The 822,500-nt window shown below is 38.5% G+C and overlaps 1 protein-coding gene across 1 annotated transcript; it reads right to left on the bottom strand.

The window, feature by feature from the left end:
• Window positions 1-98,833: 98,833 nt before the first annotated feature.
• On the bottom strand, window positions 98,834-608,763 carry RBMS3 (RNA binding motif single stranded interacting protein 3; the record flags this gene model as incomplete). Its single annotated transcript, XM_081344341.1, has 13 exons — window positions 608,674-608,763; window positions 469,794-469,963; window positions 425,777-425,835; window positions 349,096-349,187; window positions 264,769-264,926; window positions 250,817-250,896; window positions 194,913-195,019; window positions 185,614-185,660; window positions 159,611-159,707; window positions 154,428-154,478; window positions 134,021-134,131; window positions 109,223-109,303; window positions 98,834-98,965 (listed from the first exon to the last, which is right to left on the bottom strand). Exons 1-13 carry the CDS (start codon window positions 608,746-608,748, stop codon window positions 98,834-98,836), a joined length of 1,260 nt encoding a protein of 419 aa, XP_081200467.1. The 5' UTR covers window positions 608,749-608,763.
• Window positions 608,764-822,500: the final 213,737 nt, after the last annotated feature.

The raw sequence follows: 822,500 nt of genomic DNA on the forward strand, positions 1-822,500 counted from the left end.
AAGTATCACATGAAGGAGCTTCAGGATAAGACTTTCTTATCAGTTCAGCCGCTAACACTACAGTATATCAACAGCCAATCAACCAAACAATGAATCCCTGGACAATATAAAATGTTCTACATATTTGCTTCCTGCCCAGCCAAAGTTTCCTAGTATTTGATGGTGTCGAGGCCCTGCAGTAGGATCAAAAGTCTTGCAGCAGATGTTTTGCTCGTTCTTCCTGTCCAAGTTCTCAATAACTGAATCCCAGTTATATATGGAATTTAAAATAAAGATGTCATGTCAGCAAGTAGTGAAGTGCAAAAAAGAAAGAAAGGCTGTAATCTTGAATAGTTAGTGACAACAAGAAAGTATCCTACTGAGTTCAATGCAACTACTACCAAGTATTTTTATAGATACTGTTTTATTGAGGGTGAGGCTGCCAAACTGAGTTACAGGAATCATTATTATTGCTGTGATAGATGCAAGAGGAGCTGGGGTGGTACAGTATTGCAGGCTAACACTGCCCACTGCCAGGAGTTTGATCTTGTCTGGCTCAAGGTTGATTCTGCCTTCCATCCTCCTTAGGTTAGTAAAACGAGGACCCAGATTGTTAGGAGCAATATGCTGATATGGTACTGCCCAGAGTGTGCTGTAAAGCACTATTAAGCAGTATATAAGTCTAAGTGCTAATTCTATTGCTAAGAATCAAAACAAATTACATAATCATTTACAACTACCTGTTTGAGAAACCTTTGTCGAGATGTTGTCACCAGCCTAAGTAAAGGTGGAAGCTGCAACTAGAAATGTGCCTGTTCAGGATATATATCCCTGTTAAAAGGCAGCAAAGGCAGAGAGGAGCATCAGCAGGCTAGGGGGTGCAGGAACCAACATTGGCTTCTGATGTTACCAGTTTTTCAAGTATTGCTGACTGTCTTCTAGTTGTTATACATTTGCTTGGCTTTTACTTGCTACGCTTCAATTGCACAATTTCTTCCCTTACTACCATCTCACACAGCAATCTTAGTAGCTTTATTGTTCTGAATCATCCTGCTCTCATTATCTCCAAGCTTCCAGGAATTGTTACCTTGTAATGCACTCAATTGATTTTGCTTTTAATATTTTGCAGCTAACCACAGTGAACAGTTATGTCGTTCCGTTTACTGTTCTGTTCCTGTCAGAGGGTCAACAAATGCATAGGAACCTGAGCCAGCACGAATGCTTTCCAGATATTAGGGAGGTTTGGCAACCTGGAGGTAGCTCCATTAGGAGAATAGCTTTTCCAATATGGTATCAAGTGGTTTCCTTTATTAACATTTCTGTTTCTAATTTATGTTGCATTTTTCCACCACAATCACCTTGTTTTACAATATCTGATGCAGAGTGTTAATTTATGTGTTTATTGTTATAAAAGTTTTTTTTCCATTTCTTCCACAAACAAGTCAACACATATACTGCAATACATAAATACATACTCGTAAGTTTGGGTGCTGCTCACCCATTTCCCCTTTCACTGTATCCACCCTCCTTCTCTCTCTTTCCTCTTCTCTACTTTCTTTTTACCTTTCTTTCCTACTTCCCTCTTCTTCCTCTCCTCTCCTCTTTCCTTCACCACTCCCCTCCCGTTTCTCCCCACTTCTCCTCCTCTTTTCCTCTAACCTTCCTACTTCCTTCCCCCTCTTCTACTCTCTCCTCTCACTCCTCTCCTTTCTTCCCTCCCATTCCTCTTCTGATACAATTCAGGGGTAATGTCCAAGCAGCTCCTCTCTTTAGATTTTCAATATCTGTATTAGGTATGATAACATTAATTTTCTATTACATCAATTTTTCTATAAATCTGGCCTTCTCGGTATGTACTTCTATAAATTTTTATACTACCTCCGGTTATGCAATACTGTGGCACCTAGGTCTCCCTCCTTATCTCCTCCTTTTTCTTCCATCTAAATTAGTATTAGCCATCTTTTAGGCATGTTCTCTTTTTCACCCACTCATAAAATTTTCCCCAGATTTCATAATACTCTGACTCTGTCTTATCTGTAATTATCATTGTTAATCTGTTCATTTCCGCACATTCGATTACTTTCCAGATCACTTCTTCTTCTGGAGGAGCTTTCACTGCCTTCCAGTTTTGTGCAAACACAATCCTAGCTGCAGTGGTTATATGAATAATCAAATATGTGTTCTCTTTACTATATTTCTCTGGTAAAATACCCAACAGGAATATTTCTGGTCTTAGTTCTATACGTTGTTTTATCATCTTTTCTATCCATGTTCTAATTATATTGCAATAGGTTTTAGCTTCTGCACACGTCCACCACATATGATAGAAAGAGCCTGGTATTTGATGACATTTCCAACATTTCATAGATCTGTCCTTGAACATTTTAGCTAGTCTTTCTGGGGACATATGCCATCTGTAGAACATCTTGTACATATTTTCTTTATATGCTGTCGCCATTGTCAGTTTATAATTTCTTTCCCATAATTGCTGCCATCTATCTAATTCAATCGTATATCCAAAGTTTCTTGTCCATTTTATCATTGACTCCTTAACTTGCTCCTCTTCTAATTCCCTATATAGTAAGTAGCTATACATTTTTAATCCATTTTTCTTCAGTTCCTGTATTTCATCTAACTCTGTTCTCCCCAAATTAAAACCATCTATTTTAGCATCTTTTTCATATCTAGATTGTATTTGCATTCTCATGTACCAGTCCATATTTATTCCTTGTTCCTCTAATTGTTGTTTGGTTTTCAGCTCCCCTGTGTCTGTTAGTAGGTCTTTATATCTTATAATGTTTCCCATGTTAAACATGTTGGGGTGTATTAACGCTTCCATAGTTGAGAGCCAATCTGAAATCCTCAAGTAATGCTTTCTCTTTATTTTCTCCCAAACCATCAATAAAGAATTCCTGATATGATATCTCTGGAAATAGCTGTGTATTCTGTTTTTCCCATATTATATGAAAGCATGCCATCCCAACTGTAAGTCATGTCCCTCTAATGTCAATAATCTATACTGCTCAAAAAATAAAGGGAACACTTAAACAACACAATGTACTGTATTTAATAGTAGGATGTCTTATCTTGTGTTCCCTTTATTTTTTTTGAGCAGTATAGAATTCCTCAGTAAGATCCATTCTCTCATCCATGATAATGCTGCAGCCTGATAATATAATTCCCAATTAGGTAAACCAAATCCACCTCTGAGTCTTGCATCCTATAACATTTTAAAATTAATCCTTGCTTTTTCCCCCTGCCAAATATATTTCAAAATTATTTTATTTAGCCCCTCAAAATATTTCTTTTCCAATCTTATTGGTATTGTTGAAAACAAAAACAACAATTGTGGTAGTATATTCATTTTTATTATTGCAATACTACCCATTAATGATAATTGTACCTTTTTCCATTTATCTAAATCTACTTCTATTTGTCTTTTCAATTTGTAATAATTATCTTCTTTAATTGTTATACATCTTGCTGTCAGGTGAATCCCCAGATATTTTACCTTCTTTATATATCTAACTTTCCCATCAATTCTTTTTTTGTTGTTTTTCAGTCATATTTTTCACTAACATTTTTGTTTTATCTTTATTAACCTTCAAACCTGCTACCTCACCATATTTTTCTATTTGTTCTATTAATACAGGCCCTGTCTCTAGTGGCTCCTCCAAGATAAACACTAGATCATCTGCAAAAGCTTGTAGCTTATATTCTTCCCTCTTAACTTTCATATCTTTTATATCCTTATTCTGTCTTATACTTCTATTTAGTATCTCTAGTGTCAATACAAACAATAATGGAGATAGAGGACATCCCTGCCTTGTTCCCTTCATAATATTTTTTTCCAGTCATATCTCCATTAATCATTACTTTGGCTACTTGCTTATTGTAAATTGCTTTAATTACATTTGTAAATTTCTCTCCAAAATCCATAATCTGTAGTTGTCTTATCATGAATTGCCAATTCACATTATCGAATGCTTTCTGCGCATCCAAAAACATCAATGCCATCTGTTTTTCGGGATGTGGTTCATAGTATTCTAATGTGTTTAATATAATTCAGGGTAATGAGTGCTTCCGATCATGAATCTGGTATCTTAGCTTCAGAGAGAAGTTCATTATAGAGTTCCAGCATTACACTGCCTAACTGTTCCTGCAATGTTCTATGTAGTTCTGCTGGTAGCCCATCTGGTCCTGGTGTTTTGCCATTCTTTTGTTTTTTAATTGCTTCTGTTAATTCCATCATTGTTATTTTCCCTTCTAGCAGCTTTTTAAATTTCTCCGGTAGTTTAGGTATCTCTGTTTTTCCCAAGAATTGTTTTATCCTATCATCTGAAACTGTTTGTTGCTTATATAAATCCTCATAATATTCCCAAGCTATTTTTTTCTTTTCTTCATTCCAGTGTTGTAAAGTCCCCTCAGCATCTTCCAGTTGTTTAATCCATCTCTTCTTTTTTTCCTTTTTAATTTTGTATGTCAACCATCTACCTGGTTTGTTTGCGTGTTCAAAAAAGGTTTGTTTAGCTGCCTTTATTTTCATTGCCACTTCTTCATTTTCTATTAAGTTCATTTTATGCTTGTTCAACTCCATTAATTTTTTGATCTTTTTGTTTTGTGTATCCTGCTGTAATTCTTTCTCAAGTGTCTTATATTCTTCCTCCAGTTTTTCCCTATTTTGTCTTTTCTGTTTATTCTATTTCCCCAAATAAGTTATAGCAAGTCCTCTCATGTACGCTTTTGCCATGTCCCAGACATTTTGAAGTGAGGTATCTTCTTTTTTGTTTTCCTTGAAAAAGAAAGTCATTTCTTTTTCCATATATTGCTGAAAGTCTTTTTCATTCAATAAGGTTTGGTTTAATGTCCATCTTGTTCTTTTTTTTTTGTCCTTTCCATATAATTGTGACTGGGTTGTGGTCCGCCCATGTGTTTGTTTCTATGGTTATATTTTGTGTATTTATGAATAAGTCTATTGACGTCCATATCATATCTATTCTCGACCAGGTCAGGTGTCTTTTAGAGTAGAATGTATATTGCTTCTTTCCAGGTATTTTTCTCTCCAAACATCTAATATATTTAATTTGTCCACCATATTATGAAAAGATTTTAGAAGTGTTCTCCTTAGAGTCTTGTTCTTTTTTGTCGTATTATAATCCAGCTCGGCCTTTTCGATAGCATTGAAATCTCCAATCATACATATGCTTTCAAATTCCAATTCTATTATTTTCTGGTTTAATTTTGAATAGAAATTTTCTTGGTTATTATTCGGGGTGTAAATCACTACCGATAAAGTTTTTTTACAATTCGTAATTACTTCCACCATTAAAATTCGCATCAACTTCCCTCCGCCCTGTGAGTTCCCACAGAGAGGGCCTCCTCAGGGTGCCACCAGTCAGAGAATGTCGACTGGTGGCCCCCAGGGGGAGATCCTTCTCTGTGGGCGCCCTGGAGCTATGGAATCAGCTACCGGTTGAGCTCCGGACGGCGCCCGATCTTCCCTCCTTTCGCCGCGAGCTAAAAACATACTTTTTTGAACAAGCTGGCCTGGCCTGATGAGGGGTTTGGGGGGGGGTTGTTATTGTTATTTTATTGGGGTTTTAAGATGTATTTTTAGTATATGGGCATGTATTTAATCATTTTCTTAACTTTTGTAATCCCGTATTTTTATTCTTGCCCTGTTCACCGCCCTGAGTCCTTCGGGAGAAGGGCGGTATAGAAATATTATTAAATTAAAAATTAAATTAAATATATCAATTTGGTTTGTATTGCTTTTTGAATATATAATACCACACCTTTTTTACTCTGATCTGCAAGTGAGGTATATAATTCTCCCAATTTTGGATATTCTAATAGATTTTTATGTTGTTTCCTAATATGAACTTCTTGCAAGCAAATTATGTCCATTTTTAATTTCCCTAATTTATTTAGTGTTCTTTTTCTTTTTATAGCCGAATTTAGTCCATTTATATTTATCGAAATTGCTTTTATCTCTTCCTCTATGATTATTTATTCGAAGTTTTAGTTGCTCTCGTTATTCTTATCTCTCTTTGCTCTTTTGCCTCTTTTGCTCTTGTCCCTTCTCTCAACACCCTTTCCTCCTGTTCTATACTATACTTACTCCGTTGTTTCTCTGTCTCATCTCACTGCTGTCTGATTACTCTTTCCCTTCTCCGCCTTTCTTCTTCTTGCTGTCCAAAGTATTGATCATAGAAAAGTTCTGCTTTCTCTAATGTGTCCAGTCTATGTCTCTGTTCTTGCCAATTTATCGTTACTCCTTCTGGTATTAACCATCTAAAATTTATACCTTTTTTAATTAAGCATTTTGTCAAAAATTGATACTCCTTTCTCAGGTCTCTCACTCTTCTTGGGATCTGTTTTAACATCACTATCTCTCTTCCTTTGTATTTTATTGTAGCATGTGTTAGCTTCTGTAATATATCTGCCCTTAATGCTTTCTTAGTAAATCTTATATGCACCTCTCTGGGGAGAGTATTTCTCGTTGCATATCTAGTATGTATTCTAAATATCTCATCTATATCATTAATTACCTTTTCCTTGCTTTCCTCCAATGCTTCTGCTAATATTTCCGCCATTACATCTGCTAGGTTCTCTCCCTTTTCTTCTTCAACATTTTGGAATCTTAAATAATAATCAGCTCTATCCATCTCTAAGGAGATAATCATTTTTTCCTGATTCTTGTTGGTTGATGTAAGTCGGTTCTCAATCTCCTCTAGTCTCTTATCTGTTAGTTCAATTCTTTCTTCAGCTTGTTGCAGTCTTTGTTCATTCTTCTCCATCAGATCTTTGACCTCTTTTAAGTCCTCTTCTAGTTTGCCTATCCCTTCCTTGAAGTCTGTGTGTACAGCCAGTATCATATTTTTCAATTCCATGTTAGATCTATCTTGCTGCGTTATAGTGTCCAGTGTTTTCTGTGCCACCGGACTCTGTGATATTGTTGCTGGGTGTATTGTAGTCTTCTTCATTTCCTCCAGAAATTTGTAATCCAAATGTTGATGGAGTATTATAATCCAAATGTGCTCCAAAAAAAAAAAAAGAGTGCGAAGGATTTCAATGGCAACTCATACCAAAGTCTGCCCATGTTGTTATTGGATCCTGATTTCTGCAGAAAAGGTCATGCTGTAATTTACATTGCTTTTGTAAGTAAGTCAGTAAATAAGCAAGTAAGTCTATATTACATGATCTATATCTCCTTTAACATGGAAAGCTTTGGGGCTTTTATGTGTGCCTATGGCAAGAAATGTAGTTTTTACTGTAATTGTGCATGCCAAGTCAAGATGCTTTTTTACATCCATCTCCAATGCTGTAGATCCTGATTTAAGTGTGCATTTTTCCCATTATAGCCTGGCATAATTGGCAAGATTGGAAAGTCAAGAACTGAGCAGATCACTGTAGATTATCCTTCAATTTTTCCAGATTCACAATCTCTGCTTTACCCCTTTCTCCATTTGGAGATTTTTTTATTGCAAACTAAAAATGCCATATACACTAGACGTGTATATGGTATAAAGTAGGCATTTAAAAAATATGAATTAAAATACAAATTAAAAGCCATTTTAAAGCCAGAGAAATTAGAAAGGTCTTTACCTGGGACCAAAGTCATATAGTACAGGCACAAGTTAGGCTTCTCTGATGAAGTAATTTCATAAAAGGTCTTTCCCTTGTAGAGACCCACCTCCACTTCTTCAATGAGAGACCTTCATTAGATGGTCTTAAGATCAAAATAGTACATATGGGAGAAAATACTTTTGAAGTAACCTTGTTGCAAGCAGTTTAGGGTCAAAACCAGCATTGTGGAAATAGATCTAGAAATGAAAAACTGGCATAATCATTTGCTGAGATGGGTAGTTATAGAAATCAAATGAATGAATGAATGAATGAATGAATGAATGAATGAATGAATGAATGAATGAGGTACATTGGCCAGTTCCACTAAGGGTCTAGCCACTCTATTTTGAAATTTCTGCACTGTTTTCAAAGGCAGCTCCTCATACAATGCATTATTGTAATCTAACCTTGATAACAATAAGGTCATTAACAAATTATTAGAATTAGAATGCACAGATAAACTAGCAAAAATGTAAAAAAGGGATTTCTAATAACGGCTGAAAATGTAGTAGTTTCATTTTATCATATGTGTTGGTCTTGCAAATATGTGGGAACATATTGGATAAACATAAAAATGACAGTTGAAAAAATATTTAAGATACAAATATTAATAAAAACTGAAGCTTTTTTTTAGGTATGATGGACAAGTCAATTGAAAAACAATTTGGGGTACTATTCCTTCACATGGTGAATGCTGTGAGGATTATAATCCCCAAAAACTGGAAAGAAAAAGAGATGTCCACTGTTGAAGAATGGATTCTGAAATTGAAAGTTATATAAGAGACCTGAAACTGTTTGTGGACTTTCTACCTGCTATATAATAATAGATGGTTAACAGAGGGATTTGAAGATTACTGCTAAATGTAGCTCAACCGGTTGACTGCTTTTTTTTCCAAATACACACACACACACTCACACCCATATACCCATAAATACATACACACATATATATATATACACATTTGTAAAAGGGTAGGAAAACGTATTGCTTTTTTCTTTCCTTTCAGCACTCAGCCAGGGTATATCCTACATATGCAAAGTCGCGTGGTCGCACAGAGAGATGGACACTTGGGCTGGGTAGTACTTCTTTATTTGGATCAGGAATGAAGCTGGGGCAAAGGGGTTTACCTGGCATCTATTATACCTGCCCAGGTGAATGGTGACCAATAGATTTGAACCTGGGCTTCCCGCCAGTGCAGGTGGCCAATGGATATAAACCCTGGCTTCCCACCAGAGCTGACCATGCCCTGGGGCTGTCAACGACTCGCTCTATTCAGGCTTTCCCGCCAAAGCGGTTATAGCCTGGAGCTGTCCAGCCCCCTGCTGTGCTGACATTTCCGTGTGTGCTTAACAGCATACACTACAACATATTAAATGTTAAATTTAATTAACCACTTTTTCCTCCTTTTTTGTACACTATTTTTTTTCTTTTTTTGTTGTGGTTAGGGTTAAATGTATGTTTTGGTTTTGTTACATTTTGTCTGTTTGTTTTACTGTTCTGTATTTTATTCTCTATGATAAAACAATAAACTTTAAAAAAACAACAACAACAAATTACTAGAATGTGAATAACTATTGAGAGTCTATCTCTGTCCAGGCAAACATGCAGTCAGTGAATCAGCAGAAGATGATAAAAGGCATTCCATACCACTGAGTCCCCCTGGGACTAAGAGTGATGGATCCTGGAGTACCCTCTAATTTCAAATACTTCAGCTTCATTTCCTGTTTTTCTCTTGTTCAGTTATATACAGTTTGTTTTGACTCTTGAGGAAAGAATTTCTTTCCACCAGCTTTCTAACCACTTTTGATAACATCTACAAAACTTTTATTACTCATCCCATATTGTAAAATGAAAATATATTTGTTTTTCCTTATATTCTATCTCTGTGCAGTTAAATTTTTGCTTTTTTCTCACTCATGTCAACAAGCACAACCCTGTTGCAAATATTTTTTGCTCCTTGTCCAATTAGCTTCCAAGATATTAGCTTTGTTCTCTCCAGTTCCCTATCCCAACTTGAAATTAATTGCTCTTTTTTCCAGTTTCACAATCTTAAAAATATTGTTGTTAATAACCTATTTCTACCCCCTCAGAATTAATTGCTCCATTCCCTAGATAGTAATCCCTAATTAATTGGCTTTTCCAATTCCCCCTTTAGAATTCATAACATCTTCTTTTTTTAAAGCCCAAATATTCCAATTATATTTTTATTAAATACCATTTAAAATGATGTGCTTAAAAATGAAAGTCTTGTATAGACTCCAGACATACTAAAGCACAAGAGTATGATATGTTATGGCTAGCTTTCTGCGTAAAGGCTAGCTAGCATGTGTTCTGAGTCACTTGCGGGTGACTGCTTCTCCCTGATTGTGAAAATGTGACATTACCATGAAAGGAAAAGAGTTTCATACTTTGTTACTGACAAATGTTAACAGTTTAAAAGAATAGATGACAACCCCCATTTGTTGGCAGATTAGGCATTAGACTGAAATTGCAACATGGGTAGGAACAATATGCAAGAAAATGAAATAAATTACCATAAGAAACACAAAATGTAAATAGATAGGAGACTCTTTTCAGGGGGAAAAAAGTATAATAGCATGGGAGCAAAAGAAAATGTTACACATTTTTAAAACAAAAATCCTGAGATTTTAGGGAAGCTTTCTGAATACAGAATTAGTTTTATAATAAAAAGTCTTTGGAGAAAAATGTATATCAAACAGCATATACAATGGATACACAGAAGAGAAAACAGACTTGCCATATCAGGTTTTCCATCCTTGAATGTGTTTGTGGCTTATTTGCAATATGCAAATGCTAAGAGACATTATACTGTGTTTTGCATCTAGTCCACCTTTTGAACCTTAGGTCTTGAAGCCATGTTTCTCAACTTCAAAAAAGGGATTGCTATTTCCTTCCAGTAACAGATTGCTGGGAAATACCAAACATGGCCTTAAGAATTCCAATGTTTGTTACAATTTTTTCTGGATGTGGTTGGAAAGAGGCTGTTTGGCGCCGGAGACCACTGCCATGAGAAACACAGCTCTGGGTCGGGGTTCGGAGCAGCTCTGGATGGCGGCTCAGGACGGGCTGTGGCATGGCAACTGCAGGGAGGGGAATCCCCAAAGTGGCTGTGGGGAGGGGAATCCCTGTGGCATGTGGCTCCGAGCCGCAGGGGCGGGGGTGCAAAGGACAGGCGGTGACGCCGTAGCAAGACACCGGCATCACTCCCAGTGACAGCAACTCTGAGTTCTGGCACTTTTTTTTTTTTAGAAAAAAAGCACTGGGTATAGTACTGTGGGCAAGAATCCCTCAGAAGAAATGGAGTAGCCTTCATAGTCAATAAAAGAGTAGGAAAAACAATACTGGGATACAATCCCCAAAATGACAGAATGATCTCAGTTTGAATCCAAGGCAAACCATTCAATATCACAGTAGTCCAAGTCTATGCTCCAACCACTGGTGCTGAAGAGGATGAAATTGACTGGTTCTATGAAGCCCTACAGCACCTTATAGAATTTACACCAAAAAATGATGTCCTTATCATCATGGGGGATTGGAATGCTAAAGTAGGAAGCCAAAAGATAATCAGAATATCAGGAAAGTTTGGTATTGGAGTACAAAATGAAGCAGGGCACAGGCTGATAGAATTTTGTCAAGAGAATACGATGGTCATAGCAAACACTCTTTTCCAACAATCCAAGAGACGGCTCTACACATGGACATCACCAGACCACCAACACAGAAAAAATCAGATTGACTATGTGCTCTGCAGCCAAAGATGGAGAATCTCTATACAGTCAGTAAAAACAAGACCAGGAGCTGACTGTGGCTCAGACCATGAGCTTCCCGTTGCAAAATTTAGGCTTAAATTGAAGAAAGTAGGGAAAAGCACTAGGCCACTCAGATATGAACTAAATCATATCCCTGATGAATACAGAGTAGAGGTGACAAATAGATTTAAGGAATTAGATCTGATAGACAGAGTGCCTGAAGAATTATGGATGGAGGTTTGCAACATTGTACAAGAGTTAGGAACTAAAACCATCCCAAAGAAAAAGAAATGCAAGAAAGCAAAATGGCTGTCTGAGGAAGCTTTGCAAATAACTGAGGAAAGAAGGGAAGCAAAAGGCAAGGGAGTAAGAGGAAGATACACTCAATTGAATGCAGAATTGCAGAGAATAACTAGAAGAGATAAGAATGCCTTCTTAAATGAACAGGGCAGTGAAATAGAAGAAAACAATAGAATAGGGAGGACCAGAGATCTCTTCAAGAAAATTGGAGATATGAAGGGAATGTTTCATGCAAAGATGGGCATGATAAAGAACCAAAATGGCAGGGACCTAACAGAACCAGAAGAGATTAAGAAGAGGTGGAAAAACTACATAGAAGAACTATACAAGAATGAGTTTAATGTCCCAGATAACCACAATGGGGTGGTCACTGACCGAGCCAGACATCCTAGAATGTGAAGTGAAATGAGCCTTAGGAAATCTGAACAACAACAAAGCTGGTGGAGGTGACAGTATTCCAGCTGAACTATTCAAAATCTTAAAAGACGATGCAGTAAAAGTGCTACACTCAATTTGCCAGCAAATTTGGAAAACTCAACAGTGGCCACAGGATTGGAAAAGGTCAGTTTACATTCCAATTCCAAAGAAAGGCAGTGCCAAAGAATGTTCAAACTATCATACCATTGCACTCATTTCACATGCTAGTAAAGTTATGCTTAAAATCCTACAAGCTAGACTCCAGGAGTATGTGGATCAAGAACCATCAGAAGTACAGGCAGGATTTCAAAGAGGCAGAGGAACTAGGGATCAAATTGTCAACATATGGTGGATCATGGAGAAAGCTAGGGAGTTCCAGAAAAATATCTACTTCTGCTTCATTGACTATGCTAAAGCCTTTGATTGTGTGGATCACAACAAATTGTGGCAAATTCTTAAAGAGATGGGTGTACCAGACCATCTTATTTGTCTCTTGAGAAACCTATATGTGGGCCAAGAAGCAACAGTGAGAACTGGACACGGAACCACTGATTGGTTCAAAATTGGGAAAGGAGTGCGGCAAGGCTGTATACTGTCGCCTTGCCTATTTAACTTATATGCAGAGCACATCATGAGAAAGGCAGGGCTAGATGAATCAAAAGTTGGAATTAAGATTGCCGGAAGAAACATCAACAACCTAAGATATGCAGATGATACCACTCTAATGGCAGAAAGTGAAGAGGAACTAAAGAGCCTCTTGTTGCGAGTGAAGAAGGAGAGTGCAAAACTTGGGTTGAAACTTAACATTAAGAAAACCAAGATCATGGCATCCGGCCCTCTCAATTCCTGGCAAATAGATGGGGAAGAAATGGAGGTAGTGACAGATTTTATTTTCCTGGGCTCCAAAATCACTGCAGATGGGGACTGCAGCCAAGAAATTAAAAGATGCTTGCTCCTGGGGAGGAAAGCCATGGCAAATCTAGACAGCACACTATAAAGCAGAGACATCACCCTGACAACAAAAGGGCATATAATCAAGGCTATGGTCTTCCCAGTTGCAATGTATGGCTGTGAAAGGCTGAGCACCAAAGAACTGAGGCCTTTGAACTATGGTCCTGGAGAAGACTCCTGTGAGTCCCTTGGACTGCAAGGCGATCAAACCAGTCAGTCCTAGAGGAGATCAACCCTGACTGCTCTTTAGAAGGCTAGATCCTGTAGTTGAAACTCAGATACTTTGGCCACGTATTGAGAAGGAAGGACTCACTGGAGAAGAGCCTAATGCTGGGAAAGATTGAGGGCAATAGAAGAAGGGGATGACAGAGAATGAGGTGGCTGGATGGAGTCACTGAAGCAGTAGGCATGAGCTTAAATGGACTCCAGATGGTAAAGGACAGGAAGGCCTGGAGGAACGTTGTCCATGGGGTTGTGATGTGTCGGACATGACTTTGCAACTAACAACAACAACATCATGTTCAGTTTCATTGCACCGTTTTAAATGCCATTTAAAGCCTTTAAACCTTTTCTTTGGTGGAAATCACAAACCCCTCTATCATTCTTTGGTGGAAATCACAAACCCCTCTATCATTCTCCTCTCTTCTTGGCTGCTTGTACCAGGGCATGCAGGGGTAAATAATATAATGTCTGTACAATCGCAGTGGGAGCTAATGGTTATGCAGAGATTGTATTTCTCAGCATTCCCTGATGTTTATGGATTGTTTTGGTTTACCTTCACCAGTTTGAAGAAGTATCTGCAGCAGTTGTTCTTCAGCCAGAACATAAGATAGCAGCCACTGGGGAAGAAAAAGCAATTATAACTGAGAGACACTGAATTATAGCTCTTCCAAGCCCAAAGGCCGACTTTTTTTTCTTTAAAAAATGCCTATTGCCTAGGGCAGGTTTTCAGATGGGATGAGCTCTTTAAATCATGACTGTCTCAATGAGTCTTCTCTATACTTTCTGTTTTGCTGTCCATTGATGTTCCTACGCAACTTCCAGAGCAGGGGTCCTGAACCCATGGGCTGCAGATGGTACTGGTCTGCAGTCATTGGGAACCAGGCCACACAAGTGGGTGAGTGCATGAAGTTTTATTTGTGCATACACAGGATCTAGGTTAAGTGCACAAAACAATACTCTCTTACCCTGCCACTGCTAATGCTGCTGGTCCATGGAGCTAGAAATGTTGGGACCACTACTCCAGAGCATCTTACTGGTTTTTGAGATAAAGGGAGAACTGCAAGAGCAATGGGAATGCAGTTCAGGAGTGGTAGCCTTCTGTGGTGGATGCACACTAACTGTGCATACTATAAACAGAACATGCCCAGGAAAACAACAGTGGGAAAGATATCCACTTTCTACTTCTGAGCACCACAGAGCTTTGGTTTACCATGGTGAAAAACAAAGTGTTGAATAAGATAGGACCTGACTTAATCCAGCAGGCCTATTTTTTCATGTTCTTATGTCAGGTTTTGGAATGTTACAATTTAATGCAGGATAACTTAAGAGAGGGACAAGAGGAACAAGTGACTCCATATTCTGGCTTACCCAGCTTTGAAGACTTGTAACTTGAGAAGATTCAAACCTAAAGGCCTGCTGCAATTGACTTGTCCCTCTCTTGACTTATCCTGCGTTGAATTGTCCTGTGGTAAGTTGTCCTATGGTGAGAAAACCAGTGGCCACAGCAATTTGGCTGGGGCAAGTCAGCCATACAGAGATGGTAACAAGGTGTCCTAGACCACTCTGGTTTTATTCTTTCACCATTTTTTATCTATTGCCACTATAAGATTGAAATTTCCTTAACTGTATCATTGTAGCATCTAACTGTAAATGATACCTATAAACATCTGACTTTCTAGGAGGAAAAACATACAAAATGTAAAGGCATTTGGTCTACCTTCTTCACTTTATTAAGTCATACTATTAGTCTTTTGTTTCAAGTAATGGATTTTCACAATGGTCTTTACTGGTTATCAGCTCTTCAGATAGATGCTGGTGAATTAATCTGCACCGTAAGTTTGCAAAGAATATTTTGCAGACATGAACTTTTTGTTCAGAGAATAATAATGTCCATAATGCTTGTCTCAATTATGGAATCCAACACATCAGAAGATAATAGGTTGGAGAAGACCAGCAGAGAGTGGACCCAGATTGTTGGGGGCAATAAGCTGACTTTGTAAAAATGCCGCTTGGGGGGGGGGCAAAGCCCTAATAAGCAGGCATATGCATAGAATGAAGGCTATTGCTAAGCACATTGATTTGTGCTTCTTAGATTGTAAGCCGCCCTGAGTCTTCGGAGAAGGGCAGGATATAAATGGGACTAAAAAACAACAACAGAGAGAGTCTAAATGCCTTCAGGTCAAGGCTGCTTGATGGATTTGCAGGTGTAACTAGATCCATAGCTTTGACTTGCTGGATTGTTTTCTCTTTTAAACAAACAGTGATTAGATAATATTCCTATTCACCCCATTAACCCTCCAAAAATAGCATTTTGTTTTGACAAGAAATAATATTCTGTAAAATATTAGAACCTGTTTTAAACATTGGTTCTATGGAAAACATAATTGCATTAAGAAGATTTTACTTTAATAGAAAAACATACTCTGCTTCTAGGAATTCTAATCATCGCCAGGTATTGCAAAAGTTCAGACCAATATTGCTATTTTGACATCTCCTTATATAAATCTTTAAGTATAACTTAACTTTCTATTAAACCTATTGAAACTGATATAAATTATAAGCAAAATCTAAAGCAGAATTAAAATGGATAGGATTAACTGCATTCAAGTATGTTTTTACTATAGTTACTTCTTGATAGCTGCATTCTAAGATTTAATTCTTGTAATATTATATTATTTAAGAAATTAGAAACCAATTTTAGTTCTGAATTGCTATTATATAGCCCTGAGATGCAGTTTCTAATCCAGATGGCATTATTTCTCTAAAAAAGTCAAGAATCTGGAAGAGAAGTTTCCATAATTTATTATCTGTGGAATCCTAGGTGTTTTCTGATTTTCACTGTTTGCTGGCAGACATATCTCACCTGATTATGTAACACCACACCCACTAGTGGGCGTGGGATTTTCTCCCTGTTTATTGTCTGTTCTTGCTATTGATTTTCATTTTCATGGTCGACTGTCTCCTTTTCCTAGTTTTGCAAATATGCCTTTTGATCATGTTTGTTGGGCCAAAGGAAATTTATCTTTATGTGAATCTTAGTATATTTGTTACTTTTTCCATGCCTTTTTTCTTTAAAATTAAAACTTTTTAAATTGCTAGCCTGAAGGAAGGAACTGCCATATTTTCATTGATCCATAAGCTGTTCAACTGCTGCTGAATGTAGGATATAAATTCGTTAAATCCACTAGTCACTCTAAACTTATTTTTAACTGATCTGCTTTAATTCTTTATTTTTAATTTAGTGTTTTATTTAAATTTCTGTTTTAGAGTGTGCCTAAAGGCAATGGAAAAGATATTTTATGAAAAAGTAAGTTGTAAATTTAACAGCTATATTTATTTTCTTAATGAATATTTTTTTTTATTTTTGGTCTTTATTGTCTATTTATAAAGGTAAAGGTAAAGGTTCCCCCGCACATGTGTGCTAGTCGTTTCCAACTCTAGGGGCCGGTCTATTTATATGTCTGTACAATTTTATGGACATAAGCTGCTTTCAGGGCCAGAAGGCAGAATAGAAAGTATCACTGTATATATCTACAAATAAATCAATGAAGAGAATATTGGATTTGGACCAGAAAGACCCCATTTGAAGCTTCTATTACTTTGTAAAAGTGCTTACTTTTTAAAGCTCATTGAATGATGTTAAGCCAGTCGATATCTCTCAGCTAAGGCCATTTCACAGCATCATAGTTAAACCAGTGAGAGGGGAAATGCTATCTCTGCCACTGCTTTGAACTGTTTGGAGAAAGGACAGGACTCACGTGTAATAAACAAACAAACTTGAATTGACAAATTCATTGAATTGCTGGGTTAATTATTGCTTGAGCAGCTCTGGAAACCAGCCAACCATTCCTTCAAATTCAATTACTGTACTACTCATTTGTCATTATCATCAAATATTTCTCATAACTGTTTTTGCTTAATGATGTAAGCAGTGACCAGATGGCATACTGATGTTGCAAATATTTTGCTAGCCAGTTAATACTGGCATTTCTGAGATGAGTGGTGCTATATGTCTGAAATGTCTTTTTAAAGGTGAAAAAAAAAACTTTAGGAAGGCCCAGAAGACTTGGTTCTGCTGCCAAGAGTCATGGTGGGGAGCTTTTTACAGTGACTATGTTGAACTGATGGAATGATGGGTTCTACCATTGACCATGATTTTTTTAAAAAATAGATTATTGTTGCTTCTTATATATTTGTATATGGATTTTTAAATTTGGTGTTATTAGATATTTTTTTACTTGTTCTGTGCTGCCCAGAGTTACTTATAATTAAAACACTTGCCAGACAACATCTCAAACTTAAGAGTTATGGATAAGAAAGACAATATTTGGATAGTGGATATTGCAATACCTGGAGACAGCAGAAGAGAAGAGGAAGAACTAGGGGAAAAATCACAAAATACAAAGACTTGCAAATAGAAGTGGAATAATGCACATTGATAGTATTAAAGATACACTCAAATATCTGTGTCAGCAATCTTAGAAAAGTAAAATTGAAGTTTCATGTTTTATCCATGTTTTCAAAAATGCTGAACACTTTTAACAGGTCCTCATGTTATTAAATAGAACTGACTGCTGGATACATATAGTTGATTGGCTCTGTAAAGTAGATAAGTAATGAAACTGGAATTGATACAGAAACTGGTATAGTAGTTAAAATATCTAAGGGGAAAAAGAGGAAGACAATGAAGGAACTGGACTTTTAAATGAAACTTTGTGTTGTTTTTTCCATTCTATGGCTTAAAGCACAAAGACAGACATAAAATGAATCTTGAATAAATTCTTCACTATAACTGAACCTCTTCAAGTACAGATATGAGGATTAACTCTGGACTGCTCAGTTGCTGATAGTATTGAATTTTCTAAACCGAAAAAACACATACACATGAAAATCCAGTTGATTTGTCTAATTTAATTCCAATTTATCAAAAAGCAGTTTCACACATCTTTCACTGCAGATTAATGACGAACTAGACAACCCTGAAGGAGCAAGGATGACATGGTGGCAGAGATTTGTGACTAGACAGTGAATTCTGGCTAGTAGAATGTCTCTTGAAAAAGGATAGATTGTTGGATTGTCCACCTACACTCTGGACAGAATGAGTAGATCTAAGGAACTTAGGTTTTTTGGGGTCAGCTTTTGAGCTGAGCATCTAGGAGTCAAGGGATTTCAATCAAGTTCACATCCATAATGAAGTATGGGGTCCTTGGTACTCTCTGAACTTGCTAGTTTTCTTTCATTACTACATCAAGGTCACACAAGCTTCACTTTTAATAACTTTCGGATGTAGCTAATTTACAGTTAAAGGAAGATTTTTCTAACGCAGGATAAAAATTCCACTTGCGGATTATCAAGGAATAAAGGGAATGAATATTTAAAAGATTTAATTGTCTCTCATATTCCTGATAATTCCTTCTTCAGAAAAAGAATTGGACTTTTTTGTTTCATACTCAGCACAGCTTTAAATCTCTTCTTTCTTTCTTTCTTTCTTTCTTTCTTTCTTTCTTTCTTTCTTTCTTTCTTTCTTTCTTTCTTTCTTTCTTTCTTTCTTTCTTTCTTTCTTTCTTTCTTTCTTTCTCTTTCTTTTAATTTCTTTCTTTTTGTGGAAGGTATTGTTTCAAATAAATAGGACGCGGTGGCTCAGTGGGTTAGGAGGCTGAGCTTGTCGATCAGAAGGTCGGCAGTTTGGCGGGTCAAATCCCGAGTGCCGCGTAACAGAGTGAGCGCCTGTTACTTGTCCCAGCTTCTGCCAACCTAGCAGTTCGAAAGCACGTCAAAATGCAAGTAGAAAAATAGGGACCACTCCGGTGGGAAGGTAACAGCGTTCCGTGCGACTTTGGCGTCTAGTCATGCCGGCCACGTGACCACGGAGACGTCCTTGGACAAGTGCTGGCTCTTCGGCTTTGAAACGGAGATGAGCACCGGCCCCTAGAGTCGGAAACGACTAGCACGCATGTGCGGGGGAACCTTTACCTTTACCTTTACCTATTGTTGCAAAGTAACAAAGGATGCTTTTGCTGTGTGTTTGTTTTTCTCCTATTAGATATTTCTCCAACCCATGGCAACCTCCCTGATGCTCCCCCTTCCTGACCTCAAAAAACCTTTGGGCAGAGTTCCCTTGGGATGTAATTGCAAATATGGGAAGCCAGAGAAGCTGCATATCACTGGAGAACTGATTATGGCATCAAAAAAGAGTAGTCATGTACCCTTTCAGCAACCTTATAACTAAGCGTAAGAACTTTTCATTCCAATTAGTGAGCATTTCCATCTGATTTTCACCTTGGGTGGAGAAGAATAAATTGAACTGAAAACAATTTATTTTCCCTTCAGCTAAAATAGGGTGGTTAAAAACACAGGTGAAAATTATAGTACAGCATCAGTTTTAAATATCTGAGGCAAGAAGGGTTAATCACTATAATATTATTAGCTTCCAGTGACCATTAAGAAAGAGATTGCCTTCATTTGAACTAGTACACAAATTCTTACTTCTTAATCAAGTGTCCCCTCCAGGGCTCAGATATAATATTGAATAAACAAGCCAATGATCCAGAAAGCCTGTATCTCACAGGTGGAAGGAACAGTAGTCAGCTAAGCCAACATTTAAATATGAGTTTCTTGCAGAGACCATAGAACTAAATGATATAAAAACAGAGTTCAGGGTCAGTCACAAAGCCAGCAAGTTGAAAATCTATTGATTGGTCTCATACAAGAAATTAAGCCATAATGTGTTTATTGCTTGTTTGTTTGTGAATAGATTGTTGTGTAAACTCAGCCAATTTAGTTTATGAACTATATTTATGATTTAAAATATTGAGCAAATCAAGACAATTATGGATTATTCAGTAAGCTATGGTTAAATAAACCGTCTTAGCATAAAATATAATGATTGTTTCTACCAACCAAGAGCTTAGAACTAAATGCTTTTAAAACTGAGTTCCCACAGAACCCACTGAGTCTTTTGTCTATCAATGGAGCTCCACACAACATTCTTGTGAAAAAAAGTTTCTTTATGAATAAATGCTACTTTATAAGGATCTTTTTTTTTGGAGAACATTACTGTTTCAGAAAAATGCTTTGTGTTGGGATAATGACAGTTATATAACACTATATGTGAAAGATTGAAGGTTGAAATTTAGGATTAGGCCTAGGAAAAAGGGCTATGGAAGTGACAATAGAGTTTCACTGAATTTGAAAGTCAGGGGAAGACTACAGGAAGAGACAAGCCCATCCGATCTTCAAGATGATGAGATGTCTGATCCCTCTGCGGAGTTGATGTGAAATTAAAGACAGAGATAGGATCCCTGCTGCTTTATGAGCTTTCCCTGCAATTGGAGTTGCTGGGAAATTGTCTATTTATAATGGGAATTAGGGGAGCTGCACTTGGGCAACTGATTTTGTTTTTTTGCCTTCTCATTGCTTACTTTTTTGCACGCTTGTGGAATTTTAGCTGAAAATTTAATCAATGCTTGGTCTTTAAGACCATTCGTTATTATCCTTCTCTAAAATAAACAACCAGTATTCCAATGTTTAATTCTAATTTTCAGACCCAGAGAGATTCTTTCATGCTCATTGTGCATTGTAGGGGAAAGGACAAAGGGGCTTTATATTACATTAGGCTTATGATATAAAGTCAGCTAGATGATACAGAAGAATGTGGCAATAAACATTAATCTAAAATACTTTTAGTTACTTGAGCTTCAATTTTGGATTTATTGCAGAAGTGAATTTTAAAGAATATATTAAAGTTAGAAAGAGAAGTATAGTAGGGATCTTGGAGGTATTCTGAATTATAAAGATTATTGATTCTAAATATAAGGAAAGAGAAGGAAGGGCAATGAATCTAAACAAGTGAAAGGCCTTTGGAAGAGAAACCTGAAAAAGTAAGCTATGAATACTAAATGGAAAAAAAACATGGTGTCACTGTGTTTATACCTTACATTACTAAGGTGTACATACAGTATACAGAATGGGTTCCTTCTTTCCCCATTGTCTGTCTCAAGATACAGTAATGAAATGACATGTGTAGAGGGAGCAACAACTATGATGAAGTGCAAAGGCATGTTAAGAGTTGCCTTAAAAGGTAAGAGCACTTTGATTTGCCAATGCTGCCTTTGGCTATAATTTTGTTTACAACCTCATTATCCTGCCCTGTTTCTGATTACAATTTAACAATGACATTGCAGATAATTTAGCAAAGATGCTGTGCTGGGGTTTGTCTCATCTTTAAATAGCATGCACCATAACAAACAAGCTTCCAGCAACACATTCCCACATTTGTTTCCCTCCTGTCTGTAGTATTCTGAATACCCAGAGGCTAGCAGTCTCATCAGCAACAAATGGCCAATGATTTATTAAGCAAACTGAAGCATAATAATATACACTATGGGACTAATAAGATGGCATTTGGAGAGAGAAAAACTAGACACTTGTCTTGGGGGAGTTGGGGTTGAATGCTAGAGGAGGCACACAAAGGAGGCACACAGGACTGTGCTTTGAGTGCTAAACAAGTAGGGATTCAACATCACTTACATCAGACATGTCAAACACAAGGCCCGGGGGCCAGATCCGGCCCGCGAAGTGGTTTCATGCGGCCCGCAAAGCCATCCTGGAAACAGTGAGAGAACAGCCCCCACTGCCTTGGCCCTGGCCCAGAGACCCTCCTTCTGCCAGAGACCCTCAGATCTGTCCCACTCCTGCCCGGGCCCCCATAGGCACCCTTGATGCGAACCATGTAGAGCTGGCCACACCCACCCAGTAGGCCATATGCACTCTAGCCACGCCCACCCAGTAGGCCACGCCCACCCTGGCCACACCCACCCGGCCCCCTGAGGGCAACCACAATGCTGATGCGGCCCTCAATGAAATTGAGTTTGACACCCCTGACTTACATCATAGAGCTGAAAAAGAATATATTAATGCTCAACTAGTGTAAATGTAAGAGTTTGCTCACATTCATATCTACAGGCATGGAAGACTTTGTACAGTTAAGGAAAGAAAAACCTGATGCCTGGATAAGACTGGCTTTGTGCTTTTGGATTACAGAATTAACCACTCTAACTCTGTATTGTTTAAAATGAACTGCCTGAGTAATTTCCTGTTAAGAAAGTATGGGCCCATTCCCAATTTTACATGCAACAATTGGGTGAATTCTCATAGAACTGACTCAGTAGAAGTGGGAGTCAATCTTTGTGAACGTGGAAACTGGTCAGTCACAGTTGGAAAATGTGTTTATCAAAATTCTAATTTTTATGTACTGTTTGGTCAACTCAGTTTAGTTCAAATTTTATCCCACCCTTTAGCCAGCAAATAAAGCAAAGGAAGACTAAAGAGAGCAATTTTTAAAAAAAATCATCCGATGCTGTCCAACAGTTTTTAAAAATTGTATTAAAATTAGAAAGGTATTTTAACTGTATTTAAATAAGTAATAAAATTCCAATTTCTGACTTTTTTAAAAAAATAAAACAGATTAGTTTAGAAATTGAAGGAAAAATGAAGGCTGAACATGTGCAGAAATTCTACCCAAAATAAAGCACAGTATCTAGATGGGCAATGTCTTCTATCTATTTCTGTTTTTATCGTAAAATGACAAGAAATAATTGTATGTGTTTTATCATTAAGAAATGATAAAGCAAAATGAGAAAATAAAACAATTACAGAGCATCGTGATGCATTATCATGAAACATAAATAATTGTGTTTATTGCAGCATTTAATTGTTGGAAATTCTTGACATAAGGACTTTTTATTCTTTCCAGGCTAACAGAACACTAAAAAGAAATTATCTATTATATGGGAGTTGGGACTGTAGCAGAAGGACAACTGTCCACAAATTGGATAGAACAGGACCAAATTTGGTGTTGAGGGAATACCCAGCCAAGGAAAGATGGCCTGCAAAACAGGATTGGGTCAGGCTGAAGGAAAACAATGCATACAAATATTTCCCAATTTGAACAGCAGCTCAAAATCCTGAGAACCCATCCATTTTAAGCATATCTTTCTCCTCATCACATAAACCAAAATGGAACTCTTAGGAAGGGGCTAGAAAGAATTTCACAAATCATGTCCTACATGCTTCCTCTGCCATGTCCCAATAATAAAATCCCAATAATAAAGTCCCAATAATAAATAAATGTCTATGATCTACAATAGTGACAGTAATTTTTTTTGACATAGATTAGACGTACCCCAAGATTTTTCCAATAGTGTCCAGTATTACAGTCTCAGTATTGTTCCAATATGAAAGGAAGGCAATCTGAGCTCAGAAGGCTTTTTGTGTTAACGTTTTATAGCTCCTAAAACCCCTTGAAATCTGCTGCCAACAGTTAGTAACAAAGAGTGAAAAACGAAAGTATAATTTACCAAGTTATTTTAGCAGACAGTAAAACAAAATACATATGCATGCTACTAAAATAGCTTTTATAGGCTGAAGTACGAAGAGTAATATACAACAACAATCAGGAGGCATGTCCCTTCAAAATCCAAGCTGCTTCTTTGTATGATATTATTCATTACTCCACCAATTACACTCCCTAATACAAAAATAAAACTCACCTGATCTCTGTGTAATGAGTAGGCCAGATTGTAGCTATATTTGCTTAAAAGTAGATTAGGTGCCCAGGGTAAAGAATGTAAGGATATAGGTAGCTGGTATAAGTTCCATTGGATAATTCCATGGGGCAGAATAAAGACAGAATACATTAATTTTAAAACAGTTTGGTATGTATTGCATTGGTGTCCTGTGATCTTGCAGATGATTTCTTTGAAAAGGGGAAAAAAGGAAATTCAAGCAAGTGAACAACTATTGATGGTAGTACAGAATACTCAACACACAGTTTTGAAATCCTGAGCTAAAACTGAAATGAAATATTGTTTGCTTTCCCATAACCCACAAAGGACACTATTTTCTGTGAGAAAGCTGATTTAGTGAAAATATTCCTTATCTAGATGGATTATCAGAGGCACTACCGTACTGTGACCTTGATTTCAAATGCTAGGAATACCTAAGATTGACTAACTTGTCATCTTGGACAAGCCTTCCTGAGACTTTTTCAGGAAGGCACTTCAGAACAAAGAGTGCCATGGAAAGATTATCTTTAGTTTAATCTTTGTTTTACAGGCATATCCGTGGCCAGAGCACATTCTTTTGCCAGAAACTGAAACCCAGGAAGGCACATGATGGACAAACAGGAAGGAACACCTTTGAATGTAACCCAAAATAGAAAAAGCCACTGCCAGTTCTGCAACATTTTATTTTGTTCCTCCCTAATCAGAAATGAAAGGAAGCATGCTGTATATCTGATGATCACCTATGCATTTATATGCTAAACAATCTGCAGGAAGCATTTTTCCACATAGATCCAAATGCCATTATACTGGAATATTTAAACAAAACTGTGATTTGTAATTAATGTTTGCTTGCTGCATTTTGGTGTTTGAAAAGAAAGCAGAAAACAAGGTATAAAGTTGTTGGTTGAAATAATAGTTAAAACTTGTAAGGCTTTTATAGTTAGGAAAAATGCAATATTCAAAGATCCACTGGGATCTGTGATTCCACTAATCTTTGAAGGATACAGGGTTGTAGTTTTCCTTTAAATCTCCTGAAGAGTTTACCAGTCCTGAAATAGAGTTTCAGTTGGCAAAATCTAGTTCTGTTTTCTGACAGAGAGAAATGGATTTCTCCCTCCATCTCCAGGTCCCTTTTCTCTCCATTGGGCAAAAGAGTAAAAAGAACAAATAAAAATAAAAATAGAGAGAGGGGTCAAATGTGTCATCAGTCATGAGTCCCTTTGCTGTTCAGTCTCTTCTTAAAAACTTCCAGTGCTAGAGAATTCACAACTTCTGGAGGCAGGTTGTTCCACTGATTATATGTGTATGGTTATCTGCAAATTTGCACATTTGCAATAGATGGAAGTCATCAAATATCCCCAATTAATCTTCTAATGAATCTAGGGAAAGCAGAAATTTATGCTTAGTGAATACCAAGATCCCAATGTTCCGATCCAGAGTAATCCATAATCTATAGTATTACTAATTCATCTACCCATCCATCTCTTATCCATTAAGGTGGGGCTCTAAAAGCAGAAATGGACTAAAGCAAGAATGGCATTGGACCTTACTTTACTTATTTGGGGGAATCAAGGGCAGTAGTGTACGGGATGATGTAAAAATTTAAATGATGTAAGCAAAGTTGTGAGACAAGAATGGTAACAATTCCAGGAAAGCTCATTACTGTACAGTAAAATAATATTATTGCATTTTTGCATTATTATTGCATTAATACTATTATTGTAGAATAACCAAATCCTGAAAGAACGGTCTTTTTTGCTGTGCTCCATCTTATAACAAACCAAATCAAGTTAGAATTTTTTTGAGTTTCTCATATTTCTTTCTCTCTTGGATTTATGTAATCTTTTCTGAAAAAATTATCTCCTTCATGGTTTGCTCATTCAATCCTCAACTCTGTTTTGTGTTATTGTAGTTTATTTATTTATTTATTTATTTATTAGTTTTTATAAACCGCCCTTCTCCCGAGGGACTCGGGGCGGTGTACAGAGGAAGGAAGGTCTACAGATGAACAATAAAAAGTAATAAAAACAATATTGAAAACAAACTGGGACCCCAATTAACGCTATCATGCCAGGCCGGACTGCTGGAACAGGAAAGTTTTTAAGTCGCGTCGGAAGGTACGGAGGTCGGGGGCCATCCGGATTTCGGTTGGTAAGCTGTTCCAGAGGGCTGGCGCACCCACTGAGAATGCCCTCCCCCTGGGGGCCACCAGCCGACATTCCTTGAGCGGTGGCACCCTGAGGAGGCCCTCTCTGTGGGAGCGCACAGGACGGTGGGGTGCTGACATCGGCAGAAGGTGCTCCCGTAGGTAGTCCGGACCCATGCCATGTAGGGCTTTGTATGTCATTGTTAGCACCTTGAACTTCACACGGAAGGCAACCGGAAGCCAGTGCAGCGCACGGAGGAGAGGTGTGATATGGGAGTATCGGGAGGCTCCCAAGAGTGTCCGTGCCGCTGCACTTTGCACCAGCTGAAGCTTCCGAGTGGATCTCAAGGGCAGCCCCATGTAGAGAGCGTTGCAATAGTCTAGGCGAGAGGTCACAAGGGCATGGGTGACTGTACGTAAGGAATCCAGGTCCAGATAAGGCCGTAGTTGGCGAACTAGTCGTACCCGGGAGAAGGCCCCCTTGGTCACAGCTCCTATGTGGTCTTCTAGGGAGAGCTGCGAGTCTAGGAGGACACCCAGGTTGCGGGCCCTATCAACAGGGGGTAGTAACATGTCCCCGATGTTAAGCGATGGGACATTCTGAATATCCTGGTTTGCCGGAACGTACAGCCATTCAGTCTTGTCCGGGTTCAGTTGAAGCCTGTTCCTCCCCATCCATTCCCGGACCGCTTTCAGGCAGCGGGACATCACGTCTAGGGCATCACTGATATTGTTTGGAGTTGAGATGAAAAGCTGGGTGTCATCAGCATACTGATGGTACCCTACTCCAAAACTGCGAATGATCTCACCCAGCGGTTTCATGTAGATGTTGAACAGGAGAGGCGAGAGGACCGACCCCTGAGGGACTCCGCAAGCGAGAGGCCTCGGGGTCGACCTCTGTCCCCCTGTCAGCACCGACTGCGAGCGACCCTGGAGAAAGGAGGAGAACCAACGCAGAACCGTGCCTCCCACTCCCAGTCCCCTGAGGCGTCGCAGCAAGATACCATGGTCGATGGTATCGAAAGCCGCCGAGAGGTCTAATAAGACTAGGACAGAGGAATGGCCCCTGTCCCGGGCTCTCCAGAGATCATTCATCAGAGCGACCAATGCCGTCTCCGTGCTGTAGCCCGGCCTGAAACCCGATTGGTACGGGTCTAGATAAACCGCTTCATCCAGGATCTGAGGAAGTTGGTGCGCCACCACGCTCTCAACAACCTTCGCGAGGAAGCGAAGATTGGAGACTGGACGAAAGTTATTCAAAGAGGATGGGTCCAAGGTGGGCTTCTTGAGGAGAGGTCTCACCACCGCCTCCTTCAAGGCGGTGGGGAAGTGACCCTCACTCAGAGAAGCAGAGATGACCGCTAGGAACCAGCCACGTGTCCCCTCTCGAGCTGCATAGGCCAGCCAGGAAGGGCACGGGTCCAGTAAGCATGTGGAGGAGCTCAACCTTCTCATAATCCTGTCCACTTCCTTAGGAGTTACAGGATCAAATTCTTCCCAGATGACGTCGACAAGACTGTCCATGTCTTGTTCTTCCATCTCAGCCCAGTTGGAGTCCAGGCCAGTTCGAATCCGAGCAATTTTATCCAGCAGATATTGACCGAATTCCTCGGCTCGACCCTGCAAGGGTTCCTCCCTCACCTCTTGGTTTAATAGGGAGCGAGTCACCCTGAACAAGGCAGCCGGGCGATTATCTGCGGACGCGATGAGGGTGGAAAAATAGTTGGATTTTGCCACCCTTATCGCAGCGAGATAAGACCTGGTGAGGATTCTTAGTCGCAATCGGTCGGATTCGGATCGGCTGGATCTCCAACGGCTCTCTAGGCCCCGTCTCCGACGCTTCATCTCCCGGAGCTCCTCGGTGAACCATGGGGCTCGCTGGGATCTGCGCCGGGTCAGAGGCCGCAAGGGTACAACTCGGTCCAGAGCCTCCGTGGCTGCCTTTTCCCAGGCTTCCACTAAGGCATCCGCCGAGCTGTGAGCAGGGAGTGCATGCGTGTCCCTAAGCGCTGCCTGGAACTTATCAGGGTCCATTAGGCGCCTAGGGCGGTACCATCTGACTGGCACCGTGCACCCACGGTGGGGGGTGGCAAGGGGGAAGTCTAGCCGCAGGAGGTGGTGATCGGTCCATGACAGGGGCGTAACAGTTGTGGTACCCCCACCGATATCATCACGCCACCGTCCAGACAAGAACACCAAGTCTGGGGTGTGGCCTCTCTCATGAGTTGGTCCAGAAATTATTTGCGACAGGTCCATGGCCGCCATGGAAGCCATGAACTCCCGAGCCAGTTCGGACGATCCTCCCAGGGACGGTAGATTAAAGTCGCCCAAGACCATGAGTCTTGGGAATTCAACCACCAACCCTGAGAGGGCATCGAGTAGCTCGGGCAGGGCCGCCGCTACACGATTAGGTGGTAGGTAAGTCAGCAGCAGGCCCAACTGCGCCCCTGGGCCGTATCTCAGTAGGTGAGACTCACACCCGACCATCTGAGGGACGGTGGTCTCTCGCGGGCTAAGGGATTCCCTGATGATAACTGCCACTCCCCCACCCCTCCCATGAGCCCGAGGCTGGTGCAGCACCTGGAAACCTGGCGGGCAGAGGTCAACCAGATGAACACCACCCTCTGGGCCCAGCCAGGTTTCCGTGATGCAAGCCAGGTCCGCATGCTCGCTCTCCACTAGGTCACGAATGAGGTGAGCTTTGTTAGCTACGGACCTTGCATTCAGGTAGACCAGCCTTAGCATGGGAGGGGGCGCACCTTTGCTCCCGGGTCCTCCGGGGGAGAACAGAGGGTCGGAGCGTCTCACCGCTTTTACAGAGCGGAGATGACACTCCCGGTGACGATATGGCCCTCTGTCTGTGCACCTTCTGCCATTCCCCACCATCCTAGGGATGGGATGTTTGTCAGTACGCCACTGGGTGTTATCGGCGACTGGTCCTCGTTGTACGCCGTCGTGAACGGTCGTGGGCCTGGCATGCGTTATGGTGGCTGGAAGGCGTGCCTTTCCCGCGCAACCATAGTCTTCTCCCTCCCCCCTCCCTAACCCCACAAAAAACTTAGCTAAGAACTTAATCAGGGGCCTCTTGTTGGGCTTATGCTGGAGGCCCTTGGCCCTGCCCGGCCATCTCTCAGAGGCCCAGTGGTTGGGCCCGTCATCGAGATTGGATGTGATGCAGGCGGGTCGCACCCAGGAGAGTGGGGAACCCCTGAGGGCGTGTAGTACTGTGCTGGAGTATTGAACGAGCATAGTCACAAGGGGTTCCGGGAAGGCAGTCCCCTGGATGGTGAATTGTAGGAGGGTCGAGTCGGGTAGGTGCGTTCCTGGTTCGTCGCCCTGCCACTGCCACTTGGCCGGGCGAACCCCCAGAAGCAGGCCATTCCCCATCCTCTCACAATGGGTTGTGACTCTGCTTCTGGGGGTGGTCCAGAACGTACTCTGGGTGAAGCATACCCCATAGAGCTCTCACCTCTATGGGGTTGCAGGTGTAAGGCCAAGCCACTCTGCCACCGTGGCTTGCACCCAGGCCCGTTATGTCCTGTGGGGAGAGAGTGGGCAAGGGTGGTTGAGAGTGGGTAGAAGGCAAGATGGAGGGATCCATTAATCGGCGTCAGCTCTGGTGGTTCAGCCGCCCAAACAGTTCTCTCCCTGATCCTCTGGGCGTTGTTCCTGGCCACAGCTCCATAGGCCCCTATTGGTTGGGGACCGTCCAGAGCGTGGCCTCCCAGAGGTATGGGAGTCCCTGGTGTCATGCCGCTGCTGTTGTCGTCTCCGATCAAGGTGCTTCGAAGAGGTGGCTCAGGGTGTGAGCCGTAGATGCCTCGCCTCCGCCGCTACCGCCGCTGTCAGAGGGCCCTGGGCAAAAACGGTTGACCGGGGCCCGGAGAGGGTGTCATCGCCGTCCTCGCCTCCGTTGCCGCCGCTTCCGCCGTATAGGGCATAGAGGAGTCGTTGGCACTCATTCGCTGCCGCTACCGTCGTAAAGCTGGCCTGCGGCGTCTCCTTGATCACTCGGAGACGTCGCCGCTATCCGGGAGTAGATTAGGCAGCCGAGGCAGAACAGCAACTCCGGCCCCGCTCAGGATGGTTGTAGCGGCAGCAGCGGTACAGGGGGTGGGCCGGAGATGCCACGCCGTCAGCGCTACCGCCGCTGTCAAGGCCCTTGGGTGGCGAATGGCTGTGCAGCCGCAGCGGCTCAGGGGGTGTGCCGAAGATGTCACCGCCAACCGCCTCCGCTGTTTCAGCCCCCTGGGTAGATGGTCAGCTTTGGGCTTGGGTGCTCTCACCGCTTTCGCTTTCGCTACGCCGCTTCCGCCTCACAGCTGATCTGCGGCGTCTCCCTTGATCCTTCGGAGACGCCGCCGCCGCCCAGATGCTGTTTCCAGCCCCCTGGGGAAGATGGCCGGTTCTGGGCTTTGAGCGCTCACACCGACTGTTGCTGTGCTCACTTTCACTTTCACCGCCTCCGCCTTACAGCTGATCTTCCGCCGCCTCCGCCTCACAGATGATCTGCGGCGTCCCCTTTGATCCTTTGGAGATGCCGCCGCCGCCCAGAGAAGATCAGGCGGCTGAGGCTGAGCGAGGATGATGGCCCCATTTAAAAAACGGCCGCCAACGGCCCAGGCGGTGGGGCGGAGACGTCCGGCAGCCCTACAGCTGATTCGGGGCGGCCGCGGACGGCACATTGCCCATCTCAGCTGCCCAAATTCTCACCCCACCCCAGGGGTCTATTGACATCCCTGGGGGGCTCCTGGGGGGACGCCTTACAACCGGGGGTTACAGAGCTCTCCCCAGCACGTCCGCCATCTTTGGAGCCAGAAAAAAAAAAAAAAGTTTAGTAGCAACCATATGTGGTAGGCTGAAATTTTTGAAGTATTTTTCCAGTAATATCAGTAAGTAACATCCAGCAAGGTGTTCCTGTCAGGAGTTGGACTAGAATGGAGGAGACACAGATTAAAGTCTACCCTCAACTGCAGAAACTACTGGCAACTTTAGATCAGTCATTCTGATCTCGGAGGAGGAGGAGGAGGAGGAAGAGGAGGAGGAGGAATTATTGCTGCTGATGATGTAAAATTAGAGGAGTCATGTGTATAATACTTTTAGCTGAGGGAAAAAGGCAGGATCAAGTAAATAAAAAAATAAAGAGCATGTCTATGAAAATGGAGACTGATTTACAATTACTAATATATTGTTCCAAAGTTCATCTATATTAAGAAGAGCTGGTTTGGTCTAGTGGTTAAGGCATGAGGGTAGAAATCTGCCTCTCACTGTCCACCAATCAAGTTCCTGCAAGATGTTTCTATAATGGTTAGTCTGAACCCTGGTTGGTATGTGGCCTCCTCGTCCTTCCAGCTGGGTGACCTTGGAGTGGCATCTTGAGGCAGCTTCTACTTTCATTTTCCGTCAAGTATCCCCCTACCTTCATTCCCCCCTCCTGCCCCACATATTTCCTGGCAGACTGTCACCACATAATAGCAAGGCACAAGCGAGCATAAGGTGACAGCTGACAATATATTACTTTTGATTAGTAATTTTTATTGTTACTAACATTTGCTACAGAAACATTTGAAAAAGATATGGGACACTATGCTTATTTTCTGAAGATGATTCCTTATGTTATAAAAATCCAGTGCTGTAGATGGCAACAGAGAGTTAAATCTCTTTACTGCCACATGGTGGTTGTTTAAATAATGATCCCAGGAGATTCTCTGTTATCTTCTTGATTTTTTAAAATTCCCAGAAGAAAGATCTATAAAGATTTATGTAATTAGTGAGAAAAATATAACAGTAAAGCATTTGTTATGGTGCTGTAAGCCTCTTTTTACCTTATCATAAATAACTTTAAATTTCTTTCAAGCAGCATGGAGGTAATGAACCATTATGGTATCCCATCTGTTGCTCATCAGGGGAAAAGATGTCTGTCTGTAAATTTTTTAAAAGTAAATATTCAGTGTTGGTCCTCTCACTATTAATGAGAACTATCTACTTACCTGCCCCAAATGAAACTAGGCAACAATACATTGCTTCACTAGTTGTATGTGATTTGCACACACACTGTCTATGGCACACAAATATCTATTCACAATTGAAGAAGTGAACAAATTACAAGTGAAAAGCAGTTGGCATAGGAACAAACATGTTTCAGTATGCATTATGTCTGATCTTCCTCCCTGAGGAGAGGGAAGGGAAGGGAGGGAAGACAGATCTGTGGAGAGAAAGAAGGAAAAGTAAGATCAGGTATTAGAAGAGATAAACAACTCTTGTTACTTTTAAAGTAGGGTAATCAGAATGCAGGTTCTGAGGAGGCAGTTGCAATAAAAACAATGGAATTATTGAACAATTTATTGATAGTGTTCACTGCCAATTAGTGTGTTTGCTAAAGTATCCCATACTCAGAGATGTTTGATTTCCTATTCATACCATAACTAATAAGTATTAGCAGATCTATATTAATATTATGTGGATAGAATCTTCTATTTATCCAGATTAAGCCTGTTTACATGGCTGATACCTATGTAATAAGATTATTGTTTAATTTCAAGGATAAAAATATATATTTCCTGACTAAAGAGGTTCAACCAGTTAAAGTGTAGTTAATTTACATTTGCCAATTTGCATAAGATTTGAAAGATTTAGTAATTGGGGAATGCACATCTGTTTAATTTCTGTCTGAATTGCAGCTGTAAGTCATTTCAAAGTACTTTTATGAAATAGGGCAATTATAAATGGAAATTGCAATCAATGTTATAGTGCGAAAACTCCTATTTAAGCCTTTGCTATCTGTCATTGCTTGTTTATAGGATACTATATTACCCGTTCTTAGTTTTCCATTACAGTATTCTCTTCACCCATAGTTAGCATTCCCTGCCCACTTACATGTTCAGTCCTCATTAAGTAGTTCTTCAGAGTTTCTCCATGAATACTTTTCTCTATGGATATGACTAGTTTATCCAGACAGCTGATGGTATCATTGTGTACATGTGGGTGAGTGACAAAAAGATCCACTTTTCAACCTAATTAACACTGCCCACAAAGCATATCTTGTCTTGTCCTATTTCTTCTTGTTCTCCTTGATTTCACTACAGGTCCACAGAAATCCAATCAAGATCATGCTAATAATAATAATAATAATAATAATAATAATAATAATAATAATAATAATAATAATAATAATAATAATAATAATAATAACAACAACAACAACAACAACAACAACAACAACAAACAACAACAATAATAATAATAATAATAATAATAATAATAATAATAATAATAATAATAATAATAATAATAATAATAATAATAATAATAATAATAAGAAGAAGAAGAAGAAGAAGAAGAAGAAGAAGAAGAAGAAGAAGAAGAAGAAGAAGAAGAAGAAGAAGAAGAAGAAGAAAAGAAGTTGGAAGGGACCTTGGAGGTCATCTAGTCCAATCCCCTGCTAAGGCAGGAAACCCTATACCATTTCAGACAAATGGCTGTCCAGTCTCTTCTTAAAAACTTCCAGTGTTGGAGCATTCACCACTTCTGAAGGCAGGTTGTTCCACTGGTTAATTGTTCTAACTTTCAGGAAGTTTCTCCTTAGTTCTAGGTTGCTTCTCTCCTTGACTAGTTTTCATCCATTGCTTCTTGTCCTGCTTTCAGGTGCTTTGGAGAATAGCTTGGCTCCCTCTTCTTTGTGGCAGCCCCTGAGATATTGGAACACTGCTATCATGTCACCCCTCACCCTTCTCTTCATTAAACTACACATACCCAATTCCAGCAACCGTTCCCTATATGTTTTAGCTTCCAGTCCCCCAATCATCTTTGTTGCTCTTCTCTGTACTCTTTCTAGAGTCTCGACATCTTTTTTACATCGTGGTGACCAAAACTGGATGCAGTATTCCAGGTGTGGCCTTACCAAGGCATTGTAAAGTGGTATTAGTACTTCACGTGATCTTGATTCTATTCCTCTGTTAATGCAGCCTAGCACTGTGTTGGTTTTTTTGGCAGCTGCAGCACACTGCTGGCTCATATTTAATTGATTGTCCACTAGGACTTTGAGATCCCTCTCACAGTTACTACTATCGAGCAAGGTACCACCTATACTATACCTGTGCATTTGATTTTTCCTGCCTAAATGCAGAACCTTACTTTTTTCGCAATTGAATTTCATTTTGTTAGATAGTGCCCAGTGTTCGAGTGTGTCCAGATCCTCCTGTATCTTAAGCCTATCTTCTGGAGTATTGGCTATTCCTGCCAGCTTGGTGTCATCTGCAAATTTGATGAGTTCCCCATCTATCCCCTCATCCAAATCATTGATGAAGATGTTGAAGAGCACTGGGCCCAGAACAGAGCCCTGGGGCACCCCACTACACACTTCCTTCCATGTAGATGTGGTTCCATTGAGGACCACATGCTGAGTACGGCCTGTCAGCCAGCTACGAATCCATCTGGTGGTGATGCTATCTAACCCACATTTTTCTATCTTATCAAGTAGTAGGTTGTGATCTACTTTATCAAATGCCTTACTGAAATCCAAGTAAATTAAATCTACAGCATTCCTCTGGTCCACTAGTTTTGTCACTTGGTCAAAAAATGCAATAAGGTTTGTCTGGCATGATCTGTTTTTGACAAACCCATGTTGGCTTTTAGTGATAACTTTGTTTGCATCAAGGTGTTCACTGATTTGTTGTTTGATTATCTTTTCCAGAATCTTCCCAGGTATTGAGGTCAGGCTGATAGGTCTGTAGTTTCCTGGATCTGTTTTTTTTCCCTTTTTTGAAGATGGAAACTACATCAGCTCTCTTCCAGTCCTCTGGTAGTTCCCCAGTGCTCCAGGATCTTTGAAAAATATAGTTCAGTGGTTCTGAGATCACGTCTGCCAGTTCCTTGAGAACCTTGGGGTGTAATCCATCTGGTCCTGGTGATTTGAACTCGTCTAGGCTGGACAGGTGCTCACTTACCATTTTCTTGCCTATCTTAACTTGTGTCTCTATTCTGTTTTTTATGGCACTGGTTTTGGTAGGTTGGACTGTTTTTTCCCTTTGTGTAAAAACAGATGCAAAAAACAAGGTAAATAGTTCTGTGTTCTCCCTGTTGCTTGTCACCTTCTTGCCACTTTCCCCCACTAATGGACCAATCATTTCCTTAACTTTTTTCTTGTTTCTTATATGTTGAAAGAAGCTTTTTTGTTATTTTTGACTTTGGTTGCAAGCCTTAGTTCATTTTGAACCTTAGCTTCCCTCACTTCATCTTTGCAGGCACGGGCTGTTTGCTGATATTCTGCCTTAGTTATGTGCCCCTCTTTCCACTTCCTATACTTGTCCCTTTTGTCTTTCAGTTTATCAGAGAGTTCTTTATGCAGCCATGCTGGTTTCATTTGAAAGCTGTTATTTTTCTTCTTTGTTGGTATTGTGCTAGACTGGGCCTTTATTATCTCACTTTATTATCTCACTTTTCAAAATTTCCCAAGCTTCTTGAGTTGTTTTCCCCTTTAGGATTCTCATCCATGGAATTCTTCCCAAGGTCTCTCTAATTTTATTGAAATTAGCTCTTTTAAAGTCCAAGACTCTAGTTTGCATCCATCTTACATGACAGAGAGCGGGGAGTCTAATATGTCCCCTCAGTTCCTTTGTTGATGAAAATTCAACATTGCATCCTGCTCCAGGATTATCAAGGGGAAAAGCCATCCCCTCATTCTAATGGATTTCTTATTTAAAAGCTCCCCATGGGGTCTTGACTTTTTTTTCCAAAGAAAAAAGGTTATCGTTCCCAACATGAAGGTGTTAAACTAAACTGGGTTGTTGTCAATGATGGGATTCAAATACCTGAACATCCAGTTGTCTGTGTGGATGCCTCTGAGGCCTAGAATGGACTTCTGGAAGTGACATCCATGCATGTCACATCCATGTCATTCTAGGCCTGGGAGACCTCCTCCAGGCCTTTGAGGCCTAGAACGGACTTCCAGAAGCAGCATGGGTTCAGTCGGTTCTTCAAACTCAACAAAATTTAGCTACCGGTTCTACTGAACTGGTGCAAATTGGCTGAATCCCACCACTGGCCATTGTGCATTTACACTAACATAAATAAAACCCAAAAGGGAACCAGGAAGATCCAATTTATAGTTTAGCTCTCAGAGAATGAGTTCCCTCTTATTGCATGATATCAGACATATAAGAACTCAAGAAAGACCTTATTCAAAAAGGAATTAATAAATTTGTTTGGGCAGGGAAAAAGCCACGAGTTAAATTTAAGATAATGCAAGATATGCGTGAAAGAGGTGGTCTTAAAATGCCTAATTTTAAATTATATTATGAGGCTGCTGCTTTGTCATCGATAAGTGACTGGTTTAATTTAACACAAGGGAGATTATTAAATCTTGAGGGTCATGATTTGTTATTTGGCTGGCATGCATATTTATTGTATGATAAGAAGGTGGATAATGTGTTTAAGATACATATTTTAAGGTATGCTCTGTTGCGAGTTTGGAAAAAGTATAGACATAAGTTAAATTATAAGATACCAATTCAGGCAATACCTAAACATGCAATAGAAAATATAAATGTGGGATTCAAACAGGATGAGACTACATATAAGGAAATTTTAAGTCTAGAAAGGAATGTATGGCAATTAAAGCCATATAATATTTTAAAAGAAGAAAAGATTATACAAACTTGGTTTCAGTATGGGCAATTACAGGCAAGATGGAAAGAGGACCAGAAAGCTGGCTTTTCGCTGACTGACGAAAATTTGGTAAAACAAATTAGAGATCAAAGTCAAGCACATATTAAAAGGATATATAATGCATTGATAGAAATTGACTCAGAAATGGAACTTGTTAAAGATTGTATGATAAAGTGGGCCCAGAATTTTCAAGAAGTTATAACAATGGACACTTGGGAAAAGATCTGGGTTAGAAATGTAAAATTTACACAGGCCCAAAACTTAAGAGAGAATTTTTATAAAATGTTTTATAGTGGCACTTATACCCTAAAAAATTAGCAAGTATATATCCGAACTGCCAGCCCAAATGTTGGAGGTGTGGTTGTGAAGATGCAACATATTTTCATATATGGTGGACTTGTAAAAAGGTTAAAGCCTTTTGGATTAAAATTTGGTGGAATATGCAAAAGATATTTAAGAAAAGGATAGTTTTCTCCGCAATTGTTTTTATTGGGTATTATTACAGATACTACTGCTATAGACACTAAGTTGATGTTGCATCTAATTACGGCGGCAAGACTTTTAGTTGCACAATACTGGAAGAAGGAGGAACTGCCGACTATAGAAGAGTGGACTTTGAAAGTTTCCAACTTGGCGGAAATGGCAAAGATTTCGGCATATTTGAAAGATCAATCGCAACAGAGATATATTGTGGAATGGAGAAGATGGATTGAATATATTCAGAATAAATATGGGACTAAAAAGTTTCATTGAGCATTTGAATAAGTAGTGGATTTTTATGATGTATGATTAGTTATTTGTTACTTATTATTATTATGACTATAGAGAGTTAAAGTCCGATAGAACTTAATGTTTTATTTTTGTTGTTAGCATGTTTTAGTTTATGTTTGTATTATTATACCCTGTATTCAGCTCTGGGAAGTCGGGGAGGGGGGAGGGGAGGGTTGGGGAGAGGGGAGGGGGAGGAGGGAGTTCATTGTATTTAAAAATTGTAAAACTTTTCAATAAAAAAAAGAAAGACCTTATTGACAGAGAATCCTGGCATAATAATGTCCTTTGGGTTATCACGAGTTGGAAGATATGTATCATCAACAAATATGTCATCAAGGATCTCCTGATCGTATATGGCTCTGTGAAAAGCAGGTAAAGGCAGTAGGTCAGAGAAGTTGAACTCTCACTTTTGATTTGATTTGATTATATTAGAGCCACACCCTCTGATCTCTGGTAGAGACTTCTTAATTCCTCCCTAGCATCCTTCTGGATAGTGAGGAGATTGGAAGGAGAAGGAAGAGGGACAAAGGGACTAAAAAGATGCATCCACCCCATTTTACAGTGTGATTGTAAGTGGCCTCTGACAGATTAACCCCAAGGGTTGGTATTCTTTGTCGGGAAAAAGATACAACAATCAAGACTCAGTTTAGCAATTTCTATACAGTAAGCAGATTTATGGCCCACTGCTATAGGACTTGTATTCTGGCAAAACAGATCCTACTCTAATCAGAAAAAAAATTATGCACATATAGACACTTTTAAAAAATTCTACACTCAATGAAGTCTCTACACAGAGTTTGTCCATTTCCCTTGTTACTTTAGTTATCAATTCTGAAACAGTTACTTATTTCCAAGAGACCAAGAGCTCATCAATTTCCTTCTGCCTCTTTCTTGCATGGAGTTCAGTGCCTGCCTCCTCAGGGGCTTGCAATGTGAATGTTTTTGATCTTTCAGGCCTTGAAAAGCAATGTGATCAAATAGATGATTGAGGAGATTTGACAGGTGTGCATCTGTATATTGTGGCTTCTCTGCCCCCTGACTTCTTTGCTCATCTGTTTCCTTTGTCTCTGAACATGCAGACAAACAGCCAAAGGAGATTAAAGCTGCATTTTCAAGGTGTTGCCATTTTTTTTGTGCAGACATTAGCCAGGGGTGAAGGAGGAAGGAAGCCACTAAGGTATAGCTATAAAAGTAGAGCACATGCTTAAATATGTTGCCATTTCTCTGACCTATGTGAAAGAGTTCTCCCAGTTGTTACTTTAACCATAATGCAAATGCAGGAGAATACGTATCTGTGGCATATTTCTTTTGCTTCCTCTTTGGGTTTACCAGCACAGTTCCTGTGGAGTACCGTATTTTTCTTTCTATAAGACGCACCCTTGTATAAGATGCTCCCCAATTACTGGTACTTCTTGGCCCCCCTCGGCCGTCAATCACTGTACTGAGGCAGCTTCCCGGGGCCTCTTGCAGCTTCAGCCTGAGCTGCACCAGTGAAAAGCGAGTCATAGAAGGCGGCCTCAGTGGGACCGGGGCATCCTTGGGGCAGCATGATCCTCCAGCATCAGGTGGTATCCTGGGCCAGTGATATCCTCCTGCACAAAGCAGCATGGCAGCGGCATGCCCTGGGCAGAGGAGGTTACCATTATTTTTTCGTGTATAAGACGCTGCACCTGATTTTTGAACAGGGTGTTTGCAGGAAAAAATAGTGTCTTATACATGGAAAAATATGGTATATAAAATCTTTAGCTGGCCAAAAGTTTTAGTGACATAGTGCTTTCCAGATTGTAGGCCAATAAAAGAAGTAGCAATGAAACATGCAGTCTTCAAAGTTAATGCACTTAAAGGTAACCACAAATTGGTGCAGATGGCTGTGATCAGAATTGATCCTGACATTCAGTAGTAGGACAGTTGTCTGAGGAGCACATTCTGGATGTTAGGCAACTATTAGTAAGTTCTGTTAATAATGAGTTATATTTTTATTGAAAAAAATGGAGAGAGAATCTCCTGCTTGCTGAGGTCCCCAAATAATTTTAGATTTGTATTTTTTTCAATTGAAAGGGGTGCTTAGTTGAAATGAAAGATTCCAGATCCCCAGAGTAACAGCCTATCTATCACATAGCTTCTAGGCCATAAATAAAGCCTGTCTATTATTAACAGTGGAACTCTACTCAACACCTTTTCCATATAGAGGGCTTCATCCATTCATTTTAGCTCTTTTTTTATTTCCAGCGAAGAGATTTCAATTATTAACAAACAAGGCACAACAAGGCAATAAGGCATGAAGCCAGACAATAGACCATGCACCAGTAACCTCTTTTCCTCATGAAGCACACCAGGAGGCCATTTTCTTCTACACCGGAGTGTGTCTTGGAGTTATTAAAGTGATATTTGTACATTAATTTAAACCAAGGAAGCATTAAGCCATTCTGAAGAGGAAAAAAAAATCTTATGTGAGTTTTTCAGATCCTCTGCTATCACAATCTGATGAAGTGGCATAACAGATTAAGTTTTAACTAGCAATTTATTCTGCTGGAATGTGTTTCTGAGCAAAGAAATGAGGATCAGAGACATGTAAATACTGAAGTACTTTACTATTTTAGGCACTTTGTTCATATTAGTGATTCGTGGCTGAGCCTCCTCCTTCACTATTTATTGATACATATCAAGGCAAATAAGTAAAGCCACCCACAGGCTTCCTAAATGTTGATGTGTTGATTTCAATCACCAAATATTTATCAGTGAAATGTACTGTATGTCAGTCTTCTCTAACTTGGTGTTTTAAAACATGTTGAATTATGACTCTCAAAATAATTACCTTGTATTAAGTATTTGGGATTTATAGTTCAATTGTTCTGAGGTTATCAGATCAGGAAAGTTATGTGCTGATTATTGTCTCAAACACATTTTTTTCATCTCTATAGCACAGCCTAGTTAAAGAAGCAAGCTCTCTGGGTGACATAGGATTCATATGCATGCACTTGGTAAAAAATCGAGGTGTGTGAGTATACCTGTACATATATCTTAAAAGGGGAGCATTGAATATCACTGTGTAACATTCCCACATCCAGCTCTAAGAATATCTTGCTGATAAACTTTTAAAGTAACAGCTACACTTTTCTAAACCTGCCTTAGCAAGTAATTATTGATTACACATGTTATGTATGTAAATAGTTAGCAATAGGCCTTGGAAGAGATTGCAAACATAGTGCAGCGTTGCAAGGTTTTAAGCGGGAAAAATAAGGTGCAATCATTGGACGCCACAACCAAGGAGCGGGAAAAGAGACTGTTTGTATTGGTTACAGTTCAAACGCTTTCCCTATAAAAGGGTTGCAACATTTGACAGTTGGCAGTTGACTTTGTGTATTCAATAAACTCATTCCTTGTTAAACCACTCTGAGTCCTCGTCTATCAGAACCAAACAATTGGCGACGAAGGTGGGATTGACAGAAGACCAGAGAATCGGCGGAATTGTCGCGCAAAGGCGGCGGAATTCGAATACGTGTCAAAGTCAACCGAGCGGCCGCGGCAGAATAAGAAGATTCTCCGAATGGCGCAGATTGGGTCACTGAAGGAATTCGACCCTAACTTCCCCGAAGATTGGGAAGAATACATCGGGCAGGTCGAAGGATTCCTGTTAGTGAACGGAATCACCGACGACCGGAAAAAAGCGGCGGCACTCTTGACAATCTGCGGCACACCGGTCTACAGAGTTGCTGTCGGGCTGTGCCAGCCTCAACCAGTCTCCAGCGTGCCCTATGCCGACCTCCTCGCAAAATTAAAAGTTCACTTTACTCCCCGAAGGTCCGAACTCTTTTGGCGGCGCATCTTCGAGAAGAGGAATCAGAGACCGGGGGAGTCCATACAGAAATTCGTCGCTGCCGTCCGGGAAGCCGCAGTACGTTGCAAATACGATAATTTAGAAATTAGAATCAGGGACAGAGTCGTGCTGGGCTTACGTGATGAACAATTACAAAATAGAATAATCGCCAAACCTACCGGCGATTTACAGGACGTGCTCGACGAACTTCTAACGTATGAGTCAACCGGCTATCGCGACCCCCCCCGCAGTAGCATGGCGGCAGCCCCCGAAATTAACCAAGAGGGCTATGTGGACTGTGGGGAGGTGGATCAGCAGTGGGAGGAAGAGATCGCCGAAGTCTCCAGGCGATTCGGTAAGATGGCACCAAGACAACTCAGAAGCGAGGGGCCTGAACCTGGCCGCCGGCAACAACCCGCAACACCGCAAAGACCACCGACCGGGGCACAACGACCGTGGCGGGACACCGCAACCAGACCACGCGACAACGAAACCCAGAACCGATGCGGCAGCTGCGGCGGCAACCATTCCCGCGCTTCCTGCCGATTCCGTACCGCCAAGTGCAGGGCTTGCGGCAAGACTGGCCACATCCAGGCCATCTGCAGAAATCGCGTTCGGGACACCCGTCTGAACGAAGTCGATGTGTGGCCAGAGGGTAAGGTAACCCCTAATGCTAGTGGCAAGGAGACCCCTAAACCCCGGGTGAAAAGTCCAACCCTAAGGGAGGTGGCCCGCGTCAATCGGAGACGGCGGGGAAGGGGGCACAATTTTCCGGACGGAAAATTAAAAATCACAGTCCTTCTGCAAGGGGTCCCTTGCAGAATGGAAATCGACTCAGGGGCTTCAGTGTCGATAATTTCCACTGAAACCCTTGAGAAAATTGAACAACTAAGCGGAAAAAGAATTCCACTTAAACCAACAAATATTCAATTGATGGACTTCCAAAAAAGTCCAATAATCGTAAAAGGGAAGACCAGCCTTAAAGTAAATTTTAAGGGGTTTAAGGGGGTCTTAGATTTGATAGTTACGGAGGGGAATAGGACCAGCTTAATAGGGCTTAATTGGTTTCCTGCCCTAGGAATTTGGATAGGGGGAATAAATTCAGTGATTAGAAATAAGACCCTCGAATCCGTCTGCAAAGAATTTGCAGACGTATTCGATGGGTCGCTAGGCAAGTACAAAGGGCCCCCCATTAATTTTAACCTAGACCCCTCAGTAAATCCAATCAGGCTAAAGGCCCGGAGGGTACCTTTTGCCTTAAAAGAAAAAATCGAGGCCGAGCTCGACCGGCTTGTAGGCCTCGGAGTTTTAGAACCTGTTGAGGGCGGTTTGTGGGAGACGCCGATTGTCACACCCCTCAAACCCAATGGGGACGTGAGAATCTGCGCCGACTACAAAGCCACCCTCAACATTGGAATGAAAAAGCATGCTTACCCGGTCCCGACGGTGAAGCAGGTCCTCGCCACGATCCAGGACGCCGCCATCTTCGCCAAGCTCGATTTGGCGCATGCGTACTTACAGTTGACTGTTTCCAAAGAGGCTGCAGAGGCACAGACAATTGTTACCCACAAGGGGGCGTTCCGAGTCCACAGACTGCAATTTGGAATTGCAGCAGCTCCAGGCATCTTCCAAGAAGTGATGGAGAGGACCTTAAAGGGCATACCTGGAGTATGCCCTTACTTTGATGATGTCCTAATAGCTGGAAAAGATGAAGGAATGTTAGTAGAGCGGCTGGAACTGGTACTGGGTAGATTTAGAAAGGCTGGATTAAAATTAAAAAAGGAAAAATGTAGCATAGGGGTTAAATCCACTGATTTTTTGGGGTTCAGGATTGACAAAAGCGGAGTCCACCCTACCCCTGAAAAGATTAAAGCAATAAAAGGGGCTCCTGAACCAAGGAACAAGGCTGAGCTACAGGCCTTCTTAGGCTTGGTAAATTTTTATCACACTTTTGTGCCACATAAGGCTGCCATTGCAGAACCACTGCACAGGCTTTTAGATAAGAAGACCCCTTGGCATTGGCAAGACAAGCACAAAGCGAGTTTCCAGGCCTTAAAAGACATCCTTTCCAGTAGTTCCACAGTAACCCACTTTATAGAAAACAGACCAATCTACCTGGCGTGCGATGCTTCGCCTTATGGCGTTGGGGCAGTAATCAGCCATTTAGACACCCAGGGAATGCAAAGACCCATTGCTTACTACTCCCGCACACTAACCAAGGCAGAGCGGAACTACGCCCAAATAGACAGGGAAGCTTTAGCCATAGTGGCAGGAGTTAAAAAGTTCCATGACTACTTGTATGGCAGGAACTTTACAATACTGACAGACCACAAACCCCTGCTGGGACTGTTTACCACAGATAAACAGACTCCCCAAATTATGTCTCCCAGGATGCTGAGATGGTCCATTTTCCTCTCAGCATATTCATTTTCCCTCCAATACAGACCGGGCAAAGACATGGGACACGCTGACGCCCTCAGCAGATTGCCCCTTAGCATAACAGAGGAGGACCCTGCACCTGTGGGACAAATAATGTCCCTACAGGATATTCCTGATTTACCCCTAACTGCTAAAGACATAGCTGAGACAACCAATAAGGACCCCATCTTAAGGAGAGTAATGGCCTGGGTCATGAGTGGTTGGCCCAACGCCAACCCGGATGTAAAATACAGTCCATTTTTCAGAAGGAAAGATGAACTATCAGTTCATATGGGGTGCTTACTCTGGGGAACTCGTGTAGTAATTCCAGAAATCCACAAATCAGCTATTCTATTTGAATTGCATGAGGGACACCCTGGAATAGTAAGGATGAAGGCCCTGGCTAGGAGTCACTTGTGGTGGCCAGGTTTGGACCATGACATTGAGGAATGCGTTGCCAATTGCTATCTGTGCCAACGTTCCAGGCCCGAACAACAACACATCCGCACACATAAATGGGAGCTAGCTAGGAATCCTTGGTCCAGGATTCACATTGACTTCGCTGGACCTTTCCAGGGGTTAACGTTCCTTGTAGTGGTCGACAGCTACTCTAGATGGCTAGAAGTAGTACCGGTCAGCTCAGTAACGGCAGGCAGAACAATACAGGCATTAAGGGGCCTCTTTGCCACTCATGGGTTGCCGGATTTAATAGTGTCTGATAACGGGCCACAATTCACATCTATTGAATTTCAGGATTTCCTCAAGGCCAACTCGATTAAGCATAAGACGTCTGCACCCTTCCACCCCTCCTCCAACGGATTGGCTGAAAGGAATGTGAGGACCACTAAGGACGCGCTTAAAAGAATCATTCGAGGAGACTGGCATCAGAGACTAGCTACGTTCTTGTTGGCTCAACACACAACCCCTTGTTTGGCTACAGGGAAAAGTCCAGCTGAAATGAGGTGGGGCAGGAAAATATTGACCAAGTTGGACAGATTACACCCTGACAGACTCCAACCAAACATTGAATTAGACATTCCTAACAGAACATTTGAGGTGGGGGACTTGATTTGGGCCAGGAACTACGGCCAAGGGGACAAATGGATTCCAGGGGTGGTAACTGAAATCTTAGGTCCCCTATCATACATCATTGAGGGGGAAGGGAATAGGATCTGTAAAAGACACATAGACCAGCTGAGGAAAAGATCTAGTGGGTGTGTGCCTGCTGAGGGGGACCAAAGATTAGTAAGGGGAAACAGTACAGACAACATTTGGCCTGAAAGCGATGTAGAGGTTGGGCATGATAACACATTCCCTGATGCCCAACAACAACAATTCAGTCCAATTGATTGGGAAATACCCCTGCGAAGTAGGCCAGTGACCACTGAATCCCAAACACAACCTATTATTCAAGACAGTACATCTGTAGCCAGTAACCCAGAGCCCAGGTCCAGTAGTAACCAGCAGCCTAGCAGTCAACCAGAAAGAAGGGTCCCTAATAGCCAAAGCAACAGATACCCGTCCAGAATACATAGGCCACCAAAATACCTAATGGATTTTGTAAAGAAATGACATCAACTGGGGGGTAAGGGGTGTTATGTATGCAAATAGTTAGCAATAGGCCTTGGAAGAGATTGCAAACATAGTGCAGCGTTGCAAGGTTTTAAGCGGGAAAAATAAGGTGCAATCATTGGACGCCACAACCAAGGAGCGGGAAAAGAGACTGTTTGTATTGGTTACAGTTCAAACGCTTTCCCTATAAAAGGGTTGCAACATTTGACAGTTGGCAGTTGACTTTGTATATTCAATAAACTCATTCCTTGTTAAACCACTCTGAGTCCTCGTCTATCAGAACCAAACAACACACATTGACTTTTAGTAATGAAAAGAATTATTTGGAGAATATAACAAGATGATAATGAATTTGGAGAAGTATATGATTCAGGGAGCTAGAAGAAACAGCTCTCCATAAGGAAAGCAAACAGTGTTTAGTGGATTTTGATTAGAAATAAATTTAGTAATGACATGATAAAGGAATATCTACTGTATATATTAGGCTTATCCTATTCTGCAAGAATCCAGATGACTGCTAGATGGTAGCAGTAACTTAGTAATAGGTGTAGAAATGTAGAAAACAGATAAGGGCAGGTTTATCCTCAAGCTCTTAATGCTAATGAGTCAGCTGAATGGCAAAAAAAATCCAAGTAGATAAAAGGAAATATTTTCATGCAGCACATAGTAAATGATGGGTTTTATTGCTGAACAATGTAGTGAATAGTTTTAAGAGGGCATTAAGAAAGTTAATGAAGAACTTGTGGGTTTCCCCAAGGCATTTGGATTAGCCCTTTTCTAGCTAATATTATCTAGATATCAGATATCTTTGAGCATTTGGAAGGAAAAAAGCTATCATTGAAGACAGAGAATAAGACAAAATGACACAGGGAGTTTAATTTGGCTTTGTAATTCCCTGAAAATAGGATGTGGAAATCAGGAGCATGTTCAATTTCTGTGTTTGCATATAAATTCAGACATTACAAAATGTTTCTATATCCACCTTTTCAGGATAAGATCTATTTAAAAATTATTCCCTAGATCTTGTTGCCACTTGGAAGAATTGAGTAAATATGTAAACGTACAATAATCTGTGTATTTCTTTTTTAAAGATTTTTTCCCCATTTTTGCTTTAATTGGTGTAGAATTCTTACTCACTGAAATGTTCAGAACATTTGCTTTATTTCCCTCTCCTTTCCCTCACTTAGCATATGATTAAGAAAAGGCAGTGGCGTAACGTGGGGGGTGCAGGGGGGGCCGGCCGCACCGGGCATAACATCTGGGGGGGCGCGCTCGCACTCGCAGCTCTCTGCCCCTGCCTGGCTCACTCACTCTCTCTCACTGCAGTGCTGGCTGTGCGAATCCGATCCGAGCCGCCGGGTCACCGCCCACTGTGGAGGAGGGGTGCCAGGCGTGCGGTGCGGTGCGGAGAGAGAGCGAGGGACTATCTGGGGGAGGGACAGTGCAGCGGCCGGGTGCTTGCCCTGGGTGCTGACAACCCACGCTACGCCACTGAGAAAAGGACACTACTTTTGATATGCAAGCTTTTAAGCAGCAGCGCTGTGAATTGCTCACAAGCCAGGTTGATTTATGCTTTAGTTTCATGAATGATATCATGCAATTAACTCCAGATGGTATAATTGTAAGGATGGACTGCCAAAGAATATTACCCAATAAAAGAACTCAGCCATGGTAATTCATCCAGTACTGTGATTATTTTTGTTTTGATTTCACATAGTTGGGTAGAAATGGAACAACCTATTCTCTAGGGCAAATGGTGGCTTTCTGTCAGCCAACTATTGGTGGAAGAATGACTGTTGGACCCTTACAGCCCAAACATGAAAACAATCTTCATCTAAAGAGAGGCAAGGCTGACTCAGACCAATTGCTACACTAAAGTTACTGGAATAAGCTGACTTTGTTTTGCAAAGACTATTAAGTAAGTATCCTCCTTTCGTCAGTTATTACATCTAGACCTCAAGAATAAGGCCCAGACCTATTTATCTGCCTTGAATAATTTTTATATAATCATTTTGTCTTCAGAGTATATTAACCCATATGCTCTACTTTGTTTATTGTTTCAGATATGCTATTCTTATGGCACACAATATAATGGATAAAGTGATTACATAATTTGATCCCAATGAAATTTATAAATATACATATTGGGAACTATATTTGTTGGACAGGATGGAGATTAGGTTGCTTGCAGTTATATCTGAAACCACATTATTCCAATAGGAATTAAGTCTAATCCAACTCATTAAATATAGATGTGACATCAATTATTCATAAGAAGAAAACATACAGCTGATCCTACGCAAAGATACTATTTCAGAGTGGCCTTCTTTACTTTCAGAAGTAAAGAGGCATGATCATATGCAGCCTGAGCAATATAAATGGTCATGCATCTTTCAATTCCATTCTTTACCCTAAGCAACAGTTCATTTCCCATAAACCTTATTTAATTTTGTTCCATTGGTGCTTATATTTTAAATCTATTTATTAGAATTCTACCTGAGTGTGACAAAGTCAGTTTCTGATGCTACCTTCAAGAATTTCACAGAACACAAAGCTTTGCAGTTTCACATTGCTGCTCTAATTTTAGCTAGTTTCCAGCAACAGAATTCTGAAGGAAAGGATAAGTAGTTGCTGGTGTATCCAGCTGCCACTGTTGACTGGCAAAATTCACTCACTAGATAGCACCAAAGAGACAGAGTTTTCTTTTTCTCTGAGCTGCCCTTTATGTGTTTGTGTGTATCCCAGATGAATTATGCTATGTATATGGCATTTAAAGAGCCTTGGTGGAGCAGTGGGCTAATGCCTCCTTAAGTAACACCAGCTGCTTGCAATTAGTGCAGGTTCGCGTCCCACCAGGCTCAAGGTTGACTCAGCCTTCCATCCTTCCGAGGTAGGTAAAATGAGGACCCAGATTGTTGGGGGCAATAAGCTGACTTTGTAATAATGCCGCTTGGGGTGTGTGTGAAAGCCCTAATAAGCAGGCATATACATAGAATGAAGGCTACTGCTAAGCTTGTAAGCCGCCCTGAGTCTTCGGAGAAGGGCGAGATATAAATGGAATTAAAACAAATAAATAAATAAATAAATAAATAAATAAATAAATAAATAAATAAAATAAAATGATTAGCAGCTTTCCTGGCCATATTCATGCAGGATTTCACTATACCAGGGTATGAAACACTTCCTTCATCTCAGATAGTACCTGGAGTTTTGGATGGTTATTGTAATGTAAGTTTCCTGTTTTTCAGTTATAAAAGCTTTATTTTACCAATAGTGCAATTTTTGGTGTGAACATTTAGCTGATCCTTATTTTAAATGAACACGTATTCTTTTTTAAAAAAGTTCAGTAGCAACCTTTGATTATCAAAACATTGTTCTTTTTCTATTCTGTTCTGGTTCACTTTTTAAAATAATTTAATATGTTCAGAACCTCAACAATTTTCAGATATTGTATTGCTTAATTACAATACATAATTGTTCAGTAATATGACAGTTGAAAAAATATAAGAGTTTGACTTCATAAAACAATTCTTAATTGTAATTTTAAGAATTAATAAGGATGGTATTATAGCAAAAAGTGCAAGAAAAAACTATAAGCCAATAATACTCTTTTGTTGTCCCTAATGAACCTTGATCAACCATGGTGAACTATCTCAGTAGTCTTTCACCTCCAACTGAATATGTTTCAGTCTGATTATAACAATTGTCTCCTGGCAGATATTCTGGATATCTCCATCTGTTTCCCCAATCTTAACTCAGAATAGTGCTATTTGGGCAGGTTCTGAACCTCCCACACTATTGTTATATTTATTGGCTATCCTGAGCCAAAGCACGGTTTAAGCTAATGATACTTACATAAGGAGCCCTAGGATCACAGCCCTCCAACTCCCTGTCTGCCCTTATTTTTTCCAAATCATCCTGTTTGCTCTTCTGCTGTTTTGATTTCTTCTGTTCTTCTTTCTACTCTTAGTTGTAGGTTGCACTCTCCTGATTTCAACCCCAGTATTCCAGAATCAACTTTCTCCCCCACCCCCACTTTCTTTTTCCCTCTTTGTGATAGTTCAATGACTTTTAAAAAAGGGTTTAAGATATTTTTATTTAAGCAGCTAGTGTCTTTTTATCAGCCTATTTTCATTAATGCTGGCAATTCCCAGTTTAACATCTGTTTTATATTAAGTATGGTTTATGATTCTGTATATACTCCTATGATAAGAAGACATTAGCTACTTAAAGTTGATTCTGAAATACTGGAGTTGAAATCAGGAGAGTGCATACCTATACAGTATAGCATAATTGAAACAGTTCTGCCAGGGCAAAATTTTGAGGTAAAAAGCCCCAAGATGGTGAAATATACAAAGTTAAAATAAATGAAAGAATTCACATTTTGATCTGACAACTTATCTGACAACTTATTAAACCTAAACCTGACATTACTGAAGTGTATCATTGCTTCTGAAATTCTCCTCTCCACAGTTGATACTTTGCTCTGCAAATTATATATACATTTACTTTTACAAATGAATGAATGAATCTATTGTTAACAAAAATCTAGGACCGAAATTTTTAAACTTTGTGCAAGTATGGATTACTAAATAAACATTGAGATATGTTGGTAATCATGCCCTCCCTTTCATTTGCAAAAGCATGGAATTTTCACATTTTGTTATCAATAAGATAACAAAGGCCATTCACTCAACAATGCAATGGCTACGTGTATGCCTCCCCATTAAACAAATTTTGCATCCATAATTATTCCAACCCAATGAAATGCTTCTTTAGATATGATCATACTTTCTAATTTACACTTTTTTTAGCGTTTCTTGTCTGGGTTCAATATCACTTAGCATAGCACATGTGGACTCTTATTAAAAAAAAACAGCCTGTTATCAGTTTTCTTAATTTTAGTCTTCATATTGCTACTTGTACTATCTCTAGGCTACTTCAGTGAATAAGTGACTAGTCCATTCTCATGTCGCTGGTCCATTCTCATGAGCTAGCTGACACTTGGGGAGGAAAATGTAAGGGATGAGAGCTGAAGAGGTGTACAGACTTTAATTAGTGAAGAAGGGGAGCTGTTTTGGATCACCCAAGATCACTGGTGGTTTACAGTATACTGTTTGAGAATCATTGCGAGTCACATAACACTAGTTCTGTAATAACCTGGTTGATTTTTTCCCCCGTTTCAACTCAGATACAAACCAACCTTTTTTGTTCATTTATTTCCTTACTTTGGCAGCATCCCTCATCATGTAATGAAAATGTAATTTATTTTTATTTTACATTATCATTAGTTAAAGCATTTTTTTCTCTAGTCAAGGATGAAAACATATGATAGCAATCAATCCAAGTTACTAATTCAAAATAAATTCAAAATAATCAAGATTATGATGTAATACATTGAATGTTTAAAGCAGAGGTCTGCAACTTTTCTGGGCTCACGATGCGGAGGGAAGGAGAGCAACTTCTAAATTGGTGCAGCCCCATTTGTGCATGCGGTATATGCTAGTGTACCCATGTGTGAACGGATGACCCCCCCCACAATGGCTGCTGGCCCCATTCGTGCATGTACAAACAGGCTGCACATATCCACCCAGCACTAGTGGCCTCATTCGTGCATGTGCAAATGGGTCACGCACATTCACACCGTGCTACTGGCCCTTTTTGAGCTCACGCACATGCACAAATGGGGCTGCAGGTGCTAGCACGAGTGGGGGTAATGCACACATATGCATGTGTGCACCAGCCAGCAATTTCTGTGGCCCACTGGCTAAGGGGCCACAGCACGGTAGTGGGCTACGGCCCATAGGTTGGGGACCCCTGGTTTAGATGATATTTCTAATGCAAGTGTTATGGATATCCAATATGGAAAACTTTTTCAAGTATTTACAAGTTAGACTAGCAGTCAAAGGTTTCTGTAATTAGAGTTTTTAATACCTATAATTAAAGAAAAAAATGTAATGCTATTTATGGAATATTCAGGCCAGGCTGACCCTATGAATATGGTCTTAAATTGTGGCTGAGATATAATTTCTAACTGAGAAACAATTCCAAACACTGAAAAATCAATTGAATTCTATACTCCCATTTGGGTGATTATACAAGGAACAGCACTACTTTCTCCAGAGGATCTATCTTTATACAGTCAGTATGCAGAAATTTAGAAAATGGAAGTTAAATTAATTGACATATTTTTATATATTTGTATATTTATAGTTAGTTTGAAATATATACAGTATATTGCTGTCTAACTTACTCTCAGCGACTAAGACTCAGCAACTCTGGGCAAAAATAAAACCCCTATATAAAACAATAAAAGGCAATAACCTGCCACCTATCCCAGGCAACAACAGTCAATCAATGAACTAAATGGCTCTATTCCACTTTGGGCCCATTGGCAAAACCAGGTTTTTAGGACCTTGTGAATGAGTGTCAAGGGGGGGGGCAATCTGGGGGGATGATGTCATCACAGAGAAGATAATTCTTCTTGGTCCCACTAGATATACCTCTTTAGGAAAGAGATCCACAATATTTCTTGCCTCTCTGCTCTGGTGGATAAGGTAGATATGACGGGAGAAGATGGTCCTTCAAATAACCCAATCCCAAGCCATGTAGGTCTTCAAAAGTGACAGTGAGCACCTTGAACTTGACCCTGGAAGCAAATCAGCAGCCGATGTAGTTCCAGAAGAGAGGTGACATATGTGCATACAGATTAAATACAAGAAAACTCTGAAACTTTACTTTTCAGGTTAGAGAATATTCAAGTATATTGCAATTAGCTAAACTGCTATTGAATAAAACCTATAATAGTTTTTAAAATCAAAGTTATTCTGTTTCTCTAAATGAACTAATACATTGATTTATCATTTGTTCTTATCAAAATAAAGCAAAATAAAGCAAAATGCTGCATCACTCTATTGATAAGGATAGGGTTATGCAGTATTTTGCTTTATTTCACCCCAATATAATTAATACAGTGCTATCCTTGCTTTAAAGTGTAACACTCCATATTTGGGGAAAGCATGGCTCATGTCCGATAAAGCAAAAACAGATGTATACAAAGCCATTAGAAGACATCTACTGAATCATTGTTTTCTAAGGAGAACACATTTTATTAATCTGGATGGCTACCTTTCTTTATTATAGCATTGTAAGGATATAGAAATATGGAGGTCTACATGGACTCAAGACTGTTGTTCAAAGAACTGGTGGCAGCTTTGGCCAGGGGATGTTTGCACAGCTTCATATTGTATACCAAGAGTGTTCTTCCTGGATTAGGAGGAATGCACACAGTCACTTATGCTTTAACCATTTCCCTATGTGTGCTGCCTTGGAAGACCATCTAGAAGCTTCAAATGGTCCAGAATTACAGCAGTTGTAACTTATTTTGTCCATGTTATACCTTTGTTCCATGAGCTGTACGGGTTCCCGGTTTATTTTCAAATGTAATTAAAAGTGCCAATTATTACTCATAAAACTGTACATGGCATGAGATCAGGGGATTTGAGAGACTGATTCTATCCATCCCATTAGATTGGGCAGGATAAGCATGCTCTGAGTCCTGTCAATCAAGGTTTGTCATTTCATGGGGCCCAGGAAGTGTGCCTTTTCTGTACCTACACCCAGTCTTTTGAACACCATACTGTCCAAGGTTTGCCTGTTTGTGAGTTTTCTAAGTCTTTTGTTATTTAAGTTCTGGCTGTCTTCCCAGGCATGAGGGCCAGCAGAGTAATTGGTCTCACTGCTGGTGAATAGTGTTTTCAGGGCCTGCCTTGTGCTAGTTGGCTGGGAATGTGTATGTGTTTTTAAAAGGTATATTGTATTTTTACACTTGGGTGACTTACAGTGTCCAAATTTACACTTAAAAGAGTTAAAAACAAGAAACAACATGTCAGTCCAGACTAAAAACAACCCTAGCAACAAAGCAGAGGTTCCACAAGCCTGGAAATTGGGAACAATTAAACAGAGGCCACTAAATTTTTCAAACATACTCAGAGGGTTCTATTTCTTGTAGTATGATTTAACATTCACAATAATCCCTTTCATATGAGTTATTTCACTTGGAAATGAACATATTCTCAAGTAGAACAGTCACTGAAAATTGAATTTTCAATAGAAGTTTAAATTTTCCCTTATCACAAAAAGGTTTCCCATTTCAATATTTTTGGAGTTTCTTTGCTCCTTTCATTATGAAGTTGCCAAAGGTATTCTTCTTCCACTGTTTCTTTCCTTAACATTACGTCTTGACCATTTTTCTTGTAGCATTAACATAAAGGCTTTGATTAGGGTCTTAAACCAGTCTGTATTTCCTACCCAAGTAATATTTCTCCCTATGGACTTGCAGCAAATTGTGTCTTTGTCTTTTTATGTGGTATCACAAAGACTCTTTGTGGATATTCTGTTAAGTTTCTTATATTCTTCTGCTCAAAAGAAGTGGGCCTTAAACATCTCAGCATGTGCTCAAAGAAAGGAAAAACAAAGAAAAAGAAAAGAGATAGTTCTATAGTAATTAATGTCCATACTAGCATTTTACACACACACACACACACACACACACACACACCGTTACAAATGTGTATTATAGATTTCTTTGCAATAGAATATACATGGGGTTGATTGTGTGATTCTTATACTGCTGTTTTACATGCAACAAAAAGTAGAGAAGCAATAATATAATCAAAAAAGGTGGCTGAAGCCTAATCTGAGTATACAGTGCACTGCCCATGGGCGTCTCTTTTGGTGCCAACCAGGTGACTTGATTCTTTTAAAAAATAAATAAACAAACAAATTAATAAAATAATGGGCATGCTGGAAAGACCAGTTTTCTAACATCATTTATATTTCCAAGAATGGTGGTGATCCATGGTTATTCTTCAGGCTCAACTAAAATGGACAATAGTAAACTATTCTAGAGAACCATGGGGAGAACTTCATCAGATTGCTTTCCTGCAAAATAAAAAAAATACTATTTTGTTTTCTCAGTTTATAGGCTGCCTTTCAATTTAGTCAAGATGTCTAACATCTTAAAACAAATGCAGATTGCTGCCTGTTTGTGAGCAGGCAAGCTGTAGCAGCCATTCTGTAAGAACATTCAGAACATGCTAAGAGGCTCATATCTCATTAGTACTTGGATGAGAGACTGCCATAAAACCTTAATCTGGGAAGTCAAAAAAAAGACTTGGGAAGTTCCTAGAAGAAGGCAATGAATAAAATAAAATAAAATCATTTTCATAACATTGCCCTAAACACCTACATGGATAACCCCATGTGATCCTCGGGGGGTCATCTTTGTCTGAAAAAGTCTTACCAATTATGTGCCAACCTTGATGGAGCTGAAATGATGACACAAAGCTATTTGTTGTGTGCTGGAGTTAGATCAGCTTAGCATACTGTGCAAGAATTCAGTATGATGAATGTATCACAGTGAAGGACTCCAATTGCCCTTGAATACAAAAGTAGGATTAAAGGTTTGTATTAACTTGGGCAACTGAATTCTCATGATTATTTCAGTTCTCACCAGGTTTTAGGACAAATTGAATAAGGCAAATGTCTGGTGGATGGCTTGCAGTAAAATAACCCTGTAAAATAGAAAATGAGTGACCATGGGAGTGCTATAAAATGTAAAATAAGAGCTGAACTCTTTCCCAATCATAGTTTCCTCTTTTCCACTTTTTGTGGCTCTGCATGGCATCTCTGTAAAATTGCTGATGGAATATGGACATCCTTAAAACCAGTACATTCAGTTGGCTAAGGGAGAAGGGAAAAGGCTTTCAAGAGTATATTAATCTGCTTAGCCTGGCCAAGTTTCTTTTGACAATTGTGATGTTCTTGCACTGCACAAGCTAAATGAGAAGTATGCTTCAGTTATTTAATTAAAGCTGATTGTGGTGTGCAGAGCTGCATTACCAGATCATTCTTCTGGCTATGCATTGGCTTCTGTTAATCACACTGGTGTCACTGTTGAAGTATATTTGTGTACCAGCATTATAATGCTGTCCTGTTGGAGAAAGAAGCAGAAAAAGAACCATGAAAAGACTTGGAAATTGCATGCAGGCACACGGATGGTAGAGAGACAGTGTGCATCTTTCATAATCTAAAATCTGGCTGCTCACTGCCAGGAAAACTGAATGACTGCTTGATTGTCCAAGGTCTTGTGGGAAGGCTCGGCTATATTTAAGAAGTAGTCTTTTTTTATGCTTACATTGGCTGTAGTTGCAATCTTATTGGTAGCAAATACAAATTATGCAGTAAAAATCTCTACTGGAAAAGCACTTTTATGAATTCCCACAGAAATTATGAATTTTGTTTTCATAATTTGGATACATAGAGCTTCTTGAAGTCAAAACCAAACATAGACAAACAGATTGTTCTCCAGTGTAGCTGTGAATTGTGGCATCCAACTTACACAGCCCAAAAAGAGGAAGGATATGTTTTTGGAGATGGGCAGCAAGTGAAAAGTGATTGGTTTTGGGGTAACTTAAGATTTTTTAAAAAAATCAGGGCAGTTTCCTGTTTTTCTTCTATAAATTCAGGTTTTATTTGTAACACGGTAGTGCTTTCCTCCCAAGAAAAGACATCTTATCAAAGGCTGCCCCAATACTGTAAACAGCACAAGCATTTGATGACTCAACTAGTGGTGTATGTTTTCATACAGGAAGCCATCTTTTTGCCTCCCATAAATTAGCTTTCTCCACTAATAATAATTGTATCTGTACTTCAAGTCCCCTAAGCAATGAATTGTTCTAAAAGCAGCACTAGCTGCTATTGAAAGAAGTATAACAAGTGATTCCCAGTATTTCTGAACTACAGTATGTATCCAAATTCATAAGTAACTAGATACAAAGATATTTACAGCATTAATTCTCCCCTTTTCTATATACTCAGTACACCTTCACACAAATGCATTCACAGATGTCAATATGTTAAAATTATACAAAGGTATGCTTTGGAATGATGATCTATTACTGACAAATTGGATTCTGGGCAATCTAAGCAACATTAGGCCAATTTTTTTGTATTCACACAGTATATTAATCTATGATTAGCTGAACTATAGCTTACTGAATTAAATCTAGATTTGTACAAAATACTGAACCATGTATGTATGTATGTATTTACTTGTTTGTTTATTTGTTATTTGTCTATCACATTTGTATATCACCCATCTCATCTGAGTGACTCCAGATCGTTTAGAAACAACAATGAAACCATAAATATAACATGAAATATGAAATAGCCAAATAGGTTTGGTTCTAGTTTGTGGAGTTAAATCAGCTTATATATTGGTAAGCATTTAAGAAACATACATTGTTCTTTCTAAACACTGCTACTGCTTTCACTCTCCAAATTCTCAGAAGTTGCAGAAAGCCATCTGAGATTATCTTCTAATTCAAAAATCCTACCAATGTCCTACCCTGACGGCTAGCAATTATAAGATCAAAATGGAGAAATCTATAGAGGTGGGAACAGGGGCTAGGCCAAGTCCTCATCCTGGGCTGGATTGCCAAGCCAACTGACATCATCAGCTTCTGGCCAGCACCATTGTGACGAAGCACAGTTAATGTGAGTACAATATTAGAACACACATGGTTTATCTCTCTCATCTTTACCAATCATCCCTGAGTGTCTATGGAGATTCTCAGTCATCCTGGTCATGGTTGTCCCAAAGGTGATTTTTCAGGAGGTAACTGGAGAAGACATTTCACTTCTCACACAAGAAGCTTCTTCAGCTCTGATTGGATGGTGGGTATGGAAGGATTTATATTCCTTGCAGCCAGCTGGTCATTTGCATTCTTTTAGAGAGTCATTGAAGCCATTTGGAGGTTTATCTGTGTCTCAGGGTCACCTGAGTATGCAAATGTGGAGCCTTTGTGCAGGATGTTTTCTGCCCTGTCTCCCTTCACTGCCAAAGACAGCTGCAGGGTGTTGGGGATGAGTCTGTGTTTTCTGCATCTCAACCTGAATAATTAATGTGATTGAGAAACTGTTCTTACACTTTTAATACAACCTCTAAATTGACTGAAATCTCATGCTTCACTTGCTATGTTACTTTAGAGTCTTATGGCACATCCAAGAAATTGACACAAACCCCCATTCCATATAAAAAAGAGACTTGAGGGTTGGAGAACTATGCAGCCTGGAACTTTGCAGATTAGCTTGATCTTTGCTAACAAAAAAAGGTAAATTTAAAAAATATGGAGTAGCAATAATTGGAGAAGAGTTTGTGGCCCAGGAAAAGGACACAAGATTTTCATGCAGAATCACTTAGTGATATTTGCAGATAGAAAAATGGGATAACTCTTCTGCTTGATAGATTGTTTCCTTTAGATAGTATTGACGTAGATGGATAAAGAATCTGACTAGCTAAAAAACTTCATATTTATTTCATTTCTTTCATCTGGCATATCAATTCTTTGATAGGATATTGAATTGAATCAGAATAGAGCTGGAAGTGACCTTGGAGGTCTTCTAGTCCAGCCCACTGCTCAAACAGGAGGCTCTATACTATTTCAGACAAGTGGTTGTCCAGTCTCTACTTAAAAACCTCCAGTGATGAAGCACCCACAATGTCTGAAGGCAAATTGTTCCACTGATTAATTGTCCTCACTGTTAGGAAGTTTTCCTTAATTACAGGTTGCTTCTATCCTTGATTAGTTTCCATCCATTGTTTCTTGTCTTGCCTTCTGGTGCTTTAGAAAATAAATTGATCTCTTCCTCCTTGTGGCAGCCTCTCAAATACTGGAATACAAATATGAATATTTGTATTTGAAAGCTTGCCCAAATTAAAGTTATCAGAGGGTGCTAGCAGGTTGCCATGATGTTAATTTTGAGTTAAATACTTCATGTGAAATTTCAAATCTAAACTGGGAAGTGGAATGGACATAATTGGAATTTTGAAAGAAAATTATAACACATGCATAAACTCATCTTTTTCTGATACTGTGGCATTTCAGTCTCTTGTTTCTTGTTTACTATACTATACTGTCTAAATTCTTGGAGATGAAGATAGTTTCAAAGAGATAAAAATGCATCCCTTCATACAGGCATAAATGTAAAATTTCAAAAATTGAGAAGAAGCTTTGATTGATTTGAAAAAGGACTAAACAAAGCTTTAATTATTTTGCTCTCAATTAGACTTAAAATATTCATGTTTCCTTCCTATGATGCTTACATATGACAATCTTCCTTCATCTGCCCAGATGATCAGGCTGAGAAAAAAAAGCATCTATACTAGAATAAAAAGAAAATACGACAGATGTGTTTACATAATGGATAGTGAAAGGAAGCTATATTATACAGCTTCCCTTCACTGTTCATCATATAAACACATCTGTCATACTTTCTCTTTTGAACAATTCCACAGACCTTGATTGTGCAAATATGCATTTACATGATACATTAGATAAAAATGGACAACATATTCTGGGTGCAATCTGTATCTTGCTAGAATTATGTCAGTTTCCCCTCTGTTTATATTATCTATCTATCTATAATATATTCTATGCTGATTCCAGAAAGCATTGAATATTTGATCTGAGCTAGATTAAAGCATCTATCTTTACTGGAGTTTTATATCAATCAACACTTGTTAAGAAAGCAAGATCTTTCCCAGAAACAAGCAGACATCAGCAGAAAACTTAATAGAAGAATGTCATGGTATAGAATGTAGATTGACAACTCATTGCACAAGCAGCAAAGATAGCATTTGCTATTTTGGAATGAGTGGCTGATATCCTGCTTTGTTGCCATCTTAATCCTGCATTGCTTTACTGATTCTCCTGGATTAGAAGACTAGAAGTTCAATAAAATGATTCTGAGAAATGGCCATATAAAAATACAATGCCAAAATAAAATCATCTCATGCTGTAAACCGATAAACTTACTAGAATAGTAAAGTGAAAGTGTAAAATGTGCAAAAGACTGGAGTACCTCATTTCCATTCTCCCTCTCCTCCACAGTTATTATCTGAAGTGTCATAACTTTCTTTAATAGTTGTCCATATAAAAAGACAGTGAAACACTTCCTTTAATAATTGGCTGTATAAAACACTTTTTAAAAGTTGCAGCTCTCATTTCAATGGTTAGAATAAAATTTAGTCCAATTATTATTTAAAAATAAGACAAGACTAAAATAGCTATGATTGATAACGTAACACTAATCATTGAGTCAATCCCTGAAATTATAAATCAACCACAGGTTAAAAGCAGGAACATCTATAGGCAAGACTAGAGAACAAATGACAAAAATGCACCATGTTGTTGTAAGTCAAACCTCAAACATTTTTTACTTGCTGGTATGCAATGGGCGGAACTTACATTATGAATTCACTATTCACATTTCTTTATTCAGATGAAATCTCAGCTTGTTAAAGATATCCTTATTGAGTCTCTGAGGAACTTCTGGGTATTCCTAAACTAAAACTAATTCATGGAACAAAAACATATTTCAAAATGCCTATCAAAATATTCCCTCGGGTCTACTAAACAAATCCAAGATGGTTGTTAAAATTACATCCCTGCTTTTTGTTGTTGATGATGAAATAGTCCAGAAAAGGAACCATTGGCTTGCAAGTATCCTTGCAAAAGAAAGAATTTTCTCCATACCAACTTTCCCTAAGCTTGTACCCACCCACTTGTGTTGACAATGCAATTCACAGAAGTATGTGGTCTTTCTGGATTATATTATGTAGTAACTATCTCCCTTAACAAGTAGATTGTCTGCCCATTCAAATCATTGGTATTTTTCCTAAAAGATAAGGACCCTATGTATAATAATGAGATTCTGTGTCCAAGCTATAAGATTAGATAAGTTCAGAACTGACAACAGAAATAGGCAATTTACTTAATTAATAAGAAGTTATTGTATTTTTTTATTTGTATTTGGTTGTTTCACTTTTGTGACTTCAACTTTAGCATGTAATAAAATATTTGCTCAGTGGCTTGCTCATGTATTTGTTGCTTTTTGAACCATTTTGTCATGTCTGACATTTGGGACTTTATAGACAAATGCTCTCCATGTTATCCGTTAAGCAGAGCTTCTTTCAATTGTTGGATGTTCAACTTTGTATCAGATTTGATGTTATCGAGCCATCATGTTCTTTGCTTGCCCTTTCTTCTTGTTTCACTAACCATTCCTAGCATCAATGCCTTCTCCAATGAATTTGCACACTTGACATAGCCAAAGTAAATCAGATGTAGTCTTATGAATTTTAGCTTCTAATGATGTGTCTGGTTTTATGTGATTCAACCTCTCTCTGTTAATTACCCTGGCTGTTCAGGGAAACACAATAATTTATGCCAACACCCACTTCAAAGGCATCAATTCTTTGATCAGCCATTCTTAGTGACCAAGTTTCACACTCATACATCACTATAGGGAAGACTATTGCGCTAACTAGCCTGCTTTTTGTATTTATATCAATATTTCAGTAGGACACGGTGGCTCAGTGGGTTAGGATGCTGAGCTTGTCGATCAGAAGGTCGGCAGTTTGGCGGGTCGAATCCCGAGTGCCACGTAACAGAGTGAGCGCCTGTTACTCATCCCAGCTTCTGCCAACCTAGCAGTTCAAAAGCATGTAAAAACGCAAGTAGAAAAATAGGGACCACTATGGTGGGAAGGTAACAGCGTTCCATGCACCTTTGGCGTTTAGTCATGCCGGCCACATGACCACAGAGATGTCCTCAGACAAGCGCTGGCTCTTCGGCTTTGAAACAGAGATGAGCACTGGCCCCTAGAGTTGGAAATGACTAGCACGTATGTGCCAGGGAACCTTTACCTTTTTATCAATATTTCTGCTTTTCCAGATTTTATTCATGTTAAACATTGCTATTCTGGATCAAGCTGTCATTTAATGATTTTTTCCCCTTGCTAAGACCCCTGTGCTGGTCTGTATAGGTGGATGCTATCATTGTTTAACAGCCTTTGCCAGATAGCAGAACTCGTGAAAAGTACCTTTTATCATCCAGAAATACCTTTATTTGCATGCAAAGTAGATTACAGCAGATGAGGTGAATTAGATGATAATGCACGGTATTTTCCAAGGTCAAAAGACAGTAACGACTCAGTGTCTGCACATGTATCTGCCGGTGATGGAGGAAGGGAGTCACCCAGGGAGAAGAAGAAGGAAGTCCATCCCAGAAAGGGGAGGGGTGTAAAGGCACATGGTCAGGAGAAGGAGGAAATACGTCAGAGAGTGGGAGGAGTTGGCTGACCCAGATAAGATAGCATATTATAATTTCCCCAAAACAGCCACGTGGTGGCAGCACAATTGCATGCAGCCTAAGGTTATCCTATTCCTAATTTCAGGAGTAGAACTGCTATTGTGAACAATTTTGGATCCAAGGAAGATAAATTCTCAAACTGATTCAATTTGCTCCTTGTTGATTTTAAATGTCTCTGCATCTGTTGTTACTATCTTTGTTTTCCTGACATTAAGATTCAAACCTACTTTTTCACTTTCATCTTTGATTTTCCAGATCATTTTTTCCAGATCTTCCTTACTTTCACCCAATAATATTGTATCATCTGCATACCTCTAAATACTTATGGTTCTTCCCCAATCTTCACTCCAGCATCAGGCAGTTCCAGATATAATTTTCATGTGATCACTTCATATACAGACGGAACAAAAAAAAAGATGATAAAATACATCCCTCTGTAACTCACTTAGATGCAGGGAACTTTAGATTAAGGAATTTACCATAAATGTTACTTTACTTAAAAGGTCATATATCCTCAAATGATACTCATCTATGGGTGATTGTAGACACATCCATGATACTTCTGGCCAAAAATATAGAAGCTTTTTTGGGGGGGAGGGGTGAGTTGTTTTTCTTTTAAGATTGTTTTTCAACTTCCCAATTTTACCTAACATACTGAGATCTGCTGGGGTGTCTCAGGAGAAAGAATCAAAATGACAGACATAATGCAGTGATTGAAACCCTGTCCCCTGTTAATATCCATCAATGGCACTACTCATACATAAAGCAGGGGGGGGAGTAATTATCTGGTTATACCTATCATTTTGATGGTGGATGCATATGGATGTGACCTGACAAGCTCTCTATATGTCAACCCTTCAAGATTGTCCAGATCCGGAAACAGACTCCACAAGAAGACATTAATGTATTTGAAATAGACTAGAGCAGGGGTGTCAAACTCGCAACATCACGTGACGTGTCATGACATATCATGACTTTTTTGCTATTGCCAGCAATGGAGAGGGCAGGGTTTTGGTACGATGCATCTGGCCAGTTTGACACCCCTGGACTAGAATAATAGAATCTTACAAGTCTGATCATGTTTTCTGTTTCCTCCTTTTTATACTCCAACTCTGGGTCTTTTCTTATAATTCTGCTCAGGGGTCAAAGCATGCTTTCGTCACTTTTTTGGGTGGGGGAAAAATGGTGGTCACTTATTCCAAGACCATCTATACGCCCTTCCCATACCTTGTAACATACTTTTTCAAACAGTTCTTCTGATTGTGATTGCATAAAAGTGATTTTCTTCCTGGGTTGTTTTCATAGCTTTCAGTGATCTAGTTAGAATTGCTAGAATTGCTAATGGATATAGCTATATTTTCCCATTTGAAGCTAAAACTACCTTGTTCTTTGATATGAAGTGTATGCTATGCTGGTGATGGCAAACTTACAGCATGCATGTCACAGTTGACATGTCATATCATTTTCAGTGAGATGGCAGCATGTCCCATTGTTTCTCAGTTTCCTAAAGCTGCAGAGGCTGTATGTGTATGTGGTATGCTCTCACACAGTCTGTGGACTTTCTGGAAGTCATGTGAAAGGGTTGTGCTCGTGTGACTTCTGGAGCCTCTCAAAACCACATAAGCACATGGGGTGTTATGTACTGGGCATTTTGAGGGAATACCACGTACCAGCAGCTAACAGCTCTCCAGCAACCCAGACTTCCAGTCTCCTGTGCTGCAATTGGCTATCCCCAGGTGGCAATGGTTGATTCAAACCAATTGGCTGCCACCTAGGGGCTAGACTATATATTGCGGCTGGTTGCAGCCATTTCCCTCAGCACAGTCACAGCACGAAATAAACTATGAGTTACCTGTACTCTGTTCACGTCTTCATTCCTGCGTCAAAGAACCCGCTATTTAACATGGGGTATCCTGCTTCTTTTGAATTCTGCAAGGCATATAAGTGCATCCTCTGATGTTCCCAGAGTAAAGGCTTCATACAATCTGGAGCTGCTTTAGATAGGCATTTTTTCTGAGAAGTACCTGGACTGGAACAGAATGTTCATTTGACAATTTTTTGTACCATTTCAAACAATAAAAAATTGTTTCCCCCCCCCCCTCTCTCTCTCTCTCTCTCTCTCTCTCTCTCTCTCTCTCTCTCTGTGTGTGTGTGTGTGTGTGTGTGTGTGTGTGTGTGTGTGCACAAGACACCAGCAGAGTAAAGATAAGCATGATCTAACCCCATAAATTGCTTCTGCCTCACAGGCTCATCAAACAAACTGTGTTGAATTGAACAAGTGGTCTAATATGTTGCCTCTCATAGAAATAAATTGGGTTTTTCCCCCCAGAATGTCTGTAAACATTTGTGCTAGAACTCATAGAAATTTATCACAGTTATGTCATTGTTTTTGTCTTATTCAAGAAATGTTCAGTATTGCTTGACTTATGAAATATACTATCATATATTGATGAACAAGTCACAGCAAGTGGCAACCCTTTACTGATCTTGAAAAAGCTAAGCAAGGTTGGAAACCACAAGAAAATTCCAAGTTGGTAAATTAGATTGGAAAATGGGAGATAATCGAGAAACCACAAACCATGTGTACATTTTAGCTGAACAAACAGCACTGATATCGAGTTCAACTTGAGGGTGAGTTTATAATAAATTAACACAAACTGCTTATGATCTGATGCCAATTTTACCAACACTTCCCAAAGGTTTTTACTTTTGGTTTACACATACAAACATCACTAGGGACCCATATGCAGCCCTTATCTTTCTTACATAATCAGTTTATATTTGCCATCTTATCCCACTTGGATTTTACCACAATTATGGGATTATTTTTTCACCATATAGAGCATCTATTTATAGATAAATATTATAAAATTAAAACCCATTTGTTCTTAGGATAAGGGACACATCTTTAGTTGCTGAAATATTTCATAACTGTGACCAGTTTCATTCTTCAGTCACAATTTAACTGCTTTGTCTTAGTATACTGAGAAAATAAAATATATTATGCAGACATCTAAATAAATTGCATGAACAAGAACATTACACTTTAAATCATGCCTTAAATACAGATGAGAGGCTTTTTAATCACTGATTCTCAGCTTTTTTTTAACTAATGGAAACATGTTCAGAACTACTGCAGTTGTTTCAGAATCAGCCTCCTCAGTAATTCCAATGCAGCCTGATAAAATAAAAGCAGTGATTGTGTTTCAAAACAAGATTCAAAAGAAAAGCATCTTTTCCAAATTAATGTTACTTTTAATTTTGTGTAGCTTGCTGCTTCATTCCTTAAAACAAATCCCTGAAATGAAGGGCAATACCAAGGCATTGCTTATAGCAGGCGTGTCAAACTCAATTTTATTGAGGGCCGCATCAGCATTGCGGTTGCCCTCAGGGGGCCGGGTGGGTATGGCCAGGGTGGGCGTGGCCTACTGGGTGGGCATGGCCAGCTCTACATCATTCGCATCAAGGGTGCCTATGGGGGCCTGGGCAGGAGTGGGACAGATCTGAGGGTCTCTGGGCCAGGGCCAAGGCAGTGGGGGCCGTTCCCTCACTGTTTCCAGGATGGCTTCACGGGCCACATGAAACCACTTCGCGGGCCGGATCTGGCCCCCGGGCCTTGTGTTTGACATGTCTGGCTTATAGCATATGACATTTCTACGTTAAATATTTCCTTCCTATCAGCGCACAGAACAGAAATCTCATAGCTGTCTCTGTATTGGTTATCTATAATATGAACATTTATCTGACCAAGGGACCTGAAATAGGAATCAATCGGAAAGATCAAAGTTGCTGAGAAATGGATTACACCCACAATTTATATGTTGCTGGCCAGAATTGCAATTACATTAATGTTAATTACATTAACATCAAAAGATGACACTTTACTTTCAGGAAATTGCAGAGTTACTTTAAGTTTTGTTTGCCTACAGTTGGGAGGGGAGGACAGAAGGGTAAGCTTCAAGTCATCCTGCAGGTGGATTATTTGAGCAACATGGAATAGTAACTTTCAGCTAAGTACTCCGCATGTCTCATACTGACAGAAGCCTATGAAAATCACAGCCCATTGCCTGTTAATCCCCTTTTATCCTATCTCTTCAATCTCTATTCTCTTTAGGAATACAGTGGCTAAGTGTTCCACTGGATTTTATAAAATCAGCATGCAATAGCATTTCAATTTGTGAACATTAACGGATATTTTGAATGTTGAGCAAAAATTTTAGAATTAATGTTTTCTCAACATCTTTTCAGGGAGTTAAGGTAATGAAGGTGGAGATCATAAGTTTTAAACTTTCATGGGTAGGAAAACTGAAACAGTACAGGATGAAAGCTGTTCTCTCATCTTTCGTGCAAGTGTGTGTGTGTCTGTCTTTGTGTGTGTGTGTCCCTCTCTGTGACAGCTAACCATACCAAGACTCCTTTGAGGAGTTAATATGCTTGAGGTGGTAGATTGATGACTATTATTGAATATCACCAGCAGATTCTAAAATGTGTGAAAGCAATGGGATCCTATTAGCTAACTCTAAAGTCCATAACCTGTGAAGGTATTATCAATCAGATCCTGCAAATATTCTTCCAATGTCATATTCTGCTTGATCCATGTGGCACTCCCATAAGCTATAGATCAAAAATATTTATTTTTGAAAAGGATAAACCTTGCAGTTTTGTTTTTGTTTTAACAGAGAATTTTTCTCTTCTTTGTCTCATCATTCAAAGTCATGCAGAGATTTGTTTTTTGTATCCTCTCCTCCCTCATTAATATCTGGGAAAGGATAATTTCCACTCATTAAACCCTCCCCAACATTGTACATCAAATAAAACCAAAGTTAAAAAAATTCACAGTTGGCTCTGAATACTGTATATTATATTTCAAGGGAAGTGGGAGGGGGGCTTTATTTCAGCATTTGTTTATTTTGGCAATGAATATTTCTTGCTTCTGTGTTTTAAAGCTTTGTTTTTAATAAAACAAGACTTCAAAGCTTTTTGTGTTGACAGGTTAAAGTTAAGATGGAAAAGGTTTTCAAACTGATAAGGAGAATTTTAGATCACTGAAATATATATTGCAGGGCAAATCTGTAGCATCAGGTTAAATGCTATCTATTTACCTCATAAGGCTGGAGAGAGAGAGAGAGAGAGAGAGAGAGAGAGAGAGAGAGAGAGAGAGAGAGAGAGAGAGAGAGAGAGAGAGAGAGAGAGAGAGAGAGAGAGAGAGAGAGAGAGAGAGAGAGAGAGAGAGAGAGAGAGAGAGAGGCCAATAGGTTTTTCAACCAGTGATATACTGTCACTTTTGGTATGTACAAGTATTCTGATTGATTGATTGGTTTGATTGATTGATGTTTATTTAGCAACCATATAGATTTTCTCCAAGGCAATTGGCCCCAAATCTGGTATTTCAAGTCTTTCAACAATGAACTCATCACCATTGTTATTATTTATTTATTTATTCATTCATTTATTTATTTATTTATTCATTTATTTATTTATTTATTTATTTATTTATTTATTTATTTATTTATTTATTTATTTATTTAAATTTATATGTCGTCCTTCTCCCTGAGGACTCAGGGCGGCTCACATCAATAAAAATTAAAAAACATAGGATGAAAAGTTTTTAAAAAGAATTAAACAATAAATTCAATAATTATGTGACAATTTAAAAAAACCCAATAAAAACCTAATTAAAAAACGTAGTCAGTCCAGACCCACTTGTTGGAACAACCAAGTCTTCAGGTCAGGGGTCATCCGCAGGTCAGGGGTCATCCGAGGGTAATTCATTCCAGAGGTCGGCGCACCCACAGAGAAGGCTCTCCCCCTGGGGGTCGCCAGCTGGCATTGCCTGGCCGACGGCACCCTGAGGAGGCCGACGGCACCCTGAGGAGGCTGACTCTGTGGGAGCGAACCAGGCGATGGGATGTTGACAATGGCAGCAGGTGGTCTTGCAAGTACCCCGGACCTAAGCCATGCAGGGCTTTAAAGGTTATTACCAGCACCTTGAATCGCACCTGGAGGGCAACCGGAAGCCAATGCAGCTTGTGCAGGAGTGGTGTAACATGGGAGTACCGAGATAATCCCATGAGCACCCATGCGGCCTCTCTATTTTGCTGCTGGTTACTTCTCTTTCCTTTGATCTTCCCTAGCATTAGGATTCTTTTTCCGTAGATCTCGATATTCAAATAATGTGTCTGAAATGGCATAATTTTAGCCTGGTTATTTGTGCCTTGACTGAGAACACTGGTTTGATTTATTTGATTTGTGTGTTTATTTTCTTGGCTGTCCACAACATTTTCAGAACTCTTCTCCAAGATTAAAGTTCAAAAGTGTCAATACTCTTTCCAACATGTTTCTTCAAAATCCAATTTATGCTTCCAGATCTTATCACAGGGAACACCATGTTGACATAGTTCTGATCTTTGTAAATATACATATATCAGAGAATCTGAATATGGTTTCCAGGGTCTTCATATTTGATGTACCAATGCTAGCCTAAATGTGATTGCTGTGCCTGTTATCATTAGTTTGGTCATCTTTATATTTAGTTTGGATCCATTTATACTATGCTTCTTGATTTTTACTATTAGAACTTGCATTTTTATTTCCATTTTTATTTCAACTATTAGGGTAGTGTCATCACCATAGCATAGGTTAATTTATATTTTCTTCAGTTTTAAAACCATGCTCAATGTCTTCCAATCTAGCTTTTCTTGTTATATATTCTACATATAAGTTGATTAAATAAGAATATATAGCTTGGTCTCAGTCCTTTGCTGACTTGGAGTTAATCCTTTATGCCATGTTCTGTCCTTAGTATGGCATTATGGTTTGTATGTAGATGTTCCATGAGGGCACTGAGATGTTGCCATCTTAGGTTGATGTTGATCAACACAAAGGCCTTTCTATAATCAATGAAGTACTTACTGACTTTTTTTGATGTTCTTGGTTTTCTTAATTATCCAGCATGGATCATATTTCTTCAGCCATTTGTAAAGCCAGCTTGAACATCTGACATCTCATTTTCTATATAGGATTCTAATCTGCATTGAATGATCCTATACACTATGTTGCTAGATTGTGAAAGTAAGGATACTGTATGATAGTTTTCACACTTTGTTAAATCTCCTTTTTGGGGAATTGGAATACAATATAGACTAACCACTTCCAATATGTTGACCATTCTGTCATTCTCCAGATTTGGACATGTTTTTCCCCAGATTGAGGGATGGAACAAGGGGGAATAGGGAAGATGAACAGAAGCCTCCTGTTTCCAAGTGCACTGAGGCCGTAGACTTCATGGAGCAATTTCAAAGAGCTTAAGGATTGGGAGCCAAATAAAATAACATTTGTGCTAGTTAGTTTTCTTCCATTGTGTATTGTTTGGTTTAAAGGCTAGGAGAAAAACTGCTCTCACAGTGAGAAATACTATTTTACCTCCTTTAGCTCCCATTTTTTTATTTTACAGTTACCACTGTTTTGCAAATTTGTACAGTGTTAGTGCATTTTAATGTCCATAAAAGTTGCAATAACTGGTGAACACAATAAAAAAATGCCTGGAAACATCTACTGTACATGTACTATTCTGGAAAAATGTTTGGCTTCTATCTTGATAGGACCCAGGTTTTTCTACAGTGATTTAAAATATGAAAAACTGGGAAATTGTGCAACACACATATAATAAAAAGTTATTTGGACCTGTTTTGCAATATTCATAAAAGCATCTTTTTAATAGCCCAATGCCCCAAGCATCATAGATAAAATTTGCAATTGTAACAAGAATTCATTACATAATCAAAAATGTATATTTGCTTGCTTTGTAACATGTATTTAAAAATCTAACTGTCCCAGTTCTATGTATAAGTAGAGAAGGTTTGCAATTTTAATCAGAAAAAAGATAATGCTATTGCAATGAAATTATCTTTTTTTTTCCAAATGTATACTTTATTTCATTCTTAAGGTCCTTAAGGGAGTTTACATTAATAGAACAATAAGATAAATACTATATGTAACATAATAATAAAACCCTGCAGAGACTAGTGTTAAGGAAGACTCCAGTGCCAAGACTTGAGATAAGTTGCTAGCCAATTTAAATAATGCATTGCTTATGCAGAAGAAGCTGTGATTTCAGTGGCTATAAAAGGCAATTACCTATGTCAAAAAGATATTTTAAAAGTTTTCAAATCACAGTAGCTAGATTCATTCACTATGCTCAACCACAACCAAATAAACCATACCTGCCTTATACAGTATGTTCTATGTCAACTCAGCCGTAAAGTTCTTGCTTAGTCCAACAGCCCCAAAGAAAAAAGTTATCTTCTATAGTTGTGAACCATTTGACCTGCTACCCTGGTCTTGTCAAAGATCAGCTCACTATGTTTCCAGGCAGGAATGTTTCTAGCCAGGAAATGCAATTCTTTTTTAGATTCTGCAGAAGGAATAGTGAATACACTGTGGCTGGCCATGTTCAGAAAGATTGATTAATGCAAACCTTTTCTGGGGTAACTGGGGTCAAGCCAGTAGGGATTTTTCTCAGGCATATTTTGAACTTCTGAACAATTGGAGCTGGGTAGCAGAAGCAATGTTCAATATGTGTTTAACATAAAGCTCTTCAATATGAAATCAAAAGAGAAAAGGTCTGGGATTTGTACTGCAGCATCGGGTTCTTCTGTCACAATCTTGTCATTATTTGAGGACAAGTTTTATTTACAGCATTTCAAAGTGCATTTAGGCACAGTATTGTTTGCTTATCTTTTCACATCTACTACTGCTAATTTATTATAAGTTGTTACTAGTATATTTTCCTTCCATCTCTCTGATATTGTTGATTCCGGGGGTGTTAAAAATGGATGACAAGAATATTATTACTACTGTTATTGTAATATTAACATACTGACACAGCACTTTGGAAAGCCTCTTATTTTAAAGTGTTAATTCTTTTGTAGGGAACTATCTCAAGGGAATTTCCCAGCCATCCCCATCAATTTTTTTTCTTATTCCCTTTACATGTTTTCACTAAATCCGCTGCCAATAAGCGGCTTTAAGGGGCATTCCACCTTCCCTGTCTACTGATCTAATAAGACCCAGATTACATTTAGGAACAAACTGCTCTACTTCGCCACTTGTGTTCAGAACCAAAGTAAAAACATTTCAACGTATTACTTGCCTGCAACAATAAACATGCAGATCTACAAAGCGATTCACACATAAACATAAATACACAAAAATAACTTTACACAGTGGTAGTTATTGAACTCAGTGGCAGGAACTCCTTCAGCCAACCCCATAATTTTCCTAAAGAACATCCAGTGCATATGCAAGAGTCCAACTCTTCTTTGTCATACTCTCAAATATAGCATCTTTGCAAAAGGTATCTCAAATGCATTTACGTCAATGTAAAAGGGAGGGGAGGGGGAAGAATGACATTACCATAGGTATATACTACAAGCCACCCAACCAAACACAGAAAATAGATGAACATTTTGCTAATCAGTTAACTAAGGTATATAGGGAGCCCACAAAATAATAATGGGAGACTTTAACTACTTGACATCAGCTGGGAGACAAATTGTGCACCTAGTGGAAGATCAAACAGATTCCTGACAAACCTAGCAGACAACTTTGTCTCCCAAAAGGCAAAGAAGGGAACTAGAGAGTCAGCCATACCAGACTTAATTCTCACTAACAGAGATGAAATGATAGAAGGAGTTGAAGTTACAGGAACCTTGGATAGGGTGTATGGCATGCAATATTGATATTCAACATTATGCAAGCCCAAGGAATAGGAAAAAAAAAATCAAACTAGAGTCTTGGATTTTAAGAGAGCTAATTTCAACAAATTGAGAGAGAACTTGGAAAGGACTCCATGGATGGGAATACTAAAGGGGAAAACAACCCAAGAAGCTTGGAAAATTTTGAAAAGTGAGATTATAAATACAGAGGCTAGCACAATATCAGTAAAGAAGAAAAATAAGCAATCTCAAAAGAAATCAGCATGGTTGCACTAAGAAATCTCTGATAAACAGAATGACAAAAAGGTCAAGTATAAAAAGTAGAAAGGGGCACATAACTAAGGGAGAATATCAGCAAATAGCTGGAACATGCAGATATGAAGTTAAGAAAGCTAATGAACTATGGCAAAAATAACAAACAAGAACTATTTTCAATATGTAAAAAACAAGAAAAAGGTCACTGAAACAATTGGTCCATTAATGGGAGAAAATGGCAAGAAGGTGATGTGCAGCATTCAGAAAGCAGAGCTGTTTAACTCATCTTTTTGCATCTTTTTTTACACAATAGTCCAACCTATAAAAAAATGAATGCAAGTCAAAATAAACAAGAAAATAATAAGGGAATACCTATCCATTGTAGAAGAGATCAAAATCACCAGAACCAGACTGATTACACCCTAAGGTTCTGAAGAAGCTGGAAGACATGATTTCATAAGCACTGAACCATATCTTTCAAAGATCCTGGAAAATAGGGCAACTACTAGATAATTGGAAAAGGACTGATGTGGTTCCCATCTTTAAAAAAAAGGGGAAAAATGGATCCATGAAACTACAAATCTATCAGCTTGACATCAATACCTCGGAAAATTCTTGAAAACATAAGCAACAAATCTGTGGACACCTAGAAGCAAACAAAGTTATAACTTGAAACCAACATGGGTTTGTCAAAAACAGATTATGATAGGCAAATTTTATTTCATTCTTTGACAATATGACAAAATTAGTAGACCAGCAAAATGCTGTGGATATAATTTCCTTGGTTTCAGTAAGGGATTTGATAAAGTAGACCACAACCTATTACTTGATAAGATAGAAAAATGTGGTTTAAACAGCATCATCACCAGATGGATTTGCAATTGGCTGACCACCCATACTCAATGTATAATCCTTATTAGAACTGCATCAACATGGAAAGAAGTATGCAGTGGTTCCCTCTCTGTCATTGATCCATAGTCTCTTTAATATCTTCACAAATGATTTAGATGAGGGGATAGAAGGAGAACTCATCAAATTTGCAGACAACACCAAGCTAGCAAGAATAGCCAATACTTCAGAAAATAGGCTCATTGTCTAGAAATTTTTCCTTATATATTGAAACACAGCTTTCTTTTTTAGCAGTTCAAAGGCAAGAGACTCTTTATTTAAGCTTTTGCTTTTTAGTCTAGCAGCAAGGATAACTTTCTTGCTTCAAGTTCAGAAACATAGCCAGAACTAATGACAATGGATGAGACATAAAAGCTTTTAATTGTATTTCTTATAGGTTCTCCTGGAGCATCTGAAACAAAAGATTGTATGAGCACACAAACAACATTGAATATTGGTGCTGAAGTCAAATCATAGAAATGGCTCATCCTTGAGTGTAAAGGTAAACTTTCATAGAGTCTGTTTTCTGATTATCACAGCTGCCTCTAGGGATAGAAAGCTGTGATCCAAAACGATGAAAAAAAAGATATAATCCAGATTAATTAGTCAAGCTAACAGGAGTATATTAATAATTCTAGACTAAAATCATACCCCTTACATTAATTTTGGACTAAAGATATGTACAAAATATCTAAATATGCTCTCTTACATATCCATGTTTCCCTGAAAATAAGACCGGTACATTTTTTTTTTGCCTCCAAAAGAGGCATCAGGGGTGTAACACTGTCGGCCCTATCCATCAGGTCCACTTCTTCTGAGGAGGAAGGAGCAGCTTCATTCTGCAGCTGCATCCGGCCTGCATTTTGCAGTCAGGCCTTTCCAGAAGGCCTAGGGAGCCGAGTACCAAGCTATGAATTCAATCCATAGCTCCGTTCTCAGCTGCAGAGGTCTTGCAGAACCAAGTATGGATTCAATCCAGAGCTCAGTTCTTGGCGGCAGTGGCCTTCTGGAGAAGCCTGTAAATGAGAAATGCAGGCCAGGCTGCAGAAGATGCCTCAGAAGAAGTGGGCTGGCAAGGGGAGGCCTGGCTGCAAGATGAGTGGGTGCAGGGCACGTGGGGCAGATCCACACCCCCGCCCTAGCTTGATTTTTAGGTCTGTTCCTTGCCCCCAAACTAGGGCTTATTTTGGGGGTAGGACCTATCTTAGGCCCACCCCCCAAAATCAAGCTAGCGCTTATTTCCGGGATAGCCCTTACTTTTGGGGAAACAGGGTAGTTCAGATTAATAAATTACTCTCTAAATCCTTTGGCTTGTTTAGTCCTTAAAAATAGAATGCTCAACTTAGTGGATCTTTTTATGTTTCATCAATCAGCTAATTAGATATGGATTTTCACTGTGATGTCTTGATTTTTCTATATATCCCCATTTGTGAAAGTAGTTCTTAGATAAATAAATTACAAATAAAATAATACCGTAAACAAGAAACAAATAGTTTAATTATTGAATATTTTCTACCTTTTGTCATTAGTGTGTTAGCAAGGTAGCTATGGGGTCTGAAGGCATCAATTTACTTTTTTAATTAAAATGTAGACGTTTAGCACTGAAAGGGATTAACAAATTCATGCTAGAGGAATCTATCAGTAGTTGATGAGTTTATTTGATTTATTCATTCATTTATACCAATTATGGTCCACCTTTCCTTTAGAATTTAAATAGCAAAGTCCTCTTGTTTTGATAGATGAATTATCAGTTTTATATTTTTCTTCACTGCATTTTTTAAAAAAACCTCATTTGTTTTCCCTCCAAGTATGAATAAAAACCTCTGCAAATATTGGTAAATTCCTATTAGAAAATGAACAGAATATCATTCTCACATCCCTTTTTGTTAGTGAACTTCCAAGACCAAGACTGGTGGTATTAGAATTTGTCTGATTAAGCAAAGATCTTCTTAACCACATGCTGTTATAACTGGCATAAAAGTGTCAATAAAATACAACAGAATGAATATTAACATCATCAAATAAGTGAATCTATTTCCTTGGCATTAACAATATTTGCTTTCATAAAGAGAAAAAAGGTGGGACTATTGCTTCTCCTTTGGAAGTGTATAGCAGCTTTTTTGGAGGATGGGACAAATTTCTAATAATAAGAAAAACTAGACCCTCCTTTTCTCTCCCTTGATTTGACTAACCATTAATGGAATCTTCTTCACAGAATGAAAAAAAATGTGGCCCAGAATGTGGCCTGGAATGGTCCATCCTTCTCAAATAATCCAGTACAAACTGACCCTCTTCTTCTACCTTTGTCTAACTTTCAGGATAATTTTGCTTCTTTTCACCTTCTTTCTATTTTTTTTAAAAAAGCAAAGCAAAATTCTGTTGAAAATAACAGGGGGAAAAAACAAATGTACAAGTAATTCAGAATCTGAATGTAAGCTCTTTGCTTCCAGGTTGGACTCCATCCTCATGTCCCCTCTATAGCCACCTCACTTTGCAGCTACAATTCTCAAATCACACTCCTGCTGCCACTTGGTTTGTTCTCTGCTGTGCTGAATGAGCACTTCAGAAGGCAGCGTGTCTCCTTTTTGGCAGCGACTGCTTATTTCTTACACTGAGATGAAGCATTAACTGAAGCATCAATTCAGCCCAGCGGGGGAAATTAAGGAACATTGCCTGGAGGGAAGTTCAAGGTCACAAAACATGGTTCCAAACCAATCTAGTTTTAGTTTAACCTTTTAATTCAAGAAGGTTAAAAGAACCCACCTAATAAAAACTCCTAAGAGAAGCAGAACATCCCTATACTGAATACATAGAAATCCTTGTTAAAATAATCCTGCCTGTTGAGTCATGCTTGCTGTCATTCAAACTGGCATACAAATCACATAAAGTGTGCATATATAGGCAGTGCAAATTTATTCTCTCATAACAATAGTTCTTTCCCCCCCCCAAGAATAAGAATTATCAGCATTGTGCATGAAGTCAAATTGGTAGAATTAAAGATCAGGACAAAACCCATATCTCTTAGAAAGGAAGATGTTCACAGTTGTCCATAAGTGCGCTTAGTTTTACAGCTACAGCTAGGGTGTCTAGATGAGAAAAACTGTGATATATTATCTGGTGCTTGCATAATATTAAGGTCTGGACCAATGATATATTTTATGCATAGGTTCTTTATACATTTAAAGGAGCATGGAGAAAATCAGGAATAAGATCTTTTTTTTTAAATGGACCAATTTGGGCAGCTGGTAGCTGTACCGTGGCCTAATTTTGGCCTAATTTCATATGTTCATAGAGCCTTGGTGGAGCAGTGGGCTAATGCCTCCTTAAGTAACACCAGCTGCCTGCAATTAGTGCAGGTTCGCATCCCACCAGGCTCAAGGTTGACTCAGCCTTCCATCCTTCCGAGGTAGGTAAAATGAGGACCCAGATTGTTGGGGGCAATTAAGCTGACTTTGTAATAATGCCGCTTGGGGTGTGTGTGTGAAAGCCCTAACAAGCAGGCATATACATAGAATGAAGGCTATTGCTAAGCTTGTAAGCCACCCTGAGTCTTCGGAGAAGGGTGGGATATAAATGTAATAAAAATAAATAAATAAAAATAAATGTTCTTTGGCTTTAAAGGGCTTCTAAAAATGGTGAGTTCAGATTTCTGGCAAGTCTGTCCCTTTTCTATAATCTTATTTCTGAGCATGACAAAAATATGTGATAAAGAGAATGAGGATGAGAGAGTAAAACAGAAAAGGGTGCAGCTTGACAAAGAGAATATCAGAAGAATAATTCTTTCTCCTTACTTCTTTAGTGGAAAAAAAGGAAAACAGGAAGGAACCATTCATTTTGACCTCAGCCTTATCCTTTTTTGCATCCCTCAATGAGCTGCCCATTCTGTTTTTCATCCTCATAAATAGTGCATCCTATTCTTAGGTAACTGACAAAATATGATAGCACTAATCGTCTGTTTCAGTGATTTAACACCTCAGCTACATTTTCTAAAAGATGACAGTTTTAAACATTTGTATCATGGTTCTAACCCTTCATTGCTTAAATGATTTACAGCTTTCCCCCTTTGAAGAATTATTTAGGGTATATGACATTTATTAGAACATTTTATTCTTGATTTTAAAATAGATGCTACTTAGACAATTGCTTTTGTTTGCAGGTCAGCCTCTGTAAATCATTCAAAAGATTTAAATATCATGTCCAACTGTAGCAATATTGGCAACAGTAGATTTTGTAATTATTTATTGACTATTTATTGATCTCTACTGGATGGTAGGAAAAGGAGATCCAGTTTATCATTCTCTCTCTTCCCCCCCCCCAATCTCTCTCTCTCTGTCCTCTGTTTGCTTTGTTTGGTAAAATGTGCCTGAAAATTTTAAAGGTTATTTCTATTTTTTAAAAAAAACCAAACCCTAAAGTCTAAATCCATCTACCGTATTTTTCCATCTATAAGACACACCCTTGTATAAGATGCTCTGGCATGTGAGTTTCTCCGTGCCAATCAACTGTTCGGCGGAGCTGGGAAATCCGGAGTTTCAGCTGGCCGATGATTTTGCCCCCTCCCCCCTCCCATTAGTGGCAAGCCCACAGGGACCGGACACTTGCACCAGGCGGCATGGCAGCAACATGTAAAGAACCCACACAGGCATGCCCTGGGCTGCGGAGGTTACCATTATTTTCTCATGTTTAAGACGCTGCACTTGTATAAGACGCACCTGATTTTTGAACAGGGTGTTTGCAGAAAAATACAGTATTTAGCATCTAATTTGCTGATGCAGAGTGGCCTCATCTGAAGTAAAGGAGCACACAATATTTTCCCATGTGAAATTAGGGTGATCTAATAAAGATCTAAGTGTGAGGTTTCTTAGTACACTGTTTCTGCGACAATCAGCTTCCATCCAAAGAGTAAATTGTTTTTCACAGCCCCATTAAAATACTGAATGTTCTCAAAGCCTGCTTAGAGCCATCAAATTAAGGCCTGATAAAAGGAGGCTTTGGGGACAATCAATTCAGTGAGCAATCTCATTTGCAGGATTTTAAATCTGTCAAAATGCTCTGAAGCAATTGTCACTGAGTTTTGACAAAAGGAATATTTGCCTCTGCTCATCCAAATAAATCAAATGGATAATCTCTGGACCACACTGAAAATAAGACATTGTATGAAAACATCCTACATCTGTGCCTTTCACTATGTGGAATATTACTAGATAGGACCTCTTTCTCCATTATTGCTATGCTCCTTTTCTGGACACATCAATGGTTCCTTGGCATTGCATGTGTGCCTATAGGGATGTGAAAGAAATCTGCCATAGATTTTAGTGTCAGTATAGTGGTGCCATCTTGAAAGGACACACCATCTTTGTTTCCTCTTAAATGTTATGCTAGTGCTTACACAAACAGAAATTGGGCCAAGAAACAAATTAGTTGAGTTTGGAAAAAATGACCCTTAGTTGAATTTATCTTTCTTTTACATTTAATAAATACTCCAATTACTTCTTGCTTTTTTTGTTAGTTTCATTACTGATCTTTGTCCAGAGCCTCATCTTCTGAACAATGATCAGAAGTTTAACTTCCAACTGTCCTCAGCCATTACAGCAACATTAATGCCTTGTGGAACAAAGTAGGATAAACTGTTACTGTTGTCAATGGGAAAGGGAGAAAAAGTCTATTTCCCAGATGTTAGTCAATTGTTTCAGAAGAAGAAATATCTGTAAATTTTGCTCAAATCTGATGTGATTTTAAAAATTTAAATACAAAGCTGAAGACATGCTTGAATCAGGATACTGTAATTTCCTGTGACTGCTGAATGTTACTGTTTCTTGACAGCAATGTGGAAGTGATTTCCTATTCCCTTTTTCTGGGATTTTTTTCCTGGTCTGTACTATATCTCTGGGATTTCCTGATAGACTCTTATCCAAGTTAAAACTAGGGCCCCAAATGCTTAGGTTTTTCAAAATCAACCAAGTTCAGCCAAGTGCTGCCTTTTACTGAGAGCAAATCAGGTTTATCCAGAATATTTTACAATACATAATAATCACCTTTTTAAAAAAGAATAATTAAAATCCACAGTAACACACATATTAAATGAAATTTATAATAAATGTAACAACATAGCAACAGCAGCAAGAGTGCTTATAAGCCCCCATGCATCATACATTTTTAAAGTTAATATATAAACATACTGGAAGGCCACAAAAATTACCTTTTCCTGGCATCAGGAAGAAGTAATTTTGGTGCCAGACATAGTTCCCTGGGAAAGAGATTCCTGAGGTCACCAACCAGTTTTTCTGAGATCTGGAACATATTCCACTGCAAACTGTTTCCTGAGATTGGAATGTATGATCACTAAAAACATTCAGGTTGCAAATGGCTCATAAAATGAACAGAAATATGAGAATAGTGGTCTGTTGAAATGGGCAGAAATAAAACAATCTGGAATTATCTTCAGAACATATAGTTTGAAAAATCATGTAATATTTATTTGCGAAATATGATAAAATGGATTATGGAAGCAAGCGCATTGAATTGGATTGATTGCTTCCTCTGCATTGACTGATAGGAATTGTTTGTCCATTGAGATGAGAAGATGGAATTGTGTTGTATAATAATAATAATAATAATAATAATAATAATAATAATAATAATAATAATAATAATAATAATAATAATAATAATAATAATAATAATAATAATAATACCTTACTCAGATCTGCTTATATTCACAGGCCTTAGATCCTTAGTTAGGACATAAACTGTTAAGTTTTCCCCAATTCCAGACTGTGAATCAAATTGAAGATTAAATCAATAATACTACTAATAATAATAATGGGAAAACACCATCTGAAATAGAATTGCTGTTCAACACTGTCCATATATATAGCCAAGATATTGCAATAGAGTTTCGATTGGACAAATGTGCCACACTCACTATTAAACAAGGAAAACTAGTGAAAATTGAAGGAATCAAGATGCCCCATGAAAATAACATTAAGAGTCTGGATGAGGAAGATTACTACAAATACTTGGGTATCCTTCAAGCTGACAACATCAAGCACACTGAAGTCAAGAAAAAGATTAGAGGTGAATACATCAAGAGAGTGAAGAAGATCTTAAAGTCCAAACTCAATGGAGGAAATACCATGAAGACAATCAACACCTGGGCAATTCCAGTCATTAGATACACAGCTGAAATAGTGGACTGGACTCAAGCAGAACTAATAGCAGTGGATAGGAAGACCAGAAAAATAATGACAATGAATCATCCATGCAGTGACATTGACAGACTCTATCTACCAAGGCAAATAGATGGGCGGGGAATTGGAAGTACATCAGAAGGTTAAAGAAGAAAAAAAATGGCTTTGGAAGAATATCTGAAAGACAATGAAGAAGATCCACTGAAGTTAGTACATTAGGAAGGCTTTCTAAGTACTGGAGAGACCAAACTGGCCTACAAGAAAGACCAAATGCAGAACAAAATGGAGTCATGGGAAGACAAAGTACTACACAGCCAGTACATTAAAAAAAATAGCAGGGAAAGCAGATAATAACAAGACCGGACAATGGCTAAGAGCAGAAAAGTTGAAAAAAGAGAGCGAGGGACTAATTCTGGCTGAACAAGACCAAGCCTTAAGGACAAATGCATACAAAGCCAGAACTGAGAAGACAGTAACAGACAGTAAGTGCAGCCTATGCAAAGAAGCTGAAGAAACAATGGTTGTTGTTGTTATTTTAACTAGTACTGTCTGACTCTCAATGACTCAATTATAATCAAATCAACAAAGGGTAAAATTAAAAATAAGTTTAGCTAAATGGTTCTTGAAAATTTGGCGAAGTGGAGTAGAAGGTATTTCTTCTGAAGCACTTCTCATCTGTATTCTGTGCCCTGCATTGAAAATGGATAATCCATCCAATGTTGTTTTTGTGTCATCTGCTATTGCCAGGGGAGCATTTTGATAAGCTACCCATGCCTAGCATCCGGGTAGATGGCTAGCCCTGATTTATATTACTGGTTTTAGCAAGTCTATATGTGGTAAACCTCTTCAGCAAAGTTAACTGAACTCACATAGTAGTGTCTACTTTTTAAAAATTTACCCCTCTGTAGTAAAGCTTCCCAAAATCCATAATAAGATGAAACAAATATGTATTGCAAGAAGAAGTGTTTAATAATGTTTGAGTTTAAATCATCATTACTTTATGAAAAAACAGTACCCTGACATTGCAAATGAAGCATAATGGTATTAAAACCATAAACATCAATATGTTCTCCATACATCAATACCCTGCCACTTTAATCAAAATGTTTTGGGCTGAATTAAGTACCATAAATCATTTTCATATCTGAAGTTGCAATCTGTGTGAGGGCCAAATCGACTGAAGAATAGTTCTGAAGAAATAGGAAAAGTTGGCAAATTTTAAAAACCAAATGCTAGTGATTTACTGATTTGGTATGAGCAGAGTTACTGAACCCAGAGCTCTGATTCTGAGTAAATCTAGGTACGTCCACAGATGAATAGTGCCATCTACTGGAAGAAAACCAATATGTTTTATTTGGAAACAGGAAAAAAGTGGTTATCAATTAACCTTGGTAAGGTTCTCTGCAACCTTTATCGAAAGTAAAGAAAGAACATTTGAAAAAAAAAAGATTGTACAGTAAGAAGTCACTTGATAAGCAAATACAGTCAAACTGGATCAACAGCATTTTATGGCATTAAAGCATAATTTTATGCATGCATAAACATTATAAGCATCAACAATGCTTCCATTTACTGAAATAAGAGAAAGGTCAATCTGTTTAGGAATATTGGAGAAACAACATGTGGCATGCAATTCTGGTTTAATGAAGTGACAAGCACATGCTTTCATAAATCAATGCGAAATCCATAGAATTTAGTATAAATTGAGTGCTGATACCTCACCTAGTTTAAACCTGGCTGAGGAATGGTTGTTGTTGTTAGCTGCGAAGTCGTGTCCGACCCATCGCGACCCTATGGACAACGTTCCTCCAGGCCTTCCTGTCCTCTACCATCTGCTGGAGTCCATTTAAGCTCACGCCTACTGCTTCAGTGACTCCATCCAGCCACCTCATTCTCTGTCGTCCCCTTCTTCTATTGCCCTCAATCTTCCCCAGCATTAGGCTATTCTCCAGTGAGTCCTTCCTTCTCGTAGGAATGGTAAATACTAATAATAAATGTCAAGATGTCATTTTCAGGTGTCTATTAAATATTGCCTAGATGTATGCTCTTACGGGGCATAGTATAGCTAGCAATTATGATCAGTGCCAGTTCCTAGAAGGCTGGGGTGTGCAAGGTTTTGTTGTTATTTTACTTTGTTTTACTTCTTCCTATTGAAAGGATTTTCAGCTTTGCCATCATACAGAATATCCAGTTGATAAAGAAACACTATAATATTGTATATTTCTAGCCTGATACCTTAGCCTTTGCACCAAACACTGGTTTGGTTTATTTGCACATGGACCTATCTACAAGTATATATAGTAGTTTTCCCCTCCCCTTTAAAAAGTACCAATATATATATATATAAGCTGTATATAACTCATTTGCTCAAATTTTTAAGCAAAATTCCATGGAAATCCATGTATAAGGCAATTATTAAAATGAAAATATACAAATATTTCAAGGATTGGCTTATCCATGAGTGAGCTTATATGCAAATATATATGGTACATTTTTATAATGAATAAATATATAAACTATAGACCAGAATATATGTCATATTCATATTATGTCAGGGCTCTCTCTGCCAGGCCATTCAAGAGTACAATGACTTGGCTACCCACTTGCCTCTTCCCTTTCACTCCCCTCCTGAGCCAGACTGCCATGCTATGGAAGATGGGCATGGGAGGCTGGGTTGCCTTACCCAGTCTCCCTCCACTGTTTTGGAGCCTGGGGGGAGTGATGGCGAAAAGCCTCCAATGCTGCTGCGCATCAGCCATGTTTGCCGCTGAAGGGGCTTTCTTCGGTCCCCATCATCCCTGCCCTCCCCACAGATCACCTGCAAGCACTGGAGGCTGCCTCCTCCTCCACCTGCCACTTGGGTCCTGCAGTGATGCATCACACTGCCTGTTCCCCGTTTGCCGCCTGTGTTTTATGGTTTCAATGGCGGCAGCTCTAGAAGCTGATGTTAGGCTCTCTGCATCATCCCTGGGGTGGCCCCCTTCGCGGCGGCACCAGTGCGATGTGCCCTCTCCTGCCCGGTTGTGATTGCGAGCAACCAGAAAAGTGGGCTGGTCACCAGGCAGGCTCCTGATGGACAGGGCTGCTCCTGATGGTGCCACTGCTGCAAGGTGAGGCAGATGGCAGGGCATGGGTGGCTGATTGTGGAGGCCTGATGTAAGTGGGTGCAGGGTGCATGGGGCAGCTCTCCCCCTGCCTCACCTCACCTTGTGACAGTGACAGTAATGCAATATGTGTTTTTTCTGCCCCATTGTGACCACGAGCAACCAGGCAAGCAGACAGGCTCCTGGTGGATGGGGCTGCTGCTACAGCTGATGCCGTCACCATGAGGTGAGGCAGGTGTGGATGGCCTGGCTGTGGGGACCCTGAGGTAAGCAGGTGTGGGGCACGTGGGGCAGCTCCACCCCTCCCAGCTGCCTCATCTCAACTCGTGGTGGTGACAACGGCTTGCTGTGCAGCCTCCTGCCTCATTGTGGCAGTGAGCAACCAGACAGTGAGACAGAGTGGGCGGACTCTTAACTAGGGCTTATTTTGGGAGTAGGGCTTATATTAGCACATACAAAAAAATCAGGCTAGGGCTTATTTTCTGGATGGGTCTTATTTTTGGGGAAACATGATAGTCCAACAAATTTTACAAGCTTGCTATGTTAGGTCATGAGAACTTTAAGATGATTATTCTTTTTTAAAAGGTAAGGGGTAGATGATGATGTGACAAGATGGAAGGAAAATAATTTTGCATTATAATCAATTAAAAAAGAAGGGTAAAGCAAATCAGCCTTGGACTTCATACCTTCTTGCACAGCAGCATAAGAAGTAAAAAGAAGTATACCCAAACATGGAACGAGAGATTAAGAATAATTGCCCCTCCTCCATTAATCTCTTTAATCTACATCTAGCTTTTCTCTGTATAGATTCAGTTTTGGTTCCCAAGGCAGCATTTCTCTCAAAAATTACTGAATTCAGGAAAACATTATGAAACACAGATAACATTGAATCTGAAAGCTGCATCCTGAAAGATTCTGGGATTGACTCTTCTGGTTGAAATCCTATTTACCACTTTCACAATGATAAGCTATCGTTATATTTTGCTGTTCCTGGATGGCTCCTATTACAATTGTGGCCTTCCCCATTGGATTCAAATGATCCAACAATTGCTAGCCACAGATATCGCTCATTCATCAGTTCTTAAAGAAAAGTATATCAGAAAGATTTTGAGATAGAATGGGTTTGGCAGCAAGGTTGCTAAGACAGACTGCTTCTGTCTATTTAATAGTCCTAGGATAGGAATAGAAACCTTCCAGTCCAGCCTAATGCCTTGTAAAATACAATGGCTTCTCGTGTGTCATTGATTACTTTGATCCAAACCTGTGCTTGAACCTCTTCAGAACCAATTTTTACTCCAACCTGATTCTTATAATCCTGTTTTGCTATGTATGGCTAGTCCATCCACATCTTATAACAACTCAGTCTGGAAACAATCTGAGGACCCAGATTGTTGGGGGCAATAAGCTGACTTTGTAATAATGCCGCTTGGGGGGGGGGGCGAAAGCCCTAATAAGCAGGTATATACATAGAATGAAGGCTACTGCTAAGCACATTGATTTGTGCTTCTTAGATTGTAAGCCGCCCTGAGTCTTCGGAGAAGGGCGGGATATAAATGGGATTAAAAAAATATTATATTATGACTATTGCCTCAATTGTATTATGTCCTATTATTATTTTACAATAATATTGTATTCTATGAGCCACATTATTGCTGCTACAATAATTCGTATTTATTTGTGCCAAAGGAATAGCACAAGAGGCAATCCAGATATAATGACTGAACAGGACTTGTCATGAGTTCTTGTTACATATCAAAAATGATATGGTATTCTAAGACCACAATGAAATAATCTGAAGATTTATTTTAAATTACCTTTTTTTTAAAAAAACAAAAACCTGTAAACTGCAAGAGATCCTGAAGACAAAGCCGGTTGTATTCAGAATGTAGTTTTTCATGAAAAATACAAGTGTGTAAAATCAATAGTAAGATATGTAGGCCTTCTTTTCTTTGTTGACTTGTCTCCAAATCATCCATTTAAGATAATCCTGGTTGATCATATTGATTAAATCATTTTCATAGCAATTCTGTAATTAACTGAAATACAGTGATCAAATAATTCCCATTAGCAATGATAATTAGAAATACTTATTCACTTATTAGATTGGGGTTAACTGATTTTCTGATAGTCATTCTCATTTTATACCAAGGTTAAATATCCTAGCTTTTTTGGAAGCTTCTATTATGAATGTCTGACATACCATTTTTATGTATTTGGCTTTTCTATATGATATTCACTGTCAAAAATTGCACTATCACCATTGATAGTGCATTGATAGTAATCTTCAATGTTTAACCAGCTTGAATTGGTCCATTGAGCCACACATTCAGTCCATAGAACACTGCAGCCTGGAATTTCCAAAGGAAAAGTGATATAATTAAGTCTTGCATAGTTTAATGAGATTGCTCATGTAAAGGATCATGAACAGTGCTGAAAGTGTTGTCTTTGTAATCTTATCAAAATTGTCCTCCCCCCCAGAAGACAGTGTTGTTTTTGAATAGTGTGAATTTACATTTTTCTATTTGTAACTAAGGTGGTGCCTTTGAGAAAGCAATGTGACAATTCTGTAACTGAAAATTGATAAAATTCAGACAAAGGTCAGAAGACAAGGGACTTATCATTAATACTTAGTATAATGATCTTGTTGACTTTCTTTGACAAAAATGCTAAAAATGTGTAGGCTCAGCCATTACTTGAATAGCTATCAATGAATATTTCTCAGATGAAATAACACGTTAACACTATTATACTATTTAGCCTTCATAAGTAAGACATACATTTTGGGCTGAGTTTCTGTGAAATCCAGGATAGATTCATTTTTTGTTTAAGGAAATAATTCCAAATCAATGTAACTGTTTAGGGCAGTGACTCAAAATAAAGAGTATCAAGAGAACAGAATAAGTGGTAGCTATAGTTTGCAGAAACAAATAAATTCCTATCATATGTACAATTAAAAAAGGAAAGCCTGACACTTCATGGATGAACTCAGCATAAACTCAAAGCTCAACAGGCAAAGTTGAAATGGGGAAAAGAAACTCTATGGAGGAGAAAGACATAGTGGTAGTTCCTTGAGGGACTTGGAGAATTGGCAGACATTCAAAAGATCAAAATGAGAGGAGAGCTTGTTAGGCAGAAATGTGTACACATAAGAAATTCCCCAAATAAAGTAAGTGAGAAGTAAAACTGTGCAAACTAGGTATTACCTGTGACATTTATATAAGTGAAAGTTAGAATTTAAAGAAGAGTATTGTTGAAGAAGATTCCAGAGAATATCATGGACAACCAAGGACACAACTTGATGGATCATTGAACAAATCAACCCAAGGTTCTCACCTGAGGCACAAATGATCTGGCTCAAATAATCCCATTTCAAACAACTTTCTAGAAAAGTCTCTAATGCTGGGAAAGGTGGCAGAAAAGACACCAGCAGCAACATATATGGACTCAGTTACAGTGGTGATGAATGCACTGTTGGGACACTTGAAGGAACAGACTAGGGAAAGATCATCATGGATGATATCTATCTCTGCCAGGGGTGAGCAATTAATTTTATCAGGGGGCCACATGAAAAACTAGGACTGTTATGGGGGTGAAAACAATAGGAACAACACATTAGTGTAAAGGTGCATTGGCATGGACGTACACAATATGTAAATTGGAAAAAAATGCAGTCATCTTCAGAATAAAGGCAATGAAGTTGTACTGCATGGACAGCATACTTATTTAGATTTGATTTCTAATTTCTGATTGACCTTGTAGGCTGGGCAGGGACAGGCAAAGGGCTAAATGTGGCCTGGAACCATAAAATGTCCAGGTCTAATTCATATCTTTTCTAGGAATAAAAAAATGACTTGATTGCATATACTCAAGCAAGATAGCTTTTTAGGAGGGCGGGGGGGTGGTGGATTAGATAATAGTGCTTTAAGCTAATCATATTGTTTTTTTATTGTAAAGTTTTTGTAAGATGGTTGTTTTGGAGGTGGAAAATGAAAAGTCTTCCCAGAGGTTTAGCAATTGGACAGCAAGGAATAAACTGTGGCAAGCTTAGATTTATCATATGCATATATTTTAGTATTACAGCATCTATAATATTATATATATATTACATTACATTTATTTTCAAATAATTAATAACCCATTTTTATCTTTTGGAGAATTCTGCTGTTATCTCTGTGAATCTTTTGAGCTATTATTGTAATGGTACTACTACTAATAATAATAAAGTTGGAAGGGACCTTGGAGGTCATCTAATCCAACTCCCTGCTCAGGCAGGAAACCCTATACCATTTCAGACAAATGGCTGTCCAGTCTCTTCTTAAAAACGTCCACTGTTGGAGCATTCACAGCTTCTGAAGGCAGGTTGTTCCACTGACTAATTGTTCTAACTGTCAGAAAAATTTCTAGGTTGCTTCTCTCTCTGGTTAGTTTCCATCTACTGCTTCTTGTCCTGCTTTCAGGTGCTTTGGAAAATAGCTTAACTCCCTCTTCTTTGTGGCAGCCCCTGAGATACTGGAACATGCTATCATGTCACCCCTTTTCCTTCTCTTCATTAAACTAGACATATCCAATTTCAGCAACCATTCCTTGTATGTTTTAGCCTCCAGTCCTCTAATCATCTTTGTTGCTCTTCTCTGTACTCTTTCTAGAGTCTCAACATTATTTTTTACATCATGGTGATCAAAAGAGGGTGCAGTATTTCAAATGTGGCCTTACCAAGGCATTGTATAGTGGTTTTAACACTTTATGTGATCTTGATCCTATCCCTCTGTTAATGCAGCCTAGCACTGTGTTGGCTTTTTTGGCAGCTGCAGCACACAGCTGGCTCATATTTAAGTGATTGTCTACTAGGACTTCAAGATCCCTCTCACAGTTGCTACTATTGAGCAAGGTACCACCTATACTATATCTGTGCATTTGGTTTTTCTTGTCTAAATGTAGAACCTTATTTTTTTCACCACTGAATTTCATTTTGTTAAGTACTGATAATTCCCAGAATGAAACTTTTTGGCAAATTTAGATAGTCATGATTCAAATAGTGAGAATGCAATGTTTATAGGAGAATTTTAGCACTCTCACTTAAATGTTTTGCTACTTTCATATCTTTTTTTAGTAAAATCTTAACACAAGAAACACAAGTCATGCTTTATTTCTTTTTTATTAAAAGCTTCATCAAAGAAAAGACAGATTTAATTCTTACATCCACTGATAAACATAAAACCCCAGGAATGGGGAAAACGACAGCTATAAGGTTTACGATACAAATGAACAAAAAAGGCAGAGGAAAAAAAGCAATCTTCTGCAATATAGAACTTTTAATGACATTATGAAACATTACCACAAATATGCCCTTGATTTTTACAAGTTAGAATCATTACCTTACATCTTAGGACCTGGGAAATTTACAAAGGTGTCCTCCTTTTACCTCTTACATAGAAAATTTATCTAATTTCAGAGTCATAATTTCTAAAGCTGGTTTCATTTTAACCAAAAGGAAACCGTTTTAATTCAAAATAAAAAAAACCATCATATGAAACATTGGAATAAATCTTTTTCGTCCGTGAGAAACATATAAATAAAATTAACTTGGTGGGAAGTATGGCAGTTCCAGCATGATCCGATCAGATTCTGTCAAGTTTAAATCTAAAATTAGCAATGAGTAGGATTGTAATCCTTGTTCTAAGAACAATACAGAAATCCCATTTCTTGTAGTAAACTACAACCTGATTTAGCTTCTGCTTTGTTTTTGCCTATCAACTGAACAATTAACCATCCATCAGTAGTGAATTACAGGTAAGTTAAGGCCAGGTCATCACACATTTAGGATGAGTGAATATTTTTATTTTATAAGGACTTATTGCTTTTGATGTTCAGATAGTAAGATTAGTTTGTCAGGAATTGAGGCTTCCAATGTTGCACTTCTACTTGGCTCACTTAATTAATAGACATTTTTATGAAATTACCACTTGAGTAATTTGTCATTTGCTGAAATCACATATGCATCATGTTGGTTTCTCCTTTCCGTTGCAGTGATATCTGAAGTTGGCCTCTTTTTTCCTGGTTTGTCCTTAAAGACAAGCACTGAAATCCTTATGTCTTCCTCAGTTTTCAGAAAAACGTGCTAAGAAATTGCGAGTAACAGTGGAACATTCACAGCTCCTAACAAATAATCATTATGGTGAAAGAAATTATTGTAATAATTGTCAAAACAGAAATCCATTTATGTAAACACCGGCATTTTAATCTCCACAGAAGCAAATCTGACATTCACTTTACATTATTTGTCATATGTTCCATTTACTTAATTACAAACAAAGAACATGTTAGTAAATGTTAAAATATTGTTTCTTTTCTGTAATCTGAAGTATGAAGATGAATTTAAAGTTGAAATCATTTTAGGTAATATAACTATACAAGAAAAAATGATTTCTCCAAAGGTTTAAAAGTTCCTTCCCCCCTTCTTTGTATCCTTGGTGGATTCCTAAAATCTACTCCTTAAGAAATAGAATATCCAGGGAGTCCTCAGATTATAATGGGGAAAAAAAATCAAGACCGAAGTACAGTGATGCAATTAAAGTTTTGCCTGTTTTTTATGTGTTGCATACATACTATGCATACAAAAAGAAGCAGAGCTGTGATTGTATTGTTATGGTAGAGCAGACATCCTTTTTATCACATCCTAGAGACAGCCTAATAATTAAGCATTATTGATCTTCATTTTGCCAAATATGCATAGGGGTTAAAAACAACGGTGTGCTTATAAATACATAACAACCAACAATGCCAGTTAGAATAAGTGTTGGAAGAGATCTTGGAGATCTTCTGATACAACCCTCTGTTCAAGCAGGAAATTCTATAACATCTCAAACAAGTGGTTTTCCAATCTCTTCTTAAAAACCTCCAGTGCTGGAACACCTCAATTTCTGGAAAAAAGTTGTTCCACTGATTAATTGCTCTGTCCGGAAATATCTCCTTAATTCTAGGTTGGTTCTTTGCTTGATTGGTTGTCCTGCCTTCAGATCCTTTGGGGATGCCCCCCCCTCTTCTTTGTGGTAGCCTCTTAGTTATTGGAACACTGCTATCAAAATAACTCCTAGTCCTTCTTTTCATTAAACCAGACATACCCAATACCTGCAACCATTCTTCATATGTTTTAGGCTCCAGTCCCCAATCATCTTTCTTGCTTTTCTCTGTATTGTGTAGTCTTAAATCTTTTTTATATTGTGATGACCAAAACCGGATGTAATATTCCAAGTGTGGTTTTACCAAGGCATTATAAAGTGATATTAATAGTTCCCATGATGTTGATTCTATCTCTCTGTTAATGCAGCCTAGGACTACATTGGCTTTTTGGCAGGGCAATACACAGCTAGCTCATATTTAAGAGATTATCCATTAGGACTCCAAGATCCCTCTTGCAGTTACTACTATTGAGCCAGATATCACCTATTCTGTACCTGTGCATTTGGTTTTTCGTGCTTAAATGTAGGACCTTGTTTTTCTCAACAGTGAATTTCATTTTGTTAGATAAGGCCTGATGTTCCAGTATTTCAAGATTCTTCTGTAACTTGAGTCTGTCCTCTGGAGTGTTGGCTATTTTTGCCAGCTTGGTGTCATCTGCAAATTTGATGAGTTCCACTTGTCTAAATCTTTGATGAAGATATTGAAGAGTACTGGCCATGGACAGATCCTTAGGGTACCCTGCTGCATATTTCCTTCCATGTAGATGCAGTTCCATTAAGCACTACACTATGAATCCGGTTGGTCAGCCAGTTATGAATCCGTCTGCTGCTGCTGGTGTCTAACATACATTTTCTCTCTTATCAAGTAATAGGTTGTGGTCTATTTTATCAAATGCCTTACTGAAGTCCATTAATTTCATCACATTGTCAAAGAATACAATAAGATTTATTTAGTATGATCTGTTTTTAATAAACTCATCTTAGCTTCTGGCTATGACTTTGTCTCTAGTTGTTTGCAGATTCATTCCTTATGTTTTTCAGAATAAGCAATTGCTTTCAGAAAGCAGTTCTGCTTTCTCTCTACTGATTGTCACCTTCTTGCCATTTTCTCCAATTGGCTGCCAAAAAGCTGACAAAGTGGTGGCTCAGTTCTGCTGCCAACCAGCCACAAAATTCTTGATAGTTTAACAAATGGCTTTCAGGAGTAGTGAAAGCCAACTCCAACACACCATTAGTTACATGCATGATGATGTTATGCTTTATTTAAAATGAAATAATATAATTCTGTAGAAAAGTTTGATAACATAAAAAGAGGTTTTCAGAAATATGTGCTGGGCTTTCCTTTACAGTTCTAAAATACTGCTTGAACATCCTTAGCCTATTCAAAAGAAACAAAGTTCCCTTGTCCCATTGTACATCAAAAGCAATTTCATATTAAATAAAGCATTGAAATAAAAAGTTGACTGTGTAAGACTCAACACATTTGGTTTTATCACCACGATGTTGATAAAATTCTGTGAAGCTCATTAGCCTACCTTTAAGAAGACTTATATTAGATAGATAATATTTCAAGTGATGTTATTTAAACCTGTTTCACTCACATTAGTCTCAGCTAATGAAGAGAACAAGGCTGATAATGCCATCTTCAGGCTTCGTTACAAATCAAGACAACTTTCTATGCATTTCATATCATTTCTTCAAGATAATTTAGATCAAAATATTGTGACATATTAAAAATAAATTTTATTACTACGTTGCAGGCATTCTTAACTCTGCTGGTTCAATAGACAAACTTACAAAGACATATCATTCATTATTCTGAATAATGTCAAATCAATTTAAATATTTAACTTTGCGGTAGGAATCACTTATTTGCTTAATCAACAATTTTATGAAAGCAATTGTAGAAAATACTACAACATGGTGGATTAATTTCAAAGTACCCACACACATACTTCAGAACAAACAATTGCAATTACACTACTGTATAGAGCAGTTTAATGTTGCAAATCTACAAGGTTTGTAGATTTGGACAACTTTTTGACAGGACAATAATGTTTCTCTAGTAAAAGATAAAATGTTGGCCAGCTGGAGGGAAAAGCATTTTTTTGAAAGGTCTGCAAATGGTTGGCTCCAAATAGAACATTCCTGGATAATGTGGAAGTCAAACTGCAAATTCAAAAGCCTCTGTTTTCCAGCAGGAGTCTGTTGATTGCTCAGCTATGTGAGTTGGGAATTAATAAAATCCTTGAAAAAAAAATCAGCTAGTGAAATCACATGAAAGAAACCCTCAATTCTTACAAGTATGGCACGCACTGGCAAGGCTTTATATGTGGTGGATTGTGTGCCAGTATACTTGGTCATTCCTACTGGGCATTTCTCTCTATGCCTCTTGGAAAAAGTAGAACCATGGAAACAGGAACGTATTAAGGAGAGCACATTCAGAAACAATTTAAACATCCCTCAATATCATTGAAGACAGCCAAAAATGTTTTTCTTTACATACTGTATGTGTGTGTGTGTGCGCGCATCATATACATATAAATATCTATGTACATATGCATATGCATATACATATACGTAGACACATATATATGCTTCCTTGCTCAAATACTTGGATTAAATGCACATTAATTAAAAAGATCTCAGGAAAAACTTTCAGAATCCTAGCCTAGGTTTTATCCTGACATTATTGCAATGGTATATTAGCTTTCCAAATCCCATATTTCAGCAGTCCAGCTCTGGGTTGTTTTATAAGTGGCAAATCACAACTGGGTAACCATCATCATATTACTCAAAACCAGCAATCCCATCTCAGAAGTTGATGAAGTTGAGGAGGGGATTAGCAGAGGAGGGTAAATGGTGGTTATCCAGAAAGCCTGCTAAATTCTTCTGCACAAGCAGAAGTCTTGTTCAGTGTCATGACTCACACCAGGATTGGAATATTAAAACTTTCAAAGAGCAGAGGTGTATAACCGAAAGCATCTTTCTATATGATATCAGACAAGGAAAATATGATCATCTGGGCAGAGACGTATGGAGCTCAAAGAATTAATTCCTGATTCTAGAAATTATATTCATCAAATAAAACAAGACCATGTAAATAGCCAGTATAATTTTTAGTGGTTTTTAGTACTGTAAGAATTAATGAAATGCTTTAGGTAGCATTAAAGGAAGTTGTCCTTTTCAATGTTAAGGTGGTATGGGTTAAAAATACAAAATACATTCATTGTGCAGAATTTCCAAATGACATTGTGAAATAGATCTTAGATATATTTTTGCTGCAAAGCCTGCAATCTGCTTTTGGACCATTAGACTTCTCATCTTTTCTCCTCTAACTGCAAATTGCTTTTGAATACTGGAACATTCCAATATTTTCTAGATTGTGGCATCACATAAACAGATGTATAACTGAGAAAGAAGGAGAAATTCCAAGGTCTTACTAAATGAATCAAATGTCTTGATTTTTAAAAAGTTAGATCTGCCAGTCTAAAGTTACAATGAGTTATAACCATTCTGCTATCATAGGAATCTCTCCTTATATTTTATTCCAGGTTGGGGTCAGATGTACAGTATATACAAACTTTTCCCAGGAGATAAAAAATAATTTCTCTATGTCACTGACATCATACAGTTAATATAATCAGATTGATAACAACAGTGTCATGCATCCTTAAATACTGAATCCAAATTATACAGCTTCTTTAATGCTGTTATAAAGTCTGTGGGTATAAATGACCAAAAGGATTAATAAAATTAAATTTGAAATCAAGCATTACCTTTTGGTTTTCTTGGAGCATGTTCAAATTTAGATTATAGCAGTTTGGCTCAAACATAGTCTCTAGACTATTAATTATTAACATGGTGATGCATCGAAAGGGGTAATCTATTAAACTGAGCAATTTATTGGAAGAATAGATCACTGTTCCTCCTCCATTTGTAATGGTCAGGTAGATAAAGCACTTAACTGACTTTGGCTGATTTTAGAAAAATAAGGAGGAACAGTCCTGATTAGTACTTGGATAGGATCTACGAGGAAATTCAATGACATAGACAAGACTGGGAAGTAAAACAAAAGTAGCAATAATTCAGAAGAAGACATACTATGTCCCTCATTAAAGAAAACATAAATTTGTGTCACTAAGAGTCACACTTGATTCAAAAGAGTCTTTACCCTTTTCATTTATTTGCAAATTGATAGAATTGTTAGGATGTCAAAGGATTAAAACATAGTTCTCAGACACTTCAAGTGATGATGATGATGAACTAATGGTTACCGGCAAGGAGGAAGAGAAAGATGCCTGATTTAATGAAAAATCATATACTGAGTTTTGAACCTGATATGGGAAACAAACTCAAACAAAATGACCCAAAGTATAAAGAAAACAGCAGAGGGCTGATCCAAAACAAGAAAGTATCTCAGCCATATCCATCTGCCACACGGTAGCTACCTTACAGCCTCATTGTCAACAGCAATGAGACTAGTCTTTTCACCAAACTAGAATTCATAGAGACAATTTAAAAACAAACAAGCAAACCCACAACACATGCTTCTTTCGTATTAAAACAGAATTGTGCCACAGGAGAATAACCTCTACATTCTCTGTCTGTCTGTCTGTCTGTCTGTCTGTCTGTCTGTCTGTCTGTCTCTCTTTCTCTCTCTCTCTCTCTCTCACACACACACACACACAAAGAGAAAGCATAAAAAGGAAGAAAATCAGGCTGGCTTGATCATTTTTCTCATACCCCTTTCAATAGGCACATCTATTCTGAATGAAAACAAGGGGGGAAATCAAGGGATGTTCATAGAAAGTAAACAGCATTGGCAAAGCACGTGAAAAAAAGGAAGAAGCTAGAGGTCTTTAGTGATATATTAAACTTTTTTCCATCTGTGTGGTTCTTTTAATTATCAATGTAGTTATGGAAAACTACACAAATTTCAAATAACCGGGTCCTTTTCATTATGCCAGCCAGGTGACAACCTGTTTTCCTTTTTTCTTCTTCTTTTTTTGCTTTTTAATGTTTGCATTTAGCAGCCATTTTGGGGGGTTACCCAACATCCAACCCCACCAAACATGAAATACTACATTAAAAATAAGGAACTGTTTTTAGTATTCTTAAAAAAATACTCAATTTTTTAAAAAACATCATTTAAAGGTAACCATGGATACTGTGCACAATAATGCTCCTGCTAAAACCTTGTGTTATTTCACTAGGACTCATTTAGGAGTCAAGTTTAGTTGCATATGTCCTTCATATTAAAACTGGGTAAGTTGAATCTCTTTGATTTCCCTTCCCTCCCCCCAAAATCTGTTTTATTATTTTTAAATCATTTTGCTTTTATTTTTCAGTAGGGTTACCCTGTTTTTAATACATCACAGTCGTTGCACTGAACTCTATTTTTTTTCTTTAAGAAGGACCATTTTAAATGCTTCATCTGCTCGTATAGATACATTTTACTTCTTTACCTCATTCATAAATACCAGTTCTAATTTGAGGACAGAAATCTTTAGGAACCAGTGCAGGTTCCATGGACATATGTGTGTGTATATATATGTCTAGCAAAGAATAAGTAACTTGGAAATGGTTGGAAAGTTCATTTTAAAATGTTTTCTACACAGACTGTTGGAAAAGAACACTCCTTCTTCAACCACCATAAATGGGAGATGGTATTATACTGGATCCTCGATATATAGATTCCATATATTCTTTTATCTTTTAAAAATAAGTTTGCACTGGTTCAACATAGTCACTCTTGTCTTTTACCTAATTAACTAATCACTGATTGTCAATAAACATATCATGACAACAGAAATCCATTTAGTAAAAGTGATGGTTAATTTCATGCTTGCATGAAAATTAACACAAGTTGTTTTAAACTTTTATCTTGAATGGGACAATTAAAAAAAATAAGCATTTTCGTTGGCCTCTAAGTGACTCAAATACCATCCAGATGATGATGATGGATGGTCCTCAGCACTGCAAATTAATACAGAGAGAGAGGAGGAAAAAGAAAACAAAAAAAGAAAGAAAAAAGAAAGAAAGACCCCATGGGATGGTATAAGAAAGGAAGACTCCCGTTTCAGTAAAAAAAGAGGAAAAGCACAGAAAAGCACCGGATAGTTAAAAGACACCTTGAATAACTTAAGGTTAAATCTTCCTCATATTGTGAAATTCTGCTAAGTGCTGTTAAGTACCAACTAATCAAGATTCTTGATTAGAATCCCCAATTCACAGAATGTAAAATACCAGTGGAAGAAAGTTTAAGTAATACATAAAGATAACAACTGGACCGGCCATATTAATCAAACAAAGATTTTGTTTAAAAAGAAATTTAAAAAAAGAAAAGAAAAGAAAGCCTTTCTATCTTCTGATCTGTGGTAGGATATCATTTCATCTTTGGTATAAAACAGGCCATCCATAGGCTGCATTTGATCACAACTAGGAAAGACTACAGAAATTGTCAACAATTTCTTCTAGCTATTGCTTTTTTGCACTTTTTTGACCATAAGTTCTTATCTAAGATTTTTCCCCCTAATGCTTTTAAGCTAAGTGTTTGCAATGTCACAAGCAAAGCAGACTAAAAACTCTTTAAAGCTCATAAAAAAGACTGCAGATAAAAAGCACTAATGCTCTGGCCAACAATCACATTTTGTAAATTAAAAAATCTGCAAGAACCCTCCCCACCAATTCCTTAAAATGCAAGTTGACCTCCCCCCTTCAATAATTTTATTGTAAAACACTTTAGCCTTATAGATTTTTCTCTGTCAACACTAAGAAAGTTCATAAAAGTCTTTGCGTTTTTTTTTTCAATTTTTGAAGTTGTCACGGTTCCTTTATCAACAGTTTTTCAAATATTTTCTGTTAAACTATACAGTTTTTATTGTTGTTTGTTTGTTTGTTTGTTTGTTTGTTAACCCTAAAAATTCAGTCTGTTGAACTTCAGCACCAGTTGATCCAGGTGTACACATCCATTGGAATACATTTGCTTTTCTTCTACCAAAATGTTGACAGCTTGCCTTGAGAGCCTTTGTCATCCTTAAAATTAAGGCAATTAAGATTCAATATAAATCTTACCTAAACATTTCTTTTAAAAAAACATATGCATACAAACTCAAAAGGAAAGACACAGCTGATTTCAACAAGTGGGAAAGTTTAGCTGGATTCTTGAGGAAAACCACTGGTTTCCACCTCAGCTTTCTTCCTCTTGTTATTATCATTCTTGGTTTTTTGAGAAACCAAATCAAACCAAATTAAAACAAACAAAAAGTATAAATGTACAGTTCCAAGTAAATTCTGAATTTCTAATGTTCAGTCAGATAAAATATTAACCCAGTATTTTGCCATGTTTTCCCCTTTAATTAAAAAAAATAGCAAAAATAAAACTATGAGACTATATGACCAAACAATTTGCACAGCACACAGAAACACTCTTGCTGGGTAAAGTAGAAAATGAAACAAAAAAACTCAGACGCCTGTGCAAACGGGAAGCCAACTTCTTGTTCAATGAAGTTTTTTCATTCAAGGCAAACTTTGCTGACCGACATTTTTCAGGTCTGTTCATTGTCTGTAAAACAATGAAAACATTCATTAAGTAAAAATACCTGTCTTTTAAAAATCTTCTTTTAAATTCTTTTGAAGCTAAATTTCCTTAGCCTAGAGAGAATGAATTATAAGCACAAAATCAATTATTTGTAATTTTCTTTAAATTGACTTGAAGGTCACACTCAATGATGAACATGTGTGGTTTTCTCACGGATTTTTTTGGGATTTCAATAATTCCTTTGAAATATTCCAAGAATGTAGCACATCATGGAGTAGCACAATCTGAAAGAATATTTAGGATGAAATGAACATCATTGTTGGCAGCTGCCAACATAATTCCAAAACATCTTGACAAATTAAAAATGCCAGGTGGCAATTGCAAGGAACTGGTAGGAACCTATGCATGCCCATCCCCTGAAATGTTCATTCCCTGAACAACAAATATATCTTGTACCTCTAAATAAGTTAAACTTATACTCTACTGAAATTTTGCTTTGGCAATATATACAGCTCTGAATTCTACTCAGGAAAGTTTTTAAAGAATTAAAGTCTGCCTGGATTACTTTAAGGAGCTCTTGAGTCATGTCACAATCAGAGTAGATTTCCTGATATCAAGTGACTACACTACAATATTTATTTATATAGCATTGTGAAAGAACTGGTAGTAAGATTCAAGTTAATTTTAAAAAATGCCTAGGAATTCCAAATATTTCTGTAATTCAGTCAATTTCTTTGAATCCAACTAGGTACCAAGTCAGTGTTGGCTGATTTGAGAAAGCTAAGCAAACTCTGCTAGTACATGGATAGGAGAAGACTGGGAAATTGCAATGCTTTAAGCTAGACTTGGAAATTGGAAAAAAATATATCCCAGAAGACAATAGCAAAACAATTTTATATTCTTGTAAATAAAACTAGGTGGAAACGTTCATGAAGTAACTAGGGATGGAGCTCAAATCAAGGGAGACTTTACCTTATTGATATCAGTGAGGTAACAGACTTCCCTTCCTCCAAGGAAACTTCCTGTTTTTGCATGAGGACTGTTTTGGTTTTATATTTTTCCAAGGAGAGACCATTCTTAGATCAGTGGTTCACATAGATATAAAGAGGTGGATACTTTGGAAGCTGGTTTCTATTGGATATAAAATTAAACACACCTCTGATTTGATTTGAAAGAAAAGCAGGCTGCACATTTGACCCAAAGGTTTTCAAACTTTTTTGAAAGGATTTGTTAAAGATGTTTGCCTGCCCCATGATAGAAACAAAATTGTATATATGGTTTTTTCATACATCTACAGCCATTATGTCATTACATTTAGCATGTATACTGAAGTAATAAGCATGTATTATTGAAGTATTAGGGGTTCAACACCTCAGTCATGTTTTATCACTCAGTCTTAGAAGGCTGCATCAGTTCCCTTCGCACAATCCGCATTGTTACTTTCAAGAAAGTCCCATCTAATGTGAAAAGGATTATAATTCTTTATATAAATTGAAATAGCAGCCATCCGCTTTTTAATATTGTTTGATGACAAACTTGAATTGTTTATCTGTGTATCTACATAGACAGCAAAAAATACATGTAATTTATGTAATATAAAATAGAAAAATGATTGATATTTAGCCTATCATTCACATCGATTCATCAGTGTCAAAATGGTTATGTGGATATTGACACTGGTAATGAATCTGGAATTGGGTTTAAGAAAAAATCTGATTTTAGTGGAATTAAAATCACCTTACTTTGTCTGTTGGTATGAATATGCAGATGCATGTTCACTGGATGTTTCCACTGCCATCTGTTGCTGTTGACCACTGGATTCCTGTGATGAAGGTGCTACTGTCTGTGGAGAGGTATCAGCAACTACACCCTGAAGAACATAGAGCATCTTATAGTTTTGACTACAATCAAAAACTTATAGAACACAATAGTCAACACTTAAGTAACTTCATTATTTAAGGGCAGTTGTACCATTTTTTATTTTATCAAATCTCAAATATACCAGGAGTCATGGGTTGCTAAACTGTTTATTTTATCAAATTTATCACCTTGATTACAGTCACAATTCTATTATTAGAACATCAATGTTATAAATTTTTAAAGAAAAGCATACTATGGTGCCATCTTTGCACCAGCTGCTGGAACAGCTTATTTTATTAATGAAACTCTGATATACTCTAGGTTGCTATCCTTTAACAAGACAGTCTCATTTGGATCTCATCAAAACAAAGTTAATTTGTTCTTTCAGTGAAATCAGAACTAAACACATCAACACATCAAGATTGGAGTAATGCCAACAGCAGGGGAACAACAGGGTAGGGAAAAGATATCTTCTGATTATGACCACTCCAGAGGCATCTGGTTGACCGTATGAGGAAAAAAATGTGAATTGAAATGGGTCTTGGCCTAACTGGGAAAGTTTCAAGTTTCAAGTTTTATTTAATTTGTATACCGCCCTTCTCCTTGGTAGGGACTCAGGGCGGTTCACAGGGCATATATAAAAAAGACAATACAAAAATTAAAAAAGATTAAACCCATGCCCAGTTAAAAACAGTAATACAAATCTAAAACGACAAATTAAAACCCATAATCCCCCGTCAGGCCAGACCAGCCATTTCAAATAGGTGGGTCTTCAGGCCACGACGGAATGTTCGGAGGTCTGATGCCGTCCGGAGCTCCACCGGCAGTTGGTTCCATAATACCGGAGCGCCCACAGAGAAGGCCCTCCCCCTGGGGGCCACCAGTCGGCATTCCTTGACTGGCGGCACCCTGAGGAGGCCCTCTCTGTGGGAACGCACAGGGCGGAGGGGAGTTGATGCCGGCAGCAGGTGGTCCCTGAGGTATCCCGGACCCATGCCATGTAGGGACTTAAAGATCGTAACCAAAACCTTGAACCTCACCCAAAAGACAACTGGTAACCAATGCAGCTCGCGGAGCAAAGGTGTAACATGGGAGTACCGGGAAACTCCCAAGACAACTCTCGCGGCCGCATTCTGTACCAGTTGGAGCCTCCGAGTGGTCTTCAAGGGAAGCCCCATGTAGAGAGCATTACAGTAGTCAAGGCGAGAGGTCACGAGCGCATGAGTGACTGTACACAGGGCATCCCGGTTCAGATAGGGCCGCAACTGGCGCACCAGGCGAACCTGGGCGAAAGCCCCCCTAGTCACGGCCACTATATGATCTTCCAGGGTAAGCCGTGAATCTAGGAGGACTCCCAAGTTGCGAGCCCTATCCACGGGGGGTAAGAGCTCACCCCCCATAGAAAGAGATGGAACATTTTGAATGTCCCGGGATGCCGGAATGTACAGCCACTCAGTCTTGTCAGGGTTGAGTTGAAGTCTGTTCCTCCCCATCCAGACCCGAACCGCCTCCAGGCAACGGGACATCACAGCGAGGGCATCACTGGGGTGGTTTGGGGTCGAAAAGAAAAGTTGGGTATCATCAGCATATTGATGATACCCAACTCCAAAACCACGAATGATCTCACCCAGCGGTTTCATGTAGATGTTGAACAGGAGAGGCGAGAGAACCGACCCCTGAGGAACTCCACAAACGAGAGACCTAGGGGCCGATCTCTGCCCCCCTGCCAACACCGACTGCGAGCGTCCCAGGAGATAGGAGGAGAACCACTGAAGAACTGTGCCTCCCACTCCCAATCCCCTGAGACGCCGCAGCAGGATACCATGGTCGATGGTATCGAAAGCCGCCGAGAGGTCTAATAGGACTAGGACAGAGGAATATCCCCTATCCCGAGCCCTCCAGAGATCATTCACCAGAGCGACCAATGCCGTCTCCGTGCTGTACCCGGGCCTGAAACCCGATTGGTAGGGGTCCAGATAATCCGCTTCATCCAGGACCAGAGGGAGCTGATGCGCCACCACACTCTCGACAACCTTCGCAAGAAAGCGAAGGTTGGAGACTGGACGAAAGTTGTTCAAAACAGCTGGGTCCAAGGCAGGCTTCTTGAGGAGAGGTCTCACCACCGCCTCCTTCAAGACGGTGGGGAAATAACCCTCACTCAAAGAAGCAGATATAACCGCCTGGAGCCAGCCTCGTGTCCTCTCCCTAGCTGCATAAACCAGCCAGGAAGGGCACGGGTCCAACAAACATGTGGAGGAGCTCAGCCTCCCCATAATCCTGTCCACTTCATCAGGGGTCACAGAATCAAACTCTTCCCAGGTAACATTGACAAGACCGCCCGTGTCCTGATCGCCTGACTCTGCCCAGCTGGAGTCCAAACCGGTCCGAATCCGAGCGATTTTATCCAACAGATGTTGACTAAATTCCTCGGCACGACCCTGCAAGGGATCCTCCCTCACCTCCTGATTAAGAAGTGAGCGAGTCACCCTGAACAAGGCGGCCGGGCGATTATCTGCGGACGCGATGAGGGTGGAGAAGTAATTGCACCTCGCCACCCTCATCGCTGCGAGATAAGACCTAATATAGGTTCTTAACCGCAACCGGTCGGGTTCGGATCGGCTAGACCTCCAGCAGCTCTCTAGGCCCCGTTTCCGACGCTTCATCTCCCGGAGCTCCACGGAAAACCATGGAGCTCGCTGGGATCTGCGCCGGGTCAGGGGCCGCAAGGGTACAACCCGGTCAAGTGCCTCAGTGGCTGCCCTTTCCCAGGCTTCCACTAAGGCATCCGCCGAGCTGTGAGCAGTGGAGGCAGGTGGGGACCCCAGCGCCGCTTGGAATCTATCAGGATCCATTAAGCGTCTGGGGCGGTACCATCTAATTGGCTCCGTGCCCCCACGGCGGGGGGTGGCAAAACGGAAGACCAGCCGCAGGAGATGATGATCGGTCCATGACAGGGGCATAATAAATGGAGAGCCCCCACCTAGATCATCCAACCACCGTCTAGATAAAAAAATCAGGTCAAGGGTGTGGCCTCCCTCATGAGTTGGCTCTGAAATTACTTGCGTCAGGTCCATGGCCGCCATGGAAGCCATGAACTCCCGAGCTAGCTCAGATGAACCTCCCAGGGATGGTAGATTGAAGTCTCCCAAAACTATAAGTTTGGGAAACTCAACCACCAAGCCCGAGAGGATATCGAGCAGCTCGGGCAGGGCTGCCGCTGTGCGACTAGGCGAAATGTACACCAGCAGCAAGCCCAACTGCGCCCCAGGACCAAATCTCATAAAGAGAGACTCACACCCGACTATCTGAGAAATGGTGGTCTCCCGCGGGCATAAGGTCTCCCTAATGGTAACTGCCACTCCCCCACCCCTACCTTGAGCTCGGATGTTTTATGTTCCAAAAAAGTACATGAGATTTTTGGCACACATGTAATATCCATCTCATGCTTTGTATAGAAATTCAGAAACATTTTAGATCATTTAAAAATAAGTCCATATATAATACAATCATAATATAGCAGTGTATACAATTTAACATTGCATATATAGTTGCTAAGAATTTGACAAAATAGCATTCTTATAGAATTAGTTTTCTAATACAACAGAATAACAGAGTTGGAAGGGGCCTTGGAGGTCTTCTATCTAGTTCAACCCTATACTGTTCCAGACATGTGGCTGTACAGTCTCTTCTTAAAAGCCTCCAATGATGGAACACCCACAATTTCTAAAGACAAGTTGGTTAATTGTTCTGTTAGAAAGTTTCTCCTTAATTCCAGATTGCTTCTCTCTTTGATTAGCTTCCTTCCATTGTTTCTTGTCTTGCTTCTGGTGCTTTGGAAAATAGATTGACCCCTTCTTCTTTGTAGCAGCCTGTCAATATTGGAACACTGCTATCATATCACCCCTAGTCCTTCTTTTCTCTAGATTAGACATACCTAATTCCTGCAACCGTTCTTCTTATATTTTAGCCTCCGGACCCCTCAACATCTTTGTTGATCTTTTCTGCACTCTTTCCAAAGTCTCAAAATCTTTTTTTTTATAATGTGATGACCCAAACTGGATGAAGTATTCTAAGTGTGGTCTTACTAAGGTTTTATAAGGTGTGATTCTATTCCTCTGTTAATCTTTTTTGGTTGCTGCCTCACACTGCTGGCTCCTATTTAAGTGATTGTCCACTAGGACTCCAAGAGCCCTCTCATAGTTACTGCTATTGAGTCAGGTTTCACCTAGGCTGTACCTGTCCATTTGGTTTTTCTTGCCTATGTGTAAAACTTTACTTTTATCTACATTTAATTTCACTGATAGGGCACAGTGTCCAAGTATGTTAAGATCCATCTGGAACTTAAGCCTGTCTTCTGGGATGTTTTGCTCTTCCTGCCAGTTTGTAGTCATCTGCAAATCTGATGAGTTAATCTTCTATTCCCTCATTTAAATTGTTTATTAAAATGTTGAAGAGTACTGGGCATAAAATATAATGCCATTAAGTGCTACACATTCAGTGCAGTTTGTCAGTCAGTTACAAATTCATCTGATGGTGATGTTATCTACCGCACATTTTTGTTAGCTTTCCAACAAGTAGGCTGTGGTCTATTGAACTCCAAGTATACTATGTCCACTACATTTTGCAGGTCCACTAATTTTGTCACTTTGTCAAAGAATAAAATAAGATTTGTTTGGCATGATCTATTTTTGTCAATCCCCTTCATGGATAACTGCCTTGTCGTGGCGAAGGGGCTTGCATAATTCAATGAAGCTATAAGCTATGCCGTGCAGGGCCACACAAGACGGACTGGTCATAGCAGAGAGTTCTGACAAAACATGATCCACTGGAGAAGGAAATGACAACCCACTCCAGTATCTTTGCCATGAAAACCCTATGGACAGTTCCAAAAGGCAAAACGATATGACGCTGGAAGATGAGCCCCTCAGGTCAGAAGGCATCCAATATGCTACTGGGGAAGAGCAGAGGGCTAGTACTAGTAGCGCCAGAAAGAATGAAGCGACTGGGCCAAAGCCGAAAGGACGCTCAGCTGTGGATGTATCTGGTGGTCCGATGCTGTACAGATTTTTTCTCCATAGGAACCTGGAATGTAAGATCCATGAATCAAGGAAAGCTGGATGTGGTCAAAACAGTCTTAATGACACCTAGTGGTGGATGTATCTAGTGGTGATTTTTTCTCCATAGGAACCTGGAATGTAAGATCCATGAATCAAGGCAAGCTGGACGTGGTCAAACAAGAGATGACAAGACTGAACATATACATCTTAGGAATAAGCGAACTAAAATGGATAGGAATGGGTGAATTTAATTCAGATGACCATCAGGTATACTACTGCAGGCAAGAATCCCTCAGAAGAAATGGAGTAGCCTTCATAGTCAATGAAAGAGTAGGAAAAGCAATACTGGGATACAATCCCCAAAATGACAGAATGATGTCAGTTCAAATCCAAGGCAAACCATTCAATATCACAGTAGTCCACGTCTATGCCCCAACCACCGGTGCTGAAGAGGATGAAATTGACCATTTCTATGAAGCCCTACAGCACCTTATAGAACTAACACCAAAAAATGATGTCCTGATCATCATGGGGGATTGGAATGCTAAAGTAGGAAGCCAAAAGATAATCGGAATAACAGGCAAGTTTGGCCTTGGAGTACAAAATGAAGCAGGGCACAGGCTGATAGAATTTTGTCAAGAGAATACGATGGTCATAGCAAACACTCTTTTCTAACAACCCAAGAGACGGCTCTATACATGGACATCACCAGACTGTCAACACAGAAATCAGATTGACTATGTGCTCTGCAGCCAAAGATGGAGAAGCTCTATACAGTCAGTAAAAACAAGACCAAGAGCTGACTGTTGCTCAGATCATGAGCTTCTCATTGCAAAGTTTAGGCTTAAACTGAAGAAAGTAGGGAAAAGCACTAGGCCACTCAGGTATGAATTAAATCATATCCCTGTTGAATATAGGGAGGTGACAAATAGATTTAAGGAATTAGATCTGATAGACAGAGTGCCTGAAGAACTATGGACAGAGGTTTGCAACATTGTACAAGAGGTAGCAACCAAAACCATCCCAAAGAAAAAGAAATGCAAGAAAGCAAAATGGCTGTCTGAGGAAGCTTTGCAAATAGCTGAGAAAAGGAGGGAAGCAAAAGGCAACGGAGAAAAAGAAAGATACGCCCAATTGAATGCAGAATTCCAGAGAATAGCTAGAAGAGATAAGAATGGCTTCTTAAATGAACACTGCAAAGAAATAGAAGAAAACAATAGAATAGGGAGGACTAGAGATCTCTTCAAGAAAATTGGAGAGATGAAGGGAACATTTCATGCAAAAATGGGCGTGATAAAGGACCAAAATGGCAGGGACCTAACAGAGGCAGAAGAGATTAAGAAGAGGTGGCAAAATTACACAGAAGAACGATACAAGAAGAGTACCAGACCATCTTATTTGTCTCTTGAGAAACTTATATGCAGGTCAAGAAGCAACAGTGAGAACTGGACACGGAACCACTAATTGGTTCAAAATTGGGAAAGGAGTCCAGCAAGGCTGTATACTGTCACCCTACCTATTTAACTGATATGCAGAGCACATCATGAAAAAGGCAGGTCTAGATGAATCAAAAGTTGGAATTAAGATTGCCGGGAGAAATATCAACAACCTAAGATATGCAGATGATACCATTCTAATGGCAGAAAGTGAAGAAGAACTAAAGAGCCTCTTGTTGCGGGTGAACAAGGAGAGTGCAAAAGTTGGGTTGAAACTTAACATTAAGAAAACCAAGATCATGGCCTCCGGCCCTCTCAATTCCTGGCAAATAGATGGGAAAGAAATGGAGGTAGTGACATATTTTATTTTCCTGGGCTCCAAGATCACTGCAGATGGGGACTGTAGCCAAGAAATTAAAAGACACTTGCTCCTGGGGAGGGAAGCAATGGCACACTAAAAAGCAGAGACATCACCCTGTCAACAAAAGTGCGTATAGTCAAGGCTATGGTCTTCCCAGTTGCAATGTATGGCAGTGAAAGTTGGACCATAAGAAAGGCTGAGCGCCAAAGAATTGAGGCCTTTGAACTATGGTGCTGGAGAAGACTCCTGCGAGTCCCTTGGACTGCAAGGCGGTCAAACCGGTCAGTCCTAGAGGAGATCAACCCTGACTGCTCTTTAGAAGGCCAGATCCTGAAGTTGAAACTCAAATACTTTGGCCACCTAATGAGAAGGAAGGACACACTGGAGAAGAACCTAAGGACAGGAAGGCCTGGAGGAATGTTGTCCATGGGGTCGTGATTGGTTGGACACGACTTTGCAGCTAACAGCAACAAATTTTTGTCAAACCCGTGTTGGCTTCTGATTATAACTTTGCTTGCTTCTAAGTGTTCACACATCTGTTGTCTGACTATCTTTTCCAGGATCTTCCCAGCTATTGATATCAGGCTGATTGGTCTATGGTTTCCTGGATCTGCTTTCCCCCCACTTTTTTGAACATCAGCCATCTTTTCTAGACCTCTCCCAGTGCTACCGTATCTTTGAAAGATATGATTCAATGGTTCTGATATCACATCTACCAATTTCTTCAGAATTATAGAATGTAATCTGTCAGATCATCTAAATTCATCTAGGTATTCTCTTATCATTTTCTCACTGATTTTAATTTGTATTCTTGTATTTTTATGGTTATATTTTTGGTAGATGGGCTGTATTATCTTTTTGTGTGAAGACAAATGCAAAAAATGAATTAAGCTATTCTATTCTAACAAAGCTAGTGGAGCTGACAGTATTCCAGCTGAGCTATTCAAAATCTTAAAAGACAGTGCAGTAAAAGTGCTACACTCAATTTGCCAGCAAATTTGGAAAACTCAACAGTGGCCACAGGATTGGAAAAGATCAGTTTACATTCCAATTCCAAAGAAAGTCAGTGCCAAAGAATGTTCAAACTATCGCACCATTGCACTCATTTCTCATGCTAGTAAAGTCATGCTTAAAATCCTACAAGCTAGATTTCAGCAGTATGTGGATCGAGAACTACCAGAAGTACAGGCAGGATTTCGAAGAGGCAGAGGAACTAGAGATCAAATTGCCAACATACGCTGGATCATGGAGAAAGCTAGGGAGTTCCAGAAAAACATCTACTTCTGCTTCATTGACTATGCTAAAGCCTTTGATTGTGTGGATCATAACAAACTGTGGCAAGTTCTTAAAGAGATGGGAGTACCAGACCATCTTATTTGTCTCTTGAGAAACCTATATGCGGGTCAAGAAGCAACAGTGAGAACTGGACACGGAACCACTGATTGGTTCAAAATTGGGAAAGGAGTCCGGCAAGGCTGTATACTGTCGCCCCGCCTATTTAACTTATATGCAGAGCACATCATGAGAAAGGCAGGGCTAGATGAATCAAAAGTTGGAATTAAGATTGCCGGAAGAAACATCAACAACCTAAGATATGCAGATGATACCACTCTAATGGGAGAAAGTGAAGAGGAACTGAAGAGCCTCTTGTTGTGAGTGAAGAAGGAGAGTGCAAAACCTGGGTTGAAACTTAACATTAAGAAAACCAAGATCATGGCATCTGGCCCTCTCAATTCTTGGCAAATAGATGGGGAAGAAATGGAGGTAGTGACAGATTTTGTTTTCCTGGGCTCCAAGATCACTGCAGATGGGGACTGTAGCCAAGAAATTAAAAGACGCTTGCTCCTGGGGAGGAAAGCCATGGCAAATCTAGACAGCACACTAAAAAGCAGAGACATCACCCTGTCAACAAAAGTGCGTATAGTCAAGGCTATGGTCTTTCCAGTTGCAATGTATGGCAGTGAAAGTTGGACCATAAGAAAGGCTGAGCGCCAAAGAATTGAGGCCTTTGAACTATGGTGCTGGAGAAGACTCCTGCGAGTCCCTTGGACTGCAAGGCGATCAAACCGGTCAGTCCTAGAGGAGATCAATCCTGACTGCTCTTTAGAAGGCCAGATCCTGAAGCTAAAACTCAAATACTTTGGCCACCTAATGAGAAGGAAGGACTCACTGGAGAAGAGCCTAATGCTGGGAAAGATCGAGGGCAATAGAAGAAGGGGACGACAGAGAATGAGGTGGCTGGATGGAGTCACTGAAGCAGTAGGCGTGAGCTTAAATGGACTCCAGAAGATGGTAGAAGACAGGAAGGCCTGGAGGAATGTTGTCCATAGGGTTGCGATGGGTCGGACACGACTTCGCAGCTAACAACAACAACATTCTATTCTATTCTATTCTATTCTATTCTATTCTATTCTATTCTATTCTATTCTATTCTATTCTATTCTATTCTATTCTATTCTATTCTATTCTATTCTATTCTATTCTATTCTATTCTATTCTATTCTAAATATAGCAGGCTTTACTCCCTGCCCTATTATGTTATTGACATAAATTGAAATATCTTTTTTGGTGGTTCAGAGACACAGGCAATAATGCGAAGTTTTTGTTGATTTAAATTTTATTTACAGAATAAAGGCTTTCTTACCTATTAAAAAGAATGACAAGTGTATCTACTCTATGGAAGACAAAGTTTAGGACCAAATTATGAAGCCCACCCTGTATCATATATATCTATATATGTCATATATCTTTGGGTGAAAAGTAGCCTGTAGTGAAGTTGGGATAAACCAAAACTTACATATACAACTTTAAAAATGAACATGACATTTTATTTCTCCTCTCTAGTGATTGCCTAGAAGGCTTTGTCAAGGTGAAGAGCAACAGAATCCAGATGATAGTTCTTTGATCAGTTTGTGATCTGTAGGACCAAGGACAGGGGACTTCCTGGGAGTTTAATCAGCAGGCTTAATTTCCAAAGGGGGAGAGAACAATTGTTTTCTTGGAGGATGAAAAAGTACTTAGTCAGTGGGCATCCTCCAGGCCTGCCTATTGAAGAGGGAAGTTTTCCTTTTTTTCCCCCAAGTCCTGTTTTGTGGTAGCTCTTGGCTTTAGCAGTTGCTAGTGGGTCGTATCGTTATGGTATGATGGAATCAAAATATTCTTTGAAGCCTTTTCTCCTCAGGGTTTGCAGTCTAAGAGGTGGCATTTTACTATTTCCCAACCTATGAGGAACAATCTATCCATGGAATATTCTATCTTGTCTTGGATGAAAACAAGAACCAAGCATGAACATATTTCTTCAAAGAGATTTTTTTAAAATAGTCATTCCATCTTTTAAAACTCTTGAGGTTTCCATCCAAAAGATTAAAACAATATAGACTTTACCTGCATAAAAATGGACAAGATAGACTTACTTCAAGAGGGACAGCTGTGGGAGGCACAGGAGTGTACTGGGGAATATAGGTCCCTTGCATAGGTGCCGCAGCCGTCATATACTGGAAGAAGAAGAAATGATCATTATTGTATAACTAGAGCATCCTAAAATTGGAAGAAGAGGATAGATCATTGAATACAATTGCTTTGGTCAGTGCAGTTAAAATATTCTGACTGAGAGCTATCTAACTTCTACCTGAACATATGTATTGCACAGGAGGCCTCCATCTTTTGGGTAACTGATTCTGTGTCAACCTGCTGTTGTTGTTAGAATATTTTTCTAACATTTAACCACATTCTGCCTTCTTATAATTTAAATGCATTATTTTGTGTCATGGACACTGGAAAAATGAAGAATAGACCATGTCCCCCTGTATGATATCCTTTCAAATATTTCAAGAATGTTCTCTCAAGATTGAACATTTGTACTTCCTCCTTTTTTTCTTTATACCATTGTCTGAATCCTTCTTGAAATGTGATGCCCAAAGTTAATCCCAGGACATGAGATAGGATCTCATCAATATAGAATAATACGGAACTATGCTTTGAATATTATATCTTGATGCAGCTCAAATATTTTTATTTATTTATTTCAGCTATATCACAAAGGAAAGAAAAAAAGTCAATCTTGCTGGACTCGCTGAAATGGTCAATATACTTAATTATACACAGGATTGAATTTCACACAGTATTATTTTGAACAGCAGCAGTTGAGGTAGCAGTTGTAAATAAAATAATTCTTTAAAAGTACAGCATGTAATACCTTTATCATGATTAAATAAACTTCAATCAATATTGCTAACTAGCAGTAAGCATTTTATACAACAACAGTTCTGTAGCAGAACTATTTTTATACTAGTCTTATAATAAACATAAACATATAAGTTATTTTCTGTAATAAATAATGGGCTAATACACTGAGGCTTTTAAAAGTTCCATTGATTTCAGCAGGAAAATGACTCACTGGCTGCTTTCTCTCCAACTGAAAATCATTAGTGCAGAATTGCTTTAAATTGCTTGGCTCAAACCAACTATAATAGCAAAGTCTACTGATATATTAATAGTGTGTGCAGATTTTTAGCATTCCTTTAAAACTAGGGCCAAATCTGGGTTTGCTGTTAACAATTATTGCATTTTTAAAGAAAATATGGATGAATTGCAGACATGGAAAAGGTTTTCATCAGGACTATAATATAGAAAAATGTATGTTGTTTTCTAAAATCCCAAATAGCTCCTCTCATATGTTTACTGTTTGATTTAGAAAGAAGGATCCATTGGTACCAATGAGTCTCTCTTCTGAGACACCCAGCATCGACAGCTGGTTTGGTGTAATAGTTAAAGTGCTAGACTAGAACCTGGAAGACTATACATTTCTGCCCCATAGAGTTGTTGTGGGAAAAAGAGGAGCATAAGTTCATAAGTATGCAGCCTTGAGCTGGACAAAATAACAGTGTGATATAAATCTAATGAATAAAGTATGTGATGGCAGAGTAGAAAAAAAGGAACAAAAAAAATCCAAAACATTAAAGTGTTAATAAAAAAATGCCTTAATTTCTACATATTTTCACTTTTATAGAATGCAAGAAAAAACTGAAATGTGGTTGTCCCAATCCACTAACAGTTACATATTCAAGACTTTTAAAATATCATGCGCAACACAATATGATTATGGTCTAAAGATTTTTTTCCCCATTGATATTTGATCTGAAAAATAAGAGAAAGAAATGTCTCACACCATAATTACTCCCCTTTAGTAAATGGTCTGGAGATTAGAGTTAAATACAATATTTCAGCATATTTTCTTTGGCACAAATTTACTGATTTTAATTGTCATTTTTATATACACACGTACAGACCCACCCACCCACAAACACATGTATAAACATTTATATGATCTGAAGAGAAACCAGAGTATATTGAAAACATTTATATGACTATCCAACTCAACCAAAGTAACTCTGAGCAACAAATGAAGCAAAACAAAACCAAACCACAAAATATGTAATACATATGTTCACCAACAAAAATGAAACAATAAGGCAATAAAATGTGATTCAAACAGCAATAACATTTAATCAGAACTCTAATTCATCAATAACATCTAATCAGAACTCCAATGTCCCAAATGCTTTGGAAAAAACTAGATCTTGACAGCATTTCTAAAAGCTAGAATACCAACCAAATGTCAGGAAGAAGATTGCTTTGAAAGATGAGAGACATCATCGAGAAGTTGATGAAAATCTCGAGTCCCATAAAATAGCATTATTTTAATGAAGTGACCCAGACCATCGCTTCCCTATCACAAGATGTAGGACAGCAAGTATCCTAGGCAGAAGACGGTACCTTGAGTAACTTGATCCTATGGCATATGGGGTTTAAAAGAAGACAGCTAGCACCTTTAATTGTTACTTTGAATGGCTGAGATGCAAAGTAGCTTGCACAGTATTGGTGTCACACATGGGCATAGTGAAAGGTACCCATAACTACCTGCACACTGCATTCTATAAGGTATATTGTAACCATCAAGCTGGGAGTTAGCTAAGGTATGAATGATCATAAGCAAGTGCCCCCAATCCATGAAGTGGCTCATTGACACATATAAATAACTTGTGCAAAGGTTGCCCTTTTCAAAGCCATCACCCAATTCCTGTGACTTCAGATAGAAACCCCAATTGTCTAGTTCCATCCCATATACAAGGTTGGAAACTTTCCAATTTTATAACTCAAGTGTCCAAAACCATAGGCCCTCTGTTTTAGCAAGATTGATTTGAAACTTATTCTTCCCCATCAAGGTACCTACAGCCACCTGGTGCAGGAATGGCCAGGGGTACTGAAGATACTCATAATATTGCACTCCATCAGACAGATGTCCTCTCTCAGAGGATTCATATAGAAGTTAAAGAGAAGGGAGTAAAATCAGAGCTCCGAGGAAACCCAACAAATACCAACTGGAAGCAGCCATGAAGGTGGGAGAAAAACAAACAGTATCCTCACTTCTCGAGAACTACCAGAAGTACAGGCAGGATTTCGAAGAGGCAGAGGAACTAGAGATCAAATTTCCAACATACGCTGGATTATGGAAAAAGCTAGAGAGTTCCAGAAAAAACATCTACTTCTGCTTCATTGACTATGCTAAAGCCTTTGATTGTGTGGATCATAACAAACTGTGGCAAGTCCTTAAAGAGATGGGCATACCAGACCATTTTATTTGTCTCTTGAGAAACCTATATGCAGGCCAAGAAGCAACAGCGAGAACTGGACACGGAACCACTGATTGGTTCAAAATTGGGAAAGGAGTCCGGCAAGGCTGTATACTGTCGCCTTGCCTATTTAACTTATATGCAGAGCACATCATGAGAAAGGCAGGGCTAGATGAATCAAAAGTTGGAATTAAGATTGCCGGAAGAAACATCAACAACCTAAGATATGCAGATGATACCACTCTAATGGGAGAAAGTGAAGAGGAACTAAAGAGCCTCTTGTTGTGAGTGAAGAAGGAGAGTGCAAAACTTGGGTTGAAACTAAACATTAAGAAAACCAAGATCATGGCATCTGGCCCTCTCAATTCCTGGCAAATAGATGGGGATGAAATGGAGGTAGTGACAGATTTTATTTTCCTGGGCTCCAAGATCACTGCAGATGGGGACTGCAGCCAAGAAATTAAAAGACGCTTGCTCCTTGGGAGGAAAGCCATGGCAAATCTAGACAGCACACTAAAAAGCAGAGACATCACCCTGTCAACAAAAGTGTGTATAGTCAAGGCTATGGTCTTCCCAGTTGCAATGTATGGCCGTGAAAGTTGGACCATAAGAAAGGCTGAGCACCAAAGAATTGAGGCCTTTGAACTATGGTGCTGGAGAAGACTCCTGCGAGTCCCTTGGACTGCAAGGCGATCAAACCGGTTCTAGTTCCAGAATTAGAAGATACAAAGACAAGATATCCTCAGTACCATGGAAATAGAGACTTGCTTTCTACCAATCTATTCTCCAATCTACCTGCACTCCACAGTTGCCTTTCCTTATTTTCATCATTCCACAGTTCCCCTTCTTTACTTTTGTTACTGGTGCCAATCAGCATGAAGCAGCAATGAGGAGAAGCAGCTATATTTAATTGATAAAGGACAAACTTCAGCAGAAATGAAGTTACATCAGTATTCTGATGATTCCCATAATCATTTTCACAATGCAGAGATGCATTAATATCCAGATTTTTTATTTCACTCAGGTTGAGTGGGGTAGATAATATCTAAATAAATAATATTCTCTTGGTATGACATCAAGTTGCAGAATATATGAAGACTGGAGCTCATTACCACTTTTACAGTTTCAGTTATTGTTAATCAATGTTGTTAATCAATTGTGTAGAAACAAAATAATCAAGATTTTTGACTTTGCAAACTAATCTAGAGATCTTAACTAGAACATATTTGCTCTCAATCTAAAGTTTAGAGTTTACAAAGTCTCACAATCTAGGAAAATCGTATTTTCACAGCTTTCCAAAAATAGCTAATCAGGGGAGGGGGGCTGGGTGAGGAGGAGTTTATGACAAATTCTGATATGAAAATTGATGTTGATTTTACTATGATCATTTGTTTGTGCCATGGACAAGATGATAAACATATTTTGTGTCACAATGTTAATGTTATTTGCATATGCAGTATTCCTCTTAGATTTTTTTTAAATACTCTTAAATCTCAGTATAAACATTACATTACTAATATAACCATATGAGACTGTCTAGGTTGCTAGAGAAAATGATATAGATCAGACATGTAAAAAGCAAAGTAGTGTGATTAAAAATGTATGACTACGAGTAGTCATACTTGGCAGTCACTCTCTTTTAATGCACAGGATTGTTGTAAGGAAAAATGGGAGGAAGGGGTGCTCTAAATTCCTCCATTAGCTCCCAAAAGAAAAGCAGTGTCATGATTCCGACTAATGAATGAATAGAATAAGTAATTTCTGTCAAATATATTTTTATTCAATATTTTCACTGACGTCATGTTTTGCTCTCATTTTGAATAGGATTTTCCTTGAATCTTGCAGGATTATCTATCAAAATTGCTGAGGATATTTGTTCTTATATAGTTTGTTTGTTAGCTGCGAAGTCGTGTCCGACCCATCGCGACCCTATGGACAATGTTCCTCCAGGCCTTCCTGTCCTCTACCATCTTCTGGAGTCCATTTAAGCTCACGCCTACAGCTTCAGTGACTCCATCCAGCCACCTCATTCTCTGTCGTCCCCTTCTTCTATTGCCCTCGATCTTTCCCAGCATTAGGCTCTTCTCCAGTGAGTCCTTCCTTCTCATTAGGTGGCCAAAGTATTTGAGTTTTAGCTTCAGGATCTGGCCTTCTAAAGAGCAGTCAGGGTTTATCTCCTCTAGGACTGACCGGTTTGATCGCCTTGCAGTCCAAGGGACTCGCAGGAGTCTTCTCCAGCACCATAGTATATAGTAGAAGAACACAATCTGGAATAATGTTGGCCTTTCGTCAAAACTTGTGAATTCATGAAACTTTTAATTTTACAACTATTATAAGTATAAAAAATAAAGGCGATATTATGTTACAAAAATACTAGCCATATTATTTATTTTCCCTTTGCAGCCATATAGACCACACAAAATATTTGAAAATTAAGTAGTCAGTTAAGTAGCAATAGCCCTTAGCAATAGCCCTTAGACTTACTTTATGTACCACTTCATAGTGCTTTATATCGCTCTCTAAGCAGTTTACAGAGTCAGCATATTGCCCTCAACAATCTGGGTCCTCATTTTACTGACCATGGAAGGATGGAAGGCAGAGCCAACCTTGAGCCAGTAAGGATTGAACTGCAAGCAGTTGGCAGAATTACCTTGCAATATTGCAAGATGCTTGCTCCTCGGGAGGAAAGCAATGACAAATCTAGACAGCACACTAAAAAGCAGAGACATCACCCTGTCAACAAAAGTGCGTATAGTCAAGGCTATGGTCTTCCCAGTTGCAATGTATGGCAGTGAAAGTTAGACCATAAGAAAGGCTGAGCGCCAAAGAATTGAGGCCTTTGAACTATGGTGCTGGAGAAGACTCCTGTGAGTCCCTTGGACTGCAAGGTGATCAAACTGGTCAGTCCTAGAGGAGATCAACCCCGACTGCTCTTTAGAAGGCCAGATCATGAAGTTGAAGCTCAAATACTTTGGCCACCTAATGAGAAGGAAGGAGTCACTGGAGAAGAGCCTAATGCTGGGAAAGATTGAGGGCAATAGAAGAAGGGGACGACAGAGAATGAGGTGGCTGGATGGAGTCACTGAAGCTGTAGGCGTGAGCTTAAATGGACTCCAGAAGATGGTAGAGGACAGGAAGGCCTGGAGGAACATTCTCCATGGGGTTGCAATGGGTCAGACATGACTTCGCAGCTAACAACAACATTGCATTCTAATCACTGCACCACCACGACTCTTAAGTAATATAATTTACCTAGAAATTTTTTAAAAGTTACTTCTGCTTTAAATACTATTGTATTAAATCATAATAGAGGCTAATGAATTTTGTATTTCATTATATAGTTATTTTTAGATAGATATAAAATTTTATTATTTGAAATCTTATGTATTTAATTGAGAAGAACATACACTGATGGAAAAGAAAAGGAAATTGAATACTGTGTAAACTTATATTTTGAATCGAGATTCCAACATTTTCTATGCTAGATAGATTGTTTTATTGTTTAATTAATATTTAGATATCCTTTTTTCCTTTCTTCCACCTGTCAGCAGTAACATTTTGGGCAATATGCAGTCATATTACAATACAGGAAAATAAAAAATAAATCCAATGTAGAATTAAAATATCTAAAAATACAGTGTGGAAATTAGTATATAATGAATATAAACAATCAAAGCATTATAAAATGCAATTAAGAATCATAAAATTATATGGAAACATCAAATATTAAAATGGGGCACAACCAATCCTACTTAATGAAATTCTACTTAACAAGTAAGAATTCATTCATAATTTGAAAATACAATCTGAGAACCAGATCTATTCACCTGGCTCTATATCTTACCTGTTTTACACTGTTGACTGAAAATCATTTTACTTGACAACGCTGGCCAAAATACAGTAGCTATTTTACTAGTGAATTGTAACTACAATATATAATTCATCAATACATATATATATCGTGGTATATAATAATCTATTCACTGTTTAAGCACTAAAGGTATCAAACTGAGTGTGACTCCTAGTGAAACATATTTTAGGCATATGGATGTAGCTTTCTTGCCAGTAAAATACAGTATTTGTTTTTTACAGGTTTGCTATAGCCTTCTTCCAAGCAGTTTTCTAAACTGTCTATAGTTAATCTACACTCAGGTATTTCCTGATTTTCTCTTATTCTATGATTAAGTTGGTCTGATACTATTTACCTTTTTCAAGATCAGAAAAATAAATCCTAAAAAAACTGTTTCACTCCCATTAATATAATAATGATGTTCCTGAAATACTACCCCAAAATGTTTAACAAAACAGATAAAATTGGCTCAGACCAATTCCTGAATAAGTCAATTTACTAAAGTTAATTCACTGCATGGGTTTTCTATTCAATATTCTCAATTGCCTCCCTAGCAACGAAAATTTTTTAAACAGAGTCTCCTAGAAATCAGTACTCAAACTAACATGGAGTTATTGGTTAAAAATAAGTCTTAGATGGTTGGCTAAGAACAAAACTATTTTTTCAATGTGAAAAATACCTGTCAATGATTTTTATGCAATTCTCATCCAGATTTGAGTTGTTGAATTCCATAGCCAAATACATGTGCTTCCACACCTGCCATATCATGAGAGGATATGTATTTGTGGTGTCTGGTCATCAAAGACATTGCTCATGTTTTGTTGGATTCTCAACTATATTCCTTCCTTAGGTTTAGATTCTTAATGTCACTACTTGAAAGAACAGCCCATTGGGATCTGAATCACAGATTATCTTTTTTTTCTCCTGGATTCTAATGTATGCATTATGAGCAGAACTGCTATGTTTATAGTTAAGAAAGTTGATTTGATTGAACAGATTGGGTAACTTGTAAAGGTAATTTATTTACTTCAATGTTTAATCTCTGTATTTACCATATATGTATTTTATTACTATATCTTCTTTTATCTATTTTACCCTGGAATTAGATCCTGTATTTTATTTTTGTTTTATATTTTTGATATGGTTGTAAGGCTAATTAAGTAATAAATTATCTATAATAATGCATATCCATTTTTAAAATAACATTATTATAGATTTAACAAAGAAATAAACTTACGAAAGTATAAATCATTTTGGGCAGGTTAAAATAAAATTGAATATTTTCAGTCAGGAACACACACAATTTGGCTCCTGCCTGGGTGATACATAGGTATTCAAGAGTGCTGACAGTACTACAAAATTATGGTTCATTGCACGGTCAGACAGACAGATGTTCTGACTGCATTTGGCATTTTTTTCACGTATCAAGTCCTTTCCAAGGACCTGGGATAGGCAAATCTGGATGTTTGATGATATTAAAAGTATCATCACAGAAAGAAAGTTGTCTGAATAAAGCTGTGATTCTGCCAGTGCTGATGGTATTCCAGTGGTGGTCCAGATGTTTTGGTCCAGAGGCTTTAGGAGGCATCTATTACTATTGGCACTATCTTTGCTTTCTTTTTCCACAAACATTCTATTTCTAAAGTTATTTTAAAGCAGGGCTTTTCAACCAGTGGTACAGGTACCACCTGTGGTACATTGGCACAGGTGGTACGCGACTATCCTAGAAAAGTGGTAGTGGGGGAGGGGAATGAGCTGAATTGGTGGCAGCACCGCACAAGCCTGAGCAAGAGATGGCTGGAGCTGCAGGGCTGTCAGGGCTCAGTGGAAGCACCAGGATCAGCGCCAGGATCCACCTGGAGCTCGGTGCTGATCCTGGTGCTTCTGAGCCCAGAAGAAGCACTGATCAGCTGGAATGTTGCAGCAACTCCAGGGTCCTGTGATTTATATTCAGGTGCTTGGCAACTGATTCATATTTATGACGGTCACAGTGTCCCAGGGTCATGTGAAGTGACCAAAACCTGCTGCAACCAGCCAGCAGACAGGGGGAATTAAAACCAAACACACCCCACCCCACCCCCACTGCCAATCCTCAACAGAAATGCTTACAACAATGAAAACCTCACACAGGAGGAAGAGCGCCACCGGGCAGGCAGGGAGGTGTATTGCTCGGCTGTGGCTTGGGGAGCACTTTTTTCAATGCCATTGTAACTTTGAACAGTCACTAAGTGAACTGTTGTAAGTCAAGGACTACCTGTACTTCATCACTTTTTTCCTTTTTTGGGGGGGGGTGTCATCAGGTTTTTGACACCTTGCTAGGCGACTGGTGGTACTCGGATGTTGCCATATCCTAAAAGTGGTACAATGGGTGAAAAAATTGAAAAGCCCTATTCTAAATAATACTTTAGCTTCTTCATTTTCTATGACTTTATTTTATTTTATGATCCAACAAGTTCTTGTTTGCATGTATTGTTATTATCTGCTCTGACTGCTATTTATTTTTAATATACTAGCCACTATTATTTGTTAAAAATGATACAAAATTCTGAAAATGCTGCATAGCATTTGGCACAAGCATTCCACCACTGTTTATCCCATTAGATTAACAGACACCATAATACTCAGTTATACTCTAATCAGCAGGCCTTTTCACATTTTGCCTGAAAGATCATAGGCATCCTTCTGTTGATTATCATGGAGGAGGTCTGTTTTATAGTACCATCCACCATTAAAACAATGGTGAGGAGGATGCTGAAATTGTTCTAAAGCAGTCTATTTTATTTCAATGATTAGGCTTTATCCAAAGTGAATTCATTTTTGTCCCCAGTGAACAGTTTTCAACAATATGTATACAACTATACAAAGACTAACACAAATAGGCCTCTATATTGAGAGCAAGAAAGATGAGCCTAATGGATATACGAAGGAACAGCTACATAGGGGAAAGAGGCTGCAACATTTTAAAATTTCTGAATAGCCAATAATATTTGGAAGTGGTTTAGGCAGATGTCTTCCTAATTCCCTGGGGTATAAGAAAGAAGAGTAAGTGTAGTAAAATAAACACTTGCAAGATTTTATTATTATAGAATAATAAAAATAATTTTAGCCTTCCTATGGACTTGATTTTCATCTAGTCTAACTTGAGGACCACTCAGAGGCTTCAGCTGGTGGAGAATGCGGCCGCGCGAGTTGTGATGGGGGTTTCCCGATACTCCCATGTAACACCTCTACTCCGTGAGCTGCATTGGCTCCCGGTTGCCCTCCGGGTGAGATTCAAGGTGCTGGTGCTGACCTATAAAGCCCTAAATGGCGAGGGTCCGGGATATCTGAGGGAACACCTGCTGCCGGCATCAAGCTCCCTTCGTCCAGTGCGCTCCCACAGGGAGGGTCTTCTCAGGGTGCCGCCGGTAAAAGATTGCCGGTGGATAAGACCCAGGGAAAGGGCCTTCTCTGTGGGTGTGCCTGCCCTTTGGAACCAGCTGCCAGTGGAGCTTAGGACTGCCCCGACCTCCGTTCATTCCGCCGGGACCTGAAGACCTGGCTCTTCGAGCTCTCTGGCCCAGGCTGAGAATTTTAATTTTAATTTTAACTGGGGTTTTTATTTGTTCAGGGATTGATATAATTTTTTAATTGTTTTTTTAACTTTTGTATTTTTCATTTTAATCACCCTGTAAACCGCCCTGAGTCCTTCGGGAAAGGGCGGTATATAAATATAATAAAATAAATAAATAAATAATGCAGCTGAAATCATCATCTCTTCAGCAAGTAGCATTTTAGACTGCAGGATGATCAACTGACCTTCTTCCTTTGGAAGGTGTCACTGCAATATTATACTACAAAAGCAACATAATTTTTAGAAAATAGTTTCAGCATCATTTAGTCCATTCAGAGACTGCTAACAATTTCCAATTTATGCAGTTGATTGCATCAGCACCCTGCACTGTCCTCTACAATCTGAAGACAAATGTCAATGCTAAGAATTTTAATGCAAAGAAGCATTTAATGAAATCAATGCTGGAGAAGGAAAACAATCTATGGAAAAGAATAAATTGTGTCTTGCTTCCACACTGAAATTTCAGGGCACTGATTGTAAATAATTTCAGATAGGATTAAAATAGATACACAACTGCCAGAATGCTTCTGGTAAATGCTTAATAGAGAAATAAGTGGGCAGTAACTGTTCTGGTTAAAATTTCAATCAGTTTACCAATATCTAAAATAAAACATAATGGAATAAAGTTTCAGGAGAACAACAGGAAGAACATATTATTTTTACAAAATCTATAATTATATAATGTGTTTTTGTCTTTCTAAATGCTGATGATGATCTCACAGAAGTTTCCTTAAGGAGAACAACACAGCAACTCTATACAGTATATGCACATTTCCCAGTGCTTATAGAGAATTTTCCCCTAAGTAAGTTTGCAAATGTTTTGGCCCTAAGAGTAGCAAGCAAATTTCCTGCCATGCATGCACATGGTATATAATGAATTATAGCTGAAAATGTTTGCTTCCTCTATGTAAAGGGTTTACATTCTTCCTTTTCTTTTCAGCTGGAAATCCTTTAAGGTAAGAAACCATGCTGCCTGGCATTCTTCCCATTTTTTAAGCAAGCTCTTATTACAAGAGTCTATATCTAATGGATTGGATATGGTGTTTTTTCCATTTTGCTAATGAGAAAAGCTAAAGGCCATTACTTTTTCTGATTAAGATCCTTGTGGGAAGAAATGTGATGTGTACATTATGAGGGCAAACATAAAGGAAATACACAGCTTGTTCAATCAATCAGATTGAGGCCAACAAAAGGAAAATATCTAACTCTCATCCTGTGAATAATGCTGAGGAAAAATGATGGGAAAGATCAGAAAAGGAAAATGTCTTTGAAAGGTGAACTGTGGGCATCATATTAGTATGATAATCAACAACCAGTTTAATAGTTTTTCATCAAATACATGGTTAAATTAATGTCATTGTGACATCCTGAATTATTTTAAAGCCACATTAATTACATTAATGTGAGATAGAGCATTTATGACTACCGTCATGATGGGTACATCATTACTACAAATGCAAAGGCAGCATGTTTCTGACTCCCAAATGATAAAGAGCAACTGTACAACAGGGTTTAACAGGCTCCAAACAGACTCTTCTGAGCAACTTTCTTTCGTGTTTTTCACAGAATTTTGCCAACTAAAGCAGACTCTTGCATCATAAAACATACTCTGGTGACTACTAAGGAGGAGCTGTTTTCAACCTTTTTCCCCACACCAAGTATCTAAATTGTGCTGTCTTTTATTATTCTGAAATGCATGCCCTTCTTCCTGGAAATCTGGAAAATATCAGGACTCTTGCATTTCTTTATCAATTCCCAGTTTCAGGTAAATCTCCATTTTCCTCCTCTATTACCACAGTGAAAAGTACCTTAAGAGGTTGTCAACCTGTGATCCACAGACCTCTGGGGTCTGCAAAGCCTTTAAAAATGTTATGATTTAAATCTTGAGTTAAGTTTTGGGAGTCCGTGCCTATGATCTGTGGCCACAAAAGTATTTAAAGGGGTCTGTGGTGAAGAAAAAGTTGAGAACCATTGTAATAAAGCAATGAGCCTGACAGAACACATTGTAATCCGCAATATTTTATTAAAATATGCTATTCTATTACTTAGCACGATATGTGTGTATGTAGGTCCTTTTCTCATTCTTGAGATGTACTTCTTAGTTTGAACTTATTAAAATCACGCACTGGAATTGAATGAAAACCTCAAGCATTTTTATTTTGTATCATTCAACAATGATTTCAGAAATGCTATTCTATGGATAAAAACTATTTTCAAAGTAGGATAACTAACTTCTATGGAACTTATACATTTGTTAATCAATATCCCTTCTTTTTTTTCTTTCCAGAAAATAATATTTCAGATTCCTCAAATATTCTTACTACGAGGACTCGCTTTCACTATTCTATGATTATCATGTCATACATATCTAAACTACTCTGCTGAAGAACAAAGAGGATATATAATGCTTTAATTGAATTGGATTCGGAAACGGAACTGGTTAAAGACTGTATGATAAAGTGGTCACAAAATATTCAGGAACCAATTTCGTTGGACACTTCGGAGATAATTTGGGTTAGAAATGTCAAATTTACTCAGGCTCAAAATTTAAGAGAAAATTTTTATAAAATGTTTTATAGATGGCATCTGGATCCCAAGAAGTTGTCTAACATGTATCCTAATTTACAGTCTAAATGTTGGAGATGTGGTAGTTTAGAAGCTACCTATTTTCACATGTGGTGGACTTGTAGAAATATAAAAGCTTTTTGGATCAAAATTTGGTGGAACATTCAAAAGATTTTTAAGAGAAAGATAAAGTTTTCTCCGCAATTGTTTTTATTGGGTATTGTGGTAGATTGTGATGTTAAAGAAACTAACTTGATGTTGAACATGATAACAGCAGCACGGTTACTGGTGGGACAATATTGGAAGAAGGATAGTTTGCCCACTATAGAAGAATGGGTGTTTAAAGTTTTGAATCTTGCAGAAATGACTAAGATTTCTGCTTATTTGAAAGATCATTCACAGGAAAGATATATTTCAGTTTGGAGGAGATGGATAAATAATGCTAATCTTTTAAAAATACGGAAATAGGGTATTTTCAAAAATGAAAAAGAGATTCTGTATTTCTCTTAGTTGTTGGTTGATTTCAGAAGGTAATGAATTTTGCCTCTGGGGGTACAAGTCAGCCAACTCATCCATTAGTAACATTCCCACTCCAGGCTTGAAAGAATTGTAATTGTATAAACTAAGAAAGCAGCTGCTTATTACTCACTCACCCCTTAGGAGAGAAAGTTTGTGTTGACAGTAAAAGATCACATGAAAGGAATCTAGAAAATAAAAATTTTTCAAAAACAGTGGGCTGAACCTACAAAATAAAGGATTCCTTTTTTTAAAATCACTGGTTGTAATTATATCTTCTACAAGCAGAATATGCTACTTACCTTGGCTACATGTAAAAGTATGATAAGAGCCTTGGCTACATGTAAAAGTACAAAAAAGAAACTTTCTCTCCCAATTTACTTAATGTTCAAAAATGTAGATATAATTTTTAAAAGTTACATTTGTGAATTTGAGGATTGATTTGATGAAAGAGTTGATAGGTTTTCAGGTGAAATTAAGCATCAACTTCCCTTCGCCCTGTACGTTCCCACAGAGAGGGCCTCCTCAGGGTGCCACTGATCAGAGAATGTCGATTGGTGGCCCCCAGGGGGAGATCCTTCTCTGTGGGCACCCCGGAGCTATGGAATCAGTTACCAGTTGAGCTCCAGATGGCGCCCGATCTTCGCTCCTTCCGTCGCGATCTAAAGACATTCTTATTTGAACAAGCCGGCCTGGCCTGATGGGGGGGATTGGTGGGGTTTTTTATTGTTATTTTAATATTTGTATTTACTGTTTTTAGTGGGCATATATTTAATTCTTTTTTAACTTTTGTAACTTTGTATTTTTTATTCTTGCCCTGTTCACCGCCCTGAGTCCTTCGGGAGAAGGGCGGTATATAAATAAAATTATTATTATTATTATTATTATTATTATTATTATTATTATTATTATTATTATTATTATTATTATTATTATTATTATTATTATTATTATTATTATTATTATTATTATTATTATTATTATTATTATTATTATTAAATTAATGACAGGATGGACTTCCTAAATAATAAATCAGAAACCAGAGACCTCTAGTTAGAGGGAGGCCTAGATAATTTAACTATGATGCCGTTTATGCAGAAAGTATTGTGCTAAAGTTTTAGGAGATTCCTCTCAGAATTTTGTGTAGAAAAAAGACTTTTTTAATAGATATTTTAAAGCAGAACAGGATTGTATTTAGTTGGCACAAGTTGGAAGGAGTCATTGTACCTTTTAACAACAAAGATATAGATTGAATACTGTTCAAAAAGGCAAAGAACATATGGAATACAAGAATGAATTGGAATAAACTTCAGTGGATATTTGCAACAGACGTCTAAGGACTGTTTGCTTGCATATGGATGATAAATCTTTAATATATTAAAAGGAAGAAATATTCTTCAAAAAAGAAAAACATATTTTTGTTAATGAGAAAACTGAATATATATATATATATATATATATATATATATATATATATATATATATATATATATATATATATATATATATATATATATATATATATATATATATATATATATATATATATATATATATATATATATATATATATATATATATATATATATATATATATGATACAATTTATCTGCAAAACCCACACATATGTACAAAGATGTGAAGTATTTGACTTATAAGACTTAGGGTGAAGAATTTATATCTACAAGTTTGAAAAAGTCTAATGCAGTAGTTTTGTATATTAGCCCACAGTTAAAACCAAAATTGTTACTATTAGACAAATATAAAAGATAAGTGGCAGTTGAAGTCAAAATGCAAGGAATTAAAACTGTAATTGTTGTTCTTTATATATCAAATGATTACAAAGGGATGTCTTTTTAATCATTTGATGGCCCAAATGACAATGTTTTCATATGAGAAATGGATTCTGATGGGAGATTGGAAGAAAGTAGTCTCCTTATAATTTGATAGATCTCACACAAAAAAATTAAACTTAATCAAAAATCTTTTTTGGATGAGATATGGAGCTGTGTATAAACAATCATATTATTGCTAATATGTATAAACTTTTGTTGAAAATGGAGAAAGATGAACAAACTAAAGACTATATGATAAGATGAGCAAAGGTTTTTTTTATATAATATGCTGTTGGATCAATGGGAGAATATGTAGAAGAAAGAGCTATAATTTACACTTAATTATAATCTTAAAAAGAATTTTTATAAAATGATAGATCATTGATATTTTACACCAGATAAATTGTCAAAAATCTATAAATGGATTTCAAATATTTGTTGGAAATGCAATTAACCTGAAGATATATTTTTAAATTTTTGGTTAATATGTAAGAAAGCCATAAAATATTGGGATCAAATGTGTACTTTGAAACAGAAGATTCTAAGGATAAATGTACAACTGAAACCAGAGGTTTAATTTTGGGGATAATGGATATACAAATTGAAAGATCCTATGGAAATATGTTTTTATATATGAAAACAGTTACAAAACATTTATATGCACAAAAGTGCATGAATACCTATACTGAATAGCATTAGCTGATTTTTAGCATAAGTTCCACTCCACTGCTAACCTTGGGCTGATCTGAAAATAGTTGGTTACCAGAAATTGTTATTGTTACAAAAAGTTAAAAGGGGCCTGAGCCTGGATCGAAAAAAGTAATTTGAGAAAATGTCTAAGAAAAGCTCCTTCATGGTTCCCATGAAGATAAAGGAAGGAAGAACAAAGTAGAGAGAGAGAGAGAGAGAGAGAGAGAGAAAAGAAGAAGAAGAAGAAGAAGAAGAAGAAGAAGAAGAAGAAGAAGAAGAAGAAGAAGAAGAAGAAGAAGAAGAAGAAGAAGAAGGAGCTGACCAGCCACCTAAACACTTTTCCTGCACGTGACTTGCCTGCTAAGAGAGACTATCATCCCATCACATGACCTGCCTGCCGAGAGAGACTGACCACCACCTCATCACATGTTCCAGCCAAGCAGAGGTGCCTAAGTGAGGGACCACTGTGAACCGGCAGCCAGCCAAAGAGGGCCAAGAGAACCTGGACTCCAGCAGCCCTTTCTGGGTAGCACTACATAAGTATCAGTCAATATAAAAATAACAAGAACAATTGAACCATGATTGACATAATCATCTCAAGGGCTCTAAATGACAATCTGACCTCCATGTCTAGAAATACAGTCATGCCTTCTGAACCTTGTAAAAGGCTGGCTGGGACACGGCCAATCTAATGTCTGATAGGAATGATCTGTCAAAAACCAGATGCCATGGCAGAGAAGTTTGAAAAATTAGATAAAAACACTATATGGATAAAAAATTTTGAAAAGTAAATAGGTTTTAAATTCTGGGGAACTTCAGAAAAATGTAATTAGGTTCAGAAGTTCAATAACTTTAAGCTGACAATATATTCTTGCCGAGATGTTTGATAGTATATCACAATTAAGTTAATTGGCCAATTATATGTATTTTCTTTTTTGGTCTCTTTTATTTCTTATAATTCACGCAATCACCACTTTTTCTCAGTAAAATAATCCTAGAGCTTACAATTAGACAAAATATTCTTTTATTGCCTAACAGTTTCTCTTTCACTCTATTGTTCATATAGACCAGGGGTGTCAACGGGCAACGTTACGTGATGTGTCGTGACAAATCAGAACTTTTTTGCCATTGCCAGCAATGTAGTGGGCGTGGTGCAGCCCGTGGGCCAGCAGTTTGAAACCCCTGATATAGACAAAAATTAGTTCTTTTATTATTCTTGACTTCTTATCTTAACTTGACACTTACAAGTAATTTGAGAGATTTACTTGCTTATGCAATTTGCAAACATTAAGAAGTAGATTATCATCCATATTATCACTGTAAATACATTTTATAATCCCAAATCATTGGACTCCTTTTATTTACTAAAAGTGGCATAATTTTCAGAACAGAAACAGTAAGCAGCAGAATTTCATATCTTCCAAGAAATGGTGGAGTTACTGTGAACAGGTCAAAAAGAGCAGTTATTTCAAGTTCAGCACACTGTCAGTAAAGTTTCCCTCAGGGGTAAATCTTACAAGTGAGAAAATATTATACAAATGAAGTATTTTGTTTAGATGCCTAAGAAATGACCGTAATAGTTCAAAAATGCCATTACTAAAGTGAAGGATGCTAATCAATAGAAATCAAACATAGTGAACAACTATTTGGTTTCATTTTTAAAAGAGTATTGGTATTATACCTAATACACACTGCCCAACACAGCTTTCATTAAACCACAAAGGAAGTCAGATCAATGGTGGTTTATAATCACCAGGCTCAAGGTTGACTCAGCCTTCCATCCTTCCGAGGTAGGTAAAATGAGGACCCAGATTGTTGGGGGCAATAAGCTGACTTTGTAATAATGCCGCTTGGGGTAAGCAGGCATATACATAGAATGAAGGCTACTGCTAAGCTTGTAAGCCGCCCTGAGTCTTCGGAGAAGGGCGGGATATAAATGGAATTAAAATAAAAAATAAATAAATAATGCACAATGAGTGGCATTCTGATGATGGAGCAATTTTGGAATCTATTTATTAATAAACTTCTCTTCCATCCCACACACAATTCTTTTTTTCTACTTTAGAGGAAATTTGATACCATTAACTGATTTGTCTAGCTAGAAAAAACTTAACTCTTGCACTTCTGACCAGTAGAAAAATACTAGTTTGGGGGGGACAAATATCCTAAGAAATTCTTATTTGCAAAATGTTTCAATAAATCTTTTGATAAATATTGATCTCTAATACTATCTGGAGTATAGCAAGGTACATGAAATATTCTCTATTACAAATAGAGAAATCTTCTCTCAATTACTTTTTTAATATTTTATTTTTTATTCTAAGAAATGGAAAGAACTAAGGTTTTCCATTTCCAGACTAAATTCCAATTTAAATTAAGAATGTATTTAGTATGTTCATAGAAAACAATATTACAAATAAAAAATAAAAAATTACAAGCAATGTGGCTATTTAGAATCTTGTTTTTTGCTGATAAAATAAATGAAAATATAATTAAGTGATGATAATTTTTTTTTTAAAAAAAGTAAATGATGCTGGGTTGAATCCCAGCCTCTTTATTTGTCTGAAAATCTGTTATTCAAACTGACATTACTAAGTTAGATGGCTACAGATCTGACATTAGAATAAAATCTATATTTAAAACCATTAAAATTAGCCATGGAATAGGACGATAATAGTGCTGCATTTTGAACAACAGTCATGCACATTTTTTGACTTGCCATTTTGAAGTGATCTTTACGATTTTGAACCAATATTATACAATTCCAGAAGTTGAGAATCAAATAGCCTTTATAGTTACCCGGATTTTATCATTTTAACTGTAGTTGCTAAGCAACTGTAATATCCTTATTTCAAACAATTCGCCCATTTTTGTTATAGATGGTTAAAAAATGATGATAAACAAAAATAGTGAAAGCAAACTGTGTTTTCAGAAAAAGTAGATGTAGTATAAAAATGTTATAGTACACGTATAGCACCTTCCAAAATAATTGGCTTTTTAGAATTAAAAAAAAGTATGAATATACAAAATTTTCCTATTCTGTAGGATGATCTGCTAATATCAGTGGAGCAGTGGGCTAATGCCTCCTTAAGTAACACCAGCTGCCTGCAATTAGTGCAGGTTCACGTCCCACCAGGCTCAAGGTTGACTCAGCCTTCCATCCTTCCGAGGTAGGTAAAATGAGGACCCAGATTGTTGGGGGCAATAAGCTGACTTTGTAATAATGCCGCTTGGGGTGTGTGTGAAAGCCCTAACAAGCAGGCATATACATAGAATGAAGGCTACTGCTAAGCTTGTAAGCCGCCCTGAGTCTTCGGAGAAGGGTGGGATATAAATGGAATTAAAATTAAAAAAAAATAATATGGTACTTTTATTAGCACTGATATTGTTACACAAAACAGCATGTACAAAATCATATAGCAAATTTTCTATTTGCACATTTCATCTTCTTAAAGTTTTTTATATGCATCACAGAGATAATCAGAATATAGGTAGTCCTAGACATACATCAGTTAATTTAGTGACTGCTCGAAGTTACAATTGAAAAAATGCAACTTATGAATATTTTTCACACTTACAACCATTTCAGCCTCCCCATCCTCATGGTCATGTGATCAAAATTCAGATGTTTGGCAACTGACTCATTTCACCTTCTCACAAACCAAGTCAATGGGGAAGTCAGATGCACTTAACCATCATCTTGCTAACTTAACAACTGCAGTGATTTACTTAACAACGTTGGCAAAAAAGGTAGTAAAATGGGACAAAAAAAACCACTTAACAAAAATCACTTAGCAAATATCTCTTTGAACTCAAGTCTGGCCATAAGTCAAGGACTACTTGTAGTGAATTACATCAGAAGCTTACCCCAATGTTTGTTACTTCAATCCAAGCCATACTGCTGACTAAAATCTGAGGAGGATACTTTTGGCTGAAATATATGCTATGCTGATTAACAAAGCAAGTGAGGATATGAAAGCTTTTTAATAAAAGCACTTTGCATACTGCAAGCTTTTAAATTAATCTGGGACAGAACAATGGTGTAGATACTAATGATACAGAACAGTTCATTAATTTCTAGCTTGTCTGCAGAAAACAGCTTGTTGAAAGTTAGTCAATAAACCTTTATAGTGCCCACTAGTAGATTTTTAAAGGGCAACATTGGAAATATGAATATAATGGAAATGGATTGTTCATATTTGCATATGCCCTAAAATGTAACCCCTGTAAACTAACTACATTTGTAATACTTTCTATTGCAATTGTATGGATGATAAAAATTCACTTTTGCAAAACAGAGCATAATTATTATGAATGATGTCAAAACTGGTTGAAATAACCTAAACCCAAACCACTGATATAGACTGGTACCTGGTGATAAAAGAATCCTAGGGAAATGCTTATGCAGTTTCTCGCAGATGTATTAAGAGCAAATGCCTTTATTTTGAAAGGTATCACTAGATTAAAATGATGAACATTATGCTTGAACTCCACAGCCAGTAATAAAAAGGACCATAAACCTCCCTTGGAGTTTTGATTATTTTAAGACATTGGGATTTATTTCACAACTTTTATTGGACAGCAAGTCTCAGTCTAGCCTGCTGATTAAATTTATTGGCAGCAAAAGAAGGAACCATGAGTTTAAGATGAAAACAGATTTTTCAAAGACTTGTTAGGTTCTGGTGGGAAAAGAGGTGGTGTACAATGAAATACAACAACCTGGACATTTCAATATGAAGTACTTTTGTAAGGATTCATTTTTAAAAGGAGATAGCTTTATTTAACTCTATATATCTATATATTTATTTCATGCGTAAAGATTAGAACATGTAGATAGGATTAACCATAAGGTATCATACACATATAGGTTTCTTATTCATTTAAAACAACTATTAAAAACAAGGAAAGTAAAAGCTACATTTCAATTAAAATGTGACAAACACTAGGAAACAACTAGCCAACTTTTACCAAATTGAAAGAGCTAGCCTTAAAACATTACCACCATCACCACCACCAAAGTGATTACCAATATCATCTATACAGCAAAATCTACATTGCTTGGGACAGAGAAAAAACTAATCTTTTATGTCAGAAAAATTCTATCTCCAGTAAAAGGTGATCAATCTATGGCTCCTAAAAATAAATCTGAAAGTTTAGTTGAGAAGCACTCTGAGACAAAGATTTTCAATATAACCCAACATAAGCAGACTTTGGCTAATAAACCAAAAAATTCATAGAAAATGTGAACAATCATAATGTATTCCAGAAAAGGTCACAATATAGTACCAAGAAGAGCTCATGGTAATTCAGTATGTGTAAAATGCTACTGAAACATTTTAGCCTACTGGGGAATCTTTTTTTTTCTTTTAATGCAGCTTTTTAGGATACTTGGAGAGAAATGTGAAAAATAACCAATAGTAGTGACTTCTAAAACTAAAAAGGGTATATAATAAATACCTTTTGCAAAAAAAAGAGTGTTTGAAAGTTCAAATGTAATGTAGCAATAAGCGAATTATAATAGAAAAGGCAAGGAAAAACAAAGACAGCTGAAATTATGCCACCTGAGGACATGGACAAATTGAATATATTCAGATGAATAAAACAACTTGTTTAAACAAGGTCAATCACTTGTAGTGCATTAATCTTTACTAAGTACCTGTTTCATATAAATATGTACAGGGAGAAATACAGTAAGACTCAACCTGAGTCTGTATGGTTGTGAGAGTTTGGACCCTCAGGTCCTGGAAATGTTTAGTGTAACTTCTGTATGACAGCTTATACCAGGTCATCTTGGATTAAAAAAACAAAAACTGGAGTCATTTATATAAAAGATAAGTCCTGGGAAAGTGGGAAAGAAGGGGACCTTACCTTCCTGTTTAATTACCTGCCCATCACGTGAGAGGACAGCTACACCTCTGGAAATTCAGTAGAACAGGAGGAAGACTTAGCTGAAAGGTAGCCCTGGAAAAGTCTGAGGGAGTTGGAAAGTGGAAATCACAGGAAGGGATTTAGCACATCTGTATTTATGTGTTTATGAAAGACAACTTGCTACAGCTAAGAACCAGATTTGGCCCCGTAAGACACACAGGTTTATCTGAGATACATGACAGTGGTGACATGAATTTTCATATATTGCTAAAGAGTTGGTTGTTGTCACAGGCCTTGGGTCAGAAAGCTTTGACCTTTGTTTCTGCTACTTGGTCTTTTAGGTTCTGCTTTCTTGTCAGTGATCTTTTCTTGATATATTTTGTTTCCTTTTCATTTTTTGGTTATAAGTTGCTCAGAATCAACATGTATTTGAACAGCCTCAAAACAAGCTGACTGACTGATTAAATGAATAAAGTTCCTATGTTGGAGCATCCATAGACTTTATTTTAGGCTGTACTCAATACTGAAAAGCATGAAAAGCTTTGTCTATTTACTAAAGGTGATAATGAAAATGCTTTACCTCTGAAGACAATCTAAGATTTTTAATTACATTACATGAGCAGTGCCTGTAAAGAAAAACATGCCCCTAAGTTAAAAATTAAGTTAAAATGGTCACAAGACATAAGGGGAATTCAATCAGATGATGATGCCTGTGGAGAATATTTGTTTTTAAAAAAAGCTCCCTCGCCAGTGGAACAATTTGCCCCACAGTAAATTAACTCAAACATAAAGTTCCTGCCATTCTTTTCTGGTATAAATGTAGTGTTCTCAATGAACACCATTCTATGGTTTAGCAATTTCTAAGACATAGCAAACTCTCTCATTAATCAACTCTTTGGCTTCCAGCATATATCATTCTAAATACTTACTCGCTATTCATTATCTTGCAAATCTATAAATTAGCCATGTAAAAAAGACAGGAAAAAAGAGAGAAAATGGTTACTGGACAGGTCTGTTGCCCATATTTGCTGACAGGAAAAAGTTAAAGAAAATCTAATTTTACTATAGTTACTGACAATATTTTAATCAATTTAGTACTTCCCTCACGTACCATAATCAACTTAGTCCTTCTATAGTAGACACAAACACTCTAGTCTAGAACAAGAATTTAATGCCATCACACTAACCAACTGCATACTCTTGGAGTTCAATATGCTACGCCACACACAATTTCTGAAAAAGAAATGCAAATTATATGTTTGTACATATTGTGTATGGATGATGAAGCAAAAATTTCATACGTGGTATGGTAGAAGAAAAGCCATGTTAGTCTCTGGAGGTAGTAACTTTTTGGACAAAGTTCATTTAAAAACATAAGGTTTCATAAGCTACAATTCACTTCATCTGATACTTAGTGACATACTGATTCAGGTTTTAAACTGGGGTAAGACAAGATGGAGACAGGCTGATTATAAAGGTGGAAGTTACATGTGAAACAGATTACAAGCATCTCATCAATTCACAATTGTAATGTGTTAGAAATGCACTATATTTCTTGAGACATTCTGAGATTGCCTGAAAATCTTTAATTCAGCAATTTTACTTTTTCCAAAACAGTCACTGCCTTACATTGTCCTTGTTTTGAAGTCTGATCTCAAATTTGGACTCAAAACTTGTAGCAAAAGTAAAGATGGTATGAATAATGACTTTTGTGGCTAGGGATTTCAATCATACCATGGAAGTGTTATTTCTATACATTACAATTACTATTATTATAGACAGAATGAATATGACATTTTCAATAATGAAATATTGAAAACTGTTGAAAAATTATGAAGATATCTGCAAGTTTTCCATAGAGCACAATGGCAACTTGAGATAATTTGGAGTAGGAAAATAGCACAAAATAGCATGAAACAGCATGGTTCAAAGAAAAATACTACTTATTACTGTTTTTGATAAACTACGTTACTCTTAAACTGTACATCTTCAATTGTGCATCAAGAACCACTTTTATATAATCCCTGCATTTTGTTATCAACATTTAATATGAGATAAATTGAAACTGATATAAAATGAGAAACAAATTATAGTTTTATTAGCTAATAATGCTCAAATAATAGACAGAAATGGACATGTACTGAGGAATAGAGAACAATGTAGAGCAGCTTTTCTCAACCTTTTTTGTGTGAAGTAATCTTTGAAATAATTTTCAGGCCTCAGGGATGTGTTGCATAAAATCTCACAAAATATGAAAACTGCACAGTTCAATTCATTTTTTAACTACACATCCCACATTTTACAGTGTTTACAATGGCACAGTGATAGGCTTTGTCAAAATTCCCACAATTTAAGTGCTAGCATTTATCTATCTATCTATCTATCTATCTATCTATCTATCTATCTATCTATCTATCTATCTATCATCTATCTATCTATCTATCTATCTATCTATCTATCTATCTATCTATCTATCTATCTATCTATCTATCTATCATCTATCTATCTAATCAAAACACCCCTAGAAACCTCTTTGAACCCCTTAGGTCCGTGCAAAATCTCAATTGAGAAAGGCTGCTAGAGTTTATAGAGTGAAAAAGCATTTTTTAAAAGTGAAATTTAAGCACATTCTCTAAACTTACTGTTCCTGTTGTGCCCAAGGAAAGATGACTCATCTGTTGTGTCAAAGGGGCCATCATACCTGCTGGCTGCATGGACATTGTATGATCCATTGCTGGTGTTAACACAGCACCCTATAAATACACATAGATTATGCAAAGTCTAGAAAAGGAATAAGAAAAAGTTAGCCAAAGAAACCAGGACATGAACTAAAAGATAAATAAAAGGAAATATAATTAAATCCAATTTAATCTTTCTCTAATATCTTTCTCTATACATATCCTTGCAAACCATCCTTTCACAGCCACAATTTCTATCATGTCTTTATACTTCATTCATGCTGTTTGTTTTTTTAGTTTCTTGATTATCTTTTTTCTGAGAAGCTCATCAGTTCCATCTGACCATAACTTTTTTGATTTTGAGGAGTCCTTGGTGCTCTCTGACTTAATTGTTTTCTTGCAGACATTTCATTATCCCACCTAGGTAACATCATTAGTGCTAGTGATGACATCATCACTGTTTTTTTGATCTTCTACTTCCTCTTGGTTCTCCCTTCATATATTTGTGATTCAGTCCTCAATCATTCTTTTTATTTGATTTGTCTATATGATTTGTCCTAGGTCAGGGGTAGGCAACCTTGGCTCTTTTATGACTCGTGTCCTAGTTATTCACTTTTGAGTTCAAGCATCAATTGTTTTTTACTGCACTCTTTGTCCACATATACTCTTAAATTACCAATTCCTATAGCATTCAACTTACTTTTATGTGTCTCGTGACATCTGCAATTCCACATAACATTTCTTCCAACAAACATTTATTTCTTACAGCAGACATACACATACAAAACACAAAGTGTCTGACAGTATTTGCATGCTTTTAATTCTCTTCATCCATTTTCCTTTGTTTTAGAAACATTTTGTGAAGTACACAAATTCATCTGCTTGAGCCTATTCTTGCCACTTGGCCTACTGTGTTATTGTATACTCTATTTTTCTGTTATATAGAAATATCTTAATTTTTAATACAAGCATTTATGGAATCATTCTCCCAATTGCATGATATAACCTTTAATATTTCTGTATATCATTTAAGTTTTCAGCCACCAACATAGGATTGTCTGCATACAAAATGCAGACATACCTTCCACCATCATATCTCTAATGTCACTACAATCATTCTTGGATGTTTTAAACAACTAGGGCATGGGTTGGCAACCCATGGCTCTGGAGCCACATGCGGCTCTTTCAGCCTTCTCCTGCGACTCCCAGCCATTTGCAGAGAGAGAGAGAGAGAGACAGAGAGACACAGAGACAGAGAGAGGCACTTACGCTTCCCTTCCCCCCCCTCTCTCTCTCTCTCTGTGTAACTCACACTGTTCTCCGAGAAGCTGAGAAGCTTATTGTTTGGGTCTCCTGCCTTTGCTGTGTCTCCACAGGAAGCAGGAAGCAGTAGCTCTCAAGGGTAGGAGAGCCAGCCCAATAAGAATGTGTGCCAACTTGTCCAGAACAGCGTGAAGCCAGCTTGCCAGGTGAGCAGAAGATCGGAGAGAGAGGGAGGGGGGAGAGAAAGACAGGGAGAGAGAGGGAAGGGGAGAGAGAGAGGGAGGGGAGAGAGAAAGAGAGAGAGAAAAAAACTCATGCACAGCAGCCTCTATTTCTTTTTAATTAAACTGTTCAATCAAGTTTCCACTACCACCCCGCGCGTGTGTGTGTGTGTGTGTGTGTGTGTGTGTGTGTGTGTGTGTGTGAGAGAGAGAGAGAGAGAGAGAGAGAGAGAGAGAGAGAGAGAGAGAGAGAGAGAGAGAGAGAGAGAGAGAGAGAGGGTTTTGTGGCTCCCACTGTTTTTTTTCCTCTGGAAAATGAATCCAAGTGTCTCTTTGAGTGTTTAAGGTTGCTGACCCCTGAACTAGGAGGATATCAAAATCCTTGTGTTAGCGTTTATTACTGAATCATTCACTAAGAATTCAATTTATTCTCTTTTTATGTTTTCCTCTGCTCATTATAGTTTTTATAGATTCAGAAACTAATCCATATTTGCCCTCAAATCCCACAATTCAAACCTATATCATTTCTCATATATTTTCTATAAATCAACAAGTGTATTATAACATTTTCTTCCTTAACATTAATGCATCTCTCAGTAACTTGATGAATAACAAACATCTGATCTACACCTCCCCTTTCCTGCACAGAAAAACCCATACTACTCTTTCCAAATGTTGCTCATTTTTACTTCTTATAATGTTTAGCAAAGAAGCTCCCTTGTAGTTCTTGAATTCAATCTTGTACCCTTCCAATTCTACATGGTGAAAAGTAATAGGATTCACCATCATCTTTAATAATTTAGGTTCATTTCAGAGTTCCTCTGATTCTCCATTAATGAGTTTCAAAACTCCTGAATGATTCCTGATGTTTCCCTTGAAAATGATGAGTATATACACAAGATCATATTGTAGAAATTGATTTTTCCCTACCTACTTCCTTAGCTTAATTTGGTACTTGCACTTGAGCAATCAGTGATCTGGTAACACCTGGCCATGTCTTTGATTTTATTACTGAGTTTTTTCACTTCCACTTTAGCAATATAGAGATAATAACCATTTATTTAGTGACCTTTTTTCTGATTAATGGAAAATGTCCATTGGGAAATTCACTTAATGATGGCATCATTTGCTTACTGTCCACAGTAAAAACTGTTGTAAAATCAGATCCAACATGACTTATGATCACAATGGCTTACAATCAGTGGTAGGATTCAACCAGTTTGCACCACTTTGGCAGAACTGGTAGCTAATTTTTTGTTGCCCAGGCCCAGAATGGACTTCCAGAAGCGGCATCCACACAAAGAACTGGTTGTTCACATATTTGAATCCCACCACTGTCTACAATGGAAATTCTGATCCCAATTGTGGTTGCATGTCAAGGACTACCTATACAATCAATATGATTTCTATGTATTCCATCCTTTTGGATTTTTTGAATACAATATTAGCTATGTCAAAATCATTGGAGTGGCAAAAATTGTTAAGTTTTTCTAGTGTTTCATTTCAATTGCATAAGATAATAAAACCTACCAGCCTTCTTCTTTTCTGTGGATGATTGTCATGTTAAAAGGTTTTCCATGGAGTCTAATTGATATTATTTGGCCAATAATTGACTGTGTCAAGTGCTGTTCTTGATATATAATTTTACAAGCAGTGCTATTCCTTTCTTGTTTTTCATGTGCTAAATAATAAACTTTGTGATCATCTGAATGAAAGTATCCAATCTCAGTCCATCTCAATTTGCTCATGCCTGAGGTGTTAAATTTAATCTTTTATTGAATTGAACTTTCCCATACTTATCTTTCATGTTCCCACTATAACTCTTTCTTTTCAGGCTTTCTGTGAAGATGGACAACTGATTACAAAGCTAGGGAGGCTTGTCTCTGAACTGTGGCTTTTTCAACTTACTAATGGAAGGAACATGTTTTGCTTTAGTTTATATGACTCTCTTGGTCCTAAAATCACCCCACAAAATCCTCCATAAAGTAGCGGTCTGCAGAAAGCCTCAGGAACCATGCTTTGGAGCAGCCAATGAGCCATTTAGCTGGGGGCAGGCTGTTGAAAAAACAGCCATTTTGGAATTTATTTTTCAAATGGACAATAAACTGCCTTTCATTTCTTAATCATTTTATGGGATTATTATCTTTATTAGAAAAGAGGTTCTTTTCAGTTACAGCCTATTACTTCATTTTGAAAATCTGTGCCACTTTTGAGACTTTTTTATTGTTAAACAACAAGGAAAAGGAAACAAGCTAAATAAGAAAGAGTGGGGTATCTTTTTTAAAAAAAATCTTTGATGGAGATATGTGGTTTTATTTTACTATTTTTAAGTCATTTGTAGCTCAGGATTTTTGTTGTGGGTGGCTGAAACTTTCCATTTTTTATGAACTCTTATTGGTCAGGAACTATTAATTGATTTATTTAAAAAAAATCTATTCTTTGACCACGAGAAGGAGGTAACAAGATGGCAAAATATGAATTTAAGGATATTCTTAGAGAGGTATTTGAAAAATATTTAGAGAAAAACATTCACTTTATACATCAATTATGTTCTAAAAAAAGCTATAAGAAAATATATAAATGATATAGAAGATATAAAAGAAGAGCAAGAGGAACAAACTACCCAAGTAATTGAAAGAAAGACCAGTAATTCAGAGATGAAATCATGTGTAGAAACATATCAAACCACTGGACCAATTTCACGAATATCTGACAATCCAAAAAACTTAACTGTAACTTTTGAATAATTTGACACCAATATTTATTATGATGATGGTTTAAATACAACCCTCCCAGCAAAACTGGAAGAAGAGTTCTAAGTCAAGGGACTTTTTTCTTCATGGATTTTAACAAGATTGAGAATTCCTTAAGAAAAAGAGACTTGATAAGACATTCCAGACAAGAAAAATATTTTATTCTATGAGGATAATAATAATAATAATAATAATAATAATAATAATAATAATAACAACAACAACAACAACAACAACAACAACAACAACAACAATAATAATAATAATAATAATAATAATAATAATAATAATAATAATAATAGTGGTGATGATGATGATGGAAGGGACCTTGGAGGTCATCTAAGCCGCCCTGAGTCTTCGGAGAAGGGCGGGATATAAATGGAATTTAAAAAAAAAATAAAAAAAAATCTAGCCCAACCCTCTGCTCAGGCAGGAAACCTATACCATTTCAGACAAATGGCTTTCCAGTCTCTTAAAAACTTCCAGTGTTGGAGCATTCACAGCTTCTGGAGGTAGGTTGTTCCACTGATTAATTGTTCTAATTGTCAGGAACTTTCTCCTTAGGTCTAAGTTGCTTTTCTCTTTTACTAGTTTTTATCTGTTGCTTCTTGTCCTGCCTTCAGGTGCTTTGGAGAATAGCTTGACTCCCTCTTCTTTGTGGCAGCCCCTGAGATATTGAAACACTGCTATCATGTCATCCCTCATCCTTCTCTTCATTAATCTAGACATACCTAATTCCAGCAACCATTCCTTATATGTTTTAGCCAAACTGTGGACTTTGCTGTCTTCAAAACATCCCTAGGAATGTTTTGGATGAATAATTACATCAATTTACATCAAAATGTAAATCAATATTTACATTTTGATTCTCACCACCCACTGGAGCACAAAATAGGAATTATCAGAACCCTATACCACCAAGCGGAAGGTCTGCCTACCAGCAAAGATGGAAAAGAAAAAGAACTAAAACATATCAAGGAAGCCCTTCAAATGTGTGGCTATCCCAAGTGGGCCTTTATTAAATCCCAAAAAAGATCCAGCAGGAGTTCTTCCATAACAGACAAAGAATAAAACAATAAATGAAGCAACATTGTTATTCCATATGGTGCAGGAATATCAGAAAAGCTCAGGAGGATCTTTAACCAATACAATATATGTGTATATTGCAAAGCCATACACACACTAAAACAGAAGCTTGTCCACTGCAAGGACAAAACACCCAGACATAAACTGAGCAATGTGGTATATGCAGTACAATGAAGTGAGCCAAATCTGTATATTGGGGAAACAAAACAACCACTTCATGCATGGCACAACATAGAAGAACAAACCAATCAGGAAAAGATTCAGCAGTCCATCTGCATTTAAAAAACAAAGGCCACCTTTCTGAAGAAATAAGGTACCCATTTTGGACAGAGGGGACTGCTGGTTTGAAAGAGGGGTCAAAGAGGCCATCTATGTCAAAATTAAACAGCCCTCTCTCAATAGAGGGGTGTGTGTATGATATCATCTATTTCCAGTCTACAACACAGTCTTTTCAGCAGTTCCAAGAAGGCTCCATACCAATTTGCACTACTCAAGTGGCCCTGACAACAAAGTTAAACCTCCAGGTGGCCTCAATGACTCTCTAAAAGAATGCAAATGGCCAATTGTCTGCAAGGAGTATAAATCCTTCCATTCCCCACCATCCAGTCAGAGCTGAAGAAGCTTCTTGGATGAGAAGTGAAATGATAATAACTTGGAAAAAGATGTTGCACTGGATGTACAAAAGAAAAGAGCTGATATTTTAATAATTGAAGATGATGTACAAACAATAAAGCAAGAGAATGACATGGATAATTTTCCTACACTGGATATACAAAAGAAGCTCATTAAAATTTTAAGGAATCTCATAAGAAAAGACAAAGACAAAATGAAAAGAAATCAAGTTCTGCAACATTATTTGAATGGATTAAAGATTTAGAAGTAAAGGGAATATAAAGTTGGTTTATTTGATCAAGGTTATAATAGATATGTTATTATTTATGGTAATCTTTAATGGTCTTTTGCTGACACCAGGACTAAAATGACAATATCAATTTGTTCATATATAAGATATGGGATATGGGAAGAAGGAGACAATTCTTTATATTTTAACAGAAAGTTACAAAAGATGTTACGAAATTTATTTATATTTGTTGTGGTAAAGGTGGGAAGATACTTGTTTCTTTTTTTTCTTTTTGCTATATTCTTCCTTTTTATTTTATGATTTATAAAACATTTCTAGCTATATTATATATATATACATATATACATATATATATACATATATATACATATATACATACACACACACATACACACACACACACACACACACACACATATATATATGTTTTCTGAGGTGTATATATATATATATATACACACACATACATACAAATCCTTAGCAGGATTATACTTAGCAGGCTTTGTAGGCTCCATTTGGGTTAACTGTGAAAATAATATAAATTTATTTCTTGGCTGGCTGGTGTCTGGTATCAACAGCAAAAATGAAACGTGAATGACAACTCATGATCCAAGTTTTCATGCCTGTATTATGATGTCAGAAGCAAGTATATAAGTCATGTGGTTTGCACTGCAACTCACAATTAATCATTTGCACCCATCAGACCTGCAATAGTTATGGTCTGTTCTGACTTCTTGGAATCAAAAGCTGAAGGGTTTGAACATCAAGTTTCCAGTTTCAGGAGGCACCAGACAACCAGAAATAGCAAATGGAAACTTGTGGGCAGATTCAAGTAACAAGACATAAGTTCCTAGGAGAGTATCTTGCCACAAAATATGCCAGAAGGTTCAGAGAACACAGCAAAGGTGAGATCTGTTCCTTGAGAAGCAAGCACAACAACATCCCTAGGATTAGCCTGTATTAAAATTATACAGTAAATATGCACCCACCCACCATAGGAAGTTTATTTGTACTTTATTTTTTCAGTGAACTCATTTACTAGATCATGCTCTCTGTTTTCTTTCAAATGATGGACACTATCTGTCCAAAATATCTATTTTGGTGACAAAAGGACATTTGTGAGCAAATTTAAGTGATATAGGAAGAATGGGTTTTAAAGTTCAGTGGGTTAGGATGCTGAGCCTGTCGATCAGAAGGTCGGCAGTTTGGCGGGTCGAATCCCGAGTGCCGCGTAGCAGAGTGAGCGCCTGTTACTCGTCCCAGCTTCTGCCAACCTAGCAGTTCGAAAGCACATAAAAATGCAAGTAGAAAAATAGGGACCACTCCGGTGGGAAGGTAACAGCGTTCCGTGCACCTTTGGCGTCCAGTCATGCCGGCCACATGACTACGGAGACGTCCTCGGACAAGCGCTGGCTCTTCGGCTTTGAAACGGAGATGAGCACCGGCCCCTAGAGTCGGAAACGACTAGCACGCATGTGCGGGGGAACCTTTACCTTTACCTTTTAAAAGTTTTGTAAAATGAATTGCTCCTACAATATTTTTAATGCTGTTAAAGTATTATGCACTAAGGGCTACTGTAGATCTAGATTGGATACTGTATGTGCAGTATAGAAATTCATTTTAACTGTTCAACATAAAACCTAAATGGACATGTTAGGAGATAACTACTGCAATTGATTTTTCAAAGGTGCTGAAATGCACATTGTTTTAACCATTCAGAATTTTATTTAGATTAGAAAAGATAGAATTATTTACAGTGAGAATTGTCCTGCTGACTATGCTCATTAATCAAGATTGCTAAAATAAAAGGGTATTTGCTTATTTAAAAGACTGTTTACAGTAACTGCTGAGTAGTTATCTCCTCAGTCACCCGCTGACTAGTGATCCCTGCAGAGTTCTGCCTCACATTTCAAAGTAATGCAAATTTAAGAAAGCAATAGATCCATATGTAAAATAGTCTCTGTAGCTTTAAATTGCAAGTTAACTGAAGACATCAAATGATTTTTTTTCCTTGAGAAAATGTTATTCTCCCTTCAAAACCAGCTAGCCTTCTCTTCCAACTAACGGCAGCTTTGATATGAGTTTTTTCTTTGACTAGCTGAAAAAAATAATATTTTCAAGAATTACATACACTGAGGTTTCTATAAATACATAATATATTCTACCTTTCTATTGTAGGTTTTATCTTGATTAGATTCAAGCTACTGAATTTATTCTTGCCTGGCCAAGAAGATTACAGAATTTTGTCTGGACTATATCTCAAAATGGTATGGATGAATCAATGTCTTTTACTGCCCACCTCAGTGTCTAAATGACTAAATCCTGACTATTATCTACTTTCATGGTAAGGAAAACTTTCACATGCTACAGCAGACTGAGGGAACTTGGTGTTCTCCTGATATTTTAACCAAGGATCTTGGCTTTTGTACTATGTCTGAGCACACATACATATATTTTAAAAAAATATACTTCTCAAAAAAATAAAGGGAACACTTAAAACAACACAATGTACTGTATTTAATAGTAGGATGTCTTATCTTGTGTTCCCTTTATTTTTTTGAGCAGTATATATTACATATGTAGTAGGATGAATTATTTATTTTTTAATCCATGTTATTTTTATATTTAATTTATAAATGGGGCTTTTCTCTCCAATTGTCATTTTTACCTATGTTATTTAAAATCTTGAATTTAAGTAAAAAATTAACTACATATTCAAAGTGTGCTCTCTCTAAAAATATGCCTATCTAAATGCTCCCCATTTTTCCAAAACAGCAGGAGAATGTTTGTAACTGCAAAAGCTTTGGAGAGGAAAATTAGGGTCCATTTATTTCTGAATCCATGAAATCACAACATACAGCATATACATCCTGCACAAATCTGCAGGCTAGATATACAAATTTCCTGAAGATTTTAGCAATGAAAATTATAAAGAGGTGAAATAGGGCAAATGTGAAACTTCCTTCTGTAGAGAACCCAGACCTACAAAAGACCTTTTTTATTCCTATATTAAAAATTACAAGGTTCTCCCTTCCTGTCTCCAGTGATGATATTTCTGCAAGTGTAAAATCTGCTTTTCTCTGCCTGCAAAAGACCTTCTTTGAAAAAGTTCAACACTTCAAACTTTTCCCCAATTAGTAATCGATTAAGTCACATTCCTGCATTCAGTTCTACCTAATCTGCAATTGTAAGGCCACATTCTTACATTCCATTTCTGCCTCTGGTGATAAAACTCTTTTCTTATTTACAACCACATTCCTGTCTCTGATTCACATGTGTATACAACAAAGACTTGTTTCATTTAAATTGCCCATGCCTCAAGATATATAGTTTTCTGTCTCCTGAAATTGTCTCTGTTTCAAGATTATGTCTTTCAAGTCATGTCTTCCTGTGATAACCTTTTGTCTTCCCTGTTAGCATTTGTATATCTCTGCCTCAAGTTATGTCTTCCTGCAATAATCCCTGTCAACATTTGTATAAGATAGCTATGCATTATTGTTTCCTGTAATGACCTTTGCTTTCTTCATTAGCAATTGTATACCATGAGCTATGTTCCCCTTTGACCTTCCATGAGTGTTTTTTCCCCCCTCCCAAATGAAACAGCCTAATAAAGAGAGAGTGTCCAGAGGTATTCGGGGGCATAACATCCACCCCGGGCACTTCTGTGCTCCTTCACTTTGAGCAAACTTGTGTTGGTGTCTCAGTCTGTCCTAGGACTTTGCTTCTGAACTATCCGCAGTTCCCAAGTATGACCGTTGGAATTTCCGGCATACTGGGTCGGTGGTAAAGGGCAAGATCCTTCCATATTCAAGGTGTCCACCCTTGCGAGGGTCTCTCCAAATTCTCACCCCTGTCACGGGGCTCTAAGAGTTGAGGCATGGGGAACTCAGCTCTTTCAGGAAAAAAAAGTCAATTTCATGTATTACTAAGAAGATTTGGAGAAGAATATGGACAAACTTCAGCTGTTAGTAACAGCTCTATAAAAAGAGATATGGATTAGATCTTTCAGGTTTGACCCACAAATTTAGTCAAGCTCAAAAGTTAGTTGGCAGAGATCTGATGACAGTTTCTTGATAAGCTAGTTTTATTACAGAATAGCCATAATTGGAACTGAAAACCAGCAACTATCAGGTATAAGCACACACATTCTCCCTCTCTCTCTTATATCTATCTGTCTGTCTGTCTGTCTGTCTCTCTGCTTGCCTGTCTGCCTGCCTACCTACTCTACCTACCTATCTATCTATCTAATCCAGGGGTGTCAAACTGCTGGGCTGCGGGCCGGATGTGTCACACCAAAACCATGCCCACCCCATTGCCAGCAATGGGAAAAAAGTCATTATTTGACATCTGTGATTATCTTCCTTCTCTCTCTTTTCACTAATTAAATTCTTAAAAATCTTTTTCTTACCAGTGCACTCCAGCAGACTAAGAAGGGCAGTTAGAACCTATGCAGAATTTATCTTAATGATTTTTTTTTAGCACCCATACACATTTATAGCAGTGTTATCTGATTTGCTGCATTCCTTTAAACTGTCCCAATGTGGCTTAACATTTGCTCCATCGTATAATTAGGCTCAAATCAACTAAGTCAGAGAGACTGATAAATATGGTAAAATACCTAGTTAGAAAAAGGATCCTAGTCTGAAGAAAAATGGGGTGTCTTCTATAGCATCTTTCATGCCCCCCCAGAGGAAGAAGTACCTCAGAGTTATTATGAAATGTTATTTGTCTTTCTATGTCTGTTTCCCTCTTCAGTATATTTACAAATGTTGTTATAAGCAGTGCTTTTTTTGTAAAATAAAAAGGTGCCAGAACTCACAGACGTCATACAACCCGCCTTGCCTACCCTACAAGGTTCCATCCAAAAAAGGTGCCGGAACTCCGTTCTGAGCGTTCTATCAGAAAAAAAGCCCTGGTTATAAGACTGCTTCTTGTCTCTTCCAATAGCTTTCCGAAATTGTTCATTAATTTCATTCATGTTTACCGGTAATCTTTTTTAATTTTTGTATTCTGTCTTTTTAACATGTATTGCCTTGTTCACCGCCCTGAGTCCTTCGGGAGAAGGGCGGTATACAAATAAAATTAATAATAATAATAATAATAATAATAATAATAATAATAATAATAATAATAATAATAATAATAATAATAATAATAATAACTTATTTACTGATCAATTGGATAATGGCAAAGAAGTGGTAAACTAGTACTCATCATCTGAGTTGGTCTGAGCCTCCAGCTCCAGAGAACCAAGACTTCAGCAAGCTAAAAGGTACACTGAATAGGCAGCTAAAAAGCGTTAGCAAAGCAACACATTACTGCACTTAAGTTACTGAGAGGGACCCCGTATCTTCTTTCTTATACAACTTTTGGAATATCCATCAAATACTGACTTTCAAGGATCAGAACTCTGAGCACAAGCTACAGAATTATTGTCCCACTCCTCCCTTTGCTCTTATATCCTCCTTTTCAATGTAGAAACAGTTTCTCTTTTACATTCCGTTCCTAAAAGAAATGATGCCTACGGAAAAAATGCTGTCCCTCAGCACACGTAAGATTATAATTTTCTTCATAAACCAATGTGATTGAAAAGCAAGACGTTATGTAATTGAATTGCTCCTTGCATATATTCCATTGAATTCAATGAGAGAGTATGTCACATCCAATCTATTAAATTTTCAATAGATTACTAATACTTTCCATTTGATGTCTTATTCGTATGCTGTCCTCAAATATTCTTTGTTATATATTCCCAATAAATCTCTAATTTTTTTATTTGATTAACAACATACTACTACATATAATTTAATATAATAATTAGACTTTCAGTTTTAGAATTCTGAAACAGAGAACCTGCTTCATAACCTATAGTGTTGAGGTTCTAACAAAACTGCTCTCGGAAATCCCAGATTGTAACAGAAGTATCTGTTTAGTCCTCTAGATCAGAGGTTCCTGACATCCGGGTTGCGAACTGGTACCAGTCCATTTACTTTTAGGAACAAGGCTACACAAACAGTGAGTGAGTGCACGAAGCTTCATCTGTATAGGTTGCATGGAATCTGGGTTGTGCACAAAATCATCTCTTCCCCCCACCCCAGCCTGTGGAAGATAATTTTTCTTCCAAAACAAATCCCCAATGCCAGAAAGGTTGGGGACCATTGCTCTAGATCTTATTTAATTATCATTCACTCCCTTACCTCCTTCTCTTTTCATTTTTCTTACAATGGTCCAAAATGTCACGAACAGTCTTCAGAGAGTGCTGGAGATTTTTCTGATTCATATTTCCAGTAGTAAACCAATTTAAATTTATATCTTCTGTTGGATTTGCTGTTTCTGATTAAATAATTTTAAGCCTGCTTTCAACTGTGGCAACCATGTCACTATAGGTCACACTTACTATGTTTTATGAAATACATTCCTTTTCTGCAAGTTTTTTAAATTACAGTAGTGAACAAAATAATGTTTTAAATCTTTTAAATGTATCCGAAATATTCCAGCTGCATCTATGGTACAGTTCAGCTTCTATAAACTATATTGCTATACTACAGAGAGTGATCAGTAACTGTCAAAATGTCTTTGAATGATCAGTCTGTAATAACTAACATGCAGCTACTTTTGACTGATCTGTTCCAGGAAATCTCTTCTCCGTTTTCTGTTTAACATGTTCATTTATCCTGAGACATTTACTGTTTTATGTGAAAGTAGCAAAATAAAGAAAACTAGGCTTCTAACCCAACAGTCCCCAAACAAAATACCATGGAAATGCTGCCCCTATGATTCATAGTTACTTCAGATGAAGGGAAATCTCTCAATTTAACTCAGTACTGAATAGTTCTTCTGTATGCGAACATATTTTCAAGGCTCATTCAGACCGAAATCAATTTCTATTGCATTTTGTTGAGAACAGCTGGTATTAAATCACCATTAATAAGAAAGGATAGAATAATTATTTTTGTTTATGTCTAATTGTTTAGATTTTATAGATAGACATACAGGAGTTCATTGGTTTATTAAAAATGCTCCAGAAGATTTTTGAGTAGCCAGATTTTGCTGTTGTCAAAATGCCACAAACCAAATTGTGATTATGTGCATTTTTTATTTATTCACTTCAATAAATAGAAACTATTTCAAATATATAACTTCTTTGATTTTGCAAAGAAAATGGAAATTGATAGCCTGCTGAACATTTTACTCAACATCATCAGACAGCATTCGTGTTAAACTGCTGCCTTTGGTTCTGCTTGTAAAAGATGTTTTGTATCACATACTTTTTATGAACTACATCATCTGCAAGGAATTGCCCTCACTTGCTGAGGTGCATCCAGCTGTGAAAATAGTTCAAGTGCCATTTTGTAGTCATTTTCATTCCATTCTTCTGATCTCATAGGAACTCACTGACCACAGCCAAGTTTGAAAAAAAGGAAGAAAGAGAGAAGGACAATTGAGAACATCCACTTCTTAAAAAGAAAAATTCCAGCGTGGGAGTAATGTTTTTTCAGATAGGAAGTATTTCTAAATGGAATGCAACCAGTGCCAAAGAAATATATTCTGATCTTCTAGAGTTGCTGCTTTTGAGGACAAATACTGAATTATGTTCCTATGATGATGCTAAGAACATTTGATCCTACACAATCATTCAATTAATCATTTCTTACTAAAACGATTCTTACTTTAAGAGCCACAGCATCAGTTCAATTCACTTTGTGAGCACCTTGCTACATTTTAATGTATTTCTGAGGTAGAAAATAAAATCAATTTAAACTGTTCTGAAATAATTCTATAATAATATGTTAATATCTGTACAACCACATTAAAATGTATTAGTACATAAAAGAAACAGTCTATGAAAAAAAATCAGGTTTTTTTGTTTTTACATGACCAAATAAAAACTAATGGTAATCAAAATCAGACTGTTCAGATACATTTTAATGCTGATTGGGATTTCTCCATTGCAAATCTAAAGTGTTCTATTTAGCTGTTACATTTTTATCCTCCTTGTAAAAAGCAGTATAAAAAAGAACCATTTATTCTTAATTTTGAAAAAGAGGAAAATCATTCTTGTACCTCTTTTACCATATGATATTTTTAATAAAATAAATACAATAAATTGCTCAATTACATTCACTGTGCATAATAGTGAATCAGTGTGGCATTTTTTTTGTTAAACCAATCCAATGTCTAAATCATCATGCTGATATACAAAGTGAGCACTCTTGAAATATTAAAACAGAAGCCAACTTTTCAATCTGCAATAATTCAAAAGAGAAACATCATGAAATTCTATGCTATCACAGTACTTGATAAAGAATAAACAGTACTGTTCTGAGCACAGATATGGGATAAACCAATGAAATACAACAAGAATGCAGTTTGGTTACAGGAGGTAGGTAAGAATAAAAAAGAAAGTGAAATGGAAGAACTTGTAATAACAGAACAAATGGTGGGGAAAGGGCAAAGAAGATTAAGAATTCGACAGAACCAGGTGAAGATGAATTGCATAGATTTTGGTTGAGACATTTGAGTAGTCTACACCCACTTGTTGCCAAGCAGTTTAACAATATGTGGCAAGGAGGTGAAATTGAAGAGTGGCTAACTGTAGTTAACAACATTTAGTTGGAATTAAGCTCTTTCCATCCAAGACAAAAGTAAACCGCCCAAACAGCAGAGGAACAAAAGATCAACTCCTATTTGACAAGATAATTCTGGAAAAATGCAAGAGAAGGAAGACCAACTTGAATGTAGCATTGATTGATTACAGGGAGGCATTCAACCTTCTGCCACATGATTGGATAATCAAGTGCCTAGAAATAACCAGAGTTAGGAGAAACATCAGAAGCTTTGTACAAAGATCGACAGTATAATGGAAGACATCGTTGCTGGAAATAATGGAAATAATATCAAGAGTCTGGATGAAGACAATCATTATAAATACCTGGGCATCTTTCTGACTGACAGCATCAAGCACAATGAAGTCAAGGAAAAGATTAGAAAAGAAATAGAAAAGAATGGAGAAGATCTTAAAATCCAAACTCAGCGGAGGAAATACCATCAAGGCAATCAATACCTGGGTAATTCCAGTCATTAGATACACTGCTGGGGTAGGGAACTGGACAGAACTAAAGGCCCTGGATAGGAAGAGCAGAAAAGTAATGAATGAATCATGCCCTTCATCCATGCAACAACAGTGACAGACTCTACCTACAGGGAAAATGAGTGGCCCTGGAATGTTGCAAGCACATCAGATGGTTGAAGAATTAAAAATGGCCACTGGAGGGCAGTGAGATGTACTGAAGTATACCAGTAAGGCTTACTGACTGCTGGAGAGACCAAACTGGTGTACAAGATGGACCAAATGAAGAACAGAATGGAAATATGGGAAAACACAAAATTACATGGCCAGAAAAATAACAACAACAACAACCTCCCCCCAGTGAGGCACTACCTTTACATAGTTGTGGGGCTTGTGTGCTCTGAGGAAGACAAGAGCTATGTCAGAGGTTCAACCACACTGGACAGGTCTCATGAGAGGAGTCAGACAAAGAGTGTCTCTCCCATAAAGAATATGGTGATATATACATTTCAGAAAGCCATACCAGCTCTGATGTCACCTGGGTTAACCAGGGCCGCACTAGATGTTGGAGTTCCTGGATATCTGGTGAAAAATGGGCTAAAGGACTCAGGACTGTTGGCTGAGTAACCAGGGCCAGCAGCTGCAGAACTACTGAAAGAAAAGGTGCTTACCTGTCGCAAATACAAAGTGATTGAAAACAAAGAAATAATAATAATAATAACAACAACAACTCCAGCAAAGCTACAAAAACCTGCGCTACTTGGAACATCTTACATTTTAAGGAGATACCTAGGATGCTGGCAGCAACCCGTGTCAACTATTAGTGCCAGTCAGTTTGAGTGCTCAGTTGACTGTTTTATGAATAAAAGTTTTATAATAACAATAATAATAAGCGCCTTGGGTGCAATCCCAAAACAACTGGAACACCATTTGAACACCACTGGCATTGACAAATTCGCCATTAGTCAATTGCAAAAGGCGGCCTTACTAGGAACTGCTTCCATCCTGTGACAATATCTGTAATACCATCAAACATCCACATCTGCCTATCCCAGGTAAGGATTCAATAGGTAGACAAAATGGCAAATCCAGTCTGAACATTTGGCTGACTGTGTGATGATCAACAACAACAACAACAACAACAACAGTAGTAGTAGTAGTAGTAGTAGTAGTAGTAGTAGTAGTAGTAGTAAAAGCAGATAATGATAAGACCTGCAATGGCTAACAGCAATAAAGTTGAAGAAAGAGACCAATTAGAAAGAGACTAATTCTGGCTGCACAAGACCAAGCCTTAAGAAGTAATTCATACAAAGCCAGAAGGCAGCCACAAAAATTGCTGCCTATGCTGGAGCTGAAAAAACTAGAACATTAGGAAGAACAAGAAAATTGCACTCTGGTGAATTTTCCATTGCCAGGAGAGGTAGTTCTTCTGCTATTCTTATTTATACTTTTTTAAAAGAATGAGAAAGTTTTATATATAAAAGAATGGAAAGAGTAGCTCTTTTCATTCTTTTATATATAAAACTCTTCTCATTCTTTTAAAAAAGTATAAATAAGAATAGCAGAAGAACTACCTCTCCTGGCAATGGAAAATTCACCGGAGTGCAATTTTCTTGTTCTTCCTAATGTAATAATTCATAAAGTATAAAAAAATCTACTTTATTTTGTAAATAATATTAAAATAATTTTTGGATTAATATCAAATAATATTTACTGCTAAATATTTCTTCCTGGACACGATACTGAAATCATGCACACATGCATGCATGCACACACACACACACACACACACATATTTAAGTATTGATAATTTCAATTTTCATTTAATATATTAAAAATTCATATACTGAATGGTTATATGTCATTTAATAAAGAACAGCAGAGGGAAGATTGATACGATCTCATTCTGAGATTGATCTTCTAAATGCCTGGCTGATTATAATTTTGATTCTCAGGTCTATTAAAGTAGCATGTCATGATTTTGTGTCTTAGAAATACTTGGGGATTTAATATTCCATTCTTTAGTTTTCAATGTCTTAGCAAGCTCATTTTCAAGTGACAAAAAGCTACTTTTTTGTAGAAAGAAGTTGAAAGGGAAACACATTTTCTACTTGGTTTTTTATGTACCGTAGGTGAACCTATTACATTTCATTTGAGACAATAAACACAGCTGTCCACATAATCCAAAGTCTTTTATCAAGTTCAAAGAGTCCTTTTCATTTATTTTACAATATTTAACATGAATAATAAATAAATGATTTTTTTTCTGAGTGTATACAATAAAAAGGTTAAATATATTTCAGAATACTGATCCAAGGAATAATTAACTAAAACAGGAAAATAGCAACCACAAAACAAAAAGCAGCAACACTTTAAAATGAGAAATCTGAATCTTTTTATATATATATATATATATATATATATATATATATATATATATATATATATATATATATATATTTGTAACAAATGAAAATACTGTCTTAATGGTTTGTGTATGTTCTGGGGGGAAAAGTGCCAGTTGTATAACAGTAGCTAAAAGTATAGTTCTTCAAGCTAAAATTCAATTAAAAACAAAATAATGTTTTACTGCCATTCAAATAGGCTCTGAAATGTCTTTGGGAGGCCAGGGACTATGCCTAATATTTGAGAAGCTGGGCTAAATATCACAGTGGATGGAATAAAAACAGTGCTTTTTTTCTAAAAGAAAAAGGTGCTGGAACTCACACATGTCATACAACTCGCCTTGCCTACCCTACAAGGTTCCATCCAAAAAAGGTGCCGGAACTCCGTTCTGGGCATTCTATGAGAAAAAAAGCCCTGAATAAAAAGATTACTTTCCTTCACCAGCATCAGGATATTCTTTCAAGGATGTGTGAAAACTCTTTCTTTCTTTCTTTCTTTCTTTCTTTCTTTCTTTCTTTCTTTCTTTCTTTCTTTCTTTCTTTCTTTCTTTCTTTTTTTCTTTCTCAATTACAGGCTACCTGGGGTTATTCATCATACTTCTCTTTTCCATCTCAAATTGACAGGAAAAAATGAAGTGTTATCATTTTTTAAAATGATTTGGATGAAAGCTCTGAGAAACCGACAAAACAGGACACAAAGGTCTGGATTTCAAGGTAGCCTTTCCTGTTCAAAAGAATATATTAGCTGTTGTATAAAACTGTAAATCTTGAAAAGTTGACTGTTTATCTTGCATACATTTATGAACATGAAAAACAACCTTTATGGATTTCTGATTCTTAAATTTTTCTTACTGGAAAAAAGAGTATTCAGCATGAACTGATATTAATATAACTGAATTACTACAATTTAACGTTTTATTCCATTTATTCAGGACATTAAAAGGTATGAACCAGTAGCACTTGAAAGAACCTTCAAAGTTTTCCAGTTCAAAATATATGGAAGCTTAAAATATTTTTATGTATGGAATGAACCAAAACTGCAATATCACATTTTATAGTTAGCCAAGTTTGAATGGGATATTTATATCACATTCTAACCAAATCATTTGATCAGGAAAAAAATCAAAACACTAGCCCTGTTTTCCTTTGGTGAATATTTCATCATTTCAGTAAGAATTGTTCTTCCACTGCTTGTGTGTGAACCAAAAAAACCCTCTTTCCATTCTTTAAAAAAGATGTAAACAAGAGTAGCAGCAGATGTACTTGTCCTGGCAATTTAGAATTCATAGGAGTGCAATTTTCTTGTTCTTCCTAATGTAATAATTCATAAACTATGCAATATCTACTTTACTCAGTAATTCCCTTGCTATCATCAAAGAATAATATAATCCCCTCCCGAACAGCATACTTATCAACATCATATTTCAGTGCAAACAATACTGAATTTAAGGAGATTCCCTAAGGAGATTTCCAGAATGAAGATGTCTTCAACACACCTGACACATAGAAATTATTCAGGACTGTCCCCTTCTCAGTGCAAAATGAAAACAGAAGATTGCTCCAAAACTATTAATGCAAGAGTTCATTGCAAAACAAACAAACAAACAAAAAAAACTCCTCACCTAAGTTTAAACAGAATATATACTTTATTTAAGGAATTTCCACTACAGCCATGCAAAAATCTGCATTCCAAACTTAATGAATGTTGTCTTACACCTGTTACCATACCCTCCTGCAGTAAAATCCTCTTTATCATTTGGGACAAATCAAGCTATCTCGGAAAATGTAACCTTTCATATACATATACATTTTGCCAGCGGGTAACACCCAGGGGTAGGGCCTTCTCAGTGGGTGCGCCTGCCCTGTGGAACCAGCTGCCTGCGGAGCTTAGGACTGCCCCCGACCTCCGTTCATTCCGCCGGGACCTGAAGACCTGGCTTTTCGAGCTCTCTGGCCCAGGCTGAGAATTTTTTAATTTTAATTTTAACTGGTTTTTTTATTTTTCTCAGGGTTTTATTTAATCTTTTTTAATTTGTTTTAACGTTTGTATTGACTTTCTTTTAAATGCTTTGTAAACCACCCTGAGTCCTTCGGGAAAGGGCGGTATATAAATCTAAATAAATAAATAAATATGCATATGCATATACGTAGGTAGGTAGATAGATAGATAGATAGATAGATAGATAGATAGATAGATAGATAGATAGATAGATAGATAGATAGGTAGATAGATAGACGTAGACGTAGATGTAGATGTAGATGTAGATATAGATAAGATAAGATATAGATATATATCTTCAGTAGATTTTTTTCATTACTTACTATCTGACTTTTTATCTGAGGTTAAAGGAAATAAACTGAAAATCTTCTATCCCAAAAGAGTGCCAAGCACTAAGCTCTTATCCCATAGCTCAGGGAAGCTGTCAGGGGATTTTTATTCATTCATAATGTCTCTGAATTCCTACAAACATGACACGTTAACTCTTCTGCTTTTGGCAATCCATGCACTTTCAAGAGCAATGCACGGAAGCAATGTGCACATAATGATCCTCAGAGGATTCCATTAATTATCCCGCTAATATTTTAATGCTTTGTAATTCAGATCACTTGAATAAACAGTCAGTTTAACAAATCTGTTTAGGCAAGAGCAGTGGACAGAGTCTGAATAATTCTTAATAAAACAAGAAAGGCAGTTTTATTTCATTACTTACTGTTGGTTGCATAACATATGGCGGATGGGGCATCCATGAAGTACTCTGAACCTGTGTACCAGAAGGAACAGCCTATTAGCTAAATGGCAAGAAAAAGGGGAAAAAACCTTTCAAATAGTCTTGCTTTGGGGAAAAAAAGTGGATTAGAATGAAAATTTTGTGTTCCATTTTGAAAATTTCATAACTTTAAATGTTTCTATTCTATAATTATATAAGAGCTGGACGTAATACAGGTAGTCCTCAACGTATGACCACAATTGTGCCCAAAATTTATATTGCTAAGTGAAACATTTGTTAAGTGAGTTTTGCCCCATTTTACGACTTTTCTTGCCACCATGGTTGTTAAATGAATCTGGTTTCTCCATTGACTTTGCTTGTCAGAAGGTCACAAAAGGGGATCACATGACCCCAGGCACTGCAATTATCATAAATGTGAGTCAGCTTTCAAGCATCCAAATGTAAATCACATGACCATGGGCACGCTGCAACTGTCTTAAGTGTGAAAAATGGTCATAAATCACCTTTTTCAATGCCGTTGTAATTTCAAAGGGTCACTAAGCAGACTGTTTTAAGTCCAGGACTACTTGTATTTTGGAGATTTTTTTTTAAAAAAAGATCTGATCTAGTTGCAGGATATTATCATGAACTTGGACAGGATTGATACTGCAGATTAGGCGCCATCTGAATGCTATGCAGCATTCAGCAACATTAAACATCACACAGATCTGAATAAACTACCTTGTACTCATGATAAAATGCAGGACTGATACACATAGCAATCACCTGAGAGATATAATGAAGCTGAAATTGTACATGAACAACAATCAATACCACATATAAGTAATATAAAGAAAGCAATGTATATGATTGCAGGGCGAAATAATGTTAATGTTAATTTTATATTAAGGCAGTGGTGGGATTCAGCCGGTTTGCACCACTTTGGCAGAAACAGTAGCTAATTTTTTGTTGCCCAGCCCCAGAATGGACTTCCTGAAGCGGCATCCACACAGAGAACCAATTTTTCACATATTTGAATCCCACCAGTGTATTAAAGGATTGTTGGATTTATGATGGGGACTTCAATCACTTATATTCATTAATCTATACTCTTTCTTTATAAAATGATATATATAAACAAAAATACTATGTTTTTATTGTTTTAATTTTTTAAAAAATAATTTTGATTGCAATATATTTTGTGAATTGTCATTGACTGATATGGCCAGCTTTAGATATTGAATGAATGAATGAATGAATGAATGAATGAATGAATGAATGAATGAATACTGGAAATAATTCTTTGGTGATGCTGTGAGAATATTTAGTTGATTTAACAAAGCATAATGCTATTAAGCAAGACAATTAGGGTTCAGACTGTATTTTAAAAATATTAAATGAGTTTTCATGATCAATTAGATCAGAGATTGATGACTGTCTCCTATTTTATAATAAATAGCAATCTCATGAGGAAGAAATATACAGGTCCCATTTTGATAAGTAAATTTCAAATTAAAACCAGTTCAAAAATCAAAGAAATGTATTTTCGAATAATCCTGAACTTTTTGCAATTCTCCCCATTAAGAATAATCCTATTTTCGCAGTTTATGAGATCCTGTTTACTAATGCTACTGTCCTTTCAGACAACAAAGAGGCTTAATCAAGCTCAGAAAGACCAGTAAATAATAAAATCAGGCATCAATAGGCTTTAGACTATCTAATCTAACATAAATATATAAGAGGTCACAAAACCAAAGTCACTGTTTGCTTTAAATTCTTCTGCAACTATTGCTCACTTTACAGAGCAGCAACTATAAGACAAATATCTAACAGCAATGATAACAAATTGGGGCATAATAATAATAATAATAATAATAATAATAATAATAATAATAATAATAATAATAATAATAATAATAATAATAATAATAATAATAATAATATCCAAGGGGACTCACTTTCACCACTACTGTTCAACATCGCATTAATTCCATTGACAATAATATTATGAAACACAAAACTGGGATACCACATCTCAAGCCAGCATGGCAAGATAAACCATCTACTATACATGGATGACTTAAAACTGTATGCGAAAGGCCACACTGAACTTGAATCAATACTCAAAGCAGTTCAGCTGTTTAGCAGCGACATCAGAATGGACTTTGGACTTGGAAAATGTGCTATATTATCCATGCATCGAGGAAAAATGGGAAAAATAGAAGGAATAGAACTGGGAAATGGAAGTATTATGAAAGCACTAGCAAAGGATGATGGTTACAAATACCTAGGCATATTGGAAGCAGATAACATCTTGAATGGAAAAGTCAAAGAGTCAACACAAAAGGAATACATTAGAAGAGTCCGCAAAATACTAAAATCAAAGCTGAATGCTGGAAATATAATTAAAGCCATTAATACATGAGCAGTCCCAGTGATACGCTATCCAGCCGGAATTATCAACTGGACATTGGCTGAATTGGAACACCTAGACCGGAAAACGCGTAAACTTTTGAACATGCACCATGCTCTATATCCACGAAGTCACATCGACAGGTTGTACCTGCCAAGAATAGGGGACAGAGGGCTACTGCAAATCCACCAAACTGTAGAAGAAGAAAAATGAAGTTTGAATGACTATATGAATCAAAGTACAGAAAAATTGCTGCAGGCTCTGAAAACAGAGCATTATCAAAATAACAGAAACAAAGGCAGAATATAAGAAAAAACGGCTGGATGACAGATTAAATAGATAGAAAACCAAAGCTTTGCATGGACAACATTTGAAAAACATTGAAGGAAAATGTGATAACAACTTGACATGGGCATGGCTTAAGATGGGAACTATCAAAAAAGAAACGGAAGGCTTAATACTGGCTGCTCAAGAACAAGCACTACAAACTAATGCCATGAAAGTGAAGATACAAAAATCTACTGAAAATCCAAATTGCCGACTTTGCAACGACAAAGTTGAAATTGTTTCACATTTAATATGTGAGTGCAGCAAAATTGCACAAACTGATTACAAAGCTAGTTGCTAAATTAATCCACTGGGCATTATGTACAAAATGTGACTTGCCTGTATCCAAAAAGTCATGGGAACATAGGGTGGAAAAAGTTGTCGAGAATGAGAGGGTGAAGATCTTGTGGGACTTCCGAATACAGACAGATCTTTACTTTACTTTACTTTTATTAAATTTGTATACCGCCCTTCTCCCGAAGGACTCAGGGTGGTGAACAGGGCATATATAAATAGAGAATACAAAAATTAAAAGGAATTAAATAATCGCCCAGATAAAAACAATAACAGTATAAAAACCCCATTAAAAACCCTAACATCCCCCATCAGGCCAGGCCAGCTTGTTCAAATAAGTGGGTCTTCAGACCGCGTCGGAAGGAGCGAAGGTCCAGTGCCGTCCGGAGCTTGACCGGCAGCTGGTTCCATAAAGCCGGAGCGCCCACAGAGAAGGCCCTCCCCCTGGGGGCCACCAGCCAATCTCCATTTGGAACACAACATGCCAGATATTGCGGTTGTAGAGAACCGAAGCATACAGCTGATTCATATCACTGTACCAGGAGATGCCAGAGTCGAAGAAAAAGAACTGGAAAAAATTACGAAATATCGCAACCTGGCCATTAAAACTGCACGATTATGGATGAAATGTGTAACAGTGATACCCACTGTCATCAGGGCACTGGGAACTATGTCCAAAAATGTTGCAAAATACATCAAGAAATTGCAGCTTCCTGCAATACCTCCAGCAAAGCTACAAAAAACTGCACTACTTGGAACATCTTACATTTTAAGGAGATATCTGGTTGATACCTAGGATGCTGGCAGCAACCCGTGTCAACCATTAGTGCCAGTAAATTTGAGTGTTCAGTTGACTGAGTTTCATGTTTAATGAATAAAAGTTTAATAATAATAATAATAATAATAATAATAATAATAATAATAATAATAATAATAATAATAATAATAATAATAATAATAATAATAGAAGAAAGTCATAGAAAATGATAAAGTTAAACTGCTCTGGGACTTCAGAATTCAAACAGACAAGCACCTGCAACATAACACCCTGGACTTAACAACTGTCGATAAGAAAGACAAAAAAGTCTGGATAGTGGATGTGGCAGTGCCTGGAGACAGCAGAATAAATGAGAAAAAACTGCAGAAGATAACAAAATACAAAGACCTATAAATACAAATAGAAAGACTGTGGCAAAGGCAAGCAAGGATAGTACCAATAGTAATAGGCGCCATGGGTGCAATCCCAAAACCACTTGAACACCATTGGCATTGACAAATTCGCCATTAGTCAATTGCAAAAGTCAGCCTTACTAGGAACTGCTACCATCCTGCAACAATATCTATAATACCATCAAACATCCATATCTGCCTATCTCAGGTCCTTGGTAAGGACTCAATAGGTAGACAAAAATGCCAAATCCATTCTGAACATCTGGCTGACTGTGGGAATAATAATAATAATAATAATAATAATAATAATAATAATAATAATAATAATAATAATAATAATAATAATAATAACAACAACAACAACAACAACAACAACAACAACAATAATAATAAGCAGGAGGCTGGACAAGAAGACCCCAAGGTCTCTTCCAGTTGTATTCTATTCTATTGTCAAGGTCACTTCCAGCTCTTTTCTGATCTGTTTTTAACTGGGAGGTCCTTGTTGCTTTCTAAGGTTGGTTATTTGCTTATAGACATTTTATTACCTGACTATCTAATAGCAATATTGCCAGTGTTACTTTTCTTTCTGACCATCACTTCTTGTTTAAAAGATACACTTAGATTATGTAAACTGAAAACTTAATTTATGGAAGTATCAGTGTAAGTTTCTGAGATAATATATGTGGTAATTTTTAACAACAGGTTAAAGGAATTCTTACTCTAATATGATAATTAGAACAATGATGTCTGAAAATTAAACATATAAATCCTTGGGTTTGTACTAACAATTGTTTTCTTCTTACTTTACGTAAACTGCCACAACCAGAATACATCAAGAATTGTAAATAACTCTCATTTTTAACTGCTACTAAATAGAAAACCTAATGTGCAGGTCTGGACTACATGTCGTATATATTTATCATCCATTGATATTCAGGTCACAGATACTGACTTAGGGGAATATGAGGCGATTCAAACATACCTGATATGTGGAGACAGGGGAAGCAGCAATGAATGGCGTGATAGATGTCTGTGGAATCATGCGGTTTGTAGCAATACTGTACGGTGAGGAATAAAATCTGCAAACGAAACAAAAAAAAGGAAGAAAAAGAAAAAAGAGGTAATGGACTGACATGGACTGCTTCATAAACTACTACTAACTGAAAATAAATGTATCTGTATTCTCTAATTATTTTTAACCTTGTGGAATATTGATTAGAAGAGAATGGTGGGATATAAATCAGATAAATTAACAAAATAAAGTAGTAAATGGGAATCACCCATTTATGCTCCTGCCTTTTCATTAGCAATATGCATTTTTTTAAAAAATAAAATAACACTGGGCTAATTTTTGAACTATGATCAAGACACTGGGAGAGTTTAATTAAAAACTTGATTTACTCAGATTTCTAACTAACTATGAAGTCAAAGACTAACCAAAATAAAGTTGAAATAAGATCCTCATCTTCTTTATTTCACATTAGCCTTGGTAATAAGGCTAATATTTTTCATAAAATTTATGTTTATTGTATTTGGTACACAATCCTTCATATTGCAATGGTACACAGTCCCTTTTTAGAAGGGAAAAGGTCTGTTTGAAATAGGAACATAAGAATATATACTGTCTTTTCATGGATTTATAATCCATATTCAGTGGATATGAGAAATCAGGGATATCTGCTATAGGATGATGAAGAGGTGGTTATGAAAAAGAAAAACAATATGGCAACCACAGCTGTACAATCAAGACAATATTTTATCCTAGTCTTATTATATCAGCCTTGAATCACAGTTAAAAAAAACCCAAGGGCTAACCCCTACTCTTTTAAGGGATTTTGTAGGCTTTATTTCTGGAAGCAGTAATTAAAATGTGCGTATTAAGGAACAACATCCATATTTAAAAAATAAATACTGTTTTTTTATGAACAGTTCATAAAAAAGTGTACACAGTAAAAGGTATTATCAAAGTTAATGTTAAAATCATTGAACATAATCAATTGTATTAACTATTGTGCTGTCTTTTTTGGTTTTCTTTTGTTGAATTTTGAGATGGTTGAAGAAATGAGTCAATGTGAACACTATACTGCTGATGGTAAAATGAGAAAATATGAATGAAAATGGGCAGATTTTGTCTTCCTTGATTTTTTTTAAAGGCTTCATCAATATCTGGGAATGAGAGGTTTACTTTTCCCCCATAAAGCTGTAGTAGCAATTAAGGCCAGATGAAGCCTTAATTACTAAGTCTGCAGTTACATATTTACCTCAAAACAGGACAGATGAGAGAGATATATGCAGAAATGAGAATGGTGTAACGTTGGAACTAGGTAACAGGTGATAATTTGTTGACAAATTAACTTGATGCTAATTAATTGCTTTGGAAACTTAAAAGGAACAAAAAAATTCTGTGCCACAAAATGAATAGCATTATGATTTACTGACATACTGAATAATTACATGGATAATTACAATTCTGTAATTAATAAAAATTCTGACTTTATCACCATTCTACTCTTTAGATTAATTTAATTACTGATAATTTAACTATATTTTTTAAAGTGTCCCATGCAATTCTGACAAACTCTATTCATGATTAATGTAATTGATTAAATTTCCTAATAACTAAAAATCATTAGTTTTTGAACGCATTAGAATAAATAATAATATTAACCAGTTTAAAGGTAATTAAAGCCATGGATTCAAACTAAGCCAAACTCAAATTCAGTCTCCAAAATACAGGGGAAGCATTCTTAAAAAATTATTGCAGTAGTGAATATTTTTCACTGTAATAAAAAAATTGCCTTTCATTCAAAAACTTGGGTCTTAAAATGCTTCTGTTTTGCAATAATGCTGGTGAAAGATCAATTTCTAAGATGAAAGTGATGAGAAATAAACTAAAAATGAACTAATTATGCACATAATAACAGAATTAAAAATATATATGTAAGAGGAAATTTATTGTATAGGTTACTTTTAAAAATTAGTGTTCTCAGAAAGAAAAAAAGTGGTTTAGACATTATATATGAATGTAGTCTTTAAGTAAAAGTGTAACATTTCAGAATAGCTTGGTAATATTATTACTAATTAATAAAGAGCTAATTTCAAGACTGGTAAAAACATTGGTAAAATTTCTAAAGCAGATATCATTATAAATTGAATCAGAGAAGAAGCTTGAACAGCCTAAAATTAATCTTACTTTCAATACTATCAACCTTGATATTCTTTTGGACTGGCCAAGAGATTTTGGACTGGTTAGTGTAGTACTGGACTGGTTCAGTTCCTTTCTCTGTGGTCATTCCAATTGGTGTTAATATGGGGTGAGAGGTCCAGCCCACAGTCACTTCTTTGTTGGGTGCCATAGGGCTCAGTAGTCTCCCCACTCTTTTTTAACATCTAGAGGAAATCATTGGGTGAGATCATCTGACACCATGGGATGAGATATCCTCAATATGCTGATGATAACTAGCTTTATATATCCACCCCTGGTGACTCAAGTGATGCTGGGCTGCCCTTTTGTGATGCTTGAAGGCTGTGAGGGCCTGGATAAGGGACAATAGGCTTCAACTCAACCCTGGTAAGACAGAATGCAGAGCTTGGGCTCCAGAGGCTTATCATCTCTAATTCTGCAAGGGGTGGTACTACCACATGTGCATCCTGGGGTTTTTCCTAGACTCACAACTCCTGCTCAAAGAGCAGGTTGCAGTTGTGGCTAGGAGAGCCTTCGCACAACTTTGTATATTTCACCAATTGCCTTTTTCTGAATCGAGAGACCTTGCACTCAGTTACTCACTTGCCAATCATTTCGCACTTGAATTATTGCAATGTGCTGTACATGGAGCTACTCTTGAAGAGCTTTCAGAAGCTAAATTGGTCCATAATCCAGTATTCAGAAAGTTTAGGATGGCACATGTAGTACCAGTATTACATAAGCTGAACTGACCATCGATTTGCTTCTGGGTGTAATTCAAGATGTTGGTTATTACCTTTAAAGCCTCTTATTATTGTGGAACTGATTGGCCCACCTCACTTGTGCAGACAGAAGGGGCCTATTGTGGACAACATCAGTCAAGGAATTTTGGTTGGTGTAATCTAGCAGAAGAGTCTTTTCTGTCATAGCTCCTACTCTCTGGAACATCTTGCCAAAAGAGGTAAGATCTGCCCCCTCTTTAGGCCTTTAGGACAGTCCATAAAACCTAGCTAGACTGGCTGGCATGGGGTCCAGGAAGAAACTGCTGGTTGGAGGTAGCTGATACACTAATAGAGAGGCACTTCACTTCTTTCCTCAACTTTCCTGTTTTTTTAGTTTATTTTAATTTTTGTAATTTTAATTCACTTTTATATTTATAATTGCTTTATATGTTGTTTATGACATAAGCATCTCAGAGATTCCTGTACAGTGAGATGGCTGGCAAATAAATTTCATAAATGAATGAATGAATGAATGAATGAACCTTTATTGTCAAAGTACAACCATGTATACATTGAGATTGGCTGAGCCAATCTCAATTAATTAATTAATTAAATTAATTAATTAAAATACATATCTATTATAAATATAAAAATAATTGTAAAATCAGGACAGCTGTATTAATTAACAAAATTAATATTCTCTGTGAAATTCTGTAGTGGAAAATCAAATATTTTTTATGAACTGAAGACAAGCAACCTGGAATATATCAAGCCATAAAAAATAATATAATTAGCCACAAAGATGAAGTAAAGATGGATTTCTATTTTTCTCATATTCTGAAACTGCTATAAAAGTGTTTTAATAAAATTCAACAAGAAATTAATTACTATATAAATTAATTGCTATATACAATTTCCTTATTATATTCTCTTACTCACTCTCTCACATACATACACAGAGAGAGAGACAGAGACACAGAGACAAACTAAGGCCTTTCCTTGTTATCATGCCTATTATTATAAGGTTTTTAGAGTGAAATTAAAAAGCTTCATAACTTGTCCTTGTTTGAACCTTTAATGGGACTTAAAACCAGCTTTATTGTTTTTTCTATATATTAATTATATTTCCATATATTTAATGTTAATAGATAGATAGATAGGTAGGTAGATAGATAGATAGATAGATAGATAGATAGATAGATAGATAGATAGATAGATAGATAGATAGATAGATAGATAGATAGATAGATGATAGATAAATAAAAAATAAAAAAAAAATAAAAAAAGTTATTAATTGTTGTTATTGTGTCCTCTCTTCCATCTGGCTCTTTTAGTGACTAGTTCAAAAGTCTTTTCAAAATACTTCTTACTTCCTAGGATGTTGCAATACTTCCCTGTAAGATTTTTGCAGCACTCATTAAGCAAACCTGGTGGTCATATTTTTTTTATGTTGTAAGGTGCACAGTGTTGTTGGATACAAGATGGGTTATAAATAAATTTCATAATAAAATAAATAAACAACAACATCACTGCATTGATGATGTCACCTAATTTGGGTAATGAAATGTCAGCAAGAAAACCAAGCTCAGGGGGCATTTCAAACCTGAGCTACAAATATACTTCTTTATTTAAAAAAAATGTGGATAATTTATGTGGCAATGTCAGGGGATATCAGAACGAAGAGAGAGAATTGGAGAAGATTGTGAAGTGTCAAGATCTGAAAATCAAAGCTGAAAGATTAGGGCATGAATCCACCATGATGATCCTGCTGGGTGCCATACCAAATTTTTTTGCATAATGCTTAGAAAATGTATTCATTGACAAAATTTCCATCTCTCAGTTTCAAAAGGCCACACTGCTTGGATTCGCACATAAACTACATCAACACATTCTTGGGAAAAATCTGATGTGTATGAAGGCCAACACCAGTTGGCACCTATGATTTCAGATTGTGGTTTATATAATTATATTCTGATTATTAAGATTGTAAAGATTCACTATTTTTAAATATATCAACCAAAACTAGGTGCATGCACTAAAAAGTAGCTTTTCAATTATAGTAATATGTCTCTGTATGTGTGTGGTGTGTTTAAACATGTGCAACAACCCTTTTTGCTTGTATTTGCCTTACTTTTAATTAACCAAATAACAACTGTGCCTTTTTGATTTTCTTTAATGGTTTCAATTATATTGATGTTGATATTTTACTTTCTAGGTCAGTTCGTTTTACCCTGGAAGAATCCCTGAAATAATTTACAGGTCTCAGAGATCCCCTGCATAAAAATAACAAAAAATATGAAAGCTTCACAAGACATAGCACTTCAGATGCAATCCACATTTTACAAATTTTATAACAACAACAAAGGGGCAGGCCAGCAGCCAAGTCACAGCGTGTAAAAATTCCCGCCACTGCAAGCACTAGCATGGTGTGGCACACAAAGTTTTAAAAAAGCTTATTATATAATCTTTCTTGCAATTTTTAGTGACTTCTTATGAAACTGAAGACCTCCATGGGCTCCTCTTGAGAAACACAGCTCTAGGTTGCTAAAAACATGCTTCTTAAGTTAAGCAAATACAAATCTACTTGACCACTTTTGCTGATCTACTTTAGTCCCCCCCCATATTATGACATCTCATGCACTTATGTTCACTTTGAATAGTGCACTTTATTTATTTATTTATTTATTTATTTATTTATTTATTTATTTATTTATTTATTTAATTTCTATACCACCCTTCTCCCGAAGGACTCAGGGCGGTGTACAGGGCAATAAAAATACAATAAAAATACAATATACAAAAGTTAAAAATAAGATTAAATAGAGCTAGCCCATTACAATAAATAATTAAAAATACTAAATAAAATACCCCAAACCCATTAGACCAGGCCGGCTTGTTCAAATAAGTAAGTTTTCAGATCACTGCGGAAAGAACGAAGGTCAGGAGCCATCCGGAGCTCAACCGGTAATTGATTCCAAAGGGCTGGCGCGCCCACAGAGAATGCTCTCCCCCTGGGGGCCGCCAGCCGGCACTCTCTGACCAGCGGCACCCTGAGGAGGCCCTCTCTGTGGGAGCGCACAGAACAAAAACCTTGTCCAATTGGGTCTCTATCTCATACACACACTATGTTTTCCTCCTTTGAGCCTCCTACTTTTCTCCGTGCCTTTTCTTTTTTAAAAAAGAGAAGTCTGACACTGCACCGTTTTATTATTTTTGCAAATTTCAGAGGTGGAAAGATTTCATTTCCAGCTTTCTTGTATCCTAGGATTTTTACTGATTTGTAGATCCATGTTCCTAAGCATGCCTACTTTAGTTATTGCAACTGAATCATAATTACTTTTCCTCCATTTTCACTTTTATCTTTTGCTCTATTATTTAAACCTGGCAATTTTAATAAGTGTGGACATACTGTGTGAGAATTCTGGGAGTTTGTGTCCATATATATTAATACCATATTTGAAAAAAATTGAAAAACATTGGTCAACTCAATTCTACAACTGCATCCCCAACTAATTTCCACCCTAATTATCATTTCCTCTAATAATCACTTCAACATAAAAAGAAATCACATCCACACATTTTTTCCAATCTATTATAAACACTTATCAATGATGCACAATTATGATAATATGTATATAAACTATATATTAAAATTGCCATATTTCAATTCAATTACAATTGAATCCAATGTCTTTGGGCCAGCAGGAATATTAAGAAAAATTCCACTGATGGTGGTTTGATGAAAAAAAGTGTTAATAATTAATTTTGCCCATTCTCTTTTCATCAAAATCTTCCATTATAAGCTGAAGGGATCCTGCAAACTGCAAAGTTTTCCAAGAATCACAGGAGATTTAATAGAATGGGAGAAATCCATAAGCATCACTTCCTTGTGCCAACATAAACATTCTGCTGGTTCTAAAATCTCTCAGATTTCTATTAGACTTACTAAAAAGTATAAACATGTATTTTAAGACACTCAGCTTATGTCAGCATTGCAAGATAGTCCAGATAAGCACATCCAAAAGTACTAGTTCTGATTTAATTGTAAGGTAAAGGTAAAGGTTCCCCTGCACATGCGCGCTAGTCGTTTCTAACTCTAGGGGCCGGTGCTCATCTCCGTTTCAAAGCCCAAGAGCTTTGTAAAATTACATTAATAGCACCTTCCGAGTCTTAAAGTACCTATTTCCCCCTCACTTTACAATTCAAGTTACTAAGTAGGTCCCAGAACAGAACAGAATAACAGAGTTGGAACAGATATTGGAGGTCTTCTAGCCCAGGCCTTTTCAACCTTTTCACAGATTGTACCACTTTTAGGACATGACAATATTTGAGTACCACCAGTGCTTAGCAAGGTGTCAAAAACTTGCTGACTAAAAAAAAGGGAGGGGGATTTTGGGTTTTACTGCTTAGATTCATTTGTTGTTATAGAAATGGCTAGTTTATAATATTGTGGAAAAGTAAAAAGTCGAGGTTCAATGCTAATGCTTCCTTCTACTGCAAAAGAGGAAGTCTGTTATTTTTCCCTTCTCTCCCTCACTTCCCCCCTTCCCCCCCCCGCTGTGTCCTACTATTTGCTTTTGTATTTTTGTATTTTAGTCTATAATCTAATAAAATATTACAAACTGTAGAAAAAAAGGAAAAAAGTACCAATTTTAGCTTCTTTGGTGATTCCTTGGCTGAATCAATTTCCCTTTGCACTGACAAATGTATGATGAATTTATCCATATTTATTAATATGCACCACTACCAGCTGATGGTAGGCCCTTCTTCCTCACTCCCTTTCCTCTTCTTCCTCCCTGCCTTCTGACCTCTCCCTCCACAGTGTAGTAAGAATGCACCCCCTCCAGTCCCTTCACTGTAACCCTAAAGATACAGGAATCAAGTACAAAGCAAGAAAGGCTCACAAAAGCCTCCCAGAATAAAGAAACACTGACTACGTTTTTTTCCCCTTTAAGCTGCCTCAGGCATGTCTCAGTAGCAACTGGAACCTAAAAGGCTCCAGCAATTGCGAAAAGCGATAACCTTAAATTAAGCCTGTTTGTTGTTGTTAGTTGCGAAGTCGTGTCCGACTCATCGCGACCCTATGGACAACGTTCCTCCAGGCCTTCCTGTCCTCTACCATCTTCTGGAGTCCATTTAAGCTCACGCCTACTGCTTCAGTGACTCCATCCAGCCACCTCATTCTCTGTCGTCCCTTTCTTCTATTGCCCTCAATCTTTCCCAGCATTAGACTCTTCTCCAGTGAGTCCTTCCTTCTCATTAGGTGGCCAAAGTATTTGAGTTTTAGCTTCAGGATCTGGCCTTCTAAAGAGCAGTCAGGGTTATCTCCTCTAGGACTGACCGGTTTGATCGCCTTGCAGTCCAAGGGACTCGCAGGAGTCTTCTCCAGCACCATAGTTCAAAGGCTTCAATTCTTTGGCGCTCAGCCTTTCTTATGGTCCAACTTTCACTGCCATACATTGCAACTGGGAAGACCATAGCCTTGACTATATGCACTTTTGTTGACAGGGTGATGTCTCTGCTTTTTAGTGTGCTGTCTAGATTTGCCATGGCTTTCCTCCCAAGGAGCAAGCGTCTTTTAATTTCTTGGCTACAGTCCCCATCTGCAGTGATCTTGGAGCCCAGGAAAATAAAATCTGTCACTACCTCCATTTCTTCCCCATCTATTTACCAGGAATTGAGAGGGCTGGATGCCATGATCTTGGTTTTCTTAATGTTTAGTTTCAACCCAAGTTTTGCACTCTCCTTCTTCACTCGCAACAAAAGGCTCTTTAGTTCCTCTTCACTTTCTGCCATTAGAGTGGTATCATCTGCATATCTTAGGTTGTTGATGTTTCTTCTGGCAATCTTAATTCCAACTTTTGATTCATCTAGCCCTGCCTTTCTCATGATGTGCTCTGCATATAAGTTAAATAGGCAAGGCGACAGTATACAGCCTTGCCAGACTCCTTTCCCAGTTTTGAACCAATCAGTGGTTCCGTGTCCAGTTCTCACTGTTGCTTCTTGGTCCGCATATAGGTTTCTCAAGAGACAAATAAGATGGTCTGGTACGCCCATCTCTTTAAGGACTTGCCACAGTTTGTTATGATCCACACAATCAAAGGCTTTAGCATAGTCAATGAAGCAGAAGTAGATGTTTTTCTGGAACTCTCTAGCTTTCTCCATGATCCAGTGTATGTTAGCAATTTGATCTCTAGATCCTCTGCCTCTTCAAAATCCTGCCTGTACTTCTGTAAGCCTGTTTACCTACAAAGAAAACTTGTTAAAAGCCATAGACAGACTCAAGATAAGGGGGTAAAACTAATTACATTTGTTTAAAGGGATTAAACCTACAGAAGGCAACACATCAGACTCATTGCTAGCCTTTGTGAAACAGACTAAAATATTCCAATAACCAAAGCACACAAACCGAGCCTCCAAATTACAAAACACTGTAAAAACTGTATAAAAGTCCTTATGATAATTAATTCAAGCTGCTAGTTGACCGGGAACCCACTGGCTTCTGAAATAAACAAACCTCCTTTCTGACATGCTCATCTCCCGGCTTTTCATTTCATCAGTGCTGATTGCATTGTCCTGGTTGGAGAAAACAAACCAGGGGAACTTTTCTTCCAGCAACAGCTTCTTCTTCCCTGTCTCTTTTTCCTCCCTGCCTGCTTAGCTCTCCTTCCACAGCTTCTTCTCTGCCCCCTTTTCTTTCTCTGTTGTTTTTTCCCATTCCCGCCAAAACCACCTCCTTTTATATCCTCTCCTCTCCTCCTCCCCTTTTTCTTCAGTTCACCTTGACTCCCTCTTCTTTGTGGCAGCCCCTGAGATATTGGAACACTGCTATCATATCACCCCTCATCCTTCTTTTCATTAAACTAGGTATACCCAGTTCCAGCAACCGTTCCTTATATGTTTTAGCCTCCAATCCCCTAATCATCTTTGTTGCTCTTCTTTGTTGCCGGTGCTCTTGGGGCTTCTGTTGAGCCCTGACAGACCTGCAGCTGCCTCTCCCTCAGGCTTGGGTCACTTCAGTACTTTCCCCTCCCCTACTACACTTGTCTAGGAGGGTCGTGTACCACCTGCCATGTGCCAAAGTACAACTGGTGGTACACATACCATTGGTTGATAAGCCCTGCTCTAGTCAACCCTCTGCTCCATGAAGTACTATACCATTTCAGACAAATGGTTCTTAAAAACTTCCAGTGTTGGAGCATTCATAACTTCTGGAGGCAGGTTGTTCCACTGATTAATTGTTCTAATTGTCAGGAAATTTCTCCTTAGTTGTAGGTTGCTTCTCTCTTTTATTAGTTTCCATCTGTTGCTTCTTGTCCTGCCTTCATGTGCTTTGGACAATAAGTTGACCACTTCTTTTTTGTGGCAACCCCTCAAATATTGGAACACTGCTAACATATCAACTCTAGTCCTTCTTTTCATTAAACTAGGCATACTTAATTCCAGCAAATATTCTTTATATATTTTAGCCTCCAGTCTTAATCTGGAAGTTTTTAAGAAGAGATTGCCATTGCCATTGCCATTTGTCTGAAATGGTGTAGGGTTTCCTCCCTGAGCAGGGGGATGGACCAGATGACCTCCAAGGTCTCTTCCAACTCATTGTTTTTGTTGTTATATCTCTGTACTCTTTCTAGAGTCTCAACATCTTTTTTACATTGTGGTGATCAAAACTGGAAGCAATATTCCAAGTGTGGTCTTACCAAGGCATTATAAAGTGGTATTAATGCTTCACTTGATCTTGATTTTATCCCTCTGTTAATGCAGCCTAGTGCATTGGCTTTTTAGGCAGCTGCAGCACACTGCTGGTTCATATTTAAATGATTGTCTACTAGGACACCAAGATTCCTCTCACAATTACTACCTACAGTGTATACTATACTATACTTGTGCATTAGTACCAACTATACTATCCCTGCGCATTTGGTTTTTCTTGTCTATCTTACTTTTTCACCATAGAATTTCTTTTTGTTACATAGGGCCCAATGTTCAAGTCAATATCCTTCTGTATCTTTAGCTTATTTTCTGGAGTGTTGGCTATTCCTGCCAGCTTCCTGCCAGGTATTCCCGTCTAAGATGTTTGCCACACCCTCAATACTTTTGCAGAGTTGGCTGTTTTTTTTATTTCACATGTCCATTCTGCATCTCTTTCTCCTGTGTTCCAAAGTCAATTACTTATACCATTACAGCTAGATATGGCTTGACAAGCATTCTTGACTAAAAGTTGGCTGTAGACTCTCAGTCAGAAAGCATGCATAGATTATTTTTGTATACTAGAAAGAAGGCATTTAACATATTTGATTGTTATTTGTCAGAATGAAGTTAAAATTTCTTCTTATATCCATTGTAGCTTAACTATTCTTAAAACTTTTTTGTCCTGTGCTTTTTTGTCCTGAAACTAATCAAATGTTGGTTATTGACATGAAATATCTCTGCTCTGAGAAGCAATAGTTGTCAACCTTTCCACCAAGGAAGGTCATATTCTGAATATTATATATTTGGAAGATAAAGGGAATATCATAGAGTAAATGTGCTTTATTTATTTTTATACCTTGCTGGGCATTAATTGAAAGAGAAAAACATTGTGTCTATAAACACTGTGAAAGTTTTATGAATACATTATGACTATTGTTTATCATATATCTAAGTAAATTATTTTATTTAAAATTGCAAACCCTAAGCAACTTTTATTCATTGTCTTACTAAAATTTGCCATATTTCATTTACATATAAACCTTGCACAGAATTACAGATGTCTATAAGAGAACTATATTTCTACAGGATTACTGATGACAATTTACAGAAGGATGTATATTTAACATTTAATTTTACATTAAAAAAGAAGCCAAATTTCAGAAAAAAAGTTTATCCTTTTAAAGATATTTACTATTGTTACTTCACAATGAGGTGATGTTTGCCCATAAAAACAAAATATTTTTTCTGACATGACATGCCAAGGCAAAATACAGGAAAAATATTATCCCCTGGGTAACTTAATACTTAAATATTACCAATTTATTACTGAAGCAGAATTTTCAAAACATCTCATTGGAACTAGCAAGTCTTACTAAATAATAAAGGTAGCAAGATTTTGTATATGTAGATCTCAAATATAGAATTGGATAGCTCTATTGGAAAAAGCAGACCTGAGAACCAATGAGATTATTAAGGAGAGTCACCAAAGCATATGATCAATACAACTTCCTATTTTGGGAAGATCAGGGTACTTGGAGAAGAGATTTAGAGCTGATGATACTCTACATGAAGTCACTCAACTCTCTGTCCCTGTGAAAACCAGCAGAAATGTGTGGTTCAAGTCTCATAAGAAAGTTAATATAATCACATATAATATGAACTATAATACTGCCATTGAGATTGTCTTTATAGGTAGGTCCATATTATCAAAAAAGATTATATCAGTTTTTCAGCATACCCAAAGCTTTTATATGGTAGCACTAAAACATTTCTATCCAATATGGTAGACTGTAGAAAACTATGTAAACATAATGAAAAGTTCACCACACTTCCAAGCTTTGATTTGTCTCAACAATAAAGCAGTGTGAGATTTCCATCTGCGATGAGAGCTGGTGAGTGGAAGGATACAGGATCAGAATGCCTTCTTTGATGTTTAGTAATGATAGCCACTGCTTTTTTTGTAAAAGAAAAAAGTGCCGGAACTCACACATGTCATACAACCTGCCTTGCCTAACCTATAAGGTTCCATCCAAAAAAGGTGCCAGAACTCTGTTCTGAGCGTTCTATGAGAAAAAAGCCCTGCTGATAGCACAAAAGATAACAAAATATTTTACCCTTTTGCTACAGGTATTTAATGTTGAGAGTGATCATTCTCTGGGATTAGACAGCTAATAGAAAAGATCTCCCCAAAGCCCAAACGACCTCTTCATGGTGGGGAGATGAATACTACAAGCCTATTATACTGTTCAATATGGTTCTGGCCTGGAGAAAGACCTGTGACCTACTCCAGTTTTCCCTGCCCCAAAATTTTATGGATTGACTCAAAGATGGTACTGAGCAATGAGTCCCCTGGCTAGGACGTACCAATAAAGCTACAGAGGAAGACTAAAGTGACTATCATAGTACCAGGAGCGTTCATGACACAGATAGAATAAATCCTAATGGCCTCCCAGTCATTATTATTTATTATTTATTTATTAATTGAATTTCTATACCGCCCTTCTCCTGAAGGACTCAGGGTGGTGTACAGGGCAATAAAAGCATTACATACAAAAGTTAAAATAAAATTAAATTAATTTAATTAAGCCCTAATGATAAATAATTAAAAATACCCCAAAGCCTTAAACCAGGCTGGCCTGTTCAAATAAATAGGTTTTCACATCACGGCGGAAAGAGCGAAGGTTGGGAGCCATCCGGAGCTCAACCGGTAATTGATTCCAAAGGGCTGGCATGCCCACAGAGAATGCTCTCCCCCTGGGGGCCACAAGCCGACACTCTCTGACCGACGGCACCCTGAGGAGGCCCTCTCTGTGAGAGCACACAGGACAAAGGGAAGATGACGCCGGCAGCAGGTGCTCCTGTAAGTAACCCGGACCCATGCCATTTAGGGCTTTATAGGTAATCACCAGCACCTTGAATCTCACCCGGAGGGCAACTGGAAGCCAATGCAGCTCACGGAGAAGAGGTGTTACATGGGAGTATCAGGAGACCCCCATCACAACTCGCGCGGCCGCATTCTGCACCAGCTGAAGCCTCCGAGTGGTCCTCAAGGGCAGCCCCATGTACAGAGCATTGCAGTAGTCTATACGAGAAGTCACAAGCACATGAGTGACTGTACGCAGGGCATCCCGGTCCAATTAGGGTCACAACTGGTGCACCAGGAGAACCTGGGTAAAAGCCCCCCTGGTCACAGCTCCTACATGGTCTTCCAAACTGAGCTGTGAATCCAAGAGGACACCCAAGTTGTGAGCCCTATCTACGGGGGGTAACACCTCACCCCCCATGGTTAAAGATGGAATGGACTGAATTTCCCGAGATGCCAGAACGTACAACCACTCGGTCTTGTCGGGATTGAGCTGAAGCCTGTTCCTCCCCATCCAGACCCGAACCGCCTCTAGGCAACGGGACATCACATCGAGGGCATCACTGGGGTGGTTTGGGATAGAGATGAAAAGCTGGTTATCATCAGCGTACTGATGATACCCCACTCCAAAACCACGAATGATCTCACCCAGCGGCTTCATATAGATGTTGAACAGGAGAGGCAAGAGGACAGACCCATGAGGGACTCCACAAATGAGAGGCCTCGAGGCCGACCTCTGCCCTCCTGTCAGCACTGACTGCAAATGTCCCAGGAAGTAGGAGGAGAACCACTGGAGAACAGTGCCCCCCACTCCCAACCCCCTGAGGCGCCGCAGTAAGATACCATGGTCGATGGTATCGAAAGCCGCTGAGAGGTCTAATAGGACTAGGACAGAGGAACAACCCCTGTCCCGAGCCCGCCAGAGATCATTCACCAGCGCGACCAATGCCGTCTCCGTGCTGTACCCGGGCCTAAAGCCCGATTGGTACGGGGTTAACACAACTCTCGGTGAAAAGACATTTCTCCACTGTTCAAATATCTTCAAATTAGGAACATAGAATGTCAGGGCTTAAACCTACGAAAGCTGAACATTGTTAAGAATGACATGAATAGGCTCAACATTGATATACTAGTCATTAGTGAAATTCATTGGACTGGCTGTGGCTTCTTCAACTGATGGTCATATCATATACTACTTTGGCACTGATACCATCAGAAGAAGAGTGGATTTCATACTGCATAAAAAAGTAGGATGAACCATATAAAATTTCTGAACTGTCATTGATAGAATAATGGCAATACATATCAATGGAAAACCTTGCAATATGACAATTCTGCAAATTTACGCTCCCACTGTGGACTCACTAGTAGAGAACATCAAAGAATGGTACAGTGAAATTCAGGATACTCTGAAACAAACACAAAGTTAGTCATTGTCTATATTATTGGAGATTTGAATGCAAACGTGAGAGAAATGGAAGAAACAGGGATCACAGACAAGTTTGGCCTTGGTGAATGAATGAGGTAGGAGAACATCTGATTCAGCTATGCCATGAACAACAGCTAAGCATAATGAACACAACTATATACTTTGATTTCATGAAATGAATAACATCAAAACCAAACTGATTGCATATTATGGCAAAATAAATGGAAAAGTTCTATCTTCACTGTGAAAATATTCCCAGATTCAGATTGTGGCTCAGAGCATGAATGGTTACCTGCCAAGGTAAAGTTCAGGTATTGCAAATGACTACCCATGATTTAGAAATCTGCAGTTGAAGTTAAGAACAGATTTGAACTATTCAACTTCACAGAATGACAATCAGATGAGCTGTGGGAGGAATAAAAACAATAGTCACTGAAGTAGTCCAAAAATATATCATATACAAGAAACCAACAAAATTGGAGTCAAAGATGAAAGTGAAAAATTTGGACTACATATTAACAACAAGAAAACAAAGATAGTGATAACTGCAAAAATTATAGAGATCAGAGGGCAGATGATGATGATGATGAGACCATTGAAACAATACAGGAATTCATCTTCCTGGGCTCTAATATTGGCCAAAGTGGTGACTGCAGCCCTATCAAATGCAATGATCATTAATGCAATGATCTTTCCAATTGCTACTTATTGCTGTGAAACTTGGACTCTGAAAAAGGCAGATAGGAGAAGGATGGACACCTCTGAACTGCATGCTGGTGGTGACTATTACACATCCAACGAACTGCAAAAATAACAAAGGAGTCTTAGACCAAATATTACACAAAAATATTCCTTGAAGCCAAAATAACCAGAGACTGTCATACTTTGATCATGTCATGGGAGCTGACTCCTTTGAAAAGTTAATCATGCTGGGAACGATCAGGGGAAAAAGGAGAAGAGACAGTCCTAGTACTACTGGCTCGACACTGTAAAAGATGACACTGGGATGACCATGACAGATCTGAAGGAGGCAGTGTGAGGCAGAGGAGCATGGAGAGTGCTAATCCATAGAGTGGCTGAGGGTCAGATACCATTGAATGGCTGACAACAACAAGGAGAAACGATCTATTATCCTCTGCAGGGCAGATTCCCTATACTAAACTTATTTAAAATTTGTAGCACAGAAATAATTTATATGTAGAGGTTGATTCATAGCAGATTGGGGACAAGTTTGTGATTACACGATGTATTACATTGCATAACCTTTCAAAATAGTATGTAGGCCTTGTACTGGGAAAAGCAGAACATGTGGAAGGACACCCTACAAATAAAAGTCCTATAACATGCCTTTATACAGATGAGGCCACAAGAGTCTTGATAGTGGATTTTTTAAAAGTCATGATAAAGTATTTTATCCAGATGCAGGACAAGTTTAATGAAGAAGAAAAATAAATGATTCCCCCCCCTCCTCATGTCACTTGAACTGATTTCAAGATTTCAAAGACTGAATCTTCATAGTGGATGAAATAATGGCTTAGGATGAGATTTTGTTTTTCTTTTGTTTTTGAAAGAGAAGGCAAAAAGCTGCTCATGATGTAGCAGTAAGAAAAAGATAGATGATAGATTAGATTAGATAGAAGAGAGAGAGAGAGAGAGAGAGAGAGAGAGAGAGAGAGAGAGAGAGAGAGAGAGAGAGAGAAGGAAAGGGAGAGAGAGACAGGCAGGCAGATAATAAACATTTTATAAAGTGAAATGTTTTATTCCCAAGACATCAAATTTTCCGCCCGAGGAGTCATGAAACCTCCTCCGTTTAGATCAGGTTTGGCATCTAGCCAGCTTTGGCAGATCTGAAAAGCTAAGCAATTAGTACTTTGATATGGACAAAGCACATCTGGGAATTCTAGGACTATAAACTAGATTAGACAGTATCTAATCTAGTATCTGCAGTGGTGCTATTTGTCTGTGCATTTATCTACTGTATATATCAGAAATTATTAAGCTTTAGGGCTTGAGGACCACATTCAGTGTAATGGTCACTATAATGCATTTAAAAACTGCATGTGGTGACTTTCCAGTTTGACGCCATGGGGTAATGGAGACAGGAAGATGGGGTTCCATCTTCTGTGTTTGATTTCACCTTGCTGGGGAGCATAAAAAGGTTTGAAAGTTGCGCCAGAGAGGCAATGAAGAAGGGGGGAAACCTCATTGACCGTGGAGAGGTGGTGGCCCTTCCTTTTGATCCGAGAGTACCTCAAAACTGGTGGGGGAAAGACTGGCTATATTCGTATAGCCAGTCAGAAGCTGCTGACAACTGAAGGAATAAGCACTAATGAGCAACTTTTGAGCAACATGGATGAAACTGGGTGAAACTGGCTTTCCCTCTCTTTATAGCTTTAAGACTTTTTCCTGGAAAAAAAAAACCCAAAGCGAAACTTCTCCCCGATGAGAGAGGGAAAGGAAATTTTACCCCATTCCCTCAGGAAAAAGAAAAGCGTGGGAAAACTGCTTGGGGAAAATGGAGAAAATTATAAGATTAGTTTGGAATCAATATAGCCTTGAAATTGGGCGACTAAAAGTTCTTTTGAGACTTTTTTTTAGAAAAGAGACTTGAAAAGCTTGCAATATAAGTTTGAAGCTGGAAAAAGGCATTAATGACATCCAGTGGCAAACCATGGAACTACAATTTATTATGCTTAAAGGAAATTTGGCCTGAAGCCCTGATTCAGATAAGACCTTAGGTGTCCTTGGAAACTTCCACTTTTGAAGACTGCAGCTATAGAAGGGAGAAAAAAAAGGTCTTGGGCTGCTTATCTGCATGGCAGAGATGATAAACTATTTTGAAATTGGCCTGCTTGGATTATGAATATAAATACTAACTGACTTTTAGAGCTGTGTTGTGGAACTATTCCCCTGTAGAAGAAACAGGCATTACTGATCGAGATGATGGAACACTTTGGACTATAAACTTTTGATTGATGAATAACTTTTAATTGTTTCTCACTGGACAGAAGGGATATGTTTTTCACTGGACAGAAAAACCTGGACTTTGCTTATATTTGTTCAGGGGAGGCCTAAGGATGGACAGGCAGGCTGGCTGGATAATATGGAGTTCAAATGACAATTGATTGAAACTTTTTAAATAGATTGAACTATAAAGACCACATACAAAAACAAAATGTTCTGCACTTAGTCATAAATGGTAAAAAACCATCTCTAACATTTGTCTCCAAAACCCCCAGCTTCACATACCAACAAGAAAATGCTGATGAATCTCAGAAAGAAATTCTATGTTGAAATCAATACAAGAGACAAATGTCTTAGTTCATGATAAGACTAAAAATAATGCAAAGGAGATAAAGAACAACTTTCTAATCTAAATTTACAAATTCAGAAAATGACTACAGAGAAGGAATCAGTAACCCAGAAAATAGAAGGAAAATTAGAGGAAGCAGATCCAAAGATGGAAGACCTAAAGGAAGGAATTAACAGACAGACTCAGACAAACAAAGAATTAGAAGATGCAGTGATAATACCGGAAATGGAAAATATATCTTACTTGTCAAGATCTCAGAACACATTTGAGGGTAAAGAAGAAGAGCTGATTGAACAGAAGATAAAGCTGACAGGAGAACTGTGGAAAATTGGAGAAGGAGGGAGGTTGTTTAATGAATATGAGTGGGCTGAGGGTTCTTCCAAAATCAATTGCCTTTCTTATATACAAAAATAGGGGAAGAACTACTTGAGGACTCAAATGCATTGTCTTGGAAAGTTATTTGACAAAGGAAGAAAGCTAGAGTAAGACTGAAGAAAATAGAGGTTTTAACCCATTACATAGAACATTATATTATTAAATAGATATTTGAACATGGTTAAGAGAATAGATAATTGTTAGAAATAAAAGTATTACTATAACTAGAAAGATAGGATATGATCCAATAGTGTTCTGGAAAAAATCTTGACCTTTTTAACCCTAGAAAAAAATAATTGGTAATTAAAAAAAATTAATCCTGGAAAATGATTGATGCCTGTCTGAAAAGAAGGTAAAGTCTCTGTCCTCCAAATTTCGCTCCTGCCAAATATCTCTTAATTCCAAATCATCTTTCAAATCAAAAAAGGCTTTAGGCAGTTTAGAATGATTAGGGGTATTTTTAAAAGATCCCTTCTTATCCTTACATGAGTCCAAAACACCATTCCAGTCACCCATCATAATAACAGATTTATAATCCAATTGAGTTATTTTGTCATGTAAAAGCTTATAAAACTTTCTTTGCTGTTGATTAGGTGCATATAATCCAATAATAAGAACTTTCTTGCCTTGTAACAGTAGTTCAATAATAACATATCTTCCTTGTATATCAGTCTCAATTAATCTAACTGGTAAGTCTTTTCTTGAGTAGATAACCACTCCACTCTTTTTATCTGGAGCAGATGCAATAAAATGTAATCCCAGTTGGGAATTAATCAGATACCTTTGATCTTTCACACAAATATGAGTTTCTTGTAAGCAAACAATATCATTTTTATGTTGCTTCAGGTAATGAAATACTTTCTTTCTTTTTTGTGGTGAATTTAGGCCATTAACATTCCAAGTCAGAAACTTTGTCACCATTCTTTGCGACCTGAAGCCTATAGAACAATGCCTGAAGATCCTCAGTTGATCTCTTCGGTCTTGCTCCTCCCACCGCCTCAGTAGTAACAGGACCTTGTATTGTAGAACCAGTATCTATCTTCTGTTTCAATTGCTCCTTTTGTTTACATTTATGCGCAGCCCGTGTCATTCTCTGTTCCTTTGGATCATCCTTTAACACCAAAAACTGTTCAGTAGACTCAGCCTGCTGTGCCTCTCCAGCAACCAATGACATTGCACCTTCAGTTTGCTGTTTATCTTCCAACTTTTCTTCTTTTCTCTTAAGTCGTGGAAATTGTGGAGAACCTGCCTTCAGGACATGAATATAAAAATCTTTTGCCTTTGAAATCGTGTTAAGTCAATATCGTGTCCCTGCATAATTCACCACCATTCCGATAGGTATCTCCCATCTGAACTGAATCTGTCAATTTTTAAGCTCCTCAGACAGGAAACCAAAATCTTTTCTCTTTCTCAAAATTTTTGGAGGTATTTGTTTTAAAATTATAATATCCTGACCTGCAATTTGAAATCTCTATTGATAAAAGGCCTGAATAATTGCATTTCGGAGTGACCTCTTAGAAAAATAAATCACCACATCTCTAGGTAAATTTTTCTGCCTCACAATCCAAGAGCTAAGCCTAAATATTTTATCCACCTCTCTTGATAATTCCTCAGGATCACATCCCAAAACAGGAGCTATATCTTTTGCTACCTCCTCCTTCAAGTCTTCACGTGGGTTCTCTTTCAATCCTCTTATTCTCAGGGCAAATTCCAGGTCTCTATATTGTGAGATAGTCACCTCATCCTCCGTTCTATCAATTTTATTTTCAACTGTGGCAATTCTACTTTCTAATTTTGCACTGTTTTCCACAACCTCATCCACACGATCATCTAAACGTTCAATGTGTGTGGCCAGCCCTTGGAGTGTGAGCAATATGTCTTCTCTCATCTCTCTATTTTTACTCTCAAAAAGATCAGCCATCTCCTCCTTTATTTGTTGAGCTGTTTGTTGAGCTTGAAGCTTCAAAGCATCCTGCAAATCCTTAAGTGTAAATGCAGGTGGTGGGGGAGAAGGTGCGGGAGATTTGGGCTTCGATGTGGATTGCACTGCAGGCTGTATTACAGGAGAGGAAATTAAACTTTTAGGAACAACAGGAATTCCCTGCTGTCTTGAAGCCATTTCCCCGCTTGTTAAAATTCACTTTCCCTTATCGCTTTCACTTTCCCTATGCACTTCAAGATAAATAAAGTCCCAGAAAAATCTTTAAAAACTTTAAAAACTCTCAAATACACAAAAGTCCAATATGTTATTCAAACTTTGTTGCAAAATATATCTTTCTTCATGCCTTATTCTTTCAAAAAACAAAAGAAAAACATTCCGGTGCCATCTTTTCCCTTTCAAAATCAAATTAGGGTATGGAGAAAATTAATACTCCCCGAGTTAAAGTTCCAAATACTTGCAAATTTAACTCCTCCTGATCAGCTCTGTCTGCTGGTTAGGATTTCTAACTAGACTATTATATTTTGTTATGAGATGGGAAATATGAAAATTCTAAAAGGGTTTGAATAAGGGAAGCTTTTGGTTAACCAAATATAATATATTATGAGAAAATTATAAGCGATAGAGATATTTTGAACATTGATGGGAAATTAAAACATTTTTTTAAAAAAAGCGGAAAAAACAGGATACTGATTGAAGAAATGGAGTGCAAATGCAATTGAGATATATTTTGGCTAGAAAAGATATTATAAACTGACATTATCAATATTATGTATATTACCAGAAAAATGTGATGAAAATGTCTATATTTAATTGTATATGTATTAACAGTAACAAGAATTGTATTTGCCCAGTGTGGAAAAATACATACCACTGGAAGAAGAGAGGATAAAGGAAGCACTGGATGGTGTAGTATTGGAACTAGACTGAGAAAATTAGTATGTACCTCTGAATTACCAATGGACCCAGACAACACATTGTTTATTAAGTATTTATGATTGTAAAATTAGAAAATTAATAAAATGTTTACCCCCCAAAATTGCATGTGGTAAAGAGTAACAAAGTGGAATAGAACAAATGGGAAAGTAGACAGAACCAGGATAATAAAAATGAGCTAGAAACTAAATTCAATTAGTTTAATATATAAAATAAATTTTCTATCTCCAAACTAGACTGCCATATGTAGTCCAGCCAGCATTGAAAGTTCCTGAATTAAAGTTGTGAATAGGGCTTCAATACTAATTTCAACTGAGAAGGCAGCCATGCATTTATTAATCACTATATGCCCAGCTTACTTATTTAATCCAGTCATCTGGTTTGGCAGAATGCCTTGTTACAGGAAGTATAAATTATACCAGGCTAAAATAAAGTATATTTTGTGAACACAGACAAAAATCAAGTAGTAGTAGTAGTCATCGTAGTAGTAGTAGTAGTAGTAATAACAACAACAACAATAACAACAACAACGAGTTGGAAGAGACCTTGGAGGTCTTCTAGTCCATCCCCCTGCTCAGGCAGGAAACCCTATAACATTTCAGACAAATGGTTGTCCAATCTCTTCATTAAAACTGCCAGTGTTGAAACATATATAACTTCTGGAGGCAAGTCGTTCCAATGATTATTTGTTCTAACTGCCAGGAAGTTTCTCCTTAGTTCTAGGTTGCTTCTCTCTTTGGTTAGTTTCCATCCACTGCTTCTTGTCCTGCCTTCAGGTGCTTTGGAGAATAGCTTGACTCCCTCTTCTTTGTGGCAACCCCTGAGATATTGTTGTTAGTTACGAAGTCGTGTCCGACCCATCGCTATATTGGATATTGGATATGAGTTACTGGAACACTGATATCACGTCCCTTCTCTTCCTTCTCTTCATTAAACTAGACATACCCAATTCCAGCAACCGTTCCTTGTATGTTCCAGTCCCCTAATTATATTTGTTGCTCTTCTCTGTACTTTTTCTAGAGTCTCAACATCTTTTTTACATCGTGGTGACCAAAACTGGATGCAGTATTCCAAGTGTGGCCTTACCAAGGCATTGTAAAGTGGTATTAACAGTTCACATGATCACATGATTCTATCCCTCTGTTAATGCAGCCTAGCACTATGTTAGCTTTTTGAAGGTGCAGCATGCAGTACTAGTAGAGGTAGGGAATTAATATCAGTTCTTCTAAACACCTAGTTTGTTCTGAGGAAATGGACACAGGATGTAAAAGATATCTGCAAACAAACAAGCATGGAAGGAAAATTCCTAGGCTTCCCCTTACCATTTGTATACATGGTAGTTTCATTAAAAGTATATTCTGAAAACAGTAATCACTATGCAAAAAAAACCTGAAAAGAAATTCTGGACATTTTGCTATGTTAGATAGCACGGTATCTAACTTGGAGGTTTATCACATTCCCTTCCCCTCGCCCAGTCCCATACTTATCTTTCATATCCTAAGGCCAGGATCTCTCTCTTCTGCCAAAGGAATGATTCCACTTTATTAGAAGTGCTTACTGGACCATAAAGTAGCCAGTCCTGCAGTTACTTTGGGGATTTAAGACGGCCCATGAACTCAGACACCAGAGCTCATTCAGGAAACCATTTTGCTTTTAGCATTCTCAAAAAAATAGTATAGCAAACTGAAGTAAACCATAGTATAGAATTGCAGCAATAAAGTGAGATATTGAATTGAATTTGAACATGTTAGAGTGAAACATTCAGTACATTTTCTGGGTCTCATTTAAAAATTGTTACAGCATGATTAAAAATCCAAACAAGACAAAAATTGAAAGGATGCAGGATTTGAAAGCAATGAGAGAGATGTAACAATATGAACTTGTATACTTGCTGCAGTTTTGATTGCTAGAAATAATACATTTTCTAAAACACGTCTAGATAACTAATTAGGTTTTTTCCATATATGGTTGAAATGCTATAAAGCTCAATATTTCTGAAAAATGAAGTTTACTAGAATGAAAATAATCTTAAAACTGAAATTCCATTTCAGCCTACCATAATTTTATTAAGCATTATCAAACCATATATTCCTATAAAGTATACTGATATTAACTGTTTTCATGCTAATTGCTGCAAGGAAATTATATGCTTTTTATTGGAAACATTGATCTTGTCAGTGGAAGAATGGCTAATTAAATTGTAGGAATATATCTCATTAACTGCAATATTAGCATAGAATTCAATTTAAACAGAAAACCAATCCTGGATTACAATCTAATACAAGAACTGATAGCAGATCCATATTTTTCATTTCTTTATGTATCAAGTTTATATTTTAATTTTGCAGATTATCAAGATTTTTATTATTATGGATTGAATTTATTATAGTCTATATTTTACTTGGTGATTTAGACTGTATTGTCATTCCTATGTTTAGAATTTAATAGTAATTTTTGTCTGTTAAAGAGATGGAATTCATTCAGTCATTTACAGCTAACTATACTATACCAGAAAATTATCACTCCATGACATCATTTGTCATGACCATTCATTTGTATTTTTACTTTTTCTTACCCTTTCTTTTAATAATAATTTTATTAGAGGTTTTTCTCAGATTTGAAATATAAAGTAAAATTCAATAAAAGAAAAAGTAAAGTGAAAAAGTGAGAAAATTATGAGGAAGTAAAAGCAAATAGAAACAAGAGAATGTAAAAAAGGTGACTCTTATTTTCCTATATACCAGCTAGCAAGGAAATTTTTGCAATTCCCTCTTTAAAATTACATCAACAAATCAACAAATCCATAAATCACAAATAATATTGTTTTCATTTTTAGCAAAAAAATTCATAAAACTTTTTTTGGTCTTTAATAAAAGTATTTGTTGCCTTGTCCCTGATGAAAAATTTCAATTTTGTCATTTCAATTAATTCCACCATCAGGCTGGGACAGCTGAGAAGCATCCTTCCAAAGAAACCCATCTAGCATTCTTAGGAATAGAACAGTTGGTCCCAGAAGAGACCATGGGAAGGAATTCCAGGTATCACCTCCAACAGATACATGTGTCTATTTAAAGTCATAACTAAGCCCAGCCACAATTGCATTGCACAAACAGTAGTTTATCTAAACATTCTTTAGGGGAAAATTAATGGATTGTTTTGCACCCATAAGAAGAAAGGAATTGGAGGAATGTTTGGAGTTGGAGAAAAGACTGGACAGCCACTTGTCTCACATTGTATAGGGCAGGGGTAGGCAACCTCGGCTCTTTTATGACTCATGGACTTCAACTCCCAGAATTCCTGAGTCAGCTGACTCAGGAATTCTGGAAGTTGAAGTCCATGAGTCATAAAAGAGCCGAGGTTGCCTACACCTGGTATAGGGTCTCCTGCTTTAGCAGGGGGTTGGACTAGAAGACCTCCAAGGTCCCTTCCATCTCTATTCTGATTGATTGAACTGTTTTTGCATTACTTTTGAAGCAAGATCATTTTTAATTTTCTGAAATTAGAGTGCAATCTTATCTTCTTACATGGGAATTAGCTATTCCAAATGTTGTCAGAAGTTGCTCACTTTTTAGTGGCTTGCAGGGTAAAGGTGGATGCAACTGATACTTTTGCTTATTTTAGAAATATTGGAGATTTTCTTATACCCTCTTCAACTTTTGCTTTATCACAACTAAAAAGTAAATATAAAGCTTTTTTAGAATTGCATTTTAGAAAGTCCTCCATAATTTTTTGTAGGTCTTGATTGATTGGATCTACACAAAGACTATGTCCTTAGTACTTGAAAAACATAAGATGTACCAAGGAGAAGAGAAGCAAAATAATCTTGTGTAATGTGCTAGGTGAGCCATGCTGGAATAATTTGCCTCCATTTGTGATTCCAAAACATTGTCAAGCATGGCTTCTGTCTGAAATTACAACAAATAACTAAACAAACAAAAATAAAGCAATCTTTTGGTATTCACATTATTCAATAAAAATCTGGTAGCTATTCCTTGAAGAGAAAAGCTAATCTAATGGTTGAGTTGATCTTTCAGCAGGGAGATTCATATTTAAGACCTAAGTATAGATTTCACAAATTATATTGACTCACTCAGTATGTTCTCAGTTCTGTTTACCTATAAGAGTGCTTGTTGTAGGAACAAAATGAGTATTCCACTGTGAGATATAAATGCCATCCATACATGATGAATAAATGAATAGTAATTCTTGCCTGAATATTCAAGATTCTTTAAAACATACTTACCTCCTATTCATAGCCTGCCTCCCTGAATGACTTGGCCAATGTCAATAATTTAGCTTCAGGGAATAGAAAACTGAAGCAAATCTTTTTAAAATTCAGTTCAATCATTCCCAATTCATAACTAATAGTCTAGAAATAAATGAGGAAAAATGATTTTTCCTACTTAACACATTTTTAAATTGTCTCAAATAATACTGCTGGGGTCGACTTGCTTTGAAATTGTATTAACAATTTAAACTGCTTTGGAAAATATCACAATGCCATTAAAAACAGTAAAGTGTATGTTACTCACCCATTCTGTATAGTAGCTGTAGGGTCATATGTCAAGGCCATGCCAGCCTGTATAGAAGAAAGAAATAAGATTACTCTTCTTGGGTTAAAAAAAATCATACTACTCCAGGACAAATGAAAGAGATTAATAAGCCACTGTATGATCATTTGAGGAGATATTAAATAGAGAGCATTTTATAGCCTCCATTGTTGATATAAACTAGGCTGTGTGTACGTACAGAATTTTGTTCTGTAAGAAAATAAATATGATTTTGTATCTAATTTGTTCTTTAGCTATTTAAGTAAAATGGCTCTGCCCAGTACTGAAAATGCTCATTTTGGAAATTGAAAACAGTTTAACATTACCACAAAATGTAACCCACAACTGACATAGCAAACCAGAAATCAGTGAAACCAGTATTCTCCAATCTGCCATCCAGATAGTTCGGGATTATTATTCCCAGAGTGTTCAGCCATCATAGACAACTCTTTGTGTCATTGTAACCAAGTACCAATTTATCAAAACAAAAAACAAAAACAAAAAATCCCACAAACAAACACCTGGCACTTTTTGTTTTGACAGTGCTGTGAATTAATAAGCTTTGAAAGTCTGTTTTTTGTGAAACCCAAGAAAATTATTTCTGTTTTTTTTTCACCTGAAACACTTAGAAGTATCAAAATAAATTGCCTTACTAAAGAGGGAAAAAGAAAAGTATCAAATGGATAACCATGAGCAATGAATAGTGAGACTGTTCCCAAAGACTAATTCCTCAAATAAATTTGATGAATATAAAATGGAAGACCAACCAGAAATGATATAGTAAGTGCTTTTTTTCTAAAAAAATATATGCCAGAAATCAGAGCTGCTGTCACTGGGAGCGATGCCAGTGTCTTGCTATGGTGTTGCCGCCCATCCTTTGCACCCCTGCCCCTGCGGCTCAGAGGCACATGCCATGGGGATTCCCCTCACCACAGCCACTGTGGGGATTCCCCTCCTCGCAGTTGCCACGCCGCGGCCTGTGCTGAGCCCCCACCTGGAGCTGCTCCAAACCCCGACCCAGAGCTGTGTTTCTAGTGGCAAAGTTCTCTGGCGCCAAACAGCTGATGGCCTCCAGCACCGGCACTCATTCACTTACTGCCCCGTCGCTTCCAAATGCAGTAAGTGAGTGAGCGAGCAAGTGGCGTTTGGAAGTGTTTGGAACTGATGGGGCAGTAAGTGAGTGAGTGAATGAGCAAATGGTGTTTGGAAGCGTTGGGGTAGTAAGTGAGTGTGTGAATGAGCAAATGGTGTTTGGAAGCGACGGGGCAGTAAGTGAGCGAGTGAATGAGCAAATGGTGTTTGGAAGCATTGGGGTAGTAAGTGAGTGTGTGAATGAGCAAATGGCGTTTGGAAGTGACAGGGCAGTAAGTGAGCGAGTGAGCAAAAGGCCTTTGAAAGAGATGGAGGAGTGAGTGAGAGTGACTGGAGGCTTTTGTGAGCAAAGTGTGAGTGAGTGGAGGGGCTTTTGTGAGCGAAGGGTGAGAGAAAAAGGGAAAAGTGAGGGTGAGAAGGGAAAAAGAAAAGGCACTGACTTCTGACTTCCTCTGTTACAGGAGTAGAAGGAAGCATTAACATTGAACCTCAACTTTTTGCTTTTCTCTAATATTATAAACTAGCCATTTCTATAACATTAAATGAATCTAACCAATGAAACCCAAAATACCCCCCTCCCTTATTTTTTTACTCATCAAGTTTTTGACACCTTGTTAAGCACTGGTGGTGCTTGAATATTGTCATGTCCTAAAAGTGGTACGATTTCTGAAAAGGTTGAAAAGCCCTGATGTAAATGCAGCCTAAATTGTTTATTGCCATCCTATTTGCAAATAATATCTTACTTACCTAGTTGAGATGGTATAGTTAGGCAGCAGGGAGGGGTGCAAAGTTCCTGCCTTTGCTGCAGACAACTTGCCTGTGCAACGTTTGCCGGCCAGGCAATTCCTATTGGCTTTCGAAAGCCAATAGGCCAGGCATAGGCAACTTTGGCTCTTTTATGACTTGTGGACTTCAACTCCCAGAAGATGTTACATAACATAACATCAACTGGAAGATGTTAAACTGTCCTTCTGTTTCTTTCCTTCCCAAAAATTGTGTTAATGAGTCCTCTCTAAGCTCTGCTGATCAGCTTGTGCTGGATTGTTTTGCCGCAAAATGAAACGTTTTGCAAGTTGCAGTTGAGACAGCCCATCTCATTTTAGATATATTACATATAATTGAAGATTGTAATTAGTTGCATGTGTACATTCAGCAAGTGTGATGTATTTGTGCTGGCATTTCTAGGCCTCTTTCCAACCACATCCAGAAAGATTTGTAACAAACATTGGAATTCTCAAGGCCATGTTTGGTATTTCCCAGCAATCTGTTACTGGAAGGAAAAAGCAATCCCTGCTGCGTTACTGATCCCAGAAAAGAATTTGCATGTATGCAGGTATCCTTATGGTGCCATACTTATGGATGAGAAATATTGGTTGCAAAGTTGGCATTTCTGGATGTAATACAGATATTTTGGACTTATTTTTGTTTCTTTGCATGTTTGATATTTTTTAAAAGTCATATGCTTCTGACTACGCTTATGCACATATGTAACATCTTTTGCTAGGATACATGACCACTGCTTGTCCAGAATGTGAAAAGTGAAAGATTGTGACTAAACAAAATTTTAATGTACAGATAATACCACCAGAAATTATTTTAGCCTTTTTAATAAATGTTGTTATTGATGTTAAGCTCACCATGGAAAACATCATATATTGTTATGTATATACTAGGTTAATTATTTAAAGACTGAAGTGGTACATAACTAGATTCTAAATAATCTATTTTCCAAAACACACAACAGTCCAAACAGTAAAAGTAAAGTCCAAATTAAGAATATTTCATTCTTAAGAATTGTTTAATTTAAAGTGGTTTAGTTGTAATAGATAGTTATAGATTCAAAATAGTTTTCAAGAGTGTACAAAAGGTACTATTTTTTTCTAGCATCAGCTAAATTAGACATATTACATTGAGAAAAATGTTTCTCATTTCTTTCCTTTTACCTTTATTGATTTCATTGCAGAGATGTTAACATAGGAAATAGATTATTTTGTTATCAAATTTTACCTTCCAAAAGACAGAAGCAGATGAAAAATGTGAGGTTCTTTCCTGTTGGCTTTTTTGAATTAGCTGTTTTAGATTCTAAAAGTTTACTTCCTAAAGAAGTAACCCTGTAAAATAATTTTAATGTCCTCCTCTAGTGCAGGGTAGGCAACCTTGGCTCTTTTATGACTCAAGGACTTCAACTCCCAGAATTCCTGAGCCAGCATGGCTCAGCTTGGAAACCTCTCTATTTCGCCTCAGCGTGGCTGGCTCAGGATTTCTGGGAGTTGAAGTCCATGAGTCATAAAAAAGGGCCAAGATTGCCTATCCCTGCAATAGGCTTTCAAAAGTCAATAGAGGGAGCTTTTTTTTTTTTGCAGAAAAAAAAGGTGCCGAAACGCCGTTTTGAGCATTCTATGAGAAAAAAAGCCCTGGATATAGTAATTAGGAAGTAAATAAGAACCAGAATTACAAAATAAAACAAAACAAGTGGTAGACTGATAAAGAGGAAAGAGGCTATAAGGATATGATATAACTTTAAAAGTCATATGAAAAAAAATGTGGCAAGAAAATTAAACAACCAAGCAAAAAGCACCTTCAAAGAAAAACACTTTGGAAAAAAACAGTAGAGTCAATGATGCAAAAGAGAATTGTTGATGGGAAAGTTAATTTGGAACTATTGGCAATGAATCTTTCATTGATAATTTATGACAATTCTGACTGAAAAAATATTGTGGAATTAAAAATTCTATTTTTATAAAAAAATAAAAAAATAAATTTGGTAGGATAAATTCCAAAATACAGCTGTATATTTAAGAAATAACTTGTTTTTTTAATGATGCATGCCAAGAGACATTTCTGTGTCCATGACATTCCTAATGTATGCTACAGACAAAGTTTTTATTAAATATGTGTAAGTAGGATATTTCTTCTTAAAAGATGATGCAGAAAAAGTGCTACACTCAATTTGCTATCAAATTTGGTAAACTCAACAGTGGCCACAGGATTGGAAAAGATCAGTTTACATTCCAATTCCAAAGAAAGGCAATACCAAAGAATGTTCAAACTATCGCACCATTGCACTCATTTCACATGCTAGTAAAGTTATGCTTAAAATCCTACAAGCTAGACTCCAGCAGTAGGTGGATCAAGAACTACCAGAAGTACAGGCAGGATTTCAAAGAGGCAGAGGAACTAGGGATTAAATTGCCAACATACGCTGGATCATGGAGAAAGCTAGGGAGTTCCAGAAAAACATCTACTTCTGATTCATTGACTATGCTAAAGCCTTTGATTGCGTGGATCACAACAAACTGTGACAAGTTCTTAAAGAGATGGGAGTACCAGATCATCTTATTTGTCTCTTAAGAAACCTATATGCGGGTCAAGAAGCAACATCTTATTTATTTCAAATCATCCCAAAAATTAAAAATAGTTCATCCTGGATGAAATATACATGTTTTTTTTCTTAATACCATCTCTTATCCATTTGTTGTCTTAATTAAATAGATTCACTCTCTATAATAAGTCTATGTTCCCACCAAAGTCCAAATAGAAGTGGTTTTCAGTTAGGTGTAATAAATCCATCCAGTCTTCCTCAGTCTTCATAGGAAAAAGAAATTTGTCTCTTCCCCATTCAACCAGTGTACTACCTAATCGTCTTTTCTTAGGTTTCAGCCACTGTTCAAGCATTTCTGAGTCTGTGAAACTTGATCAAGGAGCAAAGAATACTGAAGCAGAAGGAAACTAAAGGGATGTTTTCTAAATGTTTCTGTATATTTCAATCAAAGGCAAAAAGAAAAATTCCAAAAAGATAAAATTCCAAAATATTTTGCAAATTCAAAAAGTACAGAAATCTTGCGATGAGAGCCTAATGTTGAAATAAATCAAATGAAAGTTCTTCACAGTCCAAAAACAAAATAAAACAATAAATTCAAAAAGTGACAGCCAAGATCCCAGGCATTGCTTAAGAAAATAAAACTGCTAACAGAAATATGTATATGCCCAGTGACTTTTCAATCACTTCCAGAGAGAACTGGAATGTTCAAGACTCCCCTTTCCAACTGGATCCACAGTTATCTAAAAATTGTCTTTGGTCATTGTTAGTCCTGTCATTCAAATCCAGTGCTGCCAAAGAACCAGCATTGGCAGTAAAATCAGCAGACCATCAGTAAGGAAAAAGAAAAGTTCTTACCATGCAGCAGCCATCTTGGGGAGCATAAATAGGTACTGTTCTGATCTTATGTGGCTACTCTCCTTCCCTACTCTGTGGGAAAGACAATCACCAAATATGGCAGTGCAACAAAAAGTGCAGCAAAAGAAGAATGGCATGAGATAGGGCTGACTTGGAGTCAAAAGCAAAGGAAATGTGCTCACATCTTATTGGAATTGGCAATAAACATTATTCTGATCTCATCTGCAACTGATTTTGCCCCCAAATAGGCCAAAATGTAACAGATTTTAAAATTTTGAATTTCCCATCAAAATGTTTAATTTATTGTTTTAACTTTTGTCTACGAAAGTAAAAAAAAAGTCTTTTAATTCCATTGTTTTTTCCAATCAGATTTGTCATAAATCATCAAATGAAAAATTCACTGCCAACAGTGCCAAATTAACTTTCCCATCAAGTAAAGCTTGATAGGAAAATTTAATTGATGGCTGCAATGGGAAAACACTTTAATATCACTACCTTTAAGAATTGATTAAATTTATCTCATTCATAGATAATAAATTCATGGGACACTGAACATCGCAAGGGCATATTTATGTCATGATTAGGTTTACATGGGGACACACATGACCCTTGTTTCCAATTGCCTCTTGTTAGCAACTTAAAGATTAGCTTTGTTGCTTCTGGAAGCACTGTGGCAAATATTTTATACCAATCAATATATGCAGAATAAATATGAACACAGAGGTCTACTATTGTTTATTTCTTTCTTTTCTTTTTTATTTTTTTGCCAAAATAGCAATAATTGATGTCAGGTCACTGATTTGGGTGTAAGGTAAAGAGTGAAAATATATATTTTGCATTGTGCTATGCTAAATCACTTTCTATTTCTTGCATTAATTGAAATCTACTTGTTCATCTTCTCACACTGCATCAAAACAAAAAAATGTAGACAAGGAAGAAAGTTGGAAGAGAACAATCACAACAGATTAGGAGAAACTACAGTGTGTTTTGTTGTCAAGTTTATAAGTAGGTGCTTAATTATATTATTTATGTTATTTGTTTGATGTTGGTGATACCTGACTCAAGGCCAATTCTGGGCATAATATGGCAAAAGAAAATTAACAAATGCAAGACATAATAAATGATGAACAAGATGAAAGTATGGATAGGCAACCTAAAAAAAAATAAGAAAACCATTGCCAACAAGGGGCTCCATCCATCCTAGTCCTGTGAGAACAATCAGATCTTTTAATCCCTTCTAAGTACCATCAAGATGGGATTCATACAGTCTTAGTGGGAACCTCATTCTAGAGGGTAAGTGCCACAACAGAGAAAATACGTTTCCTGGATTATGATACATAATACTGTTTAATTGAAGGGCCCAGAGTAGACCCACTCTGCTGGTTTATATCAGCCAGGCAGAAATCACAGGAAGTAAGTGATTTCTCAAATAACTGGTCCCATGGTAGAGCTTTATAGGTCATAACCAGCATCTTGAATGGTAGCATGTGCAACTTTTGAAACAGTCATATAGGCATATGACAAATGTCCACACGACTGCATTCCAAACCAGATGAAGTTTCCACCTAGGGACAGTCCCATGAAGATCACATTGCAACCCAGATATGAAGTCACAAGAGCATGAATGATTGTCTGTAAGGCTTCCTTGTCTAGAAAGGAGTTCAACTCGGATGGAGTTGTGCAAACCCTAAAAAGTAAAAAGTGGAAACAGTATAGTAGTTGTCTAAAATCATTATGTCCAGGGACACCTGTTGAGGATAGGATACATCACTACTTCTTTCCTGGCCAGGAATCCTCAAGGAGACCAATACAAGAACATGGATATAACTACAGATCCCCTTTCCAGCTTCCTTAATGAACCAAGAATTCCTGTATCCAAAGAAATAGGTCTCTGATCCAAAAGGTCATAGAATCCTATCCATTTGCTCAAGAGTCACGAAATCAAACTGATCCCCAATTAAACCATCAAACACACACCTAGGCTGAATTTGTCTAGTAGAAATCTAGATCCAAACTGGCACATGTCTGAGTGACTTTTTCTGCCAAACAGCCAAATTATTCCTCATAGCAGCTCTGCACATACTCCTGTGTCCTAACTAGTAGGGGCAAGTTAACTTAAATAGGGCCCCTTGACAGTCATTGTCAAGCATGATATATAAGCATGATAGTCAGGCAGAGGAATACTGATATTTTGTTGCTTTCATCATACACTCCAGGTCTTCCTCCAACGGCACTAGCAGAGTTTCTTCTGGCATTTCCTGAAATTCCACCTTAAACAAGTGCCCATTCTAGGCAAAATTATACACTGCACAGGGATTATGCCATCCAAGGCCCAACCACCCACTTATTCCAGGCAATAACCAAGGCATCAGATACTCAAGATTGCCTGTGGAGCCCCATCTATCTAAGATCTATCAGATCTGTCAAGTGCCTGGTGTGGATCAATGAAGTAGACTCTGGTTTCTCATGGGGAAGGTATCTCAAGTGAGGAAGAAGACAATCAGATAGTGATCTAGATTGATGTTAATATTTTCCACTACCAATCACAGCCACTGAGACAAAAATTTTTTAATGTATAGTTATCAATATGCATGAGATTATCAAAGACTTTGAACAGATTTAACTCATGAGTTGCCTTGGACTAAGTGAAATCCCTAAGACTTTATAGCAAGCCTGACAATGGAATCTAGTGGTTCAAGTGCTAGCAGGGGGTGCAATACACCAGCAGCAACCCAACTATTTCTTATAGCCCAACTTTAATCTGGTTTGTGCAGAATGTCAGAGAGCCTACAAGGATTTGTTTATAAAAACAGCTTCCGGCTCTTCTGCAATTTCAGCTGAAGAAAAACCCCAAATGTCCTCATCATCTTGTTTCATAATAATCACATATTTTTGCACAGCATTAAATAACTCCACATAATTTTTCATTTCTTCTTTTCTATCACAATTCAGGCTTTGACAAAAGTGCTGGGCCTAGCAAAACATTTCATCTTAATTGCCTGTATCAGTTGGGGAATTGAGGGAGTGGTTTGACAGATAGAGTTATATAACAACACTCATTTGATATCACATGTTTCTACTTTATCAGTGACTCAAAAAGTTGTAAAGTAAGTCACATCACACAAAATAGAATGATTTTTTTTCTCTAGATTTCTAAGTTAGTTTTAACCCCAGCTGGCTTACAAATATATTTTTTATCACACTTTGGAAGCATCTTAAATTCAAATACTTCATTCTCTTTCAATCATAAGTCAGAAAGAACACCATTTTGAAGCTCTTTAAAAAGACCTTGTCCTTAATGTTCAGAACTGGTAGCTAATATGAGTAACATTATCCAACAGCCCAGATTCCTAGTAGTATGTGAATTGCCCCACTCTTAACTAGCCTAAAATTTGCTTTAGATTATAATGGTATCCCATGAGGTAATTAATCACTCATAATTGGACCAAGGTCCTTCTTCTAATATACTTTCACATGATAACCAAATCAGGTAAAAGAAACTGGCAACTGAAGTTATATTTTGCAGCAAACAACAAAGCCTGATGGACTTAGTTCTCCTATAACAATACAGCAAGCCAATTCAATACATCTTAATTTCTCTATCAAGATCAGATTATGGTATTTATGATTTTCTGTCATGTTTGGATATTATTTAATTGCAAGAAGTGGGCTGATGGATTCAAACTTTATTAGTTCCCATTGAAATGAAAGTTAATTCCAATCTGAACGGAATCAAAACTACAATTAACAATAACGTACAAAATATCTCATATTTTACCAACACTGTAAAATAGAACTGTATTGATTTTTATGACTTCACTGAGTATGGAGTTGTAATCTCAAATCCTTATGATAAATAGTGCATGCTTCTATTCTGAATCAAAGTTAAATGGAATTAAACTCATTTGAATTTTGCTGCATTTTTCTTATTTTGATTTCAGTAATACTGAAATCCCATCTTCTTCAAGTTTGTCAAATTCCTTCAAAAATAATTATAACTATTTTGACTTACCTCTCCTTCCCTTGGCCAGGGTCTCCCATTCTGGGTATATTTGCTTTGATTCTGTCGTTTCTTTTGTCCTCCATCAGCAAATTTGCACAGCAAAGGTTCCGTTGGGGCTGTAAAGACAGGAAAACTCAGTTTGTGTTAGCTACCCTTTCAAAGAAAAATTCACCCATGTGCTATCTCTTAGAATATCCATTTTTAATGTTAAGCTTTTCACCTACCCTGTGCATTTATTGTTATTTTTTAGAAATAGCTTTAGGGATATACGTAGATATTCCTAACTTTTACAAGTAGGAAGAGATATGGAATTAGTAAATTTGTGAAAGGCAACATTTTATATCCTTAGTTGCAGTATATATTGCAGAATATATAGATAAGCATGATGCAGATAATGGTTTTCCCTGTGACTATGAAATTAAAAATTGGACTTTAAGGAAGCAGGGTAGAAACAGTATTAATACTTTTGAATATTGGTGTTAGAGAAATTTCTTGAGAATAACATGCATAGCCAAATATCCAAACAAAGAGATCATTAAAAAATAATCTGGGCTTCCGGTTTACACGTGCGGCACTTGTGGACGTTCAGGAAGAGCCCTCTCCCTGCCGTCCAATCTTTCTTCCTTGGAGGACCCTGAAAAGGGTCGAAGGTCATCCTGGAGGGGCGACTACCATGAGGAGGCCCTCCCTGTGATCGCAGAAGGGCGGCAGCCCTCCGCTCAATCCGGAGCAGCTCCTTTGGCCTGAAGAAGAAGAGATCAGCCATAAAGATGGCCGATCATTAAGCCGTTCCCTGCCAAAAGCTCAAAGCACTATCAAGCACAACGAAGCAATCTGGAGGACCTGGGTGAGACCTTACCTTTCTTATTCCCCTAACTACTTTCCTGTGGGACCTTTCTGAAAATTTCCTCCCCCTCTTTTGAAAGACTGGCGACTGCATACTTGGGAAATAAACTTTAAAGCCTTAAAAGAAATCAAATGGCTAAGCAAAAAATTAAGCAACTTTATTTCCACCTATTAAAAAGCTCTTATTTTAGTGGGGATCTACTACCCTATTTTCTGCTTAAGCTGTGAAAGAAGGGGAAAAGAAAAAAAATGGACTAATTGGATAAAAGCCTCATATTAGTCTGGAAAAAGATTTTACATCTTATTCTATATGCTATTGATGACATCTTCTGGTGAAATTTTGTATAGCAAGCAAACCTTTTTTTTTACTGTGAGAGCTGACTGAATAACAGATCTGTCCTTGACATTATCTTCAAAGATAAGAATTGGGAACACCTGGCACTGAAAACAATCTTTAGGAATATTGGAGGTGGACAATTATTGACTCTTATTAAAACAGCCTCCATGAAAGACCTATCTGTCAACATTAAAGAAATGGAGGATTATATTCCACCACTTAACTACAAACTGATACTTGAAACAATCTTGGCAATGACTGAGCAAATCAAAGCCAGACTGCAAGATAAATCTGACAGCTTAAAGCTACCAAATCAAACTCTGATTTTAAATGATGAATTGACAATCCAAAAACAAACAGAAGTGGAAACTAACATTAAAATAGGAGACTCTAAAGAACAACAAACACAATTTATTGAGAACCTTGAAGCCCAAACCTCAACTTTAACTATAAAACCTACAACTCAAAAAACAACAGTAGCTGAAGAAAGCAACACTGGTGGAAGATATTAAAGGCCTTCAAATACAGTACATTGAGAACCCAGCCAATCAAATAATAACCATAACACCAGTTATTACCTCTTACCTAAGTCAGATGGAATCGGATGAAGAAAAAGACCATACTGAACTATATCACACCAAACATTGAGAATTGAGCTATTAAAGCAACACTTCAATGATTACAAAGGGGACACTTTCTTTGCAAAACTGACATTTGGATGGTCTCCCTGGATTCAAACAATGTGTGTAGGAAGAAAGGGAGACACATCTGAGAATCTAAAGGCACCAATAGGGAAGGCTGATTGGCACAAAAAGAAGGTGAGAGTTAGATTTAAAAAATTGGATTTGTCTTTTTGTTGGGATTTGTAATGATAGAGCTTAAAATTTCTTTTAATGGGCTTAGGGGAATCTTTAAAAAATATAAACTTATTTTATACTTAGGTTTTAGATTTTTAAGGGAAACAAAATTAAGCTATTAGAACATAACCCTGAACTATGTTATAGAATTTGGAATGATATAATAAAAGACATTATTTTAATAATTGATGAACTATTAAGATGATATATAGAATATATTTGTTGTAATGATATAGATATAAATTGATTTTATATTTAACTTTTAGGTGTCTAAGGGAAAGGAAAGCTAGCTATTAGAATTGATTTATATTATAGAACCTGGAAGGATATAACAAAAGATATTTTTTAATAATTGGTGAACTATTAAGATGATAAACAGAATATACTTGCAAAAAATAAGAATGTATTGAAATGAACAATGTACGCATTGTAGACAGGATAATTACTTTTTAATGAAATAGGGAAATGACCGAGTTGTACCCTTGCGGCCCCTGACCCGGTGCAGATCCCGTCGAGCTCCATGGTTCTCTGCGGAGCTTCGGGAGATGAAGCGTCGGAGACGGGGCCTAGAGAGCGGTTGGAGGTCCAGCCGGTCCGAATCCGACCGATTGCGACTAAGAGCCTACATTAGGTCTTATCTCGCTGCGATAAGGGAGGCGAGGTCTAACCACTTCGCCACCCTTATCGCGTCCGCAGATAATCGCCCGGCCGCCCTGTTTAGGGTGACTCGCTCCCTCCTTAATCAGGAGGTGAGGGAGGATCCCTTGCAGGGTCGTGCCGAGGAGTTTAACCAACATCTGTCGGACAAAATCGCTCGGATTCGGACCGGTCTGGACTCTGACTGGGCAGAGTCTGACGATCAGGACACTGGCGGTCTTGTCGATATCATCTGGGAGGAGTTTGATTCTGTGACTCCGGAGGAAGTGGACAGGATCATGGGGAGGCTGAGCACCACCACGTGTTTATTGGACCCGTGCCCTTCCTGGCTGGTCTATGCAGCCCGGGAGAGGACACGCAGCTGGTTCCAGGCAGTTATATCGGCTTCTCTGAGTGAGGGTTGCTTCCCCGCCGTCTTGAAAGAGGCGGTGGTGAGGCCTCTCCTCAAGAAGCCTGCCTTGGACCCAGCTGTATTAAACAACTTTCGTCCTGTCTCCAACCTTCGCTTTCTTGCGAAGGTTGTTGAGAGTGTGGTGGCGCATCAGCTCCCTCTGGTCCTGGATGAAGCGGATTATCTAGACCCGTACCAATCGGGTTTCAGGCCCGGGCACAGCACGGAGACGGCATTGGTCGCGCTGGTCAATGATCTCTGGAGGGCTCGGGACAGGGGATATTCCTCTGTTCTAGTCCTATTAGACCTCTCGGCGGCTTTCGATACCATCGACCATGGTATCTTGCTGCGGCGTCTCAGGGGATTGGGAGTGGGAGGCACAGTTTTACAGTGGTTCTCCTCCTATCTCCGGGGACGTTCGCAGTCGGTGTTGGCAGGAGGGCAGAGGTCGACCGCGAGGTCTCTCATTTGTGGAGTTCCTCAGGGGTCGGTCCTCTCGCCTCTCCTGTTCAACATCTACATGAAACCGCTGGGTGAGATCATTCGTGGCTTTGGAGTTGGGTATCATCAGTACGCTGATGATACCCAACTTTTCCTTTCGACCCCAAACCACCCCAGTGATGCCCTCAACGTGATGTCCCGGTGCCTGGAGGCGGTTCGGGTCTGGATGGGGAGGAACAGACTCCAGCTCAACCCCGACAAGACTGAGTGGCTCTGCATACCTTCATCCCGGGTTTATTCGGATGTTCCACCTTTGGCTATGGGGGGTGAACTATTACCCCCTGTAGATAGGGCTCGCAACTTGGGAGTCCTCCTAGATTCACGGCTCACCCTGGAAGACCATATAGGAGCTGTGACTAGGGGGGCCTTCGCCCAGGTTCACCTGGTGCGCCAGTTGCGGCCCTATCTTAGCCGGGATGATTTGTGCACGGTCACTCATGCGCTCGTGTCCTCTCGTCTAGACTACTGCAACGCTCTCTACATGGGGCTGCCCTTGAGGACCACCCGGAAGCTCCAACTGGTACAGAATGCAGCCGCGAGAGTTGTGTTGGGAGTCTCCCGATACTCCCACGTTACACCGCTGCTCCGTGAGCTGCATTGGTTGCCAGTTGTCTTCCGGGTGAGATTCAAGGTACTGGTAACAGTGTTTAAAGCCCTTCATGGCATGGGGCCGGAGTACCTTAGGGAACATCTGCTGCCGGCATCAAGCTCCCTGCGCCCTGTGCGTTCCCACAGAGAGGGCCTCCTCAGGGTGCCACCGATCAGAGAATGTCGATTGGTGGTCCCCAGGGGGAGATCCTTCTCTGTGGGCGCTCCAGAGCTGTGGAATCAGCTACCGGTAGAGCTCCGGATGGCGCCCGATCTTCGCTCCTTTCGTCGCGATCTCAAGACGTTTCTGTTTGTTCAAGCCGGCCTAGCCTGATGGGGATTGGTGGGGTTTTTAGTCTTGTGTTTTAATTTTAACTTGGTGTTTTAGAACTTGATTCCAACTGTTTTAATATGGGCAATTATTTAATCTTGTTTTAACGTTTGTATTTAGTATTTTATTCTGCCCTGTGAACCGCCCTGAGTCCTCAGGGAGAAGGGCGGTATATAAATATTATTAAATTAAAAATTAAAATTAAATTAAAATGTGGGTTACCCGGAAATTAAGTTTTCTTTTATATATTATAGGCTATTCTGGAATATTCTATTAAAATTAGGTAAAACTTAAAAACAGGACATGGATATGTATAAGTGAAAATATATTGAAAATTCTTCTAATTGATTATGTCACAATTAGAAATGTATTAATTTGATTATGTTATAACTAAGGGAATCAGAGAGGGAATCTTTGTTGATGTAACTTGAGCTATTTACAAATAATTTGTAATTTGCTATTGTTTACTTCTGACTACCCAACCACCGTATTTCTTCATAAATACCTGAATGTAAAATTAAAAAATAATAAAACTTGTACAAATAATAATATTAATCCGGATTTCTCATTTGAGGCACAAATGACCAGGCTCAAACTATCACGATCTGCTCACTTTATAAGAAGATCCAGGCCCCTTGAGAATTCCATAATGCTGAGTAATGTGGAAGGAAAGAAAAAAGAATATAACCAGCAAAATGATGGAAGAGCTTCAGTACAGTCGTGATGGATGCAATGTTGGAAGAAGTGCCAGGTTGAGAACTGATCAACATAGAGGTCATTAAGATCTGATGCTGATTTAATGAATAATAATAATGATGATGATAATACCTTTGTCAATAGTTTGGATCTGAATGTAATAAAAACTACTGCAGCATCAAGTTGAAAAGTTTTTTTAAAACAAGTAGGCTAAGATTTTACAGAACTTTAAAATCCAAAAAAGACTGGAATCTTGTTCATGACATGCCTGGTATTACAATTGTTGAAAAGTCTGGTTTATGGATGTTGCTATACCAGGTGATAATAGGATTGAGGAAAAACAACTGGAAATAATAAAATATTGATAAATATGGAAGAAGAAATCCATTGTTATATCAATCATGATAGGAGAACTTGAAGTCATACTAATTTGCAAATTTGCAGACGACACCAAGCTGGCAGGAATAGCCAACACTCTAGAAGATTGGCTTAAGATACAGAAGGATCTTGACAGACTTGAACATTGTGTACTATCTAACAAAATAAAATTCAATGGTGAAAAAAGTAAGGTTCTACATTTAGATAAGAAAAACCAAATGCACAGGTATAGTATAGGTGGTACCTTGCTCAATAGTAGTAACTCTGAGAGGGATCTTGGAGTCCTAGTGGACAGCCACTTAAATATGAGCCAGCTGCCAAAAAAGCCAACACAGTGCTAGGCTGCATTAACAAAGAGATAGAATTAAGATCACATGAACTGTTAAAACCACTTTACAATGCCTTGGTAAGGCCACACTTGAAATACTGCATCCAGTTTTGGTCACCACAATGTAAAAAAGATGTCGAGACTCTAGAAAGAGTACAGAGAAGAGCAACAAAGATGATTAGCGGACTGGAGGCTAAAACATATAACGAACGGTTGCTGGAATTGATTATGTCTAGTTTAATGAAGAGAAAGACTAAGGGTGACATGAGAGCAGTGTTCCAATATCTCAAGGGTTGCCACAAAGGAGGGAGTCAAACTATTCTCCAAAGCACCTGCAGGCAGGACAAGAAGCAATAGATGGAAACTAACCAAAGAGAGAAGCAACCTAGAACTAAGGAGAAATTTCCTGACAGTTAGAACAATTAATCAGTGGAACAACCTGCCTCCAGAAGCTGTGAATGCTCTAACACTGGAAGTTTTTAAGAAGAGCCATTTCTTCTTCTTCTTCTTCTTCTTCTTCTTCTTCTTCTTCTTCTTCTTCTTCTTCTTCTTCTTCTTCTTCTTCTTCTTCTTCTTCTTCTTCTTCTTCTTCTTCTTCTTCTTCTTCTTCTTCTTCTCCTTCTCCTTCTTCTTCTTCTTCTTCTTCAGCAACCATTAGCTGAAAGTAAGACTTGATGGAGAGAAATAAAGAAGAAAGGATATAGCTACCTTATGGTTAGAGCTGTTGTTACAATCAGATTTTTTTTTTTACCAAAATCACTGAGATTATTCTTCTAGGTCATTTGTGATTGACTTATAGAAAGAATCTATACTGTTGCTCCTTTGAAGGGAGTAGAGAGAGTGAAAGATAAGTCTTTTAAAGGAACAGGTTTTTACTCTTTTTCTCGTTTCCAGTATCTTCTGCATAGATATTTGAATAAATAAATAAAAGATCAAAGTTATTTTTCCTCAAACAATCAAATTAACTTGGTTCCCCCTATTAAATCCTCATAGCTTGAAACAGTTGGCATTTGACCTTCCTTATGCTTCCCAGATAATATTCCAGTCTACTGTCATAAAATAGTCATTACAGTTAATACCATTCAATAAATGGTCAAGAGGTTGTTGACCAAAAATAAAAACAAATAACAAAACACCTATTATTTGGAAAGAATCCAAATCTATTATATGCTATAACTTTTGATTTCTATAAAGACAAATTAATATTTAACAGTAGGGTTTACTCTCTCTAGAAATAATTCATTACTTTTCTAGTTTTCTCTCGCAAGATAAAATTATTGGTAACATAGGAATGTTTATTAGATTTCTTTTCTGTTTCATCAAAAAATATGTAATGGCCATGTGAAATGGATGGTTCTCTTCTTTCCTACAGCTGATTAAAAAAAGAGAGTCAAATGGTCTCATTCCTGAGATCATTCCTAAGATCTCTTGATTTTCAACCGACTTTATTCTTTTTTTTATTTAAAAAGTTTTACAATACATTTTAACTTTAATCCCCCCCTCCCCCACCCCCATCTAACCCTCCCTATCCCTCTCCCCCATTCCCACCTCCCCCCCCGACTTCCCAGAGCTAAATACAGGGTATAAAAACGAAAAACAAACATAAGCATCCATATGCTATCAACAATAAACTATTGATTCTATCACCCTCTGGCTCATGTAAAATGATTACAAACAGTAATAATATTACAGATAAGAAAAAAAAGGAAGAAAACAGAAAAGGAATTTTACTCAAATGCTAAATAAAATTTCTTAATCCCAATCCTTATTCATATTAATTTCAAAGAAAAAACTTTCATCTACTATTTACATTCTCCCACATTTCTCTAATCTCTAGACAAATTCTCAATTACGCACCAAAAGCGCCTATCTCTATTAACCTTATTAATCTCCAACCAAACTGAACTATAATCAAAAATAGTTCTTGCATATATCACGCCAAATATCTCGCAGTTCCAGATCATCCATCTATACGTCTAGGACACCATTCCAATCTCCAATAAGAATAAAATAAAAAATTTAAAAAAAATTATAATCCAATTAGGTAACCTTTGTTTATAGTAAGTTAAGAAAAATCAACTTGTTGTTGATTAGAAGCTTGCGTACAAATACTTTTAGTCCACAACCCTAATATACGTTTCTTGCAAACAGATAACATCAGTCTTAAATTGTTTTAAATATTAAAAAGCTTTCTTTCTCCTCTATGATGAATTCAATCCATTGACATTCTAATTAGAAATTTAGTCACCAATCTTGACACTCCAAAGCTTTTGGAGCATATCTGAAATGACCCCTTCAACTTCTTTAGACCGCACCCCTCCCACAGCTTCACTGTAAGTACGCTTTGGAGGTTCCATAACTTTCTGCTGGTCTTGCTCTTGCTCTCGTCTCGCTCGTCTTAGGGCGGCACGCATCATCCTCTGCTCTCCTGCAGCAACCGATGAGACTGTAACTTGATCCCCTCCAGCACCATTCTCCTCTGTCTGTCTATCTGCAACTTCTTGAAGCTTTCCCTCACCATATCCCTTTGCAGCTTCCAAAAGTGGTAGGGGGATTGCTTTTAACACATTGCTATAAAAATCATGTGCCTGAGCCACAGTAACCAAACGATGTCTTTTACCTTCATGCATCACCACCAGTCCAACTGGAATCTCCCATCTGAACTTAATATCACATTTCTTAAGTTCCTGTACAAGAAATGCAAAATCTTTCCTTCTGTTTAAAATCTTTGGAGGAATCTCTTTTAAAACCAAGACTTCTTGCTCAGCAACTACCAATTTAGTATCATAAGCAGCTTGAATGACTTCATCTCTAATTACTCTCTTTGTAAAATAGACCACCACATCTCTGGGTAACTTCCTCTGTCTTGCAATCCATGAATTAACACGAAAAATTTTATCCATACTTCCCTCAATTTCAGATGCTGGCTGGCCCAATACCGCTTCCAAAGCTTCAGAGATCAGCTGCTTTAAATCTTCTTTAGAATTCTCCTTTAAGCCCCTAATTCTAATAGCATACTGCATCTGATGATACTGAGCGAGGCTCAATTCTCCGTCCACTTTATCCCTTATATTTTCATTCTCTAATACCTTTGCTTCTAATATAGAGTTCTTTTGACTGAGATCCTCCACTTTTGCATCCAGCTGTTGCACACATTCAGCTACACTTTCAATCATAGACAACATGTCTACCCTCATTGCTCTAAACTTCTCTTCCATCTTCTTCTCCAACTTCTCCTCCAGCTTTTTCAACTTTTCATCCATCATATCAGATATTAATTGTGAATGCTTTTCAAGGGCATCTTGTAAATCCTTAGGCGTCAACGCCGGAGGAGGTACAGGAGGAAGCAAAGCTTGCAACGAGGTCTGTTGCACCGGGGAAAACCCCGCATTCCGAAGAGCTTTAGAAGTTTTGGCCGCCATCTTTCGTCACTTTCACTTATTGCGCACTTTCACTTTAAAGCTATAAAATCCGTTGAGCTAGAGAGTAAAAATAAAAGTCCACATCACCTTGACCTCCTGTACCGCTCTGCCTGCATCTTTATACTCAAAAGTAATCCTTCTGGCAGGGGTGGTTGCTAACGCCTGGCTCTGCTCCAAAAATCACGGAGCAGAGACACTGCGCAGCTCGGAGCAACCCAGGCTTCGGGGGGGCTCAATCCTTCAGCCGCCCAAACTCCCAGTTCAGGCGGCCCCGGAGAGCTCAACCCCTACCTGGGGCCTCACCCCCTCCTCTTCTCCCGAGGAGGGGGCTTCAAATCCATCTAAACAGCTGATCAGCGCGGTTTACGATGGAAAAACACAGCTGCGGAGCGGACAGCCCGGAGGCGGCTGTCTTCGGCGCCGCGTCGCCACCGGAAGTCGACTTTATTCTTGTCTTGGTATGTGAAACTCCAGAAAAAAGAAGGGTGATAGAAGGTTTTGAAAATGCTGTCGAAATGGTTGTAGAAATCACAAAGTGGAATGCATGAAAATCCTATATTTCATTCTCATTTAAGGAAGCTAGGTAAGCTATGTGTATGAGTAGGCAACTCCCTGTCACTAGAGAAATGAGTTGTTCTGAAGATCGGCTGCCACAAAGTAGTTCAATGGAACCTTGAGAAAAGTATGGACACAATAAAACCCACTGTGATCAAGTTTAGTAGCAGGAGCAAATATTAGACATGTGTTTTATTTGTGTCAACTGATGAAAAAAGGTTGTGTCTGTGTGTGTGTGTGACAGAGAGACAGAGAGAGAGAGAGAAGGAACATTCTATTTGTATTGAGTCCTGAAAATAAGCACTAATTACTCTCTTCTAAAATATTTCACCTAAACTGGATGAAGTAAACCCCTTGAGATACAATTATCAGATATATGTTACAATATCTGCAATATGATAAAAACAGGTTAAATCTATAATTTGGTTTAATAACAACAAATAACAGTTTATACAATTTAACATTATATTCTTAAATAAAATCTAATAATCAGCTATTTCATTATAGTCCATTCATCTTAGAGTATTATCTGACTATTTGGTCTAATTTTCTGAAGTATTTATGCTGCTTTCAGGGCACCATTTCATAAGGATCCAAGGAGAAACTAGAATACAATAGTAAAAACAGAAAACATACCAAGTGTTTTGTAGAGATGCTCTAACACACAAAACTAGTTACAAATCTAATTAGAGGTAACTTGAAATGGAAAAGTCTTTAATGGTTACCTAAATGACTGCACAGTAGGAATTAGATGCATGTTTATAAGGCAACCTTTCACAATATTGGTTATCAGTCAAAGTTTTTGTAAATAGAATGTTCCATATTCATTTTAAACAGCTTTGGCTGTGCCTTAGAACAATATTAAACAAAAGAAATCAGGCACAAGGAAAAATGGTGTAACAATTTTGCCCTTCTCAACAGCTACTGATGCCATCAGTCATGGCATTCTTGAAAGATTATCTAGATGATACTTGAAGGTTCTGAATGGAAATGTTCTATTTGTATGGTTGAAGAAAGTATTATTCTTCTATCAAAAAGCAGATACTTCAAAGTATAAATTGGCATTTATATAAAGATTGACATATATTATTGGGGATGATATGCATTATTTGGGAATATGGACAATCTGAAAATGTTACATTCAGCTACTCTTCCTTTTTTATTTAATTGGTGTTTTGGAACCAATAAACTAACCTTTAATTCAAATAACTGAGCTACAGCTTTCTGGATGGTTTTGCTCCCAGCTAAAAAATCTTCAACATGTATCGGATGATTGCATTCCATTTAAAGAATCAAATTTACAATCTCTGGCATGTGTCCAGCACTGACATTAGAAGCACGCATTGCCTCACTGAATTAGAATCCTCTTCTCTGCTTAGATAGACATACGAATTACAGTACATTATAAATATACTATATCTGAAAGCTTCAGCCAGTGCAAAAGCTGGAACTCAGGCAGTTAGAATGATACACATTACACATTCGGTCCATAAGCTGCATTGTTTACCAATTTACTTTGATTTACCAAATCAAAGTGCTATTTTTGACCTGGCTGGATTATTTGAGGACTGCCTATACTCAATTATATTCTGTTCATCCCATCAAATCTGGCAGAAGAGGTATGTTGCAGGTCCCATCTGGTAGAATCCAAAGATGGGTCTTTTATGCCTTGATGCCCATCTTATATAGAACACCATTTCCACTGAAGTGAGGTTAGCAACATTCCTGATTATTTTGTGTAAATCTCTCAAAATGTGGTTGTAATCAGGTCTAGGGATCAAGAGAATAGTAAGTTGCTGAGGTTGTTAATATATGTTGCCCTCTTGTGTTTTGATCATCATAATAATCTTTTTACTTCATTGTTTTATATTACTATTTTATAGAGTTTTTTTAAATTATACATCAGCCAGAGTCATGTTTTGTGAGATGGGCGGTCATATAAATATGATGAATACATGAATTAATGAATGAACGAATGAACAAAGCATCAGTAATTCCACTGAGTCTGTCTTTGAATCCCTCTGAAGTAATTAAAGACCCTTGATTTGATAGCTTAATGAATTCAGATATAGGATTTGGTATATTAAATTATTTGTTGAATCATTCTCTCAAAAATATCACAAAATTCTAGTGTTATATAGAATTAATAAATATGGTAGGAGGTCCATATTTGATTTTTACAAGACAGACAGAAATAAAATGCTATTTATGCTAAATAATACCAAATACATATTCAATCAAATATTCACTTCAGCATCTAAATAGGCAACAAACAATTGTTATTTAAATATGTATGGAATGCAAAGAATACTAAATTCTATGCAAATATCCTATATAGTGAAAGAGAAGGCATCTTAGTTGTTACTTTGAAACTGCATTATGTTGCAATTTCTGTTAGGAGAATACCCAATTAGTTCAGCCAACCTGGACTTAAAGAACCTTTATAATAATAGACAATTACAACAGCAGCCACAACACATGAACCCAAGGCTTGAAATCAAAGCCACTTCTTAAGGGCTTTTCAGAATTCCAGGAGTACATCATCCATATCTCTGGGACATAACATTTCAGAAGGTGAGTCGTGACAGTGATTTGAAAATCTTTTAACAGGAATAGAAGGAAGCATCATTTTCAGTACATAGCCAAAAATAACAATATTCCAAACTTTTAGCCTTTTAACCCATTCATCTGAAACAGAATATACTGTAGATCTAAAAATCTGAATCTTTAAACTTGCCTTTACTATGATAGCAGGCAATTGAATGTAAGTTTTTTTCCCTGTACATCTACTGAATCAGATAACAAAATTGGGAGACCCTAGGAAGGAAGCCAAAACTCAAAGAGTTGGGGAAACAAGAACAAGCACATTAAGCAAGGAAAACGTATTTTATATGAAACCACAACAATATAAAAGACAATTTTTTCCATATCCTGAAATATAGCTTTGACCAACTGCAAAGTCCAAAGAAATGACAGATTGCAAGACATTTGAGAACAAATCCCTAGTCGACAAATCAAAGCAAGATGAAAGTCAGTCAACTTTTAGCAATGTTTAGCATAATTTAATTGTTATAAAGGAAGAATTAATGCTAAAAGAGTGAACTACTACCATTTTGTGAAATAATTTCATTAAAAGATTATTTCTTCTCAGAAGTATCTAAAATAAAATCTTGAGTAATAACAAGAATCTTCCTTTCTTTGAGCATAAATCACAATTAGCTTAAATTTAAGCATCTGCAGGCATATTATGGGTTGGCCTCTTCTTTAGTCTGAATTTTTTTAAAAATAAAAATATGGGAATTACTGAAGAAAATTAAGCATTTCCTGAATATACTGCATGTATGGACAGGAAAATGCAAAAGATTTTCCAAATCTTTTCATTACCATAAAAAGACAATTTCACATCTATCTTTGGGACTATGTTAGTGAAATCAGTGTGAGCTTCTCCATGTTGTATACATGAATATGTCATCAGAATCATCAAAAAGTCAGAATACAATATTCTAGTCACTGCATGGTCTGTTCAAAAACAGTATAAATGTATGTTCTAAGTAGAGTTCGGGGGGTGGCTAACATTGCATTAGTGTCAGGTATGACATAGAGTTCCATTGAATCTGCTGTATCTGGACCACTATTTATCCTTTATATATACTGTATATCAATGGTTTCCAGTCTATGGTCCAAATAATAGTCTATAGCAGTACTGCAGGTAATGCTGCCGGTTTAAAAATAATAGATGTAATTCTCATACTTATATCACACTTGCTGTTACCTTATTATTCACAATATAAACATGAATGCAAATCAGTTTCTAATATATAAAAAAGAAAGACTATTCCTATTATAGCATCTTTTTTATCATTTTCTTTTCTCAAAAAAAAAATCTGCCTTCCTTGTTGTAATAATTTTCCTGGGCATTGTGACCAAGTCTGGAGTTAATGTGAACGTGATTTATTGGTTGAATCTGTCATATTATTTCTTGTTCTCGCTGGTTTAGTCCAGGCTGCTTTTGTATCGCTTTATTTTCTCTGTTTATATATTCTGTAAATAGCCCAGAGTCTTCCTAAGGTTGGCCATATTAAAAAAAATAAATTAAATCTAGAGATAAGATGACAAAAATTAAACGTAGGGATGAGATGAGTCAGAGAATTGTCTCCACATATGAAAATGTATTCCATTAAATTATGGCTTTTCTTTGTTACCTTCTACGAACCGGATGCATTGTATCTGAAGCAGAACAACTAGATTATGTGTATGTATGTATGCATGTATGTATGTATGCATATATGTATGTATGCACGCATGTGTGTGTATGTGTGTATGTATATATATATATGTTTTTGTGTGTATGTTTGTGTGTGTGTGTCAGTACATGTGTCTTTATGTGTACAGACCTACATAATTGACTGTGATTAATATATACTGCATATATCATATGTATATATGTGCGCATGGATGTCTATGGTTATATATTTACTTTCTTTTGAGAGCAGGCATCAGAATTTCATTTTTAATGTGTGCCAGTGTGTTCACAGAAAAAAAGTGACAATAAATGTTATGCAATAGTGACCAATATCTGTAGCTCGGGTGTAGGATGAGGGTGAAGGTTCAGTCTCTGAGCTTGTGAGTTGGAACATTTTGTTACCAGGCTAGGTAACATCTTCAGCAGTGTTTAGGGGATGTCAGTGTCAGTGTTCTTCTGTTTATAACAGCTTCAGGTGTGGGTGAGTCAAGTGAGAGTCTTGTGATGGGTCTTGTGATGGGTGAGGTGTGAGTAATCAGTGGGAGGCTTGTGATGGGAGGTTACATTAGGTCAGAGGTGAACCTCTCTTGTGGGGGCTTGTGTGGGTTGGCTGTGGGTTGGTGCTGTCTCTGGTTTGCTGCAAGGTTGATTTGGATTCTGAGGGGTTTATAGGCTGGTTGTAGGTCAAAGTTTCTATTGACGGAATTGCTTGTGTGGGCTTCATAACACCTATGAACCCCTCAGAATTCAAATCAACCACTCAGCCAACCAGACACAATACTGATCCTCAACCAACCCACGCAAGCCCTCCCACCATATTTCACCTCCCAATGACCCTGACCTGAGGTAATCTCCCATCACATGACCCATCACAAGCCTCTCACTGATGACTCACACCTGACCCATCACAAGATCCATCATAAGACCCTCACTTGACACATATACATCTGAAGCCCTTATAAACAGAAGAAATGACATTGACATCCCCTAAACTCCACTGAAGGTGTTACCTAGCCTGGTAATGAAATGTTCGGAAGCCAACCTACAAGTTCAGAGAATGAACCTTCATCCTCAATAAATGTTATCTTATGTTATCTTACTTCATCCTATCTTATCATTTTATCTCATTTTATCTGTCACTACACTGCACAGCACTATAGGAATTATATATTAAAAGTATTTCATTATTTCCACTGAAGCTTCTAAAAAAAGCAACATGTGTCAGCCAAGGTCATATGACCTCTTCTAGTACAGTTGTATCATTTTTATCTGAATGTAAAATGATGTTATGTTGTTTTACTGTGATTTACTAGCATCATGGAAGAGAAACAAAGTTAAGTTTCATCAAATATATCAGCAGAATGATTTCATGTATTTTAATTTATAGCAGATCACATATGCGTGGTCTTTGTTGTTTTCTGATTTATCTGGTTTACCTCTAACAGAAAGAAAATGAGCCTCTAAACAGGAGGTGACTACAAGCATTTGTGGCCATGCATTCTATCTCTTAAGCAATCTGTTCTTTTGTGCAACAAGTTCCTAAAAATGCAAGCATGTTATGTTTAAAAATTTCCTACTGTTTTAATCTTTATTTTCCCATTCTAATAGCTTTTAATGTCGATTACATTAGACATTACTATTATCCTATCAGATATGATGCAGTAGTTGAAGTGGTAATGCTTGAACTAACCCACAAAAATTACTTTTGACTCACCTAATATGAGTTATTTAATATATACATTTAGAAAAACTTTCCTGTTAACTATAACATTGCCATTATTTTATTTTCCCTCTTACCTATGATTACAGAAACTAATATTTGCTTGGAAGAAAAATTAAGTACATCTCCTTTAACTTTACAGCAGAAAATAAGCATGTTTATGCATACATTTAATCCAGACTACTTTTTAAGTTGCTAGAGATATTTCTTGATTTATTAAAGGGCAGAGTAAAATAGGAGGAGCAAGGTATGATGTACATGCTTATTACCTTGAGTTATTTGTAAAAATAATAAAGGGGGATACAAATAAATAAAATAATAAAACAATAACAATTCAATTCCAGAACAGGACAGGACAGGAAGCAAGAAGAATCCCTTTTCTTTCCCCTTTCCTCATTCTACTTAATGGCAAGGATATAATCAGTGCTTTTTTGTAAAAGAAAAAGGTGCCGGAACTCACACATGTCATACAACCCACCTTGCCTACCTTACAAGGTTCCATCCAAAAAAAGGTGCCGGAACTCCGTTCTGGGCGTTCTATGACAAAAAAAGCCCTAGATATAATTATGTCAGCTCTTGAACTGGAACAATTTCTTGCTCTGGCTTACGGCTGCAACTACCCAAATATATTTCAATATACCCAACATAATTTTGTTTTAATCCAGTCAGAGACAGAGTGGCCGCAAAAGAGAAAGCTCTTTCTGCATCCAGAGTAGATACACACCATCCAGCAGTCTTCTTCTTTAAAAAGCTTGGGTATTTTATTTAATATTTCAATATGTGTTGGTTTCTATAACAATACATTCAAAACATAAAACATAATAAAAATAAATAAAATAAAAATATTAATTTATTTGAAGCAAACTGCTATACGTTTTTATTTCTGTGATTTTACCACCTTGTTTAGTATATAATTTGGTGATACTTAATTTTCACTGTTACCAGGGCTTTTTTTTGTCACTGAATGCCCAGAACGGAATTCCGGCACCTTTTTTGGATGGAACCTTGTAGGGTAGGCAAGGCAGGTTTTCTTAGACAAGTATAATGAGATTGTAGTAGTATAACTTATATAATGCATAGATGAAAGAACCAATGACACACCCTTTTTGTATTATTTCCAAGAAACTACATTAATTTGTCCATATAATCACATAGAAACAAGTTTGACTTGAGGAGAACTTTACTTGGTCTGTATAGCTGCAACCTTTAAAATTCTCAAAATAAATTAGCATATTTGGTGAAAGGCCAGCAAATCATTTTGAAAATAGGAAGTTCGATCTCTTTCTACATTTGGACCAAATAATCAATAAAATAGCTGTCAATTCACTTATCTGAAATCAAAGCTGTGCAAAAATAATCAGATTATTCAACACATCTTGTAAATGGTTAAGTGCTCTATTTCACATATTCTTCATTTATAGTGCAAGATTCATTTGTAAATTTCTAATGAGGCAACCAGAAAAACACTAAATAGACAAATGAAGTCAACTCATGTTCTTGATATAATTCTATCATAAGCAGGGCTTTTTTTGTCATAGAATGCTCAGAACGGAGTTCCAGCACCTTTTTTTGGATGGAACCTTGTAGGGTAGGCAAGGCGGGTTGTATGACATGTGTGAGTTCCAGCACCTTTTTCTTTTACAAAAAAAAAGCACTGATCATAAGTAAAAATGTATAAAAGATGTATGCATTGCTAGTATAGTATCCATTTCAGCTACACTTTAGAATCACAAAATAAAAAAGTCATGTTATTAATAATCAGTATCTTCAACCATTAAACTCCTCAACTGTATCTATAAATGGACAAAGTAATATTTTTGGATCCCAACTGCATTTTTGTAAGATCAAACAGATAACTATAAAATTTCAAGTAGAGAATTTACTGCTCTTTCAGTATTTAGCTACTTCGTTTTATTCCAAAAGATGATTATATAACATCTTAGCAAAATTTTCTCAATTTTAAAGATAAGACTAATTAGGTGATAATTATTTGGGTAGTACTATGTTACCTTCTATAAAATGAAAGTTGTATAAAAACACTTCCTATTATACAGTATTTTAAACCAGGGGTCCCAAACCAATGGTCTGTGGCCTGTAAGTGGGCCGCAGGCCCTTGCCATCAGGCCACAGAAATGGCTGGCTGGTGCATGCATTCCCCCCACTTTCACTAGTGTGCATGGCTCCATTTGTACATGTGCAAGGGCGTGAACAGGGATGCTAGCACAGGGCAGGTATCCGCAGTCCGTTTGCGCATGTGCCGCTAGCCCAGGAGGTTTGTGTGGCTGTTCACGCATGTGCACAGCGCCAGCGCATGCTGCATGTGTGAATGGGGTTGCTAGTGCCACACCAGCATGTATGGCCTCATGTGCCAATGTTGAAGCTGCTCTCCTTCCCTCCAGTCCTCAATCCCAGAAAGATTGGAGACCTCTGTTGATCCTGAAAATGGTGTCCACCAGTGGACATTTTCCAGAGCAGAAATGAATAAAGACTTAAAAGCTCTGGTTTATTTATTTATTGACAAAAGAAATGTTATAATGATGTCCCCCTAAATAGGAAAAAATTACAAAAATAGTCATTGGAGCAATACGAAATGAAAAATAACAGAATAATAATTTGAAATCTTTTGCTTGTTCTTTGCAAAAAATGGGATTATGTTTTGGCAAACAAACTGCAAAGATCCACACAGGGCAAAGAAATTAAAGCCTTGCTAGAAGTAACTTATTAAGTAACTTAAGGGACGCGGTGGCTCAGTGGGTTAGGACGCTGAGCTTGTGATCAGAAGGTCGGCAGTTTGGTGGGTCGAATCCCAAGTGCCGCGTAACAGTGTGCACGCCTGTTACTCGTCCCAGCTTCTGCCAACCTAGCAGTTTGAAAGCACGTAAAAATGCAAGTAGAAAAATAGGGATCACTATGGTGGGAAGGTAACAGCGTTCCGTACGCCTTTGGCATCTAATCATGCCAGCCACATGACCACGGAGACATCCTCGGACAAGCGCTGGCTCTTCGGCTTTCAACCGGAGATGAGCACCAGGCCCTAGAGTCGGAAACGACTAGCACGCATGTGCGGGGGAACCTTTACCTTTTTTAGAAGTAACTTAGACTGTAAAGGCAAACCACGGGGATTCAGCAGTATTAGACTGAGATTGTTTGGGGGTTTTACCCTGTGAAATAAGAACATTTTAGTAAATGAAATGATACACCCTGTTATCTGTGAGTATAAACCACACTGGAAAACAATCTCCCTAAAAAAGACATATTTATTGCTAAGTTTATTCTTTCACCCTCTGTAACATTATAAAAGAGATTTCTGTATAGTTCTTTGGTCTGTGTGCTTACAACCATCTGACATTGGAATTTATTTATTTTGTCATTTAGTTTATATATATTAGTCTGAAATTATCACTGAGTTTAAGAAAAACTCTGAATGTTGTATTTCTGTAAATTATAAGTATTAAATGAAATGAATAAAATAAAATTCAATGAAGGCAAGACTATAAGCATGTTGTTCAAATGTTTTGAGTTTTCGTTCTAATCAAACTTATGGTGGTGCATGACCATTATTAGTATTAATTTTACACTGATCATAGTTTTTAAAAAACCTTTCTAATATAATTTTTTGTTTGCTCCATTTCACACTTTAAACCTTGCAAGATTAACTTCAGCACAGACTATGAAAATTTTGTATTCTTAAAATGTTGTGTCTCTAGCTGAAAGACTCATAGTAATCTATCAACAATGCCAACTTTAAGAAATTGCAATCTATTCAGATGTCTTTCCCACTATATCTTAAGAAATAACCTGGCATTTTAACAGGTTTCTGTTTAAACAAAAACAACTGAACTTCAGAAAATAACCTCTTAAAAAGAGATTTTTTTTCTCTTCTTCCCTGAATTCCTGTGATAAAAGTAATGAGTGAGGTGACAGGAAACCCAATATTAATTCTGCAAGTTATAACTAGATGTGCAAAAGGATCTAAATGTGAGGAATGCAGCAGGAATGCCGGAAAAATAGGCAATCACTATTTGAAAGAATCTACATGTGCTCTCCAATCCGGATTCTATAGAAACTATAATCTTGATGGTGATGCTTGCATTCAGTCTTAATGCCTGATCTTGTGTGATGAGAACTGTAGGATTAAAGTAGAATTATCTGTTAAATATGCAGCCTAAACTAGATGCTGAGAGAAACATCTAATCCCTGCACGTTGGGCTAGACGAGTTTAATAATTTGCACTTTCTTTTGTCCTTTTTGCTGATGTCCATTATTTTGTCCTTTCCTAGTTTAGTGAAGGAAAAACTAATCGGCAATGTAAAACTTTTTGAAGTCTAGCTGAGAGGGCTGTGAAAATGCACTATAACTTATAATTCCTCATTTTTAATAGCATGACAGAGTTGTCCTTGATCTAAATTGTGAATCAGCCCTGGATAGTAGAGACTGACATACAAAGAATCCCAGATCTCTTGCAAAATGTTCTATTTTCCATCCTCTAACCCAGCAATCCCCAACCTTTCCAGCTTTGCGGGCCAATGGGGGGAGGGAGAGCAAATGGATATGCACAAGTGATGGGCGAGTTCATATATGCACACATCTCCATTTGTGCAAGAGGTAGGCAAATGAAACTTTGAATGTGTGCATGTACTTACCCACCGCTTCTGCGGCTTGGTTCCTGGTAGTGTGCTGCAGCCTGGGGGTTGAGAACTCCTGCTCTAACCAGCACATTGTTTACTGTTGTTACTGAAGAAATGCAGGTATTACACAATGACGAATGGGATACTTGCCATGGTTGTCATGCCACAACTGACTTGCCATGGCCAACTCAATGTGAGATAAGTCAACACAGGCTAACTCAACACAAAATAACTGTATTGTTATCTGCCACTGTTTCTTCAACATTATTTTAATTTTTGTCATTCACATTTCATTTTGTACCTCCTCTAGCATCTTTTCTTTAATGAGTCTATTCCACCTTTACTTTGATATTATCAAATAAATATTTTAAAAATGGTGGAACAGAATAATTAAACAGTACAGTACAGTTGAGTATCCCATATTGAATTGTTCTGTGGCTAGTTGGCCACATTGAATTGTCCCACATCATGTTGACTGGGGTGAGTTGGTTGCAGCAAGACCACCATGGTGAGTTGCTCAGATCCTCACAATGTATCAAAATATCGACATCATACGATTAAAAATAAAACCAAATATAAATTCTGGGACTATAAATAGTAACCAAAATAGCCAGCACATAACAGATTCTGCATAAAAAAAAAAAACTATTTCAGAAGGGTCAAATACACCCCAATTAAGAGATGAAGTTATTCTTCTATAGTTCCTATATTCTCCAGGAAAGTCATGAGCTGTTGCTTTCCCACTACTAATTTAGTTCAGCATTAAAAGATATAACAAGAGTTTACAATACTCAGATTTCATAAAGATAGTCAACAAGATATTCTAATCTTTTGATCTGGTATTAATGGATAAAACAAATTGACTATGAGAGAAAATTGGAACTTCACAAAATAATTGGCCTGCTGAATATAACAATATAACAGTAATAAAATTTCCATTTTCTAAAAGAGAAATGTATGAAATTGTACTTTACTATACCACTTTATTATACTTTCTAGACTCCCAGGATGCTCTTTTATTGTTTTACTTTACCTTTGTCTGTGTCCTGGTATTAGATAGAGAAACAAAAGTAAAACCATCTATTGGATGTTGTTTGGTTAAGAATGTTTCTTTGATTGTTGTTAATACATTAGGCTTAAGATCAGCAATTTGCTTTGTAGTAGATTTTTACTAGTAAGTTTTAACTTGTTTTAAACTCCATTTTTAAGCTACAGTATGGTTTTATCCATGTATTTATATAGTTTTACTATATTGTTGTGAAATACCCAGAGTCACTTAGGGGAGATGGGTGGTGAAGAAAACAAACAAACAAAAGTTTTCTTGGTTATGAAGTTATAATTTAGTGGAAAATCTTAAGCGAAAGCAATTAATTGGATTTTACCACTCAATGCACAAATGTGTATGATGTAATTGTTTATTTGGTTCACTTCCTCTAGCATAAAACGTCAGATTGATATGAACCTGACAGGGGTTTGTTTGAACACAGGAATTATTGTGAATATATCAGAAACAGAAATAATGAAAATATCTCAGACTTTAACTCAAATAACATTTTTCCACTATACTTTGCTCAGAACCTTAACTTTTCAATAAATAGCAACAAAAGATATGATATAATTTTTTTAGATTAGGCAAAATATATAAATAAGCATTAATTCAGTTTCACTGGATGCCCTTTGAGCCTAGTTTAAGCTATTAATATTGGTGTTTAAAGCCTTATATCAGGCTTTTTACACAAATATCTAATTCCATATATTAGTCTTGCACTCTTAGTCATTATTGGGGAACCATTTATGTATTTCATCATGGATGCATTTGACATCAATAAGGCTGTTTATGCAGTTGAAGCAAGTCTCCTCCGTGTTATGACTTAGGAAAGTTTCAGAAAGTATACTTATTTGCACAATAAAATTTTAGTTTTTGTATTTTATATATGATATATTTTTAAGATTTTTATTGAATTTTTGCAACCATTAATGGAGCAGACAGCATACCTCAATAGTATAGTAAATAAATAAAAAATGATTAGTTATTTTCCTCTACATTTCTTTAATATAATCAGTTGTCTTCATGTCTAACAGAAGATTCAAGTCCAGTCAGCTTCTGAATACTTTATGCAGTTGCCAGTTGCTCCTTGGCTGCAGGGAATAATGGATATAAAAACCAACAAATGGTGTGCTGCAGGGTCCGCCATTTTGGACACACACACACCCTTTTTTTTTTTTTTACTCCTCTGAGGATATGTTTGACTGAACTGGTTTTGGCAGTAAATATGAGAGAAGAAACAGGGCTTTTTTCTTTTTAGCAAACTCTGTATAATAAATACATATTTATTATTTTCCTACATGAAAGCCGTAAAATTTGCAGTGCTACAAAAGGTCAGAATTTCACTGGCAGATTTATGCTACTTTCATCATATTACTCTTTGAAAAGAAGATATTATTAAAATTATTTCATTAATATTTTTCTCACTTCTACAACAGTCAAGTAACTAAGAAGCAACTGTCAGTTGTATTGCCTTTTTTAAAAAATCACAACAATATTCAATAAATAAGCTTTAACTTTAATAAATATAACAAGGAAGAGAAAATGCAAAATCTTAAAGAGGCTTGTAAAAATTAGGATGGCATGTTTTAATTTCATTATAAGAACAGGTGTATCCTTTGAGCAAAATATTTGTCAATCTTCAGTTGTCTGAACAAGAAATGTAATGAGATATTACAATGCATATTAGTTTTCTAGTTAGAATTTATATTACACCAGGGAACTTTTTAATAAGAGACAGCAATGCAAAAATCAATGTTCAGATTCTAACGAAGATACTTTATTAATAAGGTAGGCTTTGTTGATTGATTTGCTGAAAACATAACCTTGGAGATAAATTCTATATAATGCACCAATTTCAATTTTATTGATAGACTGGCTTTTTTTGTTTTTTTACCCAAACATGGCACACAGTCACACAGGTATTGTATGTTTGTAGGTGTGTGCAATACATCTGTAGACAAGGCAAAAAACCAAGAACCAAAGCATTTGGCAGATTTTTCTGCTGGGAGTAAGGGGCACTTAAATTTCAATCTGACTATATGAATTTGATTAATCAATAAATAAATAAAATAGCCATGATTTCATAATTCTGTTTCTGCATCTGAATGCACCAGGAATGCAGACCAATTATATCTGAAAGATATTTTTTCCCTCTTGATATATTTTGTAGTGACTGGATTTAGATAAGGAATCATAATTTCTGTTAAATCTACAGAGTCCAGATTCCATCTTATTTTATTTTGTGTTTTGATGGTTTACTTTACTGTAAGCTACCCAAAGCCGATTAGGAGCTGGATGACAGCTGAATTTAGATAGATAGATAGATAGATAGATAGATAGATAGATAGATAGATAGATAGATAGATAGAATTAAGAGTTGCTGAATGTCAGCATAATCCTGAACAATTTTCATATGCTTAGCACTCACTTCCATTACCTTCTATTTCTGTACTGAAATGCGGAGGATTCAGAATTACAAGTCTCTATCATTTGGGGACAGATAGGAATTGCAATTCAGCAATAGCTGGAAGTCTAAGTGTTCCCATCCCAAATTCACATGAAATAGTCTGTAGTAAAAATGCCGTAGTTCTGTCCATTATAGTATTATATTAAGTATATTATGATACCAAAACTGTAATGCCAGTTCTTTAAAATGATTTTTAAAAACCCATTATTAGTTTGGCAACAACCAAAGAAAGCATCTTAAAATTTTATTTTACTATTTGTTATGAAAATATTACATTATGATGTTCTTGCAAAACTATATATTTTAAAATAACTGCAAACATGTAGTCAACAAAAATTCATAACGTATAAAGTGTCATAATTTGTTCATAACAAAATTTTGCAAAATTTGCAAGCTGTGAGAAATCACTTTTGTTACATTACATTTCTCATGTTGAAATGTGATCCTTTAACAATGATGGAAGAGTGCACAGTAAGGCATCTACTTTTATGTAGAAAACATTCTTTTTTATTCCTAGGACAAAAGAATAAAGGTAAATCTTTCCTGAAGACTGAAAACGTTTAGAGGAACATGTGGAAAATGCAGATGACAATGATTGAATGATGGCATCATATACTGTAGAAGCCTTGTAAAAAGAGTGTGAAACAGTGGGATTCCACATTATTAGGATTCCACAACATTAGTCATCTTAAAACTGACTCTAATCACAATTAAAATGACCATTTTTAATTGATTCTGTATGCAAAATAAACATGACAATGAAAATATAGTGTAATTTTTCATGTGTGTTCAAAATACATATTCTATATCCTTCTGATAGATGAAAACACTGCTGTTTTCCACTTTGTGTGTGTGTGTGTTTACCATTATCTTGAAAATTATAGGATCAAATTTATAATAAAGAGAAATATTAACACTCCTCTAAAGCATTGATATCATAAGCTCTTTGTCCAAAAAAGTATCATTGCTGAGAACTGAGTCCAGAATAAAATAAGCCAACAATTGTTGTATTATTAATATTTTTAAACAATAGTGCAGCGTGAAAGCTCTCTCTTTTTCTGTTCAGAATCTAATGAGAAACATGTATTTGCAATGTACTATTGATGTATTAACAATACAATACCTCTAGTTTATAAGTATTTTTGGTTAGGTTACTTCCAGGCAGCCCATAGCTTACAGACTGGCACAAATTCAAATAAAATAGCAAGTCAACGGATTTCCTTTATAAATTACAGTCTGGATTTAATGAAGCATTATATTCTTTTATAATTAGCATTATATTCTCCCATGCTATGTAGCATATTGGGTAGCAAGGGATCTCCAGCACTTTTGGTCTTGGACAAGTACTTCAGCGACTTCCCATGTGATGTTTAGAGCTTCCATCATGGTGGGTCCAAAGCACGGATGAGAAAGGAGAAAGATCAGATGTCAGGCTAGCAACCCATCCCTGTAAAAATTATAACTTCTGTAGAAACAGCAAGAAGAATTTGAAGAAAATTTAGTCAACCAAGTGAAAGTTCTGTTTCCAGCCATATGGCTTATATGATGACTCCAGAGCAAACTGGCAATGGGGTTTGGTGCCAGAAGTCAAAAATGATCTCAGCCAAGAACATCACAAATATATCTTTGAGATAACAAATAAATCTGGCATAAGTAATACAGTGCAGTACACTGATACTATCCAGATTCATTTGAAGAATGTTTTGTGGGATCCTTAGTGTTCTCTGAGCTTGGTTGTTTCCTTGCAGAAGTTTCATTACCAAACTAGATAACATCAATGCTAGAATGGAATAAGGTTTACTCTCATTTTATATCCTAGTGGCTTGCCCTATCAGTATTGATGGCAGTGGGTGGTTCCATGTTTGGGCTTTTGTTTAGTGTTAGTTTTGTTTGTTGCAGTTGGTAGCTCCTTGACTGGGGTATTGTTTACTTCTTGATGCTGGTCTAGTGTTACTCTTTGTATTAAGCTCTGCTCACCTCAGTATTAGTTGTTGATGGGGAGGTGTTTTGGTCTTTTTGTTTCCTTTTTGGCTTTTTGTTTCTTTTGAATGGTATGTAGAAGTTGTTTATCTCTATGTGCCTGTTGGTTGATTTGTTAAATCAAAAGAATGCTTTATTGGAGAAACTATGACTGGCTGAATTCAAACCTCATATTAAATCATAAACTGTTTACAAATCAATGTCTAGGTTTATACTATGTGCAAAGTTAAAAGCAAATATATTGTATTATAGATTAACACATTTTAACATTGCTATTAAATGCATTTAAACAAAGATTCACTCTGTTTGCAATAGTATATTATTTGCCAGACTCTTCCATTCTTCTTTTTTAAATAACCATTGTATAATGATTATTGAATCTAGGAAATCCATATCTGGAGATGATAAAAGACAAGAAAAATGTCAGGTAAATGTCCATGTCTCGTGACTGTGGTAAAACAAAAGAGCTTTGAACGCTAATCAAAAGATGACAAAGCCAGCTAAACATAACATCAGAAGGAGATTGCATGGAGCTGAATGTTTGCTTTAAAAGGCAGCTGTTTATGCCATTCATTTTGCTTCAAAGGTTCTGAGATGAAAGCTCTTTTCTTCATCTAACATAACACATTCCATTGTAACATCACAGCCGCATAAGTCTTTGCAGTTTATCCTTTGTAACTCATCACTGTAATCAAAATGTTAATATGAGTGACTCCTCCATCCAAAGCAGGCAACGTCTCAATGTCTATACAAAACTACCTTTGTCAGGACACATGGGATCACATGGATCCCATTAGATGGAGAATATCCTCTTGCTCAGAATGACAGGTACACTGGCAAGGACAAGTGTTTTAAACATTCATCTTACAAGTGCCAACAGTCTTCTATTACAATAAACTGAATGTAATTTGAAAGCCTGCCTTGCTATTTTCCACACACAACTTTTCACAGCACTGGGGTTGTAGAAAAGTGTACGTTATCTCACCAATTTAGTCTCTTCAAGTTTCATTCTTATCTTACTCTATGAAAACACTAATTTAACCACTTAAAACATAATTTATTTTGTATTTTAACAGTTATTTTACTTTTACTTTTTGCCTGTATGTTCAATGACTACAACAAATGAAATATACATTCGGGGCCACAGAAAGGGCCAAGATGATTATTCAGATTTTAATTTCTGTATTGAATAATAACATTCAATACCAATGAATACTTGCTACTATGAGCAATAGTAGTGGAGCCCTTTTCTGCCTATCATCTCTTTTATTCTTCTGCCCAGATTTACTAATAGCATGCTAATGAATATTTGCTACTATGAGCAATAATAGTGCAAAAATATTGTCATTTCTTTCTGCTATGGTCTCCTTTATAGCCTTCCATTCAAATGGTCTGATTGGCCCTTGTGAAAAATAGAAGGCTAAACTTTGTGGCTCATTGGTTTGATTTAGCAGGATGCTTCTTATGTTGTTAATGTAAAAAAAAAGTCAAGTATATTTCATTCTAGAAAGGATCATAATTCAGCAACAATGCCCTGTTATTGCACGCAAAATATTGCAATAACTAGCATTATAGATTTGATGGAAATCATAATTCAATATGGGAAAGTTTCGGGTTTTAAGGTAAATAATAATAAGACTAAAATATTATCTAAAAATATGACCATGAATGAAAAGGAAATGTTAATAAAATTGACAGGTTATGAAATAGTGAAAAAGGTTAAATATTTGGGAGTATATATTACAGTTTCTAATGTGAAATTATATACGAATAATTATGAGATGTTATGGTTAAAAGTACAAAAGGATTTAAATAATTGGAAAAAATTACAATTATCTTTGTTGGGAAAAATTGCAGCTGTTAAAATGAATGTTTTGCCAAAGTTTCTTTTTTTGTTTCAAATGATACCTATTTTGAAAAAGGATGCTAATTTGGATGATTGGCAGAAGGGTATTAATAAATTTATTTGGGCGGGGGAAAAACCGAGAGTTAAAGTTAAGATTTTACAAGACACTAGGGAAAGAGGCTGATCCTGGCGCTTCTGCTAAGCCCAGAAGAAGCGCTGATCAGCTGGAATGTTTCAGCATCTCCAGGGTCTTGTGATTTACATTCAGATGCTTGGCAACTGATTCATATTTATGATGGTCACAGTGTCCCAGGGTCATGTGAAGTGATCAAAACCTACTGCAACCACCCAGCAGAGGGGGGGGAAAATAAGAACCAAACACCCCCCACCTCTGCCAATCCTCAACAGAAATGCTCCCAACAATGAAAACCTTGGACAGGAGGAGGAACGCCGGGTGGGCGGGCAGGCAGGTGTCTTGCTTGGCTATGGCTTGGGGGGCACTTTCTTCAGTGCCATTGTAACTTCGAACAGTCACTAAGTGAACTGTTGTAAGTTGAGGACTACCTGTAGTTCATCACTCTTTTCCTTTTTTTTTTTTTGGTCATCAAGTTTTTGACACCTTGCTAGGTGACTGGTGGTACTCGGATATTGCCATATCCTAAAAGTGGTACAATGGGTAAAAAGGTTGAAAAGCCCTGCCTTACAGTACAAAACCATTAAGGATTTATTGCTCTCTGTTTTGTTTATATAGAAAAAGATAATCAAAACCAGTACTGTGTTGGATATATAATAAGGATAGTGTTTCTTTAAAACACATGTTTCTATAATGTCTTACACTTACCAACTTTTAGGAGAATGTATTGGATTATATAAATATAATTCTGTGACAAAAGCTAAACTTTTTAGTGGCTAATATTCTTTTGAATTACATACCTGTTACTTAAAACTTCATGAGAACAATGTAAATGGATTCTCCATATTTTTAACTGATATTGCAGCACTGGAAAAATACATTTATGGCCCATTCCACTCAATGGATTTTTATTTATTTGTACCCTGCCTTTATCATTTTTAACAATAACCTCAGGTTGCAAACGTACCAGTACTCCTTCCTCCTCCTATTTTTCCCAAAACCTGTGAGAGGAGCTGGTCCTCAGTTACTCAGCTGGCTTTCATATCTAAAGGCGGGAATTGAAATCATGATCTCCCACTTTCTAGCCTGATGCTTAACCAGGCTTGTGTTCATGTATGTATATACAGACACACACACACACACACACACACACACACAAACACACACACACATGTGTATGTGCCTGTATGTATGTACATACATGAATATGTATATGTATTTATTAAATATTTGCATTAGACTACTATATATAGAATTGTAACATAATTTTTATGACATGTCATATTATTTTTCTTTATTGTATTTTTTCATGTTTTTTGTTTAGCGCTTTTTGTATCACTATCACCATTGTGCTTTTCTTTTGTGTTATTAATTATAAGGCAATAAAAATAAATAGCATTGCTCCACTGACAAAACTTGCATCATAACCTGCAGAAAATTAAAATGTCTGGTCTGACTTCCAGTTCAGACACTGATCTGAGATACATGCATGAGTCACATTGGTACAAAGAGCAAGTCTTGTAAATCAGGGCTTTTCAACTTTTTCACCCATTGTAGCACTTTTAGGATATGGCAACATCCGAGTACCACCAGTCACCTAGCAAAGTGTCAAAAACTTGATGACCCCCCCAAAAAAGGAAAAAAGTGATGAAGTACAGGTAGTCCTTGACTTACAACAGTTCGCTTAGTGATTGTTTGAAATTACAATGGCACTGAAATGCCCAAGCCACAGCCGAGCAAGACACCTGCCTGCCCGCCTGGCGGCACTCTTCCTCCAGTTTGAGGTTTTCATTGTTGTGAGCATTTCTGTTGAGTGGGGGTGGGGTGGGGGGTGTTTGGTTTTTATTCCCCCCATCTGCTGGGTGGTTGCAGCAGGTTTTGGTCACTTCACATGACCCTGGGACACTGTGACCGTCATAAATATGAATCAGTTGTCAAGTATCTGAATGTAAATCACAAGACCCTGGAGATGCTGCAACATTCCAGCTGATCGGCGCTTCTTCTGGGCTCAGCAGAAGCACCAGGATCAGCGCCAAGCTCCAGCTGGAGCCTGGTGCTGATCTTGGCATTTCCACTGAGCCCTGACAGCCCTGCAGCCATCTCTTGCTCAGGCTTGTGCGGTGCTGCCACCAATTCAGCTCATTCCCCTCCCCCACTACCACTTTTCTAGGATGGTCGTGTACCACCTGCTAGGTGCCAATATACCACAGGTGGTACCCATACCACTGGTTGAAAAGCCCTGTTGTAAATAACTTCAAACAAACTGCACACAAATTGTGTTCATGTGTCAGATTATATCTAGTAATATGGAGTAAGGAAGCAATGGAGGAAGTTTACTTTCTACTTCTGGAATTATTCACATAATAGTCACACTATACATTCTTCCTGTACAGATTGATGTTAAACCAGAAGAACAAACATTAGAGTGAGGACTGTTCCCCACCACCCCATTGCTCACTATTGAATTGACTCTGAATTGAATTGCCATCATAGTCATTTCCATTTCTTTCAGTAGAACAGCAGAAAATACTTTTGCCATTATACTCATTATTCTGCATAGAGAACATAATAATTTAACTTAACATCCTTATCGCTGAAAGAGAAGATAAAATGCCTAATTTACTATTCATGAGGAAAGGCATTAATGTGAAATAAAACTAGAAAACAGGAAGTGTGAGAAATAAATTTTGTTCATTTTTTAATAAGCATATTAGAAATCCATAGTTTTTAAAAACCAGATGGAAAGAATGAAGAACAAAAATGTAAACATGGAAATAATGAAAGTAACCAGTTCACTTGTCCAATCTTTAAATGCTCAGCAATTAAAAAAAAATCTGGCACTTTTATACATATATAGCTAGTCTAAATACTGTCATTTCAGAGCATTAGTTTCTACCTTTCCTATAGAATATTTTCTCCTCATATCACAACAAATTTGTGGACTCCAAATTTGTTTGGGAAGTAATAGCAGGTCCAAAGTCAGTGCATTTTGTATTTCAGTGGGAACTTCAACCTGGGTCTTCAACATTCTATCTGGGCTTCAACTGAAAGGTCTTACCTCTTTGACAATCCCACCCCTTCCTGGTTCATGGAAAAGATACTTGTTTTTTTATTCTTATCTGTTGCTTTAGCTGCTTGGAGTCATTGAGAGCCAGGTGACATGCAAATTTATTTATTTGACAATTTCCCCATTTATTAATTATGTGGCACATAAATACGGTTTTTGTACTTTTGTAGACAAAGACAATCCAAAATTAATGTAATATGTTTTTTGCAGATAGATAAGAATTTTGTTTGGTTCATTTTTGAAGAAGCAAAACTTGTAATTCCGTAGCAACCTGAATGGAGGGAAAAAAACTTCAGATTTTAAAAAAATGGATTTGTAGAAAATTTGTCTTAGAATTGGGTTCATGAAGCTAAATTGAAGAGCCTATTTAAACTTCCCAATGGACCAATTCTCACTTGTAGCTTGCTAAATATAATTTACCATCTGGAACCATACTATTCCTACTTGTCCCTGACCTCCTGAGTGAGTATATCCTTAATTATACTGCAGTTAACAATTACTTCAAAAATGGTGGTAAACAGGGTTTTTTTGTGGGGGCACTTCAAGTTGTGAATTAAGGTTAACAAACTTACAATGTATCACAATTTTATTTTTAGGGTATAATGCCTAACTTAAGTTTAATTAAAATGGGATATAAGTAAGAAAAGAATGAGAATTAAACAAATTATTCTGTGACTACTTTCCAGTTCTTAAAATGTAGCAGTCTGAGAATAATAAAACCAGTGAGTTAGTATCTTAATCTAAATTTAGAAACTTCAGGTTGCAAATTATCTAAATGTTTTCTCAGTAATTGCACTGATGATTATATTAATATTGTTGTGGTTATACCTTGTATTATAAATCCCCAAAATTTTGCAACTTTACTTTAAAGCATATTCACAACATAAAAAATATAATATAACAAATATAATTTGTTATATTATATAACAAATATAATATAAATATAATTTTTTTAAACTTGTTTTTAACTTTTGTATCTTGGTTTTTAATTACCCTGTAAACCGCCCTGAGTCCTTCGGGAAAGGGCAGTATATAAATGTAATAAAATAAATAAATAAATAAATAAATAATAAAAATGCATGATTAAATTGTGCACTGCCTAGATTTCCTATATCTTTTGACATGAAATTTAGCCATCTACAAGCTATGTTTGCAGAATCCAAGCCAATATTACTTGCAGCAGGCTGACATTAAGGCCCTCTGCCAGATATTTTTGATGTTTGGTTTTCCCCTTTCTGGCCAGATCCAACCAATTTTCAGATATGTTTTGGGGTGTTCTTTATTTTATTTTATTTTATTGCTCGCTTTCTCTGCACACCAAATTTGGTCCTGTTCTGTTTTCAGAAAATTATCTTGCTGATGAAAAGAAAAGCAGATGGGCACAATCTGAATCCCATTTCCATAATTTCTTTTGAGCTTTTCTTGGCTTGGGAAGTATAAAAGTACAAAATGCATGTAATCACATCAGGTCTACAGACAGACTGGAGAAAAAGGGGGAAATAAACCAAGCCTTTTCTCTTTTGCCCTTAATTTTGAGAGTTATTTTAAAGGACAAGAACTCATTTCCTTCCACTTCTTATCCTGCTCCAAACTTTCGGGTGCCTACAGACTTAAATCATGCTGTTTTCCCTTATCCTCTGCAAGAAGGCTTCTTTCTATGTAACACCACTGAATCCACTACATATCCCTTTGTAGCTTTCCTTAGAGATGCTGATGGTTTTCTGAAAGAACAAAAACTACAAGGATTCACAATATCACAGTTATTGCTTGTATTTCATCAAGAAGGTCCCTCCGTCTTTTGAGATCCTAGTCTCTGAAAATCTGTGTTTTGCATTTTCAGCCATAAATTATTCCTGGCATACCAATAGCAATAAGCAATAAGACTTATATACCACTTCACAGTGCTTTACAGCCCTCTCTAAGCGGTTTACACTGTCAGCATATTGCCCACCCTCAACAATCTGGGTCCTCATTTTACCGACTTCAGAAGGATGGAAGGCTGAGTTAACCTTGAGCAGGTGAGAACTGAACTGCCAAACTGCGGGCAGCTAGCAGTCAGCAGAAGTAGCCTGCAATACTGCATTCTAACCACTGTGCCCCCATGGCTCTTAATGAATAACATAATGACAGCCAAATATGAGACTTATTGCCACAAACTTATTGCCACTATCTAACAAAATGAAATTCAATGGTGAAAAAAGTAAGGTTCTACATTTAGGCAGGAAAAATCAAATGCATAGGTATAGTATAGGTGGTACCTTGCTCAATAGTAGTAACTGTGAGAGGGATCTCGGAGTCTTAGTAGACAATCACTTCAATATGAGCCAGCAGTGTGCTGCAGCTGCCAAAAAAGCCAACACAGTGCTAGGCTGCATTAACAGAGGGATACAATCAAGATCAAGTGAAGTACTAATACCACTTTACAATGCTTTGGTAAGGCCACACCTGGAATACTGCATCCAGTTTTGGTCACCACGATGTAAAAAAGACGTCGAGACTCTAGAAAGGGTACAGAGAAGAGCAACCAAGATGATTAGGGGGCTGGAGGCTAAAACATATAGGGAACGGTTGCTGGAATTGGGTATGTGTAGTTTAATGAAGAGAAGTGTGAGGGGTGACATGATAGCAGTGTTCCAATATCTCAGGGGCTGCCACAAAGAAGAGGGAGTCAAGCTATTCTCCAAAGCACCTGAAAGCAGGACAAGAAGCAACGGATGGAAGCTAGTCAAGGAGAGAAGCAATCTAGAACTAAGGAGAAACTTCCTGACAGTTAGAACAATTAACCAGTGGAACAACCTGCCTCCAGAGGTGGTGAATGCTCCAACACTGGAGGTTTTTAAGAAGAGATTGGACAGCCATTTGCCTGAAATGGTATAGGGTTTCCTGCCTGAGCAGGGGGTTGGACTAAATGACCTCCAAGGTCCCTTCCAACTTTATATTATTATTATTATTATTAAACCATCAGAGCAAATCGCCTGAAAGTGAAGAAAAAAGAAAAGAAAAAATTCTGGTATGTGTCATTAAGGCAGCAATTGGCAATTACTTAAAACTCTGCCAACTGTTTCATTCTTAGCCGCCTAATCCTCACAGGGTTGGAGAGCCATTAAGTATATCATCATCTGTTTTACACTCTTTTGTAGTAGCACAGGAGTATAATTATTGGATAAGGCAGAAAGTCCCAAAGGTACTTTTTTTCCACAAGGCAACTGGACTTTTGTTTTTCTTTGAAGACATTTTGCTTCTCAGCCAGGAAGCTTCTTCAGCTGGTGGGGGATGACAGGATTTATATTCCTTGCAGAGAGCTGGTCATTTGCATTCTTTTAGAGAGTTGTTGAGGCCACCTGGAGGCTTATCTGTGTCCTCAGAGTCACCTGACTAGTGCAAATGGGTGTGGAGCCTTCTTGGAATTGTTGAAAGGACTGTGTTGTAGACTGGAGATAGATAATGTCATATCTCTCCCCCTCTGTTGAATGAGGGCTGTTCAATTTTGACACAGATGGCTTCTTTGACCTTCTCTCAAACCAGCGGTCCCCTCTGTCCAAAATATGGATTTTGCTGTCTTCAAAAGAGTGGTCTTTGTCTTTTAAATGCAGATGGACTGCTGAATCTTGTTCTGATTATTTGTTTTCCTATGTTGTGCCATGAGTTTATGAAATCATTAGATTATATAATTTAAATTTAAGAAAGAGGGAAAACTTATTTCAATGCCCTATACTTGCTAAACTGTATTTTATTGGAAAAATTCAGATTTTACATTAGTATAATGGTATACAGGTAGTCTTCAACTTACAATAGTTCATTTAGTGACCATTCAAAGTTACAGCGGCACTGAAAAATGTGAGTTATGACCATGTTTCACACTTACAGCTGTTGCAGCCCCATGGTCACATGATTTACATTCGGATGCTTGATAACTGGTTCATATTTATGACGGTTGTAGTGTCCTGGAGTCATGTGATCCTCTTTTGCAACTTTCTGACAAGCAAAGTCAAGGGGGATGCCAGATTCACTCCACAACCATGTTACTAATTTAACAACTGCAATGGTTCACTTAACAAATTTGACAAGAAAAGTCGCAAAACTTAACTCACTTAACAAATTTCTCACTTAGCAACATAAATTCTGGGTTCAGTTGTGGTCGTAAGTCAAGGCGTACTTGTACTATTGCTGCTTTAGGTGTGAAAGTAGAAAATAAGAAGAGAACAGGGCAAACAAGAAAGTAAAGGTTTAGATGATAAATTGCTCAAACTGAGCAAACACTAGTACTATGCTGGTCTCTTGAGACTTATCATTCTGCAGAGCAGGTACCTACAATATTGTATATTTGCAACTGTGGTATTATAGCCATGACTGATTCATGGATTGACACATCAGCCCTATTTTTGTTTATATATGAGGCTAACAGAAAGAGTACAAAAAAAAAACCATATTGTAACAAAGAGAGCAAAGACTTCAAGGAAAAAACTACATCTGAAATGAAATGTCTGATGACAGTGAAAAATTATTCATAATAGAGACAGATGGATTTCAACATGTAGGTAGGATTGTCCATACTGAAAGAAATATTAAGACAGGCAATATTGTATATAGACAGAAAGTAGGGGAACTAGGACAAAAGTCATACCTTTTAACTTCATCTCCTTGCCTGGTTCCCTACCCTTCTCTACATTGTAAATTCACCATGTAAGTGAATATTAAGAATGTTAATGAAGGATACACTTTAAATGTATTAAACTGAATTATGCAAGAAAACAGCAGGATAACAACAGATGTAGGGATCTGAGGGTGACAGGTTTAGTTTCATTTGATGAATGTTTGTTTTGTTGTTCTGAAAAGTTAAAGTAAAACTAAATATTTAAAGAGAACAAGGAAAGCTTACATTGACTTAGATGAATTTATTTCCTCCCAAAGCACAATAAAGAAATAATGTCAACTGAGACCAGGGTGAAGAGAGGAGATTTTGTATTTAACCACTGACCATACATTTTACTGTTTAAATTTAATGTTTACTTTTACTGTAAACATTATGATAGTGCCACAAATATCCATTTAAATCTTTGTTATTTTAATCCTACCTGGATAATTTGGAGCAGTAGCTAATCATGTTGGAGGAAATCAGAATTGAAATCAAATACTGATCACAAACTGAATTATAGATTACAGTCCTTGTTTGTAAAACTCATTTAATCTCTAGTGATCAATTTCCATGTAATAGCAAATGATTTATTTTATACCTTTTTTGCTGGGTTTTTTAAAAAAGCAGTAGAATTATTATTATTATTATTATTATTATTATTATTATTATTATTATTATTATTATTATTATTATTATTATTATTATTATTATTATTATTATTTTATTTTTTGAAAAAACATTTGAGATGTCAACACTGTAAACATTGGATGTTCCTGCTCTGACAACTGATGAAAATTGCAGCCATTTTCTCTTTGCTTTTTCTGGTATTTAGAAATCAGGTGCAGAAGGGGGAGGGGTTGGGATAAATGCTTGAGCTCACTTAGCCATAACAATAACGCTGCTTTGTAGGAACCGAAGGACGAGCTGATAACATTTTGGCGGGCTGAGGAGCTGGGGAGAAAGCCCACATTTTAGACTAATTGGAGAATGTGATTTATGATAGCTTATTGGCGGTGGGAATTGCACTTTGTTATTTTGTATCCGGGGGAAGGGAATTTAATTTTTGGGTTCAACTATGTAGTGCCGATACTTTGTTTCCTGAATAAAATGTTCTTAAAGGAAGAATTTTTGCCTTGAAGTTCTTTTGATGGGTTTCATCTATTGGAACCATGACATCAGAATTAAAATGAATTCAAGTAGATTGAACTGATGATATATGAAACAAAATCAACTGGTTGAAATAAAAAATATGGATAAAACCTCTTGAACAAGCACCAAAAAGACAATAGAGAAACCTGATGAAGTCACTAGAGCAATTATATCTTACTGCGGTCATACAAAATTGAGGTTTAATTATTGCTCAAAGTTACAATGGCAATGAAAAAAGCTACTTGTGACCAGTTTTCACACTTACGACTGTTGCAGCATCTGCACAGTTGCATAATCAAACTTTGGGTGCTTGGCAACCAACATATATTGACAATGGTTGCAGCATCCCAGAGTCCAGGAGTTGTTATTTGCAATGAGGGGAGCCAGATTCACTTAAAAATTACATGATTCACTTAACAACTGTTGTTGTTGTTGTTAGCTGCGAAGTCGTGTCTGACCCATCGCGACCCTATGGACAACGTTCCTCCAGGCCTTCCTGTCCTCTACCATCTTCTGGAGTCCATTTAAGCTCACACCTACTGCTTCAGTTTGAACATTCTTTGGCACTGCCTTTCTTTGGAATTGGAATGTAAACTGATCTTTTCCATTCCTGTGGCCACTGTTGAGTTTTCCAAATTTGCTGGCAAATTGAGTGTAGCACTTTTACTGCATCGTCTTTTAAGATTTTGAACAGCTCAGCTGGAATACTGTCACCTCCACTAGCTTTGTTGTTGCTCAGCTTTTCTAAGGCCCACTTCACTTCAATTCTACAATGTCTGGCTCGAAGTCAGTGACCACCTCATTGTGATTATCAGGGACATTAAGCTCATTCTTGTATAGTTCCTCTGTGTAATTTTGCCACCTCTTCTTAATCTCTTCTGCCTTTGTTAGGTCCCTGCCATTTTGGTCCTTTATCATGCCCATTTTTGCATGAAACGTTCCCTTCATCTCTCCAATTTTCTTGAAAAGATCTCTGGTCCTCCCTATTCTATTGTTTTCTTCTATTTCTTTGCACTGTTCATTTAAGAAGGCATTCTTATCTCTTCTAGCTATTCTCTGGCATTCTGCATTCAATTGGGCGTATCTTTCTTTTTCTCCCTTGCCTTTCGCTTCCCTCCTTTCCTCAGCTATTTGCAAAGCTTCCTCAGACAGCCATTTTGCTTTCTTGCATTTCTTTTTCTTTGGGATGGTTTTGGTTGCTACCTCTTGTACAATGTTGCGAACCTCTGTCCATAGTTCTTCAGGCACTCTGTCTATCAGATCTAATTCCTTAAATCTATTTGTCACCTCTACTGTATATTGAACAGGGATATGATTTAATTCATACCTGACTGGCCTAGTGCTTTTCCCTACTTTCTTCAGTTTAAGCCTAAATTTTGCAACAAGAAGCTCATGGTCTGAGCCACAGTCAGCTCCTGGTCTTGTTTTTACTGACTGTATAGAGCTTCTCCATCTTTGGCTGCAGAGCACATAGTCAATCTGATTTCTGTGTTGACCGTCTGGTGATGTCCATGTGTAGAGCCGTCTCTTGGGTTGTTGGAAAATAGTGTTTGCTATGACCATCATATTCTCTTGACAAAATTCTATCAGCTTGTGCTCTGCTTCATTTTGCACTCCAAGGCCAAACTTGCCTGTTATTCCAGTTATCTTTTGGCTTCCTACTTTAGCATTCCAATCCCCCATGATGATAAGAACATCATTTTTTGGTGTTAGTTCTATAAGGTGCTGTAGGGCTTTATAAAACCGGTCAATTTCATCCTCTTCAGCACTGGTGGTTGGGGCATAGACTTGCACTACTGTGATATTGAATGGTTTGCCTTGGATTCGAACTGAGATCATTTTGTCATTTTGAGGATTGTATCCCAGTATTGCTTTTCCTACTCTTTTATTGACTATGAAGGCTACTCCATTTCTTCTGAGGGATTCTTGCCCGCAGTAGTATACCTGATGGTCATCTGAATTAAATTCACCGATTCCTGTCCATTTTAGTTCGCTGATACCTAAGATGTCGATATTCAGTCTTGTCATCTCTTGTTTGATCACGTCCAGCTTTCCTTGATTCATGGATCTTACATTCCAGGTTCCTATGGAGAAAAAAATCTTTAAGCATCGGACTTTCCTTTCACCACCAGACACATCCACAGCTGAGCCTCCTTTCGGCTTTGGCCCAGTCACTTCATTCTTTCTGGCACTACTAGTGCTAGCCCTCTGCTCTTCCCCAGTAGCATATTGGATGCCTTCCGACCTGAGGGGCTCATCTTCCAGTGTCATATCATTTTGCCTTTTGGTACTGTCCATAGGGTTTTCATGGCAAAGATACTGGAGTGGTTTGCCATTTCCTTCTCCAGTGGATCACGTTTTGTCAGAACTCTCTGCTATGACCTTTCCGTCTTGGGTGGCCCTGCACAGCACAACACATAGCTTCATTGAATTATGCAAGCCTCTTTGCCACGACAAGGCAGTAATCCATGAAGGGGAAACAACTGTAGTGAATCACTTAAAAACATGACAAAAGGTCATAAAATGGAGCAGAAATCACTTAACAACTGTCTTGCTTAGCAACTGAAATTTTCTTCTCAATTGTGGTTGTAAGTCAAGTCTACTACATGCCTCTGTTTCTAACATATAGAAACAGGAGTAGGTCAGCAAGAAAACTTTAACAATGTTCAGTGGACACGGATTACACAGGATTTCCTTTAAATCAAGATAGCAGGAATCTGGTAGTACCTTTCAAACCAAGAAATTTTCATAAAAGATATAAATTAATAATTTGTTTAGTCAAAAAATGTGCTACGGGACTTTTGATTTTTTTTTACTACGAACATGGCTCTCTTCCTACATTGCATGGAGAATCTTACCCAGATGAACATTTTAATAAAACTTTTTATTTTAATTAGCTCCCCCCACTTTGTTTTCCTTAAGGCAGTTGTTAAGACCATGTAGGGAGTAACATACTGGATGTTTCTATAATGTTACTCAGTAACAGTGGATTTGGAGATTACCCAAAATTGTTCTCAAGAGGTTAAATAGATGGATTACTTTCCCCTAAATTAATTCTATTAGACACAGGAGAATACTCTACAGAAGAGAGTAATTTCTCAGAGCAGCTCTAAGGTGGTAGGGGGAAAACTGCACCTGTTATCTGAGGCACTAAAGTTGGAAACAAAATTCCAAATTGCACTATATTTTACTCAAACAAAGAAAACTATAAAGTAAAGGAGATCTTTTCCCCCCTATCCAAACTTTCCCAAATTGCATGAGACTTCCAAAGGCTCTGAAAGCCCAGCACAATAGGAAGTCTTCAGAAGCCTGCACGACTTTGAAAATCTTCAGAGGGCCAAATGTGAATTCTTGCAGACTTTCCAAAGGCTTTGGAAGCCCTGTGCAAACTATATGTCCCCACTGGGAGCTACCTTGTATGGACCAAGTCAACTTCTCCACAGCTGGAGAAAAATGCCTGAAGACATTGGATCATCTGAGTAGTGGAGGCAAATTCAGTATTCCCCAAGGGTGACTTACCGGTATCTTGGAAAACAGTGCAAAGTTGAATTATTGGGTGGCAGCAATGCTAGGGTTAAAGCTCTGGGATGGTGGCAGATGGTTGCTAGAGACCTGGGCCTCTACTTTATGCCCAGTGCTGTAAGTCAAACGGGGGAATAAGTAAGGAGGAAGCTGCAGTACTCTAGCATGGATAAGTTGTGGTTAGTTACAATGCCATGGTTGTAAGAGTGGGCAGATTGCTATATTCCCAAATTCTGATCAGGCAATTCTGGGGGCACTGCAATGGTTGTAACCTTGGTTAGGGGCCAAAATCCCTTTGTTCAGCATAACTGTAATTTCAAATGGTTACAAATGGTGATTTGTATCATGCCATCATGTATGGCATAATACAAATCACTCCATTCTATCCAAGCATCATGATGCTTGCAACTAAGTACACAAGGGACAAAATTTACATTGCAGTTTTTGATAAAATCATTACTTGCTCCATGAGACTTAGTGAAGAAGTAGCAACAGATAGACCACATCCCAACTAGATTGGATTGCATCCTTCTATACTCCTGCACTAAGAAAGCAGTGTAACTGGATTCACATCCGGTGCACATCAATTTTGTGAAATTTATGCTCTTATACATTTCTTGTCATTGCAATTACACTTAAAACAAAGCATTGGCAACACAAAAAATACACTTAGGGATCTTATTTGTATAGATCTAATTGTGTCATTATTCTTTAAGGTACACAAGCCACTTGTTTCTTGCACAACTCTAAAAATGGTAACTTATGGGAAACTTTGCTGATTGATGTAGGAATTATGTGTTGTTTCAAATGAAATATTTAGTTACTTAATCATTACAAATCATATTTTCATTACATAATAATATTTCTCTATATTATGTTAATCACTTAGAAAATGAAACTGTTTAGGAAAAAGAGGAAGTAGCACTTTCTTTTTGTTACAGGCATGCCATTAAAATGGCATTGAAATGGAAATTCTTTTAAAGTTTCAAATGACTTTTTTCTCTACAATTATCTTTATTCTTTTGAACCTTCAGCAAAGTCTTCTTCTAATCTAGTGAGACATATGGAGAAAATATCTAGTATCCTAAAAAGGCTAAGAAGAAAATTAATAATAATAGTGAAAAAGAAAATGACTTAATACGACATAGCTAATTTACAGTGTCCAGAGACATTCATGAAGACCCATTAGGAGTTCTTTAAAATAATGTAAGTCATGTTTGAACTTCAAAAGATTAGGTGATTGGGGAAATATCATCCAGTTGTAAATATTGTAAATATTTTATGACTAAAGTGCTGTGCTTTAAATTTCAAAATATTTGAAAATGACTTGAAAGCTAGAGTGGAAGGAACAGATGTTGAGGCTCTGCCAAACAACAAGAAGACCACTTTCTCATTGTCATTATCTCTGCCTTTGGAATTATCCATGGAAAATGTTTTAGAAAACGGTGGAAATCCCTTAAAAAGAAAAAAGAAAAAGAAAAACCTAAAACTGAGAAATTACAGGGACAATGACTTCCTTGATGTTTACCAATTTCTGTCCTGACAAAAACAGTGCAGCTGCAGGTAATCTGTGATCAAATTACAGTCTGGTCTATAGAGTACTGTACATTTTAAAAAGAAAAAATGGTACCTCTAATTAAGCAGATAAATAGAATGAAATAGATCTTCAATGCTGACAACAAAAATGTGTATTGAGGACATGATAAAGTATATTATACTATATTCCTTTTTAATGGAAGTTAGAAATGATAAATTTCATGTTTTTTAAATCACTACTAATTTTATTAGTACTGGCTATTATTTTTTATGAAAGCACTTTATTCACTTTTTCAATGATAATTATACCAAGAGAAAATTCCTCTTCTCTGTTAAGTTTTTATTGTTGTAAATGACAGAAACCTAGAAGGTCTTTGCCAAAAGGGGAAAAATAGAATATACTGTTAGGGAATGTACATTTCTATTAAACATGCTTGAACAAAATATCTAGAATATTATCAGGATTGTTTTTGATTCAGCTAACATTGTGCAAAAAAAAATCAACTGAAATGTACTGAATACCTGGAATCAATTCCTGAGATAGTGATATTTTCTTATACTCGTCTAGCCCTGTTCAGTACTGCAGTTAACACCAAGCTCTATTGTCCCATGCTCTTGAAGTTTGGAATTTCCAGTTTAAATTTGTAAAGAGATTACATTAATACCTCTATGAAGAGTCAATTTTCATTCTCATGTCAATTATTGAGGTACTAAAAAATAGGTTTCAGACAATGACTCTGCTGTTTCAAATGCATATGACACTCTTTACCTTGCCAAACAGGAAGATCAGTAATGCCCAGAGGTAGATTCAGTATAATGCTTCTAGCTTTGCTGAGAAAAATAAATCCATGTTTATTACAGAAACATTTAAATTGAAAGTAGAAGGTGTGAGTTTATATTTGTAAGAATATAAAAAATTATTTAATTGATTGTACCAATAATATTTATAACTATTAGTATATGAGCTCTTAAAAATATAAAATCCAATACAGTGCAATTGACCCAAAGATTATTTTGACACCCTGACAAACAGCATCCTATTTAGATTATTATTTTGAATACTCATTCTGTACAAATAAATGAAATGGGGATAATTCCCAATCAATCATGTTTACAGATCTAGAATTATCTCTCACAAGCCTGCAGTGAATTTTTATATGATTTGGAGGACACAGCATTCCAGTGATCAAAAATATATCTAGAGGGCAACTAAAAAAATTAAAAGAGCATTTAATTTTTATGATGATATACAGTATATAACTAACATAACCTGTAATCAGGTTAAAGTTGAAATCTAGCAGAGTCAATACATCTCTGTTCTAACGATTCTATATAATTAAAATGAAAAAAAATCTTACTTTGATTCAGGTATTTCCCTAAAATGGCCAATATAGCAAGGAATTCATTTAAAGAAATCTTATATATTTGCACATAAATATGCTGACTGATTGATAATCCAGGATTAATAAACATGGGCTGAATGAACACCCTGCTGGCAGATGAAGACGGTTTGCTTGCCTTTAATAGAAGCAAACAAATCAGGAATAGTTTTGTGTTACTTTTTGTGACAGAAGTAAGACTTAAGCAGAATTTCATGTTGGCTTAAAGGTTCAAGGTGGCTTTGGGAATATTTAAGCAGAATAAAGATTTTAGATATAAGACAAATGCTCTAGTTGAGTTCACTTTTTATACGAGATAATAGAAGTAAATAGAAGTCCTCCACTGCTTCAGTTTATTTATATCACAATCCAACCCATATTCATTCAGAGAAGCTCAATAGGACTAATTCTCAGATCAATGAATATAGATTATAATTTGAGAGGAGAGGGAGGGAGGGAGGGAGGCAGAGAGAGGGGGGGAGAGAGAGAGGGAGGGAGGGAGAGGGAGAGAGAGAGGGAGAGGGAGAGGGAGAGAGAGAGGCTTCAACTGGTGCAGAATGCGGCCGCGCGAGTTGTAATGGGGGTCTCCCGATACTCCCATGTAACACCTCTACTCCGCGAGCTGCATTGGCTTCCGGTTGCCCTCCGGGTGAAATTCAAGGTGCTGGTTATCACCTATAAAGCCCTACATGGCCTGGGTCCGGGGTATTTGAGGGAACACCTGCTGCCGGCATCAAATGCCCTTCGCCCAGTGCGCTCCCACAGGGAGGGTCTGCTCAGGGTCCCACCGGTAAGAGATTGCCGGCGGGTGACACCCAGGGATAGGGCCTTCTCAGTGGGGGTGCCTGACCTCTGGAACCAGCTGCCAGTGGAGCTGAGGACTGCCCCCGACCTCCGGTCATTCCGCCGGGGCCTGAAGACCTGGCTCTTCGAGCTCTCGGGCCCAGACTGAGGAGTAATTTATTTTAATCGGGGTTTTAATTGCACAGGGTTAGTTTAATCTTTTTAAAATTGGTTTTAACTTTTGTATTGCTGGTTTTTAACTCCCTGTAAACCGCCCTGAGTCCTCAGGGAAAGGGCGGTATATAAATGTAATAAAATAAAATAAATAAATAAATAAATGAGAAAAATTGTTAATTGTATCTTATTTCCATTTCCAAACTGGACATGCCCATGCTTGTTTCTATGCATTGACTTGTGCTCTATACGGTTTTCTTCATTAAAAAGGCACAACAAAAATCACATTTCAAATTACACGTATTTTCCCACAGAACATGCATTTTAAAATATAATTAACAAATCAACTAATTTTGCAGTATAGATTTCCAATTAAAAATATGCCCCAAAAGCATATATTGGGAGAAAATGTATTAAAATGTATCTACTGCCATAAACATGTATACATGTATATGTGTATGAGTGTGTATACACACACTCACAGACATATAAACACAGAGACATACACACAGAGATTTGCTACTTCTGAGATAGGAGATTAAGGCACCTAAATCCAGATTCCTATATGCTTCAGGAGCCTGAATTTAGGCATGATTCTCCTAAGCATAATGATTAGCATAGATTTTGAATTTTGAACTATATCATGATTACTGAAATTGGGCATATTAGGTATATATTTTTATATATATTTATGGGTATGGTAGGGTATCTTTCTGGAGAAATGGCAGATTGAACGCAGCTCATCCATAACTTGTTAGAGATCCAGGCTGGTTTCCTAGGGCCTGAAAAACTCTCTTGAAGGCAAGGAGTGATACAGGACAACTCACCATGGCCAATTTGCTGTGGGACAACTCAAAGCAGGACAACTTACTGTGGGATTCATTTAGTTCCTTTTATCTTTGTTGATCACGTTTTCATCAAAATTATTTTATCTCTTATATCAAAGGAAATAATTCCTATGACTACCAGCTTTTGATGAATAATAAAAGGAACTATTCCCATGTTGAACTGTCCTTTGGCAAGTTGTCTCGTAGTGAGTTGGCCATGGAAGTTTCCTGCAATGAGCTGGCCTTGGCGAGTCAGACATGTCAAGTTGTCCATGGCAAGTTGACTGCGAAGAATTAGCTGTGGCAAGTTGTCATAGACCTGATTTCAAGAAATCAACCCGCACATTCTCCAGACAGCTGGCACTTGTGAGAGAATTGTGAAAAGGGGATTTCTTCAATGGTCTGGTGAGTTGCCAGCTGAGAGGCTGTGATGAAGTTGCGGTAAACAGAATTTAGATCTGGCTTCCCCATTTCTTAAACACTTTAAGTAACTTACTAATTTCAAGTTGAAGAGAGGCTTTCCTCGGTCACAGAGTTTTCTCTTTATTGGTGGCTTTCAATAGTTCAGTTATTTTGGATTAAGAAAATAGTGATCTGGGGCTTGGATTTAAAACAAGAAGATGAAGATTTTGGAGATTTAATTTTTTTGGAGGAGGAAAACTACATCCTTTTTTAAAAACCATCTGTGATGTCTGAAGTTGGTTTTTCTGTTCCTTCCCAGCTTTTATTCTTTGTCGGAATTTGCTGTGTTTCTATCTTAGCTCAGTGTTGATAGGTTTGGAATTAACGAGTGTAAGAAGGGGTCTTCTGTTCTGATCTATCTATCTATCTATCTATCTATCTATCTATCTATCTATCTATCTATCTATCTATCTATCATCTATCTATCTATCCAGGGCTTTTTTTCTCATAGAACGCTCAGAACGGAGTTCCAGCACCTTTTTCGGATGGAACCTTGTAGGGTAGGCAAGGCGGGTTGTATGACATGTGTGAGTTCCGGCACCTTTTTCTTTTACAAAAAAAGCACTGTATCTATCTATCTTTTTTACAAAGTAATTGTAATTATCTTCTTTGGCTACTAGAGGGTGTAACTTAACAATAGTGAAATACTATAGAATTAAGTTTTAAAACTGGGGCCTTTTGATTTATTAGAGAGGACCCTAAATTGTCAGCTAGTGGGCTAAAGGGAGATTTTGAGACAAACAGAAATTTGATTACTAGATTTAAAATAGTTGGAAAATAGCAAAAAAATAAGGGATTAATCTGCTTAATATTGAATATTTAGATGTACAAGGGAAATATAAACTAACTATTAGAAAATAGGTTTGAATTATTGACTAGCCCAGAGAATATAGATGATGGATTTGAGCTAATAAAGGACACTCTGTTATCAAGGTGGTGATGTATTAGGGTGGGAAGTAGAAAATGTTTATAGAATAGAATAAGAATAGAGTTAAGTAACTAATATGTGTATTTTAGATACCGTATTATATTTTTTATGAAATGAGATAAAGGAAATTTGGGTTACCTGAAAGTTAAATACTATGGATATTAGAGATCATACTGGAAATATGTAATTAAAAATTAAAATTAGGTAAAATTTAATAACAGGACATTGATTGTTCATCAAGATTTATTAAGATATGTATAAGCAAAAATGTATTTATAACTGTGATAATGAAGTCTATTCTAAGTTTTGATACAATTAGAAATTTGTTAACTTAAATATGAAATAGCAAATATTAAAAGAAACAGAGAAGAAATATTTGATGTTGTAACCTGAGATACCTACCAAAGCTTGTATTACTGAACTATTGTTCAACCCAATTATCACATTGCCTTCTAAATACTTATATGTAAAACTGGAAAATCAATAAAACATCTTTAAAAAAACAATAGTGAAATACCATATATATCTGTAGAAACTGAATTCTTAATAAAGACTTTATACTTTAGACCAGGTACATGGAAATAAATTAAACAACTATTGAATATTGGATATGGTTCATGTGGAACATAAACAAGTAAAGGATACAAAGAAAAAGTAAGAAAAGAACTTTATAAATAAAACCTATGTTTTAAGTGATCCTATATTTTTATCAAAAGGAAAAAATATACCGGAACAAGTTTCTTATGAGTTTTTTAAGCCAAGAATGAAAGTAGAGAACCTAAATATAACTGAAAGAAATCTTGATATGAAATTTGAGAGAAAGAGAGGATAATTTATTTTAAAGAGGTACCCCAAGGAAAGTCTGTATTTTATCAGGTTAAATGGGATCTATTCCTTGTTCAAAGGCCTTTTTATTTTCAAACTGGAAATGTACTAGATTTTGATCAAGATTAAACAGAATTGGATCAGAAATTATTACATAATCAGCAGAAAATCTGGAGATTATGGATAAAGGAGTGGTGTAAACAGAAGAATAAGAGGAGTATGTTGAAAAGAGAAGATATATAAATGAAGTGGCATGGCCATTTATTACATGTTGTATACAGAGTCTTAATGGTTATTTGTAGTTCCGTGCGCCTTTGGCGTCTAGTCATGCCGGCCACATGACCACGGAGACGTCCTCGGACAAACGCTGGCTCTTCGGCTATGAAACGGAGATGAGCACCGGCCCCTAGAGTCGGAAACGACTAGCACGCATGTGCGGGGGAACCTTTACCTTTACCTATCTCATAATGAAGGTAAAGTGTAGCTTGGGTGTAAAGAGTGGCAAAGTTTGTTCCACGTTTGCAACTATATATTTGATAGTTTACATGAAAAAATAAGATTCTAGTAGATATTTATGTATTTGTTGTTGTTAGTTGTGAAGTCGTTTCTGACCCATTGCAACATCATGGACAACATTCCTCCAGGCCTTCCTGTCCTCTACCATCTTCTGGAGTCCAATTAAGCTCACGCCTACTGCTTCTCTTGCCCTCAATCTTTCCCAGCATTAGGCTTTTCTCCAGTGAGTCCTTCCTTCTCATTAGGTGGCCAAAGTATTTGAGTTTCAACTTCAGGATCTAGCCTTCTAAAGAGTAATCAGGGTTGATCTCCTCTAGGACTGACCAGTTTGAACACCTTGCATCTCTTGTTTGACCACGTCCAGCTTGCCTTGATTCATGGATCTTACATTCCAGGTTCCTATGGAGAAAAAATCTTTACAGCATCGGACTTTCCTTTCACCACCAGATGCATCCACAGCTGAGCGTCCTTTCGGCTTTGGCCCAGTCGCTTCATTCTTTCTGGCACTACTAGTGCTAGCCCTCTGCTCTTCCCCAGTAGCATATTGGACACCTTCCAGCCTGAGGGGCTCATCTTCCAGCATCATATCTTTTTTTCTTTTGGTACTGTCCATGTGGATTGCCATTTCCTTCTCCAGTGGATCAAATTTTCTCAGAACTCTCTGCTATGACCTGTCCATCTTGGGTGGCCCTGTACGGCATAGCTCATAGCTTCATTGAATTATGCAAGCCCCTTCGCCATGACAAGGCAGTAATCCATGAAGGGGATTTATGTATTAGGGCTGTATTATTCTATTATGGGTGTATGTATTAATGTATGTACACACATACACACATTCATTTTAGAGTGGTAATTTTACCTTTGTAAGAGTATGATATGAGATTAATTTTGAATAACAATAAGTACGTGAAGTTAAGAAATTTATTTTATGGTGAAAAGCGTTTTATTGGGAAAAGTATATTACATAAGAATGTTAGATGGATATATAAAATGTATTATCTGGACCTTTTCAGTCAGGATTCAGGTCCAGTTATGGGAAGGAAATGGCATTGGTCATGCTTGTCAATGATCTCTGATGAGAGAGCAACTGTCCTTGCTCTCCGTAGTTTACAATTGCTCTCCTTGCTCTCTCTCAGTAGTTTACAATACCATCGACCATGGTATCCTCTTGGGTCAGCTGCAGGGATTGGGGTTAGGAGGGACAGTTTTGTGCTGGTCCTGTTCCTTTCTCTGTGGCTGGTCCTATTTGGTATTGATAAGGAATGAGAGATAGAGGTCCAGCCTGCAGCCACTATTTTGTGATATGCTGCAGGGCTCAGTACTTTTGATAGATAGATAGATAGATAGATAGATAGATAGATAGATAGATAGATAGATAGATAGATAGATAGATAGATGGATGGATGGATGGAGGAGGGAGGGAGGGAGGGAGGAAGGGAGGGATTTTATATTGGGAATGTTTTGATATGATAGATTAATAGTTTAGAAGGAAACAGTTTGATTCTGTTAGACTCTACAAAGTAGACAGGGTTCTTGGAGCTGTCCACTTGCTTATTAAATCCATGTCTCTTCTTGTTAGTGAAAACTTCCAAGATGGTGATTTCGAGAAAAAGTGGACAATGAACATCATTGGAGCAATGGACAGTATTACTAAAATATACGGCATTCTTGGCCCCTGTAAGGGGGCCCTGGTCCACCCCCTCTTTAAGAAATCGAATTTTACAAACACATCCTGGACAATTTCCACCCAGTCTTCCACTTCCCCTTTTTAGGGAAGGTGGTAGACAAAGTGTTCCAGCTCTAAAGGGTGCTGGATAAAACAGATTAGCTAGACTCTTTTCAGTCAGGTTACAGGCCTTGTTATGGGACAAAAATGGCATTGGTCACACTTATCTGTTATCTCTTATGAACATGGGATAGGGGTACTCTATCCATTCTTGCTCTCCTTGACTTCTGTTTTATTGCATTGTAAGCCACCCAGAGTCACTCTGGATAACTAGATGGGCAGATTAATAAGTAAGTAAGTAAGGTTATTTTTATAATCTTGTTTGACAATGATGGATAGGTATCTTTGAATTAATGATTGGATCATTGGATTAAACATTAATTAATGTTTAAGACTATAGAAATATTGTATATTTTATATATACTGCTCAAAAAAAGGGAACACTTAAACAACACAATGTACTGTATTTAATAGTAGGATATCTTATCTTGTGTTCCCTTTATTTTTTGAGCAGTATACATTATTTAAATTAAGGTTATATAGTTTTTAACTTTGAGTAAAATATTATCTGATTTTTATCTGTACTGAAAAAAGTTGGAAGTTTTTTCCCTTGCTTTTTTCTCTTTTTCAGTGTTTAACCTTTTCTCCTTTTGAATTTCCTTGCCCCTGTTTCTAATCATTTGTATTTTAATTTTTCTTGAAATTTAATAAAGTTGTCTGAAAAAGAAAGAAGAAATGACTGGATAGTTGCTGTATCTTCATGCCATTCTCTATGAAAGGATATTTCATGAAACATCATGAATGAAATGTTTCTCTAAATTTTTATGAAATATATCCGAAGGTGCATAGCAACCTACTATATATGGAAACAAATAAACATCCAAAATTCATGGCAACTGATAGTTTCTTTGAATAATATTGTACAGAAACATTTATTCCCTGTAATTTTATTTGCTGGGATGATGTGTGAGCTAATTTTTATGCGTATGTCTATTTATAGAAATCACAATGGAATTGAACTCTACTTCACTATTTGCAGCAAATTAAACCTGATCTAATACAGATTCAAACCTTTCATTTAGATTACTAATAGCAGACTTGCCCATTTTAACACATAACAATACTCCCCATGTTTTTAATATATTTTTTGTTTATAATAAAATGAGAATTTCTAGGTTTCTTTTGGCTATCATATCAGTGGAGAACAGCTTACATTTTATTTCTCATTCAGTGACACTGTAATTATGCAAGGAGGTTGAAGAGATACATTTTCTGTCCTAAGGATGAGTGAGATAAATAACAAGAGCATCAATCCTATCTACATGTGTAGTGAAGACTGATGTTGAAAATTCTGTAATATCCAATGCCCTGCTTGCCTCTTGCTGACAAGGTAGAAAAGATATGATTCTTTAAAGCAACCAAAACAAACATCAAAGAAAAGAATGCTTATGGATCCAATCATATGATGACAATTTCAGACAGGATATTCCCATGCGGAAGAATCAAACGCAACTTTGAATCAGGAGTATAAGATGAGTTGCATCAAAATCTGCAAGATGGCAAGTGCAACGTTATGCTCAAAGTCTGCATATTATATATATTTATGTAAGAAGGGGGGAAGAGCATGTGTTGCAATGTGCCTGCCATATTTCAGATGTTGACACTTTTGCTTTGAATTCTGTAGATGATGCATCTTTCTTCTTTGTGCTTTTCAATATAGGAATTTAATTGAGTGTCCTTTCCAGCTTTTGGAGGGGGGGGGGAATCCAAAATTCATGTAGCCCTTGAGACACCCTTTCAAGGCCCAAAGGACTTGCAGCCTCATATTTCATGTAACAAAACTGTAATTGTTAGTTGAAGTATGCTATTTTTGTGCAGCAATAACATATGGATAGTGTTTATAGCTAAAGATTATCTCTCTCTTGCAGATAAATACACTAGTGTGATTACACAATGCCATTTTAAATTCAATTTTCTACATCAGGATGCTACAAAAATATTTTTAAGAAGTCAGATTGTGGCAGATAAAAAATTAGCGCTCAAATTCTAAAATACTACAGCACACTACAATAGTACTATACTATAGCACAGTACAATAGTACTATGTTGACAGGAGGAAGAACATAAGTGGGAAATAGTCAGTGGTCATTCTATGAAATGAAATTCTATAGGCTGAATTAAATCAGTTCACTATTGCTTTTTTCCTTCTTTTCCTTTTTCCTTTTTTGTCTTATATTTGGCTTACTATGTAATATAGAAAATGGATTTGAGCTAATTAGGAAGTATGTATGACATAAACCAGTACAGTTACAGTAAAACTTGGAGAAGAACAGTGATGTATGAAAAACAGATCTTTATGAAAGAGAGGAAAACACTTTATCATCTTAGTCCAACATAAATCTTAGATCTGAGGAAGAACCAGAGATTAGGGAAATTACTTACTACTCACTCCTTGGTCAAATCTAAAATTAACCCTTGGAAAGTAAACAGATGAAATCTCCCTGAAAGTTCTCTTGCGAAAGAAATATCCAAGTGATTTGTGTGTGTGTGTTCCTCTGAACATATAAATGTCAGCAATAGCAAACTTTGAAAATTCATCCTATACAGCACTGAAGCTTTCAAATAGCTACCAATGGCAACACGGAAAACTATTATAAAGGTTTCGATAGCGCTTACTGTATTTCTAATCATAGATACAAATTTTCCACTAGGAGACTTGTGGATAGTGAATGGCCTCAAAATGGACATGGAATTTATTAAGTTTACAAGTTTGTGGTTCAGTTTAAAGATAGAATTAACAAGAATACTATAGAGACAAAAACCGAACTCCATTGTCTTTATTTTTTCATTCCTGCATATGTATCACAAACCACATTTAATATTATTCTCACAATCTTTAACTGATAGCTGAAATTGACTCTGGAATGTGCATGATTTTCTCAGTGAGAAAATAATATTAAAATAGATTTCCCTCTCTTTAATCTGATTTTGTAATTAAGCAGACCCTGGTTTTCTTCAGAATCCCTTTTGTGTTCCAAAAGTTCTCCTTCAGACACATTCAGCTGCCCAGAATTGCCTCAGGTGGCAAGATGGGTGGCATATAATCAACCAATCAATCAAATAAATATTCCCCAATGCACATAATTATATATCATATTTTTTCCATAAGAGGAATTCTTCAGACTTATCTTGTTCTCCTTGCTTATTAAAATCTTTAACATCTTTAATAAATTTTCCTTAATATTTCCTGCCTATGTTATTGCTATTGCTCAGCTGCATCTTTGCTATTCGCCATTCTTCTTTCCAAAACCAAAGGAGGTTTAATCTTCCATATAAAGTTATTGCAATGAAAATTTGAATCAGTAAGTGACAGTAATTTTCTTTTTGTTATAAATGCAAATTTTCATTCCCATCTTTCTTGAATTTAAATTTTTAATAAGGGGGTTGGAAATGGTTATTTGGGAAGAGTCTAGTGTTTTTTAGATTTAGACTACCTCTAGTACACTGGATGGGACCTCTCTTGGTAAAAGAACTGAATTCTAGTATCATCCCTACCATAAATCTAGGGAATTAAAGGGATGGGTTGTTGTAAACTTTGCAATAAAATGATGCCAGTATTTCCTAGAATGAGCTCTTTTGAAATAACACATACCTTATTAATATTTGGATTAGCTAATTGTCTGTCAAATTTTTATTTATTTAAATCACAATTCTTACAATGGTAGTATATTCAATTAACATATATTTTGAGTTCATAATTTGATACAGGATGCATTAGCAGCATTTAAAATTCCCAAATTATTATCAACCCTGAAATTTGTTTGGGCAATTCCAAAACTATAGTATTTCCTATGAACAATTAAAAAGGTTTGTTAAGGAATCTATTAGTTATTTGCTAGCACTTAGGAACAAAGAATAGGAAAATATCATAGTAGCATTATAGCATTAACATTATTAAAAATATTGCATATAGGCAGTCCTCAGGTTATGACCATTTATTCAGGGATCAGTGTTATAACACTGCTGAATGAAGAATAATTAAGAAAGGTTCTTAAATTTCCAGCAGTTGATATGGCCCAGGTGGTAATGTGATCACAATATGGGCTCACAATTGCAACATTTCAACAAACTACAGTCACATGATTGTGACTTCTGATCTTCCTTGGCAGCTTCCAAAAACCAAGGTCAACAGGGAAGATGGCAGAAAATTAGAAGTTGTGGTCATGTGAGGTCATTGCTTAATGACCTGTACGGTTCTCACTTAATGACATCAACAAGAATTGCCATTGCTAAGCAATGCAAACATATGATATTGTGCTTTACAACCACATCATTTAGCAATGATAATTCTGGTCCCAATTCCAGTATAAGCCGAGTGCTACCTGTATTAATATTATTATGATCATGAGATTAATCAACATTTTTTCACTGTTTTAGTCTTTAGAAAATGCTGGCTGACTATTTCATTGGAAGTATAAAATAATTCAGGGTTATTTGCTCATATAATGTAGCCTTGCCACATTAATATTCTGTTTTGGTTTAATACCCATTAGAATGTTAATATCATTTAGAAAAGAATACATAAAAAGTAGAATGGATTCTGAATTATAGGCCAAAATTTGGAATTTAACATATGAAAAATTATGGATTTATTCAGCATGGGTATAATAAAAAGATTACTCTTTTATATTTGAAAAAGCATTCCACGCTAGATTTACAATAATATTTGTTTCTTCTCTTCTCAGTCTTTACTGACCCAATGAAAACATAACCACTATTATTTCACTAATATTTCATCTGATTAAGTTTTAATACTGCCCTGTTATAATACTTTTAACACTATCACCATTAGAGATTCTTGATGGGATACTATCTGTTTATTGGTTCCTGGTGTTTTTGCACAGGTTATTTTTTTTGCATAGTTTTAAAGTTTTAACAGTTTTTCTAGTTATATTTTTATGATCTGTAATCTACCAAGAATCACCTTATTGGAGAGATGGGTGATATATAAATTTAATAAACAAACAAATAAAACTTTATTTAAAATTGGAACTGCCTTTTTATGCATACATTTTTGTCCTTTGTTGTTTTTCTCTTTCTTTAATGTTTTTCCTGTATCTTTCTTCTCCCCCCACTCTTTTTTGCATATTAAATCAATTTTTTAAAAAAAACATAAGTTACATCAAAACAAATTAAATATTCAGGAGGTAGGTCTCTTGAATACAATAAACTAGTATCAACTAATACTATTCAAGTGTTTTGACTTAGCATAAACTAAAAGTGGAAATGAAGCAAAAAAAACCTAATTAGCAGAAAAAAAAGAAAGAAAATTACATAATTTTTTCCCCCACTGTGAAATAATTAATTACTTTGTATTTATACTATAGGGTTTTTTTTGCATGTCACTTAATTACCATGGCATTAAGCATTCAATATTTGAAGTAAAAAATATATATAAAAGTTACTCCAGTTTTTGATTCAATTTTTAAAATCAAAACATTTTAAGAATGCCTTCAGGTTTGGCAACCAACAGATGTCTGTTCTACATCTGTATATATCCCTTTACCTCAGTTTGATTAATATATAGAAATTACATGCATAATACATATAAATGCATAAAATTCACATCAGCTATTAAATATTTGAATCACCAATATTTCACCTGAGGAATAGGAATGCATGCAAATTGCTAAACTAAACAGATATATGACAAAATATATTGAGGACAATTAACTGAGGACAATTAACCAGTGGAACAGCTTGCCTTCAGAAATCATGGGTGCTCCATCACTGGAGGTTTTTAAGAAGAGACTAGACAGTCACTTGTCCGAAATGGTTTAGGTTCTCCTGCTCAAGCAGACTAGAAGACCTCCAAGGTCCCTTCCAGCGCTATTCTATTCTATTCTAAAAATTTCCAGTGAGCTATGGTTACCTCATTAAATAAGCAATAACTACTAACTAGGGACGCGGTGGCTCAGTGGGTTAGGACGCTGAACTTGTCGATCGGAAGGTCGGCAGTTTGGCGGGTCGAATCCCGAGTGCCGCGTAGCAGAGTGAGCGCCTGTTACTCGTCCCAGCTTCTGCCCACCTAGCAGTTCGAAAGCACGTAAAAATGCAAGTAGAAAAATAGGGACCACTCCGGTGGGAAGGTAACAGCGTTCCGTGCGCCTTTGGCGTCTAGTCATGCCGGCCACATGACCACGGAGACGTCCTCGGACAAGTGCTGGCTCTTCGGCTATGAAACGGAGATGAGCACCGGCCCCTAGAGTCGGAAACGACTAGCACGCATGTGCAGGGGAACCTTTACCTTTACCTTACCTTACTAACTATATGTAAAAACAGAAATGCATTATTTAGTACCATACAGCCCCAGAATTTCGTCTTTTTATGGATTTTATTTCACTGAATGAACAGTGGTAGACAATGCTTACCTGGCACACCTGGTGGTGTTTTCAGGTATTTTCCATTAAAATGTTGAATTACAACTTCACATTTTTCAGTGGATTCCATTCTGAGGAAGAAAAATAAATAAGTAAAAATAGTCATTGTTACTGAATATATGTCTCCTGTCTCCCTGGGGGAATATGATGCAAGTGATAAATATTTTCCTCACGAAGAAGAAATTCTACAAAATATTTGAAAACAAAACTCTGATGAAGTAGCACAGAAGTCCATAATCCCAATCCTTTGGACAGGTAGTCCAAATGATGATAACTTTATTGTCACTTTGAATGTACACCAATCGGCATACATCAAAATGAAATTTTGTTGCATACAGCTCTCAAAGGGTCACCACCTCCGATATATACTCCTTGTTCGTGGCCCGCTCAAATTTCACATTGTCCATTTTAGTCTCTAGGGAGTAAACGATGGCAAACAGGTCAGATGGAAATGGGGCTCCATGTGGATTAGCCCTCAAATTCGCTTGTATTCCGAAAACCTCGCCTTCTTTCCTTTTTCTGATCCTGACTCTTCCACCTTTTCCTTAAAGAGGCCTTGCTTCTTTTCGCTCCTGGAGCACGCTGCTGCCGCCACCAACTCCTCCAAAAGCCTCTCTCTCTTCCTCTGGGCCTGCCAACAGCCTCATCCAGTTCCTTCGCTCCATAAGCTCCAGGTCCTCTCCTCCTATGCCTCTTCTGGAAACAGCCCTGATTTGCAATAGAATCCATCACTGGACCAGCAGTCAGATCTTGCTGCTGGCAGAACAAATTCAAACAGCGCCAATGACTTTTAACGGTCTCACCAACAGTTCCAAAACAACTAGAAACTCGCCAGGCCAGCAAAGATTGTCGGTCGTATGTCGTATGTTACCTTAGTTCCACCATGTTGCTCAAACACATTAAAATCTTCCTGATCATGTGGCCTATAGCCCTTACTATCCCTCCCAAAACTATTCGCCTTCAAGAGCCAATGCAGCCGCAGCCATTCCAGGTGCCGCCATCTTAGAATGTGGTTCATCTGGCCAGTAAACTGCCTTACATGAGACTACAATGGTGTGATTCAATGGAATGATACACTAGAGCTAAGGAGAATTTACTAGAAGCACTTCAGGAGTTGAGACAGAAATCACTAAAATGCTTTGAATTCCAACACATAGTATAAAAGGAGGATGAAATAAATACCTGAAGCCTTCTGAATTTGCCTACTTGAAACTCTGTTCCATCTGGACCCAAATAACCAAAAGGACAAAAGAATACTAGTCTCTACATTTATTGACCAATCTGCTAATGACATTCAGAACTGCTTCCAGATATTTTCTCAAATTAGTCAATACTCAAAATTCCTGAGTTGTGCTGAATTGCCAACTTTGTGTTTGATCAGAGAATGAAACTAAGGGAAGCAAATTGAGAAAGGGAGGAAACTGAAAAAAGGGTGAGAAAGAGAGTGGAGAAGAAAATTAGAATTGAGGAAAGATCTCAGAATGTTTGCTGGCCTATAAAGAGAAAGAAAAGAACCCCAAACGTCGAGGGAACTGACAGAAACCCATAGGCTATTATCAGTGTGGTAGGGAAGGTAATAATAGTAGAGAATGCTAGTTCCAAAAGAAATCTCAGCTTCACTTTGTCATCAACTCATCTCCAGTGCCTTTCTCTAAAACCAAACCTCCCCTTCTGGTGATAAACTACCAGTCCTCTCCCTTTAATTCTTTGTTGGTAAATTTAAATTTAACACAGTACCAGTCCTCTCTTTTCCAACCTAGGAAGAAAAGAACACAGATTCTGAACCCTTATAACTAACTTCAGGGCAAACCAAGATCAATATATCCTTCTTGGGGCTCACAATTCTTTTCAAACAAGACTCCAAATGTGAACCTCTACTGATTCTCAGCATAATAGGAAAGAAAAATTGGCACTGGGGCTTGTTGTTGTTAGTTGCGAAGTGGTGTCCGACCCATCGCGACCCCATGGACAACGTTCCTCCAGGCCTTCCTATCCTCTACCATCCTCTGGAGTCCATTTAAGCTCACGCCTACTGCTTCAGTGACTCCATCCAGCCACCTCATTCTCTGTCGTCCCCTTCTTCTATTGCCCTCAATCTTTCCCAGCATTAGGCTCTTCTCCAGTGAGTCCTTCCTTCTCATTAGGTGACCAAAGTATTTGAGTTTTAGCTTCAGGATCTGGCCTTCTAAAGAGCAGTCAGGGTTGATCTCCTCTAGGACTGACCGGTTTGATCGCCTTGCAGTCCAAGGGACTCGCAGGAGTCTTCTCCAGCACCATAGTTCAAAGGCTTCAATTCTTTGGCGCTCAGCCTTTCTTATGGTCCAACTTTCACTGCCATACATTGCAACTGGGAAGACCATAGCCTTGACTATACGCACTTTTGTTGACAGGGTGATATCTCTGCTTTTTAGTGTGCTGTCTAGATTTGCCATGGCTTTCCTTCCAAGGAGCAAGCGTCTTTTAATTTCTTGGCACTGGGGCTACCACTTCATTAATTATCCAAGCCCTATTTAAAGGTTCTGTAGTGGCCAGTGTAACAATATTATTGAGGTGGGTGGGGGTAATTGATTCCTTTCAAATTCACTAGTGAAATGAGGGTAGAAATAGGAACCTAGTCCTTTAATGTGTTCCTCCTCACCCCTTTTCTTAATGGGCAAAGATTTATTCTTCAAACTTGGGCCACGATTAAGTGCATTTTGGGCATGCTAATTCTGGATGTCCTCCTCACATACACATACTGCTTAACCCAGAGGTCTCTAACCTTTTCGATTTGGCAGTCTGGAAAGGAAGGAAGGCAGTGCTACGTGTCTGCATGTGCAAATGGGCCGTGCGCATCCATGTGCAAAAATGAGCTCCATGCACGTGCGCACAAATGGGCCATACATGAACACATGTGCACATACAAATGGGGCTGCGCAGGCACGAGTACTGCAAATGGGGCAGCACTAGAGCTGGCAGGACATTATTAGTGGAAGTAGTGCTGGTGGGACATCTGGGATGGGTTGGTGCTAGCACCGGTGGGATGCTCGGGGCAGTACTAATGCTGGTGGGACGCTGAGGGTTGGGGCGGCACTAGCGCCAGCAGGACACTCAGGGCAGGGTGGTGCTAGTGCTGGTGGGGCGCTTGGAGTGGGGTGGTACTAGTGCCAGCAGGATGCTCGGGGCGGCGTTAGCGTGAATGTGTGTGGGGTGAGTGCATGCGCCTGTGCACATGCACTGGCCATCCTTTCACATGGCCCAATAGGGAACCACGGCCCAATGGGGACCCCTGTCTTAACCAATATATTTTTTTTAAAATAAAATCTAGATCTTTCCTCCTGACCTACATGACCTTCTAGCCACCCTATGGAGATGGGATTCCACCTACGTGGGGTTCATAAGGAGTGCAACTCCTCTTAAAAATCAAGTGAAACCAGAACCACCATCCTGCTGATAAAACATCCTGATGGAGGCAACTGAACCCTTCCAGAAACTAATAGGAGCCTACCTCATGCAAGGCGTTTCACGTAAGTGTACTTCACCTTGTAAGATCCTAACTTTTCCAGTCCCCAAACCTAGGAAAGATGCTGAAGGGAAATCCATTTATTCACACCTAAGGCTCATTAAATCAGATGTTATTCCCCAAGCACCCATTGTACCAAACTCTGTCACTATAATTCCTGTGTTTCCTGCCTCTGCCAAGTCTTTCATTGTCATTGATTTATGTGCTGTTTTCTTTAGCATTCTGGTAGATCTTGCCTCCCTATGCCTATTCAGCTTCACCTGGCAGAATCAACAATACGCCTATACTTTCCTACCACAGGGGTCTATTGAGTCACTCACTCTCTTCTCCCAAATTTTGAAAGCAGATCATTTCCCTGTACTATAGTTCCACTTTTATCCAATATGCAAATGATTTACTGTTGGCTTCTCCATCTCAGAAAGAATGTTGTATTGACATCCACCACCAGATGTTCAACTTATTTTATTTATTTGTTTGTTCACATCCCACTTTTATTATTTTTGCAAATAATTCAAGGCAGCAAACATACCCAGCACACCTTCCTATCTTCCCCACAACAATAACCCTGTCAGGTGAGTTGTCCTGGGAGAAAGTGAATGACACAAGTCACCCTGTTTGTTGTCATGGCTAAAGCAGGGCTTGAATTCATGACCTCTTGCTTTTTAGCCAAGTGCCTTAAAGAGTAGACCAAACTGGCTCAAAATCAAATCAGGACAATGTTTCCAATACTAGAAATTGTAAAAGAAAAGACGATGGTGATAAATTTTCAAAGATAAATGTGTTATTCTTGTATTACTTTAGCTATAATGTGGCCTAGGATGTTTGGATACAAATATTCTATTTTTTAATAACTTTGAAATCATCTAACCAGCTTTACATAACCTATCTGACTTCCCCCACTTGGCATGTCTGCCAAAAGGAATTTTCAGTTGTGGTAGTCAGAATTAACATAATAACAAAGTTGGCAAGGACCTTGGAGGTCTTTTAGTCCAATATCTTGCTCAAGCAGGAAACCCTATTGCATTTCAGACAAATAGCTGTCCAGTCTCTTCTTAAAAACCTTCAGTGTTGGAGCATCCACAGCTTTTGGAGGCAAGGTGTTCCACTGATTAATTGTTTTAACTGTCAGGAAATTTCTCTTTAGTTCTAGGTTGGTTCTTTCCTTGATTAGTTTCCATCCATTACTTCTTGTTCTGAATTCAGGTGTTTTGAAGAATAGCTTGACTCCCTCTTCTTTGTGGCAGCCCCTGAGATACTGGAACACTGCTATCATGTCACCCCCAGTCCTTCTCTTCATTAAACTAGACATACCCAATTCCTACAACTGTTCTTGCGTTTTAGCCTCCAGGCCCCTTTGTTGCTCTTTTAGCCTCCAGAGCAACATTTGTTGCTCTTCTTTGCACTCTTCAACCTCTTTTTGATTAATTCTTTTTCTTGAATGAAGGCAAATATATGTGTCCCAGGATAATGATGCAAAATCGAATTTGGGTCGGTCACTCATGCTGCAGCCTATCTTCAGGGAATTTCTCTATTGCATCTAAGTTATTTTTTCATATTATGAGAATTATTTCCTATGCATTACAAATACATGTCTTCATGAGTATTATAATATATATTATTTTTATTTATTTATTTATTTTAATTCCATTTATATCCCGCCCTTCTCCGAAGACTCAGGGCAGCTTACAAACTTAGCAGTAGCCTTCATTCTATGTATATGCCTGCTTATTAGGGCTTTCACACACACACCCCCAAGCGGCATTATTACAAAGTCAGCTTATTGCCCCCAACAATCTGGGTCCTCATTTTACCTACCTTGGAAGGATGGAAGGCTGAGTCAACCTTGAGCCTGGTGGGATGCGAACCTGCACTAATTGCAGGCAGCTGGTGTTACTTAAGGAGGCATTAGCCCACTGCTCGACCAAGGCTCTGTTTATCTATTTATTTGTATTCCACCATTACTATTTTTACAAATAGTTCAACACACCTTCCTCTCTTATTTTCCCCACAACAACTAACCTGTGAGGTGAATTGGGCTGAGAGAAAATGGCTGGCCCAAGGTCACAAAGCTGGCTTTCATGGCTAAGTGGGAATTGAACACACTGTCTCTTGCTTTCTAGCCTGGTGCCTTAACCACGATATCATACTGGAAGGAAAGAAATCCACTCTGCCAGTTTTTGATATTTTTGACATATCAATATTTGATATGTCTTCATATGGAAAAAATAAGGTGGATCAATATATTTCTATATAGTCTTTTATTATCTATTAAAAAGATTTAATAATAAATCCAACAGCAGTAATGGTGTAACAGTGGATCTTTTTGGGTTCTATAGTTTCTTCCTCAAATGTATTCTTATATATTATTATTTTTATTGCACTGTCACTACTGTATTATTATTTTTAGCATTGTTGTTATAATTTCCTAATAAAATTTTATCAAATATTTAAACATCACTATTTCTAAACAAGTAAATAGATATCATAAAAAAACAAGCAATGATTGATTTAATCTCTCTTTCAAGATAACTAGTAAAGGGGTATCTCCAGTAGCAATAAAATTAGTGAATGCATGATTTATGGATGTTTGGTCATTCGGGTTTTTCCCCGCGTAGAACTAAAGGTGTAGGAGCAACGTTTCGATGAAATCCCATCCGTCATCATCAGGCTAGTGGCTTCAGCTTCCTTCTTCTGAAGCCACTAGCCTGATGATGACGGATGGGATTTCGTCAAAACGTTGCTCCTACACCTTTAGTTCTACGCGGGGGAAAAACCCGAATGACCAAACATCCACATACAAACACCCGCGAAAACCTCAGAAAACATATATATATATATATATATATATATATATATATATATATATATATATATATATATATATATATATATATATATATATATATATATATATATATATATATATATATATATATATATATATATATATATATATATATATATATATATATATATATATATATATATATATATATATATATATATATATATATATATATATATATATATATATATATATTAATCCCATTTATATCCCGCCCTTCTCCGAAGACTCAGGGCGGCTTACACTCTAAGCACAAATCAATGTGCTTAGAGTGTAAGGAAGCGCAATAAAAATATTTTATTCTTTACTTTTGACTTTTGCAGACAGGCATTTATTCAACTGTACCGCAGAGTTAAATCTCCTTCTTTTCTTGCAGATAATTATATACAGCATTTAACTGGGCATACCAATGAATGACATTGGTGGGAGGCAATTATAACTGAAGCGTTCATATAATCAGTACTGTGATTTTTGAATGTTTGAATAAGACTTCTGTTCTTTTTGTTGCTACAAACACAAGGAAAATTATCCTAACCATCCCATTTGACTGATAAAGCTGTTCTTCTCTGAAGAAAAACAGTATATCCATGAGCATGTGATGTATAGTCACATTATCCAGTAGAAAAACACAACTTGAAGAGAAATCTCCAGCATTGCTTGTCCTCACTCATGATGTGAATACAGCAAACTCTCTCTGAAAAGTGTGTATTCCAACCTGTCATCTCTTTCTCTTCTTCTGATTCTGTTAAATGGATTCCAGTTGAAAAACCTGGCTTCCAAATGCAAGTCAATGTTCCAGATCCAGTTCTCCCACTAGCATTTTTTTAATAAGGCAACTTAATGAATTGTATAAGAAGAGCAAGAACACTTCATCCTTCATTCTGTTTTTCCATTTGAATGCAGACAATGTTATTTCAACATTTTCTTGCAAACATTGTTCTTTTGTGAAGTTGCATTGCCTATTAACTTATGCCCCCTGATTAGCACAGGCGAAGCTCACAAATTCAACAACTATTAAATTTTATTTTTAATGTGTGCCAATGTGTCCACAGTAAAAAAATAACAATAAAGGTTATCTATGTGCTTTACCTACAATGAAGTAAATATTCTGCATCATGCAAGGTTGAATGAAATAGCTGTCAACATTTTTCCTCCACATCAAATATTTCTTACCATATGGTGAATTTATTTTTTTAAATCCAGGGTGATTTTGACTTTGTAATGAAAGTAAAGGCAGAATTCATACAAAACATGTCTGACTGATAGCGTTTTTGTTTTTGATTTTCAACTGATTCTTATTTATTCTTTCCAGAATTCTTCTTGAATCTTAAGACAGTCACAAAAATTATGAAATTAAATCAAAATTTACCTGAATCAAAAACTAAAGTTGAAAAATCTGGCATTATTTCTCCTCTACACAGTGCTTTTTTTCTAAAAAAAAAAAAGGTGCTGAAACTCTCATCTTGTTAATCTTTTATTTATATAATTTTATTTATATACCGGTATTTATTTATATAATTAAAAATTATATATTTACTGATTATCTGGATTTTTGTCACTCAGCCTTAGCTGCACAATCAATGGGAAGCGGGATGTATTAAAATATGACACAAATTCCACCCTTTACATCACAACACCAGTACAAAAGGGGGAAGCTTGTACTGTAGTAGTTTTATTGTATTATTACTGTATTCTGGAACTGAGTACTGTAGATTATTTTTGAAAATAGGCAAATCCTTGTCTGAAATAATGCTGTTTTTTTTTTTGCAGTTGCCATTAAGTAAACACCACAGTTGTTAAGTGAATGCTGTAGTTATTAAGTGAATGTCACGGTCATTAAGCAAATCAATATATTCCTAAACCAAGTGAAAAAGACAGAAATTAGCAAAAAAATGTTATGAATCGTAGTTATTTGTCTGCAAAATGCTGCAAGTGGCTGTAAAGGTGAGCCAGTTGCCAAGTTGCTGAAATGTGATCATGTGACTGCATGGTTGTGTGCAGCTGTTGGAACTGGGTTGTAAGTAGCTTTGGGGGGGTCCATTGCAACATTGAATGGTCACTAAGTGACCAGTCATAAGTTGAAAAAAACCAGGTTTACTGTCCATTGTTTGGTTTGCATTTTTCTTCAGTGTTTTTATCAGTCAATTTTAGTCTTGAATTGGATTGACAGCGGAAAGAGGTCAGACACAACGTAACTGCACACAATTTGCAATTACAAGTACAAGTTCATGATGTTATCATAGTGTTGGCTTAAGTAGCTTCAAAAGGAATTGGATAAATAAACAAGAAAGGAGATATCTATTTGTGGCTGTTAGCAATGATGAATAATTGGAATTGAATAATTGGAATATCCTAATTCAAAGTATGTCTGTCTGACAAATAATGGAGGGACAGTGCAATAAAAGGAACTTTGGATTAGCATATCTAATTGGTTTATGTAAGAAAGAGCATGTTATTACTCTCTCCTATTCTGTAAATTAATCCATGTTTGTGTCAATAGCCTGTTTTGTCAAATGTTAAATTTGGTATGTTTTCAGCCAGCTGTAAATAAATGATTGATAAACCTGAAACCACCACCTCTTAATCTAACTATGTCTACTTCTGCAAAAATATTGAGATGGGACCTACACTTTACCATATTGAGGATCTTCATTGTTGGGTTAAATTTCCTCAGGACTATCTTAAATAGGAGATGATTATTCAGGATACTAAAGCTTGTAGTACTGATAAGATGATCAGACCTGTTCAAACCTGTTCAAAATGAGCAGAGGGCTACAGCAACTCTCTTAAAGGGAAAAAGTATAATGATTGCAATGTTTTAGTTTGGATCTTAGGTAAGGGGAGATAAAGATTAAATAATGCATGGCCTGGAATATGGGATTAATTAAGCATTTTTGCCTACATTTCATATTAAGATCATCCACTAAATTGAATGGTAGATTTGGGACTAACAGGATCTATTTCTTTGCACAAAATAGAATTAAACTAGAACCCTCTGCCATATTGCCAAAGGGTATCAATTTAAATGACTAGACTAGACAAATTAATCCAGCAGGGTGGTCTGTATGGCAATTAGTTTTGATAGCTGCTTCTTGGCAAGCTGCATTCCTTGAATACCAACTGCCAGGAAGCAACAGTGGGAGAGGGCCATTACATCCCCCCTTTAGGTGACCCCAAATGCTGGAGGCCCAAGCCTGATCAGACAGGACACTTTATATGTTTCAGTGCCTAGGGATCCTTGAATTTAAAGTTTAGTTTAGCTGCGAAGCATGCTACAGGATTTCAGGCCATTCACATTCCAACCTCGAGTGGAGGGGCAAATTCCTCAGTTAAGGGCTGAAGAACATAATTAAATTCACAATGGAAGATACAATTTTCTAGTATCAAAAGGAAACCGTGCAGTGGCCACATCCCCTCTCCCCAGGAGCCCCATGCTTTTAAGCCATTCCATTGATGCAAGTCCAAATTATCCCTTCTTTCAAATTGCCCATTTTGGAAAGCACCACCATGTATTCTCCCCCCTCTGCTGGGAGAGAGGGGCCACACGAAAGAAAGGAGGGAGATTGAGCTTTGCAAAGATCAAAACAGGGCACTGCAGAATCCCTCCGGCTGCAAGACGGGTGGACCTCGGTGGCAGCAAAGAGAAACCGGTGGGCTGCTGGCCGGTAGTTTCCCATTGACTGGGAGTCAGTTGTCCGGGGCGCGATGTCCGATTTGAGCTGCTAGGAAACTTTGGTGGGCACCCTCTTTTGCTTTCTGTGCACAATTATGCATTGAGCGGGGCTGTCTTGGAGAGGGAAGTAGACAGACTTTGAAAGACGGGTGTTGTGCGAAGTGGGGAGTTTGGTTTTGGGACTGGGGAGCAGCAAATTAAGCCAGGGTGGTTTGGGGGAAGGCTCTTTCGATCCGCACCACTCTTTTGAGAGTTGACAGGGCACCATGGCTGTGCCCGCGCCACTTTTCTGTTTTACTGGAAGATTGGTCAGGAGAGGAACTTCTCTTTCTCCCCTCCCCCATCCTGCATCTTTTGTTGCTGTTGTTGGGGATGTCCAGATTAGGACATGAGTTGCAGACCCTATTCAGTGGCTGTGATGCACCTCCCACTCCTTTTCCTCTTACTTACCTAGTTAAGAGGGGTGCAAAGTTCCTTCGCTGCAGACAACTTGCCTATGTATGTTTGCCAGCTGGGTCTTTTGGCACGCTCAGCAGAAATTCCTATTGGCTTTCAAAAGCCAATAGAGGGAGTAGCACAGCTTGTGCAAAAGTGCTTTTTTGTGTGTGTGCAAAAAAAAGGTGCCGGAACGCCGTTCTGAGAAAAAAAGCTCTGCCTCTACAATATATAATATATGAGAACAAAATTCTGGAACATTTCAGGAATGCAATAAGGAAAACTAAAACGGATGTGTGGAATAATAAATTGACTTCCACATGGAACAAATTTGCAAGGAAGAACTATCCAATGATCGAGGAGAAGCTGGATGTATTCATTCATTACAATTTACATAATCTAATGCTATAGAACTAAGATTTTACATAAAAGATGTGTTGAAAATTTCAGCATATAATAGTTTTAACCCACAAAATGCTCTTGAAACTAATATACAAAAGCTGCAACTGCCTCTCAGATTGGTACAGGTATGTGTGATCCTCCTAATTAATTTTTTATATCCTGAAAATTTATATACCCTGGAAATTTGGAGGAAATCCTCAAAAATTAACCAAAGTGATGACTGTAGCTCTGAGATCAGAAAGTGTATAGCACTTGGAAAAATTACAATGTCTGGCATGAATAACATCTGGAAGAGTAAAGAAATCCTCATAACCAAATGCAAATTAGTTAATGCAATATTTTTTCCAACTGCTACTTATGGCTGCAAACTTGGATTCTGAAAAGGGCAGATAGGAGAAGCGTGGACACTTAAGGAGACTATTACTTATCCCATGAACTGCAAAAATAACAAAGTCCTATAATGAACCTCACCAAAAATATCACTTCAAGACAAAATTGCCAAACAGAGACTGTCATACTTTGTATTTTAAATATTTTATTAATTTTCTAATTTTACAATCATAAGTACTTAATAAACAATGTGTTGTCTGGGTCCATTGGTAATTCAGTGGTACATATTAATTTTCTCAGTCTAGTTCCAATACTACACCATCCAGTGCTTCCTTGATCCTCTCTTCTTCTGGTAGCATGCATTTTTCCACACTGGGCAAATACAATTCTTGTTACTGTTAATACATATACAATTAAATATAGACATCTTCATCACATTTTTCTGGTATTGTACATAATATCTATGGGGTTAGTTTATAATATCTTTTCTAGACAAAACATATCTCATTGCATTTGCACTTAGAATCCATTTGTTCAATCAATATCCTGATTTTCCTGCTTTTTTAACATTTTTATTTCCCCTCAATGTTCAAAGTATCTCTATCACTTATAATTTTCTCATAATAAATTATATTTGGGTAACCAAAGGATATTCTTATTCAAACCCTTTTAGAATTTTCATATTTCCCATCTCATAACAAAATATAATATTCTAGTTACAAATCCTATCCTTCTAATTATAATAATACTTTTATTTCTAACAGTTATCTATTTTCTTAACCATATTCAAACTTCTGTTTAATAATATAATATCCCATCTAATAGGTCAAAACCTCTATTTTCTTCAGTCTTACTCTATTTTTCTTCCTTTGCCACATAACTTTCCAAGTCAGTACATTTGAATCATGAAGTAATTTTTCCTCTGTTTTTGTATATATTGTTTGGAATGAGGAAGAGAATTTGATTGAAGTATTTTTGGAAGAACGCTCAACCCATTTATATACATTAAACAGTCTCCATCTTTCTCCTTCAGTTTTTCTTTTCATTTCTTGTTTGTCAATATTCAGCATTTCTCTTAACAGCTTTATCATCCATTTGATCAGCTCTTCTTCCTTATCCTCAAATGTGTTCTGAAATCTTGACAAGTAAATCTTTTCCATTTCTGGTGTTACCACTGCATCTTCTAATTTTTCATTTGTCTGTATCTGTCTGCTAATTCCTTCCTTTAGGTCTTCCATCTTTGGATCTGTTTCTTCTAATTTTCTTACTGTTTTCTGGGTTACTAGTTCCTTCTTTGTAGTCACAGTCTGAATTTGTAAGTTTAGATTAGCAAATTGTTCTTTTATCTCATTAACATTATTTTTAGTGTCATCATGAAATAAAACAATTGTCTGTTAGATTGATTTTAACATAGAAAGAATTTCTTTCTGAGATTCATTAACATTTTCTTGTTCGTATATCCAGCCGGGAGCTTCAGAGACAAGTGTTAAAGATGATTTTTTACCATTTAAGGCTAAGTATGGAACACTCATTTTGTTTTTGTATGTAGTCTTTATAGTCCAATAGGGTCCCCAACACAGATAAGCAGTCCAAGAGTTTTTTTTTCCTTTTCCCAGCTGCAGTCTGCAAAAATGAAAGTTTCCAGGAATAACAAAGAAGCAGCCTAAGAGTTTGTTTTCCCCTTTTTCAGCTGCAGTCTTCAAAAGTAAGTTTCCAAGGACAACCAAAATCTTATCTAAGTCTGGGCTTCAAGCCAAGTTCCTTTAATAATAAATTGTAGTGCCGTAATTCTCCACTAGAATTAATGCCATCTTCCAGCTTTTTAAATCCAAACTTATATTGCAAACTTTTCAAGTCTCTTTTCTAAAAAAATATCTCAAAAATACTTTTAGTCCCCAAATTTCAAAGCTGTACATCTGTATTGGTTCCAAATTAATCTTGTAATTTTCTCTATTTTTCCCCAAGCAATTAGTTTGCTGCTTTTCTTTTCCTGAGGGAATTGGGTGGAAATTCCCTCTCTCATTGGGGGGATTCTTTGCTTTGGATGTTTTTTTTCAAGGAACAGTTCTTAAAATCATAAAGAGGGGATATAATCTTACACAGTTCCATCCACGTTGCTCAAAAGTTGCTCGTTAGTGCTTATTTTCTTTGGTTGTCAGCAGCTTCTGTCTGGCCATAGAAGTGTAGCCAGAGACAGAGGAGACAGAGACAGAGGAGCATGGAGAATAATGGAGCATGGAGGAGCATGGCCGAGGCTCAGGAACAACTGAATGGCCGACAATGATGACCCTGGAATACCCCATTCAAATTGGCAAAATTGGTAAGGCACTTCTCTGTTTTAATGAATTATTTATTCATTATATTTTACAGTAAATTTATATTCACTCTTTCCATCTTTTTTCAATCTTAAATTAAGAAATATCTAGCATAATCACATACAGGCTTTCAGAAAGAATGACAATTATTTCTCTTCATGTTGAAACTGATATTTAATTACTCCTGGTTATTTTACTATTATTTGACTTAATAAAATAAACTTTATTCTCAAGCAGTGATTTTTCAATTTTCTGGAAAAGATGTACCGATACATTCAGATAAGTTCCCTTTAGTTCCTTGCATTATTGTACATGTTGTATGATTGCAGATACTTTAAGCAATAGCAAATATAGCCTTGCCATGCATAAATAAATAAATCTAAAGAGAAAAGGAAATAGATTCCAGCATGCAAATAAAAAAAAAAACAACTAGCTTTTTACCTGGCAAATCCTACTCCTCTGCTGATGCCATTTGCATCTCTTAATATTCTGGTGGAAATGACATGTCCAAAAGGTTTAAGCATGTTCTCCAACTCTTGCTCATCCATGGAAATGGGCAAGTTTGAGATGTAAAGATTTGTGGGGTCTTGTTCTTGTTGCTAAAATAAAAGAAACAGTCCTATTAGACCTTTTTCAGCTACATTATGTCACAAATATAAACATTTTTAAGAGAAGGAGGGAGTTCAACTTTATATATTACCTTATAGGTGAATATAAATCTTGTAATAAATGTTCTAATTCAAAACAGAGTCCTTCAAACAACACTGCAACTGCTTTTTAATGGCATTTTCACCAACTGAAGAAACACATTTATAGGCAAGCTTGTGATCAGTGGATGAGTTGCAAACCATACATTGCTCATTCATAAACTAAGATAGCATATTTTATGGACTAGTGTTTGGGTCAAACAAAAGAAGGATTAAATGGGCAAAAACTACATGTAGTCCTCGTTTAATGACCATTTGTTTGGCAACCATTCTAAGTTGAGCAGTGTTGAAGAAGTGGTACTTACTACCAGTCCTTCTAGTCTAATTCTATTGGCAGATCTTTATATTTTTTATGTTTGCTAATTCTTTCTTTTATATTTTATTGTCTCCAGGCACTGCCATGTCCATTATCTAGATTTTTTTATCTTATCAAAGTTGTTAAGTCTGGTATATTATGTGGCAGATGCCTGTCTGTTTAAATTCTAAAGAGCAATTTAGCTTCTTCATTTTCTATGACTTTCTCTATTTTATGGTCCAACAGTTCTTGCTTGCGGGCAAATGGTATTTCTTACAGATCTTCCAATACATTCCAATTGTTGCTACTTTGTCATGCTGTTGTCTGTAGTCAGTCTGTGTGATCTTGTGGCAGCTAACCAAGTGGTCTACTGGTCATTCAGCTTCTTTGTTGAGGTGGCACCTGCAGACTGTTGCTGTTAATTCTGTTGCTGCATGCATTTGTTTTTAAGGTTTGGTCTTGTGCAGCCTCTGTCTCTTTCTTCACCTTTCCTGCTTTAGCCATTATCAGATCTTTTTATTATCTGTTTTGCCTATTTTTTTTAATATACTGTGTAACATTTTATCTTCCCATTTTTCTTTTCTGTTCTTCATTTACTCTTTCCTATAGGCTAGTTTTGTCTCTCCAATACTAGTTTCAATGTATCGTCTTCACTGTCCTTCAGATATTTATTATTATATTTTCAATTTCATTATTCCAATTGTTATCAAATCAAGATGCTGTAATTAGTTTGCATACTTTATTAGTCAGTCAATCAAAAACAGGTGCTGATATGCTCCCACACATTCATTTTATAGATGGAACAATGCATAAAACTATTTTTAAGAGGAATATTATGTAAATCAATGAATTTCATCAGTACAATATAGGAAAAAATTGTTTTGGAATTGTCAAATGTAATTTGAATCTAAATACACACCATAATTTTTCAATTTTTAATTTGAACAAATATCAAAAGTAGTCTTAGATATGCTGCACATTATGCCTGTTTTAAACATTCATTGATACTTTCAGCCAGTGCTTTTTTTGTAAAAGAAAAAGGTGCCGGAACTCACACATGTCATACAACCCGCCTTGCCTACCCTACAAGGTTCCATCCAAAAAAGTTGCCGGAACTCCGTTCTGAGCGTTCTATGAGAAAAAAAGCCCTGCTTTCAGCAATCTTTGAGTGTTGGGTGAATTTTCTTCTCATGGATGTAGAATTAATAAATATAATCCACTTGTTACTCTTATGACATTTTCAAGAGGCAAAGTAAATCAAAGATTATTGTTTAACTTAAGTAGATTGCTATAATATTTAAGTCAAATATTAAACCTTGCTATTTCCAGATAAATCCTTACAATGTATTATGTTTGAATCAGATGATGAATCAATCTACCATAATATAACAAGCAATAATTTAAAATATACAACAATGCCATTAAATTATAACTATGGTTTCAATTTATCTAACAGTAATAAACCAAATAGATAGATTCACAACTGAACAGAACAGGTCTTCCCTAGAAGGTAATGCATAGAGATTCAGGAACTCAAGTTATATGGTAATAATACCAAGGCTATTCATGCAGCACCCCTAAACTGCATAATTAAATTTGGATTTCCTAGTGTTCATGCAGAAAGTAATGGATGCTATGTAGGAAAACACTATTAAAATATGTACTCACAAACAAAACATAAAACAAAATAAAACAAGGTCATAAAATTCTTGATCAATCCCTTATGAGATATCATTTGCCCTCTTTAGTGTTTACTGCTCTCAAATCATTATGGACACATCCAATTATTTTAAAATAACCTACTTTGTTATGAAGCAAACAATAATTAATTTTAAAAGGTAGTAAATAAATCCTGATTTTAAAGAAGAGTGTGAAGAACTGCTTTCTTTTGATTAGATAAAACAGGCTACATTCTAATAAAGATATGTTGGGAAGTATTAGAGGAAACCTTTAACAGATAGGTGAACCAAAAAGTATGTGGTCTTCTGACGGAAATGAGGTGAGTTAGAATTATCATCAATTTTAGCCCTTCAGGTTTCTCATTACAGGCAGAATAATGTATAAAATATCCATTTTATTTTACTAATTTATCAATTTACCAGACTGGATCACAAAATGTGATTATGCTTTTAAATATGCAAGATCAGTGAAGGATTGTGTCCAGCTTTGATTCATTTTTCTGGAGGGGGCCCCAGTTTCCATACAAGCCAATAAAAATCACTGTGAAGAAGAATCACCTTATAGAGAAGATGGTCAGCATAAAAATTTAATAAATAAAATAAAATAAATAAAATAATACTATTAATACAGAGAGCCCGGCATTTGTCTGTGAGAACTAGATGTACAATAGTGGCATATATCTGTAGTTCAGGTATAGTATGAGAGTGAAGGTTCATTCCCTGAGCTTGTGGGTTGTTTTCTGAATGTTTGATTACCAAGCTAGGTAACATCCTTAGGGGATGTTCTGTTCATAAGGACTTCAGGTGTGGTTGTGTCAAGTGAGGTCTGTGGTGGGTCATGTGATGGGCCAGGTGTGGGAGATGAACTGTTTGGGAGGGGCTTGCATGGCTTGGTTGAGAGTCAATGCTGTCTCTGGTTGACTGTGCAGTTGATTTGGATCCTAAGGGATTCATAAGCTTGTTGTAGATCAATGTGTCTGTTGATGGAATTGCTTGTGGGGTGCAGGCTTCGATGAACTCACGAGTGTGGCAGGTGATAGCATGGCCAATGATTTTTGTGTTGCTCCAATCGAACTGGTGCTGTTTGGTGTCAGTGTGGGTAAAGATTAAGGATTTGGGATTGTGGCGTTTGACTGCCAACCAGTGTTCATGGATCCTAATTTTTAACAGATGTGATGTTTGTCCCATGTAGAATTGGTTGCAATGGTTACAGTTGATTTTGTAGATTACATTGTTTCTCTAATCTTTCTATATCTTGTCTTTGGATCTGGATAATTCCTTGCAGAGTGTGGCTATGTGTATATGGGCTATTGCTATTCCTAGGAGTTGGAGAAATCTAGTTGTCATTTCCAACACCCCTTTTGTGTATGATAGGGTTAGTTTTTGTGTGGTGGTTGGCTGTGTGGTGTGTTGTGGTTTGGGTGCTGTCAAGGTTCCGACAGATGGAACCAAATAAATTAGAACTCTGAGGCACAAGATTTCCTCAAAGAACATGTTTATTGGATGCAAGATGTTGGCACGGTCAAATGTGAAACCAAGTCTGAAATCCCCGCTGAAAGTTGAGAGTAATTCAATGAAATAATTCCTATTCATCATAAATCACATTCTTCAATAGAACTACTTGGTGGGCTTTCTGGCAGGATGTTTCTCCTTCTCCACTATGGTGTGGGAATGACCCTGGTTCCCATGGGATCCATTTATGTTTAAACTAGCAAAAATACCTCGCTCCCCCTTTCCCTCTTGTGGCAACTTAGAAAGACAAAGAAGGCTGCAGCCAGGACTTCCGGTTTGCTTTGTGGCAGGATGGGATGCAGGAAGGCAGACTGCCTTCTGTGCCCGATTTCACCCTGCTGGGGGCCCTGAAAAGGACCTAAAATCGCCTCAAATAGGCGATGAAGAGGAGGGGTGCCTTGTTGATCACAGAGAGATGGCAGTCTTTCCATTTGATACAAAGAAAGCCCTCCAAACCAGCAGGGGAAAGATTGGCTACATTCCTGTGGTTGGCCATTAGCTGCTGAGAACTGAAGGAGAAAAAAAGTACTACTTGAGTCCCTACCAAGGAGAAGGGCGGTATACAAATTAAATAAAACTTGAAACTTAAATAAATTAAATAAACTTAAGACATTGTAAACAGCATGTTTGGAACTGGGTAAGAATATTGATCCTTTCTTTACTATTTTACAACTGAATTTCCTGAGAAAGGCTCCCAATAAGCTAAAAACCTCCAAATGTAAAATGAGGGGGGGACAACAACATTGAGGCAAAATATAAGAAATCAATCCTTTGTTTTAAGAGTGGAAAATGGACTTTGAATGACATCTAGTGGTGGATTTGTGCATAGCACCATAATTTGCTTTGCTTGGTGATTCCTACCTTGAGAGAACAGCTGGCAATAAAGGAAAATATTTTGGAATATCATCCTGACCTTCTTGGATTATAAATATCTACTGAGCTTGGATTTTAAACTTCAAGAGCTAATAGGAGAGAAATAAAAATTTGACCTTGGACAACGCCAGGCTGGGAGAGACTTTTGAGCTATTTTCAGAGAGGTGAACATTTTGAACATTTCAAACATTGTGGATTACAACCTTGTCTTTGGAATCTATTGGATCATAAAGGATACATTTAAAGACCAGAAAACTAATCTCTAGGAATGATGCCTCAAGAAAAAACAAACACCTTTCAGAAAGACATATATTCTATGCTACAACTAATTCACCAAACAATTGTTGAATGCAAGAGGATGTTAAAAAATTATGAGATTAAAAACAATTTAGACAATATAAATGAGCAAATCTCCAAATTAAATCTACAACTAAAAAGCTCCCAGATAATGACTACAAAATATGAACAAACCAGGGCTTTTTTTCTTAAAAAAAAAAGTGCCGGAACTCAGAGGTGCTGTCCCTGGGACCGATGCCGGTGTCTGTAAGAACCCCCTCTTGCTACAGTGTCGCTGCCTGTCCTTTGCACCACCGCCCCTGCGGCTTGGAGCCACAGGCCAGGGGGATTCTCCTCTCCATACCTGCCGTGGGGATTCCCCTCCCTGCAGTTGCCATGCTGCAGCCCATGCTGAGCCCCCACCCAAAGCTGCTCCGAACCCTGACCCAGAGCTGTGTTCCTCGTAGCAGCGGTCTCTGGCAGTGAACAGCTGACGGCCTCCGGCACCGTCCCTGACACCAGCTGAAGATGCCCCAGCCACGGAGCGCTGCATCGGGCCACCTGGCATCTCCAGCGCCAAACAGCTGATGGCCTCTGGCACCAGCACCCATTCACTTACTGCCCCATCGCTTCCAAACGCAGTAAGTGAGAGAGCAAGTGTCAGTTGGAAGCATTTAGAAGCAATGGGGCAGTGACTGAGTGAATGAGCAAATGGCATTTGGAAGCATTTGGAAGCGTTTAGAAGCAACGGGGCAGTAAGTGAGTGTGTGAACGAGCAAATGGCATTTGGAAGCGACAGGGTAGTAAGTGAACGAGCAAGCAAGAGGCCTTTGAAAGAGATGGAGTGAGTGGGGGAGAGACTGAATGAGGTGCCTTTGAAAGAGATGGAGGAGTAACAGCAAAGTGTGAGTGGGGGGTGCTTTTGCGAGTAAAGGGTGAGAGAAAAAGGGAAAAGTGAGGGGGAGAAGGGAAAAAGAAAAGGCATTGACTTCTGACTTCCTCTGTTGCAGGAGTAGAAGGAAGCATTAACATTGAACCTCAACTTTTTACTTTTCTATAACATTATAAACTAGCCATTTCTATAATAGCATTTTCAAAATAGAAGACATTATGGGTGAGTGAGAGAGAGAGAGAGAGAAAGAGATGAGATTCTTAACTGAAATGTACAAAGAATATGGAAGATCTATGCAAGGACTTAATGTGGTTTTGGGAACACTTCCTGACACATAACGTCAGCTGACATTTAGGGCTGAGTTGGTGTCTTTCATTTTTTTTAATGTCGCTTGTTTGAACCTGGAACAAATCTATTGTTCTTTGTTGTTTTTGTTTCCAAAACTTTATTTCTTCTGAGCTAATGTATGACTCACTTTTCCATTGGATGAACCATTTCAAATGCCCCTATCAGGAATTGAATTTGAATGAAGTTTCAGAAAAGCAAATGTTCTGTGCTGGTGGTACTAAGCTCCCAAAGATCTAGCATGGGATAAATGAATTCTTCCTAATAAAAATAACTTCCTGCCTTTTTCTAATCATCATTTCTTTCCTACAACAATTTGAAAAGTAAAACAAAGTGAAACAAACCACTACTCCCTCCATGCAGGGAAAATTTCCTTGAGTCATACTTGGATATCCTATTTGCAAATAATATCTAACTTACCTAGTTGAGATGGTGTAGTTGGGGAGCAGGGAGGAGTGCAAAGTTCCTGCCTTCGCTGCAACTTGCCTGTGCAACATTTGCTGGCTGGGTCTTTTGGCAAGCTCAGCAGCAATTCCTATTGGCTTTTGAAAGCCAATAGCATAGATGACTCAGGAATTCTGGGAGTTGAAGTCCATGAGTCATAAAAGAGCAAAGCCTGCAATAGGCTTAAGCCAATAGCAGCACAGCTTGTTCAAAAGCTTTTTTTTTTTTTTGCAAAAAAAAAAGGTGCCGGAACGCAGTTCTGAGTGTTCTATGAGAAAAAAAGCCCTGGAACAAACAATCCAGAAGTCGAAACAGAAGTAATGGATTTAGAGATGGAAGAGATAAAAGAAGGGAAATACAAAGACTACAGTATATACAAATAAGATACTGCAAGACTTAGCTATAACAATGAAAACGCCAAAGACCTTTTACCCCTCGGGTCTGCTAAATATATCTGATTATAAGGAAAAAGATTTTAAAAAAGAGAATATAGAGCTGTTAAGGGAAATGTCACAACTTGAGAGACAGGAAATGAAAAGAGAAATGGAGGGAGAAAGGAACTGGGAGTTGTTTAAGGAACATAAATGGGCAGAATTGCTCCTTCCAAATTACCCTACCTAAATTGTCTTCTTCATGCCAAGCAATTTTTATAAAAATAGAAAGAAAATTCTTGTGCGATATAATTGTCCTGGTTTGGAAAGCGACTTGGCAAAGAAAGAAAGAAAGAGTCTGATTTAAAAAACAGAAAATTTGACCTTTTAGAAGGGGCATTATATGTTTAAATACTTCTTTGAATAAGATTAAAAGAACAGAAGACCCTCAGATATAAATAGACCTTTATAATGCAAGATATGATTTAGAATTAACATAGCATTTTTTTGTCTTGTTTTGATATGGGAAATATGAAGATAAGAGGAGGGTTGATTTGAATAAAACTTTCAGCTATATAAATGTAATTAATATTGAGAAAATCATAAGTGATAAAGACATTTCAAATACTGATGGGAAATCAAACTTTAGCAAGAACACAAAAATAGGATATTGATTAATGAATTGACATTATTGATTTATGAACTGATAATGTTATTTGTATGATATTAGTAAAATATGATGAAGATGCTTATATCTAATGCTGTATACATTGACAATACCAAAAACTGTAATGGTGTAATGAAGAGAAAATGAAAAAAATATAGAGAAGAAAAGGAGGATCAGGGAAAAAATACTGGATTGTGTAGTATTGAACAGATTTATATTGAAGAGGTTAATGTTAAATATCTGAACCCAGACAACATGTTTACTAAGCACTAAAGACTGTAATTTTAAAAAATTACTAAAAGTTTTATATATATAAAAAATATGGCTGCCGCCAGGTTCGTTGTAGAATTGATAATTGCTATGTGTCAGAATACTAAGTTTTTTGGATAACCGTTATGGAGAAAGGCATCAAGCAGTCATTTCTCTTCCGCTGTTCTTAATGGTGTGGGGCTGCAGTGTATCCTGGCCCTTCTGAAGAGGGTCTGGACACTGTTTCTTTTATGTGCGATGAAGTGGTTGCTTGTGAAGCTGAAGATCTGGTCCATGTGCATGGATTTGCGGTAGACATGAGTTTCCAGTTCTCCGTTGTCTAATCTCCTATGTTGATATAAAGAAATCAGAGTGTCCTTTCTATTTCCTCTTTGCATGTGAATTTGATCCCAGGCAGTATGTTATTCAGTAGCTGGTGTGTTTCTTCAATTTGGGAGGGTTTGATGATGATGAAGATGTCATTGACATAGCATGTCCAGAATTTTGATTGGATGGTGGGTAGAGCTATGGATTTGAGTCACTGCATTATTGCTTCTGCTATTAGGCCTGATATGGGTGATCCCATCAAAGTTCTTGTATTTGCTTGTAGATTTTCCCACTGAACTTGAAGAATCCACGAACACTGGCTGGCAGTGCCACAATCCCAAATTCTTAATGTCTACGCACACTGACACCAAACAGCAACAGTTCAATTGGAGCAACACGAAAATCATCGGCCATGCTATCACCCGCCATGCTCATGAGTTCACCAAAGCCTGGCACTCCACAAGCAATTCCATCAACAGACACATTGATCTACAATTAGCCTATGAACCCCTAAGGATCCAAAACAACTGCACAGCCAACCAGAGACAACACTGATCCTCAACCAACCCATGCAAGCTCCACCACCATCAGTTCACCTCCCAATGACCCTGACCTCAGGTAACTTCCCCATAACAAGATCTATCACAAGACTCACTGATGATTCATATCTGGCCCATCACAAGACCCACCACAGACCCTCACTTGACACATCCACACCTGAAATCCTTATAAACAGAAGAACACTGACAGTGACATCCCCTAAATTCTGCTGAAGATGTTAATTAACCTTGTAACGAAATCTTCAGAAACTAACCCACAAGCTCGGAGAACTAACTTTCACTCTCAGTACTAGATGTTTTAAATTTAAACAAACTGAAAGAAAATTTCAGCACTTTGTTAAAAATCAGTTCAATACCCATTGCCTATCTGTAGCTTTTTTTTTTAAGGGAGGATCAAGTACTAGGTAAACTTTGCTTGAAGATAACATTCTTCACTCTGTAAATTCATGCATAGAGACATTTGTGGCAAAATGAATAGCTTTTTAAAAAAAAATCCCTATAGTTTAAAAATCAGGTTGTGACCTGATCATACATGAAATAAACAGTTACCTTATAGCAGATAAACCATGTGCTTATACCATAGCTGTTTTACAGTATGGAAATAATGAGATGGTACATATGGCATGTCAAGTTGAATAAACAACTATGAGTATATAAACTTGTTTCATTATACTACGGTTATGTATGATCATAATAGAAGCATTAGTTATCAATAGCCCATGATACATTATATAAAATGAATGGCAAATTGCTCTATATTGGATGATATATGTTAAATTTAATAAGTAGTAACTTTGAATCAATAAAAATAATCTGTATTATGCATTACATTTCTAACATGCCTTGTAAGAAATCACTTTAACCAAACTAACAAAAGTGCCACCCCAACTTGACTGTTTGGAAAAGAGACCTACAGTAGCTGATATAATATTAATCTAATTGTTAGGTCACCATGAAATTAATAAAAATAACACAAATAATGTACAACTTTCTCTCTTTCACATGATCATCTATACATAAAGAATATGTAAGAAACTCTAGTACTGAGAAAACCTGGCTTTCTAGAAATCATGTTAGGATATGAAATGCAGATTCAATGAAACATGTTTCTGGGATAATCATTCATGGTAAAAATGTCACAGAAAAATCAAATATTTCAGTATTACTGTGAATCATTCCAATCATCTTTGTCCTTTCCAACATCTTTGTTCTTATACCACTTAAAAGAAGAAGAAAAATTAAGGGGCAACAAATCTTTAGTCTACAAAGATAATTTGATACAGATAAAAAGTTTAAATCAAAATACAGTTAAATATTTATAAACTTTACAAAACTGTCATATAATTTAAAACTACAGTATATCTTGTTTTATGATATGATTCTATATTAGAGCATGTCCATTTTGGACACATTAGTTCACTTATTAGTTTCATTCTGGAATATTGCTGTTTTAGTTTTATGTTTTCTTGAAAATAAAGAGGAATTAAATTACTTATGCTTAACTCATTAATTCCAGTGGGTTTGTTCTAAGTATGTCTTGTAGCTTTTAAAAAAACATTCACAAGGAAGAAAATGAAAAACCTTAACTCCAAAATATAATTTAACTTATATTTCCAGGAATATCCCCAACTTTTAAGGGACAGAGATGAATATTTCAACCAGAACATGAATATTTCAACCAGAACATAAACACATACATACATACATACATACATACATACATACATACATACATATGTATGTATATGTATATATTCCTTAATTAAGTTAACAATACGAATCCCAGGCATATTGATATTAAAACAAAAGTTCGAACACCGGGATAAGATAAAAACCAAAGCAGTTTAATAAAATCAAGCTTTCATTGGCAAACTTCCGACTCTATCCTGACGACATTGGCAGTTGGCCAACGAAAGCTCAATTTTATTAAACTGCTTTGATTTTTATCTTATCCCAGTGTTCGAACTTTTGTTTCAGTACAAGTATATGTATGTGTGTGTGTGTGTGTTTGTGTGTACTGCTCAAACAAATAAAGGGAACACTTAAACAACACAATGTACTGTATTTAACAGTAGGATGTCTTATTTTCTGTTCCCTTTATATATATATATATATATATATATATATATATATATATATATATATATATATATACACACACATATATATATGTATATATATATGTGTGTATATATATATACACACACATATACATACATATATGTGTGTGTATATATATGTGTGTGTACACACACACACATATGTGTGTGCGTGTATGTATGTATGTATATGTATACATATATATATATATATATATATATATATATATATATATATATATATATATATATATATATATATATATATATATATATATATATATAGCTTTTTTCTCATAAAATGCTCAGAACGGCACCTTTTTTTTTTTGAAAAAGAAAAGCTCCCTTTATTGGCTTTCGAAAGCCTATTGCAGGAGTAGGCAATCTTGGCTCTTTTATGACTCATGGACTTCAACTCCCAGAAATCCTGAGCCAGCCATGCTGAGGGGAAGGAGAGAGGTTTCTGGGAGTTGAAGTCCTTGAGTCATAAAAGAGCCAAGGTTGCCTACGCCTGCACTAGAGGAGGACATTAAAATTATTTACAAGGTTACTTCTTTAAGAACTAAACTTTTAGAATCTAAAACAGCTAATTCAAAAAAGCCAACAGGAAAGAACCTCACATTTTTCATCTGCTTCTGTCTTTTGGAAGGTAAAATTAGATAACAAAATAATCTATTTCCTATGTTGACATCTCTGCAATGAAATCAATAAATCAATAAAGGTAACAGGAAAGAAATAAGAAACATTTTTCTCAATGTAATATGTCTAATTTAGCTGGTGCTAGAAAAAAATAGTATCTTTTCTACATACAACTAAACCACTTTAAATTAAACAATTCTTAAGAATGAAATATTCTTAATTTGGACTTTACTTTTACTGTTTGGACTGTTGTGTGCTTTGAAAAATAGATTATTTAGAATCTAGTTATGTTGCATTTCAGTCTTTAAAGAATTAACCTAGTATATACATAACAATATATGATGTTTTCCATGGTGAGCTTAACATCAATAACATTTATTAAAAAGGCTAAAATAATTTCTGGTGGTATTATCTGTACATTAAAATTTTAGTCACAATCACTTTTCACAATCTGGACAAGCAGTGGTCATGTATCTTAGCAAAAGATGTTACATATGTGCATAAGTGTAATTAGTAGCATATGCCTTTTTAAAAATATCAAACATGCAAAGAAACAAAAATAAGTCCAAAATATCTGTATTACATCCAGAAATGCCAACTTTGCAACCAATATTTCTCATCCATAACTATGGCACCCTAAGGATACCTGCATACATGCAAATGCTTCTCTGGGATCAGTAACACAGCAGGGATTGCTTTTTCCTTCCAGTAACAGATTGTTGGGAAATACCAAACCTGGCCTTGAGAATTCCAATGTTTGTTACAAATCTTTCTGGATGTGGTTGGAAAGAGGCCTAGAAATGCCAGCACAAATACATCACACTTGCTGAATGTACACATGCAACTAATTACAATCTTCAATTATATGTAATATATCTAAAATGAGGTGGGCTGTCTCAACTGCAACTTGCAAAATGTTTCGTTTTGCGGCAAAACAATCCAGCACAAGCTGATCAGCAGAGCTTAGAGAGGACTCATTAACACAATTTTTGGGAAGGAAAGAAACAGAAGGACAGTTTAACATCTTCCAGTTGATGTTATGTTATGTAACATCTTCTGGGAGTTGAAGTCCACAAGTCATAAAAGAGCCAAAGTTGCCTATGCCTGGCCTATTGGCTTTCAAAAGCCAATAGGAATTGCCTGGCTGGCAAACGTTGCACAGGCAAGTTGTCTGCAGCAAAGGCAGGAACTTTGCACCCCTCCTTGCTGCCCAACTACACCATCTCAACTAGGTAAGTAAGATATTATTTGCAAATAGGATGGCAATAAATAATTTAGGCTGCATTTACATCAGGGCTTTTCAACCTTTTCAGAAATTGTACCACTTTTAGGACATGACAATATTCAAGTACCACCAGTGCTTAACAAGGTGTCAAAAACGTGATGACTAAAAAAAGGGGGGTATTTTGGGTTTCATTGGTTAGATTCATTTATTGTCATAGAAATGGCTAGTTTATAATAGTATAGAAAAGCAAAAAGTTGAGGTTCAATGTTAATGCTTCCTTCTACTGCTGCAACAGAGGAAGTCAGAAGTCAGTGCCTTTTCTTTTTCCCTTCTCCCCATCACTTTTCCCTTTTTCTCTCACCTTTCGCTCACAAAAGGCCCCCCACTCACTCACACTTTACTCACAAAAGCCTCCAGTCACTCTCACTCACTCCTCCATCTCTTTCAAAGGCACCTCATTCAGTCTCTCCCCCACTCACTCCATCTCTTTCAAAGGCCTCTTGCTCACTCGCTTCCAAATGCCATTTGCTTGTTCACACACTCACTTACTGCCCCGACGCTTCCAAACACCATTTGCTCATTCACTCACTCACTTACTGCCCCGTCGCTTCTAAACGCTTGTAAACGCCACTTGCTCGCTCGCTCACTTACTGTATTTTGAAGGGATGGAGCAGTAAGTGAATGAGTGCTGGTGCCAGAGGCCATCAGCTGTTTGACGCCAGAGACCGCTGCCACGAGAAACACAGCTCTGGGTCGGGTTTCAGCATGGACCAAGGTTTGGCAACCACAGGGAGGGGAATCCCTATAGGAGATCAACTCTGACTGCTCTTTAGAAGGCCAGATCCTGAAGCTAAAACTCAAATACTTTGGCCACCTAATGAGAAGGAAGGACTTACTGGAGAAGAGCCTAATGTGGGAAAGATAGAGGGCAATAGAAGAAGGGGACGACAGAGAATGAGGTGGCTGGGTGGAGTCACTGAAGCAGTAGGCGTGAGCTTAAATGGACTCCACAAGATGGTAGAGGACAGGAAGGCCTGGAGGAACGTTGTCCATAGGGTCGTGATGGGTCGGACACGACTTCGCAGCTAACAACAACAACAATACATAGATGATGTGCTCATCATTTCTATATCTTATGTATGTCTTAGAAGGGGATTAAATAGAGGTAACTGTATTTTGAAAAAAAAATCTGCTATCATTGTTAACATTAGCATAAACCAGGTGAAATTCTTTTAAATATTCTGCGTCTCTTTAAATATTAGCACATTCATTTTGTCTGTAGAAGTCAAAGTCTATCAAATGCTATCTTATAGCTTGAGAACTGGAACAGCAATAAGCATGTATTCGCAGCTGTTAAGATATATATAGAATAACGATTCAGATCTACCAATGGGTAAATTCTGTTCTAGAATATTCAATAAAAATTTCCAAAGGTTTTGTTCAGCAGTGTCCTGAGTGTTCATTTCTTTTTTCAGGCTGATTTCATTCAGCCACACATACATCTTGATTTCTTTGACCATATTAAGGGCAGCTTCTGCTGGGAACCTGCTGCTTGTGCAGCCGGGTTGAGAAATTAGCTGCTGGTGAAGCTGGGCAGAGGCTGCTCCTGCCTAGGGTTGGCGCCCATGAAAGAAGGACACAGAGATCTCTCGGGGGAAGGGCCCCGCTGCTCCTGGGATGCACACTGAACACTGAACCACCTGGGATGCACTCTGAACACTGGACCCCGAGGAGCAGTGGACCTTGTTTATTTATAGCAAAAGCAACCAATCACATTTTATTATTATTCAAATAGACCAATCATGGTTACACATGTGTTCTTCTAAACTATCCTAAATGGACATAGGTGTTAGAGGTAGATTCAAATACAGTAATGACCAATCATTTGCAGGAGGCATCAGAATTTGCCTTAAATGGAATAGCCAATGGTGTGAAGGAATACTGTGATTATGCCCTTATCTGGCTGTAGCCAATGACCTCTCACCTAGGTTTCTTTGTTTTCTGGGTTTATGGCTTACTTCCTTACACATGGTTCACTGAAGACTTTCCACGGTAGAAAAGTACTAGCCAGAAAAGTACTAGCCAGCTACATGTATAGGAACAGAGATCATGGTTGTTCCAACATGCTTCATACTGTGGTTTTAATATATTACATAACTAAGCCATAAGAAATTAACCCCTAAGTGTATAAGAGATATACTTCCTTTCTTCCCGCAACAGAAGTAGAACCCTCAGACACAACCTATTCCCCATTTTTTATGCTACTCCCTAATCAGTCTTCAGGAAGGTTAAGACCACTTCAGAGGTTAACCAGGGAGGCCATACTTGATAACCCATAAGAATTTTAGTAGTTGGTATATTCCAAAGGCTCTCTGCCTACTCAAATTGCTCAAACTGAAAAAGCTACCTGGATAAGCAATGAAGCATTTTAAACTAACAGGAAAATAAGTTCAGTTGCCATGATTCAAATTCCATGCAATTCTACATGGATGGTAGAATCTTCATTGACATACAAGAAATGCAGTTATTGCCACAACCTTACAATTTTCATGCAAATGAATTTTCAGACAAATTTTTGAAAAGTGCTCTTGATTAATTAGTTTCTGTTTTAAAAAGTCAGCTGTAGGTTTGGGGGGGGAGAAAAAGAAAATGACTGTATCATGGTTGAAATGCTGAAAGTTGGTAGTCACAGTTTGCACAAGATACTAGCAAAACTGTACTTGCGATGCCTCAAGAAGAAGAAAAAAATACCCAATGAGTGGAAAATTGCTGAAGTGACTTTTATACACAAGAAAAGGGCCAAAGATGATATAAAGAACTATTGGCCAGTAAGCCTTCTTTCACTCCTCTGCAAGATTTTCACCAAGATAATAGCAAAAAGAATATTGAGAACATTAAATGATACACAGTCAAAGGAGCAGGCAGGGTTCAAAAGTGGCTACAACACAATGGATCACACCTAGTTTGTTCAGCAAGTCATTGGAAGGCACAAGTACACCATGCCTCTGTGCATGGCTTTCACTGACTACGAAAAGGCATTTGACTCAGTATTCTAGCGATAATTAAGGCATTGCTCAACCAAGGGGTAGACACTGCTTATAATCAATATATGAAAAAAAAAACAATGGCAACAATTTACCTTAATGATCTTAATGTGGAAATCAACACAGAACGAGATGTATGACAAAGCAATATAATATCACTTATACTTTTCTCACCCTGCTTTGAAGAAATAGTTCACAAACTAGACTGGGCAAAAGATGGAATAAAAATCAATGGCACCTATTTAAATCACTTAAGATTTGCAGGTGATGATGTTCTCTTCTCACAAGACCCAGAAGAGATACAAAGCACATACAAGAGCTACACGAAGCAGGAGAACCATTTAGCTTAAAAATAACCCTGAAAAAGAGCCAGGTTATATTTAATAAATTCACCAAAGGAAGAAAAAAATTATCTGGAGAAGATCTAGACATAGTTGACCACTACATATACCTTGGCCAATGGATCTCTATGGTAGGTGATATAATAAAGGAAATTGAATGGCGTGTTAAATGTGGTTGGCGAGCATTTAGCAAGCTAAGCATAATCTCAAGAACAACCTCTCTCTATGCCTGAAGAGAGAAGTTTTCAATCAGTGTGTGCTACCTGCTCTAACATATGTCGGTGAAACATGGACACTAATTTGACAATTGATACAAAATCTATAAGTGGTGCAAAGAGCCATGGATACATGTTTGGCATTACAAAACAAGATAGAAAGACTTGCACATGGATTAAGAGCAAACAAAAGTATAAGATATCATCAAGAGCCTTGGTGGAGCAGTGGGCTAATGCCTCCTTAAGTAACACCAGCTGCCTGCAATTAGTGCAGGTTCGCATCCCACCAGGCTCAAGGTTGACTCAGCCTTCCATCCTTCCGAGGTAGGTAAAATGAGGACCCAGATTGTTGGGGGCAATAAGATGACTTTGTAATAATGCTGCTTGGGGGGGGGGCGAAAGCCCTAATAAGCAGGCATATACATAGAATGAAGGCTATTGCTAAGCACATTGATTTGTGCTTAGATTGTAAGCCGCCCTGAGTCTTCGGAGAAGGGCGGGATATAAATGGGATTAAAAAAAAGAGAGAGAGTAAAAGAATTGAAATGGAAATGGGCTGGTCACAAATGGATCCCACTTGACAAAAAGTATTCACAAAAGAGACCTAAAACAAGATGGATTGACAACATCAGCAAGTATTGAGGGCCCAACTGGTAAAAGAAAGCTCAGGACTGTATTGGTTGGAAATATCCAGAAGAAACCTTCATCCTGCTGTGGACAGACAATGGCTAAAATGATAATGATGATGATGATCAGTGACCGTTTGACCAGCACCAAATAGAAACACTTGTTTTATCTCAAGTGATTCAGCCAAAATAGATCAATTTCCCCCTGTAGTTTGTTTCCCTTGCATTGTTATAAGCCATAAATATATGAAAACTTCATGCCTGGGACTTTCCCTTGGAATGCAGGATTATGTAATTTTTAAATCAGAAAGTTTGTCAACAAATGAAATTTCTTGTGTTTATTTATTAAATTTGAAACTGATTTTTGCAAATATTTAAAACTGCATCACAACACAATAAATTCTGCTGTATTTTAAGACTCTACATGACTTTTCACCCTTGCACAACCCTCCCAGATCTTTGCTACTCCTCCCTTACTTTTTTACACACACACACTGAGCTTTGCTGTGCCTTCCTTGCCCTCTGGCACATCCCTCTCTGAGCCTCGGTGTGCCTCCCTGGCATGGTTGCACACCTTTCTCAAACCTTGCCATTTCTTCCTTGCACTCTCACAAAGCTCTTTGCATCTCTGCACACCCTCTCCATGCCTCTCTTGTAATCGTGCCTGACCCCTGAATATTTGCACACCTCCATACACCCTCCCCAAGCCTTATTGTGCTTCCCTCATACCTTAGTGGATCCCTATGTATGCTCTCTGACACTTGCCATCGCACCTTTGCACACCTCCTTGTGCCTTCCCCTACCTAGTAGCAGTGTCTAACCTGCCTGCCAGTCTGCTTGCAAGCTGCCACTTGGTTGTGGGAATCCGGCAGGAACAACTGTGGGATTTGGGTAATAACAGCTATAGGGATCGCCATTGCTAAGCAATGCAGATACCATTTATGACTGCATCATTTAGTGACAGAAATTGCAGTTCCAATTGGTTTTATTTATTTAGCATATGGCTGGTCACACACAGAATTAAAAGCACTTCATGTTTACAAGTTAGAACAGTTAAAACAATTTTTTTTAAAAAAAGAAGCAATTATAAAACCTAAGAGGAAAACAGAAATAACATTTCAGAGTTTAATGTCGAGTTTGGAGATCCAGTCAGTAGCTGCCGTTGTTATGCAGAGGAAGTCCTTAAAATCTCCTGGGTATCTTCTATTAGTGCATTCCCTCACTATATGTTGGATAGTCTGTCGGGGAGCCGCGCAATCACATTGTGCTGAAAGTGTCTTTCCCCATTTATACAGAGAATCAGCACACCCCCCATGAGTCGTTCTAATTCTACTGTATGTCACCCATATGTGTTGGGGTAGATTAAATCCTGGAGGTATACTATTAGGATTAATTGGTGTCATATCTCAAGGGCTATCTGCAGGTTTATTTTTTTTCAGACAAAGAATTGTGAAACCTGGAATGTCTCCCTTTTTCTATTTTTTTACAGCTTCTCTTACAATAAAATATAAAGTTGCTGAAAATATTAGAAAACTGTTTAATAACTAGTCTGCCACAAAACACAAGCCTGAGGTGTAACATTTTAAGGCATTTATTGCTTTTCTATAGTAGAGGCCTTTCCTTGATTTTTTTGGAAATAGTGTCATTCTCAGCATTCACAAAAAAGCAATAACATTTAAATGATGGGAAAGGGGCCACAGGAAGCTTAGAATCCAGCAAGACGTATTCAGATTTTCCAGAAATCCTTATTCAGGACTCCTTGGTACATTCCATTTGTCCAACTTCATTTTTTTTAGTATATCAGAATATAAAATACAAAGGAAAATAAAATTAATGGGAAACTAAAGAAGGAAATGTGGACAAAGAGAGTGTAGGGTAGAAGGGGGAAAATGTATACTTCTGACTCTTTTCAGAATAGAAGAAATAATGATTTCTCTTTTGGTCTTAGTCTATATGGTTTTTTATCACTGAAACAGGTCACCTCCCATTAATTAAAGAATCAAAATCTAAAAATGAAACCATTGTGAGTGAGCCACCCTGCATCTCCTAAAAAAGTCAAGGTTTGCTTGTTATTGTGTAGCCCCACAATTTTACTTCATGCCTGTGAAGCAATCTTAGATGGGTGCAGGGAATGTTATAAACATTTTCACTTCCACACATTCTTCCTATATTTATGAGCCAAAAAGATTAATGATTCATTAGTAGACTCATTAATCAAGAGAGACAGAGGGGACTAGGACAACCCTGTATTTTAAAGGACCAGTTTTAAGTAAATTAGATCTGTAAAGCTATTACACCAAGAAGAAGTTGCAATATTATCAAGGCGTCTCCAAATGTACTCTGAGTATAAAATAAGTGCTATTATTCAGGAGATACTGAATTCCTAAACTTAATTTATTTTAAATTTGCACAATTGGAAACCTGCACTACATTCAAATGTTGAGATATCTCATTAAGGTCCTTTTCCCCAGCCTCTGAACCACTAGCATTCACAACCACTCTTAGAAAATAAAGCTCTGCCCATGCCTAAGAAAAGCACAACTTCTGTTCTTCCGGTTTGCTTTCAATGAATTACTGAGGCAGAACTTGTACCATCCTGCTTGGCAACTTCTGTCTGGAGAAACAAGAGAAGAATATAAAAAGAACATGCTAATATTCCAAGCAGGATGAATAAAATTTACCAATCTGACACAATACAAAAATCTAAATAATTTAGTTAACATTGATCTCTTGGTTAGAATTTAATTTTCTCCCTCTGCCAATAATGAGTAAGTCACTTTCAAAGTTATAAAAACGCTTGTTCTGTTTAATGAACATGAAATTCAGTGCCACAAGAGAGAGGCCACTTTTTAGCTGTCATCTTTTAGTTTGAAGGACAAGATAACCAATAGTTTGGTGCCAGTTACAATGAAGTCTACTTCATCTTTATGAGTTGCTCTAAATGAAAACTGCTGTTATTTTCCTGAATGCAGTTTTATGGCCCTGCAGAAGACCTTGAATAGTTTAAAATTTCTTTAGTGCGCACTTTCTCCAGCACACAGCTATTATAAAAGCTATTCATTTCAAAATCAAGTCATCTTACCTCACATTAGAAAGTTTCAACATCTACATGAAGCCGCTGGGTGAGATCATTCGTGGTTTCGGGGTGGGGTTTCATCAGTACGCTGATGATACCCAACTTTTTTTTCTCCACCCCGAACCAACCCAGTGATGCCCTCACCGTGATGTCCTGTTGCCTGGAGGCGGTCCAGGTCTGGATGGGGAGAAACAGGCTTCGTCTCAATCCTGCCAAGACTGAGTGGCTGTGCATACCGGCATCTCGGACTAACCAGTCCATTCCATCTTTAATGATGGGGGGTGAGGTGTTACCCCCCGTCGATAGGGCTCGCAACTTGGGTGTCCTCCTGGATTCGCGGCTCAGTTTTGAAGATCATATAGGAGCCGTGACCAGGGGGGCCTTTGCCCAGGTTCACCTGGTACGCCAGTTGCGGCCGTACCTGGACTGAGATTTATTTATTTATTTATTTATTATATTTTTATACCGCCCTTCTCCCGAAGGACTCAGGGCGGTGTACAGGGCAATAAATACAAAAAACAGGATACAAAAGTTAAAAGCGATTAAATAAGTGCCCAAGGTTAAAACAATGATTAAGATGTATTAAAACCCCAACCCTAACCCAAAAAGAAAAGAGACCAAAAGAGAATATGGTTTTTTATCACTGAAACAGGTCACCTCCCATTAATTAAAGAATCAAAATCTAAAAATGAAACCATTGTGAGTGAGCCACCCTGCATCTCCTAAAAAAGTCAAGGCAATCAGAATAGCAGAAAATATCTGAAGTGTTCTCACCGTTATTGGTCTGCTTGTTGTGCTGCTGATTTGCAACATATGCAGGAATTTATTGCCTAAGGTTAAATACTTTAAAAATTACTACACTGAACATGAAAACAAGCAATTCCAAGAATGACACATTTAGCCTCTGGTCATCATTGTACTAATTTAGGATTATTACTAGCTAATAGCAGCTTGATTATAATACTTTTCTCTAGTGGAGAATATTGGACTGATTTCAATGGAGAGTTGAAAGCCAGAGCAAAATATTTCCTCAAATTTATTTATGGGATGAGTTGCAAATCTCCATTATTACATGGAAATATAAATATGCTAAAGACTAACAAACCCCTATAAGTTTCCCTTCCCTGTTTCCCAACAGGATTTCTTTCAACTACAAGAAAGTCAGTTTACAGCATCACCTGTCAAAAGCTCCTAATGATTGATTGCTCATCTCCTGCTCAAGTGTTCATTTGAAGTAACTTTAGAAAGCATAACCTGTGATAGCTAGAACAGAATATTCAGCATGATGGATACGTTTGCATCTCTGTAAGAAAATACTTTATCCTTATATATATAGTGTATATATATGTACTATACATTGTATGGCCAGGTGGAAGAATGTGGTGTCTTGGATCCAGAAAAGATGGTGATGGCTCTTGTCTTAATGGAGCTAAGCTTTTCTTCTCAAATACAATAGAAGTGTTTCTTAAAATGGGATCCAGCAAGAGGGAGAAGTTTAAGGTGATCACATGAAATTAAAGACTACATTTGAAATGCCTCACTATCCTGAAAATATTCTGGTCACAAATATTACAGAATGTTAGAAAACTTGGAAACTCACTTACTTCCTACGTCTGTACATATCACAACTGAGCAAATTTGATAGTAGCTCCTTTTAAAATAAACCATTTGATGACTAAGCTTATTGAGGACCCAGATTGTTGGGGGCAATTAAGCTGACTTTGTAATAATGCCGCTTGGGGTGTGTGTGTGAAAGCAGGCATATACATAGAATGAAGGCTACTGCTAAGCTTGTAAGCTGCCCTGAATCTTCGGAGAAGGGCGGGATATAAATGGAATTAAAATAAATAAATTAAAAAAAAATATTGATCCCTCTTAAAAAAAAAAGAAACGACACTTTTATTCATTCTGGTTTAATTTAGGCAACTTCCCCCCCTCCCCTCATTAATAGGTAGGGGGTAGCAACAGCAAAAGCATTTAGGTTTACATGTCACCGCCTATACCATTTTATAGTACTATCTGGGCAGTTTACAGTGTTGAAGCATTATTTGCACATTGAAACCAACAATCTGGATCCTCAGAAGGATGGAAGGCTGACTCAAACTTGAGCCCTATAAGGATGGAACTCCAAGCTGTGGGAGAGTTTGCGTGCAATACTGCACTTAATCACTGCTCCACCAGACTCTTCAGGGTATGAGTTCTTCTTTGTCGATCTTTATAGTAAAGGTGCAGGTGGGTTTGTATATGGATACTTTGTATGTAATTATCTGCATACTACTCTGTTCTGTTTAATTCTCTAGAAAAATCAATCTTTTAAAAATGGTAAATATAAGGTAAATATCCAACTATCAGGCTAAGTGAAATTGTTGCTAAGCAAACCCTGTTAGAGAGAGAGAGAGAGAGAGAGAGAGAGAGAGAGAGAGAGAGAGAGAGAGAGAGAGAGAGAGAGAGAGAGAGAGAGAGAGAGAGAGAGAGAGAGAGAGAGAGAGAGAGAGAGAGAGAGAGAGAGAGATTCTTAAATATATCATTAGTGTTTATGCAGCTTTATCAAAATACAAACTCTAACAACAGTTTACAGTAATTGGCTCTATTTGAACTCTCTTTTTCCTTACGTGCCTTGCTTAGCTTTTTCTATCTCAGTAAAGGAGAGAAAAAAATCAACATGTAATCCATTCACTTAAAAAAAAGGTAAGAAACTTTTATTTGATATTAGAATCAGTATACTAACATTTAATGGATTCCGTGAAACTGAGATATCTGCAAAACTGGAAATAGAACAATTATGTTTCATACACAGAAAATGCTCATCTCTCTTTCAATTCCGTATATGGAATCCTTGCTCATATTTGCAGAAATAATGTAAACATCAGTTCAATATTATAAGTAGAATAAAACCAGGCAAAAAGAACTACAATTACTCTATGGAGAGATTTATTGACTCTAAAACTATAATAACCAGGTAGGGTAAAAAAAATGAAAACAACAACAACAAAAACCCTCCACTCAAATGATTCCAAATATACTGATGAAAGAAAATGTATTTCCCATTCCTACTGTTCTGATTTCTTTATAAGGATTTGCTACTTTTTGCTCTTTCTCAGTTTATATAAGGAAATAGTGGCTTACTTATTATCCAAGCAATTCCTGATATAAGCCTTTTGTAATTTCATTTACTTCCAATAGAGAGTGACATTAAAATAAACCAAATTTAATATAGTAGACTTACTTTCCAGCACTGTCTGAGTTGGATCTAGGACCTTTAGGCTCCCATTATCGGCGGTAAGCACAGCTGCTGGCGGTAAGCACAGCTGCTGATGCCCCCAGGGCATCAGCTGTAAGTATGACTGCTGACAGTGCATGGTGTGTGTGTGTCAAACAATGATGGCACACCATGGAGGGCCGTTGATCTGCCCATTCAGCATTGGTGCAGCAGGATTGGGTGCAGGAAGGGCGGCAGCCAAACTGTCTGTTAGGCATCAGGCCGGAGTTCAGGTGTGGAGGCAACGGCACAGGGTAAAAATGGGAAGCCGCTGCAGGCAATGGGCAGGCAGAAGTGAGTGGAGGCTTCCCATTTTGACCTCTCCCCAGTGCTGTTACCTTCACACCTGGACTCCAGCCTGATCCTAATGGGCAGTTCTGCCATGCTTACTGCTGATGCCCTGATGTCCCCCCAGACACCCCCAGAAACCGTGCTTACTGTTGATGCCTTGCTCCCCCCAGGCACACCCAGCAGTACCAAGCAAGTAGCATTTGCCTGCTGCCCCCCAGGCACCCCCAGCAGCCGTGTGCACACACTATTTGCCTACCCCCCGCACCTCCAACAGTAGCTCGCAAGCAGTGTTTGCTTGCTGCCCCTGCAGATCTTGCTCTCTCCTGTAACCTGTCATCAATCACATTCCCCTCACAGCCCCATCCATCACCCTTCACAGCCCCATTGTTGCTGCTGCCACTCAATTGGCTGGTGGTTTCTTGTCCTGTAGAGTGAAACACCCTAGACAAAGGTTTCTGGGTGAATGGGCCAGGCCAAAGGGAGAGGGGCAGAGGGCGAGGGGCCCGTTGGCCAAGGAGAATCACCAGAGGAGGTCCAGAAGAGGGGGAAATTTGGCTGTGAGTGGGCTGAGGTGGGTGGCTTGAGGTGAAGTGGGCACGGCCAAAGGTGGGAGCCTAAAGCTTCCATTCTGCTCTGGGTTCATCCCCATCACAATAAACTATGGTGGCCATTTATTATTTAATAGATTTATATAGCCACCCATCTCATGAAACATGACTCTGGACAGCATACAAAAATATAAAGATTTAAAACCATAAATCAGACAAAATAAATAAAAAGTATAAAACAGACAAACATAAATAAAGAGCACAAAAATCTGGAGTACATCAGTCATTTCACACTGAAGAAATATTTTGCAGAATCACCATGAGATCCCCAAGTTTGGTGGGGGGAAAAAAGGTTTTATAGGCCTTCCAGAAGGTAGATTTGAATGGAGTCAATGTCACCTCAGGTAGAAGGAGGTTTCAGAGGGAGGGGACCACAGCAGAAAAGGCATGCTATCTGAGTCTTTACAGATGGAATTATTTGGTAGATGGGCCTTGCAGCGTATTTCTCTTGCTCAACCTGATGAGTTGAGTAGATTTGATTGGAAAGAGGTGGTCTTTCAAATAACTTGGTGTCACACCTCGTAATGCTTTAAAGATCAAAACCAGATTTTTTGGTTCCAGATACAAATGGGTAGCTAATGTGATTTAAAGAATACCATCCTGGGAGCACACATAGTTGAGCACTCAGCTGTACTTTGCATCAGATTAAACTTTTCCTTTCCAAGAATGGCCCTATGTAGAGTGGATAAAAGTAATCCAATCTGGAGATGACCAGGACATGAGTGACTTTGATTATTGGCTCAGGATCCAGGAAGGGGTGCAATTGTCACACAACATGAAGCAGTATAAAGGGTCTCCTAGCCACAATTGTCATCTGATTCTTGAGTGGGAATTGTCAGTCTAGAGGGATCCCAGGTTGTCCATGGAATCTATTTGGAATAGCACAATTTCATCCAGAACAAAAGATGTAAAATCCCATTGCCCGAAGAACCCAAACCCAAAGAAACTCAATGTTGACAGGGTTCAAGCTGAAAACTCTTTCCCCATTCAGAACCCCATAACCTACAAGCACAAGGACATCAACACTTAGTTCACCAGGGGTGGGGGTTTTATAACTGGATATTAATGACAACACCCATGACAACAAGCTATCTCACCCAGTGGCTTCATAAAAAGGTTAAATAGGAAAGAGAGAGTGCTAAATCCTGCAGAAACCCACATAATGGGGACTGAAGGTGGGATCTTTCCATCCCAATAAAAAACCCATCTGGTATTGGTCCTACAGAAACAATATAAATCAAGACAACAGTGTGCCACCCAGTCTCAACCCATGCTACTGATCCAGAAGAATAATGTGGTTGATGGTATTGAAAAGTTGCCTAGAAGAGTAAGAACATACATACTGCCCCATCCTGATTTCTCTGGAGACTATCCAAAAACATTACCAATGTTGCCTCTGCCCAATGCTCAGGTATATGGAATAACATATCATGGTTAAGATGATGAAAATACTAAACCGCAATGGTCAAAATATTAAACCACACCCTAAACCAAAATCAACCAACCAACAAATTTGTGATTTAACTGCTTTGTGAATCTAGGCTATACAACAAAACCAGAATGAAAAAAAAGCTGTATCATGAACTGGGCATGGAAATTGTTTGAATTTAAATATAAACACCATAAAATTAAGCTTGTCTAAATATTTAGTAAGATACTTTATATAGTTCCCACGCAGTGTAATGTTTAACTCAATGCAGAATATTTTACTATTTATTGCTTTCTTTTATTTGAGCAAACATTTGTTACGGTTGTCTAGCTGAATCGTTTTTAATATAGAACTTTCATGCCATGGAGAATGAAAAAAGTTTATTCTGCTCAGATTGCTATCTCACTCCTTGTGTCCACCCCTGAGATAGGTGCATAATGATTTAATAACAGAAACAGCAAGCCCACAAAACTCTATACCCCATTTAAAAAAGCAAAACAAAACAAAAACCTAATATCTTTGAGATCTGGGTGTCAGCCTTTTACTGGAAGATTTCTGAGTTATGAATACAGCAGTTACCCTAGGAGACAGCATCCTTCTTTTATAAAGCCCTGTCTTAAAGTGTCAGAAGTCAAAGAATTAAAAACAAAAACAGCGTAAATTGCTGTCAGTCAGTAAGCCCTTTTATCTGCTATCTGATTTCAAAAGATATTCTCTTTTCCAAATGGATGGATCAACCACCCCACATTACATCTGCTATTAAGAACAATTCTACCATACTATCAACTCCACAGACTATTAGTTAACACATATATAATTTAACATTCGAGACAAACCAAACACATTCAAGCAGCAAACCAACTGCAGGCACCTATATAATACTGTTCCAGATTACTGGGCTTATATAGGCTTAAATCATCTGGAAACCATCCCTCTCCAACTTCTTCTATTATTATTTCTTCTAACCTGTAGAGCCTGTTACTGAAAGAAAGCCTGGATGAATGAAACAGAATATCTTCAAAGTAATCATTGCATGCCCAATTTCTAAGGTTTGTTTCAATAGTTGTTACACATGATTCCATATTTTGGTTGCAAAAATTCAAATGGTCATTAAAGGTAAAGGTAAAGTTTCCCCCACACATGCGTGCTAGTCGTTTCTGACTCTAGGGGCCGGTGCTCATCTCCGTTTCAAAGCCAAAGAGCCAGTGTTTGTCCGAGGACGTCTCTGTGGTCATGTGGCCGGCATGACTAGACACCAAAGGCGCACGGAACACTGTTACCTTCACACCGTAGTGGTCCCTATTTTTCTACTTGCATTTTTACGTGCTTTCGAACTGCTAGGTTGGCAGAAGCTGGGACGAGTAACAGGTGCTCACTCTGCTATGCGGGACTTGGGATTCAACCCGTCAAACTGCCGACCTTCTGATCGACAAGCTCAGCGTCCTAACCCACTGAGCTACCGCGTCCCCTCAAATGGTCATTAGGAGGAATTAAAGACATTCAGAAAATATTAACTCTTTACTGTTACCTGGATTTTATAGCTCAGCTATGATAGCTCTATTTTCAAGAAAACTAAGAAATTCAGTTAAAAAGACAATTTAAAATTTCAAGTACTATTTAAAAAAAAACACAATACTGTGCTAATCCAAAAAACAGTTACACATGTTGTAAAGCAGGGGTGGCCTGCAGGCCAGATGTGTCATGTGTAGCCAGATTCCGGTGGTGATGCGACGCTGAAGACAGCCGTCTCCGGGCTGTCCGCTCCGCAGCTTTGTTGAATCATCAAAAACAGCGCCGATCAGCTGTTTAGGTGATTCGGAAGCCCCCTCCCCGGGAAAAGAGGAGGGGGTGAGGCCCCAGGTAGGGGTTGAGCTCTCCGGGGCCGCCTGAGCTTTAAGTTTGGGCGGCTGAAGGATTGAGCCCCCCCCGAAGCCTGGGTTTGCTCCGGGCTGTGCAGCGTCTCTGCTCCGTGATTTTTGGAGCAGAGCCAAGCGTTAGCAACCACTCCTGCCAGAAGGAAGGACTCTTGAGTATTAAGACGCAGGCAGAGCGGTACAGGAGGTCAAGGTGAAGTGGACTTTTATCTTTACTCTCTAGCTCATATGCCGCCTTATCTCCCGAAGGACGCAGGGCGGCTAACAACAATAAAAAATACAATAATACAAAAGTTAAAAAAGGATTAAACTAGTAGCCCCAATAATAAAATTAAAAACATTTTTAAAATCCCTGTCGTCAGTCCAGGTCAGCCTGATGGAAAAGGAATGTTTTAAGGCCGCGGCGAAAGGACCGGAGATTCGGGGCCATCCGGAGCTCAAGGGGACGTTGGTTCCACAGGCTGGCGCTCCCACAGAGAAGGCCTTCCCCCTGGGGGTCGCCAGCTGACATTGTCTAGCCGACGGCAGCCTGAGGAGGCCCTCCCTGTGTGATCGCACTGGGTGATGGGAAGTTGTTCCCGGCAGCAGACGGTCCTGCAAATATCCCGGGCCTAGGCCATGTAGGGCTTTAAAGGTAAGTACCAGCACCTTAAATCTCACCCGGAGGGCAACCGGTAACCAATGCAGTTCACGCAGGAGGGGAGTAATATGGGAGTATTGGGATGCTCCCATCACTACCCACGCAGCCTCATTCTGCACCAGCTGGAGCCTCCAGGTGGTCTTCAAGGGCAGCCCCATGTAGAGAGCATTGCAGTAATCTATATGGGAGGTAACGAGTGCGTGACTGACCGTAAGTAGGGCATCTCGGTCCAGATAGGTGCGCAACTGGCGCACCAGGTGAACCTAGGCAAATGCCCCCCTGGCCACGACTCCTATATGATCTTCAAAACTGAGTCGTGTATCCAGGAGGATGCCTAGGTTGTGTGCCCTATCAACGGGAGGTAACACCTCTCCTCCCATAACCAAAGATGGAACCTCTTGGACTAAATGAGATGCCGGTACATAAAGCCACTCAGTCTTGGCAGAGTTGAGCCGGAGCCTGTTCTTCCCCATCCAGATCCGTACCACTTCCAGGCAATGGGACATCATGTCGAGGGCATTGCTGGGTTGGTTCGGGGTGGAGATGAAAAGCTGGGTATCATCAGCATATTGATGATACCTCACCCCGAAACCATGGATGCTCTCACCCAGTGGCTTCATATAGATGTTGAACAGGAGGGGCGAGAGGACTGACCCCTGAGGCAACCCACAACTAAGGGGCCTCAGGGTTGACCTCTGCCCTCCTGCCAACACCGTCTGCGAACGGCCTGAGAGGTAGGAGGGGAACCACCATAAAATGGTGCCTCCCACTCCCAACCCCTCAAGACGTCACAGCAAGATACCATGGTCGATGGTATCAAAAGCCGCTGAGAGATCTAATAGGACCAGGACAGAAGAATAACCCCTATCTCAGGCCCACCAGAGACCATCCACCAGTGCAACCAATGCCATCTCCATGCTGTACCCGGGCCTGAAACCCGATTGGTACGGGTCCAGATACTCAGTTTCCTCCAGGACCAAAGGGAGCTGCTGTGCCACCATGCTCTCAACAACCTTCACAAGGAAGTGAAGGTTGGAGACAGGACAAAAGTTATTTAAAATAGCTGGATCCAAGGCAGTTTTCTTGAGGAGGGGCCTCACCACCGCCTCCTTCAAGGTGGCAGGGAAGCACCCCTCACTCAAGGAAGCATTAATAACTGCCAGGAGCCAGCCTCGTGTAACCTCCCGAGCCACATAAACCAGCCAGGAGGGACACGGGTCCAACAAACACGTGGTGGCACTTAATCTCCCCATGATCCTGTCCACTTCATCCAGAGTCACAGGATTAAACTCCTCCCAAATGTTATCGGCCAAACCCATTGCTTCCCCCTCGTCAGATACTGCCTAGTCGGAGTCCAGACCAGCCTGAATCTGAGCAATTTTATCCACCAGATACTGACTAAACTCCTTGGCTCATCCCCGCAAGGGGTCCTCCCCCGTCCCGATTTAAAAGGGAACGGGTCACCCTAAACAGGGCGGCCAGGTGGTTATCTGCAGACACAATGAGGGTGGCGAAGTGAGCACACTTTGCCACCTCCATTGCCACAAGGTAAGATCTAGAAAAGGATCTTAACTGTGTTCGGTCAGACTCAGACCGACTGGACCTCCAAATGCTCTCTAGGCCCCTCCTCTGGTGCTTCATCTCTCGCAGGTCCATGGAAAACCAAGGGGCCAACCGGGATCTGTGCCAGGTCAGAGGCCGCAAAGGCACAACACGGTCGAGAGCCTCCGAGGCAGCCCGTTGCCAGGTGTCAACTAATGTCTCGACTGGGCTGTGGGAAAGGGAAGCAGGAATCAGTCCGAGCGCCGTCTGGAACCTATCAGGGTCCATCAGGTGCCTGGGGCGGAACCACCTGGTCGGTTCCGCCTCCCAGAAGCGGGGGGTGGCATGACAGAGGCCCAGCCACAGGAGATAATGGTCTGTCCATTATTGTTAGGGAAGACAAAGTTACTATATAATCCAGCACCATACAGTCTAGATTTTGCAAACAGAGGAAGTATGGAAGTAGAGGGAGGGCTGAACAGGAGGTCAAAGAGATCTTAGACTTTCTTTTATTCTGAGAAACTGTTCCAAGCCTACACGACAGTAAAGAGGATCTTGGGAGGAGCTGGAGATCTTTTGCTGATGATCAATGGGACTATCTAGAGAGGAGCAAGTGAACTGAAAAATAAGAATGGCAAGATAATCAAAGTCAACGAGAGATTCAACAAAGGATCTGAAAATTAAAGACCAACCAAGAAATTCTGCTGGATTTGAGAACAGTTAGGGAATTTTGATATGTTTAAAATAAAATTTATAATCATAGTGGTGACTGAATTATTTTTCAGCAGCTTGCTAAATAGCCAAAATGAGATAGTAGAATAGTGGAGAAGTAAAGATTGTGAAGACATAGTCCTGTTTTTTATTTATTTATTTAATTAAAGAAGCTCTATTTGCTGAGTTATCTTGCGTGGCTAATTGCTCTACATGGGATAGCAGCCAGGGAGATTTGTCCCACAGTGAATTGCTGGGTGAGAGGCAGTGGGGAAGGAGTGGTGGGATAGGGCCAGTAGCAAAGAGATGCCTGGTTTGTAAAGCCCATGGTGGTGTGGGAGGGAGGCTAGATGAGCATAGCAGTGTGGTGGGTGTCAAGCCCCGCCGGCCTGCCGCCCGCTCGGGCCTCGACAACGCCTCCGCCGACATGGGGAAGCGGCCCCTCCCTCCCCCAGCAGACCGCTGTCTCCTGTACTTGCCTGCCGTCCCCGACCGCTGCAGCAACCGGCGTTGGAGCCGCCAGCCCCACCTATCCCTAGCCGAAGGACGTGGCGTCGGGCTCCCACCGGCCAGCTGACAGCCATGGACGGGGGTGCGGCCGTACCCGTGCTGCCTCCCTCTCTCGCTGGGCGCTCGGATGGACCCGGGGGAGAACCTGCAGTTGCAAAGCCAGAACGGACTGGAGCGCATATGGGGGCGGAAGGACAGGCCTTACCTGGGAGGGGGGTTCGGCGGGCCACAGCAATGCACGCGGTGGGTGGTGGCTATGCAGGGTGATGGGTGGGGCTTTTATGGGGAGGTGGGCGGATGCCGGTTTGCTTTGAAGGGGTGGGGTTAGGGTGTAGCAGCACGATAAAAGAGCATTGAGACTGGATGCCTCAACGCTGACTTTACCGCGGTTTGGTCTGTGTGAGTGATAAACCAGGTCACCCGTACCTTTGGAGTGCTTGTGATTCTTCGCAGAGGACGTCGTGACAGTGGGGCTGGAGGGGCACAGTGGTTCAGCTGGGCTGCAGGGGCTACATAGAAGTGGTCATAGCAATATGGCTGTGGCCAATTGTCCTAGACCTTCCTGGCCAAGCCAGAAATAAAAAAAAATAATCAGTGTAGTTTCCATCCCATACCTGGGTCTGAATCCTTACTGAAAAGAATCTAGATAATCCACTTCATCCAGAGTCTTCTGAAATTGTTGCCTTCACTTTGCCAATCATTGTCTCAATCACCTTCCCAAAAAAGGGGAGGTTCAATACTGCACAAAAGTTGGTCAGTATAGTGGGGTTCAGCAATGGCTTCTGAAGAAGGTGCATATCAAAGCCTCCTTAAGAGACAAAAAACCCCACTGAAAGAAGAATTTATTACAGTTAGGAACTATTCACACATCCCCATGGGTTGCCTTAACCAGCAAGGAGAATAGATTTAAGTGTGTTCAGGAATTTGTTGTGCAGAGGTCTTCTTGTGCTACCAAAGAGTTGCACAGACAAGGAAGGGTACTGAGAGCAGTAAGAGTCACACAGTAACCACAAAAGTACACTGAGTTGTAAAAGCAAAAAGTAGTTTACTTTGAGGTGGTGTAAGAACAAAAATGCATGGTCAAAAATAAACAGTCCAGGTCATACACAATAGCAACAGTCCAAGGAGTAATCCAAAATACAAAGTCTTATTACCGGTCCAGAGGTCAATACACAGTTCAGGTTTATCACAGTAACAGAGCAAAAAAAGGTCATAATAGAGAGCAGTGAATTCAGAGAGAGAGAGAAGCTATGTTACTAGCTCCCTCTTATGGCCATGAGAACACTTACACACCCATTGGCCAATTAATATCTTAAAGACATAACATCATGGTTAATATATTTTCAACCCAACATTGTAGGCTAACACCATATGCCTAACAAAGTTGACCCTGTCCACTTCATCAGGCCCAACAGGATTAAAACTATTTCTAGGTCTGTTCTTCTATCTTCATGGAAATTTAGTTCTTGATGTTGTATATCACATTGAAATTGCACAGATTTGTTCAGCAAAACCACTGTTTGTTCAGCAAAGACTACGAAAGGTACATACTTGGCTTGGCTGAGACCCTAATGGAAGAGCAGAGCTGCATTTAGCTAGCGGCAAAACATTAGCTGCCAAAGCCAGGCACGGATCACAGAGGGACAACTGCAGTAATTGGCATCAGATAACCAAAGCAAAGATGTCATTTGCAGATCTGATTGCTTTGATCATCATGCTCAAGGAGCTCTGCCAACAGAGCAGCAACTGATTTAAGGTGCTGGTTCTTACCTATAAAGCCCTACATGGCTTAGGCCTGGGATACCTGCAGGACCGTTTGCTGCCAGGAATGACTTCCCATTGCCCTGTGCGCTCACACAGAGAGGGCCTCCTCAGGGTGCTGTCCACCAGACAATGTCGGCTGGTGACCCCCAGGGGGAGGGCCTTCTCTGTGGGGGCACCTGCCCTGTGGAATCAGCTTCCCCTGGAGCTCCCGATGACCCCAGACCTTTGGTCCTTTCGTTGTGACCTTAAGACATTTATTTTCCAACAGGCCAACCTGGACTGATGACAAGGGGTTTTTTAATATGGTTTTAAGGTTTTATTGCTTGTAGTTGGGGCTATAGATATAATTTAATTTTTAATATTTGTATTTTTACTTGTATTTTACTGTTGTTAGCCGCCCTGAGTCCTTCGGGAGATAGGACGGCATATAAGTCCCATTAAATAAATAAATAAATAAACTGGAGAAAGTGACACTCATGGTAATTTTTTGCATACTTTCTCCCTCTCCCCCTACCCAGTAAAATTGTAGCAAGAGAAATAGGTTCCCAAAAAGCAGCATCAGCTTTAGCCATTTACAAATTGGGGTGAGGGGAGAGGAGTTTCCAAAGACAGTGCAATTATAGCAACCTTGGAAATGGGGAAAAGGTTTTCTAAAGACAGTGCAGCTTTAGCTACATGTAAGAAATACTTGTCAAAGAATCTGGGTCTGAAAAAGATAGCAAAGACAATTGAGGTGCTGGGCACAAAATGTGTAGGGAACAGGTAGAGAAGGCAGCTGGGCAAATGAATTCTTGCTGACTTGAAACTGAATTTTGCAGCTTTGCTGCTTGGTTTGAATGAAAGAATGGATATTGCTGAGAAAAAAAGAAGCTTTTGGAGGTAGAAGAACATGACCTGAGATTTTGATGACATGGATATTTTTGGTAATACCAAGGTTAATGTGTATTTAAAAAATGATTATTAGATGTCCAAAATTGAAAATAGGAAATACAAAATCAGATTGTGCCCCAAAATATCTTTGTGGCTCTCAATGCAAGAAGTATTTTACAGATGAGAAATAATAGGTAAACACAAATGGCTTAGTAAGACATATTAAAAAATTTTCAAGCAGAATTTAAAATAAAATTAAGATATGAACTGGTGACCCAAAGGACAGAGATGGCGGGGGGAAGAGGCAAGAGCGAAGTTCCTTAGCTTACTGGGGTTTGGGGCTGGGAGAAACCAAGCTCAGAATAGGTTGCATTAGGGTAAGTATTTGCTTAATGATGTATGATTCTCAGTTAATGACCACAGTGGAAAGAGCCTTATAAGTCAGTGCAGTCAAATACTATCTCATTTTATGATTGCACCGACTTACGACAGAAATTCTACTCTCTCTTTTCTGTAAGTGATTTTACTTTATCTCTGTTTAAGCATTACAGAATTACCCACAAAGTAATACTGGGCACATGACAGTGTTTCTAAATAGTCCTTCACATCTACCATGCAAACATCTATAGTAAGGTCTTTACAGACAATCACATACGTATCAGGTTCTACATGTGTAAATTTTGAGTTAATAATTATTTGCAGTTATATCAAAGCTAGTGCATAAATAACTATATGTGTGAAGGCTTTGTTAGTTCTCGTAAGAGCAGAAGAAGATATATCTCAGTTATTTATAAGATGAATATAAATCAGTTTTGTAATACTTAAATGGAATTACCATCCCTTATATTCTTCCAAAAACACAGAATATTTTTAGTTTACAGGTTGCCATAGGAAAAAAATAATTTCATAGAAGAGTATGATTTTCTTTCTCATCATAAATGGACATGTATCTTTGGTAGTAGAGATGAACAATGTATTAGAAAAACTTGCAAGCTTCTAAATGCCTTTTTTTGTGTATTTTGGTTTTTAGCATACATTAAAATTAATATTCCTTTGGTATCAAATCTCCCCAAATGTTACTAGGGCTCTTTGATTTTTGCATCACTATTATTGAGTGTTTAAAATCTATTAAAATGCATAAATGAATTTATGAAAAAAAATTGCCCTAAGCATATTTTTATGACCCACACATTTTGAATACTTAAAACCATATTACTAATAATAAAGAACTCATTCTCAGAGGTTTAATTTTGCTCCTATATGTTCATCTGATGGTTTGTGAGTTTTATTACATTTCATTAGGGATATTCAAAAAAAGAAGAAGAGAAGAGTTAAATGCACAAAATAGTTTATTTTAAATTGGAAAATGAACCCTCAGTAGAGCTCGTTTACCAATAGTGATTCCCTGATAAGTTTCCACAACAAAAAAGAATTGCATATATAGTTAATTGCTCTTACAGAGAGAAAGGGAGAAAAACAGCATGAATATTTGCTAAATGTTTTTTCAGGCTTTCAAACTGGTCTAAACAATTGCTCCTTCTATGAACAGTATCCTTTATATTAATAATACAGACTACAACAGAACAGGGGTTTTAGAACTACTGTAAGAAATATCTAAGCTTCTGTATTTTGTGTGAATAAAAAGTAGCATAGCAGATGAGTAGGAATCAGTGGACCAGTATTAATACATTCCATTTGATCTCCACAATTAGTAAGACAGAATTCTAATTGCTTTATAATATAGTGATTAAAAATACCAAAATTTGTTAGCATGCAACTTGCTATAGGATTTGAATATAACTACTTAAATATTTAATCAAACGTTATTTATGGCATACTTGCTAATTCAATAGCAATAGCACTTAGATTTATATACCGCTTCACAGTGCTTTACAGCCCTCTCTGAGTGATTTACACAGTCAGCATATTGCCCACCCCAAACAATCTGGGTCCTCATTTTACTGACCTCGGAAGGAAGGAAGGCTGAGTCAACCTTGAGCCGGTGAAACTCGAACTGCTGAACTGCTGTCAGCCGGCAGTCAGCAGAATTAGCCTGCAGTGCTGCATTCTAAACACTGCGCCATCATGGCTCATACTTCACCAATAGACTTCTCTATGTGCAAAAGCTTGTGAGTAAATGTGTATGTGTGTGGTTGTGTTTCCCACACCTTGTTATCAAGTGACTTTCAGGGCTTACAACATGATAAAGACTACACTATAAAACATTAAAATAATAAATATATTAGAATAGACTAGAAAATTAGCTAACACAGGGGTCAGTGTCCAACAGGGAGGAGGTTGAATCTTCTACTTAATCTACTAACCACTCCAATATGGAACGCCACCATTAGAGCCCCAGGCCAATCTGCAGAGACAGGTTTTAAAGTTCTAACAGAAGGCCAAGAATATGGGAAAGGATATCACCTCAAGAGACATTGTGTTCCAAACAGCAAGAACCACAGCAGTAAAGGCTCTTCTCCTAAAATCCACAAAACAGAATTTCTTAAACATGGGGTCTGCAGCATACCTCTTCTGCCAGCTCACGTGGAGTCAGTCAATCCCATTGTAGTCAGATGGTTTCTCAGGTAACCTGGTCCCCTGCCATTAAGGGTTTTATAAGTGATAACCAAAACTTTGGACAGGGAAGCAAACCAGCAATCATGCAGCTTGCACAACAGAGGTATTACAAGGGGTCCTCTTGAATTGTCCACGCAGCTGCATTCTGTGACACTTGTAACTGCCAAATAATCTTCAAGGATAGAGCATATTGCAGTAGTCCAAATATTAGCTGATCAAAGCCTGAGTTACTAAGCTCAGGGACTCACAATTGGTGTACATACACAAGGTTGTACAATGGCTTTCCTAGCTATAACTGCTACCTGCTCTTTGAGCAGAAGCTGAGAACTCTCAAGTTGTGCACAGGTCTGCCTAGGGCACTACAACCACATCTAGAATTAAAGATGTATCTGTATAATATATGTATGTGTATAATATAAGTCTCTTACAGTATGCATTTATTATAAGCAGTTTCAGAAATTTGTATTTGGGATTTTTTTATATAATTTTAATAAATTATCTTTGTTACTTCCTTTTGATTGAATATCTCATGTTGGAAGGAGACCAAGATTTCTATTTCCCCCAAATTTGATACCTATATAGTATTCCAAAGTAGCAAAATCCTGGGGACATTTGAAGAAGAATAAAATGGAACTGGCAAATAAAGGCTCTGCCTACTGTTTTATTATTTTTACAAGTAGAAAAAAAGGAAAGGTGAAATAATCTAAAAGCAAATGTGAATTGTTCAACATAGTAATTTCCAGCAAACACAGTATAAATCACCTTATGATAAATGAAACATGAAATGAACTAGACTTTCAGTTAATAAGTATACATGGAATGTAGGAGAGAAAAATTGTGGATTGCAGGCTGTTTTATGTCTGTGATCAAGTTCAGTAAAACAAACTTCTATTAACTAAACATCCCTCTGTTATATTCATTTAGGTAGAAAGAATATTTGATCCAGAAATAAAAGAAAATACCTTAAAGTTTATTCACATATCTAAATATATCATTTATGCATATGGATATCACTTTTTGATTGTAGAAAACAAGCTTAGCTAGTTTAGGCATAGTTCTGGGTCTCCTGTGTAGATATATATAGAAAGCAATCCTTATTTATCAGTCCTGTATAATGTTTGGATCTGCATTTAGAATGCTACAATAGATGCTGTTTGAGCATTTTATAAAATAGAAGCTTTCTGCTAACATTGATTTTGGTTTGATTAGTAGATTATGGTTAAAAGGAGTAGAGTTTTAATACTGGAATAAAATTGGACTTCACTGAATTCTTAAGACATTTTAAAATAAAATGGAATATTTTTGTCAGAGAATTAGGCATAAAATGCTCTAGGCAGGGAAGATTAAGCATGCTGGAATCCATTTCTATATGTTTTGTTTCATACGCATGCATAGCTTCACAGACTAAACTAACAATTTTTCATTTGAGAAAAAACAAGAGGACAGGAATTAGTCAAGGATTTAGTACAAGCTCTATCTTAGTACTAAAAATCTTCTGCCAGTGATCGAGAAAAAAGCATATTTAGGCAGTAAATAGATTTGAAGTTGAATTAGCATATATATTTTTTTTGAAAAGATTTTTTCAAAAATCTTTTTCCCAAAATCTTTTGATTCAAAATGCTTTTGAAAACATTCAAGAGGTCTTATTGCTTTTTAAAATCTTTCTTTGTTTGCTAATGACTTATATGCTGAGCTTATACTATGTAATATGGTTATGCTGGGAAGTGCTGCAAAAAAAAGCAATCTCTTCAAGAAAACACGGCACTACAGTAGATATGTGAATTGTTTACATTGTTAAAGTAAAGAAAATAGAAGTTTCTTGCACTAGCAATAGCAGTTAGGCTTATATACTGCCTCATAATGCTTTCTAGCGCTCGATGGGCTATTTACAATGAAGAAACATTATTTGCATATTTCCCTCAACAATCTCAATCCTTATTTTACTGACCTAGGAAGGATGGAAGGCTGAGTCAACCTTGAACCCCATCAGTATTGAACTCTAGACTGTGGGCAGAGTTTGGCTACAAAACTGCACTTTAACCACTACACCTCCTGGGCTCATTTGGTTTAGCACTTGAAGCTCCACATATCTTGGAAACAAGTAAAATAGAAACATAAAGTACAGAAGTGTTAAAATATACAGGTAGTACTCACTTAACAATCACAATTGGGATCAGCAACTCCATCACTAAGTGATGGTGACAATAGCAAGGCATCATGTGACTGTGATTTATGATTTTCCTGCTGGCTTCTCCATTAGTCTGCTTGTTGGAAGCCAGCTCTGAAGAATGCGTATGGTAAACAGGTGACCATGGAATAGTGCAATGGTCATAAACTGTTGCCAGCTGTGAAGCCCCTGAATTTCAATCATGTGACTGCTGGCCTGCAACAATGATAGTTAAGTGTGAGTACTGGTCATAAAGGTACTTTTCCAGCACCGTTGTTATTTTGAATGATTGCTAGACATGGCAGTCATTAATCAAGCAGACTATTTTATGGGTAGGAGTGTTGGTAGTGATTTTTTCCCCTCTGAAAAAATCATCAATGCAAAATTAATTAGGAAGTTTGATTTGTTGTTAGATTAATACATGAAAAGATATGTGCATTTGCATCATCTACTTTCAACAAAAGGGTTCACTGGCACATTGTAGATCGGAAAGGAATGTAGAAAGATTGAGATTTGGAGAAAAAGTATATAGAAACAAAGGAGTATAGGTATCAGTGTAAGTAGAATTACAATAAGCATTTAGTGGTATTTATTTCTATAAACTTTCTTGCATCAGCAAAAAACCTTTAGGAAATAACTTCTCAATATAATCCAGAGGCATATTCATTCCTCCATGCTAGTCACACTTTTATTAAACTGATTCCTCATAATCAGTTACTTAATTATTTCAGAGTCAGGGATTCTGATGCATATATAGTGATACAAATCTTCTCCTTTTTTTAGTCAGAAGAGAAATTTCTGTGAGTATAAATTATTATATAGATAGAATTTCATATCTATTGAAGTGGATATACAGAAAACCCATAGGAAAGACAGCTTCATCTAAGCATAGGATTGTCCTTGGGTCCCCATATCACACTACCTGTAAACTGTGGTTTGTTAAAAGTGATAAAAGATTGAAAAGCTGACATCCAAAAAATGTGTGTAATTTGCTTAGTGTACGTGAAGCGTCTTATTAATGGAGACCAATTGCACTCTGTTCCAGTTCTTCTGTGCTACTACTTATAGTTAAAAAGAAATATCTTTTTCACATTCCTAAATAGTAAAATCAACACTTATTTCCAAATTGCAAAGAAATGAACTAAATTAAATGGTATAAATAAGATTTGGCTCTGTAATTAATCTTTTTTTTAAAATGGAGATTGGGAATATTTGGAGAACCCATCAGCTATTCCTGAGCTTCAAATTCTGTTTATTCACACTACTTGAGTGAAGGTGCTGAGAATGAGACTTCAGGAACATCAGGAATGCTGCAGGTCTCCCATCAACTGTTGCAATAGTAAATGTAAGTTAACCCAACTTATTTTACCCTGTTGAAAGGAAAAGGAGTTACACATTCACATACACAATCATGAATTAGAAGAATCTAAGAAATGTGAATGGTGGTAATGAAACTCCTGAATTGATATTGGCAGTGGTGGGATTCAAATATGTGAACAACTGGTTCTCTGTGTGGATGCTGCTTCCAGAAGTCCATTCTGAGCCTGGGCAACAAAAAATTAGCTACCGGTTCTGCCGAACTGGTGTGAACTGGCTGAATCCCACCACTGGATATTGGATACATTTTTAAAATATTATTACTAGCCCCTTAGTACTGACCTTTTTTTTTATTTAGCAAGAATTGTTGGGAGTTTGAAAGACTCTTATCAATTGCTACACAAAGAAAAATGTAAATATACCTCTATGCCAGGTGTAGATGTGTGAGTGAGAGAGTTTAGAATTGAATAGCTTGTAAGTGTGTGTGTGTGTGTGTGTGTGAGAGAGAGAGGGGGGGGTTTGCTCTGCAAAATCAAAAGAAACTGTTGTTGTGAGTTATGCCTTAAACTTAGAAATTTGATAAAATCTACAGAGGGCTCTAGACAGAAATTTCAAACAGTGATACATATTTGCTTTGTAAACTCCAAAGACTGGAGTTAAAACCTTACATATACATTGATTTAAACCGTTTCCACCAATCTGATATACACAGAGGTTTCTATATTAGGAATCAACTGGCTGCATCACTTTATCTGTTTTGCTGTTGAGCTTTAATATTCTGTATGTTATTGGAGCAAAATACTTCACTGATATTAGAAGTTTAACAGTTCAAGGTGGCATATGGCCTTTAGTACTGAAGAATAGAGAGATGCTTGACTAAGATTTGAAACTGAGCATAAAAAAGTTGACACTTTTATTTCTCAATAGTATTTTGAGTGTCAAATTTGTATTTCTTTCTGGAACTGACTTTTCCTTTGGGCATCAAAGCTTTATTTATTTTTGGAGTGATTTGGGTTATTTTATTTTTGGGGTTTTTTTAAGAGTTTGTTTGAGACCAGAAAGGCATGATGTTCTGGAGACAGTGAAAAGACTTAGTAGCAGCTTTATGCTGATTTGATTTCTTGATGAAGACATTTCTTAATGCATTGTGGTAGAGAGTAACACTTAAATGTAACTAACAAGAGAAATGCCTGTTTAAAGTAAACTTGGATAACAATCCTACTCAAAATAAAATAATGGCTTAATCCAGACATCTGTAAAATGTCATTTAATCAAGCAAACCAATCCATAATAACAATGTGGTATTACAAGCATGAAGACATACAGGTATTTGTATTATTCTTAAAATAATCTAATAACATATGCACATTTCCTCATCAATGAGGCAGGACAGATAATTTTAAATGAATTTTGAAAATATCAAAATGGCAGACTAATGTGTTATTGTTAATGGCTGTGTCAGATCTAATTGTAGCAAATGCAACCTGTGTCCTTCATGGATGTTTCTGAAAAAAATGGACCTTCTTGTTATTTCTCAGTAATATTTGGTTGTTAAATTTGTATTTCCTTCTGGAACTACTTATCCTTTGGACGTCAAAGCTTTGGCAGATTCTTTCAGACTTACCAATAAATGACATTACTTTTGTAAGTGTGGTCAAAAATCTCATGTAAAGTGAGCAACATAAACCCTTGCAGTTATGGATAAAACTGAAATTGGATTATTTAAAACTTAAAGGAATCTATGCATTCTCTCCTAGAGTTATGCATCTATGGACCAGAGATTCTCTTATGCCACAACAAGTAATTCACTTAACTTGAAATAAGCTACTCATTAATGTTTTAGTCAGCATAATGTTTTCGCCCTTGTGTACCCCTAGAAACAAAGAAAGGTACTGCTGTGACATCCATCAACTATGACACATAATCAAGTTTGGACGACTTGAGCAGCTGTATTGAAGAGGCCTAATGTGTTCTACTTCCTTGTTTGTTGATGTAATAATTTTGACAGAGGAAGACAAGTTGAGTACATATCGCAAAAGCCATTTTGGGGGGGCAGGGGGGAGAATGGAATATAGCTATTTGCAGCTTTATTTCAAAATAGTGTCAGGCTAACACAAAGATATATTAGAAAATCTGTCTAAAGACCTAGGCTGTCTTTGTGCCAAGCACATATGAGGAACACCTGCACAGGTAATATGTCTTTATTTTTGAAGGCGCTATCTCCTGGCACAACTCTTTTTGATTCATTTTCCCCATTGTATTTGTATATTTTCTTCCAGGAAGGCATAGTAAAATAAGAATGATAATTTTCAAAATCTCACTGTAATAAAACTGACATTAATAGTTGCATATATGAGTTTTCACTGTAATTTCCGGGGAGAGTGTGACTGACTGCATGTATGATGTTAAAAGTCATGACTTGATAAATAATGCACCAGTGATTACGTTCACACAACACACTAAATCAAAACCAATAACTACATCTTGCATGACAACTTATGATTGTCTCAAATCAATGCATCTCTTTGTACACACCTAGGCAGATAAACAGACAGATGATAGAAAGATAGATATGGATAGATAAGCAGAAAGAGCAAGATAGAGAATAAGAACCATATTTGTGTCACATGTCTTTTAGATTAATGAGAAATGATCATGAGCTGCAATGTTGTTACCTGTGTTCTGTACCAGCCTGCTACCGGCCCTGCAGATAAGGCAGGGACAACCCCTTTTACAAGAAGGCAAGAGGCTGGAACTAAGCCTTCCAAATTTATGGATACAAAAGCAAACAGAACAAGACACGAACCATGAAACAGGAGCTATTCAAGCGGTTGCCTTCAGCAAACCAGCCCTCCCACGCATTCCCCTTTTATACAGTTCAGGGTGTGGCTTCTCTCTGCCTCCTTCCGAGGTGCCCCATTGCCTTCCTCTGTTTACTCCTGATTGACTGCCTCCTGCGTCGGGCGTCCTTGAACAGGGCCAGCTGTGGGTCATCTTCATCCACGCTGTCAGGCTCATACAGCTGGGTCTGCGTCGTGACCAGGTGGGAGGGGCCTGGCTGAGGGCTCTGTGGAGCCTCAATATTATTCTCAGCAAGCTCTTCAACACCCCCCTCTTCCTCTGAGTCGTCTGACCCAACTGCCAAACCCACAGGCTGACCCTGAATCACAACAACCTGTATGTTATTTATATGAAGCTGACAATGAAGCTTTCCACCTCCAAAATCGAGATGCAAGGTTAGAGTTGGATGTTATGTAGCAAGGAAACCAACTACAATCCTGTACAGCATCCAAGTATCTCGGTGTGATACTCGACAGGATGGTCACTTTTAAACAACATTGCATGAATGCTAAAGCTAAAGTCATCTCGAGGAACAATATCATCAGGAAATTGATAAATTACACATGCAGAACTTAGGCATGTATACTGCACACATCAATTGGCTTTAAGCGTCTCTGCAGCAGGATATGCTGCTTGAGTGTGGGATGCATCCACACACATGAAACAAGCTGATATTGCTGCCTATGAAGCAGTTCACTTAGTGATAGGTTGTTTCAAATCTATACTAACTGAAAAAAAGTATCATCTCGCTGGCATTGCTGCGGTGACAAGCAATTCACAGACACAGAGGCTGAAAGTTTTAAGAGGGATTCAAAGATTGAGGCTAGTTAGTCCCATTAATAAGCTATCTGAACAGAAACCACCTTTTTAAAGTGTAAAATAGCTTCTTCTTATTAAATGACTGTTCTCATTGTGTCTTCCTGGCTTTTCCCATATCCATGCAAATACCCAAATATAAGAATTTGTTCATGTTCTGCTGAGAAACCATTTAGATTCACAAAGGAAAACTTTCATTTAAAAGAGAGAAAGAGAGAGTGAGGTTGCAAGTGAGCTAGTATTAGTATCAGATTCCATGCTGGCATTAAAAATATAATCTAATCACCATTAAAGAACACCCTTGGGAAATAGAAGATTGCAAAAAAGGAAGATTAGAAATGTAGATACTGAAAGCCACTGAAATGGACTTAGATAGCAACTGGTTGTTGATGTTGGGTTGTTAGTCTCTTATAAATAAATAAATACATGGAGGAAGTGTCTAATGCATTCCCAAAAGACAACATAGCCACTGGGCTGGTGAATCTGAATTGAATTGCTGATGGGTAAACTGGAAGATTGCCAAAAAATAATTATTTCAGAACTACCTGAAGAAATCTGCTGAAGAGGAAGAGAAACTGCAGGACCATTTTATTCGATGCAGAAAATTCTCAAATTACTAAAAAACAGTACACAGGCCTTGGTTACAAAACATTGCACTTATGTTCATTAAAGCATCTCCTGCCTGTATTGAATTATCAAGTTACCTTGGTATATTTATTCTAGCTTATTTTTACAGGCAAATACATTGCTAGAATTATGGTTAAGAAGCTTGTTCAAATGCATTCTGATGTTTAAATGACGGTGGAGGGAAAGGCAAAAAAAAACCCCAAATAGTAATAATCATCAAAATTTAATCCAGGATTTAATTTGTATAACAGATCATCCAAACAGATTTTGCCATTTTGTCTGTGTTGTTTGTACAAGGAAATTAAAAAGCATAAAGAGTCAAAGACTTAGCAGTATAACCCTTGAATAACATTGTAACATGCTCACTTATTCTCATTAACTGCATTATATCAAACTTGCTCCTCCAGGCTTGCAGTTTGCAAAGCCAGACCTTGCTGTAAGCATTCCCATAGTAAGCTAGTGCTCGCTCACACACTCTCTCTCCCCCCTCCCACCCTTATTTATTTTGTTTATTTTTATTGATTAAATTTCTGTGCCACCCAACTCACTAATACAATGACTCTGCTTACAATATAATAAAAAGTTAAAAAGTACTAAAAACAATTAAAATTAGAAAAAAAAGATTAAAGGTTAAGAATATTTTTTTTCTCTGTTGCTTTTTCTCTTGTTTACTTACTTTCTCTTTATTTACTTAAAGTCTTTTACCATGAAGACACACTTGGGGATTTCATTATATGCTGCCTAAAGCAAATTTTCCAACTGGTGTTATACATAAATATGCAGTATACCTACGAATCTAAATATTACATGAATATGAGCATGACATTCCATGTTTTGCTTGCAATTTTAGCTAGAAGGCATTGTGGATATTTCATATTTACATGCTGAAAAAGTGGGTGAGGCCTACAAAAAATAAAAATTATTTAATTTAACGTAAAAATACTAAAATAACAAAAAGTTATTTTCCATCTCACGCACATACATTCATGCAACAATAAATAAAATTCTTTTCAATCACAGATTACCATTGTGGGACCATGAAAAGATGTCTGAGTGCCAAGATCCTCTTCCTCAAACTCGCCCCCCCAAATCATTCTTGCATTCTTGGGCATTGTCTTTACTAAACCTTTTGATAACCAACACATAGGCATGGCAGTTTCACTTTGAAAATCACTCTGGACTACTACTAGCAGCTCACATATCAAATAGGGACTAGTGGAGAAGTATAATCAAGCTATTTGACTGGGTTTTCCCCTCTGTGGTCTGGGAATGTCAAAATCTATCGACTGCTAAACCACTTGCCAGGTTTTCCTGATTAGCCTAACCATTTCTGGCAAAAAAAAAATAGCTTGAGCAGATGGAGAATTATTTATGCATTATGTAGGTGGGCAGAACTTCATGAGGACCTTCATATTTAGTGGTATAATTCTGCGCTATCATTTCACTAGTTTTCTCCATACAAATTTTAGATGTAGTAAAAAAATTACACTTGGGAAAAGTGTACAATGGGTGTTCCAGACATTTTGCAAAGGGTAAAAATAATTGTATTATCACCAATTACTGGTGAGAAACAACAGTGGATGTCTGTATAATGCAGAACTTGGTGGGCAGCTCTTATCAGTGTTGATTGGGCTCATGTGGAAAACTTTCCCAAGGCAATGAACACCTCTTACACTCAGACACAGAGTCGGGATGGAAGAACTGCCTTTCAATAAAGCTTGACACCATAACAACTTTTTATGATGTGACTCTACAGGTTTTGGTTACCTATAATTTCGTAATCTGAGCACATTTAAATCAAACAACTGAATTCTACACCAAAGCAGTGCATCTTCCATCCGCTAAAATTGTAAACATTCAATCAGTAATTCTATTTTACTACTGAGATAGAGAAAAATATTCTTTCTTCTACTCTACTTCATCAATGAATCCTATCTCATCAATTTTTTAGGAAGTAGGAAAATTCATTAACTGAGGCGAAACTATTCCCCAAGTGCTGTTATGATTGGAAGACCTGAAAGAGCAGGTTAAGGATAGATTTTTATGCAAAAAAACCTATCACTATGATTGCAAGGAGTTGAAAATGACTTCAATCATTCACAGAAAAAAAGCGGGTAACAGTAACCTTGCAGTAGCAGCAAATATCTGTAGCTTGGGTGTAGCATGAGGATGAAGGTTCATTCTCTGAGCTTGTAGATTGGTTTCTGAACATTTCATTACCAGGCTAGGTAATATCTTCAGCAGAGTTTAGGGGATGTCAGGGTCAGTGTTCTTCTGTTTATAAGGGCTTCAGATTTGGGTGTGTCAAATGAGGGTTTATGATGAGTGATGGGCCAGGTGTGGTGGGCCATGTTGTGTATTAATATGTTATGTTAATGGTTATGTACCACCTGTAAATAGTTATGAGGTAAAACACTTCGGCAGCTTTTGACAGCTGTCAAAAGCTGCCAGTAGCCACTGCGCAAGCGCTACCGCTTGACAGCTCTCAGCTGTCAAAGTCGCAGGGAACTGCACAGGCACGACACAGCTTGACAGCCGAGGGCTGTCAAAGCTCACCACCGCCGATTGGTCCACGTGACAAGCGGGAAACCGGCACAACTCTGATTGGTCGCCTGGCGGCCAGCTGGTGGTATAAATAGAGGTGCTGCTTGGACTACTTGGACTACTTGGACTACTGTGATATTGAATGGTTTGCCATTTCCTTCTCCAGTGGATCACGTTTTGTCAGAACTCTCTGCTATGACCTTTCCGTCTTGGGTGGCCCTGCATGGCATAGCTCATAGCTTCATTGAATTACGCAAGCCCCTTCGCCACGACAAGGCAGTAATCCATGAAGGGGAAGCTCCTAGTTATACTTAACTCAAATCTAGGCATTGACCTATAGCATGATTTATTTGTTTGTAAGAAACACAATTACATAAGAACATTTTTGAAATAATGAAATAATTTCTATGCCAAGCCAATACACACTAAATTAATTTGGCTAACTTTGCTGTGTTATAGTGTGCCTCTTAGAAAAATTCCTAATAGGACAGAATATATTCATATAAGCTACTGCAGAACAAAGAAATTAATAAGGATACACTTCTGAGAGAAAGAAAGGAAACAAGTGAAATGAAGACTCATAGGTACTAGGAAATGCATAATTGTAGTTAATGTAGTTTATTCTACTTCTATGCAGCTAAGCTTCTTTTTCAAATAAATACTTTTCTAGGCTTCTTCAGGAATGTCATTTGAAGTTACTTTCCGTGGCAGAAACAAGACCAAGACCAAATACTGCACACAAAATTGATAAACAACTATTTTTTTTCAAACTTTGTCAGCTATTGTAACTAATTGAAAAATATACCTCTTGGGGTGTAATAGTTGGAGAGTGTTTATTTTTTTCCTAGCTATGTCAGCATTCAAATACTGTAATAATTTACAGACTCACTATCTTAACAGATCACCTTTCAGGCAAAGTTCCTTTAAAATTATACCTTTGGAGGACATTAACGGGATGCAACTCTGCTTCAAGGGTATAATTACTCTTTTAAAAAAATAACTGATTGATTTGGCAGAGGAAGATAAAGGCAGAACATCTACAAGTGACTACTTTCTGTATTCAGAAAGATTGATCTCCATTGAGAGAACTTGGAGTCTCATCTCCTTCAATTGTTTAATAGAAACAAACTTAAATTACAAAATTATATTAAGAATCCTTTTTTAATCTACAAGCAACAATAATCCAAAGGGATTCCTGAAAGAACTGTCCGGGTGTGACAGACAAGAATTTTGATTTCAGTAGTTTCTCATGTGTTACATAAGCATTGTTTGTGATTGATTGATTGATTCATATATTCTCATATATATATATATATATATATATATATATATATATATATATATATATATATATATATATATATATATATATATATATATATATATATGTTTTCGCGGGTGTTTGTATGTGGATCTTTGGTCATTCGGGTCATTCTACGCGTACATGAACATCTATCTATCTGTCTATCTATCAAAAGTAAGCAATATTATGTGAAATTCAGAAAAGGTGAAGAAAAATAAAAAAGAAATTGAAAGTGTGAAAATAAAAAATATAGTGTAGTTTGCAGCAAATTATTCATTATATTTATCCATATCTTTCTATTTTTTCCAAACTATCTTTGCTTCCAGCATTTCCATACACCAACTCATATATTATCTTTCGTCATTCCAACTTTAGAACTCTTTTTGAGTTCACCAAAAGTACTTGAAGATGACCTTCTTGATTTTCTCCTTCATCTCAGTCTATGCGGCTCCTACTCATTCATTAATGTTAATCAGGAGAATATTGTTTCCTCAGATTACATTCATTTACAATGTTGAATATTTTTTTCTCAAAATAATTCTTCCATTATCATCATTCACTGGAGCATAACAGGCAAATTTTCACAACCTTTCTTTTTTTTATACTCTCAACAATTTTTTCATTACCAATTCATACTTACTAACATACATTTAGCCCTTTCATTCACAATTAAACTACACCTTCTGTTCTGCTTTGAAACATCAGTAACAACTATATAAACATCAGCAGGAAGTAGAACTATATTAAAATATATTAAATATTATATGTGATATGTAGAAGAACTGAAAAAATGGGCCATATTCAGTTCTTTTAAATCTAAGGTGAACTTGGGAAATACTTCCATATTTTTTCATAACATGAAGAAAACTAAAAACTATATGTAAAAAGACATTTCTTAATCTAAACTTTTATACATCTTTTAAAGTATTTATATTTATGAAAGAGAAAATATGGTAAACAAAAATTTCTATTAGTTTATATGAATAATCAAAGCATGACTGCAAATAACCTTTAACATTCTAGTTTATAAATACAAAGTGATTAGTGAATGCAAACAAACATGTTTGCAAATAAATAAACACAAAGTCCTTAATCAATCCATAACTGAACTCAAACCTTAAAGAGAAAATTAAAAAAAAATCCTGAAAGTGAATACAGCTTCAGCATGCAAAAGTATTTCTATAATATATAACAAGACATTTCAAGAAATTGGGTTAAGGTTTAATTCAATGAGTAAGATTCAAAAATTCAATAAACTTACTTCGTCATGAAATAGTAAAGAAGGAAAAGATTTGAGTTGCACAGAGCTATGTAGACTTATTTCCTTATTGAATATAGATTATAAGCTTTTCACAGCATTACTCACAAAAAGAATAAATGGTTTTCAACTGAACTAATGCATCCTGATCAAACTAGATTTCTACTAAACAGATACACATGTGACAACGTCAGAGATATTTTGAATCTTACTGACAAGATAAATTAACCAAACAGCGGCTTTGACCTTTCTCAATGCAAAAAAACAACCCAATGTGGAATGGACTTTCACACTGCAGTTCTGAAAAAAGGATGAGTGACATTTATATTTTTTTTTCATATTGATGCGAAAGAACAAATACCTAAGATAATAGCATGTCATGCTAAATGGACAAAACATGGTTGCCCCTTTCCCCTTCTCTTTTTCTGCTGGCATTAAAATCATTAGCAATGCAAAAGTTAAGAAAATAAAATCTCAAATATTGGACTAGCACATGAATTGAAATTATATCCTGATAACATTATATTTAACTCCTTAGTACTTGAATAGAATACACTATATACAGCAATATGATTTTTGGATCATATTGGATTATTAAAGTTGACACATGACTTAGCAGAGAAAGGAAAACATAATCTGCATATAGTAAAAGACTTCAGCATTTACTGTAAAATAGTTTAAATACTTAGGAATTTGACAAAAAAGATAGGGATTTATTTAAAAATATTTTAAATCAAGATGGAAAAAGATAACAACAGTATAGGAGATGGACTAAATCTTTCTTAGCTAGAAAGACTTATAGGCCATTAAAATGAATATTTTACCAATACTTCATTTTTTTCCAAAAGACTCCAGTATATATTGAAAACAAGGTGCTACTGGCAAAGACAATGAATTACATATGATCCAACAGAAGACCAAAGCTTGAATTCAAAATATCACAGAATTCAAAAGAACAAGGTGGATTGGTAAGGAAGGAAGAAAAGAAGGAAGGATTCATCCATGGTATTACCATGTAAGTTAAATGTTCCAAGCATATTCAATATCATTCTTCTTATAGACTATTATTTCAACATGTTTGGATGATTCCTTCCTTCCTTCCTTCCTTCCTTCCTTCCTTCCTTCCTTCCTTCCTTCCTTCCTTCCTTCCTTCCTTCCCAGCAATAACCACTGCACAACTATAGTGATAATTATATTTGTTACTGATTGCCAAGACTTACCAAAACATTGTTATATTATAATGAGATAATCTGTGTGGTGTGATGTAGGGTATGGTATAGTATGGTATGGAAGGGACAAATAAACTGGATGACAATGAGATAAGAAGAAACTGTACATGGAAAATAGAGAGGAAGGAAGAAAAACAGATGTATTGGAACTTTACAACAAAGATAACTTTCAAGAAAACAGTCCTAGATGACAATTAAACTTATGTTGCTCAGTCTTATACTTTCAGTTCCATTTCAATAGTTTCAGTAAATGGAAGTCTTCCACTGGACACCCATCTCTGGTTTTACAAGTGATTATTTCTGATGGAATCAACATCTTCCCATTATAAAATACTTCTCTTGGATTGCTAGTGCTTCAAAATCATCTAAAAATGTTTATTTTTCCTTTTGGTATCTAACACCGCCACGATACTTAGCACCACCACAATACTTCTAATGATACTTATTGGTATCATCATTATTATTATTTTATAGTTTTGCATGTCCACTGAGAGCTTCTGCACCGGTGACAAATTCCTTGCGTGTCTATTCACATGTGGCCAAATAAAGTATTCTATTAAATAAATCACCCACATCCAGAGATGCACTACAGCTATTATTCTATCTTCAGACAGGATTAAATCCTTATAATGTATATGTAGCATACACTTGCAGCATTTACTTTAAAAAGAGAGAGAAAGAGAGAGCAATTGCAAAGATATTGAAAAAGGTTCTGTGGATGGCTTGAATGTGGCCTTAGAGAAAAGAACAAAATAAAAAATATGTCAGTGTTTATAAAACATGTCATACAATTATTTATAAAAACAATCTGATGAATAGCAAATATTTTGGATCTCATATAGATATAATTTCTACAACAATACAAACCTAATCCAGCTTGGTTACAATGTCATTTGAAAAACTTATAATAAATAAACAGTTACAAACAAGACATAAGAAAAATAATGAGAATCCTAGATATGAAGATTCTATTATTATTTTCCCCCATAGTTCAAAATGCATGGCTTTTCTTTGTACAAAGAAACACTCTGATAACACATACACATGAGTTAGGCCTTTTATCTTTCTTTCTCTACAAAGACCTCCTGACACTAGAAATAAAATTCCATGTCTTCATAAGCAACTAAGGGAAAAAAATGGGCAAGACAGAAATGAAATATCTAAAAGTATGACTCACTCAGCCAATATTAATTTTTGACAGCAGCCTAATTTTTGGCACAGCTAACAAAGTGATTATTAAAATCAACATTTACTTTAACTTTATTGTACCATAAATAGCTGTACCATCCAAATATTAATTCATTGCGCTCTAGCTTGTGCAACCTCTTATTCTGGAGAGACACTCTTTTAGCCAAACCAAACAAAAGGCATCAAATTACAATTTCAAATCTGGTAAACCCAAGCCTCCTCTTTCTTTTCCTTTATATCTAATTCTTTATTTTTCCCCCTTGCCTATAAACTTAGAGATGTGTTTGTTTAAATGGAGTATCAGTTACAAATATTGTTAAGTATTTAATGAACTGTCTGAATGCCTTCACTTGTCACATAGTGTATATTTGAGTTTCCATGCTGGAAACATTCCATCATAGTATATCCTGAAGAGATGACCACATTTTTTTTTAAAAAAGGAACTTTTTAAAAAGCAAAAGTAAAACATATTTACTTTTAGAAAGGTAAATATGGTGCCTTTTACAGTTTAAAGAACTTTCACATATAAGAATAGTTCCTAGAGGGTATGTGTGTGAGTAAGTGAGAGAGAGAGAGAGAGAAAGAGAGTGAATGTGTGAGAGAGAGTGAATGTGTGAGAGAAAGAGAGTGTGAGAAGAGAGAGAGAGAGAGAGAGAGAGAGAGAGAGAGAGAGAGAGAGAGAGAGAGAGAGAGAGAGAGAGAGAGAGAGAGATGCTTATAGCTTCATTTCTGAAAAAGCTATCATATTTTTGCTATCGCAGCACAAATATTGTTTGTGGATCAGCATTTTTCTCCAGCACAACACAAACTGGGTATTTTGGAGTGAAATCATTTTGGCAATCCATGCATTTGAGAACAGAATTATGAAATCATTTCCCTCATGGCCTGATAACAAAATGAGGAGGGGGGGAAATGACAAGCAGAGTAAATGCAGCTGTCATATAGCTTGCATGCAGTAGAATCATGTCCTAAGCAGTGTGATTTTATTTTTTATAAAACCTGAATGTTGTCACAACACTAAATGTTTTCCCCAACTCTCAAGATTAGCACAGTACCATAGATATGTCACACATCTTGACAATTGGCCTGCAGACAACATGGCAACCTTGCATTAATCATTAGAGAGTTCATTTTCAATAGGTCAATTGTTTTTACCACTTATATTCACAAGCAAACCTTTATTGTAGACTGCTATGTGAGGATAGGATCAGGTTTGTTTCATAAGGTTGACATTTTACTTAATAAAAGAGAACATTTACTTATATGGGCCCTGCTTGCTTGATATATTTAACTGGGTCATAGGGAATTAACATTATAAAAACAGGAAAATATTAAATTGTAACATGGTTTAACCAATTAACTTTTAAAGATTATATCTAGCCTTGTTAAACAAATCTTTCTCCTAGCATTTGGCTACATTTGAAAGAGTGCAAAGAAGCAAAAAGGAATGGGTGGATATGTTCTCTCAAACTGATAACACCATGTCCAACTACACCACATGCTTGGACCTTTTTTCCCCACATTAAAATAATAAAACAAGGGTAGACAGAAGCAAGAAGACTATCAAGTGGGCATCAATTATTGACTGAGATATCCTGAATCACAATAGGTTAGAGCTGTGGTATAAATAATGTGCTGTTGCAGCACAAAATTGATAGAATTGAAAAAGAGAATGCCATAGTTAGCTGTAACATGCAATTATGAACATTTAATTTGAAGCATTTCAGTTTCATTTTATCAATAGTGACCTTCCTTACAGGCACCAATCTTTTCTAGTCTGATTACACTGGCCAACAAAGACATGTACCCAGGCATAACATTTATGTAACTGGTATAGTTTGGTCATGCCTAGGCATGCTTAACCAAGATCATGGCATCCGGCCCGCTCAATTCCTGGCAAATAGATGGGGAAGAAATGGAGGTAGTGACAGATTTTATTTTCCTGGGCTCCAAGATCACTGCAGATGGGGACTGTAGCCAAGAAATTAAAAGACGCTTGCTCCTGGGGAGGAAAGCCATGGCAAATCTAGACAGCACACTAAAAAGCAGAGACATCACCCTGTCAACAAAAGTGCGTATAGTCAAGGCTATGGTCTTCCCAGTTGCAATGTATGGCAGTGAAAGTTGGACCATAAGAAAGGCTGAGTGCCAAAGAATTGAGGCCTTTGAACTATGGTGCTGGAGAAGACTCCTGCGAGTCCCTTGGACTGCAAGGTGATCCAACCGGTCAGTCCTAGAGGAGATAACCCTGACTGCTCTTTAGATGGCCAGATCCTGAAGTTGAAACTCAAATACTTTGGCCACCTAATGAGAAGGAAGGACACACTGGAGAAGAACCTAATGCTGAGAAAAATTGAGGGCAATAGAAGAAGGGGATGACAGAGAATGAGGTGGCTGGATGGAGTCACTGAAGCAGTAGGCGTGAGCTTAAATGGACTCCAGAAGATGGTAGAGGACAGGAAGGCCTGGAGGAACATTGTCCATGGGGTTGCAATGGGTCGGACATGACTTCACAGCTAACAACAACAAGACATCTCGGGAAATTCAGTTCATTCCATCTTTAATTATGGGGGATGAGGTGTTACCCCCCCCCCGTAGATAGGGCTCGCAACTTGGGTATCCTCCTTGACTCACAGCTCAGTCTGGAAGACCACATAGGAGCTGTGGCCAGGAGGGCTTTTGCCCAGGTTCACCTGGTGCACCAGTTGCGGCCCTATCTGGACCGGGATGCCCTGAGTACAGTCACCCATGCTCTCGTGACCTCTCGGATAGACTACTGCAATATTCTCTACATGGGGCTGCCCTTGAGGACCACTCGGAGGCTTCAACTGGTGAAGAATGAGACTGCACGAGTTGTGATGGGGGTTTCCTGATAGTCCCATGTAACACCTCTTCTCCACGAGCTGCATTGGCTTCCAGTTGCCCTCCGGGTGAGATTCAAGGTGCTGGTGATGACCTATAAAGCCCTAAATGGCATGGGTCCAGATTACTTACGGGAGCACCTGCTGCCAGCGTCAACTTCCCTTCGTCCTGTGCACTCCCAGAGAGGGCCTCCTCAGGGTGCCGTTGTTCAGGGACTGCCGGCTGGCAGCCCCCAGGGGGAGAGCATTCTCTGTGGGCGCACCAGCCCTTTGGAATCAATTGCCTGTTGAGATCCGGATGGCTCCCGACCTTCGCTCTTTCCGCTGTGATCTGAAGACCTGGTTGTTTGAACAGGCCGGCCTGGACTAAGGGTTTGGGTTTATTTTTAACTATTTATTGTTAGGGCTAAATTAATTTAATTTTACTTTTAACTTTTGTACATTGTATTTTATTGCCCTGTAAACCGCCCTGAGTCCTTTGGGAGAAGGGCGGTATAGAAATTCAATAAATAATAAAATAATAATAATAATGCTTAGGATGGATGGATGCTACCTGGCAAGGATATAAAAGTTGTTGACATGCACAAATCTAATTATTTATTTGATATCAGTTTCTATGCATTTTGATGTGATTGTTTCAAGGCATTGAATTGTCCAGGTACATGTAATTTACATAACAAGTCAGCCAGTTATAGACTTTGTTGTTGTTGTTAACTGCGAAGTCGTGTCCGACCCATCGCGACCCTATGGACAACATTCCTCCAGGCCTTCCTGTCCTCTACCATCTTCTGGAGTCCATTTAAGCTCACGCCTACTGCTTCAGTGACTCCATCCAGCCACCTCATTCTCTGTCGTCCCCTTCTTCTATTGCCCTCGATCTTTCCCAGCATTAGGCTCTTCTCCAGTGAGTCCTTCCTTCTCATTAGGTGGCCAAAGTATTTGAGTTTTAGCTTCAGGATCTGGCCTTCTAAAGAGCAGTCAGGATTGATCTCCTCTAGGACTGACCGGTTTGATTGCCTTGCAGTCCAAGGGACTCGCAGGAGTCTTCTCCAGCACCATAGTTCAAAGGCCTCAATTCTTTGGCACTCAGCCTTTCTTATGGTCCAACTTTCACTGCCATACATTGCAACTGGGAAGACCATAGCCTTGACTATACGCACTTTTGTTGACAGGGTGATGTCTCTGCTTTTTAGTGTGCTGTCTAGATTTGCCATGGCTTTCCTCCCCAGGAGCAAGCGTCTTTTAATTTCTTGGCTACAGTCCCCATCTGCAGTGATCTTGGAGCCCAGGAAAATAAAATCTGTCACTACCTCCATTTCTTCCCCATCTATTTGCCAGGAATTGAGAGGGCCAGATGCCATGATCTTGGTTTTCTTAATGTTAAGTTTCAACCCAAATTTTGCACTCTCCTTCTTCACCCGCAACAAGAGGCTCTTTAGTTCTTCTTCACTTTCTGCCATTAGAGTGGTATCATCTGCGTATCTTAGGTTGTTGATATTTCTTCCGGCAATTTTAATTCCAACTTTTGATTCATCTAGCCCTGCCTTTCTCATGATGTGCTCTGCATATACGTTAAATAGGCAGGGCGACAGTATACAGCCTTGCCGGACTCCTTTCCCAATTTTGAACCAATCAGTGGTTCCATGTCCAGTTCTCAATGTTGCTTCTTGACCCGCATATAGGTTTCTCAAGAGACAAATAAGATGGTCTGGTACTCCCATCTCTTTAAGAACTTGCCACAGTTTGTTATGATCCACACAATCAAAGGCTTTAGCATAGTCAATGAAGCAGAAGTAGATGTTTTTCTGGAACTCCCTAGCTTTCTCCATGATCCAGCGTATGTTGGCAATTTGATCTCTAGTTCCTCTGCCTCTTCGAAATCCTGCCTGTACTTCTGGTAGTTCTCGATCCACATACTGCTGAAGTCTAGCTTGTAGGATTTTAAGCATGACTTTACTAGCATGAGAAATGAGTGCAATGGTGCGATAGTTTGAACATTCTTTGGCACTGACTTTCTTTGGAATTGGAATGTAAATTGATCTTTTCCAATCCTGTGGCCACTGTTGAGTTTTCCAAATTTGCTGGCAAATTGAGTGTAGCACTTTTACTGCATTGTCTTTCAAGATTTTGAATAGCTCAGCTGGAATACTGTCACCTCCACTAGCTTTGTTGTTGCTCAGCTTTTCTAAGGCCCACTTCACTTCACATTCTAGGATGTCTGGCTCGAGGTCAGTGACCACCTCATTGTGATTATCTGGGACGTTAAGCTCATTCTTGTATAGTTCTTCTGTGTAATTTTGCCACCTCTTCTTAATCTCTTCTGCCTCTGTTAGGTCCCTGCCATTTTGGTCCTTTATCATGCCCATTTTTGCATTAAACGTTCCCTTCATCTCTCCAATTTTCTTGAAAAGATCTCTGGTCCTCCCTATTCTATTGTTTTCTTCTATTTCTTTGCACTGTTCATTTAAGAAGGCATTCTTATCTCTTCTAGCTATTCTCTGGAATTCTGCATTCAATTGGGCATATCTATGTTTTTCTCCCTTGCCTTTCGCTTCCCTCCTTTCCTCAGCTATTTGCAAAGCTTCCTCAGACAGCCATTTTGCTTTCTTGCATTTCTTTTTCTTTGGGATGGTTTTGGTTGCTACCTGTTGTACAATGTCGCAAACCTCTGTCCATAGTTCTTCAGGCACTCTGTCTATCAGATCTAATTCCTTAAATCTATTTGTCACCTCTACTGTATATTCAACAGGGATATGATTTAATTCATACCTGAGTGGCCTAGTGCTTTTCCCTACTTTCTTCAGTTTAAGCCTAAACTTTGCAAGGAGAAGCTCATGGTCTGAGCCACAGTCAGCTCCTGGTCTTGTTTTTACTGACTGTATAGAGCTTCTCCATCTTTGGCTGCAGAGCATATAGTCAATCTGATTTCTGTGTTGACCGTCTGGTGATGTCCATGTGTAAAGCCGTCTCTTGGGTTGTTGGAAAAGAGTGTTTGCTATGACCATCGTATTCTCTTGACAAAATTCTATCAGCCTGTGCCCTGCTTCATTTTGTACTCCAAGGCCAAACTTGCCTGTTATTCCGGTTATCTTTTGGCTTCCTACTTTAGCATTCCAATCCCCCATGATGATAAGGACATCATTTTTGGGTGTTAGTTCTATAAGGTGCTGTAGGGCTTCATAGAACCGGTCAATTTCATCCTTTTCAGCACTGGTGGTTGGGGCATAGACTTGGACTACTGTGATATTGAATGGTTTGCCTTGGATTCGAACTGAGATCATTCTGTCATTTTGAGGATTGTATCCCAGTATTGCTTTTCCTACTCTTTTATTGACTATGAAGGCTACTCCATTTCTTCTGAGGGATTCTTGCCCGCAGTAGTATACCTGATGGTCATCTGAATTAAATTCACCCATTCCTGTCCATTTTAGTTCGCTGATACCTAAGATGTCGATGTTCAGTCTTGTCATCTCTTGTTTGACCACGTCCAGCTTGCCTTGATTCATGGATCTTACATTCCAGGTTCCTATGGAGAAAAAATCTTTACAGCATCGGACTTTCCTTTCACCACCAGACACATCCACAGCTGAGCGTCCTTTCGGCTTTGGCCCAGTCGCTTCATTCTTTCTGGCGCTACTAGTGCTAGCCCTCTGCTCTTCCCCAGTAGCATATTGGATGCCTTCCGACCTGAGGGGCTCATCTTCCAGCGTCATATCGTTTTGCCTTTTGGTACTGTCCATAGGGTTTTCATGGCAAAGATACTGGAGTGGTTTGCCATTTCCTTCTCCAGTGGATCACGTTTTGTCAGAACTCTCTGCTATGACCTGTCCGTCTTGGGTGGCCCTGCACGGCATAGCTCATAGCTTCATTGAATTACGCAAGCCCCTTCGCCACGACAAGGCAGTAATCCATGAAGGGGAGTTATAGACTTGCTTTAGGACAATTGATGAGAGAAATATCTCATCAATGTGTGATGAGCTGATACATTCTGCTACATTTGTGCTTAATACATGCTTAAACCTCAAAGCCACACTATGACTTGTTAAGAAAGCCTATGAATTGCACTTAGGTTCTATGATTGGTGATCAAGACAATGCTTGGGCTCCTCAAAAGTTGTGCAACATGTCCTGTTGATCTTAAAGCTTGGCTCAGAGGAACTCTGAAGTCAATGCCATTTGCTGTCCCAATGATATGGCAAGAACAGAACAATCATGAGACAGACTGTTACTTCTTTCTGACTAATGTTGGTGTTTTCTCTCATAAAAATAAGAAATAAATTGAATACCCCAGTCCGCCTTCAGGTATTAGACCAGTGCCACATGACAACAAAGTATCGAAGACCCTAGAGTAGTGGCTCCCAACCTTTTCTATATTCCTCACCCCTAGAACACTTCTAATACATTCTTGCACCCCTTACAAAAGTTTAAAATAACGGCTATGAATTATGCATATACACTATAATTTTGAAAACCCAAGTTTTCACATCCCCTGGAATATCATTTCATACCCCCCCCCGGTTGAGAACCCCTGCCCTACATAAATGGATCTGAAAGAAAACAGATGAAGATAATGCAACATACCAACCTGGCACAGACAGTGACAATGATCCAGATTTTAAACCACGTATGGCCAGTGATCCTCATATTATAACAATTCTGAACATAAAACCAGAATTAAATGACCTGATCAGGGATTTGAGGTTGGTCAAAATCAAAAGCAGAAATACTGAGTGCAAAACTGTAAGGATAGTGTTTGCTATCACCAGGTATGAAAAAGTCTGCCAAGGTGATTTAGCAAAGTTTTTTATACAAGTTGACAACCTCATTTTATGTAACATTGATGGTTTCTTCCCAGCTTTGGGTTGTGATTATGACCCTCTAGAAAGATGTCTCTTCATTGATTCAAGGCTGTCTTGTTACACAATGGCCATGTACACCCTTCAATACCTGTTGCTGCACATGAAAGACACAAAACATGGATCTGTTTTTGAAGCTTATCAAATACACCAAGTACAGCTGGAATCAGTGGGTTAGGACGCTGAGCTTGTTGATCGGAAGGTCAGCAGTTTGGCGGGTCGAATCCCGAGTGCCGCGTAACAGAGTGAGCGCCTGTTACTCGTCCCAGCTTCTGCCAACCTAGCAGTTCGAAAGCACGTAAAAATGCAAGTAGAAAAATAGGGACCACTACGGTGGGAAGGTAACAGCATTCCGTGCGCCTTTGGCGTCCAGTCATGCCGGCCACATGACCACGGAGACGTCCTCGGACAAGCGCTGGCTCTTTGGCTTTGAAATGGAGATGAGCACCAGCCCCTAGAGTTGGAAACGACTAGCACGCATGTGCAGGGGAACCTTTACCTTTTAAAAATCGTGGCTCTGCTGCTTCAAATGCAGCTCTGACATACCAAGTTCTGTTGTTACATATGCAAACGGGACAGTCATGTAAGTAAATTGATTAAATTAAAAAGAAAAGGCCACTTCTAAACAATTTGGTCCCAGGACAGAAAAATGTGGCATATGAGCCACTTGCTTGCCTAACTAAGATATTTTTGTCTCTGCTTCATATAAAGCTCAGACTAATGAAAAAAATATATGAAAGTGATGAACGAGGAAGATGAAGGTTTTTGTTATTTGAGGCAGATGTTTTCAAGAGTATCTGATGTCAAGATTAAGGTAGGTATTTTTATTGATCCACAGATCAGATATGCCATCAATTACAAGCAGTTTGAAGATCTGTTAGTGGGGCCAGAGAAAATTGCCTGGAAAACACTAAAGACTGTTGCTGCGAATTTTCTTGGCAACTACAGAGCACCAAACTATATTCAGCTGGTTGACAAACGTCTTACAGCATATAAGACCAGAAGTGCAACAAGTCACTGAAGATTCTTTTTCTGCACTCACACTTGGAATTATTTCCAGAAAATCTAAATGCAGTCAGTGATCAATATGGTAAAACTGCATGCATTAAGTATCAGGGCAGATGAAATATACCAATACTGGCTGGTTATTGTTGGATACTGCAGCAAAATGCATCAGATACTGAATACAAACAAAAATCAAAATTTTTCATCCTTCTGAACTCATGTATCATGTCGGAAACATGTGATTAAATACATTATAGTTATTAAAACTGAATTTCATTTTTTCAAGATTCTTGCTTGATACACTGATTCAGAAATTATATTTGTGTTCAGTCTGAAGAGGTCTATCATAATTACCAAATGTTTTTCAAGAAGCAAAGCTTTTAAAATGTTCTCAAGCAACTTTTAGGATGGAAATGATTCTTCTGTATTTAGAACATTTGCTCTTCTGATAAGTGACAGGATCTTTTTCTCTGATAAGCATTCATTATCCTGATTTACTTTGGGTAATGTTCCTGGGTTTCATTAAAGTAGAATGCAAAGAGCTGAGGATTTCTATTTCTTTCCTCTCCAATCTGCACATAGAAGCTAGGAAGCTTTCACTCTGAAGATCTGGTAGCCTTCATAAGGGTAAATATCTCTTCTCATTCAAGACAGTTTATTGCTATTTGCTATTATTTTTCTTCTTCAGATGAGATTGCTTTTGGGGAATTAAATCATACACTAGGATACAGGTGTCAAACTCACCACGTCACGTGACATGTTGTGATGTATCGTGACTTTTTTTGTATTGCTGGAGCTGGGCTGGGCCTAGCCTCTGTATGATGCAAACAGCCCGCAGGCCGGCAGTTTGACACCCCTGGATAACAGCTAGTTGAATTAGTAATGAATTTGTGACATGCAAAGCTAGTAAATTTTAATCCTCCCCCTCCCCCTCCTCTTCCTCAGCAACCAAGAAATTCCACTTTCTCCAATTATAGGATCACTATAGGCTAAAGAAATGGCCATGTCATTTGTACAGTAAGAAATATGTAATCCCAGGCAAATCCTAAAAAGAGAGAAATGAGTTTTCTCCACCATATGCAGACAATTAGTATTCTTAGCTATATATTAAAGGTAAAGGTAAAGGTTTCCCCGCACATACGTGCTAGTCGTTTCTGACTCTAGGGGCCAGTGCTCATCTCCGTTTCAAAGCCGAAGAGCCAGCGCTTGTCCGAGGGCATCTCCGTGGTCATGTGGCCTGTTACTCGTCCCAGCTTCTGCCAACCTAGCAGTTCGAAAGCACATAAAAATGCAAGTAGCAAAATAGGGACCACTTCAGTGGGAAGGTAACAGCGTTCCGTGAGCCTTTGGCGTCTAGCTATATAATTAGCCAACCAATAATTTATCCAACTTTTTAAAAAAACAATTGTAACAATAAGAAACCACTAGCAAAACTGACAAGCTATCAAAGAAGATAAGATTTCCAATTCCATCCATAAGAATGCATTGAAAACACAAATAAAAGATCCACAAATAAGAATCATTTTATAAAAGCCAGAGCAAGGCACCAAGCTAGAAACCTGGAGACTGAATTTTAATCCCAGTTTAGGTATGAAGCAATCTGGATAAACTTGGGCAGTCACTCTTTCTCAGCCCTAGGAAGAAGGCAATTGTAAACAACTTTTGAAAACTTTGCCATGAAAACTTCAAGGAGTTCATCCAGGCAATCACCAGGAGTCAGGACTATCTCAAAGACACCAAGATTAAATTAAATTAAATTGGTTTAAATAATTTTCAGCAAATGCTTTCATAAAATTGTGACTATATTCTGAAATGAAGAAGCGATTAGGCTTTTCACTAATCCTCACATCTAATAGCACAATCATTCACACATCAACAATTGGGATTAGTTTATGAGTACTTAACATGGATACAAAGAAGCAGTTATTTGTGAAAAATGTGAGGCTATTCTTGCTAATCATACAGGATATAAAGTAAAAATTCGAAAAACAGTTCAGGCTTAGTGATCCATCTCTCTCTCTCTCTCTCTCTCTCTCTCTCTCTCTCTCTCTCTCTCTCTCTCTCTCTCTCTCTCTCTCTCTCTCTCTCTCTCTCTCTCTCTCTCTCTCTCTCCTCTCTCTCTCCCTCTCCCTCTCCCTCTCCCTCTCCCTCTCTCTCTCTCTATCTTCTGATACTATAAGATCCCCTAAAATCACTGGAGGAGTTGTAAATGACAAAATGACAGCTATAAGTGAAACAACAGAAATATTATTAAAGATAAAGGTGAGTAGGAGGAAAACAAAGCAGCCCTAACAGCTACTATATCACCTAGCTTTTAGGCTTGGATTTTTTTTTTAATATATGTTTCATTTTGTGTTAACTTGGAGCTAGTCTTCCTGAAAGCCTGTCCCTAAAAGCACAGTATGTGTGGCTCCTAATGCACAGGAAATGTGATTAGCAGCCTGAGAAAGGCACAGAATTACTCCCATTCTGACTAGATTACTGGATAATTAGATTGGTGGCACTCTTCCCTGACTGGGCTGTCAGATTAAATCCTGCTGCTTTTCTTCAGATAACTGTCATGTTCTACAGTAACAAACAGAAACTGACAGAGGGTTTTTTTAATGTTCAAAGTATGCCTTTTCTTTTGTCAGTGAGCCAAAATGTTCACAGTATTTATTGATTCATTGAAAATATTAGGTTCTTTGATTAGTGCACCCCTGACAAGACAAACCTGATCAAAAAGATTATGGGAATTGATACATGGAAGCCACATATCTTTATGTACTTGTCAGCATTTCTATTTTATCAGGGAAGAATCCAACTGCAGTTCTAGAAGAACAAGAGGAAAAGTTTTGCTTACAAAATACGTTGTTCCATCTGACAATATGATTATTCTTTCTTACCAGTTCTTTCATATATATTAATAAGAAATTTCACATAGTAAAAAACTATGCTTTTCAGAAAGTGATACTCTTCATACTTTCTTTATTTGTGAAACTTTCTTCTTTTCTTTACTAGCTCCTTCTCTGTGAAACTTCCTGAATGATCCTATGTCCAGCATCAGTCCAAGATGGTTGACAGTGAAGGAAGGCAATAAATAGCATTGTAATAGTATCTGTTTTTCCAGGAATGGCCAATAACTTTATAAAGTTGTACAAAAATACCCCACAATGCTGAGAGTTCATTTCAAGAATTTTTAATATAAAAGAAAAAGAAAGAGACCCAGTCAGTTATTTCATGTTCCTAGTTAGGTAAGTGGCAACTTACTTTGGCCAACTTGCTGTGAGACAATTGAACAAATCAATTTAATCATTTAAAATAATTTTAATATAATTTTAATTTTTGTCATTATATTTCATTTTCTCTCTCCTTTGGCATCCTTATTTCTAATCATTAAAATATAATATACTACTAGTAACTTTATATTGGCTACTATAAGCTGTCCCTCTTAAATTAGCCCTTATAGTAAAGCTCATATTTCTTCAATATTAGTGTAACTCTTGTCCCGCAGTGAGTTGTCCCGCAGCAAGTTGGCCATGGCTATTTGTCCTACACAAGTTGGCTGCAGCAAGTTGGCTGTGGCAGGTTGGCCATGGTGAATCGGCCATGGTGAGTTGTCCTAGATCTTTTTTAAAAATGCCTATTTTACTATAACAATTTATTTTTTAAAAAATCATGGAGCTACCAGGATAAATTTTACTTACCCTAATTGATTGGTTTTATGCTGTCTAGTAGTTGTTGATTCTTAGTAACTACATAGGTAGATTTTCTACATGGCATTTCACTGGTGTTGTTCCTATATCTCAAATAATGGCACTTACCTTTTAGTAATTATTACCCAAGGTGCAGCACAATGAGACTACAAAAGTAATTAGTTATTGAAAATAGCACTTGCTCTGCTTCATCTGAACCAGAAACAAACGAATTAATATCTGGAAGCAATGGTCAGCTGGATAAGAACATATTGGCTGAATCTGAACATTCATTCATTCATTCACTTATTCATTCATTCTATATGACTGCCTAATTGTCAAGCAATATAAATTACTCCCATTGGCTCCATTATTGTAGGGCCAAAGCAGGATTAGCATTTACCATCTCCTTTTAGTAGTCTGACACCTTAACCATTGCCCAAGCCTCCATCCTTACAGATTATAATATGAATTAACTGCTAAAGCTAAAGCTCCTCTCGTCCGTGACTTGGTCGAGGGTGAGCAGGCGGACCTGGCTTGCATTACGGAAACTTGGTTGGGCCCAGAGGGCGGCGTTCCTCTGGTTGATCTTTGCCCACCAGGTTTCCGGGTGCTGCACCGGCCTCGGGCTCAGGGTAGGGGTGGGGGAGTGGCTGTTGTTATGAGGGAGACCTTGTGTCCACGGGAGGCCACCGTTCCCCAGATAGTCGGGTGTGAGTCTCTCTTTTTGAGATGCGGTCCTGGTGCGCAGTTGGGCTTGCTGCTGGTGTACCTTTCGCCTAGTCACGCAGCAGCAGCCCTGCCTGAGCTTCTCGATGTCCTCTCTGGGTTGGTGGTTGAGTTCCCGAAACTTATAGTTTTGGGGGACTTCAACCTACCATTGCTGGGAGGATCATCTGAGTTGGCTCGGGAGTTCATGGCTTCCATGACGGCCATGGACCTGACGCAAGTAATTTCGGGACCGACTCATGAGGGAGGCCACACCCTTGACCTAGTTTTCTTATCTGGACGGTGGTTAGATGATCTTGGTGGGGGCTCTCCAATTATTATGCCCCTGTCATGGACCGATCATCATCTCCTGCGGCTGGTCTTCCGTTTTGCCACCCCCCGCCGTGGGTGTTTGGAACCAATTAAATGGTACCGCCCCAGACGCTTAATGGATCCCCAGAGGTTCCAGGCGGCGCTGGGGTCCCCACCTGCCTCCCTTGCTCACAGCTCGGCAGATGCCTTAGTGGAAGCCTGGGAAAGGACGGCCACTGAGGCTCTTGACCGAGTTGTACCCCTGCGGCCCCTGACCCGGTGCAGATCCCGTCGAGCTCCATGGTTCTCTGCGGAGCTCCGGGAGATGAAGCGTCGGAGACGGGGCCTAGAGAGCGGTTGGAGGTCCAGCCGATCCGAATCCGACCGATTGCGACTAAGAGCCTACATTAGGTCTTATCTCGCTGCGATAAGGGAGGCGAGGTCTAACCACTTCGCCACCCTTATCGCGTCCGCAGATAATCGCCCGGCCGCCCTGTTTAGGGTGACTCGCTCCCTCCTAAATCAGGAGGTGAGGGAGGATCCCTTGCAGGGTCGTGCCGAGGAGTTTAACCAACATCTGTCGGACAAAATCGCTCGGATTCGGACCGGTCTGGACTCTGACTGGGCAGAGTCAGACGTTCAGGACGCGGGCGGTCTTGTCGATATCACCTGGGAGGAGTTTGATTCTGTGACTCCGGAGGAAGTGGACAGGATCATGGGGAGGCTGAGCACCACCACATGTTTATTGGACCCGTGCCCTTCCTGGCTGGTCTATGCAGCCCGGGAGAGGACACGCAGCTGGTTCCAGGCAGTTATATCGGCTTCTCTGAGTGAGGGTAGCTTCCCCGCCGTCTTGAAGGAGGCGGTGGTGAGGCCTCTCCTCAAGAAGCCTGCCTTGGACCCAGCTGTATTGAACAACTTTCGTCCTGTCTCCAACCTTCGCTTTCTTGCGAAGGTTGTTGAGAGTGTGGTGGCGCATCAGCTCCCTCTGGTCCTGGATGAAGCGGATTATCTAGACCCGTACCAATCGGGTTTCAGGCCCGGGCACAGCACGGAGACGGCATTGGTCGCGCTGGTGAATGATCTCTGGAGGGCTCGGGACAGGGGATATTCCTCTGTTCTAGTCCTATTAGACCTCTCGGCGGCTTTCGATACCATCGACCATGGTATCTTGCTGCGGCGTCTCAGGGGATTGGGAGTGGGAGGCACAGTCTTACAGTGGTTCTCCTCCTATCTCCAGGGACGTTCGCAGTCGGTGTTGGCAGGAGGGCAGAGGTCGACCGCGAGGTCTCTCATTTGTGGAGTTCCTCAGGGGTCGGTCCTCTCGCCTCTCCTGTTCAACATCTACATGAAACCGCTGGGTGAGATCATTCGTGGCTTTGGAGTTGGGTATCATCAGTACGCTGATGATACCCAACTTTTCCTTTCGACCCCAAACCACCCCAGTGATGCCCTCAACGTGATGTCCCGTTGCCTGGAGGCGGTTCGGGTCTGGATGGGGAGGAACAGACTTCAACTCAACCCCGACAAGACCGAGTGGCTTTGCATACCTTCATCCCGGGTTTATTCGGACATTCCACCTCTGGCTATGGGGGGTGAACTATTACCCCCCGTAGATAGGGCTCGCAACTTGGGAGTCCTCCTAGATTCACGGCTCACCTTGGAAGACCATATAGGAGCTGTGACTAGGGGGGCCTTCGCCCAGGTTCGCCTGGTGCGCCAGTTGCGGCCCTATCTTAGCCGGGATGATTTGTGCACGGTCACTCATGCGCTCGTGTCCTCTCGTCTGGACTACTGCAACGCTCTCTACATGGGGCTGCCCTTGGGGACCACCCGGAAGCTCCAACTGGTACAGAATGCAGCCGCGAGAGTTGTGTTGGGAGTCTCCCGATACTCCCACGTTACACCTCTGCTCCGTGAGCTGCATTGGTTGCCAGTTGTCTTCTGGGTGAGATTCAAGGTACTGGTAACGGTGTTCAAAGCCCTCCATGGCATGGGGCCGGAGTACCTTAGGGAACATCTGCTGCCGGCATCAAGCTCCCTGCGCCCTGTGCGTTCCCACAGAGAGGGCCTCCTCAGGGTGCCACCGATCAGAGAATGTCGATTGGTGGCCCCCAGGGGGAGATCCTTCTCTGTGGGCGCTCCGGAGCTGTGGAATCAGCTACCGGTAGAGCTCCGGATGGCGCCCGATCTTCGCTCCTTTCGTCGCGATCTCAAGACGTTTCTGTTTGTACAAGCCGGCCTAGCCTGATGGGGATTGGTGGGGTTGTTTTATTCTTTGGTGTCTTAATTTTATCTTGGGGTTTTTAGAATTGTATTCCAATTGTTTTAACTTGGGCAATCATTTAATCTCTTTTTAATGTTTGTATTTAGTATTTTATTCTGCCCTGTGAACCGCCCTGAGTCCTCAGGGAGAAGGGCGGTATATAAATATTATTAAATTAAATTAAATTAAATATAAATCCACTAGTAAATAATAACTGTAATCAGTATTTTGCAAACATATTCACCCTCCCTCCTTCCTTCCTCCCTCCTTCCCTTTCTGAATTTGATATTGTAATGAAAGAAAAGTTAGAAACATACAAAAAAGCACTTAAATTGTCCCCTTTTATTTTTTACCAGTTCTTTCATTCTTCTCTTGATGTATTCTTAACTTATTTAAACATTAATATTAATTTAAAATTTGAATTTTTGTAAACTTAACAATGATCATAGTTTTTTTTAATATCTTGAAACTCAACTGATGTTGATTCAGATTTTTTTGAAAATTGAAGAGACATTAATTTGGTCTGTTTTGGAGAGAGGAGCTCTTTTATGCATTACAGGCTCTGAAGTCTGGACTGGTCAGTTACCACTGCAGGCTGTCTGCCTGTTCTATGGGGAAAAGCCTCAGGCTTGCTACCTCAGCTTAACTGCAACAGCACAGGGTGCTTGAGGTTGCTGTAGAACAGGGAGCCTCTATCATGTGGTGCTCCTATTCCACAAGGACCACAGCGACACTTTGCTGTTGCAATTAAGATCAGGCAGTCCTGCTTGGGCAGGACTCTTTGTGAGTCACAAATCCAGAGTTTGGTGATTGGTGACTAAATGTATTATTATTTAGTTTTTAAAAATCTATGATACATTATGACTAAATATTTGTATATTCCTGCATAGATACCTAACATACTTATTTTTAACCAAGATAGTCCATCTGGCATTGGGTTAGACACTGGATGACGGAATTCTAGTCCCAACTAAAACATACATATTTCTCAATCTACAAACCACTAAATTAATGTTTTATGGCACTTCACATAACACAGTCTAATTTTCTATGTAACTATGTAGTGTATTATTTTTTGCATAATATTTTGTTATGTAATTATAACATACTGCCCAAATAAATGTGTATATAATTTTTGAATCATCAATGGTCTTCATAACCTGTTTTCCTTGTTACCTTCTGGGAGAAGGCTCCGTGGCATCATAGCAGAACATCCAGATTCAGCCACAGTTTCGTTCCATACAGTATAAACCTTGTGAACTCTCAAGCTTCCTCCTTCCTTTATATATTCAAGATGGGCAGTGTTTAATATTCATATGTTATTGATATGTAGGGGTGTAGGTCTATACATATATTGTATATAGTATGTATATGTTGTATATAGTATGTTTAGGTGTGTATCATATATGTGTTCCACTTTGAGAGCAGGCAACTAAATTTCATTTTTGATGTGTGTCGTTGTGCCCACAGTAAAAAATGACAATAAAGGTTATCTTATCTTATCTTGCCTTGCCTTATTTTAAAATAGCTACAATTCAAAAAAACCTAATGCTCTTAGGGTCATCTTCAGGAAAAAAGTAAAATGTTGCGGGGAACAGTGTAAATCAACCTAAATTAATTTTAACCAAAGCGAGTTACTACTGTCATTCTGTTCTTTTATAGGTCTCACCAAAAACTTGTTAGTATGAATAAAGCAAATCTAGTATTGCACTAAATCCATTATTAAATTAGAAACAGATGCAGAGGTGGTTTTTTTTAACGTGTGTGAAGGGTTAGGCTTAGGGTCTAAATACAAACTGAACTTTGAAGATTTTCAATCTAAAGCAGATCAAATCATGTTCCTTTCCAGTGCATTTTATTCTATAATCTAATTTACTAATCTAGTTGAAATGTTAATATGTATTGCTAGTTCACATAAGATATGCCATATGCTAAATAAATATTCTATAATATTTGCATTTTCAGTTGTTCTAACAACTGAAGACAACAAAAGGGACTAATTAACTATTACAGTTTATAAAGGTTTGCAGAAAACTGTATGCTGCTGTGAGAAATAGCAGGGCCAAGGTAGGTGTATGTTTATTAGCAGTAGGTGGTCCCTGCTCTGCAAAATTACTTACCTAACTAGGAAGACAAAATTGCATTGCACTTAAAGTGCTGTAGCATAAATGGTTTTTGCCATTAATGCTGACCACCTTCATGCTGTGGCTCTCTACAACAGCAAATAGATTCTGAATCCCTTTCTACTATGAAAAAAGCAATGTTCCTCTATATTCCCATGAGCTTCTCTCAGACATTCCATGCTGATATATTTATGTAATCTATACCCTGATCAATAAGCAGTAAAATGCATGATGAGGAAGGAGTGATTAAGATATCTGTGCTTGAAGTCTCTGGATGTCCTCGCAGAGTGAGTGATTTTAATGTCTCATCTTTTAGGAAGAATTTTCAAAAATAGGCCGAGGCTGGGAAGATTCCCCCCCCCCATTTTAATGCAAACTCATCTGATTTCATTTCCAGAACCTGTAGGCATATATTTGTGGGAGATGACCAGGCTGAACTGGAAGGAAGGATCAAATGCATCATCAGTCTTAAGAATCTTCGCACCCATAAGGGATCTAAGTCTCTTGAATTCTTGAATTTGGAATTCTTTCGACTCTTATCTGCCACCCATTTGCTTTGACCGTCCGTGCTGCAATAAACCTATATTCATTTGAACTGATTTCCTGCGATTATTATTTGCTATTCAATATTTTACTATTCATTTTACTAGAAATGTCCATTTACAAATAAAAAGTGTATCAAGAAATACATGTATGTTTTTCAAGTTCTACCTTTCCTCCTAAAGCTTAAAGTACTGATGGTCTTAAAATGGGTCATCACAAGACCAAACTGATTTCAACCTATTTTGTGATAGTCATTAAGTGAATCATCAATAAGTTAATAAGTCAATGTGCAGTTGTTTGGTGAATACCATGGTCATTAAACAAACTCATTGTTTGATGTGGAGTGTTTTTGCAAAATTTGGAAATAAATGCTGGTTTTAGGCAAAAACGTTGTAAATGGTGATCATGTGACTGCAGGACATGACCAAACAGTCATAAATATGGGCCACTTGCAGAGTTTGGGGGGGGGGAAGTCACATATGATCACATGACTGGAGGAGATGGAACTTCAGAATTGGGTTGTAATTACCTTTAAATGATCACTAAGCAAACAGTTGTAAATCAAGGATTGCATGTATTGTTCATTCCTCCTGTTCTCCCCCCAACTTCCTATGAAATAGATTAGACTGATTACATGTAGACTGAGAAATAATCATTGAGTTTCCATGACTGAAAGTTCATTTGGCTACAGCTAATTGGTTATGACCTATAAAGCCCTAAATGGCATGGGTCCGGGTTACTTACGGGAGCACCTGCTGCCGGCATCAACTTCCCTTCATCCAGTGCGCTCCCACAGAGAGGGCCTCCTTAGGGTGCCGTCAAAGAGTGTCGACTGGCGGCCCCCAGGGGGAGGGCGTACTCTGTGGGCGCGCCAGACCTTTGGAACCGTCTACCGGTTGAGCTCCAGATGGCTCCCAACCTTCGCTCCTTCCGACGGGACCTAAAAACACATTTATTTGAACAAGCCAGCCTGGTCTGATGGATTTAGGGGTATTTTATAGTTTTGTATTAATTTATTGAATAGGGCTGTAGTATTTAATATTTTTAATTTTTGTACATTGTATTTTATTGTATTGCCCTGTACACCGACCTGAGTCCTTCGGGAGAAGGGCAGTATATAAATTAAATTAAATAAATAAATACATTAAATAAATAAGCTTACTGTAAAGTCATGGCTAAACACTACATTCTACCTTAACTGTGTTCAGGAAGCTACTAAACATACTATTCTCCAAGACTTTACAGCACAGGTTGAATCCTGCCAGATGGTATTTGGATTACATATTGTTTTGGGGGATGTTCATGATTTCTTTTTGTCTTTTGTAACTTTTTACTTTTTACTTGTAAACTGCCCATAGTCATTTGGAGTCAGACAATCTGTAAATTGGGTTGAATGAATATATGGCACACAGGTTATTCTAAATAAGAAAAAGTATAGAAATGTTAACAATACTAGCATAAATAGCTAATTTGGGACCTATACAATGTTCTTTGAAATTCTCCCTGTGCTTTTGATTCTTCAAACAGTACTTCTATGTCAAATGCATAGTAATATCTCAGGTTAAAACTGTATAATACCAAACCACATGATTTTTTTCAGCTTTCCACAATCAACTAAGAACCAAACCAAGACAATGACATTACTTTCTTATAATTGGCAATCCCTGGGTTATGTAACTCCTGATTTTTGTAATTCTGATGCTACATAACAAGTGGGGAGCGAAATCTTGCTTACCATTTTTGTACATGTCTAAAATGGCAGCTGTCAGTTTTATTCATTTAAGAAATGACCATGAAAATTGGGCATCTTATTTGCATCTATATAATGGACATAACTGAAAGATATGTAAATGTAATGCTGAGGACTGAATGACAGTTTACTAAAAACCCCGACAGATATTATATGTACAGTTGGTTATACTCTGTACTGTTATAGGCTGTATTTTAGGTTTTTGTTATTTCTTTCTGTAATATAAGATAATACTAATAGTAGTGTTGTAGCTAGGGAAGTTGAATCATGTCCACTTTTGTTTTAAAATGTATATTTAATAAAATTTTCTAAAAAAAAAAAGAAAGAAAATTGGGCATGCAAAAGTTCCTGGAATATGATCTTTGCATAAACTGGGGATTGACTGAATGTATGATATTGATCTATACCTGGGAGATTACACAATCTGAAGTATAGTATGATATGAAATAAATAAATAGACCGCAACATAAAATAGATGATTTGTTTTGGTATGTTTATCTGTATCAACAGATAGCAGATATTATTGTAGCAGTGGAAACACTTTCCACCTCAGTCATAGATGCTATGGTATTTTGCTATCATATGTAATCTATATACATTCATCAGCTATCTACAAAAAAGTCTGGCAGGCATAAATGAGGTTAGTGGATTAGTGCCAGGCAGGAGAATTTGATATTTTTAATATTATGCAATGGATAAAATGTAGCGCTTAGCTGCTAGATAAATTAAATAAGGTTTTCAGTCACAATATTATTTGCTTTTTCTTACTATGCCTCAAACACAAAACTTTTAAAAACTAATGACCAAATGCCTTTTCTTTTATTTTCATTTCCTATAATGCTCTTTCACTTGATTATAAAATGAATAACAATATTTAAAGGTGCAGAAAACTTATCCAAATGTCTGTAACAAAAAATAGATGTATGACCTTATTAAATTACTATTTACAGGTAGAAACAGTAGAGACACCTAGAAATTATTTGTGGATCAAGAGAGGATTTTAAAGGGTATGAGAAAACTGTGATTGTAAATTCATTTAATGCCATATTCATTTTTTTATCTAAAACACCACTGACAGATCCTGATTTACATAGAACCAATGGTTTCTTTTTAACTCTGAGTAGATCTTATAGCCATTTTATATAGTTCTATTTACCTCATTTGATTTACTGCTAACACAGTAGACATCTTCTCAACAATGTTAGATCTGTAGCAAAATTATAAAGAACACATTAAAAAAATTATGCCACCTTTTTCAAAGAAGATAGCAAGGGAAAGATTAGGCAGAGATTAAGTGACTTTCCCAAGGGCACAGGAAGTGATTCATATAATGACATCTGAATGTGGATAAGTAAGTGATCAGATTCTTACCTGCAAAGAGAGATTCTCAGCTGCAAAGAAGCAAGAATATAAAACAACTTTGCCCAAGAATCCTTTGAGAATACACCAGTGAGATATGCAATGGCACTGGATAGAGTCAGTGCTATTTCTACTTTTCTCTAATCAAAACTGTCGCAATCACTTTTTCATAGCATATTGGTTATGCTTAGATAGAGGTGTATGGTCAAGAAGGAATACGAAAGAAGAGATTACAACAAAGGAAGTATGTTGAAATGGTGAAGAAGGATAAGGGTAAAGTTAAATAACACCAAATATGAATATAAGGACAAATAAAAAATTGAAGGATTGGTCAAGAGGAAAAGGAGAGCTAGATGCACTTGAACGGAAAGCAATATGGTAAAATTAGCTACTGTATATTTTCTTCCCTTTTCTTATTTCCTGCCTTTAATTTAATTTAATTTAATTGACATTGCTTTGTATTCTTTCTTATATTCCTTATTCCTGTGATGTGTCCATTTGTACTTGCAAATTCTCTCTCCCTCTCCATATTTAATTCCAAAAGTCGTGTACTGAAGTGGTCTGAACACAAATTTTGTTTCAGCAATCAAAGCATTCTCCAAAATGGGACATAATTAAGGACTAGGAAAGGTGGAGAGAATGCTTACGTATGGATGAATATATGAAAGAGAATAATTCTGAAAGAAACAACTTATAGGAATTGGTTTCATCAACCTCCTGTGATAATATTTCTATTTCTCTTTGGCTTAACTAATGATAACAAAAGAAAATAAAAACATTGTTATTTTTTTGCTACTGCTCTCCAAGTTCTTGCAAATTGATCATATGATTTGTGCAATCAATACAGTCTCTCATACGGCAACGTAGCTGTATTAATAGGGTTGGTATCTTGGCAAGCCAAACTACTATTCTATAATAGCACTGTCGTGTCCTGGCTACTGTAACAATGGCATACGCTGTTGTGATTCCATGCCAGCCAGTGGACCCAGCAGCTGAATCCGGGGAATCAGAGGAGGAAGAGGAGGGGCCTGGAGAGCCATCACAGTTGGAGGAAGGCTCTGATGAGCTCCAGGGTTTACAATCTGATGAAGAGCCTGGCCCCTCCACTCGTGCTCAGGCTGACACCTAACTGTGATGGGAAGCTGAATCAAACTATGATGTCACAGCTGGAAGACATCACAGACACTCGCAAACGCAGACAGGCAACAAGAGCAGGACAGAGGAGGCAATGGGACAACTCCAAGGGAGAAAGAGAAGGCATTGAGAAGCCATGCTTTGGGGCTGCATAATAAAAAGGGAAGGTGTGAGCGGTGCTGGTTGCTGAAGGCAACCGTTTGCAAAGGACTCAAGTTTCATGGAATCATGTTCTGTTTGCCTTGCCTGTGAACAATTGGGACAATTCTCCGTTTGAATCATGTTTTGTTTGCCTTTGCTTTTGGGACATTTTGCAGATCTGTAAATAATAATAAACGGGTTTTGTTTTTCCTGCATTTGCAGCCTACTTGTTAAAAGAGGGTTTGTCCATGTGAGTTAACAAGGACTCACATAGGCTGGGACAGAACATATGATGATGATGATGATGATGATGATGATGATGATGATGATGATGATAATAATAATAATAATAATAATAATAATAATAATAACAACAATAACAAAAAACAACAACAAATGTTTTGCAAAATAATTGCTGTTGCTGTTCTAGTTATACTTTTTCCTTTACAATCTATTTCAATCATTTTCTTGTTAGACTTGCTATGGTACTTGACTGACCTATCCTGAGAGTACATTAGGTTTTATTGATATAGAGCAGGGGTGTCAAACTGCCAGCCTGTGGGCCGGTTGCATCATGCAGATGCTGTGCTCACTCCAGCAATGCAAAAAAAGTTGTGATATGTCTCAACATGTCACATGACATGGTGAGTTTGACACCCATGACATAGAGGTAGACTACAATTGAGCCCAAAATTTCTGTTGCTGAGAGAAACATTTGTCAAGTGAGTTTTGCTCCTTTTTATTACTTTTCTTACCACATTTGTTAAGTGAACCACTGTAGTTGTTAATTTAGTAACACAGTTGTTAAGTGAATCTGGCTTCCCCGTTGACTTTGCTTGTCAGAAGGTTGCAAAAAGTGTTCACATGACTGCAGGACATGGCAATGTCATAAATATGAACCAGTTGCAAAGCATCTGAATTTTGATCATGTGACTATGGCGATGCTGCAATGTTATAAGTATGAAAAATAGTCGTAAGTCCCTTTTTTCTGTACCGTTGTAACTTCAAATGGTCACTAAATAAAGTTGTAAGTCGAGGACTACCTGTACACTGAGAGCTTATGTACTGGAGACAAATTCCTTGGGTGCCTAATCACCCTTGGTCAATAAAGAATTCTATTCTATTCTATTCTATTCTATTCTATTCTATTCTATTCTATTCTATTCTATTCTATTCTATTCTATTCTATTCTATTCTATTCTATTCTATTCTATTCTATTCTATTCTATTCTATTCTATTCTATTCTATTCTATTCTATTCTATTCCATTCCATTCCATTCCATTCCATTCCATTCTCATTTGCACAGCTGTTGTGTTATTACTGCAAGTTTGGAATCAGATTTTTTTAAAACAAAAATTTATTTATTTAAATATTTTTATTCCAATAGACTTAGAAAACCATATATAATTACTTTGATTTATTTGTATCCTGCCTTTATTATTTTTACAAATACCTCTAAAACTGTAAATATGAGGAATAATAAACCTTCCTCCACAAACATAGATGAATTTTAACTCATTTATCAACATTCTAAAAATTTCAACGTTTATTTTCATATATTTAAAAACATTTTAGGTGTATAAAATCACAAATATTTAATGCAATCAGTACACATCACAAAATTTTTACATATCTGTATTGATATGTTAGGACCCTAGAGAAATAAGCAAATTTATGCCAATTAATCATGTTACCAGACTCCTTCAAAAATACTGTTCTATTTTTTATAAAATTAGGTAGGGTACTGATCCATATTTTTCAAAATACCAATATAGAAAAATATTCTCATACTCCACCAATGCAATATTTTTATGTCTAATTATTGCCTTACTGTGGTGGCCAGAGGATCAAGCATCATATTAAATAACAGAGATGAAAGTGGGCAGCCCTGATGGGTACAACATTGTAACTCAAAAAAGTCTGAACTAATTCAGTCTGTTATAACTATGGAGTAGGGTTGATAATCATAAATCTCAATCCACTGAAAAAGTCCAGTGAAAGTTGTATTAAATCATCACTTGCTTTAAGAATTTAATCTGAACTAAATTGTGCTGTTATATCAGCTATAAAGTATTATGTGGGGCATATTGTGCTGCCACCATGTGGTCACTTGGGAACTACAACATTTATGTTAATCTGTTCAGCCAATCCCTCCCATTTTGTGACATGCTTCCTCCTTCTTCTTAACCCTGAATGTTCTATCACTTCCTGGGCACCATTCACATGCGGTCTGCTCTCATGGTAGGACCATTACTGTCTTTGACCTTGAAATACCATCCATTTCATCATCTACTACATCTTGTCTGCTGTAATCTTCTCTGCATGCAAATAAAGATCCTCGTGGATGATAAAAAGGTAATTTCATGAGTTCAGCTATCTGGCAAGACTGTCAGCAGTGATTGTATCCACTTATACAGGCCAGGCACAGGGGTCTCAGCAAGGGGGTACATCATTAAACAACAGTTGGAGTCAGAATACAAATCAAAAGACTTTTGCAGTATCTATGCATTGTAATATAGTAAACCTCATTCTATCCTTGGTTATATCCAATATAAAAATTAATAACTATTAAATGTGATGCGTGATGATTTTTTAATGAATCCCGAATGTAAAGGTTTCATTCTATATGGTAAGATCTTTTTTAACTGACTATCCAATATGGTATTTAAGATCGTTTGTCTTTTGTTAATTAATGAAATGGGTCTATGATTATCAAAAAATGGGATTCTTATCTAGTTTTAAAATGCACTTTATCTATGCTCATAAAGAGAATGATGGCAAAAGCTATTCTTATACCATTTTCACTGTCAAACAAAGATCAAAATTCATCACATGTTACAAATGCTTTAATATTTAATGCAGTTAAAACAGGAGGCTACAGTATGTGGAACAGAAACGCTTCAAATTTAATTGGATGAATATATGCACAAGCACGAAACCGAAGACACCAGTCTGAAGATGACAAGGGGACCTCATCGAAACATCGCCAAGACTCAATCCTACATGGGAAAAGACCCAAATACGCCAAGATCTACATATATATGTGTGTGTGTATACATACATACATACATATATATACATATATATATATATATATATATATATATATATATATATATATATATATATATATATATACACACACACATATACATATATTTGTTTTCTGAGGTTTTCGCGGGTGTTTGTATGTGGATCTTTGGTCATTCGGGTTTTTCCCCGCGTAGAGTTGAAGGTGTAGGAACGACGTTTCGATGGAATCCCATCCGGATGACGGATGGGATTCCGTCGAAACGTCGCTCCTACACCTTCAACTCTACGCGGGAAAAAACCCGAATGACCAAAGATCCATATACATATATACATACATATACACATATACATACATATATATATATATATATATATATATATATATATATATATATATATATATATATATATATATATATATATATATATATATATATATATATATATATATATATATATATATATATATATATATATATATATATATATATAACACACATATACATATACATACATATACATGTGTGTGTGTGTGTTTGTGTTAAATCTTTGTTAACTATTTAGATTACCTTGCTAGGCCCCAAACATGGGAGAAATCTTATTTCCTGTTTCAGCCTAACCCAAGGCCATCCACAGGCAGTGGTCACAGTAGTGACAGCTCATATTTGTGTAAATATTTTTGGATTGCTAACAAAGAATTAAAGGGAGACTGATATGCATTTCAAACTTATTTGTTCTCATCAGTCAGCCATATGTGTAACACATATCTCCCTTGCTTCTCAGCTAACAAAATGAGAAAGAGCCTGTGGCCTAGAGGTTAAAAAATCTGCCTAATGTGCAATCAGCCTAGGTTCAAATCTCAGAAGGGTATGGCTGTCTGATGAGAACAAATGTTTGAAATGCAATATATAAGAATTACAGGAGAATAACCCAGAGTCAGTTCGTAGCATATGATACAAATCTAACTTAATCTATTAACAAGGGATCCAATAGTCTATACAAGAAATCCAGTTGCTACAAAGAATATTCTCTAGAAATTCAATTTAGGGTCAGTTATGAAAAATACAGGAACAGCTATACTATAAGATTTTGACTGTGGCTCATGAAGCGTGATAGATTTTCTTTTAGCACCAATGTTATTGATATAACATGTTCTATCCTACAGCCTAAAGCTTTCACAACAACTCAGCTATAATCTTCAGATGTCTTAAGTTTCAGAGGCTATTAAGAGCCTTTCACTAGACTTTTTCTTCCCAAAACGCTTGAAATTAGACCCTTGTATTTCATTCTGCTTTTTAACTTAAAGCTCAGCACCACCTGTTCCTATAGGAGCATGTTCAATCATATGAAATATTTATATTGTTCTTATTTTCTATAAAATTCAATACAATATATAATCATAAATAACATCAATTAATTTTAGAAATAGCAGAAAATTTGATAAAGATAACATGATTATAAACCAATGGCTGTTCTAAAAACAAAGAGTAGCTAACATCTAATGAGTTGTTCTTTGGAAGTGAGTCAGATCTTCCTTGGAAGAGAGTTCTAGAACCTAGGCTACAGTCACAGCTAGACAGAGAGATACTTGTGGAATGTGCAAGAAGGCCTCTCAGAAGGATCTCAACAAATGGGAAAATACAGATCTTCTAAAATAGTCAGAGCTTTAAATTTAACAACAGCAATTTGATTTGTATTCAAACAAATCAAGCTAATATAGCTATTTCATTAAGCTAATGCAGCTGTTTCATTACGAAAACCACAAACTTGCTATATGCAGCTATTTTAATAAACAGAACTCTTCCGGGCAGGGAAGAGGCAGGCCGAGGCAACATGCAGCGGTGGGGATGCCTCCGGGTTCCTGGAGAAATGGCTACGGGAGGGGTGCCAATGCTGCCAGCAAGAGCACTGGCTACAGTCGCTTGGGGAGGGGTAAATAGTGCCCCCTCTGACCGGTCCGGGCCCACTCACCTATAGATGGGAGGGCAGGTGAGTGCAGGGCACAGCGAGAGAAACCACCGCCTCTACTGCCACCAAGACCCAGGCAGCCGGATCCACAGTTACATCCACCACCACCCCCCGGGCTAGCAGAGGCAGCAGCGGAGCAGGGCGAGGGGAGACCTACCAGGCAGGGAAGAGGTGGGCCTGGGGCACCCCGAGACTGGCTGCCCTTACCCGTGCAGCAGGTAGAAAAGAAAGCCTGGTCCTCCCGTCTCTTCCTCCGCTGCCACCACATGCAGTCTGAGGAAGCAAAGAAGTTTGTGGGCAGTCCCACAAACCAATCAATTCAAACTTCACGAGGTGTTTTTTTTTTGTCAGAAGTTTGAACTGATTGGTTGAACTTTTTTAGTCCCACTTTTTTTCGGAACTGCACATGGCGGAGGAGGATTGGGAGCCGCAAGAGATGGCTCCGGAGCTGCGGGTTGCCGACCTGTGCTCTACCCTGTCCTTTCCAGGGCACCTAGAGACTCTCCTCCCCCACACACTTGTACACAATTACACATGATTCATTCATGAAGAAAAAGTGCATGTATTCATTCATGTACATGTCACTGCGTGTTTTTTAGTTTTGCCAGCTTTGCTCATTCCTAAGTGTACATCTCTTTCTGCTCTGCACCTGTGTATTATCTTATCATGTAACCATAGTGACTCCAGCTATGTCCAGCCAATGTTTTGGTTTTAAACAGTGTTGTGCGCATGCCTAAAAAAAGTTCTCACAGTTACTACCTTACTTTGTTCTTCTGCCTGATGAGAGAATGTAGTCAGTCTAGGTCTTTTGTTTTCTCATTAAACAAAATACATAATTTCTTTATTATACAGAAGAAAATCCAGAGAGGTTTTATTCTACGTTGGCTACAATATTATGTTTGCTATTGTTTTGGTTGCATTAATTCTTTAAATATATGGAGATATTTGTACAAATAAATCTTTAAATATATACCAACTGAGAAATCTTAGTGAAACGTATGGAATGCCTTCACTGAAAATAATGCTAAATATCATAAAAGTTAATCTCTGTAATTGGCTCTTTATTTAGCATGCAGTGATATTTAGGTACACATGTATATATTTATCTAAAGCTACTCGAAATTAAGTATATGCATTATTATTTTACTAAATCTCAGTCCACTATAACATGTGATGTAAAATCGGAACAAGATTTTGTTGGTCTGAGTTGTAGTTGAAAAATACTACAAAATTATACTATAAAGGTTATCAAAAGGTTGATGAAGGTAGAAGTAGAAGACTAAGTTATGCAGGAACTCATTATTCTTGCTCCTAAAAAATAAAATTATTAAGGAAGTTGTAATAAGTGGTGGGGAGTATGGATTTTAATGTGTAATTCTGGATAATGATTGATTAATTGATTAATTAATTCTATGTCGTAGAAAAACTTGGAAAATTCTTCCTTTAAATATTTACAGTAACTAATGGAAGAAATTGTTAGAAAAAGCATGATTTTTAAGAATTAAGATGATGAACATTCACAGCATTAATTAAAATATATGTCAGCCTTAGCCAAGCTTTTGCATGAAAGAGAACCAATTTGATGTAGTGGTTAAGTTGCTATCCTAGAAACGGGGACTGTAAGTTCTGGATCTATTTTAAGCCTGAAGGCTGGCTGGATGACTAGGAAATCATCTGTCAGCCGAACCTACCTCATAGAGTTATTGTGAAAATGGACATGTTGGGTACCTTGATTTATTTGTAACTATGTATCTATATGTTACTAAAACTATCAGTGACATGATCGTTATATAGGTGAAACGATGAATCATAGACAAAATTTTTGAACCAAGGTACCTCAAATAGGCTAACTTACAGAATATGTTCACAATGCAGAACCCATGACTCCTGAAGCAATAAAACTTTGTGGCTGTTTCTGTGCTACTAGCTACTCCTAAAACCTGAACTCCATTTTTTAATGAAGCAATGAAACTTGGGAAAGTTGTGCTTGCTTCAGCGCTGCTAGCTACTCCTTCAGTAGTCACCTGATCTTCATTTTCAATATTCCATGACATTTTTTGCCAGTCAGTCATGCAATCCTTTAGTCCTTCTTTATCCAGCAGCAAGCAGATTATTCATCATATGGTTCTAAAGAAGCAACAATGTTAAGGTATATGAAGAAAAGTCTGGATATTTTTATTACCGGTACTTTATATATTCCTTCTGTGGCACACAAACATGCATAACATATACCTATTTTTATTCAGGAACTCAGGGCACCTGCATAGTGCACTGTTCTTCTATATTTCTTGACCATAACCCTGTAAGTAAATTGGGCTGAGCCCATGTATACATCAGTATTTTCTCATTGTTTCATTTTCCAACTGCTTCCTACTTTGAAACTGAGCATAGACTCAGATGGAGAGGGGAAAGGATGTTTGTATTATTTGTAAAAAATGTTTTGTTTTATATTTTATAAATGTTTTGAGTGAGTTGTAGGAGATATTTCCATTTAATTTTGACTATTAAAATGAATAAGTGAGTACAAGTGATTTTATATATTGTACAGTATTGATAAAGACTATTTGGATTTTTGAATGAGTGATGGACACGAAAAAGGATGTGTATATTATCTGCAAAAATGGTTTTGTTTTATATTCACTGATATAGTAATTAAATTATTGGATTCATCCAAATTATTTTGATGTGACTAAATACATTTGTTCATGACATAATATCTTCTGATTTGTATCACTGAATTAAGAGTAGGCATTCTGTATAAAAGTTTAAACTGTATGCAAGTGTTAGTGTTAGTGTGTATATTGTATATTGTATTGCCATGTATACATTATTATCACATAAGGATAAAGTAGTAAATTCGGATTCCTCACCTTTTCAGGGTCTTTGTACTTTGACATGTTTGCATAGGATACAAACATATCCACTTTAGATTTATTTTTTTTAAAGTTCTCAAATTTCATCAAAAGTAATCATTTAACTCCTAGGAGGTCTACTTCAGAGGAAAATAGAATATCAATTGTCTTGGTGTTCTCTGATATATCTCTGTCCTTTCCAGTGACTTCTACATTGCCTATCTATAGCTATTTATTCCAAGCTGATTGGAATTAAAAAAAACCAGCAACACATTTCCTCAAAAGAAAAAAGGCAACTTTTTACTATAGTAATTTACAACATCTAAACATATATAAAAGTTTTTTTGGTAGGAGAGAAAAGAGTAGGAGATTCAGAATCAATTGTCATCTACTCAAAGATACTCAAGAAGACATCAAGCTGATGCTGAAGTCATAATATCAACTCACAAATAAAATGAACTGTATGTTTCTGTCATTTGCATAACGCTATTTAATATCACTTGCTTCATTGGCCCTCCCCCATGGATCATACAGTCTAGTGATATTGACAGTTGCAATTCAATAAGACATAAAAGACCTCACCTTCCCACCTCTGCCTTATTAGTTTTAGTTAGAACTGAAATGTAGATACACGGTGACCTTTTGAGATTTACTTAATTGGAAATACATAATGTGAGTTTCTCAGGTAAAGAAACTATGAAATTTCTAAACTGCATCAATATTTCATGCTTTTGCCTTGAGATGCCTATTTTGGTTGGCATCACCATTTCATCATTCAACCTACCAGCTGATTTCCATAAGCATCCTCAGAAAAATTTCAACGGTGGGTTTTTATTAATTCACTGAAAAATGTTAAGAAACAGAACAATATAAAATAAGATTCTTGTTTAGAAAAATATTGCAAGCAAAGAAAACATTTAAAAGTATCAAATTTCAAAGACAACGGTCTTGTCAAATATTTTGACAAAAGTACCATCTTGGTAGCAACAGTTGGCTGTTCTAGAATGTTCATTTTACACAAATTAAATTACATCACCAAACCATACATTAATTGCAGAAGGTGTACAGTGATCACTGTAAACAAATAAGACAATTAATAAATCAGGATTTTAAAAATCTGTTACAGTGGTCCACTACTATACGAATGGTCTAATAATGCAATCTTTGATGTAATCAAACCTAAGTAGAATTTAGCCTAAAACACCAGTCCTCACAAAGGAGATTTCTTGTAAGTGTGAACTCTTCAATTGTACTAAATATTTAGTCAAAAATACAATCTGGCTTTGGAAATGGTGCACAAACAAATAAGGGCTCATCTATTACATTAACAAGAACTTCAGACTAAAAATACAGAAATCTAATTCTTATTTTATATCGCATACATGGTAGTATGAATTAAGACATTCATAACTGTTAGAGAAATTCCTTATACTGTATTTTAGTCTTCTATGTGCAAAGGGCACAAACAGAATAAAAGAATCCTTATTAATATTTTTTACTAATCAAATGCATACTATTGAGAAACATTACTTGGGATAATGCACAATATCTAATTTTCCTTTTTTGATTGTGGTCCCAATACCAAACAATGAAATGTCATTTCAACTGGATCATTTAAAAGAAAATAGCAATGGATTCTACAAGTGTTTCATGACAGTAAACTTCTGGGCAAGCATAAACAAACACCAGGCTATTTAAATCTTCATTGTTAAATGCAAATACAGACATTTCCTACTTTACAAAGGATGAGCTCCATACATGAAAATATGCCAGGCATTTTATCAAAATAGAATGCTGTCAATAGTTATTGACCTTTGGGTACTTATTTATCCTAAATATGTTTTTCAACTGGCCACCTTGTTACAGCTAAAAGTGTTACATATTTCCAGCAACTATTTGCACCAGCTATCCATGAAGTATAAAGTCTTCCTTAAGATCTGAAGTCTCGGACCATATCCAACCTAGATGTTTCTTGTGCAACATATAGTTCTTTTCTTCTTGTCCAATATTTAACTTTCATATTTAACATGTTAATGATCAGAAGGAAATCTGAAGTGGTTCAAGGAGCCTTGGCACTAATGCTTTATGGTACTGCATTTTTGTTCTTTGCAAGATAAATTTTAGATGCAAAAAGGGGGGGAGCATCCAACATTTATAAATGCATAAAGACTGGTGATGACCAAGAGATAAACAAATCAGTAGAGGAGAAAATAAAAATTCTATAAATGGATAAGGCAAGATCATTTTGATTCTGAAAAGAATGACAAAAATAATCTGAATTTTCACTATAAACTAATATCACATTATATTAAAGTAAAGCAGTACAATCAAGCAATGTTTACGCATTAATCTTACCTTAGCCATCTGAGCTTGCACACCATTTGCTTTAAGAGATGCTACAGCTTTCTGTGCAGCTGCTGGACTATCAAAATCTACAAAACCGTAACCTTTTGAGAGGGAGGAAAAAAGTAGCATTCATTAATATACATAAAGAACAAACTATTTTACCAAATCTTTCCTATCAACAATGTATTATTTAAAAATTAAATAATGTTTAAATATCAACGGCTACTTCAAGATTTTGGATGAGTTTCGACAGTCGCGGATGAAATGTTAAGTAAGACATGACCTGTTTTGTATTAAGCCAGACCAAGGAATGAATAAGTGAAATTTTATTGCCTGCTCTGGCAACAATTTTCCGGAGTGTTCAGCAAATGGCTCTCTTTCCCCTGCATTTGATCCTTATAACTGGAGATGCCAAAAATAAACCTGGGACCTTTAAAAGTCAATGGACACTTCAAGAAAACTGATTATTTGTCCAGAATAGCTTACTTGTTGAATCTGATTGTGGGATAACAATGATGACTCTACAAAATATTGTAACCAAGCAATTCATTCCTTTTTTTAGCTACAGAAAATTATACTTTTGTTGCAACATTTTCAAAAATTTCTAACAGAATGATGAAATACAGAATTATTGAACTGAACCTAATTTTGGAATCTTCCTTCATATCAGGTATGTGAATATTTTTTGGAATGTACGCAATGTATTCATTTGAGAAAGGCCACAGCTTCATTTTTTTGTAATGACTGTGCAATCTAAAGAGCTTGCACCCACCTCAAAAGCTATAATAGTATTTAGTACTAGAATGCTAATAGCTTCAGGCAGACATCTCCATTTACTAGATCAATATGCATCCACATACAAGGCAATCATAAATATGCTACAGCATTTAATGCACTTTAAATGTATTAGTATCTCATGCATGTATTAAAAGAAGAAGAAATGAAATAAATGAATCTAAGTACTTCAATTAATTCCATATATTGCAAATATATAAATCCTGTTTTAAGAAATTGCAATGGTATAATAAAAATCGTAATTTTTATGATACGCTTCCTGTAAATAACCTGTAAACATTTATTTCTCATATTTAACTCAATGGGAACTGCTTCAAAATAGAAAATTCAAACTGAAATTTGAAACATGCAAATTAAGTGGGTAACTAAATACATTTACAGTGTATTCAGAAAGTATTCAGACCCCCTTTCACTTTTGTCAATTTTGTTATGCTTCAGCTTGATTCTACATTTGTTGAAATCCATTTTTTCTCATTAATCTACACTCAGTACCCCATAATGCCAAAGTAAAAACAAAATTTTGCTGTAGCAAAACAAAATTGACAAAAGTGAAGGGTGTCTGAATACTTTTTGAATGCACTGTATATAGATATTTCATTCCTAATAAAATATGCAGAAGAAATAAATAATAAATGTAAGTGCTAAAATATAGACAAAATAAGCTTAAAGAAATTATCAGTAAGAACCAAAATATCCAAGATATCTTAAGTTCCATAGTGTTTTCCCAGCAGATATAGACATAAAAGATGTACAGATGTGTACATTGAGCCATAAAATCAATTTGCTTTTGTCAAAAATTGTTTTATTTGTTTATAGTTTTTTTTCTTTAATGAATCTGGAAAAAAATCGATCTTACTTATTGGAAAAAAAGATTTAGTAATAGCTGCAGTTTAGCTCTAAAGGTTTTTGAAGTGAAACTGTTTCCAAATTATTACCCTGTGAACAATGTCTGCTGAAAAAGGAAAAAGAGTTCAAGAGCTTGATTTTCATTAACCTTTCGGTCCTTTTTATGCCCCCAATCCAGCTGTGCTGCTTTATGATGATAGGGAGGAGGTGCTCTTGGGCAATATGAGCAAAGAACACCACAAGTATATGCCAAGAGTATATATTCCCAAGCAGGGTCACACAATGAGTGAAAGTTGTCCCTGCTGCCAGCCAAAGCAAACAGACATCTATATTGGGCAGCAGCCAAATAGGAATATGCTGCAGGCAGATGTTTACTTTGGTGACAACGGAAAAGGCATCAACTCATACCATGTGGGGGAAGGCAATGGTAAACTATTCCTGTACTTTTAACAAGAAAACCACACGGCAGAAAATAGAACATGATTGACAAAGTAGTGCTGGATGATGGGCCTCTCAAGTTGGATGGCACTCAACACGCTACTGACGAATTGCTGAGGATCTTTCAGAATATAAACAGCATTTATGATATGGCTAGATTAAAACCTTCAGGACATCTAAGTTGCTGATGTCAATCAGGAAAATAAAATCAGAAACTATAAAGACAGAAGAACATGAAATGTAAGAAACACAGATATAGGAAAATTCAACACAGCTAAAGATAAAATGAAAGACTACAAACTAACATCTTAAGCATCTGAATTGCTCACTCTCAATGAGAAGATCACATTGTTTATTACTCAGGATATGAAAAACAGGAACAGTATTGCTTTTATAGTTAGGAAGAATATAACAACAGCAGTAGTTTGTTACAATCAATGAATGTATATTATTGATCATACTTCATGGACAACCCTTTAATATCGCAATCATTCAGGTTTATGGTCTACTACTGATGCAGAAGTAGAAGAGGTTGATGAGTGTTATAATCTAGTTCAATTTGAACTTAACAAACCATGCAAGCAAGGTGTACTGCTTGTGACTGGAGACTGGAATTGGACACTGGAGTTCAATTATAGTACCAAAGAAATGGTGCTGACTGTAGAACACATCTCAAACTGCTCGTGTGCAAATTTCAAGTTAAGCTAAAGAAGAGGAGAAAACCTGTCAGTTTCCTCAATATAATCTTGAACACATATCCACATTTTTCAAGAAGAACATTAGGGCCTCAACAGTCCTGAAACTCACTGATAAAAGAACCAGAGGAATTATGGAATAAATTTAAAGATGTTGTTAAAGATGATTGTGAAAAGAAACCCTGCCAAATGTCAAGAAAGACAACACAGCAAATTGGATGTCCAGGTAAATTATAGTAATTGAACTACAGCCACATAGTCTTCATGGGGCTGCCCCTGAACAGCATTGCAAAAGCTTCACCACAAATAACACAACTGCTTCGGGGATTACATTGGTTGCTAGAGTATTTCCAAGTGCAATTCAAGGTGCTGGTAATTATCTTTAAAGCCTTTGTGATGGATTACCTAAGGCAGAGGTCCTCAACCTATGAGGCCAGTAGTGGGTTGTGGCCTCTTGGCCACTGGACCATGTGAGTGGCTGGCCAGTGCACGCATGCATGTGTACATGCTCATCCTCTGTCCTTGCGTCAGCATTAGCTGAGCCATGAGCCCTGAGCCTCAAGCAAGCACTAGCTGAGCCACGAGCTGTGAGGTGCTCGCCAGTGTGAGCTGAGTCATAATCTGGCACTAGTCGTGAAGTGGCTCAAAGACCACTCGGAGACAGATGGCTGGGTCTAACAGTTTATTGAGGTACCGGACACCTAGGTGCTCAGCTTCAGCTCTTTTATAGCTGGCAGCTGGCTGGCTGTGCCAATCCGCTGCTCATTCTTCTCCCGCCGGGACTGCTGGGCCAATCGGCTCTGGTGTGTGTTTTGACAGCTTGCGTCCTCGTGGTGGGTTGCGCATGTGTGGTGGAGAGCTGCGTTGACAGCGGAGATCTGTCAGCTGGCTGCACATGCGCCTTTGCCGGCGGCAGCTTTTGACAGCTGTCAAAAGCTACCGCGTGTAATCCTGTCACAGTATTTACCTCATACAACGTTAACATTCTTCCAACTCTTAACACTTATCATTAATATTTAACATATAACACGTCGAGCCGCAAGCCTCTTGGCAGCACTAGCTGAGCAGTGAGCTGTGAGCCTCTCACTGGCGGTAGCCAAGCTGCAAGCTACGTGCCAGCAGTAGCCGAGCTGCACATCAGTGCTAGCAGCACCATTTGTGGAGTGCGCATTCTCACAGCTCCATTCGCGCACACACAGCCACATCTGCGTGTGTGCACACTTGCACATAAAGATGTCTGTCTCTCCCTTTTCCACCAGGCCACCAACCCAGAAAGGTTGGTGATCCCTGACCTAAGGGACCATCTTCTTCTGGTAGTTTTTATTCATTAAATCTGATCTTGTTTAATGGGTATGCTCCAGGCACCATCGGCTAAGGAATATCAGCTGGTGGGGACCAGGAAGTAGCAACTTCCCTTTGAAACATTGTCACTCTTAAGATCAGGATGGCTACAATACTGCTGTTCTTTAGGAAGGCCTTGAAGACCTGTCAAGTGCCAAGGTTTGGTGTCTTGAGTATGTGAAGGGTCCCATTTTCTGGTTATACTGAAACAAATGGATTGTATCTCTTGGCTTTTATTTGTATTTAATTTATTTTTGTATTATATTTCAGTTGTTTTTATGATTGTTCTCCATTCAGAATCATTGGTTTGAGGTACAATTATAAAACTGAATAAATAAGTTGCTAAAAGAAAAGAAACCAGAACTAAGAAACATAAATATTTCAGAAAGGAACTTCACAAAGAGTTTCAGAGACTTGTTAGAACAGACAAGAAGCAGTATTACAACAATATATGTAAAGACATTGAATGGAACATCAAAGGAAAAGCAAGTAAACTCTTTCAAAATATTTCTGAACTCAGAAAGAGGTTCAAATCTTGAACTGGTACAGTTAAGGATCTCAATGGAGAGTAAAGCCCTAATAAGCAGGCATATACATAGAATGAAGGCTATTGCTAAGCACATTGATTTGTGCTTCTTAAATTGTAAGCCGCCCTGAGTCTTCGGAGAAGGGCGGGATATAAATGGAATAAAAAAAAATTATTCAAAGGAGATCAAACTAAAATAGAAGAAATATACTGAAATACTGTTCAATATAGGTAACAATATTCAAGATATCTTAGATGATATTCTCTATTTACAAGAACATCTAGTAGCAGATAGTACTAGGACTAGATGTTCAAGCTTATAAAAGGCCACAGTACAAGAACTGGATGCTTAAGCTAACTTTATAAAAGGCCATGTTACAATGGCAATGAGTGCATAATTAGAAGACATTGGAGACCACGTTAGGAACAAGTTGTCATAAACAAAATCTATGTGGTCACTAAGAGTTGACAATGGTTCAATCAACTTTTTATATCACTACCCATGCCACACAGTCTATGTGATATCATGGTTTAATTTCTAACTTCAGAAAGTTATGTAGGGTAAAGAAAATTCTGCTCAAACCTATGATAATTCAATGGCATAATTCTATAATAGTCTAGCTTGCTGTTAATGTTTACAAAGTGCTAAAAAGATGCAATTGGGATTTGGATTGAAATATTAACAAAATGCAGATGTGACTCAATCTTATTTCTCTATATTATCACAGATATTTGAAGTTATGCAGGCATTGAACATGTGCTTACATTACTGAATTAATGTAATGATGAATTAATCATAAGAAAGATGAATTTATAAACTTTTTTTCAAATATTGTATGCATACAAAATATAGTAATATGCATAGTACATACAAAAGGTAGTACATAGTACAAAAATATTAAAAATTAAAATATTCATAAATGTAGATATTAATACATTTTGCATTTTCCCAAAGTATTCAAGCAAAAGGATAAGATCAAAATTATAATCTTAAAGATGAATATCCTGACAGTATATTTTTATATTCAATAATAATAATAATAATAATAATAATAATAATAATAATAATAATAATAATAATAATAAGAAGAAGAAGAAGAAGAAGAAGAAGAAGAGTCCGCAAAATACTAAAATCAAAGCTGAATGCTGGAAATATAATTAAAGCCATTAATATATGGGCAGTGCCAGAGATACGCTACCCAGCTGGAATTATCAACTGGACATTGACTGAATTGGAACACCTAGACCGGAAAACGCGTAAACTTTTGAACATGCACCATGCTCTACATCCACAAAGTGACATCGACAGATTGTACCTGCCAAGAAGTATAGGGGAAAGAGGACTACTGCAAATCCACCAAACTGTAGAAGAAGAAAAACGAAGTTTGAATGACTATGTGAATCAAAGTACAGAAAAATTGCTGCAGGCTGTGAAAACAGAGAGCATTATCAAAATAACAGAAACAAAGTCAGAATATAAGGAAAAATGGCTGGATGACATTAAATAGATGGAAAACCAAAGCTTTGCATGGACAACATCTGGAAAACATTGAAGGAAAATGTGATAACAACTTGACATGGGCATGGCTTAAGATGGGAACCATCAAGAAAGAAATGGAAGGCTTAATACTGGCTGCTCAAGAACAAGCACTACAAACTAATGCCATGAAAGCAAAGATACAAAAATCTACTGACAATCCAAATTGCCGACTTTGCAACGACAAAGTTGAAACTGTTTCACATTTAATATGTGAGTGCAGCAAAATTGCGCAAAGTGATTACAAAGCTAGACATGACCAAGTTGCTAAACTAATCCACTGGGTATTGTGTAAAAAATACAACTGGCCTGTGTCCGAAAAGTCAAGGGAACGTAGGGTGGAAAATGTTGTTGAGAATGAGAGGGTGAAGATCTTGTGGGACTTCCGAATACAGACAGATCGCCATTTGGAACACAACACGCCAGATATTGCAGTTGTAGAGAACTGAAGCATACAGCTGATTGATATCGCTGTACCAGAAGATGCCAGAGTTGAAGAAAAAGAACTGGAAAAAATTATGAAATACCGCAACCTGGCCATTGAAACTGCCCGATTATGGTGATACCTATTGTCATCAGGGCACTGGGAACTATGTCCAAAAACTTTGCAAAATACATCAAGAAATTGTAGCTTCCTGCAATAACTCCAGCAAAGCTACAAAAAACTGTGCTACTCGGAACATCTTACATTTTAGGAGATACCTGGTTGATACCTAGGATGCTGGCAGCAACCCGTGTCAACCATTAGTGCCAGTCAATTTGAGTGTTCAGTTGACTGAGTTCATGTTTTATGAATAAAAGTTTTAAATAATAATAATACTAATACTTGAATTACTTCTTTTGATTTCAAAAGGCAATCTTCCCATTCCAAAATTTTCCCTTGTCTCCAAATTTTGAATAGTTTATTTTTGAGCCAACTGAAGACAACCTAAAAGTTAGTTTAGACTTGAATCAACCATTCTTGTCAAAAAGCCTAGGCTTGATATGATATATGATGGTAATGTGATCACCCTTCTTCATCTATGACTGTTGCAATGAAACTGGAGGGTGTGTTGATTTTTAAAGAAATTTTTAATTTCCTTTTCTATTACAAAAGAGGAAGAAAAGATGAGAATGGCAACCTTGAGAGCCTGAAGCTAATATAAATTACAGGTGACTTGGATAAGATTCTGACCTTCAATCCTACAGCTGCAATATGAAAAACAGTGACATATCCCATAGAAATTTCACAAGAAATTGTATAGCATGTAATATAACAGAACCATAGGACAAAAATGATTAGAAAAAAAGGAAAATGATTAAAAGATATTTATGATCTACAGAAACTGAACTTGTTTTTGTTCATTTTGAACTCTGCTTGAAAGGAACATTTATGAATTATCCTCTTAATAAGATCACTGGAATAACTATTGTAATTGGTCTGAACATATAAATAACACAGGGAAATTCAATTAACATTCTGATTTCATGTTTTGAAAACAGCTTTTTTTCAACCATATTCTTTTTATTATTATTATTTTTACTTTTTGCCAGTCTTTTCATGGTATGTCACAAAGAAATGAAATTGTTATCCACAGTTTTAACAACGTTTTGCCAATAAACAGAATTTTGAATGATTAATATCACTTTTCCCCAAATACTTGTTCTCAAGCAGATTTGTTCCCTTTATTATTTATACATTATTTGTTTCCTGCATTTTTATATCATTTATAAAACAATTATCTCTCAAAGATGTTTAAATAAATTAAGCATGAGAAGCAGACCTTGCCATCCAGTTACTTAAAACAATAAGCCATACAAAGAGATGAGAAATGAGGAACAAAGAAAGAATGGAGGCAATCAGTATCAGAAATAAAACAGTAAGCAAAATGTAAAGTTGATCTTTGATTCTTGGAAGTCTTGCTTAACCAGAAATTTGAACTCTTCTTCTTCTTTGGTCAATGGATTGGCCAGCTTCTCAGTTGCAAGGCTGCTTCCAAAGGAGATTAATTTTTATTCTAGTCAATGCAAGGGGTCAAATTCTCCTGCTACCATGATATTTTCCCTAGAAAGTTAACAATGTTTTCTTTCATGAAGCTTTCTGCTGATGGATACTAATAGCCTCCTACATTTTCTGGCTTTGGGGTTCCCATTGAATTTGATGGAAGAAAAAATATTTTAGAAATTATTTTAATGGAGAAGACCAGTGCTCTTTTTGTAAAAGAAAAAGGTGCCGGAACTCACATGTGTCATACAACCCGCCTTGCCTACCCTACAAGGTTCTATCCAAAAAAGGTGCCGGAACTCCGTTCTATGAGAAAAAAAGGTGCCATAGAACTCCGTTCTATGAGAAAAAAAGCCCTGGAGAAGACAACTTTGATGAAATTCTGGATGGGGCACGGTGGTGTTGGATTGGACAAAGAGGACAGAGAATGTCCTGGATTTCGCACTACTACAAAATCTAACTTCTATGACTCTCAATACTCCATTAATTCCCACAAAAATAAATTCTTCATTTTTCTTTATTAAATATTATTTATTTATTTATTCTTTATTAAAATATTTTAATAAAATTTTAAAAATAAATTGTTTTTAAAGAGTAGTACTACTATTACAATATACAAAAATCTTATTCTTTGCAAGTTATTGGTAATTTTCTTATAGCCTAAAGAGAGAATTTGGGGCAACTGTCCAAACTGTTGAAAAATTGAAGAAGAATTTATAGAGGCTACATTTGCTCATTCTAAAATAATCATTGAAATGGACTTCCGGTGGCGACGCGACGCTGAAAGACAGCCGTTTTCGGGCTGCCCGCTCCGCAGCTGTGTTTTTCCATCGTAAACAGCGCCGATCAGCTGTTTAGATGGAATTGAAGCCCCCTCCTCGGGAGAAGAGGAGGGGGTGAGGCCCCAGGTAGGGGTTGAGCTCTCCGGGGCCGCCTGAGCTGAGAGTTTGGGCGGCTGAAGGATTGAGCCCCCCCGAAGCCTGGGTTGCTCCGAGCTGCGCAGCGTCTCTGCTCCGTGATTTATGGAGCAGAGCCAGGCGTTAGCAACCACCCCTGCCAAAAGGAAATACTTTTGATTATCAAGATGCAGGCAGAGCGGTACAGGAGGTCAAGGTGAAGTGGACTCTTTATTTTTACTCTCTAGCTCAATGGACTTTATAGCTTTAAAGTGAAAGTGCGTAATAAGTGAAAGTGGGGGAAGATGGCGGCTAAAACTTCTAAAGCTCTTCGGAATGCGGGGTCTTCCCTGGTGCAAGAGACCTCATTGCAAGCTTTGCTTCCTCCTGCATCTCCCCCGGTATTGACGCTTAAGGATTTACAAGACGCTCTTGGAAAGCAGGCACAATTGATGTCTGATATGATGGATGAAAAGTTGAAAAAGCTGGAGGAGAAAATGGAGGAGAAAATGGAGAAATTGGAGAAGACGATGGAAGAGAAGCTGAGAGCAATGAGGGTGGACATCTTGTCTATGGTTGAATCCGTAGCTGAATGTGTGCTACAGCTGGATATAAAAGTGGAGGATCTCAGTCAAAAGAACTCTATATTAGAAGCAAAGGTATTAGAAAATGAAAATATAAGGGATAAAATGGACGAAGAATTGAGCCTTGTTCAGTATAATCAGATGCAGTATGCTATTAGAATTAGGGGTTTAAAGGAGAATGGTAAAGAAGATTTAAAGCAGCTGATTTCTGAGGCTCTGGAAGGGGTACTGGGCCAGTCAGCATCTGAAATTGAGGGAAATATGGACAACGTTTTTCGTGTAAATTCATGGATTGCAAGACAGAGGAAGTTACCCAGAGATGTGGTGGTCTATTTTACAAAGAGAGTAATTAGAGATGAAGTCATTCAAGCTGCTTATGATACTAATTTGGTAGTGGCTGAGCAAGAAGTTTTGGTTTTAAAAGAGATCCCTCCGAAGATCCTAAGGAGAAGGAAAGATTTTGCATTTCTAGTACAGGAACTTAAGAAACGTGATATTAAGTTTAGATGGGAGATTCCAGTTGGATTGGTGGCGACGCACGAAGGTAAAAGACATCGTTTGGTTACTGTGGCTCAGGCACGTGATTTTTATAGTAATGTGTTAAAAGCAACCCCCCTATCATTTTTGGAAGCTGCAAAAGGATACGGTGTGGGAAAGCTTCAAGATGTTGCAGATAGACAGACAGAGGACAATGGTGTTGGAGGGGATCAAGTCACAGTCTCATCGGTTGCTGCAGGAGGCCAGAAGATGACGCGTGCCGCCCTAAGAAGAGCGAGACGAGAGCAAGAGCAAGACCAGCAGAAAGTTATGGAATCTTCAAAGTGTGCTTACAGTGAAGATGTGGGAGGAGAGCGGTCTAAAGAAGTTTTGGGGGTCATGACAGAGGTGCTCCAAAAGTTTTGGGGCGTTAAGATTGCTGATTAAATTTTTAGATTAGAATGTCAATGGAGTAAAATTATTATAGAGGAGAAAGAAAGTTTTTTTTTTAATATTTTACACAATTTAAGATTGATGTTATTTGCTTGCTAGAAAAGTATATTAGGGTTATGGACTTAAAGTATGTGTTGAACTAAGAATGGGTATGTAAGCTCCTAATTAACAACAAGTTGTCTTAGAGATTGCCTAAATCTTTTTTTATATATACTCTTTTTATTTGAACTTTTATTTGAACTTAAGGATGATTTGGAACTGCGAGACATTTGGCGTGATACATGCAAGAACTATTTTTGATCATAGTTTAGTTTGGTCGGAGATTATTAAGATTAACAGAGATAGGCGCTTTTGGCCCGTAACTGAGAATTTGTTTGGAAATTAGAGAAAGGTGGGAGAATGCAAATAGCAGGTGAAAGTTTTTTTTTCTTTTCTTTTTTTTTTTAAATTAATAGGAATAAGGACTGGGATTAAGAAAATTTATTTTGAGTAAAGCTCTTTTTCTGTTTTCCTCTTTTTCTTTTCTACTTTATTTGTAATATTAATATTGTTTGTACTCATTTTATATGAGCTAGAGAGAGAATTTATAGTTTATTGTTGATAACATAGGGGTTTTTATGTTTGTTTTTTGATTTTATGCCCTGTATTTAGCTCTGGGAAGTCGGGGGGGGAGGAGGGAGTGGGGGAGAGGGATAGGGAGGGTTGGATAGGGGTGGGGGAGGGGGGATTAAAGTCAAAATGTATTGTAAAACTTTTTAAATAAAAAATAAATAAAAATAAAATAATCATTGAAATAATGGAAAGTTCCACTGGTTTGTGTCCATATAAATTTAGAAAAGATGGAATGCTCACTGTGAATTTTGCCTAATGTTACTCAGATTACTGTGGCAGTGGTGGCAACAAAAGTTGCAGGTTGTTATTAAAAGGAGCTGAAATATCCTATTGCAAAAGAAATAGCCCACTTATGTAATCCCTGTATTTAAAAAGAGAGCAAGAAAAAATTGAAAGGGTACATTTATTGTATACTGAGCTGGCTTTTTACTCCTACTGCTATTGATAGGATCTGCCATCTCTTTCTCAAATTAAGATATAAAATTAGCCAAAAAATATTATGGCATGATTAACATAACTGTCCTTATCATAACTAAGATGTCTGCTTTTGGTGCCAGAGCTACGGTGTCATTAAAGGATGGCAACTTGTTAATTTTTTAAATTATCATGAAAAAATAAATTTGGATTGTCCATATCAAATGAAAAGCTTCTTGCAAGAATTTTGTTCAAGATGAATTATAGGGGCCTCACAGAAATGTAGATATGGGATCAATCTATATATTATCTTTCCAATAAATTAGCCCTTAAGTATTAATAATATCTGTGGCAAACTAGTTAGTTAATATGTTCTCTCATGGTGATTCAATTAGGAATGCTTAATTATATTATCATTTTCGTCTGTTTTTAAAATGATGTCACAGTACCACATTTCTCAGCTGTGCACCTATTATTACTATAAAAAAGAATATTACATTCTAAAGCTTTGTGCTTTACTGCACATCAATATTTAACACTGCCAATGCTGGTTTCAACAGCATTTTATTATTTGGGCAACTGTGCCGATACAATTCCAGAACAGAATATCAGAAGTGGAGTTCTTATGAGATGAACCATCTGCTAGAAAGTTTTCAGTTAGTTTTTTTTTTTTTTATGTTCACATGGGAAAAAAACCGTGCATTTCAAGCACTGATAGAGCAGAAGGTTGAACAGACTTTAGAGGAGTTTGCAATTCTCTTAAATATTTAATTTAATTTAATGTTAATGTGTAATTTAACTAACACAGACTATTTTCAATGTAATCATTTACAACATAATCTAGGATTTCAAAGCAGTTTACAAATACAGTTTAAAAACAATAAAATCAACATAGTATCACACAGAAGAATTATAATGCAACTTAAACTCCGTAGATACAATTAGCCGTTAACCTAAACTCCAAAGACCCTGTGTTCATAAATATTCATTCTCAAAAGCATCAGTTATATTTACATTAACTTCCACATACAAAATTCCATTAGTAAATAGCAGCAAATGCTATTTATTGTTTAAGTATAGCATGACTAGCTCAAGTCTCATCAGTTTAAATGAGTCTGCTCTAATATCAAATACAGTACATATCAATAAATAAAGGCAATTTATTGTCATACTGAATGACACACACACACACACACACACACACACACACACACACCACCCTTTTCTTTCTAATGTTAAATTCCTTATGGAAATTCCTGCGACTCAAGTTTTTTTTGGAAGCCATTCTGTTGGTGATGTCCAGGGAAGCAATCTCTATTTACAGATTCCCCATGAATGCCATAAGGGTTATGTCCAGCAAAAATCCTCCTCTACTCCTTGCTTTAAAGCAGACATGTCAAACACAAGGCTCGGGGGCCAGACCTGGCCCGCAAAGTGGTTTCATGTGGCCCGCGAAGCCATCCTGGAAACAGTGAGGGAACGGCCCCCACTGCCTTGGCCCTGGCCCAGAGACCCTCCTTCTGCCAGAGACCCTCAGATCTGTCCCACTCCTGACCAGGCCCCACAGGCACCCTTAATGCGAATGATGTAGAGCTGGCCACGCCCACCCAGTAGGCCATACGCACTCTAGCCACGCCCACCCAGTAGGCCACACCCACCCTGCCCATACCCACCCGGCCTCCTGAGGGCAACTGCAATGCTGATGTGGCCCTCAATGAAATTGAGTTTGACACCCCTGCTTTAAAGTAACCCTGCTTGGAAGCAGTTCCTGGCTAACACCTATAAGATTCAGTTTTCTAAATCCATATTGTCTATCACCATTACAAACCATCAGAAACCTTGTTTCGAAGGAAATAAAAGGGCTACTTTAACTTGGCTGGACTGTATTAAAGTTAATCCTGAAAATGGAGGAATAACTATGCATTCTACAGTTGCTTATGTTTGGGTATCTATAAAGAAAGAGGGATTAGACATACTTAAAGAAACAGTAAAAAAAGTTCATAGTATAAGTATCTGTGTACATAGTCAGACACTGAGTAACTGCGTTTTCCATAATCTAAATGGCAATGGAACTCCTGGGCTCAGTTTCTCAATTAACTTGACAGTAGGTTCAACTGAGTTAAAAGTGAACGTCACTGTTTTTGTAACAAATCGCTCATTCTTATTTTTCCCTGCTTGTCAGGAGACCAGCAGAAAAGCAATTAGTGATAAGCAATGCAGTGAAAAAGTACCAAGTATACACTAATTAGGTCATTCACCAAGCACATTCATTTCACTGGCAGATTTAATCAATGTTTTCCTGAAATGCCTTAAATCTCTTATGCTAATTTAAAGGTTTGTTATTATTGTGCCTTTAAACACAGACGGAGTGCCTGGAAATTTTCAAGTGCTTTTTACCCCCTCCCATCTTTAAAATCACTTCCTAAATATTGTGCTTATTGCTTATCCACATTACACAGTACCAATTATAATAAAGTTCTAACAACTTTGTGTTTACATTCTAATATCAAAGGGAATTTGGTGGGAAAATTGCATAACTGTATATATTGCTACATAACAATGTGCAAACATATATTCAATTTCCACTTCCATTTTTATCCTGAGTCCAAATAAAATCTCAAAATAAAGTGAGGATGCACAATTTATGTATTATCCAGCTTATAGGGAGTCTTCCTTGCTACCACTACATGAAAATTCACTTTTGAATTTATATTTGCTGGAAAAAGAAACCTTTGCTGCCAGTAACAGAAAACTATCCGTTTAATGCTTTTGTTCAATACCTCTTTCCTACAAACACGCTTTGAGGAATTACATGAATGAGAATATCAGTGATAGACATTAATGATTATCCAACCCAGGTTGGAGAACTGTAAATACCTAAATTATTCCAAACTTCAAGAGAGCTGCTTTCAATGAGCTAAGGGAAAAGGCGGAAGAATTCCATGGATGGAAATCCTAAAAGGAAAAACAGTTCAAGACAACTGAAAAATTCTAAAAAATTGAGATAATTAAGGCACCAATACAAGCAATAATACCAAGAGGAAAAAATGGGAGACACCTAATGAGATTCGCTTCATTGCACCAAAATATCTGTTATAAACTGATAAATAATTGTCTTTCTGTCCCTCACAAGGTTTTATCAATTCTCCATTTCCAATTAGTGGTGCTTTTTGTGAAGTATAAATCAATTTTCATCATCATAACAACCTGGGCTGCAAGCGTACTACACAATTTTCGGTCCACCGCAACAGTGAGGAAAAGGAAGAACATACAGGTAAAGGAAGAATTGAGAAAATATACAGAATATTAACTGAACTAGAAGATCAGGCAAAAGGTTTAAAATTAATCTGGGAAACAGATTTAGGAGAAATAAATGATAAAGATTGGAAAAATATTTGGAGCAGAAGAGTATATAAGAATATGTCAGTTGAAGTTAAGAAAAATGGATATAAAGTGATATGGAGGTGGTACCTAACACCATGCAAATTAAATCAAATAGATGTTAAATATACAAATATTTGCTGGAGGTGTGAGAAAGAGATTGGAACATATAAACATATGTGGTGGGATTGTGATAGCACACAAAACATATGGGACATGGTGTTTAGGGAAATTAGAGAACTTTTGAAGGTAAATTTAGATAACACTGAGGATCGCATTACTGTTACTGGTGGAAAAACATGATATAAATGAAGCAAAACAGGAATTGATTGTAAATTTGATAACGGCAGCTAGTTTAGTGATGGTTAAATATTGGAGATAGAATTGGAATATTCAAAGAAATATTGAATGAAAAATGGAATATGGCAGTAAATGATAAATTAACAACAGAAATTAAATTAAAAAAGGGATGATTAAAGTAAATAATTATAATGAAATATGGGATGATTTTATAAAAATAAGTCTTGGTGGAAGGCAAAGGGAATAAACTTGCTCAGGAAAATATATGCTGTTTTGGAGGGGATAAGGGCACAATTGAAATATATTGTATATTGTTGGTTGTTATATGAGAAGAAATATAGGTAATAAAAATGATCTCCAGGGGTGTGGATGCACTGTAGTACTTTTATTTTTTATAGTTTTTTATTTAGATTTATATGTATTATGTTTGTGTTATCTGTATTTGAATAAAATAAAAAAAAATTAAAAAAGAAAGTATACAGGTTCACAGATATTTCAAAACAGTGAGATCCATTAAGCTATAATTTCATATGTCACAAGGAGTCAATAGGGAGAACATGAACTTTTGGAATCATTAAGTAATTAATACACAAGCTACTTGATAGAAAGCAGATTTTTTAAAAAATGATAATATGATGTTGGTTTCAGTGTAAAGGTTTGGTTTGAGGAATCAAACAGGAAACATGGACACCAGTTAGAAAAAATTGCAATCACAATTCAGTATAAGAGATCACTGATAATAGTGGCAAGATAACATTATTGTGAAATGTTACTATCAATAGATAGATATATAACAACATTCTTTAATCTGATGTGTCTTAAAATAGGTGGAACTTTAGCTCTCATTCTCAGAAAGCAGAGTTAATAACTGCTCATTGTATTCTAATAAAGCACTACTCAACATATCAAAAAGGCACTAGGGAGGCTATTGTATAATAACCTAATTCTGTCTCCTATCTTCCATGCAACAGACTTGCTATCATATTTTCTGCTTATATTGGGGAATGATGGATTTACTTTCTTTAAAAAAAACAAAATATCTGAGCACATATTAACTTAGAAAAAATAAGACTAATTCAAATGAGATCTTACCGTATAAATAAATTAGTGATTTTAATAAGGTATGTATGCTGCCAGTGATTTTTTTGTAAAAGAAAAAGGTACCGGAACTCACACATGTCATACAACCTGCCTTGCCTAACCTACAAGGTTCCATCCAAAAAAGGTGCCGGAACTCCGTTCTGAGCATTCTATGACAAAAAAAGCCCTGTATGCTGCCCATTGTTCTGATATAGTGGAAGGCCTTTACTATCTGAATTTGTTCCCAGGCCTGGACATGGTGTGCCTGTGGAGCTTTATCAAGTTTTTCTTGTTTTTATTGATGAAGTTGTTTTTAGCCTGGTTATTTTATATACTTGTCAGCCTTGAGCACAAGATGGATAAACCTTTGATGCAGTAGTGGATAAGGTGCCACACGAATAGAACCTGTCTCCACTATCATTTAACACTTACTGTATATAAAGTCACTGGAGCATGTCAAGCATCAGTCTGGGGTTCTGTATCACCAACATACTGATAACAAGTCAGTTTTTCTTCTTTACAGGTGAAACTCAAAAAATTAGAATATCGTGCAAAAGTTCATTTATTTCAGTAATGCAACTTAAAAGGTGAAACTAATATATGAGGTAGACTCATTACATGCAAAGCAAGATAGTTCAAGCCATGATTTGTCATAATTATGATGATTATGGCGTACAGCTCATAAAAACCCCAAATCAACAATCTCATAAAATTAGAACATTTGTTGTTGTGTGCTGCAAAGTCATGTCCGACTCATTGCGACCCTATGGACAACATTCCTCCAGGCCTTCCTGTCCTCTACCATCTTCTGGAGTCCATTTAAGCTCACGCCTACTGCTTCAGTGACTCCATCCAGCCACCTCATTCTCTGTCGTCCCCTTCTACTATTGCCCTCAATCTTTCCCAGCATTAGGCTCTTCTCCAGTGAGTCCTTCCTTCTCATTAGGTGGCCAAAGTATTTGAGTTTTAGCTTCAGGATCTGGCCTTCTAAAGAGCAGTCAGGGTTGATCTCCTCGAGGACTGACCGGTTTGATCGCCTTGCAGTCCAAGGGACTCACAGGAGTCTTCTACAGCACCATAGTTCAAAGGCCTCAATTCTTTGGCGCTCAGCCTTTTTTATGGTCCAGCTTTCACTGCCATACATTGCAACTGGGAAGACCATAGCCTTGACTATACGCACTGTTGTTGACAGGGTGATGTCTCTGCTTTTTAGTGTGCTGTCTAGATTTGCCATTGCTTTCCTCCCGAGGAGCAAGCGTCTTTTAATTTCTTGGCTACTGTCCCCATCTGCAGTGATCTTGGAGCCCAGGAAAATAAAATCTGTCACTACCTCCATTTCTTCCCCATCTATTTGCCAGGAATTGAGAGGGCCGGATGCCATGATCTTGGTTTTCTTAATGTTAAGTTTCAAGCCAACTTTTGCACTCTCCTTCTTCACCTGCAACAAGAGGGTCTTTAGTTCTTCTTCACTTTCTGCCATTAGAATGGTATCATCCGTATATCTTAGGTTGTTGATATTTCTCCTGGCAATCTTAATCGCAACTTTTGATTCATCTAGCCCTGCCTTTCTCATGATGTGCTCTGCACATTGGCTCCCGGTTGCCCTCCGGGTGAGATTCAAGGTGCTGGTGATGACCTATAAAGCCCTAAATGCCTTGGGTCCGGGATATCTGAGGGAACACCTGCTGCCGGCATCAAGCTCCCTTCGTCCAGTGCGCTCCCACAGGGAGGGCCTTCTCAGGGTGCCACCGGTAAGAGATTGCTGGCGGACAACACCCAGGGATAGGGCCTTCTCAGTGGGTGTGCCTGCCCTTTGGAACCAGCTGCCAGTGGAGCATAGGACTGCCCCCAACCTCCGTTCATTCTGCCGGGACCTGAAGACCTGGCTCTTCAAGCTCTCTGGCCCAGGCTGAGAATTTTAATTTTAATTTTAACTGGGGTTTTATTTGTTCAGAGATGGATATAATATTTTTAATTGTTTTTAACTTTTGTATTTTTGTTTTTAATCACCCTGTAAACCGCCCTGAGTCCTTCGGGAAAGGGCGGTATATAAATGTAATAAAATAAATAAATAAAATAAATAAATAGGCAGGGAGACAGTATACAGCCTTGCCGGACTCCTTTCCCAATTTTGAACCAATCAGTGGTTCCGTGTCTAGTTCTCACTGTTGCTTATTGGCCCACATATAGGTTTCTCAAGAGACAAATAAGATGGTCTGCTATGCCCATCTCTTTAAGAACTTGCGACAGTTTGTTATGATCCACACAATCAAAGGCTCTAGCATAGTCCAAGGGCCGGCAACCTAAAAGAGTGAAAGAGCCACTCGGAACCAGTTCCATCACAAAAGAAAAAACTCAGAGCCGCAAAGAAGGATGCGCATGTGCGCACATGTGCAAAACAACATGCTCCAACTCTTCCCCCCCAGGAAACTAAGAGGTTCGCAGACCGGTTTTCATGCCGCCTTCCAGCTGCTGCCACTACTGCTGCAAACTGGAAAGGGCGATTTGTAGCTTCGGGAGGCACCTGCGCGGCAGTGGTGGCAGGTTTCCCTGGCGACTGGCGCTGGGTCGCGGTGCCGTCTTCAGCCCGGGCGCCGCTGGACCCACCTGAGCACCCTCCCCCTCCCCCGGGGCCTCCAAACTGCCGCCACCCATTTGGAGAGCATGTTTGACAAAGGCGGAAGCTCTGCAAATGGGACGGTGGAGGTTTGGAGAGCTGCTGCCTTCGTCCGTCTTTCTTTCAAACTTGAAGGCAGCAGCTCTCCAAACTGGGCAGCGGAGATTTGGAGAGGGCGGCGGAGGTTTGCAGAGCTGCGCAGGTCTCCAAACCTCCGCCTCCCCATTTGGAGAGCTGCTGCCTTCGTCCGCGTTTGAAAGAAACACGGACGAACGCGGCAGCTCTTTACGTTTGAAAGAAACACGAACACAGCAGCTCTCTCCAAACCTCTGCCTCCCCGTTTGGAGAGCTGCTGCCTTCGTCCGTGTTTCTTTCAAATGCGGACGAAGAAAGTAGCTCTCCAAACAAGGAGGCGGAGGTTTGGAGAGCTGTGCAGCCCCATTTGGAGAGCTGCTGCCTTTATCTGTGTTTCTTTCAAACGCGGACGAACGCAGCAGCTCCCCGTTTGGAGAGCTGCTGCGTTTGTCTGCATTTGAAAGAAACGATCAGCGCTTTCTGCATTTGGGACGAAGAGAGAGGGAGACTGTAAGGAGGGCGAAATCAGCGCAGGCTGACAAACGCTGAATCTTGTGTCTTCGTTCCAAATGCAGAAAGCAAACTGAAACAAAGAGAAGGAGACTGCACTGGGCCACCCCAACAGCAGCTACCACCGGTGGAGCGATTGCCCGCTCCTTGGGGCTCACTGCTGCCATAAGAGCCGGCACAGGGATTTGTTTCTGTGGGGGAGGCGGAGGCTGACGGAGATGCGGCAGATCTCCAGCGTCTCTCTCTCGCCGCCGCCTCCATCGCTAGTTATTGGCTTCTGCTAAGGCTGAACCTGGGCAGCCTCCTCCACCCCCAGCAGTGACCGACCCACTCACTGACTGACCCACTCACCTTTCCAGCAGTCCTCCTGTCTCTTCCTATGCTGCCGCCATTTGCAGTCTGAGGAAGAAAAGAGGGTCCCACAAACCAAAGAACTTCAACCAATTAATTCAAGCTTCACAAGGTTTTTTTTAACCATGAGAAGTTTGAATTGATTGGTTGAACTTTTTTAGTCCCAGTTTTTTTGTGTTTTTTTTTTGGACTGCACATGGCAGAGGACTGGGAGCTGCAGGAGATGACTGAAAGAGCCGCATGCGGCTCCGGAGCCACGGGTTGCCAACCCGTGGCATAGTCAATGAAGCAGAAGTAGATGTTTTTCTGGAACTCCCTAGCTTTCTCCATGATCCAGCGTATGTTGGCAATTTGATCTCTAGTTCCTCTGCCTCTTCGAAATCCTGCCTGTACTTCTGGTAGTTCTCGATCCACATATTGCTGGAGTCTAGCTTGTAGGAATTTAAGCATAACTTTACTAGCATGAGAAATGAGTGCAATGGTGTGGTAGTTTGAACATTCTTTGGCACTGCCTTTCTTTGGAATTGGAATGTAAACTGATCTTTTCCAATCCTGTGGCCACTCTTGAGTTTTCCAAACTTGCTGGCAAATTGAGTGTAGCACTTTTACTGCATCGTCTTTTAAGATTTTGAATAGCTCAGCTGGAATACTGTCACCTTTGTTGTTGCTCAGCTTTTCTAAGGCCCACTTCACTTCACATTCTAGGATGTCTGGCTCGAGGTCAGTGACCACCTCATTGTGATTATCAGGGACATTAAGCTCATTCTTGTATAGTTCTTCTGTGTAATTTTGCCACCTCTTCTTAATCTCTTCTGCCTCTGTTAGGTCCCTGCCATTTTGGTCCTTTATCATGCCCATTTTTGCATGAAACGTTCCCTTCATCTCTCCAATTTTCTTGAAAAGATCTCTGGTCCTCCGTATTCTATTGTTTTCTTCCATTTCTTTGCACTGTTCATTTAAGAAGGCATTCTTATCTCTTCTAGCTATTCTCTGGAATTCTGCATTCAATTGGGCGTATCTTTCTTTTTCTCCCTTGCCTTTCGCTTCCTTCCTTTTCTCAGCTATTTGCAAAGCTTCCTCAGACAGTCATTTTGCTCTCTTGCATTTCTTTTTTTGGGGGATGGTTTTGGTTGCTACCTGTTGCGAACCTCGATCCAAAGTTCTTCAGGCACTCTATCAGATCTAATTCCTTAAATCTATTTGTCACCTCTACTGTATATTCAACAGGGATATGATTTAATTCATACCTGAGTGGCCTAGTGCTTGTCCCTACTTTCTTCAGTTTAAGCCTAAACTTTGCAATGAGAAGCTCATGGTCTGAGCCACAGTCAGCTCCTGGTCTTGTTTTTACTGACTGTATAGAGCTTCTCCATCTTTGGCTGCAGAGCATATAGTCAATCTGATTTTTGTGTTGACCATCTGGTGATGTCCATGTGTAGGGTTGTTGGAAAAGAGTGTTTGCTATGACCATCGTATTCTCTTGGTAAAATTCTATCAGCCTGTGCCCTGCTTCATTTTGTACTCCAAGGCCAAACTTGCCTGTTATTCCAGTTATCTTTTGGTTTCCTACTTTAGCATTCCAATCCCCCATGATGATAAGAACATCATTTTTTGGTGTTAGTTCTATAAGGTGCTGTAGGGCTTCATAGAACCGGTCAATTTCATCCTCTTTAGCACTGGTGGTTGGGGCATAGACTTGGACTACTGTGATATTGAATGGTTTGCCTTGGATTCAAACTGAGATCATTCTGTCATTTTGTGGATTGTATCCCAGTATTGCTTTTCCTACTCTTTTATTGACTATGAAGGCTACTCCATTTCTTCTGAGGGATTCTTGCCTGCAGTAGTATACCTGATGGTCATCTGAATTAAATTCACCCATTCCTGTCCATTTTAGTTCACTGATACCTAAGATGTCGATGTTCAGTCTTGTCATCTCTTTTTTGACCACGTCCAGCTTTCCTTGATTCATGGATCTTACATTCCAGGTTCCTATGGAGAAAAAATCTTTACAGCATCGGACTTTCCTTTCACCACCAGACGCATCCACAGCTGAACGTCCTTTCGGCTTTCGCCCAGTCGCTTCATTCTTTCTGGCGCTACTAGTACTAGCCCTCTGCTCTTCCCCAGTAGCATATTGGACACCTTCCGACCTGAGGGGCTCATCTTCCTTCGTCATATTGTTTTGCCTTTTGGTACTGTCCATAGGGTTTTCATGGCAAAGATACTGGAGTGGGTTGCCATTTCCTTCTCCAGTGGATCACATTTTGTCAGAACTCTCTGCTATGACCTTTCTGTCTTGGGTGGCCCTGCACAGCTTAGCTCATAGCTTCATTGAATTACGCAAGCCCCTTCGCCACGACAAGGCTGTAATCCATGAAGTTGTTAGAATATTACATGCAATCAATAAAACAAGGAGTGTACATAGAACAATATCGGACCTCTGAAAAGTATAAGCATGCATATGTACTCAGTACTTGGTTTGGGCCCCTTTTGCAGCAATTACTGCCTCAACGCGGTGTGGCATGGAAGCTGTCAGCCTGTGGCACTGCTGAGGCGTTATGGAAGACCAGGATGCTTCAACAGCAGCCTTCAGCTCTTCGGTTGTTCGGTCTCATGTCTCTCATCTTTCTCTTGGGGGTTCAGGTCAGGCGAGTTTGCTGGCCAATCAAGCACAGTAATCCCACGGTCATTGAACCAGGTTTTGGTGCTTTTGGCAGTGTGGGCAGGTGCCAAGTCCTGCTGGAAAATGAAGTCAGCATCCCCATAAAGCTTGTCTGCGGAAGGAAGCATGAAGTGCTCCAAAATCTCCTGGTAGACAGCTGCGTTGACCCTGGACTTAATGAAGCACAGTGGACCAACACCAGCAGATGACATGGTTCCCCAGATAAACACAGACAGTGGAAACTTCACACTGGACTTCAAGCATCTTGCAGTGTTTGCCTCTCCATTCTTCCTCCAGACTCTGGGTCCTTGTTTTCCAAATGAGATGCAAAAGTTGCTCTCATCAGAAAAGAGGACTTTGGACCACTGAGCAACAGACCAGGTCTCTTTTTCTTTAGCCCAGGTAAGACGCTTCTGAGATCCTGAAGCTAAAACTCAAATACTTTGGCCACCTAATGAGAAGGAAGGACTCACTGGAGAAGAGCCTAATGCTGGGAAAGATCGAGGGCAATAGAAGAAGGGGACGACAGAGAATGAGGTGGCTGGATGGAGTCACTGAAGCAGTAGGTGTGAGCTTAAATGGACTCCAGAAGATGGTAGAGGACAGGAAGGCCTGGAGGAATGTTGTCCATAGGGTCGCGATGGGTCGGACACGACTTCGCAGCTAACAACAACAACAACAAAGACGCTTCTGATGTTGTTTGTTGTTCAGGAGCGGCTTGACAAGAGGAATACGACATTTGAAGCCCATGTCCAGGATCCGTCTGTGTGTGGTGGCTATTGATGCACTGACTCCAGCCTCAGTCCACTCCTTGTGAAAGTCCCCAACACTTTTCAGTGGCCTTTTCCTGACAATCCTCTCCAGGCTGTGGTCATCCCTGCTGCTTGTGCACCTTTTTCTTCCTCACTTTTCCCTTCCACATAACTTTCTATTAATGTGCTTTGATACAGCACTTTGGGAACATGCAACTTCTTTTGCAATTACCTTTTGAGGCTTTCCCTCCTTATGGAGGGTGTCAATGGTGGTTTTCTGCACAACTGTCAGGTCAGCAGTCTTCCCCATGATTGTGATTCCAACTGAACCAGACTGAGAGACCATTTAAAGGCTCAGGAACCCTTTGCAGGTGTTATGGCTTAATTAGCTGATTAGAGTGGGATGCTTTGAGCCTAGAATATTGCACCTTTTCACAATATTCTAATTTTCTGAGACTGTGGATTTGGGGTTTTCTTGAGCTGTAAGCCATAATCATCACAATTATGACAAATCACAGCTTGAACTATCTTGCTTTGCATGTAATGAGTCTATCTCATATATTAGTTTCCCCTTTTAAGTTGTATTCCTGAAATAAATGAACTTTTGCACGATATTCTAATTTTTCGAGTTTCACCTGTACCCTGACATCCTCCTGGACCTGTGGCTTTTCTTTAAACTGCAGATGAAGCTATGGGAGGGAGCGGGAAGGGAGGGGTTTGCCAGCTTGGGTGGTGTCCAGTTGTGATCTTTCCTGGAGAAAAAGATTTTGCTACTCTTGCCTTAGATTATTGCAGCATAATCTACAGCTCTTTAAAGTCTATTTGGAAGTTTCAGTTGGTTCAATATATAGGAGTTGAGGTGCTTTCTATTGTGTGCTGTGGAACATATTATTCCAGTACTACAGGCCCTATGCTGGCACATCCAATGCCCATGGAAGTCCCTGAACCCCACCGACAGGGTTGCCTCCCCCTTAATTTTGACTGAGGCGTGTTGAAAGTCGGTTAGTTTTAGGTTGGTAGGCCTCAATTGAGGCTGCTGCTTGCTCTGGCCGTTCATGAATTTAAATGTCTCATGCGTGATAATGGAGACTGAAGAGCCGGAGTCAAGCTCCACCTTGCAAGGAATGCCCTGCAAGTGGACCTATAATTTAATTTTGGGGGTGAGCAGCCAGTGGACCCCAGTGTGGGACGCGGCCCACCAGCTTTCGAAGAAGTTAGTAGTGGTGTGTTGTTGGGCCCTGGTACCTTTCAGTGATGCATCCTCGGGCTGTAGTTCATGTAGGCCATCTCGGGAACGGTTCTGGCAGATGGAGGCGATGTGACCTGTTTTTCCGCAGGCCCGACACTTGGCCGTCCAGAATTTGCAGGCCGCCCTCGCATGGTTTCCACCACAACCAGCACACTTGGGGGTTGTCACGCCGCAGCCACAGCCGGTACACTTGTTAGATGTTGTTGGCTTCTGCTGGGCTCCCTGTTTGTCATGCCGAAGTTGGGATTGTTCCAGCCTCCATTGCACCGCATCGATCTTGGCCTCTTTGTCCGCTCTGCCGCTCTCGCCGTGCGCAGTGATCGCCTGATGGATGGATGCCCCAGGGCTGCTGGGTCGGGGAGTGGTCTGGTCTGCGCCATTGGTCATGTTGTGGGCCAAAACCTCATCTTGGACCTCCTGGAGGGTCAGGTTGGGTCTCGTGAACATCTTTTACCACAGCCGCTTGTCACGTAGGCTGAAGATGATCCGGTCGCGTAGTCTCTCGTCCAGGTCTGTGAATTTGCAGAGGTGGGCAGCCTGCCGTACGCCCGTGATGAAATCCGCCACCAACTCACCCTGTAGTTGGGCCCTTTGTTCAAACTGGAACTGCCAGGCCAGTTCAGACATTCGTGGGTTGAAGTTTTTATTAAGCTTCTCCGTGAGGTCTCTGTAGGAGACGCTCCCAATGGCGTCCAGCGAGCACAGGCCTACGGCCAAATCGTAAATGGTGGACCCGCTGAGGCAGAGCAGGGCTGCCACCTTCATGCTGTCCTCTGTGATCCAGTTTACCCACAGGTAAAATTCGACCTGTCCCAGGTGCGATTCCCAACGTTCCGGGTGGCAGATATCGAATGCCTGGATCTGTCCTGTCTGTGCCATGCTGCTGCATCCGGTTCAGGAGTCCTGCTTCGGAGGTGACCGCTAGCGTGGTGACTAGCCAGCCGTTGATGGGGGGGGAAAGATGCCTCTTTCCTCCAGCAAGCGATGCCGTCCCCGAGTGAATTCAGTTCTTAGATGAAGCAGTATCCCACCCTCGTCGCCACTATTGTGTAGTGGGTTCTGGAACACATGAATGACGCCAGGCGCAGGAGTACAGCATAACCATCTTTATTAGGTGGTAGATTGTACTGCCCAAATAGGGATTACCTGTGCTCTTTTATACCTGGCCAGGTGTGCTCCCAGCCAATCAATTCAAACCTGGTTTTCCCGCCGAAAACCTAACCCTTGCCTTAGTAGTAGTTTTGGTACAGCGCCACCTAGTGGTATCAGTTGAGCTGTCGCTTATAGTGTTATTAACCCTATACATAACACTCTAGAAATGTGTTAGCCCTCTGAAATGGCTAGTTAGTGCTCAGGTTAGCTCTGACCTTGGTTGCCTTCTGTAAGCAGCAGAAAAAAGACACCTTTTAGATTAGAAGGCAGAATACAAGTTATGCCTTTGGGGGGTGATTTTTGCTTTGTGTATGCCATGGTTTTTATTACTTTTAAACATATTGTGGATGTGTAATAAATAACAAATACATGCAGAGTATTTGCTTTAATAATAGCTCTGGATAGAGAATTTATAGCAATTAGAATAAATATTACATCACAAAAGTCAACCCTCTCCTCTGTAACCTTGTCTCATTGAAAACAAGCAGTTAGATGAGTTTTCTCTCCAAAGTATGAAATAAGGAACCAAATGATTTTAGCCTTATTCTTTTCAGTTCTAACATCATAGCTTTTGCAACCTATGGAAAGATCAATGACAGGCCTCTTATTTCTTAAATATTGTTCCATAGATGGCGGCTGGAGTTAAGTTCCATCCATGATGGGTGGAGTTGAAGCAAAGAGGGAGGTCATACACAAAGAAGAATGGGACACATATGTTCTTAAAATGCCCTTGTGTTTTGCTTCATTATCTGCCAACTTCCCCTGTGTCTTTTTCTTTCCCAAGCTGTAGGCTAAAGTAAAGGGAGTGGTGACTTAGAAAAGGTCTTAACTGATCTCCTGAAGAAAGTTTCTGAGGTTGGTTCAAGGATTTCATGTTACTCCACATCCCATGTTGTTATTTGTTAGGGCTCCAGGCTTGGGAGATCATGTGAGAAAATAATTATCTCTGACCTTTCCCCATTTTAATTAGAAATAAATTAGTGCATGTATAATGTTATACAGATAGTCCAACAGTTTGTTTAGTGAACGTTCAAAGTTGCAACAGTACTTAAAAATGTGACTTATGATCATTTTTCACACTTATGACCATTGTAGCATCCCCACGGTCACATGATTTACATTTGGATGCTTGACAACTGACTCACATTTATGATGATTGCAGTGTCCCGAAGTCATCCTTTTGAGACCTTCTGACAAGCACAGTCAATGGGAAAAATAGATTCACTTAACAATCATGTTATTAATTTAACAACTGCACTTAACAAATGGGGCAAAAAGTCATAAAATGGGGCAAAACTCACTTAACAAATTTATCATTTAACAACATAAATGTTGGGCTTAATTGTGGTTGAAAGGACTATTTATTTATTTTATTTATTTATTTAATTTAATTTTTATACCGCCCTTTTCCCAAAGGACTCAGGGCGGTGTACAGGGCAATACAATAAAATACAATATATAAAAATTAAAAAAAAATATTAAATACAACAGCCCAATTCAATAAATTAATACAAAGCGTTAAAATACTCCTAAACCCATCAGACTACCTGTATAAGCCATGCAATACTGTAATGCCTCTATTTTATTGGCACTTCTATCAAGATGGTATTTCATTTCTCATTTTATGCATGTGAAAACTTAATGTTGATGAATATTTTAGCGGATAACCAAATGATTTCAGAAGCTTGACATTCCCTTTAAATTATAATAGCTGGTGCCTCTTGATATAGATTACTAAGCTTTTCAATTAGAAAATACTTGCTTCAAGTTTGCTTTTTTCCATCACAACTCCATTCTCAAATATTGCTGCCTAATTAATGCACCATTCCAGATATAATTATTCAGTTGAGCCTGCATGATGACAAGTAATGTCAGTAAGTATGTCAGCTGTTGTGCTGAAATCTAAGGGAACAGCACTCAAAGCTTGATGAATAATCAAGCCTTACTTAATTGTAATTAATTTGTCACCACCCAGACAATCTAAAGACAAAAACCATAACATACCACAACTAGATAGGAGCCAGATGTCAATCCTTGGGGCACCATTGCGCAATTGCATCAGCATTTAGTAACTCCATGGAACATTCCATATTTGCACCAATAAAACCAAACTAATAAAATCCACTAGTTAGTGAAAGATGTTGCATGAATCTAAGAGTGCATTACAAGGGTTGGATCAAAATCCTGTAATACAATATAAAATACTCTATATACATAAATGTAATGATTTGTTAAAATCTGATTAACTGTACATTTTTGTTATTCTATAATTATTCAAAGCCACGTTACCAATGTCAATGTTGGATGACTTGTTACCTTCAGATAGTGATGCTGGGTCTTAGCTGAATGTCTATGAAAAGCAGACTATATCCCATGAATTAAGAACAAACATTTGTGTGAAGAAGTAAAATACAGAAGTCCAAAATAACAGAACTGTTCCTTTCACCCCCTGCTCTCCAATGAAAGCTAGCTCACAGATCGGCAATCCACGGCTCTGGAGCCGAATGTGGCTCTTTCAGTCTTCTACTGCAGCTTCCAGTCCTCCTCCGCCATTTGCAGAGAGAGAGAGGGGGGGGGCACTTGTGCTTCCTTTCTCTCTCTCTCTCTCTCTCTCTCTCTCTCCCCCCCCCCCCGATCTTTTGCTCACCTGGCCAGCTGGCCTCATGCTGTTCTCTGACAAGCTGGCAAGCTTATTGGGTGGGTTCCCTGCCCTTGCTGCGTCTCCACAGGAAGCAGCAGAAAGCAGACTCTCTCTCTCTCTCTCTCTCTCACACACACACACATACACACACACACACACACACACACACACTTTTACCTACTTAGTGGGGGAAGAGGACTGGCAGACCAAGGGCAGAGAGAGCCAGCCCAATAAGAATGTATGTCAGCTTGTCGGAGATCAGCATGATGCCAGCTGGCCAGGTGAGCAAAAGTTCGGAGAGAGCGGGGGAGAGAGGGGGGAGAGAGAGAGAGAGAGAGAGAGAGAGAGAATATGAATATATCTTGTCCTTACTGGACTTTTAGTAAAGAACGTTTAATGAAATATTTTGATTTTTTTAAAATTAAGAGATGAGGTATGGGGATAATTATGCTGTATTTAAAGATGGTAGATAAGCTACTAAAATTGTTTTCACCTGTTGGGATAAAGGAGAAAGGGGTTTCCCCCCCTCTTTCTCTGGGATAAAAATTTGTTTTCTTTGTAGCAGTTCATTGATTTCATAAATGCAACACACTATAGATTTTTTTAGACATAGCATAAAGGTAAAAAAAGGATATATGCAGTGTAATCTTCATTTTAGATTTCAAATGGGTTTTGTGGCTCCCAATGTTTTCTTTTCTGTGAGAAATGGGTCCAAGTGGCTCTTTGAGTGGTTGCCGACCCCTGGGCTAGCTCTTTCCTTGGTTCACTCAGAGATGCAACATGTAAACAGAACTTCGTTTTCACTTTTGTTTTCTTTTTTTGATATTTTTGATATTTGTTATATATTTAAGCAGTTTTCATTACCTTTTCTATTTGTATATTACAGTAATAACCGACATAGCTTCCAGACTTGTAAGGCTAATGTCTACACATTTTCCTCCTGAAGACTTAGCTGTGAACAGGATCGGGCTAGAAATATATCCCTTTTCTGTGCAATCCCACTGCTTGATTTATCATATTCTGGTGCTGTCTGTCTACTTTAATAAGTCAAGTTTAAATAGATGATTTTTTCGCAGATTTTGCAGATTACTTCACCAATAAAATCCATGTATGTCACTGCTGTTGATGCAATCCACAAATAAGACTGATATGTAATTCATGTACACCATTACAAGGCAAGTAATTTCCATGCTAATTTTTGAATGTTTGATTCAAAGAAATGGGACTACAAAAAAATGGAACTACAACTACATGGAGGGAAGCATGCAGTGGGATACCTCAAGATTCTGTTCTGGGATCAGTACTTTTAAACATCTTCATAAATGATCTAGATGAGGGGTTAAAGGGAAGCTCATGAAATTTGCAGATGACACCAAGCTCGGGATAATTGCTAACACTTTGGCGGATAGACTAAAAAGATCTTGAAGAATTGAACATTATTGCAGTTAAGTGGTGAGAAAAATAAGATCCTGTACTTAATAAAACACAATTATAGAATAGGCAGTACCTGACTTGAAAGTAGCAACTGTGAGAGGGATCCGGGTATCCTAGTGGACCACCACTTGAATATAAGCCAGTAGTGTGATGCAGCTGCCAAAAAAGCCAATGCAACCCTAGGCTGCCTTAATAGAGGGATAACATCAAGATCATGAGAAGTGGTAGTGCTGCTTTATACTGCATGAGTGAGGCCACACTTGGAATACCACATCCAGTTCTGACCACCACAATACAAAAAAGATGCTGAGATCTTAGAAAGACTGAAGTGAACAGCAATAAAACTTATAAGAGGTCTGAAAGCTAAATGGTACAATGAATAGTTATGGGAACTAGATATGCGTAGCCAAACAAAGTGAAGGTTTAAGGGTGACATGATAGCTCTTTTCTGGTATTTGAGGGGCTATCACAGAGAAGAGGTTGTTGACTTAGTCTCCAAAGCACTTGAGGGTAGGACTAGAAGCAATGAGTGGAAGCTTGTTAAAGAGATATTCAACCTGGAACTAAAGAGAAATTCCCTGCTAGTGAGAAACATTCATCAATGGAGCATCTTGCCTCCCAAAACTGTGGGTGCTTCATCACTGGAGGTTTTCAAGAAAAGATTGGACAACTATTTATCTGGGATAGTATAACATCTCCTACTTAGGCAGGGGATTGGCAGTGTTTCCACGGCGCACCAGAAACCGGGCCATGCAAACAAGTGAAATCCCATCTGCACATGTATAAGATGTAAATAGTGGGCAAAACCACAGCCGCTCCAGTCTGTGGAAAAATCTCTCTCCATGGAACTGGTTCCTGGTGCCTAAAAGGCTGGGGGCCGCTGGGCTAGAATATCTAGAATAGGAAGAATGTATATGTGGAGAGATTTAAAATTATTGTCTCTTGTTTCTCAGAATAGCTAAAATGCTGTTCTTGGATTTATCAAGCTGAGGAATGCTTTTCTTCTTTTCTTCTTTATCTGTTGCAACAAGGCTTACAGCTGATAAATAGATACCATTCCTTCACATTCTATCATAGTCATTACAGCTGAACATGGTGGTGAAGCATGGATTTAATCACCTGAAAGCTAACAACATTATTTATGCACCTTCTTCAAGGTGAAATAGGATTTCTTGTTGTATTTTTTAAATAATATCCATGAAAGTCATAGATATAAGTAGTCCTTGACTTAGGAACATTCATTTAGTGGCTGTTCAAAATTATGACAGCATTGAAAAAAGTGACTAACAATCATTACATTTCCATTTTTACCCATTGCAGCATTTCCATGGTCATATAATCAAAATTCAGGCACTTGGCATGTATTTATAATGGCTGCAGTGTCCCAGGATCATGCAATTGCCATTTTCAACTTTCCTAACTGGCTTCCAACAAACAAAGTCAATGGAGAAATGATGGAATTCATTTAACAATTATGGTCATAAAGGTCGTAAAATTGCACGCGGTCACATGACTCACTTAATCACTATATTACTTAGCTGTGAGCTTTCCAGTCCCAATTGTGATTGTAAATTAAGGACTGTTTGTTTATAAAATTTATTGACCACCCATCTTACCATAAGGTAATTCTGTGTGGCTTACAGACATAAAAATATATCTACCAAGATTAAAATCAAGGAGACATGGGAAAGACAGGGATGGAATGGAGGGAGGGAAATAGGATTGTTACTTGATCAACTCCACTGTGCTGTTCCCCCATTATTTCTGAACTGTGTCCTTTGACACAGGGACCTACTGAATTTTTTTATCCAAGTCAATGATAGGAAACAAAAATCCATCCTTTTTCCTGGCAATCCTTGGACTGAAGGTGCCAAATGCTAGGAAGTGATTACAATTCATTCTGACCTATTTTTCATACTAGATTTTTATGTGGGATTAGAACCACCAATAAGGACAGTTGTTAGGATTAGTGGTTGACTGCATAGTCATGTTGTAGAAAGAGAGTCATTATATGATCATTATTTTATCATACACTTTTTTCATTTATGCATGATTTGACATGCATCAATTGGATAAAGACATGCATCAGTTCTGCCAATCACTTGACTGACTTCACAAACAAGGCATTACTTTTTGTGTCATAACTTCTTTGGTCTTCATCTTGTTAAAATTACCTTTAAACATATATTGTTATGTTAATTAGACTCATAAAATCCATACAACAGAATAGTATACTTTTACACAAATCAGTGGTTATAGTGGTTCATGTTATAAAATAATTAGTTAAACTAGAGAGATCTATACTCCACTATGTATGAATTTTAAGCAGAAATAGTGCAAAAATACTGCAACCCAATGCCTGACAGTATACTTTCCTTCATGGTAAAAAAGCAAATAGCAAACTGAAAATATTTTACTTTACTGGCCTCTTATTCAATTCAAATAAGCATTAAAGCAGCCAAATCTCCTTCAATGCTTCATTACTGCACATGGATATAATTTAATGCTATAATGTTATTGAATCTGCATTTAATTTCATGCAAATTATTTACAAATGTTAAAAAGAGGGCTGCTGGAACAAGAAGGAAGCAATGCATTCCATTCTGCGGGAGGATTCTTCTTTACAATATATATTTGAATCCATTTATAAATAGGGGCCAGAATTTATCTTCCATTACAGTATTGCTTAGCATTTTTTAAACTGCAGGAAGGATGCCTGTTTGTTCCAGATCAATCATCATAAGTACATATTTTCTAAAGATAGAACAATATTTGGCCCTGGAAGCAAGCTACTCAGCAATCAACTGACTGCCTGCATTAAGGGAAATAATATGGCCGATAATTTACAGTGTTTACATCAGACATAGAAACTACATCAGGAATTTTGGGTTTTCATGACGATTGCTTCCAGGAGATGTGTAGCAATGCTGTATTTCCGAATACCTCTCTTGGTACTCCAATGTCCACTCACCAGCTTAGTTTCTTTAAAGATTCTTTACAATTTTTTAAAAAGTAGCTACCGTACAGTAGGAAGGTGCCATTCTACAAAGCAAAACACAAGCCTCTAGCACAGGGGTCCCGAACCCCTGGTCCGTGGACTGGCACTGGGCTGTAGCATGTCAGAAACCGGTCTGCGCAAACAACGGACCCATTGCGACCCCATGGACAACGTTCCTCCAGGCCTTCCTGTCCTCTACTTTCATGAGGTATAAAGATAAATTATCTATAGTTCTAGAGTTTCACAGCAATTGGGACCAGAATTTCCATCACTAAGTGATGTGGTGATGAAACTCAAATGCATCAGTTAGCAATGGTGCTCCCTACTATCCTGGTGGCTGTTGTTAACCAAATCCCATGGTCCTTAGGCAAGGTAACTTCCTGCTGGCAAGTCAATGGGAAACTGGTAGGAAGTTGCAAGGCCCAGGAGGTTTGCAAACAGGCAGGTTAGTGACTGCTACCATGTGTGAAAAAGTGTGATGTGGCAAGGATGCTGTGATGACTGCAAATCCGGAATCAGGAAAGTGTGTGTAACAGTATAGTAGTAGTAGAGTGGGTGTAAGTCAAGGACTATCCATAACAATAGAAATAGCACTTAGATGTATATACCTCTTTGCAGTGCCTGACAGCCTTTCTAAGTGGTTTACAGAGTCAGCATGGGTCCTCATTTTACCGACCTAGGAAGGATGGAAGGCTGAGTCAAACTTAAGCCAGTGAGAATCAAACTGCCGAATTGCTGGCAGCTGGCAGTCAGCAGAAGTAGCCTGCAATACTGCATTCTAACTACTGCACCACCATGGCTCTTCATAATCAAACTGTAAATAATGTGTTTATACTTTTATCTGAACTATTCAACTATTCATATTTTTCTTTCGTTATGAGATATATTGTTTCTGATAAGGTTCCATTTCTTTCATTGCTCATATTGTGGTTCAATAATGAGTAAATGTGGAAAACTTCCACAGCATTATCTTACAGTCATGTATGGTTGTTCCCATCTCGAAAACTGAAATAGTGCTTTCTATAGCAAGAGTCACTTCCTTCTATTTGCACATTAACACAGGTAGTCCTTGAGTTATAATCACAACTAAGCCCAAAACCTCTGTTGCTAAGAAAGATAGTTGTTATGTGAATTTTCCCCATTTTATGACCTTTCTTGACACAGTTGTTAAATGAATAACAGCAGCTGTTAAGTTAGTAACACAGCTATCAAGTGAATTTGGTTTTCCTATTGACTTTGCTTGTAATAAGGTCAGAAAATGCGATCACATGACCCAGGCACACTGTAACCATCATAAATAAATGCCAGTTGCATCCAAATTTTGACCATGCGACCATGGGGATGCTGCTACAGTTATAAGTGTGAAAATGGTCATAAATCACTTTTTTCAGCGCCATTGTAACTTTGAATTGTCACTAAATGAATGGCTGTAAGTTGAGAACTACCTGTGATGTAATTTTCTAGTGTAATTTTATTTTTTTGCAATTCTTTATCCACTTAATTCTAATCCCATATTTGAATCATCAATATTAATTTGGGATTCTTATTAAAAAATCTGTGGAGCCTATGGACTTGATTCTATAGTACACAGTCAGGTTAAGGACTATCTTTGGCCTTTGAGTGGTATGTTGTAAACTGAAAAGGCACAATCCAAAATAAAAAAAGGGATTGCTGGCAGAACAAAAAATATAATCTAATGTAATTAAAATGTAATTGCTTTATTTACATTTAATTAATGTAACAAATTTCCATTTATGCAATTTCTGTCACATTAAACATTACATTGGGGGATGTTTCTGGGAGCTGCATTCTCCTGAGGTTTCATGTGATATATTTTTTATATAATGTGAATAGTGGCTCCCCCAAAACAATCTCGCATTTAGCTTCCAGGCAAGGCACATCCAAAATTCATTCTGAAACTTCTTTTTGAAATAGGCTAAACTGTTATCCTACCAGTAGATTGATCAATGTGATTATTTTGGACAGGTAGAAAAGGCAAGAGTATCAGCAAATGTGGACCATATATCATTCCAGGCAGTTTAACCTGCCTAGAAAACTCCCAAGAAACATATTGCTATTTCAATGTTTCATTTCAATTACAGTTTATGTTAATATCACTTTTATTTTACATAAACTATACGGGATCATTTTTTTAAAAGGTGCAATATAGTTGGTACATTGGTTAGTTTTTAGAATGTGTTGCAAGGTACAATATCACAGTTTTATTTAAACTAATATTATACAAAATATTACTGGAATTATAAATTAATTAATAAGAAAAAATATTCTACAATAATAAAACAAAAAAGTTGGAAGGGACCTTGGAGTTCTTCTAGTCCAAACTCCTGTTCAAGCAGGAGACCCTATACCATTCTAAACAAGTGGTGCCCAGTCTGTTCTTAAAAGCCTCCAGTGATGGAGCACCCACAACTTATAAGGCAGGCTGTTCTACTGGTTAATTGTTCTCATTGTCAGGAAATTTCTCTTTAGTTCTAGGTTGTTTCTCTCCTTGATTAGTTTTTATCATTTTTTGTCTTGCCTTCTGGTGCTTTGGAAAATAGGTTGACCGCTCAAATATTGGAAATACTGCTATCATGTCATCCCTAGTCCTTCTTTTCACTAGTCTAGCCACAAACAATTCCTGCAAATGTTCTTCATATATTTTACCCTCCAGCCCTTTCATCATTTTTGTTGCTCTTTTCTGCACTCCTTCCAGAGTCTCAACATATTTTTTATAATATGGTGACCAAAACTGGCACTAATACGTCATGTGATCTTGATTCTATCCTCGGTTAAATGTAACCTAGGATTGCATTGGCTTTTTTGGCTGCTGCCACACACTGCTAGCTCAGATTTAAGTGATTGTCCACTAGGACTCCAAGATCCCTCTCACAGTTACTGCTATTAAGCCAGGTTTCACCTAATCTGTACCTGTACATTTGATTTTATTGCCTAAGTGTAAAACCTTACTTTGCTCTACATTGAATTTCATTTTGTTAGATAGGGCCAGTGGTGGAATTCAGCCAGTTCACACCACTTCTGCAGAACCAGTAGTTAATGTTTTGTTGCCCAGGCCCAGAATGGACTTGGAAGTGGCATCCACACAGAGAACCAGTTGTTCACATATTTGAATCCCACCATTGGATAGGACCCAGTGTTCAAGTTTGTTAAGATCCATCTGGATTTTAAGCCTAACTTCTGGGGTGTTGGCTATTACTACCAGTTTACTATCATCTGCAGATTTGATGAATTACCTTTCTATTTCCTCATCTAAATCATTTTTGAAGATGTTGAAGAGTACTAGGCCTAAAATGGAACCTTAGGGTACCCAGCTGCTTACTTACTTCCATATAGTTGTAGTTCCATTGAGTGCAGTTTATCAATGTCAATACAGAAAAGGTCTGACTGTTAATACTTACTAGTTTCACCAGCACAAAATCACAAAAGTTAATCCATGCCTTAAGCATTTTGACATGAATTTGAATACTTTTTTATAAAATGTTCCCAAATTGCTAAAGGACTTAAAGGTTAAAGCCAGCCCACTAAACTGAGTCAGGAAATAAATGCAATATAATATAGTCAAAAAATAACTACTTCTAAGAACTATAGTATATACTTGCAGATAACTGAGAATTTACATTCCAAAATACACGCCCAAAATTTGGTCTGACTTATTTGTGGACTAGATTTCAGATTTCTTTTAAAACTCATGGGCTTAAAATTGTGTGGTTTATAAATGAAGGTGTTAAGTTTGCAGCTTTCTGCCTGCTGCTTCCTGCCTGGTTAAAAATTCAAGGCTGGCTTATCAGATGATACATTTTTTTTGTTATCTGGATTGAATTTGTGAGTGTCAGTCTATTGTAGATGGGCTTACCCATATTTATATATGGTATTTCACACCTATTGATATTTTGCTAAATATACTTTTTTTTAAAGGGACGCGGTGGCTCAGTGGGTTAGGACGCTGAGCTTGTCGATCGGAAGGTCGGCAGTTTGGCGGGTTGAATCCCCGAGTGCCGCGTAACAGAGTGAGCGCCTGTTACTCGTCCCAGCTTCTGCCAACCTAGCAGTTCGAAAGCACGTAAAAATGCAAGTAGAAAAATAGGGACCACTACGGTGGGAAGGTAACAGCGTTCCGTGCGCCTTTGGCGTCTAGTCATGCCGGCCACATGACCACAGAGACGTCCTCGGACAAGCGCTGGCTCTTCGGCTTTGAAACGGAGATGAGCACCGGCCCCTAGAGTCGGAAACGACTAGCACGCATGTGCGGGGGAAACTTTACCTTTACTTTTATACTTTTTAAAAACTGCCTTTTGGTTTTAACTATCAAGGTGAATTGAAAGACTGAGACATTTTCACGCATTGCTTTTTTTATATAACTGAAACATACTATGGGCCAGAAAGAAATAAAATGGAATGACTCCACCACATGTAGTCTTGGTCCGTCTGCTTCCTTCTGATTTAAGGAAACCAAATGAGGTCTGGTTGATGGCCAAAGTGTGGCTGGAGAAAGGAGTAGCATCATTTGACTTTAAAATATCTGCTCCATTTGTATCATTTTAAAACAGTCTCCACTTTCCAATTCTCAAATAAGGTTCTTGGGTATTTCAAGCATGTTTGGATGAAATGTATTACTCAAATGCATTCCAATCTGGCTCAACCTCAGAGTTTTGCTCTGGGACAACTTAAGTCATGTACAGGTAGTACTCAAGAAACGACAGATCATTTAACAACCGTTCAAAATAATGACCCAAAACTCAAAACTACATATGAACCTATTTCAAAGTTATGACAGATGCAATGCCCCACATTCGTTCACATTTACGACAGACCACAGGAAGGCTGCAGTGCCCTCCCCTGCCTATCTTTCTCCCCCATCTTCTGCAGCAGTTAGACCTAATCCCTTTGCCTCCAGAAAGCAGCTGCCATTTTCACCACCTCGACAATTCCTTACTAAAATGGCAATGCTAATCGGCTGTCCATGGAGATGCTACAAAACTGTCCTGCCTCTCTAGGCTTTGGAACAGAGTCCTTGCACAAACTGTTTGTAGAGGGCAGTCCACAGGCTAGCCTTTAAGTCCTAGCTAGACTCTACAGGCAGTTTGACAGATTAAGCTTACAAGGACCCAGCGTTCTCCATTTTTCTGGCCCAATCTTTAGAGATAACTTTTTTTTACTTCAGGGGAAGAAACCTGCAGAAAGATTTTGTTTCCTTGCTAGCTTTGTTCCTCTACTCTTCACCCTGAAGTCAAGGTAAGGTTTTTAAAAGGGATATTAGTTGGAAGGCAGAAAAAAACTTTAGTTTTAGCACCTAATTAGGATGTGGGGGACGGAAAATCAACAAGTCCATCCCTTTAACTCTTTTTTTTTAATTGAATAAATGTGGCTTTCTGAAGGCAGGATGGATAAGTTAAGGAAAGTTTTGGGACACTTGTCCTGAAGCTGCATTTCGTGCAAGGACTTGTTCTCAAAGCCTAGAGAGGCAGAAGAGGTTTGCAGCGTCTCCATGGAGAGAGGATGGGCAGACAGCTGATTAACAGACAAAGCTCCAAAAGGCTAGGGCAGGGGTAGGCAACCTCGGCTCTTTTATGACTCATGGACTTCAACTCCCAGAATTACTGAGCCAGCCGGCTCAGGAATTCTGGGAGTTGAAGTCCATGAGTCATAAAAGAGCCGAGGTTGCCTACCCCTGGGCTAGGGAATTGTTTCTTTTTTTTTTGTCCTAGAAAGGCAGAGCCCCTTGGCAGGAGTGAGGGCGAGAGGCAGAATTATGAAAAGTAGATGTTTTCTTTCCCCATGATTTCTCACTGGCAAGACAGTTGGCTATGCTGTGGGGCTGTGTATCTCACGGATAGGCCTGAGGCAGGTGGGCTAGTGCTTGCATTAGGCCTGCCAGGATCTTCCCCACCCCCCCACTCATTTAACGAATGCACTACAGAGAACAGGGATGGCCAGTCATTATTTGAGACAGTTCACTTAATACAACCTTCCACCCTAGTGGACAGGCTCCATTAGGGTCGTAACTTGAGGACTATCTGCATTTTTATTGATTTAATTGGAACTTTGTCAGTATTCAATGCCATTGACCTAGCCTTGAGGCCTACCTGGCAAGAATGGGCTTAAGAGTTACTGTTTGTTATAATTCATAAAATATTTTAGTAATTGTTTTTTAAAACAAGTTTTATTGTTTTTTCAGTTAAAATCTACATATTTAGAAAGCATCATGATGACTGGGTAATCAGAGATTCAGTAACAGAGTTTTCAGTACATAATTCAGGTTACGTTATCAAGACATCCTTCTCAATTTCCCTTAACATTTCATACAAGAAGTTTAAACTAATAAATTTCTAGAAATAGCATGGTCAGTTGAAAAATTTGTCAATTCAATTTCATTGAAATATATCTATGTTTGTTTGTTATTTATTTATTTATTTATTTATTTATTTATATTTATATTTATATTTATATTTATATTTATATTTATATTTATATTTATATTATTTATATTTATATTTATATTTATATTATTTATATTTATATTTATATTTATATTTATATTATTTATATTTATATTATTTATATTTATATACCGCCCTTTCCCGAAGGACTCAGGGCGGTTTACAGGGTGATTAAAAACAAAAATACAAAAGTTAAAAACAGATTAAAAAAATTATATTCGTCCCTGCATAAGTAAAACCCCAGTTAAAATTAAAATTAAAACTAAAATTAAAATTCTCAGCCTGGGCCAGAGAGCTCGAAGAGCCAGGTCTTCAGGTCCCGGCGGAATGAACGGAGGTCGGGGGCAGTCCTAAGCTCCACTGGCAGCTGGTTCCAAAGGGCAGGTGCACCCACTGAGAAGGCCCTATCCCTGGGTGTCGTCCGGCGGCAATCTCTTACCGGTGGCACCCTGAGAAGACCCTCCCTGTGGGAGCGCACTGGACGAAGGGAGCTTGATGCTGGCAGCAGGTGTTCCCTCAGATATCCCGGACCCAAGCCATTTAGGGCTTTATAGGTCATCACCAGCACCTTGAATCTCACCCGGAGGGCAACCGGGAGCCAATGCAGCTCGCGGAGTAGAGGTGTTACATGGGAGTATCGGGGAAACCCCCATCACAACTCGCGCGGCCGCATTCTGCACCAGCTGAAGCCTCCGAGTGGTCCTCAAGGGCAGCCCCATGTAGAGAGCGTTGCAGTAGTCTAACCGGGAGGTCACAAGCGCATGAGTGACTGTGCGTAGGGCATCTCAGTCCAGATAGGGTCGCAACTGGCGCACCAGGTGAACCTGGGCAAAAGCCCCCCTGGTCACGGCTCCTATATGGTCTTCAAAATTGAGTTGTGAATCCAGGAGGACGCCCAAGTTGCGAGCCCTATCAACGGGGGGTAACACCTCACCCCCCATCGTTAGAGATGGAATAGTCTGGTTAACCCGAGATGCCGATATGCACAGCCACTCAGTCTTGGCGGGATTGAGACAAAGCCTGTTTCTCCCCATCCAGACCTGTACCACCTCCAGGCAACGGGACATCACGGCGAGGGCATCGCTGGGTTGGTTAGGGGTAGAAAGAAAAAGTTGGGTATCATCAGCGTACTGATGATACCCCACCCCGAAATCACGAATGATCTCACCCAGCGGCTTCATATAGATGTTGAACAGGAGGGGCGAGAGAACCGAGCCCTGAGTAACTCCACAAATGAGAGGCCTCGGGGCGTATCTCTGCCCTCCCGTCAACACCGACTGCGAACGGCCCAGGAGATAGGAGGAGAACCACCGTAAAACGTTATTAAAGTTTACCTAATTTTAATTTTAATTATATTATTCAAATTTAGCCCTTAACATCCCAAATAATATTCACAACCCAAATTTCCCTTATTTCATTACAGCAAAAACTTTAGCATCTAACATGTACGCAGTGGCTGAGTAGCTATGTTCTACCTAATAAACATTGTCTGTTTCACATTCTAATACATCACACATTACTGACGGGACCACAGCCTATGTTTATCAATCTACAACTATTTATACACAACCAGATTCTGTTTTAAATTTTAGCTAATTCTTAATTCTTAAATAGAATAATCAAATGTCTTTTAACATCAAAAGTGGGATCTATAAACCAAATTTCCATTATGTCAGTGCACAAATTATAATGTCTAAAATAAGCCTAATAGATACATAAACACATTCTAGTTCTATCTCATAAACATTTTCTATTTTAGATCCTGATAGATCACTAAAAGGATAACCTTTAATGGTTCTCTAAGAACTCACTTTTAAATCTAACTCTGGCTTTCTTTTTTTGCCAATCAGGTTTCCAAACCAAGGCCTTTGAACTGCCAGATAGGTCTCCCTTCACTCCAATACATATTATTTGAATCGAAGGAGGCCATCTAGCCATCAGTGATCCACAAAAACCAATCCATTTGTAATCATTATGTTGTTGCCCTGTTAGTTCTAGTCTGTATTTGCTCTAAAAACTTTATCTTCAGTTCGGTCTGGATTCCTCTTCCGTCTGGTTTCATCTGCTTTAAGTAAAGAATCTTATCCAATTTTGTAATTAATGCTTGGCTATCCAGGCTTTCAGAAAACTGTCTTTGTTGGTCTTCCACGTTCTCTATGTTAGCATCACTATCTTGTACATAGTATACTTCTAAAGTTATAGGCTCTTTTGATGGAGTCAAAAGTTGAGCATTAAGTTTTCCCATAGTTTGTTGTTGGTCCTTAAGGTTATTTGCCATAGTGATAGTTCCTTGTACTTTTAGAGTTGTCGGTTCTTTTGACAGTTGTTGCTTACATTCCTCTGTCTCAATAGTAATATCTTTCAATTTTGTTATATTCTGAAGTATAAATTCTTTAGTTGCAGTCTGGGTTTCAATTTGTGACTTAAGGTTGGCATGTAAATTATTAAATCTGGAGATAGACATCTCAGTGACTCTGTAGATTGTTTCAAGTATGAGGTTATAATCAAGCAAGGTTTGTGGCTGATCCTTCTCCATTTTGTAATAATTATAAATAGTCCTTGGTGGAGGTTATGATTCAAACAAAAATCAATAAGAGTCCACCTCCATAAATCTAAGCCAAATTCATCTCCAGCTGTTTCAGTTTTTATCTTAATGCCAAGGTCAGTCCAAAATGTAAGCAAGCTTGTTTGCCAATAGTATTTACTAGATGTCCCCAGAATACTTCAAATCCTTTTCAGACAGTATATTTTCATTTATTTCTTTTTTTGTCCCCCTTTTTAGCCTAATAGGTAGAATAGTCCATTTCTGTAAATATAGAAACTTTGGGCCAAAAGTATTAAGGCAGTAAGTCCAATAAATCAGTATAATTTAGTAGAAGGCTGTTTCTTTTCTCTCCCAATGTAGACAAAGGCCGCTCTTAAGGAGGCTGGGGGGAAAATCCCTTCCGTCTCTCCTCGCAGGGGGAAGCAAATTCAAGAAGCTTTTGACAAGGAAAGTAGACAATTAGGAAAACGAAAAGGCAATTGTCACCCAGTTTTCATGTCCTTTCAAGTGCTTTGCTGTGCTTTTGGCTTCGGCAGGAAATGGCTAAATGATGGGCCATGGGAGTGGCCGATCCTTTCTTCTTCAGTTTGGAGAGTAGCTCCAAGCCGATGGGAGGGCCGCCACCCTTCTACCGCCAACTGGAGAAACCTCTCCCCTGCTCATCGCCCCTCCAGGGTGACTTTCAACCCCTTTACAGGGGCCCCCCCGATGAAGAAATCCAGGTGACACGAGGAGCAATTCCCTTGTGTGTCTGGGAGCACCGAAAGTCTGGAACCGGAAGCCAGTAATTGTTTTGTATAAGTATTTTAAGCTCTGTCTTTGCCTTTAGTCTTTTAAAAATGCTAAATTTTTCATTGATCTTAAATGCTGTAAGCGGAATCAAGTGGTTCATATACAGTAGTATATATTAAAAATTTAGGCTAAAAAACCTACACAAACTAAATAAATAGCAATCAATGCTTAATATACATGTATAGTTACTCTGAACAGTACAGTAACAGTTGTTTATCTTGCATCTGTAGTTTAAAGATGGTACCAGAAATATAAAATATAGATCTCTAGACCAAGAAGCAAAGCTGAAAAGATCAGCTGTTTCTTGTAAGAATTAAATAGCTATACAAACAAAATAGTAGATTTCATTTAAGGAAAAATTAAGCACATTTTTAAAATCTGGTGGTGGTGATTGTTGCATAGAATTCTCTTGTTAAGGATAGAAGATAATATTTCCAGAAATGAGTTTGAAGGGAAGAGAGAATTTTAAAAAAAGGGTAAGTTTGGCTTCCAAAATGTTCACATACTACTTTTAATCTGTTTCAGGTTTCTATTACTCTCGGTAACTCTGAACTCTATTCTGTGTGAATGATCTGAAAAAGAGCCAAGGAATAAAAAGCCATTACATGATCAACAGGAAGTAAGCTAATACAAAAGGTTTAAGTTTAGGGATGTTTTTGCCAGGATTTATTTTGATCTAACCCCTAGCTGGCTGTTTTTAGAGAAAAATTATCTACAAAAAAGTGTGAGGGAGCGAGAACCTAGTGTGATATTTTTTTTAAAAAAAAACAAAACCAGAATGTTTAATTACAAAACCAAATTGGCAAGAAAAAAAGCATTTGGAAAGAACAAAGTTTATGAAAAACAATGGATTCCTCAGGGCTTATTTTCAAAATATATTATTGACATTTTCCCTGATTTTTGCTATTACACAATATGTTCTATGATGTTACCCAATTGAGTGGACACTTGAAAGAAACTGGGAGATTTTATACTTATCAAGTCCTAAATCAGGACTGGAGACCTTCAAACTTTCCATATATTTCTAGACTGGAATTCTTAGTGATCTTCATTATTAGTCATGCTGAATAGTATTGCTGGGAGCTGTAGTTTGGAAAGAAAGAAGGGTCACATAAGGGTCCTTATCCCTGGTCTAGATAAAAATACAAAATGTAGGGAAACCACAGAGTGATAGAATAATGACAACCCTTCTAGCACCACCCCAACAAAAGTACAAATTCTTCTACTGTAAACAAAAGTACACGAGGAATCTATATTCGCATAACTATCAAAATCTGTTGCTAATTCCAAATAATTTTTAAATTCTTTTCTTAATTTGGCCGTCTGAAAATATTTAAAGCAAAAAAAATAAAAATAATAATAATTAGTTGCTAAGTGCAAATCTGACATGTATTATAAGCAAGATGAAATGAAATGAAATGAAATCCATTTGTATCTTTTGAATACACAGGCTTCCCTATCTCTGTGTTAATCAAATCATACAAATTTAATCTAAATATAACTTTTCCAAGTCTTAGATTTTGCTGAAATCCTTTGTCTTATGTGAATAAAGAAAGTAGATAACTAGGGAAAGCATGCATCAGCATTATCTTAGAATGATAACTTCCAAGGCAGCTGCTATATTAGATGCTATGACTGCTGCATGAAAGCAATAAAAAAACTGAACAAGAACGAAAAAGAATTTTATTTTAAGTGTCTCTCAGTTTACTATTGGAGGAAATGTTCAATAACTATGTCTATATTTATGACAGCATTAGCATTTAACCTGCTCTCCGGTTCCTGCTTGTTGGGGGAGCGGCGACGACGATCGGGTGATCCGAGGACTCGGGCTGGAGCTGGGATTCATATCAGCTGGCGGGCACTGCTTTCGGCGGCGCAAAGCCTTTCCTCTCCCCCCGAGTGGTGGTTTCCTGGTTTGCAAATCGGTCAGGGCTTGTTCGACAGGCTCCTTTTACTATCTTTTCGCCATGGACACCCCCCGCCTGTCGGAGGAGCAGCGGCAACGATCAAGCGATCCTGGGACTCGGTTTGGAGCTGGGAACTATATCAGCTGGCTGGAGCTGTTTCGGCAGTGCGGAGCCCTCCCTCTCCCTAATGGCGGTGGTGGCTTCCCGGCCTGGAAATTGGCCGTGGTTTTATCCTACCACCGTGGACTTGCTGGATTTGCTGGTAAATGTTTGGATTTGTGGACGGAAATGCCTTTTGGCCATTGTACAGTGTTTGTAGGGGGGATGTCTTTGCCCCCCTCCCCAGAATGGCAGTAATGGCCGGCGGCCTGAAGATTGGCCGGCGCTTGGCCCTTCTCCTTGTGCTGGCTGGCAGGCACTACTGTGGCCCGAAGATCGGCCAGGATTACGCTTTAATGCCCGTTTGGGGGCTAGTGCTTCCCATTAAAATTCCGGACAGGACCAGGGACTGGACCGTGGTGGAAGGACGGTATGGGATTGTTCATCAACCGCCCCACTGGTGTGAGAGACCAGTTGGGGCGGGTTTACCCCGGTATTCCTCACTTTGTCCATGACAGGCTAGATGCCTCAGCCATAGTGAGAGGACGGTTGGGGTCTCTTTTTCTGAGTTCCACCCAGGTGAGAGCTGAGTTGGACTAATTGGACTGTGAAACATCTACCGGACCTTATGCTATCAATACCATCAATCCACCCATTATTAACATCAACCCTGTGCAGACATTTCTCATTATTTATGGTTCCCTTGCATTACTCTGGAGCCTATTTCTATGCCCTCAGGGGTTTTTTTCCCTCCTGGGTTCGACCTGCTGCCCTTTCCTGCACTCCCCTTAATGACGGGCCCAACTGTTGGGACCCCGAGAGGTGGTTGGGCTTAGATAGGGGCCTCGAGCAGAGATGTATCAAGAGGCCTCTGATCCACTTTTTAGCCAGTTATTTTAAAAGGTTAGGGAGGGTGAGGGAGGGGAGGGGATTATTAACCGGCACTCAGTCCGGGCCGGTTTGGGGTCCCAGCGGGTTGGGGCTTGGGTTAGAGGCGGCTGCTTCTGGATGTGTAGGGGTGGGGCTTCAAATCCCCACGACGATAGGGAATGGCAGCAGGTGTGTGCACAGAGGGCCGTATCGACATCTGGGATCGCGCCCCCGCTGTTTGCGAGCGGTGACGCGCTCTGACCCTCCGGCTAGCACCCTTTTGCCCGGGGGTGAGGGTGATCAGGCCCCTGAGCTCCAGCTGGTTTACCTTAATGCCAGATCCACTGCTAATAAGGCTCCCCTCGTTCGTGACTTGATCGAGAAGCCCGCGGATCTGGCATGCATTACTGAAACCTGGTTGGGCTCAGAGGGAGGGGTCCCTCTGATCGAGTTATGCCCCCCAGGTTTCCGTGTGCTACACCAACCACGGGCTCAGGGTAGGGGTGGTGGGGTAGCGGTGGTTATCAGGGAGACATTATGCCCGCGGGAGACCACCATTGTCCAGATTAGCGTGAGTCCCTCCTCCTGAGATGTGGTTCTCGGGTTCAGATTAGCTTGTTGCTTACATACCTGTCGCCCAGCTGTGTGGCAACAGCTCTGCCCGAGCTGCTCGACACCCTCTCAGGGTTGGCGGTGGAGTTCCCCAGGCTCATAGTGCTGGGTGACTTCAACCTGCCTTCCCTGGGAGGGTCATCGGAGCTAGCCCGGGAGTTCATGGCCTCCATGACGGCCATGGACCTGACCCAGGTAATTCAAGGCCCGACCCATGTGGGGGGTCACATTCTCGACCTGGTGTTCCTATCTGGACAGTGGTTGGATGATTTGGGAGGGGGTTTACCAGTTGTTACCCCCGTCATGGTCCGACCATCATCTCCTGCAGCTGGTCTTCTGTTATGCCACCCCCCGCTGCTGGGCGGTGGAACCAACTAGATGGTTCCGCCCCAGGCGCCTAATGGACCCTGAACGGTTCCAGATGGCGCTTGGGTCTATACCCATCGCCCTCGCTCACAGCCCAGTTGATGCCTTGGTGGATGCCTGGGAAAAGGCGGACACTGAGGCACTCAACTGTGTTGTACCCTTGCGACCTCTGACCCGCCGCAGATCCCGTTTGGCTCCATGGTTTTCTGCGGAGCTCCGGGAGATGAAGCATCAGAGACGGGGTCTAGAGAGCGGTTGGAGGTCCAGCCGTTCCGAATCTGACCGATTGCAGCTAAGAACCTTTATAAGGTCTTATCTTGCTGCGATGAGGACGGCGAGGGCTAATTACTTCGCTGCCCTCATCGCGTCCGTAGATAATCGCCTGGCCACCCTGTTTAGGGTGACTCGCTCCCTTCTTCACCAGGAGGTGAGGGAGGATCCCTTACAGGGATGGGCCAAGGAGTTTAGTCATCATCTGACGGACAAAATCACTCAGATCCGGGCTGGCTTGGACTCTGACTGGGCGGAATCTGACGTGGAGGAATCGGATGGTCTTGAGCATGTTACCTGGACTGAGTTCGATCCTGTTACCCCTGATGATGTGGACAGGATCATGGGGAGGCTGAGCTGCACCACTTGTTTGTTCGATCCGTGCCCCTCCTGGCTGGTTTATACGGCCCGGGAGGGGACACGAGGCTGGTTCCAGGTAGTAATAACTGCTTCTTTGAAGGAGGGTGTCTTCCCCGCCGCCTTGAAGGAGGCGGTGGTGAGACCCCTCCTCAAAAAGCCTGTCCTGGACCCGGCTGTTTTAAATAACTATCATCCAGTCTCCAACATTCGCTTTCTGGCGAAGGTTGTTGAGAGTGTGGTGGCGCATCAGCTTCCTCTGTTCCTGGAGGAAACTGATTATTTGGACCCATACCAATCTGGTTTCAGGCCCAGGCACAGCACGGAGACGGTATTGGTCGCGTTGGTGAATGACCTCTGGCGGGCTCGGGACAGGGGTTGCTCCTCTGTCCTAGTCCTATTAGATCTCTCAGCGGCTTTCGATACCATCAACCATGGTATCCTACTGCGGCGTCTCAGGGGGCTGGGAGTGGGAGGCACCATCTTACGGTGGTTCTCCTCCTATTTCCTGGGCCGCTCGCAGTCGGTGTTGACGGGAGGGCAGAGATCCACCCCGAGGCCTCTTGTTTGTGGAGTTCCTCAGGGGTCAGTTCTCTCACCCCTGCTATTCAACATCTACATGAAGCCGCTGGGTGAGGTCATTCGTGGTTTCGGGGTGGGGTATCATTAGTACGCTCATGATACCCAACTTTTTCTTTCCACCCCGAACCAACCCAGCGATGCCCTCGCCGTGATGTCCCGTTGCCTGGAGGCGGTCCAGGTCTGGATGGGGAGAAACAGGCTTCGTCTCAATCCTGCTAAGACTGAGTGGCTGTGCATATCGGCATCTTGGACTAACCAGTCCATTCCACCTTTAACGATGGGGGGTGAGGTGTTACCCCCCGTTGATGGGGCTCGCAACTTGGGCATCCTCCTGGACTCACAGCTTAATTTTGAAGACCATATAGGTGCTGTGACCAGGGGGGCTTTTGCCCAGGTTCGCCTGGTGCGCCAGTTGCGACCCTATCTGGACCGAGATGCCCTACGCACAGTCACTCATGCGCTCGTGACCTCCCATTTAGAGTACTGCAATGCCCTCTACATGGGGCTGCCCTTGAGGACCACTCAGAGGCTTCAACTGGTGCAGAATGCGGCCGCGCGAGTTGTGATGGGGGTTTCCCGATACTCCCATGTAACACCTCTACTCCACGAGCTGCATTGGCTTCCGGTTGCCCTCCGGGTGAGATTCAAGGTGCTGGTGATGACCTATAAAGCCCTAAATGGCTTGGGTCCGGGATATCTGAGGGAACACCTGCTGCCGGCATCAAGTTCCCTTTGTCCAGTGCGCTCCCACAGGGAGGGTCTTCTCAGGGTGCCACCGGTAAGAGATTGCCGGCGGGTAACACCCAGGGATAGGGCCTTCTCAGTGGGGGTGCCTGCCCTTTGGAAGCAGCTGCCAGAGGAGATGAGGACTGCCCCCGACCTCCATTCAATCCGCCGGGGCCTGAAGACCTGGCTCTTCGAGCTCTCTGGCCCAGGCTGAGGATTAATCTTATTTTAACTGGGGTTTTATTTATGTAGGGACAAATATAATTTTTTAAATTTGTTTTTAACTTTTGTATCTTGGTTTTTTAATCACCCTGTAAACCGCCCTGAGTCCTTCGGGAAAGGGCGGTATATAAATGTAATAAAATAAATAAATAAATTTATCAAAATATTCTTAAGAATACTATAAAAAAGCAAAGGTAAAGGTTTCTCCTGTTCAGTAGTGTCAGGCTCTAAGGGCCGTGCCTACCTCCATTTCTTAGACAAAGGAGACAGTATTGTCCAAAGATACTTCTGTTGTCATGTGGCACAAGGTCTTCTGTTACCTTCCCACCAAAGTTGTACCTATTTATCTTCTTGCATTTGCATGCTTCCAAATTGCTAGGTTGGCAGAAGCTGGGGAAAGAACAGGAGATCGCCCTATCATGCGATATTTGAGTCTTGAACTGCCAATCTTCCAGTCAAAAAACCTAGCATCTTAATATATTATCTGCTAGAAAGCAAGATGGCAGGCAAATGAATTAATTAAACAAACAAACAAACAAATAAAAAGTACAAGGTATCCAAATTCTGATATATGGATAGAAATTCAAGGAAAAAAGAAAAATCCAGGAATACATGGAGGCAGTACAATTGCTCTTTCAGGAGGAGTGCAACCCCACCCTAACCTAGAGATTTTCTTAGCACCTGGACTGCAAATTCACAGTGACTCCATTTTTGCCAGATGACTGATCCCTAGTTCATTATAGTATCCAGATACTGGTCTAAGGCTAACTCTGATAAGAGACAGAAATAGGACTAGATGGTATCCGTTATCTGCATATCAGTAACAAAAAATCTCAGCAATAATTGGTAGTATGAAAGACCAGGAGAAATTCAGAAAGATCAACAGAATTGTACTTTCTCTTTATTTCCACTTGAGTAGATTTTTCTATTAGAGAAATCAAAGCAATTTAGTGTGAAAGCCAGCTCAAATGCAACTGAAAAAGCTAATAAATATAAAGTTGAGAACAAACAACATTTGCAAATTGTTAAGTCTAAGCTGATCTCAGTTTAGATCTCTAATAAATGCTTAGCTTATTTGGTTGAAAGTTCTCATCCTGAAAGCAACCATGATTTACCCAACAGCTTCTTGAGAAAATAAAACAGTTCCATTCTTTGTATACTGGGTTAGTGACATCATCCCAGAGAGGAACAGACCATCAGATTGATAGTGAGGAGTCAATATAAAATTATAGAATACAGAATTTTGTTTACAATGATTATGTTCTGAAATCCTGACAATAATTCTGCCTTGGGAAGGACCTTGTGTTTTCCATCTCTTACTGGATGAAGCAGATAGTAAGATTTGACCCATAATGCCAGTGACAGGGTCTAACATTTTTGCTTTAAGTTTTCTTTTAAGCCTATAGCTGTTTTCCATTTGTTATGGCAGGTTAGTTAAAATGGGGCATTTACTGGTAGAGCTTTCAAAGTGAACAGTGTTATACATTTTAATTTACTTCTCATTCTTACCAGCTATAATTTAATTAATATAACTAATCTTGGTTAGCAGTGTCATGACACTCTTTAATTACAGCACAGATCAGGTTGAGATGTGAGACAAATTAAGGTTTAAAATGTCTATAATTTGCGTAAGTTACACTTACATTCATCATATCATAAAGATATGAATATCAAACTGCTTACCAAGGAGATATTGAAAAATCCATAATGGTTGTAGAACAAACATTCCATTCTACAAACTATGATGGCATCTGAAGTGACATTGACAAATGCATTCTATCAGGGATGAGAAATCTGTGAGGCTCCCAAAGGACATTTCTGTGCAGCCCTGAAGGTCCCACAAATTCAGTCAGTAAAAAAAATAAAGGGAATGAAAAAAAAATTAGAGTACAGATTTCATTAAAAAGAAAACTGGAAAAATAAAAAAAGTTTAATTTCATTCATAATAAACAGTCTTAAGTAATCCATATACAAAACTTTAGTAGTAAAACCTGTACAGTCTAGCCCTAAAATTTAATATTATTTCTTTGGGGGGAAAAGAGTTAGAATCCTCATAATGACAACAAATTGACAGGGTATGCCATTCCCCACCCCGCTTCCAGTTATCCATGCCAAGGATCCTGGCCAATGCCTCCAATATTGGCAATGAGACTTGTGGATAAGGTGAAAATTCTGCATTTGTAGACATTTGGAAATTCAAGTGAAATTAATTTCAAGCACCATTAGTTGTTAGTTTTACACAGGGGTGAATAAGAATGAAGTTAACTAAAGGTTCAGAGAAATGGGATGTAAATATTAAAAACCAACCAGAAGGGAAAAATCACCACTTACATCATTCTACTGAACTGGGTTGATGGAGGCTTCACTGCCCCTATCAATCAATTGTAAAGAAAGTTTTGTTCCCAGATCAACCAAGTCTGCTAATTCTGTCCCAGAGATGAGATGTAAATGCAGGCTTGATGACTAAGAAACAAAAAAAGGGTAGAAACAAAAAGTTCTCTAAGTTTGTCCAAAGCAATTTGGTCTAGTACAGGGGTCAGCAACCTGAAACAGTGAAAGAGCCACTCGGAACCGGTTGCCTCACAAAAGGAAAAACTGGGAGCCGCAAAAAATGTGTGCACATGCGCATACATGCACGCATGTGCAGAACAGGGTTTGACTGAAGAGTGGAGTCAAGGCGAGATATGCACCTACCCTGCATATTTGAATTGATTGGTTGAACATTTTTAGTCCCACTTTTTTTTTGGACTGCACATGGCAGAGGACTGGGAGCCACAAGAGACGGCTGAAAGAGGCGCATGCGGCTCCGGAGCCGCGGGTTGCAGACCTGTGGTCTAGTAGTATAGGCACCAGGCTTAAGGCATGAAAACTGTTTGTATAATTTTGCAGACCACACATTTCAGAGGGTTGTTGTAGGGAAAACAGGAGGAGGGAGTTATTTATAAAAATAATAAAGGCTGGAAATAAATAAAACACAAACAAATATCAAAATTTAAATTTGTGGTATTGTTAAGAATGTGGTGCCAGTATATTTTCAAGATAATTATGGTAGACTTTAAAGTACCAGGACATGATCAGAATAAAGCATCAGGTAAAATTAAAAATGTGTCCCTAAAATGCTACATGGAATGCTAAAATAGGTCTTATAGTAAGCTGTACTTACATAATAAGTAATATGACAAGAGGGATGATGTTTGACTCTCATCATCAAGATCTAGAGCTATCAGATCAACTATATTAGCCATGAAATGTCTTTATGATGCTTTCCTGGTAATTCCACAGTTAAAAGCTAAAGAAATAAATGGTACATTATGAAATGCAATGCAAATTTAGAGAAGGCGTAATTAACTTATTGATCAAGTTAATAAGACTTGGCGTGATTGATATAATGTAAAAAAATATTTAAAAAGAAGAAAGCTAATAAGCTAGAATTATATGAAGGTTTTTTGTAATAATATGGGATAATTATCTTAGCAGAGAAAGATACATTACCCATTGCTCAGCTTTGTAATACATTTGAAGTATTTGGCAAAGAGCTGCAATAATAAAAGAAGGAGAGCTTGAATATATAAAGCTGTACCTCAGAACATGATTAGTCAAATTTGATTGGGCCCAGATGTTGAAACATTTCTGTAAATACTTCCATAATACCATTACACTTCCCATAGTTATTACAAAATTAGATGTATAAAAATAATCTAAGCTGTTTTAACAAAAGCACTAATATTTACAACACTCACTGAAGACCTTAATAGAAAAACTATTTTCTTACTATCTCTTGGTTTTGTAACATGGAAAAAATCAGACTATTGGAAAAAGTAAAATGAGAAACAAAAATGAGAATGAAGCAGTAATTTATGTTACTTGCATGTTTCACTAAGCAAATATCAAGAAAAAAATGTAAATATACATTTTACGGTAGAGACAGGAGGAGTAAGAAAGATAAAGAATTAATTAAACTGATGCTTGGGGAAGCAGTAAGAAAGAATTGCACTGAGATTGAATTATAAAATTCAAAGTTTAGAAAGGCTATAAACAAAATATTTCCAGAAATGAGATTTATTAGACCAAGAATTAAGTTCCCTGAAGATATGACTACAGTACACCACAAGTTTGTTTTAATACTGGAGGTATTAAAGCAAACTTTGAGATATAATGTTAAATAGTATACAAATACATACTAAGTTCTAAAACACAAAAACATTCTGACAAGACAGAAAATGGTGTAATGTATAATCATTATTTGGGGTGATTTTTTTTACTAATTTAAAACTTGAATTGACCAATATTTGCTGAAATATGTTTGTTATAGCTTGTTCTTCCTGCCAAGAACCATAATAAATGATAAGGTGAAAACCAATGTTTCTCCCATATAGTTTTAATGTATTTGCTGATGCAGATGCTTTGATCACAGGATTCTGTAATTGAGCTCAATTATTTGATAATTATTGGAAGATCCATCATACTTGTACAGAAAGGAGGAAACCCAAGTGAGTAAAACAAATACCAGTTTACACAAAGGACTAAATAAAATCTGATAGACAGTTTCCTTAAAGAGTTCTTTAATCAATCCTGCAAAGGCAACTACTATTCTACCCCTTTTAGATCTGTGCACAAAAGTTAACAAAAGAACTTTGTTTCTTAACACTGTACACAAACATTTTCACACCAGAATTTTACAAATATTATGGATATTTTTAATGAATTTTGCCTTGAATTGCATCACAATATTTGTTTTTTTCAAATTTCATAATGAACATTAACAATATTATTCTATACAAGAGACAAAATTGCCTTTACAATTTTCACAATGTTCCTCTATTTTAGCTGACTAAATATTTCTACAAAGTATCTACTGCAGGATCAGTATGATTTCTGTAGAGAAGGTTATGGTAAGAATACCACCTATAATAATTTGTAGGTAAGGTATCAATGTGAAAATAAATGAAACTAATTCATAATCAATGTTGTGTACTGGAACTACCTAATTTTAAACACCTAATTCTAAATGAAAGTTATTTAGTCCAACCCCCTGCTCAGGCAGGAAACCCTATACCATTTCAGACAAATGGCTGGCCAGTCTCTTCTTAAAAACTTCCAGTGTTGGAACATTCACAACTTCTGGAGGCAGGTTGTTCCACTGATTAATTGTTCTAACTGTCAGGAAATTTCTCTTTAGTTGTAGTTGCTTCTCTCTTTGATTAGTTTCCATCCATTGCTTCTTGTCCTGCCTTCAGGTGCTTTGGAGAATAGCTTGACTTCCTCTTCTTTGTGGCAGCCCCTGAGATATTGGAGAACACTCCTATCATGTCACCCCTCACCCTTCTCTTTATTAAACTAGACATACCCTATTCCAGCAACCGTTCCTTTTAGCTTCCAGTCCCCTAATCTTCTTTGTTGCTCTTCTCTGTACTCTTTCTAGAGTCTCAACATCTTTTTTACATTGTGATGTAAAAAATTCTATCGGTCTGTTAATGCAGCCTAGCCCTGTGTTGGCTTTTTTGGCAGCTGCAGCACACTGCTGGCTCATATTTAAGTGACTGTCCACTAGGATTCTGAGATCCCTCTCACAGTTACTACTATTGAGCAAAGTACCACCTATACTGTACCTGTACATTTGGTTTTTCTTGCCTAAATGTCAAACCTTACTTTTTACCAGTTAAATTTCATTTTGTTAGATAGTGCAAAATGTTCAAGTCTGTCAAGATCCTTCTGTATTTTAAGCCTATCTTCTGGACTGTTGGCTATTCCTGCCAACTTGGTGTCATCTCCAAATCTGATGATTCCTCATCTATCCCCTCATCCAAATCATTGATGAAGATGTTGAAGAGCAATGGGCCCAGAACAGAGCTCTGGGGCACCTCACTACACACTTCCCTCCATGTAGATGCAGTTCCATTGAGAACCACACACTGAGTATGGCCAGTCAGCCAGCTACAAATCCATCTGGTGGTTATGCTGTCTAACCCACATTTTTCTATCTTATCAAGTAGTAGGTTGTGGCCTACATTATCAAATTCCTTACTTAAGTCCAAGTAAATTATATCCACAGCATTCCTCTGGTCCACTAATTTTGTCACTTGGTCAAAGAATGCAATAAGATTTGTCTGCCATGATCTGTTTTTTGACAAACCCATATTGGTTTTTGGTAATAACTTTGTTTGTCTCTAGGTGTTCGCTGATTCGTTGCTTGATTATCTTTTCCAAGATCTTCCCAGGTATTGAGGTCAGACTGATATCCTGGATCCATTTTTTTCCTTTTTTGAAGATGGGAACTATCTCAGCTCTTTTCCAGTCCTCTGGTAGTTCCCCAGTGCTCCAGGATCTTTGAAAGTTATAATTCAGTGGTTCTGAGATCACATCTACCAGTTCCTTCAGAAACCTAGGGTATAATCCATCTGGTCCTAGTGATTTGAACTTGTCTAGAGTGGACATGTGTTCACTTACCATTTTCTTGCCTATCTTAATGTGTTTCTAATCTTTTTCTTACGATTCTGTTTTTGATAGGTTGGACTGTTTTTTTCCCTTTGTGTAAAGATGGATGCAAGAAATGAGTTAAATAGTTCTGCTTTCTCCTTGTTGCTCGTCATCTTCTTGCCACTTTTTCCCACTAATGGACGAATCATTTCCTTAACTTTTTTCTTATTTTTTTTACATGGTGAAAGAAGCTTTTTTTTTGTTATTTTTGACTTTTGTTGCAAGCCTAAGTTGATTTTGAGCCTTAGCTTTCCTCACTTCGTCTTTGCAGGCTCGGGCTATTTGCTGATATTCTGCCTTAGTTATGTGCCCCTCTTTCCACTTTTTATACTTGTCCTTTTTTCTTTCAATTTATCAGAGTTCTTTATACAGCCATGCTGGTTGCTTTTGAGAACTGTTATTTTTCTTCTTCATTGGTATTCTGCTAGACTAGGCTTTTATAATCTCAATTTTCAAAATTTCCCAAGCTTCTTGAGTTGTCTTCCCCTTGAGGATTCTCATCCACGGAATCCTTCCCAAGCTCTCTCTAAGTTTATTGAAATTAGCTCTCTTAAAGTCCAAGACTCTAGTTTGATTGTGTTCTATTGCTTGTCTTGCTTAATGTTGGATTCCAATATTGCATGATCACTCCCCCCCCCAAGGTTCCTGTGGCTTCTATCATTTCAACTCTGTTAGTGAGCATTAAATCCAATATGGCTATCCCCTAGTTCCCTTCTCTACTTTTTGGGAGACAAAGTTGTCTGCTAGGTTTGTCAGGAATCTGTTTGATCTTCCACTTGGTGCAGAGTTTGTCTCTCAGTTGATGTCAGGGTAATTAAAGTCCCCCATTACTATTGGGATGTACTTTCTAAATACCTTAATTAACTGACTAGCAAAAAGATAATCTATTTCCTCTGTTTGGTTGGGTGGCCTATAGTATACACCTATGGCAATGTCACTTTTTCCCGCTTTTATGTTGACCCAAATGTATTCAAGACAGTTTTCAACATTGTTGTGCTCTGTTTCTGTACAGATATAGTTAGTTGTTATATAGAGAGCAACTCCACTTCCTCTTTTATTTGATCTGTTTCCTTTAAATAATTTAAATCCCTCTAGCTGTGTGTTCCATTTTGAGTCTCATCCGTATTGTTCCGTAATGGCAACAATATATCTGCCCTCATTTACCTGAATTTCTAATTCACCCTGTTTATTGCTCATACTCTCTGTGTTGGTGTATAGGCATTTAGATCCTTTATGACTGACCCTGTGTTTATTTTCTACATAACCTGTGTGGTGCCTGAGTTCCCCTATTTTCTTACCATCTGTTTGATTAGTGCACTTGGTGTGGCACTCACTATTAAAAGCTTGATTTTGCTTGACAACAAGGTTGATATTCTTATCCGCACACACGTCTATGTTACATGCACTGATAACCCTATAATTTTTAGATAATCAGGGACAGGAATGTTCTGTATCAATTAACTCACTGTCCTGTTGTTCAGTTTAAATATTTGTAATTACGTAGTTTTTACCATATAGACTTTCTAATCTTAGTTCTCATAAAGTTTAGCTGAAGTCCAGTTGAAGTGGTTTGTTTCAATCACATAGATATCGTCAGATAGCAAAGGAAATAAATGGATTTTAAACCTTTATTAGAATTTTTTTTGGTTGTCACTTTATTCAGGAAATATGTCCTTTTTGTCATCAATATCACAAATAATTTTGGAAATTTGAATTTTAAAAAGAAAGCCTTCATGGGAAGTTTTTTCAAAACAATTTTCAGAAAAATTCAATTTTTCCAATGGAATACTCCAATAAATCCATTGCAAAAGTACAAGAAATGTTTGGATATTGATTTTTCCCTAATGAAACATCTTCCCACAAGCAGAAAATTGAGATAATTTATTTCAAACTTCACCATTAAATAACCCTAACCCTTGCTCTTGTTCAACTTTAGTATAATTTTTTATTATCTTGTTACTGGAGGGGCAGTCAGAACATGATTCAGTTTCCTCTGAGATTTATTTTTAAATCTCAGATGGAAAAATACAATGCACCCCTTTGCCACTGTTCTAAAGGGACAGTGCTTTTTGCCTACTTAATTCCATTCCCAACAGTTTTACTAAAGACAAAAGACAGCAATCCATACCACACAGTACAACTGAGATTGAGATTACAGAGATTGAGAAAAATATGCGGAGCTTATGGCCTCAATAATAGTCCCATGGAGCAACAGAACTCACATATGACCCAAATGGAAGAACAGTATATTTTCTTTTTCCCCCATAAATATTTTATTAAGTTTTATAGTTACAAATTTTTAGTGCTTAATAAACAATGTGTTGTCTGGATTCACATATTTAACATTAATAGAAATACAACTTCCATTTCTACTGTCTACTCCATTTTTCCAGTTATTTATAGAAATTATCCCATGTTTGGAAATATTCTGTATATACAGTATATTTTCAATTAGCATTGGCACAAATACATATGAGCAGTCTTTGTCAGATTCGGATTAATGTAGGCAAACCCCATATTTTATTGCAATTGTTGTTTACTTCTCCTGGAAATTTAAGCAATGGACACTCTTTTGCCAAAGTCAAAAATCCTGTCCCTTCAAATAGTCTTCCTTCAAAATTAAAAGTTGTATTTATCGTATAACAGGAGGAAAAATCAACAAACTATCTCTTTCTATAATTACCTCTTGATATAATTCTTTCTGAGTGAAAACCATTCATGCAATTTATAATTATTTGTATCAATTGTAGTTTTCCATCAGCAGTAATCCTGATTTCTAATATCTGACCAATTAGAGAACACATATGAAACCATCAACAACATCTTCAAGAGAATCCAATTCACAACGGAAGAATACATCAACACACTACTCTTCCTGGATATCCTTAACAGCAGAAACTATGATAGCAAACTAGAAACTATTGAAAAGTCATCCATACTCAACCACCTGCTCCACTATCAAAGTACAGGTAGTCCTTGACTTACAACCATTCATTTAGTGACTATTTAGTTACAAGGGCACTGAAAAACATGACGTATGACCTTTTTTCACACTTATAACCTTTGCAGCCTCCCCATGTTCATATGATCAAAACTCAGACGTTGGGCAACTGGCCCATATTCATGACAGTTGCAGTGTCCCATTGTCATGTGATCACCTTTTATGACATGCTGACAAGCAAAGTCAATGGGAAAGCCAGATTCATTTAACAACCATGTTACTAATTTAACAACTGCAGTGATTCACTTAACAACTGTGGCAAGAAATATCGTAAAATGGAGCAAAATTCACTTAACAACTGTCTTGCTTAGCAACAAAAATTTGGGGCTCAATTGTGGTCATAAGTTGAGGACTACCCATAATAACCCAACTTTCCATAAGAGAAGCTATGTAAGAACACTGTTTAGTTGATCATAAACAAACTGCAGCAACCCTGAATATCAGAAAAAGAAAACCTATCATTATAATACCTTCCATCAAAAAGTGCCCAACCACAAAACTCAATATAACACAACCAACACAAGCTGTAAAAAGGATAACACTGCCATACATCAAAAACATATCAGAAACCAACAGAGTATTATAACCACATGGCATCAACATAGCACACAAACCAACTAAAACATTTTAAGTAAACCAAAACATCCAGAAACTCAGAAGAAAAAGAGGGGGGGGGGAACCACCAGGAGTCATTTACAAAATATTAACAAGAAATAAACAATACTTTAATCAAAGAACTGCCAAACAATCTAACAATAAATAGCCCAATCAAAGAACCACCAAGGCCACTCCCACCAACACTGACAGGATAAGCCTTTAGAATATTAATTGAGAGCAAACTCATCTCCCTCCTAGCACTGATGGTGTTACCAAGTTTGGTAATGAAAATCTATTTTAAAAAAACAACCAAAGTGTTCAGACAGCACCAAGAACCCCTCATTTCTACCCTAACATTCTTCTCTATCAGTAGCTATTTTCTTCATACAATCACAATCAGTGTCATCTAACTTTTAAACAGTGTCAAGATCTACTAGCAGTAAAATTTCTGGATGCTACTGGAGAAAGGTTTCCTTTATTGAATGTTTCAGGTTGCCTTCACTTTTAGAAGATCTCTGACTTACATCCAGCTGACATTCCCAACTACATGTTCAAAGTAGTTTCCCTTCTGCAATAACCAACTTTCTCAAGTTGTTTTCCCCATTCAGAATTAGGAAGAGATGAAAGAAACCAAAGCTCACTTTCTATTCCTCAGATGTTTCCTGTCTAGTCAGCCAGCTCATTTCACAAACCCAGCCTTTAGATACCTGCTTTTATCCAATGCCCACAAGCCACCACTCTTCCCACACACAGAGAGTTGGGATGGCATCCACAGCTGTTCTACCTCATTTCCTTGATTTTCTTATTCACTTACTGGCAGATATGCATGGCATATAACATTAGCCACATCATCCTGGAAAGCAAACTGAGATGAAACTGGCATGGTCTAGCACTTATTAATGTTTCATTTTTAGTTAATTACCCACAAAGAAAAGAAATGTTTTCTTCTATCATCTGATAGAAACAGCTCCAGATAATTATAATTTAAAAAGTCAGGAAACAGTGGGAAAGCAAATAGAATTTTTTTCATTATTATTTTATTTTTTTTTGCATGCTGGCATAGCAAAGAGAGTTAGCACAGACTACTTGCTGAACAGCCTGGATAGCCTTTTCTAAGTAAGACAAACTGGACAGTATATGAACATAACAGCTTTTCAGATTTTATTATCAAAGCCTTCCTTTAGATTTTATTATCAAAGCCTGGTTTGGTGGCAGCAGTGTCTCAGATAGAAAGTCCATACAGAAATTGGTAAGGACAGCCGAAAAGATCATAGGAAGCTTGCTTCCTGGTATTCAGGATGCTGCTTATAAGCATTGCTGCTTATATGCTGCTTTTAAGTCAAAGCATTGTTAGACACCCCACCCACTCACTTTACGGTCTGTTTCTGTTGCTCCCCTCTGGGAGGAGGTTTCGAAGTATTTCTAGCAGGACTACCCGATTCTATAATAGCTTTGTCCCCTAAGCCATCCGTCTAGTAAACTCACAAGATTTGTTTTTCTTGCCATACACACGTATATATAACCCAAACTATATCTAGTTTCTCTGTGTCATATAATATAGGTGGGTATATGCATATTTATTTATTTATTTATTTATTTAGTCATATTTATGTAGTGTATAACAGAGATGGTGACCTTTTGAGAGGTGTATCCAACGAAATTTCATTTTAATATATGCCAATTAGTGTACATTTAAAGTGACAATAAAGTTATTATTCTATTCTATTATTCTACGCTAGAAAAGCTATAGTGTTCTGGATGTTGAAATACAAAAAAATAGAAGCTAACAAGTGGAACTAAATCATAGTTTTCACATCTCTTATATATACATAAATATATCCATTTTTATCTTCCAATCTATTAGCTTCTTCAAGATGACAGACAAAAAGCAGGTAGTTAAAAGACTTCTGTTACAGCCCCTTCTATTCTCTACCCCATCCCATGCCAGAATTCATATACCCACAGAAAATAAAGCAAACCATTATAGCATATAAAGATATTATATACTGCTCAAAAAAATAAAGGGAACACAAGATAAGACATCCTACTATTAAATACAGTACATTGTGTTGTTTAAGTGTTCCCTTTATTTTTTTGAGCAGTATATATTATATTGCACATGTTCATAATTTGTGATCCATCAAACCAAAACAACTTGACAATGATTGCAATGCATTAGGGAGCGCAATAAAGCATTACGTGGCTGGTGGTTATTCCATTCTTACAATCTATCTGGGAATGTAAAACCAAAAGTCAAGCTTCTGACAGATTACAGTGCAAATCTGGTAGCTGTGTTCGACTTGTAGAGTCAAAAAGGTAGTTCAAATAAGCTATACTTTGAATGTAAGATTGGTATATATAGTACATACGTATAAGATATAATAGCAATTTCTCTTAAGGCATTGAATTCAGACTTTAGTTAGAAAAGCAGGGCTTTTTTTCTCATAGAACGCTCAGAACGGAGTTCCGGCACCTTTTTTGGATGGAACCTTGTAGGGTAGGCAAGGCGGGTTGTGTGACATGTGTGAGTTCCGGCACCTTTTTCTTTTACAAAAAAAGCACTGTAGAAAAGATAAGACTACAATATGAATAAAATAAATACTGTTATGTTTACCCATGACACAGCCTTTGAGTACTTTGAGTACTTGGAAAAACAAATAGAAGACTAAAAATATAAAATTTGAGCATTTTGAGGTTTTATATATCTAAACCGTTTCTTTAATCCCACAAAAATATCTAATAAGGTGAAGAATATGGTAGGGAATCAGATTTTAAAAAGTAATAGTTTAGTAAAAAGGGGAGAAAATAAAGATTCTGGGTATGTAATTACAATGGAACTGCCTCTCCCAAAAATATGGCCTTAAATTCAGGAAACAACTGTACATGATTTAAGATAAAATAGAATTTAAATGAAATCAGGGATCCTAACTGCATGAACTGCATTGGCACCCACATAAAGGAATATTTTGTTAATATATTTAAAAGAACTGAAGCAACTAAGAATCTCTGAGATTTCATATATGTTGGTAAATCATATCAATTTTCAAACACAAATATCTCTAAAATCCTTTTCAAATTTTAAGAATGCAAGCCCCTTCTGGGGCATGTAGAAATATATACAATATAAAGCTTCTGAGTTAATTAACCTGGCAAAAGGATTTTCAGTTAGTTTCTTTTTGCCAAGTACTCTGCTATTTCCCAAGGTTACTAACAGCAAATAGAAACCCTTCAAGCAATCATGGCAGATGTCAAAATGTAAGCATGTAGGAAAATAATCTAATAATGATCCTATATCATATATTTCCTTAACTAATATTCAGTGTCACCTAAAAATAAAGAATATGCTTTAGGGGATCAAGTAGCTGTAAAAGATAAAAGATTTAAAAAATAAATCACACTAGTTGGAAATTTCATTAATTACAGCTAAGATGAAAAAATACACTGAAGATAATGGGATAAATACCCATAATATTTCAGAAACCTACTCCACAGATGCCAGCTATATTCTAAAGCTTCAGAGAACATGTTCATTAGCAATTGATTCTGGAAAGTGTAATCCCAATATCTGGATGGCACCAGATTGCTATTCATGATTTAAGAGCATATGAACTATATAATGTGTATATAGTCTGCTTTGTCAGAACTATCTAGTAGGACAACAGTTATTTTGTGGTGTTTCTGTCTGATTTAATTTCAAAACCAGGATGCACCCTTTTATATCAATAATTAAATTCACAACTCTGGAACCTTGAACAAAATAGAGCTAATCCATATATAGAACATACACACACAAAAAAAAAGTTCTGTCCATAATGAAAGATAAACCTACCCCTGCTTACATACATACATACTCTCAAGACTGGCTACTTGGAATTGAAGAGCTGAGACAGAATAGACATGGTTGGGTCTCACTTAGGCAAAGACTAAAGAATATGAGTGAAGCCCAGGAGTATATGAGCTTCTAAGGCAGAAAGAAGAACAGAAGAGGGTGGATTCCTTTCTGGAGGAATACTTGCTATTTATGGTATGCTGCTTCCAGTGCTTTTTTTCTAAAAAAAAGGTGCCGGAACTCAGAGGTGCTGTCACTAGGAGCAATGCCGGTATCTTGCTACAGTGTCGCCGCCCGCCCTTTGCACCCCCGCCCTGTGGCTTGAAGCCACATGCCATGGGGATTCCCCTCCCCACAGCCGCTGTGGGGATTCCCCTCCCCGCAGTTGCCACACCATGGCCATGCTCAGCCCCCACCCGGAGCTGCTCCAAACCCCGACCCAGAGCTGTGTTCCTCGTGGCAGTGGTCTCTGGCGCCAAACAGCCTCTTTCCAACCACATCCAGAAAAAATTGTAACAAACATTGGAATTCTCAAGACCATGTTTGGTATTTCCCAGCAATCTGTTACTGGAAGGAAAAAGCAATCCCTGCTGTGTTACTGATCCCAGAGAAGCATTTGCATGTATGCAGGTATCCTTAGGGTGCCATACTTATGGATGAGAAATATTGGTTGCAAAGTTGGCATTTCTGGATGTAATACAGATATTTTGGACTTATTTTTGTTTCTTTGCATGTTTGATATTTTTAAAAAGGCATATGCTACTGACTACACTTATGCACATATGTAACATCTTTTGCTAGGATACATGACCACTGCTTATCCAGAATGTGAAAAGTGAAAGATTGTGACTAAACAAAATTTTAATGTACAGATAATACCACCAGAAATTATTTTAGCGTTTTTAATAAATGTTGTTATTGATGTTAAGCTCACCATGGAAAACATCATATATTGTTATGTATATACTAGGTTAATTATTTAAACTGAAGTGCAACATAACTAGATTCTAAATAATCTATTTTTCAAAACACACAATAGTCCAAACAGTAAAAGTAAAGTCCAAATTAAGAATATTTCATTCTTAAGAATTGTTTAATTTAAAGTGGTTTAGTTGTAATAGATGGTTATAGATTCAAAATAGTTTTCAAGAGTATTTACAAAAGATTTTTTTCTAGCATCAGCTAAATTAGACATATTACATTGAGAAAAATGTTTCTCATTTCTTTCCTGTTACCTTTATTGATTTCATTGCAGAGATGTTAACATAGGAAATAGATTATTTTGTTATTTAATTTTACCTTCCAAAAGACAGAAGCAGGTGAAAAATGTGAGGTTCTTTCCTGTTGGCTTTTTTGAATTAGCTGTTTTAGATTCTAAAAGTTTAGTTCCTAAAGAGTAACCTTGTAAATAATTTTAATGTCCTCCTCTAGTGCAGGGTAGGCAACCTTGGCTCTTTTATGACTCAAGGACTTCAACTCCCAGAATTCCTGAGCCAGCATGGCTCAGCTTGGAAACCTCTCTCTTTCCCCTCAGCGTGGCTGGCTCAGGATTTCTGGGAGTTGAAGTCCTTGAGTCATAAAATAGAGCCAAGATTGCCTACTCCTAAAGCCAATAGAGGGAGCTTTTTTTTTTTTTGCAAAAAAAAGGTGCCAGAACACCATTCTGAGCGTTCTATGAGAAAAAAAGCCCTGGCTGCTTCTAAATCACAGTTGGCATTATAGAAACTGGCAGCATGAATCCTGGAGCAAAGGCATGATTTTTATGCTTCAGATAAAACTCATGGAACCAACAATCAGGTAATGGTATTTTAAATAAAAAAATGTCATTTTGAAATATAAATAATCAGATATATCAAAGAAGTATCAAGGAGAGAGTAAACCTATCTGCAATTCAAAACAGTCCTCCACTAAAACTAATATCATATCTGCCAAGACATTTTTTTAAAAAATCATGAAACATACTATAAATATCTATTACCTTTGAAAGAAAATCAATCCCTCTTCTTCCAAACTATTTTGATGCATTATTACCTAAAGTACTGTAGATGGAAAAATAAACTTATTGGAATATATTTGCAGTTAATACTAAAAACATGAAAAAAAAACATGTGCAAATACTGATAAATGTACCATATTTTTTAATTGTGTTGATTGATGAATTTATTATCTCAGAATAAGTACTTCTATTGAATATGCACAATTGTGAAAAACACGTAATATTATAATAATAGAACTGGAGAAAATAACAAAAACACAAAAACATACAAATAGAAATATTTGTGGCAAAAGAAAGTAGTACCAATAGTACAATCCCAAAACAATTGGAGTACCACTTGGACACCATTGGCTTGACAAATTCACCCTCAGTCAATTATAAAAGGCAGCTTTACTTGAAACAGCTTACACCTTGCTACAACATCTGTAACACCATCAAACATTCACATCGGCCTATCCCAGAACTTTGGAAAGGACTTGATAGGCATGCAAAAATGCCAAATCTAATCTGAACATCTGTGATGACTATACGATGAACCATAACATTACATGACCAATACATTAAAAAAATAATAGACAAAGCAGATAACAAGACCTGGCAATGGCTAAGAGCAGGAAAATTGAAAAAAGAGACAGAGGAACTGATTCTGGTTGCCCAAGACCAAACTTTAAGAAAAATTAATGCAAGGACAGACAAGAAATTATGCCTGTACAAAAAAAGCTGAAGAAACATTGGACCACTTAGTTATTGAAAGAAAAATCTCACAGAATGATTGCAAACAATGGCATGACAAAGTAGCAACAATGGTTCACTGGAAAATCTGCAAGAAATAACATTTGCCTAAAAGCAAGATCTAGTGGATTCACAACATAGGCTAAAGTGCTAAAGTGCTCTGGGACTTTAAAATTCCAATAGACAGACACCTGCACATAACACTCCAGATTTAACAACTGTTGATAAGAAGATTAAAAAGTCTGGAAAATGGAGATGGTAGCAGTTAAAAACAGAAAAATAGAAGATGAAAAACTGAAAAACATAAAAAATACAAAAATCTGCAAACAGAATTAGAATGACCTTGGCAAAAGAAAGCAAAAATATTAACAACAGCAATTGCCATGGGTGCAAACCCAAAACATCTGGAGCACCACTTGAACATTGATATTAATAAAAGTACCATCAATCAAATACAAAAGTCAGGTTATTAGGAACAGCTTTACACTCTGCAACATTATCTTTAGCACCATCAAACGATATCTGGCTATCAAGGTCTTTGAGAAGCTGAATAAAAATGAGTCCAATGTCTCATTACTATGAACAACAAAATGCTACGGCAACTCTTTGATTATCATCATTTGGCAAGAGTAGGCAATTTTGAATTATATTTTCCAAAGCAAAAACAAAGTACTAGTTCAACCATAAAATATTTAGATACGAAGAACGTCGATTCAAGTGGTAAGAAAACATTGAAAGCGATAAACACCAGGAAAGTTAACTCAGGTGGCACAATATTTGTTGTTGACTTAAGAACGACAATTACGGTTGGAATTTCCATTGCTAAGTAATATAACCTAATGAGAAGGAAGGACTCACTGGAGAAGAGCCTAATGCTGGGAAAGATTGAGGGCAATAGAAGAAGGGGACGACAGAGAATGAGGTGGCTGGATGGAGTTACTGAAGCAGTAGGCGTGAGCTTAAATGGACTCCAGAAGATGGTAGAGGACAGGAAGGCCTGGAGGAACATTGTCCATAGGGTTGCGATGGGTCGGACACGACTTCGCAACTAACAACAACAACAACAACAAGTAATATAATCATAGAGAGCCATGTTACAGCCTTTAGCAATGACAATCCTGGCAGTGGTAGCTGCTGTTGAAACTACAGATATATGGGTCATTATGTGAGAAGAAATGCAATTCCATAAAAGGAGCACAGGTATGCTATAGGAAGATGGTGGTGGCCCTGGGGGCCCAGGAAAGGCTGCATTCATGTTTAGTGGGGGTGCTGCAGTGTGACAAAAGGTCAGGAAATCTGAGCAAAGAAAATGCAGGATTTGTATATGCATCTGCGCAATCTCAAGAGATGAGAGCCTGGCCAAATAGGCTGGGGTTCAGAGGCTTCTTTGTGCACTGTGGCTCTAGGGATGCAAGAAGTTCCTGAGCAACAGTGCAATACAATATCCAATCCCATCCAGTCTGTAAAGTGGGGAAAAGGAGTTTTTTGTCAGCCTAGGAAGCTGCAGCCACTCTAACCCAGTCCCAGCTAAACTGTGGTCACTACCTTAGGCCTGTCATCCTGTGTTTCATTGTCCCAGCTGACCTTTGCAATCTTCTTGGATCTATCGCTGATGAGATGTGTCTGCACTGGATCTTCATGAGGCAGCTGCTGGATACTTTTTCCATTTTTCCCAGGTCTCACAAGGAAAATGCCAGGCATGACTTTAAGAAGAAAGCCTCATGTGGCCAGCAGCTGCCTCAAAAGAGCCAGGATGGGCATGCTTAGCAATAGGAGAAAGAAAAGAGCAAAGGTCATCTAAGGCATCAATGGCTGCAGAGTGCAAAGAACCAAAAGTACATAAATAAGGAGAGAGATAGGCAGAGGAGGAAAGTTGAAGTACTTCTGTAATCATAAGTACTGCATATGCACATTGCCAAGCACCCAAATTTTGATCGTGTGATTGCAGATGTACTGCAACAGCTGAAACCTGGGGGAATGGCTGTAAGTCCATTCAGTGCGATAATGATGCCATTATTTCAAATTTCTTGATATTTTTTTTCCTTGAAAAAGTTGCCTTTCGGAAAAGCGCCTTTGGGGAAACCATGAACTGGATGACTGAGAATCTCCATAATCATTACTTTGAATGGTTGCTGAACAAGCTACCTTAAGTGGATTGCACCTATGGCCATAGACTTAGATACCTGTTGTTGTGTACTGGGTTCTTTGCTTGAGTGAAGAGACAAGGCAAGTGAGTTCAGTCAGAAACAATCTTTTATTGCTTGCAGGAACCGAACTGGGGAACAGGGCTGCGAATGCAGCTATTTATACATTGGCCTCTAGGTGGCAGCCAATAGGTTTAAAGCAACCTCTTGCCACCCTAGAAGCAGCCAATGGCTGCACTGGAGATGGGTTGTCTGAGGAGCTGGGAGCTGTCAGCCAGTTTCCCTGCTTAAGCAACCTTCTAGTAATCAAACCCACGCGATACACTTAGTAAAACAAAGCCCAATACATTACCCCCCGTCGGTAGGGCTCGCAACTTGGGTGTCCTCCTGGATTCGCGGCTCAGTTTTGAAGATCATATAGGAGCCGTGACCAGGGGGGCTTTTGCCCAGGTTCGCCTGGTGCGCCAGTTGCGGCCCTATCTGGACCGAGATGCCTTGCGCACAGTCACTCATGCGCTCGTGACCTCCCGGTTAGACTACTGTAACGATATATAACCTATATATAAAACATAAAAAGAAAACATGGAAAAAGAAAGAAGAAAGAAATCAGGAGAACCCCTGGCACATGTTGAAGGTGGAGTTCTTCCTCTTGATAAATCCTACCTTGCCTTTTTCCAAAAATTGTTTGTGCAACATGTAGTTGTCAAGTGCATTCAATCCTCAGAAGCTGGCTTCAGAATGGGATAGCTCTCCATGGTCAACTCACTACAAGACAACTCACCAGAGGACAATTCAATAATTCAATTTAATTATTTAAAATAATTAAAAATATGTTAGTTTTTATCATTCACATTTCATTCTGCCCCTCCTTTGACACCCTTTCTTTATTGATTCTATTCCACCATTTCTTCGATATTAGTGTAACTCCTGTCCTTCAGTGAGTTGGCCATGGTGAGTTGGCTACAGCAAGTTATCCTAGACCCACTGGCTTTGTGGAGTCGCCCAAACTGTTAAATTGTTTCCTAACCTCACAATCTAAGATTATTTGTACTACCTCATGCTTTAATGTTCCCCTGACCCAAGTGATGCCTTTCTCTTTCCATGTGAATTATTCCATTTAGCTTGCACAAATATTGCTATTCACAAACTGGTGGTTTGAATGTGAAGAAATGGGTACTATGTAAAATCTTTAATTTCCCACATCAAATTATTTTTGGCTTCTAAAGAGAAATGCAGGGCAGTTGGAGTTCCCGATTAAGCCAGGAAATAAAACTGGCATGCATGCCATTATAAAGCGCTTGAAAAGCCAGGCACAGATGGCAGTAAATCATCCTCTAAGAAATGGGCTCATATATCTGGCAGATGAACAATCCTGTATTCCATTGCTATGAGGTATGGAAACCGTATAGTGAAATCTCCACTACACATTCTCTCTGCTCTAAACACTTCATTATATTAAAAGCCTGTAGGAAGAATGAATACACATCCAAGCACATACACATCATAATAAAACTCTGGACTGGAATATGCTATACAGTACTTTTAAGACATGATTTTAGTAGAAGGGAAAATCAACTATAAATTAAAATGCCTCACCAACTTAGATGTTACATCCCATTCAGCATTTTTTCAAGTTTCAAAATCTGAATAGACCTTATATCTGTTTTTAATTTTTGCTTTCCACAAATGTAATTGGATATATTGCTTTTTTCTACCATGACAGCTCTTGTTTTGCTAATGTAGTTTTATTATAGAATGCTTGATTGCTGCAATTATGTGTCAATTAGTATGCACGCCACCCCAGAAAGAGAATCTCATCTGAGAAATTTCATCAAGAGGCATCCCCTAATGGACTCCCTTACAACAAATAAAAATCTTTCATGATATATTCAGAATTGTTTCTGAAATAAAGATGTATATTTTAAAATAGTTATATCCTCCTGCACAGGACTTATGACTGACATCATTGTTATTTTAGATCCCAAAAGGTTATGTCTCTATCAAACTAACACTGATGAAGTTACATATTTGATAATGAAACATTTGACAAAAAACCACCAAGCTCAGAGAGCAGCAAGGATTCCACCACAGTAATATTTGTGTTACACACGTAAACGTTATCCCTGCCACAGCCTCATTATATAATAGAAATCTATTTTTATTTATGTTAAGGATTGAAATTTAAGTTTATACTGGCAAAAGTGAACTTTAGAGAACAGTTGCACTGCTTAGTTAAGTATGTATTCTCAGTACACAACTCATGTATTTTGTATCTTTCCCACAAACATTTCTCCAAGAGAAACAAATTTCAAGGCAATGTTCCAAGGCAGGAAGTTTGGAAATTCACTGTCATTTTTTAGGATTATTTCCAGAGATATACTCAGGTGAAGAAATTAATATTTTCATATTCTTGGAAAGGTAGCAGGCTTGTTGTTGTTGTTGTTGTTATTATTTTGTTGCACAGTCAGCAGGATATTCAGACTGTATCTGGCATTTTGGCTACATATTAAGTCCTCACCAAGGACCTGGGATAGGCAGATATGGATGTATGATGGTATTACAGATATCGTCACAGGATGGAAGCAGTTCCTAGTAAGGCCGCCTTTTGCAATTGACTAATGGCGAATTTGTCAATGCCAATAGTGTTCAAGTGGTTGCTCCAGTTATTTTGGGATTGCATCCAAGGCACCCATTACTATTGGTACTATCTTTGCTTGATTTTGCCATAATCGTTCTACTTTCTCTTCCCTTCTATTGTCTACATGTCCACTATCCAGACTTTTTTGTTTTTCTTATTGACAAGTATTAAGTCTGGGATATTATGTGGCAAGTATCTGTCTCTTTGAATTCTAAAGCTTCTCCGTTTTCTATTACTTTCTCTACTTTTATGGTCCCATCAGTTCTTGCTTGTAGGCGAATGATATTTCTTGTACCATTGTCGCTATTGTGTCATGCTTTTACTTGTAATCGGTCTGTGTGATCTTCTTGCAGCAGCTAGCCAAGTGGTCCACTGTTTCTTCAGATTCTTTGTACAGGTGGCATTTGCTATTTGTTTCTGTCTTCTAAATTCTCGCTGTGTATGCATTTGTTCTCTTTCCTTGTTATTTTTTTAATATACTAACCATGTAATGCTTTGTCTTCCCATGCTTCCATTCTGTTCTTCATTTGGTATTTCTTGTAGGCCAGTTTACTTTCTCCAGTAGTAAGTAAGCCTTTCTGGTATAACAGCTTCAGTGCATCTTCTTCACTATCCTGGTAGTCTTCCAGTGTTAAGTGCATGGTCTATTGTTACTTCTGCTTCTTCGAACAATATGCATAATGAATCATTTGATGATTTTTACACCTTTAAATCTTAAAAAAAAACTTTTTTAAAACTAATGCCTTGATTGCTTATTTCAAATTGCATGTAATTGAGCATCCAAAATCAAGCAGTTTCTTTTTTAATGTAGCAGTTGTAGGCCATTACTGCCTTTCTCCTGATCTTTTTTAGAAATTGCCCATATAATGCTTCTCTTTCCCAGCATTTTGTTCCTGTTTTTATTACATCATTTGAACATTCACTTTTTGTCTCCTTTACATTTAGGTAAAGGTAAAGGTTCCCCCGCACATGCGTGCTAGTCGTTTCCAACTCTAGGGGCCAGTGCTCATCTCCGTTTCAAAGCCGAAGAGCCAGTGCTTGTCCGAGGACGTCTCCGTGGTCATGTGGCCGGCATGACTAGACGCCAAAGGCGCACGGAACGCTGTTACCTTCCCACTGTAGTGGTCCCTATTTTTCTACTTGCATTTTTATGTGCTTTCGAACTGCTAGGTTGGCAGAAGCTGGGACGAGTTACAGGCGCTCACTCTGTTACACGGCACTCGGGATTCGACCCGCCAAACTGCCGACCATCTGATTGACAAGCTCAGCATCCTAACCCACTGAGCCACCGCATCCCTTTACATTTAGTAAATTTCAATTCTTAACTTGCATTAATGCTTGTACACTTTTTTGTTTGATGGTTTGTTTGACTTGGAACTAAACATCTACTCACATTTCTATGCCACCGGTATAATTTTGTGGATATTACTATGGGAATGTAATGTATAATAAATGTTTTTTGTTTTTCAGTCCAAACTGTCCATTTCACCTTGTCCGGTTAATAATTTCAGTGGTGTATGACAGGATGAGCCCAAGTACTGATGGCTTTGATGTTTCCACAGTTCAATTTTGTGATTAGCAATTTTCTATGATTTAGAAAACATTTTCAGGCCATCCTAAATTATTAGCTTGGAATCTATCTAAAAATGGTATACTTAACCTTTGTAACAGCATAAGATTTCAAATTAAGATCTGTATCTTACATAGAAAATACAAGCTTTCTAGAAATTTTGAAAAGACAACAAAGAAACATGTCTCTTATAATAAAGTAATATTTCCAACCAGTCCAATTTTGTTTATTCTTTATTTTTAAATAGAAATATTCAATAATATTCTTTATTTGTTATACGTACATTTTTTTAAAAAATGCTGTTACTTGAAGTCAGTCTGTGTGATCTTCTTGAAGTAGCTAGCCAAGTGGTCCAGTATTTCTTCAGATTCTTTGCATAGGTGGCATTTGCTGTCTTCTCAATTCTGGTTTTGTATGTTTTGTTCTTAAGGCTTGGTCTTGAGCAGCCAGAATTAGCCCCTCTGTATCTTTCTTCACATTTCTTGCTCTCAGCAATTCCCAGCTTTTGTTATTACCTTTATTCTAATCTTGCTTGACAACCGATAAAATACAAATATTTCAATCTTGTTCTTACCAGCTGCTATTGATATTTATTTATTTATTATTTATTTGATTTGTATACCGCCCTTCTCCCTAAGGACTCAGGGCGGTGAATAGTGACATAAATAACAGAATGCACAAATAGTTATCTTAAAACAATAATTAAAACAGAACCCGTCAGACCAGAGGAACAAAAACAACTGAGAAACTGGAGGAAAGTAATCAGAATTACATTCTTTTGAATTGTAGAAGCAGACTTTTCAAATTCCCAAGACAGTTTTTAATTAAAACTATTTTAAAAAATATGGTTACTAAATAGCACAGATGTATGAAGCATTCTCATGAATACATGCTCCTACTCATTGTTTTATTTGCCATGTAGGATTGCAGGTGTAAATAAACTTTTTTAAAAAAAATGCCTAAGCCTGGCTAAGATTAGCAACAGTAATACAAAAATATATAGAAAAAAGCATAAATTGCAATACACCAAAAGAGTGAATAAAGAACACAGTTTTCAAGGGCTGCTTTAAACTTAAGCTACCTAGTGGATAGATCTCAACACAGAATATGTGAAACCTAAGGAATGATTTTTCCCAGACCTAAATGTATCTACCAAAATCTTTCTGATGAAACCCTGTAGGGTCAAACAGACTCCTATAAAAGTAGGTCATCTTTTAGATCAGAGGACTCCAACCTTTCTGGGCTTGCAGACTGGAGGGAAGGAAAGCAGCTTCAAAATTGGTGTGTGCACATGTGCACGCACAGGGCCACACACACTGGCACAGCACTAGCGGCCCCATTCACACATGCAGGATACGCTGGCATCATGCGCATGCACGAATGGTCACGCACCCCTCACAGCAGCTAACATCCTGTTCATGCATGCACAAATGGGCATCAAGCTCCCTTCGTCCAGTGCGCTCCCACAGGGAGGGTCTTCTCAGGGTGCCGCCGGTAAAAGATTGCCGGCGGGTAACACCCAGGGGGAGGGCCTTCTCAGTGGGTGCGCCTGCCCTCTGGAACCAGCTGCCCGTGGAGCTGAGGACTGCCCCCGACCTCCGTTCATTCCGCCGGGACCTGAAGACCTGGCTCTTCGAGCTCTCTGGCCCAGGCTGAGAATTTTAATTTTAATTTTAATTTTAATTGGGGGCTTTTACCTTTTCAGGGACTGTTGTAATTTTTTTAATCGTTTTTAACTTTTGTATTTCTTGTTTTAATTACCCTGTAAACCGCCCTGAGTCCTTCGGGAAAGGGCGGTATACAAATCTAAATAAATAAATAAATAAATAAATAAATAAATAAATAAATAAATAAATCTCACTCAGGCAATCGGCTGGCTCTTGGCATGTGCAAATGGGTCACAGACACCTGCCTCTGTGCTAGCGTCCCCGTTCGCACCAGCGCACATACGCAAACAGGGCCACAGATGCTAGTACGAATGGGGAGAATGTGCGCCCACATGCGCATGCACTGGCCAGCCACTTCCACGGCCTATTGGCCAAAAGCCCATGGTCCGGTACCGGGCCATGGCCCATAGGTTGGGGACCCCTGTTTTAGATACTGTTTTACTTACAATAGAGTGCAAATTGAATATTACTTGAGTGAGATTGCAATAATCTTGATAAAACTGTCATTTAGGTCTTAGGTAACTAGGAAATAGTATATTTGCATATGTGCTCCAACTATTTGCTCTTTGGTGTACAAATCATCAGATAACATTATGCCAACTAAAGGCATAAAAGCAAACACATCCTCACTAGAGAATTATATCATGATCATCATGATTACAGAAGTAATTTAGTAGGATTTCCAATGGGAAAAGAATTAAAGTAGGCTGCATAATGAGATTAAATGTGAAGACAAGCCAGAAACGACAATGCTATCAAATCTTGATTTCTTAAAAAATTGTCTTTGCATATTAACTTTATAAACAATAACAGTTCAACGTGAAGACCTTTAAGCAACTGAAAATATAGATTTGTTGGGCAGATATACAGTTTATTCTGCACAGTATCGTAGAGACAGATTACATATTCAAATGGGGGGTCTGACATCATTAATTCTAAAATGTAAAGAAAAAGGTCTTTGTAAATTTAATTGGTTACATCTTTCACTCAATACTTCCTCCGTATTTGTCTACCCTTCAATGATCTATCCATCTAAATGGCATACAATTAAACATATTGGAAAGAGAATGGAGCTGTAGAGGAAAGATGGGGCAGAGTTCAGCATCCCATCATCTAAATATTCTCTCAAAATTTTCACTTAGTCTACACATTTAAGGGCATATTTTGTAGTGATTTAAAAAAAGATCTTTTAAAATGATATTTCAGCAATAATTTACTTGTCATTAGACCTAAGTTAGCCTTTTCTTGTTGACTTCGTTAATAACAGTTCCACAATAAGATTAAGCCTGATTTAGATCACAAAGAGAGTACGTTTAGATCCATTTTAAATTGAGGCCACTGTGCTTCCTATAAGATCTTGGGAATACCATAATCCAGCTGGAAACTTTCTCCTATAATGCTGTAGGTCGAAAAAATAGTCATACATTAATACAGGTACTCCTTAGCTTACACCACAATTTGGATCGGAATTTTGGTCACTAAGCAACACATTCATTAAGTAAGTAATCGTCACATGACCAAGCCCAATTTTTCAATCATTTTACTATGGTTCTTAAGTAAATCATCAGAGTTAATAAGTGAATCATGTGGTCAGTTAGTGAAACACATGGATGTTAAGCAAATCTAGCTTTCCCAATTGACTGCACTTGTCAGAAGCTGGCTACAGTCATGATCACATTATTGTAAACATTGCAATGGTTCTAAATGTGAGCCAGTTGCCAACTACCTAAATTGTGATCACATGGCCACAAAGGTGGTGTGCAATCATAACTTCAAGGATGGAACATAAATCACTTTTCCCAAGTGTAACTTTGAACCATCAATAAACAGTTGTAAGTGTAGGATTATCTATATGGCACTCTAGGTTTCTATCTTAAAACTATAAAGGTAAAGGTAAAGGTTCCCCCGCACATGCGTGCTAGTCGTTTCCGACTCTAGGGGCCGGTGCTCATCTCCGTTTCAAAGCCGAAGAGCCAGCGCTTGTCCGAGGACATGTCCGTGGTCATGTGGCCAGCATGACTAGACGCCAAAGGCGCACGAAACGCTGTTACCTTCCCACCGTAGTGGTCCCTATTTTTCTACTTGCATTTTTATGTGCATTCGAACTGCTAGGTTGGCAGAAGCTGGGACGAGTAACAGGTGCTCACTCTGTTACGCGGCACTCGGGATTCGACCCGCCAAACTGCCGACCTTCTGATCGACAAGCTCAGCGTCCTAACCCACTTAGCCACCGCGTCCCTTATCTTAAAACTATAGCCCTTATCAACTAACGTTTTCTTAATCACAGTTTGATAAAAAGAACAAGTATTGTAACATAGCAACAAAAGGGCAGCATACATATTTTATTCAGCAAAGATGTGATGGAAGAGCAGAATATGAATATTTTTGTCAGATCCTATCATCCTACTTAAAATATGAGTTCTGCCACAAAATAAGTGTATTATTGTTGCCTATTTTCTATCTAAAATACAATTGATGCATTTTTTTCTCAATTGTTGCCCTCAAAATAAGCTGGAGTGGAATTATCATCTTCCTTTAAAACATACATTTCACAATCTATTTAGAAGAATTTTCTCAACTTGGTATCTTCCAGATGCTTAATAACAATTCCAAAATCTCTAGCCAACATGGCAAATGGCCAAGCTATTTAAAGATGGTGAAGTAGACTGAAGGTGATCAAGAAGACATCAGGTAAGCAAAGTCTGGTATAGAAAGATTAATATTGGACATCAGCTGCACACACAGACACACACTCTCACACACAAATACAGTCACACACAAATACCCAGCAGAGATCACCTCTTAGAAAACTATTGCAAATCTGATTAAACTACTGAGATCTTTTATATATGGGTACTTTTAAAAGTTTGTAGGAAGTTAAATAAGCACAAATGAGGTCCTACTATTGCAACATTATTCTGAAGACAAAAAAAAATGAAAATCTTTGTTTTATAATAAATGCAGAGTAAAAAACATAACAGCATATTTTCACAGCATCATGTCACAATTCTGGAGCTCCCAGAGCCCCAAATTTAAAATTTTCTTCTCTAAAAACAGAAGCAAAAGACATCTACATATAAAACATGGAACAAGGCTTTTCTCTCAAAGAGTTTTATATTTATATGTAGGAAATAAATTTGTATTACCAATCATATCATTCAGATCAGATGACACTGTAGTTAGAAGGTAATTTACTTGGCTGCCAAAGCAATTTGATAGTTGTTCTGATTTGTGATTTTCATTTTGTTTGTTAATGAAAAATAATAATGAGCAATGTTACTGGAAGTACAACTCCAAGAACTGGCATTATTAAACATGCTTTCAATATACTGTATATTATGTTGATTGCACTGTCAGAGCCTGAACTTTGGCTACACAAACCAGTCAATCAAACTGATGTGGAATTTTCAAGTAGGAGTTTTTCACTCACCTTTGCACTGATTTGTGTTTTTGTCCAGGATTGCTTTTGTAGATACAATTTTTCCATACCTAAAAAAATAAAAAGGGAAAAAGAATACTTTAGATATAAAGACACAGAAATATATTTGTTTATTTTATTGTTATTTCAGTCTCATTCAGGCACCAAACATGATTTAAGACACAAAAGTAGATTTCACCACTGGCAAAAAGTGTGGCAAAAAGTGTTGCTCAGAATGCAACCTTTATGGTAATGCCAGCTTAAGGCTACCATTTTTGGGTGACAAATTTTGTCAATTAGTTGTTTTGAACATCAACAAAGAAATCAAACAGGATCAAAGCTTTAGTAATTTGAAGTGGTATTTTCAGCTTATGTTGATTATAGAAAGATTAATCTTATTTATTTATTTACTTCTCATCTCATAATGAGTGTAAAATGACCAAATAAATAACAATAGATATAAAAAACAAGCATTTAAAAATATAAAAAGTCCATTATATATTAATTAAAAATAAAATATATGCAAACTCCAAGCACTAGGTGACTATATCCACTTCAGTAGTGGAGCTATTTAGGCAGCTCTAATTCCCTGGGATTTGGGGGATTTCTGGAACATCAAAAAGGATGAAGGTAACCTAATGTTGGTCTGTGGAGCAGAGAATATTGCATAAAGAAGGCATGCTGCCTGGGACCCACAAAACATGGGTCCCTGCAGATGGCGCAAGCTGATATAATCGGGAAGATATGGTCCTACTTGGTCCCATGCCATTAAGAATTTTAAAGGTTAAAATCAGCACCTTGAATTGGACCCAGAAGCAAACTGGCAATCAATGCAGCTCACAGATCAGAGCTGTAACATGTGCTATCCTAAGAGCACACATAATTGCCCATGACAGTGCAGCTGAAGCATCCAAATACTCTTCAGGTCGCATGTAGAGTACATTATGTCCACTCTGAAGATGTCTAAACATGAATGATTGTGAGCAGAGTTCCCAATTCAGAAACAGGCATAACTGACATAAAACCCAAAATTGTGCAAGCTGATTTGTCTGTGGGGTCCTTGGTGCTCTTTGAGCTTGGTTGTTTTTTTTATGGATGTTTCATTACCAAACTAGTTCAGTGCTAGAGGCAATTGGGGTTTACTCTATTTGGATTAGTGGCTTGTCCTGTCAGTGTTGGTAGGATAGTCTTGGTGATTCCTTGATTAGGCTGTTGTTTACTGTTAGCCTGTTTGTCTAAGTTGGTAGTTTCTTGATTGGGGTTTGTTTGCTTCTTGATTGATCAACCCTAAACTACATACGGTATATTCTTTTCTACCAGTAGCTTGTTTTTTTTATATCAAAGAACTATGCTACCAAGACTCTTAAAGCTGACCCTGAAGAAAAGGGGCATAAAGAAACCGTCTGGCAAACAGCCAGAAAAAAATGGATGCATTTTTGTAAGTATTTAATATAAGAGAAAAAGAAGCAGTGTGTTTTGCTGTCAGTTCCTTTCAGCTCCAAAAAGTTAGGAACCATAAGTAGTTTCTCCAGAAATGCTACTTAGGTCGGGCAATTATACCTGGGGAATACTGTCTTGAGCAGGGGTCCCCAACCCCCGGTCCATGGACCAGTACTGGTCCATGGCATGCCAGCAACTGGTCCGCAGAAACAAATAAAGCCCCATCTGCGGGATGCAGGGAGCACACAAAACCACGCACCCTCCAGTCCGTGGAAAAACCCCTTTCGCAATAGAGGGCTTTATAAGTGAAAAACAGCACTTTAAACTGCATCCGGAAAGTTATTAGTAAGATACTGCATTCTGGGTCATTTGCACTTTCTAAATACTTTTTAAAGACAGCCCTAAGTATATCAGAATGCTCCAGATAGATAGTGATAAAAGCATGAGCCACAGTAGCAAGATCTTTTTTGTTTAGGTAGAGGTTCCAATTAGCACACCAGCTGAAAGTGGAGATGAATCCCGTATCATGGCCCCCATCAACTGTTCAAACATGAACCATGTATACAAAATGTCCTTAAGTCATAGATCTGATTCTGTGGTAGCATCCCCCATCAAAACAACACTGGATCACAGTGAGAATCCCAATATGGAAACAATAGCTCTGTCTTGTTCTGGCTCTATTTTAGTTAATTTTGTCTCATACAAACCCTCACAACTTCCATCAAAACCTCCATAGAATCTTCAGTGAGATCCAGAGTGGACATTTATACTGGGTATCTTCTGCCTACTAATGATATCAATCTCCAAAACAGTGACTGATCTCTTGAGACAGCTTCATGTAGAGAGAAAGATATATTAAAAATCATAGGCCAACTTCTATTAACTCCTATCAAATGGATCCATCTACTAAAGAAGGGATTTCATTTATTCTGAATTCACACAGATGATCTACCAGGATAACATCCAAGTTCCAATAAAGGTCATGCACAGAGAGGGATCAATTCTATCTCCACGTTTCTCCAGGATAATCCATAGTTGGCCCATCTTCTCCAAGTATCTTAACAAACTGATCTAAAAAGGGAAAGTTTGAGACAAGGAGTTTATCTAGCACTTGTGGATGGAAGAAAAGCTTTTTAAGAATAGGGTACACCTCAGTCTCAATCAAAACTGCTGGCAACACTTTCCCTATAATAAGGCATCAACCATGTCATTTATTTACATATGTGATATATATCAAATATATAGAGAGATAAATATCCTGTCTTTAAAGAAGGCTTCAAGATAACAGTCATAACATTGTTTCTTCTATTTTTCTACACATCAACTACTCTGTGAAAGAGAACAACTTCCGCAAAGTCACCCAATGTACAATTACCTCATATAGCAAATCACCATACAACACAAAGCAGGGGTCAGAATGGTTCAATGAACCCCATTTCAGTTAAATTAAAATCTATTTATAACATTACTTAAATCAGTACTAAAGAGATTTTTAAATGAACATATCTTGTGGTAAAGAAGTAGGTTTTAAACAGAGATTGAAATGCTATGAGAGAAGAAGCAAGATTCAATTTAGAGTACATTTATGCAATAAATGAGCCATACAGAAATAAAGATGTGAAATGCATACACTGCTTCTCAAAATATTCTTCCTGTAAATGAGAGTGAAGTTTAGATTATTCAGCAGATTTCTTTTCAGTATTACAAAAGGCATTTGTTAACTCGAGGTAGTGCCTCCTCTTGAAACTGCTAAACAATCCAAATTTCTTATTTTGAAGTTCCAAAAGGAGGAACATCTCAGTTGCCAAAATGGATTCGTCTAGTTAGCTGAGCAGCTAAGTTGGATCTGAGTTCTCTAACAGACCAATCACCTTCCTTAGATTCTATAGGGGCAAGATGCTCCAGGCTTATTAGTCCTCTAACAAGGCAAAGTCTGAAATCAGTTGCCTTCAATTATATAGTTTTTAGACAAATAACAAGACTGTAAAACAATACTAATACTTTGCTTCTGTTATTTTCTAGTTGATATAAATCATCACCCCTGTTGAAATTAGGAATGAGAAAAATGGTTGGGCTTCTGAATTATAAAGCAGAATTGATTTAACTTCTGGTTTATCGTTGCTTGTGAATGAATTTCATTACTTTTAGCATGTTTTAGAATTGTTTCCTTTTATCCCTGCTCCTTCAGATAAAACAACTTCATAAAAAGCATTCTCTTGCAGTGCATTCTTCAAGAGCAGCAAACCAATAATACTGAGCATTCTGTACAGTATAAATAATATAGTAATAGGAAATATAAAGCAAGTATCTGCTTATATTTCAAAGAAAAAAGCAAACCCTAAATCATAAATTTATTTCTCAATAATTCTGATAGTAGTCAAAATAAATTAGAAACACATATTTTGCAATCACAAACTATATCCCAGAAAAAGTGACAAATTCCATCCATACACTTTCATCCATCCATCTAATTATCTGTTTAGTAATCTATCTTTCCATCCATTCTATCCATATCTGTCTTTATCATGTATTCATTGTTGGGATAAGAGTCAAACCAGTTCCTCTCCCTGAAGCCTACTGTCAACGCTGCTAAGATCTAATGTTCTTGCTTTGACAATATATGGAGAAGCAGCCTTTTTGTTTAACTTGTGTGTTACTCTTAGAGTTAGAATTATATGATACTGGGATGGGGGAGGTAGAATGTGTATGGGAATTAGTTAGACATAACAATATCATAGTAGTGCATGATTCAAGGCTGTTTGAAATAAGAAATGATAAAAAATGGTGGGTTGGAGAACTGGAGGGAAACTGCATTTCAACTAATTAGAGAATGTGATTTATGACTGTAAATTAGAGAAGAGAATTGTGCTTTGATACTATGTGTTCAGGGAAGGGGAATTCAGATTTTGGTTTCAACCATGTACGTGCTGATGCCATGCTACTCGAATAAAGATTCGTTAAGGTAAACAATGCCTTGAAGTTCTTTGAAGAGTTTCATCTGTCGGAACCATAACATTAAGCCAAAATCTCCAACTTTCCTAACTATCTAGGGGTCCTGAGCCCCAGTCACTGTCCTTAGCATTGAGGAATAAGCTGGCAAAGATTCAGGGAAGATTTCGTCATGGAGAAAGAGAAATTGCCTGAATCTAGCATCCTGGCAGCAGCTACTATCCCAGGGAGAGGAGCGACAGCCAGCACACGGGTGGAGAAAGAGCTTTTGCAGGCCTCCCAGGTGGGGACAAAACCCAAGCTGTTGGGACAGCTGATCTGGTTATCAGATTGGGCCCAGCCCAGCAGAGACTCCAGATGCCTCAAGATGGCCTTGCCACCCTCAAGGGCTTCAAAGGCAAAAGAGGTTAAGCTACCACAAAGGGATTCCTGCATATCACATTCCCCAGACCGGTGGAGAGCTACCAGATCATCTGCCACTGAGGATTCGGGTGAGTGGAAATACCTGTCTACAGCTCATAGTCAGTCAGTGGAAAGATTTGAAGAGCTAGACATGAGAAGTGGAAATCAACTCCTGCTGAGAGAAGCCTCCAGCCCCTCCTTTGCAGATCAGACAGCCTTCCAGCCCCTGAAGTCCCCTTCCAGGGCCTCCAGCCCCACAAAGAGAGACAGCTTCAGTCTCCGGAACAGCCAATCCCCAGACCGGTGTTCATATCGATCACCCAGTCTAGGCCCCCTGCAGCAATGGGGAGTATGGCAGCCCCCACAGGTGGAAGATCAGCAATCCCTGAGCTTGTAGCAGCTAATAGATGCCTTGCAACAGCTTGGGGTGGTGCGGAAGCCAGGAGATCAGCAACTGGTGGGAGGACAACCATGGCAAGGAGGTTGGTCATTGTAGGTTGGTCACTGTAGGTTCCTACAGCAACTACTGATGGGTCCGCAAATGAAGGAGATCCAGCAACAACCCCTTCTGAGGCAGCAGGGGGCCCTACAATTGAAGATAACAAGCTCCCGGCAGACCAACAGCAGGGGGGATGGCAGCAACCCCTACCCATCCAACAACCATTGAGGGGCCTACAGCAGCAGAGGGCACCACACCTCCCTGCTGACCAGCAGCAGGGAGGACAACAGCAGCACCACCTGGACAGCAACCCCTGGGAGTGCAGCAACAGCCAGGGTGGGGCCAGCAGCAACTAGGGGTGCAACAGCCACAGTGGGGAGCCTAGCAACCATTGTATAAGCACCCAAGGTGGGATCAGCAGCAACTTGGGAGTGCAACAGCCACAGTGGGGGCCCCAGTAACCAATGACTGCTCCACCTTTCAGAGCAACCTTCGATGGGGACCCAGAGAAACTGATTTTTTTTCTCAACCAAGTGTGCTCTCATTTGAACTGCTGGGCCTATCTCTACCCGGACCCAGCTGCTATGGTCAATGTGTTTATGTCCAGCTTAGAGGGAGAGGCATACAAATGGCTGAATAATTTATATAATGAGCAAGCCCCAAATTGGGGGACCCCACCTTTTCCTCCTAAGACTGAGAAAAAGATTTGAGGACCCATCCATTGCCCTCAAAGCAGAAGAACAAATCCATAAGATAAAACAAGCCAGCAGGCCTGCCCTGGAGTACATACAAGAGTTACGCAAGTTAGCCGGTTGGATAGAGAAGTGGTCTGAGCAGTCCATAATCCATCACTTCAGGGAAGTGTTAGATGCTCACCTCTCTCAGGCCTGCATCTATTGAGCAGTACCTGATCAGCTGCAAGAATGGTACCAGGCAGCAGTAAAACTAGATGTTCAGCTCACCTGCTATAAGAGGCCTCCCCCACCTGTAGCCAAGCCAAAGCCAGAGCAACCCAAACGGCAACCAAACACCTGAAAATTTCCAATTGCTGCAACTGCTAAAAGAGCTAGGCCTCCTGCAGGCCCACCAATCAAGTGCTTCTGAAGAGGACAGCAGGGACATTGAGCAGCTAACTGTCCAGTCCTCTACCCTCAACAGCAGAGCAGACCGGGACCAGCAGCAAGAAAGAAACCTGCCCAGCAGCCTACCAAACAGAAATCCAACTGGATCACACAGGAACCTATTGCCTAGGTCTCATCCCCCACACAGGAGGATGCCGGGACTCAGACTGCTCCGGCCCCCGCTCTTCCCTCTTTGGACAGCGATGACGAAGGAGAGAACGACCCAATAGTGAGTCAACATGTCGCACCTTTCTCACTGCCTGCCAAACTCATAATCCCTAAGTCAGGGGCACAGACAAGATTTTTTAAGGTAAACAATGCCTCCAAGTTCTATGAAGAGTTTCTGTCAGAACCATGACACCTACAGTTCTGAGGTAACCAGTACCCAGAGATAAACAGTGATAGGAAAATTAAGTCCCTTATTTTTACTATTTTTCTGCTCCTTCTGCTAGGGTTATCACAAATAGAGTGAACTACTTATGCCTCAAAATATCTCATAAAGATTGAGGTTGTGGGGAAAATAGGAAGGAAAAGCATTTGTATCCCTCCCTCAGTTCCTGAATAAAAGGTAAGCTATAACTCCAACAAATAATTTATTAGACAGCTTAAAGACATTTTGGCTTTAAAAATTTTTGAAACCAAAATTCTTATATATGAGAATAACCGTCCCCACCCCCAGGCATTTGGGCTCTGAAGTTAGGCAGCTTCACTTGTTAAATGTTTTTGTTTATGGGTTGGATGGTGTTTATGGCTTTGAATGTTTTTGCCAAACTGTCATGGTTGGCTCACTATGCAGCCTATTGGCAACCAGACAACAATAATGGGAGAGGGAAGGGAAGGCATCGGAGTGTGAGGGTGGTTTGGGAGGGAAACTCTGGAATGCAAGTGTGCCATCTGGAAGCCTAAGACAGTTCCACCCCCAACTCTGAGAATGTCCGAGGCAGAGAGATCATTCTCAAAATAACCCAGTTTCAACCAATTGGTGGACAAAGGACAGGGGAGAACCAGGGGGGAAAGGGGAGGGATTTAGCTTAAGCTTTTTGCACATGAAATGTTAGAATTGCATTTTCCACTTCCGTACCCACATGGCTTTTGAAGAAAAAAATTGTCTCAGGAGTTTCTTTTGCTGCCTAGCATATTGGGATGGTTAATGCTGCTTTTAACACATTACCCCATGCAGAATCAATTTTGGAAGATGGATGCCCTTATAAATTGTTTAAATAAATTATCTAGTATGATTTATTTATAATTATGTATGTACTTCCTAAAACTCTATTCTATTCTATTGTCCATGGGCAAGCTATATTAGAAAAGTGGGCCTACTACTGAAAAGACATGCTTCCAGGAAAAGCAAGAAAGTCCAGTTGCCTCTTGAAAAAGTGTCTTTGGGACAACCATAACCTGGATGACTGAGAACCTCCATAGACATTTAACTATGCACTTTGGGATGAACACCCTTTCAATGCTCTGAGAGAATGAACGGATATCCAGAAAACATTGCAGACTATAGGAACCATTTGCACTTCAGTTTGAGATGCAGACAACACAGACTCATCCCCAACAGTCTGCACCTGTCTTCAACAGTGAAGGGACACAGGGCAGAAAACATCCTGCAGCCAAGAAAGCTCCACACACATTTGCACTACTAATGTGACCCTAAGGACACAGATAAACCTCCAAATGACCTCAACGACTCTCTAACAGAATGCAAATGACCAGCTGTCTGCAAGGAATATAAACCCTTCGATTCCCCACCATCCAGTCAGAGCTGAAGAAGCTTCTTGGATGACAAGTGAAACATCTTCAAAGAAAAACAAGAAAGTCCCGTTGTATCCTGAAAAGGCACCTTTGTCAACATGATATGGATGAGAGCCTCCATAGACACATTTCCAAGGTACTGCAGATGGCAGTTCCTGGGAAAGTGTATTGAAAGCAAGTGTTCTCTATTATTCTTATCAGGCAGACAGATATTACTGTCTGCTGGAAAGGCAGTAACAATCCTCTTCAATTCTGCCAAATGTCTGGACTATGAACCATGAAGGTTCTTAATTGTATCTATAAAGCAACTGGTAGCTAGTGCAGCTTTCAAAGTATAGTTTGAAATTAAGTGCATGTAACAACTTACATGTATTAAGGCATGTACATCACTACTAAGGCTGCTACATTCTAAACCTGCCAGAGTTTCTGAATGTTGTTCAATATTAGCATATTATAATATTTCAACAGATGGATGACTAAGGCATGAATGACTATGACTAAGCTCCCCAATGTAGGAAATATTGTAATTGGTATGCAAGGTGGAATTATATGAGAGCTTCTTAGTCACCGATGAGTGCAGAATGACCCTCAAATTACAATCCAGTTCTGAGCAGGAAAGCACAAACCTGTACCTCTGGATAGTTTGATATCTTATTGAATCTTGATGAAAAATCAAGCAACACAAAAACAACATATAAAATCAATGCATATGAAATGATTCTACCCCATTATTTTTCAATTATTATATTATTACTATCCAATTTTGGTTTAATAGCCATAGATTTATTAATATACCATTAATAAAGATCAAGTTGAAAAGTTGTGAATATGTTTCTGAATTATGTACTACAAATTTGGAATTTATCATTCTAAGAATAACAGTTGATCAATGAGACAGGGCACAGCAAATCACTGTAAGTATATAGCACTACTGGCTTTTCTTAAACTCCAAAACTTGGTTCACAACCTATTCAAGGTGCTGGTTACGACCTATAAAGCCCTAAATGGCATGGGTCCGGGTTACTTACGGGAGCATCTGCTGCCGGCATCAACTTCCCTTCGTCCAGTGCGCTCCCACAGACAGGGCCTCCTTAGGGTGCCGTCGGTCAAAGAGTGTTGACTGGCGGCCCCCCGGGGGGAGGGCGTTCTCTGTGGGCGCGCCAGACCTTTGGAACCATTTACCGGTGGAGCTCTGGACGGCTCCCGACCTTCGCTCCTTCCGACGTGACCTAAAAACATATTTATTTGAACAAGCCGGCCTGGTCTGATGGGTTTAGGGGTATTTTAACATTTTGTATTAATCTATTTAATTGGGCTACTGTATTTAATATTTCTTGTAATTTTTATATATTGTATTTTATTGTATTGCCCTGTACACCGCCCTGAGTCCTTCGGGAGAAGGGTGGTATAAAAATTAAATTATTATTATTATTATTATTATTATTATTATTATTATTATTATTATTATTATTATTATTATTATTATTATTATTATTATTATTATTATTATTATTATTATTTCTATGGTTATATGGATTAAATCCAAGTTATTTTACGTAAAGAATCATAAAAATCATAAAAACCCAAACCATACTTGCCATCATGTTTCACATTCAAACAAATGTACTTTACCAAAGCAGCACTTGTTTGCCAGCCTATTTTAAACAAACAAACAAACAAACAAACAAATAAATAAATAAAATGCATTTATAAATAGGATCCTAAATTCACTCAGCAAGTTGTTTGGTTGAATGATTAAAGTATGAGAAACTAAATCTCCATATTCCTAATGTATTCTCATACTTTAATCTCTACACCATACTGCCTCCCTAGTTACTTTAAGTAATTCTTCCAAAATTTAAATATTGGCAATTTATATGTATGTAGGTTCTTATGTTTCTAGTAGGATTTTTATATTCCTAAGAATGATATTTGCAAATCAGTAAATCAGAACTGTTTATGGATGTATCTTCTTACTGAGAAGCATAATGTCATTCACTTATTTGTCTAGTTGCTGACTTCTGCTCTCTTTACTCAAAAATATTAAATAAAGAGATTAATCCCTTACTCTTATCTCATCAGTTTAAGTTAAGTGGTATGAAAAATTCTGCAGCTTTTCAAAATAGAATCAAAACAAATGTCAGAATTTCTTCTAAAAGACATCTGAAACAGCAGTCACATTCTGAAAGAAAAAGGTATTGACTGTGATGTCAATCTTCTTTAATAGCGTAGCACATTATTCCAAACATCGGCAAGCTTTTTCAGTGCTTGCATGTCTTTCATTACTATTCAATCAAATGTCCATTATGGGATGTATTAATATATAAAATAAGTAGCTCTTCATTTGCAGGAGTTACCACTCTAGAATTCTTCAAATGCACTTTCCAGAATTCTTACCCTAGCAGGGAAAACGGGAAGTTGGCATCCCAGGCCCATTTACGTCCTTTGTTTTTATTTTATTTTATTTGCATCTGACCCTGTAAAACTAAGCTTAGTTTGAGGTAGGAGAACAACATAGTCAGGGAATCCTTCCTCTCTAAATAGCTATCAATCTCAAATACCATGTATAGACAAAATCCATTAATTGAATAAAAAATACAAATATACAGAAGAATAAATTTGAAACAAAATCAACCAAAACTAGATGCTAATGTACTGTAAGTATCATGGGAATAAAGATAAGCATGCCACAAAACCTAATACACTGAAAAATTCTAAGAGAACCAATAAAGAATAAACATATAGTTGCCGTTACTAAATTCCTAAGAAAAGATGTATAAAGGTAACCTCTCTTCAGCAAAGAAGGTCCATTTCCACGAAACTACCTCCCAAATCTCAACATCTGAGGATATTTGGAACAAAGAAATGCCAGGCCATTCTTTCTGCATTTTACACAGCTTTTTCCATCCTCTTTTTAGTAGCATCTATCTAATGCAGGGGTGTCAAACTCAATTTCATTGAGGGCCGCATCAGCATTGCGGTTGCCCTCAAGGGGCCGGGTGGGTATGGCCAGGGTGGGCGTGGCCTACTGGGCAGGCGTGGCTAGAGTGCGTATGGCCTACTGGGTGGGCGTGGCCAGCTCTACATCGTTCGCATCAAGGGTGTCTATGGGGGCCTGGGCAGGAGTGGGACAGATCTGAGGGTCTCTGGCAGAAGGAGGGTCTCTGGGCCAGAGCCAAGGCAGTGGGGGCCGTTCCCTCATTGTTTCCAGGATGGCTTCGCGGGCCACATGAAACCACTTCGCGGGCCGGATCTGGCCCCTGGGCCTTGTGTTTGACATGTCTGATCTAATGGATTAATTTCTCTGAAACAGAAAAAAAATCCCTGAAAACCAGCTATCACCAAGGACTTTCAGCAAACAGACTGCTGCAACTGAAGTATTTTGTAGGGTTCGCTCAGAGTGCACAAAAAGTACACATGACCCTGGAACTTATTTTCATTATTTACAAATTATTACTGTGGGAAATTCATGGCTTTCTGCGGTAATAATTACAGTATTGTGCAGCTTCTAATTCCAGTGCTTTTCTAGATGAGGTGACTTCCATAAAAAATATTTATAGGAAGCCAATCACAGGAGGGATTTAGTTCATTAAATGTTTTCATTAGCTCTCTTCCTTTTCAAAGGTGATATGTCAACCTTATTTATTTCCATTCACTTCCAAGAGATGAACTTGAAAAGGGATCAGACACATTTTTCTCTGATTTTTTTTCCAAACAAAACAAATCAATTTGAACATAATTCTAATTTTAAAGTACAAAATTCTGCAATTTGTAACCACTATTTTAAAAATAAGGCTTTATCTGGCTTTATATTTCTGACTGACTGACAAGTAAGTCACACATTACTTAATTATAAGTAACTACAATGTTTTTGGTTGTTATATGTGAATGTGTTTTAAAATTTTTGGACTAGACTCTTACTTAATTATAAACATAATTATCTTCTCAAACTGAAGTCTTGCTTTTCCATCAGTGAAAAAGAACCCAACAAAAGGATCTGTGTGTGTGAGAGAGCTGACCAACTCTTATTAAAGTACATACTGTGAAGGAAACTACCTTTCTTCAATAAATGGTTCGATTACTGAACTAATTTTAGAAAGAGTAGCAAACAGAACCATTACATCAAGTGAAGATAGATGTTTTCAATTCCCAAACATACACATGAACTAAATAAAGGTAAAATCTCCAAGTCCAACTCAATTCTACTTTATTTAATAATTTAATTTAATTAATTTAATAATTTAATTTGTATACCGCCCTTCTCCCGAAGGACTCAGGGCGGTGAACAGGGCAATACATAATAAAAAACAAGATACAAACATTAAAAAGTAATTAAACAACTATGCCCATAATTAATACATATTAAAAAATTAAAACTAATTATAAAAAACCCAACCCCATCCCGTCAGACCAGGCCAGCTTGTTCAAAAAAGAAGGTTTTGAGATCGCGCCGGAAGGAGCGAAGGTCGGGGGCCATCCGGAGCTCGACCGGTAAGCGGTTCCATAGGTCTGGCGCGCCCACAGAGAAGGCCCTCCCCCTGGGGGCCACCAATCGACATTCTTTGATCGGAGGCACCCTGAGGAGGCCCTCTCTGTGGGAGCATTTACAGACAGACCTGTCTAGTTTTCTTGGAAGTAGTATGCCAATACATTCTTCTAGGAGGTTTCTTCAACTCTTTATTCTACCCTACAAACCTTGGTTTTCTAGACATGTTCTTCTCCAATACTAACAAAGTCTGAATCTGCTCAATATCTGACTCTGTTCAGAGTTATACATTTTTTCAACATGTCTGCTGTAATTTGCAATTCCAAAGCTGTACCTAAATTTCCAGTTTTAAAACAGAGATGCTTAACCTCCAAGACCACCCACAAACAATGGGAGGGCTCCCAAGCATTCCAAGTTGAGTTTCAAAATTGTAATGTTGAAAGGGTGTGGTTTCACATAAAGCTATACACTACTGTAATATGTAGAGAAATGGAGATGAAAGCACAGCTATTTTTTAAAAAATAGTATAAAGTGGGAAAGAATGATTAAAAGAAATGACAATGATCTCCCCATCTCTATAAGTTACAACAGGCATCCATTAGATTTAAATAGGGTGTCTGATTTTGGATAGTGAACTTTAAAAGGTGTGGCTGGAACTTCTACAGTATGTATTAGTTTAGTTATATTGATTTAAAATAGCAACTTTCACTGCTTTAACTGGATCCCATGCCACTTAGCTTTGCTTGATTCTATAGAAGCATACTTTCCAGTCTATTATTACAAGTTTCAATTATTGGATGTTTGTACCATAAAGCTCCCTGTGAACATAAAGCAATTGTTCCACAGAGGCCTCTGATGGCACGAGGGAAGAGAACAAAAACAAAATTACAGTTTATAGAAATTTAATGATTGAAAAATTTTGCTTGAAAGATCTTGAGCATCATTATTTATATTAATATGCAGATTAAGATTTTGTTCACGTGCAGTTTGGGATTTAAAAAACAACAAAACCCATTATTTATAAAATCTTGAGATGCACTCCTTGCTAAGAATCCTCACTTTAAAAGAGATTTCCTTTGTGTCTGCATATACAAGAAGTCGGGAAAAAGAGCATTGATTATCTATGTGATGAAAAACTTGGTCAAAATCCATTACTGATGGTTCATTCTGGCACAACAGCCCTGTTGGTTACAAATATGATTTATTAGACTGGGTCATGTTCTGCTGTCTGGAAAACCAATGCCATCTTCAACACAAGAAATGGAAAGAGAGTGGAAGCTGATTTGTTGGGCTTGTGTATAATACAAGATCCCATAGAAATGCATAGGTACAGAAAATTCAAATGTATAAAATCATATACACAATAATACATAGAAAGAAACAGCAGGCTTGAATAGGCAAATTTTGGGTACATAAAAGCTTCCATTAATCAGCCTGGGTCTCTTTAACCAAAGCCTACTATTACTGAAGCAAAGCCTCAGCGTTCAAGTGCAATCAACTGGTAAGATGGGTGTCTTATGTCTGCTTGTATCTCTATATGCACCTGTGTGTAGACAATCATATTCAAAAAATTTAGTTATCTTGCAGATGTTAAAGCTAACAAGGGGTATGTTAGAGGGCAATCAAAATAAGTGGGCTAGAATCAGTGTATTAGTTAAAGCTATGACTTTGAAGTAATATTTTAGAGGGGACAAAGAAACAATAAAAAACTACTGCTAATTGCTAGTAATATCATTCATCTACTTTATTAGCTGACAACTTACTGGGAACAGTGTTTACATTCCTTGAAGTATTTCATTCAGGAGTTCCAATCATGTCTTTAACTATATTTTTAAAACATGCTCTTCTACAATCTGACTTTGCTACAGATATACTGTATTTGGCATTGGTGATGTTAGAGCAGAATTTATTGAAATCTGCTATAATAGTAGCATGTTCTGTTTGGACTGCCTGACCCATATTTCAAGTTGACAGCCTTGGACATTTTGTGCTATGTCAAGCTAAATATTAAATATTCTGTCTTGTTTTTAAGAAGCAAATATGTCTTTTGGCAGCTGGCTTCTATTTGCATAAGTTTTCAATCCTGAACTTCCCAAAATTTATTTGAGAATAAAAAGTAAAAGATTTATACAATCTGAAAAGAATGAACAGTGTTTAAAATATATTTTGGGGGTATATTTTCCTTACTTTTTTCTAACAGACACAGTATAATATATATATAGGATTTTAGTAACCTGTTTTATGAATATACACATATTTGCATGTACTTTCCCTATCATACACATTGGAAAGATTATTTTGCAAATAATTTATTCAATTTTTGGGTATACATGTACATCTAAGGGGAAATCTTCATGGGTGAGATAAAGATGACTTACCCTGAGGACAGAAAGCAATGTTAAAAATAAAGGAATGAAAAAAAAAATGAAGTATATGGAGCCACTCTTCAGTGGCAAAAGGAGCATAACCCTACTTGGCACTTATTAGAACAGGGTTTTTGTTTTGTTTTGCTTTTTATCTACTTGGTAAAACATAACAATTCTGTTTCTTATATGAGGACGACCTGTATCTATTTATAATAGCAGATACTGAGAACTTTGAAAATGTACTTATTTAAGGCAGATGTTACATTTGATAATACAGGAATCCTTATTCTGTTTTCTACTGTCATATCAAAATATGAGTTTGAAAAAATTATTGATTAAAATAAGAGTTTCTATATTTGTTATAGCTTACAAGTAAATTGGTTAAATATCTGAAGGAATTCTGATCCAAAAGTAAAAATAATAAATTTAGCACAGTTATATTTGAACATATGAATATACCCTATGTTTCTGGAATTTGTCATTTCCTTCCAATACAGCTTTCTAAAAAATTGGCAACCACTGTTAATATCTGTTTCTTGTGCGGAAAGGGAAGGATTATTAAGTTGAACAATATCCTGTAATACCTTAAGCATTACATAGCTCTTAACATTTTGAATGTTTCCTTTAGGCTTGTTGATAGAGCAACAACAACTTCAAAGTTTCATGTTTCATCCTGTAGTGAGGAAAGACCGTTGCATTTCAAGATTAAGCAATGGAAGCTCCAGCGGTTATTTGTTTTTTGGTAGGCTACGGGTGCTTTCTGATGCTCAAACATTTACATTAATAATAAGGAAACAGCTCAGGGTTTAATGGACATATCCAGCAATGCTGTTACGGTTGACTTGCCAGATGCCGAAATGTGTTCAAGGAGAGGCAAAATGAAGAGGATAATGAAAGAAGAGAAATGCAAGTGTCCTCAAGAGGTCAAAGGAGGCTCATTAAGCCCAATGTCTTTCTCATTTTAATGTGAATTTTCCTAACACATCATAAACACATAGCTAGTTATTAAAAATTAACAAGCAGGACACATGTACACAAATATCCATTTATGAATAAGTAAGGTGGGCTCCCATCTAATCTGAATTGGCCAATTTATTAGAATAAGTGCCCACCCTTACTATAATAGCTAGAGTAAATGCTAACTAACTGAATTGGGCAGATATGAAGTTCCCTTTCTGGTCACCTTAGTTCTGCTAAATAATGTAGATTTGTTTCCCAAGTGCTCTTATAGAAAGATAATGTTTCAAAAGCTAAAAGTAAAATGTTTATTTACTGCATTCCATATGCGTTTTCAATGTCTATTTCAATCCCTGCAGACTTTAGAAATCTAACAGCTGGAATAACTCAGCCTCATTTTATATATATATACCATCATACTTACAGCTAAATGACATATTTGCTTTGATAGATTTTATTCTGGGAAAAGATTGTGTGCCTAATTTCAACTGTTAATCAACTAGTCACATGCAAGACACATAGACAGAAATCAAAAATGTTCTCCCATCTACAGTAATTTGACAGTTTTAATCTACAAATGAATCCTTATGAAAATATCAGGAGTTCTTCGGAACATATTATGTGCCCAATTCTTTATGCAAATCATGCAGGTTCCACAATAAGTTAACCATACACCAGTTCATCACTATAAATAAATATAAATATAAATATTAAAGAGCTCCAAAATTTCTTGGGATTCCAAGATGTTATAAAGTATAGTACATGAGGGAGGGTATGACATAGTTGGCATAACAGAAAGCTGGTGGGACGAAATCCATGAATGGAATAGACAGATGGATGGATACAAATTGTTCAAATGAAACAGGTCTATAAAAAGAGGAGGGGGAGTAGCACTATATGTAAGGGAATACTACATATCTGCAGAAATGCACACGACCCGAGACAAAATCTCTCCAGAAAGTATATGGGTCAATATAAAAGAAAACAAAAGTGAAATTGCCATAGGTGTTTATTACAGACCACTCAACCAACCAGATGCAATAGATGAACTCTTTATCAACCAACTAACAAATGCATGCAGGAAACACACCACAGTAGTAATGGGAGACTTCAACTACCCAGATATCAACTGGGAGACAAACTCTGCAGTGAGCGGGAGATCGAACAGATTCCTAACCAACCTAGCCCACAACTTTGTCACTCAAAAGGTGGAGGAGGGAACAAGACGTAAAGCTATACTGGACTTAATCCTTACAAACAGAGAAGTGATAGAGGGAATCAAAATTACTAGAACCCTGGGCGAAAGTGATCACATCATACTAGAATTTAATATAATGCAGACACCAGCAATAGAAAACAATCCAACCAAGGTCCCAAACTTCAAAAGAGCTGACTTTAACAAACTAACAGAGAACCTAGGAAAAATCCCATGGATGGAAATCCTAAAGGGGAAAACAACCCAGGAAGCATGGGAAACCCTGAAAAATGTGATCACAAAAGCCCAGACCAGCACAATACCACTGAGAAAGAAAAGAAATCCAAGAAGAAACCAGCATGGCTGCACAAAGAACTCGCTAACAAACTAAAAGACAAAAAGGACAAATACAAAAAATGGAAAGAGGGGCACATAACTAAAGCTGATTACCAGCAGACAGCCAGAGCATACAAAGACAAAGTCAGAAAAGCAAATGGTCAGAACGAACAAAGGTTAGCAACAGAAATCAAGGACAATAATATTAACATATTAATATTAACATATTAACATATTACCTTCCCACCGTAGTGGTCCCTATTTTTCTACTTGCATTTTTACGTGCTTTCGAACTGCTAGGTTGGCTAGCACGCATGTGCAGGGGAAACTTTACCTTTACCTTTTATTAACATATTAATAAACCAAAAAAAAACCACTGCAAAAGACATACCAGAAACAAAAATTAAAATAAACAAGAAAATGGTAAAAGAGCACCTATCCAATCTTGATGAATATAAATCACCAGGACACAACAGGCTACACCCCAGAGTTCTGAAAGAGCTGGCAGAGGTTATCTCAGAATCATCATTCCATCACATCATCAATAAATCCTGGAGCACCGGGGAAGTACCAGAGGATTGGAAAAGGGCTGATGTGGTGCCCATCTTCAAGAAAGGGGGGGGAAGGACCCAGGAAACTACAGACCAATCAGTTTAACATTAATACCTGGGGAAATCCTAGAAAAGATTATCAAAAAACAGATCTGCGAACAACTAGAAGGAAACAAAGCCATAACTAGTAGCCAGCATGGGTTTGTCAAAATAGATGATGTCAATTCAATCTCATCTCATTCTTTGATAAAGTGACTAAACTAGTAGACCAGTGAAACTCAGTGGACATAGTATACTTGGACTTCAGTAAGGCATTTGACAAGGTAGACCACAACCTACTCCTTGGTAAACTAAGAAAAGGTAGGATAGACAACATCACTACCAGATGGATCTGTAACAGGCTAACAAACCGTACTCAATGAGTAGTTCTCAATGAACTACATCCACATGGAGAGAAGTAAGCAGAGGAGTACCACAAGGTTCTGTCTTAGGCCCAGTACTCTTCAATATCTTCATCAATGACATAGATGAGAGAATAGAAGGGAAACTCATCAAATGTGCAGATGACACCAAACTAGCAAGAATAGCCAACATCTCAGAAGACAAACACAGGATCCAAAAAGATCTTGACCAACTTGAACAATGAGCCCTATCCAACAAAATGAGTTTCTATGTGGAGAAAAACAAAGTCTTACATTTAGGCAGGAACAAACAAAGGCACAAATACAGAATGGGTGAGACCTGGCTCAAAAACAGTAACTGTGAAAGGAACCTCGGAGTCTTAGTGGACGATCCCTTGTCTATGAGCCAGCAGTGTGCAGCAGCAACCAAAAAAGCTAACAAAATCCTGGGTTGTATAAACAGAGGCATAGAATCAAGATAATGAAAAGTACTATTACTGCTTTATAAAGCCCTAGTAAGACCACACCTAGAATACTGCAGCCAATTTTGGTCACCATACCACAAAAAAGATGTTGAGAGTTTGGAAGAAATTCAGAGAAGAGCAACAGGCTTCGTCTCAATCCCGCCAAGACTGAGTGGCTGTGCATATCGGCGTCTCGGGTTAACCAAGTTATTCCACCTCTAATGATGGGGGGTGAGGTGTTACCCCCTGTTGATAGGGCTCGCAACTTGGGCGTCCTCCTGGATTCACGGCTCAATTTTGAAGATCACATAGGAGCCGTGACCAGGGGGGCTTTTGCACAGGTTCGCCTGGTGCGCCAGTTGCGTCCCTATCTGGACCGAGACGCCCTACGCACAGTCACTCATGCGCTTGTGACCTCCCGTTTGGACTACTGTAACGCTCTCTACATGGGGCTGCCCTTGAAGACCACTCGGAGGCTTCAACTGGTGCAGAATGCGGCCGCGCGAGTTGTAATGGGGGTTTCCCGATACTCCCATGTAACACCTCTACTCCGCGAGCTGCATTGGCTTCCGGTTGCCCTCCGGGTGAAATTCAAGGTGCTGGTTATCACCTATAAAGCCCTACATGGCCTGGGTCCGGGTTATTTGAGGGAACACCTGCTGCCGGCATCAAACGCCCTTCGCCCAGTGCGCTCCCACAGGGAGGGTCTGCTCAGGGTTCCGCCGGTGAGAGATTGCCGGCGGGTGACACCCAGGGATAGGGCCTTCTCAGTGGGAGCGCCTGCCCTCTGGAACCAGCTGCCAGTAGAGCTGAGGACTGCTCCCGACCTCCGATCATTCCGCCGGGGCCTGAAGACCTGGCTCTTTGAGCTCTCGGGCCCAGGCTGAGGGGAAAATTTTAACTGGGGTTTTAATGTACAGGGTGAATTTAATGCTTTTTAAATTGGTTTTAACTTTTGTATGTTTTGATTTTTAATTCCCTGTAAACCGCCCTGAGTCCTCAGGGAAAGGGCGGTATACAAATGCAAATATTAAATATTAAATTAAATTAAACTAAGATGATCAAAGGCCTGGAGACTAAAACATATGAAGAACGGCTACGGGATTTGGGTCTGTCTAGTCTAAGGAAAAGAAAAAACAGGGGAGACATGATAGCAGCGTTCCAGTATCTGAGGGGCTGCCACAAGGCAGAGGTTGTTCACCAAAGCACCAGATGGAAGGATGAGAAACAACTGTTGGAAACTGACCAAAGAGAGAAGCAACCTGGAACTAAGGAAAAATTTCCTGACAGTGAGGATAATCAACCAGTGGAACAGCTTACCCCCAGAAATCATCACTGGAGATTTTTAAGAGGATACTGGACATCCACCTGTCTGAGACGATATAGGTTCTCCTGCTCGAGCAGGGGGCTGGACTAGAAGACCTCCAAGGTCCCTTCCAGCTCTATTCTATTCTATTCTATTCTATTCTATTCTATTCTATTCTATTCTATTCTATTCTATTCTATTCTATTCTATTCTATTCTATTCTATTCTATTCTATTCTATTCTATTCTATTCTATTCTATCATGTTTTAGAACAAAATAAGATCTTAAGGAAGTATAATATATATCATCATTTTGGCCCCAAACACTAAGATTAAGAATGCCAAAATCTTGTGAGATTTGAAATTTGTGAAATTTTAGATGGGATCTCTAACGTACAAGATCAATACACTTAGTCCTGGTCCCTGTATAAGAAAGAAAACAGGAAGGGAAGAAGGAAAAGGAAATGGTGAGTTGAAGACTACAATCCAACAAGCATGAGACCAAGACAAAAAATGGAAATTTAATTTAATATTACAGTACAATTAAGTTAATTAACACTTATGTATTTAATACATTACTTTTTCTGTCACAACCTAGAAATAATAGAACTTTTGAAAGGACTCTGAGGGCCAGTTATCACTCCAAAGCTTTATTTCTGAATACTCCTTTCAGAATGATGAGGACAATGCTATTTTTTTGAATGCTTTTTCTTTAAAACTTGCATGGAAAGTCAGGCTCAGTACCCAGGTGCAGAAAAACACAAATACTGATATCAAGGAAAACATAATGCAGGCATTGGGGGAGTTCATACATTCAGCCTAGAACAGTGGTGGCAAACCTATGGCACACATCCCACAGGTGGCACGCAGAGCCCTGTTTGTGGGCATACGGGCTTTCGTCCCAATCCTAGGCCTCCACCGCCATGTGCAAAAAAAAAGTTGAAATTGCTGATTGAACTTTTAGCAGCTGAGGAACTGATGCATCGGAGCTGGAAAGAAGGTGCCGTGTGGGGATGGGGGAAACGGCAACAGCAGGGTGCTCCATGCGAGGGGTGGGGCAGGGCCTATGCATGGGGTGGTGAAGCAATGCGGCGGCGCTAGCATGGTGGTAGACCAGTTGCTTCCCTCCCCCTGCCAGACACCTGCTGAAGGCTGAGAAGCAAACAGAGAAATGGAATGCAGCTGAAAGCCAAGTAGTAAAAAAAATGCTTGGGGGAAGATGAGGGCATCTGGCCGGGGGCGGGCCGGCAACCTTACCCTGCATGGTGGTGGGAGGGTGGAGTGCGTGCCCTTCCCATGACAGGTCAGCCCCTGCAGCCCCAGGGTGTCCGTGCTAGGTGGCAGTGGGCAGGGCGTTGAGCTGGGGACCAGCAGGCCAACCAAAGTAGCAGGTGGAGTTTGGAGACTTGGGGAGGGAGGGCACTGAATTGGGCAGTTGGGCCATTGGCAAAAAGGCAAGGCGTCTGAGCGGAAAGCAGCCTCAGAACAAGTGGGACAGGTAGGAGTCCTTACCTGACTCCCAGCCCCATGCTGCTTCTCCTTTGTGATCCACCCCGTTTTTTCAGGGGGGAAAGGTCAATCAATCAATTCTAACTTTGCAATCTTTCACGACAAGTTGGAATTGATTGATTGACCTTTATTCCCCCACCCCCCAAAAAATCGTTTCCTTGCACAGGGCAGGGGCGGATTGCGAAGGAGAAGTGGCATGGGGCTGGGACTCAGGTAAGAAAAGAAAGGCAATTTCTGGGAGGGAGCAAGGATATTTTCCCTTACCTGCCCCAATTGTTCCGAGGCCACTTTCCACTCAGATGCATTACTCTTTTGCCAATGGCCTGACTGCCCACTTCAGCGACCTCCCTACCTGAGCCTTTGAGCTCCACCTGCTGCTTTGGTGGCTCTGTAGGCAGAGCTGCAAAGTTCTCTTCTCTGACAGAGAAGCTCTGCCTACGGAACCACCCAGCAGGGGCCGGGCTGGGGAGGGCCCAAAATTGGTTCCCCGGGGCTGTCCCAGAAATGGCAAGGGACCAGTCCCCCACTGCACCAGCCATGGCCCACCCCAACATGGCTGGGCACCCTCCCAGTGCATGCTCAGGAAACGAGTGCTCAGGGACTGGGTGGTTTGCAGTAGCACCTGCAGCTCATTTGCCTCACCCTGCCCCGTCCCACCCCTCCCAGCCTCAACTATCACACCCAGCCATTCCCCACTTTGCCGGTCCTCTCTTCGTCTGGTTCTGCTGACCTGCGTCTTTCCTCCCCTGGACCTTGGTGTTCTGTAAGCCTAGTGCCCCAGGGCACGCCCGGCCTGTGGGATGAAAAGTGCAAAGATGGGAGTGTGCAGTGGCACAAGCCTCTCTCTCTCTCTCTCTCTCTCTCTCTCTCTCTGTGTGTGTGTGTGTGTGTGTGTGTGAGAGAGAGAGAGAGAGAGAGAGAGAGAGAGAGAGAGAGAGAGAGAGAGAGAGAGAGAGAGAGAGAGAGAGAGAGAGAGAGAGAGCGAGCCAGAAGGGGAGGAGGAGGAAGCCGAGGTATGACAAAAAAGGGGACCCTCCTCCTTTCTTTTCTCCTTCTCTTTTTTTTAACCTCCTTCCACTGCAGCTGGAGGAAAAGGGGGAGAAGGGGGAGAAAGCAGGGGGAGTTTTTGTGGGTGGGTGGGGAGAGAGACAAAGAGAGATTGAGACAGCAGGGAAGCAAAAATGTGAAGAAAGGAAAGCGTAAGCAAACTTATAAAAAGGGGATCCGCCGGTAGTTCCATGCTGCCTTTATCTGGCATGAATGCTGCATCCCCCCTCTCCAGCCCTACCACGTAGTGGAGAGGGCGACGCTCGGCTTGTCCCTCTGTGCTCTCCCATTTCCCTGCATTTCATCCCACAGGCTAGGTGGAGGGCGGACTGTGCCCCTTCTTTCGATCCCCCTCCAGGGAAGCTCTGAGGATCTAAAACTGACCACATTCTGGATGGCCGACATGAAGTTTAGATCAGTGCCGCCCCCGCCACCAGCACCTCCATGGCCCACTGCCTGGCATCACAGCCTGTGAGCGCTTATCTTTCCCCATCCTTGCGTGGGAAAGCCACAGTCACTGGCAGCAAAGAGAAGCAAGATGACAAGACTAGATGCCATGCAGTTTACAGAAGGCCAGCAAGGTGAGGCCATTTGTGGGGTTGGGTTAGTCGTGTTGCGATTCTCAGAAAAGTGAGAGGCCCAAAAGAAATATATGGAATTGTCTGCAACGGACATCTGGGGAGATGGCTTGGAGCCATGTGCTACGTTGGGAAGGTGGTGTGCAGGCAGGCGAGAGAGCAAAATCGCAGATTGGCTTTGTGATCTATTCTTGCCACTTCCCCTCTCTAAAATAATAGAACTCTTTGGATTGAATGGGAAGTTAAGAGTCAACTCCCCCCCCCAATTATTTTGTCAGAGGCGTGGAAAGTTTCTTGCTTCTACTTCCTCTTATCTGCTCTTTTATAATTTAATCCAGCCTTACCCAAACTAATGTCTTTTGGGTGTCATGGACCACAGTTCCCATAATCATGTGGCTATGCTGGCTAGAAATGCAAGGCCTTATTTCCTCTGCAGTATGCGCCTAGGAGGCAGTAGGTCTGTGGTATTTAGAAGTATTTAAACATTTTTCTTCTGCCTAATTTATTAAATCAAGATCTAATTCAAAATTAAATGTTTCTGAGAAATCCAGGGTGGTTTACAAAAAAAACTCTCAAAGACAGGTATTGTAAAACATCACCAGCACTGCTTAAAACAATATTAAAAGTGTGTATTTTAAGAAAAATATTAGTAGTAATTTACTTAGTGCTGTTTGGCCATAAAATGTGGTGTTGTTCTACATATGCCTGGCTGAACAGTGTTTGGAGTTGCCGCTAAACGGGTGAGGGATGCGCTGTTCATATTTTCCTTGGAAGAAAGTTCTATAATTGGGGTGCTGTCTCTGAGAAGGCTCTGCTCATGGCCATTGTTCTATAAACTAAACCAGGGGGACCCTCTGGTCTAAATGGATGGTAAACATAGATGATTAGGTGGCTGGAGGCTAAAACATATGACAAATGTTTGTGGGAATTGGGTGTGTCTAGCTTAGTGAAAATGACTAGGGGTGGTGACATGATAGCAATGTTCTAATATTTGATGGCTGCCACAGAGAAGAAGGGGCCAACCTATTTCCCAAAGCATCAGAAGGCAGTAATAGATAGAAACTAATCAAGAAGAAAACCAGCCTAGAACTAAGCACTTGTGAAAACAACTAACCAGTGAAAAGGCTTCCCTTCAGAAGTTGTGGATGTTCCATCACTGGAGACTTTTAAATAGAGATTGGATATTCCATTGTCTGGGCTTTTCAACCAGTGGTATGGGTACCACCTGTGGTACATTAGCACCCGGCAGGTGGTACGCAACCATCCTAGAAAAGTGGTTGTGGGGGAGGGGAATAAGCTGAATTGGTGGCAGCACCCCACAAGCCTGAGCGAGAGATGGCTGGAGCTGCAGGGCTGTCAGGGCTCAGCGAAAGCACCAGGATCCTGGAGCCTGGCGCTGATTCTGACACTTCTGAGCCCAGAAGAAGTGCTGATCAGCTGGAATGTTGCAGCATCTCCAGGGTCTTGTGATTTACATTCAGATGCTTGGCAACTGATTCATATTTATGATGGTCACAGTGTCCCAGGATCATGTGAAGTGAGTAAAACCTGCTTCAACCACCTAGCAGACGGGGGGGGGGAATAAAAACCAAACACACCCCACCCCACCCCCACTGCCAATCCTCAACAGAAATGCTCACAATAATGAAAACCTCAGATAGGAGGAAGAGCGCCGCCAGGCATGCAGGCAGGTGTCTTGCTTGGCTGTGGCTTGGGGGGCACTTTTTCAGCGCCATTGTAACTTCGAACAGTCACTAAGTGAACTGTTGTAAGTCGAGGACTACCTGTACTTCATCACTTTTTTCCTTTTTTTTTGGTCATCAAGCTTTTGACACCTTGCTAGGCAACTAGTGGTACTCGGATGTTGCCATATCCTAAAAGTGGTAAAATGGGTGAAAAGGTTGAAAAGCCCTGGTATACGTCCCCTGCTTCAGCAGGGGCTTGGACAAAAGATCTCAAAGGTCTCTTCCAACTCTCTTACTCTTTGAGAAAAGTGCTGCCAACCTCTCCCCCTCCCCTCGTCCCTTTCTAGGCACAGAGGGAGGGAGGGAAAGAAGGAAGAAGGGGAGGGAAACAGGAAGAAAGAAAGAAGGAAAGGAGAAAGGAGATGGGAATGAAAAGGTGGGAAGCAGGGAAGGAGGGGAGGGAGGGAGGGAGGGAGGGAGGAAGGAAGGAAGGAAGGAGATTGGAATAAGAGGGAGGGAGGGTCTGAGGGAAGTCCTGACTTAGCACTTGGCCACCAGCAGCCCTGTTGCCCTTTTGCCATCCCCTGGTGGTCTCCCATCCTATTGCTGAGGATGCTTTGGTTACAAAGCCAAGTCTCCTCCCATGGAAAGGGAGTGGGCCTCCCTCTGACACACGCACTTTGCCCTCCTGCACCCACCATGAGCAAGGAGAGTGAGCACAGAAGCAGTAGCCTTGAGGAGGAGGTAAACAAAGCTGGGCATTCCCTCAGGGAAGTGTGGCTAGGGTAGGCAGGGCTGTGGGATCCTGATGCCGTGGGAACTCAAGGGCCGGGCTGGGCACTTGACCTCCACTGCCCAGTGCTCCAGGCAGTCTGTGCCACCATCCAGGGGCTCTCTACATGGCCTGAGGCTCAGTAAGGCTCCTCCAGTGGACCATGCCCTGGCACTCACTGTGGTCCCACCACCCCCCTGCGCCAGAGACCCTCAGATCCGCCCCAGTCCTGCCCAGGCCTCCACAAGTGCCCCTGATGCAAGTGACGTCAAGCTGGACATGCCCACTCAGTAGGCCATTCCCATGCCAGCCACACCCACCCAGTAGGCCGTGTCCACCCAGTGGCCACGCCCATCTAGCACCTGACAATAAATAAGTGGGGTTTGGGTTACAGTTTGGACACTCGGTCTCTAAAAGGTTCACCATCGCTAGCCTAGATTATTCAGTTTTGTTTAGAAAGAAAATGAGATAAAAAGACAAAACAACTTTCTCATGTTCCAATGGAAAGAAAAAAATCTTACCAAACAGAGATGGTTGCAGGTGTTCAAATCTCTCTTATATTAGCTTTGCTTTCTCCTTCTCTATACAGTGCAAAGTTTCACATCCCAGATGGGACTTCCTGTAATGTCTAAGGCACACAGTAACCTAAGGTTTTATGCTCAATTATGAAAGTGAATTGGAAAGAGGGGCTAGATGATCGCCATTTAAAGTTCATTGCGAAAACGTCTTTTCTAGCTAATTTAATTTGAATTGCTTTGTATTATTTTGCCATAAAACGGAACACAGCAGAACCAAAATTAGGTAAATATTATTGCAATTTCATTATTTCTCTGTTCTGCTGTTTTAAAATGTTAAAGCTAAGTTAATTTTATGTTGTTTTAAACCATTTTGATCACTGAAATGAATAAAACAGTACATGCTATGCCTAGAGAAAACTTGGATACTGGTTATTCTAAAAATTAGGCTGAAAGTACAATGATTCACTTTCAGAATACAACTTGGATCATTTAAGGCAACCTCATTTACTTCACCGAAGCAATGCAGCTATCCAACTGACCTTAATGAAACAATTTGTGTTACTTGAAATGTTTTGGACCAGTTCTGCAAGAGAAAGCTCCTCTCAGCAAGGGGTGGTTGAAATGTTTCCATAATATAATTTCAGAATTATTTTGCTTGCAGAACTACCCAAAGAGGGTACCATTTTAGCATCTTTAATGCAAATAGCAGGGAAGTGTATAGCATTTACTAAAACCACCCAGGTGGAAAGACCTGCAGAAGATATATCAGAATGAATGGCTTTGATGCAAACATGCTGCAGGCAAACCCCAGGCACTCACCAAAGCCACCCATAATGGAGTCTTTTTGGTCTCCATTGAAAGTCTTCCAGGATGTAAAGGACTCCATAACAGTTTGCATCAAGCATGTTGGCTTACTACCACCTCCTATTCCATTTAGGTGATGCCCTAGTAGTTGATGCTCTAAATGCAGCCTAAACGTTGTGCCCCTTGGTCTTTCCATTGCTTAAATGATGACACTTCAACCCCAATCAGTAATGAAAGCAAAATAAGAGATTAAATTTTTATTTTTCTTCCAGACCATCGCCAGGCCAGACCCCCCATAACAATCTTAAATATAACCTTAAACAAAATATTTAACCTTAGCAATTTAAGTGTCAAGTTGCGAAGGCTACTGTCTTTAGGATCGCTGCCTGCTTCTAACTTGCCAACAGTGTAGGAGGGGGAGAGGGGAACTGTTTGAATCCACAGGTGCTTCTTATTATCATGAGAGCTAAAGAGTTGTTTTGGCGAACTAAAGTTTCTTCTCATAACAATTACTAGATGTATTGGACAATGTGACATGAACTGTCAGAAAAGGGAGGGAGTTTTACTCTTTTAATCATGTTTCCCTCCATTGCTTCAGAGTTAGCTTCCTTTCAAACTTGCCAGAATGTTTATTGCCTAATAAAGTTAACACTGGAGTTTATCATGTCTCTAGTGTTTTGCTTGGTTGGGCTTATTCAGCTAGAATATGACAATAAGTTCATTATAAAAGCTGTGGTGGCGCAATGGTTAGAATGCAATACTACAGGCAACTTCTGCTAACTGCCAGCTGCCAGCAGATTGACAGTTCAGTTCTCACCGGCTCAAGGTTGACTCAGCCTTCCATCTTCCAAGGTCGCTAAAATGAGGACCCAGATTGTTGAGGGCAATATGCTAAGCACTATTGCTACTATTATAACTTGGGCAATAGAAAAATGTAAATTTCCAACAATTTTTAATGCATTTTAATAAAACTGTTATAAGAAAAAAAGCAAATTCAAAAATTTATTGAAAACTAAAGTTCAGTGCAGCAGTGAAATAATTATGGGCATGATGGCTAGGGAAAAATTCTGTGGTGTCCCCTTCTCTTGGTGTCCTATATGTGTGTTTATTTTGCTTAATGATTAATCCAGGAATGCAAGTCTAGAATGCAATAGTGCAATGTGGCCAGTTAGCACTTATTCATTCACACATCACAAGGGAGGTTCTTCCATCTTACAATGTCTTATCAAGCATGTCCTGCCTCAAATATCCATTCTAGGATGTCTATACCGAAAATTTTCCAAACTGGTTAGCTTTTGAGAGCACTGTAGATTAATTTCCAGCATGAGCTATATCAGGGCTTTTCAACCAGTGGTACGGGTACCACCTATGGTACATTAGCACCTGGCAGGTGGTACGCAACCATCCTAGAAAAGTGGTAGCGGGGGAGGGGAATAAGCTGAACCGGTGGCAGCACCCCACAAGCCTGAGCGAGAGATGGCTGGAGCTGCAGGGCTGTCAGGGCTCAGCGAAAGCGCCAGGATCAGTGCTTCTTTGGGGTTGTCAGGGCTCAGTGGAAGCACCAGGATCCTGGAGCCTGGCGCTGATTCTGGCACTTCTGAGCCCAGAAGAAGCGCCGATCAGCTGGAATGTTGCAGCATCTCCAGGGTCTTGTGATTTACATTCAAATGCGCTTGGCAACTGATTCATATTTATGATGGTCACAGTGTCCCAGGGTCATGTGAAGTGACAAAAACCTGCTGCAACCACCCAGCAGACAGGGGGAATAAAAACCAAACAGCCCCCCCCCCACTGCCAATCCACAACAGAAATGCTCACAATGAAAACCTCGGACAGGAGGAAGAGCGCCGCCAGGCATGCAGGCAGGTGTCTTGCTTGGCTGTGGCTTGGGGGGTACTTTTTTCAGTGCCATTGTAACTTCGAACAGTCATTAAGTGAACTGTTATAAGTCGAGGACTACCTGTACTTCATCACTTTTTTCCTTTCTTTTTTTGGGTCATCAAGTTTTTGACACCTTGCTAGGTGACTGGTGGTACTCAGATGTTGCCATATCCTAAAAGTGGTAAAATGGGTGAAAAGGTTGAAAAGCCCTGAGCTATATGTCTTTAGCCCATGCTACAAGCTATTCTAGAAAAGGTGCAATGGCTCATTTTTGCCAGCAGTCTCTCTAAAAGACACTTGAAAGATATTTTAGCTTTAGGGGAGGGAAGTAAATGGGATGCATTTGTTGGGAATTAGCTTGAGACATATAGTAAAAGCAGACAGAGCAGCAGTGGTGAGTTCACAGCTTCTGACTCCCCATAGTTGACATTAGATCTAGCCTGCCTGGGAAATCACTTGGTTAGCCCTCCTGAAAACTCCTCTCAACCTCCTTCTACAACACTGGTTGTCACTACTTTATGAAACAATGAGTACTTATGTTCCTAATGCTAAAGCAAAATTACATATTTAATTGGCTGTGGTGATGTTTTGGAACTTTCCATTTCTTCTTATACCTTGATATGAATTTCTGGATTACTATGAATAAATAAAAAATATTAATTGGCTGCTTTTACAAGTAGTAGGAAAGATACAATAACGTTTATGTAACAATGCAATTACTTTTATTAACTCAATATGCTTCTTATATAAAAATAATATTCTATAAGAAATATCTACATTAATATTAAGTGGTGCAATGAAATTTGAAAAGATTCAAAATGATTTCTTTAAATAAGACAAATTAAATATTTTTTTTCACTGCAATAACTCAAGAAGGGAATTGACTGTATCATGTTTATTAGTCAAGTATATGCTTGGTTTAAAAGAGTCAGTTCTAACTAGAAACTTGGAGACAATGAGTTCTAGTCCCACCTTAAGCACAAACAAGCTAAGTTAAGCTTTTCAAACTTAAGAAGGAAGCAATTTCCAAGACTTTTTTTTTTAAAAAGCTTCCCAACAAAACTGCAGTGACTAGTCCAAGAATTCAACAGAAGTCAAAAAACTGATTCAAGAGCAAAAAAAAAGAAAGAAAGAAAAGAAAAAATGGAAAAGGAAAGGATGATTTCAATATGTAAAAACTATACAAACACCCATTCACACAAACAAAAACAAATTTGATTTACACCATTTTCATAAGTCCCATGATTCAGTTTTTAAGTATTTTTTCTTTTATTGTTGTTGTTAGTTGCAAAATTGTGTCTGACCCATCGTGACCCCATGGACAACATTCCTCCAGGCCTTCCTGTCCTCTACCATCTTCTGGAGTCCATTTAAGCTCACGCCTACTGCTTCAGTGACTCCATTCAGCCACCTCATTCTCTGCCGTCCCCTTCTTCTATTGCCCTCAATTTTTCCCAGTATTAGGCTCTTCTCCAGTGAGTCCTTCCTTCTCATTAGGTGGCCAAAGTATTTGAGTTTCAACTTCAGGATCTGGCCTTCTAAAGAGCAGTCAGGATTGATCTCCTCTAGGACTGACCGGTTAGATCGCCTTGCAGTCCAAGAGACTCGCAGGAGTCTTCTCCAGCACCATAGTTCAAAGGCTTCAATTCTTTGGCGCTCACCCTTTCTTATGGTCCAACTTTCACTGCCATACATTGCAACTGGGAAGACCATTGCCTTGACTATATGCACTTTTGTTGACAGGGTGATGTCTGCTTTTTAGTGTGCTGTCTAGATTTGCCATGGCTTTCCTCCCGAGGAGCAAGGGTCTTTTAATTTCTTGGCTGCAGTCCCCATCTGCAGTGATCTTGGAACCCAGGGAAATAAAATCTGTCACTACCTCCATTTCTTCCCCATCTATTTGCCAGGAATTGAGAGGGCCGGATGTCATGATCTTGGTTTTCTTAATGTTAAGTTTCAAGCCCACTTTTGCACTCTCCTTCTTCATCCGCAACAAGAGGCTCTTTAGTTCCTCTTCACTTTCTGCCATTAGAGTGGTATCATCTGCATATCTTAGGTTGTTGATATTTCTCCCAGCAATCTTAATTCCAACTTTTGATTCATCTAGCCCTGCCTTTCTCATGATGTGCTCTGCATATAAGTTAAATAGGCAGGGCGACAGTATACAGCCTTGCTGGACTCCTTTTCCAATTTTGAACCAATCAGTGGTTCCGTGTCCAGTTCTCACTGTTGCTTCTTGACCTGCATATAAGTTTCTCAAGAGACAAATAAGATGGTCTGGTACTACCATCTCTTTAAGAACTTGCCACAATTTGTTGTGATGCACACAATCAAATGCTTTAGTATAGTCAATGAAGCAGAAGTATATGTTTTTCTGGAACTCCCTATCTTTCTCCATGATCCAGCATATGTTGGCAATTTGATCTCTAGTTCCTCTGCCTCTTCGAAATCCTGCCTGTACTTTCTTTTATTATTATTGTATATTTACAATAGTAAACATTTATACATTTTTTATATGGTTCAAAAATTCCAAGGTTTGTTTTTTTGTCTAGTGTATTCAGAGGTATTCACCATCCCAACAGATGTTTATTTAAATAATTGAATCACATTTGTACCTAATCAGGTAAACAGAAAGGCTTACTACCTAATTAAATACACAATTTATTACAACCCAATGATTAAGAATAATAATTTAATAAACATATAAAACTGGAGACAATCCAGACGAAAACAAATCAACAACCTAATGTTTCCAATTCCCGAACAAACAGTAAAGCTGATAAGAAAGGTTTCCCAACTCAGAGAAGAAAATAGGAAAGCCTCTGCATATGCAAATAAATTTATTAGCATTGCAAGGAGCCTACTATGTCAAATTTATAAGTGAATTGCTCTATAATGATTGACAACTGATGTTGAATTTTCACCTAAATCTCTGGAGGGTGGATAATACATGGAACGTTATCAATCCTGCAATTTATTCTTCATTTTTACTGCATTACAACCATATTCAGCAACATTCAGCTTACTGTTGAATATACAACAAACTGAAGTTAACATTCTGCATACTTATAGAATAGATATGTTACATACAGGATTATTTTATATTGTCTCTGTCATAGCCAGTTGTGACAAATGCTGCTCTTCAAAAATGCTAACCTGAAATACTGTGGTGAGTTATACAGAGAACTCAGCCCTTGACATGATTTCTGGTGAAGATTTATCTCAACAGCAGCATAGGCCATATTCCATGCCCCTGGCCATATAAAAAAACATTTTCCCTAAGCTTGAATAAAGAGGTTATCCTATTTCCAAATAAATTCCTTCATTAGATTCATAAAGTAATTTCCTACATCTTCACTGAAATACTAGAAATGGAGTATCAAATAGTCTGTTTTAAGGTAACCAAACATGCTCTATTATTAAATGAAAGAGTGAATCATGAGATATACATTACAACAGAAAACCAAAAAGTATCTAGGTAGTCCTCAACTTACAACAATTTTCTTAGTGACCAAAGTTCCGCAGCACTGAAAAATGTGACTTGTGACCATTTTTCACATTTATGACCATTGCAGCATCCCCATGGTCACAACATTTACATTCACAGTTGGCCACTGATCCATTTTTATGATGGATGCGGTATCTGGGGCTCAGGCAATCACCTTTTGTGACCTTCTCACAAACAAAGTCAATGGGGAAGCCAGAATCACTTAACAACTGTGTTACTAATTAAACAACTGCATTGATTCACTTAACAACCAGGCAATAAAAAACATAAAATGGAGGCAAAATTCACTTAAAAAATTTCTCACTTAGCAACATAAATTTCGGTCTCAATTGTTGTTGTAATTTGAGAACTATCTGTATTAGTGCTCCAAATAATGGCAGAACACTACAAAACTAAGATCAATTATTCCTAGTCAATGAATTTTACATATTTTAAAAATATTTCTGCATCATTTAGCATATTCAGTTTAAAAAGAAGAAAAGGAGACACTGTTTAATTCCTTTACAGATCTCCATCAAATTTCAAAAATTACTAGAAATTAAGACCTGGAATAATGCCATCAGGTGAGAAGCTGAAGAAACAACAGACCACCTAGTAAGCTGCTGCAAGAAGATTGCATAAAGTAATTACAAACAATGGCATGACAAAATAGCAACAATGTGCATTCGAATATCTACAAAAACTACCATTTGCCTGTAAGCAAGAAGTGATGGAGCACAAAATAGAAAAACTAATAGGAAACAAAGAAACAATAGTGCTCTTGGACTTTAGAGTTTAAACAAACAAGAATCTACCACATAATACTGCAGACTTAACAATTATTGAAATAAAGTAAAAAAAATCTGAATAAATGAACACTGTAGTATTGCAGGCAGCAGAAGACAGAGAACTGGACAAAATAACAAAATGCAAAAATCTACAAACAGAACTAGAACTGTGGCAAATGAAAGCAAAGTAGTACAATAGTAATAGGTGCCTTCAGTGCAATGCCAGACAAATAAAGCATCACTTGAACACCACTGGCATTGAAAAAAAACACACATTAATCAATTGCAAAAAACAGCTTATATCATATGACACCTTTCACACCATTGAACAGCATCTGCCTATCCCAAATAGGCAGAGGAAGGGTAGGTGGATAAAAATGTCAATCCAGTCTAAATATCCCGGTTGACTGTATAACCAATCTTAATTAAAAGAATGTGTATTGCACACTCAGCAATTCTGGGTTGCTCACAACAATCAACAATTACAGGTTCAAAATATTGGAAACCTCATTTGATTTTTAGTTTAAAATATTGGCTATGCATACATATTAAGATAAAATTTAAAATTTTAAAAGCTTAAATATAAGGGTCATGGTCTTGAATAGCTTGTGGAGCATCTAAAAATCATGTGCAAATGTTCTTATGTAATTTTTTCAAGGCTTCAGAGACCATGTGAGAGCAAGGCCCTTGCGTGCAACTTCTAGATGTCTGGAGGCCACACAAGAGCACACCACTTTCATAAGAGTCTACTGCAGCCTCCAAAAGGATGGGAAGTTCTCACCTAATTTTTGGAGCCTCCAGAATCTGCAGAAGAATGTGCTATGCTCTCATATGGCCTCTGGACACTCTCAAAATTGTGTGAGAGAGCTCTGCTCTCACAGGGCTTTGGAGCCTCAAAAAAGCATGTGAGAACAGGCCACGCTTTGTGTTCTATTTGGAAGCTATAAATTCACACAAGAGTATTCTCTAGATTTTCCAGGCTTCGTGCACACTGACATTGCCTGGAACAGGCTTTTTTTTTGAGAGAGAGAGAGAGACAAAAACAAATCAAAATATACTTACAATTATGTAAAATTTTTAATATTTCTTTATTTTAATTTATATGTGACCCATCTCACTTTCCAAACCGATTTCTTGTTATGAATTGTTTTTGTCTGAGAGTGGGAGAAAGACACCAGCAGAGTCAAGTTAAGCACTTTCTGGAATTTTGACATACTGTGCCCAAAAAAGTTTTCCATCACTTCTCTAAGTTATTTAAATGTTAAGTGCTAATAATATTCAATCAATACTATATTGAACACTATATTATCTCAATACTATTGAAATAACATAATTTATTAAGATTTACAACATAAAACAAGTGTTAATACTAATGCTACACCTTCTAACTCTGATGATGACTCTAGGGCAGACCTACATGACAAGTAGTGTTTTGAAGTTATCCTAACCTTTTATTACTTAGACTATTCAAAATAAAGTCTTCTTAATTCCATTTGAGATTAAAATTGTATTAGCAACTAATGACAATATGAAAATAAAATACTTGGAAATGAAAGCCTCTGTTAAAATCTTGGAGCTCATTATGAACCATTAGGAAGTTTTGGATCAACTTCAAAGCCAGATACACAGTGCTCAGTTTACTATTTAGCCAATCTTCACTAATTCTCCTTAAGATGAACTACAGTTTAGGACTCAACTAATATTCTGAACTATAATTAATTTAAAATGTTACTGAAAGTTTCTTGTGTCCTTGTGGCTCTGGCAAACTAGTAAGAAATCATGGATATCCCCAAGATTTCCCAGGGCTTATTCTCTGGCTTATCATATTATTATGTGTATTATTATGTAGCATCATGTATGAATTGGACTATAAAAAGCATTACAATAATCTAATCTTGATCTAATTGAGTCTCAGAGAATGAATCATAGATGATAACATAAGTCAATGAAATCTGACTAAAGTGGAACAATACAGAGTTACTTTTTGTGTTTTGGATTTGGTTGATGCCTTTATTTGCCTTTTTCCAGGAACATCTAACTTCCAGTTCCAGTTTCACTTTTCAATTAGCAAATATTCCAAAATATCCAAAATATCCTAACCCTCCCAATACTGTAACATCAGCAAATATGGAAACATTTTTCCACCTCTTAATCAAATTCATTAATGAAAATATTGAAAAAATATTATTTTCAATTACTTGTCACTGCTTAAATAGCTTACTAATCAGCATATCATGAAATATAATGCCAGAATATATTTGTTTAGCTCTTTGAGGCAGACCATTCAGGAGAAAAAAAAACATTTGCATTTTTGGAAATACCTGTATTTCTAGCAAATTCACCTTGTGGCAAAATGGATAGAAAACAAATGAAATAAAAAAGAAAGAAAGGTAGGAAGGAAGGAAGGAAGGAAGGAAGGAAGGAAGGAAGGAAGAAAGAAAGAAAGAAAGAAAGAAAGAAAGAAAGAAAGAAAGAAAGAAAGAAAGAAAGAATCATAAACATTTGCCTGCACCTCAACAGCCCAACTGCACTACCCTCCTTCCCAGTCATTGCAGGGGATTCGTACCTCTTTCCACTTAACATCCTGCATGGTGATGGACTTACGATGGCAACCAGGATGACTGCCAGGATTGCAGTTGACATAAGGATCAAAACATGATTTCATATTTTGCATAGAAATTCCATTAGCAATTCTATTGCTAAGCACATTGATTTGTGCTTCTTAGATTGTAAACCACCCTGAGTCTTCGGAGAAGGGCGGGATATAAATGGGATTTTTTTAAAAAAAATCCCAATTGTTGTCATAACCCACAACCCAATGAAACTTGTAGTTTCATTGGTAATGTTATCCATCCATCCATCCATCCATCCATCCATCCATTCATTACATTTCTGAACTGCCTATCTCCTCCAATTCTCTTCCCTGGAATTGTTTCGAATTGTGTTCTCAGTTTCTTCCTCTTTAGGAATTTCCACCCATTTTGAACTCCTTTCCTGATTAGTGTTATTGCAATAATAAGTATTTTTTTTAAATTTATTGTTGTAAAATCAAAGTGCTGCTTGAATATGATTCCTTTTATATTCCCTTAAGATGAAAAGCCCAGAAGTGGTGATTTCCCTCATGTTTCTGCTACTTCCACTTCTAGAACTAAGAGTTATAAGTACTACTATTACTGCTAGATTTTTAGTTTGTCTTTTTAAAATATATATTTTATCAACTCCAGGTGTTAAAATATTTCCTATTTATTAGTGTATGAGAATCATACTGGTGAAGACATCATGCTAGAAACCAGGAGACCATAAGTATTAGTTCCACCCTAGACACAAAACCACTAGGTGAGTTTGGGCTTGCCACTTTCTTTCAACCTTGGGAAGGAAGCAATGACAAACTATTTATGAAAAAAAAGCTTTCCAAAAAATTTGTAGGGCCTTGTCCAAGCAGGCTCTGAGAATCAGATACAACTGAAAATAATAATAAAAAAGATTAGTATATTTGATTGTCTTGTACTTTTCTATACAGTACTTTCTGAAGGGAAAAAAAAAAGACCTGTAAGGAATTTCCTAGAAAGACCACGCTTTGCAGATCAGGATAATGTTACACTATTTCAAAATATTTTCATTTTGTTTTTGGAAAGGCATCACACCCATCTCTTCTTTGCAGGGTGAGGAACAGTAAACAACAGTATTATTTCTTCACATACCATGGTGATTGTAATATTTTTGTCTTACGCTGGACAAATGTGGCAATAAAATGTTGCTGTTCTTCTATTGATTTCAACTCAAAAGCTGTTCACAGAATTGCCAAGAACATTTACATTTTGGGCAAACTAATATTTTTAAGAAATAGTAGAATTCATTTCTCTTTCCATAACAACTGAATTTCTGGAACAAAATATATTCTTTAATTTCTCTATTCCAGGCTCGGAGTTGTTCCACCAGGTCTCTATCATACCAATTAAATAGTATTTGCTTTTCTTTAATATAAATTCAAGTGTATCCTATTTATTTCCTCCCTTATAAGCATTAGTGTATGAATGATGTAGGCCAGAGGTGTCAAACTGCTGGCCCACGGGCCGGATGCATCATGCCAAAAATGCACCCCCACCCCCCATTGCTGGCAATGGAGAAAAAGTCACAATCTGCTGCAACACGTCACAAGACATTATGAGTTTGACACCCCTGATGTAGGCCATGAAGATGCAGCCAAAATTCTTTCTCATTTCTCTGTGAAATTTTTAAGAAGCATAATTTCAACAACACTTCAGTTTCATAGGTTCCACCCTGCTATTTTAATGATCCTTTCAATCAGGGTAGGCCTTGTTTTTTGCTTATCTTTTAAGTTTTCAAAAAATAATAATAATACGGTTAAATGTCAAACAGGTACGTTAACCCTAATATACCTATTTGGTATTTAAAATTATTTCTGGTACCACCTCCCTGAGTACCCTTCAGCTGCAACTGGGAAAACTAAAGACAGTAAATAGACAGGAAGAAGACCATTGTGTTTGAGGAATACTTCTCAAGTGAGTAATCAGATTATTATATATGATTCATAAAACACAAACACACCTAGGATATAGATGAAATATCAGCTCAAACCTCTTTAGAGGCATTTTTTTTCAAATCCAAAAGTATACCACAAAACATCACACACATCCAGAAACATTTTTGTTATTTACTAGGTGACCACTGAGCACTCACTTGTTTTCTTATACTTTTATTCGTTCCATCTGACAGATTATTTGACAAGGTTACTTTAAGTTTATAAAAGGTTTGATGGTGTTGATCCATTTGTCAAAAATGTCTAGCATTGTGCATAATGGACTTGGCAGTGTAAGTGTCACTAATATTACAGCTAATTATTTTCTATTCCAAATGCAGCAAAATCAAATCAGCAAATAAATAAATGAGAAGTAAAATTATAAAGAGTATTAGATAATCAGGACATTTATTGACCTGTATTTTTTTCTATTGTCTAGAATCACAGATCAATGAAAACCAATTAGGATTCTACTATTGTTGTTTCCAGTTCATGACCTAAATAACAGAAAAGGCTTGGAAGCAGAAATATTGTTTACTATATTTTTAAAAAAATGTATCATCCCCTTCATCACCACTGACCAGGTTCCATGCTCATTTTCAGAGTATTCATATAGTTGCTAAATTTAAAAGAAGTAATAATTCTTTCCACAAACATGTAAATGATGCCAAGAAGCTTTCAAAGCTCAGTGTGAAGAATACAGCCATATTCTAATAAAGGGGTTTCATACTGACATATATTTGATTTTCTTTTCTCCTTTTTCAAGCTACATTTTCAAAGGTGGACTTCTTGATTATTATGTTTATCATTTTGACCCAAGGCCATGTCAGGAATTGTCAACAAGTAGCACATGATGGCAGAGTTGTAGGAAAAGGCATTCAAAAGTACCCACATCTTGGGTATTGAGTCCAGCATGTTCAGACACTACATTCAAAGAACACATTTAGAGAAGGTCAACAAGGTTGATCAGAGTACCTATAAAGAAAGATTGAAAAAGATGAGCTTATTTTTGAAGAGAACACTGATAGCAGATATGACAACATTCTTCAGATACTACCAGAAAAAGTATCACAAGAAAAAAATTCAAGACTTTTTTTAACATCATTCCAGAATTTTTTGCATCATTCCAGGATGTAGAATGATAGATTTAAATTACCACAAGACAGATTCCAATTAAATATCAGAACTTGCTACCCAGATGCATGGTACGCTTCACTTTATTAGATCTGTTCAAAGAGAGGCTAGACATCCATCAGTCAAGGATGCCTTAATTTGATTCCAACACTGAGCAGGAATTGAATTGATGACCTGAGTAGAATTTCCATCTCTATGATTTTAAATGGGTGTTTCACTCATTTGTTTTCTTCTTGACATACTTCGCTTGCCCAAATAGCAGGCTTCAGGGAAGGAAAGAGATAGTTCAAATTGGCTCTTGAATTCAGAGAGATTCTGAAATGAAGCTGAGGAGCCATGAAATTAGATTGAGAGCCGTAGGCTGCCAACCCTGTTCTAGATCTATATCACACTGGGGAGAAAAGAGTGAGAGGATACAAGGAGGCCACTTTGGCTGGAAGAAATGGAAAAACTGTAAGAAAAATGTTTTGCTTTCACACATAATTTTAAGGATACTACTTTAATAACATTGGGCAATTCTTTTTGGAAACATTTTTGAATAGTTACTTAGCATGACTTACAGGAACTTAAATAAAATGCTAAGGAAACTTAACACTGTTCACAGAAAATCAGGTATTTTAAAGTTGCAACAATAAATCACTAGTGACCATAAAGTTCATTGAAAATCATTTGCATTTAATAAGCAACAAGTTACTCAACAAAAACAACTGTATAGAAATAATATCTTGCTATATACTAATGTTCTTATTATAAGCAAATTATTCTTAGACTTCCAAATCTAAAAGTTTCTGTTAGTACAAGTAACTGCATTTTTACACTTGCAGATTTGGCTGCAGTCTCCAAATCTTCTGAAATTGTCAGAAATGAAAAGGATCTAAAAGCATCCTCTTGAGTTCTATCATAAATCTGCAAGGTTAAGCAGAACAATATCAAGGTTAAATTCATATTAAAAGCCCACCCAAGTGGGTATTGTCTAGGAGTGGTGCTCCCAACATACCTGGTGACATAGGTTCAGAGGGAGGGAGAAGGGAGGCACACTTATATTCCTCCATAGGTTTCTTATAATTATAAAGAAACTCATACTTACTTCTTAACATAATGCATTTTTAACAAAAGTTTCATGTCTACCTTTAGATATAGGATTATTTTAAACCACGAGTCAGCAACCCATGGCTCTGGAGACACATGCGGCTCTTTCAGCCTTCTCCTGGGGCTCCCAGCCATTTGCACTGAGAGAGACAAAGAGAGGCACTTGCGCTTCCCCTCTCTCTCTCTCTCTCTCTCTCTCTCTCTGTGTGTGTGTTTGTGTGTGTAATTCACGCTGTTCTCCGAGAAGCTGAGAAGCTTATTGGGTGGGGCTCCTGCCTTTGCTGCGTCTCCACAGGAAGCAGCAGCTCTCAAGGGCAGGAGAGCCAGCCCAATAAGAATGTGTGTCAGCTTGTCCAGAACAGCATGAAGCCAGCTTGCCAGGTGAGCAGAAGATCAGAGAGAGAGAGAGAGAGAGAGAGAGAGAGAGAGAGAGAGAGAGAGAGAGAGAGAGAGAACTCATGCACAGCAGCCTCTATTTCTTTTTAATTAAACTCTTCAATCAAATTTCCCCCCTTGTGTGCATGCGCATGTGTGCGAGGGTTTTTCGGCTCCCAGTGTTTTTTTCCCCTCTGGGAAATGCGTCCAAGTGGCTTTTTGAGTGTTTAAGGTTGCCGACCCCTGTTCTAAACACAGATGACAAAGGAAGATCATGGCTTCTAAACTTAAGGTGATCTTGCTGAGGGATCTGATTGATTTAGAGGCCACCCAAAGAATCATTTCTTAGTGAACAGGCATTCATCAATCCCCTTGCAGCAAGACTGCCTCTATAGGAGAATATGGACCACTATTCTCCAAAGCCACGAAGGCAATAAATCTTGACAAATGTAATTCTGTGCTAACACATTAGTATCAACATTGATTTCAAAAAAGAGCTCAAAATACTTTTTGATTAGCAAATTTCCCCAAGTATCCATATTAATACAAATATATATATTGCAAACATAGCTATTGGCATGCTTAAAACATTAAAAGTTTTTTCTGACCCTATGTATGATGACATATAGAAAAGTACTATACTGTGCTATATTTAATAGGGTATTCTTGATAAAGATTTTAAAATATATCAATATTTCTGATATGAGTAGTCATTGACTTATCATCAGACCTTTCAGACCTACTTCAAACCAATTATTAGTGTGGCCCCACCACCCCCACAGTCACATCATCATATTTTGGGCATTTGGCAACTGGCTTATCATTATGGCCATCCTGCAGTCACATGGCTGCAATTTGCAATTTTTTTCTGGTATTTATTTTCAGTTTCCAGCCAAAAAAAAAATCATCGGGGGAAAATGGATTTGCTTAACAATCATAGCCTTCATTTTATAACTGTTTTGCAAAATATTGAAAAATCTAGTCCAGTAACATGATGCCTTGACTTATAGCTGCAATGACTTACGATCATAATTCTGGCTGAATTATGGTTGTAAATTGAGGACTACCTGTATTCAATGCAAAACTGGTTAAAATGGATCAAAATCATGGAAGAAAAACATATCAGCCTTTAAATAGGGATGGTATGGCTCTTCTGAACTTATGCATGGGTCCGGATTACCTACGGCAGCACCTGCTGCCGGCATCAACTTCCCTCCGTCCAGTGCGCTCCCACAGAGAGGGCCTCCTCAGGGTGCCTCCGATCAAAGAATGTTGATTGGTGGCCCCCAGGGGGAGGGCGTTCTCTGTGGGCGCGCCAGACCTGTGGAACCGCCTTCCGGTTGAGCTCCGGATGGCCCCCGACCTGCGCTCCTTCCGGCGTGATTTAAAAACTTATCTATTTGAACAATCTGGCCTGGTCTGATGGGTTTGGGGTTGGTTTTAAATAAGTTTTAACACACTTTTAGTATTGTATTCTTGGGCATAATTATTTAATTCTTTTTAATCTCTTTTTTAACTTTTGTATTTACATTTTGATATTTATTGCCCTGTACACCGCCCTGAGTCCTTCGGGAGAAGGGCGGTATAAAAATTTAATAAATAAAATAAATTTAATAAATAAATACATTCTATTTTGCCATTTAACTCTGTAACTTTCTATATTCTGGACAAAAAGTCTACAACAAGAAGACATGTAGTGCAAAGTGCCCTTCAGATTACACTCCTCCAATATGAGGAAAGCAAGAGAGTGCAAACTGACAATTGCAATCAAGTGACAGCATTAAAAAGGAACAGAATACAGAATAAAAGAACTATCCCATCTCCCTCCCTAACACAGAGTAATGTACCCTCATAACATACAAATATGTATATTGTTTGTGGGCTTGAACTGAAAGCTAAGGAAACCTAAAGGGACAAAACAAACATTAGATTTTAAAACCAAGAATTCAAGGAAGAAATAGTAGGCAACAGAAGGAATGTATAAAGGTAGTGCTAATCAAAAGAGAAATATGGAAACACATCACAGAGCCTAAGGCAAGGAAGAACTGTAGAATGTTGACAGAAGAAATGGTTGTAACGAGCCCAAAAAATGCAGGGCTATAACTGTAATTGGTGACAGTGGTCCTTCACCGAATTGATAGCATTTCTTATTATAAGCAGAGCTAAAACAAAATTAAAGACTTCGTGAAGTACATGTATTCTTACTATAGCAATTGCTTATAGATACTATATATAATTTATCTATCTGAGAGGTTATTTAATACCAATCCGACAAATACAGTCATAAGATTCAAGGTACTAGTAATGGTGTTTAAAGCCCTACATGGCAGGGGTCCGGAGTACCTTAGGGAACACCTGCTGCCGGCATCAACCTCCCTTCGCCCTGTGCGTTCCCACAGAGAGGGCCTCCTCAGGGTGCCACTGATCAGAGAATGTCGGCTGGTGGCCCCCAGGGGGAGATCTTTCTCTGTGGGCGCCCCAGAGCTATGGAATCAGTTACCGGTTGAGCTCCGGATGGCGCCCAATCTTCGCTTCTTTCGCCGCGATCTAAAAACATTCTTATTCGAACAAGCCGGCCTGGCCTGAAGGGGGATTGGTGGGGTTTTTTACTGTTGTTTTATTGGGGTTTTAATATTGTATTGATTGTTTTTAGTGGGCATGTATTTAATCCTTTTTTAATTTTTGTAATTCTGTATTTTTTATTCTTGCCCTGTTCACCGCCCTGAGTCCTTCGGGAGATGGGCGGTATAGAAATATTATTAAATAAAATAAATAAATAAATAAAGAGAGATGAACAACTTCCCAAATCCAAGGACCCACTATAAGGACTGGCCTATAAATATGTGATATATTTCCAGTGCACGTTTGGTGTATATATGTTCCCCTTTTGTGTTACAGATTTCCCAAGGTGAAACAATTTTCCCAACATCAGATAAAGTGAGATTTAACACTTAAGACCATCCTTCTTTGGGAAATTCTGATGTGACTGAGAAGAAAAAGTGACAGAAGAATGCCAAACGCAATTGAAACCCAAGAGTCCTGAACAGATGAACTGAAACTAAGCATTACCAACTCATCATGACAGGAATACTGTTAGTAGAACATTGAAGCTGAGAGGCATGTGCAGAAATAAAATAATAACATATTTCACTTCTTCAATTTTACTCCAACAATAATATTCAAAGCAACATTTATTCAGATATTTGATTTTGATACATTTTGCTAATTTGGAAGGGTTAAGATTTTCAAGGGACAGGGGCATTAGAACTCACCCCAAAAGTTCCTCTGTAATAGCCATGTTGGGATACATGTCTGTTGTCTTTCTATATGTGTTCTCTTTTCCACTGCAGCAAATTTTCCCAGCAACCATTAGTATATACCTCACCCAGCATCAAGTAAACATTTTAACATTTTCCCAACAGCCTGCATATCCATTATGTTTTTTTTATCCAGCAGAGGTTATCAGGAGGTTTATATCACCCTCGAGACCAAGATACAAGTTTTTATCAGACATTATCCAATAGTATGACACACAATTACTTCATCTGCACATAAATAAAACTTCCCATGCAAGGTTCAAAGTTGTTGGGGACCATCTGATCCTTGCACATGTGATTTCCAGTGGGAAGACAGAGCAAGTGATTTTACTTACGGCTGGCACAGTTTGATCAGGTCCTGGTCAGTGGTGCCGGGAGGAAGGCCTCGGATGTACAGGTTGGTTTTACTCAACTGTTCACCACTGCTGATGTTGCTATTGTTGTTGCTACTGTTAGTGCTGGGGCTGGGAGGAGCCATGGAATGGGGAGCTGGTGCATAGGAATGCTGAAAACAAGAGAGAGGAATATTGGAAAAAAAGATACAACCACTTTCACTACAGTAATCCTGGGCTGTACATAATAAAAAAACATACACTGTTGTTGTTGTTTTCAGATTTGTTTGGCATTTTGGAGATATTTCTCCTTAAAATCTGGCAAGCTAAGATAGCAATTAAATTGGATGCAATTTCAAAGCAATTTGTATCCAAAGCTTTCAAATGGCACATAAGAGTGCAGGGGCCCTGGATAGTGTACAATCTGCCCTAAATAATGAAATGACTTACAACCATAACTTGAGTCCAAAATTTATGTTGATAAGTGAGACAGTTGTTAAGTGAATTTTGCTTCCATTTTACAACCTTTCTTATGACAGTTGTTAAGTTAGTAACACTGTTGTTAAGAAAATTGGGCCTCCCCAGTGACTTTGCTTGTCAGAAGGTCGCAAAAGGTGATCACACGACCTTGGAAAGCTACAACCATCATAAATACGTTGTCAAGCATCTGAATTTTGATTCTGAAAAATAGTCACTTTTTTCAGCACTGTTGTAACTTCAAACAGCCACAAAATGAACTGTTGTAAATCTAGGACTGTGTGTATATTACATTTTCATCAGACCACCAAATAATATGTCGACATGACCTTGATTGTAACTTGATGGCCAAATGCATACTTGTATCTGGTTAAAAAAAAGGCTCAAGTTATATTCTAGTCCCAGTTCATGTTCTGGTATTAATCTGTAAAATCTTTCCAGGTGTAGAAACAAAGTTTCTGAAGAAAGGGTGGAGAGAAAAGGGAATGGTCTTGAAACAGGCCTGCGGGCCAGATGTGTCATCCAAAAGCCGCGCCCACCCCATTGCTGGCAACGACGAAACTGTCCCGATACGTCTCATGATGTCACGTGACATTGAGAGTTTGACATGTTTGACACTTGAAGGATAGGAGGAAAAGACAACAATCAGACAAGCAGAGTTCTGAATTCATCCCAAGAATCTAATTTGATAAAAACATCTCAGAGAAGCCCTTCCTGAGCTCTCAGGAAGATAAAATAAATAAGAGAACAGCACATTCAGACTTCCAAAATTCTGTTACCGTAACTGTTCCAGTAAAGGTGATTTTCAATCTATATGACATTAGTTTCTTAGTCTGATTTTTCTTACAAAGTTGATAAAAATACCTCTTCTTGCATGTTTACCATTTAGCTTTTTAGGTAGCCTGATTCCATCCTTGGGAAAATGCCAAGAGTTAGCATTTTTAGTAATAACCCCTTGATTTTTGAATGACTGTCACAGAGTCCGATTTCTCCATAGTACTTTTTTTTTTACTCCAAGCTTTTACAATTTCCTTGGCTTTTAAATAGGTTAATTTACAATCTCACGTTCTTTTCTGCTACCCATATTTTCTTCTATTGTTTATCATGTTGTTTATTTTATCTTGCAGATTTCAGATAACGTATTTTTATAACATAAGTTTATTGGTTTTTTTTAAAATGGAAAGATAAAAAGTAACAAAAACCAACATTTAGAATAAAGAAAAGAAAGAAGAAAGAAAAGAATACAGGAAAAGAAGAAAGAATATATAAAGAAATAGCTTCTGAGTTTCCTTATCAGAATTGTAAGTATAGATGTAAATTAATCTCTTATTCTATGTTACAATATGACTTTCATTTTTTTGATAATCTAATTTTTATAATTATTAAAATAATATATCATAAATTCATTTTTTTGTTTCATACATAAAGTCTGCAAGCCAGTGAGCATGCCTAATCTAATCATGTGAATGTGGCCATCTCAACAATTTGTGAGTAATGTCAAATCTTTCTATCATTGTGCTATAATAATCTCATTGTAGTTATCATCTATAAAAACAAAATTCCATGACTTTTTTCCACTATTTATTGATCAGTCACAAAAAATGTGTCTGATTTCTATTATATATTAATTTTTAAAATTCTCTGAATTAATGCATTTAGTTGAGCCCAAAATTTTCTGGCTCCTTGGCACATCCACCAAGCATAGTAAAATGTCTCTTCTTATTCTTCACATTTCCAACATAAATTTTAAGTACCTTTATACATTCTAGACAACCTATTTGGTGATATATACCAAATTTATATCCTTTTAATAAAAATTTTCTTTAAGATTACAAATAATGTAAATTTCAATGGTTTAAATATTTCAATAATGTAAATTTAAGTGCTTTACATATTCTCCCACTGTTTCATGTATATAATGTAATCAAAATTTTAGCCCACTTTATCATACATTTTTCAACTTCTTTTTTTCAAATTTCAATAGAAGTCTATACATTTTAGAAAAATGTTCATTTGTATATGTGTGTGTGTGTGTGTGTCTGTGTGTATTTCAAACTTACAATGCTTCAAACCATTTTTTAAAAATCAACTTTAAATCTAACAATTGTACATAACAGAATCGTTGACAGATACATCCTTCTACCATCAATTTTTTCTTGATTTTATTTTACTTTTCCCTTGAGAAAAAAATTAGTATGTTATAATATGTTAGCCAGTTGTGTTTACTTATCATTTTTCTTCTATAATACACTTATTGTGCTGAGTCTGGCTTATACTTCATTCCATATCCTCAGTATGACAGTTTAATTTAATGAATAAGAGTTGTTTTCATGTTTGATTAAAAGAATGAAATGTCCTATATGCAGATACAAAACACTTGTTGCTTAAAGATAAGGAAAATATAGTGACAGATTTTTACTTGGCTACAGGTGATATTATTATTATTTTTCACTATTATTTATAAAATGAATCAGCAAATAATTAAAAATAATGATACATTTTTATTTTCCTTATATAATATGAATGTTTTATCAGTGCTGAAAAAAGTCAGCTGATGCAAAAATAATGTAGTGTGTTGTGATTGCAAAAGCTGTACTGTTTTCCCTTTGTATTCCATTACAGTTGTTATGTAACATTCTGATTAAAAACATTTATCTTTCAGGCATTATATTTTTTCCATTGTCATTCCATCTCTGAATGACAATCCGGTCCCAACATACAAAAGTATTATAAATATATTCTAAATAATGCTAAAATGGCTTTAAGTACCAAGGATCAGTGTTCACACATTAGAACTTTTATATTTACATTTTACAGTTACTCATATTCATCAATATCTGTGAAATATTTATATCCACAAAATCTTATTACATGCTGATTCTTACATAAAAGTGTATATATAAATACTGAGCAAGGATCTATTCATTTTACATCCAGAGAACTGCAAAATTTCAGACTATTATTTGTACTGAAACCCACTGCCAAACTCATGAGATTTTGAAATTTCTCAAAACCTTATGACATATGCTGATCTCTTCCAAAAATACATTTGTAACATGGGTTTTTTATTTTCATTTTTACATTTGGTAGTTTTTCTAAAAAAAATTACATTCTGAAATCCATACCATTGTTCAAGAAAACAAAATGGTATCCAGCACTTGAAAATGTCATATGTGTTTTCCAGATGCAATATTTACTTGCGTTCTAACTTCAGCTAAAAATTGTTAGAAAGTAAGTATCTCAGTAAAAATAACAATGAATAATCCTTGTACACAAAGTACTAATCATTTCTTGGAAATATAGTTTTGAAAAGATGTCCTTTGCATTCAACTGGATATATTCCAAATACCAGCCATTTAGTTTTCTATCTTTCAATAAAAGAGTTTCCCAGTAGATAACATGGAGAATAGTCCTTAAGGCCAGATTCACTGAAATTTGCTCAGACCTATACACTGATAAGAACTACTCAGTTTTGCTACTGAGAAACAGACACTGATTAAATGAGTAACTGCTGAGTTTATTTGCTAGGATTGTTGGCCTTGACTGTTAAGCGGCAAAAGTACATGATCCAGCTGGATACTATCTAATTATTTATATTATGTAAATAATTAGTTTTAGTGAACTTCTCTAACAATAGAGGAAACTACATTATAAAAGCTGACATTAAAAGAGATTATTTACTTGAGAATAAACAGCCCTCCATTTTTAATATACATAGAAGAGTTCAGTGACCACCAAAGTTAATAAGATTTTGAACTTTGAACTTCTGCTATGCCTTGAACTACAGAATGACAAGAAAGAACCAATTTCCTTTGCATCTCCCTTCCCCCTTCCCTTCTCCTCTCCCTTCCTCTGTGTGTGTGTGTGTGTGTGTGTGTGTGTGTGTGTGTGTGTGTGTAAAAAAAATATCTGAATTTTGTCAACATAGATATCTCTCTCCACTTTTCATTATTTCTTTTCAAGCCATCACATAATCAGATTGTAATTTAAAAAAAATGATTTATGTAATTTTGGCATCCTTTTTCCAAATACATACAATTTTATATTAGTGGAAGAATGTAACAGGACTCAAAGAAGAATCCACTAGGAAATTCCAGGTGTGAGAGGAGAGAATAGAATGGAATGGAATGGAATGGAAGGGAAGGGAAGGGAAGGGAAGGGAAGGGAAGGGAAGGGAAGGGAAGGGAAGGGAAGGGAAACCTCAAAGAAAATCAATGGCAAAATCTTTTCACACCAAATAAATGACTAAGGATGTGTCCATGTGTCACCAAAAGAGACACTTTATCTTTTTTTTTTTTTAACATTTATATCCCGCCCTTCTCCGAAGACTCAGGGCGGCTTTAAAATGTAATGTAAAACATTGAGAAAAAGAATAGGTTCTGCAATAGAAATCTTATATTACATTTATTGAAAAATCATCATGAATCAAAACAAAAGTCTTTCATTATAATAATAATAAACCTTTATTGTCAAAGTACAACATGTGTACATTGAGATTAGCTGAGCCTCCCCCCCGTGCTCTCTCCCCCCAACACACAGTGACAACAAACCCTCCCTCCTACCACACCATGTGAACCAACTACACCACACACTGGCCTCCCAAGTCAATTCTGCATAAGATTATGTCTCATTTAAAAGCCTAATAGCCCACGGATAAAAGCTATTTTTCAGCCTGTTGGTACAGCTGGCTATATTCCTATATCTCCTACCGGATGGTAGGAGAGTAAAGAGATACCGTCCAGGGTGTGAGTCATCCATGAGAATCTTCCTCACTCTTCCAAGGCAATGAGCCCTGGCAATGTCATCCAGTGGTGTCAGGGGACAGCCCACAATGTCTTGTGCTGTGCTCACTACCCTCTGTAATACTTTCCTGTCCGCGGCTGTCAGACCAGCATACCAAACCACAATACCATACGAGAGGACGCTCTCTATAGTAGACCGGTAAAAGAGGGTCATTAGCTGTTGTTCTACCCTGTTCTTCCGCAAGACCCTAAGAAAGTGAAGCCTCTGTTGGGCCTTTCTAGCCACCTGGGTTGTGTTAACTTTCCAGGTCAGATCTTCACAGAGGTAGACTCCCAGAAATTTAAAGGAGGAAACTCTCTCTACACAGTCCTCCCCGATGTAAAGTGGGGCAGGTTCCTCCTTTTTTCTCTGGAAGTCTAACACCATCTCTTTCGTCTTGCCGATGTTTAGGTGCAAGTTGTTGTTACTACACCGTATGGATAGTTTTTGTACCTCCGCCCTATATGCTGTCTCATCCCCACCTGTAATAAGACCCACCACAGTTGTATCATCTGCGAACTTGATTATCGCAGTGGATGGGTCAGATGATACACAATCATAAGTGTATAAAGAGTATAGGTAGGGGCTAAGCACACAGTCCTGTGGCGTGCCGGTGCAAAGCTTCAGGGGGGTGGACAAAGCAGACCCGACCCTCACTGTTTGTAACCGATCCCTAAGAAAGTCTTGAATCCAATTATGGAGTTATGTACAGTTCAATAGGCATGAAATAATCTTTTTATTCTTTTTACTCCACTGCTATATCATCTAAACATAAAAATATAAAAATATAAATTTCTATGAAACTTGTGTTAACATTTACAGCATTATATTTAAAAAGTTTTCAGTGTTTACAAAATGAGAAATGGTACCTGCCAAAGAGAATCTAAAGCATTCTGATCCATCTGTTCTCTCATAGAAGACTCAAAGTGTTTCCAAAGAGATATGAGGTATATTGAGTTCCTACCCTTTAACAATTTTTAAGCCTATCTGAATTAGAAATAAAGCAAATGCCATTTCTACTTTGCATGGGTATCTCAATTTCAAAGATCCTACACAATAAGTTTTAACTACCTAATAGTTTCATATTTTTCAAAGAGGACAATCCAAGGTCTGACTCTGCTCTGTACAAGTTACAGTTGTGGTTCATGAGAAATAAGCACACAGTAATAGATGACCCAGGAAATCATGGTTATCATTAGAAGACGATTCCATCATTACAGCCTGAGAAACATTTTTGGAAACCATGAGATTTGTTGCAGCCAGTGTTCATAAACTTTGGTTCACATTCAAGTATTCATACATTCTGGGGTGGCTATTATGACTTTGCAAGAAACAGGAACATCTGAGACAGCTCTAATGCCCCGTGAAATTAAACTCATTTTATCTTCTTAGATAAGAGCTTTTATATTGATACTAACATACAAAATAGATGCAAGATCCCTAATGGACTATTAAATATACAATGATGTTTTCTTTTGAGAGCAGGCATCAGAATTTCATTTTTTTAATGTGTGCCAGTGTGTTCACAGAAAAAAATGACAATAAAGGTTATCTTGTTTACTTTATATAGAGAGAAGGAAGCCTAAAGAAATACAACTCATTCCTAAAGTGTCCCAACCAAATTTCATATTGTTCACACCGTAAGAATCAGCAAGACAAAAAAGCATGGGATCAAAAATGGTAATGTTATTTTTTTCCAAATCCCAATCACAATTATACAAAAATCAATGCAGCAAAGGTAACAAAGTGTGATATTAATTCCCTGATGAATTTAAAATTTCGTTGTCATGCAACAGACAAAAATTCATATGACACAGTAATTATATACACTTTTTTCTCCCAGGAAATGTACACAACATTCAAACAAATATTGGTACTGAAGCAGTTCCTGTGTGAAAAAGACTGAATGTAGCTCAGGAAGTTAAAATAAGTTTTAAATAGTGAGTTATATAATATATTTAATATATATTTTCATAGAAATATTATCTTACTGTGGAAACACTCTGTGATTTCCCAAGGTTTCACAGGCTAAAAAATATATATAAAATATTAATAAACTATTGAAACAAAGAGAAAGAATCCCTTTTATAGAATTTGAAAAATCTAAACTTCAAAAAGTTAATTCTATTATTAGTTGGGAAGTATGAATGTAATTCAAACCATAACATGCATTTAAGGTTTATATCATTAGCTAAAACTTCTTCAATGTGATGCTTGAAGAATATATTGAGATAACAATTCCAAACATTCTAGCCTATCTCAAGATACCAACATTAATCAGAATGTCAGCTGAAATATTATAAATTATAAATGTCAACATTGGAGAGGCTTCATTAATTCATAAATTTCAATACTAAACCCAAACTAGCAGCTATCATATAGAATTAAAAACTTAAAAAAAATATTTGGTTTGAATTGCCTTAGATTAAAGCCACCAGAAAACACATATTCAAAGAGATAATTAGAAGATGATGTGTATTTTTCCAAATGGGAATGAAACTTTGTTAACATTTTCAGGATGGTAATATGGATTCTTGTTCATAAATTTTCTATAAAGTGGCATATTTGTATAATGATAAATAAAACTTTCATAATGACTGCCCCAACTGAGAATCCACATTTTATTCTGAAATTCAACGAAGTCATTGTGAAGGACTGCCCTTTTATTATATTTTTCATATATGAAAATATGGATATGCACAACAATGGAGACAAGCATAATAGGGGAGAAGCAAGGGAGGAAGAAACAACATCTTTAATTCATGGAAAGTACACACACACACACACACACACACACACCTATATTAATCACAGACCATCTTGAAAATATAGCAGAAAAAGAGTCTTGAGAGTTGACAAGTTAGATACTACTGGTATATGGTACAAAGCTATTACAGAATCTAGTTGTTCTGCTTCAGATACTGTGAATCTCCTCTGAGAAGGTAACAAAGAAAACCAGTCATGGAGAATGTGTATCATATCAGACAATACTGTGAACCCTGGTAAAGCAGTGCTTATATGCCATGTCCTGGATAGAAGGAAGTCAACTGCCAATAATCTTTCCCCCCATCTTAACTACTCTCTGCATAGCCTTCCTGTCTGAAACAGCAATACTTCCAAACTGAACAGTAATATACCGTATTTTCCGGCATATAAGATGACTGGGCATATAAGACGACCCCCTACATTTCCTGTTAAATTATAGGATTTGGGCAATACTCGCCGTATAAGACTACCCCTCTTCCAACGCACACCAAATAAAAATTAAAAAAACATCAGATTTGATTTTAATATGGTAATTTTAATTCAAATGCTTATGACATGCAGGTGCTTAGTAGGAAAACTGTCACTTATAAACATAAGGCTGTTTGTCATCAAACATGTAAACATAAAACAGTGCAAGTGGATTAAACTATAATAATAATAACAATAATAATAACAATAATAACAATATAATAATAATAATAATAATAATAATAATAATAATAATAAGAAGAAGAAGAAGAAGAAGAAGAAGAAGAAGAAGAAGAAGAAGAAGAAGAAGAAGAAGAAGAAGAAGAAGAAGAAGAAGAAGAAGAAGAAGAAGAAGAAGAAGAAGAAGAAGAAGTTGGAAGGGACCTTGGAGGTCATCTAGTCCAACCCCCTGCTAAGGCAGGAAACCCTATACCATTTCAGGCAAATGGCTGTCCAGTCTCTTCTTAAAAACTTCCAGTGTTGGAGCATTCACCACTTCTGGAGGCAGGTTGTTCCACTGGTTAATTGTTCTGTCAGGAAGTTTCTCCTTAGTTCTAGGTTGCTTCTCTCCTTGACTAGTTTCCATCCATTGCTTCTTGTCCTGCTTTCAGGTGCTTTGGAGAATAGCTTGGCTCCTTCTGCTTTGTGGCAGCCCCTGAGATATTGGGTCACTGCTATCATGTCACCCCTCACCCTTCTCTTCATTAAACTACACATACGCAATTCCAGCAACCGTTCCCTATTTTCCTAATTCACTTTTTCACTTTTCCTAATTCACTCTAAAGCTTTCCCTGCACAGAGCCTTACGTAAAACCAGCTGCCTGCAATTAGTGCAGGTTTGCATCCCACCAGGCTCAAGGTTGACTCAGCTTTCCATCCTTCCAAGGTAGGTAAAATGAGGACCCAGATTGTTGGGGGCAATAAGCTGACTTTGTAATAATGCTGCTTGGGGGGGGGTGAAAGCCCTAATAAACAGGCATATACACAGAATGAAGGCTATTGCTAAGCACATTGATTTGTGCTTTAAATTGTAAGCCACCCTGAGTTTTCGGAGAAGGGCAGGATATAAATGGGATTTTTTTTAAAAAAAAAGACCAAATGGGAGATCCGCTCCAGGTTTTCCAGCCAGCCCGCCCAGTTCCTGAGTCAAATGTGTCCTTAGAGCTAAGCAGCTGCTCTGGCTGCTGCCTTCCCCACCTGCCTTTCAAGTTGGGAAATACTACACTGCTCTTCAACTTTAGAAAGAAAGACGCCCAGACCCCAGCCTGTAAAAAATCACAGACTGCAGCTTCTTCTCCAATTGGTCCCGCTTTCCCTGCGCAGACTAAATGGGAGATCCGCTCCAGGTTTTCCAGCCAGCCCTGTCCCTAAATTTTCAGCACCCGGCGTATAAGACGACCCCTGACTTTTGAGAAGATTTTCATGGGTTAAAAAGTAGTCTTATACGCCGGAAACTACGGTAATACAACAGGATACTTTCAATTGCCCCCCTGCAGAAAGTAATAGAAGGAACGTGTATTCTTCTCATACAACACAGAAAGTGCAGGCATTGTTGCACCCATTTCACAAGCTAACCTGTTTATTAGCTGCACATTCAGATATTAATATAATATAAACTTATAATATAAACTTATATTTTCTTCAATAGCTTTCAATTCAGTAATATAAAATTGAATTTGAAAATTTGTTTTTAAAACATTCTGATTAACTTGGAATCAATGTATACTTTGCCTTTCATGTTCTAAACAGTAGATACAATGTCACCATCTTTATTACTTCATTGTTGTTCTGTATCATAAAGCAAGACAAATAAATAAAAATATGTTCCACAGAAGCATTTCAAAAGTATAACTAACATACCGTAGTTTCCGGCGTATAAGACGACTTTTTAACCCATGAAAATCTTCTCAAAAGTCAGGGGTCGTCTTATACGCCGGATGCTGAAACTTTAGGGACAGGGCTGGCTGGAAAAGCTGGAGCGGATCTTCCATTTAGTCTGCGCAGGGAAAGCGGGACCAATTGGAGTAGAAGCTGCAGTCTGTGATTTTTTACAGGCTGGGGTCTGGGCGTCTTTCCTTCTAATGTTGAAGAGCAGCTGTAGGCAGGTGTTGCAAGAGCAGGTGTTGCAAGAGCAACTTGAAAGGCAGGTGGGGAATGCCAGCCAGAGCAGCTGCTTAGCTCTAAGGACACATTTGACTCAGGAACTGGGCGGGCTGGCTGGAAAACCTGGAGCGGATCTCCCATTTGGTCTTTTTTTTTTAAATCCCATTTATATCCAACCCTTCTCCGAAGACTCAGGACGGCTTACAATTTAAAGCACAAATCAATGTGCTTAGCAATAGCCTTCATTCTATGTATATGCCTGCTTATTAGAGCTTTCACCCCCCCCCACAAGCAGCATTATTACAAAGTCAGCTTATTGCTCCCAACAATCTGAGTCCTCATTTTACCTACCTCGGAAGGATGGAAGGCTGACTCAACCTTGAGCCTGGTGGGATGAGAATTGCAGGCAGCTGGTGTTACTTAAGGCTCTGCGCAGAGAAAGCTTTAGAGTGAATTAGGAAAAGTGAAAAAGTGAATTAGGAAAATAGGAAACGGTTGCTGGAATTGGGTATGTGTAGTTTAACGAAGAGAAGGGTGAGGGGTGACATGATAGCAGTGATCCAATATCTCAGGGGCTTCCACAAAGAAGAGGGAGCCAAGCTATTCTCCAAAGCACCTGAAAGCAGGACAAGAAGCAATGGATGGAAACTAGTCAAGAAGAGAAGCAACCTAGAACTAAGGAGAAACTTCCTGACAGTTAGAACAATTAACCAGTGGAACAACCTGCCTCCAGAAGTGGTGAATGCTCCAACACTGGAAGTTTTTAAGAAGAGACTGGACAGCCATTTGTCTGAAATGGTATAGGGTTTCCTGCCTTAGCAGGGGGTTGGACTAGATGACCTCCAAGGTCCCTTCCAACTTATATTATTATTATTATTATTATTATTATTATTATTATTATTATTATTATTGTTATTGTTATTGTTGTTGTTGTTGTTGTTGTTGTTATTATTATTATTATTATTATTATTATTATTATTATTATTATTATTATTATTAAGTTTAATCCAGTTGCACTGTTTTATGTTTACATGTTTGATGACAAACAGCCTTATGTTTATACGTGACAGTTTTCCTACTAAGTACCTGCATGTCATAAGCATTTGAGTTAAAATTACCATATTAAAATCAAATCTGATGTTTTTTAATTTTTATTTGGTGTGCGTTGGAAGAGGGGTAGTCTTATACGGCGAGTATAGCCCAAACCCTATAATTTAACAGGAAATGTAGGGGGTTGTCTTATACGCCCAGTCATCTTATACGCCGGAAAATACGGTAGATTTTAAAGTTTTTTGGGAATGAATTAAAAAAATAAGAGTGCCTTTAATGTACGATTCCCATTCCCTCTTCCCTTTTGAAAAAATCAATTTACACTGCCAGGACAAGGAACTCCACAGAGTGGATGACCACTTTCCTCCCACAGGTGAAGAGAGTCAATAAACTTTCATCTAAATAACAGTAGAATAACATTGGCACTGAAGAAAACATCCTGCTAAATTATTCTCGCTATAGACCTCATAATTTTCAAGCAAGTATCAAGTAATCAATAATTCCTTAGAGTTCAATCATACTCATAAGTCAAAAACAAAAACAAAATCCTTACAACTGTTTTCCATTTAAACTATTTTCATCACTTCTTACAAAATTAAGCTGTTACTTTTATCTTCAGCTACCAATCTAACTTGAATTTTAGTTAGAATTCTTGCTTTAATGAAAGGCAAACTGCCAAGTCTTGACTGGATAATGAGTTTACATATATGCATAGTAATATAGCATTTTTTTAAAAAAAAGTATCAAATATTTATCACTGATGGAAAACCTCCAGTTGTTTTTAAACACAATGTTTTCTGTCTTCACAGATACAAAACTGTAAGTACACTTGCCAAAATAATTGTTTCTAGTAAATTTCAATAAATTAAAAAACCTGATTTCATCATCCTGTAACTTAATGCTATAACACAACCTTGCACTGTTATAATAAAATAATTGAACAAAACATGAAAATATAGGTTGATTTTTCCCCCACAACACAGACTATGATTATTAATGGAAAAAACCTTAATTCAAAACAAGGCCATCTAAGCCGAAGTTAAACTCACTTTCCAATCAAGACTTGTTATAGAAACACATAAACTCAGTCAACTGAACTATTTTAAATACCCATTCCACCAAGACAAAGATCTGAGAGACTAGCTAACTAAAGTTGCATTGTCATTCTGATTGCATATCTTTGATACCAAAAAGCTACAGGATCAACCCAGGCAACCTCTTTATGCTCTATACCAGGGCTTTTCAACCAGTGGTACGGGTACCACCTGTGGTATATTGGCACCTGGCAGGTGGTATGCGACCGTCCTAGAAAAGTGGTAATGGGGGAGGGGAATGAGCTGAACCAGTGGCAGCACCGCACAAGCCTGAGTGATGGCTGGAGCTGCAGGGCTGTCAGGGCTCAGCGGAAGCACCAGGATCAGCACCAGGTTCCAGCTGGAGCTCGGCGCTGATCCTGGCACTTCTGCTGAGCCCAGAAGAAGCGCTGATCAGCTGGAATGTTGCAGCATCTCCAGGGTCTTGTGATTTACATTCAGATGCTTGGCAACTGATTCATATTTATGATGGTCACAGTGTCCCAGGGTCATGTGAAATGACCAAAACCTGCTGCAACCACCCAACAGACAGGGGGAATAAAAACCAAACATACCCCCACCCCACCCCCACTGCCAATCCTCAACAGAAATGCTCACAAAAATGAAAACCTCGGACCAGAGGAAGAGCACCGCCGAGTGGGCAGGCAGGTGTCTTGCTTGGCTGTGGCTTGGGGGGCACTTTTTTCAGTACCATTGTAACTTTGAACAGTCACTAAGTGAACTATTTAAGTCGAGGTCTACCAATACTTCGTCACTTTTTTCCTTTTTTTGTCATCAAGTTTTTGACATCTTGCTAGGCAACTGGTGGTACTCGGATGTTGCCATATCCTAAAAGTGGTACAATGGGTGAAAAGGTTGAAAAGCCCTACTCTATACATGTGTCTCTCAAGCACTTACACTAGCAATGAAAGCAAACAAAAAAAAGCAGCGCTTCTTATGGCTTAACAAATTAAATACTGTCATAATTTTTCATAACTTGCCAAAGCTAAATAACAACATTATCAGGAATCAGGAACATGACTGTCAAGGATCGATATATTCCTAAGAATACCTCTGAGGAATACGTCTGAGAATCAAGCCACTAGTCATCAACCTCTCCTAGAAAGTTCATCTGTGATAATATATTTACACATAAATCTCCCAAATAGATGAAATAAAGTGGGCAACTAGTTCATTTGGCCTTCATTTCCAATAGGATACTATCAAAAACATTTTCATAAGAATCCCAATCTTTGACAAGCACCCATTCAACCAATTAATTCACTCATTAATTCACTCATTCACTCACTTATACACATATAACACATGCACACATCTACACTGTACGTATAAGATTTATATAGCTGTCCATCTTTCATCCAACTCTAGGTGGCTCCCAATCAAAGTTTTTTTTTAGAAAAAACATATAAAATAAAAAACTATAAAACACAACTAGTTAAAATATAAAATATTATAAACAAAAAAATAACCTGACGCTAATCCATGCTAACATATCATCAGCTAATGTCCCTATTCTTAGGGGAGAAAACCAGATATCTGAAGTATGATTCATGATATGTGAAGCTGACCATGCTGTATGTATGTTGTTGGGTCGTGACTACTTGTCATTTTTGAGGACCACCACAGGATATTATTCATGAATCACAGATGAAATTCCATCCGAGTCTTTCTGATCAATTCCCCAGCTGGTGAGTCTGCTGCAACAGATCAGGACTAGTAAGCAATCTTTCAGATCCATGAAAATATATATGATGGTCTTGTCTGACCTCAGGGACCCCATGCCAGACAGACCAGGGACAAGACGAAAAGCAACAGAATAATTGTCCAAATTTCTCCTCCTGAGTTCATGGACCCAATAATTAATTCAGTAGAATTCATTTATGAATATTCCCTATGTCTGGCATACATACTGCTCTTGTGGATCATGAATGAATATTCTGGGTACAATGCCAGGGATCTGCTCTGAGTTCCATCCTCCCCTTTCTCGATGGTCTTATGCCTTCTATTGTGACTATTACATCCTTTGATGTAACTTATTTTTATCATTAAAGGATTCATTTTCCTTGTAAAGAATGAAGAGGAGGGTTTCTGATGATTAGGAGACTGTCAGATATTGAGTGATGGGAATGGTCCTAGGCAAGGATCAAGGACACAAACTGGATGGAGTAGATGGCTGTTGAACAGAGAACACCTGAAGGAACTAAATTGATTGTCCAGAACAGTATGAGAGCATTGCTGCCCCTATCTAGGTCTGTTTTCTTTCTTCTTTGGATTCTTTTTCTCCTCTTCCCTTCATTTCTTACTGCTATGTGTCTGGCAAATGAAGAAGACACTGTTGATATCATAAATCTTTATAGAATTATCTAAATACAAAGACTCATGAAGTTACAAAAATTAATATCTCCAGGGAAAGACAAATCTGGCAACGTTTAACTAAGCATGGCTGTTTGCTGACAGCAGTATGATAAGAAAAGATAGCTATCTCGGTGGATAATAAGGTCAGATTTGTTACGTTATAATATAATAATGTTAGTCCTTCTACACAGGTAGAAAAATATACACCTAATATGGGTAGACTTCTGGCATCCAAAATTGATTTCTCCTTATTCCTAAATGCAGAGGGTTCCATTTATGCAAGCAAGAAGTCTTCATTTTAACCGTATGTTTAGCGCAAACCATGGTAGTGCCTTGCTCAAATGTATTGCTCCATACAATTTCCAACATCTGAGGCCAAGAATTGGAGGGCACTACACTGGGACAGCTGGGTGAGAAAATATCTTCAGTGAAAGGAAATACTACCGTGTATTTACAAGTCTGGGTTTTAAATAAGAATACATTTAAAATTCAGAATTATATGAACAGATGAATATATCTTAATAAAAATTTGGGGACATATTTATGGGTAACAAATCATTTTATGTCAAGCCATTACATTTTGATTCAGATCTGGATGATGGAAAAAATGGTCCAGATTTTTAAATGGATTCTCTTAATTTATATTTCTCACAAAACTGAGGCATTTTTAGGAAACAAACAATATGAAATAGAAACGTATTTGTTAGGAAATTCCATGCAAAAGGTATATTTAGGACAGTTCTTCACACTGTAATAAAGATAATTGACAAAATGTATCAAAGTATCAGGATTTTTTAAAATAATCTTAAATTAAAAAATAATGCAACAGGTTAAAAAAGCTTGTTACAAAAACATTGTTTTTTCAACGAGTCTATTTTTATCGTAATAACGAATCTTTGTAGGAAAATCTATCTGTAAAATGGGGAAGGAAAATGCCATATAAAGGGAACACAGCATCTGTTATGGAAAACTATCTCCCATGTCTGAATAAATTGGATATGGACATTTGACAACTGCCTTGCCAACACTATTGTATTCACACTTCTTCCTTGTATGAGAATGCAATTATAAGGGAGCTCTGTTGTATTTACCTCCCAAATGATTTTGTGTTAAAAGGAATAGAATACTTCCTCATCAAGGAGGAGGGCACTACATGAGAATTTTAATATGGAGGTTATTTACAAATATTTTGCTTTCTTTCCTTCACATACTAACTGACTCTGCCCAATCATCCAATGTAGTTTTCTTTTGATACACTATATTTATCTGCTTCACCAAAGATGACTGAATATGGCTTTCATTTCATTCTTACTTTATCAAAATCACAAAAGCACCATCTTACCCACAGCATTGCAGAAAAATAGAAACAAGTAAGTGGATTTGTATAAAGGTACAGAATTGCTGCTATTGCTGTAATTGTCTCTGGAGATTCCATAGTACACACAGCAAAATGCTTAGGCATGCTTTCAAGCTAAGGAAGCAGAGCTGGGTCTGATCCACACGGACTTTTTAAAATCCTCATTTGGTTTCCAGATCATCAAGCTATAGTCAGCAAATATCCTGTAAATGTTGACTTCCAAATCTAAATTGGTTTCCCAATTTAAATGTTTTGGGTGTTTCTGATTTTTACCTTTAAAGATCGTAGTATAAATGTATTATTTATATTTGCCTTGCTGCATAATGTATAGTAAGTAAAGAAACCATTTTTGTTAAATTTGGTTAAAATTCTGTAGTATGCTCTTAATGTTGCAGTTACTGCATATTACCTAAGTTTCATTCTCAGTCTTCAGTAATGTATCTCTTTTGCAATGTGGTGCTAAATTTATCTTTGAAGCTGTAACCCATACATTAATAAATTATGTCAATTTTTATTAATATGTTTTGGAATTATTCCTGGGAAGAATAGTGGGTTTTATGTCAAATTTGATTTCTAAAATTCTCTAAATTTCTTCCAGTCCTTTTGAGGTTTTTACATATCAACTACAGGACAGGGCTTCAAAGTTTCTTAGACCATGAACCTGTCAGATTAAAAAAAAAGCATAGAAACTCATTCAGATCAAGAGGAAAAGCTCTGATAATAATAAAAAAACTGACTGCATTTGAATGTCAGGAAACCCCATTAGAATCTTGCAGGAGGGTTTCATGACAGAAACCACAAAAAGTACACTCAAATGCAGACAGTTTTTCTCTTAATGTTCTATGGAATATCATTTGAATAATATACAGGGCCCCATGTAATCTTTGAACTTTAGTCTGTTTGTAAGACTTCCTTTGCTTTTTTTTGTTAGAACCAAACATGTTGCAATGGGATGCAAATGCAAGAAAATAAATATATCTATTTCTTTCACACATTAATATTGTATCTTCCTAAGGAGCTAAAAGAGACATATATGGAATGGATTGTTTTCATTCCACTATATTCATGTTAAGAAGTTTTTATTTACATTTTTATGTAAATAAGCATAAAAATTATCTAATGATGATGATGATGATGTTGGAAGGGACCTTGGAGGTCATCTAGTCCAACCCCCTGCCCAAGCAGGAAACCCTATACCATTTCAAACAAATGGCTGTCCAATCTCTTCTTAAAGACTTCCAGTGTTGGAGCATTCACTACTTCTGGAGGCAGGTTGTTCCACTGGTTAATTGTTCTGTCAGGAAATTTCTCTTTAGTTCTAGGTTGCATCTGTCTTTGGTTAGTTTCCATCCATTGCTTCTTGTCTTGCCTTCATGTAATGTAATGTAAAAGTACAATTGATAATTAATAAAAATAACTGTCATTCATAATTCTGGTTATGATTTCTGTAGCACAAAACATTCAAATTTCCAAATAGATTTTGTTCAGGGGAAAAAATATATAACTATTGAAGAAAATATCTTTCAGTTCCCTTCTCTCTCTGTCTTCTTCCTTTCTCATTGCCAAAAGTTTGTGTATAAACTACAAAGGAAGGGAGGGCTAGCTATCACCAATAGTATCAAGGCAATAAAAATGTATCACTTTGAGTTGCTCCTCTGAGATTCTGAGATTCTGAGAACATTAGACACTAGAGGAAATTCAACTGTCTAGGTATCTCAAAGGAGATTCTCACATGAAAATTCAGGCTACAAAATGTCACAGATACTGACAGATGGGATTTCCTAGCTTCAAACAACTAATGGAGCTTTTCACAAATTTGCATATTAGCTGTCACTGTATGAAATTGGTATACATCAAGGACATTAAGTAGAACAAAGCAAAAGTGTAATAGCCTTGGACACTATTTTTATTTGTTCCTTCTGCTGCATATGTTGGGGTTACAGAGGGAGCAGAGAAAGAAAAAGAAATACAGGGACAATATTTTAAACTTGATGATTTGTCAGAGATCATTAATCTACCCTCCCTAGAAAACAGGAAAGTATTAAAATCAATTCCATTACTGCCAGAACTGAATATCATTATTTCTATTAAGTTTATTCTGTTCCTAATCAACTCATTGAATCACAGGATGCCAGAGGTGGGAAGGCACGTGTTGTCTTAAAAAGCTTAACCTTATATATAAAATGTCCAGAAATGGAATTCATAATCACTCATTTCCTCAATACTACTTCATGTGTTGGAAGTATACACGCCAAAGACTCATAACCTGGTAATATTTTACAGAATTGTAAAGATTTCAGAAAATAATCCAAACTTGTGGCCATGATAATTTCACATACATTAATGCAACCTCATTGCTCTTCTTATAACTGTACAGAAAACAGTAATGGGAAAAGAAAGAGCTAAGCTATTTATTGATCACAACCTCATTTTCTCTACAAATCAGGGAAAATTCTCTCATATATTCCTGTAGAAAGAGTACAGAGAAGAGGAAAAAGATGATTAAGGGACTGGAGGCTAAAACATGTAAGGAACGGTTGCTAGAATTGGGTATGTCTAGTTTAATGAAGAGAAGGATGAGGATGACATGATAGCAGTGTTCCAGTATCTCAGGGGCTGCCACAAAGAAGAGGGAGTCAAGCTATTCTCCAAACCACCTGAAGGTAAAACAAGAAGCAATGGATGGAAACTAACCAAAGAGAGAAGCAACCTAGACCTAAGGAGAAAGTTCCTGACAGTTAGAACAATTAATCGGTGGAACAACCTGCTTCCAGAAGCTGTGAATGCTCCAACACTGGACATTTTTAAGAAGAGACTGGACAGCCATTTGTCTGAAATGGTATAGGCTTTCCTGCCTGAGCAGGGGGTTGGACTAGATGACCGCCAAGGTCCCTTCCAACTTATTTATTATTGTTGTTGCTGCTGCTGCTGTTGCTGTTACTGCTGCTGCTGCTGTTGTTGTTGTTCCTGTAATTTCTGCAACAAGCTACTACTAAATTGTACATTATCTTTTCTTGGAAGAAAAAGTGACCTTTGAATTTGAATTTCTAGTAGGCAAGATTTCTTCCAGGCAAAGGTTTATAATTTTATTTCTTCTTAAACAGAGTTCATAGGAATATACTAAAGAGAATAAAATATTCTGATGGTACCTGACCTTTCTCTTGCAGTATTTTGAGACAAAGCCTCTGTGACTAAATGGTGCCAAGCTGTGAGATTTCTTGAACATCTGTTGAACAGTCTTAACTTCTATTCACTTCAGAGAGAACCTGACTGTTCAACACATAGTTGGCTCTATTTAAAATTAAAATCACATAGCTGGCTCCTGCTCTCCCTTTCTCTTCCAGAAGCCCAGAACAATTCTGACTTCTGCAGAATTTCTTACATAAACCTTCACTTTAAAACATATAAAATAATTTTAACTGAAATGAAACTTCTCAGAAGTTTGCTTTGTTTTATTACCTTGCTACTTCATTTCCTATTCACTCTGTCCCTTGATCTGATGTAAAATATTCACTTTGTGTTTTAAAAACATACACACAGATACACACACACACACACACACACACACACACACAAACACACACACACACATGATATGGTAGTAAAGCCATAGATCTGACAGTCTGCTTCAAAGAATGATGTAGTAGAGCATCTGACCCAACAAACAGGAAAAAATAATGCAGCTTTTTCAATTGCTAAGAGCAAATTTCAGAGCAAAACGGGTTCTGAAATGGAGTCTATATGTAATCTTATAGTCTTAATAGTCTTAAGGTAAAAATCATGCCATGAAATGTGTTTCAAGAAACAGTATTTATATTGTGAAAATTATTTTCTCACCTTCAAACAAATCTTAACACAAACAAGATTAAAATACTTGTGATAACTTTTTTTTAATAACTAAATATAAATCAATCCCTGATTCAACTGAACTTACTTTCCTATAATAAAGGTAATTGAAGAATAAGTTAACTCATTGTGTTTCTATTTCTATGTATGCACACACATTACCATGCATGTATTTATTATTTATGGTTCGTTGTATAGTCAGTCCGATGTTCAGACTATATTTGGCATTTTTGTCTACCTGCTGAGTCCTTCCCAAGGACCTAGGATAGACAGTTGTCAATGTTTAATGATGCTACAGATATAATCTGCAGGGTTATTTTCCAACCCTCAAATTCTGCTATGCTGCCTCTTTATTGTGGGGAGAGATGAAGAAGAATGCTTAGAGCCACTCAAGGCATGAAGGTCATCTCAGCTGCCTAGCTAAAACAAGCTGGCACCTTAATTGAATAGCAGTGATATAAAACAATGCTGGAAGCAGATGATCACTTTAGTGACATTATCAAAGGCATCATTTTATACTGCATAGGAGAAGACAATGGTAAACTGCTCCTATAATTTAGAAAAAAACAAAAACATGAATAGACACTTTAAAATGATTGATGATGTAGTGCCAGCAGGTCAGATGACCCTTAACATGCTACTGAGGAAGAACTGAGGATCTTTTCAAGGACTAATGCTATTTATTGTATGGCTAGATTAAAGCCTTCAGGACATCTGGCAATCTGCTTCTAACCTGATCATCCTGAAGAGCTGGTAATAGCAAAAACTGTACTTTAGTACAATGCAATCGGTGACTGAATAGTATAAATTAGATTTCAAACAACCTTTGAATATGACAATTATCCATACTTATGGTCTAACCATTGATGCAGACACAGAGGAAATTGGCCAGTTTTATACTTATGTTTAATATGAAATCAAGTGAACTGGCAAGCAACAGATGCTCTTTGTGGTTGGAGACTGGAATGTATAGTAGGGTTGTATGACCTAGGAAACCAAAATCAAGAGCAGAGTTACTACAAGATATGTAGTAACATGAGAAGGAATTCAGAACTAACCAAGTTTTTTTCTCCATTAATAATTATTTGAATGGCTCACATATATCTATATATCATATATATCTATATCTATATATCTATATATATCTATATATATATCATATACATATATCTCATATATATATATATATATATATATATATATATATATATATAGATATATATATATATATATAGTTTGTTTTGTTTGTTTGTTTGTTTGTTTGTTTGTTTATAAAATTGCAGGTGATTTATCATTATTTAAAAATGTGTATGACTAGAAACAAAAATTGTAAAAATAATAAAGCAGCCTAACTAATTAATTACATGGAACCTTTCTATCGTCAAAGCATTAATACCTTGAGAAAGCAATCTTTTTTTTCAAAGCAGAGGTTGGGATATTCCTTATCTCAGGTAGAAAGTAACAAAGGGCAACCATCAAAAAGGTACATCACTGGCCTTCTGTCCCTTTACTTCACAAGGACCTTCGCTCCTTCCGGCGCGATCTCAAAACATTCTTTTTTGAACAAGCTGGCCTGGTCTGACGGGATGGGGTTGGGTTTTTAAAACTAGTTTTAATTTTAATATGGATTGATTTTATGGGCATGATGTTTAATGGCTTTTTAATTTTTGTATTCGATTTTTACTGTGTATTGCCCTGTTCACCGCCCTGAGTCCTTCGGGAGAAGGGCGGTATAGAAATCAAATTATTAAATTAAATTAAATTAAATCTTCAGCATACCATCTCCCAGAGTCTGAGGTTGCAATTCTATTTAGATGATAAGTCATGCAGGACTGCAAATCTAATCAACAGCACATTGATTGATTAATTGATTGATGGATGCTTTTATGAGATTTCAATCACATTTTTAGCAGTATGCAAAACAAAATGCAATAATGCATAACGTTTAACCCAGTGACAAAAATGATAATTCTGCTATCTCCATTTAGAAAACAGGCTACTGCATTTTAAAAGAGTTACCTTCAAAGGCAGCCAAATGTACAGGGCCCATTTTCAACAAAGACATAGTCATTGTTGTCAGAGCTTCCCAGTCCAAAAGGCTTGTAACTAGCCTTTTGTGTCTAATTTGTTCTTAGGACATTTTGCAAATCAATAATTTGAATGTATCAGGAAAGAAAAGAACAGCATGAATTAAAAAAAATAGATTGACATAATTTCAAATATTGATATACGAATCAAAAATGCAGTTTTGCATTACCATGGCTACAACACAGAAATTTAATTTGAAAGAATTATTCTAAGCACTGTATTCCCTCTATACTTTAACACTACAGAACTTCAAAAAATTAATAAAGTAGAATATAAGACCAGATTCTTTAATTAAGAATGAAAAAACAGCTATTTTAGAACTTAACTTAGCTATCTCTAATGATTTGGATGGCATTCATCATCTACAGAAACTTGAATTGCAACCTTCCTCTTAGTAAGCTGCACTGGCAAAATATTCTCAGAACCTTTTAGGTCAGCTTCATTAGACCTTTTTCTAAGACTCTTTCAACAAAAGCCTTACCATATGCACACTGATATCAAAGCAAGTATCACCACATTCAAAATTGCTGGGAACTGCTATTGCTAATCCTGGCTGGATAGAAACCTGTGCTGCTCAGATCAAACACAACCATCATGTATACATGAAGCAGATATATTACAATCTGAAGGCTAAGAAAAGAACAGCCAAAAGACTATTGACCCAAAAGGGCAGAAGAAAAAGACATAAAGGCTTGAACTTTTTGTTCTGCATCAGACAGATTTTCTACATAGCTATGACTTCCTTCTTAGCTGAAAAAAAAAGTGAGCCCTTGAAGTTTCTGCTCTTATTTGGCCTGAATGAAGCTGAAATTTTGCAAGAACACAGATTTCTAGCTATTCTTGTTTCTAACTTTAACAACGGACATCCTAAATTTTGACAAGATTCAATCAAGGATAACCTGAATTTGGGTTATTAAGGTTTTATTAAAATGTCTGTCATGGATTACTTTACTTGCCCAAAAGGAACAATAAACTAATAATTACATGTACATATGGCCATCGTATCTGAGAGCCAGTTTGGTGTAGGCTAGAAACCATGACTAGACTGTGAATTCCTGACTGGCCTTAGGCAAGTGACTTTCTCTCCGCCCTAGAAAGGATTTGCAATGGCAGAAAGCAACTGAAAAACCTTGCAAAGAAAACTGCAGGGATTTGTCCAGGATGTCTCTGAAAACTGAATGAAAGGGGAAAATAAATCATGTCTGAATCAGATTTAGAAATTGAAGTCTTTAGAATAATTCAGGTTTTTAAAGTAATTGTCAGGACCCACCCCAAACCACGTCTTAGGAAGACAAAATTCTTGGAGTCAAATCTATTCCAAAAAGAATCTTTACTATGACATGCTTGGTTGTAGGAAACGAGACAGGACTTAATATTATTCCACGAAGTAAACCCTTATAAAGAGTTCCTGATTTAACCCCCCTTAACCCCATTTGGTCAGTCCCCCATCCTTTATCTCATATCATCCCTCTCGTGGGAAAAAGGAACTTAGGACCCTTCATGTTTATTGCTCTCTTCCGTGACAAAAGCCAGATGCTAGCCCCCCCTTTTGTTTCCCCAGTTCAAAAGGCTTCTCTTTTCCTTTCAAATGCCTAATACCGGTTCAATACACATCTATTCTCTTCTCTTCGGGAGATGGCAGAATCCATGGAATAATGTTTGAAACATTCCATTTATGAATATGATATAAATGGATTCTGACAGTAATGAATCTCTTTCTCCATGTTCAAACTCAAGTTAGTAGTACCACTAATCAAAATAATAAGTTGAGCACTGTGTTATACTAGAAATGTTATATACTGTATGTGTAAGAAACACTTTATCCCAATGAAACATTTCTCCCACATTTATGGGAGCTTTAAATCTACTGAACTATTTTTAATTTGGTCTTCTGAGCCTAAGTACGGAATCAAGCTATCTATTTCCCTTTTTCTACTGAAGTTCCACAATTCAGTTCTTTCTAATTTTCTATGAAATGAAGTACAGAAATCCAAGCAAAAGTTAGAAATAATATTTTAATAAAATATTTTAATATTTTATTTAAAATATTTTAAAATATTTTTGATTTAATATATATTTAATATATATATTTATAAATCATTGCATGCCAAAACATATGGCAAACTGGAATTAAACATTATTTCTATTAAGTGGATTGAAGTTATGAGATCCAAGTGAAATATCAAAGATATGTTAAAGTTCTGACCTATGAATCAAGTCAGGAAGACCTGTGCTAATAATTATAATAAGCAAAATTTATTCTACAGTTTGTTGGATTCCCTCTTTAGATATGCTTCCAAACAATCTAGCAAGCTGATTAAAGAAACCAAGAAACAATCTTTCATTTTGGGACCATAGCAATACCAGGGAAAGTGCTGTGAAGTATAAAGCCGAATAAAGCTTTACAACTGCAATTTCTATCATGGTTTTGAGATGAATCACTTGGCTGTGATCTCCTTGTTGGCATTTTTGGTTTAAGGAATGCTTACAATAAGATCTAATCATCAAAACTTTGTTATTCCCAGGACCACTAATTGTGCAAAAGTTGTGGGGTTTTTTGTTTGTTTCTAAGTATCTAACAAATTAGTAATACAGGTAGTCCTCGACTTACGATGACAATTGAGCCCAAAATTTCCATTGCTAAGCAAGACAGCAGTTAAGTGAATTTTGCCTTTTACGATCTTTCTTGTCACAGTTAAGCAAATCAATGCACTTGTTAATTAGTAAGATGGTTGTTAAGTAAATGTGGCTTCTCCATTAACTTTGCTTGTCAGATCACAAAAGATGATCATATGACACTGGGACACTGAAACCACTCTAAATCCATGCCAGTTGCCAAGCACCCAAATTTTGATTACATGACTATAGGGATGCTACAAGAGTTATAAATGTGAAAACGGTCATAAGCCATATTTTCAATGGCACTGTAACTTCAAACAGTCACTAAATGAATGGTTGTAAGTTGAGGTCTACCTGCATATGAAAATATACCGGTAATATAAAGCATAGTGTCACATCATTCAGTAATTTACAAAAACAATTCATATCCAGGATGCTGTCGTTGGCAGCTCTCCATGAGTCTTTACAATTAACAAGCTGGCTCATTGTCAGAGTTGTTATCTAAACTACAACTCAGGCTTCTTTGCTAACATAGTTTCCAACTTTTAAAAACAGTATATTGTACAGTGCTTGGTAAAAGAAGTCTTTCTTTAATGCACATTAATTCCTTGTTTTCTTGCTTTGATTCTTCCCCTCCCTTTTTCTTTCTTGCTCTAAGTTCTGTAACTATAGCCTGAAGTGGCCAAAGAAAGGGACTGACTAGACTGAACTGTGTGGGAGGAAAAAAGGAGCGGATATTTCTTGTTTTTGTTTGTATTCTTTTGAAGCATGCAATTCAGGGGGAATTTGACTCAAAGGTTCTATTTGTGACCTGTTTACACCAAAAACGCCCACAGCATTTGGGGTCTTGAGAAAGATCACATCCAGAGCACTTTTGAACTCTGAGAACTTGCAGCAACCCACTGTGTCTTTTTATTAACTTGCATTGATAAGGTTGATAGGAAACACTTGTTGAGTTGGCCTTTATTCAAAGTACAAAGGCAATTCCCAGCTGGAAATAAAATTCTTCCCACTTTGAAAAAAAAATAATAAGACCTAAGCAATTTCCACGCTGTAACTTAGAAAAGGCATCAGTTAATTTTTTTAAAGGCACATCCTGAAGACAACTAACACAATCATGTAAAAGACTGTTAGTCAAAAGACTCAATTCATTTCATTTGAAACATTGGAAAGTAAATTGTAATATTGGAAATTGCCTTCAACTGACCCAGGATATTTAGAATGCTTAGATTTGCAGGCAAGAACTCCTTCTTGTATGAAGATTTTCTAGCTCTATCCATAGATAACTGGAACTTTTGGTGTGGTGGTGTCCCAGCATGAAATCACACAGAAACAGTGGAAATAAGTACTTGAAAGAATTGTTTCTGCAGATGAGCTATTTATTAAATGTTGGGATTTATCAAATTATTTTCATTCAATGCCTTAAACTCATCTGGAAAATTTTATTTATTTATTTATTTAGTTGCATTTGTATACCGCCCTTTCCCTGAGGACTCATGAATTCTGCAACTAAAGAAACTAACCATAACTAACACAGAAATACTAAAAATATCTTCTAAACTTTGGGAGACACTCCATAAGGTGCTATCCAAACATAATTTTCCTTCTTTCAACTAATACTCTTAGATGGGGAGAAATTGTTAAATGTATGAGAAGTAATTATATTAATTGCAGGGGGTTGGACTAGATGACCTCCAAGGTCCCTTCCAACTTATTATTATGATTAATAATTGTATTTAAATTATTATATCTAAATTGATCAGTTTCAATTTTGGGACTACCTACTTATATCACCAGATATAAGTAAGCATAAGTTTATGTTTTGGAATGCCACTGCCAGCCCTCTAATCAAAGACCAAAAAGGACCCAGGATTTGCCCCCCGCCCCCACAAAAAAGTGTTGCTTTTCTGATCTAATAAAATCCAGCTTTAAAATAAACCAAACCTCATGTACTTCAAATATTGTAAATATTTATCCTGAGAGCCAGTTTGATGTAATGGCTAAGGTATTGACCTAGAATATAGGAGATTGAGAATTCTAATCCTGCCTTAGCTGGGTGATTTTCGGCTAGTCACTCTCCCTCAGCCCAACTCACCTCACAGAGTTATTATTTTGTGAAAATAGAAGGAGGCATGAGCATGATGCACATTCACCAGCTTGAATTATTTTACAAAGTAATAAAAGCAGAATAAAAATCCAATAAATAAATAAATAATCTGGGCTGTCCTTTTTGCTCGCAAAAGGATTACCCTAAAGAAAAAGATAAAAAAGAGGAGCATTTTTTGTCATTTTATTCTTAATCCTTTAAGTCCCTGAGTGACTTCCCACATCATATTAGAGGTTAATTTAACTTTCCAGGTATAACAGAGGCCACAGAAAAGAAAAACTACAAAATCTCTTTAACCCTTTCACCGAAATGAAGCATTCAGTGAATTTGTTGTTGTTAGCTGCGAAGTCGTGTCCAACTCATCGCGACCCTATGGACAACGTTCCTCCAGGCCTTCCTGTCCTCTACCATCTTCTGGAGTCCATTTAAGCTCACGCCTACTGCTTCAGTGACTCCATCCAGACACCTCATTCTCTGTCGTCCCCTTCTTCTATTGCCCTCAATCTTTCCCAGCATTAGGCTCTTCTCCAGTGACTCCTTCCTTCTCATTAGGTGGCCAAAGTATTTGAGTTTTAGCTTCAGGATCTGGCCTTCTAAAGAGCAGTCAGGATTGATCTCCTCTAGGACTGACCGGTTTGATCGCCTTGCAGTCCAAGGGACTCGCAGGAGTCTTCTCCAGCACCATAGTTCAAAGGCCTCAATTCTTTGGCGCTCAGGCTTTTTTATGGTCCAGCTTTCACTGCCATACATTGCAACTGGGAAGACCATAGCCTTGACTATACGCACTTTTGTTGACAGGGTGATGTCTCTGCTTTTTAGTGTGCTGTATAGATTTGCCATTGCTTTCCTCCCCAGGAGCAAGCGTCTTTTAATTTCTTGGCTACAGTCCCCATCTGCAGTGATCTTGGAGCCCAGGAAAATAAAATCTGTCACTACCTCCATTTCTTCCCCATCTATTTGCCAGGAATTGAGAGGGCCGGATGCCATGATCTTGGTTTTCTAAATGTTAAGTTTCAACCCAAGTGTTGCACTCTCCTTCACCCGCAACAAGAGGCTCTTTAGTTCTTCTTCACTTTCTGCCATTAGAGTGGTATCATCTGCATATCTTAGGTTGTTGATATTTATTCCGGCAATCTTAATTCCAACTTTTGATTCCTCTAACCCTGCCTTTCTCATGATGTGCTCTGCATATAAGTTAAATAGGCAGGGCGACAATATACAGCCTTGCCAGACTCCTTTCCTAATTTTGAAGCAATCAGTGGTTCTGTGTCCAGTTCTCACTGTTGCTTCTTGGCCCAAACATAGGTTTCTCAAGAGACAAATAAGATGGTCTGGTACGCCCATCTCTTTAAGAACTTGCCACAGTTTGTTATGATCCACACAATCAAAGGTTTTACATAGTCAATGAAGCAGAAGTAGATGTTTTTCTGGAACTCCCTAGCTTTCTCCATGATCCAACGTATGTTGGCAATTTGATCTCTAGTTCCTCTGCCTCTTCGAAATCCTGCCTGTACTTCTGGTAGTTCTCGGTCCACATACTGATGGAGTCTACCTTGTAGGATTTTAAGCATAACTTTACTAGCATGAGAAATGAGTGCAATGGTGTGGTAGTTTGAACATTCTTTGGCACTGCCTTTTTTGGAATTGGAATGTAAACTGATCTTTTCCAATCCTGTGGCCACTGTTGAGTTTTCCAAATTTGCTGGCAAATTGAGTGTAGCACTTTTACTGCATCGTCTTTTAAGATTTTGAATAGCTCAGCTGGAATACTGTCACCTCCACTAGCTTTGTTGTTGCTCAGCTTTTCTAAGGCCCACTTCACTTCACATTCTAGGATGTCTGGCTCAAGGTCAGTGACCACCACATTGTGATTATCAGGGACGTTAAGCTCATTCTTGTATAGTTCTTCTATGTAATTTTGCCACCTCTTCTTAATCTCTTCTGCCTCTGTTAGGTCCCTGCCATTTTGGTCCTTTATCATGCCCATTTTTGCATGAAACGTTCCCTTCATGTCTCCAATTTTCTTGAAAAGATCTCTGGTCCTCCCTATTCTATTGTTTTCTTCTATTTCTTTGCACTGTTCATTTAAGAAGGCATTCTTATCTCTTCTAGCTATTGTCTGGAATTCTGCATTCAATTGGGCGTATCTTTCTTTTTCTCCCTTGCCTTTCGCTTCCCTCCTTTCCTCAGCTATTTGCAAAGCTTCCTCAGACAGCCATTTTGCTTTCTTGCATTTCTTTTTCTTTGGGATGGTTTTGGTTGCTACCTGTTGTACAATGCTGCAAACCTCTGTCCATAGTTCTTCAGGCACTCTGTCTATCAGATCTAATTCCTTAAATCTATTTGTTACCTCTACTGTATATTCAACAGGGATATGATTTAATTCATACCTGAGTGGCCTAGTGCTTTTTCCTACTTTCTTCAGTTTAACCCTAAACCTTGCAATGAGAAGCTCATGGTCTGAGCCACAGTCAGCTCCTGGTCTTGTTTTTACTGACTGTATAGAGCTCCTCCATCTTTGGCTGCAGAGCATATCGTCAATTTCTGTGTTGACCATCTGGTGATGTCCATGTGTAGAGCCGTCTCTTGGGTTGTTGGAAAAGAGTGTTTGCTATGACCATCGTATTCTCTTGACAAAATTCTATCAGCCTGTGCCCTGCTTCATTTTGTACTCCAAGGCCAAACTTGCCTGTTATTCTGGTTATCTTTTGGCTTCCTACTTTAGCATTCCAATCCCTCATGATGATAATGACATTATTTTTGGTGTTAATTCTATAAGGTGCTGTAGGGCTTCATAGAACCAGTCAATTTTATCCTCTTCAGCACCGGTAGTTGGGGAATAGACTTGGACTACTGTGATATTGAATGGTTTGCCTTGGATTCGAACTGAGATCATTCTGTCATTTTGTGGATTGTATCCCAGTATTGGTTTTCCTACTCTTTTATTGACTATGAAGGCTACTCCATTTCTTCTGAGGGATTCTTGCCCACAGTAGTATAGCTGATGGTCATCTGAATTAAATTCACCCATTCCTGTCCATTTTAGTTCGCTGATACCTAAGATGTCGATGTTCAGTCTTGTCATCTCTTTTTTGACCATGTCCAGCTTTCCTTGATTCATGGATCTTACATTCCAGGTTCCTATGGAGAAAAAATCTTTACAGCATATGGACTTTCCTTTCACCACCAGACACATCCACAGCTGAGTGTCCTTTCGGCTTTGGCCCAGTCGCTTCATTCTTTCTGGCGCTACTAGTACTAGCCTTCTGCTCTTCCCGAGTAGCATACTGGACGCCTTCTGACCTGAGGGGCTCATCTTCCAGCGTCATATCGTTTTGCCTTTTGGTACTGTCCATAGGGTTTTCATGGCAAAGATACTGGAGTGGGTTGCCATTTCCTTCTCCAGTGGATCACGTTTTGTCAGAACTCTCTGCTATGACCTTTCCATCTTGGGTGGCCCTGCACGGCATAGCTCATAGCTTCATTGAATTACGCAAGCCCCTTCGCCACGACAAGGCAGTAATCCATGAAGGGGATTCGGTGAATAGGATATCTTAAATTTATGCCAGCAGAGAAAAATCCACAAATTTGCACAGAGATAATGAAAATGCAAACAACTGCAGTTGGTTCAAAATGCAGCAATTCATGTATAAGAAAATTGGAATGGCATCAAGCATTGGCTGCCAATTCTTCTCTAGCCACAACTCAAATCTGCTCGTTTTAGCCTATAAAGCTCTACAGAACTTGGAGCCAAGGTTTGCAAAAGTACCATTTGATCTCGCTGGTAGTACCACCCACTTTAGGTAGTCCCTGAAGTCAACATATGTACAACAGCTCACAGACAAAGCTTCTTAGCTATGGTTTCCTATGCTTTAGAATAGCCACCTGCTTTAGTTGTAAATAACACTCGTATTGCTGGAAATCTAGAAATAAGTAAAAATGTAATTGTCCTGCACCTCTACTTATGGATAAGTTTCATGTTCATATGTTATTCTTTTTTAAATTTTTATTTTCTGCTGCAAGTCATGTGTTTTATACGTTTTGGGATAAATAAGTCACTAAGAATTAGCGTAGATTATGGCAGTATGTAACTACAATAAACAAAAAAATCATTCTATAAAGAATATTATGAAAATTGAGAAGCAGAATTACTAGAATTTTGGACATGGAGCAGAAAGATTCAAGGTTCAAAGCCCCACATAATAGAGTACATCTACATCCTATTTTCTAACCTTACAGAATTGTCATGATAATAAAATGAATCTAGAAGCATATAGATTCTTCTGAGATGTAAGTAAACAAATGAGCTGATATATAAATATAGGCTTTTTAGAAATTCTATCCCACTAGTAGCATTTTTTGGTATTTCTATAAACCAAACAAAAAAATGAAAAATCAGCATTACTCATTTCTTACCATTATTCACCGGTGTGCAAACTATACTCTTAGGCAGTGGTGGGATTCAGCCAGTTCGCACCACTTCGGCAGAACCGGTAGCTAATTTTGTGTTACCCAGGCCAGAATGGACTTCCAGAAGTGGCATCCAGAGAATCCTTTGTTCACATATTTGAATCCCGCTCTTAGGCCTAATTTCTAAAACATTCTGCAAGTGATCTGTTTAATTCCTGGACAAATTCCCTTCCTCAACAGCATTCTATTTGTGGAAACAGACAGAAGAACAGAGAGACTCCTAAGAGTATCCAAAAGACAAATAGAATACTACTATCTAGAAAAAAATGGTCTAAAGCAGGGGTGTCAAACTCAATTTCATTGAGGGCCGCATCAGCATTGCGGTTGCCCTCAGGGGGGCAGGTGGGTGTGGCCAGGGTGGGTGTGGCCTACTGGGTGGGTGTGGCTAGAGTGTGTATGGCCTACTGGGTGGGCGTGGCCAGCTCTACATGGTTCGCATCAAGGGTGTCTATGGGGGCCTGGGCAGGAGTGGGACAGATCTGAGGGTCTCTGGCAGAAGGAGGGTCTCTGGGCCAGAGCCAAGGCAGTGGGGGCCGTTCCCTCACTGTTTCCAGGATGGCTTCACGGGCCACATGAAACCACAAGGGAAAAAGAAGCCTCCTTGTACCTGTACCTGTGATTCAGCCCAATTTCTCATTCCTTCCTTTACTGCTTTATGCATGTCAGATGGTGAACAATTCTTAAATGAGAAACCAAGAGTTTTACAAAAGTTATTTGATATAGTGACAGAATATATAGCTATGAAAAAAAATAAAAACTTTGAAGCCTTTCTGAATTATTTATATTAAATTATAAATGCATGTGCATATAAATGTGCCAGTTTTACATTTATGAGAATTGTCTATTTGTTGCTGTGAACCTCCAGTTATTAAAATGGTAGAATTTGATACCAGGGAAATAAATGATCAAAGTACAATTTAAGAGGCTCAAGTACTAAAACTATGACTGATATAAAGGATCAGAAATCTAATCCATGGTTAGCAGCCAAACCTCAATGTATTGGGAAGTATGCCAATACATTGTGCAATCTCCTTGGCCATCAGGTTCTCAAGGACTGTTTCATCCATGAAAACATTCTAGACACACAGACACAAAGTCTACCTCTGCCACACATATCCCTTTCCTCTATTTTTTTATTGCTTTTCACCACTTTTCAGAAAGCACTGCTCAAAATTCTTCCTTATCTATGAATCTCAAGCATTTATTCAGTGCTGGCCTGTTTAGGCTAACATTGGCCTGCCAACTGCGTTCTGGAGCTATGGTTTTCCATGGCTCCTTTTGGTGTGGCGTGTTGTGCTGGACTCAGGCCTGTTGCATTCTGTTGGCTGGTGTTGGACCCGCTTGCTGCCTGACCCTTTCCTGCTACGGAGAAGGACTTTTTTTTGCAGCCGGGACATCTTTTTATTATGTTATCAGAAGGCTTTTATGCCATTGGACAATTGCTGCTTAGTGCCTCTGTCTTCCGTGACCCCAAAGGACTCAGAAGGACCTGGGAGTTGAGTCACTGTGAGAGGGTGGCTCAGATGTACCACCACTAGCCTCCCTGGAGGTGAGAGATCTATGGGGGGTATGCCTTACCCTGGACATTCATTCTGTTCCGTTCCCCGATCAGGCCTGTTACGGTCGTGAGAGGATGGTGGCCGACCTGTTTCGGAGGTTATCCAGCTCGAGTGAGAGTGGAGCTGGTTTGGCGGACTGGAAGTCTATCTACATTCTGATTTTGGACCATCTTTATCGATCATGGGACTGCCTTTGCTGGACTTACATGAACAATTATGGCTCGCCTATGTTACTCTAGCACGGATTTATTTGCACTCAGGGGTGCCCCCCTTCCTGAGTGTGACCCGCCTTCATTTTTACCTCTCCTCTTGATGACTGGCCCAATTGTTGGGACCCTGAGAGATGGTTGGGAAGGGATAGGATTCTCTGGTATAAATTTAGGAAGAGACCCCTGGTTTGTTTTTTATCTAGATATTTTAAAGGGTTAGGGAGGGGGGAGGGATCGCGGCCTTGGTTGGAATCTGGGGGGTGTCCACCAACTGCTGTTCAGTCCAGGTTCGGGACAGATCACGGCGGGATGAGGCCTAGGTCGGGCGCCTCCGGAGCTCCGGAGCGGGGTGGGGGATTGCAGATCACCACAACATTTGGGAATGGCAGCAGGTGATTCTACGGAGGGCCGTATCGACATCCGGGAGGGCGTCCCCGCTATCTCCAAGCGGTGATGAGCTCTGACTCTCCGGTTTCGACTCGTGGTTCTGGGAGCGAGGGTGAGCAGTCACCTGAGCTTAGGCTTGTGTATTTCAATGCTAGGTCCGTAGTTAATAAGGCTCCTCTCATCCGAGATTTGGTTGAGGAACGTGCAGACCTGGCTTGCATTACAGAGACCTGGTTGGGCCTAGAGGGCGGTGTCCCTCTGACTGAACTCTGCCCACCAGGTTTCTGGGTGCTCCACTGGCCTCAGGCTCAGGGTAGGGGCAGGGGTGTGGCAGTGATTGTGAAGGAGGCCTTATGTCTGTGGGAGGCCACCGTTGTCCAGATACTCGGGTGTGAGTCACTCCTCCTGAGATGTGGCCCTAGGGCTCAGTTGGGCTTGCTGCTGGTGTACCTTTCACCTAGTTGCATAGCAGCAGCCCTGCCTGAACTTCTCGACATTCTCTCGGGGTTGGTGATTAAGTTCCCCAAACTTATGATTTTGGGGGACTTTAATCTGCCATCCCTAGGGGGATCATCAGAGTTGGCTTGGGAGTTCATGGCTTCCATGACGGTCATGGACCTGATGCAAGTAATTCAGGGCCTGACTCATGGGGGGGTCACACGCTCGATTTGGTTTTTTTATCTGGATGGTGGTTAGATGATCTGGGTGGTGGATTTCCAATTATCATGCCCCTGTCATGGAATCATCATCATTTCCTGCGGCTGGCCTTCCGTTTCGCCACCCCCTGTCGTTGGGCTACGGAACTGACCAGATGGTTCCGCCCTAGGCGCCTAATGGACCCTGAGCGGTTTCAGGTGGCACTTGGGTCTCCGCCTGCCACCTTTGCTCACAGCCCGGCCGATGCCTTGGTGGAAGCCTGGGAAAGGGCAGCCACGGAGGCACTTCACCGCGTTGTGCCCATGCGGCCCCTGACCTGGTGCAGATCCCAGTGGGCCCCGTGGTTTTCCATGCTCAGGGAGATGAAGTGTCGGAGACAGGGCCTAGAGAGCTGTTGGAGATCCAGCCGGTCTGAATCCGACCGATTGCGATTAAGAACCTTCACCAGGTCTTACCTCGCGGCGATGAGGATGGCGAAGTCTAACCACTTCGCTGCCCTCATCGTGTCCGCAGATAATTGCCCGGCCACCCTGTTTAGGGTGACCCACTCCCTCCTTAATCAGGAGGTGAGGGGGAAGATCTTGCAGGGTCGTGCTGAGGAGTTCAGCCTACATCTGGCAGACAAAAGCGCTCGGATTCAGGCCAGTCTGGACTCCGACTGGGCAGAGTCTGACGGAGGAGACACGAGCAGTCTTGGTGATGTTATCTGGGAAGAGTTCGACCCTGTGACTCCGGAAGATGTGGACAGGATCATGGGGAGGCTGAGCTCCACCACGTGTTTATTGGACCTGTGCCCCTCCTGGCTGGTGTATGCGGCTCGGGAGGGGAGACAAGGCTGGCTCCAGGCAGTAATAACTGCTTCTTTGAGGGAGGGTAGCCTTCCTGCCGCCTTGAAGGAGGCGGTGGTGAGGCCCCTCCTCAAGAAGCCTGCCCTGGACCCGGCTATTTTGAACAATCATCCGGTCTCCAACCTTCGCTTTCTTGCGAAGGTTGTTGAGAGCGTGGTGGCACATCAGCTCCCTCTGTTCCTGGAGGAAACTGATTACCTGGACCCATACCAATCAGGCTTTAGGCCTGGGTACAGCACAGAGACGGCATTGGTCATACTGGTGAATGATCTCTGGTGGGCTCGGGATAGGGGTTGTTCCTCTGTCCTAGTCCTATTAGATCTCTCAGCGGCTTTTGATACCATCGACCATGGTATCTTGCTGCGACGTCTCAGGGGGTTGGGAGTGGGAGGCACTGTTTTACAGTGGTTCTCCTCCTACCTCCTGGGTCGTTTGCAGTCAGTGTTGGCAGGAGGGCAGAGGTCAGCCTCGAGGCCTCTCGTTTGTGGAGTCCCTCAGGGGTCGGTCCACTCGCCTCTCCTGTTCAACATCCATATGAAGCTGCTGGGCGAGATCATTCGTGGTTTTGGAGTGGGGTATCATCAGTATGCTGATGATACCCAGCTTTTTATCTCTACTCCAAACCACCCCAGTGATGCCCTCGATGTGATGTCCCGTTGCCTGGAGGTGGTCCGGGTCTGGATGGGGAGGAACAGGCTTTGGCTTAATCCCGACAATACTGAGTGGCTGTACGTACCAGCATCTCGGGTTACCCAGTTTATTCCATCTTTAACTATGGGGGGTGAGGTGTTACCCCCCGTAGATAGGGCTCGCAACTTGGGTATCCTCCTTGACTCACAGCTCAGTTTGGAAGACCACGTAGGGGCTGTGGCCAGGGGGGCTTTTGCCCAGGTTTGCCTGGGCAAACCTTTTGCCCAGTTGCGGCCCTATCTGGACCGGGATGCCCTGCGTACAGTCACTCATGTGCTCGTGACCTCTCGGATAGACAACTGCAATGCTCTCTACATGGGGCTGCCCTTGAGGACCACGCGGAGGCTTCAACTGGTGCAGAATGCGGCCGCGCGAGTTGTGATGGGGGTTTCCCGATACTCCCATGTAACACCTCTCCTCCGCAAGCTGCATTGGCTCCCAGTTGCCCTCCGGGTGAGATTCAAAGTGCTGGTGATGACCTATAAAGCCCTAAATGGCATGGGTCTGGATTACCTACGGGAGCACCTGCTGCCGGCGTCAACTTCCCTTCATCCTGTGCGCTCCCACAGAGAGGGCCTCCTCAGGGTGCCGTCGGTCAGGGATTGCCGGCTGGCGGCCCCCAGGGGGAGAGCATTCTCTGTGGGCGCGCCAGCTCAACTGCCTGTTGAGCTCCGGATGGCTCCTGACCTTCGCTCTTTCCGCCGTGACCTGAAGACTTGGTTGTTTGAACAGGCCGGCCTGGACTAAGTGTTTGGCTTTATTTTTAACCATTTATTGTTGGGGCTAAATTAATTTAATTTATTTTTATTTTTTCTTTGTTGTGTTTTATTGCCCTGTACACCACCCTGAGTCCTTTGGGAGAAGGGCAGTATAGAAATTTAATAAATAAATAAATAAATAACTGACCATACACTATTCATTAAGGTGATTTATAACTCACATCTCCACTCATTTTCAGCACTCAGGACACTAACATTTAAATTCAAAACTATACATACAGACATAGAACCAGACAGACACATAAGCACAGCTAAACAAACACTATTTAAATCATTTATTTGGGTTCTCTGGGTAATACCCAAAGCTGAATTGCTTAGAAAAACAGCTTTCACCAACAGCAATTCTCCCACTTAAACTGATAGTTGTAAATCAAATGACCAACATGAAAGCTCCACAGTTTATTTGGACAAAGATTGGAGATTCTAGTTTGACTATAATGTTAAATAAAACTGGGAGCAGGTTTTCTGATTTAGTTGCTCTTCTAGTCTGTATGGGGCAAATAGGAGTAAAACTTGATAGTCGTGGATTATCCTCTATCATGACGAAAAAAGAAAAATGAATACCAGTGTTTTCCCATCCTCTGGTTTTTTATATTTGCTTTCCACATTTTATTTGGTATAACACATTTAGCAAATACCTCTTGCTAATGTTCCTTAATAACAAATAAAATCCCTAAAATTAATCTTGTTGGAGTGTCTGTTGAAGAATATTCTTCAAGGAAAATCCTCTTTCTTGCATATCATGTTTTCAGAAAATGGAGCCAAATTAATCCTGTGGCTTCTATTACATTATTTTGCTCTCAAAAATTGTAATACATGGAAAAAGATAACGAGCACTTAGAAAAACAGACTATTATTTAATTTATTTTAAATATCATCTTCTTCCACAATGTCATTTTACAGCAAAATTGCTTTAGCATAGGCTTTCAGAAAAGGAAAAATTCCTTTCAAGAAAAAGACTATATGTGGCATTAGCTTTTCACTTATTTAATTTAATTTAACTAACTAAGTAACTAAGTAACTAACATGATTCTGTCCTTTGATTCAGAAACCCCAGAGAGAGACGGAAGGGTAATATACACACATAGTATAAATGTATAAATGCCTGAGCAAATAAAAATGTCATTTACAAAAAGCTAATAGACATGCCTTGTAGGGGACTTCTGGTTCATGATTGCAGCCCTGGTGGACACATGGAGATGAGCATCGTCTCCAGCGTCCAGTTTTATCCTGCTAGGGACCCTGGAAAGGGTCAAAAGTCGCCCTGTAGGGGCAACAAGCAAGGAGAGGACCCCCACTTGATCTTAGAAGGGCGGCAGCCCTTCTGCTTGATCCGGGGCAGCTCTTCAAACCAACGGGGAAAAGACCGACCATAGTAATAAAGCTCGTCACTAAGCTGCTGACAGCCAAAGTCAAATTTACTACCAAGGACTTTGAAATAATTAATAAATAAATAAATAAATAAATAAATAAATAAATAAATAAATAAATAAATAAACAAACAAACAAACAAACAAACAAACCTTTATTGTCAAAGTACAACATGTGTACATTGAGATTAGCTGAGCCTCCCCCTGTGCTCTCTCCCCCCAACACACAGTGACAACAAACCCTCCATCCCACCACACTATGTGAACCAACTACACCACACACCGGATGAAAGTGGATGAGATCTTATCTTCTCTTTAACCTAAGTACCTTCTTCCTGTGAAAGCTCTTTGAAGTATCTTTCCCCTGTGAGGAGAGAGGGAAGGCAATTTCTATCCCACTCTCTAAGAATAGCAGCATCTGACTACCCAGGGGAATCAAAGCTTTAAAAGAACAATTTCAATCTAATTGGATTCATATGTTTCTGAGATTTGGGGACCAAAAATTTTCCTATCTTTACTGGAGGCTTTTGTTTCTGTCTACAAAAAAGAAATACATCTGGAAAAAGAATTAGAAAAATTTGGGACTTTTTTTTCTTAAAAAAAAACTTAAATGGTAGCAGTGACATCTTGTGGTGAAGCTTGGCCTGGCAATTTGTTATTTCCTAAAAAGAGACTTGGCTCAGAGCCCAGAACATAGATAAGACTTTCTTGACCTTGGCAATATCTGTGAGAGATTCAACTGTAAGAGAACAGCTGGGCAGTAAAATTGGCCTTCTTGAACTGTGAATATAAACTTTTACTGACTATTGCTTAAGGAACAACTTTTACTAGAAAGATTATTTATAAACTCATGAAAGATGGATGAAGACCAGGAAAAAATTCATGCCAAGTTGAAAGCAATACAAACTATTTTTTCAGCTTGTGATAAAATGAGACCTAAAATAAAAGATCAAGATGCCAGCTTAGATGCACAAAGCCAAACTTTGACTACAACCAAAGAACCAACAATGCAGAAGACAACAGAAGAAGTGGCACAATTAAACACTAAGACAGAAGACTGAATTGACCAACAAGTACAACTGATAGAAAAAACCAGACAAGTAATAACACTGAAAATGGAAATGACTTTCTATACAGATCAGAAGAAATTTGAGAAAGAAGAAGAACAGATTGAATTAAAGACAAATATATCAGAGTAAACATGGGGGACTGGAATAACAGGGCGACATTTAAATGAATACAAATGGGCTAAGTCTTTCCAGAAAACTGGCAATCAAATGGTCTCCTTTAATTCAACTAACATATATAAGAATGAAGGAAGATTTAATTGATGATTTAAAAGTGCTGATATGGAAGCTTAGTTGGCAAAGGAAGAAAGCTAGAATAAGATTGAAAAAATTGGGATTTTGATTCATTAGAGAAGATTTTATATTGTCAATTAGAGGATTAAAGGGAGATGTTGAGATAAGGGGAATTATGGTTATTAGATTTAAAACAGCTGAAAACTAGATGAAAATAAGGATTTGATTTGTCTAATATTGAAAAATTAGATCTAAAAGGGAAAAGAAAATTAATTATCATGAATATGTTTGACTTATTGATTAACCCAGGCAACACATAATGGTTTTGATTTATTAAAGGGGATATTGTATTATTAAGTAGATGACTTACTATGGTGGGAAATAGATAACTTTTAGGAAATAGAACAAGATTACATTTAAATAGATAAAATGTGTATTTTGGACATTATAGTTTGTTATGAAGTGAGATAAGAGAAATCTTGGTTACCCAAGGTCTGAAAATTATGGATATCAAAGGTTAAATTGGAATATTGATGAGAAGTTAAAAATTAGGTAAAAATTACTAAAAGGATATGGATTGTTTACGAAGATTGAATGTAATTAGGTTTAGGTTTAGGTTTATTAAATTTTTTATACCGCCCTTCTCCCGAAGGACTCAGGGCGGTGAACAGGGCATATCATAAAACTACAAAAATACAAAAGTTAAAAAATAATTAAATTATTGCCCAAAGTAAAAACAATAGAAAATATATATAAATATTAAAACCCTAAGTAACTCCCCATCAGGCCAGGCCAGCTTGTTCAAATAAATGGGTCTTTAACCCGCGCCGGAAGGAGCAGAGATCCGGTGCCATCCGGAGCTCAACCGGCAGCTGATTCCACAAAGCCGGAGCGCCCACAGAGAAGGCCCTCCCCCTGGGGGCCACCAGCCGACATTCTCTGACTGGAGGCACCCTGAGGAGGCCCTCTCTGTGGGAACGCACGGGGCGGAGGGGAGTCGACGCCGGCAGCAGGTGGTCCCCGAGGTATTCCGGACCCATGCCATGTAAGGACTTAAAAACCATCAATAAGACCTTGAACCTCACCCGGAAGACAACTGGTAACCAATGCAGCTCGCGGAGCAAAGGTGTAACATGGGAGTACCGGGAAACTCCCAAGACAACTCTTGTGGCCGCATTCTGTACCAGTTGGAGCCTCCGAGTGGTCTTCAAGGGAAGCCCCATGTAGAGAGCATTGCAATAGTCAAGACGAGAGGTCACGAGCGCATGAGTGACCGTACACAGGGCATCCCGGTCTAGATAGGGCCGCAACTGCCGCACCAGGCGAACCTGTGCGAAAGCCCCCCTAGTCACGGCTACTACATGATCTTCTAAAGTAAGCCGTGCATCTAGGAGGACTCCCGAGTTGCGAGCCCTATCTAAGGGCTAATTAAGATATGTAAGCTTGTAAGCTGCCCTGAGTCTTCGGAGAAGGGCGGGATATAAATGGAATTAAAATTAAAAAAATAAAATAAATATATGTAAGCTAAAAAATTATTGATAAATGTAATAGTGATGTCTTTATTGAGTTGATATAATTAGAAATGTACTAGTTTGAATACGAGATAGTAAATGTTAAGGGAAAAAGAGAAAAAATATCTGATGTTGTAACCTGAGATTTGGACTAAATATTTTGTTATTGAATTATTGATTAACCCAGTCACCACGTTGCTTTTTAAATATTCACATGAAAAATTGGAAAATTAATAAAATATTATAATAAAAAGACATGCCTTGTAGGAAGAAAATTTCAACGGTGAATGCTATGACCCCCTCCCCCCAAAAATCTTTTAGTTCCTATGAAAAAATCCAGAGAAGGGCTTCCAAGAATGACTATAATTCTCAAGGACTGTTATTCAGAAGGTTGTAACTCTTACAATATCTACCTTTTAAACTATAGCATATGGCTGTTTAAAGATAAATACAGTCTTTCTAATTGTGCTCTGACACCCAAGTTGTTTCAGAAGACATGAAATCCAATCCATATCTGATATGGATTACTACAGTAGAAACTGTATTTTAAATCAACCAGAGTATCTAACAGTCTTCAAGGTCAAATTCATTATTGAAGTAGGATGTTGGCTTGAGACCACCATTGCTTTTATTCTTAGCAAACTCAATAAAACAATATTATAAACAGGGATATAATTTTGCAAAAATAGTATGACAATATACATTAGATTCCTGTGATAATCTAATATTGTTGGAATTAAATTAAAAGGACTAGTATAAATAATATATTCCAATTTAACCCAAGTATTTAGTGAAAGACTACGATATGTGAATGAATGTGTACATTGATTGGGAACAATTCTTTTCTTTGGAGAATAAGCATGTGAGTATAAATCAGTACAGTTGTTAAATTTTGAACAATAACAAGTTTTTGATAGAAATGTATCTAATTTGTACAGATTTTCCTTAACATTTTATGTAATGATTAAATACTATCTCTACAATTTATTTAGAACTTTTTTAAAAGTACAAAGAAACAAATAAAGTTTCATAAAATCATTTCAACTAGCAAAAATGGAACTAATATTTATCCATCACATTGATAAATCCACCATGTGAGCATGGTGTGAGCATGATACTGGGGACAATGCAGCAAAATGTGGGAAACTGACTTGATTGATCCCTCATGACAAAGGGAGAGGTATTGAACATATAGGGGGATGTTGGTATAGGGGGATGTGGCTATACCTACCCTTCAGAATCAGAGATGGCACAGAAACAAGGACTTTCCTCTGTGCACAACAAATATTTAGAAATGTAGAATAGTTAAGAGAGACAATCTTTTGTGTAAACTCCCCCCATAGCACCACAGGGACAGACCTTAATCTTTCTGCAATTCAGAGTCAAGTATGTCACTATTTTATCTCCAATGACTTTTTCATATCCCAATTAGAGCAAGCAAAATGTTTCCTATCGCCCAGTGAAAATTAGAGGGACAAGAGAACTTCCCATACAATTTAATTTGAACCAGTATTTTAGTCAACAAATTCTCAAATATGTTTCTAAAGAGGAAAGATTGGCTTGCAGATGCAAGAGAGCATTTGACGTACAACAGGGATATGAAGCACATAGAGGTGCCTCTAAAGCTCTTAAGTCCTTATGTATGCAAAGCTGTGCACCATAAAAGAAAAGTCTCAATTCCTTCATCTTAAAAAAGTTTTACTGCTTCTGAGACAGTTTATTGCCTCTGTAGTTACCAAATCAGTCTATCGCACTTGACATTGTTTAATTCATCCCCTTTAATGAAGATTACCTTAAAGTATTTGCTAACTCAAGGTATAGAAAACATGGATCATAGGATAAAAAGTTTTAATCCTCTTCACTGTGTGGTTTAATCACACAATCAAGAGGTGTAGAAACTAAAAAATTTGTAACCATTGCCAACTCTGGAGCTCTCTATTTCTTTTTCATTAAGGATGAGTGAAATTTAGAGCTATTTCCTTTTAATAAGAAACAAATTGGAAAAGGGCTGATGTGGTTCCCATCTTCAAGAAAGGGAGAAAAAAAACAAGACCCAGGAAACTACAGACCAATCAGTTTAACATCAATACCTGGGAAGATCCTAGAAAAAATAATAAAAAACAGATCTGCGAACAACTAGAAGCAAACAAAGTTATAACTAGTAGCCAGCATGGGTTTGCTAAAAACAAACCAATCTTATTTCATTCTTTGATAAAGTGACTAAAGTAGTAGACCAGCGAAATGCTGGGGGCGTAGTATACATAGACTACATAGACTACTACTTTGATAGAGTAGACCACAACCTACTCCTTGGTAAGCTAGAAAAGGGTGGAATAGACAACATCACCACCAGATGGATCTGTAGCTGGTTGGCACATGGAGAGAAGTAAACACTGGGGTACCATAAGGTTCCGTCTTACACCCAGTACTCTTCAATAGCTTCATCAATTACTTAGATGAGGGAATTGAAGGTAAACTCATCAAATTTGCAGATGACACCAAACTGGCAGGAGTAGCCAACAACCCAGAAGACAAACTCGGGATCCAAAAAGATGAACAATGGGCCTTATCCAACCAAATGAGTTTCAATGTAGAGAAAAGCAAAGTCTTACATTTAGGTAGGAAAAATCAAAGGTACAATTACAGATTAGGCAAGACCTGGCTTAAAAACAGTAACTATGAGAGGGACCTTGAAGTCCTAGTAGACAATCATTTGACTATGAACCAGCAATGTGCCGCAGCAGCCAAAAAAGCTAATACAATCCTGGGTTCTATAAACAGAAGCATAGAGTCAAGAACATGTGAAGTATTAGTATCACTTTATAAAACCCTAGTAAGGCCAAACCTAGAATATCACAGCCAGTTTTGGTCACCATATCACAAAAAAGATGTTGAGAGTCTTGAAAAAATTCAGAGATGATCAACTAAGATGATCAAAGGCATGGAGACTAAAACATACAAAGAACAGGTTGGGTTTGGCTAGTATAAAGAAAAGAAGAAATAGGGGAGACATGATAGCAGTATTCCAGTTTTTGAGGGGCTGCCACAAAGAAAAGGGGGTCACTTTATTCACCAAAGCACCAGAGGGCAGGACAAGAAACAATTGTCGGGCCCGGCACGCCCGACATTCAGAGAGGCCGCGGAGCGACCCACCGGCCCCCGAGACCAGCCGCCGGTGCCCGCCGCCTCCCAAAGAGCCGGGAAAGCGCGCAGCCGCCATAACAGCCCAGCGGCCGCCCGCCCGACGCCTGGGGAAGCCGCGGAATCCCTTACCAGCCCCCGAGACCAGCCGCCGGTGCCCGCCGCCTCCTGAAGAGCCGGGAAAGCGCGCGGCCGCCATAACAGCCCAGCGGCCGCCTGCCCGACGCCTGGGGAAGCCGCGGAATCCCTTACCGGCGCCCGAGACCAGCTGCCAGCGCCCGCCACCTCCCGAAGAGCCGGGGAAGAGCGCAGCCGCCGACGAGCCGGAGGAGAGTGCAGCCGGCGAGACGGCCCTGCAACCACCCGCCCATCAGCTGGAGGGGCCACGGACTGACTCGCCGGCCCTCGGGAACAGCCGCCAGCGCCCACAGCAAGCCGGGGAAGAGCGCAGCCGCCAACGCGGCCCAGCAGCCTCCGGGGCCGTCCGGAAGGCCGGGGTGCGGCCGTACGGTGGCGCAGCCGGCGGATGCCCAGCACCCGAGCAGCAGCCGAGGAGGGGTGCCAGGGTGGACCTGGGGGCGACAGGACCTACCGGCGGAACGGGGAGGGACTCAGGACAAGCACTGGCACTGCATTCCCCTGGGAACCCGTTCCCGGTCTCCTCGCCTGCCAGGGGACTGCGTGACAGGCACCAGCGGCGGATGGTCCGAGCGGCGCAACTCACGGCGGTCTGGGGACCTGAGGGGCGAGGCGAGGGTGTGTGGGGCTCTGGGGAAAGGGAGGGCGGCTTGAGCTGGGGGGTGGCTTACCGGCTGCAATGGTGGTGGGATGGGGACAGGGAGGATACGTACCTGGGACCGGGTGCCAAAGGGCGGGAGTCACGGGGGGCGGTAGCTAAGTAGGGTGAGGGCGTAGTTAGGCGATTAAGGGTGTGGGGGTGGGTGTCGGCTTTGCCGGCTATTTAGCAGCGTTGATTGTGCTGGGGAATCAACGCTGACTTCGTCTGTCTTCGAGTGACTGTTTGTGAGGATAATAAACGTGACTCAGGAGAACCAGCTCTCGTACCGGACTCATTCTTTTTGGTGATTCTTCGGACGAGGCTGAAAACAATGGCTGGAAACTGATCAAAGGGAAGGCAATCTGGAACTAAGACGAAAGTTCCTAACAGTGATGACAATTAACGAGTGGAACATCTTGCCTCCAAAAATTGTGGGTGCTCCATTACTGGAGATTTTTAAGAAGAGGCTAGACAGTCACGTATCTGAGATGGTATAGGTTTTCCTGCTTGAGCAGGAGGTGGACTAGAGGACCTCCGAGGTTCCTTTCAGTTCTATTCTATTCTAAATGTCTTCATAAATGGAATAGGAAAACTTGGTATTTTAAAATTTTGCACTGAAGAGTAAAGCAAAAGTGGAAAATGTCTAGCCAAGCAAGTTGGGTACTGTGGCATCTAAAATCTACTTTTGAAATTGTATGTGTGTGTGAGAGAGTGTGTGTGTGATATTGAATTATAGTCACCATATTTTTTTCTCATCTGTAATGTACAACAAGGAAGTACAACACAGTTCTCAATGTTCTATAAAACATACAAATGGAATTAGCATTTACAAAATAGAAAGAAGGTTGTTTATATTGGACATTTTGAACATTATTACATTTACACATTTCTTCATAAATATCACCAATTAAAGTTGAAATCATTTTTTAAAAATATCAACTTAAAAAAAGTAAAATTGGTTATGTTTTAGTCTCCATGCTTTTGATCATCTTAGTTGCTCTTCTTTGAATTTTTTCCAGACTCTCAATATCTTTGTGATACGGTGACCAAAATTGGCTGCAATATTCTAGGTTTGGTCTTAGTAGGGTTTTATAAAGTGATATTACTACTTTGCATGTTTTTGATTCTATGCTTCTGTTTATAGAACCCAGGATTGTATTAGCTTTTTTGGCTGCTGCTGCACACTGCTGGCTCATAGTCAAATGATTGTCTACTAGGACTCCAAGGTCCCTCTCACAGTTACTGTTTTTAAGCCAGGTCTTACCTAATCTTCTACTTTATGAAGAAGGCAACTGTAAACCATTACATCTGTAAATGTTGCCAGGAAAGTTGCATAGGGTTGGGTCTCTAAGCCATTACCAGAAGTCAAAACCAACTTGAAGGCTATATAAATGTATAGATAATATTAGACAAGGAAAACCTAAACTTCTCCACATATTTTATCTTTAATGTGTAGAGTGTTAAAGATTATACAGATAGTACTCACTTAGCAATAATTCACTGACACTGACATCAACAATGCTGTAAAAGGAAACTTATGACTGCCCTCAAAGTTGTGGCTGTCACAATTTGCCAATGGTTACATGGTTGCAATTTTGGGCACTTGATAAAGGCATACATTTCTGACCATCCTACAGTCAAGTGATCACCATTTGTGAACTTCATTAGCAGCTTTCAACAGACAAAGTGAACACAGGAAGTCAGCAAGAAGTTGCAAATTGTGGTCATATGATCACATATAACAACCCGCCATAATTTCCTTAACCACAGCTGAAACTAAATCATCATGGTCATCTGGTGTTTCCTTTAACAAAGCTTAACAAAGGAGTTGTCAATCCCAACTGTGGTTGGTGAGGACTATATGTATACATAATTTAAGCCAATGGAATACTTAAATCACTATTGGTTAAACAAAAAAGCTTAGTTTACTTATTTCAACCCAAATATTTTCATTTGCCCTAATGTGAATATACATTGTACTATGACATAACATTTGTTTGCTCATTTTTTGTGTGTGTTATGGTAACCTAGGTTTTGTGATTTGTGCTCATATTTTAAAGTTTAATGTTTTTGACCAAGGCAGCAAAAATATATGAGAACCTCTGAGAAGGACCACCGATCTTATTATAATTAAACTTCATTTAATTTTATTTACATTACATAGAAACAAAGAAATAGTTAATACCATTAGTCTTATCAAATACTAAATAATTTGCTCTTTATATATCACTAATTATCACAGATAACACTTTCTGAAATTATTCTGGAGGTAGACAAAGCCCTAAATCTTAAATGCATTTCTGTGGTTTATTACAATGAACAATAGCAGACACTGTTTGAACCATCAACAATTTCAGACCAATGTAGTCTAATGAGATAATAAGAAAAGCCAGATTTCTAGAAAAGCAACAGGTTTATGTTACAACAGACTTAAATGTCTGATGTTTTCCTGATATGCAGTTCTCATAATCCAGCACAGGGCCAGTGCATGCTAACTATGGATTTTGGAAGTTGAAATTCAGTGTTCTTAAAGGATACAAGACATAAGAAAGATGCACTATTCGGCACACTAAAATATGAATATATAAAACAGACACTCTAAAAAACAAAACACTACTACTTCATACAATATTTATTTTAACATTTGCAAGACCATCATCTCTTAAAAGTCACCTTGATTTGAATTATAATATGGAAAAACTGGAAAATATGTGGGTGATGCAAGAACTGAAATTTACACTATGTTATAATCTTAAAGAGAATTTTTATAAAATGGTGACCTACTGAAGAATATATAAATGTAGTTCAAATTTATGTTAGAAAGGTGAACAACAGAAGCATCATTTTATCATGTTTGTTGGAAGTGTAAAAACACTAGAAAATTTTGGGCTCAAAATCCATACAGTGATTCAGAGAATTTTTAAGATTAAGATTAAATAGAAACAAATTGGTTGGAAAAAAAGTCATGGAACATTATTTTTATATATGATAGCTGCAGCAATATTATTGTATGCACAAAGATGGAAAGATTCATCAATACCTTTAACAGAAGAATGGTTGGTGAAGATGATAGAACTTGCTGAAATAGCCGAAATGATTTGTTTGATTAAAGAGAAAATAATATCTGTATTTGCTGGTGCTTGGAAAGTCCTTATGGAATATTGCATAAAAATGAATTTATGATTTATGGTTTTTAATAATTAGCTAGGATAGAGTATAGAAAGAAGACAGTCATGGTGTAACCTGCAGAAAGAGGGATTTTTTTTAATTATACTTATCACTGTTGTAAAGGAAACAGGATGAAACTGTTATACCTTATCTTTTCTTTCTATTTTTCTGCTATTCTTTTTTTCTGCATCTTCAGTTTTTTTCTTGTATTTATGTATGCATGTATTTTACTCTGATTGGGATAGAAAAGTTTAAATTACATAAACAATAGTTAACAAAGTCAAATACTCAAGTCAAAACACAATTCAATTTATTTTTTTATTTTTTATTTTTTTTATTCCATTTATATCCCGCCCTTCTCCGAAGACTCAGGGCGGCTTACAAACTTAGCAGTAGCCTTCATTCTATGTATATGCCTGCTTATTAGGGCTTTCACACACCTCCCAAGCAGCATTATTACAAAGTCAGCTTAATTGCCCCCAACAATCTGGGTCCTCATTTTACCTACCTCGGAAGGATGGAAGGGTGAGTCAACCTTGAGCCTGGTGGGATGCGAACCTGCACTTAAGGAGGCATTAGCCCACTGCTCCACCAAGGCTCAATTTGTAAGAATAATATAGCCGTATTTTAAGGAGCAACAGTCACCTAACTACATAGCCCTAATCTCTGAGAGAACAGCCATTCTTTAATGTTTTACAAAAGATTAACAGGATTTGGGTCATCCTAATCTCTGAAGGGATGTTGTTCCATGGAGCAGGTGCCGCTACATAGAAGGTTTGGCATTCAAATCCAACAAAATAATATTTGCAATGGGAGGCATCTAGAATCTGCTCTCCCTGCCAGATCTGATGAGATAAGCAGGAACAATTGAAGATTAGTGTTCCTGCAGACAGCCTGATAATATTAGTAATATTATACTAAAAATCACTGTAAAATATATGCATAGATATAATCATTAAATTGACAAGTTTCAACAAGTTATTTTTTCTCATTTCTTAGACTTACAGATAGTAAATAAATTTCTCTTAAGCTTCCTGTATGCCACAATAAGTACAAATATATTTATTACAAAGCATATGTTTCCAAGAAATAATGAACATCTTGAATTAACTTTATTTTTCAAAAATCCCAAAGGTATTTTTTTTAATATTAACCTATTACCAAAAGAAAAAGCAGATTCTACTATAAATATATACAGTATGAACATGAAGAATGCTACTATACTGTATAGCAAGTATTTTTAAAATTACAAGTGTTCCCCTTGCACCTCAATAATTCCTTGATCCATTTCCAGTAATGTGCAGAATCTACAGTGGCAAGAATTTTAATTGTTTTGTACTCAAATAATACAGTTTGGTGGAAAATAGGAACATTTCAACATCTTATATGACACCCCATATCTTACATCAACATTCAACTTTCTAGCCTGGACAAGACTAAGTGAATTGAAAAAAGCTGCCTAGGTTAATGTCATCTGGATGACATTCTGTAAAACCAAAGCTTTAAGAACTTTTGAATAATGTAAGACAAAGCTGTGGGATAAATTTGTCTCTGATCTGCCCTCGCCAATCAATGCAGCTGATACGGACTGGGTAGCAAATGATGCAAATAGAATATTCTGCAAGTGATTCAGGCATTGAAGAGTTCTTGGTTACAGGGATCAATCAGAAATATTTTAAAAAGTGCTATCTGCTTGCATTTTGTGTGAACAAAAAATCACCAAAGTAATTCCCAGCTACTTCTTAAGTCTGTTCCATAGATCAACCTGAACAAAAATTAACACATTCACGTTTAGAAGGTAAGGTTATATCAGGCATTGTAAAGACTCTCCATTCAAGTAACAGATGTAGGCAAGTCAGGATCAGGTAATTATGGTTCTTCAGACATTGCTGAACCATCCTCCTTGTATCCCTTTTGCCATGATAGATGAAGTTGCCAACTAAACCTGTTATTTGCCATCTCAGTCATAACCACATAATTTCTTCAGGTTTGTCCATGATAGCATAAAAATGATACATGAATAAATAAATAATTAATGTCATTTCAGGTCAGAATATTAACTATAAATTTTGATACTGAAGAAAGATTAATGTATAAAAATATAGTAGTAAGGTAATATGAAAAAGTAGATTTAAAAATCAAAAACTGAATTCAAAATTCATATGAATAATTCAAATTAATGCTGTTGAGTTTACAAATGTGCAACAAATCTTTGAAACTGTAAAATAAAAGTCTAAAACTAAATATGTAGCCTTAGTGTCTGTTAGTAGACATGAAATATATATTTTGTGTGGGAGCCCTGAGAATTTTTTGAAGTAAATGCTACATTAGCCTGTGGGAAAAGTCAGAATAAAATCCAGATCGTATGAAAGAATGTATAATTTATCAGTGTCATTTGATTTGCATGGACAAAACAAAATTATGCAAGTTTTGCCTATGTAAGATGATAGTTGATTTTTATTGATTAATTGTTAAGATCCTTAAGCAAAAAACAATGGTTTTTTTTTGATAAACAGTACAGTTTATCAAGAATATATATAAATATATGTCTACTTTATTTTTTAAAATATTTCCATATCAATGTCCATTAAAGAAAATCTCAAAGCACAGAAATGTAACTTTCAGGGATAGATTTCCAATCTGGCAAGTTTATACTGCAATTTTAAATTAAAAATAAAAATAAAAATCTGCAGGATCAGACTTTGTGTGTCAAACTTTTTAAATTAAGAGAAAGTTCAGCCATCTCATTAAATTTAGAAAATATATCAATTTCTATCTAATACCGCAGAATTTTTCCTCGAAAATAAATTGATTTGCTTGACTACACAAGTCCTGCTATAGATCTACTATAGATCTACTTTAAGTAAAATTTCAGAGTTTAGAACTTTAGAATTCTTATGGATTTTTAATGGACAATTTTGATCTTAAAATATTCACAGAGGTCTTGACAGAAACTTGAAATTTCTGTTACCAATTTGACAGCTAAAATCTGTAAGGGCTTTTAGAAAAATAAGACTGCATTGTTAGGGGACAAAAATGTAAGCCTTTTCTTAAAGTGTTCTCTTTACCACAAGTGTGCAGGGAAAGTCAAAGTATTTCAGTGTATCTGTGACTGCATATTTCTTTCAATCTCCTCACCCACATTTAGTTAATGACCTGCTACTCCAAACTTAGTTACACAAAAGACTGAAATGTAAGCATTTTGAAAGCCTCCTTGCAGCCTAACAGCCACCATCATGCTGAATAGTTTCAGGATCTGTGTTATTTGTCTGACAAGATTCTGTCAAGGCAAGCAAAGGTGTTCAAGGAAGACTAATACTTCAGTGACCAATACCGATCCTTTTAACTCTGATTCATATTGCACTAATGCCAAGAACAAACATCATATTACACATGAGTTCTCATAACATAGTTCCATTCTTGCATGTGCTTCAAGTACTTAATTAATTTTAAACCGGTAATTTTAAGCCTGCTTATCTGGAAGTAAGTTCTATTGAAAAGTCAGATCTACAGGTAGTCTTCAACTTACAAAAGTTCATTTAGTGATCATTTGAAGTTACAATAGCACTGAAAAAACTGACATGACCATTTTTCAGACTTAAAATTGTTACACCATCCCCATAGTCATGTAATCAAAATTCAGAAGTTTGGCAACTGACTCATATTTATGACAGCTGTAGTGTCCCCAGGTCATGTGATCACCTTTTACGATCTCCTGACAAGCAAAGTCAATGAGGAAGCCATATTCACTTAACAACCATGTTACCAACTTAACAACTGCAGTGATTCACTTGATAACTGTGGCAAGAAAGGTCATAAAATGGAGCAAAATTTACTTAACATTTGCCTCACTTAGTGACAGAAATTTTGGGCTCAATTGTGGTCATAATTCAAGGACTACCTATAGTTCATAGTAAACGTACATAAGATTTTATCCTAAATTGACTAAATTGCTTATTCCAATCTTAATGAATTCAAATGACTCAACAACTCCCTATAGTTGCTTTTCTCCTCCCCATACACTAAATTTTCTATAAAAAGAATAGTTCACAAGTAATGGCTTATCAAAGTATACTTCTGCTTCATTACCATGTAATAATTTGACCCTTTTCCTCTACATTTCTTTTACATGTTATGCCTATTGCAATTTGTTCATTCTACTGCACATTAGCAGAGAAATAGGATATTCTGTTAATTAATATACTGCACACAAATATAGAAAAATTAGATGAAATTGGCATTTACTTCTGGCTCAGGACAAAAAAGCCCACCCATTGGACAATTTGGAAAAATTATTGACTCATTAAATCAGTGTAATTTAGTATTCTACAAAGATAACATAAAATTCACTGGGTATCTTTGGAAAATATTTAAACAATAGCAACCCTCAAATAACTATTCAGCAACCTCCCAAAGAAATTATTATGGTTTGGAAAACAAGTGACTTACCATGTTATCCTAAGGTAAGATTTTTTGGTGGAAAATATCTGAAAGTATAATGTATGTCTCTTACGAGCGTTTACAAAGCCAAGAACATCCTGAAACTTTCCCCTTAAAATTCAGAATGATCTCAGAAAAGTTTAGCTTTAACTATTCTCTATTAACTCTGGCCATCCCAAAAAAGTTTGTAATCTTTGATTATCACACTGTTGGCATCAACTATCACACAGTTTATTGAGTATGGAGCAACTCTTATATGGGTATGAAACAACTCAAATTGGTTTCCCCAATTCTCTGGTGAGAAATTACTATCACTCCCTACAGATTTGTTATAAAAATAAAATAGAAATAAGGAGTTAATGGATTGAAGCTACTGGAAAAAAGAATCAAATTAAGAAAAACTATGTTAAAAAATATTGAAGTTTATTCTAGAATTAGGAAAAAAATACTGTTATGTATCATACTACCAATTATGGAGGATTTGTTGATGAATTTGACTGACTTTGCTGAAATGAATAAATTGTTACTTGATTAAAGAACAGGCATCTTATCTACATCTACTGATGACTGTAAGCCTCTTATGGACTTTTTATATAAAAATAAAAAAATGAAGTGATTTATGGTTTAATGATTGGACAGGATAAATTATAGAAAGAACAATAAGCTGGTGCAATTTTAGAGAGAAAGAAAGTGATTAAAATACATTTGTACCTCCAACTTCAGAGAAAGCATGGAAAACTTGTATATCTTTCTTTCTTTTCTGCTTTTCTGCAACTTTTCTTTCTTGCACTTTTTGCCTTTTTAGTCCTTATTTCTTATTTTCTATTAGCTTGTATTAGTTACCTTTCTGTAGGATCCAATCTGAGTCGGTTACTGGGACCAGAGGTTCAGTCTTTGCAGCTTTCAGACTCCTGCTGGACCTCATCCTCAGGGAACTCTTTCTCTCCAGACAGAATGTGTGCCCTGAAGATGAGTTCCAGCACAAGTCCAAAAGTTTGGAAGACTAAATCTCTGGTCCCAGTGACTGACTAGATTGGATCCTGCGACATTATCCCAGGGCACATATATTTGCCTTCATTTGTGAGCTATATTTCTGTTTCAAAGGTTCAATAAAAATTATATATATGAAAAACAAAGAATTATGCCTAACAGTGTAAACATTAAAGCTAGTAGCTGCAGTAAGATTAAACCTCTTCTAATAATAATAGTAATAATAATAACTATTGTCACTTTGAATGTACACCAATCGGCATACATCAAAATGAAATTTCGTTGCATACAGCTCTCAAAGGGTCACCACCTCCGATATATACTCCTTGTTCGGGGCCCGCTCAAATTTCACATTGTCCATTTTAGTCCCTAGGGAGTGAACGATGGCAAACAGAACAGATGGAAATGGGGCTCCATGTGGATTAGCCCTCAAGTTAGCTTGTATTCTGACAACCTCGCCTTTTTCCTTTTTCTGATCCTGACTCTTCCACCTTTTCCTTAAAGAGGCCTTGCTTCTTTTCGCCCCTGGAGCACGCTGCCGCCGCCACCAACTCCTCCAAAAGCCTCTCTCTCTTCCTCTGGGCCTGCCAACAGCCTCATCCAGTTCCTTCGCTCCATAAGCTCCAGGTCCTCTCCTCCTCTGCCTCCTCTGGAAACAGCCCTGATTTGCAATACAATCCATCACTGGGCCAGCAGTCAGATCTTGCTGCTGGCAGAACAAATTCAAACAGCGCCAACGACTTTTAACGGTCTCACCAACAGTTCCAAAACAACTAGCAACTCGCCATGCCAGCAAAGATTGTCGGTCATATGTTACCTTAGTTCTACCATGTTGCTCAAACACATTAAAATCTTCCTGATCATGTGGCCTATAGCCCTTACTATCCCTCCCAAAACTATTCGCCTTCAAGAGCTAATGCAGCCGCAGCCATTCCAGGCGCCGCCATCTTAGAACATCTATCAACATATTCCTGAGTTAGAATATAATGAATTATAGCAAAACAATGGCCTTTAGAAAATATATATGAAAAATAAAGTTGATACCTTAAAATTATTAAAATTCCATAAATCCATATATATATTTATATATATATAAAGGTGTAAAGGTTCCCCCGCACATGCGTGCTAGTCGTTTCCGACTCTAGGGGCTGGTGCTCGTCTCAGTTTCAAAGCCGAAGAGCCAGCGCTTGTCCGAGGACGTCTCCGTGGTCATGTGGCCAGCATGACTAGATGCCAAAGGCGCACGGAACACTGTTACCTTCCCACCGTAGTGGTCCCTATTTTTCTACTTGCATTTTTACATGCTTTCAAACTGCTAGGTTGGCAGAAGCTGGGACGAGTAACAGGCGCTTGCTCTGCTACGCGGCACTCGGGATTCGACCCGCCAAACTGCCGACCTTCTGATCGACAAGCTCAGCGTCCTAACCGCCTGAGCCACCGCGTCCCATATATATATATATATATATATATATATATATATATATATATATATATATATATATATATATATATATATATATATATATATCCATTTCATGTATAATTTCTTCCCCAAATGAAAAACTATTGATAAGAATTGACAAGGATAAATTTAGACTTTTCTCAAATATCCTAAAGATGCTCTTTTCCATGTTGGAAAGAGATTTCGAAGGATTTGAATTTTTTTGTTACTGTAATTATTTCAATTTATCAAATGCTTCATACAAGTTTTTTTAAAGCACATCATTCACTATACATAACATATGTACAGTTTGGCAGGGAGACAGGCTAGAACATAGCCAGCTGCACTCAGAGAAAAACAAAAATAGTTTCAGAAATTAGCATTATCCTTTGTTAGATATTTATATTCTTCTTGTACAAAGATGAATTATCACATTCTGAATGATGGGTCTGTGCATTCAGAAAAAGATAAAAGAAAAGAAAACTGGTCTACTATTGGATGAAATGAAAATTTGTTCCTGGATTACATTTTATGAAGAATAAGAACATCCTTCTGAACCTGCCACTCTACATTCCCCAAACACCCCAGGGCACGATTCCAGTGCTAAGATGTAAAATCTATTAGTCAAATGTTAGAAAAATACAGTACTGCCATATGAAAAAAGACTCGCCTGCCTTTGGATTTTCAAACCCACAGATTATGGACTACATGTAATAACTCCAGCACTTTCCCAACAAACAAATATATAGTAAAATCCATTTATGTTTTCTCTTGGTGCATTAAAATATTAAAATAGTCACAATTTTTGCTGATGAGAGTTTTATTTATTAATAAGATAACTTTTATTGTCATTTTTTTTACTGTAGGCACAACGACACACATCAAAGAGGAAATTTAGTTGCCCACTCTTAAAGTAAACACATACATGGCACACACCTAAACATACTATATACGACATATACATACTATATACAATGTATGTATAGACCTACACCCCTACATATGAATATTAAACACTGTCCATCTTGAATATATAACGGAAGGAGGAAGCTATTTGCTAAATTTATCTGCCACCTATCAATCATGGGACTACACTAGGCGGCTTGCAACAATAAAAAGGAAGAAGTGAAAAGAGTGTAAACAAAACAGAAGTAAAATAAACCAATAGTAATAAATTAAGAAATGAAAAAGAAAACAATGAGAATCATTATCATCAATATGATAACAAAAACATGGACGATTGAAGAGTAGAGAGCAAGTGGGGAGCAGGTAGAGCTGTCATCAATCCAGCAGCCACCTCTAGTGTGTGGAATTCCCCACTTGGACCCCAGGTCAACCAGCAGAGCCAGGTCTTCAGGCTCCTGCAGAAGGACAAGAGGGTGGGGGCAGATATTAGAGGGTAGGATGTTTGAAAGGGTGGCTGCTGTGGCTGAGAAAGCTCTTCTTCTAGATCAGACATGTCAAACACAAGGCCCGGGGGCCGGATCCGGCCCACGAAGTGGTTTCATGTGGCCCGCGAAGCCATCCTGGAAACAGTGAGGGAACGGCCCCCACTGCCTTGGCCCTGGCCCAGAGACCCTCCTTCTGCCAGAGACCCTCAGATATGTCCCACTCCTGCCCAGGCCCCCATAGGCACCCTTGATGCAAACGATGTAGAGCTGGCCACGCCCACCCAGTAGGGCGTACGCAATCTAGCCACACCCACCCAGTAGGCCACACCCACCCTGGCCATACCCACCCGGCCCCTTGAGGGCAACGGCAATGCTGATGCGGCCCTCAATGAAATTGAGTTTGACACCCCTGTTCTAGATCCTGAAAATCAGAATTATTTGATCGACAGGATCTGTAGTAAGCCCTCTCTGCCAGCATGTGAGGTTATGCTGCTTGGATATATTTTGGAAGACATACATACTTATATATATAAATCTTTCAAGCAAACAGCACTTTTTCATAGAAAAACAACCATAAACGAATCTTTTTTATAAAGGAAAGCCAAAGCCATAGCATTTTTACATCTACTTATATGTATTTTTTGTCTTGTCTGTAGTTTTTTTAAAAAAAAGACTGCAAAGAAGTTACTTGCACATGCTTAAGGATGAATTTAAACATTTTCTTCTAAAAATACATTTCTAAACATATTTTATTGTGAGGGGTTGCTTTCTCAAGTAAAAGTTATCATAGAACATTCAAGGCTGCAGATCTTAGTAGACAGCTAAGGTTCCAATCATAATTACTAAATTTCTAAAGCATTCCTATGCTCTGATAACAAAGCATTTTTACTTGGCAGCATATTAATTGCACATCAATAACCGCTATCCAAATATTTAAAAACATGGTTTTAAAAAGCAGAGATTTTCTTCCTCAAATAATAAAGTTTCTGAATGTAACTACACAATAGACATATATGCAGATACAAGTGAAAGAGATCACCTTATCAGTACGTTACTCTACACTGTTACCTGTCATACATCAAAAAAGAAAAAAGGATATTTTTTGTATTCATTCTTATAAAATAGTGGGTCTTTATCTTATGAATAAATGAGCTGCCTTGAAACCTAGACTAAACATGAAGTATTTTCTTCCAAATGTTTTACACTACCATATTAATAATGTTCTTTTTTGCATTGGTCACACGTCTGAACTTGTTGGGTACAGGAAAAACAAAAAAGCAAATTGTGGGTCTCTTTTATTTCAACTATGAATTAAAATCTAGAGCTCTAGATAAAAATGCTACTTGCACTTTCAAAGCAGAGTTTTTGCTGCTATAGTGAGCCAGGGGATAGGAAACAGTCACAAAAGACTGCTTTACATTATATGCTTCAGATACACACAGACACACACATTCAGACAAATAAACATACTATACATACATACAAGGAAAAAATAAAGGAGAAAACCCAAACAAATGGTGATAATTATCCTGATTTTGATGGGTAGTCTTTCACTTGTATAACAATGGCCGCAAAAACTCCCATGCTGCAATTTCCATAGCAGTCATAAGAATTTTTATGCCCCTCTTTTAAAATGTCATATGCTCCTGACAGGTAGTTTCTAGACTTGTAAGGTAAGAAATGTTTCCATCTCTATCCCTGTGGTCCCTGTCTGCAGTCCAACTTACGACTTCAAACAGCTTTCAATAAAAAACAGTATTCTCGTCATTCCAGTCGAGGCTGAATTTTAATCAAGGTCCTTTAAATGCCATTGAACAAATCCATATACTATGGATTGCTTCTTGTATGCCACTGGCCAAATGCTATTTGCTTTGTCATTTGTTATGTTTAGAAAACCAAAACAATTTTGCTGTAATAGTGTAAGTTATGACCATCCAGGCGCCCAAATGCTGCCATTTCAGATGAGTTACGTTTCTATCTGGATGATTTACACTCTTGCTCGCCTTGTGTTTTTAATAATCTTTTTAGCAAGCTCTGTTTGAACCGTTCAATCTGTAAGTCAGCCAAGAGGAAGGGTTAGAGTTCCTTTCAGATCTTCCCTTTGCACATTATAAAACCATATTTGTATGCCTCCAAAACATCAAAGTCTAGTCCCAAAATTTAATTGTCAAGACCACAATTGCATGGTTTTTTAGGATATGTCTGAAGAGAGGGAGGACAAAGAAGCAGAAAACATGATTCTTGTCACTGAAGTTTTACCGTGCACCGCTACCCTGACACTTTGGGAGGGAATTCTTTTGGGTCCGTCCCCCCACTACAAGACTATTAATAGGATGCAAGTAGGCCTATAGCCTCAACATAAACTGATTAGACAGCAGACTGGGAAAATACAGCCATCACCTGATTGCTCTGTTATACAAGAAACTATCAGAGAGGGAAGCCAACATACTGCTGACTGTTACAATTCTCTCTCCCTGGATAAGTCAATTAATCAAAGTTTCCCTACTACCTGTCAGAAAGGCAGCCTGGCCTCCTTTTATTGGAATCAGGAACAGAAGAAAAAGAAGGGGAGGGGAAAGCATTTCAGTATTTCCCAACCCAGGATCTGCAGGATACGCTTAATTATAACTCCTTTCATTTCCGGCCAAGAATAATGGGATCTGTACTGTGACACTTGTCAGATTGGGAAAAACTACTTTTATTTGATTTGCCTCTCTGTGTGAATAACATTTTTCTGGAGCTCCATAACAGCATTAAATGCTGGGATTAAAAACAAATCTATCTGTTTCCCAATATTTTTCACTCTCCATAGTCATACTTCAAATATGGTAAATTTTATATCTTAAAAAAGAAGATAACAAGCCAGGACACATACTTTCATTCAGCCATACTAATAACCTTAAACGCAAAATTCCTTCTTTCTTGGCTGTGGGAATAAACTGTGGCTTCTCATGCTAACTATATCAAGAGTCTGAAGTACTGATATAAAATCTCAACCAGAAAATGGAAGACACAATGCAAAAATCCTGCTCTAAATTTCACACTTGAGCAAATAATGCAGTTTGCTAATATTAAAGTGGCAATTAGAGGTGGTATTGACTTTTTCACTTAGAATATGGTTCACACACAAAATTCACACAGGCTCAAATCCTCAGGATGAAAAGCTTTGCACTGGTCCATACACTAAAGAAATGGGAATTCTAAACACAGAGAATCCAACTGAAAATATTCATACAAGAAGTTCAACCATTTTGATGGGAGTCAGAATTATCGACATTTTAGCCTCTTATCATCTTTAGCCTCAGTCTTTGGATTTCCACTTCCTGACATTTCTTGCTAATCTTGGTTTCAATTCCACTTTGTACTATCTAAAAAAATACAGTCTTCTGGATTTTGATAACAGAATAAACCTTAAGCATTGACTATATAATAACAAGAAACTGGAGTGGTAATAGTGGCGGTGGTCAGAAAATGTGATAGTTGATTTCCGGTCTTGTAGACAGCGCAGCAGTCGAGGGGTTCAGGGCTCCGTGCCCTTTGGCTGGGTTTCTTCCTGTTATGGGACCCTAAATGGGCCAGAAGCCACCCCGAAGAGGTGGCAAAGGAGGAAATAAGTCCCAGGGACCTCGGAGAGATGGCAGTCGACCCGATCGGTTCAGGAGAAGCCTTCCAGAAACCAACAGGAGAAAGGCTAGCCTAACTTCAGACTCTAGCCCAAGCTGCAAGCAACCGAAGTTAAAAGCACTATTTTAAGCTGATTGTAAACTGTGTTTGAATCTGGGTAAGAACATTGATTTTCTCTATCCTACTTATTAACTTTCCTAAAGGGGAAAAAATCCCAAGAAGCAAAAAAACCTCCAAAAGTGAAGGAGGGGAATTTTTGCCCCACCCTTTTACTAACCACAGCAGCAAATTAAACCTTTAATGGAGGACCAAAACATATTGAAATGAAATGACTATAAAACCTAAATAAGGATAAGTTTGAAGTTACTGAATGGTTAAGATTCTCATTTTAAAGGCAATTTGTTCATTTTGAAAATTTGAAATCTAGTGGTGGATGAAGACTAGGACAGCTATGGCTTTCATGTAGGATTTGGCAAAATCTGAAAAAAAACTAATCTCTACTTGTGACCTTCAAAGCTCTAACAATAGAGAACAGCTGTGACAAAAAAGAAAAAAAATCTGAGTTGCAGACAAAGTGAAAATTACAAACTTCAGGAAACAAAAAAAAACTTTTTTGAACTTTCTGGATTACAAGTATCTATTTAACTCTGACCCCAAAGCTATTTGCAGAGAAAAGAAAATTTGGATTCTTGGTCATCATGGGAAATCAGAGATTTATAAAAAGAAAAAATAAATACTTTTCAAGAGGAGACATGATATGTTGCAACTAATTCAAATAACAATGATTTCAAACCACAAAGAAATCCAAAGTAACTTTGAAAATATAAACCAATTCATATCCAATTTAACTTTACAACGAAGAAACCCCAGGAAACAACAACATATAAGGAACAGATAAAACAGACAACTGAATACAAATTTGAGGATACTTAAAGATGGAACCTAACAAAACAAAGAAGTATAATTTAATCCAAGTAGAAAAAAAATTACAAGAAATACTGGATTTGGAAAAGACAACTTACACTTTCACACCACAAAACAAATTTGAGGATAAGAAAAAAGATTGGACAAAATGGACTGCAGAGATGGCAGGAAAAACACTAGAACTGGAGAGACAAAAAAATGATAAAAAGAAGCAGAGAGAAAAAGAAAAAGATTTTCAACAAAAATGAATGGGCAAATGCCTCTCACAAAGATAGTGTACTTGACTTACGTTTATATCTACAGGAACACCTACAAGAATATGGAAAGATTCTTTGACTCAGCAGAACATATTGATTAAGAAAGATACTGGGCAAAAGAAAAAGGCTAAAGTGAAAATTAAGAAAATAGACGATGGGGCCTACCAGAGAAAATATTTAAAAAAGAAACACCTGTTTGAATATGGTTAAAGAAATAGAAAAATTTTGGATGTGAATTTGACTTTAAGAGGGAAGAGCCCCTCAAGTAACGTAGTACTTTCTTTTTCTTCTTTTTTTATTTTATTTCTTGATATGATAATATAAAAGAGTTGGAATGGCTTATATAAAGGAAATGTTTTAGAGATCTAAAGGTGATTGACTTTAAGAAAATTACAATGGATTAAAAAATGTTTTGAATAAGAGTTAAAAGCCTGAATGACTAGATTTATTAAATAGAGCAGGGGTGTCAAACTCAATTTCATTGAGGGCTGCATCAGCATTGCAGTTGCCCTCAGGGGGCCGAGTGGGTATGGCCAGGGTGGGTGTGGCCTACTGGGTGGGCGTGGCTAGAGTGTGTATGGCCTACTGGACAGGCGTGGCCAGCTCTACATCGTTCGCATCAACGGTGCCTATGGGGGCCTGGGCAGGAGTGGGACAGATCTGAGGGTCTCTGGGCCAGGGCCAAGGCACTGGGGGCCGTTCCCTCACTGTTTCCAGGATGGCTTCACGGGCCACATGAAACCACTTTGCGGGCCACATCTGGCCCCCGGGCCTTGTGTTTGACATGTCTGAAATAGAGTATTTAAAGATTAAATATATTTTTAACTGTATTAGTTTATAGGAAATAGGGATTTTAAGTAGCATACTATCTTTTTATTTTTTATAATTCTTATTTTTATTTTTTCTTCTTTTAGTCTTATTTATTCTTTAAGAAAGGTAAAAATGTTTGGTTGGCTTACTTGAGAAAAAATAGACTTAAATATTTAAATGTAATTAACTTTGAGAAAATCTTAACCAGTAAGAATGTTTTGAACACTGTGGGAAAAACAAATGTAAACAAGAACTGTAAACAGGATCTATGATGAGACAACCAGAATGACTAGATAGAAAAGAAACATTATATTGATGTGAATATTATCTGTAGAAATATTAAAAAACTTTTATACTCAATCATAATTCATTAAAACAACAAGAAATGTATTAACTTAAGGTTGGTAAAAGAGAACATTATGGGAAAGAGAGAAAATCAAGTAAGTTATTATGTGGATTATAGATTATAGAAATCAACTGTTAATGAATGTTTCTTAAATGTATACTCAGACAACATATTGTTTATCAAATATTAAGGTGATTTTAATAAACCATATTTTTTAAAAAGAAGAAAGTGTGAGTTATATATATCACATGAACGTATTCTGATGTTGCCATGTACCTCCTTTCCCACAGTGTCACTGTTATCCCTATTCTTCAGGATTTACTTTTTTTGCTTAGAGAAAAGCTCCCATGTTTACATGGAGCATTCCCATTCACAACAGCGTACAGATACATCTCATGATATACATATTGTTTCTTTTCTATTATATGAATGGGAAATTGCATTGATCGAAGCACTCTGGACAGGGATCAAGATTATCAGTTAAATAATAATAATAATTTTATTTATATACCGCCCTTCTCCCGAAGGACTCAGTTGAATCCATCACCAGCTATTTGAGAACGGCTTTATCATAAACTTGAAATATTAGCTACCAAAAGATTGTATTTCATTCTCTAAATATTAAACAATTTTGACATACTTTATCTTGGCCTTGATGCAAACCCCAAATGAATAGCCTTTCTTTACAAGTAAACTGGATAAGTTGGATTGTGCCCAGGGATGCTAAAATAAAGCAAAATATAATCAAATCTAAACATATCCTTGTCTTGGTTTGCACTAATAACTAATTCTTAATTTAGTGCAAGTTTTCACACATTAAAATTGGTTTTCATCATTCCTAGTTATCACAAGTACTTTGTATCAGACATTTAAGATTTGAATCAGACATAACCCACATTTCTAGCAACTTTGGAAAGCATTTTGAAATCATTTCTTCTTTCTCTGTTCCTTCTCTTATAACTATTCCTGCTTGCAATCTGTTAGATGTGGGTCAAGAAGAATAATTGGTAATTAAACATAAGAGCAGTGGGCTAATGCCTCCTTAAGTAACACCAGCTGCCTGCAATTAGTGCAGGTTCGAGTCCCACCAGGCTCAAGGTTGACTCAGCCTTCCATCCTTCCGAGGTAGGTAAAATGAGGACCCAGATTGTTGGGGGCAATTAAGCTGACTTTCTAATAATGCCGCTTGGGGTGTGTGTGAAAGCCCTAATAAGCAGGCATATACATAGAATGAAGGCTACTGCTTAAGCTTGTAAGCCGCCCTGAGTCTTCGGAGAAGGGCGGGATATAAATGGAATTAAAATTAAAATTAAAATTAAAATTAAAATTAAAATTAAAATTAAAATTAAAATTAAAATTAAAATTAAAATTAAAATTAAAATTAAATAATGAAAAATGATCTTCCAACTGTAGATAATATGATTTCTTTCTTTCAGATTGTGCTGTCAATGCTAGGAACTTCCATTCAACTTGCCAACAGAAAACTGTAAAACAGTGCTTTTGACCATTTAATTGAAGACAATACATATTTAAAGATTTATGCATTTCACTTTTCAAGACAAAAAAATTCTCTTGGCAACAATATTAGTTGTTGACAACATTTTAGAATATTCTATAATGAAACGTAACAAAAATGAATCAAAACATTTTTTAAAAAAACGAATAACAAGAATGCTTAAACAATACTATACAGACAATCAAAGAACCACTAAACTGGTGCTAAACAATAGCATTTTGACTACCTAAAAAAGAAAGCCACATACAGTAAAAGATTTAAAATTAAATTAACAAAAGGATCCAGGACTGCCTTTCTAAAAAAAACCCAAAGCAGAGATAAGTGTGTGTGTGTTTGTGTGTTTCTGTCTGTGTATTTCTCTCTGTGTGTGTGTACACAAGAATATTGGGGCTTCTTGGAATCCATTTTTCTTTTTTATAGATCTGCACTACCCCATAAACAGCTCCCCAACTATAGTAATTCCATATTATTGGCTAAGTGGCAGCTGAGCCCATTCATTTATTCATTCATTTAATTTATACGGCCACCCAACTCAAATGTCTAACATCTAACAAAAATTAAAAACAAAATAAAAAACATGATAAACATCAAACCAATAAATAACATACAGCAGCTGAGATTAAGTTAACTGTGATACAGCTCAGCGGTGACTGCAACCAAACAAGCAAAAAGCCATATATTTTTTTTCTGAAGGCAGAAGCTCTATGGATCATCCCTCTATTAGAGGGAAAATTTTCTCTTACCCCTCCTCTTGATTCTGGACCTTCAGTCAATCTAGTAAGTCCGTTAAGTGTTACATTAGCTGGATTCATTTTCTTTTTCCCCCTCTTCTGTAGAAAACTAATAGATGAATCAAAGGTCAGACTGCTTCCATTTTCTTTCTTTCTTATGTGTGAAGTAATGTTAGTTATTTTGGTGGCATGGCTACAATAATATAACAAAGTAACGCATGCCAGTTCCCTCAGCTTTAAAAATTATGCATCCTGTTTAAAGCTTGCTGACCTTCCTCCCCCTCCTCAATTATTGTTGCAGCCAATAACGACACCTAGAGAAGTTAGGAAATGTGCTTAGTTTGAAGATTGATGATATATCATGCCACCTTCATAGCACTCAATGGGATTTTTTAATGCAGGAGAAATGACAGTTTGGTAGCCAAGCAATTTGACCCTGTTAGAAATGCTCCAATTTTGTTCTATAAATGACATCATAAACACAACCCTGTACTGAAAAGATGGGGTCAATAGTATTTTTTTTAGTCTTTGGAAAAGCAGTTATTTTTTCCTCCTTCAGGATCAAAAGTAGCTTGAGCAGGATGTGAATTGAATTGCTTTTTTGCAGGGTCCTATTGATCATCTAGATGGACTGATAATTGGTTCATAATATTTTTAATATATTCACAGTGACTACTGCAGCATCCTTGGAAATTCTCTCACCTCTAATCCTAATATCATGAAAATTTAGTTTAATTGGATGGAGCCAATCCAAACCAGTTCAGCAGGGGAGGTGAAAAGAATAGATTTTTTCCTGGTTTCAATTAATATATAAGTCTGAAAAGAATTGGGAGGTATTGATAAGGATAGGAAAGGTATCAATTTCAATTTTGCTTGATTTTTCATTTCATTAACAATACCATTTTCTATCTGTATCAGTTGGTAGATATGGGATGGGGATTAAAAATGCATATCTGTTTTGCTACACAAATCGTAAAGTGATTCCCTAGGACTAGCATGATTTCCTAAGTGGCTTAGGATGGCCTCACTATAGCCATCTTTATAAAGCAGGAACAACTTCTAATAATATTTTGGACTCAACAGAGCACTACTTTTTACTAGATGTCATAAGACATGGGAAGAAAGAGGAAAGTTGAACATATAATGACCATTTCTACAATCACCTGATTCTTTAAAACTTATTTTTAAAGAAAAAAACTGACCACATAGGAGATTAAACATATCTACAGTTTGAACTGCTCAAATGATAGATATGATTTAAGGTGCTGGTACTTACTTTTAAAGTCCTACATGGCTCAGGCCCGGGATACTTGCAGGACCATCTGCTGCCGGGAACAAATTCCCATCGCCCAGTACGCTCACACAGAGAAGGACTCCTCAGGGTACCGTCGGCTAGACAATTTCGGCTTGGGACCCCCAGGGGAAGAGCCTTCTCTGTGGGAGCGCCAGCCCTGTGGAACCAGCTCCCCCATGAGCTTCGGATGGCCCCAGATCTCCAGTCCTTTCGCCGCGGCCTCAAAACACTCCTTTTCCACCTGGCTGACCTGGACTGACAGGGATTTTAATTATGTTTTTAATTTTTTAACTCTAATTTTTAATTTATTTTAATTTTAATTTTAATTTATTGTACAGAGGCCTTTAATTTTAATTTTATCTTAACTTCTGTATTTATTGTATGTTATTGTTGTTAGCCGCCCTGAGTCCTTCAGGAGATAGGGCGGCATATAAGTCCCAATAATAAATAAATAAATAAATAAATAAATAAATAAATAAATAAATAAATAAATAAATAAATAAATAAATATTCCCATTTATTTACTTAAATATGCTGTAAGGAATATTATTAATCTGTGAGTAATATTTTTTCCATTTGATTACATTAAAAATTACAAGTTGGTAACAACTTTTTAAAACATCCAGATGTCATATGGATACTTGTGGAATAATATGTTTAAAGAAAGTCTGTCTTAGCAAGATACCTGAAACAACAATCAATGCGTTTTCCCATGTACCATCCATAATACATATTTATTTTATTTATTTTAATTCCATTTATATCCCGCCCTTCTCCGAAGACTCAGGGCGGCTTACAAGCTTAGCAGTAGCCTTCATTCTATGTATATGCCTGCTTATTAGGACTTTTGCCCCCCCCCAAGCGGCATTATTACAAAGTCAGCTTAATTGCCCCCAACAATCTGGGTCCTCATTTTACCTACCTCGGAAGGATGGAAGGCTGAGTCAACCTTTAGCCTGGTGGGATGCGAACCTGCACTAATTGCAGGCAGCTGGTGTTACTTAAGGAGGCATATAATTTTCTACATGCTTGAAGTGTGTATTGTAAGGTGGGGAATAGGAAGGAAGGAAGAGGCTTATATAGATCTTTACTATTCATAAGATATTGGAAAAGAATCTTAAAAGCCAGCTAAAGTAATTCTTTATTTATATCTAACATAATTAAGACAGATTCACTCTTCAATGACTTTCTCATTTCCTCCTGCCTGAGATTCTAAAATCTTGTATGTAATGGTTGCACTGCTCTTCTGTGTAGCCAGTGTTAGACATTCCATCCCAGGGTATGTCTATGCGAAAACATTTTTTTTTCCAATTTCAAAGAGGAAAGAAAAGTTCCTTCCAGTATAAAGGGATGGAGTTTGGGATAGACTTAAAATTTTCACTTAGCTAAAATGGCTAACATGTTTAGCAGAACAGAGGAAATTGCAATATGTCAAAATAACCCTTCAGTTAACTGTGCGTCTGAACACATGCGTATTTTGAAACTAAAAAGAGTATATTAACTAAGTTAAATTTATCAAAAGCCCATCATAGCAGATTAAAAATTTGCTGATCAAACACTTGGCTGGATATATACAGTATACATATTTTCATAAACCTCTTAGTTTATAACTATTTTTCTATCTACAAATGCTCATTAGACGTCAAGCCACAATTTGTTTCAGTTCTTGGATAAGAGTCTAATTGAATGATATTGTAACCACTCCATTCTTGTAATTATTATCTGTGTCATAAATTTTGAACTTTAAGGAAAGTATTTATTTATTATTTATTTATTTATTAATTCCATTTATACCCCGCCCTTCTCCAAAGACTCAGGGCGGCTTACAAGCTTATAGTCCCTCTTTTCTATACCATACAGCACGGCTCGGCAACCTTAAACACTCAGAGAGCCATTTGGACACCTTTCCCACAGAAAAGAAAACACTGGAAGCCACAAAACCGTGCTGCTTTCACCCCCGCAGCGCTCCACTGCTGCTGCTGCTTACTTCCCCTCCCACGCAGAGCACCCTGCCACTGCTGTTTCTTCCTCTATCTCCCCCGCATGGAGTGCACCCTGCCGCCAGTTTTCTCTCCTAACTCCCCCATGCAGAGTGCCCTGCTGCCACCGCTTTTCCTTCCTACCTCCCCCACACGGAGCACACCCTGCCACCATTTTTCCCTCCTACTTCCCCCGCGCGGAGTGCCCTGCTGCTGCTTTTCTCTCCTACCTCCCCCATGTGGAGCATGCCCTGTCACTGCTTTTCCCTATCTCCCCTGCACGGAGTGCCCTGCTGCTGCCACTTTTCTGTCCTACCTAACCTGCACAGAGTGCCCTGGTGCTACTGCTTTTCCCTCCTACCTCCCCTGCGTGGAGCGCCCTACCACTGCAGCTTTTCCCAGCAGCAAACTCCCAGAAGTTTGGGAGACAGCGGCAGGGCATAGCCCAGGCATGCCCCAGCAGCAAAGCTCGTCCTTCTGACTCAAGAGGCCCCCAGCAGCTCCTCGGCTCCATCCAAGTTGAAGAAAGTGGAGGCGCAGCAGAGAGATTAATCTCAAACAAGAAGAGCCGGGTGCGCTGCTCACTCATGTGCGCCTGTCTTATTGAGAGCAATCCCGTTGCTGCGCCTCCACTTTCTTCAACTTGGATGGAGCAGAGTGGGGATGAGAACGAGGAGGAGGAGAGTGGTGAGGCTTTTTGCCAGCCAGCCGGCCAGGTGAGGGGTAGGTTGGGCGATGGTGGCTGGCTGGCAAAAAAAGTTCAATCAATTCCAACTTCACAAGATCTTTTTTTTCCATGAGAAGTTGGAATTGATTGATTAAACTTTTTCTTTAGGTGGCGGAGGACTGGGAGCCACAGTGGAGGGATGTTTCTTCTTCTTCTTCTTCTTCTTCTTCTTCTTCTTCTTCTTCTTCTTCTTCTTCTTCTTCTTCTTCTTCTTCTTCTTCTTCTTCTTCTTCTTCTTCTCCTCCTCCTTCTTCCAGAAAAAAAGGATGTGTTCTTCCAAGCAAATATGAAGAAGAAATTAAAGTAAGGACTGAACCTTTAGATGGCCAGAAATTTAGTCAGGGGATTTTTATTTACTGGGAATAAAATCCCAGATAGATAATGAATTAGAAGAGGATCTGATTGAACATTATGTATTATCCTAGAGAAATCTTTAAAAACTATAAATCAGATGCCTGGAAGAAACCAAATATTGTCCATATCTTCAAAAAAAGTACACCATGAAAATGATACAATAAACTACAGATTAGGCATTGATAATCATAATTTTTCTAGACCCGGTCATAAAGCAACCTATTTGTAATTAATTGAAAATTAATGTTGTCAGTATCAGAAGTGAGCATGGATTTGTCAAGAAAAAGTTTCTTCTAGACTAACATTTCATTTTTTGATTATCTTTATTACTATATTGTATGAATGTACAGGTATAACTTGTTTTCAGGATAGTATTTAATAACATATTCCATTATATTCTGTTTAACAAGGTAGTTAACTATAGATTGGATTACACAATAAATAAATTCTTGTAGAAGTGTACTAGAAGATCACACAGCCTAAACACAGCAAAAGGATGAAAAGTAGAATAGAACAAACTGCCATTTTCACCTGAATTTTTGAGGAAGTGCCTGTATACATAGAAAGTTAATTTATTATTCTAATGAGTTTCACAGCATGAGAATCTCACTGGGAGATATGACTATATGCATTTAATAAGACTGCAGAGATTAGGAGTCCTGATGGGCATACTGAATCATTTCCAAATCATCTTTTTATAGCAAGTAACATATAAATTATGTAAGAAGAATGTAGATAGCTAGTTACCAGTCTACCAAGCTAGTAAATCTTCCCTGCTACATTATCTATAAGTCTTAAAAGAAATCAGTTCTAGCATCAAAACCAGTCTATATTATTATATGGTGATCTCACTGACCTTATAAAATGAGTAACTCAATCTATATAAAAATATACAGTAACTTCTCCTCCTAGTTCAGTCCACAGCTATGAATTTTCTCTCCACAATCAGTCAAACGCCAACCCTACAGATCTGAACGTAACAACTACTAATTTTTGTCTCCTTGTTTCTGGCTGACTTCTTTTACTCAAAAATATATACCTACTTTTGCAAAATTCTCCACAGGTATATTTAAATCATATTAATGTAGTTATTTGGTATCTAATTTGCAAGTGATAAAATAAAATAAAATAACAAAGGAACTGTATTCACAAGCAATGTTTTCTAGGATTGCATCTCAACAACTTGTACCTAACACAGCACAAGCTCCATTGGTGCAGAAAATTATATCAGAACAGCAGTATTTTTCTTTGACATAAAGACCTCATCCTCAAAGATTTAGGGGACTAGACATTGGGAATCAGAATCTGAAAACTGAAATGAAATTGGCAGCACAATTTGGAACATTTGAATGACCACTCATTTTAGTGGTCAACAAAATTCATAGATAATGCAATATTCCCTATGGTTTCATTGGATTTTACTCAGGTAAAAAACACAGTCAATTATACTGGCTAAAACTATATTTTATGCTACTAAATAAAAAGAACAATTAGGTGACAGAAAAGCTTCAGTTGTTCCTTCTCTTGCATCACTTCTGGGCTATGGAATAGACCCTCAGAAGTTAAGTTGGCCCTCACCCACTTGGCTTTTATAAGAATAATATGATTCAGATTATTTATTTATTTTATTTATTTATTAATTTAATTTGTATACCGCCCTTCTCCCGAAGGACTCAGGGCGGTGAACAGGGCAATACATAATAAAAACAAGATACAAAAATTAAAAATTATTAAAAAGTAATTAAACAGTGTCTTTTAATTTAGTTTTTGCATTTATAGTCTGTATTTTATATTGTTAGCAACCTCAAATAAATGAATGGAAGGGAAAGTATTAAACAATAAGTTTAATAATCAGTTTTCTTCAAAGAATAATAAAATATTATAAACAACATGAAAAGCAGTAAAAATTTGTTCAATGTTCTATTCACAGCAAGGAAAATTGCCAGATATTCTTGATAGAGAATGAACTTGCCCAGTAACCCAGAAAGAGCTTGAAAAATAGATATTTTAGAAAAAATATCAGTCTTGCTCTAGAATAGCAAAAATCTTACCCATCTCAGTTTTGACATTTAACTCAGCTGCTCTTGTAAACTGCATCTTCTAGCCTAGAAAAAATAATTAAATCCATCCAAATTGCAGCTTGAAATTAATCCATACTCATATCTGAACAACATATCTCTCATTATGAAAAACCTTGATTTGATTTTTATCTCAATAGACAAGCTGGGTGCAAAACTATTTTCTCACCATGTCAGGAGACTGGATAATATATCTTCCAGTTATCTTTTAAGAGTGTTCTTTTCCCCCTTCACTGCACTTTATTAACTTTGCAAGATATGTTAGAAGTAAAGATCCTGTTAAAACACTGGACGCTCACCATTCTTTCCCAAATGTTGTGCCATTCTGGTGTCAAAGACATTTTGTCAGTATACCAATAAAATAGACTTATTCATAAGTACTAGTAAGTGGGAACAGTCAGACACGGACACTTATCAGAGTGTGTGAAAATATCAGATCTTAGTACATTGTATTACTCTCTGTAGTAAGGAAATATATGGATAATGTTACCAAAGAATAGGTGCTATTACTGAGAGAACCAATGGATATAAAGTTTTTCTAAAAAGAATTGACAATCTGATCCCACACAATGATAATAATAATAATAATAATAATAATAATAATAAGAAGAAGAAGAAGAAGAAGAAGAAGAAGAAGAAGAAGAAGAAGAAGAAGAAGAAGAAGAAGAAGAAGAAGAAGAAGAAGAAGAAGAAAAAGAAGAAGAAGAAGTAGTTGGAAGGGACCTTGGAGGTCATCTAGTCCAACCCCCTGCTTAAGCAGGAAACCTTATACCATTTCAGACAAATGGCTGTCCAGTCTCTTCTTAAAAACCTCCAGTGTTGGAGCATTCACCACCTCTGGAGGCAGGTTGTTCCACTGGTTAATTGTTCTAACTGTCAGGAAGTTTTTCCTTAGTTCTAGGTTGCTTCTCTCTTTGGCTAGTTTCCATCCGTTGCTTCTTGTCCTGCTTTCAGGTGCTTTGGAGAATAGCTTGGCTCCCTCTTCTATGTGGCAGCCCCTGAGATATTGGAAAACTGCTATCATGTCACCCCTCACTCTTCTCTTCATTAAACTACACATACCCAATTCCAGCAACCGTTCCCTATATGTTTTGGCCTCCAGCCCCTTAATCATCTTTGTTGCTCTTCTCTGTACCCTTTCTAGAGTCTCGACATCTTTTTTTACATCGTGGTGACCAAAACTGGATGCAGTATTGACAATCAACTTTTTCTCCTTGATAACTTTCTGACAATCAAAACAAATGAACTATATAATTTTATATACCTTCAAGTCACATAAACCAGTACTCTGTAGGTTTCAGTTATCTGAGTATTTCTGGGAGAAAAGTCTTTATTACTAAAGATTCAAAAGTAATGCAATTAGTTATAATGCATAACTTTGATTATAAATTTTAAAACAATCATGCTAAAGATAAATCTTATCCCTGATGCACATTGTATGTTTCCAATGGCCTACCCTTAAAACATATAGAATTATAAGTCCGGAAGGCAATCCAGAGGTTTCTAGTACAACATCCTGCTCAAGGCAGGAGACCTTATACATTCCAGTCAAATGGTAATAGTACTTCAGTACTAGATACTCCAGCAATAGAACACACACTAGCTATTCCATTGACTAATTGTTCTCACTGTCGGAACATTTCTCCTTATTTCTAGATAAGATCTCTCTTTAACAAGCTTCAACCCATTATCTCTTGTCCTGTCTTCTGGTGCTTTGGAGAATAAGTCAATCCCCCCTCTCTGTGACAACCCTTCAACTACTGGAATATAATTATCATGCTCCCCATAATCCTTCTCTTCCATAAATTCATCTTACCTATCTCCTTCAATTGTGTATCATACTATTTAGCCTCCAGACCCATTATCATCTTTGTTGGTCTTCTCTGCACAATTTCTAAGTATCAGCATCTTTTTTGTACTGTGATGACCAGAACTATACACAGTATTCCATGTGTGACCTCACTAGCACAATATAAAGTGGTATTATCATTTCTCATGAGGCCAACTGACGGATAACATGATCTTGATCTTATTCCTCTGTGAATGTAGCCCAGCAGCTACAGCACACTGTTGGCTCCTATTTAAGTGAAATTTATTGCTCAAATCTATACACAAAAATTTAGTCAACTAATTGTCAGTGCTAGATTATCATTAGATAAAAATTAACAGAGGGGTTAGAGTTGGAGTGTTTGTGGACATATAAAAAAGTAAAGGTAAAGGTTCCCCCACACATGCGTGCTAGTCGTTTCCGACTCTAGGGGCCGGTGCTCATCTCCGTTTCAAAGCCGAAGAGCCAGCGTTTGTCCGAGGACGTCTCCGTGGTCATGTGGCTGGCATGACTAGACGCCAAAGGCGCACGGAACGCTGTTACCTTCCCACCGTAGTGGTCCCTATTTTTCTACTTGCATTTTTACGTGCTTTCGTAAGGACGCTTAAATCAACCCTCAGGCTCTAAATCTTCTTCTCCTACATAAACATGAGTACATTAAGCCTACCATGTATATATTATTTAATATGAAATATATTTTTATATACTTTTAATAGGAAAAATGATGCTTATAGAGGAGATCAACCCTGACTGCTCTTTAGAAGGCCAGATCCTAAAGCTAAAACTCAAATACTTTGGCCACCTAATGAGAAGGAAGGACTCACTGGAGAAGAGCCTAATGCTGGGAAAGATTGAGGGCAAGAGAAGAAAGGGACGACAGAGAATGAGGTGGCTGGATGGAGTCACTGAAGCAGTAGGCATGAGCTTAAATGGACTCCAGAAGATGGTAGAGGACAGGAAGGCCTGGAGGAACGTTGTCCATAGGGTCGCGATGGGTCGGACACGACTTCGCAGCTAACAACAACAAAGTCCTTTACTTATGACCACAATTGAGCCCAAACTTTCTGTTGTTAAGTTCTGCCCCATTTTATGACCTTTCTTGACACAGTTGTTAATGAATTATTGCAGTTGATGAGTTAGTAACATGATTGTTAAGTGAATCTGGCTTCCTCATTGATTTTGTTAAAAAGTTGCAAAAGATGATCACATGACCTTGAGACACTGCAACAGTCATGAGTCAGTTGGCAAGCATCTTAATTTTGATCACATGACCATGGGGATGCTGCAACAATTGTTAAGTGTGAAAAACAGTCATAAGTCCCTTTTTCCAGTGCTGTTGTAACTTTGAAAGGTCACTAAATGAAATGTTGTAAGTCAAGGACTATCTATATAGACAAAAAGGGGGACTGCATATGTTCTGTGAGTTTTCTATTCCTCTTCTGATTTCAATGACTTTGAGAAGCAATTTTCCTGATCATAATACTGTTCTATATTTTCTCCCCAAAATTATTAGTAAACACTTCAGGATTCAGCAAAGTGCAGATTTATGGCTGCATTTTGGTTTTGATTTAGGAAGACCAAATTCAGGAGATTACATTCAGACATGAACCAGTTTTTCATCTCAAACAATAGGTATTTTTCTCCTTACACTGTTTTAATGAAAAGATATAGAAAAAATGAGTATTATTTATTAACAAGGCAGTTAAGTGGTTTTAAATGGAAGGTTACAGACTGTATAGGGCAATTATTTAGTATCTCATCCCTTAGGCTGCACCCTCCTGTTCCTTCTTACTTGGCTTCCATTCAACTGCACCCTTTTATGATTTACCTCATTTCACTCTCAGTCACCCATATTATGTTCCATGCTTTTATTTCCTCTATTCTCTGTAGTTTCTCACAGCCCCAGGCATTCTGTTTTCTGTCCTCCATAGTTTAGATACGTTTATTAAAAATAGTTTAAGTAAAAGTTGAAACAAATGCTTTTTATGTTTATCCACAAAAAGGATAATTCTGTAACATTTACACTGCAATTTTGTGGGGGATTGGTGATTATATGTAATGGGAAGGTAGCAAAATAAATAAAATATGCCAGAATGAAATGGAACTGTTTTCCTACCTGCTCTTTTGCCTGCCTTTGAGAATCAATTAGAAAATAATTAAAATTAATTTCAGAAGTGATCAATGTATGGTTTACTGTTTCCATATATTTTGGAACCATTTCTCTCTCCATTACAAGTTACATGTTAATTAACATTCTGGAACAAAAATAATCTTGGACATAATGAGAGAACAGCATGAAAATTTCTTTATTCACTACTGCTTAGTAACAACCATCTCAATGGTGGTATAGATTGATGACTTACAACAAGAGGGGAGAGATTAAAATCTCCAGCAAACTATACAGTAAATGAAAGAAGAAAAACAGGTGGAGTCCCTAGGATTAAAATAGCACTTGGACACTAAGGTACACACAAAATCGAACAAGCAGAAAAATCAATTTTAGTTCCTGCCCCACTGAAACTAGAAGAATTACACAAAAGTATTCACAGATACCACTAAGCTACCATTAAGAGCACAATTTCTTGATTCAGCATCTAGCAAAGTGGCCCAAGAAACAAATGCAGCTCATCTAGAAGAAGTATATTCAGTCACAGCCTATCCTTTCGTATTTTTCGTAGAATGCTTTATATAGAAAGCATTATTTATTTTAGAATCATGTTCGCTTTATATTTATATTAACCAGTACTTTTTTGTAAAAGAAAAAGGTGCCAGAACTCACACATGTCATACAACCCGCCTTGCCTACCCTACAAGGTTCCATCCAAAAAAGGTGCCGGAACTCCGTTCTGAGTGTTCTATGAGGAAAAAAGCCCTGATATTAACTTATATGTTAACTTTATATAGTTATACTTTCAAGCTAGAAATCAGTTTGAAACTGCACTATATTTTCTTTGCTATAGTCTTGATGGTCCAGGAGCTGAGATAGAGCATGTCAAGATCCAATACCTAAGTCAAAATGACAAAACAGCATTATGCCACTACACATAAGCTCCATCTTTTTCAAGCATTTCTATATGACAACACACATATACAGGGGGAAGAATTTACAGTGCATTGATATGATTCTACTTTATCATTCCAACTTCTCATGGGTGCTTGTGTTCATGATATAATAATTGTACCTAGGAATCTCTTATTGAAAACTGTGTAAGTCTTCTAACTTCATTTTGAATGCTACACATTTTCCCTTCTTTAAATATTATTAAGAAAATTTATGCACTATACATAAACCTGATGCATATTTTTTTCCTGTCCTACAAACTATTTCTAGACTAACTCAACAATATAACTGTCTTTGGGACTATATCATTTTATTTTGTCACTGTGTACAAATAGTTTGGCAACACTGCTTCGGAAGCCAAATGTCTGGAGACATGTCCATGGTCTTGTGGCTAGTATGACTATATGCCAAGGTGCAGAGAATGCTGTTACCTTCCCACCAAAGTGATACCTATTTATCTACTTTTGCATGCTTTTGCATACTCCCTATCAAAATGTCTTATAAGCATTCTCCCTTGCCATGACAAATTTATATTCAAAATTTGTATTTATCTGTTACCATACAGCCCTAGAAAAGATAATTATAGGTGTTTTATCATTTCTCAATCAGATTTCTGGAATTTGCCCTATATGGGACAACCTTTGAAAATGACCAGAAAGCTGTAGCTGGCATTGAATACAGCTATTCATTTGCAAATCATTGCTATCTGATTCAATTGAGTAATACCTCTTTTGTGAAAACTGAACAGTTGCCAGTAGTCTTCTAAACCATTTCACAATATTGTTCCTACCTCTTAAAGCCTTTATGACTTAGACCAGCAGTCTCCAACCTTTCCAACTGGGTGGCCTGGCCTGGCATGAGGGAAGGGGTCAGTGGCAGGTTCACAGCTCCATTTTAACAAGGGGCACACAAACACACTCTCCACTCAAGCAGATTGACTTTCATGCTCGAGAAGAGGGTGCTTGAGCTCATGTGCAAAGTTCCACTCATGCAAATGGCAGGCACTTGCACTCATGAGCGAAGTTTGTCATGAGAATGGATCTTCACACATGAGCACAAGTGCCCTCTGCTCATGCAAGTAGAGCTTTGCACGCAAACGCAAGCACCCTCTGTTCATGCGAATGAACATTTGTGTACTTGCCTACCCCACGTGCAAGTGGAGCTTCACATGCACAGGGTTGCCCATTTCTTCCATAGCCCGGTTTTGAACAGGCCTTGGTTTAGACCATTAATACCTTTTAAAACTAGCTTCTCTATAGAATATGCCTGCTCTACACCATCTGACTAGGACCAATGATGCAGGTACCTACTCGTAGAGAAATCAGAGCATGAAGAGTCATAAAATTGCATTTTCAGTGGCAGTTCTTACACTTTGGGACCTCTGCGTCAGTCTAGCTTCCACCCTACTATTCCTTAGGAAACAAATGAAAGCCATTATCTTTTGGAAGTGAGTATTTAAAATATCATCAAATTATATGTGTGTTTACATGCATTTTCTCCAAAAAGGTATCATGGCTATTATATAGTAATTTATTTTATTCTGTTTGTTCCCAAAAGAATACTGGCTTTTTCCAAGAAATAAGCAGGCTTAGATTTGGCATTCTATATGTAAAACCTCATTGCAACTTTTTTCAGTTTTCAAAAGCCCACCATGGATGGACTCCAAGTCCTCTGAAAACGTGTATCATATAATGCAGGGTACATAGGTGAAACTAGGATTTTCTTTTCTACTTACGCCACAAAATTTCACAGAATCAAGATTGGGAGAAACTTCCAATGTGAATCTTGCTGATAATAGGAAATTTGTTGCACTATAAGAGCTTGTCTAGCATGTTGCATCAGGAAGGATAATAAATTACATTTTAACCTCAGTCATCATTATGAATGCTGCCACTACTGTGCCATTACTGTAAATGACAAGTCTTTTGCTAGCACCACATGCCTTGTTCTCCAGAAAAAGCAATCAGACCAAATTGTTCATATTTTCTCCTGGAAGTACTAACAGAAATATTAAGATCCTCAGCAAGAAAAGTTATTAGCTTAACAATCTCTTTTTGCCCCCTGTGATTGAAAGCAACTGTTCAGGTTACCATTGTTTCATGTCATTAACAAGAAATGCCAGAGATTTAACCTGGAACTTTTGGCATGCACAACAATACTCTAAAAGTTTCTTTTTTTATTTCAAATCCTGGTATGTAATATTCTGCTGAAACATATTCTAATTGGCTTTGTGCAGTCAGCTATTATGTTAAAATCATTAAATACAATTTAGTCCATTAATTAATCAGTAAGAAGAAAAATATGCATTTAAAAAAAACCAAGAAGTGAAAAGCTTTCAATTTCTAGAATAAAGAAATCACATTTTCTACTAAAAGCTAAAAGGAAATTTGACTAGTTCACTTGCTAAAAGTGTGTGTCATGGTCCATAGTAAAACATACTAATGAACTGCATACATTAAAATTATATTTTGCTATTAATAGCCAATACAAAACATTTTTTCCTGCATGATAATTAGGAGTTGAGGGGGGGAAAATGAAGAGAATTACTCTAGTACAGATCTCTCTTTTTGGGAAATATCATCAATTCCAAACAGTTTAATTGACCAGGCAGTCTAGAACCCAAAACAGAAACAATAGTAATAGACTATTTTTATTTGGCTACAATGGATTTCCAGATTTGCACTTTCGTTTCTATATTAATATCTATAGTGGATCCCCACAATTGTACATGTTAAATTATATCAGTTTATATATTTATTTAAACTCAGCAACTGTTGCTTTTCTGTATTATTATTAATAATGATTAGATATATTATACCATAAAATGGTTACATATGTTATTTTCTTCATGAAACACAAACTAATTTGTACAAATAAATAATGTATAAATAATGCATTGTATTTGCTTTCTAGAAATGAAAAATAAAGCAGGATGACAAATTTATGTGCCTTTGGTGATGAAAACAGTTAAGACTCCACTTTTTCAGCCTCAAGCAACAAATTGATCTAACAGTTCAGACCAATAGAAATTTTAAAGTTGTATCTGCTGGGTGGTGGGGAGAATAATTATGACTCTGGAAATTTCACAGAATCCATGTAATTTCTTCTTTACTACAATTTATCAAGCTTCATTCTTCCTAAGAGAAGTTGGTTATCATGTATTCATACCCATCACCATGCACAAACAAAACCTTCTTTTCCCTCTGCCCCACAAAATATTAAAAGATCCTTACAGGAAGATGTCTGAAATCTCTATTGCCAGCAAAATAGTACAGGCACAATGGAGTAGAAACTAATGTTGCAGTTCTTAGAAAACTGAGTTGTAAATAAAAAAGGTTATAAATGAAATTTTAGTTAAAGGGAACCTGCATTAATTTTGGCATTTTAAACTACTGTCAAATTAAGGATGATAATTTCCTTTTTTTATTGAACCTTTTCATATAACCTAAAGGTCTCTAGGGATTCAGGAAACACATAGAACGTTGACCATGATTCGTTAAAGAGAGAACTATTAATACTTGTTGTGATTCTCCAGAGTTCTCACTCATTTATTCATTCATTCATTCCATTCACATACACAGAGACACATACGTACACACACAAAACACAAATACAAACCTTTGCATTAATGAATGAAAAATTAAAAACAATAACTTAAAATAAATTAAACATATTTGTACCTTCTAATTGCTTCGGATTTATTAGCTATAGTTACTGCATTTTCTTTCCATTGAACTTAAGAGGTAAAGTTCCATTCAGACACAGGAACAGACCAGAGTGATTTTTGAGCCAGTCATTCTCTCAGTTCAACCACCTCCCAGACTTGTTGTGGAGAAAATATAAGGAGGAAGGAGTATTGGATATGTTCACCATTTGAATTACTTACTGTAAAAGAACAATAAATATGGGATAAAAAACCCCAACTACATTTAATAAATAAAACTGCTCGCAACAATAAAGAAAAACAGATATTGTACATATCTGAAAGGCTTAACATAGCACACTATCACAAGGTGACAAATACTGCACTGAAAGCCAGAGCTGATGATATGCAATTCAATTCCATGGCATTAGCAGTTATGAAATATAATAGATCTTGCACTGTGATGTAACTGGAAAATGCAATGCAATTCAGACTTAGGAGATAATCTTTTCTATTATTATTAATGATCATCGCACGGTCAACCAGATGTTCACACTGGATTTGGCATTTTTGTCTACCTATTGAGTCCTTACCAAAGACCTGGGATAGCCAGATGTGGATGTTTGATGGTATTATAGATATTGTCGCAGGATGGTAGCAGTTCCTAGTAAGGCCGCCATTTGCAATTGACTAATGGTGAATTTGTCAATGCCAATGGTGTTCCAGTGGTGCTCCAGATGTTTTGGGATTGCACCCAACGGGCCTATTACTATTGGTACTACCCTTGCTTGCCTTTGCCACAGTCTTTCTATTTCTATTTGTAGGTCTTTGTATTTTGTTATCTTCTCCAGTTCTTTCTCGTCTACAGTATTCTGCTATTTCCAGGCACTGCCACGTCCACTATCCAGACTTTTTTGTCTTTCTTATCAACAATTGTTAAGTACGGGGTGTTATGTTGCAGGTGCTTGTCTGTTTAAATTCTGAAGTCCCAGAGCAGTGTAACTTTATCATTTTCTATGACTTTCTCTATTTTATGATCCCACCAGTTCTTGCTTACAGGTAAATAATATTTCTTGCAGATCTTCCAATGCATCATTGTTGCTACTTTGTCATGCCACTGCTTGTAGTCAGTCTGTGCAATCTTCTTGCAGCAGCCCACCAGGTGGTCCATTGTTTCTTCAGCTTCTTTGCATAGGCGAAACTTACTGTCTGTTGCTGTCTTCTCAATTTTGACTTCGTATGCATTTGTCCTTAAGGCTTGGTCTTGTGCAGCCAGAACTAGTCCCTTGGTCTCTTTCTTCAACTTTCCTACTCTTAGCCATTGCTAGGTCTTGTTATTATCTGCTTTCCCAGCTATTTTTTTAATGTACTGGCCACATAGTGCTTTGTCTTCCCATGCCTCTATTATGTTCTTCATTTGGTCTTTCTTGTAGGCCAGTTTGGTCTCTCCAGTAGTCAGTAAGCCTTCCTGATATACTAATTTCAGTGCATCTTCATCATTGTCCTTCAGATATTCTTCCAAAGCCATTTTTTCTTCTTCAACCATCTGATATACTTGCAGCATTCCACGTTCACCTATTTGCCTTGGTAGATAGAGTCTGTCAATGTCACTGCGTGGATGAAGGGCATGATTTATTGTCATTATTTTTCTGGTCTTCCTATCCATTGCTTTTAGTTCTGCTTGAGTCCAGTCCACTATTCCAGCTGTGTATCTAATGACTGGAATTGCCTACGTGTTGATTGCCTTCACAGTATTTCCTCCATTGAGTATTATTATATTATTATCATTGTTATTGTTATTGTTATAATAGAGTTGGAAGGGACCTTGGAGGTCTTCTAGCTCAATCCCCTGCTCAGGCAGGAAATCCTATACCATTTCAGACAAATGGTTGTCCAGTCTCTCCTTAAAATCTTCCAGTGTTGGAGCATTCACAGCTTCTGGAGGCAGATTGTTCCACTGATTAACTAGGGAATCTATACAGCACTGCCAATTTATGTGTTTCAGCTGTTTTAGAATAATTAACTGATTATATGCCATCAAACCAGTGTCAATTCTTAGTAGTCACATAACTTTTGTTTCTAGTATAGTCAAATTTTCACATCTAGCAATACACTCATCAATGTTAATTGAATCTATCCACTCTAATATTGTTTGTCCTCTTCTTCTCTTCCCTTCTACCTTTCCCAGTGTTACATACATCTAGAGAGTTACGTTTGCATAAGGAATCTCACTATGATGTACTTTGATTTTGATTTATTTAATAATCCATTTGTTCACTTTCTTGGCTATCAAGAAAGGGAGGCATTCTCAGCAATATTCTTCAACAATGTCGGACATGTCAACACTCATCCAGCTTTCATTTTCACAAATTGTCACAGGGAAACCATTGCTTCATATAATTCTGAAGTCTGTACAGACACAACACAGTATTTAAAAGTCTGTTCCAAGGCCAATTCTGCCAATTCTTAGACATGGTGTATTTCCTCATTGCTGTTTTTTTTTGTTGATAGTCCATAGTAAAAGGCATAAATTATTGGCCACTTCAACAAATTTATTCATTGTGAGTTCTAAGACTGGTGGCTGTATCTGTTGTCATTAATTTGGTCTTTACATTTAATCTTAGTGCCATTTTTTCACTCTGCTCATTGACTTTCATTACTCGAGTGTATAGAATATAAGCATGTTCAGCTGATAAAGCATTAATACAGCACAGGTTATGAGGTTTCTGTCAAGACTGATTTGCCTTTTCACCTAGATTTTCTTTTTTGCTCATATCTTGACAATGGAATGCAAAGGTGGTGGGATGATGTCTAGGCAACTGAGAGCCAAGGCTAGTTGCTTGGAGGAGAAGTGGACTATTTCTATAACAAGAAGAAATATTACTATTTGACAATGTGAACATCCAGTGGGTGAGGTCAAGGAGTCTATTATTTAACTAAGCAAGCCTTTGAGAGCTGGTTTTGTTTTCTTCTGTGCCAATATAAATTTTCAGTAAAATCATGCCCCAGGAGTTTCTTTTTCTGGAAATGCTAACTGGACAGCTTTAAAATCACATTTATCTTCTTCCAATCCAGCTTCTCTCAATACAGGTATAGGCTGAATAAATAACACATTATGAAGCCTTGTTTCATTCCTTTATCAAGCTGGAATCATGTTTATGACCTAAGTACAGATGTTCTAGGATTTCTATTTTTCTAAGCATCTTCCATAGCTTTTGACTCATTTGTCAAGTTTAGGGATGACCCATCTCACACTCAGAGTAACTCTTTTTATGAGAAACACCAATGATAAATCAACCTAATCAATGAATTATAATGACTTTATTGTCCTCTCTTTGGTAGTGGGCTTTCCTAATTATACATGCATCAGCAAAAATGTCTCATGCATTAGCAATAATATCTAGTGTTTTTCAATTTTTTTCTAACTCAGCCTGATCATCTAATAAACTCTATTTCCATATAGAGCTTTAGTCTGTGTTGGATGTTCCTAAGCACTTATTGCTAGCAAGTGAAATTAAGGATATTGTACCAAAGTATTGCTTACTTTGTTCAGTCTCCTTTCTTTGGTATTGGTATGTACACTAATCTCTTCCAATTTGATGACCATTTTATTGTTCTCCAAATTTGCTGGCATAACTTAGTTAAAACATTTACTGATTCTTCTTCTATTGCTCACCATAATTCTGTGAGTATTTTATTAACTGGTCTACCCTTCTGATTTGCTAATTTCTTTAGTATATAGTACATCTATTTAAATCTGTGGGTTTTAATGTACTTTGAGAAACCCTAACAAACCTTCCAAAATTTTTATTTCTTTCATTTCTTTTTAACGTTTTGGTGCTGACCACACACATTGTCAGAGTTATTTTTTTAAAAAACTAATTGACAGAAATTCTCCTGCCCAAATTAATCATTTTAATTATGTTGTCAACAGCTGTATTAGGTCTTTACATCGAATCTGTTTTTTAATGAGATTCTGTAGGCATATATTTTTATGCATAACCTTTCATATAAAAGCTATATTTATTGTTGCCTTAGGGAATGAAATGAAGAACACTATAAAACATTTTAAATGGACTTTCATGGAATAGTTTTTATTCCTAATTCATCACCCATTCATATTTTCCCTCAATGTATGCAGTTTTCTGTGCACATATCACAACATATTTTTAGAATTGTGAATTTTGGGTATACATATGTTCCATTTATATTTAGATTTAAAAGTGAATAAATTATAATCTTTCCTAACAGATTAAAAAAAGAAGATAAGAAAAATAATGTAATGAAAACTATATTGTAGATATTTTTATATTTGACTCAGACTTCTCATTAAAGTATAGAAAAGTGGGGCTGAAGGATGCATGTATACAAAAAGAATGAGAGAGAAAGAGAGTCCTGAATGACAGAAATGGACAGAATGACCAGAGACAACAATTAAGCCCATAAAAGCCATTTTCACCTGCTTTCTTCTTGCTTTGAAAAGATCAGGCTTACTGTTTTGCTGCTTGTTTCATTTAAGGTAAAGGTAAAGGTTCCCCCGCACATGCGTGCTAGTCGTTTCCGACTCTAGGGGCCGGTGCTCATCTCCGTTTCAAAGCCAAAGAGCCAGCGCTTGTCCGAGGACATCTCCGTGGTCATGTGGCTGGCATGACTAGACGCCAAAGGCGCACGGAATGCTGTTACCTTCCCACCGTAGTGGTCCCTATTTTTCTACTTGCATTTTTACGTGCTTTCGAACTGCTAGGTTGGCAGAAGCTGGGACGAGTAACAGGTGCTCACTCTGTTACGCGGCACTCGGGATTCGACCCGCCAAACTGCCGACCTTCTGATCGACAAGCTCAGCATCTTAACCCACTGAGCCACCGTGTCCCTTTGTTTCATTTAGGGATTTCCAAATTAACAGAATTTCAAACCAGAAAAAGCAAGTAATAATAATAATTTTCTTCCATTGTTCATACACCTATGATAATTATCATACTTTAAAAAAAACTTTATAAAACCACAAAACCCAACATACAAATTTTCTCTTATCTTTCAAGCTGTCTTCAAATAATAAATAGAAAAGTGAAAAAGCTTCACATTCTATTCTCAATTCTGCTACAACCTTACTATTCAGTCCCTGGAAGAAACATCACCTGAAGTTAAGTCAACAGTTTTTTATTGGAAAAATATATTAGACTTAATAAATAAGAATATACCATATTCTTGCAAGATCTTTTAAGGAATTATTTGTGTTACAATTGTCTTAATTCTATGAAACAAAGAATTTGACTCACCAATATGATCGTTGTGAGAAAAAAATGGAAGATGAACCCCCACCCATTCATAAACTTTTATCATCAAAAATGCTATAATGACAATAAATAAATGTTATCTTACAAATAAATGTATATTACATACAAATATTACTAATCACTTATATAGCTTCAAAAACTGAATCCATAAGAACTGAAAACAATCTAATGTTCATCGTATCAAATAAATAGTATGAAAACTCCCCACCTTACAGTGGTCTCTCTAGGCTGAACTGAATATGAGCTTTTAAATATACTGTGGCCATCAATTTTAGTTTAACCCTTTGTATTTATGTAGAAGACAATGTAAATCTTAGGGATTTCAGAATTAGAGGCTACATGTTATATAAATCTTCCTTATGATTTTGAGAATGAAGCTGTGTATGTTTTATACAGTAGGGAACATTGGAAAACTAAGATGGTGCTAAGAACTTATTCCTTGTTCAACACAGGACCCCACTGTTAATTATTGTATCAAAGGAGAAAATTGTCCATGAAAACTGCTGAACTCGAAGACTGCCTGTTGTATCCATTAGTACCTTTTGGGTGTTCAGCATCTTTTTAAATCAGGTCATGTCTCAAGGTTCCTACACTACAACACAACTGATAGTTAGCCTACATGATTTTTTTCTTTTAAGACAGAATATGTTTTCTTTTTCAGTTATACAGAGACCATAATAAAAGAGAGCTTAACTTTCACAAAAGCGACTGTTTCTCTATGGCAAAATTACATGCTGTGAATGCAGAAAGTCCCCGAATTACAATTAAAACTGGAAAACCTCCTTCATGAAATCCTGGAAACCTTATTCATTGCTCACAATACTATCAATATAAGAGGCTTCCTATATTAGCCAAGTAACTGCAAATTAAGACACCAAAGAGTGGCTCTCTTGACCCCTAACATGATCTTATACCATGCCACGCACCACTGGAAAGATCTCCATGTATATACACAAGAAAACATATGTACCACTCCTTTGTTCAGGATTTTTCACCTGAAAAAGTCCATCTGTGCATCATTAAAAGAATGTATAAGCCCTTCTGGCATATCCTGAATGCCAACTATTGTGATTACTTGTGCAGTGATATTCAACTGATGGACTGTACGAAAGAAGTTCACACATTTTTTGAATGTGTAGAGAAAAATCATTTTTTTCAGTCCTTACCAATTTATATAAGAATACTACTTTTTCTCACTATTTTTGTACAGGTTTATAGTGTGTGTGGGGGGGGAGAACTATTTAGGATATCAAGTCAAGCCCCTGCTTAATGCAGGAAACCAAATTAAAATATTCCTGATTGATTGCTTCCTAACCTTTGTTTGAAACCACCCAAGAAAACTTATCATTTCTCTAAGTGAGTTCTCTCTCAAACTCTTCTTAGGAAAGTGTGTGTGTCTGTGTGTGCGCACGTGCGTGTGCACACACACACGAGCACGTGCAAGGACTCACTTTCCTAAGAAGAGTTTGAGAGAGAACTCACTCAGGGAAACGCCTCTGTCTGTCTATCAAACTTTCCATTGTAAATCTGCCTGTCTGTACGTTAAATCCATTGTTGAATCTAAGACAGAAAGTAGGACTTGGCTTTCTTTTCTTTATCTTCGTAACATGTATTTGAAAATGTGCTATTTATCCTCCTTTATTTTATTTTATTTTATTATTTTATTTTATTATTTTATTTTATTTTATTTTATTTTATTATTTTATTTTATTTTATTTATTTTATTTTATTTTATTATTTTATTTTATTATTTTATTTTATTTTCTTCTCTAGGCTAAATATAACAAACTCATTCAGCCATTCTTTATAACAACCAAATGTCCAGTCTTCTTGTATCCCATTCCACTACTAAATACTTTTTAAAGTATGAGGCTTGGGCATGCTTGGGCAAGGTAAGTTCTTACTGAAACAAAGTAGAATTATTATTTTTTTGTGAACTATTAATGCAACCTACAACTGCATTCTTCTTTTCTTTTCAACCACAATAAGTGCCATTACCTAGCTGGGCAAATTCTACTCTCTATCTGTGATTTGATTATGGTCTCCTAAGTGGAGGACTTTCCACTTCCTTCTGTTAAATTTCATTCTGTTACTCTCATCTCATTTCTCTAACCAAGAAAGTCATTTTAAATTTTATTTCTCCCTGGAACTCATATTTGTTTGTTGCAAAGATTAACTCAAAATCAGAATTGAAAAGCTCTGCCATTTACTTGGTGACATTTAAAGCAGCCACATTTATTATTCTTAGCATCCTTAACTAATCTCAGATCTTTTTAAGCTTCCGTTCCCTCGACACAATCCTTATTATTATGAATTGGCAAAGATCAATATTATTAGATAATCTAATTATCTTATTATAAGATATAAAATGTAGAATTATAGAATATATAATAATTAGATACAGAACAATAGACATAGAATGCATTAATATTATCTATTCCTAACAATATGAAATCACATCTGCCAATTCTTTAGCAGATGTTTGGCCTTCATACACATCAAGTTCTTCCCAAGAACCTAGGTCCGTGGTGGCGAACCTATGGCATGTGTGCCACAGGTGGCACGCAGAGCTCTCTGTGGGCACGCACGCTGTTGCCCCAGTCCTAGGCCTTCAGCTAGGTTTTATAAAACCTTTTCTCTTTAGGCCTCCGCCACCGTATGCAAAAAAAAAAAGGTTCAATCAATCAATTTCAACTTCTTGCAGGAAAAAAAAAGTTGGAATTGATTGAACTTTTTAGTCCCACCCAGTGTGCCGTTACCACCGCAGCCATGCCTACCCAATGGGCCACACCCACCCAATGGGCCACACCCACCCGGCACCCGATGATGCATAAGTGGGTTTTTGGTTGCAGTTTGGGCACTCGGTCTCTAAAAGGTTTGCCATCACTGACCTAGGTCCTAGGATATCATAATGTATTGGCGTAGTATATGGGCAGATCGAACCACTATGACATTTTCCAACTTACAGATGGAAATTTTGTCAACCCTACCCAGGGTGTATAAAACTGCCTGACTGCTAAATATTAGCAAAGACATGCATGCAATTCTAACTCATTGCTATTCTCTAGAGATGGTGTAAATACATAATTGACAGCTCGTTTCTATTTTTCCATCAAAAAGATTTTGTCTGCCAGTGAGCAAATCAATTATATCCATGTATTCCAGCTGCCTCAGGTGTTTTTCTTCAAAATGGAATATGGTCATGGTTATCAATTAATGGCTACCTCTGTGAATGTATGTATTCATTATGTTATCACAATGACATTGTACCAGTCAATTATGTCTATGTGGGCAGAATGTTGGTACACATGGTGAGCAAAAAAGAATAAGATCTTTTTGATTATTCTCAGTTTATTTTTCTTTAAAATGAAAAAAATCTGAATTAAAAAAAATCACTTACTGCCATTGTTCCTGCTATTTCTACTTCCTATATTACATAAAACTGTATGTTCCCTATTGGTCTGTAACAAATCAAATGCAGATGATGTTCCTTTCTTCACATGAATGCTACTCAATTATATATATAGTTATATTTATATATAGTTATATTTATATACCGCCCTATTCCCTGAGGACTCAGGGCGGTTTACAGGGAATTAAAAATCCAAAATACAAAAATTAAGAACCAAATTAAAAAATATTAAATTGACCCTGTAGTCGATTAAAAACAACCCTAAATTAAAATTTCTCCTCAGCCTGGGCCCGAGAGCTCGAAGAGCCAGGTCTTCAGGCCCCGGCGGAATGATCGGAGGTCGGGAGCAGTCCTCAGCTCCACCGGCAGCTGGTTCCAGAGGGCAGGCGCCCCCACTGAGAAGGCCCTATCCCTGGGTGTCACCCGCCGGCAATCTCTTACCGGCGGGACCCTGAGCAGACCCTCCCTGTGGGAGCGCACTGGGCGAAGGGCGTTTGATGATTATAACTCCAAGCATCCTTCACCACTGGACATAATGGCACTGGCTGCTGGGAACCAAACATCAGCAGTATTTGGAAGGCCACAATTCTCTATTTGTATTATTAAAGAAACACGTATGACTCTGAAAATACAGAAATTGTTAGAACAATGAAGTACAGATTTATTCACCAAAATACCTATTAAAAATGACTTGGTTACTATATAGTCCTATAATCAAACAGATTCAAATATACAAAAGTCAAGTTTTTATGCTATGTTGGTTCTTAATAGTGTTAATGCTTTGTAAATACAGCATTATTTTCTCATCACGGCAATTCATCAGTGTAAGATTTTCAGTCTGCAACGGTATCTCATGTTGAATATACTAGTAAAAAGTGATAATATGATTCACATTATACTGAATCATAAAAAAGTATCGTGGAAAATTATGGGGAACAGAGATAACCAGATGGGTTATTTGTAGAGATTTTGGAAAATACATTTTAGGTTTGTATCACATTTAGTAATGCAAACAGCATTCTATGGTGAAGTTGAGGGAGTCTCATTCATTCATTCATTCATTCACTGATGGAGATATCAAACTCTGTACAAGAAGAAATATTCACATATCTGTTTTCCAAAATTCTGTTGGGTTTTTGGCACCTTAGTAGTAAATACATTAACATTTCTAATAATCTGCATCAGTACATTAATATATTACATTAACATTTCTAATACTGTGTTTAAAAATGTAGTATAGACCAGTTTGGCATAGTGAGGAAGGCATCAAGCTATGAGTTCTATCCCCAACACAGAAACAAAGCCAGCTGGGGGACTTCAGGCTAGCTACTACTTCTTCACCCTAGGAAGGAGGAAATAACAAATCACTTTTGAAAACTTACCAAGAAAACTTCAGGGACTCATCCAGGCAATTACCAGGAGTCAACCCTAACTTAAAGGAGTTTCATGACTTAAATGGCTTACACTCCTCATTTCAGAACTTTTTTTTTGAGGGGCAGGTGTTAAGACAACTTGAGAAATAAATAATGCAACCATATCAGCAATATAAATTGTGATCCGCAGCTGTTAAACTCCTCCTGATAAAATACTACTAGGCTAAATGCTTTTCAGAAAGTACTATGTGCAATTAATAACTTTCTCACTTAGTATCTTTATTAGTTTCATTCTTTGAAACTAAAATTGAATATAATTTTAATTTAATTTAATTTATTAATATTTCTATACCGCCCTTCTCCCGAAGGACTCAGGGCGGTGTACAGGGCAAGAATAAAACACAGAGTTACAAAAATTAAAAGGTAATTAAATACATGCCCATAAAAACAATTGGTACATAATAAAAAACCCCAATAAAATGATAATAAAAACCCCACCAATCCCTCCTCAGGCCAGGCCGGCTTGTTCGAACAGGTATGTTTTCAGATCGCGGCGAAAGGAGCGAAGATCGGGCGCCGTCCGGAGCTCAACCGGTAACTGGTTCCATAGCTCCGGGGCGCCCACAGAGAAAGATCTCCCCCTGGGGGCCACCAATCTACATTCTCTGACCGGTGGCACCCTGAGGAGTCCCTCTCTGTGGGAACGCACAGGGCGGAGGGAAGTTGATGCCGGCAGCAGGTGTTCCCTAAGGTACTCCGGACCCCTGCCATGTAGGGCTTTAAACACCATTACTAGTACCTTGAATCTCACCCGGAAGACAACTGACAAGATATACTGCAAACTGTGCATGGAACTTTTTCACTACCAATCAAACAGCAATTGGCAACCTATTTTTCTCATCCAAATTTTGGCTTAAGCAGACATAAAGCAGTACAATGATCAGTTTCCTCAGGTTATGTGTCCCAGAAAACTACACATGGGAGCACTATAGTATCAATTTAAAATAAGCCAGCAGCTGAACAACACTCCATTTGAGAGAAGCAGAGAAAGCAATTATATGGGATTCTCAGGACACTTGGTAACATTTATGTGAATCCATAGTCTTTCTACTATTAATAGAATTGCCAATGGCACAGAAATTAGAACTTGGGTTTTAATTTTTGCAGACATCCTATAGGTGAATCCTTTATAATGAACAGGTTGCCCATAATATTTATTTTTATTTTTCCATTTATAATTCTACACAGGACCTTCAAGATTGTTAATAGTTTGAAAGAAGCCAGTAAAAATTAAAAGCATTATCAATCTAATTCAGAAGGCCGAACAAGAAAGGAACATTATGATTCTTTCTGTGAAAACACGAAATCACTAAGCACAAATTCAGCTACTCATGGAAAGGTTTTCTCCCACAAGACTGAAAGACAATTTTCTTAAAATGCCAACTTTTATGCCCAAATATTTCATACTAAACACAGGGACAACCCTAGGCCAATGACATTTTTTTTCCTGAAGGCCTCTAGATGATATTTTCATCAAGAAACAGAAGCATTGAAGCACTACCAGCCACAATCATGATGATAATGAAATAATCAACGGCAGCGACAGCAAAAGTCATAATGAAATAAAGACGACAAGTACAGAAGGGGGGGCAGCTTAATGACAATGCCGACGGACCCAAGCCGACAGGTTCAAGTACGACGACAGGGACAGCTGCGACCTCCGTGGTGGCAAGAAGGAACAGCAGCAGCAGCAGACCCCACAGCCACCACAGCACCACCAGGTCCATCGCACTCAGAGCCAAACTCGCCGAGTGGCAAAGGGGGTGAAACACGACATCGAAGCCCCCTTCCCCCCAGCCATAACCCGGGGCTCACAATAGAGCAAACAAGCACGAGCAGAGCCCAAATTCCGGTTCAAATTCACTCGGTCCAGCTCCACTCGGCTCGGCACAACAAGAAAGCAGTCAGGTCGGCCTCGCCCAGCCACCAGCATCCTCTCACCGAAGTGTTAAATGGTCGGCTTCTCCTCCTCTGTCCTGTCATTCTAAGCTGTATCCAGACGGGGGAGGGTGCCAACGTTCCACCAGAAATTCAGATGACCGAAGAGGGCCAAAACGATAGCAGAAAGCCCCATGGCCACCTAGCAGAGCCAAAAACCATACCGTACTAAAAAGCTCAAAACCAGCGGAGAGCCATCTTGGACATATTAAAAAGTATAGTTAAATATATTAAATATGAGACACATTTCCCCAGTAGTGTGCAGCTCAATTCTTTTTATTTTTTATTGCAAATTTTATTATTTAAAACTTTGGACAAGGTGTTAACTGTCTGACATTCCTTCCTGTCTTACATCATTTTTGTGTTTTACATACATATATACACTTTATGTACATATCATTTATATGCAGTTATACAATATTCAATCTTATCAACCACCTTATTTTAGTAATATGTGAAATCAGCATCCTGTATATTTCTATTGAGACCTTCCTTTCTTATTCTGACTCCAACTGTTGTATAGTGATATATCCCCTTGCTGAGACCCCTGTGCCTGGCCTGTATAAGTAGATATAATCACCGCTGACAATCTTTATCAGATAGTTGAACTCACAAAATACCTTTCTCAACCACAAAGATCTTTACTGCATGCAGGAAGTTTACAGCAGACAACAGGATGTGGCAGATGATGAAATGGACGGATTTCAAGGTCAAAGACAGTAATGGTCCTACCATGAGAGCAGACCACATGTAATGGTGTCCAGGAAGTGATAATATTCAAGGTTAACAAGGAGGAGGAAATACATCATAAAAGGGGAGGGATTGACTGAACAGATAATATTGTAGTTCCCAAAACGACCACATGACAGCAGCACAATATGATAATCCCTAGAGGAGAATTAACCATGTATATCTAACTCACTATAACACAAAATTAACCAACTATGCACTGTATAATACTTTTATAGCTGATGTAACAGCACATTTCTGTTCCCACCATAGGTAAAACTTATTCCAAATTTTGTAGTAATCCGACTGATCTTTATTTTTAATTTCCAAAGTTAACTTGTCCATTTCTGCGCACGCCCAAATTTTATTTATCACTTCACTCTCGTCCAGTATTTCACTATTTTTCCATTTCTGGGCGAATGTCATTCTTGCTGCTGTGATGATGTGAATCATTATATATAACTCTTCTTTGGTATGCTTCTCTGTTGTTATGGCTAGTAGGAAAAATTCTGGTCTATAATCTACTCTCCGTCCTAATATTTCTTCTAGCCATATCCATAGCCTTTGCCAATACTTTTGCATCTTATTACAGGACCACCAAACATGAAAATAAGTACCTAATTCTTTGGAACATTTCCAACACCTAGGGGATATTGTCTTGTACATTTTGGCTAATCGTGCTGGGGGGAGATGCCACCGGTAAAACATTTTATATAAATTTTCTTTATAAGCTAAGGCCAGCATTATCTTTTTATTTCTATGTCAGAGAGTTTGCCATATATCAAGATCAATACCATATCCCAAATTTTTAGCCCATATCAGCATTGGTTCTTTAACTTGTTCCTCAATCATTTTATACCCCAATAGCAAACTATACAATTTCCTTATTTGTTTCTCATCTGGCCCCAATAAAATTTTATCCAATGCAGTTTAATATTTATCCCCCACTCTTTCTTATCTTTCCCATATCATGTTTGTATCTGTAGGTAAGCCCACCATTCCAATTTTATCCCTTGTTGTTCTAGTTGCTGTCTAGATTTCAATTCTCCCATTTCATTCGTAATATCTTTGTATGTAGTGCTGTTTTCCAAATTAATTTGGATAAACTATTGCTTCGAGGGTGGACAACCAGACCGGTACTTTAATGTAATTTTGTTTTCTAATTTTATTCCAAATTTTAAGTAGCGCTTGTCTAATACTGCTAAGTTTGTAAAGCCACCCTGAGTCTTCAGAGAAGGGCGGGATATAAATGTAATAAAAATAAAAAATAAAATAAAAAATAATCCGATGGTTTTGAAAATGTTGATATAGTCCTTGTTTCTCATTCCAATGTGTGCCAGCCTAATTGCAGATCATGGCCTTCTAAAGTTAATAATCTTTTATTCTTTAAAATTATCCATTCTCTAATCCAGGTTAACGCCGCTGCATGATAATATTTTCCCAGTCCGGTAGTCCAAAACCCCCATTTTCTTTAACATCCTGCAGATGTTTCATTTTAATCCTTGGTTTTTTTCCCTTGCCGTATAAAATTTAGTGTCAATTTGTTCAGGTTCCCAAAAATTTTTTGATCAAGTTGTATAGGAATATTTTGGAACAGGAATATGATTTTACGTAGTACATTCATTTTTACGACAGCAATTCTCCCTAACAATGAAAGGCTCAAGTTTCTACATCTTTCCAGGTCTTCTTTTATTTGTTTCACTATTTTGTCATAATAGTCTTCTTTGATTGAAGTGCATCTGGCCATAATAATAATTCCTAGATATTTTATCTTCTTAAATATTTGTATATCCATAATCCTAACCAAGTTTTCTTTCTGTTTATTCGTCATATTTTTAACAATCATTTTAGTTTTACCCTTATTTATTTTCAGCCCAGTGGCTTCTCCATATTTATCTAGTTCTTCCAACAGTTTTGGTCCTGATTGTTGTGGATCCTCCATGATAAAAACCAAATCATCCGGAAATGCTTGAAGTTTAAAAATTTCTTTTTTAATTTCTAATCCTTTTATATGTGGTTCATTTCTAATTCTAATTATCCTCGTTAGGACCTCTAGTGTCAGTATAAATAGTAATGGGGATAAAGGGCATCCTTGTCGTGTTCCTTTTTGTATTTTAAATTTCCTGGTTGCTTCCCCATTTATTATTTTAGCTTCCTGATTACTATATATTGCCCTTATTATATTTATAAATTTTTCACCCATATCCATATACCTAAGTTGCTGATCTATAAATCGCCACTTAACATTATCAAAGGCCTTCTGGGCATCTAAGAATAATAACGCCATTTGTTGTCCACTATGTATTTCATAATATTCTAGTGTGTCCAATATTATCCTAATGTGCTTAGTTTGTCTTTTGGCTAGATATCCGTTCTGATCCACATGTACAAAATCATTTAAAATCCTTTTTAATTGCTCGGCTATAATTGTTGTAAATATCTTATAGTCAGAATTAAGTAAAGATATTGGTCTATAGTTTTGAATTAATGTATGGTCTGTGTTATCTGTGTTATCAGGACAATATTCGCCTCTGACCATGACTTTGGGGTTTTTGCTTCATCCAGGACCGTGTTAAAACACATCCAATAAAGGTTATCCTAAAATGTTTTGTTGTTCCTTATAGATTTTTATCGGGAGGCCGTCAGGACCTGATGCTTTATTATTTTTTGTTTATTAATGGCCGTAATCACCTCTGGCATCATAATTTCTTCATTCAACATATTTTTAATTTCCTCTGTAACTTTTGGTAGTTTGCTTTTTTGAAACATTCCTCTGCTTTGTCCTCATTTTCCTGGCTATCTTCCTTATATAATTTCTCATAGAATTCCTGGGCTATAATTTTTTTCTCCTCTTTTTGATAGTGTATTCTCCCTTTGTCGTCTCGCATGCACGCACTCGCACATTTTGCGGCTCCCACTTTTTTGTGTGTGTGACGGAACTGGTTCTGAGTGGCTCTTTTGCTGTTTCAGGTTGCCAACCCCTGGTCTAGACCCTTCCCACTGCCAGTGAAATCATAATATTTTCTGTGTTTAGGACAGCAAACAATTTACACTCTTGCACACCTTTCATCTCCAATATTTCTGTTCTGCAAAGGGGTAGTGGGGAGAAAACATAATGGTCAGTCACCTGGTAAAACCTACTGTCTTTATCAAGCAAATGACCTATGTATGCTATAAAGGCAAATGATCATAAATGGAATATAAAGTTATTTTTTTAACCACGATACTAAATTCAAACAATTGTTGAAAATGGGGTAAGTGAAGAATATCCATAGATTGCTTTGCTAATAGAATCTCAGAAGTGATAAATGTCTTGATTACAAGACTAAATGCTGTTCTGTCCTGCCCTATGTCCATCCTTTGCATGGGAGATTAACAATAAATAGGTTTAAGAGGCAAATAGCACAGGCAGTGCTAATAAATCATTCCAAAGCTCAAAAGAAAAATCAGTACAAAAATCAACTACCGTATATACTTGAGTATAAGCCGAATTTTTCAGCCCACTTTTTCCGCTGAAAAATTCCACTTCGGCTTATACTCCAGTCAACAAAAAAACTTACCGAGGACTTGTGCGCGGCCGAGGCTTTGGTGCTTCCGGGATCGCGCGGACCTCTCCCAAGCCACCGCCGTCCGAGACCTGCCGAAGTTTGGGGAGGTTTGGGGAGGTGCGCGCGCACCTCCCCAAACCTCCCCAAACGTCGGCAGGTCTCCGTTCCTCCGCGCCCTGCCTGCCTGCTTCTTTCCGCAGCGGAAAGAAGCAGGCAGGCAGGGCGCGGAGGAACGGAGACCTGCCGACGTTTGGGGAGGTTTGGGCGCCTCCCCAAACCTCCCCAAACGTCGGCAGGTCTGCGCGGAGGAACGGAGACCTGGGGAGGTTTGGGGAGGTGCCCAAACCTCCCCAAACGTCGGCAGGAGGAACGGAGACCTGCCGACGTTTGGGGAGGTTTGGGGAGGCGCCCAAACCTCCCCAAACGTCGGCAGGTCTGCGCGGAGGAACGGAGACCTGGGGAGGTTTGGGGAGGCGCCCAAACCTCCCCAAACGTCGGCAGGAGGAACGGAGACCTGGGGAGGTTTGGGGAGGCGCCCAAACCTCCCCAAACGTCGGCAGGTCTGCGCGGAGGAACGGAGACCTGGGGAGGTTTGGGGAGGTGCCCAAACCTCCCCAAACGTCGGCAGGAGGAACGGAGACCTGCCGACGTTTGGGGAGGTTTGGGGAGGCGCCCAAACCTCCCCAAACGTCGGCAGGAGGAACGGAGACCTGGGGAGGTTTGGGGAGGCGCCCAAACCTCCCCAAACGTCGGCAGGTCTGCGCGGAGGAACGGAGACCTGGGGAGGTTTGGGGAGGCGCCCAAACCTCCCCAAACGTCGGCAGGAGGAACGGAGACCTGGAGAGGTTTGGGGAGGCGCCCAAACCTCCCCAAACGTCGGCAGGTCTGCGCGGAGGAACGGAGACCTGGGGAGGTTTGGGGAGGTGCCCAAACCTCCCCAAACGTCGGCAGGAGGAACGGAGACCTGCCGACGTTTGGGGAGGTTTGGGGAGGCGCCCAAACCTCCCCAAACGTCGGCAGGTCTGCGCGGAGGAACGGAGACCTGGGGAGGTTTGGGGAGGCGCCCAAACCTCCCCAAACGTCGGCAGGTCTGCGCGGAGGAACGGAGACCTGGGGAGGTTTGGGGAGGCGCCCAAACCTCCCCAAACGTCGGCAGGAGGAACGGAGACCTGGGGAGGTTTGGGGAGGCGCCCAAACCTCCCCAAACGTCGGCAGGTCTGCGCGGAGGAACGGAGACCTGGGGAGGTTTGGGGAGGTGCCCATACCTCCCCAAACGTCGGCAGGAGGAACGGAGACCTGGGGAGGTTTGGGGAGGCGCCCAAACCTCCCCAAACGTCGGCAGGAGGAACGGAGACCTGCCGACGTTTGGGGAGGTTTGGGGAGGCGCCCAAACCTCCCCAAACGTCGGCAGGTCTGCGCGGAGGAACGGAGACCTGCCGACGTTTGGGGAGGTTTGGGGAGGTGCGCGCGCACCTCCCCAAACTTCGGCAAGTCTCCGGACGGCGGCGGCTTGGGAGAGGTGCGCGCGATCCTGGAAGCACCGAAGCCTCGGCCGCGCGCAAGTCCTCGGTAAGCTCCGGGCGGTCACTTGCTTCGCGTCTCCTGAGGGAAGGGGGGGCGACTGGAGCGGGCGTGTTTCCTCGCCTGCTGGGCGCCGCGATTTGCCCGGGGAACGCGCGGGCCCCGAATGGCAGCGTGGAGCGAGGAAGCGGACAGCCAGGGCTTCCCCGAGAGCCGCGGCCACACAGGGTATTCCTGTGTATTCAGGCTTGCAAAATGGCGGATCGAGCCTCTGCTGGCGGCAGAGGCTTGCAGAGCGCGGATCCAGCCTCCGCCGGCGGCGGAGGCTTGCAGAACGGCGGATCGGCTTATACTCGAGTCAACAACTTTTCCCAGTTTTTGGGGGTGAAATTGGGGGTCTCGGCTTATACTCGAGTCGGCTTATACTCAAGTATATACGGTAATAGTCTTCAGCCATGGACAACATACATAACTCTGCTGAGATTCAGAAATGATTCCCAAGATTAAGAGCTGGATGCAACAGATCACCAAAGCTGAAATAGATTATGTTCTATAATTCTAATGCTGACCTGCTCTCAACTGAAAGTTTTTATATTTCCAGAAGCAAGGTTTACCAATGAGAACAACTGGCAGTAGGAATTTGTTCTTAAATAGACTACTTATCTCAAGGAACCCTTCCTAGACCAGTTTCTGCCTTTAGTCGAATTTTGATCCTATCACACAAACTGTCCATTTCTGATAAAAGAAATGGGCATTTTCTTTTAAACACTATTGAATTTAAAAAATCAAGACTATTCCCTAATGCTGCAAGGATTTTTTCAAAGTAGATCACAGCTTATTCTCATAACTACACTTAGTTTTAAAGTCAAAATTAAGAGTTATTTCTATCTGATGGTGTGGAAGAAAGACTCAAAGCTGCTGACTTGAGTTTTCATTCCTAATGAATTGCATTGGTTCGTATTGGACTGTGAACCTGGATTTTAGGAAAACAAAGAGACCCATCTATAATCTACAGTGGTAAAAGAAGAATGCTGAAGTCATAGGGTATGAGTAGTAGTGTTGGTTGAACAGAGAAAGGAGATTGTGGGAGGAAAAAGAAAGAAAGAGACAATCATGTGTGGAGAAGGCGAGACCAAAAGAGTTCATGGGATGAGTAACAAACCTCAGAAACTAGTACTGTTTCACAAGCCTTTCAAAGGCAGAATAGCTATCAGCCAGCTGGCAACAAGTGGCTGTTTTCTCTCTTCTTCAAAATAATAAAGACTTGGTAAAAAGGAGAAATTATAAGGCTAGGAGTAGTGGTATACTGCTTTTTTGCTAGAAAAGGTGGAGAGTTAAATTACAAAGGGGAAAAAAGCAACCCTGTAAGTTTGTTAAGTATTGTCAGCTTCCACTTATCACTATACTATTGTCAACAATTACAATCAGGCACAGAATAGTTTATATATATGCATTAGTTTTAACACGGTAGAAATATATGTTTTGTATATAAACTAACATTGAATAAAAATCAAAGGAAAGGATTCAACCTCCTGATCTGTGGTTTATACCATAGTGTAACTGACAGCATGGATAAAGACATAGAACATAAAAACAAAAAAGCAATTTTTCAAACCATAAGATACAGGTAAATCCCCACCACACATGTGAAACTATTACTGTTCTAATCTGCAACCTTACACTACATAGTATGTTATTTTATTTTTTTTAGTCCTTTGTCAACAATCCTTTTCAACCACTTCATTTTCTACAGGCTTTGGAACAGAGAGGTACAAATCATCATATATTTTATGTTTAAAACAATATTCTACCAATAAAGGTAATGATAAAAATTCTTATACAATAGAATGCCAAACAATATAATTACAATTTTACAAGCCTTGGATATAATACATATGCATCTACATTGTAAACTTAATAAAATTATTATTCCAATAGTATTATTCATGAAGAATAGACCTGGTAAAAATAAAAGAGTACTATTTAATATAGTATGTGGCAACAGAAAAATAAACATTTGCTGTGTCAACTCAAATGCTCCATGATACCAGAAGAACAGTACTAATAAAGTGAATATGTATGCAAGAGAGGAAGTCACTTATATGAGAGAATTACAGGGCATTAAAGGAAGAGCCAGTGTGAAATTTAATTGTCTCTTTCATTTCAGAAGTCAGATTCATTTTTCACAGCATCATTATTATTCTCTTCCTGGAATCAAAGTAATTTCATTCCAAGAAATAATATCCATCTAGTAGTGACATGGACCTGAACTGGGGAAAAATAGATTTTAAAAAAGAAAGTCTAAGAAAACTTAATTTGGTTTGAGGGGGAAATGAAGTACATGTGGATTTTATTTCTCCATTATTCCAATTAGAAATTATTTCCAAACTATATTGCTCAAATAAATTCAAATTATACATTAAACGAACAGGCCTTTTATGGGTGGAGACTGAATGAATGAAAGATAACAGAAGTTTGCCAGGTGAATTCAACAGGAAAAAAAGTGGAGATGGACCAGAGAATTTTGTGTACTATGAGGAATTGTGTATTAAGCTGAGAGAAGTAAAAAGGTCATTTGCTGATTAGCCACTGACTATAAGGTTTATGTCCTGAGTATTGCTGATTATCCAATATGGGACTGGGTAAGTTGGTGATTAAGGAAGACTGGAAGAACTGTCTAAGATACCAAATTTTGGAGTGCAAGTTCACATGGCCAGGAAATACAGGTAGTCATTGAGATATGAGCACAATTGAACCCAAATTTATGTTGCTAAGTGAAACATTTGTTAAGCAAGTTTTCCTCATTTTACGACTTTTCTTGCCATAATTATTAAGTGAATTATTGCATTTGTTAAGTCAGTAACAAGTTAAGTTAGGTTGATAAACGAATCTGGATTCCCCATTTGACTTTGCTTTTCAGAAGTTTGCAAAAGCTGATCACATGACCCTGGGACGCTGCAACAGTCAGAAATATGATCCACTTGCCAAGCATCTGAATTTTGATCATGTGACTATGGGGATGATGCAATGGTTGTAATTGTGAAAAACAGTAATAAGTCACTTTTTTCACTGCTGTTGTAACTTTGAACTATTGCTAACACAATAATTTTTCAATTACTGAAAAAGTTTAATGAGTAAAATCAAATACTTTACAAATATTTTTTTCAAAGTCCAAACTTACATCCTGAGAACACGAAGAAATAGAAGCCTTTATACTGATGGTCCCTAAGAATGAAAACTGAAGACAGAAGTTTGCAACTGTGAACTTCATCTATTCTATTTTTCATTAAATACAACCTCACTGTATTCTTTGAAGAAAAAGTTAAAGTATTGAAACACCAAATAATCCAACTTCACATGATGAAAAATGGCAACAATTTATTAGTTCAACAAAAAGGAAGTTATCAAACAGAGACTGACACTCTAAGGAAAAATAAGAGGACAGCAACAAAATACTGTCCCATCACCAAAAATAGTCAAAATCTGAAAAATATATATGGAAAAAGAAAGAGGAAAATTACAAAGAAAGAGAGCTGTACAAACAAATAATCAAGAACTATATAGCTTGTAAAATCTCAGAATGAGCTAAAATGAATAATAGCCTTGGAGCCTTGGTGGAGCAGTGGGCTAATGCCTCCTTAAGTAACACCAGCTGCCTGCAATTAGTGCAGGTTCGCATCCCACCAGGCTCAAGGTTGACTCAGCCTTCCATCCTTCCGAGGTAGGTAAAATGAGGACCCAGATTGTTGGGGGCAATTAAGCTGACTTTGTGAAAATGCCGCTTGGGGTATGTGTGAAAGCCCTAATAAGCAGGCATATACATAGAATGAAGGCTACTGCTAAGCTTGTAAGCCGCCCTGAGTCTTCGGAGAAGGGCGGGATATAAATGGAATTAAAATAAATAAATAAATAAAATAAACTATATAAATCAACAGAAAAGATATATTTAGTTATGTTTAAAATAAAATATGCTTAGAATAAAAGAAAAAGTGTCAGGACACTAGCTGCTAGGTGAAGGCGGCAGCTATGATTATTGCTATCATCCATTTGACAAAACGAAATCTTGCAAACCACCTACTTTTTTCAAGTACTTACTCTCTTATTACAAGAACAGCTCTGAAAAAATGAAACAGATTCAGAGGACAAAGAGAATGAACAGCAAACTAGAAAATAAGTCCAATAAAGAGACTGAAGACACGGCTTACGTTCAGCGTAAGGAAGAACAATAGATATTTGACTTTCTTTTTCCCAAGTTGTCTGTGACAGATTGGCTACTACACTACATATTTCTTTTAACTTTTTTTATATTTAATTTTACACAATCTGGCTCTGAAGTGTCCAGGAAAGAAGTAATGAGAACCAAGTAACAATTGTCCCATTTTTATTTTTTACAAGTATTAAATCGGTTTTTAAACATGTTCTAGCACTTCTGATCTCAAAGATAATAAAATAAAAACCTCTGCACAATCCAATTGCTTTTTCCAAAAGAAACATCTGCTTCGTAATGATCAAGCTAGACAGTATATATACCTATATCAGATCACAAGCGTAAATTGCCTGGGGAGCAAATCTAGCCTGTTTTTACATGCAGTTAACTATTCTTTGCATTGGCTTAACATGTAATGATACCAAGCAGAAGACAATTCCACCAGATAATTATCTGAGGTCCCTTCCATTTAGAGAAACACTTATACCTCATTTTTGTTAACCATTCTAGTTCAATGCAGAAACTAGCCCATAGTATATTTCCTGTTGTTGTTAGTTGCGAAGTCGTGTCCGACCCATCGCGACCCCATGGACAATGTTCCTCCAGGCGTTCCTGTCCTCTACCATCTTCTGGAGTCCATTTAAGCTCACGCCTACTGCTTCAGTGACTCCATCCAGCCACCTCATTCTCTGTCGTCCCCTTCTTCTATTGCCCTCAATCTTTCCCAGCATTAGGCTCTTCTCCAGGGAGTCCTTCCTTCTCATTAGGTGGCCAAAGTATTTGAGTTTTAGCTTCAGGATCTGGCCTTCTAAAGAGCAGTCAGGGTTGATCTCCTCGAGGACTGACCGGTTTGATCGCCTTGCAGTCCAAGGGACTCACAGGAGTCTTCTCCAGCACCATAGTTCAAAGGCTTCAATTCTTTGGCACTCAGCCTTTCTTATGATCCAGCTTTCACTGCCATACATTGCAACTGGGAAGACCATAGACTTGAGTATACACACTTTTGTTGACAGGGTGATGTCTCTGCTTTTTAGTGTGCTGTCTAGATTTGCCATGGCTTTCCTCCCCAGGAGCAAGCGTCTTTTAATTTCTTGGCTACAGTCCCCATCTGCAGTGATCTTGGAGCCCAGGAAAATAAAATCTGTCACTACCTTCATTTCTTCCCCATCTATTTGCCAGGTACATTTCCTATAGTGTCTTAATTATTCAAGTCATCTCAGCAACCTAGATTCCATTACTTGTTTCCTGAACATGGACACCATTATTGCTTTAACATTTTGATCTGAATGATTTAGATATAGAGCTAATCCAGATCTACCATGAAAGGGTTACTTGAAGCAAGATACAAATGTTAGGTTTTGACACTATCCCTACAGGGACAACTGAAGTTTTATCTGTGTGCATCAAGCGGTGATATATGCCTGTCTAACTGACTATCTTTGAGGAGATCACCAAACATGGATTTGGATTTGTCTGACAATACAACAAATGAAGGCTTATGAGTAATACAAGTCAGACAAGCCTGAAAAGAACAACCTAATATATTTCAATAGCTTTGTTCTATGTGGTCAATTATTTTACTATAGTAAGAAAACTTTTAGTCTATCCATGGGTATTTTATGTTGCACTGCAAGATAAACATTCAAAACAATTTCTTTTCCAATAGACGAATTTTAAAAAACCTTATTAGTGAATATATTTTAAAAAGTAGATAAACTTCTAAATCTCAAAAACTGAGAACCAAGACTTAAGAATCTTCCTGATTAGGTTTTAATTTTTAAATATTTCTAATGCATTGATAATTACTAATTTTCACGTATTTACTCAAAATAAAAGATAAGCAAATTTGTCAATATTTATATTAATCATATTTTTATGAATATATCTATCTGAATTCTATGATGGCAGCAGGAAGGCTATTCCAGATGGCTGTAACTGTGGGATATCACAATGTGGCATATTTGCATAAGAGAAAATTCCTAGCCTTGTGTATAATGCAAGGCTTTTGTTAATCACCTTCTCCTTAATGCAACTGACAATATAACTCTTATGTTATGTTATGTTATGTTATAATCATTTAATATCTATATATTAAAGAAAATTCACACATGTTCTTCATGATTCATTCTTGTTCTTTACTTACTGGCAGATGAATATGTATTTCAAAATGTATGGTGAGCCTTAATAATCAAACCCGTGGAGCTCAGGACTGCCCCTGACCTACGCTCATTCCGCCGGGACCTGAAGACTTGGCTCTTTGAGCTCTCTGACCCAGGCTGAGAATTTTAACTGGGGTTTTATTTTCAGGGATAATTTAATCTTTTAATTCTCTTTTAACTTTGTATTTTATATTGATGTGATTTTAAAATGCCCTGTAAACCGCCCTGAGTCCTTCGGGAAAGGGCGGTATATAAATCTAATAAAATAAAATAAATAAATAAATAAATAAATAAACAGCACAGAATTAATCCCTCATTCCCCAAACAGCATGGAAAAACAATCTAAAAACTATGGTGGAGTTTGAAGTGGATCATAACAGATTAGACAGAAAAAAGATTTCTTGTCATCACTTCAAGACATCCTGTGCAACCCAGTGAATTTCTTTTGAGAATTCAGAATATCTTTGATACAGTATTAGTGATTTCTGACATATTTTGATATCAGTGGAAGTTGCCCTTCCAATCTAAACTGCATGTACTGAGGACTACAGCAGGAACAAAGAATTAAGGTTGTTTCTGTTCTTGCCCTGATCAAGCAATTATTTCTAAAGCATGCCAACTATTCATTAAATAAAAATCATATTCTTTCACTTTCACTACAAAAAAGAATTTTATAAGAATGGGGGGGTGGGCAATAAACTGAACATTCATACTGCTGCAACAACCCCCTATGTTTGGCTCCTTATACGAGAAGGAATTTAAAATCTTCGTACAGTATTTCATATCAAACTTCAATAGATAATAATCAGTTCAGAAGTCTATAAATAAACTAAAATCTTCCTTCTATAAGAAACAAAAGGATACAATATACATGCTTTGCATAGTTAAGTTCTTACAGATTAGACTGAAAAAGAAATTAAAAGCCATTTTTTTATTACCACAGACTATGAATAAGCAATCTGGTATCATTCATAATTTGGACTGTAATCATCATCATCATCATCACTGTAATAATTTATGGGATCATCATCTAAAATGTCAGGAACAGTTTTCCAAACTCCGATCTATTGAATCCTAGGATACTATAACACCCTGATGGGATTCTGTGAGCAAGTAATGAATTCTATAGCAATTCATTTCAGCAAACGACTCTGGACAATTCACAATTACAGTTAAAATGTTAAAAACATTTTAAAACAATAAAAACAGGAGAAAGCATTAAAATGGTAAAACAACAACAGTAAAACGTCTAATTCAAAGTACAGGGTATCTGCCCGCACCCCAGTCTCTGGACTACAGCCAAGTTTTTAGAGTTTTCTGAAAGGCTAATAAGGTTGGAGCCAATCTAATCTCTGAAGGGAAGATGTTCCACAAAGCGGGGACTGCTGCAGAAAAAGCTTGCCTACTAGTCCCCACCAGGCCACATTATTTGGCTCACAGGATCTGCAGCATACCTATTCTATTTGACTTGGTTGGATGGGTAGAGACTCTGTAAAAAAGGCAATACCTCAGGTACTGTATCCTAGTCCCAAGCCACGTAGGACTTTATAGGTAACCATCAGCATCTTGAATTGCACCCGGAAACACACTGGTAATTACTACAGCTCATGCAGGAGTGGTGCTATGTGTGTCGTATATTTGGCACCACTTATTAACTATGTGGCTGCATTCTATATCAGTTGAAGTTTCCCAATGGTCTTCAAGGGCAGTTCCATGTACAGCACGTCACAATAGTTTAATTTGGAAAGTACTGTGAGCAGAGCTTCCCACTCCAGGTATATGAGCATCTGGGATACCACCCAAAGATATGCAAAGGCCTACTTGGCCATGGCTGCCATCTGCTCTTCGAGTAGGAGCCGTGAGTCCAGAGGACCCCAAGATTGTGCAATGGGTCTGTTTAGGGCAGTGTCACCCCATCCAGAACTAAAGATGGAAGATCCTTGTCACCTTATTTGGTGACTCTGGGCAGTTTACAAATTATTTAAACTTTCAAAAAAACACAAGAAACCATAAGGATAAAGATGGGAAGATGACAAACCAGGTTAACAAAATCCAAACAATCTAAAGTAAAATTAGGCTTCAGAAAGCCCTGAATGCAAAGTCAGGACTTCAAGGTATTCCGTAATCAAGAATGAGGTGACAAAGGCATGAGTGACTATCTGAAGGATCCTTTTTCATTAGTTTGATTTTTTTCTGCTTCATCATAAATAGATTTTTAATGTTCAGTTATAACAGATTTCTTCTGTTCTTGTATAAGAGTAAAAATATGTCTGTTCGTGTATGATATACAGAGGGGACAAATATCCTGCAGCTTTTAACTTTGGCTCTGCCTGCCTCTTTCTCTTTCTTTCTTTCTTTCTTTCTTTCTTTCTTTCTTTCTTTCTCTTTCTTTCTTTCTTTCTTTCTTTCTTTCTTTCTTTCTTTCTTTCTTTCTTTCTTTCTTTCTTTCTTTCTCTCCCGTCCTTCCTTCCTTCTTTCCTTCATTTATGTATATTTCTATGCTGCCCTGCTTTTCTGATACAGAGACCCTGGGCAGCTTACAATATAATGAAAAAATTAAAATGTGCTAAAAACAACTAGTGTTAGAAAAATTGAACAGAAAATTTAAAAACCAACATGATGAGTGGCCTGGGGGTAAAATTCTTCTCCTCACCATCTGCTGTCTCTATTGGAACCTCAGGTCAAGTGGCATAGCTAACTTTTTAGGCTTTTCTAAAAGGCCAGGAATGTGGGGGCAGATCTCACCTCCAATGGGAGAATATTCCAGAGGAGGGGGCCACAACAGAAAAGGCTCTTCCCCTGTGCCCCACCAGCAGAAAATCTCTGGCAAACAGGATCTGCAGTAGGCCCTTTCCAGTGGAACAAGTGTGGCAGTTCCTCAGACACTGTGGGCCAATGCCATAAAGAACTTTAAAAAAATAATAACCAACACCTTGAATTAGATCCAAAAGCATACTGGCAGGCAACGCAGCTTGTATAACAGTGCTGTCTTATATGCCACCCAAGGGGCCTAATGAGCTGTCTGCACCACTCCATTCTGTACCAGTTGTAGCTTCTGAATACTTTTCACAAGTAGAGTTGTAATAATCCAACTCAAGATGACCACACATGAGTGGCTCATCCAACCATTAACCAAGCTGCATTTACAACAGTAATTATAAAAGGTGCAGCCAGCACTGAGAGACAAATAGAGAATTTTATTATTAATTATTCACATACACCATAGAATGCATAATTTTAAAAATAGTTTGAAGCTTTTCCTTAAGCTAAATTTTTCCAAGTGTTTTACTCTACTTTCACATAGAAAGGGTTAGCTCCTACCCTTGAACATGTTGGATGTCTTCTTCAGCCAGAGCTACAAAGCAATATGTATCAACAGAAGTTAGTAGAAATTTATTCATTTGATAATTCAAAAAATATTCTGCTAAAGAAAACTCTTAAAATATGATCATCAGAAGCCCAGAGGCTTGTTAATGTATAGAGAATAAAATATGGATTGAAAAGTGTCCTGCCTCATTGTTGCATAGTAACAGGATAATCACAGATGTCTTTGGTTTCATTCAGCAGGGTTGAATGAAACATTTAGCTTATGACTAATATGTTTCTTCTTTGCCATTTCTTTAAACGTCTAGACATACAATACACTCAGCCACACATGCAAGCAAAGAAAATACATATGAACCATTCGCTTAATCCTCCCAGAGGCTGAAAAATTCATTACAAAAATGGGAACCTATACTAACTTTGCAAATTATGTTGGCAAAACTACATTAAACAAAATACATAAAATGGACAAATATCTGCCCTAAAGGGGGGGGGGGAAAGATTATCAGGTGGGCAGATGAGTTCCTAGATACAGATAATCCCCCTAATTGAGGTGTAGATATAAAACTGCCAAAGGAGCATCATAACAGTAATTTGTAACATTTCTGTTCAGAAGAAATAAGTTGCAGTTTCCCAGTTTTTCTAAGAATATTTTTGATATTTTAAAATTATTTTCTTCACAAGTAAAGAAAAAACAACCCCAAATCCCCAAATGTTCTTTGCAGCAAATTCTTTGCTTCTTTACCCAAGATTTTTGCAACTGAAAATACTCTTATAGACAGAAGCGTGCCATGGAATTTAAAAAAACTCATTGTAATTAAGACTACATTACAATCTTTAGCCACAATCCCATGCAATACCACATGAAATACAGTCCAAACTAGCAATGATCAACGATAACTAAAATCAGTCCAAAAGTCCAAAGCACCTGAAATCCAAAGTACCTGAAAGTAGGACAAGATGCAATGGATAAAAACTAATCAAGGAGAGAACCAATCTAGAACAAAGGAGAAATTTCTTGAAAATTAGAACAACTTGCCTTCAGAAGTTATGTGTGCTCTAACAGTCGAGTTTTTAAGGAGATTGGACAACCATGTAGAGGGGGGGCGGGGTTTAAAGCTGTCAATTCTCCACCATAATTCACCACCAAAGTTCTTGGAGGCTCTGACAATAGCCTCTCTAAGCAAGATGGAAATGACTGAGTAGCTCTTTAACAATTTATTCTCTGGATTTACTAGGATTTTATAAAATATGAATATAATTTAGTATTTTAGAATATGAAAACATGTATTTTTAGAATAATCACTGATGTTTCTGAATTGTTTTACAGGTTTTCAATTCACATTGAGTATCTACATGTAATATATATATCCACCAAAACATAAAATGTGAAAACACATTCAGATATATATACATATATACACCTGCATACATACAAATGCATACATAGATTCACATACACAGCATATCCAACCTTTTATTCTCAAAAAAATGTAAAATAAATACACTTGTAAAATTAGAAATTTGTCAATACTTAAGAAGTTTGCTTTCTTCTTTAACAATTGAAACTACACATTCTAGCAAACTGTAAACAACACAGAAAACATGCTTTCTATTTTTCCACTTGAATGAAGTTGCAACATGTTTCTAATAATAATGCAGCTATTGAACTATTAAATTTTCTATGCAGTTATTTTGATAGTCTTACAAACAGTCCTTTTCTCCATTATAACCATATCTCTATATATTATATCTACACCTTCTTAATGGTACAGGTGAAACTCGAAAAATTAGAATATCGTGCAAAAGTTCATTTATTTCAGTAATGCAACTTAAAAGGGGAAACTAATATACGAGATAGACTCATTACATGCAAAGCAAGATAGTTCAAACCCTGATTTGTAATAATTGTGATGATTATTTTTATTTTTATTTTAATTCCATTTATATCCCGCCCTTCTCCGAAGACTCAGGGCGGCTTACAAGCTTAGCAGTAGCCTTCATTCTATGTATATGCCTGCTTATTAGGGCTTTCACACACACACCCCAGCGGCATTATTACAAAGTCAGCTTAATTGCCCCCAACAATCTGGGTCCTCATTTTACCTACCTCGGAAGGATGGAAGGCTGAGTCAACCTTGAGCCTGGTGGGATGCGAACCTGCACTAATTGCAGGCAGCTGGTGTTACTTAAGGAGGCATTAGCCCACTGCTCCACCAAGGCTAATGGCTTACAGCTCATGATTCCTAAGCACACTGATTTGTGCTTTAGATTGTAAGCCGCCCTGAGTCTTCGGAGAAGGGCGGAAAATAAATGGGATTAAAAAAAACAAACACAAATCCACAATTGTGAAAAGGTGCAATATTCTAGGCTCAAAGTGTCCCACTCTAATCAGCTAATTAAGCCATAACACCTGCAAAGGGTTCCTGAGCCTTTAAATGGTCTCTCAGTCTGGTTCAGTAGGAATCACAATCATGGGAAAGACTGCTGACCTGACAGTTGTGCAGAAAACCATCATTGACACCCTCCATAAGGAGGGAAAGCCTCAAAAGGTAACTGCAAAAGAAGTTGGATGTTCCCAAAGTGCTGTATCAAAGCACATTAATAGAAAGTTATGTGGAAGGGAAAAGTGTAGAAGAAAAAGGTGCACAAGCAGCAGGGATGACCACAGAGAGAGAGTATTGTCAGGAAAAGGCCATTCAAAAGTGTTGGGGACTTTCACAAGGAGTGGACTGAGGCTGCAGTCAGTGCATCAATAGCCACCACACACAGACGGAACCTGGACATGGGCTTCAAATGTCATATTCCTCGTCAAGCCGCTCCTGAACAACAAACAACGTCAGAAGCATCTTACCTGGGCTAAAGAAAAACAGACCTGGTCTGTTGCTCAGTGGTCCAAACTCCTCTTTTCTGATGAGAGCAACTTTTGCATCTCATTTGGAAACCAAGGACCCAGAGTCTGGAGGAAGAATGGAGAGGCACACACTGCAAGATGCTTGAAGTCCAGTGTGAAGTTTTCACAGTCTGTATTGATTTGGGGAGCCATGTCATCTGCTGGTGTTGGTCCACTGTGCTTCATTAAATCCAGGGTCAACGCAGCCGTCTACCAGGAGATTTTGGAGCACTTCATGCTTCCTTCCACAGACGATCTTTATGGGGATGCTCACTTCATTTTCCAGCAGAACTTGGCACCTGCCCACATTGCCAAAAGCACCAAAACCTGGTTCAATGACCATGGAATTACTGTGATTGATTGGCCAGCAAACTCGCCTGACCTGAACCCCATAGAGAATCTATGGGGCATTGCCAAGAGAAAGTTGAGAGACATGAGACCGAACAATGCAGAAGAGCTGAAGGCCGCTATTGAAGCATCCTGGTCTTCCATAACACCTCAGCAGTGCCACAGGCTGATAGCTTCCATGCCACGTTGCATTGAGGCAGTAATTGCTACAAAAGGGGCCTAAACCAAGTACTGAGTACATATGCATGCTTATACTTTTCAGAGGTCTGATATTGTTCTATGTTTTATTGATTGCATGTAATATTCTAATTTAGCTACTGCTAAGCTTGTAAGCCGCCCTGAGTCTTTGGAGAAGGGCGGGATATAAATGGAATTAAAATAAAAATAAATAAATAAAAATAATTTTCTGAGATTGTGGATTTGGGGTTTTCATGAGCTATACGCCATAATCATCATAATTATGACAAATCACAGCTTGAACTATCTTGCTTTGCATGTAATGAGTCTATCTCATATATTAGTTTCTGTGATGTATTAATGTTAAAAAAGGTTAAATGTTATAGTTCATGTTAAAACATTGTGTGAGGTAAATAGCCATGACAGGAACACACGCGGCAGCTTTGACAGCTGTCAAAAGCTGCCACCGGCGATGGCGCAGGCGCGGCAGCTGACAGCTCGCAGCTGTCAGACTGGTCATTCACTACGCAGGCGCAGCCGCCACGAGGATTCCGAACTGTCAAACAAGACGAGGCAGCCGATTGGCTCAGTAGTTCAGACGGGAGGGGGACGAATGGCTGATTGGTCTAGCCAGCCAGCGGCTGGCTATAAAAGAGCTGAAGCGGAGCAGGTGATTGTCCGGTACCTCAATAAACCGTTAATGTTAGCCTGCTGTGTCCGAGTGGTCCTTGCAGCCACTTCACTGGCGACGAAGGTGGGATCTGCTTCGCCCAGCTGAAGTCACCGCTGAGGAAACATTGAATTCCCGGCGACCAGAGCAAGTCACAGCTGAAGTCACAACACGGAGGTTTTAACCTCCGTGGACACGGCGAAGCAGAATTAACGAACCAAGACAGCATGGCCCACATCGGACGCGTCCGAGAGTTCGACATTCGCCACCCAGAGCGATGGGAATTGCATCTGGGGCAAGTCGAGAGGTTCCTGTTAGTCAGCAAGATCACCGACGACCGGTCCAAAGCGGCAGCCCTCCTGTACCTCAGTGGCCCGGCAGTATATGATGTTTCCGTCGGCCTCTTCAGCCCGGAGCCAATAGCCGAAGTACCCTACGCGGAACTAACGGAGAAACTGAACAAACACTTTATGCCAATGCGCTCCGAGCTATACTGGAGGGTACTATTTGCGCGTCGGCGCCAGCGGCCAGACGAATCTGCAACCGATTTCATCGCAGGAGTCCAGCACGCCGCTCAAAGATGCCAATTTCCAGATTTAGAAGACCGGATCCGGGACCAAATAGTTATCGGCCTGAAAGACGAATGCCTCCAGAAGAAGATCATCGCGAAACCCGACCTGAACTTAGCGGAGGTTTCCAGGGAGGTCCATGCATACGAGGACAGCCACCAAGGAGACTCCGCTCGGGCAGGAAACGGACAACAAGGATCGGTCCATCAAGAGGAAATAACCCTCAGTGACAACGACGAACTTGAAGATCTAACCGACGCGGACGCAATTCATCGGCGATTTGAAAGACTCCAGACCTGTAGAAATGACCGAGGGGAGAAGCCAAAAGCAAAAAACAACTATCCGAGAAACCAGCCCAAGGATCAACGACCCACCTGTGCCAGCTGCGGAGGTAACCACGCCAGGGCCTCCTGCAGATTCCGCAATGCGAAATGCCATAATTGTGGGAAAACCGGGCATATCAGAACCGTATGCCGGAGCCGACCCTTAGAGAACCTCCACAAACTGGAAGCAACCTCCCCAGGTACGAGACCCAATTCCGCCGCTAGCGGGAAGCCCCCTAGGTTCCTAGTGCAGGCGATAGACAGGGACAAGGTAGCCCAGGGAGTCCACCAACTAAACCCAAAGGTGACAATTAGGGCAAAACTACAAGGAGTCCCCTGTGACATGGAGGTGGATTCCGGCTCATCGGTCTCCCTAATTTCATTTAATACCTTTAAGAAAATTTGCCAGCAGAACCGGAGGGGTATTCCATTAGATACACCTGGCGGATTACCAAAAGACCCCCATACAATTAAAAGGAAGGGCCAGATTAATAGTGGAATTCAAAAAATTCCGGGGACCTCTGAACGTGTTAGTCACACAAGGAGAACGAACCAGCCTAATCGGTCTAGACTGGTTCAAAGCCTTAGGCATTGCCATAATGGGAATACACGCCACACAGGCCGCAAGCCTCGAAGCCATCTGCAAGCAATTTGCAGACGTCTTCGATGGCTCACTTGGGAAATATACTGGGGCCCCAATCTCCCTTAAACTCAACCCATAAGGTACTACCCATAAGGATTAGAGCCAGGAGAGTTCCGTTCACCCTCAAAAAGAAAATTGAAGACGAACTGGACCACCTGGTTAAAATAGGGGTCCTAGAACCTACCGATGGGGGAAGCTGGGAAACCCCAATTGTCACCCCGATTAAACCTAACGGCCAGATTAGACTCTGCGCCAACTATAAGGCTACCCTGAACCGAGTGTTAAACGCACACGCTTACCCAGTCCCCGCGGTAAAAGACGTCCTCTCTTCCATCCAATCCGGCGCCATCTTTGCCAAGTTAGACTTGGCGTAGGCGTATTTGTAACTCCCGGTTACCCAGGAAACCGCGGATTCACAGACCATAGTCACTCACCGCGGGGCTTTTAAAGTAAAGCGACTACAATTTGGCATATCGGCAGCCCCGGGAATATTCCAGGAAATAATGGAAAAAACTTAAAAGGAATTCCCGGGGTCTGCCCCTACTTCGACGATGTTCTCATCGCCGGAGAATCCGAACCAATTTTAGCAGAAAGACTGACAGCTGTCCTAAAAACATTTAGAACAGCCGGTCTCAAGCTACAAAAAGAAAAATGTTCAATAGGAGTTCCCTCCACGGAATTCCTCGGCTATAGAATAGACGCCCAAGGGATCCATCCAACCACCTGCAAAATCAAAGCAATCAGAGCAGCCCCCACACCAAAAAACAAGCAGGAGTTACAAGCCTTCCTGGGGCTGTTGAACTTCTATCACGCATTCCTGCCCCATAAAGCAACTATAGCCGAACCCCTACACAGACTGCTAGATAAAGGAAGCCCATGGATCTGGACGTCACATCATGATGCCAGCTTCCAGAACCTAAAAAACATCCTATGTAACAGCTCCACGGTCACACTGTTCAGGGAAGACCTGCCCATATGCATCGCTTGCGATGCCTTCCCGTACAGAATTGGCGCAGTCCTTAGCCACTTAACAGAGGACGGAAGGCAAAAGCCAATAGCGTTTTATTCCAGAACCCTTACTAAAGCGGAAAGAAATTACACTCAAATTGACAGGGTGGCATTGGCGATTGTTGCCAGCGTAAAAAAGTTTCATGACTATCTGTATGGCAGGCAATTCATCATCTTTACCGATCATAAACCCCTCTTAGGCATATTTACATGGGACAAATTAACACCCCAAATCCTGTCACTCAGAATATTACGATGGTCAACTTTCTTATCGGCTTACGCATATAAACTAGTGCACAAACCAGGGAAAGGAATGGGTCATGCAGACGGACTCAGTAGGCTTCCTGTACCAACTAATGATCCCGACCCAGCCTCGGCAGGACATATCTTAGCAATTTCTGAATTACCGGAATGCCCCTTGTCTGCTAAGGACATCGCCGCAGCCACAGCCAAAGAGATAACCAGTAGCAGAGTACTGCAATGGGTCACTACTGGGTGGCCAGCAAACTGCCCAAGTCCAGAGTTCCTGCCATACTTCGCAAGGAAGCAGGAACTGTCATCCCACTTGGGGTGCATTCTATGGGGCAACAGAGTAGTGGTTCCGGGGAAACACAGACTGCAAACGTTACGCACACTACACGAAGGACACCCAGGGGTGGTGAAAATGAAAGCCCTCGCTAGAAGCTATGTGTGGTGGCCAGGAATAGATAAAAACATCGAGGAACACGTAGCAGGATGCTACCCCTGCCAATTAACACGATCAGCCCCATCTCAGGCCCCAGTCCATAAATGGGAAACAACCAACAATCCATGGTCCAGGGTGCACTTGGATTTCACGGGGCCCTTACAAGGACAAAACTTTCTAATAGCAGTAGATAGCTATTCTAAGTGGCTGGAAGTCCTCCCACTCAGCAGCATAACTTCAGCCACCACAATACAGGCACTTAGGGGGCTTTTCGCCACACATGGCCTCCCTGATGTGTTGGTCTCGGATAACGGCCCACAATTCACGTCTCGTGAATTTCAGATGTTCACCACGGAGAACTGTATTAGACACATCACGTCAGCCCCGTTCCATCCCTCGACTAACGGTATGGCAGGGATTATGGTGAGGTCTACTAAAGATGCCCTAAAGAAATTCGTCAAAGGGAACTGGCACCGAAGACTCACCCAGTTCTTACTGGCCCAGCACACCACCCCCTGTACAACCACGGGAAAATCACCGGCGGAACTAAGGTGGGGACGACGACTAATTACCAGGCTGGATAGACTGCACCCTGACAGGTCTAATGCCGACGCACACCAACCCCACCCGCAAAGAACCTTAAGGAGCAGACAAACCGTTTGGGCAAGGAACTATGTGGGGGGACTCAAGTGGATGGAAGGGATAATCATAGACCAAACAGGGCCCTTGTCATATCTCATAGATACCGGCCACAACGGGCACATCCGACGACACATCGACCAACTAAGGGAAAGAAGCCCCCAAAACTTAACAGACTGCGCACAACCCGCAGTTACAGAGAGATTGACCCCGCCAGAAAGGGAACTAGAACTACCTATCCAATCATCATCATCATCTGGGACTAACCGCCAACAACCACCAGAACAGGGGGAAGGGGAGCTGGACGCGGAAACACCCCTACGTCGCTCCGAGCGAACAAGGAAACCACCAGCCTACTTACAAGACTTTGAATGGTCAGGCAACAAACAGCAACAGAAGGGCAGGGCAGAATCCTTTTCGGGGGAGGGGTAAGGGGTGTGATGTATTAATGTTAAAAAAGGTTAAATGTTATAGTTTATGTTAAAACATTGTGTGAGGTAAATAGCCATGACAGGAACACACGTGGCAGCTTTGACAGCTGTCAAAAGCTGCCACCGGCGATGGCGCAGGCACAGCAGCTGACAGCTCGCAGCTGTCAGACTGGTCATCCACTACACAGGCGCAGCCGCCACGAGGATTCCGAACTGTCAAACAAGACGAGGCAGCTGATTGGCTCAGTAGTTCAGGCGGGAGGGGGACGAACGGCTGATTGGTCTAGCCAGCCGGCGGCTGGCTATAAAAGAGCTGAAGCGGAGCAGGTGATTGTCCGGTACCTCAATAAACTGTTAATGTTAGCCTGCTGTCTCCGAGTGGTCCTTGCAGCCACTTCAGTTTCCCCTTTTAAGTTGCATTACTGAAATAAATGAACTTTGGGCGATATTCTAATTTTTTGAGTTTCACCTGTATATTTTGAATTTTTAAAATGTCAATTGGAGGTTATTATTTAAAAATATTGTACTAGATGAACTTTCAGAAATAGGCATATTACTTTCTTCTGTCTGTCCCTTTTTAATTCATATACTTAGTATTATGGTGGTTGCTAGTGAACGTCATACTTATGCTGCCTTCTTTTCTTGTAATAATAACAGATTACGTTCGCAAAACGTGCAGAGGAAAACGTGCCACACTAATACATTAAAATAATCATGGGCCACAAACGAAAATCTGGTGCTATTTCGCAGTTAGCAGAGAACTAGCAGTACTAGAGCTGGCAGTTTTGGTGATGACTGGTAATGGTCAGCAAGGTGACTGTTGGGACAATGACAGTAATGTTGGGAGGGAGTAAATGTACTGATTAAAAAAAAATGTTGACGAGACATAGAAGGTTGCTTTAGCAATAGATTATTCTTAATGTGATAATTTGTAGGTTTTAAGTCAGAGAACTTGGCTTTACCAGTAACATTATAGGAAACCTATTGATAGAATGAAATGTGGAAATGGCTCATAGACCAGGTGGAATAACCACAGAATCGTTTTAGAGAATTATTTAGAGAATATCTAATAACATTTTGGAGGTATTTAAATCATTGAGAAATAAAGTCCTGTCAACTTCATAATATGAAATCATTGTAATTTTTGTAGATAATAAGAATCCCGCTAAGTGTGTATTGTATATTACTGTACTATATCTTTATTAAAAATCAATACAAGGTGAGGGTTATTGTACTGATAAGAAAATATAAGAATTAAGATTATCAATAATACATCCTGCATAATCTGGTTCCTGGAACAACAACAAGCTTCAGGTTATACCAGATTTCTTATTCAATACAATAATCTTGCACACTGATACATATGAATCTGCAGTGTTGATATGGCTCAAATCAAGTTTTTGCTTTAAATTCTGCAGAAATTTAGATTTCCAACATAATTTATGTCTTGTATAATGTGTTGTATAATTTATTACCATAATCCATCCACCTATATACAGGAAGTCCTAACTTAATATCTATGCATTCAGCAACAGCTCAAAGTTAGAACACGTGGGCTTCTGACTGGCCCTCAATGGTCTGATTATCGCAGCCTTTGCAATCACATGAACCAACTTTGGGCCCATCTGCACTCATGAGCCCCACCCCTGCTGCAACCCCTCCTAGCCCCAGCTGATTGTCATCATTCATCTTTGGTTATCTCCCTTCCACTAGGCTCACTACCCCAACTATTCATGGGGAACTATCATAGAAATCTCCAACTGGCTAGAGCTATCGCTAAGGTCATAATGCCATGGGTAGAGCTAGCAAGTGTGGGTGGGCTACCCTCTAAGGTCACTTGCACTGGCACAGTTAGGACCTTCTTTTGCAAATTAGCCAGGTCCTTCTTTCATGAAAAAAGACCCTAAATAACCTCTAACAGAACTGCTGTCACTAAGGCAGACAATCATGTGACATTTAATGACTGCATCACTTATGATAGCACTGCCAGTTTCAATTAGGGTTATTACGAGGGCAATTCAGAAATAAACCTCTGTTTGGTTATCAATGACAGACACTTGAAGATACAGAACTTTTATTACACACATTAGAAAACTACATTACATTACTTTTCAATATAATCGCCATTCAAATTGAGGCACTTGTCATAACGTCTTACAGGGTTTGAAATTCCTTAGTAGTAGTTGCTTGGTGCCAAATCTGGGCTATTAGGCGGGAGGGTGATCAAAAACATCCCAATGGAATTGCTTCAAAAGTTCTTGGGTGCATCTAGCAGTGTGCGGGCTAGCATTATTGTGAACTACCACCACACCGGAAGTTGTTTCTTAGAAAATCTCATTAAATGTGAATATGCCAAAGGAGTACTGCTAGTAAAGTTCATGGAGTGTGGTTCGACTATTAATTCAGAAGTTGACTGTGAAACGTTATGAAAACTCAGACGAGCCATCCATAACAAGTGTTGGGGCATGCTGACTTCCGATGTGCTGGTTCATGATAATGCTCGCCTACACACTGCTAGACGCACCCAAGAACTTTTGAAGCAGTTCCGTTGACTACTACTAAGGAATTTTAAACCTTGTAAGACATTAGAAGAAATGCCTCAATATGAATGGTGATTATGTCGAAAAGCAATGTAATGTTGTAGTTTTCTAATGTCTATAATAAAGTTCTGTATCTGCGAGTGTATGTCATTGATAACCAAATGGAGGTTTATTTCCAAATTGCCCTCATATACGAGGACTACCTGTAAATTATTAATGGGATTGTTTCAATTAAAATGCAACATGGAATCAAAGAACATTCTTCTGTTGCATAACTTTTAACTAAAAATATTTATCTGAATATAAAATGCTGCTCTGTGTTTTTTTAAAAAAAAGTATTATCAACTATCTTTTACCAAAATTTCTAGAAGTTTTATAAGGTAAATATTCCAGGCGTACAATAACTTGGAGTAAAATATTCATCTCAATTGGAAGGATGATAAAAGATTGTACATTTTCTGTTATTATGCAGAAGCTACAAAATATCTGGAGACAGCTATCCCCCTAACCAAAAAATCTACTTTGTTTGTTCAGAATATTTCAGAAGTTATTAATTAAATGATATAAGATATTAAGAGGTTAATTAAGAAAATTTGTGATAGAAAAAATAGCATTGTGAAAATGATACAGCAAGACTGATATATTTTGAGAAAAATGCCTATGATGACTCCACTTAAATATTTTAAACATATTTATGAATTATTGTTGTTTCTATCTTTTTATAAAATTATTTCTTTCTTATATTAGGAATTTTAATTTTCCTGATTTTAAAGAACACCCATTGGGCTCATTTGTTATCATGACCATGTACTGGAAGAGTAACCATATTCATTAGTTAGCATTGTGAGCTCAGTTTGACAGTTATTATTCATTACCTTTGCAATCAACACAAATTCTTCAATCTAATTACTGTAGGAATTTGGTCACTTTCCCAGTGCTGAAAGTAGTTAGACATATATGGCTCTTACTAGGCAGGACATTTAAATCTTCTTCTCATGAGAAGTTGACCTTTTATAGCAATTCTCATTTTGAAAGGGCTGGTGGTATGCTATTTTAAAAAGCCAGATTTAATGGGATTAATCTTAATCAATTTTAAGTAGTGGCATTTTTAAAACCTTTGAAATTTTTAAGAATATAATTTATACAGAAAGGCAATAGTGTTAAGATACTTATAATATACATTGTTTGGCCTTATATCCTTGCAGCTTCTGAAACTCCAAAGGCATTGAATATGCTGGAAAAGGCTAAGAGTAAATCAACATTTTATGTGGACCACCTGGTAAGCTGCTGCAAGACATCACATAGACTGAGTACAAGCAGCACAGCATGACAAAGTAGCAACAATGGTGCATTGGAAGATCTGCAAGAAATATAATCTGCCTGCAAGCAAGAACTGGTGGGACCATAAAATAGAGAAAGTCATAGAAAATGAAAAAGTTAAATTGCTCTGGGATTTTAGAATTCAAACAGACAAGCACCTGCCACATAACACCCTGGACTTAATAACTGTCGATAAGAAAGACAAAAAAAGTCTGGATAGTGGATTGGCAGTGCCTGGAGACCACAGAATCGAAGAGAAAGAACTGGAGAAGATAACAAAATACAAAGACCTACAAATAGAACAACTGTGGCAAAGGCAAGCAAGGGTAGTACCAATAATAATAGGTGCCTTGGGTGCAATCCTAAAACAACTGGAGCACCATTTGAACACCCCTAGCATTGACAAATTCGCCATCAGTCAAGTGCAAAAAGTGGCTTTACTGGGGACAGCTTCCATCCTGCAACAACACCATCAAACATCCAGATCTGCCAATCCCAGGTCCTTACTAAGGACTCGATAGGTAAACAAAAATGCCAAATCCAGTCTGAATATCTGGATGACTGTGCTGCTGCTGCTGCTGCTGATGATGATAATGACTTGCAAATAGAAGTTAGAATGACTATGGTAAAAAAGCAAAGATAGAAACAGTTGTAATAAGCACCTTGAATACAATTCCAAAATTTGAAGCATCACTTGAACACTATCAGCATTTATAAAATCACCATCAGTCAATTGCAAAAGGCAGCTTTACATGGAATAACCTACATTCTGTGATAGCACTTAACAATAGCACTTAGACTTATATACCTCTTCATAGTGCTTTACAGCACTCTCTAAGCGGTTTACAGAGCCAGCAAATTGCCCCAACAATCTGGGTCCTCATTTACTGACCTCGGAAGGATAGAAGGCTGAGTCAACCTTGAACCAGTCAGGATCGAACTGCTGACAGTTGACAGAGTTAGTCTGCAATACTGCATTCTAATCATTGTGCCACCGTGACACTTTTAATAATATTGAACAACAAAGTCTGGCTATCCCAAGTTCTTGGGAAGCAGCTGAAAGATAAGACAAAAATGTCAAATCACATCTGACCACCCAGTTTACTGTGTGACCAACCATAATAAGCATTATTTGGTTAATTTTAAATAATTAAAAATAAATAATTTGTTAATTTACAACCCCTATATAAAATATTTTAAAGTTTTTGAAGTTAGAGAGAGGTTTCTTTTAGCTAGGAACTACATTGCACTCATAGTTGGATGATGGAACAGACATACAAGAGCGAAGTTAGGGGTTCTAGGAGAAATACGATTCTATCATTACAGATTCCACTTAGATAGTTCTAACAGTTTCTTCAAGTCCAAAATGGTGACTAATGGATAAAAGATATCTTTGGTGTATACATTTTCGATCTTCTGAAGATCTCATTATACTATCTTCCAAGAGGAAGTCATTGCTCTTGCATGTTAGAATGAACTTTACTGGACTGCAAAACCAATAGTTGGGAGCAAAATTTAAGACTAGATTTTAGTGTTCTTTGCATTCATCTAATGACCTCCTGGAGTTTTGCAGCCAGATGTAGTATTTCTATTCATATATCTTCCCACAAATATGTCCAATGGCTAGATTCATATAATGCTAACCCATGGGTTCACATTTAGTAATGTTTGAAAAGATTGTGTTGAATATATCATGTGATATTTTACTATAAATCATTAGAACAATATAGTAGCAAGGTCATGTCAAAGATTCCACTAAGCCAAGCCAAGCCAAGCCAATCATAATGTGAATTAAACCGTAGCATTCCAAAAAACATATTCTCCAGTAACTGTTCAGTAAAACCCTAACCTTGGAATAAACAGCAAATGTTTAAAATGTTTAATGCGGCAACTCTAAACTGAACACTCATTTCACTAGAGACTGCTTTCCTAAAATGACTACACACAATTGGAAATGACATACAATAGATGCTTTATGCACTTTCTGGCAAAAACGAAGCAAATAACCAGGTGTTTTGCCTCATTTTGACTTTGTGTATTTCAAATTCTAGGAAAGCAAAAGTACAGGGAACTGAAGTTTATCTTCTGCCCTTCCACCTCTGGTCTAGAGATAGGTGAGTGTATATTTAATTTTCCTTAATTTCTATTTTATGAAATTAGTTCGCTTCCCATTATTTTCATGTCTTTTCTTGAACAGAAGATTCTAACTCTACAGGATACAAGCTACATAATCTGCCAGCATTTCATTCTATTTCTACTCTTTTCTCTCTTAATTATATACAAGCAAAACAGGAGTTTGCTTCTTAAAAAAGCAGAAAAAATTAAAAGGGAACATAATATAAAAGGTAGAATTAAAATAACATAACAATAATTAGTACGGCAGATGTCTGACAGTACCACTCAAAACGAGGCAACCTAAAATGGTTTTGCAGAACAACTCTCTCCCAACTGTTTTCCAAAAAGATGTGAGTGTTGGCATCAACCTTTCTTTAACCTACTCTGCTATGGCCCTTTAGAGCCTTCCAAATTGCACAGAGCAAAAAATGTAAACCTTTTTTTTTGTATGTGTGTACTAGAGTTTGGGAAATTTTGGGGATAAAAATTAACCCAAATATTTCTGCCCCCCTTCATCCACAAATGAAAAAAAGATTTAAAAAAAAGATAAAAACTGGAATTAAACCATATTAAAAAGTTTTAAATGAGATTGTAAAATCCTGCTGATAGATATATGATAGATATCTTACATTCTAAAATTTATGAGATGATTGAGGCATGTCTTCTTTCTTTTTTTAACACGCCCAACAAACATATATAGCAAGACCTCTGAATGAAAAAAGCTTCTTCCCAAACCATTTTATGAATACTTACCCATTTCAAGAAGCACAGAGATACTATTCAACAAAAGATCCTGGTATTATAATATAATAATAATATATAATACATATATTAAATATATGTACTGAGCTTTTTTTAAGAAAAAAATCTGCTTCCAGTAGCGTCTCCATGATCTCTTTATCCAGAATGGTCAATCACAACTGAATACAATTCCAAAACACATTATCTGTTTTAGTGAAAAGAGAATTAATTCTTAAATTTATTATTCATTATTCAGCAGCCTTTTTGAAATTGATGTAACTTCTCTTGTACTACTGTATCAGCACCCAGAATTCTTAGCCAAAATGTCCTTTGTGGACTGGAAATAGTGGGAATTATAGCTTGAATATTTTTGAAGCCATGTAAATTAGAAAATATTGTGTTACATACATTTTAGACAATGGCTAGGATTCATGGTTTAAACACAAAAGCCTAAATAGCAAAGAACTTCCCGATGAACAAGGATCTAAATATCCTTGTTTTAACTACCCCCTTCTCTACTATTTTCAATTATAACTTTTTAAAAAAATCAGTTTATAAAAAATGTATGCTAATCTATCCCCACTTGGAATTCCCCAAAACATCCTCACCAACATTCCTATTTGTAGTTTAAAGTGTGCATTACTCTTCATTAAATATGAAGAGTAATCATTGACCATACATTAGAAGAACTCCAGCCTTTTGTTTCCTTTGTATCATTTTTATGTTTCATCATGTGTTCCAAGGTGAAATAAATAACCAAAATAAAACAATTTTTATGACGAATTAAAAGACACATTTCAGCCTTCTTTATTCTGTGTTTCAATGCCCATCAACCCAGCCAATATGATCAATAGTCAGAAATTATGGACCTAAAATCATAGGAGGAATCAAAGTATATTAATAAAAACTGGAAGAAAAACCACTGTAATAAATAAGAAATTATCACTTATTTGCTTTTTCTAACAGTTACTTTCTCTGAATTTATTTCCTTTAAAAACAAAAAAAGGATCATTTCCAAATATCTCAAAATCATCTATACATATTTTCTGAAATCAAAAGCAATGCATACAGTACTGAAATATAGTATGTAGCATAACATTTCAATTCCACACACACCCAAATAAATGGAAAAAGAGACTGACAAATTTTGAATGCATACTTGACGTAAGTCCCACAGAACTGAATCAATCTTACTTCTTCATAGAAATAGATATGAATGCAGTATTTAAAATACTGACTTTCCTGTGCAACAAATTCAAGGACAACAGCTTTTAAAAGTCACAAGCAAATAAATAAAATGAAATCAGAAATCAATATAAGGTGCAATTGGGAAAATAACTTGGTTTCTTAAATGTGCGAAGATTCCAGGGCTAACTTTCAATCTTTAGCAAGTTTCCAAACCACATTTAAATTGGGAGAAAGAAAATTTCACGGAGAAAGAAAATTAGAATATATTTAATATCAGAGATGAAGATTCTCGGTTCAATAGCTGTACCAAACAGTCAACCTCAAAGAACCTGCAGTCCTGAACACCCTTATCAGATGTCATGAATTTGGTGGGATTTATTTTGGAGTAAATATATTTAAAATTATTTTTCATGTGATTTAAAAGCAGCAATTTTTAAATGTACGTATACAACACAAGCAGTATTCAACCTTCTAGCTGCCAAGGCAAAAAGCGTAGTAAAATCAAATCAAAGAGAAATTAGCTTATTTGGCATTGAGTCTTGCCATAAGGACTGACCCATGGAGAGAAAAATAAATAGCATCTAAATTTTCTAAATTCTGTACTTTTAAACATGTCTTCCTTATCTAACACAAAAAGAAGAAAGTTTTCAAAGCTGCACATTGATATCTTTCATATACGGTGGGGTCTTCCAAGTTCAGTATGAGACATTTCTTTGTAAAACAAGGAAGTAGACACTGTCCTGCATCCTTTCTCTTCCAACCTCTTTCCAGAGATGCTCTCAAGACTCTAGTTTCTAATGCCAGATTCCCTTTCTACGGAAAGGAAAAATCAGTAACATGAAAGTTTTGGGAAAAAGGGATATCAAACAGAAACTGTTCCAGGAAATAAATAAAATGAGGATGTGGAGAGCCTAGATGTATACGTTGGAACTCCAACTGGCATTATGTGAGAACAAAACATATTTTATTTCAATTATTTATAAATGCTATGTTTCTTTAATTCACTGAATAGTTCTAGAAAATGATCCTGAAAGCCATCCATGGAAAAGTGCAACTTAGAATCAAAGTGGTTTATTTTAAAAATGCCAATTTTTAAAAAAGTACGGTAATACCTATGAACAAAGCAATGTTTGATGTTGATGCTGAAACAAAAATTCCACAACTGGTTTGTTGTATATATATTTTTTTATCATACTACAATGAAGATTCATGGAGGAATCGTTCCCCCTAATACAAATATGAATAATTCAACTTATTTTACAAGTGTAAAAGTCACATTCTCATAATAAATGGATAATATGGCATTTGCAGCATGTAAATTAATTGGTGGTAAATTTAAAATTATTTTAAATTAAATTCAAATTTTGTATTTCAGAGAGTTTGTAAAACTATAGCATGAACGTTCCAACTGTCTTCTAATAATTCTTACATATCAAAACCATCCACAAAAAATATTTCTCACTTGTAGTGTAGATGAGAACACTCTGAATGAAAGTATACTGATCTGAATCCAGGAGGAGACAGTTTATGGTTTGTTAAATAAGCTATATGTTACAGTTTATTTTCAGATTAGTGCAACAGCTGAAGGTCTATACACTAGGATTTTTGGTAGAATAACTACTGCCCAAAACTATGTATTGTGACCTGTCAAAATCTCTCATTTTTTGAAAAAATCAAAGCAGCAAAATTGAAAGTTCACTTGAATGCCTGCCAGTGACATAGCTTATAAACAGAGTTTAGATTGACAAGGCAGAATGTGCAGGCTTGCAATAATTGACTTGCAGCTGTAATACCTGTTTGCTGTTGACAGAGATTTTACTTATTTTCTTTGTTGTTGTTATTCTCCACAGAACATTCATTTATTTTCATTTTCAGATTTAGCAAGAACTATAATAAAAAACACAAAAAACAGCTTAATGCTATTTCCTTGCACAGAAAAAAGATGTAATGATTTTTAAGCTTGCTTGGGACCAAAATTTTGTTCCTTATTTGTAGCTCTCTAGTATAGAGCCTTTTTGTGTCAAAAACTATGTGAAGCTAGAATAGTCAGTTGAATTTCTAACAAGTTAATTAGCTGAGACACTAATTAGGCACATTTGGACATCACAGTAGCTAAAATTCTGAAGATTATGATCTAGCAATTATACATGCTGCATAGCTTCCCCTCATTTAGTCTCTCCTGCCAGAAAAAAAAGTAAACCAGAGGACCTTTTGTCATATTTCTTTTAACATAAATCCAAGCCAAGATTCAAAGCCAGGGTTTTTCCTTAGCGTGATATTTTGTCATTTTAATAAAACAAAAAAATGTTCTCATTACTCTTTAGCATTCCCATTTGCACTAGGCAATCAATATGTATTAGTAATCTTACTCAATCACAATAAACCAAAATTTTAAAATACCCTCCACCCAACATATTACATTATCAATTATTTCTTGTCTAAGTCAAAACTGGTCAGGCTCCAATTTTATATTAAATTATGAATTATGGCTTACAAACTAAATCCCTGGATTTTCATAGCACACTAAACCATGAATAGACTTATGGCCTAGCCCTAGGGAAAGGGTGTCAAACTGCCGACCCGCGGGCCAGATGTGTCACACGGAAGCTGCGCTCACCCCATTGCCGGCAATGGCAAAACTGTCCCAATATGTTGCACGACATCACATGACGTCACGAGTTCGACATTTCTGCCCTAGAGTGATGTACTGTATGATTCCACAGCTTACTTAGAAATACATAGCAATTAACAGTGGTACAATTAGGAGCATTAGAGTAAAATGAATAGAGAAAAAAATAAAATCAGCACTGAAGATGGTCTATTATTAACATCCAATCAAGAATATGATGTTTTTCAAAATCAAACTGCATAATTTTCAAGGAAGCATGAAACTATAGTGATTTAGTGTTTTAATTACTCCAACAACTGTTGGGAAATAAACCCTATAAAGAATGGTCTTAACAGAAAATCCATGGCTTGTTTTCCCAACTTTGCCACCAAAGGATAGAGAAAAGTGCAATGCTACCATCTATCCTTGCTTTGAATCTGGGCAATATGAAAGAAATTTGGAGAAAAGTTATTTTGCAATGCTAAGTTCGAGAAAGACATAGATGTATTAAAAGTGCTAGATAAATGTGTACCTCCAACTTTAATATTTAATAAGCTCACAATAATTATAAGTAGGATTTCATGTCAGTTAATAGCTAAAAGGAAAATAATGTCTATGAACTGCTCTGTAATTTATTAAACTCCTTTTGAAATAGGGATTGACCTATTCTAGTTCTCTAGCACTTTACCTGATCAGAGTTTCAAAAAAAAAGCATAAACTTTAGCCTTCATGAAACGAACACCATAATTCCAAATATCCATCTATTCCCTTTAATGTTTCTTTTCCTTTTTTTACTTCTCCAATATGTTGGTGGGTAAATGATTTCAAACTGATTTTTGTTTCTTCCCTTCCTCATAAAAAATACACAATGAGTACTGGCAATGAAGATGGATTTATCAAGTCCTATTAGTCTACACTTATTCACCAGCTCCATTAAATAGTTTCCCTAGTAAATTATGAGAACCCCGTGGACATAATGCATCATAATTTCAGCAAAGAATAGGACAAAATATCTCATCAAATTCTGATCTCCAACCTAGTTTAGTGTAATCTGGAAAGCATAACTATTAAATAATCTCCATGGTCTGAAAACTCAAAAATGTTGATTATTGGTGGCTTCCGGTTTGCGCGCACGGCGCTTTTGGATGTGCAGGAAGAGCTCTCTCCCTGCCATCCGATCCTTCTTCATTGGAGGACCCTGAAAAGGGTCGAAAGTCGCCCTGGAAGAGTGACCACTGCAAGAAGGCCCTCCCTATGATCACGGAAGGGGAGCATCCCTCCGCTTGAATCCGGAGCAGCTCCTTTGGCCCAAAGAAGAAGAGATCGGCCACCAAGATGGCCGATCATTAAGCCGTTCCCTGCCAAAAGCCAAAAGAACCATCTAGCACAACGAAGCAATCTGGAGGACCTGGGGGAGACTGTACCTTATCCCCCTATCTGCCTTCCTGTGGGACTTTTCCGAAAATTTCCTCCCCCTTTTTTAAAAAAAAAACAACGGCATTTGTATACTTAGGGAATAACATTTTAAGCCTTAAAGCGTCAAAGAAAAAACACACCAACTGATTAAGGAAAGAAATTAAACAATCTTATTTCTACTTATTAAAAAGCTCCTATTTTTGGTGGAAATCTACTACCCTATTTTCTGTTCAAGATGTGAATTAAGGGAAAAAGAATGGACTAATTATACAAAAGCTTTATATTAATTTGGAAAAAAGAACTTCACAACTTATTCTATATGCTATTGATGACATCTTGTGGCTAAACTTGGAATAGTAAGTAAAGCTTTTGCCTACTGTGAGAGCTGACTGAATAACAGAGCTGTCCTTGACACTATCTTCAAAGACAAGTGTGGGAACACCTGGCACTGAAAACAACTTTTAGGAACACTGGAGGTGGAAAATTATTGACTTCTATTAAAATAGCCTCCATGGAAGACTTAGCTGTAAATACCAACAAAATGGATGACTATATCCCACCACTTAACTACAAACTGATATTGGACACAATCTTGGCAATAACTGAGCAAATTAAAGCCAAACTGCATGATAAACCTGACAACTCAAAGCCACTAAATCAAACTTTGACCTGAAATGATGAACTGACAATCCAAAAACAAATAGATGTGGAAACTAACAGGAGACTGCAAAGAGCAACAAATGCAGTCTACAGAGAACCTTGAAGTCCAAACTCTAACTTCAATTACAAAACTTACAACTCAAAAAACAATACCCAAAGAAAGCAACATTAAGAGCAAAGATATCCAAGGCCTTCAAATACAGTACATTGAGGATTCAGCTAATCAAACGATAACAACATCAGCTACTACTTTCTACCTAAGCCAGATGGAAATGGAATAAGAAAAAGACCAGACTGAATTAATGACAATTATATTACATCAAACATCAAAAACTAAGCTATTAAAGCAATACTTCAATGACTATAAAGGGGACAACTGCTTTGCAAAACTGTCATTTGGAAGGTCTCCTCAGATTCAAATAAGAGCTGGAGGAAGAAAGGGAGACACATTTAAGAATTGAAAGGCACTAATATGGAAGCCTGATTGGCACAAAAGGAAGATGAGAGTTAGATTTAAAAAATTAGACTGGTCTCTTTTTTGGGATTTGTAAGGACAGAGCTTAAAAAATATCTTTTGATGGACTAAGGGAAATCTTTATATGTGTGTGTGTGTGTGTGTGTGTGTGTGTGTAGATCTTTGGTCATTCAGGTTTTTTCCCATGTAGAATTGAGCAACATTTCAACGAAATCTCATCCGTCATCCTCAGGCTGGTGGCTTCAGCTTCGTTCTTCTGGGAGAAGTGTGTGGTAGTGGCTGTTTGTTCCTCTTTTTTAAACTGCCAGAGGGGGTGTGTTCTGTGGGTGGAGGTGTGCTCTGATTGGGTGGGGGGGTTAGCTGTGTTCTGATTGGGTGGGAGTGTGTTTTGAATGGGGTGTGTGTTCTGATTGGGTGGGGATGTGTTTTGAGCTGCCAGCCTTAGACCTGAACTGGTGAGTTGTGCTGCTTTTGTTCGGCTCCGTGTTTGTGGTGGTGCCATGTTTTTATAGTGAGTGTCAGTTTGCTTATTGTGTGGTTTGGAGGGGTTTAAAGTGGCTGATGTTGCAGCTGTAGTTAGGTTTCTGTTTTGTGGTTGTGTGTCGTTATCGTTGTGGGTTCGGATTTGCTTTTTGAATGGTTGTGTGGTGGTGATGTCATGTGATGTTATCATGAGTTTGGGTCTGGTATCATTCTTGGTGGTTGGGACTTGTCTGTCAGTCAAGGCGGGTTTCCAAATGGCTGGTAGGCGAGAGGTATCATCTTGTTTGTTCATGCTGTGGGGGCGTTTTTCTATCTCAATGGCTTCTCTGATTATTCTGTTGTTAAAATGTTCAATTTTGGCGATAGTTTTGGTTTTTTTTAAATCAATTTCATGTCCCGTGGCTTTAAAGTGTTGGAACAGGGATGAAGTTTGTTCTCCCATATATATATATACACATACACATACACATATACATAGTTTAGTTTAGTTTAGTTTAGTTTAGTTTAGTTTAGTTTATTAATATTTCTATACCGCCCTTCTCCCGAAGGACTCAGGGCAGTGAACAGGGCAAGAATAAAATGCAAAGTTACAAATATTAAAAGAAGATTAAATAGTTGCCCATTAAAAAACAATTAATACAATACGTTTATAAAAACCCCAAAAATACAGCAATAAAAAACCCCAGCAATCCCCCATCAGGCCAGGCCGGCTTGTTCGAATAGAAATGTTTTCAGATCGCGGCGAAAGGAGCGAAGATCGGGCGCCATCCGGAGCTCCACCGGTAACTGATTCCATAGCTCCGGAGCGCCCACAGAGAATGACGTGGCTGGATGGAGTCATTGAAGCAGTAGGTGTGAGCTTAGATGGACTCCAGAAGATGGTAGAGGACAGGAAGGCCTGGAGGAACATTGTCCATAGGGTCGCGATGGGTCGGATACGACTTCGCAACTAACAACAACAAATACATATACATATACATATACATACATACATACATACATACATATATATAAATTTAAAATTTACACAAATATGAGCTGTCACCGGTGTGACTACTGCCTGTCGATGGCCTTCAGGATAGGCTGACACAGGAGATAAAGATTTGTCCCATGTTTGGGGCCTAGCAAGGTAATCTAATAGTTAACAAGCATTTGTCATATATATATATATATATATATATATATATATATATATATATATATATATATATATATATATATATATATATATATATATATATATAAACTGATTTTATATTTAGGTTTTAGATCTTTAAAGGAAAACAAAATTAAGCTTCTAGAAGATAATTTCGAACTATACTATAGAATCTAGAATTTTATGACAAAAGATAGTATTTTAATAATTGTTGAACGGTTAAGACAAAAAATATTTTTCTAATAATTGGTGATTTGTTAAGATGAAAACTAGACTTAACTGGTAAAACATAAGAATGTTTTGTAATCAACAATGTAAGTTTTGTAGACAAGAGAATTATTCTTTATTGAAATAGGGAATTGTGGGTTACCCAAAAATTAAGCTTTCTTTTGTATATTATAGGCTACTCTAGATTATTTTATTGCAATTAGATAAAACTTAAAAACAGGATATTGATATGTATTAGTGAAAATATATTGAAAATTCTGTTAATTGACTAGGTCACAACTAGAAATGTATTAACTTGATTATTTTGACTATGTGATAACTAAGGGAAACAGAGGGAACCCTTGTTGATGCAACCTGAACTATTTACAACTTGTTATTTGTTACTTTGACTACCCAACCACCGTATTACTTCACAAATACATGTATATGTAAATATTAAAAAAATCAATAAAACTTGTATTAAAAATGTTGATTATTGGTCATTCATTAAATGGGTCACCAAATGGTTCAGGCCTGTTCTTTTATTCTTTTAATGAGTTAGATAGAGAAAATATATACAAACTTTTAAATAATCAAAACATAGGTAGTCTTTTGTTAATTGCCACTTGTTTAGTGATTAAGTAACAACAGCACTGGACAAACGATGATTACCATTGTTCCTTGAAGTTCTGACTGTTTGGATGATCGCTATCCATATGCTTGGCAACAAGCTTGCACTTAAGACAGTTGCAGTGTCCCCATAATCATAGTTTGTGATCTTCCTTGACAAGGAAAGTCAATGGGGAAGCCAGCAAAGAAGGCTGAAAGCTGCTCCATCTGTCCACCCTCTCCAGTCCCCTGCATTCACACCATGCTTTATTGGCTAACTTTACACTCTCACACATCTTTCCTGAGTTCCCTGCATTTAAACCAAGCCTCCCCAACTATCCATGCAACCTCAGGCAACTTCCCCCACCCAACAGCAGCCACCCCAAGCCTTTGATTCTTATGTCACAACTCGCCCATCACCTGTGCACTCTTGAGTACCTCTTCCAACCAGCAACAGACACTCCCAAGGCCCGTGGCATTTGTCTCCACCTTCCCCACCACTCACACACCCTCTCTCAATGTTCTTAGTTTAACCATTTATCCCAAAAGGTTAAAGATTTGAATAAAATAATGAAATTAAACAAAGCTGAATGCAATGTTCTTTGCATAAGAAAAAGATTAGTTACAGGCAGACATATCTAGCTTTTATAACAGTATGTGTGAAAATTATAGATGATCAGGAACCGAATACGAATAAGCATAATTTAAATTCCCCCCAGTATAAATCCTACAACAATCTAGCCACTCTATACATGAAAGCTTATGCCTCTTAATAAAATTTATTAGTCTTAAAAAGTGCTTCTAGACTTCTGATTTTTTGCTAATATATTCTGCAAATTCATTCAATTCTTCTCAACCTTCTTCAACAACAGTTGAAGAGGAATAAGGGAAGAATATCCTTTCCCAAGTCCCACTTTCTAAGTGCATGAGAATGCATATATAATAATACTGACACAGACACGCATAATACATACATACTTTAAGGCTGTACTAAATTTCTTTAATGGAATGTTCTGACCTTGAAATAGGACATTTTGAATATAAGCTAGTTCTATAATATTCCAAAATCACTTGTTCTGGGATTGGAACAACTCTATCTAATTTGTATACTTCTGATATCCAGGCAGACATGCAAACTAAAAAATATGCATTAGGTATTATGACAACACAAGATGACAATTTCTCTTCTGCATCTGTTATCCCTTTGCTACTAATTAGTAGATCACATAAAGTCTCCTTCACATATTCATTCATTATTACTTTACTTCAATATGTATTGCTATATCTTATGAAAAATCTTACAAAACGAATGTGCAAAAGTTAGGACCAATTTTGAAATATTTGCTACATTAGCTATATTACACAAGCATAAAAATCCCTAACTCCAGAGCCAAGTTTTTATTATAGAAAAGCCTAAGTAAAATCCATTGAAAATATGGGTTGGTCATTTGCAAAGACTTGAGGAGAAGACAAATAATAAATGTATGTGTGTGGAAACCTCTTTTAATGTAGATGTGGGTGTGATATATCAGGAAGCATTTGCACAAGACCCTTTGTTTTCTGCTCATCTGCTCCTTCATTGCTCCCTTTTGATCATCCTGTTGTAGCATATATTCCCTATGCAGAAAATCCTAGATTCAATTCACAACCTATTATAAGAGTGTAGAAAATATATAAAAAGGTATAATGTGTAGAAAAGTATAAAAAGATTCTCCACTGCGATGCAGATGATGCAGAGAAAGAGGGGGGAAAGACCTGACTGTGCTAGTCTGAATGGAATTTTAGATAAACAGCTATGGACCTTTGTGCACCAATGAAAAAAGGAGTAAGTAATGAGCAGGTTGAAAGAAGTTAGGGCCCTGACCACAAGACAGTGGTTAAATGTGTTTATGATTTTAGACGCCTGTTTTTTACTCTATGCTTGTCTGCTCCCTTGATAAATTTACCTGCTCCTTAAATGCAAGTATATCTGAATATCTTTAATATTTCCTCTTTAAAAAGTTTAGTATCATATCAGTAAACCAAAATGCTTCACTGAAATGCAAAGTTGATAACACCCTCTGTTAATTACAGCAACACCCAAATGGCCTCATCTGACATTTTATGCAAAACTCAGCATTTTTTTTTCTTGTGGCTGCTCCTCCTATTTCAAAGAAATTACATCTTAGCTTGCCTTCTCAGTTGGTTACAAAATACAGAAGAAAAGAAAAATAAGGCTGAGCCTTTTTAAACATATTGCTGCAACCTTTAAGATTATGCCATGTGTATAGTACTGCACATCATAAATATTAATATTCAATATTTGCTATAGCAAGATCTTTATCCTTAAAACTTCTAGGCCTGACCTGGTAAACTTATGTGTATGCATCTTTTAGGCAATAAGCTACATTGGTTGTGTGTTTAATAAGACATAGCCTATGGTAGGCAGAGAAGTAAGGAATCATTAAGTTTAAAAACCCAAAATTTCAGTTATTCTTGAACTGAACATGGTATCGAAGTAACAAACTGAAAAAAGCAACATCAACATGGTCACATTTATTTAAATATTTTGTGACCTTAATAGCAACATAATTTTAATTTTAAATAATTTTAAAAAGCAAATGTGCACAAATTAGATACTGTAACAAGATTGTGTTGCTCAGATTTTAAATGAAAAGCATCTCAAGAGTTCCTATTCTAATATCAAAATAACTGGCATTGTGCCCAGGGTACATATTAATCCAAATACTTTACTACAATCAAGGGTCAATCCATTGTTATCCTTGTATTTTAATAAAAGACCCGATTCCGGGATATGATTGGGACAGGGAGAGGGATAATATTACATTTTATCAACCCTAACAAGCACCTAAATAAATATCAACTTCATTCCTATAAATGTACTTCTTTTCCTCTATTTGCACTTATTTGTCTCCACTTCTGCACTCTAAGTTCTAGCAAGACATTGGGGACCTGGCAACAATCCAAGCTGCAGATGGTTGGAAGTGCAGCCTGAAAACAGTGTGCGGTTGATGAAATAGTCCTTACACCTGACCCTTGCTTCATACCAGGCACAAAACACAAACTGAACATAACTAGCCAGAAAAGCTTTCTGAAGCATCTTGGTGTCTGAAACTCTTCCTCAAGGCATTCTGAAAAGACAGATGGCCAAAAGCAGCAAAATATAGTAAACTGAGAAAGGAGCATGGCCGAAAACCAAACAATTGGAGAGGGGTGTTGTATTTTTTAAGAGTAACACATGAAAAGTTTCTTGTATTTCACACAAGGATAAGTATATGTATGTGTGTGTGTGTCTATAAAAGTCTATAAAAATGATACTGTATTTTAAAACTATCACTATATATTCCGATTTATGTCACACAAAATCACATCTATGTGGAGATATGCAAATTTGATTAAAATGCCAATAAAGGAGAATATTTGTAGCTCAGAGCTGAAATAAGGGATCCTTGGTGCTCTCTGAGCTTGGTTATTTTCTTGCAGATGTTTCATTACCCAACTAGGTAACAGCACTGATAATATCATCTAGTTTAGGTAATGAAATGTCTGCAACAAAACAACCAAGTTCAGAGAGCACCAAGGAGCTCTCCTAGATTAAAATGTTTATACTAAAGTAAATATATACATAGGTAAAAGGTAAAGTTTCCCCCGCACATGCGTGCTAGTCATTTCCGACTCTAGGGGCCGGTGCTCATCTCCGTTTCAAAGCCGAAGAGCCAGCGCTTGTCCGAGGACATCTCCGTGGTCATGTGGCCGGCATGACTAGACGCCAAAGGCGCACGGAACGCTGTTACCTTCCCACCGTAGTGGTCCCTATTTTTCTACTTGCATTTTTATGTGCTTTCGAACTGCTAGGTTGGCAGAAGCTGGGACGAGTAACAGGCGCTCACTCTGTTACGCGGCACTCGGGATTCGACCCGCCAAACTGCCGACCTTCCGATCGACAAGCTCAGCGTCTTAACCCACTGAGCCACCGCGTCCCTAAATATATACATACATATATATATATATATATATATATATATATATATATATATATATATATATATATATATGTGTGTGTGTGTGTGTGTGTGTGTGTGTGTGTGTGTGTGTGTGTGTGTGTGTTTTCTGAGGTATATATAGGGGTAAACAAATGAAAATAATAATAGTAAAAAATAGTAAAAAAATCAATATTGAAATGTAGTTACAGTTCTCTGTATCAACATTACTTTCTTATTGAAACACATTTTGTAAACTTTTCTGCTGAATGTGCATAATATATGATGCTTACACTATTGGATATATTAAGTAGTATCTTAATTTTTCCAATATACTAAACATCTGATATTTGTCCACTTTCTTTGTAAAGTTTCACTTGGCCAATCAGAATAGAATTGTGACTTATGATAACATTCAAATTATGCCCGTCCAAAAACCTCAACTCAACTAGCTACACATACAATGGAAAAAAATGTTAATTTTAGATAGTGTACTTTTCCCTGAACACAGTGAATCAAATTTCTTGTCTATTCATATAATGTAAAGCATCACCTCTGATTCTGTCATTGGTAAAAAAATATTTCCATTTGCAAAACTAACACCTTCAACAATGACTCAAATGCAATCATTTCCTATGTATAAAAATTTAAACCCTTTTGTTAGCTACTAAAGAAGTTCCAAGAATGATCTCTTTTCTGATTAGCAGAAATTATTTATTTATTTTTTGCTAGAGGTTAGCAGCCCAACTATAGAATATATTGATTTTTTAAATTAAAAATCCATAAACCAGTTTTAAATTTTATACTTTTACTATAAGTTCAAAGCATGTAGTTACCAATACTTCTCTTGCATCAGGGCCATTCAATGTAGTTTTTTAAAGTATGATTTTTAAATCTAATCATGTACTGTAATGTATTTTATAATGGCCACAAAATGCATTTGATGAGATTCACTTCATGTCTGAGATAACTACTTGCAATACTAAAAATCTGGCCATAGTGTTAATAAAATTTCAAACTCATATCATAGTGCAACGAATTCGCATCACACTTACCGGTATATTTTCATTAACATTTCAAAGGTGAAGAGGAACCTAAAACTTTACAAATATAAGTTCTGAATGTTTTTAGGTTAAGTCAGTACAAAACTAACAATGTATTTTAAGGTCAAAAAGAAAATTCAATCACATTTATTTGATTTCTATATGATATCTTGATTGTACTACACACAATTCATCATATAATAATGAGTATAATCTTCATATTTTACTTGACATTATATGGTGGGTTGCTTATAATAGAGTCAAAAGTTTATTTTGTAATAACTCCTAAAGCCAAACCCCATAATAACATATTTTAAAACTATAAAAAAGATTCATGAAGGTTGTTTGGAAGAAAAGAAAAAGAAAAGCAAAGTATATATTGAATAAAACAATGAAACAAATTGCATTACGATTCATCTGTTGCACTTTAACATTTGTAATAAATTTATATATTTTCTATTAACTCCCCTGCCACTAATGTATTTCCAAATAGGAGTTCAAATTGATGCACATTCTGTTTATATTATATTCAGGTTGTGTTCCCGAAATTATGTTTGAACTTCTTTTAAAAATATGTAATTATGTAACACATAAATTATATTTGGACACAAATAAATGCCTTTATAGTTATTTGATGACCAGATCATTATCCTGATAAAAGATTTTGTAAAGAAAAACACTTCCAGAAACTCATAATTTTTTTAAAAACCAAGTGCTGTTTTTCTGTACCACTTTAAATGGTTTTAATAGTGGGTAATGTCCGAACACACACAAGCGCACACACAAACACACACACTTGTTAACTTCATTTCATAATCTTATCTTGTTATCTATGACCAGAGAAAAAAATATTAAATATAAAGGAAGCACCTGATATAGATTTTTGGTTTATAGTTCTAATATTGAACCATGTTGAACAATTCTAACAATGTATACATTTGTAGCTACAACTGAACTGCAGTAAAAATAAGATATTATCTCTAAAGATAATATTTAATATACAACACTATTTAGGCTTTGAAAAGGCCCTGGTTGTGATAATAGGCAGCTGAAATGTATTTACCTAGCTATTTCTTTCTTCAACTGCAATTTTGCACATCTTAAAAGGATTCTACCATTGTATGCATATGTTCATCACAATAATAATTCATCACTATAACAGGTTTTCTCAAAAATGTGTTTTGCAATCAAAATCAGAAGCTTCAAGGCAGCAAGTAAGATTTGCATTGTTTAAACTCTACATCATGACTCAAAGGGATGCAACATCCAATGTGCCTCATCCCAAACTTGAAGCTGTTGTTCTTTAAAGGAAAAACAAATCTTCCCAAATTACTTCATGGTCTTGATGGGTTTTTAGGAATTCCATAAGTCTCATTTTCATTCCTCCAAAGAGGTCAAGCTATAGATAACAAAGCAGTTTCTTGCTGCTTCTAAAAGAGAAGCAGCAGTTACATACATACATACATACATACATACATACATACATACATACAATGAATGGCCACAGTAAAATATTATTTCAATCGACCTTGAGAAGAAAAAAACCCCAATTATGAAAACTACTGTACAAAAATGCCTAAAATGTTTAATATAACTTGCACACCACTGTTTATACAACAGATTAGTGATAACCAGGTTAGAAATGAAGAGAAAGGAAGAAATCACACTAGAGAAACTTGGTTGTCTTGAGTGTCAAACACATATACATTATTGGTGCTTTTCACAACCAGTTCATTTGACTTAACAGTAAGTAAGCAAGATAAAGTCATTTCTGAAGTGAAAAACTGAACTTAATTACCACACCCAGAGCTAAAAATATTGTTCATTCTAACCACCACACCACAACACACAACACACAACACACCACAACACACACACATGCGCACACACGCTCACCAAACATCTCACTTCATGGCTTTCAGATGGGTCACCAAAAGCGAAGAGAGATTGTTTTCTTTTGGTGCAAAAAAATAAAGAATTGACATTGCAGTCCATTTTTCTGAAATCCAACTTTGAATATTTGTTTTAAAAGCTGTAATAATAAATGATTTGTAGGTGAAATAAGATGATGGAGCTTTATTTTGAAAAGTTTGTCAGGAAATCCGGACTATCCTAGCTGCTTAATATGCATTTGAAAAATATTTCTAGTGCACATTCTAGCTGATTTATTATGCATTATACTCAGTCTTTCTGGCAAATTAAGGCCCGATTTGCCATTTCATCACAGCAATGCACAAACCATAAGACAAAAAAGAAACCATGTGGGTGCAATTTGCTTGCCCACATCAACAAAAAGTACTAGGCTTTCCCAGACTTTTTAAACATAATATGATTATTCCACGATTAATATTTAATGGAACATTAACAAGCCCTTTGGCATGTGCCTCCCATTGCATTTCCCAAAGATTAGATTAGGTCACCTCTTTGCCCTCCTTTGACCCTCCTGGCTTCCATGTGTCAGATAAAATCAGGGAGGATCCACCATGCCTTCTCTATCATGACTTTTCTTGTTTCCTCCCCTCTTGTGTCAGCCCCCATCAATTCCAAAGCTCCCCAGCCAGCCAAGTTTTTTTGATTGAACCGTGCCAAGGATGATTGCTCTGGTGGAACAGTCAGTGTACCAACTGGGCACTGCCATTTCCAATTTTATTCAAGGAAGGGGCACATGGATATGCACCTCTGGCACATGGAAGTTGTCCCCAGTGAGCAAAGAGCTTGATCAAAGAGACCATTCCTTCTCTTTTTGAAGGCACACTCTCCTAGAAATCCATTCCAATCTTCTTTCTCCCTTCTTTCCTTCTGGACTGGCTTGTTTGGCTGTTAGTTCTACTCCTTCCTGATACAGAATTCAAAGGCAAAGAGAGCGAGCGAGCACCAGAACGCCTGCAATTTCCACCAGCTATATCCACCGTTCCCCCCAAGTGCCGAATTGTCTGGAATTGGCACGCTGGACAACCCCAGGAAGCTCGCCACATACCTTAGTTTGGAGGTAATGGGGATAGTAGTATGTGTACTGAGGGAACATTGGCTGCTGTTCCAAGCGTTTGCCCATGTAGCTAGAATCTTTATCTTGGATGCAGGGAACCCGTTGACAGGGAGTCGTGCCCCAGGCCTTTCTTCGGTTAAAGCCACTATTCCTGACAGTCCTAATCAAGGTGGCTTCTTTCTTTTTTTTTCCTCTCTTGGACTTCTTCTAAACGCTCACTAGCTCCAGCCGCGTCAACCGCCGCAAAAATTAAAAATAGTATTTTTTGTTTGTTAAAAAATAAAAAAATCGAAAAGGGGGGGGGGACAGGTCTTGCTTTGCTTTTCTCCGCCCTCTCCCCGTTAGAGCGGGACCCCCCTCCTCCTCCTGGTCTTAAATAATGTCAATTGCCAAGGTCTGGAGAGGGGGGTGTGAACCGGGAAGGGGGGGGGGGCGAGCAGTCCTTTCGGAGAAAACAGCAAGACGAGGGAAGTCCGGATCTCCTCGGATCGGCTTCCTCGCGGTTTCTCACGATCCCTCCACCCCCTTACTAAAAAGAGAAAAGGAGGAGATGGGAAGGAAGAGCTAAAAAAAAAGAAAGAAAGAAAGAAAAGGAGGGAGGAATGACGGCAGGGAACGCGTCCTCGCTCGCCCCAGCCTAGTTGCTGCGGTCGCCCTCACGGAGGGACCTAAGGTATTGGGGCTTTTCTTCTCTTTTATTCAAACCCCCTCCTTCCAGCCGGTGGGTGGAACTACAACAGCCAGCCTCTCCCTCGAGAAGCAGACGCAGTCCAGAAGCCTGCAGTATTTCCTACCCAAAGAACCAGGCGTGCTCCAGCCCCTGCTGTAAGGAAAACCCCGCTTCCCTCTGCTGGCTATTACAGAAAGCCGAGCCGTTTTGCTGCCGCTAAAGCCGCCTCCAAAGCCGCCGAAATGGGGTGGGTGGGTGGGAGGGAGCTGTGAGGTCGGATGGCTCAGCCTTCCCCCTTCTTCGCCGAGTCTTCCCAAAGTTAGCCGCTCCAACAACAGCGCGGGCGTTTCAGAAAGTCGAGGCAGGAAAAAACGGAGCTTGCTGTTTAAAAACACTTCCCACTCCGAACTGTCGCGGGTACACGGCTCCCAACCTTTACTGGAAAGAAGCGGCGCGACTTCCTCTACTGGGGATGATCCTTCCCAATTAGCGGCTGGACCTTGGAAACTATTGGAAGAGACCGAAGGGAAAAATTTGGTCTATCTCTTTGGTGTTTGTTTTTAAATTTAAAAGCTAAGGAAAACAATAACATTTCCTAGCCTTTCAAAACAGGGCTCGAGCGGAGATGCTGCCACGTTATTTTTTTTTTCAAATGGAAATATTAAAATTAATATTTGTAAGATGGTTCTCAAAATGATTATTAAAAATCAGTGTAGCTCCTATTTAGTGAAGACTTGATGTATAATAAAAATGATAGCTAAAAATGGACTCCGTATTTAAGGAAACTGCTTTTATTTAGCTGAGTAGCTATACCTCAGCTTACTATGTGTTGTCTTATTCTCACAGCTCTTCACTAGCAAGGTCTCCAACACCAGTCTAGATAACAATTTTGGGGTGGGACTGACAATCCTGAGAAAAGACACTGCAAGGAGTGGCAGACAGGGCTACCTTCATGAGGCCTGTGCTGTGAAGCACTTTTAGGTCTTCAGATCGAAAGTGCTGCACCACCCTACCTCACAATACAAAGATCGTTGAGAAAGATATAACAGCATGTGCACTGCAGAGTAAGCTTGGTTAGTTTAGCCTTTAGTTAGTTTTATATGGATTGGTATAAAGCCGAAACCCAGAACATTGGTTTAATTGTTAATTATGTCAATGATATTGTATGACTCGGCTACCAGTCTCAAACTAGTTTACTATATTTTTGCAAAATGTTTTGCAAATCCAACCATAGACTGGTCCAGAGTCATTTTGTGAGATCTTTAGATGGCTAAAATTTGAACATGGATCTTTACATTGGACACTGCACTTCTTTTAATATTCATTCAAGTCCATGTAATCACCTATTGGGACTATTCGTAACTGCTATATTGACAGGCAATATAAATTAACTGAAACAAGGAATCTTTCTAGCTCCATTGTGCAACAGAAATAAATAATCGTCAGCTACAGTTTGCTGCAAGTACATGTGGAAGTCATTCAGTCTTTTAGAATATTGTTAATGCTAAAAGAGCATCACGACCCATTTTACATTAAGATTTTTGTGCTCTGATATGAAATCTGTAAATCCTAAATATGCCTATCAAAAAAAGTTGCATTGGATTAAGTTGAACTTCTGAACAAAGCAATTACTGGAAATCAAACTGAATGATCTTAAAACCAACCTAGATACTTCTATTACTGCAAAATGTGTCATCAATAGAACCTCTGAAATCTCTTCACTTCAATTCTAATAACTTTTATTGTAATTTCAATTTTTTAAAATTAGGGCTACAGACTGTACTAAATCATAGTTTGTTTCATATATCCAATTGGTTGAAGTTACCCAGCACTTACATAATGACTTTAAAATCCAGAAAACCATACATGATTGGTTTGATGAATTAAGGGGCAGAATGGTGCTTGGTAGCATGCTTATTGCTGGTTATTTTTCATTAAAGATTATTTAAAGGAAAAGATCAGGTGGGAGAGAGAGGAAAAGTGTCAGTGGTACACTGATAGTCATAGGCATCTGACAGATCCAGGCTTCACATCACACTGTGAAATGCCATTTAAACAACTTGAGAATTGGCAATTGTGTTGAACATAGGTGCTCATTAGATATACAAAGTAATTCCAAATAATAAGTTCTATTTTATATCTCTGAAATTTTGTCATTTCCAAGGGATTTTGTTTTGCATAGGATGCTTTGCTCTTCATTATTTTTAGGTGGACTGGAATCTGACTTTTCTGTGATGTTAGGAATCTAAGATTACAGTGGTAGAGAATGTAAGCCATTTGTCTCCTCTATAGGTTATGTTGTGAATGTTTTAACAAAGGGATCTTGAATTGTATCAATTTGGCATGGCCTTATTCAGTTAATAGCCACATTCTGTCTGTGACTTCAGGGGTTTCTACCTTATTAGCAGATCCTGTGTGAGGGAACTTGGAAGCTGTTTATTTCAGTTTTGCTATCTAGGCAGTAAAGTCTGTGGCACAACACATCTAAGGCAGTTGTCTCCATAGAGACGTTTACCCCAGGGAAAGCACCTCTACCGACAGTTTAAAAAGGATCTTGTTTCCTACGTAAATGTGGTTATGCTAACGGAAAGCTAATACATACTGAGCAAGTGGGACCACCTGTAGCAAAATATTTCTGTGTGTCTTAGAATTTCCACTTATGCTGTTTTCCAAAATACTCCATTTCATCCACCTGCTTTTTCTGTCTCCCATCTTCAACTATCAACTTGTGTACGTAGCTGATAAGCCTGCTCTGTCTAGTAGGGCAGCCATGCTCGAAGTATATGATCTGCAACATTCTTTGTTTTTATACAAGTCATATTATTTTCCTGATCATAATGATCTTCGTGTCTGAGGATGATAAAACTAAACAGGAGTACTAATAATATTCAGTACCTAGAACAATTGTTAACATTCATCTCAATACCACTTCTGAATAATAGTTTTGGCAGTAGTTATTTCAGGGGTGTCAAACTGACGCCAGATGCATCACGCGGAAGCCGCGACCACCCCATTGCCGGCAATGGCAAAACCGTCCTGATACGTTGCATGACGTCACATGACGTTGCGAGTTTGACATGTCTGTGTTAGCTGAAAATTATGAGAATTGTCGTCCAAACCATTGGCAAAAACATGACATTAAGAAAGCTGGGACAGGGGTATGGGGAAGGGAGGAGAAGAGAGGTATAAAAAAGTCAATATGTCAGCTTTCATTGTATGAACACCATCTTGTTTTAAGTTGTTTTTAAGGACCTTTGTAGTATGTCTGACTGGAATAAGCCTACTCCTATTTTTGCGAACTATTATGTGTAGAAAATTATATCATAGAAAAGAGGTTATCTGATTAGAATAGTAACTATTTTGTGAGATGCAACTCAGTTGGCACTACAAACAACAGATGAAATAGGTAAACTCTGCTCTTTAAAGTCCTCAGGTCTGCTCTTTTTAGGGACATTTCAGAATGATATTGCTAGCAGCTTACATAATGTCCATTTGCACAGAAATGAAGCAAAAAGCTTTCAACTTTCATTTAACTGAAATGCGGCAAATTTCTGCAGAACTGCCTCCCAGCAATTTACAAAAAAGGTCCAGAAAACAAAAAGTAAAACAAAGCTGGTATAATCTAATCAAACACCACCACCACCAACCACTGACAATGTTGCATGTATAAATAACATAAAGACTATAAACTCTAACCACACTAATCTAGAAACTGGATTGAAGAGGATATCAAAACATTAAATGTCTTCATTCTACTCACCAGAGGATTATGATATTGTGCAAATTGAAATAAAACTGCTTCTGCTACCAACAACAGTTCTCAGATGCTGTGCATTCTAAATTTCTCCTAAAGTAATTGAATAAAACCTGGCCCAAATTGAATTGGCAAATGGAATGTAATCTGAAGAAAGTATGGAGATGGAAATGAGGGAAATAAGTGATCAGGGGAGTATGCAAAGAAACAGAAACAAAAAAAAATCACAAAAGTCATCAAAAGGTTAGTAGTGCTCAAATAATGTAAAAATGTTTAGCTTGCTATTTAAACAGAAATTGCTTCATTTTCTGATGTGTGTCCAAATAACAGAATCAAACTGGGAGCTCAAATAGAAGTTGACTGCCAAGTGTTAAAATATAAATACTTAGTGACAGTAAAGCCTGTTCAGTCCCAGGAAGCAACAGCTGGCTAACTGGAGAAGTTTCTTTTCTATGTTTGGTATTTTTGATCATCACAACAACAGAAGCACTGGAATAGTTTAGGAAGCAAAACTTAGCAAATGATTGGAATTCCAGTACATCTGGTGAAAAGCTAGGGCATAATGCCACCTACATATGGCACTATGATAGATTGTATTACTTAACAGCACAGTTTTCAAGTGAACCTTCCATTATGGCAGGATTGCAAAACATGAATGCAAGGGCAGCATCTGTGACTCAGAAGTCCACCCAAAATAGACAATATCAGAACAAAAAGAATCGTCCCACTTTAGGAAGAGAGATGAAGGAAAAATTAGGAGCAAAATAAGTACCTGAAATCTTTTAGAGACTTAAGGCAACTATTTCACCCTGCAATTCCATCAAAATGGATTCCTATCCCGCTTACTTTTAGAATATATCCTTTGACATGCCATGCAAAACTTGCTGCTTTCCTTCAGACTGAAGGAAGTTCTGAAATCTGTATTAAGGTGCAAATATAGAACACAGTACACTTAGTCCTTGACTTATGACCAGTTCATTTTACCCCATTTAATGACCACTCTTACCACAGTTGTTTAATAATAATAATAATAATAATAATAATAATAATAATAATAATAATAAGAAGAAGAAGAAGAAGAAGAAGAAGAAGAAGAAGAAGAAGAAGAAGAAGAAGAAGAAGAAGAAGTTGGAAGGGACCTTGAAGGTCATCTAGTCCAACCCCCTGCTAAAGCAGGAAACCCTATAGCATTTCAGACAAATGGCTGTCCAGTCTCTTCTTAAAAACCTCCAGTGTTGGAGCATTCACCACTTCTGGAGGCAGGTTGTTCCACTGGTTAGTTGTTCTAACTGTCAGGAAGTTTCTCCTTAGTTCTAGGTTGCTTCTCTCCTTGACTAGTTTCCATCCATTGCTTCTTGTCCTGCTTTCAGGTGCTTGGGAGAATAGCTTGGCTCCCTCTTCTTTGTGGCAGCCCCTGAGATATTGGAACACTGCTATCATGTCACCCCTCACCCTTCTCTTCATTAAACTACACATACCCAATTCCAGCAACCGTTCCCTATATGTTTTAGCCTCCAGCCCCCTAATCATCTTTGTTGCTCTTCTCTGTACTCTTTCTAGAGTCTCGACATCTTTTTTACATCGTGGTGACCAAAACTGGATGCAGTATTCCAGGTGTGGCCTTACCAAGTCATTGTAAAGTGGTATTAGTACTTCACGTGATCTTGATTCTATTCCTCTGTTAATGCAGCCTAGCACTGTGTTGGCTTTTTTGGCAGCTGCAGCACACTGCTGGCTCATATTTAAGTGATTGTCCACTAGGACTCCAAGATCTCTCTCACAGTTACTACTATCGAGCAAGGTACCACCTATACTATACCTGTGCATTTGATTTTTCCTGCTTAAATGTTAGATAGTGCCCAGTGTTCGAGTCTGTCCAGATCCTCCTGTATCTTAAGCCTATCTTCTGGAGTATTGGCTATTCCTGCCAGCTTGGTGTCATCTGCAAATTTGATGAGTTCCCCATCTATCCCCTCATCCAAATCGTTGATGAAGATGTTGAAGAGCACTGGGCCCAGTACAGAGCCCTGGGGCACCCCACTACACACTTCCTTCCATGTAGATGCGGTTCCATTGAGGACCACACGCTGAGTACGGCCTGTCAGCCAGCTACGAATCCATCTGGCGGTGATGCTAACTAACCCACATTTTTCTATCTTATCAAGTAGTAGGTTGTGATCTACTTTATCAAATGCCTTACTAAAGTCCAAGTAAATTATATCTACAGCATTCCTCTGGTCCACTAATTTTGTCACTTGGTCAAAGAATGCAATAAGGTTTGTCTGGCATGATCTGTTGGCTTTTAGTGATAACTTTGTTCGCGTCAAGTGAATCACTGCAGTTGTTAGTAACATGATTATTAAGTGAATCTGGCTTCCCTATTAACTGCCTGTCAGAAGGCCACAAAAGGTGACCACCTGATCCTGAGACACTACAACTGTCATAAATACATGCCAGTTGTCAAGCCTCCAATTTTTGATCATGTAACCACAGGGATGCTGGAATAGTTGTAAGTATAAAAAATAACCATAAGTCACCATAAGTCACTTTTTTTCCAGTGAAATTGTACCTGAACGGTCACCAAATGAATGGTGTAAGTCGAGGGCTACCTGTGGCCATTCAAAAAGATCTAGTTGAAAATATACCATGGCTGTTGGGAAGAGAGATGCAATTTCTCTTTCTCCAAATATTGGGTAAACTTAGAAGAGAAAAGGCTACTAAACAGCCTCAAAGGCGTTTGAATGTTCACTGCAATACAATCTGGCCATAAAGTAAAAAATCTTTAATACATAGCTGTGCGGCTGGTTTTTAAGGTCAATCTAGGCAAAATTGCAAAAGAGTTTTTCTCAATTTATTCTGACTTTCTAGAATCATCAAAATAATGGTCAAAACTGTCTAAAGCAAAGTTTATTTTGTATTCAGCTTCAAAAATATAAATATACGTCCAATAAACTCCCTTTTTAGAACCCTATAGTCCCTTAATTTGTGATAGAGTCAGGGTGACTGGATGGAGCTGAGTGTTTACTGGCTGGATGCCTAGGTGGAATTTGCAGCAGATGTTTCTTTCTTTGTGCCCTAGGAGAGAAACATCTGCCGCTACCTAGGATTGAACTCTCAATCTACTGAGTAGGCTGCAAGCGTCTTCACCACAAGGCTACCACACCACTCATAAATAGACAATAAAGTAATACAGTTATAAAAGGTATTTAACAATTGATCTTGTCTGATTTTCAGCACATATTTTCTATTTATTTTTCTTAGAGAAAATATTTTATTGTGATATACAACTTCTTTACAGCAATGATGAGTGCTAATCTTATTGTTGCTTATCAATATATTCAATATAAAAGCTTTCTAAGTTAGATGTCCTAATGTCTCATGGGATTATTTTTCTAATTAAACTGACTCAAATCTTGGCAGCAAAATACAATAGTCACAAACTTTTCAGTACTATCCTACTAATTAAAAATTCCTATTAATAAAACTAGGTTAAGTCTCCTATGATGAGATGTAAGGACTGAGATGAGCACGTGCTTTGGTGTATATTGAAAAGTAGATATTTGCTTTATTGTTATGATAGACTGCAGGAAAGAAAGAATTGGGTGTAGAGATACAGATATTTTTTTCCTGTGGTTCTTTCTGGGAATGGATTTTGATTTTTCATCCTCAGTGGATCTCTAGTGGACAAACATTAACACAAGTACAGTCCACTAATGTTCTTAATTTCCCCCAAAAGAAATCCAATTAAGCTATAAAAAATATATGAAATGGTTAGTATGATCAGATTTTTTCCCTCCACTCATAGCAAAAAATACCTCCTACCTTCATAACAGGGAGGGACTTCTCTATAGCTGCTTACCTTTTGCAGCACTTTCTAGGACCAATCATATAGCTAGCAAATTTATGTTCAGGTATTTTATTTATTCTCCAGACATAAATCTTCCAGAGAGTAAATACTGGATTTAAACGAAATTTCTCTAATTCCAAAGGAGTACAGTTTGTTTGTTTGTTTGTTTTGTTTGTTTTAATTTACCAGGTAAGTCTTAGGAAAACTGAATTTTGTCACAAACTTCCTGATTGTTCCTCACAGCATTCATATCAAACTATATTATGGTTTATTTGGATTTGGATTAGCATCCAAGGTCCAAGTTTGCATCAGATTGAAGAATCCATCTCATGTATCAACTCCTCCTTTTAATTGCACTAGAAACAAAACTTGATGGTGGGAATTGTGCTGAACATTATAAGCTTTCCTATTCCTTATATTATATAATGATCTCTGGTGGTCTGCAATTTTTCTGCCATTGCCCACTTCAATGATACTCCTAAAGAAAAATATAAGAAGAGACTTCTTCCCACCAAAGTCTGCTAGAGTGGGAAGAGTGGTAAGTCAAGGGGCATCAGAACAATGGAAAGAAAATAAAACAACCAGCACAGTCCTCTCCATGTCCAACAAAAATGTCAGCTCAGGAAACATTAACAAAAGATATTCAAAGGCTTTCTTAACCACCCTGAGAATAAGACGGGGGGAAAGAGCTCTTTCACAGGATAGAAAAAATTAAAAATTATAGGGCAAATTTCAGTACAAATTTGGAGATCAGAGATATATTTTTCTATATATCTCTGAAGGAGATCAAAGATATATTTTTCTATCTTCTTCGTCAGTGAATAATTACTGCTCATATCCAGAGATCCTGACTCCTGAAGACGAGAATGATTTTTTGGGGGGAAGGGGGGGGAAACAAGAGGAAGCACTGTACCTTGAAAATAGAGATCTAGCTTTAAAAGATAATAAATATACTGTTTTATCTGGAATGCACCAAGCGTGACCTAATCTAATCTTCGTTCTGATCTAGACTTAACCATAAACAGCAACAGTTGTTCCTTGACTGTTGTGGCATACAAATAGGATAAAAAAATTAGGAAATAGAAAATTAATTTATATACATCAAGTCCTCCTTTCCCCAATATAATTTGATGTATATTCCACAGTGTATATTCCACTATAGTATCATTGAATTGTTTTGAGCTTTGATTCTGAAAATTGCAACCATGTTTTTTTTAAAAAAACAACCTACATTGTCATACACAGAATAGTTAAAATCCTTTGTGTGAAGTTTTGATTTGTATTATGTCTATTACTTCTTTTCTATTAGTTGTTTTCATGTATGCATTTAATTTTTTATTAACTTCCTATATCAGCCAACTGTATTAAGCATCAAGCTTCAAATTTTGACCAATTAAATGCTTTTGAGAAGCTCCCATAAGCAACAGTACAGTACTATTGCTTCTTGTAGTTTGTACAGCATTGAGGTTCTGTGTGCCTCATCTTGAAAGGAACACATATAATTATTAAGGCTTCTAGCAACTAATGGAACTATTTTCCCAGCACCAACAGACAGTAAATAAACTCCTTATTGACTTTCCAGAATTTCAGCAACTATGTCTTACTAGTAGACTGGGGAGGGAAAAGGGAACTAGATGAACAATCTAATGGATTATATCCTCAGTTTATCTGTGTTATCATCAGTGATGAATGAGCCCCTTGACCAGCTAAACTACAGGAAATGGATCACTGTTTTCTCGCTGTTAAGGGCAGAGGGAAACCGGAAACACTTATCTGGTCCTCTGTAAGGGAAACAGCAAAACACATTCCCAATATAACAGCTGCTACAAATCCTAAACATTTTGGGGAAGTGACTATGATGTCTCTTAATCTTGGAAGATACTTAACAAAATAACAGAGTTGGAACAAGATTCTCTCCTTGATTAGTTTATATCCATTGCTTCTTGTCCTGCCTTCAGCTGCTTTGAAGAATAGGTTGGCCCCTTCTTCTCTGTGGCAGCCCCTTAGGTATTAAAATACTGCTATCATGTTGCCCCTAATCTTTTTTCATAGTGTATGATAATGTAAACGCTGATAATATTTTTAAATGTTCCTTTTATATGGATGGGGGGAAATGCTTCCAATATTTAAGTGAGCCTGGCAAGATAGATAAGTCTGTAATCAAGATACCTGCAAATATTTAGGTGTAGGGATTTTCTGATGAGATGGGAATAGCCAGCTGGTTTACTTGCAATCATCTGAGCCACTGAAGAACAGAAGCAATTAATTGTCACTGGAAAAGTGGCAATGAACATGTATTGGCTTAACATTCTATGTATCCACTTAACCTAATGCTTCAATATCTATTTAGTAAGACAGTGTTCTGCTCTGGGTGCAGAGTAATTAGAGACAAAGAGGTTGGAAAACAAAGCTACCGGTATTACCACTTTTTTTTGATAGGATTGCACAATTCTGAGGCTGCAAAGTTTTCACTCACATTTTTGTATTTCCTTTCTGCTTTTTATTCTAGAGATTCTAAGAAATAAGAAAACATAAATCTGTATCTCTTGGTTGCTAGTAGCCTTTTTGAACCTAATGCCATTATGGCTGGAAATTATGAAATTGTACACTGACATAGCTACAGAGTTGGTCCAGCAAAAATACAGATGATGTGTATGATCTTATCTGAAATATCCTTAGAATACCCAAATCAGTTTGTACTGTTCCCATTATCAAGCTAAGAAAAGCATGGTAGAAGAATAGATTTTGTCTATTTCTAAAAAGTATTAAATGTAAAGCTTATTCATGCATGTAGATAGTTTCCAGCTAAACCTGTATATTAAGAACGGTTGGGTGGGAGGCCCCGAAACTTATTTTTAATGTGCATACCAAGTAATGGGGGAAAATAAGAATTTGTACCTCCATGACAGAATGTCAAATTGCCGGCCCGCAGGACGCACACGTCATCTGGAAGCCACGCCCACCCCACTGCCGGCAATGGCAAAACCGCCCCGATATGCTGCATGATGTCATGTGACATCATGTCACATGTCTGCTGTGTGACATCTATAGGTCCACAAACGTCCATCCCCAAATTACCAAAAAATTAATAAAGAAAACAAATTGGCTGGGTTCATCAGTCACATAAACACAATAAAATGTGTTTATTTTTGGCTCACTATAATACATGAACTCTGTCACTATGATTTACAAATCATGATTCATAATAATGAATATAGGCATTGTAATTTGTTTGAAGGTTAGAACAACCATGGATCAGCATATATTAACCCAGGTGTGTGTGTGTGTGTCTGTCTGTCTGTCTGTCTGTCTGTCTGTGTTTGTGTATGTGTGTGAACTATTTAGAAATATGTCAATGTACCCCATTATTGGATTTATACTGTTTAATGATAAAGAACGATGTCCTCAAAATAATAGCATGTTGATACATGTTTGGGGTAGGTCATTGCACACAGCTTCAACTGTTGCAGTTTAAGAGATACCCATGAAACAGAAGTTGTAAGAAGCTAATCTCTAAACAGACATCATTTTTCAATAAGAACCCTTCATATTCACAATTAACTGTTTCAACTGAACTTCCATTTACCAAAACCAAAATATACATACTACATTCAAAACTGGCTACTGATGACTTTAAAGAGCTGATCATGTTCAGGCTCTTAAATGGAGAACAATGAAATATCTCTGAGCTTGCCATTGTTCCACACAACATTTTAAGAGTAAATATAGGTTTGCCCATATGGGGTCATCCAATAAAGCTGCTGCAGGTTCCTAGACTCCGCATCAGTCAGCCTGAGTACAATCCTAATCTGTGCTGTGTAGCAACCTTTGCTATGCAGTCTGCATGTTTATATGCATGTTGATCTTTTGACATTTGGTAAAAAGAAATTCCATTCACAATAAAGAAGTCACAGCTTGAGGCAGACTTAATATAATCTATTCACTCATTGCTTCCAAGAGAAAGAGTCACAGAAAAACTGTGTTATTGTCAGGACTGACTTTGTTCATCTGGTTATTTTCAGTCCATTGCAAGAAATAAGGTCATAACTTTAAATAAGACTCTGAGTATGACAGATAAATAATAGCAGCTGTGAAGCAATGCCAATGCAAGATTGCAAAATATGCAGCTCACAAACATGAACATTCTTTCTTTTCCATCTATAATATTTCATTTCAATCTTATCCTGCCACTAAGGATTGATGTATTCTGCACTTACAGAATTTCCAATATCTCTACAAGTAAGTGTAGAACAGCAAACAGTTTGTTCTGCTGTTAAGATATAACCATTTTTAAAAGAGTTGAAATTCAGGAGAGAAGTCAGAGAATAGCAAGGATAGCTGCAATTTGGGATGTACTATCGCATGAGCATACAGAATTGTTCTAGGCAAAATCTGATAACCAATCCACCTAGTTTACTCCTGCTCTCTCTGAATTAGCTGTTTGTTTTCAGTGGTTCAGACAAAGACCTTCTCTGGTACTGCACTGATATTAAAGATGTGTTGAATCTTGGATCTTCTGTTCTTCTACTGGATTATCATAGAAGGTACAAGAATACTTGAGGAACAGTCTTGTAGATCAATCACCAGAAAACCTAAGGAAGCAAGCATCCAAATATCCAGACAAAGCACATATCCTGAGATAAATTTCAAAAATGCACCATTTAAAGATACTCTATTTTTTCCCCTTCAGAAATATTTTTTGCAAATTTCCATAGAAAAATCAGGTCGGCAATAATTCTATTTGCTCATCTTTAATTTAGTAGTAACAGTGCTACTCTTGTAGCATGAAGACAGGATTTTGTCATTCAAGATATTCAAACAACACATTGTTTTCTTAACAGAATTATCTGTCAATTATTTTTTGAATGAAATACATAAACAATTCTAAACAGTAACACTAGTTCTGTTCATATTACATTCTCCTGAACATCTTATCTATTTTAGCATCTCCTAGATATTAATTAAACCGACTGTTCCCAACTAGCAGAGCTAATGGTATCCTAACAGTTATAATTTCAACACATTTGGAAGACAGAAAGCTAGATTAGGCTTCTTTAAACAAATTAAACAAGCAATTCTTCAAAATAAACTGGTACAATGCATTTATTTAAAAAAAATCCTATGGAATCTCAAACGGTAGTTAAAGACCTGCTTTGTTATATAGTCTGTTTTTTTAATAAACTTTGCTTTGTCAATTAAATAAAAACAATAGGGTCGATCTGCCTTTACCAAACTTTCTATAAAATAGCTACAATGGATATAAAAAGTCTACATACTCCAGCTAAAATGCCAAATTTTTAAGATGTAAAAAAAAGACCAGGATACTATAAATCACTTCAGAATTTTTTACAAGTTTAATATGACCTATAAGCTGTACAATTCAATTAAAAATAATCTGGAATCATTTAGTCAGGAAAAAAATATAATACATGGTTGCATAAATGTGCAAATGCTCTTATAAGAAAGGATGTGGCTGTGTTCAGAATTAAAGAACTACATTCAAATTGATATTTAATAGGCTCAGTACATACTTGCCACCAATTAAAGTGACTCTGATCAGGTCCATATAAAATTCAGCTATTCTAGTAGGATTTTTATAACATTTACTTAGTTGCCTCATACAGCAAAAGCCAAGGTCAGCAAAGAGCTTACAAAGTATCAAAGGGATCTCATTATTGGAAGGTATCAGGCAGCAGAAGGATATTTAAAAAATGTCTAGGCATTGGATAAACCATGGAACACAGTGAAGACAGTCATCAATATAATTGGAGAAAATTGGCACAACAGTGACATTGCCAAGAATTGGATGACCTTCCAAAACTGATGAAAAAACAAGAAGAAAACTAGTCCAAGAGATTGCCAAGAGACCTACTGCAATATTAAAGGAGCCTCAGAAATTTCTGTCCAGTATTGGTTGTGTATTACATGTGTTAATAATCTTCCATGTTTTTTATATGTCTGGTCTGTAGGATAGAGTGACATATTGGAAGCCTTTTCTTATAAAGAAAAACATCCAAGCTTGGCTACATTTACAAATCCTACACTAAGTCTGAAAAAAAACATGTGGACAAATATGTTATGGTCTGATGAGACCAAGATTAAACTTTTTAAGCTTAATCCAAAAAGCATGTTTGGTCAAAAATAACACTGCACCTCACCAAAAGTACACCATAGCCAGAGTGAAGCATGATGGTGAGAGCATTATGCTTTGAGGCTTCTTTTCTTCAGCTGGAACTAGAACTTTAGTCAAGACAGGGGGAATTATAAATGACTCCAAATATCAATCAATTTTTTTTATCCCATTTATATCCCGCCCTTCTCCGAAGACTCAGGGCGGCTTACAATCTAAGAAGCACAAATCAATGTGCTTAGCAATAGCCTTCATTCTATGTATATGCCTGCTTATTAGGGCTTTCGGGGGGCCCCAGTGGCATTTTTACAAAGTCAGCTTATTGCCCCCAACAATCTGGGTCCTCATTTTACCTACCTCGGAAGGATGGAAGGCTGAGTCAACCTTGAGCCTGGTGGGACTCGAACATGCACTAATTGCAGGCAGCTGGTGTTACTTAAGGAGGCATTAGCCCACTGCTCCACCAAGGCTCTTCTAATCAATTTTAGCACAAAATCTTCAGGCCCCTGCTAAAATGCTGAAGATGAAGAGGAATTTCACCTTTCAACAAGATAATGACCCAAATCATACGTCCAAATGAACAAAAGAATTATTTCACCAGAAGAATATCAAAGTTTTGAAATGGCCCAGAGAGAGCACAGACCTGAATCTAATTGAAAATCTGTGGTGTGATTAAAAGAGGGCTGTGCACAGAAGATGTTCTCACAATCTTGACAGATTTGGAGTGTTTTTGTAAGGAAGAATTGGTCAGCAGAGTGAACAGCAGCAGACTTAGGACACAGCCCTGAGGAGAACCTGTGCTCAAGAAAATGGTATTAGAGGTATTTGTTCCAGCTCGCACACATTGGGGCCTGTTGGTAAGAAGAATCTAGGTGCACAAAGGAGTGTTTAAGCCTAAAAGGCCCATTTTGTCTACTTGATGCTGGGGAATGATTGTGTTAAACACTGAACTGAAGTCAACAAACAACAAACGCATGTGAGTGTTTCTTTCCTCTAAGTGCTTCAATCTCAGATGGAGAATGGAAGAAATAGTATTCTCTGTAAAGTGATTTGGTCGGTAGGCAAACTGAAGCGGGTCAAATGCTGGTGGGAGGCTGGATATGATAATGTCTTTTATCAGCTTCTCAAAGCATTTCATAATGGTGGATGTCAGTGCAACCGGATGGTAATCATTGAGGCCTGTAATTGTGGACTTTTTTGGCACTGGCAAGATGATGGCCATCTTAAAGCATGATAGGACCACTGCCTGCTGTAATGAGAGATTGTAGCAAACAATCAAAATGTGTACTAATCTTCAATTGTAGATAGGACTGATGCCACACTAAACAACCTGTAAATATATATCAATGCCCACTCAGATTGAAGAAGTGGCAGATACATAGTGAGCTTTCTACCAGAGTGGGGATAGGTGTATGTCTTCCTAGATTCCCTATAACGAAAGCAATAAAGGAGTATGTGACTTGTGGGTTCCACAGAAGCATCTCATGAACCTTCCCTAAAATAATTGATCCACAATTATCCACACATCCCATGTAATCCTCAGATAAAGGACTTACCTGTGGTTTTCTTTTCAGTGCAAAGAAAATAAGCTACAAAATTAAGCTTAACCTTGAATTTGTTACCAAAGGATTTTCACTAAACGTGTAGAAGTCTGTTGTAATTATAATCTTTAACAAAATTAAAATCTTTAACAAAATTACTACTAAAAATTTGTAGAAGCAGGAAGAATTTAGAAGCAAAACTATCTTCTTTCCCCCTTGTTACATTTGTTCTACCTTTTCAACTTGGTGGAATTGACAATACTGAGTCCCACTAGAAAACTGATGGTCTCCTTTTTTTTCTTCAGAGGCCTAAAGTGTGGGTAGGAAAATCACAGTTTTAATACAAATCCAATCTGAATGAAGGCAATGCTTCTTAATTTCACTCTAGGTTTATTGCCTTCTGAGAAACAAAACTTGTGAAGGTAATTGCTGTCTATGTTCTCTAAGAAAAAAACTAGGATGTTCCTGCAACTTCACAGCCTATAAATGAAACTGAAAAGTGAGGAGACAGACACACATTTTGGCCCACCCGTATCACAATAATTATTTACTATGAGAGTCAAGATTACACTACAGTTATTTTGTGCTTTCTATAATCATCCACGGGTTATATTTAAATATAATTTCAAATTTATTTTTGAACAACTGTACACTTTCACAGCAGCCTTAAAGTTTACTTGGCTGCAAGTCAGCACGTTAACTCTCTCACAGAATTAGATCCATCGGCAATTAACAACAGAATAGTATGAGGAAATGGCTTTCAGGAGCAGTGAAAAGATAGAAATAAGATGAAAAGGCAGTGACATTCTTCCCTTGTGGCAGCAGTATTAATCGAAGACTTGGGCCTGAATTTGCCTCAATACCAATCGGTTTTGTGAAGAAGGAGCACAAGTTACTAATTTTGTCAAGAAAACTGTGCTAAGGGAGAGATTACAACTGTATAATAACATTACAGCATAGGGATTTCCAGTTTGCATTGCGGCAGGAGGGAATGCAGGAAGGCTGGGCTCTGCCTTCCACGCCCGATTTCGCCCTGCTGGGGGCCCTGAAAAGGGCCTAAAATTGCCCCGAAAAGGCAATGAAGAGGAGGGCTGCCTTGTTGATCATGGAGAGACAGTGGTCTTTCCATTTGATCCAAGGAAAGCCCTCCAAACCGGCAGGGAAAAGACTGGCTACATTCCTGTGGCCGGCCATTAGCTGCTGACAACCAAAGAAGAAAAAAACATCAATTAACACATCTGTAACAGCATTTTTGGAACTGGGTGAGAATATTGATCCTATTTTACAACTGAATTTCCTGGGAAAGGCTCCCAAAAAGCTAAAAATCTCAGAATGTAAATGGAAGCGGCATTTTAATCTTATGGGGGGCAGAAACATACAATACTGAAGTGGAAGTAACATAAAGCTACAGTTTTGATAAATCTGATAACTGAGATAACTGTTAAGATTTTCTCTTTTAAAAAAATTGAGGCGAAATATAAGAAATCAATCCTTTGTTTTAAGAGTGGAAAATGGACTTTGAATGACATCTAGTGGTGGATTTGTGTATAGCACTATAATTTGCTTTCTGGCTGCTTGGTGATTTTCTAGCTCAGGAGAATACTTGGCAATAAAGGAAATTATTTTGGCATACTTATCACCCTGACCTTCTTGGATTATAAATACCTATTGAGCCTGGACTTTTAACTTCAAGAGCTACTGGGAGAGAAAGAAAAAATTGACCTTGGAATACGCCTGGCTGGGAGAGATTTTTGAGCTGTTTTCAGAGAGGTTGAACATTTGGTACACTTTGAACATTGTGGATTACAACCTTGCCTGGTTGACAATTTTTGGATACATGAGATAAAGGATCACTATAAAATATTGCTTTCAGGACTGAACCCATACTTTGGAATCTATTGGATTATAAAGGATACATATAAAGACCAGAAAACTAGAGTAAACTTTGAATTACTCTTACTGAGACTGGTGATACTAGAGGATCTCCAGGAATGATACCTCAGGAAAAAACAAACACCTTTCAGAAAGAAATATATCCTATGCTACAACTAATTCACCAAACAATTGTTGAATGCAAAGAGGACATAAAAAGAAATCATAATGAGACTAAAAACAATATAAACAATATAAATGAGCAAATCTTCAAATTAAATATACATCTAGAAAGTCCCCAGATAATCACTACATTAATAACTACAAATAATCCAGGAATCAGGAGACAAAACAGAGGAAATGGATTTAGAGATGGAAGAGATAAAAGAAGGGAAATATAAATGACTATATACAAACAAAATACTGCAAGACTTAGCTATAACAAAGAAAATGCAAAAGACCTTTTACCCCTTAGGTCTGCAAAATATATCTGATGGCAAGGAAGAAGATTTTTAAAAAAGGAATATAGAGCTGTTAGGGGAAATGTCACAACTTGGAAGACAGAGAATGAAAAGAGAAATGGAGGGAGAAAGGAACTAGGAGTTGTTTAAGGAATATAAATGGGTGGAATATCCCCCCCCCCAAAAAAAATCTTATCTAAATTATCTTACTCGTGCCAAGCAATTTTTATGAAAATAGAAAGAAAATTCCTGGGCGATCTAATTACCCTGGCTTGGAAAGCTACTTGGCAAAGAAAGAAAGTGAAAGTCAGATTTAAAAAACAGAAGATTTGACCTTCTGGAGGGGGCATTATATGTTTAAATTCTTGTTTGAATAAGATTATGTGTGACCCTTAGTTATAATTAGACTTTTATAATGAAAGATATGATTTAGAACTAATATAGCATTTTTGTCTTCTTTTTTGATATGGGGAAATATGAAGATAAGAAGAGGATTGATAAGAATAAAACTTTTAGCTATATATATGTAATTAATAATGAGAAAATCATAATTGATAAAGATATTTCAAATACTGATGGGAAATCAAACGTTAACAAGAGCACAAAAAACAGGATATCGATTAATGAATTAACATTATTGATTTGTGAATTGATATTATTGTTATTTGTATGATATTAGTAAAATATGATGGAGATGCTTATATTTAACTCTATATACATTAACAGTACCAAAAATTGTAACTGTGTAATGAGGGGGAAATGGAAAAAATATGGAGAAGAAAGGAAGATCAGGGAAAAAATACTGGATTGTGTAGTATTGAACAGATTTATATTGAAGAAATTAATGTCAAATATTTGAACCCAGACAACATGTTGTTTACTAAGCACTAGAGACTGTAATTGTTAAAAATTAATACAACTTTTATAAAAATAATAATTACAGGATAACATTACTCACAAACTACAGAAAGCCTTTTACATTTAGTGTTTTTCAAAAAGCAACCTATTGGTTTAGAAGATTACTACATGTAACAGTAGTCTTGCAACCTTTATTTTAATTTTTAAAAAAATCTTAGTGGCAGGAGTGCCAAATTGCCAAATTGTTCAGATTATTCTAGAATCATAAAATCAAAGGGTTAGAATAGACCTTTGCCATCCCTGCCCGTCAGGAACCTTAATACTTCTCCCTCCAGTTCATTAAAATAATATAAATCACATTTACAAAGAAATCTCATTAATTTATATGTTACATCTTGCTTTATTTTATGTAGTTTTATCTTGCTTGCTCTGATTGATTGATTGTTTAATTGATTGATTGAAATCAAATTGTTATAAATTATAATCTTTCCTTTTTGGGAAACTGCTGATAATAATTGATTTAGTTACCTTTTTCTACATATACCAGTATAAAAGTTGACATATTTTTGAGACACAATGATCAAACAGCACACACTATATAAATATATGTAGTCACGCAAGACACAAAGACATCACTATTATTTATTTATTTTATTTTTTATTTTAATTCCATTTATATCCCGCCCTTCTCCGAAGACTCAGGGCGGCTTTACAAACTTAGCAGTAGCCTTCATTCTATGTATATGCCTGCTTATTAGGGCTTTCACACACACCCCAAGCGGCATTATTACAAAGTCAGCTTAATTGCCCCCAACAATCTGGGTCCTCATTATAGTACCTTTATTTTCAATAGCTTTCCTAACCAAAAAAACCAACAACCCAGCTACACAAAAGCTTGCTGTTTTCATAAACCTGTTTACAATAAACTCAATAAATCTTTTTTTATCATTCATTGCCAAGAGGATTCCATCAGTGTAATGTATGAAGTTAAATACTTCCCTTTACAACATATATGATTTTTACACTTGCTTGAATTTAACTTGTTTACATTTTACATTTGTCCCTTTAATAGTCTCCTTTTCCAAAATAAAGAAAAGTTATTTGGAAATTCTTTCCTTTTCTCTTTGTCCTCAAGACTTTACCTAACCTGCTGCTTCTTACTCTAGCTCCTGAAATTTTTTAAAAAATAATTGAAACCCAGGCTACAATTCAGCAATTAACCGCATATAGTCATTAGTCAACACATTTGGCTTCAGGTTGCCATTTCTTTGCTTCTGCCTATTTTTAAATTACAATAATAACTAATGGATTGCATATACCCTTTCTACTGTCTGCTTATATCTCAGCAAGGTAGGGGTGTGTGTGTGTGTGTGTGTGTGTGTGTGTGTTTGAGTATTAATTGGAGATGGGAGATACTTCTAATGTAATCCCCTGCATTAATTGCTCCTGTGACTATGTAAGACAGATGGGAAGGAAGGTAATTACCAGATTGCAAAAACACATGCTTGCGGTCAGATGAGGAGATCCAAACTCATTGGGAGCCTCAATTTGCAATGAACAAGGATATATATTCAATTTTGCAAGTATTAAGATTGTTGGCTGAGCAGGTACAAAGTTAGCCAGGATAATGATTGAAGCCTGGGAAATGGGCCCCTTATCAGTCAACAGGAGTTGTTGATCTACCACCAGCTTATCAGGTACTTAGGACCAAGGACATGGCAGCACAAGAAAACAACAACCAACAACTTAATACTTAGCCATCAACACCCAAATCAACAAATAAAAAGCTACACACAACCAGGCACCATATAAATACTTCACATAGAATAGCCCCAAACACATATTCCACTAGAGAGAAGTTCCTGGAGGATGGGCTCCAGCATATGTCCAAAAGTTTGGAAGATTAAACTCTGGTCCTGGTGACTGACCCAGATTGGATCCTAGAACATTAATAAATCAAATACAATAAATCATGAAGAAAAAGATTTCATCATACAGATCAATATAATACTTCTGGACAAGTATTCTATGGACAAGGTAATATGACAAAAGGCATCTTAAATTCCTCTGATATTTGGTAACAGAATTATCAATGGAATTCACAGAGAGCTAGGAAGAACCATAAAATATGAAGGAATAAAAGTCATCTTTGTCAAATATGAGATAACAACAATTAAATTAGGAAGGATGTACAGAAGAACTGATGGTGAAGCCACACAAGCTATCCGAAATTTGAACAGTAATTGAAACAGTTGTTTCATATCAGACATGTAGTTGTAGATTGTCTCTAGATGTAGAAATGTGTTAGTGAATTCTATGCCATCTAAACTAAATTTTTAGTCTTTTGATATTATATCGTTCCAGCTAATCTTTACTAGATTTGTCCTTTCTTAAAAAGAAATGTGCTATTTGTTTCAGAGAATTAAGTGAAAGTAAGGAAGGAATGTGTCCCATAGAAGTTAGATACTGTACTTCAAAGAATATTAAGTGTGTTTGGAGATGCTACAGAATGTAAATATAAAACCACAAAATTCTTTTGGGCTTAATGGATAAAGAACCTGAAAAAAATGGAATATTAACATTTTATATGCTGACAACAGCAAGAATACTTTATACACACAAAAATGGAAGGATACTTTATTCCCAAAATGGACGAATGGCTGCAAAAGTTGGTGAAGTTAGCAGAGATGGTAAAATTGGCTGCTTTGATTAAAGAAAAGAACACAATTTTGTTTCTACTTAGAAACCGCTTTTGGACTTTGTGCTTGAGATGGGGAAAAAATGAAACTTTGATTTGGGGTTTTATTGATTAGATAGGTTTGTTGTTATAGAAATGGTTTGTATATATATATATTATTATGGAAAAGGACAAAGTTGAGGTTGTATGTTACGTTATTCTGCTGAACCAAAAAGAATCGGAAGTCAGTGCTTTTCTTTTTCTTCTTTCCCTTCCCCTTCCCTATTTTTTCATTATTTTCTTTCTTTTCTTTGTATTTCTGTATTTTATATTTTGATAAACTAATAAAAAAAATTGAAAGATTAAAAAAATGTGCTTGGAGATGCTGAGTAAACTTTTTTGAAAGTAAAGGACTCCCCCACTTATAAAATATCAATAAGTATCAGCTAATACAAAGGACAGCTACTGATGGACATTTAGTTGAGCCTGTCATTTATTTTATATCTGAACTGGATAGACTTTATAATGTATATTCCAAGATATTATTAATCTCACAATACTTAGTCCTTATACTTAAAAGAAATATGAGGGCCTTCTGACAGTTTCAGATATGGTAAGCTTCATACCTTATACTTTATGACAATCAAATGGAGTAGAATATTCTTTTGCTAAATCAGGATGGCGACTATAAAATCAAACTTCTTGACCAAGTATTTTTTATCACAGTTTACAATATTTTAAATTATTTTTATTTTTTTTATTTTAATTCCATTTATATCCCGCCCTTCTCCGAAGACTCAGGGCAGCTTACAAGCTTAGCAATAGCCTTCATTCTATGTATATGCCTGCTAATTAGGGCTTTCATACACCCCCCAAGCAGCATTATTACAAAGTCAGCTTAATTGCCCCCAACAATCTGGGTCCTCATTTTACCTACCTCGGAAGGATGGAAGGCTGAGTCAACCTTGAGCCTGGTGGGATGCGAACCTGCACTAATTGCAGGCAGCTGGTGTTACTTAAGGAGGCATTAGCCCACTGCTCCACCAAGGCTCAAATTATGATTAGTCTGGTAACATTTGTTCAAATATTTTGCAGAAAATCATTTTTATTAGAGTTAATAACTGGAGTAGTAAACTATTCCATGGTTCCTTTCATAAGATAGGAAATTATTTTATTGAATAATTGCCATACAATTTCTTACACAAAGAAAAAGATATGATACATGATGTCACCAATTTAATTGTTAGAAAGGCTTTTAGCTCTTGCTTTCACTTGAAGATTCAATTAAATTAGAAGGAATATCACTTTAAGTATAGTATATTGTCTCCCAAGTTCCAAAACTCTCAGCATAATATCATATCAAAGTATGGATGAAGAGGGTTGAATCTATTTATAACCCTATCTACGGCCCATAGAAGAGTGCTAATTATTCTTCAGGGATCTTCAGAGATTGATATATTCTTTTTTCTTTTAACCACATTAATGAATAATCAAAGGAAGAAAAAATTAATGACTTATCTTCAATAAATATTACAGCCATTTTAAAAAAAATAATAATTCTATTACTCCTTTAATAATGTTTACATTCTGTTTGAAATATTTCTTTCTTCAGAGTAACTATCCTTCAGAACATACAATGGCTTTTCTGAAGAGAGAAAAAGGGTACTGATTCCATTTTGTAGGAAAAGAAACGGAAAATGAATCCAGTAATGTAGATGACATAAATTATTTCATGATGTCCTTATTTCTACATAACCACTTTTAAAATATATTGTTTTTGCTTTCGTGGGTCATAACTGAGTGGCATAATGGTGGTTCATTTTTGTTTTGCTTTGCAAACTACCGTATTTTCCAGCGTATAAGACGACTGGGCGTATAAGACGACCCCCGACTTTTGAGAAGATTTTCAAGATTTTTCTTCTTATAAGCTGGAAAATACTTACATGCCAGTTGCCAAGTGTCCAACACAAGCCCGATTCAGCCCCATCTGACGCAGATGGTGCAAAGCCGCCCTTTTGAAGCCCAAAGGGGCTTTTCCTTCCACCCACCCTTTGGAATACACGCAAGAGCTGCGTTCACATGACACGCTTTTCCAGGCCAGACTCTGCAAATGGCATGCCAGAAGCCGCAACCACCGCGGGAACTCCGAGTCCCCGCCTTTCGGCAGCCTGCACAGCCAAGCGTCATCCAGCTTTGAGAGCGCATTTGCAGAAAGAACAGCTGCCGCGTCTGGAGCCAAGCCCCGCCCGGGAGGCGGTAAGCCAGGCAGGCCCAGAGGATGCGCTGGAGAGCCGGGCTTGGGGCAGCCATGCTGAGGCCGGCTGGCGAGGGCCACTGCATGGTCTGTGGGTGAGAGGGGCGCCAGGCCGCCAAGTACCGCTGTCCAGGCTGCCGGGAGTGATAGTGGGTAGCAGGGTGCTCTCTGCTTATGCTCAGATGCTGCTTGGACGAGGGGGAGGGGCTTCCTGCTTCTCCCAGGGTCTGGCATTTGCAAGGGGGAGGGGAAGGGGCTTAAAGGCTCTTGGGGGTGGGAAGAGAGGGTCAGGTTGGAGGGGGGACTGGACTAAGGAGGCTTGAAGTTGCTTTGCAAGAACGGGGGCGCTCGATTGATTTATGTACTATTTTCTGGTGTATAAGACCAGATAGCTCAAAGAGCCAGGTTTTTAGGTCCCGGCGAAATGAATGAAGGTTGGGGGCAGTCCGGAGTTCTGTTGGCAGTTGATTCCATAGGCAGGCATGCCCACAGAGAACGCCCTCCCCCTGGGGATCGCCCGTCGGCAATCCTTGACCGGCGGTACCCTAAGGAGGTCCTCCCTGTGGGAGCGCACAGGACGATGGGAAATTGACGCTGGCAGCAGGTGCTCCCTTAGATAATCTGGGCCCATACCATTTAGGTCTTTATAGGTCATCACCAGCACCTTGAATCTCACCCGGAGGGCAACTGGAAGCCAATGCAGCTCGTGGAGAAGAGGTGTTACATGGGAGTATCGGGAGACTCCCATTACAACTCGCGCGGCTGCATTCTGCACCAGCTGAAGCCTCCGAGTGGTCCTCGGGGCAGCCCCATGTAGAGAGCATTGCAGTAGTCTAGCCGGGAGGTCATGAGCACATGGGTGACTGTGCGTAGGGCATCTCAGTCCCGATAGGGCCGTAACTGGTGCACCAGGCAAACCTGGGCAAAAGCCCCCCTGGCCACGGCTCCTATATGATCTTCCAAACTGAGCTGTGAATCCAGGAGGATGCCCATGTTGTGGGCCCTATCAACGGGGGGTAACACCTCACCCCCCATAGTTAATGATGGAAAAGATTGGTTAGTCTGAGATGCCGGTATGCACAGCCACTCAGTCTTGGCAGGATTGAGACGAAGCCTGTTTCTCCCCATCCAAACCCGGACCGCCTCCAGGCAACGGGACATCACATTGAGGGCATCACTGGGTTGGTTTGGGGTGGAAAGAAAAAGCTGGGTATCATCAGCATATTGATGATACCCCACCCTGAAACCACGAATGAGCTCACCCAGCGGCTTCATATAGATGTTGAACAAGAGAGGAGAGAGGACCAACCCCTGAGGAACTCCACAAACGAGAGGCCTCGGGGCGGACCTCTGCCCTCCCGTCAACACCGACTGCGAGCGGCCCAGGAGGTAGGAGGAGAACCACTGTAAAACAGTGCCCCCCACTCCCAACCCCCTGAGACGCCGCAGTAGGATACCATGGTCGATGGTATCAAAAGCCGCTGAGAGGTCTAATAGGACTAGTACAGAGGAACAACCCCTGTCACGAGCCCGGCAGAGATCATTCACCAGCGCAACCAATGCCGTCTCCGTGCTGTACCTGGTCCTGAAGCCCAATTGGTATGGGTCCAGATAATCAGTTTCCTCCAGGAACAGAGGGAGCTGAAGTGCCACCACACTCTCAACCACCTTCGCAAGAAAGCGAAGGTTGGAGACCGGATGATAGTTGTTCAAAATAGCCGGGTCCAGGGCAGGCTTCTTGAAGAGGGGCCTCACCACCGCCTCCTTCAAGGCGGCAGGGAAGGTACCCTCCCTCAAAGAAGCAGTTATTACTGCCTGGAACCAGCCTTGTGTCTCCTCCTGTCCTGCATATACCAGCCAGGAGGGGCACGGGTCCAATAAACACGTGGCGGAACTCAGTCTCCTCATGATCCTGTCCACCTCATCTGGGGTCACAGGATCGAATTCACTCCAGGTAACATTCTCTAGACTGCTCAATTCCTCCCCGTCAGTCTCTGCCCAGTCAGAATCCAAACCGGCTCGAATCTGAGCGATTTTGTCTGTCAGATGATAGCTAAACTCCTCGGCTCGCCCCTGCAAGGGCTCCTCCCTCACCTCCTGATTAAGGAGGGAGCGAGTCACCCTAAACAGGGCGGCCGGGTGATTATCTGCGGACACGATGAGGGCAACGAAGTAATTAGACTTCACTGTCCTCATCGCCACCAGATAAGACCTCGTAAAGGTTCTTAACCGCAATCGGTCAGACTCAGACCGGCTGGATCTCCAACAGCTCTCTAGACCTCGTCTCCGACGCTTCATCTCCCGGAGCTCCACAGAAAACCATGAAGCCCACCGGGATCTGTGCCGGGTCAGGGGTCACAAGGGTACAACACGGTCGAGTGCCTCGGTGGCAGCCCTTTCCCAGGCATCCACCAAGGCATCGGCCAGGCTGTGAGCGAGGGGGATAGGTATAGACCCAAGCGCCGTCTGGAACCGTTCTGGATCCATTAGTTGCCTGGGGTGGAACCACCTGGTCGGTTCAGCAGCCCAGTAGTGGGGGGTGGCATAGTGGAAGACCAACCGCAGGAGGTGATGATCGGACCATGACAGGGGGACAATAGTTGGCGAGCCCCCTCCCAGATCATCAAACCACTGCCCAGATAAGAAAACTAGGTCGAGAGTGTGTCCTCCCCCATGAGTTGTACCCTGAATTACGTGGGTCAGGTCCATGGCTGTCATGGAGGCCATGAACTCCCGGGCCAACTGAGACAACCCTCCCAGAGAAGGCAGGTTAAAGTTGCCCATAAGTATAAGTCTGGGAAACTCAACCGTCAACCCTGAGAGGGCATCGAGAAGCTTGGGCAGGGCCGTTGCTACACAGCTGGGTGCCAGGTATGTTAGCAACAAGCCCAACTGAGCCCCAGGGCCACACCTCAGGAGGAGGGATTCACTCCCGCCTATCTGTATAATAGTGGTCTCCCGTGGACATAAGGTCTCCCGTATAACTACCGCCACCCCACCGCCCTTGCCCTGAGCCATGGCCGATGTAACACACAGAAACCTGCAGGGCAAAGCTCAGTCAGAGGGACACCTCCCTCTGAGCCCAACCAGGTTTCTGTAATGCATGCCAGATCCGTGTGTTCCTCCTCGATCAAATCACGGATGACGGGAGCCTTGTTCACAACGGATCTGGCATTAAAGTACATCAGCCTGAGCTCAGAGGCCTGATCCCTCTCATCCCCGGATAAGTCGGAGCATGCCACCGCTTGAAGACAGCGGGGGCACGATCCCAGGTGTTGATATGGCCCTCTGTGTAACCGCCTGCTGCCGTTCCCAATCGTCGTGGGGATTTGAAACCCCACCCCAATGCCAGGGAAACCAGGAGACCCCAACCCCAACCCCTTCTCGCCGGGAACCATTTCAGGCCTGGACTGATGACAGGTTGGTGGGGTACACACCAATTCCCTCCCAACCCTACCATTCCCCCCCTCCCTAACCCTTTAAAATAGCCGGCTAGAAAACATATTAGGGGCCTCTTAATATATCTCCACTAGAGGCCCCTATCTATGCCCAACCACCTCTCGGGGTCCCAACAATTGGGCCCGTCCTTAAGGGGATTGGAGGAAAAGGCGGCAGGTCATAACCAGGAGGGAGGTGCCCTCCTGAGGGCATACAGATCAGCACTGGAGTAGCGCAAACGAGCCATATAATAATAAAAAATATCCACATAGGGCAGTTGTTAACAAATGGGTAGTCAGATGGTATTAAAATAATATCAAGATGACATTGATATTGAGTCGGAAAGTACCTCAGGTCCACCAATCCGGCTCCGCTCTCACCTGAGCCGGAACCAGGCAAAGAAAGCCCAACTGCCCTCTCACTACAGCTGGGCATCCAACCTGGGGTGGACAGAGTACGGGCTACTGGGATAAACCTACCTCAACTGGTCTCTCACACCAGTGGGGTGGTTGATGACCAATCCAGAACTGCCCTCTCACCGTGGTCAGGTCCCAGGTCCATTCCGCACTATCAGTAGGGAAGTCACAGGAGCAGGGGCATAAACCAAATCCAAATAATCAGCCGTGCCAAAAAAAAAAAAACCCTGTGCCCTGCTCCAACCTCCAACCGGGCGTTAAAACGCAGCTGCGGCTGATCTTCGGGCCACCATAATCTCCGGCCACTGCTGCCATTCTGGAGGGGGAGGAATATCTCCACGCCGCAAAATGGCGTCCACCAGCTGGAATTTAAAGTGGTTTAGTTGTAAAAGAGTATGTACAAAAGATACTATTTTTTCTAGCATCAGCTAAATTAGACATATTACATTGAGCAAAATGTTTCTCATTTCTTTCCTGTTACTTTTATTGATTTCATTGTAGAGATGTTAACATAGGAAATAGATTATTTTGTTATCTAATTTTACCTTCCAAAAGACAGAAGCAGATGAAAAATGTGAGGTTCTTTCCTGTTGGCTTTTTTGAATTAGCTGTTTTAGATTCTAAAAGTTTAGTTACTAAAGAAGTAACCTTACAAATAATTTTAATGTCCTCCTCTAGTGCAAGGAAGGCAACCTTGGCTCTTTTATGACTCAAGGACTTCAACTCCCAGAATTCCTGAGCCAGCATGGCTCAGGTTGGAAACCTCTCTCTTTCCCCTCAGTGTGGCTGGCTCAGGATTTCTGGGAGTTGAAGTCCATGAGTCATAAAAAAGAGCCAAGATTGCCTGCCAATAGAGGGAGCTTTTTTTTTTTTGCAAAAAAAGGTGCTGGAATGCCGTTCTGAGCGTTCAATGAGGAAAAAAGCCCTGTATATAATATCCCAGGATATTATAACAAAGAGATCATAAATCTTTTGGAACATTTGCAAATTGTCCAGAGCATATTATTTTCACAAAATAAAAATTCATGAAATTGTGAATTATTCCTCACCAAAATCGTTACCAAAATGCTCTCTTAATATCTCAACTTTGTCTCTTTGCATTAGCAGAAGGGTACACTTTTCAAACAAAGTGCTGAACAGGAGTCATTTTATTATTTTATACTGTTAGAACATTTAAAGGTGCTATGTGACTTTCAGATATATTGTTGGTAATACAGAAGCTGCTTGAGACATTTGTCACAAACCTTGCTAATCTCCTCACCATCCCCATTGGATTTAGAAAGTACTGTAACCTCTTCGGCATTTAGAGAGGTGTCAGAGGTATATTCAGTGGTGGGATTCAGCCAGTTCCCACCACTTCAGCAGAACTGGTAGCTAATTTTTTGTTGCCCAAGCCCAGAATAGACTTCCAGAAGTGGCATCCACACAGAGAACTGGTTGTTCACATATTCGAATCCCACCACTGGACTAAAATGTGATCTTAACTAGATTAAAGATAGGAGATAGAAAGAAAGCTAGAATAGAAAAAGGAAGAAGAAGCAGCTATTTGAGAATTAAGGCTTTCTACTATTAAAGTACTTTAAATATTGTAATCAGTTCATATAACTATGTCTTGTAAATAAACTAAGACTGCTATTTAACTGGAAATCTTGCACATTTTTAAAATAAGAAATTGTGACTACAGACCTTACCTGGGGAATCCAGAAATTATATTAAGTGACAGTGGCTCTCCAGTACCAGCAGTCTCATTTAACAGCTGACTGCCTCATATAACAACAACAACAACAACAACAACAACAGAATTGGAAGGCACCTTGGAGGTCTTTTAGTCCAAACCCCTGCTCAGGCAGGAAACTCTATGCCATTTCAGACAATGGTTGTCCAGTCTCTTCTTAAAAACTTCCAGTGTTGGAGCATTCATAATTTCCACTGATTAATTGTTCTAACTGTCAAGAAATTTCTCCTTAGTTCTACGTTAATTCTCTCCTTGATTAGTTTCCATCCATTGCTTCTTGTCCTACCTTCAGGTGCTTTGCAGAATAGCTTGACTCCTCCTTCTTTGTGGCAATCCCTGAGATACTGGAACACTGCTATCATGTCACCCCTCGCCCTTCTCTTCATTAAACTAGACATACCCAATTCTAGCAAACTTTTTTTATATATTTTAGCCTTCAGTCCCGATTACCTTTGTTGCTCTTCTCTGCACTCTTTCTAGAGTCTCAACATCTTTTTTACATCATGGTGGTCAAAACTGGATGCAGTGTTCCAAGTGTGGCCTTACCAAGGCATTGTAAAGTATTAACACTTCACATGAACTTGATTCTGTCTCTCTGTTAATGGCAGCCTAGGAGTGTGTTGGCTTTTTTGGCAGCTGCAGCACACTGCTGGCTCATATTTAAGTAATTGTCCACTAGAACCCCGAGATCTCTCTCACAGTTACTACTCTTGAACAAGGTACCACCTGTACAGTAGCTGTGCATTTGGAAATTTTTGCCTACATGTAGAACCTTACTTTTTTCACCATTGAATTTCATTTTGTTAGATAGCTCCCAATGTTCATCTGTCAAGATACTTCTGTATCTTAAACCTATCTTCTGGAGTTTTGGCTATTCCTGCCAGCTTGGTATCATCTACAAATTTGATGAGTTCCCCATCTATCCCCTCATCCAAATTGTTGATGAAGATGTTGAAGAGCACTGGGCCCAGAACAGAGCCCTGAGCACCCCACTACATACTTCCCTCCATGTAGATGTGGTTCCATTGAGGACCACATGCTGAGTACGGCCAGTCAGCCAGCTACGAATCCATCTAGAGGTAATGCTGTCTAACCCAAATTTTTCTAACTTATCAAATAGTAGATTGTGGTCTACTTTATTAAATGCCTTACTAAAGTCCAGGTAAATTATATCCACAGCATTCCTCTTGTCCACTAATTTTGTCACCTGGTCAAAGAATGCAATAAAATTTGTCTGCCATGATCTGTTTTTGAAAAAAACCCATGTTGGCTTTTGGTAATGACTTTGTTTACTTCTAGGTGTTCGCTGATTCATTGCTTGATTATCTTTTCCAGAATCTTTCCAGGTATTGAGGTCAGGCTGAGAGGTCTGTAGTCTTTTGGATCCATTTTTCCCCTTTTTTGAAGATGGGAACTACAACAGCTCTTTTCCAGTCCTCTGATAGTTCCCCAGTGATCCAGGATCTTTGAAAAATGTAGTTCAGTGGTTCTGAGATTACATATGCCAGTTTCTTCAGAACCTTGGGGTGTAATCCATCTGGTCCTGGTTATTTGAACTTGTCTAGGGTGGACAAGTGCTCACTTACCATTTTCTTGCCTGTCTTAACTTGTGTTTCTAATCTGTTTTTTATGGTACTGTTTTTGATAGGTTGGACTGTTTTTTCCCTTTGTGTAAAGACAGATGCAAAAAACAAGTTAGGTAGTTCTTCTGTCTCCCTGTTGCTTGACACCTTCTTGCCACTTTCTCCCACTAATGGACCAATCATTTCCTTAACTTTTTTTCTTGTTTTTTACATGTTGACAGAAGCTTTTTTTGGTTATTTTTGACTTTTGTTGCAAGCCTTAGTCCATTTTGAGCCTTAACAGCCATTATTAGTTCTGACAGTGATGAAAAAGTAACCAATCCTAGCATTTATGATGTTGACAGGTCTCTAAAACAAAGGAAAGCTGTTGTTGCTTTGCTTAATGATTGAGTTCCCTGTCCCAATTATAGTCACTGAACAAGGACTTTCTGTAGCTTAAGCCATCTTCTTCCCATCATTTCCTGCTACTAATGGCAAAGATTCAGTAACTGCAATTTCCATTGGCAGAAAGAGTAAATAAAGGCAAACATATGTCAATAACAGTATGTCATCATTGATATTATAGCAACATCATCTCAGCCTTCCTTTTTCTCCTTCCTTCCTCCCTCTCTGCCTCCCTCCCAATATTTTTTTAAAAAATAAGATTAAAAACTTGAAAGGAAGAAAGAAAAAAGTAGTAGAAAAGAAAGTAAAAAGATATAAAGAAGAAATTGCTTCTTTACCACAATTTTAACTACAAGTATAATTTTATCTCTTACTTTATGCCTACATCTTTCTATAATCTGTTCTGCCTACTTATCAAAACCACAAATCATAAGTTCATTTTTTGAACTTTTATGATTCATAAGTCTGTAAAGGGTTTCTAATCAGCAATAAACATAGATATTGTTTTTTCTCTGATCAAAAAAATTAATTAGTTATTTCAGCAATTATCATCATCCTCTCCATTATGGGTAGTGCTAGTTACATATTTATGCATACAATAATCTTGCTGAAGTTATCTTGCATAAAACAAATTCCAAGATTTCCCCCCCCAACTTTTAGTCCATCAGTTCCTCCCCACAACCCTTTCAGTTTCAATTTTACTTTATTTTTCTTCTATTCAGTTAGGTTTGTTTCACAGAAACCAACAGGACACATTCCAGCAGTTTTCTAAGTAAGGTTTTCCAGAAGTGGTTTGCCATTTCCTGCTTCCTAAGGCTTAGGAAAACCAACTAACCCAGCAGGCTTTGGGCCCAAAGCAAGATTAGAACTCACAGTCGCCCCATTTATAGCTGGTGCCTTAATCACTACACTAAACTGTAAATCTTTAAAATCTTCTGAGTCAGCCTATGCATTTTTTGCACATCCACCAAACATGATTAAATGTCCCCTCCTGTTCACATTTCCAACATAAATTTGTCCATTATGCATTCTAGTGTATTCTCTGATGACATATACCTCATCCTTCTTTTATGAACACTGTTTTTTAAATTTATTTAGTTTCTGTGTATTAATAACAAAACAAATGATGACAGAAACAACTAAAATATAATAAAAACAAAACAATACAAAAAAGGAAGAAATAAACAGTATGTGCTTCATAGAATGCACAGCTAATTTGGTATTCATTCAACAAACTGAACTTAAAATACACAGAAAAATACTGGTCTATTTTTTCTTTGGTGACATTAAAACAAACTTACAGGTGGGAAGTGACTCTTGCTAAGACAGCATTGCCAACAGTGGGTCACTGAGAGCTGGAGTTTTCCACAGCAGGAATATCAGTGGAAAATAGCCACATAGCACCAAGACTGACAAATGTAAAACAAGGTATCTGTTAAAGCTTCATAAAAGCAGGAAAAAGAAGCACCAGAGTTAAACTGCAGTAAAAAGAAGAAGGAATTACACCCTCTTGTTGATAGAGGGCAATCAGCTGCTTAAAATAGCTTCATTCTAATATGAATAAAGATTCCTATCAGGTCATATCTGGGTGGTTTCTTTTGCATTCAAAATGAAAGCTTGAAAGCCTGAATGTTCTCTCAACCTAACTTCCATACTACCTTGATGTTTTTTCTTACTGATGATGGGTGAAGGCCTTCTACTTCCAAGGCATGAGCTTGAGGACTGAATCATAATTCCTGGGAAGTTAAAAAGATGAGGAAAATATTTTAGAATTGGTTCTGATCTCAAAATTATCTCATTTTCTTGCTTCTGCCTATGACTGACTATCAATAGTTTTAATGGGTCATCCTATTACATAGTCCTCAATTTCAATTGTTTTATGTTTTGTCCTTTGCATCCTAGTTTAAAGGATCATATAACATTTATGATGTCTTATGATAGAAATGATGGGGGGGGGGAATCTGTGCTGGACCCTTGGGGGTGGGTTACTATTGGTCATGATACAGAGATCAATAGATTAATAGTTAACCTGGTAAAAATAATTGCTTATCTTCTTCATCAAATGGCATAAATTACATTGGATTATTGGTCCCTTGAAAATCAAGAGTTCATCAATGATGGTAAGAACTCATGCATTATCTTCTGGGATTTACAATTTAATTCATGTGACACTTCAATCTGGATACCTGGACTGCAACCAAATTAGGTGAGTTAAAATTAATGTACTCTCAAATAATTTCAAATCTGAGCATTCTGATGCTATTGGAATTAAACAAATTAGTTCAGGGAAGGAAACAATACCATTTTTACTACATTGCTCTTCAGAACAGTTTTCCCTTCTCACATTGAGCTTTTCTATGCAAGTTTTCATGATGTACATTATTAAAGATTTTATTTTAATACATGTTTCATATTATGCACATTTATGTAATGCAAGCTTTTAAAATTTCCCTGGCATAACTCCATTTTTAAATAATAAACTGCTCACTTTTTTATAATTTTCAGAAACATATATTTCTTTGGAAATGTGTCTTCGCAAATAAATGGTTTCTTTTCTCCTGCAGATTTCTGATCAGACGCTAGTAAACTCCATTCAACACGGCTCCTCATGCCACATCAAAATTATACTGGCAAATTACACAAATCTACAGCCCCCAAAATTCATGACCAATTTATTTTACATCTCTAGTTAAATCTTTGTAACCCATATTCTCAGTGGAAGACATTAATTTGCTCTTTGTCAAGCCTGCCAGCCCTGTGCTACTAAATTTTGAAAGAACCTATTTGTGCATATTGAAGCGCGGTCCAAAGGGCTCTTACTCTTGGGGCGACATGCTCAGAATACATACAAACTTTGTGTTTGTCATTGGTCATGCTGAGCAGGCAGGCCTCTCCTTTCTAATCTCATCAATGTCAGAGTGATGGCGAAACCAACAGCTGTGTCAGAGCAATTGGAAAAATAGATTTAGAACAAAGGGGAAGACCCATCACAACAGGGCTTCTCCCTCTAGAACATAAGCTCAGCTTCAGCAGAATGCATAAATATTTGATTCACTATTTTGTACTCTATTGCTTTTGTGCTTTTTTTATCTGCCCTCCCCCCCCCCCAGCCATCAGCAGCACGGCTAAATGGGTTCCCCTGTTTAACAAGCTGTCAGAGATTAGCCGCTTAATGAAAAATGCACCTCCTCAAAAGTCACAGACTGCCCTGATTCTAATATATTTATTTTCAAATTGGGAACATATGATTTTCAGTACAAAATACGTTGTGACATTCAAGCTTCCTTCCTTGATCTTGTGCATATCCTACAGTGATACAGAAATGCACTACAAATGTTGTGGCTAAAAGCAGCCAAGGAAACCTGCATTTGCATCTAAATGCTGAAAGGTAGAAACTGTTCTAAAACATTGGTTTTTATCAAAGCAGAATTGCTGTTGGAGAAAAATAGCAGTTGGAGCACTCCAAATCAAATGCAACTTCAGACTCCCTCTAGCATCACCGGTAATTGCCAAATGTGCTGTGGGCATGTTTTGGATGGTACCCAGGATGACTGACATATTTCATTCAGTATGGACTAAGGTTTGCCAAAATGAGCTATTAAAAATAATGAAAGCTAACACTGTTGATTCAAAGTCCAAGGAATGGTTGCATACTTGATAATTATCTCACTCATTATTCTGATTACAACTTACAGTCCCAACTGTGAACCCCTAACTTTTCCAACAGATCACTGTGTATCATCTGCAAGTTGAAGGCTGTATTCACATTATAAATGCACATTAGAACCAAACTCTAAACCCTAATGGATGAAGCAAGAAAATAAGCTAAATTTGAAAAGAAGTTTAATTTCATTGACTTCTTCATTTAATTAATATAAAATATTACTAATGTAATTATTATCAAATCATGTATTTAATACATTCCCCCTATTGCATGTTAAAAATATAATTCATTGGTATACCTTTTGGTAGTGTTTTGTCTAAATATATTGCTTAGTTGATTCTCTGAGTAGCAAAAGGTTGCTTTTTGGAGAAAAATAACTGGAAAATATAGCAGAAACAAAGATAATTTCTGAGATTCTGAGTAATCACAATTGCTTAGATTAGTGTTAATGGACTTGGACAAGATCTGTATGCATTAATTCAAACTACAAGTGCTAGTTCCTTGCCAAACTGTTTATCTTGCTTGAGGAGGCTAGGTAAATTTTAGTAATCAATAATTGTTTTTTAATCTGATTATGAACTTTAAGGAAGGCTATTGTAAAACCAATACATTCAAAGATGCTTTGATGCTTTGAATGACTCTTACCACAAAATGGGAGATCAATTATTAATGATTTGGAAGCCAAGTGATAGGTGGTTTGTTAGACTGTAGATTCTACTAGAAAAATCAATGCTTAATGACTCCATTTCAATATGGCTTCAGACTGATTCTGAGACAGAAATTACCTTGATTAAAGTGATAAATAACTTGCACTTGGAGAAGTGAAGCAGGTATCTGAGTGAAACCTCCCATGTTTCTGAAAAGCCTTGAATATTACTCCATTTATCTTATAGCCTACCTAGCAGGATTCAAAATGAGTGGCATGGTTTTACAATAATACGAGGGTAATTTGGAAATAAACCTCCGTTTGGTTATCAATGACACTCGCAGATAGAGAACTTTTATTATACACATTAGAAAAATGGAACATTAGATTACTTTTTGACATAATCGCCATCCAAATCTGGGCTATGGGGGAGGTGATCAAAAACATCCCAACGGAACTGCTTCAAACGTGTTAGATACATCTAGCAGTGTGCAGGCGAGCATTATCATGAACCAACACCACACTGGAAATGGTGCCATAGAAAATCCTGCCAAATGTAAAGATGCTAAAGTAGTATTGCTAGTGAAGTTCAGGAAGCGTGGTTTGACCATCAATTCAGAAGTCTACTGTGAAACGTTATGAAAATTCAGACGAGCCATCCATAGCAAGCATCAGGGCATGCTGACTTCCAGTGTTGTGTTGGTTTACAATAGTGCTTGCCCACACACTGCTAGATGCACCCAAGAACTTTTTTTTATTTATTTAAAAAGTTTTACAGTACATTTTAACTTTATCAATCCCCCCTCCCCCACCCCTATCTAACCCTCGCTATCCCTCTCCCCCATTCCCCCCTCCCCCCCCGACTTCCCAGAGCTAAATACAGGGTATAAAAACGAAAAACAAACATAAGCATCCATATGCTATCTACAATAAATTATTAATTCTATCACCCTCTAGCTCATGTAAAATGATTATAAACAATATTAATATTACAGATAAAAAAAGAAGAAAAACAGAAAAAGGAGCTTTACTCAAATGCTAAATGAAATTTCTTAGTCCCATATTATCATATTAATTTAAAAAAAAACTTTCATCTACTATTTACCTCTAATTTCTAAACAAATTCTAAATTACGCGCCAAAAGCGCCTATCTCTATTAACCTTATTAATCTCCCACCAAACTGAACTATGATCAAAAATAGTTCTTGCATATATCACACCAAATGTCTCACAATTCCAGATCATCCTTGAGTTCAAATAAAAAGGAAATTTAAGCAATCTAGCATGACGCTTAAAAAAAAAACCCGCTTTATCCATCTATATGTCTAGGACACCATTCCAATCTCCAATGAAAAAAAATAAAAAAAATAAAAAAATTTAAAAAATCTTATAATCCAATTAAGTACCCTTTATGTGTAGTAAGTTAAGAAAAGTCAACTTGTTGTTAATTAGGAGCTTGCGTACCCAATCTTAAATTCAGTAAATACTTTTGATCCATAACCCTAATATGCGTTTCTTGCAACCAAAAACATCAGTCTTAAATTGTTTTAAATATTGAAAGACTTTCTTTCTCCTCTATGATGAATTTAATCCACTGACATTCTAAATTAGAAATTTAGTCACCAATCTTGACGCCCCAAAGCTTTTGGAGCACGTCTGAAATGGCCCCTGTAACTTCTTTGGACCGCGCCCCTCCCACAGCTTCACTGTAAGTACACTTTAGAAGTTCCATAACTTTCTGCTGGTCTTGCTCTTGCTCTCGTCTCGCTCGTCTTAGGGCGGCACGCGACATCCTCTGCTCTCCAGCAGCAGCCGATGAGACTGTAACTTGATCCCCTCCAACACCATTCTCCTCTGTCTGTCTATCTGCAACATCTTGAGGCTTTCCCTCGCCATATCCTTTTGCAGCTTCCAGAAGTGATAGGGGGGTTGCTTTTAACACGTTGCTATAAAAATCACGTGCCTGGGCCACAGTAACCAGACGATGTCTTTTACCTTCGTGCATCACCACCAGTCCAACTGGAATCTCCCATCTAAACTTGATATCACATTTCTTAAGTTCCTGTGTAAGAAATGCAAAATCTTTCCTTCTCCTTAAAATCTTTGGAGGAATCTCTTTTAAAACCAGAACTTCTTGCTCAGCAACTACCAATTTAGTATCATAAGCAGCTTGAATGACTTCATCTCTAATTACTCTCTTTGTAAAATAGACCACCACATCTCTGGGTAACTTCCTCTGTCTTGCAATCCATGAATTTACACGAAAAATTTTATCCATGCTTCCCTCAATTTCAGATGCTGGCTGGCCCAATACCACTTCCAAAGCCTCAGAGATCAGCTGCTTTAAATCTTCTTTAGGATTCTCTTTTAAGCCCCTTATTCTAATAGCATACTGCATCTGATGGTACTGAACAAGGCTCAATTCTCCTTCCATTTTATCCCTTATATTTTCATTCTCTAATACCTTTACTTCTAATATAGAGTTCTTTTGACTGAGATCCTTCACTTTTTCCTCCAGCTGTTGCACACATTCAGCTACACTTTCAATTATAGACAACATGTCTACCCTCATTGCTCTAAACTTCTCTTCCATCTTCTTCTCCAATTTCTCCTCCAGCTTTTTCAACTTTTCATCCATCATATCAGACATTAATTGTGAATGCTTTTCAAAGGCATCTTGTAAATCCTTAAGCGTCAATGCCGGAGGAGGTGCAGAAGAAAGCAAAGCTTGCAACGAGGTCTGATGCACCGGGGAAGACCCCGCACTCCGAAGAGCTTTAGGAGTTTTGGCCGCCATCTTTCCCCACTTTCACTTGTTGCGCACTTTCACTTTAAAGCTATAAAATCCATTGAGCTAGAGAGTAAAAATAAAAGTCCACATCACCATGACCTCCTGTACCGCTCTGCCTGCATCTTGATACTCAAGGGTATTTCCTTCTGGCAGGGGTGGTTGCTAACGCCTGGCTCTGCTCCAAAAATCATGGAGCAGAGACGCTGCGCAGCTTGGAGCAACCCAGGCTTCGGGGGGGCTCAATCCTTCAGCCGCCCAAACTCTCAGTTCAGGCGGCCCCGGAGAGCTCAACCCCTACCTGGGGCCTCACCCCCTCCTCTTCTCCAGAGGAGGGGGCTTCAAATCCATCTAAACAGCTGATCGGCGCTGTTTACGATGGATAAACACAGCTGCGGACAGCCCGGAGACGGCTGTCTTCGGCGCCGCATCGCCACCGGAAGTCTCGCACCCAAGAACTTTTGAAGCAGTTCCATTGGGATGTTTTTGATCACCTCCCTTATGATCCAGATTTGGCACCAAGCGACTACTACTAAGGAATTTCAAACCTTGTAAAACATTATGACAAGTGCTTCAATTTGAATGTGATTATGTCGAAAAGTAATGTAATGTTGTAGCTTTCTAATGTATATAATAAAACTTCTGTGTCTGCGAGTGTCTGTCATTGATAACCAAATGGAGGTTTACTGTATTTATGAATTGCCTTCATACTTCTGATATCTGCATGAGGGATCATACAGTGACATTTCTCTTCTATTCAATGGAACTTCTGTCTTCTTTACTATTTACAATGTTGATAGATAATATTTCCTCTGGGAAGTTAAGATGGTGTCCCAGAGCTTTATTTTACTATGGTTATCCACAGTGCTTTTTTTTTGTAAAAGAAAAAGATGCCGGAACTCACACATTTATTTATTTATTCACATTTATATACCGCCCTATTCCCTGAGGACTCAGGGCGGTTTACAGGAAATTAAAAAATCCACCATACAAAAGTTAAAAAACCAAATTATAAAATATTAAATTGACCCTGTATACTTAAAACCCCAATTAAAATTTCTCCTCAGCCTGGGCCCGAGAGCTCAAAGAGCCAGGTCTTCAGGCCCCGGCGGAATGATCGGAGGTCGGGGGCAGTCCTCAGCTCCACCGGCAGCTGGTTCCAGAGGGCAGGCGCTCCCACTGAGAAGGCCCTATCCCTGGGTGTCACCCGCCGGCAATCTCTCACCGGCGGCACCCTGAGCAGACCCTCCCTGTGGGAGCGCACTGGGCGAAGGGCGTTTGATGCCGGCAGCAGGTGTTCCCTCAAATAGCCCGGACCCAGGCCATGTAGGGCTTTATAGGTAATAACCAGCACCTTGAATTTCACCCGGAGGGCAACCGGAAGCCAATGCAGCTCACGGAGTAGAGGTGTTACATGGGAGTATCGGGAGACCCCCATTACAACTCGCGCGGCCGCATTCTGCACCAGTTGAAGCCTCCGAGTGGTCTTCAAGGGCAGCCCCATGTAGAGAGCGTTACAGTAGTCCAGACGGGAGGTAACAAGCGCATGAGTAACTGTGCGTAGGGCGTCTCGGTCCAGATAGGGACGCAACTGGCGCACCAGGCGAACCTGTGCAAAAGCCCCCCTGGTCACGGCTCCTATGTGGTCTTCAAAATTGAGCCGTGAGTCCAGGAGGACGCCCAAGTTGCGAGCCCTATCAACGGGGGGTAACACCTCAACCCCCATCGTTAGAGGTGGAATAAGTTGGTTAACCCGAGATGCCGATATGCACAGCCACTCAGTCTTGGCGGGATTGAGACGAAGCCTGTTTCTCCCCATCCAGACCTGAACCGCCTCCAGGCACCGGGACATCACGGAGAGGGCATCGCTGGGTTGGTTCGGGGTGGAAAGAAAAAGTTGGGTATCATCAGCGTACTGGTGATACCCCACCCCGAAACCACGAATGATCTCGCCCAGCGGCTTCATATAGATGTTGAACAGGAGAGGCGAGAGGACCGACCCCTGAGGAACTCCACAAATGAGAGACCTCGGGGCGGATCTCTGCCCTCCTGTCAACACCGACTGCGAGCGGCCCTGGAGGTAGGAGGAGAACCACCGTAGAACGGTGCCTCCCACTCCCAACCCCCTGAGACGCCGCAGCAGGATACCATGGTCGATGGTATCGAAAGCCGCTGAGAGATCTAATAGGACCAGGACAGAGGAGCAACCCCTGTCCCTAGCCCTCCAGAGATCATTCACCAGCGCGACCAATGCCGTCTCCGTGCTGTGTCCGGGCCTGAAGCCCGATTGGTACGGGTCCAGATAATCAGTTTCCTCCAGGAACAGAGGGAGCTGATGCGCCACCACACTCTCAACAACCTTCGCCAGAAAGCGAAGGTTGGAGACTGGACGATAGTTGTTTAAAACAGCCGGGTCCAAAGCAGGCTTCTTGAGAAGGGGCCTCACCACCGCCTCCTTCAAGGCGGCAGGGAAGACACCCTCCTTCAAAGAAGCAGTTATTACTGCATGGAACCAGCCTCGTGTTCCCTCCCGAGCCGCATAAGCTAGCCAGGAGGGGCACGGATCCAACAAACAGGTGGTGGTGCTCAGTCTCCCCATGATCCTGTCCACATCATCAGGGGAAACAGGGTCGAACTCAGTCCAGATAACATGCTCAAGACCGCCTGATTCCTCCACGTCAGACTCTGCCCAGTCAGAGTCCAGACCGGTCCGGATCCGAGCGATTTTGTCCGCCAGATGATGACTAAACTCCTCGGCTCGTCCCTGCAAGGGATCCTCTCTCACCTCCTGGTTAAGGAGGGAGCGAGTCACCCAAAACAGGGCGGCCGGGCGATTATCTGCGGACGCGATAAGGGCGGCAAAGTAGTTAGACTTCGCCGTCCTTATCGCCGCAAGATAAGACCTTATAAAGGTTCTTAACTGCAATCGGTCGGATTCGGATCGGCTGGATCTCCAACCGCTCTCTAGACCTCGTCTCCGACGCTTCATCTCCCGGAGCTCCACAGAGAACCATGGGGCCCAACGGGATCTGCGCCGGGTCAGAGGTCGCATGGGTACAACGCAGTCAATTGCCCTGGTGGCAGCCGTTTCCCAGGCCTCCACCAGAGCATCGACTGGGCTGTGGGTAAGGGTGATAGGTATAGGCCCAAGCGCCCTCTGGAACCGATCCGGGTCCATTAGGCGCCTGGGGCGGAACCACCTGGACGGTTCCGCCGCCCAGCGGCGGGGGGTGGCATGCCGGAAAACCAGCCTCAGGAGGTGGTGATCTGACCATGACAGGGGGGTGATGGACGGGGAACCCCCTCCCAGATCGTCCAACCACTGTCCAGACAGGAACACCAGGTCGAGAGTATGATCCCCCTCATGGGTCGGGCCCTCAATAACCTGGGTCAGGCCCATGGCTGTCATGGAAGCCATGAACTCCCGAGCCAACTCCGACGACCCTCCCAGTGACGGCAGGTTGAAGTCACCCAGGACTATAAGCCTGGGGAACTCCACTGCCAACCCTGAGAGGGCGTCGAGCAGCTCAGGCAGGGCTGTTGCCACACAGCTGGGCGCCAGGTATGTAAGCAACAAGCCCAACTGAACCCGAGGACCACATCTCAAGAGGAGGGATTCACTCCCAGCCATCTGGACAATGGTGGCCTCCCGGGGACACAAAGTCTCCCGAATAACCACTGCCACTCCACCACCCCTGCCCTGAGCCCGCGGCTGGTGCAGCACCCGGAAACCCGGCGGGCATAACTCGGTGAGAGGCACCCCTCCCTCCGAGCCCAGCCAAGTTTCCGTGATGCACGCTAGATCCGCACATTCCTCCTCGATCAGGTCACGGATGAGGGGAGCTTTGTTGACTACGGATCTAGCGTTAAAATAGACCAACCTGAGCTCAGGGGCCTGATCACCCTCATCCCCGGGTAAGAGGGTGCTAACCGGAGGGTCGGAGCGCGCCACCGCTCGGAGATAGCGGGGGCGCGATCCCAGGTGTTGATATGGCCCTCCGCGCAAACACCTGCTGCCTTTCCCTATCGCCGTGGGGATTTGAAGCCCCACCCCCACATTCCCAGAACCAGCAGCCACCTCCTCCGACCCCGTCCCGTCGGGACCTCTAACAGGTCCAGACTGAGTGCCGGTTAAAGATTCCCTCCCTCCCCTCCCCTCCCTCCCCCTCCCTAACCTTTTAAAATAACCGGCTAAAAATTTTATCAGGGGCCTCTTAGTACGTCTCCACTCGAGGCCCCTAGTTAAGCCCAGCCACCTCTCGGAGCCCCAGCAATTGGGTCCGTCATCAAGGGGAATGTTAGAAAAGAAGGCTGGTCGTATCCAAGAGGGAGAAACCCCTCTGAGGGCGCACAAGTCCGAACCAGAGTATTGTAAACGAGCCATGAGATGGAACTGTCTATATGAGCCATTGTTCACAAATGGGGTCAAAAGATGTTAAGCTGATGGGATGTTAGTTCAGATGTAAAGAACATTAAGTCCGGAACGTGTCTTCATCCAGCAGTCTGCCAATCCGGCTCTGCTCTCACCTGAGCCGGTCCAGACAAGAGCTCATGACTGTCCTCTCACCTAGCCATGAAATCCAGCCTGGGATGGATAGGGGCAGCGTTGCTGGGGAGGCAAAAGTCCACCTTGCTAGTCTCTCACACCAGTAGGGGATTCATAGCCAGTCCAGAGCCGCCCTCTCACCACGGCCTGTCCAAGACTCCTTCCGGAACATCATAGGGAGGTCACGGGAACAGGAGAAAAAATGTCCCAAGTCCTGTTCCAGCATCCAGTCCATCTTAGAAAGTAGCAAGCAGACCATCCAGCACACAAATCCATTTCTAGGGCTGCAGGGAGCTCAGTTATAAATGTCAGATGCTCAGGTTCAAGCAGCCAAATCTCTATCATCCTCTGAAAAAAAGGAGACAGAAAAGTCTCTCCCATAGCCTCCACGCCGAAACGGGAATCCGCAGCCATTTTATAAGCGGAAAGGCCAGGAACAACAGACAGGAGCAGAGAGATCCACACGGCTGCAGACGGCGCCCTCCAACCGGGTTCAGGCGCCTGATGATCCATCCAGAGGTCCGCAGCAGGATCCTAGGCTGCCGAGGTCATCTCCATCTGAAAAGCTTCCACAACGCCCGAGGAAGGGAGAGCGAGCAATCAGCACAGCGCCTAACAGCTGATCCTGAGCACCAGCTGATCGGCGGCAAGCTACAGGCCGCCCGGCTGCTGCCGCTGCCGCTTCTACTTCTCTGGGGGGGGGGAAAGGCTCCACACCGCGAAACGGTGCTAGCCTGTTGTTCTTGCACCCCCCCTCCGAATATGTCCTACGGCTGGGCTTTCGTGAACCTCGCCAGTCCCCATTGTGTAGGCTCACCGCAGAGCTCAACGAACGCCGCCCGTGGTCGCCGCCATCTTGGGAAAAAAAAAAAAAAAAAAATCCGCCTTGCCTATCCTACAAGGTTCCATCCAAAAAAAGTGCCAGAACTCTGTTCTGAGCGTTCTGTGACAAAAAAAGCCCTGGTTATCCTGAATGGAACAACTCTTGCCTTTTCTCAATGTTTTTATTGCCTTGATTTAAAACATTATAATTTTAGACTTTATGGCTTTTAGATCTTTAAATTGTATGGCTTTAATCTTATTTTGTACCCCATTTGAAGTCCTTTGTGATGCCGGTATCATTAGTAAATAAATAATTAAATAACACCTGAGATGTGGATGGTCCTAATAGATAACAGTTGGCCTAAAGTAACTGTGAATTTTTTTTCAGTCCATGTAGATGTCATGATTTTTGGAATAGCTGATGCAGTGAATAAGACATGGGAATGATTTGTTTAATTTCACAATTTATATTATCTAATTAAAATTTCCAAAACCAATATAAGAATATAAATGGGATTCCCTGCATGTTTCAGTTCAATTCATCAATAAACGATGTATGCAAAATGCATAAATTATATCAAAGACTTGAAAATAGCATATAGAAATGCATTATATTAAAACCAACACTCACAGATTGCTTCTATCTTTGTAATGAAAGATCAGTGATGCATTTAGTGAAAAGTAGCAATAACATTTCAGAAAGAAATATACAAAATGCAGTTTTAAGTGTATTGCTTTTTATCATGAGATAATGTTCTTATGTTTTATTTGTTTTTATGCAGTGGAAACAGAGTGAGATAAAATAACACTAGTTTAGTTAAAAACACCATAGGCTACCCTTGCTGCAACATCTTTCATGTTATTTCTGTATACTTCTCTAAATCCAATTAGATCTGGGCACCAGTGCTACAAAATTTAGATTGGATTAGGGCCACCAAATAGTCTCATCATAATGATTAAGGTAATTCAACATTAAAAAGCAATGGAATGAAATTTTCAGTAATCTGTCAAAGGTGGAAAAGTAGATGTGATTCTGAATGTAGGAAAAGCCGTTATTTTCATTTGTTGGAAAACAAATGTGATTTTTCCTAATTTACAGTTGGCAAGCAGACACTGGAATATGTTCATCAATTGGTGTGAAATGTGTGCATAATTTATAAGGCTTTCTAAAAGGAAAGAAGAGAAAGAAAAATTCCTATTTGCCCTCTAGGATGTTATTTACTGTAGTCAATACATTCTGAGCTAAATGAGGATGGGGAACATTTTCATCTGGACCCTATTTAAAGTAGGAGTTACTAGATCAAGGATCCTCAAGGTGTATCTCTTTTATTTAAAATAAAATTAGCAAGCTCTAAACATATATTAAAAATAAAAATATATAATTGAAATTGGCAGTCCCTACCTTGGTCAAATTAATCTATACAGTAAAAGTTTTCTGATAGTATTCTCATAGTCTAATTTATTCAGAGCTCTTGGGTTTTCTTCTAGCATATGTAAATATTGCCTGATTTATTCCTCAATCTTCTGGACATCTCAGAAAGTCTTTCAAAATCTGAGCACCTTTGATACATTCCACACATAAAGTTTAAAAAAATTCACCTAGTATTTATCATCAGAGGCCACACTGAAGTGGTAGGGAACAATAACCACAACCAATGGCTATTGATGGAAAAGTATGTAGCCATACTTAAAGGTCTGAGTTTTGTTTTAAAAACATATTATTTCTAAATGACTAATAATAAAATAAAACCCAATCAGCCAAAAACTACAATAGTAAATAAAAATCCCAACACAAATTATTATAGGTTGCAACATAATCTTTAACACCAGGTTTTGGGAGCAAACTACAGGGTCCAACTCTGATGAACTTGATGAAGAGTTTCCAGGCAATATATTTTGCCTGTCCCTGATATTAGCAGTTTAACTTGATATATTTATTATGAAAAAAAATCCAGCAAAGGCAAGTATTTCACATGTGCAACATATTTATGTGTCATATGTAACGGAGATTAAATATAAGACTTGCCAAGAATTCTCATCACCTTTTGCAAAGAAAAAACAACAGTGCAAATTCTGTTCAATCCCATTGCTCCTAAATCATGGATTTTAAATATGGCACATATTTAGCCATCACATTCACAAAATTTTGATTAAAAAAATCTGCATATATTTTGGCTCTGTTGGGGTCACCATCAGTGACAGGATTGAATGGTTTGAATTTGTATATTTGGAAGCACTCATAGAAGCATGGGGGAATACTTTGTTTTTCTTCCCCTACTGTTATTCTTTTGTAATTTGTCCAACTTCCATTTATGTACAAATATCAAGAATATATACAGATATATTTGAAGGATGACATATTGGGAGATGCTACTTTGAAAACAATCTTGAGCCAGTGATAAACATCGTGAGCCTTCAGAATCTTATTATGGCTCTCAAACAAAATTGTACTAAAATGTGGTATTTTTTGCTTTCACATGGTTGGTTTTGTGTAACCTCCTCAAAATTGGATGGCTCTTTTATGGGATGAGGGGAACATTTACAATACGAAATAGCATTTTAACTATGAAACCATAAGGGACCAATATAAATAATTAGAATCTCAAAACCCAAACTTTGGTTCTACACGGTCTAAATAGGATCTCGTATCTTTATGGTTTCAGGAAGAAGGAAAGAAAAAGTGATATGCTAATTAAAAAAACATTGCCTACCCTGTAGCAAATTTCTCAATAAATTAGCTAATTTGCTGTTTTTTAAAAACATAAGTTTTGCAGATCCCTAACTCCTCACAATGAACTCTTTTTTTTAAATAGAGGTTTTATTGATTTTTTTAGTTTTACATCCAGGTATTTATGAAGCAATACGGTGGTTGGGTAGTTAAAAGTAAACAATAGTAAATAACAAAGTCATCTGTAGATAGGCCAAGTTACATCAACAAGAATTCCCTCTCCAATTCCCTTAGTTATGATAGCATAGTCAAATTAATCAAATTAATACATTTCTAATTGTAACACAATCAGTTAGAACAATTTTCAATATATTTTCACATATACATATCCATGTCCTGTTTTTAAGTTTTACCTAATTGGAATAAGATATTCCAAACTAGCCTATAATATATAAAAGAAAACTTAATTTTCGGGTAGCCCCCATTTCCCCTATTTCTTTATATAGTAGTTATCCTGTCTACAATACACATATTGTTCATTTCAGTGCATTCTTATGTTATACACATTTATTCTATTTAACATCTTAATAGTTTACCAATTATTGTCTTTATCATCTTAGTAGTTCATCAATTTTTTAAATAATATCTTTTATTATGTCATTGCAAATTCTATAATATAATTCAAAGTTATGTTCTGATAGCTAATCTATTTCATTATATAGTAATTATCATGTCTGAAATACATACATATTCTATTTGTCATCCTTACAATTCATCTATAGTTAACAAAGTATGTTTTATTGTTTGTAGCTAATTTTCATTCCTTAAACATCTAGATCCTAAATATAGACTCAGTTTATATCTTTTAACAGTTCTCCTTGGCCCATTGAGAGAAAAATTTAAGCTTTATTATTGCAAGTCCCAACATATAGAATTCTTGCACATGGATGAATTCTGCACATTATAAAATTATGAACCAAGAAACAGGTCACACAATGAAACTTCATTCCAACCACATAAATATAGTGCCTATACGCGACAGGATTCTACATCAATATATTTCAAAAGAATTAAACCAGTCCCACTCTTCCACTCTCTATGCATTAGACTTGAATTATTTTGTTAAAGATCACAGAAAAGGGGGCTTCGGTCATACTTCAATATGCCATTTGCAGAAATCTATCATTCAGGGACAGTTGATGAAAGTGGCCTTCTTACTGCCACCAATTGTCATCGTTTTACCTTCAGGAAACATATTTGCTTGAAATCTGAAAAATTTCATATTTTCTATATTATTATGCTCTTGTGCAACATCTCTTCATTTCAATGGATCTCTCCTAAGGCACTGGTCCTTGATGTTTTTCGATAACTTCATGATTATGGATTGTTTTAGATTCACTGTAACTGTAAAGATTTCATTGCAGATTTTGAATTCCAATAAGAATTGGAATTCTTATTGGAATTCAAAATCTGCAATGAAATCTTTACAGTTACAGTGAATCTAAAATGCACTATATTGCTGCACTGCAACAAATAATCTGAATTATTTTAATTTTTCATTCAAGTTATTCAAAATTCACATTTTCTTTGAATTAACTTTGTTAGTTCTCTATGGAGCTGTTCCTCTTATCTTACAGTTAGGCCATTTTTTTCAATAAGTGAATAAAAAAAATAAGTTGTCAATGAATTTTGCCCTCTTATTTTGTGTATGTGTGAATGTATGTATGTTTATGAGTGTGTATGTGTATGTCTAAGACTATAAAAAGCAGAAGCTTTCTAGTGCTGCTTTTGCCTTCACTTACCTCTAATATTTTGAGAGCTACTATGTCCTGGACAGCATAAATGCTCAAAATCTGAGATCCAATTTTGAAAAGCTATTGAAAACCTATTACTAACATATTTGGTTTGACCTGGCAATATTTCTATCACCATTTCAACATTAAAGGAAAAGTATAAAACTACCTGGATTCCTTCCAAGTCTTACCCTATATTAATTTCAGTTAACTTGGACAGTATTATTTTGAAACAGTACATGAAGAACTATATTTTAGTAAATTGTTTATATCAAGTTAGAACTGATTCACATACCTTGTCTGGGAGAATCATAAATAGTTCCATGAAGTGACAAAAAAGGTGTAATTTCAAGAAGAGCTAAACTTTCACCTACCGTATTAACACAGAAGACCTTGTCTTAGTTTAAAGACCACTTGTTCAGTTCCAAACTTTCCTCTGACTTGCTACAAGCACCAATAGGGGAACCAGAAATTGCAATCCTATGAGGTTCTTGCTTAACAACCCACAGTGATTTGTTAATAATGGTAGCCCTTGGGACTGTTGGAACTGCTGGCATTTATTATTATTATTATTATTATTATTATTATTATTATTATTATTATTATTATTATTATTATTATTATTATTATTATTATTATTAATTTAATTTGTATACCACCCTTCTCCCGAAGGACTCAGGGCGGTGAACAGGGCAATACATAATAAAAAACAAGATACAAAAATTAAAAAGTAATTAAACAGCAATGCCCGTAAATAAATTAGTACACATTAAAAAGTTAAGACCGATGTATAAAACCCAACCCCATCCCATCAGGCCAGGCCAGCTTGTTCAAAAAGGTAGGTTTTGAGATCGCGCCGGAAGGAGCGGAGATCAGGCGCCACCCGGAGCTCGACCGGAAGATGGTTCCATAAATCCAGCGCGCCCACAGAGAACGCCGTCCCCCTGGGGGCCACCAGTCAGCATTCTTTGACCGGTGGCACCCTGAGGAGGCCCTCTCTGTGGGAGCGTACTGGGCGGAGGGAAGTTGACGCCGGCCGCAGGTGCTCCCCAAGGTATTATTTAGCATTCCAGTCATGTAATGTTGTATGTCCACACCATTTAGCAACAGAAATTACAGTCCTAATTTCTGTGGTTAAGTAAGAACTACTTGTAAAAGGCACCTTATTACTTTCGGTATGAGGCAGCTGTCTGTGCAATTTGTATACTTTCATTAGTCTTTAATATGGCACTGTAATTGGCTAAAATCAGAACATGGTTATACTTTTCACTTAGTGGTTTTGTTTTTGAGCCTTCAGGTTAGTAGTGACTCCTGGTAACTGGATGATCCCTGCAGTTTTCTTGGCAAGCTTTTATAATAGTGGTTTGACATTGCCTCTTTTCTTTCTGACTAGTCCCAGTTCGCACTAGCTTTGTGCATGAGGTGGGACTAGAACTCATGGTCACCGGTGTTTCAAACTGTACACCAAACTGCCTCTCTTCATTTAGTGTGTACATGTATATTTGGTATAGAAATCCAAGAAAAAGCTGGTGTGAAAACTTGCTTTTGTTGTTTATGGCTCTTAGGTGTTCTTCATGGGAGGTAATGTCATCTTTTCTTTTTATATAAAACAATAGTATTTGATTATCCAAATTCATTTTGCAAAGGTGGGGCCACTGAAACTTTTAAGTTATCATATAGCATTCAGCCAAAATTGGCTGAATATAAGATGTTTAGCAGAATATGGTACAAAGGAGAAAGATGCATAAATCACAGGCTAAAATTATATTTGATTTCCATTTTCACTTTAAGCTGCTTTCATACAACTTAGGTCAAGGAGGCATAAAGAGTGGAAATACTTGACAATGTATTACTTTTTACCATGTGAATAACATATATGAGCAACTATAATTATAACGCTAATGTGGGTCATTATTTTCTAATCATTTAGAAAAGTTTGAATTTTCTTATTTATTGTAACATAAAAACGCTACAAAAAAGCAACAAATAATTAGACTTCAGTTAGGCAAAACATTTTTATGGAGGGATTAGTGGGTTTAATAATAAACTTCTGGGAACTATAGAATTGGGAATAGAAGGACAAAAAACTTATTTCATGTTGCTATCTTCTACTTTAGACACATCTCTAACAGGAGTTATTTTGATAGTTGTAAGTTGCCACAGAATTGTTTTCCATAATGTGTCCTAAGCACAGAGGATTCATAAACCAGCAAAATATTTAATGCAATCAAAATGTTATTCATATATTTATGGAATGCCCATAAGAAACAGGCAGAGTTTCTATCACAGCATCATGGCCAATGGCCATTGTCTTGAATTTTTGACCATTTCTATGGATACTTGTACAAAGTCCTTATTAAATATTCTTATTACTAATTTGTATAAAGTTTCCAAATTATTTTGGACAGTTCTCTGTATATAGAATTCACTGAAGTTACTCATTCTTTTTTTTTATTGAAAAGTTTTAAAATACATTTTATCTTTAACAATCCCCCCCTCCCCCTCCCCTACCAATCCCTCCCTACCCCTCCCCCCCTTTCCCCCCTCCCCCCCCCCGACTTCCCAGAGCTAAGTACAGGGTATAAAAACAAAGAACAATCATAAACATCCATATGCTACCAACAATAAATTCTTAAATCTATCACTCTCTAGCTCATATAAGATAACTACAGACAATACTAATATTTCATATAGGGGAAAAAAAGAAAATAGAAAGGAAGACTTATTCAAATGCTAAATGAAACTTTTTAGTCCCATATTTCTTCTGGATATATTCAATCCATTTTTTCCACTCCATAATATAGCGTTCTTGCGAATGATCTTTCAAATAAGCTGAAATCTTTGCCATTTCTGCCAGGTCAGAAACCTTTAAAGTCCATTCTTCTATAGTCGGCAATTCCTCCTTCTTCCAATACTGACCTATTAAAAGTCTTGCTGCTGTAATTAAATTTAACATCAACTTAGTGTCCACAACAGTAGCATCTGTAATTATACCCAACAAAAAGAATTGCGGACAAAACTTTATCTTTTGCTTGAAGATCTTCTGCATATTCCACCAAATTTTTATCCAAAAAGCCTTGACCTTTTTACAAGTCCACCATATGTGAAAATATGTTGCATCTTCACCACCACACCTCCAGCATTTTGGCTGATAGCTCGGATACATACTTGCAAGCTTTTTAGGATCTAAATGCCATCTATAAAACATTTTATAAAAGTTCTCTCTTAAGTTTTGAGCTTGTGTAAATTTTACGTTCCTCACCCAGATCTTTTCCCACGTGTCCATTGTAATAACTTCTTGGATGTTCTGGGCCCATTTTATCATACAATCTTTAACCAGTTCTGTTTCTGAATCAATTTCTATCAATGCAAGATATATCCGTTTGATATGTGCTGGACCCTGATTTCTAATTTGCTTTATCAAATTTTCATCAGTCATTGCAAAACCAGTTTTCTGATCTTCTTTCCACGTGGCCCGTAACTGAGTATATTGAAACCAGGTTTGAACAATCTTCTCATCTCCCAAGAGATTATACGATTTTAAACACCATACACTTCTTTCCAAGCTTAAGATCTCCTTATACGTGGTCACGTCATGTTTGAAACCAACATTTATGTTTTCTATTGCGTGTTTTGGAATTGCCCACAATGGCATCTTACAGTCTAACTTGTATCTATACTTCTTCCAAACTGTTGTGTATTTACTTATTGTTATGTATTCACACATGGAGTTAAATAGAAGTTAACAGGGCTGAGGTAAAACCGCGGCAGCTTTTGACAGCTGTCAAAAGCTGCCGGGCAGAACTGCGCAAGCGCCAGCGATTGACAGCTCAACATGCGCTACCAATGACAGCTCCGAGCTGTCAAAACCGGACGGCCCCGATTGGCGGAGACAAATGGCGCGGGAACGGACTCACCCCTGATTGGTCGAACTGCCGGCAGCTGTCAGTATAAATAGGTGTCTTGTTCTCTTGTTCTTTGCCTGGTTCAGAATAAAAAGTTAACTGTTAAACTTGCTGTCTCGCCTGCTTACTAGATAAAGCACTGGCGACGAGGATGGGATGCCCGCTTGCCTAAGCTGAAGTCACTACCTAAGGGGAGAAGAGATTTTTTCCCTTAGCCGAGCTGGTCACTTGCTGAAGTCACTGGGAAGCCGAACTTCCATTCAACGCAAGCAGCGGCACCCACAATCACAGACAGCATGACGAACCACGGCCACATTAGAGAATTCGATACCCGCCACCCAGAAGGTTGGGAATCGCATCTGGGCCAGGTGGATACCTGGTAGTCAAGAAGATTACGGACGACCGGGCCAAGGCAGCCGCCCTCCTTTGGCTCAGCGCCCCCGCCGTATACGATGCCGCTGTGGGGATCTTCACCCCGGAGCCGATCGCCACTATCTCATACGCCGACCTTACCGAGGGGCTGAGCAAATACTTCATGCCCATCAAGTCAGAACTCTACTGGAGAGTGAACTTCGCACGGAAACTTCAGCTACCTGACGAGCCAGCAAACGATTTCATAACCCGGGTCAGACACGCCGCACGTTGGTGCAGGTTCCCGGATTTAGAAGACCGAATCCGGGACCAGATCGTCATAAGGCTCAAAGACGAACGGCTGAGGAAGAAGCTGATCGCCAAGCCCGAAATGACGATGACCGATGTGGCGAGAGAAGTCATTGCATACGAGGACTGCCACGGAGACAACCGACGTGCATCTGACAGCGGACCCAGGGGGTCCGTGCACCAGGAGGACGGCGGGTTCAGCGGTCCCGAAGATGACGACGGCCCCACAGACATAGATGCGGTACAGCGGCGGTTCGAAAAACTCAGGCTGCAACGCAATTACAGAGGGGGGCCTGCCAACAATCAGAGGGGCGCTAACTTCCCGCCAAACAGAGCAAAGTGTGCCAGCTGCGGCGGGAACCACCCAAGAGCGACGTGCCGGTTCCGCAGTGCCAAATGCCACGGGTGCGGGAAAACCGGTCACCTCAAAGCCGTGTGCCGCAGCCGGAGCCGGGAAAACCTGCATGATCTGGAGGTGACAGCCGAAGGTATGACCCTACACACACTCAGAGCCAGGCACAGTCCCGGAACCCTAGTGCTTAATGTAAGGGGGAGGGCAGAGAAATATACAGTCCACAGCACGCTTAAGCCCAAAGTCAAAGTGGACGTTTGGATTCAAGGAATTCCCTGTGAGATGGAAGTGGACTCTGGGTCCTCCGTCTCACTCATCTCATGGCAAACGTACAGGGACATTTGTAACCAAAGTAGGAAACAGCCCGCCCTTCGACCCACCAAACTCCGCCTAGCTGACTTCCAGAAAACGCCCATTAAACTCCGGGGAAAAGCTTCCGTCCCCGTAGAGTTCAAGAAATTTAAAGGATCCCTCCCTATTCTTGTGACCCAAGAAAACAGAATCAGCCTGCTAGGATTAGACTGGTTTGAGGCACTAGGGATAGCGTTGACAGGTGTCAACGCCATTCAGCTGTCAAACTTGGAATCCGTCTGCCTTCAATTCGCGGACGTCTTTGACAGCTCGCTTGGAAAGTACACGGGACCGCCCGTATCCCTTAAACTAAACCCGAATGTAATGCCTGTCAGAATCAAGGCAAGAAGAGTTCCCTTCGCCTTGAGGGAAAAAATAGAAGCGGAGCTTGACAGATTAACAAACTTAGGGGTCCTCGAACCGGTAGAAGGGGCAGAGTGGGAGACACCCATAGTGACCCCAGTTAAGCCAAACGGCCAAAGAAGATTATGTGCCGACTATAAGGCGACCCTCAACCTCGCATTGAATGCACATGCCTACCCGGTTCCGGCTGTCAAAGACATCCTCGCGGCCATTAAGTCAGGCGCCATATTTGCCAAGTTAGATTTGGCGCAGGCGTATTTACAGCTGCCTGTCACCCCTGACACCGCTTTGGCTCAAACAATTGTCACCCACAAGGGAGCATTCAAAATTAACCGCCTTCAATTTGGCATCTCTGCAGCCCCGGGAATCTTCCAGGAAATTATGGAGAAAACACTTAAAGGGATTCCCGGGGTCTGCCCATATTTTGACGACGTCCTAATTGCAGGGGAATCAGAAAAAGACCTAGCTGACAAATTAACTAAGGTGCTCCTAAGGTTCAGGAAGGCTGGTCTCAAATTAAAAAGAGACAAATGCTCCATGTTGCCCTCAACAGAGTTCTTAGGGTTTAAAATAGACGCTAAGGGAATTCACCCCACTGACACAAAAATTAAAGCTATTAAAACAGCACCAACCCCTAAAAATAAACAAGAACTTCAAGCCTTCCTGGGGTTAGTTAACTTTTATCACACCTTCCTGCCTCATAAAGCCTCCATTGCTGAACCCTTACATAGGCTATTAGACAAAGGCAAACCCTGGACTTGGTCCTCTGAGCATGACAAAAGTTTTAATCTATTAAAAAACTTACTCTCCAGCAACACAACAGTAGCCCTGTTTAATGAACAGCTGCCCTTATGTCTAGCTTGCGATGCCTCCCCCTACGGCATCGGAGCGGTCCTAAGCCATTTAACTAAAGAAGGAATACAGACCCCTGTAGCGTTCTATTCCAGAACGCTGTCAAAACCTGAGCGCAATTACGCTCAGATCGACAAAGAGGCTTTAGCTATAGTAGCTAGCGTAAAAAAATTTCATGATTATCTGTACGGCCGACCCTTTACCATCTTTACAGACCATAAGCCCCTGTTAGGACTTTTTACAGTAAACAAGCTAACACCACAGATATTCTCCCCCCGCATCCTGAGATGGTCCACCTTCCTGTCAGCCTATTCATACAAGCTAGAATACAGGCCAGGGAAAGCCATGGGCCATGCTGATGGCCTGAGCAGACTACCCCAACCAATAGTCGACCCAGACCCAGCACCAGCTGGAAGGATACTGGCTATCTCTGAATTGCCTGAATGCCCATTATCCGTTAAAGATATCTCTGCAGCAACCGCTGCAGACAAGATCTTAGGCAGAGTCTTAGGATATGTCACGACTGGCTGGCAATGCACACCCCCAGACCCACACTTCCAACCTTATATTTTAAAACAAAGGGAATTATCCACCCATCAAGGATGTTTACTTTGGGGCAGCAGGGTAATCATACCCAACAAACACAGACTCAGGGTGTTAGAGAGCCTCCACGAAGGGCACCCTGGTACCGTCAAGATGAAGGCTCTGGCCAGAAGCTATGTCTGGTGGCCAGGATTAGACAAACAGATTGAGAAACACGTAGCCGGCTGCTATTCCTGCCAACTGGTTAGAGCCGCCCAGCCACAGGCTCCCATACATAGATGGGAAACCACAAAGACACCCTGGTCTCGTATTCATATAGATTACGCAGGTCCATTCCAAGGACAATCATTCTTAATTGTAGTAGACAGCTATTCGAAATGGCTAGAGGTAGCGCCAGTAGCTAGCACAACTTCATCAGCCACAATTCAAGTTTTAAGGGGATTATTCGCAACACATGGGCTCCCTGATGTTATAGTTTCCGATAACGGCCCCCAATTTACCTCCTACGAATTCCAGAGTTTCACCACAGCGAACTCTATTAGGCACACCACCACGGCTCCCTTTCACCCATCGACGAACGGTTTGGCAGAGGTGATGGTGAAATCAACCAAGGAGGCACTGCGGAAAATAATCTCCGGCAACTGGCACCGAAGACTGGCACAATTTCTCTTATCACAACATACCACACCATGCACAACTACTGGGAAGTCCCCAGCAGAGCTTCGCTGGGGCAAAAGATTAACTACCAAATTAGACCGTCTACACCCAGACAGATCCCCTCCAGACCCAGAACCACCCCTCCAACACAGAACTCTTAACACAGGACAAGCTGTCTGGGCAAGGAATTACGGGGGGGGCAACAAATGGACACCAGGGGTGGTCATCGAACAAACAGGCCCCCTGTCATACATCATAGACATTGGACAAGATTCACACATCCGCAGACACATAGACCAACTGCGGCGGCGCAGTCCTCAAAACATTGGGGGAAGGGGTAACGACGAATTGCTAACAGAAGCACCGCCACGAAGCCCCGCACGCCAAAATTCCCCCGATCGGAATATACCATTTCAACACCCCGCTCCAAGTGACGTGGAACCTGCAGAGCCAGACCCCCTGCCCCCGGGGCCAAACCTAGAAGCCCCTGGGGAAAAGGAACAACCAACCGAGACAACCCCCCGGCGCTCCGAAAGAATAAAAAGACCTCCTACCTACCTAAAGGATTTTGAATGGGGAAACCCGAAAAAGAAACAGTTGGGGAAAAACCAACTCAATCAGAGGGAGGGGTAAGGGGTGTTGTGTATTTACTTATTGTTATGTATTCACACATGGAGTTAAATAGAAGTTAACAGGGCTGAGGTAAAACCGCGGCAGCTTTTGACAGCTGTCAAAAGCTGCCGGGCAGAACTGCGCAAGCGCCAGCGATTGACAGCTCAACACGCGCTACCGATGACAGCTCCGAGCTGTCAAAACCGGACGGCCCCGATTGGCGGAGACAAACGGCGCGGGAACGGACTCACCCCTGATTGGTCGAACTGCCGGCAGCTGTCAGTATAAATAGGTGTCTTGTTCTCTTGTTCTTTGCCTGGTTCAGAATAAAAAGTTAACTGTTAAACTTGCTGTCTCGCCTGCTTACTAGATAAAGCACAAACTCTCAACAATGCCTGTCTTAAAATATGCACTTTAAACACATTATCTACCTTCTTATCATACAACAAATATGCATGCCAGCCAAATAACAAGTCATGGCCCTCAAGATTTAATAATCTCTTTTGTGTCAAATTAATCCAGTCACTTATCCCTGCTAACGCAGCAGCTTCATAATATAATTTAAGATTGGGCATTTTAAGACCACCTCTTTCACGAGTATCCTGCATAATCTTAAGTTTAACTCGTGGCCTTTTCCCTGCCCACACAAATTTATTGATACCCCGTTGCCATTCTTCCAAATTAGAATCTTTCTTAAGAACCGGTATCATTTGAAATAAGAATAAAAATTTAGGCAGGACATTCATTTTCACTACTGCGATTCTTCCCAACAAAGACAATTGCAATTTTTCCCAACTCTCCATTTTTGCGATACTGTCATATTTTTGGCCAGAATTTTAGTTTTTTGTGCATTAACTTTAAATCCAGAAACCCTCCCATATTGCATTATTATCTCCATCAGGTCCACAACAGAATTTTCTGGCTGGGTCACTGTAACAACCAGATCGTCTGCGAACGCCCTCAATCTATAATCCTGATCTCTAATTTGTATACCCTTAATTCTTTCCGAACTCCGTATTTTAACTAGTAATATCTCCAATGTTAACACAAATAGTAAAGGCGATAACGGACACCCTTGCCTTGTGCCCTTCTCAATATTACATGCTTCAGTCAAACTATTGTTAACTATTATTCGGGCAGTTTGTTTTTGATATAATGCCCTAATTGGTTGCAAAAATTTATCCCCAAAATTCATTTTATCTAAAACTTTCATCAAAAATTGCCAATTCAATTGATCAAAAGCTTTTTCAGCATGTAAAAAAATTAGCGCCGCAGGGATCTGGTTGTTCCTTTCCAAAAACTCTAACACATCAACTATATGCCTCACATTATTTTTCATTTGCCTACCACTAATAAACCCAGTTTGATCCCCATGAATCACCTGTTGCAGAACCCTCATCAATCTGTTAGCCAACACCTTAGCAAATATTTTATAATCTGTATTTAAAAGTGATATCGGTCTATAGTTTTTAACTTGAGTAGCATCTTGATCTTCCTTCGGAATCAAAGAGATAAAAGCAGTTCTCCAAGACGGAGGCACCTTTCCCCCTCTCTGAATTGTCTGAAACAGATCCTTTAACGGCTTTATCAACTCCATTTGTAAATTTTTATAGTAAACCGCAGTCAAACCATCTGTACCTGGCGCTTTATCCAACTTCAATTCCTTAATTGCTATGAGAATTTCTTCTTCTGTTATCAACTGGTTAATCTCCTCTTTTTGTGCTTGCGTAAGAACCGGGATGCTAGCATTCTCCAAATATACATCAATGTCTTTTTCATTAATCTTCTCCTTAGCATATAATTTAGAATAAAAATCCACAAAGGCTTCCTTAATAAGATCCTGTTGAAACACAACCTTTCCCTTATGTTCAATTTTATCTATATTAGAAGCCCTTTGCTTTTTCCTTAGTCTATAAGCTAGCCATCTACCTGGCTTATTAGCATTGCAAAAAGTATTATGCCTAGCAAACCGCAAGTTGGTTGCCACTTGATCAGCCATCAATTTATCAAATTGTCCTCTTAATAGCTTAATAACCTCCTTAGTCTTCACATCCGATGGGTTCAAAATTAAGACCTTTTCTTTTTCCCTAATTTCATTCTCCAATTCTTTCCTTCTGGCTTCCAAAGTACGTCTGTATTTATTATTCATATATATCAACACCCCTCTCATGTAGGCCTTGCTAGCATCCCAAACCATGTCCATAGAAGTATCCTTATTCATATTAAATTCAAAAAAATCCTTCATCCGCTGTTTACATTCTTCCACATTTCTCTGATTTCTAAACAAATTCTCATTTACGCGCCACGAGCACCTATCCCTATTGTCCTTATTGATCTCTAACCAAACTGGACTATGGTCCGAAATAGTTCTTGCACAAATCTTTACCTTCTTAATCCTATAAAAAAAATCATTAGTCAGCAAAATAAAATCAATCCTAGAAAAAGATTGATGTCTGTCAGGAAAAAAAGTATAATCCTTTTCATGTAGGTGTATGTCACGCCAAATATCTCGCAATTCCAAATCGTCCTTCATTTCAAAAAAAGATTTAGGCAATCTGGCATGACTCAGAGCACGCTTAAAAGAACCAGCCTTGTCCATCTGTACATCCAAAACACCATTCCAGTCCCCCATAAAAATAAACGATTTGTAATCCAATTGAGTAAGCTTTGTATGAAGTGAACTAAAAAAATCAGCTTATTGTTGATTAGGAGCATACAGTCCAACTAAGAGCGTTTTTTTACCTTCTAACAACAAATCTATCATAACATATCTTCCTTGCTTATCTGCTTCAATTAATTCCGCTGTTAGAGTACTTTTAACATAGACAACCACTCCATTTTTCTTATTCATCGCAGAAGCAACAAATTGTGTGCCCAACCTTGAGTTCGATAAATACTTTTGGTCCATAACCCTAATATGCGTTTCTTGCAAACATATAACATCAATCTTAAATTGTTTTAAATATTGAAAAACTTTCTTTCTCTTCTGTGGTGAGTTTAATCCATTAACATTCCAGGTTAGAAATTTAGTCACCATGCGTGGCATCCCGAAGCTTTTGGAGCACATCTTTAATAGCCCCTATATTTTCTTTGGGCCGCGCTCTTCCCACAGCTTCACTATAAGTACGCTTTGAGAGTTCCATAAACTTCTGCTGGTCTTGCTCTTGTACTTGTCTTGCTCATTTTACAGCGGCGCGCGTCAACCTCTGCTCTCCAACAGCAGCCGATGAAGCTGTAATTTGATCCCCTCCAGCACCATTCTCCTCTGTCTGTCCACCTTCAGCCTCTTGAGGTTTTCCCTCTCCAGATCCCTTTGCAGCTTCCAGGAGTGATAGAGGGGTTGCTTTTAAAACATTATTGTAGAAATCACGCGCCTGAGTCACAGTAACCAGACGATATCTTTTACCTTCGTGCATCACCACCAATCCATCTGGAATCTCCCATCTAAACTTAATATCACGTTGCTTAAGTTCCTGCACAAGAAATGCAAAATCCTTCCTTCTCCTTAAAATCTTTGGAGGAATTTCTTTTAGAACCAGCACTTCTTGCTCAGCAACCACAACTTTAGTATCATAAGCAGCTTGAATAACTTCATCTCTAGTTGCTCTCTTTGTAAAATAGACCACCACATCTCTAGGTAACTTCCTCTGCCTTGCAATCCATGAATTTACACGAAAAACTTTATCCATACATCCCTCTATTTCAGATGCTGGCTGGCCCAATACTGCTTCCAAAGCCTCAGAAATCAGCTGCTTTAGGTCTTCTTTAGGATTCTCTTTTAAGCCCCTGATTCTAATAGCGTACTGCATCTGATGATACTGGACAAGACTCAATTCTCCGTCCATTTTATCCCTTAAATTTTCATTCTCCAGTACCTTTACTTCTAATATAGTGTTCTTTTGACTAAGATCCTCCATTTTTTCTTCCAAACATTGCACACATTCAGCCACGCTTTCCACTGTAGACAAGATGTCTACCCTCATTGCACTAAACTTCTCGTTAAACTTCTCTTCCATCCTCTCCTCCAATTTCTCCAGTTTCTCCTCCAACTTTACCATCTTATCATCCAGCATTTCTGACATTACCTGGGATTGCTTTGCAAAGGCATCTTGTAAGTCCTTAAGCGTCAATGCCACAAGAGGTGCAGGAAGAAGCAGAGCTTGCAACGATGTCTGTTGCACCGGGGAAGTTCCCGCACTCCGAAGAACTTTAGAGGAAGATTTAGCCGCCATCTTTCTTCACTTTCACTTGTTGCGCACTTTCACTTTAAGTTTATAAAGTCCATTAAGCTAGAGAGTAAGAATAAAAGTCCTCTTCACCTTAACCTCCTGTACCGCTCTGCCTGCTCCTTTTACTCCAAAGTCTTTCCTTCTGGCAGGGGTGGTCGCAAACGCCTGGCTCCGCTCCAAAAATCCCGGAGCAGAGACGCTAAGCAGCTGGGAGCAACCCAGGCTACGGGGGAGTTCAATCCTTCAGCCGCCCAAGCTTTCAGCTCAGGCAGCCCCGGAGAACTCAACCCCTACCTGGGGCCTCACCCCCTCCTCTTCTCCCGAGGAGGGGGCTTCAAATCCACCTAAACAGCTGATCGGCGCTGTTTTAGGTGGAAAAACTCAGCTGTGAAGCGGACAGCCCGAAACGGCTATCTTTGGCGCCGCGCCGCCACCGGAAGTCTTTCCCACTGAAGTTACTCATATGGAGATTATAAAAGCATGGTTATTGAAATCAGACTTTCCACTTTCATACAGTTCATAGTTAGATATCAGTTAATGGTGATAAAGAGTTGTCTGTGCTACCATGGCTACTGATGCCTCTAACTGAGAATAATAAATTTAAAACAGATCCCGGGATATGAACCCGACTCTTTCCATTCAGGGCTGACAACCTGAAATCCTCAAGCCTTCCTTTTTTTTGCAGCCTTCTGTGCTGGTTTTCAGTACAATTCAATTACAGTGGTGTAGTTACTAAAAATGAGTGACACTCCTTCCTTCTGGAGAAGCATAAAATATATGTAAACTGAAAAGTACACTCTAAAAAAACTTAGTATATTTTTAAAAAATTGACATAAAATTTACAAACCAAGAAAATCAGGAAACCGTGGGCTTTCCTTTTTTAAAAGACATTATTTAAGGATTTAAAAGCAGAAATGAGAACTAATGCAAACTAAAATAGAACAGAGAAAAAGAAAATAAAAGAAATAGATAAAATAAAAAGCTAAGAGTACAATACAAAGAAAGTAAAAGAAAATGGAGGGAGGGAGGGAGGGAGGGAGGGAGGGAGAGAAGGAAGGAAGGAAGGAAGGAAGGAAGGAAGGAAGGAAGGAAGGAAGGAAGGAAGGAAGGAAGGAAGGAAGGACTTCCAATATTCTTCACAGCAATTATTGTACCTTTACATTTTAACCAAGACAGGAAGGCCTGGAGGAATGTTGTCCATAGGGTCGCGATGGGTCGGACACGACTTCGCAGCTAACAACAACAACATTTTAACCTTCTTTAAAGTTACAACTTAACTCTCTTCTTTCTATAATCTATCCTGTCTGATAATCAAACCATAACCACAAATTTATTAATTTTTATGCAAAAAACCCATAAGAGATTTCAAGTCACAAATAAAAATATTGTATTTTCTCTCATCAGATAAGTCAGTTTGTCCATCTCACTGAGTTCTGTCAATTTCATCAACTGTTCCTCCATGGTGAGAAACTGTGGTTTTTCACTTAAGCATGATGATATTCCAACCATTTCATCTGATCCATTTTGGCCCGTGTCTATCACCACTACAGAGTATAATTGTTGCTGCCATACTTCAAAGATTGCCACTGGTGCTTTGGGGTAGAGCACCCCATGTACAGATAGAGGAAATATTCCATGCTGAATTCTGAGTATGGAGTTGTTGTTACATGATAAGCTTTGAATTCAGTCTTCTGAGATTTGGCTCTGATGGTACAGATTGTTGTTGTTAGCTGCGAAGTCATGTTCGACCCATCACGACCCCATGAACAATGTGCCTCCAGGCCTTCCTGTCCTCTACCATCTTCTGGATGGTACAGATACCAATAGTAAAATCGCACTTAGCCAATATTGTCATCCCTACCTCTTTATACTCAAAAAGGACATGGAAAATTATGAATACCAATTTGAAGGGGAGGGTCTTTTATATTTTGTTATCTCCCTCCCCAGTAGAAGCAGAAAATGCCAAAGTTTCTATCCGCTCAAGAAAACAGCCCCCTGAAGAGTGTGAAATGAAAGTGGGTAACACATTTTCTTGGGCAGTCTGCATATTTCTCATGCATCCAGTGTGCCATAATTCCCTTATTAACACAGTTCTTTGGCATTTTATTGTCTTACTGCAACTCCTGTCTCTGTGTGAATCTTAACTAAACAAGTAAATCACTATGATGTGAAAGGATAAGTAATGTTCCTAGTTATAATATAACCAGGTCCCAAGGAATCAAACCCTATGGTGTGCCAGAGAAAAACAATGATCAAACAACCCCCCACTGATCAGAAATATTTGTTCACTAAGGCCTAACATATTTTCCTATAAACTAACGCTGAAATTACTAAAATTACCCGGGATCTTATATATCCTACCTAGGCAGAGATAATAAAATAATATACCCACCAGGTTTATTGCTTAAATAAGCAATATTCAAATTTCCGACTGTAAACTACTGGAAAGAAATATCTAGAGGGAGATTAAAAAAATGAAAAATTAAGTATGATGGATATCTACCAGGGATGATATTAATGCTGTTTTTAAATATTCAAAATATGTTGATATTTGTTTATAAAACATATGATGAATATTTAAGCAATAATTTCTAAGATTTTTGAGTGATCCTATTATAAAAATTGGGTCCTCAAAAAAGGAAGATTACTTACATGATAAAATTACTTTTAGAAGATACATTTCTTTGATAGACAAATATAAGCAATATGTTGCTCTGGGCATTAAGTGGTTAAATAAAGGGATTACCATTTACTTCTCAAATTCATTTATGAGGTATGGTCTGAATCAACCAGTCAATCAAATGTTTATTACAGTCAAATACCAGTACAATTTAATCTCAATCAAAGCAAATTTAGAAATGAATTCTAAAGCTTAGAGGAAGAAGTAACTTTACCAATGACCATTCAGCTTTATTAATATATTTTCCTCTGTTCTTTAAAAAAAGTATCTTCACATATATGCTCAAAACAGCTCCTGTGAAATGTTAAGCAGGAAACAGTTAATCCAAGGAACAAGTCTCAAAGAGCTCAGTTAACAATATTTATTGGAGGAAAAGATAAAGATTACAATATAAAAATTCCAGCCATTGATTTACAGTACTGTCGAATAAGTCATCTAAATATTGTAGGAGACCCTTGACAAGTTTCTTCTGCACTTACAATGGAACTGGCTGAAAAGTGGGAGGCTGTTATAAAAACAGGATATTCTACATCTCCTTGTTTTAATTCGCTTTTTATCAGTCTGAGACTCTCAAATATCAGCAGAGCTCCTAATGGTTCAATGTTATGAGTCAAGTGATTATTCTAAAAATAATAAAGATGGAGGGGGGAAAGTATTTTTCTAAAAATAATGAACAATAGAAAATAGAGCTTACTGATAACTGAAAGATAAGCTGACTTCTTCCTCCATCCTCATAATTCTTTTATTCTGTCAGTTCTTCAAAGCAGGGTCTCCCAACCCCTGGGCTGTGGCTAACTACCACTAACTATTTGGAATGTGCCATGTGAATGGCAGGTTAGTGTACATGCATGTGCACATACAGCTCAGCTTACACAAGTGGCAGGCCGGCTCGCTATTCGCACAAGTTGGGGCCCAGTTCCCCTTGGGGCCCAGTTTCCCTTTTCTCCACCAGCCGGGCTGCCAAACTGCAAAGGTTGGGAGACGCTGCTTCAAAGTGTTCCAGATCAGGAAACAAGAATTCATAGGAAGACTAGAACATACATTATTTACAGTAGATAGTCTGTAATAACAAAATCTTGAAAGTCTCTCTTCCCTTCTTTTTGCTATTATAAGTTTAAGTTTATTTGATTTCTATACCGCCCTTCTCCCGAGGGACTCAGGGCGGTTCACAGGGCATATATAAATAGCAGTACAAAAATTAAAAAGAAATTAAACCAATGCCCAATTAAAATACAACAACAATAGAATAATAAAAAAACCAATTAAAAAACCCATATTCCCCCATCAGGCCAGACCAGCTAATTCAAATAAGTGGGTCTTCAGCCTGCGGCGGAAGGATCGAAGGTCTGATGCCATCCGGAGCTCAACCGGCAGTTGGTTCCATAATGCCGGAGCACCCACAGAGAAGGCCCTCCCCCTGGGGGCCACCAGTCGACATTCCCTGACCGGAGGCACCCTGAGGAGGCCCTCTCTGTGGGCACGCACAGGGCGGAGGGGAGTTGACGCCGGCAGCAGGTGGTCCTCGAGGTATCCCGGACCCATGCCATGTAAGGACTTAAAGATCATAACCAAGACCTTGAACCTCACCCGGAAGACAACTGGTAACCAATGCAGCTCGCGGAGCAAAGGTGTAACATGGGAGTACCAGGAAACTCCCAAGACAACTCTCGCGGCCGCATTCTGTACCAGTTGGAGCCTCCGAGTGGTCTTCAAGGGAAGCCCCATGTAGAGAGCATTACAGTAGTCCAGGTGAGAGGTCACGAGCGCATGAGTGACCGTAAACAGGGCATCCCGGTCCAGATAGGGCCGCAACTGGCACACCAGGCGAACCTGGGCGAAAGCCCCCCTAGTCACGGCCACTATATGATCTTCCAGAGTAAGTCGTGAATCTAGGAGGACTCCCAAGTTGCGAGCCCTATCCACGGGGGGTAAGGACTCACCCCCCATAGAAAGCGATGGAACATTTTGAATGTCCCGGGATGCCGGAATGTACAGCCACTCAGCCTTGTCAGGGTTGAGTTGAAGTCTGTTCCTCCCCATCCAGACCCGAACCGCCTCCAGGCAACGGGACATCACAGCGAGGGCATCACTGGGGTGGTTTGGGGTCGAAATGAAAAGTTGGGTATCATCGGCGTATTGATGATACCCAACTCCAAAACCACGAATGATCTCACCCAGCGGTTTCATATAGATGTTGAACAGGAGATGCGAGAGAACCGACCCCTGAGGAACTCCACAAACGAGAGACCTAGGGGCCGATCTCTGCCCCCCTGCCAACACCGACTGCGAGCGTCCCAGGAGATAGGAGGAGAACCACTGAAGAACTGTGCCTCCCACTCCCAGCAAGATACTCCAGCAAGATGGGATATGGTGAAGTTAATCTGAGTCTCTTCATAATCTGACTCTCCCACCTTTCTGGACTTAATGCATGTTTATTTTATATCTGATATCTCAATAATCTCTGGATTCTTTCTCCAAGATCATCTCCCTAGTTCTCTCTATATAGCTCAGAAAGTCATAGAAAATTTCTGCCTCTTTCACAAAGACTAACAATGCCTGTGAAGAATTCATACTGACATTAATTTCAATACTCCAATATTACCAATTTGAAGTTAACATTAATGTACACTTTCATAGTGCTTGCATTTTTGGAGGGCCACTTTATATATAATCCTTTAAAACATTCTGGAAGTCTTTTAACTGGGACTCGGCATGCAATAAAGAAGATAGCAGAATTATTCTGAAACCTACTTTGGGGAGCTTTAATGAAGGAAATGGGAGCTGAAGTTCAAACATTTTATGTTTTATATAAAAAAGAAGACATACATTGATGGAAATGTGCATGCAAACATTGTTTTGTCACTGTAATATTTAAAACTCACTGTATCCATTCATGTGGTTACAAATATCTCTAAAACATGCTATTAGATCAATCCAATCCAGGTCAAAAGAATCAATAAATACTATGTCTGGCTGAATGGTTCATTGTTATTCAGAAGTCGGGCGACAGTTCAGAATCATGATGTGTTCAATCAATTCACGATATTATTATGGCTTAGAGATTACAAGATTAGTAATGGGGAGATATTAAATTATCATTGTCATAATAAAGAAGTAATATTTGGAATCTTTAAATTCCAAGCCATGACAAACAGGTAGGAATCTCATGTTTTATTTTAAACTACTGATTTCATTATATGATTTGATTAGCATTATTTTAACATTTAACATTCTCTTTCTTGGACAAACTATATATTTATCCTTTCAATAAAATCTAATTTCCTGAAAAATGAATCACTGAAATGAAAGAAGAAAGCACTGTGCTGAATGTTTAAAGTTATCAATATAACCTTCAATATCCATGCAAGGAGAAAAATAATTTGTTTGGTGAAAAAAACCCAGCCTTACTGCATTTAATCAAATTAAAGAACATAGAAAATTGCCCTGGGTTGCTCTTCCCCCAAATGCTTTTTGCAACTGAATACTGAAAAACAATGTCCTTTTCTTAAAACTCCTTGAATTCAAAGACTAATTAAGCTATTAAAACACAACAAAGCTTATCTTTGTTCACTAAGTTCTTCATTTGCCATTTTCTGAAGTGTTGAGACTATTAAAATTATATTTATCCTTCCTTGATACAGTTTTTTGTATTAAAGCAGTATTTCATTAAACTCCTATAAACAAGTTGATTGTCTTGGGAAAAGGACAAACATTATAAAATAATCGGTGAATTTTGAAAAAGTAATAGTAGGTAAAAACAGTCACAGCAATTATATAATACAATATAATGCAATTATATAGTTATAATATAATGCAATTGTATAATTATTATAACATAGCTTATGAGTCAAACTCTGTGGTACCACAAATCCATTCAAAGTGGTAAATGTCTGCTAAAGTCCAGGAGCAAACTGCCACTGACCGGCTAGGATTATTGTGAGGACAGACGATGGATAGATAGGAAGAACTGTGTTCACGTATAAAGATATACTAAATAAGGAACATCTAATCACAGTGATAATAATAAAAGTATAATACATCTTAGAAGCACAAGCCAAGGAGGTTAAGATAGCTGGTCAAAGACTAGGAAAGAGGCCAGACTGTTGCCTTCTACATACAGGCTTTGAATAACAAGCACCTATATGGTTTTCCAAATGAATTTAAAAAGTGGTGTGTCTAGGGAACTTTGCAAGTGAGTCATAATTTACACTGACTGGTAACACCTGTTGCTGTCCTTTGCCCAAACTCCTTGACCAGATAAAATAAAAGTTCATTTTATTAATAAATTCATATAATTTGGGTAATTAGGATTCATTGATTGAGAGTATGTTTGATTGACCTTCATTACTAAAAATACAGCTGAAATTATCTCCAGTTTTGTTGACATAAAGACTGCCTAGTGCAGGGGTCCCAAAACCATGGGCCGTGGATCGGCACCAGTCCATGGCCTGCCCAGGAACTGGGCTGCACCAGCAAGTAAAGCCCCATCTGCCCAGCGGCACATGAAACCATGCCTCCAATCCCTGGAAAAACCTATTACTCTTCAATTCCTAACAGCCAAAGGATATGACTTATCTTAAGAAAAGATAGAAACAACTTTAACTAATAGCTAAAATTTATAGTTTTGGATATTGGAAGAATCTCAAGTATTTGCATCTTTCTTCTTTTCAGTAAGTTTTGGGTTAACATGTAATAAAACCTGAAATTTAGATAGAAAATCCTCTGCAATAACTAGATTGTTTCTTCTTTGAATCAGTATGTCTATCTAGTCTGTATTTTCCAATGCTTTAAATAGCCACTCCCTAGCCTTGGAAACTTGATTTTTTTTAACCAATAATTAAAGATATTCTTTCCTGCTAATATAAAGCAACTCAACAACTGTTGAATACTTCATTTTGTACATTTGCATCAAATTCTGATTTGGCTCTTGGAGTTTGATTAATTATTTGTGGTTATTCAGTCCAATTACTTTGAACTTTGGAGTTTACCTCATAATATATGAAATTATATGTAGTGATCACAAAATAGATGTTCTGTAGCTATTAAGTTCTATGTTCCATATTTCTTTAATACACTGAAATTATATTTGAGTTTCAGGTGGCATTTAAATAAATCATATTGTACTTATTTCACATATAATTGTTATTTGAATATTTATTCTACATATATGTATATAGAGAGTCAGTGAGGTGTAGTGGTTGAGGTGCTGAACAAGTAGCAGGAAGGCTCAATATGTCTCCCTTAGGCATGCAAGCCTACAAGATCACTTTGAGTTAGCAACCTCTCTAGTAGCCCTAGACTGGGAAGTCACAATCCATCTATTTATCAACCCACACTGGAAGTTATGATCCATACCCTTCAATTGAAAAGAACTTCACTGTGTATTGTTTTGGGCTGCAAATATAGGCACATGCACACATGCATACGTCATGTCTGGTGTACAATTCTCAAACAGCCCCACATGTTTATATAATTATCTTTAAAAGTACTATGGCTTGCAAATATTAATTCACTCTCAGAACACAAAGTCCAATTGCCTTTTGAAAAAGCATGTTTGGGACAGCCATGACTGGATGGCTGACAATCTCCATAGACATCCTAAGACTTACTTTGCCAACATGAGAAAGTAAGTGTACAGTACCATGGTTGCCATACTCTGTTAAGTCTCCTTTTTCATATTAATACATAGCTTGTCCTCTTCTAGTCTGCTGGCCATGATATTGTTTCTAGATTTGCTGGAAGTGATTTGTTAGAAGGTTTACTGATTTGTCTTCCGCTGCTTGCCATCCATGGCAGAGGTGGGATTCAGCTGGTTTGCAACAGTTTGGCAGAACTGGTACCTATTTTTTTGAGTTTGGTGAACCAGCTGATCCATGGCAGAAACACCCCCCCACCCCCAATTGTGCAAATTGAGAACATTAATAATTATCAAGTTCGCCTAACCTACAAAGGTACTTTCTCCTATTTTCTGGCAACCGCAAGGTGGGATAACATGAAAAACCATCTCCCGAGGCCAGGCAAAAGATAAATTCTCAAGTTGCCTCCACAGTCTGCCCCTATGATGGGCGCAGCTGCTCCCTTGAGTGGCACTTTGCACAGCCAGTCAACATATCTCTATGGCTTCTGCCTTCACTTTTCCTATTTCTGGTCTCGCCTTCCTTCAGTGGTAGCAGTACAAGACCTCAGTATTTTGGTGAAGGCGATCGAGCCAGAGCCCATAGAAGTGGAGGAGGGTGAGCTATTGCTACAGACTGGAGCCCCCACCACCCCACCCCTCTGCTACAACATCAGCAGAGGAACTAGCCGTGACAGTGGGGCACTCGCTGAGACAGTTGCTTCCAGTTAATGGAGCTGGGGAAATGGGCTGGGGGGGGGAAGCTGTAAGTGCCACTGCCACAAGGCAAAGCCAGTGGGGGAAGGGGGATTGGACCCATGTGCCCTGCTTCCCAGTATCCTGCCACAGCTTTTCACGTCACCCCACTGGTGCGGCACGTCACTGCATCACCGTGATATGGTGGTGTTGCCAAAATTGGCCACAGCACCAGTGAGGCAGCATGAGAGGCTGAAGGAGCTGCTACTGGTAACAGAGCCAGGGAAACAGGCCAGGTGGGGGGGGCAGCTGCCAGTGCCACTGCCACGAAGCAAAGCCAGTGGTGGAAGGGGAATCAGACCCATGTGCCCCACTTCCCAGTATCCTGCTGCAGCCTCTCATGCTGCCCCACTGGTGCTGCAACCAATTTCAGCAATGCTGCTGCATCATGGTGATGCGATGTCATGTCACACCAGCGTGAGAAACTGTGGCAGGATACCGGGAAGCAGGATGTGTGGGTCCAATTCCCTTTCTTCCACTGGCTTCGACTCATGGCAGCGGCACTGGCAGCTCCCCCTTGGCCAGTTTCCCCGGCTCCATTACCAGCAGCAGCTGCCTCAGTGAGCACCCCACCTCTGCTGATAAGCAGAGGCTAGTTCCTCTGCTGATGCCATAATAGAGGCGAGGGGATAGCGGGGCCTCCAGTCTGAAGCAATAGCTCACCCTCCTCCAGTTCTATGGGCTCTGGCTGGTCACCTTCACCAAAATACTGAGGCCTGGTAGAGCTGCCATCACCCAATGGGCCCCACTACTGCTGAAGGAGGGTGAGACTGGAAACAGGAAAAGTGAAGGTGGAAGTCATAGAGATACGTTGAGCAGCTGCAACCATCAGAGAGGCAGACTGTGGAGGCAACTTGAGAAATTATCTTTTGCCTGGCCTCAGGAGATGGGTTTTCATGTTATCCCGTCTCGCGGTTGCTGGAAAATAGGAAAAAGTACCTTTGTAAGTTAGGTGATTGGACCTGATAATTATTAATGTTCTCAATTCACAAAATATATTGAACTATAAACTGAGCAAATAGAATTTCCAGCAGCAGGTTAAGTTACATATTTACAGGTCTGGAGAGCAAAGCTGTTATTTTTGCAGTCTGTTGGCCCTACACATAGCTTAATGTGTATAGGTATTTAATTAACTTAATTAAGTGCATTGCATCAACATAGTCATCGTTTGCAATCACATGACATCCCCACCCCCATCTCATGTCTATGGTAGCAACCAGAGAACCGGTTGTTAAATTATTTGAATCTCACCACTGATCCATGGGTATTTTCATATCCCTACTCTTTTCAAGTTATACAAATTAATGGCACCGGTTGTTAAAACATTTCACTTAAAACAAATTTCTTTTTGTATTTCAGTTCTACTTCATACCTTAGGAAACTGATTGAATATCAAGTTCGGACCCATAGGGTGGGCTTTTTTAGTATCTTAGTTGATGTTCATCTTGATGAATGTTAATGCTTTTTCTATCTATAAATTATGATTAGTTTTCAAATAGGAGGATATAAACAAAGTTAGTAGCTTTCTACCAAGACCATGAGGATTGAGAAAAGTAATAGCAGAGATAATTCCAGTTCTATAATTAGGCAGACCCCACAGCCCTTTCCTTTCCCCTCCGGGTGAAATTCAAGGTGCTAGTGATGACATACAAAGCCCTACATGGCGTGGATCCGGATTACCTACGGGAGCACCTACTGCCAGCGTCAACATCCCTCCGTCCTGTGCGCTCCCACAGAGAGGGCCTCCTCAGGGTGCCACCGGTCAGAGAATGTCGGCTGGTGACCCCCAGGGGGAGAGCATTCTCGGTGGGTGCGCCAATCCTTTGGAACCGCTTACCAGCTGAAATCCGGATGGCCCCCGACCTTCGCTCCTTCCGGCGTGATCTAAAAACTTATCTATTCCAACAAGCCGGCCTGGCCTGATGGATTTGGGTTTTAAAATTTTTTCACTCTATTGCTTTATTGTATTCTTACTTTATTGCTCTGTACACCGCCCTGAGTCCTCCGGGAGAAGGGCGGTATATAAAACAAACAAATAAATAAATAAAATAAATGTTATATAAACTCTACTTTTGACGTATAATTTTGATATATAAAAATAAAATATAACAATGACAATTCTAACTTCCTTACAAGCATCATTTTTTTAAACGTATGCTTTATACTGCTTCTAATAATAAAATCCACATGCAATTGTCACTTGACGTGAACTAAGTCTTACCTACAAAACTTACAGAGGGCCAGTGTGAAGTAGTTGAAAGAAATCAAGATCTCTAGGTTTGCCAAGATTTCCTGATGTTTCTTAAATGAAGTTTTTCCACAGCAACTCCTTTAAAAATCAGTTCTGCATAAGTCCAATTAAGGTATGAAAACAGCTGAATAAGAGGAGGAAGTCTATCACTTTCTCCTTTTTATAGCTGAAAGTAGACAATACAATACTAACCCTATCCATAACTGTAACCCTGCCTTCATTAATTATTAATGAATACTTTAACATGATAATTATATCCAATTATATTCCATTACAGGTAGTCCTCGACTTATGATCACAACTGAGTGAAACAAAATATTTGTTAAGTGAATTTTGCCCCATTCTACAATCTTTCTTGGCCCAGTTGTTAAGTGAATTACTTCAGTTGTTAGGCTAGTGACGTGATTGTTAAGTGAATCTGGCTTTCCCATTGAGTTTGCTTGTCAGAAGGTCACAAAAAGTGATTACATGACCCTGGGACACCACAACCGTCATAAACATGAACCAGTTGTCAAGAGTCTGAATTTCGATCATGTGACTATAGGGATGATAAAATGGTCCTAAGTGTGAAAAACTGTCACAAGCCATTTTTTCAATGCTGTTGTAATTTTGAATGATCACTAAAAGAATTGTTATCAAGGACTACCTGTATTAAAAAAGAATCATCCTTCTAGATTCCATGCAAATGACATTTTCAGTACAAAATTAGTATTGGCCCCAATAGTTATACAAAAGAACATAGTTAGACATTCATCTTGGCTTATGCCAAATATACTACTTAATAAACCTTTATTTAGTCCTAGCAAACCAATTAAGTGGAAAGTTGCCTTTCTCTTGACTTCAAGCAACAAAAGTATTTGCTATACAATACTCTTATGAATTTAGTGGATGATTGGCTTTGGGTTTTAAGCACTAGAGAAATTCACAGACCAATAAAAAAGCCAGGAGGGCCACATAAAATAATTCTATGTGAAGCAATGAATTGCACTGCCTTGTGGAAGACTGCATTGAATTATTTTGTTTCCCACTGCTCAGAGGTGAGTAATTACATCTGTCCCACTTGGCTAGACAAAAGACACTAAACAGCTATATGGAAAGAGATTTTTTTGGGGGGGAAAGTGAGTTCCAGAGGCAGCTAGAAAAACAAGTATTTTCCTCCAATCTATCTAACAATAAAAAAGAGAAAGTATAATAATAATAATAATAATAATAATAATAATAATAATAATAATAATAATGATGATGATGATGATGATGATGATGATGATGATAATAATAATAATAATAATAATAATAATAATAATAATAATAATAATAATAATAATAATAATAATAATAATAATTTTATTTGTATACCGCCCTTCTCCCGAAGGACTCAGGGCGGTGAACAGGGCAAACATATAAAAATACAAAGATACAAAAGTTAAAAAAGAATTAAACACAATGCCCAAGCTAAAACAATGAATAGATATATTAAAACAACAATAAAATCCCAACCCATCCCCCATCAGGCCAGGCTACTCATTGACCCTTACCCCACCTGGGTTGTGGAGAGAATCTATTATTAATTAAAATATAATTATAAATGCTCCTGGAACAATAAAAAATACCATTTTTTTTCAAATTTTTATATGATATGTAGTCATTGGTACAAATCAGAGCTTAACAATATGACTATTAGAATTAAAATTTCATTGTAATTCTGCTTACTGCTTCTCTCTGCTTCTTCTTTTTTGGTACCACACGTAGCTTCAAATCTACCTGAATACCAAAAGAACAAGCTTAGTATTTAATGTTACAATATATATTTTAATTTCATGTTGTATAAAAAATGTAACCAGCATATAAGCTTGGCATGTAAATAAATAAATAAATAAATAAATAACCAACCAACCAACCAATCACTAAAGTCAACCACAGAAAATCTGGAGTTTGCTTGTAACTTTAGGCACCCCAAAGACTATTCTAATTCTATTGTTGCTGTGCCTTTGTGTCACATTTTAATTGCCTGGACTAGGTTCCTCAGGTTTTTGACAAGATTTTTCAGAAGTGGTTTGCCACTGCCATCTTCCTAGGGCCAAGAGAGAATGATGGCTTTGTGTTCAAGACCATACTATAACTCACAGTCTTTAAATTTCTAGCCTAATACTTAGCGCCAATGCCAAACTCACTTTCTTTATTGTTGTAAGGTATAATAAAGTAATGTTGCAAGCATTTCCTTTTCCTTATTGTATGAGGGCAATTCAGAAATAAACCTCCATTTGAGCATGTGTGAAAAATATGCGGGGATAGTGATGCCCGTCCTATGGCACCATGCACAGTAGTTCCATAGGCAGTGAGGAATGGAAAGAGAAGGTTGTGTTGCAGTTGACTCATCCACTAGATCAATTGAAAATGAAACGTGCCATAGAATATCCTGCCAAATGTGAAGCATGTATAGTAATACGATTCCTGTGTATAAAAAAAAACTCGATGAATTGCAACTGCTGAAAGTTTTTTCATGACCTCTCAGATTGATAGTAGTCCTTTTAGTGAATAGGTTATTCCAGTTGTTTCTTCTTCTGTATCTACAATTCAGAATATAATACACTTTTCTTCCCATTTTCCCATCTACCAGAATGTGGAGGATCTTCTTCCCTGTCTACCAGAATGTGAAGATAATTTTTAGAATGTAAGAGGCAGAGGAGCTCTTCATGGACAAGCAGCAGCCAATGGAAGGGTAGATGAACAGACATGGGTAATTGCAAACCAAGGGCAACCAAGTTAATTTCCTAGGTAACAGGAAAAGGGCCAATAAGGTTTCTCTCTCTTAGTCCAACTCACCTCAAAAGGTTGTTGTTGTGGGGAAAATAGGAAGAGGAAGGTATGTTGGCTTTATTTGCCACCTTGAGTTATTTCTAAAAATAAAAAGGCAGGATACAAGTAAACAAATAATAATAATTATTTTTTAAAAATGCCGAGTCCAATTTTTTAGAAGGGCAAACAGAAGACAAAAACTTAATGGAAAGCCACACCAGTTCCCCACCACAATCTTGCCACTCTTTTGCATGTGTGTATCTGCAGGAGACTTGTATGTAGGTCTTGAAGAGGAGCTAAGCAGCCTGTATTTCCTGCAGAAAGTCTGAGGCCCAAGGAACAATAAGAGCCAGTGTTCTGGAGGAGGGCAAAGAGATAGGATTTTTCATTGGATAGGCTGGTCTTTGAACTATGTAGGAGTTCATAAGTAAAAAGTCTCTGGAACTATTCTCTGCACATATAGGGAAAGTGGGTTTTTAAGTGGACCGTCTTAACCATAGTTTTAACTGGGAAACTGTGAGCATCCTGGACCAAGCCAAGTCCAAAAATGCTAGAGAATTTCTGGAAGCCTGGCACTCAGATAAATTGGCCATCAACAGGCACATAGAATAAATATCTAAATACCATTAAAAATACAATCAAAAAAGCCAAAAAAAGAAACAAAAAGACCAAAACAACTGTTCACCAGCAATCAACACCCAGATGAGTAAAGATTATCATCAGGTTTAACATTAGACCAAAACTCAAGATGCAAACAATTCCCCCAATCAAGGAACTACCAACTGAGATAAATAAGCTTAAAAGGAAACAATCACTGGTATATAAAATGAGAGCCAAACCCTACTTCCTTACTAATACTGATGTTACATAGTTTGGGAATGAAACATCTGCAACAAAATAACCAAACTCAGAGAGCACAAAAGTCCCCACAGTAGTAAAATACCTGACTGTCATTTTTCAACCCAGCAAAATATTCTGTGCAATCTTCAGAGTATGTGAAAGTTGTAAAGCACTTGGTCTGAAATTTATAGATGTTATACATGTAACAATTTAGTTTCTGTAGAAGACCTTCAGTGTACCTGCCAAAGTGAGTGAAAAGATCTCAATATCAAAGCTAATGTTACTAGCATACCCTTCCATGTCCCAGTTCAAACAATGCACTAAAAAGTTGAATGCAACTTCTTAATAACTACATTTTGTCTATATTGAACTTTTGTTTATTCACTTCCACTCATGTTATTTTGCACTTTTTTTCTTTTGTTAGATTATGTTTGATTCTTAGGAACTGTCTAGTTCTTGCAGTTTTCTTGAAAAGATTTTTCAGAAATGGTTTGTCATTGTCTCCCTTTCCCAGGGCCAACAGAAAATGATCAACTCAACTTCTGGTTTTGCCTTGTAGCGATATGGACACAGGGAAGCAGGGCTCTGCCTCCCATGCCCAATTTCACCCTGCTGGGTGACCGAAAAGGGCCTAAAGTCAGCCTGGAGAGGCAACAAAGAAGAAGGGGACCCTCATATATCACAGAGAGACAGCGGTCAATCCATCTCATCTGAGGAAACTGGCAAGGGAAAGACTGGCTGCAACCTGGTGGCCAGTCTGAAGCTACCGACAGCCGGGGAAAAAACACTAATTAGCAAAGTGTGAGCAATGTGTTTGAAACTGGGTGAGACTATTTTCCTTACTCTACTATTTCAAAATCTTTTCCTGTAGAAAAATCCCAAAAAGAAAGAAAGAAAGCACCCAGAAGCAAGAGGGTGGGGGTTTTCTTTTTTGCCCTTCCCCCTAGAAGAAAAGAAGCAGTTTAATATCTTTGGGGAGAAAAGCAGATAGATTATAAAATCAATTTGAAAATAATATAAAGACGTAACACTGAAAAATTTGGGGGACTTAAAAAGTTTGAAAATCCTATTTTCTTTTCAAAATACAGGGCTGAACTTTTGAGAAACAAGTCCTGGTTGAAAGACAGGCATTTAATGACATCTAGTGGTGGAAAAAAGAAACAGCACTAAAGAATTTATACAAAAAGCAGCGATGGAAATGGAATTTTTACTTTTAAGAAAATAAGAAGATACATCTCTCCAAAATGTTTGGGATACACCTAAAGCATACTTTATAGGACTAGCTATAACTTATATGGTGAAAAAAACAAGGAAACAACAACAACAAATGAAGCTAAAGGAAGAATTTATAAAATTGGAATCAGAACTACAAAGAGACCCACAAAAGAAATTCCTTAAAAAAACAAATGGAGATAATAAAGCACAAATTAAATGTAGTAGAAGCTGAAGAAATGGCTCAACAAATTAAAAGAATGAAGCAAAACTTTTTGGAAAATGCTAATAAGCTGGGTAGATGGTTAGCCTATAAACTGAAAAAAGAAAGAGAGAAAAAACTGATAAATTGCAAGATGTGAAAGGTGATTTACAACTTCAAAATGATACAATAAAAAATAAATAAAAAATTATATGAAACACTCTATGATATAAAAGAAATCTATCAGGAAAAAAATAATGCAATATATAGAAAAAACCAAGCTACCAAAAATTTCAGAGAACTTTAAAAACATGCTAAAGGGAAAAATAAAAATGATGGAGCTGATGGAAGCTATAAAAAGACAAAAAAAATGACAAGACAACAGTCCCAGATGGGTTACCTGCAGAATTTTACAAATGTCTACAAGATATATTAAGCCCATCAGTGAAAGAAGTGTGTAACAAGGTATTATCAGAGGCCAAATTACCAAATAACAATATTACTTTAATACCAAAAGAATACTTGACGTAGATAAAGAACTATAGATTAATATCTTTATTAAATGTAGACTATAAAATCTTTGCTTCAATAATAGCAGAAAGACTGAAGAGATTTTTGATTTAATTTATACATCCAGATCAAAATGGATTCTTACCAAAGAGACAAATAAACAACAATTTAAGAATGATTTTAGATACATTGGAATACTATGAAATGCATCCAGGAAAGCAAATGGCGCTAATTTTTCTAGCTACACAGAAAGCCTTTGATAATGTAAACTGGCAATTTATGATACAACAGTTAAACTGTATGGATTTTGGGGGGGAAATTATAAATATAGTTAAAACAATTTATTATAGACAAATGGCTAAAAGTAATTGTAAATGGAGATTTTATAGAGAACTTTAATATTAAAAAAAGGCACAAGACAAGGGTGTCCCTTATCTCCATTATTATTTATTTTAACTTTTGAAGTGCTGAATAGAAATGTCAGACAGAACCCAGAAATTAAAGGAATGGAGATAAAAGATGAAAAATACAAACTACAACATTTGCGGATGATTTGGTATTTATACTAGAAGATTCGTTGGAGACAAGCCCTAAACTATTGACAAAGATAGAAGAATTTGGAGAAGTAGCAGGACTGGAAATAAACAGAGAGAAAACTAAAGTGATAGTCAAAAACCTTACAGTTAAACAAAAAAAAACCAATTGTCAGAAAAAACAGACCTCCAGGTAGTTAAGAAAGTTAAATACCTGGGGATATATTTAACAGAAAGATATGCAACAATAAAAGAAGACAATTATGTAAAACTACTAAAACAAATAAAACTAGACTTGGAAAAATGGCTTGGGTCCGGGATATTTGAGGGAACACCTGCTACCGGCATCAAGTTCCCTTCGTCCAGTGCGCTCCCACAGGGAGGGTCTTCTCAGGGTGCCGCCAGTTAAAGATTGCCGGCGGGTAACACCCAGGGGTAGGGCCTGCCCTTTGAAACCAGCTGCCCGCGGAGCTTAGGACTGCCCCCGACCTCCATTCATTCCGCCGGGACCTGAAGACCTGGCTCTTCGAGCCCTCTGGCCCATGCTGAGAATTTTTAATTTTAATTTTAACTGGGGTTTTTATTTTCTCTCAGGGTTTCATTTAATCTTTTTTAATTGTTTTAACTTTTGTATTGATTTTCTTTTAAATATCCTGTAAACCGCCCTGAGTCCTTCGGGAAAGGGCGGTATATAAATCTAAATAATAATAATAATAATAATAATAATAATAATAATAATAATAATAATAATAATAATAATAATAATGATGATGATGATGATGATGATGATGATGATGATGATGATGATGATCAAAAGCTAAATGAAACTTCAGTGTTTCTTTAAGTAAGGATTATTCTACTCCCAGCCCCCATCCCACCCCACTTCCAAAAATCCCAAATAATGGACAGGTTTAAAGAGTAGTTTTAAACCAGGATGGATAGATTGCAGTTTTAAAGTAGATGCAGCCCACAGCCTAATTTTCATTTACTTATTTGAAATATTGATGTATCCATTAAAAATCAGAGTGATTAAACTCTTTCATAAACTATTCTTTCATATATCTGGTAAAAGCAGAAAGTTGTTTTATGAGGAATTAGAGAAAAAGAAAAAAAGTCTATCTCAGGCATGTGATGCAACTTCTAGTAAATGTCTCCTATGGGAAAGTTCTGCCTTTGACAGAACCAAGGCTTTCCCAGTGTTGTAAGAACTGAATAGCCACTGGAGCCAGAATTGACAGTATTGGGTTTAGTGGACCAATAATCTTATCTCGCAGTGATGAGGGCAGCGAGGTGTAATTACTTCTCTGCCCTCATCGCGTCCACAGATAATCGCCCGGCCGCCCTGTTTAGGGTGACTCGCTCCCTCCTTAATCAGGAGGTGAGGGAGGATCCCTTGCAGGGTTGTTCCGAGGAGTTTGGTCAACATCTGTCGGATAAAATCGCTCGGATTCGGACCGGTTTGGACTCCAGCTGGGCAGAGTCTGACGACCAGGACACGGGCGGTCTTGTCAATGTTATCTGGGAGGAGTTTGATTCTGTGACCCCTGATGAAGTGGACAGGATTATGGGGAGGTTGAGCTCCACCACATGTTTATTGGATCCGTGCCCTTCCTGGCTGGTTTATGCAGCTAGGGAGAGGACACGAGGCTGGTTCCAGGCGGTTATATCTGCTTCTTTGAGTGAGGGTAATTTCCCCACCGTCTTGAAGGAGGCGGTGGTGAGACCTCTCCTCAAGAAGCCTGCCTTGGACCCAGCTGTGTTGAACAACTTTCGTCCAGTCTCCAACCTTCGCTTTCTTGCGAAGGTTGTTGAGAGTGTGGTGGCGCATCAGCTCCCTCTGGTCCTGGATGAAGCGGATTATCTGGACCCGTACCAATCGGGTTTCAGGCCCGGGTACAGCACGGAGACGGCATTGGTCGCTCTGGTGAATGATCTCTGGAGGGCCCGGGATAGGGGATATTCCTCTGTCCTAGTCCTATTAGACCTCTCGGCAGCTTTCGATACCATCGACCATGGTATCCTGCTGCGGCGTCTCAGGGGATTGGGAGTGGGAGGCACGGTTCTTCGGTGGTTCTCCTCCTATCTCCTGGGACGTTCGCAGTCGGTGTTGGCAGGGGGGCAGAGATCGGCCCCTAGGTCTCTCGTTTGTGGAGTTCCTCAGGGGTCGGTTCTCTTGCCTCTCCTGTTCAACATCTACATGAAACCGCTGGGTGAGATCATTCGTGGTTTTGGAGTTGGGTATCATCAATATGCTGATGATACCCAACTTTTCATTTCGACCGCAAACCACCCCAGTGATGCCCTCGCTGTGATGTCCCATTGCCTGGAGGCGGTTCGGGTCTGGATGGGGAGGAACAGACTTCAACTCAACCCTGACAAGACTGAGTGGCTGTACATTCCGGCATCCCGGGACATTCAAAATGTTCCATCACTTTCTATGGGGGGTGAGTCTTTACCCCCCGTGGATAGGGCTCGCAACTTGGGAGTCCTCCTAGATTCACGGCTTACCTTAGAAGATCATATAGTAGCCGTGACTAGGGGGGCTTTCGCACAGGTTCACCTGGTGCATCAGTTGCGGCCCTATCTAGACCGGGATGCCCTGTGTGCGGTCACCCATGCGCTCGTGACCTCTCGTCTTGACTATTGCAATGCTCTCTACATGGGGCTTCCCTTGAAGACCACTCGGAGGCTCCAACTGGTACAGAATGCGGCCGCGAGAGTTGTCTTGGGAGTTTCCCGGTACTCCCATGTTACACCTTTGCTCCGCGAGCTACATTGGTTACCAGTTGTCTTCCGGGTGAGGTTCAAGGTCTTAGTGATGGTTTTTAAGTCCTTACATGGCATGGGTCCGGAATATCTCGGGGACCACCTGCTGCCAGCGTCGACTCCCCTCCGCCCTGTGCGTTCCCACAGAGAGGGCCTCCTCAGGGTACCTCCAGTCAGAGAATGTCGGCTGGTGGCCCCCAGGGGGAGGGCCTTCTCTGTGGGCGCCCCGGCTCTGTCGAATCAACTGCCGGTTGAGCTCCGGATGGCACCGGATCTCCGCTCCTTCCGGCGCGGGTTAAAGACCCATTTGTTTGAACAGGCTGGCCTGGCCTGATGGGGAGTTACTTAGGGTTTTAATACTTGTATATATTTTTATTGTTTTTACTTTGGGCAATAATTTAATTCTTTTTTAACTTTTGTATTTTTGTAGTTTTATGATATGCCCTGTTCACCGCCCTGAGTCCCTCGGGAGAAGGGCGGTATAAAAATTTAATAAAACCTAAACCTAAACCTAATCTCATTGGCTTCATTGCAGCTTCCTATATTTCTGTCTAAGACTATGAGAAGTATCCAGACAGAAGGAAATAAGAGAACAGGGCAGCTCAAGTCATAGTTTCAATCTTTAGCTTGACTATTTGGAGTACGTACAGGAGAAATCAGGGTGTATAGGTGGGAAGTAGGTGGGAAGTTTATTCCTATTTTCTTAAAAAGGAAATCCTGAATTAGCTTCCCCTGCTGAGAGCCAATTTGTGAGATAGCCATACCACTGTCTCTCAGCTCAATTCAACTCACAGGGTTGTTGTGGTACAAAAATAGGAAGAGGAAGATGTGTTCAGTTTGCTTCCCTGAGTTATTCATAAAAATAATAAAGACAGGTTAAAACTAAAATTAAAACATAAGAGAGATTTGAGGTTTTATAATTTCAGAAAGAGGACACTCTAGGGGAGATTAAAGATAACAAGCAGAAAAGAAGAAGAAAAAAGTGCAAACTTGTTTTTGATTTTTTTTTGCTTAGTATGGAGATTTATAATAGACACAAAACATTATTTTATTTATTTATTTTAATTCCATTTATATCCCGCCCTTCTCCGAAGACTCAGGGCGGCTTACAAACTTAGCAGTAGCCTTCATTATAAGATTTGAAATACTTCAGGATATTTTCCGGAATGGGGCCAGAAATTAGTAACTACAATATCAACAATGTCAGTAATGAAACCACTTCTATGGATAGACTACACCCAAAAGATGTTAATAAAGGAATGACAGATGAGAAATAAATTTTGCAAGAAGCAAAAATACTGGAACCAGAAATACTGGATAATAAAAAAAAACGTTTTATAAGATAGAGAAGGCAGTTGAAATGGAAACAAAGAAAAACTCAAGAGAATGAGAATAAGAACTTTCTAAGGGACATTAATTTAAGCCTTGAAAATTAAAATAGAAAGACAAATGATAAACAAAGAAAAAATACATGGATAGTGATGTGTCACTGGTCATTTTCAAAAGAGGTTTGCTAGAGTCTTTGGGATGGTAAAAAGAAAACCAGACACCAGGACTGTAAAGTTGTTTCATTTATGGATTTGCCAATTGATAAAGGATAGTTTGTGGGAAGAAGAGATATTTGTTTGTAACCTTATAAGAGGTGAACAGTTATTAAGTTTATTTATACTTATGATGAAGATTGAAAATCACTTCTTTATATATTTTCCTTTTTATTTATCTTACTTTCTTTTTCTTAACTTTTCTTTGCACTTTTTATTCTTTATTTCTATTTCTCCTTTATATTTGCTTTTACTACTGTAATTAAAATCTGTAATAAAAATATTTTAAAAAAGAATACCCATGCATCCATGCATCCACACATTCACTGACAAATCAATGCAATCTAATAGTTAAATATAAATTGAGAAGCCTATGGAAGCTGTCACTCTGCTTCATTCCACTTTATTTTGGGAGAAACAATATTTCATTCCATTTACATCTTTTTCTTACAGAAATTCAACTGAGAATAAGAGAATAAATTAATTGCACTCATAAGGATTTTTTTCAGATCATCACAGCTTCTTTGCTTTTTATAAACTTCCAGGGTAAGAGATTAATTATGATTTTCAGAATTCCATAATTTATTTAAAAAAAGTTTTTCCCTTTTCTTCAAACTGAGTATGACAAATACATAATGGGTTTGGGTTTCAATTATTGTTTTAATGTAATTTATTTTTACATTTGGGCACTAGGGTTTAATATGTTTTTAATTTTGTATTTTGGTTATTTTGGTATTTATGGCCCTGTTCACCACCCTGAGTCCTTCGGGAGAAGGGCGGTATACAAATAAAATAAAATAAAATAAATAAATAAAATAATGTTAATTTAATCTTAATTGTGTGTAAGAAACAATATTCAAGATCAGAACTTTTATTTAACAACAAATATAAGTACAATATAGTTTGAAGTATACCATTCATAAATGTATTTGGGAACTATCACATGTTCAGATCATCAATTAATATAATTAATTATATTAATCAGTGATCAGAGAAGGAGCGTGGATGATACAGTTGAAAACAACTGCATTATAAGTTCCTGGACTAATATTAGATAATGAAAAAGAATAAGAAAAGTCACAGTAATATCGTACAAGATTTTTTGCTGAACTTCCCTAAAGAATTAGTGGGAAAGAAAGTGAAATTCTGTTTATGAATGCATTCCAATGCTCTGCATAAGGTCGACTTCTGTCCTGAGATTCCTTCCTTGCCTAGAACATTTGGGTTGGTCTTAAATCATGCACTGAAGGTTTGAAATGTGCTTCCAAACCACTTTCTTTTTTTATAATTATTTAATTTTATTCAAATACAAATAATACAAAAAATACAAAGAATACAAACATAATACATATAAGTCTAAATAAAAAACAATATAAAAATATAAATATTACAGTGCACCCACCCCCCTGGAGACCATTTTTATTACCTATATTTCTTCTCATATAATAACTACCAATATACAATATATTTCAACTGTGCCCTTATCCCCTTCAAAACACCATATATTCCTGAGTAGGTTTATTCCCTTTGCCTTCCACCAACACTGTTTTTATAAAAGCTTTCCATATTTCATTGTAATTATTTACTTTAATCATCCCTTTTAAAATTTAATTTCTGTTATTAATTTATCATTTATTGCCATATTCCATATTTCATTATACCACTCATTTCTTTCAATAACCCAATTCCGTCTCCAATATTTAGTTATCACTAATCTAGCTACCATTATCATATTTACAATCAATTCCTGTTTTGCTTCATTTATATCTTGTTTTTCCACCAGTAACAGTAATGCAATCTTCGGTGACATATCTAAATTTACCTTCAAAAGTTCTCTAATTTCCCTAAACACCATGTCCCATATCTTTTGTACGCTATCAAAATTTCACTACATATGTTTATATGTTCCAATCTCTTTCTCACACCTCAAAGAAATATTTGTATATTTAACATCTATTTGATTTAATTTACATAGTATTAGGTGCCACCCCCATATCACTTTATATCCATTTTCCTTAACTCTAACTGACATATTCCTGTATATTCTTCTATTCCAAATATTTTTCCAATCTTTATCATTTATTTCTCCTAAATCTGTTTCCCAAATTAATTTTAAACCTTTTGCCTGATCTTCTAATTCAGTTAATATTCTATATATTTTCCCAATTCTTCCTTTACCCATATATTCTTCATTTACCTCACTTTCTTTTATAATCATTTCAAATTTTGTTAACTATCTTTCACCTTGAATTTTTCTTCCATTTTTATCCATATTTCTAATTGTATTAAATTCAACCAATTTGATTTAATATCTGATAAAACATTCTTTAATTGTATTATATCCTTTATCTTGTTCTTCCAGTCTTCCCATTTATATATCTGATTTTTTTTAAATTTACTAATCCATTCTTTCAATTCAATCTTAGGGAATTTATCCATTTTCACCATTGGTGTTAAAGGAGACATTCCTGGCATTAACCGATATCTCCATTTATTCCATAGTTGTATCAAATTTTTTAAAAAGGGAATTTGAATCCTCTTAACAATTTTTTAATATCCTTTTTTAAACCAATATGTTTCTATAGGATCACCTATTTCCCTTAATTCCTTAACTCTATATTACTCCATAATAAATCTCTATCTATATTATGCTATAATATCTGGGACCACCTTTAATTTATTTATTTATTTATTTATTTTAATTCCATTTATATCCCGCCCTTCTCCAAAGACTCAGGGCGGCTTACAAGCTTAGCAGTAGCCTTCATTCTATGTATATGCCTGCTTATTAGGGCTTTCATACACCCCCCAAGCGGCATTATTACAAAGTCAGCTTATTGCCCCCAACAATCTGGGTCCTCATTTTACCTACCTCGGAAGGATGGAAGGCTGAGTCAACCTTGAATTGATTAGCTACCCAATAATTTCTAACATTTGGAAGACAGCCCACCTGTCAGGACCCACCCCAAACCACGTCTTAGGAAGACAAAAACTCTTGGAGTTAGTTCTAGTCCAAAAGGAATCTTTACTAGGACATGCTTAGTCGTGGGAATACAAGACAGGACAAACTGAAATTTTATAAAGGGTACCCGGTTCAACCCCCCTTCCCTCAACCTCATTTGGTTAGCCCCCATCCTTCTACTTCGTGTCATCCCTTTCGTGGGGAAAAAAAGGAACTTTGAATCTTTATGGTTATTGCCTTCTTCCTCTCCAGAATTAAAAGAAAACACAAGCCAGATACCTTCTTCTCTAACCCTCCCTTTTGATCCCCCCAGTTCAAAAGCTTTCCTTGGTCTTTGAAATAACCTAAGGCAGGCTGAATCCACATATGCTCCTCCTTCCTCGGAGATGGCAGAATCCATATGGTGGGGGGATAATGTTTTAAACAGACATTTATGAATGTGATATAAATGGATTCTGACACCACCCTTTTTTAATGGTTTATACCATAATGCTTTACTTATTCTTGCTCTCTTACCTCCATTACAATACACCTCCAGCAGCCTCTGAATTTCCTTTAATTCTTGATCCAAAAGCTTAATTGGGATCATCCAAAACAAAACATTAATTTTTGGTAAAACTTTCATTTTTATTGCTGCAATTCTTCCAAACCATGATATTTTTACTTTTCCATATTTATCTATTTTAACTTTTATAGCTTTCTTTAACTTTTCATAATTTATCTTCTTTAATTCTTGAATATTTTTTGGGACGTCAATATCTAAATATTTGATACTATCTACTATTTTTAATTTATATTTTTCTTTCAATACATCCATTTCATCTTTACTGTGGTTATATAACATCATTTCTAATTTTTCCCAGTTTATTTGCAATCCACTATATTTCCCAAATTCATTCAAATGTAAATATACCCTCTCTATAGTAACTATGGATTTTGAAATGTTAGTAATGTATCAACTGCAAATACATTTATTTTAGTTTTCTTATATACACCAATTACTTCAATTGATGAATCTTTCCTAATTGCATTTGCCAAAACCTCCATCAATAATGCAAATAGAACTGGGGATAGGTTTCACAGTAAATTGTCACAATGGTTAAAGAGGGAAGGGGGAGCAAAATGTATTCTGCTCCATTACCTTGTTTTGGTACATATAGGTGCAGCAGTACAGTGGAGCTGCAAAAGCTGAGAGAGCCCTTAGCTGTCACAGCCTCTCCCCAGAGCCCTAGTCACTTCCACTATTTAAATGGAAAAGAAAAAGCATTTTCTTTGTTCCCCTTCCATGCACCACTTCATGTGGGAATGAATAAGCCTTCTTTTTTTAAAGAACTTTCCCCAGCATTTTCTCCTTTTCCTTCTTACTGGGTGGGCAAATTACAGCAGCTGTTACAATATCTTTTGTTTCTTTTAGTAGCCGGAGGTATACCAAGCCTAACAAACAAACAATAGGTGCACCATAGAGCAGCTTGGTAGAAAAACAGGCAATTAAATTCTCCATCAGATGTGTGTTGAGGAAATTGACTAAAGCTGATGACAGAAGATAATTATAATGGCTCTTCAGGAGAACCTATTAACTAAACTTCTACCAGCTTTCAGGCTGAATGAACATTCATTTAAAAATGGCAAGTTAAAAGTTAAAGGCTAGAATAGACAATGGCTAATACATCATCATACTATTAATTTAAAGTAAATGTCTTATTTAGACTGATTGCCTACAGTGTAAGGCAGCCTTTTCTGTTGAGGTCATAACTCCCAACATCACTCAACATGATCCTTGCTGAGAATCTTGTTGATCCTCATTATAAGCTTCTCCCAATTACACAGTCACAGAATATAAACATTTTCAAAATCCACAAAAAGCAGGATGATCTTTCTTCTGCATGATTTGACAAATAATCCCAAAAATGGACCTCATGCAATCAAAATACCTCTCTGCTACTCATTAAAATAGCCCTCTTTTTTCAGTCCTCTGTGTGAGCCTGAAAAAGAGTTACTTTAAAAGTCATGAACTTTAATGAGCTGATTCCTGTAAAGAAGAGGGGGGGGGAGGATTGTTGGTGTTGTTTTCAAACCCAAGTGGAAACCTTGAAAAGAAGAGAGCTTGTTTTAATGAATAGCAGAGTGGTGTTCTGCTGTCATGAAAGCCAAAGTATTTTGACTAATGCATAGCCCTGTATTGTTTTTACTGAACAAGAGAATGCAAGTTTCTAGAAGTTACTCACTGCTGTATGTCCAGCACAGTAGGTATAGCCAGTGTGGGATTGGTACTGTAAGCTCATCCTTGGGAAACTGTATGCATTCCAAAGTGGTTGGCTGTTATTCCACTGGGAGCTAAATCCAGGGCTCATAGTCAGGCGATATTTACTGTTTTGGTATGTCCTCACCATGGAATTAGGCTATAAGACAAAAAAGAAAAGCTTACAATACACATAACAGTAAAACAATACTGTATCACAGATTACATACGGTCATTCAAAGAAAGGAAGTATAATAAATAAATTATTGTCTTATTTTATTTAGTCAATTTATTTTTTAGTGAATTTGCTTAGTTTTCTTTCTTTTTCTCTCTTTTTGGGTGACTTTTTCCAAGACAGGTAGATATGAAGCTGATGAATAAGTCAAGTCTCTACAACTTACTTGTTAAAATCTAGCACAGGGGGATGAGAAAGTTTTTCATATTTTTTTTTAACAAAAACATTTGTAGATTTGAAAGGCTATAGATGTATCTGGTAGTGAGGCAGCAGCCTCAATGAAATAGGCTGTGTGTAAATGTTCAATCTTTCCCTTTTATTTGTGTAAAAAAAAAAGGTCCTACAGTCAAAAATGCCATTTTACTGTAGGGTGACCTTGAATGCCTCTGAGGGATATAAATTGACCCAATTCATGTTAGCAACAATCTACCTATGATCCTGCAACAGACCAGAGTGCAGAGATGGCCTTCATCTATTTTTTCAAGTAAGGTGCAGAATCCAACAGCTGTTGACTCATACAATATCCCTGATATATCTAAACTGGGTGCAATACTGCAGAGATATGTAGCAAACATAAACAATCTTTCACATTGACAACCTGCTTTCTCATCAAGCATTCATGGCACTTGAACACAATAAAAATAATCCCTGTTGATTCTAATTAAATTCCTCACACTTAATTGTGCCAGGATGCAAATCCTAGATACATTTAACGTTAATGGTTGTCATGACATCCTATGCCTGTTTGCTTCCCACAGTTGAAAAAGCCTGCCCCTTTCTCTCTGCAAAGTAGTTTTAAGTATTTAAAACAAAACTGCTTTCCTTGTCTCATGTCAATGGTTTATGGAGTGTGATTTTAAAAGGTTTAACTTACAATCCCCAAATTCAAAGCATACAAATGAATACTGAAGCCTACACTTATGTCTCATTAGTCACTGTGTATGAGAAATTGATACTTTGGTAGTTTTGAAGACAGGCTTTGCAAAATAATAGTAATAAACCTATTGCCCTTATATTTAAAAGGATCTTTAAAAATAAGTCTTTTTCAGAACTGAATTTTGGCAAATCAAGAGAAAAAATGTAACTAGAAACTTTACAGAAAGTACATTTTATTCTAAGGAAAAATGTACTTTCTGTAAACTTTCTAGTTACATTAGTCTATTACTAAAGTTTCATTACAGTAGTCCATTACATATCTTTAACTTCACTTTTCAATGTTTCTCAACAGATTGCCTGTGAATAAAATCCTAGAATGGATTTTGGAATCTAGAATCTAAAATCCATTATGATCTGCTAGGTGTACAAATAACTGCACTAAATCCCAGACCTTAAATGATGACTCTATGAGTTAGAATCCCAAAGTTAGTCTTTACAGCTGGGATCTTGTAATGAAGGAAGCAGGGAAAACTACTTTCTTTGCTACAATAGAAACTCCTCATTAATTGTGAACTCTAGGATATCAAACTATGCAAAATTTTCAAGCATAGACCATGCAACCCTAAAGTAAGATACAACATTGTTTTAGGTAATAAAATACTGATGCTAATGAAATCCTATGTGTGGGGAGGTTAAACATTGTACGCTGCCCTTCAAAAGTAGGCTTTCTCAGAAATCATCAAATAAGAATTTAAATAATAATATAGAATAAAACATAATTCATAAATGTTGAAGATTTTAATTAATCAGGAGTCCTCCTCAGAGGACATGTTCCTAAACAGAGTACTGAAATAAATAAAATAATATTAAAGTATTAAGTGACACAGAATATCCCATTATAAGTAACCTTACTATTGTTTTCTTAAAGCAAACTAGTATAGTCCAGCTATCAATGAATACTGACATATTTGTTGTAGTTAAAGGAAAAATCCAATTTATTAAGGATCATGAAGCTTGAAATGCCTACCTAAATTTATCTTGAAGAGGAGCAAAGGAGAAAAATGTTAGAGGGGAAAGATATGGGGGGAGGAGAAGTAGATAGAGACACACGTAACTAACAAAAGATCAAGTGAAAACCAGATATAGGAACCACATGTGAAGTTCCTACTTGCCACTTATCTCTAGCCACTTGCCCTAGTCATCAAAAACCTCATAGATGCAACGTGATGCACTGTCCAACAATAACAAATATTCTAAAATAATTAAAAGATAAAAAGTAGCCCCTGGAAATTAAAGTTTCTAAACCTGATTAAAATGCTGAATAAAACTGGTTTTCTTTACACTGAAAAGAAAATGAAGATGCCTTTCAAAGAATGGTGATTTATGGTTCCATCAACTGACAATCCATCCAATGTTATCCAACATGTGAAAAGTCTTCTTTAATTGACTTGTGCAACACTCTAGTTAGTCCAGGCACTGCATTTTTCTTTCTTTAATTTTCCTATTGTGCCATTAATTGATCAAATATTTATTATCCTTCCTCCCATCCACCCTGTTATGACTGGATCATATGTCAATCAAGTAAAATAAACTAGGATGAAAAACTGATTGGCCCAAAATCATCTATTAAGCATCCTAGCAAACAGTTCCAAATCCTAGTTCATTTCTCTAACCCTGTATCATTTTTGTTCTGTCCAGAAGTGCCATTCCATTATGTTTTGCTTCCAGACATTCTATTAGCATTCACCATCATTTTTAAACATTTTAGGTTTGTTCTGACATAGATTAGCAAACTGAAAAACATTTTTGTTCATGCAACTCCCAAGTTTTTTTCCTGCAGTTTTGAAACCATATTCCCTCAATTGCCTTTTATTGTCTTTTAAAGAAAAGATGCTTGCATTTTTGTTCACAAAGTGGTCAGAAGATAAGGGGTAATGGTACTCAGTGACTCCCTGCTTCCCCAAAGAGAAACTTTCTTTCAGCTTTGTAAGTGTAGTCAGTTAGGGAGTCTGGAGAATGATGGACAGGTGAGAAAGAAAACAATCATGCCACTAGCATTCTTCACTACCTTGCAACATTAAAGAAAACACTCTAAAACAAATCTTGAAGAATTTTTAGAGCACTCTGGGAATGAGACACACAAAAAAGTCCATGGCAAAAAATATAATTAAAACTTAGTGAAAAACACTCTACTTTGGGGCATAAAGATCAAATATGTTTGAGAAGCATGTTTCAGCCTCAGAATTGTGCATCACTGGAAAACTCTGACTAGTCACGCAATTCAAGCAGAGGGGTTTTTTTTGCATCAACAATTGCCCATCACTTCCTTGCTTATTTGATCTTAAATAACATGCATCATTTCACCAAGTTGTTCAATCCAGTGTATGCTCTATCTACAAAATCATTTAAGAACATCTAAGGCAATGTTACAATTTAAATTCACATTGAAGCACCACTGGCCATAAAAAGGACACATAGAATTAACTCATCAGGCTTTCTCTCTCTCTGGTCTCACCCAGTCTTTCCTTGAAATCATTATTAAAACCCTTAATTGAGTAACTAGGGTTTTTTTTTCTGCAGAAAACTTCAAACTATATTCAGTGTTGATTCATTGGCTTTTTACAGTTGACTTTTTAATGAGAGAGGTCAAAATTCCATTCTTAGTTGCAAACCTGCATTAGACTTCAAACGGTATTTGGGATGTGTAAATGACTTTCAAAGTTTAGCCCATGCTGCTAGGCTTTTCAAATGAACTTCTCAAAATCATGAATGGGCTAGGAAAATAGTATCCCTGGATTATTATTATTATGAAAAGCATTCTGCATTTGGCTACTTTTTCTGTAATTGTGTTTTTAAAAGACAATATTTTACTTGGAGATTCTTATCAGTATATTTTGCTTCAGCCAACAGCACATTGTCTTAATGAATTATAAGAAGTAACTAAACCCACGGTAGGACTTGCTGCCATTGTAATAGGTGCCTCTGGCTGAGTATCAGGATCTTCCAACTTGAAACATACCATACCAGGTATTACTGGCATATGCCACAAATTATTTAAAAGATAAAAAATTATTATCCCAAGAAATAATGTAGGTTACCTTGTATCACAAGATTGGGATAATGGGGGAGATAATAAAGCAGTGAACACATTTGTAATGCAGAATCGCATGCTGAACTTAAGAAAAAATAGAGTTTTGCTCACTACAGAAGAAATACTCAGGAAATCATAGTGACAATAATTATGATATCAACAACAAAAACAACAGTAAATTGTTATGAAACATTAAGATTTTCTTGAATAACTTTAATCTGTTATATAGAAATTGTTGCCTTCTTTTAATATCTACATCTAGAAAATTCCACAAAAGAATTATACTGGGCGATTCTAATTTCCAATTCTAATACTGCATATAACTTGATTTGCAACATGATATGTTATATATAGAGTCCCAGATTGCTTGTCTTTGTTTCAGTAATGAAAATGGGCCACTCCAGTAAGTTGTAAGAAAGACTAATTGGATGACGGTCTCAGGGCTTCTTGTACTGTCATTGGCAGATCCCCCTATGTCAAGTCTTCATTGTGGCTCCAAGTATTCCTCTTTCATTTGAAACTGAGATTGGCAGTATCCTTTGCCTTGATAATTCAGCAATATTCTGTATTGCTGAGCGTAAATGCCAAATTGCTTGTAAACAATCCCTCCTTATCTGACAGTGTTAAGCTTAGGAAAAAGAAAGAAAGTGATGAAAAATAACTAAGATGGCTTCCGGTTTTGGAGTCATGGCAAGGCAGACGCAGGAAGACAGGGCTCTGTCTTCCGTGTTTGATTTTGCCCTACTGGGGGACCCTGGAAAGCGTCAAAAGTCGCCCCATAGAGGCAGCAAGCAAGGAGAGAACCCTTGTTGATCACAGGGGGGCAGCGGCCCTCCTGTTTGATTCAAGGAAGCCCTCCAAACCGGCCGGGGAAGACTGGCTACATTTGCATAACCAGTCAAAAGCTGCTAACAACAGAAGACAGTAAGTACCAACAAGCAATCTTACACCAACATGGATGAAACTGGGTGAGACCTGATCCTCTCTTTATGATTTTAAGACTTCTTCCTGCAAAACTGCCCAAATGAGAGAGGGAAAGGGAAAATCTGCCCCATTCCCTCAGGAAAAGAAAAGTGGCAAATTAATTACTTGGGGAAAATGGAGAAATCTACAAGACTAATTATATATATGAAATTTGGGGACTAAAAGTGCTTTTTTTTCCTTTTCTTTTTTTTTTAAAAAAAGACTTGCAAAGTTTACAATACAGGTTTTGGATTTAAAAACTCAAAAACAGTTCTTACTACAACTTATTATGCCTAAAAGAAACCTGGTTAGAAGCCAAGAATTAGATAAGACTTTGGCTGGCCTTGGAAGCTTTCTTTCACTTTTGAAGTGTCACTGCATTTTTTTTTAGTTTTGCCAGCTTCGCTCATTTCTAATTGTACATCTCTTTCTGCTCTGTGTATTATCTTATCTTGTAACCATAGTGACTCCAGCTATGTCCAGCCAATGTTTTGGTTTTAAACTGTTTTGTGCGCAGGCCTGAAAAAGGTTCTTACAGTTTCAGGTTTTTTTTCTCCTTCTGCCTGATGGAATAATGTGGTCAGTTTAGGTCTTTTGTTTTCTCATTAAAAGTTTTACTATAGAATATGCCTTGGATTTCTTTCTTTGATATTGACCATGCAAATGAACCACGGTCCATCCACCTCTGGTCGGACTGTTAATTGTTCCGCAACATTTGGTCCCTGAGGATGGTTTATTTTTATTTTCAAGATTTATTGATAGGCAATTAACCAGGCAGTTAGTCCGGCACTGAGGAGGCTGTGATTAATATGCCGAGGAACAGGAGAAAGAAAAAGGCCGTTTGTCTCTCTGCTAAGGAGGAGGCAGCCGTTCCACAGAGAGATCTTCCTTCAAGTTTACATACTCCATTGGCATCGGCTACACGTCTTGGAGAAGCAGCCTCTGAGCCAAGGTCAGTTTCACCGTTTTCTGTTTTTACAGACTCTCAAGCTGATGCCCCAGTTGTAACCTCTGCTCATGGGGATCAGGCTGATTATGAGAGATTTGGTGCTAGACCTAGGGCTTCACTAGGGAAGGAGGTGAGCCATTATCCTCCAAGCCCTGAGCAAACTGTGCAGGAGAAGGCTTTGCAAAGTTATTATGAACAAATTGAAGTTTTAGAGAAGGAGCTGTTAAATGCAAAGTTGTGTGCAGCATGGTATGAAAAGCATGGGAGAGCCTCTGCTGGCATTCAGTTTTCAGAATCGGCCATTTTGCCTCCCTCTTCACAAGCAAAGCCACACCCATAAGGGATCGCCATTTTGCCTTCTCCCTCAAAGACAGAGGCACGCCCACAGTGGAATCTTGTGTCAGACGAATGGGAGCCTGACTGTTTTCTGTTTCAAAGAATGCAGAATGCAGTTTCACAGATATCCCTTCAGCAGGCATCGCTTCAAGCTGCCACACCTCCTCATTCATTGGGAGCTTCAGCTAGAATGCCTATTAATACTGCTACTATTAAAGTTCCTGTCTCAGATGGAGCACAGCAGCCTTTACCCCAAGTGCAGCCTCCACTGGTTCCTCGAATACAAAGGCCAGTGCTGACTGCAGGCCAACTTAATGTAGTAGCTCAAGCACCAGCACCTTCTGCTGGCCAGGGTGGTATGGCAGCTCAAGTACAGCCACCCCCAGCACCAGTACCTGTAGCAGCTTCAGTGCAACTGCCACAGGCCCTGGCACAGGCACCACTGGTGCCCCCTGCTGGTTATGTCCAGATGGCACAGCCTGCACAACCAGCGCCTCCTGCAGGCCAAGTCCCAATTGCACAACCTGCACAGCCAGTGCCCCAATTGCATGTTCCTCAACAGGCACCCTCTATTGTACCACTGGCTGGTGATTCAAAACTGAAGCGGTCAGGACAGAATTACAGGGCATGGGTCAGTGAAGTTGGACTTTTGCTTCGTAGAGAAGGTACCCATGTGATGGTGTTTAATCCTCCTGCCCAGCCATGGCCTCCTGACATATGGGACTTGAATAATAGAGCATGCACAACGTTATTGATGTCCATGGACACTGAATTGCAGCTCACTTTTTCACAAGATGCAACTACCCAACAAATTTGGGCTCAATTAGAAGCATGTTACCGGCCTACGTCAATTGAGTCTACATGTTTGCTTTTGTCTGAGTTCCATGGTTCTAGATTAAAACCTGGTGAGCATATTGGAGAGCACTTAACTAAAATGAAAGGAATAAGAAAAGAACTGGGTGAAAAAGGCTATCCTATTGATGACTTTCAAATGATCAGCATTATCATTAACTCTTTGAATTATGACTGGAAAGATGCTATTTCTAAGATTAATCAAGTGCCTATTGCTCAACGCACAGTGGATCATGTATGCAGAATTTTAACCGAAGAAGAGGCACTTATGCAAGCCGCGCCACATTTAAGGGAACCACCTGCATCAAAAGCTTCAGCGAGGCGTTCCTTCCGTGGAAGGGCCTACGTTCCAAGGATGCCAAGATGCTACATCTGCAATCGTGTGGGACATGCCACCCGGGATTGTCCCCAATGGTTTCCAGCGCCCGCCATGTACCAGCCCAGAGGAACAGATTCCAGAGGAGGCAGAGGTAGAGGCGGACGACAAGATCGTGGTCGTGGTCCCAGGCGTGACCCTCAAGCTCCACTTGCCACATTGGTTGTAACCAACGATCCACAGCCTCAACCAGAGTATGACAGACGCCTACTTTGGACTTTGGACAGCGGAGCAGCATTACATGTTACCTACAGAAAAGAGCTTTACACAGAGATGCACGAGCCTGAACCTGAACTTCGTGAACTGTACTCTTTTTCAAATCATCCTGTTCAGGTCATGGGTAAAGGAACTGTTTATATTGAAGAGCTCGGTGCATTCATTCCCGATGTTTACTACGTTCTGTCTGCCAGTAGTAATTTGCTTAGTAAGAGTCACTTGTCTAGGGTGTCAAAATTCCATCTCGAAAAAGCAAGTTATATAGTTAAAGATGGAGATATTGTTGCTGAAACCATGTTGATTGGTGGTGTTTATTACTTAAAACCAAAGTCTAAGCCGCAAGAGCAGGCAAGTATACAAGCTCCAAAAAGGGAGAGCACAGGCCCAGTGAGAGATGTCCCAGAGAGAGATCCTGCTGCTACTCCAAAGGCTCCTAAAGCCAATAAAAGGACAAATAAGACACAGGTTGCTCACAGCAAGCCTGAGGTTCCTAATAAAAATGCTAATGTTGAGAATTCACTAACAGGTAAACCTTTGCATTCCAGGTGTATCCATAAGTGGCATAGAAGATTGGGTCATGCCAGTTTCCGTGTTCTGAAGAAGATGCCAGAGTTCGCAAGAGGTTTGGATCTTAAGGGGTGTAAGGTGTTCTTGGACTGTGCTGTCTGCAACAAAGCCAAATCCAAAGCAGCAGCAATTCCAAAACGCGCTACACACCTGTCAACATGCATTTTTGATTTGGTACACACTGACATAGTGGGTCCTTTTGCACCAACAATTGGTGGTAAAAGATATTTCTTGACAATTGTTGATAATTACTCTAGATATGGTTATGTATTTCCTATGAGAGAAAAATCTGAGACCTTTCAGATCTTTAAAGACTTTAAAGCCAATCTTGTCTATACCCAATTCGAAGTCAGCATCGCCAGAATTCAGAGTGATCGTGGTGCTGAATTCATGTCTCAGCGTTTCCAGGACTGGATGCGTAAGAATGGGATACTACACCAGACCTCAGCTCCTTACACTCCGGCTCAGAATGGAGTGGCAGAACGCAGAAATGGAGTTCTGCAAACCATGATGCGTTGCCTTCTTGAAGATGCTAACCTCAGTCTTCCATACTGGGGTGAAGCTATCAAATATGCTAACCATATCATTAACCTCACTTGGAGTAGTGTGATAAATCAGACCCCTTATTTCATGTTATATGGACACAAGCCTGACCTCTCACGTCTCCATATTTTTGGTTCCTATGCTATGGTCAATATTCCTTTAGCTCAAAGAAAGAAAGGAGGTCCTGCAGCAAAAAGGATGAGATTTATGGGCATTGATGATAATTCAAAATGGAGCAAATACATGGACTCTCATCATGTCGTAGTCATTTCACAATCTGCTATTTTTGAGGAAGATGCTGACTGGTTCAGGATTCATTCTAACGATCCTGGAGTTTATTTTCCTAGAGATGATGCTGCTGATGCTACGCAGCCTGATGACCAAGATGCACAGGCGAATGTTCCTTCCACGAGTTCTTCTCAACCCACTGTTCCGTCTCTGCAAGCCGCCAATGCTGCTGGTGATGAAGACGAGGACGAAACGGAAGAAGAATGGACGGTTGTTCCAAGACGTTCCAAGAGGACCACAAAGGGAATTCCACCAAAACGGTATTCGTGGCAAGTAACCAAAGCACCTTTACCTTTGATCTGTAATGTTACACTTCCTCCTGAAACGTTCACACAAATCAAACATCTTCCTGAATCAGAGCAAGATAAATGGTTTGAGGCAATGCAGGCTGAAATGGACAGTCTAAAGAAACTTCAGGTGTTTACGCCTGCAAGCCCTCCAGCAAACAAGAAAGTTATTGGCACTCGATGGATCTACAGGATTAAAAAGAAGCCGAATGGTGAGTCGTTGTACAAGGCCAGACTTGTAGCCCAGGGTTTCGCTCAACGTTATCCTGAGGACTATACAAATACCTATTCACCCACAGTGCGGATGGAGAGTGTGAAAATCGCCTTAGCCACTGCAACTATCTTTGGCCTAGAAGTTTTCCAGTTTGATGTTGAAACAGCTTATCTACACGCTGATCTTGATGAAGAAATTTATGTCAAAGGTCCTCCAGGTTTCCGACAGCAAGAAGGGGATACTTGGTTTCTACACAAAAGTCTTTATGGTCTGAAACAGTCTGGTTTAATGTGGTACTTATGTCTTTCTGACAAACTAAATTCAATGGGCTTTATTAAGTCCGAAACAGATGAATGTGTGTTTACAAAAAGATCTGATAATAGGTATGAGATAATTCTTGTTTATGTTGATGATATTGTTTATATTGGTCCAAATAAGCAGATGAGTGAATGTTTTGCTAAAGCTTTACAACAGTTTTTCACATTGAGGTCTTTAGGACATATTAACACTTATTTAGGTGTTCAAGTTACCAAAACTCAGAAGGGGTTCAGTCTTACACAGGAAGATAAGATTGAACAACTATTGCATCACTGCAACATGAAGGATGCTAAACCTGTGAGTATACCCATGCAAACTGACTTTCACAACTTGACACATGAACCGAGTCCTGAGTTCGAGGATCAAACACTTTATCGCTCAGTCATTGGATCGCTGCTATATATTAGTAGTTGGACTAGACCTGACATTGCACTTAGTGTTAATCTCCTATCACGACATGTAGGAAAGGCAAAACAGTTTCATTGGACATGTTTTAAGAAATTATTGAGATATCTAAAACACACCAAAGACATGAAGTTGTTGTTAGAACCCACACATACTGATTATGCAGAGTTATGTTGTTATGCAGATTCAGATTGGGCAAGTGATAAGAAATCACGTAAAAGCACTTCAGGTTATATGATGTTTTTGAATGGATGTCCTGTTTACTGGCATGTGCGTAAACAGAATTTTGTTTCTTGTTCTTCTACAGAAGCTGAGTATGCTTGTGTTTCAGATGCATGTAATTCTCTAACGTGGTTTGATGCCTTAGTCACAGATATCTGGACACCTCCAATTCGACCAATCACTGTGATGGAGGACAACGAATCTGTGGTTTATATATCTGAGAATCGCTTTACAGGTTCCAGGTCTAGACACATTGACATCCGTTACCAAAACATAAGACAAGCAGTTAAACAAGGTTTTGTCAAATTGCAGTATGTGTCTACACATGACCAAATTGCTGATATGCTGAACAAGCCACTTCCTACAGCCCAACACGAGTATCTGCGCAAGAAGATGTGCCTTATCTGATTTTCTGCTTCGCTGACAAAAGAAGGGGATGTCACTGCGGTTTTTTTTAGTTTTGCCAGCTTCGCTCATTTCTAATTGTACATCTCTTTCTGCTCTGTGTATTATCTTATCTTGTAACCATAGTGACTCCAGCTATGTCCAGCCAATGTTTTGGTTTTAAACTGTTTTGTGTGCAGGCCTGAAAAAGGTTCTTACAGTTTCAGGTTTTTTTTCTCCTTCTGCCTGATGGAAGAATGTGGTCAGTTTAGGTCTTTTGTTTTCTCATTAAAAGTTTTACTATAGAATATGCCTTGGATTTCTTTCTTTGATATTGACCATGCAAATGAACCACGGTCCATCCACCTCTGGTCGGACTGTTAATTGTTCCGCGACATGAAGATTGCAGCTGAGAAAAGAGAGCAGACCTTGGGGCTGCTTATCTGTGTGGCAGAGACGATAAACTACTCTAAAATTGGCCTGTCTGAACTATGAACACAAATACTAACCTTCAGAACTGTATTGTGGAACTGTTTTCCTGTAGAAGAAACATACCCTATTGCCTAATATGATGGAACATTTTGAATTATAAATTTTGATTGATACCATAGAGAAGCAGGCTGGAAGGAGAATTCTGGGAGTTGAAGTCCACACATCTTAATGTTGTTGAGAGTGAGAAATATTGTTCTGGATCACTTACAGTAAGTCCATAAACTGCAACAGATCATAGAGCAGAGATTTGGCAACCAAAGCATTACTGTATTCTGATGGTATGATTTTTCTCTGCCCCTTCCTTTAACCCTGCATCCTCTTCTATGAACCCTTGGTGGTATACAAAACATAAAACATCCACAGTACAATGAATGGATAATGCAATTAAAATCAAGTCAATACCTAAACTGGAGTAAAATAGAAGGAATTGCTATGGCGTTCTTTTAATCAGTTGAGCAAATCTGTCTTAATCTGCTCCTGGATGCCCCCATTGTGTCAGTGCATGGCTGATTTCCACAAAAGTTATTCTCAAGTGTGTTTCTGTAATAGAGGAACATCTGAATTCAGTTCTCCCTCAGCAGAGAATTACAAGCAGCTTTTCTCAGGATAACTGCAGTAGTACTCGATTTACAGCCATTTGTTTAGAAACTGTTTGAACTTATAACAGCATTGAAAAAAATGCCTTACAACCATTCTTGCATTTGCAATCATTGTAACATCCTCACAGTCATGGGATCAAAATTTGGGTAAATTTGAAGTTAATAGAAGATTCCACAACGGAATGCTTGTTAAGAACATAGGCAAAGTCCACCTTCCTTCCTTCCTTCCTTCCTTCCTTCCTTCCTTCCTTCCTTCCTTCCTTCCTTCCTTCCTTCCTTCCTTTCTTTCTTTCTTTCTTTCTTTCTTTCTTTCTTTCTTTCTTTCTTTCTTTCTTTCTTTCTTTCTTTCTTTCTTTCTTTCTTTTTCTTTCCCATCCATCCATCCATTGCATTGTCCCAAACGTTATTTCCAAAGACCAACTAGCATCACAGATGCAGATAGTCAAGGCACAGGGTTAAGTGAGTTGCGCCTGATTTTACTATCTTTTTTGTCATAGTTGTTAAACAAATCACTGCAGCTGTTAAATAATCTTTAATGGTTCTTTCTTGTTCCTGGCAGAAAGGATATATTTCTCATTGGACAGAAAAATTTGAATTTTACTTACATTTGCTTAAGGGAAGTTTAAGAATGGATTGATAAATTGGTTGGATAATCTAGAGCTCCAATGACAATTGACTGAAACTTTCTAAACTCTTAAACAGATTTCTATAAAGGCCACTTACAAAAAATAAAATGGATGTTCCATATTTAGCTCTAAATGGTAAAAAACCATCAATATCTGTCTCAAGAAGCCTCAGTTTAATGTACCACCAAGAAAATAAAGATGAATCACAGAAAGAAATTCTCTCCATGTTGAAATTAATACAAGAAACAATTGCCTTAGCTAATGATGAGATTAAAAATAACACAAAGGAGATGATTTTTTTCCTAATTTAAATCTACAAACTCAGAAAATAACTACAGAGAAGGAACTAGCAACCCAGAAAATAGAAGGAAAATTAGAGAATGCTGACACAAATATGGAGGATCTAAAGGAAGGAACTAATGGCCAGACTCAGAAAAATGAAGACTTAGAAGATATAAAGATAATATTGGAAATGGAAAAGACATTTTACCAATCAAGATTTCAGAGCATACTGGAGGAAAAGGAAGGAGAGCCGATGGAATGGAAGATAGCCATTCACAGAACTGTGGGGAACTGGAGAAGGAGGGAGGCTGTTTAATGAATATCAATGGGCTAGTTCTTCCAGAAATACTTTAACTATTAGAGGGGATGTTATATCATTAATTACCGTAGTTTCTGGCGTATAAGACTACTTTTTAACCCATGAAAATCTTCTCAAAAGTCAGGGGTCGTCTTATATGCCGGGTGCTGAAAATTTAGGAACAGGGCTGGCTGGAAAACCTGGAGCGGATCTCCCATTTAGTCTGCGCAGGGAAAGCGGGACCAATTGGAGAAGAAGCTGCAGTCTGTGATTTTTTACAGGCTGGGGTCTGGGCGTCTTTCCTTCTAAAGTTGAAGAGCAGCTGTAGTATATCCCAACTTGAAAGGCAGGTGGTGAAGGCAGCAGCCAGAGCAGCGGCTTAGCTCTAAGGACACATTTGACTCAGGAACTGGGCGGGCTGGCTGGAAAACCTGGAGCGGATCTCCCATTTGGTCTTTTTTTTTAATCCCATTTATATCCTGCCCTTCTCCAAAGACTCAGGGTGGCTTACAATTTAAAGCACAAATCAATGTGCTTAGCAATAGCCTTCATTCTGTGTATATGCCTGTTTATTAGGGCTTTCACCCCCCCCCCAAGCAGCATTATTACAAAGTCAGCTTATTGCCCCCAACAATCTGGGTCCTCATTTTACCTACCTTGGAAGGATGGAAAGCTGAGTCAACCTTGAGCCTGGTGGGATGCGAACCTGCACTAATTGCAGGCAGCTGGTGTTGTTACTTAAGGCTCTGCGCAGGGAAAGCTTTAGAGTGAATTAGGAAAAGTGAAAAAGTGAATTAGGAAAATAGGGAACGGTTGCTGGAATTGGGTATGTGTAGTTTAACGAAGAGAAGGGTGAGGGGTGACATGATAGCAGTGTTCCAATATCTCAGGGGCTGCCACAGAGAAGAGGGAATGAAGCTATTCTCCAAAGCACCTGAAAGCAGGACAAGAAGCAACGGATGGAAACTAGTCAAGGAGAGAAGCAACCTAGAACTAAGGAGAAACTTCCTGACAGTTAGAACAATTAACCAGTGGAAAAACATGCCTCCAGAAGTAGTGAATGCTCCAACACTGGAAGTTTTTAAGAAGAGACTGGACAGCCATTTGCCTGAAATGGTATAGGGTTTCCTGCCTTAGCAGGGGGTTGGACTAGATGACCTCCAAGGTCCCTTCCAACTTCTCCTTCTCCTTCTCCTTCTCCTTCTCCTTCTCCTTCTCCTTCTCCTTCTCCTTCTCCTTCTCCTTCTCCTTCTCCTTCTCCTTCTCCTTCTTCTTCTTATTATTATTATTATTATTATTATTATTATTATTATTATTATTATTATTATTGTTTAATCCACTTGCACTGTTTTATGTTTACATGTTTGATGACAAACAGCCTTATGTTTATAAGTGACAGTTTTCCTACTAAGCACCTGCATGTCATAAGCATTTGAATTAAAATTACCATATTAAAATCAAATCTGATGTTTTTTAATTTTTATTTGGTGTGCGTTGGAAGAGGGGTAGTCTTATACGGCGAGTATAGCCCAAGCCCTATAATTTAACAGGAAATGTAGGGGGTCGTCTTATACGCCCAGTCGTCGGAAAATACGGTAGATGAATGAATATGGTTAAGAATAGATTGCTAGAAATAGAAGTATTATTATAACTAGATAGATAAGATTTGTAATCAAAGTATTATATCTTGCTATGAAAAGGGAAATAAGAAAATGCTAAGAAGTTTGAATAAGGGAAGCTTTTGGTTACCCAAATATAACTTTTGAAATTATAAATGATTGGGATATTTTGAATATGCATGGAAAATTAAAATTGAAAAAAGCGAAAATAGATTATGGACTGAATAAATGGATATTGAATACAAATGCAATTAAGATATGTTTTGGTTAGAAAAGATATTCTAAACTGATACTATTGATACTATTAGAAAACTGTAACAAATGCTGATATACAGCTGTATATTTATTAACAACAATAAGAGATGCTTAGTGTGGAAAAATGTCTATTACCAGAAGAAGAGAGGATGTATTGGATGGTGTAATATTGGATTTAGTTTGAAAAAGCTTACAAGTACCACATAATTACTAATGGACTCAGTCATCATGTTGTCTATTAAGCACTTGATTGTAAAAATAGAAAATTAATAAAATATTTATTAAAAATAGTTAAGATAATTGCTTAAAGATAATTGTTTAAAATGTTCCATTTAGCTTTTATACTGCACTTTCTTTTCCTCTTTTCAAATGTCTTGATGAAAAAATAGCAAAGGGTATTTATAATATTTATTTCTTCAATGAGTATCACTCTGCAACTCACAATGACTTTGAGCAGCATATAAAGTAAAAACAATCATAAAAACAAAATAATTTGGCAACAAATTTGCTAATAAACATGTTGTGCTTTCTAGAGATGCCCTGACTCAAACTGGTACCTTATATCTGAGAAAACAGCCAGGACTTAAGAACTGTACAAAAAGTAATAGAGTTGAGGCCATTTGAATTTTCATGGGTGGTGGAGAAAAGATACACAAATCATGACTCTCCAGAGGACACAAGGATGGCCAATGCCAAGTTGTGGTGATGATGTTATCACTGAAATGCTGTGATTTATAGAAATATGTCAGATATTGCAATACCAATACAAATAATCATGGCTATTGTATGATGATATCATCACAGTTATGAATACTGCTGATATTTTATTTTATTTATTAATTATATTTTTATTTCACCTTTATTACTGAGTAGTAACTCAAGGTGGTGAACATAATAATCCTTCCTCCTCCTATTTGCCCCACAACAACAATCTTATGAGTTGGACTGAGGGAGAATGACTGGCTCAAAGTCACCCAGCTGGTTTTCATGCCTAAATCAGGATTAGAATTCAGTCCCCTGGTTTCTTGAAGCACCTTAAACACTAGACCAAATTGGCAAACATATACACCTCAACTGTTTACCTTCACTTATACAAGAAAACAGATTTTTGTGCAAAAGTATACAAAATAACATACTGACTTTCTTTAGAATATCTGTATTTAACTTATTAGTCTTTCATTTCTTTCTGGCAAAACCCACTTGCATGCCCCAGACGGCCACCCTGAAATAAAAAGTTGAATTCATCAAAGGAACCTAATATAAGTTACTGTCCTTGCTATATCACCAAGAAGCCTTTCCATGAAGTGAAATGGATTTATCAGTAATGGAAGTGACATGCAGGCAGAGCCACCGTATACCCTTGACAACAGGTGAAAAATAAAAGCATCACAAAACAGTAGTTGCTCCAGCGGAACCAAAACTTCAAAACTCAAAGAAATTAGGACTTACCTATACACAAAGACTGAATATGATTTTAAAAAATCATATATGGGAAACAGGAGTCACATTCACAAAGAGTTAAATCAATTATCTTTTCTTTTTTCCCTCTAAAATCATCTTTATTAGGCATATATTAAATTGCTGATATTTGACATGTTCCTGTTAGTTTTAAAAGGCTAATTGATTTTTTTCTCTTGACTGCTAAATTGTCTGTGCAACATAGGAACTCTTTCAAAAGCAAAAGGAATAGATGTATCACACATTATATCCACCTTACTCTGCCCTCTATCCAATTAAATACTTACCTCTTAATACATTCCTAACTGACCAAGAGGCAAAGTCACATTGGTATAGTGATTTGGAGGCCAGGCTAGAAATTGTATTGTGAATTCTACTCCTTTTTGGGTCCAAAGTCATATAGGTGGCTTTGAGCCAGTCACTTTCTCTCAGCCCTAGGAAAAAGGTAACAACAAACCAGTTCCAAAAATCTTGCCAAGAAAGTTACAGGGACTTATTCAGGTAATTCAATACAATCAACTACAATATCTACGGGGCTGGGCAGCATAATCTTGAGCTGGTTTGGCTTCTTTCTCCAAGACTCCCAAATGGTACTGATAGGGAGTGAAAGATCCAGACCATCGCTACTCAGGGTTTGGTACTCAACTCCTTTTTAACATCTACATGAAGCCACTGGGTAAGATGTTTTGCCATCATGGGTTGTGGTACAATCAGCATGCTGAATATATTCAACTTTTTATCTCTACCCTGGTGCTCCAAGAGATGCTGTCAATGCCCTCTCATGGCTCTGTTTACAGACACTCTTAAAATTAGAAGTTAAATTCCTTGTGTGTCCAACCACACTTGGCCAATAAAGAATTCTATTCTATTCTATTCTATTCTATTCTATTCTATTCTATTCTATTCTATTCTATTCTATTCTATTCTATTCTATTCTATTCTATTCTATTCTATTCTATTCTATTCTATTAATTTGAGTTTATTTTTGAAAACTTTCCTTCAATATGTCTAATGTTAAATGCTATCTGGATTCTAGTGGGCAATTTCAAGTCCTGTCCTTGTTCATGGAAGAATTTTGAAGAACCAATCTACTCACTGGTTCTTCATTCCACCCTAGTAATTGGCTCTACTTTTCTCAGACCCATCTTTAGTATGACATTTCTTCCTGTGAAGTCCTTCTGGGATGTGATCATTAGCACTGAGTTCTCAAAGATGTTTACTGTTTGGCTTCAGAGATAAAATCAAACACAGATTTCAGATCTATGAAGGTGGCCTGTAGTAAGAGAGTAGAAAATGATGGAATATTTCTTAATTAAATGCTAAAGCCCTAGGCGTTTATCAATGATAAAACGACTCTCCTAAAATTTAATATATTCTTTCACTCTGAGGGTTGTTTTTGTTTAAACTAGTCTCTTAATTTTTAATTCAGGTGTTGGGCATAAACCTTACTGACTGTGGTGAACAGAATAAACCAGTTGCAATTGGGTCATTCCTTCTACTATTTTAAAAGATGGAAAGAGCTCACAATGTGACCTAGGAATGTGATCAATAAATGTAAATAATGACTCCATAAAGAGAACCTGCCATTTGATTTAAGAAAAAAAAACACCTTGTTTCCTGTGCCCCATCTAGTCTTCTCCTCAACTCTTCCCACTTCTGTGATGAGGCTCACCTATTTTATAACAAAAGTGTTAAGTGTTGCTTTTGGACATTGAAAGATTGTCAGCTTTACATGCAAGCCACATACAAACTCAAACTCACATTGTCATCCAGATATTTAGACTGAATTTGACATTTTTTTCTACCTATCGAGTCTTTCCAATGACCTGGGATAGGTATATGTTGTTAAAGGCATCACCTCAGGATGTAAGTAATTCCAAGTAAAGCTGCCTTTTGTGTCTATCAGTCTATCTATCTATATCTATCTATCAATCATGTATTTTGCCTTTATTATTTTTATAAATAACTCAAGGTGGTGAGCATATCCAACACAACTTCCTCCTTCTATTGCCCCCACAACAACCCTATAAGGTAAGTTGGGCTGAGAGGAAGAGAGTGATTAACCCAAAGTCACCCAGCTGGCTTTCATGGCTAAGGAAGGACTTGAACTCAAAGTATCCTGCTTTCTAGTCTGGTGCTTAGCCGTTAGATCAAACTTATTCCCCTTCTTCCAGCAGTACTAAAATTGGACTAAAACTACTATATAAATTATGGCAACAATTATAAGTAAATGACAATATTTTTTCTAACGTACTGCAGAAGATGAACTATGGAAACTAGAAATGAAATCAGCTATTATAATTAGCTCCGTTGAGTCTGTATTGTTACATCACCCAACAACTACTAAAATCAGTGAAAAGAACTCAAATTAGATGTGTTAGAATTAACATATGCTTCCAAGATAATAACAAACTTTCCTTATAAGGCTTCTATGAATGGGAATAAAATTCTTTTTAGAAATGTTATAATGTAGCTCATTACTCTGGAGAGTCATCTGTTGTAACTGAAAAATGCTGTGGGCTCATCCTTAAAAAGAGGCTATTTTGAAAGTGATAATTTGGAAGATACCTAGTAATTGAACTGTGAATCTAATTCAAAAAGTTGTACACTGGTTTGGAAATCCCAGTCTTAGGAGTTACTACCAAATATTACTGTTGAACTTTTTCTTGTTAATGATTTTTTAAAAAAGAAATAGCATCATTTTCTAAGGAGATGAAACAGCTGAGTTTAGACATATTGGTGCGAGAATTTTTGTGATGGGTGTTTTAAAATTTGATATTTAAAAAATCAGAATTCTTACCAGAATTTGAGATTTGCAAATAAAAGCCTGTCCCATTTTATATGAATAGTTTACAAGGCTTTCTGCCAACAGTTGTTTTCCAAGTTTGAACCTTTGTGTTGTTTATTTTTTAAAAAACAACAACAACCCAGCAATGTATTTATAAAAAGAAAGCTGTTATGAAAATGACATGTCAAGAAGAAGTAAATATAGACAAAAAGAATCTATAACACTTCTGAAAGAGTGGGGGCTTTTATGTTCAAATTAATGTATGTTTTTAGATTTTGGGCTTCTCTCCTTGTATGAAAATAGTGTACTTCAAAGAGGGGAGTGGGTCTTTGAAGGAAACATTTTTTTAAAAAAAATCAGAAGTTAGGAAAATATGATGGACAAGTTAAGGTTGTATGAGATATATTGAGTGGCTTCAAATAGGTATCCTTTGGGAGATTAAAAAGTCAAGATAGCAAACCACAATGGTTTGAGGCACATACAAAGGGTCATAGTTTTGATTGCATAGTTATGGTGCCATCTTGACGTTTCTGCCCCCTGTCCTTCAGAGAGTCTCAAAGTCACCGCAAGAAATTACAGTCAAATAAAGTTTCATCATGAAACAAAGTATTAACATGGATTAGTATACAAAGTACAATGTCCTCTTCTCTGCATCCAAATTTCCAAGCACACTGATTCCCCCATAATTTGGACATGGGCAGAACAACCAAATAACAGAGTTAGAAGGGTCCTTGGAAGTCTTCTAGCCTAACCCCCTGCTCAAGCAGGAAACCCTACCATTTCAGACAACAAATGGTTGTCCAATCTCTTTTTAAAAATCTCCAGTATTGGAGCATTCACAACTTATGGAAGCAAGTCATTCCTCTGATTAATTGTGCTAACTTTCTCCTTAATCCTAATCTGCTTGATTAGTTTCCATCCATTGCTTCTTGAACTGCTTTGGAGAATAGGTTGATCCCCTCTTTTTTGTGGCAGCTCCTTAAATATTGTAACAATGCTACCATGTCACCCCTAGTCTTTCTTTTCAGTAAACGACATACCCAATTCCTGCAACCATTCTTTGTAAGTTTTAGCTTCCAGTCCCCTAATCATCTTTGTTGCTTTTCTCTGCACTGTTTCTAGATCTCAACATCTCTTTTATATCATGGTGTCCAAAACTGGATGTAATATTTCAAGTGCGGTCTTAACAAGGCATTATAAAGTAGCATTAACACTTCACATGATCTTGATTTTATCTCTCTGTTAATGCTCATATTTAAGTGATTGTCCATTAAGACTCCAAGATCCCTCTCGCAGTTACTACTATTTTAACACATGTTTAGCCAAGAATTTTATCTCCTACGTTTTCAGAAAATAGTTTCTTATTTGAAGCCTCCAGTTCAGAAAGCTTACAGATCCGTTGTTCCAGTAGAAGAGAATATATGATGATGATAACTTTATTGTCACTTTGAATGTACACCAATCAGCATACATCAAAATGAAATTTCGTTGCATACAGCTCTCAAAGGGTCACCACCTCCGATATATACTCCTTGTTCGTGGCCCGCTCAAATTTCACATTGTCCATTTTAGTCTCTAGGGAATGAACGATGGCAAACAGGACAGATGGAAATGGGGCTCCATGTGGATTAGCCCTCAAATTTGCTTGTATTCCAACAACCTCGCCTTCTTTCCTTTTTCTGATCCTGACTCTTCCACCTTTTCCTTAAAGAGGCCTTGCTTCTTTTCGCCCCTGGAGCACGCTGCCGCCGCCACCAACTCCTCCAAAAGCCTCTCTCTCTTCCTCTGGGCCTGGCGACAGCCTCATCCAGTTCCTTCGCTCCATAAGCTCCAGGTCCTCTCCTCCTCTACCTCCTCTGGAAGCAGCCCTGATTTGCAATACAATCCATCACTGGGCCAGCAGTCAGATCTTGCTGCTGGCAGAACAAATTCAAACAGTGCCAACAACTTTTAACAGTCTCATCAACAGTTCCAAAACAACTAGAAACTCGCCAGGCCAGCAAAGATTGTCGGTCGTATGTCGTATGTTACCTTAGTTCCACCATGTTGCTCAAACACATTAAAATCTTCCTGATCATGTGGCCTATAGCCCTTACTATCCCTCCCAAAACTATTCACCTTCAAGAGCCAATGCAGCCGCAGCCATTCCAGGTGCCGCCATCTTAGAATTGAGCCAGATACCATCTATTCTGTACCTGTGCATCTGATTTTTCTTGTCTTATTGTAGAACCTTAGTTTATTCCTCACTGAATTTCATTTTGTTAAACACAGCCCAGTGTTCAAGCTGGCCAAGTTCCTTCTGTATCTTGTGGGGTGTTAGCTATTCCTGCCAGCTTGGTACTGTCTGCAAGTTTGATCAGTTCTCCTTCTATCCCCTCATTTAAATCATATTGATTTAAAGATATTGAAGAGTACTTGGCCTAACACAGAGCCTTAAGGTACCCCACTGCATACTTCTCTCCATGTAGATGCATTTATTAAGGAATACACATTGAGTATGGCTGGTCAGCCCATTATGAGGTAATACTGACTAATCTGCATTTTTCTATCTTATTAAATAGTAGGTTGTGATCTACATTATTAAGTAGATAACAAGCAAATTCTGAACATTGAAATAACCCTGAATTATATTATTTGGTCATCCCTTTATGAAAATACTATTATTATAGTATTTTAATAATAATAAATAATACTATTTATTAGCATGTTAAGAGTTAGTCCTGAAATATACATTCCTGTTTATTCACCTGGGAAAATATGTATTTTCTGATTTCTGAACCATTTGGAAACTTTCAGAAGATTCATTTGGCCATCTTCTGAAGACCCTCACTTGTAGTTTGCTCCCACATCTGTCTGAAGTGCCCAGTTAGCAATCTGACTGAATCCATTAATACTTATAGTTTTAAGTGAAAGATTATATAACTGAAAGCATTTTCTATTTATAGTTTTTCAGGAAGATTGTCTCCACACACAACATAAATTTTAAAAGAAACTCTCTCTTATTTCTATATGCTTTATAACTTGATTAGGCATTGTTTTTGTAAATGTTTTTAACATTTTTATTATCTTTAAACTTCTTAAATTTGATATTGAAATTAATTTGTGAGGTGAAATTAATTATTGTAAGCTGCCCTGAAGGATGAACAAAAAAAGATAAAAAATAGAGAATAATTGTTATTTATTATTTAATTTATTTATTATTTAATTTATTAAATAGTTTATTTAATAAAAATAAAAATACATGAAAATAAACTTATTCCCACAAATCCTAATGTAAGCAAATCAGCACATCTAAAGCAAACTCAGATATAAGACTGAAATTATCTATTTGCTTAACAAATATTTGATTATCCCAGTTAAGGAGGAAAAGACCTATTTGACAAGGTAGTATTGCAGGTAGAAAGTTGAAGAGATTTTTTTTGTTGTGTATTTAGATTATATATGAATTGGAGTTGTCTTTGTTTATATTTTTCAACATTCATATTGCTTGATTCCTGCTGCCTTATTAGATTAGCTTGAGTACCAACATGCTTTTGGCTGTTGACTAGCCATAGAAGTGAGCAATTAAATATGGTTGATTGGTTCTGCAATTTGGAAGCTATCAGAGTGAAGTATAAGTCAATTACCTATAATTAGCCCAGGGCTTAGATCTCATGTGTCATCCTTTGTCAACGATTTTTGCTGCTCCACATTGTTTTTTAATTTAGCTTGTAAGAGAATCAGACTTCATTTTCTGTTATACAAAGAATTGGCTAAAAGCCTTTTTGGCTTACTATGACAGAAGTGAAAGACACTGTGCTAACAAGCCCCACTGTATCTATGGACAAATGATAGCCTGGTAAAATATTGTCCCAAGGTGCTTTTTCAAAAGGCACCCGGACTTTGTTTTTCCTTGAATATGTTTTGCTTCTCATCCAAGAAGCTTCTTCAGTTCTGATGGAATGGTGAAGGATGGAAGGATTTATATTCCTTGCAGTCATCTGGTCATGGGCATTCTTTCTGAGAGTTGTGGAGGCCACTTGAAGGTTTATGTGTGACCTTGGAGTTACATGAATAGTGCAAATGGGTGGGGAACCTTCTTGAAACTACTGAAATAACTGTGTTGTAAATAGGAGATAGGTGTTGTCATATCTCTCCTCCTGTGTTGAGAAAAACAGCTGTTCAGTCTTAATGTAGACGACCTCTTTGACTTCTTTGTCAAACCAGTGATACTCTCTGTACAGAATGTTGGCTTTGCTATCTTCAAAAGAATGACCTTTGTATTTCAAATGCAAGTAGATTGCTGAATCTTCTCCTGGGTTTGTTCTCTTATGGGTTTGTTCTCCTATGCTGTACCATGTGTTTGTGCAGTGGTTGTTTTGGTTCTCCAATGTACAGATCTGTACATGTCTCTCTGCATTGTACTCCATATATCACAGTCAGAACGTAAGAAGCTTCTTGGATGAGAAGCAAAACATCTTCAAGGAAAAACAAAGTCCAATTGCCTTTTGAAAAAAAGCACCTTTGGGACAACCATGACCTGGATGACTGAGAATCTCTATAACATCTGCTAAAACAACATTATTTTTCAACTTTTGGAAAAGTGCTGTCTAATGAAGATTACTGTATATATATATATATATATATATATATTTAATTAAAAAGTTTTACAAACATTTTTAAATACAAAACACTCCCTCCTCCCCCTCCCCTCTCTCCAGCCCTCCCCTCCCCGACTTCCCAGAGCTGAATACAGGGTATAGTGATACAAGCATAGGCTAAAATATGCTAACAACAAAAATAAAACATTAAATTCTATCGCACTTTAACTCACCATAGTCATAATATTAATAACTAATAACAGATAACTAATTATGCATCATAAAAATCCCCTACTTATTCAAATGCTAGATGAAACTTTTTAGTCCCGTATTTATTCTGAATATAGTTCAATTATAACATATCTTCCTTGTTTATCTGCTTCGATTAAACTCGCTGTTAAAGTATTCTTGACATAAATAACAACTCCATTTTTCTTGTCAGGCGCAGAAGCAATAAACTGTGTGCCCAACCTAAAGTTTATCAAGTACTTTTGATCAACTGCACAAATATGTGTTTCCTGTAAGCAAATAACATCATTTTTAAATTGCTTTAGGTATTGAAATTCTTTCTTTCTTTTATGTGGTGAATTTAGACCATTAACATTCCAGGTTAGAAGCGTTGTCGCCATCTTTTGCGACCTGAAGCTTTTGGAGCGCCTCTTCCAACATCACCTGCACTCTTTTTGGCTTCGCTCCTCCCACTGCTTCACTGTAAGTAAGTTTTTGAGATGTAATCATGGCTCTCTGTTGTTCTTGCTCTTGTCTCATTCGTCTAGCTGCAGAGCGTGTCATTCTTTGGTCTCTGACCTCTGTTGGTACTGAAATCTGATCCACTCCTGTAGCTTTCTGGAGTTCTCCATCTTTCGAGTGCGTAACTCCTTCAGCACCTTGTATACTCTTGCTTCGTAGTTGACGCTCTCCTTCATCATTCCTCCTTTTAGATTCCATAGATGGTGGGGGGCCTGCCTTCAAAATATTGGCATAAAAATCTCGTGCCTGTAAAACTGTGATAAGACGATATCTCGTGCCTGCGTGTATCACCACCATACCTACTGGGATCTCCCATCTAAACTGGATATCCCGTCTTCTTAATTCTTCTGCCAAAAAAGCAAATTCTTTCCTTCTCCTTAAAACTCTTGGCGGGATCTCTTTCAAAATTAAAACTTCTTGCTCTGCAACTGTAAATTTATTATTATAAAAGGCTTGAATAACCTCATTTCTAATTGCTCTCTTTGTAAAATAAACCACCACATCTCTAGGTAGCTTCCTTTGTCTTGCAATCCAGGAATTAACACGAAATATTTTGTCTATATCCACCATAATATCTTCTGCTGAACGCCCCAGAATCTGTTCAAGAGCTTCTGAAAATATGGAGACAATGGGGCTGACAGCCGTTAACTTTTTTGTATTGTAGTGTTATTTTTAATTGCCTTGTGAACCTTCCTGAGTCCTATGGGAGAAGGGCAGTATATAAGTTCAATAAATAAATAAATAAATAAATAAATAAATAAATAAATAAATAAATAAATAAATAAATAAATAAATAAATAAATTTTAGTCTGAAATATTCAATTCATTTTTTTCTATTCTATGATTATTATACTTGATATATTTTTCTTTAACATTCATTTAACTGCTTATCTATATTAACCATGTTGTGTAGTGAGTTCTTCGCGCAGGAAATTTTAGTCTGAAATATTCAATTCATTTTTTTCTATTCTATGATTATTATACTTGATATATTTTTCTTTAACATTCATTTAACTGCTTATCTATATTAACCATGTTGTGTAGTGAGTTCTTCGCGCAGGAAAGGAGACAAAGCAAGTGAATTCAACAAAGCTCATGGTTTATTGCTTGCAGGATCTGAACTAAAAATTGGGCTGCAGCTTGCAGCAATTTATAGCCTGGCCCCTAGGTGGCAGCCAATAGGTTTAAAGCAACCCATTGCTGCCTAGGGACAGCCAATAGCAGCACTGGAGACCTGGAGTCTGGGTTGCTGGAGAGCCGTTAGCTACTCCAGCTTACCACATGATGTTACAACTGAGCCCAATACATAACAAACCATGAACTTTCCAATAACTCAGCCAGATCTCACATCCAATATGTGGAATTAACATTAAAGTTCCAAGTTGCCTGTACCAACCATTTCAAAAATGATGCTCTTCAATACACACAGAGCGTTCTAATAAAAAATAAACAAAAAATCAGAATCAAGTAGGGTTTTAAAAAACAATTAAAAAGAAACAAAAGACCCTTTTTAAAATCCACTTACTTATTTAGGAAGTTAAAATATTTCCTGTAGCATTGTATCTTTAGAACATCCTTAAGAATAATATTTATAAACCTCAGATGTCTTAAATAAGGAGATCTTTGTTACCTAAAAGGAACAAGGAAATTAAAACTTTTTTTGAAAAATAGATTGAATAATTAGTATGACACCATCACAGCAAATGTTATGGCTATTTTTTCCAATGCTTCATCCATTAGAGATCTCCCAGGAGCCATTTGCTCTGGCAGGGATAGGCGAATATCATCTCTTGAGGCTTTTGCAGATAGAGAGCATAAGATAAAGTAATTGCAATATATCTTTATGCAGTTGTAGTCCCAGAAAACCAAATTTTGTTGCCTTTCCCCTCCCTTTGGCCACTAAAGAAAAGGCTGTCCTTCATAATTTGTAGATGCCCTACGCACAGTCACCCACGCACTCGTTACCTCCCATATAGATTACTGCAATGCTCTCTACATGGGGCTACCCTTAAAGACCACCCGGAGGCTTCAGCTGGTGCAGAATGCGGCTGCACGGGTAGTGATGGGAGCACCCCGATACTCCCATATTACACCCCTCCTGCATGAGCTGCATTGGTTACCGGTTGCCCTCCGGGTGAGATTTAAGATGCTGGTACTTATCTTTAAAGCCTTACATGGCTTAGGACCGGGATACTTGCAGGACCATCTGCTGCCAGGAACGAATTCCCATCGCCCAGTACGCTCACACAGAGAAGGCCTCCTCAGGGTACCGTCGGCTAGACAATGTCGGCTGGCAACCCCCAGGGGGAGGGCCTTCTCTGTGGGAGCGCCAGCCCTGTGGAACCAGCTCCCCCATGAGCTTCGGATGGCCCAAGATCTCCAGTCCTTTCGCCGTGGCCTCAAAACACTCCTTTTCCACCTGGCTGACCTGGACTGACAGGGATTTTAATTATGTTTTTAATTTTTAACTCTAATTTTTAATTAATTTTAATTTTAATTTATTGTACAGAGGCCTTTAATTTTAATTTTATCTTAACTTCTGTATTTATTATATGTTATTGTTGTTAGCCGCCCTGAGTCCTTCAGGTGATAAGGCGGCATATAAGTCCCAATAATAAATAAATAAAATAAATAAATAATTTCCAGACTAGAAGCCAAAAGGACGTTGTATTATTGACTCTGATGTTCAAAAGTGTAAGCAGTATTTATTATGCATTCTCTCAAGGGTGAATTAAGACAACTTAAGGGTGGCCCTGTGTTGCAGCAGTAAAGGCAACTTGAATGAAGTACTGTCATGGATCTGTCTGGTCTAGCTCTGGTTACCACTGAACCTGGCCATGAGTTCAAGAGTAGATTCCTCCAGAAATCTTCACAGTGTTTATGTGACAAGGAAACAGCATGTTTGAATAGTATACACTGAATTTTCGAACTCAGTGAGTAAATCTTTCAGTGTTCCAAAGAAAGGCATATGCTCAGTTAATAGTGCTACTTCTCTCACACACGACAGACTGAGTAGTCTCCTAAAAGCAGCACTGCAGACCACAAAAGCACAAGACACATATGACCCATCTAGAGAATGTGCTCAGACTAACCACTATATCTCTGCAGCATTTCCTTCTTTGTGCCATTTTATCCCTCCTTGGATTACATCACTTCCAATATGGCTTATCTGGATCTAATCTGCTTTAAATCCACTCAGTCTAGATTCCTCCCTCTCAACACCAGGTGATTAGCAGTGATTACTTAACTGATAATATTTGGCAATCCTCTCTTTAATTATGTTGGAGGAGCTGCAAGTGGTCTCTGGCAATGTCTGCATGATCCATTCCCCTTTACTAGCAATAGGGGCTAGGATTCCTAGCTCACCAAAATGCTACAGGTAGAAAGTTCTCCTGATTTCTATAGTCCTACCTTTCTTTTTTCCCATTTCTTCCTCTTCCTACTGCCTTGTTGCCCCCAAACTTGTGGCTATTTACATGCTTTGCATGCATTTGTGTCTCTTCCCAAACTACCTTGGAAGACATAAAGACTAGCATGAGCTCTGCTACCTGTCTCCATGTCCTAGGTACCTATTGCAGAGGATCTGTGCCTGCAGATTTATCTTAATTTTTTCCCCCTGAGTTGTATCAACTTCACCAGAACCATCTGAGCTGAAGTAATTTAAAAATGAGCAGAGGTAAAATAAGGGAAAAAGTAGCTTTGACGATGCCTGTGCATCTATTATCTGGTCACAATCTTTTCAATCACCATAATAGATTTTTTTGTTTCAACACTACATGATCACAGTTTACAACCACAATTGAACCCCCAATTTTTGTTGCTAAGTGAGACAATTGTTAAGTGAATTTTGCCCAATTTTATGACCTTTCTTGCTACAGCTGTTAAATAAAGCACTGCATTTGTTAAATTTGTATGACCATTGTTCCATATTGACTTTGCTTGTCAGAAGGTGGCAAAAGGTGATCAGGACACTTCAACTGTCATAACTATGTATCAATTGCTAAGCATTTGAATTTTGATCATGTGACCATTGGGATGCTGCAATGATAGTGTGAAAAATGCTCATAGGTCATTTTTTTCAGTGCTGTTGTAACTTTGAACAGCCACTACACAAACTCTTACAAATTGAGGACTACCTATATTTATTTCTAACTATAGAAATAAGTTATATGCAGAAAAATTCTATGTGGAAGTTTTCATATGCAAATCTGTCTTCATTATGAATTATATCTAAGTATCCAATTGAAGAGTTCCTGTTTTTCCTTTTACTAAAGCAACCCACCATGGATTCAGATTTTATGTTAAGGTCTTAGCTGGTCTGATTGTACCAGCTACATCTTGTACCACATTTTAAATTCCTCTCTAAATTAGGTTTTATAAAATATTTTACATTGGATTCTCATCAATATAGCTTCCATTCAAGAATTAGATGCCTTCCTGTGCACTTTTTAAAAAAACCGAATGGTTCAATTGCAATGTAACAATTAAATCCAAGAATGCATATTTTAACTGTTCTCAATGTTCCCAAATGCATGCCTTTTTGCAAGCAACTATACAGCTGAGAAATGTTTTGATATAAAAACTCCAAGAATTAGAAATATGCCCACTCCATTTTAGAAACTCACACATCATTTCTCTGGAACAAAAATTAATAAAGAGCTTCTTTTATGTCTCTGCTGCACACTGTAGTATATAATGAAGACAGATTATGTTTTCCATAAAAACTAGTTACTAAAAGATGAACACAATTTTAAACAAAAGGGGTAGCCCAGAAGATGTTGCTAAAACTGTAACTTAGGACAGTACTTATTACTAGTTGTGAAAGATGGAGCTGTTAACGTCTGTACTTCAGCAACATCTGGAAAACTAATCTCTTCCTATAACTAATAGTATTCTTCTATAATTCATTAATTATCCCATAGCTCCTCTCTGTGGCAGTTGGATGAGTTCACACAGTACAGTAAGCACAATTTTACTTGCTTTTAGTTTAGCGCAATGTGTGAATCCAATATTGTGGCTTCTAAAACTACAGTTTACTAAGCTTTTACCACTATGAGTTGTTTGACAAACCATGTCAAAATGCAAAACAAAATAAAACTTAGCATTTCCTTTTTGCTCCAAGCGCTCAGCTAAAATCTAACACATGAGCTAGTATGAAGAACACAGTCTTAATGTACTAGGAAAGATGCAAACACCAGTGCCACCAATGAGCTTATTTACATTTGCAAGGAAACCAATTCACTAAATGTTATAGTATCCCCAATATTTCCAAGAAACTAGTTCTCTGAATACTACAGGTCTATCTACATAGGAATGGTCAATGTTCACACTATTTATTTATTTATTTTCATCACATCATGGAGCTGATATTTTGACCTTTTTTAAAAAAAATTGCTAACTATTTTTGGAGAAAATGAGTAGATTGATGGGACCTATTTGGGTTTACAAGATCGATTTCTTTAAAAGAAATAGGCCATTGAATTGGTGTGTTTCTCTTCCCAAACACTTTATGCAATCCAAGAAAGATCTAGGAGTTGATAGAACACAGAACCAATATCTAATTTTTCTTCTAAAGGATAAAAATTTGGAAAATGTTAAAACTAGTCTAGGATTCTGGAAACACCATTTCAGTTCATACATGATTCTCTGTCTTAATTATGATTTGGTGAAAGAACCTTGATTGGCTAGGTTCACAAAATACATTATTGAATGAATCCATAGAGGCTGAGTTCATACAACACACTATGCCAGCTCAACCCAGCCATATTATTGCTTAATGGGAAGCCAGATGTTGGAAGGCCTTACCATCTTAGCCCCATTCAAATAGTGCCAATTCCTAGATTTCCCAATCTTTAATCAAATCAATCAGCACAAAGATATTTTAAGATTTCTGGGTTTAAGCAAGTGTATGTATATCTGTACTGTCAACATTTATATGCTTGCTATTCTAGGTGGCTTACAATAATTGTAAGAACTGCTAGAGAAAACCTGGATTCATATATTACATTTAGCTATAAAGAGGTTTCCTTGATTGTGGTTTGATGTGTTATGTGAATTCAGTCACTGTGATTTGCAATTACGTTATGAAGCTCCAACCTAGTATAGTTTATTCAGTAGTCATAATTAAAGCCCATGGCTTAGCAAGTTGTATTGGTATAGCCAATGAGTAATATATTTCATTGGTCCAGATAACTTTAGGAAACATTAGGCAATAGGTTGTAAAGCTTGATTAATTATAGTCACTATTTCTTGCTGCAATATTTGTTACCCAGTTCAGACTTATTAAAGCAGGAGAATATAGATTAGATTGCATTTGGCAGCTATTGTTTCCCCAGTAAAAAAATGTATTTAAGACATTGCTGGGGTGGTGCAGTTGCTTGTTTCCAAATGATACTTCCTGGATCTGTCTCTCACCCTCAGTGATAAGTCTTTGTAAACAAATGGCTGTTTCATTTATGTACACAGAGCCTCCTTTCAGGGAATTTAATGGGCCATGCATGAAGGAATGGAAAAGGAAAACATTAAAAGTGTATGCGACACTTGGTTCTGAAATAAATGATGAAGCATTTCAACTGAGACATCTCACTGGGTTTGGGGTTTTTGTTTGTTTATTGTTGCTTTATTTTGTTTTGTTGCTTTACTATAAATGAAAATGTTGCTAAAAGGGGGGGGGGTTGAGAACTTATAGCTGATTAAACCAAGGTTTAATGTTATAATCAATGTCTATACCCACCTTATTTTTAGTTTGCTTGATCCAAAATCTTTACAGAAAATGCAGTATATTATAGTAGTTGACTCATGCCTTGACATTAAGGACAAAAACAAATATCAATCCACTACAATGACAAGCGTTTTTTCATTGTAGAAGCTATTCCTAAAAGTTGCCAGATTTGCATATAAATAAATAAGTGAGGATTGAAGTTTAGAATATTCTTATTTTAAAAAAAACAAGAGTAGAATTGTTCAGATAAGAAAACTGGAATGTATTGGCACATCCACAGACATAAAATCAAACTAAAATTATGTCATTTTCTTTTTATGCCAGTCCTTTTGTTCTCTCCTCTGAATATTTTACATACCCAACTTTCTTTGGCTAGAGATGATGAGAATTAAAGTCATAAATGTCTAAAGACTTTGATTGCCTTCCCCTATTTTAAGTTGTCCTTATTGAATCCAGATGTTGGATTCAAGACTATTCCTAAAAGTGTTCAGAATCCTGGAATTAATTATTCTGAAATATTAAGAATGAATTATTACATATTGCCAAAATGCATTTTTTAGAATAGCTCTATCCTCTTACTAGCAGCAAGAGAGTAGAATCTGGATTTATTATTTAGCCTCATTTGTTTAAGATATTAAGCGTACATGGATGGCTTCCTTCAATGAAAGGGCAACAAAAATCACTAATCACTAATTCCTTATTCCTGTCCACCTTATAATGTCTATATGTTAAGTATGCAGCAAGGGATATCTTATGCCAGAGGAAGGCCATCTGATGATTTCCCAAATTTTGGGACTACAACTATCAAAACATTTGGGGGGCAACATTTATTTATATGTTGTGACAGGTTTCATGCATTATATTAAGCAACTATGTAGTGATTCTTATAACATAGCTTTTTATGTACAAAACATTATTAAACAAGCTGCATTGGCTTCTGGGTGCAATTCAAGGTGCTAGGCAAAGATGGCCTTTTTCCTATTGTTTCTGCCTGCCTCACCACATCTAGTAGAGAAAGCATGATCTAAGTCCCTTCCATTAAACAGTGCCATCTTGTTGGATCCTGGAGTCAGGCCATCTCATCTGTTGCATCTGTCCTGTGGATCAGAATCCTGCAGAGATATGGATGATCTCAAATCTATTAGACTCCCACAAGGAGTCTGAAGACCTGCTTATTTCCCCCAGCATTTGGATCAGGAAGTTAGATGAGCTCTACTATTGATGATGAGTAGAGTTAATCAGTTTATCCTTGGGTGTCTGGTGGATTTGTTTAAATCTTGTAAGTTACGCAGAATTATTTGTGTGAGATGGGCAAGCTAAATCTCTCTAAACTGTTGGTACAGCTCTGTTAATCAAAGAGCTAGGCTCATAGCAACGAACTGGAGGATTTTCTGCCACGACTGTGATACTGAATCCATGAAAGGACTTGAATTAGCACCAAAGTTCCCTATAAAGTCGAACCTAGGTTCCCAAGTCTGACTAATCATCACTTGGATTCATATATATTTTAGACTAATAAAGCAAAATATTTCTTTACCAAGTCATGGTCAAAATACAGAATTCACCTTTATCAAATATTGTAAAGGCTGTCAGATTAAATTATTTTTAAAGAAGATGAGAAAAATTCATGGAAGATTATTAATGGCTACTAGTTTTCCTTCAGAATATCTTCTAAATCACTATGTAAATCACCAGCTGCTAAGGAACACAACCTGCAAAAGAATCAACATGTTGCTATCTATGCTCGTGAGTTTCCACAATGTTGGCCACCGCACAACATAAAGTACAAAACTAAATAGGTCTTTGGCAGGATCCAACAGTGCTCTTTTTATGTTCATATATTTATCCCTTAGGATTATGAAATGTAGGATGATGGCTTATTCAGTAAATTGCCTAAAGAAACACTGGCTTAGTAGAAACATGAAGCTATCATTTGGGTAGCTTCAATGTAATTAAAACAATAAAGCCCATACTAGTCAAATCTTATGCGTTATTCTATAATAGAATAGAATAATACAAAACAAAGAATTACAGTCTTTCGCTTTGGACAAGGAAATCCTTGCATATTTATTTAATGGTATAGATAGTTAAGAAGCTTTGGCCTTTTTCAAAAGCCATAGTATTTCAAGTAATACAAAGTTTAGTTTTAGCTGAGGTTCCTGAATACATAAGATGAAATGCACAGTGGTTGCATTTTGAGAATGTAAATAGTGGCAATTCTTTTATGCAAATCTGCCTATTTGCATGTTGTCATAATCCAAAGACCAAAGTGCTATATTCTTATACATGTCTTTGCATTTTGGAGAGATATTTGCATAAATTATCACAGTGTGTTGTTACAATCCTTGCATGCTACAGAGTACATTAGTTGTGACTAATTATCATTTAAAACCATTTTTCTGTCATTAGAAGCAGAAAAAAAAGGAAACCTTCTCCCATCTGGCCTCATTGTTGTGATTCATCTCCAGCTAAGGTAATATGCAGAAAAGAGAAAAAAATGATTCATTTCATAAACCATACTAGAACTAAATTAAATGTAAAACACATTTTACATTAATTAGCATAAAACTTATTCAATGGGTGGCAGGGAAGAAACCCTTTGAACTGAAAATATCAAACCAATCACAGGTACTTGTCTATCAACAACTAATATGTACTATACAATTTTAAAAATGAATTCTTAAAACTCTTTTTTCAGTAATATTGCCACATAACATTTTAAAAGATAAGTTGCTCCTAGCAGTTGTTTATGTCCAAGTTGAGAAGGGACATGTTGACTAGCCCGGTTTGCAATGCTTGTGAAGTACCCAATCCTGCTCAATGTGTGAAGATTTCCATGTAAATCTGAATATTATAGAGTGGAATACTTAGTTCCACTTAAACTATGCTGCTTATACAATGGTTAAGTATCTCAAAGGTCCCTCCTACAGATACCTGCTTGTATATCAGAATGTCTGATGTAGATCAGTTCAGGCACTAGTCTCCAGTATAATATCCTAAGCTCATTGGTGTAGCCCATTCTTTAATTGTACTTTATGTATTGAAGACCACTAACAGTGGACTTGTAAGTCTAAAGGGACTTTCATAAGAAAGTGGTCATATAGTATCTTCTTCAAGAGCTCTGGTTTTAGATCCCTTTTTAGTTAGACATTTGTAAATTCCTGGGTTCACTATCCATGATTAGAGGACAATGGCTTGAATTTAGAAGAAACTAGAAACTCTCCACAAATTCATATTCTTAGACCCAGAATATCCTTTGATTCCAAAACCAGGCCAGGTGACATTTCGAATATCTGTTCTGGAATCGTCTCAATATTATGTATTATGTATTTGAATGCTTTGAACCATTCAAAAATCCAGTTGATGCCTACATGAGTAAGAATCCTAATAAGAGGTGGTGGCTCACATGGAAGTTAGCATAAATACAACTATATATATAAAATGAAAGTTTCTCTCAAAAAGATCTTCCTGGTTTTAGTTTGAATGTCCTCGAGAGACTGATATCATTTAAGCAATTTTAGTATAGATGTCTGCAGAAAGGGTAAAGGGGGACAAGTGACATATATCGACCACCTCCGAGGGGCCTTTGACAGCGGCGCTAGCAGCAACGGCCTGGCGTCTCCGGCCCACCCCCTGAACCGCTGCAGCCATCTTGAGTGAGGGCCAGCGCCTCGTCCTTCCTCGACCACCTTGACCTAGCCCTAGGCGGCGGCACTTCCGATCTACACCAAGGAGACGCCGCGGACCAGCGGATCAGGGGAGCAGCTATGCAACGGAGCAGCAGCGAAAGTGTCATCAGCGAAAGCTCTCCAGACCCCGGTCGACCACCTTTGCCAAGAACCCTCGACGGCAGCACTACTAGACGCGGCGTGGCATCTCCGGCCCGCACCCTGGGTGCCGACGATGTCTCCGTGCCGATCTTCAACCAAAAGACACCACGATGCAGCTGATCAGTGGAGACAGTGGCGACTGGACCACCGAGGCCATCATCATCTTGCCTCTACCAACTCTCAACCCCCCTGCCCACCCTCGCCCCACAGGACATGATGGGCCTGGGTGCAAGCCACGGTGGCAGAGTGGCTTGACCTTACACCTGCAGCCCCATAGAGGTGAGAGCTCTATGGGGTATGCTTCACCCAGAGTGGGTCCTGGACCACCCCCGGAAACAGAGTCACAACCCATCGTGAGAGGATGGGGAGTGGCCTGCTTCTGGGGTTCACCCAGCCAAGTGGCAGTGGCTGGGTGACGGTCCAGATACCCACCTACCCAACTCGACCCTCCTTCCAATTCTCCACCCAGGGGACCGCCTTCCCAAAAAAAACCCTGTGACTCTATGCTTCTCCAATATTCGAGCACAGACCTACACGCCCTCAGGAGTTCCCCCCTCTCCTGGGTGCGTCCCGCCTACAATACATCGAATCTCGATGACGGGCCCAACCATTGGGCCTCTGAGAGATGGCCAGGCAGGGTCAGGGGCCTCCAGCACAAGTCCAACAAGAGGCCCCTGGTTAAGTTCCTAGCTAAGTTCTTTGTCGAGTTAGGGAGGGGGGCGGGAAAAGACTATGGTTGTTCGGTGAAGGGGGGGGCCTTCCAACTACCATAGCGCAGGCCAGGCCTACGACCATTCACGAAGGTGAAGAACGAGGACCAGTCGCCGACAAAGCCCAGTAGCGAGCTGACGAACAGCCAATTCCCAGGATGGTGGGGAACGGCAGAAGGTGCACAAGCAGAGGGCCGTATCGTCACCGGGAGAGTCATCTCCGCTCTGTACAAGCGGTGAGACGCTCCGACCCTCTGTACTTCCCCCGAGGACCCGGGAGCGAAGGTGTGCAGCCTCCTATGCTCAGGCTGGTCTACCTAAATGCCAGGTCCGTAGCTAACAAGGCTCACCTTGTTCGTGACCTAGTGGAGAGTGAGCACGCGGACCTGACTTGCATCACGAAAACCTGGCTGGGCCCAGAGGGTGGTGTCCCTCTGGTTGACCTCTGCCCGCCAGGTTTCCAGGTGCTGCACCAGCCTCGGGCCCATGGGAGGGGCGGAGGAGTGGCAGTAATCATCAGGGAGACCCTTAGCCCGCGAGAGACCACCGTCCCTCAGATAGCCGGGTGTGAGTCTCTCCTTCTGAGATACGGCCCAGGGGCACAGTTGGGCCTGCTGCTGGCGTACCTACCACCTAATCGTGCAGCAGCAGCCCTGCCCAAGCTACTCGATGTCCTCTCAGGGTTGGTGGTTGAATTCCCAAAACTCATGGTCTTGGGCGACTTTAACCTACCGTCCCTGGGAGGATCGTCCGAACTAGCTCGGGAGTTCATGGACCTGTCGCAAATAATTTCTGGACCGACTCATGAGGGAGGCCACACCCCCGACTTGGTGTTCTTGTCTGGACGGTGGCGTGATGATATCGGTGGGGGCGCCACGACCGTTACGCCCCTGTCATGGACCGATCATCACCTCCTACGGCTAGACTTCCCCTTTGCCACCCTCCGCCGTGGGTGCACGATGCCAACCAGATGGTACCGCCCTAGGCGCCTAATGGACCCTGATAGGTTCCAGGCAGCGCTTGGGAACCCACATGCACTCCCTGCTCACAGCTCGGCGGACGCCTTAGTGGAAGCCTGGGAAAGGGCAGCCACGGAGGCTCTGGACCGAGTTGTACCCCTGCGGCCCCTGACCCGGCGCAGATCCCAGCGAGCCCCATGGTTCACTGCGGAGCTCCGGGAGATGAAGCGTCAGAGACGGGGCCTAGAGAGCCATTGGAGATCCAGTCGATCCGAATCCGACCGATTGCGACTAAGAATCCTCACCATGTCTTATCTCGCAGCGATAAGGGTGGCGAAATCCAACTACTTTTCCACCCTCATCGCGTCCGCAGATAATCGCCCGGCTGCCTTGTTCAGAGTGACTCGCTCCCTACTGAACCAAGAGGTGAGGGAGGAACCCTTACAGGGTCGAGCTGAGGAATTCGGTCAATATCTGTTGGATAAAATCGCTCGGATTCGAACCGGCCTGGACTCCAACTGGGCAGAGTTGGAGGAACAGGACATGGACAGTCTTGTCAACGTCATCTGGGAGGAATTTGATCCTGTGACTCCGAAGGAAGTGGACAGGATTATGAGGAGGTTGAGCTCCTCCACATGCTTACTGGACCCGTGCCCTTCCTGGCTGGCTTATGCAGCTCGAGAGGGGACACGAGGCTGGTTCCTTGCGGTCATCTCTGCTTCTCTGAGTGAGGGTCACTTCCCCACCGCCTTGAAGGAGGCGGTGGTGAGACCTCTCCTCAAGAAGCCCACCTTGGACCCATCCTCTTTGAATAACTTTCGTCCAGTCTCCAACCTTCGCTTCCTTGCGAAGGTTGTTGAGAGCGTGGTGGCGCATCAACTTCCTCAGGTCCTGGATGAAGCGGTTTATCTAGACCCATGCCAATCGGGCTTCAGGCCGGGCTACAGCACAGAGACGGCATTGGTCGCTCTGATGAATGATCTCTGGAGAGCCCAGGACAGGGGCCATTCCTCTGTCCTAGTCTTATTAGACCTTTCGGCGGCTTTCGATACCATCGACCATGGTATCTTGCTGCGGCGCCTCAGGGGACTGGGAGTGGGAGGCACGGTTCTGCAGTGGTTCTCCTCCTTTCTCCAGGGTCGCTCGCAGTCGGTGCTGGCAGGGGGACAGAGGTCGACCCCGAGGCCTCTCGTTTGCGGAGTCCCTCAGGGGTCGGTCCTCTCGCCTCTCCTGTTCAACATCTACATGAAACCGCTGGGTGAGATCATTCGTGGTTTTGGAGTAGGGTACCATCAGTACGCTGATGACACCCAGCTTTTCATCTCAACTCCAAACAGCATCAGTGATGCCCTCGACGTGATGTCCCGCTGCCTGAAAGCGGTCCGGGAATGGATGGGGAGGAACAGGCTTCAACTCAACCCGGACAAGACTGAATGGCTGTACGTACCGGCAAGCCAGGATACTCAGATCATTCCATCCCTTAACATCGGGGATGAGTTATTACCCCCTGTTGATAGGGCCCGCAACCTGGGTGTCCTCCTAGACTCGCAGCTATCCCTGGAAGATCACATAGGAGCTGTGACCAAGGGGGCCTTCTCCCGGGTTCGACTAGTGCGCCAACTACGACCTTATCTAGACCTGGATGCCTTACGTACAGTCACCCATGCACTTGTGACCTCTCGCCTTGACTACTGTAACGCTCTCTAAATGGGGCTGCCCTTGAGAGCCACTCGGAAGCTTCAACTGGTGCAAAGTGCAGCTGCACGGACACTTTTGGGGGCCTCCCGATACTCCCATATCACACCTCTCCTCCGTGAGCTGCACTGGCTTCCGGTTGCCTTCCGAGTGAAATTCAAGGTGCTAACAATGACATACAAAGCCCTACATGGCATGGGTCCGGACTACCTACGGGAGCACCTTCTGCCAACATCAACACCCCTCCATCCTGTGTGCTCCCACAGAGAGGGCCTCCTCAGGGTGCCACCGCTCAAGGAACGTCGGCTGGTGGCCCCCAGGGGGAGGGCATTCTCAGTGGGTGCGCCAGCCCTCTGGAACTGCTTGCCTACCGAAATCCGGATGGCCCCCGACCTCCGCACCTTCCGGCACGATTTAAAAACTTACCTGTTCCAGCAGTCCGGCCTGGCCTGATAGCTCTTGGGGTCTCAGTTGTTTTTTACTATTGTTTTTTACTATTGTTCAATCTGTATACCTACCTTACTCTGTACACCGCCCCGAGTCCCTCGGGAGAAGGGCGGTATATAAGAACAAACAAATAAATAAATAAATAAATAAATAAATAAATAAATAAATAAATAAATAAATAAATAAATAAATAAATAAATAAATATGTCATGGTGTCACACAAATGACACAATTTATATAATTGCATCAGACATCATGATGAGGTTAGGTAACTAAAGTGTATAATTTCTGTGATGACACTGTAACTTGTGAATCATCATGTTGATGTCATTTTACCTTATTCTGGATACAACTGGCAATAGATAAAATTTATCCAGCATACTTTTGTGGGGAGAATATCAAATTTAAGGAATCCCAAAGAAATCTCAAAATTTTTAGAAACAAAGTGGATACAATCATTATCAAATCAACCAATTATGATAAATATAGAACAATAATGCATATTTGTTTTCTTTTCTGTTTCAAATGTTAACATACCTTCATGTCTTTAGATTGAACTACTGCAATATGGTCTACATGAGGTTGCCCTTGAAGAATATTTGGAAGCTTTAGTTAGTGCAGAATGTGGTAGTGCCTGTGTCTGCTTTTCAGTGCTTGTGATACCTTTGGTCTGCAAGCTGTATTAGCTACCAGTATGATTCAAAATGTAATTCAAAGCCCCGGGCAAAAAATGGAAAGAATTTTTATGAAACTGAATGAGAATCTTGGAAGCAACAATTTATTATGATGCATGATAATAAGACTTGTTGCAGCTAGCAACAAGGAAGCTCTAAAAGTATGTGACAACCTGTGCTGGTTGAATGCCTTCCTGTTAATATTATCATTATCAGAAATAAAAAATAGTTCTGCTGTTAAATCCTGGTTTCCTCTAGCGGTACAATATGTAAGATGATTTTTTTTTTGCATCTTATTTCCTGCTTTTGATTAAGAAGACTCTGGGTAGCACTTCCAAAGAATCATGAAGATGGAATGATATTTTCACTGTCTCAAATATAGGAATTATATAGGAAATTACATGTTCTACCAAATCCCTGTTTCCTTCCAATTTTAGCTCAAATCATGTCCTTTGTACTTTAGTAGGATTAAGTAAGGTCACTTCAGGAGATGAGATAGCATATTTTTCCCCAAAAAAAGAAACTCCAATCTGCTCTTAAATCACCCAACCCATTTATGTTTAGGTAATATATTAAAAACCCAGAGCAGAAATTAACCCAGAAAAACAAACAAAAGAAGAAATAAAAAAAGATTTTCTCCAATTACTCACTGTAAAGTAGTGTGGTCACACACAGAGACGGACACTCAGCTGGGTGATAACTTCTTTATTGAGGTCAGGAACGAAGCTGGGGAAAGGGTTTACCTGGCATACCCTTATACCTTTATACCTGCCCAGGTGAATGCCAACCAATCCATTCAAACCTGGGCTTCCCACCAGTGCAGGTGACCAATAGATTTAAACCTTGGTTTCCCGCCAGAGCTGTCTATAGCCCGGGGCTGTCAAACTTGTTTAAACCAGGCTTTACCGCCAAATGCGGTTATAGCCTGGAGCTGTCCAGCCCCCTGCTGTGCTGACAGCCTGTGTATGCTTTAGCCGCATACACTACACTCACCCATGCTTTTTCCTGCACAACTGTATATATAAAAAGAAATTTTCTGGGAAATAAGTGCCAATAGATCCTTCTTATAAAAGGTATACTTCTTTAATATATGCCAATTTTTAATTCAATTTCACTTCCCCATCCCTACTCCACTCTCACTTACTTAACTAGCAATGAATGACAGAACCAGCAAATTTTCTTGCTTTGTTGTTTCACATCATTTAGATCTCCGAGGAATCTCTGATGTAGGACTTTTTTTACAAGTGTAATACTGGTAGCAAATTAAAGGTAGATGGAAGGAGCAAAGTTAGCATGTCCTCAGGTAATTGTGCATGCAGACAATATAGGAGAAACAAATCATTTACCAGGAAACTGAAATCAAGAGATGGGGTCTGCCTGGCCATGTGCAACCTCTAATGACATATCCAGCTTGGCATTCTTTTGATTGTTCAGCAGTAATAAGTTGTTATAAGAAGACCATTATCAAAAAAGTTTCCATAAATTCACATAAGAGGAAGCTCTGTCACTTATGTGGGCAACTTCAAGATACAGCTTCTCTCATCTCTTACTGAAAGTTTTCAGTTCTATAAAAGTGGATATGAAGGATCACTTCACTACCTCTTCTCTTCATTGTGCTCACAACTGCTGTGAAGCTTTCAGCACAATGAAGTTATAAAATTCTATGTCCAAAATTGGGCACTCCATATAAGCTAAATCAAAACACCCAGAAACCTCATATCCAGTGAATAGGGGGGGATGCTGAGAGTTGCAACCTGAGAACATCTGAAGATTATAGATTGTTAATCAACAACTTGACACTAGATTCTTTTAGATATCAGAATATACTTACGATATTTGAAAGGGAACTTCACCCATCACATCTGTTATGGAGAAGATGCCATCTCTTTCAGTGAGATCAGTTCTAGTCATAGGTGTAATTCTGGAAAACAGTATGCTTTTGGACTGCCAGGATTTAATGTGGGCAAATACAATTTTATGATTTTATCCTTCAATGTGCCTTCATGGAATGAGATATAAAAATGCACTATGGCAGACATGGTGGCTCAGCGGGTTAGGACGCTGAGCTTGTCGATCTGAAGGTCAGCAGTTTGGCGGGTCGAATCCCGAGTGCCGTGTAACAGAGTGAGCGCCTGTTACTCATCCCAGCTTCTGCCAACCTAGCAGTTCGAAAGCACGTAAAAATGCAAGTAGAAAAATAGGGACCACTATGGTGGGAAGGTAACAGCGTTCCGTGCGCCTTTGGTGTCTAGTCATGCCGGCCACATGACCACGGAGACGTCCTCAGACAAACGCTGGCTCTTCGGCTTTGAAATGGAGATGAGCACTGGCCCCTAGAGTTGGAAACGACTAGCACACATGTGCGGGGGAACCTTTACCTTTACCTTATGGCAGAGTGACAGAAATGTAAGGATAAAGAGCTCACAGCTTTAAACATGCTCAAGTTTAGATAGCTTCTCCTTAATATATAGCGTATTGCACTTATATATATGGAAACATTAAAGCATTTTTCTCCAAGCCTTCCAATATAACTGGCTATCAAGGAACATTTAATGAAGTAAGTAAATACCAGCTATTAAAAGTAATCCATCACAGCTCATAAACCCCAGTTAAAAGGCATCATATTACATAATATGTATTTTACAGTGCAAATGTCATTAAAAGTAGAATTCAAATAACACAATAAATATATTTATTTCCTGCAGCAGACTGAATAATACATTCTAGCCAAATTGAAATATTATTTCCCAGTTCAAATTTCTATTAAGAAATGAAAGATAAATTCCTTAAAAAGCAGAATATAGATGTTTCATTTTTTTAAAACAACAAAAAACAAAGATGTGCCCCTTTCAAATCTATAACAATTGTTGCATACTAAATATATATGCCTCTTTCGGGCTAGCAACAATTCTTGCAGAGATCTTCCACATGTTTCATTCAACATGGAATCCAAGACAGGAGAGGAGAGGAGAGTAGGATTCCAGAGTCTGGATTTCAGCAGAGTGAAATTTTGGATCCATTTTTCATTTGGAAGGATTTGTGGCAAGAAGATTTTGTCCAAAACAAACTTATCAAAGATGCACTTATTTTTTTGCTAATATTCTAACCCTAAACTGGACGAAATGTGCTATCAAAAATTAGCATCTAGGGATGATTCCTAGCATCAGATTGTTCCAGAGATTCTATTCTAGGTTAGGTTGTTTAGGAAGAATATCTTTGTCCAAGGCATCTCCTTCAGTAATTGAAAAGCTAATTAGACATTTGTTTTGCATAATTAACATGCAAGCAATATATTTCCTTTCATAAACCTGTAGTAAGCTAAGGTATTAGATAGGTGTAATTATCAAGAACAGTTGAAGAAAGATGCTAATCAACAGAATAAAACCAAAGTCTAATTTCAAAGGACAAGTTGTATAATTTCTGGCATTTCTATACAATAAATTTAAAATTAACTTTAAATAGAATGACAATTAAACTGAAAAACAGCTCAGGGTTACAGAACTCCTCAGTCCACTCTGGCCCTTTAATTACTGAATTTCAGATGTCATATTAAAATACTCTGTGTTCAAAGGATCCTGGAGATAACTAGTAATAATTTGTTGCCTTGACTATTTTATTTTATTTTTAATTTTCCTATTAACTTTATATTTTGTTATTGGATTGACATAAAAACATAAATTTTCACTTCTTTTTAAAGGTAAAGGTAAAGGTTCCCCCGCACATGCGTGCTAGTTGTTTTCAACTCTAGGGGCTGGTGCTCATCTCCGTTTCAAAGCCAAAGGGCCAGTGCTTGTCCGAGGACATCTCCGTGGTCATGTGGCCGGCATGACTAGATGCCAAAGGCGCACGGAACACTGTTACCTTCCCACCGTAGTGGTCCCTATTTTTCTACTTGCATTTTTACGTGCTTTCGAACTGCTAGGTTGGCAGAAGCTGAGACGAGTAACAGGCACTCACTCTGTTACACGGCACTCGGGATTCGACCCGCCAAACTGCCGACCTTCTGATCGACAAGCTCAGCGTCCTAACCCACTGAGCCACCGCGTCTCTTCCACTTCTTTTTTTTTTCTTATATTGACATAAAAATCATTTTTTGGCTCCTGATATACAGAAATGCAGGATATAAATATTACTAAATACCAACAGATAAGAATAAAAAAGAATATGAAATCAAATTGAAGTGTTTCTTGATGCTGCTTGATTTTAAACTATTTTCCACCTTTGTCCTGGAAGAAAGGAGGGGGCAAATAGTTAATATGATAATTTATAATAATATTTTGCAAGTTTGGTTCACAATGTATATCTTGGCTGAAATTCTGGACTTGCTGCATTAAGGAATTCTGATTAAACACAATGGACAGATTCAAACAATATGAACTAGAGTAGATAAACAGCATGCAAGAATGAAGAGACTCCATATGATTTTTATTATGAAAACAAAATTGGCAGTTACTATCATTAAACTTTAACAATTCAAGCTTTACCAGTGCATCCTGTAAGACCCAGCATTATCACTCTAATTTCAGTTTCTTGAATTCAATATACTTTCTTTTTCTTTATTCAAAGCAGAAAATGTCTAGAAACAACTGCAGGCTTTGCCATTTAATATCAGAACATGTTTCTCCAAACTACATAACTTAAATCTGGAATTAGTCTCTTCATACTTACAACATTTTTATGAAGGCAATATAATACCATAGAGCACTCAGTGTAAGCATTTTAAAACTTGGTGTTTTACAATGTAATTTTTCACAGCCTATGCATTTAATCATTGTTTTGCAATTTTACAGTGTGTGTGCTATAAAGCATTTGAAAATATTGATATCTTCTGTAGCATTTTGTAATGTAAGATTAGCTAGATTTAGAAAACAGGTATTTCTTACAAATAATTTGATCTCTAATATGTTTCTCACTTTATTTGTACCAATACTGGAATTTTTCCATGTGAAATTGGGCAAAGCAATTCTATATGTCCATTCTGACACTTTATCCTCACAGGTTACAAGCTCTGCTACTTAGAACCATTTTTGCTGCCTGACCTCAGAGCAGTAAATACCCACTCAAGTCAAACTGCATAAGACCTAAGGTGATCCAATTATTTTGGCAGCCAACTCAGAAAATTCCTTTTTCCCTTCCGAACTCACACAGATAACATAATAACTAGTAATCTGCTGCCTTTTCATGATACCTCCAATCAATTATTGAAGTGGCAGAATTTCTTTGTCTTGTGGTAAAATTGTACCTGAAGAAAGTCTCCTTATATCCAATATGTATAATTTTTCTAGTAAGCATTTTTAGAATTGTGGCATATATTACATCTTGACAACACGAAGTGGATGTAATTTATTTTTCTCACAGATATGCCCATATTTTATTGTTTGATGTTCCTATGGAACATTGCATGAATGAGATTTGGAGTGAAGAGTGAGCATAATGATGCAAAACAACAAATGCTGATGCCATATTTCTGCTTTTGTCAAGGGATACAAGTTTAATGCCAGACTAGTTGTCCTATGTATATGAGTTTTAAAGAAGAAACTATCATAGTGTTTGGAACTGTTTTGCCCCAATGTTTAGCAATCTGCATTTTAGACCACCAGGAACTCATGGTGGCTTATATGGACATCTCCTTTCATTTTATCCTAAGAGCACCAGAAAGTCAATTGGTCTAAGAAAGACTGACTGGTCCAAAATAATCCAATGAATGAATTGGGGTGTGTGTATATATACACACACACACACACACACACACACACACACACACACACACACACATATATATATATATATATATATATGTATATATATATATATATATATATATATATATATATATATACATATATATATATATATACATATATATATATATACATATATATATATATACATATACATATATATATACATATATATATATATATAGGGACGCGGTGGCTCAGTGGGTTAGGACGCTGAACTTGTCGATCGGAAGGTCGGCAGTTTGGCGGGTCGAATCCCGAGTGCCGCGTAACAGAGTGAGCGCCTGTTACTCGTCCCAGCTTCTGCCAACCTAGCAGTTCGAAAGCACGTAAAAAATGCAAGTAGAAAAATAGGGACCACTCCGGTGGGAAGGTAACAGCGTTCCGTGCGCCTTTGGCGTCTAGTCATGCCGGCCACATGACCACGGAGATGTCCTCGGACAAGCGCTGGCTCTTCGGCTTTGAAACGGAGATGAGCACCGGCCCCTAGAGTCGGAAACGACTAGCACGCATGTGCGGGGGAACCTTTACCTTTACCTTATATATATATATACATGCATACATATACATATACATATACATATACATATACATATACATATACATATACATATACATACATACATACATACATACATACATACATACATACATATATATATATATATATATATATATATATATATATATATATATATATATATATATGTTTCAAATGTTAACTATTTAGATTACCTTGCTAGGCCCCAAACATGGGGCAAATCTTTATTTCCTGTTTTCAGCCTATCTTGAAGGCTATCAAACAGGCAGTAGTCACACCGGACAATTCATATATTTGTGTAAAATTTACTAACAAAGAATTAAAGGGAAACTGAGATGCATTTCTGACTCCTTAGTCGTCCTCAGCCAGCTATACCCTTCTGAGATTCGAACCTGGGCTGATTGCATACAAGGCAGTGTTATTTAAATAACACTGCCTTGTATGCAATCAGCCCAGGTTCGAATCTCAGAAGGGTATAGCTGGCTGAGGACGACTAAGGAGTCAGAAATGCATCTCAGTTTCCCTTTAATTCTTTGTTAGTAAATTTTACACAATATATATATATATATATATATATATATATATATATATATATATATATATATATATATATATATATATATATATATATATATATGTATATATATATATATATATATAGTTTCTGTAATGGCAACAATATCATATCTGCCCTCTACTTGAATTTCTAGTTTACCCTGCTTATTCCTCATACTTTGTGCATTGGTGTACAAGCATTTGAGTTCTTTTTGACTGAGCCTGTGTTTGTTTTCTACCTAGCCAGTTTTGTGATTGAGTTCCCCTTCATCCTTACTACCTATTTTATTACTGCTCATGATATGGCACAGACTATCAAAAGCTTGATTTTTCATAACAGCAACCTTAATAGTCTTAACTACACAAACATCTATATTAGAAACACTGACAACTCTATTAATTTTAGATTGCTGGGGAGAGAAATATTCTGTATCAATTAACTTTCTGTCCCTGTTATTCAGTTTAAATGTTTCTTCAGAAAACCCCTGAATGTAATACTAAATAACTCAGTCCCTTCTGTGATTGGTGTATTCTGGGCTTTTTTTCTCATAGAACGCTCAGAATGGTGTTCCGGCACCTTTTTTTTTTTTTGCAAAAACAAAACAAAAAACAGCTCCTTTATTGGCTTTCCTAAGCCTATTGCAGGGCTAGGCAATCTTGGCCCTTTTTTATGACTCATGGGCTTCAACTCCCAGAAATCCTGAGCCAGCCATGCTGAGGGGAAAGGGAGAGGTCTCCAAGCTGAGCCATGCTGGCTCAGGAATTCTGGGAGTTGAAATCCTTGAGTCATAAAAGAGCCTGCACTAGAGGAGGACATTAAAATTATTTACAGGATTACTTCTTTAGGAACTAAACTTTTAGAATCTAAAACAGCTAATTCAAAAAAGCCAACAGGAAAGAACCTCACATTTTTCATCTGCTTCTGTCTTTTGGAAGGTAAAATTAGATAACAAAATAATCTATTTCTTATGTTAACATGTCTGCAATGAAATCAAAGGTAACAGGAAAGAAATGAGAAACATTTTTCTCAATGTAATATGTCTAATTTAGCTGATTCTAGGAAAAAATGTATCTTTTGTACACTCTTGAAAACTATTTTGAATCTAAACAATTCTTAAGAATGAAATATTCTTAATTTGGACTTTACTTTTACTGTTTGGACTGTTGTGTGTTTTGATAAACAGATTATTTAGAATCTAGTTATGTTGCACTTCAGTCTTTAAATAATTAACCTAGTATATACATAACAATATATGATGTTTTCCATGGTGAGCTTAACATCAATAACAACATTTATTAAAAAGGCTAAAATAATTTCTGGTGGTATTATCTGTATATTAAAATTTTGGACAAGATGTGATCATGTATCCTAGCAAAAGATGTTACATATGTGCATAAGCGTAGTCAGTAGCATATGCCTTTTTAAAAATATCAAACATGCAAAGAAACCAAAATAAGTCCAAAATATATGTATTACATCCAGAAATGCCAACTTTGCAACCAATATTTCTCATCCATAACTATGGCACCCTAAGGATACCTGCATACATGCAAATGCTTCTCTGGGATCAGTAACACAGCAGGGATTGCTTTTTCCTTCCAGTAACATATACCTAAAACCAGTTTATTGCATTTGGCAATTGTACTAAAAAAAATCTCATTGTCAACCAATATAATTCATTTAATTTGAAATCAAGTGAAAAATTGATTTAAATTATTTTATTAAAACAAATTAATGGCAATTCTTTTATAAGAAGTTGCCCCAACCAAAATGAGTTTGACATGCCTGCTCTAGATAGTTGAATGCTCCAAAATATATTCTAGACCAGGCCTGTACATGCAGCCTACCAAGCACCCTTGAACAGAGCATAGACTTTTTTTTAAAAAAAAAAGTAATAAAATCACCACCACTGCCCTGAAAGTCATGTTGCCTAGTGCCTCCATGGCTTACCATGACCACGAGCTCCAACACTGTAGATGCTCCTCTAGTCACCAAATCATTGATTAGCCCACCAGCATTCCTTTGCAGACCACAAAGATTTTTAATTTATCAGCGTGGGCCTTTCCCTTCTACAAGTTGCACAGATCTCTTCTAGATTTTCCTCTTGCCTTTCCGAGTTAACTCCTTGGTCTGTCATTGAACAAGAATTGACTTTGTAGGGAAGCATATTATCATTTGATGCATATTTAATATATGTTCTACCTTTATTTACCAATTATATAATATTTGTATGCAATCCACATGGCAAGGTTTGGGGCAACTTACAATAGAAAAAAATATATTTTTAAAATCATAAGATTAAAACTTAAAAGCAGGGCTTTTTTCTCGTACAACAGTCAGAATGGTGTTCTGGCACCTTTTTTGCACAAAAAGAAGCTTTTGCACAAGCTCTGCTACTCTTTCTATTGGCTTTCAAAAGCCTATTGGCTTTCGAAATCCAATAGGAATTGCTACTGAGCACGCCAAAATACCTGGCTTGCAAACGTTGCACTGGCTAGTTGTTTGCAGCGAAAGCGAGTAGGCAGGAACTTTGCATTCCTCCCTGCTGCCCAACTACACCATCTAAACTAGGTAAGTGAGAGAGGACAAGGAGTGAGAGGTAGGTTCTGCAGAGTCCATGTGCACTCCTTCCTTGTGCTCACCCATGTCAGCCAGGCTGGTGGCCTACCTGGTGCTGGACCTGCGCCACTGTCACCTCGCCCTGCGCGCCTAAGTGGCCGCCCTGCATCGCCTGGCCTGCACCGCCTCCACTGCCCGCCCCGCACAGTCCTGCCATATACAGCAGGCTCTGCTGCTCCCACAGCACCAGCCACGCTGGTTCTGGACCTGGGGGGAGCCCACCGCCAACACCCCTCACACCTGTGGCCACAGCAGCACCGCCCCCCCCACCCCCCCACCTCCTGCGCCCGCCAAGATGAGAGTTCTGGCACCTTTTTTAGAAAAAAAGCACTGGGTGTATTCATCCCTTTTGTACAGTTTTTCATCATACCAATTGCAAACATTATAACTAACATAACTAAAACCTTCCGCTTTACACCACTTCTTTATTTTATTTTATTTTAATTCCATTTATATCCCGCCCTTCTCCAAAGACTCAGGGCGGCTTTAGCCACATATTGAAGTCAGCTATAACTGGGCTTTTACTTTTTTGCTTCTTTTTTTTATTAAAGAGTTTTACAAAAACAAAATTTTACAATATATCCCCAAATCCCTCCCACCCCAAACCCGCCCACTTCCCCCCCCCCACTTCCCAGAGCTAAATACAGGATTATAGTTACAATAATCATATTCTAAATAAAAATTATGCATAATATACAATTAACCAAATTCATAATGCGCTTTAACTCTCTTTTAACATAACTACCAACAACGTACCAATAACAATATCCCACTAAAATCTACTCATAAGCTAAATGGTACTTTTTAGTCCCATATTTGTTTTGAATATAATTTATCCATCTCCTCCAAACTGAAATATATCTTTCCTGTGAATGATCCTTCAGATAAGCAGAAATCTTAGACATTTCTGCAAGATTCGAAACTTTAAACACCCATTCTTCTACAGTGGGCAAACTATCCTTCTTCCAATATTGTCCCACCAGTAACCGTGCTGCCGTTATCATGTTCAACATCAAGTTAGTTTCTTTAACATCACAATCTACAACAATGCCCAATAAAAACAATTGCGGGGAAAACTTTATCTTTCTCTTAAAAATCTTTTGAATGTTCCACCAAATTTTAATCCAAAAAGCTTTTATATTTCTACAAGTCCACCACATGTGAAAATAGGTAGCTTCTAAACTACCACACCTACAACATTTAGACTGTAAATTAGGATACATGTTGGACAACTTCTTGGGATCCAGATGCCATCTATAAAACATTGTATAAAAATTTTCTCTTAGATTTTGAGCCTGGGTAAATTTAACATTTCTGACCCAAATTATCTCCCAGGTGTCCAACGAAATTGGTTCCTGAATATTTTGTGCCCATTTTATCATGCAGTCTTTATCCAGTTCCGTTTCCGAATCCAATTCAATTAAAGCATTATATATCCTCTTTATATGTGCACAATTTGAATCTCTAATTTGCTTTACTAAATTTTGATCTGTAGTTGTGATGCCAACCTTTTGATCTGACTTCCACCTAGCTTTCAATTGGGTATATTGAAACCAAGAGTAACTTATGTTTTCTTGTCTTAACTCCTCTACTGGTTTGAGTTGCCAATCATTCCCTTGCAATCTAAGTAGTTCCTTATAAGAAACCATATCCATACTCACTCCCATAGATACGCCCTCTATCGCGTGTCCAGGAATTCCCCAAATCGGTATTTTATAATTTAACTTATAATAATACTTTTTCCAGACACGCAATAAAGCACTTCTAAGAATATGGGATTTAAAAGCCCTGTCTACCTTCTTATCATAAAGCAAGTATGCATGCCATCCATATACCAAATCCCATCCCTCAAGATGAAGTATTCTCTTGTTAGTTAGATTAAGCCAATCACTAACCCAGGTCAAGGCAACCGCATCATAGTACAATTTCAAATTTGGCGCCTTGAGTCCCCCTCTTTCCCTGGCATCTTGTAAAATCTTGAATTTAACTCTTGGTTTTTTCCCCGCCCAGATAAATTTGTTAATACCCTTCTGCCATTGATCAAGGTTGGCATCCTTTTTCAATATAGGTATCATCTGAAACAGAAAGAGAAACTTTGGTAGAACATTCATTTTAACAACTGCAATTCTTCCCAGTAATGATAATTGTAATTTTTTCCAATTATTTAAGTCCCTTTGTACCTTCAACCATAGTGTTTCATAATTATTCTTATACAATTTTACATTTGAGGCTGCAATATATACTCCTAGATATTTAACCTTCTTCACTATTTCAAAACCTGTTAATTTAGATAACATATCCCTTTCACTCATAGATAAATTCTTGGATAATATCTTAGTCTTATTACTATTCACCTTAAACCCAGAAACCTTACCATACTGAGTTATAATTTCCATCAAGTCTATAACCGACTGTAACGGTTGGGATACTGTCACAACCAAGTCATCAGCAAAAGCTCTCAATCTATAATCATTCTGTTTTATTTTAATTCCCTTTATCAAAGAGGACTCTCAAATTTTAATTAGTAAAATCTCTAATGTTAAAACAAACAATAATGGTGATAGGGGGCAACCCTGTCTTGTACCTTTTTCAATTTTAAAAGTCTCTGTTAATCCCCCATTAACTATAATTTGTGCAGTTTGTTGTTGATATATAGCTTTAATAGCATGTAGAAAACCTTCTCCAAAATTCATCTCCTCAACAACTCTTAATAAAAATTGCCAATTCAATTGGTCAAAGGCTTTCTCTGCATCCAAAAATATCAATGCTGCAGAGACTTGGTTGTTCTTATCCAAATATTCAAGCAAGTTAACAATTTGTCTTACATTATATTTCATATACCTCCCAGATATAAATCCCGATTGATCACTATGAATCATTTGTTTCAAAACTTGCATTAATCTATTAGCCAATACTTTAGCAAATACTTTTTTGCTTCTTATATACAGTTAAAACCTTTGAAAAAAGTAAACTACACTGCTGAGTTCATTCCCCAAGTTCTGGAATTCCTTCTGTACAGAAAGTACATCTTTTTGGATAGGTGATTGGTGCCAAAATGCACAATGACATCACAATCACAGTCCTTATCAGCATTATTGACTATATTAATAATACTCCTCTTTTCTCTGCTGGCAGTAGCACCAGGCAGACACCTCACATCTTTCAAAACTTCCACATACTTTGACTTCTCTTAAAATTGAGTCACCAACCAGAAGGTGGCTTCTCTTTTTAGATAGCTTGCTCACCTCACATGACTGATTTGCAATACCTGATTCACACCTTTCCTTATCCAAAACAACTTCTTCCTCATGGACCACAATCTCCTACTCTGTTGAGTCATCACCATCATTACAAACAGCTAAGCCTGCAATCTTAATATCCCTGTTTAGTTCAGCAAAGGCACTGTATCTATTATGCAGGGACACACCAAAGGTTTTGTATTTATAATCCACAGTTCTCACTGTGCCAGAACCAACAATTATCCATATTGACCTTCTCCTTCAGGATCTTTGTAGTAAGGGAGATGGAGGAGGCTGACAGTGGGGCAGCTCAATAGAACACACTGGCTGAGTTGACCACCTTACTTCAGCCTGAAGAGCACAAACTAAAGACTTTAGATCACAGGTGTCAAACTCGCCGCATCACGTGATTTGTTGTGACATATAGCAATTTTTTTTGCATTGCCAGAGCTGGGGTGGGAGCAGCCTCAGTATGATGCAACCCTTGCTTAGATAAACAATCTGTCCATGTAAACTAGCAATCTCCTTACAAATAGGGCAGTATCCAAATTTTAAAAGAGCACCATGAAGATAGCTGCAAAACAAGTGTTGAACTAAACCAGACATTATAAAATAAAATTTAAATTACACAAGCATTTACCAAGAATGAACTACTGCTGTTTTCAGATTTCTGATGTTTTCTGGTCAGAAGGTCAGTTGCCCTCACAATGAGTAATTTCATGGAATCATTGCAAATAGATATTCCCTTTCAGCCTACCTGTTTTTAGGTTTTAAGCTGTATGATTCGCACACCATTAGGCACGTGGATCACTACCGGCGAGGAGGAGACCCGGGTGGTGATCTCCTATGCTGGTCAAGATTGGCTGCCTTTGAGGGACCTGAGGCGGTTTTGGAGGCCTGCCAGGTTTGTGGCTGGTTGGGCGGTGTGCTGCCCTGTTTTTGGCTAGCATTAACCTGCCAATCGCGTCCTGGAGTTGTGGCTTCCATGACCCTCCCCTCTGTGGTGGGGTGTCCTGGTCTCAGGACTGTCGGCATGGCATTGGCCAGGGCCGGGCTCGCTTGTCACCTATATGGAGATGGACTCCTGCATTCTGCCTCCCTTGACCCCCAAGGACTCAGAAGGACCCAGGGTGAAGAGTCGCTGTGAGAGGGCGGCTTAGACTTTCTATCTGCTACCCACTCTGGAAGTGAGAGATCCGCGAGGGTATGCTTTTTCCCCTGGGTGGGGTTTCCATCTGCCTTCCAGATCAGTCTTGTGGCCATGGTGAGAGGATGGCTGCTGACCTGTTCTGGTGGTATCCAGCTCAAGTGAGAGTGGAGCTGGATTGGCAGTTTTGGACTCAAACACTCCTTCTGATTTTATACCATCTTATTTAACACCCGACAGCCTTCTGCTGAACCTACATGGTTAATTATGGCTCGCCTATGTTATACTGGCATGGACTTGTGTGCCCTCAGGGGTGCCCCCCCTTCCTGGGTGCAACCCGCCTTCTTTTCTACTACTCCTTTGATGACAGGCCCAATTGTTGGGACCCTGAGAGATGGTTGGGCATGGAGTGGGGTCTTCGGTCTATTTCTAGGAAGAGGCCCCTGATTTGTTTTTTATCTAATTTTTAAGGGGTTAGGGGGGAGGGTTGGATTGTGGTTTGGGTTGGAATTTGGGGGGCTTCCACCAACCGATGTTCAGTCCAGGCTTGTGACAGGTCGTGGTCGGACGGGGCTTGGGTTGGGCACCTCCAGGTCTCCGGAGTGGGGAGTGGGGTTGCAGATCCCCACGATGATTGGGAATGGCAGCAGATGGCTGCACAGGGGCCGTATCAACATTCGGGAGTGCGCCCCCGCTATCTTCAAGCGGTGGGGCACTCCGACCCCCTGGATTTGACCCGTGTTTTTGGGAGCAGGGATGAGCAGGCCCCTGAGCTCAGGCTGGTGTACTTTAATGCCAGATCAGTAGTTAATAAGGCACCTCTTATTCGAGAGTTGGTTGAAGAGGAGCGTGCAGATCTGGCTTGCATTACAGAGACCTGGTTGGGTCCACAGGGAGGTGTCCCTCTGACTGAACTTTGCCCACCAGGTTTCCATGTGCTTCACCAGCCCTGGGCTCAGGGAAGGGGCGGGGGTGTTGCGGTGGTTGTAAGGGAGACCTTATGCCCACAGGAGGCTACCGTTGTTCAGATACTCAGGTGTGAGTCACTCCTCCTGAGATGTGGCCCTGGGGCTCAGTTGGGTTTGTTGCTGGTGTATTTCTCACCTACCTGCATAGCAGCAGCCCTGCCCAAGCTCCTCAACATCCTCTCTGGGCTGGCGGTTGAGTTCCCCAGACTTATGGTTCTGGGGGACGTCAACCTGCCGTCCCTGGGAGGCTTGTCGGGGTTGGCTCGGGAGTTCATGTCCTCCATGATGGCCATGGACCTGACCCAAGTAATTCAGGGCCCGACTCATGGGGGGGTCACACGCTCGATCTTATCTTTTTATCTTAACGGTGGCTTGATGATCTGGGAGGGGATCTCCAGTTATTACACCCCTGTCATGGACCGATCATCACCTCCTGCGGCTGGCCTTCCATTTTTCCACCCCCTGTCACTGGGTTGCAGAACCGACCAGGTGGTTCCGCCCCAGGTGCCTAATGGATCCTGAACGGTTCCAGGTGGCGCTTGGACCTGTGCCTGCCATCTTCGCTCACAGCCCAGTCAATGCCTTAGTGGAAGCCTGGGAAAGGGCAGCCACGGAGGCACTTGACCACGTTGTGCCCATGTGGCCCCTGTCCTGGCACAGATCCCGGCTGGCTCCATGGTTTTCCGTGGAGCTCCGGGAGATGAAGCATCGGAGACGGAGCCTAGAGAGCTGTTGGAGATCCAGCCAGTCTGAATCTGACCGATTGTGGTTAAGAACCTTTATGAGGTCTTATCTCGCAGCGATGGAGGCAGCGAAGTCCAACTACTTCTCTGCCCTCATCGTGTCCACAGATAATCGCTCGGCTGCCCTGTTTAGGGTGACTCGCTCCCTCCTTAATCAGGAGGTGAGGGAGGAGCCCTTGCAGGGTCATGCCGAGGAGTTTAGTCAACATCTGGCAGACAAAATCGCTCAGATTCGGGCCGGTCTGGACTCCGACTGGGCAGAGTCTGATGGGGGGAGACGAGCGGTCTTGGGAACGTTATGTGGAAAGAATTCGACCCTGTGACTCTGGAAGAGGTGGACAGGATCATGGGGAGGCTGAGTTTCACCACATGTTTATTGGACCCTTGCCCCTCCTGGCTGGTATATGCAGCTCGGGAGGGGACACGAGGCTGGCTCCAGGCAGTAATAACTGCTTCTTTGAGGGAGGGTAGCTTCCCTGCTGCCTTGAAGGAGGCAGTGGTGAGGCCCCTCCTCAAGAAGCCTGCCCTGGACCTGGCTATTTTGAACAACTATTGTCCGGTCTCCAACCTTTGTTTTCTAGCAAAGGTTGTTGAGAGTGTGGTGGCACATCAGCTCCCTCTTTCCTGGAGGAAGCGGATTATCTGGACCCCTACCAATGGGTTTTAGGCCCAGGTACAGCACGCAGATGGCATTGTTCGCGCTGGTGAATGATCTCTGGCAGGCTTGGGACAGGGGTTGTTCCTCTGTCCTAGTCCTATTAGACCTTTCAGCGGCTTTTGATACCATTGACCATGCTATCTTACTGTGGCACCTCAGGGGGTTGGGAGTGGGTGGCACTGTTTTACAGTGGTTCTCCTCCTACCTCCTGGGTCATTCACAGTCGGTGTTGGCAGGGGGGCAGAGGTCGGCCTTGAGGCCTCTCGTTTGTGGAGTCCCTCAGGGATCAGTCCTCTCGCCCCTCCTGTTCAACATCTATATGAAGCCGCTGGGTGAGATCATTTGTGGTTTTGGGGTGGGGTATCATCAGTATGCTGATGATACCCAACTTTTTATTTCCACCCCAAATCAACCCAGTGATGCCCTCGCCGTGATGTCCCAGTGCCTGGAGGCGGTGAGGGTGTGGATGGGGAGGAACAGGCTTCGTCTTAATCCCGACAAGACTGAGTGGCTGTACATACCAGCATCTTGGGTTACCAAGTTTATTCCATCTTTAACTATGGGGGGTGAGGTGTTATCCCCCGTAGATAGGGCTTTCAACTTGGGTGTCCTCCTTGATTCACAACTCAGTTTAGAAGATCATATAGGAGCTGTGACCAGGGGGGCTTTTGCCCAGGTTCACCTGGTGCGCCAGTTGGGGCCCTATTTGGACTGAGATGCCCTACGTACAGTCACTCATGTGCTCGTGACCTCTCAGATTGACTGCTGCAATGCTCTCTACATGGGGCTGCCCTTGAGGACCACTCGGAGGCTCCAACTGGTGCAGAATACAGCCACGCGAGTGGTGATGGGGGTCTCCCGATACTCCCATATAACACCTCTGCTCTGCGAGCTGCATTGGCTTCCAGTTGCCCTCCGGGTGAGATTCAAGGTACTGGTGATGACCTATAAAGCCCTAAATGGCATGGGTCCAGATTATTTACGGGAGCACCTTCTGCCGGCGTTAACTTCCCATCGTCCTGTGCGCTCCCACAGAGAGGTCCTCCTCAGGGTGCCGTTGGCCAGGGAATGCTGACTGGCGGCCCCCAGGGGGAGAGCATTCTCTGTGGGTGCGCCTGCCCTCTGGAACCAGCTCCCTGTTGAGCTCAGGACGGCTCCCGACCTTCGCTCCTTTCGCCGTGAACTGAAAACTTGGTTATTTGAGCTTGCCGGCCTGGACTGAGGGATTGGAATTTTAAATTTTTAGAATGTGATTTATTTGTTGGGGCTAATTTAATTTAATTTATTTTTAACTTTGTATATTGTGTTTTAACTGCCCTGTACACCACCCCGAGTCCTTCGGGAGAAGGGCGGTATCTAAATCCAATAAAATAAAATAAAATAAATAAATACTGGATTCAACTTCAGGCCTCTAAAAGTTGCTATCTTGTCTGCTATGCAAATACAATTCAGTTGCAATCGGTGACTCAACTTCCAGGTGCCTACCTTGCTCATTGACCAAATCTCAGTCCTCTTGCTATGAGCTTCAGATCCCACCAATCTCTGGTGCTGTGCAAATGCAATTGCAACCAGTGACTCAGTGAACCATTAAATCTTCCCAGACTGTTTGCCTTCTCTTGGGAACAAATAGACTAGGCTTTCTGGAGCTTGTAGGGAGGTCAGTTCTGGATCTCTTATGGCTACACAAGGATATAAGGCCAATTCCTTGCTTGAGACTTTCTCCCTGCCTGGCTAAGCATTTCCCAGCAGATAGTTGATTTAAAAAGGCAGAAATATTTACAACTCTTGACATCTTCTTTGTAACCTTTAAGGTTGGTTATTGTACCTGCTATCATTAATTTGGTTTTTTTTTTCATTTATATTTAACTTTAGTTTCATTTTTCCCCTCTGTGTTCCTCAATTTCTATTACTAAAACTAGCAGATGCTTTGCATTTTTGGCTATTAGAACCATGTTGTCAGTATTCTTCCTCCAGTTTTAAACTCATACTCTTTAAGTCCAGCTTCCCTTAATATATATTTAGCATATATGTTGAATAAATAAGGGGAGAATATATAGATTATTCTCACACCTATGCTGACCTGGAACCAATCTGTTTCACCATGTTCTGGTCAAATTCTAAATCAAAAAGTTCCAGTTTTTCTTTTTTGTTAGCTTCATAAGTAAGGGCAAAACAGAATTATACCGTTGCTAAGTAGTGCTGTTTCTCCAAAATATTTTGAAATAAGGTTGTGGTTTGGTGGCTAATTAGAGTCGCAGCACTTTTCTTTTAAAATTAACCACTGGTGGACATATTCTGTATAAAGTGATGATCTCTATCTCCAATGTTTGGCTTCTTAATATTTATACAAGGGAGCTGTATTTAAAAGTACTAATTTCCAGGCATTCTGCAAATGTAATCAAAGACAGTCCTAACTGACACATAATTATAAAGAATTCAGTTCAATTCACTTGAGGCCATATCTTTATATTTGATAAATAGCTTCCTGGTGTGGAACATGGATCATGAACCCATGCTGCCCAAATGTTCCTGAAATATGAATTTCTTCTGCAATATCTGGAGGGTAGCAAATTCCCCATTCCTGCCCAATCTATAAAACTATATTAAATAAATATAGGTGTTATCCAATTTATCTGGGTGGTGATCAGCATGTAAAACAAATATTATTGTAGATTAATCTTTGTTTAGAGAATGGATTTGCAGAAACTGGATTATCTTGAATTATTATGAGATTGCAAGAAATGCAATGATATTATTTAGTACAGTCTAAGATTGAAATTAGTCACTGACAAGTTACTAAGCTGTTTTTCTAGTTATCTTTAGAAAAGGAAGCTAACAGATGGAAAACTCAAAAACAGAATGATGCATCATGAGATATGAACCTGCAAAAGTTTTACTTACAAGAGAAAATCTTTGTATCCCAGGCTCTATTTATCAATATTTCAGTTAAACATCTGTGTGTGCCCATTTAATGTTTCAGACCAGATGGGGATCTTCAGAAGCACATCTGTATTCATTAACACAAAAAGGAGTGTCTGATCCAGGTATATGTGAATAGGCAAATGTAGGAATACATCTGGCTGGCCTGTAAAAATATTAACTTATGTTTTGTAGCCAAATGACAATTTTGACAAAGTCAGTTTTAATGCAGCATCATAGAACATAACTAGACCCTTAATAATCATGTGCAATATTCATTAATACATAAAAATATTAATATCTCCAATAAAGCCTTGACATCTTGTAATTTGCATTAGAGCTCTCCCACATGGTCAACAAGAACATACAGTAGTCCTGTCCTTTAGAAACTTGAAATCATGCTGCAGAGCAATTGTCATTGTTTTCTGGACACTGAGAATGTTCTTAACTCCATTTCTCTCTCAGCAGGTCAGTAGCATCCAGTTAATGTCCTAATTCCTCCCATCTTCTTCATCAGTTTACTAATGTAGCAAGGAATATTTCTAGATAGAGAGGAGATTTTTCAGAAGCCAGGAAGGTACATTGCATTGTGATCCCTAATACTTTGTTGACTATCTTATATAAACATATTTGGTGGTTCCAAAGAAAAACAATACGTATAGCAGCCTCCTTCATCACCTGAGCCTCTTAAAATTGCTTTGTCCTGCTCATCTATTTCCACACTAACTCTTATTGAGATCTAATATAATGATCGCATAAAGGTAAAGGTAAAGGTTCCCCCGCACATGCATGCTAGTCATTTCCAACTCTAGGGGCCGGTGCTCATCTCTGTTTCAAAGCCGAAGAGCCAGCGCTTGTCCGAGGACATCTCCGTGGTCATGTGGCCGGCATGACTAGATGCCAAAGGCGCACGGAACGCTGTTACCTTCCCACCGTAGTGGTCCCTATTTTTCTACTTGCTTTTTTACGTGCTTTCGAGCTGCTAGGTTGGCAGAAGCTGGGACTAGTAACAGGCACTCACACTTAGCCACCACGTCCCCTTTGCCCTAATTTCATTTAATTTCTGTTACTTTACTATGCAAAACTATCCAGTTAATTGTGCATAATCCTTTTTAAATATGTGAAACATTTCCCATATTTATATTGCATACATACATACATACATACTGTACATACACACACACACACACACACACACACGTACATACTGTTAACTTATGCTGATGAAATAGTTGAAGGAAGGCCATATATTGCGTTAAGCTTCTGGGAAATACAGATTGGGGGAAAATACTGTATATAGTATGGTACACTCTTGAAATCTGGTACCTGCTGTCAATGATCTATGATAATCTTTCAGTTGGTGTTTTTGAGGATCTTAAATAAAGGGACTTGTAGCTTATTCATACTGTATATAATTCAAATTTCAGTGATTTGCTGCGAGGTGAATTTTACAAAAGAAGCACATACAGATGCCATTTTTCTACTTGACTGTCACAATGTGGTAAATGAGTGGAATAGCTAGGAGGAAGGTGAGAAAGATGGGTGGGCTTAGGGCACTTCAACTGCACTTTTATTAGGGGAAAAAACAAATACTATATCTCAAGCAAATACACCCACTAAAGAACATTTGCTGCAGAGTTAAATGCCTCGTTAACCTACCATATTATCTCTCTCTCAGGAAAAGAATCCTGATCAACCAGAGCATTACTGATTATTCAGCAATTGGCAGAGCTTTTGCCACAAAACAGGATTCATATGAAAGCAGCAAAAGGCAAGAAAAAAGCAAAAACAGGGCAGAATGCCTGAAGCAGAGCCTCTTTGCTTCCTGTTGCAGGCAAATTTCCTGAAGCGATATAGCAGTCAAGAGCATAAATTAAGTTTGGATTGAAATAATTTTGGATAGGCCTGCATCACAGTGAGATTGAGTATCACACTGGATGATCTTGCTTTATAAGCAGCTAAAATGTACAAAGCATTCTCAGAAGAATGTGGAAATTTTACCTATTGAAAACTTACCAGGTCCAGTATATTGCCCAAGGAGTCTCAAAAGAAAAGTATGAAAGCAACCAAGAAACAGAAGCAATAATTTTAAAAATGTACCTTTCCTACAACGCAAGAAACTGAAGACCCACTGTAATTCCTAAAGATTATTTTATTCCAAATTAGATATTAGAGATGAAACATCTGTTAAAGTTTAGACTAGTAGAGGTACTGGAATGACACAAAAGAAATCAGGATTCAAGTCTACTCTTGGCTTCAGAAGCTCAGTGAATGTTTTTATATTGACCACACGCTCTCCCTCAGCCCAGCCTACCCCAGAATGTTCTTGTTGTGAGGAAACTTGGAGCCTTTCTCCTCTCAGAGTCTAAAGTGTTGATAAGCAAATCATAAGGCTAACTTATGTAGCTATTTCACACAGAACTGTTGAGTAAATCCCCAGAAAATGGGACCTGTAGGCAATAGCATTGCAAAGTTTCTCATGGTTTATGATGGCAAGTTGAAGAGGATTATATAATTCACATAGGATACAAGCATCTGTTGTCAATGAATAGCACTATTGTCTGAGCAAATACAGTTTATAAAACATTTCTACAATTCAGATCCTACTGGGGCTTGAAAAATTATTACAAAACCAGTTTGTATGTAAATATGCTATATGAGGCAGAATTAAGGCTCAGAGCTGAGTATTTAACGTTTAACCTATTTAGTTATTAGAGACATCCTTCTGAGCTCTAGAAGAAGGGAGGAAGGTGTCATTTTCTGGTAAGCTAGCCTTGAAGCATTTACGGCATCACCCCCAATCACCCCCAAACACACATTCTGTAAGTACAGTACTTCACAGTTGTTTTAGAGTGGGAAAATTTGACAAGACAATCTTGTGTGAAACATCTTGAAATTCCACCATATACACAAACTGTGAAAGTTAGTTCTCACACAGTCAAAAGTAAAGAATCTGATACTACATCACACTGCTAACAAAACAAGGGACAGATGGAAACTGTATCTCCCACACAAAAGAGAATCACTACATTTAATCCTCTGCTTATAACAATTTGTTAAATGATATTTCAAAATTACAGTGGTGCTTTAAAAACTGACTTACAACTGTTCTTTGCACCTATGATTGTCACAGCATCCCCCTGATCATATAATCAAAATATAGGTGCTAGGCATCTAGCACATATTTGATATAGCACATATTTGATAGTTGCAGAGTCCTATGTTCACAAGATCACTATTTGAAACCTTTCGACATGCAAGATCAATGGGGTTAGTTGGATTCACTTAATAACTATGTGATTCACTTAAAAACCATGGCAAAAAGGTCATAAAATCAGGTATGTGTCACTTAACAGCCATCTTGTTTAGCAACATAAATTTTGGCCCCAGCTGTGGACATAAGTCGGGAACTACCTGAATATGTAGCATAAACAAAGGGAAGAGGACGAAGAAATTTAAGCACTAATCATTACAAACAGAACCCAATATGGCTGGAAACCTTTGTCATAGCTTCTATGATTTCCTACAGTAAATTACTTACCAGACATTCCTATATACCTGAAGTTCTTGATTTATAATGATTCATTTACTGGGCATTCAAAGTTACAATGGCACTAAACATAGGTGACTTACAACTAGTCCTCGCAATTATAAGTATTGCAGCATCCCCAGGATCATGTGCAAAAAATTTAGATGTTTGCAACCAGCATGTATTTACAAGAATTCAGCATCCTGGAGTCATGCGATTTGCAACCTTTCCAGCTGGCTTCTGAGAAGCAAAGTCAATGAGGGAAGCTTTGTGTAGCAAACATGTGATTCACTGAATAAACTGTGAAGATTCACTTAACAACTGTGCCCAAAAAGATTGTAAAATTGGGTGAGACTCACTTAATCACGACCTAGCTTAGTAGTGGAATTTCTGGTTGTAAGTCAAAGACTACCTGTAGCTGTATGTACATTTAATCCTAACAAGAAACTGATTATGTGTTGCATCTCTGCAGCTGACAAAAATTGCTCCGTATATCCTCATTGCATGGGTTCGACATGCAAGAAGCACTGAGTGATCCAGCAAGGAAACTGGGAGACACAGCAATATAATCAAAGGAGTATGTTGTGCTGATAGCTGTTAGATTTAGTGGTTGATGCTGAGTTATTTGATTCTAATGTTGGAACAAGGCAGTAGTGACCTATTTAGGGGACATACACCATGCCCTGGGGTGAAAAGGAAATGCTAGAAAAAGATATGGGGCTCTACTATGGTATAATAGTTAATTTCTTTTTTTTTATTGAAAAGTTTTACAATACATTTTTTAACAAAGCAAAAGCCCTCCCCACCCCCTCCCCTCTTCCCAACCCTCCCCAACACCTCCCTCCCTTCCCCCTCCCCCCTCCCCGACTTCCCAGAGCTCAATACAGGGTATAAAAATACAAACAATCATAGTCTACCTTATGCAAACAACAATACACTATTAAATCTATCGCACTTTAACTCTGTCTCATTCGTCTCGAAGCAGCACGCGTCATCCTCTGGTCTCTGGTCTCCTCCGATGATACTGAAATTTGATCCACTCCTGTAGCTTTCTCATCTATCTGTGTTGTTCCTTCAGCACCTTGTAAATTCTCACTGTGTAATTGAGGCTCTCCCTCACCATTCTTCTTTGTAGATTCCAAAAGTGGTATGGGGACTGCTTTTAAAACATTACTATAAAAATCACGTGCCTGCAACACTGTAGTAAGACGATGTCTCATGCCTTCATGCATCACCACCATACCCACTGGTATCTCCCATCTGAACTTAATATCACGTCGTCTTAATTCTTGTGCCAAAAAGGCAAATTCCTTCCTTCTCCTTAGGATTCTTGGAGGGATCTCTTTTAAAATCAAAACTTCTTGCTCAGCAATTGCAAATTTAGTATTGTAAAAGGCTTGAATAACCTCATTTCTAATTGCTCTCTTTGTAAAATAAACCACCACATCTCTGGGTAATAGTTAATTTCTTAAAGTAGGTTCAAGTCTACCAAGAGCCATGGAAATTCACCAACAGTGGGTCACTCAGTGTCTCTCATTCTAATCAATCTCAAAGGTTATTATTATGGGAGGCAAATGGTAGAATAAATGCTATGCATACTTAATAGGCAAGATATAAGAAAAAAGCAAATAAAAAATATTCAGGTTGATTCATAAAGCTTACATGAAGCAATATAAATAATTATTTGTGGGCCAGTCAGCAGAACAGTTAATTTTTTATGGCCAATTCTGCATGATTGATGTTTGATAGGCAATTTTTTGCATGTTTTTGTATAATACCTTATCACAATCTCTCCAAACAACTGCCAAATATTGTCTGAAAAAAGCAAATTCAGGCATTTCCACATTTTTTCTGGGCAGAGTTTTTACATATTTCACAGCATGGCACAGACTTTTACCACCCTCCACAATACAATCACTTTACATTTCCCTTGCTTGTAAAAGCAATTCTTGAAATCATGAGAATGAGATGGAAGAGAGCTGCCAATCCAGAAGAAGAAGATTTTGATATACTATATGTGGCACTTCACCTTTCCCAGCACAGTTATAGATTTGTGAAGCAAGCTGCAAAGCCAATTCAACAGCTTATCTTCCAGCAGGAACTGGAATTTCCCCCTTTATGCCTTTTCTGTTTTAATATGCTGTTAACAGATGGGGTCTGTGAAATAATGGACCCTTTACTGTTTGCCCAACAGTCAAATTGCTTTAAAAACTGCCTGAACTATCTTGAAAAACTGTATTTCCACTGGTAGCAGTGCCCAAGCAGCAGTCCTGCTGATCCATGTGGATTTGCCTGTTAAGCACAGATCCAGCTCTAAGTAATCTGTTATGTATGCAGGCACCTGCATAGCAACAGCCACCAGGGGGCATTGGCCCGAACAGTTTCCGGCGGGAAACCCAGTTTCGGTGGGAAACCTAGGGCCAACCCCACTGGCTGTCCGCTTACCTGGCTAGGTATTTAAGGAGGCCAGGTAACCCTCATCCCTCACTTCGCTACCCCCCTTCCAATAAAGAGCTGAACTCACACTCCGGCTGGTGTCTCTTCCTTGCGTCGGACCCACTACACAATAGTGGCAACGAAGGTGGGATTGCTGCCGACAAGGAGGTGAAGTCACCGGGGGAGCACTCTGCGAGCTGAAGGGAAGGGCATTTTCCTTCCTTCTCCCCCCCCCACGACCGCCAGCCGACGGGACCACGCCGGTCCCCGCATCCGCAACCGAGACCGCACACCGCAACCGCGACCAAGACCGCACCAGCACGGCGATGGCAAGAGCAGGACAACCCTGCAAATTCAATACCCGCCACCCCGAGACATGGGCCCGTTACCTGGCTCACGCCGAACTGCACATGCGGTTCAATCAGATCTCGGAGGACAGCGCGAAGGTGGCCGCCCTGCTCTGCATCGGGGGACCAGGGCTCCTGGAGATCGCCACGAACCTGTTCGCCCAGGAGGCCATCAACACTGTCGCGTACCGGGACCTCGTGGCCAGACTCAATGCCCATTTCAAGCCCCAGCGCTCCAAAGTGGCCGCGCAGTCACAATTCGAGAAAAGGGACCAGCGCCCCGATGAGACCGGTGCCGAGTTCCTTGCCGCCCTACAAGAAGCCGCCGTCGCCTGCAGGTTCTCGAACTTGGAGGAGCGGCTACGGGACCGGCTGATTTGCGGCCTGCAAGACAGGCGGCTGCAATAGCGCCTGTTCAAGAGGGAGGAGGTTTCGCTCCAAGAAGCCGAGGATGCCATCCTGGCCCACGAAGCAGCCTGCGGGGCCGTCCAAGCAGTCCAGGAAACCCTGACCGGCAGCCAGGCGACAAGCGTCCACCGGCAAATCGTTGCCACTGAAGACGACCAGAGCATCGACCTCCTCCAGTGGAAGTCGACCCCAGACCAGCGAGCCAGACGCCCAGACAAGCCCAGGCCTCCCAGCAATGCTGCCAACCCTCAGAAGTGCGCAGGGTGTGGTGGTAACCACGTGCGCAGCCTCTGTAAGTTCTGGTCAGCCACGTGTTGGGCCTGCAAGAAAACAGGCCACATAGCCGCGGTCTGTCGTAGCCGCCACCCCCGAGAGGAGATCCACGAACTGCAACCGGAGGAATCGCCGTTCGAAGGTACTGGGGCCCCAACCAAAACGTGAATTGGCTATGTTGAGAGCCGGCTGGCCATTAACCACATGGGTAGCCGCCGGCTGCTCAAACCCAAAATTAGACTAACAATCCGCTTGCAAGGCGTCCCTTGCAGCATGGAGCTTGACTCCAGATCAGCGGTCTCGATCATTTCGGACGAGACCCTTAACTACATACATAGCCGGAGCAAGCAGCGGATTAAATTGTGGCCTACAAATTTAACCCTGACTGATTTCCAGAATTTACCGGTCAAGGTAAAGGGGGAGGCTACCGTCTCGGTGGGGTTTAAGGGTCGTGAAGAGCACCTGGCGGTTGTAGTGGTAGAGGGCCGGAGAGCCAGCCTGGTTGGCCTAGACTGGTTCGAGGCCCTGGGAATCACAGTCACCGGGATCCACCGGATCCAGGGGGACTCCATCGAGGCCATCTGCAAGGAGTTTGCAGACGTCTTCGATGGGTCGCTGGGCAGGTACACAGGGCCCCCCATATCGTTCAAGCTTAACTCGAACGTTCCCTCCATTAGGGTCCGGCCGCAGCCGACAAGGAGGTGAAGTCACCGGGGGAGCACTCTGCGAGCTGAAGGGAAGGGCATTTTCCTTCCTTCTCCCCCCCCCACGACCGCCAGCCGACGGGACCACGCCGGTCCCCGCATCCGCAACCGAGACCACACACCGCACACCGCAACCGCGACCAAGACCAGGTAGCAGCTGAGACGGTTAGGCCACCACCACCACCATCAGCATCATCATCATCATCTTCATTGCCATCATCACCAGCACACAGAGTTCTCAACATGGGGGACCTGGTCTGGGCGAGGAACTACGGGTTCCAGGGACAGTGGTTGAGATAACTGGACCCCTCTCCTACATCGTGGGGGTGGAGGGGGACAGACGCATAAGGTGACACATCGACCAGCTCAGAGGAAGGGTCCCTGAGCGCACCACACACGCCCAACTGGAGAGCCCAGGAGAGGCCAGCCCAACCGGAAACAACACAGAGCAGGAACCAGAGGAGGAGGGCCTCCTGAACCCAGCACAGAGGCCCCAGGAACCAGCTGTCCAAGCCCAGGGCCAAGCCACACCCAGACGGTCCACCTGGCCCCACAGGACACCTGCCTACCTGTCGGACTATGTGTGCAAATGACCCCTACACAGTTGCATTGTTTTTTTATTGACACACAGTGTATATAGTTATAGTTAGTTGCAAGTTGTTTCATTGTTATGTGGTTCTTCTCTAAGGGGTGAGGGGTGTTATGTATGCAGGCACCTGCATAGCAACAGCCACCAGGGGGCGTTGGCCTGAACGGTTTCCGGCGGGAAACCCAGTTTTGGCGGGAAACCTAGGGCCAACCCCATTGGCTGTCCGCTTACCTGGCTAGGTATTTAAGGAGGCCAGGTAACCCTCATCCCTCAGTTCGCTACCCCCCTTCCAATAAAGAGCTGAACTCACACTCCGGCTGGTGTCTCTTCCTTGCGTCGGACCCACTACACAATATAATCCCAAACAGGAAACACCGGGATTACCTGTCATTTCAGAAGGAAGAATAAAATCAGCAGATGCAGTGGAATTATTTAGCTGGAGAAAGTTCAAGAGAAAAAAAAATCCTAGTCTAGAGTTGGCTTCAAAGCAACAGAATGACTTGCACTTGGACATTCTTTATGCACAGTCAATAATAAGAGGTTTACACTCACCTATTTTTAGAGCAGGGGAGAGCCAACATTTTAGCCCCTTTACTGAAACAGTATTTATTTGTTCTATAATTTATATCTTGCCTTTCTACAAAATTAATTAATTAATTTTGTAGAAAGGTGATATAAATTATTGAATGAATGAATGAATGAATGAATTACTAGGAGATTAATCACAGAGCTGTGCAGCACTTTGAAGGAGAAAAGTGCTTCTAAGCACTGTCAGTGACTCCTTAAATCAGTTGCATTTTTTTCTGGGATTAGATAGCTGCCTTTTACAGCTGCAGCAAGATCCTGGAGTAACAGAAAATTGCAAACAGGTGCTACATCCATGCTCCTGAAGCATACTTTTATCTTAAAATCCAAAGTATTGCACAACCCTGGTTAATAAGGAGACTAAGTAAAATGTGAACAAATTACAAGAATTAATTTAAAACATGATTGAAATAGATATTAATAAATCAGACAGTATTCTCCCATCTTGGAAATCTGTCTACGAATGAATGAACCTTTATTGTCAAAGTACAACCATGTATACATTGAGATTGGCTGAGCCTCCCTTCGTGCCCCCACCCTCCAACTCACAGTGACAACAAACCCTCCATCTTATTACACCATGTGAACTAATTGCACAACACACTGACCTCGCAAGTCAATTCTGCATAAAGTTTATAAAAAATTATTTCCTGTTCAAAAGCCTAACAGCCCATGGATGAAAGCTATTTTTCAGCCTGTTGGTGCAGCTGGCTATACTCCTATATCTCCTACCCGATGGTAGGAGAGTAAAGAGATACCGTCCAGGGTGTGAGTCATCCCTGAGAATTTTCCTCACTCTTCCAAGGCAGCGAGCCCTGGCGATGTCATCCAGTGGTGTCAGGGGACAGCCCACAATGTCTTGTGCTGTGCTCACCACCCTCTGTAATACTTTCCTACCCGTGGCTGTCAGACCAGCATACCAAACCACAATACCATACGAGAGGACGCTCTCTATAGTAGACTGGTAAAAGAGGGTCATTAGCCATTGTTCTACCCTGTTCTTCCGCAAGACCCTGAGAAAGTAAAGCCTCTGTTGGGCCTTTCTAGCCACCTGGGTTGTATTAACTTTCCAGGTCAGATCTTCGTAGAGGTAGACTCCCAGAAATTTAAAGGAGGAAACTCTCTCCATGCAGTCCTCCCCAATGTAAAGTGGGGCAGGTTTCTCCTTTTTCCTCTGGAAGTCTAACACCATCTCTTTCGTCTTGCCAATGTTCAGGTGCAAGTTGTTGTTACAACACCATATGGATAGTTTTTGTACCTCCACCCTGTATGCTGTCTCATCCCCACCTGTAATAAGACCCACCATGGTCGTATCATCTGCAAACTTAATTATCGCAGTGGATGGGTCAGATGATACACAGTCATATGTGTACAAAGAGTACAGGTAGGGGCTAAGCACGCAGCCCTGTGGCGAGCCAGTGCAAAGCTTCAGGGGGGTGGACAAAGCAGACCCAACTCTCACTGTTTGTAACCTCTCCCTAAGAAAGTCTTGAATCCAATCGCAGATGGCGGGGGAGAATTTCAAGAATTTCCCTAGGCCAGGGATGTCAAACTGCCGGCCCACAGGCCGGATGTGTCATGCTGAAACCACACCCACCCCATTGGCAATGGAACAAAAGTCGTGATACATCGTGACACATCATGTGATGTTGGGAGTTTGACACCCCTGATCTAGGCTATTGATAAATACCAGAAAATATTTTGTCTGCCAGCAGCAGCAGGATAACAAAGATGGAGCTAGCATGATTTCACCTGGTATGAAATTCCAGTTTGGAAGCAACCACCAAGAGACTGTCTCAAGTGTTTGTACCAGACTGATAAGGGATAATGCATTATTTAAATACTTTCACTTATATGCATCCAATAATGCATAGTTAACTCGACTGCAAAAGGCAAAACTGATCATGCTCAGAAAAGGTTACTTTTCCCAAACATCCAAAGTTCAGTAATTTCTTTGGTATTTCTGCAAGTTTTGGATAGTTGGCACTTTGCTTTTTAAGCATGAGTTCCTTTATGTCTTTATAAATTATCTGTAGATGTATATATGTTAAAATAATCTGAAGACATTTTAAAGCATGAAATGGTTTTTTGCATTCACACCACTGGGTGATCTCTGGCTCCTACTTTACTGTTGCATACAACAAGGGCATGCATAAAGAATCTGTGTGTATACTGATTTGTTGCACTTATTAAAACTGTTATTGTCATGTCTCTATGAACATCACTAGTCTTTGTAAACCAAATGTAGCATTCTCCTTAATCCTGTCTGCCCTGAAGAATGAATGATGCAATGCAGGAGAGAACTCTGCAGACAGCCAAACAATTGGCATGAGCAATTGGCCAAGTAGACCCTTCAAAATCAGTGGCAATCATCAATGACTAAATATGATTTTCCTCTTTTTCCATTATAAGATCAGAAGTAAAATATGCTTAACACACTCATTTACTTATAAACAAAACTCCCAGCCAATTCCAAATAACTAAAGGAGGGTGAAGCTGGATTTATTTAGCATATGGCATACAATGTCAGGGAAATCTACAAATGCTAGGCACAACACAGGCCTGAGAGCCTAGGTTGCTAGCTCATTCCATTTGGTGCTAATTCATCTATTCTTGGTGCACAACAGAGTGTCGAATTGCTTTACACCAGCTAACCAACAGTGCTCATGTTTCTGGTTCTCCTGGGCTCCTTTGAAGGTCTCACCTCGCTTTGTATTGTGTTGCCTTGTGGATGACCAGGTACAGGGCTGTTTTCCAATTTTCACTCATACAGATGCAGCTAGGTTTTTCCCACTGAAGTGATACCCATTTATCTAGTCGCAATATTGCATGCTTTTGAACTACTGGGTGGACAGGAGCCAGGGAACAAGCAATAGGAGCTCATTCCACCTCATGAAACAGGAATTGAACTGCCAGAGTGCAAACCATTTCTGGCTGGCAGTTACACATTCATTAAATGACCAAACCACCATGTCTCAGGTGGAGCTGAAAATCCAAATCTTTTCAAAACTTAAATAGGCAGACAGACAGATGATAGAGATTCCAGCTGTAAACTACCATTACATCCACTGGAGCCCAGAACACACTAAATTACACTATTTATCTACCTTATATTATTGTCTACTTTGGTCATGGTTCTCTCAAGCTCTCTAGCAGAGTTCTCAATGTTCACGGTTTTTTTTTTTCATTATTCTAACTGGATAATCACAGAGAGTGCAAACAAAAAGTTCCTATCTGAATTCTACATCTTTTAACTGAAACATAACATTGTATGTGGGACTTGTTTTCATTTTGTCATAAAACATAGCACATTCCCCTATTGTAAATTATATTGCTTATATTCTCAGGCTCATATTTTCACCTTGAGGCAAGATGGGCAGCAAACAAATCTATTTAAATATTTCTTTAAATCTAAATAAATATTAAGTGATATGATCCTGAATACTCTCAGGAAAAAGCTTTGCAGCTTTGCATCAGCTTGCATTCAAAAATGGGAAGATTAACAAACGGAGCTGCTAGCCTTTCTTCACTGAGCGAGCTCTCTTTGCTTGTCATAGCAATATAAATCCTCCTTTCCCCTCTTTACTGTCTCAGCACATGAAAGAGATGTGTAATGTGCCATGCTGTTGATGTGCTGATGGAGTGTAGTAGACAATAGTGCTGGAGAAGGAGGAGGAGAAAGCATGCTTATCTTGACAGGTCTCAGAGGAGATAAGTGAGACTATATGATCGCTTTGTCTATTCTTCTGAAATGCCAGTCGAGGAGTCACTTAGAAATCTCTCTAAAATGAAAAGAAAAGAATCATCATAGAAAAATGTATGTAAATTAAATTTCTATGGAGAGGCAAGGTTGGAAGTGTACCATTAGAAGAAACAAAATACACTTCATCATAATGGAGGAAACCCAGCTGAAGTCACCAAGAATTTTATTTATATGCAGTTCTCTTGATGATAAATTTCAACTGTGTTTTAATTAATTAATTAAACAGATTTACATAGCCATCTAACTAAAACAGAATAACTCTGGACAGTGAATGACATTCATACCGTTTCTCTTACAGTAGTTTAGTTTTATGTTAGAACTGGGCTGTATAGCCCTTCACACATTGAGAATCCGTCAGTTAGAGGCCTGTCCTTCAAAATGTAGAACAAAGAACAAACCTAAAGCAAAAGAGATCTCTCAGATGCACATACTACAGAATTCTGCAGGTAGGAGGAAAATAAACTTATTAGAAGCACCCAGAATTAGACATTTGAAAAAGCAAAGCAAATAGGGGAAAAACCTGATGGAATCTGTTGTGTAGCCGGTTCTTTGTAGGCAATAAGCGAGATGGAAGGTTGCAAACAGGAACATTTCTTTATTGAGGCAAACAGGAACAGAACTGAAACAGAGGCTGCTGTGTAGCTACTTATACAGTTGGCCACTAGGTGGTGGCCAATAGGTTTAAAGGAACCCATTCCCACCCCAAATCATCCAATTATCTTGGAGACAAGAAGTCTGGCTTAGTCAGTGACCGTTACACAGACACACCATTGAGCAACCTTAAGCAGCATTCAAACAGACACGTGAATCACTTCAAGTAAAATCCCAATACATTACACCCCTCCCCCCTCTGGAATGTACACACATTATTTAAGAATATAATCTTGTAGATATTGTGGTGGTCTACGCAACTGTTCAGAGTGCCTGGGGGATCCAGGCAGCTCCCGGTCTACCAGCTTGCCTACCGGGCTGGGTAGACCAGGACTCTTGGGTTCATGTGAATCAGATTGACTCGAGTTTCTTTGGCTGGGCATTCCTGGTTGGCCCAAACCAAAGTCCAATGAGGTGACTGTGTCAGTGAAGCTGCTGTCTTGTTCAGTTTGACATTCCCCATCAGGAGACCCATGTTGCACTCCCGGACTGTATCTGTCTACGACCACCTCCCCATTGAAATGACTGAATGAGTTTTCAGAGCGTGTGAACTGCTCTGTTAGGCTGCCAGTTTCTGGCTCTGGTTGCAGACCCACTGTGAGGTCCTTGCTTAGTGGCCATTCTGCAAAACGCCTTTGCAGCTGATCAATATGTCGGCGAACAACTCACCCCTCATCCAGAGTCACCTCATATGAAAGGGGTCCCAAGATTTTAACAATTTTACCTGGCACCCAAAGTTCCCATGCCCGTAGTTCCGGGCCCAAACCCCATCACCCACTTGCGACCCTCTTGGTGCTTTTGGGCATGCAGTGTCTGCTGCTACCCAGTCAGGATGCATCCTGCCCAGTTTCGTGATTAACCTTCTCCCCCAGCGAAACTCTGCTGGGCTCTTGCCTGTTGCTGTGCAAGGCATAGTGTGCTGGCAAAGCAAAGTCAATGTGAATCCTTGACCACGGTGTATGAGTCTCCTCCTATCGGTGGACAGGGCCCTGCAGCATCTCTGGTCTGGACTGTTGACACGTGTAACACCCGTGTACTTGGACCTCGATAGCCTTATCTAACCCTGGCCACCAAAGGTAGCTCCGTGCCAGTGCCTTCATCCGGACTATGCCCGGATGGCCCTCATGAAGAGACTGAAGCACACAGTGCCTTAATGAACTGGGGACAATAACCCTACTCCCCCATAAGATGCAGCCTTTATGAGCTGAAAGCTCATGTCTCCGAGTGAAGTAGCTCTGGAACTGGGCTATTTTTCAGCCACCCAGTGTGAACCTATGACAACACTCTGCTTAGAATTCTGTCTGCGGCAGTTTCCGCAGCAACATCCCCAGCATGGAGGGGAAGTTCAGGCAAATCTTGGATTGACAAGATGCGTGCTGCTGGAGCCGGATCTGGCTCCATGTGTGGCAATGGCAATCTGCGTAGCATCTGCGTGGCCCATGTCTTTGCCGAGTTTGTGAACCAGCCTGTAGTTGTAGGCTGACATGAAAATGGACCACCTTAACATTCTAGGGGAAAGTATTTGAGGCATCTGCCTGTGTGTGGTAAATAGTGTTGCAGCCTTCAGGCAATCTTTGGCAACTTGGTTTGCTCGGAGGTAGTTATCCACTCTTGAAATGTAGGATGACCATCTCTCTGGGTGTGTGACATTGAATTACTCAAACTTTCTGATCTTCGACATGGTGAGAAGTCTTCGCAGCTTGTGTCTTGCATTGCCTTGTGCTGCTAGCTTTTTTGAAGGCCCTGGGACTGGTCCTCAGGGTGGGGTGGTCTCTAACATGGCTTGCTAGGCAGACTGAGGGGGGGGAAACGCAGTCCCTGCCAGGCGCTGTGCTGGCATCACCCCCTAGTGACTTCAAGCTCTTGCGAAGAAGCAGCATCCCACCTTTGTCACCAGTGTTGTCTAGCCGGTTCTTTGCAGGCAATAAGTGAGACGGAAGGTTACAAACAGGAACATGCTTTATTGAGGCAAACAGGAACAGAACTGAAACAGAGGCTGCTGTGCAGCTACTTATATGGTTGGCCACTAGGTGGCAGCCAATAGGTTTAAAGGAACCCATTCCCACCCCAAATCATCCAATGATCTCCTTGGAGACAACAAGTCTGGCTTAGTCAGTGACCGTTACACAGACACACCATTGAGCAACCTTAAGCAGCACTCAAACAGACATGTGAATCAGTTCAAGTAAAATCCCAATACATTATAGAATCTTAAGTAAGATTTCACTTTTACAAAAGATAGACAACATAAAAGAGACAGAGAAAGATTATAGTTTCAGACAAACTAATTACATCATTTATACAGGATTTTTTCCCCTCTCTTGTTTCAATAGGAACTCTTGGGAACTTAGACTCTAGTCTCAAAAGAATTGAGGCTGCTGGAGAGAAGGAATGAAATCAACCCTATGCCCAGCTGGTGTGATGCAAAGTTGTGCTTCTCAAAATACCAGTGTAAGTTTTCCTCTTAATCTATATATCAGCCTGGGGAGGGATGGGCCATCTGGGCCATAAGATCAACATGGAATCCTTGAATCTTTTTCTGCAGCTCTTGGAACCATTGCTAGTTAAACTGCAAATATTCAGCTTGCTACCAGTCTAAATAACAAAAATGCAAACTATAGGGAATGCCTAATGTAAAAATAATAATGAGGAAAATCTTCAACTGTCCCCAGATCTCTCAGAAAAACAAAACTTTCCAGCCTATATATGTAGCACCACCAATTCTTTGCATCAGTGCACTCAGTCCACTGAGATTTAGAATGCTAAAATACTGGAGATAGCTGATTATTAATTGAACAAGGATGCTTAGATTAGGAAGCTTTACATAGGGGGATTAAATCAAAATCTTCTTGTAAATTATATTAAATTATTGTAGGACTGCTACAGGAGCATATGGGTGGCAAAAATGTCAAGACAGTGATCATATCTTTATAGCCCCCAGTGGATACCTCTGGATAGCGGAGGAATTACTGTTCATCATTATCTGAAAAATTAAATTAGATCCTATAAGCATATATGTATTCATCTATGCTTCATATAAAAGCATATTGTCCAGCAAGATACTTGTACTGTATGTAGTAAATCCTCAGTTTAATAGACTCCATTAAAGAGCTGCTTTTCCTAACCACAAGAAAATCACTCATTCATGCCAATTCCAACATACTCATACAATATACAGGAAGTTCTTGTTTAGCCACTACAATTGAAATCAGAGCTTGGTTATTAAGTAAAGCAGCCACTAAATGAAAGAATTATTGTGCTTATGATCTTTCTTCAAACCTTCAAAGATTGAATATATGAACATTGATCATAAAGTTAATTTTTCATAGCTTTGTAACTATGAATGATCACTAAAAAGATAGCTGCTAAGTGAAATGCACCTGAACACAGCTATATGAGAAAAACAACTTTTCAATTGCTGAATTGTATATAGTAAATACATGCACAGTAAAAATAATGTTAATATTTGTACATAAGTGAATTTTCTGTGAACTGTTTTGATAAAAGCACAGTTGGTTCATTAATTGCAAGGGATATCTGTGTAAAAAAAAACATTCTCATTCCATTTAACTGATGTCTTTAAATCACTATACTATCAACTACCAATAAATTTCCATTTAGTTGATATCATTGTAATGGAGGCAATTGTTATTCATGTAGTGTCCAAGTAATCATTTAGTGTCCAAGTTATCCATTATCTAATAATAACAGATAAATTTAAAACTGCTGCCCTTCTTTCTAATGTGTCATTATATTTAAGTAAGAATGCCTTTCAAATAAAGACGTATTTGCTATAAAGCAGAACATGATGCCACCTTAACAATAGCACAATTATTTTTATAATAAGGTCTATGTTTAACTGCTTAACAGCACACCTAAAACCTATACAACACATGCACACATTAATTCAAACTAGGAACTCCATTAGCAATTGGAGAAGCAGAAGAGTGACTTAGTGCTCTAAATCCATGCTTAAATGTGGAGAGAGAACAGACTGAATTTTTGCATCTCATATCTGCCAAGTAAATTTGCACTTCATTTTCGCCTGGAAGCCACTGATGAAAGCACACAGCTTCAGAATCACGCAGTCAAATAGTGTAATTACCAGTTTTATTTAACTTAATTTGAAGAATTTTTGTGCATGCTAATGAATGCACATTCAGCCAACTTTGAACATAGTAGTGCTTACTTCCAAATAAATCATTTTTCATATAAAAGGTCAAGATGAATGCTTGGAGAAAGGTGTCCAGTGAATCTGATTTGTGAGAATGTGAAGATACCGCAAATACAAAAATGGTTACAGAGAGGCTCAGGCCATTTACATGCATCTGGAAGAGATTTACATGGCAAGATTTTGTTACTTGTCTTCAGAAGAATTATCACTGATGGACAAAAAACAGCAACAGATGCTCCACACAAAATTGATATTATCAACACAGCTTCCTCTTTTCAAGTCCTGTTTGTCTTTGCTATCATCCTGTTAAGGTCCAAATCCTTTATATTATATGCTTCTTTGTACCATATCTTTCAAAATCCAGGAACACCAGAAAAATACCTGAGAATTGGAAAAGGGCTGATGTAGTTCCCATCTTCCAGAAAGGAACAAAAACAGAACCAGGAAACTACAGACCAATCAGTCTAATATCAATATGTAGGAAGATGCTGGAAAAGATAATCAAAAAACAGATCTGTGAACAACTAGAAGCAAACAAAGTTATAACTAGTAGCCAACATGGGTTTGTTAAAAACAGATCATGCCAAACCAATCTTATTTTATTCTTTGATAAAGTGACTCAATTAGTAGACCATGCTGTGGACATAGTATACTTAGACAAAGTAGACCACAACCTACTTCTTGGTAAACTAGAAAAACATGACCACCAGTTGGATCTGTAGTTGGAGAAAAACCGTACACAACAAGTATTCCTCAATGGTACTACATCCACATGGAGAGAAGTAAGCAGTGGGGAACCACAAGGTTCCATCTTAGGCCCAATACTCTTCAATATCTTAATAAATGACTTAGATGAGGGAATAGAAGGGGAACTCATCAAATTTGCAGATGACACTAAACTGGCAGGAATAGTCAACACCTCAGAAGACAAGCTCAGGATCCAAAAAGATCTTGACAAACTTGAACAATGGTCCTATCCAACAAAATAAAATTTAATGTGGAGAAGAGCAAAGTTTTACATTTAGGCAGGAAAAATCAAAAGTATAAGTACAAACTAGGCAAGACTTAGCTCAAAATAAGTAACTTGGAGTCCTAGTGGATGATCACTTGAATATGAGCCAGCAGTGTGCAGCAGCAGACAAAAAAGCTAATACAATCCTGGATTGTATAAACACATCACGTGACATCATGAGACGTATCAGGACTATTTTGCCATTGCCAGCAATGGGGTGGGCGAGGCTTCCAGATGACGTGTCTGACCCATGGGCCAGCAGTTTGACACCCCTGAGCAAGGATGATCAAAGGCCTGGAGACTAAAACATATGAAGAACGGCTATAGGATTTGTGTTTGGCTAGTCTAAAGAAAAGAAGAAATAGGGGTGACATGATAACAGCATTCCAGTATTTGAGGGGCTGCCACAAAGAAGGGGGGGTGTCAAATTGTTCTCCAAGGCACTAGAGGACAGGACAAGAAGCAATGGTTGGAAACTAATCAAAGAGAAAAGCAACCTGGAATTAAAGAGAAACTTCCTAACAGTGAGGGAAATTAACCAGTGGAATAGCTTGCCTTCAGAAATCATGGGTGCTCCATCACTGGAGTTTTTAAAGAAGAGACTAGATAGTCACTTATCTGAAATGATATAGGTTCTTCTGCTTCAGCAGCGGGCTAGACTAGGAGTCCTCAAAGATCCCTTCCAGTTCTATTCTATTCTATTCTGTTCTGTTCTGTTCTGTTCTGTTCTGTTCTTTGGGGCAAATAGGTCCATTAAGTAATAGAATTATACTAAAGGGCAACTAGATACAACTTTCACTATAATAAATTATTTTTCTAGGTTACCCAATTATACAATACAACAATCTCCTGATTGTTGTCCAAGGCCTTTCCTTATTAGTAATATAGAGAATTGCCCAGCCAATGCTGCCATTATACATTATGTAATATTTATTTATTTATTTATTTATTTATTTATTTATTTATTTATTTATTTATTTATTTGTTTGTTTGTTTGTTTGTTTGTTTTTATAAACCGCCCTTCTCCCGAGGGACTCGGGGCGGTGTACAGAGGAAGGAAGGTATACAGATTGAACAATAAAAAACAATAGTAAAAACAAACTGGGACCCCAATTAAAGCTATCATGCCAGGCCGGACTGCTGGAACAGGAAAGTTTTTAAGTCGCGTCGGAAGGTGCGGAGGTCGGGGGCCATCCGGATTTCGGTTGGTAAGCTGTTCCAGAGGGCTGGCGCACCCACTGAGAATGCCCTCCCCCTGGGGCCACCAGCCGACATTCCTTGAGCGGTGGCACCCTGAGGAGGCCCTCTCTGTGGGAGCGCACAGGACGGTGGGGTGCTGACATTGGCAGAAGGTGCTCCCGTAGGTAGTCCGGACCCATGCCATGTAGGGCTTTGTATGTCATTGTTAGCACCTTGAACTTCACACGGAAGGCAACCGGAAGCCAGAGCAGCGCACGGAGGAGAGGTGTGATATGGGAGTATCGGGAGGCTCCCAAGAGTGTTCGTGCCGCTGCACTTTGCACCAGTTGAAGCTTCCGAGTGGATCTCAAGGGCAGCCCCATGTAGAGAGCGTTACAGTAGTCTAGGCGAGAGGTCACAAGGGCATGGGTGACTGTACGTAAGGAATCCAGGTCCAGATATGGCCGTAGTTGGCGAACTAGTCGAACCCGGGAGAAGGCCCCCTTGGTCACAGCTCCTATGTGATCTTCCAGGGAGAGCTGCGAGTCTAGGAGGACACCCAGGTTGCGGGCCCTATCAACAGGGGGTAGTAACTTGTCCCCGATGTTAAGCAATGGGACGTTCTGAATATCCTGGCTTGCCGGTACGTACAGCCATTCAGTCTTGTCCGGGTTCAGTTGAAGCCTGTTCCTCCCCATCCATTCCCGGACCGCTTTCAGGCAGCGGGACATCACGTCGAGGGCATCACTGATATTGTTTGGAGTTGAGATAAAAAGCTGGGTGTCATCAGCATACTGATGGTACCCTACTCCAAAGCTGCGAATGATCTCACCCAGCGGTTTCATGTAGATGTTGAACAGGAGAGGCGAGAGGACGGACCCCTGAGGGACTCCGCAAGCGAGAGGCCTCGGGGTCGACCTCTGTCCCCCTGTCAGCACCGACTGCAAGCGACCCTGGAGAAAGGAGGAGAAACAACGCAGAACCGTGCCTCCCACTCCCAGTCCCCTGAGGCGTCGCAGCAAGATACCATGGTCGATGGTATCGAAAGCCGCCGAGAGGTCTAATAAGACTAGGACAGAGGAATGGCCCCTGTCCCGGGCTCTCCAGAGATCATTCATCAGAGCGACCAATGCCGTCTCCGTGCTGTAGCCCGGCCTGAGACCCGATTGGTACGGGTCTAGATAAACCGCTTCATCCAGGATCTGAGGAAGTTGGTGCACCACCACGCTCTCAACAACCTTCACAAGGAAGCGAAGATTGGAGACAGGACGAAAGTTATTCAAAGAGGATGGGTCCAAGGTGGGCTTCTTGAGGAGAGGTCTCACCACCGCCTCCTTCAAGGCGGTGGGGAAGTGACCCTCACTCAGAGAAGCAGAGATGACCGCAAGGAACCAGCCTCGTGTCCCCTCTCGAGCTGCATAGGCCAGCCAGGAAGGGCACGGGTCCAGTAAGCATGTGGAGGCGCTCAACCTTCTCATAATCCTGTCCACTTCCTTAGGAGTTACAGGATCAAATTCCTCCCAGATGACGTCGACAAGACTGTCCATGTCTTGTTCTTCCATCTCAGCCCAGTTGGAGTCCAGGCCAGTTCGAATCCGAGCAATTTTATCCAGCAGATATTGACCGAATTCCTCGGCTTGACCCTGCAAGGGTTCCTCCCTCACCTCTTGGTTTAATAGGGAGCGAGTCACCCTGAACAAGGCAGCCGGGCGATTATCTGCGGACGCGATGAGGGTGGAAAAGTAGTTTGTTGGCTTAATAATATTTTGCTCTGAATCTCATGACTTTTGTGGTTAACTAAACATGTGCATTGTCCTAATGGACACCTGGATGACCTACATTTATGTGGTGGTACGATAAGATTTGGTATTTATTTATTTATTATTTAAACTTATATACCGCCCTTCTCCCGTAGGACCCAGGGCGGTTCACAAGGCAATTAAAACAATATAACAATACAAAAGTTAATAACAAATTAAAATAAATTAAATTATCCTTAATTAAAATCTAAAATCCTTAACTCTAATTAAAAACCCAATTGCAATAGGTTAAAAATTAAAAGTTCTCAGTCCTGGCCGGAAAGCTCAAAGAGCCAGGTCTTCAGGTCCTGGCGGAACGAATGAAAATCTGGGGCAGTCCTGAGCTCTATGGGTAGATGGTTCCAAAGGGAAGGCGTGCCCACAGAGAAGGCCCTCCCCCTGGGTGTCGCCCTCCGGCAATCCTTTGCCGGCGGCACCCTGAGAAGGCCCTCCCTGTGGGAGCGCACAGGACGAAGGGAACTTGATGCCGGCAGCAGGTGTTCCCTCAGATATCCCGGACCCAAGCCATTTAGGGCTTTATAGGTCATCACCAGTACCTTGAATCTCACCCGGAGGGCAACCGGAAGCCAATGCAGCTCATGGAGCAGTGGTGTTACATGGGAGTATCGGGGAGCCCCCATCACAACTTGCGCGGCCGCATTCTGCACCAGTTGAAGCCTCTGAGTGGTCCTCAAGGGCAGCCCCATGTAGAGAGAGTTACAGTAGTCTAACCGGGAGGTCACGAGCGCATGAGTGACTGTGCGCAAGGCATCCTGGTCCAGATAGGGCCGCAACTGGCGCACCAGGCGAACCTGGGCAAAAGCCCCCATGGTCACGGCTCCTATATGATCTTCAAAACTGAGCCGTGAATCCAGGAGGACACCCAAGTTGCAAGCCCTATCGATGGGGGGTAACACCTCACCCCCCATCATTAAAGATGGAATAGAATGGTTCACTCTAGATGCCTGTATGCACAGCCACTCAGTCTTGGCAGGATTGAGTCGGAGCCTGTTTCTCCCCATCCAAACCTGAACCGCCTCCAGGCAATGGGACATCACGTCGAGGGCATCGCTGAGCTGGTTTGGGGTGGAAAGAAAAAGTTGGGTATCATCGGTGTACTGATGATACCCCACCCCAAAACCACGAATGATCTCACCCAGCGGCTTCATATAGATATTGAACAGGAGGGGAGAGAGGACCGACCCCTGAGGAACTCCACAAACGAGAGACCTCAGGGCGGACCTCTGACCTCCCGTCAACACCGACTGCGAACGGCCCAAGAGGTAGGAGGAGAACCACTGTAGAACAGTGCCCCCCACTCCCAACCCCCTGAGACGTCGCAGTAGGATACCATGGTCAATGGTATCAAAAGCCACTGAGAGATCTAATAGGACTAGGACAGAGGAACAACCCCTGTCCTGAGCCCACCAGAGATCATTCATCAGCGCGACCAATGCCGTCTCCGTGCTGTACCCGGGCCTGAAACCCAATTGGTACGGCTCAAGATTATCGGTTTCCTCCAGGAACAGAGGAAGCTGATGCGCCACCACACTCTCAACAACCTTCGCTAAAAAGCGAAGGTTGGAGACTGGATGATAGTTATTCAAAATAGCTGGATCCAGGGCAGGCTTCTTGAGAAGGGGTCTCACCACCGCTTCCTTCAAGGCAGCGGGAAAGACACCCTCACTCAAAGAATCAGATATCACTGCCTGGAACCAGCCTCGTGTCTCCTCCCGAGCTGAATAAACCAGCCAGGAAGGGCACGGGTCCAATAAACAGGTGGTAGAGCTCAGCCTCCCTATAATCCTGTCCACCTCCTCGGGAGTCACAGGATCAAAAAAGTATTGGGCCCAGTACTTTTTAACATATTAAGAAAACCAAGATCATGGCATCTGGCCTCCTCAATTCCTGGCAAACAGATGGGGAAGAAATGGAGGTAGTGACAGATTTTATTTTCCTGGGCTCCAAGATCACCGCAGATGGGGACTGCAGCCAAGAAATTAAAAGACACTTCTCCTTTGGGAGGAAAGCCATGACAAATCTAGACAGCACACTAAAAAGCAGAGACATCACCCTGCCAACAAAAGTGAGTATAGTCAAGGCTATGGTCTTCCCAGTTGCAATGTATGGTTGTGAAAGTTGGACCATAAGAAAGGCTGAGTGCCAAATAATTGAGGCCTTTGAACTATGGTGCTGGAGAAGACTCCTGCGAGTCCCTTGGACTGCAAGGCATTCAAACCGGTCAGTCCTAGAGGAGATCAACCCTGACTGCTCTTTAGAAGGCCAGATCCTGAAGTTGAAACTCAAATACTTTGGCCACGTAATGAGAAGGAAGGACTCACTGGAGAAGAGCCTAATGTTGGGAAAGGTTGAGGGCAAGAGAAGAAGGGGACAACAGAGAATGAGGTGGCTGGATGGAGTCACTGAAGCAGTAGGCATGAGCTTAAATGGACTCCAGAAGATGGTAGAGGACAGGAATGCCTGGAGGAACATTGTCCATGGGGTCGCGATGGGTCGGACACGACTTCGCAACTAACAACAACAACAACTTTTTAATATCTTCATAAGTGATCTAGATGAGGAGATAGAAGGGAAACACATCAAATTTGCAATGATCAAGCTATGGGGAAAGCTAATACATCAGTAACAGGTTCAAGATCTGGAAAGATCTTGACAGACTCAAGCATCCAATAAGAGCATTTCAGTGGTATGAAAAGTAAGGTCACACACTTAGGCAGGAAAAGTGATACTTGGCTTAATAGTAGTAACTATGAGATAGAGCTATGTGTCCTAAATAGACACATATAGATAATATTATTCTGCTATTACTATTATGATCAAGGTCCCTTCCAGCTGTATGATTCTATGATTCTATAAACATTTACACACCATGGCAATGCAGTGGGTTGAAGAAGAAAGCTTGGGTATTCTGTAAGAGAAACCGATGAAGCAGCCCCTGATCCTAGTTAAGTTTGAATATTATATGAATATGAGTAGGAGAGTAAAGAATATGAAAAACAGTTGAAGGATATCTAGTCTATGTCTAAAACTGGTTGAATAATAGCGTTCAGTTATAAAAATGCCAATCCAAGAGTTGGCAACCATGAACATTTGTCATGAAATAGAAAAGAAACAAAGGTGTACTGGCTAGCAATCTCAATTGACTCTTATTGTGTAGATAATGGGAATGTGAAGCGCTTTCATTGAGGATTGATCTCTTATTTTCCATATCTACAATATAGTGGGAAAGAGTGGATGAAAGAAGGGAAAAGGTAAATGAAAGCTTTCACGTGAAGCAAAATGGTTTATTTAATTAAACTGATCTATTGGAAAAGTCAATATAATTATTGGAGAGAGATTAATTAGATTTGCTTATGTTCCTAGTTCTATAATCTCATTTTATATCTCAACCGTGAAAGAATAAGAAAATTAGGTCAGCTTTTTGCACTGTTAATCTGTTGCATATCCCAAAGAGATGGTCCTAATATATGTTACAGTCAGTTTGATCTAGTGTTTAAGGCACCTACCTAGAAACAAGAAGATCGTGAATTCAAATCTCACTTTAGGGATGAAAGCAAGATGGGTGACTTTGGGCCAGTCATCAGGCTTGGGTGACAAGCCAGTCGGTCAATTCCTGTCACGATCAGTGGATAACGTTGGAAAATGGACCCTGCATTGCAGGAAAATGCTTGGAAAAAGTACAGTATATCTGGGTAGGACCAAACAAAATGAAGCACAAGTATAATCAAGGTCCATTTAAAAGAGTCATGAATTTTTAATTACTATGCTTGTTTATATTAGCTAAATCTTTTTATAGCCACCAAGAGATAAAACTACTAAATTTCCACTATAAAATTCCGTAAAAAAACCCTTTGTGACTACATAGTATCAGATTGGATTTACAGTTTTCATGCCTTTGCTACAGTCCCTGCTGAAAAAGTCCAAGATAAATATGTGAAATTGAATAGTTGCAATATTTAAACACATGTAGTTAGCTTTTGTAAGATTGTTAGAGTTAAAATGCAGCCTCTTTTGAACATGAGAAAAAGTGGTGGTAGTGATAGCTGCTATTATTACAGTAAAACATAGCAAACAATACAAGGGAATATCACCTGTGTACTGAAAGTTTACACTTGAGAAAATGGCATACATTTCTTTCTTTCTTTTTTTGTAAATATTTTATTAGAATTTTTTAACATAACATAAATCATTATAAAACAGAATGTTGTCTGGGTAATATTTATAAGACAGTCCTTAACAATTAATTTCTATAATCTATATTCCATATTTTAATTATTTGATTTCCCCTTTCCCCAATGTATCTTTCTTTGCAAAACATTACATTAAGACAGTTTTATTTGCTTAACAACAGTTCAATATATAGTTTCAATAATCCTGTATATCGTTTTAGTTGCCTTATCATAAATCCTGTCACCATGTTTATTTCAGTTTATTTCTCCCCTTTTTAACACTTAACTATATTTACCTTGGTGGATTTCATTCTGTTTTTTCCATGCCCTCTCATATTTTTATATTTCCCAATCAATAAGTAAAAAAAACACGAAAAAGAAACAAAAAAAGAAAAGAAGCAAAAGCAGCTTATTTCTCCCTCCAAATTCTAAATGTTCTTACAAATAACAATCAGTTCAACATTCAACTATATTTACATTAATGGATTTAAGTACTAGACTACAAAAGATAACATATGAAAATATGTATTTCTCCTAATTTAATATATATTTATTCCCTCAATTTCTAATTCTTTTTAACCATAGCTAAGAATGTATTTAGTCTATTTAAACTTTAAACATTCCATTCAATAGTTCTAATCATCTAATCCTTTAAATCTCATTCAAAACACGTTTTTTATATTTTTCTTGTCATCACATTTAAGTAACTAAAACGTTTGCTTTTGTTTAAATCAATTCAACTCAGAAGAATAGAAAAAAACCAAAAAAAAAAACCTAAAACACAATTATATTGATTTGGAGGAAGAAAAATAAGAGAAAATTTCCCTCTAAGAGTAGTATATTTCAAAATTTTCCCATTAGCCATATTCAAACAAATGCTTCTTTTTGAAGTATTCTTTCTGATATATTCCATGTTTTTCCTGATGTTTCATCATCATTTGTTTCCCTAAAGGGAATTTTTTCCTCATTCTTTTTCTTATCTTCAAAGTTGTTTAGACGTATTAAAATATTTCCCAATTGAATTAAATCATAATTTTTTATTTTATATGATTCCATCTTCAAGTCTCTATCCTCAAAATTATACTTAATCATCTCTGCTATATTTTCCTGAGAGAGTTCTTGAAGTGAAATTAAGTTGAGAATAAGGTGATTCATGCTCTCAAAGTTCTTCTGCATTTCCTTGTAATTTAAGGTCATTGTCCTTTGAATTTTTTGCTGCTTATCATATACTTCCTTTTTTGAAATGAGCATTTTATAAGGATCCTTCTTTGAGTCTCTGTCTTCAGAATCTTGTTCAGTCATCTCTACTGTATTTTTCTGAGGAATTTCTTGGAGTGAAATTAAGTTGAAAATGAGTTGATTCATATTCTCAAAGTTATTCTGGATTTCTATGTAGTTTAAAGTCATTGTCCTTTGAAATTGTTGTCGCTCATCACATGTTTCCTTTTGTAAAGTATTATTGCTTCAGCTGTGTTATCTTTGTTTAAAACAGGTGCATTTTCTGAAAGCTTAAAAATTCAAAGGGAAAAAAAGAAAAGAAAAAAATCCTCATCCACCAGCAGGTGTCAGCATTTGCTCATTTTTCATGTCTTTCTAGTTGTTTTCTTTCTCTAAAGGGTAAATGTTGCCACCCAACTGAAAGGGAGGGAGCGAAGTCCCCCTCTCCCTTTTCTTCTTTGGAGATCTCTTATTTTGGGGATTTTCTTCTTCAGGAAAGTAAGTAGGATAGAGAAAATCAGTATTCTTACCCAGATTCAAGCATGCTGTTTATTATTTCGCTTAGTTTAATCGCTTATGACTTTCGTTGCTTCAGCTATGACTGGACATGGCATTAGCCAGCCTTTTCTTCCGTTGGTTTCTGGGAGGCTTCTCCTGGACTGTTCGGAGAGACTGCCATCTCTCCTAAGTCCCTGGGATTTCCTTCCTTCATTCCACCCCTTCAGGGTGGATTCTGGCCCCTTAGGGTCCCCAACAAAAAGAAATTTCAGCCGGAAGATCTGACATTTCGAATTCTCCAACTGCTCCGCTGAGAAGCAGGATGAAAGTGGCATACATTTCATATGTGGGAGAATAGGAGGCATTTAAAAAGTCAGAGGTTTTCAGTGACAATAATTCAGTTGTTTGATGCAAATGTTCAAGGTACAATCACCTTCCATCACTCTTTTGCATACATTGCAGGTATTATAAATTATTTCCTGAATTTCAGCTTGTTGCAGGAAAGCATGCACTTATTCTCCTTTCTCCCAACCCCACCCTTAATCAGTTGCCTAATCCCTTATCAATTTCATAAGGCAATTTGATCTGCAAAGCTAATTTTAATACCTTCTAAAGAGTTTAATAATTTTATTTTAAAATGCCCTGGTTTGAATTTCCTTGCTTAAATTAAATTAAATTAAATTAAATTAAATTAAATTAAATTAAATTAAATTAATTAAATTAAATTAAATTAAATTAAATTAAATTAAATTAAATTAAATTAAATTAAATTAAATTAAATTAAATTAAATTAAATTAAATTAAATTAAATTAAATTATTAAATTAAATTAAATTAAATTAAATTAAATGTTGTTTTTCCCTTGTATATCCCATAAACAGGACATTGTAGTATAGTTTCAAAATACTCATATGATGCTGGGCAATGATAGGTGATTTAAAAAATCACATAATAGCCTAAAAGATGGTCACAAAATCAATTATGAGGTGGCATAGTAGTGCAAGTAGCCAAGGAATCGTGGGGCTCTGCACCCTATGGCTGATTCTTTTTGGTTTGGGGACCCTAAATGGGCCTAAAATCACCCAGAGAAGTAACAGAGAAGAAGGGAAGCCACATCGGTCTTGGAGAGATGGCGGTCTATCTGGTCATTTGGGGAAAGCCCTCCAGAAATCAGCAGAAGAAAAGCTAGCTTAACTCCAGAGTCTAGCCCAAGCTACAAACAGCCGAGGCCAAAAAGCACTAATTTAAGCTTGATCATAATACAATGGAACTGGGTGAGAATATTGATTTTCTCTCTACTTGATATTTGACTTCCTGGAAAAAAGAAAAAAAAAGCCAAGAAGCAAAACTCTTCCAAAAGTGAGAAGGAGGGGCATTCTTGCCCCAGCCTCCCACAGAAGGAAGTGGTGAATTAAACTTTTATGGGGGACAGAAACATATTGATATAAAATGAATATAAGATTTAAATCTGGATAAGTGTGAAATTGGTGGAATTTGTTAAAATTTTCTTTCCAAAAGATTATTGATAAAAACAGAAGAAAGTAATTGTTTTTAAAACTGAAAAAAATGAACTGGTGCTGACATCTAGTGGTGGATGAAATTATACAACTGTAGTTGCTCTAATACAGGAACTGACAGAAAGCCCAGTAAAAGATAACTTGTTTTTGTGACCTTCAATGTCTTAACTAAACATAGAACAGCTGCAACAACAACAACAACAACAAAACATTTTGAGCTATTTACAAGGCAAGAACTATAAACTTTAGAAAACAAAATTGACCTTCCTGGATTATAATACTTATAGAATTGTGACTTTAAAGCTGTTTGCAGAGAAAGGAAAACTTTGATTTTTGGCTATCGTGGAACATCAGAGACCTGCAGAAAGAACATATCAAGAAAAAACTAATACTATGGGAAGACCTTTTGATCCAGTGGAGCATACTGATTAGGAAAGATGTTTGGCAAAAAAAAAAAAAGGCTAAAGGTAGGATTAAGAAATTGGATGATGAGACCTATCAGGTGGAATATTTAAAGACTAAACATTTGTTTGAATATGGTTTAAAAAATAGAAAAATTCTGGATATAAATATATTTTAGTTTAAGAGGGCTAGACTCCTCAAGTAACATAATATTTTTTAATTTGTTTTTTATTTTTTATTTTTTTATGATATGAGAAATATAAAAATGTTGGGATGTTTATAGGACGGAAAGGTTTTAGATATTTAAGTGTAATTGATCTTGAGAAAATCTCAATTGACAAGAATGTTCTGAATAGACTCAAAAGATTAGATGATTGGATTCATTAGATGGAATATTTAAAGATTAAACATTTGTTTGAATATGGTTAAAAAGAATAGAAAATTTTTGGATATAAATATATTTTAGCTTAAGAGGGATATGTTTTAAGTAGTATATTATTTCCTTTTTTTCTTTCTTTTCTTTTCTTTTTAAGATATGAGAAATGTAAAACTGTTGGGATGGCTTGTATGAGGAAAAAGATGTAATACTTAAGTGTAATTAACTCTGATAAAATCCTAACTGGTAAGAAATGTTTTGAACATTGAGAGGAAAACAAATCTAAATAAGAACTTTGAAAGCAGGACTTACGACTTAGGTAATTAAGATGATCAGTTAGAAAAGAAGATTTATATTGATGTGGTTAAATACTAGAATAATGTTTATATTAATTGTTATCTATCAAAATATCAAGAAATATATTAATTTAAGGTTGGTTAAAGAGAATATTACTGGAAGAAGAGAAAAACAAAGAAAACTACTATGTGGATTATGGAATTATAGAAAATAATTGTTATAGATTATGTTTTTTTTATTGAAAAGTTTTAACATACATTTTCTCTTTAACAGTCCCCCCTCCCCCTCCCCTCTCCCTCCCTCCCTACCCCTCTCCCCCTCCCCCCCCCGACTTCCCAGAGCTAAGTACAAGGTATAAAAACAAAAAAAAAACAATCATAAACATCCATATGCTAACAACCATAAACTCTAAAATCTATCACTCTCTGGCTCATATAGGATAATACAAACACTATTAATATTAATTATATATAGAGAAAACAAGAGAAAAAAAAAGAAAAAAAAGGAAGACTTATTCAAATGCTACATAAAACTTTTTAGTCCTATATTTGTTCTGGATATACTCAATCCATTTTCCCCATTCCATAATATAACGTTCTTGCGAGTGATCTTTCAAATAAGCCGAAATCTTTGCCATCTCTGCCAGGTCAGAAACCTTTAAAGTCCATTCTTCTATGGTCGGCAGTTCCTCTTTCTTCCAATACTGACCTATTAAGAGTCTTGCTGCCGTAATTAAATTCAACATCAGCTTAGTGTCCACAACCGTAGCATCTGTAATTATTCCCAACAAGAAAAGTTGCGGGCAAAACTTTATCCTTTGCTTGAAAATCTTCTGCATATTCCACCAAATTTTAATCCAGAAGGCCTTAACCTTTTTGCAAGTCCACCAGACGTGAAAATATGTTGCATCTTCATCACCACACCTCCAACATTTTGGCTGATAATTCGGATACATACTTGCAAGCTTTTTAGGATCTAGATGCCATCTATAAAACATTTTATAAAAGTTCTCTCTTAAATTTTGAGCTTGTGTAAATTTTACGTTCCTCACCCAAATCTTTTCCCACGTATCCATTGTAATAACTTCTTGAATGTTCTGGGCCCATTTTATCATACAATCCTTAACAAGTTCTCTTTCTGAGTCAATCTCTATCAATGCAAGATATATCCATTTAATATGTGCTGGTCCCTGATTTCTAATTTGCTTTATCAGATTTTCATCAATCATTGTAAAGCCAATTTTCTGGTCTTCTTTCCACCTGGCCCATAGCTGAATATATTGAAACCAAGTTTGAACAATCTCTTCATCTCGCAAGAGGCTGTATGGTTTCAAACACCAGACATTTCTTTCCAAGCTTAAAATCTCTTTATACGTAGTCACATCATGTTTAAAACCAACATTTATATTTTCTATTGCGTGTTTTGGAATTGCCCACAATGGTATCTTACAGTCTAATTTATGTCTATACTTCTTCCAAACTCTCAGCAACGCCTGTCTTAAAATATGCACTCTAAACACATTATCTACCTTCTTATCATACAACAAATATGCATGCCAGCCAAACAGCAAATCATGGCCCTCAAGATTTAATAATCTCTCTTGTGTCAAATTAATCCAATCACTTATACCTGCTAACGCAGCAGCTTCATAATATAATTTAAGATTAGGCATTTTAAGACCACCTCTTTCCCGAGTATCCTGCATAATCTTAAGTTTAACTTGTGGCCTTTTCCCTGCCCAGACAAATTTATTGATACCTCTCTGCCATTCCTCCAAATTAGAATCTTTCTTAAGAACCGGTATCATTTGAAATAAAAATAAAAATTTAGGCAGGACATTCATTTTCACTGCTGCGATTCGCCCCAACAACGACAATTGCAGCTTTTCCCAACTCTCCATTTCTTTTTGGATTTTTCCCCATAATTTTTCATAGTTATTTTTATATAGTTTTGTATTAGAGGGCGACAAAAGCACCCCCAAATATTTGACCCTTTTAACAATCTAAAATCCAGTTAACCCTTCTAATAGGCCCTTTTGCGATGCTGTCATATTTTTAGCCAGAATTTTAGTTTTTTGTACATTAACTTTAAATCCAGAAACCTTCCCATATTGCATTATTATCTCCATCAGGTCCACAACAGAACTCTTCGGCTGGGTCACTGTGACAACCAGATCGTCTGCGAACGCTCTCAATCTATAATCCTGATCTCTAATTTGTATACCCTTAATTCTTTCCGAGTTCCGTATTTTTACCAGTAATATCTCCAATGTTAACACAAATAACAAAGGCGATAACGGGCACCCTTGCCTTGTACCCTTCTCGATATTACATGCTTCTGACAAGCTATTATTAACTATTATTCGGGCTGTTTGTTTTTGATATAATGCCCTAATTGGTTGCAAAAATTTATCCCCAAAATTCATTTTATCTAAAACTTTCATCAAAAATTGCCAGTTCAATTGATCAAAGGCTTTTTCAGCATCTAAAAAAATTAGCGCCACAGGGATCTGGTTGTTCCTTTCCAAAAATTCCAACACATCAACTATATGCCTCACATTATTTTTCATTTGCCTACCACTAATAAACCCAGTTTGATCCCCATGAATCACCTGTTGCAGAAGCTGTAAGTATTTCTTCTTCTGTAATCAGTTGATTAATCTCCTCTTTTTGTACTTGCGTAAGAGCCGGAATGCTAGCATTCTCCAAATATACATCAATGTCTTTTTCGTTAATCTTCTCCTTAGCATATAATTTAGAATAAAAATCCACAAAGGCTTCCTTAATAAGATCCTGTTGAAACACTACCTTTCCCTTATATTCAATTTTGTCTATATTAGAAGCCCTCTGCTTTTTCCTTAGTCTATAAGCTAACCATCTACCTGGCTTATTAGCATTGCAAAAAGTGTTATGCCTGGCAAACCGCAAATTGGTAGCCACCTGGTCAGCCATTAGTTTATCAAATTGTCCTCTTAATAACTTGATAACCTCCTTAATCTTCACATCCAATGGATTCAGAATCAAGGCATTCTCTTTTTCCTTAATTTCATTCTCCAATTCTTTCCTTCTAGCTTCCAAAGTACGTCTGTGTCTATTATTCATATATATCAACACCCCTCTCATATAGGCTTTGCTAGCATCCCAAACCATGTCCATAGAAGTATCCTTATTCATATTAATTTCAAAAAAAATCCTTCATTCGCTGTTTACACTCTTCCACATTTTTCTGATTTCTAAACAAGTTCTCATTTACGCGCCACGAGCGCCTATCTCTATTGTCCTTATTAATCTCTAACCATACTGGACTATGGTCAGAAATAGCTCTTGCACAAATCTTTACCTTCTTAATCCTAGAAAAAAAATCGTTAGTCAACAAAATCAAGTCAATCCTGGAAAAAGATTGATGTCTATCAGAAAAAAAAGTATAATCCTTTTCATGCGGGTGTGTGTCACGCCAAATGTCTCGCAGTTCCAAATCATCCTTCATTTCAAAAAAAGATTTAGGCAGTCTGGCATGACACGGAACACGCTTAAAAAAACCAGCCTTATCCATCTGTACGTCCAAAACACCATTCCAGTCCCCCATAAAAATAAACGATTTATAATCCAACTGAGTAAGCTTTGTATGAAGTAAGCTAAAAAAGTCAGCTTGTTGTTGTTGTTGATTAGGAGCATACAGTCCAACTAAAAGCGTTTTTTTGCCTTCTAACAACAAATCTATCATTACGTATCTTCCATGCTTATCTGCTTCAATTAATTCCGCTGTTAAAGCACTTTTAACATAGACAACCACTCCGTTTTTCTTATTCATTGCAGAGGCGACAAATTGCGAACCCAACCTTGAGTTCAATAAAAACTTTTGGTCCATAGCCCTAATATGCGTTTCTTGCAAGCATATAACATCAATCTTAAATTGTTTTAAATATTGAAAAACTTTCTTTCTCTTCTGAGGCGAGTTTAGTCCATTAACGTTCCAGGTTAGAAATTTAGTCGCCATGCTTGTCATCCTGAAGCTGTTGGAGCACATCTTTAATAGCCCCTCTGTCGCCTTTGGGCCGCGCTCCTCCCACTGCCTCGCTATAAGTACGCTTTGAAATTTCCATAAACTTCTGCTGGTCTTGTTCTTTTATTTGTTTTGCTCTTTTTAAAGCAGCACGCGTCACCCTCAGCTCTCCAACATCAGCCAACGAAGTTATAGTTTGATCCCCTCCAGCACCATTCTCCTCTGTCTGTCCATCTTCTTCTCCAGATCCCTTTGCCGCTTTCAGAAGTGATAGTGGGGTTGCTTTTAAAACATTATTGTAGAAATCACGCGCCTGTGTCACTGTAACCAGACGGTATCTTTTACCTTCATGCATCGCCACCAATCCAACTGGAATCTCCCATCTGAACCTTATATCACGTTGCTTAAGTTCCTGCACAAGAAATGCAAAGTCCTTTCTTCTCCTTAAAATCTTTGGAGGAATTTCCTTTAAAACCAAAACTTCTTGGTCAGCAACCACTACTTTAGTATCATAGGCGGCTTGAATAACTTCATCTCTAGTTTCTCTCTTTGCAAAATAAACCACCACATCTCTAGGTAGCTTTCTCTGTCTAGCAATCCATGAATTTACACGAAAAACTTTATCCATGCATCCCTTTATTTCAGATGCTGGCTGACCCAATACTGCTTCCAGAGCTTCAGAAATCAGCTGCTTTAGGTCTTCCTTAATATTTTCTTTTAAGCCTCTGATTCTAACAGCATACTGCATCTGATGAAACTGAACAAGACTTAATTCTCTGTCCATTTTATCTCTTAACTCTTCATTCTCCAATACCTTTACTTCTAATATAGCATTTTTTTGAGTCAAATCTTCCACTTTTTCTTCCAAACCTTGCACACATTCAGCCACACTTTCCACTGTAGACAAAATGTCTACCCTCATCGCACTGAATTTCTCTTCCATCCTCTCTTCTATCCTCTCCTCCATTTTCTCCAATTTCTCCTCCACCTTTGCCAATTTATCACCCAGTGTTTCTAAAATTACCTGGGCATGTTTTTCAAGAGCATCTTGTAAATCCTTCGATGTCAATGCAGCAGGAGGAAGCAAGGCTTGCAACAATGTCTGTTGCACCGGGGAAGTTCCAGCACTCCGAAGAGTTTTTGAGGGAGGTTTGGCCGCCATCTTTTTACTTTTACTTATTACGCACTTTCACTTTAAGTTTAAAAAGTCCATTAAGCTAGAGAGTAAAAATAAAAGTCCTCTTCACCTCTTCCTCCTGTACCGCTCTGCCTGCTCCTTTTATTCCAGGGTCTTTCCTTCTGGCAGGGGTGGTCGCAAATGCCTGGCTCTGCTCCAAGAATCCCGGAGCAGAGACGCTGATCAGCTGGGAGCAACCCAGGCTACGGGGGAGTTCAATCCTTCAGCCGCCCAAGCTTTAAGCTCAGGCAGCCCCGGAGAACTCAACCCCTACCTGGGGCCTCTCCCCCTCCTCTTCTCCCGAGGAGGGGGCTTCAAATTCACCCGAACAGCTGATCGGCGCTGTTTCGGGTGAAAACAACACAGCTGAGCAGCGGGCAGCCCGAAACGGCTGTCTCCGGCGCCGCGCCACCACCGGAAGCCAGATTATGTTTAAATGTAAACCCAGACATGCTGTTTACCAAATATTAAGGTGACTATGTTAAAAAAATCAATAAAATATATTAAAAAAATAAATCAGTTATGAGGAAAATGGATTCAAGGGAAAATTATTCTTCAGATTTGCTTAGATAATGTGTGTTGAAGCTTAGATATAATATCTATGTCAGTTCTTCTCAGAAAAATATTGTATTTATGCTGAAAACATGCTTCATCCATAATGATACTTTAGCAATATGTTTTAATAGTTATTGAAGTAATGAATTTCAACAGTAGCAATTCTATTCTTCACCAGCACAATGATGGCTACTCAAGTCAGAAATGCAGAAAAAAATATAGTCACTTGGATCTGAATCCTTACATGTCTTCAGTCAGGGTAAGGAGAGTCAAGTCAAGAAGACTGGTTTCTATGGATTAGTTGTAGTTTCCTAGGATTTAAAATCAGAATATTTCTCACTTCTACTTGGAAATGCTAGAGACTGAAGTGTGTGCCTCTTGCTTACAAAGCATACATCCTACTTTTCTGTCCTTTCTGTATTAGCTGAAACTACTATTTAATTTTGAGAAGATTTTCTGTGAATGTTTTAGATTCCCCAAACCCACCCAATACAATTAATTTTGCCTACACCAGCTTTTTCTGAACTAGTATCATCAAGATATGTTGTTTCTTTGTGTATTTATTTGCCACACTTGGGAAGATGAATCTAAAGCATCAAGGCTGAGATCACTTGATGGACTATGTCATAATGGGGGAGAGAGGGTTGAGTTTTGGCTTAGCATGTTGTGTGAATGTAACCTTTTTGTGTTACATTTTGTATGCCTTTGTGTCATTTTTTGTCTTCTGGAAGCTGCATGGACAATCCCTGAAGATTTCTTAGGATGTTTTTTTAGAAATGGTTTGCTAATAGCTCAAGGATAGAAATAAAGGGGTCCTTGGTCCTTGGTGCCCTCTGAGCTTAGTTGTTTTCTTGCAGATGTTTTGTTGCTCAAAACTAGATAACACCCCAGTGCTAGTCAATGGCTTGCCTTTGCTTCTGTCCTAGGGCTGAGAGAAAGTGAATAGCCTAAGGTCACCCAGCTAGTTTTGTATCTAAGGCAGGACTATAATTCAGTCTCTTGGTTCCTAGCTTGATGCCATAATTACTGCCCCAAACTGGCTATTTTAGTTTATTCAATAAACCATTGCTAAATAAATCACCACATAGTATAATATGCAAACCAAGTCAAACATAATAAATGAGGAAGAAAATACAAATGTTAATAGAAATACCCCTAGCGGCAGATGCTTCCAAATGCCATACATACAAATATTTTCTTAGGCAGTCAGATAAATAAAGTATAGTATTACTCCAAAAATTAAAAGATCCTTGTACTACAATTTACTATTTACCCCTAACATGTAGGCTTATCAAAGATCTGATTTGCCATCCTTTCCCCCTGAAAACTCAGTTGAACCATACTCTGCATGAATAAGTAATCACTGCTTCTTATGACCTATTCAAATCATCTGAGTTTTATGTTAGATTTTCACTGACAATTAATTAGATCAGCTTACTATATTATGTAAATTATATCTGTAATAAAAAAGCAGTTTGTTCCAATTTTATCTTGCTACTTCTGTTGCTAACATCATTCTAAACATCAGTTGAAATTTAAAATACAAGTAAAATAAAATCCAATACATTCAAATAAAAACTAACATATTCATTTAAAGGCAAAGTTCAACACATTAAAAAAATCACATTTGTAAAACAGTTACACCTGTGGCTGGGAGCTGTGGTGGTGCAGTGGTTAAAATAAAGTGTTGCAGGCTAACTCTGTCCACTGTCAGGAGTTCAAACCTGATCAGCTCAAGATTTATTCAGTTTTCTATCTTCCTGAGGTTGGTAAAATGAGGACCCAGATTGTTGGGGACAATATATGATGTTGTAAACCACTCAGAGAGTGCTGTAAAGCACTATGGAGCCTTATATAAATCTAGGTGCTATTAAGTACTTATTCAATTTGGCTACATGTTCCATGACCAATAAAGTTGGAATGTATCTGAGAACCAAAGCATAAGTTTAAGTCAGAGTACTGATAGAGATAGAAAATCCAAATGCTGCTTCATAGGCAAAATGCCAAGGACAAACTAGAAGCTAAGCACTTCCATATTTTCTATCTTGAATATGGCAGCTGTTCCTCATTGAGAAGATTTTTTTCTTTGTACAAACATTATCCCAGAAATATATCTCTCTACCTTTTCTTTGGTATGCCTTGTTAACTCACAAAGACTGGTTTAGCTGCATGAACTGGTACAAACAGCAGAATACATGGTGCAAAAGGACTTCCCTAAGCCTTAGACTCACTTTTTCCATGTTCCTTTTCTGAAGAAACTGGGGGAAATAGAAGTTTTTGCTTGACTTTTCTATGCCATAGTATAGCTTACTACCAGAATCCTAATCGTGATTATATTTAACCAACTGCAGGATGTCAGCTTCACCAATGCTTGTGGCTACGCTTAACCATTGCTAATAGGATTTTGGTAATAAGGTAAGCAACATGGAAAGTATTTTTTAAAAAAATGTCTTGCAGTTATGTAAGAGGAGGAAGAAAGAGGAACAAAAAAAGCATCAAAGCCATGTTTTAATGCAGCGGCCCCCAACCTTGTGGGCACCAGGGACTGGTTCTCTGTGGAGTTTTTCTACAGACCAGAGGAGGCATAGTTTCAATGAGAGCCTCGTGGATTTCTGGAACAGCTTTATTGCTAGTATGGCAATGAAACAGAATCTTGGAAGTCTGCCAAAAACCTGAAAAGTTTTTGAAAGAAATCTTGCCAATTGAGAAAAGGATGCAGTCGGGTGGCTTTTTACAAGATAATAATATGAGGCAATGATTAAAAATATTAATTGGTGTCCCAAATTTGTTCTGCCTTTACAGAAATAATAAAAAAACATATCCAGCATCAAAGGACCTTCCAACACCCAGGACTCTGTCAAACTTTTTTTCAATATATTAAAGGCTCACAATACAACTCCTTGTAATAGCAGTATCTCCTGTTCCTAAGGGAGTCAGGGTCTGGCAGGAATATTTCCAGCTCCCTGGAGATGACAAGCATTGAACTTGGGAAACCTTCTGCTCATCAGCTCCAATCCCTATCCCTGGAGTAAGTCTTCTTTTCATTTTGTGCCATGGATAATATCAGCAGAAGCCCCTAAGAGAGGATCTGAGAATGTTCTCCAGCCTGCCAACTTTCATATACTTAAACTGATGGGTCTTTCAGGAATAACATGTGACTCATTTATTTGGGGAATATTTAAAGCTTTGCATGAATAAATGAAAATATTACAGAAAAGCCAAGGTATAACTGCATGGAAAGAAGGCTGACAAATTTTGCCAGCTCTTTTGCATCAAAGTATATTACATTAAACAGAACCTCAAGGCAAACTCCCTAAGTAGTTTGTCACCATGCGACTATACTCATACAGAAGAAATATAGCTCAATCTACCCGGGTCACTGCAATGCCATTTCAAAATATAAAATCCATTATTCATTATTTAAAAAGGCAGGCTTAGATGCATAAGGAGAAATAACAACCCGTCGCCTAGCTACATGAGAATAACGCATATGCTTCATGGGCTACTTTTATACTAGGGAAAATTTAATATCAAAATTTTACCCCAACAACTTGTAGAAAATCTTCACCTTGCTTCAAACAAACAAACAGACCAGAAAAAATATTTTCTATGAAGATTGCATTTTAAAATGCATCTGATAAAATACAGCTGAAATGCTGATATAGCTGGAGCACAGAGCAGTTACAGGGCACAGTTTAACTTATTATAATATATGTGTATATATACACACCCCACGCATTTACTGCAATCTAACATATTCTGTATTATCTCTTGAATCATTGGCATCATGTAGACAATAAGAATTAAAAATAAAATGACCAATAACAGATATTTGATAGCATATAGGATGTTCCTCTGTCCTAGTCCTGTTAGATCTCTCAGTGGCTTTTGATACCATCGACCATGGTATCCTACTGCGGCGTCTCAGGGGGTTGGGAGTGGGGGGCACTGTTTTACAGTGGTTCTCCTCCTACCAGTTGTCCTCTGGGTGAGATTCAAGGTGCTGGTGATGACCTATAAAGCCCTAAATGGCTTGGGTCCGGACTATCTAAGGGAACACTTGCTGCCAGCATCAACTTCCCATCGTCCTGTGCGCTCCCATAGGGAGGGCCTCCTTAGGGTGCCACCGGTCAGAGAATGCCAGTGGGTGATCCCCAGAGGGAGGGCATTCTCTGTGGGCGCGCCTGCCCATTCGAATGATTTACCTGTGGAAATCCGGACTGCCCCCGACCTGCGCTCGTTTCGCTGGGACCTGAAAACTTGGCTTTTGGATCTATCTGGCCTGGACTGAGGGGGTTTTTAGTTTTAAGTTTTAACATTGTTTTATTGTTGGGCTATTATTAATTTAATTCTTTTTAATTCTATTTTTATCTTAATTTATATTGTCTTTTAAATATTGCCCTGTAAACCGCCCTGAGTCCTTCGGGAATAGGGCGGTATAGGAAAATAAATAAATAAATAAATAAATAAATAAATAAATAAATAAATAAATAAATAAATAAATATTATTCTGTTACACCCAATCACAGTGTACTGGACTTGAAAATGTCACTTTAGCTAAAGCAAACCGACAGCATACGTAGGCTTATCAGTCTACTTCACCTGAAGAAAATGGGGTATTGGTGGAAGCAAGATCTAAGATGGCCAATGGCTTGTTTAGGCTCCAGGCACGAAACCTGCTTTTGCCAAACCTCTATGATTTAATCTCCAACTGGAAGCATAGCTGTTATTCACACTTCTCACTGAGCCATAATGATTGGCTGGCTGCCAAAACAAAGCAAGGTTATGGCGTATGCTTGAAAGGAGACTGGGAAGTAATTGTGAAATTTGTCTGGCAAGAAAAAAAATGCTTACTCACAGGGAATATGCACGTATAAAGCTTGAAACAATTCTGGGTGGTTAGAAAGCTGATGATAGGAATAGAGTGCTTTTTTTGTAAAGAAAAAGGTGGCAGAACTCACACATGTCATACAACCCGCCTTGCCTACCCTACAAGGTTCCATCCAAAAAAGGTGCCGGAACTCCGTTCTGGGCGTTCTATGACAAAAAAAGCCCTGGGAATAGAGATGGACTGGAGCAAATAGAATATGTATTAGATAACTCTTAAAGCGTTCATTAGCCAAGGTTTAGGAATAGGGATGGCCAAGACTAATAGAATAATTACTAAAATGTTTAATTAAATGATATTTTTTATATATCTTACCTTATCCCAGCTTCTGCTTTAGTAAAAATGTATAAATCTTTTTAAATTCTGTTGTTCAGGGTTCCTTGGCATTTTGGCCAGGACCCATTTTCTTGGAGCACTTCAATAAAAGGAAACAAAACCTGCACCTTGTTTCTGGTGTTCTTCATCCACCTCAGCATCAGGCTCAGACCCGAATTTGGGACAACAATAATAAAGTCTGTTTGATGTTGCTGTGTATCCAGCCACTCTTATTTGTAAACCACCATTTAGACTTTGCATACAAACATAGAGTATATACAGTATTTAGAGAACTTACACAAAAAGAAAGCAATTTTTAAATGACATACATATTCCATAAAGTTATAGGTTTAAAAAAGCATCCAGTAAGAAAGAATAAAATGAATAAAAGAATAAAATGAAAACAAATACTGTACAGGTTTCCTTGCTTTTTAAAAATGCTGATATTTTGATGGTATTAATATAAATATATTAAATTGTCAGGAATGGCTTTTACGGTAAAGCAGAATTCTAATAAAGTATGAAAGCACCTGTAACAAACAAAACCTGAAAGCCAATGTACATACAAACTACAAAATGCAGTTTATTTTTTGTTTTTATTATTTAGGTAGTCATAGTATAATATTTTGTCTTCCCATTAACTAATTCCTTCTGACAATTTCTGTCCATATTAGATCTGTCTTTCCTAGCCATTCCCACAAAATACAAGACAACAGGTAAGATCTTTGCCATGGGTTGTGGATATTAAAGTCTCAGTTTTCTCATATGCCCTTTTATTCAACATTTTATGGAAAAATCACTTTTGGAAAGGAGTGAATAAGGCAAGTAAGAAACACAGTTTCAGAGACATCATAAACTAAGCAATTAGTACTCTTGTAAATTTTCTAATTATCAGAGTTTAGATGAAAACAATATACCTGTAACTATTTTTTGCAAAAGACTCGTTTAAGATTTAAACATAATTCTTCATATTATTATTTTTGCATGCTTTCTCATGCGGGTAAAGTATTAGGGCTTTAATTCACAAATAGCCAGTAAATTAACAAAAAGGTTCTAACCTTTTCACAGTTCTTTCCTGATCAGTTTGCGTGAACCTTTCCAAATTGCCACAGTCTGTTAATTGCTATACAAAAGTTATTGCATTAATGCAGCATGGATGCCAAGTACAGTTTAAATGAAGTTAAATGGATAAAGCTGACCAATGACTTTCCATTGTTCATCTTACTGACTTTCAGAGTTATATAATTAAGCATTGTAACATTTCCCAATCATTTGATTAACTGCTGCATGGCCCAAGTTTAACAGACCTTTACAAAATGTGAAAAAAAATGGATTGAACAGTGTTACAAGACAAGCAAAGAAGTAATACGATGTTGTTATCATTTTTCACGTTAGGTAGTCCTTTGTCAAAATGAAGCAGGGAAAACATTTTTTTTATAAACTAGTAATTCAGCTTGCATTGCCAGCAGCACAACTGCATGCATTTGTATAGAAATAAAAGCAGAAGGGATAAGATAATAACTACAATTTGCTATTGCTTATAACTAGTAAACGTATGACCCGCAAAATGGTTCTCAGCTAAGCCCTTAAGCTATTATCATCTTCTAAATAGATTATTATCACATTTTCAGTTTAGAGCAACAAAATTAATATTGTCTTTCCAAGGGACTCTGTATTCATAAGGAGCAGATGACACAAGCAGAGATCAGTCATGTGAGATATATTTATTTATTTAAACTAGGAACTTTTTGTCCATCAACAAAAATCATAATTAAAACAGGAGGATCAGTAACAGAACTTGATGAGCTTTATGCTAATATAATCTGCCCATCTATAGTACAAGCCTATAGATCAGGTTTAAATTGTAGAAGGATCTGCTCAGAGGCAAATTAATATCCACACTTTAACAATGACAAGAAAGTGCAAATCAGTACAAGACCTAAGGTACCAAACAATGATACTCTTCTATTTAAGTTATCGAAGATCAAAATTCCACACAAATCGACTTTGCATTGTACATGCAAAAAAGAGGAAGATAATGGTGGCAGAAGTTGATGTCATTTCACAACTGCTCTCACTTAGCTGTATACTTCACACCCGGGTCTGTCTGTCTATCAGTCTGTCTGTCTCCTTCTCTCTCTTTATCAGAGGTAGGTGAGTGAGAATTTTGGCATAGTAGAGGATAAGAGTGAAGAAATTCAAACAATTCAAGAGGATGCCTATCTGCTTAGATGAACACTTTTTTTCTAAAAGCAGGACAATTTTTGCACTGAAAGCTATAGGCATTTCTAGATTAATCTGTTCATCTAAATGTACGTACACATGCACCCACCTACTCATCAGTATAACTTCATCTTCACCTGATAGCATGTCTCTAAAACTAACCAGCAAATGTCTTGGAAATAGAAGAGCAAAAGAGTGCCCAGAATAAGTTTCACATTCCTTTATATTGGGATGAACAACCTACAGTCTCTTCTCTGCATTCCCTTGGATCCTTTCGGACCATGATTGCTCATGTTTGATGCCATTTTAAGATGAAAACACAAAATTGTAGTGTAAGACATATTGTGATCAAAGCTCAGAGGTTGGGGACATCAAAAAAGTCAAGATTGGATTTTTTTGTGATGTCTGAGCTTGGTCTGTTTACTTGCAGACATTTGATTAGCTAACATCTTCAATGGGGTTTGCTCTCTATTTATATGTAGTAACTTGCTCTATCAGTGTTGGTGTGGTTTTCTCCATGGTAGTTCCTTGATTATTGTTTGCTGCTGGACTGTTTGTCTGAGTTGCTAGTTCTTTGATTAGGGCATTGTTTATTGTTTGATGGTTTGTCTGATGTTAATTCCTGCTTAAGAGGGTATTGATTGCTTGTGAGGAGGTTTTCTGGTCAATATGAGGCAATCCTCATAAAAAAATGAATCAAAACTTTGACTACAAGATTATAGCTACTCTCTTTATGTTTTGACCCCCCAATGCCCTCTCAATAGAGAAACCTGCTAATATTCCCTTCATCCTATATATATAGGATATCCCCCCTCACCTTTGAGCCAATCAACTATCCCCAGCCTTTGAATCAGCTAATCAATGGTAATGTAGCTGCTAAAAGGTCCTAAAGAAGCAACTTTATAATATAGAAATATTTCAGCTATAAACAAGACACGCTAGCCTCATCCCGCTCTCACCAGAGATCATCCATAAGTGTAACCAAAGCAATCTCTGTCCCATAGTCAGGCCCTAAGCCTGACTGAAATTATTTCTGTCACCCTTGGAGAGAATAATTCAAAGGTACAAAACAAAAGTCAGAAAACAGCTCAAATGAGACTTGGGGACTTGTGGATTTGTGATTTACTAGCCTAATATATTGTAATACAAGCCTGGGACTTTAGTTAAAGGCCAAAATTCTTCTTTGGAATCATTTTTAAGTACATATGACCTGAGTCGTTCTTTTTAATGATATCAGTTTTATTTTGGTTTTAAAGTCCTCTCTCTATATAAAGTATGTATGTACATGTATACATACATGCAAAGAGAATTATTATATTTCACAACTATAATTAGCTATTCTTGATTCTCTTAATGAACATTAATTAAATAAAGCATTTCAAGATTGGTTCATTCAGTGCACTAAACCAAAGCTAAACAAATGTCTCTGCTGGTCAGAATGTTTGCAAAGCCAATTAATCTAACAATTGTTTCTCAATCTTAGGAAATTTAAGATGCTAACTATAGAATTCTGGGAACTGAAGTCCACACATCTTAAAATTGCCAAAGTTGAGAAACACTGGTCCTAAAGGTTTGTGTCTGACTGCATTCAATTAGGTTGAGTCAGATCTTCTTAATCTTTCTTATCATGTCTCACCAATTAGTCTGGCTGCATAGGAACTTTTAGCTGGTGATCTGGGTAATTGAAAGCCTCGAGGAAAATAGTAGAAAATGCTAAGGAGGATGGCAAGCATAACAGTTGCAGGATGACACAATGTACAATACAAGAGACTCGATGCAATCAGTGTGCAACCATAGAATGTCAACTCTTATGTAGTGGGTTTTGTAGGCAATGACCAGACTGGCATTTTACAATGGTGTTTATTAAGTCAGAACAGAACTGAGAACAAAACTGGCAACTGCCTACAATTTATACTTTCTGCATCTAGGGCGTCAGCCAATCGCAATGTTAGCTTGCTCCTGCCCAAACTTGAATTCTTGAAGTTTCCCTCCAAAACAGTTGGAGGTACATTAGTTTCACAACACATTAATATTAGTACTTAATACATAACACCTACAATAACTGGTACTTTCCATATATATTTCACATGAGGGGTTCTTCCCCATAGCTGAGTAATCACAAGCTGCAGGATAACCTGCATTCTGAAATGTTCTTCAGAAATTCCTGCTTAGTTGTTTTTTTCCCCAGCTCCTTCACAATCTGACAGGGGAGGAAATTTTAAAAAATCTTTTCCTCCTACAGTCTGGAATATTGCAGAACATTTTCAAGGATTAAAAACCTTGCCCCTTGTTTTGCTATTGCTGGCAAAAGAATTGTGCTAGTTTTCAAGTCCAAAGCTAACAAGGAGATTTGAAGAAGCCATGAATGCACATGCTGCATCTCTCTGCACATGCTTAAAGAAGCTAATCTTCTCCTGGGTTTGCATGCTAGCCACATAAGCCCAGAAAGATAAGCACTTAAAGAGGCACCAACAGAATGTGACAAAATGTTTTGGACAACAAAACCAGTTCTGCATACCTCAACCCACCCTCATCCTTCTAAAAAGAGCATGTATAAATCTGTGTAGATATTTGTTGGTATAATAATGTCAAGCATAAAGAATCAGAACCTTATATTAAATTCCAGTTAAGAAAATTTATTGCTCAAGCCTTTACACAAGAATCTAGTCAACTAATGGTTAGCACTAAATTGGCATTAAATAAGAATCCATGGAATTCAAGGGGTGGGGTTGGACTTGGAACATTTGTGAACACATCAATTCTAATCTGTTCTCTATTGACTCCACCTTCAAGCTCTGATTGTTCTCCTACAATATTGGATACACTGTATTGAATTCAGTAGATTTATTCTTAAAAATGAATGAACCTGGAACCAAGCAGTAGACATTGTTATAAAATAACCTATTATTTTTTTAAAAAATGCATATTTTAAGTATGGAATTTTTAGAAAAATGTTAGAAAAGAAATAGAAAATGTCCTTAATACCCAGACTATCATAATTCTAACATTATATTAATGATCACCAATATACATTTTATAAACATTTACTATGTTAAGATTGTCATATGACTGAAGCTATTTACAAAATGGAATTAATATATTAAATATATAATTTCTCTTGATGTAAGAAAAAGAAGAGGATTACAGATATCCATCATCTACTTGGGACACATATATAAAGTATTAATTTACTGAACGACTAGAATAATACTACAACATGCAGCCCTGCTATTAAGACACAATTTCCCAGGTTATTATTTTTAATTCATATATTTCTTTCTCTGTTAACATATTTCACATCTGCATGCCAAAAATTCATCAAGTGGAAGGGCAAGACAACATTGTGGTGAAAGCAACTCTATCATGTCAAATTTTTAATGCTAAATTAAACTGCAATTTTAAAAAGGAGGAACAAATAAGTAGAGAGCATTTGTTGTTGGCCAAATATGCTTTGTTCTCTAAATATAATTAAATTAGCTGGCTAAGCATGGATGCAAACCAGGCAAGATTATTTTTAAGCAGCCATGCTTGAACCCTGGTACATCTATTTTGCAGGGAACAGGTTTTGCTGCTGTAGAATAACCTGGATAAAAAAAGATGTACCAAAAAGTCTATTAAAGAAGACTTTTTTATCTTCTCCATGCAAGCAGATACAAAGATCAGGCATATTTTTCTATAGCAACATGGCAGTTTGCTGGCTAAGGAAATGTTATGCTTAATCTCTATAGGAAACAACTGAGAATAGCCTTCTTCCTATGAAAGTTATACACTGCCGGAATGCATTTGTGGAGAGAAAATTATTTTTTATAAAGGTTCATTAAATCCTCTTACCTTAGACTTTTTAAAGGTATTGTTTTACTCTCAACTGGTAGGATAGAAAGATATATAAACAGGTAGATCTGTAGATAAAAAGATAATACTATCTTTGTGCAGCTTTTTTAATTCTCCCATCTTGTTCTACTAATCTTTTTATAACTGTTGCCTCCCAGTAGGATGGCCTAAAGTTCTTATTATCTTAAGGCTCAGTCTCCATAAAGGGTGCATTTGGTGTTGTTGTTGTTGTGAAGTCGTGTCCGACCCATCACGAACCCATGGACAATGTTCCTCCAGGCCTTCCTCTTCTCTACCATCTTCTGGAGTCCATTTAAGCTCACGCCTACTGCTTCAGTGACTCCATCCAGCCATCTCATTCTCTGTCGTCCCCTTCTTCTCTTGCCCTCAATCTTTCCCAGCATTAGGCTCTTCTTCAGTGAGTCCTTCCTTCTCATTAGGTGGCCAAAGTATTTGAGTTTCAACTTCAGGATCTGGCCTTCTAAAGAGCAGTCAGGGTTGATCTCCTCTAGGACTGACCGGTTTGAATGCCTTGCAGTCCAAGGGACTCGCAGGAGTCTTCTCCAGCACCATAGTTCAAAGGCCTCAATTATTTGGCGCTCAGCCTTTCTTATGGTCCAACTTTCACAGCCATACATTGCAACTGGGAAGACCATAGCCTTGACTATACTCATTTTTGTTGGCAGGGTGATGTCTCTGTTTTTTAGTGTGGTGTCTAGATTTGCCATGGCTTTCCTCCCCAGGACCAAGTGTCTTTTAATTTCTTGCCTACAGTCCCCATCTGCAGTGATCTTGGAGCCCAGGAAAATAAAATCTATCACTACCTCCATTTATTCCCCATCTATTTGCCAGGAATTGAGAGGGCTAGATGCCATGATCTTGGTTTTCTTAATGTTAAGTTTCAACCCAACTTTTGCACTTTCCTTCTTCACCCGAAACAAGAGGCTCTTTAGTTCCTCTTCACTTTCTGCCATTAGAGTGGTATCATCTGCATATCGTAGGTTGTTGATATTTCTCCTGACAATCTTAATTCCAACTTTTGTTTCATCTAGCCTTGCCTTTCTCATTATATGCTCTGCATATAAGTTAAATAGGCAGGGTGACAGTATACAGCCTTGCTGGACTCCTTTCCCAATTTTGAACCAATCAGTGGTTCCATGTCAAGTTCTCACTGTTGCTTCTTGACCCACATATAGGTTTCTCAAGAGACAAATAAGATGGTCTGGTACACCCATCTGTTTAAGGACTTGCCACAGTTTGTTATGATCCACGCAATCAAAGGCTTTAGCATAGTCAATGAAGCAGAAGTAGATGTTTTTCTGGAACTCTCTAGCTTTCTCCATGATCCAGCGTATGTTGGCAATTTGATCTCTAGTTCCTCTGCCTCTTCGAAATCCTGCCTGTACTTCTGGTAGTTCTCGATCCACATACTGCTGAAGTCTAGCTTGTAGGATTTTAAGCATAACTTTACTAGCATGAGAAATGAGTGCAATGGTGCGATACTTTGAACATTCTTTGGCACTGCCTTTCTTTAGAATTGGAATGTAAACTGATCTTTTCCAATCCTGTGGCCACTGTTGAGTTTTCCAAATTTGCTGGCAAATTGAGTGTAGCACTTTTACTGCATCGTCTTTTAAGATTTTGAATAGCTCAGCTGGAATACTGTCACCTCCACTACCTTTGTTGTTGCTCAGCTTTTCTAAGGCCCACTTCACTTCACATTCTAGGATGTCTGGCTCAAGGTCAGTGACCACCTCATTGTGATTATCAGGGAAGTTAAGCTCATTCTTGTATAGTTCCTCTGTGTAATTTTACCATCTCTTCTTAATCTCTTCTGCCTCTGTTAGGTCCCTGCCCTTTTGGTCCTTTATCATGCCCATTTTTGCATTGAATGTTCCCTTCATCTCTCCAATTTTCTTGAAAAGATCTCTGGTCCTCCCTATTCTATTGTTTTCTTCTATTTCTTTGCACTGTTAATTTAAGAAGGCATTCTTATGTCTTCTAGCTATTCTCTGGAATTCTGCATTCAATTTGGTGTATCTTTCTTTTTCTCCCTTGCCTTTCACTTCCCTCCTTTTCTCAGCTATTTGCAAAGCTTCCTCAGACAGCCATTTTGCTTTCTTGCATTTCTTTTTCTTTGGGATGGTTTTAGTTGCTACCTGTTGTACAATGTTGCGAACCTCTGTCCATAGTTCTTCAAGTACTCTGTCTATCAGATCTAATTCTTTAAATCTATTTGTCACCTCTGCTGTATATTCATCAGGGATATGATTTAGTTCATACCTGAGTGACCTAGTACTTTTCCTACTTTCTTCAGCTTAAGCCTAAATTTTGCAACGAGAAGCTCATGGTCTGAGCCACAGTCAGCTCCTGGTCTTGTTTTTACTGACTGTATAGAGCTTCTCCATCTTTGACTGCAGAGCACAAAGTCAATCTGATTTCTGTGTTGACCATCTGGTGATGTCCATGTGTAGAGCCGTCTCTTGGGTTGTTGAAAAAGAGTGTTTGTTATGACTATCGTATTCTCTTGACAAAATTCTATCAGCCTGTGCCCTGCTTCATTTTGTACTCCAAGGCCAAACTTGCCTGTTATTCCAGTTATCTCTTGGCTTCCTACTTTAGCATTCCAACCTCCCATGATGATAAGGACATCATTTTTTGGTGTTAGTTCTATAAGGTGCTGTAGGGCTCCATAGAACCAGTCAATTTCATCCTCTTCAGCACCGGTGGTTGGGGCATAGACTTGGACTACTGTGATATTGAATGGTTTGCCTTGGATTCGAACTGAGATCATTCTGTCATTTTGGGGATTGTATCCCAATATTGCTTTTCCTACTCTTTTATTGACTAAGAAGGCTACTCCATTTCTTCTGAGGGATTCTCAGAAATGTAATATTTCCATTATGTCTCCATTAACTATTATGTAACATCATCAAATAGTTTTGGCTGTTGATCCAACAATTGAATAGTGTAGGACCTCCACTCCTTGTACAATCCACATTTCATACAGGTATGTGAAGGTACATGTTAATGTTAAGTGTTTGTTTTTTTTGTTTCTCTGAGTAGAGATGTGCCACTATATAAATATGCCACTGTGAGAAATCATTTTACTCCTGCTTAGTAAAATGTAGTTTGAATATTATGTTTTCTGATGTAGAGTGACATACAGAAATGCAAAGTGTAAGCCTGCCACGAAGTGAAATCCTACTCAGTAGCTCTTCCAAAGTAATCTTTGCCCATGTTATTACAGGCTTACAGAAACTGAAGCCCATCACAAATGGAAAGGGTCGGGTTGGGAAAAAGTGACACGCCACAGCAAAAGTTTTATCTCTTTTTCTGTGTTCCTATGCTATTCTGAGTGGGGATGGACAAACTTCACATAGCCATTAGTTCTTAACCTGGAGATAATTACCACCAAAAGGGTAATTTTGGCATATTCTGGAGTAATGAAGCAATTTTTGGGACTGCTGCAGCCAAGATGTTTGTGTAATACAACAGGTCTGGGGGTCTGACTTTATTGAAAACCAAAATAAAGGGGATAATTGGGTCAAATAGTTTAAGAACCACTGACCTAGAACCATATGTGGTCTTCAATGTGATTTCATCTTCAGGAGATCAGGTCAGTTCTCTACTACAGTCTCTTTGTCCCTTCCTATCCCTTTGTACACGCATGGCATATAAATGAATAATGTACATTATAAAAGGACAAGCCTTCAGGGTTTACAACCATTTTAACTTTTTTGACCCCCTTTCTATGGATGCCTTTGCAACTCTAAAGAGATTCCATCAAGCAAATAGACCTTGACAGGAAAAATAAAAAGCACTATAAGAACTGTATGAAACAAAGCTGAATAACAAAACCACAGCGTTAGCATTCTTCTTCTGTTTTGGATATGGTTAAAGAAAAATCCCTCACATTTCCTGCCACTTGAAGATTGCTTGGCTATTCTCTCTATCCCAAGCCAGGAATTTGGCTGTCAGGCAGCTGAATTTATTGTACACATCTTGCTACTGCACAGTAATTGGCCTCACCCAGTACTCAGCAACAGACCTTTTTGCATGACACTATATTAAGCTTTCACGGCTTCATCTGGTATATATTTTTGACATTGCTTTCTCCTTGTTCTCCAGAACTGCTGTCAATTCATTTCATTCTTGTTTACACACTTTCTGTAAATTATATGGACAATCATTTCCCACCCCCAGCAGTCTCTTTGGTAAGTAGTATTTTAGTTTTGCACTTATATAAAGCATTTGGATTTTATAAGTAGAACCAGAAGAAATAAAAGGAAGAGTAACAAAGTTGTAAAAATAACAGTGGCAGAGTTCACAGTAAAATATTTACTACAAATATTTGCCTTCCTTACGCTTTGTCTCATCTCCCCCAACATGGTGATTAATAGAATTGACCTTTCGGGAAAACATCCAAATGAAATTAAATAAAATATTCAATAGGCTTCTCTCTACTGAAGACTTCCAGATCAGAAAGAACAAGCCATTGATTGTACCATTAAAATCCTGCAATCTTTCTTTACAGAGATTGTGAATCAACAAAACGTGTTTCCAATCTGTCTTTGTCATAACAGATTTTTCTCTTAAACCCTAACTTTAATTTATAGCTTTGGGGAGGGGGAAATGCCCTGGGTCTCCAGAAATACAAGTCCCAGCAGACCTTTCCCAACCTTTCCCCAGCAGAGCCTTGGTGGAGCAGTGGGCTAATGCCTCCTTAAGTAACACCAGCTGCCTGCAATTAGTGCAGGTTCGAGTCCCACCAGGCTCAAGGTTGACTCAGCCTTCCATCCTTCTGAGGCAGGTAAAATGAGGACCCAGATTGTTGGGGGCAAGAAGCTGACTTTGTAAAAATGCCGCTTGGGGGTGTGTGCGAAAGCCCTAATAAGCAGGCATATACATAGAATAAAGGCTATTGCTAAGCACACTGATTTGTGCTTCTTAGATTGTAAGCCGTCCTGAGTCTTCAGAGAAGGGCGGGATATAAAAGGGAATAAAAAAACAACAAAAAACAACAAAAAACCCTATAATTTATTGAAATTTGAAAGAAGGTCTTTTTCTTCACTTGTTCAGGCTACAACTTGTATGCTTGCCAGTTTTTCACCTGTAGAATGAATTTCTCTTTCAAATGTTATATATCCTATATATTTTGACTTTTTTGAATTTTCTGACACAATAAATTAAATCTTCAACTCAAGCTCAGCTGCAGTTGTTTACCTGGATATATCCATGTAGCTTTCTTGGCAACAGCAGAGTGGGTAATTAGCTATTATTTTAAAAATAAAATCATCACATATTTTCATTTTATACAGATGGATGGTACATTCTAGCATGGATGTTGCAATATCAGGACATTGATGTGCAATATCAGTACAAAGATGTGGAGGCTGAACCACAGAATATACACCAGAAAGAAGAGAGGTTTGATGGTAGGTAGCACTCTCAGAATTCATTTTGTCTTGATTTGGCATGTCTTCTTGTATGACAGTCAATTCTCAGATGGTCATAAGTAAACAGCCGAATACCAGGCAAGCTGGTTACTTAAACAATGTATACAAGGACTAAAGAAATATATTTTATTCAGAAAAAACACTAATTAAATAAATACATACATAAATGATGTCACCTGTCTAGACATTATTGATAACATACTCTAATGTACACTAAGCTTGTCAAAGTACGCCAATTCTTATTTTTCAAAGCTACGTATCATATTTCAACTTCATTTTCTTTCAAAAGAACTCTCAAGAGTTTTATGTTCCCTTTTCACAGAGAAATATCTACTGGCCATTGAAGATCTACCTACATGAGAAACAGCATTATTTTTTGTATATATCCTCACTATGGTTATGTAAAATGTCCTAAGCAGAAGGTAAACTGTTCTATCACTGTTTTTTAAAAAATGCCATTTTTTTAATAAAATAAAACCCTGGTGACTGTAATCTACTGACTGGTTACATGCTTAGCACCTGCTACAGATATAGAAAATATATGTGTGTTAACAGGAAAAGCCAATGCCTTAAAATGTTGATGAAGGAAATTAATGGATAATAATAAAATAACAGAAATTAATCCAGTTGCGGAGAGGTGTAAGTTTATGTAATATTTGTTGTTAGGTTTTTAAATTTTTTGATATTTAGGTACTTTAATTCTGTATATCTCAATAGAATTTTTAAAAGAGAACCTTAATCAAAACTCTAATATACTGAGGCCTCACTAGCAACATGGTATTTTCAAAAATTTTCAAAGTTTTTGACCAAGGTAAAAATTAGACCATTTTTTAAAAAACAACAAACCCACAGATGATTTTCAGAAGACTGTTCAAGCAATTTTTAATCATTATACCTAGTGTTTTTGTTAGATAATTTTTAGACTTTTGACTTTAGAGTCCTAAGGAATCCTTTTCTTTAGATAGCAACATATGAATTAGAGCAGACATGTCAAACACAAGGCCCGGGGGCCGGATCCGTCCCGCGAAGTGGTTTCATGTGGCCCGCAAAGCCATCCTGGAAACAGTGAGGGAACGGCCCCCACTGCCTTGGCCCTGGCCCAGAGACCCTCCTTCTGCCAGAGACCCTCAGATCTGTCCCACTCCTGCCCAGACCCCCATAGGCACCCTTGATGCGAACAATGTAGAGCTGGCCACGCCCACCCAGTAGGCCATATGCACTCTAGCCACGCCCACCCAGTAGGCCATGCCCACCCTGGCCATACACACCCAGCCCCTTGAGGGCAACCGCAATGCTGATGTGGCCCTCAATGAAATTGAGTTTGACACCCCTGAATTAGAGCCTTTAGTTTCAAAATAAAATCAAGGGTTGCCACAAAGAAGAGGGAGTCAAGCTATTCTCCAAAGCACCTGAAGGCAAGACAAGAAACAATGGATGGAAAATAACCAAAGAGAGAAGCAATCTAGAACAAGGAGAAACTTCCTGACAGTTAGAACAATTAATCAGTGGAACAACCTGCCTCCAGAAGCGGTGAATGCTCCAACACTGAAAGTTTTTAAGAAGAGAATGGACAGCCATTTGTCTGAAATGGTATAGGGCAGGGCTTTTCAACCAGTGGTACAGGTACCACCTGTGGTACATTGGCACATGGCAGGTGGTATGCGACCATCCTAGAAAAGTGGTAGCGGGGGAGGGGAATGAGCTGAACCGGTGGCAGCACCGAACAAGCCTGAGGGAGAGATGGCTGGAGCTGCAGGGCTGTCAGGGCTTAGTGGAAGCGCCAGGATCAGCGCTTCTTCGGGGCTGTCAGGGCTCAGTGGAAGTGCCAGGATCAGCGCCAGGCTCCAGCTGGACCTTGGCGCTGATCCTGGCACTTCTGAGACAAGAAGAAGTGCTGATCAGCTGGTATGTTGCAGCATGGTCTTGTGATTTATATTCAGATGCTTGGCAACTGATTCATATTTAGGATGGTCACAGTGTCCCAGGGTCATGTGAAGTGACCAAAGCCTGCTGCAAGCATCCAACAGATGGGGGGAATAAAAACCAAACACCCCCCACCCCACCCATGCTGCCAATCCTCAACAGAAATGCTCACAACAGTGAAAACCTTGGACAGGAGGAAGAGCACTGCCAGGTGGGCAGGCAGGTGTCTTCCTCAGCTGTGGCTTGGGGGGCACTTTTTAGTGCCTTTGTAACTTCGAACAGTCACTAAGTGAACAGTTGTAAGTCAAGGACTACCTGTACTTTTTTCCTTTTTTTTTTGTCATCAAGTTTTTGACACCTTGCTAGGCGATTGGTAGTACTCGGATGTTGTCATATCCTAAAAGTGGTACAATGGGTGAAAAGGTTGAAAAGCCCTGGTATAGGGTTTCCTGCCTGAACAGGGGTTGGACTAGATGACCTCCAAGGCACCTTCCAACTTTATTATTATTATTATTATTATTATTATTATTATTATTATTATTATTATTATTATTATTATCATCATCATCATCATCATCATCATCATCATTAATCATCACACAGTCAGCCAGATGTTCAAACCGGATTTGGCATTTTTGTCTACCTATTGAGTCCTTACCAAGAACCTGGTTTAGGCAGATATGGATATTTGATGGTATTTCAGATATCATCGCAGGATGGAAGCAGCTCCTACTAAGGCTGCCTTTTGCAATTGACTAATGGCAAATTTGTCAATGCCAATGGTGTTCAAGTGGTGCTCTGGTTGTTTTGGGATTGCATCCAAGGCGCCTATTACTATTAGTACTACCCTTGCTTGCCTTTGCCTGCAACCATTGTTAGTTGAATGCATTTATATCTCCTTACAAAATCAGGATACCCAGTTTCTGGAGAATTGTCATTATGATCATTGGAACATGTTAATGTCTCATTGCAAACCCTCCTCAGAACTATCAAAGGTTGGGGGTGACATCACCCCGTAGATAGGGCTCGCAACTTGGGTGTCCTCCTAGACTCACAGCTCTCTTTGGAAGATCATATAGGAGCTGTGACTAGGGGGGCCTTCGCCCAGGTTCGCCTGGTGTGCCAGTTGTGGCCCTATCTGGACCGAGATGCCTTGCGCACAGTCACTCATGCGCTCATGACCTCCCGTTTGGACTACTGCAACGCTCTCTACATGGGGCTGCCCTTGAGGACTACTTGGAGGCTTCAGCTGGTGCAGAATGCAGCCGCGAGAGTGGTGGGGGGGGTTTCCCAATACTCCCATGTAACACCTCTACTCCGCGAGCTGCATTGGCTTCCGGTTGCCCTCCGGGTAAGATTCAAGGTGCTGGTAATGACCTATAAAGCCCTAAATGGCATGGATCCGGATTACCTATGGGAGCACCTGCTGCCGGCATCGACTTCCCTTCATCCAGTGCGCTCCCACAGAGAGGGCCTCCTCAGGGTGCTGTCGGTCAAAGAGTGTCGACTGGCAGCCCCCAGGGGGAGGCCATTCTCTGTGGGCATGCCAGACCTTTGGAACCGTTTACCAGTGGAGCTCCGGATGGCTCCCGACCTTCGCTCCTTCCAACGTGACCTAAAAACATACTTATTTGAACAAGCCGGCCTGGTCTGATGGGTTTGGGGTTTTTAATATTAACTGTATTAATTTTATTGGAATTGGGCTGTATTGTTTAATTCTTTTTTAACTTTTGTACATTGTATTTTTACTGTATTTGCCCTGTACACCGCCCTGAGTCCTTCGGGAGAAGGGCGGTATAGAAATTAAATTATTATTATTATCATGCCTCCTCATTTTTTCAGTGGCAGTCAGTCAAAATCACCCAATGAGCTTTAATACTGAGTGTAGATTTTTCCCCATCTTGACTCTATATCCTTTTATCAATTTATTTGTTACAATAATCATATTTTTATCTATTATGCATTCACTTATATTTGTTGTTGTTGTTGTTGTTAGTTGCGAAGTCGTGTCCGACCCATCGCGACCCTATGGACAATGTTCCTCCAGGCCTTCCTGTCCTCTACCATCTGCTGGAGTCCATTTAAGCTCACGCCTACTGCTTCAGTGACTCCATCCAGCCACCTTATTCTCTGTCGTCCCCTTCTTCTATTGCCCTCAATCTTTCCCAGCATTAGGCTCTTTTCCAGTGAGTCCTTCCTGCTCATTAGGTGGCCAAAGTATTTGAGTTTTAGCTTCAGGATCTGGCCTTCTAAAGAGCAGTCAGGGTTGATCTCCTCTAGGACTGACCGGTTTGATCGCCTTGCAGTCCAAGGGACTCGCAGGAGTCTTCTCCAGCACCAGAGTTCAAAGGCTTCAATTCTTTGGCGCTCAGCCTTTCTTATGGTCCAGCTTTCACTGCCATACATTGCAACTGGGAAGACCATAGCCTTGACTATACACACTTTTGTTGACAGGGTGATGTCTCTGCTTTTTAGTGTGCTGTCTAGATTTGCCATGGCTTTCCTCCCAAGAAGCAAGCGTCTTTTAATTTCTTGCCTACAGTCCCCATCTGCAGTGATCTTGGAGCCCAAGTAATTACTGATAGTTAAAATAATCCCTATATTCTTTTGTCACAGGTAAGGCTGCAAAATATCTGTCTCAATAAGCAATTTTAATTTATGCTTAAGCTCATGGCATACATGGTAACTAAAGGTTTTTTAAAATATTTATTTTCAGGCCTTGGAGTTCACATTTAACTGCTTTCTATACAGCTTCTTTTTTCTATAAGCATCTGGGTACCCTCTAACTGTTTTAGAACAGGCATGTCAAACTGCCAGCCCGTGGGCTGGAAGCATCATACTGAAACCGCACCCACCCCATTGCTGGCAATGGGGGAAAAGTCCTAGACGTTGCGAGTTTAACATGCCTGTTTTAGAAGATTTCAGCTTCCATCCAATGTGGAGAGCAAAAAAGATGTCCTTAACAGGGATATGAAAGATCCATTACTAGAACAAAAAGGGGTGGAACATATTCTCAGTCCAGAAAAGGCAGAAAACATGTGGAAGAGACTTAGACAGGCACCTCCCTAATTTTCAGGAGCATAAAAAGGGGTGGAGGTATAGAACAATTACACTCACAAGATTGTTTTTATAGTTGCTCCCTTATAGCCTTTCTATGGTGTTGGCTTCTTGGTCTGGTTTATCTGACGGGGCTGACATCCTATCTAGCTAATGGAAGAGAATTTGGGATGACAAAATCCAAAATATCTGAGGGAAATCAGGTTGCCTGCCCTTAGAATAGGCTGACTTGGCTTTAGAAAGACATTTTTATAGCTATCCAGTTATGTGAATTTTATCAATTTATTGCAGTTAGGCCTGAACTGCCTTTATTTAGGATTCATTTTATAACCATCATCTATTTTAGTTATATCAGCCACACTACATCTTTTGACATTTATGTTATCTTATCCACTGGCAACTATTGGTAATTTGCTTTTATTCCTTTAGCCAATTTTGATTGCAAAAAGTTTCCACTTTCATTCTGCTCACTTTCATGTAGTTGACTTGCTGTACTATGAAATATGACTCCATTCAGTAGTTCTATTTCCTAGGAGGCTATCATGCTAGTAAAACAAGCTTAATTCAAAGAAGACAGAGATGCCATTTCGTTCCATGCCCAACCCATCAGTTTCTCTACATGCAGCAATTCAGCGTGCTCATATCTCTGCCACTCATTCTATTAAGAGGAAATCCAGTGCTAAAAATCCAGCTGTTAGCCAATGTGACTGGCCCTTTTTAAAAAATAAAAATCAGAGACTACATGCCAGGGAGGGCACGGAAGAAAGAGAGGTGAGGTAGATGTAAGAACACATTTTCTTTAACTCCAGCCAAAACATACAGAGTGCCAATTTCATCAACTATTTTTGCTGACAGATATATTGCTGTTATTCTCACATCCTTTGCTTGTGGGTTATATCTTTAAATCCCTAACAAGATCCATAAGGGGTTTGCAAACTTTCAGCTGTTAATGACACACAGCAGACATTTTCACAAAAAATATAAGTATATCCCATAGGAAACATGGAGGAGAAAGAAATGCAGTACCTTAATACAGGGCTTTTCAACTTTTTCACCCATTGTACCACTTTTAGGATATGACAACATCCGAGTACCAGCAAACGCCTAGCAAGGTGTCAAAAACTTGATGACCAAAAAAAGGAAAAAAGTGACGAAGTACAGGTAGTCCTCGACTTACAACAGTTCGCTTAGTGACTGTTCAAAGTTACAATGGCACTAAAAAAGTGCCCCCCAAGCCACAGCTGAGGAAGACACCTGCCTGCCCACCTGGCAGTGCTCTTCCTCCTGTCCAAGGTTTTCACTGTTGTGAGCATTTCTGTTGAGGATTGGCAGTGGGGGTGGGGGGTGTTTGGTTTTTATTCCCCCCATCTGCTGGGTGGTTGCGGCAGGTTTTGGTTGAAGTAGCCGAAGGACCACTCGGGACGACAGGTTACTGAACTAAGACTTTATTTAGAACCAGGCAAAAACAGAATAACTTGTCCGGCTTTTATAGCCGGCAGCTGTCAGTGTGATCCAATCAGGATCGTTTCTTTTGGCGCCGCGTCTAGCCGAGCCAATCACCGCCGTCTTCTCTTGACAGTTCTTCTTCCCGCATGGTGAGCCGGCTTGGTGTTTTGACAGCCGCGAGCTGTCAGTGGCTGCGCTTGCGCCCTGGCGAGGAACTTTGACAGCTGTCAAAGTTCCCGCGTGTTCTCCTGTCAGTTTTGTTTACCTCACGGAATAATTGGAATAAACGGTTTTAACTTACTGCTAACGTTTTGTATACATATATATTACACCCCTTACCCTTCCCCTGGAGTGTTTCCTCCCCCTTGCTGGTTGTTGGAGCCGGCCCATTGGTAGTCTTTCAAATATGTTGGGGCTCTTCTGTTTCTGTTTGAACGCCTCGGGGGTGGTACGATGTCTGGCTCTGGTAGTGGCAAGTTCTCTTCATCCTCCTCCCCTTGATTAGGTATCGGCAAAATGTCTCCGGGGGGTGGGTTTTGGTGGTCCTGAGGGTCTGGGCGGTGTTGTGGTTGTCTTGGCCTGAGCTGATCAATGTGCCGTCGTAGATTGCCTTCCGTAGGCGTGTGTATTAGGTAGGAAATGGGTCCTGTTTGTTGTAACACCGTCCCTTGGACCCATTTATTTTTGGCTGTGTATGACCGTGCCCAGATCATTTGCCCAGGTTTAAATGTACGAGGTGGGGGGGGTGATCTGGCTCCACTGTGTAAGTGTCGGGATGTAGTCTGTCGAGCCGCGTTATCAGTCTCCTCCCCCATCTTAGCTCTGCTGCTGTCTTGCCGGTTGTCATGCAGGGAGTTGTATGTTGTGACATTAAGAACTGGCTGAGTCGACGCTGCCAGTTCCCCTTTACGAACTTTTTTAAGGCTTCTTTAGTCGAGCGCACCATAATTTCAGCCATCCCGTTCGTCGATGGGTGGAACGGTGCCGACGTGACCAGTCTAATACAGTTCTTCATAGCGAACATCTGAAATTCACGAGAGGTGAATTGAGGTCCGTTGTCTGAGACCATGGTGTCTGGGAGGCTGTGGGTGGCGAATATTTTCCTAAGGGCTTGTATGGTGGCTCCTGAAGTGGTTTTTCTAAGGGGAATTACTTCTAACCATTTTGAATAGCTGTCAACTATTATTAGGAAACTCTGCCCTTGGATTGGTCCTGCAAAATCTAGATGTATGCGTGACCATGGGTTTTTTGTAGTTTCCCATTTATGAATTGGGGCTTGGGGTGGCTTGTTTCGTGTTGACTGACAGGTGTAGCACCCTCCCACATATTTTTCTATCTCTTTATCTATGCCAGGCCACCAGACATAACTTCTGGCCAGAGCCTTCATTTTAACTATGCCTGGATGCCCTTCGTGTAAGGTGTCTAATGTTTGTGCTATGTTTGTGTCAGGTATTACTACCCTGTTTCCCCACAAAAGGCATCCCAGGTGTGAAGACATTTTGTTTTTCCTGTTATAGTATGGCTGGAATTGAGGGTGTGGATTTTTTGCTGGCCATCCTGTGGTTGTCCACCTGAGGATTCTGTTGAGTATTTTGTCCTTAGCTGAATTTTTAGCTATAATTTTAGCGGAGAGGGGGCAGTCAGGAAGTTGGGATATTGCCAGAATCAGCCCTGCCGGGGCTGGGTCAGGGTCCTTGCCTTGAATTGGTAGCCTGCTGAGGCAGTCTGCGTGTCCTAATTCCTTCCCTGGTTTATGTATTAATTTGTATGAATATGCTGATAAAAAGGTGGACCAACGCAGTATTCTTGGTGATAGAATCTGCGGGGTTGTTTTATCCCAAGTGAATATTCCTAGTAGGGGTTTGTGATCCATGAATATGGTAAAGGGTCTCCCATAGAGATAGTCATGGAACTTTTTTACCCCTGCGACTATTGCTAGTGCTTCTCTATCGATTTGCACGTAGTTTCTTTCAGCTTTTGACAAGGTGCGTGAATAAAAAACTATGGGTCTTTGGGTGCAATCCTTGTATAGATGACTTAATACTGCCCCAATTCCATAGGGAGATGCATCGCAAGCGATGCATACCGGTGTGTCTTCTCTAAAGAGGGTGACTGTTGAACTGTTACAGATAATATTTTTTAATGACTGGAAGCTGTTTTCATGTGTTTTGGTCCAGGACCAGGCAGTTCCCTTGTCTAGGAGCCTATGGAGAGGCTCTGCTATAGTGGCTTTGTGGGGAGGGAAAGCATGGTAGAAGTTTAATAACCCCAAAAAGGCTTGGAGCTCTTGTTTATTCTTTGGACTGGGAGCTGTCTGAATAGCCTTTAGTTTTTCTGTGGTGGGGTGGATGCCTTGGGCGTCTATTTTGTACCCTAGGAATTCTGTGGAAGTGACTCCGATGGAGCACTTTTCCCGTTTTAGTTTGAGGCCGGCTTCTCTGAGCCGGCCCAGTACAGCTGACAGTCTGTCAGCTAAGTTTGCTTCGTTTTCCCCAGCGATGAGAACATCATCGAAATAGGGGCAGACCCCGGGTATCCCTTTTAAGGTTTTCTCCATGATACCTTGGAAGATACCCGGGGCTGCCGATATGCCAAATTGGAGTCTTTTCACTTTAAAGGCACCGCGGTGGGTGACAATTGTTTGAGCTTCTGCGGTGTCATTTGTGACAGGCAGTTGCAAGTACGCCTGCGTCAGATCAAGTTTTGCGAAAATGGCGCCGGAGCGGATGGAAGCGAGGACGTCCCTCACTGCTGGCACCGGGTAAGCATGGGGGCTGAGGGCTAGGTTAAGGGTCGCTTTATAGTCTGCACATAATCTAATTTCCCCGTTAGGTTTAACTGGGGTGACTATTGGGGTCTCCCAGCTTCCCCCTTCAGTAGGTTCCAGCACCCCCAGTCCTACGAGGCGTTCTAGCTCGTTCTCTATTTTTTCTTTGAGGGCAAATGGAACCCTCCTAGCTCTTATCTTTATGGGCTGGATGGTTGGATTTAATTTTAAGGAGATGGGAGGGCCAGTGTATTTCCCTAGTGTGCCATCAAAGACGTCTGCATACTTGTTGCAGACGGCTTCGATGCTAGAGGCTTGTACTGTGTTTACCCCAGTAATGGCGATGCCCAGAGGGCTGAACCAGTTCAGCCCAATTAGGTTGGTGCAGTTCCCTGGAGTCACTAAGACTTCCAGGGGTCCTTTGAATTTTTTGTATTCTACAGCGACCTTAGCCTTCCCTTCTAGCGGAATGGGGTTTTTTTGGAAATCTGCTAGATGGACCTGTGTTTTTCTAAGGGGAATTTTCCTATTGCTTCACTGGCAGATCTCCTGATACGTTTTAAATGATATTAAGGAGACTGCTGACCCAGAGTCCACCTCCATGAGGCAGGTGACTCCCTGAATTTTTACCTTGATCCTTACTTTTGGACTTAGGCTATGCACCTTATCTATTGTTTCCACTAAGATTCCTGGCACTCCTCCCTTGTTGGCCTGGGCGGTTGGCCTACCTGGGGGGTTGGCCTCCAGATCATGCATGTTGTCGCGGGGCCGGCTTCGGCACACTGGTTTGATGTGGCCGGTTTTTCCGCAATTGTGGCATTTTGCGTTCCGGAACCGGCAGCTTCCCCGGGCATGGTTGCCCCCACAGCTGGCACAGGTGGCCCGTTGCTCGTGTCGTGGTGGCGGGGGGTTTCTGGCTCTTTGGCGATCTGATGTGTCGCTTCTCCGCTGTTGTCGACGCTCCATCCTGCGCTGAAGGGCCTCACCATCCGTGAAGTCCACTGACTCGTTGCTGTCACTGAGGGTTGCGTTCTCGTGGTATACGGTTGCTGGACTTTCTGGTGTTGCGGTGGTCGGTTTTTTCTTGTGGTTATATTCATAGGCCATTATCTCTCGGGTCAGTTCGGCTAGGCTCATGTCTGGTTTTGACGTCAGTTTTTTCTGGAGACGCTCGTCCCTCAAACCTATCACCACTTGGTCCCTGATGCGGTCTTCCAAGTCGGGGAAGCAGCAGTTACGAGCGGCATGCCTGACCCCTGCGATGAAGTCGTTTGCGGGCTCGTCTGGTCGCTGCTTCTTCTGGGCGAACTGTACTCGCCAATACAGCTCCGAGCGGGCTGGCATATAATGTTTGTTGAGCTGGTCGACCACGTCTGCGTAGGAGACTTCTGTGATGGGTACCGGGCTGAACAGCCCAACGGCAGCGTCGTATACCGGGGGCCCGCTGATGTACAGGAGGGCGGCGGCCTTTGCTCTGTCGTCGGTGATTTTGCTGACGAGGAGGAACCCCTCGACTTGCCCCAGGTGTGACTGCCATCTCTCCGGATGGCGGGTATCGAATTCCCTCACACGCCCGAAGTTGGCCATGTCGTCCGGTCCTGGTCTCGCTCCGTTCGGAAGTTAAAATTTCCAGTGACAGCTCTGGCCGGGAACTCTCTTCCTCGGCCGTGACTTCAGCTCAGGAGCGATCCCACCTTCGTCGCCAGTGAAGTAGCCGAAGGACCACTCGGGACGACAGGTAACTGAACTAAGACTTTATTTAGAACCAGGCAAAAACAGAATAACTCGTCCGGCTTTTATAGCCGGCAGCTGTCAGTGTGATCCAATCAGGATCGTTTCTTTTGGCGCCGCGTCTAGCCGAGCCAATCACCGCCGTCTTCTCTTGACAGTTCTTCTTCCCGCATGGTGAGCCGGCTTGGTGTTTTGACAGCCGCGAGCTGTCAGTGGCTGCGCTTGCGCCCTGGCGAGGAACTTTGACAGCTGTCAAAGTTCCCACGTGTTCTCCTGTCAGTTTTGTTTACCTCACGGAATAATTGGAATAAACGGTTTTAACTTACTGGTAACGTTTTGTATACATATATATTACACCGGTCACTTCACATGACCCTGGGACACTGTGACCATCCTAAATATGAATCAGTTGCCAAGCATCTGAATATAAATCACAAGACCATGCTGCAACATACCAGCTGATCAACGCTTCTTCTGGGCTCAGAAGCTCCAGGAACAGTGCCGAGATCCAGCTGGAGCCTGGCGCTGATCCTGGCACATCCACTGAGCCCTAACAGCCCTGCAGCTCCAGCCATCTCTCGCTCAGGCTTGTTTGGTGCTGCCACCGGTTCAGCTCATTCCCCTCCCCCGCTACCACTTTTCTAGGATGGTCGCATACCACCTGCCAGGTGCCAATGTACCACAGGTGGTACCAGTACCACACTGGTTGAAAAGCCCTGCCTTAATACTTACGAATAAAAATAAAACAAAACAGGACAGCAATTTTCATGTTACACTAGTAGCTTTCAGTAATTTCAAGTGTAAAACAGTTTCATATTCAAGGGCAAATTTGATTCAAAGTTGCATGCTATAAAATAAAACAAACAGGACAGTACAAATCAAATTACACACTTTTGCTAATAATCTGCTTTGGGAATCTTTTAACAATGAAAATTCATACATTCACCTATTGCTGCTAAGGGCTACTTTGGCCTGGGCAATGAAAACCCTGAAAATGTTAATTTGACAAGGTTCTGGTTCTTGTATGTGATAATCAAAAATATTGTGCAATACAATGATTGTCATTATTACCTACACATCCTTACTACTTGAAATTCCCCTGCTCCCTTCAGAAAAGGCAGAAGGGATGAATAAAACAGAAATTTCATTCCTAATTATATGAATTTCTTCTGCAAACGATCATTGTAACATTGAATTAGGAATAAGGAATAAAAATACATTGCCTTCATTTTGTTAATAATATCTATTTAACAGGCAAAAGCCAGTTCCTATCTGGCTTCTATTTTCACTGGTACCTTGTTTGCACATTATAGATCCTCTGATCTGAACTCCAGAGAAAGGGAAGCAGAAAAGTGTTTATCCCACGTAGTATTAGTAAGCAAGCCACTGAGGTACATAATTATGTCTTAAATAGCTTTGGAAAACATTAAAAGCTCATTTTATCAGCAGCATCTTGCTACTAACACAATTAGAGCCCAAACTATCAAATCATGTGCAGGGGCTTAATATGTCAAAACGTCAAAATATGCCACAGACAAGATGAAAAATAAATGAATTTTCTCAATTTGCTGAGAGGCTGTTTGGATATATTTTTTTTGTTAAAAAAAAACAATAGAAACCTTCCAGAAAAATAACCATGATTTCTCTTCATCTTGATAACTATTAGAGGTGGTACTATAACTATTGATTCATACATTAATGATTGCATGTATATACAACTAAAGTGTGTGATACAGCCACAAATGGATTTCAAAGAGACACTCCAAAAAGTAGATGGCATGAAGATGAAGAAACAAGCAAAAGCAAGACAAAATCTAACTTTGATTTAATTCAGATAATTATATGTGACATATTATCCTCCATGTATTTGATAATTATATTCTCTGTCATATTAAAAAAAATTGGAGAATTTCTGTGAATCAAATTGAACACTTCTTGTTTAGAATAAGCACTAGGGACTTAATCAGGATTGTGACCTATATTCTTTCCCCCACATAATCCTCATCCACTTATGGTGGACATGTCCGGAAGTGGTTAGATATTGGATGAGGATCCAAAAATGGATAGAGGAAATCACAGGGTGTTTAGTTGATCTTAAACCAGAGACGTATCTGCTTGGCTCCAGGCCTGGAAATATTAAGAAGGAAATATGGTATTTGGTTTTACATATCTTAACGGCGGCAAGGATGGGGTATGCTCAATTTTGGAAGGCAAATCATACCCCGCCGGATGAAGTTATAATTAGGAGAATACTTGATTGTGCAGAAGCAGACACATTGACCAAGAAGTTGAAGGGTAAAGAAGAGACACCAGCATTTCTATCATGGAATAAATGGTATATTTGGATGGATAAAAGATTAAAGAAATGAGGGTGGCTTGGAGGTTGGTCAAAAATGAAGTGATATAGTCTTTGTTAATGAATAAGCTTTGGAGTTGAATGGTTATAAGAGACTTAATGAGTGGAATATAATTGTTAGTTTAGAAGTAGATATAATGTGAAATTTTTGAAATGGTTTTCAATTTTTTGATTTCTTCATTTTTTGAATATTGTAAATGTTTTTTTTGTCTTTGTTGGTGTATGGTGTGTTTTTAACACAAAATGTAAATAAAGATTCATTAATAAAAAAAATCCTCATCCAGATTAAATCCAGTGTGCTTACTCAGAAATATAGTAGTGAAAATTCTTAGATATAAGTTGCGTGTTGCAAAATGCATGTGGCCTGTTTCCAATAGACTGAATTAAATTTAGAAATTGTTGATATTTCTATTCTATATGTATCATTTATTGCATTTATATTAAAAATTACCATAGGACTGTTTTACTTTTGGGGAACAGTATTTAGATTTGGAAAGGCAGTAAACATATAAATGGAATGGATCCTAGTCCATGGATTAGTTAATGCTTCAGGATTGCAGAGTCTTCGTTTGAATAAACTAGGCTCAAGATTCAACACAACTTACAAGCAGGAAATTTGACATTAAGAATAAAGCGTTATGCTTAACCAGCCCCCTTATGCCAGGCAGATCGAATCTTTCATTGTTTCCATATAACTAAGTGACCTTTCCACCATATGTGTTCCAATACCTAAGCAAACTAGGATGAATTAAAGGCAAAATATCAACTTTCTGTTTGAATTTTCATTGCTTTAACTGTCATAGGGCAGCTGTGTATGGCTTTTTGTAAAACCCCTTTGAGCTTTCTGGGACCAGCTTTTTTACTAAAAGGAGTTAGCATTTAAGCCAAGTGCTATTATGTAACAGAACCTAAGACAACGTTTTCAACTTCAGCAATTTTAAGATGTGTGGACTTCAACTCCCAGAATTCACCATGATTGGGGACCCTCTTTTCTTAAATGCCCCTATAGTTCTTCATGCTAGAACTTGTAAAGCTGAAGTTCAGGGAGCAGCTTCCCATTTTCCAATAGTATTTGGCTGGGTTATGCTTTTACAACATTCAAATGTTTTGAATCAAATCAAAATGAGAGGTGA

The sequence above is a fragment of the Vipera berus genome (assembly GCF_964194415.1).
Source record: "Vipera berus genome assembly, chromosome: Z".
In the NCBI taxonomy this organism is placed as follows: Eukaryota; Metazoa; Chordata; class Lepidosauria; order Squamata; family Viperidae; genus Vipera; species Vipera berus.